The sequence below is a fragment of the Stegodyphus dumicola genome, chromosome 2, assembly GCF_044657685.1.
Source record: "Stegodyphus dumicola isolate Sdum_Otavi_A_Nest chromosome 2, ASM4465768v1".
Lineage (NCBI taxonomy): Eukaryota > Metazoa > Arthropoda > Arachnida > Araneae > Eresidae > Stegodyphus > Stegodyphus dumicola.
This window is the reverse complement of record NC_140769.1, coordinates 213,284,376-214,409,503: the sequence shown is the minus strand read 5'-3', so window position 1 is coordinate 214,409,503 and position 1,125,128 is coordinate 213,284,376. Positions and strand designations below refer to the sequence as shown.

At 33.9% G+C, this 1,125,128-nt stretch overlaps 12 protein-coding genes, 1 long non-coding RNA gene, 2 other non-coding genes and 1 pseudogene across 27 annotated transcripts; 6 read left to right on the top strand and 10 right to left on the bottom strand.

Annotated features, from left to right (window-relative positions):
* Positions 1-3,405: 3,405 nt before the first annotated feature.
* On the bottom strand, positions 3,406-20,153 carry LOC118202373 (proteasome assembly chaperone 4). Its single transcript, XM_035374550.2, has 2 exons — positions 19,899-20,153; positions 3,406-5,442 (listed from the first exon to the last, which is right to left on the bottom strand). Exons 1-2 carry the CDS (start codon positions 19,912-19,914, stop codon positions 5,096-5,098), a joined length of 363 nt encoding a protein of 120 aa, XP_035230441.1. The 5' UTR covers positions 19,915-20,153; the 3' UTR covers positions 3,406-5,095.
* A 279-nt stretch (positions 20,154-20,432) lies between these two features.
* Spase22-23 (Signal peptidase complex subunit Spase22-23) lies at positions 20,433-52,876 on the top strand. Its single transcript, XM_085811730.1, has 5 exons — positions 20,433-20,693; positions 33,732-33,807; positions 41,202-41,276; positions 43,882-43,997; positions 52,578-52,876. Exons 1-5 carry the CDS (start codon positions 20,551-20,553, stop codon positions 52,705-52,707), a joined length of 540 nt encoding a protein of 179 aa, XP_085667856.1. The 5' UTR covers positions 20,433-20,550; the 3' UTR covers positions 52,708-52,876.
* A 192,571-nt stretch (positions 52,877-245,447) lies between these two features.
* Positions 245,448-299,498, top strand: LOC118180151 (uncharacterized). 2 transcript variants are annotated; one of them, XM_085811724.1, is made up of 10 exons: positions 245,448-245,603; positions 252,141-252,226; positions 264,058-264,204; positions 274,127-274,288; positions 278,312-278,391; positions 279,790-279,913; positions 289,585-289,683; positions 296,014-296,082; positions 299,055-299,195; positions 299,321-299,498. In XM_085811724.1, the coding sequence occupies exons 1-10, from the start codon at positions 245,561-245,563 to the stop codon at positions 299,489-299,491; spliced, it is 1,122 nt and encodes a 373-aa protein (XP_085667850.1). In that variant the 5' UTR covers positions 245,448-245,560; the 3' UTR covers positions 299,492-299,498. The 2 variants fall into 2 exon arrangements, with proteins under 2 accessions (XP_085667850.1, XP_085667851.1); XM_085811725.1 differs by lacking the exon at positions 274,127-274,288.
* A 12,380-nt stretch (positions 299,499-311,878) lies between these two features.
* On the bottom strand, positions 311,879-350,441 carry LOC118180150 (AP-5 complex subunit mu-1-like). 2 transcript variants are annotated; one of them, XM_035349279.2, is made up of 14 exons: positions 350,210-350,441; positions 347,331-347,457; positions 343,767-343,868; positions 335,765-335,835; positions 329,644-329,716; positions 328,950-329,081; positions 327,675-327,755; positions 326,197-326,383; positions 322,951-323,066; positions 317,770-317,867; positions 317,485-317,570; positions 314,829-314,944; positions 312,067-312,163; positions 311,879-311,983 (listed from the first exon to the last, which is right to left on the bottom strand). In XM_035349279.2, the coding sequence occupies exons 1-14, from the start codon at positions 350,275-350,277 to the stop codon at positions 311,883-311,885; spliced, it is 1,455 nt and encodes a 484-aa protein (XP_035205170.1). In that variant the 5' UTR covers positions 350,278-350,441; the 3' UTR covers positions 311,879-311,882. The 2 variants fall into 2 exon arrangements, with proteins under 2 accessions (XP_035205170.1, XP_085667849.1); XM_085811723.1 differs by lacking the exon at positions 347,331-347,457.
* A 148-nt stretch (positions 350,442-350,589) lies between these two features.
* LOC118201733 (biotinidase-like) lies at positions 350,590-374,107 on the top strand. The gene is made up of 3 exons (XM_085811722.1): positions 350,590-351,154; positions 356,436-356,617; positions 366,455-374,107. Exons 1-3 carry the CDS (start codon positions 351,130-351,132, stop codon positions 367,838-367,840), a joined length of 1,593 nt encoding a protein of 530 aa, XP_085667848.1. The 5' UTR covers positions 350,590-351,129; the 3' UTR covers positions 367,841-374,107.
* A 1,266-nt stretch (positions 374,108-375,373) lies between these two features.
* On the bottom strand, positions 375,374-404,781 carry LOC118201732 (uncharacterized). The gene is made up of 5 exons (XM_035373882.2): positions 404,510-404,781; positions 394,119-394,188; positions 389,142-389,216; positions 387,273-387,620; positions 375,374-377,645 (listed from the first exon to the last, which is right to left on the bottom strand). The coding sequence occupies exons 1-5, from the start codon at positions 404,542-404,544 to the stop codon at positions 377,337-377,339; spliced, it is 837 nt and encodes a 278-aa protein (XP_035229773.1). The 5' UTR covers positions 404,545-404,781; the 3' UTR covers positions 375,374-377,336.
* Positions 404,782-409,526: 4,745 nt separating this feature from the next.
* Positions 409,527-409,633, top strand: LOC118201734 (U6 spliceosomal RNA). Its single transcript, XR_004760301.2, has one exon. It is a non-coding gene; the product is annotated as a U6 spliceosomal RNA (small nuclear RNA).
* Positions 409,634-458,606: 48,973 nt separating this feature from the next.
* Positions 458,607-958,674, top strand: Tcs4 (Threonyl-carbamoyl synthesis 4). Of its 4 annotated transcripts, none has more exons than XM_035371848.2 (8): positions 828,959-829,210; positions 930,807-930,906; positions 933,832-933,989; positions 940,105-940,234; positions 944,216-944,420; positions 946,851-947,130; positions 958,339-958,410; positions 958,518-958,674. In XM_035371848.2, coding segments are annotated over exons 1-8 (1,056 nt in total). In that variant the 5' UTR covers positions 828,959-829,208; the 3' UTR covers positions 958,627-958,674. The 4 variants fall into 4 exon arrangements, 3 of the variants coding, with proteins under 3 accessions (XP_035227739.1, XP_085667847.1, XP_035227738.1); XM_085811721.1 differs by lacking the exon at positions 828,959-829,210 and adding an exon at positions 833,590-833,657; XM_035371847.2 differs by lacking the exon at positions 828,959-829,210 and adding an exon at positions 923,350-923,657.
* On the bottom strand, positions 471,696-472,049 carry LOC146998841 (protein GVQW3 pseudogene; annotated as a pseudogene).
* Positions 528,167-636,221, bottom strand: myo (growth/differentiation factor myoglianin). The gene is made up of 4 exons (XM_035359371.2): positions 635,614-636,221; positions 601,642-601,832; positions 544,129-544,311; positions 528,167-538,699 (listed from the first exon to the last, which is right to left on the bottom strand). The coding sequence occupies exons 1-4, from the start codon at positions 636,059-636,061 to the stop codon at positions 538,319-538,321; spliced, it is 1,203 nt and encodes a 400-aa protein (XP_035215262.1). The 5' UTR covers positions 636,062-636,221; the 3' UTR covers positions 528,167-538,318.
* Positions 670,151-751,744, bottom strand: LOC118188855 (uncharacterized). The gene is made up of 3 exons (XR_015039771.1): positions 751,600-751,744; positions 674,142-674,283; positions 670,151-670,390 (listed from the first exon to the last, which is right to left on the bottom strand). It is a non-coding gene; the product is annotated as an uncharacterized LOC118188855 (long non-coding RNA).
* A 32,639-nt stretch (positions 958,675-991,313) lies between the features above and the next one.
* On the bottom strand, positions 991,314-1,003,571 carry LOC118199949 (10 kDa heat shock protein, mitochondrial-like). Its single transcript, XM_035371846.2, has 4 exons — positions 1,003,414-1,003,571; positions 1,000,687-1,000,848; positions 996,018-996,107; positions 991,314-991,548 (listed from the first exon to the last, which is right to left on the bottom strand). The coding sequence occupies exons 1-4, from the start codon at positions 1,003,414-1,003,416 to the stop codon at positions 991,498-991,500; spliced, it is 306 nt and encodes a 101-aa protein (XP_035227737.1). The 5' UTR covers positions 1,003,417-1,003,571; the 3' UTR covers positions 991,314-991,497.
* Positions 1,003,572-1,008,996: 5,425 nt separating this feature from the next.
* On the top strand, positions 1,008,997-1,058,188 carry Hsp60A (Heat shock protein 60A). The gene is made up of 12 exons (XM_035371849.2): positions 1,008,997-1,009,144; positions 1,013,024-1,013,195; positions 1,032,693-1,032,945; positions 1,035,519-1,035,601; positions 1,040,499-1,040,594; positions 1,044,183-1,044,276; positions 1,044,371-1,044,539; positions 1,046,346-1,046,553; positions 1,047,062-1,047,199; positions 1,048,597-1,048,771; positions 1,048,926-1,049,104; positions 1,057,842-1,058,188. The coding sequence occupies exons 2-12, from the start codon at positions 1,013,028-1,013,030 to the stop codon at positions 1,057,989-1,057,991; spliced, it is 1,713 nt and encodes a 570-aa protein (XP_035227740.1). The 5' UTR covers positions 1,008,997-1,009,144; positions 1,013,024-1,013,027; the 3' UTR covers positions 1,057,992-1,058,188.
* Positions 1,058,189-1,060,862: 2,674 nt separating this feature from the next.
* Positions 1,060,863-1,083,691, bottom strand: LOC118199953 (putative transmembrane ascorbate-dependent reductase CYB561 homolog). Of its 6 annotated transcripts, none has more exons than XM_085811719.1 (5): positions 1,083,553-1,083,691; positions 1,070,830-1,071,053; positions 1,065,306-1,065,514; positions 1,061,391-1,061,545; positions 1,060,863-1,061,177 (listed from the first exon to the last, which is right to left on the bottom strand). In XM_085811719.1, exons 2-5 carry the CDS (start codon positions 1,071,023-1,071,025, stop codon positions 1,060,994-1,060,996), a joined length of 744 nt encoding a protein of 247 aa, XP_085667845.1. In that variant the 5' UTR covers positions 1,071,026-1,071,053; positions 1,083,553-1,083,691; the 3' UTR covers positions 1,060,863-1,060,993. The 6 variants fall into 6 exon arrangements, with proteins under 6 accessions (XP_085667845.1, XP_035227744.1, XP_035227747.1 ...); XM_035371853.2 differs by lacking the exon at positions 1,083,553-1,083,691 and adding an exon at positions 1,072,006-1,072,162; XM_035371856.2 differs by lacking the exon at positions 1,083,553-1,083,691 and adding an exon at positions 1,072,006-1,072,162 and having other exon boundaries at positions 1,061,391-1,061,503.
* On the bottom strand, positions 1,073,922-1,121,311 carry LOC118199952 (alcohol dehydrogenase class-3 chain L-like). Of its 3 annotated transcripts, XM_035371851.2 has the most exons (12): positions 1,121,173-1,121,306; positions 1,120,339-1,120,461; positions 1,113,125-1,113,158; positions 1,110,499-1,110,600; positions 1,106,262-1,106,403; positions 1,102,915-1,103,003; positions 1,101,733-1,101,855; positions 1,098,433-1,098,649; positions 1,094,058-1,094,185; positions 1,091,848-1,091,983; positions 1,083,553-1,083,691; positions 1,078,909-1,079,122 (listed from the first exon to the last, which is right to left on the bottom strand). In XM_035371851.2, the coding sequence occupies exons 3-12, from the start codon at positions 1,113,140-1,113,142 to the stop codon at positions 1,079,086-1,079,088; spliced, it is 1,131 nt and encodes a 376-aa protein (XP_035227742.1). In that variant the 5' UTR covers positions 1,113,143-1,113,158; positions 1,120,339-1,120,461; positions 1,121,173-1,121,306; the 3' UTR covers positions 1,078,909-1,079,085. The 3 variants fall into 3 exon arrangements, with proteins under 3 accessions (XP_035227743.1, XP_035227742.1, XP_035227741.1); XM_035371852.2 differs by lacking the exons at positions 1,078,909-1,079,122; positions 1,120,339-1,120,461 and adding an exon at positions 1,073,922-1,074,032 and having other exon boundaries at positions 1,121,173-1,121,311; XM_035371850.2 differs by lacking the exon at positions 1,120,339-1,120,461 and having other exon boundaries at positions 1,121,173-1,121,308.
* LOC146998840 (U6 spliceosomal RNA) lies at positions 1,119,468-1,119,575 on the bottom strand. Its single transcript, XR_015039948.1, has one exon. It is a non-coding gene; the product is annotated as a U6 spliceosomal RNA (small nuclear RNA).
* Positions 1,121,312-1,125,128: the final 3,817 nt, after the last annotated feature.

Genomic DNA, 1,125,128 nt, shown 5'->3' with positions numbered 1-1,125,128 from the left:
TCATGTTTAGTCACAATCAATCTTTGAATACAAACTAATAAATTACTTTTGCTGTACACAAAAACAAAACAAATTTAAGATAATTTAATGTTTAAATGTGTATTCAATGATCTATGCGATAATGGGGCATATATATATATAGTAAAAGAGTAGAAAGGGGAGGAATAAGACCAAGAAAAAGACAGTGTAAAACAAGCAATGCAATAAAATATATGATAAAGGAATTAGACATTTAACTAATAAGAAAATTTTAAGACAACGCACGAAAAAATACAAATGTAGGTGTAAAAGTGTAAACTTATGGTTCAACTTCCAAATGAGCCTTTAGTGAAATACTTAAAGAGCAACAAAACTGATAAAAAAAGTTATCTAGGTTTACCAGAAACAAATTTTTTGGAACTGAGTGTAGAATACTACACATGATCAGTTGGCAAGAAACTTTTAGAGTGCAATCGTCTATTTGGCTGTAATTTTTTGTGTGAAGGTGACTATTGGTTATTACAAATCATTTAATTGGCTATCAAGTTTACTTTTTGTTATGAATATGAAACTATATATAACTTGCTTAACAATATATATGTAAGATATAATAAAATACAATGGTTCTGCATCCAAATAATTGGACACCTCAAAATTGACTATTTTAAATTTTGGTGTTCTTCCGCCTAAGTGCATCTGTTCTCCCAAATTCGTGATCTTTCCACGTTACATTACAACCTAAAATTAACCAATCACAGCTTAACTATATTTGCACACCTACTTAGTATAAATACTGCTTGCAAGCAACTGTGTCATTCTTTTTTTTTTTTAACTTCTGCCCTGCCAACATCTCCAAGCTGCTTATGCTTACGTCATACTTTTAAAACCAGTCTACATAAAAATTAGTGTATTTAAGTATGATTGGATAAATGTCTACCAAAATGATTAGATATTTGTGAAAATAAAGATCGGTGATTTGCCGAAATTAGTTTTGTCAGCGTCTTATTCCTGTCTTTTCCACACAGCCATCACAACTTCGCACTTAAAATATCTGTGATATTTAAAGCCGCCGGGATTACTTGCAGTGAAAGTTTCCCAATGGATTTCGACAATATGATAAAGTGACTGAGAAAACAAAAATTAAAAAATGCTTTAAAAGCCACTGAACTGTTTGCTTCCTTTGGCTGTTACGCAATATGATTTATTTGCGATGAAAACTACAATGGATACACTACTGAATGCTGTTTTTTCCGTGTCTTCATTAATGTATGTCAAGGTTGATCTCTGCAACATGATCAGTGAAAAATTGTAGTGATGACATCTGTTGAAAATTTTTAATGATGTGTATGCACATGTCATAAAATATTCAATTTTGTATTTTCAGTATGTTTATGTGCAATGATTCAGTGTCATAATTAGTGTACATTCTTCAGAAAATGTCTATCATGATTATCAGTGTTTCTAAAAAAAAATGGTGATTCAGTAGTGATTATTTTGCAAATTCTTCTGTGTTTAGTTTCGGCATAAAGTAAAAACAAAATTATGGAAACAAGGTCTCGGTTGAAAGCATCTACACAAATTGCTTCAATAAGCATGGATAAATTTCAGAGTTTTGATATTCTTATAGATAAATATTTTTTATTGTTTAAAAAGAAATGTGAAAGTAAAATATTAATGAAAAAGAAAAACCATTAGTATTTTAGAGTGTTTAATAGGTGAGGCACTAGCATTTTATGTTCGAGAATGTGTTGACTTGGATTGGAAAACCCTTAAGGATAAACCTCTTACGTATTTTCCAAGTGCCGAAACTGTTACCTTTGATGATTTTGTAGCTATTACTTAGTCTAAATTCAATGACAAGTATTTCTGAAAAAAGTTAAAATTTGCATCTAGTTTAAAGTTAAACAATAAAGTTATAATTGGCACTTTGAATCAGAGACTGCCAGAGCAACAAAGGTTGTTGCTAACTGTGTCGAACATCACGTCTTTACAAGAGTGGATATCTTTGGTACAAAAAATGTTCCCTACATCAAGTTCACTGGGAGAAGTACCAAATATAAATAATACACCAACATTTTCAACTGCCATGTTAAATTTACAGCAAATTTTTTACCAGCATAGATATCGTACTCCAAGGCCTTTCTATCATAGGCAATATATACCCCAGAATTAGGCCTGGAGGAATTTCCAACCACAACAAGGTGGCATATCCTTATCAGTCACTTCCTTTTTTAAAATATTATTATGAATCTTCTCAAAAAAAACTCAAACCTAAGAAGTGAAAATATTTTAAAGTAAGTAGTCAATGTAATCAGAAAATCTTTCCTGCTATCATTGATACAGAGTCACATGTAAATATCATACATGAAAAAAAATATAAATTGTATTAATGCACAAATTGAAATTATTGAGAATAATCTTAACTCAAAATTATTGTCTCTATCTGGAGGTCTTTCTGTGACTAAAATAATTAAATTATCATGTAAAATAAATAGGCTTAGTATATTTTGTTTGTCAATTCTAATCTGACATATTTATTATTATCATCTTGTGTTTCTTTATTTAAATTGCAATTGAATTTTAATAATTCTGAAGTATATCAGTTTAAACGTATAATAAGTAAAAGCATTCTTAGATAAACTTTTCCAAAATAATTCTGTATGTGAAAATAGTGTAAATTCTAAGAAATTTGATACTTATGCTGAAAATAGTGAAATTGCTGATCATCAAATTGCTAAGTACCTATATAATCATATATTTGCTAAAAACAAACATGGATGTGGGTTGTATTAATATGGAACCTCCACGAGTAGTTTTAATCTTAGAATTACCTATAGAGTTTAAACCATAAAGAGCATCTCCTAAAGATAATAGTGAAATTAAGAAACAATTAGATGAATTGTAGTTATAATGTTGGAATAATTAAACCTTCATTCAGTCCTTGCGCTGCCACCTGTAACCTGTAGCTTATAAGAGAGATGAAAATTCAAAAACGAGATTGTATATTGATTATTGGAAACTTAACCAAATTACTAAAACGTATTCTAAACTGATTCCTGGAACTGATGCAGCAAAAATTTTTCCCACGTTAGACTTAGCATCTGGTTATTGGCATATAAAATCAAATGAAAAAGATACTGAAAAATTAGCACTTACCACAAATTTTAGCCTTTATGAATTCAATAGATTACCTTTTGGTTGGAAAAATTCTCCAGCTGTTTTCCAAAGAGCTCTTAGGCAAATTCTAAGCAATTATCAGATTCAGTTTGCCTTAAATTATTTTGATGATATTATAGTGTGTTCCCCAAATTTTGATATTTGACATATGTAAAAAAGAGAATATAAAATTAAAACAATCTGAATGTAACTTTGCTAAAGAAAAAGTAAATTTTCTAGGATATGTTCAAGCAGGAAAATATCAGCCCAGTAATGCAAATATTTAGTTTATTAAAAAATTAGAAACCCATAAAAATGTTTAAGAATTACAAAGATTTTTAGGACGTATAAATATATACGATAAATTTATTCAAAATTATGCAAATATCCGAATATGGTTCAAAATGGTTTAAAGAGCTGAATTAAGCCTTTCTGTCATCTCCGATGTTGTCAGAAAAGGATCTCACTTCAGTATGGTCTCAACAACATCATCGTCAATCAAAGATTGTGGCTTATCAAAAAGGTCGAAATCACCTCTTTCAAATTTTTCAAACAATCTTCTGCATATCCTATCAGAAACTGCATGTTCACCAAACACTTTCAATAAATTTCTACCTGCTTCTTTAGCATTTCTTCCTTGTTAAAATTCATATAAAATACAGTGGCGTAAATGAACTTTATCAATAGTACACTATCGCCATTCACACTTAAGACTAACTTGAATCAACACTTTTTAGTTAATTTGCTATGTCAGTATATATACAATAAGCGATAAAAATAGAGAGCCAAACAAGCGCCAAATAAACATGCGCTTACGTATTGAAAATTGTTGTCATAGGAACGGAGAGAAGTTTCCAGTAGACCAAATATATGTTGCAAAATTTAAAAAGACTTGCAAAATAAATTGAGAGACATTCCACTAACTTTACTACCATGATTTGGACTTCATAATTTTCTAATAATATGAAGAAGCACTGAAACACTTGTGAGACATAATATACAAAGTATTATATGAATCCAGCACCAGCTTACAGTGGTTTAACTATCCATGTAAAATTATACTAAAACTTACTGATGCATTGATATATGGCTACATTAATGAAGGCTCAAAAAAGATCATGGTATTAAATACGTTTCTCAAAACATAAAAGGCCTGATGTTTCATGAATTGACCTTTTCCTCTAAAAATTGTAACAGTTCTGTTTCTTTACTCTTTAGATAATGCTTATTCTTATTTAATTTGTGTTTCTTAATTATGATGTGGAGATAATTGCAATTAATTTGCAAAGGTACTTCGTAACCAAACGCCTTGGTCCTAAAAAAAGTCACCCCTCTCTCTTCTTTTAGGGCGTATTGGGTATGATGGAAAAGTGGTAAAAATAAACTTGATATGTTTCAAGAGAAATTAAAAATGAGTAAGCATTAGTTTTGATAGTGAAGTGAAAGCATGCTTCTCAGATAACTAAGACATTCCAGATTTGATTCCTGGTTGAAGCATATCTCTACATATTCATCAAGAATTCGTCTGAATTATAAAAAACCATAACCATGTAATATAAAAACATTAATAATAATAAAATATTAAACAAAATTCTGTTTTTCATATTTAAATCAAAATTATTATTTACATAGTACAGTATTAGATTCACAATGAGCAGTGAAAATCAATACATTTTGGTTTAGACATAACTTGAGCTGCTAAAAATATCAGCTTAGCTGTTTACATTTTCTTTCATCTCTATGAACTCTGAAATTAATATTTATTGTATTATTAATACCACATGGAAATGATAAGCATAAATAAAACATTACAAGATTCTAATTCTTAAAATTAATTTTTAAGTAGTATGTGATTATACACATATATACAAACTGCTGTTGTTCATATCCTGTATATGAGTATTCATCCATATGGTTGACGAAACACATTATTTTAATTTGTTCATTATTAAAAATATTTTCAAAACTTTTCAGGATGCTCTGTCAATTCTTTTATTATCCTGTCATGCACTAAGATATTAAGTTTATTATTATTAGTTGCTAGATTGTAACTAGCAAAAATTTGCTTATTTGTTCTTTTACTAAGTTTTAATGCTAAAGAACAACTATCATCATCAGCAAAATATCCCATAACTGAAGAACAGATAGGAATATTACTATAAGGTGTATTCATAGCAACAGCAAGAGAGTCAAAGTTTCCTTGATCACCAACCCAAATAAAAAGGCATTCTTTCATCTTCAGAAGGAGAAAAGTCACTGGCACATCTAGCAGTGTATCTTCAAATATGTGAGAAATAAAGCCAGGTTCTGAAACAGAAAAGCAAATTAAAGAAAGGAAACTAACTTTTAAAAATAATAAATGTTTAAAATTCATATAAGTTTTAAAAGATTATGAAAAAAAAATAGAAATGTCATCATCATCCAAAGGATGAATGAAGATTAAGATTTTCACTTGACATTCCTACGACATGATACAGTAAAAGTCCAGAAATCTGCAACGCTTGGGACCAGAGGTTGTGCGAATTTCAGAATAGAAAAGATAATATTCAGACTAAAAGTGCAAAATAAATACGGCATATTAGATACATTTAATTAAATTATTATATACATTAATACAATAATTAAATGCATATGCATTCAATTATTATTACATATATAAACTGATTATATTATATTGTTCATTTATATTAGGCTCCTATATTTTTAAATCAGCTTCCCCTTTTCCTGAAATCCTGAAATAGGTACCCCCATCACTCCGCCACTGCCGGAACCATTCGTACAAGACAGCATCGAGGTTTGCTGATTTCGCCTCATGTAAAGATTTCTGGTTTCATATTCCGGGGTTAGAATCACTGTTGCTGTAAAATTTCAACAGCTTTTCTTTACTGTTCCGTATAGCATACACAGTCTGTGTGGCAATTCCATATGATCCTGCTATAAACCGAGCAGTAGCACCTGCCTCCATCTTTAGCAGAATTTCCATTTTTTTCATTACCATCAATGGAACGTGTTTACGTTTTTCAACGTTGCAAGCAGTAAAATCACGAGTGCGTTTCTTATTTGCCATTGTATTAAAAAGCGCTGAAATTTAAAAATATTCTTAATTTATCCACAAAATATCCGGATAAAAAAAAAACAGCATCACTAAACAATCTCGTGAAATAACAAAGCTCAGAAAGTACAACAGCGTGAACTTAAAAGAGTTAATTGTCTGCTTTTTTCACCTCGATGCAGATTGGAGGAAAAAATCTTTTATCATGATGCCAATAGTTTGGTATTTCCGTTATGACTCATTATTATTTGGTAATTATGACGTCATTATCCAGTAACTATTTTTTCTTCGATATTTCACACTCCATGTTGCGGTTTCCGGAACCTATAAACTAAATGTTTATATTTTGAGAGGCAAAGCGGATTTCAGATCGGCGGATTTTCGGTACTTGACTGTAGTACTGTTGATATTTCATTCAGCATTTTTCAAAAAAGTTCACAGCTGCTTCACAACTTTTTGCTATTTTCAGTCAAGTTTTTTATTTAAAACTTCACATTCATCTATCACTTGCTTTCTTTATTTATTTAAAACATTTTCAAATTTGAAGGAAGTTTCACCAAGATCGCTTGATATCAGGCTGATGAGGGATTAAGTACATTTGTGAAATTCATCAAAAAATATATATTAAAGAAATAAATATTTCTGAATAAAAGCCAAGTGTACATTTTTTCTTAAAGATTTACCCAAAATTCAAAACTTGCATATAAACCAAAATTGCGGAATGCAGAAAAAAAATTCTTGTAAAATTCAAGCCAAGCTGGTAAAATGGTGCAATATTTTCCAATGAACTGTTGCAAAGTAAAACATCAGATGAAAAAGACGACAGTTTTATTGGAACTTTTCCATTATGCACCTGCCATGCTTATTGGTGCCTGTGAAAGAAAGACTAAACACACAATGAAATCAAATAACAGCACCCAAATGAACTGAAACATTTTTGTGTGCATGTTTGTTTAAGCACATTTAATTGTGTTAAAAATTCTACCAAAAAGTGTGGCAGGTATGTAATAAAAAAATATCGTTTAACTCTGTATGAAGTTAGGACATTTTTTCCAGTCATTTGCTGTCCCGTATGATCTGTGACATCTATGCTAGTGTTATTTTTGTTTTGGTGACGTGTTATTTTCATTTTTGCGACAACAAAGCAATATGAACAATTTCGAAAATAAAACAACTCACTTTCATAAAATAAATAATTTATTTCATTTAAAATTAACTTTTTTCATAAGCTTAAGTACTACAGACTATAGAAATAATAACTAAAAAGTGCTATGTTTGGTGATTTATTCTTTGTGTCTGGCTAACAGAAAAGTTACTACATATTTTGCAAGATTAGCGAATGCATATATAAGCTGACCTCTGTAATTTAGCTTCAGAAAAAGTTCCAAAAGTTCTTGGGTTATATACAGTAATAAATATTCACATTTTGTGGAATTCCAAAGAAATAAATGAAATTTATGAAGCAACTATCCAACTTACTAACTTAATAATTACTTTATTTGAAAAGACTGATAATTTCAAAGCAAAAGTGGACCCCCCCTTTTTTTTTTTATTTTGCTCGCCAACTCTTACAAGCATATGGTACCTTGCAGTTGAATAAAGGAAATTACCCCTGTAGTTGTTGGCAAAGTCATAAAGAAGTCCGATGAAAGAACATCTCACAAAGCAGTACGAGAAAAAAGTTGTCCTGTCATTGCAGCAGAGGCATACAGTCTGGGGAATCAGCAAGTCCAAATCTAAAAAGATGAGCCTATAAGTAATCATACTGCGGCATGAATCTGTGACAAACTATAACAATAGCTCTTGGCAGAGAAACACATCTTTTTGTCCAATAAGCAGCATCAGTTCTTTGCACTGGCAACATCTCTGTAATGACAGAGTCTGGCCTTAAGGATGAGCTGTCTAATAGTCCATTTGATGCTTCTAAGGCTGCTATCACACATCCATTTGTTTCGAAAGAACAACTATTTGGAACAATTTTCTGCTTTGTCCCAACAGCCAGTCACCACAGATCACTTTAGGGTTAACATGTAAAGGGGAAACTGGTTCTCCATTACAAACAAGCCGATAGCTGATAGGTTGAAAACGAACAACTTGCAATTTTTTTCGAAAGGAAGGAAAAAATCTCGTGTTTTTCTTTCAATAGTAAACCAGGCAGAAAAACTATCTGAAACAGTTGTTTGTATGAAACAAATGCATGTGTGATATGGGCCTAAGAGGAACATGTAATTCAGGTTGGCTAAAACCGCAATCCTCCTTAGGAGTGTGTCTGCCTGCTCATTGCCAGGAATATTGCTATGACTAGGTGGGCCATCAAAATTGTATGCAATTCAGCATTAAAGTTGTCACAAAAGTGTCCAAATGTGTCACACAATCGAAATAATTCTGAAAAGACTCCAGCCATCAGTATAGATGCGAGTCCAGTGCACTGTAGGATATCTCTCATAGGTAGTAGCCAGTGCTATAGTTTTGAGTTTAACATGGAGAGAAGAACTCTTTTCAATGCTAATAATCAAGCCAAAAGCTGCTCCTGCATAATGCAAAAAGCCTGGAAAGATACAAGGTTTAAAAACAATAAAACAACTTAACCCGTTCACGACAGGCACGTCTGTTACCGAAGCGTTGTCTTGGGACGGAGTGTTAACCAGATGTGTCGTTTTGTGGGGACGGGCAAGTCATGCTGCTAAGCCTAGTGTTAGAAAAAAATTCGTATAAATTAAATTTTTCATCCAATTGTTCCAATTTTTGGTACATTATGAGAAGAATATTCAGGTAGTTGTCAGAATTAATTTTAAAGCTTTATTATTATATTTTCCTTAAAATTTTTATAAAATACTCGTTATAGAATAATATAATTTTCCCCTTATCCCACAAATAAATACAGTCAAAAGTCGTTAATCCGGACACCCATAATCCGGAATGATCTATAATTCGGACCTCAAAGCTACAACCTTTCTGTGCATGTGTGTATGCATGCGCATAATACGTTTGCGCATGCGCTTTTAATGTATAACAGACGGTATAAGCTAAGCTAAAATTAGCTAATTATCTATTTCAGTTAATGTTGTAGATTGCGTTGTGCCTTAATCTTCGAATTGGATCCGACTTATTATTTTTTGCAGACTGTCATTGCAGTCATTAAAATTTTTAAAAGTAATTTTATAAAAGTAAGTTGGAACTTTCGATTATGTCAAACAGAATTTCTGATGCTGGAGCTGCCAAAGGATCTACAAAGGGAAAGCATATTTCGAACGCAAAAAATGGATAAAGGCTCCTTTATTTCTCTAACTATTCCGAAATCTGTTTATCAATTTCACGCTGCTCTGCTCTGCACGGGGGGGGGGGGGGGCAGCATTGCGGCACAATGAACTGGAAGTTGATCTGTCAGCACTATTCTTATCTTCAGAGCAGATGTTTTTATTTTATTTGCCTTATAATTCCTTACTAAATGTAGTATTTCATCTCAATCTACTCTGTCTTTGATATGATTTAAATCAAATTCCTCTTCATTATAAATATCACGAATACAAATCAAATAGTTTTCTGGTTGCAATTTTCTAATTTCGGCTATATGTAATGTATGCTTTACGCATGCGCGCATTGAAAGAAATGTTTAATAAAGTAAACAAATAAATATTAAGCTTTTTTTTCTTTTCTGTAAATTTTGATACACTTTACATCATAATTGCTCTTTATTTCATAAATTACGGTTTCATATTTTTAATTTTATAATTTCTGCATGCCATCTTACCAGATTTAAACTGATAATCTATAATCTGGAAAAATCGATAATCCAGAATCGTCAAAGTCTCGTTGAGTCCGGATTAAAGACTTTTGACTGCATATATGGAAAAATATCCAAAAAATCGCAGATTTTATTTAACACAACACACAATTAAAATAAAAAAATATTAAAACTGTCTTTCATAAAAATTCAACGAGCAAACAACGAAAAGTAAGCAATATTTCAAAATGAGATAGTATATGATATTCTTTGAAACATGGGTGTACACAAAGTCCAACGTTGCACATGTCACAGGAATATAATATCTGCTGCTATTTTACTCAGCAAATTTGACTCATTTAGCATTTGTATATGTTCTATGGTCAGATAGTGCTTTAGTTTTGCCATTTAAAAAAAAAAAAAAGAGAGAGACCATTCGCTAAGTGATACAAAATAATCGTCTCAATGCCGGAAAACTTAGAGTAATAAAAAAGTCTCTAATGATAGAACATCTACTCCACTATAATGGATAAAAAAATAAAAGAAAAGAAGAAAATTAATAAATTAAATTAAAAGTATTCCAGAGCATCAAGAACATGTTCATTTGTTTATACAAAATGATGCAGTAAGAGCCATTACATTACTCAACATTAACGAATTAGCACTTGTGTATATTCTACGGTTATATACTACTTTCGTTTGCCATTAAAAAAAATACGTTTCGCTGATATTCATCTCAAAGCCCGAAAAATCTAAGAGTAATAAGAGAAAAGGGAAAATCTAAGAGTAATAAAAAAAATCCTCTAATGATAGAACGTCTATCCCACTATATTGCAAAAATAAAAAGTACCTCAATGCAGCGAGAACACATGCATTTGTTTGTATCAAATGACCTAGTTAAAGAGACATTACATTGCTCAACACCCACCCACGAATCTCACTCTCATTCTGAAACAAAATGCCAAAAATAAAAAACATTGCCTAGGAATGAAGGTAAACACACTTAACTTTCGATATATTTCACCATAACAGACATACAGCTACATCTAGCGGCAATAAAAAAATGCTAATTAAATGTTCTATCTAAAAAGTCAAATGTGGTACGCCCGGCCATAGAGTGAACTAAATGGAGATTCAAATATGACACACTAGGCCGTGAGATAATGTTTGCTGCTGATGCATATATGACACGCCCGTACTGAACGGGTTAAGGGAAGCCTCATATTTCTTGATAGTTAATCAATCATCATAAGGAAAGAATTTTGAGTCTTTGTTCTAGTTTGAGCTGGAACACAGTTAGGCCAAAAGGTGTCTTTATGGAGGAATCTTTTATAGTCAAAGCGATGATTAGCCAAATTAAGTAGGCCAGTTTGCAGTTCCATGGCTACCACAGGGGTTGAAAAAGCTACACCAGTAATCAGGGCCGGATTTATGTATAAGCTACACAAGCTATAGCTTAGGGCACAAAAAAATTTAAAATGTAGTCTAAAAAGTATTAAAATAGATTATAAGAGACTTATAAAGGGCTCTATATCTCAAATAGCTTAGGGCCTTATGAAGTCTAAATCTGGTTCTGCCAGTAATGAGCCGAAGTGCTCGGTTTGGGACACTATTCAATCTCGAAAAAGTGGAATCAGGTGCTCTTATAAGTAATACTGCACAATAGTCATGAATTGGATGAATGTAAGAGGTCTAGGTTGTGGTAAGTACATTCTGGTAAGATTCCCATTTCATACTAGCAATTTTTTTAAGCACCCAGTTTCTCTTTCAGTCATTTTAGACCTGTCTATTCCAGTTTAGTTAATACAAAATATTCTGAAATAGACCGACAGAAAGAAGTACAGGGGGTACCAAAACATCGCCATGGGCAAAACTGGTATTGCCCCACTGCACTAACCATCTATGGAAGTGTACCCTGACCGGGCACGCTAACACCATGCTCGGGAATTTGTTTACATTGCAGACAATATTGTTTAAGATATACTTCCCACGGGTACTTTGCAGTTAAATGGATAAATACAATAATTACAATGGATAATTACAATAAGTTATTTACAGATGTATATACATATTTCTTTTGTGTTTCGGTTTGGAGCTTTGTTGGCAGGGGGGGGGAGTGTTTATGGTATGTGGTTCGTTGTTTGTTTCCTTTTTTTGTTACACGGTTCACAGTTTATAAGTTCATTCATAGTGCAGTTCATAGTTCAGCATACAGTTTATGAATTCATTTCATGATAAATAGTGTTAAGTACGTAGTACTGGTGTATCTGTCACACATTCCACAGTATGAAGTAGTTCATAGTTCGTAGTTTGAGTAGTATGAGAAAAGTCACAGTTGTTTCAATAAATGGAGATATTTAAGCATGTTTTCTAAAGGCACTCTTGTATAATATGAGAGTGGATATTCTTATTGCTGCATTTATGAACTTAGAGGATTATGTTGGGTTGTAAGCTATGGATGACACAGGTCCAGTCCTTGGCAGTGTACAAAATCAATAATATTTTTGATGTTTTGGAAAACTTTACGGTGCTTAATGATGAATCTTCTAAATTCTATTCCAGTATCAGTAGGATGGCGAATGTGATGGGCTGACGTTAACGGACACTGAAACAAGTAATGTTCAGGGTCTCTGCTTTCCCCGCATATGCATCTATACGACGTAGCCATATTGCGATCATAAAAATACTTGGAGAAGGGACTGTGACCCGAGATGTACTGGGTTAGGAAGTAGGTTGATATTGTGGTATTTTCATCAGCCTTGGGTAGTAGTTGGAATGTACATCGTCCTTGTGGCCCTTGTTCCTATTGACGTTGCCACTTTTCATTCGCCATTTGTTTTAGTTTGTAGTTTAATGCTGATTTAGGCCATGGGTATCTATTTAGATACCTGTCTATTCCAGTTTAGCTTGGGATCCAAAACAATCCACAAATAAGTTGCACCATCAATTCTTTATGGCCGACAAAATGGTAGTGGATTGGAACAATTATCTTCAGAATATCTGCATTCTTGAAATGGCGAAGAAAGGGAGAAAACTTGCAAGGCTGGATGCATTGTACAGATTGACCAGAGCATGCTCACGCGATGCAAATATAATGCTGGAAGAATGTTGCCTGCACAGTGAATTTTTGGGAGGATTTGTTGAAAAGAGAGCAAAACATTTCTTATAATGGTCCCCAATCGTAGTCCCTCTACACAAACAAACAAAATTAATAAGAACATTAAAGAACAATTTTTTCTGACTGTAGGAATAGTTATAAAGCAGAACTCAAACAATCAGGGTATATCCATTGTAGAGTAAATCACAAATACATTTCGCCAATTTTGAAACTGGCACACACATGCAAAATATAGAATGCGTATGGGAAAGTACTAAATGGCGAAATAAAAAGCATCATGGAACAGCTCGGCCACCACTTCAAGTCCTACCTACTAGAGTTTCTCTGGAGGAAAAGACATGCTGCAAATGATATATTTGATGTCATTTTAAAGACAATCACTAAAACATTAAAATGTACAAAATGAAATACTCACTGAATTCAAACTGAATTTTAACAAATATAAAAAGAGAAATCTTGGTAGTCATATCATATGAAACCAATTCAGCTGACAATTTGTTTTTCATCATTATTCATCTGTAAATTATTTTCTTAACTATATAAAGTTCAGAATTAAAATATTTTCGAATGAAAACTTCAGACTTATTTTGGCTAAATTCAGCTGTTTTTGGTCAGGTAGCACTTATAAATTGTATTTGTTAAATATAATTTATATTTAGTGTATGTTTTTCCTAGGTATTTGCACTAAAGTTATGAGGAATACTCAGATAACCGGCACTTGAAATCCTTGTTTGCCAACTTGGGTGAGAGGTGCCAAACAGTGGGAAAAGTGTTTAGGTTGCTAGCTCAGATGTTAACTAAAATAGGGAAAAGGAAAGGGATATTTTCTTTCTATATGTAGATACTTTGTGTTGCGTGTCGTGACTCTGCAGATAAATCTTTATGCTGATGATCACACAACTTTGTCAGTAGATTACAAAATATGCTCCCTTGTCAAACTTATGGCTCACATTATCCCATGTCTATTTTAACATTTAATGTTTACAACAAGCAACATTTAAATGATAAGGTTAATAATAACATTTATAGGTACTATTCCGTTTTGAGGAGCGTAAAAAATTTCAGCGAAAATGTATGCGCAAAAGCGCCAAATCTAGCAAACGTGCCCATTTAACAGCGTGCTAAATCTAGCGTACGTGCCGATTTCAGATTGTGTTTATCGAGAATTTTTTTCAAAGAAAAGGCATCATTCATTATAGAAAATTATGTTTGAACAACCAACGAGATGAAATTATGCTTTAGCAATAACTTGGTAGCGAAATACCAATGCAGGCATTCATTCAGTTATGTTTAGCAATTTTTATATAAATTATAATAATGATCTGAAATAGTTATTTATTCTTATACTTCCATTCAGTCATGTTTAGCCCTTTTATATAAATTATAATAATAAAAAAAGTATTATATGAAATAAATCTTTCATCTAAATTAAAACATCAATCTTAAATAGTTATTTACTATTATAGTACTTCCTTTCTTGCGTTAGGGTTGTCGCAATTATTTTTGGCAGCACTGGCATCAACAATAGTTTGGTGATTTTTTACAGCCCTCAAAACCAAATAGTACCCATTTATATTTAACTGTTATCATAAGTTTCATGAAAATAAATGTTATTATTAAGAGAAATAAATTACTGTGAGGTAAAATAAAAACATTGTTGTTATTTATAAAAATTGCCAGGCATAAAATATCAAGGATAAATAATTATCATCAATTACAAAATTTGATAACAAAGATAATAACATTTATTTTCATGAAACTTATGATAACAGTTAAATATATATAAAACGCAGTTTTATATTGGCAATTTTTCGTGGTATAAGCCTACTGGGGTTCCCGCCAAGTTAGATAATGGGGACGAATCCCAATACACAGTACCTCATGGGTGATGTGGAAATCTGTACATGACAGATTCACTGACTGGCACTGTATTTCCTGACTTTAAATTTTAAAAAATTTACATTAATTATCAGTTTGAAATTAAACATTTTGTCCATATAAGTCTAGGTTCACATTCAAATAGATAGCGGTCGGGTGTCAGCTAGTATGCCATATTAAGCTTTCCATTTTTAATCACTAAAGTTATTTTAAGGTTATTTAACTTTCTTACAAAGTCCATATTTTAATACTAGAAATGTTTAAATATTTATTCTGTTTTCCAGTTACTTTACCTAATGCACTTTGACATACATTTAATTTCTAATACACATTTAATTAAGAAATTGATAATTATGAGCATCTGCAGAATTTTGATAATTAACAAAAAAAAAAAAAAAAAAAAAAAAAATTTGAACTCCCTTATATTCATATCTTCGTATTTTCAGTTCCCTTTTAATTCATTCCTTTTTCACATATTGTTGCATTGTATTCAAGTTTTCATGTATGTAGAATTTATATATTTTGTATTGTATTGTTTCGTTAATACATGTTCGTTATGAATTGAATGCACAAATCCGATGAAAAATGAATAAAATTTATTATTATCACAACAAATAAAACAAAATTCTTAAATTTTCTAGATATTCGTACAATATCCCAATATCTCACAGTAGTTATCTTTTAAACTAATAACAACATTCAACATAACTACCGTATTTGACGGCATATAAGACACACTTTTTTTCCTAAATTTGGTCTCAAAAAATTTACTTATACGTGAGTCTTATACGTGAAGGACACAGGTTAACTTTAATACTGAATGCTATTTTTAGCCTGGATAAAGGTCTAGACACACATAACTTTTTCTACATCTACCATAATTATTTTGCGCATGCGTGAAATATCTGTTGCCAAAAAGCGCCAAAACTCGAAGCTGATGTCGAAGTTCGAACAGGTTCGACGGTTACATTACGTCTATGGAGCCTTTCCTTCTTTACAAAGACTTTCTTTGACTCAGCTGATGCACGTGTCGGTATCGGTGCTACTCTGTATAAACGTGTCATCATCGGTGTTTAAAACTATTTGTTTAAAAAAAAATCCCTGGAAAATATGACTACAGGAAATAAGAGATTAAGCTATACAATTCAGTATTAACTAGGAGTGTTAAACTATGCCAAAGTGCATGGAAACAGAGCAGCAGCAAAGCATTTCGGTCCACCACCTACCGAAATAATGATACGCACTTGGCGACTGCAGAAAGATCAACTTAAGACTGCTAAAAAACAAAAACATAACCTTCGATGCCCAGCTCCATCTTGGCCTGAACTTGAAAATGCCGTAAAAATGTGGGTGATATATAAGAGGAAATCTGGGATGTTTCAACCAAAATGATAATCAATGAGGCCAAAGAATTTGCAGAAAAACATGGGAATCAGAACTTTTCAGGGTCTGAGGGCTGGTGCTACAGGTTCATGAAAAGGCAAAGCTTATCAATGCACACAAAAACAACTATTGTACAGAAAATGCCATCAGATTATGAAGAAACTTTTTCATATTCAAAAGAAAAACTCATCCGAAAGAAAAACTTCCAACGGGTGTAATTGTTCATGGTCATCTGAAAGTCTAGATGGACGAAGCTAGAATGAAACTGTGGTTACAGAACGTATGGGCGAGGCGACCTGGTGGACTCAAGAAAACCCTGTCTTTTGGTTTTGGATCAGTTTAGCGCCCATAGAACTGAAACCATAAATAAAGCAAGAGAAAAACCCAGATAGCTGTCATTCTTGGTGGACTGATTAGCCAATTGCAGCCTTTAGATGTATCGATGAATAAGCCATTTAAGGAAAAAGTGCGAGAACGATGGAACAAGTGGATAGGAGAGCCACATCACGTCCTCAGGTAGAAGAAGCGGCCTTCTATTTAACAAGTGTGTGAGTGGGTAAAAAGATCTTGGGAGGACAAAAAGGCTGAAGTAATTGTTAAGTCCTTTAAGAAGTGTGGAATCAGTAATGCTCTTGACGGAACAGAAGACGATGCATTATTCAAAGAAGGTGATACTAGCGATGACGGAAACAGTAGTGGTCTAATAAAGCGCTCGTCCCCAGAGGGTCGGAGCTCTGCTGCATGTATTAGCTCTAGAATTGCCACAGTTATCCAAGTAGTAAGGTACGATCCAAGGAACCATAACTGATTTAATGAGCCATTTGCGGTTTCGCCTTAATACGGCATGTACTTAGACATGGCTTAATCTTTGAGACTGATGATTTTCTCGTTTTTGATGATGATGATAGTGAAAAGGATTTTTATGGTTTTGAAAGTGATTAAAGTCTAATTTCATGATAGGCAACGTTTTCCTTGAATCTGTGTTTTTTTGTTGTTTCTGCTTTGTTTTGTATTATGTTTGATTGCTTGCCGTTCATTCATTTATTCATTATTGAAATTGACATATCATGTTCAAAATAGCTTGCCGTTTGTTAATTTTCCTTAATAACAATATGTTTGGTAATTGCATTCAATGATTGTTTATTTGGCTTTTACGAAACGTGAGAACTAAAAGAAACCACATTTAAAGTTATTGTGGACTATTGAAACTTTTTTTCCTTGTGTGTGGCCTTCTAAATAAGGGTGCGTCTTATATGCCAGTGCGTCTTATATCCCGTCAAATACGGTAATTCAAAATAGAGAAAGCTAATCTGATTTCACCACAATTTGCCACAGTAAACTACAGTTTTCTAAACAAAACTGAACTTAGGTGCTTTTTTCCTCGCTTTTATATAAGCTTTTAAATGTGCGAGCACATTCTGGTAATTTCTCGATTTTTCCTGAAAAGCAAAAGTGTACAAGTACGAGATATCTATTTATTAAATGTGCATGCTCCTGTATTTTTCATTTTTCCTGCATAGTTTTCTCTTTAAATTTGTCACACACAGCACTGCATTGTCTTCCACCCCTCTCCCTTTCCACCAAACCACATGAGAGGACTTTCGGCTCGCTGCATAGAGTGCCACAATGCTGCATCGACATTAAACATTTACAAACATCCACGCCTTCTCTGGGATTCAAACCTGGGCCCTTCAGCACGGCAGTCAAGGATGCTAACCACTATACTGGTTGGGTGGTACAGTTTATCTTCTCAACACAAACGTTACATTGCCTTACGCGATTTTCATTCAACAGAGCTTTTCCCCCGATATTGGGCTGAAAAGGGAATTTTTCGAAAGCGCCTTTTGATGCCATTTCCCTCTTGGCGTCAAAAAATTTCTCCCAAGAATATGGCGAATTTTTGGGATTCAAGATACCGGAAAAAACTGCACCAAGTGCCGCTTATCTGAGATTTCCCGGAACTACTCTTATATGTGCTCTCAAGTCGCCAAATTTCTAGCCAAAAATGTTTGGCGAGAAACTCCACGGTGCCATATTACTATCTAAGTTTTTTGTCTACATTTCAAACTTTAAGCCTAAAATATCTCCAAAAACCACGTTTTGAACATATAATCAACAAAATAAACTAAAATTAATTTCAAACAATTAAAAAAAAAAAAAAAAAAAAACAATAACGACAGAAATTCATACTAAAAAAACAATGAACATAACATTCTACAAAATAAGAACAAGAATAAAATAAAATACACTTACCATGAAAGAATGCTTTTTCGAACAGCTAGAAATACCAATTTCATTCCGCTTTTAACATGCCACCCCGTAATCATTATCGTATTTATATGACAGCCAGACAATCATACTATATATCCAGAAAATTCATACTATGGTTCACAAATAAATATTCAAAACCTTTTTTTCCTAAATCCTTGTAAGATTTCCAGCCATCCGAAAAAATAGTTGTAAAGGCTCAATCCAGTCTTTAATATCCTGCATCAGCATTTCCTTACTTCTATCATACACAGCCACTAAAAATAATCCGGGAAAAGTGCAGAATCGCCCACTGCTTGGTGTGTTTTTAAGAATTGCACATACTCGGTATCCATGTACACATCGACCTATTTTCACTTAAAAAAAAAATTCCAGAATTGCGCAAAAATGGTATTGCGCACTCCCTTGACTTTATCCATGTACACATTGACCTATTTTCACTTAAAAAGTCAAACAAAATTGATAAAACTCCAGATGTTTTTACACTTGTAAAAAGCGGCAAACAAGTAAGTCGGCGATTCTGCACTTTATCGAGAATTTTTTTCAAAGAAAAGGCATCATTCATTATAGAAAATTACGTTTGAACAACCAACGAGATGAAATTATGCTTTAGCGATAACTCGGTAGCGAAATAGCGATGCAGGCATCCATTCAGTTATGTTTAGCTTTTTTTTATATAAATTATAATAATGATCTGAAATAGTTATTTACTCTTATGATTCCATTCAGTAATGTTTAGCCTATTTTATCCTATTATTTTATTTATTTTTTTATTTATTACGCCAATCAGATAAGTGGGCGATTCTGCACTTTAGCCAAATAATCTCCCAGACCCTCTTGCAACCACGTCTCTCAGTGCAACATAGCCATTTCAAAACACACACGGCACGAACCAACGAGCAATTAAAACACTCCAGCAAAAGAGTATTCAAAGTCAAAAGGGTTGCCATAAAACACGCAATCGTGCCAAAACCCCGCGCAGAACACATATCGCCATATCTGATGATCTATATGATGGCGCATATAAGAGTAGAGACGATTTCCCAAATTATGCAATTAAATTTCATAAAGCATTTTTCTCTCATAAAAATGAATTATGACTAAAAAATTTATCTGCCGATGAAAGTAATAATCTTTTGCTTACTTTGAGTTGTAATTATTATCATATTTACACACGAAATAAGACATGAAACATTGCATTCGTAAATAATAATTAAGTCAATATATAAGTATTTAAATTAATACGGATAGCATTGGTTTTAACACAGATATAAAATACGAGAATAAATATTACAAATGTCTTTTTAATATATTTTTTTTAAATTTTAAATGATACTTACCACTATTTTGCTCCATTTGATGGCTGAGAATTAACAGAAGTAAATAATACCAAAATTCTTAGATCGAGAGAAATACTAATAGCCTCTCTGCATGTAAATAATGATCTTTCTTAGAATCTTCTTCTTGAATTCCTCTCTCGGATAATTTTTAATTTCGATCTCACAGTAAAGCAGATTTTTAATATATTGGGATGAAATAAAACTTAAAATCCTATAACAATATGTCTAATCTGGCATCTCATGCTACACCTTTCTGCCCATCGAAATTAATCATTCTTTTAAATAAGTTTGAATCATAATGTAAAAAAAAAAAAATAAAAGAATAGTAGGATATTAACGAAGTTTTACAAAAGATCTCGAATAACAATCATTTACTCTGATTAAATCAGATAATTCTCATTTAATCAGAGTAAATGATTTCCTTTCATAAATTTAATTTTAAATTGCGGACTAGCGGCAGAATCAATGAACTACCTAACAACACTTTTCTGACAGCAGAAACAGAAGTTAAGATTTGCTGTTTGATGTATTTTAACCTCCCTGTCTTTGTAGCGGTGTGTGAAACGTCAGCGTTATGCTGGCGGAAATCTTGCATTTAAGTAGTTAACACGTGTAGTTTAATACAAGGTGTAATATATTTATTAAAGCTAATATGAATACCGTGTTATCACGTGCTAATGCTATATTTGCATTTTCTTTAAGTGTTTTGGCCGGTTTGACTTTTTTGTGCTTCCTTTCAACTGCATTTAATGAATACCGTGCAGACGTTTCTGTCAGTACTGCTAAAGCACTCGTGTAAGTGACTGTCACAGATCTTCTACTCCAAAATATTTTAATAAAAAATTATATTGTTCCACTTTATGTAATTTGTTATTAGATGCAAGCATTAATAGTTTTTAACTGTGGTAGTTTAGTTGCAATATGCTTATGCAAGTTTGCTAAGTTCTATAGTAGACAGTGAATAAGCAGGAACAAATATAAATTATTACCTTCTTCATTTAGCGTATTTTGTAGTAAGAACATTTGAATATTGTTTTACGAACTGAGAGTTTGTCATGTTCGTAATATTCTCACAATAATATGCAGTTGTCTTGAGAAATATCTTCGTGAACTTTTCTTTAATCAAATATCCAAGTATGTAACTCATGGGTATGTGTTTATATATATCAATTTGCACATATCTAACGGGTTAGTTTGCTCATTGTATTTTCTCAGTGTGCAGTCCTCTGGACTCTTAAAGCAATGTTTCATCGTTCACGCTTTACCCTCTTTTTAATTAAGTAAGTGTTGTAGTATAACAGTATGGTAATAAAAGAAAACACAATTTTTTTTTTTTTTTTTTTTTTTAATATGTAGTTTTCCTTTATTTTCTTTTAACAGTTGGTTACAGTTTGCGTGTATATTTATTTTAATTAAAATTTTTTTAAAGGGGACCTTTTTATTATTGCATAACTAACATGGTAACTTTTTATAGAAGTAAAAGAAGACAATTTATAATTACACAGAATTATTTAGTACTGAATACATATTATGTATTCTGAAAATCAATTAGTAAAGTAACTTACTGGTGTTTATTATTATTATTATAATTATATGTTGGAAATTCTGTAACTGTTGCTTCAAGGACAGATTTAAAATTGTTCCCTTTAGCGATTTTGTGACAGCTTTATTTGTGCAGAAAATTTACTGCAGTTTCTTCTATTACAGGCAAATTTCACATTTAAAGTTGAATTTCAGTTAAAGAGTATCATGGTTTGTATGTAAAAATATTGAAACTTTCATTACAACAAATAGAACACATACAAAAAAGGCAACATTTCCTGTTAAAACTAAAGAGTTGTTACACCCATGATTGCTACAGGATATTCTGAAAATTTTCATGACTTCTTTAGTGTAGTTGAGGTCCACCAGTGGCTGAGCTCTAAAGCCGCTGAACATTGGTAGTTCAGTCTAAGGTTCGAATCCTGCAAATGGGCTAGCTACATAGACTTTTTCATTTTTTTTTTCCCATGTAGCATGTATATAAGCTAGTTTCCCTGAGAAAGTTCTCCATGAGGGCATCCCTTCCCTGATGCAGATAGTCCTTGAGTACTTTGCTGTAATTAAATAAACCAAACTGAACCTGAGCCATCAACACCCATCGCCAGCTCGATCCCCCCTTTTACATCCTATAGTGTATTCATATCCTTAAGTTTTGTTATTTACTCGTAAGGCTTCTTATATCTCAAATTTACATCAGATTACTTTATTGTGGTTGTGCTAATATGCAAGTCTTAAAAGTTTTTAAAATTTCCACTTTCAAAAACTTCTTAGTCATATAGCCATTCGTTAAATGTATAATGGATCTGTCTTAAGTGTAGCTTCTAGTTTTTTCATTGGGCATTGGATGTCTATTAATACAGGCAAACCTTCTCAGTACATCCTTAAGATAACCAACTTTAAAAGTGATCAGGATGGAACCATTACTGCTGAGAGCCTGATAAATGTAAGAATAGTATGAAGTCCGAGATATCCAGATTTGGGATTTTTCATGATAATAATGAAGCATTTATGACTTTAAGGAAATCATAATTTACAAAGAAAAAAAAAGGTTCAATATATTTATTTTTTGTTTTATTAAACTCTAGCAGCTACACGGCTAGCCTTCGTCTTGCTTTTAAATGTACCAGGAAAATGCTTAAAGGGAACTCCAAACATTAAATTTAAAACCTACATAGAATTTTACTTTATCAAAAAAAACACAAATTTTTTAAACTTATTTAATATAACAAAATTATGATGAAATAAGCAATATCCCTTAATACAAATATTAATTATCCTAATAAATAAATTAGTCAACTTCTCGTTGCAAAATTTTAAGAATTCAAATGGTATAAAGAAACTTAAGAACTCTATTTCCTTTAAAAAAAAAAAAAAATTATATAATTAAAACATAATTAAAAAAAATTACAAGGAAATAAGCAATACATCTGATATTTTCAAGAGAAAACAGTCAGTAGTCCGGTATCCAAAGCAATGAATGAAACGCTGTTGTCAAAACCACCTTTCTAAAAGAATGAAATTATCAGAAAGCAATAACAATCAAAATTGTGCTTTGCGCATGACATAATTCAAAATATACAAGTCTTTTTGCCATTAGCTAATAAAGAGAGGGGGGAAAGGAAATTCTGTTGTGTCACATGAGACGCATGCATGTCAGAACAAGAAGATTGCGATCTGCATCTTGCGTGTCCAAAAGTCAAAAAAAAAGCAGTGTTTTATCTCGTATTTTAACAGTCAGCAGTCCAGTATACAAAGCAGTGAATGAAAAATTGTTGCCAAAATCATTTCTAAAAGAATGAAACTATTCAAACTTTTCGATAAAATTTTTTAAAAAAAATCGGATTTGAATTTTGAAAAAATTGCTTTGAGGTGCACTGGCTCTTATCTAGGTACGCCTGTATACCAAATTTCGTATCTATTAGCTTACATGCAGCACGTACGAAAGACACACAGACAAACTCTTTCTTTTAATATATGTAGAGATTTCTTTCAATGTAAATCCAAGTTGCTTTTTTTTGTGTGTTAATTCTAGAGACATAATTTCTTATTCAGTTAAAGTTCTATTCTTAGAGTCTTATAATTGCTGTGTCAAGAATTCCCATTGAACTTTAAATCAGAAAATCTTTACTCTTAATAACATCTGTGGCATTTGCTTCGCTATCATTAGTGATATTTTCTGGATTTAGAAACTTGCTACGGATTTCACCATCCATTAGCTGATAGATTATGGGGGCATTGTCGTCACAACGAAAATTTTTTAATATACATTTCTTCCCAAACTCCGTTAATTGGAAAATTTTGTTTGCAGTATCTGAAAACCTTAAAATTTGCGGCTCTTATCATAATAAGCTTTGCAAGCCTTCGTCATATACTATTAGCAGTAAACCAGTATTTCTGAGAACATAAATTAACATCAGTATGGAACAACATTATCACTACAGGAAATCAAAAGCATATAGCACAGGAATCGAACATCTTGTTGGTAAGAGCCACATGTTAGAACTTGGGAAAGTTCTATAACCATGACTAGATTTTTTAAGAGCTGTTAACCCCTTAACTGCCGCGGGTGTATATATATGCCTTGCTCAGCCGATGCATTAACTGCCCTGGGCGTATATATATGCCCTTCCAAAATGCTATGCCTTGCTCAGCCGATGCATTAACTGCCCTGGGCGTATATATATGCCCTTCCAAAATGCTATCATTTGCTTTGCACTGCTATACATAAAATTATTCGAAAAGCTTTGGAATGCAACACCATGACCTTGACAAAATATGTGAAGGAGGATACTATTTCAGAGAAGTGTGGGGAGAAATTGGAGAGAGGGATGCGTTTAAAGCGGTGAAAGTAATGACTGCGTGGTATTGGCTGATATTGGTTGAATAAAACTTTTTTTTGTTTTTTATTCTGTGTCCTCCGTTTTCGTTTACTTTTTGTAGTAGGTTCCAGGAATAAAGAAAGATTCAAACCCATTTATCTTTTTGGAATTATTTTTTGATTAACTGCTCGTGCTTCGTATTGTTACTGAAACTAACCGTTTTGTAGACCAGTATATGAACCAACACCTTACAGACGAAAAATCAAAAACGAAATTGTGGTATTCAACCAGTTCAAAAGAAATATATGTTTTTTTAGGCATATTGATTTCACAAAGTATAACACTTAAACCTGATACAGTACAAAGTCTGTAATCAGGACTTCCATTATCTGGATTGATCTATAATTCTGACCTGAAAGCCACAAACCTTTTTTCTTTTGGTCTGCTTTAAGCATGCGCGTTTAATGTATAACGGACTTTATAAGCTAGGCTAAAATTATCTTTACTGATTCTAAGGCATTTCAGTTAATTTTGTAGATTGTGCTGTTCCGTAATCTTCTAATTAGATTTGGCTTATTATTTTTTGCAGATGGTTAGAGCAGTCTTATAAAAATTAAGGTTGAACTTTTGATTATGTCTAAAAAAGTTTCCGATTCTGGAGCTGCCAAAGGATCACAAAGCAAAAACATGTTTCGATGTACCACTTCCAGTAGTGAAGAAAGTGACAGAGAGGTTATTGAAAACGAAAAAGTTTTGATTGACGAGTTAGTCGATATTCTCGACACGGCAATTACAGGACTTGAACAGTGAAACTGAACAAGAAATGATGTCTGTTTATAGAATTAAAGAGAAAGTATTAGCACAAAAAATGAAGCAGCTTAAACAACTTACATTGGTACAACTCTGATATACGCCCTAATTTCACCAAATGTGGCCATATGTGTTCTGCGCTGGTTTTTGGTGCGATTGCGTGTTGTATGGCAACCCTGTTGACATTGAAAAATCTTTCGCCGGAGTTCGTTGGTTCGCATCATGCTCTGTGTCTGAGAAGCTAAAATGGTGGAAGTTGTTGAATTGAAGTTCGGCAAAAGGAAATATCGTCGTGGCCATCCTGTTAAGGGGCAGTGGGTATTTGGAGGTGTGGAAAGAGGTTCTGGGAGATTATTTTTAGTGGCTGTGCATGATGGAAGTAGGGATTTGTGATTATTTGTTATTTTATTTATTTGTGAACCATAGTATGAATTTTCTGGATAGTGTGTCTGGCTGTCATATATAAATATGATAGTGATTACGTGGCGGCATGTTAAAGGCGATATTAAATTGGTAATTCTGCTGTTCGAAAAAGCATTAATGGTAAGTGCATTTTATTTTATTCTTGTTCTTATTTTGTAGAATGTTATGTTCATTGTTTTTTTAGTATGAATTTCTGTCGTTATTGTTTTTTTTTTAATTGTTTGAAATTTATTTTAGTTATTTTGTTGATTAGTGCGTACCGTCTAAATTGCACAATTCGTAGATGTTTTTTAAAATTGAAACAGAACGCTGTGTACATGGTATTCTTTGAAATGTATTGTTGCTATGTTAATTTATTAAAGTGAGTTGTGCGTAGTTCGTAGATTCGTTTGTTTCCTAAATTGTGCAATTCGTAGATGTTTTTTCAAGTTTAAACAGGATGCTGTGTACATGGTATCCTTTGAAATTTAGGTTGATCTTTACATTACGGTAACTTGGCGATTTTTTGGCGAAAATTTGGCGACCAACTCCCCTACAGCAACCCTCTATTTTTTTTTCCCCGCCGCCATTTTGTCTTCACGAAGTAAAGACATGTTTCTTTTCTTCTTATCTACTGAACACTTCTTCCAACAATCTACTAGCCGAATTACACTTATGCTAGAAATTTTATCAAACAAAACTGCTTAATCATGACAAATATTCACTGCAAAATTCAGAAAAAGTGCACAATATAATACACCTTACGCGTTTTTCAAAATAACACATACACATAAACCATGTACACGCCGACTTATTTTTACTTAAAAAAACATCCCAGAATTGCACAAAAATGGCATTGCGCACACTCTTCACTATATCCATGTACACTGCTTTTTTCTCATAAATTCGAAAAATTTCACGAAAATACATGGCAATTTTCTCAATCTTTAAACCCGGTAAAAAGAACATATATGAAATTACCTGATCGCGAAAAAGTATTTACCCTTTACGAATATGAACATTTCCACATATAAAATAAATAAAATATCCAAAAACTTTTACCTCTAAATCATCTATTACATTATACACGTCACCAACGAATTCATACATGAAGCATTACAAATATTTAGTATCAAATATTTAAATTATTTCCATGCACGTTTATTTCAACTTAAACGTAAAGCAAATTCCTACAAGCATAAAATTCACAAAATAACTATCATTTCATTAAAATATCACTGAACCATGTACACGTCGACTTATTTTTACTTAAAAAAACATCCCAGAATTGCACAAAAATGGCATTGCGCACACTCTTCACTATATCCATGTACACTGCTTTTATCTCATAAATTAAAAAAATTTCACGAAAATACATGACAATTTTCTCAATCTTTAAACCCGGTAAAAAGAACATATATGAAATTACATGATCGCGAAAAAGTATTTACCCTTTACAAATATGAACATTTCCACATATAAAATAAATAAAATATCCAAAAACTTTTACCTCTAAATCATCTATTACATTATACACGTCACCAACGAATTCATACATGAAGCATTACAAATATTTATTATCAAATATTTAAATTATTTCCATGCACATTTATTTCAACTTAAACATACACCAAATTCCTACAAGTATAAAATTCACAAAATAACTATCATTTCATTAAAATATAATTAAATTCAAAAACACCACTTAAAATATACATGAGCACATACATTCAATTAATAAAAATTACCTTACAATCCTAATTACTTTAAACTAAATCATTGCTAATAACAATTTTCCCAATAATACCAAATTCCTTTCCACCTTACATTTCCAACAATGCATAAAAATAATATCCTCAAATAATTAAAAATACTAACTTACCTAATCTCCTTCAGAATCTTCATTACGTGGCGGATACACTTTTCTTCATTCTCTTTCAGAATCTTTAAAATCATACTTATCTTTCAAAGCAAGATACCAGGTAAAATAAATAACATAATAAAACATGTTTATTTCTCTCTCACACAACCTTAAAAAACATTTCTTACTATCCTTTTCAATACCACTAAATACCCATTTCGAATTCACTTTACTTACGGCCATGGGATCCAAAAATTCACAAACACTATTTCACACAACACAGAATAAAGCCAAATACAAAATTTCCAGATTTTTTCCCGATTTCCCCCCTTTTCCGATTAAAGAACCGTAATTCGTCCATTAATATCACATGACATATCCCATGATCTCGTATTTCCCCCACACAAAATAATGCGTAATCGGAACTCAGTACTGCTCACATTATTACCAAAGTCCCAGGTAGTAACCTTTATCGCCTCCAAAATGTCGCCAAACTACCAGTTACCGTAATGTAAAGATCAACCGAAATTTATTGTTATGTTAATTTATTAAAGCGAGGTGTGCGTAGTTCCTAGATTGTGCCATTCGTAGATGATTTTTAAAGTTAAAACATATCGCTGTGTACGTGGACTCTTATCAAATAATTTTGGTTAGAAACTTCACGGTTTTCCTATCTAAATTTTTTGTTTTTGTTTCGGATTTTTAGCTTAAATTGTGTGTTCAAAACGTGGTTTTTGCATTCGCGAAAACCGTGTTTTTGGAGACATTTTAGGCTTAAAGTTCGAAATGTAGACAAAAAATTTAGATAGCAATATGGCAGCGTGGAGATTTGGCGACTTGAGGGCGCATATCAGAGTAGTTCCCTTACATTGAAAGAAATGTTTAATGAAGTAAACAAATAAATATTAAGCATTTTTTTGTGAATTTTGATATCTTTTAGATCATAATTGCTCTTTATTTCATAAATTACGGTTTAATATTTTTAATTGTGCAATTTCTGTATGCCATCTTACCAGATCTAAATTGATGACCTATAATCCGGTAAAACCCTTGAAGTCCCGACAAGTCCGAATTATGGACTTTGTACTGTATTACACTTTACTGGTCTAAAAATAAATTGATTGAAACTCAATTTTAGGGATCTTTTTTATTATACTTGCATGTTTTTATTATACTTTTACTCATAATCTTAAATTTTGTGCATTCATTTTTTTCTTTTATTTATTTTGTGAAAGTAAACAGTTTTTATAAAGTAAAACTTGCACTTATTTTCCCTCTAATAAATCGCATAACCATGTGCACGTGAAAAAACCGTGGCACTGGGAAATGAATCTTGTACGTTTTCCGCAGCAGTTAAGGGGTTAATCCATATTTTCATCATTTTAAAAGTAGTGAAACAGGTTTCAAAGGAAAGAAACGTCTGATTATAAATAGTCATTCAATTACAGTTTGCCTTCATCGTGCTATGATGCATTGAAGGTAATGCAAAGTTTTGTGGTTTCTTTAATTGCAGTTTGATGAAGGAAATAGTATCCTTTTTTAGTTTTTAAATACTTCAATTCTTGCATGATACCTTGTAACTGTTGATCAATCACAGTTTTGTAATGCTCATAAAGCTTGGGAGTATTCTTAAATTGGTGCCATAGTGACTCGAATCACTTTATGTGCTACTTCAAATTTGTCCCTGTATGCTTATTCCACAGCAAACAAGTACTATATCTGTTATTCTAAAACTTTTATGATTCTGGAAGTTTTTTGAGCCGTAACTGTCATCAGATTTATCAGAAATTCCAAAAACTTTCAATTGCCATAAATTTTTCATCAGTTCAGATATTGAATCAACTTCTAAATTATTTTTAACTTGTATCATTCTGCAGGATATTAAATGTTTCTGATGCATATATATAACGTGTTTTCTGTTCCACTCACTTATTACCTCAATATAGTTTCTACCTCTACTAAAGATTCAGAAATTCGGCAGGTCCTTCCTATAAAGCATCCGCAAACAAATCTAATTTTTAATGATTTTTCTTTACAAAATTGTATGCAATGCACTGTATATATATGTAACTAAGAAAATAAAACCATTATGTTTAAACATAGATCACTAAAAAGGAAATAAAACTTAACTTTCTTTAGGATAACGAGTATTTTTAGTTTACCATATTTCATATATGTATTTTATTTGCATAAACCAGCAAGGTATGGGTAGATTAAGTAAAATATATGTTCAAAATCACTTAAGTTTTAAAGATATAGGCTCATGAAGAAAATAAATTTCCAGACCCAACTTTTAATAGCAGCTTACTGTACATGCGGTACCTAAAAAATTCGATTTTACTACACTTTTTCAAGATAGATTTTTACTAACTTAACCTTTTGAAGACCGGATGGCCATTATAGTGGCCATAGAGACTCTTTGAAAAGACGGGGTTGTCCACTTTAGTGACCATGTCTTTTTTCCCCATTTTTCAGGCTGGAAAATGGGATGAAATGTCAAATTTGACGTCCCTGGTGTTTTAACCACTTATCTCTTTCAAAGGTCTTCCTTTTGTGACATAGATGCACCCCTCTGAGAATCCATTAAGCTACACATAAGAATCTTTTTTGCAAATAGGAGGTGATTTCTTAAAGGGGGGAAGCATTCTGTTCAATATTCCTCGTCCTTTGGTAGCTTTTACTGCTACCAAAGCCCCAGCCTCAAAAGGTTAAAATGCAATTTAATTATTTTGTCTATTGCCATGTACAAGCTGTGTATTATTTGTTCATTAATATTAAAAAGTTGTTTTTAAAATGCACAGTATGGCTGATAATTTGATTTTACTTTCGTATTTTTTGGGCCAGGAAAATTTATTATGAAATAATAACATGGCTTACTTTTTGCTAATCTATCAATCGCTTGCTGAGCATACCTCGTACTGAAATATAGATATAATGTTTAGCTACCTATGTAAAAATCAACAACAATAATTATTTAAAGAGCCCAAAAACTCATGTCAAAAGGAAAAAAAAAAAAAGAAACCTGGATAATTATTAACAATATTTATTAATTCAAAGTAGCTACAGATAAAGACAAATTTAGAATTTACTTTGTTGCCTTAATATCAAAGGGAAGACTGAGTTTGCATGTCCCTAACCAAGAAATCATAATTAGGTGTATATCCTGACAAGGATAATGTATCAATCAGTATGGGAATCAGTCAGGACAGAATGTTGTTCAGTTTCAAGTATAAAAATGCCGATTCGCATAGATATGTAGATCCAAAACAAAAATAGATAATCGCTACATTTGGTGATACTGAGGTATTTTTCTCGGTTGACATATTTCCAAAAATCATCTTCAAATTTTCGGGTTTGTAAGATTAAGTCAGTTTGTAAAAGTATAATTTCATTTTCTAATGCCTTTTAATTCCACATGAAATATGCCTGAAATTTTTTGGCTAATGCGTTTTATACTTAAATCTTTTTTAAAAGAAAAAGATATGAATTCCAGAATTTCTTTAATTTTTCTAAAATTGTGAAATTCTATCAAATTGAATTAACAGTTTTAAATGCTATGTTCATTACATCTTTTGTGTTTAGTCTCTTGGTAGCTAACACTTGCTGGTGAATAATGCAGCGATAGCTTAAAAAGGCAGGGAATTCATCTTCCTTTTGACGTAGGGATATAAATCCATTTATGCTACCTATTATTGCAGCTGCACCATCCATTGTTATTGAGACTAATTTAAAAAATGGTACTTTCAAATCATTCAGCAAGTTTTAAAAGGCTTTGAATATGTTTACACATCTATTCTTTTCTTTTAAAGAAATCATACCAAACAATTCATTAGACGTAAAATCCTTAAAAACCATACGAATAAAAACAAGTAAATGTGCTGTATAACTTATATCTGTCGATTCGTCACACTGAAGGGAAAAACAAGAGCATCTATTAATATCATTATATAACTGCTCTTTTACTACATCCCCACTCATCCTTTCAATTCGTCACATCACTGTGTTTCGAGACAACTGTAGATCTTAAATCACAGCAAGTTTCACTCTTGTTCTTAAAATCATTGAAAAGTGAATTTGATAGATCTAAAAAATTTCCTTTACAAATTCACTGTCGGAAAATAGCTTACATTATTTTGCTAAGAGATAGCTTCCCTAAATTTGTTTCAGTTCAGGTGGATAATCCATTTGATACTTATTATGTAAAGCTAAAAAATGTCTCTGCATACTAGGCATATTAAATAACAACATTTATCGTTCAACATTGTAAAAAGTAATTGAGTACCCATTCTTCATTGAAGTGATAAGTTTTTGATTTCTTCTGTTTATTACTATGTTCATAGGTATACTAGAATGCAAAGAAATATGACAATTTAAAGAATAAATGTTGAATTAAATATTTTTCTAGAAAATTCAAAACTCGTGAACTGCGGCTATTATCTCTATTACATTGAGAGAAATGAATGATAACAATACTGCATACTATCGGACACAGCAATACAAGTGTATTAAAATCTAATAAAGAAATATTCAAATTTACAAGAAGTACGTTAAAGTTACAATATATTTATTACGGTTTAAGTACCGAAATCTTAATTCAAATAGAATTGTTATTCCTAATATATTTGTAATACTGTCCCTTATTTTTCTCTCAGTGTAATAACTGCAGTTTAGAGCTTTGTTGCCGAGGATGCTCACTTATCAAGTAAATAGATATGTAAAAAAAAAAGCAATTTAATTTAAAACAAAAAAGAGGTACTTACATTTTAAACAGAAGAAAAATTGAAACCTAAAGTGATCACTGAGGTTAAATAATATTGATGAATAATAATACTATTAACACAAAAGAAAAGCTACTGTATGACACTACCAAATATTCAAGCTAACTGACTGTGTTCTTCGATGAGTCAAGCCCTAATAGTTGCGTTCACGTATTGCTTTCGGTGACAAGTGTAAAACACAAGTCAGAATGCATCGTGCTGGATGGCCGGAGATCACAGTGTCAGGAATTTATTACCTCGGCAAGTTCCCAGAATGCATTAAACTATTGCTAAAAGATTTTGTCTTCTACAATCACTTCAAAGTCCATTGTATGTGGAATTCCACTCCAGTCATTGTGAGTGATCGATGATCCACCAAAATTAGTTCACGATTTACTTGTTGTCCAACCCTGCCATATAGAATCATGGGTGAACATCATACAAAGGAAGTGCTTGACCTTGGTTTCACTCAGATTCGGCATAATTATAGAGAAACTTATGGAATAAATACATATGTAAAGGGCAAGCTTGCATTTTTCAAAAATTAAGTGAGAAAATAAAGGATGATGTTCTATATAACTTTTGTATTAATTCCTTCTTTCATAACAAGTTCAGAGATGGTTAATGTTCAGAACTACTAACCAAAACTTGTCATTTCAAATCATCTAGCTACTTTAAGGACTGCCCTCATCTATTACCTTTAATTTCTTTTAACTTTAGTTTGAAAGAATTATGAAAAATAGTTTTTAATAAAATAGCAGAAAAATATGCTATATAAAACTTTTATTAAAAAAAGTCATAATTTATTTTGTCTGGTTTTCCATTAATTTGTTTACAGCTGATAAATGATATTTTCAAAATATAAAGTATTGGCATAACAAATGAAGTGAATAAACAATGGTTAAATTTGATTTAGATTTTTATTTATAATATGCATTTGCAAAAATTAAGAATACAGTAGAAGAAAAAGTCCACTGTATTCATTATGTATAACTACATATACATTTAATATAACAGATATTATGTGGGAGAGAATGTTTTATGAAGGTTAAAGAAAGTGCTTTTACCTGGGAATTTTTAAGATTTGTTGTTCTGAAGAAAATATGAATTGTTATAAATGATGATTGCTTATTCAGTTTACCCAAAGCCAGTATTTTATATGTAGACATTTCAGTATTTTTTATTAATTTTACACTTGCATATGCAGTACATACCGCACAAGATTGTTAGTTATAAATTAACCACTTGTGCTACGACTAAACTTCACGGTTGCGGTGCTGTGCACTACAATATAACAAGCAGTAAATTGTCTCATTTACGCCGCTCTGCGTCTGCGAGTGCAATCCAGAGCTGTATTTCGAGAAATAAACAATCTCGTTGTTAGGCGACGTGTGCACCACGTTATTTTAATTTTTGCACGTGGTTTGAGACAAAAGTATTTCGACATGTGTGGCACGTCTTTTGTAGCGCAAGTGGTTAAGCATACTAATAAGGAAGGATTTGTCATAGATTAGGATTTCTTAAACAAAAAGAAACAAAAATTTGTTTTTCATGTTATTACTTGCTTCTTTCTCAATTTTTTTATGATTAATATTTTCATGCTACAATTTTCCATTTTATGATTTTTTTTTCCCCTTTACAGAAAGAATGTTCCTGACTTTAGTGCATCAAGGAAGAAAAATGATTTGGGTTTTGTTACTTTTGATTTAAATGCAGATATCCTTTTCATTTATTATAACTTTTTATATTTAGCTTTAAAAATAGTGTTGTATATTGTATAGTGAAGTGCAGAAAATGTTGCTAATCTTTTGTTAAAGATTTGGTTGATAATTCTTTAAAAACTAAGAGTGCTTACATTAAGCTATGTCATCTAATTATCCTATCAGATCTGTAGTATTCTTTTCAGAATGAACTCTGTTTGTAGTTTTTTTACAAATATTTTGGTCGTCTTCGGGGATTGAACTGAATAAAATAGTTCAACTCTAATTCAAAATGATAAGAGCCACTTTTCCTTAGAAAATCCTCCATGAAGGCATTATTTTTTAGCCAGATAATTCTCATACATTTTACTGTAGTTCAAATACACTAGGCAGTGCTTGATGTGAATGCTTGTCCAGGGCTATTTTGATAACATTAAATGATGAAAAATATTCTTCTAACTGTCAATGAAACCTAACAGTACTCCAATCTAATTTTTTCAATAATTCATTTTTAAATCTATAATTATTTTATTTCTGTAATAATTTTTGCATGTGTTGATAGTATTTTAAAATAAAAACAAAATTGTCTTTGTTTTTATTTTGCGCCAACATAGCTAAGGAAAGTGATGTTTTGGTTCAAAAATTCGATAGCGAGTTTTCAGTTAATAAACTTAAATTAGGGCTCCCATAACATATTTTTATAATGATATCTGTCTGTATGTGTTTGATGATTTTTTTTGTCCACAATAACTCTTGCATCAAACTTCCAAAAATGTCAGTTTTCTGCATTTAAGCTTTCTGTATTCATAGAAAGAGTTGATTAATATTATGTAAATCTGGATAACCAGAAGTGGTACTCTATTTGAAGCTCATAACAGTTTTTAATGGAAAGCTATTAAATTATAATGCAAAACTTTGGTATTTAAGACTTCTGTGTTAATGGGAAAAACATGTTAGATTTTATCTAAATTTGATAAACCAGAAATGATTCAAAATTCATTAGAATGTAAGCCAGAAATATTTTTTGTGTAATCACAAGCATAAATAAGTAGCATGGGATGCCATCTTTTGGCACATAGCAGAAATTTCTGGATAAAAATATAGTCTTTCATCAATATCAGCAGTTTCTTGGTGTGATACCGTGGACAGAGTGCTATAACTTTGCCTATTTGTCTGTTTTGCGCAATAGAATTTCACTGTCATTTGTGCAATGGCTGCTAAGTTATTTTCTCAATATTTCAGGCCTGTGAGTGTTATTTTATATGAATTCTATTTACCCATTTTCATCTGTTATAATATGTTCTCTGTGAGTGAAGGTCAATCCTTATGATTGAAAGATTTTTCAAATTTCTGTAGCAAGAGGGTTAATACCTGTAAAAAACTTAGATGAAAAGTGGAGATGTCAACAGTCATGCCAGAAAATATAGACATTTTGTTCTGTCTAAGATTCTCAAAGTAGTGAATATGCCAATATATGGGACATTTTCACGATGTGCATTACAAAAGCTGAAGCTCCATCTCAAACAATGACAGTGCAGTTTGCAATATTGAACTGTGCTTGGATGATGAGAACTGTTTTCTACAGTATCATCAAAAATAAATTAACATATAATCTGGGTGATATTGTAGTGTGCCCACTAGATTTTCTATAGTAATTTTTAAAAAATTCAGTAAAAATTTGTTATTTATGTTAATTATTACCAAAATGTTAACCATGTGATAAGCAAATAAATTTTACTGATTACTTTGGGGGGGTAGCCAAAGGGTTAAAAGCAATGTTTTGCTACTGCCTGAAATAAAATACTTTTGTCTTCCACACATGCGCACGTGGTCATTTAGTAAAGCACAAGATATTTAGTGTTCAAGTTTAATATGACTGTTATTGATTAACACAGGGTTCGTACGGTCCTTAAAAGTCCTTAAATTTTTTGGAATCGATTTTTGGTCCTTAAAAGTCCTTAATTTGGGCCAAAATCAGCTGAAGGTCCTTAATTTTAATCATCTGAAATTTGTCTGTTTTTATGACTGCCATTTTGAGTGTGAATTAGCATTTTGGAGGAATATTTTGGCGATTCACTGACATATATGGTTATCTTTTGAATGGGTTATAATTTGTTTCTATTTCTAATATAAATGATGGGATACTCGAGTTTCTAAGCAAGAAGTGAAACATAAGCATTTCGAAATTCATTTTTTCTAATAAAGAAATCTTAAACAACTTTTTGCTTTTGGAGATGTGAATTCTTTTATTAAACGGTTCTAAATTTGGCAACTTGTCAACATTTTGGCGATTTTAAGATCAGTTTCTGTACAAAATTTTTAATTCCGAGATCTGAAAATTGTTTGACGATTTTTTTTAAAACATCACAACATTTATAAATTTCATTAAAATAATGGTAATATATTGAAATTATATTTAAAAAATAACATTAAAATAAAACATCTCTATTTTTCGCTGTCATATTATAAAGTTTCATTTTGGCAACTTATTATACAATATTATGAATCTGATAAATAAGACATAATGCTATAAAGCGTAATTTATGAAACAGCTCTTAACAAGAGCAAAATTAGCTATGTAATTAATTAAAAATGTCTTTTTAATGTTTTCATAGTAAGCGTTTTCCCCGTCTCGGAATATGCATCAATTTTCTCTATAAAATTAACTTTACACTTTTTCCCTCCCTTTTTTTTTTTTTTTTTTTTTCCAAAATATTTCTTTTTGCTGTTACAGAATTGGTAGGGATAATTTTTCTCTAGTATTTTAGACATTGCAACTTGGAAAGTTTAGAAGGATTTGAAGGCAAGATTTATAGACCCACGATTCTAGAAATTCGAGAAATATGTGACAAAATGAAAAATGTCTCCATGGTATCAACACGTAATGGATGTATTTTACAGAAAGTTTGCGATGAATTTACCTTTTGGAGAATGCCTGGAAGAACAATGAAAACATAATATTTGAATGTTTTACTTCTGATACTAGAATCTTTTTCCTAACATGTTTATCTTCCCTTTATTTTCCCTACTTCTCACTAGACACAAGTATGGAAAATATCAAAACTGCTTCTAATTTTATCACATGGCCAGATATTATAGAAAGGAATTTTTTTATTAATAAAGAAATTGAAAATTTACAATTTAAAAGATTCATCTAATATGTCTTAATGCATCAACACATAGCTGGCACTAGGCATTTCCCACCTGATGCAATCTCTGTGGATCCTAAATTCTGCTGCCTAGTACCTTTCTAAATTCTGTTTCCAATGCCTGCTTCTGAAAGTTTTGCTATTTCCAGATTTTATTGTTCGGTGTGTCACTAAGTTCTAAAAATTCTGCCACATCAGCTTTGTAACCGGGCTTTACCATATATACTTCATATTTCTTCTGAATGTTCATATTACTAAAGAAATAAAATTAACTACTTTTTCTATACATTCTAAATGCATTTAGTGTTTTTTAGAATAACGGAAATCCTTAGTTAGATTCAAAAATTTTAAAATGAAAAGGAAACATGTTGAAGAAAGAAACTGAGTACATAAAGAAAATTACTCTTCAAAAATATGTGCAGTTGTTATTACCATAATTTCCGGAAGAAACGCCGCGGCGTTTACGTGTTTAAAACTTAAATTTTCAGCAGGTGCGATGTTTCTACCCATGCGGCGTTTAGGTACACTAAAAATAAAATATTTCCTATGATGGTCATTGTACATAGTTTGGATGGCCTTGTCATTGTGCATAGACTAGTGCTGTTCCCTCACAAAAGACCACTCAGTTGCTTTTTGCGAACGTTATTTTGTTTACATTCTTTCCCTTGAACGGACCTACATGCCTTATTCACCCTAAAGGAGATCTCAGAACAATAACATTCTTCCCCCTTTCAAATCAACATTCTCATCAGTTCGAATAGTTTCTCTCCTCTGCCATTCGATGAATCTTCCAGGACCCATCCTCTCCCCATCCCTGCCTTTTCTGCAATTTAAAAAAATTTGAAAACTAAGGCAGACACAACTACACCTGCCTCGCAATAATCGAACTCTGAGGTATTTCCTCTTCAGCATGAATGGATTTTTCTTGGCATTCTGCCAGATACAGATCCCATCAGTTTGGGTACAAGTACGTGTTAAATAGCTTTTAAGTAAGAAGGGAGCGGAAAATTTTTGAAAATGTCCCTAAACGGCACAGAAGCTATACTGCTGGTTTTAAGCTTAATGTAATTTCACGTGCTGAACAAATTAGAAATCGAGCAGCAGCTTGAGAGTTTGAAGTGGACGACAGATGTATTCGAAGTTGGAGAGCTGAAAAAGAACTTCTTAAAAATATGCCACTACAGAAACGAGCCAAAAGAAGTGGTACTGTAAGGTGGCCAAATCTAGAGGACGACCTTGCAAACTGGATAAAGGAGCAACGAGGAAAGGGAATGGCAATTTCGACTGTAAAAATTCGCTTACAAGCAAAATTTATAGCAAAACGAATGAACATAAATGATTTCAGAGGAGGTGTAGCAGATTTATGAAAAGAAAAAATATTTCTGTGCGTACTAGAACAACAGTCGAGCAACAATTACCAATGGACTGGCAGGATAAAAAGTCATCTTTTCTAAAATATGTGACACCTATTATTGACAAAAAAAAAAAAAAAAAAAAACTTCTTCGGTCGCAGATAATAAATATGGATGAAACGCCGTTAGCTTTCAACTCTCTTGCAAACATAACTGTTGATGAAACTGGTGCAAAAACTGTATCTATGTTTATGACGGGGCATAAAAGAACGTCATTTACATGTGTGTTAGCTTGTGCCGCAAACAGTGACAAGCTAAAGCCGATGATCGTTTTTAAATGAAGGACTGTTCCAAAGGGAGATGGTATGTCATATATTAGGACTTAGGTTGAGTTTTTGCATCTATACGGCCCACGACGATGTCACGCGCAATTTAATCTATTGCGGCGTTTCTGTGTAATTTAAATTTTTTCCTCGCCATTTTTCTCGAGTGTGGCATTTCTGTGTAATTTTAATTTTTTCCCCGCCATTTTTCTCGAGTGCGCCATTTACGCTGATGCGGCCTTTCTTCCGGAAATTATGGTATGTAACTTACCTGTTGTTTATGATTTCAGCCTTTCACTTTATGATTCAGTCGAGGGTTTGGGGCTATTTAACTTTTACCAGATTAAGTAAACCCTCATAGGTACCTTGTAGAGAGGTTGAAAAGTTAGAAGATAAGCATGCAGAAACAAGCGAAAGCATTGGTTTGCATATTGAGACAAATCTCTAATTGTTAGAAAAGATGCTTAAAGAGAAGGAATTCGATATAAACTAGCCAAAATATTTGGGAAGGCTTCAAATTAAAATGAAGGATAAATATTTTGTTGAGTGTTGTTGTTACAAAACATAAATGTTTTGTAACTATGTTTTGTAACAATAAAAGCTACAAAGCATAAATGTTTTGTAGCTTTTAATGTGTATCCTAAATCATAAATGTACTGTAACAGATACAAAACATACTAAAAAACATAAATGTTTTGTAGTATGTAACAGAAATGTTTAAAAAGCTTAAAATGTTAGTAAACATAAATGTTTAAAAGCTACAAAACCTAAATGTTTTGTAGCTTTTAATGTGTATCCTAATATCGTTTAAGAATCAGTGTCGTAGATTATATATATTTTAAACTGTGAAAATTTATTAGCTTTTGATTTTAATAGGCTTTTTAAACAAATATTGTTAAAAAATAAAATTTAATAGTGGCCATGTAAATCCATTATGACTAAGGTTATCTAATTACCTAATTTAATTATTTATAACTAACTGCTTACCCTTAAAAATTATGTCTACATATTAAAGCAAATTATTGCCTTTCGTTAACACTCACTGTAATCCTAAGATAAAACACAAAAATGTAAAAATTCAAGTAAAACTTATTCTTTGCAACTAGTGAAAATTAAAAATAATACAAAACAACCTATCATCTCTGGTACTTTAATCGTGTATTGGAACATTAAAGTATATTAACTGGGCTACAACCCCTTGGAACTCTAGACAAAGCTATGACACTAACTGCATGAAACAGAGCCTGACTAACTTTCAACACTTCCTAACTGTGTCTACATCAGGCCTTTCAGGTTTGTTCTAATAATATTTTTATGAAATTACACTAACTGGACTCATTAAAATCTTTGTATATTTTTTTCCATTTTATGACAACTATTTTAACTAGCATTTAAAAAAAAAAAGTTTTAAAAATTTCCATAAAATGTTATAATGAAGGGGTTGTGATGAAATATAATTTGTTCTCCCTTGAAATGTTTATCATTTAAATTTGTCTTCATTTAAAATAATTGCTATATAGAAGTAAGGTACTAAATGTCTATAAACATTGTTTTCTTTTGATGAATTCTTATTAATTATTTGCAATCCATGTGAAATGTGAACCTGCTAGATCTTTGTTAATGGAAAAAGTTAACGATATCAAATAAAGTCAGTCTGTTTAGGGACATTCATTCTAGCAGACATTTCCCAATAAAAGAAAAAAATCTTGGTCTTGTAAGTGTTCAGTGCAGGAAGTTTCAAATTAAATTTATTACAGTACAAAGTCTTTGATCCGGACTTCAAATATGCATTTACGCATGCGCATGATATGTTTACTCATGCACGTTTAATGTATAAGGACAGTATCAGCTAGCCTAAAAATATCTAATTATCTATTTCAGTTAATGTTGCAGATTGCTTTATTCCTTAATCTTCTAATTGGATCCAGCTTATTATTTTTTGCAGACTGTTAGAGCAATTTTATGAAAAGTAAGCTTGAACTTTTGATTATGTCAAAAAGAGTGTCAGATTCTGGAGCTGTCAAAGGATCTACAAAGCGAAAGCATGTTTCTATGTACCGCTTCCGATAGTGAAGAAAGTCACATAGAGGTTATTGAAAACGAAAAAATTTCGATTGACAAGTTAGTCGGTATTCTCGATACGGCATTACAGGACTTGAACAGTGGAACTGAACAAGAAATTATGTCTGTTTATAGAATTAAAGAGAAAGTATTAGCACAAAAAACGAAGCAATTTAAACAACTTACATTGAAAGAAATGTTTAATAAAATAAACATAAATATAAACCTTTTTTTTTTTTTTTTTTTGTAAATTTTGATACCCTTTAGATCATAATTGCTCTTTATTTCATAAATTATGGTTTTATATTAATTTTATAATTTCTGCCTGCCATCTTACCAGATTTAAATTGATGATCTATAATCCGGAAAAACCCCTAATACGGAATCGCCGAAGTTTGACAAGTCCGGATTAAAGACTTTGTACTGTATATGTGTTTTTATGTGATATAGAATGTTTTGTATTAGCTGATTTTTAATCCAAGTTCTTTTGGTTTAATATATTTATTTCCCCCTAACATTATATACATTTGACACATCTATTTAACTGGAATGTGAAGCAGCTATTTCTCTACTTAACAGCCGAGTATGCCACAGAAAATAACGTAAGTTTTATTGTTGCTTTCCTCTCCCTTCTATCAGCAAGCCGTATTTTGAATCTCTCAAATTTTGTGTAGTTTTTTATTTTAATTATAACTTAAGAATGATAGGAAAAAGAACTGCAGTTTTGTTTTAGGAAAGTTGAAGCTAAATTTGGCAAAATTTTAGATGTATTATTTTTAAACAATGTAAAAAAGTGTTTCAATAATAGACTTGAAGTCAATAAAGTGAGTAATCAAGAGTTCTAAGTTATCAGAGTGTGATAGCATTGAAAATGTAAATCATGCCACATTCAGAATGTAGAATGGAGAAAAGGTTATGAGCAAAAATTTGATTATCTGCATAGTAGCATGTAGGCTTTCATTGATCATAATTGTCATTTATATGAGAACATGAGTGTAACACTTGTAAAGTAGATCATTGCTTTGTTAATTGAAATGATGATTGATTCAAAACTAATTAGGAAACTGTACGTCATCAGTTTGACATGTACAATGTACCTGCATATAAAAAAGTTCATAGTAAAAGGTTTTTATAAGAATATATATAAAATATAAATTTCATATTGCAGATTTATTAAAAAGGTTGATTGATAGTCTTAATTCAGGTTACAGTTTTTTTATTATTCTTTTGATACATTTAAAAACAAATTTAACTTCATGAAATACTTTAGAATATTTTAAAATTTATTAGTTGTTTGTAAAAATAAAAATCCTCTACATAAAGAACTTTTTCCAAAAATATGTGATGATTTAGACATGATATCCAAGATTTGAGTATTTCTTCTCACTTTATACAAAAATGCATAAAAATTATCTTACTTTGTAATGATCTTGATGCATTAGATAAATCAATACAGAAAGCTAAAATGGTTGCATAAGCTGCATCAGTTGCATTGACTTGTTAACCACTTGCGCTATGACTAAACTTCACAGTTTCGGTGTCGTGCGCTACAATGTAACAAGCGGTAAAGGGTCTCATTTATGCCGCTCTGCGTCTGCGAGTGCAATCCAGACCTGCAACTCGAGAAATAAACAATCTCGTTGTTAGGCAACGTGTGCACCATGCTATTTTCATTTTTGCATGCAGTTTGAGAGAAAAGCATCTCTACATGTGTCGCGCGTCTTTTTAGCGCAAGTGGTTAATAATCATTTTGAATAATACCTGAAACTGAAAAATTAAAAGTGTTCATAATCTTCTTTGATTCTTGTATTTATTCTTCTATTCATGTCAAATAAAAACAAATATTTATTGGGTTTCAAATATTTTTATTTGTAGAGCTTCTTTAACCCTCTTAGTGTGACGTTTTTTTTTTTTTTTTTTTTTTTTTTCTCTGAAATTTAAAATTTTCCCCAAAATGTCATGAATAAATAGTATTTTCTTGATTATAATTTTAAAACAATCCTTTAACTTTGTATCTTAACTCCTTTTCTTCTAAAATTGGATACATTAGGATCTGAAAAAAATTTTCATTGATAATGAATTGGGAAACGATCCTTTGGAATTTTACATCCATAATGCTTTTAGAGGCTTAAATTCTTGGTATGTAATATTCTAGCAACCAAAAATATAATTCATGCAAGATTTTTCTTTCTTTTGTATTTAACAAAAAGTAAGTGGAAATCTTCTTATAACATCCTTTGTTTGCTAATTTATAAGTTTTCATAAAATAAATAACATTCCTTTATTGTTTGCTTTTTTTTCCTCATTATAAAACATTATATTTGATAGGATTTCTGGCATTTTGCTTTGATAATATCTCATGTTTATTTGAATAAAAACAATTTTAAGCTATTGTATTTCGTGTAATGTTATATCATTAACATGTTTTCTGTTTAATTTCTCAAAATTATTCTGTATTCCATAAATTATTTAATTTTGGAAAAAAAATCAACAGCATATAGTCCCCTCACCAACACCATGAACTTTTTTTTGTTTGTTTGTTTGTTTCAATCTTTCAAAATAGCATTTTCAGCAAGACTTCCAAAAATATAAACAAATGAAATAAAATAGCTAAACAGCATCATTACTTTCAGTAAAAAGAAAACTTGGCAGAAAAGTTGATTTAAGAATCCTAACCACTTGCGCTACGACTAAACTTCACAGTTGCGGTGCCATGTGCTACAATATAACAAGCGGTAAAGTGTCTCATTTACGCCACTCCGCGTCTGCGAGTGCAATCCAGAGCTATAACTCGCGAAATGAACAATCTCATTGTTAGGCAACATATGCACCACGTTATTTTCATTTTTGCGATAAATGCCTATCGTCTTTTTAGTGCAAGTGGTTAAAAATTGGGTACTTGTCAAAAATAGTCTTGATGCCTGATTCCTAAAATAATTGCATTTAAGCAGCTTGCAAAATTTTGAAAAAGGAAAATATTTAAAAATTTTTAATGGGTTTTTAATTGTTAAAAATGATGATGTGTGTGAAAGTTAAAATCATCTGTATTTATGAAAGTAGCTGGTTAGGTAGTTTTTCTTTGTTGAAAAGTTATTGTTAACAAAGACATTAGCGTTTGTAATGCCAGTAATTGAAAATTGCTTTATTTCATAGATATCTGCGTACCTGATATTTTGTAATTATTTCAGATTTGTATTGTTTATTTAGGTTATTAACCAAGTGGTTCTTTGGGATAAAATCATAAAGCGTTCTGAAAATGCAACTCTTGATTATAAAAAAATAAATACAAAGTATTATTTCTATGATGATGGTAATGGCTTAAGGTAATGTATTTAAAAGCATTTTTCTTCATTTCATTGCAGTAATGGATACTTTTGTCATCAGGACTAGATTCAGAAATGTTTGTTTATGTATACAGATGCATATGTAAATGCATATATATATATATATATATACATTTCTGAATCTGGTCCGAATAACAGGAAAGTACCCAGAAATGTTCAATAAAATTTGCTTGTTATATATTTAACTGCAGCATTTCTACAAATTCTATATAAACTATACATGTTTGTATCTTATTTGTACCCTTTTAAAATTTATTATTCATTAGTCTAAATTTAAAACAAATAGTATATAAAATATAAAACATTGATTTAATTAAATATAATATCTCAATCTCAGAATCTCGCATCATCACTGCGTTACACCTTCCATCGAGTAACTGCACACTCAATGGTGCCCTCTAGCGAGGTCTTACCATTCTCCCCGCTTAAACTCCCATGGAGTTTACATTTCAATTTTCAGATATTGAGATAAGTCACTAAAATTACACTAAATTAAATATTAAATTGGTAAATTATTAAAAAATATAAAATAAAAGTTTTTCAAGTTCATTCAGTCTTTAAGTGGTAATGGGATAACTTTGTTGATGGCTCATTGAAGAGCACCTGTAGAGGTCTTGACTTCAACTACTCTGACTCGACCATCAGTATCAGGATACACTTGTTGGATGTGAAATGCTCCATTTGGCACAATTCTGTACCGGTTCCAAAATTTAGCTTGGAGTCTCTGAACTAGCTCCCACCTGAAATGAAAAAAAAAAAAAAAAAAAAAAAAAAAAAAAAAAGAGAATCCAAAGCAGTATGTGGTTCAGGAAAGGATAACATAGCATTTCCTGCCAAAAAATGTCCCGGAGTTAAAGGCTGTAAATCTTTCGGATCAGAAGAAAGCGGTGATAATGGGTGGGAATTCAGAACTGCTTCTATCTGAGTAGCTAAAGTAGTTAATTTCAAAATTCATGATAGCTGATTTTGCTACTCTTAACAAAATCCGTTTCACTGATTTTATGTTTGCTTTCCACAGTTCGCCAAAGTGAGGAGAAGCTGGTGGGATAAATTTCCATTGGATACCTTCTTCTGCACTAAATCCTTGAATTGGGTTAGATTTGCAAATATCATTATATGCGTTAAGAATATTTCTCGCACCTTTGAAATTTGTGGCATTGTCGCTCCAGATAACGGCTGGTTTGGATCTTTTGGCAATAAATCGTCGTAAACAGGCTAGAAAAGCATCTATTGTTAACTCAGAAACAACTTCTAAATGCACTGCCTTGGTGCAAAAACAGATGAATAACGCAATATAAAACTTGAAAGTCACCTTTGACCTTTTCAAATTAGGTTTCGTGATTATAGGTCCTGCGAAATCCAATCCGACCTTCTCGAAAGGCTAGAAGGTCCTAGGTAGGCTCCTCTGTCCCTAGGTAGATTACCCATCATCTGGCTTACCATTTGATTCTTCGTTCTAAAGCAAGTGATGCATTTATTTATTACTCCTAACTCGATCTTGACCAGACTGTATCCAATATGACTGTCTTATTAAAGATAATGTAGTCTGTACACCAGAATGCAAGGATTTTCTATGATAATATTCAATAACTAAATTAGTGAAATGATGAGCCTTTGGCAAGAGTATCTGATGTTCCTGAAATTTAGAAAACTCAGAATACTCCAATCTTCCTCCTACTCTCAGTACCTCATTTTTGTCAAGAAATGCATTCAGAGATGATATTTTACTATTTTTTGGAATAGATTGTCCATTTTTTAAGCACATTATTTCCCTTCGAAATTCAGTTGATTGTACGAGTTTTACTAAAACTTCAGAAGCACATATGAAGTCTGTTCTTAACTCTGGGTTCACTTTACAGTTATTTATAAATCTCAAACATAAAGCAGTTATCCTAATTAATTTACTGAATGAGGAGTATTTTGTAATCAAATCGTTTTCAATTTGGCTCTTTTCAACAGTTGCATTTACAACAACTGACTTCTTAAACTCTAACTTATCGACATCTACTTTGGTTTCTTCCATTGATTCTAAGGAGGATGGCCATGCTGTATTATTCATTGCCAACCAACAGGGTCCATTCCACCAGAGCTGATTGTTCTTGAGCTCGCTTAAGGATAAACCCCTAGAAATCAAATCGGCAGGATTATTCTTTCCTATACAATGATGCCATTCTTCTGGGTTGCTGTACCTTTGTATTTCTTTTAGTCTATTCTTCATGAACACCTTATGTCTATTTGGATCACCTTTGATCCAGTAATAAGCTATTGAGGAATCTGTCCAAAAATATTGAGTAACTGGAAAACTTAACGCAGTTACGATTTTATTGCTCAATCTTGAAGACAAAAGTGCACCGATGAGTTCCAATCTAGGAATCGAAAAGGTTTTTATCGGAGCCATTCTGCCCTTTGATGCTACAAACCTAGAAATTATATTTCCACCCTTTAATTCTATGCGTAAGTACGCAACAGTACCATAAGCTTTCTTAGATGCATCTGAAAAACAGTGTAATTGAATAGTGATTGCATGACTGGGCAAAGAATTTTGAAAATAATATCGGGGAATAATTATTTCCTTTACATCTTGGATCTCATTGCACCATTTATTCCAAGCAATTTTTCATCCCAGTCTAATCCTAAACACCAAATTTCCTGCATCAAGCACTTAGCTCTAATAGTATATGGTCCTATAAAACCTACTGGATCGAAAAGTCGACTTATCACGTGTAGTAAGTGTCTTTTTGTGTTAGTTCTTTTTAAAAGAAATGTTTCCAGATCGAAATAAAACATATCAGTTTGTTCATCCCAACCAATTCCCAATACTTTTGAAGCTATCAATTTTGTATCTAGAGGCTCTTCACCCTGGTCTACATTGAAGTTTAAATTCTTGACTTAGCTCATTAGAATTGGTTCTCCACTTTCGAAGGTTCATGCTTGCCTTATTTAGAATGTCTACACTCTCTTTACAAGCCTTTAGAGCCTGTTGAACAATGATTTGCGCACAAATAAAATCGTCGACGTACAATGATTCATTAAGATGTTTAGAAGTCAGAGGAAATATATCTACATACCTTTTCAAGAGATGTTTGATTGTGGCTGCTAGGAGGAACAGGCTAGATTTCACTCCAAATAACACCCTTGTCATCCAATTTCTTGTTTTCATTATCAGTTTCTGGATCTTCTTCCCAGAGGAATCTGGTGTAGTTTCGTTCACTTTCATCTATTTTGATTTGGAGAAAGGCCATCTTAGTATCTGCAACAAATGCTATCAGATTCATTCTAAATCTGATCAAAAGAAGAAATAGGTTAGGCATAAAGATAAGTCCCATGTATAAGCAATCATTCAAAGATAATTGACCTTTTTCATGCGCTGAAGCATCAAACACAATGTGTAATTTGCTTGTAGTCTTATCCGTATGAGGTAGATAAAATGTATTTTGGTGTAAATTTACTTCATTAACTGGGACAGGTTCAATAATAATCTCCGAAATATAGTTCTTTAGAACACTGTTATATTCACAAAATAAGGAAGGGTCATTTTTAAAAGATGATTTCAAACTCAAAAATCTTTTCATTGCTATCTGCTCGTTATTTTCTAATAATGTCTTCATATATGGTTTCCAGGGCAAATTCACTTTGTATCGCTTATTTTGATATGTAATTCCGGATTCAAATTCACTCATTATATCTTTCTCAGTGGGTTCTATGTCAGTTACTTCTGCCTCAATACCCAAATTCTCTAAATCCCAAAATTCCTTGAGTTGATCGGAAATATTGGATTCGTTTACCATAACACTCATTGCAAACATTTCATTTAAGTTCGTGTTTTGGCCTTGCAAACACCACCCAAATATTGTTTCAACTGTAACCAGAGTTTTGTTTAGGCATGTAATTCGACCAGTGACAATATCATAATAATAATCTGCACCTATTAGTATTGATATTTCTTTATTGTTAAATTCATAACAGTCTGCTAGTTGTACATTTTTTAAACGTCAAATTGTTTCTCAATATTTTTATCGGGAGTCAGTAAATGTGTGCCTGAAATATGTTCTGTCTCCTGTGCTTCAATTTCTGTGCATAAATTTGGATCATCTCTATTCTTTAATTTAATTTTAACTACATTAAATGATTTTGTTTTCGTTTCCTTAGCACCAAATGTGCAAATGGAAAGGCTTTTCTTTCTAACAACTGGAAAGTTAAACCTTTTGGAAATGGCTGATAAAACAAAGGAGTAGTGTGAACCATTGTCCAGGAAAATTCTAACAATTTTTTTGCTCTTTTCCATTATCAGTTAAGTTTGAACATGTTTGTAACATAGTATTCTTTTTTGACGATACGATATTCACAGATACGACATTATCGGTTTCTCCTTTTGGAGAAATAATGTGTGGATTATTTTGATTTCAAAAATAAATTGAAACATGGTGAGGTTTATTGCAGATAGGACACAGTTCCTTTTTCAAGCATTCTTTCATGTGATGGTTTGGGGTCAAACAATGGAACCATAGACCTCGTGTTTTCAAGATATCTCTCCATTCATTTGCATTAAATGTAGAGCACGATTCTGATTTATGACCTTTGCTACAAAATAAACACATTACATTTTCGACTGACGCCAGGAATCTCCTCCTTATGCAGAGGTCTTGAAGAATTATGTCTTAATGGAAGTAGAATTTTTATTTTTTATTTTTTCTTGGGAGGAACATAAGTGCACTCGTTGATTCGATGATTTATAATTATTTATTGGAAAGGATCTCTCATGGCTTTATTATTTCTTTATTAAAAAAGGAAAATGACTTTTATTGCAAAATATATTACATACATACATATTCAATGGTTCAACTATATATTTATTCCAAACGACAACCAGTCAACCTAGTTATAAACAGGTTTTTTGCTTTTGTTGTGGTGGAAATTTCATAGCAGTCGCTTTGAAAAAGAATTCGAAGCATTATTTCTTTAGCAATTTTGAGGCAACATAATCTATTCCTCCAGAAATTTCAACTTTCTTCTATTACAGAAAAATCTGTAATTTATTTCTTTAATAATTTCTTTATTAATTTAATTTCTTTATTAAGGAATTGCAAAAAAGTTTTTAAGTCATATTCTTTGTCGCCTTGAATGCTATTAAATTCTAAAATGAATTCTGAAGGAATTAATTTAATTAAAATTGGTGTCAATAGATTTGCATATGATTCACCTGTAATTTCTAAAGAATCTAGGCTTATGATTTGCGTTTCCGCATTATCATATCAATTTCGTAAACTTATAACATCGTTAGGATTTTTAACCGGAGCTAAATTCAGCAAGACACTCAAATGAGTGTTAGTCAAAATGTTTTTATTTCCGAATCTTTCTTTCAATAAATCAAGAGCTTTATCATAATTTTCATCACTTAAAGCAAATCCACTAATACATGCTGCTGCGGTACCACCGAGATAGGATTTCAAATAATTAAATTTATCAACTTTGCTTAATTTAGGATTACAGAGCTTTCAAATAAATTGTAAAAGTCTAACCAACCAGAATAATTACCATAATATTTACTAATATGTTATTTAGGCAATTTTATATTTATATTTTCAGTTTCATTATTAATCAACTGAATGTTTTATGAAACTGTATCAACTTGGATAGAATCAGAATTCATTTTTATTTTAGGATGAAGTTTCGATTTCAAAAAAATTATTTTTTCTTTGATTTCTTCTGAAACTTCTATATCTTCAGGTATTGTCTCGATGCTCAAAAGATTTTCAATTTCATCATTTAAAGAATTTTCTTTTCTGATTAATTGTTCGAAGAATGCTTCTAACTGATCAACTGTTTCGTTTTCGTTGTTAGTAGCAACTTCTATTTTGTTAATTAATTTTGTCAACATCGAAGGCACGGAAGTGCGTTTCTTCCTCAACTTTGACAGATTTTCAGCCATATTTAATTTCTATCCAGGTATAATTCAGTTTCAATAATTCGATAAAGATTCTCTTACCTGGTTTTCGGCGTAGATGCACCAAATGCGCATCAGTGGTTTGAAGATTCAGTAGTAATCCAAGTTTCTCGAATATATGTGGTGGTTCAGCAAAACATAATATCACATCAAATATGAATAAATCAACATCAATAATCACCAATCAATAAAATATAAATTGATTTAATTAAATGTAATAATATCTCGATCTCAGAATCTCGCATCATCACTGCGTCACACCTTCCATTGAGTAACTGCACCCTCAATGGCGTTCCGAGCGCCCTCTTGCGTTATGCAGGTCTTACCAATGACAAATATTCAATTTCCAAGGTAGCCATTTTATAAGCACTGTATCTTTCTATTCAAAGTTGAACAGCTTTCATAGAAAAATTGATTATATTTTGTTTTAAATTTCATTTTAAAATTTATGCTTGTAGGATTTTTCTGTAATAGAAGAAAGTTGAAATTTCTGGAGGAATAGATTATGTTGCCTCAAAATTGCTAAAGAAATAATGCTTCGAATTCTTTTTCAAAGCGATTGCTATGAAATTTCCACACAACAAAAGCAAAAACCTGTTTATAACTAGGTTGACTGGTTGTCGTTTGGAATAAATATATAGTTGAACCATAGAATATGTATGTATGTAATATATTTTGCAATAAAAGTCATTTTCCTTTTTCTTTCGTAAAATGTGCCAAGGTGGTTGCAATAATATATAAGTACCAAGAATTTTTTTTTATTAGAATAACTTTTTTCACTTTCTGAAATTTAACACTAAAAATGGATTTATATTTCAGTACAACTAAATTTTATATTTGCAGTTCTTTATTTATCAATTTCAAATAATTATTTAAACATGCAGTTTTAATACAGCAGAATTATGATAATTTGTGGCTACTTAATCTGTGTTCATTTTTTGGATATGTAAACAAACCAAATATATATTTTCTTAACAATTTGCCTTTTATATGAGAGTGTAAAAAGTATTTTTAAAATAATTTCGTGGATGGCTGTGTGTGTGCTTGCAAACTTTTTTTTGTACACAAAAGTATTTAAAAGTAAGAAGTTGTATTTAACCACTTCACCTTTTGCCCCAAGACGGATTCACTGATTTCAATTTTTCATCGATCGTCGGTTACTAGCTTTGAAAAATCTTAATAGTTCAAATGATATCAAAAGCCCAATGGGAGTCTTAAATACCCAAATAATTGTGTAAAATATATAGATAGATACAGTCAAAAGTCGTTAATCCGGACTCGTCGGGACTTCGGCGATTCCGGATTATCGATTTTTCCGGATTATAGATCATCAGTTTAAATCTGGTAAAATGGCATGCAGAAATTATAAAATTAAAAATATGAAATCATAATTTACGAAATAAAGAACAATTATGATCAAAAGGGTATCAAAATTTACAAAAAAAAAGCTTAATATTTATTTGTTTACTTTATTAAACATTTCTTTCAATGTAAGTTGTTTAAGTTGCTTCGTTTTTTATGTGATAATACATTCTCTTTAATTCTATAAACAGACATAATTTCTTGTTCAGTTACAAAGTTCCGCTGTTCAAGTCCTATAATTGCTGTGTCGAGAATACCGACTAATTTGTCAATGGAAATTTATTCGTTTTCAATAACCTCTGTCACTTTCTTCGCTATCGGAAGCGAATTATAATGATGAGGCATTTGATTTAAATCATATCAAGAAATACTACATTGAGTAAGCAATTATAAGCCAAATAAAATAAAAACATCTGCCCTTAAGATAAGGATAGTGCTGACAGATCAACTTCCAATTCATTGCAAGCGGCTGCGGAGTTAAAGATAAACAAACGTTAAAGTTTAGATAAACAAAGGATATGCCTTTATCCATTTTCTGCAGCAGTTCCACTTTTTGTTTAATGGACTCCGAAAGATACTTTCACTTTGTATATCCTTTACATATTAGTAAATATATATCGGAAATTCTATTTGACATAATCGAAAGTTTAAGCTTACTTTTATAAAATTGCTCTAACAGTCTGCAAAAAATAATAATCTGGATCCAATTCGAAGATTAAGAGATTAAGGAACAACGCAATCTGCAACATTAACTGAAATAGATAATTAGATAATTTTAGCTTAGCTTATCCCGTCCGTTATACATTAAACGCGCATTCGTAAACGTATTTTGCGCACACGCAAATTCGCAGCGGTAAAGGTCTTACGCGCATGCGTCAATGTGGATTATGGGTGTCCGAATTAACGACTTTTGACTGTATATGTTGTATTAGGATTCAAAGCTACTGACAACACTTTTAAAACGAACATATCTCTCTGAGGGCAAATGGTGATGTATTGATTAGAATTCAACTGTCATGTCATCTGGAATTTGTAAACGATGTCAGTATAGAATTGGGAAATGTATTCAAACTTAAGTTTTTACAGTTTTAATTCTTTAAATTTAGAGTTTTTGTTTCCTTTTGTTAAATTCTTTTGAAATAGTTTAATTAGAGCTGTGGAGTTTAATTAAGTTTAATTAGAGCTGTGAAATAGTTTAATTAGAGCTGTTAGTTTTGTATATAACAAGATTAACTTGTCTGTTTTCTTCACAGAGGAAATAAAAATGTGACCCTTTATTTATCCTGGAACATTATACCAAATGCTGGCAGTTTGCCAAATATCAATGGTGATGGAAGTCATGTTTTCACTTTTCCAGAAGAGTACACGACTTCAAGATTATAGAACTGTGAAAGATTTGTGACTCTTAATTTAATAAATTTTCACATTGTATAACCTTCAATTTGCAGTTGTGTTATACAGGTGCAGTTATTCCTGTTACGGTGATATTTTAAAATTTGTATGCCTGTTTGTAATTACATCACATTTCTTAATTATATCTTTTTCAAGACTACTTAAATGCCTTCAAACATTTCATAAATTTTATTCACATTAGTCAAAATTGTTTTGATCTTTTCTACCATTTGGATAAAATATGGGTTTTAATACAATTTGTATTTGATTCTAAAATTAAAATCAACTTTTTTGTCTTGTTATCAGAAATGTGTATTAGAAATCAGTTGCTAATCATGTTATTAAAATATTCCATATAATAGGTTACTGTTTAAAATTGCACTTAATCTCAATGTTAAATAACCACTATATTGTCCTTAAAAAGATTCACCATGAAGGCATCCTTATTCCTAAGCAGATAGCCCTTGATCATAATCTAGTCTAATCCATCGGATTGCCAAGTGACTTTTTGGTTCACCATAGCTATAATTGAATATATATATATATATATATATATAAACAAATGAAATATTTTGGTATTTCAACTCAAAATTGCTGCTAAGGATAGTAAAAAAATGTCCTCTGCTTGTGGCTTCATAATGCATAGTAGCCCAATACTTGTAAATCAAAGATTAAAAATCTTGCTTGTGGGTAATATGCCTACCTACCCACACTGCGAGTGAAAAACTAACTCACCATGAATCAGAACAGCGCTGTAGCAGCTTGAGTTATCATGCTGCAGATCTAAATTGGAGAGATTTAAACTCGTTTAATTTGCATTTCCTTGGTGGATTGAATGAAACAGTGAAGGAAAGATTCAACACAAGAAATACATGTAATTATATTGCAAGGAATTATTACTAAATCGATGTAAATTAAATAAGTTAAATCCAGAATTTGCTATTACTAAAACATCCAAAACATGGCAGTTTAGTTATTGTTTAGCCAAGAGAGTTCTTATTTAAATTCCCAATTTTCCCTGCGTAATTCACGTAAAAACACTTTTTATGTTCAGTGTTTTTTTAAAGGGGAGATATTCTATATATCATTGAAGATTTTAATAACTTATTTTGTTTGTCAATTTTAACAAGTTATTTTTCCTCACTTCATTTGGTAAGTAAAAATATATTTTAGATTGTGCGAGTTCTTTTTCTGTTGTGCCTTGCAGGGAAAGGGATACCATTACTATTAGACATTGTAGATTTTAATAATTTTTTCTGTAGAATACTGAAATTTTACCAGAAGTATATTAGCATTTAATCTTTTCACACAGTTGTGCTGTGCAAGGAAGTTATCTGAAGTAGAGTACTTAAAAGTGTTTGCATGTCTTTATAACTGGTTGATTGTTTTTGTTGTATTTATTGTGTTAAAAAAATCTCATATATCTTCTAATAGGTTAAAATTTAAAATCATAAACTAATTGTACCATTAACAAAAATTTGTAATAGACAAATGAGAGAAATTAGTTTATCATTCTTTGCTAGAAATGCAGGTTCTGTATCTCAAAAAAGTCTGAGAAAAAGTGAAATCTTGTTTTGTAACATTCAATATTTTAACCATCATCACCAAACCCCAACACGTTTCATTCCAAAAGCTGTAAAAGTAAGCAAAGAATTTAATAACTTGTACTATACTTCCAACCTGATTTTAAAGTTGGTGGTTGTAGTAATTGCTGCTGGACTAATTATTAATTATTGCCCATTGATTTTGCACATGTTTGAGTAATTTCAATTAAATGCAGTTCTGTTTTATTTATGGGGTCAGTTGATTTTTTTTTTTTTTTTAATACAAAAGAAATAGTTCAAAATCGTAAGAAACTTTCTTTGTATCACATAAATACCATTTTATTCTATGACATTTTGCCATCTGTCTGATGGTCTTTTTTGAAGAGACATTAGGTTATTTATAAAGAAATTTTCAACATGCTGTTTAATGATCTTCAAAGAAAATTTTCAACATGCTGTTTAATGATCTCCAAAGAAAATTTTCAACATGCTGTTTAATGATCTCCAAAGAAATTAATTTCAGCTCACTCAGAGAATTTTGAAATAACCTAAAGAGATGAAAAGCCATACTCAATAAATTTTTGTTAGGTTGACTGCTAGTATAGTCATGCGTATATATGCGCATATACGCTGTTAACAATTGATGGGCACTTAGGCTACTGATTTCGGTAGTTTGCATATAAAGTCAGACTCGTATGAAAATGTTGGTACACAAGATATTGTGATGGACGGTCTTTTCCCCACCCCTGATGTTACTGAAGATATGGCGTAGTGCCTAAAACTGAAAAAACATGAGTTTTAAAAGTTTGTTTAGCAGTATTTATAGATTCATTTGATGCTTTATAGCTGAGCATTATGTACTCTTTTTCAAATTATTCGAAAAACAAGATCGATATCAAGTTCATTTGCTGTTTCCTTTGGAAAGCTAATAATGTTTTCAAAATGTTAACCAGTTTTTCAAGTCTACATATTTTTTATAAGATATAGATTTTCTGCAGTAGTTTGTATATTGAATGTCAGGTTTTGCATCATTTTGCTTAACAACATTTATAGTACTTAAAGTATCTTGCCAAATATTAAACAAATTCTGAGATTGAATTATCTATTTGAGATCTAGAATCATTATCTGTGTAAATATCTTACATAAAAGTAGCATATTAACATTTGTCATACATATCGTGTAAATACGAAATATTGATATTCAGTAATTGCAAATGATGTAAAATAAATTCAGGCAGTCCCTGTTTTATGGTATCATGTATGGATTCAAAATCCTAAGAAAATGCTCCTAAACTTTTGCAGTGTTTGTGATTTTAACATGATAATCAAATCTAAAAACAATATTGTTGTTTTGCACCACTCATTTCCAGAGTTTATGAAGATTTAATAATATTTAAAGTTTTCATTCATTTCTTAATTTTCATCTGAATGTTTTGTTTTAAAACAAAAATTATGCAATTAATTTAATTTGAATTATATGACCTAAATAATTAACAACACCTGTATATATATATATATGTGTGTGTGTGATGTTGGTTGTGAATATTCTGTCAGTGTAGAGTGAAATTTTGTGACAGTTTCTACTAATTTAAAAAACTTACCCTTATCTTTATCAAATTCTTTGATATTTGAAAAGGTAGATACTGTTTTGACAAATACTGTATCATGTAAATTAACTGCTGTATAACTGATCGTCCCCTCCCTTTTTTTTTTTCTTTCTTTTTTCTTCTCCTCAGCTCCATATAATAATTGCTAAACTGAGTCAATCAGACATTTATTTCTTAACTGTGTTTTATATTCACGATATGTTGAGCTGTTTTTTAATGTGTGCTAAAGTTGTTTTAAATAACTTAAATATATATGGTTATTAAAGCTGCACTGATTAGTAGTTTACATATTTAAATCATGAAGTACTTTGTAACAACAACAAAAACTCAAATTTCAGGCTCTGAATGAATTAACTTGTGATAATTTTTGCCCAATTCTGTGTAACATTCCATATTAATTTTCCAAAGACTTGTGACCAGATTCATCTTAAAAAATTCCTTATTACCTGTTTGTTAAGGACGGTTTTCAACCAGTCTCTTACTTTCATGGTTATAAGTTTCACCTAAGTTCTTGAATTATTAATATTAAAATTTAAAATAAAATTCGAAGTTTCATGTTTCTCTAAACTGGAATCCAAGGCTTTTTTCGAGTGCAACTTCCAGTGACATTATGGTGGGCTAATTGCATCTTCATTAGATACTAGATTAGTATCTCCAGATTTATCTTGTTGTGCTCTTCGTTTTTTAGTGTCCTCTTTTTAAGGAGAGATACCCGAATAACTTGCTATCTCGAAAAACCTTAACAAACTTTCTAGTGCAATAGTAAAATAGGAATCCTTTTATATTTTAATTTTTCTTCTTTGTAGCTGTGTGGGTTACAACAATTATACAACTTATTTTTGTATTTTGGAACAGATAGATGCTTTGAATATCCCCCCCATTTTAATCACCAAAAGAAATTTTAGATACAAACTACAAAACACCTATTTAAACAATGAAATTGATTAAATAACAATTTAAGATGCAATTAGAAATAACTAAAATGTAAAACTGACTAAACCGTGGCTGTTGAAAAAATTTTTGAAGTTGATAATTAGCCATTTTTTATGCTACAGTGTGATTAAAAAATATCTGGCCAAATTTCAAAGGCAGGTAGTTGAAACTGAAGCAAGCAGATTATGTAATGGAATATGTGTGCAGAATTGCCATGCCAACTCAAAAACTCATGGCTGAACTGGTCAACTGGGGTCACCACTCTGGGTGATCAGAGACCACCATGATGTGCGGCTCTATTAGCCTAAAGATTTGACTGGCCGTCAAAGTGCCCCCGCCAGTACTACGCAGGCAGCCCCAGACACACAATACGATGTTAAATAATTGACTGGCCATTGCACTGCTACTTAGACCGTGGGATTACATGGAATTCGGGTCAAATGTGGCCATGCCTGCTACAGAGACCACCAGACTGGGGACTTACAGCCAGTCCTCCCTCAATCTAACCATATACAATGATCTTCCCTCAGGTTCTGAACCACCAGGCTTGTAACTACGTAGGTTGGGGCAAAAGTCATGGCGACTATTTTTTTTCTAGAAGATACCAGTCCGGTTGGAAAATGTGACATATACAGATGAAAGGACAAGGTCTTAACTACATGTGTGAACAATGAATAGCACTGAAATATCATAACACACGAACTTATTGCGGTAGTATACAGGGCAATATGGCCTTCACCATGTAAAAAAATAACACAATACACATAAAGTTGACATGAGTCCCTGTAGTACCATGCGGTCACTGTTCTGCCATGAGGAACAAAGTGGCAAACAATGACACCCCTGACGTCATATGCGATGATCACCATCAATTTGACTGGAAAAGGATTCTGACGGACCTTCTGCTGCCTTGGTGATCCAGGATGTCGCCACTCCACGGACTGACATTTCAGTTCTGGTTTGTATGCCCTGGTTCAAAATTCATCGATAGCGATTTCGTGAAAAGAATTGATCACCGTCCTGTTGCCAGCGTGCAAAGTGGTCGGAACATATTGCGTAGCACACCCACTTTTGAACTTCCGTCAGTGCATGTGGTACCCACCACGAAGCGATTTTGCGTAGCTGTAGCTCATTACACAATATCCTATGGACGGTGTGTTTCTCGATTCCACTTACCCTTTCTAACTCCAAGTAACATTCATCGTCTGTCTTCATCCATGAGGTGCTCAATGACAGCACACTCACCAGTCATCCCGAACGTTGCTCATTACTGGTTGACACACGTCCTTGCTGAAACTTTCTTACCCACCGTGCTAGTGTACGATATGGTAGAGCATTATTCCCAAGGGCTTCTACTAATTCACTGTGGCATTCCATCGCATTTCTCCCTCAGAGAACGGCTATTTAACGTAAGTGTGCTGCTCAACACTGGTTATTTCTATCTCACACAACACTCGCCAGCTGACTGATTTCAGAGCCCTCGCTACCACACAGCCAGCTATCACAAAGCCATCTGTTGTTCTATATACACACTATGCCTGCAGAACTTCCACGTGACACATATGTTTTGTGATCCATTCACATATCTACAAGAAAAAATAGTTGCCATGACTTTTGCCCCAACCCTCGTATTTTCCTCCAGAGTGCTACAACCATAGTATAGTACTAAGTCAGTGTGTACAGCCTAGGGGGAGAACGAGTAAATATCTAATAAGCAGACTAATTACTTACTCTGTTACTATGTTAATGCTATTTTTTTATTCAACTTCTTTCTTTGAAAATAATAGTCATGGTGTCTGAATTAGACTGGAAACTTTAATACAGTTAACCAGCATGCTAATGATTATTCAATACTCTAGTTTTGGAATAAAATGTTAAAAAATTGCACTTACTACGTTCAGGAAAATTTCGGAATAAACATGTTAAGCAAATTAGATGGAGAAAGAATCCATAATTTTTTCACATCTTTATAAAGTCTATGTTTTTGGAAAAACTTAGCTATAATTTTCACCAAGATATTAACCATAAAAAAACCGAGTTAATTTCTTTGCGTATTATTTTCTCATTAAACGGATTTGAAAATAAAGATTTTGTATGTTCAAAGAGTAAATTTTAAAAATATTTTTACTTTATAAACTGAAGTTTTTTACAATCCATTTTTCCATATTAAATATGCACAGAGAAAAAAAAGAGCGGTGGTATCTCTGGGATTTGAACCTTGGGTCAAACTACCAATGTTTAGTTACTCTACCACTTGGTTGTAAAACCTCTTTAAATTAGGCTGATGAGATGCTGTCTGTCGAATAGTATATTACAGAAAATAGAAGATACAGTACTAGTAAACACAAAAGTGAGCTGATTATAGATTTACATGTTTGGTAAACAAGTTGAACGTATTTGTATGCCATTATGAAATATTAGGAATATAAGATAAAAGCATCAGAGAAGAAGGAAACTGTAATGTAAATTATTGTAATCTAAACATATAGCATTAAGAGTATTTTCTGTTAATTCCAATACTGCTGAAAAATTTTACAAAAATTATTTATGATGTATATTATAAGTCACATGAACTCATTGAATTATAAATTACTACAGTTAAAAATATTATTAGCATGATTTAGTGACCATAATTCTGTTCAAATTATAAAGTCTGAAGCTAGATTGAAAAATGAGCTGCATATTGAAAATTAATTTGTACCAATGTGTTAGAAACATCTTCAGTTAATTAAAGTTATGATGCAAGAGTTTATGAAAATTATCATTTAAGTATAAATTGGCATAAATACAATACAAGAATATACAAATTCTACATACATGCAAACTTGAATACAGTACAAAAATATATGAAGAAGAAATGGATGAACTAAAAATCCAGAGATATGAAAAGGGAGTTCGAAATTTTTTTATTAATTATGAAAATACTGCAGATGCTCATAATTATCAATTATTGTTAGTTACATGTATATCAAAGTCTATCGGTTAGAGTAGTTGCAAAAAAGAATAAATATTTAAGTGTTTCTAATATTAAACTATGGATTTGTAAAAAAGAAAAAAATTTTAAATTACTCAAATGGTTAAAAAAGAAAGCTTAAGACATCTATTACAATAATATTCCTGTGAATTTAGAACTCACTTTATCACAGAATTTAGAACTTACCAAACCTTATTTTTAAAATTAAAAAGAACTGTTTACTTAAAATGTTGAATTTGAAAGTTACCATTCTAATATCTAAGAAGACTTGTTAATATTTATCTAGACAAGAAAACTAATTTAAAGGGTGCTATGAATTTGATATTTGACAGGTTGGTTTTATGTGTATGTCAGCAGCTAAAATCCATAACTTGGAAATTTATAAATTCCTGTGGAGAATGAACAAGATCTGGCTCATTCTTTTAAGCATTATAAAACTATAATATTAGCATAAAAGAAATTTTTCTTTAGCACATACCAGATTTTAATTTAATATTTTTTTAGCCCAAAGGGGTAATAAACCCGAAGGGCTATTAATTTCGTTATGGCATTTTGCATTGATGCACAATAAACAGCGAATCACTTTTTAAATTATTGCCACCAAATATTAGAGCCCTGTATTATATTAAAAGAAATTAAATAATGAAGAATCTGCATAACTGTATGTATGTTTCTCGCACTGTGATAAAACAATACTTAGAGCCATCAAATTTTGTACAATGTACGTTTCCACAGGAATATGGACATTAAAAGCCCACATTTAGAATTTGTTTTTATTATCTATTTCATATTATGTTAAGCATTTCTGAGTTTTTGATTAAGAAACTCGATTTCAAAGTGAGCAATGGTAACACTGTATGGAAAAAAACACATTCTTATCTCCAGTGTGTATTGGAAATTTTAAAGATATGCTGTTATAAACATTTTATGATATTGCTGTTGAATTTTATGGTTTAAGTGCGAAGAACATATTGAATTTTACAGTATCTGATAAACTAAAATAGAGTCTTATAGTCTCAATCAAATATCTCAAATAATCAAATATCCATTTATATGGCTAAATGACTTTGTAGAGCCACGGAGTATTACCACTTTTCCCCAAAAATGGTCCACTTTTAGTCGCATTATTTAGGGCATTGCAGTCATCACTCATTCACCTTACTGTATTATTTTGCATAGGTAATAATAAATAAATAAATAAATAATAGAAATATTGATTTGGCATCAATTTTCATTATGAATAAGGGACATAATGGAACCTGTTTCGTCCTCGGAAACAATAGTGGTTATAGAACTGTAAGGATGAAGAATAAAGAATCCAAGTATGTTTAGAAGCTACAAAGATGAGCAACATTTATATCATGCCTGGTCACAATCAAACGAATTTATATAACTTTTCAGAACGTCTGTACTGTTAATAAATCAGAGGATGTTTACTTTATCTTATTAAAAAAAAAAGTAGTAAATTGGAAATAAGTTAAATATTGCACATAACTTATGTGAATTTAATGTGCATCTGCATTTTGTACATGAAAGCAGTCACTCATTACATTTTAAAGTTAAATAAATTTCTGAAATTATACATGAATGATAGAATATTTGCACTTTTATTTATTTACAGAAAACAAGATACTCATTGCCCCCTTCATTTCTTTTTGAAGTATATTTTTATAATAAATGGAAATGCTGCTTAAAATTAACATCACTCGCATGGTTGGGTGAAAATGTAAGAACAAAGGGCTTGCAAATTGAACACTATTTTAACAGAGGAGTCACTCTAGCCTCCTAACCTGTAGCTCTCCCCTGTGTGTAACAATATAAAACAGTACTGTTCAGATTATTTCATTCATACTGTTCAGAATTTTTTTTTTTTTTTTTTCAAAAATAAAATGTTTCTTACTTAATTGAACTTGTTTCTTTCACTACAAGTATTTAATCGTTGAAAAAGATATTAAATTGGAAATAAAAAAGTAAATAGTTACTGCAAAAGAAAATGGACCATACAGTTTTACATAGGTTGCATATAAGTACCTATATAAGCAAGTTGTTTATTACAAGCATACATTATGTATTCTGATATTAACGTAGTTTCACAAAATTGCGTTAGACTATATAAGTAAATAATCAGTTCGATATAGAAAAATAAGAAATAAAAGATCTTTTCCATTAAAAGATAACACATGCGAAACATTTTTTTCAAAAAAGCTAAATATATTAATTTGAAACTTAACCACAAGAAAATATCAGCTGTTTTTAACTGTCATAAAATTTTTCTAAACACAAGATGTCAAGTTATTGAATGGAATAGAATTATTTACATTGAAAACTTGTGGACTGCACTTAATTTCGAAAAAAAAAAGTACAATTCCGTCGCTTTTAACAAAAGAGACGAATTTGCCAATCTTCTGGGACTCGAACCTGACATAATTTTTTTATACAGGAAACTCATTTGAAATCTGAACTAAAAGTGCTTAACGCAAACTATTCTACTTACCGTGGGGATCGAGAAACCGGACGTGGAGGTGGAATCATCAATTTTAAAAGGAGCATCCAACATCAACCCAAACAAAATTTTTCTACCTGTTTTGAAAGCAATACTATCGAAATTCAAATTGAGCACAAAAGAAATTCATTATCTCTAATATCTATATACCTCCTAATAACAGTCCCATCATTACTGAAATTAAGCAGCTAATGCATTTTAATTCACCTTCTTTAATTGGGGGAGATTTCAACGCTAAGCATCAATGCTGGAATCAAGGAGCTAGCAAAAGAAAAGGAGAAATTTTTAGCATGATTCAAAATAAAAATTATACCATTCATGCCACTGATAAACCTACTCATTACGGCTATAATAGTTCTATTATCGACTTTTCTGTATCCAACAACCTCGACTATAATTACCAAGTTTCTGTTATTCCAGCTCTCTTATCTGACCATAATAGCATCTTTCTTGAAATCAGCATAAATAGCTACTTACCTTCACTGGGCAGGAGTATTGGCGTCACAGACTGGAAAAATTCACAAAAATCATTTCAGATACTATACTCCTGGAAATCCTAAAATCATCAATGAAGACGATATTGAGTCTGAAATCAAGAAATTTACCATCTGTATTGAACATGCTATCAATTTCTCTACCAATAAATTCATCAGTTCCCATTCTTTTCTTTCTCTTCCAACCAGCATAAGACAAAAGATCAATTGCAAAATATGAGAGACCCAAGGCTCAAAACGCAACTGAACGCTCGTCAACGTGATATCAGAAAGGACATTAGTAACTTCAAGACGCGGCGCTGGCGAAACTTCCTCAACTCTCTTCCAACTAAAGATAATTCTCTTTTTGACATTGCTAAGAAATTATTCAAGCAAATTCCGCCACCTCATGGTACCAAAGGAATGGTTTGTTCAGATTGAGATAAAGCTAACACCTTTGTAGATATACTAGAAGAAACGTTTACTCCCAATACTAGCCCTTACGACAACAATCATATCTCCAAAGTTAATGATACTGTTAATACCTTCTTAAAAATCCCAGGTCCTTTTAACTTTACATTCCTCGCCACACCTAAGCTGGTTGCCAATTATATTAGCTCCTTAAAACCCAAAAGAGCTCCAGGTGTTGATGGTATTTCTACCAAAGCGCTGAAACATCGTCCTATCAACGCTACCACTTTCCTTACTAAGATTATCAACTGTATCATTAAATTCTCTTACATTCCTAATATATGGAAACATGCCATCATCGTCGCCTTCCCAAAACCACATCAAAATTCAACGTGTCCGAAGAACTACCGCGTAATCAGCCTTCTCAGTCAACTTTCTAAAATAGCTGAACAAATTTTTCTGTATCATAATAATCAAACTGTTCCACAGAGCTCCTACATTCCAGAAGAACAGTTTGGCTTCCGTCATCTTCATAGTACTGATCACCAACTGCTTCGTGTCATCAACTATATTACTGACGGTTTCAATTGTAAGTTCCCTACCGAAGACATTTTCCTTGATATTGCGGAAGCTTTGAATAGGATATGGCATCGGGGACTTATAGACAAACTTATCAAGTTGAACTTCTCCGATCATTGTGTTAAACTTATTGTTTCCTGTCTCCAAGACAGAATCTTTGCAGTGAAAATTGGCAATTATGTTTCTACCACGAGAAAGATTTTCGCTGGAGCTCCCCAAGGATTAGTACTTTCACCATATTTATATAACATTTACGTTTACGATATTCCTAAAGACCCACAAATTGCCATTGCTCTTTTCGCAGATTATACTGCAATTATGACCCAAGCTTCTACAGTTCCCGCTGTCCAGCTCCTTCTTCAACATTACCTCAATCATCTAGAAAATTGGCTCACTGTTTGGAGGATTGCAGTTAAAACTGAAAAATCAAAAGCAATAATTTTTCGCAAAGGACAAACAAAGTTCACACCACCAAGACCTCTTATCTGTTTGATGAAAAAATTGACTGTGTTGTCGAAGTCAAATATCTAGGAGTTAGAAACTATGAAAAAAAAATTAAAATCACGCTTGTAACTATGTGCCCACTTCTTAGCAGAAGAAGTCATATGCCTGCTTCAAATAAACTCCTCTTATATAAATCTATTCTTCGACCAGCATTACTCTATGCTAGTCCTGTCTGGGGCCACGCTGCCAAGACTTACCTTCAACATTTCCATGTTCTTCAAAGCAAAGCACATAGAGTGATTATCAACGCGCCATGGTTCATTCCAAATTCGTATACTCACCGTGATCTCAAAGTAGACACAAATCAAGATTATATTCAGAAACTCGTAAGATATTTTTTCTATTTAGTGCTCACTCATCCTAACAAATGCATCAACTCTCTTAGATGTTCTCCATTTCTCAGAGAAAAACACAAATATCCACCTGACGTTCTCCATCCGTAACATTTTTTACTCTCACTGATTTGAACCTTCCACCAGAAACTCACCTTATTCGTTGACTGATAGCGGCGACTTGACTTAGACCTTCATCTCATTTTGTCCATACTGCTCATTTTGTTTTAACGATGGTCTTCACCAGATCCAGAGTAAAAGGAGGCACTCATTCTGAGACTAATTCATTATATGTTCTTAGTAGTAGACCCCAGTGCCATCTAATGATCGCGACATTTTTAGACCCGTTTTTCTACTACGCAGTTTCATCTCCTTCTTTTTATTCCGTGGTTTGAAACAAGGAAGTTAGGATAAAATAGTCTATTCAATCAATTAGAACAATTATCGCTGGGTTAGCGCGCGAAGCCAGTACCTCCTACATACAGTAGTCCTATGTAGGAAGTACTGGCGAAGCGCCCTGTTATCAGCTCACTTGCCCAGTGGGCACCTGAGTTTCAAAGTGTCTGGGCAAATAGGGTGGGAGGTCCGAGGTGAGAGAAGAGGGAGTGACCATAAGTCACAAAGTCTGGGGAGGAGCTAAAGCCAAACAAATAGCGAACGGGGCGGAGCCTAGGAGCAGTTTGCTTTGGAGAGGTCGAAAGCGCTAAGAGAACAAAGACTACATCCTCAAGCAATTATTCCTGATAAGCAAAGTCCGAAGACGTGACTGAAATGAAGTATACAAAATGCAGATACAAATCCACATGCATGAAAATATGTTATATATAAGATATTATGTAGTTATAAAAGCATAGCAAGCGAGTCTGTTCTAACCTCCTTGGTTTGAAATAAGGCCATCTTTCTCATCTATTCCCATCTAGACCAATCAGAAATTCTCAATCTAAAATATGTACTGAACATGCGCAAAAATACTCCAAAACGGAAGGAAAGGCCACGATAGCAGCTCTGATATCACAATTGGTGCACTTATGAATCTCGTAAAAAGCACCAAAAAAAAAAACCAACACCGTGTTGAAAATACGCGCCAAATAAGTGGGCGATTTTTTACTTGATTCATCCGATCACTTTCGAAAGCAAAACTCCATTACCCCGAATTGAGAAAGCAGAACTTATAGCAAAGCATCTGGAATCTCAGGTTTGCACGAAAAACATACATGACACAACAAAAGAACACAGTCTGTCTCAGACTTTCACCCTAGATTCATACCAAACCCACTCGCAAACAACATAGCTCCAGTCCTATCGTCAGAAGTACTTGGTTAGGTAAAGAAGCTCAAATACAAGAAAAGTCCGGACATTGACCACATGAATAATAAAATGATTAAGATGTTATCTCTTAAGCTTACTTTCAAGTTGACTAGAATCGTCAGTATTATAATGTTGCGTGCGTACGGGTTCGTTATGAAATGAATGCACAAGTCCGGTGAAAAATGAACAAAAATTTATTATTATCACAACAAAAATGCTTAAATTTTTTCAAATTATCATGCAGTATTACAATATCTCACAGTAGTTATCTTTTAACTACTCAAATGTCTAATAGAACTTAATTCAAAACAGCTAAAGAAAGCTAATCCACGAATTCGCTACAATCAACAAGAGCAGTTTTCTAGACAACAACAAACTAAGCAACTCTCCAAACTGAGATGTTTTCCTCCTTTCATAAGATTTTAAAATCACGCGCTAGAATTTTCCAGTACTTTCTCGAAATCAAAAAGAGATATTTATTTATTTAATGCACGCGTTTTTGTATTTTCAATTTTCTGGCTTAGCTTTCTTTCAATATTCGTCACGCGCTGCATTGCGCGAGAAATAAAACCATTTAATTTATAATTGAACTAACATTAGCTTTTTAAATACCAAATTCGTAACACTGCCCCCTTCCCAAGGACTGCACGTCCCGGGCAGTACAATCCCTGGACAGGAAGCCAAACTTACAACTGAGGCATAAATGCAACTGAGGCATAAACATTACAATAATAAACAACATGAACAATAAATGCAATAAATAAAACAAATCAAATGCTATCAAATACTAAATGCAAATCAAATACTAAATACAAATCAAATCAAATACACATTTAAAAACAAAAAGGACCATGGGCTTATACTATTTACAATTATTTACATTACGTACTATGGCCATAGTAATGAGCTACCTGTCGTAATGAACAACTTTAAGTTTAGAGTTCGAAGACTTACGAATCCGAACCACGACGTCATTCAGTCTGTTCAGCACTGTATATGGACCATGCGAAGGTGACTGTAACTTAGGACTGAGTCCTTTTCGTTGAATCGGGTTCCACAACCGTGTCTTTCCTTGTCTCCTTCGTTGAATCTATGACCAGTAGCTCTCGTGTTTTATCTGGTCTTCACTTTCTCCGTCGCCAAGTTCACTCGCTTTCGTGCGGAACGGTGCATCACTTCAAAACTGGCCTTAACATCTTGGATGTGTTCCTCAGGCGATGAAGGCGCATCCGTACGGCGATGAAACAGGCGGTCACAAGGCAGACGAAGGTCTCGACCGAAGAACATCTGGGATGGACAATAGCTGGTAGTCTGGTGTTTCTTTCCGATCCTAGTATGATTTCGGCAGCTTTCTGAGCTCGGTCTTTCAGACAAGGCGTCGGCGTTTCCAGGTGAGGATCCCTTCTGAGGATGGATAGTCATGTCTTCAGATCCTGAAAGCAGTTTGTTGTTTTTCAAGTCTAAGGAAAAGTTGTATTTCCTTAAAAGGTCCAGTCCGAGTATGCATGGATCTGTAATATCCGCCACATATGCCGTGTGATGGTAGGCGGCACTTCCAAATGTGATGTTCACGTTTAACTTCCCAGCTATGTCGATCTTATAACCAGACGCAGTCTGAAGGGTAACGCAGGATGGCGTCCAAATAAGTTTATCTTTAAACTGTTGAGCTAAATCTCTCCGAATGATGGTAACATTAGCTCCTGTGTCAATGATCATATTGCAAGGAACTCTATCGATGTCCTCATTGATAGACAGTCCGTTACTGTTGCCACTCACTGTAGAAATCTTGAGCGCTTTAAAACAAGGTTTTTCATTCTCTGGCAACCTCCGTTTATCGATATGGTCATTCATTCGTTTCCGCCGTCGTTGCTGGAAAATGGTCTCAATTTTCGTACTCTGGGGTGTTCTGAAATTCTTTCGTACGTGGCCTTCAGCTCCACAGTTCCAGCACTTTAGTTTGTTGTCATTTTGCGCCCCATGGCATTTAATTGTCTGTTTAACCCGCCTCTCTTATTTTCCGTGCTCTGGAGTGTTCTGCAGTTCCTTCGTATGTGGCCTTCAACACCGCAGTTCCAGCACTTTATAGCTAGTTTCTTCTCACCAATATTCCGTCTCAAGGCGTTCAGTTGTCTAGTTAAATCGTCTAGACGAGCGGTGACTTGATCCCCTGGCTCCTGGACTTGAGCAGCTCTGACTGGGTGGTGGTCTTGACGAGTGGCTTGCTGGGCTGCCTCGAATTTCATGGCGTACACTAAAGCGCTTTTCAAATCTTTAACATCCGCCATTCGCAGTGCTTTCTGTATTTCAGGGTCCCGGATGCCATCGACGAAATATTGCAGCGACAGGATCTCCCTCGTTTCTCTCCACTCCGTAAAGCGAGGTGGGACAGCCTTTCAACATCCGTGGCGAGTTCCTGGTGTGATTCGGTGGGCTTCTGTTGACGGGATTTTAATTGAAGCCTGCTGTAGTCTTTTAAACATTTCTCGCCAAAGCGCAGCTCCAATGCGCCAGATAGAGCTTCGAAGTCAAGTCTTTGGTTTTCGGGAAGCGTCAGCAGGATATCCGCTGCGTCTGCTCTCGGCGAAGCGGCGAGATGACAGGCCTTAGTTTGGGAATCCCATCCATTCGCATCCGCCACTATAGAAAATTGTGTTTTATACACTTGCCAGGAGGTCTTCCCATCATAAGTGGATAACTTCAGAGAGGGACGAGCAGGCATGGGTAAAAATTTAAAACCATCACTATTGTTCCCTGCCGTCGCTACGAATTTCTTTGAAATATCCACTTCTTTGGCTACTGCAGAAACCCTCTCATCAATTTGTTGTTCGATTTGGTGTTGGACGGCACAAACTCTTCCTTCTGTAGGTTCTTTTACAGAAGAAACGCTTTCTTCTATTTCTTCTTTCACCAAAGAAACTCTATCTTCAATTTGATCTTTTACGGAAGAAACTTTTTCTTCAATTTGTCCAACTTTATTTTCAACTGTGTCAATTCTGCCTCCCATAGCTTCAAATTTATTTTCTATTATGCAGATAATTTCTCTTTTCATTTCTTCTTGACCAGCTTGAACGGCTTTCATTTCGTCCTTAATGGATTCCTGGCCCAATTTCATTTCCTCCCTAACAGATCTCATCTCTCCTTTAACGGAATCTTCCATCTTTTCCTGACCAGCATCCATCTTTCTTTCATTTCTTCTTTAAATGCAGCAAAAGCACTGATGAGCTGCCTCAATTTCTCCTCCATCGCTCTTGTTATTAGCATTCAAACCTCACTCCTGACACCAAAAATTGTTGCACGCGTACGGGTTCGTTATGAAATGAATGCACAAGTCCGGTGAAAAATGAACAAAAATTTATTATTATCACAACAAAAATGCTTAAATGTTCTCAAATTATCATGCAGTATTACAATATCTCACAGTAGTTATCTTTTAACTACTCAAATGTCTAATAGAACTTAATTCAAAACAGCTAAAGAAAGCTAATCCACGAATTCGCTACAATCAACAAGAGCAGTTTTCTAAACAACAACAAACTAAGCAACTCTCCAAACTGAGATGTTTTCCTCATTTTATAAGATTTTAAAATCACGCGCTAGAATTTTCCAGTACTTTCTCGAAATCAAAAAGAGATATTTATTTATTTAATGCACGCGCTCTTGTATTTTCAATTTTCCGGCTTAGCTTTCTTTTAATATTCGTCACGCGCTGCACTGCGCGAGAAATAAAACCATTTAATTTATAATTGAGCTAACATTAGCTTTTTAAATACCAAATTCGTAACAATAATGATATGGCAGTATTTCCAGGCAGTTTAAAAAACTGCAATACTGAAACCCAAAAAGTGTGTTTCGCAGCCTTCGTCTTATAGGCCAATAAGTCATCTACTATGTTTAAGCAAACTCATGGAAGCTGTTATCCTGACAAGAGTGAGGAAGAACAGTTATTGTTTGTTGTATATTTATGTATATTCTTGCATTTTATTGTCTTACTGTGAATCCTCTCAATGTGTCAACTTGCTCCTATTGCATCTTAATTTTTTACTAGAAGCACTAAAACTTTTCGTACTTGCCAATGTGTTAAACCCTTTTATTTCAGGCTCTTGCACCTAGCTCTAACGGCACAGCTAAACAGTTTAAAAATTTCAAAAACTTTAAGCATCAAATATTTAAATTATAAGGTATTTCTTTCGCTTCCCTGATGTGCCTTCGTAGTGTAGTGCTCAGCACAATAACCGGTATTTCAGAGGTCCGTGGTTCGATTCCCGGCAAAGGCGGTTGCATATTTTTCATGTCTCCTGCTTCCAATTAACCTAATGACTCTACAAAATTATTATAACTTCATTGCCCAGTTAATGCGAAGTATTAATTAGGAAACTTATAATTCGATTAGGGGTACGGCCTCGTTACCCAGGTACCCAGGTGTTACACCGTTCAACACTTTCGTGCTGGATGAAAACAATATCCTAATCCCTGAACAGGTTGCTTTTAGGAAGAACTTATGAACATGGAACCAGCTTTTAGAGTTGTCGGAGTTGTCGAACACGTCTCTGAGGAACTTCAACGCAAAAAACACACACCGGTGGGCTATTCAATTACATCGCTAAGCCTTTTGATCGTGTTTGTGTGGGTGCATTAATTTACAAAACACACACAATGGGTTTCCCAGAGTGCATCACAAACATTATTAATCCTAAGTAACAGGTAGACATTTTGTCGTTCACATCTTAAATACATATTCCACCCGCCAGGCTATCTTAATTGGTCTCCCCATAGCGGTTCTTATTAGGTCCCACTCTTTTCAACATTTATGTGAACGACATTCCTTGCACTTCCAACACCACACTTGCGATGTATGCTGATGACACAGCGATCCTTGCACAAAATTAATTTCTTAGTCCAGTTATACGACACCTTCAAAATCAAGTACAAGCATTAAAAGAGTTGGCTAAAAAATCGAAAGTACAGGTTAACATCAGTTCTCTATTTACGTGCTTTCGCCAAGTGCTCCTAGGTTAACATTAGTAAAACAATTACAGTCATGTTTACTAAAAAGAAATAAAAACCTGCAGTTCTTTGGTACTAAGTACCTTTTGGCCTTGGGGTACGCAATTCACTTACCTTGGGGGGATCCTTACAAAGTTTCGTACATGGTCCCGCACATACAGCATATTACACAGTTTCGAGTGCGCAAAGCAAAAGTCTGTCCCTTTGTTGCTCAACCAGTGTGTTATCTATAGACAACAAATTACTCATTTATAAATATATTTTGCATCCATGTCCAGTGTAGGCATATATAAATGTAACCGAAAGCGATTACAAAGGGCGGAGAACTGTGTTCTGCGTCAGATTCGTAATGCGCCTTCGTATGTATGCAATAATAGAATTCAGGAGGAGATAAAAGTTGTTCCGTGCTTATTATTATCATTTAGCCAAAACAAAATCATGCCAAGATGAGAACCTATCCAATACTTAACTGAATATCTAAAACTATGATTACAGGATGTATCTTCTCTATATATTGTTGCGTGCGTACGGGTTCGTTACGAAATGAATGCACAAGTCCGATGAAAAATGAACAAAAATTTATTATTATCACAACAAATATGCTTAAATTTCCTAAAATATTCGTGCAGTATTACAATATCTCACAGTAGTTATCTTTTAACTACTCAAACGTTCAAGAGAACTTAACTCAAAACAGCTAGAGAAAGCTAATCCGCGAATTCGCAACAAGAGCAGTTTTCTAAACAAACTCTGGAAACAACAACAAACTAAGTAACTACACCGAACTGAGAGGTTTTCCTCTTTTTATAAGATTTTAAAATCGCGCGTGAGAATTTTCTAGTACTTTCTCGAAATCAAAAAGAGATATTTATTAAATGCTACATGGACGCGCTCTTGTATTTTCAATTTTCCGGCTTAGCTTTCTTTTAATATTCGTCATGCGCTGCACTGCGCGGGAAATAAAACAATTTAATTTACAATTCAACTAACATAAGCTATTTAAATACCAAATCCGTAACAATATAATAAAAGAAAGAGTCTGTCTGTGTGTGTGTGTTTTTCGTTTGCGCTCCGCGTAAGCTTAGAGACCAACGGCTACGAAATTTGGTAATAGGTGCATCTACACAAGAGCCAGTGCACCTCGAAGCGAGTTTTTCGAAATTCGAATTAGAATTTTTTTTATTTTATGTTTTGTGACAAAACCGCGTCATTTTGAGACATAATGGGCTATAGGAAAGCGAGATTTTACTCTACACACTCCATCTTTACATCGTCATGAAATGTAGGAACTTAGCTATTTTACGAACTTAAAATAAATTTCGTGTTTCAATAAATCGATTAAATACGAATTTATTTAACAAATGGAGTTTAACACCTTTTCAATGGGATTTTTTCTAAAAAAGTTTATTTAAAAAAATATACAGTTTATTTTTCTTTGATTTTTGGACACGTTAAACTTTCGTCCTTGCGACTGCTTTTACAAAAAGAATTTTGGAAAAATGATAATGTTTTGTATTTTTATAAAAAATTTTAATTGAAGCTTCCGAGTACACTTCTAACATCTCACATCTTTAAAAATGTGATTTTGGCAATAATTTTCCTGTCTTATTGTTGTTGATAGATTTTTGATGAAATCGCATCATTTTGAATACTTACATTCTTTTAGAAATATGGGTTTGGCAACAATTTTTCATCGTATTTCTTATGTCACTGTTTTTAAGAGATTGGCATATTTCATTGTCATTTTTTATATATATAATACATTTTTTTATAAAATTGTTCTGCAGAATAAAATTCTGCGCGGAATTTTTTGTTTTTTTTTTCAATTTCTTTCATATTATTTTTTGCTTTTTCACTATTTGTAAGGTAGTGAAAAGTTTTGCATGATTTTTTTTCCTTCAACGGAAAGCTGGTTAATTTTTTTATTAGGATAATTAATATTTGTATTAAGGAATATAGCTTATTTCATTGTAATTTTTTTCCCTTGAAAATATAAGATAAAATATCATTAATTATACTTTGCTTTTCAGAATTTTTTTTTTCTTTTTGTATTATTTTATAATAACATAAAAGAATATAATATTGCTCATTTCACTGTCTTTAAGATATTGAAAAATTCTGAGTGATTTTTTTTAGGAAACAAAGTTCTTAAGATTTGAATTCTTAAGATTTTGCAAATTTAACGTTTGGTGTTCCCTTCAGCCATTTTCCGGTACATTTAAAAGCCAGACGAAGGCTGGCAGCGAAGCTGCTAGTCTATAATATATTTTTTGTATTTTATAATCTGTAAATATTATGTATTGGCGATTGTAATGACCGATATAGAGAAAGTTTCAAATTCGTCTGAAACTGCTAATAAACCTGAAGTCTGAGTTTTTTTACTGAGTTAGCTGCTGTTGAAACCCTAGTATTACGATGGGTAAAAAATTGCAGATTTCAACAATTTTGGAATTTGTACAAGGTACCAGTTCTAGTAATTGCATAAAAGAAGGGGAAGCAATTTTGGCTTCGAAAGGATTGGTAATGTGCGGTATTAAGGCCAGGAAAGATGAAGAAATCGTGATACAAGCATTATGTCTTCAATCAAGTTCGACTTCTTCACCGCCACACATGGTTAATGGATATTCATTGAAAATGAAAGCAGGTGGATTTCATTGTAGCTGCAAAGCTGGAGCAGGCGAATATTGCAAACATTGTGTTTCTGTTATGTCATTCTGCCATGAGTGAGTAAGATTTAATAACTTTGAATTAGTCAAATGTGTTATGTTTTTCACTCAGCTATTGCTTTTCTATTCATTAAACAAGTAAATAACCGTTCTTGATATAAAATTTATGTTGTATCAGTATTTGTATTGATTAGATTTTTTAACTAATTAAAATATGTATTTTTTACATGCTGTGATTTTATATATTATAATATTTGTCATCAAAATGGATAATTTGACATAAATCCAATAACAAAGTGGTCAAAGATTTTTGTACTTTTCTGCTATTAGGACCGGATTCAGAAATGTAGGTACGTATGTATGTATATTTCTGACCAGTTTCAGAAATATAGATAAATATTTGTACATACGTGCGTGCATACATACATGCATAATAAAATTATTTTTTATAACATTTCTCGATATGTTATGTGTATACAATTAAAAGTCAATAGCAGCAATAGATGCCTTTTCCGAATAACTCGTGTGGGAAAATAAGAAATTTAGGTCATCAAGTAATTCGCGCTTTTGGGGCACCGCACCCTGGCACTCTGGTGCTAAGCATTGTTCACTTTTGGTCTCCTCGAAAGCAAAAGCTGCTAGATGAAAAGCGTTGAAAGTGTGCTAATAAACGTAAGTTTCGAAAACATGTCTCTGCGCAACTAGTCTGGCATTTCGCATTTATACTGCAAAATATTGATAACTGTCTGTTATAAATATAATAAATCACTTTCCTAGAGAAGCTCAAATAAAGCTTTAATAAACTAAAATTGCACATAAAACAATTGTTACATTGTAAGAACAATATTTAAACTAACAATGACTGTTGCCATTCGATGTAGTATAATTTTAGTGCTGCCAACAATATCAAATATTATACCACATTCACCCCTCTCAAAGATTATTAATAAGTTACATAGTCTGCCAGATAAGAAGGCTGACGTCTCTGCCTTTTCGGACGCAAGGATTCACTCTCATGCAAGTTATCATTTGAAGTATTTTCAAAATCCTGTCTGCTAGGGAACGGTAAATCACTGCCTTGGGGATCCTCTTCTGTCGATTTTCTTACAGTTTTCGATACGGGTTCAGGAGCTTCAGTGGCCAGACCTTCGTTTTGTTGAGCAAATGAATCTGAAATTTGTTGGTTTTCATTCAACCCGATATCACGGGCATGTATGAGAGTATCTCCTCTGGGTGCTAAATATCCTATTGAAACTTTGGTTTCACGACCATCTGGAAGTTTAACGCAAGCGTAATCTGGGTGAGCCTCAATGAGCTCCACTTCCTGCACAATAGGCTCATATTTATTAGCTCGTGCATGGTTCTTCATTAATACTGTTCCGGGTTGTGTTAACCACGTAGGTAAAGAACGTCCATTATATGATCTTCTAGCATGGATGAACATACGATCATGTGGTGTGGCATTTGTTGCTGTACATAAAGGGGACCGAATCGAATGCAAAACAGGTTGCAGAACGCTTTCCCAACGTTCGATAGCCATGTTCTTTGATTTTAATGCCAGATGGATGGTTTTCCATATTATTCCATTATACCTCTCTACTTGGCCATTTCTTTGAGGATTATATGCAGTTGTGTGACTTGTTGCTATACCAAGTGAAGTTAAGAAGCATTTTAATTCACGAGACATAAATGGAGATCCTTTATCAGAATGTATGTAGGCTTTCATCCCCAAAATTGAGAAAATATTTTTCAGGTGAGCAATAACAGTAGCAGATGACATATCGGGCGCAAGGTATTGCAAAAGGGAATCTTGAAAACTCGTCCACAATAGTAAGAAGGAAACGGTTTCTGGAAGCCGTAGGCAAATTACCTTTGAAATCTAGATTTAGTCTCTCAAAACGTGCAGTTGCTTTAATTAAGTGTCCTTCAGATCTATAGAAACGAGGTTTTACTTCCATGCAGCATACACATGAATTAATAGTTCTTCTAATTTCGGTACTTTTCCGTTTCGCCGGCGCAAATCTCGCCAAGCAGACTTTATTGGCGACAACATACAGTATACACATAAAAAATATTAAAAAAATGTTAGTTCTAAGAATTCTCTTTTTGAAGGCATAAACATTTTAATATCGCTTAAAATTTTATAAAAAGCCAATAAATAAAGACAATAAATTTGTAAAAAGACATTAATTTAAGAATTTACTATGCTTTCATGGTTCAACATCCTGATTCGCCGTTTCATATCACGTGACCCCAAGCGATCTCATCTCACATAAACTACTCTACAAAAATCTAATGCTCTCAGTAATTATCTACATTTATTTCAAGTTAAGCAGACTTTATTGGCGACAACATACAGTATACACATAAAAAATATTAAAACATTTTAGTTCTAAGAATTCTTTTTTTGAAGGCATAAACATTTTAATATCGCTTAAAACTTTATAAAAAGACAATAAATAAAGACAATAAATTTGTAAAAAGACATTAATTTAAGAATTTACTATGCTTTCAATTTAAGAATTTCTATGCTTTCATGGTTCAACATCCTAATTCGCCGGTTCATATCACGTGACCCCAAGCGATCTCATCTCAGGTAAACTACTCTACAAAAATCTAATGCTGTCAGTAATTATCTACATTAATTTCAAGTTAAATCTTAATTTGGAACACAAGTTTAAATGCCAGAAATATTTCAATGCGTACGAATAGCTTACTCAGAAATTATGTAAAACTGCAGTGCTTTACTTCACTAATGCATTCTCATTAGAATTGACGAATTTAACCCTTGACTTTCCTTTTCTATATTTTCGGCTTCGGGTAAGAGCTGTGATTGCATCCTAATTGATTTAATTACCGAAAATGGCCTTAGACATGAAACTGAACTATCTGATAAAAATTCTATGTAATTATATGCCAGTATTGAAAGAAACAATCAATCTGATAAGAAAAAGCTGCGACTTGTTTTGAAAATGAGGCGTAAAAGGTTACCAGCGAGAATTTTCCGTTTGACATCGGTTGTACCATTATTGGCGACTTTATCGCTTGCGCCGGCAACACGGAAAAGTACCCTAATTTCTTCTGGCAAATTTTTAGATCTTATCCAGTGATACATGCGAGTAATTCCGGGATGGCAAAGTTCATCATGTAGTTCCTTTAGATCTATTGGCGGTTTTATAGCTGCATTTATTCTTGATAAAGTGTCTGCAATTTCATTTTTATTTCCAGGTCGATATATAATATCAAATTTGAAACAAGCAAGTTCTAACCGCCAACGCATAATTTTCCCATTTTTTATTTTACTGGAGTGCTGTTGATCAAACATAAATCCCACAGATCTTTGATCGGTAAAAACTTCCAATTAGATAGTGTCTTCCAATTAGATAGTGTCTTCAGTTTCGTAAAGATTCAACAATAGCATATGCTTCCTTTTCAATAGAAGATTATTTTCGTTCGGAAGAGTTTAATGTTCTTGAAAAAAAAGCTATAGGACGACCAGCTTGACTCAGGGTTGCTCCTTTTGCAAATTCAGAAGCGTCAGTTTCAGCTCTGAATGGTATATTATCCTCAATTGCAGCTAATGAAGCTTTGGATATATCTCTCTTAAGGGAACTGAAGGCTTTCTCGGCATCTTTACTAAGGGGAAAAGGTCCTCTAGTCAAAAGAAGGCGAATCTTTTCAGAAAAATTGGGAATCCAACGGCAATAATGAGCAAACATTCCCAGTGCTCTCTGTAGAGATCACACATCTTTAAGAATCGGTAAATCCATTAGCGGTTTCAGTCTATCAGGATCTATTATATTGTTAGCTATATAGTAGCCATAAACCTCTCCAAGTTATTATTATGCTCAGCTTCATTCTTGCCACATATAGTTACATCATCAAGGTAGGGAAAGGTTCCTGATAATTCTTCATTTGAAATTATTTCATCAGTTGTTCTTTGGAAAGAAGCAACTCCATTTGTTACACCAAATGGAACACGAAGAAATTGATAGAGTTTACCATCAGCTTCAAACACAGTATAGTGTTTCTCTGATTCTTTGGTAAGAACCTGATGATAAGCACTTCTGAGATCAATTGTACTAAATATTTTATATTTTGATGCTTGTGAAATCAACACTTCAATTTTGGGAAGAGGGTAAGCATCAAGCATACTGAATTTGTTTATAGTCTGCGAATAATCTATTACCATTCTGGGTCTATCATGTCCTTTCACAACAAAAGTTTGTGAACGCCAAGGAGAATTACTTGGTTCAATTACACCTTGTTTAAGTAATTTACATACTTCTGTAGCTATGAATGTTCTATCTTCTTCAGTTTGGCGTCTTGACTTTGTAACAATAGGTCTACAATCAAGCGTTAAATTAGAGAACAATGACACAGGGGCTACAAGAGCAGTTGCTAATGAACAAATTCTAAGAGGTGGTCTGTAGCCTTTAAATTCTATCTCAACAGAAGAATGATCCTTTAATAAATCATGCCCGATAAGAAAGTCTACACAGAGGTTTTTCATAATTAATACCTCTACATTAGTGTATACATGGGTATGCAATTTGATATTAACTAAAGAACAGCTTGTAATATCTGAGAAGAGTTAACCATGGTTATTCTACCAAAATATGGTTTTACTTTAATTCGATATCTTTTTACAAAACACTGATTTATAAAACTTAGTGAACTACTGGTATCAATTACGGCCGATGCTATTCGCTCCACCGGTGCGTTTAGCCGCTTAAACTATTCGCCCCACCGGTGCGTTTAGCCGCTTAAACTATTCGCACCAACATTAACCACGTATGCGTTTGAGTTGTCAAATCCGTCAATAGAACCCAGTGCCCTAGTCTGGACACCGTCGAGATAGAAGAACGGGTCGCTTTTTGCGATCTACTCAACAGAGCGAGTCTGGTGTCATCGTCTCGATCATTACAGAGATCGACGTGACGGAAATTTTTCCGTCAGCTGAACAGCTACCGTTTAAGTTTCTGACTGTCGTTTTAGAGCTAAACTGAGGACGGCGGAAGTCACGGATTTTTTTTTTTTTTTTTTTTTTTTTGAAAGTGTACGTAATAGATATTTTAATTTCTTAAGATTTGGGAAAAACTCGAGTATTTCGCTATAGAAATAACGCATTTGATGCTGACGATTCTACATTATTTATTTATTCTACATTACCAATGCCTTAATTAAATTTTAGTGAAAATAATATATTTGGTGTTTTCCTATTTCACATGCAAAGAAGGGGTGCATACTTAAAATTTAAAATTGTAATTTTTAAACTAATGTATATATCAATGTACTTAATTTCATGTTTTGATGAGTAATTTATAAATTTATAAATTTTATGTTTTAAATTATAATGTATTTCACTCTACTTTTATTTGAATTTGTAGTGTATAAAAATGTAATTCATTAGATATGCATTAAAGAATATGCAGTGTATAATTCAAACTATGCACATCCTAAATACAACATTTACATTAAATTGCTTTGAATTAAAAAAGTTATTTAAGAAGTTTTAACTGTACCGATATCATTGTTAATTTCCAACAGTTTCTAGAACCTCCTGTATAAAAAAAGTTAAATTCCTGTATAATTTTCGGTTAAATTCTTGTCAATATTATAATGCAAGATTTATAATTAGTTATCAGATTTTTTAATGTGGTCTATCTTTAGATATTACATCAGTTTTATGTATATTTATTCAGATCAAAAAAGTGCTTAGTTTTGGTTTTATGTAATTACGGCAAAGTCTCGAGGGCTATGTGCCTAAAGTGAGGGTTGCCTTCGTGGCGGACATTCTAAGGAAAACTAGCTCGTATACACGTAACACATGGGGAAAACCACGAAAACGTCCATGCAACCAGCCCGTTCGCGGGATTCCAACCTTGGACCGAACTTCTAGTGTTCAGCGATTTTACCGGCTGCTGGTGGGATCGATTTAAAAAGGGTATAAATATATGTGTACTGCAATTTCTTTCATTGCATCTGTTAATATATTTATACAGTTATATATATATATATATATATTATTTTATATATATATATATATATATATATATATAAAATAATAAATACTGTAGTGAAATTTTTAGCGAGCTCACTACAATATTTCTTCCTATTATTATTTCATATTTTTGCAGCATTTTGCGCAAAACTTTTTTAAGACCAAATTGTTCTTAACAACACATTACTTATTTGCTTTTTAGTTTCTATTTCAATTATATATATATATATATATATATATATATATATATATATATATATATATATAAATATATATAAATATATATCCATAAGAAAAAATTGAATTAAATTAAATAAATTTAATTTAAATAAATTAATCAAATTTAAATACAAATTTAATTAAATAATTCTTTGCGCCATTGCTGCAAGGAAGGAAATTTAAATTTAAACAGATTAAATTTAAATTTTAGCAAACACGTATAAAGGTAAAAAAGCAAATTTAAAGCCAAAATTAAAAAAGGAAATTTAAAGAAAAAATTAAAAAAATGTGTAAACATATAAAAGATTTATTTCTAGAACTAATCTATAATATCATTTAAATTCAGAAGCAGAAGCAAATCAAGTACAAAACCAATCCATGAAAATAAATTCACTAATTAGCAAATTAAAATTAATCCAAACAATTTTTTTTTAAATGCATAAGTGAATGACTGTTGAGCAGGAAGGAGACAGACTTATCAAGGGAAAGTTGCCTCCAAACCTAACTCTCCAATCATTCAATTCGTGTTTCGTCATTCATGCAGGCAAGAGTAAAAGTCAAAACCAAAAGTAAAAAGTGAAGAATGTCCAAAAAGAAATACCAATAAAGTGGTACCCTTAGAAATAGAAATTAGCATTTAAGAATTAAAGATTTTACCGCTCGGCCACTAGTGGGATCGACTTAAAAAGGGCATAAATAGGAATGTGTACTACAATTTCCTTTCACTGCATATATTAATATATTTATAATACATTTATATATACATATAGTTATTTATTTAAAACAGGTTTTGTATGCCTTAATTTTTTATACTCATGGAAATTACAAGAAATATGTTGGTAATGACAGATATATTGGTTATCAGAGATATGTTGGTAGTACAACAAACCGTTTGCAGTATTTGGACCTCGGACTGAACTACCAGTGTTCAGCGATTTTACCACACGGTCACTGGTGGGATCGATTTAAAAAGGGTATATATAGGAATATGTATTGCAATTTCCTTTCACTGCATATGTTAATATATATATATATATATATATATGTGTGTGTGTGTGTGCAAGATAATATGTTTTATGATTTAACCTATAGTTATTTAATTTTTTTTTATTTTTCTTCCTATTACTTTTGTGAAAAGTTTGTTATATTTTACTCACTGCTTATTGGTATCTACGATACATAGTATATTTGTAGCTACGTGATAGGTATAATTCCTGAATAGTGATGAGTCGGTACTACCGAACCGGATATTTTGTAACGGGTACTTAGTTGTAACGGGTACTGAAAATCGGTACATCCAAGTACCCGTTACTTCAGTACCGAAATCGGTACTTTTCGGTATTCGTTACTTCTGTACCGAAACGGGTGCTTTTCGGTATTCGCTACTTTGTTACGAAAATATGCGTCTCTTCTCGGTATTTCGGTATTCGTTACTGGAGGATCAATGAGGGTTCAGCTCACTTCGGTTTTGGTACGAGGACAGCAGTATCTGGTTGTATTTGCGAAATGGTGATATGCGCTCCTTGTGTCCATATTAAAACAGATTGATCATTAATCTTCTGATATTTACTTAGGAAACTGCATCCTATCGGGTTGCTACACAGCTAGTTATAGTTAATTTTCTATTTTAAATTTATTGCGACATTTTTACTCATAGTATAGTGTTGCATCAAAATTTCTATTTTCCGATTTTTTTCCTTTGTTTCCCCCCAACAACACAACACAGCCGAAAAAAACATAGTGTACTCTCCCTTCCTTCAATATCATACAAAGAAAATCTTCCGACGTTTTCCAAGTACGCAACTGTGCTCATTTGGGGCTGTCCATACATGATGTCACACTTTTCTGCAACATTTTGGACCCCCTCCCCCTCTTTGTCACAAAGTGTCACACTTCAACATACCCCTTCCCCCCCTTTGTCACATGTCACGCAATATTATGTAAACTTATACTTGCAGTTCAAAAACGTAGCACTATGTTATAGATCATATTTCAGACTTTATTTTTAAATTTAAACTATATGTTTTAATGACATCTGTAAATATAACAATAATAATGATTCATGCACTTATTTTGTATGAAATAAGAGAAAAGTTTACAGCAAAAAACATAATTAATACACAATAGCAATAAAATTACAATTTCTGCCGCTACCCTATTCTCAAAACCTACTCTGAATGCCTTTTTTTTTGGAAAGAAAGGAATGTGAGTAAAAAAAAATCACATGAAAGTTGCTTTCGCCCCAATTAAGGAAATGCCTTCAAATTTTGGTAATTTTTAAATAACTTCAAAATTCAATCTGCTGATTTTAAACATTTTTATTTTAATCAAAATCTGATGTCACACTCTTGTTCCCCCCTCCCCCGCCTTGTCACAAACTGTCACAATTTCACTAACCCCCCTCATCATTTATGGACGACCCCTTTCAAGAAATTGATAGAGCACCCATCGATTTTGCTGCACCTGCACACAAGACACAACCGAAAGCGAAAATGTTTCCATCCATCCACTTCCCGCGCCAATCCTCCCAACCCCCACTGGCCATCAAAGACAATCTACACAAACCCAACACCAGAAACAACCCGCCGCGCTCTCCTGCTCCTCAGACACTTCCGTAGTTGACATGTTTTCTGATATTCAAAATCTTATTCCGTACAGATAAAATCAAACACGTGGTGACGTGGCAGAGTTCCTTCAGTGCGAAAAATCGTTAGCTGCGTATTTCGGTACTCCAAACCGTTACTAGGGCACATCGGTACTCCAAATCGTTACTAGGGTACTTCGGTACTCCAAATCGTTACTTGGGTACTCGGTACTTGAAATCGGTTTTCGGTACTTTTCAAAGTAACGGTTACTTGAGTACCGGGTACTTGTCTGTACCCGTTACTCTCGTACCGGGTACAAGAAAGTACCGAAGTTGCCCATCACTATTCCTGAATAAATAAAATTACTGATATAATCATGGGTTGCTAAAATTAAATTTTTTTTATTCAAATTCATTAGGAATATTAAACACGCGTACGCGGGGCTATATTTCAATGATTTGACTTATGACGTTGCATAACCTTTTCAGACAAAATAATGTATTTTAATCATAAAATTCCTGTTAACAAATAGTTTACAAACATGTAACCTTTCAGAAAATTTCCATTTTGCAAAAGATCATACTTAAAATTATGTTTACGTTTCTTCACATACCTGAAGATTTGAAAAGGCCATTTCATTCTGCGTTTAAAATATTCATTAACATTCCCCATTTCTTTTTTCCATCTTTTTTACTAAATCCAGCAGAGTATTTTTTCGAAAAATTTCACCATTTACTCGAAGTCGATTTTTTTTTCTACCGCCATCCTCAGTAATAAGCACGTGCGAAACAGCCCCTTTGAGAACAAACTACCCCCTTCCCCTGAGGCATGTTCCTAAAACGTACTCGCTGTACCTCCTGCTGTGAGAGCTGCTTCGCTGCTATTGGTTAGAAGAATTTAGACGTAACATAGCGCTTTCGACGTCATTTGTTTTGTCACGTGGTAAAGCTTCTCGTACTCCAGCCATACTTGTTCGGATTAGAGCGGTTATGTTTTAATCCTTTAAAAAAATCAGTTAAGTCAGAGGTGATTTTATGTACAACTGAATTAATTCATATGTTAATATATATTTTCACTTTATGCAATACACACTTGAGATTTATGCAATACACCATTACAAAGGAAGGAAAATGGGTTATTTGCTTGAGAGGGTTATATCCATACAGCATTTTGCTAAAGAAATGTTGGAAAAACAATATTTAACATAGTTTATTAATCTTTTATCGTGATACAACCACATTTTTAAGAACAAGATTAGAAAGTTTACAATTATACACCTAAATTTATCTCAGTTTTCACTCTGAGATGGAATCCCAGGAAAAATATTTTTAATGATGGACTAGATCAAAGTAGTTATATAGAGAAAGCACACGTGGGATCTTTGCCTTTACTGAATAACATTTGCCAGTCAATTTACAGCAAAATATATATGCCTACATTGCCTACTGTCCATTAAATTAAATATAACCTTTGAATCGCTCTTAATATTCTTGTTTTAAAAGTAACTTGTCAGTTAATTTTATCAGTAACTTTTAGTATGCATTAGGTAGTAAGGAATATACTTTTTAGACACATAAACATTGCTTGGATTATCCTAAATTTTCATTTATATTTTAAAATACACAGTGTCATTTCCATTATCTATTTCTACTTCATTACCTTTTTTCTTTTTTTTTTGAAGATGGGGATGATCTAGTGTGACAAATTGCATTTTGAATGTATTTTAAATTTACCATTAATATTTTAAACTACATTTTGCACCAATATTTATGTTTGCTCTCCCATTAAGGGAAACAAATATAATAATATAAGTTATTAAATTAAAATTCCTATATTTAAATTAAAATTCCTGTGTTTAATTCCATCTTTAACAACAGCCATAAAATATATGGAATTTACATTCTTACCACAGATGTGGTAAGTCATGAACTCATTGGCACTGAAAAGTCATGAACTCATTGGCAACTTTGAAGAGCATTTGGAAACTTGTTGGTGAGTTTAGGAGAGGGATGTTTGTTTGCATATCTTTAAATTTATTTCAACGATGCATCCACCACCACCTATTGTTTTACATTTTTCTTCTTCAATACAAGACACGCACAATTCTAGGCTTTTTTTCACCGTTGTTTTCCCTATAAATCTTTTTAATAAAAAAAAAAAAAATTGCAAATTTTTGGCACCAGAATCCTAAAATGAGAAAGGAAAGAGAGGCATGTGATGCCTTTTATGTTGTATGCATGCAGAAAGCAACATCGCCAAAGATTTTACCAGAGACAACAGAAACTGCGGTATGTGGTCCACCCGAATGCTGAAGTACTGAAATTCCCATAGGAGGGATCATAATCTGCAACCACACTGGTGAAAATATCTGGAGAAGTGCTGTATGGGAGAATGCTATGTGTATACTTGAGTTGCGATATAAATGATTTTTAGTGACATGTGTAGCCACATAAATTTTTCTTCGCATCATGGTTTAGACCATCAATACTTTTTCACATCATTCTGGTGAGGTTCAGAAAATTAGAAAGTACCAAAATTCATCATTTTAGAATTATTTTGAGTAAGTTATACACTTTGTGAACTGTGATGAACAAAAATTAATAAGCTGTGCTTCCCTCAAACCAATTTTCTTTCTTCCACATAATGATTTATTTGCATATATCAGAACTTTACTATTGCAATATTCTTTTGGAATGATTATTATTTCAATCTATGAGATTTTTACTTTAACCACCAAAGAAAACGCACAGACATCATTGCTGGGAAATAACTACCTCTAAAAATCTGACATGTATTAATAATAAATAGTTACCTTTGTCACAATTTGAATTATCATTTTTAAAGCACATATGCTTTATACTTTATATTTAATTATGTTAAAAAAAGGACTATCCTACTTGATCTGGTTTTCCTACCTGAGCTGGTGAATGAACTCACTAGTTTGACTCATTGATTAAGATAACATCTGTATGTATGGCTTTTACAGTTATATTATTCTTCAGTTCAGAACTAAGTAAGTGCTACATAGCAAAAAGTTAAAGTAGTTTTTTTTTAAAGTGACCATTGTTTCAGCTAACTTTGGTAGAAAAAATTAGCAGCCCTTAGATGCTTTGTCATGTGCAAGTAACCTAATCAAACCCTCGTTAGAACATTATAAGTGATTACAGCTATAGTTGTGCATAGAACTTTGCAAATAGAAGGATAAATAATATAAATGAATTTTTTCCAGATGAATCTTAATACATCAACACCATCAAGGATCACATCCATGGTCTGCATCAAAAAAATTCCACGTTATGTCATGCATTATGCATCCCCATACAGGTCTGAAACCAAGTGTAATCGTATGGTCCATTACATTCCAGTTACCTTCACGTTTAATGCTTGCAGTTGCTTCACGTTAAATGCATTATGTCATGCATTATGCATCCCCATACAGGTCTGAAACCAAGTGTAATCGTATGGTCCATTACATTCCAGTTGCCTTCACGTTTAATGCTCATCGGTGGCCAGGGCAACCTGTATGAGTGCAATGGGCAGCAAGACATAGGAGGGTCAAAATTTTTAGAATTTTGGCAGGAACTGGAAGGCATAATTTGCAAGCAGCAGTTATTCTATTTAGGTGATAAAATATCTAGCTCTGGCTTCGCTAGCAGCCAAGCAGTAAAGTAGTTGAATACTGATAATTCGACCTGGGTTTACATTCTAGCGAACAGGTTGGCTGCACGTGTGTTTTCATAGTTTTCTGCATATATGAAATATGTATAAGCTAACTTCTCTTTGAAAGTACCTCTACCCTTAGCCAAGTTACTATACTGTAATCAAATAAATTAAACACCCCCCCCCCAAAAAACAGCCTCCATGTTTAATGTGCAGTTGAACAGGCGCCATTGTTTAGGGCTACTGTAAATGATTTATCAGATTTAAAAATTCTAATATCGAAAATATTATGCATATTATAATGATTGAATCCAAGTAAAGAATGAGAAATTATCCAAATTTTCTTTACGTACAACAAATGTTTTGCTGTGTATGTTATGTGAGCACCAGCTACATTATGTACAAAAATACCATGTGAGCACCAGGTGCATTTTGTACATAACATATTAACAGTACATTATGTACAAAAATGCACTCCTTAATGTTTGCCCAATCGAAGACTTCAAATGTGATAGATGATGCAGTATGGAAACTCGTACAAAAAATGTGAAATCAATAGCCATTTGGAAGTGTGCTATGTGATCAATGTATGTAGCATGCGAGGTAATTTTTTAGTTTCTAGTTCATTTCCAAAAATTGATTATTGTATGTATACCATTTATGAAAAGGCAGTGTTTTTAAAATCTGATGAATCATTTATTATTACTCTGAGGTTTTCGAAGCTCACTGCTGTCTATCTTTAGAGGTTGTCTAGAACTAGTAATCAACAAGGAATGTATGGCACATAACAGAGAACAAAGCCTAAATTCCCACCATTTTTTTTATTGATCTATTAATCCCTTGATCTATGATTTCATCAGATCTGTTATCCACTGAATATATCAGGCCTATGATTATAAAAAAACTAACGTACCACAGTCTACCCATGGCTACATCAGCTGAAAACTGGTAATAACTGAAATCTACTTTTCTCACATATTCTAGGTGCACATCCAGTATCTGTTTATCTTCATGCAATGGCTGTACGAGGTGGTATGCTCCAAGTTTAACTGTTTTTTAAACCATGTACTTTAAGTCTAACTGATTTGCTTACACATGTACAGTTAAACCATGTATTAAAATTTATTTGTATAATAAATATGGCTTTATCTCCCGTCTTCAATAATGTTATGCTTTTAAGGGCCATCAGTGTTTTAAGATTGCAACAGTTATTTATATTAATGTTAACCCCCCAAAATATTAAATCATTGTGGAAATCTACAAATTAGACAAAGTGCAATTATCATTTTCTTCTAATATTTAATCTAAAGCAACGGTTCTCAACCTTTTGACTAACGCGTACCATCTAAACAAAAATTGAAAACCTTTAATATCACCACCACTCTTGAACAAAGCTCAAATCACATAAATTTACGAGTGTTAGAAAAAAACTCAATCAGGATGTTGGGTTTTAATTTTTTAATTTAATAGTTAAAAGTACTTTGCTTCTTTGTATACCATGGTTGAAAACCCCTGATCTAAAGAAATGTTCCTATGTTGTTTAGATTCATCCACAATCATTCTGCAAATAAATTGAGGAAATTTTTATATTTTTGTCTATTAACAGTCAAATGGTAACTGCGTTAAGTGATAATATCAGTAGAACATATTCGCTGTACTGATGATTTTCATACTCTTTCTCAAATGTACACATAACTACTAATAATTTATTCATAGTAAATCATTAATAGAAGATTTTACTCTTTGATGAAATACATTTTACTTAACTTATCTTTTATGCACTTTTGTAACATACATGTTAAACGTCAGTTTACATATTTTCTAATTAATATTTCTTTCACTTAAATCATCATTTCCTAGAAACCGGAATTGCTGTTTGTTACTAATTTTTCATTAAAATGCTTTCATAAGTTTTTTTTTTTTCTTCTCAGAATTTTACTTCATGTGATGTATAAGCATTATTTCCATTAAGTTGGAAAATTTGGATCTAGGAAAATATAAAGTTTGTCCAGTTTTGTCTGACATCATTCTAAATCTCAAAACAAATCTATAGCATATTACTTTAGAGACAATTTTGATTAAAAAATCTGTGCAAAATAACATTAACAAGAGAAATTATCCTAGCTGTATCTAAGCAAATGTTCTGTGATACATATTTATGTAGGTATAATATATTTATGATATATTTTATTATAAAGATTAAGAGTTTTACTAAACATACATCACTTAACCTAGCTTCATATTTAAAGACACAAAACATTTGTACACTGATCTCAGGCAGGTCATGGCTGGCTTGGTCTTTCATGTATTTTCTATTCAGAAAAGCAGGTATGAGACAAATATCATTTAGTAGCTTCCATGAGAGCATCTCTCAAGCAAAATACTTGTCAAAATTAATTAATTAGCTTTTAAAGGTACATTAAAAGCATGATGTTATGAAGAAGAGAAAAGTTTCACAAAGCAGAAAAAAAAATCTAAATTACAAATTAGCAGGAAATCCAGCCTTAGTCCTACGAAGCTTTATTATAGCACTATTATATTTATTGTTTTAAACTCTAATTCATTTACTCAGAAAAACCATTCTATTAAGAAATTTTATATAACCATCATTAAGAAAAATATATTGTTTTTATATGACTACTTCATTTTAGACAACATATTACTTTATGAAGCCAAATAATAGATATACAAGACTTAGTTGAATATCAATTGTGTAGATCTTTTGAAATTTTAATATATAATTAGGTGCTTTATTAGTGTTGGAAACATGATTTTGTAAGTAATTATTTTCTTCTCAGAAGACATGCTGTATTTTTGTCTTAAATCTGGCTGGTATTTTCTAGGGAAGATAATCTTTTAGAAGACTTTTGCTTACATTTTTGTTTGATTTATCCCTTAGAAAATTTCATGAATATCATGATGTTGACTGAGCAATGCTACTAAGGCATTAGTTTTATATCATTATGCCACAATGGCAAATGGTATGAGAGCGACTAAATGGCTAGTCAATAAGACAGTGATTATTTCTGGTGTTTTTATTAAACACGATCTGTAGCTTTCATAAGTATAATACAATCTGAGATAGAGTTAGTAATTCATCATGAATCAACTTGACTGCTTTATGTAATCTTAAACAATGCCTAAGACCTATGGAAAAGCCACTTTAATAAGGGAGTGTACCAAGTGTCTTTCTAAATTTACAGCTGATATCACTCAAAACAGTTTTATGTATCTTATCATGCACATAAATTATGTCATGATGCAAAATATTTTCCCAACATGATGATAATATAAGTTGAGCCTCCAGCAATGCACACTTCACATTATCAGATATACCCCATGTGACGAACCTGCATTTATCCATGGCGGCCCGTAGAGCAATCACAAAACATCCGGTGGTTCAGTTTTTCTAATACTATTTATTATTCGTTATATTTACATATTTACAACTGTCCTATTGTTAGGCGGACTACCTTCACAGAAATCATGTTGCCTAATCAAACGACATTTCGTTTCTACTTACATGCGTTGCGCTACTGCCAAGCAGCGCCCTCTACTTCTTTCTTTACAACACTCCCCACCTGTGAACTCTTTAAGTTCACAGAAACCGAATACAAAATAAACCAGTATTTCTAAATCAAACACAACATTTGAATACTCTATAAACTACATCAAATTACAAATAACAATTAAGTAATGTTTAAACACGTTAAATCAACTTATAAAGTAATTACTAAATAAGAAACATTATACTAAATCAAAATTCGCAAGAATTATATAAACTAAACTACATTTAGCAACAATCAATAAAGATATTCAGAAGATGACATGTACAAACAACAAATTAGATTATTACACTGTAACTCTTTACTACTAATTATGCACTTCAAGGTTGTACAGCAATTGTACTGGTCTCTTTAGATTACCTGTTTGAGTTTTAATGAGACAAGAACGAACCTGACCATCTCTGCCAGGATAAGTTTCTATTATCTTACCTAGTGTCCACAAATTCCTAGGTAAGCGGTCGTCATGTACAAGGACTACGTCATTAACATTAAACTGACCAGACATTTTAGTAGGTGGACATAAATTCACAGATCTTAAAGAAAGCAAGTAATCCTTCCTCCACCTATTCCAAAAGTGGTTTAACAAGGTTTGTTGATGTTTATACCTTTTGATCAAGGAATGTCTAGACCCAATCAAGTCTTCTCTGCACACTCTTGTAACTGGAAGAGAAAGTAAACGTTTACCAATTAAGAAATGAGCAGGAGTTAGCGGTGAGGGTTCTGAAGGGTCATTGTAGACATACGTTACGGGTCTTGAATTAATTATGGCTTCGATTTCTACGAAGACGGTTTCTAGCTCATTCAAACAGAGACTAGAACGTCCAACTATTTTCCTTAAACAAGTTTTAATCGTTTTAAAATGCCTTTCCCAGAACCCTCCCCACCATGCTCCTTTTTCCACAATAAACTTCCATGTTATACCGTGGGAAGAAAACAAATTTTGTACAGATGGATGTTGAATACACTTCCAAATTTTTCGCAACTCGAGATCAGCATATTTGAATGTCTTGGCATTGTCAGAATATATCGTTGAGCACAATCCACGACGAGAAATAAACCTGCGAAACGCAAGCATGAAATTCTCCACGCTCATAGAAGGGACAAGTTCTAGATGTAAAGCTCGAGTTGTAGCACATGTAAACAAAAGTAGATAATGTTTATTCTTGCTGTCCTTTGTAAAAAAGGGACCAGCATAATCCAGCCCTATTACAGAAAATGGAGATGATTGAAGAACACGATCAGGTGGTAAAGGAGCGGTTTCCTGTGTACCGGCACGCACCTTGTATCGTTTACACAAAAAGCACTTACTTAACGTGGACTTGACGAATTGGCGTCCTTTTATGATCCAAAACTTTTCTCTAATATCAGCTAAGGTAGCTTCGACTCCAGCATGAAACAATTTGTTATGAGACTCAAAAATTACTAGTTCACTGTATCTATCTTTATAAGGTAACAGCCATGGGTGTTTTTCTTCGAAAGAAAAGTCTGAGAATTGAAGTCTGCCCTTTAAACGCAGAAGACCATGGGTATCCAATTTTGGGTTAAGTGAATAAATCGACGATGTCTTTTCTAAGCATTTTCCACTTGATAGATCTAGAATCTCTTTCGCAAAGTATTTTCGCTGTGTAACTTTTACCCAATAGAACTCAGCTCGTGAAATCTCAACAGAGCTTAATGGACCTTTGACTTTCACTGAATTTTGTTTTATATTGTTGGTAAACCGCATAACATAAGCCGTAATTCGATACACCTTCAGCAGCCTGCTAAATCGCGTTAACTGTAGTAATGCCGAAGATTCTACGTCTTGAACAGAAACATGAAGAGATGTTTGCATCCTAGCTTCGTTCTGAACGCTCTCCTTGTCGATGTTGGTCTGTTGATTTACTGGCCAAACATTTTCAGGTTGAGACAGCCAGTTAGGTCCCTGTAACCAAAGGGAACTTCTCAGAAGATTAAAGGCATTTTCTCCTCGAGATAAAAGGTCAGCAGGGTTTTCACTCCCACTGCAGTGAAACCAGCATTCAGGATCCGTGAGTGACTGAATATCAGAAACTCTGTTTGATACAAAGGGTTTCCAGTTTCTTGCACATCCCTTTATCCAGTAGATAGTTATTTGGCTATCACTCCAAAGAAACTTTTGATGACACAGTTCAGGAAACAGCTTTGTCAAATACATAGACAATTTGGCGGCTATTAAAGCAGCCATCAACTCCAAACGAGGTAAAGTCATAGTCTTGAGTGGAGCTACGCGACCCTTTGCGATAATGAAACTGGTGCAAATAATGTTTTCTGAATCAAGGTATCTAAAGTATGCTACTGCGCCGTACAGTCGGTCACAAAAGTATTCGAACACCGGTACCCTATCAGAAAATGACAAGATGGCGTTTTTTTTTCTCTTTCTCTCTGTGTGTCGTGTTATTCCATCCTAGGTTTTCTTCTCCCCCCCCATCTTGGAAAAAACTGGAAAAAATTGGTCACGATCTCTTTTTGAATGGGGAGATGCCATTTTGAGAAAAAGCTGACGACCCTATCTTGGAGAATGAACATGACCGCTCTACACACCCTTTCACTCTCTCTCTTTGAATTGGGAAGCCATTTTGGGAAAAATGCAGACGACCCTATCTTGGAGAATGGAAATGAACGCCTCTCCCTCTCTCTTTGAAATGGGAAGCCATTTTGGGACCTTCTATTCTTGGGGAGGGAGAAAACTGAAGTCTGCATTTCGCTGTCTCTGAATGCGGAAAGCCCTTTTGGGAAAAGCGGACCCTCTTTTTCTGATCTTGGAGAACTGGAAATGAACGCTCTACACGATCTCTCTTTGAATTCAGAAGGTATTTTGGGACCTTCTAATGTTGGAAAACTGAAATGAACGCTCTACACCTTCTCTCTCTCTCTTTCTCTGAAATGGGTAGCCATTTGAAAACTCCCTAACTTTGGAAAAAAACAGAAATGAACGCTCTACACTATCTCTCTTTGAAAATGGGGGGGGGTGTCATTTTGAAACCTCCCTCCCCTAAACTTGAAAAAAAAAAACTGAAATGAACGCTCTACACTTTCTCTCTTTGGACATGGGTAGCCCTTTGGGGACCCTCTCCTCTTGGTAGGAAAAAAAAAAGAACTGAAGTGAAGGCTCTACACAATCTCTCTTGGAATGGGATCCATATTTCGGGAAACGTGGATCACCTCATGCTGGAAAACTGAAGTGAACCACCAAGATTGGACTCTATATAATATTTTTTTTTAAATTGACATCATGACCCTCCTCCCATTTGTTATTAAAAAAATTGTTTTTTTTTTGTTTTGGTTTTTATCCCATTTCCGATGTGATTTCAGAAATGCAATTCCATAACAGTTCAATTTCATTCGAGGTTAAATGATCTAAACAGTCTTTGACCCACCCATCCGTATGATTATTTTCTTCTCCTTCCTGTTGCACCAAATTTTGTAAGTCCATATAATCATTCCATACGGGAAGGGCTGGATCCTCACAAGGCTGTCTTGAAACACTTGGAGTCTCTTTGGGATGAGTGGAGGGATCTAGGATCTCTGGACCCGGCTGCAATTCTACCTCCATGATTTCTGGACCCGTTGGAACTTGTTTACCCGGCTGAAATTCTACCTCAATGATTTCTGGACCCGCTGGAACTTGTGAACCCGGCTGTGATTCTGACTCCATGATTTCTGGACCTGTTGGAACTTGTGGACCCGGCTGACATTCTACCTCTACGATGTCGGGACTTTTTGAAGCTTGTGGACCCGTCTGACATTCTACCTCTACGATGTCGGGACAGGTTGGAGGAGGAGAAGAAGAAGAAGAAGAGGATACTGGAAGAGGTTCTGTCTGTGAGGAGTCCGAAAGAGGTTGCCTGTTTGAACAAGTCGGGGAAGAAGAAGAAGAAGCTTCTGGATTCTGAAGCGGATCTTGCACGCCAGGTAGGTTCCGGTAAGTCGACCGTTTCTTAAGAGGTAATTTTTTTTCTTCCTCCTCATCTTCAATTGTGATGACTTCAATTTCATTCCGTTGCCGGGTCGATTTTGTTTCGGGAAATAACGGTTTGGTCCAGCTCCTCTTATCATCTAAGGAAGGGATGGGTAAAGGTGGCGGAGGGTTTTCTTCTTCTTTTTCTTGAAACATCATCGGCGATTGGAAAGAAATCTCCTCTTTCAATTGTTTCCAAAGCGAGTACGAGCACCGATCGACGAGAAAGAGACTCTTCTGGGTTGTGATGATGAGATATTGCGTTTTCGGGGGAACGACATAGTTTTGAAAAGGTCTTAGAGTATATTTCTTATATTTCATCCTGTCGCTGACTTTAAAACTTCTTTCCTTCAGATTGGGGGACGATGATTCGTAATAGGCGAGAGGAGCGGCTGTGGTTTGAACAATATGAACTTCGTCCTCAGCCGTCGTTCTCACTCCAAACGTAAAATATCGTTTCGTGAGAAAAATATTCTTCCACCGAAAACTCGTGCGCGGATCTGTATATCGCCGGTCTGTTTGAATGGGCCGTCTCAAAGCTCGATCCATCCGATTCCAAGAGAAGGGAGATTCCTCTTTCGTTTGTTGCGATTCGAATAAATTTCTGTATATATTCTGAACGAGCAGGTTGGAGGATTCGACATCTTGGTTGAAAGAAACGATCGCTTGATGAGGTGGTAAATGCGGAATAAATGTCGCACAATGACACGCCAAAAAAATTTGTTGGAGATTTGCTTTAGCGTCTTCAAATCCTCCCCGTTCGAAATCCGTTGAGTTGGAAAAACGTCGAATAGCGACATGGCTCCCAATGGAAAAGAAATGATCTCGCCCAGTACTCTCGCCTTTTTATATATCTATATAGACACACACAGACACACATAGAGGCTCTATGACGTCCGTTTTATTTGTTTTTTTTGTTTCTCTCTCTCTCTTCTTTCCAAGAAATCTTATCTCCATGACCTCTTTTTCTTTTCTTAAAAAGATGAATGTGTGTGGGAATGAGGAAGTGAAAGTAATAATTTAATAAACAAAAAATTATCGAACCATGACCTTTTTTTTTTTCAAAGTCAACCTTTCCAATCCAAGGACGTCCAGAGATAGAGGAAGCAGGGAGAGAGGAGGAGGAGGGAAGGGAAGGTCACACTCTCTTTCTCTCTATAAATAAAAGGGGAGAGCCCCAAAGTCGTATTTTTGTCCAAGTGGATCATGAGGAGGAATCCCCAGCTCACTACGTGTATTCCTTTCAAATATAAATATGTTGATCTTTCCTTTTATATCATCCAAGGAGTCGTTTACCTGAAAGCCTCCAATTTTTCAAAATGTGCGGGTTATTATACCGTGAGGAGTTATCAAAAGATGCGGGACGAATTTTTGTCCGACGAAAACGTGTTGATGGCTCGTGACATTCCACCTTTGGATGCACAAATTTTGTTAATGAAACGAGCCAAATATTTTTACACGTCCCACTTTCTAACCGTCTCGCAAATGAATAGGATTATGGATCGTCTTGAGAAGACAAAAGGGATTCTCGTTCATTTTAGTGAATGGTTGCATAAATGTTTGCACGAACCTCTCTCGATCGAGAAGACTGGGAAGAATACCTATTATATTCTTCTCGAGGACTCTCCTCGTTCGTCTCATCTTAGAGAAGCTAAGACTTTTGAAAAAATCCTCGAGCAAGAAAAAATAGAATGGTGGAACAATTACCCCATCCCTCTCCCCGAGCATCAAGAGGAGCCTGTTCAGAAGAAAAAGAAAAAACCTTTCCAAAAGCCTATCCTCATCCTCCTCGATAATGATGGGGATGAGGAGAAGCCTGTTCAGATTCCTCTCCGTTTGTCAAAACCCGTCGAGGATGAAAAACCTCTCCCTTCCTCAAAACCCCTTGAGGAAGAGAGACCCCTCGAGAAGAAGAAATCTCTCCCATTGTCAAACCTCTTCGAAGATGAAAAACCTCTCCATTTATCAAGACCCCTCGAGAAGGAGGGACCTCTTCCTTTATCAAACCCCCTCGAAGATGAAAAACCTCTCCATTTATCAAGACCCCTCGAAAATGACTGACCTCTCGATTTGTCAAAACCCCTCGAGGATAAGGGAACCAAAACTTCTCTCTCTTTCGAAGAGGAGGGACCTCTCAATTTGTCAAGACCCCTCAAGAATAAGGGAACCGAAAATCCTCTCCCTTTCTCAAGACTTCTCGAGGAGGAGGAGGAGGAGAGACCGCTCCATGTCTCAAGACAGGACCGCCCTCTATCTCTTGAGGATCCGAGGGAAACGATTCCTATTGAAAAACCATCTATCGACGATCCCCAGAAAAGGTCTTCGGAGGAGATTAGACTTCCATGTAGAAAACGAATCTGCCACAATCATCATCATCATAATAATAATAATATACCCCCTTCTCAACAACAGAATCCTACAACATTTGCAGATAAATGCATTCAAACCAATCCCTTTATAGTAACCCTTTTGATTGGAGAACCCGTGCATTAGCCTCGAAAAATAAAATGAGATTCTAGACTGTTTCTATGACCAGAATGTTAAGCCAATAGATAGGTCTAGCTCAGAATTTTTCTTTTTAAAAGAAAATAAATAAATAATCCAAAGACTATTCGTAAATATAAATGGTAAAGTCTTGAGTCGGCTGGAAAAAAATTTTCAGAGCTGAGAAAAATTCTACAACTCAAAAAAAAAAAAAAAAAAAAAAAAAACTTTTGGTTAATTTTTATCATGTCTTAGACATGATAAAAATTAACGACCCTCTTCCCTTTTCGTCTGGGAATGTTGTCTCACTCTTTTGGAAAACAAATCGTGATTCATTCATGGAATGATTGCCATTAGAGAAAGGATGAGTCATGGTCTATTTTTAGAAAGGATGAGACATCCTTCCCAGACAAAAAGGGAGGGTCATTAATTTTTATCATGTCCAAGACATGATAAAAATTAACCAAAAGTGTTTTTTTTTTTTTTTTTTTTTTTTTTTTTTTCATTAGAGAATTTTATTTCAGCTCTGAGAAATTTTTTTTTCTCCCAGCCGATTCGAGACTTTACAATTTTTTTTAAAAATGATTTCTCTCTGATCTATTATTTCAAAATTCGAAGTTTCGCTTCAGAACCATCTATGCTGTTGAAGAAGTAACGTGATATATGTATTTTTTTAATGAGTTCTGTCAAGATTGAATTGTGCAGGATCGACCTTGCGAATTTCTTCTCTGTGTCTTTAAATAATAATGATACCGAACTGCTTTTTGTAGAGCGCAATGGAAAAAACCTTTTGTATGGTTAGGACAATTCATGTGTTCGATCCCATTGTATTTGAGAATCTCTTGCGTCGATCCCGAAATGCAATAAATGGATCTTTGCAACCATTTCTCTAAAAAAACTGCCGTTTCATTTGTCCTCGCAACCAAATCATGGAAAAAGGTTCCGTCAACATCGTTAACACCCATGGAAAATAACTGTACGGAATTTCTCCTTCGTACCACGACAAGCCGTGATAATAATCACTCGCCCACACAGCGGTTTGTTTTTCTTTCTCGGTGAGCATTTGCCATGGAAACGGGGGTTTAAAAACAAATACCCCTCGAGAATTTTGTTTTCTTTTTTTCCTCAATTGAAGAAGATGGACATTTTGAGTACCAAACCTCTCAAAGATTCCTACATTGTTCTGGACATGGAATACTTTCACTGTTATGATCCAAAGACGGGAGATATATGTTTCATTTTGAAAGAACTGGGCTACATCACTTGCGATTTAACCTTATGCGGATCCATGATTTTTCTCCGTCCTGTCCATTACGATGACTTATCGTCCCGCAATCAAGCTGTGGTCAACCAGACTACAAATAACCGACACGGCCTGCAATGGACCGAGGGTCGTCTTTCCTACGAGCATCTTCCTACGATCCTGAAAATACTGACCGAAAATGTGGAGGTGATCTACGTCAATGGATACGATAAAGCCGAATTTTTCAGCAAGCTCTGCCAGCGATCCGTTTACGAGTTTTACATCCCAGGGAAAACCGAGTGGCGGAACAAATCGAAATGCACGCGACACCAATATTTCCAAAAGATGATTCATTGTGCCGAGAACAAGGTGAGAAATTTTCGATACCATTTGATGGAGGGTAGTTACGTTTTCCGGAAATTACATTGTTACACCTCCGAGAGCAAAGCTGTCGAAGAGGAGGCGGAAGAATCTCCCCAGGAGAACTCGTGCGACGATGAGGAGGAGGAGGAGGAGGAGGATGAACATTCTAATAATAATAATAATAAATGTCTAAGTTGGGATGATTTAGAGACCCAAGAATATTGGTCTCAACCCTTATCTCACCTAGACCTGAAAGAGGATCCTCAAGTGTACTCTTTGTGGTCCTCTTCTAAAATTTGGTCTTGGAGAGAACCCTTGAATGTTCATGAATGAAATGGTATGTAAATCCCTAGAGAAAAAAAAATAGAAAAAAAAAGTTCCTTTTTTTGTAATATGTTGATTTCTTTCCAATCCCATTTCTTTTCTATTATAACTCCAGCCCAATCGACGAGAAGAAGACGAATTTTCCAAGTTACACAAGACGAATCTTCCAAGTTACACAAGACGTAGAAAGATTTCACAAGAATTTATAAATCACACTCTCCCACATGATTTATGTATAGAGAGAAAAAGACCCTCTGTTCTCTAGCCAATACGTCAAGACTTCCCTAAACTAAGAGAGACCATGAGTACCGAGGAAACCTTAGCAGAGCAAGTGGAAAGACTTTCAAAGAGATTAGAAGAGTTAAGACGGGATAGATTTACAGTTCCGCCGACTAAAGAGGAAACTATCATCGATTTCAACAAACCGCTGTACTTTCATCCCCTACCCCAAAGAATGAGACGAGTGGACTCGCCGTTGAACAGTTCCAATCAGAAACAAAATGTCACTTATTTGAATAGCCAATTTCAACACATGAATATTTCATAAGTATTTTTTTCCCTAAAGCGTAGGGAGATCGGATCAGTAGTTTTTCCCTTTTCATCGTCGAAAAAGATTGGGAGGAAAAATCTTCCTCAGCTCTCTCAGAAAAATTTTTCTGCCTTTAAAAAAAAAAAAAACTTTTTGTTAATTTTTATCAAGTCTTAGACATGATAAAAATTAACTCTACCCCCCTTTTGTCTGGGAATGTTGTCTCACACTTTCTAAAAATAGACCATCACTCCTCCTTTCTTAAAGAATAGAATTCCAAGAATGGGATCTGGTCTACTTTTAGAAACGGTGAGACCCTATTCCCAGACAAAAGGCGGGTAGAGTTAATTTTTATCATGTCTAAAGTTCAGGGTCCATCCATCTTCTTATGTGAAACGGTGACCCTGACAAGATCGAGATAAACAAGTCCAGTGAGTTGTTTTGTAATCTTGACGCGATCCAAGAAAGACTTTTTATTATTATTATTTTTTTTTTTTGAAATAGGCGGGGGGGCGGGGAGAGAAAATGTTCTCACGACCCTCAGATATCTTTTCATAAATATATTTTTTATCAAAGTGTTTCTTTCATTCCGATCCTTTTAAGAGGTTGGAATGACCCTGACATTTAGATGGGGTCGCGATCCCGACAGATGTCGCGCGAGTATAAAAGTGTGTGTCCTCCGCGAGATTTCTTCAGAGAACAGAAGAAGACGTGAACTGAGCTGGTAAGTCCCTTTGGTCCTATGAATATGGTTATCTATAAACTCGATTTGATTCTTAGTTTTTTTTTAATAATGATAATAATCATAACTTCATTTAAAAAGACCTTTGAAACTTTTTAACCCTTTGAAAAGAAAAATGACTCTTTCAAGACGACGACTATAAAACGTTTTATTGTTTCCCCCCCCTTTCTAGATCTTCCCTGTTATACATATATACCTTTTCGATTCTCTTTTTTGCTCCTGTTTGTGGAAGACATCACCGTATTCATCGCCATGGCGTGTTCAGAAAACTTTATCGTGCTCGATCTAGAGGGTTTCCAGTCCTACAACCACAAGAAGGGTGAATTTACCTACGTTTTAAAAGAATTGGGCTATGCGACAAAAGATTTTTTGACCGTGGGATCGTTGACGTTTACTCCTCCTCACCCCTTCCACCAACTGAGTGAAAGAAATCAAAAGACAAATGCCTGGCTGACAAGAAACCGGCACGGACTTCGTTGGAACGAGGGTCATATTCCCTACAACCATTTAGGACGCATTCTCCAATCGCTCACTCACAGCTTCTCCACGATTTATGTGGTGGGATGCCAGAAAGCTAAATTCTTTGCTAAAGCCTTGGATTATCAAAAACCCGTGACGGAAATTTATGTGCCAGATGGAATCATTTGGAAGTATCGGGAAAAATGTGCCCGACATCATCAAAGGATGAAATATTTCCATTGTGCCGAAAACAAAGTGCGCAACTATCGATGGCATATTATGGAAGGAGATTTTCATATCAATCACGTCTATCCAGACGGAACGGAGAAAGAGGAGAGGATTCAGGAGGAAGCAGACAATCCTCTGCAAGCTTTTGATAAGGCCTACGATCAGTTAGAGAAGGATCCGTCCCCAAAAGCGTACGATAACCTCATCCAGAAATGGGATAATCTGTCCTGTTTCCAAGTGATGGAACATCCGGATGAGCATACGCCTTTAAACTTGATGGGCTCTTCTTCTTTGTCGTCAACTTCCTCCAATAACTCGAGGAAGATGGAGGGTTGGGGAGACATACCTGAAAATATTCCCCATTACGATCCAGCAGCCTGTTGGGACGAACCTTCCAAAGAATCTCATGAGACCCCCAAAATATCTTCAGAGGATCCAAAGACAAAATCCACTGAGTGTTGGGACAATGAACGGACAACTCATGCTCTAAAATCCACTAAGACTATGTCCACTGAGTGTTGGGACAATGAACAGACGACTCATGCTCCAAAATCTACTGAGACTATGTCCACTGAATGTTGGGACGATGAAACCGAAAAGACGACAGAGAATTGGGATGACCGTTCTCAAAAGTATTTGAATTGATATATACATAAACTCAGGAGAAAAAAAAATAAAGAAAAGATTTTTAGAAATAAGTAGAGAAAGGTTCTCCGCTTTCCCTATATTTATGGAAATGGACTGAGGAGAGAGAAAGAGAGACGAATCAGGAGACCAAAAAAAATGGGTCTTGGAAGGAATGAGTGCAAATGCATTCGATTCCTTCCAAGAGCCATTTTTTTTGGGTCCCTCTCTCATCCAATCTTGGAAAAGAACTTTGTCCTATTTTTCTAGGTCCATTCAAAAAGAAATGAATCTATCCATAAATTTTCATAAAAGAAAAAAACAAAAAGATCCTTTACCTCTTGACGGTCCAAAGTCGAGAATCTTGGAAAAAGTTATCCACTCTCTCCATCCAGTCAAGCTTCTCTGTAGAAAATCTAGTAGGTGCATCTGCATTCTTGAACACCCGGCAGTTATTATTGGACGCGAAACGTCGAATGCTGAAATAGTTAACAGTGAGCCCATTCTTAAAGAAACGGGGATGTTTTATTCATCCAGTCGAGTGCGGAAAAATTTCTGAGAGCCGGAGAAAAATTTCTCTGGCTGGAAAAAAAAAAAAAAAAAAAAAAAATACCCCCCTTTTAGTCTGAAAATTGATGTCTTCAATTTTTCAAAAATTGAAGACATCAATTTTCAAATTTTCAGAGTAAAAGGGGGGGGTATTTTTTTTTTTTTTAATATCTAACTTTGAACCACAGATACTGATTTACAGATACAGATGAATTTTGTATTGGAATATACTGAAAACGGGCATTCACGTTGGTTTTCAGTATATTTCAATACAAATGGAGCTGGATTCAAGAAAAAAATGATGTCTTTTTTTTATGTTGTGGACAGCCAATTTTGTATTGGAATATACTGAAAACGGGCGTTCACGTTGGTTTTCAGTATATTACAATACAAGTGGAGCTGGATCCAAGAAAAAAATGATGTCTTTTTTTTATTTTGTGGACAGCCAATTTTGTATTGGAATATACTGAAAACGGGCGTTCACGTTGGTTTTCAGTATATTCCAATACAAATGGAGCTGGATCCAAGAAAAAAATGATGTCTTCTTTTTCATTTTTTGTGGACAGCCAATTTTGTATTGGAATACACTGGAAATGGGCATTCACGTTGTTTTCAGTATATTTCAATACAAGTGGAGCTCCATCCAAGAAAAAAATGATGTCTTTTTTTTTTATTTTGTGGACAGCCAATTTTGTATTGGAATATACTGAAAACGGGTGTTCACGTTGGTTTTCAGTATATTCCAATACAAATGGAGCTCCATCCAAGAAAAAAAATGATGTCTTTTTTTATGTTGTGGACAGCCAATTTTGTATTGGAATATACTGAAAACGGGCGTTCGAGTCGGTTTTCAGTATATTCTAATACAAATGGAGCTCCATCCAAGAAAAAAAAATGATGTCTTTTTTTATGTTGTGGACAGCCAATTTTTCATTGGAATATACTGAAAACGGGCGTTTGAGTCCTTTTTCCGACTATTTCTATACACATTCCACTATATTAAAATGACGTCATAGTTGAGTCCAAACAGAGTCGTCCCCGGATAGAGTCGTCTCCGGACAAAGTCGTCCCCGGACAATTTTGTACCAAATTTGTATAGAGATATACTTAAAATGGGCTTGGAGGGGGGGCGGAGTCCAAACAAAGTCGTCCCCGGACCATCTTGATGACCAGACATATTGCCTTTTCAACAGCCCGTATTATTCTGAACAAAAACGTGGAATACTTTTATAGAAAAGAGAAGAATTGAAAGTGAAAGTCAAAAAGCAAAATGGGATCGGCTGGGAAAAATTTCTGAGAGCCGAGAAAAAATTCTGAGTCAGAAAAAAAAAGAAAAAATATATAATATATATATTATATAATATATATATTATATAATATATATATTATATAATATATATATTATATAATATATATTATATAATATATATTATAAATACTTTTTGTTAATTTTTATCATGTCTTCTAGACATGATAAAAATTAACTCATCCCCCTTTTGTCTGGGTATGTTGTCTCACCGTTTCTAAAAATAGACCAGAACCCAGTCTTTTCTTGGAATTTAAAAGGATGAGTCATGGTCTATTTTTAGAAAGTGGGAGACAACATTACCAGACAAAAGGGGGGTGAGTTAATTTTTATCATGTCTAGAAGACATGATAAAAATTAACAAAAAAATTTTTTTTTTTTTTTTTACATCTCAGAATTTTTTTCTGAGCTCTCAGAAATTTTTCCTAGCTGATCCCATTTCGTTTTTCGACTTTCACTTTCAACTCTTCACTTTTCCTATCCACTGTCGTTGGAATTGTGTTCACTGGAGGCTATTTCTTTTTTTGCAATCTCGCTTTTAGTTTTCTCTGAGATTCTTTAGAAATGGCTATACAAATTTCACCATCTATATAGAGATGATGTCCAAACAAAGTCGTCCCCGGACCATCATTCCTCTACAAATTCGGCCGCATCCAGAAAAACAAAAATACATAGTTTCTTTTTTCGGTGGACAGGAGATGATAAATTTCTTTTCTCTCTCTCTCTCTCTCTCCCAAGATTGGAGGAGAGAGTGGCCCAAAAAAATGGGTCTTGGAAGGAATCGAATGCATTTTGAGATGCATTCGATTCCTTCCAAGACCCATTTTTTTGGTCTCCTGATTCAACTCTCCAGTCTATGGAATAGGGAAAGCGGAGAACGTTTCCCCTTCTTTAAGCGACTGGAGACCTTATCGCATCATCATCATCATCATCATCACCATCACCATCGTCCTCTTTCTGATACTTTTCAACGAAGGCTTGATGTCTCTGGATGATTTTGGGGAGATGATGGATCCCGAATTGAGTGATGAAAAAGAGAGGACTCTTTTTCCTTTCTTGTTCGTCTTGCACAGTCTCTCGGAGGGTGATATACGTTTCCCCGTCCTCCTCAATTTTCGTCAGAGGTCTCATGAATATTTTACACATCCAAGGGAAGAGCGACTTGTTATGCAGGGATTTCGAAGCGACGAAGGCCGCTTCATTCGAAGTGAGGACAATCTGGTTCGGTTGACCCCATTCTTTGGAGTAGTTGTCCAAATCGCCTAGTCGAAGAAAATGGTGTCGATTAGGAAAAAAGACTTGGAGAACACTCGTCGTATGCGAGACGTTCGTAGGCAAGAGAGTTAAGATATCTTTGGCATTCCAGTACAGGAATCCTAGATCCACATACGCGTGCACGTAATAGTCATCGTTATATTCCAGTTTGAGCAGCATGGCTTTTGTATTTTTTTTTTCCGTTCTCAAGGCGAAACACTCGTCTGATATGAACAAGAGCTCGCTGGCGATCCGTTTATATAGACTCCTCAGAGAGAGAGAGAGAGAGAGAGAGAGAGAGAGGGAGAGAGGAGGAGGAACAAGGTTGATGAATTCTAAAATAAAAAAAATGATAACGAAATGAGATCGGCTGCCAAAATATTTTCAGAGCTCAGAAAAAAATTCTGAGATGTAAAAAAAAAAAAAAAAAAAAAAAAAAAAAAAAAAAACTTTTTGTTAATTTTTATCATGTCTTCTAGACATGATAAAAATTAACTACTCACCCCCCTTTTGTCTGGGTATGTTGTCTCACCGTTTCTAAAAATAAACCAGAACCCAGTCTCTTCTTGGATTCTATTCTTTAAAAGGATGAGTCATGGTCTATTTTTAGAAAGTGGGAGACAACATTCCCAGACAAAAAGAGGGGTGAGTTAATTTTTATCATGTCTAGAAGACATGATAAAAATTAACAAAAAGTGTTTTTTTTTTTTTTTTTTTTTTTACATTTCAGAATTTTTTTCTGAGCTCTGAGAAAATTTTCCTAGCCGATCTCATTTCGTTTTTCGACTTTCACTTTCAACTCTTCACTTTTCTATAAAAGCATTCCACGTTTCTGTTCAGAACAGTGTCTCTCTCTACCCAAATCTGAAACCCTAGTCACGAGAGAATATGAGACTAGAAAAATAGTTTAGCTTATTGATCTAAAAAATGTCCCATGCTAGAACTCAGAATTATAATCAGAGCGGGGCTTTCCAGTATCCACTTCCAAGATTTTAGATTTGTCATGGGTGACATGTTCCCAAATTCATAAATTCTTCAATTATAGTCCCCTTCTTTGACAAATGGCTAAGAAATTCTTAAAGAATATCATGATAAAGATTTAGCTATCTATATATAACATTATGTTTTCTTTTCAAAAAAAAATCCAATGATCGAAATGGACTTTACGCACAATTTATTGTATCCCCACCTTTCCAAGTTTGGTTTGAAGAAGTGATAAAAAAAAATAGGTCTGGAAGGAAAAGGGTGCATTTCAAGAAAAGAAAAGAGGACCTTCTTTTTCTCGCAATGCACCCGTTTCCTTCCAGACCCATTTCTTTTGCCTCCTCAGAACTCTCTTTCTTTTCTCCTCCCTCTCTCTCTTAAGAGGGATTGAAAGAAAGAGGCTAGATGGAAAAGTTTCTTTTTTTTTCTTTCGAGAAGATAAAAAAAAATTTTTAGGAGGAGCAAATTTTTTTTTGGGTGATGGTGGTTGTTTTTTTAGAAGGTGATGACTTTAGTGACATTTAAAGAGACCACCAGAGGATCTGTTTGAGTCTCGATGACCTTTTCTTGACGGGGGTCTGTCTGGCAATAAGCGCTGGCATATTGTTTAGGGTAAGTAGAAGAATCCGTCATGCCTGGATGAGGCGGTATGTAGCGCACTCCCAGATTAAAGAGGGTGATGAAGGGAAATTTCTCCCCCGGATAGAGCAGTCGGTAAACGGGTTGATTGGGTACAACTCGAACCAGCGGCTGAGTTAAAATGCTATACACCCAGGCCAGAAGCTGATTATTTTTAGGATTATTTTCGGCCAGATGTAACATTTCTTCGCTGGAGAGGACATATCCCTCTTGAGAACTGCCGAGACTCTCAAGATCTTTTATTTTCCTGAAGACGTGGTGTTCGTCGAAAAACACGGAGAGAATGTCCCAGGTTCTTTTACTGGAAGTATGAATCAGAGGCAAAATGTCCGTAGCGTTCCAAAACAATCTTCCGTCATCCACATAACAGCGAATGCTCACAAACTCATTATATAAGACGCGGATCATCATCTTGAGTAGAAATATGGATACGCACAGCAGTCTCTCTCTCTGGGAAATAGAGTCTGTCTTCCACTCGCCTCTCTATATATACGAGAAGACCACGTGATGGGCGACGTGACGGTTGACTTCTAGAAAAAAAAATCAACTTTGTCTATCTCTCTCTCTCTATGACCTTCTATTTTTTTCCTAAAGAACACCCCGTCACCTTTTCAAAGGTCATGGGATTGAGAGGAACGAAAGAAAAAAAAAACAACCATCCTTTGTATACTACCTATGACCTTCTCCTAGAGACCCCTGTCATTTTCTTCTCGAGAGCTACGTGATGAAAGCTTTTTTTTTATTCTAGAGTTTATTAACTTTGTAGAAACATGACCCCGTCACCTTCTCATAGGCCATGTCGTATGGAATGGGACCCTTTTGGTTTTTTCTTTTGAGAAAATAAAACATAAAACAACTCTATAATCATCTCTCTATGACCTTCACAAACACTCATGTTTTATCATTTTTTTTATTTTAGAATTCATCAACCTTGTTCCTCCTCCTCTCTCCCTCTCTCTCTCTCTCTCTCTCTCTCTCTCTCTGAGGAGTCTATATAAACGGATCGCCAGCGAGCTCTTGTTCATATCAGACGAGTGTTTCGCCTTGAGAACGGAAAAAAAAAATACAAAAGCCATGCTGCTCAAACTGGAATATAACGATGACTATTACGTGCACGCGTATGTGGATCTAGGATTCCTGTACTGGAATGCCAAAGATATCTTAACTCTCTTGCCTACGAACGTCTCGCATACGACGAGTGTTCTCCAAGTCTTTTTTCCTAATCGACACCATTTTCTTCGACTAGGCGATTTGGACAACTACTCCAAAGAATGGGGTCAACCGAACCAGATTGTCCTCACTTCGAATGAAGCGGCCTTCGTCGCTTCGAAATCCCTGCATAACAAGTCGCTCTTCCCTTGGATGTGTAAAATATTCATGAGACCTCTGACGAAAATTGAGGAGGACGGGGAAACGTATATCACCCTCCGAGAGACTGTGCAAGACGAACAAGAAAGGAAAAAGAGTCCTCTCTTTTTCATCACTCAATTCGGGATCCATCATCTCCCCAAAATCATCCAGAGACATCAAGCCTTCGTTGAAAAGTATCAGAAAGAGGACGATGGTGATGGTGATGATGATGATGATGATGATGCGATATGGTCTCCAGTCGCTTAAAGAAGGGGAAACGTTCTCCGCTTTCCCTATTCCATAGACTGGAGAGTTGAATCAGGAGACCAAAAAAATGGGTCTTGGAAGGAATCGAATGCATCTCAAAATGCATTCGATTCCTTCCAAGACCCATTTTTTTGGGCCACTCTCTCCTCCAATCTTGGGAGAGAGAGAGAGAGAGAGAAAAGAAATTTATCATCTCCTGTCCACCGAAAAAAGAAACTATGTATTTTTGTTTTTCTGGATGCGGCCGAATTTGTAGAGGAATGATGGTCCGGGGACGACTTTGTTTGGACATCATCTCTATATAGATGGTGAAATTTGTATAGCCATTTCTAAAGAATCTCAGAGAAAACTAAAAGCGAGATTGCAAAAAAAGAAATAGCCTCCAGTGAACACAATTCCAACGACAGTGGATAGGAAAAGTGAAGAGTTGAAAGTGAAAGTCGAAAAACGAAATGGGATCAGCTAGGAAAAATTTCTCAGAGCTCAGAAAAAAATTCTGAGATGTAAAAAAAAAAAAAAAAAAAAAGAAAAAAAAAAAGAAAAAAAAACCTTTTTGTTAATTTTTATCATGTCTTCTAGACATGATAAAAATTAACTCACCCCCCTTTTGTCTGGTAATGTTGTCTCCCACTTTCTAACAATAGACCATGACTCATCCTTTTAAATTCCAAGAAAAGACTGGGTACTGGTCTATTTTTAGAAACGGTGAGACAACATACCCAGACAAAAGGGGGATGAGTTAATTTTTATCATGTCTAGAAGACATGATAAAAATTAACAAAAAGTATTTATAATATATATTATATAATATATATTATATAATATATATATTATATAATATATATATTATATAATATATATTATATAATATATATATTATATAATATATATATTATATAATATATATATTATATATTTTTTCTTTTTTTTTCTGACTCAGAATTTTTTCTCGGCTCTCAGAAATTTTTCCCAGCCGATCCCATTTTGCTTTTTGACTTTCACTTTCAATTCTTCTCTTTTCTATAAAAGTATTCCACGTTTTTGTTCAGAATAATACGGGCTGTTGAAAAGGCAATATGTCTGGTCATCAAGATAGTCCGGGGACGACTTTGTTTGGACTCCGCCCCCCCCTCCAAGCCCATTTTAAGTATATCTCTATACAAATTCGGTATAAAATTGTCCGGGGACGACTTTGTCCGGAGACGACTCTATCCGGGGACGACTCTGTTTGGACTCAACTATGACGTCATTTTAATATAGTGGAATGTGTATAGAAATAGTCGGAAAAAGGACTCAAACGCCCGTATTCAGTATATTCCAATACAAAATTGGCTGTCCACAACATAAAAAAAGACATCATTTTTTTTTCTTGGATGGAGCTCCATTTGTATTAGAATATACCGAAAACCGACTCGAACGCCCGTTTTCAGTATATTCCAATACAAAATTGGCTGTCCACAACATAAAAAAAAGACATCATTTTTTTTCTTGGATGGAGCTCCATTTGTATTGGAATATACTGAAAACCAACGTGAACACCCGTTTTCAGTATATTCCAATACAAAATTGGCTATCCACAAAATAAAAAAAAAGACATCATTTTTTTCATGGATGGAGCTCCATTTGTATTGAAATATACTGAAAACCAACGTGAACGCCCGTTTTCAGTATATTCCAATACAAAATTGGCAGTCCACAAAATAAAAAAAAAGACATCATTTTTTTCTTGGATCGAGCTCCACTTGTATTGAAATATACTGAAAACAAGGTGAATGCCCGTTTTCAGTATATTCCAATACAAAATTGGCTGTCCACAAAAAATAAAAAAAAGACATCATTTTTTTCTTGGATCCAGCTCCATTTGTATTGGAATATACTGAAAACCAACGTGAACGCCCGTTTTCAGTATATTCCAATACAAAATTGGCTGTCCACAAAATAAAAAAAAGACATCATTTTCTTCTTGGATCCAGCTGCACTTGTGTTGTAATATACTGAAAACCAACGTGAACGCCTGTTTTCAGTATATTCCAATAAAAAATTGGCTGTCCACAACATAAAAAAAGGACATAATTTTTTTCTTGGATCCAGCTCCATTTGTATTGAAATATACTGAAAACCAACGTGAATGCCCGTTTTCAGTATATTCCAATACAAAATTGCCTGTCCACAACATAAAAAAAAGACATCATTTTTTTCTTGGATCCAGCTCCATTTGTATTGAAATATACTGAAAACCGACGTAAATGCCCGTTTTCAGTATATTCCAATACAAAATTGGCTGTCCACAACATAAAAAAAAGACATCATTTTTTTCTTGGATCCAGCTCCATTTGTATTGAAATATACTGAAAACCGACGTGAATGCCCGTTTTCAGTATATTCCAATACAAAATTGGCTGTCCACAACATAAAAAAAAGACATCATTTTTTTCTTGGATCCAGCTCCATTTGTATTGAAATATACTGAAAACCGACGTGAACGCCCGTTTTCAGTATATTCCAATACAAAATTGGCAGTCCACGAAATAAAAAAAAGACATCATTTTTTCTTGGATCGAGCTCTATTTGTATTGAAATATACTGAAAACCGACTCAAACACCCGTTTTCAGTATATTCCAATACAAATTGGCAGTCCACTAAATAAAAAAAAGACATCATCTTTTTCTTGGATCGAGCTCCACTTGTATTGAAATATACTGAAAACCGACGTGAATGCCCGTTTTCAGTATATTCCAATACAAAATTGGCAGTCCACAACATAAAAAAAAGACATCATTTTTTTCTTGGACCGAGCTCTATTTGTATTGAAATATACTGAAAACCGACTCAAACACCCGTTTTCAGTATATTCCAATACAAATTGGCAGTCCACAAAATAAAAAAAAGACATCATTTCTTTCTTGGATCGAGCTCTATTTGTATTGAAATATACTGAAAACCGACTCAAACACCCGTTTTCAGTATATTCCAATACAAATTGGCAGTCCACAAAATAAAAAAAAAACATCATTTCTTTCTTGGATCGAGCTCTATTTGTATTGAAATATACTGAAAACCGACTCAAACACCCGTTTTCAGTATATTCCAATACAAATTGGCAGTCCACAAAATAAAAAAAAGACATCATTTCTTTCTTGGATCGAGCTCCATTTGTATAGAAATAGCCTAGAAATCAGTTTGAACGCCCGTTTTCAGTATATTGTAATACAAATGAAATGACATGAAAAATGCAAAAAGAGGAAAAGTAGCCTACCTTGACGGAAATTCTATTCCAAAAGGGGAAAACTTGTATCCAGGTGGGCCCACAGCACGGCCGGAACTCAAGCAAAACTCGATAGGTTGAAATCGATCCATTAAATAACATTCTTAAAAAACAGTAAAGTTTTATTCTATTCCAAAAGGGGAAAACTTGTATCCAGGTGGGCCCACAGCACGGCCGGAACTCAAGCGAAACTCGATAGGTTGAAATCGATCCATTAAATAACATTCTTAACAAACAGTAAAGTTTTATTCACATCGAGTCGGTTGGGAAACGTTTCTGAGAGCCGGAAAAAATTTCTGTGGTTCAAAGTTAGATATAATAATAATAAAAAAAAAAAAAAAAAAAAAAAAAAAAAAAAAAAAAAACCCTTTTTACTCTGAAAATTTGAAAATTGATGTCTTCAATTTTTGAAAAATTGAAGACATCAATTTTCAGACTAAAAGGGGGGTATTTTTTTTTTTTTTTTTTTTTCAGCCAGAGAAATTTTTCTCCGGCTCTCAGAAATTTTTCCGCACTCGACTGGATGAATAAAACATCCCCGTTTCTTTAAGAATGGGCTCACTGTTAACTATTTCAGCATTCGACGTTTCGCGTCCAATAATAACTGCCGGGTGTTCAAGAATGCAGATGCACCTACTAGATTTTCTACAGAGAAGCTTGACTGGATGGAGAGAGTGGATAACTTTTTCCAAGATTCTCGACTTTGGACCGTCAAGAGGTAAAGGATCTTTTTGTTTTTTTCTTTTATGAAAATTTATGGATAGATTCATTTCTTTTTGAATGGACCTAGAAAAATAGGACAAAGTTCTTTTCCAAGATTGGATGAGAGAGGGACCCAAAAAAAATGGGTCTTGGAAGGAATCGAATGCATTTGCACTCATTCCTTCCAAGACCCATTTTTTTTGGTCTCCTGATTCGTCTCTCTTTCTCTCTCCTCAGTCCATTTCCATAAATATAGGGAAAGCGGAGAACCTTTCTCTACTTATTTCTAAAAATCTTTTCTTTATTTTTTTTTCTCCTGAGTTTATGTATATATCAATTCAAATACTTTTGAGAACGGTCATCCCAATTCTCTGTCGTCTTTTCGGTTTCATCGTCCCAACATTCAGTGGACATAGTCTCAGTAGATTTTGGAGCATGAGTCGTCTGTTCATTGTCCCAACACTCAGTGGACATAGTCTTAGTGGATTTTAGAGCATGAGTTGTCCGTTCATTGTCCCAACACTCAGTGGATTTTGTCTTTGGATCCTCTGAAGATATTTTGGGGGTCTCATGAGATTCTTTGGAAGGTTCGTCCCAACAGGCTGCTGGATCGTAATGGGGAATATTTTCAGGTATGTCTCCCCAACCCTCCATCTTCCTCGAGTTATTGGAGGAAGTTGACGACAAAGAAGAAGAGCCCATCAAGTTTAAAGGCGTATGCTCATCCGGATGTTCCATCACTTGGAAACAGGACAGATTATCCCATTTCTGGATGAGGTTATCGTACGCTTTTGGGGACGGATCCTTCTCTAACTGATCGTAGGCCTTATCAAAAGCTTGCAGAGGATTGTCTGCTTCCTCCTGAATCCTCTCCTCTTTCTCCGTTCCGTATGGATAGACGTGATTGATATGAAAATCTCCTTCCATAATATGCCATCGATAGTTGCGCACTTTGTTTTCGGCACAATGGAAATATTTCATCCTTTGATGATGTCGGGCACATTTTTCCCGATACTTCCAAATGATTCCATCTGGCACATAAATTTCCGTCACGGGTTTTTGATAATCCAAGGCTTTAGCAAAGAATTTAGCTTTCTGGCATCCCACCACATAAATCGTGGAGAAGCTGTGAGTGAGCGATTGGAGAATGCGTCCTAAATGGTTGTAGGGAATATGACCCTCGTTCCAACGAAGTCCGTGCCGGTTTCTTGTCAGCCAGGCATTTGTCTTTTGGTTTTTTTTCACTCGGTTGGAAGGGGTGAGGAGGAGTAAACGTCAACGATCCCACGGTCAAAAAATCTTTTGTCGCATAGCCCAATTCTTTTAAAACGTAGGTAAATTCACCCTTCTTGTGGTTGTAGGACTGGAAACCCTCTAGATCGAGCACGATAAAGTTTTCTGAACACGCCATGGCGATGAATACGGTGATGTCTTCCACAAACAGGAGCAAAAAAGAGAATCGAAAAGGTATATATGTATAACAGGGAAGATCTAGAAAGGGGGGGAAAAACAATAAAACGTTTTAGAGTCGTCGTCTTGAAAGAGACATATTTCATTTCAAAGGGTTAAAAAGTTTCAAAGGTCTTTTTAAATGAAGTTATGATTATTATCATTATTAAAAAAAACTAAGAATGAAATCGAGTTTATAGATAACCATATTCATAGGACCAAAGGGACTTACCAGCTCAGTTCACGTCTTCTTCTGTTCTCTGAAGAAATCTCGCGGAGGACACACACTTTTATACTCGCGCGACATCTGTCGGGATCGCGACCCCATCTAAATGTCAGGGTCATTCCAACCTCTTAAAAGGATCGGAATGAAAGAAACACTTTGATAAAAAATATATTTATGAAAAGATATCTGAGGGTCGTGAGAACATTTTCTCTTCCCACCCCCCGCCTATTTCAAAATAATAATAATAATAATAATAATAAAAAGTCTTTCTTGGATCGCGTCAAGATTACAAAACAACTCACAGGACTTGTTTATCTCGATCTTGTCAGGGTCACCGTTTCACATAAGAAGATGGATGGACCCTGAACTTTAGACATGATAAAAATTAACTCTACCCGCCTTTTGTCTGGGAATAGGGTCTCACCGTTTCTAAAAATAGACCAGATCCCATTCTTGGAATTCTATTCTTTAAGAAAGGAGGAGTGATGGTCTATTTTTAGAAAGTGTGAGACAACATTCCCAGACAAAAGGGGGGTAGAGTTAATTTTTATCATGTCTAAGACATGATAAAAATTAACAAAAAGTTTTTTTTTCTTTTCTTTTCTTTTTTTTTTTTTTTTTTTTTAAAGGCACAAAAATTTTTCTGAGAGAGCTGAGAAAGATTTTTCCTCCCAATCTTTTTCGACGATGAAAAGGGAAAAACTACTGATCCGATCTCCCTACGCTTTAGGGAAAAAATACTTATGAAATATTCATGTGTTGAAATTGGCTATTCAAATAAGTGACATTTTGTTTCTGATTGGAACTGTTCAACGGCGAGTCCACTCGTCTCATTCTTTGGGGTAGGGGATGAAAGTACAGCGGTTTGTTGAAATCGATGATAGTTTCCTCTTTAGTCGGCGGAACTGTAAATCTATCCCGTCTTAACTCTTCTAATCTCTTTGAAAGTCTTTCCACTTGCTCTGCTAAGGTTTCCTCGGTACTCATGGTCTCTCTTAGTTTAGGGAAGTCTTGACGTATTGGCTAGAGAACAGAGGGTCTTTTTCTCTCTATACATATATCATGTGGGAGAGTGTGATTTATAAATCCTTGTGAAATCTTTCTACGTCTTGTGTAACTTGGAAGATTCGTCTTGTGTAACTTGGAAAATTCGTCTTCTTCTCGTCGATTGGGCTGGAGTTATAGAAAAGAAATGGGATTGGAAAGAAATCAACATATTACAAAAAAAAGGAACTTTTTTTTTCTATTTTTTTTTCTCTAGGGATTTACATACCATTTCATTCATGAACATTCAAGGGTTCTCTCCAAGACCAAATTTTAGAAGAGGACCACAAAGAGTACACTTGAGGATCCTCTTTCAGGTCTAGGTGAGATAAGGGTTGAGACCAATATTCTTGGGTCTCTAAAGCATCCCAACTTAGACATTTATTATTATTATTATTAGAAAGTTCATCCTCCTCCTCCTCCTCCTCCTCATCGTCGCACGAGTTCTCCTGGGGAGATTCTTCCGCCTCCTCTTCGACAGCTTTGCTCTCGGAGGTGTAACAATGTAATTTCCGGAAAACGTAACTACCCTCCATCAAATGGTATCGAAAATTTCTCACCTTGTTCTCGGCACAATGAATCATCTTTTGGAAATATTGGTGTCGCGTGCATTTCGATTTGTTCCGCCACTCGGTTTTCCCTGGGATGTAAAACTCGTAAACGGATCGCTGGCAGAGCTTGCTGAAAAATTCGGCTTTATCGTATCCATTGACGTAGATCACCTCCACATTTTCGGTCAGTATTTTCAGGATCGTAGGAAGATGCTCGTAGGAAAGACGACCCTCGGTCCATTGCAGGCCGTGTCGGTTATTTGTAGTCTGGTTGACTACAGCTTGATTGCGGGACGATAAGTCATCGTAATGGACAGGAGGGAGAAAAATCATGGATCCGCATAAGGTTAAATCGCAAGTGATGTAGCCCAGTTCTTTCAAAATGAAACATATATCTCCCGTCTTTGGATCATAACAGTGAAAGTATTCCATGTCCAGAACAATGTAGGAATCTTTGAGAGGTTTGGTACTCAAAATGTCCATCTTCTTCAATTGAGGAAAAAAAGAAAACAAAATTCTCTCTCTCTCTCGCTGTGTGTCCTGAAGGAAAAAATGGATAGCGTTCTCTCGCCGTCTCCTCTTTTATATATATATAGAGAGAAGGTTGCACGTGACAGGTCGTATAAATTCTGGGAAAGGTCACATTTGTATATATATATATATATTTTTTGAATAATATTGTGCGTATCTCAATACACATCCATCATAATAATAATAAAGGTCACCTTGGAAAGAAAAAGAAATAAAAAACATGGAACTCGTGCTCGACTTTGAAGGTTTCTACGATTCTCAAGGAGCCTTTATTGTGAAAGAATTGGCTTACGTCACATTGGACGGTACTTCTCGAGGGGTATTTGTTTTAAACCCCCGTTTCCATGGCAAATGCTCACCGAGAAAGAAAAACGAACCGCTGTGTGGGCGAGTGATTATTATCACGGCTTGTCGTGGTACGAAGGAGAAATTCCGTACAGTTATTTTCCATGGGTGTTAACGATGTTGACGGAACCTTTTTCCATGATTTGGGTGCGAGGACAAATGAAACGGCAGTTTTTAGAGAAATGGTTGCAAAGATCCATTTATTGCATTTCGGGATCGTCGCAAGAGATTCTCAAATACAATGGGATCGAACACATGAATTGTCCTAACCATACAAAAGGTTTTTTCCATTGCGCTCTACAAAAAGCAGTTCGGTATCATTATTATTTAAAGACACAGAGAAGAAATTCGCAAGGTCGATCCTGCACAATTCAATCTTGACAGAACTCATTAAAAAAAATACATATATCACGTTACTTCTTCAACACCATAGATGGTTCTGAAGCGAAACTTGGAATTTTGAAATAATAGATCAGAGAGAAATCATTCTTAAAAAAAATGGTAAAGTCTCGAATCGGCTGGGAGAAAAAAAATTTCTCAGAGCTGAAATAAAATTCTCTAATGGAAAAAAAAACAAAAAAACTTTTGGTTAATTTTTATTATGTCTTAGACATGATAAAAATTAATGACCCTCCCTTTTTGTCTGGGAAGGATGTCTCACCCTTTCTAAAAATAGACCATGACTCATCCTTTCTCTAATGGCAATCATTCCATGAATGAATCACGATTTGTTTTTCAAAAGAGTGAGACAACATTCCCAGACGAAAAGGGAAGAGGGTCGTTAATTTTTATCATGTCTAAGACATGATAAAAATTAATTAAAAGTTTTTTTTCTTTTTTCTTTTTTTTTTTTTTTTTTTTTTTTTTTTTGGAGTTGTAGAATTTTTCTCAGCCCTGAAAATTTTTTTCCAGCCGACTCAAGACTTTACCATTTATATTTACGAATAGTCTTTGGATTATTTATTTATTTTCTTTTAAAAAGAAAAATTCTGAGCTAGACCTATCTATTGGCTTAACATTCTGGTCATAGAAACAGTCTAGAATCTCATTTTATTTTTCGAGGCTAATGCACGGGTTCTCCAATCAAAAGCGTTACTATAAAGGGATTGGTTTGAATGCATTTATCTGCAAATGTTGTAGGATTCTGTTGTTGAGAAGGGGGTATATTATTATTATTATTATGATGATGATTGTGGCAGATTCGTTTTCTACATGGAAGTCTAATCTCCTCCGAAGACCTTTTCTGGGGATCGTCGATAGATGGTTTTTCAATAGGAATCGTTTCCCTCGGATCCTCAAGAGATAGAGGGGGGTCCTGTCTTGAGACATGGAGCGGTCTCTCCTCCTCCTCCTCCTCGAGAAGTCTTGAGAAAGGGAGAGGATTTTCGGTTCCCTTATTCTTGAGGGGTCTTGATAAATTGAGAGGTCCCTCCTCTTCGAAAGAGAGAGAAGTTTTGGTTCCCTTATCCTCGAGGGGTTTTGACAAATCGAGAGGTCCCTCATTTTCGAGGGGTCTTGATAAATGGAGAGGTTTTTCATCTTCGAGGGGGTTTGATAAAGGAAGAGGTCCCTCCTTCTCGAGGGGTCTTGATAAATGGAGAGGTTTTTCATCTTCGAAGAGGTTTGACAATGGGAGAGATTTCTCCTTCTCGAGGGGTCTCTCTTCCTCAAGGGGTTTCGAGGAAGGGAGAGGTTTTCATCCTCGACGGGTTTTGACAAACGGAGAGGAATCTGAACAGGCTTCTCCTCATCCCCATCATTATCGAGGAGGATGAGGATAGGCTTTTGGAAAGGTTTTTTCTTTTTCTTCTGAACAGGCTCCTCTTGATGCTCGGGGAGAGGGATGGGGTAGTTGTTCCACCATTCTATTTTTTCCTGCTCGAGGATTTTTTCAAAAGTCGTAGCTTCTCTAAGATGAGACGAACGAGGAGAGTCCTCGAGAAGAATATAATAGGTATTCTTCCCAGTCTTCTCGATCGAGAGAGGTTCGTGCAAACATTTATGCAACCATTCACTAAAATGAACGAGAATCCCTTTTGTCTTCTCAAGACGATCCATAATCCTATTCATTTGCGATACGGTTAGAAAGTGGGACGTGTAAAAATATTTGGCTCGTTTCATTAACAAAATTTGTGCATCCAAAGGTGGAATGTCACGAGCCATCAACACGTTTTCGTCGGACAAAAATTCGTCCCGCATCTTTTGATAACTCCTCACGGTATAATAACCCGCACATTTTGAAAAATCGGAGGCTTTCAGGTAAACGACTCCTTGGATGATATAAAAGGAAAGATCAACGTATTTATATTTGAAAGGAATACAGGCCTCCTCGAGGAATACAGGAAGGAAGGAATACAGGCTGAGCTGGGGATGCCTCCTCATGATCCACTTGGACAAAAATACGACTTTGGGGCTCTCCCCTTTTATTTATAGAGAGAAAGAGAGTGTGACCTTCCCTTCCCTCCTCCTCCTCTCTCCCTGCTTCCTCTATCTCTGGACGTCCTTGGATTGGAAAGGTTGACTTTGAAAAAAAAAAGAAGGTCATGGTTCGATAATTTTTTGTTTATTAAATTATTACTTTCACTTCCTCATTCCCACACACATTCATCTTTTTAAGAAAAGAAAAAGAGGTCATGGAGATAAGATTTCTTGGAAAGAAGAGAGAGAGAGAAACAAAAAAAAACAAATAAAACGGACGTCATAGAGCCTCTATGTGTGTCTGTGTGTGTCTATATAGATATATAAAAAGGCGAGAGTACTGGGCGAGATCATTTCTTTTCCATTGGGAGCCATGTCGCTATTCGACGTTTTTCCAACTCAACGGATTTCGAACGGGGAGGATTTGAAGACGCTAAAGCAAATCTCCAACTTGAAAATTTTTTTGGCGTGTCATTGTGCGACATTTATTCCGCATTTACCACCTCATCAAGCGATCGTTTCTTTCAACCAAGATGTCGAATCCTCCAACCTGCTCGTTCAGAATATATACAGAAATTTATTCGAATCGCAACAAACGAAAGAGGAATCTCCCTTCTCTTGGAATTGGATGGATCGAGCTTTGAGACGGCCCATTCAAACAGACCGGCGATATACAGATCCGCGCACGAGTTTTCGGTGGAAGAATATTTTTCTCAGGAAACGATATTTTACGTTTGGAGTGAGAACGACGGCTGAGGACGAAGTTCATATTGTTCAAACCACAGCCGCTCCTCTCGCCTATTACGAATCATCGTCCCCCAATCTGAAGGAAAGAAGTTTTAAAGTCAGCGACAGGATGAAATATAAGAAATATATTATAAGACCTTTTCAAAACTATGTCTTTCCCCCGAAAACGCAATATCTCATCGTCACAACCCAGAAGAGTCTCTTTCTCGTCGATCGGTGCCCGTACTCGCTTTGGAAACAATTGAAAGAGGAGATTTCTTTCCAATCGCCGATGATGTTTCAAGAAAAAGAAGAAGAAAACCCTCCGCCACCTTTACCCATCCCTTCCTTAGATGATAAGAGGAGCTGGACCAAACCGTTATTTCCCGAAACAAAATCGACCCGGCAACGGAATGAAATTGAAGTCATCACAATTGAAGATGAGGAGGAAGAAAAAAATTACCTCTGAAAAAACGGTCGACTTACCGGAACCTACCTGGCGTGCAAGATCCGCTTCAGAATCCAGAAGCTTCTTCTTCTTCCCCGACTTGTTCAAACAGGCAACCTCTTTCGGACTCCTCACAGACAGAACCTCTTCCAGTATCCTCTTCTTCTTCCTCTTCTCCTCCCCCAACCTGTCCCGACATCGTAGAGGTAGAATGTCAGACGGGTCCACAAGCTTCAAAAAGTCCCGACATCGTAGAGGTAGAATGTCAGCCGGGTCCACAAGTTCCAACAGGTCCAGAAATCATGGCGGCAGAATCACAGCCGGGTTCACAAGTTCTAACGGGTCCAGAAATCATGGAGGTAGAATTTCAGCCGGGTAAACAAGTTCCAACGGGTCCAGAAATCATGGAGGTAGAATTGCAGCCGGGTCCAGAGATCCTAGATCCCTCCACTCATCCCAAAGAGACTCCAAGTGTTTCAAGACAGCCTTGTGAGGATCCAGCCCTTCCCGTATGGAATGATTATATGGACTTACAAAATTTGGTGCAACAGGAAGGAGAAGAAAATAATCATACGGATGGGTGGGTCAAAGACTGTTTAGATCATTTAACCTCGAATGAAATTGAACTGTTATGGAATTGCATTTCTGAAATCACATCGGAAATGGGATAAAAACCAAAACAAAAAAAAAAAACAATTTTTTAATAACAAATGGGAGGAGGGTCAGGATGTCAATTTAAAAAAAATATTATATAGAGTCCAATCTTGGTGGTTCACTTCAGTTTTCCAGCATGAGGTGATCCACGTTTCCCGAAATATGGATCCCATTCCAAGAGAGATTGTGTAGAGCCTTCACTTCAGTTCTTTTTTTTTTCCTACCAAGAGGAGAGGGTCCCCAAAGGGCTACCCATGTCCAAAGAGAGAAAGTGTAGAGCGTTCATTTCAGTTTTTTTTCCAAGTTTAGGGGAGGGAGGTCTCAAAATGACACCCCCCCATTTTCAAAGAGAGATAGTGTAGAGCGTTCATTTCTGTTTTTTTCCAAAGTTAGGGAGTTTTCAAATGGCTACCCATTTCAGAGAAAGAGAGAGAGAGAAGGTGTAGAGCGTTCATTTCAGTTTTCCAACATTAGAAGGTCCCAAAATACCTTCTGAATTCAAAGAGAGATCGTGTAGAGCGTTCATTTCCAGTTCTCCAAGATCAGAAGAAGAGGGTCCGCTTTTCCCAAAAGGGCTTTCCGCATTCAGAGACAGCGAAATGCAGACTTCAGTTTTCTCCCTCCCCAAGAATAGAAGGTCCCAAAATGGCTTCCCATTTCAAAGAGAGAGGGAGAGGCGTTCATTTCCATTCTCCAAGATAGGGTCGTCTGCATTTTTTCCCAAAATGGCTTCCCAATTCAAAGAGAGAGTGTGAAAAGGTGTGTAGAGCGGTCATGTTCATTCTCCAAGATAGGGTCGTCAGCTTTTTCTCAAAATGGCATCTCCCCATTCAAAAAGAGATCGTGACCAATTTTTTCCAGTTTTTTCCAAGATGGGGGGGGGGGAGAAGAAAACCTAGGATGGAATAACACGACACACAGAGAGAAAGAGAAAAAAAACGCCATCATTTCATTTTCTGATAGGGTACCGGTGTTCGAATACTTTTGTGACCGACTGTCTGATTATACTGGGAGAACCATAAAATCGGAAAAGCGATGGGTTTCACAGTTAACGAGGCAATCGAAGACAGACTGGGAAAGAGAGATCCTTTTTTTTAGCTGAGAAGCAGATTGCCCTGGAAATCCGTAACTCTGACCATATAATTTTTCCATAGACTCTTTGAACGGTATTCAGGAGACATCCTCCATGAGGGAAAAAAAATCTCCCCTTCCCCTTCTAAATCGACTGGAAAGAGAATGAGGTGGAAGAGATCCATCCACGAGAGATCATACTCTTGAACGTCAGACAAATATGAAGTCGAATAGCTTAAACAAAAAGTGCTTGAAATGTCATCGAGTCTCGAAAATCTAGGCCTCTCTCTCTCTGAAGGAAATGAGAAAATGGGAATCTGCGTTTTTCTTCCTCAACGGCTGACATTCATCTGAAGTGACACTCGAAATGCTTAAATAGATAAACGAGAATCCATTCTTAAAAAAAATGGCGCTGTGTCGTCAATTGGAGAATCGAGTCGGCTGGGAAAATACTTTGAGAGCCAGGAAAAAAAATTTTCTAACTCTATTAAAAAAAAAAAAACTTTTTGTTAATTTTTATCATGTCTTTAGACATGATAAAAATTAACTACCTTCCCCTTTTGTCTGGGAATGTTGTCTCACCGTTTCTAAAAATAGACCATCACTCATCCTTTCTAAAAAGAATAAAATTCCAAGAATGGGTTCTGGTCTATTTTTAGAAACGGAGAGACAACATTCCCAGACAAAAGGAGGGTAGAGTTAATTTTTATCATGTCTAGAAGACATGATAAAAATTAACCAAAAGTTGTTTTTTTTTTTTTTTTTTTTTTTTTTTTTTTTTTTTTTTTTTTAGAGTTAGAGAATTTTTTTTTCCAGGCTCTCAAAATTTTTTCCCAGCCGACTCGATTCTCCATTGACAAGACAGCGCCATTTTTTTTTAAGAATAAACTCTCGCTTATCTATTTAAGCATTCCCAGTTTGGCTTTAGATGAGTGTCAGCCGTTGAAGAAGAAGCATCCTGTCACTTGGGAGAGACATATTTTGAGGAGTCAACATGTTGTGTGGACATTGTTGAGCGTTTTGTGAAGCTTTGAAAGAATGGAGGGGTTTTGATGGAGAATATTTCTTTTTATTGAATTTTTAAAAAAAGATTTAAGATTCACATTTTATAACAGGTTTTACATGGAAAGAAGGTTTTTCTTCTAGTTTGACGACTTCTTTTTCTTGGGAGATGTTTCTATTGGAAAGATGGAAGGAAAGACGATTCCCACATTGAAGAAGGTTCATGAGAAACTCGTACGGATCTTGGTTCTCTTCTCGAGCCGATATATCATACGGAATCCGGGACATGTTTTGCAATCGCTCCAGTTCCTCCTCGTATTTTTGCTTGCTCGCCAATTTCATGCGGGGACGAAACTGGTCCAGAATATACAATCCCTGGGGTTGAGTCACTCGAGAAAAAGCGACATATTGCTGAAATCGATTAAAAGGTCCGTGCATGTAAATTGCGATCGACGGAAAGGTGGCTCCTTGGGCTTTATGAGCCGTAATCGCTTCGGCTAACATCAAAGGAAACTGTTCGCGATAAAATGCGAGTGTTTTCGTCGAACAGGTGTCAATACGAATGGAGACGCGATCGATAGGAGCTAGACTATTCGAAAATTGCAGCCAGACTCGCGTCACAACTCCGTCTTCATCCTGGTCTATTTGGTGTAGTGTTCCAATCGCTCCCTTCATCCATCCTTTGGATCTGTCGAGCGTTTTAGTCAATTGATATCGCGCTCCTCTTTGTAAATGGAGGACGGATTCGAGATTCGCCATCTGAGATCGATGTAAATGTCGACTCCGTTTCATCATCCTCTTCCGCAATTTTTCGCTCTCGGAATAAATGACGTCTCGAGCCAGACACGAACAGTACGTCCCTCGGGATTGGAGACGTTTCATATTATATTTCTCTGCATCCTTGCTCGAAAAACAGAGAATAATAGCTTCGCGAGGAATTTCGTCGAAACTGCGAACGCGGGACTGAAAAAATGCCACATCGTCCGGTTCTAAAAAGTGATTTCTCGTTAAACGATCGAGTCTCTCCTCGTAATCCAGAGAGAATCGCATACATTCGACTAGTTCATAGTAGAGCGTGGATTGAGGCGTCCACCACCCTTCAGAATAAAAAATGGGCATGTCGCGAATCGGTTGGAGCTGCTGCAAATCTCCGAATTTAATCATATGCACATTCCCAAACGGCTTATCCGGCACATGACACAATTGTCGAAGTTGCTGGTCGAGGCGCGAAAATAAATTGGATCCGATTGTGGAAACGTCATCCAAAATCACCATCCGTAAAGGAGCATACAGGGGTCTGTAATAGTCTAAAGTCTCTTGGGTCAGAGGTCGAACAAAAGTCCCGTTCATTTGAAGACGCAGGGCATGATGCAAAGTATCTCCCGTAATGTAAACCGCTCCTTGAGCACTGAGTGCGAGTTTGAGAACCGAGCACGCTTCGCTAAAAAGAGGCGTTCGAATCAGAGTTTGGTATAAAGCTTGGATCAGGAAAGATTTACCCGTTCCGGCAGATCCTTGCACAATAATATCCAGAGGAGGGGGACGTTTCGATTCAGGTAACGCGTAATAAGTGTACAAACGGACGAGAACGTAGATCAGGAAATTGTATTGCTCTTTATTACATTGTCGAATACATTTTTGATAGGCTTCTTCGGACCACATATCCTTATACTGCAAATTCGTATAGCTTTCCCACTGCTTGGGAGGAAGATATTTCTTTCGCGGTCGGGAGTTCTTTTTAAGAACAGCATAACGTTCCTTTTGAAGTATTCGTTCTCGCTCTCGATTAGCTGAATTGCTTCGCCAGCGTCGTTTCTGTTCACGCATTCTTTCCCTAAGACGTTCTCTACTGGATAGGCTCATCGTGACACCACTCAAAAAGGTGAAGTGTGTGTATAGAAAATCACTTCCTTTAATTTATATACATATACTTTTTGAGGAGGAGGAGGGGTGTGTGTGAAATGACCTCGTCTCGAAACGAACCAATAGCACTTCGAGAAGACTTGGAACGAGATAGGTTTCTTAGAAAGAGAGAGAGCGACACAAAAAAATATATAAAAAATCAGAATGATTTATCCGTCGACCTCTGGGCTAAAAGTAAACAAACAAAATTTGAAAAGGTCAAGGTGAACTCACTAAATTCATCTTAGAAATCAGATAAGAAAAAAAAATGAGGGTACCCATGTTTCCTCTTCAACAACATAGACTCATCTAAAACGAAACTCGGAATGCTTACACAAATAAACAAGAATCCATTCTTAAATAAAAAATGGGGACGTCTTGTCGATTGAGTCGGCTGGAAAAAATTTCTGTTACTCAAAAAAAAAAAAAAAAAAAAAAAAAAAAAAAACTTTTGGTTAATTTTTATCATGTCTTCTAGACATGATAAAAATTAATGAACCCCCTTTTTGTCTGGGAAGGATGTCTCACTCTTTCTAAAAATAGACCATCACTCACCCTTTCTAATAGCAACAATTCTAAGAATGAGTCATGGTTTGTTTTTTTCGAATGGGTGAGACATCCTTCCCAGACAAAAAGAGGGGACAGTTAATTTTTATCATGTCTATAAGACATGATAAAAATTAACCAAAAGTTTTTTTTTTTTTTTTTTTTTCAGTCAACTTGGCTGGACAAGACATCTCCGGATTCTTTCTGGAATGGACTCTATGATCTATTTAAACATTTCGAGTTCCGAGTTTCGCTTCAGTTGAGTGTGAGCCGTTCAAGAAGAAGAAACCATCCTGTGACTGGAGAGAGAACTATTCCTTTTTCTATTCACCCATTGTGTTGAACCGTTCAGATATTTGCTTTTATTAATATTTTTTTTTTCCTAACCCACCCGTCTTTAAACAATAGAATAGTTTGAAAGGGTCAACCCATTTTATAGATATCAACCTCATACCCTCAGCTCAACGGGTCTCGAGTGGGAGGAAGGAAGGAGCAGGCGACGAGAACTAAGCATGTCTGTTTATCGAGTAGACGCATCGGGGAAAGAACGATACCCGACCGACCCCCAACATCCTCATTACGAATTATACGTTACGGATCCTGAAGGAAATCCTATCTTGGCTCGAGACGAAAACGGTCATGAGTATTACGCGGTAGATTTAAACGGAAACCAATACATTTTAGCTCCTCGACGGTATGCCCGAACGTCTTTTGGACGAGAATACTACCCGAAATTTCAAAATGGGGACGAGTATTCGCTTTATACGTCTGTTTTATTCCCGTATGCCAAAGACGAATCGGGGCATGAAATGTATCCTAAAAAGGCGGATGGAGTCGAATATTGTTTAACGGCCGGCGATCGAATTCGTTATGCTCGCGATGCTTGGGGAAACGAGTTTTATCCTCGAAGAGCGGATCAGCAAACGGAATACCTCTGTGAAGAAGTGGGGTATGCGAAAAGAGCCGACGGATCCGAAACGTATCCTAAATTTTATATCTACACTTCTGGTTAAGATCTCTCTCTCTCTCTCTCTCTCAAAAGAGAAGAAAATAATAAAGAGTGTGTTACTGCGATGGAGCATTCTGACGCGGAACCTGTTTCGTATTCCATTTGGTGTGTGAAATGCCGAACCAAGACCGATACGGTCGACGTCCACTATCGCATGTCGAAAAATCGACGGCCGATGGTCACGGGAAAATGTCAGGCGTGTGGAACCAAGAAACAACAGTTTATTACAAATGCTTCCGTTCCACCTGGAATTCAGTTCCTGGATGAGGAGGAAGAAAAAGGAAAATGTTCCGAGTAAGAAGAAACAAGTATATTCAAATCAAAAATTGGAAAAAGATGGATCTTACTATTATCTGCTCTCCTAAAGCGGGTGGTTCACCTTTACAGTTTGGCATACAGACGGATTCGCATAATCCGGTTCCAAGACTCGTGAATTTTCCTCAACCGGCAACTCCACCCTTAGATACTTCTTCTTTGAATGAGTTTTCTAGCATTCTGAAAGAATATCTAAACATCGTGAGAGAACTGATTCTTCCGCTGCATCGAAATGTTGAAGAAAAGAGCTCTGAATGTGGAAGCAAGGACACGGATCCAAAGCCAAATTCGGAGGGTTGAAAGGGATAGGTGAAAGTCCATTATTAAAAAAAAGAAACAATGGTCATATCATGTCTTGTCGATCGAGTCGGCTAGAAAAAATTCTCTAGATGAAATTGAAAAAAAAAAAAAAAAAAAAACTTTTGGTTAATTTTTATCATGTCTTAAGACATGATAAAAATTAACTCTCTCTTCTTTTTTGTCTGGGAAGGATGTCTCACCCTTTCTAAAAATAGACCATCACTCACCCTTTTTCAAGGCAATTATTCCAAGAATGAGTCATGATCTATTTTTAGAAATGGTGAGACAACCTTCCTAGACAAAAAGGAGGGACAGTTAATTTTTATCATGTCTAGAAGACATGATAAAAATTAACCAAAAGTTTTTTTTTTTTTTTTTTTTTTTTTTTTTTTATCATTTAGAAAATATTTTCCAGAGCTCTGAGAATTTTTTTTCCCAGTCGACTCGATGATCCAAACAACAAGACATCCAAAATTTTTTCTAGAAGAAACTCTCGCTTCTCTATTTAAACCCCTCGCGTTTCCAACTTCAGATCCGTGTGTGCTGTGCACTCAACCTAGAATTGCGCTTCTCCTCCCTCCTGGAAAGAGCCTTTTTTTCTTAGCTCTTAGCATTTTTTCTCAGCTTCATTTCCATTCTCCAGGTTTCTGTCTCCTCCTTTCCGTTAACACTGCAAAATTTTTAAATTTCTTATCACTCGGAGCTTGGAAATCTGTCATCAAAAAAAACATGACATAGCTCTGCTTTCAAGGAGTCGGTTTAGATTCGTCAGGGTCATGGCTGATTTTCCATGACGGCTCTCCAACCTCAATATTAGAGTTTGAAAGGAATAAGGTAAAAAAGTTCGTCTTAGATATCCAACGAAACGTAAAAAGAGCGACGAGGATCTAAAAAAGCTACGACCCTTTCCAGAAGGGGAGGGAGCAATGGATATTCAGGTGAGTCCACAGCATGAACTGCACGAAAATGAAACGACTTCCGCAGATAACAGAATGTTCGAGATGTCTCTCGTCGATCAAGTCAGCTGGTAAAATTTTTCTAAGAGTTGAGAAAAATGTTCGCATACCTTCACAGAAATTCTTTCCAGGAGGGAGAAGTGTGTATCCAGGTCGAATTCACAGCACAGACTGAACTGAAGTTGGAAACACGAGTGGTTTAAATAGAGAAGGGAGAGTTCCTTCTAGAAACAATTTGGATCTGTCTTGTTTGGATCATTGAGTCGGCTGGGAAAAAATTCTCAAGAGCTTTGGAAAAAATTTCTGAGTGATAAAAAAAAAAAACTTTTTGTTAATTTTTATCATGTCTTCTAGACATGATAAAAATTAACTCTCTCTTCTTTTTGTCTGGGAAGGATGTCTCACCGTTTCGAAAAACAAACCGTGACTCATTCTTGGAATAATTGCCATGAGAAGGATGAGTTTTTGTTTGGTTTTCGAAACGGTGAGACATCTTTTCTTGACAAAAAGAGGGGACAGTTAATTTTTATCATGTCTATAAGACATGATAAAAATTAACAAAAAGTTTTTTTTTTTTTTTTATTGTTCAGAAATTTTTCTCCCCCTCCAACCAACTCAATGGACTAGACGATAAGTTTTTAAGAATGGACGTTTTGTTATTTATGCAGATATTCCGAGTTTCGCGTCAGGTAAATGCGCGCTCACCTTAGATTGGATTCCCTTCAGACAGGTCTAGAGATTGGATAACCCATCAAGAATTTTTCAACAGGTTTTTGGAAAAAAGAAATCGTCAAGAAGTGAGTATTGATTTTGATATTTTCTTTTCAACCTTGGGTCAGTTTCTAGTACATTCCTATACTAATTCCATTGTATTTAAAAAAATAATGTCAGCACGGACTGATCTGACCCGAAACGCTTGCCCATCCAGTTGGCTGCTGGAGGAAGGGAAAAAAAAAGAAATTTGTTTTGAAGGATATGTCAATTCTTTTCTAAAAATAGATTTCTAAGAAAAGAATGAACCTTTGTTGGAAATCTATTTTTAGAAACATGTCTAGACAACATGTTGACAAGAAAAAAATTCTTTTTTTTTTCCTGAGAGTGAAATGATTTTTTCCTTTCCACCCACTTTTCTTATTCTTTGGGAGGAAGGAAGAACTTCCCTTCCCCCCCCGCCTTTTTTCCTCTAGTATTTATATAGATCCGAGTTTTTCTGCTTACAGGGTTCATTCTCGTTCTTCCTTCTCAACCGAGCAAAACTAAAATGTCGACCGATGCCGTTGCAGTTCTACCTACCCTGGGGGAAATCACGCCCGTCTGTCATCTCGATGTAGCTGATCAATAGGAACCTCTCTCCCGTTTCGAAGAATGGTTTCGGGACCCGGAGCGTATGGAACAAATCGTCCAAGAAACCATGTGCTATTTATCCTGTTACGATGGAAAAATCCTGCATTATTTTTCGTCCATCGAAGTTTTCAAGCATTTTGCTTTCCAATCGATGATGGAGGCAGGAACCTTTCGCTTACACGCTTATCTGCGATGGGAAAATGTGATCGCCGTCGATGCTGGAACTTTTTTAAAACTGTTTTACGTTTCACCCGAGTGGGTTCATATTCTTCAAACCGGAGAAGCTTCTATCCGTCTTTATGGATGGGAAATGGAATCAGAAGCCGACGGGTATCGTATGATTCCCTATCGACTGCGAGCTCGCTCCGTGTACATTATTCACGGACCTCTTTACTACCAACTCCAATTTCATGACAAGACGGTGTTTGCCGTAGACGCCCTCTCCAGGAAGAAAATGGAGTCTTTACGAGCGTTGCATCCTGAACAGCATTTCCAATTCCCTGCTCGCGAGGAAGAGAGGAGAACGAAAAGATCCAGAAGGAGGAGACACCTAAAGAGGTACTAAAAAGAAGTCGGAAGGTAGAAGCATATTTGTTTTTTCATTAACGGAAAAAAAACTGTGGATCATTCTTTGTATATTTCTTGGAAAAAAAAGACTAAAAGTCATAATAGAGGGAGTTAGGAGGGACCCTATCTATATATAACTCTCTATATAAATCGGAAGCGTCAACAGGACGGTCCACCGAAAACAATCTACCTTATCTTTCTCAGAGCAGAGTGGAAGAAAGGCCAAGATGCGTGGACTCATTGGAAGCAAAAAATTCGAGTGGTTTAAATAGATAAATGAGAAAAGATTTTGAGAGGTGTTGTTTTATGGATGGAGCTGGCTGGGAAAAAAATTGGCAAAGCTCAGAGAAAAATTTCCTGAATTGAAAAAAAAAAAAAAAAAAAAAATTTGTTAATTTTTATCATGTCTTATAGACATGATAAAAATTAACTCTCTCTTCTTTTTGTCTGGGAATGATGTCTCACCATTTCGAAAAATAGACCATCACTCATCATCCTTTCTAAAATAATAGAATTTCAAGAATGGGATATGTTCTATTTTTCGAAACGGTGAGACATCATTCCCAGACAAAAAGAAGAGAGAGTTAATTTTTATCATGTCTATAAGACATGATAAAAATTAACGAAAAGTTTTTTTTTTTTTTTTTTTTTTTTTTTTTTTTAAACTCAAAATTTTTTTCCAGAGCGCTGAGAAATTTTTCCCAGTCGACTCACTCATCCAAACAAGACATCTAAAATTGTTTCTAGAAGGAGCTCTTATTTTTTTCTATTTAAGGAACTCGAGTTTCGGCTTCCCATCAGTCTGTACTGTGCATTCAACCTGGATACCCATTTTTTGGAGATAGGGGGGGAAACTTTCGCAGTTTTTTTTTCCTGAAACCCTCTATGGATCAGAGAATCTCACACATATCCTCCTCCGTGGATCGAAATGGACTGACCGCCACATCTGTTTTAGATAATAATTTTGAATTTTCCACCTCCTCCCCAAGATTGGACTATCTCAATATTTTTTTTAAAAGAAAAACAAAATTATTTTTTATAATTATTCTACAATTTTTAGTTTCCCCCCCACACTCTTTAAGAAGAATAAAAACATAAAGCACATTGAAACAGTTCCGATAAATTTTGAAAGTGAAAATCCATCACTTTGTTCTCCACGGGACTAAAATAAGTATCCCCGGTCTGAGAATCTTCTTGGATTTGAAGAGGTTCTCTCATCACACTCTGAAGCCAGGTCGAAAAGAGGAGAGCGTCTGGACCCAAATCGTTGAGGAGTTTTTCCAGGAAATCGAAGGTGATAAAAGGAGTATAGCGGAGAATCCGGCTGGGGCGGTCCGACGTATCGATCCAGAGATCCGTCGTTAAGGATCGTTAAGGGCGAAAAGGGGCTCGAGAGATCCATTGCTGAATAGTCCGTTGACTTTTCGAACTCATCCAAGTCCCTTGCTGGGAAAGGCAAGTCACGAGTTCCGATCCTCGAAAATAGAGCGTGCCCGACCCCAAGTAAAACGTGAGGGGAATTGTCTTGGCGAAACGGAAACGAATCGCGAGGGAAAAAGACTCTCGCCGTAACCACTCCATGGCATTTGGTTTTCTCTCTCTCTTTCTCCTGAGGATGAGATGGAAAAAAAAAGAAAAGACAACTTTTCTCTCGGTTTCTTTTATATATAGGAAGAGAGAGGGGAAGGAGTGTTCTCGAAAAGACTCATGGGAAATTTCCTCTTCTTCTTCTTTTTGGGGTAGGTGGGAGGAACTCGTTTTTTTTTTGGCGGAGAGAATGCGTCGGATGACATCCCGAGACATTTAAAAAAAGAATAGATAGGATGGATTCTTCAAATGAGAAATGCGGGGTGGCTAAGGGATCTTATTTTAAAGAATATTATTACCATTCTTCGAGGGTGAGACCTCTTACCATTAAGTCAGGTAATCCGAGATGATGAGCATTCCTTTTGACATGCCTCATATGTTTTCTAATAGTTATGTAACATAAATTTTCCAGGCTAAGAATACGTGGTTCAACAGCATAATTGAGTAACCGCATATTTTCCTCTTCCAATTTTCCATTTTTTCGCCAGCGTTCTAAAACGGTTTTGGGATCGCAACACCGGACATTCGCACCAGCAAGCAACAACATATCCACGATGAGTTTGCATCGTAATTGACAGGCATAGTGTAAAGGGGTAAAACCAAAAATATCATGTTTGTTCATGTCGCATCCAAGAAGAATCAGTTGCCGAACGATATCATCCATTGAGAACAAAATAGCGAAATGTAAAGCATTTCTTTTCGTTAATCTGTGTTCATAAAAAACGGGTGGTTCCGCGTTTATTATTAATTTTGTGAATATCCATTCATGAAAAATGTTAGAAAAACTCATATTGAATTCAACTCTATTAAATTTACGCGTAGCTTCTTTGATAGATAGGTAGGAGATATCCTTAAATTCTTCACTGGACGGGGTTCTTGAGAAGAGAGGGTAGAACCATGTTGGAGAGCACACACTCATTCTAAAAGGAAACATGGATTGAACTAAAGCGAAACTCGGAATGCTTAAATAGATGAGCGATAGTCCGTTCTTTAAAAAAATGGATAGTTTTGTCCATCGAGTTCGCTGGGAAAAATTTCTGAAAGCCAAGAAAAAAATTTCTAAGCCTTGAAAAAAAAAAAACTTTTGGTTAATTTTTATCATGTCTTAAGACATGATAAAAATTAACTGTCTCTTCTTTTTGTCTGAGAATGATGTCTCATCCTTTCGAATATGTTTCTAAAAATAAATTTCCAAGAAAGAAATGAGTCATGTTCTATTTTTAGAAGCATATCGAGACAACAGGTTAACATCATTTGAAAAAGAGGGTATAGTTAATTTTTATCATGTCTAAAGACATGATAAAAATTAACAAAAAGTTTTTTTTTTTTTTTTTTTTTTTTTTTTAAGGTTAAAAGATAAAAATTAACAAAAATTTTTTTTTTTTTTTTTTAAGGTTAAAATTTTTCTGAGAGAAATATTTTTCCCAACGACTTATCTTTTTCACTCCTACCTACTTTCATTCCCCCCTCTCACTCTTTCTCTATATAAACGATTGCAGAAGGAATCGCGGCTCATTTTCTTGAGCAGATAGGTCGAAAACAGATGGCTACGGGAGACTTAATCATGACGTGTGAAGACGATAATGAACCCTGTTTGGACTTGCAACCTTCTTCGCCTTTATATGAATGTGTTTCTTCGGAGAATGAGTATATCACGTCGTGGTCTGATATATCGCCAACTCCTTCTCCTCCACCTGTCCGCCGTAGGATCAAAAAGAAGAAACCTAATCCAATTCGTGATACTCCTTCTCTGAATTTCAATCCACCGTTATCGCCCATTTCGTCTCCTTCCTCTCATTATTCAGAAATAATGGACCAATCCTCTCCACTACACATGCGTTCTACAATCGAAGAAGATCTTCCCTCCTCATCTCATTCTACTTCTACTAAAAAAAAAGAAATATCGAACTGAAATTCATCCGAGTGTCATAGGTGTGCTGGCCATCACGTCTGATGGATACACTCTGACAAACAGTGTCCGGTTTGCCTCTAGAGACATGAAAACGTATCGACCGCATACCAAATGGATTCAGCAATTGAATGAGGATCTGCGAAAACTTCATATTCAAAGACTGTATGTCGCGAATGAACATTGTCGAAAAAAAATTTATCAATTGCTCCGTGTTGAATCTGTATGGACAGTAAGCTATAAACCTTCTCGTCGTCCACAGCAATGTGGGTATTGTGGAACGAAATATTGTCATCGATTTATGGCTATGATCGCCCTGCAACAAATAGTGAAATATGGTGTCAATAAATATATTCATTGAAGAACCAAATGAAGTGTCTTTTTTTTTATAGATGATGATTAGTATTTTGTCCAACCTCCGCTGTGTTCTATGACAGATGCAATTCGTCGAGGCATGGACGCGATTAATGTTTCAAAATAAGTTTCTTCCAAACTATAAAAAGCATCGCGGACCAAGTCCCATAATTCCAATCGGTTTCGAGCTACCCGATTCGCTAATCGACGTTCTAATTCCGCCCAAACATTTTCGACGGGATTCAAATCAGCTCCTTTAGGAGGCCAGTCTTCGACCATAGGAATTTCATGTTCTCGAATCCATTGTGTGACGCGTAAACTCGTATGGATCGGAGAGAGATCGTGCATGAACAAGAGACGGTGTTCGGTGATCAAAGGGTTTAAAGAAACATCGGGAGGTTGACTATGATCGAGAAGCACCGGCTCTAAAATATTAGAGAGGTAATAGTCGGCATTTAAATGCTGGATCCCGATTCGACGGATTTGGTTGGGAAATTTTCCGCTCATGCACATCCAGACACTGAGATTAAAACGACCGGAACGTTGACGGCCTTCTAACGCAGAAGAAAAATAACGTTCGTCTTGATAACGCAGGACCTGTCGAGGCCGCCATACGCGAATAGGACCGTACCCGATCGAACTGAACACTTTCTCATCGGAAAATATAATCCGGGACCAATCATCGACCGTCCATTCCGCACGCTGAGAAGCAAAGTCGTAGCGTCGTTGACGATGAATCTCCCGCAAATAATCTTTTCGGACGGGGATGCGCGACACTAATCCTTTTTCTTTTAATCGTCGACGAACCGTTTGAGCGGTGCAAGGCACTTGTAATCGACGACCAATATCCGTCGCGGGTAAAAAGGGATCACCCGTCGACATTTCAAAAATACGTTGATCCATTTCTTGGGTCGTGGCTCGAGGTCGGCCGGATTTGTGTTTGGTTTGATAGTTCTCCTCATTTTCCGAGGAGCGGGAGATCCAATATTGAACTGTGGAAGGAGCGACATTCAAGTGTCGAGCAATTTGACGAACCGTTTGCCCTCGTTCATAATACGAACGACGAATTTCCCGTCTTATTTCAATAGGTGTATACGGCATGATAAGAATAAGAATAATACAAGTAGGATCTTGGTTACCATGTTCCTTGATTTCATTTCAACGTGTCACGGTCCCGATAAAATCGTAGCAGGTGTCAATGGTCAATTGCAGTGCACGGAATGTGATCAAATTCAAGATGCGTATGCTTTTATTTTACAAGCGTCCTTTCCTGATGACAGTGATCCGTTCTTATCGGCGCGTCTAGCTCGAGAATATGCGAATTGGACGGGAAATTTAAACGTACCCTGCACATTTCCTCTCATAGGGATTCCTGGTATTTTACCGATCCGTAATGTTTCCGTCACGTTACGTATTTTATTAAACGGGATTCGATTATTACAATGCGTGAATGCCCCTTTTCGATCCCAGGCCGAATCTTTTGAATCGTATGAATCGCTCGAACGGTTCATGATCGAATACATGGACGAATACGCCCAGCATATTGAAAAAATCGCCAACGAAGAGAATCACTCCCAAGTCGATAAAGCGGCTCTGCACGCTCTTTTCACTAACATGAAATCGCTCATGGAAAATGTCCATCAAGACGAGGACCAACCTTTCAATTTCTTAAGTTATTATCACAAAGTCCTACCTCCCTACGTAAAAATATGTGACGGCGACGATGCTTCGTTCCTTCTACCTCCTACTTCCAAGGATGTTGAAAAGGATCCCGCTTATCAATTATGTTTGGAAATGAAAGCCTCGAATCAAATTCGGGCTCGTTATTCTCCTTACACGACCCTATTTGATCTTGTGCACGTCATGATTTATTGCAATTTATGCCGGAACGAACTCAACGTGGTGGCGAATTTCGTGTTTGAGTTTGGAGTTCGCATTTGTCGTCGCCCCTTCTTCTTCAAAGAATCGTTCTTGACCCAGCAATTGCGAAAACTGTCACTTCTCAAATTACGTACCATCGGAATACGGAATTCTACTACCTCCTTCGAGAGATTCAACAAGGCGGCACGTGCGATGCTTTATCACTAGAATTTATTGAAAAAATGAGTCGAATCGAAACCTTTTTAGCGAAAGTGTTCCTAGGAAAAGCGGATGATCGAATAAAGCAGTTTGCGTTCAAACAAAATTTCCCCTACGTCCTGTTTGTTCCGAAAGAAGACGAAGAGACGACGAAAAAAGCCACCCAAATTGATGAGTACCTCGGATATCTTTTCGGGACCGGGTTTATTATTTCCAAGCTCAAAGGTAAAGGATTAGTGAAAGGTTCGATCGCGACGGGTAAGAAATTTTACCGTCTTGTACAGAAAGTGGCCTTGAAAATACGCGAATTTGAAAAATCCGACGAAGAAATTTTCTGGACGATGGAAATGGTGAAACTGTTCTTATGTTCCGACGGGTATATGGAAAAAGAATTGAGAATGTTACTCAATGTAGCAACGAAGGAATCTCAAGTTCCCTCTCGTCAAGAAATATGTCAAGGAGGAGGAGGAGGAAGAAACGAAGATGGCGAAGAGATGGATATGTCATAATCAAGTAAATCATTGGAAAAAATGGCAGACGCAGAGGAAGAAATCTGTGGAATTTGCTTGAAACCCTTCAAAGAAACGAAACGCCATAAAGTCTACAATCTCGATTGTGAGCATTCCTTTCATATTAAATGTATAAAGAAATGGATTCGAGAGTATGGTAAAAAGAAATGCCCGACCTGTCGGACTCGTATCAGCCAGGATGATATGCTGTATTTTACCAGCGGAACATTGCAAATGGAACATTTAAGAGTAGATTCGGATGAAGAGGAGGAGGAGGAAGAACCAGAGGTGGAAGAACCGCCAAGGCAACGACGAAGACCCGAAGAAGAATTAGTCGATCTGGGAGGCCATGGTCTCATTTTTTCAGGGCCTAGTACCAGTCAAACGAGACCCAGAAGACAGAGAAGAGAAGATTTAGTGGGAGATTATGCTTATATGGATACACCTAGACAAAGTTCACCTACCTCAGATGATGAAGAACGGGAAGTCAATCCTTATTTTGGTCGACCGAATGCATTTTGGAGAGAAATGAGACGACAAAGACGAAGTAGAAGGAATTAGATGATTCTTAAAATAAAAATAAATACAGTACGCAAAAATGGAAAAGTAAGACTGATGACTGGTGTATAATATTTCGTTATCAACAGATCCATCTCCTATACATCGTTATATCAACAGATCTATTTCCAAATGGAAAAGTAAAACCGACCGACTGTTGAAAAATATTTCTCAAAAAATCTGATAGTAAAAAATAAAAAAAAAAAAAAAAAAAAAAAAAAAAAAAAAACTTTTTGTTAATTTTTATCATGTCTTTTAGACATGATAAAAATTAACTGTACCTTCTTTTTTATTTTGAATGATGTCACCTTTTCTAAAAATAGATTTCTAAGAATGAATCATGCTTTTCTTGGAAATTTATACTTAGAAACATGTCTAGACAACATGTTGACATCATTCCAAACAAAAAGGAGGGTAGAGTTAATTTTTATCATGTCTAAGACATGATAAAAATTAACAAAAAGTTTTTTTTTTTTTTTTTTTTTTTTTTTTTTGTTTTTTTTTAATACCACATTAGATTTTTTTTTAGAAATATTTTCCACCAGTCGGTCGGTTTTACTTTCTTTCTTTGGAGATGTTGATAACGATATATAAGTCGATATATAAGTTTCACTCACTGGGTTCTGATTCATTCGTTTTCGCCTTTGCTTTCACGAGATATCGAGACCGCTTCAGCATTTCGAAGGAAGCTCCTTTGATGTTATACTGTTTCTTCAATCGTCGCTTTAGATTAAATAAATACTGGTAATGATTTTTTCCAAATAGTTTGGATGGAGGAGCATTGAAAAGAAACTGGAATAACTTTATCTGATTTGGATCCTTATAGACTTCTAAAGATTTAGACGCAAACGCTTTTCGTTTCTCTGGATCATCGTTTAGATATCCCAAGATGTGAATCATCCTCAATTCCGTTTCTAAAAGTAATAAGACTATCAGCGACAGTTCATCTGTTTCATAATTGGAGAGACAGTGATTACGGATTTGATTCATCTGCTCTGCTGTAAAAAGTTGGTGTTTTCGACGACGAGGTTTCTTGACCACCACCTCATCTGCAGAAGGTAAGAACCATTTTCGTCGAATAGCATTTAAAGCATTTGAAATATATTTCGCGGAACGTTGTTTTTGATCGATAAGATATTGGTGATATTCTTGAAGTGTTTCGGTATGATTTAGATCTTTATGCATTTGTAAACACCAAGTTTCATATTGATTTTCATAAATAGAGTAGACTAATTTACTAGTTTTTGAGGGAGACATGATGCTTCTTTTATTTTTGGTATAATGAAGAACTCTTACTTATTTATAATTTTTTTAATAGGTTTTTGAATCAAAAAAAAATATTTATAATAAGAAGAAGAAACAGTAGAAACAAAATGGCCGAATGTTGTCCAATTTGCTTAGACGAACTCATCGCCGAAGATGTAGAAACCATTTCTACTTTAACGTGTCAACATCAGTTCCACACGAAATGTATTGACATTTGGAGAGAAAAAGCATTGACGTGTCCTGTCTGCCGAGAACCGTTTGAAGATGTCCTGCAGAAATTAATTTCTATGTTTCTCCCTTTGCGACGTTCTTTTTTATATGATGTAATTTACGATTATGAAAACCGCATCAGGTTTTCAGACGATGAGGCTGATTTAGATGATTTACTCATGTATGAATTATTGGGACCTTGGGAAACTTCTGATGAGGAAGAGGAGGAGGAAACAGAATCAATCGAACCTGAGGAAGAAAACCAGAGTGAGGAAACTAATTGAGACTGGAAAAAGGAATCGAGACCATAGATGGGTTTGAGTAAATTAGCCGATGACGGATGTAAGGATCGGACTCGAACCGATGGAATGGATTGGGACTGATATTCATCCCATTTCTTTAATCCCATCCGAAGATTTAAAGCCAATGACTTTTTCATATATTCGGAAAGAAGGAATCGCCAGGTTTTGAGACGATACTTTCCAACAATCTCGAGAGCGTTTAACATGCTGAGATAGCATTCTTGAGCTGTCCGACACAGTTTCAAATGAAAGACAACATCCATTTCATTCTCGACTTGCTTCCACCATCTCCCAGTTTGATATTTCCTTGGGTACAGCACTTCATTGTGTGGATATATTTCAGCCTCATCTTCGATCCACGGTTTCATGGTACTGGAAGGAAGGTCGTAGGGATCGCCTAAATGATAATTCAGTAACTGACAATTAGATAAATTGAGATGAAGATGGCTCGTGAAAACAATGAGACGATCGGCATACGCTGGTTTGACCACCGAGTCTCCAAAATTCGGTTCGATCCAGATGAGAAGATCGCAATGCGTGCCGTCGCATTCGTAAGACGGATCTAACCCGCTGACGAACCAATCGTTGGAATCGTCGAGAAGAATATGGACCGTTTTATGATGTCGAACAAAAAGGGTTTCCAAATGATAGGATAAGAGGGAAGGATGCCTTCCTAAATTACCTAATACAACGGTCACGGGTGCGTCTTGACATTTCTTGAAAAGATCTTGAATGGAACCCATGCTGGTTGTTTCGCATACTTCATTCCCGAGACGAGTCAGAAAAGATCCCATGCTTCTTTATTTTTTTAACGCAGCTCGCATATATTCTTGATCTTTCTGGAATTCGGATTCAGGATAAGGTGGCTTTTGAAGACTGGCATTCACTTCATTATGAAATTGAAACCAGACGTGGGCAAAGTGTTCGCCTAAAAACCGTTCTTTATACGTTTTGAGTTTGGATAAGTAATGATACACACAAATCCCGCATCGGAGAGTTCGATATAATGATTCTGTCACAAAGTCTCTCCAAAGAGTTTTCGCGAGACGAATATCCTCGTCCTGAATTGAAAACGCTTCGGCCATCCAATGTAAAAGCCGCCAGTAATAAGGACCAAAGACCAACGTGTTGTGGTAATTGATGTGATGAAAATAATCTTCGGCTGAAAAAGGTTGTGGGGATACGGAAATGCCGATCCGGGTCATCAAGTCTCGAATCGCCTGACTTTTCCCCTGGAGTAATTCAATCACCGCTTCGTCTAAAAAGAAAAAGTATTCGCTCTTCCATCGAATACGGTACAGGAGCGTTAAGACGCAGTACGTAGTCAATTTAAAGAGTTGAATCCAACTGTATTCGCCTACCCAAGCTCCAGGTCGTAGAAATGTCCGTCCCCATTTATCTTGGTTCATTAAATTGGCCATGAATAATAAATAGGTGACGACGACTTCATCTAATCGTTGTTGGGGCTCTTCTTCTCGGAAAGCGGTCGTAAAGTGGGTGACGTCAATACCCGGAGGAGGAGGTGGAGAAGAAGGGGTTTTGAAGTGTAAAAGTTCATGAATTTTATGAGCCACGAACGGTGAAACACGAGCCTGGCTTTCTTGGAGTTCGTTCGAAACGATCGGTTCATCTTCTAAATAAGTTCGTTTTAAACGTTTAAAGGTTTGAGCATCCATTCTCTTTACTTAAACCACCATTGACGAAAACGGCAATACCAATCTCCCACGTCTTTATTTTGCACCAAACTGCCGAGCAATTCCCCGAAAGTTGTAAAAATCGTCAGCTTGCGAATGTATCCAAAAGCCAGAAAGAGAAAAATGAGTCCGTTGATGAGGAGGAAAAGGAGAAAGAACCAGCTTTGTGTTAAAATGAGACAAAACAGGATCACGAAGGACGTATACGCTCCAGCGACTAAAAGCGTTCCTAATGTTAAGGAATCCATTTGTTTTGTTTTCTTCTTCTCTATTCTTGACCTAATGTCTCGTAATAAAGGGTCCGATACGTAATATTCTGGTAAGCATTATAAACGGGATGGTGGATAAAGAGAAATAATAAAATCCATAAGAGGATCGATACCATATTTTTGTTTTCTTTGTTCTGAGTCAGAAGAGAAGAGATAATAATAAAGTAACTCATATTAATTAAAAAAATGGTTCGAAAGGATAAATCCAAATCTGATAAAGCGGAACGAAAATTGCTTCGAATGGAAGCAGCTCCTCCTAATCATGTAGGAGACCCAGTCGTTGACAACCACCTTAACAATCACCCTCCAAGCAATCCATCTAACCATCCTCCTCCAATCCATGACAATCCTCCTAATAATGATAATGTAGGCAATATTCACATGGACGTGGATGAGGAAATAATTCGTCGGCATAGGCGAGATCTCCTCAATTACGAAGAATACTACCCCGATCGAATGAAATCAGATAAGCGCTATGCCAAATTGGCTGACGGAAATGAGATTTATGCTAAGAATCGACAAGGAGATGAATTTTATATGCTGGATCCCGATGGAAATATTGTGTTTGCAAAACAAATCTCTCCCATCACCAGTAAAATAACCCCTGTCTATGCCGTCGATCATCTGAACCGTTCTATTTTACCCGTCGACGCCCAAAACCGTCCCGTGTATGGATTTGATAGTGATGGGGAACCCATGTTTCCCATGGAAAACGGGAAAATGGTGTATCTGTTCTACGGAGGAAAAGAATGGTATCCGGAAAATCCTCAGACCAAAGAACAAATCTATGCTTTAGACGAGCACCATCGACCCTATTTTGCCAAAGACGAGCATCAAAAGCCTTACTACGCTCGAAAACTTGATGTCAATCAATTCCCTATCGAATATGCCCCTCTCGATTCCAACGGTCAACGGATCTATATTCCCTTAGAGAACAATAAATTCCAATACCCGTTTAATCTCGTCACAAAACGACCGCTGTTTGAACTCTCTCCGGATCAGGACGAAATGTATTTCCGAAACAATACGCTAGGTGAATATTATCCCGTCAACGAATTCAACGATGAAATTTACGCTCGAGATCGTTTGCACAATGAAATGCCGGCTAGGAACATCGATGAAACCCCTTATTGCGCTAAGAGAGCGAGTGGGGACGAATACTATCCCAAGCAACTCAACGGTCTCGAAACGTATATTCGAATTGGAAATAGGGACGAACCGGCCTTAGATGCTTTAGGAGGAGGCATTTATGCGAAAGATGAAAACTTGGACGAATATTATCCGAGAATTTACCACAACGACAATGACGAATAAAGCAAAACGATTACCAAAGGATCTTCGATGGCAAAAGATGAGTATTATGCAGTCGACAATCTTAGAAATCAACGATATAGAAAGGATCGAAGGGAATTTGAAACATATATTACCACTGACGATCCCAGTCTACTGTATGCCCTAGACAAATATAAAGTTCCCCATTATGCTAAAAATCCCGTGTATATCGGTGGAGAAAAAAAATTTGAGGAGTATTATGGAAAAATCAATAACTTGCCCGTCTTTCTAAAGTACCAGGGTCGAGAAATTTATGCCAAAGAGCATTCCGGGGCCGAAATGTATCCCAAAGATTTGTTTGGGAACGACATGATTGCTCGAGATGCCGACGGGCGGTATTATTATGCTAAAGATGAGACAGGAAATGAAAAATATCCCTTGTTGGCCGACGATACGGAACACAAGCCCGAATACATGTCTTACGCCCTCGATAAAAACGGTATTCCGTTCTATCCTATCAATTCTCAGGGTAGACCCATGTATCCTAAAAATGCTACAGGCGATGAATTTTATCAAATCCTTCACCCTTTCACTCAGCAAGTCATCTTTGGAAGAGATACCGATCAGAACCAAGTGTATGCGCGGAAAGCGGATGGAGGCGAAATTTACCCGGATAGCGGTCAATTCGCCATCACTAGGCTGAAAGAATTCTTTTATGCTCATGATAAGAACGGGGTCATTATTTACCCGGTTGATCAACACGGCAACGAACGATATTTAGTGACGAACAAAGGATCGTACGATCAATTGATGAAAGATCCGGCCGTGAAACGATACGCCAAAGATGCAGACAATAATGAAATCTATCCGGAAATTATTCATGCCGATAAGCGCATTACCCAAAAACCTTTAGGAAACCGGTACGCTCAAAATAAATTGGGTGAATATTACTACCCGGTCGATCGATATAATAACGAGTACATTGTCCAGTTCAAGAAAGTGAGTGAGGAACAAATCTTTGCGAGTGGATACCCCATCACGTGTGATCAAATCATCATTGTTCCCAATTTAAATGACAAGCCCTGGACGCCTGCGTTTATACGAGACCCTAGAATTGAACCCGAAAATTTGATAGGCTACTTGTACCGATCGCATTCGAAACCGATGGATTATTTGACCAATTTGAGATCTAAACGCGCTTCTCGACACGGGTTCCAACCCTATAAAGTTATATATAATAACTCGGAGGGTAAAGTGGTCGAGAAAGTGGAAAGCGGTCTTCCAGGACAAGAAGATCCAGTGGAAGAGGAAGAGAAAAAGAAGAAAAGAAAGAAGAAAATATATGCCAACCCGATACAGTCTGACGAAAATAATCATCAATCCACCACCAACTGGACAAAAATCATTCTTTCTATGATAAGTATCTTCGTCATACTTGCGTTCCTAATCTGCATTAATATACTGTTTAAAAACTAAAGTCGTGAGAGAAAGAAAAATATCTGAAACAATCCATTCTTAAAAAGATTGGGATGTCTTTTCATTCCAGTCGGTTGGAAAAAAATTTTCAGAGCTGAAAAAAAAAAAAAAAAAAAAAAAAAAAAAAAAAAAAAACTTTTTGTTAATTTTTATCATGTCTTCTAGACATGATAAAAATTAACTATCTACTCTTTTTGTCTAGGAATGATGTCTCACCCTTTCGAAAATTAGACCATGACTCACCCTTTCTAAAAATAAAATTCCAAGAAATAAATGAGTCATGGTGTATTTTTAGAAACATGGTGAGACATCATTGAAAACAAAAGGGGTTAGTTAATTTTTATCATGTCTAGAAGACATGATAAAAATTAACAAAAAGTTTTTTTTTTTTTTTTTTTTTTTTTTTTTTCATTACAGAATTTTTTCTTAGCTCTGAGAAATTTTTTCCAGCCGACTGGATTCACAAGTCATCACCATTTTTTTTAGGAATGAACTCTTCCTTATCTATTTAAGCATTTCGAGTTTCGCTTCAAATGTGTACGTGCTGTTGAAGAGGGACCCACCTAGATCCTAGTTGACTCATTCATGGGGAAGGAAAAAAAAAGTATTCTATAACGTGTTGGATAATGTTGGAGGTAAGTCTCTTTCTTTTTCATTTTTTTCTAAAGATTTATGAATGACAAACGGAAAGGTTTCTTTCTTGTACTCTTGAAGGCGATGAAAATAAAACAAAGCTTCTTGGAAAGCACAATATTTGGTCCGACCTATATGTTTCGGACAAAACGATGAATATTCATAGTTCATTGGTATGGGCGCGGTATGAAACGCCTCCTTGTTCTTGGAGACGAAATTGAAATAAATAGGACGGGCCAGTATCTGGTACAAAACATTAATTTTCCAATAATGAGGGCAGTAAATGTTTTTATATCCTGCCGTTAGAGCTACGAGAAACGGTTTTAATTGATCGTACGGCAAATGACCCTCATTCCATGAAAAGCCATGCGTTATATCCGCTAACGGTAAATGAACACTCGATACACTTTGTTTGGCGGAATAGGATAATTCAGACCACGGTATGGGTGGTTTCACGTAGATAATGCCTTGGGAACGATCATGGGTGATATAAGCCACTTCTTTAATAATATAGTCGGAAAAGTCATCATTATAAGAAAGATTAAGTTCTTTGGCGAGAGGATCACCATTCAATTCGAAACCTTCGAAATTGAGAACGATATAGGATTCCATGTTTTATTTTTATCGGTCATCTTGTTTCAGGAGAACATTGAATCTAAAATCCTCTACGGTTATCACATGAAAATCTCTCAATTTGCCTTTTAGATAGGTGGCTCCAACTAAGTGGATGGATTGAGTTCCATATTTTTTCTTTAATTGTTGGAAACAAATCCGCTCTGATACTTGTACTGCAATAGGTCCTAGACGTATCTTATCCTTGCGAGTGAACAGAGTTATATATTCTATACCCACTCGATGTTGACGAAACTTTTGTAGAAATTGTATTAAGGACCAAGATTGAAGACCCAAGGTCGATTTTAAATCTCTTTCCAAATTAAACGTGGCAGTATGCGAAATAAGAACAATATATCGAAAGGAGGGACCTATTTGTCGATTGAACCGTTCGGTGATTCGCCATGGAAGAAAGGTTGAATGATTCATTTTTTTTTTCAATTTAATTTAATTTTTTTTTTCTTCTTCGGTTCGAAGGATTAAACAAGCATGGCAGAGTATTACGATATTTCTGTTTTGAAAACTATTCAATTACCGATTGATCGACTCATCCGATTCGTGATTGGGCAAAATCCTCAACTTGAAAACTATCAAGCGACGTACCGGTTTCTGAATTTATTTTTTGAGATTACGCCTCGACTCGTTCGAGATTTTCAATCACAGGCCGTTGCTCATATCCGTCACGTGTTAGATAATATGTCGCAATATGGACACCTATATCTTTTAATCGATCAGCAGCCCCTGTTTAATGCCCTGGAATGGAATGATGAAGAATTTATTTTATCGAATGAAGAAATCTTAGACCCTATTCGCAAAATGGCCAGTCAGTTTTTTCCTAAAGATTCTGCTCATTACCATGTCACTTGCATCTATCTCTTATATTTTTACGCACTACTCGCGAATCCGAAATATACTTGGATCACAATGGATTATTTAATGCACGGCAATAAATATCATCAATATTTATTAGCTAAACATGCTCATGAAGAAAAGTAAAAAATAAAATCATTAGACGAGAAATTTATTTTTGAAAAGATAAAGCAATATAATGGAATTTTATCCGAATCGATATGGTAGCGAATATTACAAATATCGAAAAAAAGGTCCAGTCTTTGTGAAAAGTGAATATGGTCATGAAAGGTATGCCATTCACTCCCAAAAGGGGGAAATCTATCCCGACAAAGGTGATCCTTTCGCTAAAACTCGAGACGGCCTTCCATATTATGCCAAAGATCGGAAAGGAAATGAAAAATATCCTTTACAACGTAAAAAATCCCTCGTTATTCAAATTCAAAACGAATTCGTTCTGGCCAAATACGCGGACGGAAAAGAACGATACCCGGTGGATTTCCGAGGGAACGAATATTATTTAGTGAAAAATGAAGAACCTTACGTCCTGAAAGATGCCCAAGGTGAAATCTACTTTGCTAAAACATGTAGTGGAAAAGTCCTCATTCTCTGGAATTATTTTGAACAGTACAAGTATCTTCTCTCAGAACATTATAAACGCACATGCGATGCTGCAGGAAACTGCGTTTATCAATCCACGGTACCCGTTGAAGAAATTCTTAAAAAGTTGTTTCCATGCCTCTGTTTGTGCTTAGCTGAAATACCTACAATGGCTTTTATTCTAGCAGCTACGTTAATGTCAATACCAGGACTGTAAGAACAACGTTCTTATATATAGTCAGTGAGAAGAGAAAGAATGACTCGAAGCTGGCTGAGAAAAAATTCTATTAAAAAAAAAAACTTTTTGTTAATTTTTATCATGTCTTTAGACATAATAAAAATTAACTCTACCCACCTTTTTTCTTTTTGTTGTGAATGATGTCTCACCCTTTCTAAAACTAGATTTCTAAACAAAAGAATGAGTCATATCGTTCTTGGAAATTTATTTTAGAAACATGTTGACACCTGATTCAAACCAAAATAGGGGTGAGGGGTGGTAAAGTTAATTTTTATCATGTCTAAAGACATGATAAAAATTAACAAAAAGTTTTTTTTTTTTTTTTTTTTTTTAAATCTTTAGAATTTTTTCTCAGCTGTTAAGAAATTTTTCCAACCCGACTCGATCGACCGGACATCACCATGTTTTAAGAATGGACTCTCACTTATATATTTCAGCATTGCGAGTTTCACTTCACATGATTCTGTGTTTTTGAAGAAGAAACATCTTGAAATCTGGCTTTCTTCAGTCAACTTTTGTTTTTTCCAAGTCATTACACAATGAAATGTTGGGAACCTACCTCATGCATATGTAAAAAGGTTAGTAATTCTTGTCTTTTTTCAGATTTTTGATGATAACATTATCGTAATAAATAACTTGTCTTTTATGCTGAGGCAGATGAATGGGTTCATCGTCCACTTTTAAATGTTTCGTGGTTGAGTGTTCTCCCTCTTCGTCGTCATGCTTTCGTTTGAGAGACGAATTCAATTCGGCATTTTCAAACTGAAGGGGTTCTACTATATCCAAAGACGAGGAAATATTATTTTCGGCTGAAAAGGAACTGAAATCCATTTCGGTCCGTTTCAAATGTCCAAATTCATCATTGAAACGCATAATGAGTTCCGTTTCGTGGATGGAGGTGTCGCGCATCGTTTTCAAAAATTGTCGAATGGCCGATTTCAGTTCGTTAAAGGTCGTAACAGAACCGGGAATGATTTGTACATCGGCATACTGTTTGAATTGTGTAAAAATATCGGTCGAAGATAAAAATTCTTTTTTGAATTCTACTAATATTTCAGGTTCGGAACGGTAACGGATCATGCCGTCCTCCATGTTAATATTGTGGGCCAGATGCAGATAAATCATTAAAAAGAAACCTTTATAGGAATCTTCGACGATAGAATCTTTGGTTTCGAGTAAATATTGATCCTGCATCACTTGTTCTGAGGTGAGGGATGGAGCATTTTTCGTAAACACGGCGTCAAAAGGAATTGCTACCACGCGATCATTAAATGCCTCTGTGGCCGTACACACTGGGAACGTATTGGTAGAAGCCATGAGTTTGGCACTGGGAATCGCTCCTACATTTTGCTCGTACAAATTCCGAAAACTGGTGGTCGAATTACCCGTGATTTCTTTCACGAGGTTTTCGTTTAATTTTCCCGACATTTCTTCAACAGTCACTACCCGACAACAAAATAACGAAGAGGCCAGTTCGGGTTGGGCTGATAGTCCTTGACCACTCGTCGTTTGTAAATTGACGGCTCGAATACCATGAGTATAGCCTCCAAAGACCTTCGAAATCATTTGAAAGAATTTACTTTTTCCATTGCGCGTGTTGCCTTTCAAAATAAAAAATTTGCGACCGTAATTGGTCGCAATGAGAAGACTGGCCAGGACATCTAAAAGGTACATGAACAAATCGTATTCGAAACACGTATATTTACACATGTGCACATAAAAATGAAGCATGCTTTGAATGAGCGGGTTGGTTTCTAGTTTGTCATGAAACTCGCGCACTTTTTCCCGCAGCGTATCCAGTAAATCGTCCGTGAGGTCGAGAAAACAGCTTTTCAGGTATTGTAGAAAAAATTTCCGGTCGGTTAATAAACGATAGATGGCTATCAAATCCGGATCGTGACGAAATTGCATCAACTCGTGTCGACTAAAATTGATGCCCAGACGTCGATCTGATAGGTAAAATTCCGGAACCGTCCCTCTTACATGACCCGTCAAGAGATTCAGAACCCCATCGTGGGTTCGAATATGCCATTTATGTCGATCCATTTGAATGATTTTACGATCAATGTTGGTTCGACTCAGAATGGACGAGACCACATAATTAATGTTGACCTGTTTCATAATGTCTGTGAAAGGACACATGTTTTTAGTTTTATCGGCAAACTGATTCCGAGCATAGGCCTGAATGGAGGACCAGATGGCATTCATCAGGTTTAGAATTTCTATCTGGTGGGGCACTTCTTGCCAGTACTCGTGGATATTATTCCACATATAGCGTTGAGGTTTCTTGCAGGAATTGTGCATGGTAATGACGAGAATCGGAAAATATCGCTCTTGAATTCGATGAATTTGTTCCACGAGCTGATCTCCAGACACCGAATATAAAATAACGCCTTTCATGGTTTTGATAATAGCTTCCAGTTTATCTTTAAATTTGTAAATTTTAGGATTGAGATTCGAACCACAAAAGAGGATCGTGTCGAGAGTAAAATCTTGGGAAATGATATCTATAATTTTACTGTTGATTTTTTCTACAGAATCTATGAGTTCGTGAGATTCTAATATCGTACGCAAATGGGATGCGAGTGTATGGAAGGACATTCGTAAATGTTGACACAAGGCACAAAAGACAGTTAAAAAATAGTAACCTTGATTGTACTGCATAATCGTACGAAGGGGATTGGGATCGGAATGCAAACTAGGATTGTCTAACTTGAGAGCTTGATTCACCGTCTGGAATACATCGTTTTCGATGACGATAGAATTTTGACTTTCCCGGTACCATCGTTTTAGAGCCCGGTTATTCGATTCAAAGTCTGAAATCACAAACCCGTTAAACTTGATAAAGTAAAACGTTTTTAACCAATGATGACCTTCGGTTCCAAAATCCTTCCCTTTGTAAATATACATCGGGGTTTTTAGTTTATACACAAACGTAGCCACTTTTTCATCGTCGGGTCCAGCTTCCTCATCTTTGCTAATAAGCGTGGGATACGATACTCGATACAAAGGATCGTACAGTGTCACCACAGGCATCATATATTCATAAAGTTGTTTTTGAATATCCATTGGCTGGAGGTGGAGCAGTTTACGAAAAAAGGAATTGGTATTATCCTTGCGACGTTTAAATTTTGATTGAATGCCTAACAATCGCATGCTGAAAGCATTGGGATTGGTCAAATCTAAACGCCAGGTGGTTTGTTCGTCTACATAAATAATCAGCATGGGTTCGTATTTATTCGTATAGGGCTTGGACGAATTCACAAGCGTCGCATTCGCTAAAACGTCCAACTGGAAAATAAATTCAGATGTTTCGTGATAGAACCGGGATTGAAGTTGGCTGCAGAATTGAATATAATCATCATGAGCGATCGAGATTTCCGGCAAATGGACATGAATACCACCTCCTGGACGAACAGCCACAATAAAAGTAAAATGCTTAAGGGATAAAAAGTAAAATTTTAAGGTTGAGAGAATAACAGAATCTACATAATCGTAGAGCATAGATGAAGGAAGGGATGCATCGCATTCAGTTTTAATATCAATATCTAGGATAAGGGAATGATGGGTCGTCGAGCAAAGATCCATCGTTAAAAAAAGATTTTCGGCAGACGTTCGAGTATAAAATCGAGAAAATTGTGCGTAGTCTTTTCGGTTACAGTAAAAGATTCCTCCCGACATCTGGTAGAAAATGTAAGCATCGTTGGGCGCATCTCCAACCGAATTAATCCTTGTTAAATAATGGAGGCTCTGCGACATGATTATATATCTTTAACTTGATTAATATTTCTTAAAAAAATACAAGCAATGCTTTGTAAGTAAATATCCTATAAAATCTCCACGTGCTCCTCTAAAGAATAAATAAACTGAGCACTTTCACCTTCATAAAGTCTGTTCCTATATACTGTTGAATTCACGGCACAGAATGATTTAAAGTGAAATTCGTTTCGCACGTCTTAAATAGATAAACCAGAGTTCTTTCTAGCCAGAACTCAGAAAAAAATTCTAAAGTAGATATTAAAAAAAAAAAAACTTTTTGTTAATTTTTATCATGTCTTTAGACGTGATAAAAATTAACTACCTTCCCCTTTTGTCTGGGAATGTTGTCTCACACTTTCGGAAAATAGAACATGACTCATCCTTTCTAAAAATAGAACTCCAATAAAAGAATGGGTCAAGGTATATTTTTTAGAGAGTGAGACATCCTTCCCTGACAAAAAGAGGGGACAGTTAATTTTTATCATGTCTAAAAGACATGATAAAAATTAACAAAAAGTTTTTTTTTTTTTTTTTTTTTTTAATATACATTTCAGATTATCTGAGAAATTTTTCCCAGCCAGCTTTTACTTTTCTAGACATAATCGTCCTTGTTTATGTCCTTGAATGACGTCATCTCTCATGTATATATAAAGCGTGTAAGTTGGCTCTGTAGACTTATTCCTTTCGAGGAAGAAGGCGAGATAAAGTAAGCTCTGTCATGGATAATGAAAAGTATTACAATGTTTCGGATTATGTGGAAGCGTATGGAAATGTTTATAGACAATATTATTTTATAGCTGTTCGTTTCAAACTACCCATCTTCCATGTCGATACTTTGAAACATTTTAGCCCGGGTCTCGTTCGAGCACCTTGCATTCTCGTGGTCAGTGAAAATCGACTCATTTTCCAAGGAGAAAATTTAGACAAAGACTATCCGTTTCCTCGTGGGTCTTTAGTCTTTTGCGTGCATGGAACAAAAGAGGATCCTCGTTGGATTAACGTCTCTAGAGATACGACCGATCAGTTTTTACAAAGTTTATTTCCCTCTCGAGATTTTATCAAGGTCTCCTATGAAAATAATACCTTATTTGTTTGTTCGACCATCAATCCGTTTTCCTTGTTCTGGAAAGTACTTCCTCGCAATATGGCTTTTCGCGCCTTAAGCGATCTGACGATGACCTACATAAAAAGAGAACCTTTCCAGTTAGAGCATTGCATGCGCCTCCGATTTTTCAAACGAAATACGCACGTCTGGGAATCGTGGTCCAACTGGTATCACTATTTACATCCCATGCTCATCCTCCACTTCATACATTTAACGGGACAAGCTGCGAGTGCTCAATTGGCTGCCAAACTTCATAAATTGTTTAAATGCTCCCTTCCACCTTACCTGCATACGGATTCTATTCCATCGGACTTTTATACTTGTGAAATTACTTTTGACGACACGAAATTAACCGGTGTTTGGTTTGTCGTTTTGAATATGTCTTTAGTGATGTATGTTTCTCCCATGATTGCGTCATTCCATCATGAAACGTTCCTCGACGTGAATCGTGAACAATGTAATTATTGGCTACCGTTTTACCGAAATAATGAATTATGGACCCGAGAAGGATTTAAAATATACGTTTCCCACTTTAGAAAGAATCGTCGCTACTTGAAAGAAGTCATGATTTGGTTATCGTCCCGCTCCGAAGAAAAATATCAATATATGTTGCTCGATTTGAACAAAGTAGCCTACCTTTTAATGATTTAAAAAAAAACAAAAAGAAAAGAATGTTACGAGAACTGGTTCGATGTCTTATTCAATACCAGTCCGACCCCACTTTTATATCTTTAAATGTCGTTGATGGTCTCAAACAAAATCTTCGAGACGACGTGATCGATGCTTTTCTCCTGAGTCGACCTTTACTCCATCTCTATCCTCAACTGTATAAAAAGAGTTCGAGCATCATCGATTTCTTGTTTCGCATTTCGGGCTTGCATTTGGAAGAGATTGTTCCGATGGAATCGCAGGACCTGGAAAACAAAATCGCTTCTTTGGAAACTCAATTGGAGGCAGATCGGAAAGCTTTTGAGAAACAAATCGAGACGCTCCAACAAGAGCACAGGTACGAAATGCGTTATTTTCTAGCGGAAAAAGAACAATATGTGAATACCGCTCGATTCGGAAAAGAGCATTCAGTCGTGGATTTGCAACGACAATTGGAACGCCTTACATGGGAGAAAGAAACCCTGCAGACTGAGTTGGAGCAGCTGAAACGGAATCACGAAACCTTACAAACTCAGTGGGAGCAATTGAAACGAGATCACGAAACCTTACAGACACAAATTCGAACGCACGAGTCTGAAAAAATACAATAGCAGAGGCAAATAGTAGAACAACAACAACAACAACAATTGAATAATAATAATAATAATAATAATAATATCGAGTTTCCAAACCGTTTGATGAACGAATGGCAAATGCTCCACCAACGCTACGAAACGGGACTTGAAGAATGGATGCAACGAACGGAAAGTTTAATCCGCCCTTTGCAAATGGCTTTACAAGAAACGATCGAGCAACTGAAACTTCCTCCTTCTTCTACGACTACGGTCATTGAAACTTTACCGCTCGAATCGCCTCCTTCTCAGCAGCTCATGATCGAGTCGTCGCGATCTAAATTAGAGCAATTACAAGAAACCCTCGACCAGTTTTTAACATCGTATCAATCGGAACAAAAACAGCACGTCCAGCAATTGAACGAGGAACTGAAAGGACAATTGACCCTTTGTCAAAACGAAAAACGGATGTTGGAAAAGCAGTTGGAGCAGGGTCAGAAAGAACGAACCGACCTCCTGCAAAAATGGAAAATCGAGTCCGAAACACATTTCCAGGAAGGTATTCAACGCGTTCTTGACACGCTGCAAAAGAAAAATCCTCATATTGAGACGATTCTTCGAGACGAAATGGCTAAACAAATGAAGGAGTTCCACGAAACGCAGTTTATGACGTTTTTACAGACGATCCTTCCCCCCTCATTTTGGAAACCTTTAGGTGCGAACCAAGATTGGAAAACGTTTTTCTTCCAGCAAATTCAAATGTATATCCAGTATTTACAAAATTGGCAAACCCAGCTTTTGAACCAATTAACACTTCTCGGGAATGCTTTAAATCAATCGCTAACGCCCGACAATTTAGCTCATTCCGTTCTTCACAGTCTCCCTTCTTCCTCTAAAAGCATGATGGAAGACACGACCCTCTTGCAACGACTGCACGATCTTCAACAATCGATTGAGAACCAGAACGAAGCGAAGGAGGTCCTACAACAAATCCAAGCTCAACTCCATCGGGATCGTAGCCAAGAACATAAAAAATTACAGCAGAGTCTAGAACATGAAAAACGGCAACGCGTCGCTTTGGAAAAGAAACTGGAGGTCCTGAAAACGAATTTGGTAACTCTGATACGGACTAAATGGAATGCGTATTTTGGGGCCACGGATTACGATCAGATTCTCGCGGAACTCGAAAAAGTATTCCATTTCAAAGAAAATCTAGAGAGGACCCTCGAAACGCAATTGGCGCAACTGAAAGGTCATTTTCCCGAAATACCGGTCGTTCAATTCGATAATTTGGCGTCGAGCATGATCGAATGGGCTCGACAGGTCGAGAATCGCAACGATTGTGAAGTCGAGCTCCGTAAAACCAAAGAACAACTTTTCGAATTGAAACAGAAACTCGATCAAGTCGAAAGTAATTATACGAAATGTAATGAGTACCTTCTCTACGCCAAAACGAAATTAACCACGTTCCTAAAAACGATCCTTCAGAATGACCCTAGTGATCAGAGGGAAGATTGGCCGCAAGCTGTTGTCCATCAACTCCAAAACGTGATTCACGAGCATCGACAATTTCAAGATCTCGTTTATAAACAAATTGTCACGCTTCGAGCCCAGTTTCCGAACATACCGGATCCCATTGAAGAATTGGCGAATTCGGTGATTTTATATTTCGAGCAGGAACGAGACCTATACCGACGGCAGTTAGAGGAACGTCCTCACATTACCGAAGTGAAAGAACCCACTACTGTACCGGCCATTACGTATCCTACGGATCAAGTGGAGGAATTACAGCGGGAAGTGAAAGATTTACAAAACCAACTGGAAGTGTCTCGGTCTCGAAACCAAACTTTAGAAAACCAACTGGCTAAAGCTCTCGTAGCTCCGCAGGATGTAGAAATGTCCGATACTTCGAAATATAAACGAAAGCACGTATCGACGGTCGACGAAGACTATGTAAGAGGTCTGTCATTGGATTTACAAGATGCCAAACACGCTTTAGATCGATGTCTGGACGAAAAAGCCCACTTGCAAAAGGAATTGGAACACATTAAAACCGAACTAACCCCTTCTCCCTCCGTATCGTCCGATTTCAAAATGCTCAGCGACCTGTTTTATCAATTATACGTGTCCTATTTTCGATTACGATTTGATGTCGTGTACGGAAAAACCGTTTTTTCGTCGGAGGAATATATTAGATCCGTGCTGAATAAATTGGATTTCGTGGATCGAAGCATTCGATCCAATATGACGGTGAAAGAATGTACCGATGTTTTATTGCAATACATCAAATGGGACGTACAAACTCTGACAGGAGGGTTAGATTGGCAGGGGTCGCATACAGCCTACAATAAAGATGAATTCTTAACCTATTGCATGAATCAAACGATTGAAATCATTGACCGGTACGCGAAAGAATTGAGGAAACAGACCGAGATGTTTAGAAGTCCATAAAATAATAATAAAGGGAAACTATGGAATATTCAGAGTTAATCGATCGTATTCTTGCGCACCCGATTTTAAAAGCGGGGATTGACGAAATCGTTGAAAATAACCCGAGAACGTTAAACCTCGTGAGCCGGGAATGGAAAAATATATTAGCCAACAATCCTCAGTTTCAAGATTTTCAAGCTAAAGCGATCCCGTTCCAGCATCCCGTAGAAAAAGGTTATATTCTGATTGAAAATATTAAAGATTTCAATCATCATTATAATATTCTCGTAGCGGGGTATTGGGTTCTCTGCGCTACTAATTATAAGAGGAATCTGAATGCCCATTCTTTCATATGTAAACTCTGTCCTCCTCTGGTGGACATTACCAAAGCCGTGGCCGCCGATCATTCCCAAATGCTGATTTCAGAACAATGTCGGTTCTTCATTGAAAAATGTAGACCTTCTCTCTGTAAAGCGTGTCGGCAAATGAGTCAACGAAATGATCTGAATTCTCAGATGTCTCAAAATCAATGGTGTTTACGCAAAACCAAAGTGTTTGATGGAACGACCCTTTTAAACGTGTTTCAAGAAACCCTGGACCAAGAATTTGTGAATAACGATATGTTTATTGGTATTTTAAATATTAAAATTAATTCGCGGTAATTTTACGAAACGGACGCTTTGTATTGTAGAGTAGGAGGCATTTGTAGAGATATGATTCTCTTTCAAGAAGATGCTCTGAATATGATCGAAAAACCCGTGTTTCAGTTAAATATTTTAGAATCTTCTTCGAGAAATATTATTAACGAAACCATTTCCACTACCTTCGATAAAGAGAAAATCAAAACTGAAAAGGTGGATCCAGACCAGGTTCCCATCAAAAGCAAGATCAATCCAGATTTGTGCAAACCATTCAAGAAAGAGAAGTCTAAGAAGGAGGCTGAGGATGTAAAAGGCAATGAGGATCCAGTCTATTTAGGTGAGGTTTCTGCCAGTTCTATGAAGAACAAGTTTAGTAAATTTGCGTATAAACCGTACGCTCTCAGGTCTCGTCGTGATCTGGATGATCTAGATTAGAAGTTTAAAAAAAAAAAACTTTTTGTTAATTTTTATCATGTCTTCAGACATGATAAAAATTAACTACCCTCCCCTTTTTGTCTGGGAATGTTGTCTCACTCTTTCGAAAAATAAACCGTGACTCATTCTTGGAATGATTGCCATTAGAAAGGATGAGTTATGGTCTATTTTTAGAAAGTGTGAGACAACATTCCCAGACAAAAAGGGAAGGGGATTGTTAATTTTTATCATGTCTAAAGACATGATAAAAATTAACAAAAAGTTTTTTTTTTTTTTTTTTTTTTTTTTTTTTTTGATTTTAAAAATTTTTTCCAGCCGACTCGATCAACAAGACCATCATTTTTTTTCAAGAATGTGTTCTCACTTATCTATTTAAGCCATTCGAGTTTCATTTCAGATCGTTTGATGCTGTGGCCTGTGTACAAGCTTCTACATGATGAAAACAGATTCTGTGTCAAGGTATATTACCATTTTGTTTTTTTTTCCTTTTTACATAATAGAAATTTTTCTGTACTGACTTTTTAACCCCCAACCAAATCAATTTTTTTCTTCAAACCTTTTCGCATTTAGCAAGTTAGGAACCGCGTATCAGAAAACTGCATGGCATTTTTCATAATGAGATTATCGGGCAAATCCTTTCTCGTCAATTGTTTATTTAAAGCCGTTTCTTTGGGATACGTGATGCATTTGGATTGATAGAGATACGAAGATCCTGTTTCTTCTCCCATCACAACAATCGGTTCAGGGTGACAAATATCTTCTAACGTATAAAACCCAACCCCTTTCTTGTACGCGACATTCGAAATGACGGTTTCGGGAACGAGGTCTAAATTGGGTAGTTTATGAAAATCGAATAAACAATGCGCCAGCAGGAAATTGTAAAAAGGAGAGAATTCCGTTTTAGGGTCGACAAAAAGACCTCCATTCGCCATGTCGCATACCTTTATCTTGTCGAAGAGCGTCGCTACATTTGAATTATTAATATAGTGGTATAAACCGCAAAGACGTTGCTGAAGCGTGGTCTTGAAATGAACCATCATTTCTTCTTGCATCTTCGTGGTATTGTTCACGCCTAAACCAATTTCGTTCGTGTTGCCAACACTTAAATTCCGTAGCAGTTCGTAATGGAAACGCCGATCAAACACATCCATGGCGTTATTGCGTTTCAAGTCGGTCGGGTCTTGAGAATACAGGTGGTTGATATAGTGCTCGATGCACGGGTTGAGTTTAAATGTGAGATCGTCCAACTGGACGTCGTGTAAATCGGGTCGGAAATGTTTATCCAGAAACTCGCGCGTTGGTAAAATGACAGTATTTTTCGGAAACGAGAAATTTTCCTTCACAATCAGGAAAGGTCCAACGACCTTGGTATGCGATTCCGATTCCATTCGATGATAATAAATTTGCAATCCATAAGGATTTCGAAGATGGTTCAGGCAGAGAATATTCCGAAACGCCGAAATATTGTCCGACCCACAAGGAATTTTTCGATTACTAAAAATACAATTGGATTCGTTCATTGTCTTGGTTTCTGAAAATCCGGCAAGGGTCAAGAGACATGCGATTTTTTAACAAGTCTGGAGGCAAAGTCGCTAAACAATTTAAACGATTCGACATTCCTGTCAAACGAGCAGGGGAGGTCGCTAAAGTCGTCGCGAAGAATAAACCCCTTCAAAAAGCTTTTGATAAAGTGTTTAGTAAGAAAGCTCTTCTAACCGCAGGAGGGGTGACGGCCGTCGCGCTCGGTTCTCAATATGTCAACCAATACATTCGGGACAATTCGGGCTGTTTTCTCTACAACGGAGGGGACATGGTTTGTAAACTTAAAGAATTGAGTTGTTGTCAACCCGAACCTGTTCACGGGATCGAATCGTGCACGGGATTTCCTATTCAGCAATGGAATGCGTGTGAAGGGTACGACAACGAGAAAGAGGATACGTGTTGTCGATTATGTGATTGTCAATATCACGATTGTACACCGACGCAAGAATTGAAATGCCGTCGACCCACGATCGGAGAAGCTTTAACGCATTTCAGTCAAGACGTGACGGGTTCCCTCACGAGTGGTATTTTAGATGTTTTGGGTAATATACCGTACCTAAAACCAATCTTGTTGGGAATCGTTCTTGTCATCATCGGCCTTATTATTTGGAAATTCGTATAAGAAAAGATGGATATCGTTACACTTCAATCCTTAAAGACTCCTATCGATCACCTTCTTCATCATAAATATCGTCCTCGACTGAATACCGTGGTACCTCAATATATCAAATTTCATAAATTTCCGCCCTTCACGAGCCTCGTCACGCTCGAACTGGTGCGCGATCCAGAAGTACGGGAAGCGGTGCGAGACTATATTCAAACGCTGTTTCGAGAAAAAGAGAAATACGGCTATTTGTATTTTTTGACTGAACAAAACCTCGTACTTCCATTTACAATTCAATGGAATACAGAATTGGTCGTGGATCCACTGAACTTTTTTACTATCATTACGGAAATAGATCAGATAGCCGACCAGTTCGCTCAACGGGGAGATATGACGTACGAAATAACTCGCGTTGAAATACTCTATTTTTTAGTGTTGATTGTGAATATTCAACTCAATTGGATCACGGTCGATTATTTGCTACGATGTAATCAGATGTATGATTACTTGATTGCTGCTCCTAATCGAATCTTGACCAATTCCGAAATGGAAAAGAATACAATATGATCTCCAAGTTACGAAATGCTTCTTCTTCAACCCTCCTGAGCGATCTGAAGTAAAACTTGAAATGTTTAAATAGATAAGCGAGAGTCCATTCTAGAAAGAATTTTGAGATGTCTTGCCAATCGAGTCGGCTAGGAAAAATTTATGTAGATGAAAAAAAAAAAAAAAAAAAACTTTTTGTTAATTTTTATCATGTCTTAAGACATGATAAAAATTAACTCTCTCTTCTTTTTGTCTGGGAAGGATGTCTCACCGTTTGATAAAACAAATCATAACTCATCCTTTCTCATGGCAATCATTGCAAGAATGAGTCACGGTTTGTTTTTCGAAACGGTGAGACATCCTTCCCAGCCAAAAAGAAGAGAGAGTTAATTTTTATCATGTCTTAAAAACATGATAAAAATTAACAAAAAGTTTTTTTTTTTTTTTTTTTTTTTTTTTTTTTTTTTTTAAGCTCTCAGAAATTTTTTCCAGCCGACTCGATTCACAAGACATTTCAAGATGACGTCATCGTTTCAAGAATTGTGTATATCAGTGGATAACTTTCGCACTTCTTGTGAGTTGAGTTCCTAGCTGAGCTAAGGGAATCACCATTTCTCAATCTACAGATATTTGTTTCGTTTTTTTTCCTCTTTACAACAGAACACATGGAGAGGAAACTGGTCGTTCCATAAATTCAGTTCTTAACCGGACAATATCGAGAAATTTTCGAGCTTCCCGACTTAGGCGAATGACGATCGGGGACGATGAATTTCTTGGTACAATGATACCTTCTTCTTCTTCGGTTTCCACCGTTTCGGCCGAAAAGCATATTTTATGTCGAGCCAAAGTTAGAGCCAATTGAAAGAGTTTCAGATTGCCGTACCTGATTTCTGGATCCGTGGAACGATTCTGATGATAAAACTCCAGCCATGATTGAACCAGGTAAGGTAGATGAGCATAGGGTTTAGCAAGTGGAACTGGTTTTTCTTCTTCGATTTTGGTCAGACACCATAAATCATGAGGAATGGAAGCATATCGAACTCGGTGAAGCGCATGCTGACAATCGTATTCGTAACTCTCGAGAAACGTCAATTCGCTCAGACACGCTGTGTTTCTATTAGCAGGTTGTTTCGGATGAGATTCGAGCATGACATAACTTAAACATAAGAAAGCCTTTTTGTATTCAAACCCGATGATCGTCGAACAGAGTACGACCGGTTGAAATGGATACGTGGTTTCTGGTTCGTAAAGAATAGGAATCCAGTGCACGGACGTGGGGATGGCTTGATATTCCATGTACCGCTGATACGGTGATCGAACATATAAAATCGTTTCCGGTTCAGAACCGTTGACGACGAGTCCAATGCATTTCCCGTTAGGATTCGATCGAGTAGCATTTTCGAACCCGATTTGAAACGGGTATTCGATCAAGAGTCCGACCTTCTCAAGCGAATTTCTCTGATCGTACGTATTCAAAATATCTTGGACCATATATTGAGGATGGTGCTGATACGTCCATTGTTTTTGAATGAGCGCCGTACTCTTATTGTACTCAATGGGAAACGGGATGGGTTTCTCAGGATTCACGGACGGTAAAAATTCAATAAAGGAAGACGGAAAAGCCGTTCGCGTTTTCAGAGGATCGTAATAAACGTCCGGTCGATCTTTCCATTCGTTGATGAAATTATGGACGAGGTCATTCTCGTGATGGACCTGGTTGGACAAAAAACAAAGACGATGCCTTTTCCCTCCGTCATCTTCTGGTAAATGTAATCTGGGCCCGTTATCATCATCAAAGTAATGTCCTCCTGGATACGGTATATCCCATTCGTCTAAATATAGAATTGTATGATTATTTTGGGAGCGGTACACGTTTTCGAACACGGGATTTCGTAAATACCGTTCGATCGTTTTAGGATCTTTCACAAAAAATGGTGTGGCGAAAAGTTTGAAAAGATTGTGGGAGGATTCCGATGAATTCGGGATCGTGGGGAAAATGACCCGTTCGTTTTCTAAAAGAAGGATCCATGACGCATTGCGTTGAAGAAAAACGGTACACGACAAGTCCGACATTTTACAATAGGCGGCTAGGGCGAGAACGAGTGGTTTCTGACTCGGGACGACTTTATCGAAATGAGCGAGTTTTCGAATCACAGAAGGTTGAAGCCGCATATGGGCTAAGGGAAAAAAATCGTATCTTGAATCACATTGAATCCTCCTAAATGCAAGCCATGAAATTGGCTGTAAAGTGTAGCGTATTTATGAATATTCATTATCCTTTGTTTTTGAGAGGGTCGGATTAAAAAAAGAAGAAAATAGACATCTGAGAAAGTATCCGCAAGTGGAAAAGCTTACGATGAGTCGATTTTATAGTTGGCGTAGTATCCGAACTGACATTCGCTAAGGGGTCTAATAAAATCTAAAATCCATGGCTAGAGAATAGATGGGAAAGTCTTTTATGCTTCTGATAAAAACCGCTCATTGTAAATCCAGAATCCATTGGTTAGAACAGATGCGGGAAATGTATTTGGAATTCTAATAAACAGACCAAACTGCCTTGAGTATCTGCAAGTAAAAAATCTTACGATGAGTCAATTTTATAGTTGAAGTAGAATCTTGGATCCATTAAGGATATTGATAGAACTTGTATGTAATTAGAGAGAAAGGAATGAACAAGATAAAATGAGTTATGAATCATTTCTCCGATCCGTTTTTGGATCTAATTATAAGACATTTATGCCTTTTATTCATACTATTCAGCTTTACTGTTTATTTGTCATTACATTAGTAATTTGTCTGACCATCTACATGATTTATGAAACACAGCAAGATAAATATTAGGAAAACTATGTTCCCCCTTCATGGTATTTGTTTTTCAGACATATATATTATGGATTAAGTTATTTCTTTATCAATAGCGTCAGATCCTGGCACCCATTCAAAAAATCATTAATAATAATTTAATATCATTAATAAAATTTTGAAACCTTCTAGTATAAACCTTTTTATCAAATTTTTAGTAAAATAACAAAGATCCTAAAATCCTTACCTTTTAAATGTAGTGTGTCCCATAGGACAAACCGGTTTGTCCTATGGGACACACTACATTTAAAAGGTAAGGATTTTAGGATCTTTGTTATTTTACGGTCAAGGAAAATTTAAAAGTTTTATGGAATCCTTATATTTTTTTTAATCAATTTACTTTTTAGGTACCAAAAAAGGATTAGATTAAAAAAATATAAGATGAAGTGAAAAATAATAGATAATAATTAATAATGAAGGGTAGGAATCAAGATGGATACTGAGGAACCTACAACTTTATCTGAAAGGAAAAGAAAAAGAAAAGCATATTTGAAACATTATTGGTCACTGGAACGAGTAAAAGAAGCAAATCGATGGAGTAAACGAGAAAGGCGAAAAGATCCAAACGTTCGATTCAAAGAAAAAGAATACCAACGAATGAGACGATGGAAATGTTGGGATAACGCTCTTCCTAAACATAGACATAAGCCTGACAATACAGTATTCAAACAATGTCCGTCGATGGAGGAATGTCAAAATATTATTAAACGTATGAATATTTCGGAAGGAACACGAGGTAAGTATGAATTTTATTTTAATGAATTCTATGATTGGTATCAAAAACATGGTGACGGTATAAAATATCATTATAAAAGAGCACTAGAGATATATGAAACGTATCTGACTGAAGAAAAGAGGAAATCGTATAATAAAATAAAAAATAAAATCGTGTTTTTATACCGTTTGCTCGGTGAAAAAAGGGAGCGCTCGAACCAAATTCATATTAAAAGATGTCAAGGTCCTCTTCTTACATTAAATGATCTCAAAAAACTTAGAAAAATAGTTATAGATCGCTATGAATATGAAGAGATGGCTTTATTTATTCTTGTCATTCTTGAAACTGACTTAAAAGCAAACGAAATTTTAAAACTTCTGAACGAAACAGATCTTCGACGACATTATGCAGAAAAGAAATTGGCATCGTCCAATATATGGGATAAACGTAATCGGTTTTTGTATGAATTTTTGGCTTGGGTTATTGCCGGCCCACTTTTCCCTCGATCATTAGATGGTTGCTTAAGAAAATTAAAACGATTCTTTCGAAAGTATTTTCCGTATCGACCCTTTAATCCTTCCTATACTATCATTAAACGTTCCATGAAAATTGCAAAATATCGTAAATATATACGAGAAGAAGCTAAAAAAGAGATGGAATCACTAACACAAGAGTCTATTCTTTAAAAAACTTTCAAAAAATATAGGGATCATTGCTTTTATGGATTGAAAAAGATAACCATATTGGATCTTCAAAAGCACTTCGTAATCTGAAGTAGAACTCAAAACACTTAGATAGGTTAAAAAAAAATAGGATAATCATTTCTTTCTAGTAAAACGAAAAATAATTAAGAGGGAAAAATCTCTTACCTTTATTGAAGCATTTGTCGTAACGTAGAAGCTGCGTTGAAAGATGTTACCTCTTCAGCAGTACAGACTGATCTGTAGGGAATGTCGGATTGTTTAAATAGATAAGTGAGAGTCTGGATAATTAAAAAACCATAAGGATCAAGTAGATTGAATTGAAAAAAAAAATTCTCTCTTTTCGTCCGAAATTGATGTCTTCAATTTTTCGAAATTGTGAGACATCATTTTCGGACGAAAAGAGGGGTAATTTCTAATTGCACCCAATGTAAGATAGAGTCACGGTTTGTTTTTTTTTTTTAAAAAAATTTGAGACATTTTCAGACGTACATTTTTTAATGATCCAGTTCATTACGGATCCCGATAAAACCGAGCTATATTCCTATGCACACACTGAGGTTTTCCTTGAATCATAGCCTTTACTTGTGGAAATTGACACATGCATTCATGCTGATTGAACCCCCTATAGATAAATGTACCATTTTGACAAACGTCTTTCGCCAATTCTCCACAATCCGGTCCATTGTAAAAAGCTGGATCCGTACAGTAACACGACCACTGATAGAATCCATTTTTTTCGGTAAGAATAATCATACCTCCTTTTTCAGTTTGACACGGGTAAGGATTCAGTTTGGGCATACAGAGTCCTCGAACACATTGCATTTCTTCCCCGTTTGTGCAAAGAAAATCACATGTATCCACACACCGGACTTTTTCTCGTCGACAATCTTTAAGCGGTATAGATTCGTTCATGGAGATGGAATCCGATTCTATGACAGAAGTAGGAAAGAAAAATAGAAAGAGACCAAACATCATCAAGAATATATACATTTCAGCCATCTTTTTTTTTCTTTGGAAAAAAAACAAAGGGTAAGGATATGGAAAGACGAGTTGATCAACACGAAGAACGTCGATCTTGTCGTCAAACGGCTCTTCAGTCTAAAATTAATACTTGGCGAGATGCTTGTACGGCATGCTTTAAAATCATGGATGATTGGGCCACGATCGATTTTAAAAAATTCCATTTCATATTTGAACGATGGGTCTCGATTCTCAATCGTATCTTGGAAAATCCAATTCGTCGATTGGACCGTTACGAAATGTCCATGTAATATTGTGAAGAGCCAGCAGGACCCAAAGAGGTTATTCAGTTATATATTAATGAAACCGAAACCGAGGAAGGAAAAATTCCCGTCTGCGTTATTTTTAATCTTTTCGAGTTTATTAAAATTCATCGCAATTACTGCTTAAACTATTCCACTTCGAACAAGATGCTGGTAGATCAAAACAGGGGCACGATCAATATGAACACCTATTATGCTAATCAGGTCAATGTAGATCAAACTCGATTTTATCGTAATGAAACGACATGGCAATTATTATTCATTTTTACTTTACATGCCTTGGCTCATTTAGATGTGTTTGATTTATACGATCACGCTTACTATGATACACACCAGCACGTTCGAGATTCAGTTTTCTTCCGATTATATTTCTATGGACAAGTCATTTGGGGAATATAAAGCAAAAAAAATGTCTTATCCTTCCAAAGTTCCTATTGAGTATGTTCAAAAAGTGTTAGAAGAGAAATTAAATCGAAACGTGCGTCGTTCTGAATTGACAGGGACATGTTCGTTGGGGCACGTTTTATTCGACTTGTCTCATTTACAAAAATGTTTTCCCCGCTATAGTCCAGAAGAGTTTATAAAGTTTCGAGACGATAAATTTATAATCATTCCGGGAAATTACTGGTATGACGCTATGAGTGAAGAACCTCGTGTCCAAGACTATGTAAAACATTTCTTAAACCGTAATAAAGTAGAAATAAATCCAAATATGCGGCGTCGATCTCAACGTCAACGTTCTAGAAGTCGATCGAGAAGTCGATCTCAAAGTCCAACGAGAGTCCGAACACGATCTCAAAGTCCAACAAGAGTCCGAAGTCGATCTCCAAGTCCAACAAGAGTCCGAAATCGATCCCGAAGTCGCTCTTCGAGTATAGATATACCCATTCGGCATTACTTGGCTCCTCTACCCAAAAAAAGAGGGAGAAAGAGAAAGTCTAAACTCAAAGCTCGTGTTGGCTACGATCAAAAGTTTATAAAAGCCCTCGAGACAAACGAATCAGGTCTGATTCTAAAACCGACTCGAGGAATGGATCGAGATTTAAATTTGCCGGGATCTATTTGTCGGGGTATTCGCCAAGTCTGTCGCTACAAGGATCCTCAAACGAAACGTTACATCAATTTTGTTCGTGACGGGAGTGAAGACGATGAGTACGTGCTGCAACTGGAATATTAACAAATGATGGGATTTTCTAACGGATTAAAAGCTAGCGGGACAAGAGCCTTCCAGTGATCCGAATAATATAAATTATAAGGATCGTAATCATATACATAAGACGGTAAAATGGCTTTATCGGTATGATTCTTCCAAGCATAATCATCTCGAAGGGACAATAATACTGATTTAGAAGTGCACGGTGACAATAAACCTTGAATCATGCGTGTTTCCAGTAAAAGAGATGAACGGGGTCCAAAATATTCGGGATCCATAATTTGATGAGTGATCTTGGCCGTTTTATAGTTATACACCCATAGTCGTATGGACTGGGGTAAATATCGAGTACTTTCGTCGTGAGTTAAGTTCAAAAATTCTCGAATGGCAGGAATGTTACTATTCAGATACATTATGAAATTATAAATTTGTTCTTCGAACATCTTGTATTTAAACATATCAAATTCAGCAAGATGGTGACTGGACAGTTTAACACGAAAACATTTTTCCGGATATTGATTTATATTAAAATCTTTAGGATCGATCTGTCGTCGAATAACCAATTTACTACTCTCGTCCGAAGTGATAAATTCCAGTTTATATGGATTGGGTTCTTCTAAATATCTTTGATTCAACTAGAAACATGGGGAGTCAAATCGTTTTACTTTCCCGTCTGATTTATAAACCTCTTTGTAATAAATATCCATGACCACATAACCCAATAAAATGGGATATTTTTTCTGTTTCAATAAATCGAGGACGAGTTGTTTATAATCCATCTTCTTGTTTATCTCGCAGAAAGCCACGTTCGAATGAGTTGACGAATAGGCTCATGGGGCATGAGTTCTTGAAAAGTATCTAAAACCTCGGCCAGACTGCGTTGTCGACTTTTACAAATCAGTTGATGCGTTACATCGTTGAAGACGACTTTCTCGGAGAGAATGCATTGAACACGACATTTCTTCTTAAAATAATCCGGATGCATGAGTTTCACGTACCGAATAATGTCTCGAGTCGTTCGTCGTTTCAAGAACCGATGCCATTTCTTCTCGTTTAAAAATTCTCGATGACCGATGCGTTCTCTCTTTTCCACATTCAGAGCTCCAATATCCACGAGCACGGGATGATGGTCCGTGTACACAAAAGAACATACTTTTAAAACGGGAGCCGTTCCTCCGAGTCGATAACAAATACTACACAAGAAAACAATGAACGTGTAAAACGTTTCTGCTAAATATTCCGGTTGAAGAATGCGAGCACTATAAAGTCCAGGATTCATTTCAAAGAGACCTATTGTATATCCCGAACGTTCTCGGAAATGCGTCGCAAAAGGCAACACATACTCCGAACTCAATTGTCGATGAAGAAGGATCAAATCGAAAAAATGTTCGGGCAAGTCACAAGAGCTGCTGGCACTGTAAGATCTCCATTGCATCGAGTGGGAAGTAAACAGGCAGTGGAATCGTCTTTGATTGAAATTATTTAAAATGAGAAAACAGGCATAATCAAAATGCCAAGGACATTTGGAAGGAGCATAATAAACAATTTCTTTCACGTGTTCAATAATAGTATGAGTGGTGGATCGACTCATCTTCTTCTTTCTTTAAAAAAGAAAGATGGTGGTGGTCTGTGTCTTAGATATGGATGAGACGCTTGGATACTTTGAAGGAGAAACATTTCAAATTCGACCCAAAACCAATTTCCTGATCCAGTTTTTACGTCTTTGCAATATCGATATCATTTTGTGGAGTAAAGGTTCGGATGATTATGTCGAGCGAGTGATCAACAGTTCATTGCACGATATTGCACGATATGCGTATCGGATATTTGGCCGCACGCAATGTGAAAAGTCGTGCCGAAAGTATAATATTTCAAAATGTTCGGAACATATCAGTCTTGTACGATTACGACATTCTTTTAATTGGGGTCGATGATAACGTCAATGAAAATATGGACGAGCGCTATGATTTAAGAATTCACGTGAAGCCGTACAAGCAGATAGATCCCCGTGATCAAGAACTGTATAAAGTCGTGGAAAAAATTACCCAATTTTGTATAGATCATCAACGAGAGTTGTAGATGAAGCGAGATAGGGTTTTTGCTATGTCAGCTGGGAACCCCATTCCGTATAGAGAAGTGAGTACGAGAAAGTTATGTGTATATAGTTCTTGAAGCAATGACGTCATTTTTAAACAAACCAATAGTAAGCCAGTTTTAAAAAATGATGATTGGGAAAAGGTCGGTTGAAAATCTGGCTGGAAAAAATATGTCAGGAAAATTTACAACCATTAAAAAAAAAAAAAAAAAAAAAAAAACTTTTTGTTAATTTTTATCATGTCTTCTAGACATGATAAAAATTAATGACCCCCTTTTTTGTTTTCAATGATGTCTCAGCACCATGTCTCTAAAATACACCATGACTCACCATTTCTAAAAATAAAATTCCAAGAAAAGAATGAGTCATAGTTTATTTTTAGAAATGGTAAGACATCATTCAGAGACAAAAGGGTGGTAGTGTTAATTTTTATCATGTCTTAAGACATGATAAAAATTAACAAAAAGTTTTTTTTTTTTTTTTTTTTTTACTCTCCAGATATTTTTCTTCCAGCTCTCACAAATTTTTTTTTCCACTCGACTTCATCAACCAAACAAGACATTGCAAAATTCTTTCTAGAATGAATTCTCGCTTATCTATTTAAGTCATCCCATTTTTGCTTCAAATCAGTTTGTGCTGCTGAAGAGGTAACATCTAAGGCCAGTAGTCTAATAACCAAGATACTACATTCTACTTTGTTCGAAAAGAAGAAATCTATTGAGTAAGAATGGATTATTCGTTGATTATCAAGAATATTTTTTCTTCTCCCATCCTTGAGAAAGCTATCGACGAATTAAAAGAATGTCAAGGTGCTCTCAACTTAATATGTCCCGACTGGGAAGATGTTTTAAATCACGATCCGCTGTACGAGACACATTGTCAACAAAAAGTTCAATTTTCCAAAGGAACTCGAAAAGATACTGTTCACATCCGAAACATTATTGGTTTACAAAATTGCTATAATGTTCTCGTGGCTGGTTATTGGTATTTGAAACCGGGGGAGAACAATAAAACAGGAACTTCGTTCATGACTCGACTGTGTGCTCCTTTAACTAAAATTGGCGAAAGCATGAAAGAGAATCCGCAACACAAATTTGCGGAGAATTGTCGTTTTTTCATGGACCGGTGCGATCCCGCATTTTGCTCTGCTTGTAAAGGAGCCCAAGATAAATTTCAAATTCATAGAAATATGTGGTGTATACGAAAGAGTCGGATCTTTAATGGAGAGGATTTAAAAAATACTTTTCAGTGTTCGATTGAAAATATGTTTGGTACGACGACTTCTTTTCTAGGTATTCTAAACCTTCAAATTTCTAACCGGTACACTTTCGGAGAAAATTCGTACAAGGTAGGAGGTTTAGTTCGCGAATTTATCTTATTTAAAGAATCTGTTCTGTTCTCGACCGATCTGGATATCGAAACTCCTCTTTCCCTCTCTGTAGTCGAAGAGATGGAAGAAGGGGAAGAGAAGTGTCCCGAAATTATCGGCATTCCCAATTACTTCAAACCCGTTACTCATTTTTAAATAAGAAGAAAGCATTTAGAAATGGATTTATGGAAAATCCATTGTCGACATTTATTATCCAAACGACGTTACCGATTTTTTGCCAAGATGGCTAAAAAAAAAATGGATCAACTTCCCTATCTCACCCCTCATAATATGTTTATTCATCGAGGTTTATCGGAATCGCTGTTGAGTAACAGTTTTGTAATTACCGATCATATGCTTTCCAGCATTATACACCGAAAAGATAATATTGATCCTCAGTACAGTCAATATTTGAACAAAATCGTTCCTTGCCGCAATTTTAATCAACCTCTCCTCCTTCAGTTAATAGCCACCTCGATCGCGGAAAAGGTGAAAACGGAACAGAAAGAATTACCGATGGACACAAGAGGACTTCCTAAAGACCCAATAGAGGATCCAAACGCTAGGAAAGTAAGTGTTATTAAGGGGGGTCCAGGAACCTCCACGGAGGATGCACTGAATCAAATGTTTGGCGTAAACAAGTAATTTAAAAAATAATGGACGACCCTGTCAAAATGGTGAAGGTTCAACGAAACGATATGGTCTACAGTGTTCGAAAGTATTTATTATCAATCCAGAATCTACAAACCAAATATAAATTTTTGCAATATTTTGAACAAATAGGGGCTCAACGAGATAATGCCGGTCTGGTGCATGAAGATCGAGGCGATAAAATAAAAGTTGTGAACCTCTATTGAAAAAAAGAAGATGACGCTTTGGATATTTCTTCTCGTCTTTTATCTTTACCTGATCATGATCTACCTGTTTCGAAACGAGTCACAAATGACTACAACCCATCCTTGGCAATCCATTTCCTACCACCCTCCTCAGCGGACAACGCTTTATTCGACTTGCATTCACGCAACCGATTGTGACGACGATCAAATATGTTTTCGGGGTGAATGTCTTCCCAAACTCCTTCCCCATGCTACTTGTTCTTCAGCTACGGGAGAGTGGGTTCTGGTGAATCAAAAAGGATTGAAATTCGCGACCTGTTTTTGTAAATATCCTCATCTCGTCACGCAAAAAGAACGCGGGGGGAATTGTGACGTAGACATTGCTTGCGGACCTCACGGCCGATTAGAAAGTTTAGACAAAGATCCTTTGAAAGAAGGTAAATGTGTTTGCGATTTTGGATACAAACCGCTTTTGCAAGGTTTCGGGTGTGAAGAAATGACCGCTCACGAACGATTAGCGTTTTCGAAGGAAGAAGAAAAAAACAACGTATGGGATCCGACCGTATTTTCCGAAAAGTATCTCGCGTCTTTCCAAAAACCCGGTTACTTCCAGCAGCCCTGTTCCTTCGATGCTTTTACAGGTCAGCCTTTAAAACATACTTTTTATCATGCAGAATTTGGAAGTTGTGTGTGTGATCCGAGGTATGGGAATATCGGGGTGCGACTCGATCATCCCTATTATTTGAAAAATAACGATAAGGGCTATAATGCTTGCGCGAATATTTTTAAAAGCGAACCCGATTCCCCGATCCATCATGTGAAACTGTTTGCCTATTTCTACATGTTTGATTATTCGCCGGTCGCGTTCATCGAATTTGAGAATTTAGACCCGACTCAATTATCCTATCCTTTCAATTATTACGTGGTCCAATCCAAGAAACACCATCTACAAATCGAAGAAACGTGGCCTTTTGACTACATGCAATATGTTTTTAAGTACCTTCCCTTTACGGTGCATACGCGTCACTGCCACGAAGATCCTATTTTTCATGTTAAAACGTGCTACGAAACCATTATTCGACAAAACCAGCTCACACGTTGCCAGTTGATCGAGCAAGAACTGGATGGAAAATTAAGTCAATACGCGAACGCCTACACGCTCCTGTATCGATATCCCGTATGTCTTTTTTCAGAGGAGGATCGACGCGTTCCCGAAATTTATCAAGGCCATGTCGTTCTCAATCCTTTCCATTTACTGTTGAAAACCCTCCCAAACCTTCTTCGATCGAACGGTATTCAGATGAAACCGAATGAGGAAGGCATGTGGCATGTTACGTTTGCTCGAGCTCCTTATGTAGAAACATATGCGGCGACGTTAGATCCAGCCGTCTTTCCCGATATTAAAGGAGAACCCACGAAAGCGTTGGAAAAAGGTCATTTCTTTTAAAGAGAAAGAGAGAGAAAATCAAAATAAAAGAAAGGGAGACATATAATCAAAATAAAAGAAAGGGAGACATATAATCAAAATAAAAATGAAACGCGCTCATGAAGAATCCGAAAAGGAAATGGACCATGAAGAGGGGGAGAAGGAGGAAGAAGAACCTACCCATAAACGAATTAAAGAGTCGGACGTGTCTCTATTATTAGAGCTTCAAAATAAACACACAGATCCCGGTCAGCAAATGAATCGAGAATTGGAAACGGCTCGCGAAAAATATCTCGTTTCTTATCTACGGAAAGTCATTGAAAAACTGCCCATGAGTAAACACGTTCTAGATTCAACGACCGAAATTCCAGAAGGCTACGAAGGATTTTTAAAAATGTACAGTATCGCTAAAACATGCGTCCATTCGGAAATTCAGTTAAAAAAATTGATGGCGTTTAATTCCATCTTTGACATGTTGAATGGCGTGATCGGGAAAGTCATTCACGATAAATATATCGCTCCATATTTAACGAAACTCGTCACCGATCACGATTTGAATCGGGCTTTTGCCGTATTCCAAGAAACTCTGCAAGCAGACGATACGAACGTATCCACGGAACTTCATTGCGTTTCGTTTTTCATTCAAGACGAATTGTCAAAGAAGGAACCTCTCAAAGTCCCCAATCCTTTGTATAATCGTTTCACGCAGCAAATGTATGCCGTCAGTAAATACGTGACAAGTATATTAATGGCGATCGCAGCGAATCATGCAACTGCATCTACGCCTGACTTTGAAATGATCGGAACACCTAGAAAAGGAGAAAAATAACCAATGAAAAAAAAAGCTTAGGAATACGAAAGTCCATTAGTAGCAAAACATGACAATGTCAGTTGGAAAAATTTTCTAAGCTTAAACAAAAAAAAAAAAAAAAAAAAAAAAAAAAAAAAAACCTTTTTGTTAATTTTTATCATGTCTTTAGACATGATAAAAATTAACTCTACCCCTTTTTCTTTTTTGTTGTGAATGATGTCTCACACTTTCTAAAACTAGATTTCTAAGCAAAAGAATGAGTCATATCGTTCTTGGAAATTTATTTTAGAAACATGTTGACACCTGATTCAAACCAAAATAAGGGGTGAGGAGTAGTAAAGTTAATTTTTATCATGTCTAAAGACATGATAAAAATTAACAAAAAGTTCTTTTTTTTTTTTTTTTTTTTTTTTTTTTTTTTTTTTTTTTTTTTTTTTTTTAAGTCAATTCGATGTGGACAAGAAGTTACCCTTTTTTAACCAGAATAAACTTTGACTTAACTATTTAAATCGTCAGTCAGTGCTGTGGACTGGATCCAAGCTTATACTCCATCATAGGAAAAAACCTTCTTATTTGGGTCCATATTCTTAAAAGAATTTCTTTTTTTGAATGTCTATTCTCCATTCGATAAACCACGCAACCAACACCAGAAACACGATCCATCGAAACTGAAATATATAGAAGAGTTTAGGAAAGAAATGAAATCCATGAAATATAGTTTCGGCCGCTTCATGATACCGTAAACGCCGATCAAGTTTGACGAGCTGTTTAACCGGTTCAGGAGCGATTAATAATTGTCTGTCTTGATTCACCAGAATCACGGAATGAGCCCAATCCACCTCATTTAAAGAATCCACGTTGAATTTTTCTGCCGAGGGGTAATTGGGATAAACATGTTCCGTTACATATCGTAAATGCGCGTCTAAGAGTTGAGCTGTAAAAATAATATTTTTGGGATACGTCAATAACAATTGACTTCTTAGAAATTCTTCCTGATAAGGAATCCAAGCTGATGAACGATTAAGAATCGTTTCCATCATGATATTATTTCATGTACTCTGTTTTTTTCTTCTTTACCTATTCCAATGTTTCATGTACCGAAATTTACTCGTCTATTATTCGGGACAATCGATCCCTTTTCATTTCAATCTTCTTCAATGGTATCGACAAGTCCATCAAGAAATCACATAATAAAGGAATCATTAGTGGATAAAACAATGTTTGGTTTTAATCTTCATTCGACTCTCGCCATAACCATTTTAATATGTCTGGTGACAACACTGGTCATCATGGCCCTCATCGTATATCGTCTCTCCTACGGCAGTGTGGCTTTCGTTTACGATGCTGCTGATCCGAATAAAGTCACGACCAAAGGAACGACAGCGAGCGATTTCTGGGCCAACAATAAAATGTTGCTCATTGCTCCAACGGTTGTCAATGTGATCAATATACTAATGGTCGGTTTATTACTTTACGTGTAACCGAAAAGAGAATAAAGACTAGATTCAAAAATACATCACGATGGATACAAAGGCTATCATGGTAAGTATCTTATTAGGAATTGTATTTGTCTCGTTACTCAATTTCGGCTACCTGGCAACAGCTATTTATAGTGATGCGACACCCAAAACAGGAGCCGAACATTTTAATCAACGCAACTGGATGTTTTACGGAAATATAATGCTACATATTATTGCTCTGATGCTAGGTGGAGGCATTTTTATGAAAAGTAATGATTTAATTAAAAAAAATATGACAAGACCTACCCAAGATGAATCCAAAATCTTTCAGAGAAATACTTTCATAGATAACGATGAGTCACTCGTATTCATAAACACGTTCAAGGTGATGGACGGGCGTAACTTCAATCCAAGAAGAAATATACCAACAACTGCTTTTATTGACATCTTGCCCACTCAAGAAGGAAGAACAAGAATGATCAGAGTCAGCTAGAAAAATTTTTCAAAAAAAAAAAAAAAAAAAAAACTTTTTGTTAATTTTTATCATGTCTGTCTAAAAATAGATTTCCAAGAAAAGTATGATTCATTCTTAGAGATCTATTTTTAGAAACATGTTGACATCATTCAAAACGAAAAGGAGGGTAGAGTGAATTTTTATCATGTCTAGAAAACATGATAAAAATTAACAAAAAGTTTTTTTTTTTTTTTTTTTTTTTTTTTTTTTTTTTTTTTACTACTGGAAAATATTTTTCTCAGCTCTCAGAAATTTTCCCAGCCAACTCGATTGACCAGACATCACCATTTTCTTACAACAATGAACTTTCACTTATTTATTTAAACCATCCCAGTTTCACTTCAAATCAGTCTGTGCTATGACCTGAATACAAGCTTCTGTTCAGGTATGTTAATAATATATTTTTTGTTTCTTTGGCTTTTCGCGTTTAGTTTATGTGATTCGTCTTTCGCTATAGAGATCCAATATTTTATAATGGCAATTTTGATTTAAGATGGTCACCATTTTCGCCATTTTCCGTAGCGCTTGATCTGCTCGAGTGTCCATGTTGCGTCTATCTTCATAGGACATATCTAAATACAGCTCATTGGCGTTCGGTTCAATATTTAGGTGATACACTTCATGATTGCGTTCTTTGTCCATGAGAAACTTGAACACATCAAATTCATTTGGCCGGCGATCGGATTTGAACGGTTTCAGGACTCTTGGACTGTAAAGTCGTTTCCCCTTCGGATCAAAGACGAAACCCGGACAAGGTCCACCTTTTTGAGAACGAACTTCCACCTCGTCCGGTTCGACATCTTCTTCGACCTGTCGGCCATTGTCGGAACGATACTGTAATTTAAACCGTCGCCAATTGTCAATAAACGCGTCGAGAGTATCCTCCGATTCTGGAAAATATTGTCGGTAAAGCGTTTCGGCTTGAGTTTGTTCTTCGGGTAATAAATTGGCATACTCCACATATTCAGTGAACAATTTCCGGAAAATAGGATCTTTCTCACTTAAATAAGTGGCCATTTCATCCAACGTCATTTCGTATAACTGTTCGACAAAATTCATGATGGAAGTGCTTTTTTCTTCTTATTATTATTATTGAATTTTCAAAGCGGACATTATATCTTCCATTCTCTCACATTGATAGCGGTATTTTAAATATTTGAAAGATGTGATGGCCATGAGCGCTAGAAAAATGACGAGCGTTAAGACCGTGAAATGAAATTTAAAGTGAGTTTCTTCCTCATGCACAATCAACACGCAAATGGAATAGAGTAATCCGCTCGCTAAAGCAAAGATACCGAACGGTTCTAGCTTCGAAATATTCATGGGGATCCTAAAAGCGACTGGGCAACTCTCAAGTTAGTAAATACTTTATTCCAAAATTCTTCGTGAATAGCGAGCGAATTTTCTAAAGAGGCCTGGAACGTTTCGTACTGAGGCAGAGTTTGAGCAAACGATAAAATACAGTCTTTGGGATTCTGCATCGGCGTATGAACTAACCATTCGCATAACCGGTTCCACGTCTCGGGCCAACATTGAATTTCTTGGTTGAACCGATCGGCAATTGAGGGACCGAACGTTTCATTCAAAAACCAAGAAATGCAAGCTACAGTTTGTTTCATAATCGTTTCTGAATTCATGGTTCCTTATTTTTAAATATTTTTTTTTCATTTATTTCAGAAAAAAAGAAAAAGAAGAGCAAAGAATGAATCATTTAGACGAATTGTTTCAGTACCTTCTCCAACACAAGAAAACAATTGGGTTTGGGAACCTGAGTCGATTGCCCTATGGGATCAACGATTACATTTCCAAACATTTATCCCACCTCACCATTTTTGTCATTTGTCCCTTTTATACGTACCCGTCTTCCCCTTATGTGCGTGTGATTAAACCGGAAGAATTGAGCACGAACACGTGCGATTTATTATTCTACATTGAACCTTTTCCGCATGCCGTTTTACATCACGACATTAAAACGGCTCAACACCTCGTCATTTTAACGAGCCACATGATTTTTATCGATCGATACCATACGTGTTCCTATTTATCCTATTTTCATTTCCCGGGAAGTTTAGAAAGGTATATGGAAAAAACCAAACAGCTGATGTTCCTTTACAAAACCAAACAGTTTTGTAAAGGAACAGACGTTCCTTTACAAAACGGATCTACCCGAAGTTAAAGAGTCCAAGAAAGCTCTTTCGATCGGTCCTAGTCCTACCCTGGATCGATGGATCAGTCCCGAGAATCCCGATCCGACTCCCTTAGAAAACACGTCATGGATTTTAATCGATCTCACGTCCTTCCGGAATACGTCGTCACTGTTATTTCATTTTTGGACAGCTTTTGATTACATGCTGAATCATATCGATCGCATTGAAGGCTGGCAATTGTGTTTTAAAACGTCCGCGGAAGCTCGTGCTTATAAGAAACTCGTTCAGAAATGGATCGATTATCTCTGTTGTAGGGAATTCCAGCACGGGAACGTGTTACAATTGAATGAAATTCTCTCCCTCACGTCTTTTTATCGAGCAGGGACGGTCGATCTTCCCATTGTTTTAGAAAAGAAACGATTCGGACCTTTGGAATATATTCTTTGCACATCGGTTCAAGATGCGTATCGAGCTTCTATGCGATATAACTTAGATCCTGTCGTTGGATCCGTGTTTCGATTGAAATAAAGTCAGAATGAATGATCCTAACGAGGATGATGTTTCGAAGGAAATTCCACCTCTTGGAACACCCGAAGTTATTTATTATGACGATATTCTACCTTCACAAATTCAAAACCAAGTCGACCTTCCTGACGATTTCGAACTTCAATTTCCTCTCCACACGTATGCCAAATCCGATGTAACCACTAGCATTATTCGACCGTCCGTTTCTCCTTCTTCTCGAAGTTCGAGTCCAAGTTCAAGAAGAAGTCCAAGAAAACGCAGTCCGAGTCCAAGAAGGAGCAGAAGTCCAAGTCTAAGCAGGAGCAGAAGTCCAAGTCCAAGAAGAAGAAAAAGTCAGAGAAATCGTAGTCGTAGTTTAGAAATACGTCATTCTAGAAGAAGAAGTCCTGTAAGAAGAAGTCGTTCGGCTTCCTTTTCATCGTCTGCATCTTCTTCTTCTCCTTCCAATATCAATCGTAGAGGAACACAAAGACCCATTCGTAGAAGACCTATGAGAAAACGTCGAGGATACGTTCTTGGATCTCGAACCGTTCGTGTGGGTCCTAATCGATTGCTTCATAAATATGGTAACCATTCCATTACGTTTGTGACCGAAGGTGGGGCCCACATACGAAATAAGAAAATTCCCAATAAAGCTTGTCGATATCTATTAAGTCATTGCTCACGACGGCATCCAACAGCTCGAGATCGATTGCCACGACAAGCTCGTATTGTTTTGAGAAAGAAAAGAGCTTAAACACAACGAGTTGAAAAAGAAACAATATCCAAGCAATTCACAAAAGCCAAAAAACAATTCAACAAAATAATAAAGTTCACTTACCAAAATGTGTATATAATAGACTTTAACTGAAGATCTTTCGAGGCTGGTATCCAAAGCACAAACTGATCTGAAACCGAAACTCGAGTAATTTAAATAGTTAAGTGGAAATCCTTTTTCTGGTTTTATCGATCGAACCAACTGGGAAAAATTTCCAGAGCCGTATTAAAAAAAAAAAAAAAAAAAAAAAAATTTTATCATGTCATTTGTTAATTTTTATCATGTCTTTAGACATGATAAAAATTAACTATCCCCCTTTTGTTCAAATGATGTTAATCTGTTGTCTCAATATGTTTCTAAAAATAGAACATGACTCATTTCTTTCTTGGAAATTTATTTTTAGAAATATGTTCGAAAAGATGAGACATCATTCCCAGACAAAAAGAAGAGAGAGTTAATTTTTATCATGTCTAAAGACATGATAAAAATTAACAAAAAGTTTTTTTTTTTTTTTTTTTAAAGCTAAATTTTTTCCTACTACCCAACTTTTGCTTCTCCTTTCTACCTCCCCCCTTTCGTTTCACAGTATATAAACAGCTGGAGCTGAGACGATTTTCTCATTTCATACTGAGGACAAGATGGATCAGGAAAACACTGTAACCCTGGAACCTTTGACATTACCCTTGAAGGATCGTCTCAAGTACGTGTTGGATGAAGTCGTGCTGGAAGAATTTAATCAATCTAATTTGTTTATGACTAAAACCACCGTTCAGTTGAGAGTTTTAAAAAGAATAGCTAATATGATGATGTTTCCGTGGACCTTGATTCAAGATTTGAAACCTCTTGTACCCGTCCATCGATACTGTTTAAATACCATTTGGCGTTTATGGATGGATGTGCAACAGCAGTTGGTACAAAATAAAACCATCTCCACGCCAGATGAATGGAATATGATCGAGAAAGTTTTATCTAAAGACTATTCTAGATCGACCGATCTAATAAGACTTTCCAACATCTTATTCAAACGACAGGAAATACCTAAGATAGAAGTGTATAAATTATTTGCCGTAGACGGATTGCTGGGCGAGGATCTGCAAAAGTATGTTTTTAATCTACAGTACGGAGGAGATGAAAAAACACCTTTAAACGAACAAGAAGCTCTAGGTTTTAAAGCAGTTCATGCTCGAATCGTCCGTTGTTTATATCACGAAGTTTCCAAACGATCGGAATCTCTTCTCTACGTGGATGTGATTCGACGTACTATAGAAGAAATAATAAACACTACACCTTCTACCAGTGATGAAGTAAGCGAATGGGGTGCATTGTATTTAAAGTATCTTGGAGAGGATCTATTTTCAAATATATTTTACGAAATTAAAGTCTGGAAGACGAAAGAATTGGAACAATACCAGGCGAAAAAGAATCAACAAGAAAATAATTCTCAAAAGAGAAAGAATGTGAGAGAGGATCCTAGAATCAAGAAGAAAAACAGAAATAATATGTCGGACCTTACTTTAGCTTCGAGTGATTATTTCGACCCTTCGATTGTCGATTTGCAACCTGTTCGTTATCCTTCTCCCAAGAGTCCACCTCCATCGGAAAAGGGGGAAGAAGATCCTATTTCTCCCGAGAGTCCACCTCCATCGGAAAGGGGAGAAGAAGATCCTGTAGAAGCTTCCTTCGAAAGACTAGAGTGTGAAGACGAAAATGTAGAAACTACAAGTAGTGAACAAGGCAAAATGAACCCCTAGAGACTCGGAACATTTTTTCCATGGCTCTTTAATGGAATATAAAGAGTGGACAGTCTAATAATACATTGAAGGTATGTGGGAGACTATATATATATATTTTGGAATAGATTTAAATACTTTAGATGCACAAATATTAGACGAAATGAACTTGTTTTTGTCCTTTACAAGAAGAACTACTAACCATGATAAAATGTTTTTCGAATAGCATCCTTTCCAAAATATTTTTTCATCAGGTTCCATCCTCAACTGTAAAATCTGATTTTGACAAGATTTTATAGATAAGATAGTTCATTAAAAAAATTTTTGAGAACTGGTTTTTATCGCTATTCCATACGCAACTGTAAAAACTAAAATTTATAGGATTTTATAGTTGAGACAATTTATTTTTTAATTAAAAAAATTTTTTTTTGGAACTGGTTTTTGTATATGTTCCATACGCAACTGTAAATACTGAATTGAATCTCATTTTATACTTGTTACTATATAAAAAAAAGAATCCTTTTATTTTTGTTGTTAAAAAAAAGCAACAACATCGAACATTTTTTCAATATATAGGAACAAAGCCCTCCTCCAAGATGAAATGGGATTCGTTTCAAAATAGAAATGAATATACTGTCACTTCTTACGATCTCGATCACGCTATTCGGTATGCTCAAGAAGCGACTCAACTCTATATTTACGAACAAGCTCTTCAAAGTCGGTACGCTTTTATTTTTAAACATACCACCTTCCAAATAAGAAAAGCCGACTGCAAACGGGATTACTACATACCTAAAACTCTCGATCCGGAACAATGTCACGTCGTCGAAAAATTTGTTTTTACGCAAACGGGATGTGACATGATTGCCTGCTTCTCTTTTCAAGAAAATATAGAATCGTGTTCCCCGGAAGATGAACCGCGATGGATTCGACTCGGAACGGGTTTCAGTTTAGCTTGCCAACCCGCCTGCGATCGTTTATATTCCAACACGCAGCAGAGTATGGACATGGAATATCGAAATGGAAAATGTGTAGCCGTAAATCTCGCCAAGAAATTATTAGCTCTCTTGCCCGAACAAGTTTTCTTTCAATCAAATCATCCTTCTCTTCCTCGTCATCATGCCGGCCTCAATCTCGTCGAGGGTCATTTACGACTCAACCAGCCTTATTGTGAAGCGTACGGTCTTGTTTTCAACGGGTCTGATTGTGTGACGACGACGGGGCAAGATATTGGCGAATTTTTCTTGGGAAGCAGTATCTATCGATCTATTTCCACTCTGCAAAAAAATCATACGTTACCACCATATCCTCCTCATCTTCCCGACTTTGTACAACATTGGCCCAAGAAACATGTGAAACGGTTCATGGTTCATGAATTGGCGATTGATGTAGGGATCGATATCGGATAAGAAGCCGCGCAAAAAATCCTTGAAAAACGGATGCCTAAACTCTTAACCAAATTGAGTATGCAGTCTCTTCCCATTCAATCGGCCATCCTTCAAGCTGTCGTTCGGAACCAATTAAGTACGCTCGCAACACTTTCCAGAATCGCCGCGACAGGATTCTCGGTTAATTCCAATGTGCTGACGGGTATAAGTATTCTGTCCGCCGTACTCGATATATTGGATCCGTTTCATTTCAATAAAGTGCTGACCGCTCGAACTCTTTACGATATCGACTGGCGATTAGACGTTCAGTTTTATCAATCGGAAACGGACCATGTTCTAGAAATCACACCCGATCTTCTATGGGACGTGTTAGAAGAAGATGCGAGCGATCGATACCTCTTCTTTGCCGAGAAAGTGCAAGAATATTTAGATGCTATCCATAAAGTGCCCATGACCGATCGACCCCAAACGCGAATGTCATTTCTCCAAAAATCACGAACAGACGAAAGAACCCCGAAAAATTGGATTTATTTCACGATAATTGTTTATCTGTTAACAGGATTCACCTTCCTATTTCAACCCTACATGCATTACTTATGCGTGACCATCTTTTTCCTATTTGTGTTTTATTTTTATCGTCATTCTAAATGAAAGCTGAAGATTTTTGGAGAGAAAAAAAACGAATGACTTGGAGGGGGAGTAACTAACCAGTGAATAAACTAAAAAATCAGTTAGTACTTACAAATTATAAGAAGATGTTTCTTCTTTCACAGCACAGAGTGATCTGAAGTGAAACTTGGAGTTTAAATAGATAAGCAAGAATTCCTTCCAGAAACAATTTTGACATGTCTGGTTTTGTGGATCAAGTCGGCTGGGGAAAAACTGTAAGAGCTGAAAAAAATTTCTAGATTAAAAAAAAAAAAAAAAAAAAACTTTTGGTTAATTTTTATCATGTTTTTAGACATGATAAAAATTAACTATCTCCCCCTTTTGTCTGGGAATGTTGTCTCACACTTTCTAAAAATAGACCATCACTCCTTTCTAAAGAATAGAATTCCAAGAATGAGTCATGGTTTGTTTTTTCGAATGGGTGAGACATTTTTCCCAGACAAAAAGAGGGGACAGTTAATTTTTATCATGTCTATAAGACATGATAAAAATTAACCAAAAGTTTTTTTTTTTTTTTTTTTTTTTTTTCAGCTGTGAAAAATTTTTTCCCAGCCGACTCGATGGACAAGATACCATTTTTTAAGAATGGACTCGTTTATCTATTTAAGCTTTCCAAGTTTCGTTTCAGATGAGTCCATGCTGCGAATACTGTTCTCCTGAAGATCTTTCAATAATACCACTTTCTCGGATAAAATTCATCACCATTCGCTTTTTTAGCATAACTTAGATAGATATACAGAAATTCCTCGTTTTTATGATCTTTCGGGTAATATTCATTTCCATTTTCGTCTCGTGCATATCGGATGTAATTCGTCTCTGGCTTTTCCCGAATTCTATCCTGTATATAATATTCTTTTCCAATGCTGGATTTAGGATAAATCTCTCCTCCCCTCGCATTGACAGCATACGTTTTCACATTTACATCCAATGAATTTAATGGGTATTCTCCTCCATTGTTTAATTTAGGATAAAATTCGTCTCCGGAATTGGATTTGGCGTACCGACGAGGAAGCGCTATATATTCATGACCCCGATATTCCACAGCGTAATATTCATTTCCATGCTCGTCTTTGGCAAAAATAGGTCGATTGTCATTATCGAAATAATACAGCTCCTGTTTAGGTTTTTTAGGATCTTTTGGATATCGTTCCTTTCCAAATTCATCTATGGTGTAAACCGAAACCATGTTTTTTTCCTTTACCGATCTTGATATTTACATGAGTCACCTCCGATTATCCAGTTATCTTTTGATACATCTTTCGAATCCAGTCTTCAATCGATTGGCCCGTCGTTTTGAGATGTTCGGAATTATGAACGGTCAAATAAGCCATGTAAGCGGCTAGACCAAACGTGAGGACTAATAAAAATAAAAAGATGAGCCGGTTCGTTAAGAGAGTGACTGCGACTAGGATGATGCTGATATAAACCGTAGAGTAAAACAATATGCCTTGACCTAAATAACGATCCATTTTTTTTCTACTTTATTCCATTTGAATCAACGAGTCAGCCGAGACCAGATAGTCATCGGTCGTGACGTTTCGGTCTTCCCAGTAAGCTGAACGAGGATGCGTGACGAGAATTCTAAAAACCAATTTCATGTCGCGCTCGGTCCAAATTTCATAGACTGAAGTGAGGAGGGGGGATACCTTCGGGATGCTGCGTCGCATCAAAAACAGCTTCTCGTCCATCTATTTTATATCGCGCTCCATGTTCCGGTATAATACGACTCAGCTCTTGAACTTCAAGTCGAAGGGTTAATCCAGCCGGTAAAATCCCTTCATAGGCTTCTTCTTTGGGTACGCATACGTGATACCCGTACGGAGTGGCTCGAATTCCTTCTGTGGAGGAAGAAGGACAAAAGACAAAAGGTTGACGCCAATTACAAGTGGCATATAATACGGAATCGGGAATAAATCGTCCCGATCGTATGCGATGGCCTTCACGACACGTTTCGGGAACACTATAAGTCGAAGCCTGTTTCACGAATCGCTGCGACCAAAATTTCAAACCTTGCCGTCGAACGCGTTTCTTTCGAATTTTTCCCTTTTCGAAAAGAACCCATGTGAGGAGAAGTGGGTAAATAAATAGCCGTTTTCAATTGTTTGAGAAATGGGTACGGCGTGCAGTCGGGATGAGAACAAATATTATAGCCGGGAATATAAACTTCTTCGTTGGTTTCGTCACAAGAGGCACGAGGTTCATGATCAAGAGTCGTCCAGGGCCGAATCCAATTCACAACGATCGATAAATGATCGAATTTAAACACATCGAGATGCCGATACTGAAACGCGCCGGGGATGCGCGGTCGACATTCATTTCCGTCAAAAAATGTTTGAGGAGGACACGTTTGAATTTCCCTCCGAGCGCAATCAAAATATCGATCGCTCGTATCGCCTATCGCGAGTTTCGACGACTTATCCTCACAAGCCCATTCAACCGTATATTGATCCGACACTCGATAGCCTGGTTCTAGAACCGTACGTTTTCGGGTTGGATCACACGTGTAAGCTACAGCTCGATCCAAAGATGTTGAAAATGGATAGGACGGGAGATGTTTCGTATACTCGTGAGCGGGAACGACAATTTCTTTTGAGCTCGGTTGAACATTTTCACAGAAAAGAGGCGGTTGACATGTTTGGGACGTTTCGTCGTACACCATCGGTAAATGGAATAAGGCATCGCCGATCCATGTGTCCGAGGAAAGAGGACAGGATATAGTGTCGCGAACCATTCCGTTTTCACAAATCGCGTAACCCGGAGAGTACAGAAAAGATCCTTTTTGGACGATGGGGAGAGGTCGTTGCGTATTATCCGGAAATCCGTCGCAGAGATCAGACACGCATCGCCGATAATGTGTCGAATATTTTTCTCCGGGCGAACATCGAATCATTTTCGGTCGATGGCCACGACACTCGATATACGTCACCTCGTCAATCGGAAAATGTTGACCGTCTTCACAGTAAGATACGAAATGTTTTCGCGAAGTGCAAGCGTCGTAGTAGAAAAATGTCTTGGGCGGACAGGCGATTCGAATCGGTTGTTCGTTCTGGCATTCGTAATAAAAACGTCGATTGGTTGGATCAGGTAAAACCGATCCGTCATGCTGATCGATGCAGGGATTGACAGGAATGCAGGTAGAAGGAGAATGTTCTTCTTGACACATGAGCACGTCTAGAACACGACCGTGCCGACATCGATAATAATAATACACCATGGACTTTTCGCGGGGTACAAAACTCTGCGATCGTAATAAAAACAGGTAGAGGTTTTTCCCCGTTGCGGGGAGCTGAGTATCATCGGGCTGTCCAAAACATTCATCTTTTTCCCAAATCCGTCCTTCCGCGAAATAATATTCGGGTGGGAGAGGAAACGTCCATGTTTTTCCCGTGGAGGTGTGAAACGAAACCTCGTTGTCGTTTGAGGTCTCGATCTGATATTGGAAACGCGTCGTTGTCGTCGGAGGAGAAGAAGGAACTTTCGGGGACGGGACCGAAAAATTATAGAAATACAAGTAGCAGTAGTATAAACCCAAAACGAATAAAAGTATGGCGAGCATCCAGCCTTTATTCATAAACGAGATGTGCCAATTATGGAAAGAGCAAAAAATTCCGAAAAAGGACGCAGCAGCGTGTTGTTCCAAACCGAATTATCGACATTTTTTAAAACAAGATCGCGCTTTGGATGAAATGCCGGCTCTGTATCGTGAATGTTTATCCTGTCAACAAAAAAGAAAGATCTTGTCGCGATAAAAAAGTAAGTCAGAATGGATTCGTATCGTCTAACCCGACGTTATTTTCGTCAATTGCAACGGCTTCACTTCCTCTCGCAAATGCGGCAACGCGATTGGTATCATCATATCGTCATCCAATACGTGATGGATCCCCAAAAAGGACGCCATTTCACACTCTTTCATCCGGCTATGGATACCCATACAGAAGAGTCGCTGGTTTTCTTCGGAAAACGTCGCTTGTTTCTTACGTTTATGTTGAAACGGATCGTTCACCAAGGTTTGAATGCCGAACAACGGTTACAACCGAACGCGTTATTACCTCTCAAATCGCTCGACGATCCCGTCTATGAAACACAACGCAAGGCTATTCAAAATATTTGGGAGGTCGATGCTCATTGGTATACTACGGAGAATAAAAACGATATTGCCGTGAAGAATACGGCTCCTTTCATCAAAACCGAACCTTAAGCTCTGTAATTTAAAATATCCATCGGATGGGTGAGATGATTCGGATACGACACGATTTCAATCGTATGAGGCCATTTTAGCATGTATTTATAATGTAAAAGATCGTGCCGCTTCAGCGTATCGAGCCGGATAGCTGAAATATAGGTTTTTTCTTCGTTGGTTTTCTCGTACAAATAACAAATACCTTGATCGACGAACACGTAAACGTCTTGAGGAAACAGTTGCAGAAGCGACTTGTCCTTGGAAAAGTGTCGAATCACAGTATAATGAGAACTCGTAGGGATTGGAACCGGTTCTAATTTATAAAGGAGGAAAGAAAGAAAAATGATACACCCGAGCGCGATCATTCTATGCATTGTATTTCTAGTGACTCTCTTGAATCTTTTTTATAAACCCGATCTCCGGATGCCTTCTATTCCTCCCTCATCATCATTAGCCTTACCAGAAATTTCAACCGAGACGTATTGCCCTTTCCAAATCTTTCAGTGTCCTGATAGCCATTGCGATTGTTCTCAGCTCTGTGAAACAAATCCCACGTTTTACGAAAAACTCACTCTTTCTGATAAAACATGGAATCATCTCGAACCGGGTACTTATTGTATTCCCCAAGGAATCCGGACCGCTTGTCTTTCTTCCTCGGAAATTCCTATTTTTTCGGCCTCGGGATGGCTCTGTGCTCCTCGTTCCTCTTTCACCCATCCCTGTCAACATCCAGAAGCCCGTGATCCTTCTCTCAATGTTTTAATAGATCGTCGAACCCAACAACCCGCTCAAGAAGTAGCCGATTATTACGAAACGTTAGAAGATGGATCGTTCCGATACCAATGTCAATGCCATTCTTTAGATCGACGAGGTAATCGAATGATTCAAACATCTCCGTGGGTCTGTTCTGTCGATTACTGCGTTCGAGATTTGTGGAACGTGCCCGGACTAGGATGGGACGCCGAACGACACGTCTGTGAATGTGGACCCTACGTGCATCGAGTTCTGGGCGATCTATCTTCCCCCTGTGTTTTGGAATATACACACATAGACGAAAAGCATAGGTTAACGGGAAAACGAGAATGTATGACCGACCAATCTGTTGAATTCCGACCGATTTATTGTCCAGAGAATCAGTCGGTTTTACGGTTCACAAAACGGGTCTTGCGAGGCAACACAGCGTACGATTATGTCATTGTACATGGAACAAGTGTTCCTAAAATTTCGAGAGGTCAAGAATGACATCTCATTTCAAACGAATCGAGAAAAATTTTCAAACGGACCAAGAATTGAGTCGGTTTGAAAAGGAAGACGAAAGCCCCAAAGAGGAAGGATGGTCGAAGAGACAAACGTTCGCCATTCATTTACTACTGGTAACGGCGGGTCCTACGATTCTTTTCGCTTTACTGGGCAACGTATTGAAGATTCATTATTATGTCGTCTGTTTAATTCTATTATTTTACTTTGGAGCTCTGGCCTACTTGATACGATACCGATTTCAGTGGCTATTGCAAGCTTTTAAAGAAAGCCAGAAATATATTCGTTGAATATGGGACTTGAAGAGTGGATTATATAAAAAAAAACTTTGAAAAAAAATGAAGAGGGAGAAGAGGAATAAAAAAGGAAGAAGCAATATTTTAACCATGGCGATGGATCCTGTACTTATTCATCTATCTCCCAAAAATTCTGAAGGTAAAGAGTTAGATTTGGAAATATGGATAAACCCCGATGATACGGATGACAAGATTATAGAAATACATCGTCATGATCGCAAAGACAAAACGAAAGAATTTGAACCCTGTTGTCAAAATCCTTTTTTAACTCCCGCTATCCTCCAACGTAGAGAAAATGAAAAGAATAAAACGATAGATAAAACATTAGAATTGACCAAAGAAGCCATTCACATGTTGAAAGAAGTCTTTTCGGGAAATGGAGAATTCAGTACAATGGAATTTGATGCATCGTCCACTGAGGTAAGAGCTGATTTTAGACAGCCGACCAAAGAACCTGAAGTTGAGAAAGCAACAAGTTGTCAAGGTCGTAAACATAAGAAAAGAGTTAATAAAAAGAAATAGTACATTTAAAAAGACCTCCCCATCTTTCCATGAATTTCTTGAACAATGAACTGTTTTCACGAGACACAATCCACATCTTTGCTGGATCTAAAGAGAATCTTGAGAGAAGACATGGCTTAAACTGTTTCCAGGAGAGTTGAAGTGCAGGCTTTTTCAACAGCACAGAGGGATCTGAAGCAACAGTTGAAATGTTGAAATATATAGAACAGAAATTCCATTCTTAAAAAAAACTGGGATGTCTTGTCAATCGAATCGGGTAGAAAAAATTCTTGGCTGAAAAAAAAAAAAAAAAAAAAAAAAAAAAAAAACCCTTTTTGTTAATTTTTATCATGTCTTTAGACATGATAAAAATTAACTCTACCCTCCTTTTTGTTTTGAATGATGTCTCACCTTTCCTAAAAATACATTTCTAAGAATTATCATGTTTTTCTTGGAAGTCTATTGTTTACAAACATGTCTAGACAACATGTTGAAATCATTCAAAACGAAAAGAAGGGTAGAGTTAATTTTTATCATGTCTAAAAGACATGATAAAAATTAACAAAAAGTTTTTTTTTTTTTTTTTTTTTTTTTTTTACTGAAGAATTTTTTTTCCTAGTTCTTAAAAATATTTTTCAACGATATCTCGATACCTCTACCTATTTTATTCCCCCCCTCTCTTAGTATATAAATGGTTGAAAAAGAAATCGGGGTTCATTCTGTTTCGTAAAAAGATAGCGAACACATGGCAACGGATAACTTAGTCATTTCATGTGAAGAAGATCCCTTTGAGGATATTCCAGATACGGAACCCACTTTTTATGGACCATTTTCACCCGTTTTTAGAGTACCGAAAAAGTCTTCTCCTTCTCCAACTCATTCTTTGGAAATACTGTCTTCTCCTCCCTCGTCATCCACTCATCAGTGCTCTAGAAAGAAGAAGTCCTCACAGACCAAGCTCCACCAAAAAATTGTTGGTGTGTTGGCTGTCACCTCTGATGGATATACTCTTACGAACTGCGTCCGGTTTATAGCCAGAGACCTGAAAACACATACGAAGGAATTTATTCAGCAATTGAATGCGGATCTGGAACGACTTCATATTGAAAAACTGTACGTGGCGAATGAACCCACTCGAGAAAAAATTCATCAAAAGGTACATCTCAAGTTTTTATGGACTGTTATTTACAAACCTCAACATCGTCAGCCACAGCAATGTCCATCTTGTCGATCGAAATCTTGTCATCGATTTATGGCCATGCTAGCGCTCCAACAATTAGTGAAATTTGCTGTTCATAAATGTATTCATTGAGTGGATAGGTAATCAAGGAATTTTTCTCTCTTTTTCCTTTTTTCAGATGATCCAGAGAAACAAATACTCTACTTCATATGGTTTAGTGGTAAAGACCTCATCAGGACAGGTGGTGATGATTCATCGAAAAATGCCATACTGTTTTCAAAATTATTTAATTCAGCTTTTAAAAAATAAACGTATCGAACCACCCTTCGATTTGAAAAAAATATCGGTGCTTCAAGATGAATTTGAAAATCATATTTATCCGACTCTCCATCCCAATTTACAAGACGATTATGATCGGTACAAGGCTAAATTAGCTTATGAAGATGAATGGGATTTCCCGCATGGACAAATGGATAAAAGACGTTTCAAGAAAGACGGCAACCCTCGATTCAAATGGTTCAGAGTCGCGTATCAGGAATTTGAAGAAGAGTCCGGCTACCGATTCGCCTACCAACCCTCGGACGTGGCTCAGTATCCCTTAATCAAACTAGAATTTACGGGATTAGATCAATGCATTTATACACAATATTTTTTATAGTCGAACATCCTAAACATTTACGCCGTAATACCTACTTTGATAATTATTCTCCTTTCCAATCTCAAGCTGCTTATAGAATGGCTCTCGAACGCAATATCGGGAGTATTGATGATCGGATGGTCTATCGGGGTTACTTAATTAAAATCGAAGAGGCTCTAAAGTATCTAACACGTCAACAGGAAATGAAAAAGGACGGAAAGGATCAAGTGTTGCTATATTTTTTAGAAGGAGATAAATGGAATCCACCCGATTCTATTTGTTATTTAGAAAAGTAAAAAAAATGAATAAGATCCCTTAACCACCCCGCATTTCCCACTTGAAGAATCCATCCTATCTATACTTTTTTTAAATGTCTAGGGATGTCATCCGACGCATTCTCTCCGCCAAAAAAAAACGAGTTCCTCCCACCTACCCCAAAAAGAAGAAGAAGAGGAAATTTCCCATGAGTCTTTTCGAGAACACTCCTTCTCCTCTCTCTTCCTATATATAAAAGAAACCGAGAGAAAAGTTGTCTTTTCTTTTTTTTTCCATCTCATCCTCAGGAGAAAGAGAGAGAGAGAGAAAACCAAATGCCATGGAGTGGTTACGGCGAGAGTCTTTTTCCCTCGCGATTCATTTCCGTTTCGCCAAGACAATTCCCCTCACGTTTTACTTGGGGTCGGGCACGCTCTATTTTCGAGGATCGGAACTCGTAACTTGCCTTTCCCAGCAAGGGATTTGGATGAGTCTGAAAAGTCAACGGACTATTCAGCAATGGATCTCTCGAGCCCCTTTTCGCCCTTACCGATCCTTAACGACGGATCTCTGGATCGATACGTCGGACCGCCCCAGCCGGATTCTCCGCTATACCCCTTTTATCACCTTCGATTCCCTGGAAAAACTGCTCAACGATTTGGGTCCAGACGCTCTCCTCTTTTCGACCTGGCTTCAGACTGTGATGAGAGAACCTCTTCAAATCCAAGAAGATTTTCAGACCGGGGAAACTTATTTTAGTCCCGTGGAGAACAAGGTGATGGATTTTCAGTTTCAAAATTTATCGGAACTGTTTCAATGTGCTTTATGTTTTTATTCTTCTTAAAGAGTGGGTGGGGGGGAAAGAAAACCTAAAAATTGTAGAATAATCATAAAAAATAATTTTGTTTTTCTTTTTAAAAAAAAAATATTGAGATAGTCCAATCTTGGGGAGGAGGTGGAAAATTCAAAACTATTATCTAAAACAGATATGGCGGTCAGTCCATTTCGATCCACGGAGGAGGATATGTGTGAGATTCTCTGATCCATAGAGAGTTTCAGGAAAAAAAAACTGCGAAAGTTCCCCCCTATCTCCAAAAAATGGGTATCCAGGTTGAATTCACAGTACAAACTGATGGGAAGCCGAAACTCGAGTTCCTTAAATAGAAAAAAATGAGAGCTCCTTCTAGAAACAATTTTAGATGTCTTGTTTGGATAAGTGAGTCGACTGGGAAAAATTTCTCAGCGCTCTGGAAAAAAATTTTGAGTTTAAAAAAAAAAAAAAAAACTTTTGGTTAATTTTTATCATGTCTTATAGACATGATAAAAATTAACTCTCTCTTCCTTTTGTCTGGGAATGATGTCTCACCGTTTCGAAAAATAGAACATATCCCATTCTTGAAATTCTATTATTTTAGAAAGGATGATGAGTGATGGTCTATTTTTCGAAATGGTGAGACATCATTCCCAGACAAAAAGAAGAGAGAGTTAATTTTTATCATGTCTATAAGACATGATAAAAATTAACAAAATTTTTTTTTTTTTTTTTTTTTTTCAATTCAGGAAATTTTTCTCTGAGCTTTGCCAATTTTTTTCCCAGCCAGCTCCATCCATAAAACAACACCTCTCAAAATCTTTTCTCACTTATCTATTTAAACCACTTGAATTTTTGCTTCCAATGAGTCCACGCATCTTGGCCTTTCTTCCACTCTGCTCTGAGAAAGATAAGGTAGATTGTTTTCGGTGGACCGTCCTGTTGACGCTTCCGATTTATATAGAGAGTTATATATAGATAGGGTCCCTCCTAACTCCCTCTATTATGACTATTAGTCTTTTCTTCTTTTTTTCCCAAGAAATATACAAAGAATGATCCACAGTTTTTTTTTCCGTTAATGAAAAAACAAATATGCTTCTACCTTCCGACCTCTTTTTAGTACCTCTTTAGGTGTCTCCTCCTTCTGGATCTTTTCCTTCTCCTCTCTTCCTCGCGAGCAGGGAATTGGAAATGCTGTTCAGGATGCAACGCTCGTAAAGACTCAATTTTCTTCCTGGAGAGGGCGTCTACGGCAAACACCGTCTTGTCATGAAATTGGAGTTGGTAGTAAAGAGGTCCGTGAATAATGTACACGGAGCGAGCTCGCAGTCGATAGGGAATCATACGATACCCGTCGGCTTCTGAATCCATTTCCCATCCATAAAGACGGATAGAAGCTTCTCCGGTTTGAAGAATATGAACCCACTCGGGTGAAACGTAAAACAGTTTTAAAAAAGTTCCAGCATCGACGGCGATCACATTTTCCCATCGCAGATAAGCGTGTAAGCGAAAGGTTCCTGCCTCCATCATCGATTGGAAAGCAAAATGCTTGAAAACTTCGATGGACCAAAAAAAAAATGCAGGATTTTTCCATCGTAACAGGATAAATAGCACATGGTTTTTTGGACGATTTGTTCCATACGCTCCGGGTCCCGAAACCATTCTTCGAAACGGGAGAGAGGTTCCCATTGATCAGCTACATCGAGATGACAGACGGGCGTGATTTCCACCAGGGTAGGTAGAACTGCAACGGCATCGGTCGACATTTTAGTTTTGCTCGGTTGAGAAGGAAGAACGAGAATGAACCCTGTAAGCAGAAAAACTCGGATCTATATAAATACTAGAGGAAAAAAGGCGGGGGGTAAGGGAAGTTCTTCCTTCCTCCCAAAGAATAAGAAAAGTGGGTGGAAAGAAAAAAATCATTTCACTCTCAGGAAAAAAAAAAGAATTTTTTTCTTGTCAACATGTTGTCTAGACATGTTTCTAAAAACAGATTTCCAACAAAGGTTCATTCTTTTCTTAGAAATCTATTTTTAGAAAAGAATTGACATATCCTTCAAAACAAATTTCTTTTTTTTTCCCTCCCTCCAGCAGCCAACTGGATGGGCAAGCGTTTCGGGTCAGATCAGTCCGTGCTGACATTATTTTTTTTAAATACAATGGAATTAGTATAGGAATGTACTAGAAACTGACCCAAGGTTGAAAAGAAAATATCGAAATCAATACTCACTTCTTGACGATTTCTTTTTTCCAAAAACCTGTTGAAAAATTCTTGATGGGTTATCCAATCTCTAGACCTGTCTGAAGGGAATCCAATCTAAGGTGAGCGCGCATTTACCTGACGCGAAACTCGGAATATCTGCATAAATAACAAAACGTCCATTCTTAAAAACTTATCGTCTAGTCCATTGAGTTGGTTGGAGGGGGAGAAAAAATTTCTGAACAATAAAAAAAAAAAAAAAAACTTTTTGTTAATTTTTATCATGTCTTATAGACATGATAAAAATTAACTGTCCCCTCTTTTTGTCAAGAAAGGATGTCTCACCGTTTCGAAAACCAAACAAAAACTCATCCTTCTCATGGCAATTATTCCAAGAATGAGTCACGGTTTGTTTTTCGAAACGGTGAGACATCCTTCCCAGACAAAAAGAAGAGAGAGTTAATTTTTATCATGTCTAGAAGACATGATAAAAATTAACAAAAAGTTTTTTTTTTTTTATCACTCAGAAATTTTTTCCAAAGCTCTGAGAATTTTTTCCCAGCCGACTCAATGATCCAAACAAGACAGATCCAAATTGTTTCTAGAAGGAACTCTCCCTTCTCTATTTAAACCACTCGTGTTTCCAACTTCAGTTCAGTCTGTGCTGTGAATTCGACCTGGATACACACTTCTCCCTCCTGGAAAGAATTTCTGTGAAGGTATGCGAACATTTTTCTCAACTCTTAGAAAAATTTTACCAGCTGACTTGATCGACGAGAGACATCTCGAACATTCTGTTATCTGCGGAAGTCGTTTCATTTTCGTGCAGTTCATGCTGTGGACTCACCTGAATATCCATTGCTCCCTCCCCTTCTGGAAAGGGTCGTAGCTTTTTTAGATCCTCGTCGCTCTTTTTACGTTTCGTTGGATATCTAAGACGAACTTTTTTACCTTATTCCTTTCAAACTCTAATATTGAGGTTGGAGAGCCGTCATGGAAAATCAGCCATGACCCTGACGAATCTAAACCGACTCCTTGAAAGCAGAGCTATGTCATGTTTTTTTTGATGACAGATTTCCAAGCTCCGAGTGATAAGAAATTTAAAAATTTTGCAGTGTTAACGGAAAGGAGGAGACAGAAACCTGGAGAATGGAAATGAAGCTGAGAAAAAATGCTAAGAGCTAAGGAAAAAAGGCTCTTTCCAGGAGGGAGGAGAAGCGCAATTCTAGGTTGAGTGCACAGCACACACGGATCTGAAGTTGGAAACGCGAGGGGTTTAAATAGAGAAGCGAGAGTTTCTTCTAGAAAAAATTTTGGATGTCTTGTTGTTTGGATCATCGAGTCGACTGGGAAAAAAAATTCTCAGAGCTCTGGAAAATATTTTCTAAATGATAAAAAAAAAAAAAAAAAAACTTTTGGTTAATTTTTATCATGTCTTCTAGACATGATAAAAATTAACTGTCCCTCCTTTTTGTCTAGGAAGGTTGTCTCACCATTTCTAAAAATAGATCATGACTCATTCTTGGAATAATTGCCTTGAAAAAGGGTGAGTGATGGTCTATTTTTAGAAAGGGTGAGACATCCTTCCCAGACAAAAAAGAAGAGAGAGTTAATTTTTATCATGTCTTAAGACATGATAAAAATTAACCAAAAGTTTTTTTTTTTTTTTTTTTTTTTTTTTCAATCTCATCTAGAGAATTTTTTCTAGCCGACTCGATCGACAAGACATGATATGACCATTGTTTCTTTTTTTTAATAATGGACTTTCACCTATCCCTTTCAACCCTCCGAATTTGGCTTTGGATCCGTGTCCTTGCTTCCACATTCAGAGCTCTTTTCTTCAACATTTCGATGCAGCGGAAGAATCAATTCTCTCACGATGTTTAGATATTCTTTCAGAATGCTAGAAAACTCATTCAAAGAAGAAGTATCTAAGGGTCGAGTTGCCGGTTGAGGAAAATTCACGAGTCTTGGAACCGGATTATGCGAATCCGTCTGTATGCCAAACTGTAAAGGTGAACCACCCGCTTTAGGAGAGCAGATAATAGTAAGATCCATCTTTTTCCAATTTTTGATTTGAATATACTTGTTTCTTCTTACTCGGAACATTTTCCTTTTTCTTCCTCCTCATCCAGGAACTGAATTCCAGGTGGAACGGAAGCATTTGTAATAAACTGTTGTTTCTTGGTTCCACACGCCTGACATTTTCCCGTGACCATCGGCCGTCGATTTTTCGACATGCGATAGTGGACGTCGACCGTATCGGTCTTGGTTCGGCATTTCACACACCAAATGGAATACGAAACAGGTTCCGCGTCAGAATGCTCCATTGCAGTAACACACTCTTTATTATTTTCTTCTCTTTTGAGAGAGAGAGAGAGAGAGAGATCTTAACCAGAAGTGTAGATATAAAATTTAGGATACGTTTCGGATCCGTCGGCTCTTTTCGCATACCCCACTTCTTCACAGAGGTATTCCGTTTGCTGATCCGCTCTTCGAGGATAAAACTCGTTTCCCCAAGCATCGCGAGCATAACGAATTCGATCGCCGGCCGTTAAACAATATTCGACTCCATCCGCCTTTTTAGGATACATTTCATGCCCCGATTCGTCTTTGGCATACGGGAATAAAACAGACGTATAAAGCGAATACTCGTCCCCATTTTGAAATTTCGGGTAGTATTCTCGTCCAAAAGACGTTCGGGCATACCGTCGAGGAGCTAAAATGTATTGGTTTCCGTTTAAATCTACCGCGTAATACTCATGACAGTTTTCGTCTCGAGCCAAGATAGGATTTCCTTCAGGATCCGTAACGTATAATTCGTAATGAGGATGTTGGGGGTCGGTCGGGTATCGTTCTTTCCCCGATGCGTCTACTCGATAAACAGACATGCTTAGTTCTCGTCGCCTGCTCCTTCCTTCCTCCCACTCGAGACCCGTTGAGATGAGGGTATGAGGTTGATATCTATAAAATGGGTTGACCCTTTCAAACTATTCTATTGTTTAAAGACGGGTGGGTTAGGAAAAAAAAAATATTAATAAAAGCAAATATCTGAACGGTTCAACACAATGGGTGAATAGAAAAAGGAATAGTTCTCTCTCCAGTCACAGGATGGTTTCTTCTTCTTGAACGGCTCACACTCAACTGAAGCGAAACTCGGAACTCGAAATGTTTAAATAGATCATAGAGTCCATTCCAGAAAGAATCCGGAGATGTCTTGTCCAGCCAAGTTGACTGAAAAAAAAAAAAAAAAAACTTTTGGTTAATTTTTATCATGTCTTATAGACATGATAAAAATTAACTGTCCCCTCTTTTTGTCTGGGAAGGATGTCTCACCCATTCGAAAAAAACAAACCATGACTCATTCTTGGAATTGTTGCTATTAGAAAGGGTGAGTGATGGTCTATTTTTAGAAAGAGTGAGACATCCTTCCCAGACAAAAAGGGGGTTCATTAATTTTTATCATGTCTAGAAGACATGATAAAAATTAACCAAAAGTTTTTTTTTTTTTTTTTTTTTTTTTTTTTTTTTTTTTTGAGTAACAGAAATTTTTTCCAGCCGACTCAATCGACAAGACGTCCCCATTTTTTATTTAAGAATGGATTCTTGTTTATTTGCGTAAGCATTCCGAGTTTCGTTTTAGATGAGTCTATGTTGTTGAAGAGGAAACATGGGTACCCTCATTTTTTTTTCTTATCTGATTTCTAAGATGAATTTAGTGAGTTCACCTTGACCTTTTCAAATTTTGTTTGTTTACTTTTAGCCCAGAGGTCGACGGATAAATCATTCTGATTTTTTATATATTTTTTTTGTGTCGCTCTCTCTCTTTCTAAGAAACCTATCTCGTTCCAAGTCTTCTCGAAGTGCTATTGGTTCGTTTCGAGACGAGGTCATTTCACACACACCCCTCCTCCTCCTCAAAAAGTATATGTATATAAATTAAAGGAAGTGATTTTCTATACACACACTTCACCTTTTTGAGTGGTGTCACGATGAGCCTATCCAGTAGAGAACGTCTTAGGGAAAGAATGCGTGAACAGAAACGACGCTGGCGAAGCAATTCAGCTAATCGAGAGCGAGAACGAATACTTCAAAAGGAACGTTATGCTGTTCTTAAAAAGAACTCCCGACCGCGAAAGAAATATCTTCCTCCCAAGCAGTGGGAAAGCTATACGAATTTGCAGTATAAGGATATGTGGTCCGAAGAAGCCTATCAAAAATGTATTCGACAATGTAATAAAGAGCAATACAATTTCCTGATCTACGTTCTCGTCCGTTTGTACACTTATTACGCGTTACCTGAATCGAAACGTCCCCCTCCTCTGGATATTATTGTGCAAGGATCTGCCGGAACGGGTAAATCTTTCCTGATCCAAGCTTTATACCAAACTCTGATTCGAACGCCTCTTTTTAGCGAAGCGTGCTCGGTTCTCAAACTCGCACTCAGTGCTCAAGGAGCGGTTTACATTACGGGAGATACTTTGCATCATGCCCTGCGTCTTCAAATGAACGGGACTTTTGTTCGACCTCTGACCTAAGAGACTTTAGACTATTACAGACCCCTGTATGCTCCTTTACGGATGGTGATTTTGGATGACGTTTCCACAATCGGATCCAATTTATTTTCGCGCCTCGACCAGCAACTTCGACAATTGTGTCATGTGCCGGATAAGCCGTTTGGGAATGTGCATATGATTAAATTCGGAGATTTGCAGCAGCTCCAACCGATTCGCGACATGCCCATTTTTTATTCTGAAGGGTGGTGGACGCCTCAATCCACGCTCTACTATGAACTAGTCGAATGTATGCGATTCTCTCTGGATTACGAGGAGAGACTCGATCGTTTAACGAGAAATCACTTTTTAGAACCGGACGATGTGGCATTTTTTCAGTCCCGCGTTCGCAGTTTCGACGAAATTCCTCGCGAAGCTATTATTCTCTGTTTTTCGAGCAAGGATGCAGAGAAATATAATATGAAACGTCTCCAATCCCGAGGGACGTACTGTTCGTGTCTGGCTCGAGACGTCATTTATTCCGAGAGCGAAAAATTGCGGAAGAGGATGATGAAACGGAGTCGACATTTACATCGATCTCAGATGGCGAATCTCGAATCCGTCCTCCATTTACAAAGAGGAGCGCGATATCAATTGACTAAAACGCTCGACAGATCCAAAGGATGGATGAAGGGAGCGATTGGAACACTACACCAAATAGACCAGGATGAAGACGGAGTTGTGACGCGAGTCTGGCTGCAATTTTCGAATAGTCTAGCTCCTATCGATCGCGTCTCCATTCGTATTGACACCTGTTCGACGAAAACACTCGCATTTTATCGCGAACAGTTTCCTTTGATGTTAGCCGAAGCGATTACGGCTCATAAAGCCCAAGGAGCCACCTTTCCGTCGATCGCAATTTACATGCACGGACCTTTTAATCGATTTCAGCAATATGTCGCTTTTTCTCGAGTGACTCAACCCCAGGGATTGTATATTCTGGACCAGTTTCGTCCCCGCATGAAATTGGCGAGCAAGCAAAAATACGAGGAGGAACTGGAGCGATTGCAAAACATGTCCCGGATTCCGTATGATATATCGGCTCGAGAAGAGAACCAAGATCCGTACGAGTTTCTCATGAACCTTCTTCAATGTGGGAATCGTCTTTCCTTCCATCTTTCCAATAGAAACATCTCCCAAGAAAAAGAAGTCGTCAAACTAGAAGAAAAACCTTCTTTCCATGTAAAACCTGTTATAAAATGTGAATCTTAAATCTTTTTTTAAAAATTCAATAAAAAGAAATATTCTCCATCAAAACCCCTCCATTCTTTCAAAGCTTCACAAAACGCTCAACAATGTCCACACAACATGTTGACTCCTCAAAATATGTCTCTCCCAAGTGACAGGATGCTTCTTCTTCAACGGCTGACACTCATCTAAAGCCAAACTGGGAATGCTTAAATAGATAAGCGAGAGTTTATTCTTAAAAAAAAATGGCGCTGTCTTGTCAATGGAGAATCGAGTCGGCTGGGAAAAAATTTTGAGAGCCTGGAAAAAAAAATTCTCTAACTCTAAAAAAAAAAAAAAAAAAAAAAAAAAAAAAAAAAAAAAACTTTTGGTTAATTTTTATCATGTCTTCTAGACATGATAAAAATTAACTCTACCCTCCTTTTGTCTGGGAATGTTGTCTCTCCGTTTCTAAAAATAGACCAGAACCCATTCTTGGAATTTTATTCTTTTTAGAAAGGATGAGTGATGGTCTATTTTTAGAAACGGTTAGACAACATTCCCAGACAAAAGGGGAAGGTAGTTAATTTTTATCATGTCTAAAGACATGATAAAAATTAACAAAAAGTTTTTTTTTTTTTAATAGAGTTAGAAAATTTTTTTCCTGGCTCTCAAAGTATTTTCCCAGCCGACTCGATTCTCCAATTGACGACACAGCGCCATTTTTTTAAGAATGGATTCTCGTTTATCTATTTAAGCATTTCGAGTGTCACTTCAGATGAATGTCAGCCGTTGAGGAAGAAAAACGCAGATTCCCATTTTCTCATTTCCTTCAGAGAGAGAGAGGCCTAGATTTTCGAGACTCGATGACATTTCAAGCACTTTTTGTTTAAGCTATTCGACTTCATATTTGTCTGACGTTCAAGAGTATGATCTCTCGTGGATGGATCTCTTCCACCTCATTCTCTTTCCAGTCGATTTAGAAGGGGAAGGGGAGATTTTTTTTTCCCTCATGGAGGATGTCTCCTGAATACCGTTCAAAGAGTCTATGGAAAAATTATATGGTCAGAGTTACGGATTTCCAGGGCAATCTGCTTCTCAGCTAAAAAAAAGGATCTCTCTTTCCCAGTCTGTCTTCGATTGCCTCGTTAACTGTGAAACCCATCGCTTTTCCGATTTTATGGTTCTCCCAGTATAATCAGACAGTCGGTCACAAAAGTATTCGAACACCGGTACCCTATCAGAAAATGAAATAATGGCGTTTTTTTTCTCTTTCTCTCTGTGTGTCGTGTTATTCCATCCTAGGTTTTCTTCTCCCCCCCATCTTGGAAAAAACTGGAAAAAATTGGTCACGATCTCTTTTTGAATGGGGAGATGCCATTTTGAGAAAAAGCTGACGACCCTATCTTGGAGAATGAACATGACCGCTCTACACACCTTTTCACACTCTCTCTTTGAATTGGGAAGCCATTTTGGGAAAAAATGCAGACGACCCTATCTTGGAGAATGGAAATGTACGCCTCTCCCTCTCTCTTTGAAATGGGAAGCCATTTTGGGACCTTCTATTCTTGGGGAGGGAGAAACCTGAAGTCTGCATTTCGCTGTCTCTGAATGCGGAAAGCCCTTTTGGGAAAAGCGGACCCTCTTCTTCTGATCTTGGAGAACTGGAAATGAACGCTCTACACGATCTCTCTTTGAATTCAGAAGGTATTTTGGGACCTTCTAATGTTGGAAAACTGAAATGAACGCTCTACACCTTCTCTCTCTCTCTTTCTCTGAAATGGGTAGCCATTTGAAAACTCCCTAACTTTGGAAAAAAACAGAAATGAACGCTCTACACTATCTCTCTTTGAAAATGGGGGGGTGTCATTTTGAGACCTCCCTCCCCTAAACTTGGAAAAAAAACTGAAATGAACGCTCTACACTTTCTCTCTTTGGACATGGGTAGCCCTTTGGGGACCCTCTCCTCTTGGTAGGAAAAAAAAAGAACTGAAGTGAAGGCTCTACACAATCTCTCTTGGAATGGGATCCATATTTCGGGAAACGTGGATCACCTCATGCTGGAAAACTGAAGTGAACCACCAAGATTGGACTCTATATAATATTTTTTTTTAAATTGACATCATGATCCTCCTTCCATTTGTTATTAAAAAAATTGTTTTTTTTTGTTTTGGTGTTTATCCCATTTCCGATGTGATTTCAGAAATGCAATTCCATAACAGTTCAATTTCATTCGAGGTTAAATGATCTAAACAGTCTTTGACCCACCCATCCGTATGATTATTTTCTTCTCCTTCCTGTTGCACCAAATTTTGTAAGTCCATATAATCATTCCATACGGGAAGGGCTGGATCCTCACAAGGCTGTCTTGAAACACTTGGAGTCCCTTTGGGATGAGTGGAGGGATCTAGGATCTCTGGACCCGGCTGCAATTCTACCTCCATGATTTCTGGACCCGTTGGAACTTGTTTACCCGGCTGAAATTCTACCTCCATGATTTCTGGACCCGCTGGAACTTGTGAACCCGGCTGTGATTCTGACTCCATGATTTCTGGACCTGTTGGAACTTGTGGACCCGGCTGACATTCTACCTCTACGATGTCGGGACTTTTTGAAGCTTGTGGACCCGTCTGACATTCTACCTCTACGATGTCGGGACAGGTTGGAGGAGGAGAAGAAGAAGAAGAAGAGGATACTGGAAGAGGTTCTGTCTGTGAGGAGTCCGAAAGAGGTTGCCTGTTTGAACAAGTCGGGGAAGAAGAAGAAGAAGCTTCTGGATTCTGAAGCGGATCTTGCACGCCAGGTAGGTTCCGGTAAGTCGACCGTTTTTTAAGAGGTAATTTTTTTTCTTCCTCCTCATCTTCAATTGTGATGACTTCAATTTCATTCCGTTGCCGGGTCGATTTTGTTTCGGGAAATAACGGTTTGGTCCAGCTCCTCTTATCATCTAAGGAAGGGATGGGTAAAGGTGGCGGAGGGTTTTCTTCTTCTTTTTCTTGAAACATCATCGGCGATTGGAAAGAAATCTCCTCTTTCAATTGTTTCCAAAGCGAGTACGAGCACCGATCGACGACAAAGAGACTCTTCTGGGTTGTGACGATGAGATATTGCGTTTTCGGGGCAACGACATAGTTTTGAAAAGGTCTTAGAATATATTTCTTATATTTCATCCTGTCGCTGACTTTAAAACTTCTTTCCTTCAGATTGGGGGACGATGATTCGTAATAGGCGAGAGGAGCGGCTGTGGTTTGAACAATATGAACTTCGTCCTCAGCCGTCGTTCTCACTCCAAACGTAAAATATCGTTTCGTGAGAAAAATATTCTTCCACCGAAAACTCGTGCGCGGATCTGTATATCGCCGGTCTGTTTGAATGGGCCGTCTCAAAGCTCGATCCATCCGATTCCAAGAGAAGGGAGATTCCTCTTTCGTTTGTTGCGATTCGAATAAATTTCTGTATATATTCTGAACGAGCAGGTTGGAGGATTCGACATCTTGGTTGAAAGAAACGATCGCTTGATGAGGTGGTAAATGCGGAATAAATGTCGCACAATGACACGCCAAAAAAATTTGTTGGAGATTTGCTTTAGCGTCTTCAAATCCTCCCCGTTCGAAATCCGTTGAGTTGGAAAAACGTCGAATAGCGACATGGCTCCCAATGGAAAAGAAATGATCTCGCCCAGTACTCTCGCCTTTTTATATATCTATATAGACACACACAGACACACATAGAGGCTCTATGACGTCCGTTTTATTTGTTTTTTTTGTTTCTCTCTCTCTCTTCTTTCCAAGAAATCTTATCTCCATGACCTCTTTTTCTTTTCTTAAAAAGATGAATGTGTGTGGGAATGAGGAAGTGAAAGTAATAATTTAATAAACAAAAAATTATCCAACCATGACCTTCTTTTTTTTTCAAAGTCAACCTTTCCAATCCAAGGACGTCCAGAGATAGAGGAAGCAGGGAGAGAGGAGGAGGAGGGAAGGGAAGGTCACACTCTCTTTCTCTCTATAAATAAAAGGGGAGAGCCCCAAAGTCGTATTTTTGTCCAAGTGGATCATGAGGAGGCATCCCCAGCTCACTACGTGTATTCCTTTCAAATATAAATATGTTTATCTTTCCTTTTATATCATCCAAGGAGTCGTTTACCTGAAAGCCTCCGATTTTTCAAAATGTGCGGGTTATTATACCGTGGGGAGTTATCAAAAGATGCGGGACGAATTTTTGTCCGACGAAAACGTGTTGATGGCTCGTGACATTCCACCTTTGGATGCACAAATTTTGTTAATGAAACGAGCCAAATATTTTTACACGTCCCACTTTCTAACCGTCTCGCAAATGAACAGGATTATGGATCGTCTTGAGAAGACAAAAGGGATTCTCGTTCATTTTAGTGAATGGTTGCATAAATGTTTGCACGAACCTCTCTCGATCGAGAAGACTGGGAAGAATACCTATTATATTCTTCTCGAGGACTCTCCTCGTTCGTCTCATCTTAGAGAAACTACGACTTTTGAAAAAATCCTCGAGCAAGAAAAAATAGAATGGTGGAACAACTACCCCATCCCTCTCCCCGAGCATCAAGAGGAGCCTGTTCAGAAGAAAAAGAAAAAACCTTTCCAAAAGCCTATCCTCATCCTCCTCGATAATGATGGGGATGAGGAGAAGCCTGTTCAGATTCTTCTCCGTTTGTCAAAACCCGTCGAGGATGAAAAACCTCTCCCTTCCTCAAAACCCCTTGAGGAAGAGAGACCCCTCGAGAAGGAGAAATCTCTCCCATTGTCAAACTCCTCGAAGATGAAAAACCTCTCCATTTATCAAGACCCCTCGAGAAGGAGGGACCTCTTCCTTTATCAAACCCCCTCGAAGATGAAAAACCTCTCCATTTATCAAGACCCCTCGAAAATGAGGGACCTCTCGATTTGTCAAAACCCCTCGAGGATAAGGGAACTAAAACTTCTCTCTCTTTCGAAGAGGAGGGACCTCTCAATTTGTCAAGACCCCTCAAGAATAAGGGAACCGAAAATCCTCTCCCTTTCTCAAGACTTCTCGAGGAGGAGGAGGAGGAGAGACCGCTCCATGTCTAAAGACAGGACCCCCCTCTATCTCTTGAGGATCCGAGGGAAACGATTCCTATTGAAAAACCATCTATCGATGATCCCCAGAAAAGGTCTTCGGAGGAGATTAGACTTCCATGTAGAAAACGAATCTGCCACAATCATCATCATCATAATAATAATAATATACCCCCTTCTCAACAACAGAATCCTACAACATTTGCAGATAAATGCATTCAAACCAATCCCTTTATAGTAACCCTTTTGATTGGAGAACCCGTGCATTAGCCTCGAAAAATAAAATGAGATTCTAGACTGTTTCTATGACCAGAATGTTAAGCCCAATAGATAGGTCTAGCTCAGAATTTTTCTTTTTAAAAGAAAATAAATAAATAATCCAAAGACTATTCGTAAATATAAATGGTAAAGTCTTGAGTCGGCTGGAAAAAAATTTTCAGAGCTGAGAAAAATTCTACAACTCCAAAAAAAAAAAAAAAAAAAACTTTTAATTAATTTTTATCATGTCTTAGACATGATAAAAATTAACGACCCTCTTCCCTTTTCGTCTGGGAATGTTGTCTCACTCTTTTGAAAAACAAATCGTGATTCATTCATGGAATGATTGCCATTAGAGAAAGGATGAGTCATGGTCTATTTTTAGAAAGGGTGAGACATCCTTCCCAGACAAAAAGGGAGGGTCATTAATTGTCTAAGACATGATAAAAATTAACCAAAAGTTTTTTTTTTTTTTTTCATTAGAGAATTTTATTTCAGCTCTGAGAAATTTTTTTTTCTCCCAGCCGATTCGAGACTTTACCATTTTTTCTAAGAATGATTTCTCTCTGATCTATTATTTCAAAATTCCAAGTTTCGCTTCAGAACCATCTATGCTGTTGAAGAAGTAACGTGATATATGTATTTTTTTTTAATGAGTTCTGTCAAGATTGAATTGTGCAGGATCGACCTTGCGAATTTCTTCTCTGTGTCTTTAAATAATAATGATACCGAACTGCTTTTTGTAGAGCGCAATGGAAAAAACCTTTTGTATGGTTAGGACAATTCATGTGTTCGATCCCATTGTATTTGAGAATCTCTTGCTTCGATCCCGAAATGCAATAAATGGATCTTTGCAACCATTTCTCTAAAAACTGCCGTTTCATTTCTCCTCGCACCCAAATCATGGAAAAAGGTTCCGTCAACATCGTTAACACCCATGGAAAATAACTGTACGGAATTTCTCCTTCGTACCACGACAAGCCGTGATAATAATCACTCGCCCACACAGCGGTTCGTTTTTCTTTCTCGGTGAGCATTTGCCATGGAAACGGAGTTTTAAAAACAAATACCCCTCGAGAAGTACCGTCCAATGTGACGTAAGCCAATTCTTTCACAATAAAGGCTGCTTGAGAATCGTAGAAACCTTCAAAGTCGAGCACGAGTTCCATGTTTTTTATTTCTTTTTCTTTCCAAGGTGACCTTTATTATTATTATGATGGATGTGTATTGAGATACGCACGATATTATTCAAAAAACAAATATATATATATACAAATGTGACCTTTCCTAGAATTCATACGACCTGTCACGTGCAACCTTCTCTCTCTATATATATAAAAGAGGAGACGGCGAGAGAACGCTATCCATTTTTTCCTTCAGGACACACAGCGAGAGAGAGAGAGAGAATTTTGTTTTCTTTTTTTCCTCAATTGAAGAAGATGGACATTTTGAGTACCAAACCTCTCAAAGATTCCTACATTGTTCTGGACATGGAATACTTTCACTGTTATGATCCAAAGACGGGAGATATATGTTTCATCTTGAAAGAACTGGGCTACATCACTTGCGATTTAACCTTATGCGGATCCATGATTTTTCTCCCTCCTGTCCATTACGATGACTTATCGTCCCGCAATCAAGCTGTGGTCAACCAGACTACAAATAACCGACACGGCCTGCAATGGACCGAGGGTCGTCTTTCCTACGAGCATCTTCCTACGATCCTGAAAATACTGACCGAAAATGTGGAGGTGATCTACGTCAATGGATACGATAAAGCCGAATTTTTCAGCAAGCTCTGCCAGCGATCCGTTTACGAGTTTTACATCCCAGGGAAAACCGAGTGGCGGAACAAATCGAAATGCACGCGACACCAATATTTCCAAAAGATGATTCATTGTGCCGAGAACAAGGTGAGAAATTTTCGATACCATTTGATGGAGGGTAGTTACGTTTTCCGGAAATTACATTGTTACACCTCCGAGAGCAAAGCTGTCGAAGACGAAGAGGAGGCGGAAGAATCTCCCCAGGAGAACTCGTGCGACGATGAGGAGGAGGAGGAGGAGGAGGAGGATGAACTTTCTAATAATAATAATAATAAATGTCTAAGTTGGGATGCTTTAGAGACCCAAGAATATTGGTCTCAACCCTTATCTCACCTAGACCTGAAAGAGGATCCTCAAGTCTACTCTTTGTGGTCCTCTTCTAAAATTTGGTCTTGGAGAGAACCCTTGAATGTTCATGAATGAAATGGTATGTAAATCCCTAGAGAAAAAAAATAGAAAAAAAAGTTCCTTTTTTTGTAATATGTTGATTTCTTTCCAATCCCATTTCCTTTCTATAACTCCAGCCCAATCGACGAGAAGAAGACAAATTTTCCAAGTTACACAAGACGAATCTTCCAAGTTACACAAGACGTAGAAAGATTTCACAAGGATTTATAAATCACACTCTCCCACATGATATATGTATAGAGAGAAAAAGACCCTCTGTTCTCTAGCCAATACGTCAAGACTTCCCTAAACTAAGAGAGACCATGAGTACCGAGGAAACCTTAGCAGAGCAAGTGGAAAGACTTTCAAAGAGATTAGAAGAGTTAAGACGGGATAGATTTACAGTTCCGCCGACTAAAGAGGAAACTATCATCGATTTCAACAAACCGCTGTACTTTCATCCCCTACCCCAAAGAATGAGACGAGTGGACTCGCCGTTGAACAGTTCCAATGAGAAACAAAATGTCACTTATTTGAATAGCCAATTTCAACACATGAATATTTCATAAGTATTTTTTCCCTAAAGCGTAGGGAGATCGGATCAGTATTTTTTCCCTTTTCATCGTCGAAAAAGATTGGGAGGAAAAATCTTTCTCAGCTCTCTCAGAAAAATTTTTCTGCCTTTAAAAAAAAAAAAAAAAAAAAAAAAAAAACTTTTTGTTAATTTTTATCATGTCTTAGACATGATAAAAATTAACTCTACCCCCCCTTTTGTCTGGGAATGTTGTCTCAAACTTTCTAAAAATAGACCATCACTCCTCCTTTCTTAAAGAATAGAATTCCAAGAATGGGATCTGGTCTATTTTTTGAAACGGTGAGACCCTATTCCCAGACAAAAGGCGGGTAGAGTTAATTTTTATCATGTCTAAAGTTCAGGGTCCATCCATCTTCTTATGTGAAACGGTGACCCTGACAAGATCGAGATAAACAAGTCCTGTGAGTTGTTTTGTAATCTTGACGCGATCCAAGAAAGACTTTTTATTATTATTTTTTTTTGAAATAGGCGGGGGGTGGGGAGAGAAAATGTTCTCACGACCCTCAGATATCTTTTCATAAATATATTTTTTATCAAAGTGTTTCTTTCATTCCGATCCTTTTAAGAGGTTGGAATGACCCTGACATTTAGATGGGGTCGCGATCCCGACAGATGTCGCGCGAGTATAAAAGTGTGTGTCCTCCGCGAGATTTCTTCAGAGAACAGAAGAAGACGTGAACTGAGCTGGTAAGTCCCTTTGGTCCTATGAATATGGTTTAATCATAACTTCATTTAAAAAGACCTTTGAAACTTCTTAACCCTTTGAAAAGAAAAATGTCTCTTTCAAGACGACGATTCTAAAACGTTTTATTGTTTTTTTTTCCTTTCTAGATCTTCCCTGTTATACATATATACCTTTTCGATTCTATTTTTTGCTCCTGTTTGTGGGAGACATCACCGTATTCATCACCATGGCGTGTTCAGAAAACTTTATCGTGCTCGATCTAGAGGGTTTCCAGTCCTACAACCACAAGAAGGATGAATTTACCTACGTTTTAAAAGAATTGGGCTATGCGACAAAAGATTTTTTGACCGTGGGATCATTGACGTTTGCTCCTCCTCACCCCTTCCACCAACTGAGTGAAAAAACCAAAAGACGAATGCCTGGCTGACGAGAAACCGGCACGGACTTCGTTGGAACGAGGGTCATATTCCCTACAACCATTAGGACGCATTCTCCAATCGCTCACTCACAGCTTCTCCACGATTTATGTGGTGGGATGCCAGAAAGCTAAATTCTTTGCTAAAGCCTTGGATTATCAAAAACCCGTGACGGAAATTTATGTGCCAGATGGAATCATTTGGAAGTATCGGGAAAAATGTGCCCGACAGCATCAAAGGAGGAAATATTTCCATTGTGCCGAAAACAAAGTGCGCAACTATCGATGGCATATTACGGAAGGAGATTTTCATATCAATCACGTCTATCCAGACGGAACGGAGAAAGAGGAGAGGATTCAGGAGGAAGCAGACAATCCTCTGCAAGCTTTTGATAAGGCCTACGATCAGTTAGAGAAGGATCCGTCCCCAAAAGCGTACGATAACCTCATCCAGAAATGGGATAATCTGTCCTGTTTCCAAGTGATGGAACATCCGGATGAGCATACGCCTTTAAACTTGATGGGCTCTTCTTCTTTGTCGTCAACTTCCTCCAATAACTCGAGGAAGACGGAGGGTTGGGGAGACATACCTGAAAATATTCCCCATTACGATCCAGCAGCCTGTTGGGACGAACCTTCCAAAGAATCTCATGAGACCCCCAAAATATCTTCAGAGGATCCAAAGACAAAATCCACTGAGTGTCGGGACAATGAACGGACAACTCATGCTCTAAAATCCACTAAGACTATGTCCACTGAGTGTTGGGACAATGAACAGACGACCCATGCTCCAAAATCTACTGAGACTATGTCCACTGAGTGTTGGGACGATGAAACCGAAAAGACGACAGAGAATTGGGATGACCGTTCTCAAAAGTATTTGAATTGATATATACATAAACTCAGGAGAAAAAAAAATAAAGAAAAGATTTTTAGAAATAAGTAGAGAAAGGTTCTCCGCTTTCCCTATATTTATGGAAATGGACTGAGGAGAGAGAAAGAGAGACGAATCAGGAGACCAAAAAAATGGGTCTTGGAAGGAATGAGTGCAAATGCATTCGATTCCTTCCAAGACCCATTTTTTTGGGTCCCTCTCTCATCCAATCTTGGAAAAGAACTTTGTCCTATTTTTCTAGGTCCATTCAAAAAAAAATGAATCTATCCATAAATTTTCTTAAAAGAAAAAAACAAAAAGATCCTTTACCTCTTGACGGTCCAAAGTCGAGAATCTTGGAAAAAGTTATCCACTCTCTCCATCCAGTCAAGCTTCTCTGTAGAAAATCTAGTAGGTGCATCTGCATTCTTGAACACCCGGCAGTTATTATTGGACGCGAAACGTCGAATGCTGAAATAGTTAACAGTGAGCCCATTCTTAAAAAAACGGGGATGTTTTATTCATCCAGTCGAGTGCGGAAAAATTTCTGAGAGCCGGAGAAAAATTTCTCTGGCTGAAAAAAAAAAAAAAAAAAAAAAAAAAAAATACCCTTCTTTTAGTCTGAAAATTGATGTCTTCAATTTTTCAAAAATTGAAGACATCAATTTTCAAATTTTCAGAGTAAAAGGGGGGGGGGGTATTTTTTTTTATTTTTTTTTAATTTTTTTTTTTTCTTTTTTAATATCTAACTTTGAACCACAGAAATTTTTTCCGGCTCTCAGAAACTTTTCCCAACCGACTCGATGTGAATAAAACTTTACTGTTTGTTAAGAATGTTATTTAATGGATCGATTTCAACCTATCGAGTTTCGCTTGAGTTCCGGCCGTGCTGTGGGCCCACCTGGATACAAGTTTTCCCCTTTTGGAATAGAATAAAACTTTACTGTTTTTTAAGAATGTTATTTAATGGATCGATTTCAACCTATCGAGTTTTGCTTGAGTTCCGGCCGTGCTGTGGGCCCACCTGGATACAAGTTTTCCCCTTTTGGAATAGAATTTCCGTCAAGGTAGGCTACTTTTCCTCTTTTTGCATTTTTCATGTCATTTCATTTGTATTACAATATACTGAAAACGGGCGTTCGAACTGATTTCTAGGCTATTTCTATACAAATAGAGCTCGATCCAAGAAAGAAATGATGTTTTTTTTTTTATTTTGTGGACTGCCAATTTGTATTGGAATATACTGAAAACGGGTGTTTGAGTCGGTTTTCAGTATATTTCAATACAAATAGAGCTCGATCCAAGAAAGAAATGATGTCTTTTTTTTATTTTGTGGACTGCCAATTTGTATTGGAATATACTGAAAACGGGTGTTTGAGTCGGTTTTCAGTATATTTCAATACAAATAGAGCTCGATCCAAGAAAGAAATGATGTCTTTTTTTTTATTTTGTGGACTGCCAATTTGTATTGGAATATACTGAAAACGGGTGTTTGAGTCGGTTTTCAGTATATTTCAATACAAATAGAGCTCGGTCCAAGAAAGAAATTATGTCTTTTTTTTTATTTTGTGAACTGCCAATTTGTATTGGAATATACTGAAAACGGGTGTTTGAGTCGGTTTTCAGTATATTTCAATACAAATAGAGCTCGATCCAAGAAAGAAATGATGTCTTTTTTTTTATTTTGTGGACTGCCAATTTGTATTGGAATATACTGAAAACGGGTGTTTGAGTCGGTTTTCAGTATATTTCAATACAGACGATGAACAGACGACCCATGCTCCAAAATCTACTGAGACTATGTCCACTGAGTGTTGGGACGATGAAACCGAAAAGACGACAGAGAATTGGGATGACCGTTTTCAAAAGTATTTGAATTGATATATACATAAACTCAGGAGAAAAAAAAATAAAGAAAAGATTTTTAGAAATAAGTAGAGAAAGGTTCTCCGCTTTCCCTATATTTATGGAAATGGACTGAGGAGAGAGAAAGAGAGACGAATCAGGAGACAAAAAAAATGGGTCTTGGAAGGAATGAGTGCAAATGCATTCGATTCCTTCCAAGACCCATTTTTTTGGGTCCCTCTCTCATCCAATCTTGGAAAAGAACTTTGTCCTATTTTTCTAGGTCCATTCAAAAAGAAATGAATCTATCCATAAATTTTCATAAAAGAAAAAAACAAAAAGATCCTTTACCTCTAGACGGTCCAAAGTCGAGAATCTTGGAAAAAGTTATCCACTCTCTCCACCCAGTCAAGCTTCTCTGTAGAAAATCTAGTAGGTGTATCTGCATTCTTGAACACCCGGCAGTTATTATTGGACGCGAAACGTCGAATGCTGAAATAGTAAACAGTGAGCCCATTCTTAAAGAAAGGGGGATTTTTATTCATCCAGTCGAGTGCGGAAAAATTTCTGAGAGCCGGAGAAAAATTTCTCTGGCTGAAAAAAAAAAAAAAAAAAAAAAAAATACCCCCCCCTTTTAGTCTGAAAATTGAAAATTTTTCAAAAATTGAAGACATCAATTTTGAAATTTTCAAAGTAAAAGGGGGGGGTATTTTTTTTATTTTTTATTTTTTTTTTCTTTTTTAATATCTAACTTTGTACCACAGAAATTTTTTCCGGCTCTCAGAAACTTTTCCCAACCGACTCGATGTGAATAAATCTTTACTGTTTGTTAAGAATGTTATTTAATGGATCGATTTCAACCTATCGAGTTTCGCTTGAGTTCCGGCCGTGCTGTGGGCCCACCTGGATACCAGTTTTCCCCTTTTGGAATAGAATAAAACTTTACTGTTTTTTAAGAATGTTATTTAATGGATTGATTTCAAGCTATCGAGTTTCGTTTGAGTTCCGGCCGTGCTGTGGGCCCACCTGGATACAAGTTTTCCCCTTTTGGAATAGAATTTCCGTCAAGGTAGGCTACTTTTCCTCTTTTCGCATTTTTCATGTCATTTCATTTGTATTACAATATACTGAAAACGGGCGTTCGAACTGATTTCTAGGCTATTTCTATACAAATGGAGCTCGATCCAAGAAAGAAATGATGTCTTTTTTTTATTTTGTGGACTGCCAATTTGTATTGGAATATACTGAAAACGGGTGTTTGAGTCGGTTTTCAGTATATTTCAATACAAGTGGAGCTCGATCCAAGAAAAAAATGATGTCTTTTTTTTATTTTGTGGACTGCCAATTTTGTATTGGAATATACTGAAAACGGGCGTTCACGTCGGTTTTCAGTATATTTCAATACAAATGGAGCTGGATCCAAGAAAAAAATGATGTCTTTTTTTTATGTTGTTGACAGCCAATTTTGTATTGGAATATACTGAAAACGGGCATTCACGTCGGTTTTCAGTATATTTCAATACAAATGGAGCTGGATCCAAGAAAAAAATGATGTCTTTTTTTATGTTGTGGACAGCCAATTTTGTATTGGAATATACTGAAAACGGGCATTCACGTCGGTTTTCAGTATATTTCAATACAAATGGAGCTGGATCCAAGAAAAAAATGATGTCTTTTTTTTATGTTGTGGACAGCCAATTTTGTATTGGAATATACTGAAAACGGGCATTCACGTTGGTTTTCAGTATATTTCAATACAAATGGAGCTGGATCCAAGAAAAAAATGATGTCTTTTTTTATTTTGTGGACAGCCAATTTTGTATTGGAATATACTGAAAACGGGCGTTCACGTTGGTTTTCAGTATATTCCAATACAAATGGAGCTGGATCCAAGAAAACAATGATGTCTTTTTTTTTATTTTTTGTGGACAGCCAATTTTGTATTGGAATATACTGAAAACGGGCATTCACGTTGTTTTCAGTATATTTCAATATAAGTGGAGCTCGATCCAAGAAAAAAATGATGTCTTTTTTTTTCTTTTGTGGACAGCCAATTTTGTATTGGAATATACTGAAAACGGGCGTTCACGTTGGTTTTCAGTATATTTCAATACAAATGGAGCTCCATCCAAGAAAAAAATGATGTCTTTTTTTTTATTTTCTGGACTGCCAATTTGTATTGGAATATATTGAAAACGGGTGTTTGAGTCGGTTTTCAGTATATTTCAATACAAATAGAGCTCGGTCCAAGAAAGAAATGATGTCTTTTTTTTATTTTGTGGACTGCCAATTTGTATTGGAATATACTGAAAACGGGTGTTTGAGTCGGGTTTCAGTATATTTCAATACAAATATAGCTCGATCCAAGAAAAAAATGATGTCTTTTTTTTATGTTGTGGACAGCCAATTTTGTATTGGAATATACTGAAAACGGGCGTTCACGTTGGTTTTCAGTATATTACAATACAAGTGGAGCTGGATCCAAGAAAAAAATGATGTCTTTTTTTTATTTTGTGGACAGCCAATTTTGTATTGGAATATACTGAAAACGGGCGTTCACGTTGGTTTTCAGTATATTCCAATACAAATGGAGCTGGATCCAAGAAAAAAATGATGTCTTTTTTTTTATTTTGTGGACAGCCAATTTTGTATTGGAATATACTGAAAACGGGTGTTTGAGTCGGTTTTCAGTATATTTCAATACAAATATAGCTCGATCCAAGAAAAAAATGATGTCTTTTTTTTATGTTGTGGACAGCCAATTTTGTATTGGAATATACTGAAAACGGGCGTTCACGTTGGTTTTCAGTATATTTCAATACAAATGGAGCTCCATCCAAGAAAAAATGATGTCTTTTTTTTTATTTTGTGGACAGCCAATTTTGTATTGGAATATACTGAAAACGGGTATTCACGTTGGTTTTCAGTATATTCCAATACAAATGGAGCTCCATCCAAGAAAAAAAATGATGTCTTTTTTTATGTTGTGGACAGCCAATTTTGTATTGGAATATACTGAAAACGGGCGTTCGAGACGGTTTTCAGTCTATTCTAATACAAATGGAGCTCCATCCAAGAAAAAAAAATGATGTCTTTTTTTTATGTTGTGGACAGCCAATTTTGTATTGGAATATACTGAAAACGGGCGTTTGAGTCCTTTTTCCGACTATTTCTATACACATTCCACTATATTAAAATGACGTCATAGTTGAGTCCAAACAGAGTCGTCCCCGGATAGAGTCGTCTCCGGACAAAGTCGTCCCCGGACAATTTTATACCGAATTTGTATAGAGATATACTTAACATGGGCTTGGAGGGGGGGCGGAGTCCAAACAAAGTCATCCCCGGACCATCTTGATGACCAGACATATTGCCTTTTCAACAGCCCGTATTATTCTGAACAAAAACGTGGAATACTTTTATAGAAAAGAGAAGAATTGAAAGTGAAAGTCAAAAAGCAAAATGGGATCGGCTGGGAAAAATTTCTGAGAGCCGAGAAAAAATTCTGAGTCAGAAAAAAAAAGAAAAAATATATAATATATATATTATATAATATATGTATTATATAATATATATATTATATAATATATATATTATATAATATACATTATATAATATATATTATAAATACTTTTTGTTAATTTTTATCATGTCTTCTAGACATGATAAAAATTAACTCATCCCCCTTTTGTCTGGGTATGTTGTCTCACCGTTTCTAAAAATAGACCAGAACCCAGTCTTTTCTTGGAATTTAAAAGAATGAGTCATGGTCTATTTTTAGAAAGTGGGAGACAACATTCCCAGACAAAAGGGGGGTGAGTTAATTTTTATCATGTCTAGAAGACATGATAAAAATTAACAAAAAGTTTTTTTTTTATTTTTTACATCTCAGAATTTTTTTCTGAGCTCTGAGAAATTTTTCCTAGCTGATCCCATTTCGTTTTTCGACTTTCACTTTCAACTCTTCACTTTTCCTATCCACTGTCGTTGGAATTGTGTTCACTGGAGGCTATTTCTTTTTTTGCAATCTCGCTTTTAGTTTTCTCTGAGATTCTTTAGAAATGGCTATACAAATTTCACCATCTATATAGAGATGATGTCCAAACAAAGTCGTCCCCGGACCATCTTGATGACCGAATATGTATAGAAATAGTCTGAAAATGGGCTTGAGGGCCGGTTTCTGGACGATTCCTCTACAAATTCGGCCGCATCCAGAAAAACAAAAATACATAGTTTCTTTTTTGGGTGGACAGGAGATGATAAATTTCTTTTCTCTCTCTCTCTCTCTCTCTCCCAAGATTGGAGGAGAGAGTGGCCCAAAAAAAATGGGTCTTGGAAGGAATCGAATGCATTTTGAAATGCATTCGATTCCTTCCAAGACCCATTTTTTTGGTCTCCTGATTCAACTCTCCAGTCTATGGAATAGGGAAAGCGGAGAACGTTTCCCCTTCTTTAAGCGACTGGAGACCATATCGCATCATCATCATCATCATCATCACCATCACCATCGTCCTCTTTCTGATACTTTTCAACAAAGGCTTGATGTCTCTGGATGATTTTGGGGAGATGATGGATCCCGAATTGAGTGATGAAAAAGAGAGGACTCTTTTTCCTTTCTTGTTCGTCTTGCACAGTCTCTCGGAGGGTGATATACGTTTCCCCGTCCTCCTCAATTTTCGTCAGAGGTCTCATGAATATTTTACACATCCAAGGGAAGAGCGACTTGTTATGCAGGGATTTCGAAGCGACGAAGGCCGCTTCATTCGAAGTGAGGACAATCTGGTTCGGTTGACCCCATTCTTTGGAGTAGTTGTCCAAATCGCCTAGTTGAAGAAAATGGTGTCGATTAGGAAAAAAGACTTGGAGAACACTCGTCGTATGCGAGACGTTCGTAGGCAAGAGAGTCAAGATATCTTTGGCATTCCAGTACAGGAATCCTAGATCCACATACGCGTGCACGTAATAGTCATCGTTATATTCCAGTTTGAGCAGCATGGCTTTTGTATTTTTTTTTCCGTTCTCAAGGCGAAACACTCGTCTGATATGAACAAGAGCTCGCTGGCGATCCGTTTATATAGACTCCTCAGAGAGAGAGAGAGAGAGAGGGAGAGGGAGAGGGGAGGAGGAGGAACAAGGTTGATGAATTCTAAAATAAAAAAAAATGATAAAACATGAGTGTTTGTGAAGGTCATAGAGAGATGATTATAGAGTTGTTTTATTTTTTATTTTCTCAAAAGAAAAAACCAAAAGGGTCCCATTCCATACGACATGGCCTTTGAGAAGGTGACGGGGTCATGTTTCTACAAAGTTGATAAACTCTAGAATAAAAAAAAAGCTTTCATCACGTAGCTCTCGAGAAGAAAATGACAGGGGTCTCTAGGAGAAGGTCATAGGTAGTATACAAAGGATGGTTGTTTTTTTTTTTCTTTCGTTCCTCTCAATCCCATGACCTTTGAAAAGGTGTCGGGGTGTTCTTTAGGAAAAAAATAGAAGGTCATAGAGAGAGAGAGATAGACAAAGTTGATTTTTTTTTCTAGAAGTCAACCGTCACGTCGCCCATCACGTGGTCTTCTCGTATATATAGAGAGGCGAGTGGAAGACAGACTCTATTTCCCAGAGAGAGAGACTGCTGTGCGTATCCATATTTCTACTCAAGATGATGATCCGCGTCTTATATAATGAGTTTGTGAGCATTCGCTGTTATGTGGATGACGGAAGATTGTTTTGGAACGCTACGGACATTTTGCCTCTGATTCATACTTCCAGTAAAAGAACCTGGGACATTCTCTCCGTGTTTTTCGACGAACACCACGTCTTCAGGAAAATAAAAGATCTTGAGAGTCTCGGCAGTTCTCAAGAGGGATATGTCCTCTCCAGCGAAGAAATGTTACATCTGGCCGAAAATAATCCTAAAAATAATCAGCTTCTGGCCTGGGTGTATAGCATTTTAACTCAGCCGCTGGTTCGAGTTGTACCCAATCAACCCGTTTACCGACTGCTCTATCCGGGGGAGAAATTTCCCTTCATCACCCTCTTTAATCTGGGAGTGCGCTACATACCGCCTCATCCAGGCATGACGGATTCTTCTACTTACCCTAAACAATATGCCAGCGCTTATTGCCAGACAGACCCCCGTCAAGAAAAGGTCGTCGAGACTCAAACAGATCCTCTGGTGGTCTCTTTAAATGTCACTAAAGTCATCACCTTCTAAAAAAAACAACCACCATCACCCAAAAAAAAAATTTGCTCCTCCTAAAAATTTTTTTTTTATCTTCTCGAAAGAAAAAAAAAGAAACTTTTCCATCTAGCCTCTTTCTTTCAATCCCTCTTAAGAGAGAGAGGGAGGAGAAAAGAAAGAGAGTTCTGAGGAGGCAAAAGAAATGGGTCTGGAAGGAAACGGGTGCATTGCGAGAAAAAGAGGGTCCTCTTTTCTTTTCTCGAAATGCACCCTTTTCCTTCCAGACCTATTTTTTTTATCACTTCTTCAAACCAATCTTGGAAAGGTGGGGATACAATAAATTGTGCGTAAAGTCCATTTCGATCATTGGATTTTTTTTTTGAAAAGAAAACATAATGTTATATATAGATAGCTAAATCTTTATCATGATATTCTTTAAGAATTTCTTAGCCATTTGTCAAAGAAGGGGACTATAATTGAAGAATTTATGAATTTGGGAACATGTCACCCATGACAAATCTAAAATCTTGGAAGTGGATACTGGAAAGCCCCGCTCTGATTATAATTCTGAGTTCTAGCATGGGACATTTTTTAGATCAATAAGCTAAACTATTTTTCTAGTCTCATATTCTCTCGTGACTAGGGTTTCAGATTTGGGTAGAGAGAGACACTGTTCTGAACAGAAACGTGGAATGCTTTTATAGAAAAGTGAAGAGTTGAAAGTGAAAGTCGAAAAACGAAATGAGATCGGCTAGGAAAAATTTCTCAGAGCTCAGAAAAAGATTCTGAAATGTAAAAAAAAAAAAAAAAAAACTTTTTGTTAATTTTTATCATGTCTTCTAGACATGATAAAAATTAACTCACCCCTCTTTTTGTCTGGGAATGTTATCTCCCACTTTCTAAAAATAGACCAAGACTCATCCTTTTAAAGAATAGAATCCAAGAAAAGACTGGGTTCTGGTCTATTTTTAGAAACGGTGAGACAACATACCCAGACAAAAGAGGGGTGAGTTAATTTTTATCATGTCTAGAAGACATGATAAAAATTAACAAAAAGGTTTTTTTTTTTACATCTCAGAATTTTTTTCTGAGCTCTGAAAATATTTTGCCAGCCGATCTCATTTCGTTATCATTTTTTTTAATTTTAGAATTCATCAACCTTGTTCCTCCTCCTCTCTCCCTCTCTCTCTCTCTCTCTCTCTCTGAGGAGTCTATATAAACGGATCGCCAGCGAGCTCTTGTTCATATCAGACGAGTGTTTCGCCTTGAGAACGGAAAAAAAAATACAAAAGCCATGCTGCTCAAACTGGAATATAACGATGACTATTACGTGCACGCGTATGTGGATCTAGGATTCCTGTACTGGAATGCCAAAGATATCTTGACTCTCTTGCCTACGAACGTCTCGCATACGACGAGTGTTCTCCAAGTCTTTTTTCCTAATCGACACCATTTTCTTCGACTAGGCGATTTGGACAACTACTCCAAAGAATGGGGTCAACCGAACCAGATTGTCCTCACTTCAAATGAAGCGGCCTTCGTCGCTTCGAAATCCCTGAATAACAAGTCGCTCTTCCCTTGGATGTGTAAAATATTCATGAGACCTCTGACGAAAATTGAGGAGGACGGGGAAACGTATATCACCCTCCGAGAGACTGTGGAAGACGAACAAGAAAGGAAAAAGAGTCCTCTCTTTTTCATCACTCAATTCGGGATCCATCATCTCCCCAAAATCATCCAGAGACATCAAGCCTTCGTTGAAATGTATCAGAAAGAGGACGATGGTGATGGTGATGATGATGATGATGATGATGCGATATGGTCTCCAGTCGCTTAAATAAGGGGAAACGTTCTCCGCTTTCCCTATTCCATAGACTGGAGAGTTGAATCAGGAGACCAAAAAAATGGGTCTTGGAAGGAATCGAATGCATCTCAAAATGCATTCGATTCCTTCCAAGACCCATTTTTTTGGGCCACTCTCTCCTCCAATCTTGGGAGAGAGAGAGAGAGAGAGAGAAAAGAAATTTATCATCTCCTGTCCACCCAAAAAAGAAACTATGTATTTTTGTTTTTCTGGATGCGGCCGAATTTGTAGAGGAATCGTCCAGAAACCGGCCCTCAAGCCCATTTTCAGACTATTTCTATACATATTCGGTCATCAAGATGGTCCGGGGACGACTTTGTTTGGACATCATCTCCATATAGATGGTGAAATTTGTATAGCCGTTTCTAAAGAATCTCAGAGAAAACTAAAAGCGAGATTGCAAAAAAAGAAATAGCCTCCAGTGAACACAATTCCAACGACAGTGGATAGGAAAAGTGAAGAGTTGAAAGTGAAAGTCGAAAAACGAAATGGGATCAGCTAGGAAAAATTTCTGAGAGCTCAGAAAAAAATTCTGAGATGTAAAAAAAAAAAAAAAAAAAAATTTTTTTTGTTAATTTTTGTCATGTCTTCTAGACATGATAAAAATTAACTCACCCCCCTTTTGTCTGGGAATGTTGTCTCACTTTCTAAAAATAGACCATGACTCATCCTTATAAATTCCAAGAAAAGACTGGGTTCTGGTCTATTTTTAGAAACGGTGAGACAACATACCCAGACAAAAGGGGGATGAGTTAATTTTTATCATGTCTAGAAGACATGATAAAAATTAACAAAAAGTATTTATAATATATATTATATAATATATATTATATAATATATATATTATATAATATATATATTATATAATATATATATTATATAATTTTTCTTTTTTTTTCTGACTCAGAATTTTTTCTCGGCTCTCAGAAATTTTTCCCAGCCGATCCCATTTTGCTTTTTGACTTTCACTTTCAATTCTTCTCTTTTCTATAAAAGTATTCCACGTTTTTGTTCAGAATAATACGGGCTGTTGAAAAGGCAATATGTCTGGTCATCAAGATGGTCCGGGGATGACTTTGTTTGGACTCCGCCCCCCCTCCAAGCCCATTTTAAGTACATCTCTATACAAATTCGGTATAAAATTGTCCGGGGACGACTTTGTCCGGAGACGACTCTATCCGGGGATGACTCTGTTTGGACTCAACTATGACGTCATTTTAATATAGTGGAATGTGTATAGAAATAGTCGGAAAAAGGACTCAAACGCCCGTTTTCAGTATATTCCAATACAAAATTGGCTGTCCACAACATAAAAAAAAGACATCATTTTTTTTTCTTGGATGGAGCTCCATTTGTATTAGAGTATACTGAAAACCGACTCGAACGCCCGTTTTCAGTATATTCCAATACAAAATTGGCTGTCCACAACATAAAAAAAAGACATCATTTTTTTTCTTGGATGGAGCTCCATTTGTATTGGAATATATTGAAAACCAACGTGAACACCCGTTTTCAGTATATTCCAATACAAAATTGGCTGTCCACAAAATAAAAAAAAAGACATCATTTTTTTCTTGGATGGAGCTCCATTTGTATTGAAATATACTGAAAACCAACGTGAACGCCCGTTTTCAGTATATTCCAATACAAAATTGGCTGTCCACAAAATAAAAAAAAAGACATCATTTTTTTCTTGGATCGAGCTCCACTTGTATTGAAATATACTGAAAACAACGTGAATGCCCGTTTTCAGTATATTCCAATACAAAATTGGCTGTCCACAAAAAATAAAAAAAAAGACATCATTATTTTCTTGGATCCAGCTCCATTTGTATTGGAATATACTGAAAACCAACGTGAACGCCCGTTTTCAGTATATTCCAATACAAAATTGGCTGTCCACAAAATAAAAAAAGACATCATTTTTTTCTTGGATCCAGCTCCACTTGTATTTTAATATACTGAAAACCAACGTGAACGCCCGTTTTCAGTATATTCCAATACAAAATTGGCTGTCCACAACATAAAGAAGACATCATTTTTTTCTTGGATCCAGCTCCATTTGTATTGAAATATACTGAAAACCAACGTGAATGCCCGTTTTCAGTATAGTCCAATACAAAATTGGCTGTCCACAACATAAAAAAAGACATCATTTTTTTCTTGGATCCAGCTCCATTTGTATTGAAATATACTGAAAACCGACGTGAATGCCCGTTTTCAGTATATTCCAATACAAAATTGGCTGTCCACAACATAAAAAAAAGACATCATTTTTTTCTTGGATCCAGCTCCATTTGTATTGAAATATACTGAAAACCGACGTGAATTCCCGTTTTCAGTATATTCCAATACAAAATTGGCTGTCCACAACATAAAAAAAAGACATCATTTTTTTCTTGGATCCAGCTCCATTTGTATTGAAATATACTGAAAACCGACGTGAACGCCCGTTTTCAGTATATTCCAATACAAAATTGGCAGTCCACAAAATAAAAAAAAAGACATCATTTTTTTCTTGGATGGAGCTCCATTTGTATTGAAATATACTGAAAACCAACGTGAACGCCCGTTTTCAGTATATTCCAATACAAAATTGGCTGTCCACAAAATAAAAAAAAGACATCATTTTTTTCTTGGATCGAGCTCCACTTGTATTGAAATATACTGAAAACAACGTGAATGCCCGTTTTCAGTATATTCCAATACAAAATTGGCAGTCCACAAAAAATAAAAAAAAGACATCATTTTTTTCTTGGATCCAGCTCCATTTGTATTGGAATATACTGAAAACCAACGTGAACGCCCGTTTTCAGTATATTCCAATACAAAATTGGCTGTCCACAAAATAAAAAAAAGACATCATTTTTTTCTTGGATCCAGCTCACTTGTATTGTAATATACTGAAAACCAACGTGAACGCCCGTTTTCAGTATATTCCAATACAAAATTGGCTGTCCACAACATAAAAAAAGACATCATTTTTTTCTTGGATCCAGCTCCATTTGTATTGAAATATACTGAAAACCAACGTGAATGCCCGTTTTCAGTATAGTCCAATACGAAATTGGCTGTCCACAACATAAAAAAAAGACATCATTTTTTTCTTGGATCCAGCTCCATTTGTATTGAAATATACTGAAAACCAACGTGAACGCCCGTTTTCAGTATAGACCAATACAAAATTGGCAGTCCACAAAATAAAAAAAAAGACATCATTTTTTTCTTGGATGGAGCTCCATTTGTATTGAAATATACTGAAAACCAACGTGAACGCCCGTTTTCAGTATATTCCAATACAAAATTGGCTGTCCACAAAATAAAAAAAAAGACATCATTTTTTTCTTGGATCGAGCTCCACTTGTATTGAAATATACTGAAAACAACGTGAATGCCCGTTTTCAGTATATTCCAATACAAAATTGGCTGTCCACAAAAAATAAAAAAAAGACATCATTTTTTTCTTGGATCCAGCTCCATTTGTATTGGAATATACTGAAAACCAACGTGAACGCCCGTTTTCAGTATATTCCAATACAAAATTGGCTGTCTACAACATAAAAAAAAGACATCATTTTTTTCTTGGATCCAGCTCCATTTGTATTGAAATATACTGAAAACCAACGAGAATGCCCGTTTTCAGTATAGACCAATACAAAATTCGCTGTCCACAACATAAAAAAAAGACATCATTTTTTTCTTAGATCCAGCTCCATTTGTATTGAAATATACTGAAAACCGACGTGAATGCCCGTTTTCAGTATATTCCAATACAAAATTGGCAGTCCACAAAATAAAAAAAAAGACATCATTTTTTTCTTGGATGGAGCTCCATTTGTATTGAAATATACTGAAAACCAACGTGAACGCCCGTTTTCAGTATATTCCAATACAAAATTGGCTGTCCACAAAATAAAAAAAAAGACATCATTTTTTTCTTGGATCGACCTCCACTTGTATTGAAATATACTGAAAACAACGTGAATGCCCGTTTTCAGTATATTCCAATACAAAATTGGCTGTCCACAAAAAATAAAAAAAAGACATCATTTTTTTCTTGGATCCAGCTCCATTTGTATTGGAATATACTGAAAACCAACGTGAACGCCCGTTTTCAGTATATTCCAATACAAAATTGGCTGTCCACAACATAAAAAAAAGACATCATTTTTTTCTTGGATCCAGCTCCATTTGTATTGAAATATACTGAAAACCAACGTGAATGCCCGTTTTCAGTATAGTCCAATACGAAATTGGCTGTCCACAACATAAAAAAAAGACATCATTTTTTTCTTGGATCCAGCTCCATTTGTATTGAAATATACTGAAAACCAACGTGAACGCCCGTTTTCAGTATATTCCAATACAAAATTGGCTGTCCACAAAATAAAAAAAAAGACATCATTTTTTTCTTGGATCGAGCTCCACTTGTATTGAAATATACTGAAAACAACGTGAATGCCCGTTTTCAGTATATTCCAATACAAAATTGGCTGTCCACAAAAAATAAAAAAAAAAGACATCATTTTTTTTTTTGGATCCAGCTCCATTTGTATTGGAATATACTGAAAACCAACGTGAACGCCCGTTTTCAGTATATTCCAATACAAAATTGGCTGTCCACAAAATAAAAAAAAGACATCATTTTTTTCTTGGATCCAGCTCCACTTGTATTGTAATATACTGAAAACCAACGTGAACGCCCGTCTTCAGTATATTCCAATACAAAATTGGCTGTCCACAACATAAAAAAAAGACATCATTTTTTTCTTGGATCCAGCTCCATTTGTATTGAAATATACTGAAAACCAACGAGAATGCCCGTTTTCAGTATAGTCCAATACAAAATTCGCTGTCCACAACATAAAAAAAAGACATCATTTTTTTCTTGGATCCAGCTCCATTTGTATTGAAATATACTGAAAACCGACGTGAATGCCCGTTTTCAGTATATTCCAATACAAAATTGGCTGTCCACAACATAAAAAAAAGACATCATTTTTTTCTTGGATCCAGCTCCATTTGTATTGAAATATACTGAAAACCGACGTGAATTCCCGTTTTCAGTATATTCCAATACAAAATTGGCTGTCCACAACATAAAAAAAAGACATCATTTTTTTCTTGGATCCAGCTCCATTTGTATTGAAATATACTGAAAACCGACGTGAATTCCCGTTTTCAGTATATTCCAATACAAAATTGGCTGTCCACAACATAAAAAAAGACATCATTTTTTTCTTGGATCCAGCTTCATTTGTATTGAAATATACTGAAAACCGACGTGAACGCCCGTTTTCAGTATATTCCAATACAAAATTGGCAGTCCACAAAATAAAAAAAAAGACATCATTTTTTTCTTGGATGGAGCTCCATTTGTATTGAAATATACTGAAAACCAACGTGAACGCCCGTTTTCAGTATATTCCAATACAAAATTGGCTGTCCACAAAATAAAAAAAAAGACATCATTTTTTTCTTGGATCGAGCTCCACTTGTATTGAAATATACTGAAAACAACGTGAATGCCCGTTTTCAGTATATTCCAATACAAAATTGGCTGTCCACAAAAAATAAAAAAAAAGACATCATTTTTTTCTTGGATCCAGCTCCATTTGTATTGGAATATACTGAAAACCAACGTGAACGCCCGTTTTCAGTATATTCCAATACAAAATTGGCTGTCCACAAAATAAAAAAAAGACATCATTTTTTTCTTGGATCCAGCTCACTTGTATTGTAATATACTGAAAACCAACGTGAACGCCCGTTTTCAGTATATTCCAATACAAAATTGGCTGTCCACAACATAAAAAAAAGACATCATTTTTTTCTTGGATCCAGCTCCATTTGTATTGAAATATACTGAAAACCAACGTGAATGCCCGTTTTCAGTATATTCCAATACGAAATTGGCTGTCCACAACATAAAAAAAAGACATCATTTTTTTCTTGGATCCAGCTCCATTTGTATTGAAATATACTGAAAACCAACGTGAACGCCCGTTTTCAGTATAGACCAATACAAAATTGGCAGTCCACAAAATAAAAAAAAAGACATCATTTTTTTCTTGGATGGAGCTCCATTTGTATTGAAATATACTGAAAACCAACGTGAACGCCCGTTTTCAGTATATTCCAATACAAAATTGGCTGTCCACAAAATAAAAAAAAAGACATCATTTTTTTCTTGGATCGAGCTCCACTTGTATTGAAATATACTGAAAACAACGTGAATGCCCGTTTTCAGTATATTCCAATACAAAATTGGCTGTCCACAAAAAATAAAAAAAAAGACATCATTTTTTTCTTGGATCCAGCTCCATTTGTATTGGAATATACTGAAAACCAACGTGAACGCCCGTTTTCAGTATATTCCAATACAAAATTGGCTGTCCACAACATAAAAAAAAGACATCATTTTTTTCTTGGATCCAGCTCCATTTGTATTGAAATATACTGAAAACCAACGAGAATGCCCGTTTTCAGTATAGACCAATACAAAATTCGCTGTCCACAACATAAAAAAAAGACATCATTTTTTTCTTGGATCCAGCTCCATTTGTATTGAAATATACTGAAAACCGACGTGAATGCCCGTTTTCAGTATATTCCAATACAAAATTGGCAGTCCACAAAATAAAAAAAAAGACATCATTTTTTTCTTGGATGGAGCTCCATTTGTATTGAAATATACTGAAAACCAACGTGAACGCCCGTTTTCAGTATATTCCAATACAAAATTGGCTGTCCACAAAATAAAAGAAAAGACATCATTTTTTTCTTGGATCGAGCTCCACTTGTATTGAAATATACTGAAAACAACGTGAATGCCCGTTTTCAGTATATTCCAATACAAAATTGGCTGTCCACAAAAAATAAAAAAAAGACGTCATTTTTTTCTTGGATCCAGCTCCATTTGTATTGGAATATACTGAAAACCAACGTGAACGCCCGTTTTCAGTATATTCCAATACAAAATTGGCTGTCCACAACATAAAAAAAAGACATCATTTTTTTCTTGGATCCAGCTCCATTTGTATTGAAATATACTGAAAACCAACGTGAATGCCCGTTTTCAGTATAGTCCAATACGAAATTGGCTGTCCACAACATAAAAAAAAGACATCATTTTTTTCTTGGATCCAGCTCCATTTGTATTGAAATATACTGAAAACCAACGTGAACGCCCGTTTTCAGTATATTCCAATACAAAATTGGCTGTCCACAAAATAAAAAAAAAGACATCATTTTTTTCTTGGATCGAGCTCCACTTGTATTGAAATATACTGAAAACAACGTGAATGCCCGTTTTCAGTATATTCCAATACAAAATTGGCTGTCCACAAAAAATAAAAAAAAAAGACATCATTTTTTTTTTGGATCCAGCTCCATTTGTATTGGAATATACTGAAAACCAACGTGAACGCCCGTTTTCAGTATATTCCAATACAAAATTGGCTGTCCACAAAATAAAAAAAAGACATCATTTTTTTCTTGGATCCAGCTCCACTTGTATTGTAATATACTGAAAACCAACGTGAACGCCCGTTTTCAGTATATTCCAATACAAAATTGGCTGTCCACAACATAAAAAAAAGACATCATTTTTTTCTTGGATCCAGCTCCATTTGTATTGAAATATACTGAAAACCAACGAGAATGCCCGTTTTCAGTATAGTCCAATACAAAATTCGCTGTCCACAACATAAAAAAAAGACATCATTTTTTTCTTGGATCCAGCTCCATTTGTATTGAAATATACTGAAAACCGACGTGAATGCCCGTTTTCAGTATATTCCAATACAAAATTGGCTGTCCACAACATAAAAAAAAGACATCATTTTTTTCTTGGATCCAGCTCCATTTGTATTGAAATATACTGAAAACCGACGTGAATTCCCGTTTTCAGTATATTCCAATACAAAATTGGCTGTCCACAACATAAAAAAAAGACATCATTTTTTTCTTGGATCCAGCTCCATTTGTATTGAAATATACTGAAAACCGACGTGAATGCCCGTTTTCAGTATATTCCAATACAAAATTGGCAGTCCACAACATAAAAAAAAAGACATCATTTTTTTCTTGGACCGACCTCTATTTGTATTGAAATATACTGAAAACCGACTCAAACACCCGTTTTCAGTATATTCCAATACAAATTGGCAGTCCACAAAATAAAAAAAAGACATCATTTCTTTCTTGGATCGAGCTCTATTTGTATTGAAATATACTGAAAACCGACTCAAACACCCGTTTTCAGTATATTCCAATACAAATTGGCAGTTCACAAAATAAAAAAAAAGACATCATTTCTTTCTTGGACCGAGCTCTATTTGTATTGAAATATACTGAAAACCGACTCAAACACCCGTTTTCAGTATATTCCAATACAAATTGGCAGTCCACAAAATAAAAAAAAAGACATCATTTCTTTCTTGGATCGAGCTCTATTTGTATTGAAATATACTGAAAACCGACTCAAACACCCGTTTTCAGTATATTCCAATACAAATTGGCAGTCCACAAAATAAAAAAAAGACATCATTTCTTTCTTGGATCGAGCTCCATTTGTATAGAAATAGCCTAGAAATCAGTTCGAACGCCCGTTTTCAGTATATTGTAATACAAATGAAATGACATGAAAAATGCAAAAAGAGGAAAAGTAGCCTACCTTGACGGAAATTCTATTCCAAAAGGGGAAAACTTGTATCCAGGTGGGCCCACAGCGCGGCCGGAACTCAAGCGAAACTCGATAGGTTGAAATCGATCCATTAAATAACATTCTTAAAAAACAGTAAAGTTTTATTCTATTCCAAAAGGGGAAAACTTGTATTCAGGTGGGCCCACAGCACGGCAGGAACTCAAGCGAAACTCGATAAGTTGAAATCGATCCATTAAATAACATTCTTAACAAACAGTAAAGTTTTATTCACATCGAGTCGGTTGGGAAAAGTTTCTGAGAGCCGGAAAAAATTTCTATGGTTCAAAGTTAGATATTAAAAAAGAAAAAAAAATTAAAAAAAAAAAAATAAAAAAAAATACCCCCCCTTTTACTCTGAAAATTTGAAAATTGATGTCTTCAATTTTTGAAAAATTGAAGACATCAATTTTCAGACTAAAAGAGGGGTATTTTTTTTTTTTTTTTTTCAGCCAGAGAAATTTTTCTCCGGCTCTCAGAAATTTTTCCGCACTCGACTGGATGAATAAAACATCCCCGTTTTTTTAAGAATGGGCTCACTGTTAACTATTTTAGCATTCGACGTTTCGCGTCCAATAATAACTGCCGGGTGTTCAAGAATGCAGATGCACCTACTAGATTTTCTACAGAGAAGCTTGACTGGATAGAGAGAGTGGATAACGTTTTCCAAGATTCTCGACTTTGGACCGTCAAGAGGTAAAGGATCTTTTTGTTTTTTTCTTTTAAGAAAATTTATGGATAGATTCATTTCTTTTTGAATGGACCTAGAAAAATAGGACAAAGTTCTTTTCCAAGATTGGATGAGAGAGGGACCCAAAAAAAATGGCTCTTGGAAGGAATCGAATGCATTTGCACTCATTCCTTCCAAGACCCATTTTTTTTGGTCTCCTGATTCGTCTCTCTTTCTCTCTCCTCAGTCCATTTCCATAAATATAGGGAAAGCGGAGAACCTTTCTCTACTTATTTCTAAAAATCTTTTCTTTATTTTTTTTCTCCTGAGTTTATGTATATATCAATTCAAATACTTTTGAGAACGGTCATCCCAATTCTCTGTCGTCTTTTCGGTTTCATCATCCCAACACTCAGTGGACATAGTCTCAGTAGATTTTGGAGCATGGGTCGTCTGTTCATTGTCCCAACACTCAGTGGACATAGTCTTAGTGGATTTTAGAGCATGAGTTGTCCGTTCATTGTCCCAACACTCAGTGGATTTTGTCTTTGGATCCTCTGAAGATATTTTGGGGGTCTCATGAGATTCTTTGGAAGGTTCGTCCCAACAGGCTGCTGGATCGTAATGGGGAATATTTTCAGGTATGTCTCCCCAACCCTCCGTCTTCCTCGAGTTATTGGAGGAAGTTGACGACAAAGAAGAAGAGCCCATCAAGTTTAAAGGCGTATGCTCATCCGGATGTTCCATCACTTGGAAACAGGACAGATTATCCCATTTCTGGATGAGGTTATCGTACGCTTTTGGGGACGGATCCTTCTCTAACTGATCGTAGGCCTTATCAAAAGCTTGCAGAGGATTGTCTGCTTCATCCTGAATCCTCTCCTCTTTCTCCGTTCCGTCTGGATAGACGTGATTGATATGAAAATCTCCTTCCATAATATGCCATCGATAGTTGCGCACTTTGTTTTCGGCACAATGGAAATATTTCATCCTTTGATGATGTCGGGCACATTTTTCCCGATACTTCCAAATGATTCCATCTGGCACATAAATTTCCGTCACGGGTTTTTGATAATCCAAGGCTTTAGCAAAGAATTTAGCTTTCTGGCATCCCACCACATAAATCGTGGAGAAGCTGTGAGTGAGCGATTGGAGAATGCGTCCTAAATGGTTGTAGGGAATATGACCCTCGTTCCAACGAAGTCCGTGCCGGTTTCTTGTCAGCCAGGCATTTGTCTTTTGGTTTTTTTCACTCAGTTGGTGGAAGGGGTGAGGAGGAGTAAACGTCAACGATCCCACGGTCAAAAAATCTTTTGTCGCATAGCCCAATTCTTTTAAAACGTAGGTAAATTCACCCTTCTTGTGGTTGTAGGACTGGAAACCCTCTAGATCGAGCACGATAAAGTTTTCTGAACACGCCATGGCGATGAATACAGTGATGTCTTCCACAAACAGGAGCAAAAAAGAGAATCGAAAAGGTATATATGTATAACAGGGAAGATCTAGAAAGGGGGGGAAAAAACAATAAAACGTTTTAGAGTCGTCGTCTTGAAAGAGACATTTTTCTTTTCAAAGGGTTAAAAAATTTTAAAGGTCTTTTTAAATGAAGTTATGATTATTATCATTATTAAAAAAAAACTAAGAATCAAATCGAGTTTATAGATAACCATATTCATAGGACCAAAGGGACTTACCAGCTCAGTTCACGTCTTCTTCTGTTCTCTGAAGAAATCTCGCGGAGGACACACACTTTTATACTCGCGCGACATCTGTCGGGATCGCGACCCCATCTAAATGTCAGGGTCATTCCAACCTCTTAAAAGGATCGGAATGAAAGAAACACTTTGATAAAAAATATATTTATGAAAAGATATCTGAGGGTCGTGAGAACATTTTCTCTCCCCACCCCCCGCCTATTTCAAAAAAAAAAATAATAATAAAAAGTCTTTCTTGGATCGCGCCAAGATTACAAAACAACTCACAGGACTTGTTTATCTCGATCTTGTCAGGGTCACCGTTTCACATAAGAAGATGGATGGACCCTGAACTTTAGACATGATAAAAATTAACTCTACCCGCCTTTTGTCTGGGAATAGGGTCTCACCGTTTCTAAAAATAGACCAGATCCCATTCTTGGAATTCTATTCTTTAAGAAAGGAGGAGTGATGGTCTATTTTTAGAAAGTGTGAGACAACATTCCCAGACAAAAGGGGGGTAGAGTTAATTTTTATCATGTCTAAGACATGATAAAAATTAACAAAAAGTTTTTTTTTTTTTTTTTTTTTTTTTAAAGGCAGAAAAATTTTTCTGAGAGAGCTGAGAAAGATTTTTCCTCCCAATCTTTTACGACGATGAAAAGGGAAAAACTACTGATCCGATCTCCCTACGCTTTAGGGAAAAAATACTTATGAAATATTCATGTGTTGAAATTGGCTATTCAAATAAGTGACATTTTGTTTCTCATTGGAACTGTTCAACAGCGAGTCCACTCGTCTCATTCTTTGGGGTAGGGGATGAAAGTACAGCGGTTTGTTGAAATCGATGATAGTTTCCTCTTTAGTCGGCGGAACTGTAAATCTATCCCGTCTTAATTCTTCTAATCTCTTTGAAAGTCTTTCCACTTGCTCTGCTAAGGTTTCCTCGGTACTCATGGTCTCTCTTAGTTTAGGGAAGTCTTGACGTATTGGCTAGAGAACAGAGGGTCTTTTTCTCTCTATACATATATCATGTGGGAGAGTGTGATTTATAAATCCTTGTGAAATCTTTCTACGTCTTGTGTAACTTGGAAGATTCGTCTTCTGTAACTTGGAAAATTCGTCTTCTTTTCGTCGATTGGGCTGGAGTTATAGAAAAGAAATGGGATTGGAAAGAAATCAACATATTGCAAAAAAAAGGAACTTTTTTTTTCTATTTTTTTTCTCTAGGGATTTACATACCATTTCATTCATGAACATTCAAGGGTTCTCTCCAAGACCAAATTTTAGAAGAGGACCACAAAGAGTACACTTGAGGATCCTCTTTCAGGTCTAGGTGAGATAAGGGTTGAGACCAATATTCTTGGGTCTCTAAAGCATCCCAACTTAGACATTTATTATTAGTATTATTAGAAAGTTCATCCTCCTCCTCCTCCTCCTCCTCATCGTCGCACGAGTTCTCCTGGGGAGATTCTTCCGCCTCCTCTTCGACAGCTTTGCTCTCGGAGGTGTAACAATGTAATTTCCGGAAAACGTAACTACCCTCCATCAAATGGTATCGAAAATTTCTCACCTTGTTCTCGGCACAATGAATCATCTTTTGGAAATATTGGTGTCGCGTGCATTTCGATTTGTTCCGCCACTCGGTTTTCCCTGGGATGTAAAACTCGTAAACGGATCGTTGGCAGAGCTTGCTGAAAAATTCGGCTTTATCGTATCCATTGACGTAGATCACCTCCACATTTTCGGTCAGTATTTTCAGGATCGTAGGAAGATGCTCGTAGGAAAGACGACCCTCGGTCCATTGCAGGCCGTGTCGGTTATTTGTAGTCTGGTTGACCACAGCTTGATTGCGGGACGATAAGTCATCGTAATGGACAGGAGGGAGAAAAATCATGGATCCGCATAAGGTTAAATCGCAAGTGATGTAGCCCAGTTCTTTCAAGATGAAACATATATCTCCCGTCTTTGGATCATAACAGTGAAAGTATTCCATGTCCAGAACAAGGTAAGAATCTTTGAGAGGTTTGGTACTCAAAATGTCCATCTTCTTCAATTGAGGAAAAAAAGAAAACAAAATTCTCTCTCTCTCTCGCTGTGTGTCCTGAAGGAAAAAATGGATAGCGTTCTCTCGCCGTCTCCTCTTTTATATATATAGAGAGAGAAGGTTGCACGTGACAGGTCGTATGAATTCTAGGAAAGGTCACATTTGTATATATATATATTTGTTTTTTGAATAATATCGTGCGTATCTCAATACACATCCATCATAATAATAATAAAGGTCACCTTGGAAAGAAAAAGAAATAAAAAACATGGAACTCGTGCTCGACTTTGAAGGTTTCTACGATTCTCAAGGAGCCTTTATTGTGAAAGAATTGGCTTACGTCACATTGGACGGTACTTCTCGAGGGGTATTTGTTTTTAAACCCCCGTTTCCATGGCAAATGCTCACCGAGAAAGAAAAACGAACCGCTGTGTGGGCGAGTGATTATTATCACGGCTTGTCGTGGTACGAAGGAGAAATTCCGTACAGTTATTTTCCATGGGTGTTAACGATGTTGACGGAACCTTTTTCCATGATTTGGGTGCGAGGAGAAATGAAACGGCAGTTTTTAGAGAAATGGTTGCAAAGATCCATTTATTGCATTTCGGGATCGACGCAAGAGATTCTCAAATACAATGGGATGGAACACATGAATTGTCGTAACCATACAAAAGGTTTTTTCCATTGCGCTCTACAAAAAGCAGTTCGGTATCATTATTATTTAAAGACACAGAGAAGAAATTCGCAAGGTCGATCCTGCACAATTCAATCTTGACAGAACTCATTAAAAAAAATACATATATCACGTTACTTCTTCAACAGCATAGATGGTTCTGAAGCGAAACTTGGAATTTTGAAATAATAGATCAGAGAGAAATCATTCTTAAAAAAAATGGTAAAGTCTCGAATCGGCTGGGAGAAAAAAAAATTTCTCAGAGCTGAAATAAAATTCTCTAATGAAAAAAAAAAAAAAAAAAAAAACTTTTGGTTAATTTTTATCATGTCTTAGACATGATAAAAATTAATGACCCTCCCTTTTTGTCTGGGAAGGATGTCTCACCCTTTCTAAAAATAGACCATGACTCATCCTTTCTCTAATGGCAATCATTCCATGAATGAATCACGATTTGTTTTCAAAAGAGTGAGACAACATTCCCAGACGAAAAGGGAAGAGGGTCGTTAATTTTTATCATGTCTAAGACATGATAAAAATTAATTAAAAGTTTTTTTTTTTTTTTTTTTTTTTTTTTTGGAGTTGTAGAATTTTTCTCAGCTCTGAAAATTTTTTTCCAGCCGACTCAAGACTTTACCATTTATATTTACGAATAGTCTTTGGATTATTTATTTATTTTCTTTTAAAAAGAAAAATTCTGAGCTAGACCTATCTATTGGCTTAACATTCTGGTCATAGAAACAGTCTAGAATCTCATTTTATTTTTCGAGGCTAATGCACGGGTTCTCCAATCAAAAGGGTTACTATAAAGGGATTGGTTTGAATGCATTTATCTGCAAATGTTGTAGGATTCTGTTGTTGAGAAGGGGGTATATTATTATTATTATGATGATGATGATTGTGGCAGATTCGTTTTCTACATGGAAGTCTAATCTCCTCCGAAGACCTTTTCTGGGGATCGTCGATAGATGGTTTTTCAATAGGAATCGTTTCCCTCGGATCCTCAAGAGATAGAGGGGGGTCCTGTCTTGAGACATGGAGCGGTCTCTCCTCCTCCTCCTCGAGAAGTCTTGAGAAAGGGAGAGGATTTTCGGTTCCCTTATTCTTGAGGGGTCTTGACAAATTGAGAGGTCCCTCCTCTTCGAAAGAGAGAGAAGTTTTAGTTCCCTTATCCTCGAGGGGTTTTGACAAATCGAGAGGTCCCTCATTTTCGAGGGGTCTTGACAAATGGAGAGGTTTTTGATCTTCGAGGGGGTTTGATAAAGGAAGAGGTCTCTCCTTCTCGAGGGGTCTTGATAAATGGAGAGGTTTTTCATCTTCGAGGAGGTTTGACAATGGGAGAGATTTCTCCTTCTCGAGGGGTCTCTCTTCCTCAAGGGGTTTTGAGGAAGGGAGAGGTTTTTCATCCTCGACGGGTTTTGACAAACGGAGAGGAATCTGAACAGGCTTCTCCTCATCCCCATCATTATCGAGGAGGATGAGGATAGGCTTTTGGAAAGGTTTTTTCTTTTTATTCTGAACAGGCTCCTCTTGATGCTCGGGGAGAGGGATGGGGTAGTTGTTCCACCATTCTATTTTTTCTTGCTCGAGGATTTTTTCAAAAGTCGTAACTTCTCTAAGATGAGACGAACGAGGAGAGTCCTCGAGAAGAATATAATAGGTATTCTTCCCAGTCTTCTCGATCGAGAGAGGTTCGTGCAAACATTTATGCAACCATTCACTAAAATGAACGAGAATCCCTTTTGTCTTCTCAAGACGATCCATAATCCTATTCATTTGCGAGACGGTTAGAAAGTGGGACGTGTAAAAATATTTGGCTCGTTTCATTAACAAAATTTGTGCATCCAAAGGTGGAATGTCACGAGCCATCAACACGTTTTCGTCGGACAAAAATTCGTCCCGCATCTTTTGATAACTCCCCACGGTATAATAACCCGCACATTTTGAAAAATCGGAGGCTTTCAGGTAAACGACTCCTTGGATGATATAAAAGGAAAGATCAACATATTTATATTTGAAAGGAATACACGTAGTGAACTGGGGATGCCTCCTCATGATCCACTTGGACAAAAATACGACTTTGGGGCTCTCCCCTTTTATTTATAGAGAGAAAGAGAGTGTGACCTTCCCTTCCCTCCTCCTCCTCTCTCCCTGCTTCCTCTATCTCTGGACGTCCTTGGATTGGAAAGGTTGACTTTGAAAAAAAAAGAAGGTCATGGTTGGATAATTTTTTGTTTATTAAATTATTACTTTCACTTCCTCATTCCCACACACATTCATCTTTTTAAGAAAAGAAAAAGAGGTCATGGAGATAAGATTTCTAGGAAAGAAGAGAGAGAGAGAAACAAAAAAAAAACAAATAAAACGGACGTCATAGAGCTTCTATGTGTGTCTGTGTGTGTCTATATAGATATATAAAAAGGCGAAAGTACTGGGCAAGATCATTTCTTTTCCATTGGGAGCCATGTCGCTATTAGACGTTTTTCCAACTCAACGGATTTCGAACGGGGAGGATTTGAAGACGTTAAAGCAAATCTCCAACTTGAAAATTTTTTGGCGTGTCATTGTGCGACATTTATTCCGCATTTACCACCTCATCAAGCGATCGTTTCTTTCAACCAAGATGTCGAATCCTCCAACCTGCTCGTTCAGAATATATACAGAAATTTATTCGAATCGCAACAAACGAAAGAGGAATCTCCCTTCTCTTGGAATCGGATGGATCGAGCTTTGAGACGGCCCATTCAAACAGACCGGCGATATACAGATCCGCGCACGAGTTTTCGGTGGAAGAATATTTTTCTCACGAAACGATATTTTACGTTTGGAGTGAGAACGACGGCTGAGGACGAAGTTCATATTGTTCAAACCACAGCCGCTCCTCTCGCCTATTACGAATCATCGTCCCCCAATCTGAAGAAAAGAAGTTTTAAAGTCAGCGACAGGATGAAATATAAGAAATATATTCTAAGACCTTTTCAAAACTATGTCGTTGCCCCGAAAACGCAATATCTCATCGTCACAACCCAGAAGAGTCTCTTTGTCGTCGATCGGTGCTCGTACTCGCTTTGGAAACAATTGAAAGAGGAGATTTCTTTCCAATCGCCGATGATGTTTCAAGAAAAAGAAGAAGAAAACCCTCCGCCACCTTTACCCATCCCTTCCTTAGATGATAAGAGGAGCTGGACCAAACCGTTATTTCCCGAAACAAAATCGACCCGGCAACGGAATGAAATTGAAGTCATCACAATTGAAGATGAGGAGGAAGAAAAAAAATTACCTCTTAAAAAACGGTCGACTTACCGGAACCTACCTGGCGTGCAAGATCCGCTTCAGAAACCAGAAGCTTCTTCTTCTTCTTCCCCGACTTGTTCAAACAGGCAACCTCTTTCGGACTCCTCACAGACAGAACCTCTTCCAGTATCCTCTTCTTTTTCTTCTTCTCCTCCTCCAACCTGTCCCGACATCGTAGAGGTAGAATGTCAGACGGGTCCACAAGCTTCAAAAAGTCCCGACATCGTAGAGGTAGAATGTCAGCCGGGTCCACAAGTTCCAACAGGTCCAGAAATCATGGCGGCAGAATCACAGCCGGGTTCACAAGTTCTAACGGGTCCAGAAATCATGGAGGTAGAATTTCAGCCGGGTAAACAAGTTCCAACGGGTCCAGAAATCATGGAGGTAGAATTGCAGCCGGGTCCAGAGATCCTAGATCCCTCCACTCATCCCAAAGAGACTCCAAGTGTTTCAAGACAGCCTTGTGAGGATCCAGCCCTTCCCGTATGGAATGATTATATGGACTTACAAAATTTGGTGCAACAGGAAGGAGAAGAAAATAATCATACGGATGGGTGGGTCAAAGACTGTTTAGATCATTTAACCTCGAATGAAATTGAACTATTATGGAATTGCATTTCTGAAATCACATCGGAAATGGGATAAACACCAAAACAAAAAAAAAACAATTTTTTTAATAACAAATGGGAGGAGGGTCATGATGTCAATTTAAAAAAAAATATTATATAGAGTCCAATCTTGGTGGTTCACTTCAGTTTTCCAGCATGAGGTGATCCACGTTTCCCGAAATATGGATCCCATTCCAAGAGAGATTGTGTAGAGCCTTCACTTCAGTTCTTTTTTTTCCTACCAAGAGGAGAGGGTCCCAAAGGGCTACCCATGTCCAAAGAGAGAAAGTGTAGAGCGTTCATTTCAGTTTTCCAACATTAGAAGGTCCCAAAATACCTTCTGAATTCAAAAAGAGATCGTGTAGAGCGTTCATTTCCAGTTCTCCAAGATCAGAAGAAGAGGGTCCGCTTTTCCCAAAAGGGCTTTCCGCATTCAGAGACAGCGAAATGCAGACTTCAGTTTTCTCCCTCCCCAAGAATAGAAGGTCCCAAAATGGCTTCCCATTTCAAAGAGAGAGGGAGAGGCGTTCATTTCCATTCTCCAAGATAGGGTCGTCTGCATTTTTTCCCAAAATGGCTTCCCAATTCAAAGAGAGAGAGTGAAAGGGTGTGTAGAGCGGTCATGTTCATTCTCCAAGATAGGGTCGTCAGCTTTTTCTCAAAATGGCATCTCCCCATTCAAAAAGAGATCGTGACCAATTTTTTCCAGTTTTTTCTAAGATGGGGGGGAGAAGAAAACCTAGGATGGAATAACACGACACACAGAGAGAAAGAGAAAAAAAAACGCCATCTTGTCATTTTCTGATAGGGTACCGGTGTTCGAATACTTTTGTGACCGACTGTACGCTTTAGGGCTAGCGTCAGCAAATACATGAAGACTAACATTAGATTTTTCACTACTACCAAAATATTTTCTCGGAAGAGAAAACTCCTCCAACACCTTTAATTCAGCTTTCCAGCGACTCCAGTCCTTAATTATTTCTAATGGAAGGGTATCATCCCAGTCCACACCTAATGTCCAAATTTTTTGTAACAGAATTTTCATTTTCATCACAAAGGGTTGAAACACACCAATTGGATCGTAAACTTTGGCCACCATTTGGAGAATAGTCCTTTTTGTGGCCTCAGCACTGTCATGGGATAAATTTCCTAAAAATTCGCAATTCAACTTGATCTTATCTGCTTCAGAGTTCCAGATCATGCCCAAACATTTTGACTCTTTAGCTGGTTCTATGTTATAACCTTTTCCAATCCACCAGGAATTAAGTTCCTCGGAATTTGACCTTAATTTTCTCAAATTCATCTCAGCGTCTTTAAAAATCTTAACCGCGTCTGAGGATAATCGACATGCATCTTCAATAGTGTCTGCACCGTAGTATAAATCGTCTACATATAACGAGGAATCTAACATATCATAACTTTCTGGATTTGTGCTTTTATGTTTTTTAATGTGGAATTTTATCGTCATCGCTAAAATTGCTGGACTACAGCAAAGTCCGAAAGGAAGACGTTTAAACCTTAAAACTTTATATTTTTCCTCACTATTCCCGAACCAAAGAAATTTTAAATATTCCCTATCCTTTTCTAAGATTCCTATCATTAAAAAGGCCTTAGCTAAATCTCCGCTGAAAGCAATTTCATATTTCCGAAATTTTAAAATTATGTCCAAAACCACGGGGATCGAACTAGGTCCAATGTCTAAAAAATCATTTAAGGACTTTACACCTTTAGTTCTAGAAGAGCTCGCGTCGTAAACAATCCTACACCTTGTGGTTTCCTTAGGTTTTATTATTTCCCTGTGCGGCATAAAATACGATGCCTCCGTTATTTCCTGTGAACACTTCTCAACTATACCCTCCTTCATTTGCTCTTCAATTACGGATTTATACTGCTGATAAATCTCAGGATTTCTAATAAGTCTATTTTTAAGACTTTCAAATCGTCTTAATGCGACTCCGAAATTATTTTCTAATTGCCCTGCTTCCGATTTCCATAATAAGCTAACATAGTATCTATTACCTTCTACCCGTATTTCCTTTTCAAAGCTCTGAATCATTTCTCTCGCCTCGTTAGAAATCGCTGAGTCATCGGTAAGGCCCATCAAATCTAAAGTCCACAACGATCTCAATGAATCAGTTACGCAAGAAGAAAGGTTTACTATTGCCGTGTTTTGAGATACTATTTCGCTCTCTTTATCTTGAAGACCAACTGGGACCCATCCAAACATAGTAGAAATCGCATAAATTTCCTTTCCTAATTGAATCTTTTCCCCCCTTACCATCTTCCAGTAATAATCCACACCTATTAGAATTCCAACGCCTCTTTTACATAAACAAGCGATTCGCAATCCGCACTCATACATCATTTTTAGTGTTTGTTTTGACGGCGTGGTCATATGCGCAGCCGTTATGGCGTCAGTGACGAGACAGCTGATTTTTATTTTGTTCTTTTGCTTCGCATCCGAAACACAGAATTCGACAACCTTATATGTTTTAGGTACTGCGTATTTCATTCCGAAAGAATAAATAGACAATGTTTCTTCTCCAACAAATTTTAAGTTTAATTTCTTAACTACACTAATATGAACAAAACTTCGTGTAGCACCACAATCGAAAATTAAATTAGTTAACTCTGACTTTCCGTCATAATGAGCTAACACTGAACAGGTTTGCAATAAAGCATTTTTATTCAATGATTCATCACATGGAACAACAGAAAGCGTGTGTTCTTTCGGGGAGTTCTGTGTTTCATCTACTGAATTGTCTCGCGAGCTTTCGCACAATTCTTTTATGTTTTGATTTGAAGCCGTTCGCGCTTTGTTACGATTTGAACTACTCGTACATAGTGACTCATGATGCGACTTAAACCCGCATTTTAAGCAGTTAGTTTTATTTCTGCACGATTTCCAAATGTGATATTTTCGAAAACAAATAAAGCATCTATTTTCAGTACGTAACTTACACAATTTTTCTGTAATGCTTTTATCACAAGAAAATGAATTATGGGACTTTTCGCAGAAGATGCATACACGATTATCAACAGCATTGAAACTGGCAGCCGTAGGTACATTTCTGTGAATTTTTTTATAATCAGACTTAGCATGTTCGAAACGTGGAGGCAAGGTATTTCTTTTATCTCGCGTCAATAAACTCGACGCTTCACGACATTCAATTTCTCGCTTTATGAAGTCCAACAAGTTTGAAACATTAATTTCTTCATTTGGGTTTTTCCTTCGATTAAATTCCAGAACGAACTCTTCTGGAATAGCTTTTAACAACACAGGTATTAATAACTGACCAAATGAACCTTTCGTAACTCCTTGCGCTTCCAAATTCCGAACTGTAATTTCGATTTCATCATATAACCTACGTAAAGCTTTAATATTATTTGAATTCCTTACTGGTTCTAAATTTAACAGTTTGTTCATGAATTGACTAATTATTATTTCTTTTTTCCCGAATCTATCCTTCAAAGTTTTTATACTCTCATCGTAATTTTTTGCATTTAATTCTAATGAAGATACTACATTACTCGCGGCACCTGTAAGTAATGTTTTCAAGTATGCGAATTTTTCTATCTTACTAAGACTTTCGTTTTTGTCTATAGTGCTTTCGTAACTGTTCCAAACCTCCATAAATTTTTCAGGATCACCTGAATATTTCTCTAAAACTAGTTTTGGAAGTTTTACCGTACTTTGTACATTTTGCAGTCTACCCAAGTTTTGTTCAGGATCTTTAATACTTATTTTATCCTCTTCCGACATTCGATTAATTCGTTTAATAGCTCGAGAACATTTTTCCACATATTCCTCAGAACTAACTACATCCGCTTCTAGAGAATCTATCTCAATTACGGAATGAATTGCCTCGTCTAATTCTTTCAAATTACTTTTCTTTTCTATTAATAATTCATGCACTTCGCATAAGTCATCTGTATCTTTCTTTGCTAAGCTATCCTCGACTTTCTTTAGTAGTTTAGATACTACCGTTCTCAATGCGGTTCTCTTTCGTTTTAATCTATCTAGTTCTGCCATTATTTCGCGTTAATACACAAATGTACCCAAGACTGCAAATTATCAAAATTCAAATCAAACAAGTTCAAAATTTAATAATAATCATGCTCTTACCTAGGGCATGGTCTGGACACATACTTCCTCGTGAAGTTCACTTTAACAAATCCAAACATTGCCGTACGATGCACCATTGTGACGAACCTGCATTTATCCATGGCGGCCCGTAGAGCAATTACAAAACATCCGGTGGTTCAGTTTTTCTAATACTATTTATTATTCGTTATATTTACATATTTACAACTGTCCTATTGTTAGGCGGACTACCTTCACAGAAATCATGTTGCCTAATCAAACGACATTTCGTTTCTACTTACATGCGTTGCGCTACTGCCAAGCAGCGCCCTCTACTTCTTTCTTTACAACACCCCATTAAATAGAGAGTTCCTGATTTCGAAGCAGAGAACCACTGTACACATATATAGCAATCCTGTAACTGTCTAGTAGTGGGTGGTTTACTATACTTTACCTTGTTGTAATGATGCTATTAATTATATCTTCAAAGATATCCCTAATTAATATATATTCAAATATTAATTTGATCCAAGACAATCTGATATTTATTAGTAACAAAGTGTCATGCACATATTATGCGAATATAATTATTTTGGCTTTGTATATATTGTTAATGTTTACTTCAGGGCAGTTTGGCTATGTTGTAATTGTAAGTCACTTTGTTTTTTATTTGCAATCTACTGGTGGTTGGGAAAAGTATAAAAGAAAATCATCTAATATGAATGTGTTGTCAACTCCATTGATGGCTGCATGAAGTCTTTAGGCGCTATCTATCCTGCATCAATAATTTTTTATACAGAAATATGCAGTAGTTTTATAAACTTTGTAAAGTACTTACTCTTGAAGTCTCTTAGATAACTGTTAATCAATAATACACTAATAGCCATTAAAATTGCTATAGCATGAAGGAAAGCAAATAAAAAAATATTTGTTGTGCATAAATAGTATGGCATGAAGATAAAATGATTGAATTTGTAAGCAGCTTGGGGGTTTACAAGGGTGCGAAATCAGTCGAAACAACTGCTCCACCTGGCAGCTAAAAACGGCCCTTATCCAGTTAGGCACTGAGTAGAATTTCACTTGAATGACAGAAATCGGCATCTTATTCCATTCTGATTCAAGTCCATGCTACAATCGTATTAGATGGAGAGCGTTGCTAGGCCAGTCCTCAGCAAACCACGAGCAGGTATTTTCAATGGGTGACAGATCTGGAGACCGTACAGGCCAGGGCAGCAATCAAATGCACTGCATACCCAGGAAGGTCAGAACACAACGTGCAACATGTGGTCTTGAATTATCCTGTTGGAAGATTGCATTTGGCAGGCCTCAAAGATAGGGCACAACCCCTGGATGTAAGATGTCACAAATGTACCGATCTGGCATTCAAATTACCATCGATCCGAACTAAAGATGTGTGTGCCATGTGCTCAGTGGCTGCCTATACCATCACATTAGGGTTCTTATGCTGATACTGAATGCAACCAGGCGATGTGCGGTCTCCTTGGAGCCTCTAGACACTTATACGATCATCAGAATAATGCACACAGAAACGGGACTCGTCTGAAAAGACGACATTGTACGCCTCCTATATCCAGCTTTGTTGTTGGACACACCACAGTAGCCATCTTTCTCTGTGCTGCATTGTTAAGGAAAGCTAAAGTAATGGACACTGTGCTGATAGTCCATGCTGATGCAAACGTTGACATACCGTACGAGCAGATACTGGGCATGCTGCAAATATGCCCGTTTTCTGACTAATGGTCTGTGATGTGGTTGTAAATTTGGAGGGCTGACTTCACAATATGCCTGTCCTTTCGGATATTAATCATGGGACGGCAATGAGATCCTGCATGCCGTTCAGTATAATCCTCAGCATTCCATACATGCCATATTCGCTTAACAGTGGTTGGATGTTGACTAGTGCAACGGGCGATATCACAGAACGATAATCCACACACTCTAAAGGCAACAATCCTGGCTCTATTGAATTCTGACCCTTGCTGGTAAGCATTTCTTCTTATTATTCAAGGCATACCATGATATTCTGAGCACATTCCAACCTTGCAAAGTGCTTTCCGAATGACAAATCCACTACACAACTTTTTGAAATTATTAATGCACCATGCCAAACTTTGCCTAGAAATACCATAATGACCGTTTCCAAGTTTTTGAATGCTTATTTTTTTCCTGCGATTCACATAAATTAGTATGCAACTGAATACCCACATCCAAAACTGAAACAATGTTTTTTGATACATTACTTGTGACAATGACAAAGTAGTGTTCTAGTTTGCCTTTTTGTACCTTTTTAAAAGACAGACATCATCAGAAGTTGCTCTATATTTTTAAATAATCGAAAACAATATTCTTTTTCAGAATATCGGTTATTACTGCAAATAGTAACAGTCCTCCATTTTTTAATTTTAGTTCCAGAAAATATTAACATACCAATGAAATAATCAACGACTAAACTGTTCTTCTGTAAAAAATTTTCAAAAATACAAAACCAATCTTGTTTTATTAAAAAATAAATAAAAAATCCCTTCATGCCAAGCTCCAACTCCCTCAAAATTGAATCTCTAATGTTAAATCAAAATTCTCTTACATTATATCACAACCTCTGATATTTGAAAATCTAAAGTACAATAATAAATACTTTTATGCTCCGGTAACGAAATTTTTTTTGCATAATTATATATTTTGTTTGCCGAAATTTGTCTTCCTAGTAAACATATCTTATGCCGTCCAAATAAAATACTTCAAGCGTTATGTCTGAAAAGGTTTGTGTTCTATATTCTTTACCAGCTGTACCTTTTAGCGGTTTATTATTAATTCAGAATTGTATATGCATATAAAATTTATTACGTCTTATACAGCAAACTACAAATTACACTTTCACAACAGTTCAGAATCCATGCAATCGGCTTGTCACGTGACCAAACAAGTGACGTTTTTTACGTAGCAAGTTGGTCAGCCAATAGTGATTCAGCATTGTCACAGCAGGGGGTACGGCGAGTACGTTTTAGGCACATGCTCCCCTGAGCCTGGAGCTATGTAGAGTTTTCGGTTCCGGGTGATCACCGAGGCAAGCGGCAGCACGATCGCTGCGCTCCGTAAAAAAGTGAAAATTTTTCGTTTCCTCTTGGTGATTATCGATTAAATTTCTTTGAAAAATGTTTATTTTTCCCTTACAAAACCTATATCATTCCAATGAATTTCGGCTCCGATGTTGACGAGAATAAAACAGCGGACAATGTAAGGATATACTCCAAAAGCCTGGAATTTTAAGATAAGTACTTTTCTTTCATCTAAACTAAATCAAATTTCTATAAATAAGTGCCTTTAAATCAATAAATCTTAATTTTTCATCAGTTTAAAGCATTAAAAAATACTTGAAATTGCCATTGCTTGTGGTTTCCTTTGTGTATCAACTCGAAACAGACGCCAGCGTTATCAGTTCACGTCTGTCAACACTTACAAAGCCCTTAAGGAATCTCGAGAGAGGGAAAATTTGGGGATGAGAGGGATAATTTGGGCATCGCGCTATTTCCCTCTCGGATCTTCTGGATTCTCTTTTCTTTCTAGATCGCTTGAATATAGTTTCGCCTTTAAATAATATTATACCTCACCGATTTTTTCTCATACTGTTCTTTGCCATCTGTTAAATGTCCATATGTAAGGGATGGTTTATTCTTCACCGCCTTAAATGAATTTTTAGAACTATGAGCTTATATAAATAACAGTGTGCCTCATTGTGTTATATTAACATTATTTAACTAGTAATAAATTATGATAGTAAAATAATTAATCTTGTAATAAATTATGATAGTTAAATTAATAAATACTGTTTAATTTGTATTTTTAATACATATACTCAGTTATTTACACACATAAATATATATATATATATATATCTTTTTTATTTTATTTTATTTATTTATTTATTTTGGGGTGTATGCGGTTGTGGTCTTGTATTGTATATGGTTCTATGTTGTTAGTCTGCTGCTGCTTTTTGAAAAATGTATGAAAATGTTGAGAATGAAAGTAGCATAAGTTACTTTGGTTAAATTAATATATACTTTTGTTTGATGACCTTTGTTGATATCTCAGGATTCAAGCGTACATATTACTTTATATTCCATGCTAAATACCTTGATACGAAGCAATTTTAACACCGTCAATATTTGTTTTTTCCCCAGTAACACATCTATTCACCATTACCAAACACACTCACTACACAAACACACCTGTGAGACACTATTTATTGTAAATGAAGACAGTTTCTTCTCCTTTTAACTACACTCATGGACACAATCGTATTTTAGGATATTTTCTACTTCTTTTCCTTTTCTTTCTATAGGCCCCCCCTTTTTTTCCCTCTATTATTTTTGGGCCATTTATTTTAAATTTTATTTTGTTCCATCTTTTCTTCCTGGCCTTTTGAACTCGTACAAGATGTACGAAGTTCCTTTTTACTCTCCTCAAATACGAAATTGCCCCTCTTTCTATATACCTTTCCTTCGCACCTATGCTTGATTTTTCGCCCATCGGTGCAGAAAGACTTAGCGGGTGCAAAACAAGACATCTGTCTACTTTGTCTGTCTGTCTGTCTGGAGCTATGTAGAGGTGAGATCAAGGAGGTTAGAATACATGGAGATGCCCTGCGCGCAGTCCAAGTGAAGCCAAAAAGTGGGGGAAAGCATGCCCTTAGTAGTCGTGGCTTTAGAAAGATTGACGAGCTCTTCAGCCAATGAGGCAGAACCTAGCCACACCTAGTTTCGTAAATTAAAGACCGTGGATTCTTCGCGCGCTTTTTCCTTCACTTTTTGCCGCCATTTCATTTTATTTCTACATTTTCTATCATCTTGTAGACGGCTGAAATATTGTTCCGAGAAGCAATTTTTATTCCTGCCAAAATGGTAAATTCCTGCGTCGCTTTCGGCTGTACAAATAGAAGAATAGCAGGATCCGGTATTACATTTCAAAGGTAAATATTCTTTTAACATATATACTATCATTTATTTAATTATACTTTGCTCAAAGTTAGATAAAAATTTGCTGTGCATGTTTAAAACATATCCAAGGAAACGGCTGCAAGTGCTGATAATTGTATCAATTCTAATGATTATCAGGATATGCAGAGGGAAAATATATGTACAAAGGGACTGATTCCATTAAAATGAGTTAAATGAGAAATGCATTATGTAATTATATGCTGTCATTAATGAATGCTAGCAATAAAGGTATTGTGAAAATAAATAAATAAATACTCAAACCATTAATTGATTATATTTTAGTTATTCTAAATATATACAGGTATAATTCTCAATTTTCCATGTTAGAAATACTACTTACGTTTTGAAAAATATTAAATTGCATGAACAATGATAAAAAATAATATTTAAATCCTGCATTGTTATTTTTAAAACTCCCACAAATTTCACCCCAAATTAAATCCTGTTATTAAATATTTACTTGAACAGAAAATAAAATTAAATACATAAAATATGACTTGTAATGTAATATGATCGCACCTTTAAAATAACGCGTTTTCTTTTCCACGATGAGCTGACCACTCCCCCTTCCCTTGTTTACTTACCGTTTTGCTTTTACAACTCAGTTAATTACGAGTATAATACTCAAACCATTAATTGAAGAAAAATCTGAGAATTATAGATGTTTCTTCGCGCACGTCACACCGAGAAAATACTCAAACTCTTTTCTGACGGCTTTTCAAACGCACATTTCAATTATTCTACTTATTTATGCATGTTAAAAAAACATTCTTTTATATGGAAATGAAATCCGAAATGTAGACATTATTTCAATGTAACCATTCAGTACCTTATGACCCTCTCACGTCTTCACATAAGAAATCAGAAAACACACTCAAAACTTCAAACAAGCTGACGTTTAACCTCACTTCACATAGTAAGGGAAGCGTTTTCTTGCCCTCACGAGGCGTGGCTTATTTGCTTCCCCCGGCTTCATTCTCCTGGTATTGCGACAGCAGAGACGCCATCTCCATGTATTCTAACCTCCTTGGGTGAGATAGACTGGTTGCTATGCAATAAACGTCACTTCCGCACGGAATTTCCACTTCACTTTCCGCCGACGGTATTTGAAGGGGCCAGACTCGCTCTCTCTTCTGCTGTCCAGTGGGAAGAGAATCCCGACTGGTTTTCCGATATCGATCTCGACCGGTGTCCAGACTAGACCCCCCACATGCGGTAGTGAGCAGAAGATGCACTTAGGTTTTTCTTCTGGCTTTAGAGGGCATTCTTTACTTCTATGGTGCTGTCCACACTTGCAGCAATCCTCAGGATTTGAGCAAAGATGTTACGAATGTCCATATTCTTGACATCTATAGCATTGAATTATGCGTTTTTTCGGGGCAAACTTCTCGATCTTGACATTAACACTTAACATATTGTTGAGTACATGAATTACACGTCCTTCCTTCGTTTCTCTCAGCTCCAACAGGAAAATCGGAAGTTTCTCGATAGCTTCTCCTCTTCGTCTGGAAAACTGCTTGACTTAACTTATCGGGAATTTCCTTCTCTCCAGATCTGCCTGGATTATTTCTTCCTTCATCGTCGATGGGAGGCCCTTAAGAACAACCTTAATAGGCATAAAACAATTGTTACATTTTAAGAACTATATTTAAACTAACAATGACTTTTGCCATTCAATGTAGTATAATTTTAGTGCTGCCAACAATATTAAATATTATACCACACTGTTCGATTTTGGACAATCTCCCAAAAGGCAGTTCATTTCTGAATGGTCAGCATCCATATATCAGGCCGAATTAATTATGTTCGCAGTATCCAGAAGAAGTCATTATAAAGAAATCATCAAGTTGAAATTCGCGAAGAAGAATCAAAATCGTCATTCACATAGAACCTTCTTGAACGACGTTACTGAAGATCTCTCTGTATTTTATTTTATTACGTGCTCTACCATTAGGCTGTACACTGATATTCGTGGATGCCCTGTGTAGGAAATTTTTTTAAAGAGAAACTGGCTCGTGTCCTCGCTACACATAGGGAAAACCACGAAAATGCCCATGCCGGAGCTCAAATCACTGACCGAACTACCAGTGTTCAGAGGATTTTACCGCTAGGTCTCTGGTGAGCTCAAAAAATGTTTGTTATCTTAAAACTCGTAACTTATTAAAAAAAAATATTTTTAAAGAAAGAGTTTTTAAAAGAAAGTTTGTTAAAGATTTCAAATCACTGTAACCGGCAACCGGAAAAAGTTTTTGTTTTGCCCAATGTCTATCTAAGTAAATTGCTTGCTTTAATAATTTATATATTTGTTATGATTAGATCATCTAAAACTAGTAAACAGAGGAAAAACTTAGGTAATTATTAAAATGCAGATTTTCATTGCCTCTTACAAGTACAGAATAAATTAATTTTAAGTATTATAGGCTGTTGAGGTACACGTGATGGTATTTTGATATTTTGCTTGTGTTTTGGATTTGCTTTTTACATTTGAGTAACTGATTGAAATCAGTCGCTTAAGCTTTTCCACGCATTTTATTAAGATGGCACTTTTCTGTTTTGATGCAGCAGATTTTATGAATTTGTGACTATATTGAAGTGTGTATAATATGTATTGATTATATCTTCATAATGTTATAGTTGAATAATCTAGTAATAAAATAAATTTTTGAAATATAAAATATTCTGTTTGTGCTGCATGAAATTTATCTGCAATAATTTTTTTTTTCAATATTATAAATTTTCAATACTCAAACAGTACAAAATCTTTATCATAAAACTGCTTCCGCTGCTGTTCTTAAATAACTAACTTGAACTGCATCATGCATGTGTTTTAAGAAGTTTCTCCTTCGCACAAAGATAGTGTAAGTAAGAAAATGGAACAATTATCAGTGTAGATACAATAATGTAGAGGATTTAATAGTCACCAATAAAAATTTAAAGAATGAAAATATTGCAGAGAAACAGTGTGAAGAAAAAGTCCTCATCATATAAATTGTGGTAGAAGATTAAAGGACAACAATTTTAAAACATCGTTGTAAGAATGAAGTGACTATAAAATATTGAATAAAAAAAAATTTCTGAGAAATATACATTTTTATATCAGTAAATATAATTTTTAGAATTTTATGAAACCTTTTTTTTTCAGTGTTTTGCACTGAAATATTATTTTGGAAAAAATTATGTGGGAAGAAAAAGTATTTAAAAAAAAAGGCCACTATATATAAACAGTAGATATCTGGAATGCTATGATTTTTCAATCTAGAATGGGTTTTAGAGGGCCATATTTTTCAGGCTAATTTTCTAAAATTTAACCTGTATTTGTACAATTATAGCTTTAATTGCAATTTTCATATTTTAAATTTGCAAATATTAAGCAGAAATTCACAAAATCTTATCATTTAATCAAAAAATCGTTTTCAGAAGCATGGTAGTTACAAAAATCAAATAATTGTAGGGAAAGTATTATGTATCACCTGCATACACTATTACCAACAATGGGCTTAAAAATATTTTAATAAAGTGTATGGAATAATATTTAATCTTTTAGATACTTTCTTTATTAATAGTGACTGATGCCACAAAAGGTATTAATAGTTTTTTAGAAAAAGAGAAAGGAAACTAAGGCTGATCTGTGGAATATGGTAACTGGTAGTTTGGCGACGTTTTGGAGGCGATAAAGATTACTACCGAGGACTTTTTTAATAATGTGATAAGTACTCAGTTCTGATTAGGCATTATTTTGTGTGAGGGAAATGAGAGATCATGAGATATGTCATGTGACATTAATGGACGAATTACAGTTCTTTAATCGGAAAAGGGGGGAAATATGGAAATTTTGTATTTAGCTTTATTCTGTGTTGTGTGAAACAGTGTTGGTTAATTTATGGATCCCATGGCCCTAACTAAAGTGAATTCGAAATGGGTATTTAGTGGGATTGAAAGGGGTAGTAATAAGTGTTTTTTTAAGGTTCTGCGAGATAGAAGTAAAGATGTTTTATAAGTTATTTATTTTATCTGATACCTTGATGTGAACTATAAGTATGATTTTAAAGATCCTGAAACAGGCGCACATACGCTTGCTTTTTATTTAACGGAGGAAATAAGAAAAGTTTATCGGCCACGTAATCAAGATTCTGAAGAAGATTAGGTAAGTTAGTATTTTTAATTATTTGAGGATATTATTTTTATGCATTGTTCTAAATGTAAGGAGTAAATAAAGTAATATGGTATTATTGGAAAATTGTTATTAGCAATGATTTAGTTTAAAGTAATTAAGATTGTAAGCTAATTTTTATTAATTTAATGTATGTGCTTATTTATATTTTAAGTAGTGTTTTTGAATTTAACTATATTTTAATTAAATGATATTTATTTTGTGAATTATATGTTTGTAGGAATTTGGTATATGTTTCAGTGGAAGTAAACGTGCATGGAATTAATTTAAATATTTGAGACTAAGTATTTGTAACCATTTGTAATGTTTGAGGTATGAATTCGTTGATGATGTTTATAATATAATAGATAATTTAAAGGTAAAAGTTTTTGGATATTTTATTTATTTTATACGTGGAAATATTCATCTTTGGAAAGAATATATACTTTTTCGCGATCAGGTAATTTCACATATGTTCTTTTTATCGGATTTAAAGATTCACAAAATTTTCATGCATTTTCGTGAAATTTTTCTAATTTATGAGAAAAAAGCAGTGTACATGGATACAGTGAAGAGTGTGCGCAATGCCATTTTGTGCAATTCTGGGAGGTTTTTTTAAGTAAAAATAAGTCGACGTGTACATGGTTTAGTGATATTTTAATTAAATGATAGTTATTTTGTGAATTTTATGTTTGTAGGAATTTGGTATACGTTTCAGTTGAAGTAAATGTGCATGGAAATAATTTAAATATTTAACACTAAGTATTTGTAACCATTTGTAATGTTTGCGGTATGAATTCATTGGTGACGTTTATAATATAATAGATAATTTAGAGGTAAAAGTTTTTGGATATTTTATTTATTTTATACGCAGAAATGTTCATCCTTGGAAAGGGTATATACTTTTTCGCGATCAGGTAATTTCATATATGTGCTTTTTACCGAGTTTAAAGATTCACAGAATTTTTTTGCATTTTCGTGCAAGTTTTTGTAATTTATGAGAAAATAGCAGTGTAGATGGATAAAGTTAAGAGTGTGTGCAATGCCATTTTTGTGCAATTCTGGGATGTTTTTTTAAGTAAAAATATGTTGATGTGTAAATGGTTTATGTGTATGTGCTATTCTGAAAAACGCGCAAGGAGTTTGCGATTGTGCACTTTTTTCCAATTTTGCAGTTAATATTTGTCATGATTAAGCAGTTTTGTTACATAAAATTTCTAGCATAAGTGTAATTCGGCTAGTAGATTGTTGGAAAAAGTGTTCAGTAAATAAAAAGAAAAGAAACACGTCTTTAATTCGTGAAGACAAAATGGCGGCAAAAAAAAAAAAAAAAAAAAAAATAGAGGGTTGCTGTAGCAGAGTTGGTCGCCAAAAAATCGCCAAGTTACCATAATCCAAAGATCAACCGAAACTAACAATACAATGAAAAGTCTATGCTAGAAAATTATAGTATGTACTGATTTACTATTATCATTAATAAGATTTATTTATTATTAAATTAATGAAAAAGATTTCATTTTTATACTTTTATCTACATCCTCATCGAAAAGTTGCAAATTTGTCAACTTTGGAGAGCATTTGTGACTGGTACCTGGGTTGCTACATAAATAATTTTGGTTGATCTTTACATTACGGTAACTTGGCGATTTTTTGGCAAAAATTTGGCGACCAACTCTCTTACAGCAACCCTCTATTTTTTTTTCCCCCGCCGCCATTTTGTCTTCACGAAGTAAAGACATGTTTCTTTTCTTCTTATCTACTGAACACTTCTTCCAACAATCTACTAGCCGAATTACACTTATGCTAGAAATTTTATCAAACAAAACTGCTTAATCATGACAAATATTCACTGCAAAATTCGGAAAAAGTGCACAATACCATACACCTTACGCGTTTTTCAAAATAACACATACACATAAACCATGTACACGGCGACTTATTTTTACTTAAAAAAACATCCCAGAATTGCACAAAAATGGCATTGCGCACACTCTTCACTATATCCATGTACACTGCTTTTTTCTCATAAATTCGAAAAATTTCACGAAAATACATGACAATTTTCTCAATCTTTAAACCCGGTAAAAAGAACATATATGAAATTACCTGATCGCGAAAAAGTATATACTCTTTCCAAATATGAACATTTCCACATATAAAATAAATAAAATATCCAAAAACTTTTACCTCTAAATCATCTATTACATTATACACGTCACCAACGAATTCATACATGAAGCATTACAAATATTTAGTATCAAATATTTAAATTATTTCCATGCACGTTTATTTCAACTTAAACGTAAAGCAAATTCCTACAAGCATAAAATTCACAAAATAACTATCATTTCATTAAAATATCACTGAACCATGTACACGTCGACTTATTTTTACTTAAAAAAACATCCCAGAATTGCACAAAAATGGCATTGCGCACACTCTTCACTATATCCATGTACACTGCTTTTATCTCATAAATTAAAAAAATTTCACGAAAATACATGACAATTTTCTGAATCTTTAAACCCGGTAAAAAGAACATATATGAAATTACATGATCGCGAAAAAGTATTTACCCTTTACAAATATGAACATTTCCACATATAAAATAAATAAAATATCCAAAAACTTTTACCTCTAAATCATCTATTACATTATACACGTCACCAACGAGTTCATACATGAAGCATTACAAATATTTATTATCAAATATTTAAATTATTTCCATGCACATTTATTTCAACTTAAACATACACCAAATTCCTACAAGTATAAAATTCACAAAATAACTATCATTTCATTAAAATATAATTAAATTCAAAAACACCACTTAAAATATACATGAGCACATACATTCAATTAATAAAAATTACCTTACAATCCTAATTACTTTAAACTAAATCATTGCTAATAACAATTTTCCCAATAATACCAAATTCCTTTCCACCTTACATTTCCAACAATGCATAAAAATAATTAAAAATACTAACTTACCTAATCTCCTTCAGAATCTTCATTACTTGGCGGATACACTTTTCTTCATTCTCTTTCAGAATCTTTAAAATCATACTTATCTTTCAAAGCAAGATACTACGTAAAATAAATAACATAATAAAACATGTTTATTTCTCTCTCACACAACCTTAAAAAACATTTCTTACTATCCTTTTCAATACCACTAAATACCCATTTCGAATTCACTTTACTTACGGCCATGGGATCCAAAAATTCACAAACACTATTTCACACAACACAGAATAAAGCCAAATACAAAATTCCCAGATTTTTCCCCATTAAAGAACAGTAATTCGTCCATTAAAATCACATGACATATCCCATGATCTCTTCCGATTAAAGAACCGTAATTCGTCCATTAATATCACATGACATATCCCATGATCTCTCATTTCCCCCACACAAAATAATGCGTAATCGGAACTCAGTACTGCTCACATTATTACCAAAGTCCCAGGTAGTAACCTTTATCGCCTCCAAAATGTCGCCAAACTACCAGTTACCGTAATGTAAAGATCAACCATAATTTTTTTTGACATTGTGTTTTGCCATATAACTATTTTGGCAAAATTCAGAAAGTGCTTACTTTCTGATTATTGCACCTCTGCTGAAAAGTTGTGAAAAAGTATTTGTGAGGCTAAATAGTATGTCATGAAAATTATATGTGGCAACCCATGATGTCACCCAAAGATGTTTATGTTATAGTGTTGCGAGGCCCCAACTTGTCAGCAACAGTGGTAGTGATTGCTATGAATTTTAAATTACACAAACTTGCAAGAAGGGTTTAAATCCCTTTTTATTACACTTTAGAAATAACAGCTGCGTTCACTTGATGCTCACAAACTACGCCGACCCGGCGGTTTAACAAAACAGAAATGTGAGACTAAAAATAAATGACAGGATGAATAAATAATGAGATCCTACCTACGAGGCTCTAAAAATCGTAACTAACTAAACAGCATTCTAAGATACAGCTGAGATTCAGCAAACTTACTGATTAAGCATTTGAAGATTCAACGAACTGCTGAAATAGACACACAGGCCGAAACGCGTGGTTCTTAAATTTCTACCTAGCAACCTTCAAGCTCGTGATTCAAGAAGCACACATACAAACTCATTTCCCTTCTATTTAAACTCAACTTACTTCTGCTAAATTTTGAATATACTGCGCATTCTACTACAATTTACATACTCTGGCATTGTCAATTCTAGGGGAAAGTAAAGGCTTGACAGGAAAGATAGCTTAAAATAAATGTTAGTTAAAATAAATATAAACCCTACAATGTGACAACTCAAGTATGCATGTCCTGCATGTGTAACATTGTCCTGTTTTGACTGGTGTGCAATATGGAAGTTGTACAGAGCCTCAACTGTGCGATTCTCTGATTGTTTTAAGTGAAAATAGATCTTTTTTGTACATGGGGAGAGTAATACAATGTACACAAAAATTATTTCTCGAAAGTGTTTTATTTCTGATATTTCTTGCATTTTAAAATTTTATTATTTGATTGCTCTTGTATGGAATTCTTAGCCTGCCATTTTGAATGTCTTTCGTGTATTAGCTTGGTGAAAAAACAGTCGCCAGTGAGTTTTCAAATGCTTTTGAAAGTCTTCAACAAGTTCATAGTTTTTTAGGGTTGGGGGTTGCAGATAATCAGAAAGTACAAAAATATTTTTGAGAAATATGTATGTAATAATTGTAGTAATTTTAACTTTTTTGTAGCTGGAACAGAAGTTTCAGAAGAAGCTATGCTGTCAGAAGCCTCAAATGCTCAGCAGTTGAAAAAATTAGAAATTTTACTTGAACAGGTAGGTTCTGACCATAATGTAGTTTATGTTTGCTTTTGATTAATAAAATTTTAGGTAATTTGTTTACCAGTCTAGTTAAATTTTTATGCTAGTTTATTTATTTTGATAAATTCCTGTTAACAAACAAAAAGTATGTCATCTAAATTTTTTTTAAATCCCCCCTCCCACACTTCTAAAAGGAAATCAGGTCTTTATCCTGCTATTTGCACTATTTACTATTACTGCTATTTTCATTTATCATGAAAATATATTAAATTTATTTTTGATACACAAACCATTTGTAATGATGAACTCAAGATTAATTCTAAAAAATGTATTGTCTAAAAGTATTTTTTTTTTGTACTTCTTATTATCTGCACCCTCTATCAAAAAATCATAAACTCATTGACAACTTTGGAGAACGAAACCTTTTGGTGACTTATTTTTTGTCAAGCTAATAAGTGAAGGCATGAGCCATTTTTGAAATTTCAATGCTCTTAAGAATTCTAAAAGAAATACAGTAATCTATTAGAAATATAATATAAAATTGAATATCTTTTTTGAAAACTATTTCTGTCAAGACACAACTGTTTTTGTATATATTGGGTGGAATGGAATTAGATTATTTAAGAACTATTTCTGTGTTTTCCATCTGCATTGTTGTCTTCCCCAGCTTTCTGTTTTTGCCAATCAAAGTTGGATAATTGCATAAATTCAGTATCATGCAAAATTTTACCATTGTACATTTTTATGTATTTATTACAAATGCGCAGATTCACTTGTTGCACTCAGCTTTATTCTGGAGGCATATCTTCTTTTTATAAGGAGCTTGAGTGAATGAAATGAGAGCCTTTTCAAAGGTCTCTGGAGGACTCTTGCACCCTTTTTAGCATTATACATTGGTGAACAATAAATAAAGCAAATAACTGTTGCAAACAAGGTACGGTTATCTTCAATTGAGTTTCCAACCTGCATTCTAATACTTTGCGTGCAATTTCTTACATTGCATTTCCATAAAGTACAGTTGTTTAAGAAGTATATCTTTACAGACTGAATCTTTGCATTATCTGTTGGGCAAAATGCTGTATTTCTGCAGAAATGCGATGCTTTCTTCTTCATCAGTGAGCAGACTCCACAGTCCCATTATGAGAAAAACAGATACAGTCGAAAATCTTTAATCCGGAATGATCTATAATCCGGACCTCAAAGCTACGAACTTTCTGCGCATGCGTAAAAGCATTATGCGTTATACGCTTATGCATGCGCGTTTAATGTATAACGGTCGGTATAACCTTAGCTAAAATTATCTATTTCAATTAATGTTGCAGATTGTGTTGTTCCTTAATCTCCTAATTAGATCCGGCTTATTATTTTTTGCAGACTGTTAGAGCAATTTTATAAAAGTAAGCTTGAACTTTCGATTATGTCAAAAAGAATTTCTGATTCTGAAGCTGCCAAAGGATCTACTCTAATAATTTTGTGCATCTCCAAATCAGATGATGGTGGTTCAGTGGGTTTACTAATTTTAACTTTTTTTCATTTTTGACAATATTTTAATTACTATATACAGAGCGTATTCTTAGGCCGCCGCCTTCAACATGAACAAACTTTATTCTCTACAACTAAGCGAGCAACAGCGCCCTCTAGCCTTTTTCTTCAAATTACACAACACTCCCCACCTGAACTCGGTGGAGAGTTCATCTTTCAATAATATATTCTAGAATATTCAATTAATATTTCGACAATAAATCCTGGAGAAATGGTTAAATATAACACATGCATACATAATTATAAGCACATAAAATTTTACAAAACATTAAATGATACCTATCAGCAAGGTAAGGAGAATCAAACCTAAAAATACAAAATACAAACATTAGTTAAGTTCCATAATATATAACAATTGTATAGGCCTTTTTAAGGTACCAGTAGGTGTTTTAATTATGCAAGATCTTATTTTACCATCTCTGCCTGGCATTAATTCCAAAATTTGCCCTATTGTCCAGAGATTTCTGGGATGTTAATTGATTAGCAGGGCAGAGATAGTAATCGTCTACCAACCAGAAATTGAGAGGGCGTTAGTGGAGAAGGTTCATTGGGATCGGTAAACACGTAGGTAATTGGTCTACAATTAATCATTGCCTGGATTTCAAGCTCTTTCACAGTAAGGGATGCTCGACCAATAATTTTTCGCAAGCTGGATTTTATGGTTCGTACCATACGCTCCCAAAACCCTCCCCACCATGGACCCCTCTCAATAATAAATTTCCAATTTATGCCTCTAGCAGAAAATAATTCTTTCACAGATGAGTCACTCAAAGTTTTAAAAATATGTTTTAGTTCTTTATCAGCTCTTTTAAAAGTCTTGGCATTATCGGAGTACACGGTGGTACACAGTCCTCGGCGAGTTAAAAATCTTCGGAAAGCTAGCAAAAAACTTTCAGTGCTGAGATCAGTTACTATCTCTATATGTAAGGCACGAGTGACCGCACACGTTAACAACAGCATGTAAACTTTACCTTGCCTGTCTTTCGTAAAAAATGGACCGGCGAAGTCCAACCCGGTCACAGCAAATGGAGGCGCCTCTTGGATTCTGTCTGGAGGAAGTGGAGCGATATCCTGTACCCCAGGACGAGCACTATATCGTTTGCATATCACACATTTTCTGATGATAGTCTTAACACGCTGTCTTCCCTTAATGATCCAATATTTGTCTCTGATCTGAGTTAGTGTCGAATTAACTCCAGCATGGAATACCCTTTCATGCGAGTCCGTGATGATCAACTCGGTAAACTTGCATTTTGAGGGTAATAGAATAGGATGTTTTAAATTCTCGTGACAGTCTGCAAATTGAATGCGACCTTTCAACCGAAGAATTCCCTCCTCATCAAGCCTTGGATTAAGGGAGTAGATGGAAGAATCGAGAATTGATTTTTTATTTGATAACTTAATTATTTCCGCTTGATACGATTTTCGTTGCGTAATTTTTACCCAATAATGTTCAGCTGCTTTAATCTCAAAAGCACTTAAAGGTCCATTCTCTGTAGACCTTTTCCGAAGCCTCCCAATAAATCTAAATACATAGGCAGTAATTCGAAGTAATTTTCCTAAAGAACTGAATTTTTCTATATGCAAAATTGGGGATTCATTGTTAATTACAGGTGCAGTCAAAATAATACTTTTTCTTAACTCCAACGATTCTGAATTTAGTTTTAATTTCTTTTGTTTTGGAAAGTTTTCAATAGGAAAACGTAACCAGTGTGGCCCATGCCACCACAAATCATTCTTAATTAGTGACCGAGCACTAATTCCTTGAGTTAGTAAATCGGAAGGATTTTGTTTCCCTTCGCAATCGTTCCACAATTTTTTGTTGCATATACTCTGTATTTCTGTAACACGATTGGCGATAAATGGTTTCCAATTATTTGGCGAACCTTTAATCCAAGTAATGGCGATTTCGGAATCACTCCAAAAATAAACATCCTCAATTAAATCACCAAACAATTTTTTCAAATATTTATACATTCGAGCAGCCATGAGTGCTCCCATTAACTCTAAACGAGGAAGCGTGATTGCTCTTAAAGGTGCAACTCTGCATTTCGACATGATAAAGGAAGTTTTAATTTTAGAATCACTCGTACAATATCTGAAATATGCGATGGCCCCATATGCTTTAGGACTAGCGTCCGAAAATAGGTGAAGGCTTATATTCATTGGATCGTCATCAAAGAAATTTCTCTGTATCGATATTTCAGTTAAATCATTAAGTTCCTCCCGCCAAATGTTGAATTTGTCCTTAATCTCTGCAGGAAGGACCTCATCCCAGTCAGAACCGGAACACCAGATTTCTTGCATAATAATTTTTGCCCGAATAACAAAGGGTGCAATAAATCCAAAAGGATCGTATATTTGGGCGATGCTTTGCAAAAGTTTCCTTTTTGTAGCAAAATCGTTTCCAGTAGAAAAGTCAATTAAATTTTTTAAATTTAACTTTATATCGTCTTCAATGGAATTCCAAATCATGCCTAAGAAATTCGATTCAGTAGTTAATTTGTTATCTGATTCCTTAATCCCATTTAAGACCCATAAATCGTTTAATGCTTTAGAATTAGTTCTTAATTTTCTGAAATTCATCCCAGCATCCTTAAATATGTTAACCGCATCTACGGATAACCGATATGCATCTTCAACCGTTCCTGCTCCAAAATATAGGTCATCGACATAGACAGAAGAATTTAACATTTGGAAACTGTCCGGCATTTTATCTTTATATTTTCGAATGTGATATTTTATAGTGGCGGCCAAAATGAAAGGAGATATAGTCAAACCGAAAGCTACGCGACACATTTGCATAATCTTAAAGGAGTCATTATTTTCATTAAACCAAAGAAATTTTAGAAATTTTCTATCACCTTCAGCAATTTCTATCATCAAAAAGGCTTTTTCAACGTCTCCAAAAAACGCTATCTTAAACTTACGAAAATTTAACATAATGTCTAGTATATTTGGATTTAGATTAGGTCCCGATTCAAGGCAGTCATTTAACGAATTCGTGTCCTCTGTCCTTGAGCTAGCATCGTACACAATTCTTACCTTAGTAGTTTCACTAGGTCGTATGACTGCTCGGTGCGGCATAAAATATCCCAAATTTGTATCATTATTTGGACATTCCTCCACAATTCCTTCTAATATCTGGTTCTCAATTATATTTTTATATTCCCGAAAAATCTCCGGAGTTTTACTTAGTTTATTGTGAAGGTTTGCGAATCGTTTCTTAGCTACCTCAAAATTATTTCCTAAATTATTTGGACTGTATTTCCAGATTAAATTTGCCTCATATCTTCCGTTTTTAAACTGCAAATTTCTTTCAAACTGGTCTACTATTTCGCAGTCAATATCGGAATAATCATCAGAATCATTAATTCCCATATGTTCTAATTCCCAAAAACCTTTTAAATCTTTCAACACAACAGTGTTTGTCATTACCGCTAAATTTTCAGAACAATTTTTGTTTGTTTTATTCTTCTCGATTCCTGCGGCAACCCAACCAAACACAGAACTGACTGCGTACAACCCTTCAGATATTTTAATTCTTTCAGAATAAACTACATTCCAGAATTAATCCCCTCCAATTAATATCTCAACATCTATGTTATTTTTTCTTGCGCAATCGGCGATCTGCAACCCCATATGCTCCATGAAGTCTGCAATTTGTTTACTAGGCACACTGATGGACGCCGAGGAAATAACATCCGAGATCAAACATTCAATTTTTATTTTATTATTTTGTTTCCAATTCTGAATTTCGATTTCAACGACCGGATAGGAATGATTCATTGCCTTAGTCGCACCAAATGAATAAACAGAAAGTTTTTCATAACGGATTGGAGTAAGTTTTAAATGGTCGGCCAATTTTTTCGCTATAAAGGATCTGTGACTGCCTTGATCAAGAATTAATCTAGTTAATTTTGATTTATACTTAGAACAAGCATAAACTGTACAAGTTTGTAATAATATTTCCCTGGCATTACAGTCATTATTATTATCACCTTGAGGAACAGAAGCAATCAATTTTAAGTTTTGAACTTTATTTCTTTCCTCAGAATGCAAAGTCAGAGATTCAGTTTCGTTTTTGGAATAACCTTGTTCCAACTTTTTGTTTACAAGGGATTTATTAGTACAAATCGATTCATTGTGATACATACCGCCACATTTATTACATTTAGTTTTATTTCTGCACCTTTCTGATGTATGGAATTTTTTAAAACAAGAAAAGCAGCGGTTTTCGGATCTTAGTTTCTTTAATTTATCAGAAACATTCACTTCGCATTTAAATGACTTGTGCAAATTATCACAAAAGATGCATTTTCGGTTAACTGCAGTATGAAATGCAGCCGTGGGTGTATTTTTTACGTATTTTCTAGTTTCATATTTTGATTGATCGACTCGCGGAGGCACAGGATTTTTCCTTTCGCTTAATACTAGATTTGAAATTTCCCTGCATTCTATTTCCGTTTTAATAAATTGTGTTAATTCTGAAACTTCAACTTTATCTTTCGATCCTCTTTGCCGATTAAATTCCAAAACTAAATCGTCCGGAATTAATTTTAATAATATTGGAATTAATAAATGTCCATATGAGCCAGAAGTTACTTCTAAAGTTTCCAAATTACGAATCGAAACTTCTAATTCGTCATATAATTTACGTAAAGCCTTTACCTTAGCAGAATTTTTAACAGCTTCTAAATTGAGAATTTTATTCATGAATGAATTAATGATCAGGTCTTTTCGACCATATCTGTCCTTTAGTAATGCTACACAACTATCATAATTACTTTCTGTTAACTCAAAGCCTGACACAACCTTCGAAGCTTGTCCCGTTAAGAATGTTTTTAAGTATACAAATTTTTGTATTTTTGAAAGCGTTTCGTTTTTATGTATCGAATTTTCGAAACTATTCCAAAATTCATTCCATTGTTTGGGGTCTCCCCAAAATTTATCAATCATTAATTTTGGTAATTTCAGCGTACTACTCCCACTAGAACTGGAACTTACATGCAAAATTCCATTACCACAAGACTGGTTTAAATCAGAACTTTGGGGATTCCTCGCTGGCGGTACTGCGGTAACCGCACCTAGAAACTGCTTAATTTGACTACAAGCAATTATACATTTGTCATTGTATTCTTTGCTTATACTACAATCTTCTTCAATTAAGTTAACATCAATTAACTCTTGTATTTCATCATCAAGCGTTCTTAAATTATTTTTCTTTTCGGTTAATAATTCAAACAATTCTCGTAATTCTTTAATCGAATTTTCCTCCCCTTCAATTTTTAATTTATCTTCAATCACTTTAATTAACCTAGTAACAGACGATCTCAATGTGGAACGTTTACGTTTCAATCTATCTAACTTCTCTTCCATTTTATTTAATTTAAATACACCCACGACAGCAATAATAAATACTTACTAATGTACTACAAATAATCACTAAATAATTAATTTAAGATTTCCCTACCTTTATTTGGAATTCCATTGTCACTTGAATATGAAATATCCATTGAAATCTAAACACTTGGATCGAACACCTAAAATCTTCACAAAGCCTTAATTCCTTACGCCGATGCACCATCTAATAATTTTGTGCATCTCCAAATCAGATGATGGTGGTTCAGTGGGTTTACTAATTTTAACTTTTTTTCATTTTTGACAATATTTTAATTACTATATACAGAGCGTATTCTTAGGCCGCCGCCTTCAACATGAACAAACTTTATTCTCTACAACTAAGCGAGCAACAGCGCCCTCTAGCCTTTTTCTTCAAATTACACAACATCTACAAAGCGAAAGCATGTTTTGATGTCCGTCAAACAAAAAGTGGAATTGCTGCAAAAAATGGATAAAGGCATACCCTTTGTTTCTCTAACCATTCTGAAATCTGTTTATCAATTTCACGCTGCTCTGCGGGGCACGGGGGGGGGAAACGTTGCGGCGTGCAATGAATTGGAAGTTGATCCGTCAGTACTATCCTTATCTTCAGGGCAGATGTTTTCATTTTATTTGGCTTATAATTCCTTACTAAATGTAGTATTTCATTTTGATGTGTTCTGTTTTTGATATGATTTAAATCAAATTCCTCGTCATTATAATTTGCTTCCGATAGTGAAGAAAGTGACACAGAGGTTATTGAAAATGAAAAAAATTCAATTAACAAATTAGTAGGTATTCACGAAGCAACTTAAATAACGTACATTGAAAGAAATGTTTAATAAAATAAACAAATAAATATTAAGCTGGTTTTTTTTTGTAAATTTTGATCTCCTTTAGATCATAATTGTTCTTTATTTCATAAATTACGGTTTCATATTTTTAGTTTTATAATTTCTGCATGCCATCTTACCAGATTTAAACTGATGATCTATAATCCTGGAATTGCCGAAGTCCCGACGAGTCCGAATTAACAACTTTTGATTGTATTATCCATACTATATACTTATACATATAACTTCAATGGTTGTGTATTTTTTATTGCATAGTAGAAAACCATTTATCAGATATGTAGTATTGAACTAGACAGTTATGTATTTTTAATTCATCTGAGACTTGTTGATTTAAGTTCCGGTGACTTCGTGGTGTAGGAGATGTACCGAGTGTGCTGACCTCTACACCACAAAGGGATGCTAAGAAGGTGGGAGAAATACCTTATATACTCTCCCTTTTAAAGGACGACTAGGGATTAGGGACCTCAGTTGCCAAATTCTAGTGGTAGAGAATCATCATCCACTACCTTTTTTAGTTTGGGCACCACTGTAGATACATTAGGTTATTTCGAAGCAGGCGACATGAAAAATTAGCAATACCCTCGCCGGGACTCAAACCATGGATCTGTCGAATAATGCGCTGAATGTGCCGACCACTACACCACAAAGGCATGCTAAGAAGGCACGAAAAATATCTTATAGACTCTGTACTAAACTGTAAAAAAACTCGAGATTTTTAAGTAAATATTTGTAAAATTGAAGAAGGAAGACTGAAAAAAAAATTATTTGGTAGCAATGTAGTATGAAATCTACTGCTTTTAATTAGCTATTTCTTAAATAGCATTACTAAAAAGCAATTTTGAATTGTGAAAGTAAATTTATATTATTCAAAATACATAAAGGAAAATGATTCCATTAATTAATTTAATAATCTATTAAATTTTAAAATTCCATTAAATTCCTTTCAATTTCGCAAAACAAAAGCAGGAGTGACTCTTAAAAGGGCTATTTGTATTTTGGCCGTGTACATTACAAACGTCATGCAGCAGGGCCAAAATGTAAGTTTCACTTTTATTAACCCTTTGGGACGCATATTGGGACCCATATGCCCCACTACAAGTTAAAAAATTAATGTTGGGTTAAAAAGCAGGGCTGTGGAAGTCGGTAGGGAAAATGACCGAGTCCGACTCTGATTCCTTCATATATATGTAAGCATATAAACATGGGTACAGCTTATTTTTTAATATAAAAGTAGTAGATGCTACAGATAAAAATTGATGCATAGCAAATTTTTTATATTAATTAGCATTTATTATGAAATGGGAAAACTTGCATTAGTAATTTCTAAGAAATAGTAAAACTTCGGCAAGATCTTCTTTTTAGAGGACCATAGATTCGATCTGATAAACCTCAGAATTGAGAAGAGTCTTTCCACTCTGACTTGAGTAGGAAGAAGAGCTGTTACTGTTACGGCTACTTCCTGTAACTTTTCAGGGTAGATTTTTGTAAGTTCTAAAAGAGGGGTCTTGCAAGAGCAATATCTATTTCTTGAAAGGCCGTAAATAAATCTTGTTTGTATTTTTTCATTTTTATATCTTCTTTCTTTACTTTCATTTGCTTTGCCTTAGCCTTTTCAATATTATCCAAATATTTCTCAAAATCTAATTCATCAGTGGAAGAAGATGATGCAGACTCAGTTGCAATATCTGCAGTTTGACTGTCCTGATTTGAATACTCTATCTGTTCTGAAAATATCAAAAACTAATTCATCAGTGGAAGAAGATGATACAGACTCAGTTGCAATATCTGCAGTATGACTGTCCTGATTTGAATACACTAGCTGTTCTGAAAATAAATTCATTCTTATTGAAAGTTCATAGATGGCTTTCTTTGCCTTTTCAATTTGTTTGTCATCCAACAAAATTCAGCGTTTTGGATCTACATATATTGAACCCAGCGTGATCTTATTGTCTAGCAAACTAGTTTCTCTTTTCTTCCATTGAGGAAACAATTCCTTCTGCAATAAACCCTCCATTTCAGAAAGAACAAACATCGCATTTTTCCAGTCTTGTCTCTTGTTAATTCTTCAGATTGTAGCTTTTTGGTGGCTATATATGGTATAGAAAGAATAGTTTCCAATTCTGCAAGATCATTCCACAGTCTTTCTGTTAGTGAAATGTTAAGGTTATGGTCATCTTCTAACATTCTCGTCTCCTGTTAATTCTTCAGATTGTAACTTTTTTGTGGCAATACACGGTGTTGAAAGAAGTGTGGAGAACTCTTTATTATTATTTGTCCACTGGCCCAAGAGAGGGCGCTACCAGTTTTCTCCCTCTTCTCCGCTAGGGAAAAATTCGGACTGGTTACTCTGCTCCTGGCTGCCGTCGGTAAAGCACGCGCTCACCTTTTCTTCCGCTTCACTTTAATGATTTTTTACGTACGTGGGCTTGCTAACTATAAAAATGCTTATCGTGCAAACTGTAATCAATGTGACAGTTTATCAGTGAACGTGTATTAAAATATATATCTTTTTTTCTAGTGTTAAATAAAAATGTTAAAAATCATCGAGCCAAGATATCATCGTTTTATCTGCAGCAACCCAAAAATGGCATCCATAGACGAAAGCCATGGAAGGATTTCTAGTTCTGCAAGATCATTGCACAGTTTTTCTGTTAGTGAAACATTAAGGTTATCTACATCTTCTAACATTCTCGTCTCCTGTTAATTCTTCAGATTGTAGCTTTTTTGTGGCTATATACGATGTTGAAAGAAGGATTTCCAGTTCTGCAAGATCTTTCCAGTCTTTCTGTTAGTGAAAAGTTAGGGTTATTTACATCTTCTGAAAACGTTCTTAATCCTAACAACCACTATATCATCAAATATGTACTTTTCCATTGCATTGCTTCTTTTCCTTCTCGTTTCCTAAGAATGGGGGCCCACCATCCCAGTTTTACCGCACGGCAAAAAACCGCTGAACACTGGTAGTTTGGCCCGAGGTTCAAATCCCGCGAACGGACTGGCTGCATGGGCGTTTTCGTGGTTTTCCCCATGTGTAACGTGTATACGAGCCAGTTTCCCTTAGAAAGTCCTCCACGAAGGCATCCCTCCCCTTAGGCAGATAGTCCTAGTGTGCTTTGCCGTATTCTCAATACACCTACACACCTACACCTCCTAAGAATGGCATCAATATTGGGAGTTCTTGCTGCTTACCTCAATTGACCAATGAGATTAGTAACTAAATGAATCAGTTTAATCAATAATGGCAAATATCACATTTATCCTGCTCCCTTATATATATTTACTAATATGTCAATAAAATAGAAAATAACTGTTTATTAATGTACGTAGTCCATAAATAAAAATAATAACTCAACTTGTCATTAATTTTTTTCAGTTCACTATTTCATTTCAAATTCAAACTGTTCAACAAAAACTGGAGTCGGAGTCGACATGTTTTTTAGCGACTTCAACACCTTTTACCTAAAAATCTACCCGACTCCGATTCCGACTTCATGACTCTGACTCCACAGCTCTGTTAAAAAGCTTACTTAGAATCTCCTGAATGTTGGGAATCATCTTCCAATAGTTGGAAAATTAAGATGTTGTGCTTGTTGTGCACAAATGAACACAGAGAAAAGAACAAATATGAGTTGTCTAATGTTGGGTTATGTAAAGGATGCTTTATACCCTCTACCATACTTCCAGAATAACAGGTGGGCTTTCTGTTGTCTTCAAAATCCTCCAGCACAATTCAGTTGTTTGAGTATTAATATCATCTGCAAAACTGGCAAGTCTACAGATGGTACTAATGTTACTGCTGATGGTATTAAAAGAAATGGTTAAAACAAAAACCAGTTTTAGTGACACTTCCTAAAAAATAAATAATTAAATAAAATTGATAGATCACATTCCAATTCCTACCTCATTCCAATTATTCATTTATAGAGAAGTTCACAAAACCTAAAAACATTTTTATTAGGCTAAAAATATGTTCAGATAAATCAGGTTATTTTTCAAATCATGGTGGGTAGTCTGATTAACATATATTTATTATATTTATATTTTTTACTTTTCTATATTTTTACTCAGGCAGAAGAAGCAATTGATAGTTTCAGCTATGAAGAAGCCATATTAAAACTGACTGAAATATTAAGAATAGACCCTGTTCATGTCAAGTCTCTTGAAATGCTTGCTGGAATATATACAGAGCAACTTAATTGGTCAGAGGCACAAAATGTATCCTTTTTTTTTCCCCTTTCTTACTCTGTGTATATGTGTTTCTATATAAGAATTGGGCGGACATTTTTACAAGATGGATATAGAAATATGATTAAATTATTATCTAAAATTAGATCTGATTTTGATTTGAATTTCTTTTATTAAAAATGTAAGAATCTTATGCATTATAATGTGTAATTATTTTATTATCTGATAAATTCAGTATTTATGTGGGTGGGGAGGATAATTATAAAATGTTCAGAAAGAAATATAGCAAATTTATTCTCAAAACTTTAATATATTTAAAAACATAATCTTTTAAATACAGTATACAGACTGACAAACTTGCAGGGTGTATAGGGGGTACAGAGGCAACTCGTAATCACATAGGAATGTAGGATTGCAAATGCCGTTGTTGCAAACTATGGTGCAAAGAAGCAGAAAAAAAAGAATAGAAAGAGCAACACATCAATGGGACAGACAACATTTTATTGAAAGGTTGTACTACAACAGGTGTTCGAAATGATGACTAAAACTCATCTGGCAGGCCTTACAGTGGCACTGCATGAAATTCCTTACATTCTGGAAACTTCCTCCCAGCAGTTTTGGGGTAGATGGTGCTGAATGGAAGATTGTGTGAACAACGATTCTGCTGGAAGTCGTCATTTGCGATCTGCTTCCCGAGGTAGTAGGATGAACGCGTATTGAAATGATGAACTGGTCGACATGCTGATTGTGAAAGAGCTGTCGATTGTAACATGCACGTCGCTTGGCACTTGTACCAGGAATGTTTCAAGAGTGTTTCTCAGTCAGCGTTTTGGACCAGCATTCTTGGAGACTATCTCATTGGATGGTACCATCTGCCCAGTCCTTTAGACAGCAGGGCATACCTGATCTTCTTGCAACAAGTCCTGCCCGAACATCTTGACACAGCACATGTTCTTCCATTGCTCTCTGTTGCACTACTCCATGTGATACCAGCATGATTGGCTTCTCCACATTACATGATTGATATATGCCGATATAACCTTTGGACAGTGGTAGATAGGTCGTGGTGGCCTGATTCATTGGCCTGCTAGGTCACCGGACCTGTCATGTATGCACTTCTTCTTCTAGGGTCACATGAATAGTTTGGTGTATGAGACTCCCGTTTCTTTATTTGATGACCTCGTCGCTCGAGTATCTGTAGCTGTTGGGGTATATGTGACATGCCAGGGATCTTCCAGAATGTAAGAAATACCATGCAGCACTGCTGTGTGGCCTGCCAGACATACTTCTAGTTGTAATTTCAAACACCTGTTGTAGTACAACCTTTCAGTAAAATGTTTTCTGTCCCATTAATGTGTTGTTCTTTTTTTCTGCCTCTTTGCACCTTAGCTTTTAATTGTGTGTTGTGTTAAATAAAATCTGTGATTTTTTGGATATTTTTCCATATATACAGTCAAAAGTCTTTAATCCGGACTCAGCGAGACTTTGGCGGTTCTGGATTATCAATTTTTCCGGATTATAGATTATCAGTTTAAATCTGGTAAGATGGCATGCAGAAATTATAAAATTAAAAGTATGAAACCGTAATTTATGAAATAAAGAGCAATTATGATGTAAAGTGTATAAAAATGTACAAAAAAGAAAAAAAGCTTAATATTTATTTGTTTACTTTATTAAACATTTCTTTCAACGCGCGCATGCGTAAAGCATACATTACATAGAGCCGAAATTAGAAAATTGCAACCAGAAAACTATTTGATTTGTATACGTGATATTTATAATGAAGAGGAATTTGATTTAAATCACTACATTTAGTAAAGAATTATAAGCCAAACAAAATAAAAACATCTGCCCTGAAGATAAGGATAGTGCTGACAGATCAACTTCCAATTCATTGCGCGCCACGGCGTCCCCCCCCCCCCGGCAGAGCAGCGTGAAATTGGTAAGCAGATTTCGGAATAGTTAGAGAAACGAAGAATATGCCTTTATCCATTTTTTGCAGCAATTCCGCTTTTTGTTTAATGGACTTCGAAACATACTTTCACTTTGTAGATCCTTTACATATTAGTAAATATATATCGGAAATTCTATTTGACATAATCGAAAGTTCAAGCTTACTTTTATAAAATTGCTCTAACAGTCTGCAAAAAATAATAAGCCGGATCCAATTCGAAGATTAAGGAACAATGCAATCTGCAACATTAACCGAATTAGATAATTTTAGCTTAGCTTATACCGTCCGTTATACATTAAACGCGCATGCATAAACGTATTATGCGCATGTACGCAGCCGTAAAAGTCTTATGCGCAGAAAGTTTGTAGCTTTGAGGTCCGGATTATAGATTATTCCGGATTATGGGAGTCCGAATTAACGACTTTTGACTGTATGTACCAGCTGCTAAAAATACCGAGGTGAACTGTATGTTTGCTGTGAATGAACTACAGAGTGGTGAACAAACTGTTTCACATGTCCCTGTGGATGAAAAGTCTGAAAGGACTGAATCTTCAGAATGTGATATGCAAAACATAAATATATCTGAGAACTGCAGTGGAAAAGTATTAACCTGGGTATATTTTAGTAAATAGACTGAGACTGAAATTCATTCAGAACTTTAATCTGTATAATTTAAAATTATGTGTTTAATTTGTGTATATAACTTGTACATAGTGTAAATATTTGTTTCTTTAGTTATGTTATTTGTTTGTTTTATAAAGTTTTGTTCGTACAATCAAAAGTCGTTAATCCGGACCTCAAAGTTAAAAACTTTCTGCACGTGCGCCGCGTTGACGCATGCGCATAGGCGTTTTACGCGTGCACGTAACACATTTACGACTGCACATATGTGTGTGCGCAAGCGCAGAATACGTTTTCGTGTGCACGTTTTATGTATAACGGACGGTATATGCTAAAATTATTTATTTCAGTTAATGTTGATGATTGCGTTGTTTCTTAATCTTCGAATTATTTCCAGCTTATTATTTTTTGCAGACTGTAAGAGCAATTTTATAAAAGTAAACTTGAATTTTTGATTATGTCAAATAGAATTTCCGATACTGGAGCTCCCAAAAGGATCTACAAAACGAAAGTATGTTCCGATGTCCATCAAACAAAAAGTGAAATTGCATCAAAAAATGGATAAAGACATGAAGAATGTGACAGAGAGGTTAGTGAAAACGAAAAAATTTCGATTGACAAGTTAGTCGGTATTCTCAGCACAGCAATTACGGGACTTGAACAGCGGAACTTTGTAACTGAACAAGAAATTATGTCTGTTTATACAATTAAAGAGAAAGTATTATCTCATAAAATGAAGCAACTTAAACAACTTATATTGAAAGAAATGTTTAATAAAGTAAACAAATAAATATTAAGCTTTTTTTTCCTAAATTTTGATACCCTTTAGATCATAATTGTTCTTTATTTCATAAAGTACGGTTTCATATTTTTAATTTTAGAATTTCTGCATGCCATCTTACGAGATTTAAACTGATGATCTATATCCGGAATCACCGAAGTCCCGACGAGTCCGGATTAACGACTTTTGACTGTATTGAATTTGGCTTCTGACCAAGGGTTGTACTGCCCGGGACGTGCAGTCCTTGGGAGGGGGCAGTGTTACGAAATGTACAGGTGCAGTAAGATGGCTTCCACACAAAGTAGTTTTAGGGTTGCCATAAAATGGTAAAGGAGGGCAGGGTTGCCACATTTGATGAGAAATCACCCATTTGGTGACAAAATTAGCGATATCCCATGGACAGATGGAGAATTTTCTGGAACAAATTCTTACCAGTTTAGCCCAGAATGTTCTCGAACACAAGCCGAAAGCTGTATAAACCCTGCTGCTCTGCAGTCAGGTTGAGAGTGCGCCTTGTCTAGCGAGCCGTGCGGACTCGATCGAGTTGACAGCCGGGCCACGAATGCTGAGTGGGTCGTCGAATGCACCGAAGGAGTCTCTTAGAATATTGCGGTTAGTGCATTGTCAAGAGAGCGTGTTGAGCTCCGGGAACGACTGAACTGAAGAGTCGGGAGCTGTGCTCATGTGTTGTCGAGTGCATCACAAGTTGTGTGGAGAGTCTCGAGAGTATGCAGGATTTCCGAGAACGACCATGCAGAGTCGGGAGCTGTACTCCGGAAAGCAGAGTCGGATGCTTTGCAGGAAGCTGCCTCCATCGTTATTGCCTGACAGTGTGAAGGCTGTGTTGCTGATTGTTCCAGCATGTTTATAGTAGATTTTCAATGACTGTAAAAAGTATTATTGGAGCTGTTCTGATTAATATTGGTTAAATAAAGTGTGTTTCAATACTTCATCAAGTGTCGTCGTTATTCACTCCAAATCTATGAATCCCGTACGAACGTCTAATATAACGTAACAACTGACAGAAGCAGGAAGAGAAAATATCGTAACAACATAAAGTCTGGATGTCCGGTGTCTGGAATGATCTAATATCCAGACCCCCAGGCCACTAATCCAATAATTAAATAAATGTATAAATGAAATTAAAATATTGAGAAAAATTGTCTTTCCTGCTGACAAAACCTAGGAATAGAGAAATTAATTCTTCACAAAAGAAGACAAGTGTGCTAAAAATGTGATTTTCCTCCCCACTAACTGAAATTCCCTGCAGGCATGTCACTTTCAAACGCTTGCTGGTTAGGGTGTGGCGTTATGGACAATGGCAATGAATTGATAATTCTTTCAGTTTTTGAGTAGGTTTGAGGGGGTTAGCAATTTTCTATCTGACCTGAACAATAAGTGAAGTCACAATGTTGTCACGTCTGCATGTCATTTCTAGATTTAAACTAATCTAAAATCTGGAAATTTCCAAAATTAAGAATTGCCGATGTCCTGGTTATTCCAAATATTAAACTTTATACTGTGTACACAAAATTACAAAATACATGTTTAAAAAAGAAAGATATTGTTTTTGTTTTTAGATCTTATATAAAACTGGTCTTATTATAGAAGTATAAAAAAAAGTTCACCTATTAGACTTTCATAGATGTGAAGAGGTTTTATTGATTAACAAATATGAAAAAATGTCCCTGGTACTTCTTAGAGCAAAATCATTTAAATTACAGTATAAATATGGTTTCTCATTTTTTTAGAACCACATTAGCAAGCCCTGCATGCCTAATTTAGTGAGTACAGGTTTAATAATTATAGGCAATTAGTGAAGTAAAAAATATGCAAGTTTAAACTTTAAGTATCTGATTAGAAAAAAACACATTGCGTTATATAATTTTTAATAAATAAAAATATAAAAGTTACTTATCAGATGCAAATTGGTAGTTTTCAAGACTGTTTAATAAAGCTTTTCAAACTTTTGATATTGTTATAAAATGTCCAGGTGTGGTAAGATACCTTTCCTGCAAAGCAAGTTTAGGGTTGTCAGAAAATGGCAATGGAAGGCTGGGTTTGCCACATTTGGACAAAAAATCGCCCATTGGCGACAAAATTGGTGGTATGCCATAGACGGATGGAGAACCTTCTGGAACGAATTCTTACTGGTTTAGCCCAGAATGTTCTCGAACACAAGCCAAAAGCTATATAAACCCTGCTGGTATGCGGAGAGTCAGTCAGTGGAGTTGACATTTACTCAGTGAATTGCCAAGTTGGTTGTTGAGTGCATCGAGAGAGTCTCTTAGTAGATTGCAAATCAGTGCATTGTCGAATTTGATCTTAGAGTGTGTTGAGTGAAAACGACTGAACTGAGAACTCGGGAGCTGTACTCTGTTGTATCATGAGTTGTAGCGTGGAGAGTCTCCAGAGTGTTAGAAGTTCTGAGAACAACCGAGCAGAGTCGGGAGCTGTACTCTGGTGCTTTGCCATGAAGTTGTCTCCACCGTTATAGTCAGATTGCCTGAAGGCTGTGTCACTGATTGTTGCAGCGTGTCTTGGAGTTATTTTTGAGCTGTTCTGAAAAATACTGGCCAATAAAGTGTGTTTTGATAGTTCATCCAGTAGTGTCATTGTTATTCACTTCAAATCTGCACAAACCCCATAAGTATGTAATGTTAACAAAGGTAGAAAAAAACGTAATAATATTTATCATAAGTTGTCAAATATTATCAATATATGAAAAGAAAACATTGTTAACAAATTTAAAATACAAATTTAAATTATTAAGTAAGGATTACATGATAAAATAAAATAAAAAAAAAAAAAACACTTTTCCAAATCTTTCTGTTACTTTTTTTTTTTTTTTTTTTGTGTGTGTGTGTGTGTGTGTGCTTTTCTTCTCTTCAAGTATATAACAATCTGTTTTTGCTTTGAAAAACATCAGAGCATTGCAGAGATTTGGCATCATGCAAACATTGGCTATCTATCAAACACATCTCCTTATTTTTCCCTTTAGAGATTCTGTGGCAGAGTTGTGTTCCTTCAGTTTCATCAGTTGCTGGCAGGTGTCACAAGTGTATTTAAAAATTACATCTAGGGCAACAAAATGTCGCAATTTCTCAATAAAAAGTGTCTGAACTTGGAATATAACAAAAAGAATTGCAACAAAAATACAACAAAAAGAACGCATACAGAACTGGTGACATTGCTGGACTGAAGGACTGTCATGAGCATGCTTGACTGAAGAATGGTTATGAGCGTAGTTACCAATGTTTGACATGTTTTGAATATTTGGCGACTTCTTCTAAGGTAATTGTGATAACACATAAGTACAAAAGTTTTTAACACTTGATTTATGGGATCCTTTGACAGATTTCAGATTTTATGAGCAAAATTATAAAAAACTGTTATTTTTATAGTTTTTTAATTTATGCTGACAATTATCAATGTAATGAGGTGAATATATATCCAAATTTATTTCTGCCTCAGAACTTTAATTCCAAAGTTCGGTATGAAGTATGCCTATGTCTATGGATACCCATCAAAGTGACGTATGAGCTAGTTTCATAGTTAATGGTAATAAACCAGTTTTGAAATTATTTTCTGCTGAAAAATATGCTGAAAGTAGTTAGAATGTAGGTACTAAATAAAAATCATAATTCAAGGGAAAAATCTTTCAATAACTTCGAGCCCAATATCAACACACTGTGGTGTGCCAGAGCCTAAGCCTCAATTTTACATGCCTAAAGTATAAACATAAAACTATAAGCTCAAGATTAAGTAACAATATGCAGTGCTTGAGTGTCAGTCAATGTGTCAAGACTTTTTTGAAAAAGTTTTAGTTAATGCGAGTAGATACCGAGAAGAAAGTAGTAGATTATAATAAGTATTAGCATTATCATCATAAAATTAGAGGAAAGTACTATGTACTTTTATTTTATTCTGAAGAAATACCTTTCTGTAGTCATCATGAGTAATTCAAGAAGAGATACTGAACCACTAGAGAGAATAGTTAGTATCAGCAAAGATTGCTGTAATGCAAACTCTGGTCAGTCTGTTAACACTAAAACTACGGTAACTTTTTTTCACATAAAAAACTACAAATTTGTTAAATTGATGGTTATCAGTAGTTCTAGTGTTAAGATTGTAAGTATTTAAAAACTAAATTAATAAATTTAAGAAAATACATGGTTTTCTATTGTAAGTATTTAAAAACTAAATTAATACATTTAAGAAAATACATGGTTTTCTATTTTCATGGGTGTCTGTAAATATAGGTATAAAAAATGTCCTTAAACCTAGTGTTAAGACTGAAAAGTTTATTCAGATTTTTTTCTTCGTATAATTTACTAGATTTAATATTGAGGAAAATGAAGTACAGTACAGAGGAAAATGAAGTCTTTAATCCAGACTCGCCGGAACTTTGGCGATTCCGGATTAGGGTTTTTTTCCGGATTATAGATCATCAATTTAAATCTGGTAAAATGGCATGCAGAAATTATAAAATTAAAAATATGAAACCGTAATTTATGAAATAAAGAGCAATTATGATCTAAAGGGTATCAAAATTTACAAAAAAAAAAAAAAAAATTATTTGTTTATTTTATTAAACATTTCTTTCAATGTAAGTTGTTTAGGTTGCTTTGTTTTATGTGCTAATACTTTCTCTTTAATTCTATAAACAGACATAATTTCTTGTTCAGTTACAAAGTCCTGCAGTTGCTGTGCTGAGTTGCGCTGAGTTGTGTGACCGACTAACTTGTCAATCGACATTTTTTCGTTCTCACTAACCTCTCTGTCACTTTCTTCATGCCTTTATCCATTTTTTGCAGCAATTCCAATTTTTGTTTGATGGAAATCGAAACATGCTTTCGCTTTGTAGATCCTTTGGCAGCTCCAGAATCGGAAACTCTTTTTGACATAATCGAAAGTTCAAGCTTACTTTTATAAAATTGTTTTAACAGTCTGCAAAAAATAATAAGCCGGATCCAATTAGAAGATTAAGGAACAACGCAATCTGCAACATTAACTGAAATAGATAATTAGATAATTTTAGCCTAGCTTATACCGTCCGTTATACATTAAACGCGCATGCGTAAATGTATTACGTGCATGTGCAGAAAGTTTATAGCTTTGAGATCCGGATTTTAGATCATTCCGGATTATGGACGTCCGAATTAAAGACTTTGTGCTGTATATTCATGAACCTAATTCTATGTTTTATAGTATAAGATTTAAATTTTTTTTTGTGAAAATGTTTATCTCAATTTTTTAATCATATGCAAAAATATTTATAATTTGTATAGCATTCATTTTTTTGGGATGATTTTGCTATAATAATTAAGTCAAATAAATGATTAAAATTGAATCAGCATAGATTTTTAAAAATATTTTCTGTATAAATTTTTGCATTTATGTATTATTATTTTGTTAATATGCAGGATATTTTAAAACTTTATGTATAGATTGTAAAGGGAGGTAGAGAACATCAATATGAACTTACTCATGTAGGAAAGTATAGTTCAACTGCCTTATTCGCAACCATGAGCACAAACACGCATGCACCATTTTGACCAAATTATTCTCAAAATAGTGTGGAAGGATGGGGACTTTCTTTCCCTCCAGCATAACTCTTTCTGGAGAAGAGAAGACCTTTCACATCGCAACAAGTAATACTGCCCCTTTTGGACAAGTCTATGTGTTTTGGCAGAATGCTTAACCAGGGTTGCTCTTGAGACAGTCAAACTGTAGAACTGGAATCACAGTGAAAATTGCTGTAAGGGATATAAGAAATAATCCTTTACAGCAAACGGCACAAGACAGACAGTACGAGAAAATTTTGTTATGCATAATGTAATAGTTTAATGGTGAATACATTAAATGATATAACAGTAGATGCTGTAAGCTAGCACCATTAGTGATGATTCATGTCTTTTATCAACACTGTGTGCATTGACTGCCAGATAAACTTTGAATTTCAGTGATACTAGCAGAGGAGGTGGTGATGCTGGCCACAAGATCCATGTCAGACACAGGTTTTGTTGTGACATCATTTACTGTATCCAGTATTTACATTGAACTGTTTATTGCATTAGCTGTAAAAAAAAATCCTGTGAATGACTGTCTTGTGTCTTTTTTGTATCTTGAATCTCTTTCAGTGGTATGTTTGGTCATGTATTCCTATGTTAATATGCTTTACATTGATGTTTCTCTGCATTCCTTGAAAGTTTGGAGTTTTGGGATGACTGCTATGTATTTTATATCACAGTAAATATATATAAAAGCAAAAGACAACTATATTTTTATATGAACATCGTTCTTTGATTAAAAAAATAAAATGGTGTCTCAGGAAACTTAGATCTCATATAATATAGGTTGAAAGATATATATTTTTTAATATATATATAATTTTTTTTCAGTTAATATAAAGTTTATTAGTTATTATAGGATGAGTAAAAATAGTATGAACTTTCTACATACTGAAAATAGTAACATTAAAGTCCTTTTGTTTGACAGTTATTCTTCTGCATTTTGTATTTTTGTTTGATTTATTTTATTTCATGAATAATTAATTAATTTCTTAGTTATATATTTTACTTAACATTTTGTAGCTTCTTAAGAAGTGTATAGAATTATCCCCAGATAATGGCTACACAAAATATTTTTCTATGGGTCAGCTTTGTGAAGGTGAAGAATCTGTACTGTATTATAAGAAAGGAATTCAGATTATTGAAAAAGAGTTGGAAAATGCTGAAAATGTTGACCCATCTGAAGTAATATGCTCTTTGTTAATTATATGCAGCATGTTTACAAAAAACGGAGTTAATGACTTTTTGTCCTTGTTAAAAATTGGTCTTATATTACAGTACAAAGTCCGTAATCCGGACATCCATTATCCGGAATGATCCATAATCCGGAACTCAAAGCCACAAATGTTTTTGATGTGAAGTATATATTCATTGAGAGATGATGAAGCAATCAAAATGTCATCTATATAGACGAAACAGATATTTAAATCTGACAGAATTTGATCGAGTAATCTTTGCATGGTTTGCGCAGCATTACGTAAACCAAATGTCATGTAGTTGAACTCAAATAATCCGAAAGGAGTAACTATTGCCGTTTTTGGTATGTCCTCTTTATTCATGGGTACCTGGTGATATGCCTTCTTGAGGTCTAATGTTGAAAAAAACAGTTTTGTAGCCCAAATTAGATGTAAAATCATGTAGATGTCTAATTGGATAATTATCTGGAACAGGGATTGAATTTAATTTACGGTAGTCCCCGCAAGGCCGCCAAGACCCATCCGTTTTTTTTTACCATGTGGAGAGGTCTACTCCAGGAGCTTTTAGAAGGACTATAAATGCCTTTTTGCACTAAATAAGTGACTTCTGCTTTTGCGGCAGCCAATTTGTCCCTTAGCTGCTACTAGATAACCTTTGGTTTCGATTACGTACATAATTCCAAGAGTATTGTTATCCAAAGGCTGTTTTAAGACATCTTGAAACAGAGAATCATATTTTTAAAGTAAATCATTAAACACATGTAATGGTTGTAAAACTGTAATTTTGGGTACAGTATCCCGTGATATCTTGCCATCTGACTCAACGTTAGTCATGCTGTCAATTAATTTTTTGGATTTCAAATTAACAATAATACCATAATTACTTAAAAAGTCTGTGCCCAAAATTTACTATTGCTAATGTGAAACATTAGTAAAAGTCCATGGAAAAATTCGGTGTAAACCTATGTCTAAATTGACTAAACGTTTTCCATATACAACAGTTTTGGTACCATTTGCTGCAGTTAAATTGAGCAATGATGTGGGTTTACGTTTTGTGAAGTAGGAGGCAAAACAGACAATTCAGCACCTGTGTCAACCAAAAAATGTGTGCTTAAAGATTTTTCATATACAAGGAGGTGACAATTATTTTGGCCTATGGCGTTCGTCACCACACACGCGTAGCCGTCTAGTTTTCCGATTTAAAAGTGAAAGGTTTGTTGCATTTAATGGCTTTTTGGCCAAACTTGATGTGGTACCAACACATGAATATGTTTTCGGTTTGTTTATTCGTGGGCAAAGATCTAGATCTAGAATTAGAATGACCACGAGAATACAATATAAAAAGTTTATCTACTTTTTTTATTTAAATCAGGTATTTGTTTCTGTAAATTATCTAAAGCTTCACTTGTATCATTAGATTTAGTTACTTTCGATTTCACGTCCATCGCATGAAGCTAGGTAGGACTTGTGATGTTAGAGATTTTGTCAGCCGTAGCTGCGAATTTTTTAAGTTCGATATCAGAAGAGGCCAATATGGCTTGCATCTGGGCTGGAAGGCGTTAAAGCCACAATGATTTTAGTAATTCAGTTCTGACGAGAAGTCCAGCAGTTCTTGCATTTGTCGGAGTAAAACAGATGGGCGTTTGTTGCCTAAATCAATGTCTCTCAAAAGTTTTTTTAAATTTTTGTTCTTCAGAATCAGAAAATACTTCAATTAATCTTTTTTTAAGAGTGTCATAAGCATCAATAACTGGAGGAGGATCAATTATATCACTTACCTGACTTAAGATGTGAGTCTCAATGTGGCCTACCACTATATGGTATTTTGTGATATCAGTAGTTATCCCACTGTTAAAGAATTGGCTTTCAATCTGGCGGAACCAAATACTTGGATTATCTTTCCAAAACAGCGGTACTTTAACTGAGATTCTGCTGATTTCAGGTGCTTGCATTGAAACGATAGTATCGTCCGTAATAGACATGTTCGAACGATTAAAAACGTGTTCTTAATGCCGTAGTCACCAATTTGGGGTCTGATTAATGGCTAGACACCCAATTTAGAAAATTAAATTCTTTAATTACTCAAACTATCACATGGCAATAAATAACAGGAATCTCAGCGATGAGTTAAATGCGTACATGCACTACTAAAAACAGAAGTCGAAAGTTCTCTTTTGCAGTCACGCATGCGCGAAGAGAAAAGCTCAAAGCGCCGAAGAAATGTGTGTGTGTGTGGGGGGGGGGAAGGTAGCCCCGCAAGTAGTAATAAGACAGTAGGAAATAAAGACAGAAGTTTTTTTTAAATATATATAAACACTGTAATATTATTTATAATCACATACCAAATTCTCTACAGTTAATTCAAATTTGTAATTTTTCCCTAATTAGTTTCTATCATCTTTTATGAAAAAGGAATTTTATAATTATGGATGCAACAGTTCTTAAATTGTTCACATGCCTAACGTTTTGGCTATCCAGCTGCTGGATGTTTGAAATTCTGTGTAAAATGTATTGAAATTAATGAGCAACTCTTTTATCATATGCTGAATGCATTTGCGTATGTAAATAGCAGTAGAAGAAATGAAGACATGTAGAATGTGTGACATGTAATAAAGAAAACTGAGGGGAAAATACTTAGTTTTTAACTATTCATAGCTAAAATTATATATAGTTAAGAAAAACTGTGTTAGTCATAGCCTTCTGGTCCTAGTAGCTGTCATTGAAAAATTTTGTATTATGAATATGTGATGGTGTCAAAGTTACATATCATATTTACTTGTAAATTATTTAAGCAAACAATGGTATAAGTTATATAGACTGGATTGTGAACATTACTTTTATATGAAATGTATTAAGAAATGGGTTCAAGGTTATAATGAAACTAGATGTTCAGTATCTCAAACTAAGAATGCATTGAGATGATATAATGTTCTAAAGTAGTGATTTATGAAAATTGAATGATGACGATGATGATGAACAACAGTGGGGAAAGCATAGATGAGTAAGTTTAGGAAGAAATGGTTTAAGAACTAGGAAGAAAGAAAAAAAAAAAAAAAAAAAAAAAAAATGCATAGGAATAGAGTGCGAGAGAAGGGAAAAAAAAAAGGAATTCTTTTAATGAAAATTTTTATGTATATACTTTTGAAATAATTACTAAAAATAGTAGTTCAAAGTCATTTATTTTGGAGATCATTTCAGTTGCTGAAAGAAATAAACTGACTCTGTTAAAGTATGAATTTACTGCTGAAACCATGAAAGATATTTTGAGTGGAAACAAACATCTCTGAATGAAATTTGTCATGAAGCAGCAATGAATATTTTACCCTCATTAATGGGGGAAAAAAAAGAAGCAAATTCCTATCTAAAGTTCTTTCAAAAGAAGTACAGGATTATCAAAATAATGAAAATGGAAAATTGTACTTTTATTAATGAAATCGGTAAATCTTTTTGGAATCATTTTCTAGGATTAATTAGTTTGAAGTGCTTTGGTTAAGAACCACTTAACCTACACATCATAAAAATAAAACAGTGACAAGAATTAAGAGAAAAAATATATGATAGATGTTAAGGAAAAAATAAAGAGGAAGTGAACATGACTTAAAGTTTTCTAAGTACTAATTCTTAATTACTATTTCAGGATATCTGTCCCTCTCTATATGAGTATATATATATTTATTAATTTATATATATGTAATAAATTCAAACTCAGAAGAAACAGTCCAGCTAAAGCAAAGCGTAGAAATATTAATTTTTAAATAAATAATTTTTTAACAAAATGAAAACTGGTTAAACACTAGTATTGTGATATCTGGCCACTGGTAAATATTTGACTTCTAAGTTAGGCAATAGATCTTTGCTAGATATCCATTACATTCCTAATTATTGTAGATTGAAGAGTTATTATTATGTTTTATGTTTAAAACTCTTTGAAATTAAATTTTTTTTAAAAATAGTTGCATAATATCATATAGCTATATACTTGCATGCATTTTACTTTTTCCCAAAATTGTAGAAAATTACTAGGAGTTCTTTGCTAAAGAGTCTCTCTGATGCATATTGTTCTGTAGCTGAATTATTTATGACAGATTGTTGGTGAGTAACTTCAGAAATCATTCATTACAAATAAAATGTGATGAAATGAACTTTTGTATCCGTCTTAATTAGACGCACTTCATTTTTTAAATATTTTATATTACTGCTTATTTTTAAAAAACTTCTCATTTTATATAGCTGTGGTCTTACCTTGTAGGCAACTGTTCATATCTTTAAAAATCATTATTAAGGAATGTTATACAAATTTCTTAACCCTCTCAGCGTTACGGCCGGAAAATTCAACTTAGAAGGCTGCCTTCTATATTCATTATACATGAAAATTTCTGCTAGTTTTTAATGTATCTGATTTCAGTTTGGATGTATATTGGAAGAAAAGGAATCAATGTACTAAATGAGAGAGTCATTTTTTTAACTAAAATCAAGAAAATACCACTTATTCATGACATTTTGAGGAACTTTGAAATTTCAGGACTAAACCTGTAACGCTCAGAGGGTTAATTTTAGTTTTGTGTCATTTATATAATTTCTTAATTTTAAAATTAAGGAAAAAGCATATTCCATTTTTAAGATTATTATTTTAATATCATATTCAGTTGATGATTTATTAAAAGGTTACTTAAAGACTAAAAATAAAAATTATATTAAAAGAGATTTTTTTTACCCCTCTGACTAAAATCAAAATCATCAAAAACAGCGGTTCTCAACCTTTTGACTAACACGTACCATCTAAACGAAAATTGAAAACCTTTAGTATCACCACTACGAAGTACTACTACCACCAGCACTCTAGTTACAAAGCTTAGATCGCATAAATATATGAGTGTTAGAGGACAAAACTCAATCAGGATGTTGAGGTTTTAATTTTTAAATTTAATAGTTAAAAATAGTTTGCTTCTTTGCATACTACCTATTTTTCTCTTGTATGCCATCAGTGGTATGCGTACCACTGGTTGAGAACTCCTGATCTAAAAAAAAGTCATACAAAAGCAGAACTGAATACAATTTATTTAGATTTGGAAAGATGTATTTTAATAATATTCAATGTATGCAACTAGGAATTCTCAAAATAGGTATATAACTTTTCTTTCAGATATTTTTGTTCTGATATTGCTAATATAATCTTTTTGATTTTATTACTGTAAAATAAATATTTTCTTATAATCTCATTAATGCTAAAATTATCTTTTGGTTTTGCTGAAAATGCTGAAGGAAAACATTGTGGATCAGTGAAGCTGCCATAAAAGCAGATCCATCAAATTCTGAAGCTTACCAGTGTTTAGCCAATTTTTATCCTTTAGAAAAGCATACTTTATTTAGATTAGGAAAGATGGATTTTATGCTTTAATAGTGTAATTTACTAATTTCATAGAATCTTTCTGATTGTATTAATGTAAAACAAATATTCTCTTATAAGTTAATGCTAATGACAAATTTTAGTTTTGCTGAAAATGCTGAAGGAAAGTGTTATGAATCACTTGAAGCTGCCATAAAAGTAGATCCATCAAATCCTGAAGCATACCAGTGTTTAGCCAATTTTCATCTTGTAAAAGAGCAAATTAAGGTAAACAACATTTTATGTAATTTTTGAAATTAGTATTTATGTTTAAAAAAACTGTTGCCTTCAGAGTGCTTAAGCTAACCATGCAAAATATTGAAAGATAATAGCAACAAAAATAACTGACCATTGAACATGGTGAGGGTTTAATCTTTGACACTCACAAATAGATGTATAAAATTTTTACTCCTGAAGATTCTATTGATTGGAAGTCTTAGCAATAACAGAAATACTTTCATTTGTGTCTTATAATCAAAGAAGAATATGTTTTTCCTCTTTATTTTTAGTTTCTCATAAAGTACCAAAAGTACCAGCAGAATTTAATGAAATTTCCTATAGATTCAAAGTAATATAAGACATGCTATGCAACAGTGAAATTACCAATTTTCAATGTTGTGTTGATCATGAGTTTTGATATTGAGAGCAGTAATGGCCAAAACTGACATTATTTTGGACATTCCTGCAATGATCACCTCTTAACATTATTTTGGACATTCCTGTGATCACCTTTGCATAGGTGCACAATGAATCTTCATCCTGTAAAAAAGGTAGTTGCTGACTCTTTGTGACCATTGCACCATGCCCATGGCAGATCAGTTTATAGCTCCTGAATAGTTCTTGGAAGGATTGCAGAATTAAAGATGTCCTCCAAAGTGTCCTCCAGCATACATAGTTAGGTTCAGGTATGGAGATCTGCCTGGCCAATCCATCTGCCGAATATCCTTACCTTAAAGATAATTTCCCCACCATTTGAAACCTAAATAGACAAGCGTTGCTGTCCATAAAAATGAGCTGAAAGCTAGCTCGCTCCCTAAAAATCATATATAAAGCTGTAAGATCTCCTGTGTATAACCTCTGAGCAGACAGGAATTTTTTGTTAAATACATGGAGTATGATGCAACCATCTAACATGAAGCTTGCCCAGCTCATGACATCATTAACAATAAGTAGTCCTTTTCCATGATACTGGAAGAATGTTATTAGATTTGCTGGTTCTACCTTATTAAAAGTACATGAAGAATAAGTGAGTAGGCTGAATGTAGACTCAGCTCTGAAAAGAAAGTGGACCTACTGTACCCAGAGCTGATTTTTTTTTCACCATGCCAAGTATAGTTTCTCGTGTGAGGAATGAAGAGGGTGAAAACAATAGGTCTCTGGCATAAAGCTTAAGGAAATTAAGGTTTTAGTAACAGCAGAGTGTTCATGAGAGAATTGTAGAGTTATACCTGTCCTCTGGCATTTAATAGAAAATACCAAGTATTGATTTTCTTTTGGCTCTGGGCTTTTTCATGGCTCTGCAGGTCTTCAGGATGTGGTATTCTGAAACTGTTTCTACAAATTGTGAGTGATAGTAGGCAATCTATATCTGGGGTTGTCTTACTTCCAAACTGACATATGTACATTGGGACGTAAATAGTCTGCTCAAGGATATATGATGCTTTGGAGAAAATTCTCATGGGCATTCCTAGAACCTCTGATTGTTTTAGAGAATACCATGACAGTAGCAGATTACGTGAATATTGCTCACCAGTTTCACCTTTTTGTGGCTTCTGTCTTTTTTTGCCCAGAATGAGGAAACATTTCATTAGAAAACATTCCTTATCACATGCCTGGAATTATGCTGGATTGATTTTGAAGAATAAATAATTCTAAATTCTTTTTGGTGTCCTGACCTCTTAACTTGCCAGATGTAAATTTAATTGAGCATATCTGAGATATTATGAAGCCGAGCTCAAAGCTCATAATATACCTTCTCATATCATGTATTTGTGATAATTGTGTGACTTCTGCAAAAATTCTGGAACAATCTTCCTCCTTAGGATTTGTAGAATCTATGCCATAATGGGCTGCAGCTGTTTTATATACCAAAGATGAAACAACATGCTATTAAGGAGAGAGATCATTTTTTGACTGCTAAATTGTATGAGTATGCTGTTTAATCTCATCTCTCTTTCTCTCTCTCTTTTTTTTTTTTTTTTTTTGAGGAGGGGGGGGGGCATTTTCTTCTTACTGAGTAATTTTTATGGAGTGTATTAGCAACTTAATGTTCATTACATTTCTATATTTTGTATTGCAGCTTATAGTATGCATCTTTCATTTTATTTTTACTTGTTGGGCAAATAATGTTTCCATTTTATTTTTAAAGATTATTTTTGTTTCTTATGAATTAATTCTTAAATTCTTTAATTCTTATGAATTCTTTCTTTAATTCTTATGAAATACATTAAAATTATCAGTATGTTAAACAGTATAGGTTTTGTAGATTTTTAGCATTATGTATATATATATAATAGGAAGAAGTTTAGAAGTACTGATAAAGGAACACTGTCACATATAAATGCAGAACTGCTACACTAAACGATAGTGCACATAACTCAAAGCACATTAAACAGAGATAGATGACCTTGAACCCACTGTAATGGTGAATCTCTTGTTCATTAATACACTTTTTTCCCCTATAAATATAGTAGAGGTGGCCAAAATAAATTTTGCTCTTCATTTTCACTAGACATTAGAACTTTCGGACTTGGAGAAATGCAGACACATTTATTTGATTTTTGTTAATATTTTATCAAAATCCAGTTAGGGAATAAATTTTCCATTAAGGCTTGTAGCTTGTGGTCCACTCCTTTTCGATTAATTTTGATGAAAAGAGAAAAAAAGATAGTAATGTTGATGGCATAGAATGTAGTTCCATACTCAAGAGGAAACACAGCAGCCGAGTAAAATCAAGTATTCAACTTTATTTCAATCGACATTTTCAGCCACAATATCAAATGTCATGAATATGTAATAGAAAATTTTGGTGTTATATTGATAACAATAATTTTTACAAGACTTTCAAGAAAAGAATTGTAAAATATTATGATATTCAAGCAAAGATTTTACAAAACTGTGAACTTTTAGTTATTTATTAAAAAGATTTGGACATTCCTTAACATCATTTTAACATAAAAAATGAAATTGCAGACTTTCAAAATTTCAATAGAATATTCAAATTCTGTTTATTATTAAAAATGATACCAACAAGATTTTGTTATTTAAAAATATTATATAGATCAAAATTTTATGATTTTTTCCACAATTGTATTTTTCTTATTTCACTAATGCTTTTATGCTTTCTTTTAAAAAGGCTTTTCTGTCGCCAAGCCTTTTGCTCTTTCAAGGGGGAGTTATGTAAGATAAAAAAATATGTAAATCAGCTTTATAATTTAATCTAGTAAAAGTCTCTTAATTCTTCAATTTTAATTTGTGTGTTTCCTCTCTGTATTCTAAAGATAGTAATAACTTTTCTAGACTGTATCATTTCGAGATCAGTTTATGTTACAGGGCTTGTATAACATTGATGACGTAGTTCATCAATGTTATGCAAGCCGTGTAACATAACATTGATGACGTAGTTGATTCAAAACCAGAACTCATTTCTAGAACTGAAACTTTTCTCTTATAGGCAGCCTAAACTAAAACCTTTTCTTGGTGAGTCTCCGTACTGGATAATTATGCACTTTACCTTCTACTTTTGTTGCTGTTAAGATGTAACATCCTTTATTCTCTTCCTATTGTAGCAGTATAAAAAATGTAAATGTTCTTGAATAGGTGTGTTGTGCTAAGTATATTGTGGCTTCAAATGTGAGTTGAAATAAAGTTGAATATTTAATCTTACTCGACTGCCAAGTTTCCTCTTCAATATGGATCTACATTCTACGCCATCAACATTCATTATTATGTCTTTTTCTGTTTCCATCACACACGCGTTGTGTGCATATAATTTTGTAACAGAGTAATTGCACACAGAATTGATGATAGCTTGATAAAATTTATTTTACTAAAAGGAACATTTCACAGTTCTGAAACTTATCACAAAAATACTCTTACAGCTCTTCACAATATCACAGAGTACAGTCAGTAATTGCACTTAAACTACTAAGAATATTAAACACAATGCAATGCAAAACGCATTTAAAGAGCAAAGCTTGCACGGAGATATCTCGATACTTCAAACTCACATTGAAACTAAACAACTACTACTACTGAGAAACTGATGCTGTCCTTGGTCTTATATAGTTTTCTTCTGGCCACTGAGAGATTTATAATAGCTTTCACTTCTCAAAATTACTGGAAGACATATGAAGGCCAGATATGGTTAAATGCATCAAATATAGTTATTTAGTTACAATACCCCTTACGGTTATATAAGCCCCGTTCACATGCAACTTTCTTTTGCACAGCCACCGTTTGTATTAGGGAGAAATGGGGGTATGAAGCAGTTTCGCTTTCAGAACCGATTCAGATGCACTTCGTCTTCCATCCCTTAACCCTATAAAAAGGCACTGTGAGCAATGAATGATGTCATAAACACGAATCGGATTGGCGGATTTCTAACATTGACTCACATCTTTTTTGACATTGTTTATTATTGCTATAGAATGCCATCGGAGTTTAACTCTCTAATTAATTAAAATACTCCTAAATTAATTTAAAATGCAATTTATATACGAGACCAAATGGTTAAAAGAAGAAAAGAGATCAAATATGCTGCCAAATGGTTTTAAATGAAATGTTATCTGTCTGTTAAAATTTCAAACTTTGCTTTTGAAAAAATGAATAAAACGACAAATTAATATTATTAATATTAATTATAAATGTTTTAATATTGATTATAAATGTTATAGAAAATATATTATAATTAATTCATCAGGGTTGCCACGCTACCTGAAAAACCGGGAGAAACGAAAAAGTCAGGGAATTCGGAAATTGACCAAAAAATTCAGGAAAAGTCAGGGAATTTAAGTATTTTAGTCAAAATCTGGAAAAATCAGGGAATTTCATACAACGATCTCACCAAAAAAAGCGAGTTTTGCGCAGACATCGGAAGAGATAACTTTTTTGGCGAATTGTGTAGCATGTGAGTGTCATTCGGGCAGCTGGCATAGAGCCAATTTTTAGCAACTCCAATTTGATTGCCTTTTAGAAAGGCAAAGCAAGTTTCCCGCAACTTTTGGTTTCCTATAACTTCTAGAATCGAGAGAATCACATGTGCAGTGCATGAACTAAAGAAAGTACCTGTTCTCATATAAAACAAAATGGGTTTAATCCTAGTATACTGTACCATGGAGGTTAGAAACAAAGAATATGTATTGTAAAGAAGGAAAACGTCTCTGCAACAGACGTGGCTCCGTTCCATCATAGGGGGAAACAGCTGTAAAATATTATGATATTCAAGCAAAGATTTTACAAAACTGTGAACTTTTAGTTATTTATTAAAAAGATTTGGACATTCCTTAACATCATTTTAACATAAAAAATGAAATTGCAGACTTTCAAAATTTCAATAGAATATTCAAATTCTGTTTATTATTAAAAATGATACCAACAAGATTTTGTTATTTAAAAATATTATATAGATCAAAATTTTATGATTTTTTCCACAATTGTATTTTTCTTATTTCACTAATGCTTTTATGCTTTCTTTTAAAAATAGCATGCGCTATATAGTCGCGAAAGCTCGAAACGTGTCGAAGTTCGAAGGTCACGTTATCAAGAGTCCATAAAATGAATATCGTTTAAAATTTCTTTAAACTCTAAAGAAAAAGAAAATACTTTATGGCGCAAGTAAATTAATTCATGGATTAGTTATTTTGAGAAAAAAAAAACCTACGAAAATCCGTTTTTAAAATTATTGAGAAAAATCCAAGAAGAAACGTTCTTTGATAAAATGTTTCTTCTTGGATTTTTCGCAATAATTTTAAAATGGATTTTCGTAGTTTTCTTTTTTGTCAAAGAATGTTTCTTCTTAACATATGTTTCTCAATTTCCTGTACACATCACGAAGAGGAAAATTCTGGCCACGAGGTTCCGTCGCCAAATCCCTTGGCAAATTTTCCCTCCACATTCTAGCGGCGTAATAGCATTTTACGTGTATGGAACCTTTTCGTCTTTACATAGACGTTCTTTGGTTAGAATAATCTCCATGTATGGTACAACGGGATTTGGCGACATCATGATGAGCAGTAAACAGGTCATTTTGGTCTTGGCGACAATTTTCAAAATCGTACCAAAGCCTTACCATATACTAGAATTTTAGCGTAAAATCTTTTTAAACCTTTTTTTTTTTCTTTTTAATAAATACCTTATCATTTTGTAGTAAAATAAAAAAAATAGTAATCAGTCATCTAGGCTAACCATGTACTATATTCGCTAAAATATCGTTGATTATTCTAATTCAATTTTTAAGTAATTATCTTTATTTTTATGTTATTCTTATAATTTAATGTTGCTTCTTCCCTCTAAATTTATTTCTTATTAGTAAATAATATTTCCAAATTTCAGGAAATTTTCTCTGGCATAATCCTGAAATAAATTCTTGCAGTATGATGACATACCATCACAAAATTTAATGCACATATTTTTTCCTTATGTATGCTGCGAAATAAATATAAAATACCTCAATTTATTAAAAAAATATCATTAATTAGATTTCTTTCTTTCGTTTAGCTGCAGAATGCCTGAAAAAAAAAAAAAAAAAAAGCCTTATTTTATTCCAGATTGGGCAGATTCTAATCTCAATCTTCAGTGGAAAAAACAACTCCTATTATATTTGTGTTTTCGAGTGTCAAGGTGGCTTTTAAGAAGACACCTTACACAAATTAAATTTACCTAAAATCTAACCTAACTATTTAGCATTGCGTTGTGATTTATAAGGACCGGATTAGCTTCGTGTTGAACTGGTGATGATCATGAGTAATAATTAAATAAAACATACATTTGTTATCCAATGTATATATCTTAAATTTTATTAAGTTTCTTAAGCGGAAAAGTAAACAAAATTATCAAACAAAGTATACAAAGAATAATTAAGAATAAATGTCCTCTGAAATTTATTGAATAATTTAGTGAATTTGCTACACGATACAAATAATACCATAATTAATTTACCTCTTAGCACAGCCAACGTACATTACGCGGATAGACTGGAATTTTCATGAAACACACCTGGGAAACCTGGAAAAGTCAGGGAATTTCATTCTCTTGTTTGAGTGGCAACCCTGATTCTTGTATTAAAATTGTTTTGAACATGTTTTACGAACGAAGATTTAAAATAAAAGCTTGTAATTTATGTTTATATTAACCAATTGAATAACACTAGGTTTTATTATATATATATACGAGGGCTATCCAGAAAGTAGATTACGTTTTGGAATAAAAAAATAAACAAAGTATAGGAAACAAATTTTATTATATACAGATGAAAGCCACACTCAAATACTACTTTTCTACATAGTCACCATACAAATTAAGGCATTTATCGTAGCGATGTACGAGCTTGGAAATTCCTTCGTCGAAAAATTCGGCCGCCTGCGCCTTCAACCACTTCGTTACCTCTTCTTGCAGCTGTGCGTCGTCATCAAAATGCTGCATAGCCAGCCACTTCTTCATTTTCACAGTTCACATGTTTCACCCATGTTTCGTCACCAGTAACGATGCGATCGAGTAAAGAGTCACCATCCTTATGGTAAGCGTCCAAAAAGTTCAACGCTGCAGCCATTCGCTGATTTTTGTGGTCCTCTGTCAAGATTTTTGGAATCCATCTTGCACAAAACTTGTGGTAACCAAGCTTTTCGCTGATGATTTCGTGCAACAAACTTCGCGAAATTTGTGGAAAACTCAAAGAAAGTTCCGTTATTGTGAAATTTCAATTTTCACGGACTTTAGCATCGACTTTTTCGAGAAGTTCGGCGGTCACTATGCTGGGTCTCCCACTTCGATCTTCGTCGTGAACATTGGTTCGGCCATTTTGAAATCTTATGACCCACTGACGCACTCCACCTTCAGTGATAATGTTGTCCCCATACACTTCACGAAGCTGCCGATAGATTTCTATCGGTTTACAGTTTTTTGCAGTCAGAAACCTTATTACTGAGCGCACCTCGCGGGATTTTCAATTAACGCAGACATTTCAAACCGTCACAGTATCTGAACGGAGCACAGCACGAACCTCTCACTAGCACGGCTAGATGCAGACTGAGCTGCGCAACGCTCTGACCCCAAGATGGCCGCGCTAGCCCCGCCCCTAGCGGACACAGACGGAAACGTAATCTACTTCCTGGATGGCCCTCGTATATGTATTGAAATTCAGCAATGCAATTTTTAAGAAATTTGAAATGATTTAATGACGAGTTAGACAGTTTATATTCTTTAAAATGCGTTTTCTGAGTTTGCATTTTTTCAATAAATCCTTTTATTTAATGTCCTAAAACTTATATAATAATGGCCTAAATTATTTAATATTTTTACCGCTTACTTAAAATTATATAATTTATAGAAACAAGGATGGGTTTTGCAAACTACTGAAAAGAAAATTTATTTGAAGTGAAAATGTGAATGAGATCATATTTGTTTCAAAGTTTTTACATAAAAATGTGTTTTTATTTTTTTTCAGAAACTAATTCATTAATTGCAAAATCGATCTTTAAAGTTATTCAGAACACTAATAAATATGATAAGAAAATCTGGGGAAGAAACATTGAATATTGTGGGAGAAAAATGACATTTTAATTGTTAAACTTCAAAAAATTTTAATTAAAAAAAATGCTGCCAAAAAATTTTGTTTAGCTTAAAAACATCTTGTCTCACAAAACCATGTAATGATATTCAATCTTAAAGTTCTTAAATTTAAAAAAAAAAAAAAAAAAAAAAAATCATTCAAAAGGTATCGAGTCACTTTGTCTCATTGAAGACGATATGCACGCCTTTAGTTTTAATTTGAACGGTATTTCTGGAATATCCAGCATCAGATAACCTTGTCTGTACTCTTTTACAAATTTCCGTATTTCATAAGGTTCCAAGAGGATATCTATTCCCAGCTATCTTTCAAAGTGGTTTTTTTCACTGACAGTCCAGTGAGCAGTCAGTTGCATATCAGCCATGTTGTTTGTTAAAATTAAATGAACAGCAATATCATGCAGTGCACGATATTGCTATTTATTTCATGCAGTATATTGCTGTTTCAGTATCGTGCAGGGCACTCTGAGCAGGGTAAATGGGAAGAGTTAAAGCTTGTTCGCCATGTGAATGGGACACGTTGGAAGAACCGGTTTCCACTACTGTTCAAATCTGCTTTTGTGAATGGGGCTACAGGGACCAGACTAAAATTTTGCTGAATGGCCACCAAATTTGCCAATTTCTCACGAAATTTGGTGACAAAAAATTTGTCGTCCAAACTATCACCAACTTGGCAGTATCTCTCCAATTTATGGAAGTAATCACTCATTTAATGTTAAATAGACTTCACCCTGTATTCATACTTTTCTGGCAAAGCTTTGCTTCTTTAGATTTTCACGCTACTTTATACAGAAATATACAACAGTTTCACATGTAATTTCATTAAAATTATTGATATATGTACAAAATTCACAACACTATACTTATACATGCACAGTGAAATCTCTCATAACAGCCAATTCCCTGAGATAACCATCTCTTAAAAAATTTTTAATTATTTCTAAGAATATAATTTAATAATGGTATTGAACATTATTTACGATGTTCTGGAAGGTGACCACCACCTTAAAAAACGTAAATTATCTGGGATCATGGATAACATTTAGGGAAGTTTCATTGTATGTATAACATAAAATATATAATTTATCAATTTTGTTTTTTAAATTAATCTTTAGGAGGCTAAAGATGCTATTGAAAAAAGTCTGTCACTTTGGTTACCACAACATGAAGCTTTCAGAAATGGTGAATGCAACCCTATAACAAATGATCTTGAAGTAAGCAATTCAGTTAATTCATTTTAATATAGTTATAATTATTAATGCTATTATAATTGTTGTGAATTGTTACTAAGCTAATTAACATGTGTCAACTTTTTAAAATTACAATACCAAGAAGGGGGGGAAAGCATATTTTTTAATGAAATGATTCACAGGTAATGTTGGCATTTACAGAGCTGTGCAAGAATATTTTTTGCTTTAACAGTCTGTAATGTTTAAAGTTTTTTTAAGTGACAGCAATGGTTTCTGTAAGTCATGAGATTGAGAATATCTTATCCAGTTGGAAACCAAAAAAGTCTGTGGTTCACATCCCAGTGAAAGCATAGTTGATTTTCCACATTCCTTCCTCCACAAAATGTAATAGTCTCTACAGTGGTGTCCAAACTAAAATGTGGTGGAGGATAATTTGTCACGAGCCGAATTTAGTTTACTGAGCCTCAAATCTCTTTCATTCACCTTTTGCATGGGGAATTATCACATTATCCATTACATTTCTTATGGTATAAGTGGTTAGCATGTCCACCTAGGACTTGGAAGATTCAAATCCTGGCAAAGGAAGAGTGTCTCCTGGTACAAATGTTGGTTCATTGTTCATGTATGTTCTATACAATAGTCTGTGTAAGCCTTTGGCGAAGTTTGACTGCTCTGCTGCTACACCAATACCTTGGATTTCATTGTCATTGCTACACCATGCGACCATATTTGGCCATGTGGTCTACTGACATGCAGTCATGCAATTTTATAATCAGCTTCTCTGGTTTTAGCAAGGAGCATTCTCCATTGACAGTATGTATGCATCCTTTATAGTCTTTTATGAGTAGGAGTTTCACAGTAGGAAAATTCAACATCTTGAATCTCAGCAATTCAGCCCTGCTCAATTTTTCCCTCATTACATTTCTTTATCATGTTGGCATAATTAACTGAAAGGCTTTCCCTCCTGACTTCAGTTCACTTTTTCCAAAAAGCAACATCAAAATTAAACTATATTCTAGGCCAGACATTATAGAATGCATTGCACATTTTCCCCAAAACTGTGAACTATGTGCATTCTTTCTTTACATGTTTAGAAAGTTTTATGCTAATGCAATCATATTTGCATGGTGTGATTTTCACATGCAGCTGCATATGTTATTTAAGGCTTTCGAATATTTTGTAAATTAAAATTTTGTAAGCTTAAATGGAATGTTGACGCTTTTTAATGTATATCTAAATGTGTGTTTCTGAAAACACATCTTCAATGATTACTTTTGATGTACAGTTGATTTCTTTAATTTATTACAACAAAGCACATGTTCAGGTGAATAAGTTTCAATTTTTGATATAAAGTATATCGATTATACTTTGAAAATTAAACTGCAGAAATTACCAGTTATCAGGAGTGATTTTGGACTTGATATAGCTGGAGTTTCATATTTTTTACTTTTTTCAAATCCAAAATTTTTGGGATTAGAGAAATGACTTGTATATATAATCATTATGATATACTGTGTTTGAAATGTCATCTATCCATGATTAATTTTTATTGGTGCAGGAGCTGCAAAAAGTATTAAGAATTCTAGAAAGGTTGATCCTTTAATGTATTTTGAAAGAAGCAAATATAGAATTAGCTGGTTATATGCAAGAAAAGGTTTCCTTAAAGAACTTTGTCAAACTTAATAGCATGTAACCTTTTTTGTATTATGAAACTAATACTTGGATAAAATTAGCAGATAATTTGGAAAATGCCATTTCAGAAGATGAAAACATTTCTACAGCAAGGAGTCTAGAACTATCAAATATAATGTCATTTGCCTTATACGGGGGAAAACAAAATAACTGAGCAAACAAAGAAGCTGTTATCGTAAAGTTTTATGTTGAAGTATTCAGGCTAAATAAGAGCACCCAGTATTGACAAACTGAAATAAATTTGTTTTAGTTTCTTTTTTTTTGGACCCACTATTGAAGTGCATTTAATCAGATGGGTGATATGATGACAGAATGCTGTAACCTAGACAGACAACCTATATGCTGTAAAAACAGAAATATTATTTATTTTCATTAAACAAAAATGCTTGTGAAATTTTTGGATCAGAAAATTCTTCTCAAAGCCCTATTTGTAGTAAAGATTTTATAATTTATTCAATAGCCAGACAGCTTACCAAAATTATGTACATTTTTCCATGACCCATTCTTTTTCTGTAACCAGGCTTTCATCTAATAGGCTCATTCTAAATAGGCTTGAGCTTTCATCTTAATTGTTGAAGGGTTAAGTGAAAAGTCATTCACTGTCTATATCCAAATGGCTTGCTGATCATTCTGAATTTTCATTTGTTAGCACAGAAAGATATACACACAGCATTTCTTGGAACTTATCTCTCCTCTCCCCCAAAAGCAAGCTAAGTTTAGAAATTATTTTAAGAAATTCTGAAAAGACAAAAAGGTAAGTAACTTTGTGAAAGAATATAGTAAAAAAAATTAACATTTAAAAAATTAAAAATCATTATACTTTTTGCTTCACAAATGAAGTTGTGTGGAAATTTGTATCACATTAATATTCTGAATTATTTGTAATTATAGTGGTCTTTTACTCTAAGGTAGTTTACAGAATTTTTGAAATGGAATCACAGTCATCCCTAAATTATATTTTCCTTAATTCCACTGACTTTAATTTAAAAACAGTTTTAATTTTGAAATATTCAAAGGAAATTTGTGTGACAATGTAAGTTATAACGAGGAAAGTGAGCAGATTCTACAAAGAATTATTTCAGAATGTAGCCACAAGTAATGGGACGACCACAAGTTCCTTCAAGGTTTTCTATAATCTAATGCAATTTTTCAAATTATTTTGAACAGAAATACTGATAGGTAAAATTATAAAAGGATAAATAATTATACAAAAGATGCTTTAAGAACAAAATGAATACCTGTTGAAGCATAATACCAATAACCTGATGAATATGTATAAAGATGAATTATGGGGAAAAAAGAAATTATTAAAATAAAAATTACTTCATTTATAAGAATTTTATTTTTTTCTATTTAAAATAAAAACTCCTTTTTCCCAGGGCGCTCCATTGTAATATTGTGCCTGAGCTATTGGTAGGCTACGGTAAGAAAAGTGGATGAAATGCAATTTTTTAGTAACAGAAGTCATTTGTATCGTCATTGACATAAAATTACATTTGCTTATTATAAATTATATTTGTTATATTCAAGTAATGTTTTGATAGCAGAATAGAGCTCACCAATAAACTTTGGATTACTTGACCTTGCGCTTAAGTTGTAATGTTTCTGCAAGCCTTAAACCTTTGACTTCTAAATGGGACACATATGTCCAACTAAAAGTTTAAAAACTAATGGGTTAAAAAATACTTCCAATCTTCTGAATGTTAGGAATCATCTTCCAATAGTTGGAAAATCAAGATGCCGTTGTGCTCGTTGTACACAAATGAACATGGAGAAAAGAACAAATATGAGTTGCCCAATGTGTAATGTTGGGTTATAAAAATAACGCTTTACTCTGTATTATACGATGTAGAATCTATTTCATATAGTCACATACGATGTAGAATCTATTTGACATAAGTTTTCCAGAATAAAAGGTATGCTCATAGTAAGTCAATCCCTATGTGTTGGACACATGTATTCCACCATTAACTACGGCTGAGACATCTGTGTCCCAGCCTTTGGCTTGAAAATCGTTTGTCAAAAAAACCCATATGCTGAATTTACCTTATTCATGACATATTTTGTTCACTTGGATAGAAAACTGGGTAAAAATGTTTTAAAAAAAGTCGTAGTCAAAGGTTAAGATATTGCAAAAAGTCTTAAAATGTGTGTTTTGGGCGGGATGGGGGTTCTGTGTTGTATGAATGATAATCTTTGAAACTTTTCATTTATAAAATGTACTTGGTTGACAATCATATGTTTGATTTTCTTTTCTTTTCTTTCTTTTAATAATTTTGAAAGTGAAACAGAGTAAACTAAACTAGAATGGCATATGGATTATATATGTTTGTCTTCTACTTACATAACTTGGAATTTTGCAACAAACATAGGCCTGCAAATGTCATTGATGTTGAATCCATGTATTGAGTCACTCCATAAATTTGTGCGCATTTTGGTAGTTTTTTAACAATATAAAAAAACACAATTTAACATTTTAATCAATTATATATTTTTCTCCATTATCTACAATGTCTTGCCATCTTACAGGCAGCTTTTTTATGCCATTGCTGTAGAAAGGCTCTGGTTTTGATGCAAAAAAACTTAAAGTTCATTGTTTAGAATTTAATATTTTCCCCAGTAAAAAAATTTGTAAGGCACGAAATAAGTGAAAATCACTTGAGGTAATATCTGGGGAGTAAACAGGATGTGGTAAAAGCTCCCAATTAAATTCACTAATTTTTTGCAGCATTGTTCGAGCTGTATGCGGTCTAGCTTTATCATGATAAAACAACACTTTCTTGGTATTCACCAATCTTGGACATTTTTTGATCAATTCTGAGTTTAGACGGCAAAGTTGTTCACTATAAACTTCTGAATTAATCGTACGAATTGGTTCTAACAGTTGAAAACGTCCTGAACCGGGTTCATTACCAATGCTGCTTTTTCCAACTTAAAATTTTTTAAACCATTTCTGGGCAGTTCTTACACTGATAGTGTGTTCCCCATGTACACTATTAATTTTTATTGCTGCAAACCTGGCAGATTCACCACATGAAAATAAAATATGTAGCACAGCACGTTTGTACTGATTATCTATATTCATCTTCTATGGGTACTAAAATGCATTCGATATTTACGAAAGTTGGTGATGAACTGAATAATATGTTAGTCAAACCATGACAAGTTTCAACAGGTTCAAAATTGTATTGTTTTAGTAAATACGCCATAGTGAATTCCATGCATACTCTTAATGTGCACGAACTTATGGACTGACCCGATAAGCATATCATCACAGTGCATGAATATCTTTAGGCCCTAGTGTTTTGGAACTCATATAAAGGGTATTTTAACACATTCTCTGCCATCTAGAAAAATACTTGTAGTTGGAAAACTGAGTTTACGTGCCATTTGCGAGATAACTCATTATTGATCACCTTACCAGACTACAGTTCACTGCTGTTCTTAGAAGTTGACATGAAAGTATTTTCCAGCTTACAAGGTATAATTTTAAGATTTTTTGAGATGTGGAATTTCTGTTGATCAATCATTATCATCTTCACCTTGTTCTTTTCTGACTGTATAAAATCCCAGGCAAAGAAATTAAGAAGTGTCAGGTTTGTTGAACATAGAACCCATATTCATAAAAGTTCTTAAAAAAATTTGTTTTAAATCTCATAAGGAAAGATATATCAGATTTCTAAGGTTTAATAATATCATATATCCAGTTAATAAAACATCAGAACATGAAATTCAAATTAATTTATAGCCAAATGAAAAGAGAGTCGTATTGTGATGGATTTGACAAATATTAATATTAAAATTTAGAGGCATTTATATGTTGTAATTGGATAAAATTTTTTAATTGCTTAGATATAGAATGCTAACATAAATTATTAGAAGTGTTCTTTATTGCTATTTTGTCTCTTATCATTATTTTATTAATATTGTATTTGAAATTTCACATAATAAAAAAGATAACATATTAATTAAATCAAAAATGTATGCATATAATTTTTCAGTACTTTTCTGTTTAAAGGACATCAGTCCCCAGATGTGTACCAAAGTACCAAATATGGTAGCCTGTTTATATCCTACCATGAATAGCTGTGCAATGTCATCTTTGCAAATAAACAGGAAGAATGAACCTCAGTCTAGGAATTTTCTTTCCTAGATTTTTGTTTGTGTAAGTAGATGAGATGGCTGTTGCTGAATATGAACACCTGCAAGTTAACCTCAATTATAAAGTTATTGATCTTTATGTGGAATGCCAAGTGCAAAATTGCAAAATAAACATCAATGTGGCATTGGTTGTCACCATCTAGATTCCTTTCTTATTGAATGCGTATGTTGGTGATTGTATGAAATGATGCTAATGTTTTCGCCAATATTAAATGAAATTTGGCAATTTTGTGCCTCCTATGTAAACTGAAATTAATCTGTTCTGATAAGTTTAATTTCATATCATTCTAGATTTAATATAATAGTCATTTTTTTTTTTTTTTTTTTTTTTTTTTTTTTTTTTTTTTCTTTCATGAAGCATTTTATATTGTTAGGGTTGCCACCATCTAATTAGATTCTATGTCAATATTTATATTTGGTGCCAAGTTGCACTCTGGTAACAGAAAAGTACCAATTATTTGTGCTGAGCTGGCAGTTTCATGTAGTGTATGATGTTTTCAGAATGTCATCCCTGGATATGACAGCAGAATAAAAACTAGCAAATTACTTATTGAGCTGGAAATGTTCGAAGTGAGTTCTTAGTTTATATTCTTAATTTTCTACAGAATATACATGTTCCATTAAGTGACTAAATTTGTTTCATCCTTTGTGTGTATATATATATATATATATAATCCATCTTATGTATTTTTGACACTCAAATTACATTACTAATGTATTTAAGTTAAAAATCAAATGAATTACTAAAAGATTGTAATACATTTATTTAGTACTGATTATGTTTGACATGAAGAGCTTATGTGTTTGTCATATACACTATCTACCAATAAGCATTTAGGCACTGATACAACAGCCTATATCAGTGATGTATGTCATGCCTTCCACCACTAAATATCATGCCGGAAACAACATTGACATCAGTCATGTGCAAGATGCCATGAAGTAATTTCAAGAATGGTGAAATCAATGAGTATTCACAGAAACAACCATTCCTTAAGGGACATATCTAGTGAGCTGAATTATCCAAAAATGACAATTGCCTCTGTGATTCTGAAAGGGAAGGTGAGCGGTGATTGTCAGAATTCGCCCTGAGTTGGCAGACTCTTGAAACTGAGATTCATAAGACTAATAATTAATTATATTAAATATTCATTGTACTAGAAGCATTTAAAATTTAATTGATTCACATTATTATGAATTGGCTGAAAGCCGATACTGAAGCCTGCCAGTCTTTTCTAGAACAAACCAATTTTATAAGATCTCCTTTCTGAAAAAATCTGTATTAGTCAATTTTTTTCATGGAAATCTGTATAGAAACGCCCCATCGCGTAATCTATTAATATCAGAAACCTTTTTCTGATACCTTACTTTCAGTTATGTACAAATCGTAATGTTTTTTTTTTAGCTTCAGTTTGTGTATGGCCCCTGAATATGGTATTCAGTTTTAAAATTAAATGTATCAGAGAGGGTTTACACTTTTTGTATTTTATTTTTTACAATGAATATGGAATTTTTCTGGATATAAGTATAGAGACTGAGAAAAATATAAAGTTAAGTTTTGTAATTTTTATAAAATTTATCTTTTTAAATTTAAAAGTTCTAGATCATGAATATTTGAATCATTTAAAACATTTCTGTAACTTTAAGTATATGCCTATAACCATGGGCATAGTGTGTAATCTATTTAGATTGAAATTTGGTTGATTGAAAATCTATTTAGATGGAAATTGGAATTAACTGAGCCCAAACACTAGATCCACTGTAACAAACTTCAAGAGATTGAATGTTTGGTTCGCTATATCCAGTCTGATAACAGAAAATAAATAAATAAATAAAGTTTTACATCTTAAAATAGGACAAAATAAAATTAATTGATGAATTACCCAGTTTAGCACTGTCACAAAAGAAGTTATTGGTAACTTTAATTTACAAAAATTCTAACAGTTAACAATGATTATTATGACGCGTTATTTTTTTTCATCTTTTTCAGTTTCACTGTACAGTAATAAAATTATACAAAAAATTGCTTGCGATAAAAGTTATGGTTTAGACCCATCCCTCGAATTACTCATTTCCATCTAAAATGTTCATTTAACAATTATGAATGAGTATCAGCCTTGCATGGAGTGCTGTCTGACAGCTCAATAAAGAATTCAAAGGGAATCAAAGAACCAACTGAAACAACTTAGTCAGTGACGCAATAGAAATTCCTAAGATGTGTTTATTGTGTGTCTTGGTTTATCAAGACACACAATAAACACATCTTAGGAATTTTTTAGCATTCAATTATTTATTTAATAATTGAATGCTACATCTACCACACATAGCCTTTTTTAGAAGAGGAGAAAGATGGGAGAGAAGGGTGAAGATAAAAAAAACAGTAAAAGGTTTTTTTCATTATTCTAATAGCCTAAACGAGATGATTTTAAGGGTTAGTAATTTTTCATTTAAAAATTCTAGAAACTTTGTGGACAAATTTGAAAAATGGGAGGGAAAGGAAAAAAAAAAAAAAAAACTGTCAAAAATTTCCACAAGTTCAGTGCATCCAGTTCATATACACTTGGAAGTTCATGATAGCCACATAAAATAACATGTACAGAAAATTGGACCGGACCAAAATATTTGCCTGTTGTATCTGGGGGTGCGCTATAGCAGAGTTTGTAACAGTGTTAGAAATATTCCATAATAAAAATCCTATTTGACATTTTAAAAGTTGTAACTTCACAACTACTATCAGAGCTTGTCAACAGAATGCAACTTTTTTGTTATTTTGTCAAGCTGGGTTTCAGGAGGATCATCAGTTAATGATTCTGCAACTCTTTTAGTATTGTCTTTGGTGATGGTGAATCAAAAGACCTCTAATGTAACAATAATGAAAAGGAGTAAAAGCCCATAAACTTATCTAGCAAACTATCCCAGACAGAGTAAGAACACAGAATACTCTGGAACTTTCAACTGGAGAGAACTTGTGAAAATGTAAAGCAAGAACTTTATCTTTGGATATAAAAGCTAGTAAACATACTTACCTTAGTAAGCACATGGACTAACAGATTATTATTTCAATATAAATAATGCTTGATTGTTAATGTTCTTTTTTATAGTATTAATGATTATTGAGCTTTTTGTAGTTTACTAATAGATAAGTTAAGAACTCAATATTATAGCTTTTAATTATCTAGAACTGATAATGAGTGCAACCATTCTTGGCACAACTCAACACCATTTGCTGCAGTATCATCAGCTCAGTAAAATTAACAGCTTATTATCAATACATTGAAATAACAATAAAGCCTTTTATTAAAAGAGACTTGTATGTTTCTCTACTTATGTCTTACTCTGTATTTTTATGTGAAAGTTTTATATTTGAATTTTTATTTCTGCACTGCCCATATCAATTTGTGCAGAAGAAGGATTCATGTTGCTGTCATTGAATTACATCAGTTTGTTCCTTTAATGAAATTAATATCAAATATTAAATTTTAGCTTGGAATATAATTCTTGCTTAAACTTTAATTAAGCATATTTCATGTCTTTTTCTTCAGGAAGCTGTAAAAGTTCTGGATGGTCTTATTGAAGATGATGATGAAATAGTTGAAGTTTGGTATCTTCTCGGATGGACTAATTATCTACATGGAGATGAATACAAGCTTAATTCACTTTATTATTTTAATAAAGCAAAAAAGGTATATTTCAAGTTTAATTTTCATGGTATCATTTTTATATGTGAGTTAGTGACTTCTTATATTTTTAATTTCCTAATTTATTTACACTTTTTTTAAATATCTGGTTTGTGTTTATTGTTAAATAGGTTGCTGCCAAAACTGGTCAGGAAGATGATGATATGTTATCTCATATAAATGAGTTATTGGAAGAATTAAATGCTGCCTATCCTGATTATTGTGAGGATGAAGAAATTGAAAATGAATATAATTCAGATTTTTCAAGTGATTCTGAAAGTGAAAATAAAATGGAAACATAAAATCAAATTATATGTTTATTATTATTATTATTATTATTTCATTTAGAATAAACAGATTTCCAAGTTGCAGCCACAGAAGGTTAGGTGAGTTTGTTTTGAATATGTCATAGCATGCGAGGGCTATCTGCTTATCTAAGTCAAACACACTGGATATATCATTTTGTACTTTAATATCAATTCTATATGGAATACTGTTTCAGAACAAAATTCATTACAATTATTTTAGCACTTAAAAGTATTTTACTTAATTCAATATAATTATTATGATATTGGATTAATCATTTTAATGATAAATGTGCTCTATTTATGTTATGAAAGTATGAAAAATATCTGATATGGCCAACATATGACCTTCCGGTTGATCATCTGTTAACAAAATCTAATTTGTTATTCCAATAAAAGAAAGTTCTGGAATACAAAACTTGGGGTTATATTTTATTAGGTGTAAAAAATATTTTTTTATGTATACCAACAATCAAATGTTTTGCTCCTTTTATTAAAAAAATTGAGCAATTGCACTGGTTTTTAATTAAAGAAAATTAAGTGTTCATAATATATTTAAATACTTTGAAATGAACATCATAATTTAATTTTCTTTTACACTATTTTTATAATATCAACAAATCTAAATTCATCTGGGTCTGAACATATATCCCCATGATATTTAGGTATCAGTAAACCATGCTTAGTTTTGAGAATAACAGGTGAATAGTGATTACTGTGTGATGCGGAATTAGTAAAGCAATAGGTGTTTTCAAATTTGCTGTTTCATGATGGATGGAGCAGTGAGTAAATTTAGTTTCAGGTGTGACTCTCTTTATTTAAGAAATAACACTGGAATGTTTTCCTGTTAGCCTGAGCTCCATCACTGCATACGGCAAAGCACTTACTCTAAGGAATATCATTCTTAGACATAACATGGTCAATTACTTATGAAAATTTCATTTGCAGTTACTCTGTCATGAAGATATTTAAAAACTAAATACTCTTCTTCATTTATCTTCTTCGAAACGTATGTAAACTAATAATTGAACAAAGTTCATTATATCAGTACTTTCATCCAATTGCAATGTGAAATACTCACTGTTTTATTTTCTGAATAAGTGTCTCTTTTATGGAATTTGCCATTTCATGAATTCGTCGACTAACTGTGTCATTTGATAACGGAATATTATCAAATTCATTAGCTGCTTTTTCATTGAATAATGTTGAAATTATATCTTTAACTGCTGGTAATATGATGTTTTCTTCAATAGTACGAACCTGCCCAGTCTTGGCAATTCTTAGGCTTACTAGGTAACTAGCCTACAAAGCTTTTTCACTTGAAGTAACAAAATCTTTCATTACTTGTTTACTATTTTTGAACTCCAATAATTTCCTCTTAAAATATTCTTCAGTTTATTCTTTAAATTGGCATGCTTAGATTCAAGATGTCTTTTAAGGTGTTGGTGTATTTAATTATGGCAAAGCACTCAAGGGCTATCTGCCTAAGGGGAGGGATGCTTTCGTGGAGGACTTTCTAAGGGAAATTGGCTCGTATACACATTACACATGGGGAAAACCATGAAAACACCCATGCAGCCAGCCCGTTTGCGGGATTCGAACCTCGGACCGAACTACCAGTGTTCAGCGACTTTACCGCTCGGCCGCTGGTGGGCTTCGATGTCTTTTAAGAAACGATGGTTTCATACTTTGAGTGGATAATAGTTCACTGCAAACATTTGAGGGCCTGTTTCATCTCCATTCCAAGTAAACCGAAATGATAAGTAACATTCATTATATTATCTATAAACAATTTTTGTTTTCTTTCCAATATTCTTAGAAAGAATTCCTGGATCCTTCAGTAGGTGGTTATCCAGTGACAGAATTTTAAATCGTCTTTTTCAACTTTGATCAGAAATTCACAGTTTCCTCTGTGATTCAAAATTTGAATTGCAAAATTGTTTATTTAGGGAATAATAGCTGGTGCAGTTATCATATTTAGCTAATATTTTTGGAATGTTAAATGAATTAAATTTAGGATTACTAGGAAAAAATGTTAATTTGTTTACCTCTAGAGATAAAATAAAGGCAATGATAAAAAAACTTGAGCTAATAATCAAAGAATTGGATAATAGTATTTTAAGCTTTTTGCCACTTTTAAAAAGTTTTCTAATCAAAAAATAATTTGAAAATAGAAGGAAGAATTAGCATCTGACATTAAAAATCATTGTTTTTCATTGATAAATAATTTCAACATTTATTTTTTCGAGGATTATGAAAAAACAATTTGGATTAAAAATCCATTTTTTTTTTTAAATATACCTGAAATTTTATCTCGTGAAAAAAAAAAAGAATTGATAGAAATTTCCTGTGATCGAACTCTGACTGAAGATTTAAAAAATAACACAACATAATAAAATATAAAAAATAACATAATTATTGTTAACTTTTGGCTTTTTTTTTTTTTTTTTTTTTTTTTTTTGAAGCATTTCAAATAAAGCTATTAAATTTTTATTGCCTTTTTGTATAACCTATATATGTGAACAAGGATTTTCTTCCATGTTATATTTAAAAAATAAATACAGAACAAAATTAAACGTGGATTCTAATTTAAGCTTAAAACTAAGTGAAATAAAACCAGACATAAAGAAATTGATTTCTCTTAAACAGGCATAAATTTTTCAAAAAAATCACTTTGTTCAAATGTACCAGAAATTTTATCTTGTGAAAAAAAAAAAAAAAAAAAAAAAACAATTGATAGAAATTTCTTGTGATCGAACTCTAACTGAAGGTTTAAAAAATAACACATTTGTTAACTTTGGCTGAACTGAAAAAAAAAAAAAAAAAAAAGAATTTAGATAGCTAGTAGATTGTCCTAGATACATCACTTGTGAATCATTGCTTTTCTGCTTAGTCAATTGTAGCCATTTTTCCATTGTTTCACTAAGAATCATTATCTGGATTTGCATGTTGATTTTTCCCCAGAGATATTAAAAGTTTCAAGTGACGAATTTGATCAATGCTTATGTATATATAAAATTAAATAAAGGAAAATGAACTCAGACAAATGCTAATCGACTGCTATTGAACTCAGAGGGGTGTATTGGTATATCAGAATGAAAATGACACTTAAAATCAGTTAAAATTGCATTTTAGGTACTCACTACTAATTATAAGACTCTAGTATTGACTGAAAAAGTAGAAAATGTTTTTTGGAGAATGTTTCGTATATAATGCAGATGAATTCATTTTGACTCAAAAAATATTAAAATTTATTAACTAATTAATCTGTCCTCTATCGAGCACCTTAGTTCAGTGATCTGTAAAAAGGCGCCAGTTCTTTAATGTCAATTCTTCATTTATAAAACTGCATTTTCAGCTATAATCATGTGAACAAATTCCCTAAATATAATTCATTGCAGAAAAAATAAAATACTGTTACATGCATATGGGTTAGAAATAAATTGAATGCACAAGTCCGATGAAAAGTGAATAAAATGTATTCTTATCACAACAAATAAAACAAAATGCTGAAATTTCCTCAGAGATATTCGTGCAATATCGCATAGTAGTTATATTTTAAATTACTAAAACGCTGAATAGAACTCAAATTAAAAAAACTGAGAAAGCTAATCCAATTTCACCGCGAATTCGCTACAGTAAACCACAAGAACTAAGTAAACAACTGAACTGAGATGTTTTCCTCCAGCTTTTGTAATCTTTTTAATCCTGCAGGAGAACATTCTTGTGTTTTCCTGATTTTTCTGGATAGCAAAAGAGTACAGTTACGAGATATCTATTTATTAAAATGTTCAATGCGCACGCTGCTGGATTTGAATTTTTCCGGCGTAGCCTTTCTCTTCAAATAAGATGCGTGCTGCATTGCATGGGAATATAAAACAATTTTAATTACAAATTCTACTAAAAATAGCTAAATAAGTACAAAATCCATAACAATACATAAAAGGCTTGGAAAGGGAATCAGCATTGAGATTCTCTTTAAGAAAAATGATGAAGCTTTCAAAAAATCTAGAAACAGAAATAATTCGGTAGAATATTTTATCTCTTTATCACTGAATTGCACAGAGGAAAGAAAGCAAGGCGAGCGAAAGACCGAATGCTGGTTATATGCATGACAAACTGTGAAGTCAGGCAAAGATTGTCGGTCGAGGGGAGGAGTCTTTTAATTTTTTCACTGAAAAAGTTCAACAGAAAGAGAAAAATTTTTTGGAAGCTTTTGCTAATCTGAGCAGGGAAAAAAAATTGCATTTGTGTAGAGGGATGCAAATGTGGCTCCCTGCTGTCTACGACAATGTTTCGGTGTGACCTTGGGTAGAAAATTCAGGCGTTATCTCCAAAATATCGAAAAAGGCTTTTGTTAGCTATGAGGTAAAATGAATACCTTAGTATAGATATTTTTTGGGAAAACCTGTCTGGGTAAATATTTTCATGAGGCCAATGCAAGTTGTCGTTATTTGGACGTTTCTTATTGACACGGCCTCTGCCTACCGTGTACACAAATCTACGCCTTAAAGTAAAAAATTCAATGTGTTATGCAACAATGGTCCTAGCTGATCAATATAGTCGAGGGGTTGGTTCTCCTAAATATCCTGCTAAGGGAACATCGTGTACTATTTTCAAAATATATTCTTATTTACATAAGGAAGGACAACACTACTAGTTTCGCCCTTTCTTTGCAAATCACTTCACAATGTATTAGTAATTCACCTTCTAAACTATATGAGTTTTGATTATTCTAGGCTAAAATCTAATGCTAAAGTTGTTCAAAGTATTCATCCTCCCGTTATAACAAAAATCGATTTTTTGGGTGTATCTCAAATTTCACTTCCTGATCAGTGTTATCTTGCCTTCCACGGTCTCACTGCTCATTCCTTCCGTCTGCTGAATACTTACACCGTCGAGTTTCACCTTTAATTTAGAATTCGTTTTTCATTTCTTCCACATGGTTGCTTCCATGGGAGTGTTCGTGTGCTGTAAAATAAGCTATTTAAATTTATGTTTTCTGACAATGCTCGATACGCGGTGCGTTACATATCAACATATCACTTATTAATCTTTTAGATACTGCACAAGTTATTGACACTTCACCATGGTGCCCAACATTGATTCTCATAGAAAACAACTCTTGCACATTCAGCTTCCTCAAATGCAGAAATGATTTAAAATTTTCCTTCTGTATTGTTACAATCATCAGGAATCAAGTCACTTCAAATTTCAAATATTTGAGCACCAGAGTTGATTACGACTTAAAAAGCCTTTTTCCACACTATATGGAACTTTCTACCTTGTTTAACAAACTCAACAGCATTTGTTTCAGCTAAGAACAGCTGACAATGGAGCAGTTACACGGGTAGAAAGTAACTCTGTATCATTTCAAGAGAGAAGAGAAGCATGCCAAAATAAAACATAAAATTGGGCAAAGCAGCAACAATTGGTCTGTATATAGTTTCCTTCAATGCGGTGTGACTTTTCTATTTTAGATTTGGTATACTGTTCTTTACCCCATGGACAAACTCTGGCAAATTGTGTTTCTTCACTACAGGTAAAACATTTAGGTTTTACAAAGAATTTCATTTTTTAGTTGGTTGGAACTTCCTTTTGAGTTAGTGACTTTCGTGAATTATACGTACTTGTCATTTCCAAATGAAGTGTGCGGATGATTTGGCCTTGGCTGCTTAAAAAATGAATGATCCAACACATTTTGACTGAGTTCATGGACTTCCTGTCCTGAAGGTTCATTAAGCCAATTTCTATGCAGACATTTTCCTTTAAATTGCTACCGGATACATACCTCTTATTCTTTTCTCTAACACTGTTACATTTATCTAAGATCGGTTAACCAGAAGAGGCTACAATTTTAGCCCAATCTTCTGTAAAATGATTTTTATTTGACCTGATGTTATGAGATTCTTTAACTGATCAAAGGTCGCAACTTCTAGACCTGCATTTTTGACGTATACGATTAGTCGAATGGGATTTTTGACAATGAAAAAATTTTAGCACAATTTATCTAGAATTAAAACATTTTAAGATCTTTTACATGTTTATAATTATTCATCTTTTCGGTAGGTTGTCGTGCTACTTCATAACATAGCAAGCCTAACAGATGTGAAACACAATCCGTTTCTTTTATGTGAGCTCTACTAGCCTGCCTTTCAAATAAAATTAAGTAAAGGCTTATGTCTCCTTCTTTTGGAACAAATTTTTGTATTAACTTTCGAAGTTTATAATGTGATTTCATGTTCTCGTCACTGTCAGAATTGTCATTGCGTCTGAATAGTAGTCTTATCAGGTGCTTCTAATTGAATTTCTCAAGTTCGAATTCTCTTTCTTTACTGCTTCTTCTAAAGCTTCTCTTTCAACTCTTTTGTTTTTAAATGTGTTTAATAATAATTTTAATAATTTCATAACAAAATTCTCTTTGTATATTCCTTGGCATCCATATAAATCTATTACTTTATATTCCGAAAGCCCTTTCTCCCCAAGTTCCGAAATTAACAATTTTAAAACTTCTTTTATAACTTTTGCAAAAAAAGCCATTCTTAACATTTTATGTATGTATAGTATGGCTTCTTAACAATAACCAAAACTGTAATTCTAATCGTTAAATTAGTGCAATTTGTGCATAGTTTCTATCAACACATTATACATGACAATGTTATAACCTTTGTTCAATGGTTTACCAACATTCATCCTTGAATTTGTTTACCAATGTTCAGTGATTCTCAAAGTGCTTCCTACGGATCTCTAGGGGTCTCTATAAACTCTAGGGGGTCTGTTGCATATTAGAATCAATCTGGGAATATGTGGGCAATGTCGGAGGTCCGCGACAGTTTTAATACAAAATAAAATAATTGTAACCCATTTTCATTATTATGAAAGTTAAAATTAATAGCAGTAAATAAATTGGAAGCAATATCTATGCCCTGAGTAAAATAAAACAAACTGTTTCTTTTTTTTACACATAACAGTATGAGTAAACCTGAAAAAAAAATTGCAGACAATATAGTATTGAATATTTAATATCACTTTTTACCCCGTTAACAGAATATTGTAATTTACCTATGTGCCTTCTATGCAACAATAAGTGAAGCTTAAAGAACATTTGACAAAAGTCCACACAGACAAAAAGATTAAGATTTAACTTTCTGTAAAGCACTGAAAGAAAAGTATTTGCAAACACTGTCATTGCAACAACATCTGAGCGAGATGACGATGGACTGCATGCTTCTTATATTACTTCTTTCCTGAAAGTTGGAAAGCCGCACACCATTGAAGAACTTATTCTACCAATTGACTATTATTATTATTCGGTTGTAAATGAGGTAATACGCATCGTGCTGCACAAACTAGCTTTCGATATTATAAGAAAAATTCCACTGAGTTAATAATACAGTACAAAGAAGGATTGACAAAATGAGCTCGTTTGAAAATTCTTGACGTGAGTACTTAAAAACATCTGAATTCTCTACAAAGTTTGAGGGGTCAACTTTGCCAGGAAACGAAGCTTTACCTTTAGCTTATGCGAGATTTGTAAAAGGAGAAAAGATTTCTCAAGAACTTTTATTTGCCAGATGTTTGGAAACTGTTACAAGAGGTGAAACAGTATGTAATTAATTAAAAATAGTTTTTGATGTAACAGCTATACATCTGAATAATATACTCATCACTGCTAGTGATAGTTTTCCTGCAAATGCTTGGACTACACCGAGGTTTTCTGGCAATTCATTCAAACAATTACATCTTACTCATCATTTTCTGCTTGTGTCATCCAGTCTCCTTATACATATAGTACAATTTAAGTTTTTGCCTATTTTTATCTGCTAAATAAATCTGTGTTTATAATTTTTGCTTCTTATTTAAGGTTTTCAATGGTTTTGAACTTGTGCACAAAGTACTTGTGTACTATTACTATTATAAAGTTTACCTCTCTTGGCTGCATATGCCGTCATTTCCACGGGCAACATAAATGTAGCAAAATCTGCTCATTCTGTAACATCCACAGGCATGGATTTGTTTCATCTATTAAAAGAGTATCACACTGTTTCAATTTTTAACTGTCAATAGTGCTATATTTAGATTTTAAATCCTTTTTATTCAACATATGGGGTTGGTTGTTCACTAAATTCATATATTTGCGTAAATTTTGAGAATCGGATGTAGATTTCAAATATGAATTAAAAAATAAGGAACTTTTTAAGCAATTTTGTGAGCAGTCAGATTGTTAACTTCTTGAGTAGCATGATTGCCTTTATCTAGTTATGAGAATTTTTTATCAGATTACTATATTAGTGTATAATTTGAAATATTTCGATTTCTTTATCATCTTAAACATGAAAACAGAATCTTATCATGAAAACAGAAAATAAGTAATTGTACAAATTTAGCTAATAAATTCTTTTTAAATACAGGCCATTAGGAGCAAATTAAAAAAGCCATGTCACACAGAGTAAATAAGCAATCATCAGAGGTCATGAATGAATAAATTTGTTTATATTAATTCCAAGGGAGAACATTCTTTTGGTTGACGAATGACTTTTGGGAATGAACTAAATTTGTGAACCAAGGTCTCGCTGCATTCAAGATGTAGAAGTTAACCTAATGTTATTTATGATGAATTTGTATTGTTAATAAATTGTACATACAAAGTCTTTAATCTGGACGTCCTGAATCCACAATGATCTATAATCCGGACCTCAAAGCTACATACTTTCTGCGCATGCTTAGCTTTTACGCATGCGCAAAATACGCTTACGCATGCACGTTTAATGTACTATATAGGAACGGTATAAGCTAGGCTAAAATTATCTAATTATCTATTTCAGTTAGTGTTGATGATTGCGTTGTTCCTTAATCTTCTAATTGGATCCGGCTTATTATTTTTTGCAGACTGTTAGAGCAATTTTATAAAAAGTAAGCTTGAACTTGTGATTATGTCAAAAAGAGTTTCCGATTCTGGAGTTGCCAAAGGATCTACACAGCGAAAGCATGTTTCAATGTTCAATCAAATAAAAAGTGGAATTTCTGCAAAAAATGGATAAAGACTTGAAGAGGTTAGGGAAAACGAAAAAATTTCAATTGACAAGTTGGTTGGTATTCTTGGGACAGCAATTGCAGGACTTGAACAGCGGAACTTTGAGAAAACTAGCTAACTGAACAAGAAATTATGGCTGTTTATAGAATTAAAGAGAAAGTATGAGCACATAAAACGAAGCAACTTAAACAACTTACATTGAAAGAAATGTTTAATAAAGTAAACAAATAAATATTAAGTTTTTTTTTTTTTTTTTTTTTTTTTTTGTAAATTTTGATACCTTTTAGATCCATGTTTCCCAACGTAGGGCCCACGCCCCACAAGGGGGCAATGCGACTGTTAAGGGAGGAAATTCGAAAATGGATTCATGCAGAGTTTAAGGGGACAAAGGACTTTCTAAATATGTTTCATGAAGTAAAAAGTTTTCGAAATTTCATGTTTTATTCGCCAAAATAAAGAAAAATGTAAGTGATGTATACGTAGAAAAGTTTTTAAATTGTGGTGCATTTTAAATATTTTATAAAGAATTCTCGCTGTAGACATGGACATTTAAATGCTTTTAAAGGCATTTAAATAATTGACACATTATGCTTTCCAGATGTTTCTCGCACACTTCAGCCAACAAATTTATTTTTTACTGTAGGAATGGCAACTGGTATATTATTCTTTCCTTAAATGGCAACAATAGCTGCTTTCAGCTTTGTTTATATTGATCTTGTATTTATTTCTTTCAGCCCTTAGTGAAATGAGGGGTGCAAGCAAGAAAAAATGTTCATCAGTATTCGATTTGTTTATCATCTTAATGTATGGAAGTATATGAAAACAGAAAATAAGTAATTGTACAAATTTAGCTAATAAATTCTTTTTAAATACAGGCCATTAGGAGCAAATTAAAAAAGCCATGTCACAGAGTAAATAAGCAATCATCAGAGGTCATGAATGAATAAATTTGTTTATATTAATTCCAAGGGAGAACATTCTTTTGGTTGTGAACCAAGGTCTCGCTGCATTCAAGATGTAGAAGTTAACCTAATGTTATTTATGATGAATTTGTATTGTTAATAAATTGTACATACAAAGTCTTTAATCTGGACGTCCAGAATCCACAATGATCTATAATCCGGACCTCAAAGCTACATACTTTCTGCGCATGCTTAGCATATTTAAAATTTGGTTTCATACCGGTCCAACTTTTGTCCTTGATGCTTGACCAATGCCAATGATGCTTGACCAACAAATCAATGAAACTAGGTCGCTTGAGGCACATTTGAAGGCGAAACATAATGCTGATATTAATTTAGATTTGAATTATTTTCACACTTTAAGGAAAATTTTTTGAAAAAAGAGTAATATTAAAGTGTCTATTTACTGCTCATAATACAACTGTTAATCGTGCTCTTGAGGCTATTTATCAAATTTCATTACTCATCGCTTAATCTGTTAAAAGCCGTTCCATAGGGGAGAATTTAATCAAGCCATCAATATCAGCATTTAAAACTGTTCTATAAAAAGATGACAAAGACGTTAAAGCTATGCCACTAAATAACAATACTGTTTGCAGGAGAAAGATTAAATGAGTGAGGATATTGAAATACAACTTGTTGAAAAGCTGAAAACAAGAAAAGTTTCGGTGCAAATGGATGAACCAACTTTGAGAGACAGTGAGGCCGTACTTGTAACTTGCGTAAGATATATTCATAAAGGGGATTTTGCCGAAGAAATTTTCTGTAAATCATTAGAAAGCACCACTACCTCCAAAGATATTTATAGTAAGCTAAAAAATATAATACATCCTGTACTGCAAATGTTGCTCCTAATATGATAGTTCAAAAATAAAGCACAGAATAAGGAAAAGTGTTGCTTAAAATTGATAGAAGATGAGAATCCAGAAAGGCTTCTTGTGCACTGTGTTATTCGTAGAGAAAACCTGGTAGCTAAAAACAATTCGCCTGTTCTAAATGAAGTACTAAGTTTAGTTATAAAGTGTATCAATGCTATTAAAGCTAGGGCCAAATGTGAATGTCTTTTCAAGTTATTTTATGAAGAACAAAATGAAGACTATATGAGACTTGTACTTCACACTGAAGTAAGAAGGCTGTCGAAAGGGAACTGCTTAGAAAGATTTATGGAACTATTTGATACTCTTAGTTATTTTTTAAGCGACAAACCTGAAATGAAAAATCCGTTAATGGATGATAACAAGGCAATTGTGAGTTATTTAGCTGAGATCTTTGAAAAATTAAATATATTAAATAAACAACTTCAAGGTCAAATAAAACTTATGATGCAAAAGGAAGATATTTGGTTTCATTATCTTTGTTGAATTATGTCAGGCATATACTATTTACCACAAAAAGTTTGAAAAGTCTCATTGGCTCCAAAAATGTGACGCGACTACCACTATACTTGTTATTGTCGATCATCTTAAAATTTTATCGACTGATTTAAAAGATTTTGTAACTTAAAACAAATTGATTTTCCAACTTGGATGATGCAGCCAATGCTAGTGGATTTGGCTGACATTTCAAATATGCAGTAAAAAGAAGAACTCACAGAAATGCAAAATGATGAGTCAATTGAAACTTTATTTAATATAAAAGGAGCGATGACATAGCTTTGTGAGGAAACCAGTATCAGATATCCAAATGCAACAAAATTTGCAAAAGAAGTATTGTTACCATTTCCATCTTCATATTTTACTGAATGCGGATTTAGTGCCATAAATGATTTGCTGCTTTAAAAAAAAAAAAAAAAAATATCGGTTGGATATAATGAAACCGGGAGACTTAAGACTCAAGTTATCTAAATTGGAATCTGACATAAAATTTCTTTGCAGCAAGTATCAAGCGCAAGGAACTCGCTAAATTTAAATAATAAAAATTACTAATACTTAAAATAAAAAACTTTCACTAAAATGAGTTTTTTCTTGAATTTCAGTTCTCCATGTGTTTTGAAAGTTCACTTACTGTGTTTGCTCATAAAATTTCGTAGTCATTTCTTCCTAAAAGCTATCATTCAAGTTTCTTTCGTGAAAATTTCAGTTTTTAAATATTAAAAATTATGTATATGCTAGGGGGGGCTTAAAAGTTTTAGAGAGGATTAGGTGGGGCATAGCACAAAAAAGTTTGGGAAACACTGCTTTAGATCATAATTGCTCTTTATTTCATAAATTATGGTTTCATATTTTTTTTAATTTTATAATTTCTGCATGCCATCTTACCAGATTTAAATTGATGATCTATAATTCGGAAAAACCCGTAATCCAGAATTGCCGAAGTCCCGACGAGTCCGGTTTAAAGACTTTGTACTGTATATAAAACTAGAAAAAAAAAAAAAAATGCTACAAACAATTAATTAATTAAAAAGCTTTTTGCATTTATTAGAAATATTTACAGGAAAGGGCAGATCTCCATACATATTCCATATACGATACTCTGCTGACTGAACATTTCGATCTGCAATAAAAAATCAAAGCATTTATTCAACTAAACTTCAAAAATTTTAATTCTCTAACTGTTTTCAGAGCAAAGTGATTTACCTATTATGATTTTTGCCTTGCTCATTTGAGACAAAGTGACATTTTTTGGATCAATAACACATCCACTAAGAATTGTGTTATTTTGCTTGAAATTAATCTGAAATAAATATCATAGTTTAATATTAAAATATTTTATAAACCATGAAATTAAATGCTGCTTATAATGATAAAATTATTATTATTGGTTAAACAGTATTTTAATTCTACAAATTTATTCCATGTCCATTATTTATCATTAACTACGCACATGCAAAGAAACTATTTTATTCTGCAGAAAAAGATAAAAAAGAAAGTTATGTTCTCATATTAAACACTAAAGCCTAAATTTATATGCTTATTACATTCTTGCAGAAAATTCACAAATTTAATCTTCAGTATTTAATTTAATATTTGTAATATGTATACCAATAAATAATTATGGTGCTTATGTGTTGCTATGACTGATCTTGCTTGTCAGACTGATCAGACTAAGCCTACAAAATTCATCGTGGCAAGGAGACAATATTGTGCCTGTGATTGGCAACAGCCTTAGGCTCTATTCAGGTGACAGTAAGACTTTGCTGAATTCCATCCCCAATTTTGATGGACATCACCCCAGAAAAACAGGTATGAGTATCTCCCGCCACTTTTCTCCTACAACCAACCTCTCAAGAGGGCTTTCTGCTCGTCACATATTTTGAGTGTCCTCATGCCGCCCAGACGCAATAAACATTTACAAACATCCATGTCTTCTCCAGGATTCGAACCCAAGCTCTTCAGTAAGGGAGTCAGAGATACTACTACTATCCCAGTTAGGCAGCTGATGCTTATGTTCTCTTAGCAAATGCTGTTGTTTCTCTTTTAATGTCTCTTACTAAATAATGAAAAATATGTATATTTCTCACATTGCAGTAAAATGGCAACACCCAATTCTGAACACATGTAGTCCACCACCCAAAACATGAGCATCTTGAAACTTGAATTTATTTTTGGTTTATTTCATATTTTGTGCAAATTTAATGAACTTTTTATTAACAAACTCAAGCAAATTCTAAGGTACTTATATTCCACACTTAATCAGAAAACTCAATGATTTAAAAGAAATATCTTGCTACTGCCCAAAATAAAATATTTTTGTCTTCTATTCAGCAAAGCATAAAATATTTAATTTTCTCTCAAATTTAATCTATCATTCATGAATAAATTAAATAGTTTAAAAATCAATACACACAGGTTTTCATCTCTGTTATTAACTACTAGATGGACTCATTAAAATAATTATATATCTGTTTCATCGTACATGTAGTATTCTAAAAGTTTTCAGAAATTGCTCATATGGCAGAAATATAAAAAAATATTAGTAACTTAACTTCAGAGTGACATCTATTGCAACATGAGTATTTGTTTCAGACATTCTTAGAAGTAGTGAAAGAATGTCTTCTTTAGTATCTATCCTAAGTTAGCTGCTATATCATTCTGTATAATAGAACAGCCATAATACGAAAGAACAGTTGGGCCAGAGGATAAGAAATCTGGCAAATAATATGGTTATGGCTTGATGGGAAGCATTTTTTTTTTTTTTTTTTTTTTTTTTTTTTTTAACACACACGCACCCAAACCGAAGCTTCTTTACTCAAAATGTGACATCATGTTGAACTGTTGAAAGATAATATAACCTCATCTGCATTACAATTCAATCTATGGTGCCTGAATGTCATCCATTTCTTCTGTTGACAATATGGCCTCTGACAGCCAAATTTAAGTATTTCAAGTTTTATGCATGTGACATGTGTTTTCTGTGAACATATGAGTACAGGAGTATATTTAATCCACTTTTTTAAACTTTTGAATTAAAACAAATTACTATAAAAGTAGAAGTCAATCACTATAAAAGTAGAAGAGATTGTGAATGATTCTATCCAAAGTATTTATGTTATAATTACAGCACTAATTTTACTGTGATGGGAATGTTTAATATTATTTTCACATATATTATATGATTTATATAAGTCCCCAAATTTTCAGATTTTTCTGATTAATTTCTATTGTTAGATTATTTTTCATGCTTAAACAGGTTTAATATTAAAATTACAGAGAATTTAGGCAAAAAATATCATTTTTCACATTTTATCAGAATGTTCTATGTGAATGTATGAATAAAATTCTACAATATAATATAAGATGAATCATGAAAGTTTTCATACATACAAAAAATTAGTAATAACTATAATGCTAATGCAGATCACTGACTGCAAAATTTATGTATATCCTAGGCTTTGAAATTTGAAGAATAACATGATTATAATGTGCATCATCAGCCACAAAAATTAATGTAAATCCTAGGGTTTGATATCTGGTAATTTATCACATGAATATACCTTCCAACACATGTATATACCTTCCAACATCCTTAACTTGAAAGTAGAGAAGAAAGTCTCATGCAAGAGGTAGAAAATTCAAAAAAAAAAAAAAAAAACTAATACAGCATTATTTTAAATAAATACAAAAACATGGAATAATAATAAATTTTTAGCTTCATTACCTTGCAGTTTTCTACAGTTAGAAGAGTACCTCAATAGATAAATTATACTGAAATACTTTCAGATTACTCAATAAAGAATCTGATAAATTTAGCCCATAAATTTACAATTTTAATGAAAATGTGAATACGCAAAAAATTAAAATTATATTTAGCTTTTGTATCATCATTATTATATAATATATATTTTGTATCATCATTATTATATAAAGATAATTATTACTGGCAATAAATTATTAATTACTTGTGCATAGCAATTTCTGTCCACGCAAAAAGGATCACTATTACGTAAAATTGGCTTGTCATGGAATTCTAATTTTGCAGTGATCATTGCTTCGAGATCTTTTGGGAACTTCGTACCTGCATAACATAAATAAATTTTTTAATGATTTAAATTTATTTATAGATTTTTTGCACATGAAAAACAGTGCACAAAAGATATTTTTATTAAATAAATAGCATATTTTTTAAGTTGAGGTCATATGAGTAATGGACATGTTTCCATTCAAGAGACATTGCAGCAGTGCACTTGTGAAATCCCATGTTTAGTGTAATGATATATAAAGACTATAATAAAGGCATATGATTAGTAAGTCTTATAGAGTTCAAAAATGAAAAGCACAAAATGATAACACAATCATTACCAGATAGATAGGAACAACATGTTATTTTTATTTATTTATTTATTTATTTATTTTTTTGGCTGCAGAAAAACATGAACCAGGCAGAATTCATAGCAGACTAGTGAAAGTATATAGCAGTCATGGCCAAACTGCAACTCATTAGCTGCTTGTGGCCTTTAAGGTAACTTGCTTGCAATATTTTTGAAATTTAATTGAATTTTCAAACAGGAATCATGCAATGAAATGCTTTGTTATCAATCATTGCTCTAATTTTAAAAATTACATTATGTTTTTAGTATTTGAATTAATTTTATACTATCCGCTTTCAAAGTAACAAACAAAACGGCAAATAATTTTGGACTACTACCTGTAACCATGTTACTTTTAAAGCATATGAGTCATTGGTATAGCCCTAAAAGCAAGCAAAAAGTTGTTTTGCCATCTTATTCAGTCCTAAGTTAGCCTGAGTGGCTGATGAAGAAATTTCTTTCAGGAAAGAAGGAAGGAGAAATGCTGTCCATGCAGATAGTCTCAACTTAGGAAGAATCTTAAGAGATTCATGTGTAGACTTTACATGGTCATTTTCATTGTATTATAGTTTGAAGTTTCTATATCATACAAACATTTATTCATGAATATGAATTATTTATGCATGTTTATAAATAATCACATCAATTACATAAAAACAAAATTCTCATTAATTTACTTCAAATACTTTCCTTTCAAAACTGTTTAGTTATATGTAAAATGATATAAATATGGACTTGCTCATTTTGCAAAATCTAGTTGTGGCTCTTCAACTTTTTCGAAGTCGAACATGTGGCTCCTATTGTTATGAAATTTTACTACCCCTGGTATATACATAAATGTTTAATGGCATTGGTTGTGAAATGGTGCTAAAGGTGAGGTGGTGTCACGATAGTATGGAAGTGACTTTGTTAAAAAAAGCTATCTTTGTGTAAAATGGCTTATACCATGCAAGCAGTTGATGCAATTAGTTTTGGAGAAGACTATGTCTCTAACCAGGTAGTGGTGTGAATATGATTATATTAGTCATTCCCCTAAGGAACACATCAGAAAAAGGGAGGACAGGGCTCGGTTTATCGGTAAATTTTAACCTGGTTTAGTAGTCACTTCTCACCTTCCCTGCCTGATATTTTGTTTGCAGAAGAAGAATAAATACCACTGTTTTTTAATAGCACTTAAATATTAAGGTTAAAAAACGTGTCCCCTTCAAAATAACTAGTGAGTTGGCTCTATAAAGTGGTAAATTATGTACAAATGCTTTTCTTTTCACTAAGAGCTCAGTTTCTAACACTTTCCTATATGAGATAACAAAAACCATAGGGAATGAGTGGAGTTTTTCTTACTTAAATACATGGGTTTTCTGCCATTCCATGTTGCATTTTGTTCTAAATTTGTGTTAAACAAATAAAAACATCATAAAATTGGAAGAAACAAGTATTTTGTATCAGTTATGCAATACATGACTGGAGATTTATTTTCTTAATAATAAAGCTGCAAAGGTTCATAAAACTATCAGCCTGATATTATAAATTAAATATATTTTTACTCATTTTTATTTATGAGATACGTTTGTTGCTTTTAAATTGCATAATCTGTTACTCAATAACAAATTAATTAAATTTGAAAGATAAGTTAAAGATCTCATGTTTTGTTGAGTAGCTCACTGTCTACCAGCAAGGGCATATGGAAGGTAAACTAAAGGTCTTAAAAAGTTTTGTGCAGTGGCAACATTTGTAGAATTTGTGGATGTTAAATGTTGCTTACAGTTCTTTTCATTTCCTTCATCTGTTAGGTTTCAAACTAATATATACATTTTATTTTGCCATGACATGATTTTAAAACTTAACTGACATCAGTAACAGCTTTTTACAATGTTTTTTTAAAAAAAGCTTACACTCAAAAAGGTTGGCCAGCCCCATACTGTGTAGAAAACATTTTCTGAGATGCATTTACAATAAACTCAAATGATGAATTTTATTTCTAGTAAGATCTTAAGATAAATGAATGAATTTGCTTGTTTATTACAACAGCGGCAATCTACAAAGGATGTATTCATCATTGAAGAACAGTACAATGTCTGCAAGCAAAATTTGCTTTATTTACTTATGTACAACACTAAAAAGATATTGCATTTTATTTTCACAAGTATATCTAACTCACCCTTTATATGTTCTTAAAAAATCAAAGATGAGCTTTACTTTTATACTTTATTAGACAAATAATAAAAACAGAAAGATAAAATAAGCTTACCAATGCTCCATTTTAATGTATGTTTATCTTCAGACAATTTTGGTGCTCCACAATTAATATTAAAATCAATGCTCTTCACGGGTCCTCTAAAAACATGATATTGTAGTAAGTAGGCTGCACAAAAATATTGTTCAAGATAGTTTTCTTGTGTCTGGCAATTATTTGCAATTATAAAAATGGCCATTATGTTTTAAAGCTAAATATAACATCAAGCAGACTATTAAATTTGTAAATTACACAATATCAGTAATACTGTGTTTTATACATACTGGTTACAGTTCTTACCGATTGAAAAATGCAATTATTACATCAAAAAACTCAAAATTGTTTCTCATATATTCATTCAGTTTTAACTGCACCAACAGTTCCACTGGGTTTTCTCCCTTAAACATAAAATAATGTTAACATCAATAACATATGAGGAGCATAATTTTTTTAAAAACTTTATCATTACTCTTGGAACCTCTTACAAAGCATTTTGTCATAAGTAAACAATAAAGCTATTCCAATTATATTAAAATTTATATATGTATTCACATGCATCTAACCTTTCCAATAATAATAATTATTATTATATTATAAAATATAGGATCACTGTTAAAGCCCAAGAAAACAGAAGTGACGCCAAGATTTAATGTTTGAATATTACCTACGTGTGGATCTGGCACCTACGAGTAGAAAAGAATAAGGCGAAAAGCTAGCCGCCATTGATTGTGTGCTGGTAATTCTGATTATGTGATATACATGTTAAGCTGTGGATGGCAAGTGTGTCCATTCGAGTAGGACACATAAAGTTCCCATATATGTGTATGTGATTCTGTTAACAGAAGTACTATTAAAGAGAATCTAGTACATTTTGTGAATTTCGTGAATATTTGGTGTGATTAATTCTATTCTCGAACATTTTGGTCCGTTGAGCTGGAGGAAAATTAGTATTTAAAGTGTTATTAAATTGATAGAAAATGTGATATGTTACTTCGCATTTGTCAAAATATTCAGAACAACCAGTGTGATTGGAATTAGGACATAAGTGACTGTTCATATACTTTCTGTATTATTAATTAACTTTAATGATGGATTAAGAACTCTAAAAACTAGCATAATGAAAGCTACTTCTAATTTAGAAAAGTCTACTTGTGATGCATCTGTGCTTGAGCTTTTTGAAAATAAATGGGCAAAATTTAACAATCAATGTTCAGATATTTTTAGTAAATTATTTGAAGTAATTGATGAGAAATATTTTGATAAATATGTGACTGAACAGCAAACTGTTCAAGAAAACATTTGATACTTTATGGCAGTGCTCCGCAACCGGTGTGCCGCGGCACACTGGTGTGCCATGAGTAGGATATAGGTGTGCCGCAATCAAATACATGTATTTGACATTTTGCAATTTTTATCATGTATTTAATACACAATGACAATTTTTTTTTCTTAATAATGTCTATTTTAAATGTTTTTATATATTTTACCTGTTGTGTGGTTGTGTGCGTGATTGTAAGTGTAGCAGCATTTGAATTTTTTCGGCACTTCCTTGATAACTCGGAACTCTTTGGTGTGCCACGAAATTCCAGAAAGATTTTTTGTGCGTCGCAGATGAGAAAAGGTTGCGGAGCACTGCTTTATGGGTTAAAGTTAAACAGCAAATGTCAAAACTTAGTGTTAAAGATTGAAAATACTAGTGCACAAGGTATAAAATTACCTAAATTAAACTTGCCATCTTTTAATGGAAATATTCAAGATTAGTTAAGCTTTCGGGATCTTTTCATTTCAAGTATTCATAATAGTAATGCATTATCAGATTCACAAAAGCTGTCATATTTGAAGTTATCCCTTCATGGCAAAGCAGCTAGGATTATTCAGTCAATCACAATTTGTGATAGTAACTACAAAATTGCTAGGGGTCTTTTAAAAGAAAGATATTCAAATAAACGTGATCAGGTCTTTGCTCAAATACAGCGTTTCATGTCAATTTCTTCTATACAAAGTAAAAGCCCGTCTTCTATTTTAAAATTAGTAGACACAGTGAATGAAAATGTAAGGTCTCTGGAAATTTTAGATAAAAAAATAGAGGGGTTCTCAGAAAAAATTTTTGCATATATTTTGCTGCAAAAATTAGATCTTTCCACTTGTCTTTGGAAAACGAGAGTTGGAAACAAATGAGCTACTTAAATTATCTGAGCTTATTACATTTCTAAAACATCATGCTAGAACTTTGCAGTCATCTAATGTATTTAATGCAAAAAAGGGGTCAGCCTATTCAAAAGGTAATTGCTTTGACATCAAATGTTAAAAGTCAATATTTTAAATGTATTTGTTGTAAAAATAACAATTTTCAAAAGTTTTATAAATGTAATTCTTTCCTGAAATGAATGCATTGAATTTGTTAAGAAATATAAATTATGTTTTAAATGCCTGCCTTTTAATCCAACTCATTCTGAAAAAAGGTTCTGTTCTGAATTTAGCTGTTCAAAATGCATGAAAAAACATACTTTGCTGCATTTTCCTAATCAAGATATTTTGCAATCGTCTGCTGCCATAGCGGCTCATGTGGGAAGGAAGAAAGACCTGTTAATAGCCACCCTTCAGTAGACAATCTGAAGATAAATGCTGATGCCAGATATTTTGAAGTGTTATCTAATTGCAACCAAATAAACAATTCAGAGTTTATTGGTTCGTCTGTAAATGCTTCACAAGTGATATCAAAGGAAGTACTATTATGTACTGTGATTATTTATGTTAAAGACTCTTGCGAGAATTGCTTAAAGCTCTTTTGACAGCCTTCTTCTCTTGTTTCTACAAAAGGGTTCTTTTGTAAGTCAATGTTGTTCATTTACCTATGATTTCGCTAATAAGCTTAGAATAAAAAGGAATAAAATTAACATATCAATTTCATGTTTAAATGGAATGACTTTATCAGTAAAATGCAAGCTTACTGGTGTGATATCAAACAAGCGTGATTACTACAGAGCTCTTGAATTCTTTGTTGTAACTAAAATTAATGATTTAGTACCAGTGAATTATTTTAGTTTTTTATTTTCACAACTTCCTCAAAACATTAAACTAGTGGATACTCATTTTAATAAACCACAGAAAATGGATGCCTCGTTACATGCAGAATGCTTTTATGAAATATTGAAGGCTGATCACATTCAATCACAAAATTTGAATTTAACGTTTCAAAATTCCATGTTTGGCTACATTGCTAGCGATGTAAATTTTGGTTCAACTTCAGACAATATGATTAAGTGCAGATTTATGAAAGTCGAAGACAACTTAAATTCACTAATCAAGTCTTTTTGGAAAATAGAGGCTGTTACAGAATCTCTTAAAATACAAAATAAAGAAGAAGTAGAATGTGAGGATCATTGTTAGAAAAACCATCGCCAGGATATTGAGGGTGGATATGTAGTGAGACTAGTACGACAAAATTACCTATGGTATTCAATGCTTTATCTCCTTCCTCGTCTGGTTTTTCACTAAACGACTGCTTGATGAATGGAGGTGTGGTGCAAGATGATTTGTTCACTATCCTGCTATGATTTAGAAAATACAAGGTGGCTTTCATTGCTGATATATGCAAAATATATTAGCAGATTCGTATAAATCCTGAGCAACGCAAACTTCAGTGCATTCTTTGGAAAAATACATTAAATGATGCATCTAAACTTTATCAATTACTTACCATAGCCTACGAAACAAAATCAGCACCTTTTTTTAGCAATAAGAGTTTTGAGGCAATTAGCGGTAGATTAGTGTCCATTGGCTTCTGAAACAACACTCAATGATTTTTATGTTGATGACATATTGTCTGGTACAAAGGATATCACCTCTGCTGTAGAATTGCAATGACAGTTAATAGCCATGCTACAATCTGCAAAAATGGAATTGCACAAGTGGTGCTCAAACAAAAGAACTATTTTAGAACAAGTTCCATTCGAAAAACAAGAGTGTCATTTTGAAGAATTTTCACAAGGCACCATAAAGACTTTAAGTTTAAGATGGAATCCAGAAGAAAAGACTCTTTTAATTTTACTGTGTTTAGTTCATCTAATATCAGTACTAAATATTCAGTTTTGGCAGATACTGCTAAACTGTTTGATCCTTTAGGTTTCCTAGGACTTGTAATCATGTGTGCTAAGATGTTTCAACAAATGCTGTGGCATTTACATCTAGAGTGGGATGATCCACTTCCTTTCAAAGAACGACAAGAATGAGAGACATTTCAAAATTCCTTACCAGAGACAAATCAAGGTCCTTTGTTACACTATAACAGAAAAAATTAACAAAATTGAGCTCCACTGTTTTGCTGATGCTTCAAAGTTTGGATATGGTGGAGTTATTTACTTGCATTGTGTTTCTGAAACTGGCAAAGTTAAAGTGACTTTGCTTTGTAGCAAATCTCGAGTATCAGTTATCAAAATAATAATCATTCCTCCTCTGGAGCTGTGTGCAGCAGAGCTCCTTTCCAAACTTGTGTGCAAGGTAAAAACATGTTTGATTTTACAAACTAACAATGTTATTCTGTCCACAGATTCAACAATAGTGTTAGCCTGGATTGCTGCATCTCCTCATCTTCTAATGATATTCGTGTCAAATATCCAAGAGCTAACTAAGGATTTTTCCTGGCACAATCATGCTGACCTAATTTCTCATGGTCTGAGCCCAGAAAATATTGTTGATAACTCTTTATAGTATCAAGGACCAAATTTCCTGCATCAAGAGATCATTAACTATAACAGTGTTAATAACAACTTGGAAAAATCCAATGAGAACTATGTGCATGAATAACATTTATTTCTAATGTAAATTTGACAGTAACTGTTAATAATTTTCTTTTAGATTGTGTTTTTAGTATTACTAATTATGCTAAATTAATTAATGTGTTTGTAAGAAATTGTAGTTCCAAGGAAATACAACTATGCCCTCTGACAGTACAGGAGGTTTCATGAAGTGAATGGAAATTGCTTTCCTTAGTACAACAGCAATTCAATGTGAAACATTCTTACTTTTCATTAAATATTATTATTATAATTTAGAGAGATGAACCACTTTAATATATTCTAAATGTCACATGTGATCCATGGGTTGAATGTGCTTTCTATAAATGTTTGATTACATTACCATTGTAGAAGGAAATTTCATGATCATATGGGATATCATGCATATGGCAGTAATTCAGTATTTTATTTATAAATATCAATACTATATATTTCATAACTCACAAGGTCATTTGAAAATAAAACATTATGTTCCTATATGCAGAATGGGAGGAAAATATAATTAATTCTTTAATGGCACTACCTAATGAAACACTTTATATTACTTAATACTTGACTACTGTCAGCCAAAGTAAATTTACAAAAAATTATTTTTGGCGTTGTTGAGATAATTTCAAAGTTATTATCAAAAAGAAAAGAAATTACTTAAAATTAATAACAACAAAATATTAATAAGTGTACTTACCAACATTTTAAACACTCCTTGAACAGGAGGTTCTTTCGGTTCTGGAGAACAGTAATGGAAGAGAATAAATTCATGCAATGGAGGTGAAAACCGTAATCTTCTCAATAAAGATGATGCTATGAATATTATTGTCTTTGTAGACATTTATTTATCAGGTTTAAAACATATATTAAATATACTATGATGAATTCACAAAGAATGAACTTATCTCTGAAGGAATAATTTGTACAGATGAACCAATATATGACTCTCCTTACTCCATTACGCCTCTTATATTTAAAAATAGAAACCTACTTTCAAATATAAGAGAAGTGAAAAGCTAATACATGACAAAAGAAAACTGGCTGGATTAGGTTGTGTTAGGAAATTTATTGCAGCAAAGCACTCAAAGGCAATTTGCCTCAGGAGGAATGCCATAGAAATGGAAGATATTTTAAGGGAAACTGACTTCATATTTAATATTTATATTACATACAAGAAAACCCATTCAGCCCATTCTTCTCAATTGCTGAGAATAAAAACTGATTAGAAGAATCTGAGCTCATCCAATATTTGTTTTGAAAAGATTTGATGAAAAACAGATTTATGGGGATATGGTGATGGGGTTAAAAAATCATCATCATAAACAATAAGAGAAGATGTGAGCAACAGAATTCAAAAGTAGTATGAATATCACAGATAAGTCATGCCAAGAATGGCCAGTGACCAAATCACAGACTGGAAATATTTAGTTGGTGCATCAAATTGCATTTAATACAAATCAATGAGGATTAAACATAACTAAGAATATACCATGGGAGGGGATAGGACTTAGCATTCATTTGACTTCCAGGAAACTTGCATGTAAACTCTAGTAATCTAACCAAAAACAAGATACAATGCTAATACAGAGTTTCTGATCTAACAAAGTAGACTTTGGGACTCAGTTCACAGCATGAGACAAAATTTAAGTCAATCATATTGATTCCAAAACAATTAAAGCAATGAATTAGTCATTTTTCTAATAACTTCAAAGAGATGTTTTCTAAAAGGAAGACAATTTCTATTGACAACCATTTTCTGAAATGTTGATGATTCTCACCTAATTGATTTGGGGCATAAAAGTATCACAAAAGCACATGAGACTTTTTTTTTTTTTTTTTTTTTTCCAAATGCCTATAACAGCATTGGCCACTCCTAAGGCCAGAAATAGTGGAAATTTATTGTAAAGGCACCTAATAGGCGGCCACCATTACCTCCTATGAAAGAAGAGACAATTTTATATCCTTGCATTCTCCAGGATTTGAGCCGGCCCCTTCAGTATCGCAGTCAGGCTCCCCTAACCTTTATACCATCTCGGCGGCAAATCTGAGACAAATTCGATCACACAGAGGCAATACTGTACTGTCTTGTTGCTAGTATAATAGTTAATGTAGCCTGGAAAACTGGAATGAAGTATGATTTACAACCATTGCACTGTTTTATGAATTGTTCCTTTTATGAAGCATTATCAAAGATATAAATGATATCCCATTCCAATTCTTAAGATTCTTTTAGACATTACTTTTACAAAGGCCATGCATTTCCTAAGCTGTCCAGTCTAACTTTCACCTTTTCTATTAAATGAAAAAAAATATATATAAGAAAGAATAGAAGAGCATTTTCCCAAGAAAGGTTTTCTAGAAAACATTTCCTTAAACATTTTTCCAGGAAAATAAAAACATTTTATCTTCTATAATGCACTCATCATTGTTGATATTCAATAAGGTAGACAATGCATAATATAATCCTCTTTGATACATATCTGTAATCTGGATAATGTAATTATCTTTTTGTGATTCAGTGAAATGATATGGGAGTCAAGAAAAAGAACTTTTCGAGGATAAAATATTAAAAAAGGAGAAATAGTGAGAATTACAGTGTAGAGGTATTGTATTAAAAACCACAGAAATTTGTGTTATTTCCTTCCACAGAAACCTACTACAATCAACCCAATTACTTTTTTAATATAATGCCTTTTCTGGGATTCGAACCCGGGCTCTTTGCATCGCAGTTGACTCTGCTAACCACTATACCAACTAGACAGTGTATTGTATCTTATTATCTCATCAAACCCATATCAAAGTGGAACTTATGCAAAGTACTACACTCTTCTAGCAACTGTGCTTTTTAAGATATTATGTATTTAAATTATTTACACAGCACTAGATTCAACATAATTAAAAAAATAAATAAAAATTCATAAATTACTACAATAAACTAAAACATGAAATACATAATATGAAAAAGTTAAAAATATAAATATATTTGACATTTAATTGAAAGCAATGTAAAAATAATGCACAGAATTAATTAGCTTTAATACTATCACATTATTATTATTATTTTTTAAAACAGTTGTTATTGTTAGCAATGAATTACATTGTCATATCTGTACTTTTTCCCACACACATGAAAAATTATAAAACAGAATAAATATAGAGAATTTTTTTAAAAAATTTTATTTATGCAACTCGAGTTAATGTTATTTAATTTAGTTACAATGGACTCTCAGTTATCCATGTGCAGATTATCCAGTTTGCAGAGTGAGGCAATGATAAAATCCATGATAAACTTCTACGAAAATGTCAATTGGGCAATTATCAAGGAATGGTTTGATGGCGATTTGAATGAGCTGGGCTTTCAATCCTTGAGTGATGCGGATATAGTTTCAAATGTCACAAAGACAGAAGAGAAAGAGAGGGATACTGAAAATAAGAATGTACTGAGTCATGAAACAGCAATTTCCCTTGACACATTAAACTCGAGACAGCAGTGACTTCTGTTGAAACTCTATCAGACTTCTTCAACCAAAGGGGAATCAAATGCAGTGATAAAATAGCACTTTGTAAAATATGCAGTAAAATTCCAAATATTTAAGTGGTCTCAAAATACAAAGTAAAATTATAGATTATGTAAAGAAATAAACACACGCTATGCACATGAAAACTGATAATTTCGATTATTCTGCTTTTCAATTATTCGTGACCTGCTTCCCTGGCATTAGGCCAGAAAATTGAGAGTACACTGTACTTAATTTGTTTAAGTTAATAGAGCGGATTATATCACAACATTCTATACCTTCTGTTTTAAAATTAGAACTATCAAGGAGTTCAGAATGAAAAAGATGTAAAATTTCCATAAAAAAGAAATTATAAAATATTATAATATAAAAATAAAAAATATAAAATTATAAATATTATAAAATTAATGCAATCTGTAGCAAACCTGGTGAAGAAGGGTCACAATGAATTTCCACACATGGATGAATAACAAGTGAGTCTAAGAGTAGAGGACGGGCAGGATCAGAACTGCTAACAGAAATGCTTACAGTATTTAGAGCTCCTTCCAAATCTGCTTTTACCGTGACTTGACCAAATATTTCAAAATGGCAAATGTTTCCAGCCTGATCACTCTAAATAGAGACAATGTATTCTATTCACTAAATCTGAAAGAATATATTAAAAAGATGCAGAAAATTCAAAATTTAAAAAAAAATGTTGTTTGAAAACTTCTGATAAAGTTGATATATCAAAGAAGAATCTATGATTAAAAAATTAAAAAAAAATTAAACATCTTGAAAATTAGTGTTTCATTACAGAACATACAGCTTAATCATGAAATCTGAAACATATATTTAAAAACATACCCCACCCCCCAAAAAAACCTATCTTGAAATTGCAAATAAAGCCTCAAATAAGAATTTACCATTAAAAAATTTTAAAAATCTGAAATATTATAAGCACATTATATTCCATTGCAGAATATATAGCATTAAAAACATCTTTTATTAATTACTATAAAGATGAAAATGATCATAAAAATTATAAGTAGAATATATTATAAATTAAATTTATTTTAAATTATTATATTAGATACATTAAATAGGGTAAAAGATTAAAATTATTGAGAAGTATAGTCAGTTATTAAATCACTCAGAATGTTAATTAATAAAAGATAAATTAAAGATATTATGCTTCACTGAATGGCAACACTTTGAGAAACAGCTATGTGAAGGGGATATGACAGATAAATTAAAAGTCTTGTTTTGCACAAGTCATCTTTTATTAACTGCATATGTTCATAAAAGCTGTATTATTATAAATTAAATCAATTTTAATTTATATTAATTAAACTTAAAAATTTCAAAAAATTCAGTTATTAAGTAATAAGTTTATCGCTTTTAAATTTCTAACTGCTAATCACTAACAGACTGATTAAAGTGGAAAAATAAATAAAAAATCTCATACTTTGCTGAAAGGTATTACTCCAAAAATAATTTTTATGTAAAAAATTTATGCAGAATAAATTAAAGGACTTGTATCTTATGCTATAGCAACACTTGCCAATGACTGTTTCTATCTTCTTTCCACTCTCTTTGTCAGTTTGCAAGATCGTATCCATAGATTTTACTTTGCAATGAACAGAATTTTATGTGTTAAGTGAAACAATACACCTCCTTTGAGGAGTAATAAATTTTATGACATTAACTTAATAAATAAATAAAGATTAAAGAGCAGTTTAAGAAGCAAGGAAAGTAGTTTCCTATCCTTTCAAACCATCTTCTGAAATTCAAAATTTAATATATGAGCATTTATTTAAAACATTTAATATAAAAACGACTTTACAAGTTTTAAAAATTTTAATGTTAGCACATAATTGCACTAATATACATAGTTTTAAGAAAAGTATAAAAAGCTATATACTTGCATGCATCGGACAAACTCTAAAATGCTAAAGTGTATCTGCTGTTTCCCTTTATAATCAAATGGTTTCCATGCTGGTTGCTGTAAAAGATAATAAACAATAAGAATTATCTTTATAATGTTATAAAAATATGAGTGCATTTCAATTTAATCAGAAAGACTAAGACAGAACATGCATACACAAAAATACAGATTTTGATAATGATTTGCATAATTATCCATAATCATGAAAAATAATTATACACTTAGCAAATAGGAGTTCTTGTAAAGCATATATTTCTTCTGAATACAGAATTTAGATTTTGTACAGCATGTAATTATTTCTTCAGATATGATTTAAGGTTTGTAAAAATACCATATTATACTGCAATTGATTAAGTAAATTACATGTGTAAAGGTCATAATTTTTTTCTATATAACAATAGATTTTGTTTTTTCTCATAAATATTCTTAATTTTCCAAATATAATTAAAAAATTATACAACAAACAACTAATTATATATTTTTCTCTTGGATACTTGATATTGTTGCATGCACATGTGTGTGTAACAGATTGAATACACACAGATTCGATGATAGGTTGATAAATTTTATTTTATCAAAAGGAACACTTTAACTTTCTATTTAAACATTTGTACAGGTTTTCACAGCATCACAGAGTACACTAGTTACACTTCAAACTATTAAGAACATTAAACACAACACAATGCAAAACGCATCTAAAAAGCAAAGCTACCCTGAAGTTACTATCACAGTATTCCTCATATAATTGCACTAAAATCATCTATCTATGTACAAAATTGGAACAATGTCTTAAAACTCAAAATTTCATTTTAAAGTATTTCATTAAAATTTAGTATTAGATATATCAGTGGTGAACCTAAAGTTCTTTCTCTAGCCTATAAACTAGCAGGACTTAAAAGAAAATTTTCTGTTTAGTTAATGTCACCCTTCCCATTATAACAAATTTAGCCATAAATAATTGCATCATTGCATTATGCAACTGATATGCAGCAATAATATAAGCAAAGTGAAACTGATTATGGTCTTGATGCGCCTTAGCTTTCAAGAGATGCATAAATAATATGCTCAATAAACAAATTCCATTTGGTTGCTATTAAATGATGTGTAACTCATCTTTTATTGTGAAAAATAACAATTTTTTACAAATGTGAATACCTTAAAATGCTTAATAACAATTAAATGGTTGTCCAAACAACAGCTATTTTATTAATAATTTTCAAGCAGCTCATATATATAAAAAAATTTTATCACCTTTTTCAGATACTGTGGAGATTGAAAATTGTATATGTATGATGCAGAAGATAAGTCAACATCAGATGGAGTTCCAAAAGGCATATTCAAAGTTAAAAAATTATCCAGCTCCATGAAACGTGAAATCTTATGCTGTAAAAGGAAAAAGAGCACAAACTAAATTAAATTTAGGTTTAGAAATTCTTATACATAAATAAAATACAGACTAATTTTTCAAATTTTTATGGACTAAGTTTTCATATGAGCCACCAGTTCATAAAGTTGAAAGTTTGTTCAGTTTCTTTTAATATTTTTCATAGGATAATATTAAAAGAAATGTAAAACTTCCTTTCAAAAGTCAGGGAAATAGCTCATAAGCATGCATAATTTTTATGTTCTGGATTCATAAAAAATGTCCCCTCTGTAACTGATTACATAAGTTAATTGACTTTTGTTACATTTAATAAAAAATTGTGACAAAAACAGAGACTATCACTATCATTTATAAATATCATTCTTAATTTTAGAAATAATTGAAAAAACTTTAAGAAAATAGCTAACTGCTATTAAACTATAAAAACTAATAACTAAAACAAATTTTACATAGTTCACAACAACATAAAAATTTTCTGAAAATACATTTTATTTTAATACAATAAGCAATATAAAATCAAATTTCAAAAAGAAATAAATGTGTAATTAGAAATATACCTACCTCAGCATTTGGAGCACTGTTTATGAAATTTAAAATTCCTAATATCACAGAAAATCCAACCGATACAGATGGTCTACACGAAAATAATTAAAATGAACCAGTGGAGATAAATAAAATGTAAATACATAAGATAACAGTTTATAAAAACTTATCTGAAGTAGCGATACAAATTCATGTAATAATATTTTTTAAATATTGATATCTTTACATTAAAATATAAAATTTTAGAAACAAGAAAATAATTGTATGAGAAATACTAATTACTTTTGTGACCCCTATGACATTATTAAGCTTTAAGAATGCCTACAAAATGCAGTTTTAAGAACAGAGTTTTCTCCCTAGAGTTTATAGTTTGATCATGGATCTAGGGTATCTATCAAGCAATGAAGGTCATAATATATTGCTGAGTAACTCTCAGTGTTCTAATCTGCACATTCTGGATCTACATTCCACATATGCAAAATATCGAGTGAGTATACAGTTCTTCAAAATGGCAGAACAAGACACATAGGTTACAGCAAGATACCATTTGAAGTCATATGTAGTGGAGTTCATGTGGCAGCAGACAGCTGTAGCCTCTGGGTGAAAACCCTTCAAAGCTATTTCAGGAAGGACTGTCAAAAATTTTCCACCCAAAATAAATAAAAACTTATTGCAACAAATTACCACCAAAGTTAGCCCCTTCTTTGTTAACATGACCAAAGTACTAAAACATCTTTCCCCCCAGCTTAGCAAATGTATTTGAAATCACATCACATTGTTATTCTCTTCCTTAGTGTTTTTTTATTCCTTACAAACTCAACTAAAAAAATAAGGTGTGTGATTTCTTTCAAACCAGTTCTCAATTATCATTCAAATACTTTGTTGGCCATTGCTGACATTACATTTCCAATGCACATCTTTCATCACATGCACTCTGTGAAAACTGGAATAATTGCAATTTGTTGGCACACACCTGGAAATAATGAATTGCTTGTGCTTCATTTATCATCAAATCTACTGAACACATGATGCAAATTACAGTAAAAATTAACACAAGATGAATAAACACTGTTCTGAGGATTTTCCACAGAGAAGTCATTAAAAATACAAGCAATGCAATATGCACTTGTTATAATTGGTCTGACATTAAAGTAAATAAATAAATAGATAGTAGAAAACACCCTACTTTTTTTGACCCATTCTTCTCCTCCCCACCCCCCAAAAGAAAGCTGTATATTTCTGAAAGAATCTGGGATCTTCTATGGTTGATGAATGTTCTTCAGAATCTGAATAAGAATTGCTATTTCTGACAAAAGTATTGGTGGGTAATACACAATTACCAAATCTCTATTGGAATGATTTGAATTTCTAAATATATTAAAATGTGCTTATCCATGAAAGGCAACTTTTGTATTTTAAAAATATTACATTATTCCTCTCAATTTACATAGTAATTAGTAGTTGCATGGTGATGAAAAAAAAAATATATATATTCAGAGACACTGCATTTTCAAGTGCATATTATAACTAAGCTAATTAAATTTTCACATTAATTCAATAATAAAGAGATTCCAAGCTTCTTTTATGAGAATAGTATTAGAATGCTCAGGAAACATGAAAGAAATAGTATACGATTCTAATATTTTAACAAACACTTTATTTAATACTTCTTTATTTTAAGAATTATGTTCTGAAATCTTTATTTCTCTCACTTTATACAGTAATCTGTAATTTGTTCGTAAGCAATGTTTTAATGTTTAAATTAGTTATGTAAATTTGTTATCATATAAACCGTAAAACCTTGTTTTTGTAACATGCGTTGAAAACTGAAAGAGGAGGAAAAAATAAAGAAATCTCAAAGCAGACCTTAGTGAGTATTGTTTTACTGTGCACAAGATAATATTATTTCCAATGTACCTTTCCAGTATGTTATTTTACTTGAATTTCCATGTACATTACTTGAATAAAAACCTTGAAATACAGATCCTTTAACATCCAACTGCAGTGTACAAATATGTCAGTTATTGTGTATGTGACATTATAAGGTAAAGTAGGTTTATTAAAAAAATTAATGTGCCAGCAAGATATACTTTATTGCACCTAGACTATTTCTCAAGTGTCTTTCAGGAAAACATAGCTTTCAGATTTAATCAATCTGCTATTGATTCACAAATTGGATTCTATGATGTTCAAGGGATGATTCTAATAACTGTTAACAGTACAAAACAGTAGATTTTCTTGAAAAAGGTTTAGCGTTTTATTAGCGATGTTTCTTGCTTTTTAAATTTTATTGATTGATTGCTCTAGTCAGAAAATTGTAACTGAAAAAATTTACTGTTGCCTTTTGAGCATGAAAAAATAGTCACTAACAAATTCACAAATGCTCTTCAAAGTCACCAATGAGTTCATGACATTTTTGTGAAGAAATTAGATGATTCTAAATTACCCATTTCTTTGAAAGTTACACTGAGATTTAATTCAAAACTAGAAAGAAATACTTGAGTACCAAAGGCCTTTAAAATTCAATCAGGATCTGATGCTTGTAAAGCTAATGTATTCAAGATGATACACACAAAATGAGAACAAATCTTAAGACCTTTATTTATACCATGTTACAAAACAGTGATCATAAGATTGTGAAACTTGTGAAATTTGAGAAACAATTGTTTTAGCTTTAACAAGTTTTTCAATTTTATCTGTACATTTAAGAGAAAATCCTTCAAGTTTGATTACAGTAAGAACCCTGTAATCCAGTATTAAACTAACTAAAAAGCTTAAATAGTGAGAAAATTTTTTAATTCCAGTACTTTTTAAACATTCTTTCAGAAAAATTAAACAAATAAGAGATTTTTAGCCATTATAAAGCACAAAGAGGTCTCTAGTGATAACTTCTTAAATGTCAATAGAACTACACACCTCTATTTCAGAAGATGTTGCTTACATCTCTCCATCCCCCCCAATTGTTGTATCCATTATACTGTAATTGCTTTCACCTCTTTTACCAACACGTATACAAATGGTAATTGTTTAGATGTTTTACAGGTCTTTTGGTGACATAGCAAAGTAATCTGGTACATATTTTGCTTAATTATCCATCTACTAACTCGAAATTTTTGTCAGAAATTAACTTCCCAAAATAGAAGATTCTTTAGCATGTAAAAAACAAAAGTATCTTGCTTTAATAAATACTCAGAAATTAGAAATAAGTAATTGCCTTGAAAATGGAGAAAACATGCAAAATTTAATGAGAGACTTTAGCACTAATTATCTCCAATTTATGACATTAAGTGAAAAAAATTAATGAAATTTGCCTTCTGTGCTGAAAGTAGTTTCTGATGAAAGAAACACTTTGCAACAGTCTCAACGTGGAAATTTAGTTAAATTGCTGTATGAGTGGTTTATACAGAAATGAAATGAAGAATTTACTTCTTGCCCAATGCTTATTCGAAAAGCAAAAGATTTTTCCAAAAAGATAAATGATGGGAAAGATTGCAAATTTTCAGATGGATTTTGGGAAGGGGGGGGAGAAACTTTCAACTGAAACAGGCAAACATTCACAAGTTTTTCAACTGAATGTGGATTGCACCAATGTCAATTTATTAAAGATTTAAGAATTTTATTTACTTTTTCCTTCTCAGCTCTGTTAACTCTTTCTGGACAGGTGTTTGATATATGCATTCCCTGCAAACGTCTCTGGAGAATGAGTTTAGCGGGTAGGTGATGCATTTGTGCATTTTAAGATGAAACATTTTTTAAAGATCACTAGATGGCATCCTGTGTTTATTACTTTTAAACAGAATATAGTTTTAGGATTCTAACCTTCAGCATGAACACATTACTATATCTGACTTTGGCATCTGCTGTGCAGAAGAGAGAAAGCATAAAAACAAACAGATCTTAGCTCTTTAACTTGTCACAGGTTATATAACAACATTCACTTTTCTAATATTCCTCTAAATCTTTTTTTTTATTTATTCATTTTTTCACCACTATGTAGGATCTTTTAGGGTTACTATGTGAGGTTCTGTAATGCTTTGTCTTCTTTTGACTACATATTGTGTACTTCCCTTTTTATTGCAGAAAGCCTTGACTCCAGTTTATTATGATGAGAAAATGCTATTTATCAGGCGAAAGATATTCTTGCATGGTAAATGAGCCAATTAGTGATAAGGACAAGAGCAATGATTCATTTTCTAAGAATGAGTTAAAAAGTCAGAGAATGATATTTCTAGTGATTCTGATACGGACATTTTGTCAGAGGCAGCTAGCTCATTGAGTGCCTGCCTTCCATTTCCTGTAGATTTTGTTACTTACTCTTGTAAACAGTCTTTCTTGTAGTTTTATTAATTTTAAAGTTTATTACTGTCCAATTAAAATTTTGGAATAATTTGAAGAGCACTTCTGAAAATTATTACTCAAAGTAAGCAATTCTTTGTTTATATATTTTCATGTAAAGGAAAAGATTATTAAATGCTAATTTTGACATATATGATAGTTTAAGTAACAACCTAAAATGGTACCAAAAATTATAATGCTAGGACTTAAAAAGTTTTTTTCTGTGATTTTTTTCCTAAAATTAAGTTTAGAGATGCAATACCCTGGACTTATGAGAAATCCTTTCAACTCTCATTCATCTCGAGGGAAAGTCTTAAACAAACATTCACCATCTCAAAAGGGTTAAATACATTTTGGGCAAGTCTAATAATTATTTAAAAATTTGATATTTAACATGCTTTCCTGTAGACAATTTTTGATATACAAAAATTGTAGCCATATATTGTGATTTAGCATAATGTCACAGCATAATCATAAGATTTTCACTTTAGTTCTATGTAAACTGTATTAATTCTCAATAAGCTGCTTTTGTTTTTAAAAAGATGGTGTAAGTTAACTATGGTATTTATCAGTTTTCTGCTTGCAGTTTGAAAAAATAGTTAAATTTTGGGATCTTTTTTTCTGCAGAACAGCATGGAGTACTTTCAAAGTTATGGGTGATAATAAAAATGTGTTTTAATGGCCATGACATGTGACTTTATTTGAAAATGAATACATAATGTATAAGATATTTTCTTCCTCCTTCCAGCATGCCTTTGTGGTGTAATGGTAACACACTTGGCACATATTCGAGAGGTTCAGGTTCAAGTCCCAGAGAGGGCATTGCTCATTTTTCACATCTCATAACCTAACTAATGGTGCTGTAATATGCAAAATTATGATATGTGATTTAAGTTTTTTATATGCTATATCCATAACTTGAATCACGATTCTAATTAAAAAGGAATGAATCTTTTTCTTTTAAGGTTCTACCGGACTGATTGGCACAAGTTTGGTGAAATCCCTGCCAATTTTCATGGTTGATGACATTTTATAATCAGACAAGATGTTTTAATTTCATATTTTGAAGGTACACAAAATAAATAAGATTTTATGCACGAAATGCAGTTTTTTGTTCGGAATCTTACATAATTCTAAATATAGGCTTTTGATATTCAAGCTGATACTAAATAAGATGGCTGTTTTTATAATTTTAGATCAGAAATTTCATTCTCTATTCCATGACTTTTCTAGCATGAACTGCACTTTGTATAAACTCAGCTATCCGGAAACCAGAATTCAGCCATTTCCCAAGTGTTTTGGATAGTCAAGCTTTTACAGTAATTTTCTTCGTTTGAAAAAACATGAAATGAAAACTTGATTATTTAACATTTTTTCAACCTCCTTCGTCTATCCATCAGCACTCAGAAAATCCAATGGACAGAATGAAACCAACACGAAATAAACACGAACATCAAAAAGCAACAGTAAGTTAGTTGCAAAAGGATTTTCTATTATCCATCTTTTCTCTTATCTACCATGACAACATATGACACTGACAGATTCCTTGTAGCTATTTATTATTTTAATACACATATTCTTCTGGTCATGTAAGAATGTGTCTAATTTTAAGTATAACAGTGAAAGGACAACAGACTTTTTGTGATGAAATTCATGATTTTGATGTGATTCATGCAAAAATCTTTAATTTGAACATTTTGCACACTGGTCCTTTCTTTACCAAGATACACACAGATACATGTGGTGACAATCTTAGTTAATACACCTTTTTAAAAAAAGAAAATGAAAGGAAAAGTATTCTTACATTTGTAAAAGATTTCCCTTTCTTTCTATCACTTTTTCAACTAATGGTAAGCAACAAACAAGAAAAGAATTCTGAAATAAATAAAAAAATAAATTAAAATATATTTTAAGTTAATTTTTTAATTAAAAATATTTCATATATGAAATAATTTTTTCATACACAAATACTTGTATATATAAATCAGTTAAAATAAAATACTTGACCAAAATGCTATTTTGATGAGTTAGATGACATTTGAGATGATCTTTAAAAATATTTCAAGATAAATAGCATTTTCTTTTACTTGTTTAAATAGAAAATAATTGAAGGATTTGAAACAAATAAGAAAGGCTAATAATCTATAAGTTAAAAATCAATGATCATCAATTCTACAACATTATTCTTTTTGTGGTTTTAAAATTCTAGAAGTTGTTTCATGCAATTTCCAGTATCTCATGGAAATACCTCTTAGGATTGTAGAAAATATTTCTTTAGATCATTACTATATTTCATTATGACAGAGCACAACAATAACATAAAATATGTATTTGTAACATACCAGTTACAACAAAGATATTTTTTCTTATAAAAAAATTATAAATACAAGAGATTGAAAAATAATTTAGTGGTGAAAAAACTACTAAATTCAATAATTAAGTTTTTATACTAATGATAAAAGGGAGATAAAATATCAAATTTCACCAATATAAAAATCTGAAGAATCTACAAAGAAATTCAACTTTAAATTTTCAGTAAAAAATTTTGATCCACAACAGCAACAAATAATAATTATCAAATAAAATGTTTCTTTTTTGATAGTTATTTTATCTTTTTTTAAAAAAAAATTAGTTTTCACCGTTATGCCATTTCTTTGTAATTAATTTTTTGATTATTTATTATTAGTTTTCAGATTTTTTGAATTCATTGATACATTTTATGACACTTATGATCAAGAAAGATCTATGTCACAGAATAGTTATAATTTGTTTCCCCACTAAACTAAATGCATGATTTAAAAAAGATCTTTTAAACCTTTTTGTCCAAATGATCTTGTGGATTTACAGCTTGGGCATGGGGCTGATAATATAGCATTAAAACATTTATAATTTTTATTTAAATTATATCAATTTTCTATTTGTTTCTATTTCATAAAGATCAATTGGCAACACAAGTGTTGGCGCCTGAATGTCTGCTATACGAAACCTTTCGCCTCTAAATTAGTTGCCAAGCAACGAATCTTGTAATGTGCATGCGTCAATATTGTTTGTTTTTTGTAATTCCTTTTTATTAGCTTGTTCGATGATAATTTTGTTGCTTCGGTTTTTGAATGGCTGCTAATTGAGCAGTCAATTTTTGAATAGAATAAAAGATGAATTTAAAAGAAATTAGTTTCGTTATTTCGTAGCTACAGTCCAAAACAGTGGTCCTTCGAGCCGGAGTGGAATTGGGTAAATAAATTGTTGTTTTGAACGTTAAAAAAAATAAAAACTTTAGTTTGATTGTATATTAAAAACGAAAATGGCTAACGCAGATGATGAACTGATTAGTAGAGATAATTCTACAGTATTGTTATTATTACGAAATTGGGAACTTTTTTGAAAGATTCAAATTTGAATGCTGACAAGATGCGCCTTCAAATCAAACTGGATATGGTTTCAGACACGTTATCTCAGATCGAATCATTGCAACTGGAATATTATGATGTCATTGATGATGAAAATTTATCGAGTATGGATTTTGAATTTGAAGAAATGGAAGACCGTTTAGAAGAAATAAAGGTAAGCTCACAAACATTATTATTAAATTTAGATTTAGTTGATAAATCTTTAACGAATAATATTAAGGATCCTAAGTCTATCTCTATCAAGTTACCTGATTTAAGCTTACCAGAATTTGACGGTTGTATTGGGAACTAGAGTAATTTAAAAAAACAATTTGATAGTTTGATTACAAATAACTCCTCTTTAAATGATATTCGAAAATTGTTCTATTTGCGTTCTGCATTAAAAGGAGACGCAAAAGTTGTAGAAACTCCAGAAGACAGTTTTCAGTCTTTATTTGAGGTTTTAATTGATAGATATGAAAATAAACGGTTGCTTGTTAATTCTCATATTATGAATATTTTTAATTTTGAGAAAATCAATGTTGTATTTTATAAGAGTCTTAGAAATCTAGTTGATGTTTTGAACAAAAACCTAAGAGGTTTAAACTTAATGAAATTAGAAGCTAATGAACTAACACATCAATTCCTTATAAATATTGTCATTCAAAAGTTAGATAAACAAACAAGAAAACAGTATGAGTTTAACATCGACTGAATTACCCAAATTTGGAAGGTTCATGGAATATTTAGAAAAACGATCCCAAATGTTAGAAAATTTACATGGAGTTCAATTACCGTCACTAGAAACTAAAACATCTTATACAAATAAAACCAGAAATTTCCTGTTAAAGTCGAACAGCAATTCCTGCATATTGTGTAAAATGTCACATTTAGTATATAGTTGTTCTTTATTTTTAAAAATGACTCCATTGCAAAGATTTAATATTGCTAAAAAACATGCACTTTGTATAAACTGTTTAAGTGACAAACATAAGCTTACATCATGCAAATCCAAGTATTCTTGTCTTTTTATGCCAAGGAAAGCACATTTATCTATTGTGTAGGTCTGAAACTAAAAATTCCTTGCGTGAAAAAACTTCGCCAAGTTTGCAGTCGGAAAATCTTCCCATTTCAGAGACTGCAGATGCTCATAATATGCAAAGCAAAACGAACCCTAGTTCGCCCGATGTAATAAAAAATTCAAACTTAACTGAAGAGGTAAAGACTTTTGCATCTTTATAAATTAAATGTCAAACAAAACAGTTTTGCTTTCTACAGCCAAGGTTAAGGTTTGGTCACCGATTCGGAGTGATTATATTAGCGGCAGAGCGATATTGGACAGTGCATGTGAATCGCATTTTATGACCTCGCAGTTCGCTTCTTTGTGTGGTATCAAATACATTCAAAAGTCTTTAATCCGGACGTCCATATTCCGGAATGATATATAATATGGACCTCAAAGCTACAAATTTTCTGTGCATGCGTTTACGCACGTGCAATAATAGCTTTACGCATGCACGTTTAATGTACAATGGACGGTATAAGCTAAGTTAAAATTATCTAATTATCTATTTCAGTTAATATTGCAGATTCCGTTGTTCTTTAATCTTCTAATTGGACCCGGCTTATTATTTTTTGCAGACTGTTAGAGAACTAGACTGTTGGTGGCATTTCTTTGGAAAATCCCTTTATATTATACCCCACATACCTTTGATAGTGTTGATATGTGTTCTGGTTTCTGCATCCTTAAATGTCACTGCATGATTTACTGAGAGGTGAATGAAGCCATTATCAGAAAGACAATTGTACAACTTCCAGCAATCAGATATGATCGTTGTTCCAGGTAAGATATTCCATTGAATTACATCCAACAAAGTTTCTTTTCTTCTGTCCTCAACCACTAAAAAAAAACACCTTCTGCTCCCTCGCTCTATACCACCAAACTTCCAGTTTACTAACGGCAGCCATTTTACCATGTAAAGCACAAAATAGTAGCACCATACTTCCTGACCAACTTCTAATGCAGAAATAAGCCCTGAGAAATGTTCTTCAAACAATCAAAATCAATGCCATCATGCATTACAACCAATCATGTCATGATAGAGTTTCCAAAACGTACACCATAAAAATACTCGAGTTACCATAAATGAAACATTAATCTAAAGGGTATCCCCAAATTCAGTCATTTAGGAAGTACAGTCAAAAGTCCTTAATCCAGACGTCCATAATCCGGAATGATCTATAAGCCGGACCTCAAAGCTACAAACTTTCTGCGCATATGTAAACGCAAATGCTTTTACGCATGCGCATAATACCTTTACACATGCACATAATACGTTTATGCATGCACGTTTAATGTATAACGGATGGTATGAGCTAAGCTAAAATTATCTATTTCAGTTAATGTCACAGATTGCGTTGTTCCTTATTCTTCAAATTGGATCCAGCTTGTTATTTTTTGCAGACTGTTAGAGCAATTTTATAAAAGAAAGCTTGAACTTTCGATTATGTCAAAAAGAATTTCCGATTCTGGAGCTGCCAAAGAATCTACATAGCGAAAGCATCTTTCGATGTCCATCAAACAAAAAGTGGAATTACTTCCAAAAATGGATAAAGGCATATCCTTTGTTTCTCTAACCATTCCGAAATCTGTTTATCAATTTCACGCTGCTCTGCGGAGGGGGGGGGACGTCGTGACGTGCAACGAACTGGAAGTTGATCTGTTAGCACTATCCTTATCTTCAGGGCAGATGTTTTTATTTTATTTGGCTTATAATTCCTTACTAAATGTAGTATTCGTCTTGATGTACTCCGGCTTTCATATGATTTAAATCAAATTCCTCATTATTATAAATATCACGAATATACATCAAATAGTGTTTTGGTTGCAATTTTATAATTTTGACTATGCATAATGTATGCTTTATGCATGCACACGTTGAAAGAAATGTTTAATAAAGTAAAAAAATAAATATTAAACTTTTTTTTTTGTAAATTTTGATACCCTTTAGATCATAATTGCTCTTTATTTCATAAATTACAGTTTCAAATTTTTAATTTTATGATTTCTGCATGCCATCTTACCAGATTTAAACTGATGATCTAGGATTGAGTGAAGGAGCGAAAAATTTGATTATCTAGTACTTTATTTTTCAAGATTCAATCTTCAGATTTATTGCTAGTGGATTTGTTGAAAATGAAAATTAACATCAATATTGTGGACTAATCTCCCAGTCGGAAAGTCTAGAAGTATGTGTACAGAAATTTTGGCAAATAAAAAAAAATAGCCAAAGAACCCCTTAGAAGCGAAGAAGAGGATTTTTGCGAATTGCATTGTCAGAAGACACATAGGAGAAATAAGAGTGGGTGTTTCATAGTACAGATGCCTATTTGAGAAGAAGTACTACATCAATTAGGTGATTCAAGAAATATTGCTAATAAACGTCTTAATCAGATGATTAAAAGGTTAAATAAAAACCCAGACCAAAAAAGGTTTCATACCAATTTTATCAATGATTACGAAAGCTTAAATCACATTGAAAGGGTTGAAGAAGAAAATCCTTCACCCATTACTTTCTACCTTTCTCACCATGAAATTTACAAACCTGAAAAATCATCTATGAAATTGTGCATTGTGTTTAATGCATCAGCTCCTCCTACTACAGGATTGAGTCTGAACAGCATTTTACTCTCAGGAGAGGTTAAAGAAGATATTTTTGATTTAATTGTCCGATTTCATAAACATAAAATAGCACTGATCGCAGACATTAAACAAATGTTTAGACAGATTTTAATCGATTCATTGCAAAGGAATCTTCTACATATCTTATGGAAAGAGCATGAAGACGATTCACCTATTATTTTTAGATTGAACACTGTAACATATGGGACTAAATGTGCTCCATTTCTAGCTATAAGAACTCTAAAACAGTTAGCTTTGGATGAATAACAGAAATACCCTTTAGCTTCTGAAGTGATTCTTTCTGATGTCTATATAGACGACATAGTTACAGCAGCCTCTGATTTTGAGTCTGCTATTGAATTAAAGAATCAACTAATAAAGATATTTGAAAGCTGTGGAATGTCTTTACACAAATGGCACTCTAACTCTAAGAAAGTATTAGACACTTTAGTATCTAAGGAAGAGTTTCACTTTGATTCCACTGAATTTATGAAAACTCTTGGCATAATTTGGTAGCTGGAATCTGACATTTTTACTTTTAAAGTCGCTTTCTAAGGCAAATCATTTTTTACAAAAAGAGATGTCCTTTCAGTCATTGTGCAGTTATATGATCCTATTGGCTTTATCGGGCCAGTCATCTGTAAAGCAAAAATATTCCTTCAGAAACTATGGCCTTTAAAACTGAACTGGGATGGTGAATTACCTGAACCATTTGGTCAGTGAATGGAATCGTTTCATTTTAAAGGAATTGGAAAATCTTAAGATAGTAAGATATGCTCTGCATTCTACAACCGATAAAAGGGCTATCGTAGGTTTCTCCAATGCTTCAACATCTGCATATGGAGCAGTGGTCTACCTAAATGCCACTCAAGATAAACCTTGTTTAAAGTTACTGGCAAGCAGATCTCGAGTAGCCCCTTTAAGGACTCTATCTTTACCACGCTTAGAACTCTCGGCCTGTTTTCTACTTGCTAAGCTTGTTAAAAAAGTTCTGACTTCGCTAAATATAGACATTGAAAAGGTAACATTATATTTGGATTCGATAACAGCACTAGCATGGATAAGCGCTTCACCACAACAACTCAAAACTTTTGTTGGGAATCGTGCTGCGAAAATTCAGTTGTTATCAGAAAACTTCGAGTGGAAACATATCCGTTCTAAGGAGAATCCTGCTGATTTGGTTTCTTGTGGAGTCGAACCTAGTGAACTTTTATTTTCAGAATTATGGTTCAATGGACCTTCTAATCTTGACATGAATGTTATAGAAAAGGCTAGTTTGGATATTAAGGACCATGAACTTTACAAATGTTAATTGAAAAAATCTCCAGAAATTCCTCTTAGTATTACTTCTCGTGCTGATTTCATTAACTATTTTCTTTCTTTAAGTAATACTTTTGTTAAACTAATTCGTATTCTTAGTTTTATTTATAGGTTTATTTCCAACTGTCGACAAGGTAAGAGGTCATCAGGTCCTATTACTAGACATGAATTTACGTATGCCAAGCTAGCAATGGTAAGGCTAGTACACCGTATAGTATTCAAGGAAGAAATTGAAGCCCTTAGATATGGTAAAATTATAAAGGATAGTAACTTAAGTAATTTAAATCCTTTCGTCGACGAAATTTGGAATACTTAGGGTAGGTGGCAGATTAAATAAATCATCTTTATCCTGTTACCAAAAGCATCCTATTCTGCTGCCTAGGGATCATAACTTAACTACTATAATTATGCAATACTACATGTTGGTGCTCAGACTTTGCTTCATTGTGTTCGACAGGAATTTCGGCCACTAAACGGTAGAAATACTGCTCGTAAAATACTACATAACTGCATTATCTGTTTTAAAAATAAACCTAAAATAGCCCAACAACTTATGGCACCACTGCCGAAGGAAAGAGTTTCTGCGAGTCCTCCTTTTTCCATAACTGGAATTAATTTATGCGGACCCTTTTACATAAAAATTATCAAAGATGTACCTTAAATAATATATATGTTGTTATTTTTATATGTTTAGTTACTTGAGCGATAAATCTCGATTTTGTTACAGATCTAACATCGCAGGCTGTAATTGCAACATTAAAAGATTTTTCATGCGATGTGGCCTTAGCTCAACTATATATTCGGATAATGCTAAACGCTACTAACTTTGTTCCAGCCAACGCCGATTTGAAAAAGATGATAAAACATGGACTATCAAACTTATGTATTCTACCTATGAATGATTGATGCAGTGAATTTATATTATAATTATATAATTACTTGTATTAATATTGCATATCTATTTTATTGTAAAATGTTGTAATTTGTTTGTTATTTGTTTAATAGATATATTATTGCATTTAATTGGTTCTAACTGATATATGTATCAAACTTTGAATTTCTTAAATAATTTATATTAGTTTTGAAATTAGTATTTCAATGCCGGGCGGGATGTTGGCGCCTGAATGTCTGCTATAGGAAACCTTTTGCCTCTAACTTAGTTGCCTAGCAACGAATCTTGTAACGTGCATGCATCATTATCATTTGTTTTTTGTAATTCCTTTTTATTATCTAGTTTGATGAGAATTTTGTTGCTTTGGTTTTTGAATGGCTGCTAATTGAGTGGTTAATTTTCGAATAGAATAAAAGATGGATTTAAAAGAAAAATAGTTTCATTGTTTCGTAGCTACAGTCCAAAACAACAAGTTAAAAATTACATAAAATGAACTTTAAACACTAATTCATTTTTCAAGGCTAACCTGAGCAACAGCAACAACAGGCCATATTTCATGTTTCCCAGTATGGATTTCAATAACAGGTAACTGCATAGTTCCCCAGCATTTATCTCTTCTTTCTACAAACTATAAAATAATAAAAAATAACTTATTTAGTTATTTATAAATATTACCACCATATTACTACTACTAATAATAATAATAATGCATACAAACTTGGAAATTAAAAAACAAAGACAAAATTTGTAAATTTAAAATTAAGATTTTTTACCACTGTAATTATTACACAGGGAGACTTTTTTTTTTTTTTTTTTTTTTTTTTCAGGTAAGCAGAATGGGATACTTTCATATAGGTGTCCCACCATCAAGGTATTGGTATCTTTATGATGGGATACCATTACAGAGCTACCCTTGTAGGTTTGGGTACAAATATGAAACATTAACAAAAAATTATAATTATCAAACTGATATACAATAAATACTGAACTGATCATGCTTTGACGTATTTTCATAAGATAAGTTTGCTGTTTTTAATGGCAGGACACTTTATTTTGATGCATTTTTTGGGAATGGGCAGCTGTTTAGCAGTCTCCTCACTGAGAACATTGTCCAAGATGCACTGCATGAGGGCAGTTGAATTAAACTCATGAGAAAGAGGATGTTTGATCTTAATTTTGATGGAGAACATTTGGGGATATAGATTAAAGGGTCTGCAACCTTTCTTCTCACATTACATTTGTTCAAGAGGACTTTTGGCTCAACAGTGTTTTAAATCCTCTCATGATGCAAAGGCACCACATATTTAAAAACAACCATGCCTTCTCAGGAATTCAAACATAAGCCCAAACCTATGACAGACAATTCCTCTCCTATCAAGCCAACAGGTTGGCTGTACAGTTAAGTTTATTCAATATGTAGTTAAAAATATTAAGAGAAATTGAAATCATACACTAAACAAATAACTTCATAATTTATTAATGAAACATATATTTCCCTTTTTAGTTATTAATAAATAAATTTGTGAATAATTGCAAATGCAAAAAAAAGCACATGAAAACATGCAATTTTTTACAAATGCAAAAAACAAAATTGTATTATTCTCATACAAAAATTTAATAAAAACAAGGAAAAAAATTAATTATTACAATTAGAGAAACATACACTACTTACAAACACATGAAAAAACACACTGCATAATTTCTTCATCTTCATGCAAAATGCTAACAGTGGTATTTAATTTTATTGAGAACTCTGTTAAGATGTTTGCTTTGTAATTCATTAAGAATGAAATACTATATCCTGATCATCACAAGGTAACATTTTATTGAGAATAGACATATTTTCAAATTTTCTTTTAAATTTACTTCGGTGATTTCAAGGTCTGAAATTGTATCTTTTAAAGTTATAAAGTTAAAATGATACATTTAGACATTATTAAGAGAAGGATTTGCCTTATGAACTGAATTTTTGAATCAGAACAATGTCTTCATCTATGATATCCTCAATTTGTGATAAGGAATATTTATTATTTTTTAGGCTTTCCTCTGAATCTGAATAATTTAGGGAACATTTTACTGGTCAACTTAGTTTTTGACAGTTTTGGCTTACTAAGTTTGTCACTTCCTGATTAATGGTCAACTATCTGGCATCAAACTCGAGAAGCTATTGCCTTTCCATATATACCACCATACCTTTAGTGGTTAGAGGAGCCTACTGTGGTACCCAAGGGCCCGGGTTCAAATTCCAGAGAAAGCATGGTTGTAACTGTTCGTTCCTTCATAGGAGGCAGTGATGGTCACTTGTTAGGAGCCTTCGCAATGAAATGGCCACAATTTCTGGCTTTAGGAGCGGCCAATGCAGAATAGGCAAGTGCTGGCCATTGGATTAAAAAAAAAAAAATTGGCATCAAAAATAAATGTCAGCGTGAAACTGATGGGAGTGTTTGCTAGATTTGGCACTTTTGCACATACATTTCCGCTGCAATTTTTTTACAATCTTCAAAATGGAATACAGTCAAAAGTCGTTAATTCGGACACCCATAATCTGCAATGATCTATAATCCGGACCTCAAAGCTACAAACTTTCTGCGCATGCGTCGCTTTGACGCATGCGTGTAAGGTCTTTACGGCTGCGAATTTGCGCATGCGCAAAATATGTTTACGAATGCGCGTTTAATGTATAACGGACGGGATAAGCTAAGCTAAAATTATCTAATTCAGTTAATGTTGCAGATTGCGTTGTTCCTTAACCTTCGAATTGGATCCGGCTTATTATTTTTTGCAGACTGTTCGAGCAATTTTATAAAAGTAAGCTTGAACTTTCGATTATTTCAAATAGAATTTCCGATATATATTTACTAATATGTAGAGGATATACAAAGCAAAAGTATCTTTCGGAGTCCATTAAACAAAAAGTGGAATTGCTGCAAAAAATGGATAAAGGCATATCCTTTGTTTATCTAAACTTTAACGTTTGTTTATCTAAACTTTGTTTATCTTTAACGCCGCGGAACGCAATGAATTGGAAGTTGATCTGTCAACACTATCCTTATCTTAAGGGCAGATGTTTTTATTTTATTTGGCTTATAATTGCTTACTAAATGCGGTATTTCCTCTCGATGTACTCCGTCTTTGATATGATTTAAATCAAATGCCTTGTCATTATAATTCGCTCCCGATAGCAAAGAAAGTGACAGAGGTTATTGAAAACGAAAAAATTTCGATTGACAAATTAGTCGGTATTCTCGACACAGCAATTATAGGACTTGAACAGCGGAACTTTGTAACTGAACAAGAAATTATGTCTGTTTATGGAATTAAAGAAAATGTATTATCACACAAAAAATGAAGCAACTTAAACAACTTACATTGAAAGAAATGTTTAATAAAGTAAACAAATAAATATTAAGCTTTTTTTTTTTTTGTAAATTTTGATACCCTTTAGATCATAATTGTTCTTTATTTCGTAAATTACGGTTTCATATTTTTAATTTTATAATTTCTGCATGCCATTTTACCAGATTTAAACTGATGATCTATAATCCGGAATCGCTGAAGTCCCGACGAGTCCGGATTAACGACTTTTGACTGTAGTACCACTTTTGTTTCAGGATACTTCATATAGATATTGCGATAGAACAATTTTGTTGTCTTATATGAAAGGAACGGATCTTCTTACCATAGAGGAGCATTGCTAACATCTACCCCGATGTGTATAATTAAGACAAAACAAAAGGTAAACAAAAACAAACAACATATGTATTCTGAAAGGAAGAGAGAAAAAGAGGAACTGCATATGTCCTCAAGAGAGAGAATTTTGAATACTGATTTTATTTGTGTAACCAAATGAACTTATTCTACAGATTTAACTGCTTGAAAACAGAGACTTTAAAAGTGTTTTTCTGTTTATATAATATGGGTTATTCCTCTTTCCTGAGCTAGCTGCCCTTGGATTAACTGTGAATTTAATATAAATGTTGCCCCCGGTATTACTCCAGTTATTCAGGAGTTGACTGTATAACAATAAATGCTACACTGTAGCACAAAGCAAAGAGATGTTAAGAAAAAGAAGCAAGAATGAAAAACCCACCTGTTTTGCATCAGGTGTCAAACCCAGCTTGACTAACAAACTGCTTACAAATACTTGTGGTGATGGAATAGGAATATACTTATCTGCATGTAGAATTTTACATCGTTTCTCAACAGTAGGAAAAGTCCTTTATATATAAAACATAAGAAATATATAAATATATTTTCTAACAAAAAGATTATTAAAAATAAGACAGTACAAATTATGAATTACACAGCAATTTCATTATTTATTACACTTTCTTTTTCATTAGCCGGCAAACTCTATAGTTGCTTTATGCTTCATTATAAGAAGGGTATAAAAAAAAAAAAAAAAAAAAAAAAGGAAACTCCACACACTTATTACAATACAAGCACAAACCAAAGACAAGCCTCAAATTCTAAAATTGCATGTGCAACCATTAGTGGGTTGTTAAATATAGTACATTATTGTAAAATTTAGGGTTGCCTAGCCTTTTGCCTGGTTACTCATGTCACAGTTAGGTAGGTAATGCAATAGGACCAAAAATATTTGACAACAGCAGTCATATACAGTCAAAAGTCATTAATTCGGACACCCGTAATCCGGAATGATCTACAATCGGGACCTCAAAGCTACAAACTTTCTACGCATGCGTCGCTTTGACGCATGCACGTAAGGCCTTTACGGCTGCGAATTTGCGTGTGCACGTGCGCAAAATACGTTTACGAATGCACGTTTAATGTATAATGGACAGGATAAGCTAAGCTAAAATTATCTAATTATCTATTTCAGTTAATGTTGCAGATTGCGTTGTCCCTTAATCTTCGAATTGGATCCGGCTTATTATTTTTTGCAGACTGTTCGAGCAATTTTATAAAAGTAAGCTTGAACTTTCGATTATTTCAAATAGAATTTCCGATATATATTTACTAATATGTAAAGGATATACAAAGCGAAAGTCCATTAAACAAAAAGTGGAATTGCTGCAAAAAATGGATAAAGGCATATCCTTTGTTTATCTAAACTTTAACGTTTGTTTATCTAAACTTTGTTTATCTTTAACGCTGCGGAACGCAATGAATTGGAAGTTGATCTGTCAACACTATCCTTATCTTAAGAGCAGATGTTTTTATTTTATTTGGCTTATAATTGCTTACTAAATGTGGTATTTCCTCTCGATGTACTCCATCTTTGATATGATTTAAATCAAATGCCTTGTCATTATAATTCGCTTCCAATAGCAAAGAAAGTGACAGAGGTTATTGAAAACGAAAAAATTTCGATTGACAAATTAGTCGGTATTCTCAACACAGCAATTATAGGACTTGAACAGCGGAACTTTGTAACTGAACAAGAAATTATGTCTGTTTATGGAATTAAAGAGAATGTATTATCACATAAAAAACGAAGCAACTTAAACAACTTACATTGAAAGAAATGTTTAATAAAGTAAACAAATAAATATTAAGCCTTTTTTTTTTTTTTTGTAAATTTTGATACCCTTTAGATCATAATTTTCTTTATTTCGTAAATTACGGTTTCATATTTTTAATTTTATAGATTCTGCATGCCATCTTAACAGATTTAAACTGATGATCTATAATCCGGAAAAATCGATAATCTGGAATCGCCGAAGTCCCGACGAGTCCGGATTAACGACTTCTGACTGTATTATGCACTAACCCAATAACAGGTTAAATTTCCCAATGCGATACAACTGTATTTTTCATTATAAGACATAATTTTAATAATTCCCAAATCCTTGTAATTGGCATTTACTTTTGGATGTAATCAAAATATTTTCTTTCAGAAAATCCACCATGGAAGTTTAAGGGCAATTTTTTTTTTTTTTTTTTCTTTCATGGATGTGGAAGTGAATTCTTTTAAAAAAATGTGATGTATGTATAATAGCTCATAATACATGCACAAATTTAAAATGTAAATTGTTTGAAATAAGAAAAATCTGATATTTTTTATAGATTTGATACATAAAATTGGTAGAAATAATTGCAGTTTTTTAATATTATCTTTTTTCTTAAACTATGAGTGAGAAAATGGATCCTTCATTTAAAGTCATCTTGCATCATTGTTACTTACTATTAATATTTCTTTTAAAACTACTAATATTTTTTTAAGTAACCTAAAAACTGGGACTTTAAATTTTTCCTTCTTAAATGACTGAAAAATTAGCAGACATTAAATGTTTAGACTCAAAAGTCTAAAGATACATTATGTGACTATTTCTAAATACAACTAGTTTTATAATTAATTTTAATATTTTTGGCTTGCTAAAAATATTCTAACTGCAAAGCTGCTCTAAATTTTATACGTGTTAAGTTCATTCATCATTAGTTCATTCTTCAGTGGAATACATTTTGCAGAGTTTTGAATTATAATTATATACTGATACTATTATTACAAATATAATTACAATAGATTTCAACTGTTATGTAAAGCAATGGACAAATCTTTCTACACATATATCACTGACATTAGAATATAGAAATCACGAGTTCATTACAATTTTGAAAGGGGTATATTTCTTAACATTGCTCTAACAATGTTTATTTGTACAACAAAAAATATCAAACAAGTTCAAAATGAAATTTTGGTAAACACTAATTGTTAATAACGTTTCACCTTGTAATTGATATGAATAGGCCTGTGGAAAATAAGTATGTATTCTTGTTACTCATATCATAAAAATAAAAGTATCACACACAAATACACAAGACCTTAAAACCACAATGCTTAAGAAGTGTTTAAAAAAGAAAACAAAAAAGAAATGGGGTTAATCTAATAATATAATAGTAATACAAAGCTTCAATAACAAATCTAAAAGCAGGCATACATTTTAATTACATTAAGACAATTTGAAGATTTAATAACAACTTTTTAATCGCTATTTCATTACAAACCTATAATGCAACACTTTTCCGCAATCCTCTTTAGCTATACTTAAAACACATATGCTCCGTAAACTCATATTTTTAAATTATCGTACGGATTTTCAAATTCTATTCATTTAAAGAACAAAATTACTCAATTCAAAGTCAAATTCTAGTCATTTAAAGATCAAAATTACTCCATTCAAGGTAAGATCTTCAGTATTCTGTTTCTGACAGCTATTCACGTGACATTTATCATGTTTGTAAATAGAAAATACTATATTGCCAGAAAATTTTAATGATATATTGCCAGTTCAGCTTTTGTTTGCCCTATTTCTTTCACCAGCAACTAAAATTCTTTCCAAGTAATGTTTCTTCTTAGGAAAGAATGGAAAGAAACATAAATCTGTATAAAACTTTGTAATGAAATTAACTCCATTTCTAGCGTTCCTTTTTTCTATAACTTTTGGATTTCAGTTTTTGCACTGCGGACAGAAAGATTCGGGAAATGCAAAATGAAATGCGCTAAAGTTTCTTAATTTTGCCGTAATTTTAATCTTTTTCTTTATTAAAAAAAAAAAAAAAATAGATGTATGCATATATTTAAATTCTGAAAGGACCGTTGATGACATCATAAAGATATCTTCATCTGGACATAAATTTACATTCGCTTCTCATTCAAATATCTAAAATTAAGTTCATTTCACGACACTTTAAAAAGGAGCTTGCACTTATCAAGTTATGATGCTACATCAAGATAAGGCCAATAGACTCCCGAATGTTACTTTTGCGATTATCTGCAGGTCACATTTGTGATCATTACATTCGTGATTATGCATAGATTTTAATGCGCAGCTCATTTCTTATTGTATGAAGTTACAATTATAAAGAGCTGAACTGGTATTCCTCTTTTGTCACACGCAGAATTCAGCAATTTACTGTAATATTTTATGATGCATGTCTTAAAAATTAAAAGTATGTATTTTTAATTAAGAATTTTTGTAATTTTACTAAATTCTTCATTTGAAAATATGTAACCTGTCGAGAGTTAGCACAGTAATAATTTGAAAAAATTGCAAATTAATAACAAAATTGTTTTTGTTGTTCATTTCTTTAATTATCTTTACTATTACAGAATAAGTATATTTATTAGATGTTCGTATTCTAATCCACAGTAAGGAATTTTTTGGATGACTTATAAAATTGGCAAAATAATGTATTTCTATTGTTTGAAACGGAATGTGAATGTAAACATCAAGGGAATTAGTATTAAAATATCGAAAAATTGTAGAAAAATAAATAAAAGCTTATTATTACTAAAGCATCTTTTGCAGTGTATGCAAAATGTGTTCTTTAACACAGAAAATATGAAAATTTTGTATATTAATTTCTTGTATGAATTCTACTGAGAAAGAAGAAACATGAGATTAAAACAAAAAGAATGAAAAGTCAGTGTGGAAGTCTCAGGTACAAGGATTTTAATAATTATAAAATATAATTAAGGATTTGCCATTAGTGAAAAAAAAATGTCGGATACTTATACGAATCTATCAAAAGTTCTTTGGTATTTTCAAAGAACTGATAAAATTTTAGGGGTTTTCATCTGCAGAGAACCCGTTGGTGCTTCGGGAAAGAACCCGTTGGCACCGTAGCATTTTTACTCGCCAAGCTCGCGGTTCATCGACGATGAGCCGAGCCGTAAATGTGATATTTTGTAAACATGATTTTTAGTGCATGTAAATTGAAGTTAGCAGACAAAACAATATATTAAGCATATGGTAGTAAAAATTCACAGATAATAAGGATGTAGATGTAAAACTAACCGGTTAAACGTGATATACGAAAATAAATTTGTATTAAATTCAAGTTAGCCAGAAAAGAATATATTATTAAGCATAAGACAATATATAAGCATTTGGAACAGAAATAAAAATTCATTTAAAAAATATAAATTAGTATTAATATACTGAAATTAACCGGTTAAACGTGATATACGAAAAAAATTTGTCTTAAATTCTAGTTAACACAGAAAACAATATATTCCTTACACCAGCAGTGGTTTGCTAATTTTGATGACCAATTTTAGGCCTTTGTTAGACATTAAAATTAAAACTTGTAAATTAATCTCAATCACTATGTACCTGTTAGTGGAACTACGTTGGCAATTTTTTACTGAAGAAAAGGAATGATTACATAATTGTAAAAACTATTATAAGCATAAATACATGCATACATATTAACTTAGATGCCAAACAACAATAATCAGCGTTATGTTTTCAAATTCTGATGCTGATTTTTTTCAAATGCTGATTTTTGTTGTTTGGCTGCTAAGTTAATATTTGTTCGGTGTGTTATTGTATCCTAACATGCATACGTATTACAGTCAAAAGTCTTTAATCCAGACTCGTCGGGACTTCGCCGATTCCGGATTATAGATAATCAGTTTAAATCTGGTAAGATGGCATGCAGAAATTATAAAATTAAAAATATGAAACCATAATTTATGAAATAAAGAGCAATTATGATGTAAAGCGTATCAAAATGTACAAAAAAGAAAAAAAGCTTAATATTTATTTGTTTACTTTATTAAACATTTCTTTCAACGCGCGCATGCGTAAAGCATGCATTACGCATAGCCGAAATTAGAAAATTGCAACCAGAAAACTATTTGATTTGTATTCGTGATATTTATAATGACGAGGAATTTGATTTAAATCATATCAAAGACGGAGTACATCGAGATGAAATACAACATTTAGTAAAGAATTATAAGCCGAATAAAATAAAATCATCTGCCCTGAAGATAACGATAGTGTTGACAGATCAACTTCCAGTTCATTGCGTCCCTCGACGTCCCCCCACCCCGCGCAGAGCAGCGTGAAATTGATAAACAGATTTCGGAACGGTTAGATAAACAAAGGATATGCCTTTATCCATTTTTTGTAGCAATTCCACTTTTTGTTTGATCGAAACATACTTTCGTTTTGTAAATCCTTTGGGAGCTCCAGCATCAGAAATTCTATTTGACATAATCGAAAGTTCAAGCTTACTTTTATAAAATTGCTCTTACAGTCTGCAAAAAATAATGAGCCGGATCAAATTCGAAGATTAAGGAACAACGCAATCATCAACATTAACTGAAATAGATAATTAGATAATTTTAGCTTATACCATCCGTTATACATTAAACGCACAAGCGAAAACGTATTCTGTGCTTGCGCAGACTCATGTGCGCAGTCGTAAAAGTCTTGCGCGCACATGTAAACGCCTATGCGCATGCGTCAACACGGCGCATGCACAGAAAGATTTTAGCTTTGAGGTCCGGATTATGGGTGTCCGAATTAACGACTTTTGACTGTATTACATATATAATTTACGTTTTATAAGATAGTTATATCAAAATTGAATCCATAAACTTATTTACAAGCAGGTTTTTGTTTCTTTCCCTGGGGAAATCACTTTAAGAACAGATTCAAGACAATGATTCTATTAAACTGCTTTGGGTATTATTCTATTATCAGGACCGGGCTCAGAAATGTATGTATGTATGCGTGTATATATGTAAGTATGAATGTATATGTGTGTATATGTATACACATTCATACATTTCTGGATTTAGTCCTGATAGCAGAACAGTACCCAGTTTTGCAATAAAATGCTGTATTCCTGCAGAAATATATCTGCAGTATCTTTCATTACAGGCAAATATCCACATATTCAGCGTAAGGAAAGAAATATCGTTTGTCTATAAAACTTCTTGTAATTTGTAATACAAAAAAAAGAGAATGTATATGAAAATCTATGAAATGGCTCCAAAGAGAAAGCCAACATCACTTAGCAATCAACAAAGAAAGATGATTAATTTAAGCATGAAAATGAAAGTGATTAAACAGTATGAAAGAATGGATAAGTTATTGTGATTGTATGTAATTGAAACTAAGTTCATTCCACAGTATCAAGACAAAGAAAGTATTTCCAGTACTTTAAAATGTTCTGTTTCAATGGAATTGACAGTTATTACTAAATGACAAGCTGGACTAATTCATGAAATGGAAAAATTATTAAATACACAAATGAATGACAGCTGCAAAAACAAGTGCCATTATCATTGATTTGTATTCAAACAAAAGCACATAATTTATTTAAAACTTTAAAAGGTGGTCTTTTAAAGTTTTAAATAAATTATGTAAATAAAATAAGCTAATTTTATAGCTAGTACAAGTTGATTCAAATTCTTCAGTAATTGATTTCAACTTCATAATTGTATGACAAGTTGAGGCCGCTAGTTCAAATAGAGTAGGAGTACATAAATTTGAAGTAGAACTTGATAATATTACTATTAATGGTGATTATGAACCCAAAGAAATTTTTAGTGTTGATGAAACTGGTTTGTTTTGAAAATGCATGCCTGCTATAACCTACTTTCATAAAAAAGCAAAACATGTACAAGGGTTTAAAGTTTATAAAGATGAATACTTTTCTGCTCTGTGGCAGTATTGCTGGCTTTAAATTAAAGCCATTCCTAATTTATCATTTGAAAAACTCTAGAGCATTTTAAAATGCACTACCAATTCATTTTCGCTGTAGTGCGAAAGCATAGCATTGGTTTTTAAATTGTTTCTGAATGGGTTTTAAATTGTTTCACCCTCAAACACGAGAACAAAAGAATCCACAAGCCTGCAGAAAGGAGCTCATTTTAAAATTTTATTACTCCTAGATAATGCACGAGAACATCTTTTGCTGTAAACAGATTTAAATTCCAATGTAAATATTATTTTCTTGCCCTCAAATACAACACCATTGATGCAGTGTATGGATCAGAGTTGCATATAAGGCAAATTATCTATGGCAAATTTAAGGTAAACTACATTTGTCCAAATTATTGCAGCAACTGACATAGATTCTCAGCTTTTCTTGCTGGAAACAATATGACAATAAGTGGACTAAAATATTTATTACTGCTTTGGAAAATGTTACTGTTCAGTGCATGAATGAGATTTGGAAAAAGTGTGTGAAGCATTTTATAAATTTGTTCGAATTATTTGTTACGTTTGATGTGAGAAACAATTCGTGAAAATATTGTTACATTTTCTAAAGATCTTTTCGTAGAATGTGAAGCTGAACTGTCACTAGACCAAAAATCTAGTGAACTTATTAGGTTACTACTATTTCTTCTAATCTGTTTGGCGAACATGGGGGTGTCCTGAGTAGAACAGTGAATTTACTTTAAACTGTGTCCTTTGAAATTGTAGAAGATATGACAAAGAAGGGAAGGGTTTAATTACCCTTTATTCTTTACAATTTACAGTCGCTCCCGCACTTTTGGGACACAGAGACCAGAACTTGTCGTCTCAATGTAAAAAAAAAAAAAGAACTACAAACTAACTAAATTTAAATAAGAGCTAAACTCAAATACTTTACAGAGACTAGTAACACTAAGATTGACCTTTTAGATCCTTACGTATGTAGTATGCAGAACGCGGGAAAAACTACAATATGTCTTCAATATCAAGAGGACTAAACCTCTGACCTTAAAGACGGACAGCAACTGACTGAAAAGCGCACGTGAAATAAGGGGGCAAGAAATCTCTCTCTCTCTCTCTTTGACTAAAAGCCACAACTTAAATACTTACAGTTTGCATACTGAAATTAACCATGTTTATTCTGGCCAGAAGTGGAAAATAAGAGGGGGACAGTAAAGTTTTAAAATAAAATAAACATTAGTAAAACTTAAAAATCTTTATAAACTAACCAATGAAGAGTAGATTGAGCAAAAAACAAAAGAAATAGAGAAAGATGAAATTGTACGAGAAAAATTACTACATATAAAGGGTTTATCTGAAGACTTTTAGAAATATGTAAGAATAAAAAAAAGGGGGGAAATGACATTTTATGTCCCCATTGGTGTAACTTATTATAAATCGAAGAAACAAACAGTTCAAACAAAATTTTATACCAATGCAGCAATTTAATTAATTTTGTTCTATTATTTTTTTTATTAAGATCGAGATACTACTACCAAATTGACTTAGACTGGTCAGTTAAAACCAAATGTTGTAAGTCAACAACCTCTTGCATCTATCTATCTTATATCCTGTGAATTATAAATGATCATGCTCAATATGACTGTATATTTATTTGCCAGAAAATAAGTTTATATTGTAGTACTTTTTTTATATGTATATATTTGAGAAATACTAACTGGATTTATTTACCTTAATTCTTTTATTTATTTAATTTTTTTTTTTTTTTTTAGATTCATTAGTTTTCAGTTTTTTAATCATACCTGCACTAATATTCAGATGTTCAGGAACTCATTACTACAGAGCTGCAGTTTTGGAACATGTTCGATTTGGTGATTTGTCTTTTTCAAGCAAAGAAATCGTAGATCAAAATTTGCAGTCATATGAAATTGCAGCACATACAGCAGCAATGAATGTAAGTTAACTAAGAATTTTAAAATCTGATGAAAATATTCTGATACAGTCCACATTATAAAGTAATTAGTTTTGATGATTATTAATCTTCTTACATAGGAAATGGAATTTATTTATTTAAAGTTATAAAAATATAATTTTAAATTATACTTTAAATTACCTATTGTAATCAAGCATTTGAAGGCAGACTGCTGTATGAGGTGTACCTTCATGAAAGAGTTTTTAATGAATTTTCCTGTTACTTTGTTTTGAATTTCACTTAAAATGTGATGATTGGCCAGCAAGGCCCAATTTTAAGATGGCGGCTACACAAAACCAAAACAACAAGTCAAAGAATTGCACAAACTCAGTGTCCATGTACACATCAATCTATTTTCCCTTAAAAAAAAAAAAAAAAAAAAAAAAAAAAAAAAAAAAAAAAAAGATCAGATAATTGCGCAAACTTGACATTGCACACACTATCATGATTTTGTCCATGCACACATCGATCTATTTTCACTTAAAAAAAATCAGGAGAAGGATGACGTCATATAATTTCAAAACAAAGTTACTCATCACCAACTAGAATATGCATACTGCCGTCACCAATATAAATTCATAAAAATAAGAGTTCAAAATATTTTCTGTAGGGCCGGACTATTGGTGCCATTTCTTGCATGAACCTTTCTTGTGACAAAGCCATCTGAATGATCTTTTAATGTTCAACCATACGCATTTCCTTTGTACAAACAAGACACTTATAATGACTACTACATAAACCTTCATTTACACACCAGTCAATTAATGCTTTTTTTCCCTTTCGTTCCAAATCATGCAGAAACGTCACATTAATCTCATCACATACAGTTTCCCATCAGTCAGATTCACTGCAATCATGCAACCAATCACATCATAATAAGGTTTCCATATTATTCAACTACACAAGTTACCATAAATTAAACAACAATTTGGCGATAAATGAAACAACAACTTTGGGATAATCCAAGCGGCACTCTAAAATATAGACTAACCTAAGATTTTAATCTGCACATATATTGTAATTTTTGTACTGAGTTTGCATTGAAGACTTGATATGCAGATGATCTTAATTCTGTTTTAAACTGTTACAGTTAAAATAGCTTTTAGTAGTTCTGACTAAAGTGAAAAATATCGGTACTTTTCCATTTAGCCGGTGCAGGTGACAAAGGCGGCAATAATGGTACAACAGATGCCAAACGGAATATCTCTGCTGGTAACATTTCACGCCTCATTTTCAAAACAAGTCACAGCCATTTCTTATCAGATTCATTGTTTCTTTCAATGCTGGCATACAAATACATAGAATTTTTACCAGAGAGTTGAATTTTATGCCCTAAGGCCATTCGCGATACTTAGCCAATTACGATGCAATCACACCGCTCAACCGAAGGTGAAAATATAGAAAAGGCAAAGTCAAGGATTGAATTCATCAATTTTAATGAGAATGCAATAGCGAAGTACAGCACTGCGGTTTCACATAATTTCTGTGTAAGCTATTCGTAAGAATTGAAATAATTCTTGTATTCCAAATTAAGATTTAACTTAAAATTAATGTAGATAATTACTGAGAGAATTAGATTTTTGTAGCGTAGTTTACGTGAGATGAACAGGCGAATCAGAATGTTTTACCATGAAAGCATAGTAAATTCTTAAATTAATGTCTTTTTACAAATTTATTGTCTTTATTTATTGGCTTTTTTACAAAATTTTAAACAACAGTAAAATGTTTATATCTTTAAAATAAAAAATTCTTAGAACTAACATTTGTCTACATTTTTTATGTTTATACTGCGTGTTGTCGGCAATAAAGTCTACTTGGCGAGATTTGCCCTGGCGAAACGGAAAAGTACCAAAATATCATATGTAGGCTTTCAATTTATTACTGCATAAAATATATTATGTTAGTGATTTTTTGGTACTTTCTGATTATTTGCACCTCCACTGAAAGGTCACAGATTTGTTGGCGACTTTGGAGAGCATTGTCAAACTCATTAGTAACTAATTTTTCACCAAGTTAATGGGCAAAATGCAAGAGCAGTTTCCAAAAGGACAGCAGTAAGATTTCTATAAAAGAGCAATCAGTTAATCAAATGAAAAAAAACCAAGGAATGCTAGTAATAAATTGAATTGTTTATTTCTTTTGAAAATTCTGTCTGTAGTGTATTTGCATTGTTGTTTTTCTCATCACGCAACAGTCAGTTTTTACTCAAAAAACGTGAAATATTGCATAAATTTTGGCATCGTACTTATCAACTGTATATAAAGTGAATATGCAACAGCTGTATACAGTACAAATTCTTTAATCTGGACGTCCATAATCCAGAATGTTCTATAATCCAGACCTCAAAGCTACAAACTTTCTGCACATGCATAAACGCATAATACCTTTATGCATGCGCATAATACCTTTACGCATACACGTTTAATGTATAACGGATGGTATAAGCTAAACTAAAATTATCTAATTATCTATTTCAGTTAATGTTGCAGATTGCGTTGTTTCTTAATCTTCTAATTGGATCCGGCTTATTATTTTTTGCAGACTGTTAGAGCATTTTTATAAAAAGTAAGCTGGAACTTTTGATTATGTCAAAAAGAGTTTCCGATTCTGGAGCTTTCAAAGGATCTACAAAGCGAAAGCATGTTTCGATATACCGCTTCCGATAGTGCAGAAAATGACAGAGAGGTTATTGAAAACAAAAAAATTTTGATTGACAAGGTAGTCGGTATTCTCGACACAGCAATTACAGGACTTTAACAGTGAAACTGAACAAGAAATTATGTCTGTTTAAAGAGAAAGTATTAGCACAAAAAATGAAGCAACTTAAACAACTTACATTGAAAGAAATGTTTAATAAAGTAAACAAATAAATATTAAGCTTTTTTTTCAAATTTTGGTACCCTTTAGATCATAATTGCTCTTTATTTCATAAATTATGGTTTCATATTTTTAATTTTATAATTTCTGCATGCCATCTTACCAAATTTAAATTGATGATCTATAATCCGGAAAAGCCCCTAATCCGGAATTGCCGAAGTCTTGACGAGTCCGGATTAAAGACTTTGTACTGTAACTATATTCAAACCAGTTTCTGACCCACATTCTAACACTTTGTATTGCATTTGAACAAAATTCGGGAAAAATATATTTCAAGGTCTGGTGAAAATTGGTGATTTTTTTCCCACCATTCCTGTTTGTGTGCTATACCCTCCTAAGTAAAATGGCATCTAAAATATAATATAATTAAAACATTAAAAATTACAATCTTAATAAACTGCATTTTAAATCAAAATAAAACAAGGAAATAACATAAAAATGGAAATACGTGTTATCTTATCTGCACAATAGAAAAAGGAAATATCAACTTAACCTTATTTAGAAATTTTTGTGTTTTTGGTGTGTAGCGTACAGAATTTCTTAACAGTATCCAAAAACTGTTTAAAATTTTCTGAACTAGAATCTTTATATGCAGTCACCACATAAATTCACAAAAGTAAAAATAAAAAATATCCTCCATAGAACTAAACTGTTGGTGGCATTTCTTTGGAAAATCCCTTTATATTATAACCCACATACCTTTGGTAGTGTTGATATGTGCTCTGGTTTCTGCATCCTTAACCCGGCGGAAGTTGCACCAAGAAAATTTAATACCCCAATATTTAAAATACAATAAAAATAGTATTATTTACTTTTAAAACTTTTTTTTTTTTTTTTTTTTGTTCTCGTGTATTATAAATAAGTGAATAATAATTGGGTTTCAAAAAATTAATTTCCGAAATAATCTTAGAGTTAAAATTAAGATAAATGAAAATAATAAACATCATGCCTCTTAAGTTTCATTGCATCTCTAATACACCATGCTTATTTTATTTCTTCACACTTTGAACGAAATACATTCATGTGTTCTTGGCACAGAATGTTTTCACATTTTAAACATTGCATTCACGTTCTTCTGTCCTTTTCGCAAGGGCAAAAAGTTTAACACATCTTTCATACTTAGTTGTTTCAAATTTCATGTATTCGTTTTAGTTCTTCGAAACTTCTGCTTTTATTTTGCATGCAGTACGTCAATTTCTTGGAAAAGTATTAATCTCTGATCTTTGTTCAATACTTTTTTTCATTAATTGTAATGCTAAGTCTTTCAAAAACAGACTTCTGTTTCTTGTTGGTGGATTAGCAGTTGAATGTAATATAATTCAAGCATTTATTACAGCAACATTCAGTGCAGGAAAGAAAATTACCATTGGCCACCTCCTTGTTATTCTGGTAATCGAATAATTGGCTGACATTTCATCCCCCATATCCACTGCTCCTTTAGTCATATTATTAAAATATATAATTCCTGACGTTTTATTTTGTCCAATAGTATTATCTATAGTATGATCGCTATATAATGTTGAAAGCATAAGAACAGTTTTTCCTTTTTTAGGAACATCAGGAATTAATGTTTTATCTTTTTCGAAACCAGAACATTGTAGAAAATATTCTTAGTTTCATCTTCAGTTTCCGAAATGCAATCTTCATCGCTTTCAAATATTTCTAATAAATCTCACATGCGTTGCATCTCCAGTTCATAGGGACTCATTCTTTTTACCATAATGCAGTTAGAAAGTTTTAAGAATTTAATGTCAAGTACTTTAAAATCACTTGCGAGTAGAAATATTTACTGTTACACTCTAGAAATAAATTTCTGATCTAAATATTCAGTCAGAAAAACACTTACACGGACAGGCGCGTGGTGTGTGTCATACCCCAGTTCCAACAAAATACTGATAAATCTTTTTCTGAAATACACAGGCAAAGAAAAAGCGGTTCTGAAAGTCAACCACAACTAGAAACTCAGCTACTGAAAGCAGCACAGAATTTCAGTTTCACAAGTTAGGAATATTCCACTTTTATGTAGGGTTGGGGTATGATACACCCCACGCGCCTTCCCGCGGGTTAAATGTCACTGCATGATTTACTGAGAAGTGAATGAAGCCATTATCAGAAAGACAATTGTGCAACTTCCAGCAATCAGATATGATCGTTGTTCCAGGTAAGATATTCCATTGAATTACATCCAACAAAGTTTCTTTTCTTCTGTCCTCAACCACTAAAAAAAAACACCTTCTGCTCCCTCGCTCTATACCACCAAACTTCCAGTTTACTAATGGCAGTCATTTTACCATGTAAAGCACAAAATAGCACCATACTTCCTGACCAACTTCTAATGCAGAAATAAGCCCTGAGAAATGTTCTTCGAACAATCAAAATCAATGCCATCATGCATTACAACCAACATGTCATGATAGGGTTTCCAAAATGTACACCATAAAAATACTCGAGTTACCATAAATGAAACAACTTGGCATTAATCTAAAGGGTATCCCCAAATTCAGTCATTTAGGAAGTACAGTCAAAAGTCCTTAATCCAGACGTCCATAATCCGGAATGATCTATAAGCCGGACCTCAAAGCTACAAACTTTCTGCGCATATGTAAACGCAAATGCTTTTACGCATGCGCATAATACCTTTACACATGTACATAATACGTTTATGCATGCACGTTTAATGTATAACGGATGGTATGAGCTAAGCTAAAATTATCTATTTCAGTTAATGTCGCAGATTGCGTTGTTCCTTAATCTTCAAATTGGATCCGGCTTGTTATTTTTTGCAGACTGTTAGAGCAATTTTATAAAAGAAAGCTTGAACTTTCGATTATGTCAAAAAGAATTTCCGATTCTGGAGCTGCCAAAGAATCTACAAAGCGAAAGCATGTTTCGATATACCGCTTCCGATAGTGCAGAAAATGACAAAGAGGTTATTGAAAACAATTCAATGGTTTATTATTCTTTACTAAATGTAGTATTTCATCTCAATGTACTCCATCTTTGATATGATTTAAATCAAATTCCTCGTCATTATAATTTGCTTCCGATATTGAAGAATGTGACACAGAGGTTATTGAAAATGAAAAAATTTCGATTGACAAATTAGTCGGTATTCTCGACAAAGCAATTATAGGACTCGGACAGTGGAACTTTGTAACTGAAGAAGAAATTATGTCTGTTTATGGAATTGAAGAGAAAGTATTATCACATAAAACGAAGCAACTTAAACAACTTACATTGAAAGAAATGTTTAATAAAGTAAGCAAATAAATATTAAGCTTTTTTTTTTTTGTAAATTTTGATACCTTTTAGATCATAATTGTTCTTTATTTCATAAATTACGGTTTCATATTTTTTATTTTATAATTTCTGCATGCCATCTTACCAGATTTAAACTGTTGATCTATAATCCGGAATCGCCAAAGTCCTGACGAGTCTGGATTAACGACTTTTGACTGTACTGGTTTTCCACCGTTTCCTGGGAACCAGCTTCAAATTTTACATCAGAGTCATGAACGGAACCCGATTCTTCACAAACACAGGTATCCAGGTTTAGAATCAAATCCTTCTCTGCATAATCAGCTCTATGAGATGCACACATAATTTGCGAGGTGAGTGAATTTTATTGCAATACTGGAGCAGACTGCTTAAACTGTACATCAGCTTCTCCCATCTCTGCATCACATGCACTTTCAGATGGTTCGAGACTTGCTGAGTGCGTTTTCATAACATCACTGTCAGTTTCTAGGAACTTGACAGTCGCATTTTACTTTCTTCTATCTCTACTTCAGGCACGTGAGAATAAAAATCTTCCTTCCCGTCTTTTATATCTTCATGTTTTCGTTCTTCTTTAAACCCGTTAGATATTTCATCGATCATTTCTGGATCTTTCTCAGGCAGTTCGTTAGCTACTTTAGAAATACAACTCTTTCTTTTTCATCAGTCAGCAAGCTTCACAGTCCCATTATGATTTGTTCTTAAAAAAAGGTACTTACATATTATCCCATTGACCATAAAACAGTCTCCAGGAAGTACAATTTTGTGTAAATTATAGATAAGTGGGACATGACAACACACTCATAACATCTGTGCTTTATTGTTTTTAATTAAGTTACTTTTTTTTAATATGCATATAAATTAACTGTTATTGCTGTATTTCCTTGCATATTGGAAACAAAATTAGCAACCTACTTTTTACAGAACAGCAAGCAGTCGGCTATTCTAAGTTATGGGATTTTATCATCAAGAAAAGTGTGTATTAATGGGTGCAATATACTCAGCTGAATATGGCCAGTAAAACAGCATTAGATTGGAGTAGTTACTTGCAGAAGTTTGTACTCATAACATACATATACTAATGTGTAATACATGTACTAAATAGATCATCTTGTAAAATCAGGCTTTCTAACAAAATACTAAGATTCATAGAAGCCATTTTTATGAAGCACAAAAAATGAAGCGGTCAAATACTTTTGTTTATTAACCCTCTGAGCGGCATGGGTTTTTGGATCTGTCATGAAGACCTGTATTCAAAGACACTTTATTAGCTAAATTTGTATATTTACTTACTTTAGGCTCTATTTTCATAAACTTACATTTATTAAAATGATATTTATATTATTATCGAAAGTAAGAAAGCAAAATATCATAAATTATAAGGTAATGTATAACAAATGACAAAAAATCTCATGACCGGATAAAGCCGGCCATAACACTCAGAGGGTTAAATAAAGAAGTCTCAGTTCCTTTAGAATTCTACAAAGATATTTGGGTCTATTTTAGCAGGATCTGTGCCATCTTTCGTGATTCGATTTTAGCTAACTTTCATGGTCGAAGGGATAATACATAAATACCTAACAAAATCTACTCATTGCAAAAAGAAACATTAATCATGAAAATGATGATAAAATTGCAAAAGTCCAAATTCATGTACATTTAAGCAGAGCTGTGGAGTTGGTAGGGAAAATGACTGACTCTACATATATATATATATATATATATATTTGTTAAAAATTAAATATATATATATATATATATATATATATATATTTAATTTTTAACAAATATATAAAGATAAAAAAGCAAATTTAAATATATATATATGTAAACATATACACATATATATATACACATGGGTTACAGCTTATTTTTTTAATATATAAGAATTAATACATGCTACAAAAAATTGATGGCAAAATATTTATTTTATTTAGAATTTATTATGAAATGGAAAAACTGGCATTAGTTATTTCTAAAAAACAGTATAGCTTCAGCAAGATCTTCTTTGTTTGAGGGCCATATATCTGATTTGATAAACTTCTGAGAATAGTTTCCACACTAAATTGAGTAGGAGGAATAGCTGTTACTGTTACGCCTACTTCTTTTAACTTTTCAAGATAGATTTTTTTATAAGTTCTAAAAGAGGTGTCTTGCGAGCGCTATCATATTTCTGTATTTCTTCAAAGGCCGTGTAGAAATAATTTTACATTTTTTTCATTTTTATATCTAAAGGCTCTGGTTCTTTATTTGTATTTGCTTTGCTTTAGCATTTTCAGTATTATCCAAAAGTGTTTTTGAAAGTAGTTCTCAAAATCTAATTCATCACTAGATAGAAACTCAATTGCAATGTCTGCAGTTTGACTGTCCTGATTCAAATTCTCCAATTGTTCTGAGAATAATTTCATTCTTTATAAAAAGGCCCACCAGCAGCCAAGCGGTAAAGTGGCTGAACACTGGTAGTTTGATCAGAGGTTCGAATACCGCAAATGAGCTGGCTGCTTGGGTGTTTTCGTGGTTTTCCCCATGTGTAACATGTATACAAGCCAGTTTCCCTTAGAAAGTCCTCCACGAAGGCATCCCTTCCCTTAGGCAGATAGCCCTCGAGGCTTTGCTGTAATTAAATAACCTAACATTCTTAATAAAAAATTCATAGATGGCTTTCTTTGTTTTTTTTAAATTTGTTTGTCATCCAAGAACATTCGGTGTTTTGGATCTACATATATTGAAACCAGCAAGAACTCATTGTCTAGCAAACTAGTTTCTCTTTTCTTCATTGAAGAAATGATTCATTCTGCAATAAACCCTCCATTTCAGAAAGAACAAACATGACATTTTTCCAATCTCACCTCCTGTCAATTCTTCAGATTGAGCTTTTTTTTTGGGCTATATACGGTGTAGAAAGAAGAGTTTCCAATTCTGCAAGATCATTCCACAGTCTTTCTTAGTGAAACATTATGGTTATCTACAGCTTCTAAAAAAGTTCTTGATTCTAACAATCTCTTTATCATCAAATATGTACTTTCTTATCACTTTGCTTGATCAATAATTGCTCCTTTTCTTGTTCGCTTCCTAAGAATGGCATCAATTTTGGGAGTTCTTGCTGCTATTTCCGCTTACCTAAATTTACCAGTGAGATTTGTAACTAAATGAAGTAACTAAATGAATCAGTTTAATCACTAATGGCAAATATCACATCCATCCTCCTCCCTTATATTTATTTATTAATACATCAATAAAATATAAAATAACTATTTATTAATGTATGTAGTCCATAAATAAAAATAATAACTCGCCATTAATTTTTTCAGTTCATTTTAATTTCATTTGAAATTCAAACTGTCCAACAAAAATAGTGTTGCTGTCAGAGTCGACCTGTTTTTGGCGACTCCAGCTCCGATTCCTTTTACCCCCAAATCTGCCCGACTCCGACTCCACAGCTCTGCATTTGTGCTATGCAACCTTTTTGCTGATATCATAGCCTTTCTTGCTGCTACATAACTATTTTGCTGACTTATTGCATTGCCTTGTAAATGCTTTTTTGTTGTATTATAGATAATCAGAAAGTACTGAATTTTTTTTTGTTATTATTATAATGGAATTTATACATTTGGAGAATTTAGTTTTTGTGACATAATTATTTTGTCTCCCTTTTTTATTGACTAGGAAGCTGATATTATTGTTTTTCCTGAATGGGGATTGCATCCACATGAGAAACAAAACCGAAGTAGTATAAATTTTTTTGTGGAGGATATACCAGATCCCAGATATGGTTTTTATAACCCGTGCAACCAAACAGATCAGTTTAATAATTATCAGATTCTAACCAAGTTAAGTTGTATTGCTAAAGAGACTGGTATGTTTATAATTGCTAATATGGTAGATAAAAAAAAGTGCAAAATTTCTGAAACTTGTGATGTAAATAATATTGAATCATGTGCTGCTGACACTACCTCATGTCCTGATGATGGTGTACTGTTTCATAACACCAATGTTGTTTTTAATAGAGATGGAACTTTAATTGCTAGATATTATAAACGGCATCTTTATTTTGAAGCTGATATGAATCCTTTGAAAAATAATGAAGATATTTATTTTGAGACAGACTTTGGAAAATTTACAACTTTTGTATGTTTTGATTTATCTTTCAAAGAATCAGTTACTGCTGTTGAGAAAGCTGATGTAATTAACGTCGCGTATCCAACATATTGGTTTGATCATACACCTTTTGCATGGGCTACTCCTTTTCAACAATCTTGGGCTATTACAAATAAAGTTAATCTTCTTGCTGCTAATGTCCACCATCCTGGAACAGGGACCCTAGGAAGTGGAATATATTCTCCCAGTGGTGCATTAATTTACACTCATAATCCAGATGGATTAAGTAAAATTCTTATTTCAAATGTGCCTAAATCATATGATGATGACGTTCGTGTAACGTCCATTCCATTGAATCCTAAACGTTTTATTATAAAAAATAGTGTTGCTGTTGAAGTTGCTAATGAAGAATCTACAGATTTTGACAATGTATGTGGTATACATGTTCTTGGTCTGCCAAAGGATCCATCAAGAGATTATCGTTGTTTGCCTTCAAATGTTACTCGTTATTTGTTTCAGAAACTCAATGGGAATAAAGGAGATTTAGAATTGTGTTCAGGAAGAATTTGCTGTTCGCTCTCTTATCAAGCAGATTCCATAGATGAAGATTATTATTTTGGAGTTTCAGGAGAAGATTTCAATTTTTATAATTCATTTTCATTCGGCATCGAGTCATGTTTTATGGCTCGATGTGAGTCCTTAAATGGGAGTCACTGTAGTAATTTCCTTGTACACTCTCACACTGTTTTCCAGAGTGTCAAGCTTAGAGGAAACTTTTCTACTAAATATGTCTATCCTTTTTCTGTTAACAGTGGCTTGAGGTTGAGTACAAAAGATGAATGGTCATTTGATCTGAAATCTGAAATATCATACACTAACTTGCACAAAAATATCTCTCTTCTGTTCTTTGGTTTATATGGAAGGCGTTATGATCTTGATAAGATATTTTACTAGCTGGAAATGGGTTGCCACATAGTTAGGAATTTAATAGTTTGCCAAATATTTTGTAGTATGATTTATTTTTTAGGTTTATAGTGTAACATATGTTCCTGTAACAGTGTGATCCAAAGTCGCTAAATTATTAAAAATATCATTTCAGTGAACTTCTGGTGTGCAGGAATATAGTTCATAAAGGGGAAAAAATAATAAGAAGAAAAGCATGAACCTATGCATTTTTTCTTTTTTTCAAATTTCAAGAAATTTTAGTGGAAATACGTAATCCGTTCTGCTTCTTTCATACCTGAGAACTAATTAATTATCTATGTTGTTAAACATTTTAAGAACAAAAAATATAACTGCCATAATTTTTTTTCCTTCAAATTTTCATACTTTTGGAAGTTAATTCTACTTTTTATTTACTCATCGGTGGCCATAACCACTGAATATAGGTAACTTCATTTGAGTTCAAATTCAGGAAAATTAGCTGGCTGCATGAGTATTTTCGTGGTTTTCCTAAAGTGAAATATGAATACAAGTGAATTTTCCTGACAAAGTCCTGCATGTAGATATGTTTTCCCTTAGGCAGATAGTCCTAGTATACTTTGCCATAATCCAAATAAAATAAAGTCCCAGTTCTTGCACCCTACCATCAGGTGATTAGTAAGACTGCTGAGCACTGCTACTTCAACATGGATTAAAATTCTGGTAAATTGGCTGGACATTTTCATGGTTTTCCTCATATATAAAGTGGATAAGAGCCATTTTTTTCTTAGAAAATTCTCAGTGAAAGCACCTCCTTCACTGAGATGCATAGAACTTGCAAGCTTTGCCTTTAATTTAAATAATTGGTAATCAAGTCCCCATTCTTGCAAATTAATCTTTATTACTTGTCTTGAAATTAACACAAATCTTTAGTAAACAATGCAGTACAACGTTGTTTTGTAAAAATGAATTTGTATATTATATCTTTTATTTTTATCATTATTACAAACATCCCCATTCAAAAAGTGCTATTTTGAAGGAAATTCAGCAACTATGGTAATCTATCTATGTTTGTCAATTAACTTCAACTCTTGGTTTCAAAACTAATTTTAAGTATTTGTTTTACATCTTTTAATATCTGATATATTATTTAAATTATATTTCAACATATTTTTTTTTTTCATTTGAAAATATTTACCTTAAACAAATTATTTCTTTTCTATGTATTCAAAACTTCTGCTACATGGCATTTGTTTTTATTATGTGCTAATTTTTATTATGAGTAAATAATAAGCTTGCTCACTTTTGCTTGCTGACCACCTCTTTTATTTTCTTGAAAACATTGTAAATTGGCTTTATGTAATTTTATTTTCCATTGTGCTCTCAATCCAGTACTACTAGCCTTTATGTATACTTCTTGAAAAGCAATTCGAGTACAGGATTGTTTACTTTGTAGCCAGAAATTCAAAATGAATTGGCCTGTTGTTTGTATGCAATTTTATTTTTATCTTAAACTGTGATGGGATATAAAAATTTGGATCCATAATGCTGTGTAAAAGTTTTTCAGTCTCATGTATATACTCTAAAATGATCTAGAATAGCAATCTTCAAAACAAAGGAGTGCATGAAGTAAATTTTGGAAATGATTATATGTTTAAAATTGTACTCTTTAAAAATAACTAATAATGTTTATGGAAATAAATCAATGTTTATTTTCTCTTTAATATACTTGTTGAATTTAATTGAAAATATTGCTATTGATTGCCAATACCTCATTAATTAGATTGATGAAATGAAGTTTTAGAACACTTCATAATAGGAGAGAAACTGTGAAATTCAACTTACTATTTTTACCTAGAATTTTTTATTTTATTTTATTTATTTATTTATTTTTTAAAATTTTGTACTGCTGCATAGTAAAAGAACTAAAACTATTGATCTAGAAAGCATAATTTTTTTAATGTACATTTATTGCCTAAATTGCATGAAAAATTAATATATTATTCAAGAAGCTCCAGTTTTAGGCTTGCGATTTAGCATTTCTAAACTTATTCTGTCATTTTATTAAAATTCAGCAATTAGTGTAATGGGTTATCATAGCAATTGAAAAGTGGATGAATAATAAATAAGTACATGTATGCTATATTTGTTATATTTTATAGCAATTAAATCTTTAAAATCATATTTTTCATAAGAATGTTTAGCATTTTATTTTAAGTCGTATAATAAGCAGTTAGATGTGTATATATTCTGAAGCTGGTGATGATAACTAGAGAATGGATTTTAGCTTCAAAACTATTATTGAAAATGGAAAAAATGTCTCTGGAAATGCATAAAAAAGGTTTAGAAAAAAGGCCTTTAATTCAGTTTTAAAGCAGTTAACATTTTTTATTAGTCTCAAATACATCATAATTGCACATTACAATAAATAATATAAGTTACCATCATTAGGAAATAAATGAGGCACTAACTGCATTAAAAAAAACCTGTTATACTAGTTAAATGCTCAATATTTGTATATTTTGGAACAAAAATCATTGGTACTTTGAGCTTAGGAGATTCTTGTAGCTGGAGAAACTGTGGTTAACATCAGCAGAAACCAACTGAACACATCTTGTAAGAATACAAAAAGGGAGCTCAATCAAAGTCACAAAAGCTTTCATGCATGCATTGTTCTTAAAACTGAATAGAAGTTTGTTTTTGATAGATTAACCAAGCCTGTTCTTTACAGCTCTCAACTTCTTCCAAACTCTGAACCACATTAGGAAAGCACTTTTAGCTGTGCATTGTGTAAGACTCCAGTTATAAGTTTCTATTATTGACCATTTGTTGGGGATGCTTTATGGTTTTGGCTTCCAATGAGTTTAGTACACATACAATAAAATATTTGATTTTGCTGAAGTTTTCACAGAAAACTATACATCAGTTTTAAGTGTCTTACAGTATGAAAACTGTCAAGATTGTTCACTAAAATCTGACATTCACATATGCACATCTTCCAGCCACAGCTTTATGCAAAAATTTTGTTTGACTGCAGCAGTCTGCAGACAGTTGTCATATTGATTTTATTCATCTTGAAAAACATGGGTTTTGCACATTCATCTGCCAATGAAAATACCAGTGTATTCAAGATCTATCTTTGCAGTTCATATAGTAGACTCATCAAACATAAATCTCACTTTTGCTTGCTGACCACCTCTTTTATTTTCTTGAAAACATTGTAAATTGGCTTTATGTAATTTTATTTTCCATTGTGCTCTCAATCCAGTACTACTAGCCTTTATGTATACTTCTTGAAAAGCAATTCGAGTACAGGATTGTTTACTTTGTAGCCAGAAATTCTGGCTACACTAATAGCATGGTAAAAATGTGCACTGAACTTGCACTTTTGGATGAATGATCTTGTGCTTTTCGGTTCCTGAAGTGAAAATATGTGCCAAGGTAGTGTGTTTTATATTTCGTTTTGCGAGATTTTTCCTGTATTACCTACACAACTATTGAGATTGTAATGATATTAATATGACAGAGAAAGCAGAAAAAAGGTTTTGAGTAATCAAAGAAGAGGGAAAAAGGCAATAAAAAGTTGCAATAAAGTGCATTTAATTGACTTTATTTGAAAATCTGACATCATATATCAAACTATGAAACTGTGAAAACAGCTGTATATTTTGTAAGATGATGAAACTAAAATCATTTTCCTGACATTTTCCATGAATACAAAGTGTATTTTGTATTTGGTACTTTTCCATTTTGCACTTGCCATGCTTTTTTGCCCCTGTGAAAGAGAAGCCAAACACATGCCGAAACCCAATAGAGAATCATCTGGGGGCTATATGAGTGTGTGTGTGTGTATACGTAAGCAAGAATAATTAAACACACAATAAGTTTTTCTAATACACTTCCCAATTCTTTTAGTGAAATGTTAAATTTAGATTCAAAATAAGGGAACAATTGTTCTATTTCACTGAAATATTAATTCTGCAGAATGTATTTTTTATATGTAATGCATTTTTGCATGCCAAAATGTACAAAACATGTAAATATGTATGATAATGTTTACAAAACATGACAGTTGATATATTTCTAGTAAGTAAAAACTGTCATGTCTTATGTAATTTTATTTACTGGCGCCGCCTGAGATAACCACTGACCTGACTTTGTTGTAAAAGTCTTACAGTGATTAACACTGTAATATTAATTTTATTTAGTCATCCCGATCAGAAGGGAATATTTCCTCCATGTAAAAATATAAATATAAATATTACATGGGCATACAAGGCCTGTGTATAAGCATAGATATGTTGATTACAATCATTGTCTTGTATAAGTTACATATGATAGTTACATAAAATCATGACAGCTATGTGTACATTTAAACATTATCTAAATTCATATTTACAGTACTTTTACTGAGATAATCAAATTAAACTTGTAATTCATTTACACATTGACTGGATTTTCAATATCATTTAAACTGCTTTACAATATTATTTTTGTCAAGTACATACAAACTGGATAGTAATATGCTTACGTTACAATAATTTTGCTCTTACAGTCCTGTTATTATTCTACGGGGTGAGCTATTTTTCTAGTGTTGATTTTCAGTTGTTGTAGTATTTTGAATTGCTATTAAAATTATGCTGTGAAGATACAATTCTCAAGGGAGGGGGAGAATTTCTTAGTACCTTGCTGAATATAGCCTGATTTCCTCCTCTATTTTAGTTTTCGTCTGCTTGCTGCCGCAAGTATTCTTCGCCCATTGCGGCCAGTATTCACTGCTTGGCATTTTTAAATGAAGTTTATCGGTTTGTGAGCAGTTGAAGAGGAAGTGATCTGCATCACTTACCTTACCACATTCACACAATTCTGATGTTCGTATGCCAAATCTCTTAAGATAATGTGGGAAGGAACCATGACCAGTGTAGAATTGAGTTTGTGCTCCACTGACTGTATTAAATGAGCACATAACTTTCAGAAAGAACTTGTAGGTTCTCCTCCCTGTGCTTTCCCTTTCCCATCTTTTCTGCCATTCTTGTAAAGCCAGATCCTGTAGAATGGTGTCCAAACACCGGGGTACTTGGGTTCAAAGACCCTACCCCCTGTAGAACAAAAGTACTTTCGAATGTTGATTGGAAAGAGAAATATACATATAAAAAACATTACAAGATAACATAACTATGACAATTATTATTATTTCTTTTATTTTTTTTAAATAATAATTCTTGCTATTTTCTTATTTATAAATATTATTTTTTTCTATTTTTTTAATATAGATATATACATGCAGTCATCAGTAACAGGAAAGGTCAGTGCAAGTCTCTCAGTGCCAAGTGAGATACAATTACATACAATCACATTTATATAAACAAAACTACACCGACATCAGGAAAAGAAAAGTAAACGTTACATATTCCATATATTGAGAATGGCAAGTGGAATTCTTGTAAAAGGCTATTGAGCTTGGTTTTTTTTAAATAGGACTGCGGAACACTTACTCGTTTTCCAATCTACTGGAGTCATTGGCTGCAGATTTCGCAAGCCGCCGCTTCGTTGCCAGTAATACCCACATGAGCTGGAACCCAGATCAGGATAGGTCTGTCATGTGGTGGGATACTTAGAAGAATTTTCTGAATATCTTGCACCAAAGGACTCCTTGTCTAGTGCCCTCGGATGGACTCCAAACTTGAGGCAGAGTCGCTATATATGTTAACCTTTATTCCTAATTGATATTTTGCCAAATTGATGGCTGCTTTTAATGCAAGAAGCTCTGCCTGAAAGACGATATTTTTGTCTGCCAGTCGTATTTCCCAAGTTTTAACCACTTCTCCTTCTTGGAGTACACAGTAGGCGCAGCTTGTGCCTTTCTCAGTCTTTGAGCCATCTGTATAAATAGTAAATGCCTTCTCATTTGGCGGCGTGTATTGCATGTGTATTGTGTGCGATAAATCAGTATCTGCAGAGTGTCCAAGCATGATCGGCTTGCGCTTCTCAAAGTCTGTGTGATAGAATGTCTTTTGCCACAGAGAGACGTTATTTTCTAGGCGCAATGTCCTTACTAATAGTGATTCTCTCTCCACTAGAAGGTCCAGTGGAGGGATATCCGCCAGCACTTGCAGTGCCGCAGTTGGGGATGTTCTATAGCCTTTGCATATGATCAAAAGTTGCATTCTTTGTATGGTGAGAAGCTGCCTCCTCATATGGGCAGTAAAATTTTATTTACTGTAATGTTATGTCAAAGAATCTGTATGTATAATGTAATTGTTATAAAAGTTTATATAATAAACAAATTTTTTAAAAATCCTTTTTTTCTATATATGGATATTTATGCTCTGAATATTTTATGTGTGTTATGTATGTAATTAGATAAAAGCTTTAAGAAGTGCAATTAGTAATAATGCTGTGAACGCCACTACTCATGGCAGAAGCAAAACAAAATCATTTCTAAAATAGATTGTTGATGGCAATATTTCTAGCATCTTTCAAAACTACGTTCACAGCATTTTCACCTAAAAAATATTCCCCTTTAAAAGGTTTCATCTTTCAAAATACAACAATGTGCAACTTAATAAACCTAGTAGATCAGAAGGGTGTGGAAACACTGGTGTATCTATTTTTATTTATTGCCAACTAATTATGAACTGCAAACTGCACTTGAACTACAAACTGATTTCTTCAAACAACCATAACACAGCAATCAGAAGTAGATAATAGCGCTTCTGAATGTAGCATCTTGTGTGGTGAATTGCCAATGAATAATGTCTTTGAAATTGAAAAGTACCTCCCTGACTTCTACATACATGACTGACATTTTGATTGAAGGTCCTGCAGGACACATTACGTTTCATCTATTTCTCGCTTTTTATTGATTTTGCCTTAAGGAATCAATTTATTATCTACTGATTCTAATAATGTCACCACAGACACTCAGTTGTTCCTGACACTAATCTACATTAACACTGTCAGAAGTAATGTGTTGATATGCTTCTGAAATTCAGTTTATGTATTAGGCTCATATTAATTTCCTGTCAACGTTCTAGCCTTCTTTGCTATTCTTAGCAATGGATTTTTAATACAAATTTTAATATTTCCCTAATTTTAAGATGCCATTGATTGTCCAACACAATAAGTGATATTTAGTCAGCGGTGTAGCCAGAGCTTTTGTTGCCCAGGGTGATCTGTTCGCCACCCTCTCAGTGCACAAACACAATAAATAAATAAATAAAATAAAAGGTATAAAACGTTAGGGAAATAAATAAAAAGCGCTATTTTTTAAAAATTAAAATTTAATTCCAATATTCTCAAGTATTATTTTGCTTGTTTTTCTGTTACAAAAATTGTTCATGACATTCTAGAAGTACGTTTAATTACTCCAATGTTTGTGATGTATAGCGTACATTAAAATTGATTAAATAAAAGGTACCCGTTTTTAAGTCTTAGCTGTTTCTTAATCGATTAGCATTTTGAAAAACATCCTCTTCCAGTGTGTAACAGTAGTTGTGAGGAAAATTCTTAGTAATATTACAATATTTGGTATTGTATTCTGGAGATTATGCACTATACCCCCCCTCCCCCCCCCCCCGAAAAAAAATCGACGCATCAAAAAGGAATCATCCGATGCCTTTAAAATTTCATATTCATAAAAGTTTTGAGCAAATATGCAAATGATTAAAATTTGGTGTCCAATAAATGAATAGCGCTATCACCAGCGCATCGAAACTGCACATCCAGCAGATGTATATAAGAAGCTGTTCTTATGTAATTTTTAATGACTGCACCAAGTCATTAAAAATTAAGTCTGCATAAGTGCAACCTGCATAAGTCTCGTGACAGCACCAAGCTCAAGGATGTGCTACCGAAGTGTTGCCACTGTGGACAGCCAGTTTTAAAGGTTGTTCGTTCTACCCCAAGCCAGGCTCATAAATTTGTGCAAAAAGGCATATCATATGTAGATAGAGTAGTCAAGAATAGTAATGCTACTCCCCCACAGATGGCGCCACAAGCTGCATTCTCACAACTCGGTGAGCTCCAAACAAAACTCGACGAAGCTAATGCTGTAATTCAAAATCTCACAGCAACCATCTCTATGTTTGCCTGATGTAGCGAAATCACTCCCTGCCCCCTCTAAGGCAGAGTCAGGCCAGCTACTCCCAACCATTATTAATCACATCTCTCGGCAAAGTTCCCCTGTTAAGATCCTGCTTTGGAACGCGCAGAATGTTATTACCTCCAAGATACCGGAACTTCAAGAATTTATCCAGCAAAATGACGTGGACATCTGCTTAATTACAGAAACCCATGCAAACCCTTTGCACTCGTTAAGGATAGCCAATTACTTCACCTATCGTAGTGACAGACTTCACCACCGATGTGGCGGAGTGCTCATATATGTCAAAAAACGGACTTTTGACTCATATCTGAAAAGTTGAAAATTTTGAAGCACTTGGAGATTAGCAAACTCCAAGTGCTTCAAAATAAGGTGCTAAGAATCATCACAAAAGCTCCTTACTATGTTCGAAATAAGACCCTCCACTCCGACTTGAAAATGGATACTATTCAGGACTGCCTTCAGCAGAATAAACAACAACTTTTTCAACAATATTATCAACAAAAATCCCGCTAATTTCACTGATATTCTTATCTACGAAATCCTGGCTGAAGACAAATGTTTCGGCTCCTTCACCGCCCATCTCTTGAGTTCAGATCTCGTCGACCAATCAGAAGTCGCCTCAATCTCAACCAACAACCCAGATGCGCAGTGACAATGGTTTTTTCTACTCAAGTGTTTCTGACGACCTTTTTATCATCAAATTTAATTTGGATTTTCTGAACATTTTAAGTGCTCATCTGAAGTAATTGGCTATTCTACACGAATCATCCGAAGTTCCTTCCTCCAGCCTCTGCTCGACGGAATCCATCTAAGAAGTACCAGCACAGGAGCAAGGAGCTTCTTTTTTCTCTTTCTCACCATACATTTCCACCTTCAGGAGAGAAAATTCTATTCAGATTTCTTCGCTGTCAGGGGACTACATCAGGAACTGGCAAGAGCAGGATATTGTTTTTCTGCTGATGGCCGGTATAGCCACAAAGTTCCAATTTTTAATTGATTCTAAAGTCAACAGATGGCGTCGTACTTCTTTCTCTTCCGAGACCCGCATCCAGTGCTTTAAGACTTTCCGCTTGCTCGGATTTTTTTTTTTTTTTTTTTTTTTTTTTTTTTTATCTTTATACCATTAAGAACCTCAGAAATATAGACTGGTAAAGACTTCAACAGGCCGCATGCCTTTTACACGAATGATGATCTGTGTGATCTATGTAATTTTTAATGCGTATTATGTAATTTTTAATGCGTATACACGAACGATTTTGTAACACTAGGCTAATTTATTTAATGCACATTTTTATGTGTGTCGATCATTTAGGAAAATGAAAGAAAAAAAATACTTTTTACTTCTTTTTCTTTTAATAAGAGATTTAATAAATGTGTTAATTATGCATTTGCAGTTCTATAAATTTAAGCTCTTGCAACAGCTTATAATTTTTGATTCTGGTGTATCTTGCAAGTCTTTGTAGCGAGTGTGTTTGCAGGGCATATGCGTTCAAACCGTGATTTGGATGGATGACAAGATGAACCACCAAATACGCTTGGAGGAAGGTAGGTGCTACCAGTTGTTGTGCGAAAAAGCAGAGAATGAATGTGGTTCCACATGCGATCCCCTAACTGTACGCAATCTCCAAAAGAGTGGGTTAAAGCCTTTCCCTTTGTTTGTATATTACTTTCGATATCTCCTCCGGCGCCAACTTTTCCACCATTTTCAGAATCCAAACAAATTTTTCTAGTCTGGGAAAGGGGAGAAAAAAAAAAAAAAACTGCAGTCTTAAATAGTTAGAATGATGAGCAATCAATTATTTTACAGCAAAACATACAAAGGTTCTTGGTCTTGATATCAGGCATGATATGTATGCCTTGTATTGTATACAAGTTGATGCAACAGAACTTCAAATATCCGGTTTTGTTAGAAGACACATTATTTTACGTCAGTGCTATCCCTGTCTTGTAACTTCCGTTTCTTCTATCAGCTCTTAATGATATGAAAATTAGGTGGAGTTTAAATAGCAAACGAATGTATGATATAGAAAGAAAAGAAGAGCTTTAGCAGCGCATAGAAAGCAATTTATTGTCGTGAACCATCCATCATTTGCCGATTTAGTTTTGGTGAGGGATTTCTCGCATTTACTAGCGCTTAGGCATTGAAATCGCGGATAGTTGGGATCGAGTTGTTCTGACATTCATGTTATTTATAATGCTGAGTATATTTAAGCAATTGTATTTCTAAGATCCGTGAGTTAAAGGTGGACAAATTTTGTTAAATTTTTATATGTAAGAATAAAAAGTGGTATTAATAAACTTTTAGTTGTGTTTTGCCTCTTGTCTGTGTTTTTGGTACGTAACTGCTTTTTCGGTAGCGTTTAATATTTAGTTACTTAATAAACATCGTTCATCAGTCTACATGCCGTACATATATATCTAATTTTAATATTTTCTTTTAAAAGAAAAAAGTGTTAGAACGAATTAAAAGTGTTCTTCTTTTAAAAGTGTTAGATCGAATTCTAAATGTTCTCGAATTCGAGTCGATTTTCGTGTCTGACAAATCTCGAATTTTTCGGATAAAATTTATCAGAAGAAAAAAAAGGAAGGGAGGAAAAACAGTAAAACCTAGGTTTAGGAATGTAATTCATTCCAGAGGGCCGTTAGTCATCTGCTCAGCAACATCGCTGAACACTGGTAGCTCGACCTGGGTTCGATTCCAGGCAAGGGCTGGTTTATGGACGTTTTCTTGGTTTTTTGCATGTGTAAATTGAATTCGAGCTAGTTTCCGTTATAAAATATTCCACAAAGGCACCCTTGTCTTTAGGCAGAAAGTCCTCGAGTACTTTGCCGTAATTTAATAAACCAAACCGTTCGTCATACGAAATGTTCGTAAACCGAACCATTTTTCTTCCATGGGGATTGATTTCTGGCCACCTTTAAAATCTTTAAAGGGGGTCAGAAAAGATAAACGCAATTTCAAATAGATAAACTAAACGAAAAAAGATTTACGTACCTGCACCAAATAGAGTGGATGGCATAAGTGAAAAGCGATAAGGAAAAGAAAGGGAAGAGACATTATTGTTTGAATGAAGACCTCTATAAAAACATTAGGTAAGTAGTATGGTCTGAGGCATTCGTCTCTCCTTTTATCTCCAGTATCATTCGATTTTTGCCTGAAACTGAGTAGGCTTTCGTTTTACTTAAAATTTGTTTAATGTGCTTTGTTGTCTATATTTTAAATTATTCAAAAATGAGAAATGGTTATTGGCTCAAAAGATGTACTCTAAAGTTTTAGCTTTCTATTGCTTTATCAAGGTAATAACTATTACACGAAACCTTGTATCTTTCCCCATTTTTTACAAATTTCGATAAAAAGAACTAAGTTTATGATCCCTTTGCCTATGAAGATATTTCCTCTATAGTCGCCTTTTGGCGCTGCTTCTGAAGTTGTTCTGTTTCTGTCTTATTGAGCTCATTTTTATGGTCTTTTAACAAATCTAAGGTTTGGTTTGGTTTATTGAGATTACGGCAAAGCACACTAGGGCTATCTACCTAAGGAGAGGGATGCCTTCGTGGAGGACTTTCTAAGGGAAACTGGTTCGTATACACGTTACACATGGGGAAAACCACGAAAACGCCCATGCAGCCAGCCCGTTCGCGGGATTCGAACGTCGAACCGAACTACCAGTGTTCAGCGACTTTACCGCTCGGCTGCTGCTGGGCCTAACAACTCTAAGATCTTCACTTCAAGCCCATAGATTTGTGTAGTGACATAGATGAATAATATTGGATTTTTTTTTTTAAAGGCCTCAGTGTCAAAGCCGTCGAAGTCTCTGTATGCAAAAAAATCTGGCCTAATTTTCTCCAGGCCAAATTCATAGTCCTGTGAATCATTTAGTGTCAGGTATTGTTACTGACAGCTAAGCAATGGAAAATATTAAAATGATGTTTCCAGAAGTATCTGAGTGTTAATTCTGTGTCAAGAGTTTACTTTAAAACATCTTTGAAAACCATTTGAGTGTTCATAACTCAAGATACTTTCTTTGTCTGACACAAGACATTTTTTGTTCAGAAAATTTATTCGTAAATCTGTTTGTTCGTGATAAGAGGTCCTAATGTACTTCATAAATTTTTTTAATTAAATCAGAGTTTGAAATTTAGGTATGATGAAAAAAAATTTAAGAATATTACAATATTTAAAAATAATTTGTATTTATTAAGATGATATGAATAGAGTATGTAATTAAAACTGGTACCTAAAGCTCCTTTGCGGTAAAATGTGGCCAAAAAACACATATATATCTAATTACTTTAAATTCTCTCCATTGTTTTTCAGAATTTTTTTAACTCCATTTTAAGTATAGAAAGAAGAGGATTATTTTACGCGTAAACACACATGAATATTAAGCATGGAAAACTGAATTTTCTCTAGAGCAGCTGTTCTCAATCTGTGCTTCGCGGAACCCTTAGGCCCTTCAGTTGCTCTAAGAAAATAAAAAAATTAATGAAATTAAGGAATAATAAACAAAAAATACGACGAAAATCAGAACGTACCTTTCGAACGCGAAATTTCGCCAGTCTCAATTTCATGTCTTCTCTAATAGACGGTGATTTGTTATTCCTTGAACCTACACATTCGGAAAGCTTTTTGTTCACACTCGACCCTATGAGAATTCATGGAATCTCGTAGCTTATCAATCTCATAGCCGTCTCTATTAGAGACGGCTAGTCGATATTTTCCTATTTTTGCTCACTACTTATATATTTTTCTGATGTGGAGGTACATGGTTTTGAACCATAGGCACTCCGTAACTTATAATCATTGGCATTGGCATTGGAGTCACTTCACAGTGAATGTTCATAGCGGTAATCTTGATTTCTTAGGCTCATTTTTGTAACGTTCATTTGTGTAGCGAGCTAGGGCTCATTAATAAAGGTCATTATCAAATAATAAACTGTGTAAAATTGCACTGACCCTATATATTAATATGCAAAGAATATGGGAAAACCCTACGAGTCTCTCTTTGCTACAGATTGAAGTAAGGTGGTTGTCTCGAGGAAAGTCGTTGACATATTTTGTTGAACTGCATGAACAGATAGCATTTTTAACTAAACGTTTCGGTTTAAAGTGATGAAGACTAGGCATAAAACAATGACTGCATCTCTCATATAAAAACCTTTTTACAAGAAATTAACATCAAGATTTAAGAAGAAATACAGAAATATATTTAGATGCCTCTCAAAGCTTTGAAAGACTCGTTTTTTTTTTTTTTTTTTTTTTTTTTTTTTTTTTTTTTTTTTTAATTGAAAATTTTAAATCCTTGTGCAAAAACAAACAAATACAACAACACAACACAAAATAAAATAAACTTACAAATTAACAGATGATACGTAAGAGATAAATTTACAGAAGAAAGAGAAAGCCATTTTATGTTGACAAATACGTGAAGAGGGGGAGGAAATGTAATATTCACAGAGTTTAACTTAGAAATGAGTTCCTTTCGTCCTTCCTTGAGCTTTGAACAATAGAACAATAAATGTTCGACATTTTGCACTCCCCCGAAACTGCATGAACACAAGTCTGTACTAGATAATCTAAATCTCTTCAGATATGAATTGAATTTACCATGTGCGGTTAGAAATTGAGTAACTTCAAAATTGCAGAAAAAGTGTTTATTATTCAGTCTGTGAGGAATGAAGGGAAAGTAAAGTTTAGTCAAAGAGGCAGTAGTAGAATTCCTGTATATTTCATTCCACTCGAGTATTGTATCATCCCTACATTTGTTCTTGTAAAATGACTTGGGAAGTATCATTGGAGTAATTACTTGAAGATGTGTAGCTTGTTTTGCCAACCAATCAGCCTCTTCATTTCCTAGATTGCCAGTGTGGCCACGTACGTGAGAAAAGATAACATCAACACCTTTATTATTAAGGTCTTTAAGAAGAGCATGGGAGGTGACAATTAATTTATTATATGAGAAGATATTCCTAAGAGAATATAAGGATGAAAGAGAATCAGTGCGAATAAGAAATTTAGCACTTAGCGAACGGTTGTTAGATATCCACTTAATTGACTCACTGATGCACAGTAATTCGGCTTGGAAAACACTGCATTCATTGGGAATTCTAAAGAGTTTATATTCCAGTTCAGAACCATGATGGAAAAACGACATAAGTTAATCCAACTCGATTATTAATTTTACTGCCATCTGTATAACACACAACAGTGAAATTATCATCAACAGAATTGTCATAAATGATAGTTTGTATTGGCAAACGATTGGCAGGATGAGGAAGATCTTCAAACAACACCTTGGTATCGAACATAAATTTTCTGATGGCATCTTTAAACTTTTTGTCATTCAAAACATGAAGGGCAATCGGAGGAAATCCTGAAATTGCGAAACAGACTTCATAGCTAATTGTTCTGTAGCCACGCACAACTCTTAGTAAAATTCTTCTTTGAATTCTGCGAAGTATACGGGAATTAATCTTCTTTTCTAAAGCTGTTCCCCCACACTCTAGAAGCATAGCAAATAAAGGGGACAATACCCTGCTTATAAATCATATCAATAACATTAGATTTTAAACCAAAAGTATTGCAAGAGACACGATTAAGTCCTCTAAGTATATTTTCACACTTATTGGATAAATACATAATATGATTTTTCCAACAAAACTTATGATCAAGAATAACGCCTAAATATTTAATTTCATTCACCGTTTCGAGTAAGGTATTATCCAAGTACAGTTGTTGGTTTGTATAGCTGACATGCTTTCTTTTAATTACCATAATTTTAGATTTATTAGGATTGAATTCCAATTTCTGTTCTTTGGACCAATTGGAAATAATATTAAGGTTGTTCTGAGCCGTATTAAAGAGAGTAATGGACACTTCTCTTGAAAGCAAATTAGTAGATCATCAGCAAAAGCAATTGTTTTACAACTCGGACTATGTGAGAGTCTATTGAGTAGATCATTCATAATTAAATTTCACAATAAAGGACCGGAAACCGAGCCTTGAAAGCAACCTCTCTCCAAAATGCGGGAGGAAGAAACGTGGCCAAGGGAGAGCAATGTAGATCTATCATGCAGAAAATCTTTAATAAGGTGGTAAATATTACACGGAATACCAGCTTTCCTTAAAAAAAACAAGTATCCCAGGTCACCAGGCGTGGTCGAAAGCACCTTTGATATCAAGAAACACTAAAACTGTGTGTAAATTTCTCTTCTTACCTTCGTCCACTATGTCTTTTAAGTACAAAAGAGCATCTTCACAACTCTTATGAGGGGTAAAACCAAACTGTGCTTTATTTAGCATTTTTTTATTATGCAAGAACCAGGTAATTCTATTAACAAACAGCTTTTCTAGGCATTTTCCTAAACTGGGAAGAAGACTAATGCATCTCAAGTTATCTAAATGCGGGATACGAGGACCACTATTCTTAGGGATTAAAACGACATTCGCTGTTTTCCAGCAACGAGGAAATGAACCAAGCCTCAGACAAGTATTGAAGATTTTGGAGAATAAATTCGGAAACATTCTATGAACTTGCTTCAAAATTTCGTTTGAAATAGAATCAAGACCAGGAGCTTTATTGCATTTAAGGTTTTCTATAACACTATTAATTTCTGACATAGTAAATGGAGGATCTGGATTAGCAACATAATTTAACGAAGCTCCAGCTCTAATCATTCTATGAAACGAATTATCCGTGCTAAAATGGTCCGTGGGAAAGCTTCTGTTAAGAACCTCATTAGCAGTTTCTTCAAGCGACTTTGTACAATTACCAGATGGGAGATAAATTCCACTGACTTCAATTCCTTTCATAAAATTTTTCTTTATACCATTCGTATATATTTTTTTCCAAACATTCCTTTCATTTATACTCATTAGGAATTCTCTCCAAGACTTAAGCTTTGAATCCTGAAGCTTTAAGCTGTAACTATGCCTTAAGTGAAGATATTTTTGTTTATATAACTCTCTAAGAGTAGGGTTACGATTTCGTTGAAACATACGTCTAGCAGCGTTAACTTACTGAAAGACTCGTTTGAACTTCATTTTCTGACAATTCAAGAAAACGTGTTTGAATGACTTTGAATGTATGTCTATCCCAGCTTAACGAAATATGAGATCATCATACAGTTGATATCTCATAGCCAACTGAAAAACGCGTTTCGAAACCAGACACTATCGGAATTTTGGCTGTATACAAGATGAATTCAAAATCTTATCCGAGAAACCGAAATTAATATTACGGTTTTTCTCAACTACACATCCCTCTAAAGCAGGATTCTCCGCCTATTTACAGGCACCAAAACAGTATACAGAATCCGCATTAATGCAGAACAAGGCATTTACCTGCAGTTATCAGCAGTTGAACCTAACTGAAAACTGCGCACAAAAATACAACTGCAGGTATCTCATTTTAAACAATTTTACGTTTTTTTATGTTATGACCTAATTTAGGCCTACAGTGTCTTTTATTTACATAATAGCAAAATTAAATTGTAACTGTCTACTGATGCAGACTAATAAAGTAATGAACGAATATGAATTTTCATTGAACTGCATATGTAACGATTAACTTGTAGGAACCGAATTAATTGTAAAAACCTTAATGATGCTCTCATTAATGTAACTTATTTATTGTAGTACAAATGTGTGATTTATTGCACTTTGGAAAAATCTTTACGTTTCGCTAACGTTTAATACTATTACGTTGAGAATGAATTGAGATGTTATGGTCAATTTTTAATATTTTATTTCATTTCATGGTTATTGCACAACTGTTTATTTATCCCTTTACTTTACATTCGCTTATTATCTATGACTTTTCCTACACCAAACTATTCTTAGATATCAGAAACGTATAAGACATGCGATTAGCCTAAAGGATTTCGCGAGTCAAAAAAAATTTTGGGAACCACTGCTCAAAAGAACTGATACTGAGAACCCAAATCCAATCCATGCCAATTGCAACATTTAAGTTCTTAAAAAAAAAAAAAAACACTCTGGGCATCAATAAAACTAAACTTTCCAAAAAATTTCAGTTGAAATGTTTATAAGTTTCTTAGGGTAGGATTTGAAAGCTCTCAGTGACGAAAACGGGGCACAAGATCCGAATTTTGAAATTTCGAATATTTTCAAAGATTCGTGGGACTCGAAGATTCAGTTATCCCATCCTTAAAAAATATGTTTTGTACTGTCTTTTTTTTATATTACTTGAATAAAAATCCCGCGACAAATTATCAACAAGCGTAATATTGCGTGGCACAGAACGAAAGAAAGAAATCAATCTGAATAACTGGTGTGAATCTATCTGAAGTTATACTGTACTGTGTATTATTTAGTTTTAATTTATTTAAGTTATTTATTACAAATATAAGGTATTTTTCCCGTCTTCGTAGTGTAGTGGTCTGCACACTCAGCGCGTAATTGAGAAGTCCGCGATTCGATTCCCGGCGAAGGCGTTGCATATTTTTCATCTCTCCGGCTTTTCCAATTAACCTAATGTCTCTACACAACAAAACACTCGAAAGCTATTCCAGAACCTAACGAGGGATGTATTAACCTGTCAGTCAACTAATCTCTTAAAATGCAATTGAATCGAAGGACAAATTCGTCAAGGTCTTTGGATACTAGTGGTCTATGGTTTGACAGTCACCGGTGCGAGACAGTACAGTGCTTCATACTGGGATAAGGATCGGCGGTAGACCTCATTGACTAGAGAACAGAAAGGTTTTCTGCATGTTATGATTTGATTTAAATGGCAGAGGTTAATCCGAATTTTTTTAAACAAACTCTGACTAGTAATGTAACTTGGCATTTTGCTAATAATCCGGAAGTAAAATGGCAATCATTTACTTGGTTTGGAAAAGCCTCGCTATAATCACAGAAACTTCAGTTTAAGAAATCTCGAGGACCGGAATTTTTAAACTGGAAATGTATAATTCACAAGGAATTTGTTCCTGACGGGCTGATGGTGAACTTCATATTTTATAAAAGCATAAAGTCATGAACAGAAGTCAGCGCTTTTAACCAGTAAAAGCACAATCAATTAACTGGTTTCTTTTGCACGATAACGTGCCATCACTCTTCTATCCTTACCAAGCAGTTTCTAGCAAAGAAACGTGCCACCATTTCCAACTACCCATTCATAATTTTTGGCATCTGATGACTGCAGTTTCGTCCCTAAAGTGAAATTGTCTGATATTACTATTTTAAATATTATTTAAAAGAATTTATATTAATATTCAGAAATTGTAACCAGAAATTAGTATTCCGAGAGATGGGTCCTAGGAAGGAATCAAGGAACGCTTCAAACGCTTTATAAACTTGCAAAAATCGTATAATGAAGGCTACAAAGTAAGAATGTTTTCTTAAACTATCGATTTTCTATGAACGTGTAGTCCCAAAATTTTGTACACGCTGTTGAACGTTTCATCATGGAAATACACGTTTGTTGAACGTGTATTTCCATGATGAAACACTTGTCAAAACGTACACAAAATTTGTACACGTACAAAATTTGTGTACGTTTTGACAAGTGTTTCATCATGGAAATCGCACGATAGGGTAACATAACGTCATTAACCGGGGTTTAGCTTAACTTTAATATTCTAGAAATTCTAGATAGACTCCATTAAGGACATTCATAATGTCAAAATTGCTGCTTTGTGATTTTAGCGCGCCCACCAGCGGCTGAGCGATAAAGTCGCCGAACACTGCTAGTTCAGCCATGGGTTCGAATCCCTGCGAACAGACTGGATGCATGGACGTTTTCATGGTTTTCCCCATGCGTAACAAATATATCAGTCAGTTTTCTCAGAAAATCTTCCACAAGGTATCTCTATCCTTAGTCAGATAGCCTTCGAATGCTCTGACATAATATAATAAACCAAAACCAAACTTGTGTTTTTAGTACGATGTAGGCGATTTGTAACCAGCCTTTGTTTATAAAGCCATATGGCTTTATGATGCTGCACAGGGGTTCTCAACCAAGGCGGGAGAGGATAATTCCCTTCTATAGGGGATTCATAGTTTCAGGAGCGGGAATGCGGAAGCCTTTCATCTAGCTGTTAAGTATTTAATTTTAGTTTATGAGCTGAAATAAACTACTTTCATTCATATTTTGGTATTTACCAACATTTTTCTGTATTTTTTGTTGTCTAATTTATGATATACGTTAGAAAAATCTAAATGCGAATAAACATATATATGCAATTTTCAAGGTTTGGAAAGGAGGCGAGATGATCTTCTAGCAATAGTGAAAGGGGCGCATGGGGAAAAAAAAGTTAGAAAACCACTGTATTAGAAGTATATATGAAGAAAGTGCACTTAATTTAACAATACAAAGTAAACGTACAAATTACCTTTGTCTTTGGGCCACAATAATCTGCTTGATAACTACTGGTTAGGTCAAACCGTGATTCGTACCTCAATGGCTTTTTCATGTTCAAGACCCAATTTGGAATTTCGGGGCGAGTTCTTCGAGCTAGTTCCAGAGGGAAAGGTCTGTGCGACCAACTGGAATATGATTCAACTTCCATCATTTCCGGTCCTAGTAACATCGGAGGTTTATCTTCTGGAGGTTTATAAGCTGGAAGCTGTCTGATTGGAGGTTGTGGTTGATGTGCTTGTTTGGAAACGGATTCACCTCTGAATGGAGGAATGATGCCATCGCCAATCTGGTAAGGTTCAGGCTGCCCATCAGGAGGACCCTGTAAAGAAATACAGTACAATGCTAGAAATTCGGACGTCCAATATCTCCAACCCCCCCCCCCCACACACACACAAAAAAAAAAATTCTGAAAAGTTTCAGATTTTAAATTACGTCCAAAGGGGCGCTTTTTTTTTTTTTTTTTTAAACATTTTGTGTGTTACATTATTTATTAAATAGTATCATGTTCTTCACAGGTAAACCATAGAATTCACTTCAACAGCAATATCACAAAATTATGTAAAAAGAGCATAGCTTTAGAATTTTTGGTACACAGTTTCGCGCGCTGGAGATAAAAATGTCACCCCCGTACGGTGTTGCCATTGCTCGTTTTGCAATCTTCGAGTTTGTTACTTAAAAATTCGGTAAAGTTTTACAAAATATGAAAATCGATAATAAAACAAATTTCGAATTTGGGCTTCCAGTTGCCCATATTCACAGGAGGATTACGTTATTCAAAATTTGATGGCTCTAGGTACCGTTGTCTTATCACAGTGTGAGAAACAACATACATTTATGCAGATTCTTCATTAATTTCTTTATATATAATACAGAACGATAATATTTGGTGGCAACAATTTGAAAAGTGAAACAACGCTTGTAGTGAATCAACGAAAATGCCAAAACGGAATTAATAGTCTTTCAGGGCAAATTGCCCATTTGGATTAATAAATAGAATAATAAAAATCATTAATATCGTTACATAAAACCTTTCCCTTTATTCCATTTAGCACAAATTTTGCGAATCAAAGAACTAGGATCATCTACCTTTTCTTCCTTTGCCTTTGAAGACACTTCCTCCACAATCGACATTTATAGTTGCTTCAGTTCCAGTTCTCCCTTATTGAGCTCATTTTATTGGTCTTCTGGTAACTCTTTCATGTCTTCGTTATTAATTTCCAAGCTCATGATTTTGCCTACTGACATAATATCAAGGTAATAAAATTTTAAAGACCTAAAAATTTCATTCAGACCGAATTCATAGTTCTGTGAGTTACTTACTGCGTATGAGAGTTATTAATGAGAGTTAGGCAATGGAAAATATTTAAATTATATCTCTAGAAATCTCTGATTGTTAACTTTATGTCAAAAGTAACTTTAAGAACTCAAATTATGGCAGAATCTTCCACTGGAAGACATTATGAGATTTTCTAGATCCATACCACGCCGAATATATCTGCCTTGTGATTATTTCTTAATACAGCGTTTCACTGAACCAAAATTCTAAGCACTTTTATAATTCTTGAAAGCATATACACGTTTCGAGAATATAATTCTTTTTTTTAATCGATACATATTTTCTGTGTTTAAATTTTATTTTATTTTATTTAATATTTGCACTAGTGTACTTCTTTCTAAACATTGTACCCACAATGTATCACCAAAACTAATATATTAGCTTATTGAAATACTGAGGACGTTAAATGAATATGTAATATAATTAAGATGTGATAAATTACACATAAATAAATTTTTTAAATACGTAATTTAATACAGAAGATGAAATTTATGAAAATCTTACTTTAGAAGATATTCCAGCACCAATATGGCGCTTATCAATGGGTGTCAAATCCTTACCAAAGAAATCGAGATATTCCTAGAGGGGGGGGGAGGAAAGACTGTTAATAACAAAAAGAAACTAATCTTCCAGTTGCTAATAATGTGATAATTGTACATAAATTTTACTAACGATTAAGCTTCAAGTTGCATACCTTCTGTTCGGCTATTTTACAACTAGAAGATTATGCAAACTTAAGTGACACGTAATTAAGTTTACAGGTGATAACAACTCATGCTCCTACAAAGTAGAAGATTCACTCTGTTCGTGGTTATTACGCTTAGTTACTAGATTTTGTTGAAGAGGAAATACTTTGTGGGTTTTGAGCTTCTGTCTAAGTGACGTTACAATACAGTTATTTGTGAAATTCAGTCTAGGTGTTTTTCTTTAAACTGTAATTTTTTCTTTTGGAAACTAATAAGAAGCAGATAGCCTAACTGTGAATTTAATGCCTCTATGAGCAGTTCTTTATTTGAACATTATCACTTAATGTAGTACAAGTTATAGTCAAAACCATTTTGTGTTGATTTGTCCATACAGTTATAATATCTTATTTCTTGGTTAAAGAAACTAGAAAGGTATAAAGTAACTGCAGAAGTTAAGAAATTAGCAGTACCTCTTCTTAACATCAAGCGAATATTGCAAATTGTGAAATTGCTTAGGCAGTAAAGTAATAAACTAAGCATCGTATTACTGTAAAATAATCTAAGGTTTGAACTCATAAACTAATAGCTGTACCCACCCTCTCAATTACACTACTGCGCATGGAGGAAGAAAGGCATTACTGGATGCTTCTACAAGATTCGCTCTTTACTGGATACTGGTTGTAAAACGCATGTTTTGGGAACTTTCTGACTATCGCAAGTAATTTTCAAATATCGTTAATTTGAGGACACAGTCGCCAACGATCACTAGAGCGGTTCCAACCATTTCTAAGGCTTTCTCTGAGGTATTTTCATAATTCCCTCGCCATTCGAATTCGAGTTAAAAGCTCTACAAAATAATATAAGAATTAAATACAAACATCCCTAATAAGAGGTCACAAACAAATATTTTACAAATTAAGCTATGAATATACACACATTGACCTAGAAGTGACTAAATAAATGAGTACTTAACAATAATGCAGAACAGTACACAAATTCATAAAATCACAAGCAAATACTAAATTTATAAGCTGTTGATATTATGTTATTATCTGTTAGAATAAGAATAAACATATGAATTATTTATTATTTATTATACGTACATAATCTGCGGGAATCATAAAGACTTGTAGTAAATGCTGAAAATGTCTCTTACTTTCCTACCATTGAAGACATTTCATGTTTCTGGCTATTCATTGGAAAACTGTCCCATTAATAGCCGTTGATTTCATTACAATAATGTACATACATTTCTTGATTCCTTTTCGAAAAGTTTTCTGGGCCTCTCTGATTTACAGCTCTCTAAAGTAAAAAGCTAAACCCCAAAAATATTCAGATATCTTCAAATGCAACTTTCTGAATATTAGTAGCTCTTATTAGGACTTCTTTAAACATTAAGCAATAACTTATCTCATTTTATTCAAGTAGTTAATCAAGCATTTAATCCTAGTAGTTATCCAAGTATTTAACCAAGATTTATTTCGTGTTTGTGAATGTGTGTTTGTTTTTACTGCTAAGAATATGGACTTAGTGCCTAGACAGGCAAAGACTTTTAGTGTTATTTGTACAAAGTGTAAATAGTGTAAATAATTGAACTCACCACGCCTACCACTGGGGATCCAACCGTATTGGCTAGTACCGGTCAACGTGATACTCATACCCTGAATTCTCAAGACTTAGATATTATTCTTTCGAATCTCTTACTAAACAGTTTTATGTTCTTCAGTCAGGACTCAGATGATTTTCATGACTTAAAAATTGAAATTTTTGCTATATGTTAGTTTACGCCACCTTGATTTGCCACCTCAAAGCTCTGATTGCCTGATCTCTCAGACTCTTATTTTCGCCTTTGGGTGAGAGGCGTGATAGCGCTCTAAATTTTTCTACAACCGTGAATGGCCGTATGGCAAGTTAGAATGATCAGGTTTAAACTCTAAGAAGTTGATGCCTGTAGTGAAAGTAAAGCATAAACATAAGCATTAAGCAATATAAGCCCGCGTCAAGGACACCAAGGCGGAAGGAAGCACAGCAGAAAATTTTTGCTCGACAAACCGTAAAGCAGCCTTTCTTTATGTCGTCAAAGAAAGGGTGAAATTTGAAACTTTATCCTGGTCTTGCAGTTTGGGTATCTGATACTCTTAATCCGGCTGTGGTTTTGCGAAATGCAGTCCAGATGGGATAACGAGTGACTTACTGACAGTGATTCATGACATTGACTATCATATACCGAAGGGCTCGGGCTCGAATTCCCGAGAAGGTACGGATTTTTGTAAGCATAAAATGTCCACGCAGCACGAGGCACTCAAAATATACGGCGAGCTGAAATCCTTTCGAGTGGTTGGTGATAAGGGAAGAGGGATGAGCAACCTTCAAACTGCCTGCGGGGTGTTCTTCCTTGGAATTTCACGCGGAGCGGAAGTTTAGCAAGAAGCAAGGTCCGGCGATACTTAATATGCCTAGTGCATAGGTGGCGGCCTTGCTTCAACTCGTACCTATGATTTTCGCATTTAGTTGTTAATGAAATTATTTTTTCGCCGGAATACATATTAGAGGAAGAATAAGTAATAGGTCCATGGCTAGATAGAGGGGCCATACAAAAATCAAAATTACTATAATAGTATGCGCTGATTTACTTGGCATACAGGTGTTAATTGCACAATAATTTACAAAAATTTTAATACGAGCCCTAATAATATAAATAATATTGCCTTGGATACTTACTGCAAAATCCTTATTGAGTTTCATAAATAAACTTAACAATAACTTCTCTTGAAAGTATTAAAAATTTAAGACTGTAGAGAAAGAAAAAGAAAATTATCTTTACATTATGGAAGAGCCAAAAAAATGAGGAGCTGTCTAGAAGCTAATATGAATGTAGCATCATCAATCCAGTCGTACAACTTGAGACGTTATGTTAGAGAACCAGTAGTAAAAGGAAGATCATTATGGATTCAATAAAAATAAAAATAATAAAAAAAATAATAAAAAGAGACGTCAACAGTCTTTTCGTAGTTGGTGATAAAGCGGAGAAATCGTTGAAAAACAGAAATTATCTGAATAAGAATTTTCCAGAGATAGTTAAATTGTTTTCAAACTTTTCAAACTGCAGCAATTACCATTATTTTACGCATATTTTGTTAATAATTCACGCATAAGGCCAGGGCCCGATTTACAAAACTGAAGTCCGAATTAAGGAGGGTCCGACACTTATCTTTACTCCATTTTCCATGAAATGTTCAAAATTATCCCATTTGCATCCCAGAAGAGAGCAAGCATGACTTTATGTGCTGATAGGATGCACTTCTTTACAGAAGTGACGCCGATTTTAAACTTACTACACCACTCGTAGATTTTTGCAGGGATATATCATTATATTGCGCTTTATCTTGAATTAAATTTCAGCTGGTTTAACATCTTCACTACTCAGAAATCACATCATAGATTACTATTCTAACGTGGTGCAGGTAGGCAATGAAGCAGCCATCTTTGCACTGGGGCTGCTTTCTTCTTCAGTATTGCAGCATCACATTGCCACATATTGGTCATTCTTTGACCCCCCAAAATAACTCCTGGCTAACTACAAATTAATAGTATAACTCTTCAGAATTTTTTTTTATGCTTTAAAAGTTTGAATTATATACATACGACAGTAGGGCATTTGATCGTCGCTGTATAAGAATATACGGCCTCACCAGTCAATAATTAAGGTTTTGGTCTCCAAGCGCATTTTTTGTGCTCTACATCTTTCTTATTCATCAGAGATGTTTACCGCGAGTTATTTTATAACAAGTAAATTAAGACTCAAATGAAAAGACTTGTTTTGATTATCTTAAAGATATTCGATATACACTCAAGAGCCAAAACATTATGACCAGCCCTACAGTTTGCGATGAACGCGCCTGGATGACGTGGAAGGCACGTGATCAGGTGGAAGTGGTATTTAACTGCTGCTGGAAAGAGTTGCCTGGTCAGATGAATCACGGTTTGTCATTGTTTGTTCGATGGCCGTGTCAAGATACGCCGTCTTCCAGGCGAACAGTTGCTCCCTCAATGCACAGTAGGTCATACACAGGCCGGTGGTGGCGGTATTATGCTCTGGGGGACGTTCTCTTGGGGGTCTCTGGGACCCGTGGTTGTGGTAGAGCAGACCATGAATGCTACAGGGTATCTGACTACAGGTATCATTGCGGACCAGTTGCACCCTTACATGGCCTCTGTTTTTCCAGCTGGAAATGGAATGTTCCAACAGGACAACGCCCCGTGTCACAAGGCTACAATTGTGTTGCAGTGGTTTCAGGAACATGATGCTGATTTCCAGTTAATGTCCTGGGTGCCTAACTCACCGGATCTCAATCCGATGGAACACATTTGGGATGTCATGGGACGGCAGCTCAGAGGTCAAAGACCACCAATTCGCAATATCTCGGATTTGCGTGACCATTGCTACAACATCTGATACAATCTGTCTCCGCCCTCTATCAAGAACTTGTGGCATCCATGCCAAGGCGGGTTGAAGCTGTGTTGCGCGCCAAAGGTGGCCCAACTCGTTATTGACAGGTGGTCATAATGTTTTGGCTTTTGAGTGTATATGACTGAGTTTTTTAATGCCGTTCCGAAGAAAGGCTACATAAGGGCTTTCAAATATTGCAGAGTTGAAATGAGTACACTGATATGCAAGGAAAATTTTGTGAATCATATCTACTAAACAGCTTCATTATGTGCTGTTAAATGGAAATTTCTTAATTAGGTCTGAAAATTAGGGATATATTCTATTTATAGTATCTTTGATTTGTACCTTTTGATATTCAGTGAGAAATCTCTGTTTTGAAAGGAAATTAGGCTCTACAGAAGAATACACATGATTTCTGCAAAGAGAACAAAACACTAGTGTTACTGATATAAGGTAAAACAATTAATATACTTTTATTTTATTGATTTTGAAAATATGGTGAATGAAAATGTTTTATGAGCATGTTTCCGCAATACATGTAGCACTTTAAAAATCATTGCAATAAAAATATAGAGAAAGTTCTACTGAATTTGCATGAAATAATTTTTGTTTTGAAAGCGTGACACAAATGGTACTAAAATTCATCTAACCAGTAAAAAAAATGAAAAAACTCTTTAGGAAGAGCTACTGACATCAAGTTAATGTACAAGGAGTGTTTCTTGGAAAACAAAAATTGTTAATTACGACAAAACAATTGAGAGCTGAATGCTTAGATGTTTTCATAAAGGACTTCATCAAAAATATATAGAGTCTTTGGTATTTTTTAAGAAGTAGGAAACATGAAAAATCAGTTTTTACTCTCATCGAATTTGAACCATGCTTCTTCCAGCTGCTAACTAGCTGTGCTTCAGAACAGCACTTGCATCAAGAGATCACGCTACCTAGCATGGTTACAACCGCGGACGAAAACGTCGCGGACGAAAACGTCGCGGAGAAAACAACGCAAGGCGAAAACGTCGTGCTACAAAACATCGTGGGAGAAAACATCGCAAAGAGAAAACATCGCAGTTCTAAAACATCGTCGTCCAAAATAAAGCTGTTCAAAAACTTCGCAGTTTAAAAACATCGTCGTCGAAAATATCGTGGTAAAAAATAAAATATCTGCAAATCATCGCATGACGATAACATCGCAGACATGCTTTTTTCAGGCTTTAATAACTGTAAATGGATATTCCCATAATGATTAGTGAGCGCAAGATGGAAAGAAGGATAATTTTTACTTTTATATTTTTTATTAACTAATAAACTTTTGCTGAGAAAATAAGAATGAAACTTATAGCATTTAATAGAATTTTAAACCGACATAGTTAACTAACAAAGGCCATTAATAAATCATTTTTTATAAAGTTTTTACTGGTAATTTTTCATGAAAAGTATAATCTATAAGTTGCATTTAATTTTCTATGCTTCTTTCTTAATTTTTCAGCAAAAATTTGTTAGTTAAAAAAATGTGAAAGTAAATATTATACTTCTTTACATTTTGCGCTCTCAAATCATTATGGGAATATCCATTTACAATTATTAAAACCTGAAAAAACGCATGTCTGCGATGTTATCGTCATGCGATGATTTGTAGATACTGTATTTTTTACCACGATATTTTCGCCGACGATGTATTTAAACTGCGAAGTTTTTGAACCGCTTTATTTTCGACGTCGATGTTTTGTACCACGATGTTTTAGAACTGCGATGTTTTCTCCTACGATATTTTGTAGCTCGACGTTTTCGCCTTGCGTTGTTTTCTCCGCGACGTTTTCGTCCGCGATGTTTTTGCCGCGATGTTATCGGCGGAGACCCCCTAGCGTAAAGGATTTCACTGTAGATTCTGTAATTCTAAATGAATTCTGTAATTCTGATGAAGATAGCTGAAATGAAAGCCAGAAATATGGGTAGAAATCCTATTATCGGATCTTGGCTCTGTTTGGCTGTGTCTCATTAACTTGGCGACATCTAGAATTCCAAGAAATTGTATTTTCAAAGCCTTAAAAGCGATTTTCCTTAAAGCTTCTGGAAGGCTTGGCCCCACCCTATAAATATCAGCTGTGTTGAACCTATCAGTCACGCATTATTACTGACTCACAATTTCTTATCCGTAATGAACTTTTACATAGAGATTTAAAACTTGAGACTATTCCAGTCCTATTATATCAGAAGTTCTAATGAAAAATTCTTCAACAAAGCTGTGCAATGCGACTTCATTAATTACTCTCAAGTCTTTAATTATGAAATTCTCTTCGAAGATAGAAGCCTCAGACCATTTGCAGCTCACACCTTCATGGCCTCCCATGATGACAACCTTATCACTTAGCTCCTTAATTGGTAGCTGATACTTCCAATGCATCTGATTTTGATTGAAGTTCTTCTATAGTATGAATATTGTTCTTGGAAATTGTTGTATCTGTTGGTATGAGTTTTTTGCATTGTTGTGTTGTAACTTTGTAGCCGAGGTTGTTGTAGTATTGCTGTAGCGATAGTGTTGTATCGTTGCATTGCATTGTGTTGTATTTAGTTGTTTTGATTGAGGTTGTTTTAGGAACTTGAAATCGTCATTGAAACCATTGCTATAGAGTATCTTTCTCATAGTGTTGCCATTGAAATTGCATTGTCTTGGATCCTTCTTGAAAGCTCTGATCGCTCGCCACGTTTTGCGAACTTGTCTGATTGGATTGTCTTGCTCTTTTTGGTACTTCTCTTTTCTCCTTTTCTCCGTTTTCTCCTCTGAGATTTTTTTCACATCCAGATTTCTTTATGTTATGCGCCGTTGGGCTTTAATTCTGGCCGGCAACGTTGCTCTTCGCAATAGTTCGGTCAATTATAGAGTCTAAGTCCCATCAGTCAGTTAATCGAGCAAGCTTCGTGCGACTGATTGTATTGCAACTCTCACCTTGAGAATTTAACTTTGAATTTCTCCTTGAGGAATTTACAGTTGCTTACCTTGCTGTAGAGCTATTATTTGCTTCAATAAAGGGTATTTCTTCCTGTTTATCTGGCGAAAACAAGTCAGTAGCATGCCACAATGTCTATTACAATACATCCTTGCAATTACATTACGAAATATTTTACTCTCCTAAATAATTTAAAATAATGAATGAGCTTTTTTTTTTTTTTAGTGGAAGCTTACAAACGTCTTTATCGCATAACTTTTTGATGAGCAGACACATATACGAAAATCATTTCGGGAACATAAATTTTGCAGGACACCGCTTTTGAATTTAGTATCTTCAAATCAATTTGCTTTCATTATAAAATACGCGCAGTAAAATCTGAATATTGCGGAAAGTTTCGGACTTTGGTAATGTCGAACAAATTATCAGATTATTGAACTTAAGATGATGTGGCAAAAAAAAAAATTTCCTAATTTTGTTTTCCCAATGGCGGGCCCAAACCGTCCACAGACATTGGCCGCTATAAAGGGCCAGAAGTGGTGGCCACTTTATGAAGGAGGCACCTAACTGGTGGGCCACTTTTGCCTCCTAGGGGACAGCCATGCCTTCTTCGGGATTCGAGCCCGGGCCCTTTGGTGTTGCAGTCGGCTCCTCTAACCACTACAGCCTCTGGGCGGTATTTCCTAAATATTTTTGAACTTCTTGTTAGAACACTCAGTTAATGTTCTATAAATATACTTAATGTCTGAAAACATACTAGAAGATCATTGCAGATTAGATATCGTTTATTATATTATATTCTCAGTTTATGTTTCGGAATCTACTGTTTTCACAGTTCGAGAAGAATGTCCACTTTCATGTCGAAACATTGTTTAGAAGATTATGCTGTATAATTATTTCTTTCCTACTTTGTGGTTATTATGTTCTTTAAATTTTCTCAGATTCTCTGTCCAAGCAGTAAAATTGCAGAACTTTGGTATCCGGATTCAAATCCTACGTGTCGAGCTGGTTCTATGGACGTTTTCATGAATTTCCCTGTGTGTGACGTGGTCGGTCAATTTCTGTTAGAAAGTCATCCACGAAGACATTCTCTTTTTAGGCAGATAGCTCTCGTGTGCTTTCCCATAATCAAATAAACCAGACAAAACTGCAGATTTCATATAAATATATGAATTTTCTTTAATTCATTCATCAAATTTTATCTTCGGAAAGTGAGAATAGGAAATTGTTCAAAGAACTGTTTTAGATTGTGCTCCGCAGTTTTGAGAAGTTAATCATAAGATTATAAATATTTTTGTAGTACTAACGTACTGACGCAATCACTTCAGTTAGACGTCGCGAAATTTTCAGAAAGCTCAAACCTCTATACCATGCCTATAACAGTTCTTCAGATTAACCTACCATTTTCGTATGCGTTCTTTTTGTTTCATTCCAAGTTCCAACGGTATTAAAAGAAAAATCGTAAAAATTTTTTGGACTGAATTCAGTTTTAAAATAGAGCTTGAGGGATCTATAAAAACGGAACATATAACTGCCATACAATTTTTTACAGTATTTTGCCGCAAAACTCGCTAAAGGGAAAAATTGTTTTTGAATTTTGAATCTATTCTTAAAGCGACCCTTACGAAATTTCCGTCAGAACAAAAGAAGCAAAAATCTGCTTGTAAAGAGGTTTATAGATTGGTTTTTCAAGATAAATACTTAATCTGAAATATGTATGTAAAATTACGTTTATAATCGTAAAGTAAGTTTTTGGAATAATAAATCATCGTTCTCTTCTTCTGTAAAAATTCGCCAAAATGCCTCAAAGTTTTCTATGGCTTACCGATTTTGCTTTCTTGAAGAAAACTTTCCTACATAGCATTCAGTCACAGTTCTAGCAATAAATGCCAAATGCTTCCTGAATGACCTACTAATGACCTCCTCAGATAGTATTAGTGGATATATGCTCATCAGATTATCGGATATGTTGAATCACTAGGTGCCAAATTTTTGGATTCTTACCATATGTACCTCTAAATAATGGAAAAATGCTAGTTAATTTAGAATGTAATTTATTTAGAAGGTTAATAAAAAAAATTTCAGATTTATTAAGCTAAATTAGAGTTAATTTAATTAATGTAGAAAAAATTGGAAGCAGTAATTTAGACTCCCCATTTGCAGAGTGGATAAGACCACTGAATACAGGTAATTCGACCTAGCTTCGAATGTAGGCGAAAAGGCTGGTTGTGTGGGTGCTTCCATGGTTTGCCTTATGTGTAGAATTAGACCAGGAAACAGCTTTTATTAGCACTTTGTTGAATGCATGAAAACTTTGCTTCCAGGAATTTTACATCGTTAGGTTGCGTGATCATTTCTTTCTTTTGATTCGTTGATCAATGCGAAACATAGCATTTAACGAAATATTTTTGAAGTTAGGAATCCAAATCCTAACGTTTAAACTGCTGGAAAACTAATACTTTTCGCATTTCTAAGTGTGATAACAGCTTAACGTGAATATACGTCAATATCCTCAGAAAGTCTTGCCCAAAGGCATATTTCTTAACCAGTTAACAGACACAAGAGTTAAGCAATTAACTCTTGTATGCTGTGCCATAATTGATTAAACAAACACTCAAAATTATTTTTTGGTACTTTTCTGTTAACTGGCAGTCAACCGCTATACGTGCGCGGAAGGGTGCGCCAAATGTGGTCAGCTGTTTACATAGCGCCATGAATGTAAAATGTTTAACATGCGCGATACCGAATTTGTGCAATTCTCTCTCTCTCTTTTTTAAATAGAAAACACGCTGACGGCATATGAGGGGAACTGTTGGAGAATTGTTGTTCTCCCCATGTGTGCAGGAATTGCTTAAAGGTTTTCACTTAAAATGTCCGAGTATTGAACAAATTCGGTATTACTCACTATTACATTATACGATACAGAACTGTTATTACAAACATATTTTGCTTTCCAGAAGCTTTATGTATCGTTAGTATTCTTCTCATCTATTTAGATTTCTTGTCAAGTGGCGACCCGTTAACAATATGTTAATGTACTGTTTTTTTTCCCCTTCCCATCTTATCGTGTGCTTTAAATTACGTTATTAGCCAAGCTGCAAATATTAATACAGTTCAAAATAAACTGGAAAATTATCCTGGATGCTCCTAGAAATTTTCCCGGAAAATTATCCTGAAGATTGGTTAACGGACTGGAGAATAGCTGTTGATGCCCAGTAATTAAACGATTATAATTTTTAGGAAAGTATAACGAAAAAGAAATCAGGTAACATTATGTTACTTCGAAGAGGAAACTGAACGGGAAAATGAAACACTTTCCTTACTTTAAATAGCAAGCTTACTTTCAGGCCACATTTTGGAAAACATATTAAAAAAGTTAGTTTCATCGTTGTCATCCTAAGATCATTATTAGGTAAGAAAAGCTAATTTTCATTAAAAAAAAAAAAAAAACAGGTAATTTGGCGCAAACAATTTTACGATCTGCGTTACAAAATGTGCAATATCTATATGGGGACATGCAGCATAACGCAATCACGGAGAAATACAGACAATTAAAAAAAAAAAAGAGTCTGTTTTTTACTTTTATAAATACCTTTTTTTTACTACCTACCTACCTTTTTTCTTTTTTTTTTTTTTAACCTTTTTTTTTTTTTTTTGTTTCCTTTTAGATAGGGAACGAAAGTTCCTTACTATTGTGACCTAGCATGCGGAACTCGAAGCAATATTTTTGCGGTCCGCGAAGACATTTCAGTAAGTACTTGTCGCAAATATTTCAAGATTTTTGTTACTTGAAGTTCAAGCTTACATTATATTCATTTCCATTGAAAACGAACATGAATAACGCACTAGAAAATCTATAAATTGAGTTGATTAATTTGCAATGTGATATAGAACTTATTCAAGGATTTGAAGATGTAGATTTTATTAAAGTGCTTTTATACGTACTTGTCAAAACATAAATCAGTTACGAATTTTTGCACTACCAATAATCGCATTTGTGTTAGAACAGCCTTTTTTACAAAGTTGAAAATTAATAAGAAGAGAACCCGATAGACCTATAGAAGTGGTGAAGATAATTTCTGGACATTTCTCTCTAAGGCTACAAACTTTATGAGAACTGAAATGCCATCAAGTGCCTAGCTGATAAAGAAGATTAAAAAGTTTATAATTATTTTTATTTAGATGTATTCTTATTAATGAGTCAAAGAGAAACGTAATAAATAAGAGAAAAAGACCAGATTATTATAATTTATTCTCAAATTTTATCCCACTCGGTATATTTTCTCTGAGAACTTAAAAATTTTTTATAATTTGCTCATTCTTATTTCAAATTAAAGTATGCTGTTTAATGATGAACTAAACATGTTAGAATTATTTGAAAGAGGATTTCAATCTGAGGATTTTATAGTTAGCTGTCAATATATTTGAATTACAGAGTGCATCCAAGAAAAATTTCTTAAGAATACCATTCAATAGAAAATTCAATAGAAACCAATTCATATAGAAAATAAGTTTGAATTTTTCTTTGAGATATGATTATTATTGTTTCTATATATCTTAACAAGTATTTAGTAAGCGAAATTTAAAATTGATTTAGAAAATGTTTTATTAATAAAATTTTTCATTTTGTTAATAAAAGAAAAAATTCTGCCCCGTCAGCATTTTTCAGATCGTGTATTCGACCTGCAGGCAATTTTAGTTTGAGACCACGGCCTTATTACATTGAAAATAGTGTAATATACCAAGACCTCTGCATCACCATTGAATTTATCATAAATGATGGTGTCGAATTTTATCAAAGCGTTGAAGAACATCAAAACGCATTTATCAGAAAACGGTGACAAAACTCGTTGGGAAATCATACATGCCCTGCCAATATTTTATTGTATAAAATTTTATAATTAATATTCATAAAACTTATTTAAGATTTAGTAAACTGTATTTTCAATCTTAAATTACAAATTTGTGTCTAAAAATTGATATTTCAAAGTTGCCTGTTTCCCTCAATTCTCATAAAGCATCGGCGCTCGTAAAAATTCGTTCATGTAAAAATTGGTACTTACATATTACACCGTTGGCCACGAAAATTGCCGTATATGCCGCGGAACTTTCGCCAAACATCCAAGCGTGAAGAACAAACAGATCGCTCTGTACTTGTCGGCTTTTCTGGAGAAAAGCGATTAATCACCAACTTTGGCAGCGTTGATCACCTAACGTTACAACAAACTCAAAACCATAATAAAAATAAGTAATAAGATTTGTAAAACTGTTTGTTTTTATTGGTAAGACATCATATTATTTCGGATTTAAAATGATGCCTTCTGATAATTAATTAAATTAAGCTCTATTTAAAAAAATATGTTAAAATTTTATTATTTAAAGCACTTTTTTATTTATTTTATTTTATTGTACGAGTCTAAATTTGGGCTGGCTGCATGGATATTTTGGTTTTTCCCTCATGGGTAAACGTAAACGTAAATACGAACGAATTTCCCTCAAAAAATGGTTCGCTAAAGTATCCATCCCTTTATACAAGAGATGAATCGTGTGCTTTATAACCTAAACTACCCAACTTTTATTTATTAAATAAGCAACAGATACAGGTTACGGTACAACGTATAAAAACTTTAATAAATATGAATTAAAATTTACAGCAGTCATTCCGGCGGAAGTTAGGAAGGAAACATGCGCCAACACTTTTATCCATTTTTGAGTAAAGTCTCATGTCGTATCCATTAACATTTACCTTTTTGATGCTAGGATCCCGTATCTTTAAAAATGCTGCACTACGTGCTCTTCCACAGGAGGTAGGACCCAAATTTCAATAATGGTGCTACTTCGGTAGACGATTGCACGGATTTTGGCGATTTTTTTTGGGCGAGCGATACGGCTTATGGTAAAACCATTGCTGGACAAGTTATTTATGGTAACCGATACTTTGCTGTCATTTTATTAAAAAAAATAATGCGTTTTATTATGCATAAATTCCGTGTTTTAAATATTATTTATGGCTTCTAAATATTAAAAATCAATTTAATTTTGCATTTTTATTTGAAATAAAAATTTTATTGTTTATGAAATTTTATGTTGTGGATGATGTAATTAATGACGTCACCTTACTTTAAAAGTAATTGGTTTTAATATCTATAAATTTAATTTATTGTTTTAAACATTATTTATGGCTGGTAAATATTAAAATACAATTTAATTTTGCATCTTTTTTTAAATGATTTTATTATGTATGATTATTTAAATAATTTTAATTCTATGCGTGATGTAATCAGCTCCCTGATTGGTTACTGAATATTTGTGCATTACCACGCCATTTTAAAATTTTATTATTCATCTCTTCGAATTCCTTAGATTTCAAAGCGAATGGATATGTCCGTTTCGAAGATAAATGTTGCTATTGGTAATTACCAAGAATTATTGGTATCGGAATCAAAAAAATTTGTCCTTTGAGACCTTATTTTGGCCAACCTGGCTTTTCTAATCAAAGATTTATTTATAAATTGTTACAAGGTTCAGAGGAAATTTATTTTAAATTTTTGGAGGAAACCTCGCTAATTGCTTCTTCAATGAAGTGCGAGAGATGTGGATCACAGATGATGATCGTTAAAAGAGCCGATTCTGAGGACGGCCGTATATGGTACTGTGATCACGGTGGTAGAAATAACCGCTGTAACGGTAAAAAAACTATTAGATATTCCTCCTTTTTTACCAGCAAATTTTTTTCTTTGATATCTAAATTATGATTCCGATTTTTTTTGTGGTACTTATCAATATACGACAGGTAAAATACTCAAAAAATGTAAGTACATATTTGTCTTTTACTTTATAATTGCATACTTCAATTTTTATTAAAAAATTAATATACTGTTTTCAAAAATTGCTGAGATATTTATTGCCACATATGTTTTAATGTTAAATAATTATATACTATAAAACTTATTTTAAAGGATTTGAATTTAAGTAATATTTTAATTCTTTTAAACGTTGGTATAATGTTTTTAATTCGATATTCAATTTAAGTAATATTTTAATCCAGTTAAACCTTGGCGAAATGTTTTTATAGCGGTGTTTTTATTCTATTTCTTTGCTATATGAAAGTAATAATTTAACCTTACTTTAGTATTTTATACTTTTAGGAAATGCATTTATTTACATTTGCTATCCATCTTAAAAAACAACGTTTTCAACAAAAAATTAATCCATTATTTTTAAAGATATTTATTTTTTTAAAGTTTTAAATACTTTACTGTGCGTAAAATACGTAAAAACAGCGTTTTTCAAGATGGCTGACGATTGTAAAAACCGCGCCAACAATTGCGCCAATGTAAGTCGCCAAATATCCGTGCAACCGTCTACCAAAGTAGCACCTCAATAATTTTTTTTTGGAATGCCAGGAAGAGTAGAGAAATATCAATTAACTCATATATTTCATCACAAAAACTAAACTCACTGATCAATTATTAATCGGGTTACATGAAACCAAAGCGGCGATTTAATGAGAGTGTTGGGAGTGCTAAATTACACTGTTTGGCAATGGTTTTTGTTTCTCAAAAATGGTCCACTAAAAATACGTTAAGTACTCAAGAATTAAACATGTTGCTATATTTAATGTAGTAATGGGGTCGGATTTCTGGTCCTCCAAAAAGCATACAATCTGAGCTTGATTTCAGTTCAGCGGAGTTTTACTGCATTTGAAATTTAATAAGTAAAAAGGAACTAGAATTTAAAGGTTATTAATAAAAATAGCATTAATAACAGATAGCCTATGATTTTACTCACCTGCCACTGATGTTACTGGAACAATCTTTTCTCATACTTGAGTAATTTATTTTAGTTGAGCCCTGTTTATTTTCAGGGAAGTTTTGATCAGTTTAGGTAGATATTTCACGCAATAGGACGCCGAACGTCAGACGTTATTATTACGGGCGACGGATGTTTTTAAAATGTTATAGAATTAAGTAGTTCGTAGTTTTGAAATTTCAAAGTAAAATCATACCATATCAGCAGAAAAAAAAAGATGCAATAAATTATTCCTTCATTCTGATAGTTAAAAAAAGATCCGTTTCGATTACGTTAGCATATTATAAATAAAAAATTAAAAAGGTATTAGCAAGTCAGTAAAGTTACGAATAAATACATCAAAAGCAACGAAAGTGAAATTTCTATCATATTTTAAATAAGAATGGCAACTTATAAGTGTTTTCACAAAATTCAGAAGATAAAAAAACTGAAATGAAATAATTATTAGCTCGGGTTTAATATTTTGCTACTATAAAGTAGCAACAGTAAGAAAATTTTTACACTGCTAAAATGCCATGATGATATAATGGCAGATATTAGTACAATAAAGCTCCATGCATATTTTTGTTTGTAAAATGAAAAAAAAATATGATGTATACACCACATGACTTCATAGTGTGGCTTATTAAATTTTACATATTTTTTTGCTACATTTAATTTAAACTTGTTCCCTTCAATTTCCTTAGAGATATACTTCTCATTCAATTAATTCATTTCTCACTTCGCGGCATAGCAAAAATACATAAAAATTCAAAACATCTTCATTAAAAATTGTAAAATACAAAAAAACATAAAACACCACAGTTAAAGAAGTTAATTTTTTTTTTTTTTTTTTTTTTTTTTTTTTAAACAATTAAAAGTAGAGTTTCCACGCAAAAGCAAGCAATTCGACCTGCGCGCAAGGAAACAGATTTTTCGGTGCACAAAACTGATAGTTTTTTTTGGTCCCGCTCGGCAAAAAGGCATTGAAGGTGCAGAAATTGACTTAATATACTACTATTCTGCTAAATAGTTTCAAAGGTAAACAAGTAGTGGCTACGTTAGGCTTAGTCGCATTTGAACAACTTTTAAAGTGACTATAACTCTGCAACTATTTCAGCCAGATTAACTAAAGGGGAAAAAAAAACTTTCTGGATCATAAGAACAACATAATTCAATTACTTTTAAAGCAAAAAAAGTGCACAATTTACAAAAATATAAGATTACATAATTAGAGTGAGTACTGAATATATACACTATATCGTTTTATGTCGTTTGGACTTATGATAAATTTCCTGGGAACTCTTTACTCAGGTAAAAGATGGGGAGGGGGGAGGAAAAGGTCTGTGTTATAATGAAATACTTAAAAATATTTTAAATATTTTTTAGTCGGGCTATTTAAAATTATTTAATAACTAACATACCGGAAAAATTATCACTTTAAGTCAGGAGTTTTAATTGCAGATTTTGCAGGGAATCACAATCATTTGAAGTTCTTCTAACACGAGTCTTAATTTAAACATTACTCTATCTTCTCTTTGTGTCACGTCGCATATATTCGCTCAAGCCATAAGGCATGCGCAAGTAATTAAAGCATGCACAAGAAAAACTAAACAATTAAAGACTAACCAAAAGTTAAGTTCAACTTATGTCTTGTGAAGGATGCATACTAACCTTCTGAGTGCTTGGCTTTTGAAATCTGCTTATGAAGAACTGTATTTAAGAAATATTTATTTGCAAAATTTGTATAATTAATTAATTAATCCCTTTTATATAAAGTAGTATAATTAATTAATCCCTTTTTCCACAAAGTTTCATTTTTAAGCTACTATAAATCACTGAAGCAAAAAGGAAAACAAAACGTTTTAAATAATAAGGTAATATATAGCAAAATGACAAAAAAATCTCATGACTGGGTAGAGCCGATCATGCCACTCAGTTGCTGGTCCATGACTAACAAACTTGTTCAATAGGAGATATTTCTGACGAAGAAAGAAGCCAAGGAGTGAGCATGCTGAGAAGAAGCCTTAAAATTTTCTAGCAACATGTAAACGGGCATTATTCTTTTGTTGAAATGCTGAAAGAATGCATTGAACGGAGGATTCGATTTAGCGTTATACGACCTCTCTGATATAGCAGTTGCTAGTGAGAGTACTTTCCATTTTTATCAGGTGAGATCACTCATAACAATACTCAGTGGCTCCTCGAACCATTACGCTTGGCAGTCGTCCAGTTGAAGCCGGATAAAGCACTCCAGAAGATGCCGTTCACCCATGTAAAAGACAGAAAGATTCCGTAAACGTAATTTAACTAGTTTACTATTGCTTTGCTAAATTATGGAGGGACAAATTCGCGTCGCCAAATCGAAAAGTATACTTGGGTTTTCTTAGATTTTTTTTTACTCAAAATGAATAATCTATTAATTGATTGATCGAATCGTTGATTAGATTTACTTTAACAAGGCTCGAAAGAAATGGCGTCACAGATGCTTGAACTTCTGACAAACGTAACCTTCGATACCGGCTCGATAAGCTATTTAACGCTATAAAGTAAACATCGTGTATAATTTTTCTTCTTCGGTCTGATGGAACCACTCATGCTTTGGCGAAGCTTTCCTTCTTAATCCTAGAGGTTCTTTGGTTCATCCGTAAAGTAGCTAACGCGCACTCGAGCATCTTTGTACTCGAAATAGAAGCGGGATTCATCAGGAAAAACGATTTGTTGAAAATCGGCATTCCAGTTGCTGTGTCGATGGGGCTCATTGAAATTGTAGACGTCGATAACTTTTGCATCAGGAGAATCCAACACAAAGGAAGGCATGCACGCAATACGCTGCACTGCAGACGCCGACAAACTCTTGAAGCTAACAATGGCGTACCTGCAGCAGTACTCCGAAGTTGTACCGATTGTTGAGTTGGAAGATGTATGATCTGTCACTGTCATGCAGATGATGTGTTTGTCGTTTCGTGATTCAGTGCTAGGTTTCCGGCACTTTTGAGCCCATTGTTAGTACACACGCAGCATTGACGAGACATTAAGGGCCGTTCCCACTGGGGTTTATGTGAGCTAACGGAGACAACTGACGTAGCCGACCCATCACCAAAACCAGTTTTTTCCCATAGGGCAGCAAGTTGAAAAATCTGAACTGCAGGCATAGCGGAGCTAGTCGACACACGAAACTGGCTCCGTTAGCTCAGATAAACCCCACTGGGAACGGCTCTTTACGCTCCATACGAGTTGTGATTTCACAATAGAAAAATCTGTAATCTGTTTTCTCTTGCGACGTTCATTCGCTCCCTTTCAAATGGCGGAACTTGCTTACAATGTTTTTTTTTTTTTTTTTTTTTTTTTTTTTTTTTTGTGTGTGTGTGTGTGTGTGTCATCAACGACACGTAATGACTTCTGATGGAAAGTTTGTCGCTGGCAGATAACGAAGTACTACATTTAACCTTCCGCTACAGCCGTCTATTTATACAGCTAACAAAGCTCAAAGGGACCTACTCAACCCACGCATACACTATCATTCTGAAATTCTATTCATTTGCACATTATAACCTGCTTTTCATTTCCTGTAAGTTTCAATTTATTCGCATGATACTTTCATGGTGCTGCAGTTTTCTCGAATAGGAGAATATAATCCTAGACATCATTAGACTGGAAATTATATATAATTACTGAGTATTAGCAATTTGTCCTTATTAATTTCTTTAAAGTAAATATCCACTAAAATAAAAGCTTGTTAATATTACAAGAAAGAAGTGCATTCTTCGAGCATGGCATAAATGCCATAAATGGTTAGCACGTCCAGCTGGATGAAACGAAGGATCTATGACTCGAATACCGGTGACAGCACAATTGATTTCTCATACTTCCCAACGCCAAAAATTGTAAATTATCTCTGCAGCTGCGCTTGAATTAAAATATGGTGGTGATAATTTGTCGCCATTTGGGTTTGGTGACCGAATCTTGTTTCTATACCCCTTCGCCATTTAAATCTGGAAGAAAGTAAGAAATTGTTACATAACCACGTGCATGTTGTCGTGGTGTAAGTGGTAACAGATCCAACTAATCTTGGATATTCTGCAATTCGAATTCCGGCGAGTGCATGTTTTCTTACTTATGCTTCTAGTTCCGAAAAATTCTAAATATCTCTGCATTATATAAGTTAGAATCTTTGTGCTGTAAGGTTTTTTTTAGGAACTAGAAACGTGAAAAAATCAACCGAGATTCGAGCCCTAGACTTTTAATTTCTTAGAGGGGTGTGCTAACCGCTTACACAACGGAAGTATGCCTGAGGAACGCGATATTTCCCTATAGTGCATATTCTAAGAATACCTATTAAATGAATAATAAACTATTGAAAAATTTAGTTCCACTTCCCCGAAAATGTCCAGACGGCGAATAAATTCTAAGAGATTATAAAGAAAATTGCTTAATTTATCAGTTGTATATAGCTCCTTAAGAAAGCTTGTTCAAAATTGGTCGTGATAAAAGCTTTTACTGGAAATCTTTTCAGAGGTTTCCTGCAATAGCATTCTTTATTATTGGAACTGTTTTTAGCGTTTTAGTAATACAAATTCTAGACATGCGTGGGTTTAACTTAGGTTAATTAAGCATCTATCGAAATTCCAGAAACTGGCATCTATTGAAATTCCAGGAACTGAAATTCCAGGCGCTGGCAAGAGTTAGCTATTTTAAGATTACTTATTTCAAACCTATGTGATTGATTTAGCTAAAATTGCGTCAAGAAGTGTCTTAAATTATGTTAAAAATAAATATCTTTTTTAACGTGTTGTTATTTCTTTTCTTCGTATTTCCATGTATGTAGTGTCACTCTGACCTTTACGAATAGATTTTCTGTAGTTAATCTATTCTATTTTAAGATATTGATTAAAATATTATTTGCTATAGTTTAAACTGCATAAGTATTTAAAGTAATGCTTGTTTCTGCACAATAGTAGGTTTATTAAGCGCAGATTTTCTTTTTCCCGGAAGGTATATTTTTGTACTTGCTGCTGCATCTGCTTTGGCAACGTATATATTAAAATTGGAACTGTACAGAGAATATTAGCATTACTCCTGCGCAAGGATGATGCACAAAACCGTGAGGCATTAGATATTAATTTTACCCCCTGGATAATTTATTTTGTATTTTAGATTTATACTCTGTCTGTGGCTTACTTCTATTCTTCTGGCAGGCAGCATGGCAAACCAGTCTCTTTAGACGTTGGTTTGTACATGTTTGCGCAGGTTGCAGTACTCAGCATATCCTTTATGTAGAAACTAGAGTGAGCCATTAGTCCTCCTTTGAAAGGAGTTGAGGCAGCCAGGCTTCGGGCCACATTAAGATCCTTCTTTTGGTGTATAAAAACTCTCTTTAGGGGGCAGTTCACATCTCTTGTCTTATACGGGGATGCCCATAGTGTCTTTAACTAGACGCAGTAGACGTAGTAGGATGAGCTTTTGAAAGCTATCGCTTACTCTGTTATGTCTCTCTCCTATTAAATTGTTTTATTGACTTTAGTTTCTCAAGCAACATTTGCTTCTCCAATGTTTAGAGCCCGAGTAATTTTTGAGATGCTTGCTACTTTGTAGTTCATATTTTAATTCTGAAGGTCTTTTTTACTTTTCTCGCAAGCAATATGCCTTAATAAACAGATTTATTTTAAACCTTCATCCAAGTTTGTGTTTACTGTACTTAGGTAAGTAGGGAGTACAAGTCGTCTGTTAGTCTATATGATTCTATTCTGGCGCTCAAATAGCATAAAAAACCGTACAAATTAAGGGAAAAAGATGCAATTTCATGTTTGCTTTATTGCTTGGAAACATCTAAGCAACACAACGTTAGGAAAAGGCTTGACCCAAATTGGGGTTATGTGCCGTAAAAAAGCATTCTATCCATGAGGGCGAAAATGTTTGATGATCTAATGGTCAATCATTCTGAGTTTTTGAAAACAAATGAAATGTTTCGAACAATTCATTAATCACGTTTTTAGGAATCGAGAAATAATAATTATTGAATGGATTGAAATTGTTAAAAATAAATCAACTGTGAAAGATAGATGATATGGATAGATGAGAGATAGTTAAGATAGAGATGGTTGTGATAAAGATGTTTGAGTTATTAGGATATTGCAAAGCATACGAGGGATGTCTGTCTAAGAAGAGGGATGCCTTTGTCGAGGATTTGCTAAGGAAAACCGGATCGTATTCACGCTACACTTGGAAAAAACCCCGAAAAATACCAATGTAATCAGCTCGTTGTCGGGTTCGAAATTGGCTCGAACTATTAGTATTTAATGGTCCCAACTACTCGACACTCGTGAGGCTGAAAGAAAAAATACAGAGTGACAACGAAGAAGTTTCAATCAAAATAACTTAGCGTGGAGATAGCGAGACGTCGAGTACATTTATCGGTAAAAGAATTAAAAACTGTAATTAGACAAAAAAATATTCTATTCTTTTTTGGGAGGGGGTTGAGCATAATCCATGAATCGGGTTGGACATAGGGACTTTCTTTGAAAAGGTTTCTTTGCATTGCGCTAATGATGACTTCTGAGCTAAGACCGATTAAATATAAAATTAGACCCCCCCAAACGCGGCCGTATTTTGGCGTAGAGTTTGAATAAAACTCTATCCGTTTCAAGGGCGATTAGACATAATAACTTCTCTTAAAATGTTCTTCATGAGAGTATCCAAACATGGCTGTTTGCTCTCGATGCAGGAAGAATGAATCTTTCCCAGTGGGGCTGTGACTTTGGGACGCTGAAACTCACTTTGTGCTCAGACACTTTTTGATGTGAAGCCTAACATGCAAATAAAAATTCCTATAAAAGTTTTCTCATTGAAGTATTTAGGTTCTTAACATACACTTCCGTTAAGCTGAATCCCTCAATGCTTCTGCGCATGAGTGAGAAAACAATCCATTTACAGAAACAGGTAGTCAGTTTCCCCGAGATATATAAGCTTATTCCATTTTATCTTGGTGAAACTTTTGGGTTTTTAAATACCGCGTGGTACTCAGGCAACCAGAAAGAAACAGAAAAAGCTCAGAATGTTTGCAGTAAATAAATAATAAAGAAAGAATATCAATGTGCGACGGGAAGTCTTACAAACAACTATTTTTCCGTAAAATGAGAAATCGAACTTTCCTGGCACACCTCCAAAAGCACTACAATCTGTGAGTGGACAATACTATTTAAATTTACATTTTTAATGTGTAAGCGGAGAATCTTAATTCATGGAATTAAAATAAATGTTAAAAATGCGATATTATTAATAATGATTATATTTTATTTATACATTAAAATTATTTCTATACCTTAATGAAGAAGAAAATTTGAATTCGAAAGATCAGTGCAAAGTATATTTATCACCACATCTAAGTTAACTCCCGATTTGCTGGGTTTTCTTTAATAGGGTCCTGTCTGAAAAAAATGTTAAGATTGCTTATTGGGAAACTACAGATTACCACAAATCATTAATATAATACAAAGCTGTCTACAGAAAATATGAAAATGATTAAAAAATAGTTTAAGAGCAGTAAGAGTAGGTGTTGTCTCTCGATGGAAACTCTGGGTGAAAAAGCAGTTTCATCTGATGTTTTCATGCGATTTCGAATTCACTGACAGCTGTTCAAGATAATACTACTTTAATGCCATTCCTAACTTAGTTTTTCTATTTCTAATGATTTTTCCATTAATTAAAATTTTGTCCTTTTTTAATACCAATTAATTTTACGCAGGCAATGTATTTATGAATAAACTCCATGAAAATACAACTAATCACTGGTATTTACCCAAAATTAAGAGTACTTTCTGTTAATTATAATATGGGTTATTCCTAATTGTGAATTTTTTAATAGCTCCCAGATTAACCGTACTTTTCAGCTAAGCGAGGACATAGTTCACAGTCCGTAGAAGAAGCAATATGCGTATTATATCCAGACAGTAGAATAGCGAATAAGACCTATCAAAACATACGTTCAACACTCAAAAATATTGTATTCAGTTTTGAGTTATGGCACATAAATATCATTTATTCTATTTTCAAATTTCATATAAAGATGAAAGCTTTAGTGTTCAGGAAATAAGATACAAAGAGCCATTAGTGACTCTTCAATATCCATATCCAGTGTCATATTAGGGCCCGTGGAAGAACATCAAAGTATCCGAGATTTTTTATTCCATCGATCACACATTCTTTTAAAGAATAAGCTACCTTTCCAAAAGAAAAAAAATATTAGACAAAGTAAATATTTTTATAGGCTTGAATTGGCACGAAACTGAATTTAATTTGTTAATACTTTGAAACTGCTTCGTGACTTTCTGATTAAAACAAAATACAAGTAAATTGCTTTTCTATGATAGAAAAATTCATCTTTATGTAAATGAATGGGAAGAGAAAATATTAGATTAAATCTATGTCTTTTTTCTCCTCTCTCTTTGGAAGAATTATAGACGAGGGAAAGAAATGTATGATCAATGGAAAATTCTATCTTTTTGGGATTCTAATAGCAATCTAGAGGCTTCCATCTTTTGTTACTTGTTGTACCACGAGATGGCGCAACCAGGCTTGTAATCCTTATACGCAGTCAAACAGCTTTAAAGGGCATGCGTATTTCAGTTGAAACGCAAACATTTTATGAATGGAAGAATTATGACTTCTAAGAAAAATTTTATTTCAGCGATTTTAGGTAACTGTGTAAATAAAAGAGCGGAGCCAAATTTTTGTGTAACTGTGTACTCAGTGCGAATCTGCTATAATAAATCTGCTTTGAAAAATGCAGATAAATTTAATTATATCAAATCTTTACTAGTGGACGCAGGTCTAATGCCAGTTAAATTCTTACCTCTAGTCGCCAAAAATTCGCCAAGGCAATAATTTTAACCACTTGCGCTAAAAAGACGGGCCACGCACATCGAGTTGCTTTTGTCTCAAACTGCGAGCGACGTGAACACCACGTCGATAGGCATTTATCGCAAAATTGAAAATAACGTGGTGCACACGTCGCCTAACAACGAGATTGTTTATTTCTCGAGTTACAGCTTTGGATTGCACTCGCAGACGCGGAGCGGCGTAAATGAGACACTTTACTACCGCTTGTAGCGCACGGCACCGCAACCGTGAAGTTTAGTCGTAGCGCAAATGGTTAAGGTCAAAATAAAAGAAAAAAATTAGGAATTATTTTCAGTTCTGCTTCTCACAAATCTTTCATCCTGACAGAACTATCAAAGCAACTGAAATTAAATATTATATGGAAAAATATCTCCAGATTTACACTTTTGGCTGTACTGAGGCTTTATTTAAAAGGTTGAAGTTAGGCACCTGTCCCTTCGCTGGGATTTGAACCCAGGTTGGGGCCCACCAGCGGCCGAGCGGTAAAGACGCTGAACACTGGTAGTTCGGTCCGAGGTTCGAATCCCGCGAACGGGCTGGCTGCATGGGCGTTTTCGTGGTTTTCCCCATGTGTAACGTGTATACGAGCCAGTTTCCCTTAGAAAGTCCTCCACGAAAGGCATCCCTCCCCTTAGGCAGATAGCCCTAGTGTGCTTTGCCATAATAAAATACACCACACCACACCATGAACCCAGGTTGAACTAGTGCTCAGCGATTTTACCGCTCGGCAGCTGGTGGGCGAATTTTTAAAGAACAAATTTCACGACAGTAGACGATATATGTATCTCATTTCAGATCGTAAGCTGTTACCAGAAATTCTCATTTCACTACAGATTAGCTTTAAAAAAATCCTTCGTCTAAATAGTCCTAAAAATGTGTCAACATCTACTGTACACGCTCTGATAAATTTACGTTTAAAGAAAAAAAAAAAAAAAATAACCAATGGATATCTGAACCCATTTCACGAGTGGAGTTTGTGCTCCAGCAATAAAATCTACTTTGCTTACTTTATGAAAACTGATAGTTTTAAATTTATATCTGTAAACCCAACATCATCGTAATCCCTTACTTGATGAATGCCATGTCTCATTAAGAGACGAGTTTGAGTTTAATGCCCCATTCACTTTCAGATCCATGTGGTGTCATATTTAATTTGTATCTCGCATTACATTGTAACTGTTTTACTCTGGCTATTAATATAAAATTACGCAGATTTGTGCCGATGTTAAAAAAGTGATGAGTTGTCAAGGGCGAAGTTATTTTCCGACTTGAAAATTTTTAGGTTATCAACCTTCTCGGTCCAAGTCCATACGTATAATTTCCTCCTGGTGCTATTTTCATTTAATTTACGCTTCAAATGATTCAAAATATTATTATTTAGAGTTTGGATGCTAATTAATGTAACTGAATACCGGATCACTTGCATTACACGACAGCAGGCGGTAAACTATTTTCTATAGAAAAAATACATGCATAAACTTATATGCAATAGACTTTCGTCACCATGTGGTAAAATTTTTCTAAAAATGAGAAACAGGTATCTAAGGTTAGTTATTTCAATAAAGAGACTGAAATAAAATGACACTCTTTAATTTTTTTAAATAAGAATATTTATTTAAAAAACAAGAGTACTATTATAAAAATTATGATGATATGATATAATCATAATTTCTTAGGCGGCAGTAGTGAAAGATGGCATTTGATGATATTTTACTGCAGTGTCTTACAACAAAGAAGATTCTAAATATTTGTATTCGATAAAATTCCTACCATTCTTTATCTTATATCATACTAAATAAAGGCAACCCTTGAATAATATGTTCCGTATACGACGCATTGTTGATATAACGAAGTTCACAAATTATTGCAATCAAGGCGCTTACACAATGGAATATCGGTAATGCAGATCGAAGGTTTGGGAAGCTGAAACAAGCTATTTGTTTCATATTTGATTTTCATACAGTTTTCGCCCACCAACAGCCGAGCAGTAAAATCACTACATACTAGTAGTTCAACTCGTGATACAGTCCCGGCAAATGGGCTGTTTGTATAGGCATTTTCGCGTTTCCTCCCCACGGGCAACGTGTATGCGAACTAGTTTACCTTAGAAAGTACTCCATGAAGGCAACGCTTCCCTTAGACAGATAGCTTTCGATACTTTAATGTAAGTAATCTAAGACCATCAGTTTTCTTACGAAAGTCGAAAATTATATAAAAAATAAAGAAACCTTTTTCGTTTCAAGCAAAATATGTGCCAATTTTTTTTTGCAGGAATATAACCCCTTCAGTGATGTTTATTAGCTATTCAAATTAAATGTATTGTTCTTATCACTCATATATGAACGACCAAGTAGTAAAATAGCTGAACTCTGGTAGTTCAGTTGGGACCAAATCTTGAGGAACGGGCTGACCGCATGGAAATTTTCGTGGTTTTCCTCATGTGTAACGTAGATACGAGACACATTCCTTTAAAAAAGGTATTCTATGTATGCCTCCTAGACGGATAGCCTTTGCGTGCTTTAATATTATCCAAATAACCAAACATTATCTCAGTTAATGTTATAATTTACAAAGAAATATTATCAATAAAAATTTTTAGTGTGAGTCATTTTATTTTCTACATCGTCTACTAAAATAACTAACCCAAGAGTCAGATATTTTATGTAAACGCGATGACGCCTATAATGCACAGAAAGAAAAGCTAGTCTAGTTCTGTACACCGCTTTAGGTTAGGAAACATTGTACACGGTCGAAATGAACTGATGACGAAAGTATGCTTTCACGCTAGAAGTATTAAAAGAGTGCATATATCTCTTTCTAGAGAAAATTGTTTGGCGTGTCTTACCTTATAACGGAAAATATCCAATCCGTTTCTACCGTCGTAAGTTAAGTAGGTATACAAAAGCATGTCTTTAAATTGCGCAATGCTTTATATCTTATATTTTTTTAAAGTTTTCATATTGAAATCATGGATCTACCCCCCCCGGGCTTAAAAAAGGAAGCTATCTTTTGAAAACTTTTACTACGACGCATTAATTGCGCATGATTATTCCAAATACATTAGAGGAAAATCTCCGTATTACCCTATTTACGTTAAATTATTCGTTATTGATATGTCATGCATTTAACGCTTTTGAGCACACTATCCTCTATTTAGCCCAGTGTTATTAAAGAATCATAAGTTAGAATAATTATGAAATCTTTATTTAACAAGTTAGAGAGTTTCTTTAACTCAAATAGAACACAAATAGAATACAAGTTAACATTTAAACCGAAGTCTTGAAATAAAGAATACATGATATTCATTTAATAAGTTTTAAATACCTTCAGGCTTACCTACTAGGCAATATTATGAGGAGTATATTCTATATAAAAGTCTGATGTGTACACCACATGACTTCCTTGTACGGAGTATTAAATTATACGCATTTTTCCTGCATTTCATTTAAACTTATTTCTTCGAATTTCATTAGAGATGTATTTCTCATTCAATAAATTCAGTTCTCATTTCGCGACAACGAAAAAATACATAAAAGCTCAAAATATTTTCATTAAAAATGGAAAGATATAGAAAAATATAAAACACCAAATACAAAAAAATTTATACAATTAAAATTACAGTTTCTACACAAAAAACAAGCCATTCGGCCAGCGGGCAAGAAGGCGAATTTTTCGGTGCACGAAACTGAGATTGCTTTTGGTCCTACTCGGCAAAAAGACACTGAAGGTGCAGAAAGACTTCATTCACTATTCTGCTAAGTTTCAAATGTAAATAAATGTGGCTGCTATGGTAAAAACAATAGGCTTAGCCACATTTAAACAACTTTTAAATTGTTGATAATTCAACAAATATTGCATGCAGATTAACTGAAGGCATAATAACCCTTACCAGAAGATAAGAACAGCATAATTCAATCATTTTTAAAGCAAAAAATGCGTCATTACCAACATATAAGAATTTTAAAAAATCTGATGTGTACACCACGTGACTTCCTTGTACGGAATATTAAATTATACGTATTTTTTCCTGCCTTTCATTTAAGGCTTATTTTCTCGAATTTCATTAGAGATATACTTTCCATTCAATTAATTCAGTTCTCACTTCACGACAAGATTAAAAAAATATAAAAACTCAAAATATCTATATTAAAAATTGAAAGATGTAGAAAAACATAAAACACCAAATACAGTTAAAAAACAATTTAAAAAAATATAATTAAAATTAGAGTTTCTACGCAAAAATAAGCAATTCGGCCAGCGTGCAAAAACACAGATTTTTCGGTGCACAAAACTGGAAATTTACTTTTGGTCTCATTCGGCAAAAAGACACTGAAGGCGTAGAAACTGACTTAATTTGTTGTGGACGCTATGCTGAGTCAATATATGGGATAATTTAATAACTTAAATGATAATTCCAGAATGGATTAAGCATAATTTAATTCGCAATAATAAAAGAAGACATTATTTTATTGTTATGAAGCTTAGTTACTCTAGATTGGCAACAAATCCCCTATTCTGCTAAGTTTCAAATGTAAACAAATATGGCTTCTATGGTAAAAAAATTAATCTTAGCCTCACTTAAAAAACTTTTAAATTGCTGATAATTCTACAACTATACCATGCAGGTTACCTAAAGGGATAAAAACATTAACCGGAAGATAAGAACAGTGCAGGATTTACATATAAACTACGCACGCTATAGCTTAGGGCCCTCACGTTCGTCGCCCCCCAATTAAAATATAGTACAACAGACTTATAAAAGGCCCCATATCTCAAATAGCTTAGTAGCTTAGGGCCTTATCAAGTCTAAATCCGGCTGTGGATAAGAATAACATAATTCAATCATTTTTAAAGCAAAATATGCACAATTTACAAATCTACAAGAATAAATAAACTGAGCAAATTAAGCCGAGTAATAGAGTGGATATATATATATATAGTATATTTATATACTTTTGGTGGGGCCGATTGCAACCAAAATAGGAAGTGCACATCTACATGTTATAGCAGTCCTAGATACAAAATTTCAACGTTCTGAGGCTACTCGTTTTTGAGTTATACGAGATAAAAATTTCTTCAGAATTAATTTCAAATCAGTTTTATAATTTTTTTATGGAAAAAGAGTCCTTTGTTCCGTCCTTACGTACAGATATCACGCAAAAACATAGTTAAATTGCATTCGATAGCGGTCAAAATGGATATTTTCGTAGAAATATGATACCCGAAATTTTTCGCGATTACAATACTTCCCTTTTACTTCGTACAAGGAAGTAAAACACTGAGCTAACGGAGCCGAGTAACAGAGTGATATACACATATATACATATATTTATATACTTTTGGTGCTGCCGATTGCAACCAAAAATGGAGGTGCACAAACACATGTTATAGCAGTCCTATATGCAAAATTTCAACATTCTGAGGCTACTACTCGTTTTTGAGTTATGCGAGATGCATACATACATAGGTATGTGTATGTACAAATGTATGTACAGACGCTACGAAAAATTTCTTCTGAATCCATTGTAAACCAGTTTTATAGGGAAAAACAGTCCTTTATTCTGTCTTTACGTATAGATGTCATGCAAAACCATCGTTAAATTGCATTCAATAGCCATCAAAATGGATATTTTCGTTAAATATGATATATATACAGGCTGATTCTAAATCGTTTTTACAAATTAAAAAAGGTGATAGTACTCATCCAGATGAGCAATAATTACCATAGAACATAGGGTCTCATTCCACTCTGAAAGGCAGAAAAGAGGAATATTAGAATTCCAACCTGAACTTACAACAGTGTTGGAAGGGTGAATGAATGAGACCAAAAGTTGCACAATCGGTTTAGTGAAAAATTCACAAAACGGATAAAACCGAAATCTTGGCGTTCGAGTGTTAATTCGAGCTCAGACTTTGATGGCAGACATTCAAATGCACATCTTTGGTTCGCAAGGTCTCAACCTCGCAAACGATCGCAATAAGTTAATTATCTAATCAAGGGCTGAATATTATCAACTAATTCCAGCTCAAGGTAGGTTTGATACTATCAAAATTAGCAGTTTTTCCCCTTTCGTCATCTTCTATCCTGTCCTCCTGGACTTACTATGCTGCTCTCATTCTACTTGAAGCACCCTCCTATGGACACGAAGTTCTGACAGCCGGAACATAGCATGAACGTTTCATTCTAATCTCCGCATAAAGCGGAAATTGGAGTTAGTTGAAAATATTCAGCCCTACATTAGATAATTAACTTGTTGCAATCGTTTGCGAGATTGAGACGTTGCGAACCAAAGATATGCATTTGAGTGTCTGCCATCAAAGTCTGAGCTCGAATTAACACTCGAAAGCCAAGTTTTCGGTTTTATCCGTTTTGAGCACTCTCTGTGAATTTTTCGCTAAACTGATTGTGCAACTTCTGGTCTCGTTCATTCGCTCTCCCGACACTGTTGTAAGTTCAGGTTGGAAGTCTAATATTCCTCTTTTCTGCCTTTCAGAGTGGAATGAGACCCTATGTTCTACGGTAATTACTGCTCATTTGGATGAGTACTATCACCCCTCTTAGTTTGAAAGCAATTTAGAATCACCCTGTATATGTATATATTTATATACTTTTGGTGCGGCAGATTGCAACCGAAAAGAGAGGTGCGCAACTACATGTTATAGCAATCCTATATACAAATTTTCAACATTCTGAGGCTACTCGTTTTTGAGTTATGCGGGATACATACATACATACGTACGTACAAACGCCACGAAAAAAATCATTTCTGAATCCATTTTAAATACGTTTTATAATTCGTTTAGGGGAAAAGAGTCCATTTATTCTCTCCTTACGTACAGATGTCACGCAAAAACATCGGTAAATTGCATTCGATAGCGGTCAAAACGGATATTATCGTTGAAATATGAAACCCGGAATTCTTCCTTTACTTCGTACAAGGAAGTAAAAATAACATGCTGAAAAGAATGAAGCCCAAGTACAGTTCAAGTACAAAATCGTTTTAAGACACCTAAAAACATAGGTAGAATCCTCTCTTGCCAATATATCGTTTGGTGCTCGTTTGCTTTAGACGTTGCCGAGTTTCATTATGAAAAGTGACACTAATTTATTCTAACAGTTATTCATCAAGAAAATTATTCATTAAAACTGAAATTAGTCATTAAAAAGTATTCATTAATAACTAAAACTATTCGTTAAGTAATAAAACAAAATTATTTCTTAACGAACACCAAGAGAAGAAGATTGCCAAAAAGGAAACACCGTTTCAGTGCTCAGGAAATAATGAATTGCGTATGAAACCGAACATAAAATTCAAATTACCCCTACAAGTGAAAGAATTTACTGGCAGCTAATGTTGAACTTCCTTGACGTGATCTTTTCATGGTTAAAGAGCGTTTATTTAGAGAAGCTCGAGTGGGCTGCATTTTTGAAACGTTTCCCACTTTTTAGCTTCGACCTCAAAATGTGCGCTTCAGGACTATCCGATTCATGGCTAGAGTAAATGTGATTTACGAATCAAAACAAAATACTGTGTGCCTTTTTGCATTTTTCAAATTCCACTGACACAGCACCTCTTAGGAGATACGCATTCGTGATTCACCGAATCTTTTTTAAGAATAGTACGGTAGAACACTTCGATAACTTCATTTCCACAAAGAATTCACTATTCTTTATGAACTGAATTTCTCAAATGATTTCCAAGCATTTGTGGTAGAGAATTTTAAATAAAGAATTCACTATTCTTTATGAACTGAATTTCTCAAATGATTTCAAAGCAACTGTAGTAGAGAATTTTAAATAATGAATTTTAATATTCAATTATTTGTCACTTTTTAATTAGTGATTTAATTATTTTAATGAAAATTAGTCGTTTAATAGATGATTTAATTATTTTAATGTATTAAATTAGTTGTTTAATAAGTGGTTTAATTAATTTAACCTATATATTTAATTATTTAATAATTAATTAAGGCGTTAGCTCAGAAGGGCTATTAATTTTGTTCTGACATTTGGCGTTGATTGAGTATAAATGTCGGTTCACTTTTCAAATTGTTGGCACCAAATATTAGAGCCCTGTATTATATTTAAAGAAATTAAATAATGAAGAGTCTGCATAAATATATGTAGGTTTCTCGCATTGTGATAAAACAACGTACCTCGAGCCATCCAATTTTGAATAACGTAATCCTCCTACGAATATGGGCATCTGGAAGCCCAAGTTTGGAATTTGTTTTATTATCTATTTCATATTTTGTAAGACTTTAAAGAATTTTTAATTAACAAACTCAAGGATTTCAAAGCGAGCAATAGCAACACTGAAAAATAAATAAATAAATAAATAAAATTATCTCTAGCGCACAAGACTGCGTATCGGAAATTCTAAAGATATGCTCATTTTAAAATTATCTTGCGATATTGCTGTTGAATTGAATTTTATGCGAAGAACATAATATTTAATAAATGCGCGAAGAACATAATATTTAATAAATAAGTGCGAAGAACATAATATTTAATAAATAAAGGTAACAACAAAACGTTAAAAAACGCCCCTTTGGGCGTAATATAAAACTGAAAGCTTTGAGATTTTTCTTAACATTAGGAAATATTATTAGAATGCTATAAATAAGTGCTACATGTGACTGTAAAAGCATATTGGATGAAAATTCCAACAAAGAAAGCAGCGTCTACTACAGACAGCTAATAACTAAGACACAGAAGAACTGAGAGCTAAATCTCAAATTTCAGGCCAAACAATCTTTTGCATAACAGTTTTCATCATTTTGTTTTATGTTTTATTTAATTAATGGTTTAAATTGAAAATTAGTCATTTTTTAATCCCGTGAGAACTGGACTATTCGTCCGTCCTAGTTATTTTCACAGAGAATTTATCGTTCCTCCAGAACTGAACTTACCAAATAGTTTTTAAATGCAGTTGGAACTTGATGTGTCACTCTTTTAATTACTGATTTCAATCAGTTATTTTAATGATTAATCAGCTATTTTTAAATACACTGGAAACTCGATTATGCGTCATTGCTTATTAATTTGGTTTGATTTATTTAATTATGGCAAAGCAACTCGAGGGCTATCTGTCTAAGGGAAGGGATGCTTTCTTAGAGGATTTTGAAACAGAAATTGACTCATATACACGTTACACACATTGTTTACTGTATTATGCGTTACTTCTTTTTATTTTTATACAGAATTCATCATATCTTGAGCATTAAATTCATGAAGTGATTTTTAAACTCAATGGTAATTCGATTACTCGTCACAGTTGGTCATAATTCTTATAAACAGAATAATGCTTCTTACTATTGCAAATAAATTGAAAAAAAAATTGTAAATATTCTCATAACTTTGTAAAACTTCATAAAAATTGAAACTTTTGTTTTAAAAAACTAAAACCGAATTTGCAGCGCAGTGTCGTCAAAATATTTCCTATCACCATGAAGGGAATGTGATGGGGGAGGGAGGGTTAAATCAAAGGAATGCAGTAACTAGTGGTTTCAAACTGACAGCCCCCGAAGCAATTCTAAACAGCCCGCGAATACATTTCCTGTAAATTAATTAGCATTATTATGATAGGAATTTGAAGAAACGTATAAGATATTAATGATTTAGATTTCATTTTTACCTTATTTTCGTAACAAAAAGCGAACGTAACTAATGCCCAATGAAATCTACAAATGGAGCTAATTAATATACACAGTGATATAAAGCTTATTCAATGACCTGAAGATACAGATTTGATTAATTTATTTGTACTTTTTATCCATTCATGACCCTTAGTTAGGAATTCTTGTGCTAAGAGTATTTTTCTCCAAGGTTACAAATTTTTTCGTTAAGTTGAATTACTGTATGAGATGATTTAGCTGAAAGTTGCAATAAGAAATAAAAAAGTTTATAATGATTTACATATACACTGCTGGCCATTAAAATTGCAACACCAGGAAGGAATAATCTGACAAACGTCAAAATCACATGGAAGGAAGAAGAGGTTGGGATATGCAAATGATTATTATTTCAGCGCATTTAGACAACGCAGGAGGGAGAAACGACTTCTAAAGCACTGCATTAAAGAAACATTGGGGATTTCACATTCGGAAAGCGCTTTGCAAGGTCGAGATTGCTTATAATATCGTGTTATGCCTCGAATAATAAGAAGAAATGCTTACAGCAAGTGTCAGAGTTTGACAGAGGTAAGATCGTTGCCTATCGAGAGTGCGGATTACCGTTCCGTGATATCGCCCGTCGTACTGGTCGACATCCAACCACTGTCATGCGAATATGGAATCAATGAATTTCTGAGGTTCATACTGAACGGCATGCATGATCTCAATGCCCTTCCATGGCTAACGCCCGAGAGAATAGACATAATGTGATGTCAGCTCTGCAAAACCGTACGACCACATCACAGACCATTAGTCAGGAAATGGGCATGTTTGCGACACACCCAGTATCAGCTCGTAAGGTGTGTCGACGTTTGCAACAGCGTGGACTATCAGCAGGGTGACCATTACTTCGGCTTCCCTTTACAATGCAGCATATAGAGAGACGGCGACTGTGGTGCGCCAAACGACAAAGGTGGGTACAGGAGTGACGCAGTGTCGCCTTTTCAAACGAGTGCCAGTTCTATGCAGTATTCTGATGGCCGTATACGTGTCTGGATTGTCCGAAGAGACTGCATATCGTCTACTTGCATTCGATACCGGCATAATGCCCTGCACTTGGTGTGATGGTTTGAGCAGCCATTCATATTGGGTACCCGGCACGCACAAGTTAAACAGGAAAAATATTTAAGTGTTAATAACTTTTAGAGTGCCTGCTTACTTAACTTCTCTTGGTGCCATGACCCCCCCGAAAAAAAAACCGCATAAAAATAATACCTGTCTTAGGTACCTGGTGATTATAAAACTAAGACTTAGACTAAGTTAGACTAAAATACATAAATCATCCATAAAGTAAAATAAAATTTATCAGATCAGCACTCATACTCTTTAGTCAATAATGAAAGGATAATATCATCCCTTGCGTTTTGATAAAATCAAAAGATTATTTATCAAAGAAAATGTGAAAAAACACTTCCGTAACAAATTCATCAACATGCTTTGTCGCTCTAAAATAAAACTGTATCAGCTATCCTTCCTGAGAACCCACAAATTTCAATACAACTCTAGAGATAGCCACAAACACTTTTCATTTAAATTTAACACAGAACACTTCAAAATACCAGTGAAAGATAATTCCCACAATTAAGAAGAATGTCACCAATTTAGATAAAATTAATTAAGCTGGTCGTATAGTTACAACACATGGATTATGGTTATTTTCCTATTACTCACAAAGTTACTCAGGTTCGAATTAAAAAGAAATAACCATGTTTTCAGTAAGGATCACATGGATGACCTACAGAAGACCGCCAGAAAAAACTCAAAATAAAACATACAATAATAAATTAATAAAAGCATTTATTGAATCTGCCACAAAAATTATAATTTCAGGTAGCTGGGATTTCTGGATCCAGGTCCCTACAACATTTTTTTCTTAATTTCCTAAACAACGTACATTTCTATTTCCTAATATGAAATAATTCACATTTGAAATAACGAACAATTTATATTTTTGCACTAAAAGGAAACTTCAGTACAATCGCTTATCTCTCATTACGTGTATGAATACTACAAATCATTAATTAATAATTAACATTTAGAATAATGAAAAATTTATCATCTGACATTTAGTAATTAATTAAATTACTTGATATAATACTGAAGTACATTAATTCAATGATATTTTTTTAAGAAACATTTATTTTCACTCAGTTTAATTTAAATTATAACTCATCTCAATTAAAAATTTTTTTAAATTCACTTTCTCAAATTCATAATTAAGTAACCAGTAACAACCAAAACGAGAGAGGAGAAAAATATATACACTCACGGATGCCGAATACATACATATGTGAGGACTCGGGAGCTTCCGAACTGTTCCTTTAATACATCGAAACTATAAATGGTTAAAACTTAATTGTTGTTAAAAAAAAAAAAAAAAAAAAAAAAAAAATCTGATAACTACTTGCATTCATGGTTGGCTACTTCATCGTTGAGTAAAACAAAAATCTGATTACTCTCTCCAACAAATCAACTTCTTCTCAAGAATCCTGCACCATCAATTTGTAGAAAGCGATTATCAAGCAGTCAGCCTCGCCAATTCTATATAATCGGAAGTCCAGAGGTTTTGATGAAAGTTTACACAGTTATTTCAGAGGCTGGAAATCACCCTTTTAAATAGAGGATCTTTACCAATAAGGAGACACTGATACTCTAACATTTCCCAAGCGAGTTTTCAATTCTGATGCTCTTGAATTATTCTTAGGCGAGGGTTCATGAGCGGCCGGAACGGCTATGCCGAAACGCAACAAAACAACACCAGGGTGGCCGGAAAACTGGACCTGTAGACCGCGGTCGGCCCCTGGCTACGCTCACTCCTCTCTTTTAATTGTAAATTTTTAAAAATGAAAAGCTGCTAAAATTCTCCCCTGCTTCTCGTGCATCCACTCTTAAAATCTCGGTGACGCTCAAAATACGTACTGCCTCTATATTCAGAATTGGCTCAAATTATCAATAAAATTTAATCTACCCAATCCGAAATAAACTTGAACTCTCTCTAACCAACTAGAACAAGAGCAATAATTAACCTGCAAAATTCGAAGAAAACCAGTGCCCTCTTTTCAAGTGACATACCCTTTCGCTCGCAATCCAGAAGGAATATTTTCAACCCATAATTAAGCAAAGTTGGGCCGCCTGTTAAAGGTATTCGCTTCCAAACGAGCAAACCAGCTCGTTCAGCCCTGAAAGATAAGGGAAAGAAAAAAAGCAGCTGGCCTCCTACCTTTGACCCCAAAGTGGTCGCTTCGTGAGAAACGAAAAATCACCCGTTTCTGCCCGTACAAGACTTTCTGCTGGCTAAATAAGAGCTTTACCGTAATTAAACAAAAAATGAGTTTAAACAATATTATATATAAAAAAATTAAATCTCTAATGTAAATATTAAATTTCACTGTAAATTAATACAATCACTAAGCACTGTATAATACATAACAATTCTACACAGCACACATCACTAGTTCGGGTAGACGGCAATTTGAAAGCAGATGGGAACATTTATGACATCTTACGTCCAGTGGTAGTGCCCTATGTTCTAGGCCCCCAACAAGATAATGCAAGACCACATGTTGCACGTCCTGTTCTTACCTTCCGCGATACACAGGGTATTTGATGGCTGACCTGCCCTGCACGGTCTCCAGATTTGTCACCCATTCAAAACATCTAGTCAGTCCTCCACCCCTCTCCAGCTGATATGTTTGATAAAGTGTGGCATGGACTTGAAGCAGTATGGAATGAGTTTTCATTTCTGTCATCCAAGCCCAGTTTGATTCCTTGTCTAATGGGGTAAGGATGCCGTTTTAGCTGCCAGGGGTAGCAGGTGTTTCTACTAATTTCGCACTCCTGTAAACCTACAAAATGCTTACAAATTTAATCATTTTGTCATCATGCCATATTGTTTACGTTCAATAAATATCTTTTTTGTATTTTTTTTTCCTTCATGGTGTTGTAATTTTAATGGCCAGAAAAGTATATTATGTGTGTATACTTTTTCTTGTAAAAGTATTATTTTCTGAAAATAAAATGGATAGCTATAGTTTTTAAAAATATTTTCTTAAACTTCTTTACTCTCATGCATATAAACTATGAATTTAAATACTAATTCAGAAGTCAAACAACAAAAATCAGCGTTATATTTTCAAAATTTTCGCAGGACAAGTTTCGATGATTTTACCGAACCACCATCCTCAGCTGCAAAACCGCAAATGAACAAGATAGGAAATAATGACTAGATAAGATAAGAAAGCCTGGACAGGAATAAGCATCTGTTGGTGAAACCGGAACTAAAATATAATTTCTTTAAAGGCCGAAGGCAAAGACGGATTGGAATTAGGATCGTTAACTAGAACAGAAAGATTTTTTTGAATGTGAAATGCCTCTAGGAAATCCAATTCTCCAATGGAAGATGTTTTTTGAATAATTTTGGCAGCAGGAAAATTGTAAGTGGGATTTTTGGACCAACAATGTTGAGCAACAGAAGACTTCTGTGTTTCCTTTTTTCTAACATATGCCTCATGTTCCTTGACGCGAAATTTTAAGGCTCTCCTAAAAACCACACTGGCAAGGAATCCTATAAATACCCCAGGAATTCATATCCGGAATGGGGTCCTTGAGTATTGAACTCGGAATTTTATTGATGGAAGAATACACAACCCGAAAGTTAAATTTCTGCAAAATATGTGCAACTTTATAGCTAATTGATGGAAAGAAGGGAATGACAACAGAATTTTTATAATCTCTTAAAACAAGAGTGTGCCGTTTAGTGTGTTGAGATGAGAATTTTTTAACTGCTTGATTAATAATATTGGGTGAAAAGCCCCTGTCAATAGCTATTGCTTTTAAATAATTTAGTTCTTCATCAAAGGCTAGTTTGGAGGAGCAAACTTGAAGAGCACGGAAAACATAGGAATAAAATGAAGCTAACTTTTGTTTAGTCGGATGACATGATTTAAAGTGTGGTGGAAGGCAAACCGATGAAGGTTTACGGTAAACTGTTTTAAATTTTGATGTGGTATTCCTTTCCACCCTATTGTATCAAATTTAGGTACTGCCTCATATCCATTAGCTATATATTTAGTTTCTAGATTTTCAACTCTATTAGACAATAACATTTACACCATAAAAAATTCAATAGAGTTTGTAAAAAAGGTTAAAAACATTTCTCCTAGAAATTTACTCATGGTTTCTTTTGATGTAAAATCATTATTCACCAATGTTCCAGTGGAGGGTGCATTAAGATGTCTAGAAATCAGACTTCGCGAATTTCATTTCTCTTGCATCGCAATTGATGAGCTAATTTCTCTCACTCAACTCTGTTTGAAACAAACGCATTTTGTTTTCCAAAGTAAATATTACAAGCAAACTGAGGGATTAGCCATGGGAAACCCCCTCAGTCCCATCCTGGCTGATATCTACATGCATTATTATGAATCAAAATTGTTTGAAACTTTAAACTTCCCGGCATGGTTCCGCTACGTAGACGATACTTTTACCCTGTTTGAAGGTAATAAAGATGATTTAAATAAAGTTCTTTCAACAATGAATTCTATTGATCCTGCTATTCAGTTCTTCTGGTCACACGTAACACATCCAACTTCAGTACTACGGTTTACTGTAAACCTTCATCGGTTTGCCTTCCACCACACTTTAAATCATGTCATCCGACTAAACAAAAGTTAGCTTCATTTTATTCCTATGTTTAAAGTGTGGTGGAAGGCATTGCTCCTCCAAACTAGCCCTTGATGAAGAACTAAATTATTTAAAAGCAATAGCTATTGACAGGGGTTTTTCAACCAACATTATTAATCAAGCAGTTAAAAAATTCTCATCTCAACACACTAAAAGGCACACTCTTGTTTTAGGAGATTATAAAAATTTTGTTGTCATTCCCTTCTTTCCATCAATTAGCTATAAAGTTGCACATATTTTGCAGAAATTTAACTTTCGGGTTGTTTATTCTCCCATCAATAAAATTCCGAGTTTCATACTCAAGGACCCCATTCCGGGTATGAATTCCTGGGGAATTTATAGGATTCCTTGCCAGTGTGGTTTAATTTACATTGGCCAAACTAAGAGAGCCTTAAAATTTCGCGTCAAGGAACATGAGGCATATGTTAGAAAAAAAGAAACACAGAAGTCTCCTGTTGCTCAACATTGTTGGTCCAAAAATCACACTTTCAATTTTCCTGCTGCCAAAATTATTCAAAAAACATCTTCCATTGGAGAATTGGATTTCCTAGAGGCATTTCACATTCAAAAAAATCTTTCTGTTCTAGTTAACGATCCTAATTCCAATCCGTCTTTGCCTTCGGCCTTTAAAGAAATTATATTTTAGTTTCGGTTTCATCAACAGATGGCGCCACGTGCTTATTCCTGTCCAGGCTTTCTTATCTTATCTAGTCATTATTTCCTATCTTATTCATTTGCGGTTTTGCAGCTGAGGATGGTGGTTCGGTAAAATCATCGAAACTTGTCCTGCGAAAGTTTTGAAAATATAACGTTGATTTTTGTTTTTGACTTCTGAATTAGTATTTATTCGGCGTGTTATTGTGTTTTAATTATATGAATTTAAATGTTACTGAGATTTTTGTAATGGTGAGCTTTGAAAAACATGCTGTTCCTTAACTTTTGGAAGGCAGTGTACATTGCAGACACACTCCGCTTATGATGCATCTGAAATCTTAAAGAAAGGCAGGACGAATGTGCATAATTGCAATTTCATAAAAGAAAAATAAGATACGGAACACCAGTTCTGATCAGACGATATACAGAGCTGAATAATTGAAGTCTGAGATTGAAATTTCTATTTTTTCATATTTGCTGCAGATAAAGTTTGAATTATTATATTTATTCAAAAACTCTATAAGCTGAAAATTTATTTAAAAATAATATTCGCATCTTAAACTTCAGTTTCTCTGCAGCTCTATTATTTCTACCTTCTATAATTCTAGCCTCCTCCCTAAAAATATCGCTAATACGTATTTTCACATTATTTTTCACTTCAATAAAATTTTTTCAGAGATTAGTGTGAAAACCATTTTTCTATTTTCAATTTTTTTTTAAATTTTAAAATAAATTGGCAGTTATAATCAGGAGAAAAGTTTGAAAACCAGAGGATACTCAATTTTCAATCTGAGGAGATGGGACAAGAAAGAGTGTTCATTACATCTTAAAAACTTTAAAAATTATATACCCCAAATATATATTTTTCTGAATTGAAACAAAATTCAAAAAGAGATTTGTAATAAGAATCGTAATTAATAACCACTTAATTAAAATTGCAAATTCCTTGTTAATTTACCCCAGAGTTTTTTATTGTTCAAAAACCACGTTGCTACTTTTAGAACGATATAAAAGTATAGCTGTGGCTGCTAGAAAACGTAGTTAAAGCTCTTGAATGTTCCTATTGTTCCTATCCTCCCTATCTATTGAAAGTTCTCCACGAAGGCATCACTCCCCTTAGGCAGATAGCCCTCGAGGCTTTGCCGTAATTTAATAACCTAACCTAACCTTGAATGTTTCTGAGATCTGTCAGTGATATAAAGTCTGGCCACCTTTGTATAAACGCTTAATAAAAGACAAATAATTCTCACTGTCTTTGCCATAATCGATTAAATAAGCTTACAAAATGTTGATTTTTTTTCATGTGAAATATTCTTTTATGTCAAAGAATGTAAATCAATATCTATAGAGCTATATGGATATAAAGTATAAGATAATTTCCAGATATTTTTATAGGCCTGCGTATTTTTTAATGTTACTTATGAGTAGCTAGCTATAGTAAAATAAGATACGGATTTTACAAAGCTGAAATTAATGAAAAATTATTTGAGATCAACAGTTTTAGAAAAACGTTTTACTGATTGTCAGTGATATCAGGAGAAAATGATATTCTAAGTACTTCACCTATAAACGATCTCATTAAAAGTTTTGTAGCAGCTACAATTATAAGAAAAAAATGTGAAATGTATAGCATACCACATAAACTAGTCCAAAATGTTTTTAATTCTTTGAAATGGTTCAGAAAATTTTTTTGATTGCATTACTTTTTACAGCACTTGCATTTCGTATGCTTGATAAATAGAAATTCCTTGAAATGAATAACATTTTTTTTTTTTTTTTTTTTTTTTTTGATAATTACGGGTCCCCATAGTTTTATGGGGACGCTGAAATACAACCTTGAGCAAGGGGCGCCTTTTAATCACGAGGGTACGAGGCCACCTTTGTGCGGATCTATCTGCACGAATTATCCGAACAATTTCTTCATTTAGTAAACTGGATTTCCCTAAAGCTTTTTATGTTAACAATTTTTTTTAATTAATGATATTAATTCTAATTTAGGTTTCTCAAAGCGTTTCAGAATTCTAATATCTTAACTTTTCACATTTAATTATTATTTCCCTCGGCAGATGGCAGTGCGTTCGTATTTGTTGTGCTCCACGATATAAAGTGCTTTCGATATCAAAACTGTCATCACTTCTTTCATATCGGCACTTTTTTCCCCTTTGTGACTGATCGCCCTCGTAATCGATAGTTATTCAAAATCTAAAGTAAGTAAAGCGGGTTTGTTGCCTACTTTTAAATTGATAACTGTCATGCAAATAGCCATAATCTCCAAAAATGTCTAGATGGCTATTAAATACCCAACCGACCGTGGACGTCGGACGAATTTTTTAAAAGTTTAGTTTTTTATCGACCTACCGTTAAATTTTAAGGAATTCCATTACAGGACCAGTTCAGATAAAAACTTGCTCTGGTTATTCAATTGAGGAAATAAATTAAAGAAAGATAGCACGATAAACCTCATATCGCTTGAAAATAGAGAAAGGACGGTACCACAAATTTCCTTTAATTTGCGATTCCTATTATAAACCGCCATTGCTTATATCATGAAAATGAATTAGTTAACAAATCTAAATTGTATGATTTTTTATCTTTTGAGTTATGTGCGATTTAGTGGTAAGTAAAGGAGTATTGATTTAATGCTCAACAAAATTGCTTGCCAAAGGCTCTACGTTGTATGACGAAGTTGGAAGTGGATGGAGTTCGAAAAAGATGAGCATGGTTTACTAATGAAGAAAGATAAAGATCTCAACAAGTACGTCATAGTCAATGCGAAGATAGCGAATAAATCTTGAAAAAAGTGCTTCATCACCTTAAATCATCTTAACAGTGATACATCGGTAAGTTTTCAGGGAAGAAAACATTTCCCTCTGTCAACATGCCGTATTGGATGGCAGTGAACCCTTTCGCTTCGTCTAAGAATAACTAAGTCGTACATATCGCTCATCACATACTCAGCGATGAAAGACTACCTAGGTAATTGGAAGCGAATTTGTGTGACGTCAATTGGCTGGAAATAGTTGTACAAAGTAGTGCAACTAAACTAACGTTTTTGAGAGATTTGCATTTTGTTTTTCAGCTCCTTTCTAGAATGACGCAACAATTTACTTTTCTGAGGAAATGGTGCAATCATGAGTGTTTAAAATGCAAACGATCATGGAGTTACGTTGAATCTAAATTAGAGCAGTTCCTAGAATTTCCTTGGCAAACTGCTACATTTTCATTGGAACAGAATAGGTTCTTTTAAAATATAAGTGTGGGATGGTGTTAAATTATTAGAAGCCTGAAGTCTCGTGACGTTGAATAAATAGTTAAATGTATCTAAACTGATAATGCAGTCAGTTCTTGATTAACCAGTTTGCGGATTAAACGGACCTTATCTAAAAAAGTCGAATTTGTTTATTGCCGAAAGACGACAAAATGAATATTACAAACCAAGCAAAATTTCTAATGAAAATACAGAAAAGGGAAACAAATGTGTGCTATTAACAGGAGTAACAACAAATCATGTCACAGATTAGTCCACAGCAGTCCATAATTTATTTGTACATAATTTAGACTATATAAACGTTGTTAAATCATTTGTTAAAATTAGAATGCTAAATCGTAAAACTAAATTAAGTGATCAACCATTAATCTTGTGTTTCACACTGATTTCTGCCGCAGTACAAGAGTGGTACAATAGAAACATTGCTTTTTCTATTTTAAAGTTCTTGTTTTGAATGCGGATTTAATATATATATAACCAAACAAACTAAGCCAAGTTAAACTGACTAAAAATACAGGTAAATTGATAACAGTGCTTTTCTGTTAATTTTAATATAAGTTATACTTCTTTCCTGTATTTTTTTTAACCACGGTCGGATAACTTGCAAATGTCATCCTTTGTACCACCGTTGTTAATTGGGAGTCTATCATATGCATCATTCGAAAAACAAAATTATCATCAAAACTTTCATCTTGTGTTAAGGTTCACAAATTTGTAGGTACAGTCACCTTTCAGTTTACCGCAGTAATAATGGACTATGGTTAACTCAAAACCAATATTAATCGAAGATTAGTTAAAAAATGCAGGAAAGATGAATAACTCTTATTAAAATTAACAAAAAATACTGTTTGAAATTTAATACACGAATAACGGTATTTCTTTCTGTCCGTTTTTCTTTCTCATTTCATGGTAAACCTGCTTATCTTTTTGTTTACATTATTCTAATACTTCGATAGGAGTCGACGTGAAGCAGCAGATTCAGGGCTAAACATTTAACTTATTTTTAAGATTGGAGCTTACTTTTAACAGAAAATTTAACAATATTCATACATTCCTGATTACGTACTGTTGAGAATAAAAACAACCCTCAAATACTATGACATCTGCTGCTACATTTGTTGTTATCTGACGTATTTGTTTCCCCATTTTTGTCTTTTACGTAGATAGTTTTATTTGATGATTTGCGTTAACCATTTTTCCATCGTTTCACAATAAATAAACTTAATTTTTTTAGTTAGGGAGTTTTATTTGATGATTTGCGTTAACAATTTTTCCATCGTTTCGCAACAAATAAACTTAATTTTCTTAGTTAGGGCCTGCATAATACGCACGTAATAAATAGCAAATGATGACAACTATATGAATGACAATCCAGTTTCGCTAACATTCCGCTTTAGTCATTATTAAAGAAACGCAAGATAACTCACAGTGTGAAGAGGAATACATTCATTAGGAAGATAATTGTCCTGCAATCGCTCAGGTTGAGTGCCACATTGTAAATATTTGTACAACAAATAAATAACGTAAACTTTCTATGAAACTGACCACGATACACATAGGGAAAAACAAGAAAAATCCACACAGCCAACCTGTTCCGTGAAATTTCAATCCGGGTCGAATACCAGTGTTCAGCGATTTTCTGTTTGCACAGGAAACTATATAAGACTGCAGAGAGCATCAGTTTAGGAGCATTTGGTTAATTAAGAGTCAACAGCAGAATAATGAGATATCTCTGTGTGAGCTTCGATCTTAAGACAGACTTTGCATTGCGTTGTGTTTAACGTTCTTAATAGTTTAAAGTGATTCCTCTGTCATTCTGAGAAAAGCAGTACGAGTATTTTTATGGAAATCTCCAGAATTGTAGAGTGTTTCTTTTGTGAAAATAAATTTTATCAAGCTATCATAGTTCAGTGTGCATTCATTCCATTACGAATTTAACAGTTTTTACATCTAATAGTCATTCCCTTACGAATATAACAGTTTACGATTATAACAGTTTTTGGTGTAAGGAGTACTGTTGAATGCCGGTAAAAAGAGCGATGGATGAGAACTAAGGCAGTTGGTGACAGTCTTTGATGGATTCCAAGAGAAGATTAAAGGGTCCGTAAATTCCGTTAAAGAAGACATGAAGTGGGCCATGAATCCATTAAAGGAAGCAGGCCAAGGAGAGTTTATTCTGCTCGGCCATAGCAGCAGAAACTCTGTGTATCGATGAGAGAGTTTTTGTTGCTATGGCCGAGGAAGTTGACAGCTTGAAGAAATCTACAACGACAGCTGGAAACAATTCTGATGCCTTTAAATTCGTACACATAATTTAAATTCGTCCAGAGCCTTTCTAAAGGTATTCACGTATGAGGAAATGCCTCCTGACAAGAGCTCAAGACTCAGTTCTTTGTAGGTCTCTACGATTTGGCGAGAAGTGTTTAAAAGACTAAAGCTTAAAATATTGGCTATTTTTTAAGCTTCAGTTAAAATGTTGCCGACATACGCCCACAGAAATACTCTAGGAACTTGTCACAAATGTTAAAAGGCTGTCTCATATCGCCTTTTAACATCTGTGTCAGATTTCGAAGGCCCTGCGAATGACGGTTGTGATGGATTTAGAAAACGCTCTAGTGTAAGCTAGGAATTTTGAGGCAGCCCAGTAATCAACTTGCAGCGACCAAGACCCAATCAGAACTGCTCAAGTCCAATAGCTAGCGGATCAGCTGACAGATCGTCTATATCAACAGTTCTCAGCCTTTTGATTAAAGTGTACCATCTAAACAAAAATGGAAAACCTTTAGTTCCACCACTACAAAGTACTACTACCACCATCACGCTTGAACAAAGCTCAGATCGCATAAATTTACGAGTGTTAGAGAAAAAAACTCAATCAGGATGTTGGGTTTTTAATTTTTGAATTTAATAGTTAAAAATACTTTATTTCTTTGCGTACCACCTATTTTTCTCTTGCGTACCACCGGTTGAGAACCTCTAGATGATTTAACTAGACAAATCAATGCCTTGAGACAGAATAGAAGTCGCAACAAACCGACTCTAAAGTGCTGGAACTGCGGGTTTGACCATCGATACAGAAATCAATGCTACCGTCATCCGAAGAGACTTGACTTAACTAGTGGAAAGTAAACTGATTTGAACGCCGCACTGCCTCTAGACTGTCCGGCGAGAAGATCGACATCGGCGGAAAATTAAACGTCAGTATCACTTTTGGAAGTGCCGCCTACCACAACACGGCATATGTGGTAGATATTACAGATCCTTGCATATTTGGATTGCACTTTCTGAGGAAATGCAATTTTACCTTGGACTTTATTTTTAAACGAATAGCATTCTTCCTCTGACGACATAATCCTATTCGCAATTAACGAGAAAGGAGTTAAATCTGTACATCAAATCGTAGCTCAAAACGATGTGACAATACCAGCAAGAATGGAATTTTTACTTCCTGGGTCCGTATCCGAAAACAAATTTCCGATACGGTATATTGGAATATCCCAGAACTCTAACACCATTCGTGGAGTACTCATCTAGACGCCGACCCGCATTCCTCTCCAGACAGTGTCTGGTAATAAAATCGACATCTATGGAAGGATAAATGTTAGCATCACACTGGGAAGTGCCGGCTGCCATCACACGGCGTATGTGGCAAATATTACAGATCCTCGCACACTCGGATTATACTTTCTAAGGAAATGTAATTTTTCTTTGAGTTTTAAAAATAGCGAATTACATTCTGCCTCTGAGTACATAATCCTGTTCAGAATTAAAAGAGTCCACCAAATAATAGCTCAAGACGATATCACAGTACTAGCAAGAAAAGAATTTTTACTATCTGAATTCATAGCAGAAAACAGAAAATTTCTGTGCGGCATAATAGAATATCTTAGGAGTGCTGACAACTCGAAAAGAGTACCTCAGCACTCATCGACCTATCTAGGCCGTTTTCCCTGTGAGAGTTGCCAATGGAAGTCATAAAGCGAAAGTCTTAGGTAGGAAAGGCGAAGTGGTTCACCATGTACTCCAGTATCCTACGTTAGACGAACCAATAATCCGCCAGTCTCTGTATTTTTGGAGAGCCTAACATCTAATTAAATAACTAAATTAAATAACTAACTAAATTAACCTTTATTAATTTAGCTATTCCCGAATGCATAACCAAGCAATGAAGAGAAGAGTGCTGTCGAACGTGTCATTTAAGAACTCCAAGACGTTTTCTCTCGTACATCTGACGGAAGAGAAGCAATTTTGCTCAGCATAGAATTGACATTGAAGATCATTCTCCAATCAAGCAATATCCAAGATGTCTACAAATTGCTAAACAAGGGATGTAAGAAAAAGTAGGTTTAATTAAAGTTTTTAAGATGTAATGAACACTCTTTTTTGCAAAGTTATCGAGTCTTCAGAAGCCCTTGGGCCTCTTTCTTCGCTCTGATCCGAAAGAAAGTTTACAAGGTCACGAAGGAAGACAGCTACCTTTTTTCTACAACTGACGGAAGTCTTTTAAGTGGTTTCCCATGCTTGATTTAAAAGTGGGTATTGGCAGGTAGAAAAAGACCCTGATGACCGAGAAAAGACGGCACTTACAAACATTTGGCAGTTCAAGGCGATGCGATTTGATCATGCAGGTAACATTCGAATGCCTCAAATTTTTCAAACTTGAAATGACATACCTCGGACATGTCATCTCGGCCAAAGGTGTATGTACGGATCCAGAAAAAGTGTCAGCAGTTAAAGATTAGAGACGCCCCGAAAATGTCCATCAGCTGAAAAGTGACCTGCACCTAACACGGGAGATTCGTAAATGACTTTTCTTCCATGGCAAGAGCCTCTCACAGACTGACAGAGAGCAAACAAAGGTTCTTTTGGATAAAGGAATGTGCGGATGCATTTAAGAATACTTTAACATCTGAGACAATCCTGACGTATGCTCAGCACAACAAACCATTTATTCTTAATATGGATGCGATAATAAGAGTGTCGGCGCTGTCTTCTCTCAAGAAATAAACTGTCAAGAACATCTTGTAACATATTCGAGCAAGTAGCCTATCTAAACCGGAGAGGAATTACTATACAACCAGAAAAGTGTTGCTCATCATACTTAAAACCGTAAAACATTTCCACCATTACCTGTAGGCAGAAAGGTTCTGCTCCTGAGAAATCATGGTCGTTGACCTGGCTATTAAACTTCAAGACTTCAGGAATATGACATCACTATACGTCATTGGAAAAGATCATCACACCGAAATGCGGGCGACCTACGTAGAAGACTCTGTTTAGACAGCTGCCGATATTGTTACAGGGTCGAAGCGAAATACCAGCTGCTTAATACGGTTGTACATCAAATTACAAATTCAACATCTGGAAGACGGCGACAATTAACTTAATGGAGTCTTCAAATAGGAAACCTACATAGCAGAACATTTTGATCTATAGTCCTAGGAACAAAATGATATTTGACTCTTTGGAACTCACTCTATATTCGAAGCTGCGTCTTATACCGAAAGTTCGAATCAGATGGCGGAAAGGCATTTCGATTGCAGCTGATACTGCCAAGATCCCGGACGTTCTTAAAGAACAACGTAGTATTCCATCAGGACTCTCTTTGGAATAATGAAGACTTTTTGCAGAGTTCAAGAGCAGTTCTACTAGAGTAAAACAGCTGACGTGCAAAACTGGTGCGAATCTCAGGATGCCTGTACAAGGAGACCTCGTTGGAATAATGAAGACTTTCTGCAGAGTTCGAGAGCGCTTCTACTGGAGCAAAACAACAGCTGACGTGCAAAACTTGTACGAATCTTAGGATGCCTGTACGAGTCAGAAAGGACCATAGAAGTTCGTACAACCGTAGTTCGGATATGAGAATCATAACATTTTAAGTCGTTCATTACGACAGGCTAGCCTCTTACTAGGCTATAGTACGTAGTTCTCTTAGTGTTATACTAAGATCATGGTCCTTTCTGTATATAAATTTGTAAATTCTTGCCTTGTGTATTCTTCTTCTATCGCCTTGTGTACAACGTTCTCAATAATTTGAAGTGGGAACTACTGATTGTGATTTGTTATACTAAGAAGTCATATGAATACGTTTGTTGAGAGTTCCAAAACTGTAGAGTGGTTCTTTTAGAAAATAAATTTTATCAATCTATCGTCGTTTCCGTGAGCATTCAGTCTATTAAGAACCCGTAATCTCGTAAAAATATCTATTTTAAATATTTTTGTTTAGTAGAGGTTTTGTTTTTGATGTCTTAAATGTTTGATGTCTTTGTTTTTGATGTCTTAAATGTTTTTCTTTCTGAGAGTTCCAGAACTGTAGTGTGTTTCTTTTGGAAAATAAATTTTACTAAGCTATCGTCGTTTCCGTGAACATTCAGTCTATTAACAACCCGTAACCTCGTAAAATATCTATCTTAAATACTTTTGATTTGTGATAGTTTTAAAGAAAATGCTGTTCATTTTATTTCACTTCTTTGTCTGTTGGCTTGTTATCGATCACATTTTTACCTATTTCTGCCAAGGCAAAAATTTTGAAAATTTGTAGGTATTTGTAATGACAGTACAAATTTCACAGAGATACCTTTTTTTCAGATTTGACAAGATATTTATATTTAATGTTCAAACAAAATTTTACAGAATTTTCGGACACATTTTTGCTTAGCAATCGATTTAACCATCGCTAAATTTCGATCTTTGTCCCACTGGAGGGATCGCAAATAATCTTTACTGATTTTTAACAATTCTTCTAGCATCGATTGAGAAGCTACTAAGGTCGGCGTATTTTTTAAATTAAAACTTTGAAACAGAAATTCAACTACATAAAATGTACTTAGGTTAGGTCAAAAGTCATGCCAACTATTTTTTTTCTTGAAGATACCAGTCCGGTTGGAAAATGTGACATATACAGACGAAAGGACAAGGTCTTAACTACATGTGTGGACAATGAATAGAACTAAAATATCGTAACACACTATTTTATTACGGTAGTATACAGGGAAATATGGCCTTCACCGAGCAAAAGAATGATAACACAATACACATAATGTTGACATGACAAACCTGGGCCTAAAGACCCTCAATGTAGTTCCCTTCTACTGTCACCACACGCTGCCAACGATGTGGGAGGCGCTGAATACCATCAGCCTCAGCATTTGCCGCACCATGTGTGATTCGCGTCATCTGTTGGCGCAGAACATTAGCAATGTCCTCTTGTGTTGCAAACCGCCTACCACGTATTGGTTCCTTAATCTTGGGAATGAGATCAAAGTCATAGGACGAAAGGTCAGGAAAGTACGGTGGATGCTCCAATTCTTCCCATCCCCAACGTCGGAGTAGCTGCCGTACACACTCTGCTTTATGTGGTCTTGCATTGTCTTGCAGAATTATTGCACTGTCCACAAGATCCGGACGTTTATCCCGAACGCCAAGTCGTACCTGTCGCACCAGGAAGTTCCTGTAGTACTGTGTGGTCACTGTTCTGCCATGAGGAACAAAGGGGCAAACAATGACACCCCTGACGTCATACGCGATGATCAACATCAATTTGACTCGGGAAGGATCAAAATTAAAGGATAATTGCAAAAGTGACAACTGTAGAAAGGTTAACTAAACTTGTGTGCCATTATTTATGATAATTAGACACTACTAATTACAATAATTTCTGCTGTGCAAGTATTTTTTCACAAAAGATTCAATTAAAGCAACATAAATGATAAAAAAGAATCGGATAATAATACGTTAATCTTTTTAGCACTTTTAGAAAGTTTTCTAATCGAAAATAATTTGAAAATAAAAGAAAAATTAGCATCCGACATTGTTTTTTCATTGATAAATTATTTTAACATGTATTTTCCCGAGGATTCTTGGATTAAAAATCCATTTTCTTAGAATGTACTTTAAATTTTATCTCGTTAAGGAAAAGTGCAATTGATAGAAATTTCCTGTGATCGAAATCTAACTGAAGTTTCAAAAATAACATACTTTTTAACTTTTCGCTGAACCGAAAAAACGAATTTAAAGGCACTTCAAACAAAGCTATTAAGTTTTCACTGCTATTTTGCACAATCTATTTGTGTGAACAAGGGTTTTCGTCCATGTTATATTTGAAAAATAAATACAGAACAAAATTAAAAGTGGATCCTAATTTACGGTTAAAACTAAGTGAAATATGACCAGACGTAAAGAAATTGATCTACCTTAAACAGGCCCAAATTTCATATTAAATTTTAGAATTAAAGTACTATAACTTAAATTTTGATAATTAAAATGGTAACCAATTTTTAATCTAGTATTTTTTTTTTTTTTTTTTTTTTGTGAATATTTAACACTAATAGCGAATAGGTTGTGCAAATGGCAAAATATCTCTTTTTAATGGCCGGGCGCTTTTTTTAATAGCCATTAACCTTGCGCCACTACAAGTGGCCGGAACTAGTGGCCATTTCATTATGAAAGCACCTAATAGGTGGACACCGTTGTTTCCTATGAAGGGACGGACAGTTACAGTCATGCCATCTCCGGGATTCGAACCAGGGCACATCGCTATGGTAGTCAGTACATCCCTCACAATATGGATTTCAAAAAAGACGCTGTACAGAACATGCAATCTGTGACCTTATTTCATCACTGCAATCGAATAGGAACGACCATTTGGACTAGATTTTGATCAGCATCGATATACAAGGAGCCTTTGACTCCCACTTGTGGCCGGACATTGATTGATTCTCTGGTCAGTCACCATGGTGTGTCCAGGATATATCATTGACCTCATTCGAAGTTACCTGCAAAATCGTCATATACAAGTGACTGACTTTAGATTCAGAACAATACGATCAAGAATTACAAAAAGGGTGTCCTCAGGGATCTTGTCTCTGTCCCATGTCTGGATGATAGTAGCTGACTCTCTTCTGACTCTCTTTTGCCACAATTTCATGGAAAGTCAGATTGTAAATTCATAGCTTTTGCAGACGATTTTATGCTGATTGTTAAAGGTAAATCGGATATTTCTTCTCAATCTTATCTGGAAGTTTTAGCAAACTGGGCACGAAGACACAAAGTAATTATTTCTACCAGTAAAACTCAAGCAATGTCGATAGGGGCATTCAAATCCCTCAAACGCAAGCCACCTTTGAAATTTCAAGGCAAATATATTGTTAATGAACAACTACTACAAACTGAGATGTTTTCCTCCTTTTATAAGATTTTAAAATCACGCGCTAGAATTTTCCAGTACTTTCTCGAAATCAAAAAGAGATATTTATTTATTTAATGCACGCGCTCTTGTATTTTCAATTTTCCGGCTTAGCTTTCTTTTAATATTCGTCACGCGCTGCACTGCGCGAGAAATAAAACCATTTAATTTCTAATTGAACTAACATTAGCTTTTTAAATACCAAATTCGTAACACTGTGGTGTCAGAAGTGGGATTCGAACCCACGCCCACATTCGTGGACCAGAAAAAAATTGTTGCGTGCGTACGGGTTCGTTATGAAATGAATGCACAAGTCCGATGAAAAATGAACAAAAATTTATTATTATCACAACAAAAATGCTTAAATTTTCTAGATGCTCTTCAAAACTCTTTCCGACGATGATGATATCGTCCAGGTATATCAGACAGGCTTCGTAAGAAAGGCCTTTCAAAACAGTCTCCATAAGACGTTCGAATGTTGCCGGCGCATTACACAGTCCAAACGGCATCACTTTGAACTGCCAAAGTCCTTGTCCCGTAGTAAATGCCGTCTTTTCTCGGTCATCAGGATGGATTTCTACCTGCCAATACCCACTCTTTAAATCAAGTGTTGAGAACCACTTCCTTCCAGAAAGAGTGTCTAGGCTGTTATCAATTGCCTTAACTGCTCTTCCATCGCTCTTGTTATTGGCATTCAAATCCCACTTCTGACACCAAAAATTGTTGCGTGCGTACGGGTTCGTTATGAAATGAATGCACAAGTCCGATGAAAAATGAACAAAAATTTATTATTATCACAACAAAAATGCTTAAATTTTCTCAAATTATCATGCAGTATTACAATATCTCACAGTAGTTTTCTTTTAACTACTCAAATGTCAATAGAACGTAATTCAAAACAGCTAAAGAACGCTAATCCGCGAATTCGCTACAATCAACAACAGTAGTTTTCTAAACAACAACAAACTAAGCAACTACTACAAACTGAGATGTTTTCCTCCTTTTATAAGATTTTAAAATCACGCGCTAGAATTTTCCAGTACTTTCTCGAAATCAAAAAGAGATATTTATTTATTTAATGCACGCGCTCTTGTATTTTCAATTTTCCGGCTTAGCTTTCTTTTAATATTCGTCACGCGCTGCACTGCGCGAGAAATAAAACCATTTAATTTCTAATTGAACTAACATTAGCTTTTTAAATACCAAATTCGTAACACTGCCCCCTTCCCAAGGACTGCACGTCCCGGGCAGTACAATCCCTGGACAGGAAGCAAAACTTACAACTGTGGCATAAATGCATTAATAAGCATTACATTACAATAATAAACAACATGAACAATAAATGCAATACATAAAACAAATCAAATGCTATCAAATACAAATCAAATACACATTTAAAAACAAAAATGGACCATGGTCTTATACTATTTACAATTATTTACATTATGTACTATGGCCATAGTAATGAGCTAACCTGTCGTAAGAGTTCGAAGACTCACGGATCCGAACCACGACGTCATTCGTGTTCAGCACTGTATATGGACCATCGGAAGGTGACCGTAATTTAGGTGACAGTCCTTTTCGTTGAATCGGGTTCCACAACCACACCTTGTCTCCTTTGTTGGATCTATGTCTAGTAGCTCTTGTGTCGCATCTGGTCTTCGTTTTCTCCGTCGCCAAGTTGACTCGCTTTCGTGCAGAACGGTGCATCCCCTCAAACCGGGCCTGGGCATCTTGGATGTGTTCCTGAGGCGATGAAGGCGCATCCGTAGGGAGACTAAACAGGCGGTCACAAGGCAGACGAAGGTCTTGACCGAAGAACTTCTGAGATGGAGAATAGCTGATAGTCTTGCGTTTCTTTTCGACTCTGATATGATTTCGGCAGATTCCCGAGCTCGATCTTTCGGACAAGGCGTCGACATTTCCAGGCGAGGATCCCTTTTGAGGATGGATAGTCATGCCATCAGATGCTGAAAGCAGCTTATTGTTTTTGAAATCTAAGGAAAAATTGTATTTCCTTAAAAAGTCCAATCCAAGTATGCATGGATCTGTAATATCCGCCACATATGCCGTGTGATGGTAGGCGGCACTTCCAAACGTGATTTTCAGGTTTAACTTCCCAGCTATGTCGATCTTATCACCAGACGCAGTCTGAAGGGTAACATAGGATGGCGTCCAAATAAGTTTATCTTTAAACTGTTCAGCTAAATCTTTCCTAATGATGGTAACATTAGCTCCTGTGTCAATGATCATATTGCAAGGAACTCCATCGATATTCCCATTGATGGACAGTCCGTTATTGTTGCCACTCACTATAGAGATCTTAAGCGCTTTAAAACAGGGTTTCTCATTATCTGGCAACCTCCGTTCCTTGATATGGTCATTAATTTGTTTCCTGCGTCGTTGCTCAGAAATTGTCTCAATTTTCGTACCCTGGGGTGTTCTGCAATTCTTTCGTACGTGGCCTTCAGCTCCACAGTTCCAGCACTTTGGTTTCTTGTCAGCCCTTTTCCTTCCCGTGGCATTTAATTGTCTGTTTAAATCGTATGCTTTATTTTCCGTGCTCTGGGGAGTTCTGGAGTTCCTTCGTAGGTGGCCTTCAACACCGCAATTCCAGCACTTTAGGGTCGGTTTCGTTTCACCACTATTCCGTCTTAAAGCATTCACTGGTCTTGTCAACTCATCCGTTTTATTATCCGTGCCCTGGGGTGTTCTGCAATGCCGTCGCAGGTGACCTTCAGAACCACATCTCCAGCATCTTACAGCCACTTTGTTCTCACTGCTACTCCGTATCAAAGCATCGACTTGTCTGGATAAATCATCTAAACGAGCCATCAATTGGTCCCCTGGGTCGTGGACTCGCACAGCTCTGACTGGGTAGCGATCTCTAAGAGTTGCTTGCTGGGCTGCCTCGAACTTCATGGCGTACAACAGAGCGCTTTTTATGTCCTTTACATCTGCCATTCGAAGAGCTTTCTGTATTTCAGGATCCCGGATGCCGTCGATGAAATATTGCAGCGACAGGATTTCCCTTGTTTCTGTCGGGCATTCCGAAAAGGCGAGATGGGACAGCCTTTCAACATCCGCGGCGAGCTCCTGAAGTGTTTCGGTAGGCTTCTGTTGACGAGATTTTAATTGGAGCCTGCTGTAGTCTTTTAAACACTTCTCCCCAAAGCGCAACTCCAAGGCGCCGGACAGAGCTTCGAAATCTAACCTTTTGTTTTCGGGAAGAGTCTGAAGGATATCCGCTGCGTCGGCTCTTAGAGAAGCGGCGAGATGACAGGCCTTAGCTTGGGAATCCCATCCATTCGCATCCGCCACGATAGAAAATTGTGTCTTATACACCAGCCAGGAGGTCTTCCCATCATATGTGGATAGCTTCAGAGGTGGACGAGCAGGCATTGGTAAGAATTTAAAATCATCACTCCTGCTCCCTGCCGACGCTACGAATTTCTTTAAAGTATCCATTTCTTTGGCAACTTCAGAAACTCTCTCATCAATTTGTTGTTCGATTTGGTGTTGGACGGCACAAACTCTTCCTTCAATTCGTTCCTCCACAGCAGAAACTCTCCCTTCTATATGTTCTTTTACAGAAGAAACTCTTTCTTCTATTTCTTCTTTCACCGAAGAAACTCTTTCTTCAATTAGTCCAACTTTATTTTCAACTGTGTCAATTCTGCCTTCCATAGCTTCAAATTTATTTTCTATTATGCAGGTAATCTCTCTTTTCATTTCTTCTAATTTCTCTCTTCTCAACCTCGGCTGCGTTTCCTCGATCTTGCGATGCCTGTGCAGGTCAGAAAGGACCGAGGAAACGCAGCCGAGGCAGACTGCAACGTTACAACGTAGGTGCGCCTTTTGAACGTATCGCCTTTGACATCCTGGGACCTCTGCCACGAACTGCTGATGGCAACAAATACATACTCGTTGTCATTGATTACTTCACCAAGTGGCCTGAAGCTTATCCTATTCCTGATCAAGAGGCAGTCACAGTAGCTGAGGTAATGATACAGCACTGGATTTCCAGGTTCGGAGTGCCTCTTCAGTTACATTCCGATCAGGGAAGGAATTTTGCCTCGGCAGTAATGGACTTTTCATAATAGGACATATTAATGGATTTTAAAAATAACGAATTGCATTCTACATCTGAGGACATAGCGTTATTTCTCGTTAATGATGAAGAAGTTAAATCTGTCCATAAAATCATAGCACAAGACTATATTACAATACCGGCAAGAACAGAAATTTTACTTCCTGGATCCATAGCCGAAAATAGAAATTTCCGCTACGGCATCATAGAATATCCCAATAACTGTAATATCCCAAAAGGAGTATTAGTAGCCTCAACACTCGTCGACCTATCCAGAACGGTTATCCCGGTGAGAGTCGCCAATGTAACTGAAAAGTCGAGAGTTATTAAGAAAGGTGAAGTGGTTGCAACATGTACTCCAGTAACCAGCGTTGAAAAAAAGAGTAACATCCCAGAATCCGTGTCCTCAGAGAGCATTACATCGGAGTTATTGCAGAATGCACAATTAAACGATAAAGAGAAAAATGCTGCCGATCGCGTCATTAAAGATCTTGTTGTTTTCTCCCGCTCGTCTTCTGACGTGGGTCGAACTAGTTTGACACAACATAGAATAGATACTGGCGATCATCCCCCGATCAAGCAACATCCAAGACGTCTACCGTTTGCTAAACAGGAAGAGGTGCGAACACTGTTAAAAGATATGGAAGAAGGCGATGTCATCGAGCCTTCAGCGAGTCCATGGGCATCTCCCATCGTTCTCGTCAGAAAGAAAGACGGCTCAACAAGATTTTGCGTTGACTATCGCCGGTTGAATGAGGTTACGAAGAAAGACAGTTACCCTCTTCCTAGAATTGATGACATTCTAGACACTCTTTCTGGAAGCAAGTGGTTCTCAACACTTGATTTAAAGAGTGGGTATTGGCAGGTAGAAATCCATCCTGATGACCGAGAAAAGACGGCATTTACTACGGGACAAGGACTTTGGCAGTTCAAAGTGATGCCGTTTGGACTGTGTAATGCGCCGGCAACATTCGAACGTCTTATGGAGACTGTTTTGAAAGGCCTTTCTTACGAAGCCTGTCTGATATACCTGGACGATATCATCATCGTCGGAAAGAGTTTTGAAGAGCATCTAGAAAATTTAAGCATTTTTGTTGTGATAATAATAAATTTTTGTTCATTTTTCATCGGACTTGTGCATTCATTTCATAACGAACCCGTACGCACGCAACAATTTTTTTCTGGTCCACGAATGTGGGCGTGGGTTCGAATCCCACTTCTGACACCAAAAATTGTTGCGTGCGTACGGGTTCGTTATGAAATGAATGCACAAGTCCGATGAAAAATGAACAAAAATTTATTATTATCACAACAAAAATGCTTAAATTTTCTCAAATTATCATGCAGTATTACAATATCTCACAGTAGTTTTCTTTTAACTACTCAAATGTCAATAGAACGTAATTCAAAACAGCTAAAGAACGCTAATCCGCGAATTCGCTACAATCAACAACAGTAGTTTTCTAAACAACAACAAACTAAGCAACTACTACAAACTGAGATGTTTTCCTCCTTTTATAAGATTTTAAAATCACGCGCTAGAATTTTCCAGTACTTTCTCGAAATCAAAAAGAGATATTTATTTATTTAATGCACGCGCTCTTGTATTTTCAATTTTCCGGCTTAGCTTTCTTTTAATATTCGTCACGCGCTGCACTGCGCGAGAAATAAAACCATTTAATTTCTAATTGAACTAACATTAGCTTTTTAAATACCAAATTCGTAACAATATTAATTTGTAGGAAGCTTGAGGTACCTAGATCTCATATTGACTCTAAAGTTTCTTGGACGACTCACTTAAAGGCGATTAGAACAAAAGTAATGTCACTGACAATTCAAATGAAACGAGTAACAAATAAGAATTGGGGAATCTCATCGCGGATTTTAAAAACGTGGTACTTAACGGTTATAGAAAGAATAATCTTATATTGTTAAGCAATATGGGCTTACTTTCTTACGACACATGAAAAACGATTCTAAATTTCTATTCAAAGATCTTTGCTTTTAATGATCAGTCGAAGTTATAGAACGATGCTTTGCAGGTCTTGTCCGGTATTCCTCCGTTGGACTTGACAGCAGAAAGGAAATGGTGTTGGCTCGAGTTTTGCGTCTTCGTCTAGAGAGTAAACTGCGGAATATTTCATACGATCCTTTTAGTTACGAAATTAGGAGCACAGAAAGTCTGTGTCGTCCAGCACAAAATGACATTTCATGTCTAATAAGGACAACCTTCTCAAATGAGTCAAAATGTCAGCTCCAGATTTACACAGATGGATCTCATTCGGAACAAGGAACAGGATGTGGACTATGTGTAATTCACAATGGCAAACCAGTGCATTCATGGCGTCGAAGACTCTATCTTTCAAGCTGAACTACTTTCATTAAAAAAAGCAGTGCATCTTTCAAGTCAATTTCCATCACAAGTGAAAATTCATAGCGATTCACCTTCTAGTCTCGAGGCTAGAAAAGCGGAAAATTCAAGAAATACAATAGTAACAGAGATAAAAATCCTTCTTCTTAACCTTCCTGCTCCTTCTAGACCCTTACTGAGCTCAGTTGCCGCTCATAGGGGAATTTATGGGAATTAGCTAGCAGACCAGTTGGCAAAAGAAGCGGTAAGAGTGAATAATCTTCCTCAATATTCATTGCCTTTACCATTTTCTTATATTAAGGAATGTACAAAAGAGAATTTACTCCAGCAATGGCAAAAAAATGGGAACACTCCCACAACGGACAGAAGAACTTTTAAATTTTTGCCAAAGGTCTCGGAAACATTTTTGGTATCATCTACAAAGCAGTCAACTTTTCTCACGGGACGCGGACTCTTTTCCATCGTTTCTATTCCGATTTCATCTCAAGGAAAATGGCAAATGTCACTGGGGAACTATTGGGTCTCTAGACCATTTTTCATTTTCTTGCCCACTCACCGTTGAATGTCATCTGCAAAGACCATCAGACTTATATTGGAGTGAATGAACTAAAACACTATTAAAACGACAAATTCTTCAGCACAGATTAACCCAAATTTTTAATATTTGCAGTGAGATGTATATGTTTCCTTCAACCTTCGCATAGTACTTGCACTATGGGTAGCATGAACTACTCCTTTTTTTTTTTTTTTTTTTTTTTGTATTTGTTTTCCATTTGACATGTTGTAATTACAATTTTAAGCTTAACTTTAATGCATAGAATATTTAGGACTATTAAGTACTGGATGTGCTTTGCACTTACACATGGGAATAACTTCTGTAGATATTTATAACTTATCGGGGCATTTGGGAACTGTCTTGCAAATTTATTGATAAAAACCTGCAGTTCTTTGGTATACTAAGTACCTTTTGGCCATGGGGTACGCAATTCACTTACCTTGGGGGGGATTCTTACAAAGTTTCGTACATGGTCCCGCACATACAGCATATTACACAGTTTCGAGTGCGCAAAGCAAAAGTTTACCCCTTTGTTGCTCAAACAGTGTGTTATCTATAGACAACAAATTTCTCATTTATTTATATATTTTGCATCCCATGCTATATTTTGCATCCATGTCCAGTCTATATTCCTGTAAATATTCCTGTAAATGTAGCCGAAAACGATTACAAAGGGCGCAGAACTGTGTTCTGTGTCAGATTCGTAATGCGCCTTCGTATGTACGCAATAATAGAATTCAGGAGGAACTAAAAGTTGTTCCGTGCTTATCATTATTATTTAGCCAAAACAAAATCATGCCAAGATGAGAACCTATCCAATACTTAACTGAATATCTAAAACTATTATTACAGGATGTAACTTTTCTACATATTGTTGCGTGCGTACGGGTTCGTTACGAAACGAATGCACAAGTCCGATGAAAAAAATTATTATTATCATAACAAATATGCTTAAATTTCCTAAAATATTCGTGCAGTATTACAATATCTCACAGTAGTTATCTTTTAACTCTTCATCATTAATTCCAAATAAGGCTATGTCCTCAGAGACAGAATGTAATATGTTATTTTTAAAGTCCACGGAAAAATTGTATTTCCTTAGAAAGTGTAATCCGAGTATGCAAGGATTTGTAATATCTGCCACATATGCTGTGTGATGGTAAGCGGCACTTCCAAACGTGATGTTAACGCTTACTTTCCCATCGATGTCGATCTTCTCACCGGACACAGTCTGGAGGGTAACACAGGGCGGCGTTCAGATAAGCTTGCTTCCCAGTTGTTGAGCCAAATCTTTTCAGATGATGGCAATGTTGGCTCCTGTATCTATCGCCATATTACAGGGAATTGTGGGGAACAGGGAACTCCTGATCACTACGTTTTCTCATGCCCCTTAACTGAGGATATTCACATAAAATCCCCAAGAACTGACCTCCTGGCATTCCAAAGATTTTTAATTAAAGATAAACATCAATATCCAAAGTTTCAAAAAATTATGCAATGACTCTCTTCCTACGGCCTAGATCTCTGTCAAGTGTAAGTCCACATACAGTTTAAACTTAGTGAACTTTTACATGCTGTGATTATGGACAAAATGGATCCGCTCGTGAACTTTATAAACTGCAGTAAACCAATATATCTGAAATAACCCATGGACACCTACCTCTTTAGCATTATTATAACAATTCATTTAACATTGTGTTGCCAGTACTAATTATAATTATCTCATTATGTTTAGTTTAGTTATGTTAGTTTATTAATTATGTTTATCTCCTATTTTTGTTGCACCAAATCAGATGTTCAATTTATCTTGTGAATCTCAAATTGTATTCCTACTATTTTGTAATCTACTTATGCCCTACACCATTATTTTTAATAAATACTGGATGCGGGGCGTACTGTCGAATTGCACGATGTACCATAATAGGCAAACTTTAGACCTTTTGAAAAGCTTCAGTTTATGCAAATTCTTATAAAACTTGCAATTACCCCCCCTTTTTTTTTCTCTCAAAGAGTTAGTATGGGAAGGCATTACCAGTTGACCTATGGTACATCGCTGGTGTCCCTCATACTTTTTACCTTTACAGGGAATTCCATTAATATGTCCTATTATGAAAAGTCCATTACTACAGCTTCTCACTGCAGAAATCTGAAGCGCTTTAAACTGGGGCTTTTCATTATCTGGCAACCTCCGCCCCGCGAGATGGCCACTAATTAGTTTCCCTGTTGTTTGTTAGGAGTGGTCTTAACATCCGTACCCTGGGGTGTTCTGCAGTTTCGTCGTGTGTGTCCTTCAGCACCGCAGTTCCAGCACTTTACGGTCGGTTTCTTGTCACCAACATTCCGTCTCAAGGCATTCAGTTGTCTAGTTAAATCGCTTAGACGAGCAGTAACTTGATCGCCTGGCTCCTGGACTTGAGCAGCTCTGATGGAGTGGCGGTCTCTACGAGTGGCTTGCTGGGCTGCCTCGAATTTCATGGCGTACATTAAAGCGTTTTTCAAATTATTACCATCCGCCATTCGCAGAGCTTTCTGTGTTTCAGGGTCCCGGATGCCATCGATGAAATATTGCAGCGACAGGATTTCTCTTGTTTCTGTCGGGCACTCCGAAAAGGCTAGATGGGAGAGCCTTTCAACATCCGTGGCGAGCTCCTGAAGTGTTCCGGTGGGATTCTGTTGTCGGGATTTTAATTGAAGCCTGCTGTAGTCTTTTAAACACTTCTCTCCAAAGCGCAGCTCCAACACGCCGGACAGAGCTTCGAAATCTAGCCTTTTGTTTTCGGGAAGAGTCTGAAGGATACCCGCCGCGTCTGCTCTCAAAGAAGCGGCAAGATGACAGGCCTTAGCTTGGGGATCCCATCCATTCGCTTCTGCCACTATAGAAAACTGTGTCTTATATACTTGCCAGGAGGTCTTCCCATCATTTTTGGACCGTTTCAGTGAGGGATGAGCAGGCATGGGTAAAAATTTAAAGCCCTCAGAATTGCTTCCTTCTGTCGCTATGCACTCCTTTAAAGAGTCAACTTCTTTGGCAACAGCAGCGAAAACCCTTACCAAGTTCAGTGTTCCGCCTTACTTGCTTGGGGAACATTCCAGAACCTGACTCGGAACAGGGAGCTTACTAAAGCTATGTTCAATAAATGTAGGAAGTAGACAAGATACACAGGAAGGGTATACGAAACCCTTTATTTTTCACTCTTTACAATAATTTCCGTACTTCGGAATACAGAGACCAACTACTTGTGGTCTGAACGTAAGAATATAAAAATATTAACTGAACTCTAACTTAACTTTGGAATAATAAACAAGGGCCTACGTGGAAGATTGGCCGTATATTAACAGGAAGCCGTATGTAGTACAGAGAACTGTTAACACTACAATACGTTTAAAATTATCAAGAGGATTAAACCTCTGGCCTGGAAGGCAACCAGCAACCGAGTAAAAACTGCTAAGGCAAGCGGCCTGCTTCGACTAACTCCTTCCTCTCCTCTCGCTTGGCAAAAAGCCACAACTTAAGTACTTGGCGTTCGCCAGACACATTTGCATAAATAAGTTAAAGCTTTTAATTCTGGCCGGAAGTATAAAATAAGAAGTGATAGTAAAGATTTAAAATAAAATAAACGTTAGTAAAACTTAAGATCCTTACACCCTTTCATCAATTTGTTATTGGACGGCAGAAACTCTTTCTTCAATTTGTCGCTTTACCGCAGAAACTCTCCCTTATATTTGTTCTTTGACAGAAGAAAATTTTCTTCAATTTTCTGCAACCTTACTTTCGACCGATTCTATTCTACCTTCTACAGCAGGAATGTCAAACTCATAGGTACACTTGGGCCAAACAAACAAGGTTTAAATTTAAGCGGGCCGCAAAAAAAAAAAAAAAAAAAAAAAAAAAAAAAAACAATATTCATAGAATTTTTCTTTTTTTTTTCTATATATATATATATATATATATATATATGTATAGAAAAGAAAAAGAAAAATTTAATGTTTACGTCCTGATACTTGACATCTTTTCTCTGCTATTATCTTTCTTAGATTAGATTATTAGAAGTTCTTGATGTATAATACAATGCATATGATGAATGTTTCAACCGTGAATTTCACTAAGTTTTTTTCTTAGTAATGATACGAAGCCCTTGTTTTTCCCGGTCATTGATGGAGCGCCATCTGTAGCTACAGAATTTAATTTTGCCAAAGGTAGATTGTTTTTCTGCAGAAGTCTAAAAACACAAGTAAATATATCTTCTCCTGTGGTAGTACCAGGCATCGGTATTAGTTCCAGTAATTCCTCAAAAATGTTAAAATTCTTGTCACAAGAACGAAAAAGCACTGCTAATTGAGCTTTGCCACTAATGTCCGTGCTCTCGTCACAGGCAATGAAGAAACTTTTGAAACTAGATGATTTTGCTTTGATCTGATCACTTAAATTCGCGGCTAAATCAGTAACTCTTTCCGCAACTGTATTTCGAGACAATGAAATTGATTGAAAAGCCTTCACATTTCCAGGACAAACAATTTCTCCAGCTTTCATTAGGCATTCCTTGATGAAATCACCTTCAGCAAAAGGCTTCGAATGATTAGCTATCAACTCGGACAAGACGTAGCTTGCATGTACCGCCGCTTCACTTTCTTGCAATACTTTACTAAACATGGACTGTTGCTTTTTCACTCCTAACTTGAGCTCTTTCAACTTTTCTTCTCTCATTAATCCTTCGTAATTGTTATATTTCGATTTGTGTTGTTCGTAATGACATTTAATATTATATAACTTTGACACATTAATAGTATTATTACATATCAAGCAGATTATTTTATCTTTTATTTCACAGCAAAAATATTCTAATTCCCATTTTACTTGGAATATTCTATGTTCGTCAGCGATTTTTCGTTTAATTTTACTACCACTTGGTTTTGATACAGACATACGGAATACAAAGGGCTGGAATAAACACGGTTAACGTTAAAAAGTTAACAAAATTTTATTCTTTCCACAAGAGATAAATCAAAATACTGAAATATTTCTTTAAAAATATTCTAACAATATCACAAAATGTCAAATGTTTAGCAAAATCAATTGAAAACAGAGAAACTAATTCTACCTCACAGCGAAATCGCTACAAATCAATCACAGCATTAAGTAAACAAACAGTTCGCTAGAACTACAGCTACTACTGAGATGAGTTGTTTGTTCTCGGATTTTTTGGATGGCAACAGCAATTACGAGATATTTATTTATTAGGTATTAAATGCACGCGCTGTTCTATTTTTAACCTTCCAACGCAGCTGTCTTTTCAAAAATCGTCTGCGTTGCTAAGGGAACATGAAGCAAATCTAATTACAATTCTAAATAAAAAAAAAACTAAATAAATAAATAACTATGAAATCCGTAACAATATGAATTAAGTAATAATTAATAATAAAGCAAAGTACATGCACATGCATGCACCAATATATCGTTGTCGCGAACGACGCACGCTCCGCTTTTGGGGAACGGGTTGAGCCTCCAGACCGACGAGAATTGAAAAAGAAAGTTTGTTTTTTGAGAACTGGCAACGATAAGTGTATGCTTTTAGAACAGGGACGCAGTAGACTAATGACGCTGTTAGATATGTAGAACAATGATGCTAAGTAGTTAGAAGTGATTTTCGATAGTGTAATGATTTAGATATTTTTCCTCTTTTATGTCAAATGTCAAATAAAGTGATTCATACAAAACAGTGCCAATTTTAGATGAGTATGAAACCAAATCGGAGTCTACAAAAGCGGCGGACCAGAATCGAAGAACGCGGATCATAAAGGTAAGCAACCTTTCTTCATTTGCTTATCTAGAATTTTGAATGATCTGTTTTTTACTGAATTGAAACGATACAAATTTTTTTTGGCGCCCGAACAGGGACCGCCGATGTAGACTATCTTGAAGTGAAAGATTTAGGAATGTTTAAAAAATATCTCCTTTTGATTTGAGAAGTTTATTTATGATTTGAGAGTACTGATTTTTAATTTGAAATATTTTCTATCTGAAATATTTAAACATGTCTACTAAAATAGAAGAATTAAAGAAAAGACGAACTGTAGTTAGGAGTATGACAACAAAGTTGATAAATAATTGTAAAGAATACCTCCAAGAAACAGAACACGATTTGTGTATTCTTAATGAAAATATTGATTTATTAGATTCAAAATATAACAGCCTAAAAGAATTAGATAAACAAATACAAGAATTAATTGAGGCTACTGAATATGAATCGGAATTTGAAACTTGTGAAGTTTATTCCGAGAAAATAATTTCCATGAAATCAAAACTAACATTTATGTTAAAAGAGAATAGGAAACCTGAAATTCCTGTTTCGAATACAATTGGTAATATTGTGAATAATGATATTTCAAATATTTCTGTATCTCATTCAAAAATTAAATTGCCTAAATTATCGATCAATAAATTTAATGGCGATCCTGTTAATTGGTTATCATTTTGGAACCAGTTTGACAATGCGATACATCAGAATAGTGATTTAACAGATACAGACAAATTTAATTATTTGATATCATTTTTATCAGGTGCTGCTTGTAATGCTGTTAGTGGTTTTTCATTATCAAGTGAAAATTATTTTGCCGCAATCGAGTTACTTAAAACACGCTTTGGTCGAACAGATTTAATTATAAATGCACATATGGGAAAACTGTTAAATTTAGAACCTGTTAGGAATGCTAACAACATATTTGCATTACGTAAGTTGTATGATGATATCGAAATACAGATAAGAAGTTTAAAATCACTTAATGTAACTTCTGGCACATATGGCACGTTATTGACACCAGTTTTATTAAAATTAATTCCGAATGAACTGAATCTTGATTTCCAAAGAAAAAGGAAATCGAAAGATAATTTTGATGTAAACGAATTATTAGAGTTCTTGAAAACGGAAATTGAGTGCCGCGAATCCATGCTACAAATTCAAGATAAAATAAACGACCATAATTCGAGCCACTTTCCTAAAGAAAAAAGAATAAATAAAATTTCTATTCCAACGGCTGCTGTGTTAAAGGTTTCAATTAACAGCTGCATATTTTGCGAGGATTCAGAAAAAGAAAAACATACTTCCGAAGCTTGCCCGAAGTCTGTAACAGACAGAAAGGCGTCACTTCGGAAACTCGGAATGTGTTATTTATGCCTTAAAAGGGGTAACCATTTGGCAAAAAATTGCTTTTCGAAGATAAAGTGTGATTCATGTGGGTGGAAACACAACAGTTTAATCTGTGACAGAAATAGTTTAGATGAGAAAAAATCAAATAAGAAGGATCTCAATTTGACGAACAAATCATGTTTAGAGAAAGTTTTATTACAAACTTTAGTTGTAAGAGTGCGTGGCAATGGTCCAGAAAAATACTGCCGCTGTTTAATTGATTCTGGGAGTCAACGAAGCTATGTATCTAAATTCTTAGCTAATGTTATGCAGTACGAATGTATTAACGAAAGCAGTGTGATTCATAGTCTGTTCGGAGGAACTGAAGTGGTTGAAACTCATAAACAGTTCGTTGTACGTTTAAGTAGCATCAAAAACGATTATCAGTGTAACTTCAAAGCTTTTGATCAAGCGAATATTTGTTCTGATATTCCACAATTGAACATCAAGCCTTATTTAAATGAGTTAAAAACCCATAACATATTTTTGAATGATGTTGAAGGTAGGCATAAAAAATTGTTGTTCGAGCATTCTCCTTCTGAAATTCATATCCTCATAGGCGCAGACATAGCGGGAAAATTGCTTACAGGGAAAATAAAGAAGTTAGAATGTGGATTAGTTTGCATTGAAACTTATTTAGGCTGGAGTATCATGGGGAAAATTCCCGTAGAAATGGAAAATAAATATGATTGTTCTTATGCATTTTCTATGTTAGTATCAGATAGTAAAATTTCTGATTTATGGAAACTTGATACTCTTGGGATATTAGACCCTTCAGAAAGTCAAACTAAAAGGGAATTAGAAAAACAAACAATGACACATTTTCTTTCCAATGTGAAAAGAGATGAAGAAGGAAGGTTTCAAGTTTGTTTACCTTGGATTGAAAATCGTTCCCTACTTCCAAACTATCGAGAAATAGCAGAAAAGAGATTAAAGAGTACAGTGAAGAATTTAAGGGATGGGGGATTTTTAGAAGATTACAACGCAATTTTTAAATCTTGGGAAGATGATAAAATAATAGAGATTGTTCCTGAGGAAGAAGTTAATAACCCCTCTCATTATTTACCCCATCGTGCTGTTATTCGAATGAATTCCACCACGACAAAAATAAGACCGGTTTTCGATGGATCCGTAAGAACTAAAGGATCACCCTCCGTAAATGACTGTTTGGAAAAGGGTCCAAATTTGACTGATACTGTTCCAGCTATAATAAATAGATTTCGACTGGGAAAAATTGGCGTTAGCGCTGATATAAAGAAGGCTTTTCTGCAGATAGCACTTAATCCTAAAGACAGAGATTATTTAAGATTTTTATGGTGGGAACAGGGAAATTCTGAGCGTTTGAAAATATACAGGCATAGAAGAGTGGTCTTTGGAATAACCAGCAGTCCATTTCTCTTAAATGCAACACTAACGAAATTAATGAATGAAGTACCAGAAAATTATCGTGCGAGTGCTAATAAATTAGTAGAATCCTGGTACGTTGATAATTTAGTTACAAGTGTGAATGATGAATCAGAGTTAAAGAAGTTAAAAAATGATGCCACTGAAATTTTGGCAAGTGCTAAATTTGAATTACAAGAGTGGGCATATAACTATCCTCGAAATAAAACGGATGCATTTGTTGTTGAACCCATTTTAGAACAGTCGAAGCTTGATAAATTAAATGAGAATGAGTTTTTCGATGATCCTTGTGAAGCTAAAACGGTCAACATTTTGGGACTTCTTTGGAATTTGCATGATGACACATTAAGTTGTGATATTAAGGGATTAAATGAATCAAAAAACAAACCTGTTACTAAAAGAACAATTTTGTCTGAAATTCATAAAATTTATGACCCTATTGGATTCACCTGCCCTATAATTTTAATTCCTAAAATTCTGTTACAAAACTGCTGGGAATTAAAAGTAACTTGGGATGAAGCTCTTCCTGAAGAAATTCAAAGGAAATACATGAAATGGAAAAATGATGCAAATCGTTTAACGGAAATAAAAATTCCTCGACAGATGATGCTTAATATTGATTCTGAATTGAAATTATCCTTTCATATATTTTGTGATGCATCCCGAATGGCATATGCAACCTGCGTTTATTTAAGAAATGAAAATGAAAATAAAGTTTCGTGTCATTTAGTTCAAGCACGATCTAGAGTTGCTCCTCTAAAACCCACATCAATTTGTAGACTAGAATTATTAGCTTGTGTTGTTGGTGCAAGATTAATGAAATCTATAAAACAAGATTTGAAGGAAGAAAATATACCTACGTTTTATTGGACAGATTCAAGGAACACATTGTACTGGATTAAGAATGAAGAAAATTGGGGTGTATTTGTTATGAATAGAGTGAAAGAAATACGAGCTCTTACTAATCCTGATGCATGGAATTATGTTCCTGGCAACTTGAATCCTGCGGATATTCCGTCAAGAGGATGTTCTGTTGAAACTATTAAAGCCAAAAGATGGCATGAAGGTCCAGCATGGTTGAAGTTGAATCCAGACTGTTAGCCTACTTGTGATATTTCTCCTGACAAAGATATGATTGATCGAGAAAGAAGAAAAACAGTTGTATCCTCGTTAACAAATGTAGATGAAGAATTTTCGCATTTCTCACGAATTTCTTCTTTTGAGAAAATAATTAGAGTTACAGCTTGGATAAAAAGGTATATTGATAACTGCAGAGATAAAAACAGAACAACGTCAAAGAACTTAGAAATCGAAGAATTGAATGCAGCTGAAGTTCTTGTTTGGAAAATTGTGCAAAGGGTCTCCTTTAAAACAGAAAAGGATAAACGCTTACGAAATTTAAAACCATTTGTTGATTCATCTGGTCTTTTAAGAGTAAAGTCAAGAATATTAATGAGACAAGACTTCGAAAATTTTAGAACACCTGTAATCCTACCTTCTGAACATCCAGTTGTCTCTAAACTGATTATGGAAAAACATGAACAACAAATGCATTGCGGAACTCAGACTTTAATGGCAATGCTACGAGAAAATTTCTGGATTTTGAAAAGTCGTAAAACTATTCGTAAAGTGTTGAAAAACTGCACTAAATGTAGAAGATTTGATTCGAGACCCTCCACGGTACAATCCGCACCTTTGCCAAAGGACCGTATTAAAGATTCTTCTATTTTTGAAGTGACAGGTATCGACTTAGCTGGCCCTTTGTTTTTAAAAAGGGGATCGAAAACGTGGATCGTTTTATTTACATGTGCTGTATACAGGGCAATTCATCTTGAACTTTTAACATCTTTGTCAACAGATAACTTTTTATTGGCTTTCCGACGTTTTATAGCACGCAGAGGAAGACCTGAAATTGTCTACACTGATAACGGTAGTAATTTTATTGGTACAAATTCGCTCTTAAAAATGATTGACTGGGATAAACTTATTAAAAATCATGTTGTCAACCGCATTAAGTGGAAATTTATCCCACCAGCATCTCCCTGGTGGGGTGGATTTTGGGAAAGAATGATTGGCCTGATGAAAAACATTCTCAGAAAAGTTTTAGGTAATGCCTCACTGAAATATGAAGAAATCTATACGATCCTCTGTGATTGCGAAAATATCTTAAATTGCAGACCATTAAGTTATATTTCCGAGGACTTGGAACTGGAACCCTTGACACCTGCAATGTTTTTTCGTGATCTAAAAGAAAGTGGAGTTCCAGATCTAGATATTATTGATGCCAAATACTTACAAAAAAGGTATGCATATCAGATGAAGGTTAGAGAAGATCTAAGAAAACGGTTCAGAACTGAATACTTAGGACAACTGAAAAACCATATTTTAAAAACAGAGAAATATGTTAAACTATCGGTTGGAGACATTGTGTTAATAGAAACACCTGAGAAAAGAATTAAGTGGCCTCTAGGAAAAATTATAACACTCATCCCAGGAAATGATGGTGTAGTTCGTTTAGTAAAATTACGCACCAAAAGTGGCGAAATCCTTCGACCCATACAACGAATTTATCCGTTGGAAGTCCATTTACAAACGGATAATATAGGAGACTGTTTGAGAAAGAAGCATTCTGATCAAAAAATGTGTGATAAGCCTACAATTTCTATTGGATCTACAGAGTTTCGTGCCACTGACAAAAATCAGTCAGATGAACTCAATCAGAATCCCCTCAAAACAACCAGATGTGGACGAGTGATTCGAACTCCTGAACGATTAAACCTCATGAACTTTCAACCAGATCCTGAACGATTAAACCTCATGAACTTTCAACCAGACTGTGGCTGAGTTTCAACTTGGTGAAACTCATCGGGGGGAGTGTGTCGCGAACGACGCACGCTCCGCTTTTGGGGAACGGGTTGAGCCTCCAGACCGACGAGAATTGAAAAAGAAAGTTTGTTTTTTGAGAACTGGCAACGATAAGTGTATGCTTTTAGAACAGGGACGCAGTAGACTAATGACGCTGTTAGATATGTAGAACAATGATGCTAAGTAGTTAGAAGTGATTTTCGATAGTGTAATGATTTAGATATTTTTCCTCTTTTATGTCAAATGTCAAATAAAGTGATTCATACAAAACAGTGCCAATTTTAGATGAGTATGAAACCAAATCGGAGTCTACAAAAGCGGCGGACCAGAATCGAAGAACGCGGATCATAAAGGTAAGCAACCTTTCTTCATTTGCTTATCTAGAATTTTGAATGATCTGTTTTTTACTGAATTGAAACGATAATCGTACAAAACTATGATTGGAAAACTGAGACCATGAGTTCGGCCACATTCGGCTATCGGGGGATGCGTACAAGTTCTGAGTGCACGTGTCCCCCAAAGGCCGAAGGTAGCTGAACGCAAGCTACTCACACGCATTTGTAATTTAAGTAGTGTGTGTGTCAGCTCGCTGTGAGTAATCTAACAACACTGAATAAATTATCGCTAATTACTTAGCAGTAAACATTTCATTTTTACTTCGTCGATATGTTATTTTATTATTATATATATATATTATTTGCCGATATATTGGCCGGGCCGCAAAAATATCTGTTGTGAGCCGCATGCGGCCCGCGGGCCACGAGTTTGACATCCTTGTTCTACAGCCTCGAATTTTTTTCTATTACGCAGGTAATTTCTCTTTTCATTTCCTCTTGACCTGCTTTCATCTCGTCTTTAACAGATTTCATCTCGTGTTTAACGGATTCTTGGCCCAATTTCATCTCTGCTTGACCAGCATCCATCTTTTCTTTCATTTCTTCTTTAAACGAATCAAAGGCTGATATCAACTGTCTTAATTGTTTTTCAATCGCTCTTTTATTGGCATCCAAACCCCACTTTTGACACCAAAAAATTGTTGCGTGCGTACAGGTTCGTTATGAAATGAATGCACAAGTCCGATGAAAAATGAACAAAATTTATTATTATCACAGCAAAAATGCTTAAATTTTCTCAGATATTCGTGCAGTATTACAATACCTTACAGTAGTTATCTTTTAACTACTCAAACGTTCAAGAGAACTTAATTCAAAACAGCTAAAGAAAGCTAATCCGCGAATTCGCTACTGTCAACAAGAGCAATTTTCTAAACAAACTCTTAAACAACAACAAACTAACTAACTAACAACAACTGAATTTGATCTTTGATCGTATCTTTATTTCTGGCCTCAACCTCCAAGGTTTTTACCAGTATCATGAAAATTACAATCATTATACATTTGCTAGGTTTAAAATTAATAAAGATGTACATTAGTACATCAGCACACAGGAGCGAAAGTCAAACAAAATGAAAGTTCATGAGTTTGTAAAGTCTGTACGAAGGATGTTCTGCGTCTTGCGCTATGCTGGCGTGAAGGCAGTCAGAGGAGAGTCATGTGATCTTGAGAAGGCACCTGGCTGGTCAGCTTCGAAGTAAAGTTCGTTAAAAGTTCTTAATTAAGCTGGAAAATTGCTTAATTTGATATAAATTTTTGTATTTTGCTTTAAAACATAGTCCATAGGAAAAATGGTATGAGAACCAATGCCGTGCAGTTAGAGCTCAAAGCATAAAATCATAAAATAAACTAAGTCCAAAACAGGTAAAATCTTAAGTAAATAAAACTATTTACAGACTTACAAGTTGAAGAATGATATATACAGAATGAGAATGAGTTGAAATAACTAGTTGCAGTAGTGGAATTGTAGTAAATTAAACTAGATTTCCAAGTCAATACTCGTAAAATAATCAAAAGCGGCTATGCCTACTTCGATTTTACTCATCATTGATTTCGCAGTTCTGAATTATTGAAGGAATTCTTTTGCTTTATTAATCTGTACGTTAATCGATGAAAAGATCGAAGTTTTATTTTCAGTATTTGGATTATTTTTTGTCCAAGCTGATTTATTTGTATCATTTGGTAGCGTGGAAAGTTAGCGGCTTTAAGTTGGAATTTATTGCTTGCTTCTGCTTCTTTTTGGGCTTTCGCTGCAGCAATGGCTTTTTTGTATATCATTTGGGTGTTTAACACAACCTTATAAATCGAGACGTGATTTTCTCCACAAAGGGCACAGCAAGCAGGTTTATTGTCCTCTTTCGTTTGGGTTACAGGTATAAATTTCATGAGGTTTAGCGCATTTCATGCACCTCGTTGAATAATGACATAGCTCCTGTGTATGCCCATATCTAACAACTGAATTGAGAGGTTTTTCTCCTTTTTATAAGATTTTAAATCGCGCGCGAGAATTTTCTGGAACTTTCTCGAAATCAAAAAGAGATATTTATTTATTAAATGTTAAATGCACGTGCTCTTCTATTTTTAATTTTCCGGCTTAGCTTTCCTTTAATATTCGTCACGCGATGCACTGCACGGGAAATAAATAATTTAATTTATAATTCTACTAACATTAGCTAATCAAATACCAAATCTGTAACAACATAATATAAGTTCCACTCTTTACAGTATAGATCTTATCAATGACAATGTAATGATTAATTGATTGTATATTTTTTTCATACGGATTATAAATGTAGTAAAATGTAGTGGTGGTACTAAAGATTTTCAGTTTTTGTTTAGGTGGTACGCGTTAGTCAAAAGGTTGAGAACTGCTGCCCTAGATTATTCTTGTAGAACGATTTAAAAGCACTTGGCATTATCTGGCCAGCGAACGTATTTGCTTTTGGCTAGATCGCTGTTCTCTATTTTTGTTTGTTTTATTTATGCATGTAATATTTAATGTTTTAATTATTTACTTTTTTAGGTCTCGTGTTTTGCATTTGTGGTGCACAGGGAGATTGTATGGGATACTAAAACCTGGATTTTTAGGTCTGTGGGAAGGCTATTGAAATTTTGAAGGTAATCCGAAACGTCATCATCTTGGTAGTTTGTCTGTGACCAAATTGGGAACCACATCGAAAATTTCCTCTGTCCAATGTTTTGCTTGATTATGCTAATTCTGGGGAAAAAAGCTGTAATTATAGACTTGGTTTTCATTGAATTTAGATTGCTACTTTATAACTTCAGGTAACCTCATTAAAGGTACTAAACAAATCTGTTGAATAAGAAATGTCTGGTTTCTATTTAATTAAATTTTCTTTTAAAAGGGGATCTCTAGCATCCCAAAACTCTAAAACAATCTCAAAAAATAAAAAAAAAAAAAAAAAAAAAACAATTCTCAAACGTGAAGGAGTTAATTGATAAAAATTCTTTCGTTTCTTCATACATTTCTAAATTCGCTTCTTCAGTGCTTCAGTTCAGATCAGTTCACTTCTTCTAAATTCGTTACTTTCCTCACACAAATACTTAAATAATCTAGAATTCAATGCGTTGCTCCGAATTTTGGTTACTACTTTTAGGGCGAATTGAAGAGATTGATGCAATCTGCCGCTCTAACGTCTAGCATATAAATGTTATAAATGGATAACGCACTCAGTTGCAAACACTCGGAGGTATATCTTGTTTGAAATGCCATAAAAATCCCTCGATAGTCCTCAAACATGGTAGGGGCTCCGTCTGCTGCTGCTAACATTATATTTGATAACGGAATTACCTTTTTTTCATGAAATAGTATCTCAAAACATTAAATATTAATTCATGTTTAGCGTCTATTCTCAACGTTCTTGCGAATAGTAGTTCTTCGTGGAGTTCTTGATTCATAACATAATGAGCATACCTAATAATGGTGTTTCATTGCACAGCAAAGTTCACTCCTCTAATTATATGGAAAAGTGGGTTCTTTTCAATTTAAGAAGCTTTCAATATCGTCACTCATTTCATCAGCTTGTCTTTGAACTGTGTTGTTGTTCAGAGGAGTTCATTTGAGAATATCGTATGCAGGCTTGTGTAAAACAGGTTTTTCAAACCTCTTCAACATCTGGTCTCATAATATGCGGCTTTCTTGATTTTGATATACATAGTGAGGTATTTAAGACCCCTGCAAATCATCATAGTCTCTTTCTGACATGGAAGCTAACATACTGTTCACTATGACTCTCTTTTGAAGTTTTTTTTTTTCAGTGTTTAAAAATACAGTGGATGGACAAAAATATGGAAACACCTTGTGAAATGCATGTTTGAAAAGAAAGATTGATTTTAATGAAATATGTAGGTGGCGCTGGCGTTTTTGACTACTGGCGCCACCTATACAACTTCGTAAATGTGCTAAACAGTTCAGTTGTTTGTCGGAGTACTGTTATGTGAGGTTGTCATTGCATTATGTCAGAGTTAACAGACTTCGAACGTGGGCAAATTGTTGGAGCACGTATGGTAGGTGCTTCTGTAAGCAAGGTAGCCGAGGTCTTTAGTGTTTCAAGAGGTACTGTATCGAAGATTTATTCCGCATATTTGAAAAGCGGAAAAACATCATCTGCTAAATCACAGCGCGGACGAAAGTGTGTCCTGAGTGATCATGACAGACGATCATTAAGGGTAATTGTGACGAAAAATAAGAAGACCACAGCTGCAAAAGTTACTGCTGAAATGAATGTTGTGTTACCGAACCCTGTGAGTACAAAAACAATTAGAAGAGAGCTTCATAAACAGGGAATTGCTGGCCGTGCTGCAATTGAGAAGCCACTCATCAGTGATGCTAATGCCCGTAACAGGAAAAGGTGGTGTTTAAGTCATAAAGCCTGGACTATAGAGCAATGGAAGCGAGTAATATGGTCTGACGAGTCTTCTTTCACATTGTTTCCCACTTCTGGCCGAGTTTACGTCTGGATAACGCCATCTCAAGCCTATAATGCAGACTGCTTGTTGCCAAGAGTGAAACATGGCGGGGGTTCTGTTATGGTTTGGGCAGTCATATCGTGGTTCTCTGCTAGCCCCATGATAACTGTGTCAGGGCACATGACTGCCAAGACTTATGTGAACATTTTGGCCGATCAAGTTCATCCCATGGTACAAACTTTGTTCCCCGATGGTGATGGTGTCTTCCAAGACGACAAAGCTCCTGTTCACACAGCTCACATTGTCCAGGACTGGTTTTCTGAGCACGAAGATAAGTTGTCCCATCTCCCCTGGCCACCACAGTCACCAGAACTGAATATTATCGAACCTTTGTGGTCTACATTGGAACGGAAAGTGCGTTCTCGTTATCCACCGCCAACATCGTTATCTGAACTTGCCACCGTTTTGCAGGAAGAATGGTATAATATTCCCTTGGCAAACATACAGGAACTGTATTTATCCATTCCGAGAAGACTGCAAGCTGTTTTGGATGCCAACGGGTTTCCTACACCATATTAAGCAAAGAAACATGTTTTTTTAAAGGTGTTTCCATATTTTTGTCCAACCCCTGTACGTTCTCTGTCAGAAAAGTTCCAGGGCAGTACTTTTATTCCTGAGTTTGCAGTACGAAAAGGTACAAATGTAGTTTTCATGTGTGACCTGGTATGTATTCTTATTTCTTACTTGACATGACCTTGGCCATGTTTCCACATATTAGGTGTATCCAAACTTATTAGGTGTTAGGGCTGTGCTTAGCAACACACTATTCCGATTGTTGTCGCATTCGTTAAGGTGACACAATGGATGCTGATTGTGAGCAAAGAGTGAACATTAAGTTCTGCGAGAAACTCGGGAATACTCCTAGTGAAACGTGGAACATGAACAAGCAAGCATATGCAGGAGAGGCACTTTCGAGAAGTCGTGTTTTCGAGTTGCATAAAAGTTTTCGTGAAGATAGAGATTCAGTGCAAGACGATGCCGGTCGCCCGTCTGTAGCACATACCGATGCAAACGTGGAGCCTGTAAGGCAGTTATTACAAGAAGACCGTCGCGTAACCTGTCGTATGATATCAAAAGAACTGAATTTGAAGCATGATGTGTGTCATATGATTTTACATTTTTCACCGTGGTTGTTGCCGTAAAAGCAAAATTTAAGCAAAAATTACCCTTTTTTTCATTATTTTTCAAAATTAAAATTACTTAGCATTACTTTTTAAGCTGTTTTCACTCATTAATATGCTTATCTTGAAATTAATACGTTTATAGTTAAAATAAAAACCATTTCTTAAAAAATGGTACCCGAACGAGGTCGGGTACCTTAAATGGTTATGTTACTAAGCGTTCTTATTGGAATGCAGGTTTCTTTTAAATAATAATACTATGATAGTTACCAGTAGTTCATTCATGAATATTTTTGATTGGTTATGATCTTATTGTAATCACATCCTTCAAAATTAAATTGATTGTTTAATTTCCCCCTTGATTTTCATACTATAATATAAAAGGAGGAAAAAAGTCTGAAAGTAAACATAACTCCTCTTTCTCTCTCTATATATAGACATGTATCTTCGTGTGCAACTAAGCAAAACAAATGTGACTTTTTCTTCTTTAAAAAAATGTGTAAATAAATAGGATGAGAATTAAGTTCATTTCAAAGACTTATGACACATGAAATGTACATGATCAAAATAAATTAGAAAATTAAGTTCAAATAAATTTTAAGCTAAATTACGTGTTGCAATGTAAGTTGCAATCATTCAGTTGTAATAATTAATACTAACAAAACCAAACATCATATTCCCATTCTGCAAAGTATAAAAATTCTTCTGCAAAACTGAAAAAAATGACCAACACTTTGGCTTATTTGATAACTTTCAAATTCACTACTTTGTTTGCATTTAGAATTTATAACTTTAATTTTCCACAGAAATTTGTTTTTGATTTTAAAAAGTTTCACTGGCAAAATTTCATTCACTTCAGCATATATTAATAGATGCAGAAGGTTTTTGTACCTTACATAATTTTAAATCTTATGTAAACTAACGTAATTAATAACAAAATCAAAACATAGATCAGAAACTGCATAAAATTTAATTAATAATTACTACTAGTGTCACACGAAATGCTATGAAATTAATTAATAAAATAAGAATGAGATAAAATATATAGAATTAATATTCCACATGTGTGAAGTTTGGAAGTTTTACGTTAAATATTTTTTTTTTAATTAAGTATTTTTAAAAATGACCCTTTAAAGCATGGGACCTTTCGTAATTAGAACTTGCAAATCCACTTCGCTAGTCTTTCATAACACTGCTTTTCTTTTATTAACAAGAAATATTGCATTCAGTTATTTAATTTAAGATATCAAAAATAATGCTACTGAAAGGCATGAATACTTACTTAAATTTGAAATTAATTTGGTTGACTTAAAATAATATTTAAAAAAATAAATCTTCATATATACGTCTAAAAATCAGACCTTATTAATTTTCTTTTATTTGAACGGTATCTGAATTCTGCCTGACTAGTAAATCATTGGGCAATTAAATGTCAAGCTATAAGAGAACTAATGTAGTTTACAAATGCACTGAATTTTATTTCCGGTATTGACTTTCAAAGAAAGTAAAATTTTCTGCATATTTGCATCATTTGGATTGATAGAATATGGCAAAGCATGCAAAGGCTATCAACCTAAAGGGAAGTATATATCCATGGGCGGTTTTGTAAGGAAAAGTAGCTTGCATTTCCATTTATTCATGTGTGTATATATATATATATATATTTACATTGTTAATGCTAAAATCAATGCTTCATTAAAAATTCATTATTATTTTATTTTTAATACAACTTACAGATACAGAATTGTTTTAAATTCCAATAAACAATAATAATTTATTTTTAAGAAAACTTATTTTATGATATATACATTATATTACATGAATAAGAGAAACATTTGTCAAGAAATGTATTAAACTTGTATTAGCAGATTCATGCTATCCTAGTAACAAGACTATCATACTTCAAAACTGTATTAAAACTGGTCAAAATAAAATCAACATAAATTCTACATTAAATGTTTAAAAACTTATAAGTATGCAATGGTAGTTATATATACAATATAATATATGTTGTCATTTATAAAATATTAATGAAATGATATTTTTGGAAATAATGAACAAAATTTGAGTTTTGTTTTATAATTAGTTTAACGAATTGTTAGAAAAATATTTTAGGTCATTTCCATTTTCCCCCTGTTGATATTGGTATATTAAAATATATGGAATAATTAAGTTGCATCTAGTTAGTAAAACAAAACATTACGAAAAGTATGATACGGCATATTTTTAATCAATATAATTACTTCATTTTGGAATTATAATATTTTCGTAAGAAATTAATACCACTGAAAAAAATATTATTACACTAAAGGAATAAACGAGATTCTCGACCGCGTTGTTCAAGTTTTTGTAATTTTACTTCATAACACACTAGTACATAAACATATTAGACTGAATTATAAACCAGGTATAACTAATTAGATAATCCTAGAAAAAGAATAAACTAAACCTAGTAAGCAAAAAATATATATACATTACATTCAGAATTCTAAATGTTTATATAAACGTTTCTCGCAAGGCCTGCCGGCAAAAAGGGCCCACCAGCGGCCGAGCGGTAAAGTCGCTGAACACTGGTAGTTCGGTCCGAGGTTCGAATCCCGCGAACGGGCTGGCTGCATGGGTGTTTTCGTGGTTTTCCCCATGTGTAACGTGTATACGAGCCAGTTTCCCTTAGAAAGTCCTCCACGAAAGGCATCCCTCCCCTTAGGCAGATAGCCCTAGTGTGCTTTGCCATAATTAAATACACACACACACCCTGCCGGCAAAAAGATGTCAAACGTTCTTTGGTCAGACGATTGGAAAAGAACGCTAACATGATTAGTTTTGTTTTCAACAACAGCATTACCATTTCAATTAAATACCACAAACAGTGATTAAATTTTGGATTAATTAGTTTTAAATAATAATACGAGCAATTTAAGGCGTAATTTATCAAATGCACAATGACAAAATACAACTATTAGATCTGCATTTGGAATAAATATTTTGCACTCTTTCAACTCATTAGGCATTACGAACACTGATATTAATTAATCGCAAAGCTTAAACGTTTAAATACTTACTCACTACATATAACAGTGCAAAGTGCATGAGAATAATCTGCATAAAATGAACAAAAAATATTTCAAGCAGTAATTGTAAACATTTTCTTACTTACCTGCGCTATACAAAAAACATGCATTCAGCCATGTTTTTTTCTGCAACTAGCTTTCAAACACTTTTCTCCTGATTGGCTAATTTCCAGTCAGTCACGTGATTCTTCCGCCGCGGCTACTGAAACATTATCTGTAATGCTACAAGCAAATCAGCTGTTACCGCTACAGTTTGCTTTCAACCTGTTACCATTACAGGAAATTCTTCTGTAACTTTTTGATTTCTGTAACTTTACAAAACTTTTGCCTGTAAAGAGCGAACTTTTTTTTTACCGTGTAGTGTTTTTTAATCGTAGGCAAAATCTCTTACTCTTTTATGCGCTTCCCAGCAATGCTCGTTTCAGAACTCTTTTCGAAGCTCTATTCAATGTGTGCCCGCTTCGGGCACGCCCACAGAATTAAAATGATAAGTGCTATCTTTACAAAATTTTACTTGTGTACTTCTCTAGGCCTAATTAAACTTCCTACTTTTTTTTTTTTTTTTTTTTTTTTTTTTATTGAAATTCCAACTTTAAAAGATAGCGTGCCGGAAAGGGTTAATGGAGGCAGAGGTATTTTCTTATGTTGGAGCATTACAGTGTGCATAAGCTTGTTATATTCAAATGGGGTACTTTTATGAGGAAAATATTAAGTTAAAATAGCTGAATAGATTTTAACCGTTTAATTACCAACACTTGAGAATCGCGTACGAATCGACACTGTATACTAGAAGTTACAGTCTATCTGGCGGCACAGAATAGACATGACAACTCAAAAATCAGTTTCGAGCCTATGCTAATGGTGATTCTATGTCGGTGTCGATTGTATGCTTCTAACCTAAAAATTAATAATTTAATCGAACTCTTTCTTCTTGAACTGTGCACCATTGCTAAATATCACCGTTTTCTTTATGCAATGCCGACTAATTGTCGATTGCATTTTTGGTGTCCTTCTTATGTCCAGTAGATTCTGTGCAGTGTTCGTCCCATGCCATGTAGATTCCACGTAGTGTCGGTTCTATGCCGTATAGTTGCTACACCAAGTAGATTTTAATACCATGTCGGTTCTATACTTCTTGATCCTACGACGTGTCGATTCTATGCCGTGTTGATCCTATATCGTGTCGGTTCCATGCCATGCCTTTTTTTATGTAGCGTTGATGTTATGCCGGGTCGGTTCTAATCCTGTCAATTCTAAGCTTTGTAGGTTCTTTGCCATCTTGGTTCTATGCCATGTCGCTCATACGTTGGGTCAGTTGTTATACGTTGTGTCAACCTTGCCGAATCTACGCTATCGCATCGACTACCCTACGCCATATCGATCCGTGCCATATCGATCCTGCCTGTTGTCGATGTTATGAAGTATAGATCCTTCACTGGGTCGATCTATAATAGAGTCGATCCTACACTATGTCGGTTCTAGGCTGTGTGGAATTTACGCAGTGTTGATTCTATACAATGTCGATCTACGCCATGGGGCTTTTATGCCATACCAAGTATTTTATTTTCTTTTTGAGTGGAACTGATTTATAAAATAATTTTAAGGATGAAAGTAACGTATGCGTAAATAATCTGAAAATAAAGTACAAATATTAATCTTAAAACATATAGGCAGTATATATAGGCCTAAAACATACAGCCTAAATCTAAAAAACATATAGACACTATAGCATAAATTATTTGAAGTTTGGCTTCATTGCATCATTGTGGGATAAACATCTGCCCATATATGCCTTTTATGAAATAAAGTTTTAGGCAATGACTCTATGAAACCATCCAAGCTCTATGAACATCAGAGAAGGTGTCATTCGTATTAATCAGGTAAAGACTTTAAATACATCTCTTAACAGAAAATTTCTAGGACAAAGTTCGTAAAAAATAGAAAGCTGTATTTTCTGAGTAATGATCCTAGCTGCTATCAAAGTAGTTCCCTTGGCTCTCTACACACAATTGCCAACGTTTCTGGAGGTCTTGGAAGCAAGCAGGAAAATCTTCAACTGCGATGCTTGCAAGCTCATTTTTCACAGCCCTTTGGATGTTTGCAATAATCTTAAAACTTTCCTTTCAGTGACCTTTTCACTCACGAAAACGACAAAAAAATCACAATAGTCTTTGACACAAATGTGAGATCACCTCTGGCTCCATCAAATACTTTAGCAAGGAATTCTTCATCTTTCCTATTTCTGTTCAACTGTTAGTGAGTGAGGGAGGATTCTTGCATTCAATTTGTATTCTGTTTCCCTAAATATTCATGTAAAATCATATGACACACATCATGGTTCAAATTCAGTTCTTTTGATATCATATGCACGGCTACCCTTCGGTCTTCTTGTAATAACTGCCTTACAGGCACCACGTTTGCATCGGTATGTCCTACAGACGGGCGACCAGTTCTGGCATCGTCTTGTACTGAATCTCTATTTTCACGAAAACTTTTATGCAACTCGAAAACACGACTTCTTGAAAGTGCCTCTCCTGCATATGTTTGCTTGTTCATGTTCCACGTTTCACTAGGAGTATTCCCGAGTTTAGCGCAGAACTTAATGTTCACTCTTTGCTCACAATCAGCATCCATATGATCATCTTAATGAATGCGACAACAATCCGAACAGTGTGTTGCTAAGCACAGCCCTAACACCTAATAAGTTTGGATACACCTAATAAGTGGAAACATGGTCAAGGTCATGTCAAGTAAAAAATAAGAATACATACCAGGTAACACATAAAAACTACATTTGTTCCTTTTCGTACTGCAAACTTCTTAAAACCAAATTCTTCTTAAAGCTTCTTAAAACCAAATTCTTCTTAAATTGCAAAGAACACACTTTTCCATATAATTAGAGGAGTGAACTTTACAATGCAATGAAACACCATTATCAGTTTTGCTCGTTGTGTTACGAACAAAGAACTCTACGAAGAACTACTATTCGCAAGATCTTTGGGAATAGACGCTAAACATGAATCAATATTTAATGTTTTGAGATACTATTTCATGGAAAAAAGGTAATCCCACTATCAAATATAATGTTAGAAGCAGCAGATGGAACTCCCTACCATGTTTGAGGGCTATCGAGGGTTTTTTATGGCATTTAAAAGAAGATGTACCTCCGAGTGTTTGCAACTGACTGCGTTATCCATCTATAACATTTATTTGCTAGAAGTTAGAGCGGCAGATTGCATCAATCTCTTCAGTTCTTCCTAAAAGCAGTAACCAAAATTCGGAGCAATGGATTGAATTCTAAATTATTTAAGCATTTGTAGTTTATTTGTAAATTATTTAATATTTACTGCAAATAGACGTTTCTCTATTTGCAATAAATGTCCCGTCTACACTATTACTCGCGTGTCTGTCATTCAGTGAAGTGCAATTTATCACTGTATGCGAATCGATTTATTGTCTATACTCTTCATGCATATGTATCTGCGTGTGGTGTGCCTATTTTGACAAACATTCTTGTGGCCTTTAAAAACTGAAATTCAAGCAAGTACGAAAAGAATGGTGATGAAAAAGAACAAAACTGTTGCATCTATGAAACAAAAGTTTGAGGCAATGAAGAGACTGAACAAGGGAGAGACAAATGCAGAAGATAGCTGACGACTTTGTAGTTGGACAGGTAACAGTAGGAGACTGGAAAAGGAAACAAATAGAAGGAAAAAGTGGTTGGATTGGATTATTGGATTATTCAATTATGGCAAAGCACACGAGTCTATCTGCCTAAAGGGAAGGATGCATTCGGGGAGGACTTTCTAAGGGAAACTGGCTCGTATACACGTTACATATGAGGAAAACCACGAAAACATCCATGCAGCCAGCCCTTTCGCGGGATTCGAACCTCGGACGAAGCTACCAGTGTCCAGCGTCTTTACATCTCAGAAAAAATTGGCATACATCAACATCAAGAGTAAAGTAGTATGCATTAAAATAAAGACAAATTTTGATTATGTAAAAATGAGTGAAGATTTATCAGTTTTTTTTACATAGTTTAGGACAAAGATTTGCGCATTTCAGGGACTATTTCACAGTAAAAGGCGTTGCATTTTCGTAATGATTTCAATGAAACGGGACTCTAGAGAACGCTATGATATCTATAAGTTAAGCGTTTGTTGTGAAAACTATCATCAAATTTTGAAGAAATGAAAACATCCCAAAAAACATTTCCGGATTAAAACTAAAGCCCGAAAGGATGGTCAAATTCACGGCAGTTTGACAGCGGACTGCTACGTCACGGAAGTTGTGGAGCCTGTTGTTCTGGCCTGATTGAGGGCACACGCAACACGGTATTCCGGTAAGATAATGCCAAGTCGCATGTCGCACGGCGTACTCTTAACAGCCTGACCGGATATGACATCCTACCCTGACCGGCAGCCTCTAAAAATCTGAATTCCATCGAACACTTGTGGGATGCCATTGGATAGGACATTAACCGATGATTATGGCTGCAAACCCTGGATGATCTGCGTACAGCAGAAGATGTGGTTTGGGAGAGACTACCTCAGGCAACCATCAATGAACTGATTGATAGCATGCCTAACCGGATTGCCGCCTGTATTACGTCCCAAGGTGAGCATATTATATACTGAATAATTTGCTTTATAATGATTTTATGTGTCTGTTTTTTTAATCATTTGCATATCCATCTCACAACTGTCGATCCTATAACTTGCACTATGCCACGGGCATTCCTTCCTGGTGTTGCAATTTCACTTTTGAGAAGTGTATTTAACTGTGATGAGTCAGGCAGTAATTGCAATATGTTATTTAATCAGGAAGTAGAGTAGCGAGAGGGGGCAAAGGAAGTCTATCATGCCCCAGAAACCATAAGCAGAGAGGCGCCAAATGGTTCTTAAGACAAATAAAATTTTCCAAAAATTTTCAATTTTTATTTTGTATGATTTCTGCGAAATAAATTTTAAATTAAAAATTATTGTGATATAATTAGTTATTTCCTTTCTTGATTTACGTGATAAAATTTGGTTTATATTAAATCAATTAAATGTCTCCGTAAGCAAAACTTTCTTTCTTCTTTCTGAACACTTTATTTTTCTAAAATAGTAAAATATTTTTATTTTTTTAAACGAATGCACATACAGTTCACGCTTGTTATTTTAAAACGATAACAAATAATACGCTATAGCCTTTTATTATATTATAAGCCTTTCCACATTGAACTATTATTAATTTGGCTGCCAAACTATAATAATTAACTAATAAGTGACATCAAAGGAAATAAATACCATGGACTTTTATTTGATTCGACTCCTGATATCGCTCATCGAGAGCAAATGTCACAAGTATAAGATATATTAAGTATAAGCTAGGTATTGATTTTCACCAACAGAAAAGTTTCTATCAAAGAATCGTTTTTAGGATTTATTCAAATACATGCTAAAAATGCAGCCTCAAATAAAAAATAAAGTTTTAGAAAAATTAAAATCAGATCAGATTTCGTTAACACACTGTAGATTACGATGTTATGATAATGCTGCCGTGATTTCAGGTTACATATCTGACGTTCAACAAAGAATTATGGAAAAAATAATGAAGTGTAATTTGTAAATTGTGATAACCTCTCATTAAATTTAGTAGGGATTACTGCAGCTAAGCAAGATCCAGTCATTGTAACATGTTTAGGAATAACTAAAAACATATATTTCTTCTTCTCACGTCAGTATTACAATGGGAATTAAAAAATGTTTTAAAGAAAACTGTTAAATATGAATCTGAAACAAGATGGAGGATTAAAGCACAAGCGGTTAGCGTTACTGTCGATGGCCTGGAAGAATAAATAAAAGTGTTTTGAAAAATTAGCAGAGGGCAGTTCTACCAGAAATGACACCAGAAATTAAATTACAGTTTTATAGCAAAATAAACTGAATTTTAATTTCGTAACCTGAGTCTATTTGTGGCATGAATTATTGAGGAGAAGTAATCGTTTGCAGCTCAGATTAAAAGATCCTAAAATGAATTTTAGAAAAGTGTTGCATGATCTTGAATCATAAGCGATTGAACTTGCAGGAATTCGAGACGACATCAGTGAAGAGGCAATAAAATAGGCTTAAGTCTCGTTATGGAAAATGGTGTATTGATACAGCAATTCGTGTTAGAAGATGCCGAAAAATACTCGGAGAATTGGCAAGAGCCTAGAGATGTCGGCCTTTCCGCAGGAAGTGAAATTTCGCGCGTTATGAAAATCGTTCCTTATCATTTGCAGCAGGAAATAAGTACACGATCAAGTGATCTTAATTTCAAGTTTGAATGTTTACTAGACATTGAAAATTTATTAAACGATGATAATGTTGATAACGATCTTGAAATGAATTGAAAAAATTTGGAGGAATTTTATAATACAGATTTTAATGGAACAAAACTCTATGTCGAAATATCTAACTGCAAGATGTTACTCCGCGGTAGAAAAGAAACTGAACCTTAAATTCCATTAGAGCTTCTTAACTTTATAATCGCGTATGGAGAAAATGTTTTTCCAAACCCGAGAGTTGTTCTTCAAATACTTCTTATTATTTCAGTATCAACAGCTAACTGTGAACGCAAGTAAAAATTAATTCTGGCATATCTACGATCAATGATAGGAGAAGATCCCCTAAGTGGCCTAACATTTTTAAATGTAGAATGAGAAAAATTTGAAATGATCGACTTTGATAAAGTAATTGCTAAATTTGCTTCATCAAAGGTAAGAGAAGTGCATACACAATAATTAATTGTATTAATGTATTATAATATTATTATATTATTATTAATAAATATATCTACTTATATATATTAACTTTCATTGTTTAAAAACTGTATGTTTTTTAAAACAATTATATAAATATATAAAATAAATAGTCTCTTTTTAACTAATTCTAGATGAGCAAACGCCTGATATTTCCACAGACATATTTCAAAATCCAATCATAGTCGTGATATTTTTAATTAATTTTTTTGTCTCAAATTTAAAGAGTAACCTTAGCCTGCTTTACCCAAAAAACTGTATACCATTTATCCTGAAAAACTGTATACCATTTATTCTGAAAAACTGTATATCATTTATCCCGAAACACTGTATAGTATTTTGTAGAAGTGCAGTTAGGTAGTGACTATTCGTAGTATATTATAGTGCATTTTAAAACAGATACTACATTTTATTATTATTTACAGTATGTTCTTATTACGAGGGTATTCTATATATTATATTACTATATATTTTTCGTGTGGGGGCGCCAAAAAGGTATCGTGCCCCGGGCGCCAGTTATGCTCGCTACGCCATCCTTAGAGCACAGGGAAAGGTGAGGGTGAAAATAAAAGAATAGTAACATAAAAGTATTTTCGCTCTCGATTTTAGAGATTTATAAATTTTCAGTTAAAACTTGCAGAAATTTAAGAAAAAGTAGGAAAACTATAGAAGAAGTAGTTAATTAGTAGAAGTAATCAAATTATATACGGTGTTTAAAAGTTTGGAGATTTGCTATAACAGTATAAAGCAATATTAAGAGTATGGGAAACTGGACGAGAACACGATTTTTGTTATATCCGAGTATATGTGTGATGTTATAAATTGATGTGTTAAAACGACATTTGACTGTATCATCATAGAAAAGAGCAGTTATTACAATTTAGCAAATGCATTCTACAAAGAAAGGAGAAAGAAAAGATTTAAAAAAAATTAAGTTATTGAAGACAAAAAATTTTTCTAATGAACATTTATTCTTTGTTGACGAAGTTGAGTAAAATTTTAGGGATTATTACTAAATATTATTTCATTTTCTTTCAAAGTGAGAGGGATAGTAGATAATCTAAAAAATTGTACCGATTTTGAGCATTTGGGTATTTTGGGTGGAGCATCACAAAGCAGAAATGGAAAAATCTCTGCTTATCTAAAGTTGTTTGTTCGTTAAGTAGAAAAGCAAACATAAAATAAACCTGTGTCACTGGTGTCAAAGAAAAACGGTATCTCGTATGCTCTTAGATTTAACGTTTGTTTGCTAAAGTACCTGAAAAAACAGGGAAAACATTTTTAGAATTCCTTACCGATAACTACAATCAGCGGCTTTAAATTCGGGCGAAATCAACATTACGTGCAGACGACAAGGAGCCGTTGTGTAGGCCAGTTTCAAAAATGACAGTTACGCTGTTACTATGTAAGCTCTCTGCCGAAGTATTGGAAATTTGGGAACGGGAGGGAAGAAAAAAAGTCACCGAAAGTCTGGTTGCTAGTCTTTGGATTTTATTTTTTGTTTTTACTTTATCAAATAACATTTTCAGTCAAAATGGCTGCATTCCGATTTAAAAGATATTATGTTTCACTTCTTACTCCTTTTTTGTATCTTGACATTAATATTGAAGTTTTATGCCTTATAATTTGGTGCTTTAATTTTTTTAACTTTTTATTTCTTATTTAATTAATATCTAATTCATTGATTATTTAATTTTATTTATTATTTTATATTTAAGCAAATTCATTTCAAATTTCATCCACCCTTGCAAATTCTTTTATTTGATATTAAAATTCATTCATTATACTGATGGAAAAATCTATGTTGATGCATACAATTTTAAAGGCAAATTTTGGAATTCAAAGTGTTTTAAGATTCTAACTAAATTAGCTTTACTTTGCTGGCTAGATCTTGAACAGTGAAGCGACTATTCGCTAAGTTCAACCTGTAGCAATGACAACCAGTAGCAATAACGTAGGAAGGGTAAAAAGACCCTTTTATTCAATTCAAGAAATTTACAGACAACACTCCTGTTACTTACAAACTGAGCCAATAATTTTGTCTGAAACTCCAAATAGAAATATAAAATTAAAACTAAGTTAATCAGCCGAATCTACACAGACATAATTAACGTGCGTTGGCTCTTAGCCCTAACCACCGACATAACAAACCGGCAATGAATATGCAAGGCCGTAAAATACTAAGCTTTAATCAGCAAAATAACATGGCCGAACGACAGAACACGCATAGCTTATATAAGATCTTTCTACCCTACTTTGCATAACACGAGAAACTAAAATATCATGCTGGCAGAAAATGGAAATGAGAGAAGGTAGAAAAGATAAGTATCTGAACAAAACTGGTTTGTTTAAAACTAAAAGATTCTTTACAATACTTGTAGATGTGTATTTTTCCATGGTGATCATTATTGTTTCATGACTCGCTTTCAAATCTGCACTATACTGATACAAATTTTGTTTCTTAATTTCTCATTTGATTACATTTTCCTAATTTTGTAATTAAAGAGGGTATTTTATTATTATGTTTAACATCTCAGTTTTGACTAGTTCACATTCGAAGTTTTACTTTCAGAAAGGTTAAAAATAATTAATATAAAAGAAATATTAACCTAATTGTATTTTAACTAGTACCTGTTTAACTTTCACATGGGTTCATATAGAGAAACTGTTATTAGATATCCATCAATAAGTAGTTCATAAGTTAATCACGAATTTTGCGATCTTGCTTCAATGAATAACACGACCAAAGTCACTGATATTTTTCATCAAGTACAAGTTTTATTAATTAAAAAAATTTGAAATTAAAAAAAATCTGAAATGTTTCCGATTTTAAATTACGTCCAAAAGGGGGTTCTTTTAACGTTTTGTGTGTCACCTTTATTTATTATTAAATATCATGTTCTACGTACTCAAACCATAAAATTCAGTTCAACAGCAATATCGCAAAATAATTTGAAAATGAGCATATCTTTAGAATTTCTTATAAAAATGTTTTTTTTTATCGCTACTGTTTTTCAAACAGTGTTACCATTGCTCCCTTTTTTGAAATCGCTTAGTTTTTTAATCAAAAATTCGTTGAAATGTTACAAAACATAAATCGATAATAAAACAAATTTCAAATTCAAATTAGGGCTTTCCACATGCCCATATTCTTATGAAAGATTACGTTATTCAAATTTTGACGGCTCTAGGTACCGTTGTTTTATCACAATGCAAGAAAAATACATACGTTCATGCAGATTATTCATTATTTAATTTCTTTAACCATAATACAAGGCGATAATATTTGATAAGTGATTCGCCGTTTATAGTTGTCAACGCAAAATGCCAAAACGAAATTAATAGTCCTTCATGGCAAATTGACCCTTTGGACTAAAAATAGCAAGTATTGGATTTAAAGTAAATTTTTTTCCATAACAACTGAAGGTGCTCCAGCTATGAAAAGATAAACCTATTGGATTTATGAAACTAATGGAAAATGAATTTGGCCGCTCGCTAATACTGAAGTGATCTATGCCAGCGGTTTTCAATCGGTGGTAGGAATTAGAAAAATAGGTGATACGGCAAAGTAACAAAGAATTTTTAAATATTAAATTTAATAAGTAAATACTCCAACATCCTGTTAAAGTTTTTTTTTCTAACGCTCGTAAAATTATGCGATCTCAGCTTTGTTCAAGGACTTAACTGTTAAGACTGTTAATTTGTTTACCATTAGCAAAATATTTTCACAAATATTCTGTTAACCATAGATGTAACAATTTGTCATAAATGGTATTTTTAAAAAGAGCAATATAAATGAGTAATGTATTTAATAGGAAAAAAATAAGTTCCTATATATCCTTGTAAGGATTATGTTAATTTTATTAACAGTTAAATTTTGAGTTCAAGTTCCTTTCCTGTCGATTCTTAACTTCAACTTACTACTTCCGGCTAGAACGTACTTTTAGAATCACGTCTGAATACATAATGAGGAAGAGCGGTATTTAACTGCGAAGTTCTTCGGTCTTAGGGAGAGAGATACCAGGTATTCTGGCTACACGCGCCCGCCTTTTTAGGCTACTCTCTCGTAAGCTATTATCACGCTCGGCCGTACTTTAGGCCCTTGATAGCTTCGCAGTCTATTGACGTTAAGGGACCAGCTCTGTTAGAATTTTGATAGCTTCGGCTATATCTCTTTAATTTAGATTAGTTTAGTATTAATCTTAGTCTCTTAAGTTCAAAGCCCAAGTGTCGGCTTTATTGTACACTCCAAGACGGAGTTTTGTTAAATTTTAGTTGGAAAAATAAAGGGCTAGTTCACTCTTCTATCTTGTTTCCTGTTACACGAACTCAAGCGATTATTCGCTTATCAGTTCTTAAGATTCTTCACTTCCAACAGTAACTTAGGATTACAAAGTGAGGAACTCTATAAGATAATAGTATCTCATTAATTCTTTTAGAGTTGACTGATTTATTAGCATGTCTACACTTTATATTGCCACCGTTCCTTGGCTTATATAGCTCTATTTTCAATTAAAATCATTTTTACATCTATTTGACAGCATGTATTTTGTCATCTTGTTGCTTTATATTCCTTACTTTTCTACAGGATTTAGGAAAATCGTCGTTTGATTTTGAAGAACTAGTAATATATTACATTTAAATATTTGTGAAAAAGTCATAAAACAAACTTAGATTTTTAAAACGGAAAAATGGCTAGGATTGACAAAGCTGCAAAGTGGTGATTTACATGTGACGGATCCAGGACAATCTATTAGCACTAAGAATATTGAAAAGAAAAAAAAAATGCTTATAGAAAATATAATGAAAGTTATTTTACCGTTTGGGTATTCTTCGGATGGATATGAAATGGACCGTCAACTTCAATGTGTTGTTTGCAGTTAGCTATTATCCAATCAAAGTATGAAACCATCGTTTCTTAAAAGACATTTTGAAGCTAAGTATGCCAATTTAAAAGATAAATCTTAGGAATGTTTTAAGAGGAAATCAGCGGAGTTCAAGAATAGTAAACAAGTAACGAATTTTGTTACTTCAAGTGAAAAAGCTTTGGAAGCTAGTAAGCCTAAAAATTACCAAGACTGGGCTGGCTCACATTATAGAAGGATACCTTACATTACCCAGCAGCTAAGGATATCGTTTTAACTATTATTCAATGAAAAGCGGCTAATGATTATAATATTCTGTTATGAAATGATACAGTAAGTGTACGAATTCATGAGATGGCAAATTCCATAAAAGAGACTCTTATTCAAAAAATATAACACCATGAATATTTCGCATTCATATACGAATTGCCGAAGAGTATTTATTTTGTGATTCTCTTCATGACAGAGCAACTGCAAATTAAATTTTCAAAGTAATTGACAGTTTTACGTCTGAGAATGGTATTCCTTGGAATAACTGCATTGCTGTGTGCAGTGACGGAGATCAGGCTTTAACAGGAAAACATTCCAGTGTTATTTCTCAAATAAAAAGTAGCACATGAAACTAAATTTACTCACTGTTCTATTCACCGAGAAGCTCTAATAACAAAAGCAATCTCTGTAAGCCTAAAAATCGTTTTGAATCAATCTGGGAAAATTGTTAATTTTATTAAAAGCCGAGCTTCAAGAATATTTAGTTTTATGTCAAGAGATGGAAGTGAAGAAAGAACACTTTTTTATATTCCGAAGAAAGGTGGTTATCCAGAGGCAAAGTTCCAAATAATATTTTTGAATTTCGATCAGAAATTGAAATTTTCCTCTGTGATTAAATATTTGAATTGCGAGAATGTTTATTTAGGGAATTATGGTTGGCGCGTTTAGCATATTTAGCTGATATTTATGAAAAGTTGAATGAAATAAATTTAGGATTACAAGGACAAAATGTTAATTTGCTTACCATTAGAAATAAAATAAATGCAATTATAAAAAAAACTCGAGCTAATAACCAGAGAATTGGATAATAGTATTTTAAGCTTTTCATCACTTTTAGAAAGTTTTCTACAAGAAAATAATTTGAAAATAAAAGACATCATCCGACATTAAAAACCATTGTTTTCATTGATAAATAATTTCAAAATGTACTTTCCCGAGGATTAGAAATCCATTTTCTTCAAATGTACCTGAAATTTTATTTCGTGAAGAAAAAGGACAATTGACAGAAATTTCCTGCGATCGAACTCTGACTGATGTTTTCAAAAACATCTTGCAAACTTTTGGCTGAACCGAAAAAATAATTTAAAAGTATTTCAAATAAAGCTATTAAATTTTTATTGCCTTTTTGCACAACCTATTTGTGCGAACAAAGATTTTCTTCCATGCCATATTTAAAAAATAAATACGGAACAAAATTAAAAGTGAATCCTAATTTACGGTTAAAACTAATTGAAATAAGACCAGACATAAGGAAATCGATTTCTCTTAAACAGGCCCAAATTTCGCAGTAAATTTTAGAATTAAAGTTTTATAACTTAAATCAAAATCATAAAGATCTTTAATTTAATATTTTTCATGTCTGAATCTTTAAGTCAAATAGCAATCTTTAAGTCAAGGCTGTTCGAATGGCAAGATATTTTTAAAAAAATATTTCCATTGAGAAACTGATGAATAATCATTGTAAAACGTGGTGCTGAAGTTTTTCAACTTTTGTTTAGATGGTACGCGTTATTCAAAAGGTTGAGAACCGCTGATCTATGCAATAACTTAGAAATGTAATGGAAAAGGTTGTTAAGATCGTTAACAGCGCTTCAAAGCTTTTTCGTTGGAAGTTGAATCGAAATATGGCATTTACAGCTACATTCCTAATTAAGTTGAGCCAAAGCTCTTAACATATTTGTAGAGTGTTTTGATGAGATGCGAATATTTCTTTACGAAATAGGTGAACATGATCTCGGACTCAAAGAACGGTTTTTAAGACTTCTATTCTTAACCGACATAATAAAGCGTTATAATAGCTTAAATAAGGAAGGAAAATAACTTCGTAATTAATATTACTTGAAACAGATATAAAAAAGGAAGAATTTCCTCTTTTTCCATTGTTAAAAGTGCAACATGAAAAAGAAAATACCGATGACAGCAATCTTAATATATTCGAAATTTGAATTTAGTGCATTGAAAGCGGATTTATAAGTCGATTTCAAATTTTTAAAAAGCATGGTGAAATGTTTACTTCTATAATGAAGCTTAGCGAAATAGAAGAAGAAGATTTGCAGAATTTTCAGTATCTTAAAGTTACCAATTTCAATTTTGAAATGATTGATTTCAAAAGTTCAGTATAGACTGATAAATTCAAGCCATCACGAAAAGATTTGGAAAATCAGAAGATTGTGATCTTTTCATGATATCAACGTGATTAACATCACTTCCTACGAAGGTTTCATGTCTGAAAATAACTGGCTTTGCCATTTAATCCGCATTCGTTTCAACTTTCAAATGCAAGCAAATATTTTCAAACATAAAATGTATTTTAAGTGAGAACAGAAGCAGCTTAACTACGCAAATTTCATATGCTTGTATTTGTCTTAAGACGATTAACTACTAGCTCTAACTGATGTCTTAAGTTCAGCATCAGGGAAGCCATTGATATCGAAGAGAAAAATAAAGTTCATTAAATTACGTTTGCTTTCATACTAATTGGAATTTTAATTTTTATGTTTAAAAAGTATTATATTGATTTTCTTCAATAAAATGTGACTTACTGTTCACCAAAAATGATTGTTTTAAAATGAAAATAACACTAGCGTGAAACATGTTCTTAGTATACACATTTTGGTTGATTTTGGCCCGCAGCGAAAAAAAATTTAAGTTACCAGCGCCTGGTCTACATCCTCAAAAGCCTGGGCAAGAACGATCATATGTAGTATTGGCTGGTGCATGTTTAATGTTATAATTTAAATAATGAATAAAATTTTTTCCTTTAACATCATTTATTTTTTTGACGTTCTTAACATTAATTACAGTTTAAGAAAGTATGTTAACCTTATGTTTGAAAATTTATAAATAGCTGCCTTTGTTAGCGTCGACTAAGCGTGCTGTATTCCTAATTCTTGAATTTCTTATAAAATATTGTCTTTGAACAGTCGTATGTTTTGTGGCATATTTGCCACTTCTTTACTTTTGAGTAAGCTGGGAGAAATAAAAAATCTATTTGTTTATAGCTGAAAATGCTGAAGCAATTGGTAAAGTTATTGGAGAATTAGTCGCGTCCTCAACGTTGAAGAGGTTGCGGTATGCTTGGTATGTGGTAAATTATTGCATCAAAATTATAGACTTTCAAAGTAAAATTATGCAATTTATATCCTTTGCTTCGTAATGAATCTTTCCATCATAAAAATCTCCAAGATTTCACTGCACAATTCTTAAAAAACACAGAAAAAACTGCAATATAAGAAAAAAGTTATTTATTATTTAAAACATAACGCTCTTGAAAATGTGTATCATTTCTCGCGATCTTAAAAATGTGTATCAAGAATTGAAGTTAGTATACAATCATTTCGGGGTGTTTATTTTGTTATATCCGTGCTTTATATAACCGAATTCGGCCATTCAACAGAGGCAAATCGAAGTGCAAATATAAGATTTTCTTGAACAAAAATGTCCATATTACCAAAGGGCTGCAGGAAAGCTGAAATATCTATTTAAAGATTTTAGTTGAAACCAGCCACGTTCTCCGGAAGTGTAGAAGTCCTTTAAATTTTATTTCGGATCAAGTAACAATCCGAGAGTTCAAAGACCGACCAAGCTGAAGACACTGCAAATAGTTCTTCTACCTTAGGGTAACACGCGAGCAGAGATCCCTCCGAGATGATAAGGATAATTTGTAGTACTTGGATACTTCTTCGATCTACTCAGTAACATTGACCTAGTAGGGGAGATAATGTGACCATTAATGTAACTAATACTCTGTCGTTCAACAAACAAGATAGCTTTGATCGGTAAACAATGATATTCGACTAACAAAATGCACCGCAACCTGTAGCATTATTTTATTTGAATTTGATTTCTTTTTAAAGAGGGTTTTTGTTACGTTTCATGATTAAATTTTTGTTTGTCAGATTTATATTTTTTATGAATTTTTGACAGTTATTTCTACAGATGTATTTTTTTATAGAACTGAATAGAACAGGACGTAGCTGGTACATAAATATATGGTTGCAGCTTTAGCCGGTTCAACGCTTATTGTATTTTTGATGAAATATTTTTCAAGTCGACGTACATTGTTAATAATTTCATTCGTAGTTTTACAATTTGATAATATTAAGAAAGAGAAACGACGAACAATATACCAGGTCAAAGACCAGACAAGAGAATACCGGAACAGTGAAGCTAAGAAGAAATGCACAAATTACAATGTGGATGTTACTGAAGTTATAGTTCCACTTCATTTTTGTTGTTTAATTAAGATTGCAAGATTTAAAATTATTATTGGCTAAGAAAATTTTATATGTGTAAGGACTTTATATGAGAATCATACACCAGGATTAATTTTGAAATGACGCATTTCAGAGAAATTTCTTATAGATGTTAATATTTTTAGGATAGAAAGGGAAATTAATCAAATTAAAAAGGAGATTTAAGGGATTATTAAAAATTAAATTTACGATTTTATTTTATACATTTACATCTATCTCTCTATCTGTCTGCTTATATATATATATATATAAGATGTAGAATAAAAACATAAACAAAGCAATTTCAAATGTCATAATCAATTCTATAATAATGAATTTGAGCAAAACGTTTTGTAAAACAAAAATCCCTAGACAAACCAACGCTGCCCAAAAATAAAATTCGTACAAAAAATTACTTACCACGTAAACAAGATAAGTGCAAAAAAAGATTGGAAAAACTAAAATGAAATAAAATAAATTAAAAATAGTTTTAATGAACTATGTAATGTAAACAGACAATGCTAATTAAGACTGTAATCTGGAATACTACAAGAAGTTTCGACAGTATCATAAAAAATAACTAGAGCCGAGAAATATAAGTCTCGTTAGTGAGAACAATAAATATGATAATTGTTAATAAAATCTCATCAAATTAAAAAATATTTGTGTTAAATACTAGAGATTACAATACCTTCAAATTAATTAAGGAAACTTTCAATAATAAATTAATAGTCGCATTCGAAACCTAGGAATAAAGTTCAGAACAATAAAATTCAAACTCTAACGTATGCAAATAGTAAAGAGAAAATTTTGTGGTTACTAATTTTAAATAAAAACTTTAGAAGGTAAATTTAATGCTAAATACTAAGAAATAAATAGAATTAAAATTATTATAGTAGAAAAAGTAGAGTAAATAATAATGTTTACCTTCATACATGTACTTGAAGAACAACTTAATTGAAGATCGTTTGGTATGTATTATAGAATACATGCCAAACGATCATAATGAATTTGCATTAGAAGTATTTGGAGTTGTTTTCATTTAAAAGATAAAGAAGTTTGAAAAGGAAATGAAACGAGTTGTTTTGTTATTTTAGCTAATTTTACTAATTTCATTAAAAAAACTAGCTAAATTAAACTTATTAATGTAAATTGCGCTGTTAAACTGGTAATTTCCATGAAAGACTACACCTAAACACATTAGGCGGTATAAAATAGATTTTTAATAGCAGCTGAAATAGACATTCTTTTAAAAAGGTTTACATTGCATAATAATTTTGAATAGGGTGTTTACTAATTTCTTGCCTTTCTTTTAATATCTGAAAATACTTATTAGTCCAAAGGGGCTTTGTCCCTGAAGGACTATTGTTTTTGTTTTGCAATTTTGCGTTGGTTCACTATAAATGTCCGTTTCACTTTTCAAACTGTTGCCACCAAATGTTAGAGTCCCGCATTATATTTGAAGAAATTAAATAATGAAAAATCTGCATAAATGTATGTATATTTCTTGCATTGTGATAAAACAACGGTACATAGAGCCATTGAATTTTGAATGGCATAATCCTGCTATGAATATGGGCGTGAGGAAGCCCAAATTTTAAATTTTGAATTTGTTTTATTATCGATTTCATATTTTGTAAAACTTTAACGAATTTTTGATTAACAAACTCAAGGATTTCAAAGCGAGCAATGGCAACATTGTAGAAAAAAAACATTTTTATCTCCAGCGCGTGAGTTTCTGTATCGGAAATTCTAAAGATATGGTCATTTTAAAACTATTTTGCGATACTGCTGTTGAACTGAATTTTATGGTGTAAGTACGAAGAACGTGATATTTAATAAATAAATGTAACACACAAAATGTTAAAAAACGCCTCTTTGGACGTAATTTAAAATCTGAAACCTTTCAGATTTGGTACTATTCCGTTAAAAAATCCCGAAAAACATAATAGTAAATAACTATCTAAGATTATTGTTTTAGTTTAGATGAAAGGTTAATTTCAAGTAAATACATTTTTTTGTTATTATAATTTATAAACAAAAGGCTAAACATAACTGAAATTAAGCGGCAGATATAAGATTTTTTATGTCTTCCAACATACCAGAGAATATTTCAGTTTTTTTATGCAAGTGTCTGTACATAAACTCGGACAAATAATAATCGAAGTGCTGTCGAGCAGTGCGACTTTTATTACGCCATTTAGCACTGCCGCACAGCCGCTCTACTGTTGTCTATGGCACTCACTTTCGAGTCCACAAAATAATAGTTGTGATTGACAGTAAAATGTTCAAAACAGGCATTTTGCAGTTCCTCCAACTTGTATGATTTCCAGCAGTCAATACTGAAGTCGATTAATACTTGCTTCTGCGATATTTTCTTTTAAGACGTTCAATAAAGTTTTCGCCGATCGTTCTGGAACAGCGATTAAGAAGAAACATTCATTGGATTCTCTGCATAATCCGCCGAAAACACATAGTGGCGGAAGAACACGTCCAACGTTATTATTTCTTCTACTGAAAAGGCTTTCGTCTACTTCAATAGTTTTCAAGCTAGGCCGAGTAAATCAAGTTGCGGCAAACACCTCACGCATGTAACTGTTCCAGTCTACAGTTGTGGAGTTCACAAAATTCAATAGATGTTACCTCCTGACACCAAAAATAGATGAACGTAAGGGTTTCAAGGAAGGGGATTTTCGATCCTTCGAACCAATTTCGCCTTATACCAATTTACCAATTTCCTTAATCCTTTCTTTTCATTACAGGTTTCTTTCCTGCACCGCCATTTCGCTACTGAGTTACCGCTAAAGCATAATTTCATCTCGTGGTTGTTCGAACATAATTTTCTATCATGAATGATGCCTGTTCTCTGAAAAAATTCTATTGTAGACTTTTCGTCATTGGGCAATTCCCAAATTGTTAAATTCATAGCGTTATTGGAAAATAATTAAAAAATTAAAGTAGTATTTCAATGGCGACTTATAAATATAGAACTGTCTAACGCTAGATTTGGCGCGCGGTTAAATGACCGCGTTTACTAGATTTGGCGCTTTTGCGCATATATTTTCGCTGCAATTTTTTACGGTCCCTGAAACGGAATAATACCTTTTTTTTTTTTTTTTTTTTTTTTTTTTTTTTTTATTCTTTAGTTTCATGACAGCCAGCTTGAATGAAATCTGCGGTCTGTACAATACAGCTCTGTACAATAAAACTCATCTTTTTTCGGCTTCGAAAATTCTTTATCTTTCAAAGGAAAACTACTCCAGTTGCTTCTAACACAAATTCATCAGAATTGCTTGGCGTATTTTAAAGTTGTTGATCAAGTATTGAGGTAAAAATTGTTTTTCACTATTCTTTTTAACTACAATAGTTTTAATTCTATTTATTCCTACTTAGCATTCAAGATGCGTTCTAAAGTTTCATACTTTGTTAGTAATCACAAAATTTTCTCTTCACCGTTGGCAGGTATTAGGATTAGATTTTATTGTTTTAAAATTAATTTTTATACTTTTAACGTTATTATTAATTTATTATTCAAAGTTTTTAATTTATTTTCAATCTTTGTATATGTTAGTTTTAACATAACGATTTACAAATTTAGTTAGAGTTTTTCTAACAATTATTTTGCTTATTTTCCCAATACAAGAAGGTTTATGGTATCTTAGTTAGCTTTCTGTTGTTGACGAAACTATTTACATCCTTCCAGATTTCAGTTATTTTTTCGTAACATATTTTACAAAATTTAATAAATTTTAAACTATTCCATTTTTGGATTCACTTTCGTTTTTGGTAGCTGTTTAACGGCATTTAAATTTAATCAAATACATATATATATATGTGTGAGTGTGTGTGTTTATAAGCTGTGATTCAATAAAACATATAGGTAATGATGTAGAATTTGATGGCGTGTAGATACGTAAATACGCAGTTGCAGTCTCATATTTTAGCCATCGTTACGATTTAACGTATTTTATTTTTTTCTTGGAACACCCTCTTAAAATGAATTGAGCTTCGTAATGAACGCAATCTGCGAGCCCGTTCTTAATCACGTATTTCTTTTTCTTTCTTTCTTTTTTTTTTTTTTTTTTCTTTTTTCTTTTTTTTTTTCTTGTCTTTTCTGCATCTTATGATAGTAAGATAGATGGTTAGAAGTAAATTGCGACATATTGGCCGAACACGAAGAAAGAATACGAATGGGATGTATTCAAGATCAAAGATAAGATCAAATTGATTTGAGTTTCACTTCAGAATCAATGAACAATTGTATAGAAAGATAGACTATATTAAGACAAACTTTGAAGGCTCCCACCATTAGAAAAAATAATGATTGTTTTTATTTATTTTCTTATATATATAATAAAGTTAGGTTTAATTTTTTTTAATATAATGGAATGCTTAGCGCAGTTCAAAAAGCCCAGTTGCCTTTGCTAGGAACGGAAGCCTTTAAATGTAACTGTTAGAGCTTCCTTTTAACCATTAATGAATATACATCAATTAGTTAATGTGGATTGCGCAATAGATTCTAGAGAAAGCTGTGGAGTCTTCCAGTTTTGTGCAGAATAAGAAAATTAAAAATATAATAATAATAACTATAATTTCAGTGACAGTATTACAATAAGGTTAAAAAGCGAGCTATAATAATGTAAATTAGTTATGTTATAAAATTTTGAAATTTGCTCTGACTGTTTAAAACAGGTAATGGTATTCAAAATTTTTATATTTGTAATATTGTTACAGATTCTGTATTTAGTTTGACATTTTTAGTAGAATTATAATTAAAATTGTTTTATATCGCTGTGCCATGCAGCATGAGACATGTTTTAAGAAAATGCTACGCCGCAAAAGTAAAAACACAGGAACACGCGCTTTTAACATTTAATAAATAGATATCTCGTAATCTAAAGTAAACAAATGTAATTATGTGTTAGCTGTAACTGTAATTCTACTCTTTTACTTTTCAGAAAGCTCGAGAAAATAGAAATTACCAGAATATTTTCGTGTCCGATTAAAAAGCTTCAATACACCGGAGAGAAACATCTCAGTTCAGTTGTTGTTTAGTTAGTTTCTGTTATTAATTTATTTTTTGCTAATTCGCGGTGAGATCGGATTAGCTTTCTCTACTCTTTGGATTGCGTTCTAGTTAACGTTTTAGTAGTTTAAAATATAACTACTGTGTGATATTGTACGAATATTTTTGAGGAAAAGCCTAGCGTTTGTTTACATTTCTTTTGATAAGAATAAATTTTATTAACCTTTTATAGGACTTGTGCATTCAATCTATTACGAACACGTACTCACGCAACACTTTTTCGTGTCAGAAGTGAGATTCTGACATCATAAAACTGTCACATTCGTGGACCAGGAAAAAAAGGCGACTTTTGACGATTTTTCGCCAAATTACCGAGTTACCCATTTATTAAATGTTAAATGCACTTGCCCCTGTATTCTTACTTTTCCGGCATAGTTTTCTCTTAAAATTTGTTTCGCCTTACATCAATTATTAATAAATTATATATATATATAATTTTTATTAATATATAATTATTATATAATATTAATATATAATATTATTATATATAATATTAATAATATATAATATTATGTAATATATATAATTTTTATTAATATAAAAATTATATATATAGAGAGAGAGAGAGAGCGGCAGACAAAAAAGGTGGATCATCTAGAAAAATAAGCAATTTTTTTAACGTTAACGCATCATTTTGTTCACATAAAATCTTAGTTGCTGCAAACAACAACAACAAACTCTTATAACCGCTCCTGCTACTGAAAGCAACTGCGGTGTTTTGTAACTATTCTAATTGTTACAAAACGATTGTTAAAGTGTAACGATTGGAATCCACGTTTCTAACCACTCCGTTATCTCACTCCGGATTAGGCTGGAGGAGACAGGTGCTAACTACCAAAGTGGGCATAAGCCAATAGGCTAAAACTGGGCAGTGTACGTCAACTAAGCGAAAGAGCTTTTTTAAAAAAAAAAAAAAAAAAAAAAAAAAAGCAGCCAAGCGGCTAATAGAGCAGGGGTGCCTTTCGGCTAAAAGGAAAGAAACAAAAAGCCAAAAACTAGTCTAAAAAGGGGAGAGCTATTACGGCTAAAAAGAAGGGGAATAGGCGAAATGAAGCAAAGCCTATCGACTAAAAGGGGCTGAGAGGAAAGCTTTGTAAACTTAAAACAAAAAAGGGGGAAGTCATGACGGCTAAAACAGGAAGTGAAGGAACAGCCAGTAAAGTTACAATGCTAGCGTAATTTAGGAAGGAAAAAAAAAAAAAAAAAAAAAAAACCCACTTTTTACATAAATGAACAATTAATTAAAGCAGAGTAAAATTTAAAATAAACATATATACAAACAAAATAATAATCCTAACAGATAAAATAATAATCATAACAAATAAATAATAATAATAACAAAAATAAATAATAAATAACAATAATAAATAATAAATAACAATAATAACAAAATAATAGAAAAATTCAAAGAAACTTATAAACAGATATACAATTTCCTGCAGGTGTATACACTACACCACTACAGTAAACGCTGCACTACAGTAAACACTACAGTGACTAAATAAATGAGCATTACATTGAAATGAATGGAAGAAAAATAACAATCAGAATGACATAAACATTGCAGGATTAACAATAAACAATAAAGTCTGAGTCATTTGCATGTATAAGTTGCATAATTGACTTCATGGCATTAAGAGTAGAATTGCATTTTGCCAAAATTTCCAGTGAAGGCAATGGCGATGGAAAAAGAGTTGTTCTTTCTTTTGTAAAGTTGCGCGCTTCCAACCTGCACGCAGCAAAGTGGTGACTGCTGAAAAATGGAAATTAGACAGAGTCTTGAGAAGGGTTTAAGTCCCTTTTTATTCAACTTTAGAAATTACAAATGCGTGCTCTTGACGCTCACAAACTACGCCGATCCGGCGGTAAAATAAAAATAAGAAACTAAAAAGAGATACTAACAAGTGACTAACTACGAGGCTCTCTAAACGTAACTGATCTCACCGCGTTTTAAAATACCGCTGATAATTCAGCAAACTCTGAATATTACGTTGAAAGATTAACAATTTGCCGAGGCAAGCACACAGGCCGAAACGCGTCGTTCTTCAATTTCTAACTAGCCACCTCCACACTCGTGAAGCAAGAAAGCACCCTTCCGAACTCGTTTCCTTTCTATTTAACTCAGAATACTTCCGCTGATAATTTGAATCCTTGCGCGTTCTACTAAAATTTACATACTCTGGCATTGGCAATTCCAGGGGAAAGTAAGGCTTGACAGGAAAGATAGTTTAAACTTAAAATAAATGTTAGTTAAAATAAATATAAACCCTACATTTGCCGCTGCCAGAATTTGGAAAACTTGGAAGCAGGTCCTACAAACGACCTGTTGAAAAGTTTCTACAATTCTGAACTAAATTTTAAGAGTCTCGTTTACACACACACACACACACACACACACAAAAAAAAAAAAAAAAAAAAAAACTGTTATCTCACAAAAGGTATAATAAATTTCTGTGTATACTTATTTAATTCTCTCTTCTTACAGCAACTTTTCCTGGACTTCAGCAATCAATCTGTTCTCTTCCTTCCAGCATCTGGAAGGAATAAGTATCAGTATCTTTCTAAATACATTATAATTTACACTTTCTTGACACTGAATAAGTTTTTGTTTTTGAACGATTTATTTTCCTTAGTTACTGCTTAATTCACATTCATTCAAGTATTCAAACATGAATTTAACTTTACCCTGGCTCTCCACCATGTGTGGTGTCAAACGGGAATATTCGTGTTTTAGTATTGCAACACTTCCCCTAACCACAATGATTTGTTAGAATTCAACGACCAAATAGACACACCTTACTCGACATTCTACAACTCGATGAGCTACTTTAACATTCTTAAAATTCAAGTGTCGGTGGAGAACCCTACAAAACACATTCATTCAAACTTCCCCCTCATTCATCTTTAGACATGCAGACTTTCGCTCTAAAGCATGATTTTATCTACAGTTTAATACTTAAATTTGAATTCATTGCTTTTGAGCATTTACTTTTAGCATCTAAAATTTTATGCTTCTAGACTAAATTCTACTTCTACATAACTTTGAAGTATTTACGTATGTTTACAAAATTCTAATACATATGATTTTTACAATTTACCATAAAATGAATAAGAGAAAAATAATTTTTTACTTTACTCATTCTTCGCCAAGCTGGCGGCACTGAAACTAAAGTTCTTAATAATACAAGAATACGAAGTTATTTTTATCTTCGGCCAAATTTTGGTTTAACATAACAGAATTAGTCTTTCGACCAACAGAAACTGCTTGTTCTTACATTTTATACTTAAAGAAAATAATACTTTTGCTTTAGCTAAATAAAGTAAAACAAAACTAAGTCTCAACCGAGACACATTGACTTCCGTCAAAACATAGAACTTCGTATTTACGCATAACATTTCGGGACAAAAGAAAAAAATTTTATAGAAGATTTTAACTTTGAGTTTTCGATGATTGGAACTCCGTCATTTTTTTCTGGCAGAACTGCCAGAAAACGTTATAGGTTTCATGGACGTCAGTCTTCTCCTTAATGACCTCCGAGTGTCGTCCACGTTAATTCTTCTTTTTCGCCCTCTGCATGCTGGCCTCTTGGAGTGGTAGTCGTCGGGTTGCTGTCTTTTCCGTTTTTGCCCTGGACGGCTGGTCTTGGCGTCCTCCGGTCTGGAGTCATTCTTGAATTTCTTCTGTTGGTGGTGGTCTTTTCGTTCCTCCTACTGTCTTTTTATTTTCGGGAACGGCCTTGTTTGCACCTGACTCTCTGGCCCTGGGAGCTTTCTCCTTGATGTAGAATTTCTACTGCGATACGTTGTAAGTGGTGTTTTCCTCTTTACCAAGGTTTCTTTACGCGGCGGCTTTGCTTTCTTGTTTTTCTTAAATGCTGGAATCTGAAAGTTTTCGTTTCTTCTTTTCGGTACCGTCGCATGGGTTGTAGAAGGGCTAGGTTTCTCTTCAGTTCTCTGCTTCTTGGGTGGTGGAACGGGTGACGTTACTTCTGGACCTTCTACTTCTTTTACGCTTGAGTCCTGCAAGAAACTTTTAAGGATTTCAAAATCATTTGGATTAGAGTATTTTTTCACCTGGTCGGGACTTGCTTTACAGATTTCCCCTCTCTCGTTCTTAAGGTACAATAAGATTCCTTTGATTTCCTGAATTACATAGGGGCCTTCAAATTTTGGAGCTAAATTTGCAGTAAAATTGTCTGGGGCACTTGATAAAGAAAATTTCCGCTTCAACACTTTATCCCCAACTTTAAAATCTGCTTTACGGCGTTTTCTATCATAATATACTTTTTGCATATTTCTTGCCGTATCCGAGCTTTTAATCGCCTGGTCAATAAGCGTTTGCACGTCTTTCTGTTTAAATTCTTGCTCTCTTTGTTGCACAAAGAATAATTTATCTAAAGGCGGAATTAACTTTCGGCCTTAAAAATAATTCTGCTGGGTTTTTTCCCGTAGTATCGTGATTTGCCGTTCTTAAAGCATAAGCTCACTCATTTATGTAGCCATCCCAGCGCTTGTGATGTGTGCTAACGTAACTGCGAATTATTTTTACAATGTTTTTATTAACTCTTTCTGCTATGTTTGCCTGTGGTCTATACGGAACCATTTTGATATGGCGTATGCCAAGTCCAGTGCATATGTTTTCAAATATTTGACTAATGAATTGTTTACCGTTATCGCTAATGACTTTTATCGGTGCACAGTATTTTAAAATGTATCTGTGTAAGAATGCATCTGCGACTGTTTTGGGTGACGCGCGTTTAAGTGGAACAATTTCTGTCCATTTTGAAAAATGATCTACAATTACTAAAAGAAAGCGATTTTTATTTAACTCACTCTGGGGGAAAGGACCAAAAAGATCTATGCCTAAAATTTCATTCGGAAATGTAGCGCGAATGCTATTTAAGTACCCGGCCGGGTTGTAATTAATATCATTTATTAACTGACATTGATTGCAGGACCTGACATACGCAGTTACTATTTTGTATAATTGCGGGAAATATACCGCCTCCCGTACCCTTTTTAAAGTCTTTCTGACCCTTAAATGACCCGTTGTTTTCGCGTCGTGTAATTCCTTCAAAATGCTTAATCCAAGCGAGGCTGGGATGACTGGTTTGTACTCGAGATTTTCGTTTGTTGTTTTCGTATAAAATAATAAATTATCTATTATTTCATAGTTTTCTGCTCTATTTCTTATCGCGTCGATATCTGTGTGCTCAAAGCTTTCGGGATCTTTCAAATATGCATAGATACTTCCAAATTCAGGATCAGCTTTCAGTTCAGCGATAATTGTATCTCTAGAATCTAAAATTTTTGAAGTCAACACAGCGCATTTGCGTTCATTACCTTCATCGTCCAGTTTTATACGAGAAAGTGCGTCAGGTACATTGTTTTCCTTACCCGGTTTATATTTTATTATTAGATTATATTCTTGGAGTTTTAAAGCCCATCTTATTAACCTGGGCTTTAGGTTTTTCCCCGAGTAAAGTCTAGCAACAGCCGCATGATCCGAAAAGACTGTTACTGGCGCTTTGCCGAAATAAACTCGAAATTTGTGTACAGCCATTAATACGGCTAATGTTTCTCTCTCTGTAGCTGTATAATTCCTTTTGTGTATGATTCAACGTTTTACTAAAAAATGCCAAAGGATGGCTATTTTGCATAAGAACCGCACCCACAGCATAGTCCGACGCATCTGCTGCAATTTCCAGGTTTTCGTCTTCCTCCGGGAATTTCAAAACAGGTTCATTGATAAGCGCTTCTTTTAACCTTTCGAAAGCGGTATTTGCTTCCGCTGTCCACGTGAATTTACTTTTCTTTCTTTTAATTACTAACAAGTGTTCAACAATATTAGCGAAATCTTTTATGAATGACCAATAGTAAGAACATAACCCAAGGAAAGAAGAAAGTTTCTTGGCGGTGTTGGGAGGTGGGAAATTCTTGATTGCTTTTATTTTTGAATCTTGAGTTTCTATACCCTTTTGCGAAATTTTATAAACCCAGATATTTAAGTTCTTTAGTTGCGAACTTGCATTTTGAGGCGTTAATTGTAAGACCGGCCTCTTTTAATAATTTAAAAACTTCTTCTAGATCTTTAATATGTTGTTCCAACGTACTACTCGTTATAATTATATCATCTAGATAGATTAAAGTCGATTTTCCTAGGACAGGCTTTAGAACAATGTCCATAGCTCTCTGGAATGTTGATGGGGCCCCACACAACCCAAAGGGCATGCGTAAAAATGCATAAGTGCCCGATATTGTTATATACGCGGTTTTATGTATGTCTTCGGGTCTCATAGCTATTTGATAGTAGCCAGACGTTAAGTCCAAAGTAGTCATGTATCTAGTAGATTTAATCTTTCTAATAATTTCCTCTATAACCGGCAAAGGGTAAATTGGGAATTTAGTAATACTATTCAGTTTTCTGTAATCGATAGCAAACCTCCAAGCCCTTTTATCCGAAGGAGGAAACTCGTTCTTTTTCCTACATAGTACGACTGGACTCGTGTACTCACTATTTATGGGCGTTATTATTTTGTTCTTTAACATTTCCTGAATATGTTCTTCTATAATTAGGTCTTCCTGTTTATCATAGCGATAAGGTTTAGTCCTACAAGGTTTGTCGGCAGTTAACTGTATCTGATGCGTAACTATTTGACAGCTGCCAGGCCGTTCTGAAAACAAGTTTGAAAAAGTACTCACCACTTGCTGGATGGCTTGACTTTCATGGTCATTCAAATGGCTAAGGTCAACTTTCGGTTGTTCCACTGATTCCACCACCCTCTGGTCCATCTCCAGCACAATAGAACTGTCTTGAAAATTCAGTTTGGCCCTCGCGGCCCTTAAAAACTCCATACCTAAAATAAGTGGATTTTGCAGATTTTTTACTACAAAAATTAATACTTTGAGGCTTTCATTTTTTACCTGTATGTTTAATGATAACTTTCCGATGCATTGGCAGGTTTTTCCTTGCGCCGCTATAATTTCTGTGATTTTGTTTTTAAATAATCCTAACCTATAAAAATTCTTCTTGAAAAATGTATCACTCATAAAATTACCTTCTGCTCCTGTATCGATGAGGGCTACTGGTACATCGCCAACCAGGACTTGTATAATTGGTAGATGTGAGTTCTTTACGATGACCGTATTTAAGTGTCTTTTTGAGGGTTTTTTCAAAACTTCCGGTGTCTGGACCCTCGCTTCCACAGGCCCCTCTATTCGTTTAAAGCTTTTCTTTCAACTTCTGCCTTCTGGGTACGCGGACGTTTGTTTTCAAATTTCCTTTTTGGGCCTTGACCTTGGTTCGATGAGTTAGCTTGATAGCTCTTTCCCCCATAAGAGCGGTTTACATTTCTGGTCTGCTCATTTGAAGATTGCCTTCGGATACTTTGAGAGTACGATGCCCCTCTAGCTTTTCCCGATTATTCTGCGGGATTGCTATTCCCGATGATTCTGCTATTCTGCGATTTTGAAACTTGACCGCCAATTCGAAGAGCTCCTGCAATGTGCTTGGGTTTCTAATTTCGAAGTAGTCTTGAACAGCAGGTAACAATCTTGGTAAGATTATTTCAATAATCTCCGCGTCGGGTTTCTTCCCATACAGCATATCCGTCAGCTTAATTTTTCGGAGAATAAAGTCCGTCAACTCTTCTATATTCCGTTGATAGAAACTATATAGTTCGGCTTCTAGCCTTGCTCGATCTTTCACTATGGGGAAGACCTTTAATAACGATTTTTTGAAATTTTCAAATGTATATGTCTGGCCTCCAAATTCCCCTAATAAAAATTTGCCTATATTCTTCCACCATAGCGCGGCCTGTCCTCTTAGTGCAGATGTGGCGATGGCAACTTTTTGTCTTTCAGGCACAGGGTAGAGCTGGAAGTGATTGTCTAGGCCTTCTAGAAATATCGCCACCGAATTTTTTCCGTCGAAATTGACGTTTGGCTTTATTGACGCTCTCATCGTCTGGACCAGGTATCCAAATCCTTCGAATTGGCTTGCCATTTCTTGTTGTTGTCCCGCGGCTTCCATCCAATTTTCGGCCATTTCAGTTCGAGAAGTGTTCGGGCGCCAATGTAAAGTTGCGCGCTTCCAACCTGCACGCAACAAAGTGGTGACTGCTGAGAACTGGAAATAGACCAAAGTCTTGAGAAGGGTTTAAATCCCTTTTTATTCAACTTTAGAAATTACAAATGCGTGCTCTTGACGCTCACAAACTACGCCGACCAGGCGGTAAAATAAAAATAAGAAACTTAAAAGAGATACTAACAAGTGACTAACTACGAGGCTCTCTAAACGTAACTGATCTCACCGCGTTTTAAAATACCGCTGATAATTCAGCAAACTCTGAATATTACGTTGAAAGATTAACAATTTGCCGAGGCAAGCACACAGGCCGAAACGCGTCGTTCTTCAATTTCTAACTAGCCACCTCCACACTCGTGAAGCAAGAAAGCACCCTTCCGAACTCGTTTCCTTTCTATTTAACTCGAATACTTCCGCTGATAATTTGAATCCTTGCGCGTTCTACTAAAATTTACATACTCTGGCATTGGCAATTCCAGGGGAAAGTAAGGCTTGACAGGAAGGATAGTTTAAACTTAAAATAAATGTTAGTTAAAATAAATATAAACCCTACACTTTTGCTGTTATTGGACAAGACGTGATGTAATGGAGAGCTCCTGCAAGCTCTCCACTTGTCCCGCAGCCACATCTTGTGTTCTTTTTATGAAATCTTTGCATATATTGCGGAAATTTACCATGATTTGTCAAGACTTGATTTAAAATATGATCTGAATGTTTACGAGAGAGAGAAATTTGTGGAAAAAAGGCATAATTCGAACGTCCTGTAGAGTCCTCGTCCCATCTTTGCTGCCATGTTTTAAGCGATTCTTGCAGGATTTGATGTTTGGCCGAAATCTCTGAAAGTGGCACTTCAACATCTATCTGATCTTGTTGTGCTGCTCTTTTTGCTTCCGAATCTGCTCTTTCGTTCCCTGCGATTCCAATGTGAGCTTTAATCCAATTAAGCTCTAGAGAATGGGAATCTAAAAGAGTTTTTATAATTTCCTTTAAGCTAAGAATGCTTCTTTTCGTAATTTTATCACTATTTAAACTTTGAAGGGAACTACGACTATCTGTAAAAATACGAATAGGAATGTTGTCAGTTATTGTGGAACCTATCCAGATGACTGCTTTTTTTAAAGCAAGAACCTCTGCTTGGAACACGGAAGCCGTATCATTTAATCTATAAATTTCTGAATGAACTTCGTGCCCATTGTTGTACATAACGAAAACCGCACCTACATGTTTACCAATCTTAGATCCATCTGTAAAGATTTCGATATTTTTCTGTGTTGGAATATTTAGTATGTCTTGATGAGCAGGGTGCGTGTGGAAGTGTGGGATTCTTTCTTCTAAGGTATTGTACCATATAACAAGATTGCTTATTTCCAAGTTTTCCTTATAATGAATTAGTCTAAAGAATTTTCTCTCCATCTCAGCTTTTATGTCTAAAGGCATAAGGCCCGAGAGAACTTGCAGAGCTGATGTGGGAGATGTTGAATAACACTTAGTAATACATAAAATAACTGATCTTTGTATTTGTGAAAGTTTTTGCTTTTGGCGTACGGTTCCCGTGAACCACAAGGGACACCCATAAAGTATTAATCGCTCGATAGGTCTGAGATAAAGTATTTTAAGTAATTTTCCTTTCTTGCTCCAGTTTTGAGAAATGATCCGATTTAGTTTATTAATTAAATTTTGTGTTTTCTCCTTTAAATGTACTAAGTGTGGAATCCATGTGAGTTTCTGATCAAGAATAAAACCCAAATATTTTAATGTAAAACTTCTTGAGATGGTAATGTTGTCCCACTTAATACGTGGAGGCGATCTATGTAATTTAGTGCCTTTAGGAAACAAAATTAATTTGGTTTTATCAATACTAAATTTAAGTTGATATTTATTGCTCCAGTGCTTAAGTTTTTCTAAAGCTCTATGAGCCTTTTCTTCAATTCGCAGTCTGTTGCTACCAGAAATGATGACTAAGAAATCATCAGCATATGCTTGAATTTTTACGCCTGTGTCAAATTCTAAATTTAAAGCTGTATCAGCCAAAATATTCCATAAAGTGGGCTCTAGGTTGGAACCTTGAGGTGCCCCTTTCTGATAAGAATGTGAGATATTGACTCCATCTCTTTTATATTGTATTTTTCGGTTACTCAAATAACTTCGAATTATGCGAAAATGATTTCTTGGACATTTGACTTCATTTAACTTTGATAGCAATCCAGGCCACCAAAGGTTATTAAACGCTGATGTAACGTCTAAAGAAATAACACAAGTATGAAGATTGTTTATTCTATTGTTATGAATTTCATTAACTAGGTTATTTACTGCATCAAATGTGCTACGACCCGTTGTGAAACCATATTGTTGGCTATTGAGTATTTTCTTTGCAATCAAAAAATGAGTTAGTCGTCGTGCAATAAGCTTATCTAAAATCTTCCCCCAAGCCGATAAAAGGCAAATGGGTCTGTAGGCATTGGGATTTGTAACATATTTCCCTTCTTTTTGAAAAAGGACTAAATTAGCAATTTTCCATTCTGCTGGAAAGTAACCAGTTGCTAAACATCTGTTCATAATTCGAGTCACTAGATTTGGATTAGCAATAAAGACTTCTTCTACGATATCTATGGAAAGTTCATCGTCCCCCGGCGCTTTTCCTCTTTTTGTAGATTTTATGATATTATGTATTTCTTGGGTAGTTATTGGGAGATCATCATCTGTGTCTGGAGTTATCATAGAACGATTTCTTATCTCTCTGTGTTCTTCCTTATCATCGTCAATGTTGTCCTGAGGGAAGTGAACACAAATGATATAGCGTAGAGTATCTTCAACTGTGTTTGTCCAACTACCATCTGTCCTTTTAATTTTACAGAGTTTAAGGGCTTTATATCCTTTTCCTTTAACTATATCGTAGTAAGTATTAAAGGGAGATTTCAGTTTTAAATTATCCCAATAATTCTCCCAAGCCTGTAATTGGGCATTATATATATTCTTTTTATAAGCCTCCGCTGCTTTATTGTAGATTTGACGTTTATCTTTCCTATCTTGATTCCTTGCATTTTGATAGTTTTTGCGCAATTTCTTTAGTTGTCTTCTGTCCTGTGTGAGAGCATGGCTCCATCAAGTTTTTGTAGTTTTGTGTGTTTTATTAGATGGTAAATGCCTTAAATGTTGTTTAAAGAGCGTCTTTAATTTTTCTCAAATTTCTTTAATTGTAGAATTAAATTCTGAACAAGAAAGATCTGTTATCTCCTGCCTTAATGTAAGCCATTGAGAGTTTTCAATTCTCAGTTTGAGTTTTTGAGAAGAAGGCCTCATATCCATGTGAATTTTGCAGCAAAGAAAGATATGAGATTAGTTGCAGCAAAGAAAGATATGAGATCATTCCACAATCATGTTGCACCATCCAGTGCTATCGAAGTATTATGTCATTTGATTTCTATAAATAGCTCGGCAAACGAGAAAACAGCCATTCATCTCTTTCTTATTGCGATTAAAAGATGGCTTCGTATGCTCAACTGACGCAAGAGAAAGAATGTGTGGCAGTTGCTTTAGCCAAAGAACGATATTAGGCATTCGTGATCCCTAAAAAAATTCCTGTAGTCCATCGACAGTCTCGAGAACTTTTAAACTGGAGCGTGAAACTGGTGATGGTGAAAGAAGGGCCGTATCTCGCTGGAAGAGGTTTATCACAAAATTTAGCGATCGATTTCTAAAGTGGATGTCTTCTCTCTGTAATCGTCATACAAGTGCTGCTGATTTAAAAGTTGAATTTGAGAAAGACTGTGCTGTTAAATTAAGTGCACGAACTGTTCAAAGACGCTTTGCGGAATGCGGTGTGCACACGTATCACCCCAAGAAAAAAGGCTATACTTCCCCCCCCCCCGAAAAAAAAAACGTTGCAGAAGCGACTTTCTTGGGCAAAAGATCTTGTTTTATAGACAAAAGCTAAACGGGACTCAGTATTTTTTTTTTTTTTTTTTTTTTTTTGGTTGAATCTAAACTGAACTTACATGGATCAGAAGGTAAGTTGTTTGTTCGGAGCTATAAAAACGAAGCTTATCATCCAGACTGCATATCATCTACTGAGAAATTCACAGCGAGCCATATGGTCTAGGAATGCATATCCAGCAAAGGGGGTGAACGCCTGAAATTTATTACTGGAATTGTAAATGCATCAGTTTATAACCCAAATGTTGGAGGAGTGTTTAAAGTAAGCTATTTGGGATTTTTTTAAAGGTGTTGGAAATTGCGTTTTTCATCAGGAAATTGCGTTTTTCACTCTGTCATGCAGCAAAACCAGTAAGTTCGATCCAACTTATTTATGAATGATTTGTTGTTGTTGTTGCCGTGCTCATATTACATGGAACAATTGTTGCCACAGCCTACTCCGAAGAGAGGTTGGACTTCTATTTTCCACCCCCAATTTTGAGGGAGAGCACCCCCGGGGGATCCGGGGATCTCCCACCCCTCTTCACTACCACCAATCCGGCTCGTCGCATATTTAGAGTGCCGCCATGCCGCACTGACACTATACATTTACAAACATCCATGTCTTCTCCGGGATTCGAACCGGGCCCTTCGGTACCTGTATGATTTTATTGCCTCATTTACAGGTTTTCATCTCCACGTAATATCTAGTATGTTGTGGAGATGAAAACCTGTAAATTCTCCTATTTTATTGCCTCCTATCCCCCCTTTAGGTACCGATTCATTTGGCAAAATCTGGTACTAGACTGAACTGTGATTAGCCACAGCTAGCAGCAACCTAGTAATATGGGCTCGAGGCACAGAGCACGCTCTGAATTAAATTCCGGAAACTTTCCTTTAAATACTATCTTTTTCTACCTAATTTGCATTCTGGTAGGGAAACGAATAATATGTTGAATTAACCACGAATCTAATAATATTTTGAATTAACCTCGAAATAATTTACTTAAACTAAAAACAAGCAACTTTCCAAATTTAAGGGAAAACTTTTGAAGCGTGAAAAGCGTGAGAATAAATAATGGCAACTCTCTTCTCTTTTCTTTATTAAACATTTCTTCGACGCATGCAGAAAAAAAATGCATATATTTATATGTAAAAAATTACAACTTCTTTATTTCTTATTATAATTTGACACTGCAGTTCGATCCTGATAAAATCTGTAGCCTTGGAGAAAAATTACTAAAAACTCTTTTCATCACTGATTTCAGATGTTCATTGGTCAATTGAGTTCTTATCTAAAATGTATGAGATTTAACTGCTCTTCACATTCAAATATACTCCCAAAACAAAGCGATTATTTTAATTTCAAAAATTCGTTACCTGATGGTATTTAACGCTTGATAAATGCGAGTGAAAGTTAATCAAGTGTATATCTTCAAATCCTTAAATAAGATTTGAATCACCACTGGTAAATTAATTAGCTTTACTTATAGATTTTCTGGTGCGTTGTGGTCGTTGTAATCGTAATAAAAATAATGTAAAATTGGACTATAAATCATTAAAATGAATTCATCATGTTTTTTGTTCTTCAAATTCTTGTCGTGATAATGCTATTTTTCAAGCGTATTTTTGAGAAATAATAGGATGGGAACATCCCGTCTTATGTAGGAAATAGATAATATAGAAAATGTACGAAATACTTTGGTTCAGGCTGTGTTTTCAGTGCAAAAGCATACATGAAAATGATGAGTTTATTGTTTCCTTGCAGGTCTTCTTTCCTTGCAGAATATTTAAATGTCCTGTTAAGTCAGTAAAAATGCTAGATCTGTTATTCATGTATGATTACATATATAGCTCGTCAATAGTTTTGTTTATTTATTTATTCATTTATGCGTCATGATTCCGATTTGTTCAGGAAATGCAGCAAACTTGATGATTTAAAACTCTTACGTGGGTAAAATTTACTATTTTGTTTTCTATTTTAGTTATTGTCTCAATAACCTTATCCATATGCAAATTTTTAACACTGTATTGAGAACAAGTGCATAACTAAAAAATCTGATGTGTACACCACATGACTTCCTTGTACGGAATATTAAATTATAGGCACTTTTTCTTGCATTTTTTTAAACTTATTAGATTGAATTAAACCTACTTCGCCGACAGCGCATAAACCACAATAGAATAAATGCATTCTTTAAAATTCACTTTGTTTACCATAGCGACACTCTGGCGCTAGGTTTACTTAACAGTATTATATTTCATTCATATTATAACTCAGAATGCACAAAATGTATATCATTTAAAGAATTATCTAATCGTTGCCACATGTTGTATTCAAATACTATAATAAAGCTAGAACTATGTATAAAAGAAATTAAGCAAACAAAACAAAAAGAAACAGTTTTTGACAGACGATTGAGTATTTCTCAATTAATTAATTCAGTTCTCACTTCGCAAGAAGGCAAAAATACATAAAAACTCAAAATATCTATATTAAAAATTACGAAGTAAATCTCAAACGCTTATTCCTCGAAAAAATTCCAGAAAGAATTAAGCATGATTTAATTGGCAATAATAAATGAATGCGTTATCTTTGTTGTTGCGAAGCTAAGTTTCTCTAGATTGGCAACAAATCCACTAGTCTCCTGTTTCAAATGTAAACATCAATGGCCGCCATTAAAAACAGGCTTAGCGGCAATTAAATAACTTTAAAATTGCTGATAATTCTAAAAATATTGCACACAGATTTACTATAGGCGTAAAATCCTTAACCGGAAGATAAAATCAACATAATTCAATCATTTTTAAAGCAAAAAATGTACAATTTACAAACATATAAGAGTAGAGAAACTGAGATCTACTAAAGCCGGGTAATAGAGTGGATATATATATAAATATATTTATATACGTTTGGTGCGGCCGATTGTAACCAAAATACGAGGTGCACATATACATGTTATAGCAGTCCTATATACAAAATTTCAACGTTCTGAGGCTACTCGTTTTTGAGTTATGCGAGACACGTACGTACGCACGTACGTACATACGTTCGTACAGACGCCACGAAAAATTCTCTTCAGAATTAATTTTAAAGCAGTTTTATAATTTTTTTGAATGAAAAAGTATTTTATTCTGTCCTTACGTACAGATATCACGCAAAAACATCGTTAAATTGCATTCGATAGCGGTCAAAATGGATATTTTCGTTGAAATATGCTGCCTGAAACTTTTCGCGATTACAATACTTCCTTTTTACTTCGTTACAAGGAAGTAAATATACTCGCGGCTTTCATAAAATTGTTTAGGGGACCGCACTGCGGCCCGCAGGCAGACCAATTTGAAATCACTCTTTTAAATAATGCAAATATTCATGTTTTAGCATCTTTAAAAAGTAAGTTTAGTAAAATAATACGAAATCAAATCCCGGTCCGTCGTTCCCTATAATTATATTTAGTATAGATTTATACTCATTCTTAAAAAACTAAAATACAAAATGTTTGAGTTCCGTAGTACAAAAATCAATACTTAATTTAAAATTTAATGTTTCTTGAAAATTCAGGAGTCGTTTACAAACTGAAAAGCGCTATGTTTAAAGTTGCATGTAACGAAAAATAAAATATTACCCTAGAAAAAGTTCTCTTATGTTAACACATTAAGCGACGACCATTGACATGCAGATTGTCGTAATACGTTTTGTTTAATGTAAATGTTTTCAAAAGGAGCTCATAATTGTTTTATTTATCTTTTACATTTTTTATTTATTGCTTAGAATGCAAATAGCAAGACTCCATTTCAAAACAGTTCTCTAAAGGAAAGAATCAACCTGCAGAATACAAATAAATAAATAAATAAATAAATAAATAAAATAAAGACAGAACGATATTTTTCACATAATCTATAATTTAAACGCTGCGTTTTAGAAACAGCTCTCTTAGCTACTGTAAAATCAAATATTAAAAACAACAGCAACACGGAAAATCTTACAAACCTCTAAATTTGGTAGTACATACAATTGAAAACAAAAACAAATAAATATTTCATGAAACTGAAAACGCAGTTTATGCTACTATTAAGGAAAACAGACATCGTTATTATTCAAAAGAAACTCATGAAATGAGAAATTCTAAGACGTAAGAAAGGTTTAATTAATTTTACTATATTTCTGTAGTATTTGTTCGCAGTATCTGCCCTCAGCTGCTTCCCATGATTGTGTTCTTAAAATAAAGTGTTTTTGAACTCTCTGTAGTATAATTGTTGTTACACACGTAAATCGTTGCTAATATACGATTCAGCAGGTCTGTATCACTTGTTTATTCCCTTTCAGTAACTTTGTTTATCAACCGAGAAAAGAATTTATTAGGCCGGTGATCGCAGAGATTATTCCACTTGACAATCATGTCCAATATTATTTGCGAATGTAAATGGCCAATAATATTACTTGCGAATGTTTAATTCTAAAATTATTTGCATAACAGTGTGGATTTATGCACAGCAGCACCATCATGCTGAAATTATAGAGTTAAAAAAACTTTTCAGAGAGACATTATCATCTTATAACTGAGACAATGGCCCATTAAAAATATCTATGTACTTCTCGCCGGTTAAAGTAGCATCAAAAACGATTAATTTGAATTGACATTTCGTAAAATGAGTGGAGATAAGACGGTGGGAATGAACACCCAAGAACTTCTTCGGCACTTTCCTATTCATCTGTTATATATCTTAGGTGTTCCAAGTAGGAGTTATGCACGCTACCACGTTCCTCCAGATTCTCCTACAACATCTCAAATAGTTTTAACCACAGGATGTTGATCATTTTGGAATGTCAGCGGCTAGTGTGTTAAAGTTTTTCATGCGTATCGATTGCATTAACTATAAAGAATAACCATTTGGCAATATTCATTATTACTATTGTAAGGATTATGTTAATTTATCTAACAGTTAAACTTTGAGTTAAAGTTCCTTTCCTGTCTTCCTGAATTTCAACTTACAACTTCTGGCCAGAACGTAGTTTTAGAATAGTGTTTGAATGCAAATGAGGAGAAGTATTTAACCGTGAAGTTCTACTGACTTCGTGAGCGAGAACCAGTGATTCTGACTAGCGCGCGTTCGCCTTCTTAAGCTATTCTCTCTTATACTATTATCTCGCTCGGCCGTACTTTAGGCCCTTGATAGCTTCGCAGTTATTCAGCATTAAGGGGCCAGCTCTGTTAGAATCTTGATAGCTTCGGCTATATCTTTTTAGTTTAGTTTTTAGTTTCTTAAGTCCGAGTGGCGGCTTTATTGTAAAATTCCAAGACGGAGTTCTGTTAAACTTCATTGGAATAATACAGGGTAATTTCACCCTTCTTACATGTTGTTCTCTATCTCACGAACTCAAGCGATTATTCGCTGATCAGTTCTTAAGATTCTTTAACTTCAAGTGTAACTTAAAAATACGCAGAACAGACCTTACACTATATTTAACATATGTTTTAACAGGAGCAGTAAAAGTAGCGTACAACCGCTTAAGAAGTACTGAGTGAATGCACATTTTAGCGTCCACTCTTTTTATTTCTTTCGCAAAAAAAAAAAAAAAAAAAAACGTTTTGAGCAGAATTCCTGTTCTAGAAAATAATTTGAGTCTTTAATATTGGCTCGTAACTAACTGTGTAATATTGTCCGCATCAATTAAAATTAAAAATATAAGTATTTTTTGTGCAATGAACTTCGGCGTATAGTCCTTTCGTCATAATATTTGCATAAATTAAAATTTAAAAGTATTTTTAAAGCAATGAATATTTTGACACATAGCCGGCTCACAATATTATTTGCGTAAGTAAAAATAACAAAATATTTCTTATCGAATTAATTTTTTGTATGCGTATAAAATTATATTCTTAATGTAATAAAACTGCATTTGAATATCATTAATCTATTTTTTTGCTACTGAAAACTCATAAATTACTTACATAACATGTTTTCGGCATAACAGAGTATTATTTATCAATATTTAAAAAAGACTTTCGACTTATCTTAATTCATTTCTAAATGGACACATGCAATTATCTCTAGTGATACATTCGATTTCATGATGCTTTAAAAAGCGCTAAATTTAAGATTAAACATCATAATCAATTTTTGTCTTACGAAATTCAAATGTTCTGTATTTTATTTCTAGAATATGTATAAACTTTCACTAAATATTCAGGATAGGGATTAGTAGAGAGCGTAATTGGCTTTCGTAATTTTTATAATTTTTTTAATTTAAAAATGCTAAAACTTAAATGATTATGTCATTTGAAACTTTTTTGTAATTAAATGAATATGTCTTCGAACGACGGTTGCAAAAACAAGGCAGTGTAAGGACTTTTGTGGACAGTTCTTTCTTTTTTTGACGTGGTAAGGACTTTTGCAAGCATGATATATGGTTAAAGTTTTAACATTTGTATAATCAACCTAATGAATGTTGGAGATACCGAAACAAGAAGAAATAACTTATGGTGACTTTTATTTCCTGTTATGTTTGTTAATCTATTGAATGCTTAAATATTTGCTTCAAAGGTATTTACACAAGAAAAGTTTCCAAGCATGTTCTTATTGTCTTTTTATTGCCCCTCGGAACAGTAATGTCCCATAGGTCTTTCCAGTGCCCATCGAATATATGTAACTCCCACTGTGGGAAATTATGACTTAAACCCCTCAAAAAGTTAAAAACCAGTTTTGTTTTATTTGGGTTTTAAACAAAAAGAAAACTAGATAATTGGGGTTCCGGGTATTTGTAGTCAAAATAATTTAATTTTTACCATATTTATTACTTAGTTCTCTAACGAACCATCTGCGTTTGCGGAAGTGCTGTGCAGATGACACTTGTTTAATTATTTCGATATCCTTTTATTATGCATACAGCAACCTAAAAACTCGCTGAGTTCTAAAAATCCACCGAAAGCCAAGCAAATTTAAGATTTGCTGCACGCATATAATTTTTGCTTTCGTTAACAACAGAACAAAGGGTGGCGCTGCATATGTCAAGCTCTTTCATGCAGATGTCAAAGTAAAACATTTTCGTTAACATAATGACAAATAAAAATGAAGTGCTGATTAAAAGTATTTAAAAATAGAACTTCAGAGTTACAAAAATTCGTGTTTAACTTCTGTTGGTTACTCTTATGACACTTGACGCATAAAGTGCTTTTGCACCAGTTAATATGCAGTTCCTAGGTTAGAATGATCGGTTGTAACAAGATAATGTGCAGTCAAGGGCACATTGCTTTGCAGAGAATTGAGGTCTGAGGTCGCCGATCCAGCAGAGACGAAGTTCTTAGGAGTAATTGTCTTCTGACAAGACTGTAAAAAATTTATAAGGAAACTAAATTTACCTCCTTCAGTACAGTTCAGTCTGTTCCTTTCTTTTTTTACGAAACAAATTCACCGTCAGTAAAAAACAGTACTTAATAATCGTCAAGTAAAAATGTTCAGAAAAATTAGCTAAAACGTTGAGCAAGAGAAATGAAATACAAAAATTAAATTCTAAATATCTCTAAACTTCAAATATCTAATATGTACATCAAACATCTGAATTATTAAGCTGAGCCAGATATTCGAAAAATTTATAGAATTAGTTTATCTCCTTTTCTTTCTTTCTTTTTCCCTGAATAATTTACTATAATTAATGCAAGAAAAGTAATTTTATATTTCTGTTCATCACCTTTTATTGAAGAGAAGATTATGCAATTAAAATAAAACGTACCACGCAGTATTTATGAGAAAGTTATTATTATTTTTTATTTAGAATAAGGCGTAAAAGTAACCATAGACTAACATAAAATTTTAAATAAATCTTTATCGATTAAGAGAGTGATCAGAAGACAAAATTTTTTCCAAAGCTAACAGAAGAATTGCAAATGAACGCTTGTAATACAGCTAAATTGTGGAATATTAACTAATTCTATAAATTAAAAAAGTTTAAAAAAATCTGAAAGGTTTCAGATTTTAAATTACGTCCAAAGGGGCGTTTTTGTAACATTTTGTCTGTTACCTTTGTTTATTAAATATCATGCTATTCGCACTTGAACTATTGAATTCAGTTCAAAAGCAATATCGCAAAATAGTTGAGCATATCTTTAGAATTTCCGATACAGAATCTCGCGCGCTGGAGATAAAAATGTTTTTTTCTGTACTACGTTGCTATTGCTCCCATTGAAGTCCTTGAGTTTGTTAATCAAAAATTCTTTAAAGTTTTACAAAATATGGAATCGATAATAAAACAAATTCCAAATTTCAAACTTGGGCTTCCACATGCTCATATTCGCAGTAGGATTACGTCATCCAAAATTCGATGGCTCTTTGTACCATTGTTTTATCACAATGTGAGAAATATGCATACATTTATGCAGATGTTTCATTATTTAATTTCTTTAAATACAATGCAGGACTCTAACATTTGATGGCAACAGTTTGAAAAGTGAAACGGACATGTACACCGAACAACGCAAAACGAAAACAATAGTCCTTCAGGGACAACGCCCCTTTGGACTAATAAGTTTTTTCAGATATTAAAAGAAAGGCAAGAAATTAGTAGACATTCTTAAAAAAAAAAAAAAAAAAAAAAAAAAAAAAAAAAAACCTAGAGCATCAACCAGAGAATGAATCAAAAATTTGTAAATAAGGAGAAATAAAAATGGAAAAATAAAAACTCACGGACTTCCGAGAATGAGTATTTAAGGAGTTTGCTATGTGAATGGGTTGAAAAACAATAATTCTTTTCCAGTTTCAGATGACATACCTTATAGAAAGTAATTTAATAAGCTTATAAGGTATTTCTTCCGCTGCCTTCTTAGCATGCCTTCATGGTTTAGCGGTCAGCAGGCTCGGCGCGTACTTGAGAGTCCGTGGTTCGAGTCCCGGCGAGGGCATTGATAATTTTTCATGTCTCCTGCTTCGAAATAACCTAATGACTCCTAAAAATCGTATTGATTTTCCGTTTTCCCACTTTCTTCTTCATGAAAACCATACAAAGAAATAATTTGTTACAGTAAATCGAAAACCATAACATTTTTGTATTCAACTTCACTTAAATAAAAACTCTAGATATCGTATATTTTCATGTGAAATAACTTGCCATCTTCTTAAAAAATATATATACTTATGCGGGTAGCCGTGTAACCTTTGCATATTATTTAAATGAATGAAGAAATCAAAAACTTCAGTTTTACTTCGGTTTCCAGATTTTCTGGAATTTGGATAAATGGAATTCTATTGCAGCGTAAAATCAAATAAATGTGTTTTGATTTGATTTAGCCCATTTTTGATTGACTCTGTTTTGGAACGATGACTGATCTTTGCCATTTGTTGGTGAATTCTTCCCGGTACTGGTTAGCCTAAAATCAAATAAATACGTTTCGAACTGATTTAATTTATTTCTGACTCTCGTTTGGAATGATGACTGATCTTTGCCACTTAATGAATTCTTCCCAAAGAAATGGCTTATGTGCGTTGCGATATTACCTTGATTACTATTTTTCCCATGTCTGCAAGAGCAGTGTACCGCAATTTGAGGTTACTACTGCTGTGCACTATTTTACATATATTTTCTTGTCAGCTGTTCCTAGTTCGGAAGGATATTTATAATACTTCAAGCAAAAACCAGAAACGGGGAAATGAATCATGTAGTCAAGGGTTTGTGCAACTAAAGGGGCTCTGGATAATAATCATAGCGGTGGATCGTGAGAACGTCCTTGAACTTTGGCCTCAGTGGCCCTGTAAACTGACCGCTATTTCAAGGGCAAGTTGGTAACAGAGGTTGTCCTTACATATTCTGCTCAATAATGCATCTTCCATTCTTCACACGCTGCTGAAGGCAAAAAATAGATTTGACAGCTATACAATGAAGCTGATCAAGGAATACCAGCTGTTTTTTCGGCATAGGATGTCCAGCTGTTCCTGCGTGTCATTCGGCGGGTGAAAACCAGAATCATGCTTGATAAGATTTCCATTCTTTGTTTCATTTTCGATTACCTCCTCAATTTTAGGGTTGTATTCCTTTAAGTGGAAGTATTAGAGTCGCTAGAAAAGGGTTAAAGCTTGAGCATTATTTAGGCAAATTATTTCTTATACGCAATACTGATAGTTATTATTACCATTATTATATATAACAATCTAAAAGTTATATAAAATACATGATAATGATTTTTTTGTCTCACTTTACATACTTAATCGTTAAACAGTAAAGTTGATTCGGTTTGGTTACTTGATTAGTATTTGTGTCTTAGCTAATTTGGTGCCTCTTCTAGCCATGCACCTTAGACAAGTGCCTCACTTTGCTTTAAGCTTGACCCGTGTGTAACTCTCATTTTCTATGTTCTCTTGCTTTTATTTAATATCTAAAAATATGATTATTTTCCTATGAGCAAGCGGTTAAATGGGGGTATAATTAGAATATTCAGAGGAATAAAAATAAATAACATTATATAAGCACATGAAATATATATTATGCAAATATACATATTCACAAAAAAAAATTAACATGCCTCTGTCCTGATTTATTAAAATATTAATTTATGATTTAAAACAAAATATGCTGAAATACTATTGATGTTGGTTATTCTCTGAGGAACAGGACCGCTTTGTTTGCGCTAAGAAGAATGTTGTTTAAAATTTTTCATACCCCCAAAAAAAACAAAACAAAACAAAAAAGCGTCAATAGTAATTTAAACATGTAATTATTAGTGCATAAAATCATATATTACATTTAATTCAGGGATGAGACGAATCTTAAATTTCTCGACTATGAATCCAGGTCCCAGAAATGTATTCGAATTTTTCGAATCTTAAATTTTTTTTAATAGCAGCGGCAACAACAGTAACAATAATAGCAATAATAAAAGGAGAATTTTACATAACACAAGTATTTTATTTAATAAAAATTTTAAATGAAGGAAAATTTGAAATTAGCGCTTTAATGAAAATAAATTTAAGAGTACAGTTTTTAAAAATATATCTACATTTATTAAGAATATCTAAATGAGATTTAGTTAATGAATCCTTAACAGTACAAATATTAACAAATACTTCAAAATGATATGGAGTTAAATTCCCTACTGAAAACTATTTAGAACATTTTTAATCATCACTCAATTTTCATCAAGTAGAAAGCATTTTATTCCTTAAGTAGCAGAATTTATAGCATGATAAATTGCCCCTTAAAATCCGGTATGGAAGAGAATTTGCGAGTGTTTCAGGAAATTTTTCGTTCGAAGTCCTCAGAAATTAGAAAAACAGGTATCTTGTGAAAGCGATTTAACTCGAGAAACAATACGAACTGTTCTGAAAGAAGAGTTAAATTTTTATTCACGTTATGGTCAGAAATTATCCGTGGAAAACTACTTTGATCAAATCTGATTGATTGCTCGCATGATACGAAGACTGGCCAGATCTTTTCGGCCATATCATGTCACAGATGAAGCTGTGCTTCATGTTGAGGGTGGTCCTAACCGGCACAATTAGGAAACACAAAATAATTAAGTTCTTGCAAACATACCTGGAGTATTTGCAGAAGTTTCATTCCCAATAGATTACGAATACAGGTGAATAATGGCGGCGATTAGGTGGAGTTTTAGCAATGTATAACAATTGTTTCAGGAGCAAATCCTTTTTTGCATTAAAGTTAACTAAGGATTTAAAAAAGCTGTGAACAGTTTTTAATAAAGAGTTAATTTCTTCTGCGAATCCTGTAGAGACAACTTGGCGAAGCAACTTTTACATGCATGAATTGCGTAAAACATTCAAGCTTTGTCCAAATGTATCGAGACGATACAAAAGTTACAGTTGGAGCCTAAGAGTTGCGATCACGAACAAAGAGACGCATCCGCCTTTCAAACCGATTTATTTCGAAATAGGATAGAAGAATATGATTTGTACGAGAGGAGCTAAGATCCACTGAGTTACCGTATTACTCTTTACCATCACGACGTTCTGGATAACAACCTCATTGGACGAGTCGAGGCATTTTGGCGGAGTGCCAGCCAAGATAGTGTTAGCGATGATCCAACTGTAGTTCCAAGAACCTTCTAGAAAACGCTCACTATTCGAAAATTTCTGCAAAGTTTCTAAAGGCATATTGGAACAATGTGGGCACTAGGTTTCATCACGAGGTGATATTGTTAATAATTCGACATTCGCACTTTTTCTTTAATGAATGATTGAACAGAATGTCAATAAATCTAAGTTTTCGGAAGTTTCGGCTTTAACAGATTTTTTAGATAGGATTCGAAACATTCAAATGTCGAAAAATTCATGAAGATTCAGGTACCGCGAATCTTTTTCAAGATTGATGAGATTGAAGCATTCGAATGTCCCATCTGTATTTTAATTATGCATTGAGAATAAACAAGGTAAACATTAAAAACATATTTAATTTTTTTCGCATTGAAATTATTTCGCAACGTAAAAGCCGCTATGAAGGTTTTTGTGACAACACTAGGAAAACTTCAGCTTGCACAAAGTGGCCAAAACAAAACTGGTCTGGAAAACGTATATAGTTCTAACACTAAATTGACCCTTGTTAATGAACAGCAGTACTGTTCTTTATGGAAAGTGTTGGAAATAGCCATCATTGACGCTGAATATTCGAAATATCATAGCACAGCGAAATTCATTAGAAATGTCGCAACACAGCGAAGTTCATTCGAAATGTACAGCGATGCAGCGCTGTATTCGATCAAGCAAACAGTAGGAACGCACAGCGGCTCTGCCGGAATACGAATGCTCTGCTTGAACACGATTTTCCAGGATTTGAGCTTCGCGTAACACTCAACGATGAACACAAGTTGTTTTATCGTTAGCACCATTTTGTATTGCATTCAGCTCATCGCTAAACACGTCTGCACTTTTCATTTTAACTTCTCATTAAACTCGTCTGCACCTCTTATTCGAACAACTGGTTGCCATCACGTGTTTGCGTATGCTCCTCTCACACTCAAACGTGTTTGTCCCAATTTCTAACGATCTCTTTGCTATTTAGAGTACGTTTTAACGAAATTTCGATAACATTTTTCCAGGCTAGTTTAAGTTTGGTTACGTGATTTCGCAGACTTTGCAGTTTTGAATCAATAATGGGACAGGAAGTAAAAGAAACGAATAAAATGGACCAGGCAAAAGAACTATTTTAATTTTCCAATAAACTTACTCGAAGTTTCCTTTTGGTCTACTTATAACAGGTTGCTCTCCGTTATAGAGTTTAATCTTGTTAAAACATTCTATCGTGTACTAAACGAAAAGAGCGTTACAATGATAAGTAGCTATAGGGAAAATGTATTTAATATTATTCCAACAAATGAAGAGTGTTTTCACTGGTATTATAATGGAACAAGCGTCGTCTGTACTGCGGATGGATTGAAGGAAATAAAAATCGTATAAAAGACTGGTTACGCAGACGAATGTCAGAAATATCGATTACCGCATTTGATTCACAGACCAGCAATTTTTATTTCTACTGCTACTGACAGTCATCGAATTCTAGATGATTTGGTTATTCCGATATCGACATGAAATGTTGCTGTTCAATTAACTAAGGCGGGTTTGCAGTTCTTCCGTCATTCGTTTAAGATTGCTCTTTGAGATTGTTACACCACTACAATTGAGAAATTGTAGTGATGTCCTAATAATGCTATGTGGCTTGTTGAATTGAACAGTAGATTTCAACAAGAAATTCCACTGATGATGGCGTCTGAAAATTTAGAGATATATTTGACCGCGAAGATCCCACGGCCATTCGTGAAAGTCAAAGTAGATCATCAGCATAAAGTCCATTTCAAATTTTATCGCAATGAGCGATTGATCGCCTCCCTGGTGCACATAAGCATACTATACAATGATAGCACGCCGAAGAGCTGTTGTTTAACAAGTTATCAGGCATAGCAACATGCCATTTTTCATGATGTAGTCTTCATCGCAGTTTTGAACACAATAACACTTTTTGTTTCATGGTGGCGCACAAATTACATTATTAACAGCTTTTCAAGTATCAAGATGCTTTCATTTCCACTATGACACGTAGATTTTTTCTATTTAAAAACAAGAACAATATTATTAGCCGCCGAATGAATACTTCTGTCGATAATCTTGCAATGTACGGGGAATTTAACTCAGTATTGCATTGTCAGCGTTTTCAGGGGTTTATAGACTGAATACCATGTCATATTGCAAAATTATCTATGTTACATGTACCACTTATTGATTCAGCCTATTTGCTGTTCTTTATATATAGCATTTGTTATAATACAGGCATTCTGACAGAAAAATCAGACTTTTCCTGTGCCAATTTTGTTTCCATATTTCAATTCTGCGACTCAAAGTATGCCAAACCGCCAAGTTCTGTAAAAATCGCACGAGTAGTTTTTAAAAAATTAGCTCTCAAAATTTTAACTCCTCAAGGTTAATTCAATTAGGTATGTATTTATTAATACCTCTTTTTTATTATACTTACTTGACTCCTTCTTTCACTGTTCGAAATTTAAGTTCATTTCAAATAAAATTCACCCATGTTTTACGATTTATAAGTATAATAATTTTTATAAATTTTTCGAAAAGCATTTTGAATTATAACCTATAAAATCTTTACCATCATCTTAAACTACGTGAATACGTGAATTATGTATTGTCGCGTTTGAAATTTGGCATATTTGTTGAAAGCGATAATAACATTTAATGTGGTTTACGCACTTTTTTAAAATTATTTGAAAGTAGGAACGATGTGACTTCCCCCCCTCTCATGCACAATGTAATAAGGGAAAGGAAAATAGGTTACTATAAATTAAGAAGTTCTCCAAGTGAATTATTCTTGGTGCAAACTGAAAAAAAATGCGCCAAGTTCATAAATTTCTGACCAAATTTTATGAAATTTAATATTTAGGCATAATTTGAGACGTAGAATCGAAATATGCGAAAAATTGTCATGTTATTTCAGAAAACGCCCTATTTTGTGTCAAAATAACTACGTTAGAACAAAGCTATATATAAATCTAATATGTCTTAAGTCGCGCTTTCGAGATATGGAAAACGCAATCTGAATTTATATTATATAGCCTCTGCATGATAAAAGCTTTAAATAATTAATTCGCCTCTTTTTTAGTTTATTTCACCTTATTTCAAGTTCTACAAGTGGAAGCACTTTTATTAATGTAATTTAAAAAAGTGTTATTTTATCGATGAATTAATATATAATTTATTAAATTTGATGCTTTAGGGAAGAATATTATTCGTTTTAGTAATTGAAAAACTAACATAATGACTTTACTGGGAACTCACATAGAAACAATGAAAATTTATGGGTATTTTGAAAAATTCCAATTTTAATTCATATTTTCAATTTCTTTGATCTTTCTTTGCTGAAATATGAAATTAAAGCACATTTAATTATTAAAACAATTAATAGTTATTATTTTAAAATCTAGAACTAAGGTATGCTATATTAAATTTTCTTTAATAGCTATGCTATAGCAAAGGAGGCATCTTAGAGAATTTTAAGCAATTAGCTAAATATTTCATTGGATAATAATTAAATATACTTCTGAGATTTTCATAAAATCTGTGTAAATTCATTCAAATAAAGTCATTTGCATATTTACGATGTAAGGGAATATAGTATTACAATATTGCTAAATCATTAACTCTAGTATTTAAAACAGGAGATGTGGACAATGAAATTAATAAAATACACAATTCATGGTGATAAGGTGAAATCTTCAAAAACTTGAACACATTGATTGGGAAATTTTAGGGCAAACTATCATTGCATGTTCCATAAATGGTAACTAAATAATTAGGTTTATTGTGATTTAAAGTTCCGCGCTTTCTCTTGTCTGCTGTTTGTATGTTATCTCTGGAGCATTTCTCCTCTTTATTATACAGCAGTAGTCTCCTAAAATTACCGGGATCCATTTCCCTTCACATCATTTTCAATGGCAGCAATGTATGATGAATTTTTTTATCGTGCTCCTCACTGATGGCTCCATAGTTCTCTAGCAAGAAATCAAGGTGAGTATGGAGAAAGTGAATCTTCAGAGACATGCGAACACAAGTATTGTGATAGCACATGAGTATATCATTCATTATGGCTTTGTAATGGTACTCTTGCTTGCCCAAAATGCTGAGCTAATACTTTTAAAACTATTCCAGATTCATATATATATATATATTTGAAAAAAAAAAAAAAAAAAAAAAAAACTGAGAGTTCAATGTTCGAAGATCTTCCTTGTTAGCTATTCAAAACTCTGCGGCTTTAAATTAAATTTTCGAATGAAGTATCGAAATGTATCTGTCGATAAAAAAGGATTGTTATCTAAACAGACAACAGCGAGAGAATTCCTCGCACGCAATATAACAATAGAAAAAAAAATTAATGCCGCTCTCAAGAGAAGTCATGTGATTGGTAAAGAATTGATACTTTCCTTCGCATTACTGAACAAGGAAGAAAAAAATCCTACAGTGATGTATTAAATAGAGTAAAAAATTATAATTCTTGCTTAGAGCTCAGCGCATCGTCTTGACCTATAAGATTTTCAAAACATGAGCAATAGGGAATTCTCGAAGTTAGAGCTTAAAATAAGATACACCGTGTTTATAAGAATCTTTATGCGGCCTTTATTTCTGCAACCGGTGGTCGTACACTTATACTTTCAAATGAAAAAATTCTTTAAATATGAAAATCATCAACATTATGGCTTATTAAAAATTAAATAAAAAATTGCGAAAATTCCGCAATTTAACTAAAAAAGAAATATCTGTTACAGGTTGTTTCTGATGTTAGTGCATTAAGCAAAGAATATAGTTATGCAGACTGTAGTGAAAAGCATTGAACAATATAATATTTTTTCTTCAAAGAAGAAATCTTAAAAACAAATTGTGTTCTAGAAAGCAGTAGCAAGCTTTAGTATCGGCACATGGCCAATTCGTAACATTATTTGTATAAATTAAAAACTTGATCACTATTTTAATGTATTTTTCCTGTATGATTATACCTATTTATTACGACTCTAATACCTATTTATTACGACTCTAATACCTATTTATTACGACTCTAATACCTATTTATTACGACTCTAATTTTTTATTATGACTATTTAGTATGACTCTAATGTAATTCTATTATTTATTATGATTCTGAGGTTAAAAAAGATTGCATGATGATATTAACAACATAATTTTAACAACTGAAAGCCTATAAATTACTTGAATGAAAAGCCATTTGGTATACCATAAGTAAAAAAAAATATAAATTAAAAATATTACATACTAGCAAATCACATAAGACTTTTATAAGATAACGATAAAGGGAAAAACCATCTTCGAACTATTTTAATTTATTTCTTTACCGACTATTTCAAACAAGCCCCCCCCCCCCATTTTTTTTTTCTAACTTAATTCCTAATATTTTCCTAATTTCTTCTGTACGCATACTTACGGATACAAATTTTAGATTACAAATTTTCAGATTAGAAATAAACATTGTCAATTGAGAAACAGAAATGAAATACCTTGGCGTTACTTGAATCGTGATTTCTTAGTTGAGGAATGTAATGAACAACTTAAAGAGTTTGCCTCCGAATCACGCCTATGTAGTGAATTATACAGACTAAGAGAATAAAATTTACGATAATTGGAAATGTCGAGGTACACTACGGCTATTTGCCGAAGGGAAAGGATGCCTTTCGTGAAGGTATTTTAATGGAAACGAACCTGTATTCATGATTCAGAAGTGACAAACTACTGTTTTCCGAGAATTGGAAATATAACTACTTGATTTATTCAGTGCGTAAATAGTATTTATTTTGAAAGCGAAATTAGATATACTGATAGTTAAAAGCATATTTGATGGCCTCGGTCTGGTTAAGCAGGGGTCCTAATAAAGACACCTTTCTAAACAGACACATTATCAAATCATATTTGCTTATATTTTATGAAATGTTGGTCAATTTCTGTTATGGTTACCTTCGCTATACTAGTTTATTGTACTAGCAATGTAGAAATATTTTAAACTAGCCTAATTTCAGGTAATTAAATATGCATATTGGGTTATGAAAATATACATGAAGCGTGTATGCTTAAGACAGGGATGTTTTCGTGAAGAACCTTATAAAGATCTCCCTGAAAAGAAGGTTCTCTAAGGGTAGAGACTTTATAACGAGATTTGAATTTATTAGATTATGGCAAAGCATGCTTATGCTACTTCTCGAAAGGATAGGACGCCTTCGTGGAAGAGTTTTTAAGGAAAAATGGCTCGTACTGGCGTTGAACGTGGCCAAAACCAGCAAAATTCTCATGCAGTCATCCCGTTACGCGGGATTTGATCTCTGGAGGAACTACCCGTACTCAGCGGTCATACCACTCGGCTCCTTTTGGGCTGAAATACACTCGTGTGCAAAATTAAGAGAATTTTTACATTATGTCGAATATCTGAAAAACTATTGGACAGTAAACTAATAGTTTTAATGAAATTTGTATGAATATGCATTTATAACAAAAAACATGACATACAAAGCTGAAAAAAAAGTGGGGGTACACTTCTATATCTTCCGTTCTACTGGGACGAATGACGATATTCAAACTGTGTTTTTCATGTCTCGAAAGCGCGACTTAGGATATGTATTAGATTTATATATAGCATTTGTTATAATACAGGCATTCTGACAGAAAAATCAGACTTTTCCTGTGCCAATTTTGTTTCCATATTTCAATTCTGCGACTCAAAGTATGCCAAACCGCCAAGTTCTGTAAAAATCGCACGAGTAGTTTTTAAAAAATTAGCTCTCAAAATTTTAACTCCTCAAGGTTAATTCAATTAGGTATGTATTTATTAATACCTCTTTTTTATTATACTTACTTGACTCCTTCTTTCACTGTTCGAAATTTAAGTTCATTTCAAATAAAATTCACCCATGTTTTACGATTTATAAGTATAATAATTTTTATAAATTTTTCGAAAAGCATTTTGAATTATAACCTATAAAATCTTTACCATCATCTTAAACTACGTGAATACGTGAATTATGTATTGTCGCGTTTGAAATTTGGCATATTTGTTGAAAGCGATAATAACATTTAATGTGGTTTACGCACTTTTTTAAAATTATTTGAAAGTAGGAACGATGTGACTTCCCCCCCTCTCATGCACAATGTAATAAGGGAAAGGAAAATAGGTTACTATAAATTAAGAAGTTCTCCAAGTGAATTATTCTTGGTGCAAACTGAAAAAAAATGCGCCAAGTTCATAAATTTCTGACCAAATTTTATGAAATTTAATATTTAGGCATAATTTGAGACGTAGAATCGAAATATGCGAAAAATTGTCATGTTATTTCAGAAAACGCCCTATTTTGTGTCAAAATAACTACATTAGAACAAAGCTATATATAAATCTAATATGTCTTAAGTCGCGCTTTCGAGATATGGAAAACGCAATCTGAATTTCGTCAATCGGCGCAGTAGAACGGGAGATATAGAACTGTCCCTCTTTTTTTGGGGGGGGGGCGCAGTGTAACACTTAAAAGACATTTTATGTACGTATGATTATGAGTAAAGTCATAATGCAGGTATGTCCAAAATCCATGCTGTGATATCGAACTGAGAATGAATCTAATATCGGGTAATATCCTCTCACAGCTAGAAAGGTGGTGCATAGTGGACAGGAGAAGTTGAGGAGTGCCTGTATCAGCTGATGCCATTCCTGTCCTACAGCAAAGCAAGTTTCAAGCAAGATGGAATTGCCTCCCAAGAGTCTAACAGACATGCTATAGAGTTCGGTTACAGCCGAAAACATCGCGGACGAAAATGTCGCGGAGAAAACAACGCAAGGCGAAAACATCGTGCTACAAAACATCGTGGGAGAAAACATCGCAAAGAGAAAACATCCCAGTCCTAAAACATCGTGGTACAAAACATCGTCGTCGAAAATAAAGCGGGTCAAAAACTTCGCAATTTAAAAACATCGTCGTCGAAAATATCGTGGTAAAAAATAAAGTATCTACAAATCATCGCATGACGATAACATCGCAGACATGCTTTTTTCATACATGCTTTTCGCAAACATGCGTTAATAACTGTAAATGGATATTCGCATAATGATTTGTGAGCGCAAAATGGAAAGAAGGATAATTTTTACTTTCACATTTTTTTATTAACTAATAAATCTTTTCTGAAAAAGTAAGAAGAAAACTTAAGGATAGCAATTAATGCAACTTATAGCAATTAATAGAATTTTAAACTGACATAGTTAACTAACAAAGGCCGTTAGTAAATCATTTTTATAAAATTTTTACTGGTAATTTTTCATGAAAAGTATAATCTATAAGTTGCATTTAATTTTCTATGCTTAAGTTTCCTTCTTACTTTTTCAGAAAAAATTTATTAGTTAATAAAAAATGTGAAAGTAAAAATTATCCTTCTTTACATTTTGCGCTCACAAATATTTATGGGAATATTCATTTACAGTTATTAAAGTATGTATGGAAAAAGCATGTCTGCGATGTTATCGTCATGCGATGATTTGTAGATACTTTATTTTTTACCACGATATTTTCGACGACGATGTTTTTAAACTGCGAAGTTTTTGAACCGCTTTATTTTCGACGGCGATGTTTTGTACCACGATGTTTTAGGACTGCGATGTTTTCTCCCACGATGTTTTGTAGCACGATGTTTTCGCCTTGCGTTGTTTTCTCCGCGACGTTTTCGTCCGCGATGTTTTTGCCGCGATGTTATCGGCGGACACCATAGAGTTCAGGTCAAGATATATGGCTGGCTAATCCATGCGGCGAATATCGTCAGTTTCCAAGTAATCATCGACCAACTGAGCTCCGTGTGGACGAACCTTATCATCCTTTGGACCAACTGCGCTCCTGTAAAGTCGAATGTAGTTTTCTAAGATCTCCTTTCTGTACCTCACAGTAGTCAGGAAGCTTTTGTTAAACATATGCAAAGGGGTGTACATATGTTTAACTAAGCATAATGCCTTCCCAGACCACTGAACCGTTTAGCATAATGCCTTGCCGAACCATTGAACCTCCACCACCGTAATGATACTTTTCTCTGATGAGGAAGAGATTCTATCGTGTTTCAGGCTCTCTCCAGGTGTAAGTACGCCGAGAATCAGTGTCCAGGCTGAATCTCAACTCATCTGTAAAACGTAAAGTGTTCCACTGAAGTCTGGTAAAAGAGGCGTGTTGTCTGCACCATGCTAGACGTGCTCTTTTGTGTGCTGCAGTGACGAGTCCCAAACAGCGGATCTTATGGAATACAGCTCTATCTCATGAAGACCTCGGGCAAGTATAGACCATGAAAATGGGTTCCCATGGCAGAATACAGCTCACGCGAGGACTATGAAACTGTAGCATTCCTGTGTCACCGCGCTGAAAGTGCCAAATAACGGTTCTTATTCGTCGTTGTGGATATTGGTCGACCTTGTTCAGGTCTCCTTCTGGACATGAATTTAGCGTCCTGAAACTATTTCCACAAATTGCAGATGACACTGAGCGTTACATTGAGCTCTGCGCTTGTGACTGGCCTGCCTCCAATCTAGCAACAATTCTTCATCTCCCTACATCATCGACACGTCCGTGATTACTCATTTTACCTGATATTTTATAAACCTTACTCAAATGCTGCGAGAATGAATATCACGAAGAAGTACGAGCACACAAATTGCCGAAAACCCTCATGCGCTTATATTCCCTTCACAGTCACAGCTCCACAAATACGAACGTCTATGCTTAAGTATTCGACTCTGAATGTTTGCATATAATTGTTTGGCGGCATAATTAATACCTTTGGTTCAATACATTTTCTAAAAATAGACATAATTTTCAAATTATCTTAGTTTTGCGCAGGAATGTATATAGAAAGGAAACATAAGTGTAGGTAAAAAATTAGCACATAACCACGTAAGTGCATTCCTCGCGATGGACATGGCGGGAATATGCTTTTTTCGCCAATAGATAATTAAGATTTAAAATATAATAAATTTTACAACAAATTTAATAGATAAAATGTGTTGCAGTTTTTGATCTTCAAACAAATATCAGTTGCAATTAATATTTTATCACAATTTGAAGATAATTATTCACATTTGGTTAAATTTTTGACTACCTCAAATTTTCGCTGCAGGTTTCTAGTTTACTTAATTATGTTGTACATTATGTATATATGGGGGATTAAGTAAACACTTTTACGCAGCGACATGTGATAGTTTCAAGTTCCTGGAAGTAAGCCCCACTACTGCAGAGAGAGTCAGGTTTGACTGACTAGCGAGAGACTCCTGTGATAATTAGCAGTCTAAGCACTTTTATGATTCTATGAGCTCGTTGCATTATGTCATAACTTATTTCCAGTAATTCAGAACAGAAGGAAAAAATTTATTTCCTTTAAAATAAAGCTAAAGAATTGGCAATAAATACGCTGAATTTAAAATTGCGACTGAGTACGAAATCTGAAAGTAAATTGTCAATATCTATACAAAGGGAAATATGAAAAAGGTTCCCTGGAAAGAATATTCGCTTTAGAGAAACAATTCTTATCCTTCTAAAAATGTTTCGTAAAGCTAAAAGTGGGTATATCTCTGCAGTGGTCGGCAACGTGATGCCCGCGAGCACCAAGATGCCGCTGAAACAATTTTAAAGTGCTCGCCGTTCTCATAACTTCGCCATTTGAACAACTGTACGAATTGTACAATTAAAATCTTGACAAGAATTGAATTTTTGCGAAGGTGATTAGATTATTTGATTAGGTGAATCAATATCTGACTGCTAGAAATATCTGAATCCACATACAAAAGTGAATTATTTTCTATCTCGTTATCCTCCTACCTTCTATCTTGTCAATGAAACCAATGGCGTGGTACGCTTGACATGCGTAACCTTTGCTCGTACATAAACTTGTTATTTCATTAACTTGCATTCCGAGTTGTAAGAAGAAAGCGCATTTTTCTCTTCAAGTTAACAAAAAGATACAGCCAATCTTTACACACAAACGGCATTTGAAATGACTGGTACTAAGAATATAATTTCATATCAGCTAATTGTTGTCTGTCAACAATTTATAAGGTATCACTTAAGTTCTTTAACCAGTTATTTTATGTTAATTGACTGTCCTAGGTCTTTAATTTCCATTTTCCTGCCAGAATGTAAATTTCTAACTCGCGTAATATTCAAATGAAGTAGAAAGAAGAAACTATATAAAGGAAAGATTTAGAGAATAGAATCAGAGCGTATTCTGCCTGCTTGAAAGCTACGTTTCTAATTTCATTCTCTTGCGAAAAGAGTTCTGCGGCGTTGAAGTATTTTTGCCATCAAGGCCGACCTTTGGACAGAGCTAGCTTGCGTCTTATTTCAGTTGTGAAGCCGTTTGTCTAACTTATTAGTAACTTAATCAATTACCTTTGATTTAATCGATTATTGTTGGCTTCTTTAAGCACTAACTGTGGCCGCCGACTTTTTTATTTTGCTTATTTACCGAACAGTTTGTTTATTTGAGTTAATTAAAGGGTCTTTTACTCCCTTTTCCTGTCTCTGTTGCTTGGCTAAGCACATTTAGGAACAATATGCTGTAGCAACATTTTGCAATAAACGTTTTCGCAATAACAAATCTCTATTCGCAGTCTAGATAAATTAACTCTATTTTCAGGAAATTATATATATCTTTTTCTTCTTATTATAGTATATTTCTTTTTCTTCTTATTATATATTTCTTTTTATTTAATATTTATTTTATTATTATTGTAGCCTTATCGTCGAACTCCCGCTATTCTGAAATTTGCCTGAATTAGTAAAAATTCTGAATTACTAAAAAAAGGTTGTAAGGATCTTAAGTTTTACTAACGTTTATTTTATTTTAAATCTTTACTATCACTTCTTATTTTCTACTTCCGGCCAGAATTATAAGCGTTAATGTATTTTGTTTGCAAAGTTTGTCTGGCGAACGCCAAGTACTTAAGTTGTGGTTTTTTGCCAAGCGAAAGAGAGGAAGCAGCGAGTCGAAGCAGGCCGCTTACCTTAGAAGTTTTACTCAGTTGCTGGTTGCCTTCCAGGCCAGAGGTTTTAATCCTCTTGATAATTTTTAAACGTATTGTAGTGTTCACAGTTCTCTGTACTACATACGGCTTGTTAATAATTGATGTTAATTCGTCAAGCACACGGGCAGAAAACTTTTCCGACTGTTCAATGATATTAACTGATTGAGTGCACAGAGAGAGGCTAAACATTTTTACTACTCGGTGATTTCTCTCAAATTGTGTTCGATTACTCTCATTTCGAAAGATATCTCTTGGTAAACATAAATATTGATCATCTGAATGTCCAATCCACATAGATGGTTTGCTCTTCTCCCTTTTCCCGCCATTTTGTCTCTTCGCCTTTTTGAATAATATTAACCAAGATTTTGATGTCACTGTTAACTTTGAAAATGGTTCTTAAAGAAACAATAACATGATTGGATTGGATTGGATTATTTAATTATGGCAAAGCACACAAGGGCTATCTGCCTAAAGGAAGGGATGCCTTCGTGGAGGACTTTCTAAGGGAAACTGGCCCGTATACACGTTACGCATGGGGAAAACCACGAAAACGCCCATGCAGCCAGCCCGTTCGCGGGATTCGAACCTCGGACCGAACTACCAGTGTTCAGCGTCTTTACCGCTCGGCCGCTGGTGGGCGAAACAATAACAGATAAAAGACGAAGATATCGTCAGAATCACCCGGTTATCTTCATAACTTTATAGTCCATCTTTAAATAGTATAGCAAATATAAAAAAAATAATTATACGTAAAATATTGATCAGCCGAATGCGGCCCTGGAGAGTCGTATTTCCAGTTCATGAACTCTTCATCTTGAGTTTCATATGTTCTTATAAAATATTATGGTAGCTTTTCAATCAGAAATTCACTACAATGATCTTTTTGACATCTGCTACTCGTAGTTTCCCTGCAGCTACTTTTGGATGAATATCGGTTTAGGTGGTCTCCCCAACTTATGCATATTTTTAGACATAAATGACTAAAATTTTTGACCTTATAAAATCAACTTTGCATTTCAAAAGCATTAAAACAAATCATTCTACCAATGCTTTTGTAGCAATGGATGTTTTTGGAAACGGGTTCTGGAAGCATATTGAGATTAATGAATTTGTAAATAGTAAATAAAAGCTCTTCTTAAACGAAAGACGCCACAATTTTAAAAGTGGATTTTACTGAATACGTAACAGTTTTGACTCATTGTAAAGTCAAAATATAATTAATTTAATTAGAAACCATCGCAGATTGAACGAACTCAAAACTTTTAAATAATTAAAATTATAAAATTTAAATTTAAAAGAAATCAACTTTAGATGAGTTATGTATTGCAGTCCTAGAAAATGTATAATTCATCTAAAGTAATTCTGAGTAATTGACAGCAGTTGATTTTTAATGAAACTTTAAATGTATGCCTGCTGAAACAAAACAGTTAATATGTTTTAAAAAAAGAATATGTGACACAAATGTATAAAACTAGAAATTTATTATCACTTCTTGAATAAGCCATCAACATAACAAGCTCCTATGAAATTTTACAATGCCAGTGAAAAGACACTTGTGCGTACACTATATTTATCCTGCGTACACTATATTCATCCTTGCTTACAAAAAATTCAATGCTTTTGCTTTCGCTCTTTTGGCAGTAGCAATAAATTCATAAATGAAAGGTTTTGCGTAAACTGCTATTCAAAAAGTTTTCCAGGATTCCAGAAAAACACTGTTTATAAATAGCTTAAACATAACTGAAGCTTCAAATGCTTCGACCACACAAACTTGGAATAATGTATTTTCTTAAACAAATTAAAGGAGTTTATTTTAATTAGTAATTTTAATTTAATTAATATTGTAATTTTAATTAGCGAAAAATTTAATATTTCACCCATTAACATTAAAATATTTATTTTCATTCCCGAAATTACATTCATAATACGTTTGGAAATTATGTTTCTAAAACTTCGAAATTTTAAAAATTTTTACATAAAAGAACATTTGTAAAACATTTTTACAAAAAACTTAATTATGAATTCATTATTAATTTAAAAATAAATGCAATATATACCATTTGTATTGTTCAGCATTATGAATTTTCATGAGAAAGTTTTCACATCTAGAATATTGTACACAGAGTTTCTAATTCATTTTATACTTTTGTCTTTGGCAACAAGTAATAAAAAAATCCAAATGATATTGATAAAAAGGGCAGTTTTTGTTTGCTTATCAGATAATATACATTTGCAACTAACCATCAACTTTAAAACATCTAAATGAACTTTCACAAACATTCAAATCACAATGACGACAATATGGCAGTCAAAATCTCACTGACAAAACTCTTATTTTGAATAACATTTTTTTTTTTCAATTAGAAAATGATTTTATTTCTGAAGTCGTCTATGAAAAAGCATAATAAAAATAATCGCATTTCATACAATAATCCAAAGTTTTATTGGAATGTTGTGGAAATATAGCTTTCTCGATCGTAGAAAAAATTTTGCGGCTTTACTTGGAGTGGTAGAAGTGGGGGTAGAGAACTTCTTAAATTTTTGGAAAATTTTTTGTTTCCTTTTCAAAAGCGCATTTCTACATGGTATTTTTGTTTATTGCCTTAAACTTCTGGTTTTTATGGAGTTGCACTTGCTATTATTGCTTTAAAATAAACGCTTTTTTACTCTGACTAAAATACATGTAAAACAATTTGAAACGCAGTCTTGTTGATATGCTTTAAGTATCTTACTCATTTCTGTCACAAAAATTATGTTACAGCAATACTGTTTAGTCTGTTTTCATTATTTTATTTGGAAAAAATTATCTCCTCTTAATGGGACAATCAAAATACCGAAAAATAACTTAATCCAGTTGAAAAGCGGTAAGAAACAAAATCCAGTTGATGGCAATACCGCACGTATATTACAGGCAGTTTAATGTATCAGTGCACGTAGGTTTGTTTGGCCCGATGAGAAATAAAATTTCATCAAAAACGGGCAAATTGGATGTCCACTTTGAAGAGAAGCATCATGTTTTCACTCATCTGATACTAGGACATTAAAAAAAATGTTGTATAAACCAGCAAATATTCTTCAGGAGATAAAAGGGTTAGACGTCTTCAGAAGGTTTATAAATGATAAGCGAATGAGATAATACATGCAGTAAATGGTTATACGGTCAATCAGAAGGATCATTTTTTTTTCTTTTCTTGCAGAATCCAGGTCTTCCAAAAGAAATAAGACTTACATATTGAATATGATGAAGACTATTTAAATTAATGAAAGAATCTTAATCTTATCAGTGCAGATTCTGACAAAAACATTAATATTTGGTTTTTTACTCTTAGTAAAACACATACAAGTGAAGTACGTAAACAGCACTTTAAAATAAGATTCAAAAGAAAATTTATAAATTCCAGCATCTGTATAAAATGAAGAGCAAGAAAATAAGCTATATTAATTCCTATATCTTTTGCAAGACCTATATTAAGGCAATGGCCTTTTTTCTAGAAAAAATAAACTGTTAATTGATTGTGCAATCCATAAAGAACAGTAGTCTAATGTAATAAACGTTACATTTATAAAAGATTAAACAACATTTCTTTAGAATTACATTTACATTTTGCCACCTAGAAAGTAAATGAATGAAATTCACAAATATAAATCAGGAATTTTTACTTTACTTACTACAGTATTGTAACAATTTTTGCGTTGCTCGTTAAAGCACCGCGACAAGTTCAATCAGTTCTGACAACTTTGATAAATGTACATCGAGTGCCTTAAAAATATCAGTGATTCACACACATAATTCGGTATGATGCGGAAGGCTGAATGTTAGTATTCTAAAAATATTTTTAGAATACATTTTTCTGCTTTTATAAAGCAGAATTAAAAAAAAATGAACAATGAATACATAAAACAAACCAATCTGTAAAAAAAAACAAAGTCAAGTCAAACTTAAATTTACGTAAAATTTTATCATACACATCACAGCTTAACTTAGATATATATTAAGGGTAAAATTATATTTTTCGAATGAGTAAATTTAGATCTATGAGAAATTTTTAATGTTTAACAACCTGGTTAATTCAGTTGGAGAAATCGATACATGATAATTTATATTCTATTTAAGAATATGATTGATTACGAAATTTAAAATTTAAATAAGAGTCAATAAATAACATAATTATGAATTCGAATAGATGTGCTCTTGCATATGTACTTTCTGGATTTCTGGATTTGTAAAATAATAAAAGTTTATAAAACTTAAAAAAAAGAAATTTTGTTTTCCTTTCTAATTCAATAATTATCTGAAGAGACTTCTGAATTTCCTCTGGGATATCGTAATAAGGTAGATTAACTGTATAATGCAGAGCATATGAGAACTGTAAGTCTACTCTGAGGAAAGTGGCTGATATTCATATATCGTAATACGAACAAAACGAGTAAATAATAATGAAGCGCAGGTTATTAAACAAATAAAAAAGCCAAGAGTCTCACGATTCCTTAAATAATTCTATGTATTTTTTTATTATGGCAGTGATGAAGCTTACCATTTAAGCGAAATTTGATATTTTTATAGCTGCACTGGAAGTTAATTACTATAAACAAATATTAGTCCACCTTTTTTTCTCGTATGCTTTTTAGATATCTCACAAGTATGGTTGCTCTGAAAAATAGTATAATTTAAATGAGAAAATTCTGTATCATAGCTTATTCAAAAAATTTTTAGATTCGAAAAATATTTTTTTCATGATACGTAAATATCATAAGAAAGCAAAATGTTTTATGCAAATCTTTCCAGGCATTAAAAACAAGGGTACTTACGTACTTTCTCGTCGTGCATTTTCGACAAACAAAAGCTGAGACTAGTGTGATTTGGTCAATAATGGATAAGCGTGTTGTTACGACACACACATAAGGTATTCGCCTTTTTTTTTTGCGTTACTAGATGTTTATGTGAGTATCGTTTGCTTCATTTTATTGTTGCAATCAGCGTAAATTCCTTTTGTTTTTCTTCCTTTAGTTTTGAACTTTATGTGTGGCAACAAGATAATTTGATTGATAGAATTGTTTTTGTGACAGCCATGAAGAATGGCTCGCTTATTTTGTATCAATTATTTCGCATCGCTGACAAGTGTAATAAAATAGAAGTGTAGGAATACAGTCCATTTGTTGATTGATTATTGTTTGTGAAACATATTAAGTTTAAGAACATTTATTGTTGGTCCGTCGAGCCGGAGCGCTAGTGAAGATAGTGACTGTTCTAAGTGTATTCTAACAACACAAATATGCATATGGTTGGTGAAAATTATCCACTTTGTGAGTTAAGTGGATTTTGAACAAAAATTCGTTTAATTTGTTGTTAAATTTTAAGAACAATGTTGTAATACAACATAGAATTCGATTTCATTTTAATAATAGTGTTAAGTGATTTAAGAACAATTTCTGTTTTTGAATTGATCAATTATGAGTGAACTTATAACTTTTAAAACAAAACGAGCGGTCTTACGCAGGAGTGTTACTAATTATGTAAAGAAAATTGAAACTATTTTAACTGCATATGAAATTAATTTAATAGAACTAGAGGAATGTGTTGAATTATTGACACAAAAAGAAACTGAGTTAAGGAAGCTTGATTCTGAAATCGAAAGTTTAATTACAGATACTAAAGAATTATAAAACGAAATAGATAATGTTCAGGAGTACACAGATAAAATTTATTTGTGGAAATTTAAAGGTGAAAAAATATTAAAAAATCAAAATAATAAAAATAGTTCTAATGGTGTAATTTCAGAACAGGTTCTTGACAATATTAAATTACCCAAGTTAACATTACCGACTTTTGGTGGTAATATTACAGAATGGATAGCTTTTAAAGATCTTTTCAGTGCTTGTGTAAGAAATAATACAAATTTATCTAATGCTAAAAAATTGCAGTATTTGAAGGCTTCGTTGAAAGGTGAAGCATATCGCATTATTCAAACCATTCAAATTTCGGATTGTAATTTTGAAATAGCATGGAATCTGTTAGACGAAAGATATTCAAATAAGAGAGAACAAATTTTTGCATTTATTAAACGTTTTTTAAGTTTACCAACTATTCAAAATGAATCAGCATTTGCTATTTTAAATTTAGTTGACAATATTAATGAAGTAATTCGTTCTTTAGAAGTATTGAATCAAACCATTGATAATTTTGGTGACACTTTAATGACTTATTTAATTTTGCAAAAATTAGACCCTTCTACAAAATTATGGTGGGAATGTCAGTTAAAATGTAATGAAATTCCAAAACTTACGACTTTAATTGAATTCCTAAAAAACTATGCAAGAACACTTCAAAATAGCAAATCAACAAGTAATAAGGTACCTAAATCTGTGTTTCAAAATAAGAATAATGTTCTGGTTGCTACTTTGGGTTGTGGTTATTGTAAAGAAGATCATAGTTTAGCCAAATGTTCGAAATTTCTAAATTTATCGGTTCAGCAAAGGATAGAATTTGTAAAATCTAATCGTTACTGTTTTAATTGTTTATCTAATATGCACTTGCTCAAAAAATGCAAGAGTTTAAATACATGTCAACATTGCTTTAAGAAGCATCACAGTATTTTGCACATTGTAAATAATTCAAAGAATAAAACTCAGTTAAACAGTATATCTCCGCCTACGCAATCTATCCCTAAAAGAGATGAATTAACGAGTCCTAAGGACGTTTCAGCTACAGTTTGTGCCTCTCATTATGATTCGAATGCAAACCAGTCACATTTTATTGTGTACTGCTTTAATAAAAGTTCAAAATTCTAAGCAACAATTTGTGAAGTGTAGATGTTTATGTGACACTGGATCTCAGAGATCATTTATTTCAAGGGATTGTGTGAAGAAATTAGGATTACGAGTGAAAGATAATTCCATTTCTATATCATGTCTAGGAGAATTTAATACTATAAGTAATGGGGAAGTCGATTTAGTATTCACTTCTCATTTTAAAAGTGATATTCGTGTATCAACATCAGCGTTTGTACTGGACAAGGTGACAGATAACATTCCCTATGTATCTTTGCCATCAATCATCTTCGATAACTTTAGTGATTTACAATTAGCTGATCCATTATTTTACAAGTCACAACCAGTTGACATTTTATTTGGAGTAAATGTATTTCTGCATTTAATGACGGGAGAAATTGTCAAACGTGGTCCTGATCTATCATTTGCTCTAAATTCGAGGTTGGGATGGATAATTTCGGGTACTACAAATTTTGAATCTACAAATTTTGAGCCAGTATATGTAAATCATTTGAATACAAACACAGATGAGTTAGTAAATTCTTTCTGGGAGTTAGAAAAGTTTCCAAATGTACAACCTTTAACAAATGAAGAAAAACTTTGTGAAGAACATTTTAAAAACTCGCATTTTAGAGACACATCAGGTCGTTATTCAGTTGCATTACCATTCAAACATAATAGAGATATTCTAGGTGACTCCCGTGAAGTGGCGTACAGAAGATTTCAATACTTGGAGAAGAGGCTGTTATCTATGAAAGAAATTTACAACCAGTATATTCAGTTTATAAAAAAGTACTTTTCACTAGAACACGTAGAATTAGTGCCAGACACAGATTATGAATTAGAGAATAAACACTATTATATCCCACATCACTTCGTGTTGAAGGACTCTAGCTTAGCAACAAAACTGAGAGTTGTTTTCGATGCGAGCGCTAAAACAACCACAGGTGTTTCTTTAAATGATACACTAATGATAGGCCCAAAAATACAAGATGACTTAATTTGTATTTTACTAAGATTTAGACTTCATAACATTGCAATAACCGCTGATATTAAAATGATGTACAGACAGATAAAGGTTCATGAAAAAGATAGAGATTTTCAGAGAATATTATGGAGAGATAGCCCGTATAAGCAAATACAAGTTTGTCGTTTGAAAACAGTTACATATGGAACTGCAGCTGCTCCATATCTTGCAACCAAAGTTTTGAGTCAGTTAGCGATTGATGAAGGATTGAACTTTCCAAAGGCAAAGAATATAGTTTTAAGAGATTTTTATGTTGATGATATGTTAACTGGTGTAAAAGATAGTTCGGAAGGTATTGCATTGATAGACGAATTGCAACAACTGCTAAAAAAGTGGTGGCTTTGAGCTTCACAATTGGTCGACAAGTGAACCGTCATTGTTAAAAACCTCTGGCTTAACAAACACAGATAGTGACAATATTCATCGTGTAATAGAAGACAAACCATTGAAAGTTCTGGGATTGGAATGGCATCCGGACAATGATGAATTCAAATGTAATGTCTCTGTAATAGAGTATCAAAGTGTTCCGACTAAAAGAATTATTTTGTCATTCGTAGCAAAACTATTCGATCCATTGGGGTGGATAGCTCCGTTTGTAATTCTCGCTAAAATTATCCTTCAGCAATTGTGGAAATTACAGTTATCATGGGATGATCCTGTAACAGAAGAGATTGATCGAAATTGGAGAAATCTATGTAGAGAAGTTAAACTTTTGAATTCTATAAATATACCTAGGAAAATTCTGCTACCTGATTATTTTCGATGTGAACTTCACGGATTTTGTGATGCGTCTGAAAGTGGTTATGCAGCAGTTATTTATATCAAAACTTGCAATAACTCTGACATTAATCTTAAACTCGTAACAGCTAAAACTCGTGTAGCACCATTAAAATCTATTACGATTCCAAGACTGGAATTATGTGCAGCAGTGTTACTGGCACGCTTGATTCAGTCTGTAAAAGCTGCATTAGTTATAAATTTTGATTTAGTGCAAGCTTGGAGTGATTCACAAATCGTGTTGTCATGGCTAAGGTCAGATCCTAAAAAATGGCAAGTATTCGTATCCAATAGAGTTTCTGAAATACAATCCATCTTACCACCTGAGAACTGGAGTCATGTTGATGGAAAGGAAAATCCAGCTGATTGTGCTTCACGTGGATTATTTCCTGCAGAACTATTATCTCATCAATTGTGGTGGAATGGTCCTTCTTGGTTAAAGTGCAGTGAGATTGCCTTGTCTAAAAATATTCTTATAGATGAAGAGGCATTACCAGATGCACGTAAAACAGTCTCATTTGTAGTTTCTGAACCTGTACAGGAACTTGCTATGATATCAAATATATCTTCATTTCCAAAGTTACAACACATATTTGCTTGGATATTAAAATTCATATCCAATTCTAAAGTAGCATATCTAGAAAGAAATACGTCTTTTTTATCTAGTAATGAAATTCGAGCTGCAACTTTCTGTATTGTCCGAATAATACAGCGATTTCACTTTTTTAAAGAAATTCAATGTTTGGAGTTGGGAAAGGACTTATCTACAAACAGCAACCTCTTTAGCTTGTGTCCAATTTTAGATGACAACAAAGTGTTACGTGTAGGAGGAAGACTGAAAAATGCGCAACTATCAGAAAATGAAAAACATCCAATCTTATTACCTTCAAAACACAATCTGACAGAAATCATAATTAGACACTTTCATGTCAAATATCTGCATGCAGCACCGGAACTTCTTCTATCTTTAATTAGAAAACAATTTTGGATCATAGCTGCTAGATCTGCTATCCGAAAAGTAGTAAGATCTTGTATCACGTGTTGCAAATTTAGAGCTAAAACTGCAAGTCAAATAATGGCTGATCTACCGGAATCTAGAGTAACACAATCGCGACCATTTCATCGAACTGAACTGCTTCGCATATAATATTTTGTATTATTTTTCTTATGTTTATCTTTATTACAGACTAAGAAGTTTCAAAATGCTCCAACTGTTGAAATCCCCTGGGATTTCAACGAGGGCCAGGATGTTTATGTGAGTATCGTTTGCTTCATTTTATTGTTGCAATCAGCGTAAATTCCTTTTGTTTTTCTTCCTTTAGTTTTGAACTTTATGTGTGGCAACAATATAATTTGATTGATAGAATTGTTTTTGTGACAGCCATGTAGAATGGCTCGCTTATTTTGTATCAATTATTTCGCATCGCTGACAAGTGTAATAAAATAAAAGTGTAGGAATACAGTCCATTTGTTGATTGATTAATGTTTGTGAAACATATTAAGTTTAAGAACACTAAAATTAATCCCTGATAAGCCATTTTTAGAAAAGAAGAATATAAGGTAATTGCTATTTTTGTGTTTTCGCTGGCATTTCGAAAAAATGATCGAAATTTGGAACTAGACTTCAACGTAACTGCATGCAGTGGAGTATTTTCAAAGCTTTGGGAATTAAAAAAAATGTGCGTTAATGGGCATGACAAGGGCCTTTATTTCTTTCGCTGGAATGAACGTCAAAAATTTGAGCTCATTGTTACTTAATTTTTTACATGCTATATCCGTGATTTGTATCTGTTGATTACCTAACTATATAAAAAATTATATGTTCCTTCAAAGTTCCGCCGGAATGATGGGCACAAGCTTGGTGGGATTTCTGTCAACTTTCATGGTTGATAGAAAGTAGGTAAGTACCTTAAGCTGCGTTATTACGCAATACAAAATATTGATCGTATTAGAGGGAAAAAAATCAACAACTTTTTTGCTTGGAAAAAATGATTAAAATAGCAACTATATGCTTGCGTTAAAAAACCAAACAAAACATTAATAAAAAACAAATTAGCATTCTTTTCAGGTAACCGTAAGTGAACTTGGTTGTTATACCTACAAAGATATTTCTCTCCTTAGATTTTGATTAGCTGAAAAACAGTTTCGCCAAGTTAAGTAACATAAATTAACTTTTAGATGGCCAGTCATACGAAATTAAAATATAATACTCCAAAATGAGATTAAAATATGATACTATACGATAAGATTGAAACAATATAATACAAAACATATTATCTTTTAAGAAATACACACTACAAGGATTAATAAACACATATTAACGTAAGAAGACAATTAGGTATTTTTCAAAAACAATTCAGATAAAATTTTATTTAATATCACTCTCTATAATAAACTTTCCTAATAATTCCGGGCGAAACTTTAATAAAAAAATTAAATAAAAAAATTAAATAAAACAACGTTTGAAAAAAATAAATAAACCGCACATATTAAACTTAAATTAAGCTTTCACTCACATGAAATGAAAGTCAACAAACTAGACGCTAATTTCATTTTTCAATTCATCTTGTGTTTGGTATAGATCATCACAATTGTTCTAATGTCCAAAATAACTATTCTTTCTAAAAAATACAGAGATAACAGCTAATAACCTTGCAATCTTGGATAAAACATGTACAGTGCTATTTGAAGAAAAACGTCAATAAATCCTAATTGTCACATAAGTATTTCAAAGTAGTCAATCTTTGAATTAACTAATTCTGACGTTATGAACTTCTAACGTGTCGTGGTTTCGTATCCATTCTTCACGCAACTACTTAGATCCCTGTTTGACATAATAAATAACTGCACAGCAGCGATGTCGGTTTGTTGCGCACTGTTGAGTGTAATTGAATAGGTGGTCTCTTGTGACATAAAACCTTTCCCACATGTGCTTGTGACAGAGAGCCTTTCCCACAGTCCTCGTGTGCGAAAAAAGATCACAGAGTGAACAGGCATCGAAGTCTTTCGAAAGACAAGTATAACTAATATCGATGTAGATATCACTATGAACATCCGCATCGATCCACAACCATCCCGGGTAACATGCCATATATGATATTAAAGTCAGCATCAAAGTATAGCATTGATATCGAAGACATCTTTCTTGGGGCACAACAAGGACCAGCCGAACCTTGAGGATTGGCTTGCTGGACAAGATGTGTGTGAGGATATTTTTGAAGGAAAACATAAGGACACTCCCCGCTGCAATAGTTTGCCTCGTACCTCTTCGGAGCAATGATCCAATCCCAGCCAAACTCCTCAAAATCCACTGTTAGAGGATAACGACAGCATCGAACTTCATCAGCGTTCTCTTCACAATTCAGGCCAATCATTCGCTTTGATCGCCGGTGCCTCTGTTTCTCCACCTTGATTTCAACGAAGGGCTTGAAATTAAAAGGAAAAAAAGATAAGTTGAAAAGTTTTTAATAATTTTGGTAGAAATTTAAATTCAAGAAAATGAAGAAATGAAAAATCGGTATTATGTAGGGGGATATAAACGAATACTTATTTTATATCAAACGTTCAGAATTTTTTATTCTGTATAGCATTTTATTATTATTAATTATTTACACTATTTTATAGTAAGACTAATCAGTATAACTAGTATTAAGTAACATAAAAATCAGAAACATTTTTAAATATCAGAGACTAATTTATCGAAATTATTAGACCACAATTTTTAATGGAAATGGAAACATGGCTAAGTATAGAAGTTCGGAGTAATAAGAATTGAGAAAATTTCAAACATATCGATAATTTGTAAAGTTCGATATGTACTGCTGCGTACGAAAGAATGTATTGAATTTAGACCGCATCCACTGTCTTTCAACTAGTGTCTTTAGCAAGACTTATTTAAACGGTTTTCTTTCGAAAAGTTTCATATTTTGCTGAAAATGTTTAGCATTAAACTATAAAATTACTAGTCACCTTTATTACATTAATAAAAAAATTAATAATTTACAAACCTGAGTTAAGAACTAACGTCATTTAAACTTCCTTTTTAGAATAAAATTGTTTATTGTTTAAATTTTCTTGGGGGAATGCTTTATAGTTAAAATATTAAGTTTCAGAGATATGTGTTCTGATGTTAACAATGGGATCAAAATCTAAGTAATTGTTACAACTATTTATCTTTAAAGCTGCAGTTCTTGTTTTTAAAACTGCGATTTTTATCATTGATTTTGCATCTTATAATAAAATATTAAACATTACATATGTAAACGAATAGTATATTTGAAACTTGAAGTTTAGTAAGTGTTGTTTAGTAACAAAATAACAAGTTTTAATTTAAAATTTAGTTAAAATTACAAAAAAAAATCACATTTAAATTTATTGTAGACAACTGTTTTATCAAAACATGCATAAATTTTCAAATTTAAAACTGGTGCGTTTCTTTATATCATATGAAATTTTACCTCATTTTACAGTACTTTGAATTAGTGGAGTTTAATACCAAATATTCCAACTTAATAGCAAGATAAATATGATATATGAGAGGTTAATGCATGAAAGTTTAAAATAAAGTAAAAAGTGATACTATTAATATTTCTAAAACTGGATATGTGAGTAGAAAACAATAAGATTACATTACTTATTACATTATTTCTGCGACTTCTCTATGTGTAGTCTTTAACTGCGATATAAAAGTATCTGAAGAAACAGAAAATTTCAATTTCTTACGGATGTCCTGAATAACCGCATCAATGTAATTAGGATATTTATTTACAATAAAGACGAAATACTACGATAAAATTACTGAATCTTATAATTAAATATAATAGAAAAAAATTTTAAATAGGGATAGATTGGCTAAAAACGTGAGTTTCATTGGCGGAATTTTGAATAACATGGTATTATGAGTTTTATATTACTTTTCGCTTTCAGAAGAGTAACTTTATCAACGTAGCAACTTATAGTCTTGAAACGAGAAAAAAGGCCGAGGTTCGTTTTTTAGAGGTTTTTTAACTTTAAGAAATTGTTTCCTTTCATAAAGTTATTATCATTGTTAAATGGAGATATATTAAATAAAGCAATAGAAAAGAAAGAATAAGATTTCTACTCGTTGAAATTTCTTCTAAGAACACATTCAGAGTATCCTTCACAAGAAAACTTAACTGACTCTCAGTTAAATCAGAATCCCATTGACCCTTAAATATTCGGGCTTGAACAGCGTGGTACCACTTACACTAGAATCTTAAATTGGAAAAGGAGATTTTGAAGATTTGTGGCAGTTTGCAATACTCCTAGAAGAACTGCGGAGTCTAGAAATAAAATGTTTGGAGTCTTAGGAATGTGCGAGTAAGTAAGCTACATCATGCTACTTTATCATTAATTAATATGAATTATACAGATTCATTAAAAATAAGTTTCCCTTTTATGTGTAGTGTTAATAATATGACTAATAGCAGTGGCCTAAGTCTATGTCTAGTTATTTACGTCTGGTGTTAATAATATGAATAATACCAATAGTCGAGTGATTAAGACAGCTGAAAGCTGGTAGTTTGCCCTAAGTTCGAATCCAGGCAATCGGGTTGGCTGCATGGTATAAGATAACACATCTCTTTCTCTCTCTCCCTCTGTCTTCTTTTTTTTTTTTTTTTTTTTTTTTTTTTGCGCATCTTTTTACATAATAACAATAGTTCTTGTATTGCTATTATAATAATGAATTCAAAGAAATCATAACGATAAATGTTTCACAGTTCTTTTAGTCTTACGAAACTTCTAAATCTTCGTAAATGCAAGGCACTGATAACCAACAAAGGGATCTCGGTAAGGTGAAAAAGACATTATTATTAGTTGTAAGGTTTGTTTTAATTAATCCGTTATTTTCTAATGTTAAATCTTTCTTACACTTCCAAGTTTCGTCAGCTCTACCAGAAATGAAAAATATGGAAGTAAAACATCTAATGAATGAGAATCATAAGATAAGGAAGAGGGTGTTGAAAGCTCAGCCACAAGTGCGGGGCTATTAGATTGCAGCCACCTATATTTGCCAAATGGCAGTTTTGTAAGGAGAAATTTAAAAAGAAGGCTGCATTTGAACTAAGCTCAATCCATCTTTAATGATTTGAAGCTGAATATACATTTATGGTAACAGACACATAGAAATAATTAAAGGGAGTGTAAAATCACAAAAATACAAAACATGTTGGAAAAATGTCTCTTTCCTACAACCTAAGGTAGTGCGCTTCCTCTGGAAGAGCAATGTTTCAACAAGGCAATACCACTTGCTATACATCCAGGGTTCAGAAAAAAGTATTTTACTTCTAAAGGACTTCAGATACTTGGTCGGCCTAAAATATTTTCGATATGAACCTCAATAAATATGGAACATTTTCAAATATAAAAACCTACGAAGAAGAAGTAAAAAAAGTGGATAAACTAATTCAAAGAGCCCAGAGAATGAGAAATTATAATAACGATCTGTAGCACTAGCAAAGTCTCTATAGGAAGAATGTCCAAAAGAATCCAGACATTATTAAAAGTAAAAGATTGTGTCATACTAAAATTTAAATGTTTTAATATTTCTAAAACTGTACAATTATTCATTACAAGACTTCTATTTGGAAATACCATTAAATATAATTAATGAATAATAAATCACTTGTAATTATGGCAATGTATAACTTAGCAACATCTTATTACATAAAATTTTTCGAAAGACAGTTGTCAGAAGACACCGAAAATCGAAGTCAATATATAAAGCAGAAAATTAATTGGGTATACGGATTTAGGAAAATCTAAAATCAAGCCTTTACTTTTTGAAATTCGTTTTCTCAAAGAATCGAGTTTAGATTTCTGTACAGTATTTTACATTTCAAATTTTGGTTTTCGACCTCGTGAAGAAATTTCAATTTTCAGAATTTCAAATAAATATTTTCACTTTTCTACAGATAAATATTGCAAAATACATTACGCAGCTAGTAGACATTCTGATCAGCAAAAGTTTTCCCTTTGCTTTCAGAAACTTACTAAACAGTTTTTCTGTAGTAGTATTAGCAAATTTTGTTTAAGAATAAAACATTAGATGTGTATTTTACATTAAAAAGCGTTATTTCAGTTCATTCGGTTTATAATGTGTTGAAGCAATACACAAGGGTATAAAATAAAACACCAAAAATATTCTGCCTTATTTAAAGATGAATACTTTATTAGACAGATCAATATTTCATTTCCTTTATCTTTAAGAAACTATGCAAATCTCATGGTCTTTTTAGATGAGACATCTACCAGTATTAAATCTTAAAGAAGTATATTTAGCAGTTAAAAACAAGCAAATAGGAAATATAGATATAAAATTTGGTTACACATTTATATATCACAAGATATTCAATCACAGAATATTTTTAGTTAATACCCTTCAATATAATCTCCTGTCATATTTATACCCTTCTGCCATCCTTCTAGAAGGGGCTGGATGTTAATAGAAGACCGATTTTTTGTGATGTCATAATGTCAGGAGCATAAAAGCATTAAAGCTCGAAGGTTTCCTTTTTTTTTTTTTTTTTTTTTCTTTTTTGCGAAAGTGTTTTCTCCTTTGAGGTTAGCTTAGTTTCGGAAATCAAAGTCCTGGTATGAATCTGATCTGAAACTATCATTCAATGAACGACTGCAGTCTCCAGCGAAAAATCACTCCAATTATCCAAGAATCTCAAAATGACGTTGTACCAGAGTTTGATGTCCAGAATGTGATAGTTTGTTATGTTGTTAATTAATACCACAGAGTTGACGTAGAATGCTACCAGCATTTAATGGAGCATCATCATTTCTCTTCTCAGTTTTGAGAAAGTAGCAGAGTTTCAAAACAAAATGCGCCCACTGCTTTGACTGAGAAAGACTGATATCTCATACTGTTGCTTTCTGGAAAAATTTGCCAGTATGAATGGGAGTGAAATCTATTTGAAAACCCAGCCCCTATTTACGAACATTCTCACTGGAACTATGTTTTGCTGCAGTTAATATCTATGTATTTGTAATAAGAGTCAATTATATGACTTCACACATTATGACAAAGCAAGATACGGTTTGTATAAGTTTTTGTTTAAATACACTAAAGCATAAATGTGATACATTCATGACTACCGCCTCGGCTTAGAAGGGTGGGCACACAGCATCAGATTTTTAAAGGGCTTCAAAATGATTTTTGTTGTTTGACTTCTGATTAAGTATCTATTCATAATCCTATTGTTTTCCTAACGAGAAAAGTATTGAGGGGGCCCTTGAAAAAGTAATGTGCCTAAGTCCCTCAGAAAATCACTGACAGACAAGCGGCTTCACATAACAGATACAATCCTTCGAACGTTAGATACTCAATTACCAAACGTTATTAAAAGCAACTTGATACACCCACAATTAATGGCGGAAGATAACAAATACGAAAGATGTTATCTGAAGGGATCTTATGGCTGAACATGGTTTGTGAATGAATAACTTGCAACATAAAAGCATATTGCCATCAATTCCTCATTTTATAAGGACATTCATTCACGATATCATGACAGAGCTAATACTTTAACAGAAGAATAACTACAGTTAAATGGAGGATAATTAAAATATTGAAAGAATCGTAAAGGAAATGATAGTTCATAAGGGAAATTATGATATGCAATAGGAATTTCAGCTATTTTAATAAAAATATGCTAGTAAACACTCTGAAAGAAACACTCTGAAAAGAGGAAAATTCCCGTATGATACTGATTTAATTTTGCTTCATTTGCGCCGCTTTTGGGAGAAATTAAAAATTGTTATTTCAATAATCAACTTTAATTTTCTCGAGTGAATTAGAAACAAGATACAGAAAAGAGATATTTACCATATTTTCTGTATAGTTTTCTTCTGGTGTTACGATCAACCTTTGAACGTCTGATCCAGAAGAATGAAGAGCAAATCCAAAATTTTCTTTTGGGTGTTTAAGCCAATTAGTTACTGTTTTTTTCACATCAAATACCAACCAATTTCCATGCTTATTCTTTTTATCTAAACCTTTTTTTCTAATCTAAAAAAGAAAGACAATTCATTGAATAATGTTAAGAAATCCGAACAAAAATTAAGCTCATGTTCTGAAAATAGATATTAATTTATACATAAACCGCTTGCATAATAATAATTAGTTAGTTTAGGTACTTAAGTCTGATTAAACAAATTAATGATTAAATATCGGTTAAAATGCGCTTTGTGTAAACAGGCCTTTAGAAAAAAATACGCTTTTTTAGAAAAAAATACTCCTTTAGAAAAAAAACGCGCTTTATTTGGAATAACAACAAAGGTATTCTCATTAAAAAAACGTTTGTTACTGCAAAATTCTTCAACATATTTTTACAAATTATTAATGAAAAGATAATAGTATCTCTTTTAATAGTCTGTATGCGTTCCTAGGAAGCAAACAAAACGGTGAATGAAATAGCGTTATTAAAAATTACACAAAATAAGGATAGGTGTTTAATGCGATACAGAAATAAATAAGAATGATTTTAATGCCACTTTTTTCTCCCCAATAGTAACTTCAAATAATTATACATACACACATATATATACGAAAGGTATATTTTATTTTTTTCAGTTAAATGGCTGGGTTTTTCTGAAAATCCCTAGTTTTCCAATAAAGTGCATCACCTAATGTTACCTCGTGGTTTGTTTGAAGCAGAAGACATGAAAAATGAGCAACGCCCTCGCCGGGACTCGAACCTCGGACCTGTCGAATACACGGCGACTGTACTAACCATTACACCACGAATGCATGCTAAGAAGGCGGGAGAAATGCCTTATATACTCCTTCTTTTAAAGGCGACTGGGATTAGTGCACCCATTCGCCAAATCCTGGTGATGGAGAATCACTATCCACCATCGTTTCCAGTTCAGGCGCCACTGTAGAGTCTTTAGGATTTTTTTGAAGCAGGAGACATGAAAAATGAGAATGTCCTCGCCGTGTTTCGAATCTCGGACCTCTCGAATACGCGCCGAGTGTGCTGACCATTACACCACGAAGGCGGGAGAAATACCTCATAACCTGCCATATGTCTTTTCGATTATGAAACAATTCTTAGTAACAAGATATCATGTCGATTACACTTTGTTTTGCTTTTTAACTTCTGTCAAAATCTAGGTCACTCGCTATAAAAATGATCTCTAATTTGCGTTAAAGCAAACTGAGAAAACCTTTAGAATGTTACTTGTGCTCTTCGTTTCTAGAATCACTGTTTCTATGCTTTCTAGATAAATTATTTGCTTCTTCTTGAAATCAGCGCGAAAATGATATTATAAGTTCAGCAATTCATTTGATATGCCTCATAGTGTTACTAATATTTCCTTAATTGTAATTATTTATTTAAATTCCTATATAGAATATTAAAAACGTACTTTAATAGTTTCCTTATTATACTTTGATTTGATAATGCACAATTTAGAGAATATGACTGTTGGTAAATAATGAATAAATCATCTCAAGTATCATTACGCATACGTCACACCGTTTGAGACCACGTATAGGATAGTAATTTTATTGCAGAGGCAAACAGTAAAATTCGCAGCATGCTCGCGATTAAATACTTAAATCTGCAAAACCTTCACACCTTGAGGTTCACATTTATGATTTCACCAAAACTTTCGTAGAAGAGGTTTTACACAAACATCTCGGGGAAGTGTAATATCTTCAAAAAACAGAGCAGTAAATTAATTAACTATTAACCCTTTGCGGAACAGTGTGTATGGTCTGGACGCACCTAAAAATTTCCTTCTGTATGCACAGAAAAACTGAATAAAAAAGGATTTATAGGTTACTATAGGTTACTCTGAACCTTCTTTATTTAGAGTAGATGGCAGCTCAACACAAAACAGTCCATATATTTTAGCCATGTTTAGTTATTTAAGAACCTCGTTTTTCAAAGAAATCTTCCAAATTTTTTTAGGGTATAAAAAGAATCGTTTGAAAAGAAATTTATATGTTATTTTTTTAGCTGTATGATAATCTCCTTCTTCTACATTAGTTTTAAATTTTTACCTTGAAATCTTGCCTAAAATCAAACGGCGAACTCTAGGTGTGCCCAGATCGGGCTCACCGATAATCTTGGACAACTGAGAGTCTGTATTCCTTGTTTCTCCGCATCTCATCGCTCAGTTCATTGACAACAATGCTCGTTTCAGCACTTTTTTCGAAGCTCCAATGAGTGTGCGCACTTTGTGCACTCCCACATAATTAAAACGATAAGTGCTATCTTCACTAAATTTTATTTGTGTACTCCTCCAGGCCTAATTAGACTGCCTATTTTTTATCAAAACTCTGAATTTAAAAGGTAGCGTGTTGAAAAGGGTTAAGGAACTAAATTAAAAATTATATTACACATACTTAGTTCAAATGAACATTTATAAACTTATTAAATTATAGAAACGTATATAGCACTGTTTTAGATCAAAGATTACAAATTAATTGAATGGTGTTTCACACACACACAAATTTTCTTCACTAGGCAGGTCGGTGTGAAAGGTTTTGTACAGCATCGAAAACTGTTGTCGGCAACGAAGAGTGGCTTATGTGATTTCGAGAAATTCCAGAAGTCCATAAAAACTAGAGTAATTCAATCATCGGGATTGAATGTGAATTTAGAATTTGGAAAAGGGTTACAATGCACTGTATTTTAGCGGAAAATAACATAAAACTATTAAGTATAAAAATGATCTAACATTTATAATAGAAATTTAAAAAAGCAATGAAAAAAATCCAGCACTCTATGACTAGCTAAGAGGTCCGCAAAATCTATGAAATCCTCTGATATTTCCAAAAATAAACACTGGAATTTGTGCCGGCTTAGAGTTTTTGTTCTAATTACACATGTGATTAAACATATCTTGATTATATTTGGTGTGTTTAATTTGTTAAATTTATGAACATGCTTGCGATCTCCTTACTTTTATATCATATTCTATATTATAGCCTGTACAGTAAAATATTTTTTTTAAAATTAAATTTGCAGATTTTTAATTTTTATTTCTTCATTTACTTAACTGATGACATTACGACGACATGAAATATCACTTTTAACATATGCTACGGAAAGGTTTGAAAATGCTAATAACAGGTGTATCGTGCATATGACCTCGGATTACTGCTGAAGTTGTCAACAGAAATCGGCAACAGATTTTTTATGTTCTGCTTATGCATGTAGTTCTGCTATATAGATAAAGTTGATAATTTGGTCAAAAATAGACAGTTTTTGCTTTTAATATTAACGCTACCCGAGGTGTCCTCGGATAGAGGTAGTACATACGGAGGTTTAATATGAGTTCGTCGGAATGGTTTTTGTATTCTATTAATACAACGGGGCTGTGCTATTTCTGGAATGTTGGTGAGTACGATTGATTACATAAATGGAAATTCCGTTCTTGATTCGCGTTGCAGGAAACTTGTGCGTACAACAGGACATTTGTGTTGCAGGAAACTTTTTCCTATAATAGGGTATTTTGTCTTGCAGGAAACTAGTGTGATTGTCAACTGTACGATATGGAACTCTTTAATGTTGTAAATAATGCTACATGCAGAACAATAAAATACATACCTAGTATTAGGTTGTTAAATAATGTGGAAGGGTCACAGTTTTTACTACCAATAAGTTTCATGATAAGGACATGAGATATATGATGTTTTTAATACTTGCATATTTCAGGCAAATTTGATGCTGTCTACGGTATCCTACGTTTCTTCCAATATTATTTAACTTATTGCTTATTTTAACAATTTGTTCTTTTTACTAATAAATGACTGAAATATTTTGCATTTCTAAATTAATTACTTTAACACAAAATTATTACGAATTTAGTGTTTCTCAGTATTCCGAGGGGTGGCGGAATAGCAGAGCAGTAGCTTTAAGACCTGACTGTATTATTTACTATCTTCTAACGATAATTTATGTTTCGTTAAGATTTCGGTCATTATACAAGTAAAGGAGTTTCTTTTAGTGAGGCTTAATTGTATTATTTTCAAGTCATAATATAGAATTAAAGTCGTAACTTCCAATGCGGATACAATTAAAAAAAGAAGAAAAAACCGCCGAGTTTCTTGAAAAGAGCTAGAGTAAATTGGAACTTGCTTATCCACTATCATTTCATAATTAATAGCAGTATGAATGAATGTTCATAGTTTATGACAGTTTTACAGTGGGTCTATACACAAGCTAGTGTTTCTAATTTGTCATATTCAAGAAGATTTCTTCTCATAGTTATGTCATATTCGAGATCAACATTTACAACAACATTTGAATGAAATAAAAATGCTTTGCGTTGCTACGCTACTAACATAATACCCAGTAAGAAATAATAAGAAACTTCGCTCATAAAATATCTGAGCTTGAAATGTTTTTAGCTTTTCCTGTAAGTTTAAATGATAAAGTCTGCTGTTCAATCAAATGCTGAATTTTTTTAAAAAAAACTTCATTACAGACATATAAAAAATATATCTAAGGGTAGTCGCTGAGATCGAAAAGTGAAACCAGTGTTTATTTAAAAACGAAAGTAATACAAGGACTCGTGAATATTAGTTTTTTTATGAATACAGTGACATTTTATATGCAAATGTTTCAACTTATAGAATTCAACTAATAGTACGATATCCTAAGTTTGAGCTTTTGTATTATTACAGAAAACCCAGCTGCGGTAGGCTAGCTTCCCCGCGAAGCGAGTTTAAATTTGCCAGATTTGGCGCGAAATCGCCCACTTAGCGAAAACGTTGGCGAAGTAGTTAGTAGAAATGTTCCGAGTTCAGAAATTAACTCGAGGGCGACTAACCGACTCGGAAGATGTACATTAGTGCTTTGCCGTGAAGCTGTCTTCACCGTTATAGTCTGATAGCCTAAAGGCTGTGTTGGTGATTATTTCAGCGTGTTTATCGTAGTTTTTCGACGGCTGTAAACGTGTCTTTGGAACTCTCCTGTGTAATACTGACGAATAAATCGTGTTTTGATTCTTCATCAAGTGTTGTCACGAACCTGTAGAACGCAACAGTGTTAAAGCGCCAAATAGATTAGCCTGATTATAATGTTCCTTTAAAATTTGAGCTCTTTTATTAGAGTGACAAATTTATTATCTAATATTATTTATTAGGTTAATATTTCTATTTTGAAATTTGTACTGTTGTATTAGAGTTCCAAATAACAAAAGTATTTTGTGGTGCGAATAAATTTGAGCTCCTGTGACAGATTTATTACATAATATTAAAAGATTTCCGTTTGAAATTTGAGATCTTTTATTAGAGTTCCTAATCAAGAATTTTGTCGGGTGAAGCAAATTAGAGACTTCAATTTTTTATCTACTTTAGTATTTTTTATTAAGAGCAAGCTTGGCAGATTATTGAACGTAAAGTACATATTTTTATTGCATTCAGTGTTTAAAAATACTTTGTGTCTAATTTGAATTTCTAATTATAAAAAGGCTAGATTGAGCAAGCTGATTTGAATTTTTGAATAGTGTCTAAAAGCCTTTGAAAATAATTTTGATACGCTGACCAAGAGTTTCCTGTTTCAAAAAGTGTCTTTTCTTGCCAAGGGTAGAAAACAGGATTCATTAGAAGCAGTCGAAGAGTTAGGTAAGGAAGTGTGGATAACTACTAGAAATCCACAAATTAAAAAAAAATAATCCTTGGAAGTCAAGTCAATTTTACAATGAGGAAGAAGTTAAAGTAATTCTAAACTCAATAATTGTTGATCGAGAATGCCTGACTCAGGAAGCGAAAGAACGCCAGGCTCAGGAAGCAAGAGCACATAAATTAGAAATAAAGCGGATTGAATTGGAAAATCAAGAAATATGAGTTAGAGAATCAATAGCGAATATAGTAGACTCGAGTAATAAAATCTAGTTGGCAAAAATTACTCCAAAGTTCAATGAAAAAAAGGATGAAATGGAACTATATTTAATAAAGTTTGAGAGAAAAGCTGAAATGGCTCAGGTCTCTAAAAAGATTGGGTGGCTTACTTTTTGAGTGCTTTAACTACCGAAATCTCCAATACATTAGCCAGAGTAAAAAAAAAATCTGAAGATGTAACTAAGTACGAATATGTGAAAAATCTAATCTTAAAAAGATATAAACTTATTGCTAAAAAGCTGAAACAGTGCTTTTATCGACAACAAAAGACTCCTGAAAAGTTTTGAGGAAATTATGCTCATAAACGTTACATTTATTTTTTAAAATGGATCGCGGATTTAGAAACTAAGACATTTGAGAATTTGAAAGGCTCAATAGTTACCCAGCAAATTAAATATAGGATTCCAGTAAAAGAAAAGGATAATTTTCTCGACCATTTGATGAAATTAAAAATTCGATATGAGCTAGCAGAAAAATTAGACGAGTATGAGAGTATTAAACAAAGCTTTAAGAAGGAAAATCCTAGAAAACAAGGTTTAAAACTTCAAGAAAGTCATCAAACTGGGAGCAGATTGCAAAGTACTTATCACAATAGATATAATCCTAAAGAAATCTCGAAGGATTTTATTACTAAGTCTATAATTAAGACAGAATTTACTAATAAAATTCATGAAAGAGAATTTGAACAGAAACAACCTCATTGTTATGAATACAGATCCTACTCGCAATATCGGATAAACTTAAGAATTTGGAAACTTGTAGCATCAACTGAAACTGTACCCTCAAATGAATTTTACAAAAATAGTTTTAAGGATATTATAGCTCCATATACTAGCCTAGGTAAAGTAAAGGTTATAAATGTCCATGCTGAGAGATACTGGTGCAATTTTGGACTTAATCTTATCAGGTTCAATGTTTCTTCCAACCTTCTTCGGAAACATACAATGACCTGACTAGGAACAGAGAGCTTACTAAAGCTATGTTCACTAATTGTAGTAAGTAGACAGGATACAGACGAAGGGTATACAAAACCCTTTATTTTTCTTTATATACAATGACTTCCGTACTTCGGAATACAATGACCCTCCACTCGGGGTCTAACGTAAAAGGTATAAAAAATAAAACTAAACTCTAATTTAACTTTAGAATAACACACGTGGAAGATTGGCCTTATAATAACAGGAAGCGTATGTAGCACAGAGACTGTGAACACTACAATACGTTTAATTTATCAAGAGGATTAAAACCTCTGGCCTGGAAGGCGAACAGCAACTGCGTAACTTCTAAGGTAAGCGGCCTGCGTTGACTTACTGCTTCCTCTCTTTCGCTTGGCAAAAAGGCCACACTTAAATACTTGGCGTTCGCCAGACAAACTTTGCATAAAATCCTTAACGCTTATAATTCTGGCCGGAAGTAGAAAATAAGAAGTGATAGTAAAGATTTAAAATAAAATAAACGTTAGTAAAACTTAAGATCCTTACATACTTCCCGCCAGAGTTAATTTAGTTTGAAACTGAGGTCTAAAACGACCTTGTTGAAAACTTTTAGCTCTAGAATATAACGCGAGGCCAAACTTTTACAATCAAAACTTCGTTAGAAACTAGAAAATTTAAAAAAAAGAAATTTGTTACAATAGCAGCTCCCAGGATCTACAACAATCTTTTTTTTTTTTTTTTTTTTCATCTGTACTGCATCTAAACAGGAGCTTTATTCAATTCTGGTTCCTTCCAGAGATCTGGAAGGAAAACTAGTTTAATGAAATGTTACACAATGACATTGAAAATAACATATAGAATATACTTCTCTTAACATTCTTATTTCATTCATGACTATTTTAATTATCTCTCCCCTTGCTCTCTGACATGTGTTGTAAAAGAACACCAAACACGAATGTGTTTATGTCTATGTGTTCAACACTTCCTCCTACAATCAAAACACTAACGTGTTAAAATTCAACATAACGAGACCTCTTAACACACCCTACTTTCAACTCTAAACCCTGAGGTACTATTCTAAAAGTGGCTAACCCTAAAGTGTAGCGTCAGAGAGCCTAACTACATCATTCAACCTTTACCACATATTCGCCATGATTTAATCTTTACAGTCACACGAATAACAAATTTTTAACATTACTTTCACTTTTACCATATCACGGTATTTCTTAACATTAAAATAACAGTTCACATGTATATAAGAACATATCAACATGCCGTTAATTTTACACATTTGAAAACATACATTAGTAGTACATTGTTAACTTCTATTCTTTTCAAAGCAAGTGCCAATTCTTTCTACATTGAAATAATACTACATTTCAAAAAGTCTTTCAGACTAAAACTTCTTTCTTGCTTTCTTTTCTTGGAATGTTTTAAATAAAATTTATACAATAACTTTTTACAATATTTAAGTCTTTACACAACGCTATTATATATCAACTTTAGTTTTACGCACGAGTAATTTAAAAACATAATACGAAAATCGGTCACAACTCATTTCTCGCCCTTTTGGCGATAAAGGTAGACCTCGCATGAGGTAAAACTTCTTGAAATCTGCCACTTGCAGTAAGAATGAAAGATTAACTTAAGTTTGCAAAGTAACATAAAATTTTACTTATCTTTGTAATATTCGGACATCCTTTTCTGGGCCCAGTCTTTAAAGGTACTGCAGATATTAGCCTGGTTTATCCTCCTTCTTGTACGGGCTCGCCCTTCAGTGCTTTCCTCTGGAAGCTTCCGTTTTTCACCAGTACGGCCACCCTTGAACACCTTCCTTTTCCCCTCTGCTTGTGGTCTTGGCCGTTTGAAGGCAGCTGGTCTTGGCGGAACCGGGAAACTTCTGTTGTGATCCTGCTTGGACCTCGTTGTTGGCCGTTCAAATTTTTCTTGTACTTTTTCCTCCGCCGCTGATGGCCCTTCCGCAGTTCGGCGACTTTTGCTGCGGAGAGTTCTGTCGGATGAGTCGATCCTCCGTTTTAAAGCCGGGTTATAGTTGCCGTCCTTTCTCCTGGTCCTCTTCACATACGTCGTCCTTCTCCCTTCTTCATTCTGGGGGTGTTCGTGAACTCTGTTTTCTGGACGGTGGAACGGCTTCTTTTTCTTTTTACCTTCAATTTTTCCGCGGGGCAATTTTCTTTTCACTTGCTTCTGTCTCTCATTGGCTTGCCCTTGTACTTGTCGTTTTCCCACCTCTGGAACTTGTACCTGCGGTGTCTGCCGTGCCGGATCCTGCAAAAGATCTGAAAAGATTTGCATTTTATTACGATCGAAGTAGGGCTTAATTTGATCAATATTTGCGGAACAAGTTTCACCATTTCTGGCCTTTAACACTACAACAGCGTGAGTTATTTTTTCTATAACATATGGTCCTTCAAATCGTGGAAAAAATTTGGCAGTTTTATCTTCTGGTGCTGAAGAAAGTGAATGCTTAATTTTTAGTACTTCATCCCCTACTTTATAAGTTACTCCCCGTCGTTTCAGATTGTAATATAACTTCTGTTTTCTTTGTGCTACTTCCGTATTCTTTTTTGCTTCTTTTATTAGTTTTTCTATATCACCCATTTTAAATTCTGGGGCTCTTTGTTGCACATAAAATAATTTATCTAACGGTGTTATAATATTTCTGCCTAGAAATAACTCAGCAGGAGTTTTTCCCGTTGTATCATGTTTTGCGGTCCTAAGGGCGAAAGCAAATTCATTGACATAGTTATCCCAGCTTTTATGAAAATTTTTAACATAACTACGGATAATTTTCACTATATTTCTGTTGACCCGTTCCGCTATATTTGATTGCGGCCGATACGGGACCATTTTTAAATGACGTATGCCCAGTTTTTGGCACATGTCTTCAAATATATTACTTACAAATTGAGGACCATTATCCGATATAACTTTTAGGGGCGCCCCGTATTTTAAAATATATTTATTTAAAATAGAATCAGTAACTAATTTCGCGGAGGCTCGTTTTAAGGGAACAATTTCGGTCCATTTACTAAAATGATCAACCATAACAAGGAGATAGCGACTTTTATTTCACTGACTTTTTGGGAAAGGGCCCAATAAATAGATGCCAATTATTTCATTTGGAAATTCGGATTTAATACTATTTAGAAACCCGGCCGGGCGGAAATTAATATAATTAACGGCTTGACATGTTGGGCAGGACTGGACATACGCCCTTGTTAACTTTTGCAGTTCAGGAAAGTAGACTGCCTCGCGTACGCGTTGGATAGTTTTTCGAATACCAGCATGAGAAGCTAAAGGGCTGTCATGGAGCTCTTGCAGGATATTTAATCTAAGACTAGCTGGGATAACAGGTCGAAATTCGTTGTTGGAATTCGTAGTTTTTGTGTAGAATAATAGACCATCTATTAGTTCGTAATGGGCCGCCCTATTTCTTATCGCCACAATATCTTGGTGGCTAAAATTTTCAGGATCCTTCAAATACTCATAAATACTTCCAAACTCAGGATCCTTACCCAGTTCGGTTATTACAGTTTCTCGGGAATTTATTGTACACGCTGTAAGCATTGCAACTTTTACGGTATTACCCTGTTCGTCTAATTTAATTCGTGATAGGGCATCTGCTACGATATTTTCCTTTCCGGGGGTATGCTTGATTACCAGATTATATTCTTGCAGCTTGAGTGCCCATCTTATTAACCTTGGGGATAAATTTTTCCCTGAGTACAATCTAGTTACCGCCGCATGATCAGAATATACTGTTATCGGCGCCTTTCCAAAATAGACTCGGAACTTTTGCACTGCTAACAGAACTGCAAGTGCCTCTCTCTCGGTCGCGGAATAGTTTCTTTGTGTTTGATTTAAAGTTCGGCTAAAAAATGCCACGGGCTGCTGATTTTGCGAAAGTACCGCTCCTACCGCATAATCCAAAGCATCCGTTGAAATTTCTAAATTTTCATCCTTTTCAGGAAATTTCAACACAGGGGCTTGCGTTAATGCTTGTTTTAATTTTTCGAAAGCACTATTGGCTTCGGCCGTCCACGAGAATCTTGCCTTTTTCCTTTTTAATTTTAACAATGGCTCAGCGATAGCCGCAAAATCTTTTATAAAGGACCTATAATATGAACAAAGTCCTAGAAAAAAAGAGAGCTTCTTTGCCGTGTTTGGAGTCGGATACTTTTGTACAGCGATTATTTTTGATTCATCTGTCTCGATCCCTTTTTGCGATATTTTGTAACCTAAATATTTTAATTCAGGGGCTGCAAATTTGCACTTTTCGACATTAACTTTTAGACCGGCCTCATTTAATAAAGAAAACACCTGTCTTAAATCCTGTATATGTTGGTCGAGAATATCACTAGTAATAATGATATCGTCTAAATAGATAAATGTGGACTTTCCAAGAACAGGTCTTAACACAATGTCCATGCATCGCTGAAATGTTGCTGGGGCCCCAGAAAGGCCAAACGGCATACGCAAAAATGCATAAGTGCCAGACTTGGTTATAAAAGCAGTCTTAGGCACGTCCTCAGGCCTGACCCCTATTTGAAAATAACCATTCGTTAAGTCTAAAGTCGTCATAAATTTGGTTGATTTTATGTTCCTTAAAATTTCTTCTATGATCGGTAACGGATATACCGGATATTTCGTTATGGAATTTAATTTACGGTAATCAATAGCGAATCTCCACCTTTTTGGATGCTCCAAAGGATAATCATTATTTTTCTTACATAAAACCACCGGGCTAGCATAACTACTTGAGATGGGCGTTATGATCTTTTTACGTAGCATATCGGTAATATGCCATTCTATAATTTTTTCCTTATTCTTATCATACCGGTATGGTTTTTGACGAACTGGCAATGCATCTCCGGTGTCAATACTATGGTTAGTAACCTGAGTAAATCCTGGAATATCACTAAATAAGGAAGCAAATTCACTTACCACTTGTCGGATTCTATCTTGCTCGTCATTAGGCAGGTGGTCAAGATTTAACCTTGGCGGTTCAAGCTTTTCTACACGCACTGGTTTCATTGTCAGCCTAAGGGACGCTTCATTAAAATCCAGTGTAGCTTGTGCGTCTGAAAGAAAGTCTATTCCTAGGATTAAATGTGCTTGCAAATTCTTTACTATAAAAAACATCACCTTTACTTGTTCGTCCTTGATACGGTTATATAAAGGTACTACTTTACCTACGCACTTACATTCTTCTTGCGCCGCTAATACTGTCGTATTATCCGCATTATATATGCGGTATTTGCGAAAATACTTTCTAAAAAAGACTTCTGCCACACAGGAACACTGCGCGCCGGTATCCAGGAGTGCGGTGGCCGGGATATTATTCACCAAGACTTCAATCTTCGGAAGAGTCAAATTTTTCACCATTACTGTATTTAACTTGTAGGAAGAGGGGTTTTCGTGGCCTTCGGATTTCCGCACCCTCTCGTCAGCAGAAATCCGTTTTATTTTAAATTATTTTTCCTTTCCGTGCTTTCCTTCTTTCTCCACTGGCCTTGAGACTTTTTTCCTGGGTTGCTATTGAACTGTCGACGTTCGCCGGCTGTTTTTGAATGCTCGGGTTTCCTTGCCCACTGATTCGCTTTTTCTCCGTAGCCGTATGCTTGAGTTTGCTGTAGTCTTGGCGTACCAAATTGGTTTCGCTGTTGATATTGGCGTCTTCTTTCGACGTCCGCCGTTCTTCTACTTTCAAACTGGATTGCTAGCTCAAATAATTTTTCCAGTGTAGTCGGATTTCTCAATTCAATAAAGTCTTGCACTTGGGGTAGTAACCTCGGCAAAATCACTTGAATTATTTCAGGATCCGGACGGTTTCCATACAAGAGCTTGAAAACGTGAATTTTTCTTAAAATAAAGCTCGAGAGGTTTTCGATTCTTTGTTGATATATGCTAAAAAGTTCCGTTTCTAATTTCGCACGATCCCTTACAACAGGGAAGGCTTTTAGTAGGGCAGTCTTGAAATTTTCATAAGTATAGGTGGGACTTCCTGCTTGACCCAAGAGACTTCTGCCGATACATTTGAACCAGTTAAGCGCTTGGCCCCTCAAAGCGCTGGTAGCTAAGGTAACTTTTTGAAACTCGTGCACGCGGTAGAGCATGAAGTGGTCATCAAATTTTTCCAAAAAACTGGTTACCGGTGAGTTTCCATTAAATGTTGCTTCTGGTTTCATCGAAGCGCGCATGGTCTGGACGATGTACCCAAATCCTTCCAGGGCGGCAGCTGGCATTTCTGGATTCTGAGCCGTTTCTGCAGGCAGCACAGGTTCTTCTTGAAACTCGGCCATGGTTATTCTTCTTCGTTGGGCGCCACTATCAGGTTCAATGTTTCTTCTAACCTTCTTCGGAAACATACAATGACCTGACTAGGAACAGAGAGCTTACTAAAGCTATGTTCACTAATTGTAGTAAGTAGACAGGATACAGACGAAGGGTATACAAAACCCTTTATTTTTCTTTATATACAATGACTTCCGTACTTCGGAATACAATGACCCTCCACTCGGGGTCTAACGTAAAAGGTATAAAAAATAAAACTAAACTCTAATTTAACTTTAGAATAACACACGTGGAAGATTGGCCTTATAATAACAGGAAGCGTATGTAGCACAGAGACTGTGAACACTACAATACGTTTAATTTATCAAGAGGATTAAAACCTCTGGCCTGGAAGGCGAACAGCAATTGCGTAACTTCTAAGGTAAGCGGCCTGCGTTGACTTACTGCTTCCTCTCTTTCGCTTGGCAAAAAGGCCATACTTAAATACTTGGCGTTCGCCAGACAAACTTTGCATAAAATCCTTAACGCTTATAATTCTGGCGGAAGTAGAAAATAAGAAGTGATAGTAAAGATTTAAAATAAAATAAACGTTAGTAAAACTTAAGATCCTTACAATCTGCCAAAAACAGTATGTACAGCCTTCCATCTACACAGCGGGGAAAAAAAAGAGAGAGAGAGACAGTTCTATATCTCTCGTTCTACTGGGTTGATTGTTGATTGACGAAATTCAACTTGCGGTTTTCATGTTTTGAAAGCCCGAGTTAAGATATGTATTAGATTTATATATAGTATTGTTCTAATATAGATATTTTGACACAAATTCGGACTTTTCTGAAATGACATGCCGATGTTTTCCATGTTTCGATTCTACGACTAAAATTATTCAAAATTGCCAGGTTTTGTAAAAATCGCACGAGTAGTTTTTAAAAAATTAGCTCTCAAAATTTTAGCTCCTCCATGTTAATTCAATTTGGTATACATTTATTAACCTCTCTTTTTCAAATAATTAAGACACATTATTTCTAATAATTAAGACTCTCTTTTTCTATTAAACTTATTTGATTATTCCTTTCATATTTCGAAATTTAGGTTCATTCCAAATAAAATTCGCGCATTTTTTATGATTTATTTTAAAAATTTGTATTTTTAAATAATTTTATAAATTTTTCGAAAAACATTCTGAAATTAACCGATAAAATACTTCGCCAAGTGAATTATTCTTGGCTCAAACTGAAAAAAAATGCGCCAAGGAAAATTTTTTAATTTCGCCGTAAATTTCGCACCAAATTTTACAAAATTTAATATGAGTCGTACAATCGAAATATGGAAAAACGTTAGCATGTTATTTCAGAAAAAGTACCATTTTGTGTCAAAATTCTCATTATAAAACAATACTGTATATAAATCTAATATATATCCTAAGTCGCGCTTTCGAGACATGAAAAAAGTAATTTGAACTTCGTCAATCGATCCAGTAGAACGGGAGACATAAAACTGTCTCCCCCCCCAGCAGTGTACACGGGTGAAACTGTGTGCATACGAACAACTGTGGAAGAACACCAGTGTGCTAACCCTTGGCTGAGATAGAGCTTGAATGTGATCCTAGTCATATAATAACAAAGGCTGCAATCATAAGCGATTCTTTAGATCAAGGAAGGTATCTTTTAGGTAAGAATGAGTTGCATTATTTGAAGAAGCAAAACGAAATGAAGAAGTTTAAATTCATATGAGGAACGCCGTACAAACTCGTGGCTCAACAGCGACGTCTGAAAGAAACGAAAAATCTAGTCTCAACAGATGAGTTAAATTCTGAAACTGAATTTCGGGACAGACACACACTGATTGAAAATAAAAGTTTGTCTCCTGTGAAATAGAACGTTGTGAATTAGATCTGATAAAAGCCTCTCCAGAAATATTTATGCAAGAACAGAAGGGGAACGTTAAATTCGGGCCACTTTATGAAGAAGCTAAACGGAAATCTTGTAAAGATATTTATATGATGGAAGGCCAAATGCTCTTTTTCAAAAAAGAAGATCATGATAGAACACAAAGTCTATTGATTGCTGTTCCTGAAAAATACTGGAAACAGTTGATGATTATTTGTCATGAAGAAACAGCAGCCCATCTTGGTGCAACAAAGACTAAGGATTCCATTGTTCAAAACATTTTATTGGTCAAATTGTTACAGAGCTGTCTAGAATTTTGTTAAAACATTTGACAAATATTAAAGAATTGGAAAGCCGCAAGATGAAAAGAAAGCCTCTTCGAAAATTTTCCCTGTTATTACAGAAATAATTTACAAAAATAAATATTTAAGCTTGTGGGCATTTGCCGGCGACACCATCAGGAAATAAGTATCTTATAATTGTAATCTGCATGTCTTCAAAATATTCGGACGCAGTTCCTGTCGCAAATCTTTGTTTTTTTTCACCTACGACTGTTGATGTCTTCCTTCAAATTTTTAGTCGAATGAGGTTTTCAGATCGCGCAAGCATGATCTTTTATGAATACGCTTATATCGAATTTCCTAGAAAAATTCGGAATTAAATTTGTAAGAAGTTCTGTTTACCACCTTCAAAGCAATCCTGTAGAGAGAATTCATAGAACTTTAAAAGGAACTCTTCGAATCCTGTGTTTAATATCTGGTCCGGACTGGGATAAAATATTAACCCGAGGCTTTATTTCCTCTTCGAATCACTATTCACGACAGTACAGGTTTCTCGCCATCAGAATTAGTTCATGGCAGAAACTTAAGAACTCCAATTATATTACTATATTGAAAAATTATCTGGTAAAGAAAAGGAAGAAAATAGTGTAGCAGACAATGTTTTTGAACTAATGAATCGGATGAGGAGATACCAAGAACTCGCTGTTCAGCATATAGAAAAAGGCCAAAGAAAAGCAAAAATTCTGGTATGATCGCAAAGCCATAGATCGTAAATTTCAAGGAGGAGAGTTAGTTCTAGTTGTAGCTTCTTCGAAGCCAAACAAATTATCAGTTAAACGGGTAAATCCTGGAAAAATAATTCAACAACTATCAGAGACAAACTATTTAGTCGAGTTTGCAAAGGAAAATAAAACTCAGATATACCACATTAATGTACTGAAACTGCATTTTCAACAAGCAGAAAATATAAACTTGCTATGTTAAACAACTAAGAAATACCTAGTCTCAGTTATAGCTCAGATATTGAAATGTCTGAAGTTTTGCAAGGTATCCAGTTGAATTCACTATATTCTGAAGATCAACGAAAAGAATTAAAGAAGTTAATGTATTCATGTATTACCTCTAACGAACCAGTATGTACTGAATTTACTGAACATGATATCGAAATAGAAGCAGATAAAACGATATGCGGAAAACTTTAGCATATGTCTGCCAGACAAATCGAGATTTTAAAAACTGAAGTAGACAAGATGATAAGGACAAAATATGTTCCCTTGCCGAACATTTGACAATTAGTAGAGAAAGTTTTATTTGCCACATATGTAGTACTAGACCTCACTTGAGGATATTGGCAGATTCCACTAACTAAAAAGGCCCAGCGCTATGCTGCTTTTGTGATAAGTGTGGCACTTTTAAACCCTTAAGGTTACCATTCGAACTAAAAATGCGCCATATGGTTTTAACCGTTTGACGTCAGGATCACTAAGAAACTGTGAAGAATCTGCTTGAGCCAATATTGATGACGTCGCAGTATTCTCGCAAACTTGGGAAGAACATTTGATGCTTTTAGAAATTATTCTGGAGAAGATGAAAGTTGCTAAACTGTATATGAAGCCTTCGATGCTTTTGATGGACTTGAGAAATGGTTAAAAGAAAATCCTGCTTTATACAGTCGGAACTTTTCTAAGCCACTTATCGTTCAGTGCCATGCTTCGATATTGGTATTGGCGTTGTATTATCACAGATAAATGCTAAAGGCGAAGAACATTAAATATATTTCTCAGTAAATTTTTTTTCTAATGAACAGAAGTATAGTACAATTGAAAAGGAGTGTGCTGTCATTGGTTTTGCAGTACATAAGTTAAAATTCTACCTAGATAAGACGTCTTATGTTAATCACTTAGACTAATCATAATCCTTTAGTGTGGTTGGATAAAAACACAGGGACTAATCCTAGACTGTTACGATGGGCTTTGATCTTAAAGCCTTTGAACTGTGAAGTTGTGCTTAGAAAGAGGAAGCACCATCAAAATGTTGACAGTTTAAAGCACTATCCGAACATTTCAGAAGTAAATATGTATATACTAGGAAGTTTAAAAACTTCATTGCTTAAAATTTTCTAATATCAGAATGTTAATTTTTTTAATGTTTATTTAAAATGCTTGCTTGAAAGGATTTTAAATAACTTGTATTCAATTGGTCTGGTATTTAATTGTATTTGTTACAGGTATGCCTGAACATTTTTGTCTTGAAAACAATTTTAATGTATTTGAACTGAAAATTTTGTCTTGAAAGGGCCACAGAACGAGATACATTCCGCAAGAGAAGAAGAGAGAAAATGTGGTAACGTGGTTCAAGAACAACAACATCCGCATGTGCTATGTTTACAATGGAGTTGATAGCAGATATTCCGCTGAAATTAATTGATTTTTCGAATTTAGAAATTTATGGCTATTGCCTGAAATTAAAAAATACACTTGGAATTAATTTCTCTTTCCTTGATGTCAACAAGAAGAGTATTATTCAAGGAGAAACATGTGAACAATATTTGTTTCAAAGTAATGTTGGATAGCACCGTACTTATAACAAGCTGTGTTAAGGCCGAAATGAAGAAATCAATTAATTATGAAACAAACAGCTGTGAAAATTTCTGCAGAAAACGAGGTAAGATTTATAAATTTTTCTTATGCATGATGCTTACCAGTATTAATAATGTTTTCATTAATAATGTTAAATGCATATCTGTTAATTGAAAACTATTCCCGAGACCTTGAATAACGTTTTCCAAACTTTTAAATGTAAGTGTAATACTATTTATATATTCTTAGTTCCTGAATAGTTGTTCTAAATTACTGAAATAGCCGAATTCGTGAAAGATCTATTTATCTGCAAGAACATAAATGCAAAGCCAATTTTCTCTTATTAATATCAATGTGTCATAGAATATTTTATGCAGCTAAACTTTTATTAATTTCATCGGGATATGTTTTAATATTTTAGCTGTTGTAATGGATTTTTAATGAATACACATAAATATCGGAATGTTAATTTTTTAATACCTTCCATTGTAGATATTAAGGCTGTAATATTAGAAGCATCAGTAATACTGAAACATTTTAATATAAAAGGATGCTTTTATAAGAATTTATACTTAATTTCTAAATTTTCATAGGATACATTCAATAGCTTTTCAATATTAAATTAGCATGTATCAGTCCTTGAAAATCAGTGGTTGTGTCAGTCCATAGTTTGAAATAACACGTGCCTTAGGTATATGCATTAGAATTACACTAGTCTATTTCCTATGGTAGATCTTTTCAATAAATACACTTGAAATCTTTTTGAGCTACATTATTTTTAAATAAAAAATTCTGTACATTAATTAGGTAACTTACAAGATTAAAAATAACTTCAAATTTATTTTTTGAATATTTAAAATGTATACAGATAGTACTCTTTTATTATTTATTATTATAAAATGAAGAAAAACGTAATTATGAAAAATTATTAGTTTCACAGCAAAGACTGCAGTGAACTCAGTTGCACAAATCTCTATATTTTTCTTTTTGACATTTATGTTATAGTATACAAAATGTGTTAATTCACAGTTTATACTATCAATAGGATTATAGTCAGTTGCTAAAAATTAAATTTTAAGTTGTATAAAATTATATATTAATTTTGAACTGCGCAGAACATTGGCATCGTTTTTCCCTTACATGATGTAAGGGCCAATTGCATTCACAGTGCTCCAGAAATTTAACTTACGATTTTCAGAAACCAACTATTTATATTTACTGTTCTCCTTGTTAAGCTGATAAAATTATGACTTCAAAATATTTATAGTAACTTTATTTTCAGTGTAGAAGAGCAATCTATGTAAACATGATTTTATGCACTCATTTTTTATAAATGAATTAATTATCAAATCAAGGAAAGAATTCATAAATAAATATTAACAATCCAAACATGGTAAAGCAAAGAACAAACGAGTAGTATCATGAAGACAACAGTAACATATAAGAGTTTCCAAAATTATACTAACCAAATGAATGACCAGTTAATTAATGGATGAAATAATAGTTAAAGATGAAATGCAAATTTCATAACTAATTAAAAATAAAGAAAGTTTCTGAATTTTCAACACATCTACTACAGCACAAGCTTATTTGTTTACATTGGCAGTTCTTACATCACGTAACCTCCGACGTCATCGGAATGTATCTCATTGAAAGACAAACTTTTCTTCGAAAAGTTATTTATAAGGGAATGAGTTCAAGACTGTAACACTTGCGTTGCTACGCTTCTAATATAATACCCAGTAAGAAATGTAAAAAAACTTCCACATATATATCCGCGCTTGAAGATGGAAGCACTTGAAATGTTTTTAGTTTTTCCTGTAAGTTTGACTAATAAAGTTTGTTGTTCGATTAAATGATGAAATTTCTTTAAAAACTTTATTACAATAGCTATTAATTTTATCCATTTTATTAAAATACAGGAGTACTCATAAATCAATTTTAAACCCCATTACAAATACATTACGCAATGGAAGTCACATTTTATTTAATTAAACTAAGAAGTAGGCTTACCAATATTATTTTAAAGACTTTTGTCAAATACGCAAGTGTATTTACCTTCGCCGATAAGATCGATAAACATCTATGTGGTAATCAGTTTCATTCCACACGATTCCCATAGCATCACGATTGACCATAAACATAGGTGATACAATTGCGAAGATCGTGGACCCTAATGGGAAGGGCAGCCATAAAGAGAGTATTATTGAGAAACACAAGCCAAAGACATATGGGATTAAATCTGAACACTACGAAGGCCACTGCATTAAACTGTCATAATGTTGTTCTGCACGTTCCATGTCCCGTTTATATTAGCTCCACATTTTGATACAGATATTCTCGCAAATAGCATATCCTTACGGCAGATTCTAAGTGAGATAATCTCACAAACAAGATGCATTATAGTCTCGATGGGAGTCAGCTCGATAACTATATTGTTGAAAAGGTAATCATAACTGTTTTCATTCAAATATGTAAGCAACCTTATTTCAGGTATGCATAATAAATCCTCCCTAGGATGCACAAATGTCTGCCGTATCAACAAAGCTGGGCGTTCTGAAATAAATGAAACTAAACCTTTTAAGTTTATCCTTATTTCAGAGTAATAAAATTTAATGCCGGTTAATAATTAACAACAAGCGTAACTAATGGGTTGATACTGTCGTTAATTCGTTGAATTCTTTCAAATGTTTCATGGAATTTTGAATAACCCTGCATGTAAGCTGCATGTAAGCGTAACTAATGGGCTTTCACTATTAATACATAGTATTTAAAAGAACTATGAAAATTTTTATATACAAGATATCAAGGGAAGTCGCTAATCGAGGCATTGATGTTTCTGTACAGGAGAACAGAAACTACTATCGTGTGGAGAAAACGAAAGTTTATTCTGTTTTAGAAGAATAAATATTTGATTCTGTTTTACAGGGCTATTTATCTCGCTTCTTGTTACAGATGGGGAAGGGGAATAAACTAAAAAATTGTAAAGCGTCACAAAATCAGTACATTCAAAATCAGTACAGTCAGCATAGCAAAAACTGTAAAATATCTCTTAGTCTTAAACAATCTGAAAACATCAGTTTCACAATTATCCTATTATAATTTTAAAAACATTAACAATTAAAACAATTCTGTAAATCTACGAATGTTAAATGCAACGTGATGGCGAAATATTCCACTCTTGCAAAGCTTTTCAATTTGATATTCCTTTAAAGCTCTTAACAGAAATTTAGATAAATTCCCATTCCCTATAAATCTGTTAACTAATGCAGCCTAGAAATTACATTAGTCTCTATAACCTAATCGAACTGTACAAAGCTATAAGTATCTATACTAGGAATAGTTCCAATAGTTCTCGAAGCATTTACCTCGTACATAACTTTCTTTGACGTATTGTTTATCTCATAATCTTTATTTGTAATACCTGTTCGTGATACAACAGGTTTTGCGGAGAACTGTTGAAATTAATAAAGCTTCATATTTACAAGCATTAAAATAGGGTATTCCTTTTTATTTCAGTGAGGTGCTCCCGATTGCATGAGCTGCTTGAAAGATTGTGTCGTGCTGTTTTTCCTTTACATGTATTATGTATTTCATATCGGCTCTTAAAATTGTGCTTTCAATGTTATGCTTTTGCTAATTGAAGTAGAGAATCTCTATGCCACATTTCTTTAATACGCATAGATTTTGTTGCAAAAGCTGTCTCAAATGAAGGTAAATTTTCTTATCACTGTTATAGGAAGCTGATTAAAGTAACCATAACCACTTGCATATCATAGAACAGTCTTCAACCTATACACTTTGTATTGCTAGTGACAATGTGCTTTAATGTCAATAATAAAAAATCCGCTGCAACTTGCAAGATCAAGAATTCAAGAACACAAAATAAATTTAAAAAAATCAAAGCACTGAAATCACTCAGTAAACTCAAAGAGAGAACTATCACTATTATTCCTGTCATCAATTTCGGTTTTCCTGGCCAATCGTAATTTAAATGGCCTTAATACATTGACTTTCACTAGTCACATTGACTTCATCTTAAGACTGACTGTCACTATATTAAGCACGCTATTTCCATTTGCCTACATACAATTATTAAAGTAAAAACATTGTCACCAAGAAAAAGGTACAAACATTATCACCGTAACAGTAGGGATTATTCATTGTTGGCTAGATTTTGTAATCGCTTGCTATCGCTGGCTTAATATGCAATAAATTTGCATCTTCAAAATAGGGTTTAACTGAAACTGAAGTAAAAGCAAAAGAAGACATAAGTGACAATGTGCTTTTTAAATCTAATTATTACAGATTCAAATTAAAGGTACTTAATTTCTGCCATACGATTTATCTTTGAGAAAGAAAAGATTCTGATTAAAACAATCATTTCTATTTTTGTATTGCTTAACTTCCTTTAATGCTACGAAGAACTTAATTGTTAATAAAACTGAAAGACAGATGTATACATTTTTGTACTGCTTTTGGTTGAAAAGATAATGTCTTGAGTTCTGTTCTATTTTAAGTGCAATTTCTTCGAGTCCAAATAAAAATAAAACGTACAGAATAATTTTCTTAAATTTCTTGATAAATCCTCAAGATTGTGATGTTGAGTGTAAGGAAAGTTTTTAATAATTTCAGAGATATAAAGGGTGTTTTTAAGGTAGACTTCAAAGACCAAAGGAAGTTTCTTCATTTTAAAATGGGTGAATGAATTACTTTCTTTGTTGTATTCACAGTTAAAGACTTCCAAGAAAAAAAAACCCGTTCATTTATGAAAAAATTACACATTCAAAGTTTTAAACAAACCCATTCATTTATGAAAAAATTACACATTGAATTTTTTAAACAAACCCATTCACATGAAACAGAGTTATTTGAATTGTACAGAACGCATTTCTCACTCATTGCGCTACAAAGTTTCCTAAAACGTTGAACACAATAATTTAATTGATGAGATTAAACTTATTGATTACAATTGTAACTATTTTCTGAATAATATTTCTGAAATACTAGCTATATGAATATTGATCGTTTAAAGTTTTACTAAATTACTTAAATCCGTATAAACACTAATGACAAAGCCTTATTCTCAAATTAGCATCCATTCTTGTTTCATCGTTTTGTTTGAAGTAATTAAATAAAAGCTTTAAATGTATTTTAGAGGCCCAGTGATTCCAAAGACTTGAATAAACAACTATTCCCATATTACTAAGATTTTAAAGTGCACCTCTTTTATCTGACAATCGCAGAACTTTCCCAATTATTTATCACTATGTCATTAATTTTAAAAACTGATTATAATAGCTATACAAGTTTTGTTAATAAATTGAATTGAATTATTTTTAATATTTTCTAAATGCACTTTAGTGTTTTGTTCCATTTACTTTGTTTGCTTAGAATCGAAACCCTTTTTTACCGTTTCTGCTGAAATTAAGCGACACACCTCATAATCGATAGCATCTTATAATCATAGAAATACAGTACATTTTTCATGCTTCTAGCATTAATAATCAACCAACGTTTTGTTTCAATGAGAAAAGATCCACCAGTAGCTGGGTAAGACGCTTACGTCTGCTAGTTTCAGTTACGTTCTAATCCCAGCAAACATCAAAGCTGCATGAGCACTTTTGTGATTTTCTTTATGTGTAACGTGAGCATAAGCCAGTTTGGTTTAAAAATTATTCAGCGAAAATATCCCTACCGTTCGGTACATAAATCGGTATGCTTTATCACAACAATAAAAAGCAAGCCAATAAGAAGTGACATTACCAACTGTATGTCACTTTTTACAGAGACGCAAGAAATGTTTCCTAGATCAGACGTGATTATCATCTCAGATATAATACTGTATGGAAACTTTAAATTTATTTTCATGTCAAATTAGTTTTTAGACCTTTCCTGTAATTCTAGAAATAAGAAGGCAAAATATATATCCATATACACATATGTACAGGTAGGGTTTGAAACTTGAAATTTACCACGTCCATGCCATTTTAAGATTAAAACCTTTTTAAATAAATAAAAGCTGTCAATGTTCGCATTTTCACAACATATATACATTTTAATCGGAGAATATTCATTGCTTATAACTCTGCTCAAATTCGAAATACTCGATTCTCTTACTTCTAACGGAATTTAGTGACAGCCAATATCAATTACAATTAATTACAACTTATATCCATGAATAATATATATTAATGAACATAATATCCACGAATCTTCACACTAGTGCAAAAATGTTTTCTCACAATGCAATCATAAATTTCATTATTAATAAATTTCTTTTGCTTTCGAACTCATTAAACTGTTCTGTTCATTTTTGCAACTGGAAAATGCTCATTTTTATGCTTATAAAATGTAGCCATTAATGATTTTACTGTCAGGAAATTCAGTGATAAAAACCAGTTAATGATTTTATTGTCAAGATATTAGGTGATAAAAGCCAATTAATAATTTCACCGTCAAGATATTAGCCAATAAAAGTTAGCAATATATTCCCAGCTTCCACACTGGCATTATTAACATAATTTCACATAATCCTCTATAACGACATTGTTCCCCAGAATATATATGGCACGTAGCACTATAAAATCATATATTCTGTGTACGTATGCAGGGTTTGCTGTGAACTGCTTTCTTTTCCTTTTCGACAATACTGGAGTGGCCGATCCACTGGGACGTTAGAATATAAGTCGATAAGCCCTGTTGTTATAATGTCTCTAGCAGAATACTTTGGTATGCACAAGCTTAGAACAGGGTTTCTGCCGAATACATATAAACTGCAAATGCCAGAGATCAAAGAGGAAACTGAATGAGATAATGATAAATAACTAAAAATTAATAGATGAAAAGAATAGTACAATAGTAAAATAATAAATAAATAAAAATTTTTCAAAATAAGAAAAAATATTTTTATATTACCCCCAAAAAGGTTTTATTAGAATTTTGTGTGTTACCTTTATTTATTAAATATCATGTTCTTAGAACTTAAACCATAAAATTTAATTCAAGAGCAATATTACAAAATAATTTAAAAAGAGCATATCTTTAAAGATTCCGATATAGTCTCGCGCGCTGGAAATAATTTTTCCCCGTACAGTGTTGCCATTGATTGCTTTGAAATCGTTGAGTTTGTTAATCAAAAATTCGTTAAAGCTTTACAAAATATGAAATAGATAATAAAAGAAATTCCAAATATGGGTTTCCAGATGCCCATATTCGAGTGGACGACTACATTATTCAAAATTTGATGTCTCTAGGTATAGTTGTTTTTTCACAGTGCGAGAAACATACATACATTGATATAGATTCTTCATTATTTAATTTCTTTAAATGTAATGCAGGGCTCTAATATTTGGTGGCAACAATTTAAAAAGTGAAATACCGTTTTTAGTAAACCAACGCAAAATGCCAAAACGAAATTAATAGCCCCTCTGCGCTAAAATTAAATTTAATTTAATTTAAAAAATAAAAAACAAATAAAACAGTTACATAAAGTAAATTAGTGTATACATACAGCAATGCGATACCTAAATCCCAGTGGCGCGGTTGTAACATAGGACTAGTATTTAAGAGTAGAAAACTATATAGAATAAATTATGAATAAATTATGAAATAGATAGAACTCAGTGAATAGAGCAGAGCAGTGTTTACATTATGAACCTGATAGAAACTCACTGTGAAGACGCTATACTTTGAAAAGCGTAAATAGAAGTAAATTAAATGGCAGCCTTACTGTATTATGATAAAATGAGTAATTTTAGGAATGTGTATATACACTATAATTTGATTACATACCAGATAAAGATACCCAAAAAAGGACCATATAAAATAGCAAAAGTAATATCTCCCTAATAATAAAATATAAAATATAATCCCTAATAATTATATGACATAATTAAAATAAAAAAGCAAATAAATGCGCAAATGCAATAAAATATGAATTAAAGAGAGAATTATATTAAATAATAGACTGTTAAACGATTAAACTTTAGCTAAATATATATTTTGCTTTTTGTTTGTGGTAAACGGAGTCGTTCGTAAACGCTCAATGAATAATTTGAATCGGTAAGTACCTAATAATGGGCTCAGTTATAGAACAAAAATTTAAAGCTGTGGCAGAATTTTCCGTTTGAATATCTTGTTTTTACTGCTTCAACATGCGATAAAATAATGCACTTGCTGCATCATATATTTAATGGAGTGCTCCCAAGATTTTTTTTTATGCCATGCATGTGCAATATCTGAGGAAAACTTAGGTTGGAAATTTACGGTTAAGGTGTTTGTAAGCACTGAATGCACAGAATTTCTTTTCGGAACACTTGCCAAGCATTTAGAAGCACCCCGATAAGGATGGCACAGTGTATTTTTAAAAGACAGTCGCAAAAGTTTTCCTCTATGATTATACTAAAGTCGCATAAAATGGCAGCACAAACTTAGCTGCAATATGCTTTGCTTGCAAGATGCTCATTTCTTATATGACTTAAAGAAACCTACATGTTATTGAGAAAATTAATTGAAATGAAAAATGAGTTTTAGATCTTAAAAACTATTTTCTTTCTCACTTTTCAAATAAAAATTCATTATTACATCATTATTACATTTTGACAGCAAATAAGAATGGAGCATTTCTTCTTGACTTTAGTTTGGCGGAAATGCAAATTTACTTTTTTTATCAAGTAATTTTGCAAAATTTATTAATTATAAATTTTCTTGGATTAAAATACAATTTTAGTTTGCTTGGGAAGTATAAAAAATCATTTAGTCCCAGAAATTGTAAAAAAAAAAAAATCTTCTAAATAAGTACGAATCCTTGTTTTCTACAAAGAGATCTTAACGCGAGTTAATATTATCCAAAAATGTTTCTCTTTCTGTCATAACAAAACAACTTTTTAAAAAACTATCCTTTTCAATGATAACAATGCTTTAATTTATATTTTCTTTCCCTAATTTACTTCGAGCAGAGAGAGAAAAAAAAAAAAAAAGGTCGTCGCCCGTGCATACAAAGTAGCACACAGTGTCTAGGAGAACCTCTTTAGGAGTAATGATTGAATTATTCGAAGAAGGTCGGTCGCAATTTATTTTCCAAAAATATCGCACTCTTTTCTTTCGTAGGCAGCCTAAAAAGTCATTAGAATCTCTGACTTGGAAGTCTTTGCTTTCGTTGTTCTTTCAAACCAGACTTTTATACTAGTGGTGAGTCAACAGGCGAAAGCGGTAGTTGCCAAGGCAAGCGTGTCTGAGGTGGAGACAGCGTGTCTGACAGTCAACTGGAGTGCTTATGTACGCATCGGAGGGCCAATTTAAATATTACGTTGCTTTCTTCTACGTTTTTGTTATGGAAACAAATTCTCCGAAATAATGTTGATGAACTGTATTTTGAAGTACTGTTTATTACGCTGATATAAAGCCTAATATAACTCTTGGATACAGGATATGATTTATTCCTCTTTATTCCTAGTTTTTTGATGAAAACGAATTGAAAAATATTGTGGAAAACATTCCAAAATGTTGCTTACGGAATTTCTGAATTTAATATTGTTGCTTAAGATTTATTTTAAGCCTTTTGGGGTGGAGGGAGAGGGGTCGGAAAGGGGAACTTTTAGAATATTGTGACTACAGGATTTAAAGGGGCGATTTCTTACGCCTTGATATATCTATTATATACCTTAGAGGGAAACATATACGTGAGAGAAAACGAAAGGAAAGGTGATTAAATGAGAAAAGTTTTTTATAAATGATTTTCTCAAAACATCATTCTAAATCAAACTTAATTATTTTTACGGTAGTAATTCTTTGTAATAATTTAATGCTCAGTAATTTAAAGCTACATTAAAAATTACGATACATTTTACGTAAAAAATTTGTTATAGTTAACTTTTTTATGATTAAATCTTCGTGTTATATGGTGTTTATCATGGTCGTTGCTCCTAATTAACGAGACAGCTGAATAAGAATTTATATAATTCAGAATTACTTATCAACAATACTATAAAATTTTATTTTATGCATAAACTTTTATTATAACAACTTTTGATCTCTATCTGATAATAATTCTTCCTATCTGCCCGAATAATAATAATAATTCTTCCTATCTGCCCGAAAACTCATATTATTCACAATATTCATAATTATTCACTCACATTCATAATTATGTAACAAAAGTACCAAAATATGTACTACGCGTAGCGCTTTATTTCAAAATATTTACTGTGACAGTTTTTCGTTTTCACTTGGCTACACTCTCATTTCAAATTACATAAGAATGACATTACAATAAAATTTAGCGCTTAAATCTTTTATATAGCTGCAATTAATAACTACAACTTGAGCCAGTCGTTGACGACGATTTGAGAAGTACAATTTTTCGATAATCCTGGCGCGTTTAAATATTAGGGGCGGTAATAATGAGAAAGTATCGTTTTTAAGTACGCATAAACGGTTTACAATTAGTGTAGAATTTAAGTACTCATAAACAGTTTAGGAATTAGAATTTTTACAACTTATTGTAAGAGTCTTCAAATCCAATCAAAATTCTATTTAAACTTTGTTTGTGAGTTAATTTACTAAATTAATAATAATAAAAGTAAAATATGAAAAGAAGAATTGTCTTGATTAGGTAGTTGAAGAAATTTCTTTGCTAAAACGTTTGTTCAAATTATTAATAGTGATACTCAAATCTAGACATTTCTTCTTCTTTATTATTACTCACATATTTAACATACGATTAAAATCTTGGTGCTCATTCTAAAGTGTTTACTTTTATTTTCAGTTTTGAATTAATTGAATCCTTATGGTAATGCATATAACCACTCAAACTTGATTGCGTAATATACGTTCCTACAACGTGAGCACGTGCGGAGAAATTTTGCCGAGGTTAGCAAAACTGCAGATAACACTTAAAAGTATCACCCAAATTAATAATCTTATCTCGACATAATGCAAGCTGGTGAGTTCAAACCATACCGACTTTGATGATTTTTTATTTAACAGCAGAATGTCATATGTATCTTATCCCCCCCACTTTCATTACTTTTAATGAAAATATTGAACATATTTTATCTCAAAATTACTAAGCATTCTATAAATAACTGATTACAATCTAGGAAGTATTCCCATAAGGTATAATTTTATTTGTGGAGACGTAGCATTTAACCCTTATCAACCGCGCGCAAAGTTTTGATTATGCCAGGTAAAGGTTAAAAGTAAAAATCTCATTACAAATACTTTTAGGTAAAACACACATAAAATTTTAACACATTAGAACTAAAAAAAGTTTTAAAAAATAGGAAATCGATCATAAAACAAATTTCAAATTTCAAATTTGGTCTTCCACATGCTCATATTCGTTGGAGGATTACGTTATTCAAAATTCGATGACTCTATGTACCGTTGTTTTATCACAATACGAGAAATATACATACATTTATGCAGATTTTTCATTATTTAATTTCTTCAAATATAATGCAGGACTCTAACATTTTGTGGCAACAGTTTGAAAAGTGAACCGACATTTATGAGTCCGACGCAAAATGCCAAAACGAAACTAATAGTCCTTCGGGATTCAAATCCCTTTGGACTAAAAAACAGAAGAACATAAATGAAGACAAAATTACTTTCATTGATTTTATGTAACTAAATTCATCAAAAAATGGCATTTGCTTCTCTTGAATATCACATTTCATGGTAATCCTTCATAATTTAGCCAGTTTTCTCCGTGACTATACTTTAGATATATTTTAATTCAGCATCTTGAAAGAAAATGTTTTACAACTGCTACTAAAATCACATATGTCCATGATATTTATAAAGAGAAATTTATATGAATAAAGATTTTTTTAAATTACGTATATAGCATATTGCTGTCTTCTAAGTCAGATTATATTGTTTTTTATGACACTGTTTAGAATTTGTATACCATTATTATATAATTCAGTAGCACAAACGTGCTTTTATTTGCTTCCAAGCAATATAACTTATAAATCAACACAACGTCTAATTAAGGTACCCCAATGCTAACCGAATGTACTTTTTATATTGGTTTATTAGTAAATAATATATATTCCGTTTTCTCGTTGTTAAAAGGATACTTCTGGTTACTTTATGAAAGGTTTCAAACGTCGAAAATGAAACTGTATTACTATTTTCAGGTAAAATTGACTGGAAATAAATAAAATATAAATATAAATAAATAATTAGTATTAAAAAGACAAGCATATTTAAACAGTCTTACCTAACACATGAACACAGCTTTCAAATTAAAAAGATGGCATATTGTATGACATTCATTGCCTAAGGTTAAATCAGAATTCCTACTGTTCACGCTCTACAACTGTTTAATTATTTAATGATAAATCACATGGAACACATTTAGAAGCACGGTTAAATTACTTCAAATCTTAGAAGTATGCCAATTTTCGCATCAGATGAAAAAGCTCTGCTCTAAATCTGTACGTTCGTTCTGCAAAGTCTAGGATAGGTTAAGCTTATCTTCCTATTTTGAATCTGATTTATTTAAATTATGGTAAACACACAAGGGCTACAAAAGGGGACTAAGAAAACGAATACCTTCGTGGATGAGATGAGAGATGAGAAACCTTCGTGGATGAGATGAGATTTCTAAGAGAAACTCTTATTCACACATGAAATAAAAGCACGAAAACTCCCATGTAGCCAACCCGTCAGTCGATATTTGAACTCGGGTCAAACTGCAAGTTTTCAGCGTTCGACCACTCTTGGGTCCTGACTATCTTGATATGAGGCATTTAATATGTCTTTGCATACAATAACCGTTTTATTATATAATTTTTCATGAAGGCATGTGTAATGAGTTCATGATATGCATTTTTAAGTTAAAATATTTTATTATAACAATTAAATTTCTGAGAACATTTTTTATTGTTTTCTTTATGAATGCATTACAACCTCCGCCTTTCTATTTTTTATCTCTTTTTCTTGAACATCTGCCCATTCAAAAAAAAAAAAAAAATTATAAGAATCCCGATTAACATAGTTTTGCTAGTAATTATCTGATCCTATGTTAGTAAATACTATATACTACAATATATACAGTTTCGTAGAACGCAGCCTAAGCAGTTTTTTCTAGGCTTGTAGTCTGTTACATTACTCTGTGTGCACTGACTTGATGAGTTGGATGTCACTGATGTGTGCTATGATGGCTTTTATCATCATTTGATACCAGGATCCCCTTCCCAGTATGGTACATTTTTAAAAGCACGATATACTCTTCAGAAAAATTGAAAATTGTTTGTGTTCTTGAAACAATACTTTATATTAATTCTTTTCTGTAACTTCTATTTCTTCCCTTCAGCCTTTCAGATTGCAGATTGGGTGGAGTTTAAATAGTGAATATGCAATTAAGGAGGAGTGATTTGAGAAGGCAATAGCAAGCAGTTTATTTTCGAACGCCGTTCACCTGTCTTCAGATATGCTAGTGTTTAGCCCTAAAATTCGTGGATGGCTGGTACTAGGTTGTTGAGACATTGAAGAAATTTGTGAAGTTGTATTTCTTAGACTCCGCAATACTGGTGGATAAGATTCATAAAATTCTAGTTGCATATGTAAAAAATGTAGAGTTCATAAACTTTAAACTATATTTTTACATTCTGCCCGTGTTCTTGAAACTTTGAATTCTACGAGCATATAAATGTGACGGCGAAAAATTGTCCGAAACATAGAAAAGTTAAAATAGGTTCTAATTGGCAGGTAATTTGCAGTGGCTCACAAAAGTGTTTGTACGCTTACGAGTTTCAATGAAATATTGCTTTATTCATTAATAAAAATTAATATTTTAGAATGAAAATTTTTTAGTAATATCTATAAATTTCTCTTAGCAAAACTACATTAACTATTTTATGAACATATTAAACCTTTTTTTTTTTTGGAAAATGAATAATAAAAAACAGAAGAATTATCTCACAAAAGTCTTCGCACGCTTTAAAGAAATCTGCATTATATTAGTCAATATTGTAGCATTTCTGTTAGTATTTTGTAGTACATCCTGCAGTATTTATAACAGCTTTCAAACGTCTGCGCAGAGTTAATCAGTTTTTTTTGTAATATCTGCATCAATGTTCCTCCATTCTTCGTACTCTTCAAATGTAAGCCTCTAATTCTCTCCAAATGTGTTCTTGTTACTCACGTTGTGATTTCAGAACTTGTGGACAATTACAGACACCCAAAAGGTGAACTTTGAATGCCGTGTGCTAAGGATCATTACCCTGATAAAAATAAATTTGTTTTCAGTATACAAATTTTGGGAGGATAATTTTAAATTATCTTTTAAAATATTTAAGTAAAGGGCATGTTTAAACAAAGAGCGTTATATGTATGGTTCATTGTGCCATCAATAAATATTAATTATTTAATCCTGATACTGACATGCATCCTCACACTAGAACACCTCCACCACCATGCTTTACTGTTCCAACAAAGGTCTTGGGATTAAGCTCCTCGTTTCCCCCCCCCATATTATTATACGCCCAAAGGAATCAAAAATGTTAAATTTGCTTTCAATCTGCTAATAAGACATAATTACAGTACGCTTCGAGCTTATTTACCATTGATTTTGAGAAGAGAAGCCTAAGCTTTTTATTTTTTGCACTTCCAAAAATTTTTCTTCGATCAGAGTGCCCATGTAAATCCAGCTGAACTGAGCAATCGTTGATCAGTTTTAAGTGAAACTGAAGTAGAAACGTTTTCAGTAAATTCTGTAGAAATCTTTACAACACTCAAACGTGGATATTTCACAGATTTTCTAACTAATAAATCTCTGATCACGTTGAGTCACGTGGAAACCTCTTTGCCAGACAACCTCTTCTTACTTTATTTTGGATCATATTTTCTTCTTTAGAGCATTTCATTACATACTTCACCGTCGAATGGGATAAATTTACTAATTTAGCGACATCCTGAATCATATTTCCATCCGTATGATAAGAAATGATCAATTTTCGAATGCTGTTCGTTGCTCCCTTACGACTATGAGTCATCTTTAAACATTACATAAAATATAAGTAAGCAAGCACAAAATAAACCAACCAGTTTCTTAAACGTCACAAAAACGGAAAAATAAAAAAAGTGGTAGACGATAATTTTATTTAGGTTACAGCCGAAAACATCACGGACGAAAACGTCGCAGAGAAAACAACGCAAGGCGAAAACGTCATGCTACAAAACATCGTGGGAGAAAACATTGCACAGAGAAAACATCGCAGTTCTAAAACATCGTGGTACAACACATCGTCATCAAAAATAACGCGGTTCAAAAACTTCGCAGTTTAAAAGCATCGTAGTCGAAAATATCGTGGTAAAAAATAAAGTATCTACAAATCATCGCATGACGATAACATCGCAGACATGCTTTTTTCAGGCTTTAATAACTGTAAATAGATATTCCCATAATGATTTGTGAGCGCAAGATGGAAAGAAGAATAACTTTTACTTTCAATTTTTTACTAACTAATAAATTTTTGCGGAGAAAATAAGAAGGAAACTTAAGCATAGAAAATTAATGCAACTTATAACACTTAATAGAATTTTAAACCGACATAGTTAACTAACAAAGGCCATTAATAAATCATTTTTATAAAGGTTTTACTGGTAATTTTTCACGAAAAGTATAATCTATAAGTTGCATTTAATTTTCTATGCTTAAGTTTCCTTTCTTATTTTTTCAGCAAAAATTTATTAGTTAATAAAAAAATGTGAAAGTAAAAATTATCCTTCTTTACAACTTGCGCTCACAAATCATTATGGGAATATCCATTTACAATTATTAAAACCTGTAAAAAAGCATGTCTGCGATGTTATCGTCATGCGATGATTTGTAGATACTTTATTTTCTACTACGATATTTTCGACGACGATGTTTTTAAACTGCGAAGTTTTTGAACCGCTTTATTTTCGACGTCGATGTTTTGTACCACGATGTTTTAGAACTGCCATGTTTTCTCTTTGCGATGTTTTCTCCCATGATGTCTTGTAACACGACGTTTTCGCCTTGCGTTGTTTTCTCTGCGAAGTTTTTGTCCGCGATGTTATTGGCGGACACCTTTTTTTTTATGAAATTTTACGAAAATGTTTCGGTGTACGATCACTTTTGTGGCGTGTGATTTATGTATTCTTACATTTCCAATTTTAGGAAAAAATAAGCCAGTATTAAAATTTAAAAAGTTTGGTTTTAATCAAAAATCATATGGAGATGATATGAAAAGACATTCAGCTTTATATTTGAACTCAATTCCGGGTTACAGCACTTTTTCTGCAAATTCTTAAAGTGTGCAAACACTTTTGTGAGACACTGGTAGTTTTATCTTACAAATTATTAGGAATGCTTTCGGTTCAAGGTTTTTGATAATAAGCATTTTTTAAGCTTTTAATCAAAAAGCTTTATGCTTCTTATCTTATTAAAATTTATAATATACAGAATGTTTTGCGGTGCGCTAGAGCGTTACAGTAGCAAAATTAAACATTTATGGAAGAAAATTTCAAAATTGTTTTCCACACAGGTAATACATAATTAATTTATGTTAAAACGTAAAATATAAAATTATCACATATTCCTTAATTCATTTTTAAAGGGTAAGAAAAAACTGATTGGGGGGGGGGACCTGTAAACTGACGATTATGGTCTAGTTCCTCAAAGGAAGGGTTTATCATTAAAATATTCTGAAAATTTAAAGAATGTTCATGCTGATATCTCTCTCTCTATATATATATATATATATATTATTACGCATATAATTCCGTGTTACTAAAGATTTTGTGTTTTAAAAACCCCTTCTCACTTTGAAGCACAAAACACAAATTTCGCATCAAAAAGAATGATGTAAAAAACAGCATGATACTACAGCATAAGAAAACTGTATAATTAGATAACAATATTCACAAAATGTTTACTAAACGATCAGTACAATTCCACGCGAGCTCCCTTAGTAGCCGTGAGAATGTCCAGCCGGTAGTTCAGTTCCAGCTATGTCCGGTGTTATGGAGCAACAGTAGCTTTTAACTGTTATGGAGCAATAACTTTCAGGAGTCACAGTAGCAATAGCCGCGGTTATGGAGCCACGAAAGTCTTCACGGATTCTCTACGGACTTGGGTTCTGCATAACAGAGAACAATTTGTGCCTTCTACTGACGGCGGCTAATTTTACTTTCGTCTTTTTGTTTTACGGATGTTCTTCCCCTGATACAGAGTAAAAGGAGGCGCTGCTTTCTGAAACTCAAATTCACTGTATGTTCTTAGTACTTGCGGTGACGCCATTTTTCCATTTGTCGGCTCAGCAAAAGCGCAGGTGCATCAGATGTGAGAAAAAAAATATTGGAAAATTCTACGAATTCAGCTTACACATGTAGCCAATATCGCCTTCTTAGCGCTAAAACTTTGTTTTTAATTGACTGTTCAAAATAGGTACATTTGATTCGGACACCCTGTATAATAAAATAATGTCAATGAAATACAAAAAATGGTAAATTTAAAGATTACTTTAAGTTATTATAGCAGAACTGTATATTACGACTCAGTATAACTTTCTAACACAACGATAATAGTATATCTATTTACTATATAAATTATGTATGTTTGAATTTAAAATTTAACAGAGGCTGTTCGCAAATTTTTACGACGATTGCTTTGATTCGAAATCCAACTTCATTTTATATCCAATTTATTTCACTTTACGAAAACATACAGATAAATGCGATTATTTGTATGTAGATTTTAGTGTAAAGATGAAGTGATCCGTACATCTTAATGATGAAAAAACATTCAGTATTTCAGTAACGTAACTAACTTAACTGCTGCTTACTTAGAAGAACGGAAATTTCCCCGATCACAACATTCGAAAACAAAAACTGGTTGCCAAATTCATACATCAAACAAAATTACAAAACAAACTAATAAATAATAAGAAACGGGAAATGCTAAACTTAACAGGAGTCGCGACAATGATTTTGCTTTGCTATAAAAATCGTCTGCTTAGAAATTTTCTTTTTAACTGCAATTATACCTTTAAAAAGTATAAGTTAATTATTGTCTGCTACTTGACAGTCTTGTTTTCATGCAAAATGGCGCTTTAAAAGTAGCAATGGATGGAACGCTTTGTTTATGCTCTTTCCGAAGAAATTTACTAGTACCTACTTATTAAAAAACGCTGTGGAAGTCGTGGCCTTTCGATATGTAAAGCTACGATAGGTAATATTGTCAAGAAGAAAAAAAAACGGAATGTTTCGTATGTTGGAAAGATAAGATATTTATTGCTAAAAGAAAATCTGTTAAGTCAAATGGCAGTTCCAAAAGGTTAAAATGACCAATGTCAACTGTAAACAAAGTGATTAATGCTAATTTAAATCGTAAAAGGTGAACACAGATAATGAGCATCGTCTTTCTTCGCGACAAAATCTAAGACAGAACGCGCTGCAGAATTCTTTATGAGAAACATTTGTCCGAACAAAAATGGGAAAATGTTATCACAATAGATGAATCTTGCGTGTATTTAAATGACTGCAATCAAAAGAAATCGATTCATTAAAGACGAGGAAAATCTATTAAAACATGGTTAAACAAATTTAAGAAAGTTTTTCAAAATGACCTATGACTTTTACTGATTTTTCATATAACGGCAGATTAAAAATAAACAGAGCAGAGAAAAATGTTAAGAATAACTCCACATATTATCAGGAACATATTTTACACCGAACTTTCAAATATGACACACTTTACACACCGCGCCATCAATCACTAGAATGCATAAAGACAAAGCAAGCGGCCGCACATCAAAATGTACTGTTAATTTCTTGAAAACAAAAAGTAGAACAAGAAACGGGTATCAAGGCCATACCCTTCATTCATATCCCTACTAAATCTTTTGATTCACCCATGGATTCACCTACGGATTTTTGCGCTTTTGGACTTTTAAAAAGTGGATGGTCCAAACATCGACCAACAACCCTTCTTGAACTTTGGAAAGTTGTTCAAGAGGAATGAGATAAAATACCTCTTCCGATACTACAAAAAACTTTTATTGTTTTGAAAATTACGGTGTAGAAAGATAACGAAGAATAAGGGTTATCAAATACAAAATTTAAACATTTAAAATACAAAAAGGTTAGGTAAAGTATTTCTGTAAATACATTGAAAATCATCCAAAAATAATGTGAACAGCCTCTATATAACATTCATTTAGAACGAAAAATTTGCAAATCAAACTCAAGTTATTACTAATTAATATTTAGTAATTACTCAGTTAGTTAGTAATAAGAGTATTATTAATTGCTAATAATTTTATTACTAACTTATTAGTAATTAATTATAAAATAGAATGATTAAACATTGCAGTACTTTTCAAAAAATACAAACATTCGATTCTTTTTTTGAAAAGAAATGCATTAACATAATATGTAAAGAAATCAAATGAAATGAATAAACGGTAAATGAATTTTAAAACATCGTAATATCTCACCAAAAAATGCATCGATTCGGTTTACTTTTAACGAAATCAATTCTTTAAGACAATTTATATTTCAAAATTATAGCAAATAAAAACATTTTAATATTATATGCGAGTATTTCTTCTTAGAAAATGAAGCAATAATGATATCTATGTTGCCACTGAATGAACTGAAAATAAATTCAGCAAATAAAAAACAAAACACAAAGAATGGCATCAATATGAATCGTAATTGGGTTAATCTTTGGATTATGGTAACTTGGCGATTTTTTGGCGAAAATTTGGCGACCAACCCTGCTACAGCAACCTGCTAGTTTTTTTTTTTTTTTTTTTTTTGGACGCCATTTTGTTTTCACAAAGTAAAGGCATGTTTTTTTTTTTTTTTTTTTCCCCAACTCAACATTTTTTTTCTAACAATCTGCTAGCTGAATTACGCTTATGCTAGAACTTTTATGAACAAAAACAATCATGACGAAGATTAGGTGCGAATTTGGAAGAAAGTGCAGAATCGCCCACTGCTTGCCGCGTTTTTAAGAATTGCACATACACGATATCATCCATGTACACGTCGACCTATTTAATATCAAATAAAATGTTCTAAAATGTTAACATAATTAGTTAAAAATGTTTTAGATAAAAACTTAGATAAAAGCTTTATTTTTTACAAAGGAGACTGTTAAAGAGCAAGCAACAAAAGCAAAATTCTGTTGAAACTAGAGAATATGGTTACGTTGCAAAGGGAGATAGAACTCGAGGTCATGGTTTTAGTTATGCAGTTTATGATTTTCCGAAGCCACTGAGAAAAATTGACTATAACATCAGGGTAACAGGATAAAATGCGAGATTCTTCTTCAATAACATTTTATTGCAGACAACAAAAACCTAAGTTTAAAATAGAAAAATGCTAATTTTCAACATATATTGTAACTACATTTGGGCATAATATATGTATTTGTAAATTTAATCTTCCTGTAATAAATAGCATTTTCATAAAAATTAATATGTTAATTAGTCCTAAAATATACTGTATCAATGGTTCTTTGTCCTTATTGAAATGCAAGTATTTCGAGCATACAGTTTTTTTAAGGAAAAATATTGAAGGATGATGGCTTGGCTTCAAAATAATCATTCAAAAAGTCCCTTTCATACTACATTAAGGTTTTCAGTAAATTATATAGGAAAGCTCAATGCGCAAAAAAATTGAGCCTGAAGAAGATATTTTTTCAGGAAGTCTATGTTTTCAAAATGAAGCTATTCTAATAGTTTATATGATCAAAGCGACTTAACATTGTCTTCCAAAAGACTTGTCACATTGAATTTCAAAGAATGTTTCCTTACCAATATTTTACAGGCATAGACTAACTTTTATACATTTATCACTGAAATAAATAAGCTGTGACAACTTAATTTCCGGAATGCAATGCTAAGAAATGTTTTTTATATGCGGAGCTAGTGGATACTGTTTCTTCATTGGATACATTAATGAATATTGCCACCTTTAAAGTACTTTATTTGTGACTATATACCCGATGGAGGGAGGAACTTCATGTCAGTAAGATGATAAGAGCCACATGATGGATATCAAGACAGTTCGAGAGCCGCAGCTAGATTTTCTAAAAACCACAAGTCTATAATTATATCATTTAAAAAATAGTAAAACGGCTTTCAAATGGAAAAAAGACTGATTCTAAATAATCGTTCAATGATAGTTTGCCTTCAGCACGTGATGATACATCGAAGACAACGCAAGGATTCGCGATGCCTTTGTTTTTTTCTATTTGTAGCTTAACGCGGTAAAAAATACTCTTTTTCAGTTTTTAAATATTTTGATTCTTCCGCTCTATCTTCTCATAAATTTTACTGTTACAGTTTTGTAATGTTCATGAAACTTCGAATTCGAAAATCTTCGTCACATAGACTAAAATTGTTTCCCTGCTACTTTAAAATTATCCCGTACTTCTCCTGCATGCTTTCTCCGCAGCAAGCAAGCTGTATATCTGTTGTCCAGAAATTTTACGAATTCTCGAAATTTTCTGAAGGTAACATTGTATTCTAAGCTGTGAATGTTCAAATTTATTAGAGACTCTCAAAGCTTGCAACTACCAAGTGAAGTCAAATTCTAAATTATTTTTAACTTGTATTCTGCAGGCTATTGAATGTTTCTGATGCACTGATACACTCACAGACCACGCCATTACGTTCCTTATTGCTATAATAATTCAGAAATTCGGCAGGCTCTTCCTCTAAAGCATCCACACACACACAAACAAACTAACTTTTAAAGATTTTATTTACAACACTGTTTGATAGAATCAGTAGAATATTTTTATTTATTTATTATTTTTAAGTTTCTGAATAATATTATCAAGTTCATTAACTAATAAGAAATGAAATAAAAAATTAAATTTGAATATTGATCAGCTTAAGTTTATTGATATAATAAAAAAACTTGTAAAATGAAATTAAATAAATTAATACTTTCTTTTGAGTAGTTTTATTTCATCATATTTCATACATAAATTTTATCTGCATAAGAGCCGCACCTTTCACATGGCAGAGCCACACTATGGGCACCCATGCTGTATACTGGTGGATACTATTACTTTCAAAGTACATTTCTTGTGCATTTAATTTTCTGGTTTAAACAATTTCCCATTTCCGGAAGCAGAGCTGAGGATTTTTGTTTCGAATAAGTACCTGTCTCATATTTTGTTTGATATAAGTTACATAAGAATATCTTTTTCCTTCAGCACAGCCTTTAATTTTGGAAAAAGCCCGAAATAACTCCCGCTCCGTTTCTGCTGGAAGTGTCGAAACCTGTCCCGAACTTCGCCTCTCATCTTCGATCCAGCACTATAACTTCTGCTGCATTCACAACCGTAATAGCAACATTTTGGTTTGATTAAACTGCAGTCAGCGATAAAATTTGCTTATTTGTACTAATTATTACATTGAACTTCTTTATTTACTTACTATTAAATAGCTAACACGGTTCTGTACCAATTGAAAATTTATGCACCTGTTAGTTCAGATATACTCAAATACGTCTATTCATATAATATAGTTACTATGTGGCCATCCCCAGAGAACTGAATCATCACACCTTGCCTGTTCAGACATAAAACTTATTTACACTATAAGGAAGAGAAGAAAAGTTTGTATTTCATGTTTTTTGCTGACACACGTTAATGTCAGATAATGCAGGAGCTTGCCAGCTTAAAAAAATGATGTAAAATTCAGTTTTAGATTTATATTGGCTTTATAAAAAATCTGATATTAATGTGCATTAGAACTTCTTCTATGTCACTGAATATTGTCGAAAACATTGCTGTGTTTCCTTCAGAAGAATTAAATATACATTTAAATTTCTCAGAATGGATTAATAATTATGCATGTCTATAATAATACGTAATTGTACACGTAAAGTTTTGTAGCTTTTTAATGCGAAGTTTTCGAACTGTTGCACGCCATAAGGATAAGTATGCGGACACACGAATGCAAATATAAGAATCTTAGTAATCACCATCATCCTTTTAAAGTAGAAACGTTTCAGATTTTTAATACAGTAAAACGACCGAGATCCGGACTCGTCGGGACTTCGCCGATTCCGGATATTACATCACCAGTTTAAATCTAGTAAACAATGCCATGTAGAAATTAAAAAATAAAAAATATGAAATCGTAATTTATGAAATAACGAAGCATTTATGACCTAAAGTAGGTCAAAATTTACCAAAACAAAAGGCTTAATATTTACTTGTTTATTTTATAAAACATTTCTTTCAATATAAGTTGTTTGTTTCGATTTTGTGCTAGTATTTTCGCTTTAAATCTATAGACAGACATAATTTTTTGTTCAGTTACAAAATTACATTTTGTTTATGTCCTGTAATTGCTGTGTCGAGAATTCAGACTAAATTATCAATCGAAATTTTTTCGTTAACTTCTCTCTTTCTTCACTATCGGTTCTGGTATTTTCTGGATTTAGATACATACTACAGATTTCGCTGTCCGTTTATTGATTGATGTTTGGGGCATTGCCATTGGAATGAAAAACTTCTGTTATATCATCTTCATTTATTAATGCTTCTCCACATTTCTTTAGAGAATGCATTAATTGGAAAATTTCATCTTTGGTTTGGGATATCCGAAAACCTTCAAATTCGCGGCTATCATATTCATCATTCTCACCATGAAATATGGTAGCTGGCCATTACGCCAAGCATTTTTTAAAGTATTTGGAGACACATCCTTCCACGATCTTGTGATGTTCCACATAGCAGATTTTATGCTAAAATATTTAAAACATTCTTGAACAGTTTTGCCATTATTCAAGAAATTTAACATAATTAAGACACAATAACACGCCGAATAAGTACTAATTCATAAGTCAAACAATAAAAGTCAGTGTTAATTTTCAAGATTTTCACAGGACTAGTTTCGATGGTTTTAGCGAACCACCATCCTCAGCTGCAAAACCGCAAATGAACAAGATAGGAAATAATGATTAGATAAGATAAGAAAGCCTGGACAAGAATAAGCAAGTGGCGCCCTCTGTTGGTGAAACTAGAAATAAAACATAATTTATTTAAAGGCCAAAGGCAAAGATGGATTGGAATTAGGATCGTTAACAAGAACAGAAAGATTTTTTTGAATGTGAAATGCCTCTAGAAAATCCAGTTCTCCAATGGAGGATGTTTTTTGAATAATTTTGGCAGCAGAAAAATTGAAAGTGTGATTTTTGGACCAACAATGTTGAGCAACAGAAGACTTCTGTGTTTCCTTTTTTCTAAGACTTCTGTGTTTCCTTTTTTCTAACATATGCGACATGTTCCTTGACGCGAAATTTTAAGGCTCTCTTAGTTTGGCCAATGTAAATTAAACCACACTGGCAAGGAATCCTATAAATACCCCAGGAATTCATATCCGGAATCCTTGAGTATGGAACTCGGAATTTTATTGATGGGAGAACAAACAACCCGAAAGTTAAATTTCTGCAAAATATGTGCAACTTTATAGCTAATTGATGGAAAGGAGGGAATGACAACAGAATTTTTATAATCTCCTAAACAAGAGTGTGCCTTTTAGTGTGTTGAGATGAGAATTTTTTAACTGCTTGATTAATAATGTTGGTTGAAAAACCCCTGTCAATAGCTAGCTATTGCTAACTTGTCAATAGCTAACTTTCGGGTTGTTTATTCTCCCATCAATAAAATTCCGAGTTCCATACTCAAGGACCCCATTCCGGATATGAATTCTTGGGGTATTTATAGGATTCCTTGCCAGTGTGGCTTAATTTACATTGGCCAAACTAAGAGAGCCTTAAAATTTCGCGTCGAGGAACATGAGGCATATGTTAGAAAAAAGGAAACACAGAAGTCTTCTGTTGCTCAACATTGTTGGTCCGAAAATCACACTTTCAATTTTTCTGCTGCCAAAATTATTCAAAAAACATCTTCCATTGGAGAACTGGATTTTCTAGAAGCATTTCACATTCATAAAAATCTTTCTGTTCTAGTTAACGATCCTAATTCCAATCCAACTTTGCCTTTGGCCTTTAAAGAAATTATGTTTTAGTTCTAGTTTCACCAACAGATGGCGCCACTTGCTTATTCTTGTCCAGGCTTTCTTATCTTATCTAATCATTATTTCCTATCTTGTTCATTTGCGGTTTTGCAGCTGAGGATGGTGGTTCGCTAAAACCATCGAAACTAGTCCTGTGAAAATCTTGAAAATTAACGCTGACTTTTGTTGTTGGACTTATGAATTAGTAAATTTAACATGTATTTTAAAAATGCTACTTTATATTCCTATTTCAGCGCGCGCACTATTACAATATCCATAGGCTGTATGATGGAAGTATAGTGTGGAGGAAAAAATAATACGGATACATTATCTTTCTCTAAAACTGTAAGTTAAGTAAGAGCCGAACAGTTGTGTACAATGAAGCCAATTTTTGCTTCATCAGGTAAACGATCCCAATTTAAATGTTGCCGAGCCCCGAGTATGAAATGATTTTCAAACCAATCATTCATTAACGCTTGTGTCATCCGTGCTCTTTTGTTTTCACGATATATACCGGAGAAATTCTTTATTTCTTTAAATGCTCGAGCTTAGGTAATTTTTACGATTGCGAGAAGTTTACACTTGTACGTTTCTGCAGCATTTGCGCATGCTAAAATTGTTAGTTTCGCTTTGGAATCTTTGAAACCAGTTGGAGCCTTTTTTGTGGAGATCACCACGATATTTCTCGGTACATACTGCAAGAAAAGACCAGTTTCATCAGCGGTGTAAATTAGTTCTGGAGATAACTTTTCACTATTAATGATTTGGATGAATTCATCGGCAAATAGTTCAGCAGCTCTCACCTGAAATTTTACCTTATACCATGGCGATTTTGAAATTTGGTTAACAAACCTGTCAAATATGTGGACTCAGGTTTTAAATTCATTTCTTCATAAAATATTTTGGCTGGAGCCATTAGCACTGTATCCGTCAATGGCACGCCCTCGTTGCGACTCTGTCTGACCCATTCAATCATTACTTTGTGATGATCGTCACTTTTAGCATAACGAACAATTTTTCTGTTATTCATTGCGAGTGGGGTGTCGTAATCACAAACAATTAAAAAAATTTCTTTTTCTACTTTCTTATGTCATATATAGCTGACTTTCCAATGCCATACTCCTCGCATAATTTTGAGGCGGATATACCTTTATCCATTTTATGTAGCAATTCCACTTTTTGTTTAATGGACATCGAAACATGGTTTCAGTTTGTAAATCCTTTTGCAACTTCAGAATTAGAAACTCTTTTCGACATAATCGAAAGTTTAAACTTTAATTTTCAGAAAATTGCCTTAATAATAACAACCTGAAAAATATAATAAGCTGGATCAAATGACACAGTTAAGGAAAAGGGCAATCTGCTATATTAACTGAAATGCCTTCGAATCAGTAAAGTATAATTTTAGCCTAGCTTAAATAATGCCAGGTATGCATTACTGGCTATGTTGTTTCATGAGATTGGCGACGAAAGACAAGTTCTTCGCTAAATTTTGTTTTACTTCTATCGCCCACTGAAGCAGTCAAGTCTGAATTGTATTCATTTAGTTATTTATTAAATTTACGTCTATTTTTAAGATTTGCTCTTATTTGAGTCCTGAATAAACAAATTCACACATACACTTAAGGCTCATCGAAGGCCGGCGCTAGATACATTACCGCCGCCTGACACAATCTTTGGGGGTCTTAAGTTCAGCTACCAAGCGCCTCTTAGGTTCTAAACTTTTGCCGCCTCTAAATTTTGGGTCCCAGTGCTTTCCCTAAAATTTAAAAAATTTTGTCATACCTTAATTTTGCTGCTCGATGCTTCTCTAAATTCCAAAAATGTTGTCTTTCCTAAATTCTGGCACCGGTTCTGTGTTAATGTGAATAATAAATCAGTTATTCTTAATTCAAACAGAACTAAATATAATCTTTTGGTTTATGAGTATCGTTAATAAAATCTGTTTTTAGCATATGGAAAGAAATTGTTAAATTTTTACTCGTCAACACTTCTTAGTGCATTTAAATCTGTAATCATCGCCAAGTGTAATGTCAACATAAAAGATTACCATACTCTTTGCTATTCAATTACTAATATAAAAAAATATTTAGGCATCACTGCGTTCACTTAAGTTATCATATGTTGATAAGCATGCGGTAAAAGCAAAATATAATAATGTTACGCCAGGTTGGCGTCAGGAGTATGAAATATCAGTAGCGTAAAATGAACGATGTTTCGGTGTAGAATCATTCGTTTTGAAATGTATGCCAAGCAGAAACGCAGCTGCGGAGCCAAATTATTGATCACACACATTTATGCTAAAATGACTGTTTCTTGAATAACAAGGTATTTTAAGGTATTTTATTTAGTGTCGAAGTGAAATTAAGAATCGGAACTCTCCACATGGTTCTATTATGGGGGAAAAATCAAATGCACATGCGTAAAGCAAAAGACACCTTCTTCTTTTTTTTCTTTTTTTTCTTTCTCTTTTTTTTTTTTTTTTTTTTTTTTTTTTTTTTTTGGTCCCCTCAAAAAAAAAAAAAAAAGGGTTGTTTGTGGCTTTTGAGGCCTGGATTTTTTATCATTTCGAACATTGGACGTCCGGATCTCGGACTTTGTACTGTAATAATAACAGGTTTGAATGCACAACAATTAAGTCTGAAGTTTTATTTTTATTACGCCACAAAGGAAATTCCACTTAACAAATAAAATCGTGTCTTAACAAAACTAAAGCAAAAACAGAACGGGAAGAAACCAGAAACAGCATTTGGGAAATGATGCAATTGCGCAAAACGTAAAGAATCATCCATGCGTCCTAAGCGCAGAGGATTCTCAGACTGCTGCCATTAGGCTAAGTCTAGAATTTATTTTTCAGATTTAATTATGCTGTTACGCTTGATAAGTGAACGATTTAAAAGAAATGTATTACCACTGGGCAAAACAAAAGACCTTTATCTTTCATGTGCCGCTCCCCGTAGCCAATTCTCAGAATGTTGCTATTTAACACAGTAAAGATCTTCGATTTTCCTTTTAAATTTAATTAATCTGTTAGTAATTAACGAAATGAACAATTTAAAACAGTGAGCAAAATTCTGTTTTAACAAACTACTTAAACTGATATAAATTAGAAGGTATTTAATTTATAATATATCCAATTGATAATTTTATGAATATTTATGCCTTTGTTGCAATTAATAAAAGATGCTTATAATGCCATATGTTATATAACTGTTTACAGAATCATTTTAGTTTAAAAATGATGTTTTACTTTTTTTATTTTTTAAACGTTTTAAATTTCTTAACGTCTGTTAAAACAAGAAAATGTTTATTTAAGAACGCCAGATTACAATATAGATTAAAATCTAAAGCTCTTAAATTGCACTTTTATTGTTTTATTTTTATTTTTTTCGTTACCTTATATTTCTGGGATAATTTTACGGTAGAGAAGAATTTTGCTTTCAAATATGCGTGCTTTTAATCAGATTGCTTCGTCCAAGAAATACTAAACAGAGTTTCATGCTCAGTGGTTCATTGTTAAAGCACTGATATAGATTTAGAGACGAACGTCTAGGCGTTGAGGCGCTTATTATCAGAAGACGGTCCCCCAAACTGCATTTAAAAAACGATATTGCAGCGTGTTAACGACAATGGCGTGCCATTTAAACATCAGCCAATCGATGATGGAATACCTCTTAGCGTTTGAAAAGAAGAAGGTACGTGACCCTTATTGCGTGAAACTCCAGACTCTAATACACGCGAGACTCGGCTCCCGTCATTCTATTTCTCCAGAATGAGTTTTTTTTTTTTTTTTTTTTTTTTTTTTTATATATATATATATATATATATATATATATATATATATATTTCTTTGGAGTGTCGGCTCTACTATCTAAGACACTACAATGTCATATTCCATTCTTAGTTTTACATGTAAAATAGTTTTGTCTGGTCAAATTGTAAAAATTTGTGCATATAAAACGAAACGTTTTAAAACATCGATTAAAAGCTTTATTACAAATAAATTTAGAATATTTCAATGTCTTTTATCTTCAATATGGTGCTATTGCATAATTATTTTTAAAATATCTTGAAACTTCCGTTTAATTACACAGGTGAAAAGCATTTATTTTGAACTCGGTTTTAAAAATTGTGGAAACTAATTATATTTTTTAATGTAGACAATATCAATTAGATGATTAAATACTTAATATTGTTAAATAAATGTATAATTATGCAACGGATACATATAGTTGTTAGAAATGTCTTTAGCGGAATCCTACTAAATAATTTGGGCTATTATATTAGGCTATTATGTTATTTTCATCTACCACGCCACCTGAATAACAGCTCATTTTCCAGAATTTCACCATGTCGCGTAACATGAGATCTTTAATATATCGTTTCAAATTATGAGCTGAGAAAGTTAAACGTGCACTTTTAATAAGTTAAAACTTTATTTTATTTTTTAATAATAAAAAGCAACCTACTTAAACTGATATAAATCAGAAGATGGTTAATTTATAATATATCCACTTGATAATTTCACGAATATTTATGCCTTTATTGCAATTAATAAAAGATGCTTTTAATGCCATATGTTATATAACTGTTTGCAGAATCATTTTATTTTTTAATTTTATTAAATTTATACAAAATAAACAACAAACATGTAAACCAATTTAGTATTTTAATAAATAGAAAATTTCAAACTAATTTCAATTTCACTTACAATGAATAAATATATAAAATAAAAGAAAAAAAGGAATAAAAATGCATAAAAAATGCAATTTGAAAATTTCAGATTACGATCTAAAATTTCGAAGAAAAGTTTATCAATAATAATTTGAAAAAAATATTTTAAGAACTAAAACTTGCAAAACGTGATAAAACTTTTAAATAAATAATGCTATACGAGTTACATAACATATAGTATTTTTTGGCTGCAGAAAAATGGAGACTATGATTTTCTGACCAACAGTGTTGCGCAACAAAGGATTTATGTGTTTCTCTTTCCCTAATATAAAGCTCATATTCCTTAGCGCGAAATTTTAAATCTCTGTTATTTTCACCAATGTAAATTAACCACATTGGCAAGAAATCTTGCATATACCTCAAATTTCATTTGCGGAATGGGATCTTAAGAATGGAACTGCGAAATGTATTGATAGAAGAGAAGACGACCCGGAAGATGAATTTCTGTAAAGTACGTGCAGTTTGATAGCTAACCGACTTGAAGGAATGAATGGCAACAGAATTCTGATAATCTCCTAAAACGAGAGGGTACTTTTTGATACGTTGAGATAAGAATTGTTTTACCACTTGGTCATTAATGTTAGGTGAAAAGCCTTTGTCAATACCAGTTGCTTTTAAATAATTTAGTTCTTCATCAAGAGAAGATTTAGAGGAGCAGACCTGAAGTGCTCGGGAAACGGAGGAATAAAATGAAGCTAATTTCCTTTTAAGGTCTACCGTAAACAGTAGTACTGAAGCTGAATATGCTACTTATGACAAAGATATCGAGAAAAGGAAGGAATGTAGATGTTCCAAGTTTAAAAATAAACTGAAAGACAGGATAAATGAAATTTATTATAGAAAAATCTTTATTTAAATTACCTTTATTACCTTCAAACAGGATAAAGATATCGTCAACATAGCAGACCAGAACAGGGATTTTTAAAATTTCAAATAATTTAGATTCATAACAATGCATATAGATATCAGCAAGGATAGAACTAAGAGGATTTCCCATGGCTAATCCATCAGTTTGGTTGTAATACTTATTTTGAAAAGCAAAATGCGTTTGGTTCAGTAAGGGAAATTCATTGGGCACTTTCGGTCCAGGAGAAATAAAATTCTCGAAGTCTCTTTTCTAGACATTTAAGTCCACTGGAGCATTGGCGAATAATGATTTTACATCAAAACAAACCATGATGAATTTTTCAGGGGCAATATTTTTAACTCTGTTGAATTTTTTATGCCAAAAGTGTTATTAACTAACAAAGTTGTAAACATAGAAGCTAAATATTTAGATAATGAATATGAGGCAGTGCCTAAATTTGATACAATAGGGCGCAATGGCATACCACTTTTATGAAATTTGCGAAGGAACATATAATCTGACACAATTCGCAACAGATACGACAAGCGATTTTTTTTTTAAATAGGTCGGGAGGATTTGTGAAGATTTAACTGCAGTTTATATTTTTGAAAGGTCAGAAGGTGAAGGGTCTTTAGAGATCAGATTATACGGTCCTTCGTTTAAGAATTTAATTACACCATCGGAGTAAGTGTTTTTGTCCATGACAACTTTCTGGCCACCTTTGTCGACCTCCGAAATGATAATGTCTGAATTAGAATGAATTTCGCACATTTTCTTTCGCGTTTAGATTAGGGTTCAGAGGTTTACTGTTACATTTTATATTAGAAACGATAAGATGCCTAATAATTTCTTTTTGTGCATCTGAAACTTTACTGAATTTGAAAACGTTTTGAATAAAAGCTAGAATCGAAGGTTTTGAGGTTTGTAAGGAGTTAAAATTATATTTCAGAACTCTCCTATGTTCCTCTGATAAACTTACATTGGCAATATTAACAGAATTCATTACAGAAGGAACATTCTATTACAGAAGGAAGATATTTTTTTGAAATACTTAAACTGAAAGATAATGATAGGAGGCTTTGCAACTTAGACGCAAGGGTCTTTTATAACGTTTAATAAAATTATCTTTGTTCAACCCATTCTCACTTCTGGACTTTTGTTCAACAAGGACAGGACTTTCGTCAGCTTCATATGAAACGTCTTAATTCATGTGCAAATTTCGCTGCCAATGAATTCTTTTCTGATCAAAATTCCAAAATTTGCTGCCTGTCCCCACGCTAGAACATTCAGCAGTTTGATGCGGGAAACGCTTGCAAAGGCTTATGTCGTGACTAATACTGGCCGACTTGCATACAGATGTAGAAATCTTTATGACGAAATTCTGTTTTCCATTTTAACCATTTTTTTCAAGCCAGTTGTGATTAGTCAAAATTGATTTCTAAAATCCCTTGTTAACCACAGAGTGTCAAACTTGTTAACCACACTTCAAATTACTGAGGGGAAATGGATTATCCCTTGGTTTCCATTATACGCATCTCAAATACACAGAAAAATGGTAGGAGTATTCTGTGTCCTGAGTATTAGGATTTCAGAGCAGGAAACACGAAAAATAAGCAGTACTGTCATCTGTATTCGAACCACGGGTTTTCTGATTGTACCTGGACGTGCTAACCACAAACACCAGGAAATCATATAATCAGACATGTAATAACTCATTAAAGTTCTCTTACAGTTAAACGGCGAGACTATGAGAGGTATAAGATCCAGTTGATGAAATCCAGGTGCTGCATAATTATAGCCCATCATATTTCAGTTCGAAGCTATTTCAGATACACTTAGATATTATGGACCATGAAACTTCTAGATGCTGCTAGATATGCCAACACTTAACTAGGAACGCTCATAAAAAATAGCAGAAAGTTCATCATTTGCAAATAGGTTTCTAGCAGCTTAAAAGATGCTAAATAAAAGTTACATTCCTAGTTAACATTTATAGATATCAAAAATATCTAGAAATCAACTAAAAGGAAGATATAAAGAGAGAAAATATTAGATGGGTATTTACTATATGTGTTACTTTCAATTAATTAATATGAATTAAATTAATAATTGAAAATTAATTTTAAAATAGTTATAATAAAAAGGAATTACGAACTTTCACAAAGAAATTCATATTTTTCATACGTTCTTTTCCGAAAATTAACATAAATACTGTTGCACATATCTGTAAATATATAAATCCTTTTTATAGCTGCAATACTCTGCATTGATTTATTTAGTTATTCGTTGCTTTTAGGCTGTGTTTTGTATTTGTGGCTGTATATTTTGTAGATAAGTGTTTGTTTCATATATGAAAATGTTGATTTTTCGGTTCTGAGTGTAACAAACATAAGTTCCAAAAACAGCTCATGTAGAACGCCAAATATGAGCATTTATGCTTTTGACAAGGCTTGGTGACAGATTCTTCCCCAAGCTTCCAGACCAGTCCCGTGCTCTTTTTACAATATATAAATACGATTGCTAGATTTGAAGGAGTTGTTTCTTCACCAAAGAGGAAATTTAGTTTAGTTTTTACATACCTTCCAAAAGCAGCCTACAGTCAGAGAGATCATAAAAGGACTATCCTCTTCCCCCACTGAAGATGAAATAAAGAATGAATTGCTACGATTTAATTTCCCAGTGACCAAGGTGAAACACTTTATACAGAAACAAGATGAAGGCGTAGGAAAACTTCTGATGTCTTCGCCCAAGTTATTAGAAACGACGAAGGTAGCAACATACTTAACATAAGGAAGCTTTTATCTTTGCAAGTCATGGTACGTTGTTACAAAAGACGAAAACGCCGATCATCTTCTTCAGATGTCAGCGATTACGCACACGCAGTTCAGTTGTTTTAACCGGTCACCTTGCCTTAAGTGTGCTTAGAATGGTGTTACTTACACTTGTACTTCGCCGAGAGAAGTGCCATTGCTATCAAGAAGATTACCCTTGCAATGCAAAAATTTGCCAAAAATTTCCCAAACTCTACAATGAGAAGAAAAATTCTACGGTTAAGCAAATTTTCTTAAGAGACTCAAGTATAGAAATGAAGCTCCCTCACTTCAGCATCCGCGCCGGAGAAGCTTTTACCTTCCACCCAAGATTCGCTGAAAGATAGAGAAAAGCCCGAAATTTCCTTTAGAAAACTATGGATGTTGCAAATAAATGCAAAAGAGGGAAGTATCAGATAGAAAAAATGAAACTTGCTCAATATTTAGAGCAGTTATTGACTCTGTGATGAGAAATTGAACTTTTCGCTTCATCGGAAGATGTTTCGCTGTAGCACGCACGTGATCATCTCCCTGCTTACAGCTTGATAGCTGACGTATTCTTGGTACACCCCTTATATCAGCTTGCCAGTTCTTCACATCAGTAAAAATACTACTGTAGTCAGAAATTTTGTTTATGTTACCTCAAAAAGTAAAAACGCTAGTGCTAAATATGTTGTAACTTTGAGCAACGACTGTTTTATTTTACCATCTGCAACTGCTAAAGTCCAGAAGCGCGATGAAGAGGGAAAGCGTCTAGAGGTTTCATTTAAATGTAATGCAACAGTAGAAACAGTAGCAATATTAACTGAAAACAGTAGCAATATTGATAATAGCATTAATAATGATAATGATAATAATTCTCAGATTGAGCAGACTTTAGTGTCAAAAATATAAACTACGTATATGGAAATTGTGGGGCGCGTTTAGCATCCCTAGTGTCGTACCAATTTAAGCAAAAGTGAATTTCTGAGTTAATTATTCCTGTGTAAAATAAAAATTATGTTTTAACCACAAAGCCAATTGTCATTTTCGCACCACTCGTCAAATAAAGCGTAAAATGTTTAATCCGTAATGAACAGGAAACTGGCAGCAGAGGCAGATTAAATAATCATTTTTATTTTAGTAACTTGTTGCGGCCACAAACAATTTGCCACACTACTTGTGCCTATTTTAAAATGGTTACAGTTTTGATAATTTTTGCGCTAAGAAAATAGCAGCAAGTAGAAGTTCAGCTAGGCCGAAGTGTAGAAAGGAAGTGCATTTGTGTTTAGGGTGAAATCGTAATTCAGACCGAGTTTATTTTGTTTAGCAATGTAGCAATGTAAAAGAGATTACTATTTTCAGAATACAGAGCGGAATACCAAATTAAACATTAAGGGGCTATTGTTAATTTAAATTATAATTTATCTTTTAGGTTTTTTTAATCTTACACACACGCATACATTATATATATATATATATCGCTGTTTTTAACTCGTACATTTCAATGTGAGAAATATATATTTCTCAAGCGCATTGATTAGGTGTATTTTTAGGTAAAGTGAGTTTTAGTTTTCAATATAAAGTTTAGTAGCTCTTATTATAGAGCTTGGAAGATCATTGCTTTTAAGGGACAATAAAAATCATTACTTTATCGAGGCAACTGCTATTAGTAAATCTTTTGCTATTATATGCAATAGATTATGTCAAAATAATTTAAATTTTCTTATAAAATCATTAAATGGCCTATAACAACTATCATAAAGATAAATAATGGATCTATTTATTAACTGTAAAAACAGAGGATCAGACATTTTATGCTCATTTAGCTTAGTTTGTTGTTATGACAAAGGATTCTAGAACTTTTATATTTTTCATATTTCAATTTTAATTATGAATTTTTATCATCTGACATATTTACTACTAAATTATTCCGTTTACATATTGTTCATAAGCTATAATGACGTCACGTTACGAAAAATGATAGGTTTTAATTAACTAAAACAACATTTAGATTACAGAGATTCGAACCTATAATTGTATACAGAAATCTTTATTATATGCGGCTTAAGTGCCTGTTTGTCGCGGATAGTTTATTGGTTGCTTGCGTAACTGTACTAGCCAATTTTGGTGAAGTTGCCACGGCATTCAAATAGTCTATATACACTGATACCATACATGCAGTTATCATTGTTTTAATTAAACTAGAAAGCCCGGCGGTCATACGAAATGACCGCTGTTCTAGATATTATAAATTGTAATTAAAATGATTTTAGCAAAGGTGTCTGCTAATTCAAACTGAATTACGGAGGGCAGGCGGTGAGGACGCCCCTTTGCTTACTGCCTCACGGGGTTTCCCCCTTCTACTTGCTTAATTACTTAAAGTAGAGTGCAATGAAGGGAACCACTGTCGGTACATTTCTTAAGAGCCACCGCTAGCTCAATCAATAAAGGTGATTTAAATAATAAAATGTTAATTCACATGTCAAAGATCTCTTTGTACACAACATTTCTTGTGTAGATCTTTCCATCATTTTTAAGCTCGCCATGCAGAGAAGCATCAATTATTTTTAATTTTACGTCCGTTCTTTCACGAACTCTTGAACAGGCTACATACAGTTGACCGTGTCCAAATGCAGGCTCAGGTAAAAAAATGCCAACACGCTTAAGAGTTTGGCCCTGAGACTTATTGATAGTCATAGCAAAGGCAAGTTTTACAGAAAATTGTCTACGTCTCAATTGAAACGGCAACTTCAACCTATTGGCTAGTACAGTTACGCAAGCAACCAATAAACTATCGGCGACAAACTGACACTTAAGCCGCATATAATAAAAATATTTATTTATTTCATTTTATTTGTTTTTTCATCATTGCCGGTTTTTGCCGTTTGCATTATTTATTAAATGTTAAATGCACGTGCTCTTGTATTTTTAATTTTTCCGGCTTAGCTTTCTCATAATATTCGTCACGGGCTACACTACACGGGGAATAAAACAATTTACAATTACGCAAGCAACCAATAAACTGTCGGAGACAAACACTTAAGCCCCGCATATAAGGCAAGCAACCAATAAACTATCGGCGAGAGACACTTATGCCGCATATATATATAAGATTATCATGGTATTTAAGAACATTTAAATATTTTTAATTCATACAGTTGTTGCTTATTATGCATTTATTTATATGAATTACCTAGAAACTTGCAGACGTTGAGAAATTAAAGGAGACGAAACCAACTAACGAGTTGCGCATAGTACATCTCTTCAGGTAGGTTTACCCAAACTCCTATGCTAAATATCCTTTCGTGTAAAGAATTTAAAATTTTGCCCGATTTTATTCCGACATTGTATTTTAAACTGAATGCAAATTGAACGTGTCAGGGGCAACGTGAACATTTGTTTGCATTAGCAATCATCTGTTTAGAATCAATTTATAATCATCAATTTATAATATCGTAAACAGCGGTCATTTTGTATGACCGCCGGGGTTTCTAATATTGTATAACTGTAAAAAATAGCAGCTGAAAAACAAATGTACCTTAAGCACAATAAACCAGTTCAGAATTCCAATTAATTGTAAAACATACCATTTAATTTGCATAAATTCACGCCAGTGAGACCTAAAACATGTCACATTTCGGGACCTATTTAAAGAGTTTTAGGTTGATTTCTGTTATCAACAATTTTACTTAAACACTTTTTCATTTGAATCCTATGCTTGATTACTATACATCAGTTGGAAATAGCTACACAACTCAAATGGAAAGAATCAGAATTAAAAATTTAACAATTTATTTGTAAGATTTATTATTTAAACCAATTATTTATAACTTCTCCTTTCCATTTCCTCTTCAGAATATAAACTGAATTAGAGAGTATTTAAGCTGTGGTTTTTGGATTGTAAGACAAAGCATGTTTCTGCCCTGGTAGCCACGTTACGTAGTTTCTACCACCTCTGCTAAGTTTTTAATTACTCGGATTTGCGTTATTGCTGCCGACATTTGAGTTGTTACGCCGGTTAGAGTCTTTGAGCCAGCTTAGGTTTAAATTTAATTGTGTAGTTTTTGACTACTAGTTTTAAATTTGAATTTTATTGTTACTTTAGTAATATCACGACAAGTGGTTGTTGCACAAGAAGGGCATTTGTGTTCAAAGTTCTGTTCTAATAAAAGGTTATTTAAACCTATTCAAGTCTCCGGAGTTACTTCAGATGTAGCGATAATTCGCTTTACATCTGTTAGAGGTCTGGAGCTAGTTATGCTCCCAAAGCAAGCCAAACTCTACATATGTATTAACAAGACTGTAAAAGTGTCAAATAATTATTTTCTCCTGTCATTAAAATCTTCCTAAGCAAGCAAAAAGGAAATAATCATTGAATGATGGAATAATCATTTTTCGCATCATTTCAAATGATACAAGCAATTTTACGTAGGGCTGGATTTTGAATAGTGGCATCTCTTCTGTTATGTGCCATGAATTGGAATTAGTGCTTCTGACATACATACTGTATATTAATTTGCTACTTAATCAGCTTTAAAATAAATGGATGCTCTTTTCCAATTCTAATTGCATGAGCAATGGCAAAAAGAATAAGTTGGGAGTTTAAAGTTGTGTTAACTTTAAATTTCTGAAACAGGAACAGCGGTATTATTAGAATTACTGGTATTGCTAACAAAAGGATGCTGCTAAAAACTTTTTGTAGCACTATATTAAGAAGAACGACTCTCTTTAAGCTGGATGAGACGTAGGGTAGATCCTACTAGAGTCAAATATTATGCCAATCGAGCAAGTGGCTAAATCATTAGAAGTCATCACAAAAATGTGAAGGTTATGATGATTCTCATATACAGCTGCCTTAATATTATCATAAGATATACCATACGGTAAGAACTAGCCGTCAATGTAGGATATTACTGTTCATTTTTTGAACTTAATATATGAACAGCGTTCCAAAACAAGTGGCGCCACATTCTGAAGAATTGTTCCATCATTTTGCAGCGCAATGCTCTAGCGCATTTAAAATCGTGATTTTTTAGCAATCTATCTTGATTTGTTTGCTCGATAGGGCAAAGAAATATTCTACCATCCACCCAATTACAAGAACGTAACCTCCGGCGATTCTAATTTGATCTTTGGGCAAAGGAACCATTTCGTTCCCGACTTCCACGTTGGTAATAACTAGTTCTAATCAATGATAATAACTATAATCGAGAGACAATAAAAGTTTCGCATATGTATTGTTTTTGCCTGTTGTAAATAAACAGTTGCCATTCTTCAGATTCCCAACTCTCATACCATGAATAACCTTCTGATTTAGAAGCTATTATAATTAAAGTGTTATTTATAGACTTAATCAAACTCAATTTTAGACAAGCATATCCTGCCCTGTTTACTGCGTATTTGAGGTACATAAAGAAAAAAAGAAACATCTAAGTATTAGAATGACAATAAAAACTTTATGTTGAATGTTATGTTATCTCATGAAAGTATTCCCTCTCCAGTGCATCAATTGCAATGACCCATGATAATTTGATGTGCTATACCCGATCACAAACTTTATGTTAAACGTCAAGTTATTTCATTCAATTATTCCACCTCCAATACATCAATTACAATGCACCAGATGGTTTGGTAACACTTAACCTATAACACACTAACTACACACTAACCCTATGCCTTTTGAGAACCTTAAAGATGTTGCGATCGCGCAGGATTTGCTCACAACAAGTCACAATCGAAGTTGTGAGGTACGTGAAGTTTTGTCTTGTAAGTGTTTGCTTTAAATGGCTAAAGGAAATTCTAAATCTATCTTCGTGAGAGATTGTTAAATACTTCAGGGAGGTAACTTCCCAACACCCATAGGAATCTCTGCATGAAGCACCAGTAGGTAAGTAGACCTTGCTAAACCAGTTAAATAGGGGAGTTAAAAATAATCGTAACATACAAAAATATGCATATAGGTAAAAATATAACCACTACATGAAGCTACGAACAATTAAAAACTTTATCATATTTCTAATGAAAATGTTTCTAATTCTCATGCGTCTTTGCACAAAACAGAGGAAAGATTTTCTTACCTGGATAAACTCAGCCTGTCCAAATGATGACCGACTTATTTCATATAAAGTAATGTTCCTATGAAGTACGTGGCGAGTTGGCCGAATGTAAACCCACAAATGGGCATTTTGTATTTGAGCGTTTCGTAAACTTGTCGATAGTTTGAAATAGAGCTGCTTATCTCCGCTATCTACATCAACTGGCTCCGGAGCTATGGAAAAAATTCAAAATTTAAAAATATATACATAAAAAAGTTTAATGCAATATATATATATATATATATATATATTATATATGTTGTTCAATAACATTAATATCAAACTTTCTAAAATTAAGAAGCAAGTGCTTTGTTCATTCAATTCAATCACCACTTCGAAAATAAATGAACGGCGAGCCGCTAGGTCCATTGTAAATAAATGGTATAGAAAGGGTCAGTCCTCTCACCAAACAGCGTTTTCTACCGTGGATTGCCGAAAGTATTACTGGTTATACGAACCACAAAATTTCCAGGGCGATGGATTGGTCAAGGTGGTCCATAGCTTGGCCATCAAGATCACCGGATATCTCGTGTTTGGACTTTTCCTGTGGGGCCACATGAAAAGTCTGATCTACGAATGCGGCATTGAAACCAATATGGATCTAGTCGCCGGAATCACCGTTGTTGCTGGCGATATTCGGGAAATGCCTGGTGTCTTCGCAAATGTGCGTCAATCCCTATCCCGCAAATGTGAAGCCTGCATTACAACTGGCGGAATGTCTTTTGAGCAATTTCTATGAGCACGTTCTGTTAACAAAATGTTTTCTGAAGTATCTCCTCTCATTCTTGTGTTAATTCTTTAAATATGACAGTGGAAAACTGCCCTGTAACTTCTCACTGCTTGCTTTCCGACCATACATTCCATGACGAATATTGCTTGTACAGCTAGCTGCCTTGTATCACCCTCTAAAGTTTTTCCCTCTTGCTCAGATTTAACCTGTATATATCTATAAGATCAAACTGTCAGTTTTAATCTTCAGACAGTAGTACGTTCTTATATACACATGAAAGATTTTTCATAAATCATGTATTAGAAGGCATATGTTAAAATGAAGGTATTAGGATATTAATCCTGGAAGTGGCTTTATAATAATTAAAGACAATTAGTACATAATTAAAAGAAAAACAATGAGAAGTCGGTAATCATTGCAATCTTTTTTAAGCAGCAACCAAAATAATTATCAATGATGTTGCGTTTTTGATTTTATATCTCGATCAATTAGTAAAATCAATGAACTTTTATATAAGAAAATGTAAATAAATGATTTACGATTTCCTTCATTGCTTTCTTAATTTTTTCCGTCTCTCTTTCTCTCTATATATACACAGAGAAAAAGAGAGAGCGAGACGCAAATTCCCTTCTCAAATAATAAGCGAATGCTTTTTCCTTGAAAATGCTCTTCATATGAAAAATATTAATTACCTTACACGCACAGTCTAATATTTCAATTAAATAATTTCTCACTTATTGTTTAACTTTATAAATTTACTTTATTTAATTAATAACGTATAATTTAATCAAAAAAGTATATTTACTTAATTTTACCTCAAGGTGTAATATTTATACCGGTATTTAATTTTCTTCTTTCACCATATGATGCTCATAGACGCAAAGCGACTTACATGTAATTGATTTTTAATATAAAATTCCTCCAAAAATTCATGATTAACTTAAATATGAAACCTTCAACATACATGTAAATATAATATCATTCAAATATACTGTTTTCAGAATACAATGTTGAATTCTGCTTGTACTTTTATGTGAATAATTATAATATTAAATTCTACTTGTACTTTTTTGTGAATCAGTAATTCATAATTTTATTACAATTCGAAAAACTTTTTAATTCCTATTTTTAATCCTATTTATCCTATGAAAATACAAATAAATAATTGAAAATTCTGTTAGACGTATAACTGAGCTAGTCAAGAACATGTCCTTGAATAGTTCTACAGGGTGTCTCAAAAAGTGTACTCACACTTAGAATGACGAGAAAAACTTTATTTCTGAACATAGAGTGAAATGGAAGGGCTTCGAATACAGAAGACAAATAGAATAAAGGAATCATGTTCGTTAATGTTCAAATTGATGACCATCATTGTCCAAAAAACGCTGATAACACGCACCAAGGTATTCGCAAACGTCACGAAACACGTCATTAGTAATATCGTGGCATCGTATTTCAATTTCCAATTTCAATGCATCAATTTTTCTTGGTTTGGTGCGATAAAACTTTGTCTTTGAGATATCCCCACAAAAAGAAGTCCATGGGCGTTAAGTCTGGTGAACGCGCAGGGTATTCAGTGGTACCTCTTCGCCCAATCCATTTGTCCGGAAAAGCTGCATCGAGGTGAGCTCGTACATCGCGATGATAATGGGGAGGTGCTCCATCTTGCTAAAAGTAAATCTCGTGGTCATCACCAAACATCTCTGCAATTTGTGGACCAACAAACTCCTGAAGCAAGTTGAGGTAAGTCTCAACAGTGACAGTTCCATGAAACAAATGGTCTTATGATGCCCAATGCGATTATCCCGACCACACTGTTACTCCTGGTAAGTTTACATGGTGTTCAAGTATTATATGAGGATTTGCAGGGCCCCAGTACGTGCAATTATGGCGCCATTTAATTTAAAGGATGCCTCATCGCTCCACACATTTTTTTTGGTGAAAACCCTGCATCTTCTGCACATTTTGTTAGGTACCATTCACAGAATTGAACTCTCCGGTCAGGATCATCTTCTTTGATAAACATGGATTAGTGTTGAAATGTAGCATTTCCATTGCAGACGCTTCATGATGCGATAGACGCTATCTCTTGAGATGTGTGTTTCCCGACCAGTTTGTCGAAGAGATTTCTGTAATAATCGAAAGAGTGTTTCCTGCACCTGCTCTTCTTTCCCAGGGCTTGTGGATGTCCGTGGTCGTCCACAACGTTTCTTGTTGACGTTCGGGACGGTGCCATCTGCTTCAAACTTGTCTTTGATGTGAGCAATGGTCCGGCGCGTTAGAGGCGGTTTTGTGTATTCCCTTCTATATCGTCTTTGCACTTCAATGGCGTTTTGGGTCTTCCAATAACAATTCAGGACAAACTTCCTCTCTTCTACGCTAAGTTGATTTCCTGCCATGCTGTGATATATTAATTACACTTGCAACTCAAAAAGGCGGCATGTTAACGACAGTTAAAGTGTGAGTCATTTTTTAGAGACACCCTGTATATATATATATATATACATAATATTAATTTTAAATGGAAAATATTATTTTCGTATAATTTGCATTGAGGTTTTAAAGTAAAATACTGTTTTATTTTAAATTAGCAATTCTAAATATTTAAACTACGTTTTTCTACTTTGCGATCAAAATTTCTGAATGTAAAATATTATTTTATTTTAAATACTGTTTTCTTGTTTTTCTATAAAAGGCGGTTAGATACTCAGATTCTTTTCATCAGAAATCAAAACTATAATATAGCATCTATTATGAAATTTGACTTGCCTTTTCATATATATAAAATCTTATAGACTTTATAGTAAGTCAAATTACGTTTTACTTAAAAAATAATGAGTTTTAAATTGAGTTTTTCATATAATGGATAAAATATATTGCATATTTTTATTACATTGGATTAAGCTGCATTGCTAATACAAATGTGTTTAAAACCATGGATATGCAGGAATAAAAGATATTTTAAATAACAATTATTTTTGTATTGATTGTTTTCCGTAGTTTTTATTCCTTCGGTCAGCCCTTATCAAAATCCAAATTCAGTGGAGTTTAAATAGAGAGTAAATGTGTAATTTAGGGAAAGAGCTTTCGTAATGCCCCAATAAAGAATTTATTTCGTGAGCAGTTTACCTGTTTGCTGATGTGGCTTTTGGTGAACGATTTTTTTACGTTTACTAGCGCCTAGGCCTAGAAGTCGAGGGTTGCATGAGCCAGTTGGTTGTTAAGGCAATGAAGTTATTTTTGTGTTGTACATATATTTGTTTTGCATATTTGTGTTTCTAAGACCACGCAAGTAGCGGTGGCTAAGTTTTGTTAAATTTTAATTGTAACTTAAAGAAATAATGTTAATAAACTTTTATTTAAGTTTTTACCTTTTTTCTGCGTTCTTGGGATTTCGAATTCTGAAACGTTCGAAGACAATATGCTAGAAGCACAGGAAGATTAAATATGTTGTAGTGAATAACTAATTAGGTTTAACCTTACACAGTCAAATAACCAATATGAAAAATGATAATTTCTATATGTGTGGTTTAATTTTGAATACTCTCTTTCCTTTTCTAAATAAATAGAGGTTACATAATTCAATAGCTAAGATTTTTCATCAGACTGCTGAACTACAATTGGTATATTTACCGTATTCTCACATGATTAATTAGCATCCTTAGATTTCACCTCTAACTAAAAAAAAAAAAAAAAAAAAAATCGAGAATATGCAGCAGATAGATTATCTACCATCTACAATATGTTTTTCATTTGCAGGCGTTGGGAAAGCAGCTGAAATGAACAGTGTACTTATAGCACACCGACACAAAATATTTGTTATGGGTCAAAAGGAACATATTTGACGTTTAGGACCTCTTATTTACTCTCAGTATCTGCACCATTTAAGTATTTACTTGCCACCACCGGCATAACCATCGTTGGTACCGGTATTCCCCAACATGGGGTTACCAAAGTCTGCAACCACAACTAAACATTTACAATCCTATATAACGTTCATCCAACAGCAATGGATTTTATACTCGGTTGTTAACTATATGCAAGTTCTGTTGTGTTGCCATATTTTTGTATGTATATATTCTTAATCATTCTCATGTATAAGCAGTACCCTGATTTTCATCTGCATTTTTGTGAGAAAAAGTACGGCTTATATACGAGAGAAAACGGTATTTAAATTTGATTTCCATTCATCAACTATCGTTCAAAATTTATAATTAATTATAACTTCTTTTATAACCTTGGGAAAAAAAACTATGTGTGAACAACTATCTTTCCTTAACCTCTTTTTTTATAAACCCATGATCCGATAATGCTCTTATGATAGCTTGAGATTTCTCTGTTACCCATGGTAGCTTATCAGTTTCTGAGTGCCTAAAAGAGAAGATATCTCAATCGCAAATTATCTTCTGCCACTTTTAAAATCTTCGATCATTAAGGGTCAACAGCCATCGAACCGACAGATTCGGGTTTCAATAGGTCGTTGGCATTTCTAATTTTTGAATCAGTGTCTCATATTTATGCTGATTAGACTGACAGTACACTAGATCGAGTTTCAATAGGAATAACCCTGTCCGAAATTTATTACTGTATATAGTTTTATTGCTAAATAAATGAACAGTTTATTAAGTTTATTAAGCGACGCAAGCACAGCAAAAATACTGCATCCTAAATTTAGCAAAGGGAAGAAACGTGATTTGAGTGAAAAAAATAAAATGTATATTTACTTTTGTTTAACTATACTTCAGGCGTTTTATGTTCCAAAAGTCACGCTAATCAAGTATTCAAAAGTTAGGGAGTCCCGAAACAGATATCAATGACAAACAGTTTTAGTGATGACATCCCTATACTGTTGCAAGTAATATATTATTTGAAATTTCAGTAGTAGGTTATGCTGTAGCCTCTAGAAACAGTTTATTTAGTATCTATCAAACGGAGATAAGTTTTTCTAAGCAGAACTATTTATTTTTTGATTAAGCATTACTTCGCAAACCATAAATTTGATCGTGAAGTGACTTTTCTTGCATTTGTTCATGGCGATTGCAAAATTTTATTCCTGACTTCCTTAATTTTTTTCCTGACTTCGTTCATTCACGGAACAGACGGGCGTTCACTTCATTTCTTACAATAAATGCTTCCAATTTCTCGAAATCAGCCTATCAGACGGAAAAATCATTGTCTTAATAGGTTCGCTAACAAAGGAAATTTTTCTCTTTAATCGTTTCAGTAATTTTTGCGTAAGAAGGCGTTGACAAGTAACGCTCAATCACATTTTCTTTTTCTTTGTAAAAACTTATCTCTATCTTGCACTAAACAAACGTTTTTTAAATTAACAGAATGAATTGAAAATGAACTTTTAAATGATATAATACTTGTTACAGTATGGAGGTGTCATCCATTGAAACAATTTGCTATTATTAATCCATTTCAGAATTTCCACAATTATGGAAACTTTTATGTGCACGACTTTTGGATCACAATGTACGTCTATATTTATTAAAAATATACAAATGAAATTAATTAAAGGATACGCATAATTATATTTTTAATCTTGAGGCTCAAACTTTTTTTAAAAAATGAAAGCAACATAGCGGGGTTATTTTTTACTTACTTATTTTTTACAGTTTTCTTTATTTTTTTAAAAATTAAAGCAAGTGTATGGAGGTGATTATTTCAATAGCTAACAAAGATACACATTCAAACGGTATGACAAATTCTTTGCCGTGTAATAAAAGAAGTTTAAAATGAATTATTTCTAAAATTCAAGAAATCATATTTCCAATATGCAACTCAGAGTCTCCACAAGTTTATATTCCAATAGCACAAAAATTACATCAACCGCATTCCTTTTTTATGGACGCTGCAAATGAATTTCAATAAAATGAATTTTTTCAAAGTTTTGATCTAGAGCGCTTAAAAGGATTTTAGGTTAAGATTCAAAAGATTCAAAGATAAAAAAAATAAGAAAATTGGAATTTTCTAATATTTTTAAGGTTCGTGACATTCGAAAACTTAACTACTTAATCCTTGAGTGAAAAAATGTTCGAATCTTTCGCGTCTCCAATTTCACGAATCCTTTATATAAGGATAATATGGGGAAAAACTTTCATACAGATGCAAGATAAAATAGTACGCCGAATAACGATTATTAGAGGAGTTAAGGGAACAATAATCAGCGTAATATTCGTAAATTTGCAGGGCTAGTTTCGAAAGTTTAAACATAGAGACCTCAACAAGTAAGCTATATTTTCTATTTTTTTGCATGCGTGTAAGCATGATTTCCCATTTGCAATCAATGTTTAAACCTTCAATCCTGTTCCTAAAAATTTACGAATATTACGCTGATTCTTGTTGCTTTGACATTTTCACTTAACTTTTCATACAACTTTTAAAAATGTTCCTGCATTTGTTTCGAATGTACAAAGAATATTTAATAAATGGTACAGTTTTACTACTTTGAGTCAACTTCCAATTTAATAAGAACATTCCTTCTCTATCGTTCGTATTAAAATGCTGTGACTAAATTTTAATTGAATCCATGATCTCAACAAGTAAGCATGTGTTTTCTATTTTTGAACAAATATCTGCCATATCCCCTACGATATGAAATATCGTATAAGGATTCTTCTATTCAATAAGAAAATATTTTTATACATATTTTTATGGTAATGCAGTGCTCGCGGGCACCAACATGCTCGCGAAGCAATTTAAAAGTTCGCTGTTTAAGTATCTAAATTCTAAATTTTAGTTATTTGGACAACAAACATTCGTTATGAATAATTTTAGTAAAACTTCTTACTTTATCTTTTGCCATTTCAAAAATTGCACCAACTGATCTGTTGAACCTGTGACAAAAACGGAATCTACATGACGTAACCAAGTTTTGAGAGGTAGAAAGAATATCTATTTTCGCATGCAATGATCTATTTTCTGTCCTTAGTACCTTTGCATGCTTTCCAACTACGGTATGTTACGCTCTACATCCGTAAACTCTGTTCGTTACTTCATTAGTATGCATTTTTCTTTTGAAATTAAAATGTAACGTTAAAACATACGGACCACATTCCTTTTGCAATGGCTGGTACTAAGAGAATAATTTCATTTCAGCTGACTGTTGTGTGCGAACAACTTATTTCATTGCACAACAATTTGCAATTTTCTTCATTTTGAATAACATGCTATAGTAAAATTGTTTCAAAAATGTTTTTTGCAATAGCAAAATAAATTGTTAGAACACTGTAACTATCATAGTTCACATAAATTTACTTTATTTTGGTACAATTGTACATTTAGTTTTTACTATTATTACATATTTAGTTTTATTTAATGTTTATTTGTATTGTTAAAGTATCTGCGCATGGTGCCCATCGCACTCCCGTCTTCTCCTAATGAAAAAGGCTGCCGACTCCTGGCGTACAACGTTCGATTTGCTGGGACAACACAGTGAACGACGTACACGGATAAGGATAACTCATAATCCAAAGGCATTAAAAATGACACAGGGATCAGCAACAATTCATATTATAATTACTCTTGCTTTTAGACAGAAACATAATATTAATGGTTGCGCACTTGATTTTTTATGGTTGCTCAATTTTTTAATTGATGATTTAATAATATTCCGGATTGTGTACAATTAAGTTACATGCTACTGTGGAGGAAAAAAAGTTTCCAAATGCAATGTCATCATTTGCTATCATTACTGGTACTTCATGCATTTTTGGGGGGTATATAATTTAAGCATACTCTTTTATTTTATGCTGACGGTTTGTGGCAGTAATTTTTCCATCGTTCTGAAATAAACAAAATGACTTATTTTTTTAGACCGGGCACATTTAATTCGAAATATAGTTAACCCGCCCTTGGTAAATCGAAAGTAACTGTAATGTTATTGCTAAATAAATCGATAAAGATTATTAATTGACTTAAGTTCATCTGTAAACTGCCTTCACGTCAAATGTTTAATCTCCACAATTGCATTTTTCATACGAATGGAATTTTCTCCAGTCCGAATCCTGAAAGATTCTTGTTCCTCCATATAATAATAATAATATATATCGAGTTAATACAAGTTTTCAATTTAAAAAAATCAAATCTGCGTTTAGTGAAAACTAATTGAACAGAACAGTTTTTAAAATATGTACTTCTAAAGAATTATCATATTCTCCTGTGCGGGCTCTTGTGGTATAGTAAGAGGTTGGCTCATCTAGTTAGCAGTTAGAAGAGCCGGTTAAAGCGGAACATATTTCTGTCATTTCCTGAGATCGGAATCTCTAAGAGTCCAATATTGGCACCCGAACTCAAAATATAATGGACGCTAATTCGGCGCTACTTGGTTTTGTTTGAATGGTTATAGTGACTCTCACTTTTAATTATTTAAGTAGGAAAGAAGATCGTGACATTCTTCCATGCATGCTCTCACGGTTAGCACATCCAGCTGGTAATAGAAAGATATGAAATGCCCATTTTTTCATAAAAGTGTGAAAACAAATTTTTCTTTATATTCAAAATATCTTATTCGGCAAAGTAGACACTACACGAACTATATGAGAGTTTTATAAAGAGAATCAAAAAGGAAAAGAATGAAAAATCTTTCTTCTTGTTTCAAAAGAAGTCTTTGGAGGACATAGTGAGTATTCGACGTTATTTCATGTTATGAAATACTTTATCTCTTATGTAATATTACAAACTGTGAAACAAATGTTAATCCTTCAGTGGAAGGTCTTGTATTATCTTACAGGAGGATCATCTACATTTGTTGATTAGTCACAGCCTATAAATTTTCTATGCATTGAGTCACCATCAATTTTTTATCATGATCCAAAAAAGAAGTTATCCATATTTCTTGACTTCACCACATTTTCATCATTATTGTTTAACCACACCATAGCTACAAGTACATGGTTTGACATATACCAAAGCCACAAGTACATGATTTCGGGCATGTCTTGGATGTTTAATTGCGATTAATTCTTTTGATCACATTATTATTGTTAGTGATCGACTTCTTAGTGCGTGTTATTATAAAAAACTGTGAAGTTTCCTGTTTCTGGTTATCAAGTTGTAAGGTTATGATTTTACACGAATCAGTTATTTATAATTTAACCCTTTATTATAATTTCTGCTTTCCGTTTCTTCACCAGAATGCAAATTTGTTCGACAGTATTTAAGCTGAGGCTTTTGGATTGTACGGCAAAGCGTGCTTTTCCATTTCGGGGCACGGTACGTTAGTTCCCACCAGTTCTGATAAGTTTGTAATTATTTGGCTTTTCTTTATTGCTGCCGACATTTGATACGCCAGTTGGAAGTTCTGAGTTAACTTAGATTTAACCGTAAAGTCTTTGACTACTGTTCTACGTTTTAAATTCGAATTTGACTTTTTCTTTAGTTGTATCGCCCCGATTTGTGGTTGACATTGTTGGAACAGAAACATGTATTTATGTTCAAAGCCCAACGTTTGAATAAAAAAATTTATTTTAAACCAAATCTTTGTAGTTACTTTTAGACATACTGATAATTCGGTTTACGTCTGTGAGGGTTTTGGACTACTTAACTTTCACCAGATAATGCAACACCCTATAAAGTATTGCTTTCATGAATATCCATCTTTACTAGACATTAAGAAATTAGAATTGTATCATTTCAGAACATCTTATATACCACTATCGTTAATATCTACAGTATTTTCTCGCTTACGTTTCTTGCTGGACTTTTTAGAGTCATGTTTTGAAAATATTAAAAATATTCGCCTTTTTCAACGCGATCATGGAGCGAGCCCTCTTAAATTTTCAAATGGACTCGTCCACGAGGTGATTAATTTTCATCTTACTAACAATGAAAAATCCTCGGAAACTTCCTGCGAAGACGACGCCGAAACTTTTCCTTCTAACTGTTGAACTTTATGCCAACCTAATACAAGAACCGTTTAATCACAGCTAAGCAAACACGAACTGACATTCAGTCTATGATTTTGCTGAGTCAGCTGCCCAATCAACTTCTCTAATTACTTATGGATGATTTGAGGCCTAAGAAGTATCAGAAACAATTATAATAACGGGCGACATTCAAGTTACAGAAAAGGAAGATAGATTATGTATTGTAACTCTAATATTACTATGTATTCTTACTGGAATGTAGTTTTTTTTCTAAACAAATGATAATGTGATAGTTACTGGTATTTTCCATATAACCAGTGGTAGATCCAATGGAAATTAAATTATTCGCATAATTTTCGCTTCTAGATTTCAAACAATAAAATTGTTAAAACAAAGCTGCTGTACGCACCACATGACTTTCCTGTACGGCCTATTAAATTATACACATTTTTACTGCATTTCATTTAAACTTATTTTCTCATTTCATTAGACATATATTTCTCACCCAATCAATTCACATATCACCTCGCGGAAAAGGAAAAATACGTTAAAAACTCTAAACATCTTCACTGAAAATTATAAAATATAGAAAAACCTAAAGCATCAAATACAATTAAAAGCAGTTTAAAAACAATTTTTACAACTGAAATTAGAGTTTGTATGCCAAAAGAAGAATTCGGCCAACAGATAGGCAGACAAAATTTTCGGTTCGCAAAACTGAATGTCAACTTTCGGCCCCACTAGGCAAAAAGACTCTACGAAGAGTTTGAAATGTAAACATTTGTTGGTATGATCAGGCCTAGCGCCATTTCACTTTTAAATTTTTGATAATTTTACGCGCAGATCAACTAATGGCATAAAAACTTAATAGGAACATAAGTATATAACATAAAACAATCCCTTTTAAAGAGAAAGGGCACAATTTACAAATATAATAACAATAAAAACAAACAGCTCACCAAGCTGGGTTAGAGGATATATATATATATGTGTGTGTGTGTGTGTTTGGTGCGGCCGATTGCAATAAAAAATGAAGTTGCACAACTGCATGCTATAGCAGTCTCATATATACAAAATTTCAACGTTCCACGGCTAATTGTTAAGATAGCTTCCCCGCAAAGTGGGTTTAGGGTTGCCACAAAATGCTAAGTAAGGCAGGGTTCTCATACTTGGCGAGAAATCGCCCACTTTGCGACAAAATTGGCGGTATGCCATAGACGGTACTAATTCTTACCGGTTTGGACAGAATACGCTCAAAGGCAGCCCAAAAGCGATATAAACCCTGCCTGCACGGTGTCCGCCGATAACATCGCGGCAAAAACATCGCGGACTAAAACGTCGCGGAGAAAACAAAGCATGGCGAAAACGTCGTGCTACAAAACATCGTGGGAGAAAACATCGCAATCCTAAAACATCGTGGTACAAAACATCGTCGTCGAAAATATCGTGGTAAAAAATAAAGTATCTACAAATCATCGCATGACGATAACATCGCAGACATGCTTTTTCCATACATGCTTTAATAACTGTAAATGAATATTCCCATAAAGATTTGTGAGCGCAAAATGTAAAGAAGGATAATTTTTACTTTCACATTTTTTATTAACTAATAAATTTTTGCTGAAAAAGTAAGAAGGAAACTTGAGCATAGAAAATTAAATGCAAATTATAGATTATACTTTTCATGAAAAATTACCAGTAAAAATTTTATAAAAATGATTTATTAATGGCCTTTGTTAGTTAACTATGTCGGTTTAAAAGTCTGTTAATTGCTATAAGTTGCATTAATTTGCTATGCTTAAATTTCCTTCTTACTTTTTCAGAAAAAATTTATTAGTTAATAAAAAATGTGAAAGTAAAAATTATCCTTCTTTCCATTTTGCGCTCACAAATCATTATGGGAATATCCATTTACAGTTATTAACGCATGTTTGCGAAAAGCATGTATGAAAAAAGCATGTCTGCGATGTTATCGTCATGCGATGATTTGTAGATACTTTATTTTTTACCACGATATTTTCGACGACGATGGTTGTAAATTGCGAAGTTTTTGAACCGCTTTTTTTTCGACGACGATGGTTTTAAATTGCGAAGTTTTTGAACCGCTTTTTTTTCGACGACGATGTTTTAGGACTGCGATGTTTTCTAACACGATGTTTTGTAGCACGACGTTTTCGCCTTGCGTTGTTTTCTACGCGACATTTTCGTCCGCGATGTTTTTGCCGCGATGTTTTCGGCTGTAACCGCCTGAACGCAGAGTAGGAGTCAGTGAGTGAATGTCTCGTAGTCTAGCAGCGAGTTTATCGTCAGTCTATCGAGTTGATCGCGAGTTAGTGCCTCGTCGAGTTGTATTTTGAGTGCGTTGAGCTCCGAGAACGACCGAACCCAGTCAGGAGCTGTACTCTAGGGCTTATCGCGAGTGCATCGCGAGATGTAGCGGGAAGAGTCTCGAGAGTACGTAGAGTTCCGAGAACGACTGAACCGAGTCGGGAGCTGTACACTGGTGCGTTGCCGTGAAACTGTCTTCACCGTTATAGCCTGATAGCCTGAATCGCTGATTCTTTTAGCGTGCTTGTCGTAGTTTTCGACGACTGTAAACGTGTTTTTGGAACTGACCTGAATAATATTGGCTAATAAATAGTGTTTTCATTCTTCAGAAAGTGTTGTCATCAAACACATGAAATCCACGAGCCCGTTAAAAAAAAACGCAACAATACCTTCACTGAAAACTGTAAAATATGTAAAAACATAAAAAAACAAATAATGTTTAAACAATTAAAAGAACAATTTTTACTATTAAAGTTACACTTTCTACTCAAAAATAAGAAATTCGGCCGGCAAACAAGAAGGCGGATTTTTCAATCCACAAAACTTGAAAGTTTATATTTGGACCCACTCGATAAAAAGACATTGACTGAATTCACTAATCTGGTAAGTTTCAAATATAAACGGATGTGGCTGCTCCATTACATTTGGCCGCACTTAAACAACTTTTAAATTGTTGATAATTCTACAACTATTGCACGCAGATTAACTAAAGGTATAAAAACCTTAACCGGAACATAATTAAATAATTTTTAAAGCAAAAAATGCACAATTTACCGACATATAAGAATAAATAGAAGAGTTCATCGAGCCGAGTAACAGAGCGGGCTATCTCTATATCTATCGATCTATCTGAGAGCGATCAAAATTGATATTTTTGTTGAAATATGATACCCGAAATTTTTCGCGATTGAAATACTTCCTTAACTTCGTACAAGGAAGTAAAAAATGGGAAATACAGTAATAGGTGTGCCAAAAATGTAAAAACGATTAAAAAGAGTATAAAATCTTTAATATAAATCAAGTGAGTATGCAACTTGTTAAGTCAAAGTCTATTTTAAGAATTTTATCAGTATATATTCTACATGTGGTAAACTCGTCAAAAGAACAATACTTAAATGATAACAAATTTGCAGCTAATTTCATTTTAAAACAGCAATATTAACTTTGTGAATTATCTTTGTAATACTCCTCTTAAAATTTTTAATATCTGCTGTAGAAGTGAATAAACCCAATTTTTGAAGCCTCCAGAATTGCAAAATTTCACAGAATCTAAAATCTAGTTGTTTCATTGCGAAATGCATTGGCTGCCCCACAGGTGGCTACAAAAGCTGCATCGCGAAGTTGAGGAAATTTCTTAGAACTGGGGAAAAAATAGAAATACATTAACTTTTTTTTAATTAACCCTTTTTGCTAGCGTTAAAATTCGTTTGTACTCCTACTCTTTCGTCTTCTTCCGTCAGACATATTAAATATTACACATTACACTGTAGAGTTGCGCGCCTCCAACCTGCACGCAACCAAGAGGGGACTGCTGAAACTGGAAAATAGACAGAGTCTTGCTAAGGGTTTAAGTCCCTTTTTATTCAACTTAAGAAATTACAATTGCGTGCTCTTGACGCTCACAAACTACGCCGACCCGGCGGTAAAATAAAAATAAGAACCTGAAAAGAAATAATAACAAGACTCTAACTACGAGGCTCTCTAAAAGTAACTAACCTCACCGCGTTTTACAATACCGCTGCTAATTCAGCAAACTTTGAATATCACGTTGAACGAATAACAATTCTCCGAGGCAAGCACACAGGCCGAAACGCGGGGTTCTTCAATTTCTGGCTAACTACCTCCGCGCTCGTGATGTAAGAACAGCACACCTCGAACTCGTTTCCTTTCTATTTAACTCAGAATACTTCCGCTGATAATTTGAATCCTTGCGCGTTCTACTAAAATTTACATACTCTGGCATTGGCAGTTCCAGGGGAAAGTAAGGCTTGACAGGAAAGATAGTTTAAACTTAAAATAAATGTTAGTTAAAATAAATATAAACCCTACAACACATTCAAAAATGGTGAGAGTCTTAAACAGAGTAAGAGTGTAAATTAAGGGATTGAAGATTAACACCGACAGCGATGAAAGACAGTGAAACAAATGCTCTCGTTGTACCCAAAACAAATGATAATTTGGTTTATTTGATTGTGGCAAAACGCGAGGACTATATGTCTAAGTAAAGGGATATCTTCAAGAAGTGCTTTGTAAAGGAAACTGGATTGTATCCAAGTTACACACAAAAACGCGAAAAACTTCGCAAACCCATGTAGCCAACTCGTTCGGAGAGAGTTGAATCCGGTCAAACTACCGATGTTAAATGACTTCCTCGCTCGAACGCTGGTGAGTTAAGTAATCCATTAAAATGGCGAGTTTTCCTTTTGCTGTGCCGTGCTTAGTTCAAGAAATCTACCAGGTAAGGTGTTAGGCTAGAAATTTAATTACAAATAATTGAATTTATGTGTTATTTTTTGTTACCAGGAAGAAATTACGTTAAGCAGAAGTAAATTTGCATTAAGCTTGCATTAAGTAATTTGCATTAAGACTTCGAGCTGATGTCTAAAATAAATTTTAATTTCTTTTATTCTACTGTTATTTTCTTTCAGCATTAAAATATAAGTAACAGAAGCCACGCAGAAAGTTCGTCTTTCATGCTTGCAATTTAGAACTAGTATACTTTAAGGTTGTTTGAGTATAATTCTATAATGTAGTATCAGTTCTGTATCGAAAATAAATCATTTAAAATAAATCGAACGTTTTTTAGATACCTTGTATCTCTCTAAAATCTGTTATTAATTATAATTTTATTTCTTTAACTTAACAATGCTCATTTTTATTACGAAAATGCTAATGGTGTGCGAATTATAATCTAAATTTAGCTACTACGAAAAGATAGCCCAAAAAATTAAAGAGATAATTTTGCAAATAGTGTTATTAGGAAATATGAATACTCAATGATTCAATCAGTTATTTGAAATTAAAGTTTGTTCCGTTCTAATCTTGTCATTCATTCATTTGTTTCTCAATATTAATGAGAAATAAGATCATCGTACGATATCAACATAAATAGGTTGCAGTATTTTTATAACACAAAATGCAACTTTTACTCAAGCAAGGCTTCAAGCCTCATGAGGATCATTAAACCAAAATCAAATTCTGAAAAGTTACCTGATACTGAAAAGGCAACTTAATGTAAGGTTTCTCAAATAAAATACCAAAATATCTATTGCACAAAATTAAGCTTGATATAGTTTTTTTTTCTCTTTCGGACGAAAAACCTGGAAACACTACCTATTGCAACGAAGAGGTTTAATACATCATTTAATTAACACTAGCGCTCTGCAGCCAAAGCAAAATTTTTAAATTGCATGTACCCTTGAAAAAACAAATATGAAAACATTTCTATATGAAAGAAATTAGTTCATTCTTTCCAATCATCAATCAATTGGTAAATAATTTTTTATTGCCGAACCAGGAAACAAAAGCTTTTGACAGTATTATTTAAACTTAATGTAATATAACAACATTTTCTCAGTATTAATAAAAGAATTAACATGGCAGTAATATATATCGTGTCAGTTATATTAAGCTGAAACTAAAATTTTCCAACAGCAGTTATTTATTAAAACTGCTGACATTAACGAACAATTTTCGACTACAGTGGCGTCGCATACAATTGCTTTCTTCAACGTTTAAGACCTTATATAGAATAGGACTTCAGCAAATAGAATAGGACTGCAGCACATGACTTGTACGTGAGGGTATACTTTACTATCTAGAATTAAAATTGATAACCGAATTTTCTGCTCATGCTGTGATTCGGTTGTTTAGCACAATACTGGAGCCCATCATCGAGCTTCGATTGGAAAGCTTTCACTCAAAAGTTGAAGAGAACCGGAGGCATAGTGATCATTCCTAACAGTGTTGCTAGAAAATTTTCAATTAAAGTAGCAAAAGTAGACGAAAAAAGTCGCAAATGATGTTAGGGTTCACGGGATTTTTGTGACATAGTTACGCAGCCTCACATGACCTCTGACGTCATCACAAATTTACCGTCTATCTATTTGCTCTCTAAGATAAAGACTGTATTCGATTCTTAGTCTTTTTAATTATGTATCTTAGCTTTAACAAAAATTTTAAAACTATATTGCTCATTTTCAATTGTTTAAATATCCATTCTTTCTAATTAATTCTCATTTAATTTAGGTTTCAGTTTTTAAATTAATTTACGGATATCCATTCTTAAGAGATTCCTCACGTTTAGACTTTTAGCACTTTTGTATTACATTTTTTTTTGAGTTGGCAGTTATTTTATTTTATTTTATTTATTTATTTATTTATTTTTTTTTTTTTTTTTTTTTTTTTTTTTTTTTTTTTTTTTGCTTAATTGTGAACATTTTCATCGAGGAATGCTTTTCAATGAATTTTCCGTTCTGTGTGGTGGATCTGTTTCAGATTCTGATAACTTAAGAAGAAAGCCTTGTTCTTTCACTGTTAAATTAATTTTTGTTGTTATTTAGAAAAATGCTGCTGCTTTCATTTTCAAGTCATTTCCATTACTTAGTTCTTAGCAATATTATAATCAGGAGTATGAATTTAATTTATTTCTGTGTTTGGGTACCCAATATATGGCGTGCAAGCTGCAAGTTCTTTGGTTCGATTCATTATCACCATAGAACTAGAGGGGGACTGAGTTAAAGACAAAATGCGCGGGGAACGAGGGAGAGTAGTGAGAGGTCCCGAAGCATTTTTGTTCTTTCTTTTGACTTTTTTCACTTTCCTTACCTCTTTCTCGTTATACCGGCGTCAGTCTGTACAGCCTTGAAAAGAAAAGCCCACATCTAAATAAGATTGCCAGATGTCAAATTCTATTTAAGCCTAATTAAACTATTTGTTTAATATAAATTAGATTTAATTGATAAATTATTTTAAACTAAAAGCATTTTATGACATATTAAAGAAAATATTTGAAGTCGCAAAAAATAGCATAAGAAAATGATGGATGTCGCAAAAATTTCGCAAAATCGCAAATACTGAAATTTTAGCAGCACAAGTTTGTCGAAAGTTGTAAGCTTGTGCAAAATCCCACGATCTGGCAACAGTGGTTCCGAAAGTGAGTTGAGCGAAGTGGTAGTTCGAAGATTCATCGTATTGTTGTCACTATCTAATAACTTGAATTTAAACATTATCAAAATAATTTCATTTCAGTTCATCAAACTCTCAAAAATATGTTAATGTAGCTGCTTAAAATCGCAATTCACAGCAGAAAGCTTCAAAAACAAATACGAACAACAATTCATTAAATAAATATAACACGAAAACAAATTTATATTCTTTTCGATTGCCGCTTTATCTTTCAAATTTTCCTCTTACATGAAATTGATCAAATTTGTATAGCTTTATAAATTTAACAGGGCATACTCAAGCTCACAATCCTTCTTAAAAAAATTAATTGCCTCCAAAATTTTCATGCTTTCTAGCATACATATATTTTACGCAAGTTTGAATTTATGATATTTTTCATGTTTTCTTGTGAATATTGTTTTGTACTGTCGTTAATAATTTTTTTAATGATTCATGAAACTGTGCCGCGTAATGAAAGGAGACAGTAGAGGATTAAACATTGAGTACCACCTTCTGTATTTCTGAACAATAGGAATATTAATTCGAAGCATTTGTAAAATAAGCTCTGATATTAAGCTCATACTATTTTCGGGGATATTTCCTATACAGTGGTCTTAATTTGGCAGCTCACGGGCTGCACGTGACCCCCGCCAAAGGGGCTTTTCTTAACGTTTTGTGTATTACCTTTATTTATTAAATATCATGTTCTTCGCGCTTAAACCATACAATTGAATTCAACAGCAATATTACAAAAAAGTAATATTATTTCACACTAAAAATGAATAAACGTGATTCTCGCATGAATACCATGTTGTCCAAGTTTTTCTTATTTTTATTCACAATATATCTCATACATAAACATATTAAACTGAAATATAATCCAAGTATAATTAATCAGGTAATCCGAGAAAAAGAATAAAAAATAAACTAACCTAGTAAGCAAACAATATCCCTTACATTCCAAATTCTAAATATTTGTTTACATAAGCATTTATCGCAAGGCCTGCCGGGAATACGATATCAGACGATCGCAAACGCACTATCGCCAGAGATCACATGATAATTTTATTTTCAGCAATTTCACTGAATCGACGCAAAATGCCAAAACTAAATTAATAGCCCTTCTGGTCAAATTGCCCCTTTGAGCTAACACAAAAACAAGCAATTCGACCAGCGGGCAAGAAAGCATATTTTTCGGTGCACAAAACTAAAAGTTTAATTTTTGGCCCCACTTTGCAAAAAGATACTGCAGAATTGAAAATAAATTGACTTAATTCACTATTCTGTTAAATTTCAAATGTAAACAAATATGGCTGCTATAGTAAAAAAAATTAGGCTTAGCCGCACTTAAACAACTTTTAAATTATTGATAATTCTATAACTATTGCAAGCAGATAAACTAAAGGCACAAAAACCTTAACCTGAAGATAAGAACAAGAAGTAAAAATGCACAATTTACCAACATATAAGAATAAAAAACTGTGCTCACTCAGCCGAGTAACAAAGTAGGTATATATAATCCACTTTTGGTGCGGCCGATTGCAACCAAAAAGGAAGGTGCACATCTACATGTTATAGCAGTCCTATATACAAAATTTCAAAGTTCTGAGGCTACTCGTTTTTGAGTTATGCGAGATAAATACGTACATACGTACAGACACCACGGAAAAGTCTCTTCAGTTTTAGAATTTGTTTGGGGGGAAAAAAGAGTCCTCTAGTCTGTTTGGGGGAAAAAAAAGAGTCCTTTAAGTCTTACGTACAGATGTCACGCAAAAACATCCTTAAATTCCATTCGATAGCGGTCAAAATGGATATTCTCGTTGAACTATGGTACCCCGAATTTTTCATGATTACAATACTACTTCCTTTACTTAGTACAAAGAATTAACAAGCCCGATAAAAATATATCGTTATATTTTCCTCCTAACGTTTCCTTAGGTGATTTAAGACTTTCTAATTTATAGTATCACTGCATGAAGGTACTAATGGATAGCAAAAATAAGAGTATCAAATGCCGTAATTAATTGAATTCTATGAAATATAGAATAATCTAATATCGAGGAACCAAAACGTTCTACGATTGTTTCTTCAGTTCTTGCTCGCTGCAAAAATTTATGTTACTACACATGCATGTATCGGGCTTCCATAGTTATGAGAAGTTGTTATTACATATGGCTGTACTGAAAAGATCAATCCAAACATATAAAACAGCTCAAATATCACACATGAATAACAATAAATAATAAAAAAGAACAAACTTTAATAAAGTAATAATCAGAATAAATGCATATGGGAACAAAAGTTAAAAGTAAAAAATTTAAACAACAAGAAACGGAACATAGAGATATAGTCTTTACAAGGAGTTCAAGAAAGCTCTGGAATTCCAATATAGTAGTTTACTTGTGTCACCACGTTTCTGAGACTTTTCATCTAGTTCTGGGCATATAAGATGCTTTGCATTCATGATGCCCGAACTGCAAATTTGGCATACACTAGATGGAAGGATGCCAATTTTATCAAGATGATGTGCCATGCAATCGTGACCTGTTTGCAGTCTGAAGTTTGCCACAGCCACTTTACGGGGTTTTTGACAAAACATTTTCCATGTGTATTGAATGTTAGTCCAGCATTTGTCTGTTGATTTTGCTGCATGGTCAGATTTAAGAGTATCCATTAATTTCTCAAAAATAAGCTTTTTAAGTGACTCTGGAGGAAGTGGTTTGCTGTCTTGTAGCGCAAGTGTTTCTCTCTTTGCTAGTGAGCCTGCCTTTTCGCTACTGTTGATACCTACATGCAAAGGAATCCATTGAAAAACGATTGTTTGGTGTGTTTATAAAGAAAGTTCAAGGTTTGTCTTATTTCTGAGATAATCTAGGTATGTGTGTCATGATTTATAATTACAGCTTGGATGGCTGCTTTGGAATCGTTTAGAATAACTGATTTAGAGAAACAATCGATCTTTATCATGAGGTTTTCCAGAGCCAGTGAGATTGTAAGGATCTCTGCATCAAAATTCGACATGAAGTGTCCCATAGAAGTACATTAGGGAAAATGTTTACTGTATACACCAGACCCGGTGTTGTCTTGTACTTTACAGCCATCAGTGTGCACACTAATTCAGGGCTGTCCAACTGGCGGCACGCGGGCCGTATACGTCCCGCCAAATTATTTTTACGGCTCGCGAGTACATTTTACTATGAATAAATTTATATTATTATTATTATTATTATTAAAATTATTTTACTATGTGAAAATTTAAATCTAATTTGAATTTAAATTAGGTACTATTTAGTTTGAGTAACTTCACTTAACCTGGCTGAATACAGCAGCAATCCGTTTAACGTCTGATGATGGTTGGCTCAACGTTGGCGCCACATATTATATTTGTGGTTGATTGTTGTTTATCTACGGTTAGCGCATGTGATGCGCACACTCCCCTGCGCTATTTGGTTGATTCATGAAATCGTGCGAGTGCAGTCTTGTCTAGAATTTGTTAAGGGGTGACTGTGTTATGGTATTATTAACTTAATTTCATATTTATTTATTAATTAAAATAATTATTGAATATGAGTGTTACTAATAAAAGTAGACCTCGAAAGTCGAAAATTTCAAGATCGCTGAGAGATAGATTATTTATTTATTCTGAACAAGAATGGTAAACCACAGTGTTTGGAATGTTACAAATCATAGCTGTGTGTAAAGAATATAACTTTAAGTGCCATTACCTTTCCATACATGAAAAAAAGTATTCGTACACGCGAGATCTCAATTTGATGATCTTAAACCGTCTATTGATTTATTTTGTGATCCAATTAATACTGATATCAACTCCGTTGATCTTAAATATCAAATACAATTATGCGACCTGCAGGCTGACCAATTTTTTACATCACTGGAATAGAAATATTCAAATTTTTAGATAAAGAGAAATATCCAAAATTGAGAGATTTTGGACTTCAAATTGTATCAATGTTCGAAATTATATATATATCTGCGAGCGTGCATACTCCGATATGAAATATATAAAGTCAAAATATAGAAACAGTTTGAAAGATTCCACTCTTCAAGATATAATTAGACGTGCCACAACAAATATTGATGTGGACATATAAGATATTGTTGATAAACAATTACAGCCACAATGTTCTCATTAATATATTACGAATATTTTAATGTTTTCTTTTTAGTATAATAAAATATTTTTAATTAATATAAACTGACTTTTCATTTATCAATCTTCATGTTTGGTAAAGAAAATATGGCCCGCGGGCTATGATAAGTTGGACAGCGCTGCTCTAGTTTATTCAGGCTCAGGGTATTGCTCATCTAACATACATAATGTGTTTGAATTTGCTATTGCATCAGGAATGTTTTTCTTTCCCAAGTCATATATATCTAACTGGTATATCTAACTGATAACTAACATATATATCTAACTGATATCAGTATATTCAAGAGAGTAACCATGACCTTAATATAATTCATTAGTTTGTTTTAATCTATTTCTTGTAATAATTACTCACAAGCCTCTAGGGGAAACATTTGGCTCTTCATAGTACTTGATTTGCATTCATTCATCCAATGCGCTCTATGCGATGTTTTTATTTTAAAGAAATTCCTAAATGCTTGTTTCTTGATTTCAGTAGCACGTGGTGGGTTGGAAGTATAGTTTTGCATAGCTGTAATCAGGATAATTTTCAACGCAGCTGTGATAATTCGAAGAGCTTGGCTTTGGGTTCTTTCCAAATAATCAATCTTCCCTTGTGTGGTAGAGATTAATATCTCACTTCCATATTTGAAAACAGGTTTAATATAAGTGTTGCAAGTTTTATTTAGGGTATTCTGTGAGCTTCCCCATTTGGTACCGGCTAGTCTTTAAAAATTTAGGAACTTTTCTCTACTTTTTCTATAACAGTATTCACATGAGTAGTAAAGTCTATTGTTCTCCTCCAGCACTACACCAAGATATGTGGTACTAGTGCTTTTTTTAAGAGTAGTATTGTCTATTTTAAAAATTCAAAGTCTGTATTCACGTGTCTCAGAGAGAAGAACTAGTAAATTGTCTTGTTTTTATTTATAATCATATTGTTCTCTTTGCACCAGGTCTGCAGGACTTCAAGTGCATTATTCATTATAATTTCAAGTTTTTCCTTTGGTCTTCGTATTTTCTGAAATTTTCTGCTTCTGTCCAAATAACAACATCGTCTGCAAACATACAGACCTTTAATGCTTTTTAACTTGGTTACCAAATCATTTAGATAAATGTTAAAGAGGGTGCAGCTGCTAAATGCTCCTTGAGGTAGTCCTAATTTACTTCGTTTATAATTTGAATCCTGCTCGTTCAAGCTGGTCTTCGCCCATCTTTGGGATAAAAACGTCTTGTACCAGTTATACATTTTCCTGCCAATTCCATAAACGTGAAGTTTGTTTAGGAGTTTCCTTCTCCATATTTTGTGTCGTAGTTTCAGAGTTCAATTCGCGGCGCAGACGCTTGTGAGACATGTCGCAAAATAAGCACTGCATTAGGATGCAATTCAGTAACAAATAGTCCAGCAGAAGGTGGTTCGAACGTTTTGTTTTCAAGTCAAGCTGTTCCAAGTGGAAAAGGCAGGGAATTTAAGCAAATAAGTACTGCATGAGCAGTCATTAAACCAGGAATCGCAGAAATATTTCCTCTGCTCATTCGTTTTACTTCGTAGAAAGAAATCGTTTCCGTATTTCCAGCTGACATGTGACGAGAAATGGGTACACAACACTATTGGCAAATAGTCATGCCATTGTTATTAGCGACAGATCCTCTTCTGTACTCTGTAAAACTTCAATTTCGTCACAAAAAACTAACGTTGTAGATAATGACATGCATCATGAGTTCCTTCTTCGAAGCCAAACTTTTACGAATTGGGTCTGCACTCAATAACTCGAATTCGTACAATTTCCTTGATTTTGAAATAACCAGTATTGACAAACAAGAAAAAAATACAGTACTTACAAGACCGTGGCAAACCAGACTCAGCGAGAAGGGCTAGTTATGCAATTATTACTATGGAACGGACACCGCTATCGCATTTGCTTTGCTTCCGAGATATTTTTAACTGACTATCACTAATTTTGTGCCCTGTAAAATATTATGCGCAAACAATAGTACTGGAATTATGCATAGATAAAATTGGAAGTAATCAGACCATTTGCTTTTGAAATAAACATTATCGTTCGGAAAACATTATTCATTACAGTGTTGTCTATTTTGAAAGATTAAATATCATGCAACAAAACATGTTTGATCACCTGATAGTGATACATGCATACATACATACTTTTAACCTGTTCTTTTTCTTAACTCTTTTTCTATGAAATGGTATAAATGACTCTTGACTTTTAAGAAATGAACGTTATACAAAAAAGAGGGAAAATACTGAAATAAATATGGTATACGTTATAAGGTAGTTCTCCCGCCTTCCTACCATGCCTTCGTGGTGTGGTGGTGTGCACGCTAGGCGCGTATCCAGAGGTCCGTGGTTCGATTCCCGGCGAAGGTGTTGCTCATTTTTCACTTCTGCTTCCAAAAGATACCTAATATCTCTACAGTGGCACCCGAACTAAAAGGGTAGTGGAACGTAATGGTAAAAGTTTACAATTGGGTGCTTCTTGTTTTTTTGGTGATTCCTTTTGGAAGACAAGATCGGCGCCAGGAAGGCACAATTTCAAGATAGCCGCTACACAAAACCAAAATAAGAAGTAAGAGAATTGCTTAAACTCGGTGTCCATACGCACATCGATCTATTTTCACTTAAACAACATCAGAGAATTGCACAAATTAGGCATTGCGAACTGCCTTAACTTTGTCCATGTACACATCGACCTATTTTTACTTAAAAAAAATCAGGAAGCTGAAACATATTTAAAACTATAAGGTATTTCTACCACCTTCCTTGCGTGCCTTCGTGGTGTAGTGTTTATGCACGCTGGGCCGGTATTCCAGAGGTCCGTGGTTCGATTCCCGGCGAAGGCGTTACTAATTTTTCAATCACCCTTGCTTCCAAAAAATCCTGATGTCTCTGTAGTGGCACCCGAAATAAAAGGGTGTTGGATGGTGATTCTCCACACCCAGGATTTGGCGACTGGGTCCCCTAAAAACCCCAATCATCCTTTAAAAGCGGGAGTATATAAGGTATTTCTCCCGCCTTCCTAGGCCTTCGTGGTGTGGTGGTCTGCACACTGGGCGCGTATCCAGAGTTTCGTGGTTCGATTCCCGGAGAAGGCGTTGCTCATTTTTCACGTCTGCTTTAAAAAAATACCTGGTGTCTCTACAACGTGCAATAATAAACTTCTGTAGAATAAAATTAGTAAAAATTAAATGATTTCAAATTATACTTAATGGCTTTTCAGAAGCAAACGTACAACTCTGCATTTTGGTATCAAAAGGCAACTATCGATAACAATTTTATTTAAAACGTGCACTAAAACAAAGGCTTCTTTGGAGCGAGAAAGACGAAAATTTAACTGCATTTTCGCGAGCAATCATATTCAGAATTTTACATTCACCAGTTGGATTTTACACTAATATACAACTCGCAACTGTAATTTTTTCGCATTAACTGGGTCTATGATTTTCGAGGCATGAAATATAAAAAATCAAGTATACCCTCACCAAGATATGGATTAGGGAATCTTTCAACTGCTAACAGGGTATGCTTACTATACATAATCATTAAACATTGCTTAACAGCATACTTATACAAAAATACGAACCTCATAGATACTAAGACGTCTTTTCTCCAAAATTTTCAAACTGAATTTGGCTCTTTTTCATACCAAGGTATAGAAATGAAATGCAAAAAACAATTAAAATTAATCTCCTGTTGATGCTTTCTGAATACCGAAAGGTGTTACATGCGCCTGATATTAAATAGGCAAAACTGTTATTGGCATTTAAAATCATTTGTATGACATGTTTTAATTTCAAACATCATAGTCAGAATTGTAAAATAACACTTGCGGGTGTTAGTAGGCATTTGTGGTTTACAGTCACTTGACCTTGTTTGTAGTTTAAAGACTTTTCAGTTATCCTTTTTAAATTTTGAATAATTTTAGAAATCACAGTAAGCGCTTTATAACAAAGTTCTATTTTTATTTTCTTTTCTTTTTTTCTTTTTACCACCCTTTTTTGATAATAAGAAGAGATAACTGAGTGGCATTCTAAGATTGACTTAAATCGTTAAAATATATTGTCTTGAATGATGCAGTTCATTTCAGAATTAAAGAAAACGGCTATTAAATTTCAAAACAAATGCATAAATACGATACTTATTTTACAAACGAATTATAAGAAAAATAATGTATTATATTAGCAAGATCTCATCATTAATGCAAAATCAAGTAGTCGAAGCTTAGATAATCGAGATTTATTAAAACTGAAATAAAAGTATGTTGCCTTTTGGAATTTGTTCAAGAATTCTTCTGAATAAACAAGGTCAAAGATACATTTCGTAATCTCTGTTTTATATAGCTTTGGATTGGATCACATTTCAAATCATACCACTATAGAAGCTAAGAACCGATAAATATGCAAACGTCAACATGTAAATGAAATTGCACATTGTTGACAAAAGTAAGCTTAAAAATCCACAAGTAAGAAAAAGAAACTGGCTGTTATTAAGAAAAGGGTAATGTATGTCTTAAGAATTTAATATTATGAAAGAGTGAGTGGTATAAAATGTACCCTTCTGGCGTTCTATTAAACTGATTCATCAAATTACGAAATTCCATTGAAATTTTGGACTTAATTTTCTTCACCGAAGAACTTAGCATCTAACGTTACTGTTTATTTAGAATTGAGTCAGAAGCAAACAGCTAGACGTTCTAAATGTTTTCCAAAGCTTGATTTTGTGTTATAGAATAGTTTTCTGGAAAAACTACATGTATCTCGAAGACAGGGGCATTGTTGTACGCCTTCATCAGCAGCAACTGAGGAATAGATATCTTATCACTGATGGCTATACGGAACCGGCATAATTAGGCTTTATAATATAGTACTGTATTTCATAAGACCTCTGTTTGCGTCCCGCTAGCTGTATCAGACAAGAAAGCTTATCTAGCATGGTACAGACAACGCGCGCCTTTGACCACAGTTCAGTGGAGCACCGTGCTTTTTACAGACGCATCAGGATTCAGCCTGGACACTGATTCTCGGCGAACCTGTATCTGGAGAGAGCCTGGAACACGATACAATCCCTCTCTCATCGAGAAAAGTATCATTATCGTGGTAGTGATGTAATGGTTGAAGCAGGCGTTATATTGGATGGCCCCATACCCCTGCATCTGTTTGACAAAGGCTTCCTGACTACTATGGGGTACAGGAAGGAGATCTCATAACCCTACATTCGACTTTTCAGGGGCATATTTGGTTCCGTGTTCCTATTAATGGACAGTACGTATTAATTCCTATTAATGGACTATTAATGTATTCCTGTTATGGGGGGGGCAATTTCATCTTTCCATTCTGGAGTTGAAAACTGCCTAGTTGCAGGAGTTAAATCGACTGCCCCTGGTTCTCCTCAACTGCCTCCTGTCCAGTATGCCGTCACCTTGCGCTACCTGTCTGGCTGTGAGAGCGAACCATACCCCAGATTAAGACTCATTTTCAGTTCAATATCACAATGTGGATTTTGGACATAATTTCACTATGAACTTTATTGATATCATGCTTACATCAAATGATTTTTGATTAGTACATCTTGTTTTCTCTTATAAGTGTATAGTAATTTTATTAAAAATCTGCCTACTAGTATTTCAAAAATTCGAAATAATGTGCAGATTCTCTTAATTTTGCACATGAGTGTAAATGACTACATATTTGCTTGAAAACTTCTAAATTAAATTACTGAATGACCAAAATACACATTTTTCTTAGGTATCAATAACGGGAAAGCTCTCACGCTTTTCAGACATAATTAAATATGCATGGTAAGCAGCAGTGTACAGCTTTTCGCTACTTTATATGTCAGTTCCTAGAATTGTAGACAGCAAGATTCTTATTGTTCCATCTTACCTTCTAAACACAGTAACCACAAATTCAAATGAAGATTCAAAATAAACCTATTTCTTAATATGTCAACCTGACGATTACATAAAACTAATAACAAAAATTAATTCGCAACTTGCAAGAAATCCCGAACGAACTAGTGGAAATAAATATATGAAATACAAATATATTTTAAATTATGAAATACAAAAGCTGCTTCATGTGTTCGGTTTCAGTTTATTTAATTATGGCAAAGCACTCGAGGGCTATTTGCTTAAGGGGATGCATGCCTTTATGGAGGATTTTCTAAGGGAAACTGGCTCCATTCGAACCCTGGACCGAACTACCAGTGTTCAGCGACTTTTTAATTCTCGGCTACTATTGGGCGCTCCTTCGTGGGAGTTTCCGTGGTTTTTCCCTTGTGTAACGTGAAAATTAGTCAGTTTAAGGAGTCCTCCTCTTAGGAACATGGCTTGTGTGTGCTTTGTCATAATCCAAGCAACCCATAATTCACCAACCCACGACTTTTAGGCGTAAGTGCTAGCTAATACACGAAATCACTCACCAGAATAAGATCGACAGATAGGAGGTGGCTCAAGAAACATGACCTATTGCTGGCGCATTGCCAATGCTCTCTTCTTCAATTATCATTTGCTCGCTATTTAAATTCAACCTAATTTGTATTCTGGTGAAGGGTTTCGGATAAAATAAACGTTACAGGAGAGAATTAACGTAAAAATAGCACGCTATTTAAAATAAACCTTACGCAGTTACTCTAAATTTCTTGAACTTAATTATGAGATATTAAAAATTGGGAAATATTAGATCATAATTTAACACTCTTTACATTTTTGTAGTTCAGAACTTTAAGACAGCATTCGTCAAATTGGAAAGCAACTGAAAAAAAAAAAAATTCAAAGAAATACGTGTTTATAAAAGATGATTCTGTGGAAAACAGGAGTATTCTAAGCAATACTGGTTGTGTTTTGGAATTAACATTCTGAAGTTCTTGATTTATATATTACCAAATTTGAAAATCTTGCATGAAGATCAATCACATTACAAATTCAAATCTTAGATCTCGTAAATTCCTTCGAAATTCATAACGCAGGGTTATCGTTTGAGCTATCTGTACTAAATACATGCAATTAATTTTAACTTCCTGAAACTCATTATCGAAATAGCTGGTAATCATGCCCTTGTATATTTTTATTATTTTGTATTTTAAAGATGTCATATTAACCAAGGGCAAATGCTGTTCAATGCTTCTGCTAAATTAGGTCACACATTTAGAAGTGAGGTAAAGCAATAAACTTTAAACTCTGCTTTTTGAACTCGAAAGCTTTCGAAAAGAACTTATTATTAGTAACTGAATAAAATTCCAGCGTGCTTTCTCATTGTCTTCCTTATTAATGTATTAGTAACTGAATAAAATTCCAGCGTGCTTTCTCATTGTCTTCCTTATTCTGGAATACGAAACTAAAAGGTTCAAATGTTATTACCGTTTTGTTTGAGCTGTATAGCTATCGTATCACTTTCGTTTTTGCTATGGCTTTTTTGGTATCATTAACCAAACTACTTCTTAATACAATTAACACTCCCCAAACGTATATTTAAGTATTTGTAAACTGCATTTTTAATCATAAACTACAAACTTTGAGTAATAGATGCAGACGTTACCTCTTTCCATCCGTCACAAGCACATACATATATAAGTGTCATCTACAGATGTTACCGACTCTGGATTTTATTTTCGTAATCAGTTATTATGCAGTTTAAGTAAATTATGCAGGCGTAATTTACTTAACCTGCATAATAACTTAAGTAAATTATCAGTTATTATGCAGGTGGAAAATTTAGTTAAGTAAATCTGAATTAGAAAGTTAAAATACTTTTTTCCCTACGTGAGAATACTTTATCCCATATCCAGTATGAATCATTATGAAATAATGCTTTTTTTATGTTAAAAAATTTTAAATGAGAGAAAATTTGCATATTTCATTGTCAGATAAGCTGGTAAAGTATTCTACCTTTTCCGTTGTTAAAAAGCTCCCTATCGTGTCCTAGATCAATTCACAGAAAAGTTATGTTAACAGCTCTCTCTCTCTCTCTCAAAAAAAAAAAAAAAAAAAAAAAAAGTCTTACTCCACATTTTACGTCTTTCTTCTTCTTCTTTTTCTCTTTTTTTCCGATTTTAAACAGCTACAGATAACTTAAAGATACATATTATCTTTACGCACTATTTTTTTTTTCATTTCTAAGCAGAAAAAAGAAAATATGCAAAGTTTCAGACTGAAATGTCAACAAAGTGAAATTATTAAAAATAGATGCTTGAGGGTCTTAAAACTAAGTTCTCGCAACAATACTTCAATTTCTAATAAACTTATAAACTACTGCGTATTTTAAAACAAATATATTTCTAATAGCTTACAGCTCGACACATTCAACATAAAAGTACAATACATAATTTTTGAATCCCCCCCATGCATGTTCTTGTGATGTAAGTGTTAGGAAGCAGGGTTAGCAACTAGAAGATCAGTTATCTTGACGGGGTTCAAATCCGGCTAAAGCCACAATTGATTTTCCATGCTCCTAATCTCACAAACCTAATGCTGCCTACAGTTATGTCCAAATTAAATTCTGGTTGACGATAACTCGTCACCATCAGGATTTGGTCTCGGTGCCTCTTCCAAATATTCTTTTAGTTTGGTTTGGTTTAGTTGATTATGGCAAGGCACTCTAGGGCTATCAGCCTAAGAGAAAGGATGCCTTCGTGGAGGACCAGTTCTCGAGGGGAGCTGGTTCGTATACATCTTACAGAATGGGGGGAAACCACGAAAACGCCCATGCAGCCAACCCTTTCGCTTGAAATCAAACCCAGGTCAAAGCTACCTACAGTCAGTGATTTTATAGCTCGGTAGCTGGTGGAACCTACAAGTCGTCTTTTAAAAGCGGGAGAAGCTAAGGAATTATTGCATCTCTTACTTTAGAATAGTCACTTTAATTAACCAGGAATTGTTAAATAATTTTTTATATTCATGGATAGTACGAGTAATGAGTTCTTTAGTTATTTTAAGAGTATGATATTTTCCCCCTTCATTTACATCTTTGATATTATAAGTAAACTTATCATGCACATCTGTATAATCAATTATAATATAATAAATGTCACACAATAATATTAAAGGTGTTAGAGCAAAATAAACATGTTTGCATAGCTATATGCAATTTCAGCAAAACTATGTGTCACTTCAAACATAAAAATAATATTTAAATGGTACTTTTATGGTACACATTTTGTGAATTTTATCTACAAGTTCGATATTTTTATTTTGTTATCTCACTTAAAGCTTTTAAACAACATTTAGAATTTTTTACTTATTTTTTTAATAAGCAGCTCCTTAAATGATTGCGGAAAAGAATAACGTCATTGTTGTCACTTTCTTTCTTGATATGGTGTTTTTCCATGGAATACATAAACGGAAATGCCTAAAGCTAGATGCCGGCACGATCAGCTGTTTCAGGCTAAACCGGTTCTTTAAATATCCATTACACTAAGGAGTGCCAGATTTATTCGAACAAAATAAATGATGCCGTACAAGTTTGTTTTTAGTATGACTGAACTTAAACATGCACGAACGTAATAGATATATACGTTTCAGAAAATTAAAATAACTCTTATATAATGGTCATGTATATTTTTGCATTACTTAATTTAGTGATCTTAAAATTTTGTCGATTTGACGAATAAAGCTATAATTTTTTCTTCTTTTCTGGCACTCCTAAAGCTATAACTTTATTGTTTAACCCCTGAAACTGTGAAATTTTGTTTTTAAACTGTTTTCATCTTTAGAAAATAAATGTTAAAAAAAAGCATTGAAAATATATCTCAGGTTATGGGAGAAATGGAAAAAAATTAATTATTCTTTTACAGTTTTACACATAAAACAAAATTCCTACATAGTATTTTAAGTAGCAATAAGAATTAAAAAGTATTATCTCATTAATTACTTCAGACAGTTAGATGTAAAGCATTGCTAAGTCTTGGGTGATAAGTCTAAAGCATTTCTAGGTCTTGAAAGCAAATTATTACCTTATATAATTAATTATCTTAACTGGCAATCAGACGTTACTTGAATAATAGAATACTAAAAAAATAAATATTAACAGTAAAATTTCAAATTGCGTTAGTAAAAATAATTCATATATTCATTCATATATATATACTATATATATTTACTACAAATGAATTTTATTTCAATTATTTTGTAATCTACAACATTTAATCTAAATTAACGAAATAAACTTCTCTACGATTTCAGCATAGTAATTTACGAGAATGTTGGGATACAGAAAACATATGCTCCCTATTTAGAGTATAGCTAAATGCAAATATTTTTTTTTCTTCCTTTTTTATAAAATCTGTTATTTTCAAGTAAATCTAAACTGACTAAACGCTTAATAAGTTTCTAAACAAAAACATGACTGAGTTACATTTTAAAACTAAGCGTACTTGAAATTTAGTTCTGTGCATTAACTTTTTAAAGCAATAGTTTAACAATCAAATGGCATTTAATATAAAAAGACACTTCCCAAGATCCCCCCCCCAATTCTCAGTTTTACTTTTTTAAGTTAAATGTTAAACCTTATATCTATTTTTAGCATTAAAATACTATCACGAATGATTGTGGTAATACCGCATCTGATGGCTATGTTTAATTTAAAATAACGGTTAATTAGAATGCAGTTAAAAAAACATTGGGAAGAAGAACCTATATTATAATTATCACAGAAATACTGTGGACAGTTTATTCGTATTTTGAAGGAATTTAATGTACAGGGTAAGTTTATTTGGTTACGTATATTAAATCAGATTTAAAAATTAAAACAAAATAGGTACATAACGAGAAAGAAAGATAAAATTAGAGCGGAAGAAGCTTAAAATTAAAAATGGCATTAAAGAACAATACTTATAGGAGAACTTTGTTGTTGAAATTAAACTCGTTTAGAATGTCAATTAGAATACCTGTCTCTTGAAACAGCAAATTTAAATAGTTTGCCACAGAAAGTTTTCCATAATTTCAAGACAAACAAACTTTACTTTTTTTAGAACAGGGTCTCGTTAATCGAACTCGTTTAGGAACAGACAATGCGTGATGTTAACTGCTGTTAAGCTGAAAATTTTAATGCAGGTTTCTTTTTCTACTTGTAACATTTTTTAAATAAATTCTTTAACATTTTACTTAAAATAATAATCTTTGAATTTATCAAACATATTCGTATTTATATACGTTAAAAAGAGTTCTCGGTTGTGCATTTGAGAAAATATGCAAATTTTAAGGCGCCATAAAAATCAATGAAATTCATCGACTTTTCTTTTCTTTTCACCATCGACGGAACAGCTGGCCCACTGGGTTAGGTGCTTTAAATTCATCGACTAAAATACTTACAGTTGGTGGATTAATTATTATTGTATTTACAAAGAACACCGGTTTTAAGATAGTGCTCTTCTCAGCTTCTAACTCGCTGATTAATTGTAATATAATCATGAAGAAACTTAAGATAGCCTTTTACTAAGTCAAATTTATCTACTAAAATACTTCAAGTTAGCTGATTAATTATTCTGCATTTACAAGAATAACAGTTTTAAAGTAGTACTACACTTACTCAAATTCATCCATTAAAATACATTTAGTTAGCAAATCAATTATCGTACATTTGCAAAATAATTGTAGCTTTCAGATAGCATTCATTACACTCATTAATTCGCTTAAAATACTTTGAAACTAATAAAAGTAAATAAATAAAGCACGTATGAAGCGAATAACCGTACTTACGTGTTTGAGCGAAGGCGAGAACTTTTTCCGCAGTGATATAAAAATCATCTTCATCTCCGTATTCGGGACCGGGTGTGAAAGTCGGTGAATCCGACTGCATGTTGTAGTTGTCTAACAGGTTGTCCAACGGAGGTATATGGGGGAGATCTTTTTGAGTGACGTTGGGAGCCTCTCTCATTCCCAGCTGTGTCAAGATCTGGTTCTTGATCGTCTGAATTCTCATAGCTCTTCGCTCTTCTTTCTCGATGCATCGGCTGCAGTTGCTCGTTCTTTCTTCAGAGATTGAATTTTCTTCCTCCTCTGTGTCCCACTCTTGCACATCTTGATCGAGCGAGTCCTCTGGCATGTGATGAGCGTATAGAGAAGTGTTCCAGACACACGGAAACACGACGGAAAGCACGTGAGTAGCGAACAATAGCCATTTAGAGATCCGAAATGAAACGGCCATGGTGAGCAGGAAACACGGATAATAATAAGACAAGGGAAGAAAAAGGAATTAAATCTAGAAGCAATAGTAGGGAGGGAGGGGGAGCTCGGATGGTTGCGAAAAATTGGCCGAGATACGGCTTATCTTTACGAAGTGATGGGTGACGACTGTGTAGAGCATAGCATCTACTTCCTGGCCTTTTTATAGAGAGTTGAGAGCTTTGAATGTGAAGACACGCCCCATACCCCCCCTGATTGGCAGAGGGCACTCCGGTTGCCCGGGAATCCAGCCAGCTGACCCCACCTCTCCGAACCAATAGGTACTCCGAACGGAGATGGAGAACGACGCGTAAAAGTAGAAATTTTACTAAAAATGTCGGCATGGCTTTCGAATGATCTAAGTGTAAAATCCTTTTCTCCGCAGATCACGGACTATCCCGAGTCGTACTGACGATATGTACGATACACAAACTTCGGAGGCAATGATTTATAAATTCAGATGATTAAAAATTGACAAACAAATGTGGAGATTTTATAATTAAAAATTATCTTAATAATATGCTTAAGACTTGCAAAAAGGAATCTGAAGGTGAAAATTTTATTTGTAATTAAGTAATTAAGTATTTGAAATTTCTCTTTAATACACTCTAACGGATGAGAAATTAGCACATTTACAGATGAGAAACTAGTGGTTACATTAAGTAAAAGCAAAGCTAAATTTAGTTATTAATAATAACTTCTGCTGAAAATCTCTGAGATAATCTTCTTTCAAAAGTAAATTAAAAAAAATTAGATACTATTAATAACTATTTCGGCTGAAATTTCTCAGCTAATTTTCTTTTCATGGCATATTAATAAAGCAAACATCATAATAAGAAGGCTGATTTTCTCCGTGGTGATAAATCTTTGCTATTGAAAAAGTTGTGTTTCCAATCTGAAAAAAAAAAAAAAAAAAAAAAAAAAAAAAAAAAAAAAACAACAGTATCTGCCTTTAAAAATCTACCCGCCCCCCCCCAAGAAAAAACTATTTTTAAATCTGATTCAAAATGGAAAGCGAAATTTGCATTTAAATTCCCGTTTCTTTCAAATGTTAAGAAATTAATTACAATTCTATTTAAAAAGCAAAAAAAAAAAAAAAAAAAGCGAAATGTTCTTCAAAATTAGCTTTGTAGAGCAAATTAAAATTTCAATGGCTAAAAATTAATAATATTTATTTTTAAAACTACGAATATGAAATTAATTTAAAAAGCATTTAAAACTTTATATTCTAAAGGCGACTTAAAAGTACAACATGAAATTGCGTTAAAACTTCCATTTTTACTCAGATATTAAATATTTATAAGCAGAGCTCTTCAGAATAATTTTAGAAATGGAAGCAACTATTTAGCGAGAAAATTTCAAATAAACCTGCATTACCTTTTAAAAGAAGAATTCTGCTTTATTTCTTAATAAAAAAGTTTACGCATATTTTAAGAAGCCTACAGTATAAATTTTTACTTCTGTTATTAAAATATCTGTGACTGAATATATGACGTGTTGATTGAATATATGAGTTTGTCGCAGAGTAAGGGTAGCATCAAAATTTAGGCAGCACCTAGTTCCACCAAATTTTTAACACATATATTTCTGCATCCAAAAGATACCTGACATTTCGAATTTACTTTTATTTATACATTTTGTGCAGATTTAGCGAATTTTACGTTTAAAAAGATTTATGCAATCAATACATTAATACATCAATACAAGTTATTTTTGCACACCTCGTATTTCGGTTGCAATCGGCCGCACCAAACGTATATAAATATATTTATGTATATAACCACTTTGTTACCCGGCTCAGTGATCTCAGTTTCTTTACTCTTATATGTTTGTAAATTGTACATTTTTTGCTTTAAAAATGATTGAATTATGTTGTTCTTATCTTCCGGTTAAGGATTTTATGCCTTTGTAATTCTGGAAGCAATATTTGTACAATTATCAACAATTTAAAAGCTGTTTGAGTGCGGTTAAGTTTTAAATAACATGGCCGACATATGTGTTTACATTTGAAACAGCAGAATTGTAGATTTGTTGCCAATCTAAAGAGACTAAGCTTCGCAACAACAAAAATAACGCTTGCATTTATTATTGCGAATTAAATCATGCTTAATCCTTTCTGGAATTTTTTTGAGGAAATAAGTGTTTAAGATTTACTTAATTTTTAATAATTAGTAATTTAATTTTTAATAATTAGTAATTTTTAATGCAGATATTTTGAGCTTTTATGTATTTTTGTCTTGTCGCGAAGTGAAAACTGAATTAATTGAATGAGAAATACTCAATCGTCTGTGAAAAACTGTTTCTTTTTTGTTTTGTTTGCTTAATTTCTTTTTTACATCGTTCTAGCTCTATTATAGTATTTGAAAAGAACATGTGGCAACGATTAGATAATTCTTTAAATGATATACATTTGGTGCATTCTGAGTTATAATATGAATGAAATATAATACTGTTAAGTGAACCTAGTGCCAGAGTGTCGCTATGTTAAACAAATAGAGTGAATTTTAAAGAATGCCTTTATTCTATTGTGGTTTATGCGCTGTCGGGGAAGTAGATTTAATTAAATCCAATAAGTTTAAAAGAAATGCAAGAAATAAATACGTATAATTTAATATTCCGTACAAGGAAGTCATGTGGTGTACACATCGGATTTTTTTAACTTACATAAAATTCTTCAGTGTTAATGTCATCCAAGTAAAAAATTTATATTTACATACTTAAATCTCGAAGTTTAAGATTTTTAAGTGATTTATTTAATGTTCTAAACTTTTGAATGAAAGTCTGTACTTAAAATTTCTGAAATGTGAAGGTTCTAAATATAGATTTTTAATTAAAAGGTCTTTCTCATCAATTTTAATTTTGTGTTTTCTACGAGTTCTTAAAATTTTCTATTAAAATCAAAAGAAAGTTGAATTCACAGAAAAAATATACCCAAATTTACTTATACGCTGATAGTTTTCAAGCGATTTCATTTTTAAAATTCTCATTTTAAAAATGAAATTTTGATTGGAATTTTGAAAATTTTGATTGGGTTTAAAAACTTGTCTTGGTGAGTTAATTTGTTCCTCGAATATTAGTAAATAGTAATAATAATATCGAATAATAGTAAATTTTCCACGTAAATATTAGAAACCTAGCATGATTGACTTTATTTAAAACATATTGAATATTATATTAATTGGAATTATTGCTGTTTGTAGATCGTACGAAAGGTTATATTTTATGTTATCTATGTTAGCTATTAGTTATGTTAGCTATTAGTTAAGGACTTAAATGATAAATAATTTTCTTTTTATTCTGTAATACTCCACATTTACGCGATAGATGAGACCTGTGGAAAGGTTCGCAAATTAGAGTCCAATTTTGTCCTTGGAACTATTATAATTAAATAGGATCAAGAGTTGAAAAAAAAGCTCATTTAGGAAGAAGAAAGGGTATAATAAAGAATGAGGTTTTTATACATAACAGAACAAAATAGTATTTAAATAAATATACTAGATAAAATGAAATTATTCCGATGGCTTCATAAAATTTAATAAACTTCTTTGACGACTTAAATCTTAGATGTAAATTAAAAGAAAAGAAGAAATAAAGAATATTTAATACTGTTCTTCGCTTTTTCTGTACAAACAAGAACAATGATTGCATTGTGACGTAGAATAACTGCATTGTCTGTGAACCCAGTTATAACTTAACTGCAGTTTTGGACATGGTGTGTGGAGTTTTCCAGCATTTAGTATAAAGTGTTATGATTTAATGAATATTATTTATTTAAAGATAAGTTCTACGACATAGGTAGAGCAATGTTTTGTTTATCAAAATTTTCTTGAGTTACTGACAATTTCAAAAGCAAATTAACTAGAAACATAAACATGCAAAATAAAATATAGAAAATAAGGGACAGCCTAACTTTGAATTTGCTTAAGTAGGGGTATCGTATAAGATAAGGTATATTATACTTTTTCCTTTTAGCACTCTTTAGACAATGGATACAGTCCTAACATTTTGAGGAGGGGAAAACTGAACACGAAAGAGAAAACAAAACTCAATATGAAGCAAAGGATAGAAAATGTTCAATTTTACTTTGACAAGCAACACTTTGTTCATTTGATGAAATGAACATATTGCTATTAAATTATTTAGATTGTGGCAATGTACACTAGAATATCTGCTTAAGGGCAAGGATGCCTTGTACAACACACTCTAAGGAAAAGTGACATATGTGCGATACACTTGTGGGGGATAATAACGTATTATCCACTAATATTGGACATTACATACAGGAATGACCACAAACATTCCTTGGCAGTTATCTCGTCCATGGAAAGAACGATGAAACCTCTCATACAGCCAGCTCGTTCGTAGAAGCTAGAACCCGGATCGAACTACTAGTGCTCAACGAATTGCCGCTCAGCCGCTAGTGCCTCAATCCGCAACTAATTTCATGTTAGAAATCCTTCTGATGCTCTAAGGATTTATCAAAAAGTCTAATATTTTCAGCGACCATTAATGACTTTCGGGAAGGAAATTTTTGAGAAACATGTGATTTTCCAATTTTCCAATTTTAACTCTAGTCATGGCACTTACAGATTTAACGGCCACAGCTTATTTCCGTTGGGGATGCTTAAAAAACAGGTGTAAAAGAGAAAGAGAAGACACGAACCGTACAACAGTTTAAAACAAATACGCGTAAGTAATTGTTATATATTATATAATGCACATAAAACTGGAAACAGTAACAAGTGTCATAATAAATTCCCTGTACACAACATGTGAAGTAGAGGCTAATGATAGTCGCCATTTGTTAGATACTTAAAATATAGTGTAAACATATTTCTGTTGAAATAAAAAATATTATTTATTATTTAAATCGAATCATTAATTGTGCGACATCTTATAAAACTGTCACCTACAATATTCACATCGTTTCATAAAATTTTCTACCTGGTTTGAAAACCTTTGGGGCTGGTAGTATACGTATTTACGATACCTGTAGGTAAAGAGAGCCTGTAGCCACTCTTTTACAAAATCCTGTAAAATTTTAAATATATGGTTTAAAAAATCATACCATATTACTTAACGAAATGCTTTAACTATGTATGCAATGAGATATGTATACATAAATGTAATTAATAATGCTTTATATGAAATATAAAAGAAACAAGCCAATGTAAAATTTAAAATTAGGCAACAAAACAACCTTCGTCTGGCGCACTTCTGAAAAAGATGGACCTGTGACTAATCACCCTTGTATTTGACAGAATTTTGTTTAAAATCTGTGCCAAATTAAGTTTCTTTGTTGCCTTTGTTGCCTCTGTTTTACAAAATAATATTAAATACACTTTATAATTTATTTAACTTAATTTTTACATAATAATTAATATCACCACATTAAACCCAATTTGCTGAAGAACACAATTTCGTTTGTGATGATTTAAAAAATTTGAAAATAAAGATAAAACACTTTACTTCTGATTTTCCTACACAGAAATGCAAAACTGTTTTTGAAATATTATGTATTTAATCCTTTTCCTGATTCCTTTCATCAGTATGACAATATGAAATAACAGGTATTCCTCCATGCGCCCATTTTGAAGCTGACTAAAGCATCATTCATGTTATATACAACACAATGCAAATACGAATGATCTAGTATTTTATGGAGTCCAGAAAAATCCTCTGATGTTCGTTCTGTCGGGTTACTAAAGACAGTGACACTATATTTAAAGTGACGTTCCTCAAAACATTCACGACCAGTAATCATTATAAATAGAAATAAAAGATTCAGATCTCAAAATATAAATACAAAAATGTATATTTTCAACGTAATAATGAACCATTCCTCCGACAAGATACAGGCATGCTTGGAAATGATCAACAATACTTTTGCCTGCATTGGTGCATAATTTAATTGAAATGTTGTCCATTTCCTCAGTTATTATTACAAACCGTCAATTTTTGAAATAATATGAACATGAACTTTATCCTTTTCGTTCTGAAGCGAAGAAATTCACTGGTGTCGGTGTCAGCAAAGCTTGTTGGCGGTTTCACTAGCTTGCGTTTTCCGATTCATCGGTTCTAAATAGTCTTTCATGGGTGCCTTGCAAGATGCATTTGTTCAAAGCTCACTGATAGTTTATGCGAATCCTCCTTTTGTACTCGGAGCTTATTGCGATCGTTTTTATTCACATTGTTTCCCAGTCATATCATTTTAAACATGATACAAACATTTCTCACCATTCACGAGACTTATTACGACTTATTACGAAATTTGTATAACTATATTGGTATAGAAGAATGTCAACAGTTCTCTGCACCTCGGAGGTTTGTTGCCAACACGCAAGTGAATTTCAATTATCAGTGCATTTACAAATGATTCTGAAACAACTGGAGCTGAGCAGCAGCCGAGCGGTAATGTCGTTCAACGCTGGTAATTCAACCTGGCTTCGGTTCCAGGCGAACGAGCTGCTACATGGGCGTCTTCGTAATTTTTCTTATAAAGTTCCTCCACGAAGGCAACCCACACCTTAGCAAATAGTCATAGAGTGCTTTGCCATAATCAAATGAACTTATCGAAACCAAAAATGAAACAACTTGATTTGAACTTGGAATAACTTGGTGATTATTGACAGTAAAAAGAAATGAATATGACCATTATGGTACTTTTTTTAACCTACGGCCGACCGTGGCTTTTAAGCCATCACTCTCTGTCAGGCAGCGCAATAGTCTTCGAACAAAATTTTAACATCTTCTGCAGAATTATTGTCTGTAACAACACTAACATCAGGCAGTTGTAGAAGTGATCGCTAATCACGACACCTAAGTCATATAACTTGCATGCTGGTGAGAGACCCATACCATGGAGATATTTTTGGGAATAATCATGGCCAGTTCTGAGGCGAAATTTTTTCTATACTTACAGCTCTAGGAAAATTAAGGGGATTTGGAAGTTTCAATAAGGTTCTCCCCAACCACACCTTTAAAGAGATTTTCCGATACAGACTGATGCTGGATTTAATATGTCTGTTGGTAGTAGAAAATAACCAAGAGAATGTGGTAAGCCAGAACCAGCCTTGGTATACAACAGCACTCCTGGTTGGAGATCCGCTACAAAATAATGTGACATACAATTTCCAAAAGAGAGTCAGAAACTATAAACAGCCATAAAGCAATTTTTTTACCACCAAGGGACACAGAAGAAAGAAACTTAATGGTAGCTTGGGAGTCAATAAAGACATAACATTTGACTCCATTCTCTTTCCAGATTTGCCAAGAGCTAAAGGAACAGCATCTACTTTGCTATCAAAGTTATTACAGAATTCGCTAACATCATTACCACATTTTTAGAGTTAAGGAAACCTTGAACGTTTCGTTATCTGTATCGCTAGTTAGAAATCAGTTGTTTTGGCCCTGTTCTGCACTGACAGATGGAATTACACTGTTACTTGGACATTTGTAGCATCTTCCCGTTATACTGAAAACTTGGAAATGAAAAACGTTCACAATCACATTCAAGTCAGCAATACTCGCTTCTTGCAGTTCACGAAACAATCATGTCATTTGCGTGAAATTTGCAACTATGTAGCATTAGCAGTTAAAAAAAATTTAAAAAAACCCAAAGATGTGGAATAAATAATTTTTCATAACATTAACAATAGTGCCAAGACTACCACTAAGCAGAATTATTTTGTCCCGACTTACACCAAGGCAATTAGTAGATTTGGATAAACAGTATTACATTTTTATTTTCTTTTTTTATTCTGTAAGGACATTTCATTATATTACTAATTTTATTACCATGGGTGAGAATATTTCTTCAAGATTCAAAGAAGCAAACCTTTTAGTTGCCATTTTTAATTTTTAAAGTGAAACCCGATTAAACTTTTAGTTGGAGTTCAATTTTTAAGTATCAGAACAGGATGCCATAGACGCTTTTTATTACCATGGATAAGAAACTTTCTTCAGAATTCCACCAACAAAACCTTTTAGTTGGCATTTTATTTTTAGAGTGAAGCCCAATTAAACCTTTTAGTTATTAGCGTTCAATTTCTAGTATAAGAACAGGCTGGTATAGATTCAGCCAGTATCTCATGGGATACTTTGATTCAATAAGTAATACTTTAGTGTCCTTAGTAAAAGATCTATTCTACCTCTAGCAAACTCCATTTTCTTGAAACCCATTGTTGAGGTGCTTATACTGAGGTTAACTGAAATTTTATTCTATAGTTTACCAAATATTTTTTTGATTCGTTGTCTTCTTTTCAAAGTTTGTTTTGCAATAATATTATACCAAATGTTTTTGAATGTAATACGTAAATACTAACTACAAACACTTAAAGTATACACACGTAACTAACAAATGCTTAACTACACACACGTATTTATCGTACTTTTTAATCATTACTGTCACTGTAATAACTTATTAACCAAAACTCACTTCGCTATACGGAAGCAAAATAGAAACCATTACAGAATTCTCAAAGCATTCATAACAATGAACTTGACGAAAAATGCACAAATTTTTTCTGCATTATGTAATTACTAAACGTAGTAGTGTATATCGAAAGAACATGATACCATTGCAAATACGCATTTCTGATCAAGTGTTTAGTCTATTAGACTCATAGTTCGTAATTTCTTTCCCTTGGAACAGAAAAAAGAAATAACATGCAACTTGAGCCAATTTATATAAGGGGTCAACTGATATAATTCTAAGTCTAATTCTTGTAAAGACGGTGAATATAATACTTTCTTAATCAAATTAATGCTTAAATGTTTCTTTCACAAGTAAATAAGTACCGAAATTTCCAAATTTTTTCTTCTTGTTCTCAATAACCTCTTGTGACTTCTCGGGTCAATAACAACCCATTACATCTCTTCATTACCCAACGACGGGCGATATCACTCAACTATGCTTCTTTATACCTTTCATTTACAAATATTGACTTATTTCATGATTTGGAAATTCTTTCCTATTATCTGATCTGACGTACTTAAGTTTTTGACTTTTTCCCATTTTCAACCGCTTTAATGAATGGTTTTAGAAACCTAAATATTAATCCATATTTAGCAGTTCCTACAACGATTCTGTTTTGGATGCATCAGATCAGTATAAAATAGCTGTAATGGGTGCAGTGACTGAGAAATTAGGATTTCTTTAAAGAATTTTCTTGATTAGTTTGCTTATAGGTAATTTTCTTATGAATCGAACTTGGATATTTCACTGTCAAACTTGCGCACACTGCATCGTCTTTCTTATTAAGTACCCATTCATGTGTCTTCATCTCTTACTCCATTTATTCCTAGACAATATTTTTGCTTCAAATCATAAATTTTATAATAAGACATAATGTAAAAATTTCTTTGCCTTTGACAGATAAGATTCCTGCAATATTACTTTTTATTATAGACCGCCAATATGATCAAGTACAATTTTTATATTACTTCAATCAACTTTTCACAAAATAGGAAATTTCCAGATAGTTCTGGAACAAATAAAATTTCTTTTAGTATTATAACTTCTCATTTTGCGGTAGTTTTATTTGATCCTATGCATTGTGACGTAAACTGAAGAGCCATCTGCCAGTTATAGTCTTTTTAGTTTTCTTTTCACAGTTACGTTTTTGTTAGATGTCATGTGGCATATGACGCCACTATCAAGTATCCATTCACTTCCTGATTCAATATTATCTTTCATCTGTTATCTATTGATCTTATCGTAACGTCATATTCAGATTCTTCTTCAGCACCTGTTACATTTGTTTGTTATCATGACTGATATTTTCTGCGAATTACAGCAGATAAAACAAACAGTTTTCTTATCCACAAATTTCTTTTTAGGCTATGCATTACAGGCTTTAAGAGTTTTCCCCCGCTTCACTACTTGAATATTTTTGTGATAAAATGCTTTCTTTATGTTCTTAATTGTCATTTTATCCAAACTGATTAACTACTTTACAATGCAATTGTACTTTGATGGAAATCCCTTAATTAAGAAATTAACAATTCCATCACATTCGGTTTGAACTCCTGGGTTTCTAATTTGCTTCGTTATTTTCTAGCGTTTCAATATCTTTCCCTGTTTCTATCTTATAGGCATAAACTTAGGATAGCATTCCTTGTTCTCTATGTTGGGCTATTTCCTTTAAATATCCTTCAGACATTGCATGTAGGTTTCCAGGTTTGCAAATTTATTTGCTTATCTTACCTCTGAGAATTAACATTGCCATTTATAAAACATGCAATAAAATCTTCAGTTTATCCATTTGTTCGTCCATTAATCCTGTATTATATGTGAAAATCAACGCCATTAATATGTCAGTCGCGTAACATATAATACTATCTTTGGCCTTATGCATATTATTTTCTTTTAATTATTTTTGTAAGTGAGACGTAATGACACTAATTTTCCACACTCCCAACAAATAATATTATCATTTAGTTTGCGCATACATTTTCCTTACAACTCTTCTTGTCTTACATGTCAGAATTAAAGCCACACATATGTCACTTCAGTGAGCGTATTATAATACCCTTAATTTGAAAAATATATTGTATCCTTTCATCCATCTTGTCTTGCACATGAAAATTAACATCAGTAATACGTCACTCATTGAACATGTAATAAGATCTTTAGATTATGCATAACATTCTTCCCATTCTTCATGTCTTGCATGTAAGCGAAATAAAGTCTTTAGTATGCTTACTGAACATGTGATTATCTTTACTTAGTGCATTGTTTCTTTCCATTCTTATAATCTTATGTGTGAGAATTAATGCCACATACATGTCACAAATTGAGCATGTAATAATATATTATGCTCGTGAATTTTTCTCTTCAATTGTCCTATATGTGAGAATTAAGGCCACTAATACGTCACACATTGAGTATGCAATGATATCTTATGAATAATTGCTTGTTCCGTTCACCCACTTCTTTCATACCTTGAAGTGGATCTCTGTTTAAAACATATTCTAAACTTTTATCTTCACGAATAAACGTAATTTTAAATTTCCATGATGCAAAAGAAAATGATATCATATGCACTGATCAAAAGGAATAATTTTCTGCCTTCAGACAAAATGGTGTTTTATTTATATTTGAATTATTTTTTCTCTTCATTGGACTAAAAAATATTTTTTAAACTCCCATAAATTACGTTTTTAATAAATTCAGTAAAAGTAAATTATTTTTTAATCCATAACAACATCTTTAATCACATGGGATTACAAGCAAAATCTTTACAACATTCTTGGCAGCTAATAACAAAATTCAATGACCTCATCCAATGAGGTGCTTGAAAGCTAGGAGCAGAATTTAAGAATACTGCTCATTGCTTTCAGGCATCTTTTAGGCACGTCTGGTGGATATACGCACGCGCAGTGATATACTTTAAGAAATTAATTATAATATTTCATAGATTTTATTCCTATTACTTACAGTATTTATGCACACAATTTTTAAAGCAAAGTTAACTTTTCAAACCCAGTTTGATTAATAGTAAAAAGACTTATCAAATTAATTAAAAAACCAAAATTTAAAAATAGAATTTGATTCATTAATAATTTTTTTATCAAATCGAAGGTAACTAATCTTGATCATTAGTTACAAAGATTAGTTACTCCAAGATCATTATTAGTTACTTCCACTTTCTTTCTTTTCGCCATCGACGGAACAACTGGCCCACTGGGATAGGTGCTTTTCAGCCTGTTTGGGAGGATCCCGTCGATGCAATTAAAAATAAATGCGTAAATAAATATAAACAAAGAGCTTAGTACTGTGGTCTCCTGCAATTGACCAACAAACGAGGATCATTAAAATAAGGACCAGAACATGGAAAGAAAGTGCATTGTGGGGACTGCTGAGAATAAATGCAACACTTTTCACTATTATGGTACATGTTAGGCATACGGTTATAGTAAGGATATACTATATAATCAGGTACAGATGTAAAGATGAACAAATACATTACAAATTGTGGGCTACATTAAATGAGTTCTGGATTAGTCATAATATTAAATATAATTAAAACAAGACAAAAAAAACATTAAGTAAATTAATATATATATACAGAGCGGGCTGCTGACGGCACGGTGTCCATGGAAAGAAGTCACTCCAGGAGGTCAGCAACGCTTATAGCAATGTGCAGTCTCTAATGCGGCTGAGAGCATATTTATTCTTAATTGTGTTCTTGAACCATGCTGGCATATTGATTGCAGCTGACCTTTTTAAATGTGAATTCGCTGTGTGCGGGCAATCAAACAGATAGTGATCTGGATCACCAGTACTGCCACAAAAACATTGGTCACTGTCTCTTAGGGAAATCTGTGAAGACAATCTTAGGGAAATCTGTGAAGACAGGATATATATGGAACATGCCCTACTGTGTGAGGTGCAAAGAGTTACTTCCACTATTAACATTCTTCAATATTAATTAATAAGCATAAAAATATATACATTTTTGTTTCCTTTTACGAAGTAAAGGAAGTATTATATAATCGCGAAGATTTTCATGTATCCATATTTCAACAAAAATATCCATTTTGACAGCTATCGAATACAATTTAACGATGTTTTTGCGTGACATTTCTACGTATGGACAGAATAAAGGACTCTTTTTCCCAAACGGGTTGCAAAAGGATTTAAAATCGATTCAGAAGAGAGTTTTTCGTGACTTATATACGTATGTACGTATGTATGTATGCATCTCGTATAATTCAAAAATGAGTAGCTTCAGAACATTGAAATTTTGTATATAGGACTGCTATAATAACAGGTAGGTAGCATCTCCTTTTTTGGTTGCAATCGGCCGCACTAAAAGTATATATATATATATTCACTCTGTTACTCGGCTCAGTGAGGTCAGTATTTTTACTTCCTTGTACGAAGTAAAAAGGAAGTATTGTAATCGCGAAAAGTTTGAGGCAGCATATTTCAACGAAAATATCCATTTTGACCGCTATCGAATTCGATTTAAAGATGTTTTTGCGTGATATCTGTACGTAAGGAGAGAATAAAATACTCTTTTCCTTCAAAAAAATTATAAAACTGCTTTAAAATTAATTCTGAAGAGAATTTTTCGTGGCGTCTGTACGAAAGTATGTACGTACGTGCATACGTACGTATCTCGCATAACTCAAAAACGAGTAGCCTCAGAACGTTGAAATTTTGTATATAGGACTGCTATAACATGTAGATGTGCACCTCGTATTTTGGTTGCAATCGGCAGCACCAAACGTATATAAATATATTTATATATATATATATCCACTCTATTACCCGGCTCAGTGATCTCAGTTTCTTTACTCTTATATGTTTGTAAATTGTACATTTTTTTCTTTAAAAATGATTGAATTATGTTGTTTTTATCTTCCGGTTAAGGATTTTATGTCTTTAGTAAATCTGTGTGCAATATTTTTAGAATTATCAGCAATTTTAAAGTTGTTTAATTGCCACTAAGCCTGTTTTTAATGGCGGCCATTGATGTTTACATTTGAAACAGGAGACTAGTGGATTTGTTGCCAATCTAGAGAAACTTAGCTTCGCAACAACAAAGATAACGCATTCATTTATTATTGCCAATTAAATCGTGTTTAATTCTTTCTGGAATTTTTTCGAGGAAATAAGCGTTTGAGATTTAATTCGTAATTTTTAATATAGATATTTTGAGTTTTTATGGATTTTTGCCTTCTCGCGAAGTGAGAACTGAATTAATTAAATGAGAAATACTCAATCGTCTGTGAAAAACTGTTTTTTTTTTTTTTTTTTTTTTTTTTTTTTGTTTTGTTTTGTTTGCTTAATATCTTTTATACATAGTTCTAGCTTTATTATAGTATTTGGATAGAACATGTGGCAACGATTAGATAATTCTTTAAATGATATACATTTTGTGCATTCTGAGTTATAATATGTATGAAATATAATACTGTTGAGTAAACCTAGCGCCAGAGTGTCGCTATGGTAAACAAAGTGAATTTTAAAGAATGCATTTATTCTATTATGGTTTATGCGCTGTCGGCGAAGTAGGTTTAATTCAATTTAATAAGTTTAAATAAAATGCGTATAATTTAATATTCCGTACAAGGAAGTCATGTGGTGTACACATCTAATTTTTTTATTCTTGTATGTGTTCATAAATTACGTATTTTGTGCTTTAAAAATGATTGAATTATGTTTTTCTTCTCTTCCGGTTAAGGTTTTTATGTATTTAGTTAATCTGCATGCAGTATTTGTAGCATTATCAACAATTTAAAAGTTGCTTAAGTGTGCGGCTAAGCGTAATTCTTTTTTTTTATCATAGCAGCCATATTTGTTTACATTCGAAACTTAGCAGAATAGTTAATTTAGTTTCTACACCTTTAGTATGTATTTTTGGCGGAGTGGAACCAAAAGTAAACTTACAGTTTTGTGCATAAATCTGCCTTCTTTTCCACTGGCCAAATTGCTTGCTTTTACGTAGAAACTCTAATTTTGGTTAAAATGCGGTTTAGCCCACTGCTTGGCGATTGTTTTTCAATGGGCAATAAACGCGCCAACATGGCTAACCCGATGTTTTGAAGCTGTGTTGTTATTCTGTTGCCACTAAATGTTATCGCCCTGTGTTATATTTAAAGAAATTAAATATTGAAAAATCTGCATAAATGTTTCTCGCATTGTGATAAAACAACGGTACCTAGAGCCATCAAACTTTGAATAACATACGTTTCCAACCTAATATGGGTATCTGGAAGCCCAAACTTGGAATTTCTTTTATTATCTGATTGATATTTTGTAAAACTTGAACGAATTTTTGATTAGCAAACTCAAAGATTTCAAAGCAAGCAACGGCAACACAGTGCGAGAAAAAAAAAAACATTTTTACGTGCAGAGTGCAAAACTGTGTATCGGAAATTCTAGATATGCTCATTTTAAAATTATATTGCGATATTGCTGTTGAACTGAATTTTATGGTTTATGGTTTAAGAACTGAATTTTATGGTTTATGGTTTAAATGCTGTTGAACTGAATTTTATGGTTTTAAAGAACATTATATTTGATAAAGAAAGGTAACACACAAAACGTTAAAAAAAACACCCCTTTGGGCGTAATGTAAAATCTAAAAGCTTTCATTTTTTAAAATTTATTTATTTATTTTTATTTTTACTTGTTAATTCTGTTGCGGTTTGAATATTCTTATGCGGTGGTTCTTTTTTTAATCGAGTGTTTTCCCCCTGTGGGTTTTAGCCTTTTTTCTGCATATATTACGGAAACGGCGTATAAAACGTTAGTAAATTTATTTAAAGATGAGGAGGGATCCAAAAGGGTTTCCCCCTGAGATAAATTCATATATAAAACCCCTCTAAAAGACTTTACATTTTTCTTGAAAAGGGTAAGTGAAAAAATTTTTCTTGTATGGTTCGTTTTAAAGTTGCTTATTTTTAATATTTTGTATTTCTTTTTGGCTCAATCCTAGAAGATTGAAAAGCTGACGTTGTGGTATTCTCTGATGTTTTTTTTTTAATGAAAATAGATCGATATGTACATGGGCAAAGCCAATGCAGTGCGCAATGCCGACGTTGTGCGCGATGCCGAGTTTGTGCAATTCTGGGATGTTTTTTTGAAGTGAAAATAGATCGATGTTCACATGGGCAAAGCCAATGTAGTGCGCAATGACGAGGTTTTGCGCGATGCCGAGTTTGTGCAATTCTGGGATGTTTTTTAAGTGAAAATAGATCGATATGCACATGGGCAAAGCCAATGTGGCGCGCTATGCCGAGTTTGTGCAATTCTGGGATTTTTTTTAAGTGAAAATAGATCGATGAGCACATGGGCAAAGCCAATGTAGTGTGCAATGCCGAGGTTGTGCGCGATGCCGAGTTTGTGCAATTCCGGGATTTTTTTTTAAGTGAAAATAGATCAATGTGCACATGGGCAAAGCCAATGTGGTGCGCAATGCCGAGGTTGTGTGGGATGCCGAGTTTGCGCAATTCTGGGATGATTTTTTAAGTGAAAATAGATCTATGTGCACATGGGCAAAGCCAATGTGGTGCGCAATGCCGAGGTTGTGCGCGATGCCGAGTTTGTGCAATTCTGGGATATTTTTTTAAGTGAAAATAGATCGATGTGCACATGGGCAAAGCCAATGTGGCGCGCGATGCCGAGTTTGTGAAATTCTGGGATTTTTTTAAAGTGAAAATAGATCGATGAGCACATGGGCAAAGCCAATGTAGTGTGCAATGCCGAGGTTGTGGGCGATGCCGAGTTTGTGCAATTCTGGGATTTTTTTTAAGTGAAAATAAATCAATGTGCACATGGGCAAAGCCAATGTGGTGCGCAATGCCGAGGTTGTGTGGGATGCCGAGTTTGTGCAATTCTGGGATGATTTTTTAAGTGAAAATAGATCGATGTGCACATGGGCAAAGCCAATGTGGTGCGCATGCCGAGGTTGTGGGCGATGCCGAGTTTGTGCAATTCTGGGATGTTTTTTTTAAGTGAAAATTGATCGATGTACACATGGGCAAACCCAATGTGATGCGCAATGCCGAGTTTGTGCAATTCTGGGATTGTTTTGAAGTGAAAATAGATCGATGTGCACATGGGCAAAGCCAATGTAGTGCGTAATGCCGAGGTTTTGCACGATGCCGAGTTTGTGCAATTCTAGGATGTTTTTTTAAGTGAAAATAGATCGATGTGCACATGGGGAAAGCCAATGTGGTGCGCAATGCCGAGTTTGTGCAATTCTGGGATTTTTTTGAAGTGAAAATAGATCGATGTGCACATGGGCAAAGCCAATGTAGTGCGCAATGCCGAGGTTTTGCGCGATGCCGAATTTGTGCAATTCTGGGATGTTTTTTTAAGTGAAAATAGATCGATGTGCACATGGGCAAAGCCAACGTGGTGCGCGAAGCCGAGGTTGTGCGTTATGCCGAGTTTGTGCAATTCTGGGATATTTTTTAAGTGAAAATAGATCGATGTGCACATGGGCAAAGCCAACGTGGTGCGCAATGCCGACGTTGTGCGCGATGCCGAGTTTGTGCAATTCTGGGATGTTTTATTAAGTGAAAATAGATCGATGTGCACATGGGCAAAGCCAATGTGGTGCGCGATGCCGAGGTTGTGCGTGATGCCGAGTTTGTGCAATTCTGGGATGTTTTTTTAAGTGAAAATAGATCGATGTGCACATGGGCAAAGCCAATGTGGTGCGCAATGCCGACGTTGTGCGCGATGCCGAGTTTGTGCAATTCTGGGATGTTTTTTAAGTGAAAATAGATCGATATGCACATGGGCAAAGCCAATGTGGTGCACGATGCCGAGTTTGTGAAATTCTGGGATTTTTTTTAAGTGAAAATAGATCGATGTGTATATGGGAAAAGCCAATGTAGCGTGCAATGCCGAGTTTGTGCAATTCTCTAATGTTTTAAGTAAAAATAGATCGACTTGCACATGGACAAAGCCAAGGCAGTGCGCAATGCCAAGTTTGTGTAATTATTTGAATTTTTTAATATTATTTAATTGACTTCAAACTGTATAACAGGCTTTTCTATACACTGTTTCTGGTATGCATAGTGACTGATATCTCTTTAAGAAAATATGTATGCACGCAAATAAATTTTAACAAATGAATCCTTCGCATGAATCATGCATTTTGCGAGAAATAAACTTCCATGTTTGAATGAAAATGTAAATTTCTACGAGGTTTAAACCTCTCGCATTTGTTGTGAATTACACGTAGCGTTTAAGCGAAACTAATGGTATTTTGTGTTTTAAACTTAAATTTCAGATTTTATTTTGTTTTTTAATTTCATTATATTTGTTGTCTTTTTTTAATTTCCTATCGTTGACAATATTACTTATCGTAGCTTTAGATATCTAAAAGCTATGGCTTTCACAGCGTTTTTTAATAACTAGATACGAATAAATTTCTTCGGAGAGAGCACAAATGTCCGAAGACAAATTGTCAAGTAGCAGACGATAATTTATGTTTTCAAAAATATATATTTGCAGTTAAAAAGAATTAGCAAGCAGACGATTTCTCTTGGAATTTTTACTTCGTAATTTGGGCAGTTAATTCAGTTGCCGTTTGAATGTTATTTGGTAGTTATCAATCGAGTGGTTTTATCTGTGTGTTTTTAACATTTTTCTGCATATATTTCGTTAAATAACAGTCGCTATGGATTTATCTGTGATGCTGAGAGAGGTGAGTGATTGTACATGTAAATTTATTACTTTATTGGAAGTGCAAGGGAAACGTGCCGTCATTGAATGGTGTATGAAAGTTGGTTTGATTGCTACTTTTTTTGTTTGTTCGAAATGTGGTGAAAATATGCGTTTTTGTGAGAGAAAGGGAAGTATAGATGGATTTGAATGGCGATGTAAAAAGCAAGGAAAAGTGAATGCGCATGATGTTTGTAGGAGTATAAGGAAAGGTTCAAGGTTTAGTCATAGCCATTTGAGTATATGTGATATTTTGAGAATTACGAGGTGTTGGTTTTTGAAAATGGGAAATGAATCTGTGATTCAAGAAGTGAAAGTGCATGAACATGCTGTTGTTGATTGGTTTATGTTTTGCAGAGAAGTGTGTATGACGACTGTGATAAATGATAGTGTTCCAATTGGTGGTGAAGGAGTAATAGTTGAAGTGGATGAGAGCAAATTCGGGAAAATGAAGTATGGAAGAGGAAAGCCTGTGGACGGTCATTGCGTAATTGGTGGTATAGAGAGAGGAACGAACAGATGTTTTTTTAGAGAGGTTGAGAATAGATCAAAGGAGAGTTTGGAGAGATTGACAGTTGAATGGGTGTTGCCGGGATCAACTGTGGTTTCAGACTGCTGGAAGGCATATGGTGGACTAAAAAATTTAGGTTATAGCCACCTGACTGTCAACCACAGTCTGTACTTCCGTGATCCCGAGTCGGGTGCGCACACTAATTCCATAGAAGGTACCTGGTCTGGAATCAAACGTCATTTACGTCGAAATACAAACCACGTAGATGGCGAATTTGATTCATATTTAGCAGAATATATGTGGCGAAAATGGCACAACCACTCACTAAGTGATGAACATTATCGTGCCTTTTTAGCGGCAATCATAAAGATTTATGCGCCGGAAACGGCCGATAAAACTGAGTAAATTTTCTTAAAGACGGGGTTTTGTATTTTTCGTTTTATATTTTTCTATATTTTTCAATTTTTAATGAAGATAATTTGAGGTTTTATGTATTTTTGCCTTGCCGCGAAGTGAGAACTGATTTCATTTAATGAGAAATATATTTCTAATGAAATTCGAGGAAATAAGTTTAAATGAAGTGCAACAAAAAATGCTTATGATTTAATATTAATTAATACAAGGAAGTCATGTGGTGTACACATCAGATTTTTTAATGCAAGTTTTCTGATAAATCTTTACACCAATATATGCTTATGAGCCTTAGATATGTTTATTTATTGCTCGAATTAAGTGCGGAATAGGTGTTTCACTCGGACCTTGGTTTGGCACAAGTAAATCAGATATTTTTATATATGGGTAATATTAAAGATAAAGATGTTTTTGCTAACAACGTATTCTGGTACTATTGACGATAATGTCCTAACAGTTGTAAAGAGAGGCAACTTTTGGTTATTTTGAAAAGCTTTAACCTTTCTTTGCATACATATAAAACATCATTTTATGAGAAAACTTACCCTTCTTTGTTCATTTGCATGATGAATGACGGTAAATATCTCCATTAGTATAAAGAGCCAAAATACATTGTTCAAAGTTTACTTTAATTTCCAAGTTTTTAACTATAAATCCAGAAATATACGCTTTTTGGTTTTATTTGCCAATAACAATATTAATTTAAACATTTTATTGATTTAGGGTAAAGCTAATTTTAAGTAAAGCTGAAGCTAATTTTAAGTAAGTAATAGTAAGTAATTAAGTAAGTTTAAAACTGCGTAAATAAAATCACTCCAATTCTTATTTTCAAATACTAGCTTAAACAATCATAATTCAAACATGCTATCAGTTTACGTATATTATCCATTAAAAAGTTATGAAATAGCATTTAGACAACATCACATTCTTAATATCCAGCATTAGCTTATATCCAACGTAAACTATAGATGGATACTTTCAACTCAAACTACGACCACGCGTAATGAAAAGCAAGGAAAGAAAGCAGAAATAATACGAATGGAAAGGAAAACATAAATTACTTTGTCTCTATTATTAAATAATAAAGAATCTCTTTGTACGGATGTAGGTATGTTCCTCGCAGTGTGAAAAACGGCAGCATCAAGAAATAACAGATTTAGAACATACTTAGTCCTCCATCTGAACATGTGCACCTCAAACTCGAATTTTGAATATCGATTATTTGTGTGTTTATTACATGTTTTGTGCCAATATAATGAGCTAGAAAGCCCGGCGGTCATACGAAATTACCGCTGTTCTAGATATTATAAATTGATTATAAACAGATGATTGCTAATGCAAACAAATGTTCACGTTCCCCCTGACACGCTCAAGTTGCGTTCAGCTGTAAACCATTTCAAAAACAAATGATTTCTAATGCAAACAAATGTTCACGTTCCCCCCTGATACGCTCAATTTGCGTTCAGCTGAAAATTCAGTTTAAAATACAATGTCAGAATAAAATCGGGCAAAATTTTAAACTCTTTACGCGAAAGGATATTTAGCATAGGAGTTTGGGTAAACCTACCTGATGTAGGTAATATACCTGATAATAATAATATACCTGATGTAAGCATAGGAGTTTGGGTAAACCTACCTGATAATATACGTAAACTGATAGCATGTTTGAATTATGATTGTTTAAGCTAGTATTTGAAAATAAGAATTGGAGTGATTTTATTTACGCAGTTTTAAACTTACTTAATTACTTACTATTACTTACTTAACCTAACATGTACTACACACAACTCGTTAGTTGGTTTCGTCTCCTTTAATTTCTCAACTTTTGCAAGTTTCTAGATAATTCATAGGTAAATATAGTTAAATGCATAATAAGCAACAATTGTATTAATTAAAAATATTTAATTGTTTTTAAATACCATGATATTTTAATTAAAACAATGATAACTGCATGTATGGTATCAGTGTATGTGGACTATTTGAATGCCGTGGAAACTTCACCCCATTGGCTAGTACAGTTACGCAAGCAACCAATAAACTATCGGCGACAAACAGATACTTAAGCCGCAAAATAATAAAGCGCAAAATTTGTATTTTTCAAATTTAATCAGAAAACTCAGCGATTTAAAAAGAAATATCTTACCACTTGGCAAAGTGGACGATAATTATTTTTCAAATTTAATCTACAAACTGGGCGAATTTAAAGAAATACATTGCCACTGGCAAAAAAGTATTCTTATTTTTCACGCACCAGAGTGTTGTCATTTGGCAAAGTTTAAATTATTTAATATTTCTTTCAAATTGAATGTCTGTTACTGATTAAGATATTAAGAAGCAAAAAAAAAAAAAAAAAAAAAAAAAAAAACGCAGTCCTTCATCTCTATTATTATTAATTTCGATTCAAACCATGCAACTACATTAGATGGACGCATTAAAATCACTATATATATTTTCTTCTCTAAAACAACTCTTCTAGGGGGCTTCCACTGAAACGGCTAATGCATAAAAGCACGACGTACCTATGGAAGTTTAAAACCCTTTTTTATATGCAACAGTTCTTTTCGAACATCCATACAGCAAAACAAAACATTGTATTATTTCATATTTAGAAATATAGAAATTATTAGTCAAGAGTATCGTCGACACCTATAGCATTCCATTACAACAAGGGACAGACAAAGGCTGATAAGGAGAAAACTGAGCTGGTTTCGGCTTCAGTTTGTCGCCCAATGTCCACTTCATACATGTTTTAACTCCATGATCATAACAGATTCAAAAGGAAGCAAAATCGAGAAACAGCTTAAAATACAGTACCAAAAGTTTTGTTCGAGAATTAATAGATTTAAACAAAGGCTTCCGTATTTCTAATTAAGACAACAGCGATCCAGATGTCGAATAATATTGCCATACATTTGATGGATATCACTGATCACGAGATTCAGCAAATACAAAAATACGATGCACTTGAAAGATTGATTTATAATGCTGAGGGTTATGCGTTAATTGTGTTGAGAAAAAAAAAGGTAATTGCCAAGGCTCCTAAATTTTTAACTAATTACTAGCAATAATCTGAGTTCAAAATTATTTCAATTATATGTATACAGAAAACCAAAAATGTATAGGGTAAGGTTTTATGTTAATTAACATCTTCTTATTTTATCTATACCGTGAGTTCTACTTTATTCGGCTCCCACTAAGATGTAGATTAGTTAAGGACTATACAAAAACACAGTTCTTAAAGTTAGAAAGCTTTTAGCAGTGACGCTGCCGTTCGTGGTATTTCTCGCTCAACTCGTAGAATTACTTAAGTCGGTTTTAGCCTTATACTAAACCTTACTTAAGTAATTCTTAGGCTGAAGAAAGTAATTTCCTTTTGCTAGCCGTGTTACACGCGCGTTTAGGAAGTCTGATCCAAAGCTTAATAGGAATTTACCTTGTGAATTTCAAGAGTAAAATACTTTCATTCTATTTCACTACTTGGTATTCGCTTAAATCTTGCAAACAGAAGCGATTGGTTTTGAAAGAATGAGCAGTCCATTAAGTTTTATAAAAAGGTGTGTTTGAACTTTCTTCAGTGCTGTAGTTGTTTATTAAGACAGGGCATTTATTAAGTCGTCTGATGGTCTGCACGAAAACAGAGTTCGGTAATAATTGATTTCCTTACAAATCAAGTTATATTTCCAAGAAATATCAGATATTAACAAAGAAAGTACCTTGCCAAATTTTCTAGGCCAATCAAAAACATACTTTTGCTCTTGTAAGATGGCTGTGTTATCAGATTAAGAACTATAAAATAAAATATAAATGATCTTCATTAGAAGTATTAAAAGATTATCTTATACTTTTATTTATTCTGTGAATTAGTTGTTTTGTAATTCTACCTGCAAAAGATAAACATTTCAAAAATTAGTATTTTAAGATTGCATTTTCAAAACTGCAGGACAATGCTGAATGATAGTAAGCTTAGAAAATGTATTACTAAAAAAGTTCTTAATTTTTGAAACTGATTTTGAAAATTTAGCAGTCAGTTTATAAGCATGTGCAGACAAGAATTTATATCAGTTATTTATTTATAATTTTTACGAAAGTTCTTAACAATAGTCTAAAAGTTTTAAATAATTTTCAAAACTTGTATCCTTCTAAGAGACAGCATATTTTTTTAAAAAGCGAATCAAATCTAAAATTTCATTATACCATTCCAAATATATATATATATATATATATATTTGGAATGGTAATAATCGTTTAATCATATGTTTGTGTCTTTTATCGTTTGTTCTTTCTACTTTACTTTAAATTATATATATATATATATGTATATATTATATATATGTATGTATATATTTATATTTATATATTTATATACATATTGGTTTCCTTAAATTTGCAAGTAGTTTGTGAATTCTGTTCTAGAAACCATCTCCCTAAAACGACTAATACTCGGAACTGCTCCTAAACTCTGAAAATGACCAGTGATTATGTGTAGTATAAATAAATATCGGTATTGGACGTCATATCTCTAAGTTGACTATTTATACGACGACCAAAATTATGTGGAACTATGGATTGTCATCTTAGAAATGGTTCCGGTACTTTCATTTTATAGCATGATGCAAAAATTAACCTGTAGAGACATTGGGTTAATTGGAAGCGAGAGAGATTGAAAAATTAGCAATCGCCTTTGCCGGGAATCGAACTACGGACCTCTGGAATACCGGCCCAGTTTGCAGAACCACTACACCACGAAGGCACGCTAGGAAGGCGGGAGAAATACCTTCTGTATCATAAAAAAGATTTCTAGATAACGTCGCTTGAAAATTTTCAAGAAGATCCTAAGAATGTGATATATATTTGTAATCGTATATTCTTAATATAAACCGATCCGTGTATAAACTGAGAAGAATAAGATTGTGCTATAAATTTTCAGCCGAAACTGGGCACTCACTCATATATAAATTTAGTTTAAGATCGTCCTATAAATCCATTTAAATATATCTCCAAAAATGCGAATAACTAGTCGTTTAATTTAAGTCTATGAGAGGAGCTGAAGGTTTGAACCAATTCACCTTCAGCTTCCATTGGAAAACTTAAGAGGGAAAGCGCTTTAGAATAAAAGGTTGTTGTTGGTGACAGCAATTGTCAGTTTACGGAGCATGCATTATTTGGCAATATGTATTTTTACAAAAGTCAATTATTCGGTTTTCAGTTGTGAAAACCAATCTCAATCGATCAAAAGATCCTCTTCCTCAACTGCGCTCTCGCTCTTACCTCTCATTTTCTTCTCTGCCGTGCATCAAAAGATGAAAGACAAAAAAAGGTCTGCATTAAGTTATCACTTTTGCTGAGGAATGCTTATAGACGAAACTACAGACGATACTATCCAAGTCAACATATAAACAAGGTTAAGCTCTTCCCAGCGCTGACGTCACTTACAGAAAGGGGGAAAGAAGCCACAAAGGGAGCAAGTTACTTAGCGACAAGTGGTGGTTAAATTGTGAACACCGAGTGACTGCATGTTCTGTTCAGTTAGTTGAAATAAAAAGGTAATGAGCAGTCATCTGTTTTTTTTTTTTTTTTTTTACCTTCAAGACATAGCGAGAATTCTCTATTTCGCTTCAGTAGGGTCTACATTTTATGCTTCCTAAACGAGTAAGACTCTACAAGACATCCAAGAATTTCCAAAAGTTCAGGTTTAGATACCGACATTTAAACATTTATTTAATATATATTAGGAATAAATAAAATAATTAGACACGGAAACATATATCATTTCAAAGTCTTCCAATTTATCAAAACATTTAAAAATTGACAAGAAGCAATATTTAGTATTAAAGAAGCACAATGGCTATTTTCATAAGTATTATCTCAATTTTGATTAAAAAACTCTGTGGACGAATGAAATAAAATAAGAATAAGAAATTGTATTATTTTACTTAAATAAATTGTTTACAAACGAATAGGAAAAACAGCAAAGAAATTTTAGTTTCCTTTTAGAAAAGAGCCTTTTTATTTAAAATTTTGACTTCATAATTTTTACAGCATTTTGATTATAGTTCTATTTTTTTCAGAGTTTTGACAATCATAATTTTAAAGCATTTTGATTATATTTCATTAACAATAAAAGGGATCAATACCCATACTCCTCAGGCTATTTTTCATATCCTAATACTGAAATATTTATTGATACAATACCAAATATACTAAAACTGCGTCGAATAATATTTTTGTAAATGGCCGGGCGCTTTATTTAATTGCGCTTAGCATCATTATGAGTGTGACAAGCAGGTAAATCTTGACTTATGTTTATTAAAACGATTTTGCGAAAGTAAGTTACAATAACCATATAGATGAGAATATACTAATTTACCTTCTCAGCATTCTATAGCCGAAATTATAATCTCAGCATTCTTATCCAGGTCTTGCTTTCTTCTCAGCAAGACCACCGTCCAGAGTTCAAAATGAGCCTGGTCTTTTGTGGAGATGGTCATCTTCGAGAGATGATATTCAGCATCGATATTTGTTTAGGTTCTTAAAAATAATGACCACTTTGAGAGAGGATCTTCTTACGGAGATGATCAACTTGAGAGAACTTAAGATATGAAACTTTCTTTTTCCTCATAAGCATTCATTAATTTCAACACAAGCACACATTATCTTTGAAATATGCATAAATAATAAGAAGAAACGGCAATGCCGTTTCTCTGCAGTATTAATGTATGAGTAGTAAAGCCCAAATTGAGAACACTGTATTGCAAATGCATACTGAATTATTTTGACATCCCGTTATTATCACAATACTCGTCATGATGGAATTATGATTACTGTACTCAGTATGATTAGATGATTAGCAATATATTAACATAATCTCAAAACTGAGTGTGAAATCTACCTCCCTTATATAAATTACCTACACTTTAAAATTATAAAGACAATCACTTTCGGCTATAGCAGGAAATAAAATATATATACACAGTAAGTTTACGAATTTTAAAACTAGTTTTTTTTTTAACAAATTTTAACAAAACTGCCAAATGATAAATGAAAGCAATTATTTTGTCTCAAATTGACTTTCTAAAAATATTATCTGGGTATAGGCAAAATTTTTTAAGCAGTGAATGTGTGTCTGATCCTGTGAACAATTCCTGTCACGCATACGAAAGGTGAGTGAAGAACAGCAATTAAGGTTTCTCAGTAAAGCGATACATATAGCAAAAGCATCTGACACATATAGCATCTGAAATTTCTCTAACGAGGGATCAATCAAACATTAACACAATCCATCATTTTTCGGAGGGGGGGGCTCAAAGGTTTCGTGATTAGTGGTGAAGATACTGATAGCTGAACCGAAGAACAAAGATAATTATATAATGTTGCGAAAAGCCCAGCTGAAGTAAGATAGCTTCCCCGCAAAGCGGGTTTAGTGTTGCTAGAAAGTGGCATGGAAAGGTAGGGTTGTCAGACTTGTTGCGAAATCGCCCATTTGGTGATATGCCATAGACGGAGCGAGAATATTCTAGAACGAATTCTTACCTGTACTTCCGAGAATGTTCTCGAAGGCAGGTCAAAAGGTATATATACCCTGCCTGTACGCGGAGTAGGGTAAAATGTTGAGTTCAATAGTAGTGTGTTGAGTTCAGAGATTAGCTCGAGAACGATTGATCGCGTTGGAAGCTGTACTTTAGTGCATTGCCGTGAAGCTGTTTTCAGCGCTATACCCTAAAGGCTAGGTTGCTGATTGTTTCAGCGTGCTTATCGTAGTTTTTCGACGACTGTTAACATGCCTTTGGAACTCTCCTGTGTAATACTGACGAATAAATTGTATTTTGGTTCTTCATCAAGTGTTGTCATCAATCACTCCAAATCCACGAACCCGTAAAATGGAACAATATCACCCTTCACAGTATCGAACATAAGAACACACTTAAACGTTTAATAGTTATTACTGAAACACATCAACTGTTTTTTCGAATAAGAGTTGACGAACGTGATATCGGTAAAAATATGTGTTCACAAAATAGCCATGGAATTCTATTAAAAAAATCTGATGTCTACACCACATGATTTCCTAGTACGGAATATTAGATTATACGCATTTTTTCTTGCATTTCGTTTATTTTTATTTGATTGAATTAAATCTACTTCGCCGACAGCACATAAACCACAATAGAATAGATGCATTCTTTAAAATTTACTCTAGTATTTGTTTACCCTAGCAACACTCTGACGCTAGATTCACTTAACAGTATTATATTTCGTTCATATTATAACTCAGAATGCACAAAATTTATATCATTTAAAGAATAGAATTATCTAATCGTTGCCACATGTTCTATACAAATACTATAATAAAGCTAGAATGATGTATAAAAGAAATTTAAAAAACAAAACAAAAAAGAAACAGTTTTTCACAGACGACTGAGTATTTCTCATTCAATTAATTCAGCTCTCACTTCGCGAGAAGGCAAAAATACATAAAAACTCAAAATATCTATATTAAAAATTACGAAGTAAATCTTAAACGCTTATTTCCTCGAACAAATTCCAGAAAGGATTAAGCATGATTTAATTCGCACAAATAAATGAAGGCGTTATCTTTGTTGTTGCGAAGCTAAGTTTCTTTAGATTGGCAACAAATCCACTAGTCTCCTGTTTCAAATGTAAACAAGCAATGGCCGCCATCACATAATTCAATCATTTTTAAAGCAAAAAAGTACAATTTACAAACATATAACAGTAAAGAAACTGAGATCACTGAGCCGGGTAACAGAGTGGATATATATATATAAATATATTTATATACGTTTGGTGCGGCCGATTGCAACATAAATACGAGGTGCACATCTACATGCTATAGCAGTCCTATACACAAAATTTCAACGTTCTGAGGCTACTCGTTTTTGAGTTATGCGAGATACGTACGTACGTACATACGTTCGTACAGACACCACGAAAAATTCTCTTCAGAATTCATTTTAAAGCAGTTTTATAATTTTTTTGGAGGAAAAGAGTCTTTTATTCTGTCCTTACGTACAGATATCACGCAAAAACATCGTTAAATTGCATTCGAAAGCAGTCAAACTAGATATTTTCGTTGAAATATGCTGCCTCAAACTTTTCGCGACTACAATACTTCCTTTTTACTTCGTACAAGGAAGTAAAATAATCTGATGTGTACACCACATGACTTCCTTGTACGGAATATTAAATTATACGCATTTTTTCTTGCATTTCGTTGAAACCTATTTGATTGAATTAAATCTACTTCGCCGACAGCGCATAAACCACGATAGAATAAATGCATTCTTTAAAATTCACTCTATTTGTTTACCATAGCGACATTCTGGCGCTAGGTTCACTTAACAGTATTATATTTCGTTCATATTATAACTCAGAAAGCACAAAATTAATATCATTTAAAGAATTATCTAATCGTTGCCACATGTTTTATTCAAATACTATAATAAAGCTAGATCGATGTATAAAAGAAATTAAGCAAACAAAACAAAAAAAAACATTCAATTAATTTAGTTCTCACTTCGCGGCAAGGCAAAAATACATAAAAATTCAAAATATCTGTATTAAAAATTACGAAGTAAATCTTAAACACTTATTTCCTCGAAAAACTTCCAGAAAAGATTAAGCATGATTTAATTCGCAATGCTAAATGAAGGGGTTATCTTTGTTGTTGCGAAGCTAAGTTTCTCTAAATTGGCAACAAATCCACTATTCTGCTGTTTCAAATGTAAACAAGCACTGGCCGCCATCAAAAACATTATTAGGCTTAGAGGCACTTAAACAACTTTAAAATTGTTTATAATTCTAAAAATATTGCATACAGATTTACTAAAGGCATAAAAACCTTAACCGGAAGAACAACAGAATTCAATCATTTTTAAAGCAAAAAATTTACAATTTATAAACATATAAGAGTGAACAAACTGAGATCACTCAGCCGGGTAACAGAGTGGATATATATATAAATATATTTACATACGTTTGGTGCGGCCGATTGCAACCAAAATACGAGGTGCACATCTACATGTTATAGCAGTCCTATATACAAAATTTCAACGTTCTGAGGCTACTCGTTTTTGAGTTATGCGAGATACGTACGTACGTACATACGTTCGTACAGACGCCACGAATAATTCTCTTCAGAATTCATTGTAAAGCAGTTTTATGATTTTTTTGGGGAAAAGAGTATTTTATTCTCTCCTTAAGTACAGATATCACGCAAAAACATCGTTATATTGCATTCGATATTGGTCAAAATGAATATTTTCGTGGAAATATGCTGCCTGAACCTTTTCGCGATTACAATACTTCCATTTTACTTCGTACAAGGAAGTAAAAAGCGGGAAGTAAATTTTATTTTCATTCAGTCTCTTGCGCAGCGCAGAAGGAAAGGTCGAATGTTCTCACGGCATGATTTCATCGAAATGGAAGACATTCCTCTTGATTTCTTTTCAAATTAATTGTGACTGCAGATAAAAGTTGGTGTCTTACTTATCCTGAGACAAAACAGCTATCATCTGAATGGACTGGAGAAGGTCCCCGCGGTTACAGAAATTTCAGTTTCAGAAAATATACAGTAATAACTATGTTGGTGTACTATTTTTTTATATCACAAGAAATAAATTTAATTATCATATAATTGATAATTCACAAGAAATATACTTTGAGGAACAGACGGTGAATTTCATATTTTATAATGAACAGACTTCCAAAGAGAATTTAGGGCTTTAGTACTGAAAATGCTCAATCAGACATCTGTTACTGAGATGCAAGTGAAAGAATGTTACTTTCTGCTTATCGCATTTTATTTTAAAAACAATTATACACTTAGAATGTAAAATACTTTTATTTCATTAAAACAAAATATAAAAAAACTCTTTCCAGCAAAATTTTTCATTATAAAACCATTTTATTCTATTATAATTCCTTATCCACTTTATTCTATTATAACTCCTTATCCTTAACATACAAACCCATTACATTGAAAGTAATTTTAACAGATGAGCTGACAGAATGTTATAATGTTTGTTTAGTCAGGTAAAAAAGGCACATGTTTTGAAGAATAATGTAAGAAGTAAACAGAGAATAGTAGGCATGAAAGCATGCATGTAGCAACTAAAGATGTAGTCAAATTTAAATGTAAGCAAAAGGTTGTTGCCACAGTGAGATGAAACACTATACCTTTTTAACTGCTTTCTAAGGAACGACAGAACAAAAAGTTTATCATATTACAAATATGATAAACTTTGTGTAAATATTATGTAAGTTTTATCCCAAGTTGTTAACAGTTATTTTTAGTTTAAGCCACTTTCCTGTCGCTCTTAATTTCAGCTTACAATTTCCTACCAGAATGTGTTTTTTTCAGAATCGCGGTTAAATGAAAATGAAGGAAGAGCAGTACTTAAAGTCGAAGTTCCACTGATTTCATTAGACAGAGCCAGAGATTCTGACTAGCGCGCGTTCTCTCTTTGGCTACACTCTCTCTAGCTATTACTACGCTCGGACGTAATTCAGGCCCTTGATAGCTTCGCCGTTTAGTTAGCGATTCAGGGGCTAACTTCCGTAGAGTTTTGATAGCTTCGGCTATATCTTTTTTGTTAAGCATTAGTTAAGTTTTATTTCTAAAAATTCTTGAGTTCAAGCCCAAGTGGAGGCTTGTATGTACGTTCAGAGAAAGGGCCATCAGTGAACTTTATTTTGAGTAATATAGGCTAATTTCCCCTTCTCAAGTTATGTTCTTAAGTTTATGTAAGTTATTGGTAAGCGATTATTCGCTTATCAATTCTCAAGGTTCTACACTAAATTCTAGGTTGGAACATTACAATCATAATGTGAAAATTACCATAAAATTTTGCGAAATGTCGTGCAACAGTAAATATTTCCTTTCTTTCTTCATTATAAAATAATATTTCTAAAATGATGTTCAATTATAAAGAATCCGTAACAATATAATAAATCGAAAACATAGTTACGACAAGTCTTATTATTATTAGCTACGATGATTCAAAAAATTCTTTTTGTCGAATTCATGATAAATTGCTTTAAATCATAAGTAACAAGAAACCTTTAACAAGAAAATAATGTTTCCAATGCGATGCAACTGTCCACAGAAGTGTACTACAAATATGTGTTCGTGCAAATCAGCTGATTGACTTTGTAATTCAAAATTCTATAACAGTCAACCCTGTTGTAACAGGTAGTAAGAAATATTAAATGTATTAAAGGAAAACATATTACATCATTCTTATTCTTTAAATTTCATAATTTTTATTAATTTTTTTCCTGGGCTATCAATTTAATTTTCTAACTATCGTCAAAATTATTTTTTTTAAATATTGAAATATTTTCACTAATTATCGAGAGAATTGTGTTTTCCGCATGAGAGCTTTGTAAAATGGCATGAATATTGCATTTTTTTTAATTTTTATTTCTTGTGACTCTTTGAAAAATAATTGTAAGACAGTTTCATCGACATAATCTTAAATCATACCTTCTTTTGATCACTTTCACAATTTTTGTTTCAATTAAAAAGTTAAAATGTATTTTAACTTTTTTTGGAACATACTGTATACAATATATCTGCGAATGGAAAATCCTATCATAAGTAATCCCTCGTTTCGGGCGTTTACCGGAAGGCGTTGGTAGCTCCTAGATTTTAACGCAAAGGCTTGCTAAAAGTTCGAAATGGAAACATATCAAAGCATACTTCGGGCTTTTACAAAGCCACTTTGGTAAAAGCTAGGTTTTACTGGTAAAACCAAGGATTTGCCAGACTTCGGGCTTTTACAGTAACAGATATATATTTTTAATCAGGAAGTAATTTTCTCTTCTTTCAATCATTTTTATGTCATGTGAAACTAACTAACTAATAAAAGACATATGCGTTAATAATTAAATCAACTTTAACCAGTCAAGAATTTTTCTGAATGTTTTTTAAAAAGGAAAAAAATTAAATTACCTTCTATTTCTTTATTTTCCTGGAAATCAACGTAAGGATTTATTAAAATGTAACAATCAGTACGTTGAGTACGAAACATGTATTTTTTATAATTAAAGAACCAGCACCAAATATGTTGCAAAAATTATGTTCTGCATATGACACCACGATGTTTGAAAGAAAATTCCATCGAGTTGAGTTAACATTCAGATCGTAAAAATCGTAAAACTTATTGCATACTTTTAACCATGAAAGTGGAGGTTTAATGGTTTGGGGATGTGTCGCTGTCTCTGGGATGGGAAATAAACTTTTTATAGAAAATAATATGGATGAACATAAATGTATAAATATTCTTAATGAAAACCTGAAAACATGATAAATGAAAACTTGGAATGCAAAATACAAAGTCTATCATAATAATGATCCCAAATATGTAGCTCTAAATGTTCGTTTGCGGTTATTATACAAAGTTCCTGAATTCTTCGTTTGCGGTTATTATAAATTTCCTGAAGTTGCCAAAATTCCTCCATATTCTCCGGATCTAACTCATATCGAACATACGGAATGCGTTGAAGAAAGAATAGGAAACTTTAAATTTCCTCGAAAGCATTAGTAAAACAATTTCTTACAGAAAAATACTACAAAATAGAACATTCTTACATAAAACATCAGTTGAAACTGTCCCAAAGTGCATGAAATAGGTAGCCCTATTTGAAGAACATCTAACAAAATATTTAACTTACCGTTATTTTTTTGTTTTTATTAAATATAAACTATTTGTTTAAAGTATCCGAACACTTATGTAATCTCATTTTCAAAGCATTTTAAATAGATTTTTTAAACCAAAAAACGCTTTGAATAACATTTTCAAAAACAAGCAGGTTTTAAAAAATTTGAAAAATAGTACGCCTAGGGAAAAAAGTTATTTCACTAGCATTTATTAACTAATGTTTGCAAATAAAACTGGAAAAACATCTGAAACAAATGTGAGGTATGACAAATATATTATACCAAAAATAATAGTGTTACGAATTTGGTATTTAAAAAGCTAATGTTAGTTCAATTATAAATTAAATGGTTTTATTTCTCGCGCAGTGCAGCACGTGACGAATATTAAAAGAAAGCTAAACCGTAAAATTGAAAATACAAGAGTGCGTGCATTAAATAAATAAATATCTCTTTTTGATTTCGAGAAAGTACTGGAAAATTTTAGCGCGTGATTTTAAAATCTTATAAAATGAGAAAAACATCTCAGTTTGTAGTAGTTGCTTAGTTTGTTGTTGTTTAGAAAACTGCTCTGCTCTTGTTGATTGTAGTGAATTCGCGGATTAGCGTTCTTTAGCTGTTTTGAATTACGTTCTATTGGACATTTGAGTAGTTAAAAGATAACTACTGTGAGATATTGTAATACTGCATGATAATTTGAGAAAACTTAAGCATTTTTGTCGTGATAATAATAAATTTTTGTTCATTTTTCATCGGACTTGTGCATTCATTTCATAACAAACCCGTACCCCGTACGCACGCAACAATATAAAGGAAATCGTAATGAAAATATATACTTAATTTATATTGCTACCGTTTTTAAAAGTCTCATTTATTATTTTAATAGTGTGATTGCGTTCATTTGTTTTCTACATTTAAAAATAAATTATTTTTAATTTGTGTTTTTTATAATTTTAATTTTAAATTAATTGATAAAGTATATTCGTAATTTTTAGGCAGATTTGCGAGGTTTAGTGTGAAAAGCAAAAAGGATGATTATTGTTTTCTTGTTATAAATAAATAGTATTTATGATAGATACGTAACAAAATACATAAATTCTGATCTTTAAAATTTTTCACTAAGACAAAATATATTCCCAATGAAAAGATGACGCATACCTTGATATGAATATATATATGATAATTTTTTAAACTGAAATTTTCCATTCATTAAAATGTATTTATTTATCTTTCCTTAAAAACTGATATTCTGTAAAGAACAAACATACCAATATTTTTGGTAAATGTTTTATTTTAATATTATTTGCAATACAGAAAAAAGTCAAGAATTGTGAAATAGGAAATATCATCCTCAGTCTCATCTGTATTCATTACAGTGGAGGTTCAGACATTCCCATAAATGTCATATTAATGTCATCATCATCAAATGCGTATCATACGAATTTACAATACACAAAATGCAAGGAACAAATTCCCGGGAGTCAAAAGAAAGTGTACCAGATTCTTAAGTAAATCAGTTCTATAAAAAAAAAACTAATTCAGAAGTCAAACAACAAAAATATGTTCTATAACTTAAGAAAAAGCACGAATTTGAAGTAAGTCTGTTAGAATTTTTCAAATTATTATTTCTAAGAACATTTATTATTTAACGACATTTTGAATTTTATAAGGTTTTGATAAGATAAACATGGATCCAAAAAAAAATAATAATAATAAAAGATAAAAAAAGCCTACCTTTCTTGATTTCAGAAAGAAAAATAGACAACATATACTATAATGCGATAAATGAATGGTTGTAGTAGTGGTATCTCGTTCAAGAACTACAGTGTAAAACGATGATGAAATGATACTTATTTCCTGCAACCGAGTTATATTCCAATTTTATATTTAAATATCCGCTGTATTTATCAACTTCCTACTAATAGTCCTGAATGGTCTTGACAGATTACAGTCAATTATTTTAAATATCTGTTATCTTATAAGGTCCATAATAGGTTATCTTACAACATCCTTTTCACATGCAGTATAAGGTTCTTTTCACAAGGAAAGGGATTCATTTCGTTCTCTCTCTAAACGAAATGTAATTATTAACAATATACAAATGACACTTTGGTTAAGATTTTACCATGACAAGGATATTACGGGGTGTTTTAAATAAAAGTACACTCAAATCGACCAGAAAGCGTGATAATTTTATTTATGTTGGTATATCTAGAAACATGCTGTTTCTCATAGTAGCGTTTTATTAATTCTAAGGTTATAATTATATGCGATATCTTCTAGAAACACTATAAGAAATCTTCCTTATGAATATATGAGATTATAATCTGTGTCTGTATATGTGCTTTTGGAAATCGTATTTCTCTTAGATGTGTTTTTTTTTATTTCTAAGAAAGTAACGCTGTAGGAAACTTTTACTGATGAATATGCTTTTCTTTTTTTTTTTTTTTTTTTTTTTTTTTTTTTAGGCCCACCAGCGGCCGAGCGGTAAAGTCGCTGAACACTGGTAGTTCGGTCCGAGGTTCGAATCCCGCGAACGGGCTGGCTGCATGGGTGTTTTCGTGGTTTTCCCCATGTGTAACGTGTATACGAGCCAGTTTCCCTTAGAAAGTCCTCCACGAAAGGCATCCCTCCTCTTAGGCAGATAGCCCTAGTGTGCTTTGCCATAATTAAATACACCACACCTTTTTTTTATGCTTAGTAAATCCTTTTTTGTTGTTGTTGTTCTTGTTGTTCTTTGTTAATTCTAGTGTGTTAACACTGTTAAGAATCTTGTTAATGAATGTGACAAACCTTTTGTTTCTTGTAGTTGCGTTTTGTTAATATTAAGATAGTAACACTAAAAAATCCTGTTAATGAATTTTATTTAACAGAGTTTGAGACATCCTTTATCTTAAACTTGTGTTTTATTAATTCTAAGGTAATAATAACATTGTAGGAAACCTTTTAATGTATGCGATTTTTTTCCGGTGTGTGTGGTTGGGACACATTGCTTCCTAAGGTAATCTTATGAATGAGTGTTCCTTCTTTTTTCTTGATGTTCCATTTGCTAATTTCAAGCTAGTAACATTGCAAAAAATCTTGTTCGTGAATTTGATTTCTGCTTTGGGGATACCCTGCTTCTTGTAGTTGTGTTTTATAAATTTTGAAGTAGTAACACTCAAAAATCTTGTTAATCAATATATTTATTTTGTTTGTTTTGAATATCCTGTTTCTCCTAGTGCTGATTTATTATTTCCAAGGTAGTAACACTTTAGGTAACCTTATTAAAAGGGATTTTTAACATATGACAATTAAGATACAATAACACGCCGAACAAGTATTAATTTAGAAGTCAAGCAGCAAACATCAGCGTTATGTTTTCAAAAATTGGAAACATAACACTGATTTTTGTTGTTTGACTACTAAATTAATACATGACAATTAGTAAGGCAGATGGAGAAATACATGAAGAATGTGTTAACATTGGAGCAAAGAGCCTTTGCGGTAGCATCGAATGCACGGTCCATTTTTTTTAAATTTATCAAGACAAATTTCAAGCTAAATTTCAAGTTACACCATAAATCAAAGGCACAAACCGTTTTAAAAGCGGCGCCAGACTATGTTTAAACGAACTAACCCACCCTGTAAACAGCAGGAGGTCAGCTCCCAACATCTCCTGAAATGAGATCGCACTTACACGTACTGCAATGCAGTATGTTAAAAGTACACTTATAAAAGCAGTGTTGCACTAAAATTTGATTTGGGAAACCTTAACTTCGGACATTCTTTATTTTTTCTCAAGAAAATTCGGGGCCATCTCGCGAGGTTATAAGGTATTTTTTCCTGCTTTCCGCATGCATTCGTGGTGTAATTGGAAGCATACTCGAGGCGTATTCGAGAGGTACAGGGTCCGAGTCCCGGCGAAGGCACAGCACATTTTTCACGTCTCCTGCTTCAAAAGAACCTAATGAATCTAACAGTGGCGCCCGAACTAAAAGGTGGTGGACGATTATTCGTAATCACCAGGATTTGGCGTTTCGGGTTCCTTAATCCCCAGTTGCCATTTAAAAGGGGGAGCATATAAGGTATTTTCTCTCCCCTTTCCACATGCCTTTTTGGTGTAATTGGAAGCATACTCGACGCGCATTGGAAAGGTGAAGGGTTAGAGTCCCAGCGATGGCACTACACACATTTTACATCTCCCGCTTTAAAAAAAAAAAAAAAAAAAAAAAAAAAAAAAAAAAAAAAAACCTAATGACTCTACAAGGTAAACTGTGCTATTTCGAGACTTTTAAGAGGACACTAATTATTTTGCGAAATCACGCTAAACAATTGGGCATTTTGATAATAGTAGTTTCAAATAAAGTTTTCATTTAACGATTCGCGTTCACATTAAAAAAAATAACTCTACATACAGAGTAAAATTATAAATAACTACAACACGTATAATGCGGTTAATGAATGTTTGTACCATACTAAAATGCATTAAATACGTTACATAACATAATTAATAAATATGCAATTATGCTACATAAAATTAATTACATGTAACATAACTAAATAGAGAGCTATATCAGGGTATACCTATATAACTGAGCTATATCAGGCATCGGCATTCTTTTCTGGCTGCGGGTCACGATCACCAAAGTGTGTGTATAAAGAAGACGTTTCAGGTCAGAGGTATTTTAATTTTAGAACAGTCTTTCTTGGTGAATAATAAAATAAATTTTATTGAGAAAATAATTACAGTACGTTTTTAAATATACAAATTATAATTACAATTAAAACAAAAATAATTGAATTAACTTTATTTTTCTCTTCGATATCAATGGCTACCCTGATGTTGAACTTATGATGTCATTTTAGTTAAGTCTGGCTTGTAGTTAGATGTCTTAAGACGAATACAAGCATCTGAAATTTCATTATTATGCGAGCAAAATAGCGAAGCCAATTTTTATAATTACGAATTATGGATCGGCGTTGCCAAACTTACGCATTTATCCTTGAAATTATGTTACAGTTAAAAAAAATTAAAATGCATGCTTGTAACTGCAACTTCATAATCAAACAAAAATGTTATTGGTATTACTTATTTTCGATTTATTTTTTTATGTAATGTTTAACAGCTCGTTTCACATTTATGTTTTATAATTTATTTTTATACATTGTACTTTATTCTCGGAATTCAAGTGGGTCACTTGAAATTATGAAATTTGTCACTCAGTGACACGAGAGGCATAGGTTACCAAAGCATGAACTAGAATTTATTATTAAATTAACATACTTACGTTTATAAACCAATGGAATTTAATAATTCTAAGCCGTCGCCGACTAAGATCATGCTTTCTGCTTAAGTGGATGTTGTTTAAATGCAGTAAAATACACATGCCTTCATTTTCTTCTTTATTGTGATGTCCGTTGACTTGAAACCTGTAACATATATTTAAAGTTAGAAAAGACACGGCACATTGGCCTGCATTGAAAGCATATAAATGTAGGTTTTACTTTCAAAACACGCACATAGAGCCCGGATATTGCATTTTAAATGTTTTTATTTTACTAGTAAGAAATAGATAAAAGTAAACAAAGGTAAGTTAAGTAATAATTGATATTGCAAGGAATGTCCTGATCAGTCCACAGGATTCATGTAATGGCGAGCAATTCACACACACTATTAGTTCCACCGGCGTTGATAGAATACGTTATCCTTTTAACATCCACAGCTAGCTTTAAATAATATGATCGGCTTGGCTTAAACCAAAAAGGCACTTAAACACCAAAGAAGACAGTCTATCTTCTCCAACTCTTGAGAGCAAGCAAGCCATCCGCTCGCATCTACTACTCTCCACTGTCGTCCACGTCTGGACGCTATATGGCCTTGTCTTAACTGCTCCGCACTGCGCTAAGCTGGGATGACGTCACCACGCTGGTATTCTAATTCAGTATCAGTCGTCGATGATCTCCACATAAATGTGAAAACATTGTACAACAGTGATAACATCGCCAGATAACATAAATTAGACATTAAGAAATTCATGACCATTGGAGAAAGTATTAATTTCGTTTTTTATTTGACATTTGCGAAAAACCACATAAATTCAAGTTTTTGTTCTATCTGTATCCATTATTAACATCTCCGAATCTCACAATGGCGGAGAAACACGCTAAGTAAAATTTGAAATGAAACAAAAATGAAATCTTAATTTTGCAATAATTTTGAATGAAACTCGATCGATCAGACACAAATCTCTCTTTCTCAGGAGCAAAAATGGGAGACTTGACAAGCATTTTATATTGGAAACAATGGACTGAGTACAGCGAAAACGAACTCTCGAGGAAAATACTAATGAAGCATGAAAAATTACAATATTAGAATTCTGAAAGGCTTAGGAAGAAATAGATTGGAATTAATGTCATTAATTAAAGTAAATACATTTTTATGAAGCTTTAAAGAAATCCAATTCAGCAAATGAAGAAGCTTTAGGGATGATTTTCACAGAACCAAAATCAAATTTGTGATTACGTGCCCATCTATGATTAGCTATTGAAGATTTATTTATATCTCCTTTTCGAACATCATATTCATGTTCCTTGATGCGGTATTTTAGCGCTCTTTTAGTTTTTCTGATCCACGTCAAATCATATTTAGAAAATATTCTATAAACTCCACAAGAAATGAAACAACCTCGCTTTTGAAGAGGACAGATTGGTACAAAGTGGCCAATTTTTATAAAACAAAAAGCAGTTCCTTCATTACAGTAGTAGAATATATATGATAGTGTGATCGCCCCACAAAATCTAGGATAGGAAGAAATGTGCAAGTGATTCAGAAAATGTTCATTCAAAGTCCTCAGAAATCACGAAGACAGGCATTTCGCGAAAGTGTTAATTTGACCCAACACAGAGATATTAAATAAAGTATCTTTTATTTCTATAAATATATTTGCAACCATATTATAACAAAATGGAAATATAAACATACATATAGGATCATTTTGGAAATACATATATAAATATGAAATCATTTGACGCTGCTTATTTATCGTTCGCAGAATTGAACTTAAGCGTTTTTAAATGTGAACTTTAAAACGTTTGACCATTTTTCTCCTGAAGAAACAAAAGCACGTACCAAAAACCGTGCCACATTTTTGCCATACTGTTTTATTTATTAGGTGTTAACATGTAACAGCGTGAAATAATCATTTAAAACACACAAGATTTATTCATTTCACAGAAATTATTGATGATTAGATGCATAAAGCAAGAATGTGAAATATCATAGTCTGCATCTATCATTTTTGTAATCCAACAGTTATCATTAAACAAGTATAATCTATGAACGCAATAACTTACATGAAGGGTTAGATACACAAAGTATGTATGACGACCAAATATCCACGCCCTCTTTCAAAATCTCATCGCGATAGTTGTTGCCATCAGCACATATCCCTCGCAAAGCCACCGAATATTCACCCCAACAATCCACATAAGTGTCATTTTTCAAAGTAATCAATGAGATGATATCGGTTTATAGATGACCTACATTCCAGTGGACTTCGGGAATCAAGTTTTCAGTCTTCTTCAGGTAAAGCAATCCAGGGGCTTATCGCTAAGTCCACTTGCAGTATTTATAATATCAAACGAAAGTTATATTCCTCTAGGAAGCCATTAGGATAAAACAACAACATTGTTGAATGCAGTACGTTTATGAAACGCAATAAAACGTCATACCCGAAACCAATTCATTCAGTGTACACAAACAGGTTCAAAATAATTTGTAATACACCCACAGCTATGCGTAGGTATGTTTCACCTGATGCAAAGAAGATGATATGTCCTAGTACGCAGCCATATTAACAACATTTAAACACTTTTATGACCATCACAGGTCTAAACATTTTAAGTCTTAATTCTTACATTAGTATTCGTATATTAATATACAATAATTGTACATTCATGCATTCAGAAAACAATTAGCCAACAATGGTTTAAAATTATAAAAAATAACAATGCAGCTAATGTAAAAAAACATTGAAATAATTTTGAAGCCATTTTTTTAACTAATTTTCTGCTAATTTAATTTTACTGCTTTTGTTAACAAGCAAATTTATCAATATATTTATTTTTCAAAATCTACTTGATTACTGTATTCGTGCTCTATAGAAAGAAAAGCCATGTTTAAAATGTTTTTTTGACCTAATGAAAAAAAAATCTTACATAATATTTTAATTATTTTAAGTTTTCCGAAGCATCTCTCTCTAATAGAATAGTAAACACGTGATGCATTTCTACTTCTTTGTACGAAGTAAAAAGGAAGTATTGTAATCGTGAAAAGTTCGGGCAGCATATTTCAACGAAAATATCTATTTTCACCGCTATCGAATGCAATTTAACAATGTTTTTGCGTGACACCTGTATGTAAGGACAGAACAAAAGACTCTATTTCTCAAAAAAAATTATAAAACTGCTTTACTCTTATATGTTTGTAAATTGTGCATTTTTGCTTTAAAAATTATTGAATTATGTTGTTCTTATCTTCCGGTTAAGGCTTTTATGCCTTTAGGAAATCTGCAAGCAATATTTGTAGAATTATCAACAATTTATGAGCTCTTTAAGTGCGATTAGGCCTAATTTTTAAATAATATGGCGGACATGTTTGTTTACGTTTGAAACAAGAGAATAGTAGATTTGATGCCAATCTAGAGACACTAAGCTTCGCAACAGCAAAGATAAAGCCTTCATTTATTATTGCGAATTAAATCATGCTTAATCTTTCCTGGAATTTTTCGAGGAAATAAGTGTTTAAGATTTACTTCATAATTTTTAATATAGATATTTTGAGTTTTTATGTATTTTTGCCTTATCGTGATGTGAGAACTGAATTTATTGAACGAGAAATACTGAATCCTCTGTTAAAAACTGTTTATTTTTTGTTACGTTTGTTTAATTTCTTTTATACATCGTTCTAGATTTATTATAGTATTTGAATAGAACATGTGGCAACAATTAGATAATTCTTCAAATAATATACATTTTGTGCATTCAGAGTTATAATATGAACGAAATAACGCTATTAAGTGAACCTAGCGCCAGAGTGTCGTATGGTAAACAAGTATAATGAAATTTAAAGAGTGCATTTATTCTATTGTGGTTTATGCACTATCGACGAAGTAGATTTAATTCAGTCCAATAAGTTTAATGAAATGCAACAAAAATGCAATTCCGCGGACGGGCTGGCTGCATGGGTGTTTTCGTGGTTTTCCCCATGTGTAACGTGTATACGAGCCAGTTTCCCTTAGAAAGTCCTCCACGAAGGCATTCCTCCCCTTAGGCAGATAGCCCTAGTGTGCGTTGCCATAATTAAATACACACACACACACACACACACGCAACAAAAATGCGTATAATTTAATATTCCGTACAAGGAAGTCATGTAGTGTACACATCAGATTTTTAATTTTGCATTCAGGAAACTGCGATATTTTCCGATATTTAATACCTTTCTAGATACATTTTTATAAGATAATTCATCTCTGCCAAAAATATTTAACAAAGGACTCTATTTCCCCAAACGAATTATAAAACTGATTTGAAATGGATTCAAAAGAGATTTTTTTCATGGCGTCTGTACGTATGTACCTATGTACGTATCTCGCATAACTCAAAAACGAGTAGCCTCAGAACGTTGAAATTTTGTATATAGGACTGCTATAACATTCAGATATGCAACTCCCTTTTTGGTTGCAATCGGCCGCACCAAAAGTATATATATATTCCCAGTCTCTTATTCGGCTCAGTTAGCTCAGTTATTTTTATTCTTATATGTTGGTAAATTGCGCATTTTTTGCTTTAAAAGTGATTGAATTATGCTGCTCCGGTTAAGGTTTTTATGCGTTTAGTAAATCTGCATGCAATATTTGAAGAATTATTTGGTAGCTCGTCAAACAAAAATTGCAACATAACCTCATTAGTATATAATTAGCACTTTCGCGACAAAGAGCATAAATAGCTAGTTTGCCATATTTTTTGCAATTTACGGGAAAATGGTAAATAGATTTACAGATGTTACAATTCTTATACGGATGACGCATTTTCGAGATTTGTCACAGAAGTTGAGACCTAGTAGTAAGGCTCTATCTAAAACTACTGGAAATAAGCTATTCGAAAAGTAAAACATTTTAACACAATGAGGTTTACGGCCCTATTAAGGTGTACCAGAAACCACTTACCAGTCACACATAATAAAAGTCGCATTATAAAACACGAACTTAATATAATTGTGAACAACTGTAATCCAACTATGTAAGACTAAATCTAATTAACTATTAAACTACACTCTGTTTTTTGTGCCTATGACGATTTTTCTTCTTGGCACTAAACCAAAAATTTAGACCACCAAGAATACACACAAGAGACAAGACTTAAACATAGCGTTTATTAAAACTTTACGACGCAAAGTAACAAAGTCTGTGAAGACTTGCATCTTGAAATATATCTAAGAAATTAAGGCGATATATATGAAAGAAAAAGCATCTAAGGATAAAGTACCAGGGGAATTTTTGTATTATAAACAAGAAAATATCTCTTTTTCATATAGTTCTGAGGAACCTGTAGTTTCCAAGAGAAACCCTTGGTCAAAAAAATAAAGCATTCTGATTTAAATGGCGAACAGATTCACATACTGTTCCCTCCAATAAGATATCCGAAGCAAATTCAGTTGTTATTTTTAATCTGATATTGCTAAAATTTTAATTTAATTTTAAATCTGTCATACTTCAAAACATCATCTTAATTATGTATGATCTTTTACGTATACGACGTGGCCAGGGTTCTTATGATCCTACGTGTTTCTCCGGACAAATATGTCGGTATTTAATATACTTAAATACAAATAGTTAACATATCTCAGTTTTCATAATTATTCAAATAAAAAAGCATTCTATCCATGGACTGATTTATACATTGGCAAATGGGATAGCTCTTTCAAAATTTTTCTTAATATTTAAAATACGTAAGATTTTCTATGTTCTTTCAGTTCTAGATTTTATAAGCATAAGATTAAAAAACCAGAAGAAAATTTAATTTTTTCTCGCCAGATAATAGACAATATAGCATATCCTCGCTCTCTCCTTTTAATGACTGATATCATTGAGCGAAATTTCGATTTGTGAACAATGGCTAACATGCGCAGGCAATTTCTGCTATTGTGTGACTATCACAATTGGAGCTCGTGAGTATTTTGCTTATCGTAGACATAGTTATGTGCTTAGTTATTAAGCAGCTAAATTTAATTACATTATTTTCATCTTAGTTCTTTAATTTAATTACCGTATTATTTCGAAGATTTTTAAAGCTGAAAAACTAGGAACTTATAAAAAAATTATTTTACAATAGTTATTGAAAAATAAGAAACATTTTACTTTTTTATACAGATGCTGAAGTAAATAATTTATTGCAATACAAGATGTAAATATATTTATTTGCTTTGAATACTAAGTTGCACGCTAATTTTGCTGCTTAAACATCTGAATAAAAACTGCTTCTTAAATTCGAATCAGTACCATAATTAAGTTTTGCAATTAAATCAGTAAAAGCTCCTTAGGATCATCTCTTCATCTCAGTTTTCATTGGGAAAAAAAGCTAGTTTAAAATGCATAAACTCACATTTTACACAATGTATAACAAACTGAAATTTTTTTTTAAATTCCATGGGCATTAATTTTTCGTTTCAGATTTTAAGTTACATATAGTACTCACTTTTCGTTAATTTTCTGGTTATACAACGTAGACATAGTCACTGGGACTCATGATCACACGTAATTTGCCGGAAAACTGCTTATATTTAATACACATGCTGATCGTAATTAAACTTGGCCTATTCAGAGCACTATGTCGCTGTAGCTAAAAATGCCAATTGACTGGAAAATTTGTAGAGTTACAATTGAAAGAATACGCTAAAAGTTTCCGGGAAAAAGTTTAAAATATTTCCTTTAGGGGCCGCATTATAGACAAAATACTTGAACATATATGCAATAAATAACTGTGGGCAACAACTGTGGGCTATGTTTAACATTTTTGAGATCGAAAGAGTAGCATTCTTTCGATTACGATGACTATTAGTTTGTCAGAACGTGCCTTAATCGTGAAACTGCTTTACGAAAACTAGGTAAATGCTGTAACAGCTCTTTGTGAATTTCGAAGTCGAAAGAAATTGCGTCGAGGATCAGTGTCTCCAAAAGGTGTGACAGACATGATATCTCGATTTGCAAAAACTGAATCGTCATGTCATCTGTTTGTTACCGACATTGACCGCCGCTTATTTTCTTTTGCCATGACTTTACTTGCTCGACTAGAAGTCGATGAAGCCTGGCCGTGGAACTGGAACCGTGACTACTTGGAATGGTCGCATTTGGGCCACGGAATGTCCAAGTGCATTTTGCGCAACTCCACTACACTTCGTCTAAAGTTATCCTACGATGTAAATATACTTCCCGATGTATCTTTGGACCATTCTTCTTCAAAGAAAATTGCAATAATGGTATTGTAACGTGCTCCCAGGTTAACGGCCTACAGATATCATGGCATACATAATAGTTTCGTCTAACCTCAACTTCAGCAGCAACAATACCTTGCGTTTGTCACTTTTTATGCAGAATGGTGTCTCTCCACATAATGGTCTCTTAAGAGCAGAGGTTTTTACGGCAACATTTTACCGATGACAGGATGATTAGTCGTTCATTTTCCACTCCTTGGCCGATCCGTTCTCTCTACTCAATACGTGTGGTTTTCGGTTATGGGAGTATTTAAAGAGCGTGGTTTATCGAAGGAATTTTGGGACTTTGGCTGACGTGAAGGATCGTATAATGTTGCATGTGCGAAAGATCACAGGCGATCAGATGCTGAACACCCTATTCATTGTATTATTGCACATATTACACTTTAATGAGGGGGCCCACACTGAACAATATGCTTTACATTGCTAAATAGTCTGTAATAAGTAAACGACGCTTGTTTTGGAATTTGTAGCTTGTTTTTATTTCGTTGTAATGTGCGTACTAGCTAAACTTTTTTTGGATTTTTTTTTCGGATTATTTTAGCGCATCTTTTGAATTGTTTATCACCAAATTTTCAAATCAATCTGTGTTTTACCTACAGAGTGCTTTGAATATGTCAAGTTTAATTTCGACCACCCTGTACTTAAATGTAAATAGTTAACAGATGCTTTCAAAAATGCCTCGGTTCTGATTCTCAAAAATACTCGAATAATAATTACGCTTTCCAAAAAATCATGAGAACAAAACATACAGAAACGCGAAACGTAATTTTTGTTTAAATAACTTCAGATAAGAAACTAATAAATTATTAGGTACTGTTAAATACTTTATATAATTCGCATAAATGATATTTACTTCGCTGAAAAGAAATAGTTCAGGAGAAGCCTGAATAAGAGGTTTTCTCTCGGGCCTCCAGTATTACAAATCGAGCTTTGGTTCTAGAAGTTCTCGTAGCTTTGCGATAACTATTTTAATGTTTATTTTGATATACTTTATTTGGAAGTATCATATATTCTTATCAAGTGAAACACTTGTTTTCTTATCAGAAATTTTCAAAAAGTTACTGATTAATGCTAAATGTGACTATGAAACCAAATACTTTACAAAGCAATCTGCACTTCCTTGAAAGTTCTTGCAATCATTTCCTTTCTTCACGGAAATCTTTCTCACGGATACAAAAACGAATGCGATTGCAACTATTAAGAATTCTAACTTCGCTTTAAGAATCTTATCTTCGCTTTAAGAGTTCCAAGAAATAAAATTTTCTCAGCAAACTCTTTTTGTAAAATACGATCAGCAGATAATGGACGAAAACGATGCTCTGCTAATAATTTTCCTTGGTACGTTTCATGAATTTTAAAAGGAAGGACAGTATATGAAAATAATATTTTTACTAAATTTTAATGACACTTCTTTTGTTGCTTCTTCACCCAGTTATTTACAATAATAGCCCAAGCTACAAATTGCGTCCAATCTCATGTAACGTACTTCTTCACATGTTAAAAGCCACGAGGGTCTTCAGGACAGGCATCAGACGAAGCAAAATAAGCTTAATGCATAGCGTGTTAAACAACTAAGCACTACCAGTACCTCTCATTATCTACTCCTCAATTACTGCAGGTGACTTACATAAGCCAAACGGCAGTATCGCGGTTCAAGCTTAAATAGGTTTACGATAAACTTCAAACTTTAAAACTGTGATGCTTATCTTTGGCATACACTTTAAGATCTAAATGAGTATCGGTTCGAGCTAAGAAGACTAAAAAGACTGAAGTCTGAAAATATAAAAATATACTATATTAGGCGATTCAGCGCTGTTATAAAGATTTAACAAAATTTTCAAATTTTTTCAGATGATTCGTCGTATGTGAGAAAATTCGTCAGAAAGCTGATCTTTGGACTCCGCATTTTAGAATTTAAATGTGATTCTCAAAAGCTGTAGCTCTCGAAATTTTCTAAGAAATTTCGATAGGTACAACTACATTTTCCAAGAGCCATAATTCCATGTTTATATTGTTTTACACAATAAAAACCTTCAAAATCTGTGTCGTTACATTTTTATTGTAACAGATTTTTAAGAAAAGAAATTTACGAAGTAAATTAACGAGAACTTCGTATTTTTATGTAATTATTATAAATGTATGTATATGAATATATATATAAATGTAAATTAGAGCTTATATATAAGTATATATGAATATATGAATATATATGAATATAGTTATATATAAATGTAAATACGTTATATTATCTGCTCGATATTTAGGAAAGTTTATTCCTACGGCATACAAATTTAAAATTATTGTACGATGAAAAGACCATTTTTACTTCTTTGCACTAAATAAAGGAAGCATTGTAATCACGAAAAATTTTGGATGTAATATTTCAACGGAAATATCCCTTTTGTTAGTTCCTGAATCCATTTTGATTACATTTTTGAGTTACAGTACGGTTACAATAAAGGACTCCTTTTTTCCAAAACGGTTTGTTCAGGCTTTTTCTTAAATAACATTCCAATATTTTCGATTCTACGACTCAACGACTCAAATTGTGCCTAATCATTTTGTAAAATTTGGTGCGAAATTTACGGAGAAATTCAAAAATTTGTCTTGGCAAATTTTTTTCAGTTTGAGTCAAGAAAAATTTACTTGGCGAACTTCTTGATATTATGGCAACCTATTTTCTTTTCCCTTCCATTATGGAGGATCAGAAACAAAGTCACATCGTTCCTACCTCTTTACATTGCGCATGAGCGGAAAAAAAAGTCACATCGTTTCTACTTTCAAGTAATTTTAGCAAAGTGCCTAAACCACATATTTGGCATATTTGTTAAGAGCGATAATTTCATGTTATTATCGCTTTTAACAAATATACCGAATTTCATAACGCGCCAATATATAAATTCACGTATATATTCGGAAATTTTGAATAAAAATTGTACTGTTTTGCAGGTATGCTTAGAAATACATCTATTTTAAGATGATGGTAAAAATTTAATAAATTATATTTCAAAATTGTTTTCGAAAATTTATAAAAACTATTTTAAAATACAAATTTTGAAAATAAATCATAAATAATGGACAAATTTTATTTGGAATGAACCTAGATTTGGAAATGTGAAAGCAAGAATCAAACAAGTTTAATAAAAAAAAGATATATTAATAAATATATACCAAACGGAACTAACACTGAGGAGCTAAAATTTTGAGACTAATTTTTTAAAAACTACTCGCGCGATTTTTACAAAACTTGACATTTTGGCGTAATTTGAGTCGTAGAATTGAAATATGGAAAACCTTGGCAGGTCATTTCAGAAAAAGTCCGATTTCGTGTCAGAATACCAATATTAGAACAATGCTGTATATAAATCTAAGACATATCCTAAGTCTCACTTTCGAGACATGAAAAACGCAAGAATTTTGTTAATTGGCCCAGTAGAACGGGAGATATAGAACTGTCCCAATTTTTTTCCGCAGTTTACATGTTTGTAAGGTGAAAATAATGCATACAGATAGTCGTCATCATGAATAAAATATAAAATATTATAAACATTTAAGAACATAAACATTCACTATGCAACAATCGAACTTATTCTTAAACATTTCCATTTTTATGTAAATCACAATTTTCAATAAGAACATAATAATGTAAGCTAAGCATTATTATACTGAATAGGTAATAAACAAATTTTACTAATACATCGAATATACACACCATTTGATGTTTTCACTTTAACAACTCTGGCCTTATTATCTTGACCAGGTAAAACTTCTAGAATTCTATCTAAAGACCATTTAAATGGCGGAAGATTATCTTCCTTTAACACAATTAACATACCCGCTTTTAAATTTTCTTTATTAATAAACCATTTGGTGCGTTGTTGGAGATGATTTAAATAATCAGTTTGCCAACGTTTCCAAATAACTTGAATGAACTTGCCATTTAGAAAGTCTATTATTTGTAAGATGAGACAAATCTGGCTCATGATATGAAGTAATGGAACGTCCAATTAAAAACTGACCCGGCGTTAAGGCTTCAAAGTCATCTGCATCTGTTGATAAAGGTAAAATTGAACGAAAATTGAGAATACCTTCAATCTGTGTGACAACAGTCCAAAATTCCTCTAAAGTTAATTTATAACTGCCGATTGTACGCTGAAGATGGTATTTAAATTACTTGATACCTGCTTCCCATAAACCACCGAAATTTGGTGCTCTAGGTGGAATTAGTTTCCAATTTATACCTTCAGATGTTAAGAAATCTGCTATATCAGAATTAGATTTAAGGACTAAGCTATGCAATTTTTTCAGTTCTGATTTTGCACCAACCATATTAGTACCGTTATCTGACATTATGGTATTACATTTTCCACGTCTAGCAATAAATCTTTCAATAGTAGCAAGTAATGAATCTGTGGTTAAATCAGTTACTACCTCTAAATGTACTGCTTTAGTAGCTAAACATATGAATATAGCAACGTACACTTTTGCATAATTACCCTTTCTCTGATTTTTATACTTTATGAGGAATGGACCAGAAAAATCGAGTCCACAAGTATTAAATACAAACCCTGGGTTAACTCTCTCACCAGATAAATTTCCCATAAGTTGTTCACATACAATTGGTTTAACCTTAAAACATGTTACACATTCATGTACAACCTTTCGAGCTTTCGAGCCATTAAAAACTCAAAATTTACTAAGAACCTGATGCAATAGTGCTTGAGCACCAAGATGTAAATATTTAACATGGTAATACTGAAACATTAATCTAGTAAATACATGATCTTTTGGCATTACATAAGGAAACTTTTGGTTGTAATTAAGATTACTATTGGCAAGTCTGCCTCCTACTCTCAGAAGAGAATCATTATCTAGAAATGGACATAAAAATTTTAAGTTACTTTTGGAAGAAACACAATTCTTATTTTTTAAAGATAGAATATCCTTGCTAAAATGTTGTAACTGTACATACCTGATCATGACTTTCTCATCGTCATCCAATTCTTTAACAGTTAGAGAACTTATTAATTTTTTTCCCTTTACAATTGGCTATAAATCTACAAACAAAACTCAACACACGAATATATTTATTACTGATGTTAAGTATATGATCTGAAATAAGGGAATTAGAGTTCACATTTAAATTAACTAAGTTTTAGTCAAGTTAACCCTTAAGTCCCTCAAGTCAAGTCCATAAGTTTTAGTTCTTTGACGTATTCCACATCATCCATATCAGATGACATTACTTCACAAGGATTAGTCAAAAACCTCTCCTTAGTCAAGAAAGTTGGTCCATACCACCATAAATCATTATGAAGAATAGGTTCAGTTCCACGTGATAGCAAATCAGCTGAATTATTGTGAGTGCTAACATAGTACCACTCATGAACAGCAGTCATGCTGCGAATAACAGATACTCTATTAGCAACAAATGTCTTTAGTTGATGGAGTTCCTTCTTAATCCATGCTAACACTATGGACGAATCAGTGAAGTAATAAACCTTGACTATAGGCAGCTGAATGGCTTCTAATATTCTTTTCATTAGTTTTACCAACAGAACTGCACCACAAAGTTCCAAACGAGGAATGGTAATTGACTTCAGAGGTGACACTCGAGACTTGCTTCACAGAAGTCTTGATGAACATTCATTTGAAGATGACATACATTTCACATAAATTGCAGCACCATAGGCTTTCTGACTAGCATCACAGAATCCTATAATTTCTATTTGCTGTTCATTGGTTAGAAGAAATCTGGGGATGCGATAATCGTTGACTATTTTTAGACTATGCAGAAATTTTTTCCATTCTTCAAAGTAATTTTTAGGAAGAGGTGTATTCCAATTTAATTTTAGAAGCCAAAGGTTTTGTAGAAATATTTTAGTCTTTGTCGTAACAGGTCGAATTAAACCTAACGGATCAAAGAGGCGACCAATTGTTGATAAGTCATCCCTTTTCGTTCCTGTTTCTTCAAAGTCTGATATCTTTAAATCGTAAAAAAAAACAGTCTGTAGACGTATTCCATGACATTTCTAAGGCCTTTGTAATCTGAGGCTTATCCATAACTTGAAAAGAGTAATCCTGAGTTGCACTTTCTTTATTCTTCAATAGTTCTGGATTATTTGAACACCATTTGTGTAACTGCATTCCACCACGTTCTAGAAGACAGGTTAACTGTGTCTGCAACTCCTTGGCTTCTTGCAGCGTATTAGCTCCAGTGATAATGTCGTCCACGTAACAGTCCTTCAGTATGGCTCTTGAGGTATGAGGAAAGTCAGTTGCCTCATCCATTGCTAACTGCTTCAGGACCCTTGTTGCAAGGAATGGTGCACTTGCTGTTCCGTATGTTACAGTCCTTAGACGATAAGTCTGCCCAGGACTACCAACTGATTCCTTCCACAAGATCAACTGCAGGTTTCGTTGAGATGGTTCAATAAGTATTTGTCTGTACATCTTCTGAGCATCAGCTCCTAATGCATAGGAATGCATAATGTTGTACTTTCGAAATCTAATAATAATAGAAAATAAATCTTCTTGGGGTATTCGCCCTTTCATTAATATTGAATTAAGTGATTTTCCATTGCTAGTAGCCGCTGACGCATTAAACACAATGCGAAGCTTGGTAGAGGCTTTCTCTGGCCGATAAACTCCATGATGACTAAGATAATTGCATGTCGATGTTTCAATTTTTTGAACTTCTTCCATGTGATTTAGATCCTTATATTCCTTGATAAAATTCTTATATAATGTTTTCATATTCGAAACGCTTTCTAGTCGATTCCACACTTGATGCAATCTTTTCTCAAACAGCGTTTTCGATTCTCCTAATTCTACACCTTCCCTTATGGGTAACTGACCTCATATCTTTCATCATTTTGTCTATAGTGAGTGCGCTTGAAATGTTCTTCACAGTATTTTTCTTCTTCACTGAAAGCATCCTCGATATTTTCAATGGATTCAACTTCCCAAAATCTTTGCAAAATTTCTTCAACTCTTTCTTCACTATTTAGAACTAAACCGCAATAATTTACTTCTGAGTTACTCTTGCATGCACCAAAGGCGATATATCCAAAAACTGTTTCTTGGAATATCAACGGTTGATTTTCTAATTGAAATTGTCCTTGTTTTAAAATCTCAAAGAACAATTCGGCTCCTAGTAACATACCTACTTTGTTAGGTGTTACAAATTGCGGATCCGCTAATTCAATATCAATGGAAATATTTAATGACTGCACATCTAAACTCCTTGATGGAGTTACATTGGTTATTTTAGAAATAACCAAACAATTAACTGATCTTACATATGTTAAATCCTTATTCGAAATCTGTACATCTAGTTGATAAATAATATTTATAACGTTCTCATTAATTCCGGATACAGATGCATAAATTCTTTCTTTCTTTATATTTAACAAATTAGCAACTCTTTCACACAGGAAACAACTCATGCTGCCGTTATCAAGTATTGCGCGAACTGGGATTCTTTTTCCTCCTGAATTGCAAACATATATTACTGAAGTCGCCAATAAGACGTTTTTTCTGCGTGTCATAAGACAACTTGATTGATTTTTATTAGAGACATCTGCGTTCTTGTTTATAATTTCGTCTCTCGCTGCTTCCGTTTTTGTTTTGTCTAACTTATCTTCAATGGCGCCATTTCTGAGCAGACGATGGATTAATGAATGATGTTTTTTGTGGCATTCCGAACACCTGAACTTAGAATTGCATTTTGCGATTAAATGTTCGTTATTGAGACAGTTTAGACACAGTTTATGGTTTTTAACTATTTCATATCTTTTATTTGGATTTAATTTCAAAAATGAATCACATTTATGCAGTGGATGATTATTATTTTTACATATAACACAAATCGAAACATTATCGGTTTTAACCATCAGAGCCTTGGATTTCGAATTCTTTTCCAACGGATATTTCATTTTATTAATACTACGGTTAATGTTATCCAATAACTGACATCTTTTCTCTAAAAACGAAATTAATTCATCAAACGTAGGAACTTCCGTAGCATTAATGCCTAATTCAAATTGTTTGCGCATTTCAAAATCTAGTTTCTGAAGTACAATATTTAATAACAGAATATCCGATAAATTATTTTTCTCATATTTTAAAACATTCAAAGCTCTAACGTTTTTAGTAACATTATCTATTACGTATCTTAATTCCTTTAGAAGATTCGAATGTTAAAGTACGTAAATCCATTATTGACTTTATATGCGTCTCAATTAATATTCTTTTATTTTCATACCTATTTTGAAGAGCTTTAAATACAGAACTAAAAGTATCATCAACAGTTTCAAGATTTTTTGCTTCATCAGTTAATGCAGCCTTTAAATAGTAGAGTTTTTTAACTTCCTTGAAGCTTAAAATTGTTCCATTCGGTATATTTACCAAAAAATTTAGGAATTGGTAATTCTGGCAAACGTATTTGTACTTTAGAATCAAATTTATTACAATCATTTTCATGTTCAGAATGAGCAATATAATTCCTTTAGAAGATTCGAATGTTAAAGTACGTAAATCCATTATTGACTTTATATGCGTCTCAATTAATATTCTTTTATTTTCATACCTATTTTGAAGAGCTTTAAATACAGAACTAAAAGTATCATCAACAGTTTCAAGATTTTTTGCTTCATCAGTTAATGCAGCCTTTAAATAGTACAGTTTTTTAACTTCCTTGAAGCTTAAAATTATTCCATTCGGTATATTTACCAAAAAATTTAGGAATTGGTAATTCTGGCAAACGTATTTGTACTTTAGAATCAAATTTATTACAATCATTTTCATGTTCAGAATGAGCAATAGATGATAGAATTTCCATAATTCTTACCTCTAGAACTTCCGTTCTTTCTTCCATTTCGGTGATTTCTTCATCAGTCGCTGTGACATCTTTTTCATCAACGCTTTCGAAATATTTATTCCTTCAGTTTCTAATATCCATTTGAATGCTTTGAAAGGATCTATACTTTATTTGAATTTCGTTCTTATTCAAACTATCATCATATTCCTTCACTACATTTTCTAACCTAGTTAATTTCGCTTTTAACGAAGTTTTATTTCTATCTAATGCCAGCATTTTGTTCATTTCTCTGGTTCTGCTGACCATGTACTATGATTCTAAACTAATGAGTGGACTGTATAGCAAAAAAAAAAAAAAAAAAAAAAAAAAACTAACTAATTTGTTGACAGTAATTAACTAAATTCAGATCTAATACATGCACTTGCATGTTGCTTAGCCAAATCCAGATGGCCAAGTGAGAGTTTCTCTCTCTATCCAATAGGTGGCGCTGTATTCTAAATTAACACCGCCTATGCATTCAGGAAAAACTGTCGTTGGGCAGCATGTGGGTGCATACTTCGCGGCTCGCTGTGGCTTCACACATGGACATTGTCATGACTGAAGATCCCTTCAAGATAGAAAATGGCTTCATCCATGAAAAGAATGCAGGATCGAAACGTCGGGTTCTAGTTAGTTGCATTTGTCCACGTACCAGCGCACGAATTGCCCGCATCGAGGATATTTCTGAGACTGCAATGATTGCACCCGCTGCAAATTATATGAACATTAATGTTCCCTGTGTAATGTGCGCCATACACTTTATTAAGATACTGCAATATCACGGGCAATGGTTCGTGTGCTTGTACCAAAAGCTTCTTGAACTCGAAGCGATATCTCATCTTCTAAGGTAGGTGTGCGTGTCATCGATGGCCGTCCTGTATCTTGCAAAATGCTCCATGTTCACACAGGTTATGGTGTAAATTCGCAAGCATTCGGTACTTCGGTGTACATATGTTCGGAGTACCATTCGGCATACAACCACTCCGCAGCCCCTCCGTTGAAGTGAGCTTCACCTCCACTGTAGATGATAAGAACCAGGCACGTAGCCAGAAAACTTCGGGGGACTTCGCTAGCGAGAAGGTCATGACTTATTTAAGCTTATAGTCTTTAAATGTCAATTTTCGATCAAGATGTATTCATATTTTCCTCTCGCAATAGCTCCTAATATCCTCCTCATCTCGTTAAGATTGCATTTCAACCTGCATTCCTATGGGATTCCACTTCGTCTAGATGCACACTAGTTGTTTATGTGAGTATCGTTTGCTTCATTTTATTGTTGCAAACAGCGTAAATTCCTTTTGCTTTTCTTCCTTTAGTTTTGAACTTTATGTGTGGCAACAAGATAATTGATTGATAGAATTGTGTTTGTGACAGCCATGTAGAATAGCTCGCTTATTTTGTATCAATTATTTCGCATCGCTGACAAGTGTAATAAAATAAAAGTGTAGGAATACAGTCCATTTGTTGATTGATTATAGTTTGTGAAACGTATTAAGTGTAAAGAATCACATATTGTTGGTCAAAAGTCTAGCCGGAGAGCTAGTGAAGATAGTGACTGTTCTAAATGTATTCTAACAACTCAAATTTGCATATGGTTGGTGAAAATTATCCACTTTGTGAGTTAAGTGGATTTTGAACAAAAATTCGTTTAATTTATTGTTAAATTTTAAGAACAATGTTGTAATACAACATAGAATTCGATTTCATTTTAATAATAGTGTTAAGTGATTTAAGAACAATTTCTGTTTTTGAATTGATCAATTATGAGTGAACTTATAACTTTTAAAACAAAAAGAGCGGTCTTACGCAGGAGTGTTACTAATTATGTAAAGAAAATTGAAACTATTTTAACTGCACATGAAATTAATTTAATAGAACTAGAGGAATGTGTCGAATTATTGAAACAAAAAGAAACTGAGTTAAGGAAGCTTGATTCTGAAATCGAAAGTTTAATTACAGATACTAAAGAATTAGAAAACGAAATAGATAATGTTCAGGAGTACACAGATAAAATTTATTTGTGGAAATTTAAAGGTGAGAAAATATTAAAAAATAAAAATAATAAAAATAATTCAAATAGTGTAATTTCAGAACAGGTTCTTGACAATATTAAATTACCCAAGTTAACATTACCGACTTTTGGTGGTAATATTACAGAATGGATAGCTTTTAAAGATCTTTTCAGTGCTTGTGTAAGAAATAATACAAATTTATCTAATGCTCAAAAATTGCAGTATTTGAAGGCTTCGTTGAAAGGTGAAGCATATCGCATTATTCAAACCATTCAAATTTCGGATTGTAATTTTGAAATAGCATGGAATCTGTTAGACGAAAGATATTCAAATAAGAGAGAACAAATTTTTGCATATATTAAAAGTTTTTAAAGTTTACCAACTATTCAAAATGAATCAGCATTTGCTATTTTAAATTTAGTTGACAATATTAATGAAATAATTCGTTCTTTAGAAGTATTGAATCAAACCATTGATAATTTTGGTGACACTTTAATGACTTATTTAATTTTGCAAAAATTAGACCCTGCTACAAAATTATGGTGGGAATGTCAGTTAAAATCTAATGAAATTCCAAAACTTACGACTTTAATTGAATTCCTAAAAAACTATGCAAGAACACTTCAAAATAGCAAATCAACAAGTAATAAGGTACCTAAATCTGTGTTTCAAAATAAGAATAATGTTCTGGTTGCTACTTTGGGTTGTGGTTATTGTAAAGAAGATCATAGTTTAGCCAAATGTTCGAAATTTCTAAATTTATCGGTTCAGCAAAGGATAGATTTTGTAAAATCTAATCGTTACTGTTTTAATTGTTTATCTAATATGCACTTGCTAAAAAAATGCAAGAGTTTAAATACATGTCAACATTGCTTTAAGAAGCATCACAGTATTTTGCACATTGTAAATAATTCAAAGAATAAAACTCAGTTAAACAGTGTATCTCCGCCTACGCAATCTATCATTAAAAGAGATGAATTAACGAGTCCTAAGGACGTTTCAGCCACTCATTATGATTCGAATGCAAAAGATAATCAAACCAGTCACATTTTATTGTGTACTGCTTTAATAAAAGTTCAAAATTCTAAGCAACAATTTGTGAAGTGTAGATGTTTATGTGACACTGGATCTCAGAGATCATTTATTTCAAGGGATTGTGTGAAGAAATTAGGATTACGAGTGAAAGATAATTCCATTTCTGTATCATGTCTAGGAGAATTTAATACTATAAGTAATGGGGAAGTCGATTTAGTATTCACTTCTCATTTTAAAAGTGATATTCGTGTATCAACATCAGCGTTTGTACTGGACAAGGTGACAGATAACATTCCCTATGTATCTTTGCCATCAATCATCTTCGATAACTTCAGTGATTTACAATTAGCTGATCCATTATTTTACAAGTCACAACCAGTTGACATTTTATTTGGAGTAAATGTATTTCTGCATTTAATGACGGGAGAAATTGTCAAACGTGGTCCTGATCTACCATTTGCTCTAAATTCGAGGTTGGGATGGATAATTTCGGGTACTACAAATTTTGAATCTACAAATTTTGAGCCAGTATATGTAAATCATTTGAATACAAACACAGATGAGTTAGTAAATTCTTTCTGGGAGTTAGAAAAGTTTCCAAATGTACAACCTTTAACAAATGAAGAAAAACTTTGTGAAGAACATTTTAAAAACTCGCATTTTAGAGACACATCAGGTCGTTATTCAGTTGCATTACCATTCAAACATAATAGAGATATTCTAGGTGACTCCCGTGAAGTGGCGTACAGAAGATTTCAATACTTGGAGAAGAGACTGTTATCTATGAAAGAAATTTACAACCAGTATATTCAGTTTATGAAAGAGTACTTTTCACTAGAACACGTAGAATTAGTGCCAGACACAGATTATGAATTAGAGAATAAACACTATTATATCTCACATCACTTTGTGGTGAAGGACTCTAGCTTACTTTTCACTAGAACACGTAGAATTAGTGCCAGACACAGATTATGAATTAGAGAATAAACACTATTATATCTCACATCACTTTGTGGTGAAGGACTCTAGCTTAACAACAAAATTGAGAGTTGTTTTCGATGCGAGCGCTAAAACAACCACAGTGTTTCTTTAAATGATACACTAATGATAGGCCCAGAAATACAAGATGACTTAATTTGTATTTTACTAAGATTTAGACTTCATAACATTGCAATAACCGCTGATATTAAAATGATGTACAGACAGATAAAGGTTCATGAAAAAGATAGAGATTTTCAGAGAATATTATGGAGAGATAGCCCATATAAGCAAATACAAGTTTGTCGTTTGAAAACAGTTACATATGGAACTGCAGCTGCTCCATATCTTGCAACCAAAGTGTTGAGTCAGTTAGCGATTGATGAAGGATTGAACTTTCCAAACGCAAAGAATATAGTTTTAAGAGATTTTTATGTTGATGATATGTTAACTGGTGTAAAAGATAGTTCGGAAGGTATTGCATTGATAGACGAATTGCAACATCTGCTAAAAAGTGGTGGCTTTTTGAGCTTCACAAATGGTCGACAAGTGAACCGTCGTTGTTAAAAACCTCTGGCTTAACAAACACAGATAGTGACAATATTCATCGTGTAATAGAAGACAAACCATTGAAAGTTCTGGGATTGGAATGGCATCCGGACAATGATGAATTCAAATGTAATGTCTCTGTAATAGAGTATCAAAGTGTTCCGACTAAAAGAATTATTTTGTCATTCGTAGCAAAACTATTCGATCCATTGGGGTGGATAGCTCCGTTTGTAATTCTCGCTAAAATTATCCTTCAGCAATTGTGGAAATTACAGTTATCATGGGATGATCCTGTAACAGAAGAGATTGATCGAAATTGGAGAAATCTATGTAGAGAAGTTAAACTTTTGAATTCTATAAATATACCTAGGAAAATTCTGCTACCTGATTATTTTCGATGTGAACTTCACGGATTTTGTGATGCGTCTGAAAGTGGTTATGCAGCAGTTATTTATATCAAAACTTGCAATAACTCTGACATTAATCTTAAACTCGTAACAGCTAAAACTCGTGTAGCACCATTAAAATCTATTACGATTCCAAGACTGGAATTATGTGCAGCAGTGTTACTGGCACGCTTGATTCAGTCTGTAAAAGCTGCATTAGTTATAAATTTTGATTTAGTGCAAGCTTGGAGTGATTCACAAATCGTGTTGTCATGGCTAAGGTCAGATCCTAAAAAATGGCAAGTATTCGTATCCAATAGAGTTTCTGAAATACAATCCATCTTACCACCTGAGAACTGGAGTCATGTTGATGGAAAGGAAAATCCAGCTGATTGTGCTTCACGTGGATTATTTCCTGCAGAACTATTATCTCATCATTTGTGGTGGAATGGTCCTTCTTGGTTAAAGTGCAGTGAGATTGCCTTATCTAAAAATATTCTTATAGATGAAGAGGCATTACCAGATGCACGTAAAACAGTCTCATTTGTAGTTTCTGAACCTGTACAGGAACTTGCTATGATATCAAATATATCTTCATTTCCAAAGTTACAACACATATTTGCTTGGATATTAAAATTCATATCCAATTCTAAAGTAGCATATCTAGAAAGAAATACGTCTTTTTTATCTAGTAATGAAATTCGAGCTGCAACTTTCTGTATTGTCCGAATAATACAGCGATTTCACTTTTTTAAAGAAATTCAATGTTTGGAGTTGGGAAAGGACTTACCTACAAACAGCAACCTCCTTAGCTTGTGTCCAATTTTAGATGACAACAAAGTGTTACGTGTAGGAGGAAGACTGAAAAATGCGCAACTATCAGAAAATGAAAAACATCCAATCTTATTACCTTCAAAACACAATCTGACAGAAATCATAATTAGACACTTTCATGTCAAATATCTGCATGCAGCACCGGAACTTCTTCTATCTTTAATTAGACAGCAATTTTGGATCATAGCTGCTAGATCTGCTATCCGAAAAGTAGTGAAATCTTGTATTACGTGTTGTAAACTTAGAGCTAAAACTGCAAGTCAAATAATGGTTGATCTACCGGAATCTAGAGTAACACAATCACGACCATTTCGTCGAACTGGAATAGATTTTTCTGGACCGTTCATGATTAAACATCGTGCAGGACATGGACAAAAATCATTTAAATATTACGTATGCTTATTTGTGTGTTTTGTAATCAAGGCAGTACATCTTGAAGTGGTAGAAGATTTGTCAACAAAGGCATTTTTAAGTGCATTGAAACGATTTATTGCAAGAAGAGGGAAACCATTTGAGATTTATAGTGACTGCGGTACTAACTTTAAAGGTGCAGACAAAGAAATCAGAAAATGTTTTTTGCAATGTAAGCAAAATCAAGAAATTCACAAATTTTTATCTTTAGAGGAAATAAAATGGATATTCAACCCGCCATCATCTCCCCATTTTGGTGGACTATGGAAATCGGCAGTAAAGTCAATGAAATTACATCTAAAAAGGACTGTTGGTGATACTGTGCTGACCTATCCGGAATTTCAGACCTTGATAGCGCAGGTTGAGGCTTGTCTCAACTCTAGGCCATTGTGTCCAACATCGGCTGATCCAAATGATTTAACTGCATTAACACCTGGTCATTTCCTAATAGGAACGTCTTTAACTGCCATACCTGAACCAGACCTAAATTATAGTTCCTTCAATCACATTGACAGATGGCATGTGAGACAGTTTATTTTTCAGCACTTCTGGAAAATATGGAGTAGAGAATACCTGTCTCAGCTTCAACAAAGACCTAAATGGCAAAAAAGTCAAAACAATATAGAAGTCAATGATTTAGTCCTCATCAAAGAAGACAACCTTCCGCCTCTTAAATGGAGGTTAGGGAGAATAATTGCTGTTCATCCGGGCTCAGATCAAAGAGTCAGAGTTGCTGGTATTAAAACTGGTCATGGTGTCATAAAACGACCAGTCGTGAAATTGTGTCCTCTTCCTATTCAGACTAAAAAACTATGAACTGCTTCGCATATAATATTTTGTATTATTTTTTCTTATGTTTATCTTTATTACAGACTAAGAAGTTTCAAAATGCTCCAACTGTTGAAATCCCCTGGGATTTCAACGAGGGCCAGGATGTTTATGTGAGTATCGTTTGCTTCATTTTATTGTTGCAAACAGCGTAAATTCCTTTTGCTTTTCTTCCTTTAGTTTTGAACTTTATGTGTGGCAACAAGATAATTGATTGATAGAATTATGTTTGTGACAGCCATGTAGAATGGCTCGCTTATTTTGTATCAATTATTTCGCATCGCTGACAAGTGTAATAAAATAAAAGTGTAGGAATACAGTCCATTTGTTGATTGATTATAGTTTGTGAAACATATTAAGTGTAAAGAATCCACTAGTCCTCCTAGAAGATTGTTCCTCTAGTTTTGAATCACCCTGTAGACAGCATATTTTGTTACATATGCTGTCTATAATTTTCTTTTGGAGTGAAAATGCAACAATATGCTTTCAGACATGACTTCAACTCTAGCCACCTGAAATGACTTAAAAAGGTAAATAAAAAATCTCAAAACCATCGAACTTTGCAGGAACTTCCATTATGTTCTTCATAGATGACAGTAGCAAAGCTATTTGGTTTCTACTGCAGTACAATATTAAAAATATACACATTAGCTAATTTCTTAACTCACGGGTATGAGCATATTTTCCAGAGTAAAATGTATGAAATTGACAGGAAGTGCTTAAAATGAAAGATCGGCCTCGTATAATTATAATTGTGGCCGTTTTGGTGGCAGATATATGGCTGTTCGAGATATTAAAGGAAAGTAATATTATTTTGTTACTTTATAAGTACATTGCCCCTCACAACCGCCACTGCTGAGCTAAGAAGAGCCATCACATTTATTAAATCATTTTTTTGTTTTAACGGATTATTATTAATTATAACCGCCATAAATACATTGTGAAAATCCATCATACCATTAAAATTTTTCTACTACTTTAGCGGATTATTATTATTCACAACTGCCTCGAGAGACCTTGTCATTTTATTTAACGGATTGCTAGCACTCACTCAGAAACGAGATAAATGGTTTAAAAAGAACTTTCATGTCATTAAAAATAACTTCTACTAAAGCTATACATAACGCGATTATGTAACACATTTTACTGTTGGCATTGTTTCTCTAAACTTGTTGAAATGGATATTAGACCAATTCATATTACATCTAGTAATTTAGTCTTTAAATGTCAATTTTCGAATAATTTTTTTTTAATTTTATTTCGAGACTAGCATTGACTTTTATGCGCCAAAAGTTTGAAATATTCAAAGAGCTCTTTATAAAAGAACTTGTGCTTAATAATTTGTGTTGGTGGAACAACAATTATGCTTCATTCAATCATCTTCTCTTCTATAATAATATTAATTCAATCATCAATCAATAATAATATTATTATAGGAGAGAAGATGATTGAATGATTATTGAATTAATATTTCTATAATAATATTAATTCAATAATCATTCAATCATCTTCTCTCCTATAATAATATTAAAATATGGCTTTACATACTCTACTACAACCGACTCTACTACTCCTATAATACATTAGCATACCATGTTTTCGCGGACTCTACAACTCCTATAATACATTAGCGGTACTACATTAGCGGTACTTTCAACGGTACTCTACTACTCCTATAATACATTAGCATACCATGCTTTCGCGGAGAAATTGTGTTATCTAATGCAGAGGTTCCCAACCTTCTCTGCACCATCGCCCCCTTCGAAAAAAAAAAAAAGAAAAAAAAAAAAAAACTCCAGCCCCCTCTCTTCCATAATAGTTAATTTTACCATACGATCTATACCTATTTTCTCTCTTTTAAGAATTACAACGTATAAATTAATTAAAACGATCAGAAAATGCAGTAAAAATTATTTATTAAAATTTAAAAATAAATACAAAATCAATATGAAATAATAAAATTAATGAGATTGTTGAGGCTGGTAGAGTTTTAAGAATTTGTTAATGTCGGGTTTCAGTTGCGTTTAATCGCAAATTGCCACGTTCAGTAATGCGAAAACTGTTTCTTTTCTTAAACAGCAAATCAGCTACTGTACTGAACCTACTCTTAGCCAAATACGATGAAGGAAAAGCAATTAAAAGTTTCATACTCTTGCCCCAGTCCAGAGCAGAGAGTTGGTATTGATTTTTGAAGCCAGAACTTTTGGTATTCCATTTCTGGATTTTACGTTTTTAGTTCTTCGTTAGTTGTGAGTTCTACTGGTTTCTCTTCTACATTTAATATATTTAATGAACCTGCTGTATCTGCATCTGCGAAGAGATCCAAAACGTAAATTCTGTATATTCATGCTTAAAATATCCTAGACTCTCTCCCTAAAATCAGCATGAAGAATGTTCACGTGTTGGTTAGTAAGTGAATTAATCTTCCTGTTTTGCAGAGACTGCTGATTTATATTGTATAAAAGTGACTGTAGTCACCTCTACCTAGATTTCGTTCGAATAAAATTTTTCCTATACAGCAGCTATGACCTTTTTTTGTTTTAATTAAATTTCCCTCATCACCTAGCAATTTTATATTGACTTTATTAACACGTTCGATGCCAGCCACGAGTTATCTCGTACGTCAAAGTTTGTGTTTAGGTACCAGTTACGAGTTAATTCGTAGAACGTTTTTCTTTTACCTAGGCCGCCTAATGATCAAACTCGTAGTATTTTCATATTCTTTGGAGAGCTCTGGCTTGGGGGTTAGAAAAAAAAAACAGAACAATTTTGGTGCTACTTAAGAGATTTATTATAATTAATATAAGTAACTATAAATAACATAGGAACTGTAAAAATAATCAAGCAATTTATAATAATCTTTTTTATAATAATTTTTATAAAAATAATCAATCTTTGTTATAGGCAGCCACCAGCTACGAATATACTCCTTGCGAGTATACACGTAGTTGGCACTGACAAAAAACATTTTATCGCTAAAACTGACTACGAGGTAATTCGTATAATTAATAAAGCAATCAAAAATTATCTAAATTCAATATCGTTCCCATAAATACATGTTTTGTATTTTTATTTTACAATTAATTAATAAAATTTGTTAGCGTGGTGTTTGAAAATGTCGCTCGGCAGCGAACATGTTAAATAATTTATAATAAATAAACAGGTCTATCAAATAGGCGATGCCACTTTTGGATGTAGTCAGGTTTTCATGCAGTTTTCCGTCTCTGTTTTCATGGAAGTCAGTACTGAGTTAAACAGATTGAAAAACGATTCAAATAAATAACTTTTGATAGCTAACGAGCTTCTGAACGCAGCAAGTAAGCGATTGTAAGCATCATCATTTCCTACTAAGATTTTTGCACCTAAGTGCTGATGATGAATAATACACTGTATAAGACAGTACATTTGGCATTGCGTGTTTCAAATGCATTATGAAACCCTTATGATGACCCGCCATTGCTAGAGCACCATCAGTATCAGATGAGAAAATTTTACGAATAGGAAGATTTTTCTTGAAAAAACTTGCTCACGATATTAAATATTGATTCTGCCTTGTATCAGTTTCCAAAGTTTTAGCTAATAATAACTCTTGACATTTTTTTTCTTATTTAATGAATTGAACGTATGATACGAGTAGTGCTTCGTTATTTATTAGAATTGATTCATTGAACTGAAGGGAAAATTTGCGAGTAATAGCATAGTGTTTTTTCTAAGTCTTTAGCCATTTCATCTATTTTTCTTTGAACCGAATTATTACACAAACGAATTTTTCTGATGATGTTTGACTATATTTTATGATGAAGAACAGTTTTTATTACCTCTTTAAATGCCGGCAAGATCAACTCTTCGCCAGTTGTATGCATTTTCCGTTTTGGCGATTAACAATGAAATATTATATGAGGTTCGTATTCCATTATATTCCATCATCTTCTTGTTTAGAAGATGAAGAAAAATGGTTTGATATACTCGTAGTTGGCTGCTTTAAAGATTTCTTTTTTAGTCCTTGAAAACAGAATAAAAATTTTGTCCTTTTTATCAGCATGCATTTTATTCGAATTCTCTTGTAGCCTAGAAGGCTTTATGCTTCATTTGAAAACATGTTTTGGCAAATTAACATGTAGGTAATGATCGGTTGTAGTAGAGTATGTAAAGCCATATTTTAATTGCTCAAAGATTACTACTCTTTTTCTATCATTTCTCCTTAGATCCAGACATCTGCAATCCAATGCTTACCACGGTTTAAATAAATTAACATTTCAGCAGGTTTATTTTAGATGGTTATAAAACTATGATTATAATGACTCCTATCCCTTCCACTCACGAATATAGATTATCGAAGAACACAAAAATAATAAGACATTACCTACAGATACTAATATCGATATTACACATATAAATTAATTATCGCACAAAGCGCAATTTTACTATCTCTGGTGAGATATTACCGCAATGAGCACATGAAATGAATTATTGTTGCATGGAGCCTCTGTAGAAACTGATGCAGTCATGGAATAAGAAAGGCAATGAATGTTTGTGCGAAATGTCCCTACCTTTCGATTTGTGCGGAACAATCATGTGCGGAAGTACCACTAATCCGCTGTTAAGGTACCGTGCTCTTGAAGTAAATAAAAATGTACCACCCCCTTAAAGTATCAAAGTTCGGCAGTATTGCACCAAAGCAGAGGTGGAAAGAAGACGTCTCCCATTCCTTCCTTCGTGGATGCAGTGAAGGAAAAGGGGGTGACTGGTTGTCACTTGCGTCAAAATTCAATGAGAGAAATTGTCCTCTTCCATCCTAGAATTATATATTCGCTAGACATGAAAATTAGGAATGAAATGGACACATGTTCTAATGAGCTAATTCGGATATCTGCAGAAGAAACTAGTTCATTGGTGAAGTTTTATCCGCGGGAAGCTGAAATTCTTCATGAATACCTTAGCGGCGTACATAAGGCTATCCCTGCCTTTTGTAAATTTGATTTCTAGCATGCATCAACTTGTATGCCTTTGTTTGTTCGCGATGCCGGTGTACTTGCTCTGTAAATAAGTCATTACAAGTTCCCATATTTTTTACTAATATGCTTCATTGCGTGCATCGCGTCTTTGCTTACCAATATGCAAAGATTTTCATTGAGAATACAAAATGGAATTAGGTACATGCATACCTCATGCTAATTAAAATTTTTAATGCTTATTTAAGCGATAATAATAAGACAGAAATTTTAGATTGCTAGACAAAATGTTTATTCATAAAAACAGTGAGTATTTTCAAATTATTTTATTATATTAGTCTCCTAAATAGGTAGTTACGCCAAACGCGCCCCTCTTCACCGTCTTACAATATGTAAAAACGTCAAACAATATGTAAAAAATATAAATAAAATATGTTTTCGTCTACTACATAAATGTTAAACAGCAGCAAAATTTACTAGAACGTAAGATTTTTAGCTTCTTTTCTCTGCGTAGCAAGGACAACAAACAAAAATTATTTTGAAGATGTTTTTATGTCCAAAGATATTTCGTGGCCTTCACGGCATCATAAGTTTCTTAAAACAAACTTTTGTTTACGTTTGAAAACGCGCCTAATTATCATCAAAGAGCCTTTTTCTCAAACCAAAATATATTTTTATGTAAACACAGGATTTCAAATAAACATTTAAAAGTCAAATTGTGAGTTGTCAAGACCTGGATTCTGATCAATATATTATTCTTAGGTGAGTTTCTGGTATTCTTAGTTTCAAGTGATTAATATCATCTTCCAAAAATTCCCAGTCTTAATCTTGGCTTTTCTGACTGCATGCTGGTACTCTCCGGTATTTTTCCGCTGTAACTAAGACGGCTGAACTGGCCCTTTTTCTAAAACCAGGAAAAGACTCTTTCCTTTTTTCCTCATATAGGCCAATTTGTCCTTCTCTGCTGTGAGTAAATTAGTAGAACGTGTTGTACTCGGCAGACTCATGTCCTTCATTGAACGATCTAAAAGCATTCATCAGAATCAATTCGGTTTCAAACCAGGTATATCTACGGAGCGCGCATTGAGTCAGCTGTTGGATATAATACTCACTAATAGAATGGAAGATAAGCACACACCAGTCATTTCCCTGGATGTTCAAGAAGCTTTCGACTCGCTATGGTGCCGCGACATTATGAATAGTCTGGATGCCCTCAAATGCTTTGCTTACTTAAGACACCTGATTCGCAGCTATCTTGACAAAAGACAAGTTTTAATGACGGTAGACAGAGAATTGGTAAGGAAGGGTCTTAAGAAGGGATGCTCAGAAGGTTCTTGTCTTGGACCCGTCCTTTGGAACATAGTTCCTAACTCAATTTTTTCAGTCTTTGAAAACAAAGAGGGAGTTAAACTTTTAGCATACGTAGACGACATTTTACTCATTGTAGCAGGCCGAAACGACCTCGAAACTCGAACTCAGGATTGCGTTAATATCTGTGCTGACTGGGCGAGAAAGCATAAACTCAAACTCCCGGTGTCTAAAACACAAACACTCATAATAAGTCGAGGCTCTCCATTACGCGGAGACTCCTGTCTTAAACTCTTGGTGTCCTCCATTAAATGTGTTAAACAACTTAAGTACCTAGGAGTAGTAATAGATAATAGACTTCTCTGGCAACTACATGTGGTCTTCTCTAAAATTAAGAATCAACAGACTGACTACTTCCATGCAATCAACAATTTCGTTAAGATGGAGTATCCCATGTCACTTATTTTACAAGACAGTGGTGGAAAGAATTATTCTGTATGCCGCTGCTATTTTGAGAACTAACATCTCTTCCCAAAATGAGACATTCACTACTCTCCTTACATCGGCACTAACTTCTTCTCATTTGCAAGGCTTATCGCACCACGTCCACGGCAGCCTCACAAGTTATCTCAGGCACGCCGTCCGTAGACTTGCTAGTTGAACGAAAGCCTGCAGTGTTGGACGAAATCCTGTAGGCTACGACGTACCATGAACCTCTGGAGACAAATCCATCTCCATACAGATTATGAGAATCACAAACCGCAAGCTCCCTGCCACCCAGCTGAAAATAACCTTGTGGACTGTATCCACTTAAATAGAACACCGGACGCGAAATTTGCAAATAGTGTTTTCACTAGTGGCTCTAAAACTCCAGGGGGCACGGGAAGCGGACTCTGTAGAAACTTTGAACTTTCTGAAGAAGCATTAACGTATGAATGGAAAAGAAAGCTCGCTTCTGAAACTTTCGTCTTCCAGGCGGAGCTCATAGCTATCACAGTACTTCTTCTCTACCTGAAAGGCCCACCAGCGGCCAAGCGGTAAAATAACTGAACACAGGGTAGTTCCAACTTAGGTTCAATTCCAGGCGAACAGGCTAGCTGCATGGGCGTTTTCGTGGTTTTCCCCATGTGTGACGTGTATACGAGCCAGTTTCCCTTAGAAAGTCCTCCACGAAGGCATCCCTCCCCTTAGGCAGATAGCCCTAGTGTGCTTTGCCATAATTAAATACACCACACCACTTCTCTACCTGAAGAATAATCCCATAGTTCCCAATATCATCTACACAGACTCAGTCTCAAGGCTCGTTGCGGTAGCTGAAATTCGTTCTCGCAGCCCTGTCGTCATCTGCATTAGAGACATTCTAACCCAGATGCCTGCTTCGCAAAGACCCTCATTCATCTGGGTGACCGCTCACACAAGCATAGAAGACAACGAAAGAGCCGATCTTGTCGCAAATGAAGTAGCGGACTCATTCACTTTACGAGAAGTCCCGACCCTTAGACCACTCTCGAACTTAAAGAGCCGTACATTCCGTCAGCTCCTAAGAATACGGCAAGGATCAAGCCTCCACAGGGAGACGAGTATATAATCTCATTTCCAAGGTCAAGACAAGAAACCAATAGTAATTACATGGCATATTTCCTCACTGGTCTTTCCTTCATACCTCTTCCGCTTTGGCTTGAGAGAGGATGACAACTCTGAATGTAGAGAGTACCATTTTGTGTTCTCCTGCCCGCACACACCACATCCAGACCATTTTGTGTTCTCCCGCCCGCACACAGCATTAACAGTCTCAAACATCCTGAAGTCAGATTCTGGCAAATTGGTTCCAGAATCTACAAAGCAACAGAGTTGCCCAGCAGAAACTGCAAACAATAACTGACTACTGTTTTAGCAATTACTCTTCTGACTCTCGAAAACAGTAGCCGTAAAGTACAAACTTATGCCGTATCTAACTCACATTAGGTTCTAACAACGCCATTTCTAAGCATAGTTCTCTCAGTATTAGACAAGGCACCTCAGTATGGCATTAACTCTTCTTGAATTGGCACGTTAGTTAGCCTGAAGACAGATTACTTGCTCTGTAAAGCATTAGCACTATGCACATTAGAACTATATATGCTTCTTGCGTTTTTTTTAGTATAGCTTCAGCATTATTTCAATTAGTTCAATACGTCAGCAACAGAGTATGTAATATATCATTTCAATTTGTAACTTTGTATTTACGCAGATCCAGGTTTTCATACACAAATTTTGTACTATATCTCAATACAGTACTGTATCTGTACATGTTAATAATCTTTTTTATAATTCCTAACCTATATTAAGGATAGTATGCTTCATGTAACTTTAATTATCATGATAAAGTATATGTATAGATGTATATATGAATATGCGTGAGAGTATGTATACTTTTATTTGCTTTGGAATATATATGTATATATGTGTTAATATATATCTGTATCTGTGTTGGTATTTATACGTATATGTGTATTTTGATTGTACTTTTCTTCAAGTGCCTTGTATGCACATGTATATTTTTTTTTGCATTTACTATATGTCGTGTGCTCTGCCGGGACGGCACAGGGCTGCGGCCTGGCAGCTAGCGGTTAACTGCCGCTGGGTTGGTAATCAATTTTGCATGGATACATCATGTATACCTGTGTCGGAAGCCAACTCAGCGGTTTACCTTCTGTTTTGCACAGGCACTACACTATAATTCAATAAACTCAGGAACAATGGACTGTATTATATCTCACTTTAATTCTCATTAATTTACATATTTCATGGCCACTCGAAGCCACGAATTCTCTCACACGCTCTTAGCTCACAATCTCATGTCACAAACTCCAAGAGCTCAAGGAGCATGTGCCGACGCTAGTAATGAAATGCGCGCGCAGGCGCAACATACCGCCCGCCTTGACATGATGTAATCATTCAAAATTAAATCTTACAATAAAAAATTACACAGAGTGACAATACGAAATACAGGTAAATAATTGTAAACATCAAATAATAACATCAACAAAATCAAACTACTATAATAAGAAAATACAATAATTAATTACAAACATACTTTTTGTTTAATTTGGCATAGGTAAAAGACAAATTTTATTAATTGATCTCTTAAAAATACCTCCTTTCGTTTTCACTGAAACTACTCTAGCCTTATTGTCTTTACCTAAGAATATCTCTACGATTCTGCCAAGAGGCCAGTTACATACAGGAACATTATCAGTCTTTAAAATTACCATAGTTCCAACCTTGACATTGTCTTTTTCAAAGAACCATTTAGTTCTTCCTTGCATTGCACTCAAATAGTTATTTCTCCAATACTTCCAAATTGTTTGTATTATTTTAGTCAATTTTTGCCAACTCTTTAATCTATTATCGTTAACGTTTAAAATATTAGGTTCTGCAATAGCCGTGATAGGTCTGCCTATCAAGAAGTGGCCTGGTGTCAAGATATAAAAATCCTCTGGTTCGGATGATAAAGGTTGCAAGGGCCTAGAATTCAAAATGCCTTCAATTTGAGCAATTACTGTAAGAAACTCCTCATAGGTTAGTTTTAAATTGCCTACTACGCGTTTCAAATGAAACTTAACAGATTTGACACCTGCCTCCCAAAGACCTCCATGATTGGGAGCTCTAGGGGGAATGAACGACCAATCAATACTCTCATTCGATAAATAATTACCTAATTCATCATCTGGTTTGCTGACTAGCCTATTCAATTTCTTTAATTCTGCGTTACTACCAACAAAATTGGTTGCGTTATCTGAAAATATGCGAGCACACTTGCCTCTCCTGCTGAAAAAACGCTTTAAGGTTGCAATAAATGCTTGACTAGACAGGTCTGTTACCAACTCAAGATGACAAGCTTTGGTAACAAAACAAACGAAAATGCACACATACACCTTGTTAAGGCGACCTTTTCTCTGATGTGGGTATTTTATAAAATAAGGACCAAAAAAATCAACTCCAACACAATTGAATGGAAAATTCGGGCTGACTCTTTCTTGAGGGAGTTGACCCATAAGTTGTTGACAGGGCACTGGTTTTGCTTTGAAACATACGACACACTCATGTACTATTTTTCTACAAGTGTTGCGCCCGTTTAAGGGCCAAAACCCTTGTCTAACAATAGACAGTAAGCCTTGTGGACCAATATGCATGTATTTCTTATGAAACATCACAATAATTAGATTAGTCAACTTATGATTCTTTGGTAAGATTATAGGAAATTTCCTATCAAAATTCAACTTACAATTAGCTAATCTGCCTCCAACTCTTAAAATTCCATATTGATCTAAAAAGGGAAAAACACTTCTTACCTTGCTATCTGGAGGTACCTTACCCTCCTTTTGAAGGCTTGAGATTTCTTTTTTAAATTCACTATCTTGAATTAGCTTAATCAGTTTAAGTTCAGCTAATTTTAATTCTGAGCTCTGAAGAGGAGCTGAAACCTTATCTTTCCCCTTGCAGTTGTTTACAAACCTAAAAATAAAACTTAAAACACGAATAATTTTAGTGTAATTGTTACTTAAATTTAAGAAATCCTCAATGAATGGGTTAGCTTTCACATTAAGAAAAATATTAGAGTCACTAAGGATTTTAAGTTCGTCTGGAAAGTCCTTCACAATGACTTCCACCGGAATCTCTCTATTTGGGTAGTCGTCGTATCTCAGGAACAAAGGGCCTTTCCACCACATATCATTTTGTAGAAGTTTACTGGGATCCAAACCTCGGGATATAAGGTCACTCGGATTCTCCTTTGATGACACATGACGCCATTGATGACCATTAGTCGACTCTTGAATTGTTGCCACTCGATTTGCAACAAATGTCTTCAACTGGTAAGGCTCCTTTTGTATCCATGAAAGCACGATCATGGAGTCACTCCACAGATAAACGTTGTTCACAGGAATCTCTAATGCAGATATTACTCTAACCATCAACCTTGCAAGTAGGACTGCCGCACAAAGCTCCAGTCTCGGAATAGTAACTCGTTTAATAGGCGAGACTCTGGATTTACTCGTCACTAGCCTTGTCTTCACTTCTCCATCTCTCGAACGGCACTTGCAATATATGGTTGCTCCGTATGCTACCTCAGAGGCATCTGCAAATCCATGAAGTTCCACATAGTCTACTTCGGCAATAAGAATAAACCTTTCAATTTCTATTTTACTTAAAACTTCCAGTTCAGTAGAGAACTTCTTCCATTCATCAGCTTCCTTTTTTGGTAGTGGTTCATCCCAATTCAGCTTTAACAACCACAACCGTTGGAGGAATATTTTGGCTTTACTTATGATTGGCCCTAGTAAACCAATCGGGTCAAACAATCTTGCAATTGTGGACAATATTTGTCGTTTGGTAACAACTATGTCATTATCGAGTTTCACTCTAAAACAGAAACAGTCTCTTCTAGACCTCCAAGACACTCCAAGTGTTGTAGATTCTGCTTCATTAGGAAAGGAATAGGAGTGATCTTCTTCCGCAAGTTCAGCATGATTACTGCACCACTTGTGCAGTGTCATTCCTGCACTCTTCAGTATTGCAGTTAACTGAGATTTAAGTTCCTTAGATGTACTCAAAGATTCCGCTCCACTAAGCACATCATCCATATAAAAGTTTTTAAGTAAGACTGGCGCAGCTAATGGAAATTTTGGACCTTCATCAATCGACAATTGTTTAAGAGTTCTCATAGCTAAGTATGGCGCACTAACTGTACCGTAAGTCACGGTATTAAGCTCGTAGATTTTCACAGGTGCATCATTTTCTTTTTTCCACAGGATTTGCTGCAAGCATCTCTGTTCAGGGTTAATTTTAATCATTCTATACATTCTTCTAATATCCGCCTTAAATGCGAATGTGTACTTTCTAAATCTAAGCATGATTGAAAAGAGATCATCTTGAATAACCCCTCCATTACGTTGTAAAGAATTTAGCGAAATTCCATTTGATGTTAAACATGATGCATTAAACACTGTTCTCAATTTAGTTGTTGTCTTTTGAGGTCGGTATATCCCATGATGTGGCATATAATACACTACCCTAGGCTCATTTTTCTCTTTAACCTCAGTCATATGCCCTAGCTCTTCATATTCCTTTAAAAAATCCTGATACAGACTCAAATATTCAGGGTCTTTAACTAATCTTTTCCATAGGGAATTTAATCTTTCAAGGGCAACATCCTTTGAATTTCCTAAGCAAATAGGATCTTCCTTTAGTGGCATTGTTACAATATATCTCCCTTCTTCATTCCGCTTATGAGTTTGCACATAATGTTCTTCACATATTGCTGTTTCTTTATTTTTTGGAATGGCTATTTCAACATTCTCTATTTCCCAAAATTTTCTCATTGTTTGTTCTAAGTCATTAGATGTTTTCATTAACCCACAATGTACGCGGCTCTGTTCTTCTGATGTAACGCTTCCCGACACTATAAACCCGAACACGCTGTTTTGTAAAATAAGACCCGTGTTTTCATAGCGAATTTGTTCAGATTTTAATATCTCAAGGAAAACCTCAGCTCCTAAAAGCATCTCTATACGTTCTGGAACATTAAAATTCTCATCAGCTAATTTTATGTTACAAAATTCCTGCATTTTAATATCAATTTTCCTTGAAGGAATCAAATCTTGCGTGATTTTTGGTACAAATAATAAGTCTAAATGTCTCACGTAACTTTTATCTTTATTGCTAATGCATGCCGAAACTCTTTTTCGAATTGTAAACAAGGAATCATTTAATCCGGAAATCGCAATGTTTACCTTCTCATAATCAAAGTTGAATTTATTTGCACAGTCTCTGCTTATAAACGATGAAGTACTGCCGCCATCAAGTAATGTTTTGACTGGATGTAGCTTACCCATACTATCACTAATAAAACAAATAGCCGTGCTCAGAAGAACACTTTTTTTGGATCTGTTTACACTAGTCGCTGTAAGTAGAGTGTTACCGCTGTTAGGCAGAAAGTCTGGCGCTAGGGGGGAAAGCACACTGGAACTACTCGCTGTTTCGTTTTTATTTTTTTCCTTCTCTTTCGATGATTTACTTTCTACTGGAAAATGCAATGTCATGTGATGTCTTTTCCCACAAACGGAACACGAAAACTTTGATTTGCAGTTTTTGACGGAATGGTTTAATGCTAGGCAATTAAAGCATAATTTATGACTTTTGATGATTTCAACCCGATCATTCACCGGTTGTCTCAAGAAATTTGGGCATTTTGCCAAAAAATGATTTTCCTCACAAAGAACACACTTTAATCCTTTTACATCGGCAAGGAATACCTTTGAAACATTTTTCGACGTTTTATAATTGTTGCGAGGTTTTTGAAAACTGTCCACACTTGCGGCAAGGGACTTTCCGCGAGATGTGAAAAATAAATCTGCTTCCTTTGCCATTTGTTGAGGCGGAAACCAACTTTCAGCTTGCCTTATAGAAATATGGGCTGACGTTTCTCGATCTAATGTTTCAAACAATTTGTCTGATATTATTAACTGCTTCAGAGTTTCAAAATCAGACACTTTCCTCAATTTTAAGTAATATTCGAAATTTGTGGTTAATCGCGACACGAACTGCACATGGGACTCATTTAGGCGTTGAGCCTTTTTAAAATTTTCTAAAACAATTTGTGGTATAGGTTCGAATTCTTTTAGAATAATAGCTTTTACTTTTTCATAGTCACTTTGCTCCTCATCTCTAATATACACGATAATGTTCGAAGCCCGTTCCCCTAACAAGTTTAACAATATTTCCGCTTTAGATTTCTCAGGCACATTTTTTGTCGCGAAAGCTCTTTCTAAAGACGAGAAAAAATAACTCCAGTTTTCAGGTTTACTCGGAACCTTCAATGTTAGTGTTCTTATACTTTTAATAAGAGAATCTAAGGAATCGGAACTTTCTCCTTTATTTTCGTTTTGATCATTATTAACACTTTTTGTTTCAGCTCGCAATCGAGCAATTTCCAGTTCTGTTTTACATCTCTCTAATTTAATTTGTTCTAACTGTAATACTTTAGCTTCTTCAGATTTACGATGCTCTACTATGGAATTACCCAACTCTATTACCGAATTTGGATCGGATTTAAAAGCTTCACTACTTTTAATCGCTAAATTTAAATCTGTAACAGTTATCTTTTCACTTAATTCTATATTCAGTTCTAAAGCTAATAGCTTTAAATCCTCTTTAAGTGCACCTTTTATCAACATTGTACTCTTAATGAAATAACACAAGATAATAAGTAATTCTTCTCAATTACTTAAACACAGTAACACAGTATATAAATACTATAAATTTTCTCAAAACTCTTACACAGTATCTCAAAATAACAAAATGGCACTTTATTCTTAAATCGAAAATGCTGACTTACTTGTTACTTGTAAATAACTCTTAATCCATAGATCTCTGGCCCATGACGGACCACGATGTTTTGCACAGGCACTACACTATAATTCAATAAACTCAGGAACAATGGACTGTATTATATCTCACTTTAATTCTCATTAATTTACATAGTTCATGGCCACTCGAAGCCACGAATTCTCTCACACGCTCTTAGCTCACAATCTCATGTCACAAACTCCAAGAGCTCAAGGAGCATGCGCCGACGCTAGTAATGAAATGCGCGCGCAGGCGCAACACCTTCCCTAACCACTATACCGTCCGGGCGGCAATTGCACAAATAGTAAGTATTAAGATTAGGAATTTGCAGTGCATCCCTTGAAGAAGAGAAAAAGCTAAAAAAAGGGCGTTGGCGGTTGTACACTGTACAATTTCTTCCAGGGAATGCACAGCTCCTAATAACACAGCCACTTAACATCAAACACGGCATTCCAGTTTAGCAGAAAAGAAGACATAACTAGAATAAAGATTTAAACGTAAATAAATCCTATGTTGTTATTAAACATGTATTTAAATATATTTATATTATATTGGAATCATTTAATATTATCTTTTTTATAACTTAGAAATAAATATTTCATTTAGGAATTGTTTAAGAGCCTAATTATTAGCTTTTAGTGTCTTATTAATAAATATTTTATTTGGACTATGCATATATAGGGGTCCACATATTTAAAATTAGGACTCAGTGAGTCTGCAGAAAGGTTGGGAACTCTCTGTTTAGGTTCTTTGAATAAGGCAAAGTACACAAGGGCTTCATACCAAAAGGGATGGATGCCTTCGTGGAGGACTTTATAAGAGAAACTGGTTCGTATTCACGTTATATATGAGGAAAATCATTAAACCAATCATGTGGCCACCTTGTTGGCTTATAAAGTATTTCTCCCACTTCCCTAACGTGCCTTCGTGGTGTAACGGTAGCATGCTGGGCCGGTATTCCAGAGGTCCGTGGTTCGATTCCCGGCGGAGGCGGTTGTTAATTTTTCATGTCCCTGGCTTCCAAAAATCTTAATGTCTCTACAAGTGGCGCCCGAACTAAAAGGGTTGTGGATGATGATTCTCCGCACCCAGGATTTGGCTACTAGGTCTCTTAAAACCCTAGACGCCCTTTAAAAAGGGGGTATATAAGGTATTTCTTCCACTTTCCTAGCGTGCCTTCGTGGTATAACGGTAGCACGCTGGGCTGGTATTCCAGAGGTCTGTGATTCGATTCCTGGCGAAGGCGGTTGCATATTTTTCATCTGTTCTGCTTCCAATTAACCTAATGATTCTACAGGCTTAGGTGCGAACACAGCTCGTGTTTTAGGTGCTTAGTACGAACTAGTACAAGCGTTCAACAATCTTTGACCTTTCGACCAATAGTGGGGCCTAGTAATTTGAAAGCAACAACAATTCAAAAAGATTCCCTTCAAATCGTTTTTGCTCCCGGCGTCTTTACGTGAATTAAAGTAAATAAGAAACAAATAAAATAACGGCACTATTACAGAAGTTAAGAGCGTATAAATTTACGTATTTTAACGTACAGAAAAAACGGAAAAAAAAAGCAACAATATGAGGACTAAAAAACGGAAAAAAAGCAACAATATGAGGACTCTATTAAGGACATACGTAATATTCAAGATTTATACGGTTACGTAATACTTTAGACATGATCTGTGATTACAATATGATATATTTCTTATGAAAAACATCAAGAATACTGTTGAAGACGCAGGCTGCGCCACAGGCTAAAACACATTTATTCATCATCTTCTTAGAGTTACGAGGGCCATCCAGGAAGTAGATTACGTTTCCGTCTGTGTCCGCTAGGGGCGGGGCTAGCGCGGCCATCTTGGGGTCAGAGCGTTGCGCAGCTCAGTCTGCATCTAGCCGTGCTAGTGAGAGGTTCGTGCTGTGCTCCGTTCAGATACTGTGACGGTTTGAAATGTCTGCGTTAATTGAAAATCCCGCGAGCTGCGAGGTGCGCTCAGTAATAAGGTTTCTGACTGCAAAAAACTGTAAACCGATAGAAATCTATCGGCAGCTTCATGAAGTGTATGGGGACAACATTATCACTGAAGGTGGAGTGCGTCAGTGGGTCATAAGGTTTCAAAATGGCCGAACCAATGTTCACGACGAAGATCGAAGTGGGAGACCCAGCATAGTGACCGCCGAACTTCTCGAAAAAGTCGATGCTAAAGTCCGTGAAAATCGAAATTTCACAATAACGGAACTTTCTTTGAGTTTTCCACAAATTTCGCGAAGTTTGTTGCACGAAATCATCAGCGAAAAGCTTGGTTACCACAAGTTTTGTGCAAGATGGAAGGCAAGAAGAGGTAACGAAGTGGTTGAAGGCGCAGGCGGCCGAATTTTTCGACGAAGGAATTTCCAAGCTCGTACATCGCTACGATAAATGCCTTAATTTGTATGGTGACTATGTAGAAAAGTAGTATTTGAGTGTGGCTTTCATCTGTATATAATAAAATTTGTTTCCTATACTTTGTTTATTTTTTTATTCCAAAACGTAATCTACTTTCTGGATAGCCCTCGTATTAATCACTATCGGAGAAGTGCTGCGTTTAACCGTCACGTATAATACAACAAAATTCAAATCTAATTGATATTCCTAGATGCTGATTTTTGCATCATTAATACAATCAGATGAAAATACGAGGTCACCAAAATAGCAGCTCCTCACCTCGAACAGTAAATAATGGTGGCACTTGGCAGCCATCAGAACTGAGCTATCAAAATGCTTTAAATATCAGTTTACTCGAAGCAACCACTCATTAAATGAGCTCCTGAAAAAGCAAATGCGACCTCTGAACCCAGTAGGACTGATGGCAATGATTTATTCGGTTCTCTCTCCCGATGAGAGGTATTATTAAAACGCGTACTAACAATGAAAAAAATAGCCAGTTATCTTTTCATCGGGGATTAAGGCGCCAATGAAAGCGCTGCATAACTCAAGCCCGTGTGTGCGTGGCCAGTACCTCTGGCATAATGTTACGGTAATTACAAAACCAACTACCTTTCTCTTCAGTCATGAAACCCATCATTAGAGACCTGTAATGCCAACCCGCTTTCAGTCGACAGGCGATGTCGGAGTGGCGCCCATTTGACAACTCCGCGATTTACTGCGTTTCGAAAAACGATTGCTTCGTCAGACTACTAGGTCACCGGAACAATCACAATGTGGCCATTCCTGGTCACTAACAAAAATAAGTTTGAGGGGCATCGCAACTGTCCATTTGGTTTAATTGTTGGCCACTTATAATATCATGCTGTAATTCTTCATTATATACTGCATAAATGTCTTCTGTTATTTATGAAGTTTTTTTAACTGTTTGGTTGATTTATTAACTAATCGCGCTAAACTACGCAAAGGTTATGCGCCTAGTGAAGGGTGTCTTCGTAGGAGACTACCTAAAGGACTGACTGTGAATGACCAGGTCATATTCAAGTTACACATGGAAAGGATCATAGAAACCCATGCAACCAGCCCCTTCTATGGAAACTGAATCCGGAACGAACTATCAGTATTCAGCGATTACGTTGTCACTTGTCGGCCGAACTAATTACGACTTGCCATAAATTAGAAATAAAATATAAAAAAATTAAAAATCTGAAATGTTTCAGATTTTAAATTACGTCAAAAGGGTGTTTTTTTAACGTTTTGTGTGTTACCTTTATTCATTAAATATCATGTTCTACGTACTCTAACCATAAAATTCTCTTCAACGGCAATATAATGTATTTTCCGATACAGAGAATCGTGCGTTGGAGATAAAAATGTTATTTTTTTCGTACAGTGTTGCCATTGCTCGCTTTGAAATCGTTTAGTTTCTTAATAAAAAATTCGTTGAAGTGTTACAAAATCTGAAATCGATAATAAAACAAATTTCAAATTCAATTTAGGGCTTCCACATGCCCATATTCTACGGAAGATTACGTTATTCAAATCTGGATGGCTCTAGGTACCATGTTTTATCACAATGCGAGAAACATACACATTCATGCAGATTCTTCATAATATAATTTCTTTAAATATAATACAGGGCTCTAATATTTGTTGGCAACAATCTGAAAAGTGATTCGCGATTTATAGTTTCCAACGCCAAATGCCAAAACGAAATTAATAGTCTTTCTGGGCAAATTGCTCCTTTGTACTAAAAATATCGCACCACAGCGCAACGCAACATCGATTGTCGAACCCGTCAACCCAGTACTTGTTCAAATAAGCTAACCAAATAGAGGCTAAAAATTAAATGCGCGCCGCCCAACCGGGATAGTAATTAAAGACGCTGACTGCCGTACTGCAGGGCCCTTGCTCGAATCCCGCAGAAGGTATGGATGTTTGGAAATGTATTGGGCCTGTGCGGCAAAGGAGCACTCTAAATATGGGGCGAGCCGAAAGTCCTCTCGAAAGGTTGGTAGTAGGGAAAGAGGGGTGGAAGACGCTCGGATCTGTCCCCTCGGGGTGTTTTTCATCAAAATTAGGGGCGAAACTGAGCAAAGTCGTATTGTCACCTATAAGGTGCTGAAGACTGCCAACTGCAGCCGCAATCTTGCATTCCTTGCCACGATAAAATTGGTGGGCTTGTTCCGATACTTCTGTCAGACAAGTGAGATAAGTGAAAACAACAACAAATAAATGCGCTAAAATTCGAAACCAGTATCTGTAAGCCTTTCATCTTGTTCACGAATAAAGGTGCAGCGTCATTTCGATATTAATCAATTTCATTTAGCGACTTTCGAAACAAAGTCTCAGTATATACGAACCTTCGTCTTGGAAGAATTTAATTCTAATTGGGCCGTTGCCAAAACGATGTAATCCAGCGTTTCTCAAACCTTTTTCAAGTAGAAGCCAGTTTTATAAATTACCATGCTTTACGGACTACCTTATTATTATCACCTTCGAAAGCAACTTCTAGCATACATTACTATTAGTACATTTATACTTTTAAAATTAATCAAAATTCATTTAATTTTATATCGTTATTAAATTAACAGAAAAAAAAATGGTTCGTTTTTAATAATTCGAGCATGTTAGAACTTGAATAATATATATCTTATTAGATAAAAATTAAAAAAATTTTGGTAATAACATTAATGAGATGGATGAACATGCCGATTTGCACTGCTTTTCTGTTATTTGGAAGTATGCTGGTAAGCTTAATTCTGAGATCGGCACTTGCATTAAAAGTCGGCAGCTTTCAGAAAGCTGAGAGTTACTATCTAGTTTTACTGTTCGAAGCTAAAAGCAGCCAACACGAAAAGAAATATGGTTTGGTTTTGGTTTATTCAGATTACGGCAAAGCACACTAGGGCTATCTGCCTAAGGGGAGGGATGCCTTCGTGGAGGACTTAAAACTTCGTGGAGGACTAAAGCTGGCTGGGAAACTGGCTCGTATACACGTTACACGCTTATTCACAAAGCCTACAGACCGTTTCTTCTGCTGTTTGCTCCGATTGGTTAAAAGAGGTAGGGTTACAGAATCTAGTGCTTGGCGACTTTTGGTTCATCGCCTTTACAATTTGTATCTGAGCGTCGTGTATCAAAAAGTGAGCATATCACACCGGAGAAACCGCAGCCCAGTGGTAATGAGCGCGAGAATAATTTTCAGACTTCTAGGTTGCCAGTTCTATCCCCGCTCGTAGCTTTCATAAACTCTGCTCTATACGGATTTATTTTTATTTTAACTTTATTGAATGACTTTGTCATTATTTGTCTTTTCGCCTTCGGGTACGGTGTTAAAAATTAAACGCTTTTATTTTCTCTATTTTTGTTAATGTTAATTTTTCTTATTTTTATTTACTAGTTTGTACTTTTTGTAGTAGGTACCAGTAAGCAAGATTACGATCCAAGATCCCGAAAAGCGTTTCAATAGATATAGCGCATAATGGAATAAAATATTAGTTATACTTACTCGTAAAAAGAATAGGTATCCGACACCCTTAAATGTTTACTGACTGTTTTCATTTGGTTAATTTTTTAATATTCCTTTATTTGTATAAATTAATGCGCTATGAAAATTTACACAATAGACTCTTCCTAAGTGAAATAACGAAAAAGTGCATATGCTGTCTCGATATAAACACCTTTTCTTGTAAAACAATTACGTACTTTTAAAAGTTTAAATTCAAATACAAATAAACTATTAATAAGATCAGTAGGTTATTTAAGATATATTCTACACAATTCCTCTAAGCTTTCATTCATAAACTAAAAAAATATTGAATGAAATAAACGCTTGTTGTTTTCGTTTGTTTGGCGTTAATTACCACGCCTACAGGGCGATAACTCGCCATTCCAAATATGACCGCCAAGCAGATGTTTCCTCCAATGAGAGCAGCCCGTAGCGAAATTGAATAGCGAAATATAATACAGGGCTCTAATATTTGTAGGCTTTGTGAATATGCACGTTACACATGGGGAAAACCACTAAAATGCCCATGCAGCCAGCCCGTTCGCGGGATTCGAACCTCGGACCGAACTACCAGTGTTCAGCGACTTTACCGCTCGGCCGCTAGTGGGCCCAAGAAAAATGGAGAAATAGGATTATGTAGCACAAGAACAAGAATATGTAATAAGAATTAATTATTCTTATTAGATATTCTTTACTTGTTCTTAATAGATATCCTTTACTAATATACCATGAAATCCTTTTATTTACTCTTTCTTCTAATTATTTTTTACTTGTAATTAAGACTATTAGATAATAATCTTAAGATTAGATAAGAAATATCTATTCTATTTAGATAGTATTATATCTATTTAATATCTATTTAGATAAGAAATCTAAATAGTAAATCTAAATTTAGATTATATCTATTTAGATAAGAAATATCTAATCTTAAGCAAGCTAATTACTTGAATAATAGTGATAAATGCAAGAATTTGCAGAAAAAATAAAAGGTATTAAACACATATATTAACATTGGAAACACATTTCATTAATTACAATACTAAAGGGAATAGTGTTATAATAGTATTATAAATTAGATAAATGTAAAGCATACTAATTATCTTTCTTATAAATTATATATCTGTTAATGCTATTAATATCTTTGTTTGATAATAATAATCATACTGTCTAAACTAGATTGGAAAATTTAATATAATTAACTGACGTTCGAATGATTATTCGGTACTATAGTTCCGTAATAAACACGTTAAAAGGACAGTGCTTAGTACCTTTAGGAAAATTCTAGAATAAACATGTTACGCAAATTAGAATGTTACGCAAGAGAAATAATCCATAATTTATTGATATCCGCATAAAGTCTGTGTTTTTAGAAAAACATGTGCATAATTTGCACCAAGCTATCAATCATAGAAACCGAGTTTATTTCTTTACTTACTATTTTTTTATTAATGAGATTTGCAAAACCGTACGTTAAGGTAAAGATGAAAATTACCAATGAATAAAACTTCGCAGTATTTTTAAAGATTAAATTTAAAAAATGTTTTTACTTCGTAGACTGAAGTTTTTACAATGTAATTATCCATATTAAATATGTACAGAGAAAGAAAGAGCTGGGGTATCACTCGGATGTGAAATTCCGGTCGAAATGCCAATGTGTAGTGTCTTTACCTCCTGGTCATACGAACTCTTAAAATTAAGCTGATCAGATACTATAAATATATTAAAGAAAATATAAAATACAATATTCGTAAACACAAAAGCATGTTCAATTATAGATTTACGTGTTTGGTAAATGAGTTAAACTTATCTGTATGTCATTATGAAACATTAGGAATATAACATAAAGCATCAGTGAAGAAGGAAATACCAGTATAAATCCTTGTAATTTAAATGTATGAGCATTAGGAGTATTTACTGTTAATTCCAATTTTTATAAAAATTATAAATGAGGTATATTATAAATCGGGAAACAACGTGCTTTTGAAATCATTAATTTTATAAATAATTAAACCTGAAGATATTAATTTTATAAATGATTAAACCTCAAACTAGATTGGAAAATAAGCTGTGTGTGTGTGATTATGGCAAAGCCTCGAGGGCTATCTGCCTAAGGGTAGGGATGCCTTCGTGGAGGACTTTCTAAGTGAAACCGGCTTGTATACACATCACACATGGGGAAAACCACGAAAACGCCCATGCAGCCAGCCAGTTCGCGGATTCGGACCTCGGACCGAACTACCCATGCTCAGCGACTTTACTGCTCGGCCGCTGGTTGGCCCTGGAAAATAAGCTGCATATTTAGAATTGATCCGCACCAAGGTTTTAGAAATATCTCCTATTAACTGGAATTATGATGCAAGAGTTTATGAAAATTATCTTTTAAATATAAGTTGGCATAAATACATGACAACAATATATAAAATTCTAGATAAATGAAAACTTGAATATCATACAGCAATATATGAAAAAGAAATGGATGAAGAGGAAGTAGAAATCCCACGATATGAATAATGGGAGTTTTAAAATGTTTTTAATGAATCGTAAAAATGCTGCAGATGCTCATAGTTATCATCTATTATTAATTAAATGTATCTTATAAATGAGATGTATGTCAAAGGAAAAGAAGAGTGAAATACGGTTAGAGTAATTGGAAAACAGAATAAACAAATATTTAAACGTTTCTACTATTAAAATATGGAATTTGTCAGAAAATTATATAACTTCAAAATAACTTCAATGATTAAAAATGGAAAGCTTAATAAGGCATCTGTCACAATAATATTGGTGTGAATTTAAAATCGCTTAGCAAACCTAATTTTTAGATTTAATCAAGAGAATGTTTTAAATTAAATTAGAACTATTTACCTAAAATGGTAACTTTGAAAGTTAAAAGCATTCTATACTAAGAAGATTTGTTAATTACTTAGACAAGAAAACTGATTTAAGGTGTACTACAAATCCGATATTTGTAGGTTGATTTATGTATATTTATACACACATAATGAAAAAGCTTATTGTGTATGTATATATATGTGTAATATATTCAGGAGTAGGGATTTTGATGGAGTAGAAGTGTTGATCCATAATGATTAGGAAATTGGAGGCGAAAGCAGATTAAATCTTCAGTTTTATTTTCAGCAACATGTTGCGGCTACACACAAGTCGGCACATTAAATGTGCCTGTTCCAAAGTCTTACATTTTTGATAGATTTGCCGCAAAAAAGAAGATGCAGACAGACTGGAGTCCAACTAAGGCAAAGCGTAGAAAGAAAGTGCGTAATGTTCAGGATGAAATCTTAAGTCAAACTGAGTTAGTTTTGGTTCTCAAAGCATTTTGATTGGATAGTTAATATTGCTGTAAAATTATTATTGGCAGCTTGAGTTTTAGTTCAATTTACATCACCAGAATTACGTAAGAGTCATATGACATAGATTTTTCTCGAAATGACGCAGTGCAAATAGATGTTGCTATTTTTAGAATAGAGGACGGAAATTAATTTACGCTGCTAATTTAATCTTTTACATACTCTTTATTTTTCTTACATATATACATAATCAGTTTTTTTGAAGTCATTCATCTATCAGTTTTATGTAGGTCAAAACTGATATATATATATATATTCTAATACATACTCTACTGCTTGGAAATTTTTGAATTCCTGTGAAGAATAAGATTTGGCTCATTAATCTTTTAAGCATTATAAAACTATAATTTAATTATAAAAGAAATTCCTTTTTACTTTAGCACATACCAGATTTTTAATTTAATATTTATTTTGTATGAACAATTTGTACAACATCGGAACACGAAAATAGAGGGTTGATGTCTCAATGAAATATCCCAATAATAAAGATAAATGACTTTTTGCAGCACCTATCGTCTTGCGACGAAAAGCAAAATCCAAAATCGCGCAGTTGGTAGGTTTCCTTTGTTTTGTTTCAGTCTTCGTATATAAGGTGGGGCTGCTATTATTCGTTGTGAGCCAGTTGGCATTAAGAAGGCGAGTCTTCTGATTAGATAAGAAAAGAGTCTTCAATTAAATTTCGGGCACTTCCTATCCTACCAGACAGCTACCCAGAACTCCAGATAACTGTCACCAGCGTTAAATAAATAAAAGCATACAGGGCCTGCCCAGAGAGTAATGAGACTCAAATTTTTGCCTCAAGCAGAAGACCAAAGGGATGGAATTTGCGGGCGGTACGGTTGGTGGGGGCTGTTAGCTACAGAGTCTGGCGGAAGTCAGTTGGCCTTGAGCCTTTGCAGCGCGCGGATCGCTCGTCATGCAGACACGGGTTTGAAAGTGGCATTAGATTTTCAGAATACAGCGGAGTGTCAAGCAGCGATACGCCATAAAGTTTCGTGTAAAACTAAACAAGTGGGCTACTCAGACGCTTGCAATGTTACAAGAAGCCAACGAAAAAGATTCTTCGCCCAAGGCTCAAGTGTTTAGATGGCATAAAGCTTTCAAAGACGGAAGAGAGAAAGTCGATGATGAACAAAACCCTGCGCTTCCATCAAGTTCTCGAACTTCAGACAATATGGCTAAAATTAAAGCGCTTTTGGATTCTTATCGTCGGATAAGTGTCCGAATGATTGCGGAGACGTTGGAACTCAACAAAATCGATTGTGCATCAATCAAATCGTCAGGGAAGAACTTCAAATGCAAAAAATTTGTGCCAAGCTGCTTCCAAGCGTTTTGACCGACGGACAAAAAGAAAACCGAGAGTGGATTTTGCATGAAACGTTGAAGTATGTTATAAGTGATCCTAATTTTTGGAGTGATTACCGGTGACGAAACATGAGTTTTTTAGTATGATCCCGAAACAAAGAGAGAGAATCGAAAGTGGCACGCGTCCCAATCTCCTCGTCAAAAGGCTCGAGTGAGCAAAGCAGAACTGAAGACCATGTTCATTGCCTTCTTTGAGACCAAGGGAATACTGCACGAAGAGTTCGTGCCAGTTGGACAGGCAGTTCAGGCAAATTTTTAAAAGAATTGCTTCAAAGTTAGATGGATCGAATCGCGTGCGTCCGAACGAAGCTCACAAACAATTGGATTATATACCACGATAATGCACTGGTCCGCACATCGTTCATAGTGACTCAATTCCTGGCAAAACACAAGGTCGCAATGTTGCCCCAACCACCGTACAGCCCCGATCTGCCTCTGCCGCATTTTTTCCCCATTCCCTCGGTTAAAATCTAGCTTAAAAAGATCATCGTTTTGACATTATGAAGAACCTGCATAAAAACGTAATGGGTGTTCTGAACAGCATTGCAGTTGGTTACAGTGAGATTTGGCAAAGTTCCGCCCCCAATTTTGATGGAGAATATCCCGGAGGAGCATCCGAGGGTCTTCCATTAAGCTACACGAGAAGACTTTCGGTTCGCCGCATATTTAGAATGCCGCCATATCACACCGACACTATACACTTAAACATCCATGCCTTCTCCGGGATTCGAACCCGAGCTCTTCGGCATGGCAGTCAACGAAGTTAACCAAAATGTCGGTTGGTTTCTTTTGTTTACGAGTTTATGTGTTGGGTGAGTGAGTTATGTGCCGTCTTGCTATTTTTTTGTTTTCTTACCGATTACGCTTATGATTTTCCTTATTTTGTATTGTGTGAGTGTATTTTTAAAGATACACAATCTGTGTTAATCTGTTTTAACTGTGTTTTAATCTTTTAACTGTATTTTTGTTTTTTGTTTGTCTGCTTCGGGTGTGCTGCGTTAACCACGAGGCCGATTATTATCGGCTAGGAGGGTTGCAGCTCACTCGTAAACTAAACTAAACCGGTTGGGTGGCATGATATTTGTACCTGAAGTCAGAGGTTTTTTTTTTTTTTTTTTTTTTTTTTTTTTTTTTCCCCAAGACTAAAGTTGAAAGTCCGTATGTAAAACTGTTATTATTATTATTATTATTATTATTATTATTATTATTATTATTTACTTGGTGAGCACTAACCATTTTAGGCTTTGGCCAGTATTAAGACCAGAAGTGTTGGTCATTTTTTAGGAGCCATCTATCAGGTGACCACCGTTACCTCCTATGAAGGGACAGACAATTTACATCTATGCATTCTCCGGTATGCAGCATATTTCACAAGTGCACATCTGTGTAGCCACCGAGGGAGTGGCTTCTAGGATGGACCAATGAGCATCAAGTAATATTTCTGTCATATCACATGACCTTTAGCACGTTTAAAGATTTAAGCAAGATGGTTGAAAATATTTTAGACTGCAATTTTCTGTACATCGTCTATTTCTTCCGAAAATTTTCATTGCGAAGTTAGATCAAATATAAGCAATTGGGAAGATTTCACTATCTGGTTGAAAGAATTTGAAATAAATACAAACACATGTTGGATACTCCACAAAAATATTCATGCGAAATATTACTTAATAAGTAATAAATAAGACGAAAGAAATATGTGATAAACATCTGAGCCCAAATGCTATATTTATATAAAACTATGCATATGAGAAATAGAAGTCAGCACTTTTTATTGCAGTCTATATGAAAAAGATGTTCTACAATAATGCCAATGCATAATTTTATTCAAAGTTTTATTCATTCATTCACTTTACTAATTTGCATTCGTAATTAATTTGCCAATTTAATAGTAATGCCAGCGTAATTTAGTGTGTTAAATTTCACATTTAATAACTGCTCACTGTTAAATATACTGTCTACGCAAGAAATACTCATCAGAATGAATGTATCTATTCACAACAAATATATTCAATTTATTCACATATAACTTTTAATGTTAACAGTGGATATAATTAGATCATACACAATATGTATTTTGAATCTTACAGTTTCAAAATCAAAAGAATGAAAGTACTGAAATAAGAAAACACTAAATTTATTGTAACACTTCCAGTCCTTCTCAGCTAAATAAAACTATACACATGAATTCTTTTAATCCACATTTGTTAGCAAATTCATAATATCCGAGGCTAATTGTACCCTGAGTAATTTTCTCAGTGTAAAAAGCGATAATATGCCGTGAACATTAATCCAAACATCAATAAGTGATAAAAATCGCGAAAATAAAATGTCAGCTATTAATTAAACTCATAAAACGAAAGCACTATGAGATTTTATACTGTTCGCAATACATTTATAACCGTGAAACAAATGCCAGTTAAAATGTAAACAACATACTCTCACATGCACGAAGATTCAGCGTCACAAGAGCAATAGAAGCTCATTGGAAACTCCTCCCTCAGTGGCTACGTTGATGTGCACTTGTGAAATATGCCTCCGGGATACAAACCCAGGCCTTCGGTACGGCAGTCAGAGTCACTAACCACTTTCTCGTTCGGGCGGCCATAGGTAAAAGTAACCGGTAACAAATTTCACAAAATGTCTGTCTTAGGAGAAAAAGTAACAGATGCAGAATTTCTAAACTCAGAGTTTTTATATACACAGTTCGGCAGACCACATAGAGATAAGTAAATCGTGTGTGCGGTCCCATCAATTCACTACTCCCAGCCTTTACGATGTACCACACGACATGTTTTTGACATCACAGAATCATAACTTCATGCCTAGTGCCAGGAGATTTTAACGTGTCTGTCGTCAAAGCCTCTCGATTTCAGGAGGGGCGACGAACCAATGATCTAACTTTTCCCTCTGATATCGTTCCAGATATAACGAATCAGAGGATGTAAAATGCTACTGTAAAATTAAGGAGGCGTGGCTAATTCAGTCTGAAGATTTTCTCCATGGAGTAACATCAAGAGAACGATCCTGAACTCTCGACTAGAGAGAACTTCGTTAGCAAACTCTCACACTACGAGGACTATAATTCGTTTTTAATACCTATCTATGCTATCTATGAATTATATATATGTATATGTGTAAAGAGTCCTATTAATAATAATAAATATGTTTGAGTTTAAAATGCAGTAGGAGCACGCACTTCGCAACTTACCCAATCATTACAAAGAGTCAGATACGTTACCTACACCAACTCAACACAGGGTAACCTGAGAGTCACTCCCACAGTAGTGACCAACCCCCCCCCCCAAAAAAAAGTTAATTTGAATTCTATTTTTGGTCCTTTTCGAAATTTAGGACGTCTACAAAGCCAGACTTCAGAAACCACCTCTGGTCCACAGACAACAGATTGAGCAATGCTGATGAATTTGTAGCAATGCTTTTTCAATTCAAACAATTGTCATCAAAGAATATTGGGGTAACTTGCTTTTAGCCACCCCTTGCACACCAATTGTCTTCAAATTGTTTTCCGCATAACCCTGGTGTTCCATGCTGTTCCCCTAGGGATAAAGTGAAAATCGAAATTCCAAAAATAAATCTGAATACCAGATGGGCATCAAAGCTAATTAATTATCTAATAGTTTTCGTTCTTATTGCTATTGTTACCAGAAACACTTAAGTGGCAGATTTATTTCTATAAAGAAACCTTATAATGGATTAAAGATTTGTTTTTTTTTTTTTTTTCATTTTTTACATAAATGTGATGCAGCATTAATATACAATACTTTAACGTTTACTTTTCTGAGTATAGTAAGGGTTCCACAAAATAAAATCATAGTTTTATGAGTTTCCTAAGTTAACAAAATTTGACGATCACTGCAGTAGAGTATATACAAAAGGTTCTCAACCGGGGGGGGGGATAATTTCATAGTTTCAGGGGAGGAATGTGGTCGGCCTTTTATTCATCCGTTAAGTATTTAGTTTTAGTTCATGGATATAAAAATTTAGTTTTATTCAAGTTTCAGTATTTATGAGCATTTTCTACACTTTCTGTTGCTTAATTTCTAACACATTCAAAAATCATCTAAATCTAGATAAATATATATTTTTATTTTTCGAGTTTTGGTAAGGAGGAGAGAAAGACCTTCTAGCATTAGTGAAAGGAGTGCATGGGGGCAAAAAAAGTTGACAGCCCCTGGTATATACTAAACAGATAAATTTGCGCGCTATGCCATATTATTGGATGGATTTAGTAATGGCGTAACAGTAATGGGTATTTAGAGACAGCATTAATAATAATAATAATAATCGCTCCGAAAGTTGCTACATTTACATAAACCCGTTTCCACATGTGTATTAATGATTGTATGTTACCATTTTTATGATAAATGTGGTTCAAAATGGCGCTTGAAGCAAGCATAACAAGCGCCAGCCTTTGCCATGAGACTTCTCGGAACAAGCTTGTTACTAGGCGTAACGTCATGCCGCGCGGCGAAGTTATGGCGTGATTGGATATTGTCTTGGGGATATTAATCATTCATTTCTAGATTTTCGCGTGACAAATGTCGTTGCCGAAATGATGTGTTGCTCCAGACTTTTGTCTATTCCGATTTTCTGATACGTGCCATGAGGCCTGTAAGCACAGAGGACAAGTTCGAAGTCCAAGTAGTTATTAAGCATTCTTTATACAAAGTAGCAGTTGCGGGTGAGCTAACTAACTAAATAAAGAAAAATGAAGGACACAAATTTACGGGATATGTTGACTTCATTGATAGAACTGAATGTTAGCAATATGCTTAAAACAGCATTTATCAAATAACGTTACTTAGAACCCTGGCGTACCGAGAAATAAAATGAAGAATTCTGCGACGAAAAAAAAAAAAACTGTCGAAAAATTTTACTCATTAAAAATTTGAAATATTGTACATATGCTTATGTCTAAAAATAACACAATATTTAAGGCCCTTTTAAATTACCTTTATAGAGAATAACCTGAATAGTCAGAATGCTTTGTCTTCGCGATATTAAGTACTGCTGCCATTCTTAAGTACGCATTCGTACTAAATTAATTTCTCGATCTACTCCGAAAAATTTGGACGAATAAAATTCTCTTCATGAGCGTGTTCAAGGGTCTTCCCGTGTGTAACGTGTATACGAGCCAGTTCTTCTTAAAATGTCCTCCACGAAAGCATTCCTTCCCTTAGACAGATAGTCCTCGAGTACTTTGTAGTAATGAAATAAACCAAGCGATTACTTTGACACAAAGAGAAAAATGCTGGAATGTACTCAGTCGCCTCCAGTAATGCGAAAACAAATGTTATAAACAAACAAACTATAATCTGAAAATTTCATATTACAGTCTACTATCTAGGACGAGTTTATTATTGAAAAGTTCAAATATTTTTGCATGCATTTTAAAACGTAAGATATTTTAAAATTTTTTTTAATTATTTTGTACCGTTTACATGACTAGTATTTATGACTGAATTATGTATGACATTAGAAGCATCATTTATTAGTTACGAGAAAGCTGCAAATATTTATAAAAATGATCAATAAGATTTAAAAATTAATGTACTTTACTTTGTATCAAACCGATTCCTTCTTAAAGAAAATAAAATAAAGTTCAAATGATGAAGAATTGAGTTTATTGTTTTTAAATTTGCTTTGCTCATTTATTAGTTAGAAATTCAATAAGTGGAAGATAATTTTAAAATCTACTCTGCCAAATGGCACCGCTCTAGAAATTCGCTATACGTGAAAGCGTGGGAAAAATTTTTTATTTTCAAGATTTTGTGGCAACTTTTACCATGGACTATTTCTGATTTGCTTTCCAATTTTTAGTTTCGCCAGTGTTATCAGGGTAGTATTTTATATGTTTAGTGTCAATAACACATCTCCTTAGAGCAAAATCCATTTTATAAAATTGGATACCCCTTCTTCTCTAAATATTTTTATTGTAACAGATATCATTGATAATGACAAAGCATTTCGAGAAATAGGTTAATAACTTACCTTTTTCTCAGATAAAATTATTTACACAAAAAGTATATTTCATCATTTCATCTTTCTAGACTTTTTGTTTTCATATTTCCAGTTCTTTATATATTACGTAAAATATAAACTTATACATTTTAAATAAGAATCGCTTTTTTTATCAGCAAAAGCATCAGGATAAAAAGAAGAAACCTAAAGAATCTAAGAAATCATTTTATTAGTCCAAAGGGATTTGAATCCCGAAGGACTATTAGTTTCGTTTTGGCATTTTGCGTCGGACGGATAAATGTCGGTTCACTTTTCAAACTGTTGCCATAAAATGTTAGAGTCCTGCATTATATTTGAAGAAATTAAATAATGAAAATCTGCGTAAATGTATGTATATTTCTCACATTGTCATAAAATAACGGTACATAGAGTCATCGAATTTTGAATAACGTAATCCTCCAACGAATATGAGCATGTGGAAGACCAAATTTGAAATTTGAAATTTGTTTTATGATCGATTTCCTATTTTTTAAAACTTTGACGAATTTTTGATTAACAAACTCAAGGATTTCAAAGCGAGCAATGGCAACGTTGTGCAGAAAAAACATTTTTATCTCCAGCGCGTGAGTCTCTGTATCGGAAATTCTAAAGATATGCTCGTTTTAAAACTATTTTGCGATATTGCTGTTGCACTGGATCTTATGGTTTAAGTGCGAGTAACATGATATTTAATAAAGAAAGGTAACACACAAAATGTTAAAAAACGCCCCTTTGGACGTAATTTAAAATCTGAAACATTTCAGATTTTTATTTTTTTTTATTTTATTTTATAACAAACCTCCAATAATTAAATTATAAATAAATTCAAAATAATGCAATGAAATTGTTTATCCCTTTAATAAACAACTTCATGGCCACGCATACGACATTCAGCAAACCATAATTCATGTGGCTTTATGAGCTTCAAATGCAGTAAGCACACAATAGTAGGAACTGTATTCATGTTAGGGTTAGTTTACAAAATCGAGTAAGTTACGATTAGTTCACAAAATACTATCCGTGCAAATCAGGCCTAATTAACAAATCGAGGTTTTGCTAAACAATATCAGCATATCAATGAGACTGCAACACTAGCAGAACAAAAAAAGGAAATACAAAACTTAAAATTTAATTCTATTTCCATTTTTATAATTTTTAAACTTAGAACTGGAAAGAGATTTTTAAAATTTGTTGTATTTAAATGCTACAGAATTATTTGGGCGCACCCTTGAAAATGGAGGCTCGGAGCACATCCTTTAAATCTAAAATACTTGTGTAATCAGGCCTTGCCTTCTTGACTTCAGCCAAACAGAATATAAGAAAAATTTATCAAAATGGAAAAACGGATAGAAAAAAATTAAAGACAAGAAAAGAAACTGCGACCAAAATATTAGGTAAGGAAAAGCAGATGAATCCTGTGGAAACATAAAAATGAATTTACTTTAGATAACGAGGGAGGAATTACCACTAAAGTCTCAGCTGGGAATAATTAAGCATGTGAAAGATGGGACTGGAACAGTAATAAATAAAAGATTAAACTGAAACAGCTGTTTTAATTTAATGTGAATTATATGAAAATAGTTTCTTTCTAGAAAAAGGATGTAATTATTTACAAAAACGTGACTCGGTATGTTGTAATAAAAATAACTGAAACAAGTAATAATTAACCAAAGTAAATTATCATAATTAAGATATTGTTATAAGTCTTGTAAAAAGCGTTATAGAATGTTGTTAATTCTGAAGTTTTTTTCTCGCTTCTCATTTGCGTTTTGATGCTATAGCTAAAGTATAACAAATTTCAAATAAATGCATTTATTTTGCCCTTTTATAGCAGAATTCAGCATTTTCAGCTTTATTTCCGCAACTGTTGGTCATACACACATACTTTCAGATACAAAAATGATTTAAATATGGAAAATATTCATATAATGGTACTTTTAAATTTAAAAAAAAATCAGTTTTGCACAAATTACCAAATCTAGCATTGTATATGGTTCTTCGGTGTATGTTATTATATTTAGTAAAATTTTATACTCATTGTAAAACCAAAATAGAAACGGTTTTAATCTCATACCGTAAAAACTGGCCGAGATATTTAATTTTAAAATTTGAATTTGTGTTCAGTGGTCGTACAAAAACTGAAAAATGAAATTTTGCTATTTAATGCATAACTAAAAGTTAAACATGAGTTTTAAAAATGTTCGTGATATTAATAAGATATAATGACTAGCATTACTATACACTCTCGTGAAAAGCGTATATTTATACGCATTTTTTTTTATCAAAAAGGAGGTTTTATTCACACAAGTCTACAGAATTCATGTTCTAGAATACAGTTGCCGTCTTCAGTATTGGCACTGACAATTCATAGAATTCTTTGCACAAATTGAAAGTACAAAATATTTCTACTCTAATGAATTTGTTTACATGACTTTTATATTAAGATGCTAAAGTAGCAACATGATTTTGCAAAAATCTAAGTGCATGTGAACATTATTAATGTACTTTTAACATCAGAAAACTTATAAATTCATTGTGTGAAAATTCTTTCGGCATACCGAATGTAACGAAATTATAAATTAAAAACTGTACCACTCCAGAAAATCACAAAATGAATATCATTGAATGTTATAAAGTGGGGAAAAGTAACCTCGAATAATACCAATTTAAAACTTTTTTTAGCCGAGCAGCGAAGGAAAGCCGAGAATGATTGCAAAATGCCAAATTTTGAAATTAAGCATCTAGATCAATTTTTATCTTATAGGAATAAAACATTTGAGTTTTAAATTGGAAGAGAAACGTACCAGTGTAAAATTTAAAATTAGGCCAAATAACAATCTTATTTTGGCATAGATTTTGAATGAAACTCTACTGATTTCGAGGGATATCAGACACAGTTACTTCTTCATCAGGAGCAAAATTATTCTGCCAAATAACATTTGCTCTTGAATGATCGCTCTCAACAAAATCGATAGAAACTGTGCATGATCGCCCTAGAAATCTGTAGAATTTTGATCAAAATCTATGATAAAATACGGTTGCTCTTTTACCTAATTTTAAATTTGTGTTTTACTTTTTGAATGAATATAAACTTTTACTAAATATAATGAAAAATTAAGTTTTAAAAATTGAAAACACCAAAACATGAATCTGCATCCAGAAGTATTTGTTTACGACCAGTGACTGGGAAAATAAAGGCCTGGTAAGACACGGTGTGCTGTAAGTGCTTGTAACACATTAGTATCTCACGGTATGCATTTCCCTCTATATAACGATGTATGTATATTCAAGTTTTGAAAATATTTTTCCTAAATTTGAAGTTTTTATTTTGATTGCGTTTTAGGAATTCTAGATGAGATAATTTCAGAGATTTTGGGTAGAAGGGAGTAAAGTATCGTCTTTATTTGGGATAAAACATTATTTTATTCTTATAATAGCATTATATTTGAAATAAATTGTTACTTTATTTTATTCTTATGGTACTGTAAAATTTTTCTTTACTTCTTGCAACTTTAAATTTCTCAAAAGTGATCACATTAGGGAAAATATTTTGCTTTTTATAGGAGCATTTTAACATAAAATGTTGTTACTTTTCTACTTTAATAATTTCTACTTAAATATATATACAAACACAAATTTTGATAAGGTAATAAAGAAATGTCATATTAAAGTCAACACTGTTACTCAAACGGTGTGCATTTCCCTCTATATAACGATGTACGTATATTCAAATTTTAAAAAATATGTTTCCTAAATTTAGAAGTTTTTATTTTAATTGCGTTTTAGGAATCCTAGTTGCGATATTTTCAGGGATTTTGGGTAGAAGGGAGGAGAGGAAGAAAACGAAAACTTCGTTTTGAAACGCAGGTAAAATTTATTTTAAACAGTTAAACACAAAGCTATTTTTAACAGTTTTTTAAACAAATTTTAAAAACATCATTTTCATTCCATCCATCTATTTATTCCATAAATAGCAAAACAATTTGGTACTTCAATCAGCTACATTTTAAAATATTTTAATTTATCGTTTCGAGAAGTTCTATTAAGAATTCGTCTTTCTTTCTTCAACAGACCAGCTGAACTCTTCGTAAAATTTAACGATAGTACTTTTCATGATTATCATGAGATTTCAGCGTGTGAGAAAGCGTCGCACTCCCCACTGATACTCTGGTGAAACACTACTATAAGAAAACATTGTATGCTACCATAAGCTATTATCACATTCACGTATTACGAGGACGATACGTGACTCGCATCCTGGCGAGGAAGCAGTTACTTTGACAAGGGCACACGAAATTAAATGAGAGTATAATAATTCATCACTACCTGGACTTTGTTGATTGAGTCTTGTACCTTTGGTCAGTCGTATTTCAAGTAAGGATAAATACAAGGAATTATCACATTCTCTCTGTTTTTCATGCTCTCGTAGTGTACGCGGCTACAGGTACGGTTTGTATTCGAAGATCCATGGTTCAAATCCAGATGACGGGTAGTTGATTTCCCGTGTTTCCTTCCCCAAAAAACTTAATTGTCTTTATAATGGCACTGGAACTAATATACGGTCAGCGATAACTCGTCGCATTTCTGGATTTGGTTCAATGAGTCTCAAGTCTTCTCTTAATTATATTTTTAGGAATTATAGGCTTTCTTATGCGTGCTCTTGTGGCAAAATGGCTTATGAAGTATGCTCACATCTAAATGGAGACTAGAAGATTCGTGGGTGTAATTGTTGAGAGAGAATAGTTGATTTTTCAAATGTCTTCTTTAAGAAAGGCTTAATAGTTTACATTAGCCTATTAATTAAAAGTGTCATGGACGGTAAGTCTTATCATCTGGATTTTGTCGATAAGTTCTCGTGCATAAACCAATTGCCCTTTAAGAGGAAGGAATATATAAGAGATTATTACTCTAAAAATACAAAAAATTCAATTCAATATTTCTTATACATTCAGACCGCAGTTTAATTTCCAGTTTCATATTTTCCTACATGCCGCGAGTCCTCTCTACGCAGAGTTGGTCTCCATGACAGGATTCACTCTACAGTATACCAATGGATAAATTTTTATCAGGTAACTTCCCTTGAAAGTATTTTCTTTCAAACACTAAGCTTTCCTATATCTTTGCCAAATGATCCTTTTGATCTGCAGATGATCTAATTGTAATGTCTGCTTTTCCAAAACAAAAAGCAATTGTGATGGGACTAAAAATTTCTTTCACAAACTATTCTTCCGGGGAAAGTGTAATCTCCTTAAAGCTTACGCCTACAAAGTTTGATTATTTGATTTTAGAACGTATTTCTATTGTGATCCCACAAAAATAGCTCCATGAAAACATGGATCATCTCTAACAATATTCATGGCTATTATTTTTCTAACTATCAGAATATTAACAAAGCCTGGAGCATTTTCAGAATTATATCCTGAAGGAGATACAGCATAAAAATCCCAGACTGTCCCCTAAAGTCAGCGATGTCTTGTTGCTTTAATCTACAAGCAGGACAGGATAGGACAGCTAATACAGAAGTGAGGGTTCACCGGAACTTAACCAATGATTTTATATGAATACTTCCACCGCATTTAGAGTCCATCCGAATTTTGATGCAGAACATCTCAGAATGGTGGATCCAAGCGTCTCCGGCCCCTTTCCCCCTATCACCATGCCGCGCAGATATTAAGCACTTATATCTAAGCCTACTTCGAGATTCGAATATGAGCCCGAAGTCATGGCAGGTATAATAGCATAAAAATCAGCTGCACATTAATATAATACAAATAATTAAGCTAAACTATAAGCAAACGCATTTTATGAATATACGAGTAAGAATACTAGTGCTCATGCATCTAAGATAAGCAATTTCAGCTTAAAGAGCAGCTATGATAATTCAAATTTGTAAAGCAAATTTCTTCAGTTTCACTCGTCGGGTCATTATTTTCCATTTTAGTTAGCATATAATGTTCATGCTTAAAGCACTGATACACTACTCGCTTTCTAAATAATTTTAATGTCTGTAAATACACTCATGTCCATAAATTAAGAATAATGCAAAATATTTATAAAAAGGCACTATTACATGGTTGGTATGATTGTTAATACATTGTATGTCTCCCAGACGATGCAATACAGTCCGTACAATGCCTAGGCATGCTGAGTATCAAATTATCGATCTGATCTTGGGGGATATTACACCACTCAAAAAGCAATGCTCTCCGAAGTTCCGGTAGACATGTAGGAGGAGGTTGACGGACTGCAACTCGTCAGCCAAGCATGTCCTATACGTGCTCTGGATTCAAGTCCGGTGAGAATGCTGGCAAGTCCATACGGGTGATATCCTTCGATTGAAGGCATTCGCTTACGATGTTTGCACGGGGAGGACGGGCGTTGTCATCCATAAACACAAATTATGCGCCCATGGCGCCCCGAAACAAACGTACACGTTGTTCCAGAATGACGTCCTGAATGATTTGGCTTATCATGGTTCCAATTTTAACATGCAGGTCAATTCTGGAACTCAGAAAAATTCCACTCCAAACGAGCACTCCTGCACCACCGTAACGGTGTCGTTCAATGATGTTTTCTTGGTGGTAACGGATACCTGGAGCTCTCCATATGAAAGTCCGGCGTACTGCAAGCTAAACCTGGATTCGTCGGAAAACATCACACAAGCCCACTGTTGCAGTGTCCACAATGCATGCTCTCTACTCCAAGCTAACCACAGGCGACAGTGAGTTGCAGTAAGTGGAACGCATCTGACAGGTCTATGAGCATGTAGACCAATCTGCCCTAAGCGTCTGTACACGGTCTGCCTTGTAATTGTCGTACCAGTGCCTGAAGAGAGCTGACGAGACAGGTCTGAGGCTGTGCTCCGCCTGTTTCTTTTGGCAGTAACTGCCGAATATCGGTCCTCATTCGGCGTTGTAACTCTGGGGCGACCTGTGCTGTAACATCTACTCAGATTACCATCATCTTGGAATCGTTGCCAAAGCCTGGAGATGACACTCTGGGCAATTCCAAGTTCGTCTGATACTTCCAGTTCGGTACGCCCACATTCCAGACGGCCACGTAAAAAATCATCCAAATGCGTCCTTTGTGTCATAACTATTCGGTTATTGCACTGAAATGCTTATAAAGCGCCTGCAAACAATTTTACTTCTTTGCCTGTATTCCTTATATATCACTCTCTTACACTCTCGTCATTGTGACGTACCATCGATGTCATCTGGTTACTTCCAGAAATTTGCATATGATTCTTGAAGATGTGTGTAGTGATTTTACAGGTGATATATTTATTTTAGAGTTCGATTTCCGCGTGACTCCGAATTATCCTTAATTTATGGACATGAGTGTACTTACGAATCCATCTGTATGTAGATCCACCAACCAGTAATTCAGTCCAATTCCAGCTCAATCCAAGATTACCTCATTGCTCATTGGTAGCCTAAATTCTGAGTGTTTCACCGAAATTAACTACCAGTTATTAATCATTTAACACTCAGATCAATAATAAAGTTTAAGGTATTCTCTTTATATCAGCAATAGGTCAGGGAAAATCGGATAAAATCCAGAGAATTGTTATGTATAGTTTTTAGAAAAGGCCACTTCAAGTCCCGAATCATTATCAAAGCGGTCTTTTTCCCCCTCAATAAAGATTCAGATCTTGTAACAGTTTGTTTGGGATCACACAGGACAGAGTGAAATAGCTGCAAATCAACATATAAATTGATATGAAACTATTTCACTCTGTATTGGACTTATTAGGATTTTTTGTTGTTTCCTTGTAAATTGTTCAAACAGAGATTTCCAGTCATGGAAAAAATCCCCTCTCGGAAGGGTGATTTCACATGTTTGGTGGGGGAATAATGCGGTCAGCTTTTCTTTTTAACTGTTAAGTATTTGGCTTTAATTTATGAATATAAAAAACAAATTTTTATTCAAGTTTTGGTATTTACGAATATTTTTCATATTTTTTGTTGCTTTTTTTTATAAAAGTACGTTAAAAATAATCTAAATTTAAATAAATGCATATATATTTTTCGAGTTTGGGTTAAGAAGAGGGGGATGATCTTCTAACAATGGTGAAAGAGGCATATGGAGAAAAACAGGTTGAGAAACACTGGCCTAGATTGTTAGTAGTTTAATGCATCTGTTAGGTCCCACATTTTCTAAATATTACTTTGAAATATAAGAATTTTGATTATAATTATCATAATATATATTACTTTGAAATATAAGAATTTTGATTATAATTATCATAATATATATAGAGAGAGAGTGAGAGAGATTACTATACTAGAATATAATACTAATAATCTGGTACTAGTAAAGTAGTAGTAATCTCACTATATATATATATATATATATATAGTGAGTTTTCCTCCATATATATATATATATATATATAATAATTTATTTACTAAAGAAATATTGATTATCTTACATATATATGTGTGTGTGTGTGTGTAAGATAAAAAATACGTAAATCAGCTTTATAATTTAATTCCTCATTTCTTATTTGGTTATTTCCTCTTTATTCTAAAAAAAAAAAAAAAAAAAAAAAAACATAATAGCATTTTTGGACTGCATCATTTCTAGATCAATCTATGCGGCATGGCTTGCGTAACCCTGATGACGTAGCTTATTCGAAACTTAACTCAAAATTTTAAGAAATGAAACCTTTCTGACCTAAATCAAAACCTTCTTCTTGGCGAATTTCCGTATTGGATAATTTCATTTTAGCTTCACTTTCTGTGTTGCGTTGATGCAATTATGCTGTCTTCCTATCGCAATAGTATTAAAAAATGTGTATATTCTGGAAATGGCACGATTAGAATGTCAAGTGAATTGTGACCACAAATGTTAATTTAAATAAAAATGGAATTTAATCCGCCTCGACTGCCAAGTTTCTTAGTCATTACGAATTTTACATTTTAAGATTCTAAGCAATCAAAATTTTTCCTCTTCAGTATGGATCTACGTACGTTCTACGCCAAACAATATTGCTACCTTACTGCGTCTCGTTGTTCCTTCATCAGTACTTTTAATTTGTTTTTTTATTGCATATTATATTATTTTACATATTTTCAGACAAAATCATTTCACTGTTCTTGCAAACTCTAAATTAGTTCATCACACGATTTTCTTGATTTTAAAGAACTTTCCATAAATACAGTATTCAGATGCTGTTGGTCAAAAATTAAATATTTATGTAGTTTAAAAGATATAGGAAACGCATATTTTATAAAGAGTTTAAAAGAATAAATGAAATAAATTGTATTAGAAACCCAACCGTAATTGCCATTGATTTCATTATAGCAGAAGTGTTTTCATTGATTCAATGCTATAACTTTTTTTCTGCATGAAACTAAATGCAAGAAAAAAATGGCTTGTTAATTTAACATAACGATAGACACTTTATTGTTTTATCTAAAAGAAATAGAAAATACATACTATTTTATAATGAGAAAGTAAACGAAATAAATTGTTTTAGAAAACTAGCCGTAATTGGAGTAGATTTGATTATAGCAGTAGGAGTTTCAGTAATTCAACAGTATCGCCTTTTTCTGTCCGAAACTAAATAATGGGGAAAATGGTTGTTGATTTAATATAACGATGGGCACTTTTCTGTTTTATTTTCTACGTTTTTTTTTTTTTTTTTGTTTAATGCAATATTATCAAAGATTATATTACCTAACTTCGTTTTTGATTAATTAAAATCGAATAGATGAAGTCTCGCCGTCAGGTGGCTGAAGTGTTAATTATCAAATAAAGATCTTATCTTTTTTGGTGCGAAAAATTTGTGACATTGCATAGAAAAGACAAATTTCTAGTATTATTGCATAAAGATAAAATAAGTAATTTCATACACTTAGCACTTCAATAATGCTAAATGTATTTTACTTTTGTAGAGACATTAGGTTTATTTAAGCAAGAGACATGAAAAATGAGCAAGCCCTCACCGTGACTCGAACTTCTGACCTCTCGAATACGCACCGAGTGTGCTGACCATTACACCACGAAGGCATGCTAAGAAGGCGGGAGGAATACCATATACACTTCCCCTTGTAAAGGGCTACTGGGCAGTAAGGGACCCACTCACCAAATCCTGGTGGTGAAAGATCATCATCCACCACTTTTTTTTTTTTTTTTTTTGTTCAGGCGCCACTGTAGAAGCATCAGGTTTATTTTGAAGCAACAGATGTGAACAATTAACAATGCCCTCTTCGGGATCCGAACCTCTGACCTCTCGAATACACGCCGAGTGTGTTGACCATTACACCATGAAGGCATGCTAAGAAGGCGGTAGAAATACCTTATACCTTATTTCTTTTTCATCAACTTTGACTGAAATAACTCAACGTTTTCTGCAGTTGCAAAGATCTGTACTAAACATCCAGGAAGAAAGTGTTCTGAATTCCTTCGAAGGTGATATCAGAGATCCTTTCAAATTATTCAAATAGAACAGATTGTGGTGACTTCAGTCACAGAAAAGAGGGCGTTAGTAGAGTGCCGACTCAAGTCGCTGCCTAAAACGTAAATGATTCAATGCATCTTCCAAACACACACACATTACACAAGAGCTCTGCTTAATACAAGTAAGCAAGAGAACTGGGCAGACGACTGTCTGTTCCCAAGTACGAGAGACAGAAAGCAGAATAATAAGCGTACATTAAAGCAAGTAATTATCAGAAAACCTTTGCATAATTTAAAGATCATTGCTCATGTACATGATATCGTCTTGCCTTTTATAGTGACTAATTCATTTCGTTTAAATACGATGTTCTTCTGACAGCTCATAGAAAGATCTTAGTTTAGGATCTAGAATATCGGGTCTGAACTATAAAGTATTCTCACTCGTTAATTATATGAGGAACGAACTGGATTGGATTACTTAACTATAGCAATGCATACTGAGGCTATCTGTCTAAAAGAGGGATGCCTTCACGGAGCATTTTCTAAGAATGATATGAGAATACAAAACATACCCTTAAATTAAAGGCCCATAAGTAACAACAGATATATAAATTTCTTCAGAAAGGATATGGCCCCAACGGAAAAAGTGTTTTCTTGATCTGGCACGTCATTACACTTAACAAAAGTTGATGTATTACATTCAATATTTAACTTCAAATATAATTTTTAACATTTAAATTTAAAAATGTGTAAAAAAAGCTTATTGATAATATGACATTGATTAAAAATCTTTAGACTAAATAACATTACATAAAAAACACTATCAAATTTCGAAAACATTCTTCTTCTCATCACAAATACATAGGTGTGAAAATTTTCAAGATAACTAATTCAGTGAAAAGTTAAACAAAACGGTTAAAACCATGTTTCTAGAATTATATTTCTAAGCCCTTCAATTAATATTTAAAAGTTTTGACAATTTCCAAAATTACGAATTATTTTATACTGTAACTGATTACGCATTATAAAAATAATTTACTCTTTTATTATTTTATTAGTACAAATGAATGTTCATACAACCATAAACGCTTAGCATATTATTTACTATAATAAATTAACTACACTTTCTACATATTTTTATTATTGTAAACTACACCATTGCGGATAAAATATAACACTACGCATGATAAAAAGGAATTATTTATTATATACTATTAAATTAATTTAATAGCAATATTTGTGTATTTTTATTATAGTAAATTTTATCATTTAATGCACCATTCCGAACAAAACATAATGCTATGCATAATAAATATTAAAAAGGAATTAATTATTATACATTATTAAATTAATTTAATTGCAGATTTACCATTCAGCAGAGCTGGGACAAGGGTGAGGCAAGTGAGGCCGTTGCCTCAGGTGAATAACTAAAAGGGGTGCCAAACTGGTTAAGGAAAGTTAGAAATTCATTAAAAGAAGAAATTATAATCGTTAACATTAAATTTTGAATAACATCAAGAAGCGTCGTTTTAGAATATCATCTCTGGTGAATATAAAAATATACAGATATTTCATTGTATATAGGAATCGCGCATTTGCTTCTTTGTCTCAGGTGAAAAAATATCCAGTCACGGTTCCGTCACTGAGTGCATCATTGTTGATGAAAAACAATGCATAATAATATTAAAATAAACTATTTTTATGAATTATGAATTTAATTGAATTGCACTTTTTATGCATTTTATTATGATCAATTGTACTATTTATTCAATGCACCATTGTGCGTAAAAAATAATGCTATGCATGATAGATAATAAAAGGGAATTATTAATTATATATTATTAAATTAATTTAATTGCACATTTTATGCATTTTTATTATGATACATTAAACTGTTCAATGCACATTGAGGATACCGATTCAGTGCACACTTCAGAAAGATGAAGATAGCATGATAAATACTATGCATGATAAATATTAAAAGGGAGTATGTCATATTTTATTTCGGTAAGACTAAATTTGGTTTCGCAAATGCTCTCATAATTTTACAAATAGCACAATTTGAAAGATGTTTAACTAAGATAAAATCTAGCAATTATTCTTATGTTTCCCAAAAGCAACCCATTTCAAATTAAATGCTAATTATAGCCTTATAACAATGCTTGGTTTTCTTTAAAAGTTGCATCTGTTTGTAATGGCAATATTTATCTCATATTATAAATACTCTTGATTTTATATAATTTAATATAATGGTATTTAGGAACACAGTCCGCACCTGATTAAGGGAAGGCGTATTAACTGGATTCAGTTTAAAGAATTTAAGTATTGGAACCCAAGTCGGACTATTCATGTTCAGCGATTTCATTGCTCGGCCGCTGGTGGGCAAGCTCACTATCGGAAATGCGAAATGGAAACAAAAATGCCTGAGATAATAGCAGTGATAGCAGTTGGTGTTACAATGTTTGGGATCGTTTCTGTCAGCTATGATATGTAATTTAATAGTCAGCAATTCGAAATGTTATAAATACTATAGAAAAAAAAATGCTCTAACCGATCTTTTTTTTACGGAAGTTTGAACTCAATGAATTTGTTACAAGTTCTCTTGAAAAACATTTTCGTTAATACCATTTATAATTTACTTTCTTCGTTTCAATAATGATTATTTTCCCGTTATTTATAGCGTATCTTTTTATTTTGAATTGATGGTAATTCAATTTACGTATTCTCCGTTTTTTACGTATATTGAACCTATTCCCCTGTTTGAAAATACAACTAAGTTATAAATAGTATTTCTGTTAATAATAAAGTGGGTTATTCCTTTTCCTTGTGTTTCTTAATTGCCTTCGGGATAAGTGATTCTGATTAAGCGTGGATGCCATCCCCAGCATGATCCCGTAAATCGGCAGTTGACTATATATGCTTTGCAGTAAAGCCGAAGATGCGGAAAGTTTTCTATGGCAAAATGGAGCCACAAAGTTAGAAATTCGACTGTAAACTCTGGAACAGATTTGATTTTTGAATGTTAAAAACTTTTAATTAACTAATACAAAAAAGCCTACTCTTTTTTTTTTATTTCAGAAAGCAATAAAGGAATATGAATTTCCATCCCATATTCCTAGAACTTTAATCAAACAAAAATTATTAATTACTATGATACTTAAATGAATGAAAAATGAAGATATACATCAGCTGTTCACAAGTATTCTTCTCTAAAAGTGAATTTTTTTTTCTTCCGAGGTTCACAAGGTCAGGATCACATCAATCTTTAAAAAGGCATGATTTAACGGCAAATAATTCCGTTTAAACTTATCCGTATATCTCTATCGTGGTATAAATAACCATCTCAAAATGCCCTTTGTTCCATGATAGCGGAAAATGAGGTCATGTTATTTTCAGAATCATTTCATAATAAACATATTTACCCAATAAAATACTGATTAAAAATGTGTAAATACACAGCATTTTGGCCCTATCCTGTAGCACGCACTCAAGATTATTAGTAGAAAATAATAATAATACAAACGCATAAATGATTTACTGATTTCAAACTATGATGTATTAATAAAAAATGTGATAACATAGTTATCAGTCATTTTATTAAACATAAAAAAAAAATATTATAATGTAATGTTAGAAATACTAAGCATTTATTTCTAAAGCAGCGCTTTCATATAATAATAATAATAGATATGGAATGGCAATAGTGTATTAATTTAAACTAGTAGACAAATGTTAATTGTGTTTGGTTCCAATTTGGAATATAAAATAACATTTAAATACAGCTTAGATAAGGGATATCTTAAGTAACTTTTAACTCTGTTGTGAAATGAAAATGATCGTTTACTACTTGGGTTGCAAATAAAAACAACAAAAGTATTTTAAGATTACGTTAGATTAATTGACTAAGGCAAAGCAACTCGAGGGTTATCTGCCTCCAAGATACACATGGAGAAAACCACGAAAACCAACTGTGCAGCCAGCTCATTCGTCAGGATTCGATCACAGGTCGAACCACCAATGTTCAGCGACTTTACCGTTCGGCCAATGATGTCCCAGTGTTTCTATATTCGAAAATATAGATTTAAACCTGCAGTTAGTAATATGTACATGTCATCAGGATTACGACATGTTCTTTTATGAATGCAATAAAATGAACAGTTTCATCTTTAAAATATTTAATGCCAATATTATTTTGATATCTTATGCTTTCCACACACTCATTAAATTGGACGTAACGCATTTTAAAATTGAAAAATAATCCTAATTCCTTTACACTTAGCTCGTGTTTAAGCAATACATCTATCAACTTTGTCTGTCTATGTGTCAGTACATCACTATAAATGGCGTTTTTCCGAGACAAAGATTAGTACATCACAAATAGCATTATTTATGTTTACAACAATTTTTTGAAGCAAAATATGTTTTATTAGTCCAAAGGGGCAATTTTCCCAGAAGAACTATTAATTTCGTTTTGGCATTTTGTGTTGATTCACTTTTTAAATTGTTGCCACCAAACATTAGAGTCCGATATTATATTTAAAGAAATTAAATAATGAAGAATCTGCATAAATGTATGTATGTTTCTCGCATTGTGATAAAACAACGGTATCTAGAGCCATCAAAGTTTGAATAACGTACGTTTCCACCATAATATGGGCATCTGGAAGCCCAAGTTCGGACACCTAGACTGCTAAATTTTTGTAAACGAATTTGCAAAAAGCTATCGAATTCCGGTATGTACTCTATAAAATTAAAATTTCCTTTTCAAAATAATAATAATAAACAAATAAATAAAATGAAACATTTTTTAATTTTCAGATCTAAAATTTGAGGCCTCTTCGATTTAAGAGGTCATAAGCGCGTACTTCGTGCGCCCTGTGCGAAATTCCTCCACTGCTAATAACACACACTATGTGCATACAGTATTGCTAGAAAATTTCAACTTACGTAGCAAGAGAAGAATCGAAAAACGCGAAAATTCGCCCACGTTATCAGAGATCACGTGATTTTTGTAATGTCAGTGTTACGATTGTTTAGATGACCTCTGATATCATCAAACATCGAGTCACCATTATTCCGTATGTCATTCTTCAAAATTCTTAGTCTTTAAATTACGTAGGTTAATTCTGATGAAATTTTAAAACTATACTGCTAATTTTTCATTGTTTAAATAATGCAAAAAATGCATATGTCATCAAAATCCGGGCCTTGGTTACCACTGCACAGTTTAAGGAAAAACTAACATAAATACAAAATTTGTAGAGCAATAAAATGATCAATATTAGTATTAAAATGCATAGCTCTGTTTTACATTTCTTTTACAATATTTTTCCTTTTAATACTCTTGCTTTTACGTAATTGGTCTCTCAATAAGTAATTTAAAACAGTATCTGCTCCCTGAGCTCAAAGAAATATTTTTAAATCGACCTTTACGCGAAAAGCAAACACAGTACACATTGTTTTTACACTATTTTCAGTATTAATTTTTGAAATTTATATACATCTCCCCTAACTAAGCAGAGTTCTTTTAGCTTAAAAAGAAAAAAATTATTAACGCATATGTTAATCTGAAATTTATCTTTTGAACCTAATATTGAATTGTTTTATAGAATTTAAATAAAAAACATAGTGCAAAGAATGATCCGTCGGAATTTTATAGATGAAACGAGAGAGTTATTCCATTTACGAACAAATTTTTAATCCTTATGTATCAATTCTACAAACATTTCATTTTAAAACTAGTCAAATAACATTTGAAGCAAAATATATTATAAGAGCAAACATAGTGAATATTCTATAAGGCAACCACCCATGATTCCAGATAATTTAGATTTTTTGTGGAGGTAATTGTTTTATAGAGCTAATTTTTAATTTACGTTCTTCTAAATACGGGTCATTTCCATAAGTGATTGTCTGAAAGGATTTACTGTAGCTATATTCCACTGTGCTGTAATAATACCTTATCTAGTATCACTTAAAAATACATTTTTCGCATTGAATTATTCCATTTCTTTGACTTATATAATTGATTCCGATAAAATTTATCTTCATTTTAAAATAAATCAACTAATACTTAAGTAAATTAAAATATGTTTAAGCAAATATAACATAACATACTTGATTAATCTAATGTTGCTTACCAAGAAAAACAATTCAACCAGTGACAAATGCATCTAATTAATAATAAGCGTAGGGATATTTTCCTTCAATACTCTAAAAAGTAAATGCTTTACTTTACATAGATTACATGTTTCATCAGTTCCAAAAGTAAAGCAATATCTTATACATGAAGCTAATTTTTGAGGAAAAAAATCTTGTACATGCACACACATTGCATTAGTAGTAACCTCTATAACGTCAACATGTCCTATAAAAAGTATCGCTATATTTTGTTTTCTTTTTCAGTACTTACACATAAGCATAGATGCTTACAACATGAAATATCTGTACACTCATCCAATGTAAGAGAAAATAAGGACTTATTAATTTCAGTTTCTTGCTCAGGTAAAACAGCTTTCTTTATCAATGCTATGTATTTTGTCCTGTGTAAACGTAAAGTCTCAGATAACGAATCTAATGCCATTTCTTAAAACCTTCATTTAAATGGTTGATGTACCGTATGGATGCATGGCCAAAGCAAATAATTCAAAAAGTTTCAATTCAAAATCATTCTCATGCTGCTCACTTTTTAAAATGCAAATTTTATATTACTCTACAGCAAGATTTGTTGTGAGTTTTGCTTATGCTAAAACGAAGTACCGTTAAATTAGTTTTGTATGGCCCCAGTTCACATTAGCACAGCTTGCAATAAGCTTTAGTCTTGTCTGTTTTTCATTCTTTCTAGCCATTTCTCAAACACGGGTAAGTCAAGTATTTTGAAAAGTAGTGTTGAATTTTTTTTATAATTTACACTTTAGTTAACACAGCAGTTATAATCAGACATAAACTTACTCACAAATCGCTAATAAGCATCTAATCGTATTTTTAATTTCTTAATACGATCTAAATTTATTTAAAAATCTAATATTTATGACTCACAGAGCGCTAAAAGATTACAAAAAGCTATCAGACAAACATGTGAAAATACCAGCGACTAGCGCTAAAAACTGATTGCACCTGCTGTACGATCTCAGGATTGCCAGATGTCAACTCCTATTTCAGCATAAATACAGTGTCTCAAAAAAGTGATGGGACACTTGTGCTTTACAAAAGGAAACTGCAATAAAATAAATTTAAAAAACATGTAAAATTTTTTGTGGGTGTGTTTCATACTTAAATTTAGTAACAATTATTACATAATATACATTTTCTCAAAATATTAAAATATTAATTTAATAAAAATACAATTGTTTAGAACGGAGCAGAAAATGGCTCACTTAAGTGATGGGACACTACGTACTATGCAACAAAAATCGTCTAAAGTAAGCAATAAAAATATCTTTTGGGGTATTTATTTTTACTCAAAAGCAATTGCCAATAATTTATAAAATCGTCTGCAGTATTTCTCTCCAGTTTGTTTTGGAATTTTTGTGTTTCTTAGCTCTGTGCAGCCATGAATGCTAAACGAAAAGAAACTTTCCCTGGAATTCAAAAATTAGTTATTAATTTGCATATTGAACGTGGAAAATCTATTAGAGAAACTACTGAAACAGTTAACTTCAGTCATTCAACAGTTTTCAATATCATTAAACGATATAAAAAGAATCATATGATTCAGGATAAAAGAAGACCTGGCCGACCATCAAAGCTATCCAATGGAATAAAGCGAATTATCGTTCGAAATATTTAAAAAAAATCCAAGAATGAATGCTCCTAAAGTTGCTGCTGATTTACAAGCATTATATGGAGTAATTGTTAATTCTGAGACTATTAGAAGAGTAATTCGATCTGCTGGATATCACGGTAGAGCAGCCAGGAAAAAAATTCTTCGTAAGTGAAAAGAATAGAAAACTCAGACTGGCTTTCGCAAAATCCAACATAAATAAGAATTCTGATTACTGGAATGAAGTTATATTTGCTGATGAGAGTAAATTTAATATATTTGGTTCTGACGGTAGAATCTTGGTGTGGAGAAAACAGAACTTGGTGCCAACAGTAAAACATGGTGGAGGAGGAGTTATGGTATGGGGGTGTATGTCGTCCGCTGGAGTTGGTAATCTTGTTTTTATTGACAGTATAATGGATCAGTACAAGTATACTGACATTTTAAATCAAAATTTGAAATCTTCAGCACGAAAATTTAACCTTCATAACGATTTTAAATTCTACCAGGACAATGACCCCAAGCACAGTGCTTCGAACGTTAGACTCTGGCTGCTGTATAACTGTCCTGAAATAATAAAAACACCCCCACAATCTCCACAATTAAATGCCATAGAGAATATTTGGCAAGAATTGGAATCAAAAATTCGCAAACACACCATTTCTTCAAAACAACAATTAAAATCGGTGCTTCAAGAAGAATGGGGTAAAATCACTCCAGAAATCACAAAAAAAAATTAGTCGAATCCATCCCAAGAAGATAAAATCATGTTTTAAAAGTAAAAGGAAATCCAACAAAATATTAAAACCTTTTAAAAAGTAAAATTTTGGGATAAATATTTGATGGAAAAGTAAGTGTCCCATCACTTAAGTGAGCCATTTTCTGCTCCGTTCTAAACAATTGTATTTTTATTAAATTAATATTTTAATATTTTGACAAAATGTATGTTATGTAATAATTGTTACTAAATTTAAGTATGAAACACACCCACAAAAAATTTTACATGTTTTTTAAATTTATTTTATTGCAGTTTCCTTTTGTAAAGCACAAGTGTCCTGCCACTTTTTTGAGACACTGTAAATTATTATTTTTTATTATAAATCAGCTATAAAAAATACATTATTTTAATATATAAATGTTTTACGATATATTAAAAATGTCCAAACTGCAGTACAAGGAAACGATGGCGCAGCAAAAATTTTGCAAAATCGGATACACAAATTTTAGTAGCACAGATTTATCAAATGAAGCAAATTTTCGAAAACTCGCACGATCTGGTACGATCTGCACAGTGCATATTTCTCTGACATCTCACCTGGTTTTTCTTAAATTTATAGTCTGCTTACAAATATAATTTTCTGAGCAAAATAAGCCTTTGGTTTGATGAAAGAAACATCTGCTTTCATGGATTGCAAAAGCTAAGCAAATTTTTATCGCTATTCTTTGCTCCAATGCCTGTTTTTATTGTTTTCAAATAAACAGGCATTGGAGATGAAATTTAGCATTTTGCTTATGATTCTGAGATAAAATGGAAATAACCTGCTAGTGATGGAGCCTTAGCCAAAGGAATTTTGGTTTCAGAAATCTTGAGTAAAAGCCATAATAATGATAATTTATGATTGGAAAGTGATAGTTTAGAACGAATTTTTTCTTGAGAGAAAGATCTGAATTCCATATTTTATCAAGAAGTATTGACCAGACATCTGAGGATAATTCAGCACATTTAGCCTGAAAGGTTCAATCTAATTAACTGGTTTCTACTGCACAGCAAGGCGAAGTCACAGATCAGATTTAATAATAAATTTCTAAACCCAAACTGCTCATCTTCCACGATTATTGGTTCTATGTTGGATAAAACAACACTCGTTATTCATTTTTCATCTGGTCCTAGAAAACATATATTTCTGCCAAACGTTTCGCTTAAAGATATGACATATTTTGCTTTTAAATTACGATAGCATGCGTACTGCCCTAGTGTTAAAACTGTCTTCATAAAATTCTCTATGAGAATCTCTGGAATTAAATTACATATCTAAGATTAATATTTAATAAAATAAAGCCTTTAACATATATATACTATTTAACTGTTTTCTGTCTTTATTACATCTATTCATAATGTAAGTAATACTGTAAAAATACCATTAGCACCTATCAGTAACTGATAGCACCTAAATAATATTCCACTTGTTCTTTAAATATATCAACAGAATTATTATTTACGCCATTAACTATGTTGCACAGCAATTTATTTTAAATCATACAGTCATATAATAAGTTTCTATGCTCATACAGTTACATACATTAAAGCTCAATTTAAGAAAAAAAAATTAAAATATTTTATCACAGATTTTAAGAAAAACGTATCGTCTTAAATCAGGTAATAGTGATTCAGTCTAGTTTATAGAAAGCACTTGTCTTTTCAGGTACATATGCACCTTCTGTCTTATGATTATTTTAAGTACCTAACAAATCTTGTTCTTTGTGGGCATAAAATTACACAAGTTTTGCTCCCAGATTAAATTTAAGTTGGGATGATCATGAGTGTGAAATATTTCTAAAAATAAAGCACCTTATTTTCCGTCAATAATATATGATTCCGCGTGCATCACACAAGTCAGTGGTCTCATACTGGAAGCCAATGGGCCGTTTGCAGCGCCCGAAGCAATTTTATGTGGCCCGCGAAGACATTTCAACTATGAATTTGTTGCAAATACAGTGTTACAAAGATTTCAAGAGTTTAATTATATTTTGATGTCCGACTTTACATTATATTCATTACCATTAAAACCTAACGTAAATAACGCATAAGAAAATCTATAAATAGGGAAGAGTTAACTAATTTATGATGTGATATTACATCTTCAAAGATTTGAAAAATAGAGATTTTATTAACTTTTATTAGCAACTGCCAAAAGAAGAAGTTCAGATACGAAATTTGCACTGAGAATAATCGCTTTTTATCCAAGAATACATTTATATATGAACAGCTTTTCTTCACCGTTGAAAATGAATAAGAAAGAAACCTTGTTGACCAATCAGCATGTGCAGTTCGTGATGAAGATAAATTCCGGTAAATAAAAAGGTTTAAAGGCTACAAATTTTATCAAAATCGAAAAGTTATCAAGTGTCAGGCTGTAGTAACATATGAGAAAAGTTTATAATTATTTGCATGCAAACATATATATTTTTATTTATGTGTCGGAGAAAAATTTCATAAATAAATGAAAGAAACTAAGTTTTCTTTACTTGTTATTAAGTTTTCCTAATTGGAAATTTTTCCTAAAAAGCTAAGAAAGTTTACATAATTTTTTTCAGTTTAAATTAAAGTTATTTTATGATCAGTTAAAAACATTAGAACTATTTCAAATACACGTCATTATGAAAATTTAATATTTATCTGCGAATATATTTGTATTATAAAGTGTAACCAACAAAAACGTCTTGCGGGTACCAAACTTTAGATTTCAGATATAAAATAAATATAAGTTTAAATATTTTTCACTTGCGATATTAGTTTTTCACTTGCGATTGAAGTATATTTTGAAATTTTATTTAAAATTAAAAGTTTATTTAAAATATTTTTTATTCTGTTACTAAAAAAACTTAATTTTGTGAAAAAATTCTGACTCTTAGCTGTTTTCAGATCGTGCATGCGGCGCGCGAGCATTTGAAACCACTGAGTTACATGAATTATGTAAATCGGAGAAAATGGCAATCATTGTGGCAACATGGCCATATCGTCTGCTTTTGTTTTAGCGAAGAAGCATATTCGGATTAAAATTACTGCATTATGAAAAATTACTTATTTATCAACGTAATACTTTTTCTACATATCACGCTCTTATTGAAGTTGTGAATCAAGTTAATTCAGAACTTTCGTACGGATGATGGAAGATAGAATCAAAGAGTGAAAGTAAGTTTCTTTATTTATTGTTTAGTAAATTTATAAATTTGTTTCAACGCATTGTTAAACCAAAAGATTTTGCATTCGACGCATTACTAAATTAAAAGACTTTTATATTAGACACATTATTATATTCGATAACCATTATTTCCATAACCCTTGTTGTAATTATTATACGCTTAATAATAGTTAAGTAACTATCACAAATGTCAATATTTGTGATAATAACTGTCACAAATGTCAGAATAGAACAGCGTTACCCTACATCATGCTTTTTACGAAGCTGAACCTATAACTAATTTCACGTCAGATTTTCGAATAAAACATTTTCTACATATTTGACGCACTATTTAGCGCAAAAGATTTTGCTTTCGACAATCATTATTTTAATTAGTATCCTTTTAAAAATAATACAATAAGCCATTATAAATAAGTAGTTATTATAATGAAAATAGAACATCATCATCCTACATTATTCCTTTTTGCAATGCTCAATCTATAAAACTGTACATCAGTTTTTATATTAAAATATTCTGTATTCGACGCATTCTTAAAGATTATTTCTTTAAATTATAACGTAATAATCACTATAATGAAGGCAAAACAACAGCATACTGAGCTATGCTTTTTGTTTATCTGAACGTAGTTAATTTCAGTCCGTTTCCAAAAATCATTCCGAAAAGAACTTAATTCATAAATGCTTTTTCCATGAAAATTTCCGTATCTGTTGCGGAGTTCCTCTAAATGAGATAAAAATAAGAATCCTATCTCGCTTAGAATGCATTGCCACACAATCCGATGTATCCTTCAGAGTGATCTATGCTTACATAAATATATATTTATCAGATGTAAAGAAATAAAAAATGAAAAGCACATACGAGAAGTCACAACTCACCAGATCGGTTAACTCAGACTGTAGCGCAGTGCCTCTGCATTCATTAAACTCTGGTTTGTAGCAGACAAGTCTGAATCTGCGAAGTGTGATATGAAAGAACCTTCGTCTTATATACATCCGGGCTACTGATCAAGATGTCGTTGACCTTTCTCCGGCCATCAGTGGTCTCAAAGAGGTGTTTCAATCAGCCAGTCCTTTTGCAAGACAAATGAGAAGATTCGGCTTTGGAATATTGCGCTTTCACGGTACTGAAACTGGGTCGGAGCATAATACTGGAATAAAGCTGAATATACTTCTCTTTATCAATTATAACCCCTCTCAGTTTAGTGACTATTTCCATTATAATAACCAATCGGTTAACAGAAGGTCCTCAAATAAAGAGAATAATTAAATCTACTTACAGGAATCACTCGTTACAAGAATCACTCGTTCTGACACTTTTTTTTGTTTAGGACGCGACGAGTCGTTATAACGAGAACGAGCGTATTACTTTTTTTGTAAGTGTATTACTAAAAACACAGTGTTTGAACTTTGAATAAAATTCAAACAAATGCAGTTATATTTCGAATTTTATTTCATATTCAACTTTATTTGCATTATTGAAAACAACAACGGAATCCTTATCAATACGGTATTGGCCCATATATAAAAATGACTCACATTAGAAATTCTTAATTATGAAATTAACTTTCTGAAATTTCTTAGGTTTCTAAGGAATGCTTTCGCTAACTTAAAACTGACTTTGTATATTTACTACTGTTTAGCAATTTGTATATTTATTATTTAGCAAAACAGGAGAGTGATTCCATAAAACAAAGGATTTGAGTTTACTAATCAAATCAATATTTATTAATTTCTCTTCAAAGGAAGTTCCTCTGAAAGCAATACGTTTACTCGAGCGTCTTTGCCAAGTCTCGAAACATATTTTAAAGCTGTTTTTGTGAAATGCCTTCACGACTGGCAGAGAAGTTTCTTTTATTGCATCAGTTTGGCTACGAAATGGTACTAAGCTTGAAAAAAAGAAAGAGTCTCTCTGGGTGTCACTCGACTCGAATAGTCACTCATGGTTCAGTTTTTTTCTATTTAGAAAACAAAAATGCAAAAATTATAATTCTAAAATAAATATTATTTGAAGGTTTTTAAATCTTGAATTATTATTCTCTTAAGAAAGCCCTGAGCACTTGAAATAAACAGCAGTTATTATATACTACATTTAACGATTACGTATGTAAACTTAAATATGCATCAAGCCAAGAAATCATCTAAAAGGTTGTCCATGAAACCATCTTTACTCTTAGTAAAATAGCCCACTAATGCTATGATGGAAGGAAGTATATTTCTTTTTAGTGTGATGGGCTGAGGGATGCATAAGACTTTTTGTTGCGTTTAATTGCATAAGACTTTTTGTTGCGTCATTTCTCAGCCTGCTGCCTATCAGTGACCGAATGGATAAATTCTGAACATCGATAATTCGATCTATTTTCAAATCCCGGCGAACTGGCTGCCTGCATAATTGTTTACGTAATTTTCTCCATCCGTAACGTGAATAGGATCAGTTTCCCTTCGAAAGTACTCCATAAAAGCACTTCTTTTCCTTGTAGGAAGATAGCCTTCATGTATTTTGCCATAATAAATTAAATAAACTAGATTCGACAAAAGCCACCAAAGGTACTGGGACTTCATTTGCCTTGTCACTGCTCTTCAGTATCAAAAATGTTTCTGTGCATTCAGCGCATTTCTCGGAGCTTATCGCTCACTTACGGTCAAACGGAAAGATCATATAGCTTAGTAGTTTGACTTGAGTTTATATCTCGGTGAACGAGCGGCTGCGTGGGAGTTTTCTTGGCTTTTTCCAAGTATAGTGCAAGTGTTAAGGAGTTGTTTTCTATATGGTTGTTAGGCAGATAGACTTTCCATGCTAAGTGCGCAAGAGTTGTATTACTTTTCGATGATTCTGTAGCTTAAATGTTTTCTGGAAACTTTTGAAAATGTGTCTGAAAAAACACAGCAAGGTTCTTTCACTGTATTCAGTCACTCTGATCAGACTTTCGATCCGGAAATAATTTTCCTATTTTGTGATACAAAATCTATTTTGTTCGGTTTTACTATTTCTTGTGTAAGGAAATTTGCTTCTCGGGAATGTACATCATAGTATTTATTTTCTTAAATAAGGTTCTTCATAAGCAATAACTGAGTTTAGAATGGTGAAAATTATTTTTTTACGATCTATAAGTGCTCTAGTGATAACAATGAATATTCTTGAAGGTCTGATTCTCTTTTTGGTCCCCATAGCTTAGTAGTTTGACTTGAGTTTATATCTCGGTGAACGAGCGGCTGCGTGGGAGTTTTCTTGGCTTTTTCCAAGTATAGTGCAAGTGTTAAGGAGTTGTTTTCTATATGGTTGTTAGGCAGATAGACTTTCCATGCTAAGTGCGCAAGAGTTGTATTACTTTTCGATGATTCTGTAGCTTAAATGTTTTCTGGAAACTTTTGAAAATGTGTCTGAAAAAACACAGCAAGGTTCTTTCACTGTATTCAGTCACTCTGATCAGACTTTCGATCCGGAAATAATTTTCCTATTTTGTGATACAAAATCTATTTTGTTCGGTTTTACTATTTCTTGTGTAAGGAAATTTGCTTCTCGGGAATGTACATCATAGTATTTATTTTCTTAAATAAGGTTCTTCATAAGCAATAACTGAGTTTAGAATGGTGAAAATTATTTTTTTACGATCTATAAGTGCTCTAGTGATAACAATGAATATTCTTGAAGGTCTGATTCTCTTTTTGGTCCCCCCCTTTTTTTTGGGGGGGATGTAAGGATTTTTCCTATCTCTCTTGTTCCAGTCTCAAAAAAAGCAAATAGCTGAATGATCAAGCCCTCGAGGATTATCTGCCTTCGTGAGCAACATTTCAAAACACACTAGCTCATATTCCTGATTTACACATAGGGATAACCACAAAAATTCTTACGAGACACCCGTTTGCGCCAGGCTTGAACCCAGGCCGAACTACCAATATTCAGCAATCTTACCGTTACACTGTTGGGAAGCATTTATCCTTTGAAATCAGTTTTGTAGGATTTTGTAAAACTGCCACAAATCCAATAAAAACAGAATCATTTTCTTTAGTATTCCCAGGATTATTAATAACTGGACGATCAGAGTTAAGAATTTGTATGATGTTAAATGTAATGTCATATAAATCAATGTGCATAACTATGGGAATGATGGCACTGGATATAAAAACATTTAGAATGGTCAGCCACCAGTTTGCCGTGATTAGACGATAAGTACGAATGACGAGGAAGTTCACCATGTCTATAGTATCTTATGCAGCCTTTATTTGCGCAACCATTAATCGTAGACATGCGTAGTCTTTTGCAAAATATAATGAATTTTTTTCTTAATCATGGTCTGCATAATTTAGCAAACGTTTTCTCATCTGCATTTTGTTTCAGCAATTTTTTTAATTGAATTAGATTTGTTATATCTCATTTAACAAACAGAATTGGTAATTTCGCCTTCAATAGCTTGCATTTATAACTTCTACTCATTATTTGCTTTTACAAAGGATGTTCAAAAACTTTTGAGTGGAAGCTTATGGCTGGGTTCTAAACAATTTCAATGTCAATTGTGAATTTGAACTTAAGTTTTTGAATTAAATAGTATTTGTAATGGACTCTTATAAAGTATTTTCTCCATTCTTTTTGCATACCTTCGTGCTGTAACGGTTAGCAAGCTCGGCGCGTATCCGAGAGGTACAGGTTAGAGTTCTGGCGTGAGCAGTGCTCATTTTTCACGTCTCATACTTCAAAAAATAACATAATGACTCTACAGTGGCGCCCGAAATAAAAGGTGGTGAATGATGATTCTTCACCACCAGGATTTTGCTACTGCGTCCCTAATCTCCAGTCGGTCTTTAAAAGGGGGAGATTTTCTCTTTCCTTTCTGCATGCCTTCGTGGTGTAACGGTTAGCACACTCGGCGCGTATTCGAGAGGTCCAGGTTCGAGTCCCGGCGAGGGCATTGCTCATCATTCACGTCTCAAAAAAAACCTAATGACTCTACACTGTATGAAATGCTTCATCTCAGGTCCTGACTAATGCTAATTTACTAGAATTAACGCCCGACTTTGCTTTTTTGCGATAATACCTTCTGTCAGGATGTTTATCTGAATGCAATAGTTAGGCCAGCGGTTCTCAACCTTTTGACTAACGTGTACCATCTAAACACAAATTTAAAACCTTCAGTACCACCACTACAGAGTACTACTACCACCACCACTCTTAAACAAAGCGCTCAGATCGCATACATTTACGAGTATTAGAGGGAAAACTCAATCAGGTTTGTTTGCTCAATCAGGATGTACCAATGGTACACGTACCACCGGTTGAGAAGCCCTGATAGCAATCTCCAAATGACGTTAAACCACTAAAGACTTATAAACAAGCACAAATATCAGATGAACAAGTAGTACAAAGCTCATCGAGAAAGTAAGTACCGTAAGGTGTTTTAAAAAAATTAGAAATTTGTTTTCAGTTGCATTTTATTACAAAAATTTCTACACAATTTAAACTACTTTTCTACATGCTCACCATGAAAATTAAGGCATGTGTCATATCCTGGCAATAACTGCAAGATACAGGCTTCGTAGAATTCGGCGGCTTGCGACCCGAAACAGTTCTGGGCGTTTACCTTGATCTCATTATCACTTGCAAAATGCTGGCCGGCAAGAAATTTCTTGAGATAAGAAAACAAATGGAAGTCGGATAAAGCTAGGTCGACTTATAAGGTGGTTGACAGAATTGTTCACAGCGAAATGAATCAAGCAGCGTCGTCGTTACGTGTACGGTATGTGGTCGCGCGTTGTCATGCACGAACAAAATACCAGAAGCCAGCAGTCCGTACCTTTTGTTCTGGATGCTTCCATTCCAGGGAATGTCGTTTCGTTTCGGGTGTGTTTCATCGCCTGTAACAATGCTTTTCAAAAATCATTTCCTTCTGTCGCATAACGCTGCAAAAAGTGCGTGACTGCTCCTATGCGTTTCCGTTTTGAACGTCCGTTAGTGCTTCAGTAGCTATTGCGAAGACAACTTTTTGTAGTACAAGTATTCAGTCACAATTTTGTGACCTAAAATGTTTTGAAAAATGCATTGACAAATCAGAGATCCGGAATCACTTATTGGAACGAACTTTTTCGTCAATACCGCGACCAGTTCTTCGGTGATGAAAGACGAGCGTCCACTGCGCTTCTCGTCGTGAACATTTCCCCATCCTTCGTTAAACCCACTTCTGCATCATACTTTCACTCGTCACGTTCTCTCTTAAGTTTCACTTATCTGACGATAAATTTCACAGGGTTTAACATTTCTCGCATTCAAAAACTTGATAATGTCCTCTTATTTCACAGCTGGAGTGACAACTGATTGTTGTAAACATGATTACTGACAAACAGTGACTTCAAATGTTAACGTAAGCAAATAAAATTGCTAAGTTTCGTTCTCGAGTTGAACGATTAATTACGCATGCGCGACCTTCGTATTATCAGATGCGCAGGGGATATGAGCAAACGGTACTTACTTTCTGTTTCTCGATCAGCTTAGTACGGTCGGAGTGCCTAAGCAAACAAGCAACTACTTCAACCAAAAAAGAAGAAAAGTTGATTGTTCCTACGGAAATATACTAAAGAATTGCTTGCGACTCTTCCATCGGAGAAATAACAAAAAATTCGGAGAATTCAGTGTTTGGCAATTAACAAAAACGTTTGGAAAAGGGATTATGTCTGTTCCTATGTTTCTTGTTCAAACTAAATGCAATGAAAAAAGCAAGTTGATCTATAGCTTAACTAAATAAACTTATTTGTTTATGTAAAAATTTCAATATCACCCGGTGCCCTACTCAAAGTCATAAACGTCAAAGTTATGGACACAGTAAAGCCCATTGTCATGATAAAGCCCACTATGTTAAGTGTGTTCAAAATCGCCTGATTAATATTTGTAAAAAAGACAAAATTGTTACTGATAGGTGTATTCTCTGCGGAGAAGTACCACGTGGCCCACTATAGAGGTTGCCCACTGTACTCTAAAAGTCTAAAAGACAAGAAAAATATCGCAGAACCTCCACCAAAAAACTATGCACATTTTCCAGCACTAAGAAGAGTTTCTAAACCTCAGCAGGCAATTAGAAAAGAACAAACCTTAGCCAATGACAAAGAATAACAGTTATTTACGCACTGGGTTAAAAACATCCTAATAAAAACTAAATCTCTGAAAAATTCAAGCAAACAAATTCCAGATGGGGAACATACAGTGTCTCACAAAAGTGATGGGACACTTGTGCTTTACAAAAGGAAACTGTAATAAAATAAATTTGAAAACACGTAAAAATTTTTTGTGGGTGTGCTTCATACTGAAATTTAGTATCAATTATTACATAACATACATTTTCTCAAAATAATAAAATATTAATTTAATAAAAATACACTTGTTTCGAACGGAGCAGAAAATGGCTCACTTAAGTGATGGGACACTATTAGATACAACTACGTACTATGCAACAAAAATCGTCTGAAGTAAGCAATAAAAATATTTTTGGGGGTTTTTATTTTTACTCAAAAGCAATTGGCAATAATTTATAAAATCGTTTGCAGTATTTCTCTCCAGTTTGTTTTGGAATTTTTGTGTTTTTTAGCTCTGTGCAGCCATGAATGCTAAACGAAAAGAAACTTTCCCTGAAATTCGAAAATTAGTTACTAATTTGCATATTGAACGTGTAAAATCTATTAGAGCAACTGCTGAAACAGTTAACCTGAGTCATTCAACAGTTTTCAATATTATTGAACGATGTAAAAAGAATCATATGATTCAGGATAAAAGACGATCTGGCCGACCATCCAATGGAATGAAGCGAATTATCGTTCGAAATATTAAAAAATTCCAAGAATTAAGTGCTCCTAAAGTTGCTGCTGATTTACAAGCATTATATGGAGTAATTGTTAATTCTGAGACTATTGAAAGAGTAATTCGATCTGCTGGATATCACGGTAGAGCAGCCAGGAAAAAAATTCTTCGTGAGTGAAAAGAATAGAAAACTCAGACTGGCTTTCGCAAAATCCAACATAAATAAGAATTCTGATTACTGGAATGAAGTTATATTTGCTGATGAGAGTAAATTTAATATATTTGGTTCTAACGGTAGAACCTTGGTGTGGAGAAAACCCAGGAAAGAATTTCGCAAACAGAACTCGGTGCCAACAGTAAAACATGGTGGAGGAGGAGTTATGGTATGGGGGTGTATGTCGTCTGCTAGAGTTGGTGATCTTGTTTTTATTGACAGTACAATGGATCAGTACGAGTATATTGACATTTTAAATCAAAATTTAAAATCGTCAGCACGAAAATTGAACCTTCATAACGATTTTAAATTCTACCAGGTCAATGACCTCAAGCACACTGCTTTGAACTTTAGACTCTGGCTGCTGTATAACTGTCCTGAAATAATAAAAACACCACCACAATCTCCAGACTTAAATCCCATAGAGAATATCTGGCAAGAATTGGAATCAAGAATTTGCAAACACACCATTTCTTCAAAACAACAACATTTAAAATCGGTGCTTCAAGAAGAATGGGGTAAAATCACTCCAGAAATCACAAAAAAAAAAAAAAAAAAAAAAAAAATTAGTCGAATCCATCCCAAGAAGATAAAATCATGTTTTAAAAGTAAAAGGAAATCCAACAAAATATTAAAACCTTTTAAAAAATAAAATTTTTGGATAAATATTTGATGGAAAAGTAAGTGTCCCATCACTTAAGTGAGCCATTTTCTGCTCCGTTCTAAACAATTGTATTTTTATTAAATTAATATTTTAATATTTTGACAAAATGTATGTTATGTAATAATTGTTACTAAATTTAAGTATGAAACACACAAAAAATTTTTAATTGACGCCAAAAATTGACTGAGGTATTTAATTTTAACATTTGGAATTTTTACGGATTTTACAGAAACATGCGATTTCGTGATGTGTATATATCACGTAGATTAACATATTGTTACGAAATGGCCAGGCGCGAAAAGATAGCTTCCCTGAAAGCAGTTTTAGGGTTGCCATAAAATGGCAAGGGAGGCAGGGTTGCCACATTTGAAGAGAAATCGCCCATTTGGCGACAAAATTGGCGATACATCATGGACGGATGGAGAACCTTCTGGAACAAATTCTTACCAGTTTGGCCCAGAATGTTCTCGAACACAAGCCCAAAGCTATATAAACCCTGCTGGTCCGCAGTCAGTTAGTGTATGTGCCTCGTCTAGCGAGCTAATAGTCAGTCATTGAGCGAGTGTCTCAAAGTCTAGCGCCTAGTTGGTCGTCGAATGCATCGAAAGAGTCTTTTAGTGCAATTAGTGCATCGTCGAGTTTTGTCTTAGACTGTGCTGAGTCGAGAGCTATACTCTTGTGTATCGTCGAGTGCATCGCGTGGAGAGTCTGGAGAGTACGTGGAGTTCCGAAAACGACCAAGCAGAGTTGGGAGCTGTACTCGGGTGCTTTGCAGTGAAGCTGTCTCCACCGTTATTACCTGACAGTGTAAAGGTTGTGTCACTGAACGTGTTTATAGTAGATCTTCGACGACTGTAAAAAGTGTTTTGGAGCTATCCTGATTAATACTGGTAAAGAAAGTGTGTTTCGATACTCCATCAAATAGTGTCGTCATTATTCACTGCAAATCCATACGAAACCCGTACGAACGTGAAGAAGAAAATAACGTAACAACTGGTGTCAGGAGAAAAACGCAGCAATATGACTCCAAAATTTACTATCTAACATTTAATTAAGCTAAATACTATTAACAAAATCAAGACCATTGGAGAGTAATGTACTGCAGCGCCGCAGCGGGTAAGATGACTGTCTTCTTGGGAGAAGAGGTGAGCTGTAGAAAGTCTTCTTGCGATATCGATGCGATTACTACAAGGCATCTCCTCAGTGAGCAAAGTAAACAAGACAAAAGGATGCGAAAATTTCGAATAATTATGTAAAAACACAATTTTCATAGGAAAATCATATAGCGCAATATACTCGTATATGCAAAAATTAAAGAATTGTGACAATATGAATTACTGTAAAATATTAATAATTCATTTCATTAGATAACAGTGATAAATTTGTCAATCAAATGTACACGTCGTCCACTAGGTGTTCGTGGTGGTTCTGAAATCTATGTATTTAGACCACTTTTCGTATCTTTTGGTGGTTGAACAGGATTCAGAATTGTAGGTATTAATAAACAGTCACTATCGGTATCTACTAAAATATTTATCTTAGTTACACTCTCAAAAAAAAAAAAAAAAAAAAAAAAAAAAAAAAAACGATGTGTTTGTCAGGTTACTCTTTGCCCGCAGAATTTCCCTGAAATATACAAAGCGAGACTCACTTTCTCACTTTTTAACCTTGGATTGATTTCCATTGATAGGCTGATGAAGGGCTCCTCTGCCGAAATTTCCTACACTGACGAGTACAGGGTTTACTTATCGAACGTTGAAGAAACACCACTTCCTTTCACTGCAATTTTAGTTTCTTAGAAAGTTCAGATTCTGCACTAGCACACACAAGAATAATAATTTCGCTATCCTGAGGAGGTTATATATCCATGACACTATAAGCCATTTCGCTTTTGAAGATGACAAATCCGAAATCGATGATAGTATAGTTTCAACATCCATTTTATAGCATCGATGCTGGTATAGTTTTAACAATTCTATCACGTCTGGGTCACCACTGTGAGAATTTGTGATGTGTACACGTCTAGTAGATTAACACATGACTCTATAATTTACTACCTAACATTTAATTGAACTAAATACTATTTACAAATTGAAGAATATTAGAGAACAATGTACTTGAACGCCGCAGTGGGAAAGACTGATTGTCTTACCGGATGGAGACTTGTAAAAAGCCTTCTTGCAGTATCTATTTTTGATATCAATCCGACTGCAACAACCATAAAATCAAACTTAATTGCCTTTTGTTGTGTAATTTGAAGAAAAAGGCTAGAGGGCGCTGTTGCTCGCTTAGTTGAAAGAGAATAAAGTTTGTTCATGTTGAAGGCGGCGGCCTAAGAATACGCTCTGTATATAGTAACTAGCGGGCAAGCCCGCCAGCTGAGCGGGCTGAAGCCCATTACTTCAGGGGATGGATGCCTTCGTGGTATTGGAAAGTTGGACCGAACTACCACTGTATAGCGATTTTACATTTGCTGCGCCCGCTTTATTAACATATGCATGTAGTATCTTCTGCATGGGGACAATCACGAAAACACACATGCAGCCAGCCCGCTCGCCGGGATTCGAAAGTTGGACCAAACTACCAGTATTCAGTGCGGAAAATCACGAAAACACCCACGCAGCCATGCCGTTCTCCGGGATTCGAAAGTTGGACCGAACTACCAGTTTTCAGCGATTTTACTGCTCAGCCGCTAACGGGCGCTTCTACGAAGTGTAATCGCGAAAATTTTCGGGTGTGATATTCCAACAGTATACTCGTTGTTTAAATTCTTTTTGGTAAACTCCGACTCCTGTCTATAAATTTTATACTTAACATCTCTTTTGTAATTATGTTTCATAACAGTAAATATATACTGGCATTTAAATGCCTGTAAAATAGTAGAAAGCATTTAAAAGCATTATTTTACAATTTTTTCATTCTCGGAAGTAATACTTTTTACTGCGAGCAAACCTTTGATCTTAGTCGTAACTGTAACTGCTTTCAGCGGCGTTTGTTTACATGGGTTTTTGAGCTGATGAGTGTACGTCATTTATCTTTGTGTACCTTTTAAAAATGTTCTTCGAAGGGTCTTCTAAGACTCTTGATAATATTTTAGTCGTGAATTTGTTTTATTTTGATTATACTGGTAAATTTCTTTTTTTTTAACATATGCTATCATAATGCATACTATTAGCAAGTAGTATCATAAACTCAAAGCATCAGCGGGTCTAAAATGAAACTCGTGGCATGTGTGAAGAATATTCATGGCAGATGGTCATTTGTAGATGCCGTTACAGCAGAAAAAATTGCTGACACTTAAAATAAATCGCCTTTAGCAGATATGACAAATGATGAAAGTCCAGGGTGAAAATCAATTGTGAATACAACTGCGAGTGTAAAGGCAGCTGAGTTGAAAACAACTTTTCAATCTACATCAAATTCTAATCATAATGTGAGTGAAAAGTGTTCCTATATTTTAATGAACAGCGAAATGTTTGTTGCATAAAGCTACAACAGTTCTTCAGATGTAATATGAAAGGGAATGTTTGGCTATTGAACTCATTTGCAAATTGTGTAAGAAGGTGTTAATTTTAAAAAATCAAAAATTGTAAAACCAAAACTTGCAGATTATAAAATTGCTAGTAAATAACATAATGTTAAATAATATGTGCAATGCTATGAAAATTCTAAGAACAGAATTGCTAGTAAATAACAGAATGTTAAATAATATGTGCAATGCTATGAAAATTCTAAGAACAGATAAAATTTATCAAAATATTTTGAATAATTCGGCAACGACAACAGGAAGTGTCATTTTTACCTCCGTGTGTAAAGTAGTGGTGTAACGTATTCAGCTACGGCAAAGCACTCGAGTGCAATCTGCCTAAGGGGATGGATGCCTTCTTGTCGGCTTTTTAAGAGAAAGTGGCTCGTATACACATGGGGAAAATAACAAAAACACCCATGCAGCCACCCCGTTCACTGGGATTTGAATGTTACGCAACTTTGTGGAACATACTCATTTGCTCATTACAGTCCTATCCCTCGAGTAAATCAAATATCATGTGAATCATGCCCATGTCTTCCATCTGCTGCACACCTTGTTCCATCATTGTGTGGATATAGCTCATATTGTGTCAATAGTGTTTTATGTGTCCAATATCCCCTGTATATACATTAGTTAGTCGTCTGTTTTTATCGCATTAAAAATAAAGAAATAACAGAAAATAATTTTTTAAATCTACCGAGTAAGTATTGCAGATGGGTGGGCTGCAACCACTCAATTTGTGGAAATATTTTATATTTAAAAGAATTTTAAATCTATGATTAAATAATTTTAAATCTATGATTAATAATAATTTTAAATCTATGATTAAAATTGTTTTTCTCACTTTCATTATTATTAACACGAAACCGAAGGGACTGAAGAATTTTTTCGTGTTAAAGGATATTGGGGAAAAAAAAAAAAAAACATTTTCAACAAAATTAAGTTTATTATACATTTTATTTGCACAGATATGCATATAGGCATGTATTTAATAAAAAATCAATGAAACAAAATCATCCACAAGAACTGCATTATTCATTTCGTTTTCTTTGTCGGAATCTGCATCAATGATATTTTTTTTAGCTTCGAACAAACTCCAAAATGTCCTTGTCTCCCATTATTGGGGCTGTACACACATTATCATCAACTACTGCAACTGTTGTTCTTTGGATAACACAGTAGGGCAGTACACAGAAACTTTTCCAAACGTTTCATAAAATGTCGGTCGTGTGAACCCGTAAAATATTTTACTGTACCTATGTCTATCCCTTGAGTATATTAAATATCATGCAAAACAAAATATTTTATATGAATGAAATCAGTTATTGCATCAATAGTTCAAAGAAAAACAGAAAATAATTTTAAAAATCTACCGAGTAAGTATGCCAGATGGGCGAGCTACAATCCGTATTTATCTGAAAAGAAATAATAATAATAATAATAATTACTTAGTTATAAGTTTATACTAAACTCAAAAAATTGTAAACAAAAAAAATTGGTGGGCTTTTGACGGCATGAACTGCCTGACATCTGGGGTCTCCTCTGCAACCTCATCGACCATGGGGTTATTTTTTCTCCCAGGTATCAGCCCCTTCCCTGGTCTGCTGTTACAGAATCATAGACAAAATTGCATCACTATATATAAATATGTATATATATATATACATATATTGATGCAGTTGTATATATATATATACACACACACACAATTAAGGCTTTGTGAAGATTTTAGGTGTTCGATCCAAGTGTTTCGATTTCAATGGATATTTCATATTCAAGTGACAATGGAATTCCAAATAAAGGTAGGGAAATCTTAAATTAATTATTTAGTGATTATTTGTAGTACATTAGTAAGTATTTATTATTGCTGTCGTGGGTGTATTTAAATTAAATAAAATGGAAGAGAAGTTAGATAGATTGAAACGTAAACGTTCCACATTGAGATCGTCTGTTACTAGGTTAATTAAAGTGATTGAAGATAAATTAAAAATTGAAGGGGAGGAAAATTTGATTAAAGAATTACGAGAATAGTTTGAATTATTAACCGAAAAGAAAAATAATTTAAGAACGCTTGATGATGAAATACAATAGTTAATTGATGTTAACTTAATTGAAGAAGATTGTAGTATAAGCGAAGAATACAATGACAAATGTATAATTGCTTGTAGTCAAATTAAGCAGTTTCTAGGTACGGTTACCGCAGTACCGCCAGCCAGGAATCCCCAAAGTTCTGATTTAAACCAGTCTAGTGGTAATGGAATTTTGCATGTAAGTTCCAGTTCTAGTGGGAGTAGTACGCTGAAATTACCAAAATTAATGATTGATAAATTTTGGGGAGACCCCAAACAATGGAATGAATTTTGGAATAGTTTCGAAAATTCGATACATAAAAACGAAACGCTTTCAAAAATACAAAAATTTGTATACTTAAAAACATTCTTAACGGGACAAGCTTCGAATGTTGTGTCAGGCTTTGAGTTAACAGAAAGTAATTATGATAGTTGTGTAGCATTACTAAAGGACAGATATGGTCGAAAAGACCTGATCATTAATTCATTCATGAATAAAATTCTCAATTTAGAAGCCGTTAAAAATTCTGCTAACGTAAAGGCTTTACGTAAATTATATGACGAATTAGAAGTTTCGATTCGTAATTTGGAAACTTTAGAAGTAACTTCTGGCTCATATGGACATTTATTAATTCCAATATTATTAAAATTAATTCCGGACGATTTAGTTTTGGAATTTAATCGGCAAAGAGGATCGAAAGATAAAGATGAAGTTTCGGAATTAACACAATTTATTAAAACGGAAATAGAATGCAGGGAAGTTTCAAATCTAGTATTAAGCGAAAGGAAAAATCCTGTGCCTCCGCGAGTCGATCAATCAAAATATGAAACTAGAAAATATATAAAAAATACACCCACGGCTGCATTTCATACTGCTGTTAACCGAAAATGCATCTTTTGTGATAATTTGCACGAGTCATTTAAATGCGAAGTGAATGTTTCTGATAAATTAAAGAAACTAAGATCCGAAAACCGCTGCTATTCTTGTTTTAAAAAATTCCATACATCAAAAAGGTGCAGAAATAAAACTAAATGTAATAAATGTGGCGGTATGTATCACAATGAATCGATTTGTACTAATAAATCCCTTGTAAACAAAATTTCGGAACAAGGTTATTCCGAAAATGCAACTGAATCTCTGACTTTGAATTCTGAGGAAAGAAATAAAGTTCAAAACTTAAAATTGATTGCTTCTGTTCCTCAAGGTGATAATAATAATGACTGTAATGCCAGGGAAATATTATTACAAACTTGTACAGTTTATGCTTGTTCTAAGTATAAATCAAAATTAACTAGATTAATTCTTCATCAAGGCAGTCACAGATCCTTTATAACAAAAAAATTGGCCGACCATTTAAAACTTACTCCAATCCGTTATGAAAGACTTTCTGTTTATTCATTTGGTGCGACGAAGGCAATGAATCATTCCTATCCGGTCGTTGAAATCGAAATTCAGAATTGGAAACAAAATAATAAAATAAAAATTGAATGTTTGATCTCGGATGTTATTTCCTCGGCGTCCATCAGTGTGCCTAGTAAACAAATTGCAGACTTCATGGAGCATATGGGGTTGCAGATCGCCGATTGCGCAAGAAAAAATAACATAGATGTTGAGATATTAATTGGAGGGGATGAATTCTGGAATGTAGTTTATTCTGAAAGAATTAAAATATCTGAAGGGTTGTACGTAGTCAGTTCTGTGTTTGGTTGGGTTGCCGCAGGAATCGAGAAAAATAAAACAAACAAAAATTGTTCCGAAAATTTAGCGGTAATGACAAACACTGTTGTGTTGAAAGATTTAAAAGGTTTTTGGGAATTAGAACATATGGGAATTAATGATTCTGATGATTATTCCGATATTGACTGCGAAATAGTAGACCAGTTTGAAAGAAATTTGCAGTTTAAAAACGGAAGATATGAGGCAAATTTAATCTGGAAATACAGTCCAAATAATTTAGGAAATAATTTTGAGGTAGCTAAGAAACGATTCGCAAACCTTCACAATAAACTAAGTTAAACTCCGGAGATTTTTCGGGAATATAAAAATATAATTGAGAACCAGATATTAGAAGGAATTGTGGAGGAATGTCCAAATAATGATACAAATTTGGGATATTTTATGCCTCACCGAGCAGTGATACGACCTAGTGAAACTACTAAGGTAAGAATTGTGTACGATGCTAGCTCAAGGACAGAGGACACGAATTCGTTAAATGACTGCCTTGAATCGGGACCTAATCTAAATCCAAATATACTAGACATTATGTTAAATTTTCGTAAGTTTAAGATAGCGTTTTGTGGAGACGTTGAAAAAGCCTTTTTGATGATAGGAATTGCTGAAGGTGATAGAAAATTTCTAAAATTTCTTTGGTTTAATGAAAATAATGACTCCTTTAAGATTATGCAAATGTGTCGCGTAGCTTTCGGTTTGACTATATCTCCTTTCATTTTGGCCGCCACTATAAAATATCACATTGGAAAATATAAAGATAAAATGCCGGACAGTTTCCAAATGTTAAATTCTTCTGTCTATGTCGATGACCTATATTTTGGAGCAGGAACGGTTGAAGATGCATATCGGTTATCTGTAGATGCGGTTAATATATTTAAGGATGCTGGGATGAATTTCAGAAAATTAAGAACTAATTCTAAAGTATTAAACGATTTATGGGTCTCAGATGGGATTAAGGAATCAGACAACAAATTAACTAGTGAATCGAATTTCTTAGGCATGATTTGGAATTCCATTGAAGACGATATAAAGTTAAATTTAAAAAATTTAATTGACTTTTCTACTGGAAACGATTTTGCTACAAAAAGGAAACTTTTGCAAAGCATCGCCCAAATATACGATCCATTTGGATTTATTGCACCCTTTGTTATTCGGGCAAAAATTATTATGCAAGAAATCTGGTGTTCCGGTTCTGACTGGGATGAGGTCCTTCCTGCAGAGATTAAGGACAAATTCAACATTTGGCGGGAGGAACTTAATGATTTAACTGAAATATCGATACAGAGAAATTTCTTTGATGACGATCCAATGAATATAAGCCTTCACCTATTTTCGGACGCTAGTCCTAAAGCATATGGGGCCATCGCATATTTCAGATATTGTACGAGTGATTCTAAAATTAAAACTTCCTTTATCATGTCGAAATGCAGAGTTGCACCTTTAAGAGCAATCACGCTTCCTCGTTTAGAGTTAATGGGAGCACTCATGGCTGCTCGAATGTATAAATATTTGAAAAAATTGTTTGGTGATTTAATTGAGGATGTTTATTTTTGGAGTGATTCCGAAATCGCCATTACTTGGATTAAAGGTTCGCCAAATAATTGGAAACCATTTATCGCCAATCGTGTTACAGAAATACAGAGTATATGCAACAAAAAATTGTGGAACCATTGCGAAGGGAAACAAAATCCTTCCGATTTACTAACTCGAGGAATTAGTGCTCAGTCACTAATTAAGAATGATTTGTGGTGGCATGGGCCACACTGGTTACGTTTTCCTATTGAAAACTTTCCAAAACAAAAGAAATTAAAACCAAATTCAGAATCGTTGGAGTTAAGAAAAAGTATTATTTTGACTGCACCTGTAATTAACAATGAATCCCCAATTTTGCATATAGAAAAATTCAGTTCTTTAGGAAAATTACTTCGAATTACTGCCTATGTATTTAGATTTATTGGGAGGCTTCGGAAAAGGTCTACAGAGAATGGACCTTTAAGTGCTTTTGAGATTAAAGCAGCTGAACATTATTGGGTAAAATTTACGCAACGAGAATCGTATCAAGCGGAAATAATTAAGTTATCAAATAAAAAATCAATTCTCGATTCTTCCATCTACTCCCTTAATCCAAGGCTTGATGAGGAGGGAATTCTTCGGTTGAAAGGTCGCATTCAATTTGCAGACTGTCACGAGAATTTAAAACATCCTATTCTATTACCCTCAAAATGCAAGTTTACCGAGTTGATCATCATGGATTCGCATGAAAGGGTATTCCATGCTGGAGTTAATTCGACACTAACTCAGATCAGAGACAAATATTGGATCATTAAGGGAAGACAGCGTGTTAAGACTATCATCAGAAAATGTGTGATATGCAAACGATATAGTGCTCGTCCTGGGGTACAGGATATCGCTCCACTTCCTCCAGACAGAATCCAAGAGTCGCCTCCATTTGCTGCGACCGGGTTGGACTTCGCCGGTCCATTTTTTACGAAAGACAGGCAAGGTAAAGTTTACATGCTGTTGTTAACGTGTGCGGTCACTCGTGCCTTACATATAGAGATAGTAACTGATCTCAGCACTGAAAGTTTTTTGCTAGCTTTCCGAAGATTTTTAGCTCGCCGAGGACTGTGTACCACCGTGTACTCCGATAATGCCAAGACTTTTAAAAGAGCTGATAAAGAACTAAAACATATTTTTAAAACTTTGAGTGATTCATCTGTGAAAGAATTATTTTCTGCTAGAGGCATAAATTGGAAATTTATTATTGAGAGGGGTCCATGGTGGGGAGGGTTTTGGGAGCGTATGGTACGAACCATAAAATCCAGCTTGCGAAAAATTATTGGTCGATCATCCCTTACTGTGAAAGAGCTTGAAACAGTGCTCATTGAAATCGAGGCAATGATTAATTGTCGACCAATTACCTACGTGTTTACCGATCCCAATGAACCTTCTCCACTAACACCCTCTCATTTTCTGGTTGGTAGACGATTGCTATCTCTGCCTGCTAATAAAATAACATCAAATAATTTGATTGGGTCAAGAAATTCAATTATTAAACGATATAAATACCATCAAGATATTTTAAATCATTTTTGGAAGCGTTGGAGATCAGAGTATCTTTTTAATCTGAGATCTGCCAATATTTGTCCTCCACACTCTAACGCATCTCAGTTTAAAATCAACGATATTGTCTTGATTCATGACGACAAACATCCCAGAAATCTTTGGACAATAGGTAAAATTTTGGAATTAATGTCAGGCAGAGATGGTAAAATAAGATCTTGCATAATTAAAACACCTACTGGTACCTTAAAAAGGCCTATACAATTGTTATATAATATGGAACTTAACTAATGTTTGTATTTTGTATTTTTAGGTTTGATTCTCCTGACCTTGCTGATAGGTATCATTTAATGTTTTGTAAAATTTTATGTGCTTATAATTATGTATGCATGTTTGTTATATTTAACCATTTCTCCAGGATTTATTGTCGAAATATTAATTGAATATTCTAGAATATATTATTGAAAGATGAACTCTCCACCGAGTTCAGGTGGGGAGTGTTGTGTAATTTGAAGAAAAAGACTAGAGGGCGCTGTTGCTCGCTTAGTTGAAAGAGAATAAAGTTTGTTCATGTTGAAGGCGGCGGCCTAAGAATACGCTCTGTATATAGTAATTAAAATATTGTTAAAAATGAAAAAGTGTTAAAATTAGTAAACCCACTGAACCACCATCATCTGATTTGGAGATGCACAAAATTATTACCTTTCTTGAGGGAAAGTTGTATATCGGGATAACATGAGGTTGATATTTATTTTTTTTAGTTTAATGTATTCATCGCTATTTCTTTTTTAGTAGTGTGTAAAATTTTTTAATTTGTAGCTTTGTTACATTTATTATGCTGACAGCATTTTCACACGAGTAATTTATAACTTTTTAAATGCTAAACATATGTCAATAATATTTACATGCTGTCTTTATTACTTTAGAATCATAACCTAATACTAATATAAAAACGTTTATTAGACTAATTTTCAATTTTAACGTACGTAAATAATAATACAAACTGGCAAGAAGTTTGGCACTGTTTCTTATAACACGAATTTTTCTAAGAGTCTATGACTAAGAACTATGTTTACAAGGTATTTCTTCCGCCTTCCTAGCATGCGATCATAGTGTAGTGGTCTTCACCCTGGACGCGTGTTCCAGAGGTCCGTGGTTTGGTTCCCGACGAGGGCATTGCTCATTTTTCATTTCTCAAGCTTCGAAAATACCTAATGTCTCTACATGTTTTCAAAATATTTGTATTAATCAAACTTTTTGACGACATTCTTCACATAAAAGGACGTCACTTATAATCAATCAGAAACTTGACATTTTAATTTTAGTCACACAGAATTTTATGTATTTCATTTTTTAATTTGCTTACTATCCTGAAGTTTTAGGAAAATTTATCTAACTCTTTAAAATTGAGCATCTTAGTCAATGTTTGATGTACGGTGTTTAATGAATGTAAAATTACACTAAATATAACTATAACAACTGGAAGTTCGTATAAAGAGTTACAGTTCATAATTTTTACAATTTTATTCTTTTAATTTAAAAACATGAAAATATGAATATTTCCTTTTCTAAAACATTTTTGTAATTGAAAATATATACCTACGAGCCAAAACATTATGACCATCCCCAAATTTTTTAATGAACTCGTCTTCTATAGCTTATCTATTCGTGTTTTGTGATGTCTTCTGTAGAAACTAGCATACGAAGTCATTGGTAGTGGTTGTCGATCTATCGGCCGCAATAAAATAAATAATGTCGGTAATCATATAAATTATTTAATATTAAAATGCCTATATAGAAATTTATATTAACACAAAAATAAAATTAAACAACATTTTAAAATCAGTATCATATAATTAAGACGTGAAAGTTATTAATTTCTTAGTATGATGACATGTTACTTCAAATGTCTGCTTATTCACGAGACTGTCTCCAGAATTTTAAAAATTCGCTGTGTATATAATAGAGCTTCATAAAACCATGTTCTGATATGTATGAACAATGCTATCATAAATGCTCGACAAATCTTACGAGAGCCTATAGTCCTTTGCCAATTCACTTTCTTCTTGTTTTGCAAATCGTTCTTGATCCTTCCCCTCCTCCTCATCTTTCTCCTTTTCAGTAGAGTTCAGTACTTTCGCGTTCATCTTGAGAAAATGTGCTATGAACAGAATTGTCTAAATCCGCTTAAGCCTGTACTCTTTCTTTAGTAATAATTAACCTTCTTCCAACATGTAACTAAATCCAAGATGTCGGACGTGCTGTTTTAAAACTAAGAGAATCTTCGTCACTCGACTCGTCATCTACGAACATGATCACAAACCAAGATTTATGCCAATAGCAAAGTATTCTTTACATCTTTCCCGGCAGGAAAACAAAGTAAATGTGTGCGTCTTTCAATGTGAATTGCCTCTAAAGCCATGGCCACTACCTCCCAAACTCATACATCTAAAACGCATAAAATGGGATTAGAAGTTTATATTCTGGATAACACCTTTGTTCACTAGTTAGATAAGGCTTGTTACCAAGGGCGGCAAATACATATCCCAAACGCTTTTTACAGCTAAGATGGGGAATGGGCTCGGCAACAGTCTAATAAAAGAATCATTCTTCCATCTGGTGGTAAACCTTTCTTCTTTAAATAAATACTCCTTGCCACAAATACACTACGAAACCATTTCTTGAATCTATTACAATACATCGTCAGCTAGATGGTATAGTAGTTAGGGGAGCCTGCTGTGGTATCGAAGGGCCCGGGTTCGCATCCCGGAGAAAGCATGAATGTTTATAAATGTGTAGTGTTCTTTGCAGCATGGATGCCCTCTAAATATATGGCAAGCCGAAAGTCCTCTCGTGTGTGTTGGTGGTAGAGGAGAGGTGTAGGAGACCCTCGGACAACCTTCCCCCCCGGCATTCTGTCCTTCAAAATTGAGTTGGAAATAGAAGTCCAACCTCCTTGAGGTCTGACAACTATTCTTCTATGAAATTAATGGGCAAGGCAACAACAACATTACAACCCTTAAGTACTGTTGATTGCGGTACTGGATTATCACTAAATAATCTTATTCTTTGTGTGTCTGCAGCATTTGCACATACAGTTACGAGGTCCTTGTTCTGCTTAAACTCCTGAGGAGAAGTTTCCGTCGCACAGGCTAAAGTCTACGTGTAAAGATACCATATTAATCCAGTCTTATGTGAAATATGGTATTTGCTCTGCAGTCACGTTATTTTCGTCTACAGTTCTTTGAAACTTTACTACAAACTCGTTCGTGAACACTTCATCTACAGCCCTCTGTTAACTTATTTAATTTGAGAACTCCATACCTTTCCATAAGCCGGTTAGCAATTCTACAAAAAGTCCGCATTCGCCTTCCAAATTCAATTTTCCGTGCTCTTCATTCCCTTTTCAGTCCAGAAATATAAGTTTCCATTTTATCTTTTCAGGGGAAAATCCTGACATGATGAACAATTTGCTATCTTGATCATTATGCAACTACAAAAGTTGCATAAATAAACATCAGCAACTGCAAACTTCATAATACTGTCTCACACACCTAAGATACTATAAGAAGTTGAAAATATCTGAAAAGTCAAAAATTATAATAATCTTGCAGTAAACTGCAGTCTCATCTTCGTATGCAGATTTTAACACCAGAAATTTTTTTACTTGAGCAGTTACGATAGGCCCTATAAAGAATTACTCCCCCTCCCCCAGAAAATCAAGATACAAAATGAAAAATCTTACATATGAATTAGATTATGCTAAATGGTAAAGTAAAATGGTATAGATAAATTAATTTAATATTATTTCTACGCAAATTAACGCCATTTGAAGATTTTCGTAAAGAAAGATTTTCATTACTTAAATCATAATTATGCATTTGCTTTAATTGATCTCGTACGAGACTCGTACGAGATTGTGCACGAGACTTTCAAAGATACTTCTTTTATGTGGCTATACACTTTCTTTCCAGTATGCCAGATTTGCTTGCTGAAAACAGTACAAAAACCTCGAAAACAGTAAGCATCGAGAAGAACTTCCTTTAAGTGTCAAAAAACGAACAGAAGAAACTGGCTGAAAACCACAAAGAGAAAAGTTTTATAAAATAGCAAATCTCAGGTTTGCATAGAAGCATATGTCAGCAACTTTTGTAGATTCTATTTGTATCAAAAATCTCCGATGTTGGCCACCTTTTTTTTTTTATGTCATATAAAGTTGAAGAAGTTTAAACTTTATATTCGACTAGTAATTTCGTTCACGAAACAAAACACCTGATCTTTCTTAGCCAGTGAGCCCCTAAAAATATTTTACAAGGTGAAGTTTACATTGTTGAGTGGCGTGGGCATGTGACACGGTTTTACATACGATAGTGTTGCTAAAATGTTAGCCCATAGCATATCTTTTATTTCATTAGCCTAAATTTTGGATTTAAGTTTAGATATTGAAATGTAACATCATTTTATTATTTCTTACTAAACAGGTGCCGCTTACGAGATATTTTACAGTGCTTCTTATGAACTGATGGCAACTACTCGTAACTCATTTCTTCTAGGTGTGTTTCGAATTTTTAAACAGAATAGAAGCAGTTTTATGGTAGCACCTTGGGGAAATGAAACAGAATTTTAATTGTCACGTTTAAGATCTTCAGCATTCTTGCTAAATTTGCTGCTGAAATTCATTTAAATATTATTTGCTTCCTCAGGTTGAAATGCATTTTTATTTTGCATATTTTATTCAGAATTAATGCCCGAATTAACAGATTTCAGCATTAATCACTTCTTAGCGTTATGGTTTTTAACTATTCACATTTCATCGAAGATAACAGAAATGAACTGAAGCGTATTCTCCTAATACTTCTCTATTCAAAAACCGAGATGTGTTGAATCTTCATCATACTTATTTATATCGTATATTTAATTGATGGCGGAATAACATCCGCATTTATGGTCTTCAAAGTCTTCAAACCATACTGCGTATCTGGTATCATTCTACCGGGATTTCGCTATTATCATTGCTGGATATGGTACCAAATTCATATTCTTACAGAGGTTACAAATAAATACGAGTGCTTATTTGGAGGCATTACTATAGTTGGTTAGATTTAATCTTCTTGTTGCATTTCAAAGAGAAAATTGAATTGAATTTCAATCAATTACATTATGAAATGCATATTTTTCACTTAGATGAGAGAAAAAACAAGTAATAAATAGAAAAATTGAGGAAACGTAAAGTCGTTTTTGCGGGAGGGAATCATGAAGCAAATTTCTGAAGCGCTTATGGAAAATATTCAATATTCCTTGGAAATATTGAAAACGTACAAACCAAAGAAACAGCATGGAAATGGGGAGCATAATGCATATTTTTAAGCATCGAAAACGAAATCTCACGCACGAAAATACTTGTCTGTGGATCGTTTTATACGATTCTTTGTTGGAAAAAACACATAGAACACACACACACACCAAAAAAAAAAAAAAAAAAAACTCACTTGCTTCTTTCTTGCTTTATTAAAAGGTGATGTCCATCAACGGTTCAAACGGCTGAACACTAGCAGTTTGACATAGATTTAAATACCAGATAACGAGCTGGCTGCATAACGATTTCACGATTTTTCCATTTTTAACGTGAATATGAGACAATGTGCCTTAAAATACGTTCAATGAATGTATGCCTAACCTTAAGTATATAATCCTCACTTCTTTGAGATAATTGACAAAAACCAAACCTAAATATAAAAACATGTCTTTTTTAATTAAATACGAGTATAATGTATCATGAAATAATAAATCTTATCCGTTCTCGTGATGCTCGTGAAATCCAATACTGAAAAAGTTTTTTCTGAACTCCTTACTAGAAATGTGTTGTATCCGATAAAAGACATAAAATCTTTAAACGTCCTTGATTTTTCACGGGTGATGACTGAGTGGAAGATTGAAATGATTAGAGCTGCTTCCTACAGAAAGTACCATTTACTTACACGCACGCGAAATGACACAAAACGTCGTAGGGGAATTTTAATCTTCTTTGTTAAACAGGGGCAAGCCATTCAATAGCGACGAAAAACTGTCAATTGGCGGATAATTACGCTATTGACTGGCGCCATATAACGTCATAAATCAAAGTACCCGCAGTTTCTGCTCGCTCTTCTGCAGTACGGCAGTCTCCCGGAGATAAAATCTCATAAATCACTCAACCTCGTCAAAGGTCATGAATAAATTATGTTATTATGTAACGAAAAGTCACTCTCCTTCCTGACAGGGAAGAAAAGTACTAGGTCGCCTACGTTGCTAAGCCCATTACTTTTTTTTTAGTCAGTCCTCTTTAGACATGTTGATTTGTAGTTTTCTCATGAATACAAATTTTCGGTCAAGAAAAGTTAACACAATAAAAAATTCCTTTTTTTATTTCACGGTAGGTTAATATTATGTAGTATTTTGTTGTTCCTGTAAAATTTGACTTTACTCGAATAGCCACTTTTTACATCTTCGATTCAATTAAATAAATTCAATTACGTTGTCACAGTTCTCTAGTTTACAAGTGACAATTATATAGGTTCCTACCTAATATTACAAGACAGTTAATAAAATGTTCCCCCATCCATGACTGTACGCTGTAAACATACTGTACAGTTTGTGCTATACCCGTGGTTAAGATTGCAGAAACCTTTAGAAAGAGTTTATTTTTCAGGTTTAATGGCTCATACTATGTTTTCGAGTCGTTCCATAAAAGTATATATCAGTTCAAATATAATTTAATAATGAATATTGTTACAAATTTTGTACATTATATAAATAGTTTTAGCTAAATTACATGTGACATTGTTGCATTATTTGTGTATAGTGTAACTAATGCCGCACGAAAATATTTGTATAGCATGTATTTTTTGTGTATAGTGAAACATGAAACATGAAATGGAACCTAGTGTAATATGAAACATAGCATAACATAGTATAAACATAGTAAACATGAAACATAGCGTAACATGAAAATCCAAAGAGCCGATATTTTGCCGAAAAGGTAAGAATACAGAGTCAAGTCTATTTAATGTTGAGTAAACGGTTGTCTCGCTAAATTGATGAAATATCGCTAAGTTAGTAATTTGTTGGAGACTAATTTTATCACCAAAGTTGTCAAAAAATCGCCAAAAGTTGCCAAGCTTGGCGGCAATTTGGTCGGGCCCCAGTATAAAGGTAATGGGTACGGTAATTGAATAAATATAATTAATCTATATATGCAACTGTAACCGTATCCAGCCTTCGTATGTGTCTCAGTATTGAGTTATCCGTGAGAGCTTCGCCTTTTTAAATGCGCCTTCCATTGTACTGTGTATAACTTTATAAGGTATTTCTCCCACTTCCCTAGCGTGCCTTCATGGTGTAACGGTAGCACGCTGGGCCGGTATCCCAGAGGTCCGTGGTTCGATTCCTGGCGAAGGCGGTTATATATATTTTTCATCTCTCTGGCTTCCAAATATCCTAATGACTCTACAACTTTCTTAATAGTCTTAAGTGTAATTACTGATTGTACTCTGAAAAGCTGTACGAGAATTTTTGTGGAAGATTCCAGATCTGTGAAGTGTTCCTTTTGGTAAAATAAATTTTATCAACCTATCATATATTCTATCCATTACGAACCCGTACGCTCGCAGTAATTTTTTATGTCAGAAGTGGGAATGAATGCCGGTAACAAAAGCGATAGATGAGCAATTAAAACACCTGGTGGCAACCTTCGCTGCATTCAAGGAAGAGATGCAAGCGCGCCAAGAATCCATTAAAGGAGAGATGAATTAGGTCAAGAAGAGATGATTGTGGGTAAAGGAAAGATGGAAAGGGCCGTCAAGTTCGTTCAAGAAAAGACTGAAACAGTTCAAGACGAAATAAAAAGAGAAATTACTGCCATAATAACGAAACAAATCTGAAGCTATGGAAGGCAGAACAGACAGGGTTGAAAAGAAAGTTGAAGAAATTGAAGAAAGAGTTTCTCCAGCCAAAGAACATATCGAAGAGAGAGCTTCTGCCATCGAACAACAAATCAGTTACAGAGTTTCTGCTGTTGCTAAAGAAGACACTTTAAAGAAATCCGTAGCGGTAGCAAAAAGCAATTCTAATGGTTTTAATTATTTACCCATACTTCTCGCCCCTCTCTAACATTTTCCTCATATAATGATAAAACCTCCTAAGTGTATAAGACTCAGTTTCTTATAGCCGCGGACGAAAATAGATGGGACTCCCAAGACAAAGAAAGTCTATGTAAAGAAGGAAAGGCTCCATTGACGTAATGTAAACCATTTTGTCTTCTACGCCGCTAGAAAGAAGAGGGACAATTCGCCAAGGGATTTGGCGACTGAACCTGCTGGCGAGAATTTTCCCCTTTGTGATGTACCTGGCCGAGATTTTCCACCTCCGCCACGTGGACAGGAAATTGAGGAATACGGGTTAAGATGAATCGTTCTTTGACTTTGACGCGATAATTTAAACTCGAATTTTCGTGCTTTTTTGCTTTACTAGTTGAACTTGTATTATTCATACCGCAGTTTGATCTCTGATTTTATATCTGTCAATATGTAGGAAAAAAATGGAGTCACATAGCTTTAAACTCTTGATAAACGTGACCGTCGAACCTGTTCGAACTTCGACATCAGCTTCGAGCTTTGGCGCCTTTTGGCGACATATATTTCACGCATGCGCAGTTGTGTCCCTTTTCGTTCGGAGGGAGCCACTCCTGCTGCTGCGAAGCTTTCTGCCCAAGATAAGGCCTGCCATTTCGTCGCTTCTCTGAGAGCAGACGCAGCGGATATCCTACAAACTCTGCCTGAAACCAAGAGAGTCGACAAGAGATCGACGACCGTATCCAGTGGAAGCTGTATCCAACGCGTTGGAACTGCGCTTGGGCGAGAAGTGTTTGAAAGATTATACCAAACGTCAGTTAAAATCTTGCCAATACAAGCCCACGAAAACACTCCAGGAGCTCGCCACGGATATTGAAAGGCTCTCTTATCTCGCCTTTTTGAACTAAAAACCAGAAACAAGTAAAATTCTGTCTCTGCAATACTTTATTGATGACATCCGGGATCCTGAGATGCAGAACGCCTTGCGAATGGCGACTGTCAAAGATCTAAGGCATGCTTTAGTGTACTCCATGAAATTCAAGGCAGCCTAAGCAAGCACCTCGAAGAGACCTTCAACCAATCATAACTGCTCATGTCTAGCTGCCAGTGGATAGCCGTCTAGACGATTTAACTAAGCAAGTCAATGCTTTGGCGCAGAACAGGGGTGGCAGTAAATTGACTCTAAATAATAGAACTGCGGTGGCGAAGGATACGTACGAAAGAACTGCAAAACTACCCGAGGAATAATTCTTAATAGTGACTTACTTAGTTTCAGAAGCAGCAAATCATCTCCATTCGAGTCCATCGTTATTTAGATCTCTTTCAAGGCATAAGTGAAATATAAACTAGTTTCTTGAGATATCCAATCTAAGTTTTTTTTTGACCTTCTAGACTTTCGTAAATTCCTGATAGGTAGTCAACCTAATTGTAAATTTAGTATCTACAGGACCCAGATTTTGTATATTCTATTTCATGTCCTGTACAGTAAATTCCAATTTTATAAACATTGTGTTAATTTAAATTCTTAATTGTAAAAGTATTATTTCTAGTCAGGTGATAACTTCGTTGATACTGTCAGACTAGCTTCTTTCTAAGAGAAGTGTAATGAAAGTCCTCTAAAGAACTATAATTCTAAGGTCTGTAGGGTTCCACTTGCTTATCTTCTAAATGACAACTGTACGTGTAGCAAATTCTTGTAAGGACCTACACAGGAGAAGGGTTAAAAGTACCTTTTATTAAACTAAAATGCGCCAACTCGACGCTAACACATTACGCCTCCCTTGGACGGTAACGGAAATAACAGAACTAAATTAAAAGTTCGAAGATATTCACAAGTAGTAGAAATTAAGCTACAGGGCTCAGAAAACTCCTGTTACTTAAAACTGCGTCGAAACTAGTGGCAGCAAGGTAAATGCCGTTAAGCCACGTAAACTAGCAGTAGCTCCTGGTGTAGACGCCCACGCAGCAGCGGTAACGGCAATAGCCTAACTTTTCCTTCTGGAAAACCCGGTATTTAAACATTTTCTCCTCCAAGTAGAATTTCTATTCCTTCACGCTCGCTACCAAATTTAAATATTCTGGCATTGACAATTAGGAGAATGAAGGCTTCTACGAAAGTTTAAAATTATACTTTAAACTTGTTATTTACAACAAATATAAATCCCTACAGGTCTACAGACAGCAATACTACCAGTTTTTAATGAAACCAATGTCATGATCCTCCATCAGTTCAACTTTTCGGTTCATTTCCATCCACTTATGAATGTTATTTGTCGACTTTAAAAATAAAATGCCACACTCACGCATGTTTAACAATAACAAATGAGCATGTTAACAGTGAGCTATATTTTCATTCTCGAAATACAAATTATCTCTTCACAACGTATTTTGTTTAAAATTACATCGAACGCACAACTAATACATTTTACCTTCCCGTTATAAAAAAAAAACCAAAGGAATACAGAAGATAAGCCTTATTTCTTTCACACGAGCGTGGCGTCCTTCTCGCCTCAACCACGCTTCTTCTTCTTCGTTGCTATATTTTCCCTCTCTACTTTCAGATAGAGGTCGTTGGCTTAACCGTTCTTCCGGCAGGGCTGTGTCGGTAGCTTTCCCTTACCGAGTATGTGCATGAAACGCCCCTGCCAAGAATAAAATTTGTCCTTTCTTTGGAACGTATTTCATTAATTAATAACCAAGCACATTTTCTGTACACTACTTATACACAATACAAGCCTTGTACAATATTAAATAAAACAAAACAGAACAAACAATAAATGATTGCAACCATACAGAAAGCAAAGAAAAAAACAATTAAAATATTTTACTCATATCATATCTGATCTAAAGGTGAGAGTGCATCAGCACTTTGGTGCTGGATCCCTGGCCTATGACTAATATGCAAATTCCATTTCTGCAATGCCAAAGTCCACCTCGTCAATTTTGGACTTCGAGGAGTAGTTTCATTCAAATAGCTGAAAGGATTGTGATCAGTTATAATTTCTATCTGATCCCATAGATCCATTTATCAAATCTATTCAGGCCAAATAAGACTGCCCAAGCTTTCTTCTCAATGCTTGCCCAATTTTCTGAGTTTGCGAAAGCTCTTGGCTTGCAAATGCAATAGGACAATAGTTACCATTCTCGTCTATCTGGGTTAAACAGCAGCCTACCGCCAAATTGGCATCAAAATGAATCTGAAATGGCTTTCCAATATTTCGTGTGGCCAAAGATGTAGCTTGGCACAAAGTATCCTTTAATTTGTTAAAAGCATTCTGTTCGAACTCTCCCCCCCAGAACAATATTGGCATGCCTTTTCTTGGTCAACTCTGTCAGCGGTGCCGATATTTCTGCATAATTGGGAATCTATAAAATCCCATTGATCCTAAAGCGGATCTTTTTTGTGACTGGCCTGACGAGTTTTTTAAATGATTTGATTCTTTCTTCATCAGGACCATGCTTGCCCCTCCAATTATATGCCCCAAATATTTGATTTTTTTTAGTTGTAAAAGCACATTTGTCCAAACGTACAGAAAATCCTAATTTTTCTAAAGTGTTCAGAACCAGAGAAATGTGTTTCAAGTGTTCCTTAAACGTTTTCGAGAAGATCACGACATTATCTATATATGCCTGAGCATAATCGCTATGTCTCCGCAAAGCATAATTCATTTCCCTCTGGAATGTCTCCGAGGCTCCTAATAAGCCGAAAGGCATTGTTCTCTACTGGTACACTCCGTTACATGTTACAAATGTTGTCAAGGGTTTGCTGTTTTCATCCATTCGGATTTGCCAATACCCCTTTCGAAGGTCAGTGCTTGTCAGCCAGTTGCACCTGCCACAAAAATCAATTCCTCCATGTCTTTCATGGGGAATGTTGGAGTTTTTGTCACACCATTCAATGATCTAAAATCTATATACATTCTAACTGTAGCATCCTTTTTCGTCACATAAACTATAGGATGAGCGATTTCTGACTCAGAATGTTCAATTAACCCTAGTTCTAGCAATTCGCGTATTTGCTCATCTACTGCTTTGCGGTATGCCATGGGTATTCCATAACAGTGGGGTTTCTTTCTAATAGTAGTAGAATAAGTTCGATCTTGTGTGTACCTACTCGTGCTCGTTGCACTGGAGGTATAAATAATGTTTGATATTTCCTGAGTAGCCCTAAAAGTCTACTTCTTTAGACCGAATCTAAATTAGACATGTCTAATCCTTCCAGCGATTCTGAAAAACTCTTTCCTCCCTTGTTAACAGGTGTAGAATCGATTTCTCCAAACTCTTCTTCTCCCTCCAAGATAACATTTACTGCTTGAGATTTAACTACATAAGGCCTAATCTTATTCTGATGAACATGTCTTTTGGTTCCATCAGGCATTTGAACTACAAAAGAGTGAGAACTTCTTTGTTCCAATATACTTGCAGGACCCTGCCACCTAGCGTAGAGCTTGTTATTAGAATCGAGAATCAAGGCTATCACCTTAAATGTTTTAATGGTAGACCTTAAATTATGATAGTGTGCTATCCTCTCCTTTTGAATTTCAGCTGTGAGTTTTGCCTACTCCGCTACCTTCTCAAACCTAGCCTTTAGAAATTTTAAATAGGTATAAACAGGAGTTGCATTTAAATTGTAAATTTCCATGTTTCCCTATCCATGATGATTTTAATATCGACAGAGGTCCCTGAGGTGTCCTGCCATACATGAGTTTAAATGGAGCAACAAGAGTTTTTGAGTTGGGTACTTTTCTACAGGCCCACAACACATAAGGAATTTGCAAATGCCACCCTCTAACTTCTTCTCTGATGACATGATGCAACATTTTCTTAAAGTACCATTAAACCATTCAACTAATCCATTAAATTGAGATTACCCAGGAGTCGAAAACTTAGGACTGGCTCTTATTCGTCTCTCAAATTATTGAGTCAAATCTGCTTTAAAATTTTTCCATTGTCACATGCAATTACACCTGGAATACCCGTTCTTGAAAAAATATGTAATAACAACTCACAAGTCGACTTCGCAGAGAGGCTAGTTAGAGGTATAGCTTCTCCCCATCTGGTATGCTGATCAACTAAGCATAATATATACTTATGACCCTTAGAACTGGGAGGATCAATCGGATCACGTCAATGTTTGCAATTTGGAAGGGAGTATCTGGTCTCGTTACTGGGGTGATTGGTGTCCTATCAACAGTCTTAATTGGTCTAGTCAACTGGCACTCTTTACATGTCTCGGAAAATTTCTGAACGTCTAACCTCAGACCTTCCCGATAGAAAGGTGGTGGTGTGGTGTATTTAATTATGGCAAAACACACTAGGGCTATCTGCCTAAGGGGATGGATGCCTTCGTGGAGGACCTTCTAAGGGAAACTGGCTCGTATACAGGTTACACACTGGGAAAACCACGAAAACACCCATGCAGCCAGCCCGTTCGAGGGATTCGAACCTCAGACCGAACTACCAGTGTTCAGCGACTTTACCGCTCGGCCGCTGGTGGGCTCCCGATAGAAATAGTATCTAATTCTCTCCACAGTCTTCTTTACCCCCATGTGGCCACTAAATACCTAGAACTGTGCTAACTGCAAGATTTTCTTCCTTCGACTCTTAGGCGCAACTAATTTTCCCCAAGAATTTTGCCACTACACTTTCCCCAAGAATTTTGTCCTTATGAAAGAGAAAATTATCCGCTGTATAATAATTCTCCTTTCCTTTTTGAGCATTCTCCCATGCTCCTAGCAGAGATTCACAAGTCTCATGTTCTCTTCTAAATACATCCGCCGTATATATTCTTCCTGACTATGATTCTTGGCTTTTATTTGATTTAACCTTTCCTTTCTCATCGAGATTCCTTCCCACACTAGTGTTTTCTCTTAGTTTCCCTGTGTTTACCTTCACAGACTTTTCCTTCCCCCTAACCTCTGGGATGTTTGCGGTTTCTTCATGTAAGGTTTCCACCACTTCATCTATGTCATGTAAGCAGCCTCGTAACATGGTGAATATTTCCGGAGGAAGCAACACATCCTCTGCCAGTGATTCTGCAACTACACACAAAATCTCTTGATGTGTGACATTGGCACTTTTTCCTACAGTGATACTCAGTTGGAATGTTTAACAAAGGGCATTTAACATCTGGACCAAAATTACCCTTCAAATGCATACTCAATCCTCCCTCCAGTTGGAGACTTTTGGTTAACTCTTTCTTAACCACCGCAATTTCTGTTCCTGAATCAACGAGGGCCTTCCCTATTGTTCCATTCACACTAATAGGAACCCTTTTCAACTTACACAGCTTATAGTTTTTTACATTCCCTGGCTTCCTCAAAGGATCCACACGAGCTGCCACAACTTTGTCCTCTAGGATATCATTAGTCTGAGCTTTCTTTACCTAGTTTACCCTGGCTTTATCCTCTTCCTCATTTCTGTTATACTGCCTGGAACTTTTAATCTGAGGACAGTTCCTTTTAAAATGTGAAGCTGAGCCACATACAAAACATGTTAAACCTTTAAAGTTTCCTGTCTTTTTCCCTATTCCACCTATGGTTTCTGACCCATGCCGACCGTTTCGTTTGTCTTCGACCCTAGATTTCTCACCTACTGCCTGATTTAAAATCTTAGTTTCACAAGCTTCCCTACGTACGTTGTAGATTCTTTTTAGCCGCAAAGAATATGTCACACTCCTTTCCGAGCTCTCTTGGCTTGAACTACAAGTCTCCTTGCCTTATACCTATGTGTACTGCAGTTTCTGTACTAAGGGTCTGGTAGATTTTGTCCATTACCACCAACTGATAAGGACTTTCAAACTGCACTCCTTGATTTTGCATAATTTCCCCCACCTTATTAATATTTCTTTATCACTGATAACTTTCTTAATGAGTATTATACATTCTTTCACGTTATCACAACACAGAAACATGAAGCATGAAGACCGTTTGAAGCACACCACACATTTTGAAGCACATACTTGTCACCACACCTTTTGAAGCACCGTCGATTTCCACCCACACGTTTTCGAAATACACGTTCGCGCACATTTTCGAAGCACTTTACACCTAACACTGTAACTACAAGCGTTCCGGAACAATAGCTCAACCTTCATAGGTTTAAACGTGTAAATTGCACGTGCTTCTTCCGAACGTTTGTAGATTGTTTTTCCGAGCCGACAAATATTCATTCTACCGTCTGCCACCACTGTCATGTTCCTCGACCAATTCAACTTTTCAGTTCATTTCCATCCACTTATGAATGTTATTTGTCATCTCTACTCACGGAAAATAAAATGGCACACTCACGCATGTTTAACAATAAAAAAGTAAGCTATACTTTCATTCTTGAAGTACCAATTATCTCGTCACAAAGTATTTTGTTTAAAATTACATCGAACGCACAACTAATACATTTTACCTTCCCGTTATAAAAAAAAACCAAAGGAATACAGAAGATAAGCCTTATTTCTTTCACACGAGCGTGCAGTCCTTCTCGCCTCAACCACTCTTCTTCTTCTCCATTGGCAGATTTTCCCTCTTTACTTTCTCTGGTAGTTCGGTCTGAGGTTCGAATCCCGCGAACGGGCTGGCTGCATGGGCGTTTTCGCGGTTTTCACCATGTGTAACGTGTATACGAGCCAGTTTCCCTTAGAAAGGCCTCCACGAAGGCATCCATCCCCTTAGGCAGATAGCCCTAGTGTGCTTTGCCATAATTAAATACACACACGATACACCTCTTTACTCTCTGATAGAGGTCGTTGGCTTAACCGTTCTTCCGGCAGGGCTGCGTCGCTAGCTTTCCCTTACCGAGTATGTGCATGACAACCAAGATCCTCTTTCTCTACCTATGGATCTCGAACTAAATTATTGGATGGTGATTCATCGCTACACTTGTATTGTTTGACTGGATCGTCGTCCGTGCTATTACCACATTGGTCTTTAGGTGAAAGAAATGTAAAATATTGTAAGAATTCCTCTGGTATCACCTTCTGATATCAAAGTAATCATATGGATTCGTAATTCGATAGTCCCGAGTTGACACAGGAAAGTACACAGTCAGATTTTCGATTTTCCTAGAATTTCTTCCTGCCCGATTCCTCTATAGCTTCCACCCAACTGCAAATAACTGATTGCATTTAAAAAATGAAATAACTTTCCTTATCATATTATTACTTTTTTAAACAATCATTGAAATCGAAGCCTGTGTAAAGCTTAAGATTTATTTCTTTCGTGAACTGAAAATATAAAGCAATTTTCTAATTGACCTTGTAAAGTTCTTTTCATTTTTTTAATGAAAGTAAGTTCTCAAACATTTCTTCGGCTGATCATTATGTAAGGGCTCTGGGTGATAAAGATATACAGAAATAGAATATTGTTTTTATTTTTCTTATTTTTTTAGGTACTATGATAAGAGAAGCACCATTGCATGCTGTGAAGATGAGTAAGTTGTTATTTAATATCGAGTTTATCAGATATGTTATCATCCAAGATCTCGAAAATTACTGCTAACCCTCTGATAAAAATGTCAGCAACTTGTCAATTATAAATAACTAAATAATTTTCACTTCGAAACTTGATTAGCTAGGAAAACAGTATACAGCAGATCTGTTAAACGATGTTCATCTTTTAACGCAGTTGATTTTTGGATGACATCAAATAAAATCTGATAAGGATGCTAATTTCTTAGCGATAATTTTGGATTCTGAAAGGACTTCTAGTAAAAACTTAATTCCAACATTTTCTATGATAATACGGGTAGCGTTTGCAAGAACTACCTTTCCAACTCCCTTATAAATCGTTTGTTTTAGTAAATGCAACTAGATCTGCTACGGTGAGAAATAGTAACAAGGACATTTTGTCGGTAGCGACTATTAAGAAAAAGATGTGGAGACTGGAAAAAAAACGATGAGCCGGTACTTCGAGAATCTAGGAATGTCGGATTATCGAACTAATATTGCATAACGCAGCAGAAAATGCAAGAAATGAAAAATTGCATACAGTAATTTTTCAAACATATTTAATGAGTAAAACTTATTAATCAATTAATTTATTCCTTGTTTAATTATATTTAATCAATATTTGCACTTTAAGTCACCAATATTTCAGTGTATGAAGTTTTTTTAAGCAATGTTCTGATGTCCACTTGCTTTATAGATTCCACTACTTTTTTCACAAAAATAGTAATTTTGTTGGTTTGGTTTACTAAGATTGCGACAAAGCATATTGTCTACCTGCCTAAGGGTGGTTAACTTGGTGGAGAACTTTTTAAGGGAAACTGGCTCGTATACTATTACACATGAGGAGAACCAGGAAATCGTCTATTCAACCATCCCACTTGCTTCGAATCGAACGTAGGACGGAACTACCATTATTCAGCGCCTTAACCGCTTAGCCGCTGGTGATCCTAGAAAAAAGGTAGAATATTATTATTTATTATTTCCCAAATATTGCACTTTTTAGTTTTTTGGCGAAATTCACAAATGTATTTAAAGCTTCACCAGGTTCATGCCAAGGAATTCCTTAGTTAAAGAAGATGGTTTGAGTTATTTGATTATCACAAAGCACGACAGAGCTATATACATAAGAAGGAAGGATGCCTTCATAAAAAATATTCCAAGGCAGGGATCCTTAACCTTTTTTGTGCCTTACAGCACATTCTTCAACCTTACAGTACATCCTAAAACCGGATTGTATTCGTATGTGAAATAATTTCCAAATAATACAGAAAAAAGTTCGCAAATTCTTTTATTTACAATTCGCTGATATAAAATTGTTTTTTTATAAAAATTTAATTCTTAAAGTCAGTGTGATAGTGTGCATTGTATTTCAATGTCCATTCCTAAGTAATTAGGAGACTTATGATTAGATTCCTGCTTGTAAGCAATTATCAAGATGTTATCTGTAAGTCGAGATCTGTACTTTTATTTTGTGATATTCATCATTGAAAACAATGATTCACATAATTATATGGAATAAAAAAACAATTTTTTCTTGTAGGATGCTGTTTTAAAAATAAAAATTTGTTTCTGTTAACCGTATTCTAGAAGTTCTTATCTGATACATTTGGTTTTAGAACAATGTCGTTTTGTAAATCCAAAATTTCTAGCTCAGTTGTTCCGTTCTTAGTTGAATAAACTCTGCAATGTATGCAGCAATTTTGATTGCATTTATTGTAAAAGAATTGATGAAAACGGTGACCATTGGCTCGATAATATTGAACTATTGAATGCGTTTTTCAAACTGAACTTGAAGTTATTCGAAGTCAAGAAACGTAACAGATAAATTAGCCCTTAACGGGATTCGAATCATGCATCTTCCATTTGCTGGACGAGTTATCGCTTATACCACAAAAGCATGCATGAGGGAATGTGATAATTCGTTTTATAAATTCTGGATACTGGATTTGTAACGTGGATCTACTTATCCAAGGAGTACGTTTATGAGTATTATTAACTGAATTTGTAGTTTGATTACAAGGCATATTTATTATAACGAGACTTTTCCAATGTGCAATAATAATGAAAAATGGGTAGTTGCTAAATGCCATGCAACATAGATATAAATCCTAAAAATATGTTTATTAAATTATAAAAACTGTTTATTAAATTATATTTTAAACTGAACTAAGAGTTGGTGGCGATACTTATTAGAATTAATAAATTCCTTAATCAAATGTGATAGATACATAATGAATTTTTCACAGCGCTATGTTTCAACTTTCATTCTGAGAAATCAGAAAGCATTGGTCAGTCATAAGAAGCAACGAACTTCTTTTAACTATTGTCTTGACCTTCGATAAAATGGCCACTTACACAGCTTTTTTCTCCTAATGCTCAATGTCTGGAGAAATGAACTTTGAAGGTCATTTGAATTTCGCTGGCCGAAAATGGATTATCGTAGAGCTGGGGGAAAGCAGAAGGAATCTTCAGAATTTTCTTATTTGATATTCGAGAAAATTCTCCTTTTATGATCATCTTTTAATAAACTGATTCCCATTTCTGTTCCACTTGAAGACGCGACGTCCTTAATTGACGCACATATCTGAACACCTATAGCGGTTACACTCGAAACCACTTCACCGGAAATCTCGAGATTTACGAGAGAATAACAAGTCCCGATCCTCGAGAACTGTAGTTCTAAACATTAGAGACTTCCGATTCTAAGGAAATTTTTTAGAAAACTCGAGCATGTAAAGCAATTTGTTATCGAACGTCGGACAACTAAACCTTGTCTAAAAAAAATTTCTTTGCTATAGAACGAGGGGGGGGGAGAACAACACTATCGTAAACCATCAGCATAAAATAAAACTGCCATCAAATTATGTTAGATTATTTGAATATGGCAAAGCCCACTAGGACTGTCTGCCTAAGAGAAGGTCAGCCCTCGTGAATGACTTTCAAAGGATACGGGTTTGCATTCACGTTACAGATGGGGAGCCAGGCTGTTCTCCTGGGGTCGAACTCCCGGCTATTCAGATGTTTTATCCACTAGGCCACTAATGGGGCAGTCATCAAACTAACTTATTCTCCTGATAAAAACTGCTTGAAAATACAGGTAAATTGTTAATAATACTTTCCTGCTTATTATAATTTGCATTACTCCTTTTTCTTGTGTTTTATAACTGTCGTTGGATTAATTTGAGTTAAGCATGGACATCGTTCCTGGTATTACTCAGATTAAACAGAAGATGAGTACTATATTGCTTAAATACCGAAAGTTGGTTTTCTACATCAAATTATGCAAGTGACCTAAAAACCGGTTGTAATAGGAAGAATTGGATTGCTTAAATGAAATTATATATCAGAAAAATATAGCGATTTAGAAACAAAATCTAAAAATTACGTAATATATGCTACATGTTTGTATTTTGATGAGTTTTACCGAGATCAATGAAACGAAATGACAGCGAACTCGATCAGTTGCTGAAACTGTAGACATTTAGGGTGAGAAAACATGAAAAATCTATTGTGCTCTTGTCGGTATTCAAAACACAGACCTTCGGCTAGATAGACGGACTAATTAATCACTTAGTCCACGCTAGAGATCTGCATAGCAATAGATGACTATTTTTTATATTCTGCCCACTGACTGAGGTGGGACACGAGCACCTGCCGTCCAAATCCAAGTGGTGACGAAGTATTTGCCACCACATTTCGTTCCAGAGCCACTGTAGAAACGTTACACTAGAAATGCGATATTTCCATACATAACAATTGCTTTAGAAAATGAGAATATTGCTACGAAATGCCCAGGCGCGGTGAGATAGCTTCCCCGCAAAGTATGTTTAGGGTTGTTGTAAAATAGCAAAAGAAGCAGGTTTGTCACATTTGGCGACAAAATTGGCGATATACCATGGACGGTAGGAGAACCTTCTGGAACGAATTCTTAACGGTTTAGCCCAGAATGTTCTCGAAAAGAAGCCGAAAACTATATAAACCCTGCTGGTACGCGGAGAGTCAGTGCGAAATAGTCTCGAGTTAGTCAGTCCGTGCGGAGACGTACAAGTTGACAGCCGGGCAAGTGCCGATTGTGTCGCCGAGTGCATCGAGTTTCTTAGTGTATTGCGGTTAGTGTATCCTCGAGTGAGTTGAGCTCCAGGAACGACTGAAACGAAGAGTCGGGAGCTGCGATCTGTGTGTCGTCGAGTGCATCGCGAGTTGTAGCGGAGTCTTGAGAGTACGTGGAGTTCCGAGAATGACCAAGCAGTGTCGGGAGTTGTACTTTAGTGCTTTGCCGTAAAGCTGTCTCCACCGTGATAGCCTGATAGCCTGAAGGCTGTGTCGCTGATCGTTCCCGCGTGTTTATAGTAGATCTTCGACGATTGTAAAAACTTTCTTTGAAGCTGTCCTGAAAATACTGGCCAGGTGTGTTTCGATATTCCATCAAGTGCTGTCGTCGATATTCACTCCAAATCCGCAGGACCTTGGTAACGTACGAACGTAAAATAAAAGAAAATAACGTAACAACTGGTGTCAGAAGTGGGATTTGCGAGTGAATGCCATTTATCCGCCTGCAGAGGAAAGCTATGGCGGAGGAAACGGAGACTTTGAATGACTTCTTAGCCGAGATCAAAGCCTGGCGAGAAGAGATGAAAGCCGGATATGATGAGATAAAAGCTGGATATAAAGAGATGACAGCTGAGATCAAAGCCGGACTGAAAAAGATGAAAGCCGGACTGTAAGAGAAGAAAACCCGACGAGAAGAAATAAATGTCGGCCAAGAAAAGGCGCGAGAGCAACTCCAACAGCTGAAAGTGGAGCTTGCAGAAGAAAGTGGAACCATAAAAGAAGATGTGAAAATGACAGTAGTGGCATCTGGAGAATCCAAGGATGAAGGTATGAAGGAAGTAGCTAACGAACTGCCTGAGAAAGATCCAGAAATGATCGATGAAATATCTAACGGGATTAAAGAAAATGAATGAAAACATGAAGAAATAAAAGACGCGAAGGAATATTTTTATTCTCACGTGCCTTAAGTAGAGATATAAGAAAGTGAAAATGCGACTGTCAAGTTCATAGAAACTGACAGTGAAGTTATGAAAACGCAGTCAGCAAGTGTTGAACCATCTGAAAGTGCATGTGATGCAGAGATGGGAGAAGCTGATGTGCAGCTTAAGCAGTACACTCCAGTATTGCAAGAAAATTCACCCACTTCACAAACTGGGTATGTGCCTCATAGTGCAGGTTTTGAAGACAAGGACTAGTTTCTAAACCTGGATACTTCTGCTTGTAAAGGATCAGATTCTATTCATGACCCTGGTGCAAACATCGGAACTGGCTTTCAGGAAATAGAGGTAAATAAACATGTCCCATCCGCTAAAAATACCGAGGTGAACTTATAAGGTATTTCTCCCACTTTCCTAGCGTTCTTCGTGGTGTAGTGGTTCTGCACGCTGGGCCGGTATTCCAGAGGTCCGTGCTTCGATTTCCGGCGAAGGCGTTTGCTATTTTTCATCTTTTCTGCTTCCAATTAACCTAATGTCTCTATAAGTGGCGCCCGAACTAAAAGGGTTGTGGATGATGATTCTCCTCGCCCAGGATTTGGTGACTAGGTCCCCTAAAACTCTAGTCGCCCTTTAAAAAGGGGAGTATATAAGGTATTTCTCCCACTTTTCTAGCGTCCTTCGTGGTGTAGTGGTTCTGCACACTGGGCCGGTGTTCCAGAAGTCCGTGGTTCGATTCCCGGCGAAGGCGATTGCATATTTTTCATCTTTTCTGCTTCCAATTAACCTAATGACTCTACAAACTATACGCATGTTGCGAATGATCTACAGAGTGGTGAACGATCTTCCGGTGGATGAAAAGTCTGAAATGACTGAATCTTCAGACTGTGATATGCAAAACAGAAATGCGTCTGAGAACTGCAGTGGAAAAGTATTTAACCCTGGTATAACTTAATGAAAAGACTGAGACTGAAATTCATTCTGAACTTTAATTTGTATAATTTAATATTGCGATGTGTTTAATTTGTGTATATAACTTGTACATAGTGTAAATATTTGCTTCTTTAGTTATGTTATATGTATGTTTTAAAACGTACGGAATTTGGCTTCTGACCAAGCGTTGTACTGCCTGTAACGTGCAGTCCTTGGGGGGGCAGTGTTACGAAATGTCCAGGCGCGGTCAGATAGCTTCCCCGCAAAGCAAGTTTAGGGTTGCCATGAAATGGCAAAGGAAGGCAGGGTTGTCAGATTTGGCGAGAAATCGCCCATTTTGCGACAAAATAGGCGATATACCATGGACGGTCGGAGAACCTTCTGGAACGAATTCTTAACGGTTTAGCCCAGAATGTTCTCGAAAAGAAGCCGAAAACTATATAAACCCTGCTGGTACGCGAAGAGTCAGTGCGAGATAGTTAGTCTCGAGTTAGTCAGTCCGTGCGGAGTCGATTGAGTTGGCAGCCGGGCAGGGAGTTCCGAATGGGCTGTCGAGTGCATCGAAAGAGTCTCTTAGTACATCGCGGTTAGTGCATGGTCGAGAGAGTGTGTTGCGCTCCGGGAACGACCGAACCGAAGAATCGGGAGCTGCGCCCTGTGTGTCGTCGAGTGCATCGCGAGTTGTAGCATGGAGAGTCTCGAGAGTACGTGGAGTTCCGAGAACAACCAAGCAGAGTCGGGTTGTACTCTAGTGCTTTGTCGTGAAGTTGTCTCCACCGTGATAGCCTGATATCCTGAAGGCTATGTCGCTGATCGTTCCAGCGTGTTTATAGTAGATCTTCGATGACTGCAAAAAGTGACTTTGGAGTCTTCCTGAAAATAGTGAACAATAAAGTGCGTTTCGATGTTCTATCAAGTGCTGTCATCGTTATTCACTCCAAATCTACGAACCCCGTACGAACGTACCAAAGGAAGAAAAAAAAACGTAACAATATTGTTACGGAATTTGTATTTATTTAGCTATTTTTTGTAGAATTAATTAAAATTATTTTATATCCCCATCCCTTATGCATTGCAGCACAAGACTTATTTAAAGAGAAAGCTACGCCGAAAAATAAAAATACAGGAGCACGCGCATTTAATAAATAGATATCTCGTAGTTCTACGCTTTTGCTTTTCGGAGAAATCGAGAAAATACCGGAATATTCTCGTGCTTGATTAAAAAGTTTATAAAAGCCGAAGGAAAATATCTCAATTCAGATGCTTACACAGTTGTTTACTTAATTCTCGTTGTTGACTGTAACGAATTCGCGGTGAGATCGGATTTTCCTTTCTCCGCTTTGAACTGCGTTCTGTAAAACGTTTTAGTAGTTTAAAATATACCTACTGTGAGATATTGTGATATTATACGACTATCTCTGAGGAAATTTCAGCATTTTGTTTTATTTCTTGGGATAAGAATACTTTTATTAACTTTTTATCGACTTGTGCATTCAATCCATTACGAGCTCATACGCTCGCAACACGTTTTGGTGTCATGCAACTGACGAGAGCAATGGAAGAGCAGTTAAAGCAGTTTAGGGCAGCTTTTGCTGCATTTAAAGAAGAGATAAAAGATTCTGTTAAAACAGAAATGCTAGCTGTTTAAAAAGAAGTGAAAGCGGGCCAATCAGAGATGAAAGCTGTTCGAGAATCTGTTAAAGCGGAAATGCAAGCACGTCAAGTAAAAATTGGAGCAAGACAAGAAGAGATGAAAAATGTTACCTGTATAATAGCAAATAAATTTGAGACTATAGAAGGCAGAATATACGCTGTTGAAAATAAAGTTGGACAAAGTGAATGAAAAGTTTCTTCTGTCAAAGACCAAATAGAAGAGAGAGTTTCGGCCGTGGAACAACAAATCAATTACAGAGTTTCTTCTGTCAAAGAACAAATAGAAGAGAGACGTTCGGCTGTGGAACAACGAATCGAAGGAAGAGTTTCTGTCGTCCAACAACAAATCGAACAACAAATTAATGACAGGGTTTCTGCGGTTACCACAGAAGTTGATACCTTGAAGAAATTCGCAGCGACAGCAGGAAGCAATACACATGGCTTTAAGTTTTTACCCATGCTTTCCCGTCCTTCTCTGTAGCTATCCACATATGATGGGAAGACCTCCTGGCAAGTGTATAAGACACAATTTTCTACAGCTGCGGATGCGAATGGATGGGATTCCCAAACTAAGGCCTGTCATCTCGCCGCTTCTCTGAGAGCAGACGCAGCGGATATCCTGCAGACTCTTCCAGAAAACCAGAGACTAGACTAGATGACAGCACTTGATGAAGCTCTATTCGGCGCGTTGTAGCTATGCTTTGGCGAGAAATATGTAAAAGACTACAGGCTTCAATTAAAATCCTGTCAACAGAAGCCCACGAAAACACTCCAGGAGCTGGCCACGGATGTTGAAAGGCTATCTCACCTCGCCCTTTTCGGAGTGCTTGAGAGAAATAAGGGAAATACTGTCCCTGCAGTACTTCATCGATGGCATTCGGGACTCTGAAATACAGAAAGCACTGCGAATGGTGGATGTTAAAGATTTGAAAAGCGCTCTAGTGTACGCCATGAAATTCGAGGCAGCTCAGCAAGCAACTCGTAGAGATCGCTACCCAGTCAGAGCTGTGCGAGTCCACGAGCCAGTGGATCAATTGATGGCGCGTTTAGATGATTTGTCCAGAGAAGTCTATGCTTTGATACGGAGTAGGGTTGAGAAAAAGCTGGCTCTAAAGTGTTGGAAATATGGTACAGAAGGCACATACGACGGCATTGCAGAACATCCCAGGGCATGGAAAATAAAAGATATGATTTGACCAGACATGCCAGTACCTTGAGATGGAATAGGAATGAAAAGAAACCAATTCTAAAGTGCTGGAAATGCGATGTTGAAGGTCACATACAAAGGAACTGCAGAACACCCCAGACGGAAAATAAGACACGGACTGCACGCAAAATAAGACAGACGATTTAAACAGACAATTAAATGCCATAGGACGGAAAAGGCGTGAGAAGAAACCAAAGTGCCGGAACTGCGAAGCTGAAAGCCACATACGATGGAACTGCAGAACATTCCAAGCCAAGGAAAATAAGACCATTTCCCAACAACGACACAGGAAACAAATTAATGACCATATCGAGGAACGGAGGTTGCCAGATAATGAAAAACCCTATTTTAAAGCTCTCAAGATTTCTATAGTGAGTGGCAACAGTAATGGACTATCGTCAATGGGCATATTGATGGAGTTCCTTGCAATATGATTATTGACATAGAAGTTAATGTTACCATCATTCGGAAAGATTTAGCTCAACAGTTTAAAGATAAACTCATTTGGACGCCTTCATGTGTTACCCTCCAGACTGCGTTTGGTGATGAAATCGACATAGCTGGGAAGCTAAATGTTAACATCACGTTCGTTTGGAAGTGCTACCTACTGTCACACGGCATGTGTGGCAGATATTACAGATCCTTGCATACTCAGATTGGACTTTTTAAAAAAATACAATTTTCCCTTGAACTTCAAAAACAACAAACTTCTTTCAGTATCAAAGGACATAACTACCCATCATCAGAAGGGATCCTCACCTGGAAACGCCGACTCCTTGTCTGAAAGACCCTCCTCAGAAAGCTGCAGAAATAGGGTATGCGAAATAGGGAATTCTAGGGTCGAAGAGAAACACCAGATTACCGGCTATTCTCTATCCCAGATGCTCTTCGATCGTGACCTTCGTCTGCCTTGTGATCTTTTGTTTGGTCGCTCTCCATATGCACCTTCATCGCCTGAAGAAGACAATGAAGATCTCCAGGCCCGGTTTGAAGTGATGCACCGTTTGGCACGAGAACGAGTCAACTTGGCGACGGAGAAGATGAAGATTCGATACGACACGAGAGCTATTGGACATCAATTCAACGAAGGAGACAAGGTGCGGTTGTGGAACCCGATTCGACGGAAAGGATTCTGTCCAAAACTAAGTCACCTTGGGATGATCCGTACACTGTTCTAAACAGGCTGAACGACGTCGTGTTTCGGATTCGTAAGTCATCGAACTCTAAACCTAAAGTCGTTCATTACGACAGGTTAGCTCCTTACTATGGCCATAGTACGTAGTGCATATAATTGTAAATAGTATAAGACCATGGTCCTTTTTGTTTCTAAATTTGTATTTGATTTGTATTTAGTATTTGATAGTATTTTATTTGTTACTTATTGCAATTATTGTTTAAGTTGTTTGTAATGTAATGTTTATTATCGCAGTTTTGCCTTAGTTGTAAGTTTGGCTTCCTGTCTAGGGATTATATTGCCCGGGACGTGCAGCCCTTGGGAAGGGTGTAGTGTTACGGATTTTTTATTTATTTACCTATTTTTAGAAGAATTAATTAAAATTGTTTTATATCCCCGTGCAATGCAGCACGAGACTTACTTATTTTAAGAGAGAGCTACGCCGAAAAATTAAAAATACAGGAGCATGCGCATTTAATAAATAGATATCTCATAATTGTACCCTTTTGCTTTCCGCAAAAATCGAGAAAATATCAGAATATTCTCGTGCTTGATTAAAAAGCTTATAAAAGTCGAAGGGAAACAAATTCGAACCCGTACGTACGCAACAATATTATTATAATGAGGAACCGAGTGCAATCTGATCTATTTTCTATCATGCAAACTTGTGAAATGGGTATCTTTTAAAGGCCGTATGAAATTTCATATACCTACCTATTTTCCATTTACATACAAAGGTTGATTATAAAGTAGTGCAACACGTCGATGGGTCATACAAGGTTTTATTACTAAAGGTACAAACAACCCCTCAGTATAATTGCTGGCCATATTTACCATCTTCTGCCAGATTAGTAGAAGGCGTCACAGCATTTCCATTGATGCTTCACAGCTACCATCCTAACACACAGATGCCTTCCTTTCTACTGCTGTACTGGAACTCTCACGTTAGTATTTTTAGTATGGCAAAAAGATGATATTCACGCAAACTTATATACAGCCAGTATAGTAGATATTCCAGTTCTTTCATTACCGCCGTCGCAGAAGACTGTCACAGGTTTATCCCTATAACAGCATCGAGAGTATTGTAACTTGTCATCAACAAATTCCGTCGTTTCTTTTGAGTGATGGAAGCAGATGACGTCCCTTGATGATGTAACGAATCCCACTATCCTGCATAACAGTGCACGGTGTCATAATGCGAGCGCTATCATAGATCTGTCATGGACAACGCACAGTAAGGCAAAAGATCCTGCAACTCGGTCTTAGTTCCTAGATGTTTAAAAATATATGTAAAGACATTATAAGTATTTTAAATAATTTTTATTTATAAATAAATCAAATAACATATTTTTCAGCTGCTTAGTCATATATAAAATATTTTTCATAAAGTGCATAACTGCGAATTGCAAAGCAGAAGTTAGTCGGGGAAAATGCCATTTTCATCATCTTCGGTGTTAAATAATAATATAAAATAAACTTTTAACGTAATAAAAATAATATTAACTAAATTTTTACTTATGTATGTGAGTAGCAGGAGTACAACAACTCAGCACAACGAACGGCATTGCAGTGAGACGAGAGATGGACGAGGGAAGCGAAAGAAGAACAGTCATGTTTTCGACTAAGACGTATTAATAGATGGCGAAGCGGTTAACTTCTCAATTATAACTCTTTTTTTCATTTGTAAATACTCATCACTGTATCTCCATCAATAACTAAATAAATACTTAGTCACCTAAATGTGTGTCGTCAGCGTAGAAATCCCCTAGACGCCGAGTTTACATATATGTATAGAACATTTCAAAATTCCAGTAGGGCTGGAACTCACAATTACAGAAAATTCTCTACACAACACTTGCTTAAGAAATCATAACCAGGGCAGCTGCAGTCTAGTCAACACCAAGGCAAAGCAGAAGATTAAATCCTCTTCTAAGCATCCATATACTGTTTGGATCCAAAAGACCATCCATATTACACGTGCATTCTGTACAACTTCTACAGTTTTAGCAAATATCACAGCAGGACTTATGCTACTGCATATACAAACAGAATTAGCAACTGCACTACAGACTGTTTTCCAGTTACGGAAACAAATACAATACCACAATGCATAGCTCCACCTTCAAGCGTATGAAACATCGGGCAACAAGCAGCATATTCACCGAGCTGCCAGAGGAGTCTGCAACAGAAGTATATAACTGCAACAACAATCTCTCACGTTCAATGCGAAGTTTCAGCACTACATAAGCGGATCAAACCAGAATAATTGAATTGAGTGCCCCTTTCTTCAGTACACCAATGAAAAAGAATATCGTGCATGGAGCGCACAATTTTTTACTCAGCAATGGCTTCTCAGGCAGAAGTGCACCCTTTAGCGACACGTAATGCTGTATATCAGATCGCTTCAAATAACGTTGACTCACTGTTTCAAAAGTTGGAAAAACGAAATTTAATATTTATACAGTCTTCGAAAAGCAGAAAAAGGGATTAGGTAAGGGGGATAATCCATGTAAAAATTCAAATGAATAAAGGTTTTATGATACTGAAAATTAAAGTTACTAGTGCTATTTAATCCAATATTTTTCGGTTTGCTTTGTGAATCTTTACCCCAAGATTGCATCTTACGTGAAAACTTCACAGTACTCAGTGCGTCTGCAAAGTTTTACAAGTTCGCATAAAATTGAAAGCTCAAGGAAAGAATAGTCTTACTTCTGAAATTTCAACATACAATTCTTTTAAGCATGGTTTTAAGTTGCACGGGTGCGCGGCGTGCAATGGTTTTAGAGATATTGCAAAAAATTGCTCAGTGATACTTATTTCCCACTCCCCTACAATAATATGACAGAAGATAAAAAGTGTGAAATTTTTTATAAAAAAAGTGTTTATCTAAAATATAACCTAATGGTTTTCATTTGAATATGTAGATATATGTGAATTTATTGTACAACTGACATATGTGTATATATTAAAAATTTTAAAACTGCAAAAATTGATTTTTACGTATTTTTGTCTGGCTGTGTGAGTCTAAAACAAGTAGAGGGTGTTTTACTTGTAAGTCTATGTAATGCTTGATACGATCATATAGCTGCTTGATTCCTTCGTAGAACTCTCTTCTAAAATAATATTTAAGTTATAATGTATTTTCTTCGTCCTTACGATGTGCCTTCGCGATGTAATTGGATAGCACATACGGCTAGCAATCGAGAAGTCAAGCGTTGAGTAGTGGCGCCCAAACTAAAATGTGCAGAATCTGGTAAGTAGGAAGGTTGATTGACAATTGCGACTCTTTTCTTTTCTATAAACTTTTCTTTGCTTCACGTGAATGGAATTGCATTGACGGCTTACTATTGGATAGCAAAGAGTAGTTATTTAATTTGAGCTTTTCATAAATAGCATATCGGAGTTTCTTCAGAAATCTGCTCATTAAGGTTTTTTTTTTTTTTTTTTTTTTTTTTAAATACCGAGTTTATCGTTTGTCCTTCAGCAATAAATTCCGGTACTTTTGTATTTTGAATACTTTCGACAACGTCGACAAGCAGTGCAATTTAACTTAGTTAATGTATAAGTGTGACATCATAATATGCTAGTAAGATCTTTACTTTGGTTTTATACAACGCTGATCCTGGGGCAGGTTAGTTTTTAAAGAGAAGGATATAAGGTTAACTACTATTTGTTTGTTTTTCTCTTTTAGTTAAAAAAGAATATTAAAATTTGGGACTTTCCCTCTACACAATAGGAAGCAGTGGAGTAATTTTTTAAAGTTACGGTATTTGTCATAATGCAGCACATATACAAAACATTGAAAGGCTGTGGTGCTCGGCAAATGCAATAAAAGACACTGCGAAACTACGCAGCGTCACTTATATTCTCAACTAACACTAGGCTTGACAGTGGCAGAGCGGTGCTGAAAACTGGTAGTTTGACTCTGGTTCATATCCCATCGAAAGGTTGGGTTGCATAGGCGTTTTTTTTTTTTTTTTTTTTTTTTTTTTTGCCGTTCCATATGTGAAACGTATATAGAGTTAGTTTTCCATAGAAAGCCCTTCACGAAGGCATCCCTCCCCTTGAGCAAATAGCCTTCGCGTAGCTTGCCCTAATCAGACAAGTCAAACCTTATTTTAGTGTGTTAAGGAATATTTTTTAATATCGCCAAGAGGTGGCGTTAGAAATCCATCTTTTGGCTTACTTGACGCTTCCCCTTCTGAATACGTGACTTGAAAAAATATTATTCTTGTTGAAGGTAGAATTCGATGCACTGCGCAATAGAATTCGATTTAGATTCTTTGATGGAACTATTCAGTTCTTGCTTTTTGAGCCTTAATATTCGATTCAGGCATTTTAGCCTACATTGTATATATGTAAATATTAAATTTAATTAAAATTTATATAAAACCCTCCAGGCCATGCATCTCATTTTGGATTATCAATGATTCGAATTTGATCTAGAACTTTCGTTTCAAATGGTGCATCCGCCACGGGAAAGAAACTGATTAATTTGAAATTTTGTGTTTTTCGCCTTTTGGATTAGCTTTGTAAGTGAAGACTTCTCACGGTAAGTCTCCTTTGATAATTTATTAAAATGGAACAGAAGACACTAAATAAAAAACGGGCACATATACGTGCTTCTATAACTCAAATTATTAAAAATGTCGATGAGTATTTAAAACAAATAAAACAAGAAGAGTTAGAAAATTGTTTAGAATTGTTAAATAGTAAAGAAACAGAATTACATGATTTCAATGAAAAAATACAAAATTTGATTGAAGATGAATCAAAATTAGATTCAGATATTAACACTTCTATGGAATATAACGATAAAATAATAATAATAAGGAAGTCTAAAATCAACCGTTATTTAAGGAAATACAATACTCAAAATGTCAACGCGAATTTAAATAATTCATCTACAGAAGTTTACAGAAGTTGAAACCAAAAGACAGATTGAAAGTAATGTAAAATTGCCCAAACTGTTAATTCACAAATTTTCCGTAGACTATAACATTTGGATGAATTTTTGAAATTCATTCAAGGTCACTATTCATGACAATGTTATACTTTCGAAGATCGAAAATTTTAATTATTTGAAAACTTATTTATGTGGAAACGCAGCATCAGTCATAGAAGGTCTCTCAATCTCAGAGGCTAATTATGACTCTGCTATAGACATTCTTAAAAACAGATTCGGTCAAAGTGACCTTATTATCAATACACACATTTCTAATCTCTTAAATTTAAATCCCGTTCAAGTGAAGTGGCAAAACTGCGAAAACTTTATGATACAATTAACGTTTAAGTCAGAAGCCTTTTAGCATTCGGCGTAAAACCAGAAACATATTCCAACATGTTTATTCCAATTTTGATGAAAATTGTCCCGAACGATATAACTTTAGAATTTCATCGTACAAATACTGGAAATCCTTCAACCTATGATTTAAACAAATTTCTAGACTTTCTCCGATTAGAAATAGAATCGCGAGATAAAATTAATTCCTTATCCTTTTCACGCAAGTCAAAACCGGAAATGAAAAGTATTAACAGATATCCACCGACGCCGAAACATAAACAAACTGTCACCACACATGAATTTATGGCAGCCGCGTAATCAAATCGAACTGCATTTTTTGTTTTCAAAACCATGACTCAGAGTCCTGTTTGTGCTTTACAGTTAATGAGAAGAGCGATATTTTGAAGAACCAAGCGCGGTGCAAAATCTCACAATGCCGGCAACTTCAAACTAAAGTTTGTAAAATTTGCAAAGGTAAACATTCAGCAGCCATATGTTTTAAATCCAGTTCGATAGTTAAAAATACACCAAGTGATAAAAAGGATAGTATATCAATTTCGAGAAATGATACACAAACTTAGGAACAGAAAGAAGAAATTGTTTCGGTTGTTTCGCATAGTGTAAATAACGCAATTCTTTTACATACTTGCACGATATAAGTTAAAACAGCTAAGGAAAAGGTGTTCGCCAGACTTCTCTTGGATATTGGAAGTATGAAAAGTTTTTTTGCTCGCGAGTTAGCGGACAGTTTAAACCTCGAAGTCATAAGAAAAGAAAAATTGACTGTCTACACTTTTGGGAATACTTCACCATCCAAAAAAATTATGACGTAGTTAAATTAACTTTAGAACATAGAAGTTCTTCCGATTCTAAAATAGAAGTTGAATTAATAGTAACTGATCATGTATCAGGTACAGATATTCCTCCTCCTAAATCAAAAGAAATTAAGCAAAACAGACAATTAAAAAATTTGATGCTCGCAGATTTTCCCGATTGTAAAAAACCCATTGCCATTCTAATTGGTGCAGATTATTATTACAACATAGTAATGGGACACGTTAAATACTTAAGCAAAAACCGTGTTGCAGTGGAAACTATTTTCGGCTGGTGCCTACATGGACGAAAAGGTGATGATGATGATGTGTCTTTAGCTTACAATGTAGTTGTAGGGGAAGATTTGATTTCCAAACAAATAACAAAATTTTGGTACTTGGAAAACTCAGGACTTGTTGATAAGAGGGAAAACTTCGATTCAACTGAAAATGAAGTCATCGAATATTTCGAATCAAATATAACATATGAAAATTCTCGCTATAAAGTTAGATTTCCTTGGAAACATGACACATCAAATATAAATAATAATAGGGAAATCGCGGAAGAAAGATTTTATCGACAAAACGATTTAAAAAAAATCCTAATCTGTTTTCCGAATACAGGAACGTATTAAGAGATCAATTAGAACAAAATATTATCGAACTAGTTACAGAAATTTCAAATGAAGAGGATTTCGTGTTTTACTTACCATACGCGAGGATCGAGCTACAAGTAAATTACGTATTGTTTATGATGCATCATCGCATGCCCCAGGATCCATTTTTTTAAATGACTGTCTACATGTTGGGCCAAATTTATACCCTGAAATATTCGAAATATTGTTAAGATTTCGGTATAATCCAAAAGCTTTCACCGCAGATATAAAACAGGCCTTTTTACGGATTCTCTTACATGAAAAGGATCGGGATGCAACCAGGTTTCTGTTTTCCTAATTCCCTAATGATGAAACCATTTCTCCTGACATATATAGGTTCACTAGAGTTTTATTCGGAATAAATAGTAGTCCATTTCTATTAGCCGCTACCATTAAACATCATCTGAAAAAATATAACAAACTTTATCCTACAACGGTTCCCTTTTTGAATGAGAACGTATATGTTGATGATGTGATTGGAAGTCAATCAACGATCAATGAAGCATTAACTACGAGTCTAGAATCGGTCCAAATATTTAAGGAAGCAAGCATGCAGCTTCACAAATAGCATAGTAACTCGAGACAATTACATGAATTGTGGGTAAAACAGGGTATCGTTCCAGATGAAAATCCTGAAGATTTTAATAGAGAAAATTTCCCATTTAAGGTCTTAGGTATGGCATGGGATAATTCAAAGGACTTGCTGTATTTTGATTTCGAAACCTGTTGTCTTTCACGTCTAAATCAGCAGAAAGAAAACGATTTATTTTACAAGTGTTGGGTCGGATATTCGATCCGATTGGAATTTTAGGACCTTTCACTGTTAGAATAAAATGCTTAATACAGAAGATTTGGTCATCACAAATAGATTGGGATGAACCGTTGCCTGAAGATTTGTCATCTGAATGGAGAAAGTGGTGTGAAGAGGTACCTCAAATGGCTGAATTCTCCATCTCTCGTTACTTTTTCATGCACTCGAACTTTAAGTCGAAAATCTCGAATTATATTGCTTCTCAGATGCAAGTGTCAAAGCCTATGGTACAGTCGCATATTTACGTTTCACGACAGATAATAAAGAAATCAAAACGGCCTTTGTCTTTTCTAAAAATAGGGTAGCCCCACTAAAATCCCTTACTCTACCGAGGTTAGAATTTAGAATTAATGGGGGTTTGTTATCAGTTAAGTTAGTCAGCAATATTCTGAAAGCACTGAAATTGAAAATTCCGTGCTATTTTTGAACAGACTCAACAATTACTTATTTTTGGATCCAAAAACAACCTGAAGCCTTCAAACCCTTTATCAAGAATCGTGTCGAAGAAATACAAAAATTGAGCTCACCTCAAGATTGGCATTATTGCCCAGGTGTCGACAACCCTGCAGATCTCGTATCTCGTATCTCGGGGAACGAAGATTTCCAAGTTAATAAACGAGACCATTTGGACGCAAGGTCCCCAGTGGCTTCAACTCCCTCCAGAACTTTGGCCAATATTAGATATTAAAGAAACAATAGATGAAAACAAACTGGAATACCGAAAGGGATCCGGTGATATACATCAACTTTTGAATGTACAATCGAAAAAAGTGCAGATGATCATTTCGACATATCAAAATATAGCAAATTATAGAAGATGTTAAGAGTCACTGCTTGAACTATACGTTTCATTAAAAAATTGAGAAAAATCTAGCGACATTCAAGGAACTCTCACAGCTGAAGAGTTACAAGAAGCAGAAAATTTCTGGATAAGATCAGAGCAAAAGAAATTTTTTGCCGAAGAATATAAATCCCTCAAAGAAGGTAATTCGGTTGGAAAAAAATTCTCCTTTGTAAAATTTTCTTCCTTACATTGATGAAAAGGAAATCATGAAGTTGAGAGGAAGACCGGAATTTTCTGACTTCTCACTAGATAACAAACATCCAATTATCCTACCTAAAAATTCTCGATTGATGATAATAATTGTACGCAAAGAACATGAGAAGATAATACATGGAGGAATTGCTGCAACTTTAGCTAAAGTCAGATCACGCTTCTGGATTCCTCTTTACATATGTGAAAATTACATCAAGAAATATTAGACAACTGAAAAATTAAATATTCTGAAAATCACGTCTAGCTTAAAATAATTTCTTAAATTTTCTAAAATTCAGCCCACTGCTTCATTTTATTTCCAATCCATTTGTTGATAACAGTTTTCCCGAAATATCTCAACAGATTGCAAATATATTAAATATAAATTCTACTGATCTAGAAATGGAAATAATTGATTTTTCAGTCTGAACTACAGTTAAAAACAAGAATATCATAAAACGGCTTGTGGGTACTTGTAGATAAAAAAAAAAAAAAACATATCTACTCTTAAAAGAAACTTTTCAAATGTTAAACTTCTGCTTTGGCTGAAATTTCTGCTTCGAAAGTGGTTTTTCAGCAATGAACTTGCTAAAATCAAAGTTCAGATAATGGATAACAAATGAACGTTCGAAAGACTGCATGAATTTAGCCGTAACGTCGTATGTACTAGAGTACAATAAACTCGTAGAACACATGCAGTGTCAGATTTCACATTAACATATGCTTTCCTTGTATTTAATTTGCATCTTAATGTTGCCAATTTTGTACATATGTAAATAATTTTAGTGAACTTGTAGTATTTTTCTCTATGTAATATGACATGAAAATTTAAAGAGGCGATTCTTTGCTGGAAAAGTAAAAATACAGTGTCAAGTCTATTTAACATTGAGCAAATGGCTATCTTACTAATTCAAAAGTCAAACAACAAAAATCAGCGTTATATTTACAAAATTTTCACAGGACTAGTTTCGATGGTTTTACCGAACCACAATCCTAAGCTGCAAAATCGCAAATGAACAAGATAGGAAATAATGATTAGATAAGATAAGAAAGCCTTGACAAGAATAAGCAAGTGGCGCCATCTGTTGGTGAAACCAGAATTAAAACATAATTTCTTTAAAGGCCGAAGGCAAATTTGGATTGGAATTAGGATCGTTAACTAGAACAGAAAGATTTTTATGAATGTGAAATGCCTCTAGAAAATCCAGTTCTCCAATGGAAGATGTTTTTTGAATAATTTTGGCAGCAGAAAAATTGAAAGTGTGATTTTCGGACCAACAATGTTGAGCAACAGAAGACTTCTGTGTTTCCTTTTTTCTAACATATGCCTCATCTTCCTTGACGCGAAATTTTAAGGCTCTCTTAGTTTGGCCAATGTAAATTAAACCACACTGGCAAGGAATCCTATAAATACCCCAGGAATTCATATCCGGAATGGGGTCCTTGAGTATGGAACTCGGAATTTTATTGATGGGAGAATAAACAACCCGAAAGTTAAATTTCTGCAAAATATGTGCAACTTTATAGCTAATTGATGGAAAGAAGGGAATGACAACAGAATTTTTATAATCTCCTAAAACAAGAGTGTGCCTTTTAGTGTGTTGAGATGAGAATTTTTTAACTGCTTGATTAATAATGTTGGGTGAAAAGCCCCTGTCAATAGCTATTGCTTTTAAATAATTTAGTTCTTCATCAAGGGCTAGTTTGGAGGAGCAAACTTGAAGAGCACGGAAAACATAGGAATAAAATGAAGCTAACTTTTGTTTAGTCGGATGACATGATTTAAAGTGTGGTGGAAGGCAAACCGATGAAGGTTTACGGTAAACTGTAGTACTGAAGTTGGATGTGTTACGTGTGACCAGAATGTCGAGAAACGGAAGAGAATTGCAAGTCTCAAGTTCAAAAGTGAATTGAATAGCAGGATCAATAGAATTCATTGTTGAAAGTACCTTATTTAAATCATCTTTATTACCTTCAAACAGGGTAAAAGTATCGTCTACGTAGCGGAACCATGCCGGGAATTTTAAAGTTTGAAACAATTTTGATTTATAATAATGCATGTAGATACCAGCCAGGATGGGACTGAGGGGGCTTCCCATGGCTAATCCCTCAGTTTGCTTGTAATATTTATTTTGTAAAACAAAATGTAAACTTTGCTTGTATGATTTCATGCATTTTACTTACAAACGTTTTGTTTTCTATTCATTTCAGTGAGGGATTTTTCTGCTGTTTTGCGTGTGCTTTATTATTGCTTAGTTAATTTAGTTTGATTTTCTGTATTGTTTATCATGCCCTCATCCGTTAATCGTTTCACTAAATTACGCCTGAAACGGCAAAAATTCCTGAATCATCTTGACTTTTTACTTAAATGTAAATGTAAAAATTTGATCCCCAATTTTATTCACATCAAATCTAATCAAAAACCTTCGAGTCGCGTTTCAAGAATTCTGTTAAATTGCAAGCTTGCCTTACTTCGGTCCGTGATAAGGGATACACGTCAACAATTGTCCAAAATTGAACATGAACTCTATAAGCTTCCTCTGGAACTCGCTAAATCATATCCAAAATTCAATGCCCTTGAACAAAAAGTCTTGGTCTAGAACGGAGAATGCAGTTAACCGTCATAAAAACACTCTTGCAGTTAAATTCGAAAAACTTCTTTTACAGTCTTCCAGTTCAAGTAGCTCAAAAAATCTTCCCATTGTAAATATCAAGCCAATAGTTAATATTTCTAATGTTAGTCTTTCAGAAGAACAAAAGAGAATTCTAAAATATAATTTTAACTTCTCACAAACCTGTAAACCCTCGATTCCAAAGATTTTGGCTCCTATCGAAAAAGCTTTCAAGTTTAGTAAAGTTTCAGATTCACAGAAAGAAATGATTAGACATCTTATCGCTCATAATGTGAAATTCAATAATAAACTTTTGAAACCAAATCTAACTGCGAGAGAAAGAGCTACAATGCGCGAAATTCATTCTAACCCGGATATTATCATTTCAAAGGCCGACAAAGGTGACCAGATAGTCGTCATGGATAAAAACACTTACATCGATGGTGTCACTAAACTCTTAAACGAAGGACCATATAATCCGATCCCTAAAGATCCTTCATCTTCGGACTTGTCAAAAATAAAAACTGCGATCAAATCTTCGCAAATCATTTCAAGCAACTTAAAACATTCGCTTATCCCATCTGTTGCGAATTGTGCCAGATTATATGCTCTTCCCAAAATTCATAAAAGTGGTATTTTTTTCCGCCCTATTGTATCAAATTTAAGTACTGCCTCGTATCCATTAGCTAAATATTTAGTTTCTAGATTTACCACTCTATTAGACAATAACATTTACACCATAACAAATTCAATACAGTTTGTAAATAAGGTTAAAAACATTTCTCCGAGTAATTTACTCATGGTTTCTTTTGATGTAAAATCATTATTCACCAATGCCCCAGTGGAGGGTGCATTAAGATGTCTAGAAACCTTTCATTTCTCTTGCATCGAAATTGATGAGCTAATTTCTCTCGCTCAACTCTGTTTGAAACAAATATTACAAGCAAACTGAGGGATTAGCCATGGGAAGCCCCCTCAGTCCCATCCTGGCTGATATCTACATGCATTATTATGAATCAAAATTGTTTCAAACTTTAAACTTCCCGGCATGGTTCCGCTACGTAGACAATACTTTTACCCTGTTTGAAGGTAATAAAGATGATTTAAATAAGTACTTTCAACAATGAATTCTATTGATCCTGCTATTCAACTCACTTTTGAACTTGGGACTTGCAATTCTCTTCCGTTTCTCGACGTTCTGGTCACACGTAACACATCCAACTTCAGTACTTCAGTTTACCGTAAACCTTCATCGGTTTGCCTTCCACCACACTTTAAATCATGTCATCCGACTAAACAAAAGTTAGCTTCATTTTATTCCTATGTTTTCCGTGCTCTTCAAGTTTGCTCCTCCAAACTAGCCCTTGATGAAGAACTAAATTATTTAAAAGCAATAGCTATTGACAGGGGCTTTTCATCCAACATTATTAATCAAGCAGTTAAAAAATTCTCAGCTCAACACACTAAAAGGCACACTCTTGTTTTAGGAGATTATAAAAATTCTGTTGTCATTCCCTTCTTTCCATCAATTAGCTATAAAGTTGCACATATTTTGCAGAAATTTAACTTTCGGGTTGTTTATTCTCCCATCAATAAAATTCCGAGTTCCATACTCAAGGACCCCATTCCGGATATGAATTCCTGGGGTATTTATAGGATTCCTTGCCAGTGTGGTTTAATTTACATTGGCCAAACTAAGAGAGCCTTAAAATTTCGCGTCAAGGAAGATGAGGCATATGTTAGAAAAAAAGAAACACAGAAGTCTTCTGTTGCTCAACATTGTTGGTCCGAAAATCACACTTTCAATTTTTCTGCTGCCAAAATTATTCAAAAAACATCTTCCATTGGAGAACTGGATATTCTAGAGGCATTTCACATTCATAAAAATCTTTCTGTTCTAGTTAACGATCCTAATTCTAATCCAAATTTGCCTTCGGCCTTTAAAGAAATTATGTTTTAATTCTGGTTTCACCAACAGATGGCGCCACTTGCTTATTCTTGTCAAGGCTTTCTTATCTTATCTAATCATTATTTCCTATCTTGTTCATTTGCGGTTTTGCAGCTGAGGATGGTGGTTCGGTAAAACCATCGAAACTAATCCTGTGAAAATTTTGTAAATATAACGCTGATTTTTGTTGTTTGACTTTTGAATTAGTATTTGTTCGGCGTGTTATTGTGTCTTAAATGGCTATCTTGCTAAATTGGCGATATATCGCAAAGATGGCAACGGTTTTGGCGAATAATTTTTGGGTTAAATTTGAGGAGAAATAGCCAAAATTCGCCAAACTTGACAACCATTTGGCGGCATTTTGATCCGGCAACTTTGTCACCGTAATAGATATTGTAATGGATTTCTTACGTAGCTGTAACAGTATCTGGCCCTCTTATACCTTCCAGTAATTTCGTGAAGTACTAGAGATCTCTTAGCGGCCGAGGGAAAACTATACGGGAGCGGAGAAAGCATCAATTTCGGAGCGGTCGCGGACACTTAGCCGACATCCACAGGACACTTAACCGACACCAGTTAGCCGACAAGATATTTAGCCGACAGGGACACTTAGCCGACTTGGACACTTAGCCGACAGGACATTTAGCCGACAGGGACACTTAGCCGACAGGACATTTAGCCGACACGGACAGTTAGCCGACAAGACATTTAGCCGAAAAGTACAGCCGACAGGACATTTAGCCGACACGGACAGTAGCCGACAGGATATTTAGCCGACAGGACATTTTGCTGACACAGAGAGTTAGCCGTCAAGACATTTAACTACGGGACACTTAACTATCAACACATTTATTCAACAGGACACAAAGCCGACAGTAACGTTTAGCTGGCACGTACCCAATAATTGTTCAAACTTACTATAAATTACAAATTTCTCGACTTCTTCGTAAGTTCAATATTTAAGTTATTTTTTCACTATCAGTAAAATTCATTTTTCGATTCTTAAAGATCTCTTAAATACTTTTAATTATTGTGTTAATTTAGCATTGTTTGATATGTATCCATGGACCTTATAAGAAATAGACCAACCCAAATAGGTTTTCTCCCTTGCCTTGGCGTATTGCCGGCTATCACCTTGACGACATCCGAAGGAGTAGGGACGACTTGCAGAAACTTTAACTATAGTTGGCTATTGCAGCGCGTATAATTTTCAAGAAAAATCTGGTGATAGCACCTCATTTCACAAATTAGAATTTTTAGTTATTTTTTTTTTTGAAACTGAGATTGATTTTTAAAAATTTAGCATGTTTATCAAACGTAATTAATGTTCTAAATAATTATAAAGCTGTTACATGCTTTCAGGTCTGGATATTTTTTAGCTTTTCCTATGCTGTAAGGAAATTTGTATCTCCTTCTTTTAAAAAATAATATTTTAAATCTGAACTAATATAAAATTCAAACAAACAATTTTCTCTTACAATTTTTATGCTTTTTATTGGCGTAAATAGGTAAAAAATACAAAAATCGAAAAAATGGATTTTTGAAAGTTTTTGCTTAAAATTCTTATTTGTATTGCTTTTTTTAAAAGTATATCTGAATATTATAGCATAATATTCTACAAAGAAGTTTTATTTCAATAATATTTCATAACACATCATAATTATTAACACTTTAATAATTTTTATGCATTATTCTAATGCTAAAAATTGTATTTAACTGTAATAATTAATTGTGCTATTATTTTATAGTGATTATTTTTTAAATTTATGTCTAGTTCTGCATAAGTTTTCTTATTTATTACTAATTTATTTTATTAACCCAAAGGGGCGGCAGCTCAGAAAAGCTATTAGTTTCGAAACGGCATTTTGCTTTGTTTCACTTTGCAAACTGTTGCCACCAAATATTATCGCCCTGTATTAAATTTAAAGAAATAAAATAATGAATAATCTGCATGAATGCATGTATGTTTCTCTCGCACTGTGAAATAAACAACAGAATTTAGAATCATAAAATTTTGAATAACGTATTCCTCCACCCGAACATGGGCACCTGGACGGCCTAATTTCGAATTTGTTTTAATCCATTTGATATTTTGTAACTTTAACGAAGTTTTGATTAAGAAACTCAACGAGTTCAAAGCGAGCAATGGCAACCCTGTACAGGAAACAACAATCTCCAGCGCGGAAATTCTAAAGATATGTCATTTTCAAATATTTTGTGATATTGTTCTTGAATTAAATTTTATGTGGTTTACTTGCGAAGAACATGATGTTTAATAAATAAAGGTAACACGCAAAATGTTACAAAAACGCTCCTTTGGGCGTAATATAAAATTATATTGCTGAGTGCTTTCAGAGTTTATCCTTTTCCCCCCTCATTACACTCAAAAAAGTTTATGCTCCGAATTTTATGAATTACTAAAATAAATAATCATCTTGCAATGTTAATAACTAATGATCATATAATCAAATAAATGATACTCTTGTTATGTTATAATAATTTTAAAAACTACTGCCTGAAAATGCTCATAAAATCAAAGAAAATTATCAGATCTTGTTTCATTTTACCTTATTTGTTTCAAAGCATCATATGCTATCAGTATTATTTAATTTTACTTTATTTGTACACAAAAGTAAGTTCATAAGTTTTCCGTTTAGAATTTTTACCGTTTCATTAAAGTAAAGAAATTTATACAAGAATTACGCTTGAAAAAATGCGCAAAATGCAGTAAAAAGTGCTTTTATGAGATATGTTAAATCTTGTTTGCAAAAACTGGGACTTTCATAATCTCACCACTTATACAACGTATCACATTTAATAATTAAAAACAGTTACGTGATACAAACGCCAGCGGTTTCCGTGTTAAAGTAAGTTAGATCGTCCCTACTCTTTCTTACGGGCCCATCAGCGGCCGAGAGGTAACGTCGCTGAACACTGGTAGTTCGGTTCGAGGCTCGAATCCCGCGAACGGGCTGGCTGCATGGGTGTTCTCGTGGTTTTCCCCATGCGTAACATGTATACGAGCCAGTTTCCCTTAAAAAGTCTTCCATGAAGGCATCCCTTTATAAAGCGCTGAAATTTCTCGTCAGGGAATATGAATGAAATCTCGAAAGGAAAAGAGAATTTTTTTTAGCTAAGTACGGCGGTCACTTAATTACATTTTAATGTGAGATCTTCAAAAATTATCCATAAAGCTTCTTCATTTAATCAACTGGGTTCTTTTGAATACTTTCACTTCATTAATAATTTTTCTTGTTTACTTAATGATATTAATTTTCCAATCTCGCTCTTCCAAATGCTTTCAAATTTTTAATACCTTTACGTTTCATTACTATTTTACACATCACTTCATGTTACATTCTTTCCCTTACAAAATCGTTTGGCTCTTCCCACTAAGGAAATTTTTCCCTGTCATGAGAAATCTGAATAATGCAATAAAAATTATTGTTATTCTTGAATTATACTTTTTATGGAAACATATGGTGGTGAGGGTTAGTTTAGCAAATATATTTTATTTTGTTATTAAAAACAATTAAAAAAAGTGAATTTTTAAGACAAGCAAAGGTATAAATTATTTGTGACCTCTATAATTTGCAGTTCATGCCACCATTCTTGAGATAAAAATTCTGTAACATTTTATTGACCACGCCTCTCGCTTAAAATACTTACTTAGGTTAATGTTTATAGCCCTAAGCTAGTGCATAATGTTTAATTTAGAAGTAAAATATTCTTTAAAGTTTTGTTTTATTCATTTTCGAAAAATTTCAGCGCTTTTTCAATTTGGCCAAAGTACACCAAACAGCACGATACATATCAAACAATGCTAAATTAACACAATAAATTAATAGCACATATGAGATCTTTAAGAATCGAAAAATGAATTTTACTGATAGGTGAAAAAATGACTTAAATATTGAACTTATGGAGTAGTCGAGAAATTTTGTAATTAATAGTTTAAATAATTTTTGGGTACGTCTCTGTTAAACGTCACTGTCGGCTTAGTAACCTGTTGACTAAATGTCTTGACAGGTAAGTGTCCCGTAGCTAAATGTCCTGACGGCTAACTTTCTCTGTCGGCCAAATGTCTTGTCGGCTAACTGTTCGTGTCCGCTAAATGTCCTGTCGGCTAAGTGTCCTTGTCGGCTAAATGTCCTGTCGGCTAACTGTCTGTGTCGGCTAAATGTCATGTCGGCTAACTGTCCGTGTCGGCTAAATGTCCTGTCGGCTAAGTGTCCTTGTCGGCTAAATGTCTTGTCGGCTAACTGTCCGTGTCGGCTAAATGACCTGTAGGTTAAGTGTCCGTGTCGGCTAAATGTCCTGTCGGCTAACTGGTGTCGGTTAAGTGTCCCGTCGGCTAAGTGGTTGTCGGCTAAGTGTCACGGACCCATTTCGGAGTAGTAGTTGTTAGCTCAGAACGGAATTCGAAGTACTAAGATTAAATTTTATCAAGCTATCATCAATTCTGTGTGCATTCAATCTATTACGAACCCGTACATTCGCAACGTTATTGAATTTTAATAAATAATAACATGAAGAGTACATAATTACACTATTTCTTTAATATACATTTTTTTAGTCTGTATATTGCATTGGTTTATAATTGAAATATTAAAAGTGCAAATATAATATCGATTCGCGAAAATTTTTTAATTCAATTTTGGTTCGGGTTAAGTTACTACTGCTTTCGGGCCCCATTGCTTTAAAGAATTAGTCATATAATATTAAAACTTGAACTCAAATAAATATGAGTTCAAGTTTTTTATATACCATATTTGTTACTTTTATCTGTTGATTATCTACTAATGACATAAAGAATGGTCTGTTCCTTTCAAATTTCGCAGCAATGGTCGGCGCAATTTTGACACTCATTTATCAACCGCTAAATTTTACGGTTGACCGGAAAATAGCTCATGCGCTAAATTCATTGTGAATTGACGCTTTAAAGTCAAAATAGATCACCAAGATGACTTTTATTCAAGATTTCTGAAAGTGAAATTTCTGTGGCCGTTCGATGGTTCAAAGCAAATGATTGACTGTCCGTAAGCAGAAGATATTTTATAAAAAGCAAATTGAGTTGTTCATGGTAGTAAATGTTCTCTATTATCGGGTGGTACGTTTGTTGGAATTTGTTAAAAGAAATTAATTCTAAAACTGTACAGAAGCACCATATATTAGTAGCTAATATGGACACCCTTAGGGGTTGTTTTATAATGGAAAAAATATGTTACAAAAGAATTCAACTTTTCTTTCCTCTCCTCTCCCCCTTTTTCTTAACAGTCGACATTCTGTAAACGTTCTGATTGCATAAAAATTTTGGCTCGCGAGTCAGATGCATGAAGTAGAAGGAACTACTCTGATCTGTTTCATTTCCTGAATTCCAGGCGTAAATTCCGCATTATCTGTGAGTTTTGGCACTTGCCGAAAACGCGTACATACGCCGGGAGGCAATATCTGTACAAGATTCAAAAAAGAGAAAGAACTTGGTAATAAATCTCCCAAGGTCACAGCTCCTCCAAGGACTCTTCACTCCCAGCTGGGCCAATGAACCGGCCTTTTTCTTTGCCTCTCCGTTCCCGCACTTCTAAAGAGGCGTTGATGGCATTTTATAACTCATGTTAATTAACATTAAACGAACGTTTGTCACGCAGATGGGCGGTTTCATGTTCAAGATAGGCATGTCTCTTTGCAAATTGAGAATTCATGGCTAAATTATGGAGAATAAAAAATAAAATAAAATAATGTGCATAGTTATCGGCGGAACCGCCCATTCCTTTACCGTGCTTAGGATGAAAAGAAACAAAGTTGCTTTCTTGGCGGGTTTTTTTTTTTTTTTTTTTTTTTTTTTTTAATGTCTTTCTTCGGAAATCAGACACTGCGTCTTTTTTTCGCATTCTCGTTGTTTAGTAATTCGTTTGGTAAAGCCTCGGTTAAAAAAAATAAAGGAACTAGTACAGCCAATCTCCTTTGTTGCATGCAAGGTGTTGTCAGGTAAAGACAGTACAACGCGCAATCGGACCTACCCTTACGGAGATAAGACTAAAGTTAAGAGGGTATTGAAAAATTTAACTTTAAATGGAACATGTTGAAGTTATAATGCTATTTCAGCCGCCCAGACGGTATAGTGACTAGAGGAGCCGACTGCGATACCAAAGGGCCCGGGTTCAAATCCCAGAGAAGGCATGGTTGTAACTGTCCGTTCTTTATTGGAGGCAAACGTGGTCCACCTGTTAGGTGTCTCCATAATAAAGTGGCCAACACTTCTGCCTTAGTAGTGAAGAAGGTGATGTCGGCTGAAGGTCCGCCATTGGTAAAAAAAATTAATGAATCAACACTGAATTTCTTCCAAGGAATAATTTTTCGGCTGCCCAAACGATATAGTAGTTAGGGAAGCCAGACTGTGATACCGAAGGGCCTGGGTCGAATCCCGGAGAAGGCATGGATGTAAAAATTGTCTGTCCCTTCATAGGAGGCAAAGGTGGGCTACCTATTGCGTGCCTCCATAATAAAGAGACCACCAAATCTGGCCTTAGGATAATAAAGAGACCACCACATCCTGGCCACTTAGTAGTGACCGATGCCGGCATAGGCAAGTGCCAGCCATTTAAAAAAAATAATGCTATTTCACGAAATATTTTATATGAAATATACTTTACTTGAAGTAACGTATTTTACATGAAATAACATGCTTTACATGAATGAAATTTACATGAAATTGCATCAGTGTCATTCACTACAGGGAGAACTTTCAGATTTTATCTCGGATTCGCAGTTTTTAAAAGATAGCTCTGATTATTACTACACCTTTCTTTCCCAATTAAGTATTCTGGAAAGTAATGCAACATTGAGATTGACAGTTTTAGAAGCAAAAAAAATATTGTTAATGATCAACATAATACCCATCATTTTCAAAGACTTCTATCCCTCTTTTAGGCCAAAGTTTCAATCCCTGTAAAAAAAAAAAAAAAAAAAAAAAAAAAAATTCACCTGCTTTTGCTGCAAATATTGATTTTTTACATTTTAATCCTCCTGCTTACATCCTAGACGAAATTTTTACAAAGAAGAGAATATGAGAAATCAAGTCTGTAAATTAATGTAGATTGCTTGAAAGTTAATGATTATTTTAAATACCTAAAATGGTAACAGATGTCTACATTAAGTGTTTGATTATTTTCTGAAGGTATGAAATAAATCGCAACTTCCGTACTCCACCATATCTGGAACAAAATCCTTTCTGGAAGCAACCTTGGTTGTTCTGAGAATGTTAATTTCTATTTTGAGCTTAAATGCTATCTTTCCTGAGAAAAAAAAGTCGAATTCCTTTCACCTGCAATCACAATTCCCTTTAAGGTGTCAGGTAACTTTAAATCTAACAAAAATGTCGAAATTTTTTATAATTTTATATAAAAATTCGGCTTTTTACAAGCAGCTTAACAAACCCCATGTAAAAATTCGATCTAGAAAGAGTTTCCATCCATTTGCATTTCAGTAAGTTCCTCGTATTAAAAATCAAGTATGCGTAAAATATTTCTGTATGCAACTTCACACAAATATATAAGTGCGTATAACAGAAATGTTATACGCACTTATGAAATCTTAATTGAAAAAGGAAATTATCCTGGAATCTTATAGACACGTTGAGTTCTTAAAACCAATACACACACACACACATATATACTTGTATATGTGTGTGTGTGTGTATATATATATATATATACTTGTATATGTGTATGTATATATATACTTGTATATGTGTGTATATATATATATATATATATATATATATATACTTGTATATGTGTGTGTATATATATATATATATACTTGTATATGTGTGTGTGTGTGTGTATTGGTTTTAAAAACTCAACGTGTCTATAAGATTCCAGGATAATTTCCTTTTTCAATTAAGATTTCATAATAATGTGATTTTCTGCTGATGTGCATAATTCCTCTGAAATGACTGATTAGATTTTCAAGAAATTTTGCTTAATCATGCCTGTATAAAATGTATCTGTGTCTGTATAAAATGGATAACTATTTCTTTTTTCACCCAAGAACGTTTAGAATTACAATTAAATTTGAAATCATATAAAAATTTCGACTCTTGTCTGAATTAAAATTACAATCTCCCAATCAAAATTATGATCATCTGAATTAAAACTATGATGATTATATGTGCAGTACTGTTTAAATAAGCATACTTACAAATTTATAAATAAATATGTATATTTCTTTATGAATATTAAGAAAATAATGTGCATTTGCAGAAATTGAAGATAATTTTTATCTTGAAGTTAATATTTCTTAAAAGCTTTAGTTTTCCTGCTTGCGCTTATGAGTTCTCTGAATCTCTTGGCTAGAATTTCAAGAAATTTTGGTCACTTGTCTAAAGTCTGTGTGAGTATAAAGTGATTAATAATTATTCTTCTCGGGGGGGGGGGAAGAGAGAAAATAAGTTTTAATTTTATACGAGTTTGGACTTTCAAAAATAAAAAACATTACTTTTAAAGAAAATACAATTCTGATATATTTTAAATAGACCATTTTAATTGAACCTTTATTTTTCTAATTTGAAAAAATATTCAATTACAAATAGTGATTTGTGTATGCATAACACTGCACGCGGTGCATATTACAATTTTATGTCGCTAGCGAAAAATGTTTTTAATTTTTATTTAATTTAAAACATTTTAATATCTGGAACATAAAGTAAAAATCAAATACTGAAACAAAAGCCTCTCTGTAATTATATAATATTTCACGATCATGAACCAGTTAGTTATAATGATATTTTAAATAGACCATTTTAATTGAACCTTTATTTTTCTAATTTGAAAAAATATTCAATTAAAAATAGTGATTTGTGTATACATAACACTGCACGCGGTGCATATTACAATTTTATGTCGCTAGCGAAAAATGTTTTTAATTTTTATTTAATTTAAAACATTTTAATATCTGGAACATAAAGTAAAAATCAAATACTGAAACAAAAGCCTCTCTGTAATTATATAATATTTCACGATCATGAACCAGTTAGTTATAATGATATTTTAAATAGACCATTTTAATTGAACCTTTATTTTTCTAATTTGAAAAAATATTCAATTAAAAATAGTGATTTGTGTATACATAACACTGCACGCGGTGCATATTACAATTTTATGTCGCTAGCGAAAAATGTTTTTAATTTTTATTTAATTTAAAACATTTTAATATCTGGAACATAAAGTAAAAATCAAATACTGAAACAAAAGCCTCTCTGTAATTATATAATATTTCACGATCATGAACCAGTTAGTTATAATGATCTTAAGCTCTAAAATGCATTTTAATTTTCCCGTATTTTGACATTTCAAAGGTCCGCTACCCCTTAAGCAAGATTCCACTCTTTGAATGGGTAAGTGTAAATTATTACCGGGTTGATGTGATTGTCAGAGCGCTGATGATTTTCAGCTGTAAGCTCGTACGGATAGCAAACATCATGCAAACAACCGCACGCATGCAGGGCGCTGATACTTTATCATGTGTTGATAGGGGTATAGTTCCGAAATGCTCTAACCAAACTAACACTTTTAAAATGTTAGTTTGCATTGCTTTCTAAAAATGATCATACAGCTATTACTTTAATGGGTACCTGCACTAAGACAAAAACCTTTATATGATAGTTGTGCTTTATGTTGCTTTATTTGTTCCGAAAATAACTGGACAATTTTTTTGTTGCTATAATGGATTTTTTGAGTATTTGTCTTCAGATCGCGAGATCGTTCGTAGCTGCTCTAACACTGCAATGTTCTTATATTAATTAATTCGAGAAGTAGTAGTCTGAATATGTAACTTTTCAGACTTTAAACTGCAAGTCGCTGGTTACACCTGACTGATGGACTGCACTGGCGAGATTATCGGTTTTCAATTTAGAAATAATGCCAAAGCATAAAAATCTTTCCAAAAAATTTTAATATACTATTCGTAAAAATTTAAACTAAGAAGCTGAAAGATGTACTACATCTTTCAAGCCAACTTCAAAAAAATAATGCAACTGAATTTAACTCGAGTGTATGAACACTGGAATCAACCTAGATTAACCAAACGTACTTTCCCAATGAAGAATTAACATTTTAATCTGCCCTTTGATATTGCTTCGAAGGATTATTATTCTTGCCTATATTGTGCACATGCCGTGAAATGCTGATCATTTCCTTATCCCGCCTTGTTTTTTCATACCAATTTCAAATTTGTTGCGTGCTTCCTTCAACGGCGTAGTAATTTTAATGGCCAGTTGTATGTAATGTTAATTTTAATATTTTATTTAAATAGTAATAATTCCGGTAATAATGATAAAATAGGATGCTTTATTTAAATTTAAGAGGAATGAATGTAAGTAAAAGATTGTGTGTTAAGTGTTAGAGAATATGCAAGTAAAAATAAATTAGTTGAGCCTGTGCTAGTAATTTTTTCGAAAATTCTTCGGTCTTTGAAGTCATCTGTCTCTCGTTCTTTTACAAAATGATATCATAATTAAACTTCATTTTTTGTAAGGCTGAAAAACGGCAAAATAAAAAAAAAATTCTGACGAAATTTTTTTAACTATAATAAACTATGATGATGATGCCCTGTGGCTCCCAATTCTGAAATAAAAACAAATTTTAAAAATAAAATAAAAGAAAAAGTTATTAAGATTTAAAGAAGCAATTGTATAGTTAATATGCACTGAAAAATAAAATAATATTCTTAATGTAAGTAAATATCGAAGAAGAAAGAATTGTTTCATATTTACTTTATGTCTTCAATTATTAAATAATGTTTCTGTGCTCTGAAGGACCTGTGTAAAGGCCATTAAAATTTTCATAGAATGGAAATATGAAACGTCAGCAGCTGGGATACGAAACCTTGGTTCAAACAACATTGTCTATTGTTGACTGAAAAACCCGTCGGCATAGATAGCTTTTAACTCTAACAAAAATAAGATTTCGAACTGTAATATTCTTTTATTTTTCTTATTAGAACTCAATGTATGAAGCATTAAAACTTGCTGTTTTTAAAATATTTATGTCCGTCACAAATTGAGCAAATTAATACAGATGGCTGAAATTCATCGAAGAATGCAGTTTTTTTTTTTTTTTTTTTTTTTTTTTTTTTTAATGTACATGTTTCATACACTGTGCTTCGAGAAAGTTTGAGAATAGAAGTTTTAAGAAATTCTAGAAAACTTTTCAAATATTAATTGGGAGCATTTATTACAAGGACATTTTAATTTGCTTTCTTTGTAATATATGTGTTTTACTGATAGTTCCATGCAGTGACTCTTTCGCTGTGATCTAATAACATCTGCTATTGTGGATTAGGAAGATGGCAAAAAATCATTGTTCGGTGTAAAGTGGGAAAAATAACAGTGAATATCTTTGAAATTCTGTCCGAAGCATATAGGGCAATCTTCGGCAACCTTTTTGGCTGAGGGTTATAATCAACCAAAAATGTAGGTATGTATAATTACGATAGGTGTTAAACTTTAAACATAAAAAATTAAATAAAAATTCTAATTTCTAAAAAAAAAAAAACATAATTCAATGATCTTTGTTCTTCTCTTCGATATCAAATCAATGGCTTCCCTGATGATGAACTTGTGACATCAGTTTAGTCAAGTCTGGCTTATATTTATTTGTCTTAAAACGAATGTAATGTTCGGTATTTAAGCTGTTCCTGTTTTATCTTAAAATAAATTTCATGTGCGAAAGTATTTGCTTGCATTTTTAAGTTGAACCGAAGGTGCACAAAAGGACAAAACAATATTTTTTGGAATTATGGACTAGGGATAGATGTTGGCAAATTTATCGATTTCTCCTTAAAATTATGTTGCAAAAAATAAAAATTAATGTTCGTTACTGCAACTTTGTGATCAAACAAAAATAATATTGTTAATTTTTATTTTCGGTTTATTTTTTATGTATGCTTCAAGTGCTCGTTTCGTATTTATGTTTTATTTTCGGACCTCAAAGGGATCACTTGACGTTATGAAATGGGTTACTCGGTGGCCCCGCGGGTCGTAAGTTGTCGAAGCCTAATATAGGATTCAACCATTAACAAGATCCAATTATTTTCCGTTGGTTCGAATTTTGTAATGGACATGAGTATACCGATGATGGCTCCAGGGACCCATAAATGCCTTTTGCAGCCAAATTGAATGCGAACATCGAAAATGCTCAACATTTTCTGCTGAAAAAATCATCACCTGGTTCTTCGAGTTATAGCAACTGCGCTTAACATCGTAGACACTGATCGTTACAAAATTTCTGTAGAAGAGCTTAAAAAAAGAAACATTTATTCTCAATTTCTTCCTCACATATTGACTGCAGATAAGAACGTAGACAGAATTTCAGCATACAATTCCATGGCAGACATGAATCCTGATTTTTTCAAAAAAAAAAAAAAAAAGAGAAAAAAAGTACTGGGAAAAAATAGGATTTATATCTCGAGATAAAACTTAGTGCATTGCTTAGGATTTTGAGACAAAACCGGAATCATCTACTTGTACTGTTGTAGAAGGTTCACCACTACCACAAAAACGTAAATTTAGAAAATCTTGAGTGAACATTACGTTGATTAACTTTTCAATTGGAAAGGGTAATTCACAAGGAGTTTGTTCCTGAGGGACAGATGGTACACTCCGTATTTTATAAAAATGTAATGGACAGATATTTCTAAGAGAACTCAGCTCGTTATGCCTGTAAAAACTCAATTGAAAAACTTGTTTCTGTTGCATGGCGAAGCGCTGTCGTACAATTGTATTCTCATCAAATAGTTTCTAACAACGAAACGTCTCATAGTTCCTAAAAACCTTCCTCCTTCCTTAATTTTAATACTTTCAAACTACTTACTCTTCCCTAAAGGGAAGTTTCACCTCAAAAGTCATTATTTTCATAGCACTGAAAAACTTTAGAAAACCATTACAACTATTGCAACTTCTTCAATAAAACTTAAACAGTATTCCAAAAAATGAGTTCTGCGAAGGAACGAGGCAGATGTATGAAGTGCTTAACGTTCATGCAAACTTTTAACAAGAATTGCAATTTGAGAACTGAAAAATAATGTGTTGTTTTCTTCAACTTTTTATTTTATGTAAACTTAGTCTTGAAGTTTAGTAAACGCAATGTGTATGCCATCTATAAACCCTAAGCGTTAATGAATCCTCTGAATTTGGAAATGACTTAGGTAGTTAAAATTTTGTAGGATATTAGACTGGACTTTAAGAAACTGCTGTGCGAAATTTTATGAAACGAACATACCCGTTTCTGCATTTTTTGTCAGATGAAAAATGAATGCATAGAAAATAGGGGCCTACAGGGCCATTGTTCGGTATCTCTGTCTCAAAGGCCTCTCTGCAACAGAATTTCAGCGGGATATACTGCTGTTAAGAATTGAAGTTTCATTACCTGTAACTGTTAAAAGGTGCATCGCCAATTTCAAATGCGAACGCAAAAGCATTTTGGATGAACCATGAACAGAACGTTCATTGACGCAAAGAAATATAAACGTTGTGCACGATATGGTAATGTACAATGACTGTGGAAAATGAATATTTGCAGATCTCGAATGATCGCGCGTGACACATAATCCTTTAAGAAAAATGTGTCAACTCGATGAGGCCTCAGAAAATTACCCGAAAACAACAATGACAAACTGCAGCATTGATATAGGGGAATGATTATACAGAGAAATAATAATGATAAGCTAATCACAGACATTCCTTTCATTATAACGCCCAAACTCTTTCACTCTTCTCACGTAAATGGCTCATAATTACAAAAATGTTGAAAATATTACGATTCGAATTCATACAAAAAAAAAAAGTTTTTATTTTTTAATAGGTTTGCTATTATTAATCAGCAATCAAATGAGTCAATTTAAGCAAATCATAAATATTAAAAAACACTATTCTTCTTCAATAAAAAAAAGTAAAAGTTGTTGAAAAATGCGTAAAATTGAATAACTATCAAATTGGATAATGTATTTAGATATTATTTTTATCTATTTATAGTTCTTTAAGCGATTTTTAATGACTGAAAAATATTAAACAAAGTACATTTACAGAACGTATAGACGGATGTATATTGCTTTCTTAATGCTCCACTTCTTGTGTTTTTCTTTCAGTGTCTTAAAGTTAGTTTTGAGCCGAGTATACCATTGTAGGCCGCCTTCTTCCGGTGAATCTTTCCAACAGGCTAAAAACGCAAAAAGAGATTGAGAAGCCAAACGAGCATTGAAACCGATCTTTTCCAATGGACCGGATGTGGCTAAATGGATTAATATTTATTTTGGCTTCTCATGTTAAATCTTCTAAAACTTGCTCCTTTGATCGATAAGGGTATCTGAAAACATTATCATGGTGGTACGAAGCAATTTTTTAAATCGTCAACAAAGAGTACGTGCACAGTATGAATAAATATTAGTTCGTGGAATATTGTTTCAATCCACTTTTTATTCAGGGATTCGTTTTTAAAATGCAAGTTTATCCGTATATCCCAAAGCTGTTACTACCATATAATCTTTGAGAACTGAAATCCAATCCTACGAGCCATTTTTGAAAGTTTTAATTTCTTCTTTGGTACAGATATGCGTTTTTCCTTATCCCTCCCCATTTTGTCAAATAAATTTCTACTTTATGTGGAGTAACTATATTATTATTTTTTTACTTTAGCTAAATTATCTCACAAAGGTATCTACAAAGGTTTATAAAAATACTGAAATCAAGCAGCCTTGTATTGAAAGTATGAGATGCATCAGCCTTCTGTCATGCTTGAGTAAATGTCTTGGGAAACTATATTAATAGACTGAATTGGCAATTAAGAAAAAGAACTATTTTGGATGAAGGTCAATATAGTTTTACTCCTGAGTATTCAGCTGAAGATGCGCTTTTTTGCTTATGTGACATACTAAAGCAAGGTAAACTGGAAAATTATGTCAGATTTGGATCCGTTTAGGTATAAAAGGGGCTTTGATAATACTTGGGGATCAGGAATCATAAATTTATTAACATTTGATAAAGTACCTAAGACCATCTTCTACGGGAAAAAGGATTTTTTTCCGTATTCTTACTGTAGAACTTTCTATTACGAAGGAATACAATTTGGAGAAGGATTGTCTGCAGCTATCAGTTTCTGAAACTGCTTTTAAAACAGTTCTGAAGAATGCTTCCAGTTAGACCACGAAGGCATGCAGAAAAGGAGGAAGAATATACATTATATAATCCCCCTTTTAAAGGGCGAGTGGGATGAGGGGACCCAATCGGCAAATCCTGGTAGTGACGAATTATAGTCTACAGTCTTTTTAGTTCGGACACCATTGTAAAATTAGTCTTTTTGAAACAGAAGACTTAAAAAAATGAGCAGTGCTCTCTCCGAGACTTGAACCTTGGACCTCTCGAATACGCATTGAGTATGCTTCCAATTACACAACGAACGCTTGCGGAAAAGGAAGGTGAAAATAAATTATAAATTATTCAATGCAGAAGTTTCGCTGATGTTTATTCTTTGCCTCAAGGTTTACTTGATACTGCTTTTCAGCGGTCTAAACTTCATAGACTGAAATTCAACACGTTCAAAAGCAAAGTTATGATGGTACATAAAAATGGCTGACTGCAGAATAAGTTTATCACATGGGGCCGTTTCTATAATAGAAGTTACTCAAATAAAGTATTTAAGAACATTTATTGAGTCAAAACAGATATTCTTAAATTGACCTGTAGGCAAGGAATAATGCTGGTGCTTCTAAGGAAAATTTAAAGAAAATTTATTTTGAGAATTATTTGTGTTACAGAACTATTAGTTTACGAGGCTGTTTTTACTATCACTGATATTCCACCCTAGATATTCAGATCGTAGATTTTGAGCAATATTGCGATAAGGAAAAGCATTTGCATGCGCTCTTCGTCAAATTTTCTAGACAGCAATCTTCCAGCTTCTTCTTTGCCGCATCATTTTAATAGGAGCTTTATACCAGTTGTTGGCTATTCTTGAAGAATACCAATTAATTTGTTTTACAAACGAGAGTAAGATGAATGATAAGATTGGCCTTCCTTTTTTTGTTTATGAACATTAACAAAAATGAGACTTCAAACAGTACAGAATTAGTTATGAGTGCTCCTTTTTTTTCAGGCTGAATTGAGGCGTTTAAACCTTGCTGTGAAATGGATTCAAAATTATTGTAGTGATTTGAGAGTAATCTGCGTTTTAATGTGTAGTGATTTTTTTCTTTGCTACAATTACCGCAGAAAATTAGTGTTCCTGAAAACTTTTCTGTTGAAATTCAGTTTATTATAAAGAACTTGCGAGATTTTGATATTGGCATTTATTTTGCGTACGTTCGTGGACACAGTGCAAATTTTGGAAATTAGAGGGCTGATTCACTCTCAAAGCTAGCCACAGAACTTCACATTGACTGAAATCTGCATATTCCTATTTCTCACTGGAAGCGCTTTCATAGAAAGGATACTATCTGTATTTGAAACAGAAAATATCTGGTCTCACCAAAAGCACAATGAACCTAAAGGTTTTTCCCCTACAGTTTTTCACAGAATAAAAGTTGATAAATCTTCAGCAGATTTTAAATTAACTCAATTTTTGACTGAACATAGCAAATTTAAGAACTATTTAAAGTAATTTGGAATTGCTTTAAGTGCTTTGTGCAGTTACACTAATTGCAAAGAAGATGTTGATCATATTCTTCTTGAGTGCATTCGCCATGTCCAGCAGAGGAAAATACTTCAGGCCACTTTGAAGTACCTGTCTGTATCTTGCCCTCTAATTTTTCTGAAATTCCACTAATTTTTCTTGCCCACTAATTCTTCTTAATCTTGTCACTAATTTTTTTTACGGACTAAAGAGACTGTCGCTGGTATTTTTTACTTTTCGGAATTTCATTCTTAATTTAGATCAGAGAGTTATCTTTATTCTATTTTATTTTTCTTTTACTTATTAGTTTTTTTGTTTTTTTTTTTTTTTCATTTTCCCTTCCTTTGCAGTGCTATTGTACATTTTTTTATTTATTTTATTAGTTCTATAACTTACTTGTGTAAGCCTCGCGGTATACTTTGTGGAGCACGAGGCGTTGGAATTACAGTTAATAAAAAAGATGTATCTACAGTTAATCTTCTTACACTGTTCTTATGTCATCAAATGCGACGCTTTAATATTGGTTCAAGTTACAGATATTTGCGGATAAATCTTTGAATTTACTTGGATGAAACATTTTTAATAAATAGGATTCCAGGAAAGAAATGATGAAAGGGAACGGCATGATATCCGAAATTAATGTGTTTAATGTATTGTGTTTTACGTAACTGGAAAGAAAAGTTTTATTCACCAGTTTCAAAACGTTTTATTCACCAGAGAAACTGGCGCAGATTTCCTTCTTGCAGCGTTTACCAGACTTAACCACTTTAGATTCCTTTCTGTGGATATTTTTGAAGGAAAGAGTGTATCGAAGCCTGTAACCGATGTTGCAGATTTGCGTGTACAAATTAAGGAAACGATAGGAGGATAGAACTGCTCATACCACTGATGCTTTAAAAGATGTGGAAAGAGAGTTTCGCTTAGAGATAGTCCGAGAGCTCACATATTGTTCTAAAACTTTTTGATTAACTGTACTCACCATTCGACAAATTATTTGAATTGTGACTCGATTGCGTTTTTTATTCGCAGGATAAATTTTTCCCAATTTTTTAAAAATGCCAGTATTGATTTTTTTGCTTGATGCTAAATAAGAGAACGCATATATTGATTTTAAAAAATAAACACTACATGGGAAAAAGAAAGTATACAACTTACTGGCTGTCTTAAAAAAAAACTTCTTTGACTGAAAAACATTGAATAAATTTACATAACGATTTTAATTAAAACATAATTACAAATGTTACTGCTAGTTCTAGGCATGGTTTTATTACACACATACTAATAAACACGTACAAAAATGTGAAATATCGATTTTTAACTATCCAAGAAAAGGACTTAAAAAACATATTTTGAAGCATAAGTGTCGACAAAAAATGAACAACGAGGATTAGTTTCCAATTATAAAAATTATCAGCTAAACAGTAAATCTGTCTAAATTTCTCTTCGATTCAATCATCATTTCACTTCACACACATTTTCAAGCAAAGCGAAATAAAATAATTTCATATGCCATTAGGCTATAGCACCAGAAAATGACAGTTATTTAAACAGACTATCTCTTTAAACGCCTACCATCGAAAATTAAAAAAAAAAAAAAAAAAGAAAAAAAAAGAAAAAGAAAAAGAAACAAATTTAAGCCGATGAAAAAAATCAATATACTTAACCATTTTTAGGCACTATGTTCCCTTCTTTAAGTGACTCCTTGCTATGCCCTTCGTCCAAAAATGTAAGAGTGTATGATTTTCAATAAGAGGAAAAATAAAAAATAATAACCGACCTTTTTACACAAGCTAGAACTTCTTTCATTTTTTTTTTTTTTTTTTTTTTTTTTGTAAATGTTCTTTTAATGTAGTTTTCATAGCTTAGTTTCTACATGCTATGGATGTAAAATTGTGTGCCCCTTCATAGAAGATAACGGTGCACTTGGCTATAACGACCAATGCCGTTATAGCCAAGTGCTCGTCATTGGAGAAAAAAAGTTTCAACATTTCTAAAACGATCTTTATTCTGATATTTGCAGTAAGCTTGCAGAATTAAATAGGCTTTTCAAAGTAGGAAACATGAAATCTCGGCTACACACATCCTGAGATTCGACCCGAGATCTTTCAACGCTAGCTGGATATGTTACCACTTACACTATGAAGGCAAGTAGTGGAGAAAAAGAAAATTTCTTGTATGCGCTTTTAACCCTAATTTAATTTTTATAACCATACGAACCGGATTAAATTTCTGAGAAATACAAGTAAACTGTCAATAGTATTTTTCTCTGTTTAATTAAAATACAAGTTCTTTCTCTTTCCTGTACTTTTTCAAGTACCTTAAAATTTACCATGATTTCGAATTAACCGTAGACGTCGTCTCTGGTAGCACCTCGTTAATCTAGAGTTGACTATAACAAAAAACACGACAAGCCTTTTAGGAATAATGTGTTACGTACAGTAATTTCTGCTGGCATTTGTAATGAAATAGCAAGCCATAGAATTTTCTTACTTCTGTCTGCATGAAAATTGTGAAAAGTCATGCGTCGGTCTATTGCGTTACAGACAAATATTTCACACATACTCAAGTAAGATGTTTTTTCTTCTTATCCTGAGTGATATATGAAGTTAAAACGAAAAACTGACAGCAGAATTTTGTTAGTCTCATTTTCGTCACCTATTGCGGGTGCTTCTCCACGGATTGGCTACAGTCATATATTTTCCAACGCTCTTATTTTCGGAATTTTTTCTTTCCCATTTTTTTTTCCTTTGGTTCCTTACTCTCTTGCTTACTTCGTTCTCCTTGGCGTCCTTGCCTAGTACGTGATCTGAATGTGCACGGGTGTGATACGTGCTGGTATGGGGATCGATCGTAATCCACGTGCACCGGAGATCTGTTCAGGGAAGCGAAAGTTTGGACTTGCATAATACAAAGGAATTTGAAAATGACGCTTCTTATCGAAATAGTGGTATTATCTGTGGTGCGCAATAACTGTATGCTTTGGTATGTGATTTGACATCCTGCTCTCAATGCTGGAATACCGGGAAAAAAGTAAACAATAAAGAGAAGTACTCAGGGAAGCAGATTCTCAAGTTCACACCAGGCGTCACTTATGATCGAGGAAATTCCATTCAAATGTAACTATAATGATAAAATATCAGCTTTTTGTTTTCATATAACTATTACTTTGAGAGCTTTAATTGAATGAATATAAAAATTCTCAAGTACTGTATTTTCCGCGTATAAGTCGATGTTACCGTAAGAAATTTCATCTACGTATTCGCCGAAACCTTGCTATGCCTTTTGTCCAAAAATGTAAGAGTGTATGATTAATACCAAAAAGCACTTTTCAATAAGAAGCAAAATAAAAATAATAACCGACCTTTTTACACAAACTAGAAATTATTACTAAAAGGCATAAATAAAAACATAAATAAAAATAAGAAGCATAAATAAAAACTTTATTTTTATTTATGCTTCATTTTTATTTATGTTTACTAACTAAGTCAATAATTAATTGTACTGAAGAAAAGTGATTAATCATATATTAATTAGTCTAAAACATTACATAAAAAATTAACCAATAGAAATGAAAAATGAGTGAATATTATTCCATGCAAATTAATCAAGAAGAAAAGAATAGCAATCATATACTCCGCTGAAACCAGCTAAAAAACCTAATTTACGTAGGTACGTCCATTGCATTTTATTGACTTACCTGTAAACCATAGTTACAGACCTAGAGTTATTCATAATCCTTATCTGAAGTAAAATATAATTTCCTTCAATTTTTTTTCTGTATCATCATATGGATCACTCTACTATTGACTTTTCTCAATATTATCTTCTTAAAGAATTCGAAATATGCCCCTTCTGTAAGGATTTGAACTTCATTCAAAATTTCCTCTGAAGTTGCCAAGCCTTGCATGTGTCCGGTTTTAAACGAATTTGGCTTCTCTTTCTTTAACATTTAAAAGAAATTTTTTGTTTACTTTATTTTTTGCTAAATGATACACAGTGCATTCGTAAGATTTTAAGATTAATTTTTGGATGAATTTCAACAAGCCAGCCAAGTAATAATTAATAGTAACTATAATGATAAACTAAAACATCTCAGCTTGCTTTCCCTCGTAAACGACTGCTTATGAACAAAAATGTGCAATTTCCCGTTTGCTTTGATCTGCTGCTGTCATAGATTCGAAATCTGAACAAAGCTAATCAAATAATTTGACCCAAATGCCAAAACAGTAGTCATCTACCTGAGTGTGAAAAGATTTACTAAGGTCACAAAAACTGCAGTTTAAGAAATTTCGAATAATAACTTACACTAGTAAACATTTTTTGATTGGAAAGGGATATTTCACAACAAATTCGCTCCTCAGGCACAGACGATAAACTCCGTAATTTATAAAGATGTGATAAACAGATTTCGGAAGAAATTCCAGTGCGCTAGACCAAAAACTTTTAATCGAAAAACTAGTTTCTTCTGTATGACAATATATGGTCACACAGTTCCATTCTTGTCAGGCAGTATCACAGTTCTCAAGAGGTATCACCGAAGCAAAGAAAACGTTTCCAATTCTCAACTACCTCTCATATTCATTTAATCTGGCACCTGCAGAATGCTTTCTCCTTCTTGTGAAATCTCATATGAAAAGCCATTATTTTACTTGTATCGAAGAGATTCAAAAAAGACCCTTTACTAGAATCTTTAACTGTATTCCAAAAGATGAGATCTATGAAGAAATCAGGCAGCTGTACGAAGAGGCTAAGCGTCATAGATTTGCATGGAAATACAGTGCTTAGGTCACTGCGTTACGAATTATAATATAACATAGCTCTGCCAGAAAAATAAGATTACAAGAATATGTTTATTTAACATTGAGGTAAATAACTACCTCGCTAAATTGGCAAAATATCGCCAAGACAACTAATTTTTGTTGCCAAATTTGGCAATAAATCGCCAAACATCGCCTAACTTGGCAAACAATTGGTGACATTTAGGTCTGGTCCCTGTATAACTGTAACTGGTACTGTAGCTGAATAATTGTAATTGATCCCTGTATGTAAATATCCGATCCTAATATGCAACTTAAATCGCACATGCGTTCCAGTAATATCGGGAAACAGAAAGTGATAGAAATTTCTCTAGGCGGGGAGGTGAAACTGGGAAAAGGAACGAGACCTGTCGACCTAGTAACGAATTATCGTCCACCACATTTTAGTTCGAGAGCAACTACGGAACTGTTATGATTTTCGGTGTAGGAGATATGAAAATCATCTCTGCCCTCTCCAGGATTCAAACCACGGATCTCCCAGCTGCTGGTTGGATGTATTCACCACTTACATCCCGAAAACAAGCGCCAGAGAATGCGATACAAATTTTCAGATTGTCTATAGCCTATAAGATACACAAATATAACATAACATGGTTATCTTCTACAGATATACGTAGTTAGGCAGACCAGGATTTGAAACAACTTCACATAACTGGATTACATGCAACATTCAGTTGACAGTTTTTTTTTGGGGGGGGAAGGGAGGCTTCTTATTTCTTTTTTCATTGTTTTGAGATTTCGAACTGTGATAATACTTGTTTTGTCAAAGTAGGAGCAAATCTAGAACAAATCCGAAGTAAGAAATAAATATGAACATTAAAAGAAGTTTGTGATAACGAGATTTGAATCTGAATAAGTTCGTCTAAAAGTAATTAATTTGCGTAACTTAAAAGTAATTGTTCGCTTTCAAGAAAGTGAAATATAGTTATAAATTAAACATAATTATTTTTGCTAATAAAACTGTTGTTGTGTACTACTGCCTGTAAGCTTCAATTGCTAGATTAATATAATAATGAGTCCAGGTAGTGTAATTTCACTGATCCATCTTGTAATTAATAACAACAAAGATGAAAAACTGCACTTATCGTCTTTAAATTGCGTAATTTGTTAATCAATAACAGACAAAAGAAATTTTGAAGAAAAATTAAATAAGAAAAATTAACTATCTTACGCTTTGCTAAATGGCAGCACTCGGCTGCATGAAGATAAAAATATTTTATTTCGGGCAGTGGCAACACATTTCCTTTAATTCTCTGATATTGCTGGTTAAATTTGAAAGCCAAATATTTTACACTTTGCCAAGTGGCAACACATTGCTTTTAAACCAATTAGTTTGTTAAAAAAAATTCATTAAGTTTGCACAAATTAAGAAGCAAATTAAAAAACAAATACGAAATTCAAAATTCGGGCTTCAAGTTGCACATGTTTGCACAGAGGACTGCATGTGTTAAAAATTTAGTGGCTCTAAAAAAGGTGCCCGCGTTTTTGCTCATTGCGAGAACATACACACATACGTACAAATTCATCATTATTTAATAAGAGAGATTATAGTCAACATCCGATTGACTGGGGTAAGACCGGGAATGATGCCCATTGTTATTCACGGATAATCGGAGGGCATTTCAAAAGTATAGGAAGTAGAAATAACCCATTTTATAGTAAATAGAAAAATGCAAGATGCAACCAAAAAAAAACCTAATGTTTTTTTAAAGCAATATTATATTAAATACAAAAAATCTATGCAGGTATCTCTGCAGTTTAATATACGTCATTAATAAGAAACAAGTAAAACTTCAAATTACTTCGGTATTAAGTACCGAAAATGACATCTTGGAAATGTCTTTCTAAGTCCATACACTGCTGTAGTCGGTGAGTGAAACTCTGTGTAACTTTATGAGCGTTGCACTACAACGGGTTCTTCAGATAGCGTTAAGCAGCATAGGCTGGCTGTCATCCTGCTGCTTACCGCCATTGCTTTGCAAGTCTGGAATAAACTAAAATTTAGGCTAGGCTTGCTAATTTTGTACTCGGTATTTGAATCAATTTAACGTGCACTCGGTTACCTGCAAACCAGCAGAATTTTTTAATGTTTGTTAACTGTTTAGTTTTTATAAATGTAAGGTCAATATGTTTATAACTTGTTTTATTTTAAAGTTTTACTTTAGATGTGGTACGTTTTGTCCGACAGACTGAGAAGCTTCGTCCATCAGACTATTTTGGCTACTTTTGCGGTGATTTGGTAGTTTAAAGTTATTGGTGTAAGCGTAAAAGGCTAAAATTCAACTGACAACTGTATCATTTAATTTAACAAATTCTTAAATTTTCTTTTTTATACAATTCCTGAATTTTTTGGCATGTTTGTGAAACATTTCTATATATTTGAAATAAAGGAAAATTGTTTTTATTGCTCATATTTAACTTTAAGAATACAATCATGCGTTAGGTACTTCGGCTGATCTTTAGAATTATGGTAACAAGTAGATTGGCGACATTTTGGAGGCGATAAAGGTTACTACCTAGGACTTTGGGAATAATGTGAGAAATACTCAGTTCCGACTACGCATTATTTTGTGTAAGGGAAATGAGAGATCATGAGATATGTCATGTGACATTAATGGACGAATCACTGTTCTTTAATCGGAAAAGGGGGTAAATTTGTAAAAATATCTGCTGTACAGCATTAGTTTCATTCTATGTTCTGTGAAACAGTGTTGTTTAATATTTGGATCCCATGGCCCTATATAAAGTAAATCCGAATTTTTTATTGCGTTTATGTGTAATTGAAAAGAATTGCTTAATTGCAGATAAGTATGAATGTCCAACATGTGGGTATGAAATGAGATTGTGTGAAAGGAAGGATATTACAGATAAGTTTGAATGGCGGTGCAAGAAATCTGGTGAAAATGGAGACTTTGTGATCCGCCATGCACTCAAGATTCTGTAGAAGATTAGGTAAGTTAGTATTTTTAATTATTTAAGGATATTATTTTTATGCATTGTTCTAAATGTAAGGAGTAAATAAATTAATATGGTAATATTGGAAAATTGTTATTAGCAATGATTTAGTTTAAAGTAATTAGGATTGTAAACTAATTTTTATTAATTTAATGTATGTGTTTATTTATATTTTAAGTGGTGTTTTTTAATTTAATTATATTTTAATTTAATGATCGTGATTTTGAGAGTTATATGTTTGTAGTATTTTGGAATATGTTTGAGTAGAAGTAAATGTGCATGGAAAGAATTTAAGTATTTGGAACCATTTTTAATGTTTGCGTTAGAAATTGGTAGGTGAGGTTTATAATAGATAATTTAAAGGGAAAAGTTTTTGGATATTTTATTTATTTTATACATGCAAATGTTCATCCTTGGAAAGGGTATATACTTTTTTGTTATCAGGTAATTTAATATATGTGCTTTTTACCAAATTTAAAGATTCACAAAATTTTCATGCATTTTCGTGAAATTTTTCTAATTTATGAGAAAAAAGCAGTGTACATGGATATAGTGTGCGCAATGCCATTTTTGTGCAATTCTGAGATGTTTTTTTAAGTAAAAATAAGTCGACGTATACATGGTTTAATGTTTTTTTAAGTAAAAATAAGTCGACGTGTACATGGTTTAATTATATTTTAATTAAATGATAGTTATTTTGTGAATTATATTTTTTTTTTGGAATTTGGTATACGTTTCAGTTGAAGTAAACGTGCATGGAAGTAACTTAAATATTTGACACTAAGTATTTGTAACCATTTTTAATGTTTTGTTATGAATTCGTTGGTGACGTTTATAATAGATAATTTAGAGGTAAAAGTTTTTGGATATTTTATTTATATTATACGTGGAAATGTTCATCCTTGGATAGGGTATATAATTTTTCGCGATCAGGTAATTTCATATATGTGCTTTTTACCGAGTTTAGAGATTCACAAAATCTTCCTGCATTTTCGTGCAAATTTTTGTAATTTATGAGAAAATAGCAGTTTAGATGGATAAAGTCAAGAGTGTGCTCAATGCCATTTTTGTGCAATTCTGGGATGTTTTTTTAAGTAAAAATAAGTCGACGTGTACATGGTTACTGTGTATATGCGATTTTGAAAAACGCGGCAAGGAGTTTGCGATTCTGCACTTTTTCCCAATTTTGCAGTTAATATTTGTCATGATTAAGCAGTTTTGTTCCATAAAATTTCTAGCATAAGTGTAATTCGGCTAGTAGATTGTTGGAAAAAGTGTTGAGTAAATAAAAAGAAAAGAAACATGTCTTTACTTCGTGAAGACAAAATGGCGGCGAAAAAAAAAACAGAGGGTTGCTGTAGCAGAGTTGGTCACCAAATTTTCGCCAAAAAATCGCCAAATTACCATAATTCAAAGATCAACCGCTACTTCATCATAACTATGGGTCGCCCGTTGACCCATACGAACCATGGTTATGAGTTAATGGCTCATACAGGTCCACGCCGACAATAGGTGGTGCTGCGCACGACGGCGCCGAGTAAAAAAGGCGGTTGACGGTCATTAAAACAAGCAGTTCGTCTCGCTGCCTGTCTGAACAGGAAAATTCTTCCCTTATTTGAACGCCCCACCGGGAATCGACTCAGGTAAAACCTGGGAAGCTACTGATTAGGATCTGTATCTGGGCAGTCTCGGCCACGGGTGTTTAAAATCAGTCTCCACAGGACTGGAGTTATCGCTGGCGATGACTATTTCAGGCTCGGAAGGGAAATCATGGTACTGTCTTGTCCGTTCCGTTGGTTGTGGTGGAGATATATCGTCAGATATTCATGACTGTCCGGGGAGAAACACCCACGTCGATGGAGCCTCAAAACTGCATACAATGATCCCTCGTTTTTCGCGGTTAATGGGGACCAGAACCTTCCGCGAAAGCTGAAAAACCGCGAAGTAGGATTTGCCCCTAGGAATTTTCGTGTATGCAGGTACAAGAATGTTTTAAATATGTAAACAGTATTTATACCTTACTTATTTAAGACAAAAATTACAAAATACGTATTTAAACGTGTCAGGGCTTATTAATAAGGTTAATTACAAAACCTTACACAATAATAAACATTAATCAACATCGCTTTCTGAGAGAAGCGAAGAGTATTGTGTTGATGGCGAAGGAGAGGCTCTCACTTGACTCGTAGAAGCTTTAAGTTCACTCGGAGACTCTTCTGCTGGAGGCGCTGACGGTACAGCCGGGGGCTTTACCTTGAAGAGAAACATGGTGATGGGTAGTTGTTGTCTTTGTTTCTTCTTTTCCTTCAAAATTCCCCTGTACAAGGACATAACCCCGTCAACGCGATTGCTAACCTCGACAGTTCGAACCATATTGTCGTCAATGTCTTGTGCAAATTGTTGAAGATTCTCCAGGGTAAGGCCACGCTTTTCAGTTTCTTCTTCGTGTTGCTCTTCGTTTTCTTCCTCACTTGCATACTTTGTCATCTCAAGGTCAGTAGGTCCGAGTGGCAATCGATAAGGGAGCTGATGTCTTCTTTTGTCATGTCGACAAATCCTTCATTCCTTATGATGTGAGCCAGCCTCACCGCCATCTCCACCGCTGAATGATGAACTTCTTCAGGACTGAAACCTGGAAAGTCGTGCACCACGTTTGGCCATAATTTCTTCCAGCTAGAATTTATGATCTCTCTCTTCGCGTCCTTTAATGCTCGCTGAATATTAGACAAACATGAGGCAATGTCGTAACTGCGCTTTCAAGGTAAATTCGTCATTGGCATCGTCAACTGCCGAGATGATGCTCTCTATCGTGGAGCGAGTGTAGAGTGCCTTAAAGGCACGAATGATACCTTGATCCATCGGCTGAATTAGAGATATAGTGTTCGGGGGCAGAAACCGTCATATTGCATGTCCGTTGCATGGCCTCCTGCACAGTCTATCAGGAAAAGGACCTTAAAAAGGAGGCTCTTTTCAGCCAAATACAGCTTCACCTGGGGAATGAAGTAATGGAGGAACCATTCAAGGGTCAGAGCTTTCGTTATCCAGGCCTTGGAGTTATGCATCCAGAACACGAGCAACAGAGCCGTATTTTTGTTTTTTAATGACCGTGGATTTTTGGCTTTATAAATAAGGCCTGGCTTAAACATAAAACCTGCAGCACTGCTAGCCATGATGACATCCACACGGTCTTTGTGAGCCTTGAAGCCTGGCCTATTCACTTCGTCCTTGAAAAGGAATGTACGCGAAGGCATCCTCTTCCAAAAATGCATGTTTCAGCCATGTTGAAAACTTGTTCAGGGAAGTAGCCTCCCTTACTGATAAGGTTAGGAAACTCTTCCTCCACGTAACGACAAGCAGCATCGTTGTAAGCAGAGGAAGCCTCACCATACAGAAGCACGTTTCTGAGGCCGTATCTTTTTTGAAATTTTTCGAACCAGCCTTTGCTGGCTGAAAAGCCTCGTCCTCGAGGAGACGAATCACTCCTGGCAGCGCTATTACTGGTTTGAGGTTCGTTAGCACCTTCTTCACCCTCTTCAATGTCGTCATTGGCCAAGATTTGGTCGTAGAGAGTTTTGGCCCTTGTCCTGATCATATTAGTGTCCAAACTTACTGTCTTTTTCCTGCAATCAGCAATCCACAATGTCAGTGCAGCTTCCATTTTCACAATTCTTTTATTACTCAGAGTTACCACACGTTTCGCTTCTTTTTTGAAGGTTATTGAAGCAGTTTTGAGATGTCTGCTTCCTCTTTCTTGATGTACCCCACTGTAGATTCATTCACGCCGTAATGGCGTGCCACAGATGCATAACTTCTGCCCTCTTTGACCATATCTAAAAGTTTTACTTTTTCTCTCTGATGGTCATCATCTTCTTCCTCTTGGGCGCTCCGGGGGAGGCTTTCGCAGGGGCATAGCGCTTAGGCGGCATTATAAGGGCTTAATTAATAAAAAATATTATCGCTTAAACAAAAACGTTATTGCCAACACAACACTAAAATACAGTATGCGAGACAGTCAACATCATACACAAGACTGGCGAGATACAAGAGAATATGCTAGGTGACACCGGAAACCAATCACGCGCCTTTATGAGAGCCCGTGGTATGTACTCTGAGTCAACTCATTTCTTTGTTTCGTTGTATTTTTCATTTTTATATTTTTATGAATATTTTGGAAAATCCCGCACTGAAGCCGCAAAACATGAAGCGCGAAGTGACGAGGGAACACTGCATTCATATCCTTCCTTGGTTTCGCCTTGGGGGCACCTAAAGCCGACATCTGTATACCATGACGTAATGTTAGCAGGCCGGATTGGTGCCGCGGTCTGTTTGACAGTGCTTAAGTGACTTCGTTCTGCTGTCCGGGGCTAGGGCCCCTGTTGATGTTTTTACCATCCCTCCAGAACAAGGAAGTGGAATGTGAGTTGCTGAATATTCCTGTCCACTCAGCTTTGTCTTAGCTTGTCCGGTAGGTTAGCGTCCTCTTGGATCTTCTCTAGGGGTTGAGGTGTTTAATTGTGTTAAAGCAGCCTCGAGCTTGCCGAGTCGAGTGCTCCTTCCTCCTAGCACACTATCTTATTTGACCAAAAGTTATAACCAGCGCAGGAGTTCGTTTCTGGTGTTCTCTTCTGTCTATTTGAACGTGAAAAATACTTGATGGCGATGGATATGTAACGGTAGACGCATTCGACAAAATTGCTTAATCCTTATTTTGTGTCTACTGTTGCAATCGTAGTAATTTGTGCAACATTTATCATTTTGTGATTATTTGTTGTTATTGTTTTTCTACATAAAAAAAAGTGAGTGCAGTTACATATTATGTTAAACTTAGGTTAACTTTTTAATTTGGAAAAGCAACGATTTGAGCATAATTATTCAAAAACTATTTGCCTCTCATATTTGAACCATTGTCGTATTCTTGACCGCGTAAATTACTAATATCTAAACCATTTTCCTTTCTAAATTAAGATACCTTATACAAATTGTTATCTGCTCTTGAAGGCTGGCATCAAGGGTACAATCAAGTAAAATAGAAAAATGCTTTGCCTGTTTGACTTTATTTACAATAATTTGCTTTATATTATCCCCTAATAAGCTAATTGTTGAATTTTATCTCCAAGGTAATGAAGCATATTTTTTTAGTTTGAATTTTATTAATATATACAGATATGATAGGGTCAAATTTGTGATCATTTCTATACACTTTAAAAAATTATTTCTTTCGAATAATTTGTTACTGGAACCACGGAAGGCTAAGTTTTGTTTGGCTAAAAACTGAATGGCATAGATAATTTTGTCAATAACATCGTGCCAATGCTTAGTCTCTTTTTTTTAAGAAGTTCTGAAATTACGACTTAACAGGTTTATTCTTTCGTAATCGTTCTCAGAAATCGGATTAAAGCTTTCGTTGTTTGACAAAATTCGACAAAAGTACATCTAAAAATATTTACGTTCATTTTTGTCTTTTGGAAAACTGAAACTCAAAACCAGGTTTTGTAAATATTCAGGACCATTTTCCATTAAGGGTTGAACTTGGGATGGCAATAATGGACTTAGACATAATCTGGCAATAATGGATTTGAGCCACCAGGCACAGGCAAATGCGTATCTAATGAAGAAATTGTAGATTCCCATAGTATTTCTGCTGTTTTTTTCGACTGGATGCGCTGAAGTTAATGGTAATTCCCGAGTGAAAACACTTTCTCTTTCTGATTATTAGGTTTTGTTTGGTAATTTCAGTGCTCAACTACCACTGAAATTACCAAAAAATGTTGTAGTTGCAAAAAAATGTTGTAGTACAAAAAATGTTGTAGTACCAATGTTGTAGTGCTAGTAGCGTCAGCTTGGGTATTCTTGGGCTTTTGGAGAAACTGGTTAATTTTAAAGTTCGGGTTTATTAAGTCTTCCTCTCACTTTCTTTTTATTCATTACATTCTGATACTTAGACAATTTTTTCTGTTTTTCTTCCGATATCTGGAGAAAAATGAAAACAAAAAAAAAGTGGAAGTAAAAATAAAAGTATAAAATAACTATTATAAGGACTACTGCGTAAAACACTTCTTGAAAACACTCGGAAAGTCATTGTTTGAAATACTTTACCTTACTTCTGAGAAAGTGAGTAGATCTTAAACCATTGCTTGGAAAATATATGAACTATTAGATAAATACCAAATAATTCAAGGAATTTAAAGTGTGTATTTAAGACTAATGAAATAATGAAACATTATCCTTCGGTTTTCCGTATAGCTAAAAATCGGAAAATGGCCAGTTTTGATTTCAGAATACCTTGTATATTTTTACTTCACTTCAAATCTCAAACAGGTATACCTTAAATTCAGTGGTACTCCGTAAATATATCCATCCTTTCTTCTCGGAAGATAATGATTTTTAGTTTAATAAACAAGTGGTTCATGTAAAAAAAAAAAAAAAAAAAAAATTCGAATAATTATGCTCAAATTGTCGCTTTTCTGAATTAGAAAGCTAACCTAAGTTTAACATAATATGAAACTGCACTTACTTTTTTTAAAATGTAAGAATAACAATAATAACAAGAAATCATCAAAAAAAGAGTCACAAAAAAGATTAATGTTGCACAAATTACTACGATTGCAACTGTAGACACAAAATAAGAACTAAACAATTCGTCGAACGCGTATACGGTGCCCCCTGTGCCCTTACATACGCATCGGCATCACGTATTTTCGTTCACATGTATTTACAAGATCAGCTCAACTTATGTCAAAAACTGCAAAAAGTATTAATTGATAAAAAAATAAAAACCATACAAATACTATAGATCTTATGCATGAACTGCAGCTGATGAAACTTTTTATTGCTGATTTTTGTTGTTTGACGTCTAAATTAATATTTGTTCGGCGTGTTATTGTATCTTAACTATATCCCTGTATATCAGCCTCAGAGCATTTTTTGTGCCCTGTTGTAATTACAGTTTGAACCTTGTCGTAAACTACGCTGAGAACAACAATTTATTCAGTGCAAATTTATTGGATATGTATATTAATTTGTTTTTATTTTAAGATAATAAATAGTCTTCAGCAGTATATTTAATATCCAATGCGTTTAGTATATTATTTCGCTTCGCTTACAGTATTACTTTTTTATAACATATTTTTGTTGTTGTTGACTATTTTTCACTTATCTGACCTACAGTCAGCCCAATCCCACGAAATTCCTTGTGGCAAGGAGCGCAAGATACACCTGTCGTTGGCAACAGCCTTAAGCACATTACAGGTGACAGTTAGATTTAGCTCAGTTTCGCTCCCAATTTTGATGGAGAGCACTCTGGGGGGGGGGGGGGTCCGAGCGTCTCCCACCCCTCTCCCCCTACCACCAACCTTTCGAGAGGACTTTCGCCTCGCATATTTAGAGTGCCCCCATGCCGCACGGACACTATACATTTACAGACATCCATGTCTTCTCCGAGATTCAAACCCGGGCCCTTCGGCATATTAATCAGCAACGCTAACCACCATACCGGTTGGGCGGCTTTTTATAACATAAATGTATGTATAATCCTTCAATAAATATGTCTGAGTGTGTGTTTTTAACAAAGCACAAAATGTTTACATATTTAGACAAAAGATAAAATGTAATTTTTTTGGTTTTTCATAATATTATTTTAATAATGCTTCATTTTATATGTTAACCATAAATAATGTCCCTTTAATATCATCATTACATAAAGGCGCTCCCTAGACATTTGCACGACGGCGCCGATTAGGCTTGGCGCGGGCCTAGGCTCATAAACCATTTTAAATTGTAAAATTAGAAATTATTTTAAAATAAAAATCATAAGCATCCGAATAACTTTGCGGTTAAATACTCGTATAATTAAAGTACTCTCCGCAGTTATTAATTAATTATTTATTTTTGATTTGTAATCATACTCTCATTCATGTAAAATGTACTTTAAATATCGTGTGTAATTTTTAAACTTTTGTCCATGTTCACCAGTGTAACTCATATAAAATCATTTTATGCATTACAGGGTTAATTTATTCTTCTGGATGTTCGCTCTCCAAATTATATTCTTAACAAGTGTTTGATTCCTATTGTTATAAAGTTCTTTAGGTATCTGCATTTATTTTATTTTGGTATTTTTGTCATTTTTTGTGTTTAAATTTATTATTTGATACATTTTGTGTAATCATTTAAATCTATATTTCTGTTTAATCAAATTCGTGGCCACCTATCGAAATTGTGCGCGTTGAGTGTAAGTGTAAGCTGTTAAATTCAACGGCGGCGAAGGTAAAGCAGAGTGATGGTCAGCCTTTGTTGCCAAACGTTCTAAAACTCAGAAACTACGGGATTCAAACTTAGTCCAAGGCTATGACAGGCAGCTCTTCTACCACCATGCCAAGAGGGAGGCTTCGATTTTAAGTAATGGTCGACAATACTAGTGGGGCTTATTGTTCATAGTGCCAAGATAATACAACCGTAAAGGACATACAAAAGTGTAGAGAGCAAATGTGTGATTTGTATTCTGGCCTGTAATCGTATTACCATGAGAGAAGATGTCGAAATCGGTGGGGCGGCCGACAGCAGATTGATGTAATCTCAATTTATTTTACCACGCACTGTTGAAAACGACACGTTTTAAGACGTGCTTAACTGGAGAATTAATAAGAAGATGAAAGAAAACGGAGCACTAACATGGTCATAGCCCTCCGTTCAAGGCAAACTACTGAACTTCTTTACTGATGATGGCAGCTGAGTATATTCATAGCTTCATTTATGTGAAATGCGTGTAAATTACATGTTTTACTATTAGTACCCTTATCATTCAGTGGCGTTTTAATGATTTTTGTAATCCATAATACTCGCTTTCAAAACAGAATTTTCTTTCCGAAGACGCAGATAAAATTAGATAATGCAGCATTAGGAAAAACGAGAGAGAGAAAAACTTTATTTTATTTATTTATTTATTTTATTATTACACTTGCAACATGAAAAGAGATAGATGACGTTCTTTTAAAAACCACTCGTCCTTGAAATACTTGATTTGTTTTCTCATTACTAGGCACAAGCGTAAATCATTTACAGTGAGAGTAAAGTGGTTTGTTTATTTGCAAGTTCTTATTTAGCTGAGTCATAAATTAAAACTAGAAATAAAAAAATTATAGTTGAAGAATTTTATTTGCGTTTCTGCGTATATTGATAGCAAACATGCTTTCAAGCCACGCGTTGATAAAATTATTAAGAAAGCTACATTCTTTCTCTTCCCACCGTATTTTCTTCGGTACAAATATAAAATAAAAAATATTGTTGAATTAAAACGGAAACGTAATTTAACTGCCATAAAACCCATTATAACATTGTAGTTGCTACATGATCGATAACCCCATAGGAAAATACTGCAAATACTGTTAGCAGAGCCGATGCCATAAACCTAAACTTTAATGACAGCCGCTTTCTTGGCAAGATGATACAAGAGCCAGCTCTCATAGCCTTGGGTCGGGGCTAGAATCCCGAAGAAGATATTGATGTCTGTAAGTGTATAGTGCCTCTTCGGAAGGAAGGCTCTTCAATTACTGTCGAATCAAAAGTCCTGTGAAGAGTTCGGTAGTAGGAGAAGAGGGATAAGAGACGTCGGATTCGTTCCTCAAAGGATTCTGTCTTAAAATTGGGCGGACTCAGGCAAATTTTTACTGTCTCTTTAAAGTGCCCAAGCTTAAATTAAGGACAGGCGCAATCCTTGCCTCTCATCCACGAATAATCATCCACTTGGATAAATTCAAAAAACTTGATCTGGCTGCAAATTTAGATCAGAAGGATAAAAAATAACAACAAAAGCATGATGAATGATATTGAAGAGCCCTCTACGTAAATGCTGGAAATTATTTATTAAGCCATAAATGCGAATAACACATTTTGTATTTAATCTTTTTTTAGCTCAAAGGGCGTTAGCCCAGAAGGGCTAGGTTTTTTTTTTTTTTTTTTTTTTTTTTTTTTTTTGTCATTTTGCGTTGGAAACTTAATGCTCGTTTCACTTTTCAAATTGTTGCCATCAAATATTATCGCCCTGTGTTATATTTAAAGAAATTAAATAAATGAAGAATCTGCATGTTCATGCATCATACATGAATCTGCTGTATGTATGTTTCTCGCGTTGTGATGAAACAGCGGTACCTAGAGTTATCAAATTTTCAATAAAGTAATCCTCCACCGAATATGGGCATCTAGAAACCCCAATTTGGAATAGTTTTATTATCGATTTCATATTTTGTAACACTTTAAAACGAAGTTTTGATTAACAAACTCAACGATTTCAAAGCGAGCAATGGCGACACTGTAAGGAAAAAAAAAAAAAAAAAAATTTATCTCCAGCGCGTGAGACTGTGTATCGGAAATTCTAAAGATGTGCTTATTTTAAAATTATTTTGCGATATTTCTGCTCAACTGAATTCTATGGTTTAAGTGCGAAGAACATGATATTTAATAAATAAAGGTAACAAAAAAGTTTTAAAAATGTCCCTTTGGGCGTAATGTAAAACCTAAAAGCTTAAAGATTTTTTAAAGTTTGTTTTTTTTTTCTCCCCCCCCCCTTTTTGATTTTTACTTTCTGTTACGCTCTTCTCTCTCATTTTAATTCGCTGATTTTTATTTGATAACATATTTGACTTAGTAGTATATAAAAGTTCATTCTGTGTTATTTATTATAACTATTATAATTAAGTCATTTAAAGTTGTAGAATCTGTATTAGTACGTTTTTTCTCTTATTGGTCATATTCAAATACAGTGGAAGGCAAAGTCGAATGGAAAGAGTTTCATAGTGCTGCCATCTATTAATCTCAAAACGTGTTAAATGTGCACGCGGGGATAAGTTCATGAAATCAGAAACACCAGAGTTTGGTTTTGAATTGATTTATATATATATTTAGACATAATGAAAGGAATTTATAAAAAAATGTCCAGATACATAAATATAGCTATGTAAGCGCTAACATGTTTAAATTTACATGTGTATATCTGTATCATTTATAACCCCAAAACTAAAATAATAGACAAAGCAATGAAACTTTACATTTCACTGTTTAAGGAAATAAATTTTAAAATGCAGAGCCTTGCAACAAAACTGGCCGAGTGAGTAAATAGAAAAATTTTATTTCCATCCTCTCACATTTTAAAAAATGTTCTATTTCGTTCAAAACATTTCAAAATACATTAAATTGTTCCTTCGTAGAAGGTTAAATTAAGACTAAGTACTGAAGTTAAAGAAATATTTCTTTTTTCTGAAATTCAGTGTTACATCCATTCAGAAGACACACATAACTTCTCTTGAGTTTATACGTCGAGTTTGAAGCAGCCAAAAACCTTAACTGTCAATTTTAATCGACTTATATACGCCGTGATGCTAAAACTAAAATATTTAAATCGTAATAACATTTCACCTGCTTATCAGAGCGGCTTTTAAGAGAAAATCGCACAATAATTTTTGTTTAGAAGCAAGTGCAAAATGAAAGCTTCTCAGTATCATAAGAAAAGCATCAAATTTCATCTGCTGTCACAATTTGAAGAATTTTGCTGTATTTCCCACTTCGCAGCAAACTTTTATTGCTAGTCTTTGCTCAGCTTTCGAATCGATTACAGCAGATATTCAGTGGACCAAAGTAAACAATTTATTGAATAGAAAAAAAAAAATGTTCGTAAGCAGATAATCTTTTAGGAAACAAAATTTGAAATATCCTAGTAATAAATATCGTTAATTATCTTCTGACAATTTGCTAGAATTTATTAAACGTAAATTAATCCTTAAACTCTGTAGAGATGCTGTATACGAACATTAAAATAGAAGTCTTCCCAAAGATGCCTGCAATCGTACAAGAGTTAAGCTCCTACGTGATTTTCATTCGCGAATAAATTTATCTTCAGTCATTGTTAAGCAAATTTCATTGTTCACGGCATGTTTTTTAAGGTTGCTTTATTCTGGTTAAAAATTGATTTATAAATAAGTATAGGAATATTTATGTTAGGATACCTTTGTGAAGGTTTCTTTCTTTATTAACACTGGCACACTTGAATAAAGTAGCCAACATCTTTTTAACCGTACCACTGTAAGGTCGTTTTAGACATAGCAATCTCAACAATCTCTGTAAAATATAGTCTGGCCAAATATATTCCACAAGCCAGTTATCTGACTAATCTGGCATTTTCATTTTTTTCCTATAACTTCTGAAAGGAGCACTGTTCTAGTTTAAAGAAAAGCATCGTTTGGGAAAGGTAGTTTCACTTCTTGGAATTTGTCATCTCAAGCAAAATTAACTCTCATCATTAGAATTAGTTAAACTTGTGACAACTAAGTTTTGAAACCGCTTTTATTTTTTATCCACTAATGAATAGCTGAAAACCATTTCAATGAGGCATCTCCTGAATTCTGTTAGCGGTTGCTTTGAAGAAAGCTACTTATCTTTTGAGTCCCACGATAAAAAATCAAGTGTTTTATCTAGCTTGTGTTTATGCAAATTTTCAGCACCTAAGGAGATTACTTACGCAATATTAACCACTGATTATTACGCTCAATATAAACATTTTAAATGCTCAGCAACAGCTTTTCCTCTACAGTTTAGTGCTGCCACATTTTTCTCCTATTATTACCTGAATTTTGTCTCAAGAATTAATATAACAAAAACAACCATGGAAATTACTTAAGCAACTTTTTTATTTAACTTTCAAATCTGATAGCAGAAAGAAAGAATCTCGCTAATAAAAATAAATATATCGTTAAATAACTTAAGGAATAATACGAAGATTTTTAAAGTTATTTTTAACTTCGGTAATGGTAAGCACTTTTGATAATTGATGATAGCCTTTAATTATAATTAAACACTAGTTTTGTAAGCAGCAGTTCATTAAAATTACAAAGGACTGAAGACTATTGCCTACTGCTTGAAGAGGACATTGGGTTTTGTATTTAAATTTTACTCTTAAACTCTTAAACTTGGTAGCTGACACTTTGAGGTTTCTATAGAAACAAATTCCGTGTATTTTTGTTCACAACTGTTAGTTTACAGTCAATTTTAACATGGGGCGAAAAAATAAATATTTTCAACATATTTTACTTTTTTCTATTTTCATAAAGTCAAGAAAGCAGCTGAGGCTCACAAGGAGATATGTAAAGTTTATGGTGTTGATTGCTTAACGTATGTGTCAAAATTGGTTTAAAATATTTCATTTTGGAGATTTTTCACTTGAAAACCAGTGTTCTGGCTGACCTTCTGAAGCTTATAATGACAAATTTAAAGCCATAATTAAATCGAATCGTCATATAAGTGTTCCAGAGTTTCGGAAATGGTTAAATGTATCACACTCAATAATTGAAAATTACATACAATATCTTGGACTGGTTAAGAAGCTCGATATTTACGTTCCGCATGAACTGAAAAAAATTCACTTAAGACAGCGAATCAGTATTTGCTATACGAATTTCAAACATAATGCAATCGACCTTCTTTGAAACAAATTATCACTGATAATGAAAACTGGGGTGATTGCAATGAGCATGGTCCAAGTATGATGAATCAGAACGAATCATATGGAAACTTTGTTTCAGAAAAGGATCACTCTCTCAATCTGGTGGAATTACAAAGGTGTATCGTATTTTGAACTTCTTCCAAGCAACCAAACGATCAACTCAGAAGTTTATAACAAACAAGTTGTTAAACTGGAGGAAGTAATCAAACGGAAAAGACCAGAACTGAATCGAACAGGAATCGTGTTTCACCACAGCAATGCGAAGCCTCATACTTACTGGAAGTTATTGGAACTTAGCTGGGAAGGGATGTCGAATCCCCCATGTTGCCCCGACCTTGCACCATCACATTATCATTTATTTCGAAGTTTACAAAACTTCTTAAATGGCAAAAATTTCAATAATAAGATGACCTAAAATCGCATTTTACTTATAAAGACCAGAAAATCTACGAAAGCGAAATGATAAAGCTTCGAGAAAGATGGCAAAAGGTCATAGAAAGAATGGAAGATATTTGACCTGAGTAAAGTGTTTTTTTTTTTTTTTTTTTTTTTTCACAGAAAGCGTTGAGCTTTATGTTTCGCTAAAAAACCGAAATTACTTTCTTGCCAACACAATACGTGAATTGCATATTATTATATAGAAAAAATGGCTCACATTCTATCTACCAGTAAGAGAATTGGCCCTGCTATCAAAATTTACGTGCGCATGTGTAGGATACTTGCATCTATGGATAGCTAGGAGTCGTGCAGTTAGCATATTATTATAAACAAGGAATGGCCAACAAGTCCATCGCGATCGATTTATTGGCCATTCCGGCGATTGACCGGTCGATAGCGAAGAGATGTTTTATCCATTCGTTAGGAGACACAGCCTATAAAAAAGGCAGCCGATTTCAACACGCAAACACAACTTAGTCGTGACTCATCGAAACAAACGGTTGTGTTTTCTATAATATCATAGCCGACATTGACAATTCGCCTTCCGTTCCAGCTGTCAAGAACGTCGGAGAGCGGTATCCTAAATCATCTGTTATTTATTCGAACTGCCCAACACGCCATTTAGCGGGCTTTGTAATAACGTTTCTCGAAAAAATAAATGTCAGTTTTTCTTAACACTACTGTTCTGCAAAACTGTGAATATCTTCCTTCGATACTTTGAATTAACACAGTTTACTTGTTAACTTTTTTTTTTTTTTTATATTTTAGTTTTTATTAAAATGAGTAGCAAACCAGCTAACATGTTAGCAGTACCTAAATTTGGTACAATACTGTGGAATGGAATACCGCTTTTATGAATTTTGGGTACAGCATGTAATTTGGCGCAGTTCGTAAGAGATAGGATAAGTCTGTTGGTCTACCAGGACCACGACTTTTGTCAACTTCATCTGGAACTTGCTAATATGTGTCCAAAATTCGCTGCCTGGCCCCTTTATGCCAGGTAGCGTATCTCAACAATTATCCGAAATTGAACTTGAGCTACAAAACTTTCATCTGGAATTTGCTAATTTGAATCCAAAATTTTTGCCATTGAATAAAAGTTCTGGTCTCGAACTCAGAATGCAATTAAACGTCATAGAAGAACCCTCGTGTTTAAATTCCAAAGCCTGCCTTCACAGTCTTTCAGTTTAATTGTTTAAAAACATCTTCCCACCAAACTTGTAAACACCAAGCCAATAGTTATTGTTTCTAATGTTAATTTATCAGAGGAACGAGGGAGAGTTCTCAAGTATAGTTTTAGGGTATTTTTCCATTTTGTCGGGGCAGGCGATAAAGTCGCCAAAAATGGTACAAACGATGCCAGACGGAATATCCTCGCTGGTAATCTTTTACGCCTCATTTTCAAAACAAGTCGCAGCCATTTCTTATAAGATTGATTGTTTTTTTCAATACTGGCATACAATTACATAGAATTTTTACCAGATAGTTCATTTTTATGCCGTAAAGCCATTCGCGGTAATTGAGTCAATTAGCATGCAATCACACCGCTCATCCGAAGGCGAAAATATAGAAAAGCTAAAGTCAAGGGTTAACTCCATCAATTCTAATTAGAATGCGCTAGCGAAGTAAAGCACTGCTGTTTTACGTAATTTCTGAGTAAGCTTCCGTACGAACTGAAATAATTCTTGCTTTTAAACTTGTATTCCATATTAAGATTTAATTTGAAATTAATATAGATAATTATTGAGAGGGATTATATTTTTGTAGCGTAGTTTACTTAAGATGAGATCACTTGGGTCACGTGATATGAACCGGTGAATCAAGATATTGTACCATGAAAGAATAGTAAATTCTTAAAGTCAAGTCTCTTTACAAATTTATTGTCTATATTTGTCTTTTTACAGAATTTTAAACGATATTAAAATGTTTATGCCTTAAAATAAAAATTTCTTAGAACATTTTTATGTATATACTGTGTGTTGTCGCCTATAAAGTCTGCTTGGTAAGAATTGCGCCGGCGGAAAGGAAAAGTACCGATTTTAGCTTCTCAAAACCTTCGATTCCAAAGATTCCAGCTCCTTTCGAAAACATTTTCAAATATAGATATACAGAAAAAAAATGATTAGGCATCTTATCGCCCATAATGCGAAATTTAACAGTAAACCCTTGCGCAAGAGAAAAGTCTGCTGTGTAAAAAATTCATTCTTAACCAGACATTATTATTTCAAATTGAAAAAGGTAACCAGATAGTCGTGATGGGCAAAAAATACTTACAAAAATGGTATGAAATTCTTAAACAAAAGCCCGTATAATCTGATCCCTAAATACCTTCCATCTTTAGACCTCTCAAAAATACAAACTGCGAATAAATCTTCACAAATCCTCCCGACCCACTTAAAAATCGTTTATCCTATGAGTTGCGCATTATGCGAGATTATATGCTGCACCCAAAATTCATAAAAGCAGTATTAAATTCCGCCTTCATAGGCACTGCCTCGTATCCGTTAGCTAAATATTTAGTTTCTAAATTTTCCCTTATTCAACTCTGACTGAAACAAACATATTTTCGTTTTCAAAATAAGTATCACAAGCAAATTGAAGAGTTAGCATGGAAAGCCGTATTTATTCCTATCCTTGCTGGTATCTGTAGGCATTATTATGAATCAAAATTCTTAGAATTTTAAACTTGCCTGTGTGGTTCCTCTACGTTGAAGATACCTTTACCCAGTTCGACAGTAATAAAAATGATGATAAAAAAAAAAAAAAAAAAAAAAAAAAAATCTTTCATTAATGTATTTCATTGATCTTGCCATTCAGTTCACATTTAAACTTGAGATAACTTGAAACTTGAAAGCTCTCAGGACAGACTAAGGCTCGGCAGGGACCGTACTGGTACTCCCTTGTCTGCCCTTGCTCTGTGGGGTCGCAACATGGTTGATTGATCAAGGGCGGGGCGACACTTAATTCCGATAGGCGCCGATTAGGCCGCATTAGGACGGAAGCTGTCTCGTTCCATCAGCGTTGTCATTCCTTTCTTTACATCAATTAGGTATAAAATTGCACGTATTTTACAGAAATTTAACTGTCGGGTCATTTATTCTTCTATAAATAAAATTACCAGCTCCATACTTAAGGACCCCGTTCCGGATATGAATTCCTGGGGTATTTACAGGAACCCTTGTCAATGTAGTTTAATTTAGATTGATCAAACTAAGAGAGCCTTAAAATTTCGCGTTAAGGAAAATGAGGCATATGTTAGGAAAAAAGAAATGCAAAAGTCTTTTGTTGCCTAGCACTGTTGGTCCGAAAATCACACTTTCAATTTTTTTTTGCAGCCAGAATTATTCCAAAAATATCTTTCCTTGATGAATTAAATTTTCTAGAGGCGTTTCACATTCAAAAAATATCTTTCTGTTGTCGTTAATGATCCTAATTTCAATCCATCTTTACCTTCAGCCTTGAAGCAAATTATGTTTTAGTTTTCTTGTTTCATCCAATAGATGGCGCCAGTAGCTTTACTCCTATCCAACCATTCTTATCTTATCTTATGTAGTTCATTTCCACTTTGGAAGCTGAGAATTGTTGTGTAGCAAAATTCACTTAATTATTTAAATTACAATTTATTAAAAATTTAATTTATTAATATTCTAAATGCATGTTACATGACGTGTATTTTAGTTAATAACTGCTTTAATTTGTTTAATTTTAATTGGGATTTTTGTACAAAAGATTTCGTAAGTTCTTTTCACTCGTTGCTTGTAAACGCGCTGAAACACACAATGAAATCGGGTGAATTTCTAAGTAATAAACTTGATTTTATAGTAGTTAAGTTTAACTGTTATTAATTTATACCAATAGAAGCAGAAAAATTAGCTCCTTAATTTAAGATCACTTGCAAGGTTCTAGCTTTAATAGATTTTGATATATAGTAATTTATTTAACGAAAATTGCAGTTCTCATTGTTAGAAAACACAGTTTTTAACAAGATTTCTGGTTCCTTATCCACGATTTCCGGCGGAGAGATTTCAGGTTTGCCAGCTCGACCTTGCAGCTGTTCCTGGTTTGGCGCCAGACTTGGAGTGAATTTGGCGATATTTAATTTTAGTTCAACCCGCGGAAAATTTACATAGCGTAAGGCGGTGATGTTAACAACTGGTTTTGTCACAATTTTGAGCGAGTATTGGCGTCGGTGGTAACCTTGCTTGAATAAAACGGGATGATTTCAGGGTGAAGGACACACTTTACCCTTTTTTTTGCTAGAGGCCCACCAGCGGCCGAGCGGTAAAGTCGCTGAACACTGGTAGTTTGGTCCGAGGTTCGAATCCCGCGAACGGGCTGGCTGCATGGGTGTTTTCGTGGTTTTCCCCATGTGTAACGTGTATACGAGCCAGTTTCCCTTAGAAAGTCCTCCACGAAGGCATCCCTCCCCTTAGGCAGATATCCCTAGTGTGCTTTGCCATAATTAAATACACCACCTTTTTGCTAGCTCTCGCACGATGTACACGACGGAAAGTAAGGGCTACGGATATGCCTTTGTGGAAGTTTGAGATGCTTCTCACTGAATTTATGGGGGCCGTTCGCCCAGGTGGCCGAGCAAGTTCTTTAGGACATTTTATTTCCTTTCGTGAGCTGTGAAGAAATGGAAAAAATTTATAATCTACTTGACCACTCAAATCATTGCCAATAGTTATGTTCCGGATTATCTAAACTCTTCAACTAGTTGTAGATTCACTTTTCGATCAATTTACAGCTACAATGGTCCTTAACACTTAATTTTTTTTTTTTTTTTTTTCCGACTCAACGGTTACACGTCTGCTAATTTTTGAATGGGCTCCATATGAGTTTTCTTCGATATCCAAGAACTGTGAGCGGTGAAATGTCACTTGTCCCAGAAGTCCAGAGGAGGTTTTGATCTTCGGTGTATTTTCTGAAGAGCGTCTTTAATATCTGAGGAAGACCCGTGCCTGCTACATGTCTTCAGAGCTGTCCTTAAGACTACGTGTAATCGAAGCTGTCCTCAAGACTACTTGTCATCGGAAGCTGTCTTTAAAGCTACTTGTCATCGAAGCTATCCTTAAAGTTGCATGTCATCAACGAGATACTCTAGAACTTTCGATACTTCTCATCAGGCTCCTGGCTTAAAGTTGTTCCGGCTTCTGGCTGACCCATGCTTCAAATCATCGAATCAGTTAAGTCAAATCTGTACGGAAACTCTAGTTTGGTCCTAATTAATTAACTTTCATCTTAAATTCTTCTGAAAATCTGACTTCCATTGAATTAAGACAGATTTTGTTTTGTTCATTACTACTTGTATGCGTTCAGTAAATTATTATATTGGAAGTATTAAGCTAATTTCCTTTATGAATAGACTTATTAACCATCTGTTAATTTGCCATTATTATACAGCTGTAGGTGAATCAAAAATGAATAATTTTCTAACTCCAAACCTTAATTATTACTCAATTTGTTTTAATGTTTAAGAGCTAACTAACTATACCTAAGGAAATAGTGGGAAAAATTTAATTATTTAGTTAAAGTTATTTGTTAAGACACAGAAAATTGAGACTACTTTCTAGTACTATTGGTAAGGTAATATTTACTGAAAATTAAATTCGTGCAATAGTATGATCCTTCTAGGAATTTCGTTAAATGCTATGTTTGAATTGATTTTTTATGTGAAATATGTTGGAGAATAATTTCTTCTACTAACGTAAAAATAGCTAAACTAAATGGAGTTAAAGGTTGCAAACCTAAAATTTTAAATGTATCCTCTAGATTTTTTTTTATTATCTCACCCGGGTGGAAAATGTTTATATATATTTATATATATATATATATATACTGATGAGTTAAATAGGTTGAAATGACTTTTGAAGTACTCTCCCATTAATTAATAAATATCAGGTTTTTCTTGAAATAACAATTGTATTTTTTGTTTATTAATAACTAATGAGTCTCATCAGTCACCTACACGGGATTGTAGCGCTTCTTCTTTCTTTAAAACACAACGCAATATTTCAGTCTAGTTAAGTTAGGATTTTAGGAAAATTTAAATGGGTATTGTGGTGTCCTTCTTAAAGGGCGCCATAACAGGATGATGGTTGGGTAAAATTATCGAAACTTATCCTGGAAGAGACGGGGAGCACAGGACGGCTTTACTCCTACGTTATTCCACAGAGCATGCTGAGATCCGTTATTAAAGACTTCCCGCCTCACCTTGAACAGTTCATCCATGGAGTGAACATTTCGAGAACATTATTTTCAGGTTTCACTTATGTCTGTATTATCCGTGCTGTAATATCCTTGTTGTCTGTGTTGTCCATGTACTTCAGTAAATGCGTGTGAGTATATTGTCTTTTTTACTATTACATGAAGTTTTAAAAAACATTCACCGTCTTCTTTTTATTACCTAAATTTCGTAGACATAACACGTGCTCCCCTGTATTTTGTAAAAGCCAACTGGTGTTATTGTCTTCAATAGTATTTGATTCACTTCTACACTGTGCACTCCTAATCATCCCTCGGAACTACGATTACAAAGAGAATTGCTGTTTTCTTGATTGGGCCCACCAGCGGGGATGTGGTCACAAGTCGCTGAACGCGGATATTTCGACTTGGATTCGAGATGAACAGCTTTCTGCATAGTCATTCTTATTGTTTTTCCCATGTATAACATGGAGGTAAAAGTATAGTTTAGGGTACCCCTTGGCGAAACTTGGCGTTTTTGGCGGTATATTGATACCGATTTTGTGCAATTCTTTGACTCGTTATTTTGGCTTGCGAAGTGGCGATTTTTGCGCCAAAACAATTGCACAAACTCGGTATCCAGGTACACATCGACTTATTTTCACTTAAAAAAAAATCCCCGAATTGCACAAAATAGGCATTGCGCACTCCTTTGACTTTATCCATGTACACTTCGACCTATTTCACTTAAAAAAAATCCCCGAATTGCACAAAAATGGCAGTGCGCACTCTTTTAACTTTATCCATGTACACGTCGACCTATTTTCACTTTAAAAAAATCCCAGAATTGCACAAACTTGCATTTCGCACTCCATTTACTTTGTCCATGTACACATTGATATATTTTCACTTAAAAAGTCAAAGGAGCACCAAATTCTACAATATAGGCAAACAAAAAATACATAATCTCAATAAAATACATTTTAAAGCAAACAATAAAATAACATGAAAAAGGAAAAAACATGTTATACATTTAAGCACTGCGAAAAGCAAGTATTCACTTATCATGATTTTCGAGTTCGCTTCGTACACCCAGAGCCACGTAAAAATCAAAATATCAATCATACTCAAATCACTTTTTTCAAACCAGGTACTCTTTCTGATCGAACGCTTCACATAGTGACCATCTGAAACTTTCTTCCTACAAACCCATTCAAATCCATCTAAACGGTTTTTAACGTTCGACTAGACGCATATCCTCCCTACATACAGAACACTTATAATGGTTACTAAGTAAACCTTCATTTACACACTAGCCAATTAAAGCTCTTTTCTCCTTTTGCTCCAAATTATAGAGAAACTTCAAATTAATCTTACTACATTCGGCCATTCTACCATCTAAAGAATTAAACCAACACACATCACAAAAACGCTTACAAAACATCCCATGATTCAAAATTTCCCAGAATCATGCACCCGATTACGTCACAATAAGGTTTCCATAACATTCAACTACTCAGGTAAACATAAATGAAACAACAACTTGGCGATAAATCCAACAACAACTTGGCGATAAATCCAACAACAACTTGGCGATAAATCCAACAACTACTTGGCGATAAATCCAACAACAACTTGGCAATAAATTAAACAACAACATGGCGATAAATAAAACAACAACTTTGCCATAATACAAGGGGTACCTTAAAGTCTACTCTACCCTAACATGGATACGAGCCAGTTTCTCTTAAAACGTCTTCCACAAAAGTATCCGTTTTTTTTAGACAGATAGTCTTTTGTCATAATCAAATTAACCGAACCAAGTTGTTTTCCTATGAAAGCGGCCGTTGCGGCTAGTCGCCGAAGTTGGAAAATTTAATCGCTCGAACTACAATGGGAAAATTTCAGATATTGCCAAAGGTTAATGCATTTCCTCCTTTAACAAAGAAGTACTACAGATTTTCTTATTAGGTTTCGAAATTTAAATCAAAATGTTAGCTATCATCATATTTCTAAAATAATGAATTTGAAAAGAATCTCAAGCAGAAGAAAAGTCATTGCCTGTTGCTGAAAACAAGTTACCTCAAACAAAAGCCGCTATTGTTTAGGTTGTTGAAAGCGCTATTGACAAGACAATATTTTTCGCCCAATACTCGTTAGTTTATTTAAAGTCAATTTTACTTGATGGGTTATTGCTTTCCCATATATGTTGTTTGTTATATCGCTACGATCGTATGTTTTACTTTAGACTAATTATGTATATCTTCAGATTTCCAAGAACAGATTTGTCTTCCTATGTACAAGCCAGGCAATTACTTTTTAATAAACCTTTATTTAAAAGATTTAAAGGTTCTTACTATTTTCAGAATGTTGCTGCTACTGATAACAGCACAGTTTGTTTTGGACAAAAACTTTTCAACATGTGGATTTTTGGAAAGCTGTGTATGCTCAGAATGAAATATATTAGAATTTAAACAACAAACAATTAGGTATATTTGGTGGGAAAATTGCTTAAAGGATGAATCTTCGAATTATGGTAACTTGGCGATTTTTGGCGAAAATTTGGCGTCCAACCCTGCTACAACAACCTGCTAGTTTTTTTGGGGGGGGGCGCCATTTTGTTTTCACGAAGTAAAGGCATTTTTTTTTTTTTTTTTACTCAACATTTTTTTCAACAATCTGCTAGCCGAATTACGTTTATGCTAGAACTTTTATGGAACAAAAGTGTTTAATAATGACGAAGATTAGGTGCGAAATTGGGAGAAAGTGCAGAATCGCCCACTGCTTCGCGCGTTTTTAAGAATTGCACATACGCGGTATCCATGTACACGTTGACCTATTTTCACATAAAAAAACATCCCAGAATTACACAAAAATGATATTGCGCACACTCTTGACTTTATCCATGTACACATCGACCTGTTTTCACTTAAAAAGGTCAAAGAAAATTGACAAAAATCCAATTCTTCTTAATCTTGTAAAAAGCGCCAAACAAGTGGGCGATTCTGCACTTTAGCAGCGGAATTGTTTCTAAGTGCTTATAGCTAAAATCACGATCGGAATTTTCCGCAAAATGTCACATGGCATGTCTCATGGTCTCTCATTTCTCTGAGACAAAATAATCTGTGATTCGAACTGTGTACTTCTCAGATTAAGTCCTACCTAATAACCTTTATCGCCTTACCAAAATGTCGCCAAACTACCTGTTACCATATTCCAAAGATTCGACACTTAAAGTTTTCTGGCTTTCTCTAAAGAATTGAAGGATAGTTTCGAATATAACAGAGGCCCACCAGTAGCCAAGTGGTAAGAACTTCTGAACACTTGTAATTCCATCCGAGTCCAAGTGTCGCCTGAATGGAAATTTTGATTTTCCTCATGTGTACCGTAAATAAGCTAGTTTTCATCTAAAGTCTTCTACAAAGGCGTCCCTTCCCTTTGTCCTCGTGAGTTTGTCAAAATCCAATCTGTTTTGTCAAAATCCAATCTGTTATAGAACAACATATGCCAAACAATTTTCATCAGAAAGATACATACACCCTCCTCTACTGGCTACTGGCTGCCATCATATTAAATGAATTATTCTTATCTTTCAGAACATTCAATTTTGTTATTTTTTTATTATCTAAGAGATATATTTCTTACGTTTAAAAAATTTTCACTAAAATCAAAATGAACTAAAGATGAAAATATATTTTCTTGCTGAAAAATCAAGCTGGACCTTTCTAGAGAAACTTATTTTGGGTATCGGAAGAAACCTGAATTATGATGTGAAAGCATTTAATCATTCTTCTTTTACTGCAGCTTAATCAACGATTTATTATATTTTCTATCAACTTGATCTTCCACCCCTTTAAGTCTTTACTTTCAGATTTTGCCATTTCGTGCACTATGGCTCAGGCCTCAAAATAATGTCTTTTTGCACCGAACCGGGTTTTGAAACCAGGCCTTTCATGTTCATTTTCACACCTAAAAGCTTAAGATAAGCAGCTTGAGTAACTTATTATATTAAAGGAACTAATTATTATAATTCAAGCTGAAAGAAAAAGAAAAATTATTTTGTATTAAACTAGGAAAATTAGATTCTGAAAATAAACTATCTAACACTATTTATTTTAGATTGCGTACTGCTTGTTACGTGCTTTAATTTATAAGTTACTTCCTTCATTTGTTTTTCCCACTGAAAGCAATTAAAGTTTAAATCAGGGAGCATATATCGCTGCTGTGAGTTCTTTATTCTTCGTTCTTCTAAAGAATTTCTGTGGCGTGCAAGAGCTTATAATTGCTATGTAAATTAAGAATCTCTTCGGGCTGGACATTTCAACGAACAGGTCTTGTTGTTATTTTTTTTTAATCTGTAAAGTAGGAGTTGTCGATAAACTGGTTTATAAAAGCGAGAAATTGTTTCATGCTGAGTGTTAAAAAAGGTGGAGAGCTAAATTACAAATACTGCAGCTGCATGTTAATGAGTGCTTGATATGGAAGTGTTATTAACGCACAACCCAAACTAGGAATACAAAATTTAGCTTTCCATAATTATAGCTTTAACTTATGAAAACGTGATTGGAATATTCGTTTCTTTCAATTTATTTTTTATTAAGCAATAGTTAAAGCGAGTACAAGATGTCATAATTTTGCTACCTAAGAGCAATTAAATTTCGATGATGAAAACTTCCGTAATTCGAAAATTTCACATTTAAAATTTTTCACTGTAACGAAAAAACTAAGAGCCTTCATTAAAATCATTCATCGCAGCTAAACAAATGAGGACAATACATTTCTCTGAATATCAGTTATAGGCCTAATATTCCAAAACTCAGTCCAGCATTGATTATCTGAATTGAATGAAACAAAAATGGGTTAGGATAACCCATTAGTTCGAACAACGGATTTTCATACTTAAAAGAGAACCATTTCTAATAAAAACATGGCCATTGTAGCATTTATTTTGCTTAAATTTATTTTCGAGCATTAATTACGTTTTTTCGACATTAGGTTCTTCTTTGCAACAAAATGAACATAAAACAAAATGTGATTTCTGGGGTAAGCCTCCACAATCGTTGACTTTTACCATTTTGTAATCAAATCTAATGCATCTGTTGCACAAATATATTTTAAAGCAATGATAATTATCAACTTACTTTATCTGAAATTACAGTTATTTTCCAATTGTAATCGAAGCTAACTAACCTATTATTTAAAATTTTTAAACAATAATAATCGCTAGTTCGCTTAATTGAAATCACAGTTCTTTTGTGTTTAGATGCTGTACTAAGGAATAAATGCACTCTCAGACAGAATTTTTAGTTCAGGACCAAAAATTGGAACAGACTTAATAAAAGAACACATGCTAGAATTAGACAGCTTAGATTAGGTTATTCGATCACTGCAAAATAGATCAGGGCTGTCTGCTAAAGGAAGGAATGCTTTTGTGGAAGATTTTTTGAGAAAAACTGGCTTTCAGTAAAGCATAGGAGGTAAATGGGCGAATGGGATTTATACATCTTGTCCCTTACATCCAGCCTATTATCGGAATTCTTAACCAGGTCGTAACATTGCTCAGTGCTTTTATCCACTCAGCCATTAGTGGTCGTTCGTTCGCCAAGGAATCTTATATATTATACATTTTTTCCAAATAAAATCCCCCCGGTGACCGAGTTAGAAATGCTGAATTCTGATAATTCCAGCAGATTTTGGAACCAGGCAAACGGTCTGACTGCTGGCTGCATGATGTTAGTCCTCCACGAATGGCACCTCTGCCTTTAAGCAGATAATCTTTGTGTAAAACACACAAAGATTAGGCTGTACTTTAAGAGTATGGAAATGTAACTGTTTTTAGTTATCCACGAGCCGACGTGCCGTTCAAGGCTATTAGCACAGTAATGGACAGTGCACATATAATACTGTAGATGTAACGTGGCATGTATTGAGCACACATCTGCTAAGCGTCTTACAACTGTAAAGTCTCTAAATGGTTGCAGGGCCAGGGTAACACCCGAGTAGTCATAGAAAGCCGTCCGGGTGCCCTGTCCTGCTGTCACCTGTCACCTGTACTTTAAGAGTCAACCGACCGGGTTTCGAATCTTTGAAAGCGAGTTGGTCACGCAGAATTTTCCCTATCTTTAACGGGAATACGAGCCAGTTTACCTTAAAAAGGTCTTCCACGAAGGCTTCCCTCTGTTTAGGCAGATAACCCTGGTGTCTTTGCCATATTCAAATAAATTAGCCTAACCTTTTCGACTGGCTAGGATCTGTACCTAGGCAGTCTTGGCCACGGGGGTATAAAATTTATGAATTTGGTGGTTCTGAAGGCTTTGGGAAAGGTCACTTATTGGCCGGCCTCGGAGTCTGGCACGTCCTAGCGCGGCGTGGTTCTAGTAACCCGAGGGTCTCCCCCGAGGTCACTGGGTAATGTCCCGCTGCGACGGGCTCGCCCAAGCGACTGGTAGGAGCATTAGACGACCGGTGCTGCCTGGTGTCTTATCCAGGTGGTGCGCTGCTCTCCTGAAGGGTAATAGTGGAGGTTGAACCTCCACGATGTGCCCAAAGATAGAGTAGACCTGTAGTGGGCTTAGTTCCCGGAACAGGGAAGCCAAAAACTTACTTACTAACCTTTTCGAATAAAACAAATAGCGAAATGGGAGAAAAAGGTACGTGAATTCGTATCTTCCCTTGAGCGCAGCAGAAAATGGTTCAATATAAACCGTGTTTCGTCAAAATCTCAAAATCGTTATTTTAATTAAGCATTTATTAATTAAACATAAGTTGAATTATCACTCTTCTTATCATTCGTCGAACCAATTCTAGTAAATTCAAACCTAGATTGGGACAACTATTTTAAGATCGTACTAACAATTAAGCTGAAGTTAATCATTATCCTCTAATATGCTTGGTTCACATCACATAGACTCGCTCAAACCAGAAGTTTATGCAAATTAAGAACATGCAAAAAAAGAGTATTAAAATTAAATAATTACTTCAACTCATGCCTTTTCTTTTTTTTTCAGTTTTAGTATTACCGTTTACTGCACGAGCTGATAATGCTTACAAGCCTTTTAATGCTTACAAGCCTCGAATTCCTAATTTTTTCTGAAAAAAAGCACATTATGTGTTTACTGATCTAAGAACGTACAGCAAGAAATAGCAGCTAATACTCTTCAGATAAGCAGTTAAGAAATTGGGAAAAAGGAAATGAAAGAAAATCTGGGAAAGGATTCAAATTTTAACTTCACTGGGGGGATTTGTTCCGATTTTTTATACTCTTGTTCAGCGTTGAATTTACCAATCTGCTGTTGAACTCCCTCCTGCTAACACAACTTTTCATGCCTTCTTAACTTTATTTACTAAGCGTCGCTTTCTCACTTATGCCGCATAAAATTCAATAATAAAATCACAGAATTTTTAAAAGCAGCATATTTTAAAAATTCCTGATGAAGTATTAAGTTTTCCCATAACTTTTCTCTATTTTTAGTTCAAAACAACTGTTTGTCTCGAAATTCGACTTTGCGAAATGCGACTTTCAGTTTAATACGTTGCTTCATTTTTTATTCACATTCAAGTCTGTTGCCATTCGGCAAAATGTAAGATCTAATCTTTCAAATTTAATCTATCTGTTACTGATGAACAAACTAAATATTTAAAAGATCGATAGATGCAGTACTTAAGAACATTATTTTTTTTTTTACTTTTGAGTCTCATTCAGATAAATAATAATACATATAATTCGTGATATAACTAATTAATGGGCTAAAAAAATTGAATACTTTTACAAAATTGCTTTATGTATTTTTTCACTTTTCAAATATGATTTTGCATTTCAATATGTCGTTTCACTTTTTATTCGAGTCTGTTTCCATTCGTAAAAACGTAAGATGTTATTCTTTCGTATTTAATTTCTCTGTTATCAGTTCACAAACTAAATTATTTAAAAGCAATAGATGCAGTTCTTAAAAATATTATTTTTTAATCGGATTGATTTAAATAAAAATGCATTTAATTCGTGATATATCTAAAATATGTAAATATTTTTACGGAATTACATCGCATTTTTTTTTCATTTTTTAAATTTGCAGAAGATATATAACGTTCCCATATTAGTCTAAATGCATATTCATCTAATATCCTACAAAATGTCTCGCTATTTCACCTGGTCCATCTCAATCGGTAATCTCTACTGATGAATATTGTTATGGACTGTAGCTATGAAACAACGAGACTAATTTTCTTTTAAATCCATCTTTTATTTTATTCGAAAATTAACCGCTCAATTAGCAGCCATTCAAAATTCCAAGCAATAAAATTTTCATCTAACAAGCTAATAAAAAGAATTACAAAACGATATTGACGCATGTGCGTTACAAGATTTGTTGCTAGGCAACTACGGTAGAGGTGAAAGTTTTCGTATAGACGATCAGGCGCCAACAAATATTAAACTTTAAAAGAGCCGTTTTGGGCTAAAATCTGAATCCTTTTTAGATATTAATTTTTCTGTATTTTATTATTATTTTCAGTCTTTTCTCAGATTATTACATCAATGTTTATTTTTCTTAACAAGATGACCTACGCAACAATTTTCTCTTTTTAACTTTATTCTTAAACATCCCTTTCTTCGCACGTAAGCTACATAAAATTCAACAGCAAAATTAACAGAACTTCAACAGCAGTATTTATTTAGAATCCCCGATGTAATGTCATTAATTTTCAACACCAGACGTGCTATTAGTCTCGAAACTCAACTTTTGTTTGTATCATTTTTGTGTCTGAATCATTTTTCAAATTGTTCCCACCAACGCGAAGTATTATTTTTAAAAAAATTAAACAGTAAAGAAAGCTGTATCTATGTAGGTATATTCCTAGCACTGTGAAAAAAAACTACGGCACACCGAATTTTAATACACGCAATCTTCCACCCGAACATGGGTATCTCGAAGCTCGAATTTTGAATTTGTTTTTGATTTATTTCACATTTTGGTAAAATTTAACGAATTTATTTTTAACAAACTCAGGGGTTTGAAAGTAAGAAGTGAAAACACTGTTCGAAATGAAACATTTTATCTCCGGCGCCCCAGACTTTTGGTATTAGACAAAATGGATGATATTGATCTTTCAAATTCAATCTACAAATTCGGCTATTGCAAAGCAATGTGCTGCTACTGCCTCAAATAGAATATTTAATATCGTCACGTACCAGCGTGTTGCCGTTCAGTGAAGCTTAAGATATTTAACTTTCAAACGTATTCTTTCTGTTACTGAGTAGCAAACTCAGTGACTAGAAAGAATAAGCTCAGTTCTTGACCCAACAGTAGCAGAGCAGTAAAAGCGTCTGAACACTTTTTTAGTTCTATCCGGGATTCCAATGGGCTGCCGTCATGGGCATTTTCGTGTTTTTCCCTACGTCTAATGTGGTTAGGAGCGAGTTTCCCTTAAACTTCCTGCAAGGGGCATCCTTCCCTTTCCCGTGTTACGTCGAATGGCGAGACACGTAAGTAAATAAATAAACAATAAACTCGGTTCTTAAAAATATTTTTACTGATTTTTAATCTAATTTAAAACATGCATTTAAATCATGTGATGTCTAATAAGAAATAATAAATATATTTTTAAAATGACACTAGCTGAACTCATTGAAATCATTATACAATTTTTCTTTTTTATAATAACTATAAGCGGCTAGACACGCAAGAGGGTAGTTTCTAAAGAAATTGTGTAGCGAATATTAAAAAAGTACAACACTTATCACTATATTGAAAATTCTAAAATAGGCTGTGTTTAGATATTATGTAATTTTGCTGTAGAATTTTAAGTAGTATTTTAAGTTAAATTTGCATGTAACGAAAGTGCGAAGAACATGCTATTTATGATAACTAAACATTGATGAACGGAGAAAGGACTGGAAAAACAAAGTGTATGCCGACATTTAACATTACTTTAGGAATTCTAAACATACTCTGTTTTTAAAATTTTCGTGTTCAATTTTATGTGGCATAATGTTAAATCATCGACTTGGAATCAGTTTTTATTTTCTTCTTCATTTATTTCACACAACAAACATACATAAAGAACTCATACATATACAGCTCTGTGCATTTTTAAAAATTTAGCCACAGGAAAATCTCAGTAACTTCTCATAACTCATATATATATATATTATGACGGACACTAGCTAATTTTAGGCTTTCGCCACTACTAAGGTCAGAAGTTGTGGTCATTTTATTATGGAGACACCTAATAGGCGGCTACCGTTACTTATAAGGCGACAAACAATTTATATATAAGGCCATTTCCGGGACGTAAACCCGGGCACTTTGGTATTGCAGTCGGCTCTCCTAACCGTCTATACCGTCCCTATACCGTCTGGGCGTCATAACTCATATATAAGACACGTATATGTAAGAAAAATGCCTCAATATAATATTTGCTCTCTTGGAAAAAAATCTCATAAAACCGTCATTTTTACTTCCTTTTGTACGAAGTAAAAAGGAAGTATTGTAATCGCGATAATGTTCAGGCATCATATTTCAACGAAAATATCAATTTTGACCGCTATCGAATGCAGTTTAAATGTTTTTGCGTGACATCTGTTCTTAAGGACAGAATAAAAGACTCTTTTCCACCCAAAAAATTATAAAACCGATTTAAAATGAATTCCGAAGAGAACCTTTCTTGGCGTTTGTACGTACGTACGTATGTATCTCGCATAACTCAAAAACGAGTAGCCTCAGAACGTTGAAATTTTGTATATAGGACTGCTATAACATGCAGATGTGCACCTCGTATTTTGGTTGCAATCGGGCGCACCAAACGTATATAAATATGTGTATATATATATATGTATCCACTCTGTTAACCATCTCAGTGATCTCAGTTTCCTTACTCTTATATGTTTGTAAGTTGTACATGTTTTGCTTTAAAAATAATTGAATTATGTTGTTGTTATCTTCCGGTTAAGGTTTTTGTGCCTTTAGTAAATCTGCATGTAATATTTGTGGAATTATCAACAATTTAAAAGTTGTATAAGTGCAGCTAAGCCTAATTAATTTTGCGCTGGCGGACAGGTTTGTTTACATTTCAAACTTGGCAAAATAGCGGATTTGTTGCCAATCTAGAGAAACTAATCTTCGCAATAACAAAGATAACGCATTCTTCTATAATTGCGAATTAAATCATGTTTAATCCATTCTGTAATTTATTCGAGGAAATAAGTGTTTAAGATTTACTTCGTAAATTTATATACAGATATTTTGAGTTTTTATATATTTTTTGCCTTGTCGGGAAATGAGAACTGAATTAATTGAATGAGAAATACTGAATCGGCTGTGAAAAACTGTTTCTTTTTTTGTTTTGTTTGCTTAATTTCTTTTATACATCGTTTTAGATTTATTATAGTATTTGAAAAGAACATGTGGCAACGATTAGATAATTCTTCAAATAATACAAATTTATATGCATTCTGAGTTGTAATATGAACGAAATGTAACGCTGTTAAGTGAACCTAGCGCCAGAGTGTAGCTATGGTAAACAAATATAGTGAATTTTAAAGAGTGCATTTATCCTATTTTGATTTATGCGCTACGACGAAGTAGATTTAATTCATTCCAACAAGTTTAAATGAAATGCAAGAAAATTGCGTATAATTTAATATTCCGTGCAAGTAAATCATGTGGTGTACACATCAGATTTTTTTTAAAACAAAAAGTGGAGGATCGAAAACCAACTCTAAAACATAAAAGAAGAACGAAAATACAATTTGTCTGTAGCCACATCCAAAAATAAATAAATAAATAAAAACCAAGATAAAATAAAGGGGTTTCATTGTTATTAACAGTGTTAGTAACAGATATTTAGAACAAAAGATAGAATGTAAAGAAGTATGAAGAAAGCGATGCTTACTAATAAAGCTGAAAAGACAAAAGGCAGATAAACTGCGAGTTTAACGTCTCCATAAAAAAGCTTAACAAGCCCTCTGGGACGACGTTAAAATCTAAATCCTTAAATCTCTTACTCCACATAAATTTCAAGCAAAATCACAAAATATTTAAAAACAGAATATCTTTAGAATTAAAGATAGAGTATTAAGTATTGCCTTAATTTCTTTAATTTGTTCTTTTATTTCTTTAAAAATAGTACATGGTGGTAATATTTGGTGGCGACATCCTTTTATTTGTGTTGCCTCACTTTTTAATATTCACTATAGTATTCCTTGATTTTGGTGAACCATGATTTCAAATTTCTAAACACGTATCAAAAGGAGACCCACGTACTTTTGGGCGCATCGTTTATCCGAGCCTTTCTGCCCGTCGACTGATTTGTGGATTTTTTGCGATTGTACTCCCTTTTAGTGTTATTTTGAGAGCACAGTCACAAGATCACGCATTCTCCCTTATCCTATTACTGTACTTTGGAATTAGAATTCACTATATCTCTCAAAGCCACTTTTCCTGTAGAAATTTTAGGCCGCGTACCGTTAGGCACCGTTTAGGCATCTTTAGATACTTTCTTGATTAGTTTTGAATGTCTGATTTGCCAGCATACAGAGGCTGGCATAAAGGTTCTTCAGCACACTGTATTTCGAGCGCTGCTGCGTAAGAACTACAAAGTCCAACAAAAGACCCCTCATCTACAAAGCTTGGCACATACTGCAGATCACGGATAGTGTATCAGAACATCTGGATATGTGCAAATTATTAAAGAAAATTCAACATTATAGATGCTAGGGGTTTCATTTACTTGGCAGGAGAGTAGGAACTAGTTACAGCTGCACATAAAGCTTGCATTAAGTAGACGAAAGGACTCCTTGTTTTGCATCAAAGGAGTAAAGCGGAAATTACGCAAAGCTCCGAGTCTTTCCATCCCAAACAGCCTCCCACGTTTATTAACCAAGAAAGGCTCAACCAAAACATGCAATAATGCTAATCTTATAAGGTATTTCTCACGCCTTCTTAGCATGCCTTTTTGGTGTAGTGGTCAGCACATTCGGTGCGTATTCGAGAGGTCCGAGTCCCAGTGAGGGCTCTGATCATTTTTCATGCTTCCTGTTTCGAAGTAATCTAATATCTCTACAATCTTCCTTATGCTGAAGTCGCAAATATGATAAACAGCTACCTATTCTAGTCTCGGAGCTCAAACAGGACAACCTTCATTAACTGTCGCAGCTTTAGGTATCGAAACCCATTGTCTTTCACAACGTTTTAAACTAGATATGTATAATTTTCTTCTGAAAGAAAATAAACATGCCCTTCCATCCATCCATCCATTGCTTCTTTAAAAGCAAATTTTGCATGAAAACAGAACAGTCAAGTAGCAAACGATAATTAAACTTCCAAAAATATAGTTGCGGTTAAAAGAAATTCCAAGCAGAAGACTTTTTTAAAGCAATGCAGAATTGTCTAAAAATGTCCGAACATCCTCTATACAGAGCTGCTAGACAAAACCTTCCTTCAATTTGGTTTTATAGAAAGAGTTTCAGTGCGTCATGCGCTGTATAACCTTAAAACAATCAGAGGCAGCAATCTTGCAAGGGTTAAGTACGCAGCGGTGATGTCGCTTGATATCAGGCGGGCTTTTGATGCCCTTTGCTGGCCAAATATACTCGTCTCATTTGACCACCTGGGAGTTATTAATGATGTCATTCGAATAATTAGCAGATATTTGTCACACAGAACATTAAGAGTCGCCACAGATGGAGGCATCGTCAGAAGAGACACAAAACAAGGTTCGTCTCTTGGTCCGACCTTGTGGAACCTCATAGCGGATGGAGCGCTTAATCTACTTGTAGAGTCATTAGGTTATTTCGATGAAGGAACGTAAAAAATATGCAAGGCTCTCCTCGGGGTTTGAACTATGGACGTCCCAAATACGCGTCGAGCGTGCTTCCGGTTACATCACGAAGGCATGTCAAAAGGAGGGAGGAAATACGCTATATACTGAACAGTCTCAACCGGAATATACAAGCACAAGCATATTCAGACGGCATCTGGATAACAGTAGGAGCGAGTGCCAGAAGAAGGTTGGAGACTAGGGCAAATCAAGTGTTAGAGACTGTCTCGCGAACTGGCGCTCCCAGCAAACGCACGAATAAACAGTCGCCGTAGCAAATGGAAATCCCAAAATCCTAATCAAGCCTCCAATTTTCGAAATTAATGAGCACTCACTCAAGATAAGCAAAATGTTGAAATATCTTGGCATTATATTAGATGATGAATGTGCATATAGAACACCTAAAAAATAAAATATCTTGGAAGTATAACAGTCTGTTTCGGATGACAGGGAAAATCTGGTCCATCTCTTTTCTAAAAATGTGGTATCACATGGTAGTAGTGGTATCAATCTGCTACGGAGCTTCAGCTTTGTGTACCATGTTAAATGCACATAAATAAATTCTCCGCTTGCAATGGCAGATAACTCTCTTAATCACCAGAGTATACATAACTGCGCCTACAAATATAATACTCAATCTTGCAGGCCTCAAGCTACTGTATCTGCTAGTGCAAGAATAGGGCATAGCGAGAAAAGTTTGAAGATTTAAAGTAGACGTCATCACACACGATACCACCTACCCGAACACTGACTAAGAGAACAGTACCTTTGCCAAAAGCCGATCTGCAAGATATAATTACAAGGCCTTTATCAGTGATATAGCAGAAGGCGGAGTAGAACTTGAAATAATGTACCGATGACTCAAAGACCGGGGACGGTACAGGCAGTGCCTTCTGCACTAAGATGAGGAATAACTGAATTTTTTCAAAAGGTTAACTAGACTGATAAATGCCCACCAGCGGCCGAGCGGTAAAGACGCTGAACACTCGGTCCGAGGTTCGAATCACGCGAACGGGCTGGCTGCATGGGCGCTTTCGTAGTTTTCCCCATGTGTAACGTGTATACGAGCCAGTTTCCCTTAGAATGTCCTCCACGAAGGCATCCCTCCCTTTAGGCAGATAGCCCTCGTGAGCTTTACCATAATTGAATAACCCCCTAACCCTAGACTGATAAACTTTAATTCTGTCTTTTAAGTAGAATAATTTACAATTTTCAAAGCAGTAAAGTGAGCTGTCGGTAAAAACTTTAGAATGATTAATTATATGCATAGACAGTATGTCTAGTATCGAAGCTATTGGTCGCGGCGCCTCTAAAATTGAGCTGGTATATGCTAATTAAGCAATTTTTCTTCAGCAGCGGTGGTTTCAGCACATTGAGATGGATCAAGGCCCACGTAGGGCGCAAGGAAAGTGAAAGGGCAGACATCCTGGCAAAGGTAGGAACAAAATACACGTTTCCGGTTACGCGACATATTCCCACCTGGTGTCAACACCGAAACGAAAATTCAAAGTAAGTGCAGATGATAGCTGGCAAAAGCAATGGAACAAAGAGTCAAAAGGACGTATCATCCATAACTATTTTACCACTGGGTCTCATTAGCTCTAACATCAGAAAGCTTCATGCTGATCCAGCTATATGCTGAACACTGAAACCGGCGTTGTCTGCATAGTTTCGGCATTATAGACACTTACCATTGCTTCCGTGGTAAACCAGGCAATTTGAAACAGTCCTTACATGAATGCATTCTAACACAGAACATGTATCTGTGAAACTAATCTTCAGACCGAGAGAGCACGATTAGTGGAAAATGGAATATGGTCTAATGAAAGCTCTCAAGCTAAGTGCATATATATTGACGATAATGGTGATAATATTTCAGCCTTTCGCACAGCACGTTACTCCTAAAACAAAATTGTCTGCTATGAAGTACATTGCTCAGTCTCATGTAAGTATAATCTGTAACGCATATATTTCCTTCATGTTGTCTAAACCAGTGTCATGTAAACAGTATGTAAATAATTCTCTGAATTATTATTTTGAGACTTGCATATATTCTGTAAAAAGTTACTGTAATAGCTATCACAGCTATTTTATGAAATTGATGTAAATAATCCTATAATTTATGCAGTGTAGCTTTTAAGCTTCTGATATACAGTTCACATGTGGCAATCCAGGACTGCAATGTATTTCTTTCAAGGGCCTTGTGTGGCCATGTAACTCAAGAACATATTTTTAAATTATGTCACTTTTCCAACCTTCTTGGGCCTTGGCCAAGTTGCACAGATGCTAGAATTTTTTACTCCAGAGGACACGCAATAACTGCTTAAGCATAATAACAGATCTTTTTTCCTTATGGATGAGCAGAGTGCAGTGAATATAATATAGACAATGTTTAATGTGCCCAAAGACAAGGTTGTGGCAATACGGGATTTCTGCAGTTTTCTGATTTTTTCAAGCAAAAACATCGGTGAATTGCATTAATTCGGCACAGCGTTCAACTTCGGCATTGATCGTATTTAAAACATTATATATATTTATGTTATATTATATGATGCGTTGCTATTGTTAGAAATGGTTGTTATTGCTGATATTACAAATTTTCCTATTCTAGCGACCAGTCTTCCGTAAGTAAGTAAGATTTAATGAAAAAGGCTGTAGCAGAACAAATCTTTCGCAGTTTGCTAACATTAATTAAAACCGTTCTTTCCTTGAACATCAACACCAACTAAAAATATATTTATAGAGGCGAAAATGAATGTCGGTAAAATTTTAAAAAATTCATTGCGAATTAATTAATATCCCTTAATGAATTAACTTCTTTTGATGAAGAAAATTTTAAATATCATCTACAGATTTTATGGCTTCAGAAATAATTATCAAAATCTTCTAAAAATAATGAAGGATTATTTCTAGTCTCTTTTTCATTTCATTTTACTTTGAAAATGTGTAAATAATATATTAAATAATTAAAACATGAACGAATATGTGCAAACTACATATTAAAGCTAAATATCTAAAAATGTAATGCTATATTATTTTAATCTCTAAAAACAGACTAACAATTACGTGGTTAATTAATACGTATATTAAGTGATAAGGTCATAAGCAGGACTTATGACCGATAGTTGGAAAATGCTGTATTGAATTCACAAACGACTGCATTGAAGTGATTTTTGTCATATGTGTAGAACATGAGTTGATATAATAAAATAAAACACAAGTAAATAAATATCTAATATGTAGGCATTTATTCATGCGTAAAATGGATTTATACAATGCATAATCTTTTATCAGTTTTTTTGGAGGGAAGAAAGAAAGGGGAGAGAAAATATGCAAATTTTTAACAATCTGCATTAGCAATAAATATAACTTTTGTGACTTCCTAAATTCTGCCTAAGTCAGTTATCAGTTTCATAAAAAAATCGAGTCATGTAGTTTTTTAAAATCGTGAAAAAAAGAATTTTGTAATCTGCTGTCTTTTATTGCGTTGCTGTATCCCAAACGGAATATTTCGCTCTGTCCTCAAAATACACTAGAATATAATTAAGACACAATAACACGCCGAATAAATACTAATTCAGAAGTCAAACAACAAAAATCAGCGTTATACCTACAAAATTTTCACAAGACTAGTTTCGATGGTTTTACCGAACCATCATCTTCAGCTGCAAAACCGCAAATGAACAAGATAGGAAATAATGATTAGATAAGATAAGAAAGCCTGGACAAGAATAAGCAAGTGGCGCCATCTGTTGGCGAAACCAGAACTAAAACATAATTTCTCTAAAAGCCGAAGGCAAATTTGGATTGGAATTAGGATCGTTAACTAGAACAGAAAGATTTTTATGAATGTGAAATGCCTCTAGAATATCCAGTTCTCCAATGGAAGATGTTTTTTGAATAATTTTGGCAGCAGAAAAATTGAAAGTGTGATTTTCGGACCAACAATGTTGAGCAACAGAAGACCTCTGTGTTTCCTTTTTTCTAACATATGCCTCATGTTCTTTGACGCGAAATTTTAAGGCTCTCTTAGTTTGGCCAATGTAAATTAAACCACACTGGCAAGGAATCCTATAAATACCCCAGGAATTCATATCCGGAATGGGGTCCTTGAGTATAGAAGTTGGAATTTTATTGATGGGAGAAAAAACAACCCGAAAGTTAAATTTCTGCAAAATATGTGCAACTTTATAGCTAATTGATGGAAAGAAGGGAATGACAACAGAATTTTTATAATCTCCTAAAATAAGAGTGTGGCTTTTAGTGTGTTGAGATGAGAATTTTTTAACTGCTTGATTAATAATGTTGGGTGAAAAGCCCCTGTCAATAGCTATTGCTTTTAAATAATTTAGTTCTTCATCAAGGGCTAGTTTGGAGGAGCAAACTTGAAGAGCACGGAAAACATAGGAATAAAATGAAGCTAACTTTTGTTTAGTCGGATGACATGATTTAAAGTGTGGTGGAAGGCAAACCGATGAAGGTTTACGGTAAACTGTAGTACTGAAGTTGGATGTGTTACGTGTGACCAGAATGTCGAGAAACGGAAGAGAATTGCAAGTCTCAAGTTCAAAAGTGAACTGAATAGCAGGATCAATAGAATTCATTGTTGAAAGAACTTTATTTAAATCATCTTTATTACCTTCAAACAGGGTAAAAGTATCGTCTACGTAGCGGAACCATGCCGGGAAGTTTAAAGTTTCAAACAATTTTGATTCATAATAATGCATGTAGATATCAGCCAGGATGGGACTGAGGGGGCTTCCCATGGCTAATCCCTCAGTTTGCTTGTAATATTTATTTTGGAAAACAAAATGTGTTTGTTTCAAACAGAGTTGAGTGAGAGAAATTAGCTCATCAATTTCGATGCAAGAGAAATGAAATTCGCGAAGTCTGGTTTCTAGACATCTTAATGCACCCTCCACTGGGACATTGGTGAATAATGATTTTACATCAAAAGAAACCATGAGTAAATTACTAGGAGAAATGTTTTTAACCTTTTTTACAAACTCTATTGAATTTTTTATGGTGTAAATGTTATTGTCTAATAGAGTGGAAAATCTAGAAACTAAATATTTAGCTAAAGGATATGAGGCAGTACCTAAATTTGATACAATAGGGCGGAAAGGAATACCACTTTTATGAATTTTGGGAAGAGCATATAATCTGGCACAATTCGCAACAGATGGGATAAGCGAATGTTTTAAGTTGCTTGAAATGATTTGCGAAGATTTGATCGCAGTTTTTATTTTGGATAAGTCCGAAGGTGAAGGATCTTTAGGGATCGGATTATATGGTCCTTCGTTTAAGAGTTTAGTGACACCATCGATGTAAGTGTTCTTATCCATGACGACTATCTGGCCACCTTTGTCGGCCTTTGAAATGATAATATCCGGGTTAGAATGAATTTCGCGCATTGTAGCTCTTTCTCTCGCAGTTAGATTTGGTTTCAAAGGTTTATTATTGAATTTCACATTATGAGCGATAAGATGCCTAATCATTTCTTTCTGTGAGTCTGAAACTTTACTGAACTTGAAAGCTTTTTCGATAGGAGCCAAAATCTTTGGAATCGAGGGTTTACAGGTTTGTGAGAAGTTAAAATTATATTTTAGAATTCTCTCTTGTTCTTCTGAAAGACTAACATTAGAAATATTAACTATTGGCTTGATGTTTACAATGGGAAGATTTTTTGAACTACTTGAACTGGAAGACTGTAAAAGAAGTTTTTCGAATTTAACTGCAAGGGTGTTTTTATGACGGTTAACTGCATTCTCCGTTCTAGACCAAGACTTTTGCTCAAGGCCAGTGAATTTTGGATATGATTTAGCGAGTTCCAGATGAAGCTTATAGAGTTCATGTTCAACTTTGGACAATTGTTGACGTGTATCCCTTATCACGGACCGAAGTAAGGCAAGCTTACAATTTAACAGAATTCTTGAAACGCGACTCGAAAGTTTTTGATTAGTTTTGATTTGAATAAAATTGGGGATCAATTTTTTACATTTACATTTGTTGTTTGACTTCTGAATTAACACTAGAATATATTCTATTAATGACAGGCTAATTTGCATTTTTCATTAAATATCCTAAACATTCATTTTTAGACACAGCTGCACACTGGAAAACCGCAGATTAATATAATTTTTCTTATACTATGTTTCGAAATCTTAAACTTAATTGAACAGTTAAATCTTCTTTAATTTCTATTTTAAATAATCTGTAGAAAGGCCAAAACGTATTTGTTTAGAAATGAAGTCATTGTTTTGTTAAGGATGTTTTGAAGTTAAGTGGCGAGATAATCCAAATTGTATAAGACAATCCCGCTTCAGAGTATGTCACAGAAAACTTCCCATATTCTGTAAATATTCCAAAATTTTATATACATATAGGGCGGATAGAAATTAAATGTCTATTGATAAGAACTTGTAACTTGAATTATTTCTCTTTAATATCAGAAATAAAAATTACCAATAAGCACAGTCGTTGTTCACCTAATTCTGCGGAAAATATTCTGTACCGACTTTCGTAGGAATTCTAGTGGTATATGGAAAAACCATGAGGTACATGACATTTCTGCTACATTATTTGTGGTTTGGTGGAATGAATCTGTGCTTTCGCCTATTTCGAGAGAAAAAATAATGAAGTCAGTAATAACAGCAGACTCAGGAATAAGATCAGTCTTACCTAAGACTAAGGAATAGGTCAGAATAAGGTCAGGACTCCATGCTAGCCACTCACACAAGCTACTATGATCTAGTCAGGAAATTTTTCTTCAATATAGTCACAGACAATCCGTGCAAAATCCACTGGGCCCCATCTTGCATGAAAATAATATCATTAATGTTAATTTAGGTGGATGCAAAAAGCCGAACATTTTCCTACAGCATGTCTATATATCGCTTGGCGTTCATAGTGTTTTCAAGAAGGAACAGACATACTACCTGGTTGGGTACTATGCCACACCACTCTGTGACCTTCGAACGATGATACATCTTCTCAGCTGCCTGCGCTGGATCCTCTCATATCCATTACTAACAGGTATGCCCATTTACGAAGTCTCTCACATGGAAGATGGCCTGTACAATTGGTTATTCCAAAAGATGTTTCTGAAAAATGGAGGCCAATATTTGCCATTCTAACATGATTTCACGGAACACTATACGACGATTAGTCTTCTTTAGTAGCTCCTGGCAATAAAGCGGCTTCTACGGCTGAAAATTTAGCTCCTTCTGTAAAATATTTTGAATCATGTAGAGGGTTAAGCCATTCTCACGAGAGGTCTGTCGTGTTCACTTTGACTTTTAGTGAATACGTTCCATACTTTGCTGCACGTTTTTCCCTGGCCCCTTTGTTCATAGCTATTACTTCTAGAACTATTCATCATACATGTAATATTCATCAACCTGGCATGGAAATTCGTGATGGTTCTGATCTGCACTGTAACCCTCGGAGCCCATGTAGTGTTCTCTACTATCTCTATAGTTATACTATGGGCCACATTCCATGATGAGAGGTAAGATGAACTCATTACTGCAGTATTAAGCGATTATGCTTTCTTGTTTGCTTCTTTTCTCTGTAACGAACAAACAAAACATTATTACTCTCAATACTATAACATTTACAATAACTTAATTTATTAGGCACTTACTTTCCTCTCAAAATTTATTAGGCACTTACTTTCCTCTCAAAATTTATTAGGCACTTACTTTCCTCTCAAAATTTATTAGGCACTTACTTTCCGCTCAATCTGTAGTTTACATGAAATTCGTTAATTCCACTCCATGTGGTCCTGATGATATTTTAGTGAAGTGAGAAATATATGAAATAATCTCGTTTTCTATGTGTTCTTTTCAAGAAACTTACGAGACCTATAAGGTGATTAATTTGTGAAAATATTTCTGTGTCAACTGCATTTTGTACTTGGAAATGGATCGTGAAAATTAGACCATCGGAAGAGTTTTACATGGAGGAAAGATTAATTTTCAAAAGAAAATATTTTTGGCAGAGATATTTTTGGCAGATATCTTAGAAAAAAATTGTATCTAGAAATGTAATAAATATCGCAGTTTCCTGAATGCAAAATTAAAAAATCTGATGTGTACACTTCCTTGCACGGAATATTAAATTATACTCATTTTTCTTGCATTTCGTTTAAACTTATTGAATTGAATTAAACCTTCTTCGTCGATAGCGCATAAATCACAATAGAATAAATGCACTCTTTAAATATTTATTTACCATAACGACACTCTGGCAATAGGTGCACTTAAGGAATCTAGGAATTGTCACTTCAATTATGGTGTCAACTACTAAAGAGTTTTTACCATTCTTTCAAATAGTGCCAATGGCAGTTCGCGGTTGTTTAATAAATCAGTGGTGCGAAATTTATTCCGCAGGCGAAATTCTGGTCAAAAGTGGCAAGTCTAAGTTACAGATCGTAAATGACATGCATGAGTTCAAGTCATAAGCAATTAAATGTGCATAATCAGGTCGTATTTAAAACTAGAGTAGGTGCTGGCTGGTGAGTAGCAGTTTTGACGTGCGCAGTAGCTGAGAGTTCTAATCGGACTGGGATGAGCAGCGATAACATAAGATCACTGAGTCGTATCACGTGACTTAATAAAGCATTGTGATTGGTGCGAAAGTCTGTAAGCAGTACTTGAAGTATAATTAATATATCATTTTGTACAATCAAAAATACAATAAATCCTTTTAGGGATGAGTTCATTGATGCACTTAACAGCTTTACATCTCATTTTATACCTAAGAATGCGCAAACATTATATCATCTGAAGAATTATCTAATCGTTGCCACATGTTCTATTTAAATACTATAATAAATCTAAAACGATGTATACAAGAAATTAGAGAAATAAAAACGAAGCAGTTGTTGAAAAGCTTAGTTTCTTTAGATTGGCAACAAATCCACTATTCTGATAAGTTTCAAATGTAAACAAATATGATTCCTATCGTTAAAAAAATTAGGCTTAGCCGCACTTAAAACCAACTTTTAAATTGTTGATAATTCTAAAAATATTGCATGCAGGTTAGCTAAATGCATGAAAACCTTAACCGGAAGATAAGAACATAATTCAATCATTTTTAAAGCAAAAAATGCACAATTTACCAACATATAAGAATAAAAACACTGAGCTCACGGAGCCGAGTAACAAAGTGGGTATATGTATATATATATGTATTTATTTATTTACTTTTGGTGCAGTCGATTGCCACCAAAAAGGGAGGTGCACAACTACATCGTATAGCTGTCCTATATACAAAATTTCAACTTTCTGAGCCTTCTCGTTTTTGAGTCATGCGAGATAGATGTATACATAGAACGCATGCACGTATAAATTCCACGAAAACGTCTCTTCTGAATCCATTTTAAATCCGTTTTATAACTTTTTGAGGGTAAAAGAATCCTTTATTCTGTCCATACGTACAGATGTCACACAAAAACATCGTTAAATTGCATTCGATAGCGGTCAAGATGGATATTTTCGTTGAAATAGGGTACCTGGTTTTTTTTTTTTTTTTTTTTGATTGCAATACTTCCTTTATTTCGTACAAGGAAGTAATAAAAGTGAGCGAAGTAAAGTGAGAATTTCCCATTCTTCTTGATTTTCTTATCGTCGCCCATCTGAGTTTGTCGGCGCATTCCAACAAGCGAAACTTGATGTAATCGCGGTTAATGATATCATTCGGATAATCTTATAGAATTTCTGAAGTGCTGCCCATTTTTATATGAAAACTGGAAATTACGTCGCTTTCGGTGATCAACAAGCTGGTTAATGCTATCAAAATATTACAGAATGAACTTTTTAAGCTGAAGTAAAATAGCCAAATAAAAGGTAAAATCACCAAATAAAGTCGAAATAGAGTATAGAAATTTTCAAATGACAAAGATATGTAGCCGAGCAAGATTTAATTCGTCAACCATCTTGATTTTGATTTAAGGCAACTATGTGATGTGATATGGGGTGAAGCCCGACCTCCTTGCAGACTTATGTCACTCTGTGGATTCACTGTTTTTTCATTCCCAGCGCCCAGACCAAACCAGAATTAGGAACAGCCAGCAGCCCCAACAGAAAAGGTTAGAAAAATATAGCAAAAGAGAAATATTAAAATACAACTAGAAGGTACTACCATATAGACCTCTGGTGTTTCATATTTCACACAGTGATGAAAGAAAACTGAAAACAAAAATTAACCAACTGAAAAATTGAGCCTTTAAAACAAAGCTAAAATAAAAAGAAAACACTCAAAACAATAACACAAAAACGCACCTACATGCAAACTAACATAATACGCCTATTTTCTCTCTGTTTTGACCTATTCTTGCTGTATTTTCTCTGCAATCTTTCTCACTGACGCACTATTGTAATTCAATGTTTTAAAGTCCTTGTTTGTTCTTTCTATAATATATTCAACAAAATGACGAGCATCTCCAATCATATTGCATAACTTTCATTTATTTTTTTTAAGCCCAAGCCTATTAAACCAATCTCCTTATAAATCTTCCATGGCCGCTTATAATTTGATACGTCTATAAAGCAACAAATAAACCTTTTTTTTTCTAAGTTTTAGGATGAACTGGCTGTATTAACCAGTTTAATCTGTAGGAATTCTAACACATTGCTTTTTCGAGCTTAAATATCTCTTCGCTTTATTTATTTACTTACTTCTGTATTATTATTCTGTTCTGGGAAACGCACATCTTTTTATTCTATTTAAGCATTTCCGTCATGGAACCAAGCAGAAGGTGTAATGATCTGTGGGTGTAAAGACATTAGGTTATTTCTAAGCTGGATACATAGCAATGCCTTCGCCGGGAATCGAACAGCGGACCTCTCGAATACGCGCCGAGCATGCTGACCATTACATCACGAAGGCATGCTAAGAAGGGAGAAATGCCTTATCAGGGATAAAGTCAACTTGTTAACCGCTATGGCTAATTTCCAAAAAGGAGTCAAAGTGCAATTTTGAATATTTCTCAACCTCTTTTATGCAAATTGCGGCAAAATCACGAAGTTTTTACTTGTAAATCAAATCAGAATCGGAATAAAAATATGAAATGGATGCGAAAACGAGAAGCACTAAAAAGCTAGAAAGCACTGTATATTTTGTTTCCAAATGTTCATCGAAAGATGCTGCAATAACGATCCATCAATGCTGCGGAAAGCTGTATCATGAGCTGTAAAAATGAAGAGATTGTTTTGTAGCAACAGATCACTGTTCTAGTCGATGGAATAAAAGAAAATATACTGTTTTGAAAATGCATTCACGGCGAAGAAAAAGATTTTGATTTACTTGCTGCATGAACATGGTTATCAAATGGATCATGATTTCGGCAGGTCGTTCCTGTACAGCATCCAACTATCCATTTGTAAAGCATCCACAAGAAATCCAACTTTTAAAGATTTTCTTTACAAAATTGCTTGATAGAATTAGTACAACATTTTTATGTTTTCGAATAATCTTATTGAATTTTTTAACTAACAAGAAATGAAATAAAATGATTATGTTCGAACACTGATCAGTTTACTAACAGCTTTGTAAAAGAAATAAATTTCTCACTTTCTTTTGGACATTGAGAAATTTTAGTTTACCATATTTCATACATTAATTTTACTTGTATAAGATCTCCACCACTCGCCTGCGAAAGCCGCGATATGGCCACCCCTGGTCTATGTTATCGTACCTTAACATATATACGTGTTTGGAGCTAGTAGTTCAAAAGGATATAAAATATAAAAATCGTGATCGTTTTACTGTGCGTCAATATGTATGGTTAAAAAAAAAAGAAAAAAGTATGTGATATTTTATAAGAATAAAGAGTTTATAAGGTATTTTCTCCCTCCTTTCTGCATGCCTTCTTGATGTAACGGTAGCACACTCGGTGTGTATTCGAGAGGTCCAGGTTCGAGTCCCGGCAAGGGCATTGCTCCAGCATCAAAATAACCTAATGTCTCTACAGTGCCGCCTGAACAAGAAAGGGGGTGGAGGATTATTATTCACCACCAGGATTTGGCAATTGGGCTCTCCTAATCCCCGAGTAGAAAGGTATTTTCTTCCACCTTTCTACATGCCTTCGTAGTGTAACTTTAGCGCACTCGCCACGTACTCTAGAGAACCAGGTTCGAGTCCTGGCGAGGGCATTACTCCAATATCAAAATAACCTAATGTATCTACATGTTTGTCAATGGTTTCCAAGTCAGACCTCGATCTTAATACCACTTTCTTTCCATAATATAAACTCGTATTTCCTGCATTAATATCTTTTACTTAGAATATCACAAGAATGTGTTCATGAACACAAACTAAATGTAGACTAAAAATCAGATTAATTTCACTTATTTTCGAGAAAATTATGGTTTCTTAAGACCAACCGCTTAGAAAAAGCTGGTTAGTTTTTCCTCGTTTAGAACCGACATAATCTGAGAACATGCTATTCACGAAAAAACCAGACTACACTTAAATATGCGTAAAAAATATTCTTTTTAATGGCTTTTTGGAATGCTAAATAAAACTTTATTTAAATATTATTATAAAATATTAGAGGACTAGCCTAGTCCCTGTAATTCACTCACTTAATAAAGCACATGATATTCCTGTGCATTTTATATGAAATATTAAGATTTGTGGATTAAGAAACTAATATGAGGTTATTTCCTAATGTATGGGTGTATTTAAGCTCAGCACGTTAAAAATAAATTTTACCAAACTTTCTTTGTGCTTTGTCAGGATACAGCTTTCGTAGAAACAAAACCACATTTGAATTCTTAAATTTCAAGTTAAAGAATGTTAAGACGCAACCCCAGGTCGGAGAAGGGCAGTTTTAAGTGCGAACTGTCAACAGAAGTGATACATTTGGTGGCCTTCGAATTTATTTTTGCGGAGTTATGCAGGGTGTCAACGTAGTTGAAATTTAGAAGCTAAATATGATCGGTATTTGGTTGAATCGAAAGGGAAAAAAGGGTCTGTCATGTGATAATTTATCAAAGGTCACTTTGGGAGGAGGCAGCTTGAGGCGTGTTTGCAAGATTAATTATTCTAGAAGTAATGAGTCAAGGTCAAGACTAAGTTTTAGGCGCCAAGCTGATGAATTCGTCAAGCTAAAATGACCGCGTTCTGTCCCCTCCTTGACCTTGGCAAGGGCTGCCCTTGCATTTCTAGAGGTGGATTGCTTTCTCTTTGTGATGTTCACCTTGCAGAAAACCTGAAGCCCGAAACATCAATCAAACATTAGTTATAACCAACACCGAAATTTTACTCTTTTACTATTATCACTTCTTGAACAATTTCTTCTCACATAAACAAATATCCCAGAGTCTATATTTAATAATGATCAATGAAATTTTGATTATACAAGTTACAAGTAATCAGCAGAAGGTCACTCACTTTATGGCACCTTCAAGAGCTTTTTCCACTTCACGAAAGAAATACTTGGCTATAATTAGTGTGATTTAAGACTTATCGATTTTCTATGTGTCAGAACTTTGAATGTTTTATGATAATCACTAATTATATATTTCTAATTTGTATTTTGAATAAAGTCACATGTGTAAGAGATTCATTGACTTACAAAATTGCTGCTATTGCATAAGACTTTTTATTTCTCTAATCCTAATGGCCTTCAGTTGCTTTTCGTTCGTCCTTAACCCCTTCACGTAATCATTTACATATTAAACGACAAAATTAATGGTTATAAGAGATAATAATCATGTAGAAGCAGATGCCTTACAGGTCTGAAGCAGTTGCCCGTAATTGCAAGTGTTCAAGCGTAACTGAGAAGGATAATTAAAGTGATGGAAGTGAGTGTGTCATATTTCTTTTAATGCTCCACTAAGAACTCAGGATTTTGATTTTCATATGCTCGAAATTAACTACAGTGTTTACATATTTTTCTTAAATGAATGCATTCCGAAACTTCTATCCAATTAAAAATATAATAAATACAAAGTTGTTTCAGCTTTCGTGACATAGTAATATCGAAAAATAGTTATCAAAATTAACTGCATATAAATGTAGCAGTTAAAATGAATGGGTATTAAAAGGAAAACGAATAAATTTTGACCAAATTGTGGTTTGGGTTTCATATTCAGATTACAGTTTAACACCTGAAATGGTTTGTTATGTAAAAGAAAATTAAAAACTGGATCTAACTGGAAGAGAAATGCAGCAATGTAGTGTTTAAATTAGACAAAAGAATTAGTCTTAGATTGGCAACGAGTTTGATTAAAACTTTGTCGATTTTTAAGAGTGACCAGACATATGCCCATTTTCTTTCAAGAGCAAAAATATTTCGCAAAGGTGGGTGGAGCGAGAAGCATAATTATAACAAAATCAATAGGCGGAGCAAAGAGAATACCGACGTAGCTCTATCTATTGAGGAAAACACTACGAAACAGGAAAAGCTGTATTTAACTTATCCCCTCCCTTTTAGTTATCTTTTACAATTTCAATATTCTGCGCTTCGACTAAACTAGGCACTCTTTACTCGATCATTTATACGAAGCTTGTAATAAATACTTTTCGGATGAAGACCATTTGACAGACTAAAAGGCTGATCAATGTAACTATAACAGGTGGCTCCAAACAGATCGCCTTTCCATTTACTTTCCGTGGAATGTTTCATGCGAACTGCCAATACTAATCTAGGAGATAAATAAAAAATCTTATGCATGTGAAATGGTAACAGCTTCTTATGTTGATAGCACGTGAATTTTTACCTTAATAAAAACTATATACTCTTAAGTATTAATAATGAAATATAACAGCGAAAATGAATTAAATATAGGCTACTGATGGAGCATGATTCTCCTGTCTGTTAAACCTAAAATTATTTTGAAAAGGTAATATGAAAATTAGCATCAGTTTTTCCCCTTTAAATCCTTCATTCATAGCGATGGTATGGTAAGTTAGAAGTTATTTCTTATTTTGCATTCTCAAATAAGATTTTCTCCAACTTGAGAGAGAGACTCTTCGGAGGCCTAGTTTCATCAACCGCGGTTATTACCCTCTTTCGATGGCTCTGAAAAAAATGTAAAATATATTTGTTATATTATTTTATTTCTTTCAATACGATCACAGTATAAACTATTTTACCTGCCTATTTTGAAATAAGCAATTATGAAAAATAATTGTAACATCCTGAAATAATAAAAAATAATTTTAGCATCGTTTCAGTATACAGTACTAAAAAGCTAATCAAGTATTCAATCATCTTTTATTTGCTCCGTCCACTTATGGAAACTATTAAATTTTTCGGAGAAACTAGCATTAAAATTTAATGGCGATCCCTAGAAGATTTTAATCATGGATCTTCTAATTGCTAAATAGATACGCTAATCGCTTGCTCCAAGAGAAACGTAGAGGGGAATACGATAGTTCTTTATATATCTACCACTTTAAAATCAATTGGGGAGAGCCACGAGACTGAGTTAATTAATCCATGTTGCAAAAAGAATTTATCGTTCCCCACCTCTGAGTTCGGCATGACTGTACAGGCAGATTTAATGGAATAGAAAACATGAAAAATTAATTTAAGTTATGCATCGAAACAAAAATGAAACACATCATAAGATATTTTCTCCCTCCTTCCAGCGTGCTTTTGTAGCACACTCGACGCGTATTCGAGGTGTCGAGGTTTCAGTCTCAGCCAGGGCATTGTTCATTTTTTAAGTCTCCAGCATCAGTAAAACCTAATGACTGTACAGTGGCGCCCGAACTAAAAAAAAAAATGTGGTGGACAATAATTTGTCACCACCAGGATTTGGCGACTGGGTCCTTTAATCCCTAGTCGCCCTTTAAAAAGGGGAGTTTTTAAGATATTTTCTCCCTCCTTCCAGAATCCCTTTATGGTGTAGCGGTAGCTCACTCTGCGCATATTTGGGAGGTCCAGGTGCGAGTCCCAGAGAGGGCATTGCTCATTTCTCACGTCTCCTATTTCAAAAACCCTAATGACTCTACAACATAACTAAAAAAATATAAGCTTCGTGTATGACTACAGTGAGATTAATTTTGCCTTTTTTCTTTTCATATCTGCCAAAAAAATTTAGAGATTTAAGTTGTGTTTTTTTTTCGGCATAAAGTAGTCAAGGCCTAATTATCACCTAGGCCCATAAAGTCTGGGCCTCAAGACTTCAGGTTTATAGAAACTTTTTAATCAGGGCTTAATTTCTAAATTAAAAGAGCCAGAGCCCTGTGGAAAGTTAATAGAAACATCGGGCAAAAATAAACAAATAAAATAATAATTAAGGTGGAATTTAAATTAATTGTAAACTAAGAAATCAATAAATAATGAGGAATAAAAATTAATTTCATGTTAAAAAGTAAATAAACTGTTAATAAACTCAATTAATGGTCTTGATAAGTTTTCAGGTAATGCTGTGAATTAGTTAGTTATAGAGCAAAATACCAGGGCTCATTTATTTAAGCATTCGGTAGGAATTATGTTTTCGCTTAAAAACTGAGAAATACCAGACCTGAGATCTATCTGGATTTAAAACCTAAATGCTATGTGCAAAACAAGATATTCGTGCAGCATACATAAATATTATCAAGTTTAATTCATAAATTACGCAAAAAAATATAGTATTGTAGACTATACCGCGTGACAGAACTAAATAAAGTAACGGAAAATACACTGCATACTTTCTCGCACTAAGAAAAGTAGTAGATTTTGGCATGTAAGCCTGCAAAAGACGAGTGTGGGGGGGGGGGAGGAGTAGAAGTTCTAAACTATGCAATTTGCTTTAGTAGGTGTTCTTTGGTTACGATAAAGCGCACGAGGGCTATCTACCTAAGAGGAGGGATGTCTTCGTGTAGGACCTTTCTAAGGCAAACTGGCTCGTATACTCTTTACACGTAGAGAAAACCACAAAAACGCCTATGCAGCCAGCCCGCGGGATACGAACCTCGGGCCGAACTACCAGTGTTCAGTGACTTTACCGCTCAGCCCTGGTGGGCCAAGAAATAGTAGGAAGAAATAGTCTTTTTACCAGCACAAAAATGAAAAATGGTAATGTGGTTAAAGCCTAACGAATAAAAGAAAAAAAAAAGAAAGCAAGAATACTAAAAGCAGTAATGAGAATTTTATCAGAAAATCGTGGACCCGAAAACAAAGAGAGGGTAGAAAAAGATCCTTCATATATAGTTGGCCACTATCTTTAGCTGATATAACTATAGCCATCAAGCGGAATGGGCATCAAGATAAAAAATGCACTGAAATCTGAGGACTAATCTGTAAACTAAGAACAAAAATAGGTTTCAGAATAAGTGATCATTTTTGTTCCCCAAATTTGATAACATCGTTCCGATATGCTCTCAGATCCCTTTCTAAAGGAGGACGGATTTGAGAAATTTATCTTAATATTTTGTTGCCGTCACTTGCAGCGCATTTAGAAACAGAAACAGCAGTTTCCCTTCTCTGTTCTACTGTAAACCACGGATAATTGGAACCATCGATATCAGATCAGCGAATACGACCGCACGCATGTCTAGTACGCCACCACCCATTCCCAAACAAGCTCTTGTAAACATATGCACATCTGATTTCGACATGTGTAAAGAAACGACAAGTTCTAGACTCTAAAGGCTCGTGTAACACGAGAAGACATATCTCAGGACAAGCATCTCTGGACGTCGGCGGCTCGAGCGCTGGTTTATCTGCGTAAGAAAACATATCGCTGCAGAGTCAAATGTTTGCCTTCGTCGACTGTCGAGGCTCGAACATTCACTACGACGGAACACATTGTCGTTAGAGACATATTTGGTAACAGCTAATAAAACTGCTTACGGAACTCGCGTGTTCGAAAAGAAATGGCGGCTATTAAATCAGGGTTTAGCTTAATGATGTCGCGAACTGCTTGGAGTTTTTGTTAATATTTTACCAAATTTTAAGATACGATATTTATTTCGGATAGTCGTGCGACTGTCATCAGATTTTCAAGAAATTCTCAAATCTTCCAAATGTAATAAATATCTAATTCGGACGTTGAATTAATATATAAATTATTTTTAATTTGTATTAAATTCTGTATAATATTAAAAGTTTCTGATCCCTTACGTGAGTTTTCTATTTCGCTCACAGACCGCCCCAATGTAGGTTCTACTCCTCCTAATGATTCAGAAATTCGGCAGCATCCACAAGCATCCAATTCAACCATTCTTAAATCATCCAGAAGCAAATCTAACTTTTAAAGATTTTTCTTAACAAAATTGTTGAATAGAATCAGTATAATATTTTTATTTATTATCCCAAAGGGGCATTAGCCAAGAAGGGCTATTAATCTCGAAACAGCATTTTGCGCCGGTTCACTGTAAATGTCCGTCTGCTTTCTCAAATTGTTGCCACCAAATGTTATAGCCCTTTATTAAAGAAATTAAATAATGAAGAATCTGTATGAATGTATGTAATGTTTCTCCCATAGTGAAAAAACAACGGTATCTAAAGCCATCAAATTTTGAATAACGTAGTCCTCCAGCTGGATATGGGCAACTGGAAGCCCAAATTTGGAATTTCGAATTTGTTTTGTTGTATATTTCATATTTTGTAAAAGTTGAACGAATTTTTTATTAAAAAACTCAACGATTTCAAAACAAGCAATGGCAACATTGTACGGAATAAAATATTTTTATCTCCAGCGTGAGACTGTTTATCGGAAATTCTAAAAATATGCTGTTTTTAAATATTTTTAAGGGGCGTTAGTCCAAATACTCTCGAAATATGTATGTGTGTGTAAATGAAAAAAAAAAAGCCCCTTTGTACGTAATGTAAAATTTGAAAGCTCTCAGATTTTTTTTAAAATTTATTTTAAGGTTTTTGGAAAAAGAAATGCAGTATATTAATTACTTTCTTTTGGACATTGTGCAGTTTTAACAGTTTTATTTCATACATATACTATATATATATATCGGATTTTAACCAAAGTTTCCCGCCACCGCAAATATTGTCCGCGGACGCATTGGCGTAGTTAATCACATTTTGTCAAACAATTTTTGGCATTTGAAAGAAAGAAACTTGCTTTAGAACACTGTGTTGTGAAATTTGTAAAACAATATCATTATCATTAAAAGCATAAGGTCTCCAAAATGAAACTGCTACACTACCAGACTAGAACCATTATTTACATACAGTTCTTTTGAAAAAAGTCAGCTACAGAATGTCACCAAATCATCTGTATAGCTTTAGGTACTAATGCTGTATCATATGACACTGTGAAAGTTTGGTACCGAAATTTCAAAAACAAGGATTATGACATTCGAAAAGCAGAAAGCTCTGGCAGGCCTACTGATGTTGATGAGGGCCGCCTGCGAGAACTTGTAGAAGATCAATATGCAACTATGAGGCGTTGTTAGGGAGTTAGACGTTAGTGCCAGGTCCATTAGTCGCGCTATACATTGCATAAAGGTGACGTACAAGTTCAATCGCCGGGTGCTGCATGCACTGACTCAAGCAGATAAGGACAGACGTGTTCGAGCTTGCACTAATCTGCTCGAATATCAACGCAAGGTCAAAATTCTAGAACGGAACGTCACTTGTGATGAAAAGTGGATTTACTTCAATAACACAACCTGAAAAGAGTTTCGGTCTGAAAGGGTTTCGGTGGGTCTGTCGGCAGCGTCAAAAAGCGCAGTTTGACTGACAAAAAGATCATACTTTGTATCTGGTGGGATTCACCAAAAAGTATCTGGAAAAGGGTAAAACTCTCGACAGTAAGGTTGTACAGTGAGATGCTAGTCTGTGTTGACGCTGCTATTAAGTAAAAACTTCGAACTGAGTTCCGCGCACAAAGGTAATGTTCCTTCAAGATAATGCAAGATCACATGCGTCTTCATTCACCGGCTGGACTCTGTACGGATTCGAATGGGATCTTTTGCCACACCTACCATATAGCCCCGACATCACTCCTTCGAACTTCTACCTTTTTTCATACCTGCAGCTACATCTTCCTCGTGCTATCTTCCATTCTGCACAGGACGTCCGAATGAGGTTGATCTGTTTTTGGATCCACGGCCACCAAGTTTCTGGTTCGAAGGCTTTGGAAAACTACCAAAGCGTTGGCAGATAATCATAGATTTATGTCGTGATTATTACCCGCAATAAAGGTACTGCTTTCATGCTTTGTTTTCTTACTTTATTAAGAACACTTTCTGGCGGAAAACTTTCCTTATAAGAAGATATATTTCATTCGCGTAAGAGCTGCAGTGCTCGCCTGCGAAAGCTGCACACGACTGGCGAGCCTCGCTATTGCCACCCCTGCATAGAGCGACGTGTTTTTTAATCTTTAACTAAATCTACTGAAATATTTTTTCGTATTTATGCGGATTGCTATATTCCTATGTTCTGTGAAGTATGACGAATAAGAAAAGCTTATACAGTCTGTTTGCGTCTGAATATATTTCCCATTTTCTATTGTTAATAATTTTTCAACATTTAGGTCTAGCTAGCTCGGTCGCTTGGCGCATTTACCGAAGTGTTAAATTTTCTGTGAATGCGCAGATTGTGAGCTCAAATCCAGCTGAGCTATTTTGTTGCGTTTTTCCATTGAAAATAAAGCTTTTATTGTTTCTGTAATTCAGTAATTAACATAATTCTGTTATATAAAAATTGTTAAAATTTTTACATGTAACGTGTAATAATTTTACGCTATTTTACCATCATTTGTAAATTACAATCTTTATATCAATTAATTAATTAGCCAAGAGGGGCTATTAAATTCGTTTTGTAATTTTACATCGATTCACTATAAATGGCAAATCATTTTTCAAACTGTTACCACCAAATATTATCGCTCTATATTATATTTAAAGAAATTAAATAATGAAGAATCTTGCATGAAAGTATGTATGTTTCTTGCATTGTGATAAACCAACTGTACCTAAAGCCATCAAATTTTGAATAACGTAATCCTCCAGCAAATATGGGCATCTGAAAGCCCTAATTTGGAATTTGGATTTTGTTTTATTATCGATTTCATATTTCGTAACACTTTAACGAATTTTTGATTAACAAATTCAAGGATTTCAAAGCAAGCAACGCCAATACTGTACGGAAAAAATAAACACTTTTATCTCCAACGCGCGACACTGTATCGGAAGATATATCTCATTTTAAAGTTATATTATTATTAACATGATATTTAATAAATAAAGGTAACACAAAAAACGTTAAAAAAGTCCCTCTGGGCGTAATGTAAAATTTGAAAGATTTCAGAATTTTTTATGTTAGTTTTAAAGTTATTTATGCTTTCTTATTTTATTTATTTATTTATTTATTTATTTTTTATTTTAAGGTAAATGCAAAAATTTTTCCGTCTTCTGGAAATCTATGACAATTGTATGATGAAAACTCCGAAACTATAATAAATATTTAATTGTAAACAGGTTTACTTTTTTCTAAATGTAATTTTATATTAATATTTATATTAATTATATAAATATTATATTTTTATATTATTTCTAGTGGGAAGTTTTCTTTTTCCTCTTTCATACACTTCTAATGCACGTTTAATTATAATTCTGATTATCAGCAATGTATGTAGAATTTGACTTAATTCACATCATGAGAGCACGAAGTAATATTTAAATGGTTTATTTAATAGAAAGAAGTAAAAGTAAATAAGAAAAAGTAAATAAAGATGAAGTTAACGGTATGCAGGATTAACATAATGATGTAGTCCTTTTACACCTAAAGGCATAACATCAAAAGCACAATCTAAGTTCATAAACTCTTGAAGACGTGTGAGCCGTCTGCTCACGTCTGCCCTCCGCTCTCGACCAGGTCTCAGCGCTGTCTGGGATGATTCTTACTGCGCTGGGTGATGCTATACTGATGACGTCATAATCCTGGCATTCTAATTCAGCATTGGACGTTGATGACTCCCACAGCTTCGGCCAGCCTGAAGAGGCGTCGTCAAGAGTATCAGGTCCTCAGGTTTTTGAGCTGTTACAAACATCAAATCAATTTGACCATGGCTTCATATGGTCAGCCGCAGTAGATGTCAAATTTGGTCCTTCATGGAATCCTACTTTTTCGACTTCATATCTGTCATTTGGTCGAACAGCTATGATTTTATACGGTCCATGAAATTTTGATCGTAGTTTCAAACCAGTCCCATATTGAGTTCTCTGAATGGCTACCAAGTCACCAATCTTGTATAGTTTCGGTTTCTTACGTTTCTTGTTGAATTGTTTACGGTTCTCTTCTTGTATCTTCAAAATGTTGTTTTTCGCATCTTTTCTCATTTCATCACGTTCTTGTATCAATTGCTTTAAATATTCTTCATTCAATATTTCACTAATTCTCAAATCTTCTTTATTCTTCATTTTCGTGCCTATGAGAAGCTCAAACGGTGAATATTTCGTACTTCTCGTAGTTGTACTGTTGATTATTCTCTGAACATCTGGAACATACTTAAACCATTTCGTTGAATCTTCATGTGATAATTTTGACAAAACAGGAATCAAAATTCTATGGATTCGCTCAATTTGTCCGTTACCTCTTGGAATACCGGTAGTAATTTTGACATGTTCTATTCCTTCTTCAGTACAATAAGCTGAAAATTCTTTCGATGTAAAGGCACTACCTCGATCTGAAATGATTCTGGCTGGATTTCCAAATACAGTCTGTTGTTGCTTCAATTTTGAAATAACTTCTTGCGTAGTTGGTGATTTCACTGGATAGAACCAAGTAAATTTCGTAAAAGCGTCGACCACAGTCAGAATGTGTTGGTATCTCTTGTTCGTCGATGGAAGAGGTCCAATAAAGTCGATATGATACGTACTCAAAGGAACGTTTTCTTTCGGTACAGGATGAAGAAATCCTTCAGCTTTTCCTTGCTTCTTCTTGTACAGTATACATTCTATACAGTTAGCAATTACTTTTTCAACTTTGCATTTCAGTCTGGGAATATAGAATTCTTGCTCTACAGCATTCACAGTTTTATCTACAGCAAAGTGACCTTTTTTATGTATCTTCTGTATGATTTCATTCTGTAAGGATTCTGGCACTACTAGAAGATCTTTACCATTTTCAAATTTGTACAAAATATCATTTCTCACGAAGAATCCATTTTCTTCTCCCTTCTCAACTAAATTCTTGATTAATTTCACATGTTCATCTTCATTCTGTTCTTGTACTAACCGAATCTTCTCAGTTACATCGGATGTGTATGATGTTAAAATTAGAGCGTTTCTACTTAGAGCATCAGCATGTTTCATTTGGCTTCCTGAACGATGTACAATTTCGTAATCGAATTCTTCAATAAACATTGCCCATCTTGCAATTTTAGGAGTTAAATCTTTCTTATCTAAAGTTTTCTGAAAAGCACTACAATCAGTTACAATTTTGAATTTAGTCCCTAACAAATAGTTTCGAAATTTCTTCAGAGCTTCTATTACTGCAAGGGTTTCTAATTCGTAACTACAGAGTTTCTGTTGCTGCGGTGAAGTCTTCTTACTCATATACTGGATTTGGTGATAATTACCATCATCAGACAATTGGAGTAATACCGCACCAAAGCCTTGACTACTAGCATCGGTATGAAGTTCTAATGGATATCCTTGCCTAAATATATGTAGAACAGGTGCCTGAGAGAGAATTTCTTTTAGTCTGCAAAATGCTTCCTGTTGTTCGGAATCGAACTTAAAACCAATACCTTTTCTAAGCAAGTCACTAAGAGGTTTAGCTATTTTAGCATACTGAGGAATGAATTTACGAAAATATCCCGTTAGTCCTAAAAAGCTTTGTAGTTGTTTACAGTTACGCGGTTGTGGAAAGTTTCGAACAGCAACAGTTTTGGAAGGCGATGGTCGAATAGTTCCGTTTTCAATTACATTTCCCAAAAATTCAATTTTACGTTTTAAGAATTGGCACTTGTTGAAATTTATTTGTAATCCATACTCCAAAGCAGTTTTGAATACTCTTTGTAATTTGTCTAAACACTCAACTTCATCATTAGCCGGTATAACTATATCATCCATATAAATAATTAGTACACCTTCATTTAACAAGTCACGAAATACTGAATAAATATACCTTTGAAAAACAGTTGGACTAATACATAAACCAAAAGGAGCTTTAAGAAATTCGTAGATACCATTATGTGTTACAAATGCGGTATATTTGGCGCAATTTTCATCTATGTCTACATGGAAAAAGGCATTTTTCAAATCTAGCTAGTGTCGTGAAGACCTTTGACTGTTCTAGACGATCAAGTACTTCCGGAATTAAAGGCAGTGGAAATTTGTCTTTAATAATCTTCTTATTTAATTTCCGATAATCTATACATAAACGTTTCGAATTATTACGCTTGTTACACAAAACAATAGGCGCCGAATAATTAGAATTGCTAGGCTTTATTATGCCCTCTTTCAACCATTCCTTAATTTGATCATCAACAATTTTTTGTTCCGCGAAAGACATGTATCTTCTATTTTGACAGACCGGAATATCATCGCATAAATTTATTTGCATCTTGAAGTCAGATTGTCTATTTTTCCGAGGCTGGTACGAATTAATTAAATTACACAGTCTTTCTTTATGTTCTGCATTGGAAATATGCGATAAATCAATCTCGTTGACAGAAATAACATTCACCATATGTGAAAGGTAATTAAACGTCGAGCTACTTCCGCTTTCGGGACTTTTGTTTACATTAACAGAGACGCCACACGACTGAGAAAGATCATAAACATTCTTCAATGATACAGCAATATTCAAATTTCCCATAACGCAACGAACGTTAGAATTTCGATATGACTCAGCAGTTATCAAGTTTACATTACTTTTATTCCGATGAGAAATTATTTGAAGGCCATTCTCGGTAAAAGAGAAGTTAAACTGATTCAATACATCCAACCCTAATACAATTTGATTACATAACGACTTAACAACATAAATTTTCGTACGCAGTGAAAAACTATCAATTGAAATATCAGAAATAAAAAAGCCGATGGGGTACGTTTGCTTTGATTCAATTCCGTTTAATGTGATATCGCTACAATTTAAATTAGGAGAACCAATCTGCTTGTGTAACTCTACGCTGCATATCGTTACATCTGAACCAGTGTCAACCAAACTATCAACTAAATGATTATTTATTTCTACAGTCTTCATAATTCTATCCTTGTCACAAATTCGTTGAATTAAAGCTGCTTGTTTCTCGGGGGTCTGATCTGGACAGTCCGTTGAATAATGCCCGAACTTCTTACATTTAATACATTTTACACCATTTGATTTGTTTACACAATGCTTAGAATAATGCCCAAATTCCTGGCAATTAAAACATTTGACCTTATTAACGTTAGATTGATTTAGGTTTGATGACGAAAGCTTACTTCTATCTTTAACCTGAGTGTCTACTTTCGGTTTCGGATTTTTAAACTTATCATTGTCCGATCTCATTTTATCATAAATTTTAAGCCTTTGTTTAAATTCATATATTGTTTCGCAACCATATAATATAGTTTTCCTAACCACAGAATCGGGAATACCATCAATAACATATTTAATTAATGAAGCATCTTCAATGTTACCTCGCGAACACATTTCTTTCATTTTCAAAAAATACTCATCTAAAGATTCATTAGGCATCAATTTACGTTTACATAACATTTCATGCAACTCAGCAGAATTAAAAGCTTTACCATATTCAGATTTCAAAAGCTTTTTTAACTTATACCAATCATTAACTTTAGGTTCACTCTGAATAAATAGTTTCGCTTTACCTTTTAATGATCTTTTAGCAAAAACTAATTTATGCAAATCACTTAATTTCAAAGAATTTATAACATCTTCAAATTCATCAATCCATTTATCAACATTTTCATATGCATTACCAGAAAAAGGATTAACAATACTTTCAATATCCGAAAAACTAAGATGAGGTTTAAAATGATCTTGAATTGGAAGCTGCATACTGTTGTTTACTTGAGACTCATTAAAACCAGGATTGTCTCTTTGATTATCATCAAGCATTACTTCAGAAATTTTATTAATAGTTTCATCTTCAATATCACTATTTTCTTCATGCAAAATATTTTCAAATAATACAGATAAATCACATAGGAAAGAGACAATTCGGGTTACGACTTCCGTTTTTAAACCTTTTGAATTTATGCACAATACATTGCAAACTTTAATTAACTCATTCAGAGTAAAACTATTCTGCACTGTATCTATTTTCTTATTAAATTCTTCAGAATCTGGTTTAAATATAAAGCCAGAAAATTCACGTAATCTTTTCCGGTTATTTCGATCTCCATCAGTTTGCTTATGCAAACTTTTGATTTCAGAACTTTTACTGTTCTTTAAAGCTGCTTCCAATTCTGGAATTTCTACTAACTTCATATTGGAAAGAAAGTTTTGTACTCACCCGAGAGATGATCGTCGTCAATTGGGTAATCCGCACTTTATACGAGTACATAGTTCAAAGCACAGGTCTACTACTCGCACACTTTGGAATTCGAGGCCGCACGATTGGTCGCCAAATTTTTTGTAGAATTTGACTTAATTCACAGCATGAGAGCACGAAGTAATATTTAAATGGTTTATTTAATAGAAAGAAGTAAAAGTAAATAAGAAAAAGTAAATAAAGATGAAGTTAACGGTATGCAGGATTAACATAATGATGTAGTCCTTTTACACCTAAAGGCATAACATCAAAAGCACAATCTAAGTTCATAAACTCTTGAAGACGTGTGAGCCGTCTGCTCACGTCTGCCCTCCGCTCTCGACCAGGTCTCAGCGCTGTCTGGGATGATTCTTACTGCGCTGGGTGATGCTATACTGATGACGTCATAATCCTGGTATTCTAATTCAGTATTGGACGTTGATGACTCCCACATGTATGATACATTTTATGTTATATATGAAATTATAAAATTAGCGATTTATTTTTCATATAAATGAATGATGAACTGTATATACACATATAAACGAATAATGTATAATAAGAAAACTTTTCATATACCATCTCCAAGAAACGGAAATTCAGTTAAAACTATGATAAATTTTAAAAATGTGTTTAGTCAGAATTTAAATTAAATTTTTTAATTAATATTTTCTACACCTCTATTGCTTTAAAAACATAAAACTCTGCAAAGAAAAATCCTTAATTGCAAAAAAAAAAACGGCAAAATCAAAGTAGAAATTTTAAGTATTGAAAAGTAACTATTGTCATTGATCGCAGATTAATCGACTTATCAAGGGGATAAACCAATCTACCATCAATTAACAACTAAATAAAGTGAGAGTGTTTCATCTTCCTTCCAAGTAAGTAAGCGTCAAATTATATTTCTGCTAGAGCTAAATCATAAGTTACGAGTCAATAACTTATGATTTGGCTCTAGCAGAAATAATTTAGGATAGCAGAATAGATTTGGCTCAATCAAAATAAAGTCATTAATCCATTTAAGCCAAAAGAATTTTAAAATAATTTTTAATTTATCTTTTAAATTTACGTTTCTCGTTAAGAACATAGCTTTGACAACTATTTATTTCCCTTTCTCGCTTCACAATTTTTTTAATTTATAACTTTCGTTTATTTTTCATTTTTATTGCTGTGTTGAATCTCACTTACTGTTTGCGTGCTATTAATTAATTTCTCCCTATTCATTGATCCTATTTTTAGTATTACAACTTATTCAAAAAACTTCGCTCTGAAAAGTGAAAGTATTGAAATCTTTGTAAAATTATTATGTTGATGTAAGACAGGTGAAAGTCTCCTACTGGATACAAAATACGCCGTCTGCTTTGACTGCTTGGACTAGCTTGGTAGCTCAGAAACATCGAGATACAAAATTACTCTGTGTAGACGAAATACTACTTTCAAATGGCCTGTCTGCGAGGTAGAGTTTTCAGTGTCGCTGAACAATTTTGTTTCCTCTTCTTAGACGGGCCTTTAACAACCCTTCAAGACTAAATTGAATGAAGGTGTTTCCTTTCTTACGTCTCCGTGGATTTGTTTGCCTGGAGAAGACAGGCATGCATTCAGATTTTCAAATCTTATTTGTTACTAAAATATAATGTTACGAGATCAAAAGCCTATTTTGCTCTTTCAGATGTTTAGTTTCATAAGTGACGGATATTCTCCTATTTTAGATTCTGGTGCGCTTCGGCTAGAATTATGAGCTATCTCAAAAATTGAGATGACCGGAACTAGACACCTGTGGTCTCTGTTACAGTCTAAACACTGCGTTAAAATCCTAGTATCCTCGTAACTCAGGCTTTTTTGTAATAAATGAAAGAAAGGGGAGAAGTGTGGCCGTAGAAGAACGCTATAGCTAAGGAACAGATTATCTGAACTGAGCTGCAAAAATAGTAATCTCGTAAATTGCCCTAAATTAAGTGGAACAAAAGCAAATGCATAGTACTTTCCCAAACCTAGTAACGCTTTTTTACATAGTTTAAAACAAGATGGTGCATAATACTTTCCCAAACCTAGTAACGCTTTTTTACATAGTTTAAAACAAGATATTTTTACTATTACTAGGTGCTGTTCCTTATTAGGACACATGTTTTACCATTTTTTGACAAATCTGGTTTCTTATAAATGCTCATGCTACAATTTCTTCACGTATTTCATTTTAGGGTAGGACGATTCGCAAAGATATATTGATGGGGGAAATGTAAGCATATTCCTCTATAGTCTTGTATTTTCAAAATCCAAAATACTCTTCTTTCTTTCCTCTTTAAAAGTAAATTCCAGATTCGTATCTTTTCGAGCTCGTCGTAAAATTACGTTGGGTAATCATATCTCAGTGTAGAGTTTTGTTATAATAGCTATCTCTAGATGCCAGAGATTTTCTACAAGTAACAGACTCTTTCTGTTTCTCAAATCCTGGAAAATTCTTTGTTTGGGAGAACTGTAAATAACATCCATTTCGGGCCACACATTAAAGTTCGCCTGGGTACATGAGGCGTACGTCTGTGGATTTAGAACGGATGATATAAATTCAAGCCATCATGTTCTTCTTTCTTACCTTGATGGATTGCAAGAAGAATTGTGATTAGCAGAGCGTTGTAGCTTAGAAATGAACATATATTATTTTTTGAAATTCAGAATAAAATGAAATTTTTCTCCTAGCTGGAAGATGAGAAATGGATAACGTACTTTCCCTATTCAAAAAGCTAAATACACTGAATTATCAAATGCAAAGTTCATTTATTTCTTGAACGTTTACGTGAGTAAGAGAGAAAGAATAGGAAGAGAAAGTTCAACATTAGAAATATTCCAGCGTTTAAGGTACTGCCACGAACTCTTGATTACGATAAGAAAGAAAAACCTGTTTTCACATTTTTCTAAAATTTTAAATTTTGCGGTATTTGACAACACTGAAATCATTTGCATATTTCCTGAATTAATTGATGATTTAATTGGAAGATTAAATAACCAATGAAAACTTTAAACTTGAAAAAAGGGCAACTTTAAATGAACAACAGCCATGTTTATGAACAACAGCCATGGCAAAGCAATGCACGGCATAATTGGAAAAGGAACACATCTCCATCTGTCCAGGAAAACAGTAATGAAATGTCCAAGAAACGATCTTTGCTAGTATAAGGTTGCCATTCTGAAATTGCTTTCTTGCCTAAAGCTGAACGAGCGATGATGATATGGTTTTTGTGAAATTGATTTAAATGTTAATTTCGTTCTACATTTGATAAATGTTCTTGCCGAATGTCAAGATTAATTTCTGGAACTAAGGACAAATTTAAAGGCATGAGATATGCTCGATGATAAAGCGGTCACAGGGGTCTGGTTTCTGATGGACAGAATATATCCAAACATGACATCCAGAATTCTCTGCGCGTTTATTCCATATATGTAAAGAGAACTTTATTAATCGGGCTTTTCTACATCGCACTAAAGTTGAAACGTCCTACAAAATAAAAAAATAAAAAAAAGAAAGAAATGCGTAATAGACAGAAGATTTAAAATGACCCTACTATGTGGTCTGTCAAACACTTCCCCGCATATCTCAAACTTTAGCAGGAAAAACAGTCGCAAGTGTTCATTAAAATTAATTGAATTTTAAAATATTATTACTTTATACTTAAAAATACTATTATTTAGCTAATTATTATTTTGTTGGTTTAGTCTGAGCTCCTAAGTTATTATTTTAATTTAGTTTAATTAAAAAATTTCATTAAAATTCGTTTATTGTTTCTGAAGTTTTGCCAAACTTTCACGTAATCAAAATAAATTAATATGTAACTTCATAACGTACTGAAATAAAATATTTTATATTTTGCATATATTTAAGAGGAACTTTGGAATAAAAAAAATCTTTGAAATGGAGTAGTGAGTTGTATTCTGAGCACATGAAAAACGAGAAACTGAATGAAAGAGGTTGAGAATCAAGAAACTAGAGGTTCATTTCCATTTAAAGGAAAACATAACTTCACAATCAGATATTCTTTTCTTTTTTCTGTTTCGAATATTTGGAAAAACATATTCAAATTCTAAAATGTTTGTCATGTTCTTCAAAGAATTAATCATACTTCAAAATTTGAATCCATTGGTTTCAGATTTAGTCTGCTGATGTTCTTAAAACGCTGACACCAGCTTCAAATCAGAAGCGGAATATCTTTCGTTTCTGCTATAAATCTTCTACAATTTCATTGAAGAGAAGCAAGAAATTAGCCAGTTCTTCTCCACTGGTCATTGTTTGATCTGTTTGCTTCCTCTCACCTTGTGCTAAGGATTTAAGTTGTAGGAAATTCCCCCCCCCACACACATAATACTTGCTCTCTTTCTGAAATCTACAAGTCAATGTTTCAGTTTAGCTAATTATTATTTTAAAGAATTTTCGTGATAATTTGGGTATTGGGGGGAAAAAGAAAAAGAAAAGAATTTTATTTTACTGGTAATTAGAATAAAAAAGAAAAAAATCACATAGTACCCCGCCGATCGTGAAAGTTGGTTACCATCGAACCATCAAAGTTGGCAGAGATCAGCATTCCGTTGGAACAATTCGGACGCCCGTTTATTAATAAACAAAATCAGTATTCGACCCGCTTTGTTTTTTGAGCTTTCTAAATAAGTTTTCGTCGATTTCTAGTTTTTGGTTAGATCCTTCGAATTTACCAGCTTTCTATTTAGAACGCTATGAGTACAGACTTCCCTCGGATAATTATTCTAATGTATTGCTTTTTTGTTAGCCATATTCAGTTGACCATATCGTCTCCATTAATCAACCCTGTTTTTATGGTAAGATGCCATAACAGTAAAGCTAATCCACTGCTTGCTGTTCTGTAGAAGGCGATATTATTGTGTTGATTACATTGATTGATATTATTGTTATGTTATTGATATTATTATGTAACCAAATTATGTAATATTGTCCTTATTATGTAAATACTGAAAAATTTATAATAAATAACAGATAATGGATGGACCCATGTAATAAGCAATTGACAGGGCCCGACTTAGCCTAGGAACCTGGGGCTAAAACTTTTAGCCCCCCTCCCTCTGCTTCACTACTTCAGTAATGAACACGCGATTTTTTGAAGATATTTAAATTTTTATAATAATAAACATTCTATTCGATTTGGTGGCTCTTTCTGTGATGTTGGGGCCCTGGGACAGCTGCCCCTTATGACCCTGCCTTAGTCAGGCTCTGGCAATTGAGCTTATAAGTCGTCATGATGGTGCAGTATTTTATTTTGTGGTTCCCTGTCCTGTTCTGTAGAAGTCAGGTCCCAAATTTTAATCACGTTTTCAAAATGCAAGGAAAAAAATATAGCAGTAACAGCTAATTTATATCCTTATTTATAAAAACATGAGGTAGCTTTTCAAGAACTAATCGAGTTTACATCAGATGAAAGCACAGATGTTATGAATGCGTTGTTACGTTGCACTTATCCATAACTGACGTTAAATCGCGCTGCTTGTCAACGGTCTCACGGTTGACGTGATAATACATAAGTACCGGAAACACTTACTAATTCGTATTATCGAACGCTATGTTGTATTAACACTACTGTTCCTATTCAATTCATAAGTGAAGAAGGGAAGCTAGATTTTATGATTAATGAAAATCACATAAGCATTATCTGCCTAAAGTTGCAGATGTTTTCCAGAAAGATTTTCGAAAACAAAATTAGCTCGTACGCTTGCTACACATGGGAAAACTCAAAACTCCCATACAACCAGCCCTTTCGCCGAAGTTTGATTCACTCGGTTCAAATTGTGCCTTTTTTTAAATCCACTCGGCCTCTGATCGCTTCGATGCGAGGAAAGAAAATTACATTCTGAAACTTCGGTGCAAGACAAAGCACACGTAAAAAATATTGTTACGAATTTGGTATTTAAAAAGCTAATGTTAGTTCAATTATAAATTAAATGGTTTTATTTCTCGCGCAGTGCAGCGCGTGACGAATATTAAAAGAAAGCTAAGCCGGAAAATTGAAAATACAAGAGCGCGTGCATTAAATAAATAAATATCTCTTTTTGATTTCGAGAAAGTACTGGAAAATTCTAGCGCGTGATTTTAAAATCTTATAAAAGGAGGAAAACATCTCAGTTTGTAGTAGTTGCTTAGTTTGTTGTTGTTTAGAAAACTACTGTTGTTGATTGTAGCGAATTCGCGGATTAGCGTTCTTTAGCTGTTTTGAATTACGTTCTATTGGACATTTGAGTAGTTAAAAGAAAACTACTGTGAGATATTGTAATACTGCGTGATAATTTGAGAAAATTTAAGCATTTTTGTTGTGATAATAATAAATTTTTGTTCATTTTTTTTTATCGGACTTGTGCATTCATTTCATAACGAACCCGTACGCACGCAACAATTTTTGGTGTCAGAAGTGGGATTTGAATGCCAATAACAAGAGCGATGGAAGAACAATTCAGGCAAATGATGACTGCATTTGCTGCTTTCCAAGAAAAGATGGAAGGAGCCGTCAACTCCGTTAATGAAGATATAAAAGCTGTACAAGAAAAGATGGAAGCTGGCCAAACATCTTTTAAAGAAGAAATTAAAGAGAAAATGGATGCTGGTCAAATATCCGTTAAGGAAGAAATGAAATTGGGCCAGGAATCCGTTAAGGACGAAATGAAAGCCGTTCAAGCTGGTCAAGAAGAAATGAAAAGAGAAATTACTTGCATAATAGAAAATAAATTTGAAGCTATGGAAGGCAGAATTGACGCAGTTGAAAATAAAGTTGGACATATTGAAGAAAAAGTTTCTTCCGTAAAAGATCATATTGAAGAAAGAGTTTCTTCGGTGAAAGAAGAAATAGAAGAAAGAGTTTCTTCTGTAAAAGAACATATAGAAGGGAGAGTTTCTGCTGTGGAGGAACGAATTGAAGGAAGAGTTTGTGCCGTCCAACACCAAATCGAACAACAAATTGATGAGAGAGTTTCTGCAGTTGCCAAAGAAATGGATACTTTAAAGAAATTCGTAGCGTCGGCAGGGAGCAGGAGTGATGATTTTAAATTCTTACCAATGCCTGCTCGTCCACCTCTGAAGCTATCCACATATGATGGGAAGACATCCTGGCAAGTGTATAAAACACAATTTTCTATCGTTTCGGATGCGAATGGATGGGATTCCCAAACTAAGGCCTGTCATCTCGCCGCTTCTCTGAGAGCAGACGCAGCGGATATCCTTCAGACTCTTCCCGAAAACAAAAGGTTAGATTTCGAAGCTCTGTCCGGCGCCTTGGAGTTGCGCTTTGGGGAGAAGTGTTTAAAAGACTACAGCAGGCTCCAATTAAAATCTCGTTAACAGAAGCCTACCGAAACACTTCAGGAGCTCGCCACGGATGTTGAAAGGCTGTCCCATCTCGCCTTTTCGGAATGCCCGACAGAAACAAGGGAAATCCTGTCCTTGCAATACTTTATCGACGGCATCCGAGATACTGAAATACAGAAAGCTCTACGAATGGCGGATGTAAAAGATTTAAAAAGTGCTCTAGTGTACGCCATGAAATTTGAGGCAGCCCAGCAAGCCACTCGTCGAGACCGCCACCCAGTCAGAGCTGCTCAAGTCCAGGAGCCAGGGGATCAAGTCACCGCTCGACTTGACGATTTAACTAGACAACTGAACGCCTTGAGACGGAATATTGGTGAGAAGAAACCGACCGTTAAGTGCTAGAACTGCGGTGCTGAAGGACACATACGACGAAACTGCAAAACACCCCAGGGTACTGATGTTAAGGCCGCTTCTAACAAGCAGCAGGGAAACTAATTAGTGGCCATCTCGCGGGGCGGAGGTTGCCAGATAATGAAAAGCCCCCGTTTAAAGCGCTTCAGATTTCTGCAGTGAGAGGCGGCAGTAATGGACTTTTTATAATAGGACATATGAATGGAGTTCCGTGCAATATGACTATAGGTACAGGAGCCAACGTCACCATCATCCGAAAAGATTTGGCTCAACAACTAGGAAACAAACTTATCTGGACGCTACCCTGCGTTACCCTCCAGACTGTGTCCGGTGAGAAGATCGACATCGACGGAAAAGTAAATGTTAACATCACGTTTGGAAGTGCCGCTTACCATCACACGGCATATGTAGCAGAGATCACTGATTCTTGCATGCTCGGATTGGACTTTCTAAGGAAATACAATTTTTTTTTGGATTTTAAAAATAACGAATTGCATTCTACATCTGAGGACATAGCGTTATTTCTCGTTAATGATGAAGAAGTTAAATCTGTCCATAAAATCATAGCACAAGACTATATCACAATATCGGCAAGAACAGAAATTTTACTTCCTGGATCCATAGCCGAAAATAGAAATTTCCGCTACGGCATCATAGAATATCCCAATAACTGTAATATCCCAAAAGGAGTATTAGTAGCCTCAACACTCGTCGACCTATCCAGAACGGTTATCCCGGTGAGAGTCGCCAATGTAACTGAAAAGTCGAGAGTTATTAAGAAAGGTGAAGTGGTTGCAACATGTACTCCAGTAACCAGCGTTGAAAGAAAGAGTAACATCCCAGAATCCGTGTCCTCAGAGAGCATTACATCGGAGTTATTGCAGAATGCACAATTAAACGATAAAGAGAAAAATGCTGCCGAACGCGTCATTAAAGATCTTCAAGTTGTTTTCTCCCGCTCGTCTTCTGACGTGGGTCGAACTAGTTTGACACAACATAGAATAGATACTGGCGATCATCCCCCGATCAAGCAACATCCAGGACGTCTACCGTTTGCTAAACAGGAAGAGGTGCGAACACTGTTAAAAGATATGGAAGAAGGCGATGTCATCGAGCCTTCAGTAAGTCCATGGGCATCTCCCATCGTCCTAGTCAGAAAGAAAGACGGCTCAACAAGATTTTGCGTCGACTATCGCCGGTTGAATGAGGTTACGAAGAAAGACAGTTACCCTCTTCCTAGAATTGACGACCAGCGTTGAAATTCTAGACACTCTTTCTGGAAGCAAGTGGTTCTCAACACTTGATTTAAAGAGTGGGTATTGGCAGGTAGAAATCCATCCTGATGACCGAGAAAAGACGGCATTTACTACGGGACAAGTACTTTGGCAGTTCAAAGTAATGACGTTTGGACTGTGTAATGCGCCGGCAACATTCGAACGTCTTATGGAGACTGTTTTGAAAGGCCTTTCCTACGAAGCCTGTCTGATATACCTGGACTGTATCATCATCGTCGGAAAGAGTTTTGAAGAGCATCTAGAAAATCTTAGAAAGGTGCTTCAGAAACTGAAAGAGGCCAATCTGAAGCTGACTCCCGCTAAATGCAAATTGTTTCGAAAGGAAGTGACTTACCTGGGACATGTCATCTCTGCAGAAGGTATGCGCACGGATCCTGAAAAGGTATCAGCGGTTAAATCCTGGACGCGTCCCGAAAATGTCCATCAGCTGAGAAGCTTCCTAGGGCTTTGCACCTACTATAGGAGATTCGTGAAGAACTTTTCTTCCATCGCAAGACCACTTCACAAGCTGACAGAGAGCAAGCAAAGATTCTTGTGGACAAAAGAATGCGAGAATGCATTTAACAACTTAAAGGAAGTTTTAACATCTGCTCCAATCCTGACGTATCCTCAGCTCGACAGACCATTTATTCTCGACACCGACGCGAGCAATGAAAGTGTCGGTGCTGTTTTGTCCCAAGAAATAGACGGCCAAGAACGTGTAGTAGCTTACTGGAGCAAGTGCCTGTCTAAACCGGAGAGGAATTACTGTGTCACAAGGAAAGAGTTGCTCGCCATAGTCAAAGCTGTAGAACATTTCCATCATTATCTATACGGGAGAAAATTCCTCCTCCGCACGGACCATGCCTCATTGGCCTGGCTTTTAAATTTCAAAAATCCTGAGGGTCAAATAGCCAGGTGGATACAGAGACTCCAAGAATATGACATCACTATCCGTCATCATAAGGGATCATCACACGGAAACGCCGACGCCCTGTCTAGAAGACCTTGCCAAGAAAGCTGCCGATATTGTTCCAGGGTGGAAGCGAAATACGAGCTGCTGACTCCGGTCGCAAGACAAATTACAACATCAACATCGGCTGATCGAGACCGTGGAGTGATGATGAAGTCAGGAAAGACCAGCTGGAAGACCGCGACATTAAACCCATACTTGATTTAATAGAGTCATCAAACAGAAAACCTACATGGCAGGACATTTCTATCTGTAGTCCTACAACAAAACAATACTGGGCACTCTGGGATTCACTTCACATTCGAAACGGCGTCTTATACCGGAAATTCGAGTCGGATGATGGGAAGACGTTCCGATGGCAACTGATACTTCCAAGATCCCGGATTCCTGATGTCCTCAAAGAACTACATAACAGCCCTACGGGAGGTCACTTTGGAATTATGAAGACCTTGCAGAGAGTTCGTGAGCGCTTTTACTGGAATAATGCAAAGGATGACGTGCAAAATTGGTGCCGATCTTGCGATGCCTGTGCAGGTCGGAAAGGACCGAGGAAACGCAGCCGAGGCAGACTGCAACGTTACAACGTAGGTGCGCCTTTTGAACGTATCGCCTTTGACATCCTGGGACCTCTGCCACGAACTGCTGATGGCAACAAATACATACTCGTTGTCATTGATTACTTCACCAAGTGGCCTGAAGCTTATCCTATTCCTGATCAAGAGGCAGTCACAGTAGCTGAGGTAATGATACAGCACTGGATTTCCAGGTTCGGAGTGCCTCTTCAGTTACATTCCGATCAGGGAAGGAATTTTGCCTCAGCAGTAATCAAAGAACTATGCAAACTACTTGGCATTGACAAAACTCAAACGACGCCATTGCATCCCCAGTCGGACGGCATGGTAGAGAGGTTCAATCGAACCATCCTTAATAACCTCTCATTAGTGGTTTCCAGACACCAATAGGACTGGGACAAGAAATTACTACTCTTTTTGCTGGCTTACCGCAGTGCTGTCCACGAGAGTACCGGCTATTCTCCATCACAGATGCTCTTCGGTCGTGATCTTCGTCTGCCTTGTGATCTATTGTTTGGCCGCCCTCCGGATGCTCCTTCATCGTCTAAGGAATATATTCAAGATCTCCAGGCCCGGTTTGAAGTGATGCACAATTTTGCACGAGAGCGAGTCAACTTGGCGACGGAGAAGATGAAGACCCGATACGACACAAGAGCTACTGAACATCAGTTCCACGAAGGAGACAAGGTGTGGTTGTGGAATCCGACTCGACGGAAAGGACTTTGTCCGAAATTACAGTCACCTTGGGATGGGCCGTACACAGTCCTAAACAGGCTGAATGACGTCGTGGTTCGGATTCGTAAGTCTTCGAACTCTAAATCTAAAGTCGTTCATTACGACAGGTTAGCTCATTACTATGGCCATAGTACATAATGTAAATAATTGTAAATAGTATAAGACCATGGTCTATTTTGTTTTTAAATGTGTATTTGATTTGTATTTGATAGCATTTGATTTGTTTTATGTATTGCATTTATTGTTCATGTTGTTTATTATTGTAATGTAATGCTTATTAATGCATTTATGCCACAGTTGTAAGTTTAGCTTCCTGTCCAGGGATTGTACTGCCCGGGACGTGCAGTCCTTGGGAAGGGGGCAGTGTTACGAATTTGGTATTTAAAAAGCTAATGTTAGTTCAATTATAAATTAAATGGTTTTATTTCTCGCGCAGTGCAGCGCGTGACGAATATTAAAAGAAAGCTAAGCCGGAAAATTGAAAATACAAGAGCGCGTGCATTAAATAAATAAATATCTCTTTTTGATTTCGAGAAAGTACTGGAAAATTCTAGCGCGTGATTTTAAAATCTTATAAAAGGAGGAAAACATCTCAGTTTGTAGTAGTTGCTTAGTTTGTTGTTGTTTAGAAAACTACTGTTGTTGATTGTAGCGAATTCGCGGATTAGCGTTCTTTAGCTGTTTTGAATTACGTTCTATTGGACATTTGAGTAGTTAAAAGAAAACTACTGTGAGATATTGTAATACTGCGTGATAATTTGAGAAAATTTAAGCATTTTTGTTGTGATAATAATAAACTTTTTTTCATTTTTTTTTATCGGACTTGTGCATTCATTTCATAACGAACCCGTACGCACGCAACAATATATACAGTTTGAAAGCTTCGGATTATAGTTTAACTCCTCGATACTATTAAATTTTCGGAAAGTTACTGAAACTATATTAAAAAGGTATAAAAATCATAAGCTTAAAAAAGGAATATCAATTTAATCTTGGTCCGTAATTTCAGTTTAACACCTCGAGCAATTTTAAAACTTCACCAGTTTGAGAATGGAACCTGGAAAATCGAGGTACCATAAGCCGAATACTAGCGCTAAAGCTGATAACTAATAAATTATTCATTTATTATTAGATTTATATTTTGGCTTAAGCAGACTAATTTCTAATAATTAAATTTTATTTATAACTTATGATCTAACTGTAGCAAAATAATTAATTTGAGCCTAACTTGGGAAATAAGAAGAAACACTCTCATTTAATTTGGTTATTGTTATTTGATAGTGGTTTGGTCTGTTTCCCTTGAAAAGTCAATTATTCTACGATCAATGACAATAGCTACCTTTTCAGTACTTTAAATATTACTTTTTATTTTTACTATTAGAACTTTAACGGTTTAAAATAATAGTTCTATACAGCTTTTAAATAATTGTTACTACAATAGAAATCTAAATACTGATTTAAAGTATGCTTTAAATACTTACTAAAATTTATTCCAATAATTTTTCGCTTTAAAATACTCACTAAAAGTTATTCCAATAATTCATCGTTTTAATTAAGTTTCTGTTCCTTGGAGATCATATAAGAAAAAGCTTTTCTAATAATATATATATATAATTTCATATTTGAAATGGGATATTAAAAATACCAGTTCCAAAAGGAGTAAGAGCAATAAGGGGGCCATTAAGAAGCATATGGGCATGAAAAGCATGCTTGAAAATTTTCGTTGTTTTAAAACTTTTGCAAAAACTTGGATTTGATTAAATAGAATTACAATTAGACATGTTTAAGACAATTATGCTGAAACATGTTAGTCACGTATATATATATATGCTACATATGCATATTGACCTAAATTCTATGCATGATCCTTTTTTTTTTTTTTTTTTTTTTTTGACAACACTATACAGAAAAAAAAGTTTTATCTCCAGCGCGCGAGTCTCTCTATTGGAAATTTCAATTACCCCAAAAGAACATTAGCCCAAATGCTCTCGAAACGTGTATGTATATATATAAATGAAAAAAAAACCTTCTTTAGGGCATATTATAGAATCTGAAAACTTTCAGAATTTTTTAATTTTAATTTTTTTAACCCAAATTTGAGTTAGGCCAGAAGGGCTATGTCTCGAAACGACATTATGTGTCTAACCACTAAGTGTCTGAATCACTTTTCAGATTGTTGCCACCAAATGTTATCGTTTTATATTTAAAGAAAACTAACTAAATAACGAAGAATCTACATGAATGTATGTATGTTCCTCGCATTGCAAAAAAACAACGGTGCCTAGAATCATCAAATTTTGAATAACATAGTCTTCCACCCAAACATGGGTACCTGGAAGCTCTAATTTGGAATTTGTTTTTATCTATTTCATATTTTGTAAAACTTTAATGAATTTTCGATTAACAAGCTCAACAATCTGAAATCGAGCAGTGCCAACACTACGGTATAAAACATTTTTATCTCCAGCGCGCGAGGCAAAAACTGAAAAGAAGAGAATAATGTATGCCAACATTTAACATTGCATCGGATTCTAAACGTATCCTTCTATACTGTTTTCAAATTTTTTGTTAATTTCTTGTTGTATTGCATAATGTGTATGTGCTAAGAAATGCTTAATGACAAAATTTAAAGCTAAATAATTGACAGTAGGCTCTTTCTTTTAGTTTAAACAGCTGCTGGTGTGTAATTCGTGGGATTTCTAACGGAAATGTGAGGATGTTATATTACAAATAAAACAAAGAAAAGATTTTACACTCAGATATATTTTATTTCATTTTACTTTATTTTTATTACATTTATTCCTTCAAAATAACGCTATTGGTCGATGAAAAATTGGTCGATGATACCAGAAATCAGATATATAATTTAAGATGCCTGCCGTTATATTGCTAGTAAATGTTAAATCTATAAATCAATTGCCAAGTGTACTTGGATAGTCACATGGTACCATATAGAGACTAAAATGATGCTTCGTTAAAATCAAATGCCTTTTCATTTCCTTTGACGTCTACATTGAAATCTATAATAATAGGAACATCTATACCTACAGTAAACTCTTTATCGATCAATAAAGTAGTCTCTGAATATTTCATCAATGCTCTAAGCAAAAATATCTTCAAATCTCCTGAATTAACAGTAGGATGAATATATACTGGTTCTAGAATAAATCCTGATTGTCCGTACACAATTACATCTTACATCAAACATACAAATATCGCCTGTTTTTAAATCCTGTATTCTCTAATGCTACTTAACAGTAAATTCTGTTGATACGCGGTCTGATACATTCATTAAATTTCTATAAATCGCAATACTAATAGCGTGGCGAAATAAAATAAAATACAACAAACACCACCTGAGCGCCGCCTGAGATAACCACTAACCTGACTTTGATGTAAAAGTCTTACAGTGTTAATAGTCATCCTGGCAGAAGGGAATATTTCCTCTGTGTAAAATTATAAATATAAATATCACATGGGCATACAAGGCCTGTGTATAAGCATAGATATGTTAATTACAAACATTGTCTTGTACAAGTTACATGTGATAGTTACATGAAATCATGAGTTATTTATACATTTAAACATTATCTGAATTCATATTTACAATACTTTTACTAAGATAATCAAAGTAAACTTGTAATTCATTTACACATTGACTGGATTTTCAATATCATTTAAACTGCTTTACAATATTATTTTTATCAAGTACATACAAACTGGATAATAATATGCTTACATTACAATAATTTTGCTCTTACAGTCCTGTTACTATTCTACGGGGTGAGCTATTTTTCTAGTATTGATTTTCAGTTGTTGTAGTATTTTCAATTGCTATTAAAATTATGCTACGAAGATACAATTCTCAAGAGGAGGGGGAGAATTTCTTAGTACTACCTTGCTGAGCATAGCCTGATCACCTCTATTTTAGTTTTCGTCTGCTTGTTGCCGCAGGTATGCTCCACCCATTGCGGCCAGTATTCACTGCTTGGCATTTTTAAATGCAGTTTATCGGTTTGTGGGCAGTTGAAGAGGAAGTGATCTGCATCACCTACCGCACCACATTCAAACAATTCTGATTCGTTTGCCGAATATCTTAAGATAATGTGAGAAGGGACCATGGCCAGTATAGAATTGAGTTTGCGCTCTGCTGTATGTATTAATTGAGCAGAATTTAATTTTTGGAAAGAACTTGTAGGTTCTCCTCTCTGCGCTTTCCCTTTCCCATCTTTTCTGCCTTTCTTGTAAAAGGCTATTGAGCTTGATTTTTTTAAGTAGGACTGCGGAACACTTATTGCGTTTTCCAGTCTACTGGAGTCATTGGCTGCAGATTTCGCAAGCACATCCGCCGCTTCGTTGCCAGTAATACCCACATGAGCTGGAACACAGATCAGGATAGGTCTGTCATCTGGTGGGATACTTAAAAGAATTTTCTGAATATCTTGCACCAAAGGACTCCTAGTCTTGTGCTCTCGGATGGGCTCCAAACTTGAGGCAGAGTCGCTACATATGTTGATTTTTATTCCTAATTGATATTTTTGCTAAATTGATAGCTGCTTTTAATGCAAAAAGCTCTGCCTGAAAGACGGTATTTTTGTCTGCCAGTCGTCTTTCCCAAGTTTTAACCACTTCTCCTTCTTGGAGTACACAGTCGCAGCCTGTGCCTTTCTCCGTCTTTGAGCCATCTGTATAAATAGCTAATGCTTTCTCATTTGGCGGAGTGTACTGCATATATATTGTGTGCGATAAATCTGTATCTGCAGGGTGTCCAAGCATGATCGGCTTGCGCTTCTCATAGTCTGTGTGGTAGAATGTCTTTTGCCACAGAGAGACGTAATTTTCCAGGCGCAATGTCCTTACTAATAGTGATTCTCTCTCCACTAGAAGGTCCAGTGGAGGGATACCCGCCAGCCGCAGTTGCAGTGCCGCAGTTAGGGATGTTCTATAACCTTTGCATATGATTAAAAGTTGCATTCTTTGTATGGTGAGAAGCTGCCTCCTCATATGGGCAGTAAGCTTCCTTCCCCATATGGCAGCCCCATATAATATGATCTTTTCTGAGATTGTTCTGTACCAGCTTTTGAGCATAGTGATTGCAGTGCTCCAATGAGGTCCTGATGTTCTAACCATGTAATTACTAAGCTGATTTATTTTCTGCTTAAGCTCTTTAATATGAGGTACCCAGGGAAGCCTATTGTTAATTATAATACCTAGATATTTAAGATCAGTGACTTCTTTTATAGAGACTCCATTTAGATTAATGTTGGGATTCCTATTTCGCGCTCCATGCCTACATATAAACAGTTGTTTAGTTTTATCTGCTCAGATATTTAATTTGTGCTGATTTGCTTGAACACACTGACTGTCTAAGCTCGACTGTCTACCAAACGAACTTGCCAATCTCCGCATGCGCATGAAGCTTCCAAAATTTCGCTGTTTTTGAAGCACTACTATGCGTATACCCCTTTGTCCAATTTTTAATTTTTTCCCCTGTTGACTAATGTGCTCTTTCATTTATCTAATGGAATGTTTAGATTGATTGTAACATTTGTAGTGTCGAATATATAAGCATTCGCGCACACCTCAAATGGCATCCTAATTTTTGCTTTCCCAGCATACCATTATGGAGGAACGTAATCCTATGTTCAAAAAAAGGGAGGGTTAGCAGAACCGACTGCAACAGTAGACTGGTAGACTGCGAGCTCAGCGAGAGCATAAAAAAAAAACTTAAGAGACTATTTTGGGCAACTGTTAAAATCTGAAACATTTCAGACTCTTTTTTTTTTTTTTTTTTTTTTTTTTTTTTTTTTTTTTTTCGTTTTTTAATTTCAAGGTAACAGAAAATACAAACACGATGATAATTTTGTGCTTCTAAAGACTATCCAATGACAATCGCCACGAAACTTTCAGGATTCAAGGATGATCAAATATATAAACAAAACAACATAAGTGGTATATTAATGATTAAAATTTTAGATTTTAACATTCATCTACAAATACAATATACAGTTGCAGTATACATGGTGTTAATTTTTACACTAGAGTCTTTCATATCTTAAACATGCCGCCCTTTACACATGCGCTGTTATATATATATGTAAACTGAATTTTCTGTACAAAAAAAAAAAAAAAAAAAAAAAAAAAACTTTAATCAGTCAAGGTCTTCCAGTTTGTGTATAATAAGAAAATTGTAAAATGTAATAATAAAAGTAGAAACCATAATTTCAATAATGATAAAATATTACTTATAAATCTGAAAATTAGTATGGTATAAAATTTTAAGATTTATGATTATTTGTAATAATTAATGGGTATATAAAATTTTTTAAATTGTGATATTGTGTGTAGAAATTTTTGGAAATCTTTCCCTGAAGTATCAAAATTGTGATGTGAATGATCCAGAAACTAGAACTTTTTACAAAGACTCAAATCTTAATAGGACTTTAAAAATATGCAATTATTTTGAAACAAGTGCGTAAAATTAATTTTTTTAACTCAAAATTTTGCGTATTATAATTTTATTGTTCAAAAGCTAATATTATGTTTTGTATGTTTCAAAATTGTTTCTCATATTTTGCTGCTCTAATGCTTTTTCTCTCATAAAGGCTTCTCTATCGCTCCGCCTTTTTCTTTTGAAAGAGGGGAGTGTGTAAGATAAATAATACGAAAGCAAACTTCTAAATTTATTAACCATAACCTGTTTTATTTCATTTGGGGACCTGTCTTAGAAATAGCGCTACAAGTCTAAACTGCGTCATTCAAATTAATCATGCGATCTTACGTAACGCTTACTGCAGATATCTCTTGCCCAATAAAAATAATTGTAAACCAAAACTAACTCGAACTGAAAATTGATTTTCTCCTTTCTTCGTCTGAAGTACTGCGACAATCTCCCTTTTTCGCTTGTGCTTTCTCGTGCCTAGACGCTTTGCTGCAGTCATCTACGTGCTGCAATGATCGCTTATATCACAATAGTATCAAAATTGTTCTGGAAATAGGCACGATTGGAGTGCCAAGTGAATTGTGGCCACAAATATGAATTTAAATAAATATGGAATTTTATCCGACTCTACTGTTCCTTCTTTAAAATGGATGGACGTTCTAAGCATCAAGTATCTTTGCAATCAGCATTTCTACGCATCTACATCTCGGTGTTCTTACCATCAGTGCTTCCAAATTTGTGCTTTTATTATATTCTTCGGCCAGTTCTAAGTATGAAGAAATCTGCACGGGTTTGATATTCTATGTTCACAGTGAATTATGGGAAACGTCCTGTTTCGCAGAAAATTTTAATGCAAGTTTGTGCCGCATTCATAATCAAATCATTCATGTCGTGTCATCGAACCGCAATTTTATTACATATATATAAACTTAATTTTTAATAACCAAAAAAAGAACTTTAATCAGTTAAATATCTTCCATTCTGTTCGATGACCTTTTGCCATCTTTCTGATAACTTCATTATTCCGCGCTCATAAAAGTTTTGGCCCTTATCATCAAAACACTCAACCAAGTGTGATTTGAGGTCATCCTTATTACTGAAATTTTCACCATGTAGGAAAAGGGCAAATATCAAAAGGCACCCTATTGTAAACTTTTACTATGTAAACTTCGAAATAAATGATAATCCGATGGTACAAGGGCGGGGTTATATGGGGCCGAAAGAAGCTCCAATAATTTCGTACTGTTACTAAAGATCTGTGAGGTCTCGCATTGTCATTGGTGGAACACGATTCCTTTGCGATTTGCCAATTCTTGCCTTTTCCATTGCTTCCGACAGTTTCATAAATTGTTAGTAGTAAACGTCTGGACTATTCGTTTGGTTGTTTGGAAGCAGTTGAAAATACGCAACATCTTTGCCATCCTGCCATATTGACAGCATAATCTTCTTCTGAGTGAGTTTAGCTTTCGATATTTGAGGTGATTCAACCTGCTTTGACCATGATCTGTTTCGATTTATGTTTTGCAGACGATACATTTTTCATCACCAGTGATAATTCGTTCCACAAAAACGTCAGTTCTAATACATTTGAAATGCATATCGCAGATATTGATTTGCTGCTTTAAGTGAATTTCTTTCAATTCATATGAACCCGAAATTCGAGCTGCTTTAACGAGTTCAAGACATCTCATGTGATTTTCAGTTGTTGTATGGGGTACATTTAACATTTTTTTGCAATTTCTCGTACAGTAGTTATATGAAGTTTGTTTTCGTTTGGTTTATGTGGATATGGCAAAGCCTCGAGGGCTATCTGCTAAGAAAAAAGATGCCTTCTTGAAGTACTTTCTAAGGGAAACTGGCTCGTATATACGTTACACATACAGCTATATGATCATTCGGATCCAATTATGACTTAAATTTTGTCATTATCAACTTCATAAGGTAAGCCAGAACACTGGTCACCTTCAAGTGAAAATTTTCCAAAACTAATTTTTTTAACAAATTCTGATACATGCGTTCTGTTAAATAAAGAGTACCTTAAACTTTGCATATCTTTTTGTAAGCTTCAGTCTTACAAAGAGATATGCAAACTTGCCTTAATGAAAATTAATGCAATCTTGCCTTACAATTCTTGCCTTAATGAAAATTTTTAAAAAAATGTAAAATATGTCGAAAATGTTTATTTTGCACCCCGTGTTAAAACTAATTCTAAACTTATAGTTGTAAACAAAATACACAGGATTTGTATGAATAACAGCCTAAAACTGTCAGAAGAAAAAATTTTAAGATTGACAAAAGAATAACAAAACGAACATAACGCTATCTATTTGTGCAAAGCGAAATTACTTTCTTGAGATAAATTACTTTCTTTGTTCATGAGATAAATTACTTTCTTTCCAACCCAATATATATACATTGGGTTGGCCAAAAAGTAATTATTAATTTTGATATTAAGGTTCTTGTGTAGTCTTTCATTGCGCACATAGAAGTGAGCGTTAGTAATGATGCGCAGATGTTTATTTTGCACTTGTGTGAGTTTAAGAAGGTCAACATTCCAATGTATTTTAATTATAGTAGTTCACCCGAAAATTCAGGCCATTCCTCAAAGCGAAGAAAAATAGCAAAAAGACTAAGTGAAATCATTAAAAATATCTTTCAAATTAAAAAGATTTTTCTAATATCTGAAGAAAATCTTAAATAAAAATGAAAACTTATCCTGAAAATGTAGAAAAAATTTAAATTCTACAATGAAAAAAATCTTTGAAATTTCAAAATAATGTTAACACAAAACTTTGCTAGAACCTCTTATCAAACATCAATGAAAAAGAAGGAAAGTGGCAAAAATATAAAGTAAAAAATTAAAAAGATCTTCCAATTTAAAAAGATTTTATTAATCTAAAAAGAATCTTTAATAAAAATGAAAACTTACCCTATATCTTTTTTAAAAGGAAAGTTTATAATCCTTCTAAAAATTTTCGCGTATTATGCCGCTGAAAACTGATCAGTAAGTATACAAAGAAAGTAAGTTTACGAGCAATTTATCTTTTCAGCAAGAAAACAGAAAGAGGTCGGAGGGGGAAGAAAAGTGTTAAAACTTCTATTACTACTAATTTACTACAGTCCAAATTTCAAGTTTATTTGAAGATCCAAATTTCAAGAAACATATTCTTAACTTAACTTCATTCACTTCCTCATAGACATCTAATTATCATTCAAAGTTTTATCAAAAATAAATTTACAACAAATAGTCTCATCAAAGATTTAATTCTTGATTTCATCAAATTCAAACTCAACTGTGCTAAAGATAAACATCATCCACGACATTCTTCGATACAGAAAAGTGTCAGCACGATGGGTGCCCCGACAATTGACCTCGACACACAAGGAACAACGCATGGGGGTCAGCCTGGAACATCTCGTGCGTTACCATGAAGATGGCAATGACTTTCTGTTTCGGATTGTGACGGGGGATGAAACGTGGGTCCACCATTTCACGCCAGAATCGAAGGCCGCATCTATGGAGTGGAAACATCCGTCATCACCTGTCCAAAAGAAGTTCAAGACAACTCCCTCTGCAGGTAAAGTGCTCCTCACAGTTTTCTAGGACGCCCAAGAAGTTTTGTTGCTGGACTTTTTGGAGGTTGGAACCATCAATGCTATGCGCTACTGTGACACCCTGTCGAAATTGAAAGAGGCGATTCGGAAAAAGTGGCCTAGCCTTCTCACATCTGGCGTTCTGCTGTTGGATGACAATGTCAGACCACATTCGGCGACTGCAACGCAAAACCATATTGCAACTCTTGGTTGGGAGCGCCTACACCATCCGCCATACAGTCCTGATCTCGCACCAAGCGACTTCCATCTGTTTCCGGCTTTGAAGAAAAATCTCGGGGGAATGCGCTTTGAAAGCAATACTGAAGTGAAGCAAGCCGTTCAACGCTTCTTCCATATGCAAAGCCCTGATTTTTTCCTGGAGGGCTTTTTGAAGCTTATCAAGCGATATGACAAATGTCTCAATGTACTTTGTACCTATGTGGAAAAATAAAGGTATGTCATATCTTTAATGTCTCATTCTATTTTTTTGACTTTCATACACAACTCTGACCACAGTCGACAGGGAAAACTTATTTTTCAACTTACCTACGTAATTACGTCAATTTTTATCTTTTCTCATTAAGGCAAGTTATACTGTATATTATTTAGGGTGCAAGACATCATGAGAGGGTCTAGGAAAATACTCTCAGGGGCAGAATATAGAACCATAGCAAAAGATAGGACCGATCAGAGAAAACAAATTGCAGCTAAAATGAAAAATAATTTCACGGAAAAGACGAACCGTCAGACCCTGCCGCAACTTCCGATGATGCCGAGATTCTAAACAATAGTGATATTTCTTGCAATTTACATGACTAAGATGAAGAATCTTCATCTATCATCCTCAAACAGACTTCATTTCAGTAACTGAGAGAACAACTTTCTTCATAGACCCTGTTATGTAGCGAATTTAAATTATTAATATGTGTTTCAAGTCATTATTATTCTAATATTTTTATTTGTATTCATGTGTATTTTAATCTGGAGAAAAGTATTCTTAGGCTCTTAAGGTTTATTTAACTCATTATTCTTGAGTAAGATTTGTAACTAAGGCGGGAAACGATTGCGGGAGCCATCTGGTTTATGGCCTTTTAACAATGGAGGCAGTAGAGGGTGTGTATTGTCGCCCTTTAGCTAATGCTTGTGAAACGGAAATCGTTTTTCCTGTCGCTTTGTTAAAGTTTGCAGTTTTGTTACTTCAAGACAGTGGGAGGTGTACTAAGTTAGATAATTGGATGCCCGTAAAAGCTAGTTTCACTTGTTAGTTGGGGGGTCTACTTCTTTTTCTCACGTTATGTGTGCAGATGTTTTTCGGATTTCATTGTCAGATTTTCTGGTGTTTGATTCGTCATGGGTGTGTCATTTTCTCAATTTAGATAACATAAAATTCTGGGATTGGTAAGATTTAATTTTATGATTTTTTTTGAAAACCTATGAACTCACAGAGACGGAGAAAACGAGATTTCCTGGGTGCTTGCACCAGGCTAGAGATCATTCTGTTTCCTGATTCTTTCAAGCTAAGAGTAAGAAGAGGAGTGGGGGCTTGACCCCTTGCGGGTCTTGCTCTCGCGGGCGCCGGCTATTGCGTCGGATTTGGAGACATTTGAGTTGCGAAGGCAGTAAAAGAAAAAGTTCGGTGCGGCTTTACCTCCTGCGGGGGGGGGGCTTGCGACTCGGTCTGAGGCGAGGTTTCTCGCCGCTTTCCCGCTGATGAGAATTTGTTCGCACGGAGAATGTGCTCTACGCACAATTTGATTTTACCGTTTCATCGTGTATTTTGTGATCTTTGAATTGTCATGTTAGAGGCTTTCCAGTTATAATTGTTCGTCATAGACAGGAGAGATTGGTTACAACTAAGAAGTTTGTGCCAAAAGTGCTCTACCCAAAATTTAGTTTCGCCGCTTCATCGTGTATTTTGGAGAACTTGAATAGTCATGTTTGAGACATTCCATTTGAAGAAATTTGTCATGAGATACAGATTTGTTCCAGAAGGAGGTATCATGCTTCCCTTGTTCCTGAGATCAATGGACGCTTCTGAAAGTGTTTTGACAGAAAAAAGATTGGACACTAAAGATCTTTTCTTTCGGAAATTGTCTCTCACTTAATGGACATATTTAAGGCGGTTCCTGAATCAATGGACGCTTCTGAAAGTGTTTTGAAAAAAAAATTGTTTTAGCTCATTTCCAAGTGGATTGGACACTAAAGATTCTTCAATCCAGAAAAACTGTCTTCCATCTGTGAGTGATTTTTAAATTTGTTTACCTCTCTATCTTTTCAAATTACTTAAACGGAAATTATTTATTTTATATATGTAAACTACTAAATGATTAGAATATTTTGAATAATGACTAATTAATTTAAAGTCTGTAAAGGAAGGTTTAAAGATTTGTTTTACCGGCTTAATTAGTGAGCTATTGAACGTCAAAAATAGTAAACTTACAAATTAATATGAGTATGTTAATTTTGGAATGAGATATGTGTTATTTTCCATCTTAAGGTATATTAATTTTTGTAAGCTGTAAATGCGTGTGACATTATGTGTTACTTTTCAGAGTAAAAATATGTTGTAGGACACTGATCAGTTATCCATTATTTAATTATATAATATATTCAAGAATTTAATAAATGTGTGTTTAAAATTTAATTGCATTTGTGTATTTATGTAGCGTATAATTTACTGTGGTCTGTCATGTCCCTCCATTTGTTTGAGCCGGGAGGCTTTTAAGAAACATGGAGTTTAATTGAATTTGGAGTTATTGTTATTTCCTTTTACATAGGTTACTCACAACGCAAACCTTAAACGTTAATTTGTACTACCACTATACGATTGATTGATTGATTGATTGATTGATAGATTTTCTATACGAATATTTATAAGAATGTCGATATGATATATGAATATCATGAATTAGATTTTGAATGTGAATAATTTGATATTTGATGATTTTTAGTTAGTTTGTCCGGCACAACAGTCAGCAAAGTTGTCAGTTAAGTTTACGTTTAAAGGAATAAGGTATTAAAAACACACACCCAAAATGTTTTCTATATAACAACCCCAAACTAACATCTAGAGGACATGAAATTGGGATATAAAGTATTATTCCATTTAGGTGAGTGTGGGCAGCAGAAAGAAGACTTAAAATCTTTTGATTTGTCAGACCCAGGTAGTTGGCCAATCACAGAAAAAATGAACGATCAGCAACGATCTTTCTTAGCAATCAAGCTGTATTATTAGCCGAAAATATCCAGACAACGTAACCAGACTGGTACACTAAATGTGATGGAAGTCATTTGACATCTTTATTGGGGCACAGAACATTAGCAAATAATGAAAGGCTTAAAAGATCTTTGGTTATATATTCTAAAACTAAAAATGCAATTTTTGTACACCCTGTGAGATTTATCTGAAACATGCCACTGCCGTTACATCAGCATTGTGTACTACAGGATTCACTAATTGCAAAAAAGCTTCAGAAAGATTAACTGAGCACGAAATATCTGAAATCCACAGAAAGTGCATGATTAAGTGGAAAATTCCACTACAACAAATGAAATAGTGTCCAGGTATCATGACATTAAGAGACTAATTCACACAGAAAAAAAAATGGAGAAAGATCCCACAGATGAGTATGGATGCTGAATTGTATCTTTCAACAAACTGTCTTTCTTTCGGTGGGTCTGATGAATCCCCTGGCAGTCTGCTCACAAAGTGTCCTCGGCCTAGTCAAGGCAATTGTTTTTTTAATTTAATGACTCTGTTAGCCAAACATAACTCTTAAGTACCAGTTAGAATACCTAAAGAAGGGACAAGTATCATATTTAACAAAGATAATTCAAAATGAAATTACTGGTATGATGACGAAAGCAGTTCGCAATAGCATTTTAAATGATATTAAAGAAGCCAAATATTATACAATAATGTTCGATTGCATTCCAGATATGTCGCATACAGAACAAATGAGCCAGGTGATTCAGTACGTAAAACATATGTTGTGATGTGTGTGAAATAGAGGAGAGCTTTATTGATTTCATAGTAATTGGTGGAAAGACAGGAGAATGTATTTCTCAACGGATTGTGGAAAAACTGACACTTGATGGTTTAGATATTTACCGGCCATGTTAGATCCTGGAGTACAAGCCAGGATTACAGAAATGAATAAGATGGCCGAATATGTGCGATGTTTGGATCACTCTTTGAATCTTGTCTGTGTGCTTTCTGCCTCGTCTTGCCCCGAAGCAGTTAACTTCTTTGAAATTATCCAGAAGACATTTAGCTTTTTTCTCGTATTCTCTATTCGATGAGATATTACGAAAAGATGTACAAAAACCAACTCAAAAGGAAGCAGCCAGACGAGATGGTCGTCAAAATATGTGGCTGTGAAAGCCCTTCTAACGAATTTACCAGAAGTAGTAAAATCCTTATAAGAAATTAATTATCTTTCAAAGTGCTATATCACTATTTCAAAATTAAGTATCTGTCTAAGTACGAAGCAGGACATCTGCTATATGTTGCAAGAAATTTTGAATTGATTATCAGCCTTACAATTTGCCCTAATATTCGTCGAGAAATCAGTCGAATAAATACTGAAATTCAAATGCAAGATATTATTCTTGCCCGTTCCGTCGCATTAATGGAAGGTCTGACCAAAACTTTGCAAAAAATGAGAGAAATTCCTACGGAGTATTGGATAGAAGAATTTAAATCAGCAGACGAAAAAAATTGAGGTTCAACCTATTCTGACAAATAAACGAATTCTAAAACGCAAAGAGGAATTTGATGAATTGTGCGAAGACGAATCACGAACATTTCATCGTGTTCAGCTACTTTATAATGCAATGAAAATTGTATTTAATCGAATCTTAGTAGAAATTAAAACGAGGGTAAACAGGGCTATTACACTAAATTCAAATTTCCATTTCTCAATGGTCGTGAACTATTGAATATGTCAACTGAAGAATTGCAAAAGAATGGAGCACATCTTGCACGAAAATATGAGCGAGATCTCTAAACGCGTTTGAGTTCTGCCAGGAACTTTCCCTTTTTAAACAACAAGCCCCAGTGTTATTTGTCGACATAAAAAAGGCTAGAGCTTTTTATCTCTTGCAACAGATCTACACCTATGATTTTCAGGATGATTTTCACAATATTTGTATTGCCCTGCGAATTTACTCTATGCTTCCAACTACATCCACAAGCTGTGAGCGAAGTTTTAGCAAATTAAAACTTATTAAAAACTATTTGAGATCATCGATGAGCCAGAAGCGTTTATCAAGTCTCGCAACAGAAAATCAAACAGTACATCAAGTTAATTATGACGATGCCATAGATTTGTTTTTAGAACAAAAGGCTCGCAGAGTAAAATTTTAATTCCGTAATATTTTAAGAGCGCTAGGTAATAACTTAAAATTATCATTGAAATAAGAATTATGAAAAGTACAAATACTAACCTTTTCCTTTCAGCAGTAGCTCTTATGGCTGTTATGTATAGTGAATGAAAGTTAGTTACATAATTAATCAGCTCATCTATTGTCCTAACTTATGTAATCTATTGTTTGAACTAAAGATTATTTTTATTACGAGTGCATAATCAAAAGTATGGCCCCTCCTTTCTTTCTTACCTTCATGGTCTGGCTAGTTATTGTTGCAAATATTGCAAAATTGCGTATTTCAGAGAAAATGATTATTACAGTATAAAAATAGTCTTTTGCGTGAATATGTAAATATTTATTATATTATCGGGCTTTATGAGGACAATAGTAGAGTTCTTAAGTAGGCTACATGAAAGCGTTATTGTGAAATGAATATTTAACGTGCTAGGTTAAAGTTGTTGTTAGTATCGAGAAATTGGTAGAAAATTATTCAATCCATTGTATTAGTGATTTGTAATTTGCTTATATTTGTTTAAATTAAATTTTTTATTACTTAGTAAAATCTGATTCCCATTTTTGTGCTGTGCTGAACTATTTTAGTATTTATTGCTGAATCGTTTTCTATTAGCATCATTTATTAATGTGAGTAGGTTTTGTTATAAATATTGAAAAAAATCCCCATTTCAGGAAAAATGTAAATTTGATTATTTCAGTGCAGCGAAGAAGTAACTGCATTAAGAGGGTTCGTACGGGATTTTAATTATGTAACGTTTGGTGTGGATGTTCAGCCACCAGCGACTGAGATGTAAAGTCTGAACACTGGTAGTTCGGTCGGAAGTTAGAATCAAGCGAATTAGCTGGCTGCATTGGTGTTTTCGACGTTTCGCTCATACGTAACTTGCATATGAGCCAATTACTCTTAGAAAGACCTCCGCGAAGACATCTTTCCTCTTAGGCCTTCCTTCTTATGCTTTGCCATAAGTAAAGAAACTAAAGCATTTGTTACGTATATTTCTTTTAGAACAAAAATAGCACATAAGGAATTTTTTACTATAAAATGGATTTTACATTGTATCTCGAAAACTACCTATTTCTATGTTTATTTAAAAAACTAAAATTTGTTACAGAAACTTAAAGAAAGATGGGTAAGGGCGGCGATTTTAAGTGTTTACCCCGCCTAGGAAAAATGCTAAATCCGGCGCTGACAGTTGAAAGACCGTCAGGTTTGCACCCCACTTAAAGGATTATAATGTCTCCTATTCGTTTTCACTGAAACGGAAAGTGTGTAGCGTCCTCCATGCTTCCTCTTCATCTTATCTTTAAATTCTGTACGTTTTAATTTTCGTAAAATGGCATCACAGAAAGACTGTTCGAAAGATAAACATTCATTAGAATTTTGTTTTCAAAAAGGCCACTTGATATTTGTTCCAATCCTGTTTTCGGGGAAAGTGCAGAATTACCCACTGCTTGGCACGTTTTTAAGAATTGCACTAACTTGGTATCCATGTACCCATCGACCTATTTTCACTTTAAAAAAAAATCCCAGAATTGCACAAAAATGGCATTGCGCACTCCCTTGACTTTATACATGTAAACATCGACCTATTTTCACTTAAAAAGTCAAAGAAAATTGATAAAAATATCCAATTCTTCCTGTAAAAAGCGCCAAACAAATAAGTCGGCGATTCTGCACTTTAACCCTGTTTTCTCGTTAATAAAATTGTTTTAAGAAGTTTGTTCTTTACAGTATATTAGGATATTCTTCGGCGAACAGCCTTGACGCCAAGAAAGGGAGAAACAGCTTATTATGGTAGAACCACGGAGTATAAACAAGGAGGGGAAACTGGTATTACAACTTTTTCCAAAAATGGTCCACTTTTGTCGCATTATTTATAGAGGGCGCTGCAATCGTTAGCTGTTCTACTTTTCGTAGGATTTGCCATAGGCAGCAATACAGAAAATATTGATTTGATATCAATTTCCAGTATGAGTAATTCTTGTAATGCAACCTGCTTCGTCCCCGGATACAACAGTGGTTACACTCCGTGATAAACTCCGTCCATTATACTCCGTGGGTAGAACAAGGTATGGTTGCCATCCGATGATGTACTTCCTCTAGGGAAACAGCCGTAATATTAAGGCTCTCTAGACCTAGGTATATCGGAGCCTTACGTAATACTTTTCTTTTGCTAAAGGATGATCTGTATAGCAAATCGGAGCATGTATTCGAAAATATCGTGTTTACTGTTTGCTTATCAAAGTGACAGCGAAGAGTGTTAAAATAAAAATACAACATAATTGAACAAAATATAATTCTATGTATAATTATTGATAATTTATGTAAAAATAACTGTCCTGCACCTGTAAATATTTATTTATAATTATGCAACGCACTTCAAGATCATAATAGATTTATTATAGTCTAACTGACTGGGAAGAATGCTAAATCGAAAGGAACTTTGACTTCAACCCTTAATTTCTACATGTGGTTTATGTTTACAATGAGCAATTAAGGTCCTGTGTTTGTGTTAATGGGAATTTACAATTCATATAATATATTTTAAATGAAATTTAATTAATTTTTTACAGGTCAAATATGAAATTTCGAATTTTAAATCGACGTATTCAGTTGTTTTCTCATTTTTATCGGGGTTTATGTGCCAGATCTAAAAGAATAGTTTTAGGAATCGAAACTAGTTGTGATGATACTGGAGCGGCTGTTATTGATGAAGACGGTAATGTATTGGGAGAAGGCTTGAAATCTCAGATGAAAGTTCATTTGGAGTACGTTAATATTTTATATTTTGTTCGTCCATTAAAACTCTTTTTGGCAAAAGTTATTATGCTTTTCAAAACGATCGCCTGATTAATGACATTTATCATAAGCCGGCGAATATTATTAATATGTCAATAGAGAGAATCAAAATTACAATTTAAAAACAGATTTGAATTGTTAAATTAAACATTATACATGTGATATGTTGCGATTTTTCTCCCCATATAAAAAGCGACGTATTTTTGCTTCAGAAAACATAACCAGAATTGCAATTCTGGGCTTAATCCTAGTATACGGTTACTAGCATCATCTAACAATGAAAATCACCAGTTATAGCATGCCTGTATACTAGTCCCTATTTTATATCAGAAATTAGTAATGTATGGGTTCTACCCATGTAGATGGTACGTACAGAGTTTTTATGAATGCTATCCCACTGAATTATGTGATTAGCAGTTGGTTATTCATGTATGCATTTTGTAATAATAAATAAATCAGTAAATAAGTGTGTGCAATAATATACCCATTCAAATTTTGTGCAGATAAATATTGCTTACCATTGTCCAAGCTAATAACACATGATTACACCTAGATCATAATGAGTTTAGGCCCTATCTGCATAAGACGTTTATGATTTTCTAAATATAAATTAATTTTAAAAAATTCTGCATAAAGTATTTTTTTTAAAACTTAAATGCTGAAGTGTTTTGCTGCAGTAAATTAAGTTTAACTGGATGTGAAATTTGCTTAAGTATCAGTTCAAATCTTCAGGCATTTCTGAAAAAACTTTAAGAAACACATTTATGATTAAATTAACATAAATATTTTACAAGATGTTTATCTACAATAAATTACTATTCATATATATTTCAAGAGTTAAATGATAAAATGATAGCAGTTTTCTGTTAATGGGGCTCCGGTTGTTAAAAACCTGTCATCTCTCTCCCTTCTGCTAACCTGATTATCAGATTTGTAAATAGCCATCCATCAGAATCCTGCCCTACCTGAAATACTCTATGCCTTTTTTTTTTCCAACTTTTTATATTCATATAACTTTCAAATGTTACCTGAAACAACTGATAATTTTTTTTTAAATGTCTCGGTACAAATAGGAACATAAATGATTAAATCAAACTGGGGGGAAATCGCATATAATTCAAGCAGAATTGTATAAATGAAATATTATAGTAATAACAAAAATAGGAATGGAGTGATATAAAAAAACAAATATTGATAAGAAACGTATGAATGGTATTATGTGGGAAGGCAGTATTATACAATTAGTCTGTATTCCAATTTGTTATAGGAAACAAATAAATTTCAGAAATTCAATCTTAGAAATACAAAATCTTCCTGTTGGATGATGTCAAAATATTTTAAATGTCCTTACCACCAAAAATTAGAAATTGCTAGAATATCAGAGTGTATTCAGTCTGTTTGGGAAATGGGAGAAAAAAGTGTTGTCAATATAGCATGCAGTCCACTAGTCTATTTTTAGTACAGTGTGTGGTCCACCGGTAAAAAGTGGTGCAAAATACATAAATATATAGTTTTTTATACAAAATTTAGGTTGATCTTTACATTATGGTAACTTGGCGTTTTTTTGGCGAAAATTTGGCGACCAACTCTCCTACAGCAACCCTCTATTTTTTTTCCCCGCCGCCATTTTGTCTTCACGAAGTAAAGACATGTTTCTTTTCTTTTTATCTACTGAACACTTCTTCCAACAATCTACTAGCCGAATTACACTTATGCTAGAAATTTTATCTAACAAAACTGCTTAATCATGACAAATATTCACTGCAAAATTGGGAAAAAGTGCACAATACCATACTCCTTACGCGTTTTTCAAAATAACACATACACATAAACCATGTACTCGCCGACTTATTTTTACTTAAAAAAACATCCCAGAATTGCACAAAAATGGCATTGCGCACACTCTTCACTATATCCATGTACACTGCTTTTTTCTCATAAATTAGAAAAATTTCACGAAAATACATGACAATTTTCTCAATCTTTAAACCCGGTAAAAAGAACATATATGAAATTACCTGATCGCGAAAAAGTATTTACCCTTTCCAAATATGAACATTTCCACATATAAAATAAATAAAATATCCAAAAACTTTTACCTCTAAATCATCTATTACATTATACACATCACCAACGAATTCATACCGCAAGCATTACAAATACTTAGTATCAAATATTTAAATTATTTCCATGCACGTTTATTTCAACTTAAACGTATACCAAATTCCTACAAACATAAAATTCACAAAATAACTATCATTTAATTAAAATATCACTAAACCATTTACACGCCGACTTATTTTTACTTAAAAAAACATCCCAGAATTGCACAAAGTGGCATTGCGCACACTCTTCACTATATCCATGTACACTGCTTTTTTCTCATAAATTAGAAAAATTTCACGAAAATACATGACAATTTTCTCAATCTTTAAACCCGGTAGAAAGAACATATATGTCAGATATTTATATTATTTCCATGCACGTTTACTTCAACTAAAACGTATACCAAATTCCTACAAACATAAAATTTACAAAATAACTATCATTTAATTAAAATATAATTAAATTCAAAAACACTACTTAAAATATAAATGAGCACATACATTAAATTAATACATACATAAATACCCATTTCGAATTCACTTTAGTTACGGCCATGGGATCCAAAAATTCACGAACACTGTTTCACACAACACAGAATAAAGCCAAATACAAAATTTCCAGATTTTTTCCCGATTTCCCCCCTTTTCCGATTAAAGAACCGTAATTCGTCCATTAATATCGCATGACATATCCCATGATCTCTCATTTCCCTCACACAAAATAATGCATAATCGGAACTGAGTACTGCTCACATTATTACCAAAGTGCCAGGTAGTAACCTTTATTGCCTCCAAAATTTCGCCAAACTACCAGTTACCATATTGTAAAGATCAACCAAAATTTATTTAAAAATTCATGATATGACATCAATACCTTTAATATGTCTATGCAGCTAAAGGTACATTTATTAACCCTCTGGCTGCTCATCCTTCGATTTCCTCGGGCAACTCAAATGTAGCAAAATCTGCTCATCCCGCGATTTCCACGGGCATGTGTTTTTCTTCCTTTATTGAGGAGCACATCCCGTTTTTTCTCTGTTTAACCACTGAAATAAATTATATACAATATTAGACATTTAGTTTATGTTTTGGCCAACAGATATCATTAGTTGTCCACTAAATTCTGGCATTTGAAGGCACGGGGTATTACCGCTTAAACTCACGTTTTGCGCTTTTTTTCTTACAGAAATGGCTGCTGGAAAACATTCAGCGATTATCTTAATTATTTAATTAAATTATTGAATTATTAATTAGATTTATTGATTATATTAATAATTAGATTTATTATTAATTAGATTTATTGAATCTAGTGCAAAGACTGTTAAGTTGGACTTTGCCTTAAACCCTGTTTTGAACTCTGTCATACTAAACTGCATTTCTAAGGTATTTTTTCCTCAGTGCTTTATATTTTCTTAAATTTTATATATCTTACTTTGTATATTATGCAATAAATAGAAATGGACTGCAATTCGACTTAAATTTATTTAAAAGAATTTTTTTTTTTTGGTGATAACATCTGAAATTGGTTTTTCTGGCAACTTAGTTTGTCATGATAAAAATCTATATAAAAAAATATTTTCTAGAAAGGAAAAATACATTTTTCAATTCTCCAATATATATAGATTTAAAATATGCAAAAAAAATTGCACAATTTTTAAAGCGATTTCGGTCCACAAATTGAGCAGTCAGAGGATTAAAAGAAGCTAGGAATAGGTTGTATTCTCTTTTTCTTAGCAATTTCCAACAAAAGTGGTCTAGGTGAGATCGAAAATGTTCATTTGGTACACCTCTCATTTTCTTCATAACACTTTTTCCCTTGACAAGTTCTGTTATGAAGCTCCAAACAAGGGAAATTAATCTTTGCAAAATTGCTTTCTTAATTTCATCTATACATTTCGGATTTCATTTGTCTTAGTATCTTAGGTTTTTATTTGGCTGTTTTTAATGTATTACATTAATTGGTAAAATTCATGTCTTCTTACTGATGAGTTGGATCACACATTACCTTTGAATCTCATTTTCTGTAATATCCAAACTTTTGCATCAAATCAAGACCTTTCAGTCGATTGCATATATGGCCCTGTTGTAGGATTGAAAAATTTTCTTGATAGTAACTTTATTCTGTTAAATTTGTATGGTCTGGCTATTCATCAGAATGTATAACAGATCCAGAGGTAACTTCACTCTGAATTATTAGTATTAAGGTAGTAGTACTTAGTATTAAGGTTCAACCTTAGTAGAAGTGGCCAAATTTTTGAAATGTGCCAAACTCTGGTAACCATGTGCATAACCATTTTCTGAGAACCAATGCTCGTAACAGTCCTTCAGTCACGCAACACCACAATTTTTGTATGCATTCTTTTTTGTTGTATTCCAAGTTCCAATGGTTTTTATAAACAAACTGTGATTACGTTAGGTAATTTCCTGATAACCCCATTGACCCGTGTCATGCATAACTAATGTGATATCACATGTGTATAAATTGTAAACCACCAATTAATGAAACTTGATTGTTTTAAAAAAAAAGTATGGTTTATAATACATTCCTTTTAACAAATAATTTATGTATTAAATTAATAAGATATTTGTTCAAATTTTTGTATTTTTAAAACCCTACATTCTTTAAAAAAAAAAAAAAAAAGCATAGAGTGTTAATTTTTCGTGATTCTACGTGTGTGAGTACACAGTCATTACCATGAAGACAACTGTGATAGTCTGCGAGTGCTGTATTCCCAAGTGTTTGTAATCCATGCTTATTTTTTAAAGTAAACAAGTAGAATTTGTTTTGATTAAAGAGGTGACTTTATCATATTTTTGAAATTATTTAGCATTTTCTGTGCATGTTTTAGCATCCTGTTTTCATGGATTTTAAATTTGGGGTTTTGAATCACTATTTTTGAGTACATATCTAAATGTCTTTCTAAAAATAATTTTGAATTTGTCTGGTTAACATTTATAAAGAATTTATTTATCTGGAGCAATTGAGTTTCAGTTTGAATGCACCTCCTTATAGCTGATTGTTTACATTTTGTGCAATGAACATGCTTGTTTACATTGGTAACAAATACACACGGCTGGATTTAGGCATCATAAGGCCCTAAGCTGTTTGAGATTATGGGTGCCTTTATAATTCTGTTATACTATATTTTAATGCTATATTCATACTATATTTTAATTTTGGGGGGGGGGGCCAAGAAAGTGAGGCCCTAAACTATAGCTTGTGTAGCTCATATGTAAATCCTGCACTGCAAATACTGACAGATTCTTAATAACATCCCATTTAGAGAATTTTCAGTATTTTTTCAGATTTCAGTATAAAATCATCCAAAAGTTCATTGTGAGAGGTAGCCTAGGTTATTTTTTTTCTTTTCATCAATAAGCTTTTATCAGTTTCCAAAATTTTGTTGCATCCTTTGATTTTAAAGTTATCAAAGTTTTAAAGTTGTACTTAATCGCTGTAAACTGTCTTGTTATGATTTGATTGAAGAAAGCTTTAATCCACAAAACTCAGTAGAAGTTAACAGCTTGAATTTTTAGTAAATGAATCTTATAGCAATAATATAAAGAGTGTGTGATCCAAGAGACCACATTTGTATTTGGAACGCAATTTATCTTTGAGCATGAATTAAGCCATTTCGGCTTCATGTCATGTTTTAATTTCACTTTGAACTCGATCTTTCTTTGTGAAGAATATCTCTTCCTTGAAAAAACAAAATATCCTCTTGTGCATCTGTTGGCAAATTCACTGCAGTGGAAAAAATTTTATTCTATGAAACATTTGGCTGCACTAGGAATGATTATAAAAGCAGTTATTGCCAGGAAAGAGGCCAAATCAAAGTGATGGCAACTAGCACCAAAGAAATATGTCAGAATAACAAAGATAGAAGTGGTATGGGTTTAATGGAAATGTACTGAATTTTCTGTACTTAAAAATTTAAATAGAGTGACAAGGAGAAGGTATTAAAAACTAGAGAAATTAGGAGAAGGGAATGCATAGGAAATCAATCTGTCAATTCCAATAATGGGTTCTTTAACATTTATCTGATGAAGTGATTTGAATGATGAAGTGTTTACCATTCCTTTTGACAGCGTGATAAGGACTGTTGTACAGTTATGTCAGTGGTACTTTTATTGTACTCACAAAAGCATGAGACTAAATCTCTAGGGAAAAGTGCAAAAAACGGAAAGGTTTAATATGTGCAGAAATAGAAGCTAGAAGTAGTTCATGCATGGTGTTGCATAGATGCTGGAGATAAACTGCAGGATCTGCCTGCAACAGGTAATTAGAGAGCTGAAAATTAAATGTACAGTCAAAGGATTAAGATCATGTCCAGGTCACCACTATATTATATCAAGTACACAACTATAGTTTGGGTCACCACTGTCCTATATCAAGTATACCACTGTAATTTAGTAGTCATAAATTCATTGTCCTGGAAAAGAAGTGATTCACTTTGTAAAATAACTAGTAGTCATCTAGACAACATAACAGCTTTTATATTAAATAAAAGTAGGTTACAAGGATGCATGCATCTGCACATGAACATGAATGGAATTACACTATTAACTGATATACAGGTATGATTACAGTTATATACATGCAATTTGTTTACAGTTTTAGGTATATGAAATAACGCAGTTAAAATGTATATATGTATGTCATAATTTTTTGTAAAAACTGTTGGAACTTAGAACGTAACAAAAAGAATGCATGTCAGAGTGAAGAATTGCTATGTGTGTGGTTACTAGAGTTGGAGAACTTAAAATTTGGTGACTTTTTCTCAAGTGGTTGCACTAATATGCGAGTACCTCATGCTGAAGCTTTTGGAAACTAGTGTTATAATATAATTTTGTCTTATAAATTTCTAGCAGCAAAAAGTCTAAATCAAATATTGTACAATGAATTTATGTAGCATGAGTGAATATAGATTTGCATTCATTTTTTGTAAAATTCTATGTGCTTTGAGATTTTTTTTTTTTTTTTTTTTTTTTATATATATATATTTCATACAGGAATGGAGGGGTCATACCTCACATTGCAGTTTACCTCCATGAAGAAAGCATTGAAGATGTTGTTTCTACTGCCTTAACAAAGAGTAATGTTAAACTTCAGGTACAAACTTGTAAAATTTTTCCCCTTTCTTGGTAAATGATGTGTGCTGTCAATGTTTTTCCAATTCTATACATAGAAACTAATAGTGATATTGTGGATAAAACCATAGATACTAGTAATTAATCTCAAGTTTATTCTGACAGCTGAGCAGACTAGTTGTTACTAGTACAGGTCAAAGTCTGAATTGAAACTGACAATTCTGGATCTGGGATTTTTCTGGGTCAGTCATCAATTTTAATCTGGTAAGATGTGTGGAAATTATGAAATTAAAAATATGAAAATGTGATTTAGGGAATTATAATATATTTATGACCCTAATGAATCAAAATTTACAAAAAGGGGGGAGGGGAAATGAAAAATATATTTATTTCTTTGTTAGACATAGTTTGTTGTTCAGTCTTAAAGTTCCATTCTTCAAGTCCTGTAATAGCCATGTCAAGAATTCCCACTAAGCAGTTGATCAACATTTTTTTAATTCTCAGCAAATTCTCTGTCACTTATTTTTGTTTCAGATGTATGAAAAGTAAAATGGTGGCTGCGGAGGGGCAGAAATATTAATCATAGAGATGTATGCTGATAAATGATTGTTTCTTCAGTATGGAGATACTTTATTCAGTGCCAAAGTGAAATTAAGAATTTGGACTCTGCATGTTTTATGAAGAAAAAATATCAATTGCACTTATCCAAGAGTAGCATATGCTTAATGCTTAATGCACACACAGTAGACATTTTTCGTAGTTAAGCATGTGGAGGGTCCTGATTCTTAATTTTATTTTGGCACCAAATAAAACACCTCTTTGATCACTAATTTGGCTAACTGCTTGGCATTCATCTTAAACCAAAGCATTCTATCAAAGTTTTTCTTTGATTTTACACCTACTGAATATCATATAATCTTTATGCCAACATGGGGAATTATTTTTTTGCTTTCATCACCACATGGCCATCAATTCACAGCTGCTTGAGAAATGACAGCAATGTCTAAAACAATTTCTGTTTTAAATATCAGTAACTGAATAGCAAACAGCATGGTAACCTTCATGCTGGCATTATGCTTGGCTACAATTACACAATTCAGCCATCTTCATTGTGAAGTTTGTTAACAAGTTCAAATTTAGCATAAATTTCTAAAAATAGATTTTGAAATAGATATTCATAATCCATTTAGTGCTGTTTGAATTAAGAACAGCAGATGTGTAGTTCTGATAAACCTTAAGAGTAATTTTCCTTTATGCACTTGTCACGCTTTCGTGCTTTTTGGCACAAGGCATGCTTTACACTTTTTGACATGACCTATTGGCCATCACCTGCTATGTGCTGTGTGTTTCTTCTATTGATTGACTATTCTTATAACTAGAAATTCTTTACAATTAAAAACCACCAATTTGCATGGCAGATACATGATGGAAAAGTATCCCATAAATTAAATGTGTGAATTTATTTCTTCGAGCTTCAGGTAAGCCTTAAGCATATGTGGGAAACAGACCTAAGTATAAAGTATAATAAATAATAAAACTAACATAATTCAGGTTTAACTTCCCTAGTGCATGATAGGAGCAAGACAAATTTTAGTGGAACAACATTTGCCTTTAGTTACCAGTAGTGTATAGCAGGCACTTCCTGAGCTTTATAATGATAGTCGCAAATTTGAAGGTTTTCAGGTATCACAAGCAAAAAGCAAAATTTTCCAATTAATAGAATTTGTGAAGAAATGTAGAAAAGTAGTAATAAATGAAGATAATATAACAGGAGGTTTCATTGCGAGGACAATGATTTTCTAAATCCAGAAAATATCACTGTTGGCAGTGAAGAAGAGAGAGAGGTTGCCGAAAAGGACAAAATTTCAATGGACAATTTAATGGGAATTCCTGACATGGCAATTACAGGACTTGAGCAATAAAACTTTCTAATGTAACAAGAAATTATGTATATCTATGGAATTAAAGAGAAAGAATGCAAAAAATGAAGCAACTTGCATTGAGAGAAATATTTAATAAAGCAAACAAATAAATGTTAATTTTTTTTTTTTTTTTTTTTTTTTTTTTTTTTAAGTTTAACTCCCTGAAAAGAACCTAAATGCTTCACCATTTCATATTTTTAATTTTTTAATTTCTACCTGTCATCTTACTAGATTTAAAGTAATGATCTAAAATCCCTAAATCTCCCAAATCCAGAATTGTTTAAGTCCAGATGAGTCTGGATCTTGAACTTTGCACTTTCTCTGTTTTAATGTGATTTGCAATATGTGAATGCTATTTAATGTATTTTTTGACTATTTGTTATCAGATTGAATATGCAGTCCTTTTTGAGATAGTCAATCTGGAATCTCTCTTTGTATGTACAGTCCAATGTCTAAAATTTTGGGCATCTAATATCCACACATCCTGACTACAAGCCGAAAAAATAAATTAAATTAAATAATAAAAAAAAAAAAAATATTCTCCTCTTACAAAGTCAAGGAATGTTTATGATAGTGTTCAATAAAAGAAAGAGTGTTGTAAGTGTGATTTTTCTTCTGACTAACTGAGATTTTTACATGTCACTTTCAAACATCTGCTGGTTAGGGAAGTTGTATTTTGACCAGTGACAACACATTGATTGAGTGTGTTGATGTTTGCTAGGATCACACTTTCAGCCCTTGAATAGTTGTGGGAGGGTAGCATTTTCCTAGCTGACCTAAATAAGTGAAAATATTACCATACCTATGTGTAATCATACTAAATTTAAATTGATGTTTTAAAATTGAGAAATCTGGATCTCGGAAATTATACTGTGTTATGGCTTCTGTTGTTATTAATAAATGCTAGTGCTGCCATCTAGGGCATAAAATATTACTTTAGAAGGAAAATATATGTATAAATATAATTTTTGCAACAGTGTTGATTTATCATTGTTTCCTATTTAAAGTAAATTAACCTTTTGCAGGATTTGTCTGCTATTGCTGTGACCACCAAACCTGGTTTGAGAGGATCCTTAAAAGTAGGAGTAAAGTATGCAAAACATTTAGCATCTGCCTGTGGTAAACCACTAATTCCTATTCATCACATGGAAGCTCATGCTTTAACAGCTCGCCTTCTCGAAAAGTAAAGAATAATATAATCAGTTTACCATTATTTAAATGTTCAGTGCATTCTTCCCTTTTTGCTATATGAATGTCATATTTCATCATCTTTTGCATTTTGTATCATATAACTTGGCATTGAAATTAAAACTATTCTTCTGTATTCATAAAGCCAAAAATGTAATATTTTTGGTTTTTAACTTTTTGAACTACTTATATCCTGGAAAGTATATATATATATATACTTTCCTGTTGACCATAATTTGTATCTGTAAACTATCTAAATAAATAAGGAACAATTTATTTCTTCTAATCTTCTACCAGAATGTTAGGCATGAATTAGAGCTAATTTTTATTTAAGGTGATTATATACTATACCTGTAAGCTGTATATGTTGATTATTTAAGTGAAGAAGAATCAAGTTCATTCCAAATTTCTGATAGAATGGTGGTGCAAACTTGGCATCCACCAAATTTTATATCCAACAAAAAGATATATAAGCAATTTTCTTACTCTTTAACAAAATATTCTGTAATTTCTGATTATCCACATTCACCAAAACATCACAAACAAGTATACATGAAGCAGAGCAGAATGCCACCAGAATTGTTATGGCTATGGCTTGGTTTATCTGATTATGGCAAAACCTTGAGGGCTATCTTCCTAAGCGGAGAGATGCTTGCTTTCATGGAGGACTTTCTAAGGGAAACTGATTTGTATACATGTTACACTTGGGAAAAACATCAAAAATGCTCATGCAGCCAGCAGATTCATGAGATTCAAACTTTGGACCGAACTACCAGTGTTCAGCGACTTTACCACTTGGCCGCTGGTGGGCGTGTTATGGCCATGATAGCATCCAATAGTATGACAATGTAGGTATGCACACATCACATTTACCTTAAGGAAATCAAAAATTTAAAAAAACACTCATTATTTATTTGCTGACTCTATTAAACATTTCTTTCAATGTAAGTTGTTAAAGTTGCTTCATTTTTGTGCCAATATTTTCTCTTTAATTCTATAGATAGATGTAATGTCTTGTTTGGTTGCAAAATTCAATTGTTCAAGTCCTGTAATAGCCATATCTGTCACTTTCTTCACTTACTGGTAGACCAATCACTAAATATTTTCTGGTTAGAACCATACTATAAGTTTAACCATCTGTTAGTTGATTGGGGCATTGTCATCACAATGAAAAACTTACATCATCTTCATTTATTACTACTTCTCTCATTTCTTAACAAATATCATTAATTGGATAATTTCACTTTTTTATGATATCTGAAAACTTTCAAATTTGTGCTATCATCATACAGCTTAACTAGCATCCACTATGCACTAATGGCAATGTATCATGTTATTAGTAACTAAGATATGCTGTTCTGCTACGTTTTGTGTTGCTTCTGTCACATGCTGTCAAAGTTAAACCTGTTATCTGTCATACCTATGGCTATTTTCTACTCATGCTTAACCACTTGCGCTATGACTAAACTTCACGGTTGCGGTGCCATGCGCTACAATATAACAAGCAGTAAAGTGTCTCATTTACGTCTGCAAGTGCAATCCAGAGCTGTAACTCGAAATAAACAATCTCGTTATTTACATTTTTGCACGCGGTTTGAGACAAAAGCATCTCAACGTGTGTGACACGTCTTTTTAGTGCAAGTGGTTAAAATTTATCCAAGTCCCAAATAATCACATGCACTTAAAGTTTATCCACTTGATATTTTGCGACACTGTGCAGTCTTCGCAGATCTTAAACTGTGCTGCTAAATGCCTCCCTTCTAAAAATTTTATATCCTAGTACCTTCCCTAAACTCTAAAGATTTTGTCATCCCTTAATTTTGTTGCCCAGTGTTCTTCTAAATTCTAAATTTTTTCCTTCTCTTAAGTCTGCCACCCGGTTGGTCACAGCAGGTCTAGTGCTGGTCTTGGACTGAGTTCGAACAACACTAAATGTTATCTTTTGACCTATGAGTATTATTTACATTTTTTTGTTCATATAGAAAGAAATTTCTGTTAATTTTTTTCTTGTCAACTAAACCAACTACACTGTGAAATGCTGAGTGTTCTTCTTTGAGAGAAATAATCTGGAGTGTTGAAGTGATGAACAGGAAAGTTTGATAAAAGTCGTCTTTTTTTTTTTTTTTTTTTTTTTCTCCCAATTAAGCAACGAGTAGTTAAAAAATAGGTTTGAAGTAATCCAGGAGCTAAAGTGGTCTCTTGAAAAGAAAAGTCTTTAAATCGAATTTCAGCACCAGCAGTTGTTGAGCAGTTGAGGCTGTTAAATGCTAGGAGTTTCACCTGGATTTGATCCCGAGCAAACAGGCTAACTATGTTTTTATTGTTTTCCATATGTGTAATATGTATACAAGCCAGTTTCCTTTTAAAGTCGTCATCTTAAGTTATTTGCCGTAGTCGAATAATTTGCTTGACCTAAGACTGAATTTCAAAGAGACTATACTAAAGTAAATTATTTAAAATTATGTCCAGAACACAAGTGTATAAGCTAAATGTACTAAATCCTTGAAATCTGTTAAAAAGTATAAAGAGCGTACTCTTTTAATGATGAAAGTTTCGTAGATATATGATCCCAAATTTTCACTTTTTGGTACAAATGAAAAATATCAAGAATTGATGTGGACTCTTTATAAAAAAATGGAGGTGGCAACATTCTTCATTAATGGCATGCTTTACTGCTAAAAGAATTGGAGATATATACAAAGTAGATCAAAATATATATATATCATCAAATTCGAATTCTTCATATGTGATAGCATTATAGCTTAAAAAAATTGTCATCAGCTGGACATGATATAAAACATGCCTCACTGCTCTTTAAGAACTATTAAATAAAAATGAAGTAATCTCATTGAATACATATGGAATTTTACATTTCTTAAAATTCTGGGTTACCTACTTTGGCAACATAGTATATTGCCCTGTGATTTTTGTCAGAGTTTGGCAGGTGACAAGTGAGAGCTGGATCCGGACATCTGGGTGGCTTTCACTGACTATTCGGGTATCGTTCAGATCCCGCAACTGTCCAGAAAAACAACATTGCCAAACAGAGACCTATTGCGGTCTTACAATATCAATGCTTATTATACAACATATGACAACATAGAGATACTTTACATCAAAAAGTGTTACTATGTTGAATTACCACAGTAGTAATACACTTGATATATTAATACGTACAATAATAAAAGTTTTAATAAAGTCAGAGTTTGGCAGATAATCAAAGATTAACATTTTTAATTTAATCCTTTCTAACATGCTACCTTTTAAAGTTGGAATTTCAACAACAACAACAACAAAAAAAAAAAAAATGTAGTCCTCTTTAGGTCTAGAGTTCACAGGTAAAATTTTGTAAAGATAGCACTTGCTGTTTTAATTTTGTGAGTGTGCCCGAGACAGGCTCACCCCTCCAAAAAGTATCTCCCTGCTCTCCATATCAGATTCACTATCTGAAAACTATTCATTTAATATTTTTAGCACTTCAGATATGGTCAGCCCTCTCCAATCAATTTGCATATCAATTATCTCAATTATCATTAAAGTCAGAAAAAAAGTAAATTAATGTTATACCTACAATTAAGAAAATTTAAACAAATTAAATTAAATGAACATCTGCAACTCAAAAAGTATAAAAAAAAAAATAAAAAAAAAAAACCATCCCCACCCTCCTCTAGCCCTCTTCCAAGGTAAAAAGAAGGAGAGAATGAACATTAACAAGGAATATAAATCTCATCTTTATAGAAGAAGCCAGAAAAACTTCTGGGGTTGCTAAAGGTAAAGAATTAGAATCAGCTTTGGTAATATATCAGTTCCTATCAGCTAGCCGACAAGTGCCGAATCTATTTTTGTAGATTAGTTCTATTTGATTTTTTATTATATAAGGGAATACAAAAAAACAAATTATGCCTTGATTATTGAAGGTAAAGAAAATTTTATTGAGCGACACACTACAGTATGATGTGGATATGTTATACTATTTTTCGGCTTAATCACAAGTCTCTGTAAACACTTATCTGAATGTTCAACTAAATGTTAATTCTCTGATGTTACAAAATTTGTTCCTTGCTCAAGGAGCCATTGTAGAACTGCTGTTTACATCTTCTAATCATTAATAGTTTATTGTTCTCTTATAAAAATATCCTTATGCAATTTCTGTGGTTATTTACAGATAATAATAATAATATGATGAATATTATTTTGATCCAGAAATAAGGCTACTGCACATTGTCTTCTCTGATCAATATAATGACTTTCCTTACTAATCAGCATCAGTCATATCTGGGCACTGAACTATTTTCACCATTTGATTGTAACTGGACGTGGCATTGTTCCTGTCTCATTCATAACATTACAATAAATTTCAATACAGTTAAAATTTTTGCCTAGATAATTTGTACTGTTTCTCATAACCTGGGAATAAGCTTCTAGTTAATGCATTATTTTGCTTTTGTGTTTTAATGACTCTCATGAATGTAATTTATTTTTGAATCCTCTCTATGAGATAACTAACGATGTAGGAGTTATTTTGTAATACATTAGACATATAAAAATTATACTTCAATGAAAGTCTGAAATATATTGAAATGTTTAAGTCAATTTCAATTGAGTCAAACTGTGATGAAGGTAGGTAATATAATAGAAGAAATATGTAATCTCTTTTTTTTTTTTTCAAAGCAGCATTAGATTATGATTTAAAAATATATAGTATACATCATTAATATCCATTCCAGATCTTTTGGCATGTACCAAACAAATTTGTCTAAAAACAAATAAAAGGAAAATAATTAATCCTTTCTTATTAAAAAAATTCTATTGTTATTATTGTAAATACTGTTTAATACTAAAATACGAATGCAGAGCAAATTAAATACTGTACATAAATGAAGCACTTCACATTATACTGTACATAAATGTTTTTCTGCCAAATTGTTAGGTAAAACGCAATCTTTTAACATCTGTAATCTTTGACTGGTAATCAGTTTCACATATTTCTCAACGTTAGCCAATTTAATATCATCTTAGCCACTGTATTTTTAAAAATGATTTTAATTTTAGATGGTGGAATAATCGCCTGGGAAAAAAATTTTTCCTTAACGTGCTCAACAGAACACTATTTTGTTAGCATGCTATTTTTAGTGTGCTAAACAGAACTTCTGGTAAAATCAGAAGGCATAACAAAGCAGCAGAAAATGACAGCTTTTTTACAAAGCACTAAATTGAAGCCCATTGAATACTTCTGCATTGTTAGCTATTTGTTGGATTGTGCAGAGAGACTACCTATTGTTATTGTTTATGGTAAAAATTTCAGATGGTAGTGCAGCTCAGAATTTTGTAGGAACAGTTGATGCAACTTTGACAGATCTCTGCCAACTTTCATGATTCAGTGGTACTTTCATAGTTTGCAGCCAACAGGATAATATATAAGTACCCTTTGTTCTCATTATCTGAGAAATATAGCAAAATACTAAATTTGTCCAATTTTCTTTAAATTTTTTAATGTAATTTGGGGAAAGGCTGCAAATTCAACATTAATTTTTAAAAGGTTGATCTTTTGATAAGACCTTGTAGATAACCTTATAAATTATTTATTTGCTTATTAAATTTGCTGATTGATGGATGAAGTGGTTGTTTTTTTATGCATATTATTTGTCCTTTATTATAATTTTTTGAAAAATTTGATATATCTCATATAAAAAATAATTTTAATATTTTAAGTTTTGTGACTGGTAATTAATATTTGTTATCACTTTTCCAGTGTTAATAGTTTTAGTCTAACATATTTTTTAATCATTTCTTTGTCTATGGGATATTATTTATTTTGATCCATTACACAGGTCAAGGAACTTATCCTTATGGAATCACAATTGATTATCTGTCAAATAAAAAAATCTTCATCAGGTACTTCAAAATGTTCCTTTTAATTTATTAGCATATTTTAAGCTGATAAATTAAAAGCAGCAGTTTTAACATGATCATCATGAATTTAGGTCTTATGACCATTCAGTTTTTATTTCAAAAAAAGATTGAAACCAATAAACAGTATTTTAATAGTTAGTTTACAGCTATCATAAGTGCATATTGTTATTCATTAAAACTCCGTTTTTGCTTTCTAGCATAGAATTTCCTTTCCTTACCCTTCTTGCCTCTGGTGGACACTGTCAAATTGCATTGGTGAAATCTCTTCAAGAATTCTTGCTGTTGGGAACATCATCACATAACTCACCTGGAGAAGTATTAGATAAAGTAATAACTGGTTTTAAGCTTGGAAGTTAGTATTTCATTACAACCGTACCAAATGATTTGCAAATTTATATGCATAAAGCTATTTTTTGTTCTGCTCAGTTAAGTGAGCAGTTCTGCTGAGTTGACTTTAATGAGTTAATTTACCATGATCTTGTGTCTGGGTAATATTTTGCATCAAATGAAATGTTTCTGAAAATGCCTATTGTTAATATTAAAAGTTTATTTTGTACGTTCATAAAAATAATATAATGCCACCTTTATGGTGTACAAAAAATTTTTCTAAGCATTTGTAGTATATGAAGATTGTATCGTACCAAATCTAGAAAATTCTGTTTGTTTTTGGTGAACATAGATGAATTTTGTAGTAATTAATAACCACTTTGTTATTTAAAAACTATCACATTCTACTTTATGTTTCAAAAACATTAACCCTCCTGGCATTGAGATTTTAACTGAAATTTCAAAGTTCCGCAAAACTTATGAGTAAGTGGTATTTTCTTGATCAAATTCCAAAATGAGCCTCTCACTTTGCACCTTGACTCCTTTTATTGCAATATACATCCCACCCAAAATCAGGTACATCAGGAGCTGTCATAAATGTTCATGTGTAATGAACTAAAAAGCCATCCTTCAATCTGGAATTTTACGTCCAAAACCCTTGGAGGGTTAAATTAAAGCCTTCAGAATTGCCCTCTGTACTTGAACAGGACATAGTTTTCAACAGGAGACAAAATAGTCTCTCTTTCTCTCTTTCTCTCTCTCTCTCTTCCCCCCTCCATATTCTGCTTAAGAACTCAACATCATAAACTTTCAGTATTAGGCCCCTTTATGAGATTACTTTCTCAGGAAAGAGCTGCTTAATTAAATTGACTGAATGCCTGTGTACGCACAAGTATCATTAGATTTAAAATTATTCCAATTATGTATTCATGGATTTTATTTTGTCTGCATTCATTCAGGTGGCAACACTTCCTTAATAATATGAAGAACTGAGGCATATTTTGTACCTTTCTTTTTGAAAATTTTCAGGATTCAAAGTAAGCCGTTTTGTAATTTCACAGGAAAAAAAAAAAAAAAAAAAAAATGCTGTGCTAAAAATCAAAATTAAAAATTGATAAAAGATATTTATAATATTTTTGTATCAAAATTATATCAAGTTTAAATTCAAAAACTCAAACAGTAAGAACAGAACATGAAAAATAAAGTTTTGAAATCAGATTAAAAGAGAATGCTGACTAGAATTCTTAGTTCAAACTGAAATTGGCATGCGATTTAATATTATCTAATGAAATGTACATCTATAAGATCTATAAGATTAGGACTGAAACATTAATTCATACCTAATAAAAAAAGTTATTTTGAAAATGAATCAATATATACCCCAAGTTGACTAAGAAACTTGGAAATGAATTTATGAAAAGATTTTTAGATTTTGAGATACGTGAAAGAAAAGTAAAATGGCTTTAAGATTCATTTGGGGAATGTTGTCATTGATGCTGTTTATGCACTTTTTAACTTCTGTATAAATACATATTAGAACTTTATGAATAGCATGGAGAAAATTAGTGATAATATCTCTTGAAGTCTACTAGATCAAAACAAGAATTGTTATAAAATTGGCAACATTTTAGAATATTTGAAAAATGATAAAACTTTTCCAAAATATACCGGCAATCCTTTTCCCCTTGTCTTTCCCCTTCCTACAGAAAAGATATTAAAGAATAAGTTCAGTTTGAGTCAAAATATACTATGTGTAGTCTATGCTTAGTCAGCAAGTTCCCAGTTCTCTTGCTCCTTTCAGATTCCTGCATACTGATTGCCAGCAATAAGTAATCTTATATTTTAAGGAATAAATCTATATGATAGGATTGTTTTCCTAAAATGATTAGAGCAGTGTATCTCGGAATTGTGATTGTTATATTTCATTGCATTCCATTGAGTATGATCAATTTAATAAATCCCTCGCCCCCCCCCCAATGGAGAGAACAGTTGATTAGGAATGGCCAAATTTAGAACATTGCCCAAGGTGCAACACAGAAAGCAGACCAAAATTATATTTGTGAGAAGAGGAAAAGGAGATATGCAAAACAACCAAGCCTGACAGTGGGCTCGAACCCAGACTTTGAGTTAAGGCTAATAGTTAGCATCCACTAACTCCTAGACTGCTCAGGATGAGAGTTTAATTTATTATGGAATTTAATTTTCAATTGAAATACTTTAGGTTTAACCTTTATGCAGTAAACAAGTTTGCTGATCTCTTTTGTTTCCCGTGCCCAAACCTTAGGGATTAGCATTATTAGTTAGTGCTGCAAAATATGAGAAATCAGTTTGTTGCAGTTTGCATATTTACTACATGTGCTATTAAAAGCTGGTAAATATGAAAGTTTCCAATTCTTGGATTTAGGTATGTAATAACTTGAAAAACGGATGAAAAGTAAATTAGCAGTACGAGTAAACTACATGTTTTAGAAATTCTGAACATGAAAAATAAATCTAGAAATGTCATTATCTCACTGATTTTATACATGAAAGGCTTACAGGAAAACAGAAAGTAATTTTTATTTTTAAGTAAAGTAAGAAAACTAAGGTTTATTATTATATCTTTTTATATTTCTAATGTTTTAATTGTTTAATTTTTTTTGCAACTTTTGTTTGAAATTATTTTAATTACACAAAACAGCAAATGTGTTGGGGAGTGATCTTCTTGTGTAAGAATATTTAAATCTTTAATCAAGTTTTATTCTTGATTTAAACAATGATATATTTTTTAATTTTTTTGGGGGGGCACATGATTTGGTTTTTATAATTACTTCGTGCATTATAAAATGACAAAACACATTTGCTTCTATTAATTCTTGTGATATAGTCAGAAATTGTTTTATTCCCCTTGAAAAATCAATTAATTTCCAATTATTAGCAATAATTATTTAAATCTTTACTTTTATTTACTGTATTTTTATAAAAGTGGCTCAAATTTTAATTTTGCCTAAGTATTGTTGTTAATAAATTATTTCCTTTTATGAATCTTCTCATAAAAATGGACAATTATTAATATTTATTAATTTACCTTTTTTATTAATATTCACTATTTTTATTGATATGAACAGTTCCCCCCCCCTAAGAGATAATCCCAAAACTATTAACCCTCTGACTACTCAATTTGTGCACCAAAATCACTTCAAAAATTGCGTATTTTGAATCTATATATTGGAGAATTGAAATATGCATTTTTTATATAGATTTTTATCATGAGAAACTAAGCTGTTAGAAAAACCAATTTCAGATATTATCACACAAAGAAAATGTGTTTTAATAAATTTCAATTGAATTACAGTTCTTTCTATTTAATATTTATATAAAAAAAATAAAATGTGTAAAACTTTTACTATTATTCACTGAGAGAAACTATTATTCACTGAGAGAAAAAAGTACCTTAGAAATGTAGTTTAGTATGACATAGTTTGAAACAAGTTTCAAGGCAAAGTATATCAAAACTAAAATCACTTTAAGAATCTGATAAATCATCAGAAATATGTACTCTGTCAATCACTGAATGTTTTCTAGCAACCATTTCTGATTAGAAAAAGGCAGCAAACATAGTGAAATTAGAGTGGTAAATACGAAGTACCTTCAAATGCCACAATTTAGTGGACGACTAATGACATCTGTTAGTCAAAACCTAAATTAAACATCTAATACAGTATATAACTTATTTTGCTGTCTAAACGGTGAAAAGGCGAAATGCATTCCTCAATAAAGGATGAAAAACACATGCCTGCGAAAATCGCGGCATGAGCAAATTTTGCTACATTTCAGTTGCCTGTGGAAATCACAGGATGAGCAGCCAGATTATTAATATATCTCAAATTACTAGCAAAATCTTCTATCCAAACTACTTAACTACCATTCAAAAACTACTTAAATACTCATATATATATATAATATTAATTTTGTATTTAAGATGTTTTGGTTTAATTTCAGATAGCTCGAAGATTAAAGTTACAAAATTTGCCGGAGTGCTATGAGATGAGTGGTGGACAAGCCATTGAATTCATGGCAAAAGATGGTGATCCATTAGCATATAGTTTTCCTTATTCATTGACTCATCACAGAGACTGTAACTTCTCATTTTCAGGATTTACATCTTTCGCAACTAAAACTATAGAAATCGAAGAAGAAGAATATGGTACATTATATTATATATTTGATACATTATAAATAATGATAAAACTATTTTTTATTGAGAATATAATTAAAAATTTTTTTAATTTTCTTATTTCTTAAGAAACTTGAAATGTTGTTGCTTTTTCATTCACTGTTTTTTTTTTTTTTTTTTTTTTTTTTTTTTTTTTTTTTTTTTTTTTTTTTTGTTTTTTGTTTTTTGTAGTTTGAATCTTTAAACTTTTTTTAATTTAAGAGCTCATCACCCTTTCAAATGATGCATTCAACATATTTGTTGTCATGAACAGATTCTGAATGATGTCACATTTTAGTTGGAGCCATAGAGCTATTTGGGAGAACTTTGCTGCGTATCACACACTGAGGATTACTGTGATTGTTCATGGATTCTAAAGACATAACTTACATCATACATTCTAAATTTTTTAGTAACTGCTGTGGTGTTATTACTTGTAGAAGGACTCACTGGACTTCTTCTGGGATGATTTCATTTGTATTACTCTGATATTATTATCATTATCTCTAGCAGCTGAGCTAGTTGTTGAATTCAAAGCAAAAACCATAATCAAGCAGAAAAGTCAAATTCTATAAAGTTCTGTAGTAGGATGCTTTAGAGTGCCTTTTTTTAAGACAACTCTTCATTCTGCAACAAATATTAGAAACAATTTTTAAAACAGAAGTACTGTAACAATTATCTATTAAGACCAAATAAAATTTAAATTTGATAATGTTAATAGCAGAATATAAAATACAAACAAATTATTATTATAATAATAATTTCTAGGTTATAAAACTCCAAAGACAGAAAGTAACAGCTGATCTCCATCTGCTCTGGATGATGTGGTGCTCAGTAAATACTGGTTATTTTCCAAGCAAACTTTATTGTAATGAAAAATGATGAGCAAACAACTTGTATAAAATTATTAACTTCTGCTGTGAATCACATTAGGAAAATATTTCAGTTGGAAGATATGCATGATGGAATGTATCTGCAATTTTGATTCTTCTTGTATTTGTGTGTGTAACTGTCAAAAAATAAATGTTTATATTGTTTCCTGATTGAATTTCCTCTTAATATACATTATGGCCATTAAGGTGTTGCATTATTTACTTTACTTTTAATGTCGTGGAAGAATATGTGCTATGTAATGTTATAAAAACCAACAAAGTTTATCAGTAGGCAAACCTTAAATAAAAAACAAAAATCTCAATCAATTTAGATTTTTTAACACACACATTGACAGATAACTACAGTTGGCTCCTTACAGCACCCTTTTATTTTCATTATATATATGTATATAAGCTGAGAGACTTCTGTGTACTTTAAGATTTGTGGGATTTCCCATGTATAATGATCAATAAAGAAACGAGCATGAGAGTAACCAATACCATGATTCAGCACGTGGGTGCTCTAAAATACAAAAAATTGCCCCCATGGCATCATCACAACTTGTGGTGTCAGACAGTCACATTTGCATCACTTGTGCAGATTAGTAAGTGGAAGAGGGGGTTTCTTTTTATTCTATTTTTTTTAAGGTCTGAGCATTCATTTTTATCACTTTTTTTAAGTTGCTTCTTGAATGTAATAAAAAAAGCACATAAGTTTTGCAGAACCCTTGAGCGATCTCCGTTGAACACCATTTAAGAAATGTTTCTTTACATTAAAGAGCTTTGCTGAGGGCTTCAGTGCCTATTAGGGGTCAAGCATTAAAAATGCTAGATATAGGTAACTTGACTGAGTTCATATCCTGGCAAATGGGCTGGCCAATGGAAGTTTTTATGGTTTTCCTTTTATATAACATATATAAGAGCCGATTTTCCTTAAAACGTTTTTCATAAAAGCATTCGTCTGCTTAGAGAGAGAGCCTCATATGCTTTGCCATAATCAAAATTAGCCAAGATTTCAGAATGGCTAATTTTCATATTTTTTCATTTCATTGTCATATTCAGCAGTACTGCAAATTTTTATTCTCTGGATCTATGCTGCAAAGAATTTTTCAATCACTCAAATTTTGTATATTGTTTCCTTCATTTATCCATTCCAAAATGTTATTCTTTTAACCTTTGGAGCATGTCTATGAATTGATTGCCAATTACCAGTACTTTCATTTTTAAAATATGTAAACCACATATTTTACAGGACTGAACAATTGGAAGACCATTATATGGCCCATTACTGGTAAGAAAGGCAAAGAATCAATTACTGATTAAGTTCGCTAATGTTATTGATTTCTGCTGTACTGTTTCTAATGCTGCTATATTTTAGTTGTTGCTAGCTTCGTTAACAGAGACTTAATAGAAGTTTGATTTTTAGAGGTTTTACTGTGTTTCATTTAAACTAAGTATTATGAGCATTTGGAATAAGTTATCCTATTGCTTGGCAATAAAACTGATTTAAATTATTTTATGAGTAAATTTTTATTTTTATTTTTTTTAGATGTACCACCTGATGGTGTTGTTCCCACTGCAAAAGATATATGTGCATCACTCCTTCATGGTTATGCTCTTCATATGATGCATCGCATTCATCGAGCATTTATATTTTGTGAAATAAAAAATCTCTTGAATTCAAATAAAAGATCGTTGGTGTTTTCTGGTGGTGTTGCTTGCAACACTTATATACGAACTGCATTAAATAATATGTGTGCAGCACTAAATACAGAATTCTACTGCCCACCTTCCAGACTTTGCACTGACAATGGCATTATGATTGCATGGTAAGTGAAAATATTTATTATCTATTAAAGTGCAAAATAATTCTTATTGAATTTTACAATAATTTATGAATTAAAGAGTATGTTCTGTATAAGTCTAAAATACGCTTGCTCAGAACATTTTGTTAGAATATTTGGATATTTTAATAAATGTAGTTAGCTCTCTTAGTTTATTGTCAAGTGAAATAATGGCTATGCTGTAACAGTTAGAGGTTGGTATTATCATTGCTGAGCATGTTGCATCATTTGGAAGTTCTCTTCAAATTGGAAGTGACTCATTTTTCTGTGAGCAAAAAGGTATTGTCCATCTAAAATTAATTACCATGCATTAAGTGGATGGTGATAAATTTTGTGCACAAATCCGTTATTTGAGAATCTGATTGGTACTGAGTATAATTATCAACAAAGGAAGCTTCATAACTGGAATGAGGAAAATATTATTATTAAATTGATCATTGAAAACAAGAAGCTGCTGATTGCCAGGATGAAACTGGTGTTTTACTTAGGAACATATACCATATCATCGTAAAGCTTGTGAAATTTTTTTTAAAAAAATGCATTTTGACTGGATACTTTTTATATTGATAGATCAGGTAAGGCACAATATTTCCATACAGCTCTCACATTACTGGATCATTATATGAAGGAAATGAATTCATAAATATAATCTTGAATCAAGAACTTCCAATCTATCATTTCTCAACAGAAATATATGAATATGTGAAATATATGTACAGTACAAAGTCTGAAATCGGGACTTTGGCGATTCTGGATTTGGTATTTTTCCGGATATTAGATCATCAGTTTAAATCTAGTAAGATGGCATATAGAAATTATAAAATTAAAAATATGAAATCATGATTTATGAAATAATGAAGTATTTATGATCTAAAGAGTATCAAATTTAAAAAAAAAAAAAAACTTAATATTTATCTGTTTACCATATTAAACATTTCTTTCAATGTAAGTTGTTTAAGTTGCTTTGTTTTTTGTGCTAATACTTTCTCTTTAATTCTGTAGAAAGACATAATCTCTTGTTTAGTTACATTGTTGAAGTCCTGTAACTGCTGTGTCGAGAATTCCGACTGACTTGTCAATCGAATTTTTTTCGTTTTTTGTAACTTCTCTGTCACTTTTTTCTGGATCTAGAACCATACTACAGATTTCGCAATTTATTAACTGATTGATGATTAAGAAACATTGTCATCACAATGAAAAACTTCTCTTATATCATATTCATTTATTACCGCTTCTTCACATTTCTTTGCGAAATTCGTTAATTGGAAAATTTCACCTTTGTTTTGTGATATACGAAAACCTTTAAAATGTGCAGCTATCATCATCAAATTTAGCTATCATTCACTATACAAATTTGGCTATGCATCATGAGCTTGCCGACTAACAACAAGTTGTTCCGTTAAATTTTATTGTGCTTCTATCGTGCACTGAGACAATTAAGCTTGAATTGTGTTAGTTATTATACTTATGTCTATTTCTTGCACATGCTTAAGACTTATCAGACTTCTAAATAAATAAATTCCCACATATACTTAAGCCTTAATGAGGGCCCACACTAAATATCTCTCTGCCTGATGCAATTTCTGTGGGTCCTAAATTCTGCGGCCCAGTACCACCTTATGGAACCCTGGCACTGGTTCTAGGTTAATGTGAATAACAAATCAGTTATTCTTAATTCAAATAGTCCTAAATGTAATCTTTGGTTCTATGAGTATCGTCAACAAAATCTATTTTTAGCATATGGAAAGAAATTTTTGTTAAATTTTTCCTTGTCAACATTTTTTAGCACATTTAACTTAAATCTGTAATCATCGCCAAGCATAATGTCAACATAAAAGGTTACCATACTCCTTTGTTATTCAATTACTAACATAAAAGAAAATTGTTTAGGCATCGCTACATGAGTCATTACCCAAGTTGTCATGTTTTGATAAACATGCAGTGATGATTATCCGCCAGGTTTGTGTCAGATCAATGATGTATATATGTGGAATATTTCGGTTTTAGATATGTACAAAGCAGATACATAGCAACTGAGCTAAATCACTGATCGTACAAATGTATACTAAAATGATTGTTTCTTCAATTACAAGGTATTTTATTTATTTAGTGTCGAAGTGAAATTAAGAATCGGGAATCTCCAGATGTTTTATTATGCGCAGAGGGGGGAATCAAATACGCATGCGTAAAGCCTACCAGAAAAACGTTTTTGGTGGTTTTGAGGTCCAGATTTTAGATCATTCCAGGTAATGGACGTCCGGATTTTGGACTTTGTACTGCATATGAAATTTCTGAATGGAAACATCTCAAATTCCCCATTTCTGAAAAAATGTAACTGGTTCCATCTGCAAGTTGATGTGCCTTCTTCAACAAAGAAGGCATTGTGAATCCGGAATTCATGCTGAGAAGATTCATTAATATTGTAACATCCTGTTGTAGAACTTTGAAAACATTGAAAAGGATGATTAAAAATCAATGGCATGAAAAATCTGACAAAAGGAAATTGTGCTTCTCTATGACAATGCAAAATTGCTTTTGGATTACATCTTTAAAAGTGCTAATATCCAGTCTTCTATAACAAGGATTCTGACTTTTCCCTTTTTACTGAAGCAGATGTTTTGCAATGTTTGATGCTTAAACTGTGCCAGAGCCTGGATCTAGTACATCTCAGTTTGCAAGACAAATCTTATTTCTAGGCAGAGTGCAGCAAACCCTTAAATACAAAGGGCTGTAGTACTTCTTTAATGAAACTGAACATAAAAATAAGTCTTAAAAATCAATTGTAACTTCTGAATGCATACTTGTCTTTTTCCAGGAAACAAATCCTTAGATGAAGATTGAGATTTTTAAGGGAAGAACCCATCCCCCTCACATAAACTGTCATGTCAGGATCATATTCTCCAGGAAGTGCAATGAATTGCTTGTTCGAGAATGGGAATTTTTCATACTCAAAAGTAGTAGACATGATCATTTTGAATGTATCATCAGATCCACTGATTCCATATAAGATGCTTCAATTACTCACGATTTGCAATAAAATGACAGAATGAAACATTGTTTTATGTTCTTAAATGCACTTCAAGTTGTAGAGTCTTCTAGTATGTTTTGGAATCATACACTGTAGACCCTAGCTGAAAAGACTAAGGAGCAAATTTTTGCTAGGTCTTGGAAGAACAGATGACTGAAGAAGAAAGTTTAAATAACCTTTTTATTTGAACTTAACAAAAATGCACTCGCTCGGTGCTCACAATCTATCACCACTTGTGGCTAATTAACTTAACAGAAGAATAAGATGTAAAATCACTATGAAGTAAGACTGGTTACACGACTGGCTCCTTATTTATCTAAATTACTAAATCAGCTGCATATATAGCAAAGCCAAACCTAGACTATCAATATAATCTAAAGTAGTGGCTAAGCACCAACTACTCATGCATAAATTTGAAACTAACTCTCCTATTACAAACTCTTAAAAACTCTGCTTAAGTACTGATTCCAAACTCTCTTAGATTTGCATACTATATCATAAAAATTCTGGCAGGAAACTGAAATCAGAAGGGAAAGAAAGTTTCTGAAATTAAAAAATAATTGGTTAGAATAAAATAAGGTCTTTACAAAGTTACAGCAGACTTAACACATTGAAGCACTAAGGTATTGGCTCGAACACATCCAAGGCTAGTAACTTTCCATGGCACCTGTAGATTTTTTAGAATGATGTAACCAAATATGTGAGAAGAAAATGGTCACTTGCACAGAACTTTATGTTTGCTCTCAGCTTACAGGTCAACCATCGGATTTAGGGAATGTTTTTCCCCCATTGCCAAGTTCTGTTTGATAGCTAGAAGTATATTGGCAGTGGATCATAGTCAGAAAAAATGTTAAAATCTTCTCTATTTGTTTTCATATTTACACCTACCTATTAAAATTTTCTTATATTCTCTTATACTGCTTTCAGCATTCTCTCTTTTTTCGTTAGTTGTACTTTAACCATTTTAATGTTATTCATTCGTATGTTTGGGAAAGAATGATTCTTGTTTCTGTCATCCCTTGAAGTAGTATACTATCAGAGCTTAAGTTCAACCAAAGCCTATCTTCATAATTACATAGTTTTTGAATGATAATGTAATTCCAGCCAGAGCTATAAATAAGACAAGGTCTGATATTTTATCACTTTCCGAAAAGGTCCGAGGGTTAATTTGATTTAATAAATCTTATTTATCCTTCTTAGATTTCATTGAATTTTAATTACTAATTATTTTATTTTAATAATAATAATTATTATTATTAGTCATCAGAAATATTACTATTATTATTGTTGTTCATCTTTTCTGACAGCTTTTCATAGGGCTCTGGTACTTCTAATTTTAGAAATTATGTCATGAATAAAAGTATATTATGAATAGGAGTTAAAAAATTAGCTGATAATAAGTCAAGATAATTTATTTGAAAATAACTCTTCATTATATACTAGAATGTAATTTTATCATGTTTACTTTCATAAAAAGACATAAATCTTGGATCAATCTTTTTGTATTGCATGAAGTACAGCTTATTCAACCTTTTTCAGAGTTAACAGATTTGTTTAATTTTACAGACGTTAATGCTGAAAATAACACTTCACTCAAATGTGTTCTAGAAAATATTAGAAATATGCTTAAGACCATTTCAGAAAGCTTTGAAAATTCTGTCCTGTTCACCAGCCAAAATTCAGCTAACAATTTTATAGAAAACTCAAGATTCAAGCCAGTATCATTTGATAACTTAGTAATTTCTTCATTAGAGCATATATTAATTTTTCTATCGAAAACATATAATTTTACTTTTTAACAATGCAGCTATTTTATTTAAGTGATCTGTTTAAATTATTCAGTTTTTCAGAAATATCTGACAAATAATAGAGAATTTTAAAAGCCATAATTCATTGTGAAAAAGTAAACAAAATTAAATACCTGCTGACTTAAATATATAACAATTTCATCTTTCTATTATAATAATTTGTATAAATTTCATCTTTGTGAGAGCTATAGTATTTCTGCATATAACAATAAAATTTGGTAATCGTATCTACGTTTTTGTAAAATTTTGAAAATAAGTGATTGTTAAGGGCTTGGCTTTTTTATCAAAATTAATAATTTAGATGACATCACAAAGCACAGCATTTAAATATAGTGATATTTTTTGGGGGATTTCGAGGCATGCAGTAAGGAAAAGTGATATATTCATTGATACATACTTTTGATACAAATCCAATATTCTCGTTTAGCATTTGTCTGTATAAACACCAACACTACTCTACTCTAAATCTTCATTTGTGAAAAATTCATTAAGATAAATGTCTTTATCACTCGTGCTCACCCCCAAAGGACAACAAAACAATTTTTCATACATTTTTCCTAGAAATTCTGGATTACTAAAATAAAAGATGACAATGAAATTGCAAAAGTAATTCATATCAAACTTCATAAATATAATGTATATGTTGAAGAGAATATTCATAAAATTTCCGTATGAAAGTTAATATAAGCATAAAAAATCTAAAAATATTCTATCTTAAAATTTATGTTTCTGATTTAGTATGCAATTTTTGTTTTTATATTTTGACTGATGAATAAAATTAGTTTCTTCTGATAGTTCAAGTGAGTTATTAGATTGAACCTGAATAGAGATTACTAGCTGACTACATTGATCTTCATCTAATCAACATGAAAGCAAGGTTATGAGGAATTATAGCCTGATTTAGGGGCCCTAAGCATAGGCAATAATAAGACTGTGAGTTTGCAAGTAATGAAAAGAATTATTTGGCTTCAAAGCTACAGCTCTATTTAAAATAAGATGTCAAACATAATTACATTCCTCTATAAATTAACTGTACAGTATACTAATTTACAAAATTATATGCTTGTAATATGTTTTTCTGTGTATAAGGATGCTTGTAAGAATTTCATTATGAAACAAAGGTAATGTTGTAACAAATGATATGAGTAAAACAGAAGAGGGCATATTCTTTTCTTTTCCTTTTTTTTTTTTTTTTTTACCTTATAAAAAAGATAGGCAATGGGTTTGCTAATAATTCTAAAAGATTCCCCTTCCCTTATTGTATGTTAAGAAATCTTAAATAGTGTTACTTAAAATGAAGGATTGAAGAGATCTGAAAGGAATTATTCTTTTCCCCTCTATAAAACAATTAGACAGTACATACATTGATGAGAAAGTACATCAGGGTTGCTATCACTTGTTGATGATAAAACAAAGCTCTCTCAGTTCACTCAGAAATTTAATTCATAAGGAACCAGGTACAGCCAACCCTATTTCAAGATGCTATTCAGTAGGGGTAAATAACCAATCACAGTTAGCAAGATGACACAAGGCCTGTTCACTCTCGCAATTTCACAGCTTATTATATATATATGGCATTTTGCCTGGATAATATAGAATTAATTTTCAGTCAGTGAGGATCCAGAAATTGTCTTAATAGTTTTGCTAAAATTTGTTAACTCCTCAAATTTAGTTACACAGTAACAGATGGGGTCATACGTTGAAAAATCTTAATCTAGTGAACCCTAGAAAAAATTTAAATTGGACCTCTTGAATTAGCAATCTTGCATTAAGACATCTTAAATAATGTCACTGAAAATTTTATTAATAATAAAGAATACAAACATTATTACAATAATACTTGTATATTAAAGTATTTTCTGGTATAATCTAAAATATGTATAGTCATTAATTGGACTTTTAAAAATTTTCATTTTACATTTCATTAAAAAAAAACTATTCAGTAGTATCCTGATAATCTAACCACTTGATACAGTCAAAAGTCGTTAATCCGGACTCGTTGGGACTTAGGTGATTCCGGATTATCAATTTTTCCGGATTATAGATCATCACTTTAAATCTGGTAAGATGGCATGCAGAAATTATAAAATTAAAAATATGAAACCGTAATTTATGAAATAAAGAGTAATTATGATCTAAAGGGTATCAAAATTTACAAAAAGAAAAAGCTAAGTATTTATTTGTTTACTTTATTAAACATTTCTTTCAATGTAAGTTGTTTAATTTGCTCATTTCATGTGATAATACTTTCTCTTTAATTCTATTAAACAGACATAATTTCTTGTTCAGTTACAAAGTTCCGCTGTTCAAGTCCTATAATTGCTGTGTCGAGAATACCGACTAATTTGTCAATCGAAATCTTTTCGTTTTCAATAACATCTGAGTCACTTTCTTCATTATCGGAAGCAAATTATAATGAGGAGAAACTTGATTTAAATCATATCAAGGGCCGAGTACGTCGAGATGAAATACTACATTTAGTAAAGAATTATAAACCAAATAAAATAAAAACATCTGCCCTGAAGATAAGGATAGTGCTGACAGATCAACTTCCAATTCATTGCGCGCCGTGTCGTTTCCCTCCCCCCACAGAGCAGCATGAAATTGATAAACATATTTCGGAATGATTAGATAATCAAAGGATATAGATTTATCCGTTTTTTGCAGCAATTCCACTTTCTGTTTAATGGACTTCGAAACATACTTTCACTTTGTTGATCCTTTATATATTAGTAAATATATATCGGAAATTCTATTTGACATAATCGGATGTTTAAGCTTACTTTTATAAAATTGCTCTAACAGTCTGCAAAAAATAATAAGCCGGATCCAATTCGAAAATTAAGGAACAACGCAATCTGCAACATTAACTGAAATAGATAATTAGATAATTTTAGCTTATACCATCCGTTATACATTAAACGCGCATGCGTAAACGTATTATGCGCATGCGCACATGTATATTCGCAGCTGTAAAGGTCCTATGTGCATGTGTGAACGCAACGCGTGCGCAGAAAGTTTTTAGCTTTGAGGTTCGAATTAATGACTTTTGACTGTACTATCATTTTTCTGTATCATGCATTGTTAAAGTTTTTAGCCTTCCCTGTTTGTTCTGTTGAATTTCTTAAATAATTTTTACTTATTTTAAAACACAGAAGAATCTGCTTCCTGTATATTACTTAAAGAAAATAATTAAGTAAATTCTTAAAATTATTTCAATATTAGTGAAAGGAGATGCAGTGTTTATATTTTTCATGAACTGGTACATATCATTCAAACTTCACATTCCCCCCCCCCATTAAAATAAATAATGTCAGTCTTATCATCTAGTTCTACAGAGTCAACATAAACTGAATCTGAACATTAAATGATGAGAAAAAATACCCTTCAATATCCATTCATCATTAAATGATGAGAAAAAATATCTGAGCAGCAGTAGAATTTAGTAACTAGTTTAATATAAATATAACCAGAAACATATGAATTCGTACTTTCACAACATTTTCCTAGTTAAAAATTTCCTGTATATAATATCCTTTATGCAAAAGTTCATAAATTTTTTATGCTCACTGTAAATTACTTGATGGAAGCTGTGCACTTAATCTTAATATTCAGAGGACATCTCTCATCTTAGCATTTATAGAGAATTCATCAGTTTCATCTTCATATGATGTGTTTAGACTTGTTTCAGGAAGTAATTAGTTGATATCTTGAACTTATTGTCTGTCTGCACTCTGTGTTGCAACTTAAATTTTTATCAATATCCATGCATTAAATTCCTCGTGTTTCCCATTCATATTAATCGGAATGATTAGATAATGCATATTCTGCAGCAGCTATTTTATTAAAAGTTAGTTATATTTAAAGCAATTCTGAATTGTCTTTTCTGAGATGCATTCCCAAAACAGCTGCAGTACATAAAAAAAAGTTAGGTTACTATGTTAATTCATTTGTATGTATATCCATACCATCCATATATAAAAGAATCCAATACTCATATCAGGTAATTAAATACTTTCATCATTTTCATTGAGCTTATAGTTAAATTAGGGCTGTGATATTTGCTGGTAAATATATGATTTCAGTGTGTTTTAAGACATTTTTGTTATGCATTGTGCAGCTGTCAGTAAGAAGGAAAATATAATTTTCAGTTTGTTATGCTATCTCAAAGTCATTCATTACAAAGTGTAGATGCCATGCATGTCTTGAATGATGTTAGTATTAGTAGTATATTGGTAAACTCCTTTAAAGCATTGGGGATTTTTTTCTTTTTCTAGTTCTTTTTTAAATTTTTTTTAACACTTTTTTTTTTTTTTTTTTAATTGTTGCAGCATAAAATAGTCACAGAATCTTCATTTTAAAACTTTTTTAATTTTCAGCTGTAAAATGAATATGTATTTTGGAGCATTATTATAGAATTGTTTCATCTGCACTAGAAATATTTTCAGAACTGTATTTTGTAAACAGTTCAGGCCATTTGTTTGACAACCAGCATATTCTGCAGCAGGTAAATCAGCTTCTTTTACTTCACTATTAATACATTTGTAAACAACATTTTCTTTCGTTGGCTAAATCTGCTGTATATTACTACAGAATCATTTCTTTCTATTTATATGGTTAATTTTTCAACTTTCAGCTGCATCAGTAGACTACTCACTGTCAGATTGTTTTCTAAAATTTTTGTAAACCAAACCTTCAGTACTTTCTAAACCTTATGACTTTTCCCATTACATATCCATTTCATATTTTGCCTTGATTTGCAAGCAATGATTTTTTTAGAATCACGCATAAGAGGGGTTGAGAAATCTTTAACTTTATAGCAGCAATTTGTTGACTGTTTTCTGGGAGTAGGTGATAGTGATTTAATAAATTGGCTTTATATTTTAGTAGTCTCCATAATTTTAAAATGATCAAAAGAGAGTAAAAGTGAGTATAAATGATAAAAATAACTAAAAATGATCAAATACAATAAAAAATGAATACTTTGTAGAACAAAACATTCATCAACATTGGGAGCTGAAAACACAGTCAAGAGAATTTTTTGTTGCATAAAAGCAAGATTATGAAGAATTCCAGTTTCATTAAGCCAGGTAGTCCAGCAAATCTTTGTAAAATTTGGAAAATATGCTACTCTGTACATGGTAGACTTGAACAGATAAGAGAACAGGCCAGTGTAAAATTTAAAATCAGCAAAAAATCAAACTTAGCACAGGGAAAAAAATTCCTGTGAAATAATCTCCCCTCCGCAAACAATTTTTTACTTCTGAAGAAGAGGGACCTATGTCTGACTGTCCTCAAAATTATTGCAGTTATTCAAAATGTAGGCCAAATCAGGCTTTGTCTAATTTTAAATGGTTCATTAAAATCAAAACCAAGCTGTTTGACAACTTAATCTCTGAATTGGCAATATTTCTTTATTGTTTGGTAATATTGTATAACCTATTTGAACCTTATCTGGTCACTTCTATATCACAATTTAAAAATTCATTCTGTAATATTTTATCATATTAATCAAATTCTTGATCACAATAAGCAATGTATTTCCCATGCTTTTGTATACAAACGGAAGAGTTTGGTTTTGCCTAGTTATGGCAATATCAAATAGGATATCTGCCTAAGGGTAAGGTTGTCTTCATGGAGGGCTTTCAATGGGAAACTGGCTAGTATACATGTTACACATAGGGAAAACCACAGAGATGGTCATGTAGTTTGCCAGGATTTGAATCCCGGACTGAACTACCTGTATTCAGTAACTTCAGTACCAGTGGTGAGCTGCTGGTGGGCCCAAATTGAAGACACTTTAGCAATTTGATAATAGTACCCGAATGATAATATTAACCATAATCACATCTAGTGACATCTACTGTATTTTTTTTTTTTTTTTTTTTTTTTTTTTTAATTCAGTATCTAAAATAGTAAGATAAGCTTGCTGGGCAACTAATTTCAAGCAATCAGTATGTTCTAGCACACAGTCTGAAAACTTTTCCTGTTAATCTGTTTCAAAGAAACTATCATATAAACATGTCATGTGCAATTCATTAATAGATATTCCCATTAATACGTAGTTTTTTTTTTTTTTTTTTCTTAATGTTTTATTTAAATCTTTGTTATGTAGCTTTTAGTTCTTAATGTGATTCATATGAGCGGTATAATTAATTCTTGACTGAATTCTGTTTCCAGAATTATTTATATCGTCAATTATGATTTCATTTTGTGTGGGTCTGATGTACTTTGTAAATTTTTTATTTATACATTTTATAATTTTATATTTGCACATTTATTATTACATATTCATTTGCATAATTTAAATTTTATTTAAACTTTTTATTCTAATGCAACATTATTTCAATTCTGTAGGAATGGAGTAGAAAAACTCAAAGCTGGTGTAGACATTTGCTCCAATTTTGAAAGCATTAAACCAGATCCTGAGTAAGTAAAATAATAAATTTGTTTTAAAGTAGTTTAAATATTACTCGATGATATTTATATTTAAAATACTGCTGTCGGTATTGTATATTCTTTTTTTTCCCCCCTAGTTGTCCTCTTGGAACTGATTTAAGTGAGGAAGTTAGAAAAGCGTCTATAAAAGTTAAGATGCCTAAAATTGATTTGCAGGTAGAAAAAGAAAAAGTCTCAGCTACATAATACTAGATCTGTTCTTAAATGTATTGTAAATAAATGTAGATTCTTTCATTCTGCTGATATTTTTATTTACCTATCATTCAGTGTTGATAAATAACATATTACTTCAAATGTAAACTGCACTTAATTTTAAAACTTTTAAGAATAATACAGCTAGGATATGGCTTAAAGTGAAAGTAAATACAGTCAAAAGTCGTCAATCTGGACTCGTCGGGACTTCGGCGATTCCGGATTATCAATTTTTCCGGATTATAGATCAAAGATTACATGCCGAAATTACAAAATTAAAAATATGAAACCGTAATTTATGAAATAAAGAACAATTATGATCTAAAGGGTATCAAAATTTACAAAAAAAAGCTTAATATTTATTTGTTTACTTTATTAAACATTTCTTTCAATGTAAGTTGTTTAAGTTGCGCGCCATTCATTACGCCTGTAATTGCTTTAAATCATATCAAAGACGGAGTACATGACATGAAATACTACATTTAGTAAGGAATTATAAGCCAAATAAAATAAAAACATCTGCCGTGAAGATAAGGATAGTGCTGACAGATCAACTTCCAATTCCTTACGCACCACGGCGTTCCCCCCCCTCTCCCCGTGGCAGAGCAGCGTGACATTGATAAACAGATTTCGGATTTCAAAACATACTTTCGCTTTGTAAATCCTTTACATATTAGAAATATATATCGGAAATTCTATTTGACATAATCGAAAGTTCAAGCTTACTTTTATAAAATTGCTCTAACAGTCTGCAAAAAATAATAAGCCAGATCCAATTCAAAGATTAAGGAACAACACAATCTGCAACATAACTCAATTAGATAATTTTAGCTTAGCTTATACTGTCCGTTATACATTAAACGCGCATGTGCACACACATATTTGCAGCCATAAAGGTCTTGCGTGCACGCATAAATGCCTATGCGCGTGCGTCGAAGCGACGCATGTGCAGAAAGTTTGTAGCTTTGAGGTCCGGATTATAGATCATTCCAGATTATGGGTGTCCGAATTAATGACTTTTGACTGTATATTGATATGATTTCTAACAATCTTCCAATCCCCAATTAATAATTAAGGTCTTAAAAGTCAAACTCATTTTTAAAATATTTATTTTTAATAATACCTGTTATAAAATCATTTGACATTTTATTTATTTAATTTTCAAGTTTTAAAATTCTACTGCAGCTTAAAATGAAAATAATGTGATACTTCTAATTACAACAACAAAACAAAACAAAAAATTTCAACTTAATTCTTTAAAATTAATTTGTAGGTTGGAAATAAATAATAGTAGTCAAAAACCTGTATTAAAATATTTTTTTAAGTTATAGCATTGAAATTCAGTAAAAATTTAAATTATTAGAAGCTTTGAATCTTTCTATAAATGATGAAACATAATTTTATAGTCTGTATATTGAAACTTTCACATGCATATTTATAGCCACTATCTGTTTTTATGGCTTAAAATGCTGCCCAGATGGGAAAGTGGTTAATGACTCTTACTGTCAAACTGAAAGGCCCAGGTTCAAATCCAGGAAAAAGCATAGATGTAAATTGTCTCTCCCTTCACAGAAGGTAATGGTGGCTGCCTATTAGATGCCTGCGTAATAAAATGGCCATTGCTTCTGGCCTTAGTAGTAGCCACAACCTTAAATAGCTAGTGCACACACACAAAAAAAAAAAAAACTGTATAGAATGAGTTGTCACATCATTTTAATGTTTAACAATAGTGAAATATGAAAGGATTTAATACAGCTTAGCTGCTAACCTTAGAATTGAGGAGGGGGAGTGGTTTCCAATGCAACTTTAAAAGGACGCCCCTAGCAAATTTAATTTAAAAATTACTGAATAATACGTAACTCACATTATTAAACTAAGTATAACGTGATTTGGATGTAAAATATATTAATTCATTATTCTACATTTTTTTCTTATTTTAAATTATGCTTTTTGTCTTTGTATTTGATGTTATAATTTTCTTAAAATTTCATAGAAATGAAAGTACTATAAAATACTGAGTAGGGAATAAAAGCTTTTCTTTACAAAAGTAATTTTAAATATGATGATGATAAAATTGTCAAAAAAATGTGCATATAAATATAATCACAAAATAAACTCAGTAATATACCATTTATAAATTTAAAAACAAATTCAAACATGATATTTTGCTGCTAATGTTTAGTATTTTACTACTGTTACAAAATTAAATACAAACATTTACCTATTAAACATTAATTCTCATAAATAGAATATGTACATAAGATCTCTGTAAGGTATTAAAATACACTGGTTCTAAAAGCTAAGTAAAAAAATGGAAAACTGGTAACTCAAAAAGTATTTAAGTGAATTGGGTGAAACTTAATAATAAGATTTATCAGTGGTAACTTAAAAGCACAAGAAAGTGTTATACAGAATATTTACATTTTATGATATCAACAGGAGCTTAAAATCTCCTAAATTTGGGCATACAAATTAAATACAAAAAAAATTCAGTGGGATTAATATTGGGAGAGTGTACTAGCCATTCCATTTGGACCGTAGTTTCTTCTTCAAGAAATTGGTGCACAAGGCGATTTGTGTGAGAGCGGGCATTATCTACTTGCAAAATGAAGCTATTGCCAATTGCTGCAGTATACGAACAAACGGTAGAATCCAGTATATCGTTCCTGTACCCCTGAATATTGAGAGTTCCATGTGGCAGCATATACAGGTCTGTGTGCCCACCTAAAAGCCTCTAAGCAGGTTCTTGAATGGGGAGGAGTTAAGGATACTCCTTCCCATTCAGGACTTATCAGTGAATAGCATACACCTCCACTGATTTTTGTCTAATTTTTAAATTACTAGGTGCCTAATTCATATGCTCCTTCTGGTGATGGGAGGTAAATGGCACACACACCTCTTTCATGCAGCCTTCTACATACTGTTGTGACCTATACTGTCCTTCTTGTAGCAGAAATAATAACAGATCTATGCTGAGATGGTGTTGCAGTTCTGTTGTGCATGAATTAAATCACAAAACCATCAGACTCTCGTTGACCTGCATCTAATCTGCCATTGGTTCCGTAATGCAATTCGGCTAGTAAATCTCACCTCAATATAATTTTTACACTTCGGCTATCTCAAAATTGTTTAATACACTGTTGTTCGTTGAATAGCAATTCCCTTCTAAACTACTGACTTTAAGCTGTATCATATTTGTGTAAAATGATGCTTACGTAGTGCTACTTGATGCAGCTTGCTTTTATTTGTAACATATCCAAATTTCAAGAATTTTAAACTACTTTTAACTGATATATCACGATTTTTCCAAATTGTTTTTGAAATTTTGGAAACCATTGTAGTTTAGATTGAATAAAAATTAATTACATTGAAATTTTCTTTGCATTTCCTTTTCCTTCAAAAATAGTGATTAGAAATTCTTCTACAACTGAAAGAGATTATCTAATTTCGATTAGATTTAAAACCGGGAGATTTGAGAAAGGTGAAAAATCGGGAGTCTCCTGGTTTTACTGGGACAGACAGGCTGGCTGTATGGGAATTTTCTTGGTTTTTCCCTTGCGTAACTTCATTACAGTAATCTTTCCTTGAAAGGTCTTCTATGAAGATGTTCTTATGCTTAAGTAGATAGGTTTACTAGTAGTCTAGAAGTAAAAATTGTTAAACACTAGGAACAAAATGCATTAACATACAATTGGGGGTAAGTTTTACTTTTTCTGACATCTCTTTTCTAATAATTTTTACACTTAAAAAAATTATTGGAAACTAGAAGGATTCCTGCATTTAGAATATGTTTTATTGCTGAAATTTGCATGCTGAATTTCAGTTCAGTTTTCTGCCAAACTGATCGAACTTGTGCTACATATATATTATCCTTCTGAATCATGGTCAGACCGAAGATTTTGTGGTTTTGCGCATTAACAGAAGTGAAACTGGTAACTTTACAATGTAAGAATTCTGCTTATTTATTTATTTGTGTTTTTAATATATTAGTGCTCTATATTTCTTTTTTAAATGCCTTGAAGGAAACTTCTTTAAAGTATCTATTTTCAGTTTGCAGATTTGACATTCTAGCAAAATAGAAAATATTCCCTCTTTACTTGTAGCATAATTTGTAACAATTTGCATATTGTTCTATCATTTTGAACTCACAAACTCGTTCTCTTCAGAGGGTTATGCAGATTTTGAGATGAGCATAGGTATTTAAGCAGTTAATTGGAACCGGTAGTTGGTCAGGCAGTCGTAGCCTGCAGTTGTCTTTATATCAAATGCCTGGTTCGGCCTGAGTTGGAGTCTTCTTGAAGAATGGCAGCTGTGTCTGGTCATAACCATGGCAGTTCATATCGATGGATCCACGGAAAACAGTAGCCGTTGATTATTAATGGAGTAAGTAATGACGAGAAAAGTCCTGTCCTAATCGGTAAGCTAAAGATTTTGACCTTGTGTGATAAAAAATAATGAATTGTGGTTCCTCCTAGGATTATCTTTGAAATATGAATATTAGTTTTGTCAAATACACTGTTATCTTTATATTTTTGTTTGTAATGCTCAAAAAGAGACTCGTTAAAGTTTTAATGTTAAACGCTATTAAATCTTGGCCGGCCTGCATGCAAGTATTTCTTCCATCTCGATAACTTGGGAAAGGAAGTTAGTGGCGCTTTGTAATTAGATTCCGTAGAACTAACAATATTGGTCACATTAATCCAGCGGCCGAGTAGTAAAGTTGCTGAACAGTGGTAGTTCGGTTCAAGGTTCGAATTTTTCGAACGGGCTGGCTGTATGGGTATTTTTGGGGTTTTCCCATGTGTAACATGTATATGAGCCAGTTTTCCCTTAGCAAGTTTCCACGAAGGCATCCCTTCTCTTAGGCAAATAGCCCTTGAGGCTTTGCCATAATCATATAAACCAAACCACGTTAATCCAAACATCTAGAAAAAGGCTCAGCGAAAAGTGCCATATTACTGCAAGCTTCATTCATAAGTGATCTGGTGACGCAAATGCGCAATTTCATCTTAAATAGTTCTTATTTTTATTAAATATGTGTACTAAAATCTCCACATGACAGTACATAATGGAATAATATATCACTTTTTCTTCCTTTATTAAGTATATCATTATATATTCTGTATGTACATTGTCTGGGAGATTAATTATGTATTCTGTACTTAGATTTTCTAGACAATTAATTCTTAAACTAGTAGGTTAATCCTTTCTATTTAGCCTAAACTTGGTTTAAGTATTAGACTGGAATCAATATCTGGAGATTAGTTTGCAGTTTCTTGAAATGTTATAACTTTTGTATATTTGAATGTTAACTTTTTTAAACTTTAATGTAGTTCATTTCTTATCAAATCCTGCCATACAAGCTGCTTGCTTCAGAGTTTTCATGGTTTTCCCTTTTGCAACATGAATACAAGACAGCTTTGCTTAAAAAGTCCTCCACAAACGCAATCCTTGTCTTAGGTAGATAGTCCTTACATTCTTTGCTGAAATATAAACCTGGTTTTACTGGGGGAGTTAGCAGTTTTGAATGCAGAATCTTATTTCTTGTACAATTTGTTTTCTCCCTTTTCCTGTTCTTACGCATATGTTTATTAACATCATCAGTGTTTAAAATTAAATCAATGTCATTCTTTTCAAACTTATTTAAAACATTTTTATTGTCAAGAAATATGTCATACAGCTTATATCTCATACCGAAACACTCCAGAAACTCGCCTCGGATGTTGAAAGGCTGTTTGATCTCGTCTTTTCGGGCCGCCCATCATAAACTAGGGAAATCTTTTCCCTACAATACTTTATTGACGGCATTTAGGATCTTGAGGTATAGAAAAGCGAATGCCGGATGTCAAGAATTTAAAAAGCGCTTTGAACACTATGAAATTTGAAGCAGTTCAGCAAGCAACTTGTAGAACCCAAAGAATCTCTAAGGAGAAGAAGTAAAGGTTCCCCGGGGCAAATGTGGCTCCGTCAGACCGAAGAGACACATTATGTATATCCCTGAAGTTTACTTTAAAGGGGCAAACCATTCCAAAGCTATCCACCCTCCGTACCTCACTGCGCATGTGCGAAATAACGTCAGGAGGCAACAAAGCAGCATCAAAGAATGCAGCATGCCGTCGGCCATGTTAGCAGTCTTTTACCACGTTGTTCGAAAACGTTCTTTGTTGTTGTAGTCAGAGGTACTTGGTTTTAGCTATGTGAAATTCTTTTAAAGACTTTTTAAATGTAATGCTGTAAGTGAAATGGTTTTGGCTATTGGGTGAAAACTTTGCTCTTGGTTTTCACAATGGTCATTCCAAATAATTGTCTAAACGTTTTCATGGTAATTTGTTTTTAAAGTTGTTGTCGGATAATTATAATGTATTTCAGTGTTTTCAATTTATTTAGGGGTGCCTTTAATTGTCTTTAAATATTTTTTTTCTGTTTCAGTTAGTTATTGCAAATTTTGCTTTTAAAATTTCACTGTAAAATTTTAACTATGCATCCATAAAAATTTATTACGTTTTGTATGGCATGTGTTTTCCCCCCTTTTAAGTTTACAGAAGAAAAGAATTAAGAAATTTATTTCATTTAAATTTTGTCTTCGTACGGCTCGCTGTTTAAATTGAAAGTAAAAATTGGACAGGATTTCTATAATTAGCCCCAAAATTCCAACTAACATATTTTGCTCATAAAACTCCAGAAATGTATGAAAATAAAACATTTTGAGTTATTTCAAAGTAAAAAATTTACTATCTTCTCGAACTGCGCTGTTTAAATTTCACCCTGCGCTGGTGTTTCACTGTATAGCCGTGGCTCTTCGGTACAGCGGCGCAGAGGCGAAACAGGTTTACATTGCGTCTATGGAAGCTTTCATTCTTCTCCTTAGAGATTCTTTGGTAGAACCTGCCACACAGTCCGAGCTGCTCAAATCATGGAGGTAGGAAGTTAGATGGAGTGGCCCTAAACCGGTTTACCCATACGCTGCTTTGAAGCACTGGCGATCCCTTCTTTGGTGACCAAAACATTGGGCAATATACCATTGAGTTCAATGGATTTTAACACGATCGGATGTAAATATTTTGTAATTACCTCGGAAATATGCATATAAATGTATATATTTTCTTTTTCTACAATACTTCAGAGTCCTAAGTATATGAAAAGAATACATTTTGAAATAACATTTCATTTTGAACGGAATTAAATGCTATACTTTTCACAGAACAATTTGCTCAGAATGGTTTAATTTGAAATATTTTCACAAGTTTTTGTTAATTACATTAGAAAAAATATTAAGGTAATTCGATTTGATTCGGTTAAGGATTACAAAAATTAAGATCAAAATTTATTGTATTATTAAAATTATGCATTATTTCTTTTCTATTTATAGAGCTTCTTCCTAAAATACTTTCTCAAATATGACATGATTTTTTAGCTTCTAAGGCATCTTTTAAATCGAAAACTATAAGTCAGTTTATAATTAATGCTCTATTCGGTCCATTTCAAATTAGAGTACTTTTTAATTTAATAGCGAAATACTTTAAATAGTACTTAACTTTCTCTGAATATTTCTGAAAGAGAATAAAGTAAGGATTATTTTTTAAATATTATTTAAAACTTGTAACTGACTTATTGTAAAATGTAACGGGAATAATTCTTTTAATTATACTTATTAGATTTTTTTACCCTTAATTTCAAGAATACGTATTCCAAAACTCTTCTTTATTACTTTCTTAAATACGCATCTCATAGAAATTGCTTTACAATACTTTTTAACAGATTGCTTTCCAGTACGAACAATTCTTTCTTGAATAGTTTTATAACGTATTTGTAAACAGGATGTCAATTTATGTTTACAATTCAATGTTAAGGTTATTATATATTTAGATACATTTAATAATTAGATTTCTTCCCGTTTTTCGATTTGTATGGAACTGTCGAAATACTATCAGAACGCTGTCAAGCGAGCTTCTGAATGTAAACAAAAAACACCCCATCTGGTGACCGAAGCTTCGGAGCAGTGCTTCACTTCTAATGCCGGTTTGGCCACTCCTTCCTGTCTTACCTCCATGGCTCAAATCCAGTAGCTGGTGGATCAAATGACTACCCGCCTAGACGACTTATTCAGGCAAGCCAATGCCTTGATGAGGAATAGGAGTAGCAACAAACGACCCTAAATGTGCTGAAACTGCGGTGGTCCACATACGGTTGAAATGCAAAATATCCTAGGGCACGGGAGCTAAGACCGCTCCCCAGGAAGGAGGCAAATTAATGACCATCTCCCGCAGTGGAGGTTGCCAGGTATTGAGAAGTCCAATTTTAAAGCACTTTAGATTTCTGCAATGAGTGGCGGCAGTAATGGACTTTTCATCATGGGACATCAATGGAGTTCTTGCAATATGGCCGTCGATATTGGAGCCAATGTTACCATCATCTGAAATATTTGGCTCAACAGTTTGAAAGTAAAGTCATCTGAAAGCCGCCCTGCGTTACACTTCGGAATGTGTGCGCTGATAAAATGACATCGCTATAACGTTAAATGAGAAATGACAAGAAAATGACGGTTTCTAAGAAAATGACGCTTACCATCACACGGCATACGTGGCAAATATTACAGATCCTTGCATACTCGGTATAGATTTATATAGAATATACAGTGTTTCTTTGGACTTTAAAAAAAATAACAAATTGAACTCTGCTTCTGAGGATGTAACCCTCAAATAATGGTGAAGGAGTTAAATAAGTCCATCAAATCATAGCTCAAGACTATATCACAATACCAGCAAGGACAGAGTTCTTACTTCGCGGATCCATCGCCCAAAACGGAAATTACCAGTACGGTGTATTGGAATATACTAAGAAGTCTAGCACTGTGCGTGGAGTACTAGTAGCTTCGACACTTGTCGACTTATGGAAAATAGTTATTCCAGTAAGAGTTGCCAACGTGAAAATCATTAGGAAAGATAAAATGGTTGCAGAATATACTCCAAATGACAGCATAAAAGAAACAGTAACCCTCCAGAATCTTTGTCTTCAGAGAGCATTATATCAGACTTACTGAAGAATGCATCAAGTTTGAAAGTCTCGTTCACCGTCACACGGCAAATGTGGCAGGTATTGCAGCATACTCGCATTGAATTTTCTAAGAAAATGACGGTTTTTCCTTGGACTTTTAAAAATAACATTGCATCCTGCCTTTGATGACATAACCCTGTTTGGAATTAAAGATGAAGGAATTAAATCCCTCCACCAAACAGTAACTCAACGCGATGACACAATACCAGCAAAAATTGGTTTTTTACTTCTTGAATCCGTAGCTGGAACCAGAAATTTTCAGTACGGCATAATGAAATACTTTGAGAATTGTAACAGCCTGAAAGTGGTCGCAGTGGCTAATCACACCACCGACGTTCGCGCATGCGCACAATCAGTCCAGGTACCAGCATTTTACGCCGATTTCCGTAAGGCAGGCGGTAGCGAGAGCAAAGGTTGTTAACCCTAACTCAGCAATAGAAAGGGTTGTTAATAGTTCACCAGCAAGAGAATAATTTGCAAGTAATAATTATCAGTTACGAAGACGAGGTCAATCTGTATACATAATAATGTTCAGGAAATGATTAGATAAAATAGGGATTTAATGATGGTTCTAATTGCAAGCGAAGACGTGTAATTAGTTAAAAAATCTTTAATGTATTGAGAAGAAGGCTACAGAAATTACTTAAATTCTTTTATTTAACAGAGGAATTTTTATGCAAACTTAGACTCTAGTCTTATACTATAGCATAGGACTGTCAGAATTTATTATTCAATAAGAAAACTTACTGAAAATTATAATATTCTTATATATTCATCACTTTTTCAGTATCCACACATGTTTATAGGTTCAAATGCCATATTTCAAATCAAAGTTATTTATGAAATAAAACCTTATAAAATCTGATAAATCATTTCTGTGTGCAAATTTTTAAATTTAAATCTCTTACATTAAATTTTTTCTGTGTTTTAAATTACATCCCATTATTTATTTCAATTTCATTTATTAATGTGTTTGTACTCATATTTCAAAGTTTTTTGAAGTACTTTTTGTGTCCTGAAAATGCCAAGTATTTCCATAAAAAAGTAAACAGGCATACAGAATTGTTAACAACCACTATTATATGATTAATTTTTCATTTAATACTTGATTTAATCGTTTTTAACTTATTTAATGTATAAATTTTCTACACAGAAAAATTTTCAAAGAGGGATGAATTAAAGTCTTGATTGCGCAAAACACATGTTTGAAGCTAAATGTTTTCTAAGAAGTACAAAAAATGTAAACAAGATTCCCCCCCCCCAAAAAAAATCAGTCATTTAAACTATTCCAACCGTTCAGGAAAACGATAAACATTGCGAACATAAAAATCTGCATAGAATCGGCCGAAAGTGGTACTAGTAGCCTCAGTACTCGACGACCTATCGAGAACCGTCATCCCGCTGAGAGTTGCAAACATAAGTGATAAGGCGAAAGTTATTAAGGAACATGACCTGGTGGCAGCATGTACTCCGGTGATCTGCGTTAAACGAACCAACAGTCCTCCAGTGCCGGTTTCTTCAAAGATCCCAAAATAGGAGTTATTGCCGAAGGCACAACCACGTGATGAAGAAATTCATACGGCGCATCAAGCAATATCCAAGACGTCTACTGATTGTTAAACGGGAAGAGGTAGGAAAACTTCTAAAGTATATGCAAGAAAAGGACGTTAACGAGCCATCAGCAAGTCCTTAGGCCTTTTCCGCCGTTCTGATCAGAAAGGTGGCTCAACTAGATTTTGCATTGTCGCCGGTTGAACGAAGTCACGAATAAAGACAGCTACCCTCTCCCTAAAAATGACGATATTCTGGAATTCCTTTCTGGAAGCAAGTGGTTTTCGAGTCTTGATTTAAAGAGAATCGATATTGGCAGGTAGAGATACATCCAGATGACCAAGAAAAGACGACATTTATTACAGGTCAGTTATTTGCCAGTTTAAAGTGATGCCATTTGGATTATATAATGCGCCAGCCAGGTTCGAATGCCTCATGAAACTGCTGAGAGGTCTTTCCTACGAAACCTGTCTGATATACCTGGATGACATCATCGCCAGGAAAGGTTTTAAAGAGCATTTAGAAAATATTAGGAAGGTGCCTCAGAAATTGAAGGTAGCCAATCGAGAGTTAAATCCTGCCAAATATAAATTGTTCAGACAGGAACTTACTTACCTCCGATAGGTCATCTCTGCCGAAGATGTGAGTATAGATCCTGAAGAAAATGTCGGCAGTTGAAGATTTGAGATACTCGGAAGATGTCAATCAGCTGAGAAGTGTCCTGGAGCTTCGTAGCTAATATAGAAGATTTGTGAAATACTTGTCCTTCATCGCAAACTCCCCTTCACATGCTGACAAAGAGCAAGCAAAAGTTCTTGTGGACAAAAGAATGCGAGGATGCATTTAACCTGAAGCATCACACGTGCTCCAATCCTGGCGTATTTGTCGTTGGCTATAGCTCAGTGACAAACCAATATTCGGCTCTAAGGGATACACTGGAGTATTCGAAGCGGCAACTTGAACCAAAAGTTCGAATCGGATGATGGAAAGGCATTCCGATGGCAGCTGATACTTCGAAGATCCCGGACATCCTTAAAGAACTACATAGCAGTCCGATAGGAGAATATGTCCAAATAATAAGACAGACAAATAATAAGACTTAGATTTCAAGAGTGCTTTTACTGGATTAAAGCAAATGCTGGCGTGCAAAAATTAGTGCTAATCTTGCGATACCTGTACAGGACGGAAAGGATCGAAGAAATGCAGCCGAGGGATTGTGCAACGTTACAATGTAGGAACGCCTTTTGAACGCATTGCCTTTAAAATCGTGGGACCTCTGCCACGAACTGCTGGTGGCAAAAAATGCATCCTTGTTGTTATTGATTACTTCACTAAGTGGCCGGAAACATAACCTATCTCTATCAAAAGGCCTGTAACGGCAGCAGAAGTAATGATACAGCATTGGGTTTCCAGGTTTGGAGTGCCTTATTGAGTACACTCTGATCAAGGAATGTGTCTTGGTTGTAATTAAAGAACTCTGGAAACTACTTGTCATAGACAAAACTCAAACGACACCTTTACATCCCCAATCAGACGGCATCGTAAAGAGGAAAAGGGGTCTAGTCTGGACACCTGTCAAGATCGGTATCGGAAAACCAGTTGGTATTCTCTTTCCACTCGACAGCAAACGGGAGGCGTAATGGCAGACCGCACATTGAGTTGAACAGTGTTAAACGAATGTCGCATACTGCGCGTGCCCAGAAAACAATTTGGCGTAATTACTATGTTGGCGCAGTTCGAAAAGAAGATAAATACGCTATATGGTAGATGTACCGCCATCTGATTGTAATCAATTTCCTTCATCCTAACTATGATCATATTCATTTTAGCAAAATTTTCAGAAAAAGTCAACTTTTTCCAGCTACTAAAGTACAGATCTCACCAGCTTTCAAGTATCAAATACCTCTTAGTAAATTGCTAATTAACCACCATGAATTAACTTCTGCAGCCCATTGATACTGCAGAGAGCTTCAATACAAAGATTTCATAGATAAATTTCATCAACATAATATTACAGGCAATTTAGCAATAGTTCAAAACCAACATTTAAGAATTTTAATGGAAAAAGGTACCAAATTTAGACCAGTACTAAAAATTAACAAACATCACAGTTTTAAAAGTTTCGTAAAAAATATAGACGAATTTATAGTTAAAATTAGTTTTAAATTAAATATTCCAAATTCTACCTTTATGGCTTGGAAACATGCAGTATTAGAAGAATTCAAGCAAAGAATTCTAAGAATTGAATTTGATAGCAATTTACAGTGGAATATTCTCATTCCTCTTTTACAGGATTTAAAACAAAAGTTCATAATTACCAAAATTGACAAAGCCAATAATAACTGTAGCATAATATGAAAATTATTTTATTTCTCATTAATAAATACTGAACTAAATAATGCCATTACTTACAAACTCACCAATCTACAAGAAAATGTTATTGCAAAAAAGCTAAAAGCATTTCATAAGAAACTGCAAATTTCACAACCATCTAGCTACAATAGATTAGCAAATCTATATGCTCTGCCAAAATTTCATAAATCACCACTCAAATTTAGATTTATTGCTAATGGTACAAATAATTATAAAAAGAATATAGATTACATATTTGCAATTATACTTAAAAAAATCTGTAATTTAATCCAACAACTCGTAAACAAACAACACAATTATAGCTAGATTATTTATAATAATGCTCCAGTTCTCAGCAGTTTTAAAAGTTTAACAATCAAGAACATTAACTGCTATGACTTTGAAAACCTTTATACTTCTCTACCATTAGAAGAAATTTTTACTAGTTTAATGCAACTCCCACAACGTTTTCCTGACATACTTGACATCCTTTGTATTGAAAGATGGAATACTTATCTGAATTGTGCATTATTTAATAACTACATTAAATTCAATAATAAGATCTTTCAGCAAGTTAGAGGAATTCCTATGGGAGCAAACTGTTCTACCCAAATTAGTAACCTATTTCTTTTTACTTTTGAATATAAATTCCAACTAAGTTTAAATAAAAATTAATTAAAGCTATTTGCTCATACTTTTAGATACATAGATGATATTATAACTTTCAATAATAATTCTACTTTTGCACAATTCAAAATTTACCCAAATAGTTTGACACTTAATAAAACAAATACGAATCAAGATACTATTGAATACCTAGACCTGCAAATTATTAAACACAGCAAAATTAAATTATTTGATAAAAGGAGGAATTTCCATTTTCATAATGTAGGGTTTATATTTATTTTAACTAACATTTATTTTAAGTTTAAACTATCTTTCCTGTCAAGCCTTACTTTCCCCTGGAGTTGCCAATACCAGAGTATGTAAATTTTAGTAGAACGCGCAAGGATTCAAATTATCAGCGGAAGTATTCTGAGTTAAATAGAAAGGAAACGAGTTCGAAAGTGTCCTTTCTTGCTTCACGAGTGTGGAGGTGGCTAGTTAGAAATTGAAGAACCACGCGTTTCGGCCTGTGTGCTTGCCTCGGCAAATTGTTAATCTTTCTACGTAATATTCAGAGTTTGCTGATTTATCAGCGGTATTTTAGAACGCGGTGAGGTTAGTTACGTTTAGAGAGCCTCGTAGTTAGTCACTTGTTATTATCTCTTTTCAGTTTCTTATTTTTATTTTACCGCCGGGTCGGCGTAGTTTGTGAGCGTCAAGAGCACGCATTCGTAATTTCTAAAGTTGAATAAAAAGGGATTTAAACCCTTCTCAAGACTTTGGTCTATTTCCAGTTCTCAGCAGTCAACACTTTGTTGCGTGCAGGTTGGAAGCGCGCAACTTTAGATTGGCGCCCGAACACTTGTCGAACTGAAATGGCCGAAAATTGGATGGAAGTTGCTGGAAAACCACAAGAAATGACAAGCCAATTGGAAGGATTTGGATACCTGGTCCAGATGTTGAGAGCGTCAATCAAGCCAAACGTCAATTTCGACGGAAAAAATTCGGTGGCGATATTTCTAGAAAGCCTCGACAATCACTTCCAGCTCTACCCTGTGCCTGAAAGACAAAAAGTTGCCATCGCCACATCTGCACTAAGAGGACAGGCCGCGCTATGGTGGAAGAATATAGGCAAATTTTTATTAGGGGAATTCGGAGGCCAGACATATACATTTGAAAATTTCAAAAAATCGTTAGTAAAGGCCTTCCCCATAGTGAAAGATCGAGCAAGGCCAGAAGCCGAACTGTATAGTTTTTATCAACGGAATATAGAAGAGCTGACGGACTTTATTCTGCGAAAAATTAAGCTGACGGATATGCTGTATGGGAAGAAACCCGACGCGGAGATTATTGAAATAATCTTACCAAGATTGTTACCTGCTGTTCAAGACTACTTCGAAATTAGAAACCCAAGCACATTGCAGGAGCTCTTCGAATTAGCGGTCAAGTTCCAAAATCGCAGAATAGCGGGAAAAGCTAGAGGGGCATCGTATTCTCAAAGTATCCGAAGACAATCTTCAAATGAGCAGACCAGAAATGCAAACCGCTGTTATGGGGGAAAGAGCTATCAAGCTAACTCATCGAACCTCGAAGGTCAAGGCTCAAAAAGGAAATTTGAAAACAAACGTCCGCGTACCCAGAAGGCAGAAGTTGAAAGGAAAGCTTTAAACGAGTAGAGGGGCCTGTGAAAGCGAGGGTCCAGACCCCTCGCTTTCACAGGCCTCGCTTTCACAGAAGTTTTGAAAAAACCCTCAAAAAGACACTTAAATACGGTCGTCGTAAAAAAACTCCCATCTACCAATTATACAAGTCCTGGTTGGCGATGTACCAGTAGAAGCCCTCATCGATACAGGAGCAGAAGGTAATTTCATGAGTGATACATTTTTCAAGAAGAATTTTAATAGGTTACGATTATTTAAAAATAAAAACACAGAAATTATAGCGGCGCAAGGAAAAACCTGTCAATGCATCGGGAAATTATCATTAAACATACAGGTAAATGATGAAAGCCTCAAAGTATTAATTTTTGTAGTAAAAAATTTGCAAAATGCACTTATTTTAGGTATGGAGTTTTTAAGGGCCGCGAGGGCCAAACTGAATTTTCAGGACAGTTCAATTGTGCTGGAGATGGACCGGAGGGTGGTGGAACGAGTGGAACAACCGCAAGTTGACCTTAGCCATTTGAATGACCATGAAAGTCAAGCCATCCAGCAAGTGGTGAGTACTTTTTCAAACTTGTTTTCAGAACGGCCTGGTAGCTGTCAAATAGTTACGCATGAGATACAGTTAACTGCCGACAAACCCTGTAGGACTAAACCGTATCGTTATGATAAACAAAAAGACCTAATCATAGAAGAACATATTCAGGAAATGTTAAAGAATAAAATAATAACGCCCATAAATAGTGAGTACGCGAGTCCAGTCGTACTATGTAGGAAAAAGAACGAGTTTCCTCCGTCGGATAAAAGGGCTTGGAGGTTTGCTATCGATTACAGAAAACTGAATAGTATTACTAAATTCCCAGTTTACCCTTTGCCGGTTATAGAGGAAATTATTAAAAAGATTAAATCTACTAGATACATGACTACTTTGGACATAACATCTGGCTACTATCAAATAGCTATGATACCCGAACACATACATAAAACCGCGTTTATAACAAAATCGGGCACTTATGCATTTTTACGCATGCCCTTTGGGTTGTGTGGGGCCCCATCAACATTCCAGAGAGCTATGGACATTGTTCTAAAGCCTGTCCTAGGAAAATCGACTTTAATCTATCTAGATGATATAATTATAACGAGTAGTACGTTGGAACAACATATTAAAGATCTAGAAGAAATGTTTAAATTATTAAAAGAGGCCGGTCTTACAATTAACGCCTTCAAATGCAAGTTCGCAACTAAAGAACTTAAATATCTGGGTTATAAAATTTCGCAAAAGGGTATAGAAACTCAAGATTCAAAAATAAAAGCAATCAAGAATTTCCCACCTCCCAACACCGCCAAGAAACTTTCTTCTTTCCTTGGGTTATGTTCTTACTATCGGTCATTCATAAAAGATTTTGCTAACATTGTTGAACCCTTCTTAGTAATTAAAAGAAAGAAAAGTAAATTTACGTGGACAGCGGAAGCAAATACCGCTTTCGAAAGGTTAAAAGAAGCGCTTATCAATGCCCCTGTTTTGAAATTCCCGGAGGGGGGACGAAAACCTGGAAATTGCGGCAGATGCGTCCGACTATGCTGTGGGTGCGGTTCTCATGCAAAATGGCCATCCTTTGGCATTTTTTAGTAAAACGTTGAATCATACACAAAGGAATTATACAGCTACAGAGAGAGAAACATTAGCCGTATTAATGGCTGTACACAAATTTCGAGTTTATTTCGGCAAAGCGCCAGTAACAGTCTTTTCGGATCATGCGGCTGTTGGTAGACTTTACTCGGGGAAAAACCTAACGCCCAGGTTAATAAGATGGGCTTTAAAACTCCAAGAATATAATCTAATAATCAAATATAAACCGGGTAAGGAAAACAATGTAGCTGACGCACTTTCTCGTATAAAATTGGACGATGAAGGCAACGAAATTAAATGCGCTGTGTTGACTTCAAAAATTTTAGATTCTAGAGATACAATTATTGCTGAATTGAAAGCTGATCCTGAATTTGGAAATATCTATGCATATTTGAAAGACCCCCGAAAGCTTTGAGCACACAGATATCGATGCGATAAGAAATAGAGCAGAAAACTATGAAATAATAGATAATTTATTATTTTATACGAAAACAACAAACAAAAATCTCGAGTACAAACCAGTCATCCCAGCCTCGCTTCGATTAAGCATTTTGAAGGAATTACACGACGCGAAAACAGCGGGTCATTTAGGGGTCAGAAAGATTTTAAAAAGGGTATGCGAGGCGGTATATTTCCCGCAATTATACAAAATAGTAACTGCGTATGTCAGGTCCTGCAATCAATGTCAGTTAATAAATGATATTAATTACAGACCGGCCGGGTACTTAAATAGCATTCGCGCTACATTTCCGAATGAAATTTTAGGCATAGATCTTCTTGGTCCTTTCCCCCAGAGTTAGTTAAATAAAAATGGTTTTCTTTTAGTAATTGTAGATCATTTTACAAAATGGACAGAAATTGTTCCACTTAAACGCGCGTCAGCCAAAACAGTCGCAGATGCATTCTTACACAGATACATTTTAAAATACGGTGCACCGATAAAAGTCATTAGCGATAACGGTAAACAATTCATTAGTCAAATATTTGAAAACATATGCACTGGACTTGGCATACGCCATATCAAAATGCTTCCGTATGGACCACAGGCAAACATAGCAGAAAGAGTTAATAAAAACATTGTAAAAATAATTCGAAGTTACGTTAGCACACATCACAAGCGCTGGGATGGCTACATAAATGAGTTAGCTTATGCTTTAAGAACGGCAAATCACGATACTACGGGAAAAACCCCAGCAGAATTATTTTTAGGACAAAAGTTAATTACGCCATTAGATAAATTATTCTTTGTGCAACATAGAGAGCAAGAATTTAAACAGAAAGACGTGCAAACGCTTATTGATCAGGCGGTTAAAAGCTCGGATACGGCAAGAAATAGGCAAAAATTATATTATGATAGAAAACGCCGTGAAGCAGAATTTAAAGTTGGGGATAAAGTGTTGAAGCGGAAGTTTTCTTTATCGAGTGCCCCAGACAATTTTAGTGCAAAGTTAGCTCCAAAATTTGAAGGCCCGTATGTAATTCAGGAAATCAAAGGAGTCGTATTGTACCTTAAGAACGAGAAAGGGGAAATCTGTAAAGCAAGTCCCGACCAGGTGAAAAAATATTATAATCAAAAGGATTTTGAAATCCTTAAAAGTTTCTTGCAGGACTCAAGCGTAAAAGAAGTAGAAGGTCCAGAAGTAACGTCACCCGTTCCACCACCCAAGAAGCAGAGAACTGAAGAGAAACATAGCCCTTCTACAACCCATGCGACGGTACCGAAAAGAAGAAACGAAAACTTTCAAACTCCAGCATTTAAGAAAAACAAGAAAGCAAAGCCGCCGCGTAAAGAAACCTTGGTAAAGAGGAAAACACCACTTACAACGTATCGCAGCAGAAATTATACATCAAGAAGAAAGCTCCCAGGGCCAGAGAGTCAGGTGCAAACAAGGCCGCCGTTCCCGAAAATAAAAAGACAGCAGGAGGAACGAAAAGACCACCACCAACAGAAGAAATTCAAGCATGATTCCAGACCGGAGGACGCTAAGACCAGCCGTCCAGGGGAAAAACGGAAAAGACAGCAAACCGACGACTACCACTCCAAGAGGCCAGCATGCAGAGGGGCGAAAAAGAAAAATTAACGTGGACGACACTCGGAGGACATTAAGGAGAAGACTGACGTCCATGAAACCTATGACGTGGGAGCAGTTCTGCCAGAAAAGAATGCCGGAGTTCCAATCATCGAAAACTCAAAGATAAGTTAAAATCCTCTATAATTTTTTTTTTCTTTTGTTCCGAAATATTATGCGTAAATACGAAGTTCTATGTTTTGACGGAAGTCAATGTGTCTCGGTTGAGACTTAGTTTTGTTTTACTTTATTTAGCTAAGGCAAATGTATTATTTTCTTTATGTATAAAATCTAAGAACAAGCAGTTTCTGTTGGTCGAGACTAATTCTGTTATGTTAAAGCCAAAATTTGGACGAAGATAAAAATAACTTCGTATTCTTGTATTAATAAGAACTTTAGTTTCAGTGCCGCCAGCTTGGCGAAGAATGAGTAAAGTAAAAATTTATTTTTCTCTTATTCATTTTATTGTAAATTGTAAAAATCATATGTATTAGAATTTTGTAAATATACGTAAATACTTCGAAGTTATGTAAAAGTAGAATTTAGTCTAGAAGCATAAAATTTTAGATGCTAAAAGTAAATGCTCAAAAGCAATGAATTCAAATTTAAGTATTAAACTGTAGATAAAATCATGCTCTAGAGCGAAAGCCTGCATGTCTAAAGATGAATTAGGGGGAAGTTAGAATGAATGTGTTTTGTAGGGTTCTCCACCTACACTTGAATTTTAAGAATGTTAAAGTAGCTCATCGAGTTGTAGAATGTCGAGTAAGGTGTGTCTATTTGGTCGTTGAATTCTAACAAATCATTGTGGTTAGGGGAAGTTTTGCAATACTAAAACACGAATATTCCCGTTTAACACCACACATGGTGGAGAGCCAGGGTAAAGTTAAATTCATGTTTGAATACTTGAATGAATGTGAATTAAGCAGTAACTAAGGAAAATAAATCGTTCAAAAATAAAAACTTATTCAGTGTCAAGAAATTGTAAATTATAAAGTATTTAGAAAGATACTGATACTTATTCCTTCCAGATGCTGGAAGGAAGAGAACAGATTGATTGCTGAAGTCCAGGAAAAGTTGCTGTAAGAAGAGAGAATTAAATAAGTATACACAGAAATTTATTATACCTTTTGTGAGATAACAGTTTTTTTTTTTTTTTTTTTTTTTTTGTGTGTGTGTGTGTGTGTGTAAACGAGACTTAAAATTTAGTTCAGAATTGTAGAAACTTTTCAACAGGTCGTTTGTAGGACCTGCTTCCAAGTTTTCCAAATTCTGGCAGCGGCAAATGTAGGGTTTATATTTATTTTAACTAACATTTATTTTAAGTTTAAACTATCTTTCCTGTCAAGCCTTACTTTCCCCTGGAATTGCCAATACCAGAGTATGTAAATTTTAGTAGAACGCTCAAGGATTCAAATTATCAGCGGAAGTATTCTGAGTTAAATAAAAAGGAAACGAGTTCGAAAGTGTGCTTTCTTGCTTCACGAGTGTGGAGGTGGCTAGTTAGAAATTGAAGAACCACGCGTTTCGGCCTGTGTGCTTGCCTCGGCAAATTGTTAATCTTTCAACGTAATATTCAGAGTTTGCTGAATTATCAGCGGTATTTTAGAACGCGGTGAGGTTAGTTACGTTTAGAGAGCCTCGTAGTTAGTCACTTGTTATTATCTCTTTTCAGTTTCTTATTTTTATTTTACCGCCGGGTCGGCGTAGTTTGTGAGCGTCAAGAGCACGCATTCGTAATTTCTAAAGTTGAATAAAAAGGGATTTAAACCCTTCTCAAGACTTTGGTCTATTTCCAGTTCTCAGCAGTCAACACTTTGTTGCGTGCAGGTTGGAAGCGCGCAATTTTACAATACTATTAAACTAATTAATTGGAACTCTAGTATCTCTAGAAAAGTAATAGAAAACACGTTTCATAGCCAAATAATCAGAATAAAAAATATATGTACTAAAATAGACGATTTAAAGGAAGAAATAATAAAGCTAATTAATGTTCAAGTTGATAACCAAGTACCACCAAAATTTATTAATTTATATATTAAAAAGGCAGGCCTTGACTTTACTTTATAATTTTTTGGCTCTTTTGGATATGATAACATTACCTTAAGCCTTAGCTGGAGGGTAATGAAGGATATAAAAGAACTTTAGCCAGTATTTAGTTAAGTTTTGATATACCGATTGAAATCAAGTTCATTAAAATTTTAATATTTTCTTTCATTAAATATAACTTTTAATTAACTTCCTAAAGGAATTTTTGGGAAATTTCTGGGAATTTTTTAGAGGTTTTTTAAGAACTTCGTTTCAAAAATTTTGGGAAATTTTACTTTAAAACTTTAATTTTAAAACATTTCAGTTTTTCTTAATTACTTTAATTATTTGCAATTTTCACACACAAAAAAATTTTCACTTAACGTTTTTTACATTTTTTACACAATTTTTCAACAGAACACACATTTCACATTACAAACAGTTTACATTTTTTATTCACAATACCACTTTATTTTCCTTCAAGCAAACTTACATCTCTTGATTGGCTCAGTTACTTAACTCCCTAAATAATTGATAATTACTACCTATAGGATTTTTAATTTTTAATTTAATTTTTAATATTAATGTTTACAAAAAAATTTTTCTATAACAAAGATAGCAGCTTGACACTCAACTTTACCTACATAAGCGCCATCTATATAATTTGAAGAACACACTTCCTTCTCTTTAACAACACTTTTGCAGATTCCAACACTCATATAGTAGGTAAGTTAGAATTAAAACTTACTATTTACTTGCTTTAAGTATTTTTTAAAATTTTTTATGTAGTATTTAAGCATTTTCTAAATATGAAATTATATTTTTAAATATATATATATTTTTTAAATTGTGAATTAGTTCTTTTTGTTTCTTATTGGTTTATATGGATTATGTATAGTTCTTTTTTAGTTTCTTTTTATTGATATGCATATTCGTGTCGGGGAGGTTTCTGTAGACAAGGGTTTCTAAAATACATGGGTTTCTAGATTATTTTTTATAAAAATTATTTTTTTTAATTTAATTTTTTTTTAAAAAAGTTTAATTTAATTCTTGACTTTACTTGCTTGTTTCTCAAAAGGCTTCATTAGTATTTTTCTTTTTAGAACTTTATTCTTAAATTTAATTCTTAAATGTTAATTTCTAAGGGTACCACTTTATTGGTATTACTTTTGGTTTTGACTTTTACCCTTGCCTGCATGAATGACGAAACACGAATTGAATGATTGAAGAGTTATGTTTGGAGGCAACTTCTCCTTGATAAGTCTGTCTCCTGTCTACTCAACGGTCATTCACTTATGCATTTAAAAAAAAAATTGTTTAATTTAATTTTATTTTGCTAAATTAGTGAATTTATTTTCATGGAATGATTTTGCACTTAATTTGCTTATGCTTCTGAATTTAAATGATATTGTAGATTAGTTCGAGAATTAAATCTTTTATATGTTTGCACATTTTTTTTTAAATTTTTTAAAATTATTTTGGCTTTTTTTTTCCTTTTTTAGGATTTAAATTTGCTTTTTTTACTTTTATACGTGTTTGTTAAAAATTAAATTTAAATTTGTTTAAATTTATAACTGTATTATAAATATATTAACATGCATATAACTGAATAATAAATATATATCATATGCAGTGAACGAAATTGCAGTACATATTCCCATCCATCCCATTAACGGCCGAGCAGTAAATTCGCTGAACACTGATAGTTGGGTCCGAGGTTCGAATTCCAAAAACAGGCTGGCTGCATGGGCGTTATTACCGATATAACTGTCATTACCCCAACATTTCTCTGTTAACTTCCAGAACTATAAAAGTTTAAAGCACACAAACCTTGTTTTAAATTAATAAATAAATATATATCAATACGTGTTCTTTGTGAAATATTAGTTCTAATATTTTTTACTTTATATCTTTACTGATAATATTTCAGCAGCTTAATGCGCAAAAATACTAAGCACGAATATATTATGTTTTTTAACAAACTGTTTTTAATTATATAAGTGTATTTGAAGTACATTAATATATGCAGTGAAAGAAATTGAAGTACATATTCCTATTTATACCCTTTTTAAATCGATCCCACTAGCGGCCGAGCGGTAAAATCACTAAACACTGATAGTTCGGTCCGAGGTTCGAATCCCGCGAACGGGCTGGTTGGATGGGTGTTATAACCAATATATCAGTCATTACCAACATATCTCTGGTAACTTCCAGAAGCATAAAAGTTTAAGGCACAAAAAACCTGTTTAAAATAAAGAGATAACTATATATATAAATAATTCTGTTATAAATATATTAACAAATGTATGCAGTGAAAGAAATTGCAGTACATATTCCTATTTATACCCTTTTTAAATTGATCCCACCAGCGGCCGAACGCTAAAATCTCTCAACACTAGTAGTTCGAATTGTTTGAGTTTCGAATCCCGCGATTGGGCTGGCTGCATGGGCGTTTTCGTGGTTTTCCCAATGCGAAATGTGTATACGAGCTAGTTTCCCTTAGAAAATCCTCCACAAATGCAACGCTCATCTTACGCAGATAGCCCTCGAGGCTTTGCCATAATCACATAAAATCAAACACATTTTACATATGAATAAAAAATACACAAAACTGATGTACTATCTAAAAGCAGATCACCTAAAAAATCTGATTATTAATTATAAATCATGCATTAAAATATTTACAAGAATTTGATTTAACTGAAAATTATACAAGAATTTAATTTGAATTATACAGGAGATTCTAGAAACTACTGGAAATTGACATTCATATTGGTTCAGTTAAAACTACTTAAATAAATTTTTAAGGCAAACTTAATATGAATGTTCAATTTAGGATGTGCATAGTTTGAATCTACACTCCGTATTCTTTAATGTATTTGTTAATGTATTACATTTTTATACACTACAAATTAAAATAAAAGTAGGGGGAATACATTATAATTTAAAACATAAAATTTATAAATTTATAAATTACTCAGCAAAACATGAAATTAAGTACATCAATATAGACATTAGTTTAAAAATTACAATTTTAAATTAAAAGAATGCACTCGTTCTTTATATGTGAAAAAGGAAAAGCACCAAATATATTATTTTCGCTTGAATTAAATTAAGGAATTGCTTATCTAATAGATCAATAGCCTATATCATTTTACAGATATGAAAACAAGTGAATTATTCCTTACCTTTAATCCAGAAGTTACTGCTGTCTTTGATGTGAATGCTCCGGTAAAATACGGCCTTAATTTATTCATAAGAGTTTGATAAGTGGAAATTATCCAATAAAAGTACAATCGTCAGCATCAAATCAGCGAAACACTCGATTCAGCAAAGAGTTTTTCGCAAATCTTAAGAAATGTAAATATGCATTACATTACACTTCCAAAAACTGTCCGTGACATCTGCCGTCTTTAGTTTAGCTCTAAAACGACAGTCAGAAAGTTAAACGGCAGCTACACAGCTGACGGAAAAATTTCCGACGCGTCGATCTCTGTAAGGTTCGAGACGATGACACCCTGTCTGTCGAGTAGATAGGAAAAAACGACCTGTTCTTTCATCTCGACGGTGTCCAGTCTAGGGCCCTTAATCGAACCATCTTTATTAACCCTCGTTGATGGTTTCCAGAAACTAACAGAATTGGGAACTTTACACAGAACATTAACAGAATTGGGAAGTTACTTCTCTTCTTCTGTTCTACTGCAGTGCTGTCCTCGAGACTACCGATCATTACCCATCCCTGATGCTCTTGGGTCGAGACATACCTTGTGATCTCTTGTTTGGTCGCCTGAAGAGTACATTCAAGATCTCCAGGCACGGTTTGAGTGATGCAGTTCTGCTCGAGAGTGAGTCAGCCTGGCGACAGTGAAAATTCAAGACCCAATATGACACCAATATGACACGAGTGCAACAGGACTTCAGTTCAACGAAGGTGACAAGGTGGTGTTATAGAATGCAATTCGACGAAAAGACTCTCTTAAACTACTGTAACTGTGGGACGTTGTAGTTCGGATCCGTAAGCCATTGAATTCTAAGCTTAAAATCGTTCATTACGATAGGTTAGCGCTTACTATGGCGATAATACATAGTCCCCATCCCCTTTTTTTTCCTATTCTCTACCTCCCCACCAAATATTGATGATGAATTCTGAATCACCCTGTATAATGTAATTAGTTTACCAATACCATCGTCCTATTTGAATATAAATTTGTAAATTCATGCATTTAGTATTTCATTTGTTGCATATTATTTATTGAAATTATTTTGTCCGGTAATCAAATGTTTAGTATTTGAGTTGTATATTATTTATTGACATTATGTTATCCAGGGATTGTACTACCCGGGACGCGCAGTTCTTGGGAAGGGAACAATGTTACGAATTTTGTGTGCATGTAAAATAATTTTAGTAAAATTATGTTTAAATTTGTAGTATCTGCAAACTGTGTAGCGGATTTCTTCTTGGCCTGGTTTCCAAGGAAGAGTTGCAGTATCGCCTGATGAATGTTGCTGGAACAGTAGTGCGACACGGCAAAACCTGTAAATCCATTGGCGAAGTTCTGGTCTCCGTCCATTTTTCCCTGTGTAATGTAACATGAAAGGGTGAGAAGCTTTCCCTGTGTAATGTAACATGAAGCTGAGAAGGGAAAAGGACGAACAGGGACAGGTTCATTTAACAGTGAGGTAAAGGGCTGTCTCGCCAAATTTGCAAGATAATGGCCAATGATTTGGTCGATTAAATTTGTCATCAAACTTACCAACATTTTGGTCCGATCCCTGCATAATTGTAATTGATCCTACATGTAACTTTAACGATATATGCCTTCTGATAATTTCGCAGAATGAAAGGTACTGGAAATTTCTGATCAGCCTGGGAAAAACTACGTTTATAAAACCGAAGATAGCATCAGTTCTTAGTTTGAGTTCAAAGTTGACTTAGCAGCTTAGCTCTTTAGATGCACTTTGCATTGTGTTGGTAATCTCGGTAATTGGAGGTGGTAACTACTAATTGTGTTCTGCCAAGCTGAGAAGAGCTATAGGAATACTTTTGCGGAAATTCCGAGAATTTTATAGTTCTTTGGGAATTCCAAGAATTTTATAGTTGTTGTCTTTGGGAAAATAAATTTCATCAAGTTATCGCGAGCTATTAGTAGCTCGCACATTTTCGGTTGACCGCGTTAACGCTTCGGTTCACTAACCTGAGCTAACGTTGACAATTGCTTATTTCTCCCACGCAACTGCCATTGTCAGCCTCATCTCATGGTCGATTGTATACGCGTGAGGTTGTGCACATTGGGCTGTGTTCAGACCAAGGAGGTTAGAATAGAAGGAGGGAGGGTTCGCAGTTTCCTCCACTATCGGGGAATGAAACTCCGCCGAACAAGCGGCGTCCATGTTTGTGACTTCAAAACATTGCATTACGGCAGTGACATGTACGTGTTTCTAAGCTGTTTCGTGCATTTATTTTCCAGTAAAAATATGTTAAATTTATAATGAAATCCCTCGCTATTGTTAAATTTTTGTTTTAAAATAATAAAGATGATATCCATAATTTACTATGTACAGCAAATTATTAAGAAATAGTTCGAAATCTAAATCCATGCGCATAACATTAAAGCCTTTAAAAAATGATGTTTCTGCATATTTCACGGATTTGCTTAGGTTAGAAAATAAATCTTAATGAAATAAAACAGATTTATGTGAATTCATTGATTTCAGTTTATGCGCATTTCATATTTATTAATCTCAAAGAAACTGCCTTTAATTAAGTTGAATTACAGAAATACACCTATTTTTGGTTTTGGTTTGGTTATTTATTTAAGTTTTTGGATACATCTTTCCACATGTTCAATTGTGTAAATATTTTACTTAATTTTATCACTATACTGCCCAGAAATTTGTAAGTTTACGCAAAAAATTTTTAACAACAGAACAGTTTATCTTAACTTAAAAAAATGAATAATAATTAATATATAAAGAAAAGCATTGCTTTATTGAACACCTTTACAATTAATAAAAATAGTAACAATTGATTTCTTACTTTTCATGAAAGTTATAAAACGAATTAACTAAAACGTTCAAATTATACAATTTAAATCCTACCATATAGCATTGTATCTTAAGGAACGAAGATACCAGCTATAAACAGAAACATTAAAATGTATTTAATATATTTTGATTATAGTTATATTAAATAACCTATTTTAAATCCTTTTTTTTTCACATCTGGAAAGAAAACCACATGACATTGTGATATTTTTTGACATAGTTGTCGTATTACATAAAAAAAGAAAATTAATACTTACGTGTGAAAAATAATGCCCGGAATTTTTTTCGAGAATCTATTTGTGCATCCATATGCAATACAAGCTGACATGCTTCAAAAAGAAAAGAAAAAAATGTTGCAATGACAGACTTCCTTGCACAAGTCACGGTGATAACAGCAAGATGGCCGCCAAGCTTCACCGTTTGAGTTGAACCTTCCCTCCTTCTATTCTAACCTCCTTGGTTCAGACGTGGGCATAAAGGGCATAAGTGGTTAAAGCCGAGCTGCGTTGCCAAGGCAACCAGTCTGTGCTACGTCACATAATCTGGTTTAAGGCTCGTGGCACAAGGTTCCAAGTTTTCAACTAACGCCGAGTTTAGGATAATCGTCGACCAATCAGACCGAAGCTAAAACGAAGCGGCTTTCTTTAGACGATTTCGCTGTTACATCGAAAACGACATTTTTTTTATATGGAGCTCATCGTATTCGAAGGAAATAATGAGTTCATCTCGCAAGAAATCTACGATGATGACATACATTTTTTTAATGAGCTTTCACAATAAATTGAAAAATATGGATGAAACTCATAAAGCGAAAGTTAAGCTCAGGATCATGCACCCTGTGTATGATCCTGTAGATGATTGATCCCATCCATTATTTTTTTATTTTATTATGAAATTTTTTTTGAAATGCTTGCAAAATTTTTATTTTTCTGTGTTATTATTATTTCCTGTTTATTATTTTTGTATGAATTATTATTATCATTTTCTTTCTGTTTAATTATTTTTGTATTTAAGAATAAATTTATGAAGAAAGCTGGAAATATTATATTGCTATTTGCTTCAAATGCTGATTTTCTTTCCAAACAAGCATCATGAATTAATTTTACTAAATCATCAAAGAATCTGCTGTTTTTTTTTTTTTTTTTTTTTTTTTTTTTTTACAGTAAAAATATTACTTTAAAAAAAATATTTTCACTTTTTTAAGAATAGTCACAATAGTCAATTCAGTGGTGTAAGCTTTAAATAAGTAATAAAAGATTAATCTTTTGAGAAAATGCTCTTGTGAATTCCAAGAAGGAAGAAAATGTAGTGAAAAATCCTTAAAACAACAGTGAACAGTCTAGACAGTTTTGTCTCCTGTTCTGTTTTTTAATTACGTTTTCCATGAAAGGAATTTACTTTTAATGAAACTGAATAGCACACATAATTCATAACATGGACTATAATTTAATGAATAGTATTTGCTATTATTATCCACTCTTTATTACTGGTTACCTAAAATTTGTCAATGTGAAATTAGAGATATTGGTCGTAATTAGAAATGACAGCATATGTTGAAATTAAACTCTTTTTGGTGCTTTAATATGCATGTCTGCCAGTGAGTAAAGAATTGTCATAATCTGTCAGCAAATGAAAAATCATTAAAAGTAATTACTTCTGATAACAGACGTGGATGAAAATATCCAAGATATCTCACAGGAGAGCAGAGTTTAATTTGAATTACTCATATGATGTAAACATACCAGTTTGCAGAATTATCCACAAAAATTCCTGAAAGTTAGTGTTTACTATGTACTGTGTCTCTCGAGTGTAACCCCCCCCCTTTTTTTCAGAAAAAGCATATGAAATTCAGAGGCTTATACATGCAAATTATTAGAAACGCATGTATACGAACAGCTGGCGACACAGCAAAATGTATTTAATGATTGAGCATAAAATGCATTGTTGGGTAAACGTTTCATAGTATTGTACTAGTTGTGGTTGCTGGTAATGGTGACCAGTTGTGGGATACTAGTATTAGCGATAATTGATACTGGTGGTAATGATACTACTGTAATGATCGACAGGGACAGTGAGTAAGGAGTACTAAGCACAGAAACATGTTCCTTTTGATTGAAATTTTTTTTAAAAAATTAATGTATGGTAAGTACTGTTTTCCACTTAACTGCTTTCACACCTGCGAAATGGAAAATTATATACAGGTTAATCTGTCACTTCAAGATTTTTTTTTTTTTAATTAGGCATATTTCTTTCCATAAAATATCTCTAGACCATTTCGTTCTTATTATTTTTTTACCTTCTTCCGCTGCCTCTTGGCTTATAAGGAGATAAAAGAGCATTCTGTTGAACCAGTAAACCCAGTGCTCGTAAATTTTGGACTTTGCAGCAATTTCACGAACTGTTAGTGAAAAATTCTTGTGAAATCCATTGACTGGAACTCTTGCCCTTCAGAGAAAAATATGTTTCCATTATTTGAATGACAAATATTTTTAAAAAACAAGTTTTCTCACAAGTTTTCCGCACCAGCCAATGGCGTGAACCCCTAGCCATCACATGACATGGCTCCACTTTTGACTTTTTACACTAATATTGTATATTTGTAAATACTCATATTTAACTAAGATTCAATTATGGAACTTCTATCTGAATAACTATATTTTATTTTCGACTTTCATCATTTCAACTTTTATGCGTATTTGTATCTGATTTGTATTTTACACCACCCCATGATGTTACACTTAGTGGCAAAGTGCCACATTTTCCCATCTTGTCTCTGCGATACCTTTGTTCTGTTTTTGTACTTCCAGGAACCCATATTAAACGATAATTGGCAAAAAGCCTGCAATCCACGCAGGCTCCAGTATAACAGCGGAAAATGGAAAAAATGCCTCTATGTTCTTTATGCCGCCGTCTGAATGCAACTTGACGTTTTCCGTGTGTATAAGACATTTGCTAACTTGGATAGTTTGACTTAAGCATTGGTAGCAAGCTATGTCTAATCTAACGATGGCGTCTTCAAGGAAAAAAGACTATCAATTTCCTTCGGAAATGGGAAACCGATTACTTCTTTACCTTAGTAAAGGACAAATGTGAGTGTCTACTGTGCTATGCAAATGTATCAATTCGTACGAAAGTAATAAATTCAACAAACACTTCCAAGATTTTAAAAGGAATTCAATTGTTTGTCAAATCGCCTTTTATAGAGATTAATGCTGAAGCGTTGTGTTAGAGAACATTTTGATTTTTAAGATGATACATCTGTAAAATCGCTTTCTTCAAGCTCTGAAAATATTTGGCTCTTGTTCCTGAAGAAAAATACTGAATTTTGGTCCAGGTTCATCTCAAAGTGAAGGCAATATTCAGCTCTACATATCTGAGCGAGATTTCTTTTCCCAATATGAAATTATTAAAAATAAGTTCAGAAACATACTAACTGATGAACACTTAAACAACTGAATTCGAATGACAGCCACTACCTACTCTTCCAACACTAAAATCTTCAACTCCCCCTTTTTTGTTGTTGTTGTATACAGTTTCTTCAAAATCATTTTATGTTTAGTAGAAATTGAAGTTTATAAGTACAGTCAAAAGTCGTTAATTCGGACCTCAAAGCTAAAAACTTTCTGCGCATGCGCCGCGTTGACACATGCACATAGGCGCGACCTTTTACGACTGCGCATATGCGTGTGAGCAAGCGCAGAATACGTTTTCGCGTGCGCGTTTTACGTATAACGGACGGTATAAGCTAAAATTATCTATTTCAGTTAATGTTGATGATTGCGTTGTTCCTTAATCTTCGAATTGGATCCGGCTTATTATTTTTTGCAGACTGTAAGAGCAATTTTATAAAAGTAAATTTGAACTTTCGATTATGTGAAATAGAATTTCCGATTCTGGAGCTCCCAAAGGATCGTACAAAACGAAAGTATGTTTCGATGTCCATCAAACAAAAAGTGGAATTGCTGCAAAAAATGGATAAAGACAAGAAGAATGTGACAGAGGTTAGTGAAAACTACAAAATTTCGATTGACATGTTAGTCGGTATTCTCGGCACAGCAATTACGTGACTTGAACAGCGGAACTTCGTAACTGAACAAGAAATTATGTGTTTATAGAATTAAAGAGAAAGTATTATCACATGAAATGAGCAAATTAAACAACTTACATTGAAAGAAATGTTTAATAAAGTAAACAAATAAATATTAAGCTTTTTTTTGTAAATTTTGATACCCTTTAGATCATAATTGTTCTTTATTTCATAAATTACGGTTTCATATTTTTAATTTTAGAATTTCTGTATGCCATCATACAAGATTTAAACTGATGATCTATAAGCTCTTTAGGTTGGTAGCTCAGAAGCGCGACCACTGCATTATGAACTCGCACGGACGAAACATGTTAAAAAAGTAAAATCATATAGCTGATATAAGAATTCAAGAAACTCTAAATGTTGAATTGCCAGTTCTTAGATACCTTCTTTGTGAAAAACTTAGTTAGTAGCATTAGTTATTGGATTCCTCATTACTTTAAGTTCAAGAAAGATAAGCTTCAGTAGATCATGGGAGTAAAAAAAGTTGAGATACTTGGGTAATTTTTAAATCATAACTAGTAATGAATTTTGCATTTATCTACATACTCCATAAATGAAATTCTTGTCTGCATTATAGTTTTTTCTAGTAAAAATCCTGTCTTCACGGTCAAAATGCTCTGCAAGTAAAACATAAAAAGCCTTTTGCAGCCAAGCTAAAAATATTTCTTACATGCTATATTGTCTCCCTTGATAAAAAAACCCAAACTTGGATAGGGCTTATTTTAGACCAGTTAATTATAAAATTTTATGTAAAAAGCGTGTTTTATTCTCAAATATATAATATTATGCATTCAATTAGTTCATTAAAATTTCATTGTAATGTGTCTGCTGTTATTACTGTTAATAAATGCTGAATAAATTGATGAAATGATAGAGAATGCTTAATTTTTCATCACAAGCTGAAACTAAGAAAATTCAATAGCTTGAATTTTAATTTTAACAATCTATACATTAACTATAACCCTCCAATATGGTTGCTGATAACCGTGAAAATGAATAAAACTGGATTGTAAGTATACTAAAGGTTAGATTCGGTTTTCATCATATCAAGACATATTATAATTTTAATCACTTTACATTTTCCCCCAAAACAGATTCATAGATTTGAAAAATATCAGGCATCAGGAATGAGACATACTTGTACAGGTTAAATGCGGCTTGGATTATCACCTCTAATGTAGACTCATCTCTTTGTGTTTTCAAAGCCCTAGAAGGAAGCAAGAATGAAAAATTTATTTGAAGATTTGCAGCTTAATTTGTCACACTGCCTCCAGAGTTATCAGGATCATACAAAGCCAAGTTCACTAAAAAAGATGGGGATAAGGAATGCACTTCTATCTCCCTTTCCGTTTGCACTGCAATGATAACAACACAAAGAATTTTTTCCTGGATGCCAAAACTTCTCAAAAGTCTTTACTGCTGGTGAAGCAGAGAAAGAAACATTTCTCTAAACTTAAGGCTAGTTTCAGAGGCAGAAAGTTTATCACTTGAGGAAAAAAGGTCAGTTTTATAGGACAATGAAGTGGTTACGAATGAAGAAACTAGAAATGAAAGTTTCTTTATAATTTTATGGTAAAAATAAAAGTTACTACAAATTTCAAAAGAATATTTTATTTCAAAAACGAAATATTCAATGGAATTGGAACTGTATTTAACTACATTTTTAAATGCATTACACAATCTTCATATGTTATTATACACAAGAAATCTAAATAATGAAGCTGATTCATTAACTTGGATGACATTGTTCAAGTTTCCAGTGACATATCAGAATTAGTCTTAACTACTCCATTTACCCAGGATGTCGCTATCTCTAAAAATGAATAATTCCTAGAAATACAAAAATATTTTAGTATTTACATCACAGAAAATTGCAGATTACACATTTTAAATATATATTTGAAAGTGAAAATTTTTTTTTATTCCAATAGTACCTTAATTTCACACCTTCAAAATAAAAGCATTTAATTTTAGTTTTCAAGAATTTTATTTCTCAAATAATTTGAAAATATTCAACAAACACAATTCAATACAATGTAAAGCTTTTATTTAAAAATGTATATCATTTTTATAATGTGAAACATTTCCATGTCAGAATTTCCCATTTTATAAATTCTCACCTACAACAAAATTTTGACAATCCACTAAAGCCATGCTCATTTTACATGACAACAAAATTTCAATTGAAAAAACTAGCACGATAAATGTAACGGTAATTTTTTTGTTTCATAAATAGGGAAATACACTTATTAATAAAACTACACAGACTAAGAAACAATTTTACCAATGGCTTTATTTAACATTTCCTATTTATGTATCAATATTTTTTGGAGCAAAAGTAAACCATAAACATGCAAGTTTTCATTTGTGGTAAATCATTACATTTTGGTATATAAAAGTGAAGTCCATATGGAGTCTTTATTTTTGCAAGTTGGTTGTAGATATGTACTTCTAGTTTTAAAAAATACTTTAAATGAAACAAATACCTGTTTCAGCATTCTTAAAATTGTAAAAATTATGAAAATCATTTATTCCCAACAATGGTTGATTATTATACAGTAAATTATTCCCAACAGTCATATTATGGAAATGTCTGCACTCATTATAAAACACAAAATAACTCTTTTGCAGAGATTAATACAAATATTTGACCTTGTTTACAATTTACCTTGAGATATTGGTTAAAAAATTAATTGTAATTCGAGGTTGATTTTTCTCCCCTTAAATGTAAATTACAAGATTTAAGAGAGTGTTAAAAATTTCATAGGTTATAATACAAAAGTTTTTTTGAAAGTTACAAAAATATTTAAAAATACAAATTTTTTAAATAAATCATAAAAATGTGTGAATGATATTTGGATTAAGCCTACATTTCAAATTCTGAAAGGAATCAATTTTGTTTAATAAAAACAGATATACATTAATAAATATTTATAAAATTCAATTATCATTGAGGAGCTAAAATTTTGATAGCTAATACTTTAACCCTTTGATGTGCGGTGGTAGCACTCTGAAACCACCAATTTTCGAAATTTTTCCTCCTCTTCCTTCGAAATTTTTGAGTGAAAATCAATTGATTACCAATCTTTTATCTCTAAATAACACAAAATGACTGCAGAATCCTACATGTTTTACGTCTTAGTACTTCAAATCAGATGTCTTTTAAAACTCATTTTCAATGAGACAAAATAACTTCCTTTTATTAATATAAACAACTTTAAATTTCAAAAGTTATTCATCGCACATCATCGCTATCATAAATAATAAAAAATAAAAAATAGCAATAATTAAACTGCATGTATTACCTGGAAAAAAAACCTCTTTGCTTTGTGGTTTCAAGGCGCGACCACTACAGCATTGTTTTAAAATGCTTTAGAGGCTTGGTGGTCGCGCCTTGAAACCACTGCTCTTCACAATGGAGTTTGCTTGCTTCTCAAATAGGAATGTTTATTTTTACCCGGATATAGATAAGGGGTTTTGAAACCACAGAGTTATTTTATTACTAAACAGTACATGCACCTGCCCAGTAAAAAAAGTCTTTTTCCAGAGACCTTTCTCTGACCTCAACACACTTGCTTCCCAAGCTAGTATTGATTTTATAAATTATTTCCTGTGGTTTAAATTTAATGTAAATATACTTTGCTATAATAAAAAATAGAAATCGCTTATTTAAATTTAAAATATTTTCTAAATATTCTGGGACAAAATACGAATAAAAGAAGTATGAATGGGAAACGAATGATCTGTACCAAAGTCAAAAAGACCAAGCCTCCCCTGCCCATTAACATAAAAAACCACAAATTTCATGTGCTAGATGAAAAGAAACTAAATAATGCTGGACATATACCAGTGAAATTTAGATACAGGCAGTGTACATTTTGTAGCACAAGGAAGAAACCTCATAGAAGAAGATACATGTGAGAAACATACAATGTTGGTCTATATGCATGTACCAAAATGACGAAACTTGCTTTGAACAGTGTTACAAAAAATATTTCTTCTTTAAATAAATAAATAAATAAATAAATATAAAAAAAAAAAAAAGTCTTTTTATCCTTATTTTACTGAGTTTTTTAATCCATTTAGCCAAACGCCCTTATTATGTAGGTACTTATATTTTCACTGCTATAGAAAAATTATATATTATGCAATTCCTACATACATTTTTTTAAATTCATAAATTTCAGCATTTATTGGAAATGCGCACGATGGTTTCACAGTACGACCACCCACAGAACAATAGGCAAGAATAGTTTTTAAATTCATATATTATTTGACTCTAGGATCATAATATTCAATTTCTAGAGTTTTTAGTTAAAAAAAATTATAAAAATATCGTGCGCGTCAAAGGGTTTTGTGCAATTTTTACAAAACTTGGCAGTTTGGCATAATTTGAGTTGTAGAACAAAATATGGAAAAAAAATTGGCATGTCATTTCAGAAAAAGTTTGATTTTGTGTCTATATTAGAACAATACTATATATAAATCTAATACATATCATACTAAGTCGCATGTTCGAAACATGCAAGTTGAATTTCGTTAATCAGCCCAGTAGAACAGGAGCTATAAAACTGTCTTTTTGTGTGTGTGTGTGTGCAGTGTACAAACACAGATCTTCAATTTGTGTACAATTCCAGAATATGTCACCAAAATTTGAAACATCTTGGCCAACTACTATGGAACATAAATCGAACTTTTTATATTTTTATTAATTACTTTTTACAATGTATCTTTCCTAAACACTATACGAACCAGGACCACCATACAAAATATTAAATTTCATAATTTTTACAAAATTCATTTTTCTAAACTTAAAAATGCCAAAATATGACTATGCCATTTAAAATGCATACATTAAGTATATGTGTAGTGGTAGCCATTATTTTTAATGCCTCCATAAAGACTTGTGGATATACTTTATACTCCATTCCATTCTCAAAATAATCATGAATTTATGAAGCTACTGTGTAAAGAATTTATTTATTCACAGCTTTTCAGGTACTGAGTTTTTACTTAAATTTAGCTCCTAGTTAGTTTGTCTACATTTCACAAAATGTTTTACTTAAGCTGCACGAAATTTATAAAACAGACTGCATAAACTTGAATAAAACTGAACATTACCAGAACACACATTAATATTTAAAAGTGAAACTGCATTGCCCATAAATAATACATTAACTGAAGGAATCAGTTAATGTATTATTTATGGGCAATAAGAAACAAAAATTACACAGGCAGCACTTGTTACAAACAAAAGCAGAAAACCTCAACGTCTGAAACCTTATGTTTAACCTCATGTATGAACAAACAGTATTTTTTAAAGATTTTCTTTTTAAATGACACAGCAAACTGAAATATGAAAAGACAGCTTTTACTAATTAGACAGCTGCAGCACATACTTCTGATCTCTTTCTGAAAAAGATACCTATCTCTTCCTGCAAATACAATTTCTAGCATTCAGTTTTAATTTCAAAGTATTATAAATGCTTTTAAATGTCATTACAGAAAGATGTTCAGTAAATGATGAACAGAAATGAATTTTGTGAAAGCGCATACTTTAAAGGAAATAAGCAAGTAAATTTATCCAGGCAATTTATCTACAGGCAAAGCATATCATAGTCAATGCAGGAGGGGTGTGATCTCTTAAAACCAGTTAAAACTATATTTTAAAAATAAGGCTTTTATGTAGAACCTTCAGAGAAATTTATATATGAATAGTTCAATTTTTTAGTTAATTATGGAATTATTTATTCATAATTTTCAGAAAAGTGTAGAGCTGACATCAGTTTGTAAAGTACTAATCGCTGTATATTAAACTTAACTGCTTTGTCAGTTAAATCGTTTTAAAATTCTCCATTGTTTTCTTTCCACTTAGTAACCTTAAGATATATTTCTTATGTTCAGAAAAATTTTACCCAAATCTTAAATCAGCTGAAGACAAAAGCATTTTCCTCCCCTGGGAATATTAAGTTGGCATATTATATCATTCTACAGGAAACTTGTCACAAGTGGTCCCATAGCAAAAACATTTACTTTACTAATTGAATAAAGGATATGAATTTCCCTGAGAAAAATCAAAGTTTTTTTTTTTTTTCCCTCTGGATTAGCATTTTAATCTGCTAAGACAAAAGAACTTTAAACTTCATAAAATGTTTTGAATCTTTTTCATTATAGAATATGTGCCATATAATTTTCTTCAGAAACAAATGTTAATCAAATATTTTAATGTAAAAAATTTTAAATGTACATTAAACACTATGATTCTGTGTAACCAAAAAACAAGCTGAATAGGCACAAACCTTATTATCTATTTCAACTTTAGTACCACCATACTCAGGTAAAAGAACTTTATCACCCTCTTTTACACTAGGAGGTATATGTTCACCTTTCTGAAAAGATAAAAACATTATATGCATTACATTACAGCCATACAATATATCTGATACTTTTTGATTATCCACACCTTCACTGAAAAATTACAAACTCATGATCAACTTTGAAGAGTATTTGTGAACTTAAACTGACTAATTTTTCACAACATTAATGCTCGAAAGTCAACAGCCATTTTCAAAATAGCAGTGTACTAAGAATTCTACATGAAAACAGTCAATCAATAAAATTTTCAACAGAAGAAGCAAGAAAGAAAAATTGCACAAACAGGGTTCACACAAATTTTTGGCCATGGAAATTAGGGACTTTTAAGGACCATTAAAGAAAAAATTCAGGACCTATCAAGAGAGGAAATTTAATAAACAAAAGCAATTATTGATATCTGAACTTCCCTTTTGTAATCATTCTAAAAATAAAATAAATATAAGTAGGATACATTATTATTGAACATAATCTAATATTTAATCTAATTACACATGTAATTTATGATATTAATTCTAAATTATATTAGGATACTGCACAGAAAAAAGCTACAATACATATGTTTCCTAGCAACAAAATATTTATGAGTCATTTTAAGTTGAAAATTTTCCATATGTTTTAGCTAATTTAGTTTATTCTTCTCTTTAGCATTAAAGTTTATTTGAATCAATAAACAAATCAATGTCCCAACTAGTCTTTGCTTCATCCCCTAATTTGTTAATGCTTTAACAATACACCTTTGAAGAATTTTCTTTATATAAAATTTGTTTTCTATAAATTTCTTCATTTTAGGATTTCAGATTTAATTCAGGACTTTATGTTATTCTAAAGAATTTATAATATATAGAAGAAAATGCTAATTTTATTTCTTTAATAACACGAGTACTGAGAATGAATGTAAAATGGCATAAGGTGAGGGCTGATGCCATAGCCACTGTGGCAGAATTTTAGAAGTTAGTGAAGCACAGAGCAGCAAAATTTAAAGATGGGATTATTAAAATTTTGGGGATTAAAGATTTTAGCAAAATTTTTAGAACAGACAAGTGACAAGATCAGAACCACTTCTGCAATTTTCCATTTTGTGGTTTAGTGAAATGATGAGAAAATAAAGTGAAGATAAAAAATGTTAAGACAGACTTTTTAGAACCAAAAGTAAAAACTTTAAATAATTTTCTTATTTTTGTTCTCACAAGAATTCTCTACAAAATAAGGAATTTATTACAAATTCCCCATTTAAATCCACTCATTACGCATTCATGCCATGAAGATATTTTTTGTCACTTTTTTTTAAGAAGTTGGAGTCGCTAAAAAACATGTTGACACCAACTCTAGTTTTTGTTGGACAGTTTGAATTTGAAATGAAATTTAATTAAATTGAAAAAAATGACAAACTGGAGTATTCGAAATGAGTTAATATTTTTATTTATGGACTATATACATTAATAAATACAGTCAAAAGTCATTAATCCGGACTCGTCATGACTTCGTCGATTCCGGATTATAGATCATCAGTTTAAATCTGGTAAGATAGCATGCAGAAATTATAAAATTAAAAATATGAAACCATAATTTATGAAATGAAGAACAATTATGATCTAAAGGGTATCAAAATTTACAAAAACAAAGCTTAATATTTATTTGTTTACTTTATTAAACATTTCTTTCAATGTAAGTTGCTTTGTTTTATGTGCTCTTTAATTCTATAAACAAACATAATTTCTTGTTCAGTTACAAAGTTCCGCTGTTCAAGTCCTGTAATTGCTGTGCCGAGAATATCGACTAACTTGTCAATTGAAATTTTTTCATTTTCACTAACCTCTCTGTCACTTTCTTCATGCCTTTATCCATTTTTTGCAGCAATTCCACTTTTTGTTTAATGGACTTTGAAACATACTTTCACTTTGTAGATCCATTACATATTAATAAATATATATCGGAAATTTTATTTGACATAATCGCAAGTTCAAGCTTACTTTTATAAAATTGCTCTAACAGTCTGCAAAAAATAATAAGCCGGATCCAATTCGAAGATTAAGGAACACAATCTGCAATATTAACTGAAATAGATATTTGGACAATTTTACCTTATACCGTCCGTTGTACATTAAATGCGCATGCGTAAACGTATTATGTGCATACGCACACGCATACGCGCAGCCGTAAAGGCCTTACGCGTTTGCGTAAACGCCTATAATCCAGATTATGGTTGTCCGAATTAACGACTTTAGACTGTATTTTCTATTTTAGTGACATATTAGTATATAAATATAAGGGAGCAGGATGGATGTGATATTTCCCATTATTGATTAAACTGATTCATTTAGTTTCTAATCTCATTGGTGAATTGAGGTAAGCAGCAAGAACTCCCAAAATTGATGCCATTCTTAGGAAGCGAGCAGGAAAAGGAGCAACGCAATGGCAAAGTACATATTTGATGATATAGTGGTTGTTAGAATTAAGAACTTTTTCAGAAGATGTAAATAACCCAAATATTTCACTAACAGAAAGACTGTGGAATGATCTTGAAGAACTGGAAATCCTTTCACTGTATATAGCCACAAAAAAGCTACAATCTGAAGAATTAACAGGAAACGAGAATATTAGATGTAGATAACCTTAATGTTTCATTAACAGAAAGACTGTGGAATGATCTTGCAGAATTGGAAACTTATTTCTATACCGTATATAGCCACCAAAAAGCTACAATCTGAAGAATTAACAAGAGGCAAGACTGGAAGAATGTGATGTTTGTTCTTTCTGAAATGGAGGGTTTATTGCAGACGGAATCATTTCTTCAATGAAGAAAAGAGAAACCAATTTGCTAGACAATAAGATCGCGCTGGGTTCAATATATGTAGATCCAAAACACCGAATTTTGTTGGATAACAAATTAAAAAGGAAAAAAAAAAGCCATCTATGAACTTTCATTAAGAATGAAATTATTCTCAGAACAACTGGAGTATTCAAATTAGGACAGTCAAACTCCAGATAATGCAACCGAGTCTCTATAATGTTCTTCCACTGATGAATTAGATTTTGAGAAATATTTGGATAATATTGAAAAGGCTAAGGCAAAGCGAATGAAAACAAAGAACCAAGAGCCTTTAGATATAAAAATAAAAAAATACAAACAAGATGTATACACTGCCTTTGAACAGATAAATATGCAAGACACCCCATTTAAAACTTACAACAATTTTTATATGTAGCATTTACTACTTCTTGTATATTAAAAAAATAAGCTGTACCCATGTTTATATGTTTACATATATATGAAGGAGTCAGAGTCGTTAAAATTCCAGGAGTCCGTCATTTTCCCTACCGACTCCACAGCCCTGCTTTACATGCATCAATGCAAAAACACTTTTCACTTTATTCCAGCGAGTTCATGCTTTTTTCTATAAATCTAATTTTCTCCCTTCATCCTAAAATATTACACAGCCACAATGTTAAAACATCTGAGAAACACTGAAATAAGATATTACATAAACTGAATCAAATGTTCTATATTTTACCCTTTCCTTATCTCTGATGCAACCAATTAACTGCTACAGGAATTTAATTGAGAATGTAAAAAAATTACTCAAGCAGAAGCCATCAGAATTGATCATAAAAAAAAAAACTGAAAGGATCACTACAATATGTAATTTACAAGATGTATATGAATATAATTGTCAGTTATTACTTGGAATTCTACATAATACAATTAGACGATAATTAACAATTTATAATTAATTTTTCATTACATAGACAATGCATAGGCAGCAAACAAAGCTAATAATCAATTTCTTACAGCTGATAAATTAAGAGTTCTAGTCTTGTACCTGTTCCTAAATGTGAAAAGAATTATAATGTTTACAAAGTTTGCCATCGACCATTTATGACAAACACTGTCACCAAAGTGTGTTTCTAGTAATGGATTAGTGTATATAAGATCTGCCTTAGTTTTTATATAATCCTGGCTAGTTTTTAACGATATATTCCAATTTATATATATTTTATGAGCAGCTATCTGTTCTAGCCTTCCTTCAAAATGACTGGTACAAGTATGAGCTCATATATTTATTTTTAATAAATGGTATAGCCATTACTTGTACCTGTTGATTACTTAACAAAATAGAGAGCAGTCAAAACCTTCAGACTTCTGCTGGAATGATTGGTGCAGATTTCAGGAATTACAGTGCAGCATTTTGGACTTTGCAATAAAAAGATTTTTTTTTAAAAATCTTTAAACATTTATCAGGCAGATTTATATATTTACTCACTTTGCTGTTTATTTTCATAACACTGTTTCTTGCGATAATGTTTAGATAGATAAAGAACGTAAGAATTTAAAATAACATTAATGTATACCAAGTGACAAAAATTTTATAACTAGATAATATTAATCACACCATTCAGATAATTAAGACTGAATATGTTACCTTTCAAGTACGAAGTATCTATCCTATGTAAAATGGCTGTGTAATCTTTGTATGTAGTAAGAGCCTATAAAAGGTTAACTTTTGGAATAAATATTTACATTACTTCTTATGCATCACATTTTGGGATAAAGTAGCAACAAAATTCAGTAACACACAAACAAAACTTTTATACCTCATTTCTTGCACCAGGACCTACAGCAATAACTGTTGCACTTTGAACTTTTGCTTGTGCTTTCTCTGGTATCATGATACCACCTTTAGTTCTAGTTTCAGGAATGAATCTCTCAACTAAGATTCGATCTAACAGAGGTATCAATCGTTTTCCAATACCAGCCTAAGGCAAGAAAGTAATCATTATGTTAAGGAATTTTTAATCAAAAAAGGAACTAGAATTCATAAAAAATTTAATTAATTGCACAAGTAGAATGTAATCCAAATTTTCACCAACATATACAGGAATGGAATGCAAGCATTCCTCTTCCTAATCTCAACTTCCACAATGACAGAATTTAAGAGCCTCCATTCTAGCAACATTTCATCCAAGATTTAAATTTGAACCCATTGATGAGACAGTCAATCACTAAAAGTAATGAGAAATCGAAGACTCGCACAAGCCTTTGATTGAATTTGTCTTTAATTTTGTAAGCTCCCTTATTTCATTTCTTGTTTATTTATTCCAAGAAAAACATACACTTTGCATTATACTCTAACAAAGACATTAATTTTTATATTAATGTATGAAATAATTTAGGATTTTGTCGAGATGAAAGTAAAACATAACTGAATTCCGAAAAGTGCAGACCTAAGGAAAGATGAGGATGAATTTGTTTTTCGATGCAAATTTTATGTCGAAGTGGCATCCATACGCAAATAAAATATTATGGAGAATAGCAAAATGTATATATTAACAGCAACATGGCATCATCAGCACTCATATAGAGGTGCAGGCAAACTGCACAGAATAACAAGTAAGGAGATGTAATTTTGAATGCAATATTCACCATTTACCAGCACTCGTAGAGATGCAGACAAGTTGCATAAAATAACAAGTTGTGAGATGTAATTTTGAATGCAATATTCACCATAAACTAGAAGAATAAATTTCATAACCAAAAGGGACCTATAGATTGTTCATAATGTAGCAATGAGGCAGCGACGACAGCCAGCGAGTTCAGACTTCTCTACTGCTTGCTAATTTAGAACTTGAATTATTTTTTCTTCAATTATTAAAATTTGTAGTTCAATCAAAGGTTAGAATTTATTCCTGCAGAAGACCTATTGGTAATTTACTTTTTGCTTGCCACAAATTAATTTAGTGTCCCATCACCGTAGTGATACATTGTTAGTTAAAAAACTGAAAAACTCAAAATTCAATAATTCTATTTATAAATTTGATAACTACTTTATTTTCATTTGTAGGTTGCTGAAAACTGCTTCTTTTGAAAAAAAAAAAAAAAAAAAAAAAAAAAAAAAAAATGTGCTCAAAAAAGAAAACAGTTATTTTCCTTCCTCCCACTTGCATGTCCCTGAAAAGAACCTTTCTTAAAAGCAACATAATAACTAAAAATAATTATACATAAGGAAACGATCTTTGCTGGTATTTACAATTTCAAGGGATACATTCTGCCATTAAGTTTTATCTTTTACCGAAAAATATATGCAAGAAAGAAATCGGCTAATTTTTCCCTACTTGCATCACTTTTCAATAACTTTCTGAAGATACTAGTCTGAGTGAATAATGAACAACCAGTTGGAGGATTCAAAAAAACCTGCAGAACAATTAATGATCTTGTTTACATGATATCCATATCACTTGCTATTCTGTGATTCTACTGATCTGCTTTTTGTGGGCAGGTCTTGTTGTATATTAAGCAGTAAGTCTGTAGTATATTATTAAAACATCCAATTTATGTCCAAAATTGACTCACCATCAAGTAAAATAAACACATGGTTAGGATATCCAAGAAAGGAAGCATTGCAAAATTTTCCCATTGCTAGTTTTACCATGAGATGTACAATGAAGCTAAACAAAGACCAACAGCCTAAGAATACATGCCCCCCCCAAAAAAAAATGTATGTGGGGACACCATTAGCTTTAATTGCTTTAGAGCCTCTACGACTTAATCCCACCCTGTTTACACCTTTGATAATTCTGCCAACATTGTATTCTTTTCCTCCAAGTTACATTGCTCAATTTTCTCACAGCAAGTTACATTACCAAATTTTACAGATAGGAAATGATTTAATATCTTGTCCATTAAATGCATTCTCCGCACCCACTGATGAGTACAATGAATACCAATTATTTATTAGTTCCAATTACTTTTGTTAATCCATTACATCATTGCCTGTAATAAAAATGTCAATCAATTAACAATTCCTATGTTAATGCTACATCTTTCTACAGTACATGCAAGTATTTAAAACCTGGACCTCTGATGCGATTATTCGAAGTTAGACTCATAAAAACAATTATAAAATAATGCATGAAGTAACCAGCGTTCATCAGTACTATGAATTTCCAGTAAAAAGAAACAACCTTTTCTTGCGAATTATTGAAAATGATCATCTACAGTGGTGTCATAGCGTATGAGCAATGCGCCAAGGATCTGCACTCTTGAAAATTTTGAATCTTCAGATTCGTGGTTAACAAAGACCTTATAACATGTTAATTCACCTAATAATCCATATTTTAATGATTTCTATAATAAATCATTAATATCTCAGAAATAATACTGCCCTTCAGAAACATACGACCTTACTACTTTGAAGTAAAACGTATGTAAAGAATTTGTGGACGAATCCATTAGCAACAAAACAAACATACATTAGTTGGTCCTACATTTATGGTAAAGTAGATTATTATAGCACATTTTCATAAAATGTGAAAACAGCTTACCATTTTATAACACCCGCTCCTGATTTCTTCACAGTAAACCGGTAAGCAAGATTTTTCTCACGGCGATCATACGAGGTCTGCACCTTAAGCACGTGGTTTTTAAGAACAATAATATGTAATCTATTTTGATTCAATGTGTGACAAAAGTTTCTGAGAAAATAAGAAAGGAATATATATATTTTTTTCAATAAAAGGAGATTAACTTAAATTATCAAACAAATTTCATCATCATCCAGAAGGTTCTAGATCTGCCCGCTTCACAGTTGTGAATGGCTTGGCAACCAGATTTATAAATTAGAAGTTGACTTGGCTTCCAACAAGATCTGAATTATCAGTTTTATCACATCATAGCACCATAGCATTGTTTGGGTTTCTTATAATGGAGCATCCAGAGAAAAAAATAATGTAAAGTCAAATCCGCAAAAGAGGCTGTCAGAGGGCCAAAACGCCTGAGACAACCTTTCATTCAAAGGACTATAACTGTTCGAAACAACCGATTGTGATGTTGTTTTCTTCCATCATCCTAATTTTGCTTCTTTAATGGAGGACTTATTGATCTCTTTCTTCGCCCATTGGCCATTTTGCTTCTAGTCTTTACGGTATGCGTATTCTGAAACATTTAAAATTTTCTCAACGCTGACTTGAAGGTCTGCATTAAGTTGCAAAGGTACTGCGTAACATAACGCCCTTGTCCTTGATCCTAAGATATGCAGTAGCAGATGCAGTTTCCCTAAATGCATTGTATCAGTTTATTGCAGACAGCTTTTCCTAAAAGGCTATAATGGAAGCTTTTTTTGTTAGGAAAAAGAAAGAATGTCATTTGAAATTTTCACACCTGTTTGTGCGTTTGTGTGTTGAGAAGGGGAGGAAACGGAAGTGGCGGGTAATGCATAGGGACGGGCGTTTCGGTATTTTAAGCTTACAGGCTAGCGAAGGCTTCAGTTTTCTCACTGTTAAAAGCGCAACACTTGAATGAGGGGTTTCACACTTGCAGCAGGAAACGCGATCAGCCTTTTATTTAGCTGTTAAGTATTTTCTGAATATAAAAACTTACCATTCAAATTTTAGTATTTATCATCATTTAAAAATTTTTGTTCTTTACTTTATGAAAACGTTAAAAATCATTTAAATATAGATAAATGCTTATATTTATTCTTCGAGCTTTGGAAGGGAAGGGGGTAATGATCTTCTAAAAATGGTGAAAGGGGTACACAAGGCAAAAAGGTTGAAAACTCCTCCAACAGACTGACACCTTTTACCTTCGTATTAGACGGGAGGGGGCCATTGCGTCAAAAGCTCTCTAGAGAGGAATCTAAAACCATATTCACTTGCCGCAGCTCTCGTGGGGTCCCAATCTCCAAGCGCAGGATTTTTAAAATTGAATTTTCTCTAAAATAACACTTCCCTGAACCGGCTTTCCACGAATGGTGTGGGTGCATATTCAAACCATTAAACTGGCCATAGAGCTGCACACTCGCATGGCATGTGCCATTACTTTTCGCTACAGTAGAGGCTGCTTTTTCGGATATTAAGATCAGGGTTGATATATTTCATGCTTCCAGAGTCGAGAATGCCAGAGTTCAATATACTAAGCCAGTAAAGAATTAAACTTTTTTGAATATGAACGGGAATAGGGTAGTATAACAAAATAAATGAAAATGGAGAGAAAAGCGTTAAATGAATATTTGCAGGCGCCGGCAGAGCCGTACCTAGCAGGGGTACAGCGTGTAAAAGTATGCGGGCGGCTAAAATCAGGGACGGTCGTACTCTCGCGATAACAGAGCTAAATATTTTATATTCATTAAATTCATTGTAAGTACTTGTCATATGTAAGTACTTTTTATACAATTTGTCATGTGTAAGTACTTATGAAATAAAAATTTTAACTATCATTGAGCATTTTTTTTTAATTTAGGGGCGGCAATTTTAGGAAAGTAAGCTGGGAGCAAATGTCCTAGGAATGGCCCTGTTCTTCAGATATCTATTTTTTCACGTACTGAACTTACATTTTATTCAGTTATATGTTGTTTTTATATTAATACTCTTTGTTATATCACGTTAATAAAAAAACAACAAAAGGATGATATTTTGGTAACACGCTGTATACATACAGCGTGTTACCAAAATGCGTGATACCAGCGTGTTACTGCAGAGAAAGCAGCAGAGGAGCAGAGGAAAAAATATCACGACTATCTCCCTAGAAGAAGCAAGTTATCGGCTGACAACCATACTCCGAGTTACCATAATAAGTTGTTTCTCCTTCGTTTGGTATCAACGCAATGTCCGAAAAATATAATATGCCTTCGCCGTGATTCCAACCACGGTTCTTAGCTTGGTATAATAACAGCATAAGAGCAAGCATATGAGAATGTCATAATATCTGATATATATAACAAATGTAACTCATCATAAATGAAATTCAGTGATGTCTAGAATTTTTACATGCACTAGAACAGAGATTTCTCGAAAACTGCTTGAAGAAATTGAATGAATTCATACGGGATAATACAGAGTGTCCTAATGCTTAAATGCAAACGGAAAAAATGAATATGAATGCACATGACAGAAAAAAGTATCATGAAAACAAATAAAATTAAAATTATACATGAAAACAAAATTTTAGAAAAAGTGAGAGATTTTAGGGAAAAGGGAGAAAATGTTAGAAAACACATGACGAATTATAGCACAAAATGAGATTTTTGTCTTTTAACATTAATATAACAGAATGTGATCTACCTTAGCTAGCTTTCATAAGAATAGTTAGTTATACGGAGTTGGGGAATAAGCTTCTGTGCTCTGCCAATACAGTTACAAAGGTACTGGGTTCTGCAAAACCACCCTTAAGTGATACATGTATGCAAAAGATTCTTCTGTTTCCTTAGAAGTTTTGTATTAAAAACCCTATGATATTCTCTGTAGATTTCAATTAAAAGATTTAGATAGTCAATTTACACCCTCATTGCTTTCGACTTCTAAAAATCTTTCAATACAGTTTGGAGAATCTGGCAGTATGTCTAGACACACATATGCACTTCTAAAATGCCTTGCGTAGGCTTGTCAAATTTCATTTTGTAATTTCTGGAGAGACGCGGTTTCTGTGTCAGACACAGGCATTAAGGCCCGTTTACACTAGCGGAACTTTGGTCCCAAGAAACGTACGCTAACGTCTTAAGAAACGTAATCTAAGTCGAGCAGTTAATCTTCAAAGGGAATTGACGTAAATCCAAGAGATGGAAAATTTTAACTCCGAACCTATGACATGAAAGCTTTGGCCAATCACAGACTTACAAACTATCACGAGGGTTTTGTTGATACTATACGCGAAAAACATGGCGGAAGATTTGACTACGTCTGACTGCAAATTAATTGCAGAAGTGCAACAACATCCGATATTAAGGGATAACAGAAAAAAAAAATATCTAATGAAAAGAGGACAAAACGTTGCTTGGCTACTGGTTGCCGAAAGGCTAAACCGAGATAGTATGTATCCCCCCCTTTTTTTTTGCTCCTATCGGATTGCAATGTGCTCTTTTTTATTCTATTTTTTTTTCGACTAACACAATTGTTTAAGTACCAAATAGGTTTAATGACGATTACACGATAAAAATTTGTTGACATATATTACATTATAGGGACGGATAACATAGCAACCTTCAGAGAATATGGTTATCTGTGATTGTCCCTACCAATGTTTGTTTATATTGTCAGAAATACTTTTGACTACTGAAGGTGCTCAACATGAGAGGTATCACTATATACTATATTGCCGAAATATATACTGTGCTGCTGCAACTATGATCAGTGAATAATATTCAGTTATTTATCTTACAAATTTGAAAAAATAAAATATGATAATTCTGATTAAAAGGAAAATTACTCTCCATTTCAATTTCATTCTTATACTCTAATAATTGCTTAATTTTTCATGTAGTAGAAGTTCATTAAATAATCTATGATACAATTATTCTTACATTCTTTTGGAGGTTAAGCGTTTTTCATCATATTTATATTCTACAATATTTTCCAAAAATTATTATTTAAAATATTGACATGATTTAATTTCATTGCTCATTCGTCAAATATAAAACACAGGTGGAACGGGAATGCAGAAAACCTTTTAAAAGCAAGTCTTTTTATGGATCTCTCAAGTTCTGTAAAACATATTATTTAAAAGCCTAATTATTTTATATTTCTGATCCTACAAAAGTATCTACAAAGTGAAGCAATGCTAATAAAATTCATGACAGTAATAATTACAAAAATCTACGAATATTTTACAGAATGCTGGGTCTTTTCTAACAGAGGAACATATCCTAATACACGATAGTGCATTAAAATGTTGACTGTCCGACATCTGGCACATCTAGTAATTTTGCATTATACTCAATCTGATATTATGTTTCATTAAGGTAATCGAATTATAAACAAACTTCATTAAACATGTGCTTAATAAACCAATTAAAATAATTAGTTATAATTAATGCTAGTCCATAATTATGTAAAAAATAAACATTGAAACTTATTAATTTTGTTGGTAATTAAATCGCAACGTAATCATTAATCCTATTTCCTTAGTATAAATTACTAAGGAGAAAAATTACTAATTTACGCCTTCTAATAATTACTAAAACATAAATATTTGACAGTCTTTCAAGTTTTACTTTCAGGTTTTGCTAAAAATTAAAATAACTTGAAATTAAAATAACGTGATTCGAGTATAGTACAATTGAAAAATAATTCTGGGTACTTCTGCCTCAGTGACGGAAACAATGTTGCATGAGCGGAATATGTATCTCGCTCTTGAAATATTGACCGAACCCATTCCCGCCTTGGAACACAAACGCTTTTGTACAGCAAATACATTCATATTAGATTGCTTCTCAAATGCATAACGCGCTTTCTTTCTTCAGCTTTAACTTTCGACATTTTACCCCAAAATAGGAAATATTGTCCATGCGCAAATCAAAGCGACTTGATTGGTTGTGGGTTAGTAATTCTTAGGCTTTCAGACTTACAAATGTAAACGGGTGGGATCCTTGGGAGTAACAACTTAACGTTAGTGTACGTTTCTTGGGACCAATGTTCCGCTAGTGTAAACGGGCCTTTACACTGCAAGTGCACTTCCTCGGGAATGAGATAATTTCTAATGTTCTCCGTTTACTTAGACGGAATCTAGTGAGCCGCCTAATACGCAGTCGGCTCTTTCATATTATTATGGATTGACCATTACAGGCCTGTATTATGCTTCGTTGTTTGATACTGACACTGTATACCATGCATCGTAATGATATTATGGTGTATACTGTAATTTCATTGAGATATTTCACACTCCTAGCTCCCTTCAGATTTAAATGCCATTAGAACGAAACGTTACACTTAAATTCTACTTTTCAGTGAAGGGAGCAAAGGTTCTTTCATAGTCTGAACTGGGGTTTTCAACTAATGTTGAACACAGCTGGGGGATTAATAATAATAATAATAATTGAGAATATCAATGCATTTGCAGCTTGCTTAACGAGCAAAATTATTTTTCTGCGAGATATTGTTTTCCATAATTTGTTGCAACCTTACCGGTCGCCGGCCTTTCTGCGGGACTACATTCTCTAACGCACATGGTTTTTGACGCCCTTGGTATCTGTGCAAGTATTTCTCTTTGTGGATCTTTAAGTGTTGTACAAAATCCTATTGAAAAGACGCATTTGAAATTTTTACAAACTTCCTTTTAATTTAGGTAAGAAGGTGTACTGCCTACTGAAATATTTATTTGTTATGTAAGGACAGGGGAAAAGTTTTTATGTTGTTATTTTTGCGCATGTAAAGTAATTGCTTTATTAGTACGTAAAAGCACTAATGATATTATTATAAGGGCACAGCCCGATCCTCCCAGCCGGCCGTATGATCGAAAACTGGGACTGGTATAAGATTATGTATTAAATTGCTAATTCCCCCCCTTTTTTTTTTAATGGTGATCTCGAGAAAATGTTACTAATACCTCACGAATGTATATTAAATGTATGTGCCGAGTGCTGTTTTAGAGAGAAGTGAACCGAAATCTTACCAAGCTCTGAGATCGTACAGATTTTGAACTGTAAATCAAGCTGCAAATAATTTGAACTTGCTCAACGAGTTTATATAATGTTTTGATGCACTAGTGTATCAGGTTCGTTAGAGAAGGATAAGCGTTCATTTAAATTGAGGCGTTCAAAAAAATTGACCGGCATTTTAGCTTTTTTAAATGAAGTTGTCTTCCGAGTGGATCGGAAAAAAGCAGGCGTCTAATAATGAATATCTTTTTGGCTGCCGTGTCTAATAGTGAATTTTGATGATGTTTCTTTAATTGAGTCTTTATGCATCTCTCATAACTCTTGATTTTGATGTAATAAGCTCATTTGGCTAGTTTCCTGACATCCATATGTAATCTGTTGTAATGTATTTATGTAGCTTTAAAAACGGGTTTTCAACCGAGAGAGGATTTTCATAGTTTCAGGAGGGGGAATGAAGTCCGCTTTTCATTTAACTAATCAGTGTATGAACATAAAAACTACCTTTATTCAAGTTTTGGCATTTATCATAATTTTTTATCGTTTTCGTTGTTTGATTAATGAGGCCTGTTAAAAAATAATGTAAGTATGTATGTATTTAAGTTTTAGAAGAGTGGAAGAATGAACCTGTAGCAGTGATAAAAGGGTGCATGCAACAAGTAAGGTTGAGAACCCCTCCTCTAGAACCTGTTTGGCATCATTTTCAACATTTTAAACATGACTAAAGCAGTATATTTAAAATATTGTGGAGCTTAAGAAGAGCTGCACTTTGCTTGAAATTATTTTAAAGGTAATTTTCATTGTTAAAGAGACCACTGTATCTGGCTGTAAAAACTGACAATCACCCAGATTTATTACATGCAAATTTCAGATGCTTACATTTTATTGGTACTTCGTGATTAACCGTATCTCATATTTCAACATTCATTAGAATTATTGTGTTTCTGGTGCATATTTGAGCATATACATATGCTAAGCAGCCAGTTTATGCATGTGTTTACCATTCACATGTTTGAGTACAGATTTAGTTGTTGTTTTGCTGAACAGAACCCACTCTCTGTAAAAATGTAAATATCAGTGATATAGATTTTTTCTTGTGTAATTTTTTCCTTATAAAATGCTTGTTATCATTACTTATCAATGGAATATAACCTATGAGATGTAAAAGCAGCTGAACAAATGTTTCTCATCAGTTCACAAAGTTGTCAGTACTTGCTGGTGACTTTTCTGGGGACTGTGTTTAATCTAGTACTTGCTGATAATCTAGTGTTTCTGAGGACTGTGTTTGATCTAGTACCATTTTAGCAAGAACATTTTAAAATTAAAATGTTTGAGTTTAATGCCACTGCTTTTTCTTGGATCCAAAAAGTAATTTTGTGCTAGGTCCCTTATATTTGTGATTTACATATCTCATAAATATGCCTCTGACCTAAGCTCTGGAGAAAGAAAACTCAATATAGCTTTGTACAGGGATTAACCAAGAACTCTGTTTTAAAAATTGTACTGTGTTATGTTGTCTCGGTAAGAATGTAATTCTTTATTTAGAAAATTATCCATAGAAGGAATATGGTGATATAAAGACTTTCAGTACCAAATGGGGGGGGGAATTGTTAGCGTGAAGTTTAAGTAAAAAGGTAACCTTTGTGTAGTGTAGATTTAATAAGAAATTATAAATTTCAAGAACAAGCAAAGAAATCTTACAAATGGCCGAATATTACCATTTTTGAAGTTTTCGCATTTTAACCATTGTGCTGTTTTGCTCTATTGTTTCGTGATATTCTTGTTTATTAACTCGCTCTTTTTTTTTTTTTTTTTTAATTTTCCCATTCCTTTTATGTCATCAGAAGGCCAGTTTTGTAAGCTAACCATTAGAATTTTTTTGGGTAATTGGTATTTTATTCCTGAAGAAGAGAAACCTGTGTCTGTTTCACTTTGAAATGGATAGTTGCATTCAAATCTACATTGAAGAAAGATCTTTTTTTTTTTTTTTTGCCTAATTTTAAAAGGTTGATCTTTACATTACGGTAACTTGGCGATTTTTTGGCGAAAATTTGGCCCCCAACTCCCCTACAGCAACCCTCTATTTTTTTTTCCCCGCCGCCATTTTGTCTTCACGAAGTAAAGACATGTTTCTTTTCTTCTTATCTACTGAACACTTCTTCCAACAATCTACTAGCCGAATTACACTTATGCTAGAAATTTTATCAAACAAAACTGCTTAATCATGACAAATATTCACTGCAAAATTCGGAAAAAGTGCAGAATACCATACACCTTACGCGTTTTTCAAAATAACACATACACATAAACCATGTACACGCCGACTTATTTTTACTTAAAAAAACATCCCAGAATTGCACAAAAATGGCATTGCGCACACTCTTCACTATATCCATGTACACTGCTTTTTTCTCATAAATTAGAAAAATTTCACGAAAATACATGACAATTTTCTCAATCTTTAAACCCGGTAAAAAGAACATATATGAAATTACCTGATTGCGAAAAAGTATATACTCTTTCCAAATATGAACATTTCCACATATAAAATAAATAAAATATCCAAAAACTTTTACCTCTAAATCATCTATTACATTATACACATCACCAACGAATTCATACATGAAGCATTACAAATATTTATTATCAAATATTTAAATTATTTCCATGCACATTTATTTCAACTTAAACATACACCAAATTCCTACAAGTATAAAATTCACAAAATAACTATCATTTCATTAAAATATAATTAAATTCAAAAACACCACTTAAAATATACATGAGCACATACATTCAATTAATAAAAATTACCTTACAATCCTAATTACTTTAAACTAAATCATTGCTAATAACAATTTTCCCAATAATACCAAAATCGTTTCCACCTTACATTTCCAACAATGCATAAAAATAATTAAAAATACTAACTTACCTAATCTCCTTCAGAATCTTCATTACGTGGCGGATACACTTTTCTTCATTCTCTTTCAGAATCTTTAAAATCATACTTATCTTTCAAAGCAAGATACCAGGTAAAATAAATAACATAATAAAACATGTTTATTTCTCTCTCACACAACCTTAAAAAACATTTCTTACTATCCTTTTCAATACCACTAAATACCCATTTCGAATTCACTTTACTTACGGCCATGGGATCCAAAAATTCAAAAACACTATTTCACACAACACAGAATAAAGCCAAATACAAAATTTCCAGATTTTTTCCCGATTTCCCCCTTTTCCGATTAAAGAACCGTAATTCGTCCATTAATATCACGACATATCCCATGATCTCTCATTTCCCCCACACAAAATAATGCGTAATCGGAACTCAGTACTGCTCACATTATTACCAAAGTCCCAGGTAGTAACCTTTATCGCCTCCAAAATGTCGCCAAACTACCAGTTACCGTAATGTAAAGATCAACCTTTTAAACTTCTAAATGAATATTAAAATGTTTTCTAAAATTGCATTTTTTTTATTTTGTGAAAGTATTTTTATGAAGTCAGCATTTTTTTATAATAAAATTGTATGTATTAAATTTAGACTTTTTTTCTTGTAGCAAAATGTATTATCTTACATCTGTTCTTCGCCCTTTACTTTCACGTCGTATTGCATTAAACATCAGAAGAAATTATGCTAAAGATATTAAGTTCGGTCCAGATGTACGAGCCTTGATGTTACAAGGTGTAGATGTACTTGCAGATGCTGTTGCTGTAACCATGGGACCTAAGGTATATTTTAAGCTTATGACTTTCATAGTGATGCAATGCAAAGTATTTTGTTCTTTTATATGCAGTTCAAGCATTTATGTATTTTAAAGCCAGATTTTGGACATGTTTATGGAAAATTTATTTGATAATTATGTTATTTAGTCTAATCATTCTATTTTAATAGATACTGATGAAATAAAATCTAGTTTTTTTCAAGCCAAAATGTACTTTGTATAGTTTTAGTAAGACAAAAAAAAAATTGATTTTTCTCTTTAAGATGGTTAATATAAAATTAGCCCATCTTAAAGTTTAAAATAACTTTGTATGTACAGTCAAAAGTCTTTAATCCGGACTAGTTGGGACTTCGGCGATTTCGGATTATCGATTTTTTTTGGGTTATAGATCATCAGTTTAAATCTGGTAAGATGGCATGCAGAAGTTATAAAATTAAAAATGTGAAACCGTAATTTATGAAATAAAGCAATTATGATAAAGGGTATCAAAATTTACAAAAAAAAGCTTAATATTTATTTGTTTACTTTATTAAACATTTCTTTCAATGCGCACATACGTAAAGCATACATTACACATAGTCGAAATTAGAAAATTGCAACCAGAAAACTATTTGATGTGTACTAGTGATATTTATAATGACGAATTTGGTTTAAATCATATGAAAGACGGAATATATCGAGATGAAATACTACATTTAGTAAGGAATTATAAGCCGAATGAAATAAAACATCTGCCCTGAAGATAAGGATACTGCTGACAGATCAACTTCCAGTTCATTGCACGCCATGACGTCCCCCCTCGCAGAGCAGCGTGAAATTTGTAAACAGATTTCGGAATGGTTAGAGGAACAAAGGATATGCCTTTATCCATTTTTTGCAGCAATGCCACGTTTTGTTTGATGGACATTGGAACATGCTTTCGCTTTGTAGATCCTTTGGCAGCTCCAGCATCGGAAATTCTATTTGACATAATCGAAAGTGCAAGCTTACTTTTATAAAATTGCTCTTACGGTCTGCAAAAAATAAGCCTGATCCAGTTCGAAGATTAAGGAACAATGCAATCTGCAACATTAACTGAAATAGATAATTTTAGCTTAGCTTCCGTTAGACATTAAACGCGCATGCTTAAACGTATTATGCACACATGCATATGCGTATGCGTTGACGCTTGTGCAGAAAGTTTGTAGCTTTGATGTCCGGATTAACGACATTTGACTGTAATATATTGTTCATTATTTTAGATTGATGTAAAATTATATATAAAATGGTTAATAAAAATATATATATATAATTCGTTATATTTTAAATGATTTTGAAAAACCTTTGTCTCGCAGTTCTTCAAACTCTCAAAAAAAAAAAAAAAAATCGAGAGAATGAAGGAGACAAACGATTAAGAGGGAAAAGGGTGCTGTGCATTGCATGAACAAAAGCTTTAGTAGGGCATGACTGGCACCTCCTGTATTTTTATCACTTCTATCAATCTTTCAGTAGATCTACAAATTTCCTGGTTTTAAATATTTAACGTATGCTAAGAAAATTGGGTACTTACGTATTATCGCAACCAGGTTGGCGCGATTTGTAAGTTTGAGTAAAAAAGTATGAATGAAAGAAAATGTACATTTATTAATTACAGATAATTTTTAATGCAGTTTTTTATATTTTGTTTTAAAATATAAAATAGCAATTAAACCCTTCCGGTTTCAAATTTGAATAAGTTGCAGAATTATTTTTTCGGCGGAAATCTTCTGGCTATTGCTTTTAGCACTGATTGAAAACAGTCTTCGCCATTAACAGCTTGAGCTTGGCGCCATATAAATTCAATAAGGTATGAGTCAAGATGATGATGGTTGATTGAGTTTCTCTTTACACCAACAATAAATGAAGCGCACCGCTGTCACAAATGAAATTCGGCTACCTTCAAACCAATTTCCGGTTCTCACACCCAAATGTTGATTGCGCTCTTCAACGTTACATTTCCAGAAGATTTGCTTTCCAAAATACAGTTTCATTTTATGAGAATTTTTACAAGTACGTTCGTTCGGTATAATTCCATATCCCTGCAACAATTCAACAGCATCTTTTTCACTCGCAGGCAGATCCCAAATACCCATAGTTAAAGTATTTCAGGGCATTCAATCTAACCAGTAAGAAAAATAATTTCTTTACGAAAAACTACATATAACACGTAGGGTTGTCGTAAGTAGGGTCGCCAAATTTGGCGAATTTTGGCCTGGTTGCGTTAATACGTAAGTACCGAAAATTGTTTCTACATACGTGTAAGTGTGTGTGTAAAAGGAACCTGTTATTTCCAACAGAATGTTCATGAAACTGATTATTATGGTAGAGAAATTGTGTGTGAAGCTTGATATCATTGGTGTAATCACAGAAGTACTCTATTGGAGATTCTCCTGTGCCATTCCATGGTACAATGAGTTTGAGTATTTTCTGTTCATAGACAACAGCATATGACCATATATAGGGCAGACAAAATGTCTTGAGACTCAACAAAGAAAGATTATCGACTCAGTAGCCTAAGTACTTGAAACAAAAAAGGATTTTAAGGCAAACTAATGTGCATATTATGAGATAACCCTATTAAGAATTTGGAATGTCATGTATCCCAAATTTAAAATAAAGCAGCAGTAACAAAGAACATATCTGAACGAAGTTAAGAAATGGTAGTATTTAATAAATAATAGAAAGAAACATATTTGTTCATATCTAAGGTTAAACTTCAACAAAGCACAAAAAGGAAGATAAAATTTGAATTGGCGAGATTTGAGTGGTGAAAAAACTACCAAGAAATATTTTTGACCATGTGATTTATATTAACAGTAAGTTTTGCATTGTAATGTTAAAAAAAATTATTCATATCTAAATCAAAATTTTAATGAAGTAAATAGCAAAAGGGAAGATAAAATTCAAAATATCGTACATTTTAACCTTGTGCTTAATAACATGTAACAAACATCTGCAAGAAAAATGTTTGATTGTGAGTTATATTTAAATCAAAATCTATTAATTCAGAAAGCATAAACATAGGAAATAAATCTGTAAAAAAGTAATAAACATTAACTTTTGATGGTCATATCTCTTGTTTGTGACTGAGAAAAGTCTGTGGTGATGGCGATAAGGAGCGCGCCTTGCGCCCTCCGATCAGTGTGGCAACCCTAGAGGAGAAGTTTCTTACGAGTAGCGAGCAGAGCGAAACAGGCAGGCTGTCGGGCAGTGTGCGCGAAGTTCCTAAATAAAGCTTAATTTTTATTGTGCACTATGTCTTGTTAATATTATATTAATGCAGTAAGAACATAATCTGTGATATGGAATTCGAGGATTGGTGGTAAAAACATAACAGGAAATTACCATAATGGTAACCTGGACTGTGTTAAATCGTATGAACAGTTCTCAAGCACTTTCGGTTTTGACTACAAGCCATCACTCAAGATCTCCAAACCAGAAGTAATGGATTACATCGATTTTCATCCTCCGGATCACAGATGAGTAGTAATTATAGATCATTTTATAATTCTGTTTTCTACTTATCATTTAATTTAATTTTCTTTAGTTAAATTTTTGCTTTTATTTTGGCTTAAAAACCTTGCACAATGTCTGATGTTTATGCCGTCCAAATTCCGGTTTATAACCGATCAGACCCCTCTTTATGGTTTATTATGTGTGAAAGTACCTTTGCTCTCGCCACCCCCAAACCTATCACAGAATCCATTACTAAATATAATTATGTAGTTGCTCATCTTCCTCCAGATATTGCATCAATAGTACGGGATTTACTTATGAAACCAGACCTTATTGATCCATATACAAAGCTCAAAACTGAGTTAATAAATCGTTCAGGAGAATCTTCTCAGCAAGAAATTCGCCAATTATTATCTGGAGAGGAATTAGGTTCTCGAAAACCTTCCGATTTGCTTATAAATATGAAACGTCGAGCAGAATCTTTAAATGTTCCTGATAACTTAATGTTAGAATTATTCCTTCAACGTTTGCCTTCGACTGTTCAGTCTATTTTGGCAGCGGTTTCCAATTTAACTGTAGATAAAGCTGCAGAAATTGCCGACAGAATTTTAGAAGTAAATCCAACCCCAGGGACTTGTGCTGTTTCTCGCACAGTCGATCAGTCTCTTGAGGATAAATTATTTAAACAAATAGAAAAATTAAACAAACGTATTGATCGCATTTCTCTTTCTCGTGGTCGCTCGCCAAATCGCGGAGATCGCAATAAGGAAAGAAGCAATTCCAAAAGGAGAGATTATTCTGTTTGCTGGTATCATAGACGTTTTTTAACCTTGTTCATGGCAGGGAAACGAAACCAGCAAAGAATAGAGGCGACTTATTCTTTGCCTCAAGTTTCACGTCGCCTGTTCGTTCGTGACCGTAGAACAAACCTTTCATTCTTGGTCGATACCGGCTCTGACGTGTCCTTACTTCCAGCAAATAATTCTCAAAAACGGAATTCGTCCCAACAAACACTTTTCGCTGCTAATTCTTCTACTATTCATGTTTATGGTCAAAAAACACTTTCTTTTGATTTCAAATTAAGACGACAGTTTACATGGACTTTTCTTATAGCAAATGTTAGTACACCCATTCTTGGAGCAGATTTTCTCCATTTCTTTGAATTGGTGCCTGATCTCAGAAACAAATGTCTCAAAGATTTAAAAACGCATTTTAAAACCGTCGGTTGAGTGAAAAATGCAAGCATTTATTCAGTAAAAACTGTATTTAGTGATACACCATATCACAAAATTTTAAAAGAATTTCCTTCATTTACTAGATTACCAGATCCTAACCAACCTGTTAAACATAACACCGTTCATTATATCATAACTAAAGGTCCACCTGTGGTTGCAAAACCTCGTCGGTTAGCTCCAGATCGCTTAAAAATAGCAAAACAAGAATTTCAAACTATGATGCAATTGGGGCATTTGAGACCTTCGAGCAGCAATTATGCATCCCCACTTCACATGGTTCCAAAAAAGGGAAGTCTGGAATGGAGACCTGTAGGAGATTATCGAGCATTGAACGCTCAAACAATAAAAGACAAATACCCTATTCCGTGCTTAGCCGATTTTACTGCTGCATTGCACGGTACTAAAATTTTTAGTCATGTCGACCTGATTAAGGCATACCATCAAATACCAATTAACCCAGCCGACATCCACAAAACCGCCATATGCACACCATTCGGTTTATTCGAAAGTATCCGTATGCAATTCGGCTTATGCAATGCATCCGCGACTTTTCAACGTTTTATAGATGAAGTCACGCGGGATTTAGAAGGTGTTTACGCTTTCGTCGATGACTTGCTCATAGCCTCTAAAGATCCTGAGGAACATTGCAGGCATTTGAAAGCTTTATTTTCCAAACTTCAGGAATATGGACTTTGCATAAATGTTTCAAAATGCACCTTTGGTCAAACATCTATTGATTTCTTAGGTTTTCACCTTAGTGAAAACGGAATTGAACCTCTTCCTGACAAAGTCAAATGTATTTTAGATTTTCCTCAACCTACCACTCTCACTCAGCTTCGCCGATTTTTAGGCATGTTTAACTTTTATAGATGTTTCATACCTAAAGCAGCACATATTCTTTCTCCTTTAATAAAATTGTTAGAAGGCTATATTAATAAAAAGAAATCTCGTTCTCGTGTTCAGGATTCATCCCCACAATTAAATTGGAACGAGAATGCTGAACAAGCCTTTATTGCTGCCAAAAATGCCATTGCTCAGGCTACCTTTTTGAGACACCCTATTCCCGGAGCCCAGCTAAGCATCTGGGTAGATGCCTCAGACGTCGCAATCGGCGGCACACTTATGCAGTTGTCTCAACAAACATGGGAACCTATAGCATTTTTCTCTATGAAACTCAGTAAAAGTCAACAGAAATGGTCCGCGTACGATAGGGAATTATTTTCTATTTATTCTGCAATTAAGAAATTCCGACACATGTTAGAGGGCAGAAATTTTATAATTTATACGGATCAAAAACCGTTAATATACGCTTTTAAACAGAACCCTCATAAATGTTCACCTCGACAATTGCGCCATTTAGATTTTATTTCTCAGTACTCTACTGATATTAGGCATGTGCAAGGTTCAAAAAACGTCGTTGCTGACGCTCTTTCAAGAATCGAAATTGATTCCATAACAAAATCTCCATTTTTGGATTTTAAAAAATTTTCGGAAGCTCAACGGCATGATCCGGAGGTACAAGACCTTCTCAAAAACAACACATCATCTTTGAAACTGGAATTTAAACCGTGCCAATATTCTGATGGTAATATTCTTTGTGACATATCAATAGACATTCCTCGTCCATTTGTTCCGAATTCCTTTCGCAGACTCATCTTTAATCATCTGCATAATCTGTCACATCCAGGAATTGCAGCTACTACGAAGCTTATTTGTTCTCGTTATGTATGGCCCGATATGAAACGTCATATCAAAAATTGGGTGAAATCCTGCGAATCTTGCCAAAAATCGAAAATTACTAGGCATACTAAAGCACCACTGGGCACATTCTCTCTTCCTGATGCACGTTTTTCAGAAATCCATATGGATATCGTCGGACCGTTACCTCCATCAGAAGGCAATGTGTACCTTTTGACTCTAATAGATAGATTCTCCAGATGGCCTGAAGCCATTCCCATCCCGGATATGAAAACGGAAACCATTTGCAGAGCCATCTTCAACTGTTGGATATCTCGTTTTGGCTGCCCATCGATCATAACAACAGACCAAGGTTCTCAAATGAGATCCGCACTTTTTGCAGAATTCACGCGCATTTTGGGTACGAACAGAATCACAACAACAGCCTATCATCCAATGTCCAACGGCATTGTTGAACGATTTCATCGACATTTAAAATCTTCTCTCAAGGCTCACGAGACCAATAACTGGACTGAAACACTACCAGTTGTTATGCTTAGTATTCGGACAGCCGTAAAGGAAGATCTACAGTCATCTTGTGCTGAACTGGTGTACGGCACAACTCTCAAGCTGCCTAGTGATATGATAACGTCATCTAAGATATCTCCGTATGACACACAATTTATCACGAATCTTCGGCATAGAATGCAACAGTTGAATCCAATAGCAACATCTGCACATTGCCAAGAAAAATGTTACGTAAGTGCTACCTTAAAGTCGTGTACGCATGTATACTTACGTGTCGATCGAGTAAAGCCACCTCTGTGCCAACCATATACAGGTCCGCATAAAGTTCTTTCTAGAACGGACAAAACTTTCACAATTGATGTTAACGGTCTGAAATCTACTGTGTCTATAGACCGTGTGAAACCAGCCTATTTGCTTTCGGACTCTAATTTGCCTGAACTGAAAACAAATAAAGACTTAAAGACAGTTCAGCAGAATAAATCTGCAAACGAACTCTCTAAGACACAAACTGTCACCAGATGGGGAAGACATGTTCACTTCCCTAAGAAACTTGCTTCTTACATAACAATTTAAAACATTTTTTTTAAATTCATATCTTAACATATTTCTTGTTATTTCATGTTTATTATATGTGTCAATACCTTGTTATATATTGAATTTCATTTTGATCTTTTCTAATTTTATATTCTAATTTTGTAATCATGTAAAAATACCCGACAGTACGGATACTCTGAGATAATTTCATAACCTATGTCGTTCCTTTGAATAGCCATTAAAGGAACTGGGGGGAAACTCTGTGGTGATGGCGATAAGGAGCGCGCCTTGCGCCCTCCGATCAGTGTGGCAACCCTAGAGGAGAAGTTTCTTACGAGTAGCGAGCAGAGCGAAACAGGCAGGCTGTCGGGCAGTGTGCGCGAAGTTCCTAAATAAAGCTTAATTTTTATTGGGCACTATGTCTTGTTAATATTATATTAATGCAGTAAGAACATAATCTGTGATATGGAATTCGAGGATTGGTGGTAAAAACATAACAGGAAATTACCATAAGTCTTTGTAAGGCAATCTCCTGATGATGAATTAGCACCTCCTACTGCACATTTATCATCCATGTGCTTTCCACTAGGATATTTTCTTTAGTCAATCAAGTCTTCCCAAATACATCATTCTTTCTCCAGGACATCTTTCTGTAACACATTTTCCAGTCTATCACAGTGTGGTCATTCACATGCAACTCATCTATAATGAACTGGGCTAATCTTTGGAATATGGTAACAGGTAGTTTTACATTTTGGTAAGGCGATAAAGGTTACTAGCTAGGACTTTAGCAGTGTTCATGGATAAAGTCAAGAGTGTGCGCAATGCCATTTTTGTGCAATTTTGGGATTTTTTTAAAGTTAAAATAGGTCGTGTACATGGATACCGTGTATGTGCAATTCTTAAAAAGCAGCGGCAAGCAGTGGGCGATTCTGCACTTTCTCCCAATTTCGAACCTAATCTTCGTCATGATTAAGTACTTTTGTTCCATAAAAGTTCTAGCATAAGCGTAATTCGGTTAGCAGATTGTTGGAAAAAAAAAAAACGTGCCTTTACTTCCTGAAAACAAAATGGCGTCCAAAGAAAAACTAGCAGGTTGCTGTAGCAGGGTTTGTCGCCAAAAAATTGCCAAGTTACCATAATCCAAAGATTAACCATGAACGGATTCATACACTTCTGGTCTCACAAATATGACAGTCGAAGGATCAGACTTCGGGGTATGCATTTCTCGGAAAACCAAGGGCATTTTCTTACACTTTTTTTGACCTTGTGCAGAGAATGTTCAAACACATACATAAATCTACCACATCTTCTTTTTCAATTCATTTCATACTATTTTTGCGATTAGTCCACTCTTGCACATCCAAAAAAGAACCATTTTTGTACACCAGTCTATCATAGACTTATCTTGTAACCTAACCAGATATGATAAATGCACATACTTCACAGTTACACAGTCAGTGAGAAATATGCTAAAATGATGATTTCAAGAATTGTGATTACCTAATGTAAAAGATGCCTTGAAGAAAATGTTTTGCTAAAGAAATGGTGTCAGATTTTAGCAAGTTTTTGTAACTTGGTGATGTCCCATAATCAGCAGTGCAGCCCAGTCAGTGTTTATTATTAATTCAAAAAAATGTCTGTCCTTTTATCTATTGTCAAGGGTATTTTTGACAGTTCTTTTACTGTAATAATATGGTTTAGAAATTGGCTTAAAAATTTCTAAATTTTAAAATGTTGAAATATATTTTCTTTAAAATTTTTAACATACCAAGAAAGGCATGAATTATTAAAATTAATGAAAAAATTTATTACTAAGGTGAGAAATGAAAAATTAATTCAGAAATGTTTAAAAGCTCAGTTTTTTCTCCTTTTTCAGTGCTGTGTTTCAGAAATCAAAGCATAAATTCTTTTCAAATTTGAAATATTAGTGGCATATAATTTAAGTGAAATGTTATTAAAATGATATGATATTTAATAAAGCAGTATGTTAAATCTCCTAAAAGGCATGACTCATTATTTGGCACGAGATTCTTTTATCATTTAATAGTGTTTTTAATTATAAATATGTAAATAATTTTATTCAAATTATATGTCAAGTTGTACTGTCTCTTAAATAGTGCAGCATGAAGTGCATCAAGAGACACAGCTGCACTGGGGAGGGGTTTACAGAAGCAGGGCCATTTAGCATTGAGGGAAATGGCTCTTGTGAAATTTGCGGGATAACTCCAAGTTGGCCTTGGTTTTGGTGACTAATTTTTTTTTACTTAATTTGGTGAGAAATTCCTAATACTGTCCTTGCATAGTTGTAATTGGTACTTAAATTCATTCCAATATGTAACTGGAACCGTATGTACGCCTTCCAGTAATTTCGAGAATGGAAAGTACTGAAAATTTTTCCGTGGCCAGGGGAACATTGTGTAAGACTGGAATAAACATCAGTTCTCAGTTTTTAGTCCAGAGTTGAATTTGGAGTATTGGGAGTTCTCTGTGCAGGATTCGCTCTTTAAATGCAATTTGCATTGCGTTGTATTTAATATTCATAGTAGCTTGAAGTGGTAACTACTGTTTGTTCTGTGTTGTACTGAGAAGAGGTGTAAGACTGCTTTTGTGGAAAGTTCCACAACTGTAAAGTGTTCATTTTATCCATTCTTATGCATGCAAAAATTTGGGTGTTGGACATGGTGTTGAGTGCTGGTTACAAGAGCAGTGGAAGAGTATCTAAGACAGCTGGTAACAGCCTTTGCTGTAGTCCAAGGAAATATAAAAGGAGTTGGCAGATCCATTAAAGAAGAGATGAAAATGGGACAAGAAAAGATTTAAGCTGGTTAAGAGTAAATGAAAAATTGAAGGTTACAGAAGGCAGAAAAGATGGTTGAAGATGCATCTGGAGGAATTCGGAAAAGAGTTTCCGCTGTCCAAAAACAAGTCTAAGAAAGTTTCTACCGCCCGAACAACAAACTGATGATTTTGTTTCTGCTGCTGTCACCAAGAATGATGACAGATTAAAAAATCCATAGTAACAGCTAAACACAATTCTGATGCCTTTAAATTCCTAATCATATCTTCATTCCCCTTCTTAAAGCTATCCATGTATGATGGAAAGACTTCCTGGCAAGTGTGCAAGGTTCAGTTCTCTATAGCGGTAAACACTGTAGAGATTGGATAGGATTTTGAAGCTAAAGTCTGCAGTCTTGTCACTTCTCCGAGAGCAGACGCTTCACATATCCTTCAGACTCTGCCCGAAAACCAGAAGCTAGACTTCAAAGCTCTGTCCAGTACATTGGAGCTGTGCTTTGGCAAGAAGTGTTTAAAAGACATAGCAAAGTCCAGTTAAAATTTGGCAACAGAAGCTCACGGAAACATATGCCTGGAGCTCAACATGGATATTGAAAGCCTTTCGAACTGTCCAACAGGAACAAGGGAAATCCTGTCCCTGCAGTACAGTACTTTATCGACGGCATCTTGAAATACAGAAAGCTTGTGTAAAAAACATTCTGGTATATGCCATGAAGTTCAAGGCAGCCCAGCAAGCAACTCGTAGATATCACCACCGAATCAAAGCTGCTTATGTCCAAAAGCTGGAGGATCAGCTGACTGCTCGTCACTTTATCCAGATGATTTAACCAGACAAATCAATGCTTGAGGCAGAATAAGAGTGATGAGAAGTTGGCTCTAAAATACTGGAACTGCGTTGCTAAAGCCTATGTACAAAGAAACTGCAGAACATTCCAGAGCACAGAAAATAAGACTGGTTCCCTTTGAAACAAATTAGTGGCCATCTTGCAGAGGGGAGTTTGAAAGATGAGACGTCTCGTTATAAAGCCCTTCAGGTTTTTGCAATGAGTGGTGGCAAAACTTTTCATCATGGTACACTGCTCAAAAAAAAAAAAAAAAAAAAAAAAAATGGGACAGTCCTATATATCCTGATCTACTGGGCCGATTGACAAAATTCAAATTGCGTTCTTCATGTCTCGAAAGCGCGACTTAGGATATATATTAGATTTATATGTAGCAAATTTCTAACATAGGTATTTTGACACAAAATCGGACTTTTTCTGAAATAACATACCAATATTTTTACATATTTCGATTCTACAACTCAAATTACGCCTAAATATGAAATTTTGTAAAATTTGGAGCGAAATTTACGGAGAAATTCACAAATTTACGTTGGCACTTTTTTGTCACTTTGCACCAAGAATACTTCACTTGGCGAACTTCTTAATATATGGCAACCTAGTTTCCTTTCCCATGAGAGGAAAAAAAGTCACCATCGTTCCTTTTTTCCAAATAATATTCTTTATATTATATTTTTAATTATAACTTATTGTTTTAAGTAATTTTTTCTTTTTCGAATTTCATTTTAATTGTTTAAGTTGCACTTTTTTTCTTTTTTTTCCCCCGAATAACTGTTTTAAAAATTTCTATTTACCTATTCGGACTGCGTAAATAAAGGTGCAGCGTTTATTTTTTTTTTTTTTTCAAATAGTTTTCTTTATATATATTTTTCGTCATAGTTATTATTTTAGGTAATTTTTAAATTTTTATACTTTTATTTTAATTGTTTGTGTTGCATTGTCTCTTCAGATAATTGTTTTAAAATTTTCTATTTATTTCTTCGAACTGAGCATTTTAAATATATTTATTAATATCAATTTTCCAGAATTTGATTTTATTTATTTGAACTGCGTTTCTTTTGGAAGAATACTTTGTAACCCAGACTACGATGCGTTTGGAAACTGCATACTATATTAAAAGAGAAAATACAGTAAAGCACAGTTTTACACGCGTTTCAATGTTCCATTCAGAAAAGATATATATAAATAAGAGAGATGTATAACCGACATTTTAACTTAGGATGACTTGCATACACTGCTTTAAACAGTTTTATCATTGTGCCCATTGCTTTACACAATTTTATCCTAAATTTGGTTTCTTAAAATGTTATTCATATTTTAGTCAAATATTTTATTTTTGAAATCGCAAGAATCAAATATAATAAGATTGAAAAGTTTTAAATTAAAAAATAAAATACAAATACTAAATTTTACGAAAAAATTTATTTTCTTCTCTTTCTCTTTAAGCATTCTGAAAGTATACTAAAAAGTATCCAACTTTTCGAAACAATTTTGGTATTTCTGACAATCATTTTAAAGTTATCGCCTTCCATTACATAAAGGCCCACAAACGGCCGAGCGGTAAAGACGCTGATCACTGGTAGTTCGTTCCGAGGCTCGAATCCCGCGAACGGGCTGGTTGCATGGGTGTTTTCGTGGTTTTCCCAATGTGTAACGTGTATACGAGCCAGTTTCCCTTAGAAAGTCCTCCACGAAGGCATCTGTCCCTTTAGGCAGATAGCCCTCATGTGCTTTGCTATAATTAAATAATCCAATCCTTAATTAAATGTAATTGATTTGTAACTTATACTAGAACTGACGTTAAGAATTGAAGCGCAAATAAATAATATCGTGTGCAATCTTGATTAATGTAAAATTAAAAATATTTGCATTCAGACAGAAAGTTTTTTTGAAATATTTGCAATTACTTTATGAGAAGGATTTATTAATAACCGTAATAATTACTTATTATATTACTGATGATTAGGATTCAGTTCTTGACAATTACATTCTAAATTAGAATTTTAAGAATTATTAGAATTTTAAATTAGAATAATGAAAATACGCTACGCACAAAAATACATTTTAGGATAAAAAATGAGTTGATTTTTTATGTTTTAAAACTTCTTGAATTCATTTAATAAACATCGTATCCTCTTTGTTATTTGAATTCAGAATGTTGCGTGTCGTTTATATAATTATTCTTACTTGTCCACAGAATCTGCTGACTTATCCAGCGATTAAGTAGCTGCAGATCATTTCTACATAACCATTGAACTTCCATTAATTCAGTCTCAAGAGGGTTGTATGTTTATATCATAATTTGACTTTTATAAAAATGATTATTCTAAATCTTATGTTTCTATAAAAATATACTGTGCTTTAAAAATATGGATGATAGTACCAGCCGCTCTTTCAGCCACTTCAAAAGCATCAGTTTATTTTGAAATAAATAGTGCAGTTAATGTCATAAAATTCAAATAAACATCAAACGAAAATTCTCAGTTTTAGACAATTCGATTTAAACGAAGTAAAGTAGCAGACGATAAAACGTCGAAGGTAAAAATTTACTCTTATAAAAATTTACTCTTATTTAAGAAAAAAAAAAAAAAAAAAAAGATAGAGAGAAATTTAAAAAAATATTAAAAAATTTATTTAAAAAAATAGCTTTTCATATAGTATTAATAAATATTTATTACGCATTATTGTGGGAAAAAATGTCATATAATTAATTCTCCGTAAAATTGTACTTGAAATTTAAGGTTAAAAATAGCTGTGGCAATACAGTGTAACAAAAATCCATAGACCACATTTGGCGTTATTATCGCTCAAAAAAAAAGATGCCAAATTTCAAACCGCGAAAATATGTAAATTTTTGTATATCTTAGAAAATTTTGAATAAAAAAGTCTAATTTTTTGCAGATATGCTTAAAAATATACCTACTTTAAGATGATGGTAAAAATTTTATAGGTTATAATTCAAAATTTTTTTCGAAAAATTTATAAAAATTATTTAAAAATAGAAATTTAAAAAATAAAACACCAAAAATGGGTAAATTTTTTTGGAATGAACCTAAATTTCGAAATGTGAGAGAAAAAATCAAAAAAGTTTAATAAAAAAAGAGAGAGAAATAAATATTTGCCAAATTCAATTAACATTGAGGAGCTAAAATTTTGAGAGCTAATATTTTAAAAACTACTCGTACGATTTTTACAAAACTTGGTATTCTGGCATAATTTGAGTCGTAGAATCGAAATATGTAAAAAAATTGGTATGTTGTTTCAGAAAAAGTCCGATTTTGTGTCAAAATACCTGTGTTAGAATAGTGCTATATATAAATCTAATATATATCCTAAGTCGCGTTTTCGAGACATGAAGAACGCAATTTGAATTTCGTGATTCGCCCCAGTAGAACGGGAGATATAGCACTGTCCCATTTTTTTTTTAGCAGTGTCCATATTAATAAATCATCAGTACAGAAGTGAATACAGTCAAATACCGAAAATCCGCGTTGCCTCTCAAAACATAAACATTCAGTTTATAGGTTCCGGAAACCGCAACATTGAGTACAAAATATCGAAGAAAAAATACTTACCGAATAATAATGAGTCATAACGGAAATACCAAATTATTGACATAAAAAAGTTAAAAAAAAAATAAGAAAGTTTTTTCCTCTCTAATCTGCGTCGAGGTAAAGCAGACAATTCACTCAACTCTTCGTTCAAGTTCACGATTCACATTGTTGTATTTTCTGAGCTTTATTATTACACGAGATTGTTTAGTGCTGCCTTTTTTTATCCGGATATTTTGTAGATAAATTAAGAATATTTTTAATTTCAGCCTTTTTTAATACAATGATAGATAAGAAACGCAGTCATGATTTTACTGCTTGCAATGTTGAAAAACGTAAATACGTTGTATTGACGGTAACGCAAAAAGTGCATATTCTGCAAAAGATGGAAGCAGGTGCTACTCCTCAATTTATAGCAGAATGGTATGGCATTACATGATTGTGTATACAGAAAAATAAAGAAAAGCTGTTAAAATTTTACAGCAACAGTGATTCTAATACTAAAATTTGAAACCGGAAATCTTTGCATGAGGGGAAATCGGCAAACCTCGATGCTGTGTACATATAGTACAATGAATAATATAATCAATTTATATATGTAATAATTTAATGCATATAATAAATTATTGCAATAATGTATATAATTTAATTAATTGTATCAAATATGCCTTATTTATTTTCCACTTTTAGTCCGAATATTATGCTTTATCTTTTCTGTCCTAAAATACCTAAAATCCGCACAACTTCTTGTCCCAAGCTTTGCGGATTTCTGGACTTTTACTGTACTACCAATATTCGAACTGATTTGGCCCAAGAATTGGAAGGTAAACTCATCTGGACACTGTCCTGTGTTATCCTGCAGCCTGTTATCTAATGATTTAATCAACATTGATGGAAAGTTAAACATTAACATCATGTTTGGATGTGTCATTTATCATCACATGGCATATGTAGCAGGTATTCCAGCATACTCAGATTGGACTTTCTAAGAAAATAGTTTTTCCTTGGACTTAAAAAAAAATGTATTTTATTCTGCCTCTGAGGATGTAATCCTGTTTGGAATTAAAGATGAAGGAATTAAATCCGTCTACCAAACAATAACTCAACACGATGTCACAGTACCATCAAGAATTGAAATTTTACTACTTGGATCCATAGCTGGAAGCCGAAATTTTCCAGTATGGTGTAACGGAATATACTGAGACCTGTAGCAGCCTGAAAGGCTAGCCTCGGCACTTGTCGACTTGTCGTAGACTCGCCCAGTAAGAGTTCCCAATGTGAGTGATAAGTCAGAAGTCATTACGGAAGGTTAAGTGAATTCAGCATGCACTCCAGTGACATGTACTAAACAAACCAATCTTAAACAGAGATGTGCCGTTCTTATGAATGGCATGACAAAGACTATGGGCCTTAATTGGGGTACTTCTCCAAAAATCTTGCAGCTGTGGTATAAAACAATCACTGAAAGAGTTCTTTTGTACAGAGTCTCTATTTGGGGTTCTGATATGAACAAAACTAGGAGTGGCTTACTGAATTTAATACAGAGGCATCAGCTATTACTTATTTCCAAATGTTATAGAACAATCTCGACAGCCTCACTGCAGATTTTGGCGGGTATACCTCCATTAGATCTGCAGGCTCAAAGTTACTCTTTCTTAGGACGGATCCTACGATTACGTTTGAATGGTGATTTATGGAACCAACATCACCTAGTAAATGATTATGAATTACGGGTTCCATCTAATCTTGGCCATCCTGCCTCTTTAAAACTCAAATCTGCAGTGAATTTATACTATACGGCTCCAGTAGCCAATGACATTGCTCTATTTACAGATGGTTCTAAAACTGAACGTGGAACAGGTTGTGCATTTTGTGTATTTAACAATACTCAAAAGGTATATACATGGACTCGAAGGCTTGATGACAGAAATACTGTTTTTCAGGCAGAACTTTTAGCGATAAACGCTGCTCTCACTTATGTTAAAAGAAATCTATCGGGCAAGACTAAGATCTTCAGTGATTCATTATCTAGTCTGCAGGCTATCTCGGACATTACGAATAGAAATCCGATTGTACAAGTTATTCAAGAGAAATTGCTAAGATTTAATTAATCTGAAAGACCACTTCTTATCTGGGTGCCAGCTCATGTTGGCATACTGGGCAACGAAGAAGCAGATACTTTAGCTAAATGGGCTGCTAATGATATCAACGGAATTGAAAATCCAACGAAATTGCCTTTTCACACTTGAAAAGCGAGACTTTAAATACACTGCTTGTGAAACGGCAGGAAAGATGGACTAATGACTCCACAGGAAGACAAGTCTTCTCTTTCTTTCCAAAAGTTTCACTCAGTCAAAGAAGCACATCGAATTTTTATACTCATTTTTCACTGGTCATGGACCTTTTAATACATCTCTTTCGATTTGGACTATGTACGACTGAGCTTTATTCTTGCGGGGAGTTGGGAGACCCTGAACACTTTCAATGTCCATTTACTAAAAAACTTCACTTGAATAAACCTTTAGATCAGCACAGGCCAAAATGGGCTGAATTGATATTAAAAAACTCTAGTGAGAGTAAGAAATTTAAGGAAATTATGCTTTTCTGTCAGGAATTAAATTTTTCTGTAAATAATTCTCTCAGATCATCTCTATTGGGAGTGAGTAATTGACTTTCAGCGACTGTTAGATTTTTACTGCATAATGGTAATTGTTTAACTTTGTGTGTTTAATGCTTATTATTGTTCAGTTTTGTTGTTTCCACTACTTATGTTACTGATTTAAAATTAGAAATGGTTTTACGTAGAACAGACGTATCTGACATTGAATGCATCTATGCTCTTATAAATTGTAACGGTTACTTGTAGCCTATTACTTTCTTATATTGTACAAACAGTCAGTTTTATTTGTGATGCACATGGTATTTGTTGTATGGTACTGAAATCGTTCTTAATCATATATATATCATGATTATTTTGTTCAGTTTTGTAATTGTTAATTAAATTTAACAGAAAACTTTTGAGACAATTTTATTATTTTGCATATTTTAATGCGTTCTTTTGTAATGAATTGATTCGCTTTGGTGAATTTGATAGGCATTAATTGTGCATTCTATTATAAAAATTTGCATTCATGATAGTTATTTTATATTAATTTTCTTTACTTTAATCTTGAATGCATTTTGTATTTGATTTTGAAATTCTGTAAAATTTTATGTCAGCATTTTTCTAGTATTGCATTTGTCTTGGCGATGCCAGCAAATCTAATCTAGAATAATTATTTTGTATACCTTTTTGCACTTTTCTGAATTGAATAGTTGACCTGTTTTTGTGAATTTGATTGGTTTTACTTGAGTTCTCTATTGTAAAATGTGCATTTAAGGCAGTATTTTATAATAATTTTCTTTGACTTATTTTTGCATGAATGTGGTTTTTGAATTGGAAATTTTTCATATCTTTATGTTGGCATTATTCTTGTACTGTATTTCTATCGCGTTGCCAGCAAACCTGATGTAGAGTTTTTATATTACTTGAAGTGGTTTTGTTTTTAAACCAAATTTATGTTTTGTATTGTAATAATATCTCAGGTTCAGTGTATTTTATGATAATATTGTTCAGTTATCAAAGTTATTGGTTCTTAATTCTGAATTCATATGAAAAAATTTTATTTGGCAGTTTATTATTGTCTTAGTTTATCTTTATGCATTTTTTCTAAATTGAATGGTTCTTCTTGAAATTGTGAATCTAATTGATATTAATTGTGTATAATACAGTAATGGATGTATTATATTTTGTTTGTTTGTACCATAGTTTTTATTTAAATTAGTTGGACTCAGTTTTGAAAGTATTTCGTATTTTCAGTACAAATTATGAAAGTATACTCGGTTTATTGTTTGAATGCTATAGGTACTACTTGTAACATGCTTTCTTTAGGGTCTATTATGACTATGTTACTTATGTTCTTGAAGGCCTTGTATGCCACTGTAAACTTATTCTGCTTAGTTATAATAAATAGCTTCTGGAGGCAGGGGCTTTAATCCGTATAAGGCAGACATCATGTCAGCTAGGTAATGGAGCCCCTGTTCTCTGGTTAACACAGTTCTGTCTTCAGAGACCGTAACGTTTGGGTTACTGCAAATTTCATGTCTAAGTGTTGAAGAGAGGATTGCTATCAAGTGTGTCATTCGAGAATTTTGAGATTCCTTATCCCGCACACCTTCTGACGTAGATCGAAGCAATTTGAAATAGCATAGAATTGAACGTTGCGGCGTGCAATGAACTGGAAGTTGATCTGTCAGCACTGTTCTCATCTTCAGGGCAGATGTTTTTATTTTATTTGGCTTATAATTCCTTACTAAATGTAGTATTTCATCTCGATGTACTCCGATATGATTTAAATCAAATTCCTCGTCATTATAAATATCACAAATCCACATCAAATAGTTTTCTGGTTACAGTTTTCTAGTTTTGACTATGCGTAATGTATGCTTTACGCGTGCGCACGTTGAAAGGAATGTTTAATAAAGTAAACAAATAAATGTTAAGCTTTTTTTTTTTTTTTTTTGGTAAATTTTGATACCCTTTAGATCATAATTGCTCTTTATTTCATAAATTATGGTTTCATATTTTTAATTTTATAATTTCTGCATGCCATCTTACCAGATTTAAATTGATGATCTATAATTCAGAAAAAACTCTAATCCAGAATCGCCGAAGTTCCGACGAGTCCGGATTAAAGACTTTACTGTAATACACATTTGCATTATAAGGATGTATTGTCATATTTTATGCTTCTGAATAATGCATTAAAAAAATAAATATTGGTTTCAACTGTAATTTAAAGCTCTAAATTTTGTGTTTTTATAGGGCCGAAATGTTATAATTGAACAGTCTTGGGGCTCTCCAAAAATAACAAAAGATGGTGTAACTGTTGCTAAAGCTATTGAACTTAAAGATAAATTCCAAAATATTGGGGCCAAACTAGTCCAAGATGTTGCAAATAATACTAATGAAGAAGCTGGTGATGGTACGACAACAGCAACAGTGTTAGCCAGAGCCATAGCAAAAGAAGGTTTTGAAAAAATCAGCAAGGGAGCAAATCCAATTGAATTCAGAAAAGGTAAAGCTTGAAATTTCTGTTATTCTTTATTATATTTTTGTGTTATTTTAATTTTAAAAAGGCTAATTTTGTAACAATGGGAAATGCCTTTAACAATTATAATTTTCAAGGTTGAATTCATTAGAAGAAAATTTGCATTAATCAGTTTCAGAAATTCTAGAACTATGTAATATTCGGTATGAATTTGCTTATTGTAATATTTGGAATTTTACTTTTGGAGCCAATGATAGTCTGGTATTCTGTGTGGGCTTCCTGAAATAGTGTAATGTGTATTTTATGTGGGATGACAGTTAAGTTTCGAAGTTACTTGAGAAAAATGTTCTCTGCCATTGGACTGAAAAACAAAGATTTCTAAACAAAAAATTGGTTGCAAAAGCACCCGTTTTGAAATTATATGATGTTAATAAAGATGTAACTCTTTCAGTAGATGCAAGTTCTGAAGGATTAGGTGCTGTTTTACTGCAAGAAAATGAACCAATGGCTTATGCTTCCAGAGCTCTAACAAAAAGTCAGAAAAATTATGCTCAGATAGAAAACTAACTTTTAGCTATTACTTTTGGATGTTCCAAATTTCATCAATATATGTATGGCAAGCTATTACAATTGAAACTGATCATCGACCATTAGAAAGCATAACTAAAAGACCTCTTTTTAAAGCACCACAGCGATTGCACAGAATGCTGTTAAAATTTACAAAAATATAATCTAGATTTACAATACAAAAAGGGGAAAACTTATTAATAGCAGACTACTTTAAGTAGGGCATATCTGAATACAACAGGAGAAGATAATGATGAAGATATAGAAATTTTGCACGCTGATTCCAGCATCTGATGACCAAATTTATGAACTGAAGAAAAAAAGTGAAAGTGATGCTACACTATAGTACTTAAAGAAATGTATTCTGAGAGGTTGGCCAGGAAGGGAAACATCAGGTAGAGCCTCAAGTCAAAGTATTTTGGGATTAATGAAATGAGTTGACAATGGAAAATGACTTATTTTTCAAAGGAGGAAGGGTGATTGTTCCTTTATGTATGCAAAAAGAGATGTTAAATTTAATTTATGAGGGTCATTTTGGTATAGAAAAATGTAAGAAAAGAGCTAGAGATGTTTTGTTTTGGCTGCTTATGAACAAGCAGATAGAAGATAAAATTTCAAAATGTCTTATGTAATGAATACCAGAATAAAAACATAAGAGAGCCTATGATACCACATAAAGTTCCCAATTTACCTTGGTATAAAGTTGCAACAGATTAATTTGAGATTAACAAAGATTTATACTTATTAATTGTAGATTACTATTCCAACTGTTCTGAAATCTCTAAACTACCAGATATTCAGTCAGACAGTGATCAATTACATGAAATCTCATTTTGCAAGATACGGAATACCATAAATAGTGATATCTTATAATAGACCTCAGTTTGCAAGTAAAGAATTTGAAAAGAAATACCAATTTAAACATATAACAAGCAGTCCATACTGTCCATAGTCGAACGGATCAGCAAAGCACTCAATACAAACAGCCAAGAAATTGTTAAAGAAAGCTCAAGCAGATCATGCTGATCCTTATTTAGCATTGTTAGCTCATAGGAACACTCCCAACTAATGAGATGCTAGGATCACCAATTCAACGACTTATGAGTAGAAAAAGAACGATTCTTCCTACATCCAAAGAATTACTTAAATCTCAAGTTGTGAAAAATGTAAAAGAAAAAAATAAACTAAGAAAGAACTAAGCAGAAGTCATATTATGATCATCATATAAAAACATTACCATCGATAAATAAAGGAGATTGTGTTAGGGTATATCAAGATAATCGCTGGAAACCAGCACTTGTAGAAGAAGTATATAAGATGCCTACACCATGCATACTGAGATCGGGGTGGATAAGTATTGAGAAGAAATAGAAAAGACATTAGAGAATACAGTTCAGCTGTTGAAGAGAATATCAGAGGAACAGAACAAGGAGTTAATACACAGAAAAAAGATGTAAAAGGATATGATTCCAGATATTCTCTAGGGCAAAGTTAAGAAGATAAGCTATCAAACTCTGCTAACACAAAAACAAGGAACGATGAGCAGAGAACTATTAGTAGGAGAGTGATTAGAAAGCCGGCTAGGTATTTGGACTGATTTTAGACTGTTAAAAAATTTGAACTTTTTAAAAAATTGAAGATGTAATATTTAATAATTGGGTAAATGGCAACATTTAACATCATTGTTAAATATTACAGTAATATTTTATGTTAACTGTTTGAAACAATTTAAAATGATATCACTGGTGTCTTATATTTTTTATCTCTCGTGTTTCTAAATCTTTTTGACTTATTATGCATAAAATTCAGTATTATCTGTAAAATACTTTTAAATGAAAAGAAGACTGCTAGTGTCGCAAAATTTTTGAGTAGCTGCATAAATATTAGTATCCATTTTAATAATACTATATTTTTATTGAGCATGTGTAAACCATTTTTATTTTTGAATTTAATGTTTTGGAAATACAAGGAAAATCCAAAACTAATGAGTTTCGTAATTTCAAGATATTGAGTTGCTTTTTTATATACTTCAGGTGTAATGTTGGCTGTGGAAAAAGTTGTTGAAGAGTTAAAGAAAAATTCTAAACCTGTCACAACACCAGAAGAGATTGCTCAGGTAATATAAATATTAAAAAATAATAATCTAAACTTATTGTAGTTAGGTTTCGTGTTATAAATGCAATTAAGATTGCTATGTATGAGATTTTTCTCTGAAAAGTCGATGATGTTCATATTAACCCTCTGAGTGCCATGACTTGCTTTCTCGTTATGACATTTTTTGTCACTTGGTATATATTAGCGTATAATCTGAGATATTTTGCTTTCTTTAACCCACAAGCACGTGTTTCAAAATTATGAACACAAGGGTATGTTATACCTGAAAGCAGTTAACACGTTTTAAATTGCTTTAATAATATAAACATGGGTATAAATGTGGATTAACATAAAAAACAATGAACTTTAGAATATTTTTAAAGAATATAATAAATGAAGTACTTAACTTACAATTATTTTGCACATCTCTGACAGCTTTAACACATATGCTCCATACAAATACTGATATTGCATTTCTCGCACAGAAACAGTGTCTTTCTGTCCTTGTTTTTAGGGCACTCAGCGCATCTTCTTTAAATATTTTTCATCTTTTTAGATGGTTGTTTCATGCTGCAATCTCGTGAAATTATTTTTTCTTTTAGTTTCAAAGGGAGCAAGATTTATTGCTGCCATTGATTTGAGTAATCTTCTACTAACTTCAGTCCTAATGATTTGAGAAAAGGACACCTGTTTCTAAATTGAGTTGGTGGTTCTTTTGTAGAAAGTAAGATTATTCGTGCATTAATTGCTAACATTTAAAATCGAGAAAAAATTACCATAGGTCACGGTTTCAATACTCTAGCTGTATAATATGCTATTCCCATTTTATCTACAACATCTACTGTTCCTTCGGTTAAATTATAAAATGAAATAATCTCTGGCTTTTTTAGTACTCCAGTGGTTTCATCAATTTTATTGTCGTTGTGCATAATTGATAGTAGGACAACACTTTTGTTTTTCCTTGGTGCCTAAGAAACAATCGTTTTTTCTGGAAATCAAAAACTGAAGAATATGCTTCCCGTTTCTTCCTTAGGAAATCCAGGGGAATTTCTCATATTCTTTCTCACAGTTCTGACTTTATAGTTATTTTCTTCCTTAGTAGGTCCTGTGATAGCTGGTATTCCATATACCAATTATATACAAATTTCGTCCAAAATCGTATAATGGTTCCATTAAAAATATTTGTACATTGAATTATTATTTCTGTCATGTCTTTGTCATTGAGCACAGACCAGGAATCCAATCTTGTTGATGCATCTTTCGAATAACCAGTATTTCCTGGAATTTTGAAGGTAATGTTTTTAGAACTAGTCCTAACATTCATTCGGAGTTTCTTTTTCTTCCATATCAGGCCATTTTTACCAACATGATTTTCATCAATTGATTGATTTTCTATATCACTATCTAATTCAGTGTCTGCAACACTGTGTGTTGATAAATTATGATTGCTGTTGTATTCTTCATCTATTAATTCTTCCTCCACTTCACTAAACGATTCAATTCATCATCTGTTGAAATGGTTTCTAGCATATTTTTCAACCTTTTCATTTCTTTATCAAAACTTAGATACCGTACCATGCTGACTAAGAAAGTGAGCATGAAAATCTTGAGAGATGCGAGAAGGCATGCGGGTGTCACATACCCAAACTGTATAATTTCTAGAAAAGTATTCGAAGAATCGGTCCACGGATTTCCCAACTTCAAGAATGTCATCTTGAATTCAGCTACAAAAGGTTTCGCCCATTTCCAAGAAAGGGGTTTGAAGATAAGGGACAAAGAATAAGATAGCCGCATGCAGGACGCCTATTCTATGATCACTGGATCTGTCTACAACTTAAGCGAACAATATTGACTCAAAGAAACCGGTATGGACAGCTATCAACAACTTATCGGAGAAAGCCATTCTGTGGTCCTCAGTTGGTGGGCGGGTGGGTCCATTTAACTTTACTGAAAGGGGACAAGGCTTCAAGGAGCTTTAGACCAATCGCAGTACAGACGAGTGACGAAATTTATAGCGCGCGCTGGCTGAAGTTCTAGGAATATTCTCCCATTATTTCACTAACTCGCACGCTGCATTTGTAGTTCGAAAAAAATGGCACAAAACAGTATTATGACCAACACGCAGCAGAATATGCTGCTATGTTATCCGTTTTTTAAGGGGAAAGTTAACGCAGGAATTTAGGACTAAGAAATAAAGAGTGATATGGAATACCACGAAAGCAATGGTAAATAGATAAAAGTAAATGAATTAAGCTTACTTCAAATCCTTTTAGATTTTTTGCATTACAATCTAATAGCAAACTAAGTTTTTTTTTTTTTTTTTTTTTTTTTTTTTTTTTCCATGCTTACATTAAAACTGTTTTCCCACAATTTATTTTACAGTTACTATTGGAAAAATATTTCTTTACATAATAAATTAGAAAGAAAATATTTCTTCCCTTTTTTTTTTTATTTTCCTTTACTGTGAAAATTATTTCTTTCAGGAAAAGAAATAAAATTCATTCGCTATTACAGTATGGCTGATTGCTGCTGCATTCAACTGTCACACACGCATCAAAATGCTTTATTTTAAATAATTTATTCTATAATTAACATGGAAGAAAATATTTTTTCAATATAAAATATATAACCAAAATTAAACTAATCTATCCTGTATGTGTGATTAATTCGTTTTGCAATTTTTGTCACACAATTACTAACACCTTTTTTTTTTTATATTACATTGCTGTTACTTTAATTTTTTATATATATAAGAACTGCTCAGTTTAAATATTCTTCCTTCTCAAAAGATTTTATTCTGTGAAAATATTTAAAATATAGTAATATTTTCACAGTGTAAGTACTAAAGTAAAAATAATCAGTGTAGGTCTCTTGCAGTTGAAGTCCTTGTCAAACCAGCGTTTCGACACATTTTAAATAGAAAACTAATAATAAATATCTCTTTTACAATATAAAAATGAGAATGCTATGAACAGTATTTTTTTTTTGTTGTTGTTAAATTTGCAAAGAAACAATGATTTTTTAATACTATAATAGGTTACAAAAGTACTATTCCATGAATAAACCCTCAGTCTTATAGCATTGTTACTTTATAGCATAATACAATAATAATGCAGTATAATTCTACTAACAAGCCCACCAGCCGCCGAGCGGTAGAGTCGCTGAACGCAGGTAGTTTGGTCCTAGGTTTGAATCCCGGGAACGAGCTAGCCGGCGTTTTTGTGGCTTTCCACATGTGTAACTTGTATACGAGCCAGTTTCCCTTAGAAAGTCCTCACTTAGAAACCAGTTTTAAAACGTAATAAAATTACACGCAAAAAAATAATAATAATAAATAAATAAATAAATCTGAAAGCCTTCAGATTTTATATTACTTCCAAAGGGCCATTATTTAACGTTTTGCGTGTTATCTTTATTTATTAAATATCATGTTTTCCGCACTTAAACCATAAAATTAAATTCAACAGCAATATCATATAATTTAAAAAAAGCATATCTTTAGAATTTCCGATACATAATCTCCCGCGCTAGAAATGAAAATGTTTTTTTCTATACAATGTTGCCATTGCTCGCTTTGAAATCGTTGGGTTTCTTAATCAAAAACTCATAAATGCTTTACAAATTATGAAATAGATAAATCAAATTCTCAGTTCCAAATTTGAGCCTCCAGATGCCTATATTAGGATGGAGGATTACGTTATTCATAATTTCATGGCTCTAGGTAGCGTTGTTTTGTCACTGTGCGAGAAACATTCATACATTCTGCAGATTCCTCATTATTTAATTTCTTTAAATATAATAGAGTGCGATAATACTTGGTGGCAACGATTTGAAAAGTGAAACGCCACAAAATGGCAAAACGAAATTAATAGCTCCTCTGAGCTAAAACTTATTTTTGAAAGTATCACATTAGTAGTAGTACAGCTACTGAAAAAGATATTATAAAGCTATTTTATAGTTTTATAATTTTTTTAAAAATTTTTATTTTACAGTAGTGTGAATTTCGCGTAATAATGAACGACATTCCTTTTTGTGTTCACAGTATTATTGGTAAGGTATTCAACAGTTAGATTTTAAAGTAAACGTAATTCTTGCTGTACATAAATCGAGTAGAAGCTTATCGGATGTCTATATTTGTGTTAAATAAATAATAATGTAATAAATAATAATAAGTTTATGTGCTTGATAAACTTATTATCTTCTACATTTTTAAAGCATACAATTACAATTTATATCTATAATTTCTGGAATAGTATAACTTTTCTTTCAGTAGAAATTGCGTTCTTGTTTTCTGAATGTGGCTCCAAATACTCTCTTAGTTCATCGCAAATTAAAATAACTATAAATTTTGGCAATCTGAAATACGCAATGAAAACATCTTTTGGCAGAGCAAAAGCATCAATATATTTTCTATAAATTCGCCACCGATTCAGAGATCTACGACCGTATTCTTCGTTTAAATATGAAAAAATCAGCAGCGAAAACACATACAAAGCCATTGTCTACTTAATGCGTCAACTGCACAACCCTGATTGACGACGCGGCAACACTTTTTCGCGCGCTTTCGACAACTTCCGTACTCAGAGAATATAGGATGTCGGACAGACCTGTTTTTTACTAGCAGCGACATCTGGCGGCCCACAACTTGCTGTCGACTCTCGTAGCGTAGAATAACCGTCCAGGTTATTAATATAAAGGTTGTCTTAATATGATAATACCAACTAAAATAAGTAAATATACAAACTTAGCTAATAAAGGCTGTTTAAATACAGGTTTTCATGACTGATCCAAAAACCTGTGCTGCTTAGAGGGTTAAACAAATTTAATGTGATTGTAAAGTTATTCAAGTGTTATTGAGGTATTAATTTTGTGATGTGGATTATGCAAACAAATTTTTATTTATCAATATATCTTTACAGGTTGCTACTATATCAGCTAATGGTGATAAAGAAATTGGAGAACTTATTTCAAGTGCAATGAAAAAAGTTGGAAATGACGGTGTAATAACTGTTAAAGTAAGTTTTAATTGAGTTAATTTACAAATGGAAGGAAATGTAAACTCTTCTTGGTGTTTATTTTATTGTTCTTATTCAGTTAGATGAATGTTAGGTGTGCAGCCAAAACCATATAAAATTATCATACCACCCAAGCCACATCCTACCCAAGTTGTTTACATGTATAATGTGATTACGAGCCAGTTTCCCTTACGAGTCAGCCCACCAGCAGCTGAGCAGTAAAGTTGATGAACTCTATTAGTTTGATCTGAGGTTCAATCCCGTGGATGGGCTGGCTGCATGGGCATTTTCATGCTTTTCCCTAAGTGTTCTGTGTATACGAGCCAGTTTTCCTTAGAAAGTCCTCTACGAAGGCATCCATTCCTTGGGCAGATAGCCTTCGAGGCTTTGCCGTAATTGCATAAACCATCCAATCAACCCTTAAGTCATCAAAGCCATTGCTCCTCTTGGGCCCTCGTGTCTTTGCCGTATTCATATAAGCTAGCCTGAACCTAGCCAAAATTTCTAAAAAGGTAAGCCATCTTTATAAAATGATAGTATATGCATCCAGGAACATGAATAGATTTGACATTTTGGGAGGGTGTAAATTTGAAAGGAATTTGACTTGCACAAATTAAAATAATTTAAAATGTAAACTTTTCATTAAAATGCTAATAAGAATTTTAAATAATTATCTTCAACTAGTTTTTTGTCATTCTGCAAGCTTTTCTTTTGGAATATTCCAGCCAGATTCATACTTTTGTCTTAGATACAGCAGGGGAGGAGTTTTGCAATTGGAGTTTCTCTCCAAAGTTAAAGTTTGAGCGTAGCGATAGATATTGAGGACCTCTCTGTGTCTCATTTGACCAGGGGTGAATTTCATAGTTTTAGGAGGGGAATGCAGGCACCTTTTTAATTTTTTAGGTGTTAAGCATTTAATTTTGCTATACTACTTTTATTATTATTAACTAAACTATTATTGTTTAAGTTTGGTGTTTATCAACATTTTCTGTACTTTTTATGTTTAATTTACAAAACGCATTGCTAAAATCTAAATTTAAATAAACGTGTATTTCTTGAATTTGGAGAGGAGGGGTGGGAGAGTGATTATCTAGCAGTGGTTAAAGAGGTGCATGGAGCAGAGGAAGGTTGAGAGCCACTGCTTTGTCTTCTCTGAGTTGTGTAATTTTAGAGTACCATATTTGATGGCATATAAGACACACCCCTATTTAAAAGGCCACTTACAAGGAAAAAAAGTTTCAATGGTCTGCGCGATAGCGCGGTACCACAATTACTTGAAATGTGGTTTCTTTTACTTCTCGCGTTTTGTAAAAGCCAAATAAACAATCATTGAATGCAATTACCAAACATATGTTTATTAAGGAAAATTAACAAATGGCAAGCTATTTTGAGCATATGTAAATTTTAATAATGAATAAATGGCAAGCAATCAAATGTAATACAAAATAAAGCAGAAACAACAAAAAACACAGATTCAAGGAAAACGTTGCCTATCACGAAATCAGACCTTAATCACTTTAAAAACTATAAAACCCCTTTTCACTGTCATCATCATCGAAAACAAGAATATCGTCATCACTACTGTTTCCATCATCGCTAGTATCACCTTCTTCGAATAATGTGTCGTCTTCCGTTCTGTCAAGAGCATTACTGATTCCGCACTTCTTAAAGGACTTAACAATTACTTTAGCCTTTACGTCCTCCCAAGATCTTTTTACTCACTCGCACACTTGTGAAATAGAGGGCCGCTTCATTCAACCTGAGGGTGTAAGTGCGTGATGTGGCTCTCCCATCCACTTGTTTCATCGTTCTCGCACTTTTTCCTTAAATGGCTTATTCACCGATACATCTAAAGGCTGCAATTGGCTAGTCAGTCCACCAGGAATGACAGCTATCTGGGTTTTTAATTCTCTCACTTTATTCTTTATGGTTTCAGTTCTATGGGCACTAAACTGATCCAAAACCAAAAGAGAGGGTTTTCTTAAGAGTCCACCAGGTCGCCTCGCCCATACGTTCTGTAACCATAGTTTCATTCCAGCTTCGTCCATCCAGCCTTTCGGATGAACATGAACAATTACACCCGTTGGAAGTTTTTCTTTTGAATAGGAAAAATGGCGGTAGTTTTGTGCCATCAGCATAACATGTTAGAACTACCGTATATCGGGTTTTTTCATGACCTGTGGTTTTTATGGTTATTGATTTAGACCCTTTAATACTCAGTCTTGTTGGATGGTACATCAAATGTGAGTGGAATTTCATCCATATTTCCTATTTGACCGAGCTCAAAAGAAGTTTTCTTGCGTGCAATTATAACAAACCTATGAAATGCTAGTAGTTTTTCTTCATTATCTGCTGGCATTTTCTGTGCAATAGTTGTTTTTGTGTGCATTGATAAGCCCTGCCTTTTCATGAACCTGTAGCACCAGCCCTCAGACCCTGAAAAGTTCTGATTTTCATGTTTTTCTGCAAATCCTTTGGCTTCATTAATTATCATTTTGGTTGAAATACTTACCCCAGATTTCCTCTTATCTAACACCTACGTTTTTATGGCATTTTCAAGTTCAGGCTTAGATGGAGCAGGGCACCAAAGGTTATGTTTTTATGTTTTTGCAGTCTTCAGTTGATCTTCCTGCAGTCGGCAAATGCGTATCATTTTTCGGCAGGTGGTGGACCGAAATGCCTTGCTCTGATTCCATGCACTTTGGCGTAGTTTAACACTCCTAGTTTATACTGAATTGTATAGCTTAATCTCTTGTTTCCTGTAATCATATTTTCCATGGTTTTTTTTTTTTTTTTTTTTAAATAGTTTTAAGCACCGATACCGACACGTTTATACAGAGTAGCACCGAAACCGACACGTGTGTCGGCTGAGTCAAAGTCTATGTAAAGAAGGAAAGGCTCCATAGACGTAATGTGAGCGTTGAACCCGTTCGAACTTCGACATCAGCTTTGAGCTTTGGCGCTTTTTGGTGACAGATATTTCACGCATGCGCAAAATAATTATGACAGATGTAGAAAAGGTTATGTGTGTCTAGACTTTTATCCGGGCTAAAAATAGCATTCAGTATTGAAAGTTAACCTGTGTCCTTCACGTATAAGACGCAGATAACTTTTTTTAGACCAAATTTAGGGAAAAAAAAGAGCTTCTTATATACCGTCAAATACGGTAATTCTTTAAGATCTTGAAAGAATATTGAACATAATATTGTTTAGGTTTATTTTTTTTTAGAATTACATCGGTAGTGCATAAACATCGGTTAATATTCTTTTTTTTTTAATTCAATGATTGCTCAGTATAATTAAACCGTTAAAAAAACAGTCGGGTAGAACTTATTATTTATTTAAAACAGAGTTTAGATCATCATTCATTCTTTGATATGCTTTAGGAATTGTATAATGTATTAAGACTGAAAGACGATTATTTTCGTGAGACTGTATTATCATGGACTTAATGCAGTCTGCTTCTCAACAGTTATTTTTATTGGTGTAAAATCTGATGCCTTCTGTGGTGCAGCATGAATAATGTACTTAATGATGAGAGGCTTTAATGTAGTAGGTGGTTGTAATGAGTTATGTTTCTAATCTTAGGATGGAAAAACATTAAATGATGAATTGGAAGTTATAGAAGGAATGAAATTTGATCGAGGATATATATCACCATATTTTATAAATACATCTAAAGGTAAATATTTTTTAATCTTCACAAAATATTTCTGAAGTTATTTACTCAAATAGTAGGATGTTAGATTTGTAACCGAATAGCAATTTTATTTTAGGTGCAAAAATAGAATATCAAGATGCTTTAGTTTTATTTAGTGAAAAGAAAATATCTAGTGTACAGTCTATAATACCTGCCTTGGAGTTAGCTAATTCAAAAAGAAAACCCCTTATAATTGTTGCTGAAGATGTTGATGGTGAAGCTCTAAGTACCATGGTATTAAACAGGTAATTATTTGCTTTCTTTTTATATCATCAAATGTGTATAGAGGAATTTGAACTTCTAAAATAACTAAGATTGATATCTTGACTCGTGCAGAATTATGGAATTAAGATGCGATACATTATTGAAGCTAAAATGTACACTGACTTGCACATGCAAAGTACCATTAATGTAGAATAACAAACAATTAATGTAGAACAAACATTAATGTACATTAAACATTAATTAATGTACAATAGTCCATTAATGTAGAACAACAAACTTACATTAATTTAAAGATCGAACAACAAAAATCAACATTATATTTTAAATTTTCACAGGACTAGTTTTGATAATTTTACTGAACCATCATCCTCAACTGCCAAAGCGCAAAATGATTTTTGTTGTTTGACTTCTAAATTAATACTTGTTTGGCATGTTATTTTAACCTAAACAACAAATTATTATTATTATTTTTTTTTTAATTTGTCCTATTGAATTTTTGCGGTTATTTACTTTTTAAGCAATATAAATCATTTAAAAAAGTGCAGTTTAGCATTATGCTTCCAGTGACATAAAAAAAAAAAACCATAAAAAGTTGACCCAAAAGAAGAAATTGTGCATTAATCCTTTAAGATATTAAAAAGTACATATATAAATGCTAATCAAAAATTTCCCTGCTCTGAAAGAAAAAAAATTAAGAAATACAGTAATTTTTTGTACACCTTTCAGAAGGTGTTTATCTTATATTTGATTACAATTTATCAACCCATTGTTGCCATTTACACTTCCTTAAAAGAGCCCATCAGTGTCCAAGTGGTGTAAGACCATTGAATACTGGGAATTCGACTTGGGTTCAATCCTAGGCAAGCAGGTTGGCTGCACAGTTGTTTTGGGGATTTTCCCAATTTGTAATGTGAATAGGAGACAGTTTCCATAAAAAAACCATAAAAAGTTGACCCAAAAGAAGAAATTGTGCATTAATCCTTTAAGTCCTCTATGAAGGCATCCCTTCCTTTAGGCAGATAGCCTATGTGTGCTTTTGAGGAGCTATTGTTTATTTCTGTGAACATATTTTGTAACAAAACTACAAGCAATCCACAGATTAGTTGCATGATTTTTTTTATTAGATGTAGAGCAAAATTTAGTGTTCAACCGATGAGATACAGTTGAAAAAGTTTTCTGTCATTTTGAATTCTCTTACTTGCCAAGTCGTATCAGAATGTTAAAAAGGGGGAAAAAAAATAAAATAAAATAAAATAAAAAAATAAAAAAACACCACCACCACTTAGAACTTCGTTCAGAATACAGAAAGAAAAGTGAAACCACTTTCGAATGTGAATACGGTAATAAATTATATACAATCTCAAATTAAAATAAAATTCTTTATTATGCACTATTCCATTATTTACTAAATGAATTTTTTATATGAAGTTAATAATTATTAATTTTCTTTTCTCGTCAAATACTAGTATTACGTAATTGTTTTTTTAGATTTTTTAATTATTTCTACACTACAGTTTAACATCATAGAAAGTTGTTTAATACTTTTCACACTTAATGAATAGAAAATATTTGTATGGAAAACGGTTCATAATAGCTTTTAATTAAAAATATGCATAATGGTTTTTTGTGGAATTATTCTTCTAGAGAAATATTGTTAACTTATTTTCTGGCTATTATCTTATTTTTCAGTTTTGCAGTTAAAAAGCATAATTTAGAATTTTAACTGTCATGTCTAATATATTTTTAGTATCTTATTTTAATTATATAAAAAAGTCCTTTTTAAATTTTTAGTTTTTGAAGTATTTTCTGGTATTTTTTCCATGTAGGTTAAAAGTTGGTCTTCAAGTAGCTGCTGTTAAAGCACCAGGCTTTGGAGACAACAGAAAAAACACACTTCATGACATGGCTATTTCAACAGGAGGAATAGTTTTTGGCGATGATGCAGATTTAGTGAAGCTAGAAGATGTGCAGCCAAGTGATCTAGGAGAGGTTTCTGAAGTTGTCATAACTAAAGATGATACTCTCTTACTTAAGGTAGGCTCCTGCATATTTGAAATATTTTGGTGTAAATTGTCATATAAAAACTAAATTTTTCTTTTTTTCTGAAACTGCAATCTGCTTGTATAATTTTCAGTAATGCTTGGTTTCTGCACAAATGCACATACAAAACTTTGATTATGTATGGTAATGAGATTGTTTTTGAGCTTAATAGATGAAGATAATATGGTACAATATTATATATTAATTTATAAATTAGGAAATTGTATATAAAAGCATCACCTTATTCTTTAGATATCCATTTAAATTTAGATTAATATGTGTTGACCTAATAAATAATGAAATGATGGAGAATAATTAATATATTATAGTTTAGCTTCTACTAAGCCAAGAATTAATAAGCAGGTCGTCTAAAAATGTATCATAAAAATTAGTTTATTAAATCAATATTTATATAGTTTTCAGAGTATGTATTGTTAGATTAATAAGTCATATTATATATTTATGATACAAAATTTTGTATAATTTTTTTCTTATGCTCTAGGGAAAAGGAAACAAGCAAGATATTGATAGACGAATTAATCAGATTAAAGATGAGATGGAATTAACTACTTCACAATACGAAAAGGAAAAACTGCAAGAAAGACTTGCGAGGTTGTCAAATGGTGTAGCCCTCTTAAAGGTATGTAAAAAAGAAAAAAAAAAAAAAAAAAAAAAAAAAAAAAAAAACCTCATTCTATTCTATAAATTTGCATTTAAAGTACTGTATTTTTAAGTTTTCAAATGTGGAGGCATGAATGTGTAGTTACATATGCACAGAAGCCCAAATGTTTGACACAGCACTAATTGTGTGGGGGGGGGAATTGTAAGCAGGCGTAGGTTTACAAATACTGTCACAATAATATTAATAAAATGTGTTTTACATCAAACCTTTCAGGAAAGGAACTTGTATAAAGTTAATATTAAGATAATGTATTTCCTAAGAGGTTAATGAGCTTTTCGGGTTTCAAACTTTGATAATTGATCTGTAATGTAACTTGCTAATTATTTAAATAAAATCTTTGAGTTGACTTACAAGGTGGAAAATACAGTATGTATTTACCAGCAATGTAAAATAGGATTCCTGTATAATACTGATTATAAAATAGCCTGCAACTCTTTTACTGTGAAACCTCTTAATTCAAGTTAATAAGATAATCTATAAATTAGAGATTTCTGGATATAATAATCTGATAGGATGCTTAATTTTTATGACCATTCTGTTTAGTACACCTCTTGATTTATTAGATATTTATCAGAAAATAATGGGAATATTTTCAATAAAATACAGCTGCTATATAATCCAGTATACTTGTACTGGATTATATAGTATTCTACATTAAAGGAATGTGTAGAATACCAGAATGTCCAGTGGTATTCAAACTATGGATCGTGACCCCAAAATTTAAAATGGGATCCCAACGGGAATAAAAATTCTGAATTGATGGCATATAACTAAGGGTCAATTCTGACTGAGGTTGCATTGCCAACTGCTGTATTGTTATCGTTTTCTGTTTTTTTATATCTGTTAGGTTGTATTTCTTTAAAAAAAATTTCTTTTTATGCCATAAAAGTATTACTGGTAATGAATGTACAGATGTGGGAATATAGTTTATTATGTTATAGGTATATTTTTTAATATTAGCATATGTCAGTTGACCGTGGCATGTCATACAAATTTTTTACAAGTCTGTTAGAAGTTTGTACCTGCATATTAGAAAAGGTTAGTTTTTTTGTTATAATTTTGATGTAAGAAATTTATAGAAAAAGCATCATTTTTTTAAAAACAAGTTAAATGTACTGAAAATTTTAAGTTGCGTATTGAGGTGTGCATAGTTCAGATATCTTTATTACTGAGGTTTGCTATACAAATTAACTTGCTCGTTGTGAGATACTGGAGAAAAGCTAATAACTTGAAAGGAATTTTTTTATAATTTGAACCAGAAAAGAAATTATTTAAAAAATTGAGGCAATGAATTTAAATAGAAATTCATATATGTAAAAGCACTTTTATATGTTTATGCATTAATTTATCTTCAGGTTGGAGGATCAAGTGAAATTGAGGTAAATGAGAAGAAAGATAGGGTAAACGATGCATTAAATGCTACTCGTGCAGCTGTTGAAGAAGGAATTGTAGCAGGGGGTGGAACTGCTCTGTTACGATGCCTTCCTGCTCTTGATAAGATCAAATATGAAAATGAGGATCAAAAAATAGGTATACCATCAATTTTGGTTTCGAACTTTTAGAAGCAATACTAATTACATATTTTAATATATTAAGTAATTTATTGTATACTTTTAAAAAATTGTACTGTTTTGTAAATTTGATTTAGATGAGAAAATACACCAATTTTTCTTCTTCCTTTCAGGAATTGATATTGTTAGAAAATCTTTAAAGATGCCATGCACTCAAATAGCTATGAATGCTGGTGTTGATGCTGCCGTTGTTACACAGAAAGTCTTGGATAACAATGGCGATTTCGGGTATGATGCAATGAAAGGGGATTATGTCAATATGATTGAATCTGGCATTATTGACCCTACAAAAGTGAGTTTTACTGATTTGACAACACATATGCATGAGATCTTTTTATAATTTGTTTCCTTTATAAACTTAAGTGCTTCCAGGTGTTGTACTGTTTTCCTGATTATTGCCCTTTATTCTAATATAAATTTATGGTACTTTTTTGATTTTACTTACTAGTGAACTTAGTAGCATTAGAAAGAAAGTTTTGATAATTCAGCAGGTGATGGCCAAATTACCATATGTGTAATCAGTGCCATACAAAATTTTCCTAAATATAAGTATTGGGACTGGAGGAATGTGCAAGATGTGGGATTTTGTAATCTTAACAAAGTTGTAACACTAACATAAACTGGTAATTTTCATGTTGAAACCATTTAGATTTCCAGGGTTCGTACGGTCCTTAAGAGTCGTTAGATTTTTTGGAATCGATTTTTGGTCCTTAAAAATCCTTAATTTTGGCCAAAATCAGCGGAAGGTCCTTAATTTTAATCGTCTGAAATTCTGTCTGTTTTTCCGATTGCCATTTTAAATGTGAATTAGCATTTTGGAAGAATATTTTTAGCAATTCACTGACGTAACTTTTGAATGGGTTCATGGGTGATAATTTGTTTCTATTTCTAATATAAGAATGATGAGATACTCGAGGTTCTAAGCAAGAAGTGAAACATAAGCATAGCAAAATTCATTTTTTTCTAATAAAGAGCCCTTAAACAACTTTTTGTTTTTGGGGATGTGAATTCTTTTATTAAATAGTTGTAAATTTGGCGACTTATCAACATTTTGGCGATTTTAAGATCAGCTTCTATAGAAAATTTTTAATTCAGAGATCTGAGAATTTTTCAATGATTTTTTTAAAACATCATAACATTGATAAATTTCATTAAAATAATGATAATATATTGAAATTATATTTAAAAAATAACATTAAAAAACATTTTTTATTTTTCGCTGTCATATTATAAAGTTTCATTTTGGCGAATCTGAAAAATAAACAAGGTATAATACTATAAAGCACAATTTACGAAACAGCTCTTAGCAAAAGCAAAATTAGCTATGTAATTAATTAAAATGTCTTCTTTTTTTAATTTTTTCATGTAATTGTCTCAGAGTATTTAGAATTCTTAGAATATGCATCAGGTTTTCTCTATAAAATTAATTTAAACTTTTTCCCTCCCTTTTTTTTTCCAAACTATTTCTGGCCTTTTGCTGTTACGAAATTGGTAGGGATAATTTTTTTTTAGGATTTTAAACATTACAGCTTGGAAAATATAGAAGGATTTGAAGGCAAGATTTATAGAGCCACGATTCTACAAGATTCGAGAAATATGTGACAAAATGAAAAATGTCTCCATGGTATCAACACGTAATTGATGTATTTACAGAAAGTTTGATATAAATTTCTTACTTTTTGAAGAACAATGAAAACATAATATTTGAATGTTTTACTTCTGATATTAAAATCTTAACATATTTATCTTCCCTTTATTTTCTCTACTTTTCACTAGACACAAGCATGGAAAATATCAAAAATGCTTCTAGTCTTATCACATGGGCAGGCATTATAGAAAGGAATTTTTTTTATTAATAAAGAAATTGAAAACTTACAATTTAAAAGATTAATTTAATATGTCTTAATGCACCATGCTCATAGCTGGCACAGGGCATTTTTCCACTTGATGCAATCTCTGTGGTTCCTAAATTCTGTTGCCTAGTGCCTTTCTAAATGCATCCAATGCCAGCTCTAAATTCTAAAAGTTTTGCCATTTATAGATTTTTTTGTTCGGTGTGTCAATCAATTCTAAAAATTCTGTCACATCATCTCTCGTTCAGAAGAAATATGAAATATTATGGCCTTTACCATATATATTTCATATTTCTTCTGAATATTCATATTACTAAAGAAATAAAAGTAGCCACTTTTTTGTACATTCTAAATGCATTTAGTGTTTTTTAGAATAACAGAAATCCTTAATTAAATCAAAAAATTCTAAAATGGAAAGGAAATGTGTTGAAGAAAGAAACTAAATGCATAAAGTAAACTATTCTTCAAAGATATGTGCAGTTATTATTATATAAATTACCAATTATTTACAATTTCAGACTTTCCTATAGTTTCCCATTTCTATTTCCTCATATGATAGAGATACTGAGCCCTCTGAGCGGACAGTTTTTGCTAAAAAAGCACAAATTTCCCAAAACTACTATGAGAACAAATTATGTTTTTGATTTTAATGCAAAAATTTTCCTGGTATTACATACCTGGATTTGTGTAATTTTGATATATTGCCTCAATTTCTTTGACATATTTTAATATGCACGTATATATATATTGGTTTGTTCCCCTTGAAAAGTCGAACTAATTTCCGATTAATGACAATGATTACATCTTTTAATTTTTCCTTTTACAATTGAAATTTTATTCTTCATGATGATTTAACTCTAGTCCCTGTTAAAACATTATTAACATTTTGCTTTTAAATTACTTCAAAACATCTTTCAAAATATAACTTACCAGTATGGATTCACTCTTTTAAAATAATTCTACTTTAATTAAACTTAGGAGATAACATAATCAATTAATCAATATTGTTTAGGAAATAAATTGTTATTAACTAACTTTGTAGCAATTGCGCAAGTAGTAATAACTTTTCGCACTAAATGAATTTAAGACCATACAACATTTTATATATATATATATACATTCTTACAGATATCACAAAATGTATTCTAGGACATATATATATACAGCCTTGCCATTTAGAGGGTTAAATTAAAACTAAATTGTATAATCTTTGACCACTAGTCCACATTTTTAGTTTGAATTTGACTGTTCTTGTTTAATTATGTCACCGTGAGCCGTAATTGATTTTGTTAGCATCAGAACATGCCTTTATGTTTTAAGTTCTTTTTAAATAAGAGGCTTATTTAAACCTTTATCTGATATTGCAGTTACGTTCAAACATAGCAATGCTTCACGTTTGTCGAGGAGTTTGGACTATTTAACTTTTACCAGATCAAATAAACCCTCATAGGTACATTGTGGAAAGTTTGACAAGTTAGAAGATAAAGCATGCAGAAACTAGCAAGAGCATTGGTTTTTGCATAATGAGACAAATCTCTCATTTTTAGAAAAGATGCTTAAAGAGAAGGAAATCGATATAAACTAGCCAAAATGTCTGGGAAAGCTTCAAATTAAAATGACAGATAAATATTTTGTTGTGTTGCTGTTACAAAACATGAATGTTTTGTAGCTTTTAATGTGTAATTATCCTAATATCGTTGTAAGAATCAATGTCATAAATTACATGTATTTTAAACTGTGAAATTTTATTAGATTTTAATAGGGCTTTTTTAACAAATATTGTTAAAAAATAAAATTTAATAGTGGCCATGTAAATCCATAATTACTAAGTTTATTAACCTACCTAATTTAATTATTTGTAACTAACTGTTTAGGCTTAAAATTTTTTTGACATATTAGAGTGAGTTATTGCCTTTCATTAATACTCACTGTGGTCAGGCCCACCAGCGGTAAAGATGCTGAACACTGGTAGTTCGGTCCAAGGTTCAAATCCCGCGAACGGGCTGGCTCCGTGGGTGTTTTCATGATTTTCCCCATCAAATCCCATGAACGGGCTGGCTGCATGTGATTTTCCCCATCAAATCCCGCGAACGGGCTGGCTGCATGTGATTTTCCCCATGTGTAATGTGTATACAAGCAAGTTTCCCGTAGAAAGTTCTCCATGAAGGTATCCCTCTCTTTAGGCAGATAGTCCTCGTGTGCTTTGCAATAAATAATCCAATCCACTGTGGTCCCAAGATAAAATACAAAAATGTAAAAATTCAAGTAAAACATATTCTTTGCATCTAGTGAGACTTAATACAAAACAACTTATCGCCTCTGGTGCTTTAATGGCTTGTTGGCACCTTAAAGTATATTAATTGGGTTACAAACCCCTGAAACTCTACACGAAGCTACAACACTAACTGCATCAAAAAGAGCCTGACTGACTTTCAACACTTGCCAACCATGCATACATCAGGCCTTTCAGGTTTGTTCAAATCAGCATGTCTCTCTCTAGATTAGCAGCAGCGGTGACAGCATTCAGTCTTTTGTTATGAATCATGCTGATTATGATCTTGCTTCTTATTTTAACTTATGCCGTTTGACAACATCTAAATGCTATTTACGAAACCAAGTAGACTGACCAAGTATGTGACAAAATGAGGCGTAAAAAAATCAACATAAAGCTAACTATTAGTAAAACGTAAATGTCACTTATCTTCTTTCAAATATGTCCAACTATTATAAGTGTAAAATATTTAATGCTAATTGATAAATTGCATAAGTTTATTTTATTCTCAAACTTATTAATAATTATGTTAATTCATATTTAGTAATAATGCATACTACTTAGGGATCTATTTTATTTTTAGGGTGGTATTACAAAAGTGAAATTCAGGCATAGATAATATTTTTAATTGAATTTATTCAGTTCCCGTTTGCTCCATAGGTCCTTAATTTTTTTCATTAATGGTCCTTAAAAGTACTTAATTTCCGTGTGCAGAAATGTGTACAAACCCTGATTTCCTAAAACTATCGAAACATATTTCCCATCACCAGTTTGAATTTTTTTAGAAAACAATCTTCTGAGTAACATTTTAAAAACAGTGATATATGTGCAGTAATTTTAAGTATAAATTTAAAATTAACGAGATTTAATGATGTTTCATATTTTATCTTTGCTTTTACCCTTGCATTATCAGTTAACTCGGTATCCTCCAATATGTTTCATTGCAAGAGCATGATAAGAATTTGGTATGATGACACATTTTTATTCATAGCAATGAATAAGCTTATTCCTTCTGGTCTGACTTGATTTCAGCGTTTATTTATTTTTTTAATTTCAAATTAACAGTTTATCACATTCATTTGTGCCTCTTACCTTACATTTCAACATTTCCCAAACTGCAGTTTTAAAAGTTTCTTGGTAAAAAATTTATTTTTTAGATTTGTTAAAAATATGTTTTATGTGGGAACCTAAGATCAAGGAACAAAACTGGCTTTTATGAAATCTTCTTTTGTATCAAATTCAATTATATTGAACATTTTCCTTTAAATCTTCCACAAGATACTAAAAAATTAGTTTGTCTTTTATTTCTTCGAAACTTTAAATAAATCTGAAAGCATTCAGATTTTACATCACGCCTGAAGAGGCGGTTTTTAACATTTTGTGTATTACTTTTATTTACTAAATATCATGTTCTTCAACATTAAACCGTAAAATTCAGTTCAACAGCAATATCGCAAAATAATATTAAAATAAGCATATATTTAGAATTTCTGATACATAGTCTTGCACGCTAGAATTTTTTTAAAAAAATTCCCCGTACAGTGTTGCCATTGCTCGTTTTGAAATCATTGAGTTTGTTAATCAAAAATTCATTAAAGTGTTACACAATATAAAATCTGTGTTTAAAAAAAATTCCAAATTAGGGCTTCTAGATGCTCATATTTGGTGGAGGATTACATTATTTAACATTTGAGGGATCTAAGTACCATTGTTTTATCACTGTGTGAGAAACATGCATACATTTATGCAGATTCTTCATTACTTAATTTCTTTAAATATAACACAGTGATATTTAGTGGTAACAATTTGAAAAGTGAAACAAACATTTAAAGTTTTCGACGCAAAATACCAAAACTAAATTGATAATTCTTCTGGGCTTAAAAAAAGAAAGCAAAGCTATATATTACTTTACATATCACATTCCAGTCAACAAAATATAAGACAAACTTACCTACACATTTATTTCACCCATCTAACAATGTATGTCTGCTTCAGAAAATCATAAATGAAATTAAGCATGCAGTTCTCATGCAACATGCAAACTAAATATGCATATAAGAAAACAAAACCTCGAACCATGCGTTCTAGTAATTGACAAATTTTATGCAAAAATATATCAGACTAATAATTAAATTCATTTCATTTTCAAATCGCATAGTCTCCTTAATGTATTCCAATGGGCCTGTCAATGTTATGCTGCATGAAACTGTCGGCATTTGCATTACTGTCTATGCTCAGTGGACTGTTTGTTGTAGTGAAATAGGAACAGTGCAAATTAATGGCAGACAGGCTAATGTTTGCAAAATATTTTCTATGCAGCCTGTTACAGTTAGTGTAAATTAACTTCAATATGGCTATTCAGTAATAAATTTCAATGTTAAAAAATAATACATGCATTACTCTGAAGCTTCATCTGTTTTGAAAATAAATTGTTATGAATTCTTCAATTCAGCTGGATTGTTTATGACACAAAACTTTTCATTTTTATCGGTTTATTCCAATTTTGAAAGTCAAAATTATAATTTCTTTTAAAATTAAGCAAATTTTGCAGCTAATTTGACATACCTTCTGTAAGTGCCTCACCCTTGTCTCTCCAGCCTTTTCTCATACTTATCAGTAAAGAGTACAACAATCTCATATTTATCAGTTTATCAGAAACAATTATGCAAGAATGTAAAACTGACAGTTTTCAGACGTATAACTTTTAAAACTATCTGCTTAATGTTCTGAAGTAGAGGACCATCTGAAGTTCACGATGTTGGAATAAAAGAAATTTAGAGAACTAACATGTATAAACTTAGTTTCATTACTGATTGATAAGCTCTTAACAAGTTTCAGAAGCTTGTAAGTGGAATGTGGTTAAAAATGTGCATTTGGTGATGCATTGGGTTAATAAATTATTGACAGATTTTTTTCGCCAGCTAGAGGGGGGGTGTATTAAAATAATATAGCAGTTTTATTTGAATTTCACTAAATATCATCATCATAATTCTTGTGCATTAAGTGTTTCATACAGAGCAGTTATGCTTTTTCGTATTGTGTATCGGTGTGAGAATAAGCCTGCAATATTTTTTATGCCAGGGAAGAAAACTGTCAAACTGATGCATGAAAGTGAAATTGTTTGAATAAGTGTCGTGAGAAAATTTTGCCAATTTCATTTGCGTGAGAAAAGTTGGCACAAGCCTGCAACATTCATTGTGGTGAGAATTCAAATGTGCCTGCCATCGGCTAGAGCCTTGAGTAGCATATAGGTGGCAGCCCAACCTTAGCTCAATTCTGCCTGTAATTTTGAGTGAGAGCACCCTGTGAAGAATGGGTCCAAGAGTCTTCTACTACTACCAACCTATCAAGAGAAATTTTTCTTACTGCATACTTAGAGTGCCCCCATGCCGTACAGACACTCTACATTTACAAACATCCGTGCCTTCTCCAAAATTCAAACCCAGGTCCTTTGATATGGCAGCCAGTGTTGTTAACCACTATCCTGATTGGGCAGTATATGAAAATACAAGGACAGCATGTGTTAATGTAAAATTGAAAAACTCACGAATCTGGTTGCTGGAAGAGAGAGATTGTGAATCTGCATCACATTTATAAGAGTATGAGAAGAGGCTCATGGTTTAACCAGTTATTTGAGTGTGTGTAATATTTTAAAGATTATGAGGTACTTGTTTGGAATGTATGAGTAAATTTGTTATGAGTTTTTCTCATTAAGCTGTGTGTGCTAATGCAGAAAGATGCATTGGAAGATTGAGATTATGTCTTTTAGCATGCTGCCATTTAATGCCCAATTCTGTGCTTATCTACTGTACACGCTAGCAATTTTCGAAACCACACCTAAGAGTGGCTAGAGCAAGCATATGAGCTCACATACACTTCATCAACCTATAACAACATGTTTGTAATTCTTGCATATAATTTTATTAAACTATTGTGGTAAATATATGTACCGAGATGCTTTCAAAGACGCAGAACATTCTCCAGAAATATAGTCAGTGTAGAGTGGTGGTGTAGAGTATGGTGCTACAAAATATGCAACAATGTTGACCATATATCAGGTCAGGGAAATTATTTTATTTTTTATTTCTTGTGTAAAATTATATATAATGTGAGTTTAGTGTGGTGTAATATCCTGTTTATGCTCTTGAATTCCTTTCCATCAGTCAGGCGATGCTTATATACCACATTAAGTATTGCAGATTTAGTTACATATTACTTGTAGCTGTCCTCAAAAGTTGGCATCTGTTATTATACTTGACTGTATAATGGTAATACATTATGAGCTATATTTGCCATGTATGTCATATTCATGGTGAATTTTCTTTTCTAAAATTTTAATACTTAAGAAAATACTTAAACCTAATGAGGTGGAATTAGTTTACAAACAAAATTATTAGCATACTGAATTAAGCCCATGAACTGACTTCAGTGTCTTTCTGCCAGATGAGGTCAAAAGTTAACTTTAAATTTTGGTGTACTGAAAATTTTATCTTTGATGCCTGTTGACCAAATAGTTTTTGCTTAGAAACTTTTAATTGCAAAAGAATTATTTTAAAAACTATTTGGTGTTTAGATTCTTTTGTTTATACATTTTTAATGAACATGGTTTGAGTTATGTATTTTTGCCTTGCCACAAAGTGAGAATTGGATTGATAGAATAAGAAAAATACAGGAAAATAAGTTTAAATAAAGTGCGACAAAAAGTGTGCATAATATAATAGGACATACAATGAAGTCACATTGGAGTCGGATTTATTTTTTTCCTTTATTTCATATTTAAAACTAACTTTTTATCTTCCACATATTAACAAGGTTTACTTATATTTATTTGATTTTACTGTATCAAAATATTAATTGAAATATAATATGTAATTAATGAATGCATTTTCTCCTGTCTGTTGCAGGTTGTACGAACAGCTCTCATGGATGCTGCTGGTGTTGCATCTTTATTAACTACTGCAGAATCTGTTATCGTAGAATTACCGAAAGAAGAGAAAATGCCCATGGGTGGTGGCATGGGTGGAATGGGAGGTATGGGTGGATATGATATGTAAATCAAAACCTATTTTCACTAATTCACCCATAAGACATTTAGTAGTAGAGAACTTGGATTACACAGTTTCATCTGCTGATCACATTTGATAAATAAGAAATGCATTTGAATTCATACCATTCCGACAACTGTGTTTAGTGTACCATCCATTTTATCAGTTCATTGTAGAGTTATGTATAATAAACAAATTTTGTTACATGTTTGTTTACTTTTGCACTAACTTTTTGTGCTTGAAATTTTCAAACTAATTTTTGTGTTCGTATAATTTCCATGCTTTTTTTTTTTTTTTTTTTTTTTTTTTTTTTTTTTTTTTTTGTGTGTGTGTGTGTGTTTGTTTCTGTAAAAAATGTATACTTTTAGATTTTTATCATTAGCCATTATTGAAGTTATTGTGGAGAATATTTACAAAGAGAGTGAATGGTTAAATGAAATGCAGTAATGAATTTTTTTAATAATGCCTATGGAAGTATTGATTGTGACAAAGCAAATGCAGCATGAATGCCAATTTTGTAAACTCTTGGATTTTCAGTTTAAAATCAGACTGTAGATTGATATAATTTTAAAAGGAAGGATGGATAGTTTAAATTGTGATGAAAATGAAATTAACATGTAATTAAAAATGTCTGCAACTCTTCTGGATATTGCAATTTTTAGATAAGATTGTACAAGGTCAGTCTCTCATGGCTAACATTTTTATACGAATAGATTTGAAATTTAACAATTGCATGTGATATAACGATTATTAATGCTCAAATTTAAAAACGGGAATCTCCTTATGATTGATATTTATGACTTTAGAAGTATCTAGAGGTGCTTTCTATTTATTAATGTTATTATTTGCAGTTTGTCCAAAAAATTGTCTTCAGAGATATGCAATCCTAGCCTTAGTGATGTTTAACCTTTTATATAATTTTGTAGAATCATGATCATATTCCATAGATTCTTAAAGAAAAAATTAGTTCTGAAATTCTAGGTAATGGAATGAGTTACTATACCTGATCTATTAGAATTATCTCTAAACGCAGCTAAAATATGTAGTGCAACCTTTCTTTTATAGTTGGGCGCAGGCAACGTAGAAGTACCAAATCTTTCAAATTTTGATTATACTCCTGCTCACCCAGTTTAGTAAATATTTCTCCTAGAATTTCTCATGATTTTTACATAGGCTTAACTTATTTTCATCCAAAAGTAGTTCTGAAATTGTTGAATTCATCCAAAGAATGTATAGGTTGGCAGCTGTTTTTGCAAAGTGTGTCTACATAAATTTTTAATGAATAATGTAGTGTTTTTTTTTTTTTTTTTTTTTTTTTTACTTCTTAAAGTTGCAAGTGCTTCTGCTCTAGCAAATCCATCTTTTTCTATTTTTTAACCTTTAGCACTTCACACGTTTTTGTACCACTGCCTACCAGCAACTCCGGCACATTTTCGCATCCGGAATATCTGCATAAATCTTTCTTGTAAATATTTTACCAAAGAAAAGAATGTGACTATTATCCTTAACTGACCAATAATCCTGCATATTTGCCAGGGGTATCATACCCATATTGATAATAACTCCAATAAAAGCCCAAAACTTGTTCTCTTCCACCACATGCCATGTTTTCCGAATAGAATTACTAGATACTTTATTTAGAACATTTTCTGCGTAATTGTTGGTTTCTTTTATAATTTCATTTACCAGTTCGTTTGTGAAAAATAATTTAAAATATTGTGTTGGCTGTACAATATTTGTAGGAATGTGTGGTCCAATGACCTTTGGCGATACACTAAAATAACTTTTACCAGATCAAATAAACTCTGTTAAAACTAAGTTGTGGTACATTGTGGAGAGGTTGACAAGTTAGGAGCTAAAGCACGCAGAAACTAGTGAGAACACTGGTTTAGGTATTGGGACAAATTTCTAATTGTTAGAAAAAATGCTTAAAGAGAAGGAAATTAATATAAATTAGACAAAATATCTCGAAAGGCTTCAAATTAAAAGGGCAAATAAATATTTTGTTGAGTGTTGTTGCTACATCCGGAATATCTAAGTCTTCCGGCGACTCACTTTCAATAACTATCATTCATCGTCTCTTTGGTAGTATAATTTCGGAACCACTAGCGTCAATTATAATCAACATTGTCTTCCACAATATCTTTTAACAATGAAAAATCAAACACATCTTCACTATCACTCAACTCTATATTCTCATCACAATTATTTTTCTCCATGTTGCTAACCATAAAATGGGTCAAATAATGTTTCAATCGTAACAGTAGCGAGACTGAGCACATTTTAACTACAGATAACAGTTGCCAATGCCAATGATTCCATAACATCTTAAGCCATAGCGGAGCACTAAGCATTAATAGATTTTCCAGTTTTTATTTAGCTGTGAAGGACAGTGTTGTAACTAATAAATTACAATTGTTTTTTCTACTTAAATTTTCACAAGTTATAAAATTAGCACCATGGAGTTTTAATTGAATGGTACTGATAGAATTTAAAAATACTATAACAAGGTATGTAGCTGCCAACTCTCCAGTTTTTCGATGGAACTTAACAGATCATTGGATTTCTTGGTTTCTACAAAGATTCAACAAATGTTTAATTAGCTAATATTTAATTCAGAAGTCGAACAACAAAAATCAGCATTATATTTTCAAATTTGACAAATTGTAAAAATGCACCTGTATGCTGAAATATTACAGACCAACTATGTCCAGTATGCTTTCTTACAGTAATTTGACCATAAATACATCCATGTAAGATTCAGGATGGTGTTTCATGGATTATAGAGTGCGTATTTATACTGTACAATATTGTGGTGTTAAGTAGTAATTTCATGTGTCCTGAGCATGTGTTGAAATGTCAGTTAAAGATATAGAGGTATTTAGACATATAAAAAAAATCTGATATTTATGCAAATTGCTCAACAATTTTCAAACAAATTTATAAATTACAAACATATATCTCGTATATGAGAAAATATTTTGCATTAAAAATTGGAAAAACTCAGCTTTTTATGGTAGCTGTATCACATGATCTTGTAAATCTAGCTGAAATTTATCTTCTTCAGGCAAGGGATTCCTCTTAAATTGAGGCATGGCTGCTAAGTAAACAACCAGTATGGAAAAAATAGTTATGGATACTCCTAAGAAATTGGCAACAATTCCAGCAGCTGGCATATTGAGATATTCTTTACCTCTGTAATATACAATATAGATGTTAATTTTTTTCAAGAAATTTATATAAATAACTGTCTTTTTAATTTCCTTTGTAGATTATCTAAATCTTAATTTGAATCAAACAAAAATATTCATAGCATATGAGAGACATGCAGATAATCAGAAAGTACCATTTTGTTTTCTTAGAATGTAAATATAAATATTGCAAATAATAAGAACTACATGTACTTACAAAGACCCTTTTACTTTTTCCATAATGCCTGAATGACATGATACAACTGCCAACAGAAAAATAGTTATGCCAAAAAACTGATGATATGGTAGATACTGTCTTCGATATGTAGTCTTTATCCCAGGATAAAAAAAAGAAACAAATCCACATAATAGCTGTAAGTATTTAAATGACAGTTATTTACAAACACATAAGTTTAATGAATAATGATTTTAATTACCCATTTTTATACATCAAACAGAAAACGTACATAATTTTTTTATTACTAGACCCAAGAAAATGTTTTCATTCAGCCAAGTTATAAAACATATGTATGTCAAAGGAATACAAGACATTATGGAAAGATAATGGGAAAATAGACATGAAATGACAGATTGCGTGCATAAACTTAAAGCTATTTTGACGACTGGATTATTTTAAAAGCTTATGATTACTAACATGAAAAACATTTCATGAAGTTAGCAAAAATATTTTTGCTTCTGATCATCATCAAAACTGATAGGATTTCATTCAAACTAAGGTTACTTTGAGCAAGCATTTCCAGCATCTCTTATGTAAAATATAGTCCTATATGCATGTTCAAAATTTAAGTTTCTTGAGACACTGACATTTTCCGAGGCCAGTACTGAAGAAATAAAGGCAGCTGGCAAGTGTAGACTGTAATTTGCTCATACAAACACACAATGTTGAAGAAAAATAAAATGTTCACTTCAGCAATAACATATAAATTTTTTTATAATATTAAATAATTAATAATTTAAGTTACTTATTTTGAATTTGAGAAATAAAAGTTACTGAAGAAAGACTTGTCTAATCAAAATCAACACAGTTTCATTCAGAATCTATGCCAAACTAAAGCTGCTGTTTTTGCTCAAATTTTACAATGACATACATTTCCCTTCCGCTGATATTAAAGCACACTTACAGCATGAATTTATTATTACATAATTTTCTTTTACTCAATAATCATTTTATCTTATTTTCTATGGACAAATTGATATTGCTAATTTGTAGTTGAGGACTTGCAAATAATTTATCAGATATGATTAAAAAAATTCTCATGTATAATATTTTGTAAGAGCTAAACTGCAAAAACTGATTAGAAAGATTTTTAAAAAATCATTACATTTAGCATTTAATAGTTTTAGAACATTTATTAATTCTAGTAGCTTTTTTATAGGAACAGTGTACACTACTAGGGAAGGTCATTAAGTAAGTCACAAACTCTCGTGATATATTTGGAAATAGCAAGTGCTTTCCATGTATGCTAATAGATGGCAGATCCATTCTTGTTTGTGATTCATTTCATTAGTCACTTAGTACTACTAGTCACACATGTGTAGTTCAGTTTGAAAATGCTGACAGATCTCGATGACTGTATAAGAGAAAAGCTATTATTCGGGTTTTCTTTTTTAAGCATGCAAAAGATATTCACAGAGGAATGTTAGTAATCATGTAACATGCAATCTACTGCTTTTAATTAATTATTTTTTTGATGGTGCCACTAAAACATTTTAAAATTTAAACATGATAAAATGGCAGAAAGGAAAAGGAAAGATGCATTTTAGTGCCTCATCTAGAAAATAACTGAATGTGGTATATCATCTACTAAATGATTACTGAATTGCTAATGAAAAGAAGTGTTTGTCATAAAGCCATGCACAAGTGAATCAAAGGAATTTTCTCAAGGTCCCTCCAAAGTTTAGAAATGGGGTTCCTGTTCAGAGGCAGTGGAATTGACTTGAGAAATACACTCTACACTATAACAACAACAATAGCATTATTTTTTTGGTCCACTAAAGAAAACATGGTAAGCAAACACCTTGCAAATGATGCTGATGTTCATGATGAAATTGTACGAGCTGGCGCTGCATCACAAAGAAATTTATACAGCTGGTATTGGAGTACTTACAAAATGATGGCACAAATGGTATAGCAAATTTGTGAATATGTACTAAATAAAATCTTTTTTAGATTTTGCTAGTATAATCACAAAGATGGACAGGAGAATAGCAAATGAATGTACTTGCATTTATAGAAAATCTTAAAGCAATTGCTTTATTAGAGCTGCTATGCATGGGACAGTATCAATGTGTTTGAAAACAGTAAATTGCATGTACGTAGTTGAAGTGTTAGAATCATGTGGGTTTGCTCAACGTGGATAGAACAATTTATCCAGTTTCCGAAACTCTCTACTTTTTCATAATATCGGTGCTATGGGGATAGGCTTCAAGTGTCTTAAAATTTTACTATAAATTTCTTCTGCTAACAAACAAGGAAGATATTATATGGAGAATATTTCTCATACACTTTTGCCAACAGGAAGCAATACTGAACATGGTTAATTCAAAATTTAGAATCCCATCCCCAGCTTTGCAAGCTGACCTAAAAGAATGCCAGTTCTTTCTGCATAACTGGTTTGCAATAGTACTGGCCATATTGTTTTTCTGTAAACCTTTTGTCAAAACCTGCACTGATAACTAGTTTTAATTTTCCCAACTGATGTCCTAAGAAACAGTCTCTTCAATTTTAATATTTTTGCATATTATGACGATTTCAGGTATTTGTGTTAAGTCAGAAAAAGAAGTTTTAAAAAAGAATCATTTTGATTACATAGTGATAATTTAAAATTTGACTTCTCACCTGCAGTATGAAAATGCATTTGATATCTGTTTGTCATTACAGCAAATTTTTCTCAAGAGCAGGGCTTAAATAGCGGCGGAGCATGGCCCCGGTACTTCTCAGTTTTCGAGATTAATTCAGCCAGAGTGTACCGGAGCCTTAAATAAAAGGAGCACTTGTTTTATGTAAGTGAACCACAATTTTATCAGATAAATTTTGTTTAAATAGTAAATATGCCTTAAAAATCAAGTCTAACTTCTGAATGCAGGCCCGGTCTTTCCCTCGCACACAAGCCTTGAGACTTTAAAGTAAAGAAAAGCCCTCAAACGTATGTCAAAGGCTTATTCTCGAGGATGTGCAATGAATTTGTGACAGAATTTTGTGTTCCTAAAAAGTACTAAAAGTGATACCGTGGTCATGCACATTCCACACTAATGACACCCTACTGCAGAGCCACTGTAGACTTTCTGAATGATGTAAACGAATGGGGGGAGGGTCCGAATCGTATTCAGGGGAAATTTCTGCTTGATGGTTGGAACTATATCGATCAAGCAATTCTTCCCTCTTTATTTTCAAAGCTACGCTTTTCCGTTAAAATTTCCTTCCACATACTGTTTCGACAATTCTCCTTAATGGAACTTTAACCATTTTATCTTTTCTCCTTTGTGTTCTGCCAAAAAAAAAAAAAAAAAGAGGGTTACTTGTCTTCCCTGGAATAGTACATTATATATACTATACTATAACCAGGGCTTAACTTAGATGAAGATTAGCTGAGCTACTTCTTAGCTTATAAGTGGAATTATAATTCCAGCCAATGCTTCAAATAAAACAAGGTTTGATTTTTTTTTTTTTTCCTATTTAACTATTTAAAATTTATGAAATAATTTATTAGATTTCTCTTTATATTTCTCTAAATTCAATTAGTTAATTATTTTAATTTTTAGCTATTTTATTTATTTTTTCTTTCATTCCTCACTTCTAATTTTAGAAATTAAGCCCTGCTCAAGAGCATATTTAAAGCATATCTAATTTGCATACTTTAACAACAGCAGCATTCATTATGGCAAAAAGCCACCTTGTGACATGTTGAAGCTAATCTTTTCTCCATGCCAAGTAAAATTCTATTGCATGAACATTAATGAAAAATCTGAACTTATTCTGATCAACAAATAAAGCTATTAATGTGCCTAACCAGTAATTCCTGTAAATTAGTCAACTACTATTTTTTTAATTGAAACCTATACATTTATCACCTGTTATGAATAAAATTACATATAATAAAAATATATATACCTGTGCAGAATAAAAAATAACTGTTACCAAGCCGATCCAGCTATGCAAACTATATAAATTTGGTATTGGCACAGAGCGGTAGTTATGAGAATCAAAGGCACACTTTAAAGATATCACAGCAAGAATGAAAACTACCACTAAAGTCAATGTATGGAGAAGTTTCAAATATATTTTTGGTTTGTAATGCATAGTACGATATAATAAAAGGCCTAAAAATAAAAAAAAGAAATTCTTGAAATAAACCATATTTAATGAACTATATACATTTTAATGCAAAACACGAAAAAAATTAAAATAACTAAGGTATTCAAAACAGACTAAATAAGCCATAAGCATTCATAGTACTTAACCACTGGCAGAAATTTCAGTGATGGTCACCAATCATTTCTGTTGAGTTCTAAAGTACACGGTCATACATAATTGGTATTAAGTTGTGATCTGCTACTTGGCAGATCGGCAGAATAATACGCAAGTACTGCATTGATTAGAATATTCATAAAAAATAATATGTATTCAGTGCCTGCCCCTTATTAAACTCGCTGGTTAATAATTCAGCCACTTATTGTGTTTAAATTTCCAAAAGAAATTTTAACTATAGAAAACTCGCCATTTATTAAACTCATCTCTTCAACTTGAAAGTCAAACTGGCATAAGTCAGATTATTCAGATTTGAAATAAACTGTTTGTGGCTGATGAAAGCTGTTAGTAGTTCATTCATTTATCTTACAGTTATGTAGTGCTTTAATAAAATGTATTTAGAAGAAATTCTCTAGCGTAGTTAGAATCAAGACCCCTTGGGGTGTTGGGTACTCTTCCCTAGTTAATGTCAAACACTTTTCAAATCTCTTTATCTGGACTAGAGCTGAAAGTGGTAGAATATCTTTATCTTATGTTTATAAAAACAGCCTTCTAGAGGCATTGGCAACAAGTTCTTTGATTATAAATGAATGAGTGCTTTTTAGGATAAAACATTAGATAATGCTTAAATGAACGCTCTTTCTCTACTACCAGATAACATAAGATGGGACTTGCATACACACAGAGTTTGCAAGTTTTCCGAAAACATCATGAAATGTTTCCTTGCATTATTATACATTATCGGTCTTTGAATGGAAAATGGGAGTGGTCATTTTATGCTGAAGAAAAAGGAAAAGAAAGCATTAATTATGCCTATTATAACTGTGAAGTAACATGTCATCTTGACAAACAAAGGTAAAATCTTGCTGGCAAGAAAAGAGAATTTTGAATTTGAACAAATCAATGGACGAAACATTTTTTATTTGCTGTGTGCATCACTTGCAATGTTGAAAATGCATGAAATTATTTAAGCCCAAAAGAAAATGATAAATTTCTCAAAGATTATATGTTTTGTGTGCTATTTACTTAGCATTGTGCTATTTGTGCTAAACAAAAAAGTAAAATTGATAAAGAACTCGTAAAAAATGCAAATGTCTCAAAGAAGTGCAAAAGGGATAGTAAATCGAGAGACATCAAAACCCCCTTCTAGAATGGTTCCAAAGCTGTTCTAACTTTTAGGGCTCTTTTGATCACAGAAGCTGTAGAATTCATTAAAATGTAGGAGAAGATTTTGTGCCAATTGATGGATAACTCACAAGATTGAAAGAGAGAAATAGCATGTTTATCAAAAACTACATGCTAAGGAGCAAGGGGCAGATCATCATATGGTTGAGAAATGGATAAAAGACGTTTTATCCATGCTTCTAAAGTAATGCAAGCTACACAAAGTTTATAACACAGATGAAACTGGTCTGTTTCTGTTTTACTCAGCATTATCAGAGCATGCATTAATGTTTAAGTGTGAAACAGCAGCTGGTTTTAAGAAATTAGAAGTTACTGTATTATTAAATTGCAATATGAATGCAACAATCAAAAAGACCCCAGTGGTTAGTGGAAACAGTAAAAAAACCCTAGGTTTAAAAGGCATAAATTATTATCATTATTATCATAATAAACACTGGCTACTTCAAGATTCTTATGATGGTAATTTCAAATAAACTTTACAAACAGTTTTGCAGACAAGACACCAGAAACCACCCTCCCTTCCTCATCAAAATTACCACCTATACCTCTCATTTTTGCGAGTATTCAGCAACTTTTGAAGCTGTTCCAAATCATCTGGAAAGATGATATATTTCTTATTTTTTAAAACTATTCTTATTTTGGTTATCATTCTCTCTCTCTATTTGGGGGGGGGGGTGCCTAGGGAGGGTGGATATGGTTTCTTTTCTTATTAAAATTTTGATCTTGAGACTACGATTCAAATGCAAATAAGATAATACAACACCAAAATGAAGGAATAAGTAGCAATGTAGTATAGCTCATCATCACCTGTTCTTTTACTTATCTGTGTTCATCGAAGCATGGAATAAGATTCACCTTGATACAATTTAGAAAACTGTAACTACCAAAAAAAAAAAAAAAAAAAAAAAAAAAAAAAAAAAAAAAAGGCTGTTGGAAATAATAATAACAATAAAGATTTTATAATTATAAAGTGCAAACAGACTGTTTTGCTATGTATTGACAGATATTGATAAATACCAGTTTCACATCCTTAAATCTTACAGATGAAAATATAATACATGTTAATGAGTACTCAGTTAAACAATTCACCAAAGTCATTTTTCAGTGATATTGCTGAAATTTAAAATCCTGAAAATAATTTTAGAATGATTAAAGATATGAAAATTTACACAAACTCGAAAATCTGCCGTTAGTAACAATAAATTTTGTTAGCCCCAGGTATGGGCTGCAGAAGAGCTAACTTACACATCAAGCATCATATACTAGCAACAAGAGGAGTGCCAAAATGAGAAAAGAATTAAACAGAATACAATTTAAATTAAAGTTGACGTGACAGGCAGGCCATCTGCGATAGCTTTGAACTGGATTATTTAGATTGAAGGCTTCCAGCCTTTTTCTTGTACTGACCTTTTAAAAAAGGTTTTCTTCATCAACTGCCTTACATTTTTCTCTACAAAATACAGCATATAACATAATATAAATAACTGCATATAAATAAATAATTTTAAGATAACTATTTGATTAAGAATATGAAAAAAAAGAAGGTTTATTAGACTGTCACAACGATTAAACTTCATTGAAAGCTGCCATAGTAATAATAAGCTTAGAACAATAAATTGTTTAATGTTTAGTTTCAAAATTGCATGGTCATAATATATCTCTTTTTTGTACATAGGATATATTTTCAACTTGTAAATAAATGAGCATATTTCTAAATAATATGGAGTCATAAATTGGAGAACTTATCTCGCATTCCAAAAGATTAATGTTTTATTATTTTTGTATTATTATTTTTAATTTTAGAAATATAAACAAGTTTTCAAAAACAAAATCACATATTCTAATTGCCCAAGAGCTCATTTTTAATGAATGTGATGGCAATGCTTGATATAATGATGTAATTTTTAAAAAATATTTGGCATAAAATTGTTTAACTTGATTCTTAAATCACTTTCGTCAAAAATATATCAAAATGTTTCTTATTTTCTGTGATAAATTATTGCTTTAACTAAAGCCTAGCTAAGTAGGTATGTTTACTTGGTATGAAGAAGGAAAAGTCAATAATGTTGGTTTCGTAATATCTTTGAAATTGGGATTTTTCTCTTTGATGACTTTCATATTTCAAAACCTAGTAGTATACCCATATATTTTGAATAGGACTTTGTTACAATATTGTTTTATATCAATAAACAATTAATGGTCAATTTATTGATAAATAATTGGTGATCAATTTATTGATAAATAATTTTGTAATGAATGAGACTTTTATTATGCCAAAGAGTTGTTGTGCACATTTGGCTATCAACTCTTTGATCATCACTGACCCCTTTAAAAGTTCATCAACTTCCAGGGACTGAATCTGTTGGGAGCCCCTGATAAGAGTATAGCAAAACACACAAGGGCTATGAACTTTAGGAAAACTGATATCTCCGTGGTGGACATTTTAAGGTAAACTAGCTTGTATTAATATTATTCATGGAGAAAATCACAAAAAACCCTATGCAGCCAGTCACTTGCCTAGATTTGTACCTGTATTTAGGAATTTTGTTATTTAATTGCAAGTGATTGCTCTCACCAGCTCTGACAAAGTGCAAGTGGTTTCTCAACAGCTAGTAAATTTAATTTGAATACTTTACTATTGTAAGGCAATCAATCATCAAAGTTTATAACTCTCATTTATTCACATTTGCAAACTGAAATAAATCAATTTTAAATCAGAGCTGATTAAGAAATGGGGTAAACGTTTACAACTGGGTGCCCCTTACTTTTTGGCGCCAAGATCGGCGCTAGAAATGCACAATTTCAAGATGGCCGCTACAAAAACAAAATAAGAAGTCAAAGAATTGCACAAACTCGGTGTTTAAAAAAACATAAGACAATTGTATCAAACTAGGCATTGCGCACTGCCTTAACTTTGACCATGTACACATCGATCTATTTTCATTTAAAAAAAAAATCAGTAAGCTAAAATAAAGTTAAAACTATAATGGTAACCAGAAATGGGTGTTTCATCGCCAAAATAGTACAAAATTTGTCGCTAATCGAACGGGCACCCAATTCTACACTAGAGCCGAATTATGGAATATACAATTCATATCTTTAAAAAAGGAAATAAAATTAGATTAGTATATCATACTACAAGTACAATTTCGTCTCTTCGGTATAATCCTAGTGTATGGCACACACGAGATTTGACGACATTATGATGAGCGGTAAACGAGTCATTTTGGTATTGGCGACAATTTTCAAAAATCGCGCCAAGGCCTTCCTCTTTTATTATTCTACTGTTACGAATTTGTTATTAAAAAACTGCATAAACATAAATTATGTAATTTGCGGAATTCTGATCCTGAGTATAAAATAACTGATTTTCTTATTGTTTACATCATAGAATATAAAATCATATTTTTTATGCCATTTATACTTTTGATGCAAAGATAAATATGTTAATGATTAAAATTAAAAAAAAAAAAAAAAAAAAAAAAAACTAAGTTGACAAAAATGTTTTTTCAATTCAAATGCATTTAAACATTATCATCAGCTCATAATCCTTATTTTTATAACTACAGCCCTTTCTTATATATTACTGTGCTTTTCAAGATTTAAATATATATATATATATATAAATCACGCACACCAAATAAGTTCTTTCACAATGTGTGTGTATTTAATTACGGCAAAGCACACGAGGGCTATCTGCCTAAGGTAAGGGATGCCTTCGTGGAGGACTTTCTAAGGGAAACTGGCTCGTATACACGTTACACATGGGGAAAACCACGAAAACGCCCATGCAGCCAGCCCGTTCGCGGGATTCGAACCTCGGACTGAACTACCAGTGTTCAACGACTTTACCGCTCGGCCGCTGGTGGGCCTTTCAACATTATAAGTTTTAAAAAGTATATACTATTCTGGAATAAAATTTCATAAAACGTATTTATATTACCTTTTTAAAGAAGATATACAAAAATAATCAAGCACTTACCTTTTCCATATAGCACAATCATTCCTATTACTGCACAAACAGGGTGATAATTAAATTGATGCAGTGGATCTTCTTGCCAAGCAAAGCCTCCAAGATACTTCACGGTCCATATTAAAACAAGAACAATACTCAGAAGGCCAAATATCATAGCAATTGCATAAACTGTTCTGTATACACTTCGACTATGGTAATCCATTATGGGCGAGCTTCATAATAATGCAAAGCTATAAAAGTGCACAATTAAAACCTGTTTGAGAAAATTTCATTATATATCTTTACCAAAACTACTACATATAAATAACAATCCCGAAATTTTAGAGGAAAGGGAATAATATTATATGTATATATACATACTTATGCAGATAAATAAAATTTTATTTTATCATTAATCTCAATTATAAATGAAAATAATGTAATGAAGTGCGAGTAAATGAGAGCAAGAATAAATTAAAATTCAATATTTTAGAATTGCTGTGCATAATAAACGTTAGACAATCATGTAATTGGTTACAAATTTATGAAAAATTCGGAGATATAAAGAAAATTTATGTATTTAAAAAAATAATTCTAAACGTACATAGGAATAAATGAGCAATAACTCCAAATTAAAATAATCATTTCATATTTCACAACTCATCATTCCTGAAATTTCGTAAATTATATTACCAATAAAGGTTATTATTAATACAAAAACGAAAAGCGTAACTACGAAATGAAACTGACGCATTTTAAAAGCTAAAAAATATAATCTTTAATTTGAAGATAATTATCTGACAAATATGTAAAATTTATTTCTACGTCCTTTGCTCGCAGCCAGTTATTATCAGAACAAAATGACATACATAGGCACTACATAACTACTATGACAAAGACTGATTTCAGTTTCGTAATGCCAGTCCCTTCAAATTCTACGATACTCAGAATCTATCACTGTATAGGGGATATGGGTTCCAGGCGCTACAGGTATTTCCGGTACTGCATATTCGGTCAGTGTGCGGCACACATAATGAAACTAAACATATATAGTTTATAATGTAAGTATAAAAGAAATATAAATTTAAATCAGATGAAAATCAAGATCTGCAAATGAAATCAGGAGTCAAAAGTAACTGCATCAATGTTAAATTCTTAACTAAGAAAGTATGCGGCCAATTTTAAAATTAGGTTAATCTATACCTGAAAACTAGAAAAACTAGCCAAGCGCCATAAACATGTTTAAAATGACATTCAGAACTATATTTATTTCTTAGATGTCGGTAAGAAGATTAGTTTTAAATGGAAGAGGAGGAGTATTCTATTACAGACACGTGTCGTTGATCGTCATCGTGTCAGAAAACTACGTTATTATTCTTTACGCTGCTGCCATCTAGTGGGGATTTTAAAAAGTAAACAATTTTTTAGATGAAAACTTTACGACATATCGAAAAACACAAAAGTGAAGAAATTTTGATGTTTCTATTTATTACCATAGTTATTTAAATTGTTGTAAGTTCTACTAACTCCGCGGCAACTTAGACGCGGAGTTAGAATAGGTCTGATAACATAATTAGTAGCCACTTTAAATGCCTGCTGAAATTGAAATTTTTGTGTAACTTAGATGTCTATCCCTTAGAATTATACTTTGCTAAAAAGAATGTTCAATTTATTCAATCCGGAAATCCGTCCCTATTACCAATAACAATAATAGTAATAATAATAAAGTTGAATGATTTTTTAAAAACCACCAAAATCTGGTAAATTACTTTAGAATTTCCTAAAACTCTTTATTTGAAATTTTATTTTCCAATCTACTTAGGGGTAAAAATATAAAAATTTTGCGACAGTTAAAACAAGAACATGACAGAAAATATAAGCATTAAAGAAAAAAAAAAAAAAAAAAAATAACCGCTTCAAATTTTGAAGCATTTCGTTGGAATAGTTTACTCCGGTTGTTAAAAGAATCAAAAACTTGTTTGAAGATTTAATAAAAACAAACAGAGAAACCAAGTAAAAATAACTTAGTAAAGAAAATAATAATTAATAAAAATGAAATTTAACATTTTGTTATGATTTATCAACTATTCACAGGGTGTTTCCTCCTATCTGGAACTAATCTTTCATTTCTTTGTATTTTCGGAGCTCAGTGAGCTCAGTGAGCGAATAGATCAGACAAAATTTTAGATAATTTGAACCATTTGTAGTTTCGAAGTAAGCTTGTTCTTACGGTTCTCTTCATATATAAGTGAATAGCAGCCTGCTTTCTTGAGAAAGGCATCTATGAAAGCATCCCTTCCCATAGGCAGATGATAGCACTTGCATGTTTTACGGTCATCTAACAAACATAAAAATCCAGACATGCTTCGTTTTTTTATATATATATGTGTATGTGTGAATAATTTGTGCGTGTTTTTTTTTTTTTTTTTTTTCCCAAGAACTCGTTTACCATGTAAAATTTAAATTTAATGTGCTTTATTTTTAGTGTTTCAATATTTTGCAGCCATCCGAATATTTCTGTTTGTTTATGATTCTGTAGCAGTTAATCAGCAACCTAGCCAGATTGAACACCAGTTTAATATAATAATATGAATAATAATAATAGCAGACTTAGCGACATTATTCTTGTGCTGCCATAGGGAAACAGCCCTAACATTGTTTTGCTTTAATCAGTTAATCTAACCTTACCAATCCTGTAGTGACTTTAATACATTAATTAGTTTTTCCTTTTATGTGAGAAAGCTAATTGCTAATCCGAATCTGCCATTACTTTATTCTTATGAAAAATTATGTTTATCGTATCCTTTTAGTCGTTAATTCTCTATTTTAATTTAATTCAAGTTTCTCTAAAGTAGAAAAAGTCATTCGCTGTTTATTAAATTTCCTAAACATCGTCCAGATCATTGACAAACTTTATAGTTTGAAAGAATTGCTGAAAGTTTTAAAGTATGCATCATTGTTTTTCTGCATTTTGGATTCTTCAACCATGGGTCTGATACAAATATTGTCCGTTTCATGTTTATATTATATTCTGTTAATACTTAACTATCAAGAAATGTGAATATGTTGTTATGTGAGGACTACATTAATAGATTTTTGATACTCAAGGAAGAACCTCGTAAAGAAATTGAGTTTTATTTTGGGAATATTCTGTCGTCAGCTTAGCATTTTATCACTGAATTGCAAACGCCGAGGATCGTAAGTGGAACATCTCTCAGATTCTTCAAGATCTGAAATTAAAGAATTTTAGATAGAATCTCATAATTATATATCTGGTTTTTTATAGTATCATTAGAAAGAAAAAGATTTTCCATGGGCAGTTTATGAGCATTTTTTTACTATTATCTATGATCTATGATAAAGATGCCAGATAAAATGTTTAGCAAAAAAGGTGCAGCGTTTCGTGATTTTTATGCTTTGGAATATTTTAGAAGTGAGATGGTTTGGTTTATTTAATTACGGCAAAGCACACTAGGGCTATCTGCCTAAGGGGAGGGATGCCTTCGTGGAGGACTTTCTAAGGGAAACTGGCTCGTATACATGTTACACATGGGGAAAACCACGAAAACGCCCATGCAGCCAGCCCGTTTGCGGGATTCGAATCTCGGCCGCTGGTAGAAATGAGATTGAATTTTGGTATAATTTTTGGATATAGTAGCTAAAGACTGGAAGCATGAAAAAGCTAACTTTGGAAGATTTCGCAAAAGGAGAGACTACGAAATTTTTCCCAAAACATGTTCTTATTTTTGTTGTCTGATCGCGTATTAAGCCTTGCGTGGTATAATACGCGAACTCCCGAGCCTTCTTCGAACTCCCGGAGCCCTCTGGAAGGCCGTCAGGAAGAGGGTAAAAAATAAATAAATAAAATAATTAACAATTAAATTTTAATTAAAATGCAATAAATATAAAGATATAAATAAAAATTTAATAAATTATTAAATTAATTATAAATAGTTAAATAAAAGAAACAAAATATAGGACCTCGTCTTATTTGGGGCACCGGCCAGACTTAAATTTCAAGCAAAAAACTAAGAATAGCTCAGTCGGCCTCCAGCTGAATTTAGACTCAGAATTCAGCTGGAGACTGACGGCCTCCAGCTGAATTTAGACTTAGTATACAGTACAACATACAATTTCAATTGGGAAGGAGACACTTCTTTTTCCAGCACGCCAGTGAAAAAAAGTAAAATGATTAAAGCATCACTAATGAAAATAGAGAGAATGTCAGAAACAATATATATTAGTGTGGAAAGAAATTTTAATGGAGAATTGTAGCTCCGAAAACAAAGAGAGAAAAGTCCAACGCTTTCCTACTGCGATGCCCTGCCAATATAATTCTAGTTCTTAAGCAGAATGCTACTGGGCAAAAAAGTTTCCCTCGAATCCGATCCGATGACAACATTGTGAACACATGTAAGGTCTGCATAAGTGACAATTTTTGTTCCCCGTGTTTGGTTACATAGTTCAAGTTTGCAGAAACATTGCAAAGAGAGATCATTAGACCTCTCACTGAACTATTAGTACTGGACGTGGAAGACCGACGTAATCATAGTTAATACTTTCGTAAACAAAACATTTTACCCACTTTTATAAATTTATTTCACTATCTGGAGAATGAGCCTTTGACACTTGGATGGGGGCTTTTCTTTCCTTAAAAGTCTAAATCTCTGTAAAGTGTTTGTTCCCCAGAGAAAGACAAGCATAAATTCGGAACTTATAATCGATTTTAGAGGTGCATTTATTTTTAAAATAAAATTTGTCTGTTGAAACTGTGTTTTACTTACATAAAAAAAGTACTGGAGCCCTTTTATTTAGGACTCGGTGCGCTATGGCTAGAATTGAGATTTACCTCAGAAACTGAGAAGTACCGGAGCTAGGCTCCGATGAGTTCCGGCTCAATTTAAGCTCTGATACCACACGTGTTAACAGCCTTGAACAGAATAAAAAATTGGTTGCGCTCAACTGTGATTGGTGATAGGTTGGATAACTACATAAATATGGTGATGGTAGTTGAAGAAAGAAAAATCGAAATATGTAGAAAATCCTACAGAGATTTATCTTAGGCAGTATTCAAATTGCTGTAGCATAAGTCAAAAAAGCGAAAAAAAGTTTCAGGAATCTCGTTGTTCCCGTTCCCCAAACTTCAACAATCTGCTTATAGGGTATTGTCTCCCTCCTTTCTGCATGCCTTCATGGCCTAACTGGAAGCACACTCGACGCGCATTCAGGAGGTTCGGATTTCTTATCCCGGCAAGGGTATTAAGGATTTCTTCAGTTTTCTGACATAAAAAAATTCCCAAATGAGTGGTTTCCAAACTAAAAGATGATGGACGATAATTCATCTCTAACAAAATTTAGCGATTGGGTCAAGGCCAACTAGATATCAAGGCCAACTAGATATCTAGATATCTAGATATCTTGCTCTAATCCCCAGTCGTCCTTTAAAGGGGGGAAGTATATAAGGTATTTTCGCCCTCCTTTCCACATTCCTTCATGGTGTAACTAGAAGCACACTGGCCCGTATTCGGCAGGTCCGAAATTCAAATCGCGGCGAAGGCATTTCCGGATTTCTTCAGTTTCCTGACCTCGAAATATTCTAATGATTCTACTTGGGTACTCATATATTCGAGTCCATTAATCATTTACTTATTTAATCGATTGGTGTAAAGCATGCGATTGTTCGATTACAGCAATCTGCCTAAGGAAAGGGATACTTTCACGGAAGAGAAACTATCCCGTATTCATGTTACACGGATATTTGTGAAAAATTACGAAAATGCTCATTCAGCAGGTTATTTGCGGAAAATCCCGCAATTTTAACTCTTGGGCGAGATTAATAGTACTCAGCTGTCTTTTCACTCAACCACTGTTTGGCGTATTTCCTGTCCAGTTTAATTTCTGAATTAAAAGTCATTTGCACCTCCTCTGATCGGAATCTGGCTACGCCGATGTTTATCAGCGCGTGTCAAAGTTTGACCTCAGCAGGACTATTGCCTACCAGGACCGTAGTTTATCCTCTAGACATTGCTGCTCACGTAGGTTGGAATCCCATGACTGTCAGGTGAACATGAAATCGATGAGTTTAGGAGAACCTTATTGAAGCCAGATTTCAGCGGTTCCAGGCCTCCAACGCCTAACAGGTTGGACATGATATGCTTTTGGCCTTGTGTGATCGTACAACCACTTTACGTATCCTGGATCAAGAACTTGTTTGTGTGCAGGACGACAAGTGTCCGCATATCCAATGCGATTACGTCTGCAGCCACACAGACTATCACACCGACGATCATTGTTGCCGTTAGCCTTGAACGCTGCAGCAGCACAATTGTCTTAACGCAGTGGCCCGCTGGGCGCTTCTTCAGGGGCTTCCTAAATATAAGATCATGATCTTAATCCGTTTACATTTCAGATCGGTGAGTGGCTGTCTTAGGGGCCCCAGCGCTCTGCTTTACCCAGGGATTCATAATGCTAAGACAGTATTGTGTAGCAGACATATGCACGTTTACAGTTGAGTGATGACACTGGATACAGAAGTGGCGACACGTCCAAACCTGCTTCTGCGTACAGCATCATGATGGACTTATCGGTGTGTGGATGATTCGAGAGCAAAATGAGCAATGTACAATGAATGAGGAAAATGAAGTAGCTCGCTTGCTTTCAATCAGTGTCATACGGGCCCAGTCAAACGTCAGATTTGCATGAATGGTATAAGGTGAGATTGGGAAGATATACCGGTCATCTCTTGTTCGCATATCATGTAGTGTGGAGGGCCACTGTTACATTTCTGACGTGTTATGGCTCATAGCTAGGCTGAATCTTGAAGGCTTACGTGACGCCATGTTTCAGAAAGATGCATGACCGCATGTTGCCCATGATGTACTGACCTGATGAAATTCGGCTGTTGGCCATCATGTTCTTCAGAACTCTCATTCACTAAGAATATCTAGTCATGTGTTACCAATAAAATGGCACGACACCACTCGGCAGCCAGTACAGTTAATGAACTCTGGCACAGAGTTGAAGCTTCAGGAAAATGAAGTGCCCACATTTATTGTTACTGATTTTGCACATATGTAAATCATTTTCAGTGAAATTATAGTATTTTTTGTATAATGTAATGCAGTTAATCTCGGTTAGCTCACCTGGTTCCAGGAGCATTGCAATGAATTTTCCCTACTGAAATGGCCACTGAAAATTCTGGGTTAAAATCCCATTGAACACTTTTGGAATACTCTGGAAAAAGATATGAAATTAAACCATCCACCAGTGTCCTGAAGTTAATTATGAAAAAGTGTAGAATCCGTTTGGCACTCCATACCTCTGGAATAGTTCCTCAGACTTGTTGAATCTATGCCTCATCGTGTGACAGTCGTTATCAAGGCCAAAGGAGCAGCAATTCATAAATAATCAAGTATCTCTATTTCAACAGGACTTCACCTCAACTTTCCAACCAACAACAACCAAGAAAATTGAATTTTTTTTATTGAACTGATCTTGGAAGTCCTTGAAGCTGCCGTCAGAGTTTAGTAAATATTTCAGAAACGAATTCCCTTATATATACACATTTAGAGTTTCGAGTATAACTCTTTGATCCGTAGGTTGAATTAACATTATCCAGTTTCTGGTGAATTGTTAGTCACGTGTTTCCATTTTCTACTCCTATTCATATTTTATAAAGTTTTAAAAATATTTCTTATAAATAAAGCAAGCGGTAAATAAATGCGAAGTTTTAAACACAGAATTAATTGAAAATGGCAAAAAGAGGAGAAGCAACTGGCCGAGGCTTGCCGAATACAATACTAGACGCACCATCTTATTTTTGATAAGAAAATTGGTGAAAGGGGTACCAAATTACTGGGTGTGCTGAATCACTGGGTGTTGGACTATCAAAATTTTACTAACAATCTATTCGGTCCTCAAATCGAAGCACTTTTTAGTAAATGGTGAGTAAAATGTTTCATCTGATGTTGAAATTTCTCTCCCACAGTTGTTTATCATCATGACATGATACTTAATATTAGAAAGAATTTATTGTACTAATATGAAAAAAATATTCTACTTTAATAAAAAAAGTGAAATAATTTTATCTTTAATAAAATGATTACATTTGTACAAATTTCAAATGATTTATTTGTACTTTTATATAATCGATTTTTTTTTTCAAGTACATTATGATATTTTGACTAATGAAAACAATGAAATAACGTGGTAGACAGAGAATAATAACAGTAATTTATCCTTATTTCCAATTTCATTTAAAAGACTTTTATACAGGAAAGTCTTTTAGGCTTTGAGGTCAAAATCCACAATGGCCCTTAACCTGAAAAGAAAAAAAAAAAAAAAAAAAAAAATTGGTAAGTATATATCTCTAAAAATTCGGGTTGTTTGTTCTTGTTGGTTATCTGATTCCCAGAGATACTCACAGAACAATCATTTGAGTCTTTTGATGATTAACTATTATTATCATTATTATTACACTAGTTTCCAAAACTTAAAGGAAAAATTACAAAAATAGTGATAACTCGTACAAAAATAAGCCAATCCATATAAAATTTTAATTTGTTATCAAATAAGAACTGCTGAGTAAAACAGCTCTGTACAAATTAGTGCCGCTGCAATCGAAATACGCCATCTACGAGGAGCACAAAATTGCACGTTTCAGAGCAAGCCCGCCAATTTGGCTATACTGAAATAAGGAGTCTGCGATAGCCAACTTGTAACCCCAGGCATTATTTGACCGATGCGATGGAGAGCTATCGGGAGACTGGAGGCAGGACAAAGTCAGACAGAATTAGCCAGATGGCTAATTGTGAATCCTTCTGTGGTTCATAGATTTTGGTAACAATTTCTAACCACAGATTCGGCATCCAGGAAGTTCAGTCAAGAATGGCTAACCGCTACGACGAGAGCTGATGACCGATATTTGTTGTTATGCACACGAAGGAATAGAACCTTAACTCCGACTCATCTCAGACCATCTTTGCTGCAGCCACTGAAAAGTTGATGTCAATATCAACCCTGTGTAGAAGGCTTCACGAAAGAGATCTGTACGCGAGGTGACCAACCATTTGCGTGCCGCTCACGTCACGTCATAGAAGGGAACGTTAAAGGTGGCACATCAACATGCCCACTGGATGGCCGGATCAGTGGAGGGCTGTTCCTTTACGGATGAGTTCGAATTTAGCTTCCAAAGCGATAGTAGGAGTTATTTGATTTGGAGAGAACCTAGAACCCCATCATCATCCATCAAACATCCATGAAAGAGATGCATACGGAGGAGAAAATGTCTGTGTTTGGGGTTGGTATCTTTTTGGGTGGACGCACAGGCTTCCATGTCTTTATGCGTCGAACAATGAATGCTTAGACCTGTAGAGATGACATCCTTGATGCTTTTATGTGCGCCCTTATGTCGGGGCAATAGTTAATAATTTCCTGCTACAGGATGTCAGCGCTAGACCGCACCTCGCAATGTGGATAATTATTTATCTTCAGCAGCAAGCAACTCAGCGCATGGAATGGCCAGCTCGATCACCGGACCTGAATCTTTTCGACCATGTTTGGGATGCATTAGAAAGAAGTATAGCTGCTCTCAGGTTTCCTCTTCAGACCCTTGTCAAGCCTGCAACTGCTTTGGAACTCATTTCTTACGGAACAGATAGACTGAATAATTGACAGCATCGCACATCGCTGTATGTATTGTATTGCTTCTGGGTTAGCTCATACTCCATAGCGAAGGTAATTTTCCTATAACCAAAATGACACATCCGATATGTTCATTTTATACATATGTTAATTTTTATAACACCATAATTGTCTGGTAACTTCTTTTCAATTTATTTTATACCTTATTATCTGTCGTATATTGTGGCTCAATTTCATTGCATTCTATATGTAACTTTTTGAGCAATCGTTTTTCTTGTGATTTTTTCCTTAATTAATGATAACAAGTGTATCCAACGGGTTTTGATAATACTGTTCAAAATAGCATCGAACGGATTGTAATTCTCTGCAACTTATCACTTTGAAACTCTGACGAATAAGTAGGCAAGTGCTTTGTGTGCTTACGCCAATCTATAGATCAAAGCTGATACGGAAATAAGATGCTGCTCTCACTGTGTGTTAGCATCGCCTCCCCATACGCCCTTCAAAAGAGAGAGATTAACAAGAAAAGGAGTAAAAATTTTACTTATTTAGAAGAATCCGGATTAGCTTCTTAGGATACCGTCCGTTGGAAAGAATTAGAATCATAGATTCTACTTTTAGTGATATATTTGAGGGCACCCATATCCAAAAAATGTTTATGTTTTTCATTATCGATAGCGAATGTCGGTAGCGATTATAAATGAAAAATCAGAAAGCTATATCATGAAATCTTAGAAAATTTAGCCTTATTTCTCTACAGCTTACTAACGACAGAGAAGTTAGTGCTGCAAAGTAATGTTGGCCTGTTTTCGGATTTCCTTTCAGGCGTTTGATTTGGTTGTACATGCAGTTTTCATAACTTTTGTCATTACATAACGTGAATACGAATCAACTTTCTTTGGAAAGAACCGCGAAATTGTCCTTTCTTTTCTAAGCAAGTAAAGTTATATTAAGTTATTAATAAAGGCAAATCCTTCCAAGACTACCTGTCTTAGGACGTACGGTGCTTTTGAAAAGGACTTCGTAGTCAAAGTGGAATTATAATGAAGTTATACCAGGAACATCCTGTTCATTCTTTGGAGCCTAAGGCCGGGAACACTCCTTCGTCAGTTGAATTTGATTGCTTAGGTCCCACGCCTCTCTTCAGTTGCTCGTTAAGTAAAGGGATATACTAGGAATTAGTATATCCCTCCGTGCATACTCTTTTAGTGTAAATGATTTGCACCCCAACAAACAATCGTACGATACGCGTGGTCTCGATCTCCGGAAGGGCAAAGTTGAATTTTCATGTTTGTCTCCCCAATGGCGTCCAAACTAGAACGTGATGGACAGCAATTTATTATCAACTGGGTTTGGCCGACTGGGTCTCGTGCTTTTTCTCAGTCGCCCATGAAATATGGTACAATGCAAGAAATTACCATATTTCTCCATGCGTGCTGTCATGGTATTGCCAGCCATGAAACGCATACCAATAGAAAATTCATGGTTTTTCTACCGGTATGCGTACCGGTAGAAGAACCATGAATTTTCTCTCTTCTACGGTATGCGTACCGGTAGAAGATCCTTGGTACCGGTAGAAGTATTTGAAATTATTTATACCAGTAGAAGATCCTTGATTCGAATACCGGTAGCAGATTCATGGTTCGAATACCGGCCAGAAAACAGTTAATTTGTCGCGTTGCTTCCAGAAAACGCAATTACCTTATAAATAATGAGTAATTTTTATATGAATTACTCCTTGACCATGCATAGCAGCTTCGATCCTTATATGCATTTGCGCATGGCAGAAATTGTTTTCTTACTTGTAACAAGAAGTGATCATTCCATGCGTTGGAATTTGTGTTTATAAGGAAAAGTTATATCTGAGGAATATTCCTTCCTTCCTTACTTATAAGAATCGAACTCTGCTAGCATGCTTCCAATAGCGGAACTCTCTCCACCGTGGTCAGATATCAAATTATCTCAACATCAATAAGTTTTAGAGTTTACATTCACTCACTTAAACTGCAAAAGTTCTACTGAAATAAGACACCCCAGCCAGGAAAATTCGAAAAAATGTAAGTGTATTTTTTTTTTTTTTTGGCATAAACATATTATGGTACTATATGTTATTTTAAGAAAACGATAAGAATAAAAAAAGTAGAATGGCATATCTTAGCTTAAAATTTAATCTTCAGTTACTTTTGTTATTACCAGTTATTAGATATTTTTAATACCAAATGCCAACTATGTCGAGACATTTGGTTATTTCGAAGTAGGGGACATGAAAAAAGTGCAATGCCCTCGCCGGGAGTCGGACCTCTCGAATACGTGGCGAGTGTGCTGACCATTACACTACAAAGGCGAGAGAAATACCTTATATACGCTCCCTTTTAAAGGGAGACTGGTGATTATGGAACCCAATAGCCAAATCCTGGTGGTTATGAGTCATCATCCACCACCTTCTTTAGTTCGGGCGCCACTGTAGAGACGTTAGGTTATTTCGAAGCAGGAGACATGAAAAATGAGCAATGCCCTCACCAGGAGTCGAACCTCTGACCTCTTGAATACGCCGAGCGTGCTGACCATTACACCACGAAGGCCTGCTAAGAAGGCGGGAGAAATACCTTGTAACTGATCCTTTCGAAAATAATTCCAAACAAGTTTGTTTATTTCCTAAGAAGTGTATGCAAATAACTAAAGCATTATCACGATGAATAAATTACAATATATTTATATATCTCTCTCTCTATATATATAGACACGTATGTCTCTCTCTATATACACATACATACATATGTATATTTATCAGGAGTGCAACAGCTCAACGCGACTGAAGAGAGAGCGGGGGAAGAGAATGCTGAGCTAGGTAAATGTGCCCTGAAAAAATGACGATGACGTGAAAGACGTATTATATCCATTGCCATGCTTCTTCTCTAAATATCATCAAAATGCAACAGTGTACTTCGCAAATAGTTCACTTAAATAATTTAGTAAATTAGATTTTATTTAGTCTCTGTCTACTAATGTCCTAGAAACTGAGCAATATACAATGACTAAATTACAATAATCAAAGTTTACAACGTATATATATATATATATATATATATATGACTCAAATACACTTACGATTCTCCAGTTTTTAGCATTTCATATCCATCATTAATGCGATCCAAAGGCAAACGATGTGTAATCAGTTTATTCAGAGGTATATCCCCGCTGAGGACTTTCTCTACCAATTTAGGAACAGCCAATTTTGCTTTGTAGGCTAAAATGTAAACACATTTATCATTCATTCAACATAGCAAAAAATCTTGTGCATTAGATAATTAAAGGTATTATATAGTATTTTAAAAATGTAATTAATTCTTTATTTCTTTAAATCAGCGTTTCTTAAACTATAGGTCCCGACCCTAAAGAGGGTCGGAAAACGAAATGTTGTAGTCGCGAAAATTTAATACAGATATATGAACTGGAAAAACATCGGTCACAGTTCCTTTATTCTCTCGATTACGCAGGCTAGCTGGGGAAACAGATCATAGATAACTGAAAAACACGGATAATCAAAATTATCAGTTTTCATGTGTATTTTATGTTTTTATCCCTTATCAAAAAGTTTACTTTCTTTTTGAGAACAATTAAATATTCGTCTAATTTTACTGCGTTTTTTCCAAAGCGTTGTTTTATCATAGTATTCGTAACCCTTTGGTTGACGAAACCAACAGAGTTTAAACAGAAGTTATCGCTGTTTCGGGTCTAATGTAATTGTCAATGTCTTTTTTCGCTTGTATTTTCACTATCACTTTCTGCGTCTTCTGTTTTTGTGACACTGAAAACGCTATCCACATCGCTTAAGCATTGAAACTTAGCTCAGTCGAATCGCCATTGGATCATTACTGGATGTTTTTCCTGTTGACATTTTCGAGAGATTTTACATTTTCATATTTTTGGCATATAACTTGTGTTATTGCCTCGACTTCTTCACAATAAGATAAATCTCCGATTTCGATATTATGAAGACTCTTTCTCTATGATAGAACCAGTCTCATTGCTTTTTACTTTCAACCAAGCCTTTGCTGCTCCGATGAGACATACAATACAGTCAACTTTTTTTTCCAGAATTTCATTAAATCATCATCTTTCTCAGTAAAGATTATGAGAAGACCAGAACGGTAAAGTGGTTTCATTGATAATATTACATTTTTGTTCAGCGCCTAAATTAAATTGGTAATATTTGGCGGTAAAAATTCAGCCATTGTTATACCATTCGTTGTTTTTTACATACTCTCGCGCATAGTGTTGATTGTGCGTGCGTGGATATCATCACGCATGGATAATTCGCAAACCGAATAATCGAGAGTGCGCTGTATTTAATTTAATACATTGCATTTTATGTTTTATGTAATTATAAAATCGTATGGTTGCTGGCTGGAAAGGGTAGCAAATACGTTTGCATATTAAAAAATGCCGTGCTTGATTTAAATTAAGATACGAGGTAGTCATTATAAGTGCATTATAATAACGATGTCATATAGCAATTTGAGCATATAAGTTACTTAAGAATCAAGTTAGGCCTCAAACGAACAGTATGTAACGTCCTATGCCACACAGCCGCGCCGAGAATAAGGTCGACACCACTACAGTTAGTGCAGTGATAACACTTTAGCCAGTTATTTCCATGTTATCGCTACAAGTGTGTACATCGCAAAAACAATATTATATTTTATTTTACTGCATTACTCTACAAAGGCTGGTTTCTAATGTTTATTTAAATAATAATTACGATAGAGATATGGATTATGAAATTGCCAAAGGGGCCTTAAAAAGCTAGATAAGTAAATTAGCATCTGAGAGCCCATAACGTTAACGAGCTAGCAGGCGATTTTCGAGAATGGTCGACGAAGGGCTGCAAAGGGAAGACTATTGTCTACTGTACTGCAAGAATGCTAATCAGATTGAAAGTGACAAAAGTCACGCTGCGACCTAATACAAAATAAAATATTCAAAATAAATATAAACTATAAACTATACAAGCAATGCCAGTAAAGTAAAGAAGCTATATAGGTATTTGCAGCTCATGAATTCTAAAATATAGTGATAAATGAAATGAACTAGATACAAGAAAATACCGAATACAATAAACGTCAAAAATGAAGCTAGGTTACGAAAGTATGGTCTTTAAGCATATAAGGCATGACCAAATTATCTATTGGAATGGAATTCGTAAACATTTGCAGTTTCACAGCTACGTTCAGTGCTGAAGAAACGCTACTTAAATTTAGAAAAGTGGTCCAGTACAGATTCGATTTTTAAGTAATTATGGATCAGTTAGTTTCTGATTAGGTAATGAATATTTACAATTCCTCTCAGAATCTTATTTTGTAATACCTGAAGTTTGTTGAAGTCTACATTTGAGGCTGAGACACAGGATGGAGATGCATAGCATAAAACTTGCCAGATAATGGATAGATAAATCATTCTCTTCTTATTGGAAAACAGTCTAGAGTAGTTTCCGAGGAGTAAGTTAGTTGAACAGAAAGGTGGTTAGCGACACCAGAAGCTTTTCTAATAGTTTTTTAATATGACAAATCCATTTGAGCTTATGTATGATTATAACTAGCTCATATTATTTATAGGTTTCATATTTTCACCAAATTAGTAGAGGCTTTTCAAGTGCTATCTGCCGAATCTTTGATCTTCGTGACCGGTAGGAGCTTTGAGGCGTTAACACTGATCGTCTATTTACTGCGTCTGTCCAAAATATCTAAAGCAAGATCCTGGAATTTGGAGATGGCATTATTGGGTTCGATGCAGCTGACGGCTGCAGCCGTATGGTCGGCGTAGCAAGCTAACGTCGAGTTATCCATTTTGTCAATGGGAAAGTCGATTACACAAAAAGTTAGAGAATATAAGTTACTTAAGAATCAAGTTAGGCAAGAGCCCTGGGTACTCGTGCAATGGTATTTTTGAAGGCTGAATGGACATATTCTTGCCTAAGAGGCCTGCTACAGGGGCGTAGTTAGAGGGGGCAAAGGGAGGGCATCTGTCCCCGGGCGCAGAATTCAAGGGGCGCCAAACTGATGTTACGACATTTTAGAATTAAATGTTTTCCATCCTTGGCAAGCAGTAGGGGGCACGAAATCTTCAGTTGTCCCTGGGTGCTAAAAACCCTAGCTACGACTCTGCCTGCTAACAAGGAAAGGTAAGACAGAACTGAGGAGAAGGATAATTTCCCTATTAAGTTTCATCTTAATCAGTTTGTAGAACAACCACTTATGCCATATGCCGTTGAGAGCTATAATTGATTACTATGAGATATGTTATTTTATTTATATTTTAGGATTAAAATATTTTTATGCGCGGATAAATAATTGTATTTGTGTAACAAAGATAATGACGCAAATAGCCATGTTTCAAAGTCTCTTCAAACTAGATTTAGTTATCAGAAAGAGGCATCTAAGATGGCGAAATGTATGATAAGACATTTCTCCCATTGGGCTTTACATTCAACAGCATGATAGTAATAAATAACTTCCTTTTCCTTATTTTGAAACAACGTTTTGACTGTGGGGAGTATGAGACCATAAAAATTAAAATAGCATCTTGAATCCAAGCATCTTTCGTACGTCAGCAAATCAAAGAAATATGAATATCAAGTGAAGCGAGCGACGAATTTTTTTAAAACCTGATAGCTTAGAATGCATTGGAATATACATTGGAATATACACAAATGAAGCAAAAGCGATGACGAGCGAAAACATTGCTTTTAAACAATTTATAGGGGCTGCTGATAAAGATCATGTAATTTTTACATAATTTCTGAACCATTCGAGAAGCCTTTGCAGCAAAAAATGTTAGCAACAGAAATGAATGATGTGCTTCAGGATATTATCAAAAGTACAAACTTTGTTAAAAAATATCTAAAGCAAGATCAAAACATGTCATTAACTGCCGTTTGTTTTCAAATCTCGGATAGACTTAGACACCGACTGCAAAATATTATTATTACACGCAGAAGTAAGATAAATGCCAAGAGGGCAAATTTTAAGATTATTGTTACTAAAAAGCGAAATGATTAGATTTTTTAACGAACAAAAATTGATTTGGTGCTCTTTTCAAAATGACTGCAGGTTATCAAATGATTGTGATGGAGCTGTGGGGTTAAGCTGGGTTATTTGCCAGATATCTTTGAGAAACTAAACAATCACAGTTTCTGTTGAAGTTAAAAATAGCAATATCTTTACCTCGAATAAAATAATTGAAGGTTTTAGCAAAAAGTTGAATAATTGAAAAAATTGGGTGGAAAATAATTCATTCGAAATGTTTTCGACTATCGGAAATTCTATGATTGAAAAAAAAAAAAAAAATAAATAATTGTAAAACTTTAATTCAAAAACCATGTAAAGAACACATAAAATCCTGGAAAAGTTTTGCAAATACGTGATATCGAATTTTTATTTTAAAAAGTTATTTTGGATTCAAAAACCATTTTTGATTGACATTAATGAGAGTAATCATCTGCTATACAGGGATAAAACTCAAGAGGAATTTGTTGAGCTTTCGAGTGACTTAAAACTTTGAGCTCTACAAAACTTCTTGACTAAATTCTGGATCGGAGCTAGAAGATATTTTCTGATAAATTCTAAAATGGCATTAAGTGTTAACTGTCACATATTAAATAATAACTTTTTCAGCTTTAATGCTTGCTAAATCCAAGTATCATTCAACGCTGAAAAATACTGAAAATGATTTATATCTAGCAGTATCAAATATTGCATCGGAATTTAATTTATTATGTAGCAGCACACACACATCCATCTTATTAAAAACTGGGTTTTATATATTAATTTTATGGACATTTGAAAAAAATCCTAAAAGTATTATTTTACACATATATTGTTTATAAAACAAATAAAATATTAATGGGAAAATATTTATTTTATATCTTTATTTTATATTTAATATTTGAAATCCACAAAAAATCTCAATGAAAAAGAGGATCACGAAAGAAAAACATTTAAGAGACGCTGCTTTAAATAATGACCTTAAATGTCTGTTTGTAATATTTTTTTTTTTTTTTTTTCAAAATAAAACTAAGATTTCTACGAAAACAGTTTCTGTACTGTAGTTATGAGGGATTTGTAAAATACAAAATCTAACTTTTTATGGATCGAGGCATATAAAAAATCTCTGCGGTTTTTTTTTTTTTTTCCCACACTACATGATGTTGATGCCTATATATCCGGCAACACTCACCCGATTGTCTCAAACGAACACGTGCTTAAAAGGTGACATTCAGCTTCCATTGTTTGTGAAAATAGTTTTCTAATTCGTTACTTGTGTAAAAAGTTATATTGATTTGAAAATGAGTGAAATATCTGAAGAAATAAGTTATGTAACACTTTTTACTATAAAAAAGGCAAATAGGCTACAAAGACATGCCCAAAAATTTGTGAAGTGTATGGTGAGAATGCTGTGAGTGAACGAGGGACACCGGAGTGCTTTACTCGATTCCATTCCGGAAATTTCCATATCAAAGATGCACCTCGCTCTGGTCGGCCAGTCACTGAAAAAGTCGAGGAAATTTTGCAACTGATGGAGCAAGACCGGCACGTAAGCTATCAGGAAATAGCAGAGGCACTAAATATTAACCACATTAGAGTTTGGAATCATTTGAAAAAGAGCAGGTTACAAAGAGAAGCTCAATGTTTGGGTGCCACATAAATTGCAACCTGGTGAAACCATCAGTTCGGCCCTGTACTGTGCACAACTCGAGCGTGTGAACGAAGCAATACAGAAAAAGCGAACAAGATTGGCCAAAAGAAAAGGAATTGTGTTCCATTATGACAATGCGTAGCCATATACATCTATGATGACTTAGAATAAACTGACGGAACTTGGTTGGGAAGTTTTGATGCATCCACCATTTAGCCCGAACTTTGCGCCGTCTGACTACCATTTTCTTCGATCTCTGCAAAACTCCCTTGATGGTAAAAAATCGGCCTATCGAAGAGCGGCTGAAAATCACTCGTCCAAGTTTTTCGAAGATAAACCAGAGAAGTTCTACACCGAATTATGAAGATACCCGAAAAATGGCAAAAGATCATAGATAATAATCGTCAATATGCACTGATTAAAATTGACTTTCAATAGAGAAAATTTTTGTTAAAAAATGTACCAAAATAGCGCGGAGACTTTTTTTATGACCCAATATATATGATTCGTATTGAGCAACTATTTCACTAGTAATATATTTATTATGCTTTAATGAGTTAATTGAAAAAATACAGAACCCGTGTAGATATTTTCGAATTTATTCACTTAAATAGTTTTTAATTATTTGCTACTCTTTAAAATGTACTGCAAAATTTAAGATTTTTCTACGAGATTTAAGAAGGAACTAAAAAGCAAAAGTTGTTCGTTTTAGAGAAGCTTACTATTTGTCTTGTACGAGGCATGTTTTTTTATTAAGTGCTGTTTTGATATTGTATAAACATAATTATAATTTCTTAACACATTTTTTTACATGATAGCATGGACCTTAGTCTACTTCTCAAAATAATTTCCACCTACATCGAGTATGACTAGATTTTGAGTTACAACTTCATAGAAACCCGCCGGCTGATTCGATAACGAATTTTGGTACCCAACACAAGCACAGCTTTCGATAATTTAAGCGTTCTGTTACAGTTTCAAAGAGTACTTCTTGAAAGTCGAGGAAACTTTGTAGATAATGATAAAATCATAAATTCAGCTATTTCCATTGAATATGTAAAGTGCCATTCAGTTTCTCATTATAAACCATAACAAAACGCTACGAACTTGTACACCGACCCAATACATGATTGGTGGATGAAATACTATGCTTTGGCATCGTTAAACCTCTATCAAAGAGGTAAAGGCTACATAACTGAGTAATTGGTACCCATTGGGATGCCACTGACATTAAGATAAATTGTATTATTACAAATGTAATTGTGGAACAGAGTGCAGTTAAGATAATCCTTTCATTTAGTAAATTTCAAAGTTCTAAGTAGATCAGGAAAAAGACAATTCAATATAAACAATTCAAATAGACTGCTATAAGTTTTTTTTTATTGGCAGTGACAAATAGCCGTTAAGCAGATTTTGGCTTTATTTGACTAGACATGTTCTTGCTAACACGAATTAAATATAACTCATAACTGGGACATTTTGCATTACTCTACAGTGACGTAGGACTTGCTGATTTGAAAGGTTGCCTTATTTTGTCCTTATTTCGAATCTTGCGTCAAAAAATATTTAAGGTTTCGTACTTTTAATTCTTTAGTTAAATCTGATACATTGTTCAAGTTAAATCTGATACATTTGTTCTTAAGTTACTGTAATTATTCTACGTGGATAAGAAATACGAGAGAGAAACGAACTGAGCTTTAATATATGGGTTGCTTTGTAATTAATGTAAAATGGCGTTCCTAACATTCAGCACGCAAAGCTTTTTAAAAGGAAAAATATTAAATATTCCATTTATTATTATAAAACAGAACCTTGAAAATTATTAGAACTAAATCTCTGTCAGTTCTAAGCAAAATAATTTGAGTATTTATAAAGAGATTACTACTCAATTACTTCTTAATTTTGTATAGCATCAAGAAAAAAGAAAAAACTAATATTTAGTTTAAAAATTATTTCTAGAAATTATTAATAATCATTGTCGCCAATACAAATGAGGTAATTCACAACACATATACCTTTAATGTAACTAACTGATTTCTGTTTTATGCGGCCTTGCATTTTCTTGTCAAAGAGCGATGCGTCAAGATAGCAATCCAGTACCTATCAATCTCTAAAACTTTGTTCAAACGTTCCAGTGTTTCGTAATAGCAAGTTCTCTATGGTGCTTTTCGTCAACCAATTGATGTATATAAGCTCACAACGGTCAAAGAAAAGGGCCAACAAAATTTTTCCAACAAACCTCAAGTGAGAATGGGTTCAGTGTTGGAGAAATCCATCGCTGAACTCATTAAAGTTTGAGTGTCGAACGTTTCTCTGTGAAAGAAGGGAATGTTTTAACGTGTGCACGTAACATGTGGAGCAGATAAATGTATCAATAAACATAATCGATTTTACCTTATTTCAACATATACTGAAATTACGGCCTAATTCACTTAAACAACTTTTATGTATATGGAGGTTGCCTACATTTGTTTCAAACAAAGTTTAATCCGTATGTTTCGTTACAGCTGGATTTCTACGATATTTTATACGATATAAACTAACACATTTCCAATTAACTAGAAAATATTTTTGTTTCAGTACTTAAACAGAAATTTTTTGCTACAATTTATAGAAGAAATTATTCCGAAAATGATGCAGGGATGAAGAAAATTTTGAAAAAATTACGAGAGAAGTCTTAAATATCTTATGTATGACTAACTCACTTACATCCATATGATGTTCCAACAAGTTTTCTGCCATAAATGAGCTCCCAGACGCCAGCTCTTATTGTTTCCCCAATATTAGACAAGCCAATGATCACCGTTTTTCCCCAGTTAGGATGACTGGATTTAAAAGCTTCTTCCTGAAATAAAATGAAATCTTAAACTGTGTAAGGAAAGCATGTAAGTTATTCCATAACAAGACAGATTTCTTAGGCAGATTCATACCTAAGATTAAATAATGAAGTTTGAAATATAAAAAACATTTTTAAATACAACAAAGCGAATTCAAATGAGGAACAATAAAGCAATAGAGGCGATAAATTACAGATAAGTTTCAACGTACCGACGTAGAAATTCAGATAAAATAACGATAAAATGGACTATAAAGGAAATCTTATGCTATCTCAAGCTTCCCAGTCAACAAGTATATATGTGTTAGAATATGATAAAGAAAGATGGCCAACTCCTATAAATATTTAGGTGTCTATATTGACAAAACCCTAAATTTCAAAGATCATATTCAATATGTTACAAATAAGGCTAACGCTGCTTTCATTGCTCTCTACTCATTAATTGGAAGAAACTCTAAGTTAAGCCTCCGTACCAAGAAAAATATCTACATCTCACTTATTCGACCAATAATCCTCTATGCAGTTCCAGCCTGGGCTACTGCCCGAAAAATAGACAGACAAAAATTAAATGTACTCCAAAACAAAATCTTACGTAGCATAGTGAACGCACCCTGGTTCGTGCGAAATTCTCAAATTCACAAAGACCTGGATATCAATCCAATTCACGACCAAATCCTAATTTCTGCACACAACTTCTTTGAAGATATGAGAAATTCTCCCTATGAAGCTATTAAATCGCTTACAGACTATGACCCTACTATTGAGAACATAGTGGAAAGACCTCGAACGATCCACCACAATTCTAAGTGGTGGTAGTGTATATAATGTATTAAAAAAAAAAAAAAAAAAAAAAAAAAAAAATTACTATTCCTTTGCAGTTACTATTCAAGAAAGATGAACTTTGCAAAATTAGGACTTTATTTTTCATCGATGAAGTCTTCGTTTTACTACTTATTTAACCAAGATGTTTACTTTTTATTTTTAATATTTCGTATCGTGTGTTTTAAAATCAAAGTTCGTGGTAACACCAAGTGCTTACTCTCACTCATTAGCCCTAGTGAGCTACATGACCTCATTTTCACCTTTTACAGTTTCCTATTCATTTAATGATTATATCGCAAGTTTAGAAGATTTTCAAGTGTTTCAAAAGACATAAGACTCTTAAATTCACAAATAGATGTTGCTTTTACTATGTTCGAACTTTATTTATTGCCAAAAACTACAAAAACTTCATTTTTCGAACTCTGACTCCTCGACCAATCTAAATGCCGGACGCTGATCACGTGCTCCTGCTCTTCTTGACTCACGCAGAAGCTTAGAATTTCATTTCGCTTCTCGCCACCATTTACGTATATAATCACCCATGCTATGCCATGATATGCAAGTTAGCAAAACTTATTTTATGAGTTCTCTCATTTATTGATCTCGCCTTCGGGCGCGGTGTATTTTAAATACACCTCTTAAATTTTTAACTTTATGGCCTATGGTAAAATGATAATATACTGGTAAGAGCTCCTAGTAGCTAAAGCCAGCAGTAAAGATATGATCCAAGATCCAAGAAAGAAAGATGGAAAAGGAATCACACTTTGGGCTGTCGAAAATTGGAAACTTGTCCAGGTGGGCAGGCAAAAATTTGTTCGATCGCCAGTCCAAGTTGCAGTTATTGTAATGCCTCGAAGTGAACTAGTAAATGATCAAGACCTTTCTCTGGTCCGGGCTTTTTTTTTTTTTTTTTCCTTTTGCAGTTTTTAAGATCACAATTAAAAGAAGGTTTAAATTTGTTGACTATGATCTTGCAATCTCTATTAAATGATGTACAGGAAGGAAGTAACTCTAAAAAATTTGCACACACGTCATGAATTTTATTTTGAAACTTTAAATAACAGATTCTTTAGAGAGGGAATGTCTTTATGACAGATCAGTATTATACTGTATTAATTTTTAACTGATTATTTGGATTGAAAAATCTGGAGTTAGTGACAAAAAAACTGTTGAACATAATTATTGTAAATAATTGAATCTGAATTTACACAAAAATTTATATATATATATATATATATATATGTATGATAAATTTTTTTACCATAACAGAAATGATGCCAACGGATACAAAACAGAAATCCACACCGCCATCTGTCATTTCCGCCAGTTTCTTTGGTACATCTGGTACATCATTTGGGTTTAAGACATCGGTACAGCCCAAATCCTTAGCTTTAAAATAAAGAGAAAAAAAATGATACTGCTACCACTAATAATAAGAAGAATAATTCCATAACAATATAACAGAACCATGATGAAGGTGAGAACCGAGAGGAAGGTAAGATCTAACTTTTTTTGCTATCGTAAAGTTAACGTGATCTTAGGAGGTAACCTGGCGACTTCTCGCACAGGCGTGAATAATACGAGAACAGAAGAAGTATGAAATAAACCCTTTATTATTCGTCAAACTCTTAATAAAAATGCACGTACTTCGTGCTCCCAATAACACGCTGACTTGCGGTGGAACTTCAGAATAATTTAGCAATAAATTCAAAGATAAATAATAGCGCTGCCTAACAATTTAGTTTAAGGCTAACTAGACTGACTCAAGAACCTACTCTGCTATATATTTATTAAATGGCTAAAAGGTGTATTAGTAACTCAACGTAACGGCAACAAGGGCAAAATAGTAACGTGCGCTGGCTGGCAAAATCACGCTCTGAATAAAGTTCAATTTTCGTCTGCTTTTATACTCTCTTCACTTAATTTTAAATTTGCATCCTGGCGAGGGAATGCGAGGGGAAAATGAGAGGTTCGGGAAAGATACCAAACTTAATATAATTTGTTATGCAAACTAAGGGAACCCCTAAGCTGTGATGTCGTGACAATAAAGTTTCGTTTTGATGAATATGACAGGGCACAGAGTGGGCAGTTAGCAGAACATTCTGGAGCGAAAGTGCACCTCATACTCCACAATAAATAATAAAAAATGCATTATTTTGCATAAAACCAATGTCAAATCATAACGAGGAAAATTTCGCATATTTGAAATTTTTGCATGCAAATATGCCACTCACTGGACAATAAGTTAGAGGGTTATTTATGTGCATTGAAAATCAATTAAACAAAATTTGCCAGTAATATTAAGACAAGTAGTTATTTTTAATAAAATTAAAATATTATATACAAATACAGTGCACCCATAATTGAAGTTCCCCTAGTCAGAGCAGCGTACAGGCGTAACCAGCCATAAGAAAAGTACTAAACTTTGTGTATGACATAGTAAAGGAATGAGAAAGACATTTAGTGAAAAACCCCAAATTAATTTTAAATATCAGTGCTAGAGGGTGTATTACAGGGAAACTCCACCAATACTTATGGAGTTTTTTTAACGCCACTTAACAGTTTTTATAAAACTTACAAACCTTCACAAGGAACTTGTTTTCAGTACGCTTGCTTGCCACTGGTTGATTTTGCAAGATAGAGCTTTATTAGTTAAATTTTATTATCAAAATACTAATTCCCCACCAACTAGTTTACGAGCCTTGAAGAGGACTCGAACAGATTACACAGCCAGTCACTACAAAAGGACTTGAGTGTCATTACAAAAGGACTAAAAAATGATAAAATTTGAAGCAAGAGGATCACTGGTTATTTGTCCTGGAAGAGGAAGAAAACCCATTTCTAGCGTGATAACAGAAGTGTTTGCAGTTGAATAGAATATTTGATGATAATAGAAGTGTTGAGGGACAGGGCTTCAAACCTTAAGGCTAGAACTTTCTCCATGTAACACCCTCCTTTCTCTATTCCGCTAAATAAATGTTTCCATAAGATCTTACGCAATATCCTCTGATATTATCCGTCCAAATTTAAACATGTGAAGCAGTTGCTTCTTCCGCATGACGTATGAGTCCAATTCTCATTACAGTTTCTTATTCGCTGGGAGATTCCAAATGACCTTGGAACATCTGGGCAGATGAAGAGCATTTTTTTTAACGGTTCATTGAATACTCACTGCTATCGAATTTGGGATCCACAAATTTGAACTCGATTGTAGATATTATGTTGCATTCTCCAAGAGGGACAATATGTTATGAATTTAGTGCATCATGTATTCTGGGGCGATACTTCTTGGAGAAATTTACTCTGACAGATCAAGTGTCATCACCGGGCAGCAGCATGCAGCTCTATTAGGCTGCTATCACACGTCGGCTTGTTTCGAAAGAATAACTGTTTGGAACAATTTTTCTGCTTTGTCACAACAGCCAATCACCACAGATCGCTTTAGGGTTAACACAGGGGAAACTGGTTCTCCATTACAAACAAGCTAACAGCATTCGACGCTGATAGCTGATTGGTTGAAAACGAACAACTTGCAACTTTTTTCGAAAGGAAGGAAAAAGTTGCACGTCTTTCTTTCAATAGTACACCAGGCAGAAAAATTGTCCGAAACAGTTGTTCGTGTGAAACAAACGCCGTATGATATGGGCTTTAAGGAATAAAATTGTCCCGGCTCTGCAAGCCCGTCACTGCCTTTCATGCAGTCTTCATATAAGACGGCACTCCTCCACGCATTGCATGTTGTCTCCTGATCTTGAAAACAGCATTTTGCGACACATGTCTAAGCATTCACTTTACTCAAATATGGAACAAACCATCCCGAGATTTCAGATGGTAGCTTGCAGTAACGACTACCATATGAAGCATGTTTTGCTGCAATAAAAAATGTAGCTAAATGTGTAATTTGTTAATAAAATGCCTTCTAGTGGCGATATTTGGAACTAATTTGATATTTTTGCTAAATGCTTTTCCCAACCCATTACGCAACACACAACATTCCACACTTTTCTGATCGAATGATTACAGGTATGAATAGGGAAACTAAATATGGACACGCTGTATATTAAAAAAAAGTTATTTTTGACAGCTATAAAAAAGATATTTTATTTTGCTCGATTTTACTGCCTTATTATTATTTTTTTATATATATATTTTACCAAGATCTTTTTTAAACTGGACTTTTTTTAAATAATTACTAGATTCTTCGGAAGTTTTTAAATGGAATCTCAAACCTCAAGAAAGAAATGAAATTAATTATATATTCAAGAATTCTCAAAGCTTGGATGACGATGAATATAGCTATGACATTGCTGTTGATCTGATGTTTTCAACATTATGTTTCGATACATTCTATTCTTTAATGCAATAAGGAGGAAGAATGTGAGTAATTTGAGTAACGAATGAAGAAGTCTTGAGAAAAGCCAGCAGTTTCTCAATATCTGTGTCATTTGATGTGGAAATAAATTAAAACACTGTATTTTTTTTTTTTTTTTTAAATATGTTTCTTTTAAGCCTTCAGATATCCTCCATTTTTTTCCTCCGGATGGTCTTTTAAATCTTTCCCTAAATCAATTTAAAGAAGTAACAGCCAGCTTATTTATGGCAGAAAATTCTTTTTGAAAGCTTACTAAGTTATAAATAGAATTATTTTTTATTTATCTTTTGTAACTCTACCTATTAAATGATTTACTTATTTGAAAGTTTCCTTCATAAGATAGCTGACATATTTCCAACTGAAAACAATTACGGAATTATAAACTGTATTAGCTAAACAATATCAAGGCAAGATAACTCAATTTTCATTAAAGAGCTGCATATGCTTTAATATCACTAATTACTGCCAATGATAAACCAAATGGGAACCTTCTAATAACGAAAAATTCATTTGCAAAGACATGTCTAGGATTTCTGTAATTAAATGAATTATCAATCGTAATAAATTTCCGTATATCCTTATCAGAATTATATTAAGATTGCTAAATTAAAATTAAAAACTGTTAAATACTTTTGGATGAAGACTGATATTAATGTTTTGAACTATGGCGTTGATTATTAAAATGATTTGTACTATAAGACTTCTAGAAGACTCTTTTTATCGGAACATCATTAAATCTTGAAAACCCTACTTCATTAAATAATATTGTAAGATTTATACTACTAATACATTACTTTTATGTTAATTCTATCTTGTAGCTTCTGTTTCTTCAATCAGCCTTCACCAGAACATGAATTAATCGGAGTAACTGTTAAATGCATAATTTACAGAGAGCTTGGTAATGCAACGGAAAGGTTTTTATGGCATGAACCATGTGGCTGTGTACCAGTGTGGTTTTGGTGAGCAATTTCTTATATTTGCTTTGTCGCGGGTAGCCGGGGCTGGGCTATTTAGGTACTGAAGATGTGAATATTTTACCTCTTGTGTCTTTTCGAAGTTCTACACTTCTAGCTAATTGAGAAGTCAAGAAGTCATCGGAAGCAAGAAAAAATTAAACAGGGTGCAATTTAACAGTTAATTAGTTTTGAAAAATGTAGATGTTTTCAACTGGTAGTTTATACAGGTACCAGAGAAGTATCTATCTTTGCATCAAAATTTATAATGAAAGCAATCTGGAAATATATTAAAAAGAAAAAAAAAATACCCAAGGCAAACTTTTGGGGATTTGTATCTATGCCTATAATTTTTGCAGCTTTGCTGTCCCTGCATCCCATGACAACACACATTCCAACTCCTCCCAAACCCCAGACTGCGCAGGTGGACCCAGGTGATACTTGACCTGCATTCATTGCCGCACCATAGCCAGTTGGGATGCAGCATCCGGCTAAACAAAGACTATGAGGATCTGCTCTTGGATTTACCTAAAACAATAATGATTCTTAACAGTACTGTAAAAGTTAATTTAAAAAATAGCAAAGAACTCATTCAATGAGAAAACAAAATGTTAGGCATAATTGGGATTTTTTTTTTTTAACTTTCTAAAGTAATTTGTAATTTAGGTGCTAGATCATTTTGTGACACAAGAAAAATGGTATTTGCATTGATACTCTGGATACATAAACATACGTTCTCAGCCAGTATCGATCATCTGAAGTGATATATAGATAGTATATATGTAAAATATAAAAAATACGATGGCTTTGCTCTACGCGAACAAGCAACCTCCAATTAACTTTCCGTAATTTTAGGATCATCCCCCTAGTCCAGTATTTTCGAGAACATTCGAGCCTATTACGTAATTTGCATCAGATAGATTGCTTCTCTCCTCCTGCGTTACAACACTTCGCTGCTGCTTAACCCATCTTTCCTTTGTTAGAATAGTTATGACGCAAGAAGTCTAAATTTAATCGTACTTAGTTTAAATCACTATTGAATATGTAATTTGGGGAATTTCATCTAAAGTAAAAATGATCTGCAGTGAAAATTGAAATAAAGATATGGAATAGTAAAAAGTGAAATCTTTCTGTGTCATCATTTCTGCTGTATTCCATTCAGCCAAACAATGCCCGGACTCTGGCAAGCTTCGTCACTCATGTGCTCGACTGCCAAAATATCACATATATGCGTGTGTGTGTGTGTACAGCGGTGACAAACTTTCATTAAAGATAGAGATGAGATGACGATGAGAAATTACATATCAATGCATGGTCGGAAACGCTTTCCTGGCGCGGTAGTGACGACACAAAACGCAAAAAAGGAAGGACACAAGCAGAGAGACAAAAAATGTTTTATTAAGTTTAGTACAGTAGAAACCTACAAATAAGAACACAAATAAACAACGATCGTCATTAAAGAAGGTGTTCGAAATTACGGCCCCGGACCTTGATGCAGGCCTCACTTCTCTGGCGCATTACATCATGAATGGAAGATAGCGTGAAAAATGCATTACGCACGGTTCCTGCATCACAGTCCGGGTAGTAACTCCGAACACCTTCTTTGATGTTAATCGCTTTCCTTTATGATGCTTTTCTTTATTTTTGTTGTATTCTGAAAAATAAACATATTTTCTCACTTCTTTCGTGTCCTTTCTTTCTTGACTTTTGTGTCGTTACTATTGCCCCAGGAAAGCATTTCCGACCATGCATTTCTATGTGATTTTCCATCGCCTAGGCGTACTCTATCTCTCCTGAAAGTTTGTCACCGCTGTATTGATACACCCTGTATACATAAATCTGTACGCAGGATGGAATGGTTGGTGAAATTCCTGGTACATAACCTTAAAGGCCACGCTGAGCCAAACACATGGTCCATTTAGTAAATAGCTACATCAAATCCACATGATAAAATTTAAATATAAAATCAGATAAAATCTCGTTACACGTAATACATTAAAACAAATTAAGGTTTCAAATTAATTCAAATTAAATAAAATTAAGGTTTCAAATTAAATGATAAAAACCAATTTCTATCAAATTGTGGAGTTCCACCCTTTTATCTAGCAACTAAATGTGGAAGAACCTAATGAACGGCTAAGCGAATAATCGCGTTAGTTCTCGAAAAATCGAGAAGTGTTAATTACCCTTTATTGTTCAAAATAAGAGTTAACCAGAAGGCCCCTTTTTCAGGGCGTACAGCAAAGCAACCACTTGGGCTTGAACTCAAAGTAATAAGAAATAAGACTTAACTAATGCTTAACTAAAGAGATATAGTCAAAGATATCAAAGTTCTAAGTAGTTCGCTCCTAAATATCGAACAAGTTAGCGAAGCTATCAAGGGCCTTTAATACGGCCGAGCGTAGTAACAGCTTAGAGAGTCGAAGCCAAAAGGCAAACGCACACTAATCAGAAACTCCGAGGCTCTCTCTCGAAGTCAGTGGAACTTCGACTTATATAATACTCTTACTCATTTGGATTAAACTCTTACTCATTTGGATTTCTTTAAGCAGAATAGTTTTCATTTAACCTTTGTGAGTTTTGATGACCATATTGAAAGAAAGGTAGTTCGATCCCGGCGGCCACACCCCCTACGGAGTTCAGCAAGAAGACGGATTCCCGGCCAAGGATAACTGGTCTATATGCAAACTGAAGCCCCACATTCAGCTTTCCCGAAAGCTTAACCCCAAGGCACTGATTATAAGGACTAGTGACTACTAACTGATACTAGAGAAGATAGCTAATTGCCTCCGGTTTTGATTGAAGCACAGCCAAATCAGTGTAGAAAAAAAAAAGGACCTCGCCTTAACTACCAGGATTCTTCTTACTAATTTTACAGGTCTGTAACGTACGACAAATGACCAGATTGCTTTCTATACATGAGAAACTAGAAACAAAGAAATATAGCAGCATCTCACTTTCAGTTCCAACTTCAGGACTGGAAAATCAAAAGGGAAACCATAAAGGAGCAAAAACTGAAAAATTAACAGATAAGAAGGGGAGGAAAAGAAAAGTGGATCACGGATGTTCCTGGTTGTGATTCCCGCGTCATCAAGAGATTGATCACTTAAAGGGCTAGGCTACCTAAGGATTGCCTTACTCCTACTCACAAAGAGCGATCCCTGACGTCGCACACTATGGAAGTAGCAGATTTTTCGATCGTCCTATATATTAAGAAATATCTGAACAAAATCATAAGAAATTTATATTATGTTACATTTTGTTATATGGAATCATTTTTAGAAATAAAATCGTAATTTATTTAATATATAGTATTTTAAAGCAATAATTAAAAAGTTATCCTTTAAAATTATTCATTGGTGTTAATATATTAGCATATATCAGTAAACAGCAATCAATTTATTCAATTAAAATTTTATCTTACATGAATTTTACTCCTCCCTCCCAGCATCACATATTTTTTATCATATATACGTATATATACTGCGACTAAGCACGTTTTCTGATTATCGTTTAAAAAAAACTTCAGGTTTTTAAAGTAATAATAATTAAACATAACAGATCGTAGTACTTTTTCCTTTACAGAGGTTTTAATTAACTGATTTCTTTACCTTGGCAACATTAAACTGCGAGGTGACAGTATACTCAGAGTTAGTACTGATGCTATTCATTTGACTAAGGACTTTGCCATTGTAAGTAATACGAGATGTCCCATCCATTTGGAGATGATTTCTCTGAAAAATAAAATAATAAAATATAATACTTTTAAAGAAAGAACTTTAATTTTGAAACTAACAAAATGAGGTAAGATTTGAGGATTTTTTCGGCTACGGTACGACTTAATCCTTTTGTGCCGAGAAGCATTTGCGTCCACTTATGTATTTAGTGTCATCGACATATCAGAGCTGTAACAGGCATTTTAAACTAGAGACTTAGCGGCTGGCAATGCCTGAAGAAACATTTATTGAGCAATATATGAACATTAAGTTTCCACGCACATTAGGAAAAATGTCTAGGGGAAACTCAAGAATGTTGAGGAATGTTTTTGTTGATAACATTGCGTCTCATTTGAAAATCTTAGAATGGCATTGAAGCTCCCAAAATTTCCAGAGATCTCGAAGAAATACGCATGAATAACGGTCAGTTCGGGAAATTCTTCACATATGCTGAGATTTGCAATGACGGTATCAAAAGCAAGGCCATACTAGAAGCATTTTTTGATATCGAAGTTATTGTTATTTAAGTCTCAATATCTGATCGACAGTCGTAAATAGTGGTACTCAACAAAGCATCCGCCTACAAGATGCAATCCTTTCACCTCTTTATTTTCATATTAGTTTCTGAATTTCTTGCAAAAACATAAACTGTTTGTCTTTTCATATCAAACGCATTCGCCTGGCCTCGCACATCTCAACTGCACGTTCCTTGAATTAGAACATCAACTTAAGTACAACTTGTTTTTCAGGCCCGTTTTTTAAATTTTGAACGCTATTTCATTTTGTCACTAAAGGATATTTCACGAAACAGCTCCAGACTGGTTTCGAATATTTTCATAGTCGCTGGCAAAAATGTATTTTTTATGAAAGTTCATACTTTGAAGGGACATGTATTTCAGTATTACAACTTTAACAACTAATCTCTAAATTTTTTATTTTTATTTCGTGAAAGCAAAGGGAAAAATAGTAAGGCTTCCTAGTGAAAAATATTAGATTTTTTTTTTCGAAAAGAAGAGCCCAGTTGAATATATTATTACATTTTCATAAGCATGGAGAAAATTATAGTATTTAGCTTACTGGTGTCCTCAGACATAAATTAGTCTTAGAATCCTTGCAATATTTGCAGTCTCCGCAATGGCTTTCGAAAGTCAGAACGACGACATCTCCTGTAAAAATAATTATTTAAACTATTATTTCAATTTCATAATAGAAATTAAAAGCTTTATATTTTAAAATTTCCAAATAGCAGCAGTGTTTCGAGCAAAGATTTTTAAGGCTACCTTTTACCTTCCTGTATAATTTATGATTTCAAGAACAAAAGATGCAACTAAATATTTCATCAACTTTTAAAATTTAATAATTACTTTTAAACTTTAATTTTTTTACAAAAATGCATATTTAATTTCAGTTGGGGTAAAAATAATCGGGAAATATTTCGCTGCGCCGGTAACACTAGAAATCTTTAGACAGACAAAATGAAACATTGGTAGATATAAACGCTGTAATATTTTTATCAAGCCTCGTGATTGCTGGTACGCCTTAGTATCTGAAACGTTTCTGGAAACATTTATTCTAAATGTCAGAAAGCAATTCTGAATGCACAAAAACACCAGCTGCTGCATTGGTGATAGGCTATGACGTTCCGTGCAACTAATTCTTGATTTTCAGCGGAAAGCAGCCTAGGTACTGCTGGCGGTTGCAGGCCTGAGGTGCGGGGAGAGCTGAATGTACGGTGAGGCGAACAATGGGGACATTCGAGGCTCTGTAGAGCGTTGATATATCCGGATAGTTAGTTGACGGGAACAACACCTGAATCACTTACTGATAAATATTTGATGTTCCCCTTACATGTGCTTGTACAGTTGACCAATAGTACAAGTTCTTTCCCGATGTTCACAGTTGTGTTCCAACATTGATGCCTACCTAGTGGCACCGCTACAACATGGCTTTCCGACTAAGAACGTGACAACTATATATTTGCTAAGTACTCTGTTGAGATTTATTGGTGAGAATTCATCTGAAAAGATGCACTTCGACGATTACTCTTTCCTGTGGTGATATTAAAAGTTAAGTTTCGGCATGTATTGCACTGGACTACTCTTGATGAAAACTTTTAAGCATTTTCGCTGACCAGTTGACACGTATCTGCATTTAAGCCATCGTTAGTGTGGATAGTTAGCCATCCAAACACAATAAAATTTCTGAAAATAGCAGATAACCATGCAAGACCACGACGATGATCATGCTATTGGTTATCTAGCTACTTTTGCTATCCACAAACGGAATTCACTAAATCAGTTAAAATGGTAAAAAGATATAGTCCTTCCATTTAAAATGCAAGCTAGATTCGTTTATAGTTTTTCTGCGGCGACAGAACTGCCTGAAAGTGCTTAATCATCATTTGAGTGTGCTCTTTTATTTAATAAATTTTAATTACCAACACAGTTAACCTTATTAATTCGACTTCCGATAGCTGAACATTCCATATAACTTCACAATCAATTTTTTTTCTTTTTTAATTGGTAAATAATTTCTGTTGGTCAACGAAAACATTATCTCTTAGATAACGTGGAGGTATATTAATAGATAGACTTCAAATTTAACTGAGAGTTTGTGGCTGTAGCTTATTGAAAGTTAAACTTTCAGTACATACTGAGTACAATTTCTCAGTTTACAACCAAGTTTATAAGCGCTGTGCTATATTGTCCATACAAGGAGAAATATGGGGCGTGAAGAAAAGAAAACAAAGTAATACGAAAAGGAAATGAAACTGGATGCTTTAAAGAGACTGGACTTAAACATTTAATAAAATTTCCCAGGGATTTAGATGTTGGATGAACTACTTTAACAGGGTGGAAAATAAGAGGACCGAAATCTACTGTCGGTGCCCCAAAGCAGCATATCCTAATAGTTTAAAGAAAAGGAAAATTGGAAAAGTGGCGAAAGTATTTGGGGTATAGGCAAAAAAGAGCATAAAGGAACAGACATTTCATGGTTCATTCTGCAAGAAGAAACCTTAAAATCCTATAAGGAACTTCAAGAAAAGCCTGGATTTTTTGCTAATGTTAGCTGATTCGACAAGTAGATGAAGCGCCACATTATAGGGCAGACAGTTAAACGCTGTAGCGAAAAACTATCTGCTGACTGGGAAAAAAAATGAATAAATTCACGAAATTTTTCCACAGACTAACTGTAAAAAAGGATTTATCTGGGGATCAGATTTACAAATATGATGAATTTGGTATAAAATTTTATATGTTGTTTGTATTCAAGGAAGAAATATCGGTCCCAGGCTATAAAATAGTAACAACAGAGTTACAATTTTGGCATGCAGCAATGTGACATGCAACCATAAATTCAAAATAGCATTTATAAGCAAATGGAAAAGTTCCTAGCACTTAAAAATGTAAAAAGGTGCACTAACGGAGTTGACACATACTATGATTTTTTTCTGTCTACTACAGGAATCAGTAAATACATGAATGTGTGGAGCCATTTTGAACCAATGATTTTATCAGCAGTTTGCTTCTTCTTTAGGAAAGTTTCTAAAACTGAATAATCTGCCAAGAAAAGTCTTCTCATCCTCGATAATGTCTAATTCCTTCCTGATGCGGAACAGTTACTATTACATATTTCTTACTCTTAACGTGATTTCGGTATGTCAACAAATGGACCAGAGCATTTTGGAAGCACTGAAGAACAGCATTTTGGAACACACGAAGATTTCGTTCATGTCTTGTAGCCACGATGAAAGGGTTTATCCTTATCGATAAACTAAAGAAAATAGACACGCTGGACGTAGTGAGGTGGATATCTAAACGAATGAAGCTGAATATATCAGTTTCATTCTTTCAGAGAGAAAGTTCCAGGAATGTTTAGGAAATTATTTTCAAGGAAGCAGAGAATATACTGAAATTACTTATTGATAGGGAACTTATTGATGAAAATTCTAGACTGAGAGTAAGTTGTTGATGGTGATGTCGACTGATGGATGGGGTAAGATAAAACTGTAAACTTTTAAGAGATGGTGAAATAGTTGCATTAATGAAAGAGAACGGGGATAAAAGTGGAGATGAATTACAAGATGAGACGGAAGACAGTCTAAAAGTTAGAAAACTGATTCAGAATAAAGGGCTAAAGGATGCTAAAGGAATGCTCCGTTAACTGAGCAAGCAATGGGTATCTACTACGGGCATTTTTGTTTCTGTATCTCCTACGTAATTAAGCTGCACAAAGATGAAATGAGTAACAATATCTAACAGTATCTGAATAATAATTGAACCAATATCTGATGCGAATAGATTCTTAAAACCAACAGATTTCACTTCACCCATAAGTAAGCAAAACAGAAACTTCTTGTTCATAACATAAAACTCTTAATATCAAATATTTAAAGATTTAGAGCAAATGAAATAGTCAGTCACCTGGCTGAAGGTCCGTGACACCTTCTCCTACACTTTCGATTACACCAGCGCCCTCATGACCGAAGACACTCGGAAAAGGGTATTTCTCATCGATTCCTTCTAAATTATGTAAGTCCGAATGGCATATACCAGTCGATCCCATCTGAAAAAGAATTCTGGCTTCAGCAAAATCATTATATTATTATTTAAGAAAACTTTTTATCTATGTAAAAAATTTAAATATTTATTTACATTGAACAGCAGTGCATTGACGATACAGCATCCTTTAAAAATATCCTAGATATGTCTCCCGCGGACATCCAAACAGTTCGAATATAATGTTCCCTGATTCCCCACAGCATCTCATGAAAGTTCCTGATTCGTCTCTGATACTCACGTGTGAGACAGTGCTGGACTCAGAGCCATTTGGGCGTTGAACCTTTTGAAGCTGACCATTTTGGATGCTGAACTCACACGACTCGCCTGCTCTGATGTAGCGCCACAACTTTCTTTTGAGTAATGCCCTACCAACCGTTAACTACTTGTTGTTCCTTACTATCTTCAGCTGAACAGTAGTTCTCCACGCTATTGCATCTTCACGGTTTAGACGAATGTAATTTGGCATCCAAAGGACTTTAAAATCATCATGAGATTAGGCTTAGCCTCTCCTCCGTTACCTCGAAGGGCTTTGGTAAACCAGTCTGTGGGGTGCTTGCATCTATCATGCAAGGATTTTGCATAAATATAATAATATCTAGTGAAAACTTATCTTCATTTATCGCAAAATTAGAAATTTGGATACGTGTAGTAGAAAAGGGGAATTTTGCAAACTTTGCCTTGCTTGATTCTGTTACTGCGAAAAATGAAAAGAATACAATTATACCCGATATTGTAATACATTTAAGACGATTGAGCGAATCATTCAATGGATATTTTTCTACCGGAAATATTACCAAAACTCAAAGATGGATACTGGATCCATTTCTATTTGACTTAAATTTGATGGATGATAGTGATCTGAAAAAAGATCAACTTATTGAAATGCGAGCAACTGGACATATTCAAATGGAATTCGAACAATTATAATTGCAACAATTCTGGTATTCACACTTATTATCCAGATTTGGCGAACGGAGCACTGCAGTTACTCTTACCCTTTGCTACCACCCTACTTGTGCGAAATGGGATTTTCATCGCTTTTGCATATAAAAACTAAAACGAGAAATCGCTTAAATGCAAGTGATGACTTACGCGCATGTCCTTCAGAAAAGGAACTTCGCTTCGCCAGTATAATAATGAATGAACAACAACAGACTAGTCATTAATAAAAATAATATTGTTTTGTATTTATATAAAACGTACAATGTTTTTCAATAAACAATAAGTTTCGCAAAAAATGTATTTTTCTAGACTAAAAAAATTAAAACACATTTTTCAGTGGGGTGCGGGAGATATATTTTCAGATTCAATGGGGTGCGACTAGCTAGAAATGTTAAGAAACACTGCTCTAGTGTTATTTTCATTCTTCTTCCTCGGAAGGATAAAAATTACGACATCTGACGGTAAATGTAGTAGAATTCTAAAAACTTATCAATCGATTTAGTGCGAAAGCACTAATAATGGTCACTTTTGTCAATAGTTAATGAGAAAGTTATCTTACATGTGATCTTTCCTAAGGAAAATATTTTTTGAAAAATCAGCTTGTTTTATCTATGAGCCTATCTTTTGGATTCATACATGGTTTAAAATACATGATTCATCATTTAGGTCAATATAATGATTCAAATCATCATATGTAGTAAAAATTTTCAGTTTTCTTGCCAACAATTTAGTTAATGGAATAATTTGCAGATAGCAATTGAATTCTAATGATATGTTTCTTTCAAGAAATTTATGGTATTATTTAAGAGGCTAAAATAGAAAATATTTTTGAATCAATAAGTGTTGAATTGGGATATTATTCTTATGAGCATCAAATACATATTCAGTACTCTGAAAATTAGTACGTACATGGTTATGTAAATATGGTAGATGTAATTTTTTTTTGGTATGCCAATCATGTTTTATTCAACAACCAATTATTATTTTCGCATATTTGAGAATTTTTAAAGTTACACTTCAAGGAAATTCCTAGCATTGTTTTCGCATATCCGTCTGTTACATCTATAACCATACTGTTTTCGTGAACCTGATGGTGAATAAATTGTTAGGATTTAGATCCCGACTAAGGCAGGTCCCTTGAGACCATAGCATCAAACTCGGTTTTCACCGTAGTGCCAGACTACATTTGTGACCATAGTGTCAAAGTCGGTTGTCACCGTAGTGACAGACTACGATTGTAACCATGCCTTTGTTAAATAGAAGTTTAAAAGTTCTTTTCAGTGGTTTAGGTAAGGGAGAAACAAGTGTAAATTTAAATATACGAGTATATCTTCAGATAAGGTGCGCTTTGCTACAAAATAGCAGGTTTTCAATGCCGTTTACTGATCAAATGCACATTTTCGTAACGTTGATATCAACTGATTTCTTTATAGATTCAGGTTTCGCTCAGGGACATAGAACTCAAGACACGTGCAGATGAAAAGCTGCTATGCGCATCATATATAAGGTACGCATATCCTATACAAATAAAGAAAAACCATGAAAAACTACTTGGGATATGGAATTACATACAAGAAAGATGGGGAATTATTTATGTATGGAAGTCATTATCATATAGAAGAACTTTTCTAGAGTTTTACTTTTGTCTTATACTATGAACATGAGCACCTCTAACGAGAAAAGAAGAGGGGGGGGAAGGAAGAAAATCCAAAACAAAAAGAAGCGACTTGTAAACAATAGGTGGTATTATTAGGATTTAAAAGTCTGACCTTGTTCAAGATGGAAGAGCAATTCGTTTCTGCTAGTTACTCGCTTTCTGAAAACTTTTAGCAAAAGAACTGTGACTATGAAGTATGACTGAGAGATCAAATTACAAGCGAAAGTGTAAAATTTCTGCTTATTTATCCAGTTCTGTTTGCATTTCCTCCTCTCTTTGCATTTATCATTCATTGTTAACCTCACATTATAAAATGCAAATTATTTGAGTAATTAAATATAAGAACAAGATTTGAGAATAATAAAATGTGATTAGAAAATTAACTTACGACTATTTTCCCTAGATTGCTGTTTAAATTTGAAGGATAATTTAGTTCGATCACGAATAACTTTTACAATTAGACAAAAAGCAACCTTAAATTTACGTAGATTGTGAATAAAACTGTATCGATTTCGAAGGCAATCAGACATAGATCCATCTTTTACAGGAGCAGAAAACTTTTAACCCCCCTCCCGAAAAAAACAATATCCTGAAGGAAAATGTTTTACGTATAATAACACTCGAAATAAGTAGATTTTTATTTAAATTTCACACCATCCTAAGACTGCTTTTCTGCCATATTTTATATTTTACAGTGGTTTGTTTCTCTTTCAAAATCAAAGCTAACTTTGTGATAAATTAGATTAAATGTCTACTGGCAAAGAGATTTTGAATTCTGTGAATGATTTAAGTGAATAGCCTTTGATTAAAAGTGGACGATGAAACAAGAATTCGGAAGAGGAAATACTCGAACGTACAATTTAAAATTAGAACCCCCCCCCCAAAAAAAAGGGGCAGAAGGGAATGAGCTTTAGACTAGTACAGTAATCAAAATCTCCTAACTAAATTCGGCAAACTAATTTTCCCCCCTTAATTTTAAAGATCCTGATTTTTTTAAATGCAGCAGATATTTTGCGTTAGCTTGAATTGTAAGTTAATTTCAGTCTGGGCTTTCCGCTTGCAGCAGACCCTGGATCAGAAAGTATCTTCATTTGTAGTTCTGTCAATTACAGATTCAAAGTATTTTGGTTTCAGCTTCCACTTTAAGTTTTTATTTGATACTATTTTCATTAGATTTTCACTAACTTTCATTAGAATGGGCGAATATAAGCCAAGAACTGAAAGGAATTAAATACAACGCCACGATAAAAGACCTAAATGACTCTTTTCTAACAGACCTGAAATTAATTACTATTTTTATACCTAAAAATGAAAATTTTCATTCGAGAACCCTAATTTGAAGTTTACTTCCTTTTCCTTTGTATTCTTAAGAACATTTTATTCCAATGCACAGCTTAAGATTTAAGTATAGTTTACAGATAAACACACTAAAAAATAATTTAATATATTCTCGAGAGGAAAAGAGAAAAAATAAAGTAAATATGAGATTACAAAACATACCTTCACTCTTACTTCGCCTTTTTTTGGAACCGCCACTTCAACAGTTTCTATGGTGTATGGCTTATTTACTCCCCAAGCTATAGCAGCACGGCATTTAATAGGCTAAAATGAAATTAATTAATTAGGTGTTTGAATGAAATAAAATGTTGAATTTTCATGTTACCCTTTGCATTTGATGCGCCTTTTTCAATTAAATGAACAAGTATAAAATTTGACTCGCTTTGCTTGTAAAGTTTATTTTAGCTAACCCGATATTTCCTATATTAAATCCTACCTACATTTTTACGGTTTCGTCTAGCCCATCGGAATAATTAACGAAGTGAGTTTAAATAAAGAGAGAATCTGAAGTTTAAGAGAAAGACAGAGAGTTGATAGTGTGAAATTGCCATGATGAAACTGTTCTGTACTGCGTGTTTTTTAGCGTTATCGTTAAGAGCTAGTGAGTAGTCTTTGCTTTAAATAATTAAATTAGTAATCATGGAATAGCGGTGCCAGGTAACTGTCTTTTAACTTAAATTTTGACTAAATAATTTGAATTATGAAACATGAACATATAACACATGATGTAGAATATGTAAATATTGTTAATTCACTTCTTAAAAAATTGATAAATCATAGGAATAAAGTAATTTTAATCCACTGTTTCCCGTTGACTGCTATCGAAATGCAAGAGCAATATAAACAAAAGCATTGTTCTTTCTGCTTTGTAATGTGTTTTTGTTTCGAATATTTATTTTAAGTCAAATAAACATATGAAATTGTTCTTCAAAATAAACTGCTTAAAAACAGATAGCATTTTTCTTTCAGTTATAATATGGGTTGTTCCTCTTTCGTGCTTTCAACTGCTATCGACTAACCGTGACGTTGGGTTAACTGCAAACGTCATCTCTAGTATTATCCCAGTTAACATAGAGTTTATTGTAATTTGCAATTCTTTTTTTAATGTTCTCAGTGAAAACTCATTTATTTTAAGAATTATCAGCAAAAACTAATTCCAAAAATAATTTCTTCCGTGCAAAAATTAATATGTTATTGCTTAGCATTTTACTGTTGTAAAAAGACATTTGGGGTTACCTCTGGTTTTTGTTAATATTTTGATGGGACAATCACAGAAATATATTTCATTTCAGAGAGGAAATAATTAAAGCTAATGTTTATAAGTTAAAATATACGTAAAAAGAAACTGAATAAACTTTGCCTATGCAGACTCTAATTAGGGAGGGAGGGAGCGAAGTAGCAGCTCTTTTATAAGCAATCTTATCAAACATTGAGGAGGGTGAAAATTTTTACAATATTTTAGATACTTTATTTCTTAACACTCAGTTTTACAATAAAATCTGTCTAACATTTAAAGTACAAGCCCTCCTAAACCATCTTTTATTAGATTTTTGATGTCACGTGTCACGTGATTTGATCATGATGATTTTTGATGATTTGTTTTTAGGTTAGGCCATCTGAATACTGCATAGCATACCGTTCTGCCCAGGGAGAAAAAAAGACTAGCTCGTATTAATGTTACACGCGGAGACAACTATGACAACACTCATGCAACGATCCTGTTTGCCGAGACTTAAAAGCTGGATCGAACTACCAGTTTTCAGAGATTCTTAACCAATCAACCACAGATGGGCCTAACACAACAGCGGCAACAGGTTGCAATGCAATATCTGCTTTTGGGGGAAGAGGCTGTTAATTCTATTAATTTTAATTTGCATTTTACTGGGATTTTCATGAAATTTTACTAATAAACGTAAGAAAATTTATTTAATTGAAAAACATAAAAGATTTCTCGAGGAACTGTTATATTTTTAGTAATGTATTGTTACGAATTTTGTATTTAGATAGCTAATGTTAGTAGAATTATAATTATAATTATTTTATTTCGCCGTACAAAACAGCGCGTGATAAATATTAAAAGAAAGCTACGCCGGAAAAGTAAAAATGCAGGATAACGTACATTTAATATTTAATAAAGAGATATCTCGTAATTTATATTTAAATTGAATAAATATAATTGACTACTGTGTACGCTGTAACCGTAATTCTACTCTTTTGCTTTCCAGAAATCTCGAGAAAACGGAAATTACCAGAACTCTCTCGCGATCGATTAAAAAGCTTTAAAAAGCAGGAGAGAGACATCTCAGTTCAGTTGTTTATCGGATTAGCTTTCTCTGCACTGTGGACTGCGTTCTATTTAACATTTTAGTAGTTTAAAGTATAACTACTGATTAAATTGCTTGATACAGTGATACTGTACCTATATCTCTGAGGGAAAATCCAACTTTCTGTTATATTTCTTTTGATAAGAATAAATTTTATTAACCTTTTAAGGGTCTTGTGCATTCAATCTATTACGAATCCGTACGCACGCAACAGTATTTTTTTTATTGCACATTATTTTACAGATTTTTATAAATATCTTTCCAATAGCGCTTTTTTCCTTTTAAATCCAGGCAGAATTAAGTTCTGTGAAATTACTATCGCTTTTCAATACTTAGTTAAAGATATGCTGTTTCATATTAAAGAGAGGTCTAAAAGTAATGTTAGTTATTACTAATTTTAATGATGTTGAAGTTTGATGGCGCGATAACATAAATAGTATAATAATAATAATAATAATAATTACCTTGCCAGCTGTTGCCATCGTGCTTTCTCAGTTGCTAAAAATATAGAATAGAAACGTTATCTTTTATACTTATAAATAATTATATTAAAAATTAATTATAAACATGAAATAACTCTTTTACTCAAAATGTTTGAAGATAATTCAAAGCACATTATTGAGAACATTATAAATTTAGAGAACTCGATCTATAATCAGAAGAATCAATCAATTACATTCCACTTATTGCTACATTAAAAAAAGTTTTAGAGTATTATTTTTTTAATTTTAGAATAATGGTAATTTTTTTTAATTTTAGAACATGATAAGAAATATTTAAAATTTGATATGTAATTTAAAAGAAATTCAAAGCGCAGTGTCAAGGTTGGTTTGGTTGGTTTTATTTGATTACGGCAAAGCACGCGAGGGCTATCTCGCCTAGGTGGAGGCGATGCCTTCGTGGGGGACTTTCTAAAGTAAACTGGCTCGTATATATGTTACACATGAAGAAAACCACGAAAGCGCCCATGCAGATAGACCGTTCGCCGGGATTTGAAACACGGACCGAACTACCACCGCTAGTGAGCCTAGCGCAGTATCAAGAATTTCTGAAGTTAATAGTTTTTTTTTTTTTTTTTTTTTTTTTCCCTAGAGCACTAGAAAGTTCTAGCTTTAATCCATATGAACCATATAAATACAGTATTTTAACTTCAATGAAATGTCATGTATATCTAATTACTTTTAATTGAAAGGGAGATAAATCACTGACTGAAAACTTGCTTCCTTTCGACAGTTTACTTACCCAAAAAAGTAACATTTAATTCCCCATTAGGCGAGGATGGCCCTACTTAAAATTAAAAACGTTAAGTTTATTTATTATCGAAGGAGTAAAAAATTACTAATACGAATCATTCGGCGAGGATCTCTTCTATGGAAAGCGCAAAAGGGGAAAGGAAAGCGCGCGTCATTAATTACAGGTTTCCCAATCTTTGATTGTATAAATCAAGAGCACTGTTTCGCATTCAATCCAACAGAATGCAAAAATTAATGTAAAAATGAGAAGAAAAATATTCGGCATTTAATTTATGACATAAATACAACCAATAAAAGGCTTTTATTTAGAGTGGATATGATAATTAATGCATTAAAAGTCGAAAAATAATTTATCATATATTTAATAGGAAAAACAGAATTAAAAAATATTAAATCTTTTGGAATTTATATTGCGCTCAAAGGATTTTAATTTTTCCATTTACACGCACATACACGTTTCTAGACAATTTAGGCTAACGACCCTTTGGGCTAAAAATATTTTAAAACAGCACGTCTTTAGAATTTCCCATAGACAGTCTCCCGCGCTGGAGATAAAAGTGTTTCATTCTCTACAATGTTGCCACAGCTAATATCATACCACTACCTATCTGAACGGTAAAATCACGGATGTTAAATGGATGAACCTTGAAAAGCTTTGATAGGTATAAACAGAAATTCTGGTACTGAAGAATCAGTGTTTCGCCAATGAGTTTAATAAACGGTAGTGATGAGTTTCATAAACGGCGATTTTCTATTGACTAGTATACTGACTACCAATAAGTATTTGGACACCTGTGATAGAAAAGAAAAACTAACTTTATTCAAAATCAATAGTTAGTAGAGCCTTTACGAGAGCTAATTACAGCGTGGACCCTCCGGAGCATACTTTCCACAAGTCTTTGTATGACAGCTAGTGGTATTTTCTTCCACTCGGCTTGGAGAAGACATAGAATTTCCTTCACCGATTTTACACGGGTAATGCACCCCTGAATTCGGCGATGCAACTCGTCCCAGAGGTTCTCGATAGGGTTCAGGTTTGGACTCTGGGCAGGCCAGTCCATTCGATGACTTGGCCAGTCCATTCGATTCCTTGGCACCATACCAAGCCTTGGTTAACGTCGAAACATGACGACTGGCATTGTCGTCCTGAAAGTAACAGGGGTCCAACCCGTAAAACTGCCACTATGAAGGAAGCCCATTGTCATCCAAAATAGTGCAGTAGGCATCGGAGTTGAGCTTACCATGAATGGGGACCAAGGGTCCCAGCCCATACCAGGAGAAACACCCCCAGACCATAATTCAATCTCCGCCGAACTTGTCTGTTGGCACAATGCGTACTGGCAGGAGACGTTCTCCAGGTAGACGCCAGACCCAGACCCTGCCATCCGAACGGTAAAGGGTGAACCTTGATTCCCCACTCCAAAGAACCCGTTTCCACTGATATACGGTCCAGTTTCGATGTGCTTTGCACCACATTAACCGAGCAGCGCGGTTGGACTTTGTGATCAAAGGCTTATGGGCAGCAGCACGACCATGAAAACCAAGCAGATGTGCTTCCTTACGGATTGTATTCATTGAAACAATACTCCCGGATGCCTGTTGAAACTCCTCGCGGATGAGGGCCATCGGTTGGGTGCGGTTCTTCCAAATTTCTCTGGACAGCACTCGTCGGTCTCTATCTCCCAGTTTCGTTGGTCTGCCGACTCGGGGCACATTCCGACAATCACCGCTCACCTTCCACTTCTTAATCACATAGGCCACTATCGATTTTGGGTACTTCAGATCGCTAGATATGTTCCTTAAGGATCGGCCAAATTTGTGATACCCGATAATTATACCTTTCTCGAACTGCTCCGAGAGCTCCGAACTGCGAGGCATCTTGCATGCGACTAAAGCCGATGCTGTTTCCTACACGATATATACCGGCGGAGTCCGTGACGTACCTTAGGACCGCAGGTATCGTCATTTGCATAGGTGTCCAAATACTTATTGATAGTCAGTGTATATATTTGTTTTGGCTCCCGAAAATCTGAAAGTAATAAGCGGCTGATTTTATTAATGAGTGTAATCAGCGACGGATATCAAGGAACGTGTATGTTAAGAGCGAAAGCTTTGCCAAAGCAAAAGAAGCTCCGTCAGACCGCAAAGGGGAAAATATGCTCCAAGTTTATCCATCCAACAGGGTTGTCCATCCAACATTAATAATTTTTTGCGCATGCGCGAAATAGTTGTCGTGCCTTTTTTTTTTTTTTTTTTAATTTAAGACCCTTTCTCTTTATGTCTTGCACTTGACTATTTATGACATGCTAATGTAACCTGAACTGCAATGTAACACAATCACTCATCTGCTCTTGTTGCACTGTAAATACTTTTATTAATTTAAAGTTGCTGCTTCTACACAGGGGAAGGCGTGGGACATATGCCTGTTTACCGCTGTTAAACACCAGGCGTCCCCGTCTTCCGTCACCTGTCACCTGTCGTGCCGGTGTCTAAGGTAGCATTTGTCAAGAGTTCAAAGTTTTGTGATACCATATTTTTCCCTCTCTGTATCGACTAAATCAAATCAGTAATCCGCGCAAGTAGATTAATTAATGGAGTATTTATTTTGAGCAACAAAATCTACAAAAATCTGAGTTCAAATTATCGCGAAAAATTTTGTCAAAGACTGAATCCTGTAATTTCTTTGTCAGGGGCGGCCCAAGAGCGATGCGTAGTGCAGGGAGAAAATTATGGCACATGTGGGTGACAGTCGTTAGTTCTTGGCGTTTGTTTACATTCGTTGCATCAACAGTTTGATTTGATTTGTGTTGTTAATTTTCTATTATACCTAGCCAAAAGAGGCAAAGTATGCTATAGCGTTGTGTCAGAATTACACACGCCAATACGTTTTTTGGAGGAAAACACTCTTTACAACCAGATAAATAATTGACTATTTTTTTAATGAATTTATGTAGTTTCCATACATATCTTTGATGTAATTTTACATTTATTTTTCATTTTACAGCTATTTTACATTTAAAATTGAAAAATTTCTCATTTTAAATCATTTTTTATCGTAATCTTCATTTTGTGAATGAGACTTACATCATAGTGAGATATTTAAACTCAGTATCATGTTTACCAATACTGAGTACCTGAATGATTAGTTGATAAATTCGCTTATCCAACTTGATTCACATCTTTCTTTACATCCCAAACATAATTCTACGTATTGAAGCAATGTCTGGGTTAAGCATTGCGAACTAAGTAAACTGATACATGTTTCAACGTGAGGAAAGAACAATTTTTCGACCACACTATGATGCAAACATCGAATGAGTGAGTGATATATTTCCTTCAGTATTAAACTGATGCATATGTCTGATGTAATTTAATTGATATAACTAAGTGACACATGCTTGACCCTGAAGGAAAACAAATCTGTGTATTGTGCTGGAATACAAATAGCGAAACATTAAGTAAGATATTCTCTTCAGTGTTATTTAACTGCTGCATATGTTTTAATTTTGATTCCATATAATTTGTTTTTAATTATAAGAGAAAGACAAATAATTAACTATTGAACACTGTTTTGAGTATAACAAAAGAATTTTAAGAAACAACCTGATATAAATACATTAGTAATTAAAAATATTTAATTTGAATACAGGCTGAATTGAAATTAAGATGTAGAGCAAGTTTATTATTATTATTATTATTATTGTGCATTTATGTGTAAGAAATGTAGTTTAATTATTCCATTTTTAATATATGGAGGGAAGAACAGGGTGTGAAAATCGAAGATTATTTGCTATAGCAAATAAGCACGCCAGGATAAATGTTATACAGAAATCTTAGGAGTGTAAGGGATTATAAGAGTGCTATTAGATAATACTGAAAATATATGCACTTCTGCTGAAATCTGAAGTGAATCAGTATAAGTAAGTGACTTTAAAGGAATGTGATAATTCTATTTAAAAGTATAAGGATGTGATATTAAGGAATTTGTAGAATTTTAGAGTAATTAATATGAATTTGTTGATTTAAATCTTTTTATATATTTTTTTGCTTATGTAATTTAAACTGAAAATCACGATCATATATTTCTGATGGAATGCCAAAGTTCATTTGTATTAAAAATATGCATGAGCAATGAAAATAAATAGGAAAATACTTTTTGATTATGTCATTACCATGGTTTTAGCAATTACGCCTTCATGTGTTTTATTCAACAAGATTTATTTAGTGCAGACAATACAACACAAAAATATTGAAAAATACCTTGTTTTACAAAATTTATTTCCCTTAATTAACTTAAATATCGTTTTCTATTTTCTAATGATTTCCTTTAAGAAAAGGATGTAATGTTTACAATTATTTTCAGCATTCGTACCAATTCTGTGCATAAAATAAACATTTGCTTTAACAAAATGCCTTATCAGAAAGTATATATCCGGTATTTCCGGTATGTTATTATAACTATCACATATAAAATGATCATTTTACTTTAGTTTACATTTTTTCCATTACCAAAATCGTGTAGCAGACGCGGCGACACATGTGTCTTGTCACCCAGGTGACGTCACTAACAGCAACCAATGGCACGCTTTTCCCGTTCCTGGCCTAACCTTTAATATTAAAAAACCTTGGTTCTTTGGTTTTGTACCGTAATCCTCAATTTCCTGTACACCCGACGATTTGGCGATCGGCGACGAGAATTTGTCCCTCCACAATTTAACGGCGTAGTCAAACTGGTTTACATTACGTCAATGGAAGCTTTCCTTCTTTACATGTACGTTCTTCGACCGTACTGTCAAATTTTAGTGAATTTACAGCTTGGTGAATATGGCCGAAACAGAATTAAGAAAAGAGATTCGATTGTCAGTGATACAGCTATTTTGATCAATAAAGTGCAAATTCGTTTAATAATAAGTGCTCTAAAGATTAACAAACAGGATTATCTGCACTGTGTAAGAATTACTAACTAGCCACATGTAATAACCGTGATAATCTAAGCAAAATCATCAAGGAATGAAGCGCAGAAGGCCAAACGCCTTTGTGTCTAATTAAATTAAATACCATTAATTAGGTCTAATTAAATTAAGTACCATTTCATCTCGAGTAGAAAAATAAACAGAAATATATCTTCTTCTTTTACGTACTACTAAAATTTTAAGATCAAAGACATATTTTAAAACTCTTTTTTTTTTAGTTTATATTATTAAGATATAAATTTTTATTTCTTTTGCCAAAATGCTTTTTCCAAATCAAATGTGGATATCAGCCCTATTTTTCTTTTAGAGCTTTCTAATTTTTTTTTTTTTTAAATGGCCGGGAGCTTTGTTTAATAGCCATTGGACTTGCGCCACGACAAGGGCTGGAATAATGATGGCCATTTCTTTATGAAAACACCTGTTAGGTGGCCACCTTTCCCTTCTATGAAGAGACGGACAGTTACAACCATGCCTTCTCCAGGATTCGAACCCGCGCCCATCGCTACGGCAGTCAGAGCCACTAGTCACTATACTGGCTGGACAACAAACAAACAAACAAACAAACAAAAAAAAAAAAAAAAAAGATAATGGAACGCTTTACGATTTTGCGTATCATCCTAGCGCAGGAGCCATGTTAATCTTCCCTGTATCATTCCAATTTTAGTTTATGTGTACTGCCGAAACTATCCCCATTATTAGGCTGGGAACCGAAGATTGCTTTATCATTATCAGTAAAATAACAATGTAACCTTTACCTTCATTAAAATAAAAATAAAAGTCAAAATTTGCAAATCCGCAGAGTAAGATTCACTGTGTGTTTTCGAATGTCCATTACTATATTAGAAATTAGAGTATTCATTGTCATCTTATAACAACATTTATAACAACATTAACGATAACGCTTATAAAACTAAAGATAAACTTCACATTCATTCAACAAAGCTGTCTAATTTACCAGAAGCTATAATCTACTTACTGCAAAACATTCTCAGTTATGAGGTTCTTAAGAAAGCCTGCCGTGCTAGATAATATACATTATTCAGTATTTCAAATGATGGACATTTTACTGCTGCTTACAGAGCAGCTCAATCGTTGCTATTTCATTAAATTTGAAAATTTTTATGCATTTTAATTAAGCCAGTAGATTCAAAGATTAAGTATATCTTTGTTTAATTGAAACTGTCAGAATGGATTAGGATTTAGGCATCTAAAAGCATTAGTGTAAATTCTTATCATTACATGGAAGTTATCCCCAGCATGAATTTGTAGTACGATTGCAAAAAATTTTCACATCCGCATATGTGCTTTCGTAGTGTAATTAACATGTCTAGCTAGAAAGTGGAAGATCCGGGTTCGAATCCCGCTGAGGCTACAGTTGATTTTTTAGGTTGCTTGGTCTGAAATGTCGAATGGTATCTACAGAGGTACTCAAATTAAAAATGTGTTAAATACTTCATCACTGCCTAAATTGGTCGACGCGGTCTTGCTCCTCTCCACAGTCACCAGATGGCTTAGCTATTCTCTAATTCTGTGAACGTGCAAATAAACTTGCAGAAGCCTCTTCTATGCTTCACCCTAGAAAAACATTGATCATATATTTCTTAGGGCGGAGCACAGAAGGGGTTGACAATGATTGATTCATTTACAAAATTTCATATAAGAGCAAAAGAGAAGAAGTGTTCCACATCATTTTAAGTTCAGAGACAGAGAATTCAATTAAAATGGTTATTTTTTTTCTGGTGTTAATTGGTTATTTTTTCCGAGTTAATAAAACTTAAAAATTTTATAAAATTTTAAAGGGATTTGTTTATTAGCTTAATTCTTCTGTGATAAACTGGATTATTATAGATTATTGTTAAATAAAAAATAGAGAAGAAAGTGTTTAATTGCATCGCTGCTGAACTTCCTAAAGCTGAGTTCTAAATTTTATTCAATTTTTCACTTCACAGTGACTTAGGAAGTTTTTCTTTCACTCTATATTTATTAAAAAATACCACTGTCTTATTTCACTATTAAATTTATTCATACATTTAATCTTTTAAACTTTCAATCTTGTAGACTATTTTTCAGTTACAATTGCAAAGCTAATTATTATTTAGCATATATAATATGCATTTATCTTTCAGGAATTTACAAAATGTATCAAATATTTTAATAATTGCTTAAAATCGTATTTTATAATTAGCATCGTATAAACTTCTAACATATTAACTAAAAATCAAATTATCTGTCTTAATGTTCTGATTTAGTTTAATAAAGATTTAAGTATTAAAGAAGTTTCCTTACTTGAAATCAAAAAAGACTTGATCCAAACTAGAAAGTCTCCACAATTAAATATACAAGGTTTTGCTCCGGGAGAAAAACCCTTCAACTTTTCAAGTTTTAGGGATGCCCGCAATCTACATCTTGATTTTAAGAGCACGTGAAGAGTGTATCAAGAACCTTCCGACAATCATCAAAGTAAATACTGACTAAGCTTAACTGATAAAAGTAGAAATATAATTTATCATTCTGTAGTGGATGATATCAGGTTGATAGTTCTCAAAAGCATACCGCTAAAAAGAGTGATTTTTAAATCTTATGGTAATTTATAATTTAAAAGGTACGTTGGAAACCATTGTCCTTTAAGATTATGCGAATTTAAATGAACAAGTGTACAGCAATATCCGGTTACAACATTGCTCAATACACGGCACATTGAATATTTTGAGGGTATTGCTGAAAACCAAATATGAACTACGCGATCTCAAAAGTACGCGCTTAGCAACAAAATTCAAACTATCGTCAAAGGAATTTTGCTGTCAGACATAACTGACAATGAGGATGAAGGGAAGGAGAGAGACGATATGACGTGGGAATGGGGAAAAAAAGTGGTTGTTTCAAACTGAAAAATGTTGCAAGAATTTGAATACATTGAATTAATTACTTGTACTCAAAATTACTGAGGTTGAATTGGCATCATACAATTATTATCTGCTAAAAAATGTTTAATTATGCAAAGAAGGCAAATACTGGAAATGCTTTGTTTTTTAACTAATGCTGCAAAGGTTTTTCAAAGATATATTTTCATATCCATATATAGATGCTGTCGTATTACACACAGCCTAGAAAAGGGTTTGGCAAGTAAGACAACTGTCTCAGGTAATCAAATAAAATGGAGCCAAAATGGCTACAAAACATTAGCAACATATGGTTAACGTAATAGGAGCAAAATTATTTAAATACAAATTAACTGATCTAATTTATTAGCTTTTGCAATCTCGCTTCTTTCATAAACAATTTTTATTGTAAAGTTTCCATTAATTTCAAGAAAGGGGTTTAGAATTTTTTTATTAAAAATAATGTAGCTTAATTAAGAGAAACATTGATGACATTAATTTACTGTCAAAAGTACTGCAGTTTTAGAATACTATATATATATATATGTTTTCGGTACTCACAACGCAACCACCTTAACAGAAGCTTTTCAGAATCTGCCAAACTCTGGCAACCATGCACATAACCATTCTTCTGGCAACCATGCCCATAACTATCATCAGTCAAGCAAGTCCGCCATTTTCATTTTTTCATTGTATTCCAAGTTCAGACGGTTTTTATAAACAAATCATCATATTTTTGGATCTTAGTTTTAAAGTATGGAATTTGTGGAATTTGCCAGCAATGGAAGAAACTGTGGTAAAATTTCTTCAGGAATACTGAATTCTATCGAAATTTTTCTAAATGGAGCATATTTAAATATATAAATTTCTTCGGAAATCTAACATTTGGATTCATTTACGGTTATTAATGGAATAGCTACAATTATTGCTAGACGGATTAAGTAAAAACTGGAATCTAAAGCGTCAAGGTAAGACATGGCTTTTTTTTTTTTTTTTTTTTTTCTTTTTTTTTTTTCCATGAATGTTTTAGCTTTACAGAAATAAAACAGGAGTTTTAAAATTTTGAGTTTTATTGTGCAGGAATTAACACAAAATGTTCCGGCTGATTTTAGGGTAATTGATTACTGGAAATTACAAAAAGCTCTGACTTTTGCGAAAGCAAGTAATGTCCTCCCTAAAAACAATGTCTCCAAATCATTAAATTCTGTTAGTAAATTAACATTGTTTTTAAAATATAACTATAGTAAAAAGGTATTTTTTCCCTGCATGAATATTTATATTAAAATGAAAGCAAACACCCCCCTAAAAAAAACTAAGTTTAGCTCGGAAGTAAATAAGGTTAGAAAATCATTACTATCAAAGACTTTTGGTTAAAACCACTGAACACTGGTAGTTCATACGAGGTTCAAAGTCCAGCATGGATATTCTTAATATATATTTTCGCATTTTTTCCACATGCAACGTAACTGCAAGTCAGTTTACATTCCTTTATCAGCTACTCGAACCAAATCAAAAAGTTTACTAATTATTTATGACGTTTAATGTCATTTACTACTGTAAAATGTAACTTAAACTTTTTATTAGATAAAATGACTTATCACAATGTCTAAAACTAAATACAAAAATTTGAGAAGGGTGTAAAAGATCCTTTTATTTTAAACTCGAGAAGATGACCAGAAGGCACTTCTCTTACTTACAAATCCGCCAACACTTATGGAGAGAGCTCAAAGGTAGAAATTCAAATGTAAGCTAAATTTAAATACCTAATATCCAAAATCTACACAGAACAATTTAATCCGAAATTGCCTTGGACTACATGAACGTTAATTTAAACTATCGGCAAGAAGCAACGCCGAAGACAGGAAGTCTTATCAAGATACCAAAACCTTGTAACGTGGTTTTCAAACGGCCAAACACGCTCTGATCCCCACACGAGTTCATTCGCATTCTGACGAGAAAATAGAAAGAGAGAAATGACAGTAAAGATTCCAAACATAAACAAAAAAATAAATAAATAAATAAAATCTGAAACGTTTCAGATTTTAAATTACGTCCAAATGCAGATTTTTCATTATTTAATTTCTTTAAATATAATGCAGGGCGATAATATTTGGTGGTTGACAATACAATATTGAAAATTATACAATTTGAAAAGTGAATCTGACATTTATAGATAACCAACACAAAATGCCAAAATGAAAATAATAGTCCTTCAGGGCAAATTGCCCCTTTGGACTAATAACTATTATGTAAATTAAATAAACCTCATATATTAACAAATTAATTTTGTTAACAGCAGAGAAAAACTATTATCATGAATTTTACGTAAATTTCTGCTCTTTATTATAGATTTATTTATATAAATGCATCTAATATATAAAGTGAGAAATGATAAATCATTGCAATGGGTTCAAAATAATAATCTTTTTTTAAGCAAATCGGTATAAAATTTTACGTATTTTATCTGAGCAGAATTTAATACTGAAAGGAACAAAAAAGATAAATAAAGTTTTTTAGTCAAAAACTTTACCTAGGATATCACACTCTTTTAACACACGTCAGTAGTATTTCCGTTGTTTCCAACATGTGTAACGTGAATGCAGTTCTCATTAGTAAGAGCCATTGAACACTGGTAGTTCGGTCGGGGGGGTCCAGTCCCGGCGAAGCGGTTGGCTGCTTCAAGGAGGTAAGAAAGTTCCTACCTCCATGATTCCATTAATACACTAAGGTTCACTAAACACTAAAGTTCCAGTAATTTCCTACCTCCATGGTCCCGGCGAAGGGGCTGGCTGCATGGCCGTTATCGTGGTTTTCGCCATGTGTAACGTGGATACGAGCAAGTTTCCCTTAAAAAATACTCTACGGTGCATCCCTCCCTTCACGTGTAATGACTAAGGGTGGAGCACGTAATAAGTAAAAAAAAATGTATCAACAAAATTTAAGGAAATGTTTACTAACTCAGACTGATAATGAACAACTGACAGAAGAGCTAATTTTTTAGGAAAATGTTTTTTCATAGCATTTGTTCTAATCTCACAGTTAAAAGAGGTATAATTTATTAAAAGAGATAACAATCAATTTATTGCCAATGGATTTAGGTATTTCAGAAAGAGTGCCAATCAATAACTTAGCATTGAAATATCCAAATAATATAAGTGCTCTTGAAATATCATTAGAAATGATCTAGTTTTGAAAATTACGCTGTTTCAATAGTTCTAATCACAAAATGAACATTAAATTGCTTAAGATTAATTCAAGAATACAGTTTTATAGAATGGCATCTAAAGTTGGAAACTGTGTTAAGAATATTTTTAGTTTGTCAGTTACTATCAGCGTGAAAAAAGCTTAAGTAAACTTAAAATA

Excerpts from the sequence above, each read along its gene's own strand:
- LOC118180150 (XM_035349279.2), bottom strand. The coding sequence starts at position 350,277 with ATGAGTTTACGGAGCATATGTGTTTTAAGTATAGCTAAAGAGGATTGC. Across the intron at positions 347,458-350,209 it reads GGAAAAGTGTTGCATTATAG|GACTTTTCCTACTGTTGAGA; the intron begins GTTTGTAATGAA and ends TTATATATAAAG. Across the intron at positions 314,945-317,484 it reads TACATTAAAATGGAGCATTG|GTACGAAGTTCCCAAAAGAT; the intron begins GTAAGCTTATTT and ends TATGTTATGCAG.
- LOC118180151 (XM_085811724.1), top strand. The coding sequence starts at position 245,561 with ATGATTAGATCATCTAAAACTAGTAAACAGAGGAAAAACTTAG. Across the intron at positions 264,205-274,126 it reads ATTGGTCAGAGGCACAAAAT|CTTCTTAAGAAGTGTATAGA; the intron begins GTATCCTTTTTT and ends AACATTTTGTAG. Across the intron at positions 274,289-278,311 it reads AAAATGTTGACCCATCTGAA|AAAATTACTAGGAGTTCTTT; the intron begins GTAATATGCTCT and ends CCAAAATTGTAG.
- LOC118199952 (XM_035371850.2), bottom strand. Across the intron at positions 1,098,650-1,101,732 it reads CGCAGTTTAATGTTGCCAAG|GTAAATCCAAGAGCAGATCC; the intron begins GTAAAGAAATCA and ends TTATTGTTTTAG. Across the intron at positions 1,079,123-1,083,552 it reads ATGCTAAAAACTGGAGAATC|GTTAAGGGCCATTGTGGATT; the intron begins GTAAGTGTATTT and ends TTTTCTTTTCAG.
- LOC118201733 (XM_085811722.1), top strand. The coding sequence starts at position 351,130 with ATGATGCATGTCTTAAAAATTAAAA. Across the intron at positions 351,155-356,435 it reads GCATGTCTTAAAAATTAAAA|ATTCATTAGTTTTCAGTTTT; the intron begins GTATGTATTTTT and ends TTTTTTTTTTAG. Across the intron at positions 356,618-366,454 it reads CACATACAGCAGCAATGAAT|GAAGCTGATATTATTGTTTT; the intron begins GTAAGTTAACTA and ends TTTATTGACTAG.
- LOC118199953 (XM_085811719.1), bottom strand. The coding sequence starts at position 1,071,025 with ATGGATTACCATAGTCGAAGTGTATACAGAACAGTTTATGCAATTGCT. Across the intron at positions 1,065,515-1,070,829 it reads GATTGTGCTATATGGAAAAG|GCCTTTTATTATATCGTACT; the intron begins GTAAGTGCTTGA and ends TTTTATTTTTAG. Across the intron at positions 1,061,178-1,061,390 it reads GAAAAAGTAAAAGGGTCTTT|AGGTAAAGAATATCTCAATA; the intron begins GTAAGTACATGT and ends TGTATATTACAG.
- LOC118199949 (XM_035371846.2), bottom strand. Across the intron at positions 996,108-1,000,686 it reads GTCCTGGTGCAAGAAATGAG|AAAGGTGAACATATACCTCC; the intron begins GTATAAAAGTTT and ends TTATCTTTTCAG. Across the intron at positions 991,549-996,017 it reads AAGTTGAAATAGATAATAAG|GAATTATTCATTTTTAGAGA; the intron begins GTTTGTGCCTAT and ends TTGTATTTCTAG.
- myo (XM_035359371.2), bottom strand. The coding sequence starts at position 636,061 with ATGGCCGTTTCATTTCGGATCTCTAAATGGCTATTGTTCGCTACTCAC. Across the intron at positions 601,833-635,613 it reads TCTCGCCTTCGCTCAAACAC|CTCCGGAGCCAGTTGATGTA; the intron begins GTAAGTACGGTT and ends TTTTTTCCATAG. Across the intron at positions 544,312-601,641 it reads GACAGGCTGAGTTTATCCAG|ATTAGAAAAAAAGGTTTAGA; the intron begins GTAAGAAAATCT and ends TTTCTTTTTTAG.
- LOC118201732 (XM_035373882.2), bottom strand. The coding sequence starts at position 404,544 with ATGAGAAAAGATTGTTCCAGTAACATCAGTGGCAG. Across the intron at positions 387,621-389,141 it reads GTGCTGGAATATCTTCTAAA|GGTCCTCCTGATGGGCAGCC; the intron begins GTAAGATTTTCA and ends ATTTCTTTACAG. Across the intron at positions 377,646-387,272 it reads ATTGTGGCCCAAAGACAAAG|ACTAGAAAAATTTGTTTGGA; the intron begins GTAATTTGTACG and ends CCCCTTTCCCAG.
- Spase22-23 (XM_085811730.1), top strand. The coding sequence starts at position 20,551 with ATGAATACCGTGTTATCACGTGCTAATGCTATATTTGCATTTTCTTTA. Across the intron at positions 20,694-33,731 it reads AGTACTGCTAAAGCACTCGT|AAAGAATGTTCCTGACTTTA; the intron begins GTAAGTGACTGT and ends TCCCCTTTACAG. Across the intron at positions 33,808-41,201 it reads CTTTTGATTTAAATGCAGAT|TTGACACATCTATTTAACTG; the intron begins ATCCTTTTCATT and ends CATTATATACAT.
- Hsp60A (XM_035371849.2), top strand. The coding sequence starts at position 1,013,028 with ATGTATTATCTTACATCTGTTCTTCGCCCTTTACTTTCACGTCGTATT. Across the intron at positions 1,044,277-1,044,370 it reads TTTTATAAATACATCTAAAG|GTGCAAAAATAGAATATCAA; the intron begins GTAAATATTTTT and ends ATTTTATTTTAG. Across the intron at positions 1,048,772-1,048,925 it reads AAATGAGGATCAAAAAATAG|GAATTGATATTGTTAGAAAA; the intron begins GTATACCATCAA and ends TCTTCCTTTCAG.
- Tcs4 (XM_035371847.2), top strand. The coding sequence starts at position 923,470 with ATGAAATTTCGAATTTTAAATCGACGTATTCAGTTGTTTTCTCATTTT. Across the intron at positions 944,421-946,850 it reads AATCGAAGAAGAAGAATATG|ATGTACCACCTGATGGTGTT; the intron begins GTACATTATATT and ends TATTTTTTTTAG. Across the intron at positions 958,411-958,517 it reads AGCATTAAACCAGATCCTGA|TTGTCCTCTTGGAACTGATT; the intron begins GTAAGTAAAATA and ends TTTCCCCCCTAG.